General features: G+C 40.0%; 3 protein-coding genes and 3 long non-coding RNA genes across 33 annotated transcripts; 3 read left to right on the forward strand and 3 right to left on the reverse strand.

Moving 5' to 3' along the window:
• The first annotated feature begins 401 nt into the window (after positions 1–401).
• PDLIM5 (PDZ and LIM domain 5) lies at positions 402–147,200 on the forward strand. Of its 11 annotated transcripts, none has more exons than XM_069013092.1 (21): positions 402–478; positions 24,432–24,563; positions 63,257–63,408; positions 90,546–90,588; positions 91,872–92,257; positions 96,908–96,925; positions 97,210–97,382; positions 98,777–98,813; positions 101,089–101,118; positions 102,787–102,921; positions 103,699–103,815; positions 107,170–107,358; positions 108,190–108,276; positions 109,041–109,196; positions 110,031–110,162; positions 118,315–118,478; positions 130,294–130,468; positions 137,478–137,658; positions 138,688–138,808; positions 143,026–143,141; positions 143,772–147,200. In XM_069013092.1, the coding sequence occupies exons 2-21, from the start codon at positions 24,468–24,470 to the stop codon at positions 143,859–143,861; spliced, it is 2,598 nt and encodes an 865-aa protein (XP_068869193.1). In that variant the 5' UTR covers positions 402–478; positions 24,432–24,467; the 3' UTR covers positions 143,862–147,200. The 11 variants fall into 11 exon arrangements, with proteins under 11 accessions (XP_068869193.1, XP_068869191.1, XP_068869198.1 ...); XM_069013090.1 differs by lacking the exon at positions 402–478 and adding an exon at positions 21,488–21,591; XM_069013097.1 differs by lacking the exon at positions 402–478 and adding an exon at positions 21,488–21,591 and having other exon boundaries at positions 92,160–92,257.
• A 25,836-nt stretch (positions 147,201–173,036) lies between these two features.
• Positions 173,037–431,048, forward strand: BMPR1B (bone morphogenetic protein receptor type 1B). 14 transcript variants are annotated; one of them, XM_069013108.1, is made up of 18 exons: positions 173,037–173,197; positions 231,221–231,291; positions 274,230–274,290; positions 318,148–318,300; positions 321,612–321,779; positions 322,275–322,413; positions 323,684–323,908; positions 338,752–338,895; positions 400,627–400,783; positions 408,489–408,591; positions 409,545–409,647; positions 415,661–415,757; positions 416,571–416,709; positions 421,474–421,666; positions 422,123–422,420; positions 424,741–424,916; positions 426,179–426,309; positions 427,051–431,048. In XM_069013108.1, the coding sequence occupies exons 9-18, from the start codon at positions 400,644–400,646 to the stop codon at positions 427,174–427,176; spliced, it is 1,506 nt and encodes a 501-aa protein (XP_068869209.1). In that variant the 5' UTR covers positions 173,037–173,197; positions 231,221–231,291; positions 274,230–274,290; positions 318,148–318,300; positions 321,612–321,779; positions 322,275–322,413; positions 323,684–323,908; positions 338,752–338,895; positions 400,627–400,643; the 3' UTR covers positions 427,177–431,048. The 14 variants fall into 14 exon arrangements, with proteins under 14 accessions (XP_068869209.1, XP_068869203.1, XP_068869208.1 ...); XM_069013102.1 differs by lacking the exon at positions 338,752–338,895; XM_069013107.1 differs by lacking the exon at positions 338,752–338,895 and having other exon boundaries at positions 322,278–322,413.
• Positions 431,049–433,707: 2,659 nt separating this feature from the next.
• Positions 433,708–686,249, reverse strand: UNC5C (unc-5 netrin receptor C). Of its 3 annotated transcripts, XR_011150534.1 has the most exons (18): positions 685,913–686,249; positions 526,640–526,861; positions 508,206–508,349; positions 494,789–494,892; positions 482,916–483,096; positions 480,674–480,841; positions 479,301–479,465; positions 465,810–465,866; positions 464,161–464,352; positions 462,581–462,925; positions 459,571–459,658; positions 449,876–450,044; positions 447,751–447,984; positions 442,574–442,723; positions 442,175–442,339; positions 438,372–438,550; positions 436,610–438,141; positions 433,708–434,772 (listed from the first exon to the last, which is right to left on the reverse strand). XR_011150534.1 is itself a non-coding variant. In XM_069013117.1 (17 exons), the coding sequence occupies exons 1-17, from the start codon at positions 686,034–686,036 to the stop codon at positions 437,976–437,978; spliced, it is 2,853 nt and encodes a 950-aa protein (XP_068869218.1). In that variant the 5' UTR covers positions 686,037–686,249; the 3' UTR covers positions 433,708–437,975. The 3 variants fall into 3 exon arrangements, 2 of the variants coding, with proteins under 2 accessions (XP_068869218.1, XP_068869219.1); XM_069013117.1 differs by having other exon boundaries at positions 433,708–438,141; XM_069013118.1 differs by lacking the exon at positions 685,913–686,249 and adding an exon at positions 529,412–529,436 and having other exon boundaries at positions 433,708–438,141.
• A 186,854-nt stretch (positions 686,250–873,103) lies between these two features.
• LOC138109522 (uncharacterized) lies at positions 873,104–914,236 on the reverse strand. 3 transcript variants are annotated; one of them, XR_011150537.1, is made up of 4 exons: positions 914,064–914,236; positions 911,752–911,791; positions 911,588–911,660; positions 873,104–873,432 (listed from the first exon to the last, which is right to left on the reverse strand). It is a non-coding gene; the product is annotated as an uncharacterized lncRNA (long non-coding RNA). The 3 variants fall into 3 exon arrangements; XR_011150536.1 differs by lacking the exon at positions 873,104–873,432 and adding an exon at positions 896,062–896,168; XR_011150535.1 differs by lacking the exon at positions 873,104–873,432 and adding an exon at positions 909,041–910,242.
• Positions 891,644–896,031, reverse strand: LOC138109523 (uncharacterized). Its single transcript, XR_011150538.1, has 3 exons — positions 895,845–896,031; positions 894,959–895,092; positions 891,644–892,267 (listed from the first exon to the last, which is right to left on the reverse strand). It is a non-coding gene; the product is annotated as an uncharacterized lncRNA (long non-coding RNA).
• A 69,888-nt stretch (positions 914,237–984,124) lies between the features above and the next one.
• On the forward strand, positions 984,125–990,203 carry LOC138108982 (uncharacterized). Its single transcript, XR_011150177.1, has 3 exons — positions 984,125–984,411; positions 987,567–987,614; positions 988,164–990,203. It is a non-coding gene; the product is annotated as an uncharacterized lncRNA (long non-coding RNA).
• Positions 990,204–1,114,209: the final 124,006 nt, after the last annotated feature.

Here is a 1,114,209-nt window from a genome sequence, read left to right on the forward strand (position 1 = left end):
CCTATTCTAAAAATACTCTTAGAAAGTCAATATTATTCTTATATTGCCTTTGAAAGGAAAGCCCACGGGGGCTCAGAGGGCTGTCCCAAACACAAGTGAGTGAGTCAGGTCCTTCCTCACACAGGCTGGAGGGTGAGAAAGGCAAGGGGAAGCTGCTCTATTTTTAGCTGCCTGAGACACGCAGACCTCATGGTGATGGGGAGCTGACAATTACATAAGAAGTCATACCAAGCTTTGCTATTTAGGTCTATCTGGCCTCTTCCTTATCTCAAGTGCCGTACTAGCAGTTCCCGCTCTGAATACCCGTAATCAAAATGTAACGTGTTTTCCTGGAATCCATTCCATGAAGTAATGGGCTATCTTACAGCACCTCTTTTCCACAGGCTGCTCTTTCTGGCTAATGCTTACAGCTAGGTGCTGCTGCTGTGGCTACATTGGTATCACAGCATCTGCTGTAGCCCCACGAGAAGACTGTGAGGTGAGTAAAAGAGGGTCATTTACCTTTGGGGAGGAGGACTTGTGTTTGAACAGACTGTCAAACCTTGTGGTGATTGCCTCCACCCTGCTGCTGCCGCCTCTATCGAGGAAAAGTGTTTTGCACAGAAAATGCACCTAGAAAAGCCTTTCAATCACTAACTTCAGCTCCTGTAGCTGGATGCATCCTGGGTGCTTTCACGCTGCTATGGCCCAAAATGCACCCAGCCATGCATCAGGTGGCTGTCTGCAAAGGCAGGCAGGAAGCGCCTGGAGTTTAGTCGCTTCTTTTCCACATCAAGAGTCTTTCAGGTATTTCTTCAATTCCTCAAGATTAATTTAGGGATTTAGTGTCATGCCTCAATATCAATGTCCCACTGAGCCCCTCTCTACACAGTATTCATCACGGGTGTCTCCACACCTACTTTATGGGGTTTTTTGCCAGTAAAACCAGTTTTTCCCAATTCCACTAGCAGCCAAAGAGGGAGGCAGTGGAAGCAAGGAGGCTGGTTTATAGGTAATGGGCAAGGGAAGCTGTAAAGCCCTTCAGTGGCGATATATCGGGAAAAGCCACATATGTTACTGCAATTTGAAGCAGTGATATTTTTTACAAATATAACCTTTTATTCTCCTGCTGCTCTAAAGCACTGAAAGGAAACAAGCCCATTAAAAAGGAGGCCATGGCCTGCAGCTCCTGGAATGTCCTGTGCCACATGCCACAGGGGTGTTCTTGGATTTCAGGTGTGCAGGGGCTACATCCAGCTCCTGGGCACTAGGGTGAATGGAAACACTTCTCCTCACATTAATAACACAGGGCTAGACTCCAGCTGTCTGAATGCAACCAATTGGTTGGGAGTTTGGGGAGAAACCAGAAACGCTGGCAGCAAAAGTTTCTGTCGTATTGCACATGAACAGTGCTAGAACTGAAAAAAAAAAAAGTGGATGAAAGGTCTCTCTATTTTTATACAGCAGAGTGAAAGTATTAGGTATCTGTGGCAATATTTAGTCTGAAGGAAAGTGAAATTGAATCCAAGTGACATAATGAGAAAGTGTCTGGCAAAGCCTGGTCCAGGGGAAAAGTAGCAGGGATCATTGCCTGCTAAAATTTAATTTTCAAGATGAATATGCAAAGGAACTGAAAGCTATGGTATAGCTAAAAGCTATTGTATAGTAGAAGTACACTGTTTTGTGGGCAAAAGCAGAGGTGTTGGCATTTTAAAGCAGGAAATGTATGGACCAAGAAGTGAGAGAACATTTTAGTGTTGAGGCTGAAAGCTGGAAGATTGCACAGAAGAGAGCAGCGAGCAGGAACACAGTAGGGAAGAAGCAAGTGCAGATTAACAGGAGGCAGGATGAAAACTGCCTAAAACTGGCACAGCAGGGTAACTTGGAAAATAATTCACAGTTGCTTTCAGCCCTTCTTTCAGCCACTCTTCTGCTCAGCTTTGCCACCATGGCAGGTGTCTCAAGTTAACATCGGGCAACACCTGAATGATTTTGCTTCCCCTTATTAATTGGGCCTGTGAGGGGACTCTTGCAAAGAAAGAGCTCTGAATCTGATAATGTTTTTTGTTTCCTATAAGAACTAAATAATGGAATGTTTCAGTCAAGCAAAAAATCCTTCAAGTATACTGCAAAGAACAAGTGAAAAGACCAGGTAAATCTGAGGGGGCAGATAGTGTGACTGCAGACATCATCTCTGCAGCAGTCTAAGGATGTGTCTGCTAATGTGGCCTTTAAATGCTGCATGTTTCTACATAAGCTTGACTGATGCAATGAGGGAGAATCTGTTAGAGGGATTGATTTCTCCCTGGTGCTCTGTCTGGCTGAGCAGCTTGCTGTAGGTCATTTTACTGTGAGCTGCTGGTTGTTACAGCCCCACTGGCCCTGGCAGCGCAGGCAGAAAATGTAACTATTAATAATAGTTACTCACTTTTCCACTAATTGCTTTCACTATCTTTTGTGGGAGAGAATGCAAATCACCATTGGCTGTGTCCAGAGACACAAGGGAGTTTATTAAGAGAAGAGCTATGTGCTAATTGAAGAGCAATGGGGCTTCTAAAACCAGACATTTTTGAAGTGCTGCTTGTCTCTCTATTCCTAGTTTCACGTTCTCTGACCTGCAGGAGAAACCTAAATGCAAAGTGAGCATAAGCAAGGAAAAGTGAAAATAAAATTGCTGGTTCTGCACTGAGCTCTTTCAAGGTGAATCTCATTTAAAAAAAAAAAAAAATATATATATATATATATATACATATATCTATACATATATGAAAACATATTGCCCAAAGAGAAACAATGGGATTCCTTGGGGATTGCCAGAACCCCTTTATTTTCCATTTTTGACTAGTAAATATTGCTTCAAGAGTCCCTCCACAATCCCATCTGTTACCTAAAGCTGAGAGATGGAGGAACTGGAGGTCAAAGTCTGAGTTCAGCTCCCTGTGAGAAAGCAGAGCTGAGATTCCTTAAATATGTTAAAGCTTTGCTTTAAATGGATTAACTGTCTCTCAGTTCTCATGAAGTAGTTCTAAAGGAAGTATTTACATCTTAAAATGCATTCTTGTTTTCCATGCTTCCTCACTGAAGGTAATAGTTAACTGCATCTATGACTTGGCAGTTCTCCCTTTTTTCATTTTTCCTTTTGCTTTGACATAGTCAAATTTTGAAAAGCTGCAGTATAACAAAGCAAACTGATGGAAAAGGATCTCGGGGTGTAGCAGAGTGAACAGGGTGAGCAGAAGGAAAGAGTGCAACAGGAAATCCAGGCTTTTCACTTTGATGGTAAAAAGACCCCAAGTCGAAAAATCTATTCAGAACAGTTTTCTGCATTTAGGTGTTTTGTGCAAAAATGGAATAAAAGAAAAAACAAACAAAAATTTTGAGGCCCATCTGTGTCCAGCTCTGGTCCTGGTGCATGAAATCTTAGCCCCCCTCAGAATGTGATCAAGAGCAAATTGAGAGACAGTCTTAAAATACTGATGGCCTTGCATGATTTGAGCAGCTGAACTGAGCTGCTTGGTTATGTTTTTGCAATATTTTATATACAGCATTGAATACTCAATGGCTATTTGCCTAATGGAAAAGAAAATGGAGAACACATGGGCCAGATTAATAGGGGAAAAAAATTAGACTGTTTTTTTTTTTCTTTTTCTTTCTGCTGGCATGCTTTCACCTACTTTGATGGAATTATTAGTGATTTATGTTGCCATGCAATATATGTAGCTAGTCGAGTAGGGCTAAGGTGAAAGAACAATGGGCATTTCAAGTGTACAGCAGTTTTGGGCAGGGAGGTGAGCTAAGGAAAAACAGTAGAGGGGAACAGTCACTACAATTGTGCCTCAAGTTCACTTTTCTCTACAACGAGCAAGAAATAAGCAGTACAGCATCCCCTTCTCCTTCCTCTGCTATCTGGGAGGGGAGATGCTGGAGCCTCTCCTTTTAGGAGAAAGGTTTCAGGGCATCTGGCTGCCAAAGGGGAGCTGTACTCTGGAGGGAGGCATTTCTTCATTTAAGTGGCAGAAGTAGAAAAGCTACACTGAACCTTTCAGCTTTTGTTTGCTCAGCTATGGAAAGACAGAGCTTGACTCATGTGTTGTTAATTGCCATTGACAGATAAACCTGAAAGAACCCAACCTAGCTGAGTTATTTGTATTCTTTTTTCCAGTTCAAATGAACTGGAAATCAGTGAGATGCAATAAATAGAAAGCCATGAGGTTATCATTCACAGAGCCACTTTTCCTAGTAGAACTGTGCTTTAAATCAGCAGGACTGTCAACCCTCTGACACAGCCAGGCTGTAAATACTCAGTCATCGCTTCATTTGGGGTGCAGGGGAGTGGTGAGAAAGGAACGACCAAAAGCTTTCCCAGAAATATGCTGCCCTGAGGATTCATTTGTTAAATAGAGCCTGTGCCAATGCATTGCTCTGCCAGCCTTGGACCTCTATTCAAATGTCTCTGCTGATTTATTCTCAGTATCTGCATTCCCATGTGTGAATTCTGCACCTTTGTCCATTTGACTTCAGGATCTGCAGACAGAGGCTGAATTTTACAGGATTCTGTGTGCAACAGGGCATGACAAATGCAACTTTGCCCTCTTCCCGTCTCAGTTAGTCTTAGTGTTAATGTTCCTCTCTTATGCTTTAAAAACATGTTGGGGTTTTTTTTTATTATTTTTTGCTTAAAGAAAATAATAAGAAGCTTTTAAAACTTTATCCACTGTCTGTAACTCTGACGGAATTAGTCTGGATACTGGCCTTTTGCAATACATGTGACTGGTTCTGATTGTTTGGGTTGGTATCTGAGGATTAAGAGATTTGGGAAAACTCATTCACTCTTTCATTCTTTCATGATCCTCTCAAATGTTTTGGCTGATTTTCTGCCTGCCCAAAATGGGGAAATGGCAACAAAGATGTCTGACTCTTTACACCATGCTCCTCACAGCCAGCAAAACCTCCCACTTGTCACTTGGCAGGAAGCAGCAGGATTCCTGTATGACGGACTTGCCTCCAATCCATATTTTTCCTAGCTGTGATTTTGGACTTCATACTATATATGTTGATGTCGAGGGCTTTATATCAGCTGAAAAGTCTGACTCCAATTTTTTTTTCCCACTGTGCCATTGTACAGATGCTAAATAGGAATAGCTGTGTCAGGAAACACAGTTGTATATCTGCTACTAAAAGTGGCCACTGTTAAATTCATTAGAGCTGCTTTATCAAACTGGTAAAAAGAGAAGCTTCTGTTCTTAGGCTCATTATACACCCACAGCCAGAAGCCCATTTCTTCTGCTGAAGATCAGTATAAACCACTTCTTGCACCTCCAGTGGTTTTTATTAGCAGAGCCGGCGGGAGGAGAGGCCCCTTGGGTATCCCTCAGAGGAGCCTTCTCTCCTGGGATTTGGGAAAACACTAGGTGTCATCAGTGAGGTTTCTTGTCCCAGGAGTAACACACGCATTTGAGAACCTACAGCCAATGCTTCCCGGGATCTAGCTTCCCAGGATCCTGATGAGTTTTTATAGGAAAGCCAGGACGAGTCTCTGAAATCCCTGTCTCAGACAAGTCTAGGCAAGGCTTCAGGTTGTCCAGTAAAAATCATGTCAGGATTAGGCTTGATTTTTAAGACTATTTTTTAAAGCCCACTTTTATGAAGAATGAAAACATTATTAAAATACCAAGTGAAATAGAATTTTTCCTTTATTTGTTTTTTAGTTATCAGTTAGATCTTACTGAGGGTTTTTTTCTCTTCTCTTCTCTGTTGCGCTTTCTCTTCCTCTCAGCACAAATCTTTCCCCACAGTGTCCCTAAAATAAAATGGGAATCACTTTCTTGTTCAGAGAGACTGTTTTCTGCTGTTGAGATGTGAACAGCAGTGTACCTGGTGTACAACTCAGCCTCCTGGTCCAAGAGAAACTTCCTGTCCCCAAAGAGGGCAGGGAACCCACTAGAAAAATGATTTTAAAATTAAACAAAAAAACCTCCCAAACATAAAAATTACAAGGAGAACAGGGAAAAATGTAAGGGGCTGAAGATCCTCCAACAACTTTCAAGTATGTTAAACTCCTCAGGCAGGGAAAAACCCCTGCTTTTGCCTCTGTTATGACTTCACTGTCCTCTACTGAGTCCTCCAAGCCTTGGAGGAAAAAAGGGTCTTGTTTTGACCAAAAGGAGATAGAATCATTGTCTAGAATGAAAAAAGTGGCTTTCTCTTTTTCTCTCCCTCCTGGTCATTTTCAGTGCCACGGTTACAAGGATGGATGTGGCAGCCAGAAAGAGGCAAACTCCAAAAAGTGAGAATCCTTTTTATCTATTTTCCACTTCTTTTCCTGAACATATGTGAATTATTAATACTAAAGAGAAGAGTTTTTTCCAATATATTTTAGGTGGCTAGAATTTTTATATTATTTTTTGAGATCTACTCTTGGAGGTGCTAGGAATGAGGGAGTTTCATCTGTTTGTGTTTAGGGAATAAACTTGCCAAACAGATGCTCCAAATCTTCTGTTCAGTTCTTGCAGGTGACAGCTGTAATGGCACTAGAGACTTGCAAATCCTGGCACCCACACAGTCTAGCCATAATTTCAGCTCATAAAGCTCTATAACATCACATTTCACAAATGAATGTGGATCCTGGGCTAAAAGAAAACCCTTTTGCCTCCCTTGCCAGCTTTGGCAATACCTCAGATCCCTGCTGTAAAAGAAGTGTGGCTCCAGTGGTAGCGGCTATAAAACTACAGTCTATACTGAACATAAAATCTAATATAGCATCTATGAAATTAAAGCAGACTCTCTTCACAGAGTCTAAAAAGTAGATGTATGGCCAAGTCCAGATCCCCTTTGCTGAGTGGTGTGAATCCTGGATTAGACAGCAAGAATACACTTATCCTTTGGAAAAGAAAACAAAAAACTGAAGAAGCCATTCAGGAAATTGTGGTGCTTAAGGAATTAGCTGTAAGCAGAGAAGATGGCAGCATCTGTGGGAGAGAATTGTGCCATAAATAGCAAAATACGGCTTAAAGAGCTGGAAATTATGAAACAGCTTTCTATTACTATTAAGTGGAGAAACTGTTTTTGAGCCAGCCCTGTCAGGAAAAGAACTGTCACGTAAAACAGCGCTAGCTGTCGTGATCCTGTGTCATGCTCTGCAGTTAGGATCCAGTTTCTGTAGCTACTTCCTAACTAAAATGGTTTCTAAACAGCAGTTTTTCACCAAATCATAGAATCATCAGGGTTGGAAGAGACCTTTAGATCACCAAGCTCAACCATCCACCCAGCACTGCCACTGTAATCCCATAACCACAAAACCATCACCTAACACCAGATGCCTCTCAAACACCTCCAGGGATGGTGACTCCACCACCTCACTGGGCAGCCTATTCCAATGCTTGACCACTCTGAGAGTTTTTTCTATCTCCCAATCTGATGAAGAAACAGATGTTTCTCCACAGTCTGCTTCACCTTCCCAGCCAGAATGGCTGTAGGTGGTAACTCTCAGCCACACGCGCTGCTGAGCGCTGGCTGTGCCTCACAAAGCCACAGGGAAGGTGGGCAATGTGGTCCTCAAAATGACTCCAACTAAACACTGAGTAAACCTAGGAAGAAGGTCAGTGCTTCTGGAGGAGGGGTTGGAAAAAAATCACACTTCCCTCTTTATGTTTTGTCCTCTGTCGTAGAGCTGGTCATTCTTCAGCTCTTTGTCCATATCTCAGCTCTGATCCAGCCCTCAAAATAGCCCTTAACTAACAATGGGCCTTGCACGTCTCTCTTAAAACAAGACATACACAAAAACTATTGTGGACCTATGGGATGCATTAGCTCAGCCTTTTCTCAGCTGCATTCTTCCCCTTTAAATTCAGTTGAAATGAACTTTTAATTTATTTATCTCTATTGTTCTGAACTATCTACGTACATGGATGACAGGGCTGCCTGTCACTTAGCTGCCTCAGTTGGAGAGCAACAGACAGTGGAGTGAATCCAAAAAATTCACCGACAAACCCCCTGTCATCTTCTCCACAGCTTCATTTCTCTGATCCTCATCTGCTTCCCTATCTTCAGTCTGTTTCCCTTTCCCTCCATATGCTGTTTCCATCCTTGTGAAACTCTTTAGCACATAAAAACAAAATTTAAAAGCCCAAAAGCTCTATGACATGGTCTTCTTTCTTAGCATTTTTCTAGTAAGCAATCCTTGCTTCTAAAGTGGGAAGTGTTTGTGTTCAGTCCTTTGCCATTTTTCCTCTGTTCCTGCTGAGATATTCTGGAGTTGTTCCTTTTGGAGTGGCTTTACTCATCTGCAGAGTGAACAAAGCGGTTAGCTCCATTTGAAGGTGCTCAAGATCAAATTTTGAGGAACAGCTATGGCAAAAGGGAGGATTTTGTTCAATCCTTTTTATCACCAGGTGAGCTTTTTTTCACCTCAGTGGCTGGGGGCAAGACCTTGGGAAGAGAACATTGTTCTCTGGAGGAGGGTTCATAACTTAATGTCATCAGAGTAACTCCACCCTGCCCCCTTTACATCTTACAGCAAATACCTTTCCTTGCTTTCACTCTAAGCCTCAGGGAATTTGCGGATGCACATGTACATGGCCAAAACATAGCTTTGAGTGGAAGATGAGGACAAGCAAAGAAATAGACACTCAGAGATGGTGAGATGTTTTTTAAAGCACGAAGGGTCTGCAGCTATCTTTCCATTAAATCCCCTTCGTCACTGCGAGGCTATTATTAGAACAAGAGTACACAAAGTTTTCTGCGTCCATTACATAAAGGCTGCTAATAAATCTTGCTCAGTTTCTTGCTGGCCTGTGCTGTTTCTCAGTAGAGCAGTTCCATTACTGCCATGCTGGTTGTTGACTGGGTCTCTGACAGTCTACAGTGGGAGTAAAATGCTGCCCTTGTGCTGTGGGATCTTTTGGCACTTGCATTGGAGTTCTGTCCAAACAAACGTGCAGGCAGCAAATGGAGACTCGCACCCCCTGCCTACGTGGGAGCTTAGATCAAGAAGCAGAACTCCCCCCAGTTTGTATATAAATAGAATTGTATATAAAATCCCAACACCGTTAGCTTACACAAATTGTGTATGCCAATCATTCTAAAAATTCTTTCCAAGCAAGCAAATCCTCTATAAATCTAAGAGATAATCAAATACGTGTTTTGCAGTCACTTTACACCTTTGGTGACCTCATCAAAACATGCCAGTGCTCTGCCAAAATCCATGACTCCATCTGTAAATTTTAGCCGTTCCAGGAAGTTTGTGCACCTGATGCAATGTTACTTTTATTAAACCTCCTGCTTGTTTTAGTTCTTTCTTTTAATTTATCTAAGGTCAAGAGAGGTTTGTATCCATTGGAATAAAGCTGAGTGTGAAGAATGATCGCTACTGGAATGATACATCCTGTATCTTGTCCTTAGCTAGAGACATTGATACTTTCCAAAGATATAGGGAAGAGCAAAAGGCCATAAACTAGTAATTTATTCCTGATATTTCAAATGTTTCAAGGATTAAAGATTATGTTCAATATCACACTTTTTAAAAATGAAGTGATAATATAAAATTATTCATACATTTTCTTTACACGTGATTTTTTTCTACAGCAAGGCAACTTTTGTTGCACAGCTTTGTTTGCTACTTTCCTATTCTGCTCATATTTCTCAGTCCTTTGTAAAAAGACTAAACACCATCCAGAAGCATCAGTGAGGTTGCCTTGTCCCAGCTGCTCTAGAGTTTGCTCCAAGATTTCAGTCTTGCAAGGCGGCCAACTTCCACCCTTAATTTATTCCGCCCTCTCCCTGGGATAGGAAAACCCCCCTAAGGTTATTTATCATCAAAAAGAAGAAAACAGATTTTTGGCATTAGCACAGCCAATGGGACATCCAATACTTTCTGCTTCAAAATTTACTCTGAGTAACTTTGCAAGAAGCCCTTCCGCAGTCCCATACATCCCTTCTCAATGCTTTTACAGTTATTCATTTCTTTGAAATTCCTAGTTTTGGAGGATTTAACCTTTTTTTTTTTTTTTTTTTTCTTTTTGTAGCCATCCTCTTTTCTTGCTGTTTGTTTTATAGCTTACCTAGGCAGTCCTAGATCTGTTGCTTTCCTGAAATTTAGGGAGATAAAATCTATTTCATTTCTGCAGTCTAGCAAAGGGACTCTTGTACGTGTCCAGGAGAGCTGTGGAGTGAGTCCGACAGCACCATTTTTTTGCCAATATGCTTCATAGTTTTCATTCACATCTGTATCTACCTCCATCATATGAAAAACTTACTTGCAGTCCTGCATATTTCAGGGTTTGCAGTAACTATATATGGCTGTTAAGCTCACCATTTTCCCCACATATTTGCTCTTAAGTCAGACCTTACTAACAGGATCTCAAGTGACTGACTACAATCCCTGCCTGCTAGAGATGTCCCCAGTTTTGGCAGCCACAGTTTGGTGTGCCCACCTTGCTTCGGCCTCACTAGCTGGCTCTTAGGATGAGAGCTGTCCCTGGCAACACAGGGACCTGTCCCAGCCCCTGGATTCGTTGTGCACCTACATAGTGCATTCCTGACTTCCTAGGAAATCACTGGGCAGGTCAGACAGAACACTATGCAGATGAACTGCTCAAATCCTTGCAGAAAGATCAGTGAAACAGGGTGGAGGAAGTTATGCAAAACTCTCTGGCTAGACAGACCCAAAAAAAGAAAAAACCATAAGCCCACACCCTCTGTCTGGTGATCCTGATGACTGAGCAACAGTGGAAACACGTTTATTTGCCAAAAAGAGCTTCCCTACTCCTTAAAAGGAGCTGTGTACACTCATCCCTGTCTTTGTGGTCCTCTTAAGCACTTGCATCTCCAGTGCAAGGAATGAAAAGCTGGTCAAAATTCGTCACTGGAATGAAATGTGAGCTTCCTGCCATCACTCATCCTTTACCTCTTCCTTTCTCTTCGAATAGATAAGGAGGTGGTTCTCTCCAGAAGAGTTTGTTTGCTTTGTGAGGCATTTCAAGCTGAGTGCCCGAGGCTGTAAGGTTAATGCTGCAGGACAGGGTGTATTGTTTCTCAAGTCAAGTTCTGATTTGTGCAAGATGGAAAAAAGTAATTTCTCAAGCTGTTTTCCCCTCTCATAAATAGAGATGGTTAGAATCAATTTTTTGCAAAAGTTTTGGTGAGACATGGAAAATGTGCTCGGTTCTCTCTGTTTGCAATCAGCACTTCTCGTATTTTTTTTCTTCTAAGCAGCTATTTTGAAATAAGTCTGATTAGTGTACTCCTAGCACATATTTTGGATTATGGCATTGTAAAATATTTTATGGTGTGCATGTACTGCATACATGATGTATTATTTTCTTAAATCTATCATCAATTATTTTTTTTTCTTTGGCACTTCCTTTCAGATAAACAGAGATAACTGAATTTGGATGTGAACTTTATGGGTGGAGAGGAAAGGAAAAGAGGAGGTGGAGGGGGAAGGAGCAGCAAATTGTTTTGCAAAGAGTCTCTGGGCTGGAGCCATGCTTTTGTTTGAAAACACAGATATATACCCAGTTACTGCTAATGTTAAAAATAGCATAATGGCAATAATCTATGAGAAGGCCTAAGTTATAGGTCATGTAGCTATTAATGTAAAGCACCTATGGCTCCTAAGTGTCATTTGCCAACATGTTGGGTTCATGTCTCAGTCCCAAAGGTTTGTGGGATGAGGGAAACCAGCCCATAGAGGCTAATCTGGTAATTCTTGTATGTGCCTTTGTCTTCACAGAAAATTGTCATAATCCACTGACTAGTCCAGTGAGAAACGAACTGAGGTTAGGTGAGCATTGCTGCCCCGTTTGCAGAGGCCTGGAGCAGGCTGGGGTGGGGGGAGGAACAGGGTCCATGCTTAGGATGTGGTTGTGCCCCTTGGAGGGAAGCTTTTCAAGACTTTCCCCTGCTAGGAGTGGTGGAAACCCTGCCCACAAAAGAGAGGTGGAGATATTTTTATAGCTGCTTCTACTTGCATTTCCCCGGATTATTCAGATACTGCAAGGATGAATGCAGTAACACTTGCAAGTTACTCAGCTACTATGGTGTTGCAAGCTATATGAGGTAATAGAGAAATATTTCATTCATTTCCAGGGACCAGCTCACTGGCCCTTCTCCAGCAGCACTGTAAACTTGTAAAACTGATGGATCAGTTTCCCAGGGGTCTTTATTACCAAGACTTCTGACTTCTCAGCAACTGGAACAGCCTTGTAAACTATTCAGAACATGCAAGATGCTTAAAATAAGCTTGCAATTAGTGTTCCCCAGGGTCTTGTGCTGGACTTCTTTCCCCAAAGACTCTTTTCTGTCATGTTTAGCACGGGAAAATTGGATGAGGCTCTCTTGGGGCTTATCTCTGTCAACAGGAAAAGGGCACTTCTAAACTAAATTAAGCGCTACTGCTCCCTTCCTCAAAGGCAAAAAAACACTGCAATGACTAACTTAGGTCTCCAACTGGTTTAAAAAATTCCAAACATTGGGATGACTTGGATCTGCTTCCAAAGGGGCTTAGCACAAATATGTGTATAACTGAATTTCAAGCATAGTTCTGCACATGAATTAAACTCTACAAGAACGCCATTACTTTGACTTTTGCCATATAAAATATGAACTGGTGTGTGCCTTGTGTCTCTCCATCCTACTTTGATATCCCCATCCCTCTGTGTCATTAAGGCACCCAGTTTGTGAGTGAAGCCATCTGCTGTTTCCTGACATCTGGAGCACAGACCAGGTACATCATCATTACACATGCGATACTGGATTCATTTTCCATTTGCTTAAAGGTTGTCTTTAGAGATAGTCTGTTTTTGAAAGTTGAAACAATATTTAGACATCTAATGATAATATATATGATATATTATGTAGAATATGATATAAATAAATAAATATATATATGACATAAGGCTATACTGGTAATTTTTTTTTTTCACTATAAGGGGAAAAAAACAATTCAAATTGCCCATGCATACTTCTGGATGATAAAAGCTGTGAGCTGTGCCCTTCCCCTTCAGTTTCAGGCAAATAAAAATAAAACAGGAGCAGAAGAACCACTTTGTTCCCCAGCCCTGCCCCCGGGTGTATAAATAGCAGGCGGCCCTGTGCCCGAGTGGCTGCTGGAGTTCCACTCATTCCAGGGATCTTTGGACACCCTCTTATCAAAACAGAAAGGCTGACTTCACTCCCGCTCTCCCCTGATTGATTTCATGTTGGAAACAGGTAACGCGACAGCTTCCATTGTCCTTGAATTAGCCACCTACTTCCAGAGGTCAAACAAACAGGCTGAAGGTCCCGAAACTCACTTCAGCTAATTGCTGCCAAAATTCCTTCTCCACGAAGTAAGCAGGGGCTGGAGCAGTCCTGGGTGACAAATGTTCTCCAGAGAGATGGACAGAAACCATCCTGAGCAGGCTAACGAGGGGTATCGAGCTACAGGGCTGGGGAAGAGGCGAAATGCGAGACAAAGTCCAGTGCCAATTTTAAACTTAGGAGCCCGAGCCACAGAAAGTTTCTACTTGATTTTAATAGGCTTTGAAGTTTTGGTCAAGCTGAGATGGAGCTGAGCAGTGGCATTAGGACATGGCTGTAAGATTCAGTCCTGGAGGTCTGAAGGCTCAGTGTTACGCTGGGCACCAGCATGGCCCTTTGCTTGCTAAAAGCTTTCTGGCCTCAACATTTCCTACCAGCTTTCTTCTTTTTTATTTTTAGAAACAATTTGAGTTTAGATGCAATAGGTAGTGGCTAAAACTTTTCACTCTTCTCCCTCTCATTTTCACTGTTTTCTCCTTCCACCAGTTTTTTAGCTATTTCTTTACCTAGTCTCTCAATATATTTTTTTGTCATTTAGCACAGACACTGTAGGTACCGCTGTGCAACCTGTGTCACACATTTCAACACGTACACCACGCCTAAAGTGATTGATGTCAGTGTTCTGTCACTCTCATGTATTCTGCAGAGTGAAAGCTTAGAGAGTAAGAGGATTGTATCACTGTCCTTTGGAGGGTGGCTCTCATGCAGAGAGAGGGAAAGTGCAGGCCTGTGCCTAGCTAATAGGTTGCAGGCACTTCATGTTCCTCCAAAGTACTGTCAGCTCCTGTTTAACCCTAGATTGATTAATGTGACTCCATGTCCCACCTGTAGCTGCACAGATGCTGTGGACAGGCAGCTTGTAAAGCCAATTGCATTAGGCCCTGCTTCACTTGCAGTTGTTTATATATAGCCAGACCTCTACAGGAAACATTTTTTCCATATGTGGGTATAGTAAATAAGCTCAGAGAATAACCCAGATATCCATAGTTTTGATTTATCCATGTTAGGTGACCACCTTGCTGATAGGAAGCATGGATGAGAAATACTTCAACAACAGCTTTTTCTTTCTTTTCCTCTTTCCTTAAATTGTCTAAGAGAGTATTTTACCCTCGCTTTAACAGCCTTAAACTCTAAAATATTGTTTTTTCCCTCTTTCTTTTGTTCCCTATCCCATTTTGAAACAGAGTTCTGAGCAACCTGATTTAGTTGAAGATGCTCCCGTTCATTGCAGGGGAGTTGGACTAGATGACCTTTTAAGATCCCTTCCAACCAAACTAGTCTACGATTCTATGACACTGCTAACTTCTCTGCTTCTGCTGCCTTGCGAATATTGGCACGATAATGTTTTGTGTCTAAGGCATTGTGAAAAGTCCCTGTAATTTAATACTGGCTCTCTCTGTTTCCATCTTCACTCAGACCTCTGAGCAGCCTTTGGCTCCTGTGGCTCCGGCCTGAACATCTCTCCAGACAGAGCTTGCCGCACTTCTGCACTTTCCTCCCAGCACGGCTTCTTGTGCTTGCCAAGGGCAGCCTGTGTCAGACTAACCTCACAGCTGTCCTGTCACTGAGATTATAAACAAAGGCAATGTGTCAGATTTCATTCATCTGGGCTTCAGGACAGCATTTGATGTCCTCCTTCAATCCTTACACTGCCAAAACCATCATTTTTATGCAAGGTGAGCAGGAAGACTGCAGCAGAGAAGACTGCAACAAAAAGTACCAGGCAGAAAGGTAGTTAATGGAGTTTGTTTACATATTTGTACATAATTATATAAATGTATGGTTTTAAAATCAAAAGGTCTTGAAATCTTTCCTGCTTAATGTTTTCATCAGTAAACTAGGCACAGAGTGTGCAAGTTTGCTAATGACATTTGTGGATGACAAAAGTTGGGAGGCCCTATCAGGAGGGAGGAAGATCTGAACAATGTTATGGGAAGAACAACAATGTAACGGAGTTGAATTCAGAAGCATAGATAACAAAAGCACACATATGGATAACATTTATGAGTAAACTGAAAATGGAAAAAAACAGAAAAAAAATTAATCAACTGTGCAATTCTCTAGCACCTCTGGAGCACCATCATGATTTTCTTTGGAAAGGGAAATGTCATTCTGGGACATGTCAGTCAAGAGGTTTCCTGTGGAAACACTAAATCCATGACAGAAGATGACATCAATAAGGTGTCCTTAGGACACTACGTATGATTTTGATGTCTCATGCCCATGGAAAATACAAATCTGAACAGGTGTAAGGAAGGGCTACTGAGATCACCAGGAATGCCATGATCTTTCCTTACAAATGGAGGCCAAGGCAATCTCAACTTGTTCAGCCCAGGAAAATGAAGGTTGACAGGGGATATGGTTTCCCTCTAAAAATACCCAGGAGTCAGTGAGGGAGAAGAACTATTTAAACCCATATGTGACTAAACTTAGTCTGGAAATAAGATGCAGGTTGCTGGCCATTAAAACAAACAGGGGCAAGAACAGCCTTCCGATGGGAACAGCTGGGACCAGAAAAGCACAAGGACTTCTAAGATGTAAATTCAATTGGGAAGAAATGCTGTAGCATTTCAGAAGGAAAAGGTTCAGGCTTGATGATACTTCAGTTTGTGTGACTCCTGGATCCATCCAGGGAGGGCACAATAGTTTCTGACAGTGAGGGATGCTTCTACATACCTGTGGTCCCTTCTGTCCCTCTTGCTCGTCTTGATTTATGTACAGCATTTCAGCCAAAAATATCGGCACAATGCAGGTTTCAGTCTTCTGGGGGTGACACCCACATCTATGTGGCAGCCAACCTTGCAAAGTCAACAAGGAACCGGTGTTTTCACAAATAAATCATCGCAAAATAATTCACATCTAAACATGACACTGGAGTGCACAAGTTTGGTTCAAATTCTTAACGTGTATAAATATAAGCTTCTCTGCTGGCTGCTTCTTTTTTTCTCCCCGTTCTCCTCTGTCAGTAAAGTTTAGATGTATTTTATTTACTGTGGGAATGGCTATTAGTTGATACAATATTTTCTGTGGGCAGCAGTTAAAATAAGATCTCCTGGACGTGTTCTCAGACCTTGAGCTGCAGGCATGAACTGCTCTCATGCCTATTTTGTGTTTCTCTGGGGAAAAAAACCCCAAACAACTCTGGAGGTGGTTACAAAGGCCTAGAGAGGTTTCCCTATATGCACAGGTTTTGTATGGCTTTACCCAAGCAGTTATAAAATCCAGGGCAGCTAAATCAACGTAACAGGAAAGATATGTTGATTTTTTTTCCCTTAATTTATTTCCATACACTTGTAAATGTATTGTTAGACCTGTCGATGCACTGAGATGTCACTAGTTTGGATGACGTTCATTTTTGTACCAGTTCAGTTATGTGAACTGGCTGAAGTGCTTTGACCTGAGGATGATAAGAGGTTGTGGTGATGAACCCCCAAATGGCATCTGCTGAGTGCCCAGGCTGAACAGCAGAACAGACCCTGCAAAAAGGCTGTGCTTTTGTGAGTGAGTGGTGCTGGCAGGAATAATGCAGGGGAGCTGCCTGCTCCCCTCCTGTGCTGCCTGTTCAAACCCCTGTGCCGGGCTGCTCCCGACCTGCCAGGCTCTTCATGCTGCAGCTTGCACCCGTGCCCTCCCTCGCCAAGGCAATCTGTTACACACAAGTCTATAGGCAAAGCTGCACCTCCTCTCCCGTGGCATTAATTAATATAAATAACTGCAAGGATCACTCTGAAAGTTTGGCTGTTTACCTGCCAAACCCTCTTTAATTGGTATTCATGAATCTCAAACACATCACTCAGCAAGCCCTTCCTGCACAGCTGATGGACTGTAATTAAACCACACCAAGCCACAGGTTTCTGCATTAACCATTCCCTGCCGTTAAGGAAAAGGAAATTAAGGCAGGCAGCTAGCTTCAAGAGGTAAGAACAGGGATGACTGAAGGCATTACTCCTCTAACTTGCTTGACTCTGTCAAGAATGGTAAATGTGAAGTCTGATTCTTTTTTTCCCCCCTCCTTTTTTCTTCCCATGTATTGCTCCATTTGAAGAAGCAAAAAGGGCTATGTCAGCCTGGGGTAGAGTAATCCAGTAGTTAGTTGTTAGTAGCTGTGAAGGAATTTGGAAGAACTGGTTTCAATTCTTTGACAGTTGAATCCTTGCATGTATAAATGTTTATTGCCTCTGGTCACCATCTGTAAAATGAGGCTAATGCCTCACAGCAGGGCTAAGGATGAAGCTGTTCAGGCTGTGATGTTCTCAGAAGCTTCAGATTGATTTCAGTCCCTAAAATGGGCCAGGTTTAATGAGATAAGTAGATAACCTTAAGCTTCTGAAAAGGTTAGCTGTGTTACCTGAAGAGGTTTAGTTGCTGTTTCGTTGGTGGAAATGTTTAACCTGTGGCATCCACATAGGTGGTCCTTCTTTTACCTAAGAAGGAGGGAACAAAACAGATACTCCTAGCTTAGAGCTAGGAATGACCAGCCTCTGATGTGTCTGCTCAGTCACTACAAAGGAGTCCAGTAATAACATACGCTTATTTCCTCTGTTTATGCAATTCACCAGGATTCTAGAGACACTGTAAATAAGGAGTATGTTATTAATCAACATTACTTTCTCTTTATGAAGAAAAGCGGTAATAAAGAAAAACTAAAGAAGGCTTGATTAGCTAAAATAAAGAAGAAATCAGGGTACAAAAAAGACTAACTATCCATTTATAACATTAAGAACTTCAACGGCTAGAGTGGGAACATCAACACTGTTAACTTTTCAATCTGATGAAAGCCACAGGCTTAAAAGCTTTCTTGATCACCAAGATAGGGAGTGAACTGCTGTCAGAGAGGAAGACAGCTACAGAAGAAATAACACAGGAAAACATGCTCAGTGTGAAAATGGGCTGATGACAAGTGAAGATGGTCAGCACAGCTGGAGGGAGAACAAGGCTCTAAGAGGGGAGAGGAAAAAAAAAAGGTGGGAAGTAAGAGTAAACTTGCCCATGGAGTTTTTGTTGGCTGACAAAGCTGTCCGAGCCAAAGTGAACTGGGTGGGTGCAGCTGCGCAGCTGGCTGGATCCTGAACCCCCTGCCAGCCACTCTGTGCCCAACCACATGGCTCCTCCCATGCAAACAAGTCTTTGGGCTAACTGGACTTACTGTGATAGACACGATGTATGAGAGAGGATGCAATTCAGCCCTGGGTATCTTTCCAAAAGAGGGACAGGAGAAAGAAAAATGGAACAAAACAAACAACCAACAAAACCACAAAATACCAAATAAACAGAAAAATAGAAGTTCTTCTGTGATACCAGTTTTAGGTGGTTTGGGCTCCACTGTGACCAAAGTGTAACAGCTTGCCCTGTCAAAAGCTGACTGCAGTCCCTGCCTCTCAGAAACACATAGAACATATCTAATTTATTGCATTTTTTGGCCACAAAGTTATCTTGGAACTGGAAATAAGCTGTTAGGCTCTAGATGATATTCATATTAACCTCTTTAGAGAGAGGGTTACTTTGTGCTGAACACCAGTTATACGCTGAGTGTAAATATTTGCATTAGCTTTACTTCTGGAAGAAAAGCAAAAGTGAAAGTAGCAGTGCAGTAAAAGCACAGCTTGTAGTTCAATGCCTTAGCACACAGAAAGGTAATGTTACATTAAGTGCTGCTTAATTAAGAATAATTCGACTGAGCATTGTTAATCTGTTCATAATTTATGGGCTACTTTTTCCATTTACAAGTACTTTTTTGTACTTCACCACCGCAGGTGATATTCTCTGTCGGTTTTGCAGTGCCCATTACCTGACACCTAAGGCATTTCATTAGCATTTAAACGAGACTTAAGTGCCTGAGTAATTCTGAGATAGGCTGTATCTACATGGCTAGCTGACTACTGCATTTAATTAATTTCCAGACTCCTTCCTTCCTTGTTCAGAGGGAAAAATGCAAGCTCTGTTTAAAATCCGGTAGTGGTAGGAAGAACAGGCAGGCCACAGTTCTAGCTGCTGCTGAGGTTTCTTGCTCAACTTACTATCTCCAATTTCACTATTCATCTTTAATGAAAAGCTTTTTTTCTCAATGAGGAGATTATTTGAAAAGTGACCAAGAATGGGGCGATCTTGAGCTAATGAGTTGCCTCTATTTCTGTGCTCGGTCTCCGGAGGCAAAGGGAAACAGATTAATTTGTTACAAACTGCTCATGCCACGGCAAAGTGATGATGGACTTAAAGATGAGACTACCAGCTTTGAGCTGGGAGTGGCACTGGCCTTGCTGCAATAGGTGGGTATGGTGCAGATTGCATGCAGGCTTGCCGGGTGTGAAACCTGCTGCAACACCAACCAGCAAATGTCTCTCTGCAAGTTCTTCTTCAGTCATGATGAGTTAAAGTAACACTGTCTTGAGATGCTGCATGTGCAAGCTGCTCCTCCAACAGGAAAAGCTGAAGGCTTTGGGAGAACTGAAGTGGAAAAGGATGTTTTTCACTAACATGGCAAAGGGAAAAATCAAGCAGGACCACAGGCTGTGTGCTCTGGTGAGCTGAGAGCAGATTGCTACCTAAGCAGTCAGCACAAGGGCACACTGACACTGGAGATATCACGTGAGTCACACTGAGGAGTAGAGTCCCGGAGCTCTTTCTACTCTAATAAATAAAACAGCATGAGAGTGACCTACAGCCCTTGTGACACAATGAAAAATCCCTGTGCTGGGTAATTTTTACCTCCATGAATTGAAATCATGTGAGAGTCTGTTTGCGTAACAGGGATTTTTAGTTTTGCCTGATTGGAGAGACTTAATAGGAAAAGAGCAGACTACAGAAAAAAGATTTCTGAAACAGTGGTTTGGCTACAGTAGTGGGGGGTTTAGCTGCTTTTCTTTTTGGGATGCTGTTTGAAGTGCATTTGTCCTAGTCATGGCAAGTGAGAAAACACACAGCTCAGTGGGACACTATTAAAATACCCTTGTTGAGGTTCATTGAGCCAGGGCTCAGAGGACTGGACAGGCCCTGGTTTCATGTGCACCTAGGGCATGGGTCTCCTAACTCAGCATCAGCTCCAGCCTGAGGGCTCCCATTTGGGGTAGCCTATGAGAGCAATGGGCACAGCAGGGCCAAATTCAGGCTCAAGGCTGTGCAGGTGACAAAGCAAAGGACAGTGCTCTGGGGCCAGAGGGGTGAGACAGGGCCGTCCATTATGAGGAATGTGTGTTGTGTTGCATGGTGATAAATAAGAATTTAAAGCTTTCTTCTGCACTCCTCCACAGTAAATCCATGCTTGAAGAGGGGACTAAAATCCTTTGATCTGTACTGATAATGGTACCATTTACTAGATGCACATTTCTTTCACAGCCATTTTTACTTGTAGTGACTTCTTAATGTGAAGTTTGGCAGGAACCTCAAGCCTCACCAAGCTGTGAGGTGCAGCTGCCTGTGACTTTGAAGCATCTCTGGTGCATCTTCGCCCTGTTCCTGCCTCCGCCAAGGCAGTGGCAGTGGCTGGCGCTGGCAGGCCCAGCAATGCTCTCCCAGCCAGCCTGCCCCGCTCCAGGCTCACGGATTCCCAGCTGGACAGTCTCCGTGTTAAATAATTAGTCCTATAGCAATCTGATCAGGCATCCCCTTACAACCTCGTTCATTTCATACACCCACTCCTACAGCGAGGCTGTGCCAGAAATCTTACTTTCTGGCGGCTCCCTTCTAATTTCAGAGCTGAATTTATGCATGGCTACTCTCTACCTGTTTGTTCTTGTGCCAGCTTTCTCTGTAAGCTCCAACAGCTCTTCTGCCTCGGTGCCGTTCCCCACTTTGATGTCCTCAGGGGGCGAGTACATCCCTGTCACTCCTCACGCTACTCCACATTAAATCAACCAAACTCCCTCTTTCCGTAGGGTCTCCGGCCCTGCCTCAGGCTGCCCCCGCAGCTTTCCCCATCCCCGCCCGGCACTGCAGCCCCTTCCCTCAGGGCGGGGGCCGGAGCGGCACACGGGGAGCGGCCCCTTCCCGCTCGCCCTCGCGCTTCACAGGTGCGCCTGGAGCTGCGTGTGCGCAAATCACAGCGGGCTGAAAGTGAGCGTTTCCCTGTTCAAAACAAAACAACACCGCAAACCTGGGCACCGCACGGGCTCGCCGCCTTTCCGGCCCCTGCCCCGCTCCGCAGCCCCGTTCCGTGGCGGCCGGGCAGGGCTCGGCCGGGCAGGGCAGGGCTGGGCCGGGCCGGGCCAGGGGAGGAGCGGCGGGAGACGGAAGTGAAAACAAGAGCGGGGGACGGAGCTGCCGCCTCGCAGACGCGTCGCGGTGTCCTCGCCTCTCCGCGCTGAGCCGCACCGCCGGGTGAGTGCCGGGGCGGCGGAAAGGAAAAAAAAAGGGGGGAGAACTGGGCAAAAAGTCAGCAGGCTGGGCGCGGTTTGTAAAGCTCCTCAGTGCTTATTTTCATTTAACTTCTGTAAGCGGGGCGCGCAGCTTTTCTTGGTTGCGGAGCGCCCGGCCGGGGTGCCGGGGTGCCGGGGTGCGGCCGGGGTGCGGCGGGGGCGCAGCCCGGCCCTGGGGCAGCGCCTCGAGGAGCCGGGGCTGCGGGACACCTGCGGGGCTCCTCGCCCTCAGCCCGCAGGGCTGCTCGGGCGCAGGGCTCCGGTGTGCCCCGCTCCCCGGGCTTTGCGGCACCCGCGGGGCTGCGCGCCGGCTGCCCCCGGAGCTGCTGGGGCTGTGGGAGCGCCTGGAGCCGAGACCTAGCGCTCCTGGGGGGTGCCTGGTCCCCAGCCAGCGGTGGCCGTGGAGGCTCCTCGTCCCGGAGAGGTGGGCAAAGGGGTGCCGAGTGTACGGGCGCTTGTGCTGGCGCTGCCCCCGCCGCTTCCTCCGGCACAGCCGCCCCGGGGGCAGGAAGGCCCCGCTGGCCGCTGCGGGGCCGGGCAGCTCTGTGCCCTGGCCGGCAGTGCTGCGGGCCGGCGTTCCTGCGGGGGATTTGAAATTCCCCCTTCCAGACGCAGGTCCACCAAGCGTTTGATCGTCTAAAGGAAAGTTGCACAATTTCACCCTTGGCTGATTTGTTTGCACAGTCCTCCCCACGTGAAGCGAAGTTGGTGGTTTGCAGTGTTTTCCTTTAGCTGTTTGCATGGCACATTTTAAGAAATTTGTTAAATAAAACTTTGAACGGGTCTTCTTTGTCTGCCGTTCCTTCCTGGTGTATCTGTCAGGCTGGAGATGAAGACGTATCAGAATTAAGGGAGTGAGAAAGGAAAGATGAGTGATGCTGAGTGGGATGCACGATATTTCAGCGTGCAGTCTCTTCCCTCCTATTTCTAGTTGCTACAAATGAAAAAGAATGGTATCCATTCCTAATATAATTTAATCTTTTTCCTGGGTCTGTAATTGTAACTAGCTGTTGCTCAGTTAGAAGAAAAAGCCACACAAGTGCTTTAGTTTCTATTGACAGGTAAAGCCTTCTCTCCTGTGTGGAACAACTGCACTGTGTGCTGGTCACTAGATGTGTCTTCCTTTTCTGCAGTCTCATAATTTACAGTGACCTGTCACTGCAGTGGATTTTATTTAGCGGGAGTGAAAACAATTTGTATTTTTATGCAGAAAGAAATATTTGAGTAATTTAGATCCTCTTTTTAAAAGAATTCTGTGCGCAAGGCAATTAAACAGCTTAGTTCTCGCTTTAGTGGTGAGCAAGCCCCCTAAGAATCCTAGCTCAAACTTGGCGAGAGCTTTTCTTCCTCTTTAGCCACGGGAGAGCTCTGTCTTTTGTGTTTCCCCTTCTGTACACTGGTGCTTGTTGAGGCTTTTAAGGGTGGGTTGAGTCAGCGCCTGGGGTCAGAGCTGCCCCTTTGCTGGATGCCAGCAGGCAGGGGCAGGTTGGGAATGGTCCAGTTCCCCGGGCACCTCTGGTACAAGCTCCAGATTCTGCTTCCTAATATATAAATCTTGTGCTGCCTAATGCCAGTAGCCCTGCTCTGGTTACCTGAGTGGCCGTGGGTATGAATAAAGTTCACTGATTTAGAAACAAGTCGGAGCAGGGGATCTCTGCTGCTCTGGGACGTGAACCCAGAACCGTGCGTTGTGGATGGCTTTCTTGAGGAGTGGCATCCCTGCACCGATGGGGGCTGTGCGACAGCCCTGCTCTCATGCTTCTTGTGGGTGGGCTGCATTTGGAAAAATCTGCCGTCTCTGAGAAACTAACGCGGCCCCCCTGCAGCGTATGAACAGCTAAAACCGGACTTTTCAGAGTTCGGTGGGGTTTGCAGCCGCCTGCTGCTGCTTGGCTGAAGGTCCACCTTAAATGTCCCTATATGAGTATGGAATCTGGCTGTGCCCCGGTGTAGTCTTACACCAGCCCGCCCTGGTGTGCTCCTGCTGGGCTTCAACTATACAAAAATAGACGGCATCCACTACCTAAGATGTCATTGTAACATTACTTATCTGAGGTGGAACCGAAGCCCTTATCTTTGACGCTGAACAGCACTTCAGTATCTCAGTTGCCTTTTAAAGGTAATTTGTTGCCCACATTTGTGGAAGGGGAGATGCTTGGGTTTTGCTTCCTCAGCATTGAGTCGTGGCTGTGGATATTTTGCTTTAGTTCACAGCTTTCATTTTGAGGGTTGGTTTTAATATCTGTCTTGTCTGTGACATTGTTCTGCCACTATGAAGCTATGCTATAAAAATAAAAAAGTCACAGGGATTTTATTTTTTTCTGATTAACTGCAAAGTTGTGATGCTTTGACATTGTTGTGTTTAGAAATAAGCTTAGAGCTGATGACATGGCAGCATATGATAGTAATTTTGTTAGAAATGAATGTGCCAGTAGTGCTAATGTCTTCCATACTTGGGTTTAAGGGATGCTATCAATTCATGCTTGCCTCAATATTGACTTTTTTAAGCTGAGCTTTAATGGTGAGTGTTTTTACCCCCCCTGCCCCACGCAGTGTTTTGTTAGTAAAAAGTAGTTGTCAAACATCTTGGCAGCAGCAGTTTTCCAAGTTATGTTTCTTCCTAAGCTATGGAGGGAAACAACATATGAGAAATAAAAGCACAAGTCATGACAGACCTGGTGTGGGCTTTTTGGCTGTTTTGCGAGGAGGGGAATACAGCCAAAGAAAGAAGGCTTTCAAAATTGCAGACAGTGCCTTTTGTTTTTATCATCTTTAAATTAAAACTCTAATCCTCTTCTGCAGGCATCAGTTGGATTTGGTCCTTGAATACTAAACATCATGAGCAACTACAGCGTGTCTTTGGTTGGGCCGGCTCCCTGGGGTTTCAGGCTTCAAGGGGGCAAGGATTTCAATGTGCCTCTGTCTATCTCTCGAGTAAGTGCATTTGCTTCTTTTCCTGCATCTGGATATCTGTTATGCTGTGTCCAACCCACAACCTTCAGACAAAGCCATTAATTACAGACACTGGGGCTCAACTTGCCCTGTGGCATGGAGGACTCTTGGGGGTCGGGGAGGGAGGGATAGAGCCTGGAAAATAAATCTTTATTGTATGAAGGCTCCAAGAAAATTTGCTTAGGAAGGATTTGTCCATTTGAAATGGTTGTTTTATCTGCATTTGCTTATTCAAATAACAAAAGAAACTACCCTTGAATTCCCTTCCCTGCTGCCATCCAGAACACAGATGCAGAGGTTGGAGGCTGACAGGAAACAAGCAATTTACTTTGCTGGGCTGAGCCTCTGCAGTTCAAATGGGAAACAGTGGGGAAAAATCACTCGTGTTACCCTTGTTTATTCAGCAGCTCTTAGCTGCTCAACGATCTTGTGGTGTCTGTTATTACAAATCCTACCATTTGTAATAAAAATGTCCTTAAATGACAGTAGTTGTAAATAGCAGTTCATCAATATGTGCTTGAATGAGCATGCCAGTTTCTCATGAGTGTTTTACAGAGAATGTGCTCTGAACTGGTGTTCAAAGGATTTGAGGAACTAAGTCAAAACAAATATGATCTTTGTACCCAGCACTGTCTAACTAGTTTCCTACTTGAAAACTGTGTTTTCAGGGAAGGCTTGTCTTTCAGTGTGGGCTGAGTTTCAAAGCCTTTTTCAGATGGCCGAAGCACTTTGCACATAAGATATAGGGACAAACTCTGCAGTATTGAATTTCTAGGATCACTGGAAATCTCTGGGTGAAGGGACTGGCTTTTGATGGCTCTGTACCCTGACACCTTTAAATCTGATTTGCTATGTGGAATCATTTATATACAAATGGCCCCTACTCTGTCAACAGCTCTTTTCTCCCTCCTGCATTTTCGTGGAGTTTAGTGACAAAGATGAATTATTTTTTACACCTGTTGGGTCTGCAGAATTGATACTGCCCTGGGAGATGGAGCAGGTTTCTATTTGGGTTTATGCATCATGGCGATATTTTTAGCTAATCTTAACTAGTGTTTCAAACCCTTCCAGTTCATTTAGTCTTGGCTTATCTTATCCACGGGTGGATTATTCTGGTGAAATTAAAGTACAGTTTGGCTCTGAAAAATTATTTTTATATGGCTAAAATAGACTGGAGAGCTGTTGAAATGCCTGTGTACTGATTAGGACAGTTAATATCTGAAAAGGGGTTGAAAGCAGTTTATTCCTGAATTCCAGGGACTTAAAGGCTGAACTGTAATTCAGTTTCTTGTTCAGTAGCTAGTTACTTGTACACTAGTGATAAATTTGAACTGGGGATGTGGATAGCACTCTACTGATTTGATGGTCCAAGAGCTTTCATGAAAAGGATTTACAAAGGCACAGAATCTTGCTTGCATAGGGTCCTTGTGCTTGTTACTGATGAGCAGTTAAGCACTATAGGCAGTAAGCCATGCGAAACAACCAGCTTCAGGAAAGGGTAATACTTTTTCTGCAGAGGCCTCTGTTATCCTGGAGATCTAGAGTGCAGTCCTGCTGTAAGCAGGCTTCCTATCTAAAAGAGGAAACGTGGTGGAATTAGCCTAGACTAAAACTTTATTGCAGGAATCAAATACGCTGTCTCACGGAGTAGCCTGGAGGAATTGGCCTAAATAGGTACCTATAAAAGCCTCAGTTCTGGGATTCCCTAATAACAAATGTCAGTGCCCACAAGATCAGAACATAATGAAAGACGGGGACTGGTGTGGTTTTGGAATTTTAATTTGCGCATGTGCGGGAAAGCACAATCTCCACTTCACCTATTATACCTCAGCACCGCTCTTCAGCTGCTCTGTTTCTTCCTACTTGTAGTTAAGAGTATGCAAGTGTTGGATGACCTGGTGCCTTTTTTTTTATTTTCCCCTTCCTTTGGGTCAAAAAAATTGCATAGTTCTGGTGTGCCAATCCAGCTTTGGCCCGATAGTTTTTACTGGAAGAATTCAACACTCATGTTCCTGGTATGCCAGAACAGTGTGTACAATTCACCCCCCAAGCCCTTCTTTTCCTGATGTAGCATAAATTCCTTCCTGTATCTGAAGGCTGCTAATTAAATTATTTTAGCAAAACAGCAATAAGACAGCATAATTATGTTCCTTGGCAAGGAGGGCTATTTGGTTTTGTTTTTAATTTGTCCTCTCGATGCTGAAGATGAATGCTGGGCTGCTGAGGGCTAATTTCCTGCTTTAAACTCCTTGAAATTTAGTTTAAATAAAGTGTAGTTTCTGGAGCTCAGAAAATACGCTGGTTTCTAAAGCTGTTTATCTGAAAAGTTAATCTCTTCAGTAATGATTTGAACAAATTAAGATCTCCCAGTTCCTTGGAGAAAGTTTTTAGTAAGTCACTTGAGTTTGTACAGGATGCAGTTTAAATGGGCGTATTCCTTGTTGCCCGTGTAGGGTAAAATGAGCCTGTTTTGTGTCCTTCAGTTGAAATTCTTGTGGTCAGCTAAGGTTAACATTAGTGCAGAGACAGCATTTGATTTTTCGTAAATTATTATATCGCAGCCTAGCTGCAACATAACCAACAGCAGCAGCAGGATTGTGTCAGTCACTTTATATAGCTGAGTGCTGTAAAGCTGCTATGTATAATTACACAGCTGTACACTTTTCATGGGAAGTAATAGATGTGATGCTGGGGTTGCTGTCATGGGATAGCTTTTACATATATCAGTATAAGTATACACTGCATATGTATATAGTTACATATACATACATGACACATAGAAAATGTGTATTTAGTATAAATGTCTGTATGACACAAACGCATGCAGAACCTGTTGTGTGGACTTGTATCTGGCTGGACTTCAACAGGGTGGCTTTTCCCAGTCCTCCTCCCTGCCTGGTGAAGGCACTTGTCTGAGCCCTGCAGAGTGCCATTGCACAGGTCAGGAATTTAACACTGGGAAGCTGATGCAGGGCGGGAGCACTGGTGGGAGTGTGATGGGCGGTATGGTTCCCATGAAGGAAGGGCCCGTGGGAAGGAAGTTGCTCTGAAAGTAGTAAGGGATAAAGGGTGGGTTGAGGTTTATTAACAGCCAAGTGTTAAAGTGGCTCAGGCTGCCACTTGTAAGTGTACTGTAGGGCTTCCAGGTAGTTAATTCTGAGGTGGCATTTGTGTAACAAGAGATTGCAAACTGTGAGTAGTTAGCCTGCGGTGAAGAAGATAGAAATTACTAGAGCCTGGGCATGCAAACTTGGATTTTTCTGTGTTGCTGTTCTTACTGTTTCCTCATGGCAGGTTATGTTAATTAAGGAAGCAACTGTTCTCCTCCTTACTCCTTCAAGACCTATGCTGTAATGCAAAAATAAAAAAAATTAAAAAAAAAAAAAGGGAAAGCTAGAGGAGATGAGAACAAGATTTGTTTGAGCAGGAGTTTATTCTCATTCAGTAGAAGAAACAAATGTAGTTTTAGAAATAAACTACTCCAACGTACTGCTAGGCAGGATTTGTGAAGTGGCTCTTGGGCATGTTGAATACCATATTAACAGAAATTTGGGGTTAGTCATATCTACAACATGATCTATGTTATTTAGGTGCAACACAGTAGCTTTTAAAACTATCCATACTTCTTTAGAGTCTGAATTAACATTATGTTCATTTTACTTTTTTGGGAGTTGGTAAGTTCCCCATGCTTCATTAACATCACCAGAATAAACTCAATAAGCATGACTAACATTAGAACTGTCAAAACTGCTGTCCTCTGCAGATTGAAATAAATGGTGTTTGGTATTGATGATGTATTCATGATGTTGGGATGACCTATGAGAGGTTTTGGATATTTGTTCCAAATGTGTGCTTGCCATGTTAGCAGCTTATCAAAATTTTTGTGATGTAGTCTCTAAAAGATGCTTCTCTCTGTTTTTTGGCAATATTTACTACTAGAAACAAGGAAATACTCAAGCAAAGCTATAGTTTGAAGAGGAATGTAGTCTATAGGCAATGTATACCCTCCCACCTAATGCAAATACGTCGAATGTTTTCCTGTATTTAAAAGTTACTTTTTTGTTGAATCCTGGTAGCAACTTTAGCTATTGTCTGTCAGAAGATGTTTCGCTATTTGTTTTTCTCTTGCTGTAGGAATTAAGTGGAATACAGTCATGTTGAAATGCTTGACCTGACTGACAGCTCTGTTTTTCTACTGCAGCCTCTTTCAGTGTTTCCCACACTGCCAGCTTTTTTCTGCTTCAGTGATCACTTTTCTTCTTCAAAATACCCAAAACAAACAAACACCTTTCCCCCCTCAGAAATAACCCCTCGGTTTTGCCGTTTTTTCAGTTTTCATTATTTCAACTGTTTCAAGGATGTTGTTCTGTGTTGAAGTTTCAAGCTTATAGTTGATGGAAGACTCATGATAATAAATCTGTTGGCAAGAAGTGCACTCAAGGAGTAGGTGGAAGATCAGCCCACCTTGGGATGAAGTAGGGAATGCAAATACAGCATGTCAGCTGCTCAGTATTCATCCCACATGAGCATCCTGATGTTCTTTACGCTGGTGTTGGGAGGTCATTAATATGTGTGAAAATAGTGAGAAGACAATAAAGGAAAATGATGTTTTGAAGGGACCTAGAGCATGCCAGCTTTGAGTGACTCGAGTCTGGCTTAGCCTCTTGCTCTTGTGTTTGTGTGAATTATTTTATTAAGCTATATGTGTCATTTCCAGTAAAATCAAGTTTTGTGTAAGTATGAAATAAGTTATTTTAATGGAGGACTGGGGAAATCATCTTTCAAGCAGGTATGTGAACCGGAGAGAAACATTAGAACTGCTGGCCTGGCCAGTGATAATTGTGTCAGTAACTTTATGCTTCATCCTGGAAGCTACTGAGAGCTCCTAACTAAACCCTAACTGGCAGCTGCTGGCATTGGTGTGCTGGCTTGATTTGTTATTGAGTCGTGATGGTTTGCACAAAATACAGCTGAAGATGGATTCCACTACTGCAGCTGAGGTGGACTGGGAACTGGCCGAATGGCAGAGCTCAGGGTTTTGATCAGTGGCACAGAGTCTAATTAGAGGCCTGCAGCCAGCAGGGTTCCCCAAGGGTCAATCCTGAGTCCAGTCCTGTTGAACTTACTCATCAGTGACCTGGATGAAGGGATAGGGTGTCTCCTCAGCAAGTTTGCTGATGGTAGAAAACTGGGAAGAGTGGCTGACACATCAGTAGGCTGTGCTGCTGTTCATCAGATCTAGTCAGGCTGGAGCGTTGGGCAGAGAGGAACATAATGGAAGTTCAACAAAACACAAATGCAGGGTCCTACACCTGGGGAAGAACAACCCTGTGCACTGGCACAGGCTGGAGACTGATCTGCTGGAGAGCAGCTCTGCTGTGAAGGACCTGGTAGATAACAAACTGTCCATGAGCCAGCAGTGTGTCTTGGTGGCCAAGAAGACCAGTGGTATCCTGGGGTGCATTAGGAAGAGGAAGGTCGTGCCTCTGTACTCAGACCTGGTGAGGCTGCCTCTGGAGTGCTGTGTCCAGTTCTGGGCTCCTCAATACAAGAAAGACCAGAAAATACTGGGGGGGGCGGGGTCCAACAAAGGGCTATGAAGATGAGATGGGAGCATCTCTTTTATGAGGCAGTTGAACCTGGAGAAGACATAACCTATGCCTGGGGCAAGGGACAATGGGCACAAACTGAAACACAGGAAGCTCCATATGAATATGAGAAAAAACTTTTTGATTTCAAGGGTGACTGAGCAGTGAAACAGGCTGATGAGACAGGTTGTGGAGTCTCCTTCTCTGGAAATATTCAAAACCCACCTGGACCCAGTCCTGTGCTAGCTGCCATAGGTTAACCTGCTTTAACAACAGGGTTGAACCAGATGCTCTCCAGACATCCCTTCTAATTCCAAGCTTTCTGTAATTCTGTAACTTTCTGGCACAGGTCAGAGATACTGTCAGATGTCACAGTATGTACCTGCTGATGCTGCTCCTGGAGCAGCAAATGCTGTATTTTACAGGAGATATCAGTGCTTATGAAGTGAATGGGATTTGCCAAGGTACCAAGCAAGAAGTGTTATTCTGTTCTGTTTAATTCTGTTTACAAGATGTGGTTTACTGAAAAATACACTGAGAATGACAAACGAGCTGCCAGTGCCAAAGTCTGTATCCTCTGTGCACAGAGTCCTGAAGGAGCAGAGGTTTTTCTTTGGATGATTACAAAGTTCCCAGCTGCACAAGTGGTTAAATATGAGCAAGTGTTCTGAAACTCCTAAGAGTGCTGGTTAGTGCTTCAGAGTTTGCATAGTTGCCTGCAAGCAACAGTCTTTAGAGAGCTCCTCAGTTTAACTTGAAGATGGAAAGAGAGATCAGTTGGTACGGATGTAATTTCCCGGTTGCCTCTTTTCTCACTGTGGTTTACATCTTTGTGCTGAAAATTGGGAAAAGGGCTGTTTCCTCTGACCATTTGTTTTCCTTCCCTTGTCTGTTCTGCTATGCAGTTTGAAGAATGACAGACCAGCACTGGTGTGTGGGCTTGGGAAGAAGGGAGGGCTTGCGGGAGAAGAGGCGTAAGGAAACTGTCTGCATCTCATTCTGTTTGTGACCTTATTTGTTAGACAGTCTCTTCAGACTGAGTAGGAAGCTAACTTTCAAAAAAAATAGTTCTTCTGCTAATGTCATTCCACTGAAAGTGAAGCTGCCTGTACTGGGAGAAAAAGGAACCAAAGAGCTTGTAGCTAAGGGATGTCTGATATGATGTGTGAGCACATTCTTTTTACATTAAAAAATGCTGGTTCTTCTTTTTTCCTTATAAGTGACAGTTTAGGTACAGTATGAGGAGTATAAGCTAAATATTTCACGATGGAAAAATTAAAGTATTTGTTTGCAGTGTCTACTTCTCAAAGGCAGATGTAGTGAAAAAATAAACTCTGATTAGATGTTCTGAGCAGATGCAAAATTGGCAGTCCTTCCAGAGGCCAAAAGAGAGGAGCATTTATTGAATAGTAACTGCAAAACAATTAGGCATATTTTCTTTGCAAGTATCTCGCCCTGGAGGCCTGACAGCTTCTGTCGACTTCCCCACCATTTGGAGATTGCTATTTTTAGTGTAACTGTTTTTCTCATTATTCATTGGCCGATGGCTATCAAAAGGCATTGTGAGAAGAGACATGGTGTTGAAAGGTTTGTTTGTTTGGCTTTGGTATGGAGCCAGGAGATAACATTGTTAGCTTTTTTTTTTTTTTAATTATTATTTGTTTTGACTTTTTAAGAATAGGTTTCATATGTTACCAATATAAGGGAAAGTATGAGGGAAAACTGTCTCTTATATGCCTAAGACAGTGGAAATATGGGGAAGGTGATATTCCTCCTGCCAGTGGTCATAAAAAATGAAAATTGAGGCTGAGGTTAGTTTGAGCAAATATGAGGAATAGAATCATAGAATCATTTAGGTTGGAAAAGTCCTATAAGATCATTGAGTCCAACCACTAACTCAGCACTGCCAAGTCCGCCACTAAACCATGTCCTGAAGTGCCACATCTACACAACTTTTAAATGTCTCCAGGGATGGTGACTCAACCACTTTCCTGAGCAGCCTGTTCTAATGCTTAATAACCTCTTTGGTGAAGAATTTTCCTTATATCTGATGTAAACCTCCCTAGGCACAACTTGAGGCCATTCCTCTTGTCCTGCTTGTTTGTCGGGAGAAGAAGCTGACCCTCACCTTACTACAGCCTTGTTTCAGGTAGGTGTAGAGAGCAGTAAGGTCCCCCTGAGCCTCCTTTCCTCCAGATTAAACACCCCCAGCTCCCCCTGCTGCTCCCTGGCTCTGTTGCCCTTCGCTGGACACACTCCAGCACCTCAGTGTCTTTCTTGTAATGAGGGGCTCAGAGCTGAACACAAGATTCAAGGTGTGGCTTCACCAGTCATGAACACAGGGGTACAGTTCCTTCCTTGATCTTGCTGGCCACAGTATTGCTGATACAGGCCAGGATGCCATTGGCCTTCTTGGCCACTTGGGCACACACTGGCTCATGTTCAGCTGCTGTCAACCAGTACCCCCAGGTCTTTTTCCACTGGGCCATTTTCCAGCCACTCTACCCCAAGCCTGTTGCACTTCATGGGGTTGTTGTGACACAAGTGAGGACCCGGCACTTTTCCTTGTAGAACCTTATACAGTTGGTCTCAGCCCATTGTTCCATCAAGTTTGTTTGCTTCTACAGGTGGCTGCTACAAAAATAGAGACAGAAGGCATGGAGGCCACTGCTAAGGCCAGTGTTACATAAGTTTGAATGACTCAAGTCTTCAGGGCAGTAACAGCAGTGAAAATGTGACAGAAATACCTCTTCAGGTTCCCTTACTATATGAGGTCCTCAAGCTGAATTTGCAGAGAGAGGTACTATCTTTTCTCAGAAGAGTTGACATGGGTTCCCTCCCCTTTTTCCCATTTATCTGCTTCTTTCATTACTCACCTTTCAACACTGTCAGTTACTGGGGTGGTGTCCCACATGCAGTAGCTTTTCATCTTTTGTCACTTCAAGACAGTGCGGTTTCATGTAGTTGCTTGGGTATGCTATCCCAAGTAGAGAGGTAGCAGGGGGACAAAGTAGCATGCTGTAAGTTGATGATCGTGTCATGATGCACACCCTTAAAGCACATTAATAAGTGCTGCACCAAAAACTGTACACCAAAACTCCTGGGTAAACAGCCACAGAGCACGAAGACTTGTAGGCTAGAAAATCTCAAGTAGAATAGTCCATAATGTTTTACCACTATGGATTAGTATTATAGTTTTTTTTCTCATTTTGAATTACTCTTTTATTGGGAACTTCAGCTTAAACAGTTAAGTTTAGTAGAGGTAAATGCAAGAGATAGTTGAAAGTATTTGAACGAATGAACTCTTGCAACTGCTGTCAGCTGTGCCTGTAGCAAAGCCCTAAAGTAAAATGTAATGCCTTGTGTGAAGTCCCATAAGCTAAAACGTGGATCTTGCCAGGTCTCTAGTAGTCCTGTTGGAAAGGTCAAATGGTTTGCATGTTAACTGGATATGAAAGAAGTTTGACTTATCCTGGTCTATATTAAGGAATGACCTAACACAGTATCTAGTTTTTTCCCTAACAAGTAATAGAACAATGTGAAGTACTTACCGTGGGAAGGCAACAGAAACTTTTATTTTGTGTTAATTATTTCATAGCTCTTTTGAAGAACCCTGCGTAGTGATTTAGATGCTAAGCCTGGATTAATGTAGAGTGCAGTTTCAGGAGGGTAAGGCTCCCTGTTTGTTAAGCTTTTGTGTTTATGAATGTAATTGGATTATGTTTAGTTATTCTTGCACCCAAAATTTATTCAGGCTATGGAGAAAATGATCAAAGTGTCTCTAAGTGTGATGATGTATGGTAGCAATATCATTTGAGATTTTTAAAAAGGAATTCTGTAGAGCCAAGGCAAAGTGCTCTAAATATAAAATATGCAGACATAAATAAAGGTGTATTTTTGTTGAAAAAGATTATATCACTTTGGTGATATAATATAGAGCTATAGAGCTCTATAGAGCTATAGAACATTTTGTTCAGAACCCTTAAAAAAAAAAAAGCAGCTTTGCTGTGCAAATCCTCCCTCTGCCAGGCAGGGCAGCTCAATTGCAAAGTTCACAGTGCATCTGCTATTAAAGATTTTTCTTTTTAGTGTGCATCTTATACATGACAAGCCAGGTGTAGTTTTGAGTCCAAGGCCGCCAGTGTTTTCTACCTTTCCTCTTTGTGGTTCTAGACTTTGCATTACATTGTGAAAGACATGGAATGGCAGATTCATGGCATTGTTTGTCTTCAACTTGCTTGTTTATCTGAGCAATACCTTTTGTGCTGTTATAATTTTCCTTACCAAATGCCTTTAAAAGGAGAGACAAAAAAAAGCAAACAAAAAATCAATGGAGATTTGCAAAGCACAGAGCTTGTGGAAGTAGGGTTGGACTTGCTTTTATTAGACCGATAGGGAAATGGAAGGCTTGTGAAGCCTTAAACATCAAAGACATCTTGATAAATTCATAGAATCACAGGATGGGTCAGGCTGGAAGGGACTACAGTGGGGTCATCTGGTCCGACCTCCCTGCTCAAGCGGGGTCATCCCAGAGTACCTGGCACAGGATTGTGTCCAGATGGTTCTTGGATATCTCCAGTGAGGGAGACTCCACAGCCTCTCTGGGCAACCTGTTCCAGTGCTTGGTCACTCACACAGTAAAGTTCTTCCTCAAATTCACGTGGAACTTCCTGTGTGTCAGTTTCTGACATTGATGAGGTCCCCTTTTGGTCATCTCTATTTGAGGCTGAACAAGCCCAGCTCCCTCAGCCTTTCCTGGCTAGAGAGGTGCTCCAGCCCCTTAATCATCTTTGTCACCCTCCACTGGACCTGTTCCAGGAGCTCCAGGTCTCTCTTGTCCTGAGGAGCCTGGAACTGGACACAGCACTCCAGATGAGGCCTCATCAGGACTGAGTAAAGGGACAGGATCACTCCTCTCAACCTGCTGCCCATGCTCTTCCTAATGCATCTCAGGATCCCACTGACCTTCTTGGCCACCAAAGGTACTGCTGGCTCACGGAGAGCTCGTTGTCCACCATGACCTCCAGGTCCTTCTCCACAGAGCCACTTTCCAGCAGATCAGTCCCCAGCCTGTGCTGGTGCGTGGGATTATTCTTCCCAGGTGCAGGACCCTACACTTGCCTTTGCTGAATTTCAGACAGTTCTCCTGTTGGCTTTCTGCAGCTGCTCATCAAATCAGTGTTTTGAATCTAGGCCAAATTCGAGTGTTCTTTGCCCAGTGTCTAAGGTAGTATGCTAGCACTTGTTCAGAAATGAAAAGGCAACCCGCAAAATATATATTCAGGATATATTTAACCCTTGGAGGATGGTGCTCTCATTCTTTGTGAGGGACTGATTGTTGGATTCATGACTTGATCGAATGTAATGTAAATAGTCATCAGGGGCCACAATCAGGAAGCAGTAATGGTTGGAGAGCCTTGCATGCTACCTGAGCCTGAGTTCCTGCCTTCTTTAAATCTTTTCTTAATGCAGAGAGGTGTGAGGAAGGCCACCCCTCCCCAAATATTGGCCCTCTCAAAAGTGGGAATAAGCTCGTGTAATGCTAAATAGTCCTTTTGGGTGTGAACTGGCCCCCACCCCTGTCAGTGGTAATCACTGGCTGAAGAAGGTTGGCAGAAGAAAACCTGTGCTTGCATTGTCATTGTGGGGCTCAAAGCCAACTCTGTGATGAGACTCCCTCCATCAGTGCTCTAAGCAGGGATAGTAGGTGGGACTGGTGCAGCAGAGGTTCACTCAGCCCAACAGGCTTGGCCATGGGAACTGGGTCTGCTGGCACAGTGGTGGCAGATACCTGGGGACAGTACAGGCTAAAAGTGCTGAAGCCAGACTTGCTAGGACATGTCTGTCAGTGTACTAAGCTGTGAAAATTGCCACTGAATGCTTATTAAATAACAACTTCTGTCAGCTATGAATACATTCTATTCTCTCCACTTTCCAGCTGTCATATTTTGGCAGCTGGCTAGAATCAAAAGTCATTGTAGTAGGGGCTTACATGAATCTCCTTTGAGAGCATAATTTGTAAATTAAATTAGTTTGGTATTGTGCAGATCAGTCGTAATCCCGTAAACGCTAAGAACCCAAGCCTTGGCACTGGAAAAACACTCAAGCAAAAGTGCCATTGTGGGCATATAAGTTGTTTCCATAAGAAGACTCTTGCATAAGGCTTAGCCTGTGTTGATGTACATCACGGCTTGGCACCCTGCAGTTTTGGTTTTTCAGACTGTTGTTACCAGGAAGAAAGAAGCAGAGACTTGCTTGGAGGAGACAATTGACCTTTCCCAGACAACTTTCTACTTTCTCTCAAAGAGGCAGGAGCCAGTGATTGTTAGCCTAGGTGAACTGACTAGCAGAAATGTTTGTATGGCATCCAGAGAGCTTGAATAGAAGCAGGCCTTTGACCAGACAGTCAAATTCCATCAGTAAATCAAGTGCTTAAATAGTGCTACCTCTTGCTCTGGAAATGCTGTAGAGATGCTCCATCCCCTTCTCTCTTTGCAGTATGCAATTATTGTATAAGTTAGAATTTTTAACGTAGAGATTATTACCCTTAGAGCATGTCCTTTTTTTGGGTAGTTGCTTCTGAACTGTTGCTTCTAAACCATGGGTTAAATAATTGAACTTATGAACAAAATACAGGTGAGTAGGTTTTTTTTGAGTGAAAGAATAAATTTTGTGTAAATGTCTAGAAATGCAGTTCACTTTCAATGTGAAAACCTAAAGATGGTTTCCATGAGGTGTGCACTTAAAACTTGGAGGCTTGAATTCTTGCACTGTCTCTCTGGGTTAAAGTATCACCATCCCTCTTATGTCAGAGGGAACATGAATGACACTCTCTGGCCAGTAGAGTAGCTCCTCTGTGGGCGTATTTTCTTCCATTGACACATCTCCACTTCAACTTTAAAGTGTAGAAACTGCTGATTGTTAAAACTTAAAATTACATTGATTTGTTTTGATACCTGACCTGATGAAAACTGCTGCTGTTGCAGTTGACAGCCCAGATCAGTTTATATCTCTGTCCTGGATGGTGTGGGATGAAATAACTGGAAATTGCTCACAGGAAACTCTGATTGGAGCAGTCAAAAGAAGGATTTAGGGCAAACCAGTTGGTCCTGATGCTTTACTTTGTAACCTCCTACAGCTGTGGAAGGCCAAACTGTTGGGGTGTTCTCCCCACTGCTTCCTCCTTGCAAATGTAAGGCACATTTTTGGCATTGGGATGGAAGCAAGTACAGGATTTTGGATGCCGTAGTCATTGACGTCAACTGGTTCCTGACTTCCTCAACAGGATGAGTGCCTTCGTTGCTTCTGGTAACTCTGAATGCCTCCCCATCACTCATTCATTCTGTACTTTTTTTTTCCCTTTAATTGCACATCCTAATTTTCCCATTCCTACTTTCTACATTCCATTTCAGAAGTACATTTCTTTAGCAAGGAACAAAATGAGGTTTTGTAGAGAGTTTCCTGTCCTGTTTTGTCTTGATGATGATTACCTAGTCAGCCTCTATTCTGCAGCAGGGACTCATTCCCTTGAGAGGAACGTTTGTATGACTTGGAAGGGGGCTGGATATGGGAGATAAGGCCTCACAAGAGGGAATTCCTCATGAAGAAAAATATTATCCAGAGTAAGGGGATAAAGATGAGCATAGTGGAATGTGTAACTTCTGTGCTTCTGGAGAAGAGTACACTTGAGAGGGGTGGCATGCAAACAGTTTAGACTTAGATGCAATGATGTTTAAGTAATGTTAGTGTCATTTCTAGGAAACATAGTGCATCACAATGGGCATTATGAATTAGGAAATAACCTCATTTCAGTATTTAAGATAGCAAACCACTCGAATCAGACTTGGTTTTCTAGTGCCACTTTTTTCAGTTTCTGCCAAATAGGTTTGAGTCCTTCAGTTTGTTGCCTGTTTTATCAGAAAGAGGAAGGCAGTTTTTCAAGAACAGAATTTGTACTCCCTTTAAGTTTTGTCCTTCCTTTTCTTAGCCTGAGCACCTGTGTTTTACTGCTGAAATAAGTCTACCAGGAGGTTTTGCCCTTAGTTATCACTTAATGGTTTCTGAACAGCATTTCTCTTATTACTTGTGGTACTAACAGGGTTTAGGATTCAAAAAGCATGCGAAGGGATAGGAATAAAAGGAATAATAACTAGGTACCGAAAAAACTCACAAGCTAAAAAACTTTTAAAAAACTAGTGAATATATACTGTGTTTGTCAGAGAGCTCCAAGTGACAAATGGTAAGAGCTTTAACTGTGTATAGCAGGTGGTATAAGTAGTTATAGGGAGAGCTTGCCACTGTTTTGAATTATGTTAGTACTGCATTGTAAGTCTGTAACCATCCTTTTCCTTCCCATTTTTCCTTACTGGGCCAGTCCTTTCCGGAGTGTAGTATGTCCTGGGTTTGCTGTTCCCAGCACTGGGTTTCTGTTACATGAGACAAGCAGGGCTGTATATAAGCAGCTTTTGCTTTATTGGTGGACTTGCAGGAAATGCTTCAGCATCAAGAAACAAGCTGCTCTTTTTTGAGCACGTGGGTACCACTGGATTCCTGAATAAACACTGTCAGCAGCATGTGCATGCTTTGGGTTTCCAGCCCAAAAGCGCTGCTGGCTTCTAGGGAAAATTCTGTAGCTGGTGTTATGTGTGAGGTGGCAAAATGGGTCTAGAGATGTCTTGTGCTTTTCAGTTTCCTGACAGATTCTTGACCTTCCTGGGGATGACTCAACTATGTATTCCAGTTTCTTTCTACCCTGTGTGTGGGGCTGTCTTTTGGACCCTGCCACAAGATCCCTTCTGCTCTCCCAACATCTTTGCAATCCTAGTGGCTTCCTTCCCGCAGCTGCTTCAGGCCATTCTGATTCAGGATAGCACAGAGGGTTTAGGTTTTGTTTGCCCATGAGGCTGTTATAATGTGATAGAGTGAAACGTCATAAAGAAAGTAGCAGCTTTGTTGGCTTGATCTCTGTTCATCAATAAATGGAGTCTACAAGCAAAGTGTTGGTTAAAAAGCACATAGAAAATACCAATTTGGCCATCCCCCCATCCCTTTTCTTCACACTGGGAGGAAGAATAGAAGTTGAGTTGTTGTTGAAAGGCTTGAATAATATGGAGCCAAAATTTAGCTCATCAGAGGGGCCACACTGCAGCGCAACAGATCTGAGTTTGTTTTGCCAGTCATCCCATAAGGAGCAGGAAGTGCTTTGAGATATGCACCAGTAATCTCATCTGGATGTTAATCAGGACCACACACAGCTATCTTCAACCTCTTGATGTCTTCCTGCCTGTTGAAGAGATATTCCTAAAGCAGCCCTTCCAAAATCGCTGAAATCAAGATTATAGAAGAAATCAGTTATTTTTGCTTCTGCTGTTCTTGAGTGTCACAGTAACTGTGAACTTTTGGGAGGAGAACATTGCGGGAGGTTGCTTTTAAGCTCCCAGTCCTTTGTATTGATGTGCTTGTATCAAAATCTGAATTCAGTGTAAGTCATTGAAATAATCCTTTGGTCTTGCATTGCACATTTAAGAAAGGTATGTTGGAAAACCCAGCAAAACCTCAGAGTGTATCTTGGCAATAAAACTGTGAGATTAAAAAACACTACTTATTTCTAGGGCCTGACTCATGATTTTTGAATGTGTGAGGGTGGCAGCGCTGGCTGGTCAAGTAGCATTATAAATATTTCAGGACTTTTGGGCACAGAGCTCTGCCAAATATTTTGCTCATGTTAGGTGTTTTTTCCTAATTCCCAGAACAAATTTTTGCAGATCTCTTATAATCTGGGTTGTGTGTGTAATTAAACAGACAACATGTCAAATCTCCAAATTTCTGAAAATGCTGCATCAAATTCAAGTATTTAAATCAATTACATAGTGACTAAAGTGTTGTTGACTGTCTACAAGCTGTTTTATTGGGACATGGTGTATGCAGTTTCATGTATATGTGGTAGAGGAAAGTGAATTGCAGAGCAGCTGGCTTGCTAGAGATCCTAAGAACTAAACAGTATGGCATGTGTGGTAGAATTTCACCCTGTTAGGAAAACAAATCGGGCAAATTGGCTGATTATTAATGGTGGCTCCAGCTTCTGGTGTCAGCATATGCAAAGCAAAAGAGGTGGTAGTGGTGGTGTGTGGAATAATTGAATAATTCTTCCTGCCTTCCAGGAAGCCCATGGTGCCCTGAAACTCGTTCAGCCCAGTCATAAATGAATTATCCTCTGACAGATTGTGCTCTGGGGGAAGTATATTTCTATTAGTTTTTATGAGGCATTGCAAGTTGCAGCAGGCCAGGAATGTTAAAAGATGGAGAAGGCTTTCAGTGGACGTGTGTGGGAATTTCTTGCTCAGGACTTCATTTAGCAGTGGAGTGTGGGGTGCTGCAGGCAGAGGGGCAGCATGTCTCCCACCATGCTATGGAGCCACTCCTGGCAGTGTGGGGGGACTGGGCAGTGCAGGCATTGGCCTCGTGAATTTCTCGGGCATGACTTGCTAGGAACGCTGAACAAGGTCTCTCCAAGCTTTAAAATGAGAACTGAACTGGTAATTTCTTTTCTCCAAGTACTGAACATGCAGATGTGAACAAGCTGTTTGGTGCAGTACTGAAATAATGAGGTTGAGAGCAGTGGGTGAAGAGCTGTGGGCAGAGGGTCTCTTTTGCTTGCAGTATCTCCAGATGAAAAAGCTGGAGGATGAATAGATACACTTATTCCTGTAATTTCTGTCAGAAGTGTGTTGAGTCCCAACTTCCGTTGTGGATAGGCCCTTTAATGAAGAAAGTTTTGAGCTTCCTTTATCTTTCAAGGATTCAGAGTCGCAGAATGGGTCAGGTTGGAAGTGAGCACAGTGAGTCATCTGGTCCAACATCTGTGCTCAAGCAGGGCACATGGCACAGGATTGCATCCTGTTCTTGAATATCTGCAGTAAGAGAGACTCCACACCCTCTCTGGGCAATCTCAAGTGCTTGGTCACCCACACAGTAAAGAAGTTCCTCCTCATATTCAGTAGGAACCTCCTGTGCGTCAGTGCCTGCCTGTTGCTTCTTGTCCTATAGGTTGGCACCACTGGAAAGAGCCTGGCTCTATCCTCTTGGCACTCCCCTTTTAAATTCTTATATACATGGATGAGGTCCCCTCTCCTGGAACAGCTTCACTGATTTCTTCTCATCTGGGGAAGACGAGACTTTAGCCAGTGAAAATTCTGTATTACTCCACAAAAATTGTTTGCTTATTGTGTTTGCTGCTCTTCCAACAAATATATGTCATGTGTGGGAAATCCTTGTAAATAGGGGATGGAGCATGGCAGGTAAGATAGTGAGGAAATGTTGGAATAAGTAGATATGCAGATAATAGGAACCTGAATCTTTCTTGAAGATGTGTAGGAAATATACTTCTTGATTTATAAATTTGCTACTTTTAAAAAGCACTACAACATAAAGATGGTGGAAGTAGGTGTGGAAAAGGTCTAGATGATGTTGCATACGTATCTGGGCTGGGCCCAGTCATTGTAAACCATGGGGCCTGTAATGTATGTAAACTCTCATGGCTTCTCTTTTTGCAGAGAAGAAAGAATGTTGCTTACAATATGTGCCTTATGTCTCCATATGCTATTGTTTAAAATAAGTAACTGAGAGCAGAACGTAACAAATGTGTAAGCAAAGTACTGTACACAGTTATTACAGGACATAATTTCAATGCATTTGCTTTGAAGCTGGATTTCAGTGCAAGAAAGGGCTCTATATTGTAAGTTAGACTAGCTCTTGGATTTTTAACTAACACATTGTGGGGAAAAAATTGAATTAATACAATCCCCTTAAGAGAAACTCTAGCCTTAATATCTTTTCCTTTTTTTATTTTGTTTGCTCTTGATGTAGAGGAATATGACAGCTGGCATGATGCCTCCTTTTTGAATTGTGCCATTTAGCATTTCTGGCAGCTGGATACGTGTGGAAAGCTATATAGTGACAAATCTGTTTCTCATACCTTTTGTAGTCTGTTTTTCATCAGATAGAAAAATGTTAATACCCCCTGAACTTTCTTCCTTTGGCTCACCCAGACAGTAATTTACTTGAGCATTTCCTGTATGTTGTCTCTGGGTACGGAGCTCGTGGTTTCCATCTCTGCTGCATTACAGATCTCCACCAGTGTGGTGCCTCCTTCCCAGGCTTCTTGGGGTACTTCCTAGGGCACTCCAGACTTGCATACTGCAGCGAATTTGCAATGTGCAAACTTGTGGAAGGGAATTTATCCTAGTCTGAAGTGAAACTTGAAAAAAAAAATCATGGAATCATAGAATGGGTTGGGTTGAAAGGCAGATTGAAGATCATTTACTTCCAATGCCCCTGCCATGGGCAGTGACACCTTTTGCTAGACCAGGCTGCTCAGAGCTCCATCCAACCTGGCCCTGAACGTTTCCAAGGATGGCGCACCCCTAACTTCTCTGGGCAACCTGTTCCAGTGTCTCACCACTGTCACAGTGAAGAATTTCTTCCTGGTATCAAACCTAACATACCCTCTTTAATTTTAAATGCTTCACTTTGTGTATTTGTTGCAATACTGTTGATATTTCCTATATATCTTAGGAGAGTTTGATAAATTTTCTGGTCAAACAGAAGTCTGCCTACAAAGAGTTACTGCTTAGAAAAGAAAACCTTAGACAATCCTGTTTCTTCCACGTGTTAAAATGTATTTTGATACTAGTAAATGAATATTTTCAAAAGTGATGAATAAAACCATGGTTTTCAAGAGAATTTTCCTTGCTTTCATTAATGCGTTTTGGCTTCAGAAACTTACAGACTAATGAAGAATACAGCGCAGAGCTGATTTGGCTGTTGAGGGAATATTTTAGGTTTCTTTAGGGTATATGAGAAATTTTGTATTGTTTGTGGGCAAATTCCATTCAACTCTGACCATTGTGCTTTAGTATATAAGCAGATGCTAAAATTTGGACACTCGAACATGCAGATATTGGCATTCATATCCTTGGCCTGGAATGGTCACCTACTGCCAGCAATCTTCTTAATGGTCTTACCTTCTACTACTTTTCCTCTCCACTATTTTTTTTCCTTTATAGCAAAGCTGAAATAGGAAGGTGGTATTTCCCTTGCAAATATGCCTTGCTCTTCCATTTCACTGCTGGTCTTGAATGCTGCTGAAACTGTACTTTGTTTCTCTTATTCAGTTCTTCTAAGACTTGGAGCTCTTCTCAGAACTCAATTTTTTTTTTGCATTGGAAAAAAAAGAAAGAAAATCTTAGAGTATTTGAGCCAAGATACAAAAAAAAAAAAAAAAAGGCAAGTATCAAAACACAAATAGTCACACCCTTGAGGGGAGGATGAGATGATATCTCTCAAAAAGCTCTTCCTCATCAGCAGTTACTGAAAAATTTACTTTGGTGCTCCTCAGAAAATATTTTGAGCTATTAATGAAATTTGAAACTTGATTTAGTGTGTTCTTTAGTCAAAAATGTCTTGAAGCCCTTGAAAAGCCAATTTGTAAGTTATTGCAAGGATTAAAGACTCATGTTGACATAAGTAGACTTTCATGTTTATTAGTTTTTATTGTAGACATAAAGAATGTGTATGCATATGTGTCTCTGCCTGCTTTATTTTAGTGCTGCAGAACGATGAGGAGAGAGATGTTGCAACACTAAGTTTTTTGTTCAAAGTACAACCTGATCTGCTGCCAGCAGGCTCTGGAAAGCTGTCGTACCAGGCCCAGCTTTTTATTGATGCATACCAGCTCAGATACAGAGGTGGTAACAAATACCTGCAGGGGTCATGCCTTTAAAAATTCTTCAGTGCAGCCCTATTACCAAAATCTTCATGATCAGTAGGTATTTACACATGACAGCTGAGCGTTGCCGTTCAGTTTGGGGTGGATTCAGTCTCTACAAGCACCCACCAGAACGCTCGATCCAGGATTAGAAACTGGCTCCCACGAAAAGCAGTATCTGCACGGGCACCTTCTGGGGAAGGTGTGGCTCGGGCTGTGTCCTGTAGGGCAGCTTCATACGTGCAGTAGTTTGCTGTGGCCTGACCATTCTCCTACTTGGCAACACTGAAAAAAAAAAAAAAAAGGTGATTGCTAAATTTGCAGCGAAAACCAACCTGATTCATGTGTTTTTCAAGCCCCTTCCCTCACTGGGGTCTCAGACAAGGAGGGATGAATTTCACTGTCAAGATAGATTAGTGGCAAAGGTCTCAAATTCTTTCTTCTTGTTTGTTGCATTCCACATACCTGCGGGAAGCACAGGGCTTGTTGGCCAGCCTGCGAAGGAGCAGAGGTCTGAAATGTTTCAGGGCTTTGTTCTGGTTTTGCCTTGCCCTTTAGCGGGAAGTACGCGCGCAGGTGATGCCGCAGCTGTGGCACGGCCTGTCCCCCGTCCCGCCTCACCTGTGTCCGTGTGCGCCACGCCACGTGTGTGCTGCCGGGGCCGCGTCCCAGCGCTCCGGGCACGGCACAGCCGCTGCCCTGCCTCTTCTGACCTCTTGCACTTTCTTGTATTACTGGCTCAGCCCGGCCCTGGGAAAGCACCCAAGCCCTTCATTTTTTTCCTAAGTGTACTTCAGGTGGATACTTCTGAATGCCATTCTTATTTCTGCATTAAAACGAGGCCTTTGTTCACTCTTAAACAGTGAAGACTGGAGCTGTAAATCTGATCAAGAGACCATAGATCATAGTTAGACTCAGTTGCAAACTCAGCTTGTTTATCTCTGTTCAATGTGAGACCCTTTCCCAAGAACCTATTGCATTTTTTCACTGCCTTTGGGATACTTCTGCACATCTGGATTTGGCAGAAGTATTAACTGGCTCCTGTAGCTCTTAAAACCCTAAAGCTGTGGCGTTGCTCTGCTTCACCAGAGAACTGGAGATGAAGCTGAAGGTTCATTATAAAGCATAGCTGTAACACAATCTATAGCAGAATATTAAAGTGACGTGCTGGCTGGATGTGCTGTGGTTTTAAATAACTTGCATTCATGTCCCCCGAGTACCAGATGAAAGTTTAGACCCTTGCTGGGCAGCCCACGCCACGCTTGGAGTACACTGTTCAACACGTAGGCTCTGGGGCGCCAGTGTCTGTTTTGGAGACTTTTCTCTATCACTTGCTCTTCCATTTCTTTTTTAATCAGACTTGGCAGGGTATTTTTTTGTTTGAGTTTTTGTTTTGGTTTTTTTGGTGGAGGGTTGTTTTGATTTGGGTTTTTTGTTGCCTTTTTATTTTTAAACCAAATTAAACCCACAACTCTGAAGACAAAGCTCTCACTTCCTAAACCACGTCTGTCTGTAGATAAATGGCTGTGAGCCATTTGATTCCTGTTCCTTACCACCCTCATGCCTTTTGTAGCACTAAATTAGGCTAAAGTGATTTTATTTTTACTTCCAGATGGTATATATAGGGGAAACAGCATTTGACCAAGATTAGATTTTTGGGCAGCTGTGCTAAATTGTGTTAATTGGACGTTATTTAAAATTTGAAAATAATATTTAGAAATATTTAATTATGCAGCACTAAACTATTGATCTCATTCCATCAACAAAAAAAGAAGATCATATTCATTGGAAAAAGAAATACAAATGTTTTTTGTTGGCGGACAGGGTTGGTTATCTCTATGACTAGTACCAATTTCTTTGTGTGGTGTGTCCCATAAACAGAGGAGCTTGCCTGGAATTGCCTTTGTGATGATGTGTATTTATGTGGTTTACATTGTCACTCAAAATTCTGTTCCACTTGTGGGGTGTTTCCTCTGGCTGTTTCCAAGTCTGGGCTTTATGATTTGAGAGCTCCTCAGCTCCATCTCCAATAACCTTGAGTAGGAAGGCACAGCCTTGAGCACTGACATAAGTCTGTATTGCTTCAATCCTGCTATTCCCCTGACCCTATGTACTACCCCCAGCCCCTGTGCTACTGCCACTGCTCATCCATTCACATGCTGTGATAAAAGAGCACAGAAATAGACTTCGCTTTCATTTTTGGTGGGTAATATCATCAGCTTTTCAGTTAGGGATATGTGCTCCTCAAAATTTGGTTTTCAGGAGAACTACCTGTAACTACAGGGCATTGTTATTGAAGTGTCATGTTTAGTGATATAAATTGGAAGTTAAAGCACATTCTTGTTTTGATTTGGGGAGGTTTGTTTAATCCCGCCCCAGGGACATAGAAGTTTCCCTGCCTGTGCTGAGAAATTACCTGTCGCTTGTTTCTGACCTGGCTTAGCTTCAGTGATATAAAGGGAGCTGCTACACAGCATATGCATATCTGACTAGTAAAGCTTCACTTCACAAATTATTTACTTCCTCTGATACCTTCATTTTCTGTATCTTCTTGTGTACCCTTTTATATGCAGGGCTCTGTGTTGCCCTCTCTGCTCCGGGCTGTAGCAAACACAATTTGATGTGTTTGAATGTGACAGATGATTTTGTTTCTTCATCGGGTTGTGCTTGATCACTGTTGTTCCAACCTGCCTCTTCTACTGCTGAGTTGCTGTATCAGCCTTGTACTCCTTAGGATGATGAAAACCAGCCTGCTTGTGTCTTCTCTGCAACAGGGGGAGGAATGACAGCTATTTTATGTTCAGTGAGCGCTGTGGTTAGTGTTTAGGAAGTGCATGTGATGGTAACAGACAAGCAGGGTGGTCTGGTGTAACCTCAGGCAGGTTAATCACTCTACACATTGACATTTGAATGCAAACTTTAAGCTGCACCAGGATTTTTATACGTCTGGTTGGTATTTCTTTTATTTTTTGTTTGCATTAGTAGCTTCTACTAGCCTGGAAGAAGAAAGAAAGAGAATGTTCTGCTTTAAGGTTTTTTTAATGCAGAAGAGTGGTATTGGTTTGTTTTTTTTTTCCCCTCCTCAGTTTAATGGGAATGTGGAAGAAACTGTGCCTCTTGCCTGGTACACATCTTGTGCTGCTGTCATTTTTATTTGAGTTTTATATGCTTTCAATTCTCAGAGGTTTGAGTTTCCTCCTTCCAGTTAAATGCAGCGGGTTGAAGGAATGAATTGGTTTGCTTGGGCATCTGGAGGGCTTGGAATTTAATTTCTTCAGCAGTTGACTTAGTCTTGTCATGCTCTTCAATATGAGTCTTAGCTACAAAATAAAGTGCTGCCAGTGCTGCTACTTCCCTTGGCACATTTAGTTTGTTTCGTTAGTGACACAAGCACTTCAAAAGCAATTAAACACTTCATGAAATTCATGTTAGTAAGAAGCTCCCATAAATAGGAGACAGATCCTCTGGGTGCTCTGGGGTGGCATAATATCCCAAGACACTGAGAGTGGCTGGGCTCTTGGCTTCTGGGGATGAACGAGAGCCTGTTCCTTTGGGATGGATGCTCTCCTGGGGGTGCCAACCACATCTGGGAGCTAGTGGGATGAACCCCTGGGACAAAGACCTTTGAGTCACCAGGTGACTGGTCCTGGTGGGAGAGGGGAATTGTGACTGATTCAAGGTGCAGTCGGCGAGTAACTCAGTCAGGCTAACAATTACCCTTTCGGTGCTGCATAAGCGACTCCTTGTGTTAGCAGTGACAGTGAAACAGACAGGCAAGGTGGGACTGACCCTGTTACTGCTGCTGCAGTCAACGAGCATCCCAATAAGAGTGCCCAAGGCCATATCCATCCCCCTGCGTTCATGCATTCATTTGGAAACGCTTGCAAGACCCTGATTTCCCCCCCCCCCCCCCTTTCTCTACCCACGAGTCCTGGTTTGGATGCTACTATTTCCCAGGCTTTAGGAATGTGTGTGGCAACATGCTGCACTCAGTGTGTGTGGCCCGGGAGGAGAGCATGTTGCCTTCTCCTTTATTGGTGGGAACACTGAGCCTTTTGTATTGAACTCCTTAGGAGTGCAGTTGTTAAAGCAGTCCCTGTGCTATGGTTATGGTGTGAGGTAAAAGGGTTTTGGGGAGGTCTTGTATTGGGGGGAGAGTTAAGTGTAGGATGAATTGATTAGTATCAGATTTGTAAGGGGATGTTGTCACCATTGGTGGTATCTGGCCCAAACTTTGCATAACATCAGCTAGAGTTCTCTGCAAAAATCTGCATTTTGGCACCACGGTCTCGTGGAGGGTGCCCAGGCTCATGCACTCTGTATTTCTGTAATGGCTTACTCCCTCAGATCGTTTCCTTGGAACAGACTGCGAGTTGCATGAATTTTTCTTGTGACAAGGGAATGAATAGTGTGTTTAAGCCATGAATGCTCTGTCAGTTCATGCTCTTTAGTAATACACATGTTGTGAGAAGGAACTTCAGCGTCTCCATTTGACCTAATCGCCCTGTCAGGTCACAGGTGTCCTTATGTGGATGGGCGAAGAGGAAAGCCTACAAAGCCACACTAACCTGCTATTCCCCTAACCTCATTTATAAGTGGGAATATTTCTGAGAAGATGTTTTACTTCCAAGGTCTTCAACTTCATTCATGTTTCTGCTTTGGTCATGCTTATTGTTCCCTCTCACTAGTGTGGTTTGCTTTCGTTCTTCATCATGTCAAAAAGCACTGCAAAACCTCACCCGAGAGAGGCTGTATTGTATCAAAGGTGAAGTATTGGCCTTGTTGAACTTCTAAATAGTAACTTTGTTAGTGTGTTATTCAGTTTGGGTCAAGAAAAGGTTGTGCAAGATGCTCATCTCCTCCTTCAGTTCTCATGTTTGGGTAGCTGTTGAGTTGGTGACTTGTAGCAGAGTGTACAGAGATCAGAATACTATGGTGTGCAAAAAGTTATTATAAACTTCTCCGGTTAGTGCTCAAGAGGTTAAAAGACAATCTTATTGGAAAACTGGAGGGAAAAGAAAGAAAGGCATCTCCAACTATGTTGCAAGCCTTTCTTGTACAGGATTTGTTTCTCACTGTAACCCAACTACAAGACTCCTGCTGAAAGTAATACAAGTTTAGCTTGCATCTGATTGTCCCAGGTCAGCTTGAATTGCTTTATGTGAGTGAAACAAAACATTAAAGTGAGAATTTAAGCATATTAAAATAATTTCAGTATCAAATTCCAGTAAGGAATAGGTCTTACATTTTTTGTAGCTATGTCAGTGCTAATTATTTTCTTCAAAATTCTGATCACAGTGTGCCCTTGTTTTTATTTAGGGTATGAAGATCCTTTATTCTCAGCATGCCTAAACATATTTAATTGCTATAATTGTGCTAAGTTGCCACTTAAATCTAGCAGCTTAGAAGACGGGGAAAACACCCCTGTGCTCCCTGGAAAACCAGACTTTTTTGTGGGTTAGCAGTAGGGGCTGTAACTAAACGCTAGTGAGAAGCATGAAATATTCCAGACCATTCAGTGTCTGGAAGAGCCACTCAGGGACATGTGCTGTAAACCTAGGACCTCCCTCTGGTAAATTGTGTCGTTTTAAGATATCTGATGCCTTCTAATAGGTGGCCGGAGAGGAATGTCTGAAGCTGTTAATTTCAAGAAAGACATGATGGATGGATGTATGAGGAGCTCAGATCCTTCAGTAGCATATTCATTGTTCCATTGAACGTTTCCTTTTAGAAAAGGGCTGAATAAAAAATGATGTATTTATGAGGAGAAAGCTTTCCCCTAGAACTGGTTTGTTAAACAGGCAGGAAATACGCAAACAGTGCATTTTCGGATCAGGCTGATGTGAACCCTTGATGTCGCCAGCTCACGTGACGTGAGAATGTTGCTCACCAAAGGTCACTGGCTGCATGTGAAGTCTCACTTTCTGCTTCCATGTGTGTTGTTATTCCTGCCTTCCACCTGTAGAAGCAGGACTGGGGATGCTATTGCTCTTTGGTGATTGATAATGTGTGCCTTGAATCGTGGTCGTGGATGGGAAGCCATTGGACCCTTCTGGTTCTGCTGGCCAGCCTTAGTCTGTGATGGCCTTAGCATAACCCATCTTATCCTGCCTGATGATGTTTGGGGGAAGAGGGAAAAGGCATGCCTGTGATACTTCTGCCTTTTTTTTAATGTTCCCATAAACTAAAGGTGGAGCCTCAGTCCCAGCTGGGGTGAACCTGCAAGTAGGAAGCTGCATGAAGGCGGAGTAACCCAGACAGTTCTCCTGCCCTGCTTTTCAACTTTCTTGGATATTCCCGCTTGCTGCTTTTAGTCGCTAGATGAAGATATTTTCATTGCTTTAGAGAGGCATAATTTTTCTTGGATTTGGACTGATGTGGAGAATCTCTTTTGAGGATAAGCTTTCAGCAGTGAACATCCAATACGATTTATTCTGAATATTTTTTAGTTTTGAAATTGTCTTTCTTTTGCCAAAGGATAAGTTATCACTCCCACTACCAGCTTTCACCGGAGCCTTACTCATGAGTGGCCTACACAAACCTGAGGTATAAAAAATTGAATAACTATCAGGGTAGTGGGGCAAGGAAAAAAAAAAGCAAGTCATCGTGGCTGTCACCAAAATATTGGTCAAAAAGAGCATTATTTATAGGGACCAGAAACTTTGCTCTACATTTGGTATAGTTGATGCCGAATTCAATAAAGGCAAGACGGAAAAAAATAAAGGAGTACCCATTTTTTTTTTTTTTAATAAAACTCTTCCAAAGTCTTATTTCCAGCAATTCTATAAGCAATAAATTTACTTCTGGAAATTACCTGAAATCTGGTGTGAGTCTTTCTACAGTAAAATTTGTTGTTGTTGAATAGTTGTGAAAAAACCTGAGATTACATGCCTGAAGAGTTTCGTGGACTTAGCGTGTCAGCTGTATGATCACGTTTTTCAAATGCCTTCTCCTTGTGTGTTGGTCAGGCTTTTGCTCTTAAGTAGCTTCAAAGGCATTCAAAAGGCTGTATCTGGATCTCAGAGGTTGAAAACAGCGTAAATCATATGGCAGTGACTCTTAAGTGAAGGATCAATATTTTATACAATTGTCAGCAATATTAGTAACATAAATAAAACCCCTAAACAAACAAACCCAAACCAAAAAAAATCACAAAAAAACGGACAAATCAAAAAATAAACCCAAACCATCCAAACAAAAGTAGCAGAGAAAACCCAACCTGCAGGCTTCCCATACCATGTCTTGGATCAAGGTGAAGAAATGAATGGATATTGATTTTGTGTTTTGTTGTTTTACTTGGAATTGTTTCCTACCTTTGCCTGTAACCACCAGTGTATATAGGATTTTTTTTTCAGAATGCTGGAGCAGTCTTGGTTTTAGTGCCAAAACTTAAGACTGTAAATTATTTAAATGTTTGTTTCCTTAGATGTGACAATATTGATGGTAAACTCCGCCTTGTATAGGGAGGGTTTGTTTTTCTGTGTCTTAACTTTGAAATGTCTGGATTTTAGTTTGGTAGCATAGGGCTACAAATGGAGGGCAGGGAAAAAGAGAGAAAATAAAAAGAAAGAAAATACACCAGAGAGCTGTCATGGCTAACAGACTTAAGCTTACAGGATTCCTCTGCAAGTCCAAACTTTGAATGGCCGGACACATTCCACTGCACAGTGTCAAGCTGAGTGGTAGACTGTTGCAGGAGGTAAATTTGAAGGGTTGCGTTTTCTTCATTGTTTTTTCAGAGCTATTTGATAACCAGCTTTATTTGTTGTTTAGCTGTGTGTGTAACTTTCAGATCTCCAGATGTCCAAATAAGAAAAGAACATGTTGCAGCATAACTCAGACTTTAGGTTACTATAATTAGTTACAGTGCAACTCTCAGCAGTGAAACTCAGAAGATGGTTAAAATATAGCAGCAAGAAATTTTGTCAAAGTTCTCACCTGCAACAAGTACACAGGCATGTTCCTCTCTGGAGCTTTAGTAAGGAGGTTTTGCTTGGGTTTATGTTTAGTCTTGCATGTCTGTAATGCATTTGGCAATCCAATGGTAAGGAAAATTTACTTAATGTGAGGGTCTTCATTTTGCAGCCAGGGAATTTGTCCTGAATAGCTCCCTCTTGCTCTGGACAGCTGCTTTTTGTTGTACACTGCCTAAAAAAATGCTGATAATTTTCATGTGGTCTTCTCACACAGGTCTCTAGCAGAGAGGACAGATGCATTTTTATTTATATAGAGGTGTGTGTAAAAATAAATATTAATACACAAACAGGTTCCTAAAGAATATATATGTATACCACTGTCTATAGTAACAAATCCAGTGTTTTACATCCATAAAAAAAATGTATACACAAAACCCTCACACCTGGAACCATATAAACAAATCACATAAAAGTCATGTTTAAAGTCAAGCAAACTAAAACAGTGTGGGGTTTGTGTGTGTGTATAAGTAATTTAAAAATGGAAAATTAAATTTGAAATCGTTCTATGTTTTCATGAGCTTTATTAGCTTATAATAAAGATTTGTGTGTCTTAGCTAAAAACAGCTGTATGAATTTATTAAATAACATGCAACTGCTTTAAAACGTGTTTCTTGTTTTCTGAGGGCTTTTTATTGGACTCTTTTTCTGCAATATTTAATTCCTGGGGTTTTAGCCAATATGTGACTGGCTTAAAACAAATGACTGCTATAATACTCCCTTGATCTATAAAAGGCAAGATACCCACAAGGATTTACTAATGTCTCCTATTTTTGTTTTATTTCTTTGTGCTAGAAGTTGGCATTTGACTAATCCTGAGGTGTTCTCTCTCCATTGCATGAAAGGCACATACATATAGAACTGTCCTTTCATGAAGGTTATGGCACTGTCAGCATATTAGCCATGCTTGGTTTATTTGTTACTTCCCATGCACTTCAGGGCGTGCTTATTTTTCTGAAATGAGTTGTCATCTTTCACATGTTTAAGGTTGCCTTTTTCTTCCACGTTACCAAGGGGACGTGCCGTAAGTGCTGGTGCCTTTATACTTAAAATATGAAGCCCCTATTGATGTAGCGTGGAGGAGTTTCTCCACTCTGATGCATTTCTTCTGCATTTCCTCCTTGGGTGCTGAGCTGCATGCTCAGAAGAGAGCTGGCACAAGTGCAGCTCAATCTCCAGCCTTTTCTGCTAGTTCTCTGGGGAGTGGATGTGGTGGCTCTTGTTGCTGGGCTTGGCTTTCTCCTCGAAATGGACTTGTACAGTTTTTGCAGTGACACTTTAGGATGGCATTCAGGTGAGTTGTGCTCCCTGGACAGATGATCTGTGCCCATAACCAATTCTTGCAGTGTCTGAACTTGCCTCTGTTTTCTCCTTACTTATATGGTGCAGCTTGACATTATCTCAGTTCTTTGTAGCAAGCAGGTTGTTTTCTGTTTGTTTATGCATGCCTGGTTTCTAGAAAAAAAAAGTGAAACAGTGGCTGGTGTATCGTGAGGGATTAAATTTGTAGTAGCATTGTCTTGACACTGGCTGTTACTTTTGTCAGATCAGTTTTTGGTTCACGCTCCCCACTTAATTCTCTACTTTGCTTTCATGTGTAGAATTGCTTCACTAGTCGCATTTCCTTCTCACTGCTGCCATGTACAAGGCTCTTTGTCCTGGGAGAGGTACTGAAAAGAAAAAAGAATAAAAGTATCTTTAAATTACACAGTATAATGTATTATGCTATTTGTATTTCTAAATTGGATGTTCTGTCAAGCATGGGGAGATGGCATCACATTTGATGCAGAAAAGGTATATCCCATTGAGAGGAGCTAAATCATAGACCATGAACACCTTATGAAAACAAGATGACACATATTTAGCTACTAAGATTACTATGGAGATGGATGTTCAGTTAGTTGAACTAATTTTATCATCAGTAAAAGAATAAACATAACTCTGTCTGGGAAGGGAGGACATGCATCATTTTATGCTCTGTGTATGGCCTTTATGGTATGAAAATTAATTTCTTTAGAAGTAGCTGAAGTCCCTTTTGTCACTTCATACTTAAGCTCCGTTAGAGAAAATGAACTCTGCTTTGCTTTGTGTTTGTTCAGGAGGCCCAGCAATAAAACTTACTCACTAAATTTCCAAACTGTTTACTCCAAATGAGAGAAGCTTGAAGCTTCTGTTCTGATACAAATCGAGTGGCTCCTAAGATGTTGCCTGTTCAGCAGCCCCAAGAAATCATGTGCTTTGGTTGTGGAGTTAATTTGTGTCGGATGGCCAAGAAAAACCCCAAAGCCCAGAAAACTAACCACTACTGGAGGAGAGACATGAAGCCCCTGAAAGCTAAACCAACCAAAGCTAAAGCAGCCATACCAATTTTGTGCTGTTTCTAGCTACACTTTCATTCCATTTTCTCTTTTTTGCCTCTCTGAGAAATTTACGCAGTAATTTTTATCCACTGGCATATAGTCTCCCTGAGAGGAACCTGGATCAGTTCTGTAAACTCTCTGAACAGAAGAATAATTGTCAGAGAGAAGACAGCCCGTTAAAATAAAATAAATAGGGCTCTTAAGGCATGCTGGCAGCATGAGAACACAACTGAGCTCCTTGAGAGAATGCTTAGTGAAAGCTAGGCATTCTCTCAAGGATGATAGGGCCTTAAATATCTTCAGACATTCTGGCACATGACTGTAAATTGTTTTCAATCACTCAAGTGTTTCAAAAGTATTTTTCAAAAGTTTTTTTGGAATTACTCATGTGCTTCTTGCAAATATGATTCTAGTCACAATGTTGGAATTATTTTGCCTTAGTCCTTTTGACAACCTGTTTTGGCATTATGACGTTATTTCTTCTCCAAATCAGAATGTTAGTTGTATCTTGTTATTCAAGAAATATTGTCCATCCCATCTTGGTGGCAATCTTTTCATGTCTTTGTTCTCCTGAATGCTTCTAGTGGCTTGGAAAAGCAAGACCAGATGTTTAGTCTTGTTACGTGCCAACAGGGCTACACTTGAACAGAATAGTTTCTTTATTCCTCCTTGATGTGAGTGTGACTTTTCACTCATTTTAATAATCCTTTGAATTCCAGTTGGTGTTTCTACATTTTAACTTGTGTGTTGGTACCTGAATAAAACGTTTAAGCTACATGTTAAATACATGGATTGTATCAGAATTTATTGCTGTATGTGTAATTAGCTACTTCCTTTTCACACCAGCAAGGTCAAAAGCAGGGATTGTACTTTCTAATAACTGCTACTGAACTTGCAGTAATTATGAGATAGTGGCATTCTGTCAAAAATTAAAGCTGAAGGCACCCTTTCTGAAATTGTTTCTGCTTCCTTACATCCTGCAGCAGTTGGATTGTTGTAAGGGAAAGAGATGTAGCAAAGGTTCTTGCTCATGGAAGAGCAGAGCTGCAAGGAAACCATGATCAGTCAAGCCATGACAAGTGAGAGATGGCACCAGTTAATAATCTTTCTGGCACTGGCATGTGGAAACTGTTCCTGCTTATTAACAACCTGTTCTGGGGCAGGAGAGGGAAGCTGAGAGCTGCTGCTGGCATTCAAGTTCACATGTTTGGTGTTAGGTGTTTGTGAAATAAAAGAGCACATATTCACTGTACATGGTGCAGTTACTCTGCTTTGTAAACCTGATTTATGTTTTTGGGTCCTTTTCTGCTCAATTGTGTGTAAGAGTAATTTAAGCTACGTGGTGCCTCTCCTGTTTTAAGTAGTTAATGTCCTCTCATGCTGCTCTGTAGATGCATAACTCCACATTTAGTGCGTGAGGATGGATAGAATGAGTGATTTGTGTATGCAACACATCATTAGAAGTGCCAAAACTAAGTTAGTTTGATTTTATTTGGGGCTTTTTGTTTGTTTATTTGTTTTTGTGGAAGACATCAGACAAATATCAAAGGTTGTAATACAGTAAGAGAAAAATTTTAAGGAGAAAAGAGAGGGTTGAAACCATTTGTCTTTTTCCTAGAATGTGAACCCACAGGCATGCTCAGCCTTGTTTGCTTAGAGGGAAAATTCAAACTGTGTTAGTTTTTCTTCAACATAATTTCTGAATGTGGCTATAGGGATACACAGCTCAATCATGTTAAAATATATGTTGTTGTTGGGGTTACTGCTGTCAGAACTGAAAGTGAAATGTAGGAGATGGTTTTGTGGTTCTTTGCTGGCAAAATGGATGGATGCCTGTGGGCTCTCCCCATTTTCCCATGGGCTGTAATGAGTCGAAGGGCTGGTTTGGGTCAGCTTCAACCAAGTCACTGCTGCATCACAGCAATGGAGCTGTGTATGGAAGGAAAGGGATGAAGCAGAGCTGGAGAAGCTGGGAGGACAGGCCAGGAGGCCAGACCAGCCCTCTCACCAGGACTGGGATGGGACCTGCTGTTGGGGTCCACAGCCAGACCAAGAAGAATGGTTTGTGCTTTGTCTTACACTTTTTTTCCTTACACATTGACTTTAATGGTTATTGTTGTGCTGTGCGTGCCTTAGGTTCCAGCTTTATAAATCAGTCTGAAAACACTTTTGAAGTTATAGGGAGAAAAAGGAGGGAAATGAAAATGCACCAAGTTGGGAGTACAGCCACATGGAGGGGAGATGAGGGCAGGGTTTCCTAGTGGTGATACATAGCAAAGTACTCTGGTAATCAGACAGGTTTTTTGATGTAAGCTAACTTTGATCCTTGCTTTGTTTGGGGAAAAGCTTCAGCTTATTTGTGGGACTGCCTCGTAACCCCTTTTTATAGCTGCTTGTGTCAGCACTTTCCACAGCAAACCCTGCATTAGAGTTCTTATAACTCAGCTGTATAAATTTGATCTGGACCTTAAAACTGGCATGTATGTTCTTGATTTGGAAGTGGGTATCAAGCCTGGCTGGCTAATCTGTTGGCTATGCGAATAATATTGCTGTAGTAAAGGCTGTGAGGAACACGATACAGCTCTCAAGTTTCCATTGAGTGCAGAGGAAGCTTATTTGCCACAAAGAGCAGGTGCTCTCATGCTTTTTTTTTTTCTGTCATGCAGAAGTGATAAGCTGGACCTCAAGTGTCCCAAACCTGTCAGGAGTCTGGAGTGTAAGTTTTTGCTTCCCTCCCATCAGGGAAGCAGGTGAGGAAGGGCTTTGGTGAGCCATCCCATTAGGTATCTCACGCTGGAGCACAGTGTTACCTTATTTGTGATTGTGGTGGTCAGTGTTGGCCCTGAGTGTTCCATTCTGCTGCCTCTGTGGGTTGTGAGGTCCTGGGGGAGCAGGAGTCAGGTCAGATGTGCAATTTGTGTGATGGAGCTGATCCTGCCACAGAGCATAAGTGTGTCCTCTCATATTTTGGAATGAGCTTCTGTTCTCTTTCATTAATTCACCAAAGGGGTGCTTTTTAGCTTACTTTGAGCTCTCCCTATGTTTGTGAGGTTGCTGTTAAAATACTGATTATCAGTGTGAGGTGATACTTTGGTCAGGTGAAACGAGGCTAGGGATAAACAAAGTAGTAACAGGTACTGAGTGTAAATATTAGCATAAAGTGTATTGCAGCAAGGAGATAAAGCCCTGTGGTTTGAAAAGGCAGAATGTTATTTGATAAAAGAGTTTGCCCCTTTGCTTATTTTGTGATTCTGCAAAGTTATTTTGTAATGTTCTTTCTCTAAATAAGTATGTTGTGTTTTGGCTTTTCACTTTTTTAAAATACTTTATTATAGGGAAGAATGTAGACTGAAAGAGTAGCAGGAGCAGTAGTGACACAAAGATCATTGTCTAGTTGTCTTCTGCTTCAGTTATTCATGACTTTAAACTGAATTGCTACAGCCAACTGTGGATCAAAAGCTCAAGGGGTAAAAATCAGGCTGGAGGGATATCAGCTAGCCCAGGGAGTTTTAAATCAGGATCAATGAGGTACACAAAGATCATTGTCTAGTTGTCTTCTGCTTCAGTTATTCATGACTTTAAACTGAATTGCTACAGCCAACTGTGGATCAAAAGCTCAAGGGGTAAAAATCAGGCTGGAGGGATATCAGCTAGCCCAGGGAGTTTTAAATCAGGATCAATGAGGTACATTCTCAGAGAACGTTGCAGATGACATTGGAGGATATTTGTGCAATGGGGGAACATTATTTACTGTCAGACTACAAAACAGTTTATTTGGGAAAGTCATTGTGATGTACCGTCACACAAGCTGATTGCAGCAAGGATTGATTCAAGGCAAACAGTTTGGAAAACATAAAAGGTAAATCTCTAGTCAAATAGACCTTTGTCCTATGAGTAACTGCAATTTAAGTAATTCATTTATTACTGCATAAAAGCAAAATAATGACAGCTCAAGGAAGAGTTGCTTGTCAAGTTTTCCTCTTAGTCATGTGAGGGAAAAATAGGTGGTTATATGTTAAATAGAAATCAATTAGGCTGCAAATTACATTGATTCAGAGACAGATGCACATGTGTGTGCACATATTCAGTTTTCCTGGAAGGACTCTTTCAAAATATCTAATTAAAGCTTAAGAATAGAAGTAAAAAAGCTGTTAGTTATTGCAAAACAAAATAGTGTGCTGGCTAAAATTTAGCTCAATAAAACAGTTGTATTCCAGGGTATTTTGGGCCGTTTGCATTTTGAAACCTAAGTTGTACAACTACACTGAGATGACTTTTTATACCTTGCTTTTGAAGTTCATACTTGATCAAGAACTGCTTTACTTTTGTTCTGTCTCCATTTGGAATGTGTTTTTGGACAATATTTGTGGTTTTGGAATTCTGATGTTGAAAACCACAAGAACAACAAATTAAAAAAAAATTTTTACAACATTTTTTGCCAAACAAAGCTGAAAACTAGTATTAGATGGGTGATTTCAGTTCTGTTTGTTAGAAAGGGTCCCAAGCATCTCTGGGTGGTGCAGGCTGGTTTTAGGCTTTTAGCTGTGTAGCTGATTCCTGTGGAGAAGCAGAGGTTTCCTGCCGGGGGCTGTGGGAGTGAGAGGCCTCAGCAGGTGTCTGGTCATGAAATGTCTCTTCTGCTTGCCTCCCCTTCAGTCTCCAAATGAGCTTTCCAGAGTACAGAGAAGTGGAATTAAGTAGGAGGAAACATTTCTGGTTTGGCAATTTCCTAGCTTTCAAGTCTGTGGTGCAACATCAGGGAAAAAAGTGATTTTTTTTGTAGCTCTAATTCATGATTGATTTAAAAAAACTGCCCCATACTATAAATACAGAATTAAAACAGATCCTTCAAGGATTTGAAAAATATTTGTGGTGCTTAGAGGTTAGTTGGATTATTAGGTAGCCAGTTGTATAATTTTAACGCTATACTCTTTTCCACATACATCCTGTTGCATTGATTCCATATGGTGACACAGGCACATTTAATAAAGATATGTTCTAAGGATAACCTTTTTTCCAGGTAATTCTGTACTTTATGGGTGACTGATGCAGGATAATGTTGCTAAGATAAGGTTAAATTTGTACTGTAAGAACAAAATCACTTGTACAGGACAAAAAAAAGTGGCACAAAAGTAGTAATGAGATAATTATGTAGGTGATAATATATAAGCTTCAAATGGTATTTATATGTCTTCTATATATGTTGAATTTTTTTTTAATCTAGGTGAAAAAAATTAAATAAATGGATCTTGTTTCCCTTGTGACAAGAAATATGGGCCACCTTTCTCTTGGTTTTGTTTTGAATATCTATGCAGTTTTAGTTCAAATATGTACACAGTTTGGCATACGTAATCTCCAGCACATACACAAATTTATTGTTTGTAATGGTAGTGCACAGTTCAACATCTAAGAAGTGTCAAAACTGAGGCTCCCAGGGTCTGCAGTCTGAAAAGGATCCTTAATTATTTCAAATGTTCTAATTCTTCCTGCTGTGTTCAGTGTAGATATTTGTTTATTTTTATATACTTATGATAATATTCCTCTTGCACCTGTGGTAAAACTGCCATTGTAGCTTCAGTCCCACTTCAACACAGGTGCTTCACAAGCCGAGGTTGCTGTCCACTACTTTCAGGGAATACCCACACTTTGGCTGAGACTTCCTAGAAGTATCAACCTCAGCTCTCTTGCTTAGTCATATCTTATTCACAATCAGTAGGTGTTACTTATAAGTCTTGTCCACTGTGTCTAGATAAGGAGATTACTGCTCTGGCATCCCTCTGCATGTGCAGTTCTTCACACTCTTGTCCAGTAATTTGCTTGGATAGGTCTCTGACAGCCTCACCTATAAGGCATATTCAATTCCCTGTCTACACAACAGGACCAGTGGACATGGCCAGGGACTCATCACACTTCTCAGGACCTATTTGCTCTTTTCCTCATCTCCAACGTGCAATTTCCAGCCATATTTTTAAGGAATTTTCATCCTGGGGTTTTGCTGAAATGAAGTTACAGCTGTCTCCCGTGTGTGCTTGCAAAGCGTTTCATCCCCTGTAGGCAACAGTTTTAAGAATGGCCTCTTGAAAGTCAGGTGGTTGGTTGTGGGTTGTTGGGTGTTGGCCACTAGAATCAAACAAAAATGTTTGACTTTTTTAATTAATAAATTTGTTTTCATTTACACTTCTGTGGATGGTAAGGCCTCCCATCCCTCCATGAAAATAATTACCCTGAAGTCTGCTTTTGAAGTCTTAGTCCTGAATTGTGTGTAGGTTGCTTTATTTCTTTTTTCATCACAAATTACAACATGTCAGCATCGTGTGAGTTTGCGTGCATTCTGAGAAAGCTAAATTTTATTCACTTGGGGACTCCAATCACAAAGCACAGCGATCCATTTGACCTTTAGCTTTTAGCACCCTTACGTTCCTTTCCCTTTTCCAGACCTTGCTGGCAAATGTCAGCGTGCTATAACATACCAGTTTAGGGATCTGTTTATGGCAGGTTCCACCCCTCACCCAAAGGTTTGAGGAGCTTTCCTATAAATAGCTATGTTGCTCATAGCTTTCTATATGCTTGTGGGCTTCCCTGATTGGTGTTTTATAGTAATCAGGTCTCTTAGCTCACAATTTGGGTATGAATGTCCAATTTTGGCTTTTTTGTTGCAGCCTTTTGTAAAAGGGTCCACTATACAACTTGCAGTTCTTATGACTTTAGCAAGTCAAATAGTTTTTCTGAAATCAGGGTGTCTCCTTTTTCCTTTGCCTCTTACTTTACTTCCTCACATGGGACTTGCTCTGCTAACTCTTCCTTGTTTCAACTCTGGATAAAATAGCTATGTTGACTCATAGTACAGAGGGACTGGCTGCTATTTTGAATCTGAAGAGATGACAAGTCTTCCTTCATCTCAGATCTCTTCTTTCACCAGATTAACACCAAATGGAAGGATTTTTCTGGTTTTGTTGAAAATTTTATAGAAAATTTTGTCTGTTTTTTAGCTGCTAAAGATTGCTGCTGCAATCAGTAAGTATGGAATTGATGTTGAAAAATGCCAGCAGTGATGCACTGAACGTGAAATTTCTTGTGTTTAGTCTATATGTTGTCAAATGATAACATTTTTGGAGTTTTGCATTTGCATATGTCTTTCAACATTACACAATATTTTTTCTCAGTTAAATATTTGTCTTCAAATGCCATCCAATACACACACAGCTATCATGTATTATAGTCTCTTGGATTTTAGGAAAGCCTTAACCCTGTCTGGTAGGCTGATGGGACCCTTTGCCAGGTTTACCCTACACAACTGCAAAGACTGGGCCCCTGACATTTCATGCATTATTACCTCTTTACCCATAGACAGTTTTCAAGACCTAACCTCCGTTCTCCTTTTGAAGTGAACGATGTGGAGACTGGTGACTGTACTTCGTAAAGCAACAACAAGGAACCAAAACTTCTTGGTCCCTACTGCATGAACTAAAACAGGGGCAGTTAAAAAACAACAGAGATGAAAACCTTCCTTTGGCCTACCTTTGAGAAGTCATAGAATCACACAAGGTTGGAAAAGACCTCTAAGGGTCACCAAGTCCAGCTGTCAAGGTAGCACCACCACTGTGTTCACCACTAAACCGTGTCCTCAGGTGCCTTATTCACACATATTTTGAGCATTTCTAGGAATGGTGATTCCACCATTTCCCTGGGAAAGCCTATTCCAGTGCTTGACAATGCTTTCCATTAAGAATTTTTTCCTAGTATCCAAACTAAACCTCCTCCAGTACAACTTGAGACTGTTTGCTCTCATCCCACCACTTGTTAGCTGGGAGAAGAGACTGACCCCCACCTCACTGCACCAGCCTCTTTTCAGGCAATTGTAGAGAGGGATGAGATCTCCCTTGAGCCTCCTTTTCTCTGTGGCTGAGGGTGAATTCCACTTCTGGAAATGAAGATAAAGTAATTCTGCTGTTTGCAGTACTTACCTAAGACCAGTGATTTCTTCAAGAAACATACTTGTGCTTGCAGGCAGAGGATAGAGTTGTGAGGTTTTGCATGCACAACACCAGCAGCTACAACATCTCTGCTGTAAAATAGGAAATACTTCTGGAAACAAAAAGGGAATTTTTATCACTGAGGACCTTTTTTTCAGCCAGCTATAAAATGATTAGCAGATTGAGGACCAGGGGTATAAATCAGTGTATAGATCTTACCATATGTTGCTTTAATTTCTGTTTCTGTTCTTGGGAATCAAGGTAGTTGAAATTGGGGCCAATAATGTGAACTTTACAGAGGTTTCTGTTGCAAGATGGTTTCATTCAAGTGGACCAAAGGCGGTTGATCTGAACTTGGGCAGTGACCTTGATCAAAGAGTCAGACTGCTCAAGAGGCTTTTCTTATTCTGATCTGAATATACTGCAGGTCATTGGGGCCTGTAAACCTACTGAGAGAAAGGCAAAACAATGTCCTGCAACCGGCCTGTCTGTGATGTTGAACTTTTGACTTTCTAGTAGTTGCAGCTTGGGAAAAGTCAGCTTCGCTATTAACAGCATCTTCCCTGCACATGACCAGTCATTGACAAATATATGAACTTTGAAGAGATCTTTAAGTGGAAAATCTAGAATGGAAAAAGCTGGTTTACAGCCTTTCTCTCTCCTCTTGTGAGAAAAATTTCATGTATGAAGAGAAAGGTGGCTGGAACTTGGAATGCAGGAAACTGAGTGCCTGTCCCTGCTTGTGTCTCTTTGTGAATGTCGATAGCTTCCAGCCAGTAAAGTAGAAGTGGAGTTTGATTTTGAAAAACAGGCTATACTATGCAATACTTTCCTGTCAATGAAGTGAAATAAGAATGAGTAGGTATTGCAGCAATTTTCACAGGACTCACAAAGGAGAAAAGATATCTTTTTTTTTCTTTCTATGAAACTGCACTGTGAATAAGATATTATGACTTATGTTCAATATAAACATAAACCACCCACGTTTCTCATTTACCATTCTTGTGCTGTTTCAGCTTAATGACGGTGGCAAGGCAGCCCAAGCACATGTGGGGATTGGTGATGTGGTTCTCACCATTGATGGGATAAGCACGGATGGGATGACTCATCTAGAAGCACAAAACAAGATCAAGGCATGTACAGGCAATTTGAACATGACTCTACAAAGGTAAGATAGTTTTTTCTTTATTTAAAGAGAGTTGATCATCATCCTAACAGTTGTTTGGAGGATAAAAACATCTAAGTGGTTTGGCAAAGTTCATGGAGTTAAATGGCAGTGATTGAAAGATATGCTGCCATAGTCTGCAATCTGTCTTGATTTATAGCATTTTAGAAAACTTATTAGATATTAATTATGTGACTTGACAAAGACTTTTTCCAGCCTTATGTCACCTATTCTATTTCCTCTTCCTTTTGAGCTTCAGTTTTGCTTAATTAAATTATTTAAAAACATGTCTTAGTCATGCTTTTTTTCTCTCCCCGAGTGACTAGAAATTTTTTTGAGGGGTTAAGTCCTACAGCACCATTTTTGTTGGCTAACAGAATGATGGATTTAAGTAGTTAACCGTTGAGTTAAATGGATGAAAATACTTCGGCTCAGAGTCTGGGAGATGTTTCCCAAAGTGATACCACCATGTCACAAAGTAGCAGCCTCCCTTTGCTACTTGGAACATCTGCTATAGAAGTTACAGCTTGGTCCAGTCTCAGTACTGAAACATACAATTTACTGAATCCCAGCATATCTCTGGTATAGCCTGGGGCTGTGCTGTGGGAGTTGTTGCAGGAAGGGAGCCGGATGCTCACATATGGGTTATTGAACCTGAAGCAGAATGAGCAACAGCATGAGCAATAAATTCCTTCAAGCTCTCAAAAGCCTCCCAGGGCTAAATATTGTTTTTTGCTAGAAGACTGCTTTTTTGATTAAATGATGTGAGTGAACATATTGGAGGAGGATTGGCCTCTGAATCCTTATCATAGGGAGAAACATCTTTTCTTGTTTTCAAAGAAAACAGCAGCAGTTGTACAGCATGATTGCTGTTCGTGCCTGCCTTCAGCCATACAGAGTTCCTTGATGAGCGTTGGTTGAGGTCCATAACATATCTCTTCACCAGTTACTGACTGTTTTTTGTGGCAAATTATCCTCCCCTTAATGAAAGGACTACGTCTTTCTGAGAGTTCATCAGTGTTAGAATAAAGGAGATGACGTGGCTGGAGATCTGACAAACAGCCATCTCCATGGTGGTGGTGCTTGTTCCCAGCCCTAAGTGATGTGTATTTGAATGGTTGTGTGAGCGCTTCCTTCTGTAAGAGGCTGCAGTTCAGCCCTGCTTGTTGTTTCTTGTTTTTCCCGTTGTCCTGTGCTTCAGTCCTTAGCTACCCTGACTAAGGGATTCCCTTTGCTCAATCTGAGGAAAGGAGTATCTTGTGTTGTGGTTCATGCCTTGGGCATCTCCCTGAGTGAAACTTGTAAAGGTGGCATTAAAAGTTTCTTGATGACAGACAGGCATTATACCAGCTCATTAGAAGAACTACGTGTTGTATCTAGTGTGTCATTTGCTTTTCTGACTCCCAAGGAGACCGGCAGGTCGCTTAGAAATGCACTTTCCAGGACCCACTGAGTCACTGCAGCAGGCGGTGGGTTGGCCTACTTTCTCCTGTCACCATAGTTCAATGGGCAGGGTTAATATCAGATATAGGAAAGTAATGGCAGGTGTGTCCCAGTCAGGTAATAACTTGTCTGAGGCTGCTTGTGGTTGGGTACAGGGATGAGTTTTTTGAAAATCAAATTAATCATGAGTTAGCCTCATCCCCTCCTGTTCTCACCCTTCCTACCTAGTGTAGCATCTGACTCACTACTATTGGCTACCTGACAGCTGAAGACTAAGTCAGGATCAGACTAACAGAACTATCAAAAGAACAGCCTTGGTCCTGGCATCTGGGGGTTCGACAGATGGCCTGTTTTGTGGCTCTGCTGCTTTGCAGTCTCATGGTCTCAGCTGTATTGAATTCTGCCTGGATCCCAAGAAACCAAAGGTGTAGACAGTGTTCTCCTGATTTCTCTGCCTATGAGAACTTCCTTGCTCTGCTGTTAAACAGATCTGCTTTGGTTGTTGATTTGTTCTTTATAGCCTGGAAGAAGATGCTTTGGAGTCAGACTGACTCATGCTAGCTGGACATGCTGGCTGCCCATGGGGAGGGAGCTTGAGAGTATAAACAGGGTGGCAAGATAATCCATTTTAGTATCGAGCGTTCTCCATAGCTGTATTCTTCTGTTCTTGTTCTTTCTCCCAAAATGAAACAGAAATAAATAAAATATTTTAAGCTGTTGCTGTTTACATGCAAGATTAAGGAGATACTGTCAACGTGAAGCAAAGCTTCAAAATATGGGTTGGTGCCATAGAATAGGAAAACCTAAGACACATTTTATTTTGCTATTACTGCTTTTTATTTATCTTTAGTTTTTACACTTCTGAGATTTTATCTATTTTCACACAGTCTGCTGACAGTTTGAACTACAATGCAAGGATGTTGAGGTTAGTTTTGAAAGAGTACGTCAGTTCTTAGATACTGCCCTAGTTTGCTGCTGCTTTAAAGGAACACAATGGTTAGATGGTTAGTGGTGTCACTTTGAGGACGTACTCTGGCAACCCAGTTTGCACAGTGGCCAGGGCATGGCAACACCCCAGTTTTTAAAAGCTGCAAAGGAAACTTCTTGAGTCTACATGGCAAAGGCAAGAGAGGAAATTCTTTATTATCAGATTCCTTATTATAAATATTTTAACTTGATCGTTACCCTATTTAGGTTTTCACTTGGCTTCTTCTCTTCTTCATGTGCAAAGTAGAAAAAATAAAATTAAAGAGAAACTAAACAAGGGGCAAGAAGTAGCTTGTCTGTGAGGTTGGAAGGGATATTTAAAGTACTGCCTTCAAAACCTTTACTTACAGGTTTAAAGCAGTATATTTATGTAGGCAGATATGCATATACCCCTTGTGGAAAACCAATTTAGCTGTTTTGTAACTTGTAATTGAATGTTGGCAAAATATTTGAAGGGCAAATAAAAGCTTCTCTTTGTTCTGTGTAAGGCAATATCTCAGCTTGGTTTTTGAAACATGGAATTGTTGTGTGCCCTCGAAAGGAACTGGAGGTGCAGCTGACACAATTGCAAGTCCACTTTGCTTAGAGGTTGCTCAAATACAAATAGACAAAATTGTTTGCCAGCCCTGTGTGCAGTAGTAGGTTCTTAACATTTGCAAGTGTTGGCAAGTATTTCCAGGTGTATGCGTTTAAAATCAGTAAGTTCTGTAAACAAATCTCATTGTTTAGTATGAAAGTTATATATTTTTTCAATTCTGAAATGAAATTTGAATGTAGGCATGTTATTTGCTCATTTTTCATATTATATGACTTAAATATGGAGTGTGGTTTTTTTTCTGTTCTTTTTATTTTAAAACTTGCGATTTTAGCTTCTTGATAGATTTCATCACCCCTCCAATTTTTGTTTCTATTCATCCCTCCCTTTCTGAAATCTTGCTCTTTTGCACCCCAATATTTTATTTTCATCTAAAGCAATTCCAGTTTCCCATGAGAACAGATGGAAACCAGATGGTTACTTTTTGGATATATTTTCAAGTTCAGTAACTTAGCATGGACTTTTATAAATAAATCTCTAAGTTGCTGAACAGCTAAAAGCCACCACCTATTTTTAAAATATTATTTTTGGGGACCGTTTCTCCAGACATTTGCCTTCATGATTTCTTTGGGTGTCAGAAGGATAAAGAATTGTGGATTTCTACAGATGAATGAGATCATGATACCTGTGAAACTTCTGGGAAAAATGTCAGCAATACAGGGATAAAAGTAAAACAGAAAAGATGGAAAGTTTTGGGCTTCATTTTTCTTACAATGATAGAGAATGTATTTACCCCTCTATTTAGTGAAACAGATCTGCACAGGTATAGTATGATTTATAAAGGAATTTCCTTCACTCTGTGACAAAAGGCATTGAGATTTCTTGGCTTGGGAAACGAAAGGAGGATTCTCCAGGTTGTTTACTCCTCTATTGCTATATTGCAGTGCTTTTGGGGTGGAAAAAAATCTTTCTGGGTGCAGTAAGCTTGGCAGTGAGCAGTTACTGCAGCTCTGATTCCAGCTCTTCAGTGGAGGAACGTGGCTGTTACAAAGCAATAGATGAATTTCTGTGCTGGCCATGGGTTTGGGTAGGTTTGTTGGGTTTTTTTCCTAAACCTTTTTAAAGCATGGGGTGGCCCAAGTGTCATAGGTGGGGCTAGGGCCTCTTGGTTACAGGACTCAGAGACAAAATTTAGATGAGCCATAAGGCTGAGTTCTGCAGTTGGTAAACTCAAAAGCCATGACATTTGTTTTAGCTGCCTGTCTGAGTGTGAATCTTTATCATACTGTCCTCCCTTATCCCTCTTCTGTCAGGAAGCATGAAGTCTAGGCTTTTAGCTGAAGTACAGCTGAAATTCTCATGATTTGAGATGGGGTAACAAGAAAAAAATGTTATGGATCATTTGAATTCTATTTTCCTAAGATAGTTTTTAAAGTTAACCAATTTGGAAAGGGTTTTTGGCAGTAAGACTAATTTAGTACGCTTGTTCCTGCTATTTTTTTGTTTAATTTACAAGCTTCACTTTAAATGATGGTTAAAACTCATGTTTGAATTCTATGAGTCATGGGTTCCTGAGGTGGATATTTTGTTTCCCTTAACCATATATGGATGAGCTTTAAGAAAACTATGATAAGAATGCATTCTGAAGCTTATTTTTCTCCCAACTTTAGTTATCATCATTTCCCTTACATAGGTATTTTGACTTTAGTTTGGTTCTTCAGCGATTTGCTTTTTTTAGCAAAATACAAGCTTGATTACCCTATGCCAGCTGAACAGAGGCAATAATTGGTTGAAAGACGCCACAGCTTCCAAGTAATTTTTTCAAAATCTAAAAACTTTTTTTGGCTATTTTTGTTTTGACAAAAAAAATGAAATTCTTTTTGTAATACTATTTCTTACATAACTTGTTTCAGGAATGTCAAAACTAAGTGCTGGATGATTAAGGAAATAATTTCTTTTTAACTGAGAGAGTTGAGACAGAAAATTTGCAGAACTCAGTCGAGGTTGTATGGCTAGGAATATAGAAGCAAACTGTATATTGCCAGTTCAAATGCTATTCAAAACCCTTGGCAATTTATTCCTCAGTGCTAGTTTGTTACTTTCAATCACTAATGCTAATTTTCGGTAATTATGCCTGAAAATAAACGAGGTGAAAAACTGTGCCTCCCAAACAGACCTTCCCTTCTCTTGTTTAGCCATGGCACTAAGCTTTGAGGTGGCAGCTGTTCCAGGTGGCTCACTCAGCAGAGCCCCACATAGCCTGGTGAGACTTTACACAATCCTGGAGAACTTTCTGTTATTGACCATGGCCTTTTTGTGCTATGCATTGCAATGCAGTCAACTGAGTCATCTTAAGTCCTCCTGTTTTATCTCACCCTGAAATTAAGTGGTATTGGGTTAAAACATTGTCCAAAGAATTCACAGCTAATGAATGATGCTGTTGTTTGGTTTTTTTCATACAAAAGTTGTTGTATAACTCGATGTCCTTATTGGAAGCAAGGTAGGAACCTTTTGCTCCTAATTTAGGAGCTGAACAGGTTTAGCTAGCTAAGCTATGCCTTTGGAAAGCCTGCCCACACACTAAATAAATGGAAGGGTACAGCTCTTGCTTCCAGCTGAAATTCAGAGTCTCGTTGCACGTAGCACTTTGCTGCTCGTCAGGTAGCAATTAGATGAACCACAAAACATGCTGCAGCCAAGTGAATCCAGCAGACTGAAGGCTTGCCTAGAAGTTCAAAGCAGAGCTGCTAGGATGAAAATGGAAGGTTGCAGGCTATAAAACAGCGTTCAGTGACTTGTATGGGATGATACCTACCCATCTGCCAGGAAAATGGGTGGGGCTGAGGGCGAGTTAAGCAATAGCAATAGCAGCCTTTCTCACACTGTGTACCTTAGAGTTTTGCTGGGAATCTTTAGAGCTGCAAAAGATTTGTAAAGTCTGTGCATTTCTTGAGGTTGCTGCAGTAGGTAGCATAGGAACATAAATACAGTAGTAAATATACACCGTGGACAATGGCAAGTGGCAGAGGCAGATTATTATTTACTGAGCATCAAAATATTTCCTTCAACTTTAACTTAGAGATATTTTTTCACTTTTAACTTCAGGTACATTCCCCTCTGGCCCCCATATAGTTAATACCACCTCAGGAAGTTGAAAATCAAGCAAAGGGAGGTTGAAGAAGAAACATTTAATGTGTTGGGGGTTTTTGGGTTTCTTTTATTTTATTTTTAGTTATTTTGCATTTCCCTGGTGGCAATCAATCACCTCTGAGTTGCAGCAATTGCAGCCATTTTACCATTATGGTTTTGAAGTTTTGTCTATGTACTATATCATGGTGGGTTAAACCAAGGGCAGTCAGATTAGGGGGATATTTAAAAACATCACCTTCTTTTGTATGAAAACGAGGAGGCCATCATCAAGTAATTGTCTCACAAGTTGGGAACCTATAAATTCAATTTGGGATAAATTTTCAAATTCCTACCTTCATAGTCCCAGTCCTTGATAGAATAAGGGTTGGTCAGGTTGCTTGGGAGAGTAGCTCAGGTGTTATAACCAGCAGAACCTGATAAAGAGCTGGGGAGGAGATAAACTGGAGCATCACTATTTAGAGGGTAGTGAGTGCTTGTGGTGGAGGATTGCATTTGAGAATCCTTCATGAAAATGGAAGGAGGAAGATTGGATCCTTGAAGTTCCCTTCTGTTTGCAATGGATCAAGTGGTAACTAAAGTGCCTTAACTGGTCATCTTGCTTTTTTGCCTTAACAGGTGAGACACATCTGTGCCACTCTTTTATACAAATTGTTGCATAGCACAGACATCTGACAAATACAGCAAACAAAAAGTAATTCTGATTTTGACTCTTAGTTTGTTTCCTAAAAATATGGCTTGTTTTCAGACAGAGAAGTAAAATTGGGTAGGTTTTTTTGTGTTGGTTTGGTGGTTTTTTTGGTGGTTTTTTTTTTGTTTGTTTGGTTGGTTGTTGTTGTTGGTTTTTTTTTGTTGGTTTGTTTGGGGTTTTTTTGTGAGTTTTTTTTTGAATAATTTTGCTGACCCTATAGATGTTTGTTGCAAAGCCTGAAACTATGCATATCTTTCAGATGTGTTTGGATTAGCCAAAAAATGTTTATCATGTGTTGTTATATGGACTGCATTCTTGAATTCCTATATTTAAGATCAGTATGAAAATCCTTGCCTTCCATTATAGTTCTGCTATAGGGATTAAACCCCTCTGATGTATAATGATGCTTTTAGAAAACAAAGATTAAATTGTTAAAGCAAAAAACATGAGTTTTACAAGTGGCTTTACACAAGCAGATCATTAGAAAGGTAATAGCTTTGGCTTGATGTTTAGGTGTACAGTAGTTCAGAAGTCTATTTTCACTCTATTATAAAACTAAAGTAAAACTAATCTGTATTCTAGTTTAGATCTGACACAATTTATTTCTGTCTGTGAAGACAGGAACAGTGAAGGTTTATTCACATATATTTTTCCTGAAATTGCGTAATTCAGTAGGAAGTATCTGGAAATTAGATAATCTTCCTTGATTTTGGCATGTGCTAGATGGACAGTGTGCCTCAGTATACGAGGTGAGGACAGGTTTGCAGTGCTCTGCCTAATGGATGAAAGGTATGATAATGATAAATGACTGCTTGTGATTTAAAATAAGTATCTGAAATGCCAATAGCTTTCTCCTGTCTTACAGAATTAAAAAAAAACCCAAAACCCTGAGTTGAGGAGTATCTTTGTGGGCAGCAGGGAATTCCTTAATGAACTCCACATTGTTCAGTTCATATGCTCTTGCTGTAAGCAAGAAGTAACATTTGCAAACTGAAATTTAATACAGAAAACATCTAGGCTGAGTGAGGTCATGACTAGTGTTACTAGAAATCTGACTTATTTAACAGCATTTTCTGGGTTGCAAACTTGTTTAAGTTAGTTTTGCTTTAAGTTGACATATTCTGCATGTTGCAAAGCCTTTTCATTTCTATTGAAGGGTAGAAGCAGAACGTGAGCTATGTGCTCAAACACCCCCACATTGAAGAGATCTCTAGTAACATAGGTGCTTCTAAGGAGTGGATCGAATATATTTCCCAAACATTAAATACATGTATTTTAGGAACGTAGGAACACAGCTAAGCTAACCTTCATCATGGAAGTCCAAAAAATCTCTTGACAACCACAAGAGTTAATTTTGCTGGCTATCAATATCTCTGTGATGTACAATAAAGCTTCTGCTTAAGAGGTACAAGTGCCATCTTCCTACACGAGGGGCAAGCAGTCTCTGTTGACAGTGCAATATTAAGTCAACCTTTCTGTGGTAATTATATGCCAGGTGCTTTGGGCTACACCATCATTGTCAAGAGCTGTTGTGTCTGTGTAAGTACAATCCAGGTGCTTTTTACTTTTCATGATCTCTTCACACAGGAGATGCTGAAAGGAGTGTTGGTTTCTGGGGGTGGGGAGGAAGGGGCATTGGTTTGGGGTTCAGTCTGGGTTTGTTTCAGAAAAGGGCAGAAATGGAGCTATGGAATAGTTCAGATTTTGAAGACTGATAGGAAAGCAATGTTGTTTGCTCTTAGTGTGATTTCCTGGCTAAGTCCTGCTTCTTAGTTTTTCTGAGGAAAAGGTTCATAGCTGTGTTTCAGGAAGCTCTTTTGGTTACTGCTTTCCTCCCATTTATAAATAATCCCCAGAGGGGAATGTAGGTTTGTTTTTTTTTCTTTAATGAGTTGCAGAAAGCCGTCAGAAAAGTGATATTCTTAGGGTTTTGTTATATTTTGTTTCATTTGAAGTGATTTTAATGAAGTATTATTCTCCAGGAGGCCTTTGATGCAATTCTGGCTTTCATTTCCTTATTTTCTAATGGACTTCCGTGGTATTCATGGGGACAGTCACCAATATCCCATAAGCACTGCAGAATAATGTAAAAAAACATTATTTGTTTCTCTAGTAATATTACCTGCTGTAGGCAGTGGCTAATTACAGCTATTTTAAGATGCTATATCACTTGCAAAATGTTTTCCATTAGTGATCTTACTACATCAGGTGGGTTTTTATTTGTCAGAACTGATACTGTGGTTAAGCATAAGTTTTAAATTTTTAGTTCCATTTCTGTTTTTGCAGCAGACTTGGCTGGGCTTTAATGTTTTATTTCCTAAAACTAGATGTTTCCTCTTAAGCAGATAACCTTTATCTGCCTTTCACATAGTCAGATCTGATCTTTACTTGATAGGCATCGTGGCTCTGAGGGCTTCAATAGAAGATGCTAAGAAAAATAAAGTATCATGATGATAAATCAGGGGTGACTGTTACCAGTCATTTTTGTTCAGTTCCTTATGAACTAAAGTTGATGTTCTCCCCTCAAATAGTCTCTTGTTGTTAAGAGCCCTGTAGGCAAATACTGCTTGTTGCAGTTCTTTTTTCATTTAGTTAATGATGTAGATCCGCTTTCAACTGTTAAATAATATTTAGGTTTTGGAGTGTACATAGGTTTCATTTCCCAAACTGAAGTTTCCTACAACAAAATAAAACCAGAGGAAAGGTGTGCACCTGAGTGTTCTGATCAAAGACTGTAAAATAGACCAGTAAAATAGACCTGAGTTTTTCAACTTCTAATGCTGCTGTTAGTTCAGTATTAGAAGTGAAATCCAGCTTTACCTGGTGACTGAGTAACCCAGGGCTGTGTATAAATTGGTGTGACTTTTTTTTTTTTTTTATATCCCCACTGCCTCACATTTTCCGGTGGGGTGTGTTTTAGCCTGACACTGAATAGGATGTGTGTCAGTGGATGTGTTCTGGACTGAACACTAAGCCTGAAAAATAACAAGAGAATTGAAAACCGTGGGGATTGTTTTGTCTGAGGGGAGTGTATTGTATCAGTGAACCTGTTAGTCTGGTATCCAGGCCCGCTGTGGCTGCTTTCTGATGATTCAGTGTGGGTATGAGAACTAAACCATGCCTTGTAACCTCTGCATGGTGAGAACCTGGGTGCTTACACAAGACATGTGGGCTTGATTATCGTAAACACTTGTAACTAATAATTAAATTGGGGTCTTACAGGTGTTGTTTCATGTATCTATCAACATAACTCTCATCCCAGACAGGTTAACAACAGCAAGGTGTTTGTGCTGTGTGTAAATGAAAAGTATTTTCTCACACTGATTTTTTTTTTTTTTTCCCACCCCAACTGCACTTTCCTCCAACGTTGGTGTGCAGTGTATCCCCACTTTTACCTCATTCACAGTGAGTTGTTCAAGCAGAAAGTAAGACAGTTTTCTTTACTTATTTCTGTGCACCCTCTCTGCCTTTGGCAGGGTCTGCACCAGATTTGAGCCTCTGTCAACTTTGTGGTTTGAGACTCGAGACAGGAAGTCTTCAGGATTCATCGACACTTCAGTTTAATCACTGCTGAATCCTTATTCCCACCAGGAAAAAAAAAAAGTAAAAAAAAAAAAGCCCTTTGTCTTTTCAGTTGCTCATGTGCACATTCTTTCATTCATGGAGATGCAGCAATTTCTGGCCTTGAAAGGTCTTTGGCTCCCTGCTGGGGCAGAGGCCCAGAGGACATGCTTTCTTCCTGACCTCATGGTGCTTCTGGTAGAGTCCTGTGTTGGAGCCTCTGCCCCAACAGAAAGTACCCAGAAGGGAAAATCTCTCTTCCTTCCTGTGATGAGTAAGGGGATTTGAGACACCCTATCTCAACTTCATAAAAGTTTTGAACTGCCCTTTTAACCTCCTGCATTTGTTTGTGCCACAATCCTCCTCTGTCTTGCACATGGCCTGACACCACTGGTCGCTGCTGGAGATGTCAAATCCTTCCTCTCCCCAGCCCCGAGGTAACTAATCAATACAAGGGAAGTGTTCCTGCCCGTTTCAGGGAGCTCTGAGAAGTGTGAATTGGGGTGTTAAGGCAAGAGAAGCAGGAAAGCAATTGACAGTAAGAACATTATGTTTCAAAGAGTGAGGAATCTTTCAAGTAAGGACTGTAACTTTTAGCAGAAGTGGCACATCTGCAGCACAGAGATGTTAGGGTTGGATCATAGCACTGAATGAGCATGTCTCCTGCAAGAATATGAGGTGACAAAGACTTGCCTTTGCTTCTGGTCCATGGTAATTTAACAGCAAAACAAGTAGCAATAAATCTACAGAGATGAAATGAAAAAAAGAAGTTATTGAAATGTAGGCTTAATTGCACTTGATGCTAACAGTGTTTGGTCCCTACTTTGTAAAACATTGGTGCATGTTAAGCTTTAGCTTTTTTCCAGCACTCCTGTGGCTGTTTTAGCTCGTCTGTTAACGTGAAATCTGCAAATCATTTCAATCTCTCTTACATTTAAATTTACAACAGATTTATATGCTTTCGTATTTTGAAATCTTTGATATTCTTCTAAATGCCTTAAACTTCTCAGTTTATGATGTCTGCTGAGTATTTTCTCCCACGGTTTTGGCAAGCCTCAATTTCCTAACGTTTCTAACTTTTGCCAAGATACAATTGGAATATAACTTGGAAAACCCCGACAAAACAAACAACAAAACCCCATGAAAATTTGGTAAGTCATTTTCATGTGGGTGTGGCTGAGGACAAAATCTTCCAAAATAAAATAAATGTGCAGTGTGAGAAGTTATAAGCCATGGTCTGAGAGACACAAATTTTATAGAGAATCTGTATCAACAGCTAAGACTGGTTTGAAACTGATGTGGAATAAAGTCTTCACCAAACAGTTAAATGAGTTTTCTGAGTGGCATTTATTTTGGGGGGCTTGCTTCTTTGGCCTAGTCTGTTGTTTCTGTTTAACCTATGACTGACTGATTGCTGCTCTGTAAGAGAGACCATCTTGGCAAAAGGGAATGGATTATAGAAATAATGTGTTTCATTGTGGAGGGAAAGGATTTTTAATACTCCGTGTCTTTTGGAGGGAAAATGACCAAACCTAGGGTAGTCAGTCTTATTGACTGTATAGTATCCCTTTTAGCTCCTAAGCTTCTATGCAAAAAATGGAATGTAGCATACATTCTTAAAATGTATTACAGAGTTTAGGAAGCCAAAGTTTTAATGAGGACAGTGACTTCAGAGGTAACTAATGCTTCTTGATTGCTAACAGATTATTTTTCCTTTACATACAAAGCCCCTCCACATGAGCAGACTGTAAGTCTCAGTGACACATGGAGTCACTAAAATACACGTACTGGGCTAAATATAATGTGTAACAGGTTTTGCAAGTACAAAAAAGTGTAATATTTTCCATTCAGGGCCTCTCAAGTACTGAAATTTTTAAGTGTGCCTGCTGTCAATACTGATCTTGGAGACACTTGACCGAAAGAGTTGCCAGTTACCTCCTTTCCAAGTCTTGGAAGGCAGGTGATGACTGGACAAGTCAGTAATTTTCCACAAAATCTTCTTAACTCATAAGACACCGTTCCATTAACCTGATAATTGAGTGAGTGCTGGGACTAATATTTATGTGCTGCATCTCTTGGAGCTGCCTACAAAGGAACAATGTTGAATAACTTAATTATGTAGAGAGTATGGTTCTGGGATTTTTGTATCTTTTGCAGTTGGCTGAAGGGAGCTGTCCTGGAGAAGAAAGCTCCTAGTGCAATTTGAGAAAGCTGGAGCAAGGGCAGATTGAAGTTTCGCTTGCGGCAGGGCTGCTAGACTCAGGTGGCACAGTGATGTGAACAGGGGCTTACATGGACCTTGGGACAAAATCAAGTTTTAGCACAACTCAGTTAAACAACATTGTCATTAAAAGACAACAACAACAGCAACAACAACAAAAAAAACCTAACCGCCCCCCCCGCAAAAAAAAAAAAGAAAAGGAAGAAAAATTAATATTAAAATTCACTCACCGTGTTGAGAGTATTTTGGCAGGAAACAGAACCAGGGAGAAGAGAATTAGATGTCTCATGTAAGTGGCACTTCCTAGCCACTTTTGTGAAAAGCTGTTAGGTTGGGTTTTATTTAGGATCCAGATAAATTTCAGAATATCTTATATCAATTAAGAAAAATCTATGAGTCACTTAATTTTTTTATTTTTGTCAGAAAGAAATGATCCTTACTTACATTAGCCACTAAAGTTAGCTATTTTTGTGATACACCATGTAGTTGTTGCTTACAAATCCTAGTCTGTGCAGCACATAGAGGTGAGTGAAGGTAGCCTACCAGTGCTGAAGTTAGTAATATATCAATTCAGTGTCATTGTTGATAATTTTAAAGCTGGTGAGTGGTGTGGTGAGAAGGGTGGGGAAATCAGGAACTGGTTCAATGGTTTATCTTGGTAGGAAGGATGGATTCATAACTTATGTTAGTTTCTTTTTACACTAGAAATGACAAATGTATTTTGGAATAAAATACGGTTATAAAGTTTTGAATTTCTCTTGATGTGGAGGAAAAAAGGTTCTTTGTTTAATGAGAAGGACTTTATCTGCTATAAAAGATAATGGAGCCTGAGGCATTTATCAGCCTTCCTGGAGAAATGTAATAACTTCGCAGGACTGGACCTGAACTGTTTCTGCTATAAACCAGTAATTAGCAGACAGAGCACATTGTTGATCAAATTCTGAATAAAGGACACAGTGAAACTATTCCTTCTGCTTTCCTTTTCTTTCTTTGCAGAAGAGAGATGAAGAAGGTTGTAAATTGTTTGAGGCTTTGTCTGAGGACGTAATCTTATGTCAAATTTTTATTTTAAAATGACACCTTTCATTTTGATCATTATTTTGATCATTACAGTTTTCTCAGCTGAGGTGGGTTTCTTTTTTGCCTCCCACAAATTAGGAATAGAGAATGATTCTCTGTTAATAATAGCTGCACACTGTAGGTGAGGCCAAAAGGGAGTATGAGGGTGAGCTGGAGTAATTGCAAACATTAGATATTTACTCTTGACTACCTTACTCATTGTATAATTCTCCCAAATGATTTTATTCATAAAAAATGTGAAGAATTCATCTGATTCTTCCCATGATGCACCATGTTCCTGCTGTTTGGTTTTGTATTTTTTTAAATGCCATGGAAAACTCTTTTCATGATTAGTCACCGAATTGAATATCCTCTTGACATTTTCAGCATTTTTTCTTTTTTTTTTTTCTGCATGTGTGTTAATCTGTGTGGGGTTTGTTTGTTTGTGATTCTTTTGTTTGTTTGCTTTTAAGTTGTTCTTCCTAAAGAGGATCTGTCAGACATAGCTGCTACATGTGTAAGTAAGTAAAAAAGGAAATAGAGATTCAGACCATGTCATTGTAGGTCTAATGCCTTAGGTCACTGTAGATTGATAATGGGCAGGCAGGGAGGCAAAAGGGAAAACTGGTAGAAATTGGCAGAAACTGGCAAAATCGGCAGGACTCAGATGATCAGATTTCTGGGATGGTAGATATGAAAGTCTTTCAGTGTGGGATTAGAGAGCTCTTGTAGTCACAGTCATTTCAAACTCTGTGTGCTTCTTGGACTGGTAGGAAAGGCTTGTGGAAGCAGGGACCAACCCTGGTGAGAGCTCTCCAAAAATCTGGCTTTGTGCATGTGGCTGCTGGAGAGAAGATGACTATGGGGTAACACCTATGGAGATTAGAGGGTGGCCAGCACTACTTTGTCAGTTTCCAAACCATGGTAACCCAAGCTTTGTGTAAATACACAGAATATTTTTCAGGACTGTGTAAAAATGTTTCTTCATTTTTGCAAAAGACTGCAGAAATCTTAGGTCTTTCACAAGTGAGTGATTTATTTTTTTCCTTGTTCATGGCTGTTTCCTCTTGAAGATAGCAGTTGGGCCAAGAGAAATTACACTGGTCACTGGTCTGCTTAACATAAATGTGTTATTAAGAGAAAATGTCTATACCATTGAGCTTTTCATCTTTGTCCAAAGAGATCACTCAAGAAGTGCACTTTCCATGCCATGATTTTTTTTCCCATGAAAAAATGCCTTCAGGTAGTAGACTGTGGAGTTGGACTTCTCCCCATGGCTTGCCAAGACAGTATCTTTTAGTAAAGCAGCATCCATATTAAAATAATTAACCTCCAACTGTTTGTAACAAATATTTTCTGCATTCAATGACCCAATGCTTTCAAAGTTCTTGTATTTCAGGTAAATAACTGAAGTGTTCTCCCCATAACTGCTCTGAAATAGCAAATTTTTTTGTTAACAGTTTTGAAACAGTGTGTAGGTTCTTCCATGTGACTGGTGGGGATTTGCCATTCATGCTCTCAAGTAAAACTCTTCTACCCATTTCTGGTTTAACGCGTGTAACCTGTACAATACCTTTCTGAAAGTTAAGGGGCTGGTTAGCTAGCATGTAAATTGTGATGCCATTGACCTTGCATATTTATTTTAAGCTGTGTCTGTAGTTATTTAGTGAAAGATTTAAAGAAACAATCTAAAGTTGGCTGCAGTTTATCTTCACTTCTTAAAATAACACAGATACCTCAGTGGCATGGTCTTTGGTGACATTTTAATTCTATTGGCACACATTGAAATAGCCAGCTGGGACATCACAGGCAGACATCAGTTTTGAAGCCTTGCAGATACCATCTAAATGCCAAGCTTTTGAGTAGCAAAATAATGCATTTATATATAGATTAAACACACAGTAATCAGAAGTGCCTTGCAACACGTCAGTAATTGTGAACAGCTGCATTGTTCTGATGCAGCTGTTCACAAAACTTTTAAAACTCCTAACAAAAACAAAACTGTTAAAACTCCTTCATGCCCCAAATTACATGTATTTGGTCCAAATTACTCATGGGTATATCTGTATGCTTTTGCGGGGGGGGGAGGGGGGATACAGAGAATAATTTGGGATGCATTCATTTGCTGAAATCAGTCCTTGATTATATTTTACTAAAAGTGTGCATGATATAAGGAGGCTCATAGACTTTTACAAAAATAATCTAACGCCATTCTTGTACAGCAAGCAAGCAAGCACCACTGTAACTGAGTTGTATGTGTCTGATATGCTGCCCTTTGGGCTCTAGCTGAATCTGCAAAACACGCAGTGCTGCTACAGAAATACCTTATCATAGAATGTCTGGGCTTGGAAAGGATCTTAAAGATCTGGCTCCAACCCTCCTCCCCTGGGCCTGAACATCTTTCACCTAGACCAGGTTACTTAGAGCCCCATCCAGTCTTGAAGACTTCCAGGGATGGGGCATCCACAGCTTCTCTGGGCAACCTGTTCCAGTGCCTCACCACCCTCACAGTAAAGAGTTTTTCCTCAGACCCTGTCTAAAACTAGTCTCTCTCAGTTTAAGGCCATTACCTCTTGTCCTGTCACAACATACCTTTGTAAACAGTTCCTCACCATTTTTCTTGTAGGCTTCTTCAGATATTGAAAGGTTGCAATAAGGTCGCTCTAGAGCCTTCTCCAGGTTCAATAACCCAACTCTCTCAGCCTTTTGTCACAGGAGAGGTGCTCCAGCCCTCTAACCATCTTGGTCCTCCTCTGGACTTGCTTCATCAGGTCCATGTCCTCCTGTGCTGGGACCCCAGAGTTGGCTGCAGCACTGCAGCTGGGGTCTCACCAGAGCAGAGCAGAGGGGCAGAATCCCCTCCCTCCCCTGCTGCCCAAACTGCTTTGGATGCAGCCAGGACACAACTGGCTTTCTGGGCTGCAAGCACACGTTGTCAGGTCATGTCCAGCCTAACGTGGTAGCAAACCAGTTACAAACTGGAGACAAGAATGCTGGGAGTGCTGTAGCCTCTGCTTTCATCCCAGTGTACAGCTATAAAAACAATTTGTAGTAACAGGTAACATTATTCTGTGCGTGTTGCTGAGACTTGTTTTGTGCCAGTGAGTGTTTGAGGACTGGAACATAAAGTTGAAGAAATTCTTTCACTGTGATGGAAACCAGTCTTGTCATCATTGTTGTCATCCTGCTGCCTTGTGTCTTGTTTTTCCCCTGGGGTTTTTATTAGAGGAAGTTTTCAGCAGCCTCTGATTCAACTGCAGAAAGTTATGTCATACGAAGGAGACCAAGAGCAATGCTCTCAAGGTCTCAAACTAGGAAATACAGGGGAAGTCTGTATTGGTGTGGGGAGGTTTGCTTTGAAAGTCTGATGTGCTTTGTGTGCGCTGTAATTTCCTAAGGAATGCAACAACACATCTGGTTTTGACTGTGCTACTAATTTACAAAGACCTTGATTAAAAACTTCCTGAGAATTGCATAACTTTATTGTTTGTAGTGCTTTGGGACACTGATCTTTTAGGGTTTTTTCCTTCTCTGTACTAGTAATGTGAAGATAAGTGTTTTTAAAAAGATCTCAGAAACTCAATAAAACAATGACTCTCTGCAAATGTTAGGCAAAGCTTTCTTGCTGCTGCTTGAGTGTCCAATGCTAGGGTTAAATCAAATGTCCATCAAATTCAATACTTTAGTGAGACTGCCAGAAAGACAGTGAGCTTGAAGAAATTTGACCCAGGTCCAAAAGTCTTCTGATCAAAAAGTTTTTAAAGTCCTGTTGGTTTACTTGCCAGAACCTGAAGTAGCCTTGGGATTTGGCAGTTGCTTGGCAGTCCTGCGTCAGCAGTGGTGCTTCCTGTGCTCCTAGCCAAGTCCAGATAAATGGAAAAGCTTGCATTTTGGAAGTTTAAACATTTATTAAAATATTACTCTCCTTACCTGTAAATTTGAATAGCATGTGAATATATTTGAGCGAGACACTTTTGTCCCCTTTTTCAGAGCATGGTGGGGAGGTGTTGTATTTGGTGTTATCTGGACTGTGGGAAATGCTTAGTGGCATTTATTTAAAATCTTCTGAAAATTGACTTAACACTAGGACAACAGGAACAAGATTAAGAATGGGAAAAGAATGATTTTCACTGTTCTCTCCAGTATGGGTTCTCTGTGGGGTCAAAATCTGATAAAGTATGGATAGCTCACCTGACCTAAGGATGCCCAAGTTCATTTTATCTCAGTCAACTGTGTAATCTGTGTCATTTTTTCCTTCATAAACACTCATCTCATTATTTGGGTGCCATGAATGATGTTACTTGTCTCTATTTACACTTTTGTTTTCCAAATGCAGGCTGTGCCCCACACCTGTTGCTTTCCTTTGAAAAGCACATCTCTTCAACATGCATGGTTTATGATGCTAACTTGCAGGCATTCTTTAATTATAAAAGGATATGTGGTGATCTGTCAACGGACAGTTGTCTCTAAATGGATTAAAAGAAGCTTACATGGTTTAAATATGGGCTATGCCCTTCATATGCTGAAAATAGTTCAAGTTAGCTTGAACTGGCTACACAGTGTATTTAGTACCTATGCAGGTAACTGGTTATTTTCTTGAGCTCAGATAGTTAATTTTGCACCCCTGTGTATGTGGGATGTTAAGAATAGGAAAAAATCCTAAGACAAGGAAGCGAACTGACAAGTGTTGTTAGATAAACTGTTCCCAAGCTTCAGCCCACAGGAAAAAATGAGACACTGGTTAAATAAAACCTGTCCTCTGCCATGCAAGTTCTCAGCTGTTGAGAATCAAAATTTTAGTGTTCTGACTCATCAACTCTTGCCACCTTCCTCTAGTAAACAGTGAAATGAGAATAAATTCATGATTGGCTGTTTGGAAAATAAATGTCTACCTGAAAGATAGCAATGGCGTCATGGAAGTGTAACAGCATAAGAAAGATGGGGTGTTTGGTAATGCTGGGAAAAGCAGGCATGTTTTCAGATACAAAGTATTTTCTAGAGGTCTGAAAAACTGCTACATACAAATTGAGTGCCACCACTGTGAGTTAAACTAGATGTGTATCTGTTACACCACCTTATATAAAACTAAGCAGTAGCTGCGGAGTTGAGTGTCCAAGTAAGAGCTGAATTTCACAGCTGCACTGTTTTAAGGGCTTTTTTTCTACCCAGTTTTCTGAATAATTACTGCCTTTGAAAAATTCCAGGGTATTGTCAGTAGAAAGTCATGTCTGTGGCACAAAACCCTATGAGGTAATAAAAACTCATACTGTGCCTGTCAAATATTACTCACTTACTTTGGCTATAAGGCAAGACGAAAGTAATGTTTGCAGTATTATGACAGATCTCAACAGGCTTTGTGACCATCAGATGTTTTCCATCAGTGATTAGTTGCCCACAAAAGCAACTTAATTGCTTCATATGCTGTAAGTGTGCTGTGACTGTTACCCCCTAAGCATTTTGAGCTGAGAAGGATGAAAAGTACTTTCTTCAAAAACTAGATGGTGGGAAAGGAAAACTTCATAGTTAGCTGGATCAGATGGGATTATTAATTTTTCTTTTCTTGGGTTGTTGCAAACAGCAGAAGAATTACAGGACCTTGCTTCATGCACCTTTACTTAATAATTGGTTCCTTGGCCAATTTATTGACTACAGGAATTAACTGGTAAAGGTCTCTGCTGCTTTCCAATCTTTCTTGCTTAGTTTTTGCAGAAAACAAAATCATTTCCAGCTGCAGCTCATACTGTGACAGTTGATCTTTGACTTCTCTTTCCCTTGGAGGTGTGGTGAGACCTGTTGGCCAGGTGAACTTGAGGTCTTAATGCAAACAGTCGAAAGGAAAGAAAAGTGTAAGGAAACCTCCAAACTGAAGTTGTTACGTATCTAAAACTATAGTTGTGACATAAATAGCTTGTCTCGGCGTGTTAGACCTGTAATACATGCTGCTAAGCCAGTGACCTTAAATATATAACCATATAAACAATACATGGAAGTGATAAAGTGCAAGAAAAGCAAGGGTCTGTGGTGGAAAAGTTAACGGCTTCTGGCAAGTGTGTACTCGTTATATTGATACAGTAATAATTCTGGCATGTGGTTTATAGTTCTTCAGCTCTGCTGCCCACAGCCCGTGCCACCTGTGGTGGTTTTCCCTTTGGGGACAGCCTGTGGGAGCCCCCCGAACACATCTGCTGCAATGAAGACTTGTTCAGGTATGTGGTGGCTGCAGTGTCCCTGTGAGGAAAAGGCCCATGGCAGCCTTTGTGGCAGTTTTCCAGTCAGGTCCTGTGCTCGTGCACCTCGAGGATGAGTATTCATCCCTTGCTGCTGCGGTGACATGGGAGGGAGGAGAGAGGTGTCTGAGAGACTGAGTGAGAAAGGAAATTGGCTGGTTTGCTGGTGGGTCCTGCTGAGAAGTCAGACAAAAGCTTGAAGATATTCCTGATCTTATTTGGAAGTAACTGAACCCATAGCACATCCTATTAAAACCAACACGAGTTTCTCCTTCTAAATAGATTTATCATCATGTTTCTTTATTGGTGACTTCTGCCATGTGCCTGGCTTTTCTGGAGCAGTCCCAGGCTCAGAGATTTTCCTGACAGCCATGGAGTTGTGATAGGCTAACCACATGTCCGCATATTGTGGTTGGGATGATGCACAGCTTGAAACACCATAAATGGAAATTCAGAAGCTGAATTATTAGGTTGCTTATTTTGTTCCTTGTATCATCTGAAGTCAGTAAGAAACAGGAGGTGTTAGGAGGCAGCTGGGATTTTGCCAGACTCCTGGACAGTACTTTTGGAGTCTGGGTGGGTGACACTGCTTCCCATGCTGGTGACCTAGTGAAGGACAGGGCTCTTCTTTGCTGTTAGTGCCTGACCCCTCAGAAACAGTTTTCATCCCGTTTGGTTAACTACACTTCCACTGTGCTTCTCAGACTTTCTGGAAGTAATGAATGGGTGAGCTGCTTTGTAGAGGAGAGGTGCACTTAACTCCTGGAAAAAGTAGGATATAATCTAATGGTTCTCTAAATTGCCAGATTCTTCATTTGAGGAAAAAATGCTTATTCCCACACACATGCTTAAGGGAAAAAAATAAAAATTCCAAATAAGGACATGTTGGGGACTGGGGAGCTGTTTGTGGTGAACTTCCAGTTAAAATAGATATGACTACACTTTCGAGTTTATTTGGGCTGTGTTTTAAACAGAGGAGGTAATTTAAACATTACTCACCATATTGTGGAAAGCACCAGAAAAAATAATTCAGTGCTTAGTTTTGAATCTTTTAAGTTATTACTTAGATTTGATGACAGACTGAAGTCAGTGTGAAGCTGTGAACCCTTTTTTTTTTTGAAGGGTTTTGGAGGACTAGGTCTGAGAGTTATTTGGACCTATGCTTTTCATTAAGATGTCTGTTTCTAAAAGGTAGCTTTCTATGTTAAAATTACTGTCTAACAAGCACTCAGAAAGAAAATCAAATGTATAAATTATGCTTTACTAGGAGACCAAATACAACTGTTTTGTCTTGTCACTTGCCCTTAGCTATTTTGTGGATACTGTTACTTAGCAAGACAGCTTTAGGAAGGCTTAGAGAAAAGAAGAAAAGGGTTTATAGCAAGGCATAACTGATAAAAATTGTCTTGATTGTTTAGACATGCTGAGCTACCATTTGTATCTAGGCTGCTTTATAACTTTTCTAGGACAACTGGCAGCAATCTGCTGTAGAGGATTGTAAGGCATTGGCCATACTTGGTACTGGGGATGCTTTACCTGTTTGGGCTCTAATCAGGGGAGTCATGGCAGGTGTGTACAGATGTGCCTTCCTAGTCCAGGGCTAACCATAACATGGGAACTCCAGGCTTCTAAACCTTCAGCCTTCATGGAAACAAAAAGCGTGTTTTTGAAAGCCTCTGGCAGACAGAAGGTAAGTGAGATAAATTCTGTGGTATTTTTTTCCTTAGCTTTTTGTTTGGTTTTGGTTTTGCTGTAATAGAATAAAATATTATCTGCCTGCACTTAAATTCTCTTTACAAATGTATTGGTAGGGTTGCCACAGACCACAGGAATGAGACTATGAGCACTAGTTGTCTTTGGGAGGTCTTAAAAACAACTGAACCTTTGTGGGTAGGAATACCAAAGCAGAGGGCAGCTTTTTTCTTTCCTGAAGTATCAGCACTGTTTATTTTAACACATAATGATGAAATCACAAACCTTATTTAAATTTAAGAGGGGAGACCTAAATTTGATTTGGCCAACTGTCAAGCAGCCATTAAAGCAAGAACATAATTTTTCTTTGTTTTACCTGACCTAGAGCTTCATTGTACTCTGGTGTGCTGGGGGAGGCACACTATGAGGATGTGAAGGTATTATATAGTGTATATCAAATGCAAAAGGCTGACACACACATTCTATTAGCTTTCCCCCTTTGAACTTACTGAAAGCGTAGCATCTGTTGAGAGTGACTCACAAAGTAGCTCCTGTGCCCAGCCACCCTCTGGATGCAGCACTGACATTTCCGTTGTTTGGTTGTAATTAACACTATTTGTCATAATTTGTTATGTTCAGCTAAATGTAAGCTAACATAATAAACTAGAACAAAGAGAATGACTGATGAAATAAAATGTTGACAGCTATCTCTTAGCAACCACGATGACCAGAGTACAGATTTGAAAACATTGCTGTTTCTTAAGGCAAAAAAAAAAAAAAAAAAAAAAGGCAATCTCTTTTTTTTTGCAATGACGGCAACAGATTCCGATTTTCATTGAGTTGTACTTGATGATTTTGCTACCTCTGCTTTTCCATGTGTTGGGCTGTGGACAGGTTTGCAATCTTGAGGCCACAGATGCTTACCCTGGCAAGGTTGCTGAAGTGCTGATTTACTGACTGGCATTTGCTGGGGCAGTGTGTGCTTCTACAAAACTATGGGAAACACAGTTGTATGTTTTTGTTTTAATGTATGTAAGGAAACCATTTCTGATGGTGTATAAGTTGCAACAAGAAGCAAGCCTAACAATCTTCCTGTTTTTCTATTGTTGCAAGCCAGAGCAAAATTGGTAAGAAATGAATTGTGTCTGCGATGGAGAAGGGGCTTGTGTTTAAGGAAAAAAAAGAAATATATTTGGATTGTTCTTTTTTCTTTGCTTTAAATTATGTCTACATTTGTTTTTATTCAGATAACCCCTAGTGAAAGTCATGGCTTATTATATGTGTTAAATGCTTTCTGCTTGTCATCTTTGTTCCATGAGTTGGCTAATTTACAGAAAGCAAATTTATTTAGCTTTCTCCCCTGTCAATTGACTGTTCTCTAGAAGTAAAATGAAGCTAAACAACAGAACTGCGGACTAAAATGGCAAAAACACTAAAAGGTCAGGATTTTGGAAGGAAGATCTAACCAGTGGCTTTTCAGGGATGTAGCATCTGCTGCCAAAACCTGTCTGCTGATGATTCACCAGCTAGGAGAAAGGAGTTAGTTTTGCAAATTGGAAGGGCAGGATGTGAGACAGGAAGGGAATCCTTCCTCTTTTCCATCCTTTTATTAGAAAGGTTCAGTTCAGAACAACAAATAAAGTTCAGAGGAATTTTTCCAGCATTGACTTCATTTGGTGGACATGGCAGTGTTAGGTTTATGGTTGGGCTCGATCTTAAAGATCTTTTTCAACCTAGATGTTTCTATAACTCACTGAAGGTGTTGTACCTTCTTGTTGTCTTTCACACAAGTGTTTGAGCAATCATTCGGGTTACAGAAATAGGAAAACCGCAAACACAGCAGCTATGTCAATACCAGTACTGTGTGTTCCCCTGGTTTATAGAAGGGCTCATATAAACAGTTACCCTCTTGTGAATTTCCCATTGAGTTTTTCATCTGCTTTGTAAGTTATGGATCCATTACAGTCCCTTGACTAAGGGGCTTTAAATGGATGGGGGATGCTGGGGCTTCAAACAGAGTTCAGAAGAGACAGCTCTGACATGTCCTTTGGGTTCTAGGTTCAATGAAGATTTAGGGGTGTAGTGGCTAAGGGTTTGCTTCCATAATGTTGATTATTGAGATAACAGTGTTGTCATTAGTGTTCAGCCTTTGGAGATGGTATATCAAATTGTACTCACTTCAGAAGCTTGAAGAATTGTAGTTTTAGCTTTAATAATGTGTTTTTCCATTTACCAGTAACTATTGAAAGGTTCTGTCAAATTGCGTGTGTCTTTTTTTTTTTTTTTTTAAAGTGGGTAAAATGCTTGGAAAGTGAATGAATAATAGGAGAATTTAAAGAATGAATAGTTTTTGCTGAGCCTGCTGTTTACAGTGAAGAGTGGACTAATTCATTTTCCTAATAAGGCTGCTCTGGAAGTTGGAATGTTTTGAATTGCATTAAATGTCATGAAAGTATTCATCAGAGGGGATCGGCTTGTGGTATGTTTAGACAGCAAATTTGATCATGTTTGGTCAAAATGAGCTGTTTACACAGGCTAAATATAGGTCCTTTTTTTTTTTCCTCCTTCCAGGAAAGAATAAATGACTTTGATGTAGAAGCTGTGCAAAAATTTTGTGCACTTTTATTTTCAGTAATAGTTTGTCAATAAGCAATGACTGCAGCTTCTGGTTTTGTTGTTTATAATAATTCTTATGAAGTTTGATACAGTAACCACTTGCCAAGGTCTTTTGTGTGACTTGTTTATAATAAGCCTAAATACTGAGTTCTTATGTCTCTGCTTTGTTTGTATGTTATTGAAAGTATTGCATAAACTAATATGCTGAACTGCTAGTTTTAAATCATTCAGAAAATACCATGCTTCAAACCATCCTGCTTTTTCTAGTAAGTAGTAGCAGGGCAAGTGTGTCATCTCATTGTGAAAACCTTTATCATCAGTTATTCATACATTCAATGGGACCAAACCTGCATGAAATCCTAGTATGTTTAATTGCCAGGTGGCAAGTGAAGTGCTAACAGCTAAGAAATCTACACAATTCTGCAGTTTAATTACTTCTTGGCTGTGCAGTTCAGTGGTATCTATGAAAATATTGAGGGAAATAGCCCTGAAGGAAGAATTTTCTTAAATATGTGTGCTGGATGTGTTTTGCTTTTCAGCTTGAAGTGCGCATTTCCTTTTGTACTGTCTTGTCTAACCACAATGCATTTTCCACATTATGATGATGGTGGCTCAGTTTGCTGGATGAGCATTTTCCTTTTAATATGGCATAAATCACAGATTTTAGTCTGATTACGGTCTGAAGTCAACAAGGCCAAGTTAAACTGTTTTAAGTATGTCTGGGGCACACAAATTTGTGTCCTTGTCTCAAGTATGTTTGTGGGGAAAATGTTGTCTGTCTATTTAAAAGGAACATCGTGAACATTTTGGTTATCAAGCTTTTTTTTCCCCACCCTTTTTTTTCCTTTTTGTGTGATATTTTTGAAGATGAATTTTAAAAAGTATGTCTTCTGGTCATCTGGTAATAGTGGCTTGAAATCATTTTTGCTCAGTGCTGTGTTGATAAGTGTAGAAGCAATCTATCCCTTGCAAACTCAACTTTGATTATTTTGTGAAAAAAGTAGGTATGTTCTTTTTATGAGACTTGAGCTTCTAAGTCCAGAATTAGCAAAGCTTTTTTCTCAAGCATGAAATATGGTAGTTGGCTGGAACAATTAATGTCTTCCTAATTCTTCCTGTAGGACCAGCTTAATACATACATAACACATTCCAAGTTACTGTACTAAAAATGAAAAAGTATACCTAAGATAGAGATGGTCTTAAAAAAGAAAGAAAAGTTTCCGTATGTATCGGCATTTTTTTTCTCCTTTCTTGTTGCTTTTGTTGCTGCAAATTGACAGCTCTGCAATTAGGAGTGATTAATGATGCACCCCAGTGCTGTGGAGGGCCAGAGGTCAGGCTTTCATAGGCTGCACACTCTGTGAGAAAGGGGAGAAGGGACCTGTTCCCCAGAGCGGACAAAACCCTCTCCCTGTTGAGAATTGCTGTTGATGTGGACATAATGTGTGTCAGCAGCGATGCATGAGTGGGGAAGGCGAAGGGCAGAACATCATCTTCTCATGCTATACATTTTTTCCTTTATTTTTTCCTTTTTTTTTCTCCTTTTTCCTGCCAGCATGGCATCTGTGTTATATATATATTTCCCTTTTTTGTACACTAGATACTGAACCTGCATCAGGATTCCTGTTGCTGGAATCCAATGAGCCCTGAGGGCCAAATGACTCTGAGGGAAGGAATAAGCATTGTGAAAAAAATAGTTAAAAGAAGGGGCAGAAAAAAAAAGAGGAGAAAATGGAAAATAAAAAAAAAAAAGAGTTGTTAAAGGGAACAAGTGTATGTAATTCAATTGTAGCTCTCCATGTTTTCCTGGTAAAAACTGAAAAGCTGGTTCATACAGTAGAAGTGCTTTTAAAACTGTAGCCTCTGTTAGCTGATTTCCAATTAAGGAACCTTTTTGCCTCCCTAGCAAATTGTCTTTCGGAAATGAGTCCAACTGCAGCTTTTCAAAACCTTGTTCAGAAGATGCGTTGGAAATCAGGGTTTTTTGATTTCAGGCAGGGTGTTATTGCTGGTTCTTGGATCATTAAGGGTGACTGCTTATCTGAGCAGCAACTAAATATGGCCACAAATGTTTTAAAAGTGTCAAAAGGCCAATTTTCTACCAGAACAGCATGAAAACACTCAAGCGTATCAGCAGCAATGTTTGAAAACAAAATGTTACTGTATCAGATTTTTTTGCTGGGTTTTAAATACATTTTTATTTTAGTGTATGCATGTGTATTTTTGCATATAAGTATATGCAAATCTGAAAAAAACCCCAGTTGACTGAAATGCCTTTTACCTGTAACACATTGCCGTTTCAATTTAGATATTACAAAATCTGTCAATTCTTTATCTACTTAATCCTTTTCATTGCCATGCTTCCTTCCTTTCCCACCATTCCATGGTAGTTTCAATGTGTCCATTGTTTGGGAGAAAATTTTTTTGCCATCTACTGTAGAATTCAGATGACATTAACCTTATTTTTGAAAACCAAAGACTGTGTACAAAGTTTCTGTATTATTTAATTTGCCAAGTTCTTCGGGAGGATTTGTGTTGTTTTAAAAGGAAGCGTTCTGTTTTAAGCCTGTATATCAGCTATGCACTATTTAAAATGCCATTTATCTGACCAGAGCTTTGGAGTTATGTGACAGTTTCTTGTGAAAGAATGGAAAACAGAAAGCAGATTGGAGCTGAAGTCTCTGAACTGATGATATAGAATTATGAATTTATAAATCTAATAGTGCTAGATGCTAGAATTCCTAACACTGTACCTGGACAAATTAATTCCGTTTGGTTTTGCCTTTTCCTTGTATTAACAACAGCATTGTAAATTTAACTTGAATACTTCTTGTTTCCTTTAGAGGAAACAAAATTAAATATTTTATCTATCTGTGGGTAGATGTGGTGATTAGAAGCGGGAAATGCTTAAACTTTAAAGAATTTGGTTTTTACAATTATGTTTATGTTTTTCTTTTCCAGAGTGTCTTCTATACAAAAACCGGATCTTATTCATGTGCCAAAGGTATGTTCTTCATCAGAACCCAGAAATGTAGCATGTGGCACTAACTGATACCCATCTGTCAAACCCTGTTGTTGATAAGCACTGTCATTCAAAATTTCAGTATAACATGCTTGTTTCCCATATGTTACATTAAGAGTATTGCAGCATTTGGATCTTTGATTACTTTTTTCCCCCCCCCTAAAAAAAGAACGGAGAGAGCTGGAAATGATTATCAAAAAGAAAAGAAAAAGGTGAATAAATGTTATTCTCCAACTCTTGGAACTTTTTTTTTTTTTTTTTTTAAAGATATTGCTGGTGTTTTCCCTCTGTACCTAAGAGAGAAACAGAAGCAGGTAGAATTTTTTCAGCAGTAATTTAAAAAAAATTTTTGTGGGGATTTGTTTATTTTAATGGATGCTGAAATCTTTCCTGGTATGTGAGAGAAGCTTATACAAGTACTACAATTTCAGAGAACAACTCCCCTCACTTTCCTTAAATCCCTGGAGAATTATTTGTTCTTCTAATATTTTATTCTATGCTGCAGTTTCAAAACCCCCATTTTGATAAAAATGCTGTTTGCAAGCTTGAAAATACTTATAAATAGCCTGAACTTGAAAATCCTCTCCAGTGGACATAAATAATGGGTAGTATATTACTGTCCTGCTGACCATGACCTTTAAAGGCCACATGTTGGGAACCACAATGTTAAAACATTTTGTGCTGTAATTCCCAGCACAAAAAACCCAACCAAACAAAATCAGATTTCTTGAGTGTATTGATCTGATCTGACAAGGGTATGTGGAGACATTGGGGAGCGTCAGTGTGCTCTCATTCTGCTTTTAAAGGTCTTACCAACAGAGCAGTGTGTATAGTATGTGAACACTTGCACATTCCATTTGTGGATGGGGAAAGTGCGTATCTCAAATTGGGTTTGAGACATGTAATGTGGATTTTTCTAAAAAACTATTTTTTTCCACATGAGTTACCCGTTGGGTTTTGCAAAAGAGCGGTCTTTCAGTTTCTTGTGAATTTGGTTTGTGGAGTGTGTGTTTTGGATATGCGGAGAGGAGTTAGCATTGTGGAATTTCATATGGATTGTGCATGTTTGGATCATTCCTCCTCCCCAAATGCACGGCTTGGGTTGTTTTCCATACATTTCATGGCTGCAGTCTTGGTAAAGCTTGCTTCTGTGCTTCACGCTAGGTGGGTCATCTCCCCCGAGAACAGCTAAAATCCCTGCTGAGGAATGTGCATGCGTTTGGCGTGGTTTTGTGTGTTTCTGTTTTGTTTTTCATCCCACATAGGGAGAACCTGCCGAAGTAGTTAAGCCTGTGCCCATTGCCTCTGCTGTTGCACCCAAAGTCACTGCCACAGCCAGCGTGGCTTTCAATAAGACACCGAGGCCGTTTGGAGCTGTAACCTCCTCCAAGGTCACCTCCATCCCATCACCGTCCTCCGCCTTCACGCCGGCGCAGGCGTCGGCCGCATCCGCGTGTGCCGTGCCCGGAGTGCATGTTAACAGCAAGCCTAACGCTGAGCCGTGGCCGCCTGTGCCGGGCGCTCCTAAACCTGCAGTTCCTGTCCCACGGCAGCACGGTGCCGCCCCGAGCGCCGACGGCGCCCCGGACGCAGCCGAGGGGCCGCGACGAGGAGGCAGAGAGAACCAGGGGGAGAGTAAACAGCAAAATGGGTAGGTGGGATTTTTTTTTTGCTGTGAGGGTGTTTCCTCACAGGAAAAAAGCCGGGCTTGTTTGAGGGCTAAGGAAAACACAGCTTAATCCTCAGAAGCCGATCTCTCAGGAATTGTTTTAAAAGTGTTGCTTCAGAGGGCCCAGATAGACTTCTGGTGATGATTTTTCTCATGTGTGACTTGTCAGTTTATACAGTGTCACAGCTAAATTGAGCAAGGACCATGGAATGCTTTACATGATGTGTTCTATCACCACATGTTCTAGACCTTACAACAAGCCTGGTATTAATTTCAATGTCGCACTGTGTATTTTGACACCCACTAAGGTGGCTGAAAGCAGCAGGCACTCAAAAATGCAGAGCAGTCTGTCAAGAAGGATCAGTGGGCTGCTGTGATGGCCAGGAATGAGACACTCTGGAAGATCTACCGTGACCCTGGCAGAACCATTGGAAAAAGGTCCCAGAAGGGAGGCCAAGGGACAGATGTGTCATTAATTCTCTGCACAACACAGGAGAACCTTTAAGATGTGTGCAAGGAAGCTGTTGAGGATGAGCTCATTTTTTGCAATGCTATAGTGTAAATACATCAACTTTAAATTTTACCCTAAACAAGCAACGCAGATTTAAAATGTGAGTAATTTCCTTATTCAAATAATTGTTTATGTTGAAGTAGGCATCAGAGACTGAACATTTAACGTTTATGTAAGAGATATAAAAGCCTTTATCCTGGTGTACCATCTAGACTAGTAAACAATAGATTAGTAAACTAAATTAAGCCCAGCAGCAGTCCTGGGAACTCAGACCTGCGCAAGATTTTGGCTGGGGATGCCTTGGGCTCTCCCAGAAATTCCTGGGCAGGGCTTGGGAGCTGTAGCACCCCAGGTTCCCAGTGCCTGGTGTGCTGCAGGGAGAGGAGGAGGTTGGACATGAGCAGCCCCATGCCAGTTGGCCTCTGTGACCAGCAGTGGTGTCCAGCACTTGAATTAAGTAATAAAAGGGCAGGAGGGGAACTGTAGGTTTCTCTTCAGTTTTAAGAACCTAGCCTGGGCTTAAAACCTAAAAGCTGTAACCACAGCTTATTTCCCATCCCACAAAAGAAAGGCACGGGAAGAATAGGCTTTGTGCCTCTCTCCTCTGATATTCTCTCAATATATAAAGTATATAAAGAACCCTACAAAGAGGTAAATGTCCATGCCAACTAAAATACTAAATAAATTGCAGTGTCAGTTGACTTTCTTAAGGGGTGAAAAAAATACTTCTTTAGGTACCTATTCCCTTCATATTGTAGTATGAATATTTTCCATATGTGGACTCATAATGCAGCCTGTATGCATTTTATATTGCACTGTAGTCACGGTAACTTCCAGCCCTTTCTTAAACAGATGATGGCAGGAATCCAGTCTGCATAAAGCGGGTTGAAATTGAGAGATCCCAAGGACTTGCTCGCTGCTGGTGCAGTTGTTGAATATGCTTTGGCCAACCTTTTCTTATCTTTCCAGGAATACTGTTTTAGCAAATAACTGTGTAAGGAGTATTCAAAAGCAGCAATTAGTACTGAAAAAGAGGAACAATAGCAACAAAATTAAGTCTTCTGAAAGGAAGTGCTGCAGGCATAGAGTAAGCACTTTACAATCGAGATAGGATGACTGGGTGAGCATTGCTATGTGCCCTACCTTGCTTAGAGGATGAATAATACCATCAAAGAGGATGAATAATCACAGCTGAGAGGTGAAGAAATCCCTGTGTCACTGTCAGCCTTGCAGATCTAGTTTGGAAAAGTTTGAAAACATTTCAGAGCTGTAAAAACCCACTTTATTTTGCAGTCTTTCTAACTGCAAAATAAACTACCCATATTGTGTTTGGGCTGCCTAAGTGTCTTGCAGTCCAAAGGCACGGAACAAAAACAAGCAGACAAAACCCACTAAGGTGGTTATCTTGGTCTGCTCCTACACTGCTTAATTTTACATAGAAAAGTTACATTTCTACAGTGCTGCTTAAATATCTCCCTGTTTAAAATTTTATCAGTGACATCCATAAAATATCAGAATCATTGAAGTTTGGAGTAATTGATGCATCCAAAATAAATTCCATTTTTCTTCTGTGTTTTGTATGATTTGTTTTTTCAAAACATGCGAAAAAACCAACTTGTACCTTGTTCATAGATGGCACTGCTTAGCAAATGCAGTTCTTTAGACCTGCACCTTATTATACTCACAGTTTCCTCCCTTCCTCTTGGCTTCCCTCAGAAAACATTCAGGATATAAACTATTTGAGTTCAGGACGGGAAAGGAAGTTTTATTTCCCTTGTTTAGTTCTGCCTTAGAAAGCAAGCAATTTGCCTTCACTAGCCTGCGTGCAATTGCACTTTTACCAAGACCTTCTTGCCAGCTCTTGCATGAAGATGTGCCTGCTGCTTAAAAGAGGTAAGATGTCCATAGGCTTCACTCAGTTTAAGCTCAGCTGGGTTAAAATTTTCTCTTGTAGGTTCTCTTGATGATTATAAGTTTGACTTACGTGATACATGGCTTTACCAGAGCTTGGATTTGGAAACTCCTGTACTATTTTAAGAAGCAAAGAATTAATTAACACATCAAATACTTTTTTTTTTTCCCTTGCAGATAGCAGCAGCGACAAAGTTAGTATCAACAGCACTGGACTTGAATTATGGTTATTTTTCCTATTGGAATAACCAGCATGTATTCTTGTTTTGCAAAATTATAGCTCTTACAGAGTTTTATATTTAAATTTTGCAAAACGGCTTCAGCTTTTCTTAGTGTAATACATTATTTTTATCTGCATTGGACATGATGTGATTTTGCTTTTCACTGAGCTACATTTTGCAGCTTATTTTTATTTTTATTCTACAAATCATTCGTGTGGTGTTTGTGTGTACTGATAAATTCTTGGTGCGACTGTGGTTCATTGGTGTTGGTAATACAACTAGTAAATGGTGAAATACAGTCTAAAAATAAAATTGCATTGAGAACTGTGGAATGAGGGGCTGAATTCTGAATTCATACAGGAAAAGTAAAACTAACGTCCATATACTGGGATTTGTGCTTATTAGGATGATGAATGATTGAGGTTTTATTGGCTTGTATTTTCTCCCCGTGCCTCAAGGCTGAGTAAGGCAGAGCCTGTCCGATTGAATTTTCCTTTGTCTCTGGCACCACCTTGTTGCCTCAGTGAGTCATTACTAGTAGGCTCTTAAGCCTTAAAAAGGAGACCAGTAGGACAAGAGAAGTCAGCGGGAATTTTTCTTGGTACCACTTTCAACAAATGTGAAAGACTACTTATTTCACTGGGGTAGTTGCTAGAATGCAGTAAACTGCATGTAAAAAATTACATTTTCATGTATTTCCACACCTTTAATTACTGCTTTAACTTTCAGATTTCATTTTTGCTATTAACTGTTTAAGATGCTTTACTTCATTTTTCTCTCTTCTTCATCCTGGAATTACTGCTGCCTTTGTTTCTATACCTTTTTCTCTCTTAGTAACTTTGATATGTGATACATGCACTTCACTAATACTGTCTGTCAATAAATTCAATCTTTTGATATAATTTTGTACTGTACCTTTCACATTCTTTCAAGTATTAAGTATTTTTTTAAAGCTTAAGTTTCTACTAATGCATTTCATTGAACGGACCTAATTCTTACTTGTTAACAGTTAACATCATTCCTCACTCATATTTCCACCTTTCTTCCCCAGAAATACTTTCAACCATAAAAGTACAGTGAGGAGGTAGTGCCAAAAATATAAGTTGCTTTCACTTTTAAAGTTTTGTAGGGTTTTGATTTTTAATAATGATTAGAAGTTTTATGTCCTAGGAGCTAGTTTTTCAGAGTTTTCCTTCTGTAAATTATGTAAAAATAAATGTACACTTAGAGGATTAATTTACAGATTAGGATAAATTTACAGATTAATGCTTTGGAATAACAAGTGTAGAATTTAGGAGTAATTTATATAATTTGAATCTTCTGTTCCCTTTCCCCAAATAGACCAGTGCAATTACACATTCTTTACATCACTTACCGGAATCAAAGGTTTTAAATCCTGTATTCATGCAAGTCTAGTAGTGCAAGGATTGATAATAGCCTGTGGGTTACTGTAGGGAAAATTTCCAGGTGGAACCATCACCCAATTTTTTTTGTCTCTCAGAGGGGGTACCTCCTCATTATGCTCCAGAACGTGGCCATCTGTGCTTTCAAATGGCCTGGTTCTAATCCAGGCTTTGCCAAGTGCAAGAGACTTAGTGTGTACTGGGTGGCCCTGGCATGTTCACACAGCTGTGCTATGCCCCTTGGGAGCTAAAGGGGGAATTTGTCAGGGGCACCTGATCTGAGCTAGGTAGACTACTCTACTTCACCAAAACAAATTCCCCTCTCATCCCTGTAAGGAAATCACCATGAATTTAATTAAAATATGGGAGTTCTGAACAATGGTTTTAGTGATAGAATGAGAATACTGCTATTAATTGATTTTAGTGCCCTTTCTTGCAAAACTAATAATAATTCTACTGAATTCAGTAGAATAATTAGCTACATTTCGATTTCAGCTTCCTGACTTTATTTCTTCTTTTCTTTTTCTCCTTTTCCTGTTTATGCTGGGAAAACTTTCTCTTGCTGTCTTACTCTGTCATCTCCAAGGAAAAACCCACCCAAACGGTAAAAGTTTAAACGTGTAGATGTCTTGATAATACTGTCTTTTACTGTTTCAAATCAGTGAAACAAAGAGAAATATTTCACTTGGGTTAGAGTAATTATCAAGGTGTGTTTGGTTCAGAAAGCTGCATCTGTTTTTAGCTGGGCCTCAACTGCTCCTTTCTGCACCCCAGCGCAGAAGCTGCCTTTAAATGCCCTGAAAAGTCGCAGTTGTGCCCGTGCCTTTGTAGCTGCCCTGAGGTGGTCTCTGACCCTTGCACTCACTGCTGTCTGTGTCCCTGGCGCAGCCCCCCGCGGAAGCACATCGTGGATACCTACACGGAGTTCTACCACACCCCCACGCACAGAGACGCCAGCAAGAAGCGGCTGATTGAGGACACCGAGGACTGGCACCCCCGGACAGGCACCACCCAGTCCCGCTCCTTCCGCATCCTCGCCCAGATCACTGGCACTGATCACAGTGAGTACCTCGGTGCAAGTGGAGTCATAGTCAGTGCCCCTGGCCAGACTGGTGGTTTTAAAGCTGGGGGTCAGGGGAGATAGTGAAAGGGAAATATTACTATAAAACTCCAGCCATTACTAAACAGTTTGGGATATATACGTTACTGGATGTTATTCCTGATTGAGCTGAATGAAAACGTTCTAGATAAATCCTAAAATTTCCATCTCTACTCCCAAAGATATTGAAAGATACATATTTGCTTTTTCGCCCCCTGCCCCGTATCACCAAAATGGTGACATTCCTGATCAAATTTAATGCTTCAGAAAAATTAGGTGTTTTCTGGCATGTTGAAATTGAAAGTCTTAGTCACTCATACAAAAGTATGTGACCTGCAATGATGTAACCAATCAGAAACATAAATCCATAGTTCCTCAGTTTATTCCCGGGTTTTGTTTCCATCCTCTGCTTATGCTATGGTGTGGTTACATATATTAGTGGAGTGGAACAGGTGATGTGGTGAAGGTCATTCCCAGTTGTACAATCTTATGCTGGAACTTCAATTTCATGTTGTGCTATCAGCCATGATTCCCTGGCTGAGGTTTGTGATTTTGTGTGAAGGCCACCAGAAGTGCCATCAGAGGCTTTGAGCTCTCATTCTTCAGCTTTTCACAGCTACAGCTGCAATAAAGAAGGCATTGAGGAAATTGGACCTCCTCTCTGGGACAGATTTGATTAAATCAGCTATTTCTAGAAGCCAGTGACAACATCTCCCAAAATAAGGGTTATTGGCCATGTGTGAAATGTTCTGAATTTGGACCTGATTATTTTGTGGTCCTGTGTTCAATTCCTTTCATCAGTTGTTGTAAGGGCAGAGTATGGGACCTGAACATCAAATAATCTGTTATCCAGTAAGGATGAATTTATCATGTTGACAAATGCTGTAAGAAAATTACTGCAACTAGATTTGCTGGTCTTAAAATCAGGACTGGGAATTTACATTATCCCTTGTGCAGACCTCTAGAACCTTGGAGGGAAATAGCCTGGCTGCAAACAGACACTTGGATTATCACCTGATATAAGCCCACTGGATGTTCATCCAAAAGAAATGCCTTATGACTTCCATTCATCTTCACCTTCTCAAATCACCTTTCTTAATGCCAGCATGGAGAGTGGGCCAAGGGGAAGAGCAGAGACAAGCAGAGCTACTTTTCAGCAGTTCTACTAGCAAAGGGGCTCTTGAAGTTTGTAGACATAGCTCATGTCTGTTGGGGCATATTTAGAATCAAAGAATCCTAAGTAGCCTTGTTGTAATTTTCTGCTATACTGAATGCATTGGCACAGGAGAGAATCTCAATGTTGTGGTACAGTGTCTTTAGTGCCCTAGAAAATAATTTTTTTCTGTTTTCCTTCAGTGAAAGAACCAGAAAATGAAGCTGGGAAGAAGACTAAGTGAGTTGATGTTTTACATTTTTATTACTTTAATACTTTGCATGTTTTAATTCTTAACTTGTAGTGTTTGGTGCATTTGTGTGACATCTGGGTGTTTTTAGAATGTTCCTTCCTTTTTTGCCTTTTACTTCAGCATGTAAAAATCAAGATCTTTTGCTCCATAGACAAACCTTTTAAAAGCTGTTGGTGCAGTCCAATAGTAGTGTTTGTGCAGGAGTTTGTGCAGAGGTTTTCTGTAAACTTGGACATATTTGGTTGCCTGTATGAGGTCAGCTTGTGTTTTCCTTTTCCAAGTCTAACCAGGCATTTTTGATTTGTGAGTGTGGATCTGATTGCAAGACATAGCTGGGAAGTATTGCTGTTGTGGGCTGCAAGTGAGGGTCAGCTGTTTCCTTGCTTTGGGATAAGCGTTGTTCAAAATGAGCACCAACCAGTGGCTAAATCTAATGGTTCTTGAAGTCAGTGGGACTTTCTCTACTGACTTTGACTAACACTGGATCCAGCCTTTTGACAGAGAGGAAGACAATGCAATAGGAATAGTGCATGGAGTTTGCATGCTTACTTGTGAAACTGCTTAAGACAAACTTTCTTTCTTTCTTATTTTTCTTCTATCACTTCTTTCCACAGGGAAAAGGTTCCCATCCACGTCCTTAGCCCCAAATATACAAAATTACGTGACTGGCACCATGAAGTCTCAGCACGTGTTCTTAATGTCCAGTGATTTTACCCAAGTTGCAAAAGCAAAATACAAACACTTCCTTCCTTTCTTCTTTTCCATCTGCTTTGCAAAAAAAAAAAAAAAAAAAGAAAAAAGTGAAAAAAGAAAACGTATTTCAGTAGCCTTTCTGCGAGAGAAATTCTAGCCTTTTCTATACTTTTCTAACACTTTCCTACTGATGTGTAAAAAATGGGATGAAAATGTTTTTGTGTTAATCATTAGTTGGCAAAAAATACATAACAACTTGGGTGGCTGAATCTCCCGATGTGGGGGAGGAGATGGCTGTTTCAGTTCTTTCTTCTGCCTGAAGTCATTTGCATTGCTGAGTTTGAGTTACTGTAGGCTGTTAAAAAGCAGAAAATTTTGAACAAAAGAATAAGAAATTGTATTACCTTGATTTTGGGGCTGGGGGAAGAAGATCAAGAGGGGATTGTATGCACTTATTTCACATTATCATACCTACAAGGAAAATTATCTTGGATTTCACTAGATTTTCAGCAGGTCAATTTTAGAGTGGTTGTAAATGTTTTACAAAGTACAGGAAGACAGACTGCTTTTAAGGAAAGAAAAGAAAAATTAAAAAAATTATAGTCCAATGTTGTGAATTGAAGTGAAAGCTCAATATAGAGATTCTGCTGCTTAGACTAGTAATGTATTCATGTTTTAGAAAACTTAAAAAAAGAATAATTGAGCAGAATGTTGTTGTGTAAGAGCTTCAACACATCTTCTAGCAGGGACAAGATAAGACAGTAGTATTTATTTATTACAGAGTGAAGCTTATAGGCTTTCTTGTGTTTATGAAAGCTTCACAGCCCTATGGTTCTCCTGTAATATAATGTATTATAGTAGCTACATCCATTAATTTATGCATTTTGAAGCTTGAAGAGTATTTTAATAAAAGTTGCTTTTATCTTAGCTCTGTCTGTTTTTCTTTTGAGTCTCTCAGACTCCCTGAATAGTCTTCTCATGCATGGGGCTGACATTTCATTGCACCTTCACAGCCCACAGGAAGGGAAACAATTAAATCCCAGCTGCATAGTAGAAACAATTGGAATTGTTTAAAACTATCACAGTATTAGAGTTCCTGATCATGTTAAAAGTGGGATATGTGTTTGTGTTGTCAACATTAACATGAAATTTGCAGGAATCAATAAAATTATTAACCCCTTGGGGAGGCTATGGGAGTAACAATTCTATGAAGTAAAACTCGCTTTCGGCTTTTGCAGCACTTGTTTAACCAGATAATGTTTCAGACCTCAAACAAAGGTGAATTGTGAAGCACATGTAAAAGCCCAGTCTCTCACAACTGCTCAATGAGAACTATTGCAATTGGTTTGGAGTTTAGGCAGCTGACCTACACACTCCTTGATGGAATTAGTCCTGTGAACAGATGCTTCAGCAGAGGACTTGGCGGGGTTGTTTTTTTCTTGCACAACGTGGGAACTTGAAAAGACTAGAGACCTTTGGAACCATTTTAAGCTTGTGTTTCCTTTTCAGATGGTTTATGCTGCTATACAGTACAGCAGTAGCTTATGGTGTTTGTCATTTTATCTTTAGGAACAGACAAACAGAAAATGGAGACTTCAGGTAATAGATAAGTTATCGAACACTAACAGTCACCAGTGTGGATGCCTAACACTGCACAGATTTGACCTGGTAATGATGGACCAAGGGATATCACATCTTACACACCTTTTGGGTTAACTCCTTAGGGACAGTAGGGGAAAACATTCACTTTAATAATTTCACTGAAGAGTGTTTTGATGAGAAGTGCTGATCAGTGTAATCTCCATGCCCCCCATCACATAACTTGGCAGTGAGTATTGTGTTACTAAACCCAAGTTTGTTACTGAGTGCACATACACCACAATATAATAATTTGATAGGGGACTGCATATTAAAGTAGGAATGTGAAGTAGTGTATTTAAATTGTTTTGCTGGGTTTATATAATTTCTTTATGAACAGAAGGAAATGTGGGCATTTCAGAGAACATCAATGCAATGAAAACTGTGATAGATTAGAAAGGTTATCACTTAGACTCTCTGTAAAGGTTTCTTTTTAAGGGCAGAATGCTTTGACCTTCAGGTATTTTTATGTTCTGGAGATGTCCCTAGGTAATGAAAATACTTTCATGTTGTTATTAAATTTACCATTATGTTTATCTGTCTTACCAGCTCTTATCCTTTTCAGGGGTGAGTTGCTGTAGTGAGAAACAGAAGAAAAAACCCTCTCTAAATAATCAAAAGAGTAGAAGCTTCTGTTTTGATTAAAATTAAACATCATCATAGAGTCTATCTTTTGAGGATATGAGAGTAGTTTGAGAAAGACTACCAAATTACTAGTTTTATATAAAGTCACAGTAAAAAAAAAATCACTAGTTCCAAAAGTATTTTATGAATTTGTGAAATGAATTTCATTTACTTCTTTAAAGATGCCATCTCTTTACCCATTATTGCCATTGCACAGAACTTACTGGCATTAAATTTTGGACTTTTTGTTACTGTTTCCAAAAATGGACCACTTTTTCGTTTGTATCTGAAAAAGCATGCCCTAGCTCATGTCTGATTCCCAGCATTCATCTGATCTTTGAAAACATGTTATGAGTGGTTTTTTTTATATAAACAAGTAAGCTTAAATTTTGGAGATCTCCTAGAAATATGAATGTGACAATGAAATAGAAACTTCTCTTTCATCAGTAATCTTCAGTAAAATATCCCAATTTAATAATATTCACCTTTTCAGGCAGCCATTGTCCAAGACAGATGCTCTATGTGGTTTTTATTATTGCTTATTTCTAAGCTCTGTAACCCACTAGGCATTTTTGTTTGGATATAATAGATTTTTTTTCTTCAGCAGCTGGAAGGACAGGAAATAGACAGAGAAAGCTCTCACTGAAATGTGTAGATTGCAGCTTTTAAACCAGTTACTTGAAAATCAGAAAGGCAATGTCTAGCCTTTGTATAAAGTTTGTGTTTTAGATTATTTCTATTTCTGCAGTACCCTATTTGCAAGTTTTGTTTTTTTTTAATGTTCACTTTTAACCATCTCCTTTGGAGCAACCAGGTCCAGATTTGGGTTTGGACTTAAACTGTAGAGTCAATTCATTGTCCTGAGTGAGGATTTTCCAGATTTGTAGTTTAGTTGATCCATAGTGACTGGAAAATATTTGTCCTACTCTTGGTCAGTCTTGAAACAACCTGTCGTAAAACCATGCATTTATTTTTCTTTCCCCCATGTCATAAATCTATGTAAAGCATACCTGCAGATCTACCTGATGGAGCAGGAAGCCAGGATACCTGTATTAATTTGAATAAGAACTCCATAGCTACCCCGACTTTGGAGATGCCACCTGCATCAGAATTTCCATCCACACCTTTACCACCTATGAGGTCTGCTCCCTGGTCATTCTTAAATCTGTTCAATAATTTTCAGCACTTAAGGCTCCCTACTTTAATAAGATACTTAATTCTGCATACTAAAATAAGAAAAGAAAAAAAAAAAGGCAGCAATACCTGCCCCTGTGGCTAATTTAGTCTGCTCAAAACTTATTGTTGTGGTTGCTCTCTACCTTGTAGTTTACTTTTCTTTGGTGTATTACAGTGATATGTCTGGCAGGTGCTTTTCTTCAAGTAGAGCACTCCAAGACAACATTTTCTAGATTTTTTTTCCCTATAACAAGTGAATCAAAGAAAAGATATGAAAAATATTGAGAAATATATGTTCTAATGGTCACAAAACTAACACTTCCAAAAAGTTGTAGCAAAAAGCATATAAAGCTTTGGGGTGAGTCCCACTAACACTTGTGTCACTTTCAGTATTTTCTAGAGTTGTTTTCCATCACATAATATAATCCCAAATCTATGTGTTCCATCTTTATAAATGTCAAATACTACTTGGCTTTCTGAGTTTTAAAGCAGCAGGACACTCTCAGCCTTCACTGAAAGTGTGATACTTCTCAAGTGTGTTTTGCATCATTTATCCTCTTAATTGTACTTTCCTGTAAATTTCATGGTCTTTTTGGAGGCTTTTTGGGATTCGGGTTCTTTTTTTCTTTTCAGTTTATTAACATTTTCATGCAGTGTTTCCTGTTCTTCATCCTACTTTAATGTGGATTAAAAATCTCTTTCTCTGTGTGTCTTCACTTGATTTTATTACTGTGAATGGAGTGAAAACAATGCTAGACCAGAACCTGCAGCTGCTCTTTTGCCGAAAGCAGATTCCTGCCCCGGCAGTGTCCCCTCTCCCAGACTTTCTGAACATATTGCTGCACCAGCTTCTGCAAGGTAAATCATTAACAGGGGTTTTGATCTAGTTAACAATCTACCCTGTTCTAGACTGGATTTGTCTGTCTTGGAGGAGAGAGAGTTTTTTTGTCATCTGCTTAAAATAAACTTCATTAAGCTGCTGTGACTAGGGATTTTCCTGGAAATGGTAGGAGGGGAAGGAGAAAAATTAAATAAAAATGAGGAAATTCATGAACAGTCTCATGGATGCTAGTTAAAATAAGATACACTATTTAGTGTGTGTACGCTGTCAGTGGGTATCCACCCTTATCACTTGGATGGAGTAGCTTTTCAATGGTCTCAACAACTCAAAAGTGAATATGGATTTAGAAATATAAAAGTAATTTTCTAAAATGTGTATTATTTAATTAATAACACACTTGTGCTGTGATGCAATCACAGAAAACTAGGGGATTATCTGGCAAATTTCCTGTCACTGCCATTGCACAGTTTTACTGGCACTTACCTTGGCAGATTGCTGGTGTTTTGCAGGTCATCTATGAGTACTAGACAGCAACAGTAATTTTGGATAGAAGACAGTGTGATGGTAGCTTGGAGGGTTATGATACTCTTATTGAAGGTCAATAACATTTTTTGATGGCTTGTGTTACATTGTGCAGGGGTTTTTGAGTTCCAGGTAGCATGCACAAGCACAAAGTTATAACATGAAACAACACTGTTCCTGTAAAAATGAGAATTAAATAAACAGTTTCTGTTCCTGCCAGGCCCTAGACAGACATTTATGCTTGAGTAAAGCATACAAGAATATACCGTTGCCCACACCTGTGTGGGCTTTCTGCAACTGAAAAACTAATACTAAGATTTGGAATTGACCAGTTTTAAACCTTTAAAGCAGTAGTCTCAACTAGCTGAAGACGAGGAGAAATCTGACATCAAAATAAAAGTCTGTTTTGTTGTCTTTTGAAGATATTTTTGTTGTCTTGGGAGTACCTTCATGAGCTAACATGAGCTTAGGCAGGAAGGGGTGCAGGGAGATAATAGGGGCTGGTAGGTACCTTCATGGTGACATTTGGTTTGAGCCAATACAGTACAGAAGATTTGGTTGTGATGTTTTCAACAGCAAATTCTCTTAAATCAACAAAGATGAAAAACAAACGCAGAAGATGTATGGCAATACTCCTGGTGATTTTCTTTTTTTTTTTAAGCAGCAAACCGGAGATGAAAAAGGCAGGGAAAAAAGTACTGCTTCAATAATGGATTTTCATGTCTACCAGTGAAATTCCAGTATGATTACACCCACTTGCCCCATCCATGGATGTGTTCAAGGCCAGACTGGATGGAGCTCTGAGCAAAGTCTGGTGAAAGCTGTCCCTGCCCACAGAAGGAAGGTTGGAAGTAGATGACCTTTAAGGTCCCTTCCAACCCAGACCATTCTATGATTCTACTGAGCTGTAGATGCCTTGCATTTACCACTGCAGCTACTGTGTTCTGAGTACCAAGGAGTCTTCTCTAAATCCTATCTCTGCATCTGAGTCCAGGCCAAGGAGATTTAAATCTGCTCTCACTCAAGATCTATGGCTCTAAATTTGTTGTTTGGCAAAATTAACCTAGCAAGAGAGTAGCTTTAAAATGAGAAATCAGAAAAGCAGCTATGTTCATGGTGCTTCAGGATGAGAGCCAAAGTATTTTTACAAATAAACAAGTAGATGATAAGAATTTTTTGCTCAAGAAGGGCAAAAATTTGAGCAGCTTCTGCAGAGCTGTAGAGGGAAGGTTTAGCATTGAGTGTGGGAAGGAGAACATAAATTATTTGATAAAGCTATGTAGTCTGGATTCTCCCCTGAAATGAGAGGTCATCAGTGAAGCAACTATAGTTGATGTTTATATTTTGTTACTGAGCTGATGCTGCTGCTGCTGCTTTTATAATGCTCTTTTGAGTGGGAAATCTGGTCTTCAAACCCCCTTTTTAATAAAATGGCACCTAGTGGAAATCTGCATGGAGCAATTCATGAGTGCCATGTCAGGCTTTTAGTAAGGCAAAACAAGGCTGTCCAAGGGTGAGCATACTTGCTCTTGCTACTGAAGCCTTGCATTTGTTGTCAAGGACTGGCACAGGTCCTTCTTTTCCTAATGGGCTCCATCTTTTCTTGATTGAAGCTCTGTAAATTGTACCACCCTCTACTTAACCACCAAGAAGGCGAAAGCTTGCTGTGAAATGTCTGAAGGGTCTGGATTTGATTTCTAGATGAAAGTTAAGTGAGCTACTTATAAGGTAGACTTCATAATGCTTTTTTATTGTAGTTTTAGTTCGTTATTGAAAGCCTGAAATAGTTGTATGTCTATATAACCAACTACTGTAAGTTACAGTGCATTATTACTCTATTTCATAGATGCAATGTCCTCCTGTAAGTTTAACAGTAAAATATTTAAGAGCAATTACAGCCTTTCCAGAAAGTTGCAAAAAGTCATCTTAAAAAGTAATCCAGGCAGCTTTAGACCATGTAAACCACAGAATCTGGTGCTTCCTGAGAAAGTGTGTAACTAATATGAAACAGATGCAGTGCCAGCAGGTCTTCAGATTGTATTTTATATTCATGCTTTCTACAGTCATGTGGACCTACTTTTATATTTTATTTTAGTGGAATAATTTGAGATATAGATACAAAGACTTAGTAATACATAATAATAGGTATTAGTCCTGATTTTTGTTGTGTACTTTCTGATAAGTGGACAGACAAGAATATTCTCTGCAGAAATTGTACTCTGGAAAAAGAGGAGGTCTCAGGCTGACTGTACTAAAACTGTGAGAGTTTTTATGGTTGTTTCGATGTGATGACAAGCAAGAGGAAGTAAAATATGGGGGAGAAATATTGCTCTCTTGTGGTGAATACTACTTGTCCTTCTGCTTTCTTTTATTTCATAGAACTTTTGTTTGAGAACCCTTTGGAAGTCTTAGGCAAGTGTACACCTCATCTTCCCTTCAGTCATTCAGGTTTTAAATGCCAGCAGCCAAGTAGCCTCAGTGTCTGAAGTGTCATCTCCTTACACTAGGTAGTTTCTTACGTGCTGGTTGTGCTCTTGTTCAAGTTTGTTATCTTTTAAATAACTACCCAAATAGTTTGGTTTTGTGGTTGAACAAGCACTCAAGCTTTAGCTGTAAAAACACCTCAAAAATTGTTTTCAGCATGGTCTGATTCCTAGGGCATGAGTAGTGTATTCCTACAGAAGGAAGTAAAAAAAGCCCTTATCTGCTACTCACTTATTCTTACAAAAGATGCAAGAATACCAGCTAGAAAGAGTTTTCTGTTGCTGTTTTGTGTTTTTAATCCAATGAGAAATTCTCTCTCTGTATATTGTCTCATTATAATTACACATGAAATTAACATCAACTAGGAAAATAACCGTGCCTGCTCCAGATGCAGCGAGCTCTTTTCCAGCAGATGAAGTGCCTCCTGTCCCCAAGACATGTGCTGTGGCCACACAGACCACCGAGTTCCCCCTGCCTGCTGACCCAGCTGGGGGGCTGCCTTCTCCAGCCCCACATGTGGGAACAGCCCTTGGTCTGCCTCCTGCCCTTGCCAGGTACATCCCAGCCAGCTGTGTTAGAAAGGCTCAGTCAGAAACTGTAATTTTACACACACAGAATCACAGAAAGGGTTGGTTTGGAAGGGACCTTAGAGATCGTTTAGTTCACACGCTCCTGACATAGGCAGGGACACCTCCCATTGGACCAGATTGCTCAGGGCCTCATCCATCCTGGAGGTGAACATTTCCAGGGTTGGGGCATCCACAGCTTCTCTGGGCAACCTTTTCCAGTACCTCACCACCATCACAGTAAAGAATTTCTTCTTAATATCTCATCTAAAGCTCTCCTCTTTTAGTTTAAAGCCATACCATTTCACATGATTTTTTTTTTGGATGATGATGCTGTCAAGAGGAAGCAGCTTAAAGGTCTCCTGACCCTTAGTGCTTCAGAAATTTATACAGTAATTAGAAATTCAAGTAGCCTTTGGACAAAAGTTGTAAAATAATTAAAAAATTAAAGCAGCCTTTCAATGGAGGAGGAAGAGCAGTCATGGGTGGGAGAGTCAGTTGGATTTTGTTGGCAGAAGTTGATGACATGAGGAGAATATAGTCACCCTTGTTACCTAGCCCAAAATTTTTGGAGAAGAATACAAGCTTTAGCTTATGGAGTGATGGGACATCCAGAATATAAGTCTTTACCAACAGGGAAAGGAAAGAAAGGGCTTCCCTCAGTAATTGACACTACAGGATATTTGTTTGTTTGTTTATGAGTAAGGAGGGCTTTAAAAAAAATCCTTAAATGAACTCCTCCTGAGCTTTAATTAGTATTGCCAGAGATCTAATAAGTGTTTGATTAATGACTTTTTTTCTCTTGCTGCTTTTGGGCAGGCATGAAGCATCTCTGCCTACTCGTGAAACAAATTCTTTCAATAAAATCTCAAGCTTTCAGTCTAAATCGTCTGTAAGTTACACAAGGTAAATCTTTTAAGGTATATCTACAGTAGACTGCTAGGTGTAAGCAAGGTATTCAGGCAGTACTTTTGCATCTAAATCTGGGAAGTGGTATATAGTCATGTAGGTGTGTTAAAGCGTTCGGAGTGTTTTGTCTATCTTTGTAGTTGCTTTAAAAAAATACACAGCAATTCAGTGGATAATCTTGAGTTACAAGTTAGAAATTGCAGAAGTTATTTTGGAGCCAGTCTGGTTTTTCACATTTTTTTTTGTCTGTTCACATTCCTTTCCACCTGTAAAATAAGTAGGGAAATGAAAAGGGGTGAGGATCACACTGAATTTGGTAAGAGTTGCTGAAAGTGGACCTGCTGAAGTTATATCAGCAAATATTCCAGAGTTTTCTATGTTTACTATTTATTATGAAAAAGAGAAGAAGGTAAATGATCTTCAGGGCTAATTATGTCCACACCATGGACACTTAGATGGATCCATGTGGAGAGTTCTGGGCCCTGGTTCAGAGGGACCCAGGCATGCGAGGCAGAGTCTAGGATGAGGAATTTGAAGGCTGACGGATGTTAAATGCTCAGTTGATGAGGGGAAAGTTTCATTTGTGTGTGAAATCAAAATTGCTGTTCTCTATATTAGTATTCAAGTTGCTAACACATTGCCTGATATCTCTGTGAACTGGAAACTTCCATAACTTTCCAGTGGTTAATGTGGTCTGGTATTGTACTGTATCTCTGTCAATCTTTCCTACTTTCTCTGTTTTCTCCTGCATTGGCTCAAAGCTTCTGCACTGGAAAAGTACTGCTGGAAGATCCTTCGGGAAATCTGCCAATCCTTGGGCCCTCTCCTCTTCCAGTTCTTTCTCCTTTTGAGCAGAGATCAAAAATTAAGAGCATGGCTGCTGCTGCCGTGTCTGCTGCTATTGCTGTCCGGGCCAGGTAGACATCAGCTTCTAAAGGAATGTTTTATAGGTTGGTTTAAGGAGGTTCCAGTTCACACAAGAATAATTGGTCCCTGGCAGGGTTGTGAAATCAATCGGCTCTTTCACAATAGTGGGCAAGTCATTAGAATATGTCCAAAGCTCCCATGCCCTATTTATAGCTTAGCTGCTCTGAACCTTGGTGAGTAATTCTTCCATTCTGTTCCTCATGATACCTGTTTTACAGTTCAGTTAGTAAATTAACTGTAAATAACATTTGTGTTACATGAATGACAAAGAATAATCTGTAACTTTGAGGAACTTTTTGATGCTTGAAAACAATAGCTTGCTGAGTTCCGTCTAAATCTTTACAGTATTGTTTTTTTATAAAGGCTTGCTTAGACCAAACCTTTTGACATGTTTTTCAATCATCCATTCATATCAGTAAAATATTTTTGAATATGCAATAATATCCATATTTTTGTATTTCTAAATTACATGGATGTCCTAAGGTGCTAATAAATTATGTACATTAGAAAGCATACACAAAACCAGAAAACTAAAGAAGATGAAAAAATTCTCTCATTACTTTTTATTTTACTTTATTAATGGTAAAAATACATGAAACAAATTCTTCTTGCACCTCAGTGGGTTGTCTTGTGCCTCCCCTTAATTGTGCAGCCTCCACTTTGTGGGCTGCTTATTTAGACATAATTCCTGCATCAGTTGTCCTGGGTTCAGCTTCTCCATATAGACTATTCATAAGGGATTTTGGGTTGTCAGTAGTCCCAGCCATCTGGAGCTTTGTGTGGTCACCTTGTTTGTTTATGGGGTCTTTTTACATGCTTGCTAGACTCTACGAACCTAGTGCCTACCGCTCGCTCCTGGATGCCCTGCTCATCATGCCTGTTGCTAAGCCTCCTCTGCAGGCCAGTGCACCCTCCAGGAAGTCCACAAGTGCTCTGGAGTTGCCAAAGAGCAAGAGGTATTGTCCAGGTGTGGTGTGTGGTTGGCACTTAGGACTCACGGGAAACTGGCTACTCCTTCAAAGCACATTTCTGTTGTCTGCATGCTTGTGCCTGTCCTGGTCTTTGATACGAGGTCACCAGCTCCAAATCCTGCTGGTTTCACCTCTTTGCGGAACTAATCTGGCACCCTGGACCTGCTGATGGTGTTTGTGCAAGTCCACCATAGTAAAGCAGAGGTTTCCTTTCCTCACTGGCTTCAAGTGCCCTCTAATATGCATGGTGGTGCTTGTGTTGTGTCGTGAGCCTCCGAGGGAGGCACTGTCGCTCTACAGAGGCAGCTGGAGAAGAAACGAGAGATTCTGGCTTGAAACTTCTGTGCGGGTGAATTATTTGCCACAGTTCCTTGAGCAACTAAGCGGCACGTTAGGCTATTTTTCAAAGCTCACTTTGAATGTATAAAATCAAATAACTGGCATGCAGTCCAGAAAATGACTACTTTAAAAATTATTTGCTGTCTAGGCCCTTTGTTCCGGCGCTGATTCTGTTCAGTGCACAGGACTGTTTGTTCTCCTTTCCTGACCGCAGCGATGTTAATGCTTGCTTCAGCGGAAAGCTGATTTTATGACTTCAGCTGCACAGGCAGGAGTCTACTTGGTTATTTTACAGGGAAATGTGTATTAAATTGTGCTAAGGAAGGAATAATCTGTGGGTTTTCATGTGCCTATTTGCATTTTCCCAAGAGTTAGACCCATACAGAGGTAAGGCCCAAGTAGAAGTAGAGCTGAGATCCACTTGATGCCGAAACTGGTATTGAGTAACAAGTATAAGTTCTTTCCCTCCTTTTTCATGGCTTCCAAGGTGATCTCAGTGTCTAGAGAAGGCTAAAGTAGCCCTAACCTCAGGGAGGGGAAGTAGTTTATAAGACACAAACAATCTTTAGTTGTATCAAAATTTCTAACTTGTAGCATATCCACTTTAAAAAGAAAAAAGGAACATTAACAGAATTGTGGTGATATAATGCAACCTTGAATGCTCTTTTTATTTTTGCCACTGAATGATTTTACTAGAAAACCTTTTATGTACACATTAAAAGAGAAAACCTCTTGAGGAGTTCCGATACCTGTCTGTGCACTACAGGTGAAGCCCAGGCCATGCCATCAGCAAGATTTATTCTTTAGCTGTGGTTTTTGTTTTGTGATACTTTAGTAGAGCCAGTAACAATGGTGAAAATGAATTCTCTGACTTCCCTTTTTTGCCTTGACTTACTAACGTGCATTGTTTATGGCAAGTGGAGGTAGATTGTTACATGACTGAAAAGTTTCTCCTTCCTGAATCTGAAACTGGCTTTATGTTTGTCCCTTGTTTGCTCACCATGTGGGGGGAAACTCCCCTGGTCTTGAAGATTCATTTTTGGAGTTGGACTCGGTGTTGAGATTCCCAAAGTGGCTCCATTCAGTTGCTGTTGCTTAAGAGTACATGGGGCTGTGTATTGGAAAAGGCAGGAAACAACAGAGAACTGGTTTCATTCTTGCATAGTTAAAGGCCAGTTTTTGAGGGGTTTAATCTGTATTGCTCTTTCAACTGACCACTGGAGAAAGATGTGCCAGGGAGCCAGAAGGTGTACTGGGAGTACAGAGACCATATAAGCCTGCCCAAAACACCACATCAGTACTGGATATATCAAGATCCAGGTTGAATGACTTGAAATAAATATCCGTGGATTCTTAGGGGGTTTTAAAGGTAACCTGTAAACTTGTGAAAAATGAATTTTCTTTTAAGCCATTGCAACAGCTAGGTTATCCTGGTTATTCAGGTTGCTGCCACAAGGCTGTGGCATAAGGTGATAAAGGGAGCATATGATTTTCAGGCTGTTAGGGACATCCCAAACAGGATATGACCTAAGACTTGGGACAGTGATGTAGCAGTACAGTTAGTCTGAGAGTTAGTCTAAGTTACGCTCTGCATAAACTGCATTTTAAATAGGATTCTTCCAGGAATAGCCAGTGTTACCCTGAAGATAGCATATAACAAATGAGGGTAATGATTTCTGGTTTCCACATTATCATCCTTTGTCCTGAACTGCTGGCACTGGTAAGGAAGGAGAGGTTACCAGTAGATGGAGCTGAAGAAATTAAGCTATGTGCTGTCTTGTCCTTTTGAATAAAGGAGCACAGCCTTTACTGTATGGCTTGAGAAACATGTAGGAAAAGGAGATAAAAGAAGATAAACTTAGTGTCAGTAACTACATATTCTTATTGAATGTCAACAAAGATCGAGCAAAACTAATCAATTATGTCAGGAAAAAAAAATAATAGATTTGAGAGAAATACACCCATTGAGTGTGAGAAACTAGGTATTTAAATGTCTTTGCATTACAATCCATCTAGTGACATACTGTGATATTTAAATGAATGTAATGCTGAAAAGTTTTTTTAAATGGCAGCTCACTTCATCCCACAATAAAACGGTTGATAAGAGAGCTGAAATTTATGTCCCATAACTAAAGAGACAAGTATATGACAGAAAGCAGTAGACTAACTTGTTCAAAAGAACATTTGGCTCAACCAAGAAAACCAGGTGAATAAACTGCTTTGGAGTTTTCTGGCTCTTTTATATCTTTTATAACTTTCATGAAAAGGTAATGAATCTATTTTACCAAGGTAGCTTAGGCTTCTTTGCATTATCTCTGGAGACAAACTCAGGAAGGTTATAGCTATAACAAAAGCAGGGTGTTGATTCTGTTCTGCAGTAAGGTTGCTCCAGAAATATTTCCCTTTTATGCCTCTCACTTCACTGTCTCTGCTCCAAAAAGCTGGCTGTCTTAAACTGCTCTGTTCTGGGTAGCTGCCAGAGTACTTGACCTTTTTCTGACTTAGGAACTGGCCTGTAATGGTGATGAACATCCACATGTTTTCTTCCCCACCAGACTCCTCTGTAATGGGCTTTTTTGGGGTGTAGAACAGCTATGCAATCTTTCACTAAGCTAAGTGTTTCATCCTAATGGCAACAGGGGTTCTTGAGTTTATGGGGCTTGTGTGTTTTTTAACAAACGACACATATACAGTACAGGAAATGATGTATTTAATATCTTGCATGTCCAAGAATTGGAGCTCTGCCTTAGAATTAAATCTCAAGGTAGAAACACTGTGAAATTTTGGGAAACACTAGCAAGAATGGGTGTTGGCAGCCCTTTTGTTTTTGACGTGGCTTTTGGTTTATCTACCTGATACTATGCTGCATTCAATTCCTTTAAAAAAATGGTAGTCTGGCCTTGTGAGATGAGCACTGGTGTTAACTCTGAGAGAATACTTACTCTGAAAGGTGCTTTGAGTTATTTCTGTGTATAGAGCACTGCTTACAGAAGGGTTACATACTCCCTCCCAGTAATTTGATACAGAAATACCTCCACCCAGATGACTTTCTCTGCTCTTTCTTTCTATTACTTTATTTTGCATTTCTTCTTTCTTGCAAGATACTGGAGCACTGTTAGGTTAACACGAAGTGTAAACACTGACTGACACCACGGGCTTTGTAGTAGGGGTGGGAACAAGGTCAGCACTCAGTGCTTCTTGTATTCTGTTTCTCTATTGTTACATCAGAAAACCCTTGCAAAAAGCCATCTATATTTCCCTTGTTCATGGAGTTTTGTCATCATTCTCATACCTACCTTTTCTGGTTTTCTATATATATGTATATCTTCAGCTATTGTGTATTTTGATACTGGACAAAATATATCACATGATTTCTATGACCTAATTGAGACCTGAGATCCAGTTCCTGGCTATCTGAAGAAAGCCTTTACAAACTGTCCCTTAGATACTACATGACCTGTCCTGTCACTGGATTTCCTCACACCACAGGGTTCCTTACTCCCACAGTTGTTCTGGACAGCAGAACAAGTTAGTTTAGTTTAACAAGCTAATTGAGCTATCATTTATATCCACAGAACTGTTAGTAAAATACTGATGTATCAGACTGATCTCAGGGCTCAGCTGATAATTTTTACAGATGGATAGCCAGTGTCTTGGGCTTGCATAAGGAGAAAGTCCAGCCAAATCCCTTGAACCTGCTTGGAAAAGTCCAAGAGACTAGGTCCTTGTTATCACTTCAGTGCTCTTAGAAGTTACGTGACAGCAGGCTCAATTCCTTTTCAGTTATTTAGTAGGTTCTTTGGCTGATAACAACATTTCACATTATTAGCTTCCCTAAAGTTTGTGTGAACAAATTATAGGCAGCATTATATATATAGGAGTTGCCATGGAAGGATGGAGGGAGGTTTAGGCATCTATAGCTCCAGACCATGTGTTTTCCTTATCTGTTTTGTTTGTTTATTTTGTTGGGGTTCTTTTGGTTCATTGGTTGGGATTTTTGGTGGGGTTTTTTGTGTGTTTGGGGTTTCTTAGGGGGTATGGAGGGAGGAGCATCAAAACCTCTAAATACATTCAGAAGGTTTTTCCAGTGCAAATCTCTTTAAATGCCTCTGAAATGTGTTCAGCCTGGTCTCTGAAAACTGGTGCTTACATCATGCGTGACCTGGACCCACGTCCTCCATCGCAGAAGGAGGAATTATTACTTGCTTTTTCTAGGGTTTTTTTGCCAGTTTCCACAGTGCTTTTGTTGACCAGGAGACAGGGTAAGTCTGAGGAGCCTTTTGTGAGCTCTGAATAAAGTTTGCACTGGCACTGGAGCCCTGTGTGTCCCCTCAAGCCTCCAAATAGCTCCCCAGAAATTTGTTTGTTTTCCATACACACACTTAGTCTGATAAAATAAGGCTGCACTGTGTGGTAGGAGCTGCTCTCCATGGAATTTCAGGAGTGTCTGTTAAACATAAGCTAGCATATGTGAAAAATAGAGAGGTGTCTTTGGCTTGCTTCTTTGCCAGACATTTTTCTTGTGCTGTTTTTGCAATCTGTTTCCCTTGCAACACACTTCCAGAATTATTTTGATTAATCTTCCCATAGGTTATTAATCAAACTCCTCATGGGTTTTCAAGACACTAGACTGAGTCTTGACAGACTAGTGTTTCACTGTTCCTTCATTCTTGCAGTGTTAAAATCCCTTGCCCAAAGCTTGAAAGCAGAGCATTCACATCTTGCAGGAAGTGTTGGCTTGCAGGGATGTGAGTCTTGGTTGCATTTGTTTTCATTGTGGAAAACTTTGATTCTTGCTGTAAGTATTCATCAGGTGGAGAAAGAGTAGTTTAAGAGTTATGGAACAGAGTTAAAATGTTAATGCTAGAGGCAGAAGGTAGGTGTGTCATTAATAATAGTACAAGTATTCTGACATGGAAATGTTCTTGACCTGAAGCTGACCCATGAGTGTCAGCCGCGAAGTCTGAGAAAGTACTCACACAGAGCTTGGTAAATGCATAAGGTTTATCATTCCTCCCTCAGTTTCCTAGTGATTACACTGAAAAGCAGGTGGGAGCTCTCTTCCATACCACATATATTTTCTTAAATTTCCATCTCTATTTTTGTCTCTTCAAATCATGTATTTTCTAGATGGTGGAACTTGGGTCATCGCTGTACAATATCCTAGTGAGTTGCAAAATATTAGTGGGGCTAATTGTGGGCATTGTACGGCAACTTGTAGAAGATAAGTGTGCTTCTGGAAAGATCCATCATTAAATTTATAAAGTTGAATAAAAATAACTGGAGTTTGAGTGTTTCTCAATGTAGAAAAACATGAAGTAGAATGTTGAGGAATGAACTTTGCAGCATGAATTTGAAGTTCAGCATTTAAAAGGTTGAACATCTCATGAGGGAGATGCTCCTGAGGATGCAGTGAATCTTTGCAAGTGAGACAAAGACGGATCTGTCTTTCTGCAGAGAACACTGAATGTGCACTCCCAGCCAACTGTGTGATTGGAGGCTGTAATTCCAGAAAAATGGTGCATTATTTCGTGCAGCCCGCCATAGGTGGGCAGTATCACACAGCAGAGACAGGTAGCAGCCTGCCTGTTAATTTAACAGGCTTTGGTGGTGGCTTGAGTTCATTCAATTTTTGATTTAAAGAAACAAATGCACAATACAAAGGGTGTCCAAGACCTGTCAGAAGTTTTGCCCTGAGGCCAGCAAGATCCTCTCTGTCAGAGTGATGGCTTCAGGCTTTTCCCTTGGGAAGCTTCTTGCTTCAGGGTCCTGGCACATAAGCTTCCAGAGGTGATCAAAAAAATCAGAGGTAGCTTATACCTGGGTTTATAATTGTCTTTTAGTTTGGGATCATTAGGATTTCACCTAATTTCTGATGAAAGCCTAAGTGTCTCCAACAATCTGTTGCTTCAGGAATTAGCAGGCCGCGTCATTCTCAAGTGGTAGAATTCAACCACAAGAATGGCAGGGGTAGAGTTTCCAATCAGCACTGCAATGAGCCTTGTGGGCCTCCATCAATCTGCTTCCTTGCTGTCTTCTCCCTGGAGGGTACCTTTTCTGCTTGTCTGAAATCCATTTTTGCTTGTCCAGTAGCCTCTGCTGTAAAAGATAGCTGCTGACTCAGCAGGACTTTCTTATTTCTGACAGATGATTTGTATTATTTATGATTTATATCTTCCAGACAAAGGCAGTAAAGAGGTGCTAGACTTGAAAAGTTATTTGACAAGCAGTAATGAGCCTCTTGGACAGAGAAGAAGGAAACTTTCTTTTTTTAGCACCAACAGTGTTAACAAGGAATTCTGGAAGTTGCAGTGGGGCTCTGGCCTGGAATGGATTTGATGGGTTACATGTCAAATACATTCAGCAGTACAGAAGGATGTTTCTGTAACAATGAAGTTGCAGACGTGCACTTTTTTCATTGTGGAAGCCAATCCTAAACTACCTTGTCATCTTCAACCACTGAGCTGCTACTCCACATCAGAGGTTACTTTCCTATCCTTTTTCTTTCAGTCTGCAGTAGCACTTTTATGCCCTGTATCTCCACTGCCTCAAAATCTGCCTGTAACAAGGACTGGGATCATGAGTTTCAGAGGACTCTAACGTTGTACCTTCAATGCCTCCAGTTGAGCTATACAAATGTCTTTAAATATCTTTTCACCATTGGAAGATAATGGAATGCAAGGTCTCACTTTGTGCTTCACTGGGCTTGTGCACACTGCATACAGCAAATCCACCAGTGCCGGTTCAGCACAGCTACTGCTCTTACAAAAACCCTACAATTGCCATAGCTGTTACTCATTAAACTGAGCATTCAGATTTATTCTCTTAACTGTAAATAACTTTTTTTATCCCCTACCCAGAAGAAGATTCTAAATGCATGAATTATTTACCCTGTAAATCTAGAGGTGAAAAAAATATCAAGGTTGTGAACCTGTGTTTTGGCCTCACGGTGTGTTCAAGTTGTTGCATGTCCTATGGGCAAGGCAATACTGTGCATGTGCAACACTTGTAAAGTAAAAATAACTTGTGGATTTTTACTTCACGAACTTGGCACAATCTGTAATTCTGGGAATGACCCTGGTGAAATATGCATGGAGCACATGTGCTATAAATTTGTTTTTCCTCAATACAAGGCTTCTAGTGTGTTACTGATGGGTTTCCAAATTGTGCAAAATATGTTTTTGGAATGGTATTTCACATATGTATTTGGCTGTATTTCACAATGTTGTTAATTTCCTGGCTTTGGTGTCCTTTTGTTGTGCAAATGACCCTCAGTAGTAGTCGCTCCTCTACTTTGAATATTTTAAATAAAAATACTTATTTTCAGCTTCCCAAATGCAAGTAGGAAACAAAAATTTTCTTGCTAGCAGTGTAATTAGTGGCTGCTTGCATTCCATGTGAATTGTGATTAAGTTCAGTTTTCATCATGCATGTTTTTAAAGAGCCTAAAAGAGTTCTGCCAACCCTTAAAATATAAAAGCAGCTGTAAACTGCTCTAAAGAGGCAATATAAAATATTGTGCATGTTGCTTAATGACTAAAGAAACTTACAAGTCTTTTAAAATGAAAATTGTGAAGGGGTTTAGTTGATTATGTTGAATTTGGCAGACCTTACTCAAGTGTCCAGTTCTTAAAAAGCAGCATCAGGGTGTAACTACCCCAGCATTGTTGGTGATGACAGACCAGTGGGTACTGCTTTATTGCACTGGGGTGAGGGAATGTCACTCCACATCTCCATTTCACAAGTTCTCCTGTTCTAGCAAGAGGCATTTGTTTACTCTTCCCTTGTTTCTGAGCAGTGATTCCCTGGAAGCTGCCCAGCCTGCCCCGGTGAGGAGCATCCCTGCCTGCCAGGACAATGTGGATGTGAGACCTGCTCCTGCCAGCACCACACCTGCTGCAGTCCTCAAGCCAGCAGCACCCCTGGGTTCTGCCAAGGGCTGGCAGCCTCCAAACCAAGCAGGTAACTTCCAGAGGGGCTTTTTCTTGTTCACCTAAAGACCTTTAGATGGCTCAGGAAAACAGACTTCACCATGGGTGTAAAAACAACAGGCTTCAAATGGCTGTTTGTGGGTTTTGAGTACAGGCCAGTTTGCTTGGAAAAGAGGTGAAGAAAAACCAATTTATTCATTTTAATAAACCGGTAGCCCTTTGTAAGTAGCCTCATAGATGTAATTGGTTTCACAAACAAGCAAAATCAGATGCCTCACACATCTATTAAAAGCATTTATACCAATCAATTATACATATACAACTCACAATTTCAGCTTGGTTTCAGCTTCCCGTGTGACTGTAGACTCAAGCACATTCCATGCTATTTCAGGTAGGAATATCAAAACATGCTGAAATTATCAATAGACATGTGTTTTCCAAATGACCTTTCAAAAGTACTAGTTAATAAAAAAAAAAAAAAAAAGGATAAAAAAGACTGAGGCATTAGAGTGTTTGTGTATTTGACATCTGTAGGTTTTATTTGAGCAGGGTGCCAGATTGTTGCATAGGTTTGTGTTAGAGATTTGTGTAAAAGTTCTTGCAAGGACAATTCACATAGCTACTACCTTTGAATGTACTTTGGTGATTTCTACCCTTTTGAACCCACACCAGAATGTCTTCTATCTGGAAAGCACGCTGTTTTCTTTATGAGCACCCTATGTTATTACATAATACAGATATGTTTATATGTGTAACTGTGTACTTATGTTTTTATAGTATTACATGCAGTAGTTACTTGGGGTAATCTTTTAAGCTGAATCAGTCTTTGGTGCTGAATTTAACTTGTGTAGTAATTTCAAAGGATCAGGGAAATCTGTATCATAATTAAGCTTTAACCTCAGATTTTTCTTGCTAATATGAGATGATTCTCTTTCTGACAGGATCATATATGCTAAATAGCTCTATTTGTTTATTTGTTTTTGTTCTATGTTAAGGGTTTTCCCTTTTTAGAAGTATCTCCAGTCCCAAAATGGAACTGTAGAGGACCGGGCATAAAAATAAAAAACTTATGGTGTTAATGCCACGTGTTTTATAATGGCTTTGGCACTTCTGGTTAAATGACTGCTGTGGTTGGTAAGAAGCCGATGTATTTTGGTTGAGATGTGCACTTCTGTAGGAAGCCTCAAGATGGCAATGCACTGTCATTGCTGTACTTCCCTGGCAAATAGCGAGTCTACTCTTAAGGGCAAGGTAAAGACTTTTTAAAATTTAGATCAGTTTAATTCTAGCATTGCTTCACTTTTTTGAGTTAGCTGGCATTAGATGGGGAAAAAACACCAAAGTGAACAGTAATAACAGAAGCCCCAGCTCTTTTTAAAGTTACATTTTTGGTAGTGTGTGTGCTTAAGGCAAATTTTTGTGGGAATGTGATAATCCTGCATTTTTCTAAGTGGCTGATTGTGCTTCATGTTTGATGTAACTTTCTGTCTTGCCAAGTGATCAATTATTTCTCTTTGCATAGAACCCACCCATCAGTTTGGAGTTTCTGTAGTACCACACTCATTTTTAGCATGTTGGTAGGGGTTTCACTCCTAAGTCCTACTACTGTACTCTAGTATTATTAGGAGTCAAATGTTTGAAATAGCCTTTTTTTTTTTTAAGATGTTCATGAAGGAGAAAGATTTAAAGAGATTGATTAAGCTACAGTTGATTCTGTAGTACTCTGAAAATCTATGCCCATGCTCTTGCATAATGTGGAAATATCTTTTTTTTTTTTTTTTTTTTTTTTTTTTACATCAGAAATACCAAGTAGGCAGGTGAGAGGGAAAGCCAGATGGAGAATTTTGGTTGTTATGTTCCAGAATAGCTTAAAGAAAGCTTGGAATGTTCATACTGGTAGAGAAGCTGGTGGAAGGAAATGGCCATGAGGATGTCAGCTTTGTTCTGTCTTGATGTAGGGTTCTGGGATGCACTGTTTAAGTTCCAAAGAAGGAAAGCCATTCTGTCTCCAAAAATATTGGGGCAACCAGAAATAAAAGATTTAGGAGAAGGAGGCATTGAAGTCTCAGATTTCCCTAAAATTGGAGAATGCAGGGAAGATAATGCAGCAGTATAAATGGCAACTGGCTGGGAATTAACAGGGTGGGAGAAGGTACAATATCCCAGATCAGTTATCATTTGCATCTTAGGAACACGAGGAGTCACCCACTGCCATGGGAAGCCAGTCTGTGCTTGTCCTCTTGTAGGTGGACAGCAGTCTGACAGGTAAAACTCTTTCGATAATTGAATGTTTTGATAAAATAAGTCAGATGTTGAAGAAAAACAAAGACTACAAGTGTTTCAGAGAATTCTTGGACTTCAGTTCTGCTGTTTGTTTGCAGTCTGTGAGCATAAAGTTTTCCTTAAAGTAAAATTGCCAGTGGTCCCCAGGCCAAACAAAATTTGGCTTCATAGGCGGTAGGCCTGATGAAGTTTTAGACAAAAAGACACCTTTGATTTCATAGCTGAAGTCTACCTTAGGAAATAATTAGAAGGAAGATACAGTCTTATTTAAATGTATATCAGTATGCTATTAATAGCAGAAATGTATTGGGAGCACAGTTTTGTAGCTTTGATACCATTCACCCTTCTAATGAATATTGTATATAACACCAAGTTGTTTCCAAAGCAAAACAGGCGTGTCATAGGATTTTGTTTGTGCCTGGGGAAGCTGTAAGATGCTGATTGATGGTGTGACATGAAGATTACCAGTGATTTTATTAAGCTGTCTGACTACAGAGGTATGTCATTTGGGTAGACAGCATCTTTTCAGTTATTAGCTGGAGTCTCTCTCTCGGATGAGCCACCCAGAGACTATTTATTTTTTTAACAGAAGTATTATGGCTTTTTTTTTGCCTTTGGTTTGGGGTGATTTGTTGATTTTATTTTTTTTCTGAGATTGTGCAGGGATGCCTGAAGGTGTCAGAGGGATTTTGTTGTAAGTGAGGTGTGAGCTATTTCGTGACCTGGCAAGAAGATGGTCTAAAATTGAATGGATGAAATAGAAGCTGGAGATGTGTCAGGGACTGGGTTTCTCCCTAAAAAAGTCAGTCATGATCTGAGTGGTCTCACAATGATAACGTCTTTGGGCCTGAATTATCCTCATTGGCTGTGGGGGCCGTTCTTGGAGTACCCATGCTATGCTAGCTAGCTATGCTAGCTGCCCTGCATGAAGGTGACAGAGGTTTTATTCCTTTTTGGAATAAAATCCTGATATTACAGGATTCCTCAGTCGTTTGGTAGAGGAAATGAGGGGTGGCTGCCTCATGCTTTCTTTTAAGGCATGGGTAAGAAGCTTAATAAGATTCATTTTTTTTTCTATTGTCGAAACAAGTAAGAGCACACTGTTACTGTGTGTTATGTGCACAGACTGGAATTTATAATAGTTTGCACTTCAGTTTTGTTGAGCTTTGAAGCTCTACTCACCCACCAGAGGCAGAAGCTTTTTACAAGATTATGTTAAATTAAAAGAATTAAATAACCCAGAGCATCCTAGCTTCATTGCAGTGAGCTATTTGATAACTAACCATTACTCTACACTTGGGTAGCATTGCTCACCCCCAAGGAACCCCAAAGCATTTTCTAGTCCTGGGCAAGGACACGGTGCACGCACAGGGATGGCTTTCACTCGCCACCGCCAGGCAGCCACCTCGTGGGTGAGAGATGGCAGCTGCTTGTCAGCATGCTGTAACATTCCACGGCAACTTGAAAGGAAGTGAATAGCACCGTGGCAAATTGAAACTGCCGGGACCATTTCAGAAGGTATAATTGCCCAGTAAGCACAGCTACACCAACCGGAGTTAGTCCAGGAGAGGAGCTGTTCTTGTGGAAAGTGTAGCAGGCTCTGTGATGGTCAGAAGCGGTCAGGACTTCCAGTGTTACATTTCTCACATGAAATTGCCTTCTCTCTCCCAGCATCTTCCAAACACTTGCTGGGGGGTGAGCTGCTGGTGCAGTGGGGACCGTAGGAGCTGTGTGCCAGGCACAGCACTGCCAGTACCACACCCTGACTTCCAGTACAGGAGCTGGGCAGGCAGCATCCTGCTTTGCTTGCTGGGGTCCCGTGGGATGGCAGGGGGCCTGTGGGAAGCTGTTACAGCTGGTGGCTGTTACAGCTTTCTGGTGGCCAGAAAGGCTGGTTTGCTTCTTGGAAAGGAGGGTTTCATTGCAGTCAACGCCCTTTGTTCCTCTTAGGCTTTGCAGCTGAGTTAGGATGGGGAAGGTTTGTGGTAGAAGCGTTCAAAGCTTGTGTTTTAAGTGACCCTTTACTCAGATGTGCCAGTTTCCTTATTCCCAGGGTCTCTCTCAGCCTAGTATCACTGGGATATATAATCCCCTTCCAGGGGAGCTGCTAGGGAATGTCAGCATATTCTGCAGTATGCACAACTGTCAGATGCCTAATCCTGAGCGAGCACATGTGTTAAGCACATGCTCCCTTCAGCTGAGGGAACACACTTGGAAACTGACTGCCGGCACATAAAAAGTGCTCCCCAGACAAGTTTGTTTTAAAACTTCTGCTATTTCCTTGAAGTTGTTTTCTTGAAGTGTACTTGGTAGCCTTGCATTTACCTCCTCTGGAGTTATCCTTAGCTTTTTTGCTGCATTTTCTTTTTTATATCCCATTCCTGCAATAATTTTAGAATTTTAAAAGCAGAAGAAAATGCAAGCCTTCTCTGAGGCGTGACTTGACATCCTGCTCTACTGGCAGTTTGAGTCTTTGTTTCCTTCCTTGCTACTTATTCTGCTACTTATTTATGTGGAGAAAATGGGATAAAAATGTAGACTGTATCAAACTGTGGAGTTTGGCCATCAGGGCAAACAGTATGGAGCTGTGGAGAAGGGAGGAAGGCACCGAGATACAATGTGCTATCACAAAATGCTTGTACTGCCAGTAAGTCCTTAAGGAATTAAGTACCATAAAGGGATGGACTGCAGCACTTTTCATCCTTGTCACCTTTGCTTTTCTGTGTTTTGTTTGTAATTGGTCCAGCCCATATACCAATTTTGTTGATCTTACAGGCTGCCCTGGCTGGGTAAGTTAAGTTGATAGCTTTGGGAATATTTCTGCATGGAAAAAGCAACCAAGCTATTGTGTAATTATTACTGTGTTCATAAAGTTCTGCAGTTTTTTGTTTAGGGCTCTCTTGTACTAATATGTTTCCTTTGTAGAACAGGAATTTAAAGGTAGGACTAATTATAGGAGTTAAAGGAGCTACTTGCCCATTGAGGACCATGGTCTGAATATGCAGAAGAAACTGGCTTAACACTGCTAGTCATCATGACAAATTCTTTTATTGTTGGTAAGGCCTCTGTTAAAAATAGGTCCCAAAATATAAACAGTTCCACTATTTTTCACTGAAAAAGATTGTTAGAGATTGCTGCTCCATGATTTAGTCACCATTCATGAAAGCAGAAAGCCTTGTCTGTAAAAGTGTTATGATTGACAGGTCAAAACACGGAAGCTTTCTGATCCTGGTCTATGGGCTATGGTAATTAATTTTTCATCTAATCTAAATTATTATATCATCATGTGTCAGCAAACCACAAGAGTTTGTTCTTACAAGTTAATTAATGTGAAGTCACTTAGCCAAGTAAAACCCATTGTGAAACCAGAGTAATTTATAAATGTTAACCTTAACTTGATGGCAGTATGAAATTGTAACTCCTGTAGAGCTGCTGAAAAAATGAGTGTGTTTCTAAAACTTGAATGTTTATCTTTAAGAAGGGGCAGATCATAGAAATGATACAGAAATGTACCACTTGCTTTTTAGAGACAGAATGGACTGGTGTACCTCACTACAAGATCTGCTGAATAGGAACTCAGCTTTTCTGTTACAAACATGGCATTAAACAATTTTCCTGTGTTTTGGTTTTGCCAAATTCACCAATTTGCAATTTGCACCAAGCTGCTCACTTAAATGAATTGTTCACGCTAGTTGGACAGATGCATGTTTCTTTCTGTATTCATTTAAACAGAGATGCAGAGATTTTTTTGGCTCTGTGGTTATTTCACACACATCAAGTAAGAACATTCACTGACTTCCAAAATCAGGTGGTCATTGTCTTTGATTTGCTAAAAATCAACTTCTTGTCACAGACTGACTTGCCAGATCAGTTCCTCTTCATTAGCTAGCACCAGCTCAGAGCAGTGATGTGTCCTGTTCAGATGCACACGTGTAGGACGTCCAAGAATTATGCCTAATATTTGTTCAGCAAGTGAAAAGCCAGTATTCTTCTGGTAAATTCTTACTTTGAATTCAGTGTTAAACATCAGTGTCATGAAAGTGGCAGATAATTGAAATGAGACTGGACAGACATGCTCTCTGCAGGCATAGTCAAGCTGTCGAGTCCAGAATAGCAGCTAAAAGGAGGCAAAATCTTATCTGAAGAAAGCTACCAAATGGATTTCTGTACTCACACTGCAGAGAAATGGAACACTGTAGTACAGGACTTGGTTTTCTTTTTCTTCTGGAGTCGTGTTTTCGATAAAAGCAGCACCAGTTGTGCCAAATTTGTAACGGTGTGTGATGTTACAAATCAGAAGGAGACAGGCTGAGCGAGCCAAAACCACCATACTCATTTTAATTAAGATGCTTTACAGCTAATTTACCCGGAGCCTTTCCAGTTGAAAGGCTGGTTACTAACGCAGGAACTATTCCCTCTAGTTGCAGGGGCTGTTGAAATGGGGCCAAGGTGGCACCTGTTTTGATTTTCCATGGGTGCATACCAGCTTTCACGCGGCATTTAAAGACATGATAATGGTTTAATCCATCCTGTTCTGCCTTTAATCAGCAAAAGGAGTTTAGCTCTGACTGTGTTTCCAAGACTTCATAAGAAACAAAAGAAGCAACTTCAGAATATGGGGGTTGAGCTTTGCATTTGGGGGGGGGGAGGAAGTTTTTTGAGGTTTTGTTTTGGTTTTTTCTCACCTTATACTTGTCCTGTAGCATTCTGCACTGAACTTGTGTGATTTCGTGCAGGCCTGGGAGTGGATGAGGTGTTACATACAGCCAGTGCAGTGAGCTGACAGCAGAGCTTTTCAGACACGTTGCTTCATCCGGCCATCTGTTTGGTTTTGAGGGAAGGAACAGGAAGATTTCTTATACTACAAATATATTAAGAAAAGTCAGAAAATTGGACGTACGAAGCTTTGTATTTTCCATTTATAATACAGTAGTTTGATTGCAGCATATAAATCACTGAGTTAGAACACTTTAAAATGAAGTTCTGGCACTCCCACCACTTCAAGTAGCATTGTTATTTATAGATATTACATGAAGGCTGATGTTATGTTTAAGTGAGCGTTAAACAGTTCAGGCTGTTGTATTGTTGCTATGCACCAGAGAACCTCTGTCAAAGTGACTTTGGCACCGCTGCGTATCCACCTTTCTCCCTTTGTCTTCCAAGCCTTTCAGCAGTGTTTGCAGTTATCCATGTGCTCAGCGATGGAACAACCTATTGTTAGACTAACAAGGGCAGAGTCACACTGGGATTTTTAAAAAAGAAAAAAAAAAAGGTAGTTCTTTACCCTGCCTGAAAGATTGTTAAATATTAAACTAGCCATACCAAGGAGTTTTAGTGAAAGCAAACACCGTGGGTTTGCTAAACTTAAACCTAATAAAGTAGAAAGTTAATAGTCAGGTACAGAGTGTTTTAGGTTTTAGAAAAAAAACCAGCAGTGACAATACATCAGTGCAGATCAACAGTGCTTTAGAACTTTTAATTAAAAAGAGTGAAGTGAAGACTACAAAACTCCAAAATTTGGCCACAGACAGCTTCTCATGACTTGCAGAGAACCCAAACCTCTCTGGTACTCAGGTCAGAATATCTCCTATTGGAGTGTATAATTCTCATAAATAATTTCTTTTATTAATTAATTGTATTTATTTATTTTAGTTTTAAATCTTCAGACCACCACAAAAGTTGCTGCGCTTTGTCCCATTTCGAGCAACAAAGGTGCAACAGGAAAATGTGGGGTGAGATTGTGTTGTCAGAAAGCTGATTTCCTTTCCCATTTCCAATCAGTCACCATTTGCAATTAAAAATGTGCCTGCATCTTGACAGATCTTGGGTACTGGGGCATCTGTCTCCCCAGCACTCCTTGAGAACAAAGCTGCTGATCATGTCTGTAAAATATAAAAAGGAAAGTATAAAGCACAGACTATAGGAGAGCTCAGACCAGTTGCCAAGTGTTGAGAGGTCTTCACTTAGATTGGGTATAAAGATTTGTACCTCCTTTGGCACTCCTCATGTGCCCTGGTAAGATCTTCTCATTGCAAGAATAAAAACACCTGCATCAATTTTCTGGGCCTGGTGTTTTAAAATCAAGTGGTTGTGTTTCAAGCTGAAAGATTTCCAAGGGAATAGAGAAGAGAAAGGAAGGGAAGAGAATACATGAACTCAGGATATCCCCTTCCTTTCTGCAGTAAAAACATCTTGTCCACCGGAGTGTTAAACTTGCTGTTTAAGTAGAAGGAATAGATGGGAAATATCAGTGTTCTATCTAAACAAGAAAACAGACCTAATATTTGAAATTCTCCAGCTATAAGTGGAGGAATATTGTTGGGAAAAGTACAGAGAATTCATATAGATTTAAGTGGGGAATTAATAGTGGGTTTTTTCAAAATCAAAAGCAAACTAACTAAACAAAAATGTCACCACCAACAAAAGAATTCTGTGGGTTGCAGTGTAAGTAATGAACCTGTGGTGAAAGTACTGAAGTGTTAAAGGTGTGTTTGTGGCCTGTGGAAAGGCAGAAGTGGCCAATAAAAGCTATCCTCCTGCTGGTGTTCAAAAGGGAATGAGGAAGACAAAAGGCTAAGGGAAATCAAGCAGTGAGGAAGGGAGAGTGATCTATGGTGAAAAAAAAAAAATCTAGAGAACTGTAGGAGGTTTACAAAGAAGCCAGTATATCAAATAATGTATTTGATACAGATCTGGGTATAGATCTTACAGTACCTTACTGGTGTATTTTCTTCAGTAAGAGTATGGATCTGGAGGCAATGGAAGCAGACTGACTCCTCTTCTTTAGGAAGAAAGATCTGAGCTGAAAGAAGCTTGAGTCCACTTCAGAACAGGAGTAGAGGGAAATGAGACTAACAAGGTCTTCATGTGATTACTAGCAAAGAGAAAGAGAATCCTTGAGATAATGCTGTAGGCACAAATCGTGAGCATGGGCAGGGAGCTTCCTCAACATTAAATGCCCAGCTTAGTTTTGCTCAGGTCACAGCTCTCACTTGACACCGTATTAATTTGTGTGGTTTCTGTTGTGTTTTGCTTAAAAGCAAGTTTTTGTTATAACAAACTATCTCCTTCTCTCACTTTTTAGTGCTTTAAATAACTCAGAAATGACTGAGCTTTGTAGAGGAGGTTTACATAGACGAATTCTGCTCCTGGCCAGTAGTAACTTTGAAGTTAGGTAGTGTTCGGAAAAGCATCATTCATAAAAACAGCAGTAATGAAAGCTGTAATGAGACCAAGCAAAAGGGAGCAATTGTGATGTTTGTACTTTTTTTTCCCCCCTTAAGCAAGCAGAAAGACTTTTTTTAACTACACAGTGCAAACGAGACAGCTGATGTGTCTGAATGGGCTTGAGTATTCAGTGGATAACCCAAACAGAAATTAGCAGTACACTAAAAGCTGTGCTGCAATTTGATTTATGGCAAAAGCAGTCTTCAAACAGATTTGGGTTTAGTGTGTATTCCTGTCTTCTCATGAAATGGGATCTGAAAATTGAAAAATCATGTGTGCTGACAGAGGAGGAAAGTGCTATTAATCAGCACCACTTTTGTTCATGTCTTCAAAGCTGTTCTGCCACCTTTTTCATTTTTATCTCTTCCTTGGTTTTCAGCTTAGCAGTCATTTATAATCTGAAGTGAACTACAGTAGCAGAGTGACTTGTTCGAGATCAAGTGCTTCTATTCCTAAATTCTTTCCACTCAGGAATGTTGAATGTTTCAAGAACAAAGATGTTATTTTTTCAAGATATTGCAAATTTATTAATTAGATATTAAATATAACCAATAGTCTTGTTTTAAAAAAAGAAAAACAAAAAAACCAACCCGTATGAATTGTTATACTTTTTCTACATCAGATTCGGAAAAGGATCAAAAATATGTCAGTCTTGAAATGACCTGATATGAGAAATTTTGGTAAACCAACCACTTAAAAAAAAAAAAAAAAAGTATATTTCTTCTTCATACACAGAAGGAGTAAGCAAAAGCAGGTATTGAACCCATATCAGCAGGTTAATACCAAGTGTAATAATAGTACAAACAAAAGCATTGGTGTTAAAAAGGATTTCTCTTCCAGATGTGTTGTCTTAGCCTACACGTGAGTAGAGGAGAGAGTTGCTAAAATTCATGGTATTGTTCTGATTAAATTGTGTAGTGCTTGGCTATATTCTGTAAATAGCACAATATTGGCATTTTTGTTGGATTTTCTGTGGATTCTGTGTTGCTTAAATCTATCTTCTCTGTGAATTAGTGTGCCACTTCTCTTTCAGCAGGGAATGCATTGTTTTGCAACTTTTCTGTAGGGCAGAGGCTGATCAGCATTACATTACTGGAGATAATGAGAAACAATTCTTCATCTTTTCCCTGGAAGGTGATATGAAAAATGAGAGAGGATGAGTAGCCCAAAGATTATCAGCTTCACAGACTATATTTTTTGCAAAGCTACATACCTTGACCCTGGTGTTGGAGAGCTGCAGAAGCATCATCCTGCACTGTCTGATGTCTCGGTCATTGCTTGGTTGTTTGTCTCTGAGTTCCCACTTGGGTCTTAATTTCACTCTGATATAAGGTTTAGCAAGGCTGCACTAAAGCCAGGGCACCAAGTAAACACTCCAGGTTTCTTTTGCCTGTGGTTGCAAACAAAAGGCTATGGAAATGTGGGCTTTTTTATAACGTACTTGAAAAAGAAAGATACCTCCTCTTGACAGGAATAACTGCTCCCATAAACCCATGTGGCTGTAGCTTGTACGTTACCAAGGCACTTATATCAATCGAGGGGAAAGAAAAGCAGAGGACTGTTTGTTTCTTTGCTACCCTTACAACAGTATCATTTGTGCCTTTCATTTTTGTAAATGTATTTTTCAAACTCCATGAAAGCTTGTGTCTATTCTACAACTCTAAAATCCTTAGTACACATGGAAGTGTGTAGTGTATGCATATCTGAAAACGTCAGGGTTTTATTTGTGTCATACTTCTATAAGGAGGATGCGAACATGACCTTTGGAGTGCTTCATATTGGCAGAAACCACAGATCTAGACCAGTGTTTAATTTCAATTTAGAAATGTATTTTGCTTATACAGTACTCTAGTTTAAATTCCTACACACGTTGTACTGAATGTATGTTCTTGTTTAACGTGTTAGTAATGATGTATGATCTACTGCACTCACTGTGAAATTTTTTGAGTAGGTATGTCATATTCTCCTGCCTCTGTTCATACACTGATGTTCTTGGCTTCAGCTTTTGTATCTAAAACAAAATAATGCCTTCACAGGTTGTATATTCTTTTACCTAACTTCTTCAACATGTTGAAATTTGTCCACTACCTCTACAAGTTAGCCAAAACCATTCTGTGTTATTTCATAGACATCTCATAAAGCAGGTAGGACTTTCTTGGTAACTTGCTGGGGGAGGAGGGGAAAATGAGTGCTTCTTAATCTGTTCCTTTAAGGAGGCAGGTAGGTATACACTGGACAGTGATGTTAGGCAAATGTTGGTGGTTGCTTGTATTTCAAGTTAATTTACTTGGTACTGAAAGATGGTCCTCTAAATGCTTTTGGTGTTCTTTCTGCAGCTGCTGTCAGTGGATGGACATCGAACAGTATTAAATCGCCTGTAACAGCCGCCCCGAGTGAAAAAGCTACAACAGCATCTCAGCTAAATGAGCAAGACACGCTGGTTCAGCGGGCGGAGCACATTCCAGCGGGGAAGCGCACTCCCATGTGTGCACACTGTAACCAAGTCATTAGGTGTGTATCTGCTTGCTGGGGCGCTCTTTGGGGTGTACAGAGCTGGCTGGATGGCCAGGCCCAGACAGTGGTGATGAATGGAGCTAAATCCAGTTGGTGACTGGTCACCAGTGTTGCTCCCCAGGCTCAGTATTGGAGCATGGCCTGCTTAATATCTTTATCAATGATCCAGACCAGGATCAAGGGCACACTTAGTCACACTTGCTGGTGACCAAGTTGGGCAGGAGTGTTGGTCTGTTGGAGTGTGGGAAGGCCCTGCAGAGGGATCTGGACAGGCTGCATCAATGGGCTGAGGTCAGTTTTGTGACATTGAGTAAAGCAAAGTTCTGTGTCCTGCACTTGGGAAACAACAACCCCAGGCATCACTATGGGCTGGGGCAGAGTGGCTGGCAAGCTGCCCAGCAGAAAAGGACTTGGGGATGCTGGTCAACAGCAGCTGAACGAGAGCCAGCATGTGCCTAGGTGGCCATGAAGGCCGATGGCAACCTGGCCTGTATCAGCAATAGTGTGGCCAGCAGGACCAGGGCAGGGATTGTCCCCCTGTACTCATGACTGGTGAGGCCACACCTCAAATCCTGTATTCACTTCTGGGCCCCTCAAGACAAGAAGGACATTGAGGTGCTGGAGCAAGTCCAGAGAAGGGCAACAGAGCTGGTGAAGGGTCTGGGGCACAGCTCTGGTGAGGAGCAGCGGAGGGAGCTGGAAGTGTTTAGCCTGGAGAAAAGGAGGCTCATGGAGGACCATATTACTCTCTACAACTGCTTGAGAGGAGGCTGTAGTGACATGGAGGTTGGTTCAAAGTAGTCAGCAGGTTTATCTAGAGTCAACAGTACTTTCTTTTATCATTATCTTTTATCATTATGTGATACGACATAGCCTTAAGATGTTAGGTTGGGTATTAGGAATAAAGTTTTTTCTCCAATAGGGTTGTCCAGCAGTGGACAGGCTGCCCAGGGAAGTGTTGGAGTCACCCTCCTGGAGGTATTTAAAAGATGTGTAGATGTGGGACTTCAGGACATGGCTTAGTGGTGGACTTGGCAGTGCTGAGTGAACAGCTGGACTCAATGACCTTAGGTCTTTTCCAATCTAAATGATTCTATGATTCTGTTCATCCTGCAGGCTCTCTCACAGCAGGGCTTTGTTTTGCTTTCGTGGTTTTTGATTCTTTAGGCACAAGTGGTTTAAGGCTTCATTTTAGTAATGCAGAACAGTGTTTTCATGCATAGTTTATCTAATAAAACTGAGAATGAGACTACTTTGGAGGAAAAATATTGTGAACTGCTAACAGTCACAGTCTTACAGTCCCTTTTACAGAGAACCAGAAAGCTGGATGGAATGGAGTAAATGTAAAACCAAAGAAAAGTAAGGAAGTTACTTTTAATTTATACACCCATTCCAATAGAACTGGGAATTATAGCTAGTTGGAAACCAACCAGAGAGTATAGTCTTAGAAAGACTAGTCACAAATGTTGATTTCTAAACTGTAGTTTCTAATTGAGAAGAAGAAAAATAACATCCTTAGAAGAAAAGCAAGTGATGTTTTAACAATTGCTAGGACTGGATTGATAATAATTTCCTGCATTGCTGGATTTCAAGCTCTTTGATGGGCTCTTTGGCCTTTAGACATTAAGGTAGCTATTGTCCTTGACTTGTATGACATGGATAGAAAACATTAAGCAACACAAACACGAGTTTGCCAAATGAGATTAAGTTAAATAAGTTCTGCTGATGCCATAAGATATCCTATCGCTAGCCAGAATTTTGTATGGAGGAAGAATTGAATCTGGGTTGCATTGTTCAGTCAGTGATTTCTGGCAATTAGTCATGATTGTCTCATCCAGGGAATTGTAATTGCTTTTATTGCCAGTGTGCAAATCATCCTCATTTTCATCTACCTTGCATTTTATTTCTTCCTTAAAATAGAAATGTCTTATTTTATTGGAATTGGATTATTGGAAGAAATATATTCTTTAAAAGTGTTTTCTTCTTGCTTGTTCAGTCATTTGTATTGTTGAACTACAAGGGGAAAGTAATGATTTTTTGGTAGTATTTTTTTATTTATTTATCTATGTCCCGTGTTTTCAGTGGACAAACTAAGAGAGCGTCGATTATGTTTCAGCATGATTAAATAAAGAGACTTTTTTGCTTAGAAAACTTTGAAAAATGAGGAACTCCATAAACTGTTTAATTTGCATTCAGTATAACAGAAAATCAGCCTTTCCACCATGGGTTTTTGTAGTCTCTTGAGCCCTGGCCTGGATTCTACCTCAGAACCAGCTAGAGCAAATCACTTGTCCTTAGGGGTTAACTGAGTCCACCTTGTTTGCTTCCATGAGATTTCTGTTCTGGTAGTTCACTGCCAATTCAGTTAGCACTGGGTTAATTTTAGAAGACTCTTTACTAATGGATCTGTGATGCTTTGGAAAAGTTATTCCTACTTCCACTGTATACATCAAGGAAATAAAAATATATGAACCTAATTCTCTTGAGGCAACAGGAAATACTTGCACCAATTCCCAGCACAGGTGCACCTATGCATCTTAATCCAATTTTTTTGCTTCATTGCAAAATCAAAGATTAATATCAAAAAAGGTGTACATATTTTTGGGATGAGATTCGTCTGATTCCTTGAACAGTTTGGCCTATATAATAATTCTGTCTGTCTTTAGTATTCTGTCCTTTTTCTCTGGGCTTTGGATTTGTGTCTAGAAAATAACACACAAGAAACCACTCACTCTCTTTTTTGTAGTGTTATTTTAGTTTTAAACCAAACACAAAGTGCACTATAAGCTGCATCTTTCATACAAGAGACTTCACTGTTTTTTACAGCAGCTGTGGTTTATCAGGGTGTGCTGGTGCTCTGTGCTGTGGGGTCTCAGTCCTGAGCAGTTTCCCTCTTCTCTTGGCCCTTAAATCACTTTCTGCTACTCCCACTTCCTTGTTTTGATCACCATTAAAAAAAGAGATGAGCTGCTGCCCTCTAAGTAGGGCAGTGTGTTGGTCTGTGGAGCAGCATTTACTCCTTAGTGGATATGTGAGGACAAACTGCAGAGCCCCACTTGACTCTACTTAAACCATTGTCATCTATTGTAAGTGACACCTTTTCATGAATAGTAATTGGTAGCCACATCTGACTTCTTTGTAATTTGCTGATGGTGTTTAAATCCTTATATTTCTTCATATGTTAAATGCCTACTCAATAATTAAAAGCAAGTGTTCTGAGGATAAGTTGATGTGCATTATCAATGCCAAATATGCCTCATGTTCACAGCATACAGTGGATTTGGAAGACTGCGATGGCATTTTGAATTCAAGTTTTAGCATAACTACACTTCATGCCCTCAGTGATAGCTTTATCTATGAAAAGGTAGGAGGAGGATCAAGTGACATTGCATTGTACATCTGTTTTGAAGCCAAAATGCATTCTGGAGTTGGTTACTTTACACTCAGGCATAGAGTAACCATGGCTGGTTGAGCCAAAACCTTTCTTAGAGACACTTATAACTTTTTAATATATCTTCAATTATTCACACAGTGATTGTCTGAAGGTTCCAGTTTTTTCCAAAGCTTCATTAAGTGAGCTTTTCTTTCCATGTCTAAAAGAATCAAAGCTGGAGGCAAACTAAATTTCTCTTGATCTGCTTGCTGTGACGGTCTGGCAGACTTCTGGCATTTCCTGATGAAGACTTCTGGTTCCCAGACAGCCGTACCAAGTTCTGCATTGCAGAGTTGGCTCTTCCTTTGAAGTCCAAATGTGTTTTCCCTGGATCACCATTGAGAACATATTCTTTGGCATGTCTGCTCTAAATGATGATTTGGCTTTGTCACCTTTTCATAAAGCTTAATTGTTTTTAAAGGCAAAAGGGAAAAAGTACAAACAGTGCTTCCCTTCAGCACCTCCTATACACAAATTGTATACTGTGGCATTTTCAGTGAGGAGAAGAAGAAACTTCGAAGAATGTAGAACTGCTGTATGGTTAACTGTAAAGTGATTGGCCTTCCTAGCAGATGTGCAAATCCTTTTTGATCTCTCTACCACCAAATTTCAGTTCTGTCTTGCTATCACAGTACAGGCCATGTGAGGAACTAAATTATTGGCCTACTAATATAATATATCACAGCCATACTGAAGAAGTTACATTCAGTTACAAGTGTTAAGTCATTGAAATTGCACTTATATTCCCTGTATGTTGCTTACTTCTCCTTTCACTTTGCCCCAATCTCATTGTTACATGCCAGAACCCAGATGTTTGAGGTGACTACTAAAATTATGTACCTGGTGATCCTTTGGAGCATAAGATTCTACAAATACTCTTGTAAATCAATCAGAATCTCTTTCAAAAAAAGAAGAAATTACTAGTTGATTTTCATCTCTGAGTTCCATTCATGTGGCCCAGGTGGCAATGCCAGAAATTTGTTAAGAAATGCTCAGCATGTCAAAGTAGCCCAGAGTAGAGGCACATTCATAGCCAACTGTTGCCAGTTGGGTCATGCCATATTCCATTTGGACAGTAGGAATGTGGGTTTTTAGCACTACTTTTACAAATATGTTCTAGTTGACAGAGGCATGTGGGATTTTTATTGGTTTTGTTTTTAAATGGCAAAGGAAGGAAGGACAAAACCATCTACAGCCATCTTCCTAGCACAGTATCCCCCCAGCTCCTTCCTGTCACCTTGTGTGAGCATGGGCATCCTGCCCCCTTACTCAAGTTGGGACTTTAAAGTCCTTTTCAAATTAATAGAGGAAATAAATACCTTTCATTACTGGAAGCTATCATTTTGATGGCAAAATTAAGCAGAGTCTGGGAACACCTCCAAGTTCTGAATATCATGTTTTAGTGTATTTTACATGGCAGGTGGGTTTTTTTCCTCTTTTTTTTTTTCCCCATGGGCTTTGGGGCAGCTTTTAAGTTGCAGGTATCATTAAGCTGCAGTATCAGCTTGACATGTTTAAACTGCAGGCTGATTGAAAGTAAAATAGTATTTAGAAAGTGTTCTTCTGGACATGTGTGCACAGGGAGCCAGTCCACTAATGGAACACCTCGTAGACATTGTGCAGGGCACAGCCCCAGCTGTCTGGAGGCTTTGGGAAAGGAACTCCATAGGTGCACTCTCAGACTGTTCCCGGTCCGTCTGTGTTCCTGCGCACTGTCCTGAATGGCTGACCTCAACATGTCGGGGCTGTAAACTCTGGAGAGCTAAACGCAGCAGATGTAAAAATTCCTTCTCCTCCTGTTGCTAGCATGCTTGCTTCCCACTACAGAGCTAACTGAGCCATCGTTTCAGTGCAGATGGCCAGAAACTCAATCCTACCTGGAGCTGGGAGAGCGTCTTTAGTGTCAGCCCCGTGTTAATGAATCTGTTAAATTAGCCTGTGCTGACACGGTGCTCTGAGGGCACTTTGTTGTACATAAGGGCTTGTATTGTTTGATCAGTACATAACTGAAAGGGCATTGATGTAAGAAGGTGCTTGTAGAGCAGTGGGAGGGTATCGGGTTAGGTCAGTGTTTGCACTGCTCAGGCATCCGCTGGGAGTGGGGGCCAGAGAGCTGCGCTCAGCCCCAGCTCCCTCCTTAAAGAGCTACAGGCTTCCCTTCAGGAGCCCTTTTTCACTGCATTCCCTCCAATAAACAGAAGTGAATAGAAGAAACTGGCCCAGATTAAATATGTTTATCATTTTACAAGGTCTTTGGGTTATCCTAAAGCTGTTTGAGTCCCTTGTCTTTGACTTCTCATCCTGCTGAAAATACATAGCGTTGCCAGAGAAAACGTAGAAGAGAAATTAAAGTCTTCACCCTCTATCCTTAATTAAGTTGCCCTCTGTCCTCAGCCCACTTATATTTCCATTTTAGAGTCTACATAATCAAATTTCAAGGCAGATTTTTGGGGGGTTTGTTTGGGTTTTTTCTTGTTTGTTTGGGTTTTTTTCTTTATTGCTGTTGCTTTGTTCATATGAAAATCTTACACAAAAATGTTCTTGTAGCTTACTTGGTTTTGAAAAAAATATTTAGCAGCAGGTTGTCATATTAGTACCTTTCAGGTTTTTTTTCATTGCAGTATTAGATCAGAAAAAAAAAAAATGAAGCACTGCTTGAAAGAATTATATCTTTATTGGTGTTGCAAAAACAGGAAATCTGGTGAGGGAGATGAACTTGAACCACAAAGTTCATTTCAAACCTAAATTCTGGAAGGTTGAGTGTTGGTGGGACCTTGGAGGCACCTCTTTAAAGTAAATGTGTTCACTAAAGAAATTAACATGCTGAATATATTTTAGATAAATATAGGGAGAATGATATATAACTGGGATTCATGAGTTACAAACTGAGAAGTTTTTGTTGACTGAGAAACTGATTAATTTCTTTTCTATTAGCTGCATTGCATTAACCAGACAAATGCTATTAAAAGCATTGTTATTTTGCATTTGCAAATGATAGACGAAGTGTATTTAGGAAAAAATTGACCTATTTTAATACAAAAAAGTTCGTCCTATAACTAGAATGGGTTATCCTGTAAGAAACTTGTTGAATAGGGACAGTGATTGAATTTTTGTCTCAGAAGAAACTGATGTTATCTGCTCCTAGTGGGGTCAAGTCTACTAATATTTGTAGCCTTAATATGAATGCAGACGATAGGAGAGTTGATCATGTCGCTGAGTCAAATATCTCTTTGCAGTAGATGGAATTGGGAACATGGGAAACATCCTTCTTCCCTTCCCTAGCAGATACTTCAGTGCTGCATTTAATGTAGCTCTAAACAAAATTTCTGAAATGCAGTGAAGTGAAAAGAATTAGTGTTTATTGTGAGTGGACGTTTCTAGGAGATCGTTCCGTGGAGATGGATGCAGTCAACATTTGGAGCTTTCCTAGGGCCTGTAGGAAGAAACAGGGATGGAGCAGTGTGTGTGAACAGTGTAGTAATGGCACAGAGCTATTGCAGGTAAGTCTATTAACAGCTTTTGCAGGAGCCAGTCCAGGTGCATTTGCTGACAGTATCTCTTCTTTCTAATCAGAGGACCCTTCTTGGTGGCTTTGGGAAAGTCATGGCATCCAGAGGAGTTTAACTGTGCTCACTGCAAAACCTCCATGGCTTACATTGGATTTGTGGAAGAGAAAGGGATGCTGTATTGTGAGGTCTGCTATGAGAAGTTCTTTGCCCCTGAGTGTTCAAAGTGCCAGAGGAAGATCCTTGGGGTAAGTGACCAGCAAGTGGCCTGTTTCTTGGTGGGAGCAATAATCACAGTGTTCAGTGCTTCTCTGCAATGAAATTCCATTTTACCTGACCCAGTCTGCATTCTTTCAAACATACTCTTGACACACCTTTTCAACTCCCATCACATACAAAATATGGCTTTGGATCTTCTAATGTTGAACCTTTTCAATCTCTTTGAGAAAAGGTGGTGTAGTTTCCTTGGCTCTTCCAAGCTCAGATGCTGTTTTTGTGAAGCTGTTCTGTAGCTGTTGTGATTACCAAATTTTCTTGAGCAAAATACTTTAAATTGGCAGCTTTTTACTGGGAATGGGAATGAAGGGGGAAGTGGGGGAGGGAAGTAAAATGAAATAATCCTCCTTAGGTGAGCTGAGCATTAAGAACACACTGTTTGGCTAGATGTGAAGTACTGAAATACTCCCAGCGTTAATGTAGATGGAAAGACGAGTTATCCTACTCGGCACTGATATGGCTCATTTGAGCCTGCCAGCTGATCGGCTGCTGTTTCACTGCAGACAGCAATGTGTCTGCATTCTTGTGTAACTGGGGTCATGCAGGCCTCTGGCAGCACAATTCTCAAGTCATATTTGGCACTATAGCATCTTCCAAAACAACACAAGCAATCGTGATTTTCTGTGTGATGTCTTCTGATTAACTCTTCACAGACTTCAGGAGAAGGCAGGGATGCTGCTTTTCTTATTTCAGGGGACCATTATGGGTGAGATGTTGATTAAAATTAAGAATGTGAACAAATGTGTTGTTAAAATCTGTCCAACTCTATGTCAAACCTTCCAAAAACCCCAAAGGATTGCTCATGAAAAATAAGGAGATGTACCATAAATAAAGCACCTCATTAAGTTTAACATGGCAGAACTTGTGTGCACAACCCATTTTCAACGTAGCAGTAGGAAACGAAGTATTCTTGAAATGAATCAAGTGTGGAGGCATGGCTACCACAATCTAGTCATCACATCGAAATAATGTGTTCCTCACACTTTTTCTAATCCCCACAGGAAGTAATAAATGCTTTGAAACAAACTTGGCACGTTTCCTGCTTCGTGTGTGTGGCCTGTCATAACCCCATCCGCAATAATGTCTTTCACTTAGAAGATGGTGATCCCTACTGTGAGACGGGTAAGAAGCAGCAAAACCAAAGTTTACTGCAGCTGTGCAGGAGACCAGAGCTCAGCAACGTTGGGGAAAAAAATAATTCCCTTTTCTCAAGCTTCACATTAGAAGTGCCCCAGCAATTTCATGTAACTTTGGTATGTCGATTCAAAGCAACAACAGCTGCTGTAGACACTTTAAATTTGCAGCAGGAGGAGTTGGTGAGGATTTCTTCATCAGCTTCAGCAGCAGCAGGCTTCTTGTCACTGATTTTACCTATTCCTATTAAGTCCTCAGCTGTAGTATCAGTAATACATCAAAGTGTTAGTTTTAGGGTGACTTTCTGCTTGGCTTTAAAATAATCTGAAGTTTACGTAAATCTGCTTATTTACCAAACACAAGCAAATGCCAGTAGAGTAATATGTTTTTCTCTGAAAAGCCTTATTCCCAGCCTGAGGGACTTCTAAGAGTAAACAGTCTGTCCAGGTTGTTTTTTGCAGGATCAAGGATAAAAAAACTGTCAGGGGAAAAATACAGTGATACAATTACAGCACTTGAAATCCTGATGAACAATATTACGTGAATGATGTGGCTTAGAAGTTCAGAGCATTTCTGGTTTGGTTTTTAGCACTCCAGCTCATCATAACATTTTGTATAGAATCATAGAATAGTTTGGGTTGGAAGGGACCTTAAAGATCATCTAGTTCCATCCCCCCTGCCATGGGCAGGGATGCCTTCCACTAGACCATGTTGCTCAAAACCCCATCCAGCTGGCCTTGAACATTTCCAGGAATGGGGAATCCACAGCTGCTCTGGGAAACCTGTTCCAGTGCCTCACCACCCTCACAGTAAAAAAAAGTCTTCCTATTATCCGATATAAATGCACTCTTTCAGTTTAAAGCCATTTCCCCTTGTCCTGTCACTACGTGTCCTGGTAAAAAGTCCCTCTCCAGCTTTCCTGTAGGCCCCCTTCAGATACTGGAAGGTGCTGTAGGGTCTGCTTGGAGCCTTCTCTTCAGGCTGAACAACCACAACAGTCTTAAGACTTTCCTCAAAGGAGAGGAGCTCCAGCCCTCTGAGCATCTTTGTGACCTTCTCTGGACTTGCTCTGGCAGGTCCTCACCCATCCCATCTTGGGAGCCCCATTGCTGGATGCAGGACTTCCAGTAGAGTCTCAGGAGAGCAGAGTAGATGGTTCAGAATCCCTCCCTTGCCTGCTGGCCACTCCTCTTGTGGTGTAGCCCAGGATACAGTTGGCTTTCTGGGCTGTGAGTACACATTGCCAGGTCATCTTGAGCTTTTTGCCAAATTATTATTATTATTATTATTATTATTATTATTATTATTATTAACAGTTTTTATTTAAGTTGGTTTTCTACTTTGCTTAAAACTTTCCATGTGCCCCTCTTAGCTCGGAAAAAAAATAAACAATTTGTAAAACAATTCCCACAAAATGGAAAGAGACAAAATTGTATCAAAATCACCTGTTTCCACAGTGCATGCTGTGTTGGAACTGCCAGTTGGACCCTTGTTATGGTTTTCCTTCTATTCTTAGGAACATTGCAGTTTCACTAGATGTAGAAATGGATTGACCAGAAGAGATTTAGCATGAAATTCTAATGACCTCTTAGAAGCTAAGATTTCCCTCTGAACTGATCCCAGAATTGTTAACAGTGGGTGCCATGGAGAGTGCTAGGTTCTGTAAGCATGAGGGAAGCAGGCCAATTTATCCAAAATCCCTCTTGTCACAGCTGCTTTAATGAGGTGTTGGCAGATACAAAAGGACACAGTAGGTTATTGCTAACTTGGTGACACAAGTAGGGTAGGGTGTTGCTTGTATTGAATTTGTGGAGCAGCAGAGGAAATGCGTATACAAGCAGCATCCTCCAGTGTGACAGCACGGTGAAATTTCATCCTGAAGCAAGGAGAAACCCCTAAGCTTGGAACCATTTGATGATTCAAAAATAGTACTGGAGGAATCAATAACTCCCCTTTGGGTGGAAAGCTCATGACAGGCTTTGTTCTCTTAAGGTTCAATTCTTGTTCCTGCCACCAAACGACCCACGTGTCGTGCAGTGCATTGATTTGTGCTACTTTTACAATTCCTGTGCAAAATGTGCCTTTTTCTATACTGTGAGCAGGAAAAGCTGTGGTAAGATATCAAGTATACTACACTTCTTGCAAAGTTTATTTCTGAGATAGAAAGTTGCTAGCACAAGTTAGTGCAGACACAATCTGTGAGGTGTTATTGGCAGTGATACTTTGTAATGGCTCTGGCTCGCTAACTAGATGTTAATTTGAGTTATATTAATTTTTCAAAGACTTTCAGTCCAGCTGGAGTTATGAGTCTATGACTAATTTTAAAGAAATAAGGAGTAAATGTCATTGCCAACTTTCCTTCTTCCTAGTGCAAAGGAGAGTTCTAATTTTAAATCTGTATTTGAAATTACAACAGCAGCAGCTATTAGTATTAAAGGGGGTTTAATCTGCAGAATGTTCTGGGTTTAGATGTTGAGGCTAAAATTAAATTAAAAGTCCAGATATCTACAACTTTGAACTTTTTTGAAGTGCAGAGTTAGTAGCCTAGTTTTGGAAGTGCTGTGTGCAGGAAGTACTGATATGTGACTATGTAAGAAGTCTGCCTTGGAAGGCTTCTGTGGTATCACAATTCAAGCATGCAAAAGAAAGCTGATGCCCTTCATTCTGCCTTATCTACTGCCCTTTCTTCAGAAGAAAAGCCAATAAACTTATCAACACAACCACAGGCCAACTTACAAAAGGCTTTAACTGCCAGCACCAGGAAAATATCGGTAAGATTCTGTATGACCACAAAAGCAAAGGGCTGAAAGAGTATGGTCATGAGACCGTGTCCTTCAGGGGTTTTGCACAGTTCTGTTGTACTATTTGATGTTTTTATTGTCTTTCTTCTTAAACACTTACAAATTCATTCCAGTAGCATGGATTAATGGAGGTGATTGGTGAAGCAGTTTCTTGCCACTGGCAGCCATCGAGGGCTTTGGCATTCCAGAGCACTTGTGTTCCCCATCCTGTTGAGATGTCTTCTACAAGGATGCATTTTGAGGGAGTTCATCACACAAAACACTGTCTTACTAAACAAAACCAGGACTTTTCTCTTGGGTTTGACACATCTGATGATCCTTTCTGGGCTCTGTTGCAGTAAGCATTAGAGCTTCAGCAGATCTGTATAGTCTAGGTGAGAAACAAAATCCACTTCTATTCCGCTTCCCACCCCTTATAATTCTCCTTTGAAAACAACCCCTGGCATCAATTTCCCTGTCAGAGTGTTATTATGGTAGTAACACTGTTACTGGTAGATGGAGTCCAAAGTTTCATTATGGCTGTCCCTCTGACTGTAGTTCATCCTATGGAGACACAGTGCTGCATGACGTGATTGCCGTGGTAGTGTGCTGGTCCCAAATTCTCTCATGCTATAGCAGTAATGCCACTGTTGCCTCTGCAGGAGTAAAACATTTGCTTCCTAGAATGGGATGTTTTGAGAGTTGAAATAAGTGAAAAAGACCGGACAACTTGGGGTGGGGAATATGAATGGTTCAATGTCATTTGTTTTAGTCCCTTCTCCCCGAGATTGCTGGAGGAGCTTCTTGTTCTTCATAGTAATGAAGAGGAAGGGTTTGTTTGTTTGTTTTGGGGATTTGTTTTGTTGTTTTGTTGGGTTTTTTTAAAAGCCATGTAATAAACTCTAGTGACTAGAAAGGTATTCCAACTTGATCCAAATTTCTAGACTCTAGTTAGCACAGAGCCCTAATGATTACATGGTTTTGAGTAGTGCAAATAGTCTGGGGCAACTATTGTGCCAGAAAGTAGGTAGGAGTTCATTACTCTCTGAGGAGGTCTGTAGTGTGAACAGCTGGAGTGTGCTTTCAAAGCAGAGTGGGAGAGGATGTAAGGAACACGTAGAGTTCACATGGGTGCTCTGCAAGGAGTGCATTTCCCCCTCTCCAGCACACTGTTGATCTCAAGGAAATGAAACACCGGGAAGATGGAAGCATTGCCCACTTGAAAGAATGAGGAAGAGAACTGAATTAGCAAGGAGAAATCAACATCCCAATCTTTCAATTTAGGAGCTTTTTATTTAATATACTGAGTCTTATAAACCTCAGCAAGTCTGAACCTCTTGCCAATGAAAGAAAAGAGCAAAGATCTCAAGGGGTCAGCCTCACCTTTCTGCATATGCTTTAAAACCTGTTTGTATCTCTTTGCAGATTACTATGCCCTTTTTGGTACTATGTGCCATGGCTGTGAATTCCCCATTGAAGCTGGGGACAGGTTTCTTGAAGCTCTGGGCCACACTTGGCATGACACTTGCTTTGTATGCTCTGTAAGTAAAGCTGGTCTACCTTTAAACAAGCCCTGGCAGCAGTGCTTGTGCTAACCTGACCCATATGGGAGTTAACAGCTCTAACCTCTCTCAGTCCCCTGAGTCCAAACAAAAAGTGCTTTCCCAGTTATTTGGAAGGTGTGTTGCTATTGTAAGCCTTTGGCACGGGTGTGAGCAAAGGTGTCCTGGGCTGCAGCCTGGTGTCCCTGCATTTAACCCTCGATGTTTACTTCCTCAGAGCAAGTGTTGAAGGTTGTAAGGGAATGGGCTGTGTTTCCAAAGTAGCAAGAGTGCTTTTGACATAAGGACACTGTAGCCAAGGTATTGCTTGCTAATACTGTATGACCAAAAAAAAACCAAAAAAAGAAGCCCCAGTCTTAATGATTGGGGTTTTTTACTTAAATTCTGAACCTAGCTCTGCTCCCACTTAAACACCTGTTGTCTTAAGAAAGGTTATGCTTACACCAACCACTAGTATTACATAAAAAGAGGATCCCTAAAAAAAAGGTAGTTCTTACTCTTTGAATATATTCGTGCATAGAACAATATCATGATTTGGCATTCTGAATAGTTATGGTGTAATTCATCTGTCTGAATTGGATGCTCTTTTCTTTTTTTATCCCATTTCAGGTATGTAATGACAGTTTGGAGGGCCAGACTTTCTTCTCCAAGAAGGACAAGCCACTGTGCAAGAAACACGCTCACTCTATCAACATCTGATGCTTGGAGCTCATCTTGTGTAACAAATGTACTGAGCAGAAAGGTTAAAATGTCCATACTCAATAATTGGTTAAAATTATTTATATACAATTTTTCTAAAATGGGGGAGAGATGTGGAAACTTGCAGAAGGGATTGTACACTAATTTTTCAGAGCATTTATCATTTACAGTTCTGCTTCGTAAAAAGAAAGGTATTAGGAATTGCACCCAAGCCAAACAATTAGTGTCTTTATCTCTATACTTTGCACATTACTGTATTTCATGATTTTATGACCACATTTATATCTGTTTCATTATGAGAAGTGAAGTATCTATAAAAATAAATACCTGATATTACAAGTCTTGGTCTTGCTGCTATTCAGCAAATAAAAGGAGATTGGATTCCGCAATCCAGATCACTTTATTTCGGTGATGTTTTTCAAGTGTGTCCAGGAGTATTGCAGCTAAATTCCATTAAAAGGAACTCAAAGTAAAGACAAGATTACACAAAATATATAGTTCCAAATCTAATTTTTTAAAATATAATCTAATTTTAGATTTTTTTAATCTATCTTGTGTACATAAAGCCTCCTACACAATTACATGTACCTGTGCCTTTGCAGTTAAATTTCTGATGGGTTTGCAGAGGACAGAGATTTTTACAAAGCATTTATGTTGTTATGCTGGTGAAAAAGAATAATTTAGAAGATGCCACTTAAAAGAAAACATGAATGGGATACTTTTCTGTAACTCACGTGCTACCAGAACACTAGCCAAAACCCCCTGCTGCTAGGGTGAAAACGTCAGATCAAATCTTAAGGGAGCAGGGATTTCAACTCTTCTGTTTGCAGTTCAGGTTTTAGGTACCTTTAAGTGCCTTGGAAAGGGGAAATTGTGCTGAATCTGCAGGTAATGGTGTTTTGTATCCAGAATGTGAGATTCTGGTGTTGAATGAGGGAAGCTGCTGAAGTGCAACTGAGGACACTGGTTTTTTTCTCAGTACATTCTTTACCATGTAGCTCATGAATATGTATATTGGTGGTGTGCCAGGTAGTGTACTGAAAACTTAACTTTCTTGCTCAGCTGTTAGGACTTTAATTAGTTCAGGTTTTATTTTTTCTCTTTTCTTCCAGATGTAGGGAATGTATTGTTAAATAATACTACAGTGGTTTAAGCAGCTCAGTATCTCTCAGATCTTGCAAGGGAGCAGAGAGACAATGCTGTCATTATGCATTTACTGCGAGTCAGATCAGCCAATTCTGTGGCTTGATAAGAATTGCGTGTTCACACAGAGAGGCAGCGCAAGACCAATGCACCAGCTCAGTCCCCCTTAGCCTCAAATTTGGGCTTAACTGGTCTGGAGCAATTGCAGGCAGGCAGGGAGGAGGTGGTGGCCCTCTGCACAAGGTGAATTTCCCTTCAAAGAATTGCACCACAGAGAAGGGGGCTCTTTTGGGACCAGAGCAGATTCCTGAAGGCAACTGAATTTACATGCTCTTTGGTTCAACTGGGGTGTCAGAGCTGAATTGCTAGTCTTTAGTGTTCTTTCTAGGAGACATTAAACATAACAATTTACTGGTTTTGTTGTTGTGGGGTGGGGTTTTTTACTGATTCAAAGAATAGTTTTATCCATAAAACTGTGGATGAAGAAGTCACAAAAATTTATTATGGTTGAGTAAAGCAATTGTAATGAGGAACATCAACAAAAGAGGAGGAAAGAAAACCAAAATTACTGTACTAAGATATGAAAAGATATTTGGCTTTTTATTAATTCAGTGAGACAGGTTCGCATTGTGGGACTGTTTCCCTTTATTTCCTGAAGTTGTTTTTTTTTTTTTTTTTTTCAATATTACCACGTTTCTTTTTTAACTTCCAGTGGTACAGAAGAAATTTGGTAAATTTGATGAATGTTGGTAAATAAGAAGAAATTTGGTGGTACGGTATAAAGCTGTTTAAGATGTTTACACTCTTGTAGATGTACCCTTTTGTGAGTTTGGCTGAAAATCAGAAGGGTGGAAGCAGACTGGACAAGATACAGTAACATATAAGCCAGGTTGCTTTTAAAATTAAGTGGAACGTGGAGAAATGAGACCTACACACTAGGTTTCACTGGAGCTTTATTGCACATGCGTGAGGAAATGCACAAGAAAAGATGTTCAGTAATTTCTGTGATTCAAACCTTGCCATTTTAATGTAGGATAAAAACTCAGTTTGTCATTATCCTTAAAATCCAATCAAATTTTGTTTAGCCTCATAATTTTAATTGGAATTTTATTTTTTGATTCGTATGCTCTAGGGTTTGAAATTTTGCGGTTGTTAGTGAATTAGAGGACAAAAGCCTGAAAGGCTCCAATAGAAGTGCTTCATTTAGGTGCTTTGCCTTTTAATTTCTGCTTTTATCTATTTGTTTAAAATTTTAAAGGAAGCATAGAGTCACTGATAGATAATGAATATTTAATGGCTTTACCAAATTATATAAATCAACTAAAAGGAACATAATTTTTATCATTATTTTAATAAGTGAGATTCTAGTAGAGCACTTTATAATAATGCCATATATCTCACTGAATATTTATTACCTATTTTTGTTGTTGTTTAGAACTATTTCATCCTGGTATTATTTTGTTTTATTTGTAAGCCTGCCTTTACCTCTACAATCTTTTGGGCTCTGAGTGTATGTGTTTAAAAATACTTCTCTCTACATGCACACGTATGCCTGTGCATTGAGAGACGTACTTATATACGTGTATTTGAATGCAGGCTTGACATAGCAAAACCCAGCATTATCCCATCATCATTTGGGGATTTTGTGAGATTCCCAACTGCACACATATAGCATTCATGTTATGAGGGAATGTTACAGAGTCAGGAGAGATATATTAGTAACCTAACTGCTGTAGATTTTTGCATGCATTTTCAGTCAGTCATTGTTTTTCTTTCAAAACTGCCTGTGAGAGAATTTGGCTTAACCCTGTTTGAAGGTAGAATGTCTTTATAAGTGAATAATTGATCCATGATGACAGTTTCACTATATTGTAATGAAATAATTCAGGATTACATGTAAATATAAATGCTTAATATAACAATTCAGTCAACTTAAAAGCAGGAGTTGAGTTGTGGTTCAGTGTGTGTTGGTCTGTTAATTGTGTACTTGTTTCTTCACAGAGCTACTTGCATCATCTAGCCATGTGAGCTGCTTTTCAAACATTGTTTCATGCTAAACTACCAGCTGTTAAATCCTGGTGATTTCTTTGCTTGTGTTTAATAATCTCTGGCATTAAATTTTGGCTGTTCACGTTTGCAAGTGTAATTATAATTGAAAAACATAACAAGCAAATAAACCCTACTCAAAACTTGAAATTCTCTGTCCTCAGTTATTTTGTGGTTGTTGGATATTTTCTTTTCCTGAATCATAGTCAGTAAAGGAAAGCCATGATTGTACACAGGAATAGATAGCATTTGAGCTGCTCATTCTTCAGGTCTTGTGGTTTTTTTAGAATGGAGCTTTGTTTTACAGGGAAGGACCACGGGGTCCTGGTGACACCAAGGTGACCATGAGCCAGTGATAACTCCTCTGTGACAAGGAAGACCACTGGCCTCCTGGGGTCCATTAGGCAGAGCATTGCCAGCAGATGGGAGAACGTGATCCTTCTCTGCTCATCAGATGGGATGAGACCCATCTGGAGAGCTGAGTCCAGTGCTGGTCTCACCACTACCAGAGACATGGCCGTACTGGGGTAAAGAGCTAGGAAGATGGTGAGGGGCATGGAGCATTTGTCATACAAGGAGAGGCTGAGAGAGCTGGGACTGCTCAGCCAGGAGAAGAGGGGACTCAGGGGGAATCTCATCAATGTATATGAATACCTGGATTGGGGAGTCAAGGAAACAGAGCCAGGCTTGGTATGTAGTGATCCCTCAACTGTGAGGATGGTCAGACATTGGCACAGGTTGCCCAGAGAGATTGTGGAGTCTCTATATGGGAAGATGCTCAAAACCCAGTGGGACACAGCCCTTGGACTAGTCAAGGTCCTTTCCAGCCTCGGTGAGTCTCTGATTCTTCATCTTTTCTCAAGATGGATGGAAAGATGTAAATACCATGTTGAACGCTGTAGAATATGTAACAATGTAAAACTTACATTGGCCAATTACTGTTTATTTGCTATCCTTACTCCATTCTGCTGCCCATCCAGAATACTTTGCACTGTTTGTCTGGAAGGGTTTAATATTTTTCCTAAGTTGACACTATACGAGGAAATGCAGCCTTGTCTGGTACTTTACTTAGCCTTGGCCTGCAGCAGTCTCTGTTTTCACTGTGGGACACTTAAATGTCTGCTCTAACATGGCCAATTCCTTCATGATAATACCAGTCTGGTAAGAACCCCCTTAGCTGAGCATCTCTTAACCAGGCAAATGCACTGTTGTTTTCTACCTTTATTTACACAGGCAAAGGAAAACACTGCACACAGCTCTATAAAATTTAGAGGCAACTTTACAGAAAACTTGCCTCCCCTTCAGTGTTTAGGCTATGAGCAAGACAAATGCAAGTCTATTTGCAAACAGTACATTAAGCTCCAGAAGCCAAATTTTTAAAGGCATGAAGTCTGCATTTGACATTTTAATGGCAAAGGTTTGGTTTCTATCAATCACAACATCATGTAACATTAAAATGCACTGACCAAAAAAAAAAAAAAGAGATCTGTCATTCATTCATTAAGATGTTGTAATCCAGTGTAAGATTTATAGGCTTAAAACTCAATGGTGTGTTTTCACAATAAATCCACTTTCACTGCTCAGCACAGAACAAATCTCTCTGTCACTCAAAATATTTGCTGGTCAAAATGCCCTATATGAGATCTTCAAAGGGTTTCTCACAAAATTGCTTATAAATCCTTTTTACCAGCAAAGGCTTAATTTAGGTTCAAGTTTTACTTTCTTGGGATGTTGGTTAATATCTTGTGCTCAGACAAGATCTTGGTTATATCAGAAACACATAGGGCCTAATTTATTATTAGCAGTCTGGTGTTAATTAGGGGGAATTACCAGAAATAGTTTGCTTGATGGAAATTTATTATGGTATCACACTTTACTGATGGCAAAATAGGAGTCACTGAAAGAGTGCAGCTCCTTCTCATAACCAGCTAATTAATAAGGTGCCAAAATTCCTCTGAGAAGGGTTTGGTCCTAACTATGGGAACCTCATAGAGCAAATGGTTCCTATGCAGTATTTAAAATTTAAAAGAGGAAAAGAGAGACGAGAAAAAGCTGCCCAGCAGAAGTCTCAAAAGTGGTATGGCTTTTTCTTGCATTTATGAAAGAAAATATTTAGCTGTGTTTCCAAGCTCATTAAAGAATGGCTTTTCTCAGACAGAAAAACAACAGCTAATTTATAATCTCGTTTGGTATGCTTGAACTTGGTTTTCAGTTTTACTTGTGCATACTGCACACTACAGTTTGTAATTTTATGAATTGGGCTTATAACGAGCTTTTATATTACTCTTTATTGCTTTGCTTAATGGTCTTTTTCATTATCATTTGCCAGGAAAGTTGAGGTTGGCTTAGATAGGAAACTGAAAAATAGAGCCAGTCTCTGATAAGCCCCCATCTATTTCATATATGGCAGTTTGGGGATAGAAAACTACTGTGTTGTTAGAGATCTCGTGAAAGTTGTGTGAGAACAGTTTGTTGTAATAAGATGGAGTGAAAGCAAAAACATCTCTAAGAAATTTAAAATCACCACACTAAAATTTATGCATGGCTGATTTAAAAAAAAAATGCTTGAGATGATAGGGTATGCAAGTTGTAATAAAGCACCTTTGTATTTGCACTGTTAATACCTTGAACTATTGAAAAATATCTAGCATTTTGGGTATACTTTAAAAGGTTTCTCCCATACTGTGAGTCTAAGGATTGTGTCATTGTGCTCTGAGTAACATTCACACTTTCCACAGGATCACAGTTGTTTCCTTTTCAGTTCTCCTGCCTTTGCTTCGCTTTTTCTTACTGCTGGGCAGTGCCATTGTTTGTTTTAAAACATTCCAGTACGAGATAATCCTGTCAGGTGTGTCCCTTATTTCTCTTTGTGATGCATCAATGAAATGTCAAATGTTCTTTTGGCAAATATAAACTTGCACTAAATTTTGGCACGCTTTCCGAAGTGTCAAGTTTTCCCACCCAGAAGCTTCCGCTAGAAAAATAACTCGAGATACTATATCCCACATAAAGTCTTTAATTCCCTCAAAATCCATCAAGCAAAAGGGAAACACATGAAAACAAGTAGAGGGCCAAAATCATGGATAACCTAAGCGGGTACAACCTCACTGATTTCAACTTATTCCCCTCCAAGTTAAAAATGTCTGGTATCAAAGCTACTCTAATTTTATGCTTACATTTGTCTAGTGAGTGAGATCAGAATTACACTAAGGATTTGGTCCTTGGTTTTATCAGGATTTCCTTTTACCTAGGTTCCAATCTTGGACTTACACTTGGCTTTAAACAACCACAGTGAAGTTAATCTGCTAAAGAAAGTGTGACTTCTTTTTCCTCATATGGTACCCACTGACAATCAGTAGAGGACTACTGGAAAATTCAGACAAGTATTATCTGGAGAAGAAAATAGGTTGGACTTTCTCTGGAATAAATCAGTGTGTATAAGTGGAAGTTAAATGATGCTACAATAAGGCTGCAAATTTGTCTTTAAATCTTGCACGTTATTTTTTGATGCTTCTTTTTCATTTTTTCCAAGTGGATGTCTGTGGTGGCAATCAGTTTCTGAGGATGCTCTGATGAAGCCTGTGATATGCTACCCCCCTTTCCCCCCCAAAAAAAAAGTCTTTTACAAGGTTAAAGAGCTTTGGCGTAAGTTTCCTAATACCATATTCATCTTAAAGGCAGTTTCATGGCTGTAGTAGGAAAATCTTGTCTTTTTCTGCTTGATGGTGATTAGAATTCAAGGATTGTGGTGTCCTGTGGCAGCACTGCATTGCTATTTATACAACATTATGTATTACCATGAAAGAGGGAGTTATAATTTGGAATGTGATGGGAGGAATGTCATGATCTTTGTTCTTCTACATGAAGGGTGCAAACATTTAAATGAAAATCAATATATGGGAGTTGTGGATTGCCACCTGCATCCAGACTCCAGCTTCTTCCTTGGATAAGTCCTGCACTGGGGAGATCTTGGCAGAAGCTACAATCCTGGCCAGTCCTTCGCAACAAATGCTTGCTGCCTCTCTGCCATTCATCTCCCATCCCTCCACCCAGCAGCACCCTGGTGACCCTGACCCTTTGTTCTCCCACATCCAGAGACCCAAAAATACATCTTTGGAGGCTTATATATAGGTTAGGTTTTTTAATTAGTTGACATTCAAGGATAATCACTGTTGAGGGCAAGTGTGAGCCTACTCTTATCAATATATGTCTAAGTTAGTGTAATGACTTTTTTTTCAGGGAGCATGTTGAGAGAAGACTCTAACTTCTTCCTGGCATGGGTTTGCAGAATCAACCAGGATGGAAATTGGTATTCAAATCTTTTTTTTTTTTTGAACAGTAACAGTGTTTGCTATTCTGTCCTTCATGTCTTGCCATGATGTACATACAGTAAGCTCCCATCTTACTCCTGGAGGGGAGAAAAGGTGTGCTGCACAGCAATTTTTAGTTGTGCTTTCAGTCACTGTAGAGACAGAAGGGAAAAGTGAGCTGCAGCAGAGGCCAGGACTCAGGGCACAGTGGCAGGAGGAAAGAGGAGGTGACAGTAGGAAACACTGTAGAAACAGGACAAGAGCTTGTGCAAGTCAGGCTGTTTTGTCAGTTGTTTCCTGTCAGAGATTGATGAGCATGTGGTCTGAAAAAGTGGGATGATTTGGGCATGGCAAGGTAAAACAGCAGGCAGGAGTTGAGGATGCTCCTAAGGGGAATCTAAGGGGCACACAGACCTTGCAGCCTCATGGGAAGGGACTTTTCCCTCCTCTCTATTCTATATTTATATTCATCACCAAATTATGCACATTTTTCTTCTGACAGCTTTTTTCTTTGAGGTCAAATAGCTTTTTTTTATCTTCACGATGTACATGAGCACAAGCAAATCCTTTTTTGCCATCAGCTAATCTGGGGCTGCCCAGAGGCTGAAGTGAGATTTGTTTAACTTTACAGTGCCAGCTGCTGCTTCAAATGACACCATTCCATTCTGTGCTGTCTGTAGGTAGCAGCCCTATCTCAAATTCCACCAGGGCTTTGCATCTCTAAACTTCTTCCAGCTCTTGGCATGGCCACCTCTGCTAAAGTCCATTTGGATATTTTGAACAGCAGCTCTGTGGGGCTGTGAAAGCAGAAAACTGCTTCCAGCCCTTGTACAGTACCATAACTTGTGGGGGCTGAAATGGACTGCAAAACCTCACCTACTAATTAAATTTAGGTTTTTTTGTGTATTGCTATGTGTGAAGTTGGAGCTGCTGTTCTCCGAATGCTGTTTAAAATGCTGTTCAGTGAGGCACTGAGTGCCAGAGCTAAACCATGTCCCTGTGCACGGGGCATCCAGCTGCTCTGGAAGCTGACACATTTCTGGAAGCTTTTTGGTGTAGTGTTACAGTGGCGATACTGCAACACGTGTATCAGACAACGAGGCCCGTGGAAAGGAAATATATATGGGCCAATTCTTGGTAGATATTTTCAGAGATGTTTATTTCCCCAGCCGCATGGCTGAGGATGCCAAGGAAACTGCTCAGTCACGGGACCAGAGGGTCCTTCCTGGGCAGGGGAACACAAAACAACCAATGGGGAACGAGGCTGACCAGGGGCAGGGAAACCCCGTGTCTGTCCCCCAGGGCCCCTCTCCCAGGACCCCATGGCAGGGGGGACGAACCCCAACACTACACCCGTTTATTTTTAACAAAAGAGATGTAAAACTTAACATTGAAAACAACTGGATAAACGTAACAAGAACAGTTTCAAAACAAAACAAGCCACTCTCCTGAGTCTTTAAATGTCCAAACAGATTCTCTGGAACATCTTAAGGCTGACAGAAGGGAGACAGGACTCTCTGAGCATGTGTTGTGGGGAAACTGAGGCAGGAGAGGTTTTCTTCTATTTGTACCTGTTGGAACTCTAAACAACAATAGTTAATTTCTTCCCTCCCCCTCTTCATCCCCCACTCAGCATTGGAAAGGGATTTTTGGGGAAACAATTGGCAAAGGCATGGTTTTGTGAGAGAAACCATGGGTGAAAAAACTTATTGGGAATACACTGGGGGTAATAGGACATACGGTAAAAGGGAAAGGTGGGATTAGGAAAGAGAGACTGTAGGGGCTGCTTGTAATGGGGATATTGTCTAACATGACTACGATTTTTAGCATATATACTGCCTTTTACAGGAACTATCAGGCCCAGTGACCTCTGCTGCTCGTAACCCTTTTCTACCTTGCACAATTTTGAACTCTACTACTTCTCCATCTCCTAAACTTGGGATATATTTTTCAGGATTATTCTTTTTGATTGCAGTTCTATGAACGAATATGTCTTCTTGGTTGTCACATCTCGTTATAAAACCACAATTTTGTTTAACATGATACCATTTTACTATTCCTAAAACCTTAGCTATGATGATTTTTTCCTTTTTCCGAGTGGCTGCTGTTTTCTGTCTCGCTGCGTTTTTGCTTTCACTCGCTCCCGTGTTGGAACTGCCAGGGCTGCCGGGGCCATCGGGGCTGCTCGTGCCTGTGCGCTCTTCCCGGGGTCGCATTCGGGGCCGCTCAGCTCCCTGTGCGCCGCCGCCTCCTCTGCTCTCAGCTGTGCTGCTGCTGCCTGGGGCCATGCCCACGTCTCAGCCGGGCCCACAAGCGATGACCCCCCCATGCCCTGCTCCAGCGCGCGTTTTGGCCGGGCACAGCTCCGCTCCGCCGCCACCGCCGCCCCTCTCAGTCGGGCGCTCTCGGGGCTCGCTCCACCACGCGCTGCGCGGGGCCGGGGGGGCACCACCGGGTCGCGCCTCTCCCGCTGCGCCTCACTCTGCCGCCGACACTGCGGCTCGCGTGGCTCCGCCCGTGCGCGGGAATTGCCTCGCTGCTGCTCGCAGAGCGCTCGGTCCACGTGGCTGGGGTCGCACGGTCCCTGAGCCAGGCTTCCCTTCACCAGGACACAGCTGACATTGCTCAACAGTTTCGTTAATTAAATAACATTCACAAAAATATTCTTCCATCAGCATATATTTTGACTCAGAAATTAACTGTGTCCAAACAGTCTTCCAAAAGTCTTTGGTAAGAATCAAGTCCCAAGAAATGTAGAAAAAGTTCTTAAACAACCATGCCAGGAAGTGTTTCAGTTCCTTTTGAGCTTGAATTAAGCTAAAATTTGTAAATCATTGTTCAAGAATCTTTTCAAGTTTAAGATAAATGTCCATATGTGGCTCTGAGAGCCAAAAGTCTTTCCACAGTTCCTCCATAGTTTAGATATAGAACAACAAAACAAAAACAAGAAGAGAAATCCGGAGTTTACTCACAAATCAGTCGCTGTCCTTAGGGATCGGGGGTTGTTCTGCTCGCAGTTCTCTACCATGTGTTACAGTGGGGTTCTGCAACACGCGTATCAGACAACGAGCCCCGTGGAAAGAAATATATATGGACTCATTCTTGGTAGATGTTTCAGAGGTGTTTATTTCTCCAGCCACATGGCCGGGATCTGCCGAGGAACTGCTCAATCACGGGACCCGAGGGTCCTTGCCCACGCAGGGGAACACAAAAAGCCAGTGGGGAATGAGGTTGACCAGGGGCAGGGAAACCCCATGCCTCCCCCTCAGGGCCCCTCTCCCAGGACCCCACGGCAGGGGGCAAGGGACCCCAATATTGTATATGGATAAACAAATCCATTGCTTCTTTGGGTCAGTGGGTTATGTAGATTTGCATAGATTTCATATCCTCCTCTAAGTCAGCTGGATATTATTAACTGCTTGAGGATCTGATCTTGCCTTTGTCATTTTGTCAGTGCTGCCTTGTTTGGAGTTCCTGTCTGTCTGGAAGGATGCCCTGCCCCTTCCCTGGCCACCTGCCCCAGCTGTGGTTTGAAATGGCTCTGCACTGTGGGGTACCACAGCTTGTTGATGGGGATGCTGGAGGAGTCAAACGCCTTGCCTTGTGCTGTCTCGGGCAACTGCTTTGGCCAGGCAGGTGTCCTGGACCACGGATAGAGGAAGCATCCAGGAGCTTCTGCTTTTCCCTCCTCGCCCAAGTTTCCTTCACCTGAGGCCTGTCCAGCCCCAGCTGGCTCTCATGAGGCAGTATGGAGATGGGGCTCTGAAAAGCACATGGGATGAACTTGGAGAACATTTAAATACACAAAGCATTTTTAGTGTTTGGGAATGAAGGATATAGCTTATCTAAAAAAACCACACAAACCAATATTTATCCATCAGTGTGCTCCCTGTTCTTCACCAATGGACTTGGTAATGTGATTGTGTTAGGTGAGCCCAACATGCTGCATGATAAAGACTGTTTTCTCTAATTATACATAGCTATATGTACAATAACAAAAATAGTGTAAATTCACTTTGGTTTTGATCTGTCAGCTTGCTGGGGGCTTGTTCATCTGAGTTCCAACATCCTGAAAAATTAGGATCTGCATCTCAGCCAAAACATGCCATGCAGGCAGTAGGAATGCTATGGAAAACTGGAGCATGCAGTTAACTGGAGATTATATCCAAAGAGGACTGAATTGGCACCATCTACTACCTAACAGGGTTCCTTACTTTTCAGCCTTACATATGTCCTTTTAATGGAATATAATCCATACAGCAGAGACAAATGCTATTGTGTTTACATCAGTGCTCTTGGTCTGGTTCAAAGCTCAAACTGTTAAGAGGTTTGGGGTGTAAAAGTAAATCCAAGGGAATATTTATTAACAGCAAAGGCCAAGCACAGCAGTCAGTGATATGACCTGAGAAGTGTAAAATCTATAGGGCTTGTGTCTGTACAGCTACAGAAATGAAGGCCTGTCATGGTTTAACCCCAGCCAGCAACTAAGTACTACGCAGCTGCGTGGAAAAGAGCAGAGATGGAGAAGGAATTGATGATCCTGGAGAAGAAGTGGTGCTGGCAATTCAAGCAAAACAAGATCAAAGAGGCGACTGCTTTCAGGTGAGGTAAGTTAAATATTTTGCTTTTTTCCTAATCTCCACCACCACCTCCAAGCTTAGACGGAAGCATTTGCTTCATTTTTGTCCTAAGATAAATTAGCCAAAGATATTAAGCAAACTGTTTATTTTGTATTAATTCCAGTAAGTCTGGTTTTAATTTTCTTTCTTTTGTTACGGTTGTCATATGGATAATACTCTGCAGATGTATGCAAAGAATAGAAAACCTTATGTTCTGCCTCATAAAGATGTTAAACATAAAGCACAACCTGCAGCCCTTCTCTCATTCTTGGTCACTGGTTTGAGACAGAGCAACTCTGTTACAGCACTCTGGGATTTGTGGTCTGGGATTCGGACACAGGGAAATGCCCACTGGAATAAGGCAAAGACTGCAGGTAGAACTAACCTTGTTATAAGGACAGTCTGCCTGGAACCCAGCAAAGCCCTGAAGCATGTGCTTCCTCTTAAACATGTTATAAAGAAGTCCCCTTGAAGATAACTGCTTTATTAGGCTTTGACTTCCAGCAGTTTGTCACAGGCATCTTTAAAATAATATTTGTAAGGCAAGTTTATCAATGTTTATATTCCTAACCTTTTTTTTTTTAATTATTATTGTTTTGAAATTGAGCAGGCTTCTTCTCTCGCTTGCAGATCCAGGCAATCTGCACATTTTCTAAGCTACTCACATTTGTCATTTTGTGTAGAAGGTGGGTTTTATCAAAATGATTCATAACATTATTTTTACACTGCATGGCTGAATTTGAGAACGGTAACAAGTTTAAGCGATCTTGAATCAGTACAATTGCTTATGTGATTCTAGTTCCAGCATGAATCTTCCCCTGAAGGTTATGGCTGCCTGAGAGCCAGCAAATGGCTTTTGATTCTGGACCACTGATATATTTAGTATTTTCACATGATATGTTTGCATAGCTAAGAAGAGCTGCAATCATTGGGACTGTGCTATCCTGCTGCTTCCCAGGTCTGTGCTTGTGTGCCACGCACCCTGTGGAGTAACAAAGCTACCTTCAAGTCAGCAGCAGTGACCTCTCAGTTCTTGTTGCATGGAGGTCTAAGATGTCAAACCTAAACCATGTCACTGATCCAGAGCTGGACAGATTCAAGCTAAGGGAGTTTTATGTTGGAATTACAGGAGGAAATAGGTATTTATAGATGACGTGAAGAGAAGAGAGGCTGTCTGAAGCTGGTTAGATGGCTGCAACTGCTGCTAACCATTGCATCTTTTTATAAGAAAGCAGCTGCTGTTTTTCTAGGGGTTATCTTAAAACCCCTTGTGTTTTGTCAGAGTTTCCCCACTTGAGTTGGAGAGGGTTTTCTATGTGTCATGTCCTTGGCTTTGTTCACCAGTGTGCCCTGCTGGCAGGCATGGTTTCCCTTCTGCAGTGCCATGGAGGAGCCAAAGGCAGTGCCATGGGAAGGAGTACAATGTGACCACGTATCCAAGCAGCCACTGACTGTCAGGAATTAGACCACCTTCATGTCAGAGAGCTGGCTTTAAGTTTTAAAACTCCGTGTGAGAATTACACTGTGTGCAAGAAAACCTGACACCTGCAGTTTTACAAGTGAGTCTCAGGTGCCCCCCCAATACACTAGAGCACAGTAAGAAATAAAAGGTTTACAGAGAAACTTAATTCAGTGGCAAATTATTCTAACAAAACAGATCTCCCAGAGCTTGCTGGGAGAACTTGCCAACTTTGGCATAGAATCTTTGCAATAAGCAAAGAAGGACATGGATATCTTCCACAAAACTAGGTTCCGTAGTGGTGGTTCCTAATTCATGTCCACCCAAGGTAGGAGCAGCCCCATTGCATTTATCATATGCTTGCATTTCAGGGTGGTTCAGGCTGCCAGTTCTGTTTCATGGTGCGTCCAGCTTTCCTTCTCCCTGGGGAAAGTGCAAGGAAGACAGATGCAAGTGCTTTGTAAAAGAGAAAGGAGAGAGTAAATGTTTGCATCTTTGCACAGCTCACTTAAAGATACTGTCCAAACCTTCTGAACACCTCTTCAGAATTGAGATAATGTTACAGTGCATTTGCACGGGGAATACCTAGGAATAACTGAAGGGAATTTATTTAATTGTAAAGGCTGGAGACTGTGTAATTGAAAAGGGTTTGGTGTTTCTTTCTGAAGAGACTGCATGTAAAATCGCTGTGTAAAATTATATTATCTTACATTTGCTCAGAATTTGGAGCCTCTCTAATAGGTATTGTCTGTCTAACTTACAAATGTCAGAGCCCTTCCCAGCAAATTTCACCTGTACTATATTTAATGTATGGCACTTAAGCATAGCCTAAATTACCCTTCCTAAATAAGTTTTAGCAGGGATTTACAGCCCTTGTCTTCTTTACAAGAATAGTTCACACAGGCATGTGGTGTGAGTTTACCCAAGTGGACCAAGATAAAGGGAAGCACTACCTCAGATCTTGATATGATTATTTGTCATCTGTGTAGTCCTTCTTTGACTGTTGCCAAGATAGGAAATATAAAGTGGCTTAAAAATGTCAAAGTTTTCAATTAAAAAGTAATCAAAACAGTGACATGTGAAGCTAATGTTACGGGGGAAGTAAAAATAGAAATGAAAGTGCAGGTAAGGACTTTGAGATGATTAGTCAAATGCCAGTGGAGCCAAAACTCAAGCTCTGAGGGTATTTTGAGGAAAGGAGTTGAAGTGATGGCTGCACCGCCTGCTTGCTGGGTGCTAGGACTGTCAGCAGAGTATGGGGCTTTTTCTTCCAAAACACTACCACTGAGAAGCTGGAATAAGAGAGGCGGTTGGGATGTGTGCGGCATCTCCTGGGGCTCCCTGTCTGCCTGTCCTTGGGCAGAAAATGAGCCGAAAAGGAGCACGTCCACTCTGTGCCACAGAGCAGCTGAGGCTGAAGCCAAGGCCTCAGGAGAGGTATTGCTGTAGTGTTCCCAGCCTTGGTCAGCTTTAGGAACCACGGGAGTGTGGCGGGTGGGAGCAGCCTGGCTACGATGGGCGTTCCAGCAATGAACGCTTCAGTCCTGTTCTCTCACCTGTGCCCTCGTCTCTGAGCAAGGGCAGGAGCCACACACCCTTCCCCTTCCCCACACCTTGCACCAGGGTGGCTGTCCCTGCTCCAGGCCAAAGGCAATATGCCCCAAAAAGCAGGAAAGTTAGCTCAGCTGTTGCTTATAGCCTGCAGTCTTTGTTCACGACGGTGTCTATATTGGGAGTTTTCTTGGAATACATGGTTATAAATGGTCACGGGAGTTCTTGGAAATATCATTTTAATTCCCTGTGCTTGTAACAGATGCCAGTGCATTCAGGCTCTGATCACACTTTCCAACCTTTCCCTGTCTTGGAGGCACTCCACGCCCTTCCTCCCCACAGACAAAAGATGCTGGGCTGTGAAATGCAGGGGGCAGTGATCTGGCAGATGAATGAGGTTTGTCATACACATTTCAACACTTGTCACATCTCCCAGGAGATGCTTGTTACCCAATGTGAAGTGACTGCATTTGAATGCAACACCAAAGGACAAATCTGCCCTTCCAGTAATCAGCCTGCAAACATCCTGTGCTAGTCCAAGGGAAAGGGTGACTTCTTTGTTTGTTTGTTTCTATAGAGCAAAATGGATTTGATGGGAGTCCAATTAACTGTGGCACTTTGAGAGTAGAAAAAGGGGAATTGAAAAGGATATCACACTTTTCTTTGACTAGCAGTTTACAGTCACTTTCTTTAGATATCCTCTTTCTTAGCTGTTATTTCCTCTGATTTATTCTGCTGCAAAAGTGGACCATTTAAGTGAGTTTTATGTAAGTCCTCTTGGCTGTTTTACAGTTTTCTGCATGTTTCAATATATTCCACTGTTAAAAATTTTAAAAGTAGGTGGGGAAAGAGGAAATTTCTGGTTAATATATAACAATTTCTAAAGTCAGTGTGCCTGGACTCAATTTTTCAGGGCATTTTTCCAGACATCTAATGATGCCAGAAAATAAAAATAGCCAACTACCAGGACCTTTCTGAAAAACTCCTCTGCAACCCAGCAGAAGTTTCATGGCCCTAATCAGGTCCTTTTCTACTATCACTGGGGAGAAACAAAACACTATCACAAGCACGCATGAAAAAAAAATAAAAGTGCTACATAAAACTGCTGTAGATGACTAAGTTCTTGTAGCAGAAAGAGTTGAAATTAATAGGTAATCTTTTTTTGTGAAATCAGAACAGTCAGGGTTGACTAAATGGTCTAGCTGAGCTTAAGAATACTGGAAATGTCAGTTGAGCAATTGTGTTCATTTACAGCAGGCCACAGGGAAAGCAGCAAGCTGGGCTCACACACCAGGCTGGTGCTGTTATTATTGCTGTTACACACACTGTGGACAAATAGAGCTACATCTGGAACCAGGGTATTCAATCTCAGGGGTCTCAGATAAGTTCAGGTGCAGCTGTTGAGAGAAATACCTTGAATTTGTAAAAAAACCCCAATCTATTCCTCTTCAAACATACGTATTTTGAATCACAAGTAAGAAAAGCCTCACACTGATAATTTTTATAAAGTTCAACTAATGAAAAAGTTAACGTGTGAAAAATTAAAATAGAATGAGATGGGAATGTTTTTCAGTTCTTTTTAATTCTCTTGCTTTTGAGGAAGTCTAGTAAAAGGATGTACATCTTGAAAAGAGGGTGACTTAAGGATTTCCCCATGAAATTAATTGCACTATATTATCTTATTGGGATATTGTGTTGCTCAGAGAGGTTGTGTAGTCTCCATTCCATACAGTTTTTGAGTCCCAACTGAATCCCTGAGTCCCTGAGCAGCTTGGTGTGGCCTTGCTTGTAGCAGGAGGTTAGGCCAGACACTTCACCACGTTCCTTCCAAACTGAATTATCCTGTGATCCTATAAAGAAGACAAAGAATGATAATTTTTATTTCACACTTTTAGACAAAATTTTGTGTGTTTGTGTCCAAGAAATGCTCTCCTTGATGGAAAGCAAGGACTTAACTGGATTAATATATAATTTTACATGCTTTCCAGGAAATGTTGCTGAAAATACCATATCAAACCACCTTCCATTTCATTAATAGCCCTCTATGATTTTAGGTGCGAATGAAAATATTACAAAATGCAGAAATTAAATAAATGACGAAACACAAGAGCGGTTAATGACTGAGTAGCTTGGCAAATGAATTAACAGGATAGTGTGAGCTATATTAACTTAGTAGGTTGAGCTATGTGTATTACTGATAATACTCCATGCAGGATCAGCATTATGAGCCCTTCAGTTATTGCTAAAGCAGACCAGCCAATCTGCAATAATTCCAGGTTCACCTCATTCATCCCACCTATGATTTATGCCAGCTGCCAAAAGGTATCTATGAAATTCTTACTCATGTCTATATTCTTATTCCTAGTTTGGCTGATAAGGAGTTATCTGTGCTGCTAATCCTTATTATACCTTTTGTTTTCCTGTCAATTACTTTGTGTTGTTATTACTTACACTATTCCAACAATATACCTAAAGAAATATGGCTGTATAAGAGACCAAATCTGAAATCGTATGCTTGTGCCATTCATAGTATTTCAAAATCTTCAGGAAAATATTGTTTCAATTGGCCCAAGCTGTTAGAATGAGCATAGGGGAGGTGCTTACTCTTGCCTCCATGTGTGCTTACATCTCGTTTTAACCTGACTCCAGCCCTACATAGCAATGTTCATGGAAAACTCCACAAAGGTCACATGCCACATATGAGCTTAGCAGCTGAAGGATGCATAAATTCAACAGCAAGAGAAAAATTAAATTAGGTAAAGGGAAAAAATGACTATTTAGTGATTTAAAGTCACTTAGACCTCAGCTGTTTTGGGTTTGAACATAAGAAAATGAAACTACATGGGTTTTATGTGAAATCTCTTCCATCTGTTTCAAACAGGAAGCCAAAATTTTTGTCGTGTGGTTAGATATGAATTTTTCAAACATGTTTTTCATAGATCCATTCTGAGTTAATTGTGATGCCTTCCAGAGGTCATGGTAAAAGTCACTGTAAATAGATTAAATTGCCATTCCTGTACAAAGAGAGGAGTGTACACAGTCGCTGGAGTAATCCCAGTCTGACTTCCCAACCTTTTGTGGTTGTTTCAAATAGCAAAGTGAAAATTTTCATCTATGTTTCCTTTGTCTTTGGATTTTTCCAAGCAAGTCATCAATTTCCTCTTCACCCACACAGAGTTACCCAAATCCTCTTATTTCATGATAGTGATTTACTATTTTATAATACTGTTACTAAAAGGATCCAAACTAAGTTAGAGTGACGGCAGGAGATGCTTTATGTATTTTGGATCCTTAAAAAGACAACTGACTTGAGAATAGCATGACAGAAGAGTCCCTTTTCATCTTTCAAGAGGTTAAATGTAATGGATTGCATTTTATATGTGGCAGAGAGTTCGGCTCATTGTGGGTTGTTATTGTCATTTAGTAGAGCGTGTGAAATTTTCATAAAAGATAATCTTTACAAGGAAGATGTGAAGCAGAGAAGACGATCTCAGGAGCTTGAAAGAAAGTATCATTTGGATCCATATTGTTTTCCAATAATTATTTAATGCTCAGAGCCCGTCCTGTCTCTTCTGGCCACATAAAGAGATAGCAGAGAAAATGCAATCACAAGGTTTGAGGTGTTCATTACTGCAACTAGACCTATGTATAGAATAAAACCCCAAAGCATTGCAGTTTAGAAAGAGATACACAGGTTTAGTGATAGAACAGCATCTGGAATTGTTGTTAGCTCTAGATAAAAAGTTTATTTTTGAGAAAGAATTTATAATATGTGTAATTTTAATGGTTGGTTCTAGGATTAGGATCTTGCCTTATGAATTTGCTGCACAAGAGATAGAGAAATACATGTTGATACAGATGTTAATATACGGAAATTTTTTTAGTCATAAATCAGTTCTGAAATGAAATAAAAAATGCTTATTTCTAAGTTTGATCTATCATTTACAGAACTGGAAAAAATTGATGTTCCTGGACATTTCAGTGCTCAGAAGAAATTGGGCTTGGGACTGTGAGAGACTTCTTTGCATCTGGGCAGAAACTTGCTCAAGTGCTAGAGGTACAAATAATGGAGAAAAGGGAAAAGATTTTTTTATAGGTGATTCAGGTTTCTTAAAGTAACATTAGAATGTACTCTGGAGTTTTAAATTTAGAGAAAGTAAAAAGAATTACATTGTTGAACAGATAAGGGCAGAATGACAATTGATTGTATCATATTCCTGGCAAACTATCACATGGGCTCTCATGCCCATATCGAGTGTGCTTGTGGGTATAAATATATGTATGTTTACATAATGTGTACATGTATATGTGTGTGCACTTGGGTTTCTGTAAGATGAAATGGCCCATATGCTTTTTCCTGGGTTATGCCCAGCACATTCATTTAATTATTCTGCGAGAACATACACTACCAAGTTCTTGGACCTTTTTCTTTTATTTCTTTTTCTTTGTAAATGCTTTGATACTTTTTGGCACTGGCTCATATAGTCAGTAGAGTGCTTTTAATGGGCCAAAGGCATTTTTATTACCCTTTAAAAAGTTTTAACAGAGTTTCTGTGTAATTTCTCAGCATGTTCTATTTGTTTATTTCTGTATATTTTTGGTAAAAAGAGGTAACATTGTGGTGTTAGGTTTTATTACCTTGGCAGTGTCATCATTAAAGAAGTATCAGTCTTTCCATTAGGTGCCCAATATATTTAGACGCTTACATTCTGGACATGGAACTTAATTCCCGGTGGGTGTCCTGATACAAATGTCCCAGTAAGATGCCAATCATATATTCTTTAATTAAGTTTTAAAGAAATTGGTTTGGCAAATTTTAAATAGCTCAAAATCTGTTTTTCATTTTTTTTTCTCAAGTGTGAGAAAAAAATACATCATTTTTCTCTGAACAGTTAAGGGATAGATCCCTCACTTCTCAGACACTTCATTTTCTTGGTTGTAACAGGACATAGTCTAAGATGAGACTGAAGGCTCCGGCTCAGGAAGTGACAGTCAGTTGCTGAATAGCTTAGCCTTACTTTTACCATTGTGAGAGAAATGCAAGTGGACTGTTTGATATGAAACAGATGAAAACTAAAGTGCGTAGAATCTGGATTTTCTCATATGCTACACATGGGGAAAATATTTGGTCTTTTGAGTTGAAAATAACAGCAACGTATTAGTCACTAAAATCATATACATTGTGTTTCTGTTTGCAACGCTGATTATTGGATTTGATATTTTTTAACTCTGCCAATTAAATATTCTGATGTGTACTTGATTCAAGGCAGATTTTTGAGAAGGACTGATCAGTAATTAGGATTTGGTTATAAAATCCATACGAGGGAGTTGCACTGAAATGTTGGTTTCTCATATGCGGAAGTCAGACATCACTATCTGGGTTTTCTAGGTATAGTGGCCTTATTAATTCAGTGAACGTGAGGGTAGCAGACCACCTTCTAGACACCTGGTGGGTGGCAACACAAGCACTTTTTACTGCCTGAGTTCCAGTCTGTTGCACAGCTCCATAGAAAGAAATGGTTCATGGTTATAACAACTCAGAGTCAGATTTCGTTTCTGAGCTCTGCTGAGCTTTGCCTTTCAATAGGCAAGGGGGCAGCTACAGCAACAATCTCCTCAGTATTTGGAATCTCTTTCTCACCACTATGTGTATTTTGTAAGGATTTTTTTTTCTCTTTTGGCAAAGGAGACATAGAAAGAGGCCAACAGCACTGTTACCCTGTAGGCTACAAGTCCCCCTCCAAAATGGTGCTGAGAAGCTGGAGCTCTGCAGATGGAGAAAACCAGCAGATCTGTGGTTTGACCCTGACTCTTTCACCCCCTCTCCTACCATTTACAGAACACAGAGGTTCAAACAGATGCTAGATCAGTGCTCGAGTCCAATGCTACATCAGAGTAATAAATATAGCAACTCTATTACAGAGCTCAGTGATTTCAAGTTTAGTGTTATTCCCCAGCTTGGAATAACTCTTTAAAAAGGACCAGTGCTTGGAAAAATGCCAGCATCAAAGATGTATTCACTGATGTCCTGGTCTTACTGAATGTGGTTCCTGTCTTTTGGACCAAAATGGTCAAGGTATAGCCATTACATTTTAGATGTCTTCTGTTGCACCAAAAAAAAACAAACAAAAAAATTCCAGAATTGTGAGTGCGTGTTGTGAACACAGATGTAGAATATATGAAATTTATGAACATGCCTATAGGTATACAGATAAATACATAGACATATATCTGAGAAGTTAGAAGTGAAGGTAAAATGTGTAGGAGGCCACTTTCTTGTTCAGTTTGCAAAGTAAAGCACCACTTGTGCATCTGTCCTGGAAGAAACGGATGGAAAATAAGGAGATTGCAGTCAGTTATCCATATTGTATGATATCCTAAACCAAAGGGAGATGACTAAGTGCGACATCAACTCCTTTTATCATTGCTCAGCATTTAGTGTTTATGTCTTTGGTCACGCCACCCCTCTGGAGTGGCTTTCCCAAAGAACTCGCTTTCCCATAAGGCTGTGGGGCACTGCACAGCCAAGACGCAGAGGAGGTTGGAGGCTCCTCCTGTTTGTCACTGGTTTCCCTGCCTTGGGAATATCTATAATCCTTGCCCATCCTTGGGCTCCGCAGTGTGGAATATAACAGTTCATAAATCACAGAGTATCAACTTCTGCTGAGTGTTTAAGTGGCGGGCCCAAAAGCCATGTGCTGCAGATGAAGAGCCAGCCCGAGCTCGGACAAGGGGAAGAGGCAATCAGGTTCCCGCTGACATTTGGAATCTGCCGCCTCAGAAACAGTCATTTTTAATGCATGACTGAGAGCCTTATTTCAATTAGGGGTCTGTGCCATTGGCGATCAGCTGTGATGTTGTGGAGTTTGCTGTGACAGGGTACTCCCTTTTCCCAGACCAGAGTCTCCACTCAGTCTCTTGACAGTCTGCCAAGCTTTGCAACTGGAATGTGTGACGTTCAGTTTCGAAACAGTTTCTTTCCATCATTCCTGCCTGTTTTGATCTAGTATGTGAAACAGGTTTCTACTTTTGTTATAGGATTCTTTTTCATTCTTGCCATCTTCAAATTCATTATATAATCTAGCAGCATCAGATGACTGCCTAGGAATGAGTAGCAGATGCATCTCCTGAAATACAGAATTCCTGGCTACAACCATGCATTGGTGACTTGATAGCCACCACTACATGATTGGATTTGTGGCAACAAGGGCATCAAGAATTTCATAAAACCAAAACCACATGTAATGAACCCTGAAGAGGGTGTGATGCAGAGCTGGCCTGCCCTACCATAAAAATGATGGGGAAAACATTTGTCCTGGCACAACCACAGTGTCATGGTAATCCTTTCCTGCCTAAGAGCAGCTCAGGACTATCCTCTCCGAGGAGAGTTGTAGCTATTGTCAGTATCAGTCTGGTTTCTCCATTTACACACTGTTGCACTGCAGCCAGGCTCTGCAGCTCCTCTTTAATCCACCAAGGATGACACTGATCCAAGCCAATGGATGAGGTCCTTTCATTTGATGAGGGGTTTTGAGGCTGTAGCCTGGGTTTTCAATCCCACTGTTGGCATAGTGAGAAAGAAGTTACAGGTAGTAATGCCCACGAGGTTGCCAACTGCTGTACACTTCAGAAACTTGGAAAGAACTTCTGAGAAAACTGGCATGACTGGCATTTTCCATCTTTTTTTTAATATCATAATCTACAAAAACCATCTGTCTGCTACTGCTACCAGCAACCAGTGCAGTGGAAAAGGCCATTAAATGTCTTAGGAACCTCCATTCAAACCTCTTTGAAAAAGCTGGCTAAACTACAACTTGACTCTGGAGGTACCTGATGTTTCCAGGAGCTTTCCTACTTGGTGTTCCATTCTCCAGGTGCCTCAGGTGGTACCTTTGAACATTTTACCCTCATCTTCACAGGACTAAGCAACCCAGCTGTTAGCATGGAAGTGAAACACGTCAAGGTCTTTAAACAGTGCTTTTTTCCCCTGAAGTCCTAAGGAGCAGTTGATCTTGGTGTGTCCCCAAAATGAAGTAGAAGAGTTACATGTGCAAGCCATTTCAAAGGCATATTTAAGTCTGAATGGACCTGGCAGGTTTGCTAACAGTGGCAGTACCTACTCCCATAAGTAGTGATTCCCTGAGAAATGGGGAAAAAAATCCAACCCAAGAAACAAAACAATAAAAGGCCCAACGACTGGTTTTGCCCAGTTGTAGGCATTCTCAGAAAATGCCTGATACATACTGAAACAATTGTATCCCTCACAAAATGAAGTCACAGCTGCTTCTGACTCTTAAAACATAGCTGGAAGAAGAGAAAAAGGCTTTCATTTCCATAATAACGTCCTAGTCAGATTATTCACCAAGTGAGAGGATATTTTTTCCAATACTGAAGGGAATAAAAGGTCAGAATGTTCTATCTCTGAAAAGTATCCTGGAGCTCATGCTATAGACCTTTGCTTTGTTACAGCTTAATTAGTCTCTGAATAAAATAAAAATAATAATAATTCTATATTAACTGGCCCAGATAAGATGCATGAAAATTTCTGGATTTTCATCTCATTCTCCCAGATCACTTGTGTAGTCACAATAACCACGGGCATGGGTGAGTCCTTCAATGCATAGGTAGGCCTAGACCTTCTTCCTTTCCTCTCCAATCCATCTTCAATTATGGAATAGAAGAGTCATACCAAGACAGCCACCTTTTAAGTAAAGAATTACAAGGGCGATGACACCGCTCCATCCTCTGAGTTTCTTCCTTCTGTTAGGTCTTAGCTGCTTTCACTCCAGCCCTGACCCCTGACAGCCCAAAGTCTCTTGTTCTGAGGTGAGGTACTGCTGTGAGCATTCTTGATACGGGCTCAATGCCCTGTGGGGCTTTACAGACCAAAGTCCTTCACTGTTACCTAGCTCAGCTCGCAGAGGTCTGTCCCTGGACCATGATATCTGGGACAGATATCCTTATGCCCCATGGATGTAACCATGGTTAGAAGAAAAGGTCTTCCTCCTAAGTCCACCTCTGCATTTTGCAGAGGCAGGCATAAATTAACAATGTTCATTAACAATTCTTCAGGCGGATGTTAGTGTGTCACAGATTGACTACAGACAGACTACAGACCAATCCTCACTAAATTATTTGCAGGTTTCTCTTGTAGATCAACAGTTGGCAAGAGGTTTTCCAAAACTGACTTATATATTGTATCCATTGTCTTGAGGATAATGGATGGACACACATCTGTGCTTAATACTTTTCTGCCTTTCAGAAATTCCCCGCATTCCACAGATGTGAAATGTGATCCTTCAGATGTGAACAGTGCTTTTGAATTTCATTCACAGCTAAAGAGGTTAATGTCTTGATGACCACGAGGAGACCACTCAGAAAACAGAACTTCTTTGGCTTTTAGATTAATTAATGAGGTTTAGCAATAGTGGTCATTGTATAAAATATGTGGTGATCATGATTTTTCTGATGGAAAACCAGTATTAAGTTTATAAACTAAATGTGATACTGGTACGTACTGCATTGCAGGGTCAGATATTTATACAGCAGTTATCAGGGTTTCGTAAGTCCTTGCTGGTGATTCCCACTCTGGTTATTAGGGGAGCTCAGAGTTTTTGTTTCAGGTAACTCCAATTATCAAGACTTCCAAGAGCAAGTTGAACAAACCTGGGTTAGGAGACACGAGGGACAACTTGGGGAATGAATATTGTACATTATACAAACTGCAGCCAGCAATTTTGTCACAAACGGAAAAGCAGGAAGAGATATTTGAATGTTGAATTCTGTGCTAGGAGTGGGTCACTTCTTGCCTTGAGACAGAGGGCATGCTGTAAAGGGTACTTTGAACTTTTTTGAAGGCCATATGCTAATATTTGTAATTAATAATTGAATTTATTTCAATCTCATTTCCAGGTAAGAGCTGCTGAGTCATAAAGTGGAGCAGAAAAACCAATGACACAAGACTTTCATAGCCCAGCTTGTGTTCCCTAGCATACATGAGTGCATATACCATATATGACTGCAAGCAGGTCACCAGTTTTGGCATATACTGAGGCTAATTTTTGGCACAGAGTAAGTCTGCACACTCAAGGTGAAGACATTTTCTTGCTGTTGTCTAAATATTCTTGGAGAGATTTGTTTAAGTCAAAGAGTAATTGGGTACCTTTGATTCAGATCATGAATATGCAGTGTAGTCATTTACAAGACTGGTGTGAACACCATCTCTCTCTTTCTCTCTCATTTCCTTTATTTTATTCCACTGTGGAAGACAAAACAAGAGATTTTACTTCTAAAGGCTAAGTAACAGCACAAGACCTCAGAAGCAGGTACTGAGGTCTCCTGGCACAATCCCCACTGGATTTCCAGATCTGGCAAATTACTACTTCATCTATGTCAGAGTTTTTCAATATTTTTAATATTGTTAGGTTTTTCCAGTCATAGGGAGGCTTTTTCCAGAAATTATGCATGTTTCAGATTAATGCATATGAAATAGTTTTTTCTGTTGTTCTTTCGTGGTCCTCTAGAAGCAACCCTCCACCCTTCTGGGTTGAAAACTGCTTATCTGCATGTATATCTGCACTGGGTTGGGTGTGCTCTTTTTACCAGGAATAAACAGTCTCAGGGAATGAATAAGCTGTCACAAGCAGCTTTGGGAATAAAGAGCAAAGTCACGGAAAGCACAGAGCTAAAAAGGTTCTTTTTGTCAATACTCATGTTCATGGTTCAGAAAAATCTAATTCCGAATGTTAGTTCACACACCTCAACTCCCCCCAGAAAAATCCATTCCAACACTGTGCATTTGTCATTTGTGAGCCAAACGCTGACAACACTGGTATTATCCCATCTCACAGTCCAAGAATAATCAACTTTTATCATATGAAAAATTATTCCACGTATCTAAAATATTGCATATTTTATTTTTGTGTAGTTGTGTTTGTAGTGCCTTGCTATATTACAGAGTTAGCACAGCAATCTGTCCCTTGATGGTTTCATGTTAAACAGGCACAAAGAAAATAAGAGCAATGCATCTGATGCTGAGGTTATGGAAAGACAAACTTCCAAATGGTAGTGAATTAAAAGGAAGACTCCTGCCATATATTTTTATTTGTTAGCATGTTTCTCTGTGAAAGACAAGAGCTCTTTTTGCCTGAGTCCTGTGATCACACATGCAGAGGGTCCCTAACTCAAGGAATTTATATGTGAGCAGAGAAGGCAGACGGGTGGGAAGGAAATGGAGGCACAGTAAGGGAGGTGCTTGGGCCAAGCAGCCACAGCTAGAGCTGGCCACTGCATCCCAGTAACCTCCCTGGAAAAGCAAAGCTGCCGGCCTTCCCTGCAGACATCACCTTTAACTTAAGCCAAATATTTATTTAGGTTGATTTCCTTATCTGGAAGATGTGGGAAAAAGCCAAGGGGCTCCAGGGGGACCAAACATTAAAACTGTTCTGGCTTTTTTTTTCCAGAAAAGGACAAAATAAAATACTAGCAGTGCTAGATTTTTTAAAAATCTATCCTGCTTAATTTTATGGCAAAATATGAACTGCACAGCCTGGCCTTTTACAATATTGCTTATCAAGGATTCTTAGCCATTGGTCTCTAAGAAGAGCCCTGCAAGCCAAATAAAACCCTTTGGAATGCTGGGATTTTTGATGCTCACTACAAGCAGAGAATAAAGTGGGACTATTTCATCACAAACAGTGATGGAGCACAAAGCATTAAGGAAGGAAAATACAGGTAGCTGATTTGGGAAGATGATCCACACCCTGTTCTTGTTCCCAAATCTGTCAAAAAAATCTGCCACGAAAGATTCCTCAGACTGGCCATGTCTTTTGGCACAGCTTTTGGCTCTGCTATTAGTCCAGCTTGTCCAGTGTCAGGCTTGATGTCCCTGGGAGAGGTGTGAGAGTTTGAGGGGCAGCAGGATACGCGTGTGGAGAGACATACCTGTGTGGTGAAGAATATTTCTTCCTCATATCTGCAATCAAAACGAAGTTCTGAAGCCTGAAAGCCACAAGAGTCAAGTCTGTAGAAAAAGGTGTGTTGTGTACCAAACAGAGTTTTCTCAGCACAAGACAGGCTGGAGAGACCCCTGGCCAGTCAGCCCTATACAGCTGCAAAACCTGTCCGAAACATGTCCAGATGCTCCCTATTGAAGTTTCAGGCAATGTCCTACAATAGTCCCCAAAGCGGAGGAACTGAAAGGAAGGCATTTCAGAGGCAGGGTGGTAGCCCAAACTAAGCAAATAACTGTTTTGGTTGACATTCTGCCCAAGGCTCATAATTGAAATAAAAAGCTTTGACCTGTAAGAAACCCCGGGTGTGGTGGAAAGTGCTTCCTGGGCTGGGGGAAATGGGCGAGCTGCCCTGTCAGCTGCCTGGGGCATGGGTGAGCAAATACGTGGTCTCTGGCTGAAAAGTGATTATGATGGGAAATATTTTGCATGGATTCATACTTAATGATTTTCAGGATTACTCAGGTACTTTTATTTTGAGGCTTCAATAGAAACTTGATCTTAAGGGCTGCGAGAATAATCCTGTGAAAATCAAAGTAGTTGATGCTTTGACACACGCATCACTCAGAAGACTTAAATTTTCCAAGCCCCATAAGCACAATCCAACACGGCAGAGTCCATTGATGAGGGGACAAGTCATTTGCTGGAATGTGCAAATCCTAATGAATCAAGATAATACAACTTGAAAGGCTCCAGAAACAAAGCTTCTCAATATGCTGTCAGTGTGCTGTGTATACAGCACAAGGCAGTGCATGTTTGAGAGCAAAAAGAGGTGCACGGCCCTGGCTCAGAAAGGACATTTAAAACATCATTTATTATGTGATCTATGGCTGACAACAATCTGTTCCCCTGTTTTGGCCAGATTCTAAAACTTCACTGAGCTCCAGTTCCTGCGCCCATCTCATGCTGCCATTGTCTCGCTGTGGAGACTGTGGGAAATGCTTTAGGGTAGCTTACATAGGATGCAGAAGAAGCATCATTACAATTTGTAAAAGGGATTGTTTTAATTCAGGAAACAATAGAAACATCTTATAAATGGTGAGCAGCTGGTCCAAAGAACAAATCTAAAACATTACATTATCCCTACTGGGAACTGTGAAATAAGAGTCCATTTTAGTAGTCCTCAGCAGTACTTTTTTTCTGGTAAATGTTGCAGTGTTGGTAAATGGAGAGTGTATTTATGGAATAGCTTTGTTTTTGATGGGATCAGTGTAACTCTGATGAGGCTCATGTCTGCAAAAAGAGAATTTCATTGGGGTATTTGAAGATTATGACTGTAACATTTCATGATTAGGTGCCTTTATGTATGTGCTAATTGGCAATATGACAGTCTTTTGCTTAGTGAACTGATCTCATTGTTTTCTCATGATTTAACAAGGAATTAGAATCCTAAACAGTGGTAAAAGGCATTCAAAAGTATTTGACCTTGACCAAATCATAGCTTTCAGTTCAATTTTATTTTTCATTCCTTGCAGAGGCTTGATAAACCAGAGGAACCGCCCATGAGTTTTGCACCTGCTATAACTTACTGTTTGGTGCTATTTGGAACTTGTGTTGTCTTTCATGAGACACCTAAGCATAATTATGCCAGTTCACCCAGCACAGCCTGTTCCCTTCACTGCTCCAGGATGAAGTGTCTGTTGTTCCTAAACTCTGTGACTTTCGGAACACTTTGAGAGAGCACATTTTCTTGAAAAGAAAAAGAGAGGAGTCAACAGAGTCTTGTATTAACTTGTTCGTGCTCCAGTTATAGGTGGAGAGGCCTCCTGTGGAGTATGTCCCCAGCTTTCCTGAGACAGGGCAAGTTAAGGGAAATAGCTTGTCCCTTGGACCTTGAGAGTCTTAACTTTTGATGTTTGCCTTTATGGCATACACTTTTCCTGTGCAAAATAATAAATTGGAGAACGAGCTCCAGCCTTGAGTAACCTTATGAGCTCCCCACCTGTTACCAGTGTGATTGAGTATGTTAATGAGCCTTAATTGCCCAGAAAAACCCCACATAGGAGTTCCACCCACACATCCTACCCACACCTTGAGCTCCACTGAAGGTCAGGATGGATTACCTCCTCCTCCTCCTCCTCTTTAAGCACAACTTTCTACAGCCCCATCTCCTGCTGCTTGTGCTTGGAACCCCAGACGTGGCTCACACCTTGCGGTGTCGAGAGCCATCGAAGGACCAGCTCTACCCAGTGTTCAGGTACTGTGGGGAGACAGGGTCCTGATGAGCAGTGTATGACTGGTGCTGGGGCTGCCCTCAGCTCCCCCATAACTGGACAGCCCCTCTTTCTGTTCCCTGACACTGCAGCCTTGCAGCTCGGCATCCTTCACTCTGGTGGGGCAAGGGGGAGAGAGAGCATGGCTGAACAGTAAGAATAAGCAATTTGTGCTCCAAAGCAGTTTGGTGCCATCCCTGGATGGCATCCTTTCCTTCTGTTGTGTCAGACACCCTGCTCAGCTTTGTGTCATCTGCCAGCTTGCTGAGGGTGCACTTGATCTCGCTGTCTGGGTTGTTGATAAGATATTAACGAGTGCCACTCCCAAGGCAGAGCCCTGAGGGGACTTGTCACCAGCCTCCACCTGGACATAGAGACATTGACCATCCAGCCAATACCTTATCCACTGAACAGTCCATCCATCAAATACCTGTCTCTCCAGTTTGGAGACAAGGCTGTCACGTGGGACTGTGTCAAAGGCCCTACAAAAATCTAGGCAGATGACACTGCTTGGTCTTCCCTTGTTGACTGTTGCTGTCACTCCATTGTAGGAGGCTGCCAGATTGGTCAGGTATGATTTGCCCTTAGTAAAGCTTTGCTGGCTGTCTCTGGTCACCTCCCTGTCTCATATGTGCCTTAGCATGGCTTCCATGAAGATCTGCTCCATGATCTTCCCAGACACAGAGGCGAGGCTCACCTGTCTGTAGCTCCCCAGGTCTTCCTTTCTTCCCTTTCTAAAAACAGAAGTGTGGTTTCCCTTTCTTCAGTTGGGACCTTGCCTGACTACCATGATTTTTCAAGTATGATGGAGGATGACTTGTCAACAGCATCAGCCACTTCTCTTAACTGGGAAGCTGGTATAAGAATCTAGAAAGGGATTTGTCTGTGCCTGCATTTTTGGTCAAACTGAACTTTGATCCCTATTTCAAAATACCCCAAAAGGGAGTGTTTTGCATTATAGACACAGTCTTTGTGTGTTGCTTTCCTGAGTAAAAATCAAGTTGACCTCTGCACAGTATCCCCCTTGTACAATCTTCCATGCAAGTCTTGCATCATTGCTTACCACCTAATGCACCTGGCAAACTCTGCTGGCTGCTCTTTGTTTTCAGATGAGTGTAGACTGCTAGATGTGTATTGTTGGGTTGGTTCTTCCTTGCACTTTTTTTTAAATTAATATTTTGGTGCCATAAAGCATTTTATTCCTATTTTATCTTATCTTATTCTTATTTTATCTTATTCTTATTTTATCTTATTCTTATTTTATCTTATTCTTATTTTATCTTATTCTTATTTTATCTTATTCTTATTTTATCTTATTCCTATTTTTATTTTATTTTTATTTTATTTTTATTTTATTTTTATTTTATTTTTATTTTATTTTATTCCACCCTACACCGAGACTTTTTAGTTTACATTTTCTTTCATCTGGAATCTCATGGCCTTTGATTCATATTTGCTCTTTGTTTTGATGTACTGAAAAAGCTTAAGACATACTTGGCTCTAATCACTGTACAAATTCAAACCCTGGTAAGGAAGAGAAATATTTGAAACCAACTCAGTCCTGGTTTAAATAAAGATTTAATTTACACATAGATTTCAAATAAAAAATAAAATAATGATCTATATTTTGTTACTAGATCTTAAAATAATAAAATCAGCCATAGTTTACATGCTTGTTGGGTGACATTGGGTGTTAAGGAGGAGAGAAAGCTGAGGTTTGTTTCCAAGGGATTCTTGTGAAGTGACTTTGAAACATGGCTTAAAGGGTAATTGCTTTTCCATCATAAAATTTTTAAAGGAGAGTGATTTTCCGGGTGTTTGATAAACACTTTGTTAAATAATATGTCTAACATGAAAGGTTCAGCGAAAACCTTTTTTTTCAGAAACTAAGCATTGCAAGGAGAGGAGAGAACCCAGCTCCTCCTATGTTGTAGCACATCAATCAGAAAGAATGTTAGGGGCTGTAGCCAGAGCGTTACAGGGGTCCAGCATTTACCCATTATTGACCCATCAGAGGGGAGCCAAGAGGCAATAGTAACCACTTGAAATTTTGTGGCTAAGATATTAATGAATTAATTAATTTTTTCTTTCTTTAACATTGTTCACAAAAATAATCTCAAATTGCAAAAATGCACATAGTGTTCTCCAGTCTGGAAAGTAAAAACCCAAAACCAAATATGCATATTTTTAAATGCTTTCTCTGTAATGTGTCAATACCTTGAAACAGCTCCTCACAGGAGCAGCAGCATTTCATGATAAATGCAGGAGAAATGCTGGTGCTTTAATAATGGGGGAAGCCTTCAAATTGAAGTTGTGGGATGGTGGCTTTTTTCCTTTCCAGGAATGGTTTGAGTTTTCTCTCTTCATGTTTGTTCAAAACATGAAATGAATCCAAACTATGTATGTGCAGTCTCTGGATTTACAACCATGTGTTCCTGCAGTCCCTAAAATTTCAAAGGGTTAATGCTGAGCAAATAGGTAAAAAACTTTTTCCTAGATAGATTTGTGAAAAAAGGTGTGGGTGTTTTGTATAAAAGAAAACTGGATCCTCTGGTTGCAAGGTAGAAGAAAAAAATTCTTTTCCTCCAGTGTGGTGTGTCTTCCTAAAACTTACTTTTATCCCTCAGGAATATCTGTTTTCAGCAGTAAAATGAAAGTCTGTGGGAGGCAGTGAAGGACACAACTAAAGCAACAGGACGTGTTTTCAGTATTTTCATCCTCTGAGCTTTACCTCTGGTGGTCAGTGCTTTCTGTGCTCAGTATAAATATGCCTGCTGAGAAATACTCATGGAGACCTTGCTGCTGCTTCCCTTCCATTTCAATCCCCCAAATGGGGCTTCAGTGGGGCTCAGACACTGCTCAAACCCTCCCATCCATTACTTAAACCTTACTAGGGCCACTCCAGCATGAGACCTTATGGGTTGAAAAGGGCTGAGTAGGAAGGGATTTGTAGGGAGCATTTCCATGTTGTAAAACACTTTCCAGAACTGGCAGGAGCTGATGCTTTACAGTATAATTGCTCTTTCACTTTGGGAACTGGAAGTAAAATACAGAGGTCTCATGTATGTTCTCTTTATGGTGGATGGTGATGAAAGGGACTGTCCCTCATGTGCTGCTGCTTTTTATTATTATTACATAATAGCATTATGAAGAGGTTTAAAGGGGATTTCTGGTACTCTGATGCAGGAAAGGTTGTATTTCACTAGCAGCAGTTCCCCCACTGCATTATGCCCCTGTGAATGCACAATACTGCCTGAATGCTTGAAGGCAGCCTGGGTGTGTTTATCTGTTTCAATAACCAAGCTTTTTATCTGCCTAAACAAAATGGAATAAACATCAGATTTAGCTGATGCCACCATACTGGTAGCAGGGGAAGAGAGAAGAAACATGTTTCTGTGATATGCCTTGTTTTACCCAAAAGTCCCACGGAAGCTACTAAATAATTCACTGTGCCAGAGTATATGGTGCTCAGGGCCTGGAGAAAGCTGCTCAAGGGGAAATAGCTTGGTAAGAATGAAGGAGAGCACGGGATGGAGGCAAATAGAATGACCAGCATGCAAGGAAGTTATTTGTTCCTGGAAAAATAGCTGAGAGTGGCAGCTCCTCCCCTCTCGCTCTGTTCTGCTTCCAGCACAGCATCAGGACATGCAGTGGTGCAACTAACTGTGGTCTCCATGCCTGGGTTTGGAGGTGTCTGTGTCCTGCTGATTGCTGAAAAACATATTAGTTTAGCAAGCATTCACAGTAGTGACTGCCAATATTTACACCTATTTGCAACTTTTATCTGCTCAGATATATTCAAAGCTCCGAGGGACTTTTACTATTGCCACCTCAGCAGCACGAGGAGACCATTTTCAGTTTCATCATGTACTTATCATGAAATAAGAGCTCTCCCTTATAGGTGGCTTTATAGCTAAGTACTACACCGGGAATTAAAAAAAATCCCACTTTATTTTCCACCAGACAAATATCTACTATTTTTTTGGCCAGGGTCTCAGAACACAGCAAGAAAAGAACTGTAATCAGTTTTCCATGTTGTGTCTTCTTGCTTCTTAGAGAGTTTGGGTAATTTCACTGGTGGTTCTCCCATTTCTTATCTATGCCAACAGCTATAACTTCTGGTATTCAGTTACTCTGTGGTCCTGAATTTGAAGACATTTCTTTGCATGGCTTTTGGTAAGAGCAAGCTATTTGAGTTTACTCATTTAGGCCTGTCATTAAAGCACCCTAAACCCAAGCAGTGCCCTGACAATATGGTTGGATGTGTGGTCCCATCTCCAGTAGCCTTTATAAAGGACATAATGACACGAGCATCTGTGCAGCTGAGCTGCAATACAGCCCAGGAGAGTGGTTGGGATAAAAGGTGTTAATGGGAAACTCTGGATCTCTCTCATGAGAAGTCTGGGTAGGACAGGAAACTTTTCCTTGGTTCCTCTTGAAATGTTTGGACTAATTGGATTGCCTGGACCAGGGAAAGAAAGACCTCTAGTTGAGAGCTTCAGTCAGAATGCAAAGGGTCTGTTCTCAAATGATGTTTTTGTTTATTTGTATCTCTTACATCTCTTACAACTTCCAATATATGATTACACTAAGTGGTGATTATTTTTTTGTTTGCTTCTTTAATAGTATTTACCTCTGAGTTGTTTTGTTACCATTTTTTATGACTGAAAATTGGTTTTAAAGTTTTCTCTTTCCTCCTGATAGCATTACAAAAATTTAAGTGCTTTTATTATGATATTTTTCTTTATTTTAGAAGAGAAACTGTAATAACAATATTTGGCCAAATGACTGGCTTCTCAAAGTTTCAATATGCAGCCAGGCTGTGTAGGGGAGAATATGCAATGATGAATATTTTAAATCTGAGTAGTGTGAAGGCATGGCAAAGCCAAGGGTATGAAGGGGATGTGGTGGCTGATTCCTGGACAATAAACTGTTTTAAACATTTTCGTGCTAGCAAATTTTATTTTTTTCTAACGAACTGAAGACAGACTTTGCTGTTTTCTGGACATGGAACCCATTGGCTTTCACCTGATGTGCTGCTCTGTCGTTAACGTATCAAAGGACTCACTCTTTGGAGCCTCATCAGGAGAAAGCCAGAATACTCAACCTCTGGAAATCATCTCTGCAGTGCAAAAGAGCAGCAGTCCAAGGGATTGTGTGACATGGCAGGTCTTGAAAGCACAGCACATCAAGGAAGGAAGGAAGGAAGGAGTTCCATAACTTCAAGGGTACTTGGCTGTTATTTTTAGAGTTATTTGACTGACAGATCACTGTGCAACAGTGATGTGTATGGGGAGAGTTAGTGAAATAGTGCTGGAGATGGTTACAGTCTGATGTAACTCCAGTGTGATGACAATTCCCTGGCTCTTAGTGGCATTTTGTCCCTGACATGTAATGTTCTACTTGTCAGCTCTCTTTTGTTTTCCATGGCTTGTTTCTCCTTGCTTTCCACACCAAACAACAGTGAGCAAATGAAAAGGATCCTTTTATGAGTTAATGAATGCCTTTTGTGGTTTTACATATTCCACTCTGGGTGTAGGAGAAGGGCATTGTGTGGCTGAGCCTGTGGCTGGCAAAATGGGTACCTGCAAATAAAAGGGCACCTAATTCAAAATAAAGTGAGACCCTGTTCCTTCCCACTGTGAGAATAAACCAATCTCTCAGTGTGGGACTTCTTTGCCTTGGGTGGGTCCCTGGTGTAGAAATCCACAGTCTTCTTATTCCCATTTTTCTGATCAAGCCTGACATACTTGGAAAAGGCAAAACATGACAAAAGGAAGTTCTCAACAAAGAAATGTACCTTTTCCTATGCAAACTCTACTGATTTCATCAGGCTTTCACCAGGCAGTTGTATGGCCTGCTGGATAAAAGTAAAACAGCTAAAACAGTTTTGTTCCAAGAACTTTTTATGGCTACTCCAAGATAGAGCCCCGATCCTTGTTTTGATGTCTTAGGGAATACTGAGAACTTTTGCTGTCATTGTGTGAAAGGTCAAATTTTATCCCCTGTGACAACACAGCTGCGTTCAGGGAAAACTGCTGTTGTTATTGCATTAAATTGGTCATTTTATGCTCTCCAGAAGGTCCATCTCTTTTCAAGGGTTTAAATCCAAGAGGAAATCCCACTAAGATCAAATAACATTACAGTATAGGAAGAATAAGTATATATACATACCCTATATAGACATGACAAACAGTAAATATAAAAATAATACCTATTATGCGAGTCCTAAAATAAAGAATTTTAGGAGGAAGAAAAAGCATAAAATATACTTCATAATAATGAAATGAAATTATTATAAAAGAACGATGACAGACTTGCTTTTAATTAAAATAACACCTGTTGGATTAAGTTTCAAAGAAGTGATCAAAGAAAATACTGAGCAAAAAACAAGGCACACAGTAAGTGTTTAGTAGATCAAAACATGTAAAATGTTTCAGAGAAGTATGAGATGTAAAAGGGAAAAAAACATTGGGGATTATGTTGGGATTATACTGAAACTTGACTAAAGGAGCAACACTCCTGAACAAATAACATTACATTAAACTAATTAGAGTTTAGAATATGAAATTGTTAAAGTTTGCTATCTCAGCTGTTTCTTTAAACTGGAAAAGGGATTAATCCATATTGTAAAAATAGTTAGTGGTTCAGAGGGCAGAAGCTATAAAATACTGCTGAAGTTTGGCGAAACAATAACAAAATCCACAAGAAAGTCTGCGGTCCAAGTCCTTGGAAACCTTAGGTATGTGAAGAGTGCTTTGTGCAAGTCCATTTACTGGACTTGGGAGCAGTACTGCTATCAGCAAGGTGTATGTGGGTGCTTTGGGATGTACCCAAAATCCAGGATGTTTTGTCTGCAGTTTAAGACTGAGTAGTTTAACTGAAGTTAAAAGCATCACAGGCAACAGATTTATTTTCAGTTGGAGGGTATTCTTCCCCACTGCCGTTGTCCTAGAGACAGTCTTCTGTTTTTATTCTTTCAAATTTCCTCTGAAGATTTTTTGCACTGTAAACTTTCTTATTTAGTAAAAATGTCTAGTGTTCAGTTCTGAAGGCTTGCAAGCCTCATTTAAATCAATAGGGATTGTGAATGCCAGAAATTCATAAGAGGACTCCAGCACACTGAAAACTTGTGGAGGATGTTATGGCTGACTGCTGGCTCCTCTTGCTGGTGAAAGATGCTGAGGCAGGCAGCCAGCCAGCTGCTCTCCCCAGGAGGGAGTTAGTCCCTGGATCTCAGTTTGGGAACGGCTGTCTTAAACAATTTTGTTCAAATATAGTGCCTTTTATGTTCTTTCCAATTCTCTGTCCCTCTCGCAATTACCATTTCACATGGGAAGCATGTACCCTTTCTTCTTGTTCCTCTCCTTTTATTGAGATGGGCTGTCAGTGTTTTACTCCCAGAGTATTACACACTTAAACACATATATGTATGTGTGTATCCTAAGGCAGAGTGAGGGAACAAGAAGTGAATTTGATCCTAAGCTTCTTGGGTTTGCACAGCAAGTATGAAACAAGATGTGTTTTACATGTTTGGGGGTTTTTTAGAAGCATACTGCGTGGCACATTGTGTAGGTGATCAGCATGTTACACTATCTGATGGGCAAAAGCATTTTTGACATAGTGTAAGTGGTAATTATCTCTTTCCTAAGTAATTTTTTTAGCTGGCTGATGAAGGTTTTTGATACTCTGTTTATCAGTGTTTAAGGGCTGATTTGAAAATCACAGCACTGCACTACAGACACTCTACTCCAGCAAACAGATGGTACAGAACCATCAGCTGTAATCTGTGAGTAAACAAAGACATGTGAAGTTTGGTATAGAGTTTTGACGATGAGATGTAATTGTGTTACAGAAGTGTAAGAACTAATCTTGCCCTGCCTGTACAGGAAAGGGCAAGCTGTATTTAATCTGGCATGATAATACCATTTTTTTGCTGTATTACTGAAACTTCCAGCTTTGGTGCAGTAGGAAAATCGTCATGCCTGATTGACAGTTAGGAAAATGGGAATAAATGGGTTGCATGTGCGTGTTTTTTCCTTTGTCAAATACATAGGGTCACTGAATGACAAACAGACTCCACCAAGCTGTTTACCAAGGAGAAGAAATGCATAAAACAAAAAGCCGCCAGGCTCTGCACAAAACATGGAGAATACTACTGTTTTGGAAAGTGGGAGAGAGCATTTGCTTCTAAAATAGAAAGAATTATGTGCTTATGTTGTCTTTCCTAAACATAGACAAAAGGTGAAGAGATCACACAATATTTGTTTTTCCACCGGATGGTTTATTTGAATGTGTTTGGGGTGGCTGGGGGGGGGCACAGGGGGATTCTCCTCCACTGGCAACATGCAGTATGAGAAGAAATTGCAGAGGAGTGCTCAACACTTAAAGGTCAGGAAGGTGAAAGCATGCCAAAAGCTTTGCTAGGAGGCTCAAACATTTTTGTGGTTTCATGTGTTTACCTTAGCAATGATAGAAGCTTTAGACAATTACCCAGCAGTCTCAACAGTGTCTTGTCAGGCAACGCTACATCTCCTCTCCAGTAATGTCACTGGGAGCCTGATATTTTGAGCATTTTCATTCAAGTGTTGTTTTAATCAGGTCTGATATAATTGGGAGTTAAAGAATGGTGGCTTCATGATCCAGTTAGAAGAGATTAACTGGAGCTTGTGGGGAGAAGAGAGGAATTGTGATGCCTTCATTAGAGCTCAGTCCAGGTCTGCATATTTTCTGTTGCTGCTGATTCATCATAAGTAAGAAGGGCATTCATTTTTGAAGGCTTGCCATATGTTTTCAAGGAAATTGGTAAAAAAACTTTCCCCTTTTGGCTGCACGCTGGCATTGGAGTGCTATAGCACAAATCCTTGAATCCTTGATTCTCCCATACTCAGTAAAGAGTTAATTATTTTGGTGCCTCAAAGGAAACCACACTTTTCAGTTTCTCAGTTTGTCAGTGTGAAGCAAGGGTGTCCATAAGGCCTCTTTCTCATTGCCAACTGTTTCACTTTATGGCACTTTAAATTCAGTTACACCTTCCTTTTGTTCCTTTCCTATTTGTTTTTATGTCTTCTTTTCCTTTTCATCCCTCTTTATTACTTCCTGAGTGTGTGTTTTTCTTTTCTCTTTGAGTTTTCTCTTTTCTAGGTTCTTCTTGTCGGTGCAGCAGTAATAGATATTCAGTTGTTTTCTAGGAGAGCCAGTACTTCTGTTTGTCTTGGTATTCTCTTTTTTTGTCTGTAGGAGGTAAATAGAAGAGGGAAACTAATTGAAAAGTGGAGTATCTCTGCTGAGAGGGAAACCTTGGTTTCACAATAGACAATATACCTGTGTTATAATGAGCTGTGGCTAGGATACAGGCCAAAAAAAGTGTGGAGCATGAAGTGCACAAGGACAACTTGATACACCAATTTCACAAAATAGCAGTGCAGAAATCTTGCTGGAACGAGCTTTCTCCTGGTTTTTTCAGCATTTCCAAATTTGCCTTGGCTAGTAATAAGTCTTCCACCATGTCAGTCTCTACTATTAACTGAGGTATTTGTAAAGTGGAAAAAAAGCCTCATGCCTACAGTAGCAGGAAGAGGATAGGTTTGGGCCTAAGAACAGAAACAAGCAGCTGGAGATAGTTTGCCCTCTCCACTGTGTCTGTGGCCCAAAATATTGGAGCAACATTCTTCAAATTAAGCATTCTGAGTTAAAGGGGGACTGACTAGCTCCTGTACATATGAATGTAGCATTAATACACCAACCCACTTGAAAAGTGAGGGAGTATATTAACTTGAGTGTGAGAAACTGAAATTATATGAGGTTATAGTGATGTGCGTCTGCATGAGCAGTGAGTGTGACCCGGCAGATCTGCCATGTAAAACAGCTGGTGCTCAGGCCAAGGTGTTTGCACTGGCTGCGGCCTCACCTCGTGCATGGGATGCTTGCTGGCCCCACAGTGCATTAGGTGAACTCCCAGGATGCATGTTTTGGCTTACTGCTTGCAGTGTGTGCACTGAGGTTGCTCCACCTCTGTTTTAAAGTGCGCTTCTGATGCACACTAAAATGCTAATGTAGTCATCCCTTGAACATTCCCATTTCAAAATTGCCTTTTTCTCATTATGATGGACTAAACTGTGGTCATAAGCTTCCAGTATGATAAACTGTTGATCTTTTATTTCCTTTAATCAAGCATAGAGAAGAGGGAAGCAGTAATAAGATAATGCAGAGGTTGAAAACCGTGGGCTGTAAGGTAGCACGGGGATGGTACTGGCCTGCCTGTGGGATGTAGTACAAGTTGCAGCAGGAGTACCCACACTGGGGCTGTGGTGCTGCCTACACTTAGTAATAGATTATTGCTGACACTCTAAACACTATGCAATGTATCGGCGTTTCATCTTTCAGTCGCCTGTTCCCACGCTGTCCGTTTTATCTCGATTGTTAATTTAATCCTGGCAGTAAATTGCTTCGCTTCTCTTAAATCTCCCCGTCCCGCCAGCCAAGCGCGGGGGCTCTTGGCCGGGTGTGTGTGGGGACGGGCGGCTGGGTACTGGGCTGGCGATTAATGGACAGGGGTCACCTGCCCGTGCAGCCCCGGCCCTGAGGCTCCGCAGCTCCCCGGGAGTGACCGGGGGAGCGGCGGCCGCGGGGGGGCGGGAGGAGGAGGAGGAGGCGGCCGCGAATCCTCGTCCGGCTGGCCGGGTGTGCGAGCACTAGTGGGAGCTGGAGAGGGCGAGAGGAGGGGAGGAAGCCCCAAACCACCCCGAGCCTGAGCAGAGCGGCGGCGAGCCGGGCGGGGAGGGGGTGTTTGCGGGAGGCAGGCGGGGGGCGAGCGCGGCGGGAGCCCCGGGAGCGGCAGCAGCCCCGGCAGAGGAGGCAGCCCCGCGGAGCCTTCGCAGGCGGTAAGCACGGTGAGGAGCCGGAGCCGCGAGCGGGTGCTGCGGCGTGGAGATGCTGCGGCGCGGCGGGAGGGCACCTGTGGCCCAGGGTGCAGGGGGGGCCCGGGGGTGCCGGGCCTGCGAGCCCCGGGGTCCCGAGTGCTGCCGGCCTCCGCGGGGCAGCGCCTCGGACGGACCCTCCAGCCCCGGTGGGTGCTCGAGGAGCCGCGGCCGCCCGGCCCCCGTCCCGTCCCGGCTCGGAGCGCTCGCCTCGGGCTGTCGGACCTTGCCCCGAGGGGAGCAGCTGCAGTGGGGCATGTGAGTGGCCACAGCCGGGAGCCTGCTGGCACCGGGCTGCCGGACCTGCTCGCTTCGGGCACACGCTGCGCCTGGCTTGATACGATCTCGTTACGTGCGCGTCAGGAGCTGGCGATCTGCAGCGCTCCTGAAATGAACTTTTAAATCAAAACGCCGATTTGTCAAGGTACATCTTGTTTTGTAACTAAGGACGATGGAGGGCCCTGTGAATCTTTGAGAAGCAGGAATCTCTCGCGCAGCGGCATGGTATTGTTAACTCACAGACTTTGTCGCTTGTGATAGATGGACTGACGTGAACTCAGATTTACCGGCCAGACTATAGCAGTCGATGTCCTCGGTGATGTTCAGAAACATAGCGTTAGGCCACTCGATTTAAGAACCTGCTGAATGTAAATTACAGAAAGCATCACTGTTTAGGAGTGTCTTGTAGATAAAACCAGAGGTCTGTCTAAGCGTTCTGGGTCTGATGGTGAAGAAAGCAGTGCCTGCGGGGGAGTAAAAATAAGGTAGGCATGTAAGGATAATTCTCCAGAAGGCTCTCTCAGCATGCAATGATTTGCAGCTTGGATGCTTTCTAAGGGAAAGCTAGGGTCTTTATAGTACTCAACTGATTTTTCCTTTCCATGAACTGCTCTGAGTGCCCCTTGACCCTGTGAAAACTTTTAGCGACGTGCTGTGGCAAGGAATTTCATAGCTTAAACTTTACACTGTGTCAAACCCCATAGCATTTTGTTCTGAACCTTTGTTTGATAGTACGTATGTCTTAACAGAGAGTTTGTGCAGAACTGGTCTCTGCTCTTCTCTGTCCCATTCACGCTTTTATAAACTTCCAGTGTGTTCTCTGTTGTCTCCTTTTCAGGCCAAAATGCTCTCTTCTACTTCGCTTGAAGTTTACTTTAAGAGGAGGGAAATGAGCAGAGACATAGTTATTTTCTGAGATTGGATCATTTTGAATGTCAGGCATGTTAAAGTTAGGATGTTAAAAGCTACAGTCTCTGGGAATAACTCGTGGAGGCAGTGTACATTAGTGTGACAGGATGGCTACCGTGTGATTACCTACAGAGGACAAAATCTCCTCTGTCTGATGGCTAGCCTGGCTTACAGCACCAAGTATTCCTTCTTTCTTTCACTGGCAGAGGCTGCATGTGTAGGGAGTGGGTTTCTTTCAGAGGTTTTTGAAAGCAAGCGGAAACCCAACCAGTATTTTACTATTAGAGTGATAATGATGGATTCATAATGTGTTTGTAAGAAGATTCTCTGGTTCTTGTGTTGCAATTTTGCATTGTTAGGAAACAGTTTTCCAGTTATTTCAAAATAAGGAATCCATCACAGTAAATACAACCTAAGGACCTTGACTCTCTTCCCACAACCTACTGCCCTGCTTGGCTTCAGCTGAGCTGCCCTTGATTGACACTTGTGCAATCAGGGAAAAAAAACCCTCAGGCCTTTGGGATAGTTGTATCTGTACTTATCTGTGTGTGTAATCCTGACTTATAGCAGTCCTTCCTGTGGGTCAGTATACCGAATGCTTTGGCTGCACATTAGCACTTAAATACATGCTTAATTTTAAGGATACAAGGGGGGTCCATTTTAATTGGTCCACTTGTGTAATTAAAGTGATGCATGTGCCGGGGCCTTTGCTGCAGTGAGACTGGAGCATTCATCTCTTGGCAGAATCGAGCCCTCAAGTTTTGAAACTCCCTTTAAGAGAGCTTTGATTGGTGATGATGTAAACTGACAGATTCACAAAGGCCATTCCCAGCGTCTAGTCTTTCTTGCTTGTTTCTGTCATTCTTCCCTATGTATTGTTTCCTGCAAAACAAGAGCTTCAATAAGTGAGATGCAATATCTGTTGCCAGGTGTAAGGAAACAATGAGAGGAAGTCTGATGCTCAGGTGGGAAATGATGTGTTACTACTCCCAAGAAATAAGATTAACTTTTTTTTTAGAAGAAGGTTTATGAGCTGCTCTGTGTCTTAACTGCTAATTGCTTGATGCTGACTACAAAGCACTTGTCCAGACTGTAAATCCTGTGGGGAAGGGGCTGCTTTGCTTTGTCTTACAAATGTGATACTTGATGCAGTGTGCTAGGGAGAGTGGAGGTCCAGCCCCTGCTGCTGCTAACAACAGCCATTATAAGTAGTTTACAGCCTTTAGACAGAAAAGTCTCTAAACAGTCTTTTAATAGGTATTTTCTACCTACCTTAGAATTATTGCAAGGATAGGATAGTATATAAACCAGCATGGTTATCTGGGTTGTCATTACTCTTAACTTAGGAAGTTGGTGAGGATTTATAGATATATTTGACTCATAAGTGCCAAAATGTGCTGATCTTTGTGTTGTAAATACTGCAAATATAGAACAGAAACAAATTAGTTAGATCTGTTGGTGGTACCCTGTAAAATGAACTATATAATCTTAGGCTTACTACCATTCAGATTTTTGTTCCTTTTCAGAAGATATGAGCTATTTTTAAATTGTCTCAAACAAACTGAGAATTCTTGCTTCTGATGGCAAAATTTGGAGGAAACTGATTTGAAAACACTGCAGCTTGGTCTAAAGTTCACGTGTCAAACTGGTTTTATCACTAGTGCACGTTTCACTTGGGCTTGGTTCTGGTGAGCTCTTTCCTCTTGCTGTTTTGTATTTGGCTGAGGTAGCAAAAATGTAACAAGGGTTATAGGATAAGTTTTGAAAAAGTCCTGAAATTGTAACATTGTGATGATATCTGTGAATTGTACTGTGCTATATATCAACAGCCTTGTCCTTTTGAGTGCCTTAAAGGAGAAAAGATTTATCTGTTACAGCATCTCTAAGTGCTGGACTCTTTTGTAATAAAGAAATGATTTTGAGGTAACTAAAATACCTTATAATGTAGTGTTTGATTACATTATACCAGTTTTTTCATGCGTCACATTACGGAGTTTACTTTTCTCTGCTTAAAATGTCAACACCTCATCAAGCTGTAAAAAACCAAACCTTTGTGATCAATTATTCTTTATGATCAGCCCATGCCAGAGTGTGCAGGCACGCCCAGGTGGGAGTGCATACACAGTGTACACAGAGAGGAGCGTGTATCTGTGTCTCTGGTAATACAGGCAATATGTTTTATCTGCTGTCATGCACAGACTGTGTTGCAGGATTGTGATAGGCAGCAAAACCCAAAGGAACCTCTTTCCTTTGGCATTGTGTCTCAAGGCCGGGGTCCCCAGTTTGTCGCTGCTCCGGCCTTTCTCTCCCAGGATCGCTCACGGGGGCTGTGTGCTCGGCCCAGCTGCCTGCTTTTCTGCTGCTTGTCAGAGTGAATATCTCTTAGGCCTCCAAGCCTGTGTCAGATTTGGTTATAATTGGCCAATAGACTCAAAACTTGTTAGAGAGGGTCTGGCAGACGTGTTTATCCACAGATAAGTAAGTCTAAACATTGCCTTGGGAAAGTAGGCTGAAGGAGTTATTTTCTGTTGGAGTCGGGATGTAAAGCAAGTCCTCGTCTGGTGGTACAATGGCCAGCAGGGAGGGTATTTGCATGGAAGTCACGATCCCAGTTTTGAGCCGTATGTAATTGGTATTTGGAGTCATCTGTGGCAGCTTGCAGGACTGCTGATACAGGTCCACAGAGTTTGCAAACTCTGAATGTAATGAAGACACTGGAGCAGAAATGTGAGCATGGGGAGAGCACCAGGGAGCATAGGTTCACCCTTTACATGTTCCAGAAAGCTTTTCCAATAGTGAATGAATTGTAGTATGCAGGGACCTGAATGACACAGGTCTCAGGAAGTTTCTTCCCCTGAAACCGACTTTGTTACACATTAAAATTAATTCAGTGCTGAAGTCAAAATGCATTGCTACAAACCTCTACCCTGCGATGCCATTAAGCCAAAGACTGAAGTTTCAGAGACCAGAATGAATAAAGGCATGTAATTAAAAATGTTCATTCTTTAAAGCTACCACTTTTTTCCTTAACACAAAAGTAACTGTTGCTGTTTTGCTGCAACAGAAGGAAGTATTCTTTGCTGTTCAGAAAAATTTTACATCTAAAGTCTAAAATACAAAATGGATTGTATATAAGACATATTTATAAAGTAGCCACTTAAAAGTTTTTAAAAGTTTAAGTTTTTCCAGACCTATTCCCTGAAGCTACAAACGAATTTGTTCATGCATAACTTCACTAAAGAATACTTACGTGAATAAAATTATGCACTTACAGGTTTATAAAATGAAGTCTGTAATTAGCTCTAGGTTAATTCCCCTGTTTCCTAATTAAAAACACACAGGTCAATTAAGGATCAAATGAGACATTACCTTTGTGATTATCTTCCTTGGCAGAAATAGCTGTTCTGATAAATATTTCAATTTCACTATAATCTGACCTTTTGTCCAATTTGCTTTCCTTTGTTCTTGCCAATTTTGGCCAAGGAAAAAGAGTTGTATTTAAAACAGACCATGAAAAGATGAAATGCTGAATAATTTGGGCACATGAGTCTTTTAGGGGAAAAACTAGTGGGCGAAAGAGTATTTATTTGCCTTGGATTGATAGCATGTACATGAGCCGGATTTGGCTAGTTAGTTAGTTTGTCTCTCCTAAGTACACAAATACAACTTACTACAAATACAACTTAACTAGATAGTTAAATACAGTTTTCTTCATGTGTCTGACAACTTCTCTTCCCCAATAAAGTGGTAATGGAATGGCATGCAAAGGTGTGCATTTGGAGTACAGGTCGGAGGGTATACCCGTACGTACTTGCTAAATCTTTGCTGGTCAGATTTGCTTCCGAGCCTGCTGAGTGTAGGCTCTGTATGTCAGAAGATTTGGACAAGGCAAAAAAATACTTGCTTCTGTGCCAGATGTATTGCAAAGTCAGGACAGTGTAATGGAGATAACGTTAATTAGCTATTTGCATTTGCTACTGAAGTTGGCTGAATAGGGTTTTTTCCCTAACAGGGAATTTCTCTTCAGGCATAACTATCTGGTAGTTTGTTAAAATGAGTAGAGCACGATTTTTATAGCCTGCAGAAATACAATTAAGTGTGTGCAAGCATCATAGACTTCTTTTATTCATAGGCAAGTCTTGTAGGGTCTTGTCCTACCAGAGAATCAGCAGAGAAACCCTTCAAGCCGAGGAGGGTCGTGCTGCTTCAAGGACTGGCCATAGGATGGCTCTGTGTCATCTCTGTATCCCTACTTCTGTCCAGTGGGGTGCAGTCACAGGTATCCTTTTTTAAAGTGTTTTGACACCCTGGGTCAAGAATGAGGTCGAGTCCAAGCTGCTGCTGTTCATGGACAGGATGAAACTGAAGTTACTCAAGAGATTGTTTTGTCTTTCATAGTTAAAAATATTAAAGCAAATTGTCTTTTTCCTTTATTCATAAGCATTCCTGGGTAGGCATTCAGGGCTACTGCGTTCAGCACCTTGCAGCTATTGTGAACATGAAACTTTGCATCTGTGTTGTGCTTAGGATTTAAAATACTGGTATGATTTCTGTCTGAATGATGGTAAAAAGGGCTTTGTCTTAAGATTGCCTCTGATTTCTGCATTCAAACTACAGTATGTTTAGCTTGGTGGTTTTTACAGGACACCCATCACTCTCGCATGAAGTCTTGCAGTAGGAAACATTCATAGAATCAGAGAACCGTGGAATCATTAAGGTTGAAAAAGACCATCAAGATCATCAAATCCAACGGTCAGCGTAGCACCACCACCAGGTTCACCTCTAAACCATGTCCTCAGGTGCCATATCCACATATTTTGAACACTTCCAGGGATGGTGACTCTACCACTTCCCTGGGCAGCCTGTTCCAATGCTTGACAACCCATTCCATGAAAAAAAACCAGATACCCAATCTAAACCATCCTTGGGGCATCTTGAGACCATTTGCTCTCATCATGTCACTTGTTACCTGTGAGAACAGACTGACCCCCACCTGGCTACAGACTTCTTTCAGGCAGTTGTAGAGAGTGATAAGGTCCCCCCTGAGCTTCCTTTTCTCCAAGCTGAACACCCCCCAGCTCCCTCAGCTGCTCCTCACAAGACCTGTGCTCCAGACCCTCCACCAGCTCCGTTGCCCTTCTCTGGACTCACTCCAGCACCTCAATGTCTTTCTTGTAGTGAGGGGCCCAGAACTGAACGCAACACTTGAAGTGCAGCCTCACCAGTGCGAAGTACAGGGAGACAATCTGCCCTGGTCCTGCTGGCCACACTATTGCTGATCCAGGCCAGGTTGCCATTGGTCTTCTGGCCACCTGGGCACACACTGGCTCATGTTTGGCCACTGTTGACCAGCACCCCAGGTCCTTTTCTGTCAGGCAGCTTCCCAGCCACTCTGCCTCAGCCTGTAGCACTTCATGGGATGGTTGTAACCCAAGGGCAACGCTTGGTACTCGGCTTTGCTGAATCTGTTGGCCTCAGCCCATTGTTCCAGCCTGTCCAGATCCCTCTGTAGAGCCTTCTTACCTTCCAGCAGATCAACACTCCCACCCAACTTTGTGCTGTCCCCAAACTTCTTTAGATGGCACTTGATCCCTTTGCCCTGGTCATCACTAGTCACTGGCCTCCAGATGGATTTAAGTGCCTTCACCGCTGTTTTCACAGACTTCTCCTGTTCATGGTGTAGACGTGTGCATTTCTCACTGGGTAGAAAAGTGGTTGGACAACTGAGCCTTTTCCCTTATCCCAAGAGGATCACTTAGTCTTTCCACAGGTATTAATCTCCTTTTTCAAGTTTGTCTTGCTGCAGACATAATCGCTTTATTAGAGTGAAAAAGCAGCACCAGCATTTTCCTCCAGAATCCTGGTATTAATTGGAAGTGGATGGTAAACCTTGGGGGGAGGGGGGGGGGGGTCTGTCTTGAGGTTAACTATTCACATAGGGCATGTGAGTTCTGCTTGCCAGCAGCACGTGAGCAGCAATGGCATCACGGAGATGCACGTTTGTATTTTGTGGAAGGAACAGGTTTGTGCTTTGTGACAGCTGTCAGAGCAGCAGGTAGGTCCACATTTGTGCCTTTGAAGGGGAGGAGGAGTACATTTTAAACCTGAAGCTAATTAACTTTTCTCTGATAACCCTGTATGCCGACAGTTTAGGCTTGTCTGTATTCCGTCTTCCTCAATTGAGTCAGAGCCATGAAAAACACACCTCAAAATATATGTTTACAATGGGGATTATGCAGTGTTGTTGGGCTGTTCAATGTAGTGGGGATGCTGCTGGTTGAGGATGTGCAGAAATCAATAGTTTACTCCAATTAAACGTGGAAAAAAATTTAAGATAACCTTTATAGCTTTTTAACTCAGAAATCCATTGACAGGGAGTAATCAAACTTCTCTGTAACTGAATTATGGAATTTCTTAGGACTGCTTCATTTTGGAGGAAATTTTCTCTCCTGACAAGAATCAACGTGATCTGAATGACACACATGCCTGTGTTTTGAATGTGTGGAATTTTCTTATGACTTGCTGTTTTTAAGTTTTCGTCAGTCCTTTAATTTAAGACAAACACAGCCCCAAAACCAAAGCAACACAATGAATAGTTTCTAATCCTCTGGGTTGTAAACTTTACTCTTATTTTTTAAGGTTTGAATCATGAGCTGTTAGATTTTGCGTGTACAAAATGCCATAGTTTTTACTTAACTTGGTGCTTAATTTGTACATCAATGTTTTTCTAGCTTTCTGCAAAAGAGTAGATTTTTGCACAGTTCACGCATAACTCAATTTTTCTGGTTCACCTTACCAGTTCAGACAACATGACTTGGAATGGTGTGAACAAATGAGAGCCTGTCAAAAGGGTTTGATCTATTTTTATACTGTCCTTTTGCTCTCAAATGCTGCACGTATATTTAAAATTAATAATCCCAATGTAATTTCTTTCCTTAGCAGCATTTCAGCAGTTTTGATGGACCATCCTTGGCATTTCTTTTCCCCTACAGCAAATTTCATGAAACCTAAACCAGTGTGACTCTACTTGTGTAGATGGTTATATTCTCACAGGTTTAGTCATTGATGTTAAATATTTTTAGAAGTTGGTGGGGGCTTTGCATACAGGCAGGAGTTGTCTTACCTGTATTTAAATGCCTTTTGAAATGTTTGGTTGGGATTTTTTATGTTAGTCATACTTAAATACTGGACTTGGCTCGAGGTGAAAAGTAAACTGCAAATAGTCTGAAGGCCAAAAGCAGTCCAGTGAAGGATAGACTAGCAATCTGAAAGCTGAGCTAAGCTTCTAGAAGTGTTTTGCCATAAAATTAATGACCTAAATGGGCAGTTGCTTTGGGAATAGTTGGAGGATTTGAGGAGCTGCTGTGCCTAGCTCCTCCTTTTATCTGTCTTGCTGAAAGATAGGGTCCTCAGCACTCTCAGCAGGTCGTGGGAGTGTGCCTGGTCTGCATCAGTGCAAAGGCACCTGCCTTGTTTTGTCTCTTGCTCCAGCTGGGAGGTGAGATAACCTCTCTCCCTGTCCTCAAGCAAAGAGAGGCAATCCTCCTGTGAAGTGTGGCTCAGCCTAGCTGGCTAGCACAGCAGTGAACAGTTGAAGATGCTATCTGCCTCAGAAATTAATTCCTTTTCTCTGCGACTCTAGAAAAAGCTGTACACGCAAATGGTGCTTAAGAGATGTCAAAGGCTAGAGGTGGAGAGGTTTAGATTTTATTTATTTATTTTGTGTGTGTGTGCAACTAATAGCCTAAAGAATACTTTTTTTTCATTTGAAATAGCAGAAGGCAGTACCCATGAGGTAGAATAGAGAAGATCCAAACACAGTAATACCAACAGAGGTCCTGCAAAGTTACCTCAGTAGGCTGGTAACAGTAGGCTGGTAACATGCAGAGCTCGACAGGTTATGTGCAGATAGTCTAGTACTGAGGTCCCCAATAGACTGAACACTTGTAAACTTCAGTACACTGAAACAAACCATTGAAGTTGTCTGAAGGTACAGCCAAAGGTGAGTGCTGCCAGTCTAACCCTGGGGAGAGAAAGCACAGGCAAGCTTGCAGGGAAAGGTCAGGACTGTTACTGCTTCTGCTGCTCACATTGGCCAGGGACAGAAGGGAGAGGTTACTTCAGGCAGCAGCTGTCTGTATGCTCTGCTAATGGTTAGAGATAATAGTGGGCACTGGAAATGATGACAATAAAATCCCTGAAGGATGTGCACAGGAATACATGTGTTCATTCCTGGTGACATCAACTCTGGTGTGGATTTTTTGCTTTTTAGCAGATGTCCATCTAATTACCTGTTCTCTGTAGGTATAAGAATGGACTAAACTGTGGCTTTTTGTGGGGACTGGAAATTATCACAGAAGAGTTGCTAGCAACTTCAGACTACATCTTGAACTGCATGCAGTCTGTAAGCTGTGTCATCAGATAAGGAGAGGTGGTTAGGAATGAGTAATAAATACATGTCAGGAGTGGAGAAAGACACCTTAGGGAAAATATGGAAGGAATGATGAGATTCAGAAGTAGTTGTTCTGTGCAAAAATCTAAGGTGAAGCATCAGTCCAATACAGTAATTTCTTTGTGATGTTTCTTTAGTAAAACTCTTAGAGAAAATACATTTTCAAATGAGATTTAAGAAAAAAAATATTTACATATCTAGGTTGAATATTTTACTGTGATTTGTTACATTAGCACTCCAAGAGAGAAATTATATTATTTAAATGGAAAAAAATAATAAAAAACAAATATGTCTTGCAAAATACATTTAAAAATTACTCCATTTAAGTATAATGAGACTGTATTGTTAAAGGTGTTGCAAATGGTAACTCTTTAATTGACAAGTGAGAAGTAAAATAATCGGGCTGGCTATTTAAGGAATGAAATAATTAATTGATGGAAGCTGTTATACTATTCCTGTAACAAATGGAAATGTTGTTTTCATTTAAGTGACTTTATTTCCCCGTCTTCCTGTGCCATTTCAGTTCTCTTACAGCTACTAACCTCTTTTGTACATCCCCCCAGTTCCTTCTCTCTTGATGATATTCCTTCCTGAACAAAAACAGCTAATCTCTGTGCTTGTTGTCAAATAAGCCAGTCTCAAAATTTTCAACTGTATTTATTTTTTAGAAGACACTCCTTTGTGTACTTTGAGAACTTTTATTAGCTTAGTGGAGTATTCATGGCATTTAATGATAATAATTTCCCATCCGATGATAAATGCCTGTTTATAGCAGCTCTTTCCCATATTCATTAATCAAGAAAGATTACCAACACATTGATAAATATAACTTTGATTTTGGCTAAATGTACCATATACACATACCAAATACATATACAAATATCAAATCCTGTCATCAGTGAATGCATGACAGATACTCTTTAGAGTGCATAAAAACACTAGGAGTGTATGTCAAACAATAGAATACTCTTCTTCTAGACAATCTTGTTGAAATTGTCTTGCACACTCTTGTTTTTGCAGTGTTGTGGCTTTCCTTCTTCTGTCCTTGCTGGTCCTGACTGAATTAGGTTATCACTGTGGGGAATGCCTCCTAATTCTTGCCATGCAGGGCCCGCTTAAAACCAGTCCTTGCACAGAAGTAGTTAGCAGGAATCTATTTGCTGACTTTCAGCATGGTAGAACTCATGGTGGCATTCACTTGTGCCTGTTGTTTGAGGCCAAAGAAAGGATATGTGAAAGTCGTATGTTCTGCATCTTTCTGAGGACTGTAGAGAAGCCTTGTTTTGTTGTAGCCGTCTTCTGGTGTTGCAAATGGAGATAATCCCCCGTGGCACAGATAAGTCATGTGGGCTTTATCTCAGTCATTTTCCTTTTCTAATCAAGATTTTGAGGCACCTGCACTTCCTTTGGATCTGCTTTTGAAAGTAGTGCTTGGGCTGGCTCCACACTTGCATCTCTGAATGCTTTTTACAGCGTTTGTCCAAATAAATGCAGATTCTGTGACTACTGCATTTTGCTGATCAGCTGGCATTTGCAAAGCTTGTGAACTGCACCCATGTAAACTTCCCTCATTCTTTGAGCCATAGCATTTCAAAAGTAGTGTTACCATAGTCGATATAAACCATTCTGGAGGTGGTTTCCATGGGTGTTATTCTCTGTCTCATCTTTAAAGCTGCATTGTTTTTCATACAAGTCCATCTGATTCTATAATTGTCCAGGAAACAAGGCCTCACAATAGGGAGAATACAAATCATGGTGAGCTCTTTGCTTTGAGAGTTTCTCAAATTCCTATCTGCCTTGAGTATTGTGATTTTTTTTTTTTAATATTATTTTTCCAAGCCCTTACTTTTTCTTCATGTCTAAAAGGATTTAAAATTTCTTTTAAACATCTGGTCATTACATTTCCTTGAGGAAGGTTTGCTCTCAAAATAGCATTTCTTGAAACCATTGTGTACTTTCTGTAGGTGGTTGTCAACATATGCTGGGGCCAGATGACAGACTGACTAAAAAAATTGATATATTTATTATTTATTGAATGTATACTTTTTTTTTCACTCAGACTTTTTTCCAAATGAAGCTTGGTATTGCTTGGTCTTTGTGCAGCCTACATAACTTAGATCTGCATAAGTCAGCTTAACTTAAGGTTATTTTTTTGGGGTGACTTGATTTTTGTGGCCAGAGGCATCAGTGCTCAGGAGCTCCCCAAAGGGGTTCCAGTAAAAATAACTAGCTGACATTTGTTATAATTTCTGTTTTTACTCTCTCTTGGTGCATTTATGATCCTCCCTGGAAACTTGAGGGATCTAGGCTGAACTGAGAATTCATAGTCATAAAGTGAGAGTGGCAAGTTAGTAAATGCATCACTTGGATATAGTAGACTAGCAACTATGATGTGCAGTCCAGCTGATTTTACAGGTAAGTCTAGGGAATCATGCCACATGTGGAATTCAAGCATGGAGTTTTTTCTGTCCTTCCACACCTGTAGTATCTCCAGCATGATGCTTACCATGTCAGTTGGCTATGATCAGGCTATGATATGGAGACTGTTTCCTTAAAAAAATATCTAGAGAGAGCTTTACCAAGAAACTTTTTACCTTACTTACCAGATGTGTCTGTAAACGTGGGAATGTCTCTTGTCTTGTCAGAAATTAATTTTGACTTTGGGAGTTCTTACACAAAACCTGTGGGGTGCTGCCTTCTTACTGTCCCTGAGAGAAGATGGGCTTGGAGGCGATGGGCACTGGGAGAAACAGATAAATTGAGGCTTTTCACACCAAATATTTAACAGAACTCCCTGTTTGATTCATCTTCAGCAAAACTTGTTTATTCAGATTTAGGATCTAGCCCTTAAATCTGACCCTGCAGCAGTCAGAATGTTGCCCTTGTGCTCAGGAGCAGGCAGAAGGGGTACTTGATGAGAGGGAGTTGCAGACGTTACGCTCATGAGTTATAAGGAAAGAATTGCAATAGATGATAGGAAAGGTCTGAAAAGAAAGCAACAGCTGATTTTGTTCAGTTCAAAATGACCCTGCCAAAAGAGGCAAATGATATCACAAGCTGGAAGGTCATTGTTTCTTTATAGACTTTTAAAATATGTTTTTATCCAAAAAATACATTGAGAAACTTGAATGATGATGAATAAACCAGTTTAAACTCATGGGAAACAAGCATCCTAGGCTATTCAGAAATCTTCAAAACTGCTGACAGGAAGGAGATCTAGCTTTATCTTGATGGATATGATGAAATACCTCACTGTTACAGTCAGGTATGTGCAATGGTGCATTTTCCAGTGTCCTATTCTGCTTGACCAAAAAGTCTGGAAATACAGAAATTACAAAAGCTGACTTGCTATTTTACCAACCTCGAGAGTGTGCAGTGTCATTTGCCTTGTTATTTTCTGTTAAGGAGCTTTTCCCAGCTACAGTTCTTATATCATCAGCTATGGGGATGAATCACAATAGAATCAACAGTGTAAGAAAAATTAGGGTTTTTTTTCCTGTAGGATATGTAAATTATTGTAACTGTGGGTAGTTTCCCATTTCAAAACAAAATTGAGAGTCTGAATAATTATAGATGCCCTTCCTGTTTATGATGCAGAAATTCTTGGAGTGCATCCTCTTGCCTTCTAACACTTTCCCACAGGTGAACAGGAGATTTTGGATAAAAAAACTTTTTGGATAGAAAAGTTATTATTTTATTATTCCACAGGTGCACAATTTTGTTTTCAGCAAATTCGCTTTCTCTTCTGCTTTTTTCATCCTGTGTCCTGGGCTATTTGAAGCTCTCCCTCCCCCATCTTTGTCTGCCCTCGTTGAGAATATGTGGAGGAAATGTGGGGGACAAACTTGTGTTTTAAAGAACATCCATTAAATTCAGACCCTTTTTTCATTCCCTGTAGCAGCTACTGGTTTTGCACACACAAATTATTTTTATGAGGTGTTTTGATTACTTAAAGACATTGTTTTGAAACATTAATGTCATTTTTTATTTAATCTGGTATATAGATGTCCCCTCATGGAGCCAATTCTTCAGCCTTTAGGGTTCTTTTTGTTCTTACTCTCCAAATTCTCCAATTTTTTTTGCTTCTGCAGTGTCAGGTTCTAGGTTGGTGCTGCTCAGTGGTTGTCAGACTTTCTGACTGTTCCAGTATTAAACAGTGAAGGCTCTGTACAGGTAGAGATCACGTAGGAAGAGGTTTTTCTCCTGTCCACAGAATTCAGTTTGGCTGTTTTGAAGTCTTCTGACTTTTAGCTGCAAAACCCTAGCAGTTTGTGGATTACAGTTGATTAAATTTTCACTCGTAAGTTATAAAATAATCACAATTTTCACTCATCAGCTACAAAATAATTTTCATTTTCACTGGTTATACTGCAGTTCTGTTATTTAGTTTTGAAAATGACTTTTACTTTAGATCATAATGCTGTTAATTTTTGTGCATGATTTCGAGTACAATATTGACTGAATTCCTCTTTTTTTTCCTGTATGAGATGGTTTAGGATGAGTGTTTAAAAACAGTCTGAAGAGCAAGGAAATAAGTTAGATATGTAAACCAGAGCAATTCCATTAGCAATTTCTATGTCATTTTGATAAACTGCTTTTCCATTGCATTCACCAGACACTTACTTGGAATGCAGTAACCTATTCAGGTTTGGGGGTTTTTATTTTGTTTTGTTGTGGTGTGTTGTATACCACCCCCTCTGTATTTCCATGCTGCAGTTGTGACTGGTCACTTTAAGTTAGTGTCACCACATGCATGAAAGGGCTCATCTGCTGTCTCACGTCCCTGCAATTTTTCCACGGGCAAAGTGCTTTTGCAAGGAGCAGATTCAGGTGGTCCCTTTATGTGTGTGTGTAATGCCTGCTAAATACATGGAGTTCGACAGTGACGACACAAATTTACTCCATTTCAGAGAGCAGAAGTTGCATTTAATTTAGCTGTATCCATGGCACTGATGGGTTCTGGAATGCAAGAAGTATTTTGGCCCCTTCCTGTGGCTTGGGGTGGGTGTAAATGGGAACCTTTACTTAGGGCTGTATGGCAAGTCCATCCCATATAAGCAAAACAATTTTGTTGTTATGTAATTTCAGACGTTGCCTTGCAGGATTACCTTCTACTCAGTAACACCCTTCTTGTACAGTTCTCTTGCCTGACTCTTCTGACCCTTCAAAGAAGATGGTTCATCTAGTGGACTAGCTGTTAAAAGAGAGTTATTGTGGATGTGGAAGTGTATCTCAGACAACTTGAGCACAGTCAGAGCTAATTGTATTCAAATGCTGGCTTTGTTCCCTTTCAGTGGACTCCAGCTGTTCCAGTGGATGCTGTTTTTTATCATTCTGCTGGACTACAGAGCATAAGTGTTGAGACTACAGATGCTTTTATCTTGTATAAGTTTTCAAAGACTTTCCCTGCTGGCAGTTTACATTGCTCAACCTATTCTCTTTTATGCTTTCTATATATAATATACATGGCAGCCACTGGCTAGAGAATCATATGTAGCAGCTGGTTACACTGTATTTCTTTCAAGATCTTGTGCGAAACTTCAAAGTTTACATCAACTTACAGGAAAAATAATGCCTGAATATCAAAGGGAGAAATGAGCAGAGTACTCAATAAATGTTGGTGCTGGTCTGAGTGCTTCCATGCTGCCTTGAACACTGCTCAGTTATTTCTTTAGAACATACACTGATATTTACATTACCTTTCTCTAATTTTACTATTTTTTAGAGTTCATTTATGAACTGCCTTTAATCTACTGAAGGAAACTAAGATGTTTTTATGATGTAATTGGGTTCTCATTAGTCAAACTTGCTTGTTTTTTAATAGGACCATAATTTCATTTGGCAAGCCAAAACTTTATCTTACCACCACTTTACCTTTCTCTCTGCAAAGCCCAGGAAAGTCTTTGTCTGAACATTATGTTTCAAAGCAAAACAAGAAACCCGTAGACAAAATAATTCAACTCCCACTTGCAAAGCTGATAGGGATGGCTGAGCACTCTGTAGTGTTCCTGGGGAGTCCTTGGCTCACTCAGCATTGCAAGCCCCTCAAGAAGACCAGAGCAGCCAGGTGAAAGCAGCCACAGGCTCAGAGTACGGGTGAGTCACAGCTCCACTCCTGGGTGGTTTGAGAGCACTGGTGAAGAATATTTGGATAAAAATAAAAATGACAACTTCTGGTTTAAGGGCTACAGAAGAGAGCAACTTTGGAAATAATTACCATGATTTATGAGCTATTAGTTAATGTGGTTCACCCATGAATTTGGGAATTAGCACTCCCCTGAAGTCTAAAGAAATTAAGTGAGTTGTAATTCACTTGAAGACAGGTTACTAAGTATAATAATTTAGCTAGGAGCTAAGACTCCCACACCTTAACTGCCAGTGAAGTCCTTTTTTTATTATCTTTCCTACTAGGATTTCTAATAACCCATTCTGACAGGGAAAGCCGTGTCTGGGCCTGTCCATTTGATTTTCTTCTTTCTGTGTCATGCATTGGTTATGAAACCCAGTTAACTTTAATTCTCTAGCACTTCTCCCTAGTCAGTGCTGGGAAGTGGACCCTCCTGAAGACAGTTCTGTTTGTCCTATCTTAACATTAATCTGTTTTAAGACAGAGCAACGAATACTTGTAAGCCCAGGGTCCTTTTCTCTGAGGTATCAAAATAATATTAGGGCTTGTAGGTGAACATATATAGGAGATAGATTACACCTTTTTAAAAGGAAATATTTATTTGATCTCTCTAGGAGTGCCACTCCTCTTTATTTCGTTGTTGTTATTAACTATTAATGTTAAGGAACGGTTTGAGATGCAGAGGTTAAAATACACCCTTTTTAAGGTTTATGGACCCCAACATCAAAATAAGCTTTTGAGATTAATTTCTTCTTCTTTTGAGGAATCCTACTTAGCAGCTGACTACTCCAGCACAAGCTACCTAGGGGAGGGAGCTCCCTGTGCTCTGGGCTGCTGTCTGAGCTTTTCCTGGCGGCAGATCAGTGAGAATTCCTGAGTCACTTTCCAGTTCTCTGCCTTTTCATCCCTTATACAATTCCTTTTGTAGAGGTAGCAAGTTTCTTCTAGAGGCTGAATGTCTGCTTTCTGTTCCTCCTTTATGGAGGGTGTTTTCTGATGTTTTTTGTAGAGGCGTGAGGACATTAGTTTTCAATTCCAACCTGGACATCGTCACAACTGGGCTTGACACTTCCCTTAGCAGATATGCTGCTTTTTCCTCCCTGCTATTTGTGCCTTCTTGCCTCTACTGTGGCATGCTGGTAGACAACAATCAAGTGCCCTCTTAGGCTTTCTTTGCTGAGGTGTGTTAGCCAGGGCAGGCAAGGGCAGTGTCATGTATTTTTATTTGTTCTTTGTTTCCTGGAAGATGTAGCTGCAGTGAGGCACTAAGTACCTTTGTAGTGATTTGTAGTGACATTTAGCTGTGGACAAACCCCAGCTGGCAGCTCAGCCCCATGCAGCCACTCACTCACCAGAGCAGGAGAGAGTGGAAGGGCAAAAGTGAGAAAACATGGGTTAAAGGAATTTTACCAGATAAAGGAAAAGCTGCACTGATAAGCAAGGAATTAGTGCACCATGTCCTGTGGGCAGGCAGGTGTTCTGCCATCTCCAGGAATGCAGGGCTTCATCACATGTAACAGGAACAACAAATGCTATCACTCTGAATGTCCCCATTTTCTTCTTCTTCCCCCACCTTTTACTGCTGACCATGATGCTGTATGGTATGGAATATCCCTTGCATCAGTTGGGGTCAGCTATCCCAGCTGTGTCCCTTCCCAGCCTTTTGTTTAGCAGCAGCCTGCTCACTGGTGGGGCAGTGCGAGGAGCAGAAAAGGCCTTGACACCAGTGAGCTCTGCTCAGCAATAATGAAATAATTTCTGTTTTATCAACACTGTTTTCATCACAAATCCAACTCACAGCATCCTATGAGGAACTATTAACTCTGTCGCACCCAAAACCAGTATGTGTTTTCTCATCAGTAGGGTGGGAATATGAATTGGGCAGGTGGTGGGCTAGTGTAGATAAGAGCAAGGACTTGCAAAGTGAAAATGTGATCTGTTTTTCAAAGGCTGGTGCCCTCAGTGCAGAGCCAAATCAGATTATTTCTGGTGTGATGTGCTTTCTCTTTTGCATTTTCTCCCCCCTCAGCAAGGTTAATTGCTCTGTCTGTATGTGTGTCCACATTATTGAAATTCCAGTGTTAGCAGCACGGGACTGGTGTTACGTGGTGTGGCAGTGACCCCTAACCACTAGAGTGGCTGTAGTGACGCTTTCAGCAGAACATGTCCTGGTTTTACAGCGTCAGCTTTTGCCCCCGGTCAGTCTGATTCAATATTCTCCTCTGATTATAATCAGGAGCATGTTGCAGGGTCAAGAACACCTGTCTTGAGATAAGGGGGCTCCTATGCTCAATGCCACTGAGGGCAAATAAATGGTGGTACCTCTAAATACTTTAAAAGCTTCCTCCTGTTAATTTGTTGCTTGCATCTAGACAATCCATTTGTCTCAGGAGTTTCAGAATTCTAGACACCTGACTTGTTGCACCATGCATTTGCTTCCCCCTGCAACTCTCAGCTGCAGAGTCCAGCTTGCAAACTTCTGAGCATACCTAAACAGGCTGTAGGCAAAAGACAGACTAACTGCAATGGAACTACATGATATTGTGGTATCAAATAGTATTTCACAGAATCACAGAATGGGTCAGGTTGGAAGGGTCCACAGTTGGGATCATCTAGTCTGACCTTCCTGCTCAAGCAGGATCATCCTAGAGCATGTGGCACAGGATTGCATCCAGATGGTTCCTGAATATCTCCAGTGAGGGAGACTCCAAAACCTCACTGGACAATCTGCTGCAGTGCTCAGTCACTGATGTCTAAAACCTCCAAATCCCTCTTGGTACTCTTACCAAAACCAGGTGTTAACATGTTATGGACTACTGTGATAACACTGAATATTTTGGGCAATGATAGGTGGGGGCTGGGGGGGTGGGGATTCTTTCCCATGCTTTGCTTTGCCAGCCTTCTCTCCTGTATTGCTGGAGCAGAGGGGATGCCCAGGTAGGCTGATTCCACTTGGAAAGTAAATGGGACTTTAGGCACGAGCTGAGAGCCAGGCATGGCTTGGTGAAGAAAGGTTGATGGGAATAGTACTGTGGGTTTTGTAGTAGCGTGGTACTCTCAACTCGTAATTCTGGTGTTGTGCACATTTAGTTATGAAGACTGAGATGCCTCTCACAGAGAACTGGCAGGTGGAGAGGGACTTCAGTGGGAAGTTGAGATGTAGTTTTTCTTTTCCCACAATTTAAGTGTTTTTTCTACCCTCATATGGCCTTGCATTGTTTTTCACCATCTTTTTTTTTTCCCTTCTAGTACATCATTTTGAAGATTAAATAATAAGATTCTGGTGAAGCATCTTCCATCATATTTTCTTGTAGTGAACTGTAGCAGAAATGATCCTGTGGTGAAGTGAAAGTGCAGATGAATGGCAGTAACTGTGTCTGAACCCAGCCTTGCTTCTCCATACCTGCTGTTACCCGAGTAAATGCATTATTCATAATTTACATGATACTTTCCCAAAGGCAATATACTTGAAAGCAATGTGTGTAATATAATGTGTTATTATTCCAAAGCTCTGAAAATGTCCTTTTATAATTCTCCTTAGCAGTACAGTTTATGTGATGTGGAAACTATTTTCTGACACGTGTGCCTAAGCAGTGAGCCCTTTGTTAGATCCAATTAGAATTTCTCCCTTGATAGAGTGTGAGGCTCTAAAGCGGTGTTATGCTTGGCCGTGGACAAAATTAATCCAGTCAGTTGGGACTCCCTGCATCAACCTTCTGTGATCTCATGGTATGGAATCACTGATATGTGCTTTTTACATTCAGCAAATCCAGGATTCAGTGCGGGAGGCAATAGCCAAGCCACTTTTCTGGCGTAGCAAACAGAGTGTCAGCACATTTCAAAATTATTACATGAATATGAGCTACTGTACAATAACACTTTCCCCCACAAAGTGGTATAACTCCTCTCCCACTGGTGAAGAGGGTTTCTTATTTATCTTTTCTTGATTTTTTTTTTTTAATTGTGTGATGAACATGCTATAGATGTTTTTTTCATGAAGATACTTCAGTAACATTTAGCAAAGCCTGATGTATTTTGTGTTTCTTCTGCGCTGCAAATTGTGAAAAAAGGCCCAAACCCCAAACATTTTGTTGATTGCCAATTATTTTGTTTGTTTTAGCAAGTGTTTGGTTTAGCAAACTGTTAAAAAGGATTGTTTGAGAAACTTAGCTTTAGGTTGTGTGTTAGGCACATCAATATCAGATGGGGTAAAATATGTTCAAGTGTCACGAATTGTTTTCTCCCCATGTAGTTCCTGTACTAAAATCTGTGAATGGAGAGTTAGCTGCTGCTGATGGTTTGCTAAAGCAAGAGTGGTAAGTGTGATTTAAATCTAATCCAACATTACAGCTCTTCCTGAGAGTTTGTATGAAGGCCAGAATTATTTTGATTGGTTTTGATCCACAGAAGTCTCTGTGAGCCTTGAAACAACTCATCAGTTTATTGTGACATCTAAATGCTTTTAAACTCAACCTTTGTTTTGCTGATTAACTGTGCTCTTCTAGTAGCTCCCAGAAGGAACCAAATGCTGTACATCATATATAGGAAGCATGACCCCTGCCTTGAAGATAACTCTAAAAAAGCCCCAGGTGCCACATACTAATTGTGATACAACATTTTGTGAAATGCATATAGACAGGCACGTATTTAAATCATCTGGACAGCTATGACAGAGTTGGATTCTTGACATATTTCTTCATGTATGAACAGTTGCAGTTACTTTTCAGGTTTCCATTTTTTAGAGTTAAGTAAGGATGGTACTATCCAAGAAAAAGGACATAACGCATTTTAGTTATCTAAGTGTAAAGTACAATTCATTGCAATTATTAGCTTTAAGTGAGAATTTGAGGGCTAGAAAATCTTAAGTTAGGTCTGCAGCTATAGAGTGATGCAACTATATTTTATTCTGGAGGTATTTTGCCTTTTTCTGGAGGAATTCAGCTGCAGAACAAGTTTTAGATTGTCCTGAAAAAAAGTCATCAGTAGATGACTATGAGATTTACTGATATTAAAAAATGTTCCTGAGTGTAACTGGTATATGCAGGCTGGAAGTGTGCAACTGATCAAGCAGATGCTAATTTATGTATCATGGGTTGTGCTGTTTTGTACATAAATTTTGATATCTTCTTTCTCAAGATGAATTGAATGTCACAGTGTTGTGGAAAGCATGACCCTTTTAATTTTACAAAGAAGCCTTTATGGTAACTTACTTCTTTGAGATTATAAAAGATAGTTTATTTTACTGTCAACTAAACAATACATTTTTATATACCTTAAACCATGAAAAAAAATCTTTAAATACATGTTTTGAGTGGAAATAATTGAATTGAAATGCTTTTTGTAAGACTTAAATATTAATTTTTATTAATCAAAATTTTAGTATTATGCCATAGCTCGTGGAGATTTACCAAGGCTGAGAGCAACATCATTTTTAGCCCTCTATCTGTTCTTAAAAAGAAGTTTTGATGAGTCTTTGGAGTGAAGGTAAAGTGGCATGGGCCTCACTAAAGCATGCCATAGTAATTCCTATTTTAAACAACCCTACTTGTTACAACTTTGTAGCTTAAAAAATCTGTTCATAAATTACACTGGGTTATTGGGAGAAATATTTTGTCAGCTTTGATTTTTCTGTACTGGGTTTACGTTTCCCATTTAGAGAAAAAAGTGACCTTCTGTCTTGATTATTTTCTGGTCACATTCTGCTGCCTTGCTGCAAATCTGTTTTTTACTTTGTTCTTGAATCCTGTTGTTCTCTCGACTCTCTTGCTTCATTCATTCTCTCATCTAAGCCCCATCAGTTGCACATCCTGTGATGCTTAGGTTGCTTTCAGGTTTGCATGGACATGTGGACAGTTTGTGTACTTTCCTCCCTTGTGCATGGCATCATGTACTGTAGCATAACTACATCTGTAAACACAATTCTGATAAGCTTTTTGGATCATTGTAACAACTTTGCAAAATCATCTGCGTTGGCTGTGTTGCTACACAGGTGTCGGCGCCTTATCCAAGAGATGAGACAGTCATGGTTATCACGATTTATTACTTAAAAATTGACAAGGCATCAGTCTCAGAGGCTGTGATTTAGTAACAATTCACCATAACTGAGAAAGTCACAGGTTTCAGAGTTAGATGGCAATTTATAACTTTTTGGTCCCATAAGCAATTGACACAGAACTTTGTTTTGACTTTATAACCTATCACCTTTGGTATTTTTTACTTCATTGCGCCTGTTTCACAACCAATGCCTTGCTAGCTCAGGTACACACATGTACTTCTATTATAACAGCTACATTCTTAACTTAAACTATAAAATCACATTACTTTAAAACCCTTCACCATATGACCCAATACATTTTCTTACTTATAACTATGGAAACCTTGATTTATAATTCTTCTGCTTAAAGTCTGTATAACTTTGCCATTATATCAATCCAAGCTCTTTCCAGGGCTGTAAATCAAACTCATTAATGCCTGTGGAAGTTTCTGCTCCTCTTTTTCCCCACACATAAATAGGGTGACTCTTTGAACGTGGTAAATAAAATATTTTGGGAGTTGTCTTTCAGGTGTGTGTTTATGTCAGTGTGTTTAGGAGAGGAAAAAGAGGGAGGCCTGCACTTGCTGGGAAGGAAGCTGTAAACCACAGTTCTTTGGGCATCATCTGCATAGTGTTGCACTGAAGGAAGTTGTGTGCAAGCAGAAGAGCATAAGCCCCTCTTTTTGGTAGACTTGCAGCTGGGAGGATGTTGTTTCACATGAACCTTTCACTGCGTTTGCATTCAGAGTGTGCTTGACTCATTGTGTTGGACCTCACTTCTGACAGTGGTAAGGTGGTGGAGGTAGTGGCAACAGATCTCCTGAGAAAAAGGACCTGCATCCAAGAGGAGGAATGTGGAGTCATGAAATGAGTGTTCAAACTGATCTGTTTGGGACTTATGGGAATAGCCAGGGTACAGGAACAGATGGAATTCCCTTCAAGTAGTATATAAATTTACCGGTTGCTTACCACCACCTACTTCCTTTTTCATGGAAAAAGCAAACCTACATGGGAAAGTTAACGAGAAACCATTTGAAGGCCTTATTCTTCCAAAGAGGAAGGGAAGAATGAATACTTTTTTTTTTTGCTTATCTTTCACATAAATTTCCTTCACGTTTCACGTTCAGGAAGGAGCGCATTCCATAATATCTGCTTCACCCCTGGTTGAGAATTAGCCTTCAACTTTCCACTCCTGGACATGTATGTTTCCTTTAGTGTATGGTATTTAGCTGCATGCCATACATAACCCAGCCCAACTCTGTTCAGGCAAGATGTTGCATTTATGTTAGTGTAAAGCACCAACGTACCTGGACAGTAACTTTGCCTGTTGAGCTGTCCAGTAACGCTGCTCCACGGAACCACGGCCACTTGTCAGACACATTGTGCCTAAGGACTTTCCAGTTGAGGTCAGTTAAATGAGTGTAATATGGATCTTCCATACATCCTTGTCAGGACAGAACTTGGCAATGTTTGAAGTTTCATGTTTGCTTTATTCTCTCTTTTCACATTTTGGGTTTTCTTGACTCTTTGGGTTTTTTTCTTTGTAGTTATACCCAAGGGTTTTTCCCCCTCCCCCCTTCCTTTCTTATTTGTTTTGACCCTCATGTTCTGTATTTTCTTTTGCTTTTATCTTATTCATCCACTGTCCATGTGCCCTTCCTAAAGTAGATTATTCCTAATGCTTGTCTCATTTCACTCCTGATGTTTGTTAGATGGATATAAAGCTATTAGAAACTCCAAGTATGGAAGCCCTTTCTCCCACTTTGAGTATTGATCTGTAATTTCAGAAGTTTTTGTTTGTTTTTTAACAGTAGACATTAGAGAGTTTAAAAAAAGAAGTCCAGTAAACCATATCAGAGATAAAATATTTATGGGAACTATATATTTAAAGATGCCTTTAAAAATCTATTGTTTAAATTGTTTTTCCTTTTGGGGCAACTGCAAAAGTACTTAATAAGCTGGTTTTGAACAAGATCTGGAAGGAAGTAAAAGAATTGCAAGTATTTTGTTACTTTCCATTTGCTATGAAGAGCAGTTAGTTGCTTTGCCAAGTCTGCTTTCAGTTCTGTTTAGTCCAAATAGAAGCCCAAGAAATTTTCTATTGAAAGGGAAATTTTCTATGCAAATATAAAAAATTATTTACATCTCGCGTATCTATGTGAAGGACTGTTGTGCATATCCTAGCTTTTTAAAACATCAGTGATATTAAAAGCATCCCTAGCACAGCTTAAGGCTGCACTTATAGCCATGCCAGTATTTTTGAGGACTGCAAATGGGGCGTGTTTAGGAGAAGAAAACAAGGACACATTGGGTTAGTATCGGCTGTGGTTATGAACAGTAAGAAGTATTTGAGTAACTTCCAAAAATGAACAGCAGAGGAAAACCAGGCAGAATTGTCCTGATTAAAACAGGTTGAGACATTAGTCTTGGTGTTAAACTAGTACTGTGTGTTGAGGTTGGAAAGGTTTTTCACTTTCTGCTTAATCAAGGGATGTGCTCCTGCCCTCGTGCTCCAGGCAGGTGTTATGGAGCCTGCTCACAGAGGCTAAATGCACCCTGGCCCCTGACTTACATTCCACAGCTGTCCCAACCCAACCAACTGGGCCAGGTGGTGAGTGCTGGTGGAGAAAGCATCAACCCCATGCTGATAAAAGCCAAAGCTGATTGGAGCGGGATTGCTCAGTACCTGTGGAGGCCAGCCTGTCATCTTTAGAAGAGCCCAAATTTCACTGCAGGGACCCAGTTTGAACAATCCAACTATCCAACTTGGGTTTATATGTTCTGTTATGGATGTTCAATTTTATTTTTTTTTTTTGTGGGGGGTTCAGTTTTGTTTGGTGTGGTTTTTTTTTTTTTTTTTTTAGTTAAAGGGTTTCTTGTGGCCAAATGGTTTAGTGATATCTTCCTTGCTTATATCACAGTCATTCAGCTTACACCACATGCAGACAAATTTTAGTCCTCTTTTGTTAGGGGGAGAAGGCTTTTATTCCTGTTTGTTTAGTTCAGTTTGGTTATTCATTGGGACCTAACAGAGCTCAGTACTGGATTCCAGTCAAAAGACTTTCAGAATTTTATGTCTGAATTCCTTTGGAATTTTTTAATATTTGGGTGTCTGGTATTTAGATTTTGGCCTGTGTACCCTGTTAATTTCAGTGGGGTTCAAATTCCCTGTAAGGAGGAATGTAAGCTCTTTGCAGATTTGCATGTAATCAGGGAGAAATGGTATCGTTAAAATGCCAAATTCAGCAAATGGGAAACTTGTATCAACTGCCAGGTTCCTAGTCTGAGCAACCAGTTGTGGAAGTTCAAGTACAGCAAGCCAATTTTTTCTGGTGTCTTTTGTGTTTTGACACTTGTAGAGAGGCCATTCACCCACCATTTGTCTTGCTGGGCTAATTTTGCTCAACAATTGTGCGGGATTTTTTTTGGTGTGGGATTTTGTTGTTGTTGGTTCATTTTTTGTGGGGGCTTTTTGTCATCTTCTTTGGGAGAGGTTCTCCACTTCTGTAGCATCCTGGAAGCCCTCTTCTGTCACTGGTTTGTAGTCAGTTTTTTGGAGTGTGAATGGCTGGACTTTCACATGCTGTTCCTGAAGTACAGTCATATTTCTGCTTTCCTCTCTCTGTTGGTCACATAACTCCTGATACTTTTTCAGATCATATTTGCCTTTGATGTGTCTGCATGATGTTGGCAGGTCACAGTTAATCTGTTATCAATGAGTATAGTCAACAAGGTATTTTCCCTCCTTGAACTTTTCCAGTTGATAAATAGCTTCATTTCCTGGTGCTTCCATGCACCTAGCCTTCCATTTTATGCGACAGGGCTTCATGCTTACATATCTCAAAGTTATCCATTAAATTCTGTGTGACATTCTAAATGGTCCTTCTGTGTGTTGATTGTATCTCCTGACTTTGCATTAGAAGCGGTTTTTAATAAGGTACTGTTGGTTTGGGGTTTTTATTTTTTTTTCCTTGCTAAGTTAAGTTCACTGGTTAAAGTATTAAATAAAATGACTTTCTGAACAAATGTTTCTGGAGGTACACTAACAATCTCCACATGGTGTGTGCTTTCCCTTTTTAAAGCTCTATAAGCTACTCAGTTTGTTCATGCTGCTAATATGTACTTCAGGTTTCCCCTCTGAGTTCACTAAAGAATTCCTTATGGCATGCTAGTATAGGCTTTGTTGAAGGATAGATAAATGATGTCTATTAGAGATGCTCACATTTTAAACAAGAAAAAAGTTACTCGCACATTCTTCTCTCTCTCTCTCTATTTTTTTTTTAATGCAGATACTTTTATTCCTGTTTATTTCCATTTCTTCAACTTTTTTTTTCCCCTCTGAGTAATTGTGCTAAAGCCATGCATTCTTCTGGGATCAGAATAACTGGACTTTCTTTGCCCAGACTGCATTTTTTCTTTCTCATGTTATGGGTATTATATTTGCTATTTTCCAATCAGATGACACCACCCTTAGCATCAGAGACCTGTTAAAATATTTCCTTTCACACCTCCTGCTTCATGTGCTGGTGTTTCCAGAGCTCTGGAATGTAAATTATCTAGTCCTAACTTCAGTATATTAAATTTATTGAATTTTGTTGTCACATTGTCTGTGTTTATTTGCATGTCCATTAACTAATCTCAGAGGAAAAAAAAATGCATTTTTTTGCTCTATAAGTTTCTAAATTAAAACCAGGTATTTGGTAATTCATGTTCTCCAGAAATCTTGAAAGCAGCCTGGTAAACATTCTTTAAGACTGCTTGTAGAATTCACTGGCCTGTTAATTCTGTCCCAGAAGCCAGTTGACAGTCAAAGTAATGGACATTTCCCAGAAATTCAAAATTGTGGGGTGAAGAGTCATTTGGCCAAATGACGTCCATTTTCCTTCCCGACTTTCAACTAACTTTTGGCTTTTGTTTAATCTGTCGCTTCTTGACATTCCTTTAGTATAGGAGGAAAAAAATGGATGCCTTGAAATCTTGCATGTAGAATTCTTCATTTCATGTGTCTGATGTTCCAGCCCATTAAAAATGTTACTATCCTTCCAGTTTCCTTTCTACCCTTCACATATTGCATCTCTGAGCTTCTATCTGTGTTTTGCTGTCATCTCCTTTATAGTCTTTCCAGCTTCCTGCAGAGTCTCCCAGTCCTTGTCCGGCTTCCTGAGCTGCCTTTTTGTACTATTCCTCAGTATTTTAGAAGCAGTTGCTTTACATAGTCAACCATCTGTGGTTTTAATTTTTTCCCGAAAATCAATCTTTTCCACAGGTAATTTGGTAGATATAATTAAAAAAAACCCGCTTCCACATTGTACCTGCTCATTCTGTTAAACAGTGTTTGTTCTTCATCACTCAGGAGCTGTGTCTGCCTATACTACATTTATTCTCATCTTTTCCTTTAGGACCTGTAAATTGGTGGAGTTTTCTTCTTTTCATGGCTTCGTGTTTTGGAGGCCCTGTTCAGTTTCTAGTAGTGCTTCATGTTACGTAGCGGGATTGAGTGTAGCAGGAAATGTTGAATGTTATTGGCAAAGCAGCTGTCAAGCTATGGATGGGTAGGTATAGAGCTGTTTTGTGTGGAGAGAGCTTTTGGTGTAAAAGGAGGAAATCATGCATTAGACCTATCATTCAGGAGGTCCCTTCCAGTGCTGCTTTCCTATGAAAAGCCACAGTCAGCCATCATCTTGTCCAGAAATGTCCTCTTTGGAGTTTTTCAAGTTACTGGCAGCACTGATTGGAGCACTTTCTAAGTGTCAGCAGCCAGTTTATGGCTGGCCCTTTTTTATGGGTGGACACGATGTGATTTAACGCGTCCTTTTCATTGCAGGACCACCCAACTGCAACACTCCGAGGGAGAGAGCTGTGGTCCTTGAGCATGTTTTTATACCCTCTATTGATATGTATTGGCTGTGAGAGTATCTGGTTACACATTTGAGCACTCCCTAGCTGTTCTCTAATTGCTCCTGTTTTGCTCGTGGTTGTTAATGTGTAATCTTGCCTGCTGCACTGAACTCGTATTATTTAAGCTGCTGGGAGCCTGTGCTCGGCATTAAACGTACAGCTGGTACAGCTGTGGCTACTTCACCCTGCCACTGTGGAAGCTGCAAGCCTCGCCAAGGAGCGGGCTTGCCAGAGCGCTGACCTGTAAAGTGAGTGGCTTTAATATAGAGCCTGTGGAAAACACTCCAGCACAGGGCTGCTCTAGTGCAGCTCCTCGTGGTGTGAGTGCACTGCAGAGACCCTCTAATTCCCTCCTCGGCTGGGCGAGTGCTGTTTCTAATAAGGTTCAGGGAAAAGGTTTAGCAGGTGTAGAATAGAGTTACAGTTCTCTGCATCGACTGCAGGGTTGTCCTTTGTGTTAACAGCCATTTTCTGGTCTTCTGTCGTGCCCCCTTTTCCCCCCACCTCAAAGCAAGCATGCACTGATTTAGAGAGCTCTAGTTGCTGATGGGGGGGAAACTCTCACTCTGTTGTAAGAAAGACTGAGAGCTGGGTCTTTGCCTCCTGTAAATGGAGAGTTGGTCATCTGACCTGGTATTGCTGCAACAAATTGGGCAGAAGTTACTGGGATGGGGCCAAAATCTTCTAGATCCACTCATGCAGTCTGCTTGCAGTGTGGTAAATAACACAGTACTGTGTGTATGCTTCACGTGAATGTATACTGTAAGTATACACAGCATACTGTGTGTATGGAAGTGATAGTGGGTGTGTGTGCTTGACATTTAGTTTAATAAGAAAGTGTAGGGGAAAAATATGTAAGGAGGAAAAACAGCTCAAGATAATTCCGTCCAGTGTAGGATTGTTGCAGGACAGCTCTTAAACTGGAAGAAATCTGGCTTGAGCCCTTGCAGAGCCAGCTGTGGGGGTTTTGTCCACAGGACAAAAGCTCAAGAGTTGCCAAAACTGTGAGTTCTGATTGGATTATAAAAGTCTACTAAGTCTACTTCTTTTTTTTTTTTTTTTTAATTTGCCTAGCAGGGTAGGTGGTTGTTGGGGAACTATCTGAAGAAACTGGAATTGCAGGATGGCGGGGTCTTTTGAAAAGTCATTCTACTCAGGTATATTTCTTCTAATTTTGAGAGCTGGTAATACCAACATTCAAACTGCCTTTTGAAACTATGTAGGATTTGTGGCCCAAACTCTCAGATCTGAAGCCTTCTGTGGACTGCCAGTATTGGTTTGCCATAACAGGTTTTAGATTTACTGCCTTAGGCAAGGTTCTTGCTCAGTGGGACTTCAGTTACCAGGCAATTTTTAAAAGAACTAGCAGGTTTCTTCTAGTAAAGCAAAAGGCTTAAATTCTTGGTATAGGGTTAGAGATGTGATCATAAAAAAAGAAGCATTAGGACAATAAAATCTTTCCACAGAGTATACTTGAGATCATTTTTTTCTAGAGGTGTCTTTAGGTTTGTAAGTATTTGTAAGCTGGAGTAAACTCTGAACCAAAGACCTGTTCTGCCAGGATACTTCTGTGGAGTCCTCTGTTTCACAAGGTCTTCCTGAGTTTTTGAGTTTCTGTGTTTGAGTGATGTATTGTCTTTCAATGCTTAGCTTGTATCTCAAGACCTTTCTTACTTCCCTGCTCTGAATGTGCAGTGCTATCTGACTTCTTGGAGCCTGTGAAGTTGCCATGCTCTACTTTAGAGTATGTATCCACGATGAGTACAAGTCTTGGATGTGACAGTCTTTCCATTTGGTCTTTTTCTCAGGAAAACAATTTCATTGCAGTCATAAAAGTACACTGTTCCATTTTGTGGATACAAAGCACAGAAGCTTGCTTCTTTTATAGTAATTTTTAATTTCGGAAAGCATGCTTGCAACATGAACCTTTTCATAGCAACATCATGGCTTATGTTTTTTCTATATTAAAAAAAAAATTATTTAAAAGTGTATGTGCGGTTTCTGTGGAAAGCTCTATCCAGCGTATTTAAAATACTGATGCCTCAGCAACATGACTCAGTTTCTTCCTCTTCTTAGTTTTAAGGAACGTGGTAACATAACATAAAAATTCTTGTTGTTCATAAAGGAAAGAACAGCATTTTTACTAGATATGGAAAATTCCAAGTGGAACACGTACAGAGATAAAATACCATTTGGAGATTTAAGAAGACGTTTTATGATTCTGACTTTTTTGACGCAGAGCACACAACAGCCTCACAAGTACTGACTTTTCCAGTGCATTATGGTAACTCATACTGAGAGAAATCATGTAAGTAGAGAAGCACAAATTATTTATTTGAATAACCTTCTCTTCAATGCTTTCCTGAGAAACCAGAAGACAGTACAATGTAGTGCTGAAAACTTTTTTAAACTCTAACGTACCTTGTAGTTGCAGGTAGTGTCTGAGTTACTGTTTGTGCTCGAGCGAATAGTTGGCTCTTTTCCTTTCTCCATCTTTTAATAGCCTGGGGACTCTTGTTCCAGGTGACAACTGGCACTGGTTAGGGCAGCAGCAGAGTCCTGCCAACCTGTGTAGATATTCGCTGGTTATGGGTAAGACTGGCTGCATGCAGTTCCCCTTAGAAGAAAGGTTACATCATAGGGAGTGCTAAGGTGAGGCAGGGGCTGAAAGGATATAGCAGATTTGTTTTTCTTTTCCTGCTCCAGTTTTAATTTGGTAGCACACCTGCAGGTCTGGAATTTGTTTTTTTCTTTGCTTCTCCTCCTTTCAATATGTATAAATGGCTCACTGGAGGCAAAACTACCTCTAGTTTTATTTCCAGCTGACTTAACCCCATGCTGCTGCTCCCCAGTGCCCAAATCCCTGCACCAAGAAGCCCACTCCATCCTTTTCTTTCTTTCTGCTAGGTAGTTCATGAGGGGGAATTGGTGAATGCTGGTCTTGGAAATCTCTACAGAAAATAAGAATTTAATACACATTTCATTTCAAAATTACTTATAATGTTTAAAAATAAGGGTAGATATAAAGAGGTTGTAAGAGGAACGTAGTTTATTGTTCCAGAGGGACAAAGGATGAAGAGCATGACATCTGGAAAGTTTGGTAATATGAATAAAACCAACTGGATACAGATGGGTAATGGGGAGCTCATCTCCTACTACAAATCTTCCTGTTTTAAGAAAATGCTAAATCTGTTTTTAGTACCTGGCAGTATTTTAAAGAGAACTTACTATATCTCAGAGGAAGTTGATAATAAGGAAATAAAATTATTCTGTTCTCTGTGGGACCAGGATTTATTCACCCAGGTGAGTAAAGAGTGAAGCCAAATTTTTAAATTCAGCTATTGAACCTCCAGTCTTTAGAGAAAACTGTTATAAAGATGAGAAATACACAGAAAACATACCATTTACATAACACAAAATCAGCTCTATCCTCTTGAGTTGTAAGGCCCAGTTGTACAAATAATTACTCCTACAATAATTTTAAAATAATAATTGCTTTAATAATTATTAGTATTAGTATCCTATTTAGTCATGTAATTATTAGATTAAAATCCTTGTTCTTCAGAATGAGAAATGAAAATTAATACTAATAGCACCAGTGTAAATGTCAAATTAATAATAACTTGTTGAGGATCGTTTTAAATCAGATGATGTGGTCTCTGGAAGGTGAGCTAATAGCAACAGCTAAATTATCCCTTCACCACAGAAGATGCATTCTTATCCAGAAATACTAATTGATGTAGTTAAAAAAAAATTATGCCTTTGATTTATTTGCTTGATATTTAGTGTGCTTAATGCCTTGATATGTTCTGAAATGTATTATGAATACTTTAGCTGAAGTGCACAAGTTAAATTTTACTTTGCGACGTTCACAAATGAAGGCAAGGCAAAATCAAGGTTTTAGAAAATGAGGTACTTACTTATTTACATGCACGTGAGGCAGTGTGTGCATTTGCACAATGGAAGGAAACAAAATGAAAATTAATTTGTAAAGCGTGAGGAATTACCAGAAATGGAATACAATGATTCTGTGTTTGTGGGACTGAAATTTTCAGTATATACATATTGAGAAGTGGCCAAACCCAAACAAATTGTTCTCAAACACTGAACAATTCAGACTGACAGTCATGTTTTGATTGACTGATAACAATAATGATTGCTAAGATCAGTCAGGACAACAGTGGGTCTGTCTTGGGAGCCCGTCCCTCCTGGTAACTGTGGAGGATGGGCCATAGGGAGGACGCTCCATCAGCGCCCATTTCCCATTGACCCTGCCAGCACCCACTGCTGCTGGGCTCTGTGTGTGTTAGAAATGACATCCCAGCCTCTTGCCCTGAGCCTGCCTAGTCTGTTTTTGAACTCTAACACCACAGCCTCATCTGTAAACAAAGATGTTTGTGGTTTTGCCTCTTGTAAATCACCTTCTTCAGCCCTAAGTTTACTGCTTAATATCTATTAATTGCTATTTAATGTCACTGCCATCATTGTTTCTTCAGTTCTGTTTCTTAAAAAAGCAGATTGTCAGTGTGGTGTGCCTGCTGTAGCTCTGCTGCCTGTCCATGTAACAGTATTGGCCTGATTTTTTTGTAGTGGAGTTTCACAAGTGTAGTAAAAGATTGCAGGCTGAGATGGATGGGGTTTGTGTATCTGTACAGTGAGGTAACACTGTAACTGGGAAATGCTCAGTAAATCAAACCATATATATTAAAGTATTCTGCAAAGGACAAAATTATGGGAAATACTGTTACAGGCAAGCAGGTCTCTTCTCAAAAGTGAAATCTAAGAAGACACCAGATGTTTGCTTTTATTGAATCCATAAAATCCCCTTATGAAGTCTGGTTTTATAATTGCCAGTTGTACAGAAGAAATCTGGAAAACGCCCATTTGTTTTAAGAGTCTAAATATCTTCCTAGTGATCAGGGCATTTAAGATAAGCAGAGGTGAGCAGATCTAGCAAGTTTCTGTTTCTCTTCTCAGTGTGATGTATTTTAAAAACACTAATACTTAACTAAGCTCTAGAGCCCAAAGACATTCTTGGCTTTGCATCAGGAGTGGCTACAGTAGCTTAGGGGAAATGTGGTGCTGTGGCTGCAGGAGCTGGGGACAGAGCCCTGGCTTGTGTGGAGGCTGGCTGCAGAAGGCCAGGGCTGTTTTGCACCCCTTCTTAGGTCAAATGGGATTGTGGTGACAAGAGCTGGTGATTTTCTTGCTTTCTTGGAATTGTGTTTTGATGAAGACCATTGATTAGGGTTTGATGTTTTGATCTTCTAGGAAAAAAAAAAATATTCCAAAGCACTAATAATTAGTGAAAGTGTTTAATTTGTTCATTCCATCCTTTCTTTCCTATTAATAATGGGGATTGGAATGAAAGCTGTGTAGCTAATTCCTGGGTGCTTATCTTCTGTGTTCCATCTTGCACAAATGGGTCGAGCACTAGCCTGTGACACCGTGGTGTTCTTGAGGAAGATAATTATGGGACATATTGGCTAGGGGATTATAAATTGGTGCTGTTTAACTCTTGTCCTGCTGGGTAGGACCCTTGTACAGAAAAGCTGAAGTAACTATTGTGACTTACAGAGCATACCATGCCTCAATGTCAGCAGCACTGAGTGTCCTCTAGAAATGAACAGCCATCAGTTTTAACTCTGGCCTTCAGCTGCAGCTGTAGACCCCATGGCCAATAGCTGCTGTAGTGGGCAGTGCCTGAGCTGCAACAAGACCATCTGTGACAAAAATAACAAGGAACTTTATTCCCCAACTGAAAGTATACATCACACTTCTTCACAGAGTATTTAGTGGTGGTGTGACTCTTTTCTAGGTTCCTGTTTTAGCCCCAAGTGTTGAAATGTTGTTGTAGGCTGACAGCTCATTTTGGGCGAGACATTTCTTTGAACTTTCAAGGGGGGTAACCTGTTCCAGCAAAAGTAGGTGCTTGCTGAATCAGGGCCTTGGTTTCTTTCTGCTCAGCAGCGTGGAGAGTTCATAAGTTGGTTTGCATTGGCACCTTTTCATTAGCAATGTTGTAAGGTTGTAAACAACAGGTGCATGCTGTCATACTTTCCTTCAACAAAAAGAAAAATTTACATCTGACAAGGAATACATTCTCACACTGTTTTTGTTTTGATTAGTGTTTCTTTCTAACTGACTGTCATTTTCCCAGTTTTAAGTGTCAGCATACTTCTGATATTCGTATATATCAATTGAACCCTATTTTTCTTATGCAAATTTTGTAGATGCCTTCTGCTTTAAAAAAAAATAGTACTCCATTTATAAAATCTTTGCATGCTGAATAAGGCCCATTGCTAGAGATGTCTGAATCCACTCTGATTCCATATAAAAGCGTTCATTTTTTTGCCATGTGCCTTTCTCTTGAAAAGTATATCTTACCTTTGGTTGCACCAAGTGACTGATGTTTGAGAAGAGACATGTTTGGAATGATCGAATAGTTCACATCATTTGCATTGACTTCAAGTCTTGCCCTGCAAACTTTCAGTATTACTCTTGCATGGACTGAGAGGAAAAAACAAGCAGTGACTGCTTGCAATGGGCTCACCAGTGCTCAGCAGCAGTAATGTGGCTCTGTGTAAAATGTAGCAACTCACTTGTACTGGAATAGAAAGAGGAAGGGAAGTCTTGATTCTACCATGGGCAAATATGATGTTTAAAGCTAAGCTGCTTCTGGTGTTCCTACTGTAAACCAACAGAACCTGACTCTTGCCAGCAAGCAGAATGTTGAAGCCTAGCTCTTTCAGCAATTTTCCATTAAAATTAAAGTATTATTAATGCAGAGAGTTGATTCCCATTTCCAATCTACAGTCACTAAGATCATTGAATCATAGAATAGTTTGGGCTGGAAGGAACGTTAAAGATCACCGAGCTCCAACCCTCCTGCCGTAGACAGGGACACCTTCCACTAGACCAGGTTGCTCCTGGCCCCATCCAGCCTGGCCTTGAACACTTCCAGGGGTGGGGCATCCACAGCTTCCCTGGGCAGCCCGTTCCAGTGATTGATATTGAACAAGGAAGAAGGAAGGGGAATGTACTGAAAAAACCTATGTTTGGGACAGGATCCTATGCTGTGTTGGGATTACATTGTCCATGAATAGTTTTTTTGGCAAAAGAGAAGTAGGACAAGAAGACCTGAATGCCAAGTGTTAACAAAAAGATCAGTACCTTGCACAGAACAGGAGCTGTGTGAGAACACTTAGTCCTTGTGTAAAGATTGCCCCATAGTGCTGGAAGGTCAGGAAGACCTTGGAGTTACTTTGTAAATTTGCTGCTTTGTAAATTGAGGAACAACATTTCCTCACACTGGAACTGGAGAAACTATGTTTTGACATTTCCATTCCGTCTTCATCCTCTAGATGTCATCAATATGAGCTGGATTAAGTGAGGAACAACCAGAAAATCAGATTTAGGGGCAAAGAGGTATCTTACTGAATACACAGATTTATGTTTTGCTTTGTAGAAGATACTTGGGGAATCATTTCACGATGCTCTCTGATCTCACAGTATGTCTGGATGTTGGAAGTTTAAAAGAGTTAGGAAGAGTGTCCAAAACATGAAACATACTGGGCTTTGTTCTGTTGCCTGTACTTTGGTGCTTGCCACCTTTGGCAGATACCTGTGCTTATCCATTAGCTGTCTGTGTTGGTGAGTGAGATGTTAATGCAAGTCTGAAGAAAAATTGCCAAGGAAAGGAAAACACAGTAAGAACTCTAAAAATATGCCAAAACCAGTTAGGGTGGTTTTGGGGTTTTATAGTAAAACTGTGGAATGTTTTTAAAAATAAATAATGGAAAACTATGTAAACCGAAATTCTTTCTCAGTATATAATATGGTCATTTTGCTTTATTTATGTTCCAGCTTGACACTATAGTAGCTATGCATTATCTTTTGAAACTCCCGTTTTCATGTTTTTATACCCTCTTTTTATACGAGGTGCTACACCGATTTTGTACATTTTTGCATCATCTGAAACAGGATGGTCACAGGAGCATTGCTGTTTAGTTTGGGGTTTTTTGGTTTGTCTTTTTTCTTCCCCTTGGTTGCATAGATGGCTTGCTTTTTAATGTTGCGCAAAGCCATCGCAATGAATATATATGAGGTTTAAATGTATGCTTCATGAACAGGCTTAATTCTTGTATTTACTAAATTGAGGACTTACAGCATTTTTAACACTAATGTTCCTTTCATGAGCTTTTCAGATGGATTTTTTTTTTGTTTTATTTTAAAACCTTGGAACTTGCTTGCCAGATTCCATTAATTGCACCTCTTGGAACAGGTAGAGATGATGATGTTTTCCAGAACACAGACTTTGAATTGGTGCTTACAGGCTTCATTATGATCACCTCCCATGCATATATAATGGGAAGAGGGAGATTAACGGGCCCTGTAGATAAGAGTTGCAAGATTCTATTGAAGTATTTTATCTATTTGACTTTAATTCCTGCCTGTTTTGAATGCTCACCTCTTCTCAGCCTTTTCCCACTGCATGCCTGGAAATTGAAATTTAAATGTATGGAGTTGTTTGGTTTGTTCTGGTTGGTTGTTTTGTTTTGTTTTTTATTCTGGTTTGGTTGGTTTGGTTTTTTCCTGCAGTTGTTTGTTTGTTTGTTTGATTTGTTTAGATAAAGAGGTACATCATGGCATGGACAGTTCGTGGGCTCTCTTTCTATCTTTGAAAATCAGTTTCTGTTCCAAAAGCAAAAAAACAAATAGGTATTTTGTGTTTTTTGAAACTATATTTTACTGTTAAACAAACAGGGCTGCCCTGGAAGCCTGTGCCATTGCAGTGATCACCTACACAGTGTGGAGCAATTGACAGCTGTGACTCTGCTTTTGTGATCCTTCCTTTGAAGGAACTTGAAGAGGGGGCTCATGATTCTGTTTTAACCATTTATTATGGCTGAATACTAATGCTTTATGGCCCCAGATGTGCAGCTTGCAGATAGCTTTTCCTTTGGAGATACACTTTGCGTAGAACTGAGTATTAATAATGATAAAAAAAGTTATTGTTATAATTGGACTCAGCAGTTTATTTGGGAAAAATAAATGCTTTGTGTTGTAGGCTTCCCAATTTTACCCACAGGCTAAGTCTTGTATATATAATTATGTTTTAGGAGACATTTAAAGTGCTAGTTGAACCTTTAACCTGTGTTTCCTCTGGAATAATTACAGGATGTGAAAATGGCCAAATGAAACGCTTACTCATAGAGATTAATAGAATTAGTTAAGCTACTGTTACCTTATGCTTGATTTATATTGTATGTGTAGGTTGAAACAGGCTGTAATGGCATGTGGGTGTTTACCTATCTTTTTATACTTGCTAAAGTTTTGCCTTATGTTTATTACTTGCTATGTTATGTGAACTGCTTAAAAAGGCATTTTAGACCACTGGCAGGTAGTTGAATTTCAAAGGCTGGCTCTATTTAAAACAAAACAGTAGTGTTTGAACTTCTATCAATTTTTTTTTCTGAAAATAACAGTAATAGAATTGATTCCACCACCTTCCAAGGAAACAAGTTGAAAAAGAACTCTCTGTGGATTAGTAGTCCAGACATCAAATACAGTTTGCAGACGTTTGAAACCAAGCCTGAGTCAGCTACAATGGAAGCAGGGAAAACTAAGAAAAATCATTTGTCTGTCTGCATTGCCAAAATTGCTGGAAAAGGTAAAAATAAAAAGTCTGCAAACATGAAGGGTGGTATAGCAAAAGTAGAGCATTTAATCTTACTTAAAGATTCAAGATTGGTGGTAATTCTAATATATTTTCAAGTAAAACGTTCAGTTCAAAGTGATTTGCCCTTTCAAATTTGATCTGGTGTGTTTCTTTAGAAAGAGGGTGATGCATTGGCTTTGAGGCAACTTGAATTTTGATCTTTGAGGAAAGTGTTGAACAGTTGCCTGCTTAATTTTAGGAAGCTGAATCTTTAACAAAAAACTTAAATTTAGAGTTAGAGAAAAGCTTGAAATCAGCTTATCTTATTAGATAATACTGTGGGAGTTACCAGGAAGGTTTATACCAGACTTCACTGCTGTTGAAGGACTTTTTGTTGGGCTGCTTTCAGTTAATGCTTTGCAGCACTCCTCTTGCAGCCTCTACCAGTTAAAACATTTGGGGTTTTCCCCCAGGTGAGGAGCAATTTGCAAAGGTGCTACCAAGGAGCAGGAGCTCACCATAGCTCATCGAAAAATCTCAGCAGGTGCCAGATTAATATACTCATTATTGGTTTTTCAGTTGTTCAACAGAATCCTGTTTTAAGGCAGATGATGATACTCATCTTTGAAGATCCTGGGAAGGCTTTGGGGCAGTGAAGTGAAACCTCTAAAAATCTGAGCCACAACTGGAGGAAACGTTTCTCATGGAAATTTTTTAGTCAGCAACTTCGTTTTGAATCAAAGAGCATTTGGGTGAACTCATTATACCACTCATGTAAGGTATCTTTAGCGAGCTATTTCACTGCTTTTAAATCCTGTTTTAATTTGGTTTAGAGTTAATGTTTGTTTCAGTGGTTACAGCAGGCAGTGATAATGAGATTTATTTTTTTTTTTAAGGTCAGTGAAGTAAAAATGCAAAGGAGATTAAAAATCAATTATTAAATCAAGATTTCCTTTGTTCTCATTCTATTTTTCTTTACCTCTCTTTGATGACTTCCCTTTAAAGTATTATACTAATGTAGGAAATTAAAGATTTTCCTTACGTACATTTCTGTATCATCTTCGATTATACAGGATTTTTCCTCTCTTTCCTGAAAAACATGCTCAGTAAGTCCACTTAGCACGTATGAAAGATGAGCATCCTCTCTGCATCCAGACAAGTTATTTCTTTATAATAATGATTCTGTTATTAATTTTACCAAATTTCTTTTAAGGAGAAATCTGTATTTTGCTTCTTGTGTAGAATGAATATAAAGTGAAGGAATTCCAGTATTTCACCAGAGATGCAAGCAGAAATCCTGGAAAAGGGTTGCTAAACATGGAATCTGAATGCAAATGTTCTGTGCTAAGTGTGGGTTATTTTGCTGAAGGGTGTATGTGCATGGGTCGAGAAATAGTGTGATGGCATGAAGAGAGTGTATGGGCACAGCTTTGTGTGTTGAGGCGTGGCCCTTCATCTGGAAAATGATATACTAGGATATCTTTGCTTTTATCTTTGTGTCATTATGTCTTTTGTTACTGAAGTAATTTTTAAGGAACTTTGAGAAACACAGAGTCTGTGGTTGATGGGAAATCAACTTAGCAAATCATTAACATCAACAAATGAAATAGTAAGAGAAAGGAGAGACTGGAGTATCGAACTATTGACTGTTCTGCGTGTTTAACAAAGGACATTAGAATACCATGTTTAAAATAGTTGACTAAAACTTCAGAAGCATTGCATTAGCATAGGTTTTACTGCAAATACACAATTCATATTGAAATGGCGAGAAGGGACATACAAATCCTTGAATGTACAGTTATCAAATGCTGTTCAGAGAGCTTCCAGCATTTATTGGAATGTCAGTGCCTTCTGAAATGTTTTGATATTTCTACTGTATTTTCTAAGATGATAGAATGATTAAATCTTAGCCAGTTGTTGTGCTTTTGGGAATCATGAATTTCTGGAAAATATCCTTCTGCTGTCAAAGAAATGAAGTTCTGTTCTGGGGAATTCATCTGGAAAGAGCATTTCTTCGGGGGCGATGGGGACCATCTGTGGAATTCCAACTACGCGGAAAACCTGGAGCAGAGATGGGCAAAAATACACCAGGATGCAGGCAGCTCTGAGGAGGTCACTGTGGTAACCTTGTTTAGAGGAAAGGTCTGCATACGTGGGCTGACCTTTCTGACCCTTAATAATTCAAGAGTAGTGTTATACATTCTTCATGCCTATGCACTACTTCTGTGGCATAAGGCTTCTAACCATTCCCAATCTTCATATAATTTTCAAATGCATATTTACACATATGCAATAGATACACACAGAAACCCTGCCATTGTTATTTAGTATGCTGCCTATGTAGTTTAAAATCATTCAACTCCAAAGTAAACAAAAGCAAAAGGAAACTTACTCCAAGATTCAAATTACTTTTCTACTGCAGTGAATTAATAACTTGCTTTGTTACACCTCTGTAGTGAGGTGCATTTTTCTGTTTGAACCATTTGGTTCACAAATTACTTTGTACTCCAGTCTTTTACTGCTGTTGTGAGATTTCATCTAGCAAGCAGTGTTTGTTTTCATGTGTGTGTTTGGTTGGTTTTGGCCATCCAGTTTGAAAGTCCATGATATGCCTTGTTCCAAGTTACAATGGAAAGACTGCCCTCTGCCCCTCCCCCCTTCTCTCTTTCCTCTCCTTCCTTCAAGGCAATGAATTCTGTTCATAAAGAGAAGATCTGGCTGTCATTTCTCTTGTAACTTAAGTAGCAGTGTGGTTGTGTCCTTTCAGAAAGGAGGTCTCTGTCATTCCCCACCCCCCCCCACCCCCCAACTCACCACGTTTTATTTACTGTATGTGGCGGTCTCTTTAATGGAAAATGCAGAGATGTGTATGAAGTCTGAAAATAGGAGAGAAAGGTTCATGTTCCTTGTTTAAAAGTAATAGCACATTATGTTGTAAACAAGGAAGGATTTAGAATTTACTCTGGTTTTTGTGCTGATATTTTGGCTTTCTTGTTTTTCACTGCATCAGCCTGTAATGAGCTGTATTTCGCACTTCTTTGGGTGTTTCTCACTATCTATTTACATTGTTAGCCTTCTTTAAAAAGGGAGAATAAACACAAAAGTTTTGAACTCTTTTTGGTAGACTTGTCCCATTATAGTTACTTCTTTCGCATACAATCATATCCATGGATAATGTTAACCTATTTCACTATTTTCATAATCCTATTGTTTCAATGGAAGGTCTCAAATTTATGGAGAACACACCCAGAACTGGATAAATATTTTTCTGTTTTAATAGTCATTCCATGGCTGTGGCCTACTGTATCGACACTGATTTAGAGATTAATCTGAGAAGATGGGCTTGTTAGGACACCACCTCTGTTTCTCCTGGAGGAGAAGGGGGTTGGGTTTACAGTTCCTCTTTGGACCACTGTCGTGGGGATCCTGCTTGTACAGCTGTGGGAGGTGGGAACACGTGGCCCTTGGTGTTTCTGGGAGGACCACCTGCAAGCTGCTTGTCCTTAGCCAGGTACATGAGTTGAGCAATCACTCTTGCATAAGCACCCACAGCAGAAGAGTGCTGCTGCCTAATGAGGATCTGCTGTTCCTCTGTACTTCCTCAGATCTGATTTTGTGTACTTCGGCTTTGTTAGTCCCCTCTGGGGACATTATTGAGTAATGGTATCAAGTATATCAAACACCCTTCAAATATACATATGTGCTTTTGTTACCAGCATCCTATAGTTTTGTGTTCTGTCTTCTCCAGTGTGCTTCAGGTAGGTATCAGTACAAATTTCTGGGAACACATCTCACTCTCCTTTACAGCCTGTAGCCTAGGGCTCCTTTCATCTCTAATGATAGTCCCTATCAGCTCCATGTGGAAAATGTAGCTACACAGGCCCAGCATTTTACCAATAGTGCCAGCCAGTTTGTGTGTAGAGAACAAAATAGGTCTTTGGACCCAGTCTAGGCTTGGGGGTGGAACTGAATTCCCAGTTGCTAAGTGAAGGTGGAAGCCACAGTTATATTCTTAATCTTAGTCCTTTGAAATGTATTTTCTGACTCTCCCTTTAAACTTAGGTGCCTCAAAATAATAGTGGTAGCTACTTTAAAGCACATACATAGATGACTCATAATGTCAACACACATGATTTTTGTAGTGCCTTTTCTCCTCTACTTTGGAGTTAAAAACAACACTAGAATGTCTCAAGTATTAATTTCATGACTGGCTAGAATACAGCATTCTAATATTGACAACTCTGATAAGTCTCAGTAGAGCCATGTAAACTTAAGAGATATTTATACTGTCACATTTTGTTTGTACTCAGACTTTGTTCAAAATCTTTAAAAGTTGACTTAGATTTAAGCAATTACATATGTTTAATTGCTAGGTTTCTTTTCAATGGAGTAACTGGTAATGAGTACAATGTTGCTGCATTTCTGCTGATAGGGAGGCATTAAAATCCTCTGAAGTCGAGTGGATTATTAATTATATTTTGAAGGTGCTTATCAGACTTTTAAATATCAAAGATTTTTGCATTTGAAAAACAAAGAAAAGCAAAAACCCTGAACAAACCAACAACCCTCTCCAAAACCTCAAAAACCCCAAACCCAGACTCTATTATGATATCAAGCAATGTTGGTCCTTGTCTTGGTTGTTTATGATTGTGCTGTAGCTCATTAATCCTGGGATGACTCTGACATAGTCACAGGAATTATGAATTCAACTTTACTCCTTGAGCATCTGATTTGTGGCATTTGTGTGCCATGGAAACAGTGGCAGCGAATACAGAAGCCAAATTTGCCATGTTCCTTATCTTTGCAGTGCCTTTGCAGGAACTTTTCCGACTGAAGAAGCAGAGTTTACTCTTTTTGTACTAAGAAAATATTTGAATGTATTATTTCAGAAGTCAGTGTGAAGTGTCTTTTTTTGGTGGATTTCAGTTGAAAACACATGGATCATGTTTCATGCTCTCTGTTTAGATAGGTGCTTGTCATTCTGACAGTGAGCAAAGAAGGCTCAGTGTGTGAATATGCCTGCATGGTGTGGAGCCATAGAGAGGGAGAGGATGTTATGGGGGGATGTGGGAAAGCATGAGCAAGACAAGGGCTGCATTGCATGGGAGATCACCTGTGGTGTTTTTAGTGCCTGCACCTTGGAGAGTCTCTCAGAAGGCACTAATTTACAGCACAGTAAGTACAGAAAATAGGAAGTAGTAAGAAATGCATTGAAATAGATGAGCATTCAGTGGATAGCAAAACTGTATTCGGTAAGAATGTTCTAAGAAAGGGCCTTGTGTTTTTCCTGACAACCTAAATACTGGCATCCCTAGGAAAGCTAGAAAACCTATGGAGGAGAGTTTATCCGTCACTGTGAATTATGTTTAAGGTGGCAGATTGTCACCATCTTACTGCTATGTGCTGCAGTTTCCTTTAGTGTTTGACTGTGTGTGGGGGATAGAAGACTTCACAGTTGTCACTGATTATATAGTGGTCACTGGTTACACCTTCCTACTAGAATCTTGTCCTTCCAAGGTTCAGTTCTCCATAGATGAAGGCTAATATCAATTCAGTGTTTTCCTGAATCTTCTAGTTTTTGGGGTTTTATGAGAGCTTCTGCTTGCCTTACAAATATGCCCCTAGAAAACTGTAAACTTCAAATTGCTCCAGTCTTAGGGAAAGCAGTATCTTATGTGATTCTGTTATATGAAATCATGTAGTCTGTTAGGAAGGGAGGAATTGATTTATATTCAGATTAAATTTTTTTTGTCTACTTGTAATTAGATTGATGTGCCTACTCACTGTCTTGTCTGTACTGCAGTTCTAATTTTCCCTGATAAAACTGGTAGGTACAGACAACTGCAAATGCATTGAATTGATTTCTTTCTATCATAATGTTGGGTAATTTGAGAACTGAAGCCGCTGTTGAAAACTGTTGTCCAGAAGAATTATCTGTGTTTCTACAATCGGACCATGTATTTCTGTATATTATACCCACACATACTACAAAGAAATACTCATGAACTCTTCTGTACATGGTTTTTGGTTTTTTGGTGTTTTTTTTTTTTTTTTTTTTGGTCTCATGGAGGCTGCATCAGATGAAATCTTGTATTCCTCATGCCGTAACACTTTTCTGTAATCTGTCTCCATTAGAATGGCACCTATTAATGGCCTCCATTCTGATGGCACCTATTAATTTTCTCCATAGATTTTAAATAATAATGATGCTGAGTAATGTATTTAATTAGCCCCAGACTTTCTGTGTAATCATTCCAATCTGTGCTTCTCTCTCAGCTTTTGCCTGTAAGGTTGACAAATGGCAGGAGGGGGAAAGGGCACTTTCCTGTTAGTGGCTGTGGAGCCTTTGGTCCTTGGGTTGTGAGAGCAGTTGCTCCTTCTGAAAGAGCTGTGAAAGAACAATGAAAATACTATTTAGCTTCATTTAAGAAGTCAAAACAAATATAAGTTGTAGCAAAAAGCTTCCTTATCTTATTAAGCAGGACATTTTTATGGTTCCTTTAGTGTTTCCCGTATTTTTATTTTAGTATTATCAGCTTATTTGTGAAATCCTGGATTGTATTGGTCAGAGCTAAGTTCAACTTTGTCTCTATTCGTGCAGGGTTGAAGAGGACAAATAAAGTAGCTTAAAATTATACAAGTGTTTTCTATGCAGTTTAGAGTAAATTCTAATTGAATCCTCTTCACATTTTTATGGGCATTGACATCTTTGCCTCTTGTATTGGTTATACACCAATTCCGAGGTCAGGCACATTTATGTCAAATTGCAGCTGTATTGGTCTGGTAAAGGACAGTGTAAACTGTACAGCTTAATTTTTTAGGTTTTCTGTTGTTGTTGTTTTGATTTTTTTTACTCATTCTTGTCTTTCCTGTGTTTCTGAGAATAAAATGAAAGAAGGTCTTTATATTTTTAACCCAGCCCATAGAGGTAACATATGGTCAAATGCCAGCTGAACCATTTGTTTGTTAAGCAGCTCCTCTAGGTCACAATTAGAAAAAGTTAAGTCAATTAAGGAAAAGAGTGGGAAACATTCTCAAATAGGACAACATGCTTTTTGGAAGCTGGGAGCTTACGTGCAGTATTGTGTATAAAGCAGAGAGACCAATCTTGTCAGTCTATAGTGAAATATATCACTATTTGTGTATTTAGCATAAGCTTAGCATGGAAAAATTCCTCCTTTAAGGAATCCTTTAAAAATAAGAGTGTGAAATCATATACTTGAAGGCTGTAGATGGAAATTGTTTCAAGCAGGAGAGGCTGTGCTGTGATTACTGGGGACATCCACTTGTGGAGTGCACCTACTTGAAACCAGTCCCTGGTGTCTGCAGGATGGAGTTGAGAAAAAGAGTAAAAAGGACTAGGAAAATAGTTTCCAGAGATTTTAGAAAACAGGAAAATCATGTGAAAATATCCCTATGATGTTTTTGCCTGTTGCTGAGCATGGCAAAATTGAGGAGGATATTTTTGTCCCTTTGTGGGAGCTGAAGGGAAGAAGCTGTCATTCTTTACTGCCAACCATCCTGTTTAAACTCCTTCAGAAAAAAAGATCATGGAAATTTAACTGCTTGCATGAATTGTAAGCTCCCAATCAGGTCCTCATCCCTCTCTTAACTGTGTAGGAGGACACAGTCAAACAGATACGAATGACTTCAGATTGGACATGAGAAAAAGGCTGTTCAGTGACAGGGCTGTCAGTCCCTGGCAGAGGCTGGATGCGAGGAGAATGCTGTGGCAACTCCAGAGCTGTGTGAATGCTCAGAACAGGCCAGGAGAGTTTGCTCATGGAGGCTTACTAATTTGGGAAAGTTTTTGATGCTGGTGAAAGCTGTTCTGTTAAATGTGTGCTGTTAAAATAATTTGGTGATGGATTTGTTACACCAAACCTTTTCTACCTGTAACTTTGTATAAACACCAGACAAACCTCTAGGATGTATAAACACAATTTAAGGGAGTATTTCAGAACAGATGACCTTATGTGCACAAATTAATGCATGTGAAAAAGCAGAATCCGTCATATTTGTGCCCTTTTAAAAACATTCATAAATGAAAAAGGAAGCTTTCAAAGTCTCTCCAGTGAATCTTAGGGAGTAAAGGCAGTAATTTTTCTGAGTTTTAATGTGTGTTGTATATTACAGATGCATGAGAGCTTCTAAGATATCAAAGTTAGAGGTATTTTTGGGGTCACAGACTTACCATTAGCAGCTGGTCTCTGTTAATTAGAAGCAAAACCAAAAGATCACAACTCACTTGAGCAGGCTTTTTTGTACATGATTCTTCACAGAATACAAACAAAAGTCATGGAGATTTTCTTTTATTCAGTAAAAAGGGAAGTGTTAATGTATACTGTGAATTAACGATGTCATTACGAGCTAGTTGCATATTTAAAATGTAGCATCTGATTAGTGCCTCTTAATTACCTGGGTATTTTCTTTAATAACAAACATTAATTTTTCTTTTCAAACATCAGGTTATTAAAATTCCAGAATGACAAACCTGCTGTAGGAACAAGGGCAGCTACTTGAATCGGCCCATTATCAGCAAGTCAGTTGTATTTATGCCCTTGTAAAATTTCTAGGTGTTCTTGCACTGTGAAGGAAATGATAAGTATTTGGCCACTGTTTGGGAGAGGAACGAGCTTGAACCATTCTGTAACTCTTGAATTGGTGTTGATATATGTAAAACTACTTCAGATAAGATAAGCAGTGACATTTATGGTTGGACTCGATGATCTTAAAGGTCTTTTACCAACCTAAATGATTCTATGATTGTAAAGATTTTGGGAAGCTGTCTAAATGAATAATTTCTGCTTCACATTCTAGTGTAATAATGGAGTAGTTAATTAAAGAGCAAATACAATAAGGCTCTAGTCCTCCTTTTCTCCTTCCCCCTCTGCTCTTGTGCCTTTCGTTCAACACATGAAATTTCTTTTCCTTGCAACACAAGCTTTAATGCGCTTGTTCTCCAGCAGCCTTTATCATCATCCTTCTACAGCTGTCGTTCTTATCTTCTTTTGCTTCTAGCCTCTGTGATTAATTTTCCAGCCTTGTCTTCAGTCCTCTGTGGCTGACTGAAGCTGTGCTTGCTTAGGACTTCTAATGCTTCTATGGTTATACTGATATATATATATATATTTATATATATGTATATAAATGAATCTCAGTTTCTCTGCTGCTTATGAGACTGTTGCTCTTACCCTAAGACTTCTAACTTCTGTTGCTGTAAAAAATCTCATCCTACTTCCATGGAAGGGCTTGAGTTTGTGCATTTGTTACAATAAAGAGGAGTGATGATCCTCATTTTAGAGGATATGTAAATTATTAGGGGATCCAGAATTATTTTTAGTCATGTGTATCATGTAATCTCATTCTTCTAGGACCTCTGTTAAGATGAAAAGAAAACTGTGGTCAAAGATTGTGTCATGGGTTGCAATATTGCTATTTTATCTTGGAAGTGGACCTTATACACAGAAGTGTAATTTTCCTCATAAACCAGTGTTGTTGAATATTTTGCTATCAGTGGGCTGCAGTTCATAAGAGCATTTGCATGTTACTTCTTGAAATAAGGTAGTAAATATATAACTAATGTGCCATCAGTGGGTGTTTTTCCAGATAGCGTTATATTTTTCCTGAGTATCAAAAAAGAATTGGAAGGTCTGTATTATTTTGTAATGATTTAAACCTTCTTTCAGAATATCACTAATCAGTAAAAAAATGTTCTTTGCCTGCAGGGTGGAGTTCATTTCTTTTGTTCCTGAGAGCTGAATAGGAGAAAGGGACATTTCAACTTCTCTTGATAAAGGTAAGACAGCATCTGTTGATAAGGATAAGACACTGTTCATTATTATGAGCTCATAGAAAGTTTGTCAATGGAGGGTTTGTTTATTTTGGGCTATTTTTCTCCACTTCTGTGCTTTGTAGTAAGTGCAATATGTGATAATGTAACTTGTATTGGGAATGGAATGTGTTAACTCTACCGCAGGTATCAGGAAAGGCTCTGAAGATAAGCAGGTACCTGTAGATCAGCGTGACAAAGTGGATAGCAATTTGTTCTACTGCTGGTACTTGTGATATTTTCCATGTGCCATTGAACTGGCCTGCCTAAGTTCATTCCATCATGCTTCCACAAACTAAGCAAGGGCTCTTTAAAAACAGTAGAGTTTTCTCCATGCTGCTTGTCAAAGAAATGTATAGGCTTTCCTGCTGCTGCCTTCACTGCTCTGTATTGTCACATGAGAGTGCAGAGGTTGATGTGAAGAGAGAAGGACCTTGATATCTATTTTAATTGAGATAACACCTTCAAAATTAAGCAGCAAATACCTATCCTAATTGTGCTTGTCAGAAATAGGAGACAGAGAAGGAGATAAAACTCTGGAAGTCTTCTGAGAGACATGCCATCCTCAGTGACTCTTCCTTCATGTTGTGCTAAAAGGTCTAACTTTTTATAGATTTGTGTGTTGAATTAAAGCTTGCAAGAAACATTTAGACATAGAGCGTGTGGCTTAGTGTTGAACTCTTAAATTCCAGTTTTTGATGCAGAAATCTACATAGCACTGTCTTTCCTGATGTCCATTTGGCAAATTTTGAAAAGTGGGGTTAGGTTTGATGTGACAGCTGCTAATCGTGGGGTTGGTCTGGTTTAACAGTGACCACACGTGCAGCAGATTGACCATCCATGTGCACTTCATGCAGTGCAGGTAGGGAGCATAAGTGTGGTTCAGTTTCTGTTCAGAGGGGCTGGAATTAATACACAGTCATTTCTAATTTGTCCTGTGACAGAGGCTGCAGTCTCCCAATGAAGGTGGTAATGTGTCTTAAGCAAGCCAGTCACTGCCTATTCTGTGTCTGCATCTGCAGATCCATTTTTGACTTGTTCAGCATTGCATTTGACAGGGTGGTATAATGAAGGCTCCAGTTGTATGTTGATGTTTAGACTATCAAGAACAGCACAGCATAAGTCTACTTCTTGAAAGCTGAATAGTTTGGAAAAGACAAAAAGACAACTCTAACAAAGCTGAAGAGAAATCAGAAGATTGATCAAAAATCAGTTTTGTGCATGTGTGCTGATGTAGCCGATTTTGAGGTTTTCTCTGTAAGCATTACACAACTTTCTTGATCAGTAGTTCAAGGCAGCACTATCATGCCACTATGTATGGATGCAGTTTTTATGAATTTACAAGTGCTTACTGTACTATATATAATCTACTACTGTAGGGGATGAGAAAGCTTTAATCACCTTCATATCCTTATGATTGTATGGATATATAGACTTTAGGAGTTACGTTGCCTTCTTGCTTAGCAAAACACAGCTAAAATATTTTTGGTATAAAAATGTTCTTTCAAAGTTTCTGGTTTCAGAATTCCGGCTTTAGCTTTAATCTCTTATCCAATGATAAAAAAAAATGCCTTTGAGTTCTGTAAAATCCTTCTAATGTACCCTGGTGCTCCTGTCCTCCCTCCCTCTTGCAACTTGTGAATCTGTTGCCCGTCATTTCAATCACATTTTGTGATTTTTAAATATACTTAGCATGTATAATCTCAAAGGTTAAACTGTTGTTGGAAGAATTCTCAATCAATCATGAAAGGAGAAAGAAATTGTCGTGCTGAAGTGATACATTTAGTGAAGGACTTGTGGACTCCTAGTGAAGGAATGTGTTATGTTGCTAAAGATGCAGGGTGAAAAATTGCTATGCTAACATACATGAAAATGTATTAATAATAATTTACTGATAAATTAATATGGCCTGAGCTTAATCTCATTCTGGCAAAACCCATGTTGAAGGAAATGAGAATTTACTGTGTTAGGATCTAATTGAGTATAATTTCTTTTTTCCTTTCTTTTTTTTTTACCCACCCTTCTTTCCTGCACTGGAGAACTCATATAAAGTAATAAATAAATTTTAAAAATAAAATAAATATTTAAGAGTACCTACAGTGTTAACTTGCTGGTTGCAGTCAAATACTTTTCTTCCCATCCTTGTGAGTATCGGTTGGCTGTAAAAAGCACAGTTCTCTGGTGAAACAGTGTACTCTTGTATTTTCTGAACCTCGAGCAGAAGTTATTCCTTCTTAGAGGTTGCTTCATGCTTCTTGTACAACCATTAAGCCTTGCTCAGTGATATATATATGTGTGTGTATATATATATATATATATACTTGCTGCTTTTCTTTCTCTATTTAGAAAACATCAGTACATCTGGAGTCTCTGTGATATGTTCTTCCCATGGTTGCACAAACAAAGCAGCAGCACATTGCCTGCTTTTTGTTACTTTGTGGGAGTGGAAGAGCTCAGAGTTCACACTTAAATTTACCAGTATCCAGCAGGATTTAAGGATTGCATTTAGTGACACAAATTCCCAAACATAATCGGCGGCAGATTCAGTTTCTGCCTGTGTGAATTGGTGATCGTGTGTAACTAGGGGAGGAACTTGAGCTATACAGGCAGGCTCAGCTAACAGTGCCACTGAAAGTTAGTTGTAGTTGTTAAGCTCTCATGCTTCCCCATATCATAATAACTACTTCAGCTTAAATACTTCTGCAGTGGCTTCAGGCTTCATGAAGAAAAATGTTAGCTGTTCCCTGCTCCTACCTGCAGTCTGCTCCAAAAGCAATGCCCTTAAGTATTAATTTTGCTTTATTTTTAACATTATATGCATCTGTATTATACACAGAAAATTTAGGTCTGTAAATTGGGTGTGAGTGTAGGATGAATGTTTCGAAAACATGCTTAAAAACATGCCAGTGGGCTGCCAGCTCAGGCTGAGAAAACTCAGGTCTTTGGGAGTGGAAGGCCAGAAACTTCCCTTTTCCTACATCTTCTCTCCCAGTTATGATGAGCAGTGTAATTTTTTTTTCACCACAACATAGTTCAAGTTCAAGCCAACAGTCCTCCCTATGTGTTTATTAATTCTTTCTTCCTTGACCCTTAAATCAAGAACCCCTTGGGGCAGCAGCACTCTTCGTAATTGTCTGGTTTATGATCGAGCACGTGTGTGTTCTGGTAAGTCTTCTCCCTGAACAGAGAGCTGCATCAGAAAGCAAATGCTATCCCCAGAAATAATATTTGCCTCAAAGAAGCTTGACCTGCTTTGTGATGTTTTTGGAAACAAAATGCAGGAATAAGCGTTATATTGTAAACGAAGCGAGGAAAATAGGGTTGCTGTTTTCCTAAAATAAGAACAGAGCTTTAATACTGCTGAAATGTTTGGTTTTCTGGAGAAGGTTAACTTTCCAGGAAGTTGGATGTTGTCTTGACTTGTTTATTTTGGATATTTCCACTAATTGATTGTAATCTAATTATCCACATACAAAGCCAGGCCTCTGAAGCAGCCAGTAACTACAGTTGGAAAGATTTATTGTTACTCTTCCATCGAAGGAGGAGAATTGAGTGGTATTTATGTTTTCAGTAGTGTATAAATCTGGAAGTGGAGTCAGAGCCAGTGAAGTGTGTGATATTTTGTGTCTGGGAACTATCTTTCAGTAACTGTTCTCATGACTCAGTTTATAGGTGCATGTTATAATTTTGAACAAATATCAACAGGGCAAGGCTGATTTGTGTAGAAAATTTTGCAAGCCGACATTTTATTACCTTTCCTGTTTCATATTCTAACAAAATGGTCTGTTCTAGATTACTGGTAAGCCATTTTCAGCTTGGGAAGGTGACTACTCTAAAACATTAATACTTGGGAATGTACCTCTTTCTCCTCACATAGTGACTCATTTTCTTTTGTATCTAAAAGGTGATCAGTACAGAGGAGGGAGGTTGGGGGAGGAGTGGATGTTGCTGAATGGAGTGGAACGAGTTACTCATTCTTCAGAATAGCCAGAAGGTAAACTTGAGTGCACTTGAAAAACCACACTGGTAAAATACCCCATGTGTAGTTTGGGCTGTTAATACAATGTTTGCTATTGACTTTTTTATTGGGTTAGGGAAAGAATCAAGCCCTGAGAATGCACTGGGAAAAATGTGCCGTGGAGGATGTTGAAAAGTGGCAGTGTAGGCTGTAGTGCTTTTCACCCTGCACAGCCACCTAAATGTCTGTGGTATGTCTGCTCTACATATAGAATATACACAAATATGGATATGTTCAATAGACACATATATAAATATTTGCTAAATAAATATACATGTGTTCATATATAGGCATATATGTGTATATGCACACCCATGTATATGCAGACATGTATCTGTGTTAATGCATGTGTGTATAATAAGGACGAGTACAGGTATTCTCAAACTGGGGATGTAGCAAGTGTTATGGAAGGCAGGAAAATGTGCAGGAAGGTTTTTTTTTAGTAGGGGAGGAAAAGGGAGTTGAAGGGGTTGATGGTATGATTTACTACCATCACAGGACTGAAGTTTGGGTCAGACTGGGAGTGGGATTCTGTTGAGATATATATTTATATTGCAGAGTGAAAGAGGTAGAAAAAAACTATTAAAAAGTCTCTAATATAGAGGAAGGAGAATTTACAGTGCTTAAGAAATGTGGAACACATCTGAGACCACAGACTACTCATGGAAAGCTTGCTGGTTAAAGTATTAGCTATATGATGTGATGTGATTAAAAAAAGACTTGTTCAGGTATTTATGAAAAGATGAATATAAGGTAAAACAGGTTGTGGTGGCAAGGCCACGGTAATGTAACCTTTGCAGCCTTGAGGAATGAAAAGCAGGATGTAAACACAGAAACTAAACCCACCTTATCTTGGTACAGAAAGTACAATTTGCGTCTCCCCTGGCCTTGGATAAGCAGGCAAACTGTGGGATGCCTAACAGAAGTTGTTCTAGCCACTGATAGTGAAAACAAATCTATGTCATTAAATGAAATGAATAATTTTCATCACAAATGTACATCTTGTGGATTCATGGAGCTGTAAATCCGCTGTTGAAAATGTGTTGTGTGGCAAGTCCAGAGTAAAAGAGGAGGAAGCTGAATAAGATTTTATTTTGCCAAAATTGCCAGTTGCTGACTGAGACTATTTCAAGTGAATCCTGGCATATTGGTATGAAAATACTGACTGCATCAACCAGTGTTGTCTACTAGAATAGCAGAAAACACTTTGGAAATAAGTTGGTTGTTGTAGTTCCCTGGAAATTATTATCTGCTGTTGTGACTACCTAATGCACAAAAGTGTAATGTGTTGTGCCAGGGTCGTACAATAGAAGCATTGTGATAATGTGATAATTTCTCTTCCTGGAAAAACATAATTTAGATCACTGAAATCAGTGGGACTGAGGGACACAGCTAAAATACATCACGTGTTACTTCCCTGAATAGTGTTAATTGGACCTTAAATACGTTCCTAGGCAATGTGGTTGGAACTGTAGCGCATCTGTCCATCATATTTGGGACCCTGAGATATTCAGCAACCAAAGTTCTGTTATCTGTTGTGGATGAGCAACATATTGCAAATTACTGAAACTGTGCGTGGAGATAGTACTTTTTGAAAATCACAGCTCTGTGCCTGGAATTGAATTACCTGTGTTATATATTGCACAGCCTATTGGCATGCTGAATTAATGTCTCTGGGGACCTACAAAAGGAATACTTATTTGGAGAATTAGAAGTCAAAACTAAAGGACTAAATCTGCTGTAGAGATCAGACTGCTGCACTGAGAAAATCAAAGTCCATGTGTGTGATTTAAACCGTGTTTGACATGCCAGGCTTTGGTTTCACCAGGAGACTCACTATGCTATTTGGCTGTGTTTTTAAAACCCGCAAGTGTAAATTAGAACGAGCTAATTTTATAATTATTCCCAACAGACACACAAGTAATTTAGTCTCAAACATGTTTATTTTATAAAGACACAATCATTCAAAAAAGAAGTGCTGAGAAACCACAAGTGGTTTGAGCAATAGAGGCTTAGAGCTTTGGCAAACACGCACATGTTTAAAATGTGGTAGCATTTGTTTAAAAGCTATTGAGTGTTCCGTCTCTTTCTTTGCAGCTTTATGACTGTCCTTAAAGAGTAGTACCAAAGAACTGGGGGGTGGAAGAGTTGTTTTGTTTATGGTGGTATTAGTCATTAATTTAGTTTAAATTCCAGGAAAAACCTCCCTTGTTCAGCCTTGAGGAATGAAGAACAAAATCATGCTTGTTTCATATACTGCTAGAGGAGGGACTGATCCTGAGACTGAATAAAGAAGGGGATTTAAAAAAAAAAAAAAAAATTAATCCTAAAACTCGATGGATTGCTCATTCTGAAGAGACAGGGATACCCCTTCAGTAGCTTAAAGAAGCAACTGCATGTAGGGTCTAAATATGCCATGGGGAAAGGGCACCATATACAAATATGTTAAAATCCAGATTGTAATGTTAGCCTGTATAAAAGTCCTTTAAAAAGTGGCTAGAAATAGTGAAGTTCTCAGCAGTTAATGAGCAAGCTCCCTTATGTCATGACTCTCACCAGGTCTCTGATATTTTTTTTTGGTGCAACCCAGGAGGAAAAAAATACTTGATGATGAGAGAAGTGCCCCACAGTCTTTGGGCCCTACACAATGCATGATATGAGGTTACAATTTTTTTAAAATAGTGTGAATAATATCAATGCAATTTAGGGATGGCAAACTGCTCTCAGACACACTGGACTTCCTGAGAGCAGTAAGCTTTATTGCACTAAGCTCACAAAGACTAGTTAGTCTTTTGGCTTCTTTTACTAGAAAGATTAAACAAACAACTTTAGAATGACTGCAATGTGCTGTCAAAGGTGAGTTGTAGCCTGCTTTGCTTCTTTAAGGTGTTGCTTAAATAAATCTGTATTTGCCTCTTTCTAAGCAGTAATTTGTGTTCTGATTTTGACACAAGTATCAATTTTACAGGGGGGAAGGGAGACATTTTATACAGTACAGATTTAAAACTTTTACTAAACTTCTGCTAAGATTTTTAAATACAGATTTTTTACATTTCCCATCCTAAATTGTTAGGATCACAAAACTAATCCTTCATCAGGCAATGTATTATGTTTTGGGTTCAGATTGTCTTGCTTCTGCAAGAATTTGTTTAGCTGCATCTGAAGCATAATGCTGCTGGAGTTAATGTATAAGTCTCTGTTTTTGGATTTTCGAAAAGTGTTCAAAATTTAGGCACCGATTTTTCAATAAAGGTAATTGGACTTAGGACTATAACTTCTTCTAAGCTTTTAAAATTTCAAGCCCTGTGCAAAGTAGGATGGTATGGTTGGGAAGTCAGAGTGATGCAAATTACAAAAAAACTGCAGTAAATGGTTCTTTTAGATGCCAGACCTTTCTGGCAATTTCCATAAAATTTCAATTATTAAGTGGATGTGAGTATTTTGTTAATGAATAAGAAGCTAGAATATTTATTTTAGTCTTTCAGTCTGGAGAAGTCACAGAGATTCAAGGAGCTTTTAGGTTTTATGGAATATCTTAAAATGCAGTTGGAATTTTTCATTTAATTCTAGATAACTTTTTTTAACAGCACATGGTTGTTGTTTTTGTTAAATATACCAGACTCAGAGCTTCAGTGAAAAATTAGGTTTTTAACTTGAGTGAAGAAATATTGCCCAGGTGAGAAGAGATGTTAGTGGCTTGAGGAAAGGAATTGTTATGAGTATTTATGTCAGTTTTCTGCATGAACTCTCTTGGCATATCTTCTGCAGTGTTTCAATACTGGTCATCAACTTTCCAGCATAGTCTAAAACTGTAATTCCAAGCCTTTCTCTGAGGCCAGGGGACAAGGCATTGCTCTCACTGCTTTCTGCTCTAATAGGTATGCCTTCATATTTACATTTCCCATCAGAAAATGTGTGTTTTCAATTGTTGAGTGCAGGTTTGAAGATTTGCCTCCAAAGCTGGGAAGCTGTGCAGCAAGGGGTTACATGTGGTGTGTCCTCATCTACATCCAGCCAGAGCCAGCAGAAAAGGCACTGACTGATGGCACTGGGTGGTTGAGCACCACTGGTTGCCTTCTCCCCTGGTATGTTACTGTATGGTTTTTCTGTTAGTTTACATAGTTGTGTGCTAGAAATGTGTTCTTGTAGTTTTAGTCATTAAAAAGTTCTGCCTTTCAGTTTTTGCAGCAATATGCATGACACACTGCTCTTCTGCAAAGTTTTTAATGTAAATGCACTGTTTTGACACTTCCATCTAACAAACATTTTCTTTTCATACCCAGACATCAAAATCCTCAAATGCCTTCATCTTCAAACTGATATTTGATTTTTAATAGTTACTAAAGTTGAGTACTTCTATGTTTGCCTTCTCTGATTTTTAGTGCTGAAATATTTTATTTGCATATTTAATTTTCTGTACATTATTTGCAGCGTGTTTTCCTATTTAATTTTGATTTCTTTTTTTATGCCTCTAAGACATGTTGCAGTTTTTGAGGTTGGATGTTGGGCATCTCTTTTGGGAATATCGGTTTAGAGAATGGGAATGAATGTTCAATATGGTCTTTGTATCCCTTTGTTATGAAAAGCAGATGTAATGGGTGATTCCTGCTTTTTTACTTTAATGGCTTTCAGCTGCATTTAGCTGGTTACGTTTGCTATAAATATCATTCACTAGAAGAAAAAAAGCTAAGCAATTAATATTGCAAAACTGCAACAACAGAAAGTGTCACTTATTTTCTCAAAGTTGAAAGAAACCGATTTCAGCCTCAAGGTTTCTGCAGCAATGTTATTTTTTATTTTAAAGTATACATATCTAAAACACCAACAAACACGTGAAACCTTTGAATACTGTTATTCCACATACATCTCTGGCATTTATATGCATGTGAAGAATTGCACTGAACGCTAGTGCTACAAAAGAAAAGAAAGGACCTTAGCGATGTGGCACTATGTGGAAAGAGCCTCGGGGCAGTAAGCAGGCATTCCTTTTTTTGTTTCGTACAGATGTGAATTGTGGGAATTCCACTTGCCTTTTTTGCATGCCTTTTTTGCATCCTTCTGTGCTTTTAAAACATTTTCACAGATCTAAATATTGTCAGTGAGGCTTTGCATATAAAGAGAACCCCTTTTATGAGGGTCACAGTACTGACTTGAAAAAAAGAAATTTTTTGATGCCTGAAAGCAAAATAAGTAAATAAAAACACCAGGTGGACCTGGTGTTTTTATGTCCTGGTGGACATTTTCTAGCTCTGGGCATATAAATATATTTATATATGCACACGCACTGTGGGAGTTTTTGAAAGAATGCAAAGAAAAAGAGATGGCAGATATGGAGATTTAAGAAATTTTTTGTATAACTCAGTGAATTATGAAATTACATTTTAGTTTTAAATGCTTATATTCTGCAGATAAAGTTTAAAAAATCCTCTGACATCCAGAAAGTTTAATTTAGAGGTGCTTTTTTTTCCTAGTTCCATTTAATTATGTTTATAGGTATCAAATTAATATAAAGTTCAGCAGTGCAAACCAAATTGACAGTAAAGTCCTTCCATCTCAATGTACACTCGAAGAACTTTATACCCAGTTTTCCTCCATTAGCGTACGTGTAGTTAAAAGCTACAATTAAAATGTCATCTGAGATAGGTGAGCAATGAATTTGTTTGAGACTGATCTGAGTCCAACACATTAAAGAAAAGAAAGAAAAACGGATCTTACAATACTTCAAACATGATGCCTGCTCCTTCTTGGCTTCCAAAATTATCCTTGAAGACCTCATTTAAAATGATGGAGATTTACAGCATTTATGTGCATAGTCAATGAAGGGAGATGAAAATGTACCTGCAAGCAGTCATCAAAAACTCAGTCTTTCAGTTAGTTTCAGTTAAGAAAAAACAGTTTATTGTTAAGTGACATGGTAAAGTTGGCAGGATTTTGTCAAGTCTAAATTAGAGCTGAATCAGCTGCAGGTAGGAGATAAAAGGCCCAATCCATACCCCACTGAAGTGAATTGAAAGCTTCCCAACAGATCTAAGACTTCAAAATTTGCCAAAAGATTTTGATTGTGTATGATAAAGTTTTATTTTTTTAAATTTCAATAACTGGAAACATTTCAGTAGTTAGAAACATTATTCATTTACATATGTTGAAATAAGAAAAAATATGTCGTGGAAGGCACTGTGTTGATCCCAGATATTGGTGCCTGAGTCCTGGGAGTTTTGGAGAGTCCTGCTTGTGAGGCCGTGCTTATCAATACTTGTCACTGCATCTGCACCCTGCAGCCCAGCCAAGCCCTGTGGATTTGAACCAGGTCAGATGTGAGAACTTGCTCATGTATTTGTCAGCCTGGCAGAGCATACAATGATGTATTTATAGCTGCCTTGTACCAGCTGCAGGAAGAAGGATGATACCTGATCTGGCATAAAATCTACCAAGATAAATTTACTTTAAAAAAAAATTAAAAAATTTATTTATGTCAGCAGAATGATTTGATACCTGTTCAGCATTTGCTTTTCTTTTTTTGTCATGAGCTTTCACTGCTTTTTTAGGTACTGAGCATCCAGAAGCTGCAGTTACCATCTCATTGAACCACATACTACAATTATTAATACTGCATATTAATCATTTAATAATATTAAATATTTGATCTGTACTGAAGTAAATTGGCTGTTTTCTGAAAGCTAGTAGTTGCCAGGGTATAATTTCTGGAGATTTTTTTTCCCCTCTTACTGAGGGAGAATTTTCTATGACAGGATGTTTTCTCCTCTCCCTTCCCCCAATCTGCCCTCCCACACAAAACTCGTGGTTTTCCTTGCTGTGATGTAAACATTTTTCATAAGGAGGATTCACACTATTGAGATAGAATTATGTAATAGGAATTTATTCAGGCATGGTATTTCTCCATTTTATTAGCATAACTGATAAAAACGGATGGTTTTATCAGCCATGGTGAGCCTGACTTGGGAATATGAGCAAAGTGAATGACAGAAATGCCATAAGACTTGCTACTGGACAGGGAGTCATGGCCTTACTAGAGTAAATGCTTGTGGAACTGCACCATCAGAGCAGATGATGATTCACTAGTATTTCACATGGGGAAAATCTTATCAACAAAGGTTATAAGTTGTTTCCTTCTAGGTATTTGTTAATATTTGCAAAGTTTGATCAACACGTGGGCTTTTGGTAGACATGAAGCTGTTAAAAGTTGGTTAAAGAGGAATGCAGGGTAATAGAAACGTACAGTTCGGTTCCAAGAAATGGGACGATCACCTGGGAAATACGTTGGGAAAGGTAATTTGGGGGTGCGGGGGGGAAGAAAATTGTGAGAGGAGATTGTTTCAATTGCAATGCATGTGCACACATGCGGCTCTTCCATGTATAATCCCATTACAGTCTGGGATAAAGTGAATAGAAAAGGCTATGCAGATTTCTGTAAGTGATCCCTGCAACACGAGATGTGGGATGTGAAGAGCTCTGGTGAATGCCAGTCGGGTTTTTCTGCATTAAAGAAGAAATGACATTTTCACTTCTCGATTTTATAACACACTATCTACTCTGTGTCAATAAATACAGTGAAAATAATCTGTCAGGGGCTAACATTTGCATGCAGCTGCAGAAGTGTCAGGAATTTCAGGATACCATCTTGTTTCGCCTCTCACCTTGCCGCTCTGACTCAGGTAACGCATCGCTTACATGTACAAATTTGGCAGCACCCAACAGCTGATGGTGACAATTTTCATCAAAGAAATACAGTGCAGATTTAAAACAATTTATAGAGCGTATTTGTGTTGTGGGGGCATTTCAGTCATGTAGTAATTGCCCAAGAAGGGTTTTGCACAACTGCTTTCTTACAGTTTTACTGACTGCTGTCCATGAGCAGGAGTCAGGTTACTGGAGCAGTTCTTGCAGGGTCTGTTGACAGTATGGCCACAAGTAGGCAATAGCAGTGCTCAGGCAGGAGAATTTGATGAATAAGATAAACCCCTTATAAACTAACAAGTATATCCCTTGGCTGTATGAAAGAAGATGACGGTGTTAAGGTCACGTTAAAGCCCTGAATTGTTTAGGAAAGCTTATGTCTTCCAGCTGGGAAACATCACACAGACAGTTCAGAATACACCAAAGTTTTGGCTTAACAGAAACACAGAAACTCAACTTAGGTAATTTTATCTGCTGTGTTCCCTTGGGCCAGGGCTTTGGAAAGGAGAGTAAGATGTGTCATTAGTCATCGTTGCCGCTTGTGAGCTATTAATTTATTATGCTCTTTTATGTCTGCATGTATTTTTGTAAATAGTGCTTAGATTAAAGTCAAGTGTATGTATTTGTAAAAACAGATGGATTGGACTTTCTTTTTCCTCTGAGTAGGGCTGGTACCATTTGTACTCGTGTTAAACATCTACACTTATCTGCTGTCTGTGAAAGGTTTGGTAAACTTAGAAGCAAGACTAATGGTTGGTGAGAAGAGCAAGTTGCAGAAACTCTGATTCCAGTTTTTCTCACTTTTATTAACAAAGTAACAGCCCATGTGTGCTGGATAACTTTAGAAACTTGGTAGAACTTCACATACCCACCTCTGTACTTGCAAAGGGATTTTGGGGATGCTTAAGTGTTCCTCCGTCCCAGGGCTATGTGTACACAGTCATGAAAGGCTCGTGAGAGAGCTTTGTAAGAACTCCTGAAGGATCTTTCAAGGTAAAGTGTAAATTTGCCATTGTTGTTTTATTAAATAATCTTTCAGCTATTCCAGCTTTTGATCCTGTTACAGCAGTGCTTTGTGTTGAAGTAAATAGCAACCTTGGAAAGATGGCGTGATGCTGCACAATCAGGTTCTCCAAAATCCGTGAGTGAAACTGTGCCCTCACTGGAGGGAGTGGAGCTGGGATGCACACACAGGCACTGGTGAGCAGAAGGTGAACTCAGCTCTTACAAATGACATTAAGCACAAGCTACATAACTGTTAAAGTCTCAGGCAAGCTTGACTTGTCTTTAGATGAATCAAATACATTCTGTGGCTGATACAGTTTGACAATGGGTATTTTCTGACTTCATTATGCCATAGGCAGTTGCTGTACTATTTTTAGGGTATTGGATTCAGTAAAAAATTAATTAAGAAGAAAAAGAACTGTGAGGATATCTTACTATGGATTTTGGTATTCAGCAGCTCCAGGCAAGCAAGGCAATGACATAAAATTAGGATGCATGTTTAGTTTAGTGTTTTGGCAAGGGAAAAGGTAGGTTAACAAGAAAAAGATAGGATTAGATAAACTCCTGGTATAATTTCTCCTTTAGTTGCTCATTAGGTTTTGCCATTGGGTATAGTTAGCTGTGGCATGACTTTATGCTTTATGTTAAAAGTGGATGTTGTAATTTGTATTCAGGCTTTGGAGCGAACAAACTTCTGGCAGAGGGAGCATTCTCTGGAGGGGATGGATCCTGAAAGGAGGGACCTCAGGAAAAATCAGACCTGCAGAAAACCTGGCCTGTTACTACAGCATGACCTTTTCCATGCTGTGTCTTGGTTCCTGACTGTAACCGTTGAGATGCAGCTTTTTTTGGAGCTTCCTTTATGCCCTTTAAATGTCATTTTGTCCATCTTTTGCCTATCAGAAGTCTACAATGGAGGCTTTGAAGCTCAGCAGTGTCCCACTTATTTCTGTGGCAGTTCCTTAAGCGGAAGGACAAGAGTTGCTGAGAAAGAAATGAAGCTTTGAGAATGTGTCCCTGGAGATGAAAGGAAGGTGGAAACACAGGCAGGGGTGCTTTGGCACTGCTGGAAGTTGCTGTATGGGTTACCTGAGTCAAACTATGTACTGGTGTGACAGTTTGGGTGCCCTTTTATGAAAGATGACATAATTCTGAGTTAACAGAGGTTTTTTTCACCCTTTTGTAGCTAAAAGAAAAGCTCATTTCAGGCCTAGTTGTAACATTGCTACTAAGCATGATGCAGCTTCTTTATCCAGGACTCTGCTTGCTTCTGAGTGGGTTTTTTGGGTAAGTGGATTATCCCAGTGTTGCCAGCAAGCTTGTTCCACGGTGCAATGAAGAGAGGAATGCAGTATGTGTAAGATGGAGATAACTGTTTCCCCACTTATACTCCCTGTGGCATGCCTGCTTCCATGGTGTTTCTCCCAGCTCCCTCTTTGTCATTGTAGCTGTCTGAGTGTTGGAAATGTGAGGGTTTTCCGTTTATATTGTCCATGAACAGATGGCCCAGTTGCCAGTGGTTGCTCTTGCTTCTGTTCTGTTCTTCTCAGGTGCATCTCAGAGAGCATTCCCAGCTGAGAGCCAGCCTTGTGCGCTGCTGTGAGGGTAGTGCTCCAAAGCTGGAGAAACCTGAGAAGGAGACACAGCCTTCCTGCAAGTAACAGATGGTTACTGTTTTAAATACAGGCAAGGGGGAAAAAAAAAAAGATTCCTATCAAGCATGCAGTGCTGGGAGAGAAGGGAGGGTTTTCCTGAGAGGGGAAGGTGTGTGTCTGTGTTGTCTGAAGGGAAAAGAGGTGAAAAGAGAGATGAAAAAGAGAAAAATGGTTTGGAGCTTTTTCATATCCTACTTAATCATAGTCATATGTCAGGCTGTTTGAGAAGAGGAGGGAGGGGATGGCTTGTTGAAAAGTGTAGCGTGCTGGAATTCTGCGAGTGAGTTGTGTGGTGAGTCCTGTGGCTTACTGCTGCCCTGATGAATAGAGCCTTTCCAGAGCTGCCAAGCCCGAAGCAAATGTGGTCAGAGATTTATTATGAAATGTACCAAACCTTGGCATGGGGCTAATTGCATATAACAAGAAGCGTGCTGGAAACTCAGACCTGAAAGGTGACAAATGCAGAAAGTATTCTATATCTGACGCTGCTGAAAGAGGTTTTGTGCAAGGGAATGTCTGTATGTCTGTGCTTTTTGCTAATGAGCTCCCAAACATGGCTGCATGTTTTTGTGTTATTAGTTTGATTAACATAGATGTAGATCTCTTGTTTTGGTTATTTCTTTCACAGCCAACAAAGAAAGAATAATTGCTACATGGCTGTAATAGCTGAAGTTCTCAAAGCAAGTGCCTGGGTGCTGTCCACAAAGTATCTGATGCACACATCAAAAGAATAGGGTAGAAAGGTATGAGCTTGTATACTAACAAAATACTGAAGCTGAGAGTTTGAAACTTGCTCATCAAAGTTTCAAGAGACAGCAAAAAATAAACTGTCAGCCTTGAAGAGAATGCTCTGTTCAGTATTCTCAATGGTCAAGTAACAAATTTGAACAGCAAGATTGGAGCCTCTTCAAGTTTGAAAGTTTCTTAGACCTGCTGAATCTGTGTCCTTGTATGTGCAATGTTTGTTGTCATATTATACAGCATAGACCTGCACCACAGTGGCATTTAATCCAATAAAAAGCTTCTTGCTTCCTTTCAGTGCTTCTTCCTGTTCTTCATGTATATCCATAGCTGCACTTTGAAATCTTTTATTGGTCTTTAACGTCAGACATAGTTAACCTTTTTCTGTGGCCATGCTGAGACAGAGACTACTCCTTCTGTCTTTAAAAGCCATCAAACTGTCCAAATGAGTATAATTAAAAATCAGAGGTTTTTAATTATAGGGCAGGAGGGGAAGGAAGGTGGTAAAAGCTTCCAAGGAAGGGCAGGAGAAGAAAAACTGGGGAAAAAACCCACAAGCAATCAAGGAAACCACAAACAAAAAACCCCATGGGATGGATTCAGAACTTGATTGACTTGGTGTTAACTGATATGGAAGCTAATCAGTAGTGAAACATGTAAGAAATAGAAACAAATGCTACAAGATTTTATGCTAATACTCTTTTGTCAAATTGTAAAATTTCTTGATAATTTTTTTTATGTGTATGTTTTTAAGGAGAACAGCTTTTAGGTTGATGTTTTAGCCAGAAAACAAACATAAATCCATTCTGTCACTTTTCTTCATAGGACATCTGCTTCTCAGCATTTTAAAAATTTCCTCATCTAATTATAGGGTCTGAAAAAACATACTATCTCACTTAATTTTCTCCCTGGATGTGCAAGATTCGCTGTACAGTGAGGTCTTAGGGAGAGAAAGACATGCAAAGTACAAGATCTCTTGTATCTTGATCTTGAAGGCTTCTACAGCTTTCATCTCATTTTCCTGTTATGTTGATGGTCAGGAAAGGAGAGATTTACAAATGTAGCAAAAGAAATCACAAGCAAACAGAAAGTAAGCACCCTGCACACGTTCACCCTTGTTCCAACCAAAGATTTTATATGGAGTATGCAGCCTAAGGAGCTTGGTTCAGTGATTGTGTTAGCCCATAGTAACTTACTGTGCAAATACTAATACAGCCTTGATAGGGTGTGCAGAATAAAATGTTATTAAACTGTCCCAATGTATAGACTTTTTTGAGTATTGGAGGGTTATAAGACCTACCAAATTTTTTATTATTTAAAACATGCAGTAGGTGTCCTGTAGCCTAACTTGAGAGGACTAAATTTTTGTTAGATGGCTTTAGTAGCATCACAGAAATGCCATTTTCACTCAGCTATTCTTGAACCATTTCCTGAATCTATGAAGCCCAAATAAGACTTGTTTTCTTTGGCATAGAACATATGCATGTTATATTTTACCTTCATTTTCCATCATAAATATCCAAGCTTTTTATAGAAAGCTAGAAATAGTTTTGATGCTGGTGTAAGTTTTGTAAAGATGCTACCAGTTAGATTTGAACACATAAAAGGTTGTATTTGAAACACATTGAGTAAAACAAAAGGAAGGGAAAGGATCACAGGGTCAGAGAATCTCTAGATATTTCTAGAGGGCTTCATCTTCCAGAACAGAAGTTGTTGATGGCTACTATCATACTTCCTCTGTGCGAGTTATAGGAGCTTTTGTACCCATTGCAACTGCTGTCCATTAATAGCCTGATCATCCTTCTGTTGAAGCTTAGCAGGGAATTGTGCTGGATTCAAGCAGGGCTGAAGTATGCTGTAAATGAGCGATGGTGATGAAGGAAGAAAAACAAATGCAACCATAAATCATCTTCATTTGCCATAGGCATAATAGTTGCACATCAGACCATAAGTTCTTCTGATCTCTAAAGTGTTCCTTCTTGCTGGCTTTCTAGCAGTTGTTCAGAACAGACATGAGGGGATGCTAAGTCTCTCAGTCCCTCACCTATTTTCTCTAGAAGAACAGTGGAAGTGGGATATCCAGTGAGATATGAATTGATTTTGAAATAAATTTTTAACTAAATGGTAGCCAAGTTCACTCCTCCCTTTCCCTTGCCTTAGTGTAAGACTTGCACTTAAGAAGGACTCAAAAAAGCTGAGGTTTTTACTCTGAGGACATTCTCTAATTTTTGAGGCTTCTGCTGAGGAAATTACTTTCCTCCTCAGTTCTTGAATCTAATAAGCACTAAAAAAAGAAGCATATACAAGTAATGCTGTGATCCAAGCCAAAAATAATACTGAGCAAGCATGTTGTCATAGACAAACTATATCAGAAGAGTAGTTAATAAGTTTATAACTTACACAGAGCATAAAATGTGTGAGATGCTTTTTACATTTCATCCAACAACCTTCCAACAATGTCATGTGACAAATTAATGCCTATCAGGAACATGTAAAGGTGAATGAAAAGAATGTAGCGAAGGTAAAACAGGTATGTGAAGTAGATGGCTCTTGTGTTTGTGCATGAGGCAAAAGCAGGGGATGTTTTATGTCCTAGCACGAGCTCTGTTCCCTCGAAAAGGCTGTGGAACCATTACATCCATTTCTGGGATGATACTGTTGCTGCAAGTTCATGGACAATACCAAGTATGTATGTGACAGTTTGCACCCAAACCAGATATACTGGCCCAAAGCTTTTACCACCGACAGATTAGAAGGAAAGTATAGTGACTTAGGCAGTTTTATGTGCAAGAATTCTGGATTTTTTCAGGTATAGCTATTATTATATTGCTTCATAGCTTAATAATCTTAAACATTAATTTCAGATGAAAAGTTAATAGCTTTTAAATTAAGCAACACAAGATTGTTCCTTGGCTCTATGTTAATAGACTAGAAGTATAAAAATAAACCTACTGTGAAGTTAAAAGCCCTGGAAAGATGATTTCTGTTACAAATACCTCCTAAAACCATGTTTTAATCTAAGAGAAAATTACCAGTGTCATCTGTGTGAATATTTAATATGTTCAGTAATAGACTTATATGTGGGACCGTGGTTAGAGTAGGCCCACAGGCTGGGCTTGGATAGTGGTCAGGAACTGTTTATGTCTGTAGCATCTACATGTAAAATGTGATGCTCATGAGAAATTTTCTAGCTGTGCAGCTGGATCCCAGGCTTCCAGTGAGTTTGACGTGAGCTGCTCAGGGACAAGAGGCAGCCAGCTTTCTAAGTACTGCTGGGGAAAGTTGAATAAAAATAGCCTTGCGGATTTCATCTTATTCAACTATGAGGATGGGAAAAAAAGTTTTAAAAAACAAGTGAACAAACCAAAGACCACAATGCCAAACCCCACATGATTGCTGTTCTAGGACATGAAAAAAGTACATTTGTTTTCTGAAGTTTGGGTTAAAAAATCAGGTGTTTATTTTCATGTGTTTTAATTTCTTTCAAGTGCATTCTCCTAATGATTTCTGTCACTTTAATATTGCATAAAATAGACAAAGCCAAGCTACAAAAGTCAAGGCACATGGAACGTGGTGTTTTCCTTTTCTTCTCCCAGACATGGAGGTGCTGTGCAGTTGTCACCTGAGGGGTCAAGGGCCACATGCAGTGGCCTTAAGACACATGGTGAAATTCCCTTGGGCTTCAGTCAGGCACACAAACAGTGCTTAAAACTGGCTTAAAACTTAAAACTAAAATCAGAATCATGTGCCTTATTATTCAGCATGTTGTCATGCATACTTAGAAATGTAAAGTACATTGTTGTAAGTGGTATTTGAAAGAGCTTCCTTGCTCTGTGGGGCACGTGCTGAGCGATGAGCAGAAGCCACAGCAGTTCTCATCAGCTGGCTGAAGTCTTTTTGTGTTGATTAAATCTGCACTTCTGGCTCTCCTGGCTGAGTATGTAGAGTTGTGACAGGGCATGTGGAAACGGGGATTGCTTTGCATTTTCTTATTGTTGATCATATGTGCTGATGCACTGCCTACAGCAGCCATCCAAGGACCTCCTTGCTGGACTGTTTGGGAGTCTTTACAATAAAAAACAAAACCATGGCCCCTGCCCTGAAGAGGTCCTAGGAATCACACTTCTTTGCTCTCTCTCTGGGGCTGTGAGTGATGTGCAAGTAAGCAACTAACTGCAGACTGCCAGGTTGTACTTCTCTCTGTTTTGTGAGGAAAAGCTGGGTGAAGTTCAGTGACCTATGTTAGAATCAGTCAGATAAATACTGGCTAATTCACTACAAACATAACTTCAGCTAGAAATGGGGCGTTGTTGCCTGGTTTTGCCTAGATGCCAAGTGATGCTGTAGCAAAAACTGCCGTGCCAGTAGAGTTGAATTTAGATGCAATTAACCATTTCTGCCTTCCTTCTCCAGCTAGGATAAATAGTTAGGGCTTGAAGCGTGTGGCAATGGCAGTTTACAGCCAGATGTTTAACCACTGCTGCTGAGGAGAATGGCAGGTTGTTACCATGGGGGCTGGCTGGAGAGGGGCTCACGGGGGTGGGAAGGAGGCCAGGGGTTAGAAATAACCTGCTGGTGGGGATCATTAGAGCCTTTATGTAAACACGGCTGGAATGAAAACAAGGTTGGTTGTTTTTTTTGTCCTTTGGAGACCTGTATGGCATCCAAGCATAACATTGCAGGCTGAGCTGCACGCTGCCTTTCAGAAAGGCACCACAGTGCAGGAGATCAGGTCCACAAATCTGATTCAGTCCTGGCTTTGTGCACGGTGGCCACTCTCTACATCAGTTGCATTTTTGCACTGGGGCTATAAAGGGTGGAAAAAAAAAGAAACAGAAAAAGGATAGTGATCATGGAGGGGGGGGGAATACCTGGTATGATAGCAGTGAACTAGAGTGACAATATTTATTTTTTTAATTGAAAAGATAGGGCCTTAGGTGTACTGGAAAGTAATAAAAAATATACTTAAGATTGTCTGTGCTTTTTGACTTCTAAAGAAAGTCCTCTTAAAATAGAACCATTCTCTCTTCTTTATCTGAAAAGAAATGAAATCAATACTGTTAGCCTGCTTTTGTTTTAGCAAGAGTCATATTTATTCATCTCCATGTTAAGCAGGAATTTTCATGCTTATATGTCTTGTTAGAAAACTGTATAGCAGCATGTCATTTTAACAAATTTAAAGTTAAATGCAGTTCCTGCGTGAAGTATAAATGTTGTCATAGACTTTTTTGTTTGAGGATGTTCATTTCATCTTCATGGGCCAGCACCTCCATAAATGTGTGCCACGTGTAGGAGGCTTGTTGCAGAAGTGCTGTATGGTGCCAGCACACCCTTATTTCCAGGAAACCCTGCCCATAGCAGAAGCTCTTGAACTTCCCTGTACAAGATGTCAATTCCCAGCGCAGTGCAGGGTCAGACTGTACAGTCCTTTTACCACTTGTTGTGGCATGTAGTTTAAGGCCATGGAAATCCTGGCCAGAGATTCTCTCTCACCTATTCCATTTTGAGTTGGGGGAGGTTGCTAGTGGCCCTGGTACACAGCTCAGTAAGATGTTCATGTCCGTGCATCTTGCACTGATCCTGCCATTGTTTCAGAGGGATATGACTGCTTATACAAGTGCTCCACTCACCTGGGAAGCCCTCATTTCATTATCTTCATATTTATGTGGGTTTTTTCTCCTTTTTTCCTTTTTTATTTTTTTTTCTGGGGGGTGAAGGTAGGTAGAAGAAAAAGCAGTGGTTTCAGCAGCCTGAGAGTCTGAGTCCTTTCACAGGTAGTGGGGCAGGGGAGGGATGCCATGCCTTGCTTTGCCTCACAAAAAGAGGAAGTCCAAAGAGGTTTAAACATGGTGGGCTTTGGCCAGTTCCCTCATCAGCATTAAGACCTGAGGGGCACGTGGCATGTTACACCTGCTGCTCAGCCAAGAGACACTGAAGGGCTTTTCCCCACTGGAGAGCTGGGAACTAAAGCAGCCTTAAAAGTAGGGAAGTGTGTTTTTAAAGGGAAGAACATAACTCAGAAGGGTGAAGGGCCTTTGGTTTGAACACTGTATTTTCCTAGGCTGAGGGTAGACAGGGAGTGAGGATCAGAGTGGTGGTCCATGCAAGAGAGGCTAAAAGGGACACCTTAATAAAGAGCCTGAACTGTGGAGCCAGAGGTATCCAAAGGGACCAAAGCCCCTGGCATTTTTGCCTGTGTATACAGGTGAATTATTAGTGTAGCTTCCTGAAGCATCTGCTCTAATACCTGTTCTAATGTTGTAACAAATACAATAACGCTGAGTATGTTCTACAGAAGGTTAAACAGGTTAGTGAAAAAAGAAGAAAATTTTTCTTCTGTTTTTCCCCACCAGTGAATCTAAGTGAATTATAATGATCAATGTCAGTTAGAGACAGACCTTACTCCAGTTAGTGTTTAAATACTAAATGGAGAGTATCACACAGGACTGTGATGTACTAAGCATGTACAGAAATTACTTGGTAAATGAGATGTGATATACAGCCTGTATTTCAAAATACATGGGTTCACAAAATGCCACTGGTGACACTGTTATACGCTTGAACAATTTTATTGAGGATTAAGAAACATTGACCAGTTGAAAAAGGTGAAAAGACCCATTTTTGGTTACTGTCTTTTCTAAGCAGTTATTAAGATATTGTTTTTGCTTATGTTTGAAGGAAACAAAATTTCAGCTGCTGTAACCACATTAGGTCAGTAACCAGTTTCTCAGCACTGCTGCTATTGGCATGTGCCCTTGAAAGCTTATTAAGAGAGAAGAGAGCTTGATGCAATTATTACATTTAATGAACAAAATCTTCCTGGGCTTTTGTGCAAACAGTAGATTGTTGAGAACTATATGAAATCTCTGAGAGATGTGAGAAATAGGTTGTATGGCCTAAAATCAGAGCCACTCTTACAGAATTAGTTTGCTTTTCCTCCAGAGATTAACACTTAGCAATTCTGGGCTAGATTTCAAGAAGAGTGAACTCTAACCTGTGCATTTTCCCTTCGCTTGTTTTTCTTAACCTGAAAACAGCTTTAAGAGTGTTTGCAATAAAATGCCAGGAAAAATAAAACGAAATTAAATAATCCATTTCCAAGCTTTGGGAACTACTCTTTTCAGTTTATAAAGAAAGCTAAAAATACCTCCTACACTCAGCAAGCATTTGAAGGCTTGCTCAAGCTGAGCTTGTTCTCGTCAGATGTGCCCAGGTATTTTCTGCTTCAGGTGCATGCTTCTGTAGTGCTGCTCTTGCCCTCCCCAATGAGTTTGTGCATGTGTAGCACTTGTGGAACCTGCTCCTGGGTTAGCAAATATGCTTTTGTTTGCTGTATAGGGATGGAGAGCTTCAGGCTTCTGCTCCTCTCTCCTTCCATCTCTGCCCAGGAAAAAGACTTGGTCCCAGTGCAAGTGTGATCCATATTTACCACCCAAAGTGTTATTTCTTTTCTTCTCAGATACGGAGTGTAAAACAACACAAAGAATGTTACAGTAATAGCTACATGAGCAGAAAGTAAGGAAAGCCTCAGGAAGTGTACCTCGAGATGGTGTATTGTCAAAATTTAGGCATATTTGGACTGTCATTGAGCTGAAGGCTAGTGGTATGGTAGCTGGCTGTGGTTTTTTAGTGAGATATGAATGTGCATTTTAATAGGAATATTGTTTATTTATGCTTTTAAAACTACACAAATCACTCCTAGTCCTGAGGTCATGATAGGCTGGACCAGAAGTCATCCCCAGGTCCAGAGACATCCAGACTTGGATACTCAGGTGGTCGGGGGCTTTTCATGTATTTCAGCACACTTTTGCTACAGCTTTGATGCAGTTTTTGGTTATTTTTTGGCAAAAGTAGCAACAAAGTGATTTAAAAGCTGTCAGTTGGCCGTACATTTGAAACAGTTGTTCTTGGTTCCCCATCCTTCTGTCTCTTGGCTGTTGTTGAGGCAGTGTGTACAATTTGTATCTGATATCAAGTATTTTGAGATGCTGCGTGTGCTGAGAAAAGGCATGTATCTTAACATACTGCTGTGCCCAAGGGCTAGGAAATACAGTAAACATACACATGCAGGTTTTCAAGTGGCTTATTTTAGTTGTTACTTGGAGAGAGATTCCTGTGGCTCTAAGTATTTACAGCTTCCTGTTCATTTGTGTTGTCTTCTCTTGTCAATGCTAAGCCTGATTTTTTTTTTCCCAAGGTGTGATTTTGTTCTTTAATCAGCTTTAAGTGTTTGGTTATTTTTCTACAATGCACAGTCTTGTAGTGCATAAGAACTTGAAAATGAAATTGGGTAGAAGATAATATAAGCTACCTTGAGGTTAATTTTTCTGCTTTTTATTACCCTCTCTGCGAGGACTCTGGTTCTGGCATCCTGGACATACTGGATAGATAAGCAAGCACAAAAATCACTTTAGATCTTTCCACTTATAGTATGTAGCTTTCTTTGTGTTGACCTAATATAAAATTGATGCTTTATTTTTGTGTAGTTTCAAGATCAGTAAGGTCCCAGAAGTAAAATGCACATAAAGGAAACTGCTACAGAACAAACTGATGTTCATATCCATGCTTTCGGAATGCCTTTATCTCAGTCTTTCGTCTCTTGGGCTCAATACTGGAATTCAGCTCCTAGCTTGGACTTGCCTGCCTCTTAGGTAACTTTCTTTTGACTGAAATGCCAGAACTGCAAAAGTTAGTGTCTGATTCAGCAGGTTTCTGAGTATGTGAATACCATCTTAGCATTATAAAATAACAGTGCAATAATTAAAGTAAGTTATACTGCTCATTTAGATTTTGCACTTGAAAAAGTAAAAATTTTGACCGAAATTTGCATTTTGAAGAATGCTTCCCCCACCCCGCCCCAAGGCATTAACTATCAAGGCATTAACTATTGAAATAGCTGGAGATACAGGTGTTCATCATGAAGCTGAAGATTCATCAGAAACTGGAAGAACAAAAAATATAATCTGCTAATGTTTTCAGGGGACTGTGGAATTGAGAGCTTTCTTCATCTGAATTGATTTTCTTAGATTTAATTTTTAAATCCAGAGAAAATCTAAATAAACCTAAGGAAAGTTAACAATACGTGTCTGAAAAGTGTCCTAATCTCTGGTTTAGTTGGAAAGCACTTTTGTGGCTCATTTGCCTTTAAGTCAGTAATACATACATGCATGTTAGCTGGATTTAGTAGCATTTTTCCTTTGGGCAATAAGAATGGGTCAAAAGAAATGTTTCATAAAACTATGAGCAACTGAAAAAAGATTAATTGGATTGGAAGCTAGAATGTCTTCAATTAGAAGAATCTGTTTTCTTTTTCTCTCTGTCTTAGAATATTTAATTCTTTTTAACCTTCATTCTTAGTATGAATCATACTGCACTCCATAGAGAATCCCATTTGCTTCTTGATAATAACTTGTAGAAGCATGAAAAGTATCTTTAGAAAAGTATCATTAGGAGAACAGGGTTCCATGCCCAGCAGCAGTTTAGATACTGAGGATACCACTCCTGGACACTGGTCCACAGCCACTTTTTGGTGGCAAAGATTAGTTTCTGCCTCATTTCCTCCAGTTGTGGGTGCTCATTCTTACTACTGAGCTACTCCAGTAATGGAGGCAGCTCTGCTGGTGGCATGGAGCCGAGGTGATGGGCAGCAGGTGGGATGGGGCAGGATGCTCCTCAGTTCCATTTTCTCACTTCAAACCTATGAAGTGTCTGAAATGTTGTCAATATGGATTACTCACAGATGTATCTGTAAGTCTATTAGTGCACTTTTAGTTTAAAAGATAGCAATTCTTTTAAGTTGGAAAATGCACCATTTTGCAAGTGAGGTAAGGTTCTGTCTGAGATTTGCCTCCACCCAAGAATGGCAACTCAAGATCTCCCAGGTGTCATGCTCTCATTTTCCAGTGTTTTGAGTTAGTGACTTGCACTGGAGCAGATATGTGATTTCAAACACTTCAGGCACTTTTCTTTCTGCCTTGGTGTCTTATCTGATCATATGGATACAAATTGGGCACGAGACTTCTCATCTGGAAAGGTCTGTGAGGAAGGTGTGTAGGGACAATATTTGCAAGTAGTTAACATGGCTGGTACTGCGCCAGCTTTCCTTAACTGGGTCTTGGGTGGGAGACAGCTTTTTTTAACTTAGGACAATTAGGATATGGTTGTAGCATTTTTACCAACTACCTTGACTCTGTCCCACTCCCAAATTTTGATTAAAAAAAGGAATTTATGTTAGAATTTAGCCTCTTCTCTCTTGACACTATCTAATTGGTTATGTACAGGCAAAAATTTACTTGGAATCTTCTTCATTTTTAAACAATTATTTCATTGGGAAGTGTGGTGCTTGTAGGAGTGCTTCATGTGAGGTGACAGATGCTAAAAATGCAGTGGTTCTGAGACCCCTCTGTTCCAAAGAGGTTTTTTTTGTTTTCAAGGAGGAGCAGTTTTTAACAGATGTTGTAGTAAGAGCAAGACTTCTTCAGCATTGTGGGCTGTCTTTTTTGAGAAGGGTACTCATTTAATGAAGAAATAATTTCATGGATAGCTGCATCAATGAGCAGATGTTATACAACTCTAAAAGATAATCTTATATGCTTAGCACATCACAATTAATGTTGCAGGACTTAGACTATTATTGTCTCCCTAGAGGTAGTATTAATTAAGAAGCTAAACCCAAGAACAAGGTCAGACATTATTTCCACTTGGAGAACTTGTTAGAATAAATTGATTTTGTGCTAGAATTTGTCTTTTATTCATGTATCTTGGTAGGCATATTAAGTCAAAAGTGGCTTGTGAACAGCAAAGCATCTAAATTTCTTTTCTTACGTTTTTTGTGAGCAATGATTGTCTTTGAAGAACATACTAAACACTTGGACTGCAGTAAAATTAAATGTAAAAGGACAGTGAGTTGTATTCTGTGTATTATTAGCAAGGTCAACTAGTGCTGGTATTTCTCTTTTTTTGCTGGTGTTATTACAAGAACTGTTTTGCCACTTTTGTGCTACTTCTTCCCTGTGCTTTCATTTCCCTGGACTTCACTGGTATTCATTCAGTATATTTGCTTAAGGGAAGGTAATTTTAGCAGCATGGCTTTCACCTGCCCTTGTCTTACAGCCCAGATTTGGCCTTTGGAACCTAAATCAAATGGCTTGTGTTCCCTAAAATTGGAAAATTTCTGCTACCTTCTGAAGGATTCAATGGATAAATAAATTCAAAGGCATTAGTAGAGTACAGTTCTGCCAAATGTTGAGCACATTTTGGGAGGAACTCTATGCCTTCAAATCTCTTGACATCTAGAACAATTACATTGGTTAAGTCTTTGCTGAGCAGCATGCTAGAAGAATATATTTATAATATATGTAGAAAGTGTATAGAGATTTCACTACTTGCAGATAAGCAGAAAACCTGGCTTCTTTTTTTTTTTCATAGTGCTTTCCACTTGTAGCTAATTTTAAAAATAAGAAAAACAAATCTTGACTTTTTCTCTCAGAAATTAAGAATGAATGGTATTTTATTCAGGTTTTTCTGGATCATTTAGTCTTTACAGAATAAAGCTGCAAAAAATTTAGTAATAGCAGGAAGACTTGTCCCCAGAAAACAGACTTTGCAGATTTCTTGGTATTCACTTGTGGTAGCTGTAATTTTTTCATTGTTTTCAGATTTCCATAATATTTTGTTTTCCTATAGAAACATCTGTCCCCATATTTCATAAGTATGGCAGCTTTTGCACTGGGAACCATTTATTTTGATGCAAACATCATAACCTAAGCATTTAAAATGATGAATTTTGTTAAAACAATATTTAGGAAACAGTTGCTCAGAGCAGGAAGTCCTCTTTAATATGTAAATTATAAATGGAGGGGTCTCTTTTCTGCTGCAGTTTTTTTCTCAAGCATATTTAATCCACAAGATTAGAAGGCGAAAATGAATTCTTTGTACATTGCTGAAACTTGAGAGCACTATCAAGGAGTGCAATTTTCCAGAGTTTTGTCAGTACCATGAATTCAATAATATTCAATAATACAAAATGCTTTTTGTAAAGCATTTCTACAGTACCCTCTTCATCTTTAGTGTTTTCTTACAAGATATTTTAGATTTGGATGTGTATTGTTTCTTATGATCTATGCCAAGGTGCAAAAACATTACTTGAAGTTTTGGACCAGGGAAATCCTGTAGTGCAGCTAAGCTGAACGTCAGTTCCCTTGTGTGCTCATCTGATGGAGCAACATTGACAGAGTGGACAAGGTGGATTTGTAAGGCTCAGTTTGTGTGAGCTGCAGTGACAGTGAGTGAACAAACCTCAGCTGGACACAGAGCACACTGAGACAACCAATGAATGGGTTTCTAGGTTGGAACCTTTTTTATGAGATGATACAGGACAAGCACAGCTGCCTTTCAGGTATGTAATGCTTGGGCTATCCTAGAGCTAATTGAGATGTTATTTGGTGGAGTGTAACCATAAATCAGAACTTTTGCTTGAGGTCTTCAGTGCCAGTTTCATATGTGTTCTGAATTTATCATCAATGCACACCATGATTTTTTTTTTCCTCTGGTTTTCCTTAGATTGATTCTCTTCCAGCATGACATTGTCCTGCTGCCAGTTCTGGCCAAAGTACTGTTATTATATGACACTTTATGCAGACTGTTAACCAAGTTCATACAGAAAACTTTGAGTATGTCTATAAAGAAACATATTGTCTAGCATCTGTGTGAACCTTTAAGACTGCAACGTAGTCTGTGTCCAAAAAAAAAAACAAAACAAAACACCAAAAAAATGGGTTATTACTGAATTCAGGAAGTGAAAAGAAATATTCCATCTGCTAAAAAGGCTAATGTATGTATAAAGACGGTATTTTCACAAAAGCAGTAATTTTGTTCTTCAGTGAATCAGGTCAGATGCTGATAGTAATTACAAGCTCCTCATATGTAGTGAGCTGTCATATACAGAGGTAAAAGTGGACCATGAAGAAATGGCTATATATTGCTTGCTCAGTAAAGGTTATGACATGAAGGACTGGAGTGATGTAGTTGTGGGCCACTCAAGTTATTCAAAATCAAAACCATTTTTCAAGATACCTACACAGGCAACATTTTCTTCCAGCACTGGGATACCAGTTCATCTGAGTTTATTTGGTTTTCAGAAATAATTTTCTCATTCTTTGTGTTTTTATTCCTTATAGACTCTCTTCATTACTAACTGTACTAGAGTTAGTAGTAGATTATGTCTGCATCACACCAGCTGGAAGGGATTTGGCATTTTACTTTGTGCAGGGCAAAGGTCCCACATTTAAGTGTGGCTTCATTGACACTACAGCTTTTCTGTATTTTTTGGCAGTTTTGCTTGTTTTTTGGCGTGATTTGTTTCAATGGTTAGTGATGAGGATGTTACTCTTGTCCTAGAAGATTAATTTTTTCTGGAATTTCTGAGAGCATTTCCAGCACCCAATGCAGGCGGTGCTGTTGAACAAACAGAAGCACAGCAAGATTTGTTTTATTGAGACACTTGCCTGGCAAGGTGTTTATCCTGTATGTGATCCAAAAGGCATTGTACAAACTATGACAAGCCCTGTGTGGTTTTGATCGAAGGGAAGGCAGTGAAGTGCCCTAGTAATTCTGCTCTGACCTTCCTATTTAATCTGGTTGAACAACTTGTTTCTACAGCTAAACTTTTCGAGCCATGCAGTATTTTATTTCTGATCTTTTCCTATCCAGTACTGGCCTTTCTACCAGTTTACACTGCCACCTGTCTTCCTGTCTGGTTTTGAGCTCTTCCCCTGCTGTGTTTTTTTTCTTACCAATACTGCTCCTTTCCAAGCTGTATTTCCGGCCTGTGAGTATGTAAAGGAATTGAGTAAACTCTCATTTCAGTGCTTGCTCATTTGCAAAGGTAATCCACTTTGCCTGAGACTTGCTTGCTTTTGCTGGGCATATGATTAAATTTGACTTGGATATCTTCCCTGAGATCAATTGCTCATTTTAGCTGTTGTTTTTTCCCTAAGTGTCTTGGGGATTTCTGTTGTGGCTGACTTTTTTTCCCTTTCCCCTGGCTTCATATCACTCGTGCTACCAAAGCAAACTTGACATTCAAGTAGGATAATGTTTTCAGTTTCATGTTGTACTGTACCGGGCACATCTAGTTCATTCTCCTCTGATCAGCAACAGCAAGTCAAGCAGTTGGTAAGTATTTGAGACATTGCTGTAAATGAAAGAGAAGAATGGTGTGCATTTTCCTCATTTATTAGTATAAGTAAAACCTTTTCACTGTTGAGGCAACAATAATGTTAGCTTTCTTTTGTAAAGGTTAAAAATAGAGGTGTTGCCTAAAGTTCTTACCTTTTACCTTCAAGACCATTGGGGTTTTTTCTTCTTTTTTTTTTCTTTTGTGTCATTTGTACAATCAAAGAAAGTAAGACAGAAGAGTTTGTTGAAAAAGTTGTTTGATTCTCCTTCCTGTCACAGGCCATCACACTTCTTGCACTTACCCTGTATTAAGACAATAAATTTTATGTGATTATTGCAAATTTGCACTTTGCCGTTGTATGTATTCTGGGAAGGTTTTTGATACTTTATCTCTTGAAGAATTCAACGTTCCTGGCCTTGGTAATTTAGACCAATGAATAGTCATCCTTTCTGGAACATCTGTCCATAGCTGAGGGGTTTTTTTATACCTTCATCAGCTGAAATAAGATTGGTGTTTTCTTCCAAAGGAGGCACTTGGGAACTGCAATGAAATCTGTTTCTAGAACTTCTCTAAGTTAAATAAATTGGACTTTCAGTTGCTTACTATAAATTTTTGTTGTGTTCTCTCTGACTTTAAGGGTCATTTAAAGGTGGAACACAAATTTCTAAGTTGATTTTGATGTCAGCAGTGCTGTGCAGAGGGTCACTTGATACAGATTTTACTGGTAGAGCCTGGATCTACATTGGTGATGAGTCTGAAATCATCCAGTCTTTTGAATGGTGCTTATTAGGTCTTTTTAGTATCAACTTTTTTGATCAGAATTTTGGATAGTGCAAAGTGAAATGGCACACAAATATTGATGTTCTCAATTTGTAAACCCTTATTTAATCTGATAGATTGGCTATGCTCATCAGAGGCTGAAACCAGCTTTGTTTCCCTAAATCTGTTTCACATAAATCCATGATGTCTGGCATTAATGTAAGAAGTGTTGATTGCTTCTGTATCAGCTGAATCCCCTGAAAATATTTCCTGGATCAGTGTTATGCCACGTGCTGTCAGTGCCAGGCTATTCCCAGTGAGAAGTGACCAAGTGGTACCTCATTTTCCTGTGGTAGCAATGTATTCTTCTTGATTTTCTGGTACAGTGTGCAAGTCTATAAGTGTGTGATGAGAAAGGCCGCTTCTGTCTTTGTGTAACCTATGAGTTAGAAATTTAATGCCTTAATGTTGTTGTTAGATCATGTCTATCTTGTAATGTTGATAACCACTGTGCCCAATCCCCTTGAAAAAGAGTGTAGCATTACTAAGCATGTTCTTTTTCTTATCTTTAGCTTCACTATTTTTAGACTTGCTGTAACTCGTCTAAGCCCCACACAGAAATCAAGAGAATCAAGAGTGTTTGGTGTCCCTGCCCTGGATGTCTAACACTTGTCCCTGTGTTTCCTGCATGGGAATGAAATCAGACCCCTACATCCCAGCCTGTTTGTCCTCCTGGTCATTTGCATCTTGATCAGTTGGCAGAAGGAAGAAGCTGTAACTAACATGAAACACTCTTCCTCCCTTCCACAGCCAACTGAACTTTCCAATTTACACACTCCTTTTCCCCAAACATGCTAACTTTCCACACTGATAGCAGTCCTACAGAAGCTGGTGTATTTAGTCAAATTGATTATCTCATTTTATTCTGTTCACTTCTAAAATCCTCTTTCATGTGACCTTCTGACAGTCCTAGCAGCTGACCCAAGCCCTCTGCCAGTAAACCATGTTGCCACAGGACCTTTTCTCTGTAAGGCTTCAGCTGTGTCTCTCTTTTGCCAGGTGCCAGCAGATCAAATTCCTGATTTGCAAGCACCCGGTAACACATAGTAATTTAGAAGGGGGAGCAGTGGCTATCAAGGAGTATCTTAGGAAACAGAAATTTTTACCAGGTCACGTGGGAACAAAGTTCATGTGGGTACAGGTTGTGCAATTACAGAAAATGGCAATAGTCGATTTCAAGAAAAATAAAGGTTTTGCATATTTGAACACTTCTCAGTGTGTTTTCCTTTTGACAGCATGACAGTTTGTCAGCCCCCTTTTCTTCACTGCTAAAATTCTAGGCATAGAAATTTTGCCTTCTGATGTAGCTTAAGGAAATCTTTGAAGTAAGGTAGATTAGCATATAAACTTTGGAACTCTTTGGTTGTTCTTGGGTCGGGATAATAAATGTTTTTTCAGGTGCCCTGTCTTAGGAAGTAAGTGTTTTCTGCCTTGTCACAATACATTAACTATTGTGCTGTATTTTCGTTAAAACACTTGTTGTATTTTTCAAACCTGGCATAATTTCTAATTTCTGTTCCTCCAAATTATAGATTTTGAATGTTCTTTTGATCATGCCTGCTTCAAGTCAGAATGAAAGTGTTCCTTGCATGTATATGAATGTCTCCCTTCCCTGGGGAATTCCTCCCTGCTTGGCAGAGAACATGGAACTGGATCAGTCATCTGTCACTTAAGAGTGTTAAAGATTCCATGGCCTTTATCTCTTACCAATTCTGATAAAATGCTTGTTCCAGTTGCATGGCAAGCATCCATGTTTGATAGCTGGTATCTAACGAGTCAAGGTTTTGTAGGGCTGACCATATGGCTTGTACCTGGGCAGTGAATCTGAAGCACTCTAAGTATTGTGCATTTACTTTGTCTTGATGAACTGTGCACTTGTTTGGTGTATATGCAATAGATTTGATATGTCGATTTTTTTAGCATTAATTACACATACATAAGCCATCTGTGTAGTGACTGTGCATTAAGTAAGGTGCAAGAGCTGTTCTCCAGGACAAATGGATATTTTATGTTGGAAGGAAAAAAAAAGGGTTTTGAAAAATGAGAACATGCTTAAAGTAGCTGGAATATATGATAACCTTGAATTTTGTAAGTAGAAAGCGTATGAACTGAATGATACTGTATGCCACCAGAAGTTTTAAAAGTACATTTTCTTAGAGAATTTGCTAGGAAGAGATGATATTTTCTACATAGTGAATGTGTGGTTTTATATAGGATTTAGTTTTGGGTTTTAGTAAGATTAAATAGTGCTGGGAAAAATTATTGTGAGAATGGTCCACAATAGGAAGTCTGTAGGATATGTGCACAGGCCAGAGGGACTCATCATTTGCTTTTTTTGGTTCTTCTGCATTTAAGTGCTCATTTGCAATATTGAATTAATGTAGGGATTTGGAGTGAATATAAAAGGAGTAGATAACAGCTTGCTTTGGTTGCAAAGTTGCACTCTCATTTTTTTGGCAGTAGGTAAAAGGGCTGATGAGGAGAATGTATTTCCTGTATTTTCAAATGTAAACCAGATACTTAGTCATGAAGTCATTCACTTCTTTCCGAAGACTTTTTTTTTTTTTTTTTTGCCAGTGTGAAATTGTAGTTTGGGCAGAAAACTGGGAAATGTGTTAATCCTTATGCACAAAACAAGCACCAAGAAAAGGTGATTGTATTACTTTTTCCCTCTCCTTCACCCCATCCCTGGATTCTGAGTGTTTCTGGCTTTAAACAGATGAGATCCCCTAGTGACCACATTAGTGCTTTTAATCCTTCAAATCAGGAGTGAGATGCAATTACTGTACACGAATATCAAAAATACTTCAGTTCAAGCAGTGTTTTTAATGGTCCAGGTTTCATATAATTTTTAGAAATGAAGATGTACAGCTGTGAGTAGTCCATATTCTGATTGTTGGTGCTTGCAATTTTTAAGGTCATCCCTTAGAATGCCTAAAGTGTTGTTGCTATTTAGATGTGAAAGACCAGGGTTTTTCTAGATCCAGCGTGTAAGGACTTCTTTCTGGTGATCTTCTTCTCTTTGACCCACTTAGAGCCACTGCTGTGTTTTCTTACAGTAGTTGCGGTGACTTTGAGGAATTTGGAGGAGCTGGGAAGAACTTCAGTAAACAGGCAAAAAGTATATTCTGGTGACAGTCACATTCTGCCAGTGAAGTTGTGTTGATGTGTTTTATAAGGGAGTTTTGGATGATGTGGTAGGTAAAGTGTCATAAGCAGAGGCCTACATATCCTCTGTTTTCTCCTTGAAGCAGAAGTGCCTTGATGTTCCCTGTGGTCCAGTAGCCTGTTTTCCAGGCTGGTATCCCGATTATCTAGTGTAGCTGGCCAGCACATCCCTGTATGGCAGAGCAGCTGCACCCCACATCACTGGGGTCCAGGAGCACAGGAGAAAAGCGAGAGTCAGAGGTGCTTGATAAACACAGGCAGAGTTGCTGGATTCATCCCCATTCACACCGCTGAAATGCTCTTCAGAATGGGGGTCCTGCCTTCCCTCTCTTTGGGAATGGCAAATACTTGGCACTGCAGGCAATGCTGGCAGAAATCTGCAAAGATTTTGCTTAAAGAGAAGGGTCATTGCATTTGTACATAGTGGAAGAAGAGGCAGAGGAAGACCCTCAGTGTTACGCACCTCCTCAAGACAGCCTCGGACTGCTTTCCACCTAGAGGAAGTTGAAATTGATAGTGCTTTGTCTAAGAATAACTCATCCCAGGGACATTAAATGGTACTGTCCCAGCAGCAGGCGTGTGTCCCTGTCAGATTCATGTTGCACACTTAGCACAGGCAGCTTGCTAGGCAGGCCTGTCTTGCTGTTAGGCTTTTAGCTGGCTAACCATCTCACCTTGCCTCTGATGGTTTAACACAGCAGAGCAGCAGGGGAAAAAAGTGCTCTGTCATCATCATATCAATATTTGCTCTATGAACTGTGACTCGATGATGCAAACTTTCTTACAGAAAACTTCCCAAAACCTTGTAGTGAGGTCTGGGGCTACTGGAGCCTGTGCACTCGGGCCCTGGTGTCTTACAGGAGCTTAAATCTTTATACTGGTGTACACGGCTCCTTGAAACTTTTTCCAACACAAGCCTGCTGTTTTCATTAAAGGATTTTATGGGACTCCCTGCACATCATATCTTGCACAGCTTACCATATTGGCTCTTAAAAGTGGCTTTGAATACAATGCCAAGGCCCCCCAGTAGCAGCTTTACAGGCTGCTGGCAAGCTGGGAAGCCGCAGTTGGCTGTCCCTGTGCTAGCGGAGCTGCCTTGCTGGCTTTTCCAGCTGAAATGATGAAGAATCTGTTCTGTCTAGTTTAATTAGACATGACTTCCTTCCTGAATAAAGCAGGGATCTCTGTGAAGTGCTACAAGCCCTTGTTCCCGAAGTGCCTCCTTCGAAGGAAAAATGGCTTCTAATCTAATGCCAATGTCTAATCCCCCTCTGTACCCACTCAGTGCCTCTGCAACAGACTTCCATGTGGGCCCTAAAAATGAAAACAAAAGCTTAATCATCAAGGTATTTTCTGTTTCTTTCAGCAACCCTGGCAGAAAATTATTTTTTCTTGCTTTCAGTTTTGCAAAGTTGCTAAAAAGCCATGAATCTAAATATTTTTGTGGGGAAATCTGACACTCATTGTCTACACATTGACTTCTATATGAGCGCTGCTGTAGGCATCTCCTAAGCCCATTAGTACTCCTGGATCATTAGATCTGGAATAACATGCTCAGAACATTTTTGCCATTATTTTAAAGACCCAGGTAGATGCTGTAGCCTGTAGCAGGTGATGGCAGCTCAGAGGCAGGGCACTCGAAGGCAGCAGCCTTAATTCCACTGTGCCTGCCTGCAGGGACAATCTGTATCCCAAGTTTTGTCCCAGGCACTTGCAGGATGCTGTTGAATTGTAAAGTGACCTCTTGTAGCCTTAGGACACATCCAGCTCCTTTTAAGGTGGATATAAGGGCAAGGGTGTCCTGCTCAAATATTGCCACTTAGAAGAAACCTTTTAAGAGGCACACACTGACACATAATGCAGCTTGGCCTGTTTTTCTGTGTAAGTTATTTCAGTGCATGGGGAAAACAAGTGTGTAAAACCTCAGCATCTTATTGCGTAGTAATTTTAAAAGTGGTGAAAGGATATACCAACAACTGATGAATCAGGCACTTAATGCACAGCGTAGCTTGGGGTTTTCTAGCAGTGATGGGGACTGAAAAATACGTATTTTTGTTCAGGAGGCTAAGTGTTAAAATAGGGAAATAGGACTGAATGACATACAAATACACATTATTTTTTTCCCCTCAAGAAACACAGAGCTAAAATTCATCTCCTTAGTAAACCTCATTTAAAGATTAGAGCATTGAAGAAATGAAAATTAGATAAGTTTTTAATATAACAACAACATCGTCTTGCTTTTTTTAAAGGAAGAAAGACACCTTAGAGATTCTATGCAAGTAAGAAATGTATGAGAGAAACTTCCTAAATGAGAAGTTTGGTGCTCTGTTTAACTTAGCTCTGAAGATGCAAAGCTTCAAGGAGACAGGAGAAGTCAAGTAGAAACAATTCTAGATCTAAACAAGCTTCATCACTAAAGAATATTTGAAAATTAATAGTAGAGTTTTGAAGACTCTGCCAAGGTAAATTCTTTGCAGTGTAATTAGCAAAGAAGGAAGGAAATGTTCAGTTGTTTGATGCTCACAATCTGCCAGTGTTGTATTTCTATTTTATAAGAATTTTCTACTTCGCATTGCTGTGGTTAATACTTGGAGGGGGGAAAATATAGAACATAAAAGTCAGCATTGAATGGGAAGGAGTGAACTTAAGAATAGGGCTGGAATGCATGTGGATCCTTTCAAATGGAAAAAAGTGGGAAAAGCCAGGCAGGACTCCATGGTTTGATTCAGACCCAATGCTGTGTTTTGAGTAGTTTGCCCATCACAAACTGGTCCATAATGGTCTCTCTGCTTTTGGTTACTGCTCGTTCTCTAGAGCAGAAGAGCATGTCATAGCACGCTTCCAGATGTGACTTCCCAGGCTCAAAACACTTCAGTGAGTCATAAAGCAGGGTGTCAGTAGCCACATTTTTCAAGATTGTTATGTTCAGGCAAGAGCCCGGAGAGGAGGGCGTAAAAGGCTGCTCCATGGTTGGATTGCAAAACCGTTGGCTCCAGGTTCTTGTGAAGTCTGTGTATGAATATGGCTGGAGCCTGAAATCTTGCAGCTCTGTCATGTTGACGTGTTTTCCAACTTTTTTTACACAAAGACTACAGGGAACACCAGCCAACACGTGGCTTGTGTTATTTTTGAATTATTACTGTTAGGGTTTTGCATGTTGACTAATGTATTATTGCTGTGGTGTATCACAGAAATAAAATGCGGCCTTATTTTGACAGGGAAATGTGTGCTACAATTTCCTTGTGATATATTGCACTGCCTTGTTAGTTTGATATTTTCCATTAATGTGAAAGAGCAGAGCAGAGTGGAATAAGGGAGCAGAAGAGATGTTCATCTGCCATGAATTTTCCCTCTCCTTGAAAGGCTCTCATGTCCTCTACCAATTAGTCACCTTCCCTGTACTGCGTGATGTGCTGCCCACTCAGAGTTTAGCTGGCAGTTCACACGCAGTTTGGTCCCCTGCAAAATCCCTGCAAGCAAAGCAGCTCCACCAGTTTTCCCAGGCTGCCCTGTGGGTCTCTTGGTTGCCAGGCTTGAGAAACTGGAGTGTGTTCTTCTGAATTTAGTCAGAATATAAAGATCCAGGCATTTTCAAGTAAGTGTGATCCTGCCTATTTTCAGATTAAGAAGTTTGTTTGAAACAGTTTATGTAGACTGCTTCAGATTGTTTTGGGGTGTTTTTTGTCATGATTTTTGATGTGTAAGCACTCAAATTTTATGTTCACTGCCAGGTTTGCTGAGGTTTAATGATGCAGGTAATTTATGGGCTTTACTAGAGATGGAGATTTATGGAAGCAAAAACTTATGCAATTGGATACATTAGTGTATTTCTATTTAACTTTTAGAGTAATTAACTTTATAAGTTATTTGAACAGTTGGTAAAAGTTTTATGATGATATGGCTGTATTATGATTTTCCAGTCAGTTTCACTTTAACTGCATTGTTTTGTTTGCTTGGCTGTTCACTTACTGGTCTGATTTTATTCAGTAGGAGCAGCAATGATTATAGACATTAATTTCCTATAAAGAGCTTATGTTACTCTGTTAAAAACAAAACCTAGCTCCTCAAAAATAGTCTTGTGAAAATTCCTCTTTGAATAGGAAGTTTGAACAGCTGATCTTGATAGGTCATAGAGAGCAAATGTATTACTTAGGGGACAGATTGCCAACCTTTTACTTCTACGTCAGAGCAGTGTCTAATGCAGAATAATCCTCAAGATGTGACCGAGACTGCTCATGTCGTAGCATTAGACAAGCACACGCCATTGCCACTCTGAGGCTGAGGTTTTAGATGGTATTTGGAGTTGTATTTCAGGGGACAGGTGGAAGCAATGATGACAATTAGAATGCCTTTGATGCCACATTTAGCAAGTGCTCTTTTACCAAAGTGGGCAGATCAAACAACAGGAAGCTGTTCCCTCACTTGTAATATGAAGCTTGGCTTTGCAGCCAGTCTGAAAATCTGCTTCTCTTTTGCAGGGAGCAACTAAACTGTTGCTTTCCCTGCTGCCCTATTTCCCCTGGTTTCCCTACTGGGTTTGTTCCTCTGTGCAAGTTTAATGCAGGAGATACACACGGAACCAAGTCAGTTCTTTGTCACCTGAGGAACATCCTTACTATGCAGCTGGAAGGGCCTGAAAGCCTCCTGCCCCTCTTACAAAGCTTACACAGTGGCTGTGCTCTGGGCAAGCAAAGTGACTTCCCGAGTTAGGGAATTCTGGCTATGAATTGGGGGCTGTTGCATTTTTGTCCCCAGGAGTGATTTGCTCCAAAACCCTGATGGTTCCTACTATAAATGTAACCAGATGGCACCGGGTGGCCCCTAACTGCAGAATTTTGCCAGCACATCTGTCAGAGACAGCAGAAGTGTAACATATGTTCACACTGGTCTTTCAGTGGTGGCTTTCATTGTCTCAGCTGACATTTAACAAAGACCATTCTAATCCTCCATTTAGTTTGGTGGCTAATAAACACATCAACTTCACAAAAACTGTTTGCTTGTAGTCAGCCTTCTCTAAGAACATGTTGCTGGTCCAACTGGTTGACTGTTGTCTCGTTAAGAACTACACTCCTGCAGTTGTCAAATACAGTAAATCTGCTGTAGACCTGAGTCCCTCAGTTATATGTCCTTTAAAACAGGGACCCACATGGGAGGTGTCTGTTGCTTCCTCCGACTTGTCATTTGCTGTCTTTTGCCACATTCTGTGCTGTAAATCTGACTTCCAGAAAGAGAGATGAGAGATTCTGTAAACTGATTCTGTAAACTGAATGGAAAGATTGGTTCCACATGTAATACTTTATTTCTTTTGTGTTTCGTGTGACTAAGAAAAGGGTGGTAGAGGACATAGGAAATGCACCTTGCACCTGAGTTGGGTACATGTGGATGAGCTGATGTTTGTAGTGGCTCGGAGTTGTGAACATAAGCTGGTATGGTGCTATTCAAGTGCATGTCTAGCAGTTCTGTCTTTTTTTTCATGCTTTTTGTGTTGCACGTGTTTAGCGTATCATGTTTTGAGGCTTCATGGTTGAGATGCAGCTTTGGAGTTCTGCAATGTGACTTGTTACGTCTTTGGAACAACAAGGGTCAGGTTTTGCATTTTTATTTTTTTTCTGACATGGAAAAGCATCTGCCAATTAGTCTGAAACTTTCAGGGATCCCCTGCTGTTATTTCTCAGCCGTGAACACCTTGTTAAAGTTTATTCAAAGTCAGCACTCCATGTTGAGTTGCTGGAACACTGAATTGTTCTTTCCACTGGGATTTGCTTGATTTGAGTGAAAAGAGCACAGCTCCCTGCCAGCATACCCAGTATACCAGTGACTCGTGGTTGTAAGTGTGAGGAATAGTGCAGGGGCTACCAGCAAGCAGCATCTTGGCACATCACACTATTCATGCATTTTCTAGTGGCCGCTTTTTAAAATCCTTCTGTCATCCAGGAGTACGTACACAGGCATCTCACAAATAGTAACATGTATAAACCCACTGAAGTGATTTTTAGGCAGTGCATATTCATGTGACTGCTATGAAGCTTTTAATGCAGGGAGGTTGGACTAAATGACCTTTAAAAGGTCTCTTCTTACTCAAACTGTTCTATGATTCTATAGTGTAAGGTGCATATATTTGTAATATTTGAACAGTAGAAAATATATTCTCTGCATTTTAATAGCTTATTAGCTGTTAAAATTTTCTGGTATTTTATATAGTATATATAATATACTATGGGTATATTTGTTCTATTTTCCATAGGCATGTGGGTAAACATACTGCATGTTCCTCTGGAAACAGCAAATATAAAGAAATTCCTCTTTCGTTTATGTAGATAAATCACTGTTTTCACATTAGTGGGTGGAAGGGAAAAGGCTACAAATATTTTTTTGCTCATAAATTTTATTTCAGTTAGCGCAAGCACTACTGCGTGTGATCCCTTAATTTATGTGTGTGGCAAACTCGGAGGTGAGATGACCCAGATCTGATTGCAATCTTGTATCAGGGTAAAGCAGATGGACAGCGGCAGCTCCCCAGGCAGCCACAGTGCTCTTGTCAGTGGAAGTCAGCCCGAGATCAGAATCTGAAGCATTTACATATTCTAGATAAGAGGGTGAAACTTTATATTTCGTGTTGCTAGTTTTGAAGGAACTGTAAAAGAAACCACATCTCAGCTGGGTTTCTATTTGTTCTGTTTTCTACTGTCTCTTTTTCTTGTGCTGTGAAGTACAAGTTAAAACTAAGCTAAGACATTTTTGTACAATAAAAGGCTACCTAGGAACAGGAAAGGGAACTTGTTCTGTACATTACTAGCGGGATGTACAGCTGGATCTCTGCAATAAGTTACTGCAGGGTACCTCAGCAAGAAAAATTTCTGAACCGAGCTGGCAACAGTGGTTGTTATGGTGGAGAGTTCCCCTCTGTGTTTGGGATAGACAATAAGTAAGTTAATATGATGAAATGTTGTCCTTTTTGCCCTTTTCAGGATCCTGGTTTATTGCAGTGGAGCACTGGCATAAACTCGTGCCACGTAGGCATTTTTTCAGATGTTGCTGAATAAAAATAGCTTGAAATTGCTGAGAAGTTGCTGCTGGGATATGAACATGAATTTCATAAATCTTTTTATTTAAGGTTAAATGAAAGCAAAACAAAGAGTAAAGCTGCCAAGGTCTTTGTTAAAACAAACAACAAACAAAATCACACAAAAAAGTGTGTTGTGAATGTTAGCCTGTTAAAAAAAAAAAAAAAAATCCTCTGCTTGGCTCTGGTGGGTATCTTCAACCTGAAGTCCAGAAGTACTAGACTTTCTTTCCAAACAGAAGGTGGCTTCTGAATGTGGATGAGGAATTGGGCAAATCAATTAGCCAGAATAAATAATAAAATGTTGCTTGGAGGCATAAGGCAAGGCTTCAGTCCAACAGTACTTTAGACAAACTTAAAAGGAAGATAAACTAATACAAAAGCACTGCAGCTGATTTAGACACCAGATTATAATTCTTGTATGGCTGCAAGCAAATAACTGAAACTCTAGGCTTCTGTTTCCCATACATGAACACAATGAGATAGTTTTTCTTACTTTCAGGAGAGAAGTGAACATTGTTCCTCAAAAATGTCTCGTGTGTCATTTATTCCTATTGTATGGGGTTTTTTGGGCATTGGGTGGGGGGGTTAAGCTATGTCATTTATAAGCATCTTTGTGGAATTGTTTTCCAGGCCAGAGAAACAAAGGTCTTTGCTTGAGTCTCATATTGGAATTCTTGAATTGCACATTTGAGCAACTTTACCTGTCATTTAGTTTAATGGAAAGTTTGCATGGAAAATTTTAGTTATTTTATAGAGGATACTGAAGAATTTTCTTTTTGTCATATAGGTTATTTCTACATTTAACTTCTGGCACTCCATTGCTGTGGATCTTATTAATGTTGCGTTACGTGAATTTTTCAAATTTCCATATAAATGATATATTTTTTTATTGCAAATGGTTAGGTTTTGGTTTTGTATTGATGGACTGTACGAAGTCTTCCAAATGTGGGAATGTGTGTTTGTAAAACATTACTGAACAAACTGTTGTAATCCCCCTGTCTCCTTCCTACAAACATCTTCCAGTTTTACCAGAGGTAACAAAAACATTGTGCTAAACGAATTGGAGCTAGTTGAGACCACCTCCCATTTCTAGGTTTGTGTTTGATTTTGGTCATGTTGAATTAGAAGCAGAAACTCGCTCAGTGAAGGAATGCAGGGGAAGTGCCTGGGTCCAGATATTATGCTTTCCTCCCATACCAACCTAGGCCTCCGAGACAGAGATCCCCCTTTCCAAAAACGAGACTCGGACAAAGTGCAAGCTCCTCATTTCCTGAAATCTCATTGTTTAGGCCAACAAACAGGCAGGTCAATGTGCACGTTGCAGACCTGAAACTGAATACCACCTCAGTTTCTCTGGATCAATGGGTGTAATTTGAGGCTTGTGGTTGCCTGTCCAGCTTGGAGAACCAGCACAGAGAACAAAGGCTTAACACCGGGGCCTTCAGATACTTGAGCAGTGAAATAGTGTTGCTGCTGTTCTCTTCTGCTGGCTTTTGGTTCAGGGCTGTACTGTTTAGGTAGGCTAGGCATAATCTCCTCATGATGGTTATGCCAGCAAATTCTCCTAGAACACAGGCAGCTCATGCTGACCCTAGGTAGGTTAGTTGAAGAGCAAAAACAAAACAACAAAACCAAACCCCAAACTAGGAAAGAAAAAATTATCTGAGTTCTGCAGATGTTCACTTAGACTGTTTCTTAAACAAAGCTTCTTGGTCTGACTCTGTCAGTCTCTCTGTAAAATCAAGTCCTCAAAGAGCCCTCAGTGAACAATAAATGAAAAACTTGGCCCAAGTCTGGCACTAGATGCAGATGAAAGAGCAGTAGATGTAACTGGCTGTGACACCTAGCAGTATTTTCAGCATCTTGTGTGAAAGGTTAGAGCCCATAGCTTCTGCCCTCAGTGAGAGATGGCGCATACAAGTGTGGGCTGTCTTGACTGGAATGGTTTTGCAGTGTGGCTGCTGCTTTTTGGACAGGGAGCCTTTTTTGATCAGTAGAAACTCGGGCTCATAGTGTTTTGTTTAGCTGCAGTTCCAGGTGTTAATTTATAATTAGGCTTCCCTGAGCATTCACTGGGATGTAATCAGATCCATACTTTTAGGGAGTATGGGGGTTTTTTTGCATGTTTTTACTGAAGAGCCCATTAGAAGTTAATGGGAGTTGAGTGCATCTTGGCCCAGTCATGCACCTCTTCCTAAAGCACCTAATTCAATTGATTGGGGTGTTTAGTGACAAGAAATACAGTATCAGCAGGACCTTAACTATTTAATCTATCTAACCACAGCATGAGTGTTATGAGTAATGCGTGGAGGTAGATAAAACCTCTAACATCTCCATGTCTGAGCAGGAACACTGAGAAGGGAAAAAGGCACTCATTATTAGTATGAATATGCAATATTGTACAATTGCTGCTTGGTATGTGCCACATAAAATATGTGCCACACCATGAAAATAGTTAGAATTTCATCTGTCAGTTTGCTCAAGTGTGACTGAATTCTAAAACTTATGTTAAATATACAATATCATATGTCATTGATTTATTTTTCTGCTCTGTTGCAGATTATACCATCTTACTTAAACTGTGAGACAAGAATACTTTTGAAAATCAGGATTTCTATCGGTAAGAACTGAGTTAAGTAATTTTCTTTTTATAAAGACCATTGTTATTAATAAGCACCATCATAAAGTAAACACAGAATTGTTTGCTCTTCATGAACTACACTTTGAAAAGCTGAAGAAATATCATTTGAGGTGCTCACAGTGATACAAGCTGTAGTAAGCAGGATATTTGAGAAAGACAGATGTCTTTCTCAAGTTTGAATGATGTTAGTATTTTGACTGCTTAGTACCTAGGATGTCTATCAAGAAGGGATTTGTGAAGAATTGTCTTCTGACAGAAAAATGGGAGCCAGTTGAGAAAGTGGCTGGAAGTAATGGGCACACTGACACCAGGTGTTGGCAGCATGACTCTGGTGCAGGCTGCTTGTCATTGTCTGTCTCATATTTTCAGATAAGCACTGGGAGACCTAAACTCTTGTTCAGGAAATGTCCCCAGTTCCCTTGGGGTTATTGCTAAATAATTGCGTGCCCAGCAAGTTAAGTTGTCATTCATTGACTGATGTCTCCCCTGGGGTAAACAAGAAGTAGATCTGCTGAGCAAAAAATCAGCAGCTCTTTGTTTAAACAATCTGTTAAAACTCCTGCCTTGTGCTTAAGGAAAAAGGATTTGAGTCTTTTCAGGAGATTGTTGAAAGATTAAATAATTACTCTGTTTATAATGGGAAAACTTCCACTTTGGTGGGGATGGTGTTGTAAAGCCGTATAATCAGAGCTAATATAAAACCAAAATGTGAGCAGTTATACCTTATCACATTATGGAGGGGGGGAGTTGTGCATTTTTTTGCTTCTAATGCAAACTGATACAATGCAGGTAAGCAGTTCACTTGATCCCAAGTAAAGGAGAGAGTAATATTTGATAGATGCTTACAAAATATATGAGGATGTCCTTTAAGTTACGAATGGTCAATCCACTTTTCCAGACCACTGATGAAAACTTTGTGAGCTGTTTAACCTACAGAGCCCTTGCCATCCTTTCAATTTCTTCCTTTTGTATACATCTATTTCATCTTAGAGCTTATAAACACAATACTGGAAGTTGTTGAAACTGGAGAATTAAACATTTTTCCATACGCAGATAGCACTTCCTGACTGAACCATATTCTCTTACCTTGCCTCAGTGTCATAAAGAGCCTGAAGTTGAGAAATTGGGTTGAAGTTCCTTTGGGTTTACATTCTTGGAACTTTTCCTAAAGCAATTTCACGACTTAATTTCCATTTGGTGTTAGAAAATTTATAAGACTCTGGTGCTTTGTTACTTATACCTAGATTTTGAAAGGAAAAAGAATGAATGCCTGTTAAGTTTAAAATAAAGTTGTAGCTTTTTCTTATAAAAATGGATGTGCTAACATTAAAATGCCAGTAAGTTGCATGGAGGTATTAAAAAAATAAAAAGCTGTGTTGTCTTCCAAACATTATAAACTAAACAAATTAATTAAGCATAATCTTTTCTATGTTAATCTTTATTTATATAGGAACATGGTATATAAGTATTCTTAGGACCGTTAAAATGCTATTAATTTTCTGCATTCTGTCCCAAAGCGTTGTCCTCCCATTCTTGTAGAAAATGAATCTTTTTATTATCTGTTCAAGAATGTTTTAAGCTGAGTTTAGAAATATTTCCTTTAACAAAGAACTTTTTTTTAATGTTGTTTTTTTGAAGCATTGTAGGATTAGTAATCTATTCACCATATTTAACTACATGATAGCAAATGCTGTTCCTGCTTCTACAGTATCCAAGTTAGTTATTTATCTGCCTGAATCTGAAATGAGTACAAAGATAATAATAGAACCAATGTAATTGTGTGGATGTACACATCACTTTTGGTTGTATATCTGCATAGATGTAAATGGCTTTATTGCTTCACACTAAAGACCTTTTGAAGGGTTTTGGATTACTCTGTGCTTAAATGCCTCCCTGGAGGAAGGGGGTACCTTGGACATCTTACATGATGTTCCTAGTCAGTTCAATCATTTTGGGGGAAAAAAATTGCCTTAGTAACTTAAACACAGAAAAACCCCATGAGTGGGTCCATGCTTTCTGCATGTAATTCCTGTACTATTCCTTGTTTTGGGAATTATGTTTGTGTAATACAAAACATTTGAGCTGGCATGTGCTGCACTATAGGCATCTGGCTGTAAAATGCTACAGAAGATTGTCCACTCTTTTAGCAGTAATTTTTTTAACACTTGACCAATTCAAATTGAGCTTTGAAGTTTTAGGGACTACGTAAATTGTGAATGCCCTTCTTCATGTGATGGTTGAAGTAGCTCCAGTGAGTTGTTGTGGTTGTTTCTGCCACCGCTTTACCAATATAAGAAATTGTTGTATTTCAAAGGCTGAATAGAAATATTCAATTTGTATACCTGCACTACCATTTATTACTGGAAAAAATCGGTAATAAATGATAGAAAAAAAGCAATAATAATTCTGGTGCTTCATGCATTGCATACCTGAAAAACCCATTTAAGCTTGGTTTTGCTTTGAGAAGGACTTTAAATTAGTTATTGTTATTCCATGCATATTTCTTCTATGGTAAGAAGAAATAATAATAAGCCATAACATCAAACCTAATAACTTCATCTGAAATAATTTTTTGTTAATGTTTCCCATGGAACCAATGCACCTGAGAAAAGGATATGGCAATATGGAGAAAATTGTTGCTCTATACCCTGGGCTTGAAACCACTCAGATTATTGAGCTGTCTCTTACTTCAGCTTGTAGTGAGTTGTCTTAGGGAGCACAAAGCCACCTGAAACCTATTTCTTTTGGGAAGCAAGGACCAGAGAGAAAGAAGACCAAGGTAACTCTCAAGTGGTTTAGCTTTGTAAGCTGGTGTCACAGACAGGGTCATGAGAAAGGCAGTGATAGTCCAAGGGAAATGCTAGGAGGGTGGGATGGGCAGAGGAGAGCAGAGCACTGTCTTCACTGGCAACTGTCCTTTGATCTCAGCTGTTTCATAAAACTTCTCTTTGCAACTTGGTGAGGAATTGTCCAGTCTGATGAACATGGCAGAATAAAGGGGTGAGTGTCTTACTAATGAGAGGCCCCATGAAACATCTCCATCCCACTAGCTCCTAAAGAAAATGTGCCCCGAGCCTTCCTCCAGCTCAGATCTCTTTTAAGACTTCTGTTCTTCCTCCTTCTGAATCCTTTTGGCAGATTCAATTTACGTCATGCTCTGGGGATTTGATTAATTTCCTATTATTGTCCGAGTCTTGCAAACCCCTGCACTCAAGGATGGCAATGGTGCTGTTAAATCTTGGTATAGATGAGTTCTGCTCCTGCACATTCAACCTGTGGCATCCTTACTGTCTGGGACCATCCACCCAAATTGTGTTTGTTTGATGAATAAGTGGCACCAGAATGTGAAATCTATCCTGTTAGCAGAGTGAATAAATTTAGTCAGTATAGAACTTTTAAGCCGTTTTTACCATATGCCTTAGGATCATAATTTAAATTAAATTTGCTCAAAGTGGAAATCTAGATTCAAGCTGACATCATAACATATGACCTCCACTAGCAATGAAAATTGAAAACATGAGACAAGAACATTAATCACTGAATAGTTTATAAGCTGCTCTGAATCTTCATCTGAAATGTTAATGCTATTTTATTATATCCAATAACAGCTTAAAGTAAAAATTTATGAACACTGTGGGGTGCCTAAGATAAGGTATTCAGACTCATTTTATCGTACCCTAGCTCAAATCCTTTGAGCCTTTAGTGAAGGGCACGGAGCCACTTGCGTGCCAAACCTACTGCTTTTAGTGCATGCATCACCTCCCCCTTTTACTGGGACTGGAAATGTGAGCAGGATAGTGGGGATAAGGTCTGGCAGCTCAACTTATGTGAACCCAAATTTGTTCATACATACCCAGTTGCAGCAGGAGGTGTTTAATGGCCTCAGCATCAAGTGTCTGTGAAGTTTGGGTCATTGTTTTCTGGGGGTTTTAATTCTTCTTAGAAGTTTGAATTTTGGATTGGAGTTCTGATAGTAAGTTTTAATTTTTTTTTTTTTTTTTTTTTAGAGGTAGCTGTAGTAATAATGTTGAATGTAGCTGAATGTGGAGTATACTGAGAGCAGTATAGCTTGTGCAAAACTGACTAGGGTTGTCATCAAACAGATTTTTTCAGATGACTTGACGGAATTGCCACCTTAAACCAATTTGTAGTTTCATTAATTTTTTGAGTCTTGATGTATTTTCATTGATTTTGGTTTTTTGTACCTGGTATTTTATAATTAGCAGGTACAAAATCTATTTGATGGTTTGAAAAGGAAAAAATTTAAGAATGTCTTTTTAACTTGATCTCGGATTTATAATGCTTTGTCTGTAATATATTCCCTTTACATCATCAGAGTAACCCAGAATATTCAAAATTTGGTGTCATATTATAGTTGACTTTGTGGAGTGTGGAAAAACACAAGGTAAATTGGATCACTAGTTTTCAAACTATCCACTGCTGCTCTTTTTCTGGGAGAGCTTCTTTGTTCCTATGTAGCTTGAGCCAGTGATTTAAAAATAGATTTAAATGCTTTTATAGGTGAAAGTGAGCTTAATTGACAGTGAGCTGATTGTAGCTTTTGTATTTTGCTTTATTGGGTGGTTTCAGTAGTAAACTGAATTTATTGAAGTCAATCTATGAAATTACCTTAATTGCCTGATCTCAATATTTTTAAAGAACTCCACTATTTGCCTGTTTTTATTTTAATGTAAGGTATATAGTGCAGCTTGTATATGTGTATTGTTTGAAGGCTTTGAATGGCCTGCCTGTCTGATCCATTTTAATAGATTCCAGCCTTTTTCCATGACATCATTACTGTAACAGACTTCCTAGAAAATATGAACAGCTGCTGTGTATTTTTTCCTGTGTTTGATATTAAAACTGTAGCAGCTATTCTGTTCTTTACAAATGACAGCAATAGGCTTGTCTGATGTAAAACAAAATGAAAAAAAGTCAAAGTAAGGAGCTGTGATACTGTTAACAGGCCAGTAATGTAACAGGTCCCCATGTATGAATCATTTCATAATGCAATAAGGGATTACTTATGCTGCTGTCATACTGGTCAAAGGTTGGTCCCATTTCCTTCCCCCCTCCTCATGAACTAAACTGTGCATCATTAAAGATGATGAAAACAGTATTGTGCTCAGCTTCCTGGACCAGATGGCAATTTGCATGAAGAATTTTATTGTATTTTTTTTTTTCCCTAATATTCTTATGCAGACTGTACATAGAGGTTTTAAAGTTCTTTCCAGTTCAGGTCAAGCAGACTTATTCCTTGTTTCTCCGTGCAGTGTGGCATTCAGGGATAGCTTAGAGGCCACTTAACATGGAGCCTGGAATATTAAATAGAACTAGGAATTCATCCATCTTGTTGGTACACGTAATTTTCTATCTTGCTCCATCTGTAAATACTGTAAATAGCTGAAAGGTGTCAAAGAGGGGTGTGGACCTTTAGATCCATTGTGTGCCATCTGGAATACCTCAGTTGGAGTTTTAGTATCTTTTAGACAACTTGTGCAAACCAACCATGACATCTGCTATGTTTCATGCCTCAGTAGCTGCATTTGACACAACAAAAACAGCAGGTATAAAGAAAACCTATCCTTTCCATGGCTCTGAATAGAAACACACAACACTGTGTGGCTGATTTAGAGGCCAGACAAGTCTTAGAGTGTGACATGGCCAGGAGACAGCTCATCATCCATTAATGCTGTTATCTCAGTCCTGTGTCTGTTGGAGTGCCTTCTTCCTCCATTTGAAAATAAGTCACCTGTGTATTTTCTCCTGTGTGTGGGGAAAAAAAAGCAGCAACTAAGAACCTTTCTTCTTTGTGAATGTAGTGGTTTGATCTAAAATACTCATTACTGTTTATCTTCTGTGAGATAAGAATTAGGAGAAATGCAAAGCAGGCACCAACTTGAATGAATATAAAGAAGTTTATTAACAGACCTAAAAGAAGAAAAGAAAAAAAAAATTATACCACCTTTAGAACTCTCCTCCTCCCCCCACCTTCCTCCCTTCTCCCACTGACAATGTAAAGACAACCCTTAAGATGTTCAGTCTGTTTACCACTTCCATAATAACCTTGTTCAGTCCATTTAGAAAGAGAAGTCTCCTTTTGCTCGTGCTATGAAAACAGTATCACACCGAGACAGCCACCCACTTCCAAATATTGTTCAGTCCATTTAGGAAGAGGAGTCTCTCTGCTTACGATGTGAGTCCCTTCCCCCGACTTGCAGCTTTTCCCACAACTGCTTTCGAGGGTCCACTCTTGAAAGTTTTCTGGGGTACAATTTTAAGGTTGAGCTGTTCAGAAACAAAAAAAAACAGAGGCCCTTCTCCTTCCCTGGGAGCAAAGGGTCATCTTCATCTTTAAGACTATCTCTGGAAGCATCTCTAGGAATTGAGGTTTTTCTCCTTTCCTCTTTGGAGCAAAAGTCCTCATCTGGTTCATCTGGTTCATCTCTCTCTGTCCAAACTTCTCATGAAATTACAGCTGCGTCAGCATCTGCCTATCTCAGCGCAGGTGCTTCTGCTTATGAGTTGAACACTCCACCCCCCATATCTTCATGAAATTACAACGGGATACTCTGATATATCATAGCTTCACAACAGACTTTCAGCTTTAAGCATCTCCTCTCTCTTCCCTCAGGTTTTCAGTTCTTCACAGCAATAAAAGGGTTAATCTCACCTCGGCCTTGCAGCTGGAATGTGGCTTATCGCAGTTGGTCACCTGACCTCTGCCGGACAGAGGTGCCGCTTTGCTGAATCTCGGCCGCAGTGGAGGGGGGGGTTCCGAGCCGCTCCGGCTGCCCACGGCAAGGCAGTGGGGGGGGTTCCATGGCTGGAACAGGCCCATGGCTCCAGGCTGGCCGTGGCCCGGCCCGGCCTGGCCCAAGCAGGGCCTGGTCGGGCCTGCTGGCCCCCGCACGGGGCCTGCAGCCACCTGTCCCAGCGCCGGAAACGAGAGAGAGCTTGGGGGGGAGTTTGTCTATTCTTAAGTGTGGATCACAGAGGCGGTCACAGCTTTAAGTGGCTTAAAGAATTGTCCATATTCAAACTGGCCAGCTGATAGGTTCTATCAGGTCCCAGAGGAAGCTGTAAGCACCCCTTAGCAAGGACATCCCTTCCGGGACTATGCTTGCTAACCTATGACAGTGAAGCAGGGAGGTGGTCTGTGTGCCAGGTGTGTAGCTGTGAGCTGACTGAAAAGTGCTCACAGAAAATCAATACTAACCTTGCAATCAGAAGTTAGATGAGGATGGGCTACATTGCTCCTGTCTGTGGTGTTCATCAAATGGTGCCTGATCTGCAGAGCATGTAGAGAAATAACTTCATGAACAAAATAACTAATACCTTTTGGCAATTATCGGTTACAAACCCTTCTTCATCTGTTAAGGACTTCATGAGAGGCTGCTTGACCTGTTCTCCATTCATGTCCTCAAGCAGTCTTGAAAGCACATAATACATAAATAGTATTCATTCTAATATTACAATATTACAAGAATAATATTAAAAAAATATTAGCCCAGGTGTGATAGAACACATGATAGACCTTCCATAACCATGGAAGGTCTAAACCAACACTGAGTATATAATGTGTGTTGCCTACAGAAAAAATCTAAGGTTATCCCTTGGAATGTTTCATGCACCGTGGTACTGAGCAACTAATGGTTGATATCTGTGGCTTCTGGGCTGTACCACACCCTGGATGGGAAGACAGCTTCAAACCACACAAGCTCTTTTGAAGGTCAGCTCACACCAGGGTGGCATGGTTAACAAAAATGCAGTCTTATTCCAACGTTAGACAGTTTCTGAAGCTCATTTTTTTTGGTCATCTCCTTGTTTGCATTGAAATGAGTGTAAAAGTCTGATATTCAGTGGAGCAAAATGTGTGTCTCATTTTCAGTTACTTTTTGCAGGTAATTATAAAGCAAAGTGAAGAAACAGCATGTTATGTATAAAGTATTTTGAGACTGTAGTTCTTGTCATACCACTTCTGCTTTGAGGTAAAAGTCTTCTCATTACCCTAAAATTCCCCAATATGGGGAAAGCTGTAGGGACTTACTGGTACTGATTTTAGCTTACTGTTTTTCTTTTTTAAAGGATGCAGAAATTACTTTCTTCCTTCCCCTTCTCTCAACCCCTATATCGTTTTCAAAACTACAGTCTTCTGGTATTGCATTTCTGGTCAGTCTGGCTTATTTCAGGTGTACAGTCAGGCTGTGGATTGTTTTATTAGTTCATTTCTGTAAATAAACTTCTTTAGAAAATTGTTTTTCCACTTCCTGCCCCCAAAAGAAGGTTCAAGAGAATAATTGATATTTGCATAAATATATATTAATAGGTTTTAAATATATGTCAGAGATAAATATTTGCCAGATCAGCTTATAAAAATTCTGCTTAAAAAAAAAATCTATTTTGTAGCTGTTTTTTTTTATTTAAAAAATGCAAAACATCAACCATCCTGTAGAGATGAAACACTTTGTGGTGAAAAACAATTTTGCAGTCATTGATACGTATGAACCACAATATATAAAATCTCATGGAATTTTATAATAATTACCACATCCGTTCTGGTTTGTGTGGCAAAGCAAAACTGTGGAGAAATTCCACTGAAATTAATGTAGTTAATCTATAGTTACACCACTGAGTCAAATAGTAATATGGATCATTCATTTGTAATTTGAATGCAAACAAATCTGTAAAATAAATTTCTTCCATTCTTCAGACATGTCATGGAAAATGTTTTACGTTTTGCTTCATAGATGTCTGAAATAAAACTCGGAATATGTCTTAGTAATAGCAAATGTCCAAAAAATGTAATTAAATTAAAAATTGCTTAACTGGCTTTCTTATTGACACCCTTCTTGCAGTGAATATGCTCACCTGTGAGAGAGCATAGAGAGCAGTGAGGGGTATTTAAATATGGCCTGTTATATAATAAATAACAGTGTGTTTTAAATTGAGGGCAAGAACTGATTTTTCTCATTTGCCGTACAAATGCTTTTTCAGTTAGATTTGTGCTAAACTCAGTGGTGGACTATGCAAAGAAAAGTATGTCTTAATAAGCTGAATGTGATCTTTCAGGTATTTTTGCATCTCCCAGCAGAAGTGCCTGCCCATGCAGCAGGTCAGTCAGCTGCTTCACCTGTTCCACCAGAAGTACTCAGAACATCAAAGTGCGGAAGACACAAAGGCCTTCCTTGAGGCCCGCAGTGCTTGAAAGGCTTTACTGGTTTCCGTGTTTTCCTTTCTGCTATGTAAATGTGTATCCTCATGATTAAACCCTTTAGGGTGTAGGTCACATGTGAAAGTGTCATTTCCAGAGATGATTGGTAATAACAGGACTTGGAACGATTTTTGGAGTGGGGATTTTTTTCAGTCTTCATCACCATCAGCTTGACACTGGCCCATGTTGGCAATGAGTATAATCTATAATGAGCTATTGCTTTTAAAAATGGCAGCCTTTTCTCTGTGATATCAGTTGATGCCTGTTAGACCAAATGCAGAAGTCTGTACTGCAAATCATCAGTACTAAAGTAATTGTAATAGTATTGCTGTTTCAGCCATGATATTCAAAGACCGGTGAGGGCAGCAGAGTTTGCACAGAGGGGTAATATCTTTTATTGGATGAACCAATATAGTTGGAAAAAACAGATACTTCAGACAAACAAATCCTCCTTCAGGACAGTGCAGGAAAGGCTTTCCTGTGCCCAGAAGCTTGTCTGTTTTTTCCAACTGTATCAGTTGGTCTAATAAAAGATATTGCCTCTCCCTGTAAACTTTGCTCAATCAAAACATGAGCATTTCTGTCAGCCCTTTAACAGAAAAGCCTGCAGCAGCATGGGCACGGTGCTTTACTGGATTTTGTATGGCCTACTTTTACTCCTGCTTTACCTGCCCTGCACTTCTCAGAAATGGGGTAGAAAGGGATAATATGTTCAATTAAAAAGATGACTTTTTAGTCATTGACTGACAAAGCTTGTCAGAGTAGTTGGTTTATTCCTTTCCTTAGCTTTAGCTTTAGCTTTCATTTTTGGTGGAAAGGAAATTTTGCCCTCTATGGAGTCTGTTTCTTTCTCCTCACTTGAGAGATGTGGGTCCTGTAGCTCCTGTTGGTGCTGATCTTCCTGGTGTGGTCAAGCCTGTGTGTTGGAACGGTTACAAAAGGGAAAATTTTTTCCTGGCCATTGCTCTGCTTTTCTGATGAGTCTGATTTTGTAATATGCTTAGGTCTGTAATGATAATACTCACCCAATAGCTGGTCATAAGTCTCTTGCTTAGATTTCAGAAGGTTTCTAGGGCTCTCCTTGCAGAAAATAGAAGACAAAAATATTCGGTGGCTTGAGAGGAAGTGTGTCTAAAGGAATCTGCTGTAATGTAAAAACAAGAGGAGCAGTGTTTCCAGCTAGAGCACCAAACATCTTGGAGTCCACTGTGGAAAATGTTTATAGTGTTGTATAGTTTTATTAGCACAGATTGAAGGAAAACTGCTTATTGAATGACTTTTGGGGACTAGATCTTGTACCAGTGGACTGTCGAATAGTGGTCAAAGAAAACCTCTCTCTGCTGTGGGGTGGGAACAGGGAATCTGTAAGGAGTACTCAGCTTTCTTGTACAATATACAAGGACAAATGCTGCTTTCAGACTCACTGAGGGGAATTGGGTTGCAATGCCAGGAGGCTGTGCGGGTGCCCTTGGGCATGCAGATTATCAGGCTCAAGGTACTCCCAAGTCCTTCCACAGGGACACAGTGAAATCAGTGGAGCTGTTGCCTTTCCACTCCTCCGTTTCCAAGATGCCTTTGTTTCCAAGATGCCTTGTTTACTTGGGCTGGTTTTTAGCTGACATCCTCTTAGTTGTGTTTTGCTCAGTGTCTCCTCACTGTGGTGGGCAGTAACGTGCAGAGCAGTCTTTTGTCTGCACCAAACCATGTGTGATAACTGTAGTGCCTTTACCCTTCTTGGAAGGATTAATCTCTTCTCAAGCAATAAATATTATTAAAGCACCAAAGTTCAGTAGCAAGACCATCAATTTGTCTAATTGTCTTAGGCATCTTCGATGCCTTTATCGTGCTGTAGCAATGCCAGCTGTTGCTGAAGGCTGTAGCTGCAGGGAGAGCCTTGGGCTGCTCTGGAGTCCCAAGACAGTTTGGCTTTTACGCCCCTGCAGCAAGAGAACAAATAGTTCTCTCTGCACATTGCAGAATGAGGTGTGAGTGAGCTGTCGTGTTGTCTCAAGGAACTGGACCAGAGAGTGAGGCTGAAGCCAGGGCTTGAAAAATGTAGCCTGTGCCTAAGCGCCAGAGCGAAAAATAGTTGGTCTGGCATTCTTCCTATTGTGTTCGGAAGCAGTGACTGATGAGGACTTGGATTTGAACATGAAAAAAAGGGATGCCTGGATGCCTCTGTGTTAAATCTACATGTAGACCAAAAATGAGAGAGGAAAGAAAGGTGTGAGGGAGAAAAAGAGAGAAGTGTGTTTTGTCAGATGCTGCTTTCATGCCATGTGTTGTGTCCCTTACTCTTCTGCCTCCAGAAGAAAGGCATATGCCTTGTTTGGTCTCAGTTGGTGTGATGTGGTCCACTTCCTCCTGTAGATCACTAAGTAACTTCAAAGCCTTTAGCCTCAACAGCTTTTACCTCTGTCCCTCCAACAGACTGATTTTCTGAGTCCTTCTCAAGTTACATGTGCTGAATTTCTCCCTTCCCACCAGCAAGTACTAGGATTTTTCTGGCTGTACTGCCACAGGACTACAGTGAGTGCAATGAGTGTCAGGGTGGGATTATCCTTGACATCAGCATTCTGGTAGGATGTGACAAATTTTCCTGAAAAGAGCCTAAATCCTAATGTTCTGTAGCAAAGAGGAGGAAGACATCCTTCTGCTTTGAATTCAGCAGTTTTCATTGCTGCTCCATCCTTGCAGGCAGCTATTTCTTGATGCTCTTGATGCATGGTTCATATGAACAGCCATGAGCTGCTGCAGCTTGGCACACATCTCTGCAGCTGAAGAGGTATCCAAAAAACTGTTTACTTGCTTGCAAACATGAGAAACCAGCTATGATGTTTACTGCCCATTTGTGTTCGGAAGATCATTTTGCAGCCAAAAGAAATCTGAAAATCTGGAGACACTTTGGCATTTGGCTAGCTGAGTTGGTGGATAGGTTGTTTTCAAGCCTTGATTAAAGCACAGTGTGTTGGTGCACAATGGTGGAGAAGCAAAACAATGTAATTATAGTGTGAAGTATTGATTAGGAGCTGAATACTGATAAATATGGTGACATGCCAAAATATAAGGTGAAAGTCTGATAAAAGCAAATGAATGGCACCTTTTGCCAAGAAAAGTCAAGGGGAGAAACAGAAGACGTGACCTGAATCAGCAGAGCAGAGACACTAACACAGGCAGGTAGGTGTAAGGTCTGTGTATGTGGGACAAATCAGTGTCATCCAAATCTCTCTTTAAAAAGTAGTGTAACACACAGCTACCACCATGAAAGCTTAATGTGCAAGGTCTGCTGTAAATTACACTGCAGTGTAATGTGTACAGGGACTCTGAATGCTGGAACTGGTGCCTCCCTGAACATAATTTGAGGCATGTGTGGTAGCAATTCAAAGATAGAATTTCTAATATATGTAACTCGTAGTGTAGTCTTGTTGACTTTTGCCAAATCTAGGCTAATAATAATAAATAATATTTAATTATTTTGGTGATGTCATAGCTTGGAAGCCAGCCTGTTGAATCTGAATGGCTTTGTGATGATAAAATACAAGCATCAAAAATTGAGGGACCAGTGAGGTTGGCATGGAATCTGCTTGGTTTGCAACTACACATGAGTTTTCATGTAACTACTCTGAAGGTTGTGAAGACTGAAATAAAATCCACTGAATTTGTTCTCTTTGATAAGTGAAAGGTAAATATAGCTCATATTATTTTAACTTTTTCCAAGAAGAGTCTCGCAAAATTTATCTCTTGTCCTTATCCGTATCCCCTTGACAAATGTTTCATTTCTAGATTTTAGCAGTTAGCTTCATTTCTCTGCTGGAGCAATATTCCTTTCTTTTTTCTTCTCCACATAAGTTAGTAGATGGGACTTGCCTCTAGTTGCTGAGTTTTTTCACACATACATTAATCCTATTTTTTAATATTTGCCTCCTGCTAACTCTTCAAAGATTTTTTTTTTTCTTCAGATAGCTTTTAAAATGTTTCCTCTTCTTCTTGAGGATTCTCCATCATGTATCCTCATATCACTTTGTACTATAGACACAGGAGCCTCACTCTTTTCCACAGCTGAGCACACCTTGGGCTTTAAAGTATTTCCCCACTCTTTATGCATGCTTCCTTTCTCTTGGTTGGGAATTAAATGCTTTAAATCTCTCTTCTCCCATGTTAATTCTGGCTAAGTTAATTGGTGTTACTCTTTTCCCTTAGTAAATCCATTCATTCCAAATTCTTCAGCTGCCTCTGAAGAATCTTAGAGCCTCTTCTTCTGGGCAGTTTGCTTCTCTTCCATCATGGGTGACTAAATCTTTCCCTTCTTTTTCTGGTGATAATCCAGGAGCTACCTCTTCTCTGTTCTTCTCTCATCTCTTTCTTTGTTTTAGAGGAGATAGAAGTGCTTTTGTCTAATGTCAGTTCAGTTAGGCACATGTTATCTAATCAGTAACATTTTCTGGCGATTCGAAACCTGCTGGTTCCAGCTGTGTTAAGTATCTGGCATTTTTCCTTTGGGCTCCATATCTTTCTCTCATTGGAAGGGGACATAATAACCCCAAACACCTTTCTATCACAAGATATTGTGACTGAAATTGCTTTTCTCGTCTCAGCCTCTGGTTGCAGAAAAATGTAGTTGTAAGTTTAAGAAATGCTATCTTATTTTAAAAACACATGACTCCTTACATACTGCATTTTTTCAAAATATTTTTTCCAGACAAAATAGTTAAACTGTATGTCATTACCAGTATATTTTCATTCAGAATTTTGCTTATTCGTAGCTAATCTTTGAGCTGTTTTATTTTTAGTTTAATGATGAAAGCATTTTTCCTCAAGAAAAATAGTTCATAGTCAGAAAATAAACTAAAAATTTATCATGGTCACCCAGAAGTTAAAAAGCCTTAAAGCTAAGGCTTGAAGTTAAAAAGAAGGTGCTGGCATTTTCATTCTCTATTCTTGTGTTTTGCAGTAGGAAAAATACCAGCTGAGTGTCAGGCTTGGTTAACTGTCTTAATGCTTTTGAAACACTCATGACTGCAAAGCAAAGTGTTCAATCTTAGAACAAAGAGTAAAAAGGCAAGATATTTCATACTCTTGAAAGATTTTAATTTTATTCCTGCAATTTTTTTCTGTTAAAAGATGCCACCTTTCTTCCTCCCAGCTGAATATTTTTGTGCTGACACCTTCTTGTCCACTTGAACCAAAGCTGCAAACTGCACATCTGGCTGAGCCATGTGTGTTTGCTGCAGGAGAGATGAGACACCCAGGTTTTTGGTCAGAGGTTCTGTGAAGCTGATATATGGCACAACAGATGAGGCAATTAATTGTTTTGAGGTTTTTTGACTCGCTTTTGAGTGCCCAATTTCTTTTGACTCCTACAGCTTGAACATTTCTCAAATGCTATGTGAGATATTAATACAATATTCCTCTGAGACTGGTTTCCCACCAGGATTTTGTGACTGCTATGAACATCTGTAAGTCCATCCATTAGTAATGTTCAATTGCTATTGACCAATTCCAGCCCAGCTCCTGTGATGTTTGGAAGTACAAAGACAGTAAGTTTATGCAAGAAAGCTAGAAACTATGTGAAAAAGAGATATAGAGGGTCCAAGTAGTATGCCCCTTGAATTTTTGATATGCATGTATTTGTATATATAACTATATATAACTATATATATATATATATATATATATAAACTCTATCTCAGAATTCTGAATTCTCTTTACAGTTACTAGTTGTGGCTTTTTAAGCGGCAAGAAAGCTACACAAACATACTTTCCTATGCTGCTGGCTTCACAGATACCTGGACAAAATTTGCTTGCTTGTGTTAACAAGCAAATACATACAGATACACAGCTTTTAATCAGTTACATAATTACAGGGAGAGAGAGATGTTCAACGGCTTCATTTTTTAACCCCATGGGCCATAATTGGCTTTCTTGCCACATGTTGTTTGTCCTTGCTGTGTAGTCATAAAATCACTTTCCAGCTACGTGAAATGGGACTTGGAATAGGTTTCCCTCTTTTTTTGGCATTCTTTTCAGTTACTAACCAGTCAGTAAAGGTTTGGAAGTGATATAGGCATAATGCAGAGAAATTGTAAACAAAAATTTGTTTTTTGAAGGAATTAGCCAATGACTGCTCAAACTTGGAAGTCTCATTTTTAATAATTTAACAGAACACATGGATTTGTGTTCATTACATTTTATCCCTTTGCAAAAACATGTTGGGAAGAGTGATGGAGAATGAGTCCAAGACTGTGAATAATTGTGGAAATACACATACCTGACTGAATAAATTATGATCTGTGGTCAACCAAAAAATTGTGGTACACAGTGAAAATTTTTCCATTCATTTCTTCTGTCTGTTTGTCTAACCCATCATTTAGATCAGATGCATTTTCAATGTCTTTATATAGCTTATTTTGGAAGATTCTTTTGTTGTCAATCCACCTGCCCTTTTCCATAGCTTTTTTCTTTAAAAAAAAAAAAAAACAAAAACACCAAGCTTAAGATTAAAAGAATCTTTGGATTGCTGAACTAAATGATTTTGTTAATGTTTGACTAATGAGAGGAATTTTCACTGGGATGAGGTAATTCTCAAATTAATAAAATCCATATAATCAGTACTGAAGAATGAGTGACATTCATGGAACAGTAACTCAGAGAATAGAAGAGGTTGAGGAAGCAACATAAATGTGAGCCATTAATGAGCCCTGGTGGCAAGGAGAGCCAACAGCTTCCTGGGCTGCACTGTGCTGCCAGCAGGTTGGGGAGGGGATCCTGCACTTCTGTTCAGCACTGCTGAGCCACATCTGGGGCTCTTGGGCCAGTGCTGGGCTCCCTCATACGTGAGAGCTATGGACATAGTGAAGCCAGCCCAATGAACGCACCATGAAGGTGTGTAGGGGACTGGAATAGCTGTCCTAGCAGAGGGATTGAGAGCTGGGACCATTCAGCCTGGAGACAAGGAGGCTCAGGGGGACCTCAGTGATGTGTACAAATATCTGAAAGGAGGATGCAGGGAGGATGTAGTCAGGCTCTTTGCAGTGGTGCACAGTAATGGGAGGAAAGACAGTGGGCTCAAGCTGAAATACAGGGAATTCTGCCTAAACATAAGGGAGAGGGGAGAAGTTTTTACTGTAAGGGTGCTCAAACTCTGGCAAAAGTTGCCCAGAGAGGGTGTGGAGTCTCCATCCCTGGAAATGTTCAAGATCCAACCAAAACCCTCAGAAATCTGCTCTAGGTGACCCTGCTCTGAGTAGGATAGCTGCATTAGATTCACTCCAAGACGCCTTAAAGCCTCAGCTATTGTGTGGTTATATGAAATAATAAATAAGTTTGGAGTTTTGTCTTAAAGATAGCTATCTTATTTCTCAGCAGAGGTGACCAAACAATTTATTGGGCTGATCTGAAAATACTGTAAGTAATTATCCTTTTCCACGATAAAGAAATATGTTACCATTTTCAGACTTGAACCACAACAATGCAAAGCATGGAAACTTAGTTTAAAAAAAAGTAAGAGCAGCCTTTCATTAATTAAGACACTGTGCATTCCTAGATAATGTGAATACTTAAGAGTAATTGAGATGGTGCTAAAATTGTTTTTGTTGTTGCCAATGCAGCTTTTGCAATGTTTCATCAGTTGCTTTCTCATGTTGTGTAATTTTTAAAATTACTTTGCATTTATATAAGTGGAAGTCATCTTTTGGTTAGAAGTCATTCTTCTTGTGGGAGGGTCTGAGAATGTAAAACAAGGAGCAGTAGTGTAATATAAAGTTGATTTGAAGCCTATTTCAAAATGGTGGTGGTACTTAATCTCTAATTTTCATGTGATCTCTGTAAGTGGATCAGTAACTAACTGTAGAGTGGGTCAAACGCTCTCAAGTGAGACTGCACATCTTGGACCTCACTCAGATTTCATGTCAAGGATAGACCCAGTGTGCCCCATGTTGCTCCTGCATTTGGAATCTTGGCTTTCCAGAGGAAAGAAGCTTGCCAGCATGGAAGGATCAAAACTTGCCATGAAGTCTTGATGCTGTTAACATGATTTATCACAAGGTTATAGAAAAAGTTGCTGTTAGATTAGTGTAAACTCTGTGTGGTTCTATGGCTGTCAACAGCAGAGTCAGTGTGGGATTTTTTTTCTGGATAACATAACCAAGGATAACATCTGTCCCAGTAGCAATAAATCTTAAATCAGGGGACTGATACATTAGAATATCTTGCAATGATGTTTACATTACTACATTCATTGTGTGAAGAAAAGGAAGGTGCATGAGTTAAGTGTAGCTGGGGAAAGGAGAATATCCCATCAGGATGATCAAATCATCAAAGCTTCCACACTACTTGAGGCATGCCAGACTGTGGTTACTACCTCTACTAGAAAACTAATTCTATTAGGACTGCAAGAAAGGAATCAATTGCATTTGTCTGAGAAGCACTTAGGTAGTTAGTTTGGCTTTCCCATGCATTTGGAGTAGTTCTTATTCTTTTATGTCATATTTCTCCTCCAATGAACTCGTCTTCTGACTGTCACACATATGCCTGCAATATGTATTATAGAAAGAGTTTGACTCTAATCCAAATATTTAGTCTGATTCAAACAAGCCCAATTCGCTGCATATCATTACCTCTGTTTTCCTTCTGCTGTGAGTAGTGTAGCTGTCCAGCAGCTTGCATCCAGCTGTGAGGGCAGGCATGCAGCTGTACAGCAAAGACCAACACCAGAAATAAAATGAGGCACCTACGAGAGATGTGTTTGTAGATAAGTGGCATAATTTACTCTCACAGTAAATGAAAACAAACCATCAGCACCTTTGAGTTGGTGAGCTGCCCAATGGTGAAGTTCAAAAATAGCTGCGTACGTTAAGTAATGCTGGCTGAAATGGATGCGGCCTCTTGACTTGTTTGCTGTTTGTTATGGCTGTGTGTTTTTTTTAACCAAAGTGATAAAGTGAAGACATGATGGACTGCAGAACCTAAGTAAACTCACTGTTGCTAATGTTCAGTTCATTTGTGCTCACTTGTGCTACAGTGACACTGGCATACAATGCCATGAAGAAACAGGTGCTATTAGACATGTTCTCCCTTCATTATTCCTACAGGTGTTTTACTATGCTTGAGTACAAGCTCTGCACATAATATTTTTCAGAAGCGTTTTAGAAACTTTGGGATATCCTATTGTTTCAGGATTTTTTAATACTGAAATAGAAGGTTACTGATACATTATATAGTTGCTTTTATTATAGGAATGGATCACTTAAGTATTAGCTCTGATATATGTCAGTCTTTCCAATTAACTGTCATTAACTGCTGAGTATGGCGGGTGCTTTTTTAAATTTAACTCTACAGTCATATGTTCTGAATATTTCTCTTTCTGTCTCTTCCTTCCCAGTTAATCTCTTCCTCCTGTACAATATGTTTCTAATCCACTTCTTAATTGTGTGGAATCCTTTTAAGCAATTTAAATTGTGATTGTTTTCCTTCTTGTAGCCATTAAGAGACAGTTATCTAGCACATAGTTTGTTAAGTATGGTCTTAAAAGCAGTGACTAATTAACAATGATTTAGGATGCAGCTGAAAATATTTATACAGACTGACTTAAGGCAGTGTATTTAAATGAGAATATTTTCTTGTTCTAAATGAGATTAGGCTTGTTTTAAGAACAAAAAGGGAGAAGGGGGGATGCTCAGTTGTATGGCTTTTGAGCTGACAACTTGCTGGTGGTTTGCAGCAAAGTGGGCTCTTCACCTCGTTTTTTGTCTTGTGCTTCAGGGCAACATTTATTCCCTGGGAGAGCCAAGGCTGCTGGTTTTGCACAAAGAAGATGGAAATTATTAGACTGTGTTGTTGTAAAGCTACACAAGTGTAGTTACAGTTCACCTCAATGCCTTGTTTCTTGAAAATCTCATTTTTAAGGGGAATGAGTAGCTTGCCCTACACAAAAATTTTATGGAGCAGCAGAAATTTTGATGCAGCATTTGTTGATTGTGCTGCAATGAACAGAAAACTGAAACCACATTCTGCAAATTACCTGCTGTGTGATGTCTTTATATTTTTAATGGTCTTCTCTTCAAAAGTCCTCTTACAGTATTGCTTCGGTTGAAAAGAACAAATAGGCTATTTATTAAGTGTGCAGTCAGTAGCATTTCAGGTAATAATGAATAAGTGCTTACAATAATCTATCAACAGTAAAGGATTTTTTGGAGTCATGTATGATCTTCCTGTCTGCTCCCTGGAGTCCAAAATATTTATTACTTGGAAACAAAGACCCTTAGAGTCAAAGGTAGGCAATGGCATGCTGAAAGAGCAAGAGCACTCCTGTAAACAGGAATGTGGTGGAGAGTTAATAATGGACCTCTAGAAGGGCCCACTGTACATTCAGTGTTCTTTTCCCACCCCATCCCTTCTAAGCTCAGAGGCAGTTCCCTCTGGCCACTCTCCTAAACTGAGTTCATGCATCACCATGTATTGTACATGCATTCATTAATGTGCAAGGAGTGCAGTGCTCTTGCATATGTGTTTTCACCAAATAAATAGCATTTGGTTCTGCTGTTCAAGCGTATTGTTAATTACTCTGGGTAGATTCAATGTTCTGTGAGGTTGGACCCTTAAATGCTGCTTGGGTGAAAACTGTTCTTGAACATGTGAAGCCCTTATGACAGCATGGCCCCCATGTGGTAGAGCAGTTATTGTTGAGAGAGTGACCTTTTTCATGCTGTAATTCCTCAGATGGGACAGACATCATGGACAGGCATATTTAAGAAAATAACAAAAATTAAAAATTAAATTGGTCTGTTTTCCATCAGCTTCATGAGCATGTCGTGGTTTAGGAGTGGCATTCTCCAATTTAGTAATCCCAGTAAAACCACAATGCCGCTCGCTCTCCCTCCTCCAACTGAAAGCACAAAAGGCAAAGATCGTGGGTTGAGGTAAGAACGACTAACTGGAAACAGCAATGAGATATGAAAATGGACAGGAACAGTAACAATATTAATAACAAAGGGTATGATACAAGGAAATGATTTACACTTAAACAATAAGGGACCATTTTTCCCATCATGCTTCCTCCTGTCAGAAGGAACACCCTTCTCCCTGGAAGTGAGAGTCCCTTACTCCTGACCCTGGCAATGAGGAGGTATTAAGTAACATCTAGGCTTTAGCCATGCCCCCCTCCTGGCTACCAGAAAAAATTAACCCTGTCTTGGCCAAAACTAGGACAGAGCAAAAGCTAACAATAGTTACAGTACAGATTCACAAAGCTGCAGCCAACTTGAAAAATTCAAATTTTGTTTTACTTTGAGTTGCCTACAGATAAATTCTTCAAAGCTGAATAAAATTCACTGTGATGAGTGAAGATTATTAGAGTGACTCATAATGCAAGGATGAATGAAATATGGTAGAGATTCATTGTGGTGTTTGGCATTTGTGCAGAGTTTCAAAGAGGCATTCTGAAGGAGGAGAAAGAAAATTGGTTGTTTTGTTTTGGGTTTTTTTACATTTTATTCCTTCTGGCATTGCAATACTAATTTTTTTGAGATATGTTTTATTAAAACAATTTCACAGTCACCACTGACAACCCTGTAAGATTATCTGCCTTGCATACCTAAATAAAAGTGAAATCGCTGCTGCTGTCAAACCTGAGAAGGAGGAGATGGCATGGTAGCTGAAGAGATCAGAGTGTATAATCAAGAACAGACTAATCACATAGGTGTTGAGGGAGAAAAAACTAGAAACCCAGAATCACAGGAGCTTGAAGTTCAGATTTCACAAAACTTGATTTAGATTTTCATTTTCCAGAAACAAAACAATGTGTGCAGCCGTGTGCAATTTACTGTCTGTAGACTATTTTCCCTCAGATTACTTTGCTGGAATCATAAAACTTTGTTCCTTGAAGGAATGTGGAGAATCCTGTGGTCTTCTTTATAAACGAAGAGACCTTTTGTGGTTTTAGTATTTCCTCTTTGCTTTTGCAAGCCAGTTTTCTTCAGTGATAGTAATTCTGTTTGTTCTGTGTTTAATCAATATCTGAGGTGCTTGTTAAGGATGCTATAAACTTTGCAAGTAACTGGTGATATTTTAGTTATGACTAAACTCATATTTTTGAACTTGGGAGGAAAATTTAAGGAAACATTTTTTTAAGGAAGATTACACTTTCATTACAGTTTGTAATTCAGGTGGAATTAAAACTTTTAAACATGTGCTGCACTGAATTTCTAGAAAGGAGTTTGCCTTTATAGAGTTCTATCTGTATTCTAACCAAATTTCTCACATTGCTTTGTATTAGGTATATATATATTCCACAGATGTGTGTCTGTATGCATCTAAACAATTACAAGGGCAATTGTCTGCTTTCTTTTGCTGGTTAAGAGGAAGATGTGCAAAGACCAAGGACCTGCTCCAGAGTGCCCTTCCATGGCAGCAACTCCTTTTTTTTCTGTTTTCTTCTGTACATTCCTAAAGGAAGACATACAAAGGAATACATGTAATCCAAAAGGAATACGTGGAGGAATGTGTCATCTAAATTTAGAGTGTTGAAAATTATCTCTGCTAATTAATGATTTCACACATTTGCTTTCCTACTGAAGGTCTGCAACAACTCATTCTGCCCTTCTGCCTTTTCTCCCTCACTTCCAGCATTTTTCCAGGTGTTCGTTCATATGGACAACTTTTAAACCTGCATGAAACACTAGGAAACAGTGACATCTTTGAAAAATAAAAGTGAAATCATTAACATGATCAGTTTGCCTTCACTGCTCAGTCATTTAGTCCTATAAATCCTGGCATTATGGACTGGATTTGTTCAGTGAAAAAGAAATGCCACTTGATTTATTTTCACTATAAGAACTCACCATCCTGTGCATTATTGTGAAACCAGCTCTTAGTGATAACAGATCTCCTAATTTTACCAGACAGTCAAAGATGATTTGATGCAGAGAAGTATCAAAGTGGCAAGGTACTGGTAACAGTTTTTTAACCCTACAATAAATATCACACTGATGCTTAGACTATGTGGTTCAAGTTGTTTGCTGACCTTTTATATGAAATAATTCAACAAGAAGGCATTCCAAACAAGTCATCCAGAGGTGTGTCCCCTTTGTGTTAGCTGTCTTTGGATATAGCTGTGTCTTCTGTTGCTTATGGCATTTCTGAATAGGGAGGCACAGTGATATAGCTGAAAGATTACGCTTGATTTACTCTCTGATTAAAGAACTAAACTAGTTTTAGATTTAAAAAATGAATACTACATATTTTGACTAACTTTGTTTTTAAAGAGTGGCGTCTCAAATGAGTGTCAGCCGAGTGAGGAAATGAGAAACATTATTATAACTAAACAATCACTAGGGCATTGGCCTGCAGTTCATCAGTTTTAAGAGATGAGGATGGAATTTTTTTTAAGTGTAAATAGTTACCCTGCTATAGTGTGTTTAAAACTATTCCTTATGCTTGACCTCAGGCCATAAAAGCTCAGGTATGCACCAGCATCTTTTCCCACAGTTCACTAAAAAGGCTTTTGACTAGACCTACAGACAGCCTATCTTCTTTACTGAGAATCCTCCTCCTCTGACTTCAGCCTTCCAAGACTTTGCAAGTTGTTATTAGTGACCCAAGTGTTATCTCAACCCTGCTTTCCTTATTCACCAGTGAAGACCAAAATCCAATCCATCACAGCATTTGCATACATGTAAGAATAACTCAATGTCTTTAAATGTCTTTCCCAAAAGCACACTGAAGCCATCTTCATTAGTGTCTGTAGCGCTGACAGACCTTCCTGCTGTGCAGAGCAGGCTGTGATGAAGACTGAAGACTCAAACTCAGAATGACCACAATTCCACATACATTGCATTTGAAAATGTGCTGGCCTAGATGACAGATGTTGCTATTCTTGTGTGGTTAATATAGGTTTGTCTAAGCTTTAGCTACATTATGAAAACCCTCAGAGGCGCTTATTTTCGTGTTTTTCTTGGCTGGATGAAAGGTAACACTACAGAACGTTATAGACTTTGGTCTTACTGCTTCAGTCATCTGCTCAGCTCACTCAAAGTTTCATTTATTAAGAAGAGATGACAAGAAAATTTTCTGAAGGATTTCTGTCTCGCCTTTCCAGTTAAAGGGGAATGTAAGCCGTTTTTTACAGGGTGTGACACACAATAGCTAATTCCAATATATACATCTTCCTTCTTTAAACTAGGAAGTGTAAGTACTGCCTATGCAGATAAAACTTCTGTGATGTTTTTATAGGATGCCTTAAACTTCTAATTTTGGGTGAACTTCAGAAGTTAAGGAGAAAAAAAACCCATCAGAGTCAGAAAGTAGAAATAGACTCAAAATAATTCAAATTACCTATCTTTTACTGATTCATTTACGTACAGTACAGGGTTGTTGGATGCTGGCACTATGTTTCTGTAATGCAACAAGAACCTTCAGGTGAGTATTGACCACTGAAAAATCGGAAGACAATTACGGTCATGGTGTACTATATTATTGTACTTTACACTTCCTTTCCAGAGAGACTAAATTCTGGAACAAAACTTTCTTAAACAACTGAAGCCAAACTATTTAAGCTCTTTGTGACAAATACAGAGGAGGTATCCTGCGGGAAAATGGTCAACAGAGAGGTAGAAAAACAAGTCTACTGTTAGTAGAACTTTTGGACAGCTTTAGGTCTGCAAGCCCCATGGGTTTCTTGAACTTATGGGATGAACTCTTAATCTACATTTGGCTTTTAGCATCGACTTTTTTCCCTATGTGGCAGGACTAGCCAGGGAAGAAGTCTTCACTTAATTGAGGATAAAATTCACTCATTCATTATATGGAATAAAACCACAGTATGCATGAAGACACAGATGGAGATTTTCATCTAGTAATGAAATTTTATATAAGGTGTTTGAGTGTTTGTTGAGGCACAATATGTCAAGGTAGTTTTCAGAAGATTTAAAAGTAATCTTGCAGACCTTTAAAGCTATTTTGTGGTTTCAGAACTTTTGGCTTGATTTACTGAATCATAACTGATGTAATGAAAGAAAACAGAATAAGATGCTTTTAAAAATACACAGAATATTTGAAATATTTTTCAGTATTTAAACTGGTTTATAGTTGCAGAAACCCAGGCTTCTGGGCACAATTTGGATTTTAGCGTCTGCTACAATCTTTCAGTTTTATAGCATTACTGGAAATAATTTTTCCTTGCTGCTGGATGCATTCCTTTCTTTCTTTCCAAATAAGTTGAATCTTTCACACTGCTGGTTTTCTTTTTTCAAGTTACTTATTCAGCAGGTTTTTCCTTTCTTTAAGTCAGACTGGGTGATTATGAAACTTTGATATTATTTATCTTGCTAAAAGGTCATTTTGGAACTGTGTTGGTCCATACTGTTCAATTACTGTTCTGTGTCCCATGGGGATTATCTTATGTAACTACAACAGCTTTGTAAAATTTATGGTAGTGTTGGCATATTTCAAGTAAGCCTGTTACCTCTGATTAACATTAGTGTTAGTTCTAGATTTAGGCTTAGCCAGATTGCATTTTAAGACTTCGCACTTAACTGATGTAGTAACAACTGTCTCATTATCAAATTGCAGTTGCTGGCTATGCAAAATGCAAGCAAAAAAGCAGCAGTAATAATGCAGTAATAAATTCACATTTTTCTTGAGCTATTCTTTTACAAACTGCAGGCTGTGATTGAGCTAAACCTTGCACATGTTTAATTTTGGATGTCATGGTTGGTGCCATTGACTTCAGTGATCAAAGTAGGAAAGGCACTACGAAAGGACCTAAAAATGCACAGTTGGCATTTACTCCAAAGCTCTCCTGTTCCTGAAAATTTTGTAGGATTTCAGAAACTTAGAAAACATAAGCAGACCTAAATTAGTGTCTAATTCTTCAGTATTATGCACACTTCAGCTGTGAGATTTTAATGTAAGTTGCTGTTTCCAACACTGGGAGGCTGCCTGTGAATTTTAAGAGGTTCTGTTGACATTTTGTTAAAAAAATAGGCTACTTTTCTTCAGCGTGTGACTAGCACTGCACTTCCTCCTTTGCCCTTGTCCAGCAGTCATCCTCTGAGTGCTGTCAGACTTTTCCAGCATACTAAGTTCTTATTTTTTGTCAACACACTGTCCTTGTATCATTTGATATCAAGTGATGCTGGTCTTCTGTGCTGTCACCTGTGCTGTAACCCCTCTGCATGTACAATGCCAAATAAACATATGGTTATAAACCCAGCCTTTGCTAATAGCTGTAGTTGTGGTATCCTCCCTTCTCTCTTGTTTACATGTCTTCTTTTGCTTCTTTTTGTGTGGCACAGTAGTGGTGGGGTATGGTAAAGTGATGCTGTATATTTATTTACAGAAGTACAGGAGTGTGCATGTTTCATTAAAATTATGGGCTTCTCCTGAAAAATTCTAAATATCTAAGATGGTTCCCTGTTTTACAGATGTAGATGTACAAGAATAAGTTTTTGACATTATACTACATATAAAGCTGTGATAAATACTTCAATTTCTTGCTCAGTTTTATGAAACCACTCTGGTTTCTGTTTTTTGCAGGGATTTATTTGTGGCAGCTTAAAAGTTTGATGGAATGATATTATTAAACTGTCACATACATGATTGAGGATGAGAGCTATGTGTAGGAACTTTATGACTGAGAAACTTGTAATGAGCAAATTACTTACACTTTGCATCTAGCACTTCACCAAGGTTTAGCAATTACCCATGTCATCCAAATGTATTTTCATTTAAATACAAAAGGTTTCTGTGGCATCAGTGACAAGCTTCTAAACCAAGATTTTATAAACAGTGTCCATTTAAACAAAGCTTCAGTAGTGTTGTATTAGTAATGATCATCTTAGTTTTTCAAGCTGCACAGTAAAGATAAATAAATCGTATGCAAGGAGAGCCTTAACTATGTGCATAAGGTACTAAAAGCACTTCCAAGAGCTGTTGTTGATGAAAGCAGTGGAAGTAAAGCAGTAAGACTTAATATATCTTTCAATATACATGCAGGAGATGAAATTTCTGTTTTGTTCCAAAGTTACTGTTAAAACTTCTTCAACTTGACAGAGCTGCAAATGGATGGATAAGCGCTGGCCGCAACCTCAGTGGTAACCTCAAAGGTGTGCAGGGATGCTGGCCATGGGATTATGCCAGACTGTGCATTGTCTAATCACACAAACTTGATGGTCCTGTAAGCCTTGGAACAGACTGGGATTTATGTATAGATATTGTCCTGACAAGGACAATTTCATGGTCATAAGCTGCCTTAAAAAGACACCTATTTTAAGACAAACTCCTTTAGCTCTTAGTGTTAATGGAGTTATGATATGGGGCAAACCTCCCAGTTACGCCATCCAATGTATTGATGAAAGGCAGGACATTTATCTGCATTTGTGGTGCCTGCCCACAGTGTACACTGAGGGCATGCAGGAAATACATATTTGTTTGTGCTGATCTTGCTATCTTCTTTTCAATTTCCCTTAGTCTTCTGTTTCAAGGTACCTATCTCTTAACAGCCCAGTTTCTCACTGTGTTTACAGAGATGTAATTCAGTTTTATGTTTTTCTGATTTTTAAACTTTGAAACTTTTATTTATTCCAGGGCAGAATTGTGGGTTCCTGCCACCAGGGATGTCTCTTGCTTACTGTCATACTGTGCATAATGATCAAATGTGAATTTGGATACCTAATACCTGACCACTAACAGAAGTTTTGAACACAGTGTTAATATTTATTCTTCATCCCTCTGTGAATACCTATACAATCTTAATGCTCTTGTATGAATTCTGTGAAAGACACACACTTTATTCAATTTGAAGAACTTGTTTCATAGAAAACATTTTTGCAGAATTTTTTGACATCCACGTTTCCTGGGAATAAAATTCTATAATCATAGATGGATGTGCACTGTAAAGGGAGCTGAAACAAAAGTGCTTCCTCCTCCTTCTCCCTCCCCCCTTTTTCCACCTGTTTGCAAAAAGCTGACAAATTTTTTCTTTTTTTTTTTTCCTTTTTTTTTTTTTTTTCATATGAAGGCTCATAATTACCCTTCTGTGCCTGGTCTGGGCCTGCAGGAAAGGCCCACAGCCTCTGTAAAGCTGGCAGCAGGAGGTATTTCCAGGCAGGAGGGGTGGGGAGCCCATCCATGGCTTTGTCTGAGCAGCTGAGAACTTCATCTGAGCCATGCCGCAGTGTACATTAACACCGACCTGTGCCATCAGCAAGGAAAGCACTGAGCAAGTGTTGGGGCCAGTATTTATAGACAGCTATGTAGCAGTCCTGGAGAGAGAGAGACAGAGAGGGAGTGCGAGAAAAATCTTGGCCGAACTGAGGACAATTTTATTTCAGGTTTCTGTTATTTAAGTAACATTAAATAAAACCCCCGTGCAGAGTTTAATCTCCTCGCTGAATCGTAGCAGTCCTGCTTCACATTATGACCAGGTGGAAGCAACAGATTTAAAACAAGACATTTGAGGGTAAGTAATTGATTTAGTGTCACTTTTACCTCCAGTGTCCCAGCCAGCTCACTGCTCTTCAAGGACGCTGCATCAAGAGCTTGGTGTTGTGACTGAGGCATAGTGCTGCCTTTGTGTAAAGATGTTCTGCATGTGGGGAGTTCGTGTACAGTTACAAAGGAATGTTGTGTAGTTTCTTAACTTAGCAACATGCTTGAAAAGGTCAGTCAGCATCAGAAAAGAAATACACACAAGAAGTCTACTTCCCCTACTGAAAGTAGTGTGGGTCATTTAAAATACTATCTCATAGTAGTGTCTAGGTTGTGGCTTAAAGCATCTGTTTCTTGGTGTATAGCTGGTTGTACTTGCATGGCAAGACTGTTGCCCTTATGTGCACTGCTTTTAGCAGCAGAAAATAAGAAAAAGAGTTTGACTCCAACTTCTGTCTTTCGTTGTATTAGCTATCAGAGTCAATGCTCAGTCTTTCTCTGAGGAGCAGGGCAGTAGTTAATGGATGTTCTTACATACTTTGGTTTAAAAAATGAATCATTTTTAAAAAAGGTGGGGAGCTGAGTAGGTTATTAGGAGTGAAAATTTCCCCTTGCTTCATGAATTGGTCAAGGTGACATAGAACACACACCCCTGCAGGATATTCTGATAACAGAGGGGAAATGATTGTTTACAGCAAACTGTTATAAGCAAAGTGAGAGAGAGATTCTTCCTCGCCTACCTTCACACAGGCAGCTCCCTACAGCTTTTGAAAAATGAACCTTTTTCCATTACTCACAGTATCTTTTTCAACAGCCTCCTCAATACATACAGGCCGCTGAGTTCATTAGTCTTCTTTGTTTGCGTATTCTAGGGTGTAATTTTAAAAGCCAGGTTACCTAAAAAGGGGATAATTCTTCTAAAACTCTCTGCTGGCAGCAACATGTGAAATCTGTACAATTCAACATTGATGTTTACTATGGTTAGTTCAGAGAAGATTAATGTGTTGCTTAAAGAACACAGCGTTTCCCTGAATGAAATTTATCAGTTGACAGCCCTGGAATTACTTATTTAAGTTAAGAAAATATAGACTTTGGCACTGGTTTAAGATTTTTGGGGTTGAGTGGGAGGGTGGCTTGCAACTTCAGAGGGTGTTAGACACATACTGAATATGTGTTGAAAACAAAAGTCTGTTGAAATAACTTTAAGCTTGAGGCTCAGGCTAACAAACAAAAGGAAATGCAAGACAGAGCTCACGTTAGACCGTGAGCTGTACTTGTTAACACCAATGTTTTGCACGCATGGGGTGCATAACGTAAGCCTCTATCCACCCATTTAAGATTTAGCAAGTAAATGACAAGGAGAGTGGTGTTTTCCAGATAAGAAAAGCAGTCTATATGAGAACCTGTAGAAAACCATGTCTGTGTTTAAAGATCATGATGATCATTACTTCCTATGTGTATCACTTACTTCACATTTTGGTTAGACACTGTTATCACTAGAAACATTAAAAGACTACATTGAGAAATGCAACAGGGGAGACAGAAATGTACATTAAATGGACAATTAACACTAATAAAACTAATCTGCTGGGAAATTCTCTCATTACAGAGCTATTCCGGTACATGGACATTGAAAAAACTAAAAGAGATAAAGAATCAACTGCCTTATAACCAGTGAATTTCATAGAGGACAGCACTGTCACATCTCGTTGAGGTTTATAAATAAATGATAAATGCAAGATGAAACCTCCTATTTTTTTCCTCTTCCTTACCCAAATTTGTCTGTGCTTCTGTTTGAAGGTTATATGGATTTTTGTCTCATACCTTGGCCAAAATGCAACTAATAAGGAATAAGAAAAAGTAAAGTTACTGAAAAGTGACTTAGCATAGTGTATTTGGACACAGTAGATTATAAGGCATCAATCCACATCCTCAGAGTTTCAGTGTTGTGATTGTGCATCCCTAGATGATCACAGCCTGGACAGGTTTTACTGTTATTGTATTTTACTACTACTGTTACTTTTACTACTACAGGTGTAGGATTGATGCCCCATTGCTGAACCTGTGTGGTGCTTACAGAGCATAAACTGTTCTTCAGTAGCTGAGGTACTCTGTGTGCACATCATTACCCTGGGTAAATGTGTCCTTCCTGTTGGCAACAGGTAGAAAAAGATCTCATTTAAAACCAGGGACCATAAACTACAAGTGTGAACAGTATTGCAGAGTAGCTAATGCAGCATGGTGTCCATCTGACCTTACAATGAGATAGGTTGTTTGCTTTCCCATATAATTTAGTAAAACATTTGCAAATTTAAGGGACATTGAAGGGAAGATGTGGAGAAAGTGCCAGGACTGTAGATATTGCTGGCCTTGCTCCAGGGAAGGGAATAACCTCTGAGCTGAATTCGACCTTTCATGAGGATCTTGATATAACCATGTATGAGCTCCGTAGGTAATTTTTGTTCTTTGTGATGGAGTTTTCTTGACCCTTCCTAAGCCCCACAGAGAGCTGCTTTAATGGCATGTTAACCTACTGATCAGTGAACTCTGTGCTAATGGGTCACGCTGGAGGCAGACATTTTCTCTCTGATTGCTGGGATTATCCATGGAAAGTCCAATTACCTGCTGGGGCTGGGGTGAGAAAAGTCACATGCTGCCTCTTTAGCATTGTGTCTGCAGGAGTTTGAACAGCACTGGGTGTTGCAGAGGTTAATGTTGGGGCTTCTTGACTGTTGTGGACGTGCCTGGGAGGGCTGTCAGTGGTTACCTGCTAGGATGGGAGGAACTCCCAGGGTGAGTGATACTGCAATCATCTTCCAGAGGTTTTAAAAGACGGATGGCTAGGAAGGCTTAATGGGAAAGGACAGTAGGGTTAGCACTTTTTATTATGCCCCTTCCCCCATTAGTAATTGGAGCAGGACCATAGACATAAAAATACAGTAGTGGCCATGGCTATGTTTCTTTGCAACCAGTTTGGGGTTGGGGTTGGTGTTGGATGTGGCTTATCTTTGGTTTTTTGAATGTCAAAAGCCAGCCTGCCCCCTTTTTAAGTCATTCTGGATCTTGAAACTCATTGAACAATTTCAGCTTTAGGATATGCATTTCCAGGGAGGATGGTATAGAGCAGGATGCTTTCTTTCATGATGTGCTGTCCTGCTATTTATCTTGCTCTCATGTTCTGTTTGAGGAGTCCCCATCAGAACGTGGTAATCAGGTTGACACAAAAGCTCTGCTTTCCTAGGGGGAAATGAGATTATGGTATAGTCAAAAAAAAAAAAAAAAAAAAAAAAAGGAAAGAAAAGAAAAAAGTAAGACTTTTTCTCAAAAAAAAAAGTCATGTATATATGCATGTAAAGGTAACTTCATAAAAACAGATGCATACCTTAGTTAAATGTAGTGCTTTGGAGTCCTTACACTGCACAAATGATATAGGTAGTCCTTGGGGGATTTGGTGATTTATCAGAGCAGGGAGAGGGCTGAGCATGATTTCTGACATTATTCCTAATGATTGTGTGCCAGTATGGGAACTTAGCTTGTAACACATCAATTTTGAAGGAAATGTATTTTGGAAAGCTATCTTGGATCTGGGAATGTGTTTATAGTCTGGACCAAACCACAAAGACCATTACATTAACCAGCTAATACCTGATGCAGAGAGCATATATGTGGATTGTGAAGGGTTTAAGTCTATCTCATGAGTTTGTCTGATTCAGGTCAGGGATGTGGGGCTTCATTTCCCACGCTGTACCTGAGCACTTCAAGCCTCTCCACCTGTGGCTATTTCTCTTTGTATGTATGCTGAGATGCTTATGGAACTGGGAACTCAGACCTGGATCTCCCATATTGGAACTGACTCTTCTAATGTCTGGGCTATTGACTCCTTCTGCATTTTGTGATCTGTCTCAAGAAATACTGATTTCTGAGTGAAGTTCTATAATTCAGAGCAGGGTATTGGGTATTCTTTCTTTCCCTCTGTGATTTTTGAAGAAATACTTTTGAAATATCTTGGTTTCAAGAGATTGAAGAGTAAAACCTATGTTTGGGTTTGGGGTTTTTTTGTTTGTTTTGTAATATTCCTTTCCATTCAGACATCATCTGGGGCAAAGTCTTTCCTAGTAATAGACATGGAAGTATTTGTTTCCATCTTCAAGCTGGTTTCCTCTGCACTGTTTTGGCCTTTTTTAAATATCTGTGTTCCCACGCAGAAATGGGAAAATTGGCATAAATTTACTTTTTATGCCAGTGTCAGCCTCAGTTGTGATACTTTTCAGTATCAGAAGAGTGGCACTTTCCATTTCTTCAGTACCATAAAAAGCTCATGATGACTTTGGGAGCTCTTCAGGTTTTGTAATAAACTTGAGGGCAAATAAAAAAAAGCAAAAATGTGCTCATGCTACCAAGGAAGCCGTTTATGTTTTGGGAGTGAGTGCTCTTTCCCTCTTTAAGAGAGCTCCTCTTTGACTCCCATGTCTCACAGAAGTGATTTTGCGTTTCTATTCCTTACCATCTTTAAATTTATGAATGGCCATGTTATTTTCCTAACCTGAAAAACCTTTCTAATCAGAACTTTTGAACCCTGACTGCAGGTGCCCTGTACAGCGATGTTACTGGCACGCTGCCGTGAAAATTTAAAAACTGATCTGGCATTGGAATTTAGTCCTTGGATGGGTAATGAGTATTGGATTTTTCAGTGTGATTTGTGTTTGCAAATCACTACCAAGTGCTGCTTGGTATTGAATTTCACCTATCACTGAGGAAAACTTGGTTAAAGTGGTTTCGTAGACAATGTTATGTATGGATGCCATGAGAGTATTTAACATCCAAGGGAAGTGCTGCTTAGCCTGAGGGCAGGTGCACATTCAATAGCACGTACATTTACAGAACACTGTATTTGTGGGCACCAAGTCCCTTGATCACTGACCTTTATCTTTTTCCCTGCATAGAGGAAGTCCACTCTTATTTGAGCAAGACTTAGTTGCTTAACCGGTGCTCATTTAGGCAAACCAGGAATGCCGAGAATTACGTGTGGTTGCTCGTTAATACTGGTTTAGAAACAGCATTTGCCGTGTGAACAGTCCTTTCAAGTTTGTCTTAGCCTGACATGATATGAAAGTACTTACAGCATAAGAAAACTCAAGTTTTCATGCCATTTAAAATTTTTACTTTTCATTTGTGCTGTGTACTGCTGCAGCTTCCAATTTCTTTGAAGTCTTTAATGTTTGTGTAAAAAAAATATAATGCCATTGCTAACATTTCTCTGTGATTTATATTAAAACTACTGAATACTGGTAGTCCCAGACATCTCAAAATCTGATCTACGTTGACAGTCTTGTACTTGGGGAGTTACAAATGCACAGAACCTCCTTGACTATACAGAAAGAAGGATTTGGGAAAAGAACTGGAGCTTTTAATGTGCTTTTTAGTTAAGATGCTGTCTTTCATGTTGGAAGATAGAGGCAGACTTTAACATGGATGACCTCAACAACATAATGGTGCTTCAGACAGTGGCCATGAAGAGGAAGGACCAGGTGACTACTGTGTTCTAAAGTGCAAATTGAAAGGCTTCTTCTTGCAGCAGAGAACAAAATACTCTGATTTTTCTTTATCCTTCTGGCTTACATTGTTACTTGGCCCACAGGCCACAGTTTGAAATCTCTCACTTAAGGTCAGAATACCCCTTACTTACACTTTGCACTATGTGCCAGGGCACTGAAGTGGGACCATGGTTTCTATAAAAATTGAAATAGGCCCGTGAATCATAGTTATTTACTGTTTTTCATCCCACCCCAGAAAGCATAAGTATAAAGTGTGATTTTTAATTAACAAGCATATTGTCCCAGTGCTTTGACTTGGAAAATTACATATCAGTATCTAGAGAGTTTAGCAGACCATTCATTTCTCCCTCCAAGCAATAAATAATATCCTTCAACTTCCCGGGAATGTTTTTCTGCTTATTTTTGCAGCATAGGTACAAATGAAGTATTAATGATGAAGGTAAAATAAATGAAGAGTGATAATTGAATAAAACTATGCCATTTGCAAAGCAAAAAAAAAACCCCAACCCTTTCCAACACCACATCTCCTTCATTTCATCACTACAACGTCTCATGATGACATCCGCTAAGAGTTTTGCCTTCTAACCTTGAAATGTATCTTTGTGTTTATTGTCAGGGCCTTGTTGGCAAATTGAGCTTGACAATGAGATGGTGAAGGCAGGGGGAAGCAGGGTGACCTGGGACACACAGTTCTGCTAAAACCTTTCAAGGTCCGTAGAGTGCCTTTTCCTTTCCAACGAATCAAATTACCAACTGGGCAGCTCGTTCACTTAGCTAATCATTAATGTGGGACCCGTGAATTATGGGGCTTGTAACCCTTTCTCTTGCTAATTAATTTTTTGTGTGTGCTAAAATACTCTTTCTCCTGGTGCTGTGAGAGCCTTTAGCAGGGGCAAGTGCACTGAACCTGGTCTGGGTTGTCCCAGAGCTGGGTTGCCCCCCTTTCGCCCAGAGCCCCACTGTCGCCTGGGCTTGGAGGAAACCAATTCTGCCGGCACCTGCTCGTGGCCAGCAATCCCGAGAGCCATCCGTGGTGGGTGCAGTTTGGTGGGCAGCCCATTTCAGCCTCATCAGCTGTCCCAGAGTCCTGGCACCTGCAGGGGTGAGTATGCGAGGTGAGATTCTAAGCTGTGCCCTTCACTTGGGATGACTTTCACTTCGAATAGCTCCTTTCTCCTTGTGCTGGAAAGTGCAGGTCTTATATGTCTGATGCATGTGTAGTGTTGTAGTTCGGGTTGCTTTAGTAGACCTGTGGCCTTCAGCTATCTTGTGCCAGTAAGAGTGAGGCCAGCTTAAGTTGATCTCTATTCCTTCTTCACACTGCTTGTCTCCTCTGCACGTTGTGCGCAAGGTCACTGTGTGTTTGAGAGTAGCTTTTACATCACGTTCTCTCAGCATAAAATGAATTTGTAAGGGTTATTCTTGCATGTATGGCTTAAGAATTTTGCTTTATTTTATACCAGCTAGAAAAAATATGTTTCTTATTTCCTTATAATAGCACAGACATTAAATGGCAGGTGCTGGCTCCATTTCTGAGGCCACCAAGAGCAGCTGTGCATCTCTCACAAGGCAAAGAATTTTTCTGCAGCCCTTTTCAACATTTTGAGGGAGAGAAATCTCATACTCACTGGCTGTGACTGGAAAAGGATTCTATGTCAAATTCAGTCATTTCCCCAGTTTTTAACAACTCCAGCTAGGATGGTTTGCAATAGGGGATTTATTTGTAAAGTGCATATATGGTCAGAAAATGTCACTGTACAAATGCTATTATCCTTCTCCAGAGATCCAAAATCTGTCTGTCTTCCAAGATACTTCTGCTTTCTATAGTCCAAAGATAAATGGTGATGACTTTTTATTTTTTTCTGCTCTATAGTAGTATGAGAAAATGAGCTGGATTTCACTCTGGTTTGTTTATTGTCAGTAAAATTGTTAATTGCTTTCTAATGTTAGCCAGAGAGTATGCAGCATGACTTCAGGTGTGGCTTGTAAAGCAGGCTGCTGGAAGAAAAACTTTTTGTTGTTTTGTTTGGTTTAAACTTGTAGATTAAGAAAATGTACTTTATAAGACAAATAGCGATTTTTCCTTGCATCCCTTCTGTCAAACCACTTCTCATCCTGCACTTGCACTACCAGGTCTTATTTCTCTCATGGAGTTTTTTAATATTTCTTGCAGTTATCAGCATCCTTACTTTTTCTACCCTCAGAGCCCTTTAGAATAAAGTAATATCTAACACTTAAATAGTAATTTGCATCCTGAGAAGATTTTTAAAGTCTCCATTAATGCGTCTCTCCTGAGGCAAACAGCAATGTGCATGTTTTTACTATGAAAGCTGAGAGTGTGCTAAGTAACTTATTCTAAGCATGCAAGGGATTGGTGCCATTTAATCTCAGAGTAAGTGACTTGAGCATGTAATTAACTTTCAGCTCGAAGGATATGAATAATTGGGAATTAATTATAAAAAGGAAACGTGAACTGTGGTGTCGTTAATCCAACTGCACTGAGTCAGTATTTTATAAAACATGCTGGGGAGGAGGGACTGACTCTTGGTCCTAAGGCTGGGCTACATATCTAGGAGATGTCTCAATAATATAACATTCAAATAAGCAGGTGTATTTGCCATGAGCCATCTGCCTAGCTCTCTTACTCGAATGAAGCAAAAATCGCTATCTCTTTTCAGTGCAGATTTTCCATGAAATGCAGGGCATGATGTAAATGGCAGAGAGGTTTGCTTTTGGCAGAGTCCACTAAAGTCAGCTGTAAAACTAACAGCAAGACAGCAGATCAAGGGATGAGTGGTCATGATGCAGTTCAGTGTGAAGAAGCCACTGCACTCACCGGTTGATTTCCGTAAGCAGAAATTTATTGGTTCGAAATGATGCAAGACATATCATGTCTTTGGGTTTTTTTTAACAGACTTTTTCTTATTCAAGGTAGTTAGAAAGATGAATGCTTAAAAAAAAAATAAGCTCTGTATTCTTTTAAAATGATGAATGAATTGAGAATGCAATTTAAATCAGGCTTGACAGCAAATCATGATGTGGACATAATTTTGAGAACCTTCTCTAAATAATCCTGATGAGGATGGGTGTGCATAATGCAGTTCATTAATGGCAAAAAAGGGGAGATTTTAGGATTAGGTAAATTTCTGCCATGTTTGGTGTTTATCTACAAAGTACTGTTAACCTGTATGCCCAGCTAGAGAATACTGTATGCACAGTCATACTCACAGAATATTGAGAAACTCAACATCGGAACATGAGAGCTGTGTTTTATGCCTTCTTCTGAGCTGAAGCATAGGGACAGTGAAAGAATACGAATACTGGAAATCTTCCTCAGAGGAAAGGAAAAAATTGTAATGAGACTAATCAAGTTAGTTAATTTAAATCATAATGAATGTCAACATCAGTGAAAGCTCATGCTTATTAAAAATAAATAAATACACTCAGCTATGTGCTGTCTGAAAATATCACCTGGTGTATTTGCTCACAGTTATATTTCTCTTTGTCAGTGGAGGTTCTACTCCATAGGAAAGGAGATATTGTAGAAATCAGGTTGTTTGGGGGATTTCAGTGGCATCGGTCATGGAGGAGGGTATTATTTCCTATTAGTATGACTGGTAAAATTTGAGGCCCTGGTGGCTCGCTTTTAAATACTGAGTTGCACAGGTCCTCAAAAGATTTATGAGAAATACTTACATTTCAGTTGTTGACAATATCATGCTTGCCTTATTTATTGGCCCTGTCATCTCTGTGCTTTTGAAAATATCACTTCTAATTGTTCTGAATAATTGCAGCAACACCTGCTGGCAAGCCCAGAGCTGATATACTGGAAGCTTTCCTGTTGTTGACGTCAGCCAACAAACCATTTGTGCCTTTAGCAGATGTTTTTCATTTCTTTTTCACACGGGATTTACTTAGATCTATTCTCTTCCTCCAGTAAAGACCAGCTACCTCTTTCAGGCTGTTTACCATCAGAAATTATATTGACTGGGTCACTGGCACCAAACTTACATGGATTTTGCTTAGCCACAATGTTGATGTTTTGTGTTTTGTGTATGTGTTTCACTTCTTCTTCCCACCTCTTCTTCTGTTTTGCAGAAGTTTCACATTTCATATTTTTAGCCTTCTAATTAAAAAATAAAGTCCTCTACTTTGTCTGCCTTTAGACTGTAGGTCAATCTGATGGTGTTGGCTGTTTTTTGGTCTTACTCTATTACCATGTTGAAAAAGTGACTTTTGCTTCCACTTGCTTTTAATACCTAGAGTGCTTTGTTCTTTACTTGTTTACAGCCTGTATAATTTTACAAATTTCTGATTGCTTCCTCACTGGAACCCTTTCAGGGTTGTTTTTTAAAATTTAATTTTATACTATATGCTAAATACAACCAAAGGCTTTTGATTCTCATTGAAAAGCAGAACAAAACCAAAAAAGATTAATAAAAAATGAAATATATCCAGATGAATGGCAGTACAATGGAAAATAGTAACCCCACCAACCCCCGACTAAACATTGCTCATAATATGTACTTTAAATCTTTTTTTTCTTGGGGTGATGTGTCATCTAAGTAAGAGCAAATAGTATCAGTATCTTTTGACAAGATAGATCTGAATAAGTTAAAAATCTCACTTTACATGGGACTTTATAAGTTGAACTTTTTGGTTCACTGTTCTTTGCTAGGGTAGCTACACTGGTGTGTTGTTAACAAATTGATATTTCGTCAGTGTACAACAAGGATGTACACATTCAAAGTGTTCCTAAAGGTTTCAAGCTGGACTGTGATATACAGCAGCAATATATTCCCTCTCTCTTTCCCTCCTTCACCAAAAAATTACTCCCTCCTTCTAAAAAAGATACTAACTAGTGGACTTCAGCTATCACAGAATCCCCAAGAGACCAAGCAAGCCATACTGCTTTATAAAGTCAGCAAATAAAATGGTGTGCACTTTCTCAGTCTTTCTGCAGTGGAGGAAGGGTACTAAATCAGTGCACTGTCCTTCAGTCACAGGTTTTGCTGGACACCTTTATGAAATGCAAATCTACAAAGTCCTGGACATGGGCTCTTAATTGCCTGTCACTGTATCTTCTGCTGTCAACGGGGCTCACAAAGTCTCTCTACATTCTTTCGAAGCATTAGCCTTACATACCCAATGCCAGAAATGTTTCTTGGCTCTTTCACCTATGCTAGTTGTTACCATTTTGTGCCATCTTGTGAGTATTCTTTCTCTTAATGAAAAACCTTTTAAAGGTGTTTATTTTTCATCCAGGAGAGCTTTGTTTGTGAGTTATATGTGCTTTATACAGGATCTTTTCTTTGCATGGAAGGTTAGTCTTCTGTCTTGGAATAAATAGAGAGGTGGATAAGTAAATGAAGGTATTTCAGTGGCCAAAATTATATTACTAAATCTTAAATGATTATGCTCTACCTGGATAACAGGCTTCCTCCTATTCTGTTTATTAACCTTAATTGTCCTAACCTGACAGTTTTGTCCTGTGACTTTTAAAGCAGTGTGGCTGTTTGTTTCTTGACTCAAATTGAAAGTAACATCTTTCCACTCCTGTTATGCTCGGGTCTCATCCTAATCAAGAGTCCAGTTTCTCTGCATATGATGCCCTATACTGATATATTCCTTAATATGGTATAGTTTCAGTATCTACACATCAGGTTGTATCAGCTACAATTAAAGCTGTAAATTACACACTTCTCCCTCATCACTTGTTCCTCAGTGGTAAGTTACCAAGATGTTTGCATTGATACAGTTAACAGTTTACAGCCATTCTTTATTTTGGAAGGCTCCAGATATAATCATCTCCAGGCTCCAATTTGTGCCGTACATGGCCATCTCTGTGGGTTTTTGTACCCATTCCAACCACCTGGGTCCCATTACTCCCATTTGGTTCCCATTGCACTGACTTCCTGTCTGTATTATGGAATTTATTTTAATTTTTGAATATTTAACATAAATGGTCTTGTATGGTCTGTACATGAAAAAATAAAAATAAAATCACCACCCCATGTTCTAAAAGTATAATTTAATTTCTGCATATTCTTACTTACTCATTGTAATATCAGTCTATAGGAAGACTGTAAGTATTCTATAGTATCAGAGTATAAGAGTGCCTCTTGACAGAGTTTCTCCACAGAGAAAAGAATGTTTTTAAAATACCAGTTTTTAAAACCCCTGTAACCATTTTTACAGTCATAGAAAAATGCTGAAAGAGATCTCCCAGAGTCATCTGTCTGTATCCCAAGGGAGTATCCTTATGTATTTAAGCTGCTCTAGAGAGACAGTTTCCTGACCTTTTGTCAAGTGGATATTCTGTCCACTTTACTGGTGTCTCTAGACCACATGGTATGCAACAAGAACGTTTTGTTGTGTAGTGATGCCTGATGCTGAGGCTGAATATTGCTATTCTCTTTCTCATTGGGAATTCTTAGGAATTAATGGGATGCTTTTTTCATTTCCTTAAGCTTTTATTTTCATTTTTGAAGCATATGTGTATGTTTATGTATGTATATACATGTATATAAAATCTATTAGAGCATCTTTCATAGCTTAAGTGTTTGCATCATACCACCCTTCAGAGATTAATGGCAGGTAGGGAGGCACAGCTTATTACCTGTAAGCAAGTAAGCTGGAGCAGTGATGGTGCAATGCAAAAACATGTAAAAAGCCTTAGACCTTTCTACATGAATGCATAGAAACAGAGGAGGATTTGGAGAAGAGAGTAAAGCTGTTTCTCTTTCCAATGAATTAGAAATTTCTTACTGCATTTTGGTCCTGCAGGTGAACAGAATCTGCCTCCCGTGACAAAGCAGGCAGCGAATGGCATCAACAGCCAAGCTCCTCGTTTCTCCTTTATTATTCTCCCCAGGCTAATGCCTTCTACCCCAGCCTCACTGGTATTTTCTTTCCCTAAGTCTGATGCCAGAACCTACACATCAGATGCATGAAATACTCTGTGCATAGACCATCCAGTCCAAATTGGGGATTTTGTATTGCAGTTGTAGATGTCTTTTCCAGGTTCTTGATCATTGAGACAGGAAAGTAAGCTCATGAATGGGAAGATACATTACCCCAACAGAAATAGGGCCAAAACCCTACTCCATGCCACCTGCCCTGCCATTCCAAACAGCAATACCAAATGGCTCTGCACCTATCTCAGAAGATTGTGGAGGGGATGCACAGTGACTGAGTAACTCCAGTACTTGCTGGTTAAGAAAGCAGCTGAGAGCTAGAAAGGGGCTCATTTCCACAGTCACACTGTCTAGGGGCAAGTCCTTAAGCTCTTGGCATGTATTTCTTTTCTATTATGTGCCTGTTGGGGTCAAGAAAGCAAAGAAAAAATATAGGTCTTTCTGTCCTCAAACTGAAATGGCTTATATGTAGAAAGCTATGCCATAAATTCTAGAATTCTGTGAATTTTTAACTTGGTTGGAAGGTGAAAAGACAAAGGCACAGCTGAAAATGCTGGCTGGTTAGTCTTGTGTATAAAATCTATTTAAGGGGCAATAGCAAACTTCTGTATAAAAATTAATTAGAACATAGCACAGTCAGTTGAGATCAAAGAGCGTACATTTATTGTGAAATATATGGTTGCTGGAGACAATTCATTTTTAATTTATTAGATTCCATAAATTGTTTTCTGATAGGTTAGGAACAGAGATCTATCAAGCTTATTCACATAATGCTGGCTCTGGCAACTAGCTAAGTGAATTATTGTCTTGAAGTATATGCCTGCCCTTTAATGGTAGTAGACACAGCAATGAAACTACATGGAAGTGTGTTTTCAGGGTTACAAAAGCACTTCTAGCACAGTAGAACATGTTGATACTAGCAGAATAAAACCCCACACTTCTGTAAGGAGTGATGGAAAAAGTGAGCGTTGGTTTCATCTTACTGGTGTGATGTTTACTGTTTTTTCTGAGATGCATTTGAAAAGATGGAATCTGAGGTGGCTACATCCAAGGTGCTTTCAGGTTCTTGAAATGTGGATATGAATTATTGTGGAATTCCTCTGCACTGCTATCTTCTACACTGTCCTTCATTTTTTGCCAGGGACAGAACCAATCTATCCCCTTCAAAGCATGACCACCCTTTCACCCACCTGGTTTAACTTTGCCTTCAGATTGCCCACATGGGTAGAATTTGGCCTTATCCTGCTGCTCCAGCAGCTGCCCCTGGTAAGAGAGACCTGTAAGGCCTTGTTTATCTCTTGCTTTGTGGTGTTTCATAAACTGCTGGAAAAATGTGTAAAAGTCAGGTTTTTTGCTCACCTTTTTCCTTATTTATTTCTACTTTCATCCATAATGCGATACATGCTGTGCTGAAATCAAGGACGTTGTAAAAATTATGGTGTATATAGAATTAAAAGTTCAGTGTCTGTCTGATCAGCTTACAGGCATAGAGACTGCATGAGTATGGGAATGAGGAAAGGAAGGTGAGCAGCCTTCTCATGTTTGCAAACCCTTAACTGCACATTTCTCCGGCTGTTCTTTCAGTGTAACTAGACCTTTTAGTTGGACCTGTGCTCATTTTATCCCAGTGCAGGTCTGGATTCCTAAGAAATAATTATTCTCTGTGGCTGTGGAAAGCAATCTTATTTTTATGTATTGCATAAAAAAGCAACCTTCATGGTTTTTGGTTTTTTTTTCTTTTTCTGCATCCTGCTGTTTTCAAGTACAACTCTTTATGAATTTCAGAGTTGGTTTGATAAAGCAGAACAAGTTATTTTTGATTCAGAAGAATCCTAAAGCATCTGCTCTGTAAAGAGACCTGATGGCAGAAGGATGGAGAGTGCTTATATATTCTCAGAATTGCATTTGAGTATCCAATACAGGACATATGCCAAATTCTTCAGGAAAGCAACAGGATATTTTTGTTTTAATATTGTTTTGATATCTTGGGTCTTTTTTATGTTGTCAAAATATCTGCTGGTAATTTAAATATAATATGCTCGCTCCCCTCTCTTTAATTTACAGAAGGACTAAGATTCTCAAAAAGAAATTGTCTTTTGGGTATGTCCAGGTGTGCACATCTAAATTCTGTGGAAGGTTGAACAGCATCAGACCATTATTTTCTGAAAAAATAAGCTATTGCAAATCAGCAGGCATGAAGCCAAGTTATAATAGAATAATTTATTATAATTTGATGTAGATGGTGGATAGAATGGATAGATTGTAATTGAAGCTAAGTGAATAATTCCAGTAAATAATTTATTCAATGAATTTATCCTGTTTTCCTACTCAGAGATTGTTTTTACTCCCCCCTCTCCTTTCCCTTCTTACATTTTATAGTCCCTGGGGCTTTTTTTGTCTAACTGGAGGGGTGAGGGCTCTCTTTGTTTCATTATGTGCTGGGCTGTGCTGGCCATTGTGGCAGGGCTGCCATTTCACACCTCTGCATCCCCAGGTGTGCCTGGCTGGAGCCTCGTACTCAGGGGAAGTCTGGTAGGGCTGTGGGTGGGACATGCCCATCACAACAACAAGGCTTCCAGAGATGTGGGCATTCCTTCAGGGCAAGAATTAGTTATGTCATGGGCTTTGAGCTTCACACGTGGGTAGGAACTTTCTAGCAAAGACCGACTCAAGACAGATAACAAGGGGCTTTCTAGAGGATGAGGATCATGTTTCACTTGGGCTGTCGACATCTTCAGTTTTTCTGTGTGTGTGCGGTGCGGGGGAGGTTTGGGTTTGGTTTTCCAGGGCTTCCAGAAGAGACTAGAAATGTTTGTGCCATAAAAATTCCTTCCAAGAAAATGTCTCCAGTCCAAGGAATTTGATTATTGAGCAGGAGCTGTGCTCCCAAAGACTTATGAGGTTTTCTTTCTATTACTGTATGTGCTAGCATCCTGCTGGTTGATCAGGCTGGCCAACATGCTGTGTCCTTATCCTGTCTTGTTCTCCCCTGTCTTCTAAGTTTTTTTCTAGCCTTTAAAACCGTGTTTCTGGAGTTTTGAGATTTTAATCAAGCTTTGTCTCTCCTCAGCAACCCATCCCTTCTTTGTCAGGAATTTGGACAAAGATTATTAGATGCATACACATTCATTTTTCTCCTGGTTCCCTCAAGGACCCAAGATAAGTGCTCCACCTTTCATTTAACATGATATGCAGATTTTTGTAACATTTCCTCTCCTTATTGCTTTGAGTAGTGAAAGAGTTTCATGTCACAAGGACTAATGTTTCTGATGGATATCTGAAGTTGTGCTGACTAAAACAAATTGAGCTATGGACATCTCAGACCTATTCTTATTCCAGATGGGTTGCAAACTTAAGTAAGCATCACTTCATCAGGACTATGATGATCACTGATTGCTTAGTGCTCAAATAAACAAAGCACAGACTGAGACAAAATTCGGCAAAGAGCGTGAACTTGTGATGTTTGATTTTGGAGCCCTCAGCCACCAGACTGGGACATAGAATTAATGTAGCAGAACCTATGTACAATGGTGAGCATGTCCTACTGCGGTTAATGGATTTACCAAGTTCATCCTCACAGTTACTAGGTCTGAAGATTTTAGCATTATCATTCTGTTCTGTGTGTTATCTCTTTGCCCATCTTGCTTGTGTTTATCATGTTTTAACACAAAGATCCCCTAGGCCACAGAATCTGCTCTTCCATGACTTGTTTCACTTTCTCCCATAGCTCTGAACACACCACCTGTACCTGTGGGAAAGGGCTTTAATCCTACTCTGCATCCTCAGCGCAGGCTTGGAGTGATATTGCACAGGATCGTTCACCTTCTCTGTGCCGCTGTGGGTCGGACTTTTTGTCGTTGAGCAAAACATCAAGTAGCAGGTTTGATTCCTTAAGGAGGCTTGCATTTTTCTTTTGACAAAAGTGGAATTGTTTGGTTTTCTATATAAGTGACACTGTTCCTCTTAAAAAACTTCAAAACATTTGACTTAAATAGTAATTTGTAAAAGTAAATTATTTTAATGATAGAATGTATGAACAATAGTCTAATCTGTTCAGCAGTTTGGTGTATTTTTTAATAGATTTCTATATTAATATTGGAGCAAAGACAGTAATTTTTGCTGCTTTTACAGCTGTGAAAACATGCCTATTGCAAAAAGAGACTAAGCTGTACCAAAGGGCGCACTGTGCCAGCAATATTTAATACTTCATTGTAGGTCTGCTGTTTTAAACATCTGTCCCTCATTTAGCGTATTTTTAATACAGAATTTTTAGTGTGGGCAAAAATGTAACTTTTTAGTAAAGTTAGTAAAGTGCTTTCTCTGCTACTGAGAAAAAAGCAACTTAGGATTCTATGAGAAAAAATATTTTTAATGATTTATAGGATTTGGATCATTGGCCTTCAACTTCCATAAAACAGTAAATCATTTTTATTGAAATGAACATTTTTCTGAGAACATGAATGTGGTTGATAAAGGAAATTTCTGTGAAGTAAATATGGAAGCTGAAAAGGGAAGATTATCCTGTAGCCCCTGTGTTCTGCTGCACATTATGCGTAAAAAGGAAATAATTGAGTTACTCAGGCTGAGGCAGGTGAGTGCAGCAGACTCCTGCAGCAAAAAGGAAGAAATAGGAAATGAATTGTGTGTGAAAGATAGTGAGGTTATGGCCACCTGATGTGACTGGCAGTGTTCTGTGGGCATCGAAGAATGTTCAGGGTGGAAGGGACCTTGGGAAGTCATCTGATCCTGTCTAAGAGATATCTTCAAATGGAGAATGTTGGAGAGATGTCCTGGGGTCTTGCTATGAGTTAACAGTCCATCAGCTTGAGAAAGGACTTGGCACTGCTGAGGCTGCACCTTGAATCCTGTGTCCAGTTTAAGGCCCCTCACAACAAGAAAGACATTGAGGTGCTGGAGTGAGTCCAGAAAAGGGCAACTGACCTGGTGAAGGGTCTGGAGCACAAATCCTGTGAGGAGCAGCTGAGGGTGTTTAGCTTGGAGAAGAGAGGCTCAGGGGAGACCCCATCGCTCTCCACAACTACCTGAAAGGAGGCTGTACCAGGTGGGGGTCGGGCTCTTCTGCCAGGTGATAAGTGATAGGACGAGCTCCACCAGGAGAGGTGTAGATTGGATGTGAAGAAAAATGTCTTCACTGAAAGGGTGGTCAAGCACTGGAACAGGCTGCCCAGGGAAGTGGGGGAATACACATCCCTGAAAGTGTTCAAAAAATTTGTAGGTATGTTACTTAGGATGTAGTTTAGTGGGAGCCTTGAGAGTGGTGAGCTAATGGCTGGACTCAATGATCTTAGAAGTCTTTTCCAAACTTAATGATTCTGTGACTGGCTACAGAAGAGAGCGTCCATGTGTACAGTGTAATTCTTCCACACTAGTGTAATTTCCACTATCATTTTCTGGAAGAAGACTTTAATGAGTGAATCTTCACAGTTTTTTATGCATGTAAAAATAAGAATATCCTTGTCCTTACAGTACATTAAAAAAGTCCACACAAAAGCAGAAGAAAACAAAGTGGATATCATGTACTAAATTAAATTTCCAAATATGTGGCAAGTGCCCATGCCCATCCCTTTTAAATAGTTATCAAAACTACATCTTAGATTAACTCCTCCTTTTCACAGGTATGAAATTGCCCAACTTATTTATGAAAAGGACTTGAATATTCATCTCAGCGCACAAATCTATGGTTTGTTTGTTTATTTGTTTGTCCTGCAGTAATGATGCTTGGATACCAATCAGTTTGTTCAGGTGACATTTTCCTAGATCAGCCTGCTGGAATTAGTTGGTGGACAGGGATGTTTTATCCTGCAATGTGGGAAAACAAACACTAGATTTGCTGTTTTGATCTGTAAAAGGAATAGTTCAGGAAGGGAACTCTGTACTGAGACTCAAGAGTTTAATGGTGAGATTCAATGACATCTTAGTTACCAGGACAAGTTTATAGGTCTTGTTTGGGAAGAGCACTTGAAATGATATCCACAGATACATTTAATGAAGCTTCCATTTTTTCCTGTCTTATATCTCAGTATAATTAATTGATGAAGATTTACACTCTGTTTCTTATGTGAAGGGACTGTTTGAAAGAAGGAAAATAATTTGCCTCATATTAGTGTTGCCTCAGCTATTCCTTCCTTTACCCACTTTGTACAGGTACTTTGCTACCTCTGAAAATGGACTAAGAAACAGGCTAAGCTGGGAACCTTCAGAAAACAGAAAAATGCTGGTTTTTTACCCAGAAAATGCTTCTTGGTTCTGTATGGTCTTGTTGCACTGACAGGGTTTTTTCAACAAAATATAACAGCACAGAAAAAAAAATCTTTCTGAATTTATATACAGGCACTAAATATTTCAAATTCTTTTTCTTTCTTCCTTTTTTTTTTTTAAAGAAAATATGTCTTCCAATTATACAAGTATATGAGGTCAATGTGAATGATGGGAATTCAACATCTTTTATGTTTTGGATTTTTTTCTTTTAAGCAGATCTATTCCTACAGTCTTCAGTGATTAGGTATGAAGATTGGAATTGTGCACTTTTTTAGTGCTGTCCCTGACTTCAAAACATGCAAGTTAAGAAAACATTCAACAGTACATCTGATGCAGCTCATAATGGCACTAGAAAAGGAAGCCAGGATGTGTCCCTCTTAAGTTTCCATGAAAGAAGGAAGTCCACAGGTGCAATGTATTTTAGAAGACCCATTGTCAGCTAGATCACCAGACACTGGAAATGATTAAAAAAAAGGGTATAGTTTACATAATTTGGGAAGATCTGATATTGACTAAAAATATAGACCAGCTATTTTTTTTCTAATACAACAGGCATACCTTTGTGACTGTAGAGGCAGCAAACATACACAGGTGATAACGCTTAAAAATTTGTCAAATACAGAAAAAACCCTGTTTTCTTTTGAATCTTTGATTTATGTACACTCACTAGGGTCCAATTTCATAAAACAGATGTAGAGAGAAGTATACATGTCTGTCTCTGAAGATGGCCGGTATGGGCAGTTTCTTCTTATAGGAAATCTTCAGGAAAAAATCCTGAGTCCAGGATCATCAGGATGTGGTCAAGAGCAAAATCCCAGTTCACAGAGGCATGGGCATATCTAGGGGATTGCTGCGGTAGGAACTGTCAGACAGTTCCTGTTATTGGCAATCTGGTTCCCTCTGTCCTTGTAGGAACACCAGGATTAGGCCTGCAGCTGTACAGACTTAGTCACTAATTAAGAGAACCTGATTTTGCTGGAGTTATATCCTGGGTTAAAGCTCAGAGTGAAGCCAGTCAAGACATTCAGAGGTACTGACTCAATTCCGGATGCCGTTAGGATCCCCAAAAACTTGTCAATGGTGAGACTTGCATGTCCTTTCTTAAGGATATCTAAAACAAATAAAACCTTTCTGAATTTTCTTTTTGTGTAAAACTGAAAAATAAAAAAAGGTTTTCCCATCCCTTGCCACTGTATGCACGGATAACTGTTTCACATAACTTTTTAAAACATTTTAAGAACAAAATAACCCTAAAATATCTAAGTATTTAATAAGTATTAAAGGCTTCATTTATAACAGGCTCAGCAATGCTTTTCCATTTGACTGTATTGTGAGATAACGTCTGTAAGGCAGCTCCAATGTAATAAAAGTTGCTGATTTCATAGGAGATTGTAAATGACAAGCTCTGTGTCAAATTTAGCTGCTCTTTGGAGATAAAAATGAAAGCAGAGAAAACTAAGAGCCAGTATAATTGAACAACTTTCTGAACTGTTGCATTTTATATATAAAATGTTAGTTTTCAAAGGTGAGGGCCAAAATAAATGTTTAGAGTTCACTCTTGGTTCTGTGGTGCAGCAGAGACTGACGTGCGTTCACAGTTGCATCATGGACACTGGAAAAACCCCGCTCACCATTGGGAGGAATGTGCTTGGCACCGAGTCAAATGCACAGCGTGGAAGCATTCACCTAATTAGTGTTTTAACAGCTGCTTAAGGTTCGTTTCAATGGGAAGAAAATTATTGAGCACAATTTTATATAATTAGTAGAGCATAAAACACGTGGTGTGTCTAATTAAATGTTTAAAACTATTGACATTACGTAGCTACTGTTGAGGTAAATGAAGTGGAAAATCGTTATGATTTTTTCGGTTGGTAAATTACTCCACAATACGCTCAAAGGCCCATTTGATAAGATGAACTCAATCCTAATGCAGAATGATGAGCACCGGGGCCTTTTCACACCCCACAGGTATGTGGAGGTCTCACCAATTTAACTGGAGGAACTGGCTGGTATTTCAGGGCTTTCAAGTCTTGCCAGCATGTGCTCCACTCTTCAGAGCACACTGTGTTAAATGCAAGTATGTCCTGCTGCTTTGGTTCACAGCTCCTTTATCCAAAGGGTGACAAACTGTGCATTGTAGAGCTGAAGTTCCTCGCTTTCTGATCCCAAAACAATAACACCATTGAGTAACGATCCAACAAGCACTTAGAAAAGAAGAGGAGCTTGGCATTGCAAGCAAATTTGCTTATAAAACTTGTTGTATTTTCACAGGTTGCATTGTTGAAGTATTTGGACTTTGTTTTGCAGTTCTCAAGATATATAGGGAAGTGTAATTATGTGTCATGTAACATCAGCTGTATGATTAATTTAAATCCAGTTGCACTACAGGTGCTTCAGTATATGCTTGGAGTACCCTGCTGTCATATGTATTTACAGGAGTATTGAACAATGTTGAAAGTAAAACCCAAACTTCTGAGACTCATTTTTTTTCCCCATTTGAGTCAATACCATTTTTGCCTAGCTGATACTTAATGACATGCTTTGCCAGGTAAAGCACTTTTTTTTTTTCTCTCTCTTTCAAATGCAGTAGAGAAGAAATAGCACAAAAACAGGGAGTGGGGTTTAATTGCAGCTGTGCCACTCAAATCTAGCAAAGACAACAGAAAAACATTGAATTTGCATTGGGCATACACCCTTTTTGTATCTACAAGCTAAGTTTATCATTCTATATAATACTTATGGTAGCTGTCAATATAAACTATAAAATGAGCATATGCATAGTGTGAAGGTAAACGTTCCCTAAAAGAAATTAGGGAAAAAAAAAAAAAAAAAAAAATATATATATATATATATATATATATATATATATATATATATATATATATATATATCACAGAAAAAAAAAACATTTAAAAGAGAGTGGTTTCCTTTATTGCTTCCATGGCTTTGCCTCTCATTGTTCATTTGTTTTTAATGGCCTCCAGGAAACCATGAAGTGAGGTTAAGCTGTGATTACAAGTTTGCGTAAGAATGTGCCAGCACTGCCTGCCCCAGAAGGCAGCAGATCGCTCTTCTGAGGAAGTGAAGTCGAAGGTGTCATTCCTCAGTGCCTTTCCTCCAATGACTGGAAAAAATACTGAAGCCTCACATATGGGCTCCTTACTGATTCCTCTTCATGACACAGCTGCAAGTCCACAGACTGAGTGCAGGTACAATTTTGAACCTTCTGGAAGGAGGAGGAAGTTCTGTTGAAAGTGATGCAGGATTTGTACCAGGGAAGGGCAAATGGCAGTAGTTCTTCCCTCTCTAGGGCCACCACTAGCCTGTTGTGGAAGTGCTGAGGCAGACTCCCCTTATGGACACTGCAGTGCCTGTGGTAATGGCTCACACTGCATGGATCCAAAGCCCAAAGTTTCATTTCTGGGATACTCTGGTAGACTCTGGGTTCCCCAGGGAAACAGATGGCAATTAGCTACTGCTGCTGAGCCTTCCTACTTGCATTCTTTTACTCCTGGAGGCATCCTACCCAAGAGCTTGAAAGAGAAGATTCTTATATGGGAAGGGAGAGAAGGAGTCAAGCACCTATGAGCAATACCTACTTCCTAGAAAATTAAAGCTTTTAACTGTTATCTGTCAGTAACTGGAATTCTATTCAGGGGCTCACTGTTTTAAAACCTCTCTGGTACACATGGGAAAGCAATCTACATTTTCCACAAATGGAAATGTACCTCAAAACACAGTAAGAAGTCTGTCTTTTGTTTTGAGGAACCTTTTCAAACTTAAATGACTTTATCTGCTACTTAAATCCAGTGACAAAATTTTTAAAAGTGCCCTGGGGACTTCATGAAGAGCAGGAGTGGTCATACTTCACAAAACCATGGGAAAGAGGGGTCTGGAAAAGCCTGTTGGGTCTTTGCAGTGTGAGGCTTTTGGAGGTCTGTAGCAGCATGAGGGCTGTTTGTGAGGCTGGGGCTTCATCTCTGAGCTGAAAGAGTTAATTTTCAAGTTCATCATGAGCTGTGTTTACTGATCCTTTCTTACTCCTTTGTGATAATTGGCACCTCAGATTCTCTGCTAATTAATTGGGCTGCAAGGGGCAGGTGGCGCCATTCTATTTTGATAATCCCTGTCAGCAATGTCTGTATAATCTCTTTGTTTAATTAAAATGAATTTGGAATAGGGGTGCATGAACTTGCAACAGTTAGGGTTTTTTTTCCTTCTCTTCCTTTCTCTCTCCCTCCCTCCTTCTTTGTCCCCCTCTCTGCCTCCCTCCCTCCTGGCTTTGCCTTGCTTTGCTTCAGTGGGCGTTCACTGCTGGGGGGCAGTTCTGCACTTGTGGAACCACCACAATCCGTGTGCTATTGTCACTCTCCAGTCTCTTTGGATATGTCTTACCTCATTAACACTCCCCAAGACATAAGCCATTTATTTTGAAATGTCCTTTTTTTCTTTCCCTTTAAAACAAAGAACAAACCTGTAAAGAGATTTCAAGACTTCTTCCTACTTAAAGTGAAAAACAGCTCAGAAGGTGCATTGAGGATTAAAATAATTTTAGTTAAAACCAAAATATTTAACCATTGAAAGACATTACTGTAATGTTTTATCAATTCATTGCTCATTTATCTCCATGGCCCTGACAAAAATTTCAAGCAAGCAAACAAAATCCAGTGCCAAAGCATTGTTTATCTTAAGTCAGTTCAGGCAATATGAGCAAGGGTCAACTTTTTAACACTCACTGAGGACAGATTTCAGAATGAAGAGCTGAAAGTTTAAATTTCTGCTAAGACATAGCTTGAATGTGTGTTTTATTATGATTATTGGAAGCATTTCATGCCAACTGCAAACACAGAAGTGGATTGAAAGCCTTGTCCTTGAGAAGGCTGCATGGCTTTGAAGGTCCCCTCCTTCTCCAAGTGCCTCCCTGATGTTTTGTCTAGTTTCTCTTCACATTCCACAGCAGAGGACAGAAAGTCACAGGAGCCGAACAGAACATGGGATTTGTTTTACAAACACTTTTAAGGGATAAGAAGGTGAAGGATAGATGACGAAGGTTTCTTGTGCCGTGGAGGACATTTCACATCATGTGCTCTTCTTGTCCAGTGGCCTGACAGCTCACTTCTGCTGGCTGCTGTTCAAGGGAAAACTATATACATCCCCCTCTGCTTTTCTTTTTTCTGTGCCTGGAGGCATGCTGGAGCCTAGCAGAAATAAGAATCCCAATTTTGGCCAAAATTTAACAGCTAATAGGTTCCTGAAGGAGTCTGTCAAGATGTTGTAGTAATAAGAATGCACACAATTCCCTAGAATCTAAAAGAAAAAAAAAAAGCTATGTTATATAGTAGTTTAATTATATTATCTTCCTTTCTGTGTTCAAGAAGATGAGATCACTCAGGAACTGATGGCACTCATGGCTCCTTTATGTTTATTTGAAAAGGGTGGCACAAAAGATCACTTCTTCAGTGGCAACTGTCTCAGTATTTCCTCAGATTCCCAACACTCTCCTGTTGCAGATATTTTTTTCCTGCTACTGTTGACGTGTTTACTTGCATTGTCTGCTGAAACCACACATCCAGCTCATTTTCCTGTGGTGTGTTTACTAGTGCCATAGATAGGTGTGAGTATCCCTGTTGTATATCCACAGAACTTGGAAACTGTGCAATGCCAGCAATGTGGGATGTGTTTCATCCTTTCCTACCCATTCCTTGTCTCCCTGAGGTCCTTCCTTTCCTCTTACTGAAAAAGCTGCTGATGGTTCAGTGTGAGTAATAAACATCATACAACTCTTGAGTCATTTGTCTGGGATTCTCACACCCATGAAATCAGCTCACATGGAGGAGATGAGATGCTGAAATTATAGTAAAGAATGTTTTAGAAAGTTCCATGTGAAAGATTTTTTCTTTTTTTAATAGATGTCAGTGAATTAGTATTTTTAATGGGAGATTGAAGGATAAGCTGGCAAACTTGTCAGCATTCCCCTGCAGTGCTCTGAATGGATGCCAAGAGCTGCCAGCATTTGTAACCTCATCATTAGCCTCCCAGTAACTGCTCTTTGTCAGCTATCCCTAGTGACCACACTCAAAGGGTCACATGAAACTGTTTTAATGCACTAAAGCAAGATGAAGTTTCTAATTCCCATCAAATCAGGGAGAAGTTTGAAAACTCAAAGACTGATAGGGGGAAAAAAAAGAAATCAAGAAATTCTTCTGTTCAAATCATCAGAGTTTTTATGAGATTATCTAAATCTATGGATCCTATTAAAACAGAATGAAAACATGGAAACAGTCATAAGCTGTCTCGCTGCTGTTTGCCCCTTTGCCATATGGGTGCTCTGCAATGCCTATGTGGTAAGGGAGGGGAAATTTCACTTGTGTTTCCTGGTATTTGATGAGCATCACACTAGAAAGAACTTCTGCAACACAGCAAAAAGCAATCTCCAAACTTTTCAGGAATTGGAAATGCATCCAAAGATTTGCCTGCATCGCAGACATTCTTTGAATTTTCTGTTATAAAATTGTATCTTTAAGGTACAAGACTCTGCAGATGTTTAAAGCAGGAAAATATCTCAATGTACAGTAGCAGAAAAAAAAAAAAAAAAGCTGAAATCCTGGAAAGCTCAAGAGGTCCAAAGGAGTCTTTCCTCTGACTTGTCATTGAACAGAACAACTAGGGATCAGCTCAGCAGCACCTAGCCCTTACAGATGGTGTCTACTTCAAGTATGACTCCAGTGCATTTCCTTTTCCTGGTAATTAAGATGCTGTTGTGTAAAGGTGAGACTTCAAAGTTGTGTCTGGGCCCACTCTTCTGTCTTACTAGCACTTTTCCTAGAATGGTGATAGCTTCAACGTTTTGCTGAGCTCTGTTTGTGAGTACAAATTAAAACAATGGGGGAGTTGAAACAACTTCTGAGACATGTGAAGAGCTTTCTTACTTGGGGGGTTATTTGGATTTCTGTCTGCCTGGCTTTAGGTGACAGATTCCTAGGCAATTCCATGGTTTTTGTACAAATGTCTCCTGATTATGACTATTAGGGATATGTGGTGTTAATTAATAGACTCACAATTCAAATTATGTTGTAGAGTTTTAGAGAAAGGTATATAATATACACAAAATATAATAACTGATATGGCTCTGGAGGTACCTCTATTCCTCTGTTTTTGAGAGTCTCAGGTTTCAGGGTTTAGTTCAGGTCCTTTTGGTTCCAGACCTAGTTACTGCTAGATTGCCACAGGAAAGTATGAACACATTTGCTCCATATTGCTCTGTAGTCTAGAGGTAGAAACTCTTAAAATGCAGCATTTAATCTGTGGAAATCCAGCTCTGGATGTGAATCATCTCATATAGGAATTTCTGTCCAAGTTTTAGTATGGCAAGACCAGAGTATCTCCCAGAGTGATCCTTCTCCTCTGCTGAGCATCAGCAATAGCAGAATAGCAATTCAACTGCAGAGACTGTTTTGCAGTCTTTGAAAGGATTGCGTGCATGCTAGAAACTGAATAAAACTTACTCATGCCCCAGAGGATTAAATGCCTTCTGAGAACGTGGAATTCCAGATCTGAAACGTGATTCTGTTCTTGCTCAGATGCCTTGAAATGTTAAGTCCATTTCTTTGGTTTATAGGTACTTGCTGCAGAGAGTCCAGCTTTGCTGATGTGAAAGCAAGGAGCTAATGCTGTCAAATAGTCCCATTTAATTGCACTACTTATGTCTCCTACGTAGATTGTGAATAATTATTTTTAAATTGAGGCTCATAACGTACAAAGGGATGCTGTGAATCATCCAAAACTTTTTTAGGAAGCAATTTTTCCTCTCGCAGTCTAGAATGTGGGTATTAAGGAAATTCTGTTTTCTCCTACCTCATAAATTCAGCAGTTCAGAGGAAAAAATGTATCAGCTAGATATTATATAGGAGTTTGGTAGTTGAACAAGTAAGTGGTAGGGTAAAAAAGACTGAGCAGGGAAGAGTCATACAGTTGTATAGGGAATGAAGAAGCTGCACGAAAAATTCTACAAATCACTTTTGAACAATAAAAATTCATAACTTCTCCATTTACTGACAAAGTAATTTGTCACAGATGCTGGCCCTAACTGATGGACATTAAGTAGCCAGTAAATGTGACAAATCTCATTGTACATTATTAATTTAGATTATTTCTTTTCCACTTCTCAGTCAAAAACTGGTTATTTGGATCTGGCAAATACAGTAGCATTGTAAGTACTGTACTGTTGACAAGAAATAATATTCTTAAGTGGTACTGTGATGAATCCATTTGGGTAACTGTTTACAGAGACTTCTACTGTAGAAACTCCACTCTTTCTTGCAAGATTGTCTCTGACCATTTGAATGTTAACATTCCCTTATTCGTGGTGTCCAGTGCCAATTTCTGAGTTATATTTTAAGGCAAGGCCAATATTTCATGTTGATTTTTGCTTGGAGTTGATTCTTGATAGGTCTTAGATGTGAAAGCCCATGCCCTTTTGATTATCTGTGAAGATATTGAGTTGAGTCTCTAATACTGCTAGATATTGACTTTCATTTATTTGTTGCCTTTTTTAAGGTTTTAAGACCCTTTTTAAGGTTTCAGTGTCCTAAAGTCTTTCTGGAGATTTAAACTATTTAAGGTATTGTTAGGTGGTTTCCTTAAATTTAATATTACCTGCTTCAGTAGTGCTTTTGGAGAAAAAATATATAAAAAAATCAGAGTCATCAAGGCCATTTTGGTCCGTTTATCAAGAATTAAGATCGTGACTAACAAATTAATCAAGGTGCTCAATTATGCGACATAGGAGCTTTTGAACAAGAGCTGCACATTTTGCATTTTGGCGTTGTTTGGCTCATGGAGGAGCAAGTACCCTAAACTGCCAAGGTTTTGAATCCAAATTCTCAGTGTATATAATTGTTGTCCTACAACAATTTTATTTTATTTAGTATACTTTTTTTTTTTCTGCTATAGGCAGGCTGTCACCAGGATGTAACCTGAAAATCAAATATCCTTGTTTGCAGTAAAATTTTTAAACATTATGGTGACTATGCTTTAATACTTTGACTCCTATTTTGAAATGCTTCTTTTAAAAAGGTAAACAGTTGCCTCTAAGGAAACATGGAAATAACATCTTGATTTGGTAGCAGTTCTGAGAAACAGCACTTCTTCAGTGTGCCTGGATTTAACAAGTTGAGTATTTATTTATTTATTCATTCATTCATTTAGTTATTTAAAATCAGGATTAGTTACTTCTGGGAGCTTATTGTGTATATTAGTGTTTTTGTAGGATTATCCTCTCTGCAATATTTGGCTGGGATTTGAGGTCACGGGCACTCTGGCCACTGAGAGTGACCACATTTGGCCAATGAATGGCTCGTCTTTTGCACTGGCACACCACTGCAGGGCCTCTTATGTCGCTCTTTCCTAGCCAGCTCCTTCTGTTCCTTTGAGATAGCTCTTTGTTTGCCCCTAGCTTTGAGACAATATTTGCATCCTGCTCACATGCATAAAGCACCATCTCAGTCTATTATTTTAATAAGTGTCACATATCAGCCCTAAAGCATAATACTGTCACTGGTTTCATGGCCTCCTGGAGAAGGACTTGGGATATTCAAATAGCTGCATCTCATTATTTCAGTTCTCAGCCTTATGTTCTAAACTTGTCCAAACACAGAGCTAGGAAGGAAGCAGGTAGCACCACTTCCTCTGCAATAGCCTGTGTCCTAGCAGGGTTAGAGGGCTTTTCAACCCAACACGAATGATAAACACCTCATTCAGATCCTCCTTTACAAAGGTATTTGTGAGCATGGCTGAACAGCTCTGGAGAACAAGAAAGAAAGGATGGGACTAACCTGTTCATGTCACGTTACTTCAGCCACTGCAGAGGCTTGTGGTTACTGCCCCATCTATCTGGGGAAAACCCCTTGGAGAGGTTTTAAAGAGACCACGATCAGCTGTAAGGTGATATGTTAAAAGGACTACCAAAACTACCCATAGAAACTTGAAGCACTAAAGAGGCAATAACTGGAGACAGAAAATGCAGACGGCACAGCCACTGTATTGATTTGTTTTTCCTGGAATTACAAACTCATTCTTCACTTAAAATTAGTGATCATCAGGGGCTGAGTCACTCCGTTCGTTATCTAGACCCTACTTTTCCCTCTCCTAAAAGAATGTGTGCTCATGGGTAGGCCAGATGTGCTGGTGAACTGCGGTCCCTTCCCTGCCACATTCTCTTCCAGCGGGCCCTCAGGGAGGTGTGCATCCATCCTCTTGCTAAAGACAGAATTTTTCCCCATCATGGCAGAGAGGAATCGAGTTGCAAGAATAACATGCCTTTTGGGTGTTTCTGCATGAAGGTGAGGCCTGTTGTGGCCAAAAAAAGCATTAGCATCTCTGGTTCAGGTTGGTCAGTGGCTGAAGCAGCTTTCTGGATCTGCACAGAAGCACCTCCTAACTGATCAGCAGAGAAAAAAAAAGAGCTAACATTGAAAAAAGCTGTCTTTCAGCATGATCAATCTGGCAAACACTTTCCCATGCCAGGATTACACAGGAAATAAAGTTTTTATTACATGCCGTGGTATTTATGTGTGAGCTCCTGGAGTATAGGTCAGACTACAGCAAATGCTTGTGGAGATTTGGTGATCATCCTCAATGAATATGTAAACTGAGCTCAAGATCAGAAGGGTCTGTTAACTTTAGTAGGCTGCTCATCTAATGTAAAGTATCAGAAAGCAAATTAGTAATAAAATTGTTATTGTTGGCATCCTAGGTTATATTTGGGCCTTGCAGCACTGAAAATTATTGCCTGATAGACATCATAGATAATAACACTGAGCTCCCCTACAGTGATGAAGTGCAGGTCCATGGATTGATGAAGTACAATACAGACAGAAGCTTGCTGCTGGAACAGATGTGCTGGTCTTAATACAGTACTGCTTATCTGCTGGTGATTACTGCCTTTCTCCTGAAGAGAGGGGGCAAGAGCACTGAGTACTCCTCATCTGCTTTGGTGTAAGCTCAGATGACTTGTCTTAAGCTGCTGTTGAAGGCTGTTTAAACTAAGCCCAGCTGACTTGTCTGTGAAGTAGATGGGGGTCTCAGGCAGTTCACTCTAGTTTTATAAGGAGTTTTGTAGGGAGTGATAACATTTCAGAAGAGAGAAATGGATGTTACGGCTTTCTGTGTGTCTTTAAAAGTAGTGAAATGCACCTTGAAGAAGTTTTCCACCAGATAAGATCAAGAAGATAGGAAGGGACATAGCTGTTACATTGTTTGTACATGGAAAACCACCATTGACTTAAACCCCATGTATCTTCCTAGTTTATAACTCTTTAAAGTAATTTCAATCAACCCCTTAGAGTTCCTAAAGCTTAGAGCTGCTTGAAAATATACTGTATTTTCAATATGCTTGCTTTTGCTAGTAGCTTTTACCAAGTACACGGATCTGTATTGCAGCTTCCTCTATTATTTGTGCTGCAGCTCCACACAGAAGTAGAGAAGCAGCATCTTGGCAACTAAGAAAATAGTAAAGCTAAACAAAACCAATGATTTAAATGTATTCCCTAGATTTCAAACAGAGAGTGTTTTTTTAACACAGATCTGATTTTTGAGCTGGTAGCAGGGCATGTATTTCAAGAGATGCCAGAAATATCTGCTTATGGGAGCCTGTGTGGTACTGTGGGCAGTGTTTGTGAGAAAAAAATGTAAGCACTTTAAAGATAAAATATTATGTGATGCCTTAAAAAGCCCAGGGTGTTTAACTTGTAATGGTGCATGCTTAAGTTAATGGTGGTAAGAATACACTGCTAATTGGAGTGACAGTTCAGTGGAACTGATCATCTTTACATAAAGTTCATGTTTCCTTCAGTTCTACTGTTTGATTCCACCCAATGATTTAAAACAAAATAAACACATGAACATTTTACAAACAACGCTGGACTATTTCTAAATAGTTCTTGAACACACTGTTTCAGCTGTAAAAGTAGCTCAGAATTGCTTCTGCAGGTTTCTTGCTTGAAGCTTAGGGGCATTATGTTCTTGTATTGTGTAGACTGCGTGCATGAGTTGCTGCAAAGTTCATTATACTGCTAAGGCTGTCAGGGGTATTTATGGATATTCATGTGCAGTGAACCCTTGAACCTGAGCTAGTCATCTGAGCGTTGCTTGTCGTTAGAGTTGTGTTTATGCTTAACATTGGTAGCAGTATTTAATTGCTCCCTAGAAAAAATAATTGCAATTTGAACTCAGTTGTATAGTAGACAAGGGATTGCAAAAATGCCAGGCCCACAGGAAGGACTGTCCTTCTTACACAAGTATTAATTATTAGACTTCTGTTCTCAACTCCTGTTTCCAGAGTTTGGGAATGAACGTGGAACAAGTATATTGTTCAAACTGTGCCATGTTCCACTCCCATTAAAATTAGTAATGGCAAAAATTGCGTTATGGAATTAATCATATTTCAAAAATATTTTCCAGGCATTTTTCATGTCAGCTGCAAATGGGAGAAAGGGTGATGATGCCATTTTGCAATGGAGAAGAGCAGAGCTCTCGCCTTATACTCATCTGAAGAGTTTCTAATTCAAAGTATTGCCATGTTATCCGTGCTAAAGTTTCAGTTCTCATAACCCAGTATCAGATGGGAAAATCCTGCGTAACGCCTGGAATGCCAGCAGGGCTGTTATGGTCCTGAGGCGGGTGGTGCTCTACACGTCCTCAGAGCTGCATTTTAGTGCTCTCCTCCCAGTGTGAAGGGAGTTTATATTTCTGTAACTCTAGTGGGGATTCCTTTGGCTTGACACAATCCTGGGAATGTCTTTCAAACCATGTACATACACAGAACAGATGGCTTTCATGGGAAGCAGGAACTACTGTTCAACATGTAAGAAATTTTTTTTTTCCATTTCTTGGTAGCTTTCTGACTTGAAAAAATCCTTTCACAGATACTGTGTAATGGGAACAGTATCTTGATTCTCTCATCCATTCCTGCCTTATTTTCATTTTCCTGTCAAGCTCAAAAAAACCCATTTTTCACATATTCTAAGGGTAGAGGTGTTTTTTTGAGCCTTAAATTCAATTACTACTGAATTTTAGCATTTGCAATGAAAGCTGAATTACTGAAGCTAAGCCTTAGTGGAGAATTTAACAATACAGTTACTGTATTGTTCCTGTTCCTGTCCTCTCAAACATCAGTGCCATCTGACCAAAACTCAGGAATGTAATTATTGACAGATATGTAGCTGCATATGGAAAATAATCTTTAGAATTTCATGCATTTTGCTTGCAATTTAAATATGAACATTTTGTAGTACCAGATAGCAACATCAGTGAGTGATATGTTGTGACAGAATATAATATGAAGTGACCACTTAAGATAATTAAAGATCATGCTGGATTTAATTTTCATGCTCTTGCACTTAGAAGCTTGTCGCCATAAATGGAGAGTTAATAAATGTTCTGCCCCCTGCAAACACTGCCTCACTAAATGGCTCTCCTTTCTTATAACCATGAGTTTGCTTCATGTGGCCTTATAGAACATGAACCTTTTTTGGGTACAGAATAGCAATAAATAGACCCACTTTTGCTTTTGAGTGGGTACACTCCTCTGCACTCATCAGTCTGGCAGAGTTTCTCATAGATTTTGTTAATATTTCTCTAACTTGATAAAAAAGTAGGAACAAGCAACCATCTAATAGAAAAGAAGAAAAGCTTCAAAATTTGGTGCGTGGGTATCTTTTTTAGTAAAAGTATTTGACCTTGAAAACATTTCCCAGTTACTACCACAACAAAGAACAGAAGCTGTAGGTTAATACTCAGCTGCCTGTACAACAATGAATTACAACCTACCATTAGAGAGAAAAAATAAGTGTGGTCTATTGTAATTCTTTAATTGAAAATGTATCATCATGGAATTGTTACTTGGATACCACTCAAATTCTTATGGAAATGTGTTTCCTTTCATTAGCAGGTCGATTTATTTGATGATATTACGGAATTGCAGGTTAATTTTCATCTACTATCTGTGTGTCATATTGATACTGTCCAGCTACATGTCAGAAATAAACATGTGACTTCTAGTGTCTAGTTTTTATTTTCCATCTGAATATTTGCCAGTGCTGGGATTAACATATTATCTACAGCCAGGGAACTAAATTAGCACATTTTAAGGAGGTCCATCCAGAGAATATATCAAAAATAGATCAGCCAAAATGAATGAAAAACATGGTAAAACTGAATCTAGATATGAGAAACTTACTATGTCAGACCTGAGTGAATGTAACAGGAATTGAGAGCATAAAACTGTAACATTTGTCTGAATCACTTCTCTTAAAGATAGTGGGGAATTGTTGAAGAAAAGCAGCTGCTGTCGTGTAAGATTTGGGAGTCTCCCATCAATTTCCAGCTTTCATCAGACTATGAGAATTACCATAGCTTGGTGATGGTTTAAGGTCATTGAGGGAGTGATGATACCAGAGTTGCCTCAGCACATGAGCTGACCATGTAGATGTTGCTGAATCATCCCAGCCAAACAAAAATTACCAGCATTACACTTCAGCCTCTGTTCTTGGCTGGATGCTTTGGCGGAGGTGGATGGAGTTGCACCGGAGGCAGGAAAAAAGGGTCTGCAGTGTGTTAGCATCTTTGTTCTATGGATGGAGCTGGAACCTGCAGGCCAGGGCAGTGCCCAGATGATGCCCTGCAGCAGAGAAGGCGGTGGCGAGACTTGCACACTTTCAGTGCGTGGGGATTTGCAACCAATTCTATCGTAAATAAGGTGTTGCCATTATGTAAGAAGTCTTAATCAGTGAATTCTCGGACACCAGAGCTTTCCTCAAGGGTCAATACACAGGCTGCACTGTTAATATTTGCTCCCTTCCACACTGAGAGGTAGGGAGAATTTTCAGCTAAAAAACTGTGAACTGTAGTAGCAACTCAGACTGCACACAGCCTGTGCTGTGTGCTCTTAAGGGAGTAGGTTTATGCAAGAAAAATTCTGTATAACCCTTAAAAACTGGGTTTAATGCTTATTCAGAGTACTAGCAGGGCAATCATAAAAAGTGACACATTTATGGCTTAAATAAGATGAACTGTGCTTTGATCCTGCAAAGTTCTAGCATAACTCTCTGATGCTCAGCTTCATTCTTCCTGACAGCATGAGACATCCAGCATTCCCCCCTCAGTCCTTGCTCTTTCTGATGACCCACAGCAAGGGAGCACCAGTCTCGCTGCTGCTTTGGGTGTGGAACGTGCCCACTAGGAGCCTGGTTTGTGATTACCAGCTAATTTTACATAGGCCACCCTAGAAGCTGTTGGAGAAATAAATCACTGCAGAGCTGTCCTGGATTTAAGCCACTGAAAGGCCTATAAAAATATTTGTTGCCCAGATACCTGAGCTGGCCAGCCTTTTCTACAGACCTTAAACTGTCTTACACGTTTCGTGTTGCTCATTTTGGGTGGTTTTAGTCAGGCAGGTTGAAAAAGTATTTTTTGGCAGCTGGAGCAGGAAATGTGCATTTGCCATTTAAGTGCATGTAAATAGGGAAAAATCCTATTAAACTGCTATTGATGAGATGGCATGCAGTGAAATGAAAACTGACCATTTTGATACAAGTAGTTGATGCTACAGAGGTTTCTCTAATGCGGCCTAAAAATTGTTCCCATCTTGATCTCTTAGAGCAGTTTAGGACGTCCCAGATTTTCTTGCTCCCAGTGCCTCATTTACATCTGCTTAGCTCCCAAGGCTTCTCTGGGGAGGTCCCTTTCCTTGGAAATGCCTTCAGAACACCCACAGCACAGCTTGTAAGATCTGATAGAAGGCATATCTATAAAATAGTCAGGCCTCTTTTTGTCTCGCTTTTGTTTCACAGTGTCCATTCTCCCTTGGGAGGTTTGTCTCCTGTTTTTAGGAATGGCAGTGATGTCTGAGCAGCCAACCTGGTCGTGGAGCCTCTCCCTGAGAACACAACTCCTTTGCAATGAGTACTTCCTAGGCTAGCAGAGAGAGGAACGTTCTACATTGAAACAGAATGGTTTACAGGTAGAGGAGCTTGCTTAGCACATGGTTTGTTTTACATGCTAAAGATATTGGGGATTGCACTTCTAATGCGGGAGCTGTGGAGAGAAACAGCAAAGAGCTGCTGCATCTCTGGATTTGTTCCAGCCCCTTGGTTGGGGCTGAGCTTTGGTTCCCTTGCACCCTCCTCTGTGAGGAGGGGTTTGGGTGACTTTTTTTTTGTTTTTGCACAGAGATTGCTTAAGCAGCCAATCCTTGTTCCACTTGCCCCAGTGAAGGAAATCCTGTATGAACTGGAAAGTGTTAGAAAGGATTTAATGAGATTATCATGAACTGTTACTTAAAATCTTAAACCCGCAAGCAGCTGTGCTCTGTAACTGGGGAGAGGTGAAGGAATGGGAAGGACTAAAGAAGCTGTCTACTTATTTAAAGAGGCAGAGCCAAAGGTGGTTTTTTTAATGTCGTAATATGCATTTTAGCTAAAAAAGAAGACACAAACAAGGAAACAATATGCTCCTCCAAAAAGGAGGGATATTGTGGAAGTCTAGTGTCTTTGTGTCTTCAAATTTAGGTTTATTTTTGAAAATATTGTAGAAGTAAGTGATACTGAAATTACTATTTGAAAATTTATTTGCCCAGTGGACTATGCAAGCTCCTACTTGCCTTCAAGCTCATCCATACCAGTCAGAAGTGCCTCAGAGAGATCATGTTGTATCCACATCACATTAGGGACTGCTTTGAGGTTTGACATGTCTTACATTGTAATACATAGAATTTAGTAGCAAGTGAGTGAAATTTGGTTGGTCTTGGGTATTTTTTCTTTGTTTTGTTTTTGTTTTGGGGGAGTTTTTTCCTATCATGTGCTTGCAATGAATCTGTAAATACAGCTAAGACTTATTTTTGCTGCCAAGTCCTGCTTGCTGGGCTCTTGATGACATTGAAGTCACAAAATGCATTTACTTTCCGTGTGTTTGGTTGGCTTCTGTGGTCTTTGTGTACCTGTAATGATAGGAAAGTTATGAATAGTGGCTGTATATTATGGAGTTAACCTCCCTGGAGACCTGGGTACCTAAAACGAGTGTGCCACTGTGGTTCCTCAGGGGGATCTGCTTTGCAGTTAAACCTACAGAGCAATTTGATTGGAAACACAGGAACAAGTTTTGCTCAGAAAAAAAAGTTATTTCAACTGGAAATTGGTAATGAGTAAAGAGGTATGGGGTGAAAAATACCTTCAACAAGCATTAGAGTAGGATTTATTTTGGCAGATGCCTATCTTGAATGTGTAGGATACTTTCCAAATCCATCAGACATGCTTTTGGGGTGGGAGTGGGGTGAATAAATCTATGTCTTTGTCCATTTATTCCTTGGGAGAATAGCTTGGAGGCTGAAATCCAAACTGTGCTGAAAGAAACTTCTGAAATATGAAATTATGTACTGATAAGGTACTGTACCAAGAGACTCTAGCATAACTTAATTGCTGAGAACACTTTATGGTATAGAAGTGTTGTTTGTTGTTTTTATATACTCATTACTATAGTTTTCCTCAGTTATAAAAGCCCTGAAAAAATAGTGTGAAATTATTAAAATAACTTTTTGAGGGTAGTTACAGCTCTCTTCATGCACTCTTCCCCTCTACCAAAACATCCCACCAAGCCATCCCATCTCTGTTAGGCTTCCTCTTCTGTCCTCTTGCAGCCTCATTCTTTGTCATATTGAGAGGGAAAGGAGAAATGGAGATTTGAGAGGCACGGTGCTTCTGCCACCAGGAAGGCAGCAATAAGTTACTTCTCAAAGTGGTTTTGGGTACAGTAGGCTTTGGAGGAAAGAGTGGCTTCAGGGAAAGTAAAAGTAATTATCTAAATTAGCTTAAATCAGAAAGAATTGAGCAAAACCCTTAGAGATTTGCTAAATTTGATACAAGTGTGCAGGTTAAAGTATTTTTGGCAAGTGCACATTGTCAAATACAAAATCCTGGTTTATTTCCAGAATGTTAAAATAAACTGAGTGCAATGTCCTTCTTTTCCTCTTGAATGAGTCAAAGAAATCTTCTTTCCGCAGTGAGAAAAGTGAGTAAAACATTTGACTCCAAACAACAGAGAGAGCTGATTTCTGAAAGTGACTGTCAGTGAGTGTCACATCCCTCCAAGAACACTGCATTTGCATCAGGACACCTCAGCTGATAAAAAGGTGCAGCAGGAATAGGTGGGTGATAAAATATGAGATGAACCATCTCCGAGAGGAACAAGAAACTTAAAATTTGGGGGATGGTTAGAGAGGACTTCAATAAGAGGAGACAGAAAAAGGAAAATAAAATAATACATATAAAAAGAAGAAGCAAATTGAATTCTTCCATTTAACCTTTTACATAATAAAAGACAGGAGACAGCCCAATGAAATTAAAAAGCAATGCCTTTAAAAATTAATAAAAAGCAAATACCTTTTACTGGATACAGAAATATGGACAAACTGAGCTATTGCTCTGATCTGATGTGTCAGTGCAGAGATTGCTAAGTTATGTGGCCTTTTGAGGAAGTCTTTAGCTTCTGTAGCTGGGTACAGTTCTATTTTGCCACAGTCCGGGACATCTGGACAGAAGCCAGCCCTGGCTCAGCAGCTGGGTGGGTGTAGATGCTGTGGTGGTGGTAGCTGTGGTAGATACATTGCTGTGAGGTGGCTCTGTGGCCCCCACTTTGTGGGGACAACTTCCAGTTGGAGAACCATGTGCAGGTTTTCATTGCAAGATCAGGCAGAATATGACAAAACACTATAAATATTGGTTTCTGGTTTATTGGATCAAACACCTGTCTAAGGTTCTTTAACTTTACTTTTATGATCTTGGTTCTTTACCCAAATACAGTCAGCCTAGCAAGGAGCTCTGGTAAAGCTAATGGTACAAAATTTCCTCACACATTTAGATATTGATGCAGCTTGTCAGAGAAATGGATTTTTATTCATATCATTGAATAACCCATACTATAGGTAATGACATTTGAAACCAACAAATGAACATCTATGTGTGTATGTTTGTGTGCATACTTACACTGGTAAAAGAAAAATAATTTCTTTTGATCAAAATATTTCAAGTTTTAAAGGCTGCTTTTTATCCAAGGGGAAAAAAAAGCCATGGACTCAATCATATTAGGCTGAGTAGGCCCTCTTAGGAGGATGATTATTTTTTTGAAACTTGTGATCCAAATGCTGTGTAGCCAAAAACTGCCTAATGAACACATCAGTTAAAACTGAACACAGCTTTCTAGACTGGACACTTGGACCTAAACCTCAGCCCTTACTTAGCATACCATATCCTGATCCCCACACGTGATGAGATGGATGGTTTGCTGTTTGTATTTGAAAGAGAATATGGTGCAACACATGATGCACAGCCACAGAAGGTCCTCACTAAGCAGTGTACTCCGGAAGACAGTGTCTATGTTACTGCTGTGAATGGCTTCAATTAAAACCCAGTAGAACTGGTAGTGGATTTCTTCATGCTCTCATCTTGGATATCATGCCTGAAAACCACATCCTTCTCAATATAGTTTTCCTATGGTTTAGTCCAAAGGTCTTTTCACCTCTCTTGGCAGTGTGCTGCTCCTTTTTCTCAAGGATCAGTCACTTCTGATATATAACTAAGAAATAAATGGCCCTAAATTGGAAGGAAAAAACCTCAACCAACCAGCTCTGGAAAAGCAGCAGAACTTCCCCATGATAAGATGCATCATACTGTGAACTGATTTCCTAAACTGCAGCAACAAACCCTCCATCATTAAAAGTATCTAAAACTGAAAAGAGAAAACACACTGAACTCTCCATGGCATCCTGTCCAAGGCTTTTTTTGATGAGTATTTGCATTTTTTACTTACTTACTTCCAGCCATATGAAAATAATGCTTACTGTTAGCTTACTGTTTCTGCTGGAGTCGCCAGCTGTGGAAGAAAGTAAGTTTACATAGCCTAAATAAGTTTTGGAGTCAAAAAGCATGATCTAGCAAAGCAAATCATACTTTGTTTTGAGAGTAGTTTCATATATGGGGAATACATTTGAGAGTAGTCCACATACATGGGGAATAAAAAGTGTTTGGGAGCTAGGTATGATGGCTTATTTGGGCAGTTTGTCTGTTTCCATGAAAGTCTGCAGTCTGTAGAGTCAGTTTCATCTGTAAGGATGATACTATATGAGAATTTAGACTTTACAAATTAAGAAAAGGCCCACTGGTAAATACATTTCGGAGAAGCACCTGCATTACCTGCTGTGTGCTCTTATTTTCTCACAATTTCAAATGAACATGCAGACAAAAGCAGAAGGTTTATAAAACCACTTGTAGTTCTTGTGAAATTGGGAAAGGTGCAACAGAGGTGTCAGTCATTACAACAGATGAAATGTTTTAGTCATCAGTGATGGTTATAGTATATTCTTTATAAAAGCATGTGTTAATTTGTGATAATGAGTAAAATTATTTGCATGTTGTAAACAAGAGATTCATGAGTTCTTAAGGAAGTGATTTGATTTAAGGTGTGTTTTGGAAAGACTCTTTTTAAGAATGATTTTGAGAACCCACTTTGTTTTTGTAAGTATGGGGCAACTAAGAACCAGAAGAGTTTTGGTTGTTTGGCTTTTATTTAATGGGCCTGGCAAGCCTTTTGTTCACTTCCCCTCCTCCCGACCGTCTGCACACAGTCCACCCCAATTTGTTAAAGACGAATTGTTGCCCGTGGTAACTGCAGAGAATTTGTTGAAAAGAACACTTTTAGAAGACAATGGGCCCCAAATATACTGTGGCACAGCTTTAAACTTTATTAAGTCTGTCTTGGACTACCCTCTCCTCTCCTGAGTTAAGGGAAGAAAAGTTTGGCAGCCTCCACGCTGTGAGCGTGATTGATGCCTAGAACATCTGAGGGACTTTTGTGTCCACATGCTCTCCATGAGTGCATAATGTGTGAATACTCAAATAAGGTCAGCCCTTATCAGATGTAATCTAGGCCTGAAAGCAGATCAACAGTGACAGTCATACCCCATGAGTGAGAACACAAATCATCCTTGCGTGCTTTGGACAAGTTATGGGATTTTCTCCCTTGCTCCCATTTTACCCTTTCCAAATGGGGTGTGTATATGTCAGAGGGGAGGGGAAACTTTGGCAGATCTCTAGAAAAGAAAAAAAAAGACAAAACCCAGAGGAATACGTGCCTGGAATACTAGATGGCCCCTTCAGCTGGGCCACAGGGGCAAGGGGGCTGTGCAAGGCAGGGGCTGGCCCTGCACAGGGTCTGTGGGGCACGGCTCCTCTCAGGCTGCTGGGGGAGCATCCCCACTGGTAGAGCGGGGCAAGAGAGAAGAAATTTGGGCAAAAGAGGTTCAATTCACATCTCTAGTCCCTTTTAAAAGTCTTTTCAGGGATTTCTAAGCACGTCACAGCTTTTGTTGTCTGCCTGTCCTTGGGTTTGAATGCCTCAATTTTTCAAAGTGGAGCGAAAGCATCTTTTTATTCTTTTTGAGTTTGTGCTCCATGGAGGGGGATGCTGTATTTCACCACAAAGTGAAAAAAATATTAGAGAATAATGCCTTAAAGAATTAATTTCTGCCAGCTTTCCTGGAGAAAGCAGATGTAAACAGGTTTTATCTGAAGGAAGAGCCTTCCATTTGTGAATATTACTTACTGTAGTTTAAGTACTGGATTGTTTTTTATCTAGGAAAACAAAGACAGCAGCAGTGAAATGTTGTTAATTTAGACTTTCTTGATTTGGGCTTCTGCTTAGAAAAGGATTTTAATGGGCAAAGAGCTTTTACAGAACACAAAATATATAGGGAAATAGCATAATTAGCAGGAAGAAAGAAAAGATACTGTTACATCATTGACAACATTAACAACTATGGAAACAATGATGTCATCCTCTGAGATGTGAAATATTTTTTTCCCACACTTATGATAACTTGAAAAATTTCTTCTTGTTTTTAGAAATATAATGTCCCTATCAGGACAATAATTCACAATACTTTTGCTTGCTTCTGCACTCTTTATATGGAAGTGTATGACACTGGTGTATTCCCAAGGACTGACTGGAAGATCCATGAACACTGAGAGCCTGCCTACAACCCTTGTAACTACAGTGCATTTTTGCTTGCTTCACTTATTTGTTTTCCTTTGTGCTTTAGTAACAACAGGACTGTCCAGCTGCTCCTTGAAAAAGCACAATAAAAAAGATTCCTTAGTTGCAGCTCACACCTTGAACTCTGAACAGAAACATGAGCAGGACAACCTCTCTCTTCCCTCCGCTGTGCTGTCACCTCTTTGCTCTGCTGAATGGGACAGTGTTTTTTTGCGGTAAGGTGTGAAACTCTGAAATACAAGACAGGAGATGAAACCTCTTCTGTAATCAAATTCATGACAATGGTGTCCTGAGCTACCATGTAACATGTTTCCCCACCACCTCGTTTTTCTTCAAAAAGTGATCAAGGTGTGTGTAAAGTAATTCATTCTTTCTTTTTGGCCACTCTCCCAAAGAAGAATATCCCCTGATGCCCATATACCCTGTATGGATGTGCAAAGAACCACGTAATTTACAGAGATGCATCATTGAGTCTGAGTCTAAAAGAGTCCTCCTGCCACCCCCACCCTAACAAACACCTGTTGGGCACTGATTTTAAACGCTTGCTTCAGTCTGCACAAGAAGCTCCTTTCCTTGATGTATTGATTCTGCTGGCATCCTAAAAGCATCTCAGTTGGATTCCCCATATTTTCAAAGGCAATCTTTCAGACTCAGACATTTGGTGCTCTGAATTCATCTAGTCCTTTAAGGTCACACAGCTGAGGCTGGTGGTGTCCATCCCAAGTGTCCAAAACAGAGATAATCTTCTCTGTCTTGCATTCAAAAAGGTCATAGGAATGCCATCCTGTGTTTGACATAGGAAGAACGGTCTGCTCTGTAGTATACAATGTGTGATATGTGGCAATTTGGGATTTTTAATTTTACTAACAAATATTTTAAGCAGATGACAGCAGATGACAAAGCATTACTCTAAGAGGGTTTTTAAATGAGAATTTGGAAAGGAAATGTCTGTCATGCTTTTAGAAGACCACGTGCAGGTTAAATAGGAGTTTTAAAACTAAGGTAATTTTTCCCATGAAAACTGATCTGCATGGAGCAAATCTGCAATTAGAAGTCATATTAGAAAATAAATAGTTTAGATGCTACTGTGTTACTTTCTTGCTATATATTGCAATGAAAACATGTGAGAGACTGAAAAATAATATTGACATAATGATTATATTCACATAAATGATGCATTCCATTAATGTGCATGAAAATGGATGTCTGTGTTGCAGTCGCACTGTAAGTTGTTGTAGTAATCAAGCAGGTAGTAAGAGTTTTAAACAAAATGATGAGGAAAAAAATTAATTCCATTCATCACTAGAAAAACAAGAGTAATGCTCATCACATTTATGATACCTGGTCAAGGTCTGGTTTATGAATGCTGTGGCCAAATTGCTCTCAGTGACATAAATGTGAATTTTGTTCTGTTACTACTAATTGTTGTTTGGCAGCTGCTAGGCAGCCACTTCAAAGATTTCCATTTTACTAAGCATCATCAGAGATGTGGATCTTCCCCAGAAAGTTTCAGGGGGATCACTTGTTTGAAGCCAAATACCATTTGAAGTGTAGTAGTGGAATTTACCCACTGAGATGCCAGGCTTCTGTAAGCTACAGCAGTCCAATATCAGTGCCAAACTGAACAAACATTGTCACAAGTGACCTGATGAATCACAAACCCTACTTTTCCCATTCTTATAGACAAAAATAATAGTGCTGTCATTAATTAATACTATATACTGATTAGGAGTTTAATTGAAAATACCTGGCTTACCCCTGCTCATTTGATTTTTTGGGTTTTTTTTTGCTTAGTGGTAGTTGGGAGCCTCTTTTTATTATGGTACATCAGTTTGAAAATTTTCCCATTATATTGCTGCATTTTGAGGTGTTTTAAGGATCTCACCTGTGTTTTGCTCAAGAACATGGACCACATACTTCTGCTGCTTGATGGCATAAGACTCGTTTAAAACTTGTTCCTGTTATAAGGGGCCAGTGTGTAGATTGTTCAAAAGCTGTGTGGATGTGGCGCTAGGGGATGTGGTTTAGTGGTGAACATGATGGTGCTAGGTTAACTGTTGGACTTGCTGATCTTAGAGGTCTCTTCAGACTTTATCTGATTCAATGATTCTGTGAGTTTGCATCCACTGATAACCTGCTGACGTAGAGGTCTATAAACCCTAGCCATAGATGAGGTGGCTTTGCTTAAGTGCGCGCAGCGGAGGAGTGACACAACTGCTGTGCATGTGTGCCCATGAGGGGTGAGGTTAAGTCCGTATGTGTGGCTGATTCACTAACAGGCCTATAGGGAAATCCTGCACTTCGCAAATATTAGAGCAGCTCATTCAGCCCTTGAATAATGACACCAGCTCAGAAGGTGTTCGTAGCAGTTGTGCGGTGACAAGCTGCAGGGAGGGTGCCCGTTCTGAAACCGCGCCGGGCAGGAGCGGCGGTGTCGGTCCCTCCTCGTTCCTGGCTGCCATCGGCTGCCGGCGAGGGCTTTCTGCGCGGGGCAGGGTCGCGGTCCGGAGCGCGTCTTCCCGGGCCGAGGAAGCGTTTGATGTGCGAAAGCCCCGTTTGGCGGGATGGCTCCGGCTTCCTTGCGGGGCTGGGGCTGTGCCGGGGCAGGGCGAGCCCGGGCTACCTCTCCCGGCCGCGCCTCCCCCGCGCCGCCTCCGGCCCGGCTGCCCCTTGGTGTCCGGCCGCGGGGGCGCAGCCCGGCGGGTGGGCGCTGCCCCGCCGCCTCCCGCGGGCCCGCCGCCAGCGCTGCCCTGCCCTGCCTGGCGGGGCCGGCCGGGGGCAGGAGCCGCCGGGGGCGGGGGCGCGGCGAGGAGGCGGCCGGGGCCGGCGGGCGGAGCGGGGCCGGAGCCGCGGCTCTCGCTGGGAGCCGGAGCGGCGCTGGCAGCACGCCCGAGGTGAGCGGGGAGGGACGCGCGGACCGAGGGGGGAGCGGGCGGCGGGAAGGTGCCCGCGGACGGGGCGAGGGGGGAAGGATTTTAGCTCCGGGCTGCCGTTCTGGTGCTGCTGGGTGCGGCCGTGCGGGTGATGCTCCGGAGGCGCACGGCGTGCGGGGACAGCCGGCGCGATGGGGCGGCGGGAGCTGCTGCTCTCGCTGCTGTTCGCTTTCTGATAGTGCCACTTGGGGCAACTTGCGCCGCTCAAAAGAAGTTTTAAAGAAGCTGTGTTATATTAAATCTTCCTTTAGAAATCTTGAGCGTTTCAGGCTTATGCTTTTTGTAACTTTTGTCTGGTTACCCCTTTTAAAAGCGAGTGGGTTTTTTATTAGTAGCTATGGACATAGGAAACGTTGTGCTGGTTTCGTAGGAAGACCGAATTTGTTCATGTTTCAGTCTTAGCAGGAAAGCATCATGCTAATTGTAAGTGAAAATGCCATATTTACCCATCAAGAAGCAAAAATTTGACATAGCTAATAAGAAAAGGAGACACTAATTAGCAGTAAACAGAGATTGCAGTAAGGCAGAATTGTGATTGACAGCAGAATCATAGTAGTTTTATTCATTATAGAGATGAAAATAAGGAGTGTGTATTAGAGGATTTTGAAACATACAAAAATTGCATTTGAAAACAAGTTCTGGGCACAGTAAATGAGCTGACGTATTTTCAGGAGGTTTTTTTGGGAATTTATAATTGTACTTTACAGTAGCACTTCATTCATGTATTGATGTTCTTTGGAAGAACTATGAAATTACTGTCATTGAAGACTCGTTTCTGTGTTAAGCTTGGTGTTTCTAGGAAACTGGTAAATAGTTTAATGAAGCACTCCTGAATGTTTTGGCTTGGATGTTTTCATTACAAAGCATTTAGCTAGCAAGCTGATAACCACATCTGAAAAGAGAAAAAAAATATGCATAGCAAGGAAGTTTTTTTCTTTTTCCCCATAAATTAGTCAGTTGTGTTAACCAAACAGGTGAACTTTCTGTGACTTCACCTACAGCTCTTGAGCGCCAACCATGAGTTTCCCTGATGCTTGAGATGGTTTTACTCTGGCTTCCTGAGTAAGATATGCTAAAGCTAAGGAGCAGAAGAAACAGCAGTGCCACTCGTGCAGTTCATTTGTCCTGAAAGCTTTCATGTGGTGGGAAGTGAGTGCAGTGTCCATGGGAGCAGCTGGGCTTGGAGAGACCGTGGTAGATGGCAGAGCAGGATTCTGAGCAGCAGCTGGTCTGCAGGAGTCCTAACCAAGTGTAACAGTGTGTGCAGTTCAGATTCAAGCTTGCAGTCCTTGGTCAGCATTTTCTCCTTGAATCACAAAACTACTGTAGTGATGGTTTTTATCTAATGTTTGACTTCATTTTCAGGCATCACTGCAGAAGCTGTGTATGAGGCGTAGGAGTGAGAATGCCATACAGTTTGGCATGGGATTGACAAATTTTATGGACTTCGGATGATACTGAAAAACTAGTTTGAAACCATTAACTGGTGCTGTTCTTCCTAAGTGATACTTGTGTGACATGGAGACTCTGGACAAACTGCAGTCACACCTGACTGACCAGTCCTGAATATCTTTGCAGGGGCCCTCAGTATTCTGGCAGCACCCTCTGCTGCCGAAGTGGAGAGTGCAGCTGGGGCTGCATCAATTTCCCTGAAACCAGGAGTCAGAAATGTACCTGAGCCTTATTAGGTTCTCTGCTCCCTTTTAAAATTTTGATGAGTAAATGCTTTGACACTTTTCTTTGTGCAAGATCCCTGGAAGTCAAGGGGGGTCTTAGATTATCCTCAGTGTTATCCATACCAAAATAATGTGCTCCTAAAGATCCTGAGAATCTTGGTGCAATGACCTTCAAGGAAATCATATGTATTCTGACTTAGGAACATCTGCAAGGGGATTAGCAGATCTGTGGAAGAAAAGCAGTGGGCTGCTGAGTGATGTTCACAGAAAACCTGGGTTGTCCAGAAGAGACCAGGATTTTTCCCTCTCTGCAGAATTCCAGGCACAAATATGAGCATGCAAAAATTATGTCAGAAGAAAAGATCCTCAGATACAGTGTCTTATCAACAGTGTAATTACTAGTGTCAGTAGGAGATTCCCAGTAATTTGAAACCTAGCTGCTTTTGAGTTCACTGTTTGCATTTGAAGTACATTCCCAACTTCCCTGCCAGTTGGGAGTCAAATCTTTTCTTGGTTTTTGAGCACTTGTCCAAGCTTTTTTATGAAATGCAACTAGTGTCTTGTGCAGCACAGGGTTTTTTCCTCCCAAGGACTGTGTATTTTTTGTTTGCCAGCACCTTTCAGAGGGTGAGAGGCTTGTGCTGGGGAATCTTTGCCAGGGAGTGCCCAGTGGTTTCCCACAGGTGCTTTCAGCAGCTGCAGCCCAAAATCTTTCAGCAAATAAAGAAAGACAAAGTGATGGCAATTGAAGCTGAGTGCTTGAGGATAATTTCAGGAGCTAAATCTGTGGGGAAAAAATCTTGGTAAGCTATGCATTATATAATTGTATTCTTTATGTATTTCTTTCTTTTTAATTACGTCAAGGTAACACTTTGCTTTCTCCTACTCTTTGGGTTGTGGGTCAGTTTCAAGGCCAGAAATTGTTATGAAAAGAGAGTTTAAAATGAAATTAAGAGGTCTTTTAAGTAATTCAGTCCATGCCTCAGGCTGAGAGCAAGATCTTGTAAAGCTTTAATAATTCTAGCTTAAATTTGCTTAGTAGATACATCTATTCTTTATTCCCTCAAAGCTTCTGTTTCCTTGCAGGATGATCACAGTGAGGACATGAATTACTTACCTGTGGAGTTTGCCTTTTGGCTGTACATATACCTGGGGAGATCCTGATGGTTCCACATGGTTACTAATATTAAATATAGTTCGATCTTTAATGTGATGGCTGATTTGCACTAGATGCTAGGAATTTAGTCAATCCCTCTGACACACACATGTATTTTTACCAAGATTTGGCTTCCCTTCAGTGATGAGGAGACCACAGGTTTCCAGGCAATCAGTTCCAGTGTCTCCTTATTTTCACCTCTAGAAAAATTAGTCTTAGGTGTTGTCTTTGTGCTAGCTCAAGCCCAATTCTATTTGTCTGGTCTTGAGTACGTCCAGTTACTTTTGCTGAACTTTGCTGTGCATTTTTCAGTCTCTCTGTATGTTCCTCAAAATGCAGGACTCAGACCTGAGCATTTCTTTATTTATGCAATTGCTTTTGTGCATGCATTGTCATAGCAGCTGAATATTGTGTTATGGTGTCTGAATAGCACCCCAGCTTCTCCCAAACATTTCTTCAACTTCTTAAGAATGTTTTTGAGTGCTAGCCTCATCCTCCAGTTCACATGGGATTTTACTTGTCTTATGTCCACAAGGCCTATATTTTATCCTAGAGGGAATTGAAATGTATTTGACATGGTTTGTTCATGACCAGTGTTGGCTGTTGTTCATGTCTGTTTGTTGGAGTATTTTTGGCTGAATTTAGTTTTCTCTAAACTTGAGATCAAAGTATAAGGAAGAAAGGCAGAGCAGTTCACTCAGACTGAACTGTGGGTCTTGTGTTCAGGCTTTTGGACCGAGCACTATTTTCTGCTTCTATCTTGCATTGCAAAGTTAGGGTAATTTTTCAGGCTGGAATTCAAACTCAAGGAGATTCTTTCTGAAGAAAGTATTCAAGAATTAAGTCAGAAAAGGTAATGTTTTTTGAAAACTGAATCATAAATAATGGAGGCCAAAAGCTAATTCAACTGAATGGTTAGAAAAAATGCTTACTTGAGTTCGATGATGCAACCTAGAGAGTTGTACTGTCAAGGAAAATGGTGGAAAAAGCTGTTCTTACCAAACCTGCCTCTTTGTTTAAAAACTCTTTTATCCCATAATCTGAGCAAAGTTCAGCTTGAAAAAACCCAAATAAACAACAAAAATCTCCCAAAAATGTATGTTTCATAAGAGGCCGAGCTTTGGGGCAAAATTGTAGGTTTGGCCCAATTTCTTTGCATCTGTCACTGCGTAGCTGTGTCAGTCCTATACGTGGAATGAAGTGTAAGCCATAACTTTCTGTAAAAATGGAGCTTTATGAAAACCTTGAGATTTTCCTGCCCATCTTACTCATATGAGGTGGAGGCAGGATGTTGATTTGTCAGATCTTTCCATCTTCTCATATTACCACTGGTGGCATCCCAAGTGGTGCTACAAATGAGCATCTTTTGAGTAGTCAGAAAGTTGACTGTGTTGCAGCCTTGTCCTCAAGTCATGTGTGGAAATCACAGAGAAGTCTTTCAGAATGAAAGAGTGTAGCACTTGTGAAAAATATGGGGGAGAAAGTATGAGAAAATTGAGCAGGAACCAGTTGTATCTTCGAGGAGAAGCTTATGCCTTTTTGCTCTCTGTTGTTGTACCTCAGCTTCACACAGTGGAGTGACATACCAACCTTTATGATTAATGGATCCAAAGCTGCAGAGACTTTGAGGAGAGGTAATTGTCAATTGTTGTTGCAATCTGGTGAATATATAAACCTGATGCAACGACATTTTTGGTCTAATTATTTGTCAGACAGTTCACTGCTTAAGGGATTTAGCAGGCAGTACTGTACTTTGGTATAAGCCAAAAGAATTTCATGTTGACCTGCTGGTCTGGTTGTTGTCTGGAGAATTGCCACCTCCACCTCTGACATTTGTTACTCCTTCATGCATTTTAACACTTAGAGACTTAAAGGTAAAAAAGTGGTGGGAATTAGGAGATAGGACCTGAACAATTTGGCTTGTTGAGTGGAAGGATGATTCAGGAAGCATGAGGATAGGTAACCCTTGGGCTGTGTTACTTCAGAGATAGCTGCGTGGTGTAGTTGTACAGCACTCATTTAAAGTAATAATGTTTCAACTGTAAACTGATCCTAGTAACCATACAGGAAAATCCACTTAAATTTTGAACCCAGCTGTGAAATGCATGACCATGTCTGTGTTCACGGGGTTCAGACTGCAGCTGTTATGTGGCGTCCCCGGATATTAATCTCTCACTATTAATCAGCAATGAAATTAGCTTATGGTGAGCATTACAGATGTTTGAAATGTCATCTCTTCAGCATCATACCTGGAGGGAAGATAGCAGTACATGGGTCTTTCCTTCTTTCATGCCCTCCCTCCTTGTTTTTCTAGGAGATACTGTTCAACTCAGGACATAAGAAACGTACTTTGCACCACTTGTTTTGAACTGGAGTTTATCACCCATCCTCACCTGCCTGGCCTTGACAGAGATACCGAGTTTGAAGGCCTGACTTGTTTTGCAGTGTGGCAAATACTTCACTTGTGTGATTTTTGAATGCCTGTTGTTCCAGATTCATCACTAGAAAGAATACTTGAAGTGGACTGAAACTAGATGTGCCATGTGTTAGCCAAAATAACCATGAAGCATTTACTGAGCAGGTTACTTCAAAGACCTGAGTGATTTTAAACTTAATGGTCCTTTTGAGACTCACAGGACTATTCTTTTCCTTGAGTAATTTGCAGAAGAGGAGACTTTGCTCCTTTAGAAAATGAACAGGGCTAGTGATTGTGTCAGTTTAATTATCCAGACCAAAGACAGTCTTGTCTTTTAACTAACCTCTATTTGCAGCTCATCTGTTTTTTAGCATTTGACACTGGAAACTAACTGTAGAGAACTTATTTTCTAGTGCTACTGATGTTTATGATGTTCTTCTGTGGAGTTATGGTGATAGTGCAATGGCACTGATCATATATCTGCAGATTTTGGGCTGTTGCTTCAGACACAATGTATTCTTGTAACAAATCGAAATGTGCACACTAAGCAAGTGTATTGTTCTTCCTGTGCTGAAATGTGGCTTTGCATTGGCTTGGCAGCATAAAAGGTACTCAAGCTGTAGCATATAAACATTCCATGAAAAGGAAATAGGATATTCGTTGCTCCTCTTTTGAAAGAGAGTTTGGGAAATGTTGCTTGCTGGGCTTCTTCAAATAAACTCCTGGTCTCCTTTGGGACAGCTCTGCTGTCCTGGCTCATCCGGTGGCCCTGTAACGCACTCAGGAGGTGTTTAAGGAGCACAAGGGTGATGGGAAGTGTCAGATTTGTCTCTGTTCCTGCTTTGCTGAAGTTAATGACCTTTTGGTTTCTGTTTTAGAAACATTCAGTGAGCTGCACAGAGAAGTGCAGCCCCTTTATTACTAATCCACAGTATAAATATTAGCCTTTTGTACTCACTTTGCTTTGCTAAGAAGATCACATCTGTGTGTGTTAAGTCATAGTTCTGTATTCGAAAGGATATTTGTATCAAGCAGGGTTTCAAAGTAACAGAGTGCCAAATGATCACAAAGATTAACTTCTAAAAATTTTTTCTGGGTTTCTCAATTCCCCAAAGGAGAGAAAAGGGCATCTTGAAAGGGGGTGCTACCCTTTCCAAGACAGCTGTTTGCAGAGGGATGAAATGTAGAAGTGCTGGGAAAGGAAAACCTGGTCATGTTCTGTAGTAGAGCTTATCACAGTGATAACAGATCTACTGGGATGGGCAAGACCTGGACTGTGGAGAGCCAGAGATGTTATCCATCTTTGGAGGTTTTATTCAAGACATTTACCATGGGAAAAATTGAGGTATTTAGTATTTCCATGGCTTCACTTAATTGTAAATGTTATCTTAATTTATGCTTTCTGTTCTCTTTTACCACAATCTTTTTTTCCCCCACTGCTCTTTTGAGGAACCCAATACAAGTATGAAATTTTGGGGAACAAATAGCCTGATGATGTGTCAGGATGTATGAAATTGCTTAAGTGTCCGGTAGCATTCCCTTGAGTGTGAAAGAGGGCACATTTGTTTGTTCCAGCAGTATTTGGTGTCCAGTACACATTATCATTACCCAGAGTGCTCAGTGGAATTTGAGCTTCTTCCCAGCCTTCGAAATACTGAACTTTTGATGGCTAAGGAGTAAAACATAGTAATTTGTTTGAACATGTTGTTTATAAATGTTTGTTCCGCTGGTGTCACAGGCAGTGTCTGCGGTCCCTGTTTCTGGAGTAAGTGGTGTGAATAAAAGCCAAGCAGCCTGCATGAAATGTAAGCACCTTAGGAGCTCCATGAATACCACCACTATATCCTAACCTAAGCCGATTGGGTGAAAAATGTGGTTTCCTGTCTTTGCTTGAAAAAAATATTTTTCAGGATTACTGACATGCATACTGCAAATTTAATTTTCATAAATATTTCATCTCTTTCTTATGCTCAATTTAATGTATCAAAGCCACACAGTGCAGGAGACATCTGGGATTGTGCTTAAGCAGCTGGGTTTCATTTGCAGGAGGTTTCTAGCAAATTTCTCTTTCTTCCCAAACACAGAATATCTTGGTGACTCTGCAGAGCGCTGGGAAAATCAGCATGAGTGACATAGCTTCAGAAACAGATGGGCTTAGTTTCTTCCTTTACCTGGGTTAGGTACCATCAACAGTTTTTCATTTGAGGCTTTGTTTTGTTACTGGTCAGCCTAAGCAGCAAGAGAACTTTTATTTTTTTTCTAACCATGGCAACTTGTATACAGAATGAACTTTAACAGCAGCCAGCTACATTTTCCTTTAGTAGTAAAAAGGATAGAAATTCTAGTCTGAAATGTCTGAAATTGACTATCTAATTCTATATTGATATATGCTGCAATCAAGCAACATATATATTAAATAAATTATTAATTTAATACCTCTTCTAAAATCTGAATGCATATTAATTAGGCAAATGTGACATTATATTAACCTCTTTTCTATTGTGACTGAGTAACAAGTGAAAACTCAGTATTTTGTTTAAATTGTTAAATGTATTCTGTTTGATTAAGGGCCACCAAGTAGATTTTGTTGAATGAATGATGGCTGCCTGTGGGAAGTCACCAGCTGAAAATACAGCTACAGATGAAGAAATAACATTTCCACCTTCTGAATCTGTCATTACCGACTTCAGTTTTGCAAACAAATTTAGACTTTGGGAGCATTTTTTCAGATCAGTCTTCAAAAAGCTGGAACATCTCATAAGCTTTATTATTTTTTAAATGTAGTTTTCTGTATGTTCTCTTAGCAGTTCAGTTGTTAGTAGCTTCCTGGAGATGTACTTTATTTATTGTTTTTGCTGCCTTATAAACTGGAAAATAAGTAAATGTTTACCAGAGGTCATCAGTGAAAAGAGGGACAGTATAAGATTTTCTGAAGTTATTATGGGGTTTGTAAAATTTTACATCTGGTTCCGTCCAGATCAGTTGTTACTACCATGTCTTCCCTTTAAAAAAGAAGGAGAGATAAAAATTCTAGCTATAGCTGTAAAGAAGAAAATTCGAGAAGGTTTTTGCTGCAAAAAGGGATAGCACAGCTGCAGTAGGCATTTTAGCTGGACAGTGAGGATTAAACTGTCTAGGGAGCGTCTTGTTCATGTGGGAAAATTTGGGCATGGAATTGCTGCCCTGTATGAAATAGAGATGCTGGTATGTGTAATGGTTTCTCCTTGCTAGTGGCTGTGTTACATGTGCAGAAATTCTCTTAATTACAATTCCCATGCAAACCCAGATTCCAAAGTGTAGTGATATTCTGACATTTTTACCGGTCCATTCTCTTTAAAATGGGGTTCTCCAAAATGTTTGTGATTGGATCCAGTATCTTTAGCAGCAGCCAGTGATAGCTGGCACTATCATTGGGGGTGGTTTTTAACAGTACTCTGCAGTGCTTTGGTTTTTGAGGGGTTTTACTTCTTGTCTTAGGCTGGCTGTTCTCTGTGACAGAGAGATGTATCACAGAAGATGCTGTGCTTTCTACAACCTGAGAAGGATTCAGTCTGGAATATCTGCTGTCATTGTACTTCGTTATTTTTTTTTTTAATTAAGCACTCTATTATAACTTTGACATAAATCCCCCAGAAATTCTTTTTTTTTGGGGCCAAAAAAGAGTCCTAGACACTTTCTATGTCTGTGGACATGCAAGACAATCATGTACATGTTTTGTGCAATAATAAAATAGTAACACCAAAGAAAAGCAGACTAAATGTCCTAAACAAATAAAATGGAATGCCACGAAGTTATGGAAGCACATCAACTGCCTGGACAGTTTTTGTGTAGAAACCTAACCTTTTTAACCAAGCTTCTTTCCCTTGGAACATGTTTGTGCAGTCAGCTAGCATCCAGCCACCAAAGAGTGCTAAAATAAACCTAGTGTTACAGCCTTCCTTTTGTAACAACTATCTTACGGTTATTTTAGGTAACAAAGAGAAGTAAAGCCTAGCTGGTGTAAAAATAAGGGAAAATAAATTCTGTCTCTAAAACACATGGATTTTAATAGGTGAAAAAGTTCTTGTCTTTCTGCCACGTCTATAAGCAATGTGATTGCAGTCCTGTGAACTTTAGAGAGCAAGGAGGGAGTTCAGTCTGGGACTTTACAGCCATGGGTGACAGCACCTACTGACAACAAACTCTGCCACCTGTGTGCTTTCATGTCCTGGCACTAAGATGACATTGTTGGTTCTGGGAAGCACCTTCCTGCTCTCAGTGAGCAGTTCTTAGATGGGTGTTACATTGGAGAAGGGCTGCAGCCCTGCCACGGACATGCTGGGAAGTGGAGGACAAATAGCAAAGATGAGAACTGCTGCAAAAATTCTCATGAATGGTGCACTGCTCCCACTTCTCTCCAAGCAAACTGTTTGTACTAGTGGGCAAACACCTTCCACACTTGGATTGAAGAGCTAGAGGAGTGCTGTGGTCCTGTGGTTAGATTTGCACTTACACTAGTTTAGGTTTAACACTTACGTCTACACTAGAAGGATTTTTCAGAGCTAAGTAAAGTTTGTGGTGTTAATCTTTGTCACATTTTTATATAAATATAAAAAATATATAGAAATCTGTGCTTTTGAAATTGTTGGCTAGAATGACAAGTTTTTTCTTTCTGTGTGACAGCATTAATGATTTTTATATTTTCGGTGTGCCTTGGCATGCTATTTTTTCTATTTATACAATAAATAGACAGTATTAGGGGAAATTTCAGTTATGAGCAGTGTGAGAAAGAGCTATTAAACCCATCATTGCAAGCATTTGGTATAACCCTACCACTCCTTCTGCTCCAGTTTCTCTTGTCTGTTTAATATTTTGGTGGTAGTAAGCAACTCTTTACCGAAGGAAATTATACAGCTAAATTTTCTGAAAAAATTTGTGTTTAGTTCACTATTGACTTTTCAAAGATAAAAAGCTTTGTAGAATAATCCCACCTAGATGATCATTTGATTTGTGGATCCAGATCCACAGAAGTTCTGCAGTTGAACCAAGTTTGGCTCATTTCAGTGGGAGTTAGTCACAAAGATGCCCCTGTGAATCTGGTCTGTTCTTTTGTTTTACCTTCTCTCCTGCAGAATGGAAATAATAATGCAGTCTGACTCCACAGAACTGTTTAGGACAGATATTAATTGGGAGTAGCTGTCTCCACTGGCGACAAAGGCCATAGAAATATTTGTAGATACATTATAAACAGTAACAGACTGCTGCTATTTCGTATGATGGACGAAATGGCTTTCAAAATCTGAGTGGTGGAAGCCCACTTAGGCTGTGAGGTACTGCCATGTTACATTCCTGTTGTTTTTCTTGGGGCAGCTTAATCTAAAATGATGGAGAATAAATCTCCCTTGCAGAATGGCAGAGTTTGTCATTCATTTGCCTGACTCTCAGACAGGATCTTCAGTTGTGAAGGCATCCATGTTTTGGCCTCCTTGCAAGAAACATAGAAGGGATGTGGCAGAGGAAGGGTGTGTGTTCCAACCTCAGCACTCCATGACTGAATCTGTTAATCTGATCTCCTGCTTGATCTGAACCAAAGAATTTAACCAAGTCCTTAATGCACTGAAAGTAATACATTTTAAGGAGAGTAATGTGGCATTTAGAAAGAAAATTTATAAACCTTAAATGATGTCAACTGTTAAGTTTCATATACCAAGTAAGTCATGCTACACAAGCCCAAACCAGCTGAAAATACCTTTCCTACTGCTGCATTCAAATTGTCTGCATTTATGTTGTATACGCAACCTTTGTTTGACCTCTGTGCATATGCATTGCTGTGCAGTTTTCAGTTGCATGATAACAGATTAACTTTTCCATTGGACCCCTGCTTTCTTCAGTGTAAAGGATGAGCAGCCCTCACTTAATGAGTCCCTATTTGTTATTTTATTTTGTGTGAGCAGCACCTTATTTACCACATGCTATTAAAATCCTGCTGAGGCCATAATTATTCATTCCCTCACACTTTTTTTTTTCCTGAGACACCCATCATTATAATATCGTTAATGTAACTGTAACTTCAGTTCAGTTTTACAAATCACCAAGCTTAGACAAAGGGATATCTGTCCCCCCATTTACCAGGTGGAGCATCAAGGCAGAGGACGGTTCAGGCTAGAAGAAGACACCCCAGGCTGTGGTTTCATATTTGGGTAAAGCCTGCCTAATTTATCATGTGAGCAGCAGTGTACAGCTCCTTGCTGTTGATTCCTCTTTCTGCTGGTCCCTGGGACTTAGGCAGCTGCATAGTGGAGCAGATCAATGATGTGCCTGCAAAATAACGTCACCAAAACAGAAGGAAATTGGACTTTTGCCTGGACTGTCTCTTTCAATGGAACCATGTTCTGACATGGATAAATCCACTTGTGACATCATCATTTTGCTACATGCTTGGTTTTGAGGCACTCTGGGCTCCATCCTTTGGCATGCACTTACTTGAGGTGAAGCATGGCCTTCCTGGCATCAGTGAGGCCTGTGAGTGCTCAGTGTGCTGGGTGATCGGAACTGAGGTTTTCAGGTTGAGCACATGGAGGAGTGGAGCAAAGAATTGGGCACCACTTGAAAAGAGAGTGGCTTAGATGTTTGTTCTGGCTTCCCCCCCAGATATTGCTGGGGGAAACATGTCACAGCAAAGCATCAAGTGGCATTGCTTGCAGATCATTCCTTCTCTTTTTCCTTTATTCGTAGGTTTTTTTCTGCTCATGGTTATTTACCTCACCTACTTTTTAAGTTTCTGGCAATAATTAAAAAAGGGTTCTACATACAGTAATAAAATAGCCTTTATTAAACTTGCAGAAGTAACACTAATTCAGCCATTTAAGTAGGCAGGTGGGTAGGTGAGTTGATGATTTTTTTAAAAGTGTGCTTTTAACATACTGTGGTTTTATGGGTTATTGTTTAGACTTTGAAAAAAATCAAGTGGAAAACAGAAATCCTCTCATGTAGCACACCCTCTCATTGTACCAAAGCATGATGCAGCACAATGACCATGCATATCCATGTCACAAAACTTTTCCCTTGAGTGAACAAAGTGGCACAAATAATAGGTTGCAAATGTCCATGTGTCTGGCACTTGGAAGGGACGGGATGTTTTTATAGGACCTTGCAGAAAGGTTTTTCCACAGAGGAATGATGAGATTCAACAAATCAAAGTGCAATTCTAAGCTGCAGGGAAACATCCAGCGCCTCTTCTTTTCACTTGACTCAATTTTCCCCAGCACATTCCCCTCCTTACGTGAGTTTTTATAGTTCCCAGATTTCTCAGCTCACTTCTGCTGCTTACCAGTTTTGTGTCCGATGCTTTTTCTCAGCTTTCCAGTCCAGCGTGGTCTGTCAACCCATTTGGTTTCCTCATCAGTTTCCAAACATTGGGATGAACAACGCCATCCCCTGTGCTGTTGCACGGCCTGCCATAGCCTCTCACAGGCAGGAACTGAGGCTGCTGGAAAAGTCCTGCTGAGCTGTCATATTCCTTTGGAGGTGACATTGTCAGGAAATTAACTCTTCAGATCCTTGGGGTCCGAATTAGTACAGCCAGGGAGGGTTACTGATTTATTATTGGGCCAGGCTGGGTCGGAACTTTGAAGGAGCTGCAACAAATACACACCTTGTTCAAACTATTCTGCTCATGGGTAAAGATTTTATTTAAGAAAAGCTTAACAGAGCTGCTTCCTGGAATGTACTGTAATGCTTCAAATTATATTTACTACAAGCCTCCCATATTTAAATATCACAGAATCACGGAATGGTTTGGTTTGGAAGGGACCTTAAAGATCATCTAGTTCCAACTGCTGCCTCTGCCATGGGCAGGGACACCTTTCACTAGACCAGGTGGCTCAAACCTCAGCCTGGCCTTGAACACCTCCAGGAACGGGGCATCCACAGCTGCTGTGGCAACCTGTTTTCGGTGCCTCACCACCCATATTGCTTCCCAGTACATTTGGAAGTCTCTAGGTGTGTCTGCCACTGATAAAAATAAAGGTCTTAGGAGAAAAAAAAAATCAGTTGGTGAACACTGAACAATTTTTTCTTTGGACTCACATTATCAGTATTTTAGGAGTAATGGAAATCTCATGGCAATGTGTGCATCCAGTTTAAATCAATGTTTTTAAAATTTTTTTGGGGAAATATTTCCCGTAATGCTCAGTGTAGCACTGGAATGGCTTATGCTTTGTAGCCTTTGGCATGTGATTCATCGCTGAGGTTACATTGGTAGCACCCTCCACACCATTCATTTCAACAGGAGGGAGGAACTCGGAATCTCACAGGATCAGATTGTTATTTGGATGATTTTTGTATCCCTATAATGCCTAATGCCACCTGGAAGAGATTTTTTACTTTGATATATGTTATCAAAGTGAAAAGGGATGTTTCTGCTGCTGTTAACAGCCAGCTGTAGGGGATGTTAACTCTGCTGTTTGGGGGGGGTGTTTGCTCTTCTCTGCCACTTTCATCTCTTGATTCTAAGAAAGGAATTTTTTACTTCAGCAAAACATAACCTTTCCCTGTTGGCAGCTGGGAGAATAAGGATTAAGTTCTCTAAGCAAAGCTCAGTGCCCTTGTCAGGTCTCTCTTTTCAGAAGGTCTCCAAAGCCATAGTAATCAAAAGGCAGGTTTCAGGCAGAGCATTCCTTTGAGGTACCTGTTGGATGGAGCTGAGCACAGTATCCATGAGGTGAATTGTGCTCTAGCAGTGCATACTCTTTGGAGATTTCCCCTGAAACTTACAGACCATAAGAAGATACAAGACATTTCTGCAACATTGCGAGCACTTGGTATCTGTTTCCTTAACCCCCCTGAGAAGACACATGAAGGAACTTTTTGCTATAGCATTTTTCCTCCCTGTTTTCAAACATTCTTTTCCCTGTTAGGGATCCAGGCTGTAAGGAAAGTGTTCTTCCTGGTAATAAAGAACTGGTATTGCCTGGCAGCTTCAGTCCAGCTGAGTTGACTGGTGGCTCTTGATCTCCTTTCTTGTGCATGACCCTTGTTGGCTTGACTATTTCTTCTTTCACACTACACTGCAAATACTACTTTTCACCTTCCCCTATAAATTAACAGTTCAGTTGCATATATATACATGGCAATTCTCTGCTAAATACAAAGTTCTCCAGCTGTGCATAAAGAACATAAAGCTTTGGAAGGCAAAATTTTACTGCTCTAACAACCAAAACCCCAACTGACAGAAGCTGCTATTCACAAGAGATCTCATACATTGAAAAGGGAAAGATACGATAAATTGTGTTGTTTGTTACAACTTCAGTTTGACTTATTTGAAAAATCAAGGCAGTTTATAAAGTAGCTTTATATTTCAAAATATTGATTAGCCGTTTGGAAAAGAAAAAAAAAATGATTGTGTAGATGAAACTGAACGTCTTCCGAGGGAAATAGCATTAAACAATTAAAGGTCTGGAGACAAATGTGATATGGATTTTCTTATTTGAAAGAGATGTTTTCTTGCCTGCATTAAAAATAATCTCAGAGGAGATTAGGAAACATGGGTAGAGTCACAGTGCGGTTTTTAATGTTGCTTTGTTCTTCTGAGATTAAACTCTTTATGATCGAAGAAACACACTGCAATGTTCAATGTGCAATAAAAATATGTTTTAATTTAGCTTAAGGCTTGCTGCAACTTTGGAGTCTCCAGAGCTAAGAAAAACCAAAATACTGTAGTCTCCTTATTTCCAAAGCTTCAGTTTCTCTTCAAAACAGTTTTACCCTGAGATCCTTAGCAATTCTTCAGCTGTTGTTTTCCTTTTTTTTTTAACTTCTCCTTGGAGATAACAGTCTGGGACAGAGGGTTGGACCCAGATGACCTTTAAGATCTTTAAGGTCCCTTACAATTCAAACCATTTTATGATTCTAGGATTTCAGGCTGTCACTAAGATTGATGTTACAATTGATCTAACCTCTATTCATATTCTGATGTGAATACAATAATGGGAACAGTATTGTTGGAATCTTGGAATTCCTGTGTCAGAATGATCTTGATAAGAGCTCTGTAGAGGATAGGTCTTTTGGCTTGGTAACAGTAATACACTCACCATAATACCATAATACATGTTTTATTAGCATTACTTTGAAACATTTTGGGTTTAGGTTATTTCCTTTATTGTTCATTAGGCTAAGTTAGAATTTCAGTGTTATGAAATTAAAAAGTACATTAAAAGAATCTTGATGTACTAAAAATTAGGAAGTTTAGATTCAGTTTTTGAATGAGTTGAATTTGGATTTTGAGGTAAATTTCTAAAGAGTGACAGACAGTAAGTCTGAAAAGAAGTTTGAATGGTCTAGGCTGTCCCTCCACCTGAAGGCACTGTACTAAACCATATCTGACACCCATTTGTCTAATGATTTTTTAAACCTTTGAGAGGAAATGTTTATTCTCACACCTCTGTAGACAGTCTGTTTCCATTCTTTGTCAGGCTTCTGAAGAAAACTTGATCTTCTGGATGTCTGAGATCTCACTGTTCAAATTTCAGCCTTTGTTTCTCATCTTGTGCAAGTGCACATGGAGCAGGGGTACATTTCATCTGTCTTTGCAGAGGCCTTTTACTTATTTCAGAGCTGTTACAATGTGGGTCTTGTCTCTAGACTGAACAAATCTCATCAATTTAATCTGTCCTCATAATTAATTGTTTTAAAATTGGTGAAGGTACTTTTTGTGATGTTCTGGATTTGTTTTTCACGAGTTTTTGTCCCCTAGGAGCGATGCTACCCAAAGCACAACACTGCTCTTAAAGTGAATTTCATGCCCTGAGCAGGAGGCTTGTTTATCCTTTCTTACACAGAATAGTCTTTTGATATCTCCTGGTACTGTAACTGCTTTCTCATAAATTATTACACTGATGACTCACATTAAGTCAGTGACCTCCTGTCTGATGCTGCAGATTATTGACTAACCAGTTGTTCTCGTGTTGCATTTGTGCACCAAATTATGACAGTTCATTATTTGGAGTTGTCCTGATTTGAATTTGTGGTGTGTCAGAAACGTCTCATATGGATTTGTCATCAGTGCATGTTGTTCCTGTTGTTAGTAATTGCTATTTTTACAGATGGTTTGTGAGCAGGTTGAAATTGCACAATATAGTAGTACTGGCAGCTGTACATGAAAATACATCCTCAGCACTGCCAGGGGAGGGAGCTGGAGCTGGAGGTGGCAGGTGGGAGTGGGGATGGGGAGAAACTGTCCCGCTGCGTCTTCTGCTAGAGGATTAGGAAAAATGTGTATGGGAGGCTGGGACCACTGCTGCTCTTGCTCTGGTTGGTTTCTCTGCCCCCATTCCCATGTGAATAGTTCCAGCAAGCCTGGATTTCTGTGGCTCACATGTAGGCTTTCATGCAAGGGGGCCAGTGACTGACTGCTTGCCCTGTCAGTGGGCTGCTTCAGTCCTGAAGAAGTTCCCTGCAGACCTCTATTGCTGAAAGAGCAGTCCCCTTGTGGGGGAACCATGAGTGAATGGTTTTATAAAAGGCAGGGTGTGCTTGGCTGGGGAAGGAAAACCATTGGTTGTCAAGGAGACTTGGTGGTTCATCCAAACCTCAACTTTAACTAAAACTGCTCAAAACATGGAACAAGTGTTAACTGCTGCAGTGATGCTTCCCCAAGCTCATGGTGAGCATAAAGTGATGCATTATTTGCTGTCTCATTCACAGCTAGTTCAGTTGCTGGAGGTGGGAGCTTGAACTATAAAACCCTGTGATGAGTGTGAAGGACACGTTTGCATCAAGACAGTCCATCCTAAATATTTGATAAGGTTATTTTTCATTTATCTGTGAACTGTGCAGTGCTCAGCTGCGGGCAGAGAACAGCTCCACTTGCAGAGGCTGATGTTGCACCCCCGCAGCAGCGGCAGCTGCTCTTCACTGTGCATTCCTGGAGTCAGGTGCTGCTGCCACATCTGTGTTATGCTCAGGCAAGTACTTCCCCACCGGCATGGAGGCAGCCTGGCTATCTTACAGGATGTGGAGGGAGATCAGTGCTGTGGCTGCTTCCTGTCATCTGCAATTCCCCATGTCAGTATTCTTGCTAACCTTTTCAAATAATACCAAGAATATATGATTGACATCTGAAACAACACATTTGTTCTTAGCAGCAAAGACTAGACCCAGAGTAACTTATTGTAAAGCTCTGTTTCCACCAGACAGCGATCTATATTGAAGCTTATTAAAGTCATGTGTTCAATTTTTTCATAATTGCCCCCATTCAAACTATGGCAGGCAGCCAATAAAGCACTAAGTGGAAGTTTCTGTCAGTCCACCTGTCTTTCTGTAGCTAACGAAGTGTGCCGGTTTTTGTCTTGTAGACGCTATACAATTCACTGTCAGAGGAACTTGTTATATATAGACTTAAAATAAATTAGTTCTAGACAAGGCCAAAGCCATTCAACTAGACCTCTTTGTATAGCAAGTCATGTATTTATTATACAGAGTGACACATTAATACTTTGTTTGGGTGGAGAGCTTATTCTTAAACAATTCTGGTTCTTGGCCATATCCATCTGTTACGTGTCATAATTAAAAAGGACAACATCCTGTGTAGCATGGGTTTCATCAAGGGCACCCACCAATCTGGATTATGGGCTCTGCTACTTTCATTGATGGGTTAGTTGGAAGCTCTTTAGGGGAAGAGCAAGGGTTGCCGTGTTTTCAGGCCCTTGTCATCTGCTACAGCCCAATTTTCTGGTTTCCTTTTGCTACACTTCAGACCATAGGAAAACATCAACAATTGCCTCACATCAGCCTCCTTGGAGAAGTGAGAAATTAATTTTACAGTCTTCTAGGAAATAAAAGGGAGGTTTAAGTTTACCACTCCTGATTGCTATGAACAACAGGTATGCAGCTTATCAAACCTGTAATTAATTCACAGTTGGAAGAGCCTCTAGGATAGAAACTTGACTGCAGGAGAAGCAACATTAACAAAGCAAAGGGAAAAAAAAATCTCCTGTTTTCTATCAGAGCAATTAATCTTGAAAATTTTCTTTGCCTGTGAGGAGATTGGCAAAGACAGCTGTTGCTTCATCCTGGAAAATGGCCCAAAAAAGGTCTGCATAAAAAGATCTTGTAGTGATTTCATTATAAGCAGTAAGTTTAGCAGCAGCTCTCTGGATTTTCCTTTATTCTGCTGTAAAATTCAGGTGTGCTGGCGCATAGTCATAGAAGGAAATGAGCAAGCCAGCAACTTGGCTCGCTGGCCATTAGCAGTGAAATGCTTCTGGATGAGCTAAGACAATTGTTCCGGCTGAGTGATCTCAGAGTAAGGCTGACACCTTCATTTTGGTGATATCCAAACTGTCAGCACATGTTTTCCTTGTCCAGCCAGTTTGTGAGCAGCAAAGTATGGTGTCTGGTCAAGCCTGAAGGGGAATAAAACGTAGCCTGCCTTGGATAAACTTTAGCCTGCCCCTGATTGCTCTTACAGAGAACCTCCTTTATGAACTGCTCTCCTGGAGGACGACTTCGGATTCATTTTCCCTGTTCACCTTCCTCAGAAAGATTATGTTAACACAAGCTTCTCCCTGCAGACTTTTGCCTCTTTTAGACCTTTTGATTAAGAATCTTCAGCAAATCTCAAATTTTTAAAGAATTCATATACAAGGATGCAAATCACCTTCCTTTTATGTATTGCTAGCTCTATTTTTGTTGCTGGGAAACTTGGGAAAGAGAAGAGAGGAGAGGAAGGAAGTTGAGGAGGATGCCAATGGTTATATATTTTTGCAGTGGGTTAATTCTTGCTAAGACGGGGGGGTGTATGGCTCATGTCAGGTGACTGGGCATATGACTTGTCCTCTGCCTGATGGGTTTTCTGGTTCTAGATGTTTTTGCAGGCTGGATTAACTTCTGTGACCTGTTTTTTCAGGGTGAACATAAATGTGATTCAGACAATGCTAGACCTAATCAGGATTAGCTCCTTTGTTATTTTGCCTACAAGGATGACTGAGGTGACAGTTTACTGTTTGATAGATAGGACAAAACACTGCAGGGTAAATTTACACCCAATTAAATCCAGCTGCTTTTCTGAGCAGTGCAGAAACTTGTCTTTTATTCCAGTCTGCAGTGTGCACATTCATGCAGCATGCAGAAGAGAATGGGATATAATCTCCCATCTTTGGCCATGCAAAGACATTGATGCTCCTGTGGAATATCAATATATGCATGTTAATTGCATTGAATGGTTGGAAAAAAACATCCTAACATCTTGATGATCTATTAAATAGTAGAGTCTTCTAAAATTAAACACTAATATTTCTATAGTCTGTCCAGGACCCAGAGAATGGGCTTCGCTACAAAACGGTGTAAAAGGGCCTGTAAAACGGTGTAAAAAAGCTGAACAAGCATTATTTGTCTAGGGTTTTTCACACAGCTGTGTTATTGGGCTCTTTCGTCACAATAATGCTTCCTAAGATCGCTGTGTTGTTTTATACCTTCTGAAGGAAATGCCAGAGCTTTTGAGTTTCATTTTCAGCACCTCCCACAATATCTCTCACTCTTTTCTATACACTGAATGTGTCTGCTCTCAAATATGTCCATCAGCATCTATTCAATGTATGAGAAACAGCACTGGACTTGAAGGCTGCACTTCTGTCAGCACTTAGAAGACTGAGATGAGAACTGGAATATCATTTTAAAAGATATAGTGGAGACATGCACAGCAGTTTAAAGCCCAAGTGGTTAGACTCAGAAGTTTCTCACCCCAAATTGTCATTGGTTCAAACATTTTTAAAATCATGAAATAATAGATGGTATTTGTTGGACAAAATCCCAGCAAAGGGCAGCATTCTGTCTTCATACAAAATTAATCCCAGTGTATTGTGAGAAACAAAAGGCAGTGTTTTGACTGAGAGGATTTCAGCCCTCCATCACTTCCTTCTGTTAATGAATAAAGGCAAACTTCTGGGAGACAGAAAGGTGGTATTGGAGAACGAATTAAATAGGTGGTTTACCTCTGCTCTGTAGAGCATGGAAGTAAATCCTACTGTGAAACACTTGAAATTAACCCCCAACATAAAAATTTGAATCAGTTTTCAGGTTATAACTTAAATTTAAAGTTATGTGAATGAAGATTAGTATCTGAGCTGGTGAATAAAGAGGGGTTTTCTTTGTAGGTGGTTTTTGGCAAAGTTTAACTCTGATTCTAGGAAGATTTTCTTCAGCCTTCTCATATTATTCTGTGGGGAACAACGTTCATACTGTCTTATCCTAGCAGCATATACTACTGCAAAGTACAGATCTCTATGGAGAATGAGGCCCGTTGCATGAGTTGGTCCCACTTTCAGGGGCAAATATTTATGAAAAATAATATATTACACCACTCAAAGCAAACCTGTAGATTCCCTTGGCAGCACTACTCACTGCAGTCGGTAGCAATTACTTAAGATTTGCTCTGTAGATTTTATGTGTTCTCTACCTAAATATTTGTTCTGTTCTAACAGCAAAATATCCTACAGAATGTTGCTCATGACTGACATTTTGAACACTAAGTGTTGAAAGACAGGGTAGAAAAGGCTGAGCATCTGATACATTCTGATCTTAAAAAGGTATTTAATACCCTGAAAATGTTACTGAAAAATGTATTTCTGTTGGTTTAAGTAATGACCCTGCCAGGTGGGCTGAAAGCAGAGGAGACAGAGAAGGAGCGACGAGTGGTTGTTAACAGTAGTGTGCTATGTGAAGCATGCTGAAGTTACTCTTGAAAGTCCAAACTGGGGATGAGGCTTGCTGCCAGAACTGGAGAGCTTTTCTTAAGGCTGCCCTGTGGCCTAGTAGAGACTTATGCATCAGGACTGCCATTTAATTGGTGCTAAATTTGTCTAATATTTGGTGCTGAAGCTTACAGTTGTTTTACTAGCAAGTGCAATTTGTAGCCATATTGTACAGAGAGCCACGCAAGGTTTGAAAGGCATCTTTAAACCTTCTCCTTCAATACTAAACTCAAGCAGCCCTGTGCTAATAGAAGTGGAGCTGTGATGGAAATGAAAATGAGCTGCCCTAAGAAGTTTGCATGGTGTGTGAAACAGTGCACACTGCAACACAGCAGTGGGAGAGGAGACACGATCCTTAGCCAGCCTTGTTCCTTCATCCCACCTGTATTTTGTGTTATTTCCTTCTCTCTTCCTTGCTGTCTCTTAATAAATAAATGGAAAGACACACTATCAGCCTTCACACAACAGAATGTTTTGAAAAGGTTTGAGTGATTGACTGTGAGGTTTGCTACTGAAGGAGAGCTACTAGACAATTCCCTTCCTCTCAAAATGCCACTTTTCTCTGATTCCGTGGGAAATATGTGGTGTGTCCTACATTATACTTTTTGTCTGGCAGGGCTGGCCCCAGCTGTGGCTGAAGCCCTTGTTTCACCTCTGGGATTTAATCATCAGTGTGAAACTGCAGCCTCCTTACATATTAAAAAAAGAAACAGAGTGTGGTTTGCATTAAGCCCTATTAAAACCCGGAATTGCTTCTAAATGAATCATTGATATCCTTGTGAGACCAAATCTCTGAGATAAATTTGTGGAATGGGTATTTCCCAAATTTCTGCTGCCTACTGTGACAGTCTTGAATGCCGAGAGGACGGTGGAATGCTGATTTGTGTTAGCTAGGACCCAGCAGATCGCTTTATTTACACACCTAAATAGGGCTTCTGTGAATTTTTATCCTAAGTGTAGATATTTGACTGTCTCAATATGTCACATGACTTCCTGTAAATTTTCTCAATGCTAACTCTCCAGCATTTCCAGTTTTGGGAGAAAATACACTTTACTTGGCCTTTTCTTGCATTTCTTTTCAGTCGAATATGTGACCTTAGCATCCTATTAAAATGTGTAGATAGAATAGGAAATTTCCAATATTCTTTTTCATCATTATTCTTTTCTTCTAGAAAACTGGAAATTGATATGATGGATAGAACTGACTGAAAAGCTAAGACAATTAAAAAGCATAAGAAAATAAACACTGGCAGAAAAATGTTTGGATTTAGGCCCAAAATACTCACAAATTTGAGTTACACTTGACTAATAGTTTCAACTAAATAAGAGCAGGATTTTTGAAAATGTGAATACGACTTGTTCTCAGTAAAATGTAAATACTTTTCTTTCAAAATAACATTTCCATGTAAACATTGACCTAGCTCTAAGCAACAAACCCCAAAATACAATGATTTCAAGCAGGAGTAAATAATCTAGAAAAGAAACTAAATCCTGTGGTCTGAACAATATGCATTCAAAATGACATTTACAGGTTGGCTGGAACTGGAGGAAGTTTCCATAACTTATTTAAGCTTATTTCCAGTTTTTATTTTTAGTAGTCTCCAAACGTGGAAATTCCTTACACAGTCATTCTGAAGATTTGGCACCTCTTTTTCACTAAAAGAAACCCAAAATAAAACAAACAAAAAGCCCCCCCAAAATACTGATATAGAGAGAGAACATCCAGGGAGAATTATTACAGAGGTGAGAGTGAAAAAGAGAGAGGGAGAGAAAGTACGCAGCCTGCATGTGGAACCAGATCCACCCACATTTTAACTGAGAGATTTTCAAGGTTCCTTCATACTTCCATACAAGCTTCTCCTCAGGAATATCTTTTCCTCTCACTCATATGGTGGCATTATCGGTGACACTGGACTCTTCAGGGGTAATGCACTTGCTGTGCTGCTTTTTGAAGCTGTTTTCAAGTTAAACAAAGCATCTCCCATGCCAGAAATGCAGATCACTCAGTGGCTTTACTCAAACAGAAACTCCCAGGCGTCTCCTTCCATGAGTGCCCTGCAGGAGCGGGAAACACTTGCCTTATAAACAAACATGGCCCAGGGAGGCTGGCCTGCCAGCTTGCAAAAATAACGTACGCCGAGGCAGGGTAAATAGTTTACATCTCCTTCAGCCTCTGGGTTGTGTCACAGAGCTGCTGGTTGAAAGGAGAAAATCTACTGCAGCCTGAAACACGTGTCTTTGGAAAGGGAGGTTGGAGAAGTTGTGCTTTAGATAGCTTTTTGTGGAGAAAGAAAGATTTTCACCGATGTCCTGGCAAAAGAGCATCACTGCGTCTGATTTTGGAGTGAGGCATCAAAACAGTACTCGGGGTTGAAGTGTTTCAGACACCGTGTCCTGCTTTTCTTTGCAAGGCAGGAAAAGATTTGCTTCTAGTTCGTATCTGTAATTAACAGAAAGTGCAAAAAATGAAGACTGTGTGCAAACCATGGGAGTACAGTGTGTCACCTCTCCTTTACTGCCTAAATGTAGGCTGTCTGCCCATAGGCAAAGAAGAGCGAAAGGTGCATTGGAGATGTTTAGGTATTTTGGAAGGATGGGTCCAGAAAATGATTCTTTATCATTGTGTCCATGTCATGTGGGAGGAAACTTTGGTGACTGGGTTTGGACGGCTTAAATGGGAGGAGAGAACACCTGCCCTAATTCCACCAGCTGCCAGTTTTTCTTTCTTTACAATTTAAATCGGATCTGCGAGGATCATTTAGGTTTCAGTTTCCATAATTTGTTTTTATTTAACAATACACCTTATGGAGGTCCCAGCACATGTGATTTGGGACTAGAAGATGAAGAGGTCCCTCAACCAATGGGCTACAAAATTAGGAGTGGGGAAACACCTGCACATCCCTGCTGGCAGAGGAATTTTGATAGGGATGTTTCTTTTGGCAAGAACTGCTCCCTAGCTGGTGTTCCAGTGGAAGTGGAGTCCTTCGCTGATACCCTGATTGCTGCAGGGTGGGTTGAGAAGTTCATAAGCAGGGCTAATAGCTTGAGCACATTGTCCTCGATCTCTTCTCCTTGGATGACCCCCTGGACACCTTTTGTTGAGATGAAGCTGAGTGTCAGCCTGTTGAAGTCTTAAGTCTGGCTTTACTGAGGAAAGGTTGGCCCCCACCTGTCAGACAGCCCTGGGATGTCATCTGGAGGAATTTGGCAATCCTCTGCTGAGGGAAGTAGGCAGGGGTATTGAGCTGACTTTGTCCTGGAAAAGGGTGGAAGTGACAGAAAGGAGACACCAGTGGGATGATCTGTGTCTGCTGTAGGGCAAATAAAACAACAAATATTGACATACAGGAAAACTGAAATTCTTTGAGGATGGGGAGAAGATATTTCTAATGGAAATTTTCTAATGCCTCTGTTCTATAACAGATTCTTCCCCATTCCCTCCACATCTCTAAAATGGGTGATTTTTGGTTATTTTTCAGTGTGGTGTGCTTTTTTCCCCTTGTTCAATATTTTTGTTTGAAAGCCCTCTAAAAGAAGTGTACAAAAAATTAGAATCTGTTTTATTGAACTTTTTTGAACTTCTGTAAGTAATAAAACATACAGATGGAGTAACATGATTAAGCTGGTTTCTTGTAAGCACATCTGAAAAGCATGGGTTTTTTCACCTTTAATTTGGCAGTATTTTGAACTATTCTAATACAATGATCTATATAAAGTACATCTGTTCCTTGCTAGAAGTGTGCTGAGCCTCATTTTGCCATGATTGTTACGGGCAGAAACTGAATTTACGTTTGGCAGAAGCAAATACTCCTGAGAGTGCTAAGGAGGAGAAACTTTGCAGGGAAAGGAAAACGTGGTCTTAAAACACTTGATTAATATTATTGCTGAATCTGAAGCCATTTTATACTAGTGAAGGGAACCAGAAATATGATGCTAGAATACTGTTGTTCCTAATAATCTCTTTCTGAATGGGTGCGAAGTTTTTAAGTCAAGGGTTTTGACTTCTTCCCAAGGTTCCCTAGTATTTCATGGGTTACAACAGAACAATGAATGTGAAATCCAGAAGGGATCCTGTTAATCTATTACAGTGCATGCTGGTCTTTGTTTCGCCTTACTTTTTCATATCACAACACAATTTGTTTTCACTGGGAACCAACATATAGGCAAGAAGAAGGGGAATTACTTCACTACATAAAATTTTTAATTGACTTTCTCTAACTGACAGAGAAAGGAAGAGGAATTCTCTGCAGGTAACAGCTTGCCTTGAAATGCTAAACACATTGCAGGTGACAGCAAAACTAAAAATGCTTGCAGTAAAGCTGGAATTTCATTCTACAGCTTCAGGATTTTTAAAGTGCTGAAAATTTTAGATTGTGCCCTGTACTAAATGTGTACAAACAGTCTGCAGAAATCACTGATTCTTTTCTGAAACACAGCGAGCTTTGAATGGATTTGAGTCTGCTCAATTTGATAACTCAAGTTGACAGTGCTGTTGAGAGTAGAACCGAAGAAGTAGAGTTGTTTCTATCCTGAGTGCATGACCTACTGAAACTGCAGCCAGCAGGATGTAGAATAAATTATAAAGTTCTAATTCTGTTGTTTTGGTATTTAACTCTTCCTCTTTTGGATACTTTCACCTTCTTTAAATATAGCTTCTTAGGTTCGTTGATTTATTACAATTATTTTCGTATAAGAAATTCTGATGCTGAGTAAGAAAAATATGTAGCTGATGGTACAAGAAAACGCTCTTTTTTTTCCTCCTAGAGTATATTCTGGACTTTTCTGAACATAAATTTATTAACCTTATTCTTTCAAGTAGCAAATCAAAGGTTCACTGTTGCTTGTTTTCAGATTAGGTGGCTAACATTTAGTGAAGAAGTCATGTAGAGCCTACCAACACTTCATCTCTAGGCTTGATGTGAGCTTCACATTTTTCTCATGTATGGAGTCGAGGTTTTAAACTCCAGTTCTAAGCCAACCTCCAAGAATATGCTAGCAGAGAATACCCATGACATTTCCTCCCCAGTAATACTCCCTCTGACTTCTCTTGGTACAACCCAGCAGCTGGAATGCGTGCCTTGGGCTCAGCTCCTGAAGAGGCTCCTACAGCTGTGCCTCACTATCAATTTGGCAAACATTAGTCATAGCTGCAGCTCAATTTCCGATCGGCATTCCTGGGTTGGTGCCATGTGTGTTCCATGTCACTTCTGTCGGTGAACAAAGTAGGTGTTTCCAATGTGGGGACCTGCAGTATTCCAAAGAACTGGTTTTTGGGTAAGATTAGTTAACTTTGGTGTATTTTATAGAAGAAAATGGCTAAATCTGACATATTTTCTGATGTCACGCATATTTAAGTGTTTACATTGATTTTCTGCTGAATGTATTGCTAAATTTTTAAATGTGTTTCCTTGAGCATGGTGGTAAGTTAGGGAGAAAAATGTGAATTCTGTGTTGGTATAAATCAACTGCCCTTTTTGGAAGGGTTTTTCTACTGTCTGGACATACAGAACAGTCTGGTTCTTTAACTCACTGGGACTGAACTTCTGTCCACCAGCTTCAGTCCAAGGGGAAGCTACTTTGGAAAGGAAGGTAGTGTAGAAATAGAAATTATTACATGTAGAAAAGTGTGAATGTCTATAATCACCACATTCACCCTTAAAAACTGTCTTTACCCTTTTCCTTCTTCATCTGACTGTAGCTCAGTGATAATGGTTGTTTTATCTGGTATGGTCCCCACCCAGGAAAGACTTCAGAAAATCATTCCTCTACTGAAAAGTTGGGTAGGGAATTGATTTAGCAGTGGTGCATTAAAATAACAGCAATAAGAAATACAAGCTGAGGGGGAGTAATTTCAGATGACTGTATGGGTAAATAATAATCCCTGTGCTTATTTACAGAATATCCTAATACTTTTCCTTATTTGTTAGTTAAGGTTAGTCAAACCAGAAGTCAGGATGTGTAGCATGGAAACAACCTCTTATTTGTCAGATGTGACCACCAACACATTCTTGAAGAATTCTGCCATTTTCTGGAAGAAAGCTGACTTTTTATATTCTTTTACCCTATATTTGGCATCTATTTCCTTACATATTCTGATGGAAAATGTTACACAATTCATGCATTTAGGTATGTTAACAGTATTTATAGTGAGTTACAGTGCATTACACTAATGAAGAAGTTTAATTTTACATCTTTACCTAGCTGTAAAATAAACTATTTTATACAAATGAAAAGTTGAAAGCTTGGGAAAATATTTTTCTTTCTCTCTGAAACTACACAGCATCTCAGCTTGAAACACATATTTGCTGTAGGCCCGTTGTTCTTATGACTTGGAGTATTTTTTGAGATTGACTGGAGCTGAAAGAAATGAAACTTAGCTGGATGACAGTTTTCATCTCTTTAAAATAGATAAAAGAAGAAAAGGGAAAGAAAAATTAATTTTTATATTTTACATTCATATTGGTGAGTATAGCCACCTTCTTTTCAGTGAGGCGTCCACAAGACCTACACTATTGTACTTTGTTGGCATTAGCTGTAACTTCTGTTTGACTTTTGCTGAAGTCAGGGTTTGTAATTCAATTTTAATGGTTAATTGAAAAAATAAATAAATATATTTAAAAAAAAAAAAAAAACCTGAGAAAGATTAAAGGTTTAAAACACTGTGGAGGAAGTAGGTTGAGAAAAAAATGAGAAAAAAGGGTTATTTGAAGTACACAATAATAAAATATGGGAAACATTACTTTATTTTCATTACTTTATGATTATGTGGCTTATTTTATAATTAAATATATGTGACCAAAATGTTACACCATGGCCTTGTGTTCATTGTGCACATGAGAAGAATGGTTACGAGCACCACAACTTTCATACTTACATTGCTTATATCAACATTATCATATTGAATAGTAGCATTATTTTCTGTTTTCAAATGATTTCATTTCCACAGGGATTTGTTCAGTGCAGCTAAGTCTGTGTTCCCTCAATTTAGAGCCCTAACAGGTTAATTATTTATTTATACATGTTGTGTTTAGATAGAATATGTATCTTATATACATAATATATAAGCAGTATACTGGTTTGTTTCTATTTCTTTCGAAATATCCCAGCTAGATGGAATTAAACTGGTGGAAAGACCATGGATGCATGGCTTCCCTTCCCCCAGTGCTTTTGCCTGCATTTTCTTTTCGTGGTGTCCATATTTCTGGCAATCTCTCTTGGGTATTTGTACTTTGAACAGCAGGCAAAAGAATCACTGGAAGGTACAGCACTGTTTGGTCTGCTGTTTTCCTGTGAACTAACAACTCACAGTACAACTGGTTTTATCATTTCAGGATTGTTATTAGAGTGTAGGGTTAGGATAGGCAGATATCCTCTGGCTGCACTTCTGTTCTGTATTGTGTTATCCTCTGCTGTATTTCAAGTCTCAGGCCATTCAGGATACTCTCATTGGAGCTGGGGACAAAGGAATGTCTGCAGATGGTATTCTTCTGTCAGTCTTTTACTAAAAATTACCATCTGCAAACCAGAAATGCTTCTAAAAGAATGTAGTTGTTCACATCAGTGATTTGCAGATGGGCAAGGTGCATCATGGAGCATCTGGGATAAGGTGCCATAGGTATTCATCACTTTGGGAAGAGGACAGACTTCTGGATTCAGCATGCCACAGCCTCACTCTTGTATTATGCTGCTTTGCAGGGTGCTTGAATGCAGCCTAGCTCTTTTCTTGGCTCCACAATGAAGCTAGGTGATGGCATGTTCAAATTTTTTAATTATTGTGGTGGCAAAGGCTGTTCATGTTAACAGAGTCTGTGTGATGTCGCTGAAGGCAAAATGATTTGTCTAGGGAACAGTAAAAGGCCATTTAAGGAGTGTGAAGAATTGCAGGTCCTGGAAAACACCTGCTTTAGGAGTACTGTCCTCTTAATTCACTTGGGCTTGCCTGATTGCTGGGAGGAGTCACTCACAGAAATCTATGAAATCCTGTTGGGAGAGTGATCTCTTTATTTATTGGAACAGACCTTCTCTTTCTCTTAATCCATGTCATAGTCTTTAGGACATTACTACCATATGATGAAACTGAATATTTTTATTGAATCTATTGTGTAGTGCCAGTGGACCTGAGAAGGAGAAATGATACTGGAGAGAACATAAAAGGAGTTTCTTTTCTTTTTAGATGGGCGTAGGAGAGTTCAATATTACCAGAAAAACTGCTTTGAACAATGCTGATAAAGAGGAGGTTTAATGAGGCTGGGGCTGTTTGCGGAAAATTAGTCCGCATTAGGGTATTATTCCTTCAGGGAGCGTTTATAATGCCAGCAGGAATGTGGGGAGGGGGGGTGGATCAGATTCCGGCACAACCTTGCAAGCTTTCAGCTGCCGATGCACGGTGCACCTGCGTGTTCCCCATCTGACCTCAGAGCTGGCTCGAAAATCTCTGGCATCTGGAAGTGTGAGGAAAGATCAGGTTTTTCATTTTTTTGGGGGGGGTTGAAAAATCCATCTTTTTTTTTAATGCTTAGAAGGCCTTGTATTTTATATCTTTTTAAAGGATGCTGGAAACTATTTTGTGGGTATGCTTTTTAGTGGTTTGAGGTTGGGTTTTTTATTTTAGTTTTTTTAAGCAAGTTTCTTAAAGATCTCATAGTGATATGTCCAAATAGATGAATAATATTCAGTTAAAAAAGCTGGTTAGTTGGCAAGACTCAAGAAATTAATTTCATTCTCTTTTGCTTATCTCAGGAAGAATGTTCTCCTTAGCAAGTGCAGATTCGAACATGACAGCTTAGGCATTTATCTCATTTGGGGAGGTCTGGAATAGCATCTCATTTTCAAACTGTAGTGATGTGGAGATAAAATGTAAATACTGCTGTACGAAAATTGCCACTTCATAACCTTGTACTTCATCACTGGTGGCTGCGGTAGGAACTTGAAAATTGTAAGTGCATGCAATTTACATGGCTTGGATTTAACTGTTTTGTAATTACACTTTGATTTGTATTTTTTTATCAGACATGGTGGGGTGGTTAAGCTGTGCTGCTTATGAACTTCCCTGTGAGTAATTTCATGTTTTAAAGTTGTGCTTATTAAATGCACAGATTTTCTCTTTTGGAGTTTAAAAGTTGTTCGATTTGGCATCTGTAGCTTATTTCTTGCAGTCTACTTAATTGAATAGCTTCTCTGTTTATCTTAAAATGCAGATAAATGGCTTTCAGCGCAGTGTTTATAGCTTAATAGTTCCTGAAATGAGAGTCAACATTATCTCCTAGACTCTACTAGTCATAACTAATGATCCCTCTGCTTACACTGTTGAGCAAGCCAGGAGACACTGAACTCTGCAGAGAGCAAGGGCCCTGTGCAGTGGGAGGATAGTTTGTATGTGATGGCGCCTGGTAGACAAGGCTTTCGTGGCTCAGTAGTGTTAATTGGGAACCAAAATTTGTCCTTGGCCACCTCTAACCTCCAGCCTCCTATTACTGGACTGTTCTACGAGAATGGATAAAAACCTGAGAGGGAGTTGACAGCACACAGTGTTCTCGCTTCCCTCGTCATTTAAGGTAAATAATATCAGATTGCTCTTATATTTGCTTCAGTTTTGCCCATCAGAGCACATTGGGCAACACAAAGTCTTCGCAGAAATGGGCTGTATTTTAATGTTCCAAACATCACTGGCAGGCAGCCTAAAAAAGGCATTGTGTTGAGGCCCGGAAGAGAATGGGAAAATAATTAGGCAGCTGGCAATTACTATATTTTGTTCTAGGCCATTTTATATGACATTTAAATTTATTAATGAAAGAAGGATGATTTTTTTTGTATCTTCCTGACCTTTGGCTTAGTTGCGAATGGAGAGTGGTAGGCTTTCCTTTGTAATAGGGTTAAGTGCATGCTCTGGGAAGAGAGAAGGGAAAGAAAGAAAAGTGAAGTAGATTTACCACCCATCAGTAATGCTCTATTATTATTATTACCTTCGGAACAAAAGTTCCTTGTTTATCCATCAAATTTAAATAATATGGGGAGCAACAATGCCTCATGGTGTTAAGAGTTAATATTCTTCTATATTCTGTCAGCTTGTCAATATGACTTTTTCCTGAGTTTTTTTAACTTGCAGGAAGAGTATTTATTGGAAATTGCAGATGTAGGTCTTGTGAGGTGGTATCACCCTTGAAATATTTCAGCCAGCACAGTGTTCTGTTTTCAAGCAGGCAATCTAGCAGGAAGCTTTTGCTGGTTTTAGGTGAAGTTCAGCTAGTGATATACAAAACAGTCTGTGTCCCTAATTCCTATGTCTCCACAGCCATCTAGTCCACTGTTTTGAGAGCTAATTAAATGTAAACATTTAGGTGGGTGACTCGTAAAAAGAACTGTATGTGAAAGCTGCTGCTACTTAAAGACACTTATATCAGTCTTGTTTATGCTCCAGCTTCCATGTTTTTCATTGCTTTTCTGAGTTTTCACGTTCTCTTAGAAGTAGGTTTTGAGCTTTGTGTTGGCAGGGGAACAGCAGGCTGGTACAGAGCACAGTCTGGGTAGCACCACAGTGTACAAAGAAAGCAAATTCAAACCACTACTTACAACTCTGGAGATGTTTTTGTTGGACATTGCCATGAATGAGCTCCAGGAGATACAAGGCAGAATGAGCAGGATGCCCTCAGTGAGTTGAAGAGGAGGAACGTGATTGCTGCCAGGAGCACTAAGCAGTTTCTAGCAGGACCATGGTTCAGCATTGTGTTGGCAGAAATTTAGACATCATCTATCTTTTTCACGTGGTACATGTGGTCTTGATAGAGTTACAGGCAGTTCTGTAAAGTAGGGAAGCATCAGGAACAGACCAAAGAGTATGGAGGAGGAAAAATTTAGCCTTTGCCTCTGCTAGTATCAAATAGATTTTAAAAAGTGTGTGTAAGGCTCCAAAAAAGGAATTAAGTATTAGAAAAGAAAATGCATGCACATTTTTGAAAGAGGAAATTGAAGGTAGCTTTTTTACTTTGTTGTTATGTTGTATAAAGTCTTGTTTCTTGCTTTTTACTCAGTGATATAATCAAATATCTAGATATCCTTGTTTCACTCAGCATCCTGAAGAGTTAGCTCTTCTATAAGAAACCAGTTAAAAGTTCCTATAGTTCCAGATTAGTTATGAGCATTTTCTCATAGGAATAAAGCTCCTATTTCTTTGGAAATAATCCCATTGGTAAACAGCAGCTGCAGTAAACCTTCCACCAAGAAATTCAATATGTAATTCTGAATGTGCAGATATCTCTTTTTTTCATTACCAGTTTCCAAATGTGGAATTAGATTAGGGAATGATGGAGCAGAAACTGAAGTATCATTTTGTAGAGAAGAGCAATTCAGTACAAATGCCATTGAGCACGTTGTGACTGCAGTGTCTGATGTTTACAGCTTAATATCAGAAAGAAACATTAGTAACAGCATCTATTGGTCGTCTCTGACAGTTCCATGCTACCATGGAAATGATAGATGTTATGGGAAGGAGGTGTGGTGTATTATGACAATGTTATCTGGAATAAATCCCAATTACTGGATTACTTTTCCTTGCATTAAAGTTAAAAATTAACTAAATTATTTCAAGTATTTGAAATAATAATCTGTGTGGTTTTGTTTTTAAATAATACTGGTTTATTTTATTTAAATATATGCAGGTCATAATTACAGAGAATTTTTAACAGTGGTTAGTCAACTTGTACCAGGATCATAAATTACTCTCAGTTGTTACGTACTCTACCTTGGAATGAAATTCTTGCTATTGTTCCATGATGGGACCAAATTTTGATGCTGTTTGATGCTGTTTTATCAAGTTTCCTATCCTTTTTTTGCTTTGTTTGCGTTTGTTTTTTCCTGTTTGTTTATTTTTGTTTGTTTCTTGTTTTTGTTTTTTGTTTGTTTTAGTTTTGTGGGGGTGTTTTGTGTTTTCTTTGTGATGTGCTATGATAAAGCTAATTTATCCTGGTAGCAATGTCGCGACCTCTTTCCTGTCTTTTTCTCTAAAAAAAATCCCAAATTGCTGGTTGCATGCCATTTCTTTTCATAGTCTGTTCTCAATTGGCATTTTTTGTACCAGGGGAAGCCTAAAACCCATTGAAACCTCCTTGTGATTGCTCTTACTGGCAAATACCTATTGAATTGGGTAAATGAGGGCCAGGCCACTGTGGTTTATCCTGTATCACAAGTAGTCACACTTTAAAGGGAGGTGAGGAGCAGAAGGCTCCAACTTCAGCGTGCATTTTATATACTGACCTTGGAAGGCACTGCCAACCATCTGGAAAGAGTTAGAAATTCTGTTTTGCTCAGGATCTTTGTTTTGTTTGCAATTCCAGGATTTTCTTTTTCTTTCACCTTTTTACTGTCACATCCTATGTAGCCTGAATACTCCTTTGCGCCTGGCTGAAATAATATTGTTTGCCAGCTTACAATCAAAGCGAGCACGGAGGAAAACAGCTGAGCTGTATTAAGCAGAGGCAGTCTGGACTACATTTCTTTACTGCTGAATAACACGCCACAGGTGCAGGATTAGCCCGGCCTATGGTGCTGTGTTTGCTTAGCAGAGCCACCCTCTGCCTCCTCACATGACTCTCTCATCCTCGGGGAATCTGGCAGCGATGTAGTGAGTGCGCGGAAACTCGGTGTAAGTAGAAGGCTTTAGCTTTTCAGCTCACAAAGCACTTATGCTTTCCCCCCCTCGTCCTTCCCTTTTTCTTCTTTTTACTTTCTTTTTTTAATTTTTTTTTTAAAGCCTGGTTTGAGCAGAGCACTAAAGAGACTGGGGAAAAAAAAGTAAAACAGTGAAGTTCAGTGGGTTCTTCAGAAAGGTCAGAGAGGGACTGAAGGAAAAGCACTGTTGCTGGTGTGCTGGCAAGATGTGGGGCACCAGGGAGCCAGCTGCCCGTGATGCACAGGGTCTTGTGTTTGCAGCTTTGGTTCCTGCAGGGACACACACACACACACTGGAAATTTCCTATTCATTCACTCAGACTGGGGGTCAGAGTTTGTACAGTGTCAGGAGACTGATGCAAACCTTTAGATGCACTTTGGTTGGTTTAGATTTAAGGAGAAAGGTGGTAGATTATAGAGAAAATACTGCAGATAAAAGATTTCCTGTTTTCCTTTTTGGTGAGAATTGAGGAAAAAAGAGATTTTTGGAGGAGCTAGTATCTGGAAATCAGCCTGATATTAAACTTAGAAAGATGTTTCACTTTTTCTCCTTTATATGAATTTTTGGATTTGAAGTTAATTTAAAAATAAATGTTTTGGCAGTACTAGGCTAATTTTGGTGCCAGGTTTACATTGTGGGCATAAATTTCAGAGCTGGGACTGGTTTTAGCCTTTGTGATAGTCGCCCTTTTGTCTAACTTTAGAGGTACTTTGGTGACATATAGTGCATGTGTATGTCAGTAACGCTTATTAAAATGCCGCATCTGTTCTATACATTTCAAATACTAGTTAATTGGAAAAATAGCCAAATAGTAAAAAAAAATGTACTTTTTCTCCTACTCATTGCTGTTCATATCTGGTTGGGCGCTGAAAAAAAAAAAAAAAAAGCATTTTACATTTGACCAGAACTGTAGAGAAATCTGTAGAGAATGAAAGAAAGGTGGTCATGAATCTCTTGAAAACTTCTGGACAAGGAGAAGAGCACATGGGATACAAGTTTGTGAGGGTGTTTGCAGTTCACATTTCTTAGGCTTTGAGGTTGTGTATGAAGTGTAGGTGTGAGGATATATCTGTATGACATTGGAAAAAAGCAAAGCAAGCAAAGCCAGTGGGGCTGAGGACTGGTTCCTCCTCTTCCAGAGGCCTGAGTGGGCAGGCAGGCATGGAAGCCTGTCAGTGGGCACTGGTTGATGGGTTGGGGGCAGTGTCAGTGGCATGGGCGGCACACAGCTCTTTCCTGCCCAGACGTGAACTCTGGGGCATTCAGACAGGGAAATGCTTTTAGGCTACTCAAATGCTTCTGGAAAACCATAGCACTTATGTCTGTGGTCAAAATTCATTGTTGTTGTTCCATGAGTGCAATTAATTTTGGTTTGCAGTACAGATGCTTTCCTCCCCCTCTAAATGGATTTGTTTGTTTTCTGTCAAAGTGAGTAAGTCAATGACACTTTCTGTTGCACTCGGCCGTGTTTGCAGAAGATAAGATTTGTGCCTCAGCCCTCGTTTATGAACACAAAGATCTTCTTCATTGCTTATGGTTTCCACACATGCATTTCAAATCCCTACAGAGTGTGTGTGGTGAGGCCAACAGTAGCAGCGGTCAGTTCAATGCAGTCCCTGCCTTGGCAGCCTAACAGGGCAGGAATTTATACTGTCACTTGTTCAGTTGCATAAAACTCTGCTGGTGGCATTTGCCTCCAGGCAGAAAAAATTCTTGCAGATCCTTTGAGCACTTCATTCAGCAACAGTTAGTTGCTGAGAGTGTCGTAAACACGTGGGATTTTGGGAAGCAGATGGCATTAATCCATGAACATTATCAAAATATACTAGTTATTTTTTCAGACACCAAGTAATCTGTCCTCTTGGAAGATAGACAGGAACTTGAGGAAAAGTTGGAATGGGAACTGACAGGAAGCATCATCATCGCCGTGATTTGGGAAGCATGATAAGCTAATCAATAAACCGAGTTTAAAGGAAGTTATATATGTATGGCCACAGAATTTTGAAAAAAAAACCCATTAAAAATATAGCAAAAAACATTAAAAATATAGCATGCTTATACCATAACAACTATATGACAGGTCTCTTTTTGTGCATATCTACACTATTTAATTTATTCTTATGAGAAGAGAAAAGGGAATGGCACCAATGTAGCAGAAATTAGAAAGGAGTTAGTAATTTATGAAGTAGATTGCTCTTTAGGCTGAGCTGGGGTTATGCCACATTTACTCCTGAACAGACAATCCCAGTCAGTCCGAAGGACACTAGCACCTCTGAATAGCATTGGCATTGGTTTCTGCAAGCATGGCATGTGTACATGCTAATTATATTTTAAAATCCAGGTGCAGTCTTTGATCTTGGGGTGAGAATGGCTAGCTGATATTTTTATCTTCCAGGCACTATTTTTGTCTCAACTGCATGGTGCTCTTGTGTTTCGTCTCTTTTGGAAAGGGAGCAGGAGTGACAGTGATTTATTAAACATATCTAAGAGAGCCATGAGGTCAAAGCTGTCTCTTGCTCTTTCTTTTAAATTCCATTGTCTGAACGCCTCAATCTCAATATCATCTGAAATGATAATAAGTAAAAATCTGCAGTTTGCCCAGTGCAATCTTTGCTGCCTTCCTAAAGACCAGATAGCAAAGCATGGATTAGTAGCAATGGTATCACCCTGCATTGCTTCCCATCTGTGTGTTCTTTCCCCTGTTTCTGCTGTTCAGGAGAGTTTTCAAGATCACTTGTAGTGAGATTTGCATAATCTCCTGGTGGTCACATTTGGTGTTTGCTGCTTGGAACTGCAAATGTGTGTGGTGATTTGCAGCTTAGAAACAGAAATAACTACCTTATGACCTTAACAGCAATCTTCCTGTATTTTTTAAAAATAAATATTTTTTAAATGTAGAGTGTGGCACAGACTCTACTGTTTGTTAATATCCAAATTGCCTGTTTGACATCTTTGTACCTTAACTTTCATCCTCTGTTTTGAGCATAATTTAACTTTAGTGAGTCTATGTTGATGACTCCTGATGACTTTTTTTTCGTCCGTCCGTGTTGACAGAGATGGCCTCCAGAATGAGGTGCTCCATCATTCTCCTTTCACAAAATAGTCTGACATGGAAGGGATCCTCAAGGATCATCAAGTCCAACTTGTGAGGAATGAGACAACTCTTTGTAGAAATTAAAACAATTTATTAAAACAGAAAAATTGAAAAATTGCAAAAAAAAAAAAAACCTAACAAAATATAAAAATTTGGGATCCAGATGGCTCGAGAGATATGCCCCAGGAGCGCAGGGATTCAGGAACTTTAGGCTTAAGACAGCTCTGAACCTCAGGTAGAGAAAAAATAAACTTGCAGTTTAGGCTGGTCAAAAAGAAATCTATTTCTAAAAGCCCCTAGAAAGGGGTAGGCTTCTCCAGCACTGCCTTAGCAAGCTGGAGAGGAAGGGAGAAGAGAGGGCGTGTCTTCTCTTACACTTTTATAGCTTTTGCTCCGCCCACAGCCTGCCCACAGTCCACCCCCCTGGTTCAAGGCGGTTGGTGTTTTCCCCTTGACAGACCATCTCCGTCCACCAATGGCTCCTCCTGGTCAGAGGGGTGATATTAGTTGAGATAAGGGTCATGTGCTTATGGGGGGCTGGGCTGTTTGTTGCAACTGGGGTTTTTTTAAAATCTGCCTTGAAACCAAGATACAAGTAAAACATAAAAATACATCCAACACATCTTAAAACACTTGTAAAGGTATACAGTAAACACCGGAAGACCATTAAAAACTTGATTAGTGTACCTGGACTGATGGATTGATTTTAACATTCAATTTAAAAATATTAAGCTCAAATTAATTAAAGCACTTAATATGCAAAGACCAAGCACAAATAGGGATTTCATGTATGACAAGTCCCCCCTTTTTCTCTTATGTTCACATCTTTGGTCTTTGCATTTAAGTGGAGGTGGATAACTCTTCAGGGATAGATTCAAGCTCTTTAAAACTGTCCCACACTTGCTGGGCAATTTTTCTCTCCTTTCTAGTTTTCTTATTGTTACTATTATTGACATGCATAATCTTTTGAGCGAATGGTGGACGCTGCTGTTGTCCTTGAAGATCCTGGATCAGTGGCATGCCTTGGACGACAGTGGTGATTAGACGGATGAAGCAAGGGATTAAACAAGGGAGAAAAATAAGTCCTGTAAGGGAAAGTCCAACAATAATTAAAGCTTTCTTCCACCATTGTCCTTGGAAAATATTTTCCCACCATTCAGAAGTGATCAAGGGCTGCCATTTCTGCACTGGAACATGGGCTAGTTTCCTGATGTTTTGGGTAATCTTGGTGATGGCTTCGCCGTGATCATCAATATGGATGCAGCAGTCTGAGGTGTTAAACTTGCCGCATACTCCACCTTCTTCAGCTAGTAAATAGTCCAATGCCAGCCTATTTTGGTACACGGCTGCTCGAGTTTGCCCTTGCTGTGTGTTAAGTAGTTCAAGAGCAAGAGAGGTCTCATTAGTGATTACCTCAATTAGTGCTTGCAGTCTGATGATCCGGTTTAGCATGTAGATGGGAGTTCGGTACCCCCAGCTCCCATCCTGTGCCCATGTTGCAGGTCCATAAGTCTCTAGGATCCTCTCAGGTGGCCACTCTTCTTCTCCCCATCTCTGGGTCCCTCCTATTACATGTCTCTTAGTACGGAAAAGTTCATCATAAAGGGAGATTCCAAGGTGGGCTCCAGCGTTTTCAGCAAGTAGGAAGAAGTTTGGTTGAATGGCTCCAAGAGTGCAGCTCCCTTTCCAGCGAGGTGGTAAGTTGGAATAAGCTCGGTTACCACAGATCCAATAAAGGTCTTGTGGTGCTTCCCAGAAGTGGGGTTGTATACTTGCTGCTGTAATCCAGTACTTGGAAATTTGTGGCAGGATAGAATATGGATTTCCTTGATCCCAGCACTGCCAGAGTTTTTTAACAGGATTCAAAATGCAATTTTTGTTTTTAACCTTTTCTGCAGACCAGAATACATCTGGTTCTTGAGGTATCCACCAATGTTTTTGCCCATCAGTTACCAGGTACCTTTTGCATATTGTCTCACCAACTTCTTTTAAAAATTTTCTTCCTTTCCTCCAGATGCATTCTTCTCCAATAACAGTATTGCTTAGCAGCCAGGTTTCATTGTCATGTCTGGTTGTGGGGGAGAGATTACTCAGTCGGAGTAAATCGGGGGGTCCAAGACTGACTCCCCGCCAAGGCCAACTCTCCGATTCTAAAGTTCCTCCGCACACCCAGCAATTTGTTAAATTTAGCTGTTGTCCAATCCTTTCTGCCAGGTCAATAAACAAGTTTTTCCTTGACATCAAAGGATTGTTTTCTTTTTGTTTTTCCTTTTCTTCTATGACCACCTCTTGGATCAGGTCAGTGTCATAGGTCTTTCTTTTTAACAAATCTTCTGTCTTGGTTATGTATCTAAAATTGAAACAGAGCCAATCGTCTTGGGAGGGGCACTCTCCCTTCTGCTTATGTATTTGGGTGCCAATGTTTTTGCCAATCCAGTACTTGTGACCTTTTTCTGAGCAGATACTCAACCTTGTTATGTTGTAACAAGATGGATTAACATAAGTATGTGCTCGGAAAAAGTGTCGAATTTGAAATGAGCCTCTTTCTGCCTGGTACACAGTCTTGTAACATCTGTTACAGCGGCTGTCAGCTGCTTGTGTAAAGGGAGGCCAGAGGACCCAGAGACAGATGACACTCAGTAGCAGGATGTTGCTCACTTTCCCCTTTAGGCATACCCGAGAGGAGCTGTCAGCATTTGGGTTGCCTCTGCTGGTGGGGGTTGTCATCTTTGCTTCTTCCGTCCTTTCTTTAGGCATCTCACCTTCAGATGGTTCTTCAGTGACCTCAGGCTTCTGGAAACTCATGGTTATTTTAGGGTTGGCCTTGTCAAAGATTAGAGTTATCGTGCCCGTAATTTTGGAGTCTGATTGGACTGTTATTGGAAGAAAATGCTGGCTTCAAATGGAGCCTTACTATACAGTTGATGTGACAATAAGGTTGTGTGAAGGCAGAATCTGTAAAAGGGAATAACAAAGAACAGAATTAACAGCAAAATATTTTCAACTTAGTTTAACAACTTGTAGCTAGCACTTATTACTGAGGTATAACTGGGGAAGAACTGGGAGTACAGGATTTTATTAACTTGGAGTGAGGGATGCTGAGTGGAGCTTTCAAACAGGGTGTTTAGTTTGATGGTTTGTCTGGAGGTTTCTTCTCTTCAATTGGTGGTGCCACCGGACCCTTCACCCTCTTGACATGCGTCCAGCCCTTCTCAAATGTCCGGACAGCTGTTTCAGTGGTTAGCTGGACCTGAAATGGACCTTCCCAGGATGGGGTTAATGACTTTTCTTTCCAGGATTTTATTAACACCCAGTCACCTGGATTGATGTGATGTAAATTAAAATCAAGTGGGGGAGTTTGTGGTAGAAAACCTCTTTCCCTTAGCAACTCTAGATTTTTGGCAATTATCTGTACATATTTTTGTACATTGGTGTTTCCACACTCTTTCACATTCAACTCTTGTGGTGTAGCAAGGTAGGGTAATCCATACAACATCTCATATGGTGAACAACCCAAATCAGATCTTGGCTGTGTCCTGATTCTAAGAAGAGCAAGTGGAAGGCATTTTACCCAGGTCCATTTTGTTTCCAGCATTAATTTTGTGAGGGTGTTCTTGATTGTCTGGTTCATCCGTTCCACTCTCCCAGAGCTCTGTGGATGCCACGGGGTGTGTAATCTCCAATTTGTTCCTAATTGCTGAGCTAATTGTTTTACAATTTGGGAGGTAAAATGAGTACCTCGATCTGAATCTATGCGGTGGACTATCCCATAACGGGGGATAATTTGCTCGAGGATCACCTTACTCACTGTCTGGGCTGTTGCATTGACAGTTGGAATAGCTTCCACCCAGTGGGTAAGGTGATCAACGATTACCAATAGGTATTTCCACCTCTGGACAGGAGGCATTTCTGTAAAGTCAATTTGAATGTTTTGGAAAGGCCTGATTGCTAATTCAATTCCTCCGCCCGTGTTCTTTTTCATTACCTTTTTGTTAACTTTTGGACAGATTACACAGTCCCGGGTTATTTGGTTGGCTATTTCATAAACACCAGTGCATCCAAAGGTTCTGAGATAGTGATCCGCCAGAGCCTTTGAACCCCAATGATTGCTTTGGTGAATATTTTGTAGAATTTCTCGGGTTAAATTTTTGTTTAAAATTTGGCGTTTATCTGGTAAATACCAGCGGCCTTGAGAATCCTCATTGGCACCAATTAAAACTAATTTCTGTTTTTCCTGATCAGTAAAAATGGGCGTGGGTAAAATGTTAGTTTGTGGAATAGTGTCAGATGTGGTGGTGTTAGCTGGAAGTTGGTTTACTTCCATCACTTTTACCTCTTCTTCCACTGCTGCTTCTTTTGCTGCCAAGTCTGCTAGGTTGTTCCCCCGAGCTTCTTTTGTGGTTCCCGATTGATGACCTGGAATATGCACCACTGAGATCACCTGAGGCAGTTGCAGTGCTTTTAGAATTTTTAGGATCAATTCCTTATGTAGGATATCTTTCCCTTTGGTGTTTAGGAACCCCCTTTCGGACCAGATTTTTCCAAAGGTGTGGACTACGCCATAAGCGTATCTGGAGTCAGTGTAAATGGTCCCGATGCTCCCTGCTAGTCGGTGGAGTGCTTTTTCTAGGGCATAGAGCTCACAGACCTGAGCTGACCAGGTTGGTGGCAATCTGCCCTTTTCTAGCACACACATTTGGTGTCCATCGACCACTGAATAGCCAGAGCATCGCTTTCCATCCACCACTCGAGATGACCCGTCAATGAAGAGGATTTCCCCTTCATTGAGGGGACAGTCCACCAGGTCCTCTCTGACTTTTGTTTGGATATCAATTATCTCAATGCAATTGTGTTCAATTTCTTTTTCTGATGGGGTCCCATAAAGAAATTGAGCTGGATTTTGGTGTGTACACACAACTAACCTCAGGTGGTCTGAGTGCATGAGAATGGCTTCATATTTGACTATTCTTGGGTCAGTTAACCACTCTGCAGCCCTGTGAGCTAAAATGGTTTTGATTGAGTGTGGTGTATGCACTGTCAAGTCTCCACCAAAAATGAGTTTTTGACTCTCCGAGACCAGAACAGCTGCTGCGGCGATGGACTGGATGCAGACGGGCCATCCTCTGGACACTGGATCTAGTAATTTGGAAAGAAAAGCAACCGGCTTCCTGACTCCTCCCCACTCCTGGGTCAAGACGCCATAGGCAATTCCCTTCTCCACATTAACAAATAGATCGAAGGGTTTTTCTAGTGAAGGAAGGCTTAAAACAGGTGCTTTTGTTAATTTCTCTTTCAGATTTTGTAATTTTTGTGTGTCTGAATTAGTCCAATTAAAAGGTTCTTCTTCTATTAGTTTTTCATATAAAAATTTGGCAGATTGTGAATACTGATCAATCCACAGTCTGCAGTATCCAAATAGGCCTAATAATTGCCGGATTTCTCGTTTTGAAGTTGGAGGTGGTAGATTTAGGATTCCTTCTACTCTTTCAGCACTGAGTTTTTTTGTGCCATGGCCAATTAGATGTCCCAAATACTTCACCTCCTGTAGCACAAATTGTAATTTAGGTTTTGACACCCTCAGCCCGTTCCTCCCTAGAAAATTCAGTAACTGAATTGTAGCAGTTCTTACCATAGACTCCTGTTCCCCAGAGAGGAGCAGGTCGTCTACGTACTGAGTTACCTGAATCCCTTCGGGTGGAGAAAAGGAACTTAGCAAATCTTCTAGCGCTTGGCCAAAGAGTGTGGGTGACTCGGTGTAACCCTGAGGCAGGCGAGTCCAGCGCAGCTGCTGCTTCCGTCCAGTGTCCGGATCCTCCCAGGTAAATGCAAAGATGTCTCTGCAATGAGAATCTAGAGGACATGACCAGAAAGCATCTTTAAGGTCAATAACAGAGAACCAGGCATGTGCTGGGGGTACCCGACTCAGGAGTGTATAGGGGTCCTGCACCAGTGGGTACCTGGTTTGGACTCTCTTATTGACCTCACGCAGATCTTGTACAAGCCGGAATGACTTATCTGGTTTCTGGACAGCCAAAATTGGAGTGTTGTAACTGGATTTGCAGGTCTCAAGAATTCCATCTTGTAATAAGTCCATGATAACAGGCTTCAGGCCCTTTCTTTTGTCCTTGGAGAGGGGATATTGTGGTACACGTACTGGCTGGCTATTTGGGAGCAACTCAATTGTTAGAGGTGTGATGTCCATTTTTCCCCGGTTGCCAGGTTTGGCCCACACCACCGGGTCAATGTGTTGCTCATCTACTAAAGATAAAACAAACAATTTAGTGGTCATTTTTCCACCCTGCGGTACCACCCCAACCCTCAGAGGTATTTGGAAGTCACGTCCTAAAAGATTGATCCCAGCTTGAGGTAGGTATAACACATCCCCTGTATGGGTACGTCCTTGTATGGAAAGGGTTACATTTTTAATTACAGGCACAGCAAAGCTTTCACCATTAGCACCATATATATCTAATGTATCTTGAGAAATAAAACATCCTGGAGGTGTTTTAGTGACACAGGTTCTTTCAGCACCTGTGTCCACTAAAAACTCCACTTGTTGTCTCTGGGGTCCAGCTTCTAATTTTATCAAGGGCTCTTTAAGATGTTTTTGCCCCAGAGAATAAAGCCCCTGACCCCTTCAGTTGTTCAAAATTTGTCCCTCCATTTGAAGGACTCCTTGATCTCTCTGCTTTTTAAAACAGTACCACTGCCCGTGGCCTGGTTTATTACAGTATGTGCAAATTAACCTCTCAGGTCTTTGAACAATTGGGTTAGGTTGTTTATTGCAAACACAAACCTGTGGCTGTTGCTGAGAGCAGATTTGGGTTTGCTGTTGTGGGATGCCCCTTTGGGAAGTTCTTTGTGTAGGAGGATTGTGGATTGGAGCATTAGTACTGTTATTCATTATTCGGCTTTTAGCCTTCATCCTCTCTTCATCCCTCCTAACAAAGACTTTTTGGGCTTCCTCCAGTAATTCATCTAGTTCCCTCTCTGGCCATTTTTCCAATTTTTCCAATTTTTTCCTGATGTCAGGCCAGGAGTGAAGCACAAAATGTACCTTTAGCATAGTTTTGCCTCCCTCACTGTCTAAGTCAATGACAGAATAAAGTTGAATGTTATTCCTTAACCGAGCCATCCAAGCTGTTGGGGACTCATCCTTTTCCTGTTCCCCACAAAATGCTTTTTTCATATTATTAACTCGAGGAACAGCTTCTCTAATCCCTTTTATAATTAAATTTCTGTAGTCTTTCATGTTCCTCCTGCCCTCTTCTGAATTTGGGTTCCATTCAGGGTCTGTCAGTGGTAATTTTTGTTCTCCAATTGGGCCTTGATTAGAATTATTTTCTCTGTCCCAGACTGTCACTCCTGCAGCTCTAATCAATTTTCTTTCCTCAATGGTGAATAAGGAGTGAAGGATGGATTGTATCTCTCCCCAATTATAAATATTAGGGCCGAGGAATTGATCAAATTGGTCAGCTAGACCAATGGGGTCAGCCATCAGGCTTTTCATTTCCTTTTTAAATTCCCGTACCTCAGATGAAGCTAGAGGTACAACTACGTAACCAATTCCTCCTTGAGCATTTCCCATGGGTACCTCCCTAAGAGGTAAAATTTTAGACTCATGGGGAGTGCTAAGGCAGGTGGGACAGTCAGGTGTTTTAAATGATTTCTTTCTAGTGCAAGATGCTGGGCCATCCTGGCTAGAAGAAATCCTTTGTCCGGTTGTCTTTTTGTGAGAGCAGGAAGGAACAGAATTTTCTTTTTCACTTTCATTCTCATTTTCTGAGTCCCTTTCGATTGGGTGGCTTGATGAAGGAAGGACCCTTTCTTGTTCAATTTGGACCCTCCTTTCTGGAGGAGTTACTGGAGGAAGGTAGTCTAGGGGGTCCCACTTTGGTTTATTTAATTTAGGTTTTTGTTTTTCTTTCTGTTTGTGTTCTTCTGCAATGGAAAAAATTTGGTTTGAATTTTTATTAAGTCCAATTGAATTAGATTTAGTTTCCTCTTCCAATTCTATTTTTTTGCTTTGGTCTTCATTTTGTTTTTGCCAATAATTTAACCAAATTTTAGCATAGTCTAATTCATCAGAATGTTTTGGAGCTTTGTAATGTACATAAGAATGCAAAGCCTCACAAAGCCATTTTTCAGAAGACCCATACTTGGGCCATCTGAGCCCATCTTTGTTAATTCTATGTTTTGGCCACTTAAAAACACAGTACCTAATCATTTGACACTGGTCTTTTTCTTTAGTTAAAAGATTTTCTTCCCACTTTAGGAGCATTTGCCCTAACGGACTGTCTGGGAAGATTTTGTATTTCTTCATTAGGTCTTTCTTTTTGCTATTCGCTTGTCCCATTTTGTTACTGGGAAGCAAACAAGCAGCTAGTGCAGAAGAAAAAAATTTTTTTTTTTTTTTTTTTTTTTTTTTTTTTCTAATTAAATAAACCAAAGTATTGTATTATATAAAACATTTAAAATATTGCATAAGGAAATAATGTTACAAAATAACCTAAATTCAATACACTATCACAATAAAAAAAATGATAATAAAGTTATAAGCATAAAATACAATACAACTAATATAGAGAAAAGCAAGCAGGGTTAGTAGATATATAAGGGAATGAATGATGGCGAATCTGTGGGAAAATTAAATATGGTAGGCTGGTGAGAAACAAATATGTTGCAAGAAAATATTAATTTTAATTATAAAAAGAATAATTAGTGAATATTTAAATTGGTTAAAGTATAACTGAAATTTAGATAGTTTTATACATATATACTTAGAATTTAAGAAACAAGAGTTGTCTTTATTAGCAAAGGAGAGATAAATTTAAAATATTTATAATCGAATTAAAGGAAAAAGATTATAATGACTAACACAAACAGTAATTCAAAATATCAAAGTAGTGTCTTATGATTAAAGCAGATAAAGCAAATTACAACTACAATCCAATAACCCAAACACTCCAAACTAACAGGAAGTATAAAGGTGCTAGATAGCACTGACCAGAAGAGTGCAGCTAAAACAAGTTCACACATGCACTTATAACAGCAAAAGGGGTGCAGTTCAAATTAAAAGGACACAAAATGGCGGCCGACCACGTGGCGGCCCGTAATTTCAAAATGGCGGCCGACCACGTGGAAACCCGAAATTTCAAAATGGCGGCCGACCACGCGGCGGCGTGAAATTTCAAAATGGCGGCCGACCACGCGGCGGCGCGAAATTTCAAAATGGCGGCCGACCACGCGGCAGCCCGAAATTTCAAAATGGCGGCCGACCACGCGGCAGCCCGAAATTTCAAAATGGCGGCCGACCACGCGGCGGCGCGAAATTTCAAAATGGCGGCCGACCACGCGGCAGCCCGAAATTTCAAAATGGCGGCCGACCACGCGGCAGCCCGAAATTTCAAAATGGCGGCCGACCACGCGGCGGCGCGAAATTTCAAAATGGCCGCCGACCACGCGGCAGCCCGAAATTTCAAAATGGCCGCCGACCACGCGGCGAAAAGAAAAAGAGAGGGGTTTAAAATGAGGTTTCTCCTCAGTTCTAGACCCGAGGAGACTGAGACACTAATAAAAATGAATTTGGGGCTGCGCACACCCCTAAAACGTGGAAACCTCCCCCCAGAAAGGCTGATCACCACACTCGATCTTCCCCTCTGTGTCTCTAAAGGGGTGATCCCTCGTGGTGCCCTTAAAAATGAACCCTTTCAAGCACACTCACACACACACTGGGGGCGGCCAACCCCCCCACACACTCTCTCACAAAAGGAATTCCACTCGGAGGTTCCCCAAAAACTAATAGCCCTTAAAAAAAGGGTAAGTCCCTAACTAAGTTCCCTTTAAGAAGGGTTCAAGCCTTACCACAAGTCTTTCTCCACCGGAGGTGTCCTTTCTCTGCTGCAGTAATCCTTGTGGGAGCCCAGAAAATCCAAGGAGAAAAAAACCAAAAAAATCGCAAAAATTCAAAAATAGTAAAATTAACCAAAATACCTGGATTTTAGGGCAAAAATAGGATCCCGGAGAGCCCCCAAAAGAGTTGTGAGGAATGAGACAACTCTTTGTAGAAATTAAAACAATTTATTAAAACAGAAAAATTGAAAAATTGCAAAAAAAAAAAAAAACTAACAAAATATAAAAATTTGGGATCCAGATGGCTCGAGAGATATGCCCCAGGAGCGCAGGGATTCAGGAACTTTAGGCTTAAGACAGCTCTGAACCTCAGGTAGAGAAAAAATAAACTTGCAGTTTAGGCTGGTCAAAAAGAAATCTATTTCTAAAAGCCCCTAGAAAGGGGTAGGCTTCTCCAGCACTGCCTTAGCAAGCTGGAGAGGAAGGGAGAAGAGAGGGCGTGTCTTCTCTTACACTTTTATAGCTTTTGCTCCGCCCACAGCCCGCCCACAGTCCACCCCCCTGGTTCAAGGCGGTTGGTGTTTTCCCCTTGACAGACCATCTCCGTCCACCAATGGCTCCTCCTGGTCAGAGGGGTGATATTAGTTGAGATAAGGGTCATGTGCTTATGGGGGGCTGGGCTGTTTGTTGCAACTGGGGTTTTTTTAAAATCTGCCTTGAAACCAAGATACAAGTAAAACATAAAAATACATCCAACACATCTTAAAACACTTGTAAAGGTATACAGTAAACACCGGAAGACCATTAAAAACTTGATTAGTGTACCTGGACTGATGGATTGATTTTAACATTCAATTTAAAAATATTAAGCTCAAATTAATTAAAGCACTTAATATGCAAAGACCAAGCACAAATAGGGATTTCATGTATGACAAACTCTTGAGTGAATGGCCCATATGGGGACCAAACCCACCACCTTGGTGTTATTACTGTACTCTAACCAAGTGATCTCAGGGATTAAGGTCAGGCTGACTGGCCAGTAGGTCCCTGGGTCCTCCTTCCTGCCCTGTTTAAAAACTTGAGTGAGATTAGCTTTTTTCTGGTTCTCATGCACCTCTCCAGATTGCCACAACCTTTCAAAGATAGTAATGAGTAGACTCATTCTGGTGTGTGCCAGCTCTCTCAGCACTCATGGATGCATCCTGTTAGGGCCCGTGGACTTAGGGGTCTCACGTTTGCCTAGGTGTTTTCTAACCCAATTCCATTTAAGGAACATCTTCCTTAAAGCATTCCTTCTGGGTCAGAGATTCCTGAGGGATAGTCTTGACACTGAAGACAGGTGCGAAGAAGGCATTCAGTATCTCTGCCTTCTCTGTGTCCAGAAGAATCAGTCATTCTCCCACTGGACTTTGGATCTCACCTTAGTATTTATGAAGTATTTGCATTTAATTGTTCCAGTTTGATTACCTGCAATACTCACACATGCACCAAGCAGTAGTGCTTTTACACAAATACTTGCAGAATGCTTGTTCATTTTGAATTGTACAACAACACGCTATTCGGAATAGTGGTAGCTCCAACACATTTACCTTTGCTGTGTAAAATATGGCTCTTGAAAAGGGATTAAAAATAAAGAAAGAAAGTTGATATCTTGATGAGAATTATGTGAACTACCTGCTCATTCATCTTTGTAAATACTAAAAGCTCACATTTTAACAGCTTTTATTTTGTCATGGAACATTTACAGATTGAGCCAAAGGATTGTAGAAGGTAGAATTAAGCAAGATATTTGACATAGCAGGGAAAACTATTTATTAACAGGGAATTACAGGGGATAGGGGTAGACTTTACTGAGTCCAATCTGACAGGATAAAACACTTTGCGTGCACTTTCCTTTGGAAATTTTAAAGTTGCCTTTCTTTTCTGCTTTTTTTACATTGTGCTGGTATGTTGTCTCATGCTATGAAAAATGTGCCAACCAATTCCCATTTTCTTCCAAATGAAAAATATGTCAAAGATGAACTGTGGACATCAGAAATGAGAGGAAAATGGAGACAGCAAATTACATGTGCATTTTCCATGGGCCATGACACCAAAGAAGCCTTTGTGATTTAAAGTTGTGAGTGGTATGGAATGGATGTTAGTTTGGCGGGTCTTTTCTCAGTGGCTTTGTCACAGCTTTACATTACATGTTGAACTTTTTAGCTAACAATTCTGAAAAATAAAGACATAGTTTGAAGTGTTGCTGGGTGCATGTAGCTATATTGGCACTCAGTGGCTATTCTGTGAATATGAAAAGGAATAGTTTTTAAGAAAACTGCCTCAATGGGTTGTTTAAAAGTACATTTTATTTTAAATCTTATTTTCATCATGAATAGAAGCAAAACTACCCCAAATTTTGAAATATACAGATGAGAAGGAGCAACTTGTAGATTCTCTGTATTTTGTTGTACAGGAAATCCAGGGCAGGTGGGAAATGGTGCAAATCATACATAGGCCCCACAATGTTACAGTTGTTTTGGTATTTCAGTTTATTACAGTGGATGTATATCAAGGTACAGCTATTTTCAAACACAGATTGATACCAGTCTCAGTTTGGGCTCAGTAGTGCAATGTAGTCACACACTGAATAGCAAAGCATGTCGTTTTCATTTTTTCTGGTGTATTACTGCCAGATTTTGTTTACTGTGGTTTTGGATCAAAAATATGAAGGTCTCAGCATCTGATATTTCCTTGAGTTTTATGGTAGCCTTGAATATCCAGCAGAGGGAAACTGTCATGGTCCAGTTTTCCTTCTCTGTTACATAATTATCACCAATAAAAAAGTGTTTTACTGTTACCTCTTGACTATTTTACACAGTAGATCAGGCTGAGTTAAGAGGTGTAATTTATTTCAAGTCCTTTAACTGTGCTGTGTTTTCACTGCTGACTATTTGCCAAGAAATATCGCATGGACATTCTTTTATCTGATGACTGTAAAGTACAGTGAGTTAGCAGTTTCTTACTTCCCCTTCTCCTAAAACAATCATGTTGATGGTATAACCCTGGCCTGGTGGGAAGTCATCAGGCTGTAGTTTATGATATGGCATAGGAAACTCCAGCAGGGTGTTGCAAGTTAGTTTTGTATTTTAATAAAAGTCTGTTTTGAGGAAAGGCACACTATGTAGGTCAGTGCAGGGCATAGATGGAGTCACCTTGTGGTTTAAAATTTCCATCTATTTTATCACGTTGACTTATTTTCTTCTCAGGCTTGCGTTGTTTTGGTTTGTTTTCAGTTACTGTTCAGACACTTCTGTATGAATATCCTTAATTTCCCGTCTAAAGGAGCGTTGAAACAGCTATTCCATAATGTGTAAAGCTTCCCAGGTGTGTGCCTTCTGTGAAGCAGTAAGCCTTGCTCCCAGTCAGTGACCACATGTTGTTATTGGACTGGGAAAATGTGAATGGATGGCATTGGACCAATCTGAGGCTTCAAATACCCTGTGTAGAAAGAGGAGTAAGCACAAAACTCCGATACTTTTTTTTTTTATTGGTCCTTAGCATCTGTCTGGGGAAGGAGGAAATCTGACTTTTACTCCTGACAAACCCATGCAAGGTCATGAGAGATCTGCTTTTGTCACTGCATAGGCAGCACATAAATCACACAGCCGTGGCACAAAAATCAATCTGTTAAGATAACTGTTGCTAATTCTCCATCCTCCAGGAACAGAACGGCTTAAAATTCAAACAACGGAATACAGAGAAACAGAATAAAGAGCTTTTCACCTTCTGCATTACCAGACTTGTTGAATCAGAGTGGTGCCCGAAAGTCATTACCATCCGATGGCTGTGGGCCAGTGTGAAATGAGTTACTGGGCTTTATCCAGATTCTAGTGGAGAGATTTCTGTCCAAATCACATAACTATGGCTGCAGTTGGCAGTGGCTGAAGTACTTATTGGCAGCCATGGCAGAGAGCTTGAGGACTGAGTGTAAACTGAGAGACTGGCTCTCTAGATCAGATGTTTTTTCTGCACCTACCTGAGTAACTGTAAAGCTTAAATAGGTGATTTTCCCTTTGTGTGCGAGGTCCCATTGTCTGCAGACCTGTCAAACCATCCAAGCAGCAACATTGTTGGAAACCAAGTTAGAATTTATCTTCATAGTTACTTCTTTGTCATGGCGGAGTGGGGATCTGTGATCGCTTCTCACACATTTTAAAAAATGATAGCAGAACTAGCTGAAATACCATGAAAGGGTTTGCCACGTGGCAAAATATTTACTGCAAGTCTTAGTGCTCACAGATGGAAGAATATATCCAAGAAGGATTATTTATCGACAATGGAGGTTAGTAGGGGTTTAAACTAGACATTGACATTACCCTGGATGACCATGAGAATGGCTTTCATTTTACAGCACTTAATTTTCCTTGTTTTCCTTCTCCTGGATTCAGGATCTTTGTAGATTTACCTTTCCATAAAGGAGCTCAAAGCATAGAGGGAGAGACACACTAACACATACGGAAAACACAGAGAAGTAACATGCTGCACACAGTCCCCATTCTCCGGCAGAGATTCATACAGAGACCATCACATCACAGTTTTCAGTGGTCCCAGTCCTAGAGAGGAAAATATTTCCCAAGAGCAGCACTCCAAAGAGACATCAAAGCCCTGGCGGCTGACTGCCAGTCCTTGTGGATGGTGCTTTGTACATGCTGGTGAATTTTAGTGGAAAAAGAGAGTTAAGCTGGGAAAATCAGCTAAACTTGATGAAGGTGTACCAGTCTGATGGTGAACTTCAGGCTCTCAACTGCTTTGGTGAATTCCCTGATGCAGTCAGTAAGTTTCTCAGCAGACTAAAATAACCTCATTTTTGATACCCGTGTTTTTCTGCAGTTCTCCCACGCTGTGCTCAGTGCATCAGGGATGGGAAGCTGACCATAAGCAGACTGCAGCAGAACAGGCTACAGCAAAGATGCAGCCAAACTTAAATAGCCTGCAATCCCTTGCTTTCAAGGCTCTAGGAGAGCTTTCAAAACCCAAAGGGCTTCTAAACCCTGGACAGTGTCAGGGCTGCATGACCAACATGTGCTTGTTACAGAACAACAGCAAATGCAAGATGAACAAGCTGTTCACCATCCCAAACTGTGCTTTTCACACCTGAAATCAGGAGGAACTTGTTGCCAAGCTGGAAAGGTCTTGTGAGTTCCTTCCTACACGTTTCATTTTGGGGAAGGGACTGCTGGAAAATCTTTGTTAGCTGAAGTCAAGCAGGCACAGAAGTCAAGAGACCTTGTTGAAACTCAGCTCAGAGTGGGAGGAGAAGAGTTCTTACATGCTCCATGGTTATCTGTTAGGTGAGACACCTGAATTTCAGAGGCAAAAGTTCTGCCCATCAATTTAGCTAGCAGCCAGGAAATGAAGGCATGAAAGGAGCAAGAGAATAGAGTGAGGAGAGTTTTACATTTTAGAAGACAGAAAAGAGCTTGATTGAAAGTATCTTATTCCTGCATCTTAGTTTTATCTGATTTAAATTTGACACTGAACTGCAATGATTTTGCACTAATTTTAACCCTGGGCATTAGATGAAAGTACAATCCTAGGCTACATTCCTAATTGCAGCTCTTGGAGAGTGTAAATTTGAATGAGAGCCTATCTGTACTGTATTTTCTAAAAAAGTAAGCTACATCTCTAAATAGCCACCTGTGGTGCTTTGATGGTACTTCAGAGTTTTGATTCTAATTCAGCAACTTCCACCTGTCTTACTCTATCTGGGAGTACAGCTGGGTCTCTGGGTGTAAGCTGTTGTTGTTTAGGGCAGGTTTTGCAGAAGCTGTTCATGATCACATCCCTGATGAGTGATGGGTGCAGACTGAATTGGGATATGACTGACATATGCTTGTTGGAAAAAGGAATGATCTATGATTATATATACTATTAGGATGGTATTTAGCTGTCTAAATTTAGCATATTCAGGCACCATCAAATGTGTAATTAAACCTTTCCCCTTTTTTTTGTGCTAGGTGTAAGATGCTGTTGTCTTTACACTCCTTGTTGGGGAAAGATCGCTGCTGAAACTGCAAATAGCTTGTAAAAAGAGCCATGGACATGATGTAGAGAGCAAATTATTACTCTCATGAGTTAGAAGTTCACTTGGTTGCCTCATGAGCTTGAAGTCTGAAAATTCTAGACAGGAACATTAATAGCTGAACATTCCCCATTCAATGGTAACAAAGTAATACAGACAAAAATTGCAAAAATTGCTGATTGAAAGAGAATTTACGTAATCCCTAATCCTGTGACCCAGGGAGCAAACATCTGTTGATATTACTTTGTTATACACAGGCTGTGTAATCATATTAGGAGAAATAAACAAATTTTTTTTTTTTCCCCTTAATGTAAGCATCTACTGTACTTAAGGTACAGCTGCAAGTACACAGCCACACATTCACGCAGTGCATCTTGAATGAACTCATGCATTTAGTTCTTATTTTGCCAAATGTTAGTAGAAACAGTATGGGACTGACAGCCAGTTGTGTCATGAATCCAGTTTATATCTTAATGCTGGGCACAAGGGTTACAAGCCCATAGTTTGTATATGTTTTGTAACTGGTATTCTGGTTTGACTTTGGAAAGAGGTGAGCTAATCAAAAAGCCAGTCAGTTTCAGTGGGATACAGAGGTACTGAGCAAAGGTCAAGCTGTATGAGTTTTGTGTTTGATAGGAGCATTAGGCTGGCATTGTGAATGATTCTCTTTCATGTGTATCACCTTAATATTATTAATACGCCTCTTGTGCAAGGGATGTGCGAGGAGTGGAAGGCCTATGATGCTAAAAAAGCTAGCACTTCTCTAAATGCAGTGTTCTTATGTGCAAAGCCCCACTTCTCCCAGAGCTAACAAGTTACAGCTTCTTCCTGCCTTTGCTGGGGATAGGCTTGCATGGTCTCATGTTACACTGAAGAAAACTAAAGCCTGTCTGCCAGTTGTTCCCAGTGCCTGTCCGTGCCTATCCTGTGCTACCAGAGCTGGCACAGGCCAGGAGGGGTATGCAGCTGGAGGCATGATGTGCCCTGGTGGGTCCCATGAACCCAGGAGCCCAGACTGGGCTTTTTCAGTCCTTTTAAAGGCAAGGACTGATGAACAGCCCAGTGCTTCCTCCAGCCTTACTGCTTCAGAGTCGTTCAGCCTCACTCTCACCTCAGTTGTTGATTGCCATCCAAGCCCTGAAGTGTAGCTACATGTCCCCATCCCCTTTGCCTGTTTGCCCACTCTATCTCTCTGTAGGGAGCTAAAAAGGATAAAATTTTTTTTGTCAGCTCCACAATATATCAGTCCTAATGATGGAGGTTTGGGGAAATTTTAGAGTAAAGGGTGATCAAAATAATTATAATACCAATTGTTTCTAAAGACTTATCAGTAAATCAAGAACTTCAAGCCTGCTCTTCAACTACTCTGTTGGAGAAAGCTGCTTGTAAATGGCTCTTTGGTAAGATTTCTTACAGGGAACCAAAAGGGAAATGGGGAACTGCCAGTTGAAGCTTTTCATGCTAATCTCATTTTTGTCTTTGAGGCTTAAAACATTCACAAGGACTGAAAGCTGATATTTATGAATAGAGCTGGGGGGAGGAGGTTGCTTAAACAACTCCTAGCCTATCACCAGCATTTCCAACTGTACTCCACCAGCTCCATGGAGATTCAGTACTCTGATATTTTTAGAAATAGTCACCTCTATATATTTCAGCATTGTTCATTCTAAACCACATTCTTGTCCTTTACTTTGTTTATAGACTTTTCTTTTACAGAAATTAGCTCTTTCCCTTATTTTCCAAGTAGTGCTTTTGCAATTCAGTGACAGAACGTGCTGCTGAACTTGAAAGAACATCACTTTCTGTTAAGTCTTTGTTAAATTGGATGCCCATGTTCTGTTCTGCCTGGAGTACCATAAATCCCATTGATTTTAATGGGGTTCAGTGGCTGTAGATCTGTGCCAAGTGATGTAGAGATAAAGAAAGCTTAGAGGTGTAACCAAGGATTTGACCTGTGTAATGCAACAGAAGAAAAGCTGTGAGTACTGTGCAATATATAATAATAAAAGCAAAATATATCTCTTGGCAGTGGCAGAACTTGAACATCAGCACCTTTGATCTAATACCACCGAGGTCCAATGAACCTCAAACATGGTGACCATTTCAAACTACAGAAAAGGATTCTGTAGTGAACACTCAACTCAAATAACTTTCTTAAATTTTGGTGGGTAGAAATAATTTAAAGCCTTCATTTCAAGTCTTGCAATGCAGCCTAGAACGGCTTTTTTTTTCTTCCTCTCTTACAGCCAATTTTCTAGACAAAATGCCCTTGCGAAGTTCTGGCAAGCTGAGCATGGAGAGCAGAAAAGATGGTGAGAGTACAGCCCCTGCTCCTCCCCAGAAGAAGCTGTCCTGCCAGTGCCACCACCACTGCCCCGAGGACTCAGTCAACAGTACCTGCAGGTTTGTGGGATATCTGGTGATGAAACATGGGAAAAACATATTTGTGGAAGCTCAGCAATCCCAAGCTGGGTGTCGCAGGTTTTGTTTAAGCAGTAATATGTAAGTGAGTTGGTTTTCACTGTGTCTGAAAATCAGAAGTTATTTTTACCTAGATATCAGCTGCATGGTTGTTTGTTGGGGTTTTTTTGTTTGTTTGGTTGGTTTTGTTTGTTTGTTTTTGTTAGGGTACATACATATTTATCATTTTAGATAATACTTGCTTTAATGCATTGCATATGAAATATTCTGAAGGTCGAACTTTGTTTTTAAACATTCTAAGCATTTAATGAGAGGACACTTAATGGAGATATATTGAAATGTCAGTAAATGCTTATAAATTTATAATCAGTCTCAATAGAACACTATTTATAAGAACCCTGGTGTGTCTTTGTGTATGCAACAGCTGTATCTGTAGGTCCTGAAGGCTTTGGGGTTTTTTTTGTTTCTGTGCTGAAAGGAAAACTATCTTGAGGTGAACTGTTGAGTGTTTTAATCTACTCGCTCTAGCCTTCTGTTTGATTTCATTCTTAGAGTACTACAGATTTCTCATTTGGGTTGGATTCTGCTTCTTCAGGACCTTTTGGCTCCCTGGGGGAGAGGCAGGTCCAGATGTGCACAAGCTCTCTGAAGGCTCAGCATTGGTCTGTGTTGCACCAGCACTGGCTGAAGCAAGCTGAGGTGACTGAGGGTACCGTGGTGGGACCAAGCTGCTGTTGCCCTACCCAAAAGCATCTCCTGCTGGACACATACAACTGCTGTTGAGTGAAGGTTCAATGAACCTTTGTCTTGGCTTGAGATGCAGGTAGAGTTTGTTTTAGCTGCAGCAAAGTTGGGCTGAGCTCTTCATGTTTCATATGAGGAATTTAAACTTCTCTGCTTAGCTGGAGCAGCTGTTATTCTGGAGATACCAACTATCAGCTCATAGTCTGCTGGAGCTGTGAGAGTCAGAGAAGCATCGAAGCAGGGCACAGATTGAGCCCAGCTGGAGATGCAGAGCTGTTTGAGGTGAGATAGTCAAACACTGTGTCAGCTCTTCAAGGCAGCATATTTAAAAGATAAATGGGGAGCCCTAAGGTTGCTGAAGATACCGATTGCTTTGTTGGATTTTTGAGTGTGGTTTTGGAGCCTGACTTAATTCTTCTCAGCCTGCAGTTTCCTGCTAAAATATATCAGAGTTTTGGTGACAGCTGTAAATACCATTTCCCCTTTCTAACCTCTTCCTACAAACCCATGCTCCAGCCAGGAGTTAGACCTAACTGCTCTCACACGGCAGTCAGTTTGAAAGCTATAAAACCCCACTCTGATATCAATTTGCAGATCCCCCACAGCGTAAATCAGCTGTTTCCTCTTCCTGCCCAGCAAGAGCCAGAGCTTCCATATGTGCTGTCTCACACACGCAGCAACAGGGAAGTTGCAGATGACTTTTAAATCCATGAATTAGGAAGCACAAAGGGATCAATGTTAAGGAACCAACTGAACAAGGTTTATACCCCAGCTGGGTCAGCCTGCTGTTGCACGTCGCTTTGTAGGCATCCTTGACATTAAGTATTTTTCATGAAACTAAGAGTAAATGTCCTGTTAGAATGGATTTGTGCATTTTCCCTCACTGCAGTACTTTAAAGAAGCTCTCTTCAGAGTCCTCCTTGTGGTGTCAAATGTCAGACTTTTTTAGGTGTTAATGCCCAAGGATGGGCAGTTAAGTGGCAATAAAGCACAAAATTGTAACCCCTTTTGTCTTCAAATCTTTGAAGACTTCAGGCTTGAATGTTCTTCTTTGGTGACAGAATTATTTTTTCTAATTTAGACATCAAAATAATAGTTAAAGCTGGAATTTACCCCAAATATTAATCCCTTTTCTGTCCAGTCAGAAGTTTCCTGGAACAGTCAGGAGACTTGCTTTAGATCAACTCCTCTTTCCTGCCCTGTGCTCTCACCTGAGCAGTACCCACCTTTCCACTTGGCCAGTGAGCAACAGCATAAATTAAAAATTGATGAGGAGTTTGGAGTAATATAAAACAAATTAAATTCATTTAAATGCATTGCCTTCATGGCTTGTCAGCAGTAATCCTGTTCATGATGGTGATCATTGCTATGGCTCCCACTGCCTTGGCATGAGAGCTGCAGTGATGTGTGACGGACCCCCTTGTTTTCCCTGCATCTGTTTAACTGTTAGGGTAACCATTCCTTTCTTAAATTCCCTTCTACACAGCTGGAATTATGGATTACAAAGAAAAGACAATCCTGAGTCTACTGTTGGGAAAGAGTGGTTATTAGGTGTCTGGTTAGCTGCTTATTACATATCTGGTTAGTTGGCTGGGTAGAGACCAAGTTTCAAAAGATTTGAGCACAACCAACCAGGCTGGGAGGGATTATTCGCTTCCCCTGAGTTTTGGGTTCATCCTACTAGTCAGGCAGTAACTTTCATATTTTATCCTGTGTGAATGACTGTTGGCACAATTTTAAAGCACTTGGGGAATCACTGAGCCTCACTATAAAGGAAGTTTCTTCATTTTGAAGTTCAAGAAGTATTAACTGCAGTGTTTGTCTGAAGAATAAATTGACTGCTTCAGATTAAAAGTTATTGCATTAATTATCTGCTTGCCTCAAATGTAGCCACTAAAAGCCTTTTGCATTTTATATTTCTAAGAAAAATTTAAAAATCAAATCTCTTGTCAATCTGTTGTGCTTTGGGCTGTGCTTGGACCTTCAAAGTTTGGCCTGCCGGCCCAACAGGGATAAGCCAGTGTGTTTTAGGGCACCCAAGGGCCTGTCAAAGCTCTGACACCCAGGAAATTCACTGAGTACATCCACAGCCAGGGCTTGGGCTCTGGAGAGCATCAGCCACTGTCCTTACCAGGGTTCTTACTAAAGCAGTGAAGTATTTTATGAGCCCAGGAGCAAGAACCTCTGAAAGTTCAATGGAAAAGCATTTCCAGCTGTGTTTAAATTAATGCTCTCAAAATAGAATAGCTAGTCCTATTGCAGTCACCATTAAAATTTTCTCATAAAAGCAGTCTGTCATCTCACATGAAGATTTTTATCTGCTACCACAGGTATTCATCTTTAAAATATAGATCCTGCCCATAGTACTAGTGGTCTGAATGTTTATATAAAAATGGGGACATCTGGTGGCCGTTTAAAATCCTCTCCATAACTGTATTTGTAGAAATTTAAAAGCCAATATTCTTTAACCACGTGTATATCAAATCCTCTGACAACCTGCTGTGTTCCTATACAAAATTTCCCTTTCTTTATAGTTCTGCACTTTAAATCCAACAATACTTTAGAGAGCTAAGGATAACACTGCAGCTTAAAAGACAGAATGGTTTTCTATCTCACCAGAAAAGCAGTAGCTCTACTTAGAGTGTGCTTTTAAAAATGGGGCAGTCTGTGAGCACAGTGAGTTCTGGAAGACCCATTACAGGGTGAGCTCATCAAGGGAGGGTTAACGCCAGGGTGTAGCAAACAGGGGCCAAGCCAGGAGCTGAGAGTGATGCCAAGGCCGGCCATATCCTCACTCAGCAGGATCCTGTTTCCCCACGGATATCTGAACACAGCGGGCAGAGACAGCTCCTTCAATAGCCCTTCCCATGGCTGGAGACAGGCACCCCTGTACCACTGCTCAGGGGTTCTGTATAGGGGGAAAGAGGGGTCACAAGTGGGGCCACTCTGGCCAATTGAAAAATGTTAGTGCACTCAAGGCCCCAACAGTTAAAACCTTTGGAGAAAGCTCACAATCCTCTGCTTGTAAAGGGTGTGTTAAACTGCTGCATGTTGAAACTTAATTTTTCTTTCTGACCATCTGTGTGGTTCATAAAAGGCTTTCAGTAAAGAAGGTCAAAGCTGCTTTGAACACAACCAGGGCCTTGTTTTACTGTTCCATTTCAAGTTTTGTGTGTTCAAAGTGAATGCACGGACAGTTGTGTCTAATCATAATTAATTGCATATTTTAAAATGTGGTGTTACGTCTAATTGGCTTTGACTGTAATGGAATTGCAGTAAAGGCAGAAGCTAATTAGGTGCCTTGTCACACTCTATTTTCATGCACAAATAAATGCTGACAGTTTTAAAGATTGGGCTGATAAAGTTTAAGTTCCTATGTGTTGCCTACCAGATTGTATTTCTGCCCAACTGTGTCTTTGGTTATCTACAGCAATAAAATAATTAGGTAGCTTTTTCAGTGTTACCAGAGGTGATAATTCACTTGAGTGATGTTATTTTCATTCTCCTGTTCTCCAGATGATATGGTTGAATTTTCTTTGTACTTTGGTATGTAGAAGAAGGAAGACTTTGACAGTAGCCAAAGCACTGAGTTCAGGCAACTTTTGTTTTAAGCAACTTAGATTTTTAGGGAAAAGCTGAATGTTTTCTGATAAAGGAGCTATGGTGAGATCTTAGATGTTAGCCTTCCAATTTTTTAATGTTTATGTTTATTTTTGAATTTAGTCCTTTATACGGGAAATTTTTTGATCATTTGAAAAAGAGCACAAGGACTTGTCATGTTGCTTTGGATGGAAGTGAGAAGATGATCTTGCTCTTTCTGGTAACAAAATTGGGAATATCTAGAGGAGGAGTGGACAAAAGCAATACTACTTGTATGGACTCATTTGAAATAAATATATGGGGTCTTTTCATCAAGTTATGAAAGTTACCTGTCTCTTTGTGATAGATATTGAATGAGGGAAAGATGCTGCTGTTTAAAGTTGTATATTGTCATCCTTGTCTGTGTCACACACAGAGCTGGATGGGAAACCTTCAGCAGGCAGGTTTTTGTAGCTGAGGAATCACATCTCCTGTGAGAAATGGCTGCTGGCCAGTGAGGACATCTGTGTGAGCATCTGCAGAACTGTTGGCCTTGGTTCCTCTCTTCTGACGTTTAGGAAAGGTCTGGGTTAAGATCCCTGCTTTCTTTGTGGTAATGTGTAATTGTAGCAGTACCTTCTCTATCAGTGTCTGTCAGTGTCCCTCTGTTAACTCCCTTTATTTTCCTGGTATTTGGCTCGGCTGTAAAAATTCACTCTTGGCAAATATGCAACATAGCAAATCTGTGCTTATTAGCGATCACGTCCAAGTGAATTTAATCACTCTCCTGCACCATACTCTTGTAAGATGGTGCTTCAGTGGAGGAGGCTACTGGATGTGTACCCAGATGTATCCAGTAACATCACATTGAATTCTTCTTTACATGCCATTTGCAGGATCAAATTACACAAAATTCAGATTGCAGAATACACAGAATTCAAATTGCAGATTTTAAGAAAATACCAGTTCTGTACTGCAGATTTTTTTCCTAGGAAGCCAAGAATAGGTTTTTCATACTGCTTTACTTGTACCAGTGATGTACAGATGTTTCTCTTTGTGTAGTCACCATAATAAACACAAAATTTGAGACTGTGCACACATCTCTGACTTGTTACTTGCTATCTTAGTAAGAACAGTTCCATTTCTACCATAGGCAGGTATGAGGTGGGGTAATCAATAAAACAGCAGGGGTGTGCCCTGCCCTTTACTTGCAGTTGTGTGGTCCATCTGACATCCTGTGAACTGGGAGAACAGGTCAGGGGCAGGAGGGGGAAGGCAGGTAGGAGGTCCTTCTTTCTTTTCGGAAGAGTCACTCCTCCCTCTCACCCAAACACCTCAGAAATTTTCCAAAAGGTAATGAGTTCTTATTGTATGAAAACTTTTTGTTGTTTGGGTTTTTGTTTTTTCTTAGAGGCATGAGCAAACTCTACCAGTGTTTATTCTGCTTAGCAATGCTATTTTTTCCTCTCACTTTTCCTTCATTATTCTAATGTCTGTAAAGAACATGATTTATTCTTGTTGGAGCATTATAACTTCTTCATTCCAATCTGATTTTTTCTTTTAAAATTTGGAGTAAAATTTCTAGAGGGAGTAAAATTTCTAGAGGGAGTAAAGTGCATGAGGAGCCTGAATTTAATTTTCAGAAGTGAGCTAAGAATCAGAATCGCATATGACAAGTCAGAAAAACAGAATTAAAGCTGCTGACTTTCTGTTTCTTTTTTTCCCTTTTGCAAACAATTTGACTTTTCCTCCCTCTGCTTTTCTTTGATGAACCAAGAGTTTTGGGTTTTTTCCTGAGGACTGTTAGCTGTGGAGTCCATTTTTGTATTTCATTTGATGGCAATTTATTGTTTTGTTGCTCTGTCCCCTGGGTTAAACTTACTCATTACTTCGAATCAAAGGCACCATGCAAACAAATAAAATCTAATCTAATATAATATTCTACTCTAATGGATTCCTTACAGTCTCTCTTGGCAATCCTATTGTTCCTATCTTTTCAGCTTAAGCAATGAAATCAAGGTGGTTGTTGCCCAGAAGGGTCACTGTCTCCTTTGCCTCGCTCGTATGTACAATGTCAAAGGAAGGGTAGAAGTCATTGCTGGCTTCTCCAAGAAAGTCATTTGTAACCTGCAGCTGGTTACTTTTCAGATCCAGAAGTCAGTAACCCATGATAGATTATTTTTTAAAGTAATAAGCTTACCATGGCTAGACCCTGCCCCACTAATATCAAAGTATGCCACAGAAGATGTTTGACGTGATCCTATGCAGCATCTCTCTGTTGTGTAGCTAATACTTACAAATTGTGTTTGTCTCTTAAATGTGTAACTGTGCCTCTCGTTTCCTACATCTTCATTGCCTTTGCTGCTGGTGCTCTTTAGACTCTTGTTTCATTCAGAGCAAATCATCTGAAATTTTGCTGTATTTAAGTTTTCTAATCTTTTTTTCTTTTTATTTCCTTGTTTTAACTGAGTTTGTTTCTTCTCTTCTGAAAAATACTCATTGCACGTAATAGCCAGTGTTATTTTCCTGGGGAAATAACAGAGTATTTTATTTTTCTGTGCCTTAAATATCTTATATTATAGAGTTTTTTCTTTATTTTTGATCTACTTCCTGCAAATCAATCAGTTTTGTTTCCTACATGTTATGTATCTCCTTGAGAGTGCTGAGAAGTTAATGTACAGCAGTCTCAATAAAATGCAACCACCCTTTCCATGCCCTCCACCCCCTCTTTCCATAGCATTCAGGCATTTGACCTTCATCAAGGAAGGACATTTATCACCAGCACCATCTAGCCATCTGTTAGTATATTTGCCCTCCCTGGTGCACGTTCTTGTAAACGGAAGCATTATGGATCACTTCAGGCTCATGACCCGAGTAAACATCTATGAAGGGTGTTGATGATAACTCAAGGACTCATACACAAGAGTGCTGCAGTTCATAATATGGTTAAAACAGGAATCACAAATCACTCTTGATAATATTTTACGCTTAGTATCTCCAAAGTGTTTCTTCAGGTCTCTACCATGGTGCAAATACCGGTGCCTTGTTCCTGGACTCAAGGCAGACCTTGTGTGGCACTGAAGCTTGCATTGTATAGGTCTCCAAAGTCTTTACACACTAGTGACCACAGGCAGAGAGCTGGGGTGCTTGCTAGTCGGGTGTGGGCTGTGAAATGCTGCAAAGGTAAGTGCACAGCTCCAAGGCAGAGCCTCCTTTGTGTGTGCAGGAGCTGGTCTGCAGCAGCCCCTGCGTGTCAATTTGTGAATGGCAGATTTGCCTGGCAGGGAGCAAAGTTTAGGACAATATTCAACAGCCCATTTTTCACTTCAGTGCCTTTTTCTGATTCATTCTTTCCAATCCACAGCACCGATGGCTACTGCTTCACCATAATAGAAGAAGATGAGTCCGGTGGACATTTAGTCACCAAGGGATGTCTTGGATTAGAGGGCTCAGACTTCCAGTGTCGGGTGAGGAAGCATTTTCTGCCAGAGGGTCGCTTGAATTTTTGATAGTTTTCAATTAAAGTGCAGTCAACAGATATTGCTGTGTCCATGTTTTTCACTTCTGTTCATTTGGCAGATAGTTGATCTGTATCAGTTGCTGAGGGGAGTGCATTTCTATCCCCAAAAGATGACACTATAGCTGCTCCTAATAATAACTCATATTTTTGGTTTTGGCACTGCTGTTAATAGTAACATTCCTACTCAGAGGACCTTTGAATTTAGAGAATTGCAGTCTTAACTCCTCAAATCTCCATGCTAGCTAAAGTTAGTTAGGATGTTTTTTGATGGACTGCAGCAATATCTTATGTTTTACATGCAATTGCACTTTAGTTTGGGATTTCTGGTGCCAGATATTCCCTTCAAGTACAGTGATCACCTGATGGAAACCAAGTATCACTGCAGGAATGGAAGGGGTACGGACAATGCAGCATGGTGGTTTTAAGGTAGTTGTCTTTCCTCATGTTAAATGATTTTAGATGAGTATAGGAATGGTCTAATTAAGGCTAATGGAAGGTATTTTATTCCCACAAGACCAGAAGCTGCGGCTAAATTAGTCCACACAGCAATTCTTGTATTATCCTGGCTAACCTGTTTTGGATACCCATATTAACTCATTTTTGGTCTAACTGATGGATGTATGTGACTTTCACAGTTCTGACTTGCACCATTAGAGAAAGTCAGTCCCTTCTGCCAGCATTAAGGCACTAACAGGAGTAAGTTAGGAGTGAATTAATGTCTTAATTATCTAGATGAAATATTGCTGGATATGCTGGTTGGCAGAAATCCTTACCCCACAGATCCTAGAAATCTGTAGCAGACTGCAGTCCAGCTAGCAGGCACATTTTCAAGTGCCAGAATGGCCATGTATATTTACAACACAGGGAATGACTTGCTTTCTATTAAATTGCCTATTGCAGGACACTCCTATTCCACACCAAAGAAGATCTATTGAATGTTGCACAGGCCAAGATTACTGTAACAAACACCTTCACCCTACCTTGCCACCACTGAAGAATCGAGGTAAGGGGAAAAAAATCCAGTCCTAAATTGATCTTTTCCTGCTGTTGGTCCTTAGAGAAAAACAGAGCCCAGACTGAAGCACCCCTAACCAAATGCACATGATTAGAGACGTAAATGGCACTAAACAGTGTCCCTCCATTCCTGTAGGTTGTGTGTGGAGTGGTGCTGATGCTTGCTGTTACTTCTGTTGCACACATGCAGCAAACATGAGATGCATTAGAGTTTGCATTAGAGTCCTAGTGCAGACCTGCTGAGCTACCAGAGATCATCTCAAAGACCTAGGCTGGTCATGCCAGAGGATGACTCTTGCTGTGTATTTTTTTAGCCTGATAATAAAATGGAATCCTCTCTCCAGTCCCTGCAACATGCATTACCGTCCTTCATAACCCCACACATAAATTGGTCAGCTCAAGTTGACTCAAGTCTGTTAAGTTTTTATTCTTTGAAAGACCTGATCATGCAGCACTACAACAATAATGACTCACTAAAGTGTATTTTTTCTGTGAAAAATGTAGCTGAAAATAGAATGTAAGAACTCACACACTTTTTTTAAAAAAAAATTATTCTAGAGCAAATGGACGTGTATTAACTTAGTAGATGCTGAGGCAAGGTTTTAGCATTTTTGTTTGTTTTTTTAAACACCACTTTCTGAAAGCTGGTAAAACTATTTTTGTCTGGATGTTCAGAATACATTTTATAGAAGTGTATTCCTAAGAAAGTGTAAATACATCCATAACAAACTCTTGGCATCGGCAGGAGTTGTGGTAGTCTGCATTGAGTGAGTTCGGAGTTACAGGAGAATTTATAATCATGGCATTCAGTGTTGGAGATCCAGATTGGTGTGCAGATGCACTCTTAATTTCACAAACAGCAGATACTTACATGAATGCATGCTCAGAGAAAGCCTTCACTCATGTGAGCTGTTCCCTTCAGACCTGTGAAATCCTGCACAGATGGGCTGCAGAGTCAGGCCCTTGGAGAGTGCTGTGTAAATACCACACTGTTTACTAGCAAGGCATTAAGGCAGCGAAACCTCATAAAATTCTGACTTCCAGCAGAAGAGTTATGTACTACTTTGTTGGTTTATTTAATTTTAAAAAGTTCTTTGGACTGAGAGAAAAGCTCCATAAAGCCATCAATATTTGTTCACACTTCCTTAGTCTTTCATTAAATATCAGTTTGGAAAACACTGCCATGATTTCTTCATGCTACTGGCTGAGTTTATTCTACATTAGGTCTACTTTAAATACTGAATCAGTGCCTAACACTAAGCATCCATCTTATTAAGAATTTAGTTATTTGGCAATACTATCTGCTGCTTATACAGAAAGCAATAAACCAAACTTCTGGTAGTGGCAGAAGTTGTTTGGATCGATGCTGGGTTTGTTCTCTTTGTATATAGGGTAAATAAAGTATCACTTGGGAACCATGGTGGCAGACCCATTAAACAGCAGAGAGAATATTTTTTAAAAGTAAAAATTCAGAGAGTTGGCACAGGGTTCTAGCTGTTCTGTGTTGCAAAGATGAGTATTTTAGCATGACAGATGAAAAGTGATGCAGTCACTCAACATGCTCTGAAGATTTTTTTTTTAAATAAGCTCTCACATTACCCCCATCCTGACAGTGTTTTGTAGAAATGCATTTCAAGAACTGCTTCAATAAATGTGTCTGAACAGGGCTGAAGTCATCACCTTTACTGAAGCCTTAGGTAAATATGTCAGTCTTGGTGCCAGGCCTGTTTTAATTTGTTGCTGCTGTATCCTAGTGTGAAACCTCAGGAAAAAAAAGCCATAGTGAGCCATAGGCCCTCACTGCAAATAGGTACAAATACTATGTGCAAATACATGCTGCTGCCAGTGCCCAGTACTGTGACTGTGATCATTGTTTCTACTGGAAACATTTAGGTTAGGCTGTGATTGTCTGAGTAGTGTTAGAATTGTATATCAAGTTTAACATAAACTGTAAGTACAAAGAAAGAGAGGTGAACTTAAAAACAAGCTTCTTGGAATAACCTTCTGGCCTTTGGGTTCCATGAAGGATACGTATGCTCCTCAGCATCTAAAAAATGGAAATTTGGCTCCGGATGAACTCACCTCTGAGGTGATACCTCATAGGAAACAAAGTCTAGGGAAAGCATGCAGTTGCAGGTCAGAGGTTGTTGAACTGCAAATTGACCTGTGCACCGAGGTAACAGCTACAAAGGCGAGTGACTTGTGTGTTCTCTAAGTGCTTTTCCAGGCCTGGCATGTGCTGCAAGGCAAGATTTATGCCACACCCTATCCTCCTCTCCCCCCTGAAAGGAAAGGAGGACCACATACATGAAAGTGAGAGCCAGAAAAATTAACACTGGTGAAAGCACATCTTGTTAAATAAGATGGAAGAAACAACAGCTAAGCCTAAGTTTGAGCTCATCTTGGTACAGAACTAGCAGGATAAAATATCCCAGAGAAACCATTAAGTTCTTGTGCCAGCTATACATCTGTCTTATTAAGGAAATGAAAATCATAATTGGGTCTGATATAACACCTCTGCTTTAAACAATAAAAGATATTCCTGGAAATCCCAGCGAAAGCACAGGCTCAGACCAGTCAAAAGGAAAAATACATCTTTACTGATTTAGAGCCTGTATAAGCAGAAGTGGTGGTGCCACCGTGTCTGGCTCCCTGCCTGTATAGCTAGTGATGAATGGGCAAGGGAATGATTGGAGGAATGATGGGGTTTGATGTGTGCACACAGTCTCCACGCCTCAGATTTCACTGCCGTTTTTACTTGGATAACTGTAACATTCTGAACTGGAGGGACCTGGGGTGAGAGGAGAACCTCCTCTCCCTTTGATAATGCTGACTTCTGAACCTGCTGGGTGGCATTTTCAATGTGCTCCTCAGCATGGTCCCGTGGATGACAGTGAGGGAAACGAGCGGTGGAGGAGGGGGGAAATTGCGGGAGAATAACTGAGAGGCAGCTTGGTCTCACCGAGCTCCCCGCTGACACCAGCCTGCACCACTGTTTTCCTACAACATGATGCTGTTAAGGTGCTCTTTGCTGGGCTTTCCTGTTATCAGCCAGCCAAGGTATGTGAAGAAGCTTCCCAAACCCACCATGTGTTTGTTTTGCACTTCCCACACCGTGCTCCCGGTAATCACTCACTGCTGCCTCTGTGGAAGCTGCTGCTTATTCTCATAACCCTGCTGCTTGGCACCTTGCAGTTACCAAGTAACACAACAGTAAAAAGCACAGCACTGGACTTCCTAAAGGACAGAGTACCTCCATCACATAAACTGGCAGTGACCAGGACCTACCACAGTGTTGGCCACAGAGCCCACAACCAAATCACAGCCGAGCTGCCCCATCCCTCCTCCTGGTCAGATAGAGCAGGGAAAGGGAGGTTTGTCCTGCTGCTCTGTGGGGAACAGCATGGGCTGGAGGAGCAGGAGAAGAAATCCAGCCTGACTCAGTGCAGCAGAACAAACAGACATTGCTGGTGTAAGGATGGGGGCTTGCATTTAATCTTGTGTTGTCCACGCACCAGCAGGTTTATGAAGTCCTCAGGTGAGCAAGCAAATGAAATTCTGCCAAAGTGCTTTAAAAATGCAGGAAGTGTTTGAAAGGTGGGACAATAGCTCACCATCAGTATTGCCTCTCATCACACATAGACAAATAAATATAAAGGCATGTGGAACTTACTCTCCCCTCCTGTGAGAGCCAGTTGCATGCCTGTGCTGTGCACAGTGAACCACTGCTAAAGCTGTGCTGCTGTTGGCATGGGGGACATCATCCACCAAAAGAGGGTCAGCTCTGCATCTGGTCAAATTCTTTATCAGCTGCTCCCAGCAAGGAGTTCAGGACACATTCCTCTATGTCTTTCATGCTTTCCTTGCCCTTGCTTGCTTCACGTAATTGCATTTGGGTACCCAAAGAATTTTGCTGTGTTGGAGCATGAAGTTCATCTGAGAGCTACACAGCACTTCCAAAATGCCTTCTGGGCTCTGGGAAAACCAAACTGCATTTATTTACTTTTCTGAAAGGGAGAAGCCCATTAGAAACATTGAGCATAAGGTCTGGATCACTTAAACCCTGAAAATTATGGGAATTTGGTTCAAGATTTTCACATGTCTATCATCCCTCTCCAAATGTACGTACTCATACATGCACAGACAGCGTGAACAAGTTCATGGGCAACACTTTGTGTCTGCAAAAATGCACATATTTCCATGGCTTTAACATCTAGCAGACACAAGTATGAGATCTGAATTGTTCTCTCTGCGTCTAACATCAGCTTTAGTTACTGCCAAGCACAAAAGCCCAGCTTCCATCACGTACTCTGTGAAGTGAGAGAACCCTTGCTGTGGGCAGTTACCTGGGTTTCTCCCAGGTGTAAAATGCTGTTCTGTGGTCTCTGTGCTCTGCTTATTCATCTGATGGGCTGTGACATCTGAAACTGTTCGAACCCACACATTTGAGAGGGAGATGGTGGCTGACACAGGCTGCTTACAAAGCACAAACCAGAGCCCTCAGCCCTGCCCAGCCTTCACCAGAGAGCTCTGCATTCCCCGGCGGGCTCTCGGTTTCAACCCACAGCCCGCTTCGAGTGGCAGGCCAGGGATAAATCTGCTGTGGCAGGCAGAAGGATGGGCTCAAGTGTTTTCCTGATAGACACCATGTCAGTGTCCCCTTCCAAAGGCATCAGCCACGGCCTGCATGTTTACATTGTTAGTGCTCCCGGAGCAGGTAATGGCAGGTTAAAACATGACCAGTGTGATCACAAGGTGTGTTGGTAGTTAATTTCTGTTTGTAGTGGAAAGGGGAAGGAAAGAAATTGTTTGGGAGCAAAAAAACAAAAGGAGAAGCTGGATCTTTAATATAAAAGAGTCTGACAGTAAGCTAAGAGTCCCTTAGGAATCTCCTGGTCTCATTACCCTTGTAAATCTGAAACGTAATAACATCGTCCCAGGACTAGTCAATAAGGATAGATTTCTTGCATTCTACAATGTGTTAGGCATGGAGTGAAGGATGCAAGACAGCAAGGCTGGAAGAGTTTCAGAAAACATGGCCCTCATTTGCATTATCCCATTATTGGAAGGGTGGTTTGTGTATGTACATGCTGAAATACTATAATTTTGAGAGTTTGGGTAGCAGGGGAGGTTAAAAAAGAGTAGGGCTGGATGTCTTTGTTTTTCAGCAGGGAAGCATGCATGAAGGTCAGACTCGCTTGCCTGAGCTGAGAATACAAATTTGGAGATTAATGTTATTCTTTAAAGGAGAATACGAGTCTCCCATACAAAGGTTGACTGAAACATTTTAATAGTTTTTATGTAACAGCATTTTCTACAAGTTACTTGACACTTTTTATTCTCAAAGGGTTTCACAGAAAAGCTGCTGGAAGGATAGTTTTGCCCACCAGCATAGAAAGGACTTGCTGGCACGCAGGGCTGCTGTAGAGCAAATGGAGAAGAAAATTCCTGCTCAGGTGTTTAAATTAGGATCTGAGAGACAAATTGTTCTGTAATGATGGAAATACACTTTGAAGGCCTCTCATGGCCTGTCGTCTTGGAGGTTGAATGGTCTGCTCTGTCTTTGCTTTTAAGATAAATGCAGTTTGGTGGTTTTTCTCTTTTTTGGGGTGTTTTTATATTAACTACTCAATAGGATGCTACTTAATATGAGTGTTTAAAAAAGGCAGAGATTTTTGCATGTCCTGGCTGATCACTCAGCTTAAGACTCAGAGCTACAGGTCTTGATTGATTTTTCATTCAGGGCCAAATAGGGAATTGCAAATCAAGGTGATGTTTTGCCTGAGTGAGGGCTGAAAAAACAAACAGTCTTTTGGATGTCAGTTCTGTCCTGGTCAGTGAGGGTCAAAGAGGAAGCACATAAAATGCCTGGGGAATCCAGGAGTATTGTACAGGAATTCATTAGGAAAAAAGTGGAGATTATCTTGGGCTCAGTGTACTTCTGACACTGACTTTGTGACTGCCTTTCTAAATTTTCCACCTTTCTTGTTTTCTAACCCCAGACTTTGCTGAAGGAAACATTCACCACAAAGCCCTGCTGATCTCAGTGACTGTTTGCAGCATCCTTCTGGTGCTTATCATCATATTCTGTTACTTCAGGTAAATAAGGACTACTTTGGCAGCTTGTTAGTGTTCCTCCCAACATTTATCTTCTTACAGATTTAGAAATTTGAAAAAAATAGAAGTGGACCTTGAAGAAAAGAAATGAGAAACCATAATTTTATAACGAGAAAAAAAAAGTGTATTTTATTCGTGCTATTCACAAGTATACCTTTGTGATGTATTCCATACAGAATCTTTCACTCAACATCCTAAAAAGCCATTCAGGTAGAAGCACAGATTATTCTTTACCGAAAAGGCCAAAGGACAAATTTTATAGGGAAATTTTTATAAGGGAAATATATCTAAGACTTCTAAATTGGTTTATTTGATGAAGAACTGGTCATAAAAAAAAGAAGACAATACAGCAATGTCATTAAATATGTTTAGAATGTTATCATAAACTACATACATTATGTTTTAATAATTTGGCACATTTTTAACATATTCCCAGATTCCATGACCTTACCTCCTCTGGCTCCTAAAGATCCACTGCAGACAGTAAAATAAAGTTATTTACTTGATCAGTGTTTTAGATATATTTAAGGTTTCTGAAAGGAATGCATTTGGTTGCTTTGCAAACTTAACCCAGACTGCATGGCCTTTGAGTGTTATACTTAGAGTTTTGATGTTGAAAACAGTTGCTAAAAATAAAATAGAAAAATTTTGGCCAGCGAGTCCAGTGTATTCCTCAGGGAAGCAGAGAAAGCTGTTAGTCTATAAATGAAGGAAATATGAAGGACAGTGTGCATTATTCATTGCACATGTGTTCATTGTATTCAAAACTCATTTTGCTTTCATGTAAAATGTCAGATACAAACGCCAAGAGACGAGGCCCCACTACAGCATCGGGCTGGAGCAGGATGAGACCTACATTCCCCCCGGAGAGTCCCTGAAGGATTTGATCGAGCAGTCCCAGAGCTCAGGGAGTGGTTCCGGGCTCCCTCTCCTGGTAAGGAAGCAATACTATTTTAATGTACATTTCAAAGGCAAAAGTGAGTAGAGGGAGAAGAGGCACAAATAATTATATTTACACGTCCTCAGTTGTTTCTTTATGGTTTTGGGGTTTTTTTCTCTACCAGAAATGACAAGGATTTAAGCTGGAGAACAGCTGCTTGAGAAGCAGGGGAGTTTTTTTCATGTGAGCTAAGCCAAAAAAGCTTAGGGTTATTTTTCTACCTCAGCTCATTTCTTATTTTAGATAGTGTAGGGTAAGTACAGGCTACGAGAGCTCGTGGAAGGCCATCAGGATTTACTCCAGTGTACAGGACAGCACCTGGCCCACTGATCTTCTTTTCTTCCTTTGTATGTGCAACACACAATAGGGTTTCAAACACTGACACGTAGTCTTTTTCTAAAGGGAACTGTAACTTGTCAAACTTGGAACCTTTTTATTTGTAGGCGTCATTTTACGTTCAGAAGTCAAGGGGGATTTTTTTCCTTGTAGTATGGCAGTCTCAAAGGTTAAAGGCACAGGGATGGAGTTTGTGATTATTTCTGAGCAGACTCCAGGATTACTAAGCCTGCTGAAAAGGCAAAACCTTCTGTGGCAAAATAGTTCTGTTCACCAGGGGGTTTTGTTTCTGGGGATCATGACTGGTAAAAAATAACTGGTAAAAAAGCTAGGTTACTTATTTAAAATAAGTGCCTCTGAGAAAATGGATTAGATTTAATTTTCGTTTGTCAGAGCAGATATGTCCCTCCTGTCTCCCAAACCTATTAGTTTGTAGTGATGCTACTACTTTAGGTTGTCCAGTTTCCAAGTACTATCTGTCTGTTTTTTTCCCACACAACTTTTTAAAACACCCTAAAGAAGAAATTAAACGGGAAGTTTTATATTTCCTTAAAAATTAAGCAAGAGGCTATGTTTGTTCTAGGCATTAAGAAGCTCTGTTATGTCCCATACCAGTGTCCTTCTAGCACCTGTGGAAAGGGAGAGATCCTGTGTGCAGTTCAGGATCATTCCTAACAAGTGGTTCCAATTTATTTAATTGTGAGGGTTTCTTCCTTTTTTGCTTTGGGGTTTTTGGGTTGTTTTTTTTTTTTTTTTTTTTTTTTGCATAGCACCTGCCATATCAAGGTCTTAGTCTGCACGTGGTGCTCCTACCTGTTACAATGACAGAAAAAATGTAATAATGTAGAGCAAATACGAGGAACTTGGTTGTACTTCTCTGAAAGGAAATATTTCCAGCAGCCCATGTGGGTAGCAGGTACCCTGGGGCACCTTATAGCAGTGTATGACTTGGGATCCTTCATCTCAGCATCCCAAAAAGCTGGAGCAATGCTGGTTATAACTGCTTGCTCTTTATGCCTTCCTCTGTCCCAGTGAGCAGTTTGAAGGAGGGATCTGTGGTCTCAGTGGTGTCACCAGGTCTGCTCTTGTAGAGGACGGGAAAGCCAATTCCTGCTACTTAGCTGCTGTAATGGCCAAGGTGACATCCCAGCTTGGGCATTGCTCAGCAGCTCTCAGAGCTGTGCCACTGCTCTGTGAGGCAGAAACCATCCAGTCTTCTGTCAGTCCACTCCTCTCAAGCCTGGAGACTTTGCAGCCACCAGACCCAGTGTTTTTCCTCAAGGAGCTCTTCTCCCCACCCCCCATCTCCCCTTACTCACAAAAAACGTGTACAATTTTTTTTTAAGTATTGATTTTGGGTGGAAGAGAAGAAAATGGATCTTGCACTTGGCAGGAGATGTTTGCTGCATTTCCCAGACAGCTACAACCACTGTGAGTTCACCAGAAATGCACAGAGTGATGCCCATGCCTGAAACAAGTGTATAGAAGGTGCCCGTGCAAGAGCTTATTTGCTTATTTTTAACTTTCTTTCTTATGCAAAGACTGAAGCATCCAGGGTTATAATTTCAGGAAAGTAAGATGCAAATTTAATGCAAAATGTCACCTTATGCTAACCAGTAATGTTTTTCTTCTGTGTAGAACATTTATTCTAATGGGTAGAAATATTACACCCCATACAAGTATTAGCCAAAAATTTGTCAATATGATGACATTCAGCAACCATTCTGTCTCCTGACCTGTCTGTACCTCTGACAGAACAGTTTGCTGCAGGTCAAATGCTGCAAAATGGTCTGTCTGAAGAGTCTGCTGAACTACATGTAGGTCTCTACCTTCTCACACATTTTTTTTTCCTAATTTCCTTTCCAATGAACTTTGCTTTTCAAGGGACTGCATCCCAGCCATAGGTATGAATTTTCTGTTCAAAATATTAAATTTACAAAAGGTTGGTCAGTCTAAATTTTCATCTGCAGTAGCTGAACACATTTAGCTGAATGCCAGGAAAGTAGAAATAGTTTGTAATTGGATTGTTTCCACTCAGGGAGACAAAAGAAAAGGCCATGTAACTTTACCTACAGAGCTCAAGCAGCAAAATACACAGATTTCAAAAGAAATAAAAAACCCCCAGCCCCACTCAGTGTAAATAACTCACAAGAACACATCATTCAGCATGCTTATGAAATCAGTTCAGCCAACAATTTTGATTAACCTATTTGTTTTAGAAATAATAATTGGTTTATGATTCAAGAAGGAGCTGAATTCCTTAAAATAAAATAAATTGTTCATAGGAAATCATTTGACCAGTTCTAGCAAGACAAAACCAGGTTAAGGCCTTACACATAGTATTCTGCCACCTGAAAACCCATAACAGAAATGTGTTTTTCATTTTCTTAATGTAATTTAATAAGGAACTTTTCATCATTAAGTATTGTAATTGCATGTACTTTATGATGCCATTACATATATTTACACAAATTAAGTTATTTGATATAACTACATTATTGTTCAGGATGCATTTTTAAAATGGGCAAAATAGAAAGCAACAATGCTAAAATGACATTACAAAATGTTACAGCAAAATTCCAATGTAATATAACTATTGTTCAATCACTGTATAAGAGTATAAAAGATAATAAATCAATTTTTTAAATTAAGGCTAATCTCTGTTGTTGGCTTTCACTGATGTTAATCAAAAATAATGGCACTAAACCGACTATCTTGGAAGTCTAATAATAATACAGTGCAGGGCTGGAAAATGGAATTCTGTTTAAATGGCAGAAGAAGAAAACTGGGATATTTGAAATAGCTTTGCTTAAATACCACTGTATGTTATGCTTCTTAAAATTGTCTTATATGAAAACCAGTGATTTACTTACAAAATGAATGATGACTACTAGGCCTGACCTAGGAGGTTTTGAGTTTGTCTTTGGATGCACATTCGTGCTGCAGTGGGGTTGTGGCAGTCCTGCTTGGCATTACCAAACTGGTGGTTTCCACTGGACCTCCCAAGCATAACAAAGGAAGCAAATGATGTATCAAGTTTCACTCATTTCTGTCAGCCAAGATTGCAAAAATATTTTGGATCCCACAAAATGAATATGATTTCAGAGGGATTCAGTTAGTGCAGTTAGATTCACTTGCTGCAGTAAACAGCAGGAGATTTGTGTCTGGATGGTGGCAAAACCCAACAAGAGACCATGAATTTGAACCTGTTCAGATTTTGCCAATTGCTTGGGCCAGATGAAAATCTCCTTGCACTGAAGGAAATATTCTTTCAATATCTTACCTAGTCTTACCAAACAAAAACTCATTAGCTGTGGATTGAACTGGCAGTGCTGTACCTCAACAGCGTGACATTTTCATCTCCTGTTATACTGGGGTGAGGCAGAGTCAGCCACGAATACCAGCGAGCTGTGCTGCAGCATCCACTCACATTAGTGAACTTTCAGATATACATGATCTGCAGGCATGCTCCAGTCTGATGAGATTATTAGTCTCCATTTGTCCAAGATTTTTCGTGGCTGTAAAAGCTTGTTAAATGTAGAGGCAGTCCATCTGCTGCGTGGGGTCTGTCATCCTTGTGAAGAGTATCTCTGCAATGCTGCCGTGGGCATTGATCTTGTAATACCCATGATGTTAGCATTAGCTCACAGTACAGACACTGACAAAGCTGGCACGGACACTGGAAAGCTGTTCTTTCAAATATTTTGGGGAGGGAATTGCTTTCTATTAATACGTAATTATTATTATTAAAATTAATGTAGGCACATGTGTTATAACTCTGTAAGTAGTGGTTGAGATTCCTAACGCCAAAGGTATATTTTGAAATAATCAGGCATGGCCATTTCAAGGAAGGTGATAGGAAGTATTGTCCTAAAAAAAAAAGTAATTTTGTGGTTTTGCACCTCTAATAGGCTTTTGACTCTTGTGAGTCTTGAGTCTCAGCAGTGTTGAGTATGTAACAAACATCCCTATTTTAATTCAAATGTGTTACGTACCCCTTTGGAATTTGGACTGCATTGAGGTGACCAGGAGTGTTTTCTGTCAAAACCTTTCCAAAAGTAACCAAAAAAAATTCCACCAAACTCTACATCCCACAGGAAAATAAAAATTTCAAGGTTCATAGTAAAATGTTTCCTTTACAAAGACTGATTCATTTTCTTGAGAGGCCACAGTGCATTTTGAGATTGTGTGGAAAGGCTTCTTCACAGTGGTGGGAATGTCCTCACCAGCAGTGTGTCCTGGAGAAGACGGGAAGCATCCGCAATTGCGGAGGGTTGCTGAAATCCATGTCACAATGGCTGCATATTCTGCATATTCCACTCTCCCCCGGGCTGGCTGAGTGGGAAGGAGACCCAGGAGGAGGGAGGTGAATGCAGAGGTTTCTGCTGAGCGAGGTATAAGATCTGCCTTGGCATTTCACAGGTTCAAAGAACCATCGCAAAGCAGATTCAAATGGTGAAGCAGATTGGAAAAGGTCGCTATGGAGAAGTCTGGATGGGAAAGTGGCGTGGTGAAAAGGTAGCAGTGAAAGTGTTCTTTACTACAGAGGAGGCCAGCTGGTTCAGAGAAACAGAAATCTACCAGACTGTCCTGATGAGACATGAAAATATTCTTGGTGAGTGAAGTGAAAGAGAATTATTTGATAGTGAAAACAGGTTTTTTAAGCATAGCAATTTTATATTTGGCTGTTATCTGATGTCCTTTCCTATGTGCTTTGTTTCCCACTGTGCTCTGCAATTAGCCCCAGTGCTTTTCAAAGGAAAGTTGTTTCAAGGAATACTGAAACATAAATAAAAGTTAAAAAATAGTGGGACTTGGGGGTTGTTACTCCAAACACAACATGTCTATTTCAGCCACTGGTGTTTCTGTATCTGGGCTTTCTGAAAGTACATTAAAGGCCAGAGGTGAGGCACAGTCGCATGGAAGTAAGATGAAAGGAATTAAATACCTTATTGAAATAAAACTACTGAAATGGATGACAGTCCAGAGTTCTGAGCAGTCAAAAAAAACCCCATGAGAAGTATTAATTTGAAAATACCTTCTTTTTTTTTTTTTTTTTTTTTTTTTGAAGGATTCATTGCTGCGGATATTAAAGGTACAGGATCTTGGACCCAACTGTATCTTATCACTGACTACCATGAGAACGGCTCACTTTATGATTATCTAAAATCTACTACCTTGGACACAAAAGCCATGCTGAAACTGGCTTACTCCTCTGTCAGTGGCTTGTGCCACCTGCACACTGAGATCTTCAGTACTCAGGGCAAACCTGCTATTGCCCACCGTGACCTAAAGAGTAAGAATATCCTGGTGAAAAAGAATGGCACCTGCTGTATAGCAGATTTGGGCTTGGCTGTTAAGTTTATCAGGTGAGTTGGAGTGAGGGGGCTGAGAAGTTAATAAATCAGGTGCAAAAAGCTGCCTTTGTTGTTGGCTGAGTGTGCACGTGTGAGCAAGCACCTACAGGGTATGTGCACACCTTCTGGGCTCTGCTCAGCTGTGTGTGAGGTTACCTGTTGGGGAGTGAATGTCATGTAAACACCTCATGCAGGTGTACAAACAGTTGCTTTTTAATTATTTGAGCATATTAGCTGCATTTGCATAAAGGTTTATTTTCATCCCTCCATCCTCCATACCTGCCCCACTACTGCTGGCACACGGTGAAAGGACGTATCACAGACAGGTTGAAGTCGTGTCAGTGAGCTTGTCAGTGAAGCTTGTCTGATCCCATGAAAATTCACTCTCAGCTTAGAGAGAAAAATACTAATAATTTGCACAACTTGCTAACTAGGATTTATTGAAAAGGACCCCATTTGGGCTGCCTTTTGTTCCATTTCCTACAAATCAAATTGCCGAAGAACAGATTTGATTTTTGAAATGGCTTTTAAATTTGATTTTAAAAAATGGTTGTGTGTTTAAACAACTTAGAAAGAGCAGACAAGTAGAACTTACTCACTCCTGGGATTCATAAGGAGACACTGCTCTCTGACAGCTCTGTTCAAAAGGAACTTGAGCTCTCAGCGGTGGTCCTGGTGGTGTGTTCCAAAGTCTCTGATTTTTCTGTATACAGAAATGTGTCCAGAATACATAGACTGAAGGTTTCCGTTTCGGAGGTCAGCTTTGAAACCGTGCACTCCCTGGAGTATTAAAAAAATTAAAGAATTCTGTACAAATCTTGAACTGAAATTATTCAGAGTGAAAGGAAAGGCAGTTTTTAAGTGTGCTCTTCTTACCCTTCACTTACCTACCATGTTTCTTGGTGAGGCATTTCCTTTATGAGCCTGACCTTTCTTTAGGGGACAAGAAAGGAATATTTTTACTTTGAGGAACAGAAGCCTAGAAAAGAACAACTTGAAAATACACTATTAAAAATTTTGGGGAAGAAATTCGCCCTTTGCAGGTGTACTTTGCCTGGCAAATACAGAGCAGCACACTGCTTAGCTGTGAACGAAGGGAGCTAGGAATTATCAAGTGCTGTTACAAAAGAAGGTGAAATATGGATTTTTCCCACTCCTGATGGAATTTACAGTATGTACTTGGCTTGTTTTCGTACGGAATCCTTACTCAGACAGCATTTCTCAGGCAACAACCGGGAAGAGAAAATAGTGGGAAGGGCTGTGCTCTGCTGAAGCTAATGATTCTAGTAAAATTCCTTGTGTTTCCATTTCATTTGAAATACTGCAAGACAGTGCAGGTCACTGGATTTATGTTACATTCTTGGAGGTGTACAGAAGTGCCACCAGCATATGTGTGATTTAATGACTGTGTAGGTAACTGGTTGTACCACAGACTCAGAAAAAACTGACTTTTCTTCATATCAGTAGGTAAAAAAAAAATTGCTGTACATGAAGAAATAATAATATTTCTACAGAAATAGAATTATTCTGTGAGCTTTTGTTGCATCCATCATATTTAAAATACATACATTTTGAAGGTGAGGGAAGGAAAACAGACATTTTACACAAACCATATATGCCATATAAAGCTTATATAAAACATACAAACTTTTAAAAACATTGAAACTGATGTAGCTGAATCTGAGTTAATAAGAAAAACAAGAATCCATCCACATAATTAATGGGAATTTGCTTGCCACATTTTGTGTCTTCTGGTCAATGTGTGAGGTGTGACACTTTTGCTTAGATGTTTTTATGCATTTATCCCTCTGTGTCTACATATCTTGATGTGTAAAGGTTGGGAGAGATCAAACATAATGCATGCAAAAAATAATAGTTAGATTCATCTTCCTTGCAGATCTGATTTGCTACAGCTAAGAGATACTGCCCCAGCTACTTAGCATTAATTGCTAAGACTGAAGCATTAGGTGGTGGAGTATGTTAAGAAAACAGCGTTTAATGAAGATTTGATTGTTATCACTAACATTAGAGCTCCGGCTAATGCTAATGAAATCTCACAAATGTTACAGCATCCCTGTTGAGTCTTATCTTCATTTTGATTCTGCATTTGAATGCTTAACATAGCCTCAGGCAGGTCAGCCTTTTAAGGAGGGTTGCCTTCACACTAAGAGGCTTTTCTTGCAAGAATTGTTCCATTAAGATTATGCATTACTTTTGACCTTGTTTGAGAGTGGATGTGGTGTGAATTTACTACTTCTTCCATCTAAATTACTTTCTTTTCAAGCCACTTTACTGCATGTTTGATGCCCTTTTTTTCTTCATTTTCTTTTAGTGATACAAATGAGGTAGACATCCCTCCAAACACCCGTGTAGGAACAAAACGTTATATGCCTCCTGAGGTGCTGGATGAAAGCTTGAATAGAAATCACTTTCAGTCCTACATCATGGCTGATATGTACAGTTTTGGACTCATCCTTTGGGAGATAGCAAGGAGATGTGTTTCAGGAGGTAAAGAGCTGGGAGATCACTTTTAATTGTGTCAGTGAACCTCGTATCTTCCCTTAGATCTTTTTCTCTGGGTGATTGTTTTTACAGTAATAAATTAATGTGGGTAAACAATACAGGTAACTCTCGTAATATCTGTTCTGTTATTAAAACTTATTTTAAAGCATGAGTCAGTGCTATTTCAACAGCAGAGGTTTAGATTGTATTTTAATGGCATGTTTGAAGGCAGTGGATGCCTGCACTGAGGAAGTAGGGAACTCATTTGGGGGCTTTTTCCAAAGGCATCACATTTCTGCTGAACTGGAGGTGTTCAGCTAATTTAACAGAAAGGAAATAGTGATTTCTTTGTTTAGTTAGAGTTAAATGAAAGGAGGAGGACAAACAATTTGGAGTTTGCTATGCTACTATTTGAAATAATCTGTTTACAAGACAAGTAGCAAAACAGCAGAGGGAAGTAACACTTATTACATCACTGTCATACCAGTGATGTGCTTCCTTTCCCTCTTTCTGCATGTAGAGTTCAGTGTAGTGCAGAAATGATGGGTGTTATTACCTCTGTTTTGCCATGGAGAAAATTAAATGGACAGAAATTACTTGGTAGCCGTTCCGTGCCAGTTTGGTGGCAAGGGTAGAGCATGTCTCTCTTGGGTCTCTGCTACCTTCACCATACTTCATGGGTCTTTAAATCTGCAGTGTTGTGCTGAATGCTCACCTTAGAGGAGCTGAATGTTGCCTATGAGTAGCAGGATCCCCATGTTTAAAAGCTGGTGATGTGTATTGCCATGTTTTGAGGCTAAATCTGTAATATTTTTGTCATTGTTGCTATGTACAAAGAATGGTGCCTTGCCATGTTCTGAAAAGGCACAGAAATGCACTTTGGTATATTCCAGGTCCACTGATAAGAAGGAGACCTAACTCAAGGTTAATTCTCTCTCAGATTAGTCTGATACAGTCCCTACATGAATAGCTCTTTCTGGGAGAACTTACTGGAGATTGCTGGACTGGACAGCAGAGGTAGAAACTGCCTCACTTGGCAAGTAATTACATTTTTGGATTAAGATACCTGGCCAGTCTTTACATGGCAATGGTTATATTGGAACTTGACTGTGGAATTAACTTCTAGGGCAGGGAAGTCCTTTTCAGGAGAAGTACACCCAACTGTTAAACAGTATGTATTGTATGGTCAATCTATTACAAAGTGAGAGGGGGAGAGGGGAGTGGAAGTTGTTTTCTGCAAGTGACAGACAACTAATTGCTTCTTTCAGGAATAGTTGAGGAATACCAGCTTCCATACCACGACCTCGTGCCCAGCGACCCCTCGTACGAGGACATGCGGGAGATCGTGTGCATCAAGAGACTGCGCCCCTCGTTTCCCAACAGATGGAGCAGTGATGAGGTATCTGTTGTCCCTCTTGACATGCTGTCAGTGCTTTTAATTGGAGCTAGTGAGTGAGATTGACCCAAGTCTGCAGCATTTTGAGGGAGGAGGACATTTTTCACTGCTGCTGCCACATTTTGGAATAGCAGCATGTAGATGAATATTCTGCAGGGAGATGAAAGATTTAGGTGGCACGAGATTTGTGAATGTGAAGGAAAAAGGAAACAACCTCCCTGGGCTATTCGAGGTCTTGTGCAACAGCCAGTGTGAGAAGATCTAACCACAACTCACCTTCCTCATCCTCTCCCTAGCCAAATCCCTCTGGGCATTCAGACAGGGGCTGGAAACACTGGAGGAAGGACTATCAGCTCCGGAAAGGGCTTTTGTGTGGTGACACTCAGTGTGTGTTTACTTTGCTACCACATGTGTCCAGGACTGGGGAGGCTCATTGAAATAGCTGCTCTTGATTAATTGGTTGGGATCCTCAGTAATCCCACCTCAGGCATTCTAGCAATAAGAGGTCAATTTGTTAGTAGGTAGTGCCTGTGTATTACCAAAAACGCATTACAAAAATCTGCATTAATCTGAAACACGTTTGGCTGGTCAGGGCAGCGCTGGTGTATTTATGCATAATGCCTGCCAGGGTCTGTACTGCCCTTAGGAAAGACCCTTTCCCTTCAGTTTTTCAGCATTGCCAAGAACTGCAGTCTCCTCTTTCACTGACCCGGGTGGGGCTTTCTCTCCCGCTTCTCTCCGCAGTGCCTACGGCAGATGGGGAAGCTGATGATGGAGTGCTGGGCTCACAACCCTGCCTCCCGGCTCACAGCCCTGCGCGTCAAGAAAACACTCGCCAAAATGTCAGAGTCCCAGGACATTAAACTCTGACTCTGCCAGAGGCAGCTCTGGTGGAGGCCCCTGGAAATGGACTTTCTTGTGCAGGCAGAAGTCCTGAAGATGTATCAAAAGTCTTTGCTAAGTACCTTGAATGGAGTCATGCTTAAGAGCAGCAGTGAGTTTTTGAGGAGACTATCCATTGCAAAAATCACCTGAATTTTGACATGCAAGATCGAAGAGGCTTGTCTGCTCTTGTTTACATGGGAAAATACAGTTTTAGTAACTGGTTTAAGATTATGCATGTTGCTTTCCATGAAAGCCACTTATTATTTTATTATTATTATTGTTATTATTATTATTTTGATTGTTTAAAAAGATACTGCTTTAAATTTTATGAAAATAAAACTTTTGGGTTAGAAGTAAAAAAGATGTATATTGTTACATTAAAAAAATTCGGAGGAAACTGCTGAAAATGAAAGCAAACCAACTTTTTCATTTCCAAAATGACTATTGCACTCCAGCATTAAAAAAAAAAAAAGGTGAGTGGGTCTGTGTAGCTCAGAGGAGCTGTAATGGAGACCACCTCAAAAGCCACCTATTTGTGGAGATAACTTTCCAAACCCTGAATGTGAAAGTGATTCTCACAGTCCAGAGATGGAGCCCAGTTGCATCCCTGCCATCCCTGTTGGTGTGGGTGGCCTGATTCCTGTGGGTGGCCTGTCCCAGGGAAGGTCATGCTTCACTCAAGGTAGTTGGGAACTGTTTGAATATGGTTTGGTGTGATTTGTTTAAAGAAGCTCTTCATGTTTCCAGGAAAACTGATGGGGATAGTACCACAGTGATAAACAAGTGCCCTTTTTCTTGGCTTTTTTTTTTCCCCTTTCTTTTCCCCACTGCAAAATAAAGTATTTTGTGTGTGAGTGGAAATGAAGTACACATTTGAGTCCACTGGGTAATTTCAAACTGCTAGCACCCACAACCAACCACTGAGTAAGAGGAAGTTCCTTGTGAGAAGGAATTACTAACTTGCTCTTTCATCTGTGTAAAAGTGAGGGGTCCATCTACAACCACAGCTGAGGAAAAGAAATTAACATCTGTGTTGCCTTTTTTAAGGGAAAGTGAAAAACCTCAACAATGTCCATTTCTGGGGTGGCAGTCATTTTTCCTTGAGTGTAAGGAGACCTGGTGCCTTGTGCTGTAATAGGAAGTGACAGGGAGAGGGAGCGTGGGACACATTAGATGGGTGGTGAGAGCTGGGAACTGTGGCCAGCAGTGGGTACCTGCCTCCTGCACTTCTGCTGTAGTGAGAGACACAACAAACAATTGGCTCAAGCTTTATCTGCGTTACTGTTTTGGGTGGCCTTCCAGCAGCCTCCACAGCTCGGGCAGCCACCGCACAGCAGTGACAGGCTCAGCTGCCGGGCTGGGGCTGTGTAGCATTTTGGTTCCCAGCAAGAGGAGCTGTCAGGGGGAGAAGAGCAATGGGAAATGTATTTACTGTCTTTCCCTGTTCCTCCTTCCTAAGCTTGCAGCAGTTGTAGCAATGCTAATGCTACAGAAGGGGAAGTGAGAGGTGAAATATACCCTGGGAGGTGTTTTCTTTGGAAAGGTTCTGTTCTTTGTCAGATTACCAAAACTGAGCTGCATGGGACTTACTGGTTTACCCTTTTTTACCCTTCATTTATTTTTTAAAATTTTCCTGGCTGCCTATGTTGTTTTACTAGATGGTGTTCAGCTTAATTTTGAAATAAGTCCTTACAAATGCTGCTTTGATTATGCTAAGCCTATTTCAGAACTTAAATAATTGCCATGCAGGATTTAGCCTCAGCACTTCTGTAATGCTTCTTTTTTTTTTTCCCTTTTTGGAGAAAACTGATTTATTTGTGGTAGGTAGGTGTATAATTGGGGTTTAGCTTAACAGCTCCCTGAAGGTATTTCTAGCTGGAAAATTTACCATTTTATACTTTCAAGCTAACAGAGAAAAATGCACGAATTCAAGAGAACCAGCAAGCCCTCCATGATGATAGGTGTTAAAAAGCTTAATCTGAAGTTTTTTTGTTAATTAGGCTGCTTTTTCTGCAGTGCAGTTTCCCTGCCTGTACCCAAATTTACCAAGCAATACAAAAAGAAAATCTCTGAGATTTAATACACCAAACACTGATCCCAGGAGGGGCAGTGATGGTTTCCCCATCCTTAAAACACATTTGTGAGGCTGAGAGCAGTTTGCTCCTCTCCTTGGCTGCCTTGGCTTTGAGATTTGTGGGCCAAAATGGGGACAACCCAGCCTCTCTTCACCTTTTTGTCTTAGTGAATGGAGCCATGGGTTTCTAGTCTCGTTTCTTTCCATAAAAGCCAGTGCACCCTGTGGAACTGAGGTTTCTCAGCCCCGAAGAAGCAGAGGGGACCTGCAGGTCCCAGGTTGCACAGCAGGGATGCTTCTTTCTTGCCTGTTTAGGTGCATTTCACCTCTGCCTTCCTCAAATAGATTATTTATTTTTTTTTTTTAAATTAGCAAAGCACTCCCCAGGAGTGTTTTGCTGGCTGGCAGACACGAGGCATGCTATGAATGCCCCTGGCACCTGCCATCACCATGTTGCAAGAGAAAGGGCCAGTCACTGGTTTCCTGAGCAAATCTTTCCTTTTTTTTTTGGTCCGGAAGAAAATGGTCTAAGATACTGGTTGATAGAGTACATAAAGTGTGTATGTTAAATGTTCAAGTTTATGTGTTTTTATATATATATAAAATATATATATATATATTCAGTTGCGAGTCTGGGATAGCTCCAGTATGTGGATTAAGAGTAAACTATTATGGATGAAAAAGCACTAAATAAAACATAATATTTATTTATGAAAATGCATAAATGACAAATCACTGCAACGGTGCTGTATAGGAAAATAGATAAATATATATATATATATATTTGACACACACTGAGAAAGCAAACAGTCTGCGGTTGTGTAACTAGTGCCTGCCTATTTTCTCCCAAGACCAGATTTTGCCCTCAAATCTCCTACCCACTGTAATCGATGCCATTGTGAAGGGCTATTCCTAAGGCCAAAAAACAGCCTAAGGCAAGCCTGGAGGTCTTTTGTTCCAGCACTGTGACGTTCGAGTTACTGCCTGCATGGGTGACTTTCTGTGACACTCAGCATGTCGTTATTAAGGTGTCAGCACTGCAGTGACTACAGGCTAGTATGCTTATTTTGCCAGGTGTGGCCTTTTTATGTCACTTCCATATTTTGGTAGTTTCAAAGGGCACACTGATGAGGGCTTGGAAGTCAGTCGTAAAGATAATTGTGGCTTCAGTGCCCACGGATCTAGAAATCCACTTTTCTAATGTAAATCATTCAAGGAAGTGTAGTTTAGTTTCTTTCTGGCGTAGGTGAGATGGCATAGGTAAGTGGGAGAAGAAAAAAAAAAGAGAGATGCCATCTAGCAACTGCTATCCTTTCTCTAGCACAAAGTTATTTCTATTAAAGAAAAGGTTGTCAATGTAGAGACTAAGAAACTAATTTGTGTTCTTTTTTGAGAACCAGTGCCTTATTAAACCTGTAAATACTGTAATTAGAAAACCTGGGGAACAAACTGTGTTATGTTGTATTTGTTCAAATTGTATATGGTTGTTTTAACATTTCCCCCCTCCAATAAAATTGTTTCCATCTCCCCATGACAGAGATTGCTATTTCCTTTTTATGTGCTTGAAAAGCACCATCTTTGCATTTCATTTCTCCAGCTAGATTATTTTGACCATGCCTCATTTTATTTATTTTATTTTTATGAGATTTCTTTTCCTCTGAGCAAACAAGTAAACAGCAATATGTTGCATATGTTTCCACTGGCATAAAAAGCATCACTTCTTTCACAACTCAATGAAGAGAAAAATAGTAATTAAAATAGTGTTATCACTAATAGAGCAGTCAGTCGTGTTTTGTGGCTGATTATGTAAATCTATAGAAACTCGGTATTAGCATAATATTTTTTTGAGACACCCACCCCCCCTTCATTCTGCCACATGTTTATGACTATTTTTGACTACTATTTTTAATAGCACAAGAGCCACAGGAGTCACCTGTGCACAAACTGAAGCTGGAATTCCCACCCCAAGCATCAGGTGAAAACGTTTCAGCCTAAATACCCAGCATCAGCTGAAACAGGCATTGCTGAGTGCTGAGACATGGGTTACCTACCTCTACATCTAGTGAGGTGTTTCTGTGCATTTGTACCTAAAACTGGAGCACTCCTCTCGTTCTGCAGGGCTGTGTTGCAGATTGAGCTCCATGTTTCCTAATGTTTAATTGCCTTGCTGGTTATTTTCAGAGAAGTGTGTAAATAATAGCAATTTTCCCTTGAGCTGCACAGCCCCTGCAGCTCTCCTGCTTTGCCCCAGACCGTCGGTGCTCAGTGGCATTGCAGTTACTCTCTAGCAGCATTTCTACAGCCCCTTGACCTGGCCACATCTAGGTGACAAAGCCCCATGCTTGATGTACATTGCCCCTGGCATGCCCCTGAATGCCACAGTTCTCAGGTGCAGAAAAATTTCTTCTGAGGAGATGTTTTCCCTTTTTGTAAAAAGAAACTAAAGACTCCACTTCCGAGCTTCCAGGAACTAAACAATTGAACACAAAGTAGGGTGTGGTTTTTTTCCAGTTGCTTATAAATATAATTTATTACCTGTTTAAAAATTCTTTCTTACACTTTGTACATGTCAGGCTGACAGAATAAATGCAGGCATTTACAAACAGAGGGAAGGAGAAAAAGGGAGGGGGGTAAGAGGCACACTCAGAACTAGTAAACCACACCTCCACTGTACAGCAATACAAATAATGCAATGGCTAGCACTTCTCCTGTAGTAAGTCAGTCTTTAGAAAAGGAATTGCATAGAAGATACAGCAATAGGGAAATCAAAACCAAAAGAGTTCTCCAGATCTGAATAGCAAAGAAAACAAATCCCACGAACCCCGGTAGAGCTGTGACATGGGAAGAGAAGGGAGAAACGTGATACACCTGGGTCACACAGATGTTTCATTTCCTGCAGGCCCTCCTTTGCTTTGGAAAGGTACTGAAGATACCCTCTTTTTTTTATCTTTCTTTCTTTTTTTTTTTTCTTCTTTCTTTCTCTTTTTTTTTTCCTCTTCAACAATAACAGAACATGTGTTAGCAAAAAGAGTCTACCACACAGATGTGAAAAGAGTAATGCCACAACTTCTCTCTCTCAGCTGTGTCACGCTCCCTGTTTCAAAGTAGGTTATTGGCTCTCGGCTCAGGTGTTTTTGCAAGGTACCTTGAAAAATCTGTGGGGAGAAGAGTGTTTTGCCTCTCCTTCCTGATTTTATTTGCTTTCCAGCCCAATTTTGCTTTTTATTTGTATTCTGCTAGCTCCCAAATTTACTGGCCAGAGCCAGATGGCAGCAGCCAAAGAAGCTCTAGGGCCCATGCAAGCTTTTCTCACCTCAGGGCTCTTGTCCCATCACTGCTGCAGGAGGACCTTCCCCAATTACATCCTGCTTCCTCACAGGCATCCCAGAGCTACTGACATGGCATGCCATGACATGGGATGCTTTGGGAGCGGAGGACAGGCCCAGGGTGCAGCACATGTAGCAATTAATCTCTTTGTAAGCAGTTGAGGAGACTGAACCACTAATAAGTGCATTTAACCAGCACCACAGAAAATGTGAAATACCTATTTGGGATAGAGGTTTGTGGGAACTCTGGACTATTATTATTATTATTATTTGCTTTTTTTACAGACAGAGTTTATCAAAGGACTTTCAGATAAGGGATTTTCAGATTTCAGGGAGCAGGTGTCAAGTTTAAACAACAAGTAAGTAAATCAACAAAATGCTCCTATTCAAGCAAGGAGCCTGACCTACCAAACATGAGGCCTCATTTCTGTGGCCTTAGTTCAAGTCCAGTTCCAGTTACTTGCCATTTGACCTTGCAGTGATGGTACACTGAATTTTGACCTTGACCATGACCTTCTCATTCAAAAGTTGGTATAATAAGAGGATGCCCATACCTAATGTGAGAGCTAAAAGCCTCCAGCAGCAGTGTCCTTTGTTTTTTCCTTTGTCTTTATGTACACACACACTTACTTTGCCTTTCTGTTGAAGTCCCACTTCAAAGGATGTCTGAGATACGTGCTTCAGCATTTAAAAATCTGCAGTGCAGCTTGTTTTATGAACTCAAGGTTTCACACACAAGCTAGGAATCAATTGCAGTGGTGACCCCAAAGTCAGTAACTCACTGGAGTCCTTGTGGGAGAAGGCCCAAAGGTTTGGTTTCCATTCTCAAACCACTCTTTGCACCACTTGACATCAAGCAAACCAGCCTGCAGTGAGTTACTTCATGGCCAGATGGGAGCCAGGGTAATACCTGAAAAGACTTCTGAACACTCAGTAAGATTGTTTACAAAGTGCCCTGGACACAAGATTACAAAAACCCCAAGCCAACCTCAACAATATCATTGTGTTTAGAAATGAACCTCAGAGCTCTGGTAACTACTTGGTAGAGCATACAATGGTCTCAGGGCCCCCCCACCCCTCCCTTCCCCATGCCCCCTGCCCCCAAAAGAAGGAGAAAAGGAGAACCCAAAAGAAACTATTGTAGGTAGCAATACAAGACATTAGGACACTGTCCACAATGACAGGCTTACAGCATGTAGATACATTTATTCTATATGTAAGCAACAGAAATAGCAGGAAACCCAAGGAATGGACATGTTTTGCTCTGTGGGTATGGCAGACTCCAACATGTCTCATGAGTGTCTGCATTTCTGCCAGCGAGACGGAAAAAAGTCTTGGTCTCCCAATAAAGCAAATCTTGACTGGAGAGACTTCACTGCTGCAAAATTTTCAAGATCCACTAAAACAGCACTTAGGTCTTGCACTGTTTAGCAAAACACAGTGGATCAGTTGTGATCATAAATTTAAAAAAAAAAAAACCCCAACCAAACCCCAAACTTACCCTATACACTGACAGTCACCTTTACAAGAACACAACACAAAGAAGAACTGAAGAAAAAAAAAGTAAGGTGAAAAGGACTGCCTCTGATAAATGTTTCTTACTCGGAAATGAAAGGTTTTCCTTGAAGTCAGTAGATATTTTATATATATTTATATAATATATATACTATTTATAGCGCTAGCGATCAACATGTAATGAAGAGATGGTGTGAAGAGCAGCTAAACTGCTCCAGTACAAAGCCAAAGGTGAACAACTAAAAGGAAAAGCATTTTTAAAAATAGTAGTAACTGGAGGGTAGGAAGCCTGCAGCCTTTTTTTTTTTTCTTTTAAAGCAGATGTGCTTACCTGACATAAAATCTTACAACCACTTTTAAAGAGTCAGTTCTGCCAGTCTTAGTCAGAGCCACCCCACAGGAAGCCTTTTCCCGTGCGACGTTGCTGAGGCGGCAGCGACACGGTGGAGTGGGGGCTCAGCCCCACGAGATGGCACTATGTCCATGCAATCCAGGCGGAGGAACTGCTGCTGGGTTTTCTCCCACCAAAAATAACATCCTGAGCTGATCTGGCTGCCCTTGCTTCCTGCCTGCTCTCCTGGGGGCAGCAGGATGGGGATGCTGAGTGGTGAACACCACCAGCCAGAGCCCTCTCCCACAGTGCACGCTCTGCCACTGCCATTCCCCCTGAAAAAAAAGAAAAAACTGAGCAAAATTAATGCAGGGAAGTGTGAGGTGAGGTGGGAGCTGCTGCTAGCAGCAGTGGCAAAGAATGGGTGCAGAGCTGCTGCGATGAGCTGTGGCTCTGAGGAGGAACCTTTCCCCGCTTTTTGCTGCCCTGTCAGGGCTGAGGCAGCCCCAGGGGCCGTGCTGGGACCCCGTAAAGGCCTTTGGAGCAGGTGCTGGAGAAACCATCCAGCCTGTGATAGCAGCAGGGGATTGCAGGTGGTTTCTGAGCAGCCAGGGTGGAAGAAGAGTGGCTTCACCACCCAGTGGCAGTCATGCTGCTGCCCTAGTCATGTTCAGTGATGAAGGGTTATGTTCTTGACCTCCAGCCACCTCTGTGGATGCTCCTCTTAATCAGAGCATGCATTTTTCCTCTCAATAAATCCCCTTCACTGTGATGCTGGGAAAGGAAAATGCCCCAGAACACTGCGAGAAAGTTGTTCACCTGCCTCTTGCAGAAGGCATCAGAACACGGGTCAGAGAGCTGGCCAAAGGAACAACAACTCACAGCAATACTGATAACTGTGAGACACTTTGAGGCCTGATCCTGGTGAGAAGGGTGCACGTGCTGGCCACCTGGAAAAAGCTGAGAGCTGGGGAGCACCAGTGAGCCTGGGGATCAGCCAACACAGACTGAGCCAAAAAGGCCAAAGGGACAAAGGGCAGTTCAACTCCTGCAGCCGCCTTGGAAGGAGAGTCACGCAGGAGGGACACGTGGAAAAGGTGAAGAAGCACAAACTAAACACAACTGATTGCACCTAAAGGTGGCACAGGAGGGATAAAAGCTGAGACCTATCTTTAAGAGCCATTTTAGTGCTCTAAGGTGAGTAAAAGATGTGGAGAACGGAGCCCCAGTCCAAGCCTCCTGATGCTGAAAGCAAAATTTCCATTAGCATTGCAGTAGGCTGCATCTGATGCCAAAGGTGAAAAAGAAGATGCTTGTTTGTTGAAAGGATGCCCATGGAATCTCCCTATTAAGAGAAGGCGGGGCTTATACAAGCAAAATGCACACAGATGTTGAAAGTTACAATGCATGTGCTCTGGTCTCCAGTTTTTACTGAAATGCTGGTTTGCAAGCTGCCCGGTTACCTCTTACAAGGAAGGGAACTTTTTGTGCTCACTACCCGGCAGTCAATCTAAACCTGGTCAGGGACCTGAGAAATTATAAGCAAAAAGGGCCAAGCCCATGGAAATGTCAAAATGAAAAAGAGGTCAGATGAAATTTTCGTTTCATTTTGACCAATGACATTTTCAAAATTACCTTCAAAGGCGCGATCTGGTGAGCCTTGGGGAGAGCAAAATCAAAACCACAGAAGAGAACAAGCTAACTCCAGTCTCGGGAAGCGTATGGGATGGTAATGCACACGTGGGCAGGGGCATGCATGTGTGCACAACAGCAATAACCAGGGCCCAGCTGGGAACCTGGAGTGGATGGGTTGGGGCAGAAAGCATTTCTGTGCCAGACGTAGAGGACAGCTCAGTCTGGCAGTAAAACTACTGCAATCCTATGCGCTGTCATGTAGCAAAGAGTCAGAATTTTCACTGAGCAGAACAAAATACATTTGCAGGGACAACCACTTCTGGTTTGCTCCTTTTGCAAAGTTCCCACTTCACCTGTTTTCTGGTGGCCAAGAGGGCCATGGCTGTAGGGGGACAAGTGTTCCCTCGCCAGCCATCGAGGACTGCAAACATGCAGTGGGTGGTGGGTTTCAGTGAGACCTGCAGCTCTGTGGGGAACTAACAGGAGCTGCTGGCTCTTAGAATGCTACAAAACAAAACAAAAACTATGGAGGCCCACCTTTGATGCACAAATCAGGTGGTGGATGTCTGTGCCTCCACATGCTTGCACCTGTGGTCAGGAACCAGTGGTCTTTGTGTATTCGCACTGGGAGGCCATCTCTGGTTCACAGCCACCTCCGGACAGGACTGCTTCTTGGAGCAACCTGGGGCACCAGGGTGGTGCAAAACATGCCAGGGTCCGACACTTGGTGGGTGAAGATCAGCAGAGTGTCCTCAGTTCATGCTGCCTTGGCTCTGGGCGTGGAGCACAGCAATGCTAACACAAAGTGAGCAGCCTGTGGGGGCTGGCAGAGGACTTTGGAGGAGGAGTACAATGACAAAGGGAAGGACAGACGGCATAGAGAGGGAAACGTCTTAAAAGACCTTCAAGGAGGGGACAACAGGTTCCATAAAACCAGAAGTTATTCATTCTGCTGCTGACAAAATCAGAAATAAAGTAATAATGGTAATAATAATAGTCATTATAATCCTTGCACTAGATACTAATCAGTAAATAACTATCATAGCAACTTCTCTTTTTTATTTTTTTTCTGGGTTTCTCCCTCTTCCCTCCAACCACTCCGAATTGCATATCTGGCCCCTCATATAGCAAAGGGGTGGAAAGGGTGTGAATTAAAAATTAACTCAGATCCTTCATTCCCCACTGTCTTAGAGCTATTCTCCACACAGGCTCAGTGGGACTGTCTTGGGGAAGGAAGGGAATGTTTTGTGTGTTCCTGCTTATCAGCCAGAGTACCTGCTTTCCAGATGCACACCCTGATTTTCTTGGTTTGTTTTTTGTTTTTTTTTTTTTTACAAGTAGGTCTAGGAAACAGAACAATGACAGGAGGATCATTGCGAGACAACCAATGTGCGAATTGTATCCAAAATCTGAATTCACCAGAAACCAATAAGCTGAAATAGCCACAACCAACTGTCCATAGCCTTGTCTAGAATGGCTTTAAACAAAAAATATAAAGAGCCATGGACAGCCTCCTTACCCCTGTCCAGAATTTGATGTAAACAACATCCATAGAAACTCGGATTGTTAAGAAAGTTTATCCATATATCTGGATAGCAATAAAAAGCGTTTCCTAGGAAACTGTAAAAACCTGTACCAAGCAGTGTACAGCCAAGCCGAGAGGAACATTAGGTTGATTTATATTTCCAAGGTACAACTTTGCATGATCTCTTTCTGATCCTGTGACAATGTACAAGGAGAGCACGTGTGAAGGTCAGGGCTGGTTTTTCTTGTTTGCTTGCTTGCTTTCTTCTCTGAAATGTCTCTTGTGTCATTGGTCTGGGTTTTCATTTCAATTCTTGTTTGCAATAACAGGGCATTACCGCTCCCTGTGTCTGTCCTTCCTGGTCATGCCAAGGCTGCATTAGTAATTTCCTTCTGCTGCCAAAGAAACAACCGTTTCGTGTCTTCCCATTTCTTCAAGAACTGCTGCCAGCATGCTCAGGTTGCCATCAGGGAAATTCTGAGCTTCCCAGAGATCCAGGATCACCCCGGTGGGGCTTGATTTTGTAGCAAAATAATTTAAGTACCTGCAATGAGCCAAAACGAAACTCAGTTTTTTTGAGCTGCATGGAAACTATCTGAATTCATATTTCAACCCATCCCTGCTGCTGGTGCTGTCAAGGTGCTCATCCCCTGTGCAGTCAGCCTGACCAGCCTGTACATCTGCTTTCAGTGGGACTTTCACCAGGATGTTCTTGCACATACATTCCTCCCTAGGAGCTTCCCTGCCTGATCACATACAGGCAACCCTGCTCACCTGTCCAGTTTCAGCTTGTGGGCCAGCATCCGCCAGTCGTGGCCCCTGGTCTGGGGAGCATCCAGGCTGCTGCACAGCTTCTGCCTTATCGGGAGCGGGATGCTGAAAGCACTGGGCCCTACGATGGTGGTGATGGTGCCTGCTGTGTCCATGGGAGGATAATCGATGCCAGTAGGCTCCTGAGATTGGAAAGGCAGAAAAAAAGCCTGAACAACACATCAGTTTTGTCACTGGGTAAAGAGACAATTGTAGAACTACATCCTCTGAACCTCAGGGCTTTTACTTGCAGCCCTCTGCTAATCTAGTAAACACTAACATAAACATGCTAGTCCACTGGAAAAGAGAAATATTTATAATCAGCTATGGGTAGACAAAAGATTGTTTTTCCCTCCTCTTGCTTTGGAGGGTGAATTTTACTATATCTGGACAAAAAGGCCAGCTTAATTAATCACTTACTGGAAATAACAAAACATCAGGCATTCAGACAAATTTTGGAGCAAGTTGCTACTACTAGAGCAGAACTGGGCTTTCCTGGAATGGCTGAAAAGACCCCCTTTCCAGAATATTCCAAAGTGTCCCACCAAGCCAGCACCAGGCTCACACCACTGACATCCCTCTGGGAGCACCCAAGCCCCCTGAAGCTTCTGATGCTGTGCAGACCACAGACAGAGAGTCAATACCACCCCAGGCACAAGCTGAGCCCTCATCCTCATGCAGCTTTGACTCTGGAAATAGATGGAGAGCATGGAGAGCTCAGGGCAGGGCTGGGGGTGGTGGGCGGCAGTCATTGCCCCCTCTCCCCAGGACAAAGGGGGCAGTGTGCTCAAAGGCAGTGTGGCAGCAAGCATTTCAAGGGAAAAGTCAGATCCAAAGCCAGCTTGTCCCCTGCAGGTGTGGTTTTGATGCTCTTTGATGTGGTCCTCCCAGCTGGAGGGGTCCCCATGACACTGCTGGTAACACTACTGGGAATAACAGCAGTTGGCTCTTCTGGGCAAGGATTTTGCCTTCTCATTGGCCTGGATGGATTTAGTGCTGGTAGCTGGTAGGACAATGGTAGCTGGTCAATTTGTGTGGTTGGGTTTGTTTAGGAACAGCGAGGTCCTGCGGGGACCATGATGGAAAAAGCAGCAAACGTGACTGGGTCTGCCCTCATGCTTCTCAGTCTATTTCTCAATTTGGTCTTCTTTTCTAGTAAAAATGGGGAGCTGCTTCTCCTCCCCCACTGCCAAATCACAGCCCCAGGCAGCCAGAAACACTCAGGCCAAAGACTTGTCATTAAATGTCGATTTGTTTTCTCCTCTGTGGACTGTCTTGTTGCTTAGTGTCAAACTGGCTGTTGGGAAGGAGCTGTAATACCTGAAACTGTCTTAATGCCAGGCAGCTCCTGGCTTAAGTTGCAATCACAAACCCCCCAAGGAGTTTGCTGGAGATGCTCACAGTCCTGTGCAATCCCTGGTTTATCCCCCAAAAACATATTCAGAGATGGAAAGGGGGGAGCCAATGTCCACAAGCAATGCACAGAATTAAAACTTTTGCCTCTACTCCTTCATCTACACCAATTAATTCTCTTCCACTGTATAAATATGATTTTTTTTGCCTTTTTTTTTCAAAGACACGGCATTTTAGGCAATCAGTGAAATTTCTAACCAAGGAAGGTTTATGCCACACTGTAATGTCCTCAGTTAACATGTCGAATGTAGCATCTGTACTTGGGTGCCAAGGCTCTGTGTCACAGACTGCCTGCCCCAACCCCACTGCCCCACTGCTGCTGGGCAGCAGGCACTGCCCAGGAGCCAGGAAAAGGACATGCCTGACACTGGTGCTGCATGCAGGCTCACCTTCACTGGGAGATCAGAAGCAGCAGTAGTGTGGTGACAGTGCCACTGCAGACAGAGAACCTTTTCTTTATATTCTGGGCCAAAGGACAAAGGTGCTGTCCTGGCCCTCAAGGGGCCTGCAGCCCCAACCTGCAGGTTGCTGCAGAAGGGGCCCAGGTATCTGTGGCATTGCCCTGTGGCTCTTCTGTGTGAGTATCAAGAGTACAAGATAAAAAGAGGGCTTCAAAAATGAAGCATGGGAGACCCTTATCAAAATTTTCCTCCTGCTTTGCAAATGTGTGTTTTGGCACTCACTGCATTTGTATTTTTGAAGTCCCAGTGGTAGATACTGTATAAAGCCAGTATAAGACAGTTTAATCTGCAGAAGTTTTACATCCTTTGCAGGGGACTAAAAAGAAAGCCCATCAAGGGAGGATGCAGGAAACTGTGTTTCTAAATTTTTATTTCAGTGTGACAGAGGCAGAGAAGCAGATCCAGCAATAAAGAAAGATGCCAGCACAGTCCTGCAATGCCTAACCACTAGCTAGATACCACTAGCCTAACCTCAGAAGAAAAGTGAGGAACCATAGCTCTGGTTTCCTGATGCCTGGTCTGATGTTTTTATCATGTTTCTAGAGGCATACATTGGTTTCCAAGTTGCAGTTATTACCCCGACTTATCATCAAATCTCTGAGTTTTAGGATTTTTTTCTTAGCTGACCCTATATCCCAGCTCTTAGCAGCCCAAGGTCCTCCTGTCCCTTGCTGGAGTTTGGGAATATCACAAGGTGTCAAAAACAAGGGGCAATTTTGCAGGAGGCAGCCTTGATCGCCGTGGTATTATTCATTCCCTCTATTCATCCTTGATGGATAGGATCACAGCACAAGACAAGAATATTATCCTGTTCCTTCTGAATCTATTACCAGGCCCTATTACACACAACCAGCTGAAGATGATTATAGTGTATACTTGCATTTCATTAAAGTTACTTTCAGTTCTTTCTCTTCTCTGTGAGGTTAAATTAGTGATTACCTCAATGCAGCACTTATTACAATAATTGTTTATGATGCTTGTTTTACCATCTGTCCTTAATGCTGTGTAGTCCCCAGATGAATCTGTAACTTTACACCCACTAACCAAGCAGATGTTAGGGGTAATGGTGCTCACTGTCAGAGCCCTACAGCACAAGAAACTTTTGTCTCTGCTCTTGCAGCCCTTCCCCAAGCCAGCCAGCAGTAATTGCTGCCCAAGAGTCTGCTCCTCGTAGCTGCCAAGGATACCAGGGATAAAACACACCAGCACATTTTCTGGAGCCAGTGCCACTACACACCTGAATATGTTGCTCCATCTCAGTCTCGAGCTTGACTGCCCCAAGGAACAAAAATTCTCCAGGTGCTACGTAGCGCTGGCAAAGATGTCCCTAAACTTATGATAATATTTCTTCTGGACATCAAAAGAAAAATTGCCAATAGTCAGGATTTGTAGCAGTAGCAAAATATGAGGAGAAGACTTTACTGCAACCAGCCCATCTGATATTCCCTACTGCACAGCAGCTATTATGTGGGATCAGAGGGGAGTGGCTCATGGAACATACAGCACTGACAGGGAGCTCTCCCTCCAGGGAACTGTCAGGCATGATGGGTCTCGTGGACTGCCAAGGAAACAGCACCATGTAAGCTTCATGAGATGTGCTAGGGAGCGGTAGGCAAAGAGCTCCTCCATCTAGACAAAGAAAGGCAGCACTAGTAGAGAGATCAAAGCTGCTCTCCTCTGCCTTGAAGGAGGGATGCTTCCTTCCAGATGAGAGAAACTAAGGAAAAATGCAACTGGCGATACAAAGCAGTGACTTAATCCATTCTTTAGGTCCATGCCAGCAGTCAGGAGGAAACTGGAAAGCACTAAAGAGGTAGCAATGGGAAAGGTCATACTTCCTTGGCCTTCCCATGTTCCTGCAGTTGGACAGAAAAGTACACAAATATCATTTACCTCTGAGACAGAACAGTTGAGCTGGAAGATCTGTCCTTCTCCTTCGACCTGCCGCACACAGAGCTTGCATACCAGCTCCTGGGTATTCAGACTGAACCTTTCCAGTGTGAAGGTGCAGTGCAGGTTCCTTTGACATCCACTCCAGATGTGGTAAAAGGGAATCTCCTGCAGGAGGAAAGCAAAAATGCATAGTCAGGGAGGGATGTGGGGCCAAGGCATGGATGCTGTATGACCAGAGACTGCAGGCTCCATGCTAAATGTGACTGCAAATGGTCCAGGGGAAAAAAATATCCATGGAACTATAGCCCGACTCCTGGTGTTTTTAAACACACCTGTGTGTGACAGTGTTTCTTGAAGCCTCACTGCTAACATGCAATGTGAATGTTTTGTTATGCTCACCTGGTATTTAGCCAGCAGTTTGCTCTTCCAGAGAGAATGGGCAATGTCATGAATGGAGAGACGGAGGTTGTGGGTGCTTCCCTTAAAATTCAAAGCTTTGGGCTCCTCCAAAAGCTGCCCTCCCATCTGCTGCTCAAGCTGGAGGACCTCCTGCAGTATTGCAATAAAAAGAAGAAAGTGGTCAGGTTTCACCAAGACAGCACACCGCTCTTCTGAGTCCTCACGATTGTCTGCTGTAGATGCTGTAACTTGTGTAACACAGATTAAGAGAATACACAGGCACTGCAAAGAATTGTGTGTCCCTGTGAACTGCAACTGCATTAGTGGATCTGATAACAACCCTCTCGCCTCCTTCATCCAGAAGCAGCCCAGCAGTAATGCAGGCACCTCTCCCCCGGGCACCACAGTGTTCACTCATATGTCCTGTAAGCAGAAGCTCAGTTCTGTGCTGTTATATGGAATGCAAAGACTTTGCATGCAGTCACTGTTTGAGCACAGAAATAGATCAGTCTTCCCCATTGCTCATCAAACTGGACATCTAATGGTAGCTTTACTATCTTGTTTTTGGAAACTCTAATTTGTGTAGGTCCTGCTGACATGGGACCTGTGTATACCACTGGTCTTTCAGCTCGTGGCCTCCTGACGAAGCGCCCCATGACAGAGCAGTACAGGAGATAACAGACACCTGCACCGACACTGTCCAGCAGGATGGCTTGGGAACAGTGCAAAACATTGTGATGGAGCATTTTGTGCATACAAATACACAGGTTCAGGGCTACTGAAATATTGATCACGTGATTAAAAGTCAGCAAGCCAAGGGTCTGGTCATTTTCCGAAGCTAAATATAAGCTTGTAATTGACCACAGTGGAATGCTGCCTACAAACAACCTAATTGTAGACCACATGGAAGAAGCAAGTACAAAGGCAACTCCATGAGACCCATTAGAAACCAACACAGCCAATCTCAGTCACATTTAATTAAAAGAGTCAACCAACTAACCAGTCTCCTGTGGCCAAAGACAATCACACACTGTGGGGGTGCTCAAGGAACACAGGGGCACGCAAAACCAGGATACCGCCCCAGGGCAAAAAAGGAGCCCCCATTTCAGCTAGCCTACTCCTGACCATTTTCAGGGAGGTAGTAAACATATAACAAAAGCATCTGGCAGATCCTAAAGCTAAAACTATGTTCTTTTATTGGCCATTAGAGGAAAAGAAACAAAATCAGAAAACCTTTCAGATTAAGGTTATGCCAATGAACCAGTTACAGCTTCTTTCCAGTGCCACCTAATTACTTCATCAAGATGTCTAAAGAGCAATCGATAGTAATTATCTGATTACCATAGATCTTCATTATGTTCCAATTACCTCCCTGGAAGGTCCAGAAGATGACTGGTGGAACTGTGTGAGCTAATTGCAGATGCCAGCTCTCAGGCATGCGGAGCCTGGGTGCTGAGGAACTGCTCCTGCCCATGCTGCACCAGCTCTGGGAGTTGCACTACTGTGGAGGGAAACTGCACCATGATGCTGCACCATCCCACCCACCAGATCTGGGTGTCTAGTTTTAACATCCCACTTCTGGTATCCGCCCTGGGCCACAGTAGCTCTTCCACATGCTCTAACTGGTGGATGCCGAGCAGCCTGTGCTTCTCCCATGCCACTTAGCTAATTAACTCAGAATTAATTTGGAGCCATGGCTTGCACAGCCCTTCAAATGCTCTGGCTGGTTCCTGCCATACAGCATTTTTTTAGAGCAGTGCTTATCCTGCTGGCTGGCATCTCTATGTCCTCCTGAGCCAAAACCTGAGCTGCATATTGCTCGCCCCATGCTGAGGTGGCTGTGGTCACCCTGCCCATTGTCTCTGATCACCCTGTGAAGCAGGAGTTATTTCCTAGGAGAGGGAGCTGTGTAAGGCATCACTCCATCACCCATGACACCAGAACAGCCGCAGCCGGGGCGCCCTCATTAAAGGGGCACAAGCAAACAACGGTGTTCAGTCCAAGCTGTGCCTGTCTTCAGTTAAAGCAAAAATAAGCATTAAATAACAGAGAGAAGATCACAGGCCTATTGTGCCCACTTTTGGGTGGTTTTTTGAAGAGAGTTACTGTGCAGCACAAGACAGCTCGGGGGATGTCACCCTGCTACAGCCTGAAGTGCTTTGCATGCCCCCAGTGTGGGAGGCAGCTGTTTCCATGTGTCTGGCTGCTCAGCCCTCACCACGCTGGCCACACAAAGGTCACATACCTCAATCTCAAAGATATACATCAATAAAGAGAGAAAAGCAGCTGGATTTCTTTATAATTATCTTATTATTACTTTTTTTCTTTTCTTTTCTTTTTAACCTTGGACATCCCCTTCAAAGTGCAAAAATTAGCCTTAAAAAAAGATGCCAATGCTCAAGGTCACAACTCCCCTCACCCTTGCCCAAAAAGCATTTTTGTGAGCACCTCATCCAGGTGGCTCAGGACCCTGCAGGGCAGAGGATGCTGCATGTGTGATCAGCACCGAGCCCATGCTGCTCCATGGCCACCAGGAACCTCACTAAGCTGCTCCCACAGTAACTGAGCCCTTATTGATGGCAAATCATTACACTTCCCTACTGTACTGCGGGTGCCGGCAGCTCAGCTGCGAGTGCTTACTCTGCATGATGAGAGGGAAAAGTCTGCTGGATAAACACCGCACTGTGCTTTATACTGCAACTACTTGTCTTCCTTTGGTGGCTGTTAAAACATATTCAGCATATGGCACACTCATTCCTAGTTGTAAATAATAACAGAATGCATTTGGTTGTCTATTAAAAAAAGCACACAATCCCCTACAAAGGCTCTTCCAAAGCTCAGACAATTCAATATGGGAATATTGCTCTTCCCTACCCTTGCTGTGCTTTGCCCAGAGCAGCCAGCCTCAAGACACTGAGACATTGCAGCTGGTGCTTCACCTGCTGCTTACAACTTTTCTTTCCTCTCCGAAATACTTCTAACCTCAGGATCTGCTGGCCCAGCCCTGTCTTCACACCTTGTCCACACACCCAGTGGTAACTGCCTGGTGAATGCCTTCCCTTTGGCAATAGGGCAGTGCCAAGGATGCCTTCCCAGCACGGCAGGGGCTGCTGCAGTACCAGCTGCTGTGAAAGCATGTGCCAAACACTCCAACATTTTTTCTTTTTTCTAAAGAGTCATAGATTGAGTCTACACAACACTGTCACACAGGGATGTTCAGTACACACTGGTTTCATGTACCAGTTCATATGCGCCTGCTTATACATGCTGCTCCATAGTCAGCCCTTCCATCTACACCTATTTTACTCATCTACAGCTGGTTTACTACGCTTCTTTCTCCTCAATCTTCTCCTTCCCCAGACCTTACACATCCAAAAAAGTGCAACTCATGCATTCATAAGAGTCTGTGGCCAGCAAGTACATGCGCTTGTCCTCCTGCAAACCACCAGCTAGCTGGGTCTTGAACCCCATGGGTACCCCTCCAGTCTTGGGGTAGACATGCCAAAGAGAAAGAAAATTAAAAGGCATGAACTTGACATAAAAAAGCAGTAGGTACTGAGTGGGATGATGGCCTCCTGACTTTGCTCACCGTTCCTCACTAAATTGCAATCTCACTTTGGGGTCTAACTGCAGCAGGATCCCAAGGACTGACCTGTTGCCCTCCCAAATTTCGACTGCAGCTTCTCAGGTGAAGGATAGTCCCCCCGTGTGGCTCTGTGCCTTTCCTGATCCCTTCTGCTGTCGCACTGAATTGGATTAACTTTACCACACAACTCTCCCCACAGTCTATTAGAAACAGACCAACAGCTCCTGAGTAATATTTAATTAGATTCCTCAGCTCTGACTGCATTAGCTGGCTGGAGAAGGCCCCTCCGACTCACTTATTATTACCCCAGGCCTTGTCAAACCCATGGAAAATTGTATTATGCAGCACAGGCATAAAACCACCAGGACCTTTGAAGTCTGATTGCTATGAAAGATCTTTTTCACTTTTTTTTTGTTTTTTTTTTTTTTAAATAGGGAAAACAAAAGGGAAATCGGACCAGGGAAAATAATTGTTTCTAAAAGGCTGGTAACACCAATGCAGTGACAGAGGCCTAGCTCTCAGAGGACAAAATCATGCTGAAGTCACCATGGGCCTGCTTCAACCCTTATACTTCGTTGCCTTTCTTACATATAAGAATGTCACCTCAGCAGAGCCTAGCCAGGCAAAACTTGATATCAGATAGTATCAGGGAGAACAACCAAGCGTGCTGCCCTCAGTGATGGAAGTCACTGTTCCGAAAAACACAAACAACTCCCAGCCAGTGCATGTGCGTTTAAATCCCAATAATTCCCATGCAAACCTGCGTAAACAAAAGCTTGTACAGCAGCGGGATGACTCTGCTTAGTCAGGCTTTGAAATAATTTTGCTGCAAAGAGGCATTTGTGAAGTTGCACTAATTACAACTAAAGGAAAAAACCCACCTTTTAATAAACTCTGTTGTGCAGTTGGAGCTACATATTTCATGAGTGCATCTATTATAGATACCGCCTGTATAAATACAGGTGTTTATAAAGAGAAATAGCAAGTCTTGTTACCTCTCTGCTCATCTGTATGTAGTGAGTGTGTGTTTGTGTGCATGCCAGAATTACGCAGGGAGAGTAAGGTTATCCAGTCAGGGATAGCAGCAGCTTTGGTTTATTCCAGTTGCGAATTCCCAACACAAAAAGCTGCACACGAAGCGGTGTAATAAAGCAGTATGAAAGCAGGCAGTGATTAACAGGCCAGAAGCTTCTTTTATCATTATCAACTATTTACAAAGAAGCAATTATATGTTTCTCCATCTCTAGGGAGCTGGCACTTAGCATTAAAAATACATGAATAACGAATGAAGCCCTGTGTCCCTTATGGCCTTTTAATAATGCAAAAACCTCAGGATTCAGGATATGATACAGGTAAACAAAGGAAAAAAGACTGGTGGGTGGAAAATAATGTGAGATCCTTATGCAAAGGACAATTTATAGTGTGGGGGTTAAACTGTAAAACAGCATCTTGCTGTCAAGCTCTTATTCTAATCAGAAGAATAACCCAGGGAGCATGAATACATGAAGCAGAAGGTCTAGTCATTGCTATGACTGCAGTCCTGTGACAGCTGGGAAGGGAGAGGGAGAGCAAGCAAAAGATCAAGAACCACCTTAAGAGCATCCTGCGTGTCATCGAGGCAGTAGACCCGGATGCTGTACTCCAGCGAAGAGCAGGACAGCGGTCCAAAGATGGCCAGTTTGAGACGTTTGGCTGCTGCCTTGGTGATTGACTGTCCCACCAAGGCATAGGTGCTGAGGGTTTCTGTCAGGATATGGCAGGCCTCTGGGTCCAGCTGGATATAGCATGGGGTGGTGAAGTTTTCCTCTCCGACCACCACCACATCCTAAGAGAGAAAGAGGCCAAGTTACAGCATGTGACCCCTCAGAGCTGCTCTCCTTTTAGGCAGCAATGCCCCTTTTCAAGCTTGGATGATGCAAAAAGTCCTTGCTCTTTGCCCCTTAGATTAATCAAGATCTGTAAGTCCTGCTTTCAGCTTTTCTCCTGTGTAGGCACAGGGAGCAGATTTCTCTGGGGTGCTGGTGGCACTGTTGGGGGTCAAAAACTCCACCTGTCCTCACTCCTGCTTTTAAAGCCCTGAGCAGAGTTAGGGAAATAATGAAAATATCACCAAGATTTTATTGAAAGAGATATTGCAGAACTAATCTGTTGGTGACCATGATTTAGCATCAGTAGTCTCAGGCATGCTGAATAAATAACTGCCCTTCACTTCCTAAGCATGACAATAAAGAGTTATAAAAACTCAAGGAAGGAAAGTAATCTCTGCGACAGCCAAATACCACATCTACATGAAATATCACCTGCTGCTTCCTCAGAATAATCCTCCGTGACGAGAGTGCAGGGTGAAGAAAAAAAATGCATACTGCCTGAATGCAGATGACCTCCCCACCCTGGGCATACAGGAAAACAGCTCCCCTGCTAATTTCTCCATTCAACCCTGCGTGTAATATCCTGCACGCAACACAAGGTGCTCTGAGTGGCTTTGAGAGGGAGCAGAAACGAAATGTCAGCAGCGGGTAACAGCCGCCTCTTGCAAAGCCACTAAGTGCTACAGGACGCTCAGCACAACTTGTCCACGCCATCCCTGCTGCTGGCAGCTCTGCAGCACAATGTACACATCTGGCAGCTGAGAAGAGTGGGCTCAGCTGGCATTAGGCATTAAGCTAGGCTGCCTTAGTCTCAGGAAAGGCAAGCCTGCTGTGTTTGTAGTGGTGGCACAATCTTTTTGGAGGGCAAGGTGCTGCAGTGCAAGCTGCACCTCCTCCATGGCCATGCCAGCACCTGGCTCTGGCAGGAGGTGCTGCCCTGAGTGATGCTGCAGGGGTGTGCAGGAATGTGTGTGCACACGTGTGTGTGAGGCTCAGCTTGGAGGAGGTGCTCCAGAACTGACAGGAGGAAGAGGGTTGCTGTGTGATGGCCAGGGATCCCATGGATGCTGCACTCACACCAGGGTGTGTGCACAGCTGGCAGAGCAACCTCTGTCAAGGGCAGGAGGAGGATGGGGTGAGATGAAGAGGTGCCAGTAACACACGGACACAAATAAAGAACACATGTGTGGTGCCAAGAGTCGGGCTGTAGGGTGCAGATTAGCTGGCGAGACAGAGCAGTGTTTGCTGCACGCTCCCTCCCAGCAGGAGGAAGAGCCGGTGCCACAGGCAGGAGGGCAAACACAAGAGGCTTTTGAAGACAATGCTGGACGTGGCACTTACACTGCTGTCAGCCCAACTGCTTTCAGAAGCCACCCTGACCTTATTAAACTTGCCAGTAGGAGAAAGTGTCCTTGCCAAATTAATTATGAGACCAAACTGGTGGCAGCAGGGACCTAGGAGCACAGGGCTGGAGAGGAGGACTCTATCAGGATGGCCCAGCCTTGCTGAAAGCATCAATTCATGCTCCAGTTACAGTGGGAAGATTGTTTTGCCACACTGCCTTGGGACATTCTCCTGCTATGCTACTGGCAAGGAACCACCTCAGGCTCCCACCATGGAAAACTGCTAGTACTAGGAGGTGCCAAAGTGCCCCAAGGACAGATCTCTGCATGGGCACTGGGCAGCCTAGACATCTAGTGCGGAAGGGCACTCCTGCCTTCATGTAGCAGCTGTGTGCCTTACATGGAAGCCCCAAAATACAGGCATCCAGGTTCAGAAAGGCAAGTAAAGGACCAGCAGAGAGCCCTGCATGCAGTCAGCACACAGGCTGGAGCTCTGGAGCCTCACCTCCCACGGTCCCTGGGCAGCCTGGTGCTTCAGCTGGATCTGCCAGTCCTCTGTGTTTGGCTCTGCGCAGTGGTGCATGGTTAAAATGACGGGCCGGGTCAGCAGGGCTCCTGGTGGGCCACAGCTCACCACTGGTGTCAGCAGGGTTTGGCTGTCTTCTACAGGAGGCCTGATGAGGAGAGAGAAAGATGGACACATTAAGTGAATTGAAAAAGACAAAAAGTTTCATTTGGGTGTGTGAAAATAAAAAATCCTTCTATTAAAATAAAAAAGATTGTGCAAGCAAAATAGGTGGTTTTGGTTTTTCCTTTATTTTTTCTAAATCCATATTTATTTCCATTTTTGGTTTGTTTTTGTGCCAGATAACTCTCGTGTCAAAATGCAGGTTTAGGTGTCAGCAAATTATAGGCCACATTTGCTGAGCATCCTCCACTCTGAAGGATCCTTGCAAATGGTATGCAGAGGCTTCATTTCACCCACTGCCAAAATGCAGTCACTGCTGCATTTGGCAGTTGTTCAGTAACACACAAAAATGAATGGTGGCTCTTGTAGGCATCACTTGTGAGAATTATTTACTGTCAGGACAGAGAAAACTGAAGAAGAGAGGAAGACACTGAACTAATAAGCATGTAAACATGACTGAAAGTGGTACACAGCACATCTGAGATGTGCAGTTTGAGTTCTGAGTCATCACCAAACCCACTGACACTCCATTTTACTTAAAAGGCATTCAGATTCACTAGAGCGGCTATTGCAAATACGCCTGCAGGGAGCAGGTGTCACTGCTGGTGAGGAAGAAAGGGTGAAGGGATGGTAAGGAATAGTGCAAGGGTAAAACACACGTGCAAAGCCCAAGATTTCTAGTGATTACCCCGAGCTGTTCAGCTAAAACCACAGATTTTATCCAGTGTGCTTGCTGCCAGTCACTAGGAATGGGTGGTCTGGAAAATCATATGAATATTTAGGATACACAACATACACTGAAGTTTGAAAATGATAGATTGTGTGGGTGTGTGTGTATGCACATGTGTGCAAGTGAAAACCATCCCAGACCAACCGCTGAGGAGCTTAAAACAAGAGGAAGCATGAGTGACTGTAACTATCCCGACATCTGGTGTATGACAAATACAGCTGAATGTGCCTCATCAACTGCCTCCCTAAATAATAGAGGACAAATTCATGATCCAGAAACCAGCAAGAGGGAGATTAAAAGCGTTCAATGTGATCTGCACTTAAAATCCTGATCTGCCCACAGGACCTCACATGCTCTGCTCTGGCTAAGGGTTCCATCCCATCCCGCATTTACAAATACAGGTATTCTGCATTCGACTACGGGAAATCATTTGAGATAACATTGTCGTTTTTTTCTGCAAGTCTTTGCCTTTACCAAGAGAAAAAAAAAATAGCTGTAATCACAGAATCATAGAATATCCTAAGTTGGAAGGGATCCACAAGGATTATCAAGTCCAACTCCTGGCCCTGCACAGGGATATCCCCAAGAGTGACACCAACAGCCTGAGAGCATTGTCCAAACTCTTCCTGAACTCTACTGGCTGGCACTGTGACCACTGCCCTGGAGAGCCTGTTCCAGTGCCCAGCACCCTTTGGGTGAAGAACCTCTTCCTGATATCCAACCTAAACCTCCCCTGACACAGCTTCAGGCCATTCCCTCAGTCTTATCACTGGTCACCACAGAGAAGAGATCAGTGCCTGCCCCTCCTCTTCCCCTCACGAGGAAATTGTAACTGCAGTGAGGTCTCCCCTCTGTCTCCTGTTCTCCAGGCTGAACAAAGTGACCTCAGCCACTCCTCACACAGCTTCCCCTCAAGATCCTTCACCATCTTTATTGCCCTCCTTTGGATGTTCTCTAATAGTTTTATATATTTCTTATATTGCAGTGGCCAAAAATGCACACAATATTCAAGGCGAGGCCACACCAATGCAGAACAGAGCAGGTAATCTTAGATATAACATTTTCAAGGAGGCCAAATCAGGACAGAAGCTATTTTGATACCAAATTTATCACACCTATTTTGGCTATTGCAAATATATGTCCATAGGACTAATCTAATTTTGTCCACCTTAATTCTCCCTGCCTATCCCATTAATCTCACAGAAAATGAAAGACAAACTTTTGAGAAATCCTTTTGCAAAATGGGATGAAGGCACTTTTGAAAATCATCCCTTGTTGCTACAAATGTTGTGGAGGTTTTTGTAACATTTGAGAAAAAAAAGGGTCTGGCATTGAAAAATTTAAATCTATGCAAATCAGTAAATGCAGATGATATGCATCTGTGGAAATTAACTGATGAGTTTACTAAATGACTTAACAATGGTTTCTGAAAATCCATGGACTGGAAACAAACAGCTGTGATATAGATGTCTTTCAAAAAAGATGTAAAGTATAACAATCTGGACAGCTATCATGTATTGTGCCAGCTATTTTAGCCTAACAAACAGTACACAAAATAAATGAAACACTAGCAGATAGAGTACCTAGTCCAGCTCCTCGTGCATACCACAGGGAATCCCTGGATTCAGATTAAGAAGATGAGGTATCACTTTTTTTCAAGACCAGACTGAATAAATAATTTGACAGTTTTTCACTAGAACATTCCTTCTTTTTCTGACTCATTTACATTGTTTGTTTTTTTTTTTCATAAGAAGCAACAAGAAGCCTAAAAACCACTCAGAGTGTGTCAGTGGTTTTTAGTGGTCATCAGCTTTGGGAATTGGTGGATATTTGAACACTCTCCTACAGTCTAATTCAAGAAATTTCAAGAAACATAGTATCTTATGAGAAAGATCTCTCAAAATTACAGTGTTTGTATGGACAGATATGACCAGCTATAGACTTAATCATCTAGTAAACCTAACTTCGTCTAAAAGTACTGAGCCATGAAAAAGAAAAGAAAGAAAGTACAAGCTATCATAGTTTTTTTGGACAGAATTACAAAACAAGCAGTCAGAAAGAACGTAGGAGTGAATATATCATGATTGTCTTAAAAAAAAAGTAATATGTGCCTTTTAGGTGAAAAATGAGTTAAAATTGACAAGCACTGATGCATGAAGTCAAAAAAACCCAAAAGGTCATTAAAAGAATATGGTACTGATAAATCATACAGTCTGAAGCTGTGTCCAAGTAAAGTTCAGTCACTGCTTCATGCCAAAATTTTTTTGACTGTCAGATTTTAGGACTCTGATGAAGGGCATGATTCTGTGCTGCAACATTTTATAGCTGATTAGCACAAGTATAAAAAAATTATGCAAAACTCCAAGTCAGGATGTGTTGAAGACTGCACAGTGAGCAACTGAAATGGGAGGTGGATACAAGCATACAAAGGACATGTTAAAAATATCAAGGCTTAGTATTTTCTCCCCATGTTCATAAGCATCTTTGTCACCAGACTTAGATGATTTATTGCCAAGTGGATGAGCTATGCATGGTCCTGACTTGGGTATTTATGATACAGGACAGTCTGATTAGTGAAGAGCAGAAAAATGGGCCATAAGGGTGGGGGTGCTTGGCTTTACAGTCCCAAATTCCCAACCAGGCACACATCAGAGACTGGCACCACAAAATTACTGAACACCTGCCGGTCCTAGTGACTCTCCAACATACACCTCATGCAGATAAACCTTTAAAAACTGAGATAAAATAAGTTGCAGAGAAGTTCTCCAGTGATGCGAAGTGAGTCACTGTCACTGCTGAGGTGAAATCCCAGCTCTGTTAAAGGCTATGCTAAACCTCTCTCTGACTGTTGTGGAGCCAGGATTTCTACTCACAACATGGAAAACACAATCATTAAATTTATAGGTAACAATTAATAAGGAATTGCTGCAAGTAACAGTGAGAGCCAGAAAACAATGCCAAAATTCTAGAGAGGGTAAAAATATGAGTAGGAAATAAAACCCTATTACTTGTACAGTAGCTGATGCTGGAGCAAAACAAGTTCCAAAGAGTTATTTAGTAACAAAGAAAGCAATAAAAGTGAACAAGATTTCAGGTGAGCTTGCTGCAACACAGCAGGAGTCAACATGTAACGTGACACAGTGACAAAAAGCAAATCTGATTTCTGGCGTTGTATGGGACAAGGCATGTCAGAGCACATCACGGTGATATTCCCTTTCCTCTCCAGCTCTAACATCACTGCAGATAGCAGGGTGTTTAGGGACCACCAGGAGATCTCAGAAATAAACACCTGAAACCCAGAGGAATGACGCTAAACAACGCAATGGCACAGACAGCAGAGAGGTGCCCAATGACAAGGGACAGGAAAAACGAACAAAAATCTCTTGGCAAATATTTTCTTGCTTCTCACTCTTTGATTTCCATTTTAAAACAAAAGGATTATGCCTTACTGTAGCTAATGAGAACAGAAACAGATGCGGTAGACAAGATAGATTATACAAGGGATATTAATTGTTCTTCCTCAAAGCATAAACCAACACTAATTCATGGAATTAGTAAACAACAAATTCCCCTGAAGACAAGTTATTCTGTAGTCACTCATTACAGGCAATTTTATTCCTTCTCCTGAAACAGGTGATGCAGCACCAGCAAAGCCAGGATCCCAGACTAGAGGAGCACGTGTTGTGACCAACATTGATATTTATGTGTTACAGACTGCGGGAGATCCAGCACAGAGACACAGGGGAGCATATAGAACAAGGAAGTTAGCTCCTCTAAACCAGAAAGACCTATGAGCAGACATCACCAAAACTGTGGGCCATCTTATAGGCTGCTAAAAAGAAAGAAAAGGAACCCCAAACTCAACCCCCTACAAAAACCCCATCAACATGGGCTTCACTTTAGGCTTCCAGCAGTCTCGGGACAACTTATAAGAGGAGACAGGGCATTCAGCTGTATCACTCCAAAAACAGAGAGATGTTTTTGTTTTACAAAGATCCAAGACTAAAATTCAACTCACTGCTTAGCATTTCTATTAAAAGGCACTAACAGCAACTGAAAGGTCTTCAGATATTTTTAGATGTTTTTCCATCCCTCAGAGATTATCAAGAACAGTCAACTTATATTTAAAAGCACACAAACCTTTATTCACCATATCTGGTCCCTTCACAATCAAATATGTGTTTTTAATGGGATTACTCATTGGAAACCGTCTCCCTGTAATATGCCAGACCATATTCATTAAGGTAGCTGTCAGACAGCAGATGTGAGCACAACCAGATAAATCTCTGCTCCTCAGTGGGACTACACTGTGTTCCCTGCCACCACGCTCCAGGCAATCCCAGCAGCTCAGGAAGCACAGGACAGAGCAGGGAGAGAGGAATGGCTATCGCATAGCAACAGATGGCAACCCTTCTACACAGCTTAGCCAGAAGTTAGAGGGAAGATATTTTATTCCTCCTTTCATTGGTGGGGCTTTATTTTTTAGTATGTGTTCTTTTTAAGTTTCAAACTTAATATTCTAGACAAACCCTGGTTCTTCTGACAGTCTATCTTCAGAAGAAAAATACAGTGAAAAGTTTGCCTTCTACTTTTGCTCATGCTGTGGTCTTTTTCATGTTGAATTTTTCAATTATAGTGAGTGGCACTTCATGAAATTGTCTTCTGGAGCTGCAAAGTAATTTTGTTTATGCAACTGAGATAAAGAAGGAAGGTGGAGAAATGAAATGTGCAAGACTTCAATTTCTTTTACTTCACATCACTAAGCTTAAGGTTTACTGGTGAAAAAGTCAACACTGCTCCTTGGAGCACGCTCATTGATCAGATGCTTGACTTTATATTAAAGTCTATGCATACATTATGAAGTCGCTGATACCAATCCTGGAAAGGCTCACCTGACCCTTTTCTCTTTTAAGGTAGCTAATTTGAAATTTGCACATTTATGTGTGTCTTCCATCAAGACCTTCAGGAGTGTTGCTTGCTCTGTTCTTCAGGGTTGTCAAATTTTGTGGGCACAGTGACATCCACTCTCATTTGGAACACCTCCTGTGTGATGGATTATGCAGGAGTGTCCTTCACAGTGCTGTATCTGTTTTGTGCAGTTCCTGCCTCTGATTAGAGTATGCAAGAGTAGCTCCACCTAAAGCTGTGCAAGTTCAGCAGGGGTTCACAGAGAACACGGGAACTGCCACAAAAGATAAAACCAGTGGTCCATCAAGACCCAGACCCCATCTAGCACTGACCACTGCCAGATGTTTCTTAAGGAAACAGCTCCGCTAATATAGCTCACAGCGAGATTTGTTTTTTAACCTGAGGCAGTCAAGCAAATCTTGGACGTTGGAGGCTTATATTCCTATTATTTAATCCTTAGGATTAAATTACAGATTAATTATATAAATTACTCAATCTGTAAGACCCAGGCTCTCATAGATTCTCATGGGGACAGGCTCTTGCCAGGTACCGACCAACATAATGTGCTGATTTTACAGATGAAACCACTACTTAGGAAGGGACTCCTTCTTGCAAATCTCAAAGCTGGTGGCACTTCCCTAGACTAAGGAAGAGAGCATCTGCTCACCACCAAAAAAGACACTGATCTTCAAGACAGACACCTGTCTGATAGCTGTGAAATAGGGTTGTCATTTTTTCAGGTATGCATATATATATATACAATGTGTATATAAACGTATACACATACATATATGTGTGCAAACACACACCCATCTATAAATAGATATCCTTTTCCTCACAGTAGCTGCTTCATAAAGCACTTAGATCTTTTCGTGAGGTCAACACACCAGCCAGGGATCAGAAGCTGGGAGTTGCCTGACATCCATCCTGCCCCAAATGACAGGAAGAATGAGGGTGAGCTTGCAGGACAGAAGCAGGAATAACACTCCCCTGGAGTATCAATTCAGTAAAAGAGAAACCCCACTGTGCCACGAGTACACTGACACACTTAGAGAAAACAACTGCCTCCAAGTGGTGTTTACTGCAAGCTATCAGAACCCCAACTCACTGCAGAAGGATAATGCTTTTAGGGTGACCTTCCTGCTCTCACACTCTTTGATGGATATGAAATGGAATAAATAGCCTGTCTCAGAAAGCTCTCCTAACCAATCTGCAAGGCAACTCAAAGAGTGATATTACTGGGTTGTGATGTCTCCCAAATTTCTGTACTACAGCTTTCAGAGACTAACTGGGGAAATGTATTATGAAAACAAAGGAAGGATAAGAAAAGGGGAATGTGCAGGAGTCTGAGAGATAACATATTTTCTGTTTCAGCTGGACTGTTCAGAAGCAGTGTCATATTTCTACAAACAAAGTGTGAGCTAGATCTTAAGTTGCCAGAGGTATGTGAGCTGTGGTGGTGACCCTCTCTGTTGCTGCTCTGGTTCTATTAGGGGAGCACTATGGAGACCACATTCTCGCCTCATTGGTAGTTGTAGTCTCAAGGAAAACACTGCCTTCATTTCTGATTATAACACGCATTTTATAATTTCCTGTGTGTCCCCTTCCAAATAACATCAACACATAACAGGACTTTTCAACCCATACACATTTGCACAGTGCTCATGAAAATAAATATAGGGTCTCACAGGGTTTGTTGAACACACTGCAGTTACTGCCTGGCCACAAAAGCAAATGTCTGCAGCTAGTCCTTGCTGGGGACTATCACTCTCTGCTAGAGTGCTGCAAGATTGCAGTAGCTGACTTAAAAAATAATTATGCCACACAGCAACTTGTGGTACCCATATGACTCCAATTGTATGAAGCAACATCTGTGTCCCATGCTGTCAGAAAAAGAAGCTTTGACTGAGTTGTAGCTCTGCTACAGAAGTGAAGTGTCTGGTAACCAGTCCTGCAGCAGGACACCATTGCAGCTGGGTGCCACCCACCCCCCTTCTGCTCCTTGGCACCTGGGGAAAGGGGGCAGGTAATGGGAAGATGCTCCACTTCTGCATTCCCTTTATAGAGAGTATTCAGTTCTGAGTGATCTAGACAACACCCAATGAGCTCCATCTTAAATGTGCCAGAGAAGCTGCTTTCCAAGAGCATGAAGAGCCTGGTGTGCTTTCTGAAAAACAGCCACAGATCAAATAAGCAGCTGGACTCTGGGCACTCAGAAAGTGACTGCCACCACAATATGATGAGCCCTGCTGCTCCAAGGCAGACTGCTCTGCTCTCCTCTCCTAGGAAAAGAAATCACTTCCAAAATCTTATTTGTAAGTGAGGATTCACACCATTCTATTTACTTCTGCAGGTGTCCTTTGGCATACCTGCTCAGTTTGGCAGGCAGCACATCTCCAGCCATGCTTTTCCCAACACAGGTTAACCTATCCTTTTATCCTCTGCGTGACTTGCTGAGTTACAGCTATCACAAAGCATGCAGAGATGGCTTTATGATCCTTGAAGAAAATAAATTAGATAAGTATGTGACATTAGTTGTCCACAGCTCCATGAATAAAGTAACAGGGATTCCCTCCATAACTGGCTGCAAAGAAAATAATTGCACATACAGCACCTTCTAGAAATTAAATAATTTTTTTAAAGAATTAGGTATTTTAGAAAGGAAGATTTAGAGGCAAGCTGAATAACAGGGGATGCCATCTGATTTTTTTTTCCCTTCTTAAAGAAAGAGTCTTTGTTCAATACTGTTTGGAAACATTTTTAAAACACAGCCAAAAGTGATAGGAATATAATCAATACTAGCTATGAACAGAGACATTTTTTCTGTAGCTGCAATTAGCCATTTTCAAAGAGCAGCTGATGAATAATGTATGCAAAAGGGTGGGTGGAAGGATTACTTAATTTTTCTTTAAGCAGATTATTTTAGCTTGGGTGAAAGACTACCAAGCTAAAGAATAGTGTTCAATATCACACAGTGTATAAACAGCTGTGGCTTAGCACATAATAAAAGCTATTAAGAGGCTGAGCCAAAAAACATATCTAGCTACGAGGAGGAGAAAGAGGCAAAGCACCGTGTAATGACTGCCTTAGCTTCACATTTGCCATTCTGCCTTTGCACACACGAGTCCATTCTGCAACTAAGATCTCACCTTTCTCTTCATTAGGGTTTTCTAAATGGCTCCAAATGGTATCTTGGCCTTTTTGTAAACAATTTTTTTTCAATTTCAAGGCTGCCAGATCACATGCCAGTAGACGTTAAGAGCTAGAATATGAGCTGGCCACACACTCAGGTAACAGGAGACAACAACAGTGGTCACCCCAGCATTGGCTCTGGGTGCCCTCAGCATGCAGTGTCAGGGGCTAAGCAGCAGGGAGGTAGAGGACACCAAAAGGTTTGGCTCCATCCTCTTCACTGCATGGACTAGCCAAGCCCATGAAGAAATTCACCTTCACTCTAAAAGGAGAAAAGATTTTCCAAGTCAGCTGCTCAGGCACCTGTCCCTCCACTGAGCTGATTTGTCACCTTTCTCCTCTGCTCCCTTATCCTTTGCAGCACAGGTCTTTATCAAGAGGTTACTTCACACTTCTCTGCTGCACAAACTCACGCTGGCACATTGTCCTTGCTCCTGTACAATTCAGCATCCCCCCGGCCTGAGGGCTTGCTGCAGGCTGCAACACTTGTTTAGAAAAGCAAACATCTGAGCTGGTTTTGTGGCAAAGTTTATCCTTGGCTTTGCTTGCATTTACCTCCAAGTCAGCAAAGGGCTTCAATGCAGCAGGCTTTGCATAAGCATTATTACTGCAGGTCCTTAGTTACTACATTTCCCCCCTCTATTAATGCACAAGGAAATAATAAATAAAGGCAGTTTTTTACCTCATGTTCTCCTTCCTGTGAACTGTCAGATACATTTCATAGACTCTTCCTTGTGGAACAGCTCCTGCTGGGATCAGCAAGCTTACTCCTGCCAAACAGAAGAGACACAAAAGGTAAGATGGAGAAAAAGGAGGTGAGTGGGTCTGTGAAGAGGAGTGACAGAAGAGGAGAGGCAGAAGATGAAGCCTGCACTGCCAGATTTTCAGCCAACCTCACCAGCAGACTGTAAATGACCTCAGCAAGATGGGAGAAAAAGCATTTACTGTAACCCTGGTGTCTCCAGTCTCCAGCAGCCTGTTCTTATTCCTCTGCACTGAAATACGGGAGCAGAAAAGAGGATTTTCTTCCATTTCATTTTATTTAAAGAGCAGACAGATGGTTACCCTGTTGCTTACCTAGTAAAATGATGGAAAAACAAACAACTCTGACTATAATTTCCAACAGCTGTAATGGGACATCTCTCCCATGGCAATTCTTACTTAATTAAGATCAGGAGAGAAAAGCAGTGGAGCACTGTCCCAGGAAGCAACAAGAACTAGTTGTTTCCTGAAAGATGGCTTCTGTGTCTGGCATCCTGTCTTTTAATGCACTCAGCTCCTAGACTGCCAGGGAGACAAAACTGGGCTTCCTATTTTTGAATGTGCCTAGTCCTGTAAAGTGGCTCAAAACTGGGGTATCCAACCTCAAAAAAAACGTGGGCAAATATGCTCAGCGTCCTTTTCAATAATGATTTGCTGCACACTTGATTAAAAACCACTGCTCTTACATTACTTCCATTTAATAGATGTCTTGTCTCTATAGAGCAAACACGGCCCACAAACTGACTATTTCACTCTGCTGGACACATCTCAGCCAGCTCTCTTTGAAGATGTGGATTAGCTGGAAATCAGTGGCAAGGATTTGCATACAGTTATTACTACACAGCTGAAAACAAACCTAGAGGAAGATTATTTACATATAGATGTGTCTACACTAAAGGGACTTTATAGACACTTTGCATGGCCCTGGCATACAAGGTTTGGTTACACTGGAGACCTCCTGTGTGCTGGTGTACAGGGCCTCAGTCCCACATCAGTTTTGAAGGAGAGGGGTTAGTTAGGAAAGCATTTTCCACAAATGCCTTCTGCCACTTGTGTCTTTACAGGCCTGTTACAACCTAACCTGTGCATGCTTGCAGCTGTAACAGGGCAGGTGTACTGCAAATGAACGACTTTGATCATATCCTGAGGAGTACATACATACATCTAGAAGCAGCACAGAGGCATACAAGGTAGCAGCAGACAGATTATTTTATTTTACAAAATCATTACTTAAATAATTTTGAAGGGATTACAGCCTCAAATGTTTTTTCTTTACAAATTGATATTAATATACGAGAATTAACTGTGACTAATAGACTTTGCTGATAATGTGTACCACTGTGGCATAAGAAAACTGAGTATCAGTATCTGTCTTCAGCTGCTACTTAGAAAAATGTGAAATCCAAGATTGTATAGCATTTTCAACATTGCTCATCAGTCAGCACCAGATTTATTGAAGTAGTTCAGCTTTCACTTAAATTTAATAGATATTTTCGCTTCCCGTTAGAAGAGCAGGATTATGGCTCCAACCACTTTTGGTTGCTTCATGGGCAGCGTGGAACTCCATCCTGGAAGGACCAAACCACCCAGGTCCTGGGCTACCTAGGCATTTTGCTTTCTCCACAACATCCACAAATAAGAAATGATCCAGCAAAGGTGCACGGGACAAGGGTAGGCACTATCTCCTTGGTGAGGGCACTTGCTGTAAAATGGCCAAGCTGTGAGCTGCAGTCTCACACGTACTGTGGTCCTACCTGAATTCAGAGTGAAATTGGGCAAGTGTGTTCCTGACCACCCTGCAGCCTGCATATGTCCCACATCAAATGCTTTACATATTTGATTCAATTTCACTTTAGATATTAATGCTGCTCTTCAGCATCATGCCAAACCCACAGGAACCATCTAGGTGCTGAACTTCCTTAGAAAGAACATCAAAACTTCATGTAAGAACCAAGCAGCAACATGGCTCTGATAAAAAAATCTGTCTGAAAGACCTGAGCTCTTTCAAGGCTGCCCAAGAGCTCCTTGGATGCTCTGAAATTGCCTGCTGGTGCCAGGGTGGCCAGAAGGGGCCTGGAAGCCTGACTTTGTGCTGTATGAGAAAGATTGAGCAGCATGCTGCAGAACACCAACAGGCCCTCAATGCTCAGTCCCTCTCTTTCCTAGTTGTAAAGGAAGTCAACAATAAATACAGGTAAAAAGCCTCCCAAAAATAGTATTCTGCTGTCCTACTACAACTGCACATAGTCTGCAATGAATTGGAAGTGGAGCAACCAATTTGTTTTTAAATTAATTCGTCCTCTTTTATGTGCAGTGACAAAATAGAGGCTTACTAGAACTGCACAAGAGGAAAAGGCAATGCTAAATTGCACTTCACACAGGGGAGCTCCGAAGCCTTGCATGTCTCAGAAAGTGGCTAAGAGCCCTGCAATATTCTGTTTAGAATCACAGAATCATTTAGGTTGGAAGATCCTCTAAGATCCTTGAGTCTAGTCATTAACCTAATACCATCCTGTTCATCACTGGATCACATCCCTAAGTATGACTTGGGAGAAGAGACCAACCCCCCCCTTGTTGCAGCCTCCTTTCAGGTAGTTTTAGAAAGTGATAAGGTCCCCTCTCAGCCTCCTTTTTTCCAGGCTACATAACCCCAGCTCCTTCAGCTGCTACTCCTAAGACTTGTGCTCTTATAGTGAGGGGCCCAAGTCTTCCTCAAGCCTGCAGTATTTAAAAGGAGGCCAAGACTTTGGGTGGAAAATATTTTGAAGTACTTTGGTAGATGCAAATGAAGGGGGGGAAACCCTATCTGTTTTGATCAAAGAAAAGGCAGAGTCCCAGGTATAGACTTTCTTTCCCCACATAAAAGCAAGCTAACACCACTTAAACCCACAAAACAACTGCACCTTTAAGCCAGCATGGCTAGCACCTACCTGAATTGGGAATTACTAGGTGGCCTCCTAAGGAGTTGAAGGTCCCAAATGCGGTGCATGATGGGTCAGTTTGCCGAGCAAGGCTCTGGTTCTTCATGTTCAGGGTCTCACTCTCCAGCAGAGACTGCGTAATCTGTGGGGACAGCTTGGAGGAGAAGTCAGAGAGGTCATCCTGGGGAGTGACTGCACCGGAGGTGTTATAAACCTTGATCTTCAAGTTGGGGAGTGGGTCCAAGATTGGAGAGTTGGTCATTGGGATTTTATCAGAGACATCGTGCAGGGCATACACAGGACCCCTGTACATGGCTGCAGCAGAAGTGAGGTCTGGTGGCACTGCCAGGAGGTCTGCAGTGGACATGAGAAGGAAGAACCATATTATTTCTCTGTTTTGATGACTTTATTCTGTGCAACAATTTGGGTTTGCATTCTGCATTTTGCCTTTCATTCCAAATGCTCAGATATGCAAAGTCCCTGAACCTTCATCTCCATTTCCATGAATCTCTCCAGCAAACTCCCAGGGCTCATATTGCCTCAGCTGCTATGGAATCCAATTGCCATACAAAATTACAGCATGTTTCTGCTCTGAAGAGTTTTCACTGGGATTGTTTTTCCAGGCTGCACTCAGATTTCAAATATGACATGCTTAGCTTTAGGGCAAGATGTTTTCATCGCTCAGTAGATCTACTTTTAACTAAGAACCCCTCCCTAAATGCTATGTGACAATCACTAACCAATTTATCTAACTGGCCTAAAGACAACATTCTTGAAATAAAAGACACAACAAGCCTATGAAGTCATCATACCCAAGACTCCCTGCAGTGAGGGATTAGTACCTGCATCACACTTTTTTCAGATTTGTTTTAAAAGTTTCTCCAGCAAAGAAAACACTTCTGCTAACCTTACATGTGACAACTCTCTCGTCATCTTAACTCTTACTTTGATTTATTCTTCTGGTGCAGATATTTGGAAAAAAGAGGAACTTTTCAGCCTAAATAAGTGTCTTGATAAAGGCACTACCTTTAGAGTGTTTTTTCCTGGCCATTGAAGTGAGGAAAAATACCAAGCTGTTACGCACCAGTGATAAAAATATTCATTACTAAATGATGTTCTACCACAACTTCTACATTTTCTATTAAAAGCACAGTACTTCTCAAACTACTATTCATACCTGTGGAGACAGGGCATAGGAAAAAAAGCTATTAGTGAAATAAAGGGGAGGGAGATGTGATAGAATTACTGTAGTATTACTCCTGTGACACATCCTGCCTCCGTTGGTTCTGTCTTTGCCTTTGACTTAGACTTGAGCTGGACCTGTATTTCCATAAATGTGTCTGAGTTTCACTCTCACACTCATGTTCTCTCTTCAGAAGTTAAATTCATCTGCTTTATACTCTTGAGCACAGCTGACAAATGCCACCACGGCTTTTGAGCACTTGACAATCAGAAACAAATGAACACGACCTTTCTCCCCTTTATCAAGTGTCAACAGACATCCAGTGATACCATTCATGCAGCCCAAGAAACCCTAACCTGATAGCATCTCCTTGAGTTGGTCAAAATGGAGTGAAATGCCAACTGACCTTGCCTGGCAGCCTTGATGTTGACAGGCTGAAATCCCCCGTTTAGTGCCGAGGAGTCAATAATATCCGACTCAAAGTCACGGTGGTTCTTGCGATAGACAAACAGGGCCACGACCACAGAAATAGCCAGGCACACGATCACGGCGATGACGATCCCCACGTAGAGAGCAACATCATCCGAGTCAGGAGCAGCTGCAGGGAGAGAGGCCAGGAACCTTCAAGAAATGTCCTCCTCACAGGGACTTTCAAGAAAACACGTTCTTATTATTCTCGTTTCCTGCAGATATTTACTGCCTTTTTTATAGGCCAATTTAAAATCCATTTCCAACACCATATAGCAGGTCTATGCCCTTTTGATGGAAAACAATCTTTGATTTCTCTCTAACTTGTGTTCTAACTCTTTCCCTATCCACTTGTTTATTCATCTAATACTCAGGCTGTGAACTGCTATGTGAAACATGTTACAGACTTAGTCTCATGAAACAAATTCACCATAGGAAATTATATAGTATGTCTTGGTGACATAATGTCATAATATTGGTATTTAGAAGTTCATCTGATACCAAACCAAGTTGGTTTTTAAAATTCAGAAGCCTTATTTTTACTTTAAAAGAAGTAAAAGAACCCAAAATTTCCATTTTCTATGGAATACCTGGAATATCAGGACACATCTTTGGTTGGTTTGGTTTTTTTTTTTTTGAACTGTAATCTGTCATTACTCCCTTCCATCCATTTGCCTTTAAAAATATAAACTAGTAAATTAATAAAGCAGAGAATCAGACATTGAATTCTCATCAGTGGCATTAAGACATACATATTTAGATAAAAGCTGAAGCAAGCACAAGAAAAAATGTGGTAATTTACCAAAAGGAACCAAAATTTATTAGAGCTGTCTTGTGAGGAAATGGCTATGATATTTCTACTAGCTGCTTATACCATATCTTCAGCACCAATTCCAAGCTAATCTCTAGCATCATTATCCACCAGACATTTTTTTCCAAAAGGTCTGAATATGTGTTTAAAAATTGATGTATTTCTGTACAAGGAAGAATCCCATTTTTAGAAATAGCCTAATGAAAAAAGGAAGTGGAAAAACAAATCAGACTCTTTTAGTACCTCATTTTTGTTAGTTTGAAACATGTGAAATCACTTTTATTTTATCTCTTTTAGCCATTTAAGCCAAGCTGCCCTGCAGCTGCAGAGGTGAGAGCTGGCAGGTGCAGAAAGGGACTGATCAATCTCCAACAGCTCTGGGCTACCAGACCTTCGATTTACCAACCTTGAAACATCCCACTTTTAACCCAGCAGTTCAGAAAGCAGAACTCTGAGTTCCAGCTCAAAGAAAAGTTACCCTTCCACCACACTTCTTCCGGTTGCTAAGGGAATTTTAATGAGAAGATGGCTCATTCTCTCCAGTTTCTGTCTCTGAGGCATCATCTTCTCCCATTTCCCTCGTGCACATGGGCCCTTATAATTCTGTGTCTGCTGCAAAGCACTGTGCCTGCTGTCAAGCAAGCAGAATGTCACTTACCCTGCTGAATAGGTCCCTTTTTTGCCTAGTCACACTAAGCTGGCCCAACAGTAAAGCCTGACCCAAGGAACAGCACCAAATTAGCATCCAGGAACATAAAATCAAACATTAAACTTACAAGAAAATCCATATTCATTCTGGGTTCTCTGTTCAGTTGAAATAGGATAAATGAAACCTTAAAAAGAAAGAAATTAAACAAAAATGGGAACAAAATCAAATGAGGAGAACAAAAAAAATGAAGCATGAAAAATAGTTTAATTAAAAAAAAAAGGAAGGAAAAGAAATGGATGGCACTTTAAAATTCTGATACAGCACAGAATTATGATTTTGCATCCCCTGTCTCCTCCAGAGCTGTACTAAGAATTAATAAGCAGGCAGATTGAAATTCTAAGCCAAAATCAGTCTCGAGTCACTAACTTTGGAGTGCTTAAAGTCTTTCTTTTATTGAGCATAAACTGTAATGGATCTAATTTATTTCAGACATCTAGGGTCATTAGCATATGGAAAGTCTTTTTATCCTTATCCCTGCCATATGCTTTAATTCCCAGGACATGTTCGGTGAGGCTCTAAACAGTTTTTATATTTAATTATAATAGCTTGCTGTTGATCTAATAGAGCTAAAGGAGACCTGTTGTCACTGGTCAGAGGTTAAATACTGTTTCGTGGAGCAGTCTATGCACAGAGCCCCTTCTCTGTATTTCCTTGGAATTATTTTATCCTGTCTTTAATACGTGTTCAACAGGAATTCCTTAGGGAGCAAAGAATTTGTCATCAAACAGTAAACTGAGTGGTTTCTCTTTGAAATTATTACAAAATCAATAAGGCCCCCAGGGTCAGAACATTATTTATTTGAAATCTTTGCAAGCACCATATATCGACAAAATCATAACACAATTTACAGCTTTATTTCAGGATGGATAAAGAAGAGATATCATTTCCTTTGTCTTTTCCTTCTGCCACCCCTCCAGCACAGCACACTGGAGCTGCTTAGTTCCCATATGAGCCCTGTGAACTCGCTAAGCATCTCCCATGTGGCAAATGAGTGAAATGCTCCAAGTCCCATCCTGCTGGAAAGGTACATGACAGATCCAAACCAAGCAGGGGAGTCACTGTTTGGGATGGGATTAGAGTCAGTGTAAGAAAGAGTACCTCTCCTCCACCACCTCCCCTTAAGTTCTTCTGAAGGGAATTTCACCCCCTCCCCTTTGATCGCACTGCAAGGAGCTCACACAGCTGGGGATTCCCTGCAGGTGAGACAAAACCGGAAAAAGCACTCCTGGTGTGTGCCTAATGCACAGGCAGACCAGAGGAATAATCCCCAGCTCCCAGAACTGCTGAGCTTGGGTGCTCGGCATCTGTTGTGCTCTACACATCCCTTGCTGCTCGGCTATATTTTTTGTTAATAAAGACACCATCTATCCCAATCACTGGCATAGACATACCTCCCTCCAAAATTTCCAGTTGTTAACTGTTGCATAAATTCTGCCTTACCTGAAATACCAGAGCAAAACCAGCTTATTTTTGATGATAATTTTTTTTCCTGGGACATCATGGGACAAACTATACTGCCTGTAATCTCTGTTTAAAGCTTTACTTCACAGCAAGGATTCCAGCCATCCAATTGCTTTTAGAAATATTACGTACTTACATTATCTCCCTTGGTTCTTTGAGGCAAGTTTACCCATGTGTACTCTCAACATGCATACTCAATTTTTTGTTAATAACTGCTTTCTCCTTCTACCAGTGTACTTGAGGTATTGGCCATGAAAAATCTGGTGAGTAAATTCTGAGGGCTTGAGTGAGTGTTCAGCAAGTCTGGGAAAGAATTTACAGTACCCTTGTTACTCCCAATTACTCCCCAGACAAGTGCTGAGGCCCATAATTTGGTAAACCTAAATTTTAGCTATAGCCTTATGCCCAGTATTTCCTTTGGCAAGATGTCTCTGGAGAAACCAAGAGGCAGGCAGAAGGAACTAAAAGGCCCAGGGACAAAGTGGAATTTAGGCTGGATGCATCTCTGAATGACTTTTGCCTTGTACTCAAATGCAGTGGGAAAGCTGAGGATGTCTCCCTGCACTTCATGTGCCCCAGCAGGTTCTTGGGGGAGCTGGAAGGGAGCAGCACACATCCCCGGGCTCTGCATCACCCATGGAGCTTGAGCTCACCTGTGCAGAGCTGAAGAGGCTATTCCTCTCTCCTCCCACTGCATCTGAGGTGGTAGGTTTTGTGTTCAAGGTTGTGCATGATTCCTGCCATGTCTGAAGGGATCCAGCAGCTGCCACTCAACAGGCACAAAAGATGGCACCACCTGGATTACCTGTGATGTTACTGAAAGCATTCTTTCCTCACAGGATAATGGAAACTCAGATTCAAGCTTTTTCGGTAAGGTAAGCAAGCGTGGGCCTCAAACATTCTAAAAGAAATCTACCTCATTGCAACCTCTCCACAGACCCTGTTAGTCACAAATACATACTCATGGCTTACAAGTTTCCACAGATTCTCTTACTGCTAACTACAGAGAGAATCCTTGCAGCTACCTAAGAGTGATGCCAGTTACCTCTACAGAAATGTTTTGTGCACGTAGTCAAAGGCACATCTATTGAAAAAGGAGGAAGAGGCAAGGATACTACAGGCTGCTTCTGCCATTTGGGCAGGACGTTTTGCAACAAAATTAGTTTTAAGCACTCCTTTGTCACTCTTCCAAAAGGGAGTGGGCATTGCAGGAGCAAAGAGAAGGCCTGCAGCCATGCGCTGGTGATGGGCAGGAGGCAGGGTTACTGCCATGATCCCAGCACAAGAGAACAAGGATTTCTATAGGAAGTTGGCTGTCACACTGGTCCCTCTGACTATGCCTTCAAACAAAAAAAAAAGAACATTTTCATCAGATAATGACACAAATCTCCTGGGATTAGTAACTGAAATAATGAAGAATGACTTCTCTCTTCAAAGTAATTGCAGTGAAGAGAGATCTTTTCCATGTATTATTTTTTTCTTCCTCCTTGTATTAACAGCACTGCTTGGCAGATACCTAAGGGACTTCTACCAGGGTGATGAACATTTTTAATGAGTGTGAATTTAGAAAGGTGCTGGAGGGTTTGACTCTAGGAAGGCTGCCGACTCATACTTAGAACAGCTGGTTTCACAGTGAGCTACTTTGATAAAAGTAATTTAAGCTTCTTCCTACAGCTTGTTGGGAAATACATGTTTTCAAGAGCGCTTTTGCTATTTTGTTGTGTAACGTACTGTTGAATGAGTAAAGTAGCAATAATCATACTTTATGCTTGCATAGTGCCTGCTGTTTGAGGTTCTCAAAGGCTTACCAAAATGGGTATTTGTTTCCCTCATTGTACAAGTACCTCACCCTATGTCAAACCTGGAGAATCAGTGGGAGGCTCGGGTTAACGCATGGAAATTGAACCACTGTAATTGCATGGTAAAGGCATTCAGTAAAAAGCCTTTACTTAAGTCAGTGTTTCTCCATGTATTCTAATTTATGTTCCAATTTAGATTTGTAAATATATTTTTTGTCCCTGTAGAAGTGTTTCTATCAAGTGTCAAGGGTGGGTCTTTTTTAACTAAATTAATTACACTGGCACAAATCCTTTGTACAAATGCAGATGTATTGTTAAAATTGCCTATTTTAACAATACAAAATATTGCTTATTTTGTTTCTAGAAAGCATGAGAAGAGCAATTTATTCACCTTTATAATGATGCAACACACTGAGAAAAGTGAAGGGTGAATATGTCAGAGTGTACTTGAAAAATTAACCAATCCAATGCTGACATATAGAAAAGACTACAGCAGGCTTTTTATCAATTTACTTTAACTCAATTCAAGCATCAGTCACACTTGGCACTGATTTGGGAAATTGTGACCATTTAACTGAATAGCTTGTGAAGCTCATTTAATTAGTTTGGTGCAGTTTCTGAAGGCAGATGATCCCCAAACATTGGAAGTCTAGCCTGAGCATTCTGGTCCCACACATCTTGCTCTGACCTTCCGGGAACACGTTTGTGCCAGAGGCCCCGGGAGACACAGTGGCTGCTCTGTGTCACTGAGCAGCCCGCAGCGTATCTGCATGTGTGGGTTCATCTGCCTTCGGGGTCAGCTTTGACAAACAGCCAGGCTGACGCCTTCCACAGCACCAACTCATCTGCTGCAGTTTGCCTTGGGAGGAGTAGATACACCTTCTGCCAAGCTGAGGTAAAATAAAGCATTTGGGAACAGAGAATCTCAGACCTATGAAAGATAACTGTGCAGAGATTATTGCAATGACTCCCTTCAGACTGACATTTAACAGACTGTCACCAAAGAGCCACCAAAACAACTTTTCTGAGCTCTTTTCTTCCACTGGGAAAGAATCTACTCCTCAGCATATTCATGGACATATATACACACACACGGTGCTTAGCCTGGGAACTCAGTGTCGTGACATGGGCTTTCTGAAATCCTGTGTTTGATTTTACCTAGAAAGCCATAGGAATATACTGCCTTTGCCTGTGAACTAGCATATTTTAAAGAGAACTTTTATCCCTGTGGTATAAAACACTAGGTCACGGCTTCATGCAGAGGGAACTTTGTAACTGGCTGCACTTTTTGGTCCTTAATTGGTTTTGTTAGCTTTCTAGTCATGCTGAATTTGTATTAATGGATATCAATTTTAGAGTGAATTGATCAGAAAATGAAAATATTTTACTCTGCTGCTTGCAGAAATTAAAATACTTACGTAAGAGAGAAAGAAAAATACCCAGTTTTCAATTAGTATTTTTCCTACCTACTTTCCCTCTTTCCAGCAACTACCTAGGTAAGACAGGTGAAGTAGCTGAAGATGATCTTTCTGGCAACTTATTTTCTAGGGCTTATACAGTTTGGGTCACATTTATGAAAATATTTACATTTATCCTGCAAAGAAATAGATTTATAGCATTAGCTGCTGAGGTCACAGTTAATCATACATAGTTTGAGACTGTCTCAAGATCAGTGAGAAAGGGAGACATGCACTCCCATTTAATAAAGTGAAGATTGCATAAAGCACACCATAACTGCTAGTTTCTTCAATGAATCATACTTTAATCTGGCACCACTTGCTTCTAATTTATAAACTCTCTTTACTCTCTCTGTAGCAGTTTCAAGAAGAGCTGAGGTCAAGTAATTCCATGGTCCTTCTGAAAGCCTAGCCACATGAAGTGTGCCTCAATAACATCCTGTTGCAAAGAACTCAACATTTTAAGCATAACATATTGTAACAGCACTTTTCCCCCTTTTGGCTCCAAAATCAATGTCCTTAATTCATCTCTGAGAAAAGAAGGCACCACACATTCAACTGCTGCCTTCCTTTCTCAGGAAGCAGATAAACAGAGACTAGTTATTACATGTAGAAGCTTAACATTTGAAGGAAGCAGTTCTTAGATTTAAAGCAGGTGTGTGGCAAATAAGACATGACATGGGTTTACTGAAACAACCCTTTGTTTTGCTGTGATGCATACACATCAGATGAATTGCAGTATCTGATAACTCAAAGCCAGCAAGCTGGTAATTATTTTTTGTACCAGACCCAAACAACATGCACCCAATTGCTTCTGTTCTTAATTCCCAAGGTGAGGTCTTCTTTCAGCATTGAGTCATATTACCCTCCTCTTTGGTCCAGCTCCAGTTAGCTCAGAATTTAATTTTAAATCTTTGGGTTTTGCTGAAATTTTCTATAATGAGTCTCAGAAATTATCCTGGGAAGTTTGAATAAAATTGGTTTAGGAACCCTAGTGACTTTTCATCTTGTTGTTAATTTCTAGTTCAATGGATCTCAATGCTTAAAAAAATCCTCAACTCTCCCCAAGTATATACTGCTGTTTCCAGATTTCAAGTTCTAGAAATTCAGCCTATCTCCCTTTCCCTGTAAAATGCCATTCTCAATTCAATGTCAACCTGATTTCAGGCTTTTTTGCACTCATGGGAAGAGACATTCATCAATTCTACATTCTGAATTCCATTATACAGAGAGGGTTTTGAGACAAAGAAGAAAAAAAGTTATATGTCCCTACAGCGTTTGCAGTGCTGTGACTGTGGCTGTGACCTTGCATTACTAGTCCTGTTTCCTTCTGCCTTACCTCATTCACCATCATTCCTACAGCTATCAGCAGCTTGCTTGAATATCTTCATTATTTTTAAAGGAAATTCTACATGATCAGTACAGTGTGCAAAGGCTCAAAGCTTTCACAAAAGGCTTTCAAGGGCTTTCAAAATATTAATTCAGATGCATTGCAATGCTATTGGCTTCCATCTTAGTCCATCTAGGTTTCTGTTTATGATGGACACGTAGTCACATATTCCCAGCTTATGAGAAGGAATTTAGGAGATTTAATTTGACATTCAGGAGTTTTAAATTGCTTTGTGCGAGCTCCACTGTCCAGAGGCTGCACATATTTCAAGTATTTTCTTTTCTACAAGGGGCAGAGTTAATGGTACAAAAGCAATCTTAGAGTAAACCCCATATTCTGACTGTTTTTAGTGTCAAGGTTTCATGTTCACTTAACATGTTGCTAATACAGATTTACCATAGGAAAAGTATTAACAATAATATTTGAACTCTAATTGCTGTTAATTGTTTCTCTCCCTTGCTGTTTCCCAGGAAAAGTATCACAAAACCGAGAAGATGTGATATGTTATACCTTACTTGTGGTGGTTAAAAATTAAAAAAAATCCCAAAAATAAAACCAACAGCAGAGTCCCTGGTGCAGCAAAAATTTTTCAGACAGAATGTGCCCAGCTTCTTCTTACATTTTCTATTCTAAAGAAAGACCTTCATGTCTGTAGTAATGATGATCTGAAGGTCAAATATGGTATCAGGCATCCCAGAGATAATGCACAGCAATTTATTTTCATTCTGAAGCACTAATTATGGGCATATTCAGGGTGGGCTATTAAACCGAGAGCTTGAGGTTTTGTGACTGATTATTTACTTGGGTATTATCTCAGATCTTTCCTGAGTGGGTGAGTTAAACGGGGACACTCTCTTGTTCTCTCCTTGAACAGGAGTTCATGATATTCTATAATTAAGACTGCAATTATGTTTTCATTTTAAATTAGATCCTGACATTTTGTTAACATTGATAGAAAGGTCTTGCCTGAGTTTAAACATGCATGACATCTATAGGGGAATAAGGGAAGATGGAAGGCAAGGATAACTGGCTGCTAAAATTTGATGTGGATTAGAATATCCAAGTTTGACATTATGCAGTCTTTTGCAGTTAAGGACTGTGACCTTTTGGTTAAATCTTATGTCAATCTTTAGTAGCACCTCAGCTTTGGGTTTGTTATGCATGTTTGACAGCAAAAGTAAACAGATGCCTGGCACTGCAACTCACTAGATCGTGTATTTGCAAATTCCACTCTTGCAATGACTGAACGCTAGATAGACTTCCTGGGGTTCACTCTGTTGTAGTGGGACAAGAGCGCTGAAATGAGGACAAGGGACACCGCTAAAGAGAGGATACATGGCAGACAGCTAGATGAAGGTAGGGACAGTTGGAAGAGGATCTAGGACAGGGGACCAAAACTGTTAAGAATGCTGGACAGAAAGGGTCATGAAAAGCATACGTTACTCACATGGAACAGGTATAAAAATCTTTGGCAGGTTTGGAAGCTCGCACATAACGTAACTTGTATTCTTCAGTTTATAACCTCAAAAATCCCACAGACTCCAGAATCAGCTCAGCTTATCAGTTCAAAGTTTGTTTCCCAAATTCTAGAAACTTCCTTCCCCAACATGAGTTTTCATCTAAGCATGCTGCCAATAATTTTGTTAGTCCAGATTTAGAAATAGCACTGAGTTTTACTTATTATTTCACTTACTCCTTGATGAGCCTTCAGATGCTCATGTAACTTTGCCCTGCTTGATACCCTGACAAGAAAGCAAAAATCATGAAATATATCCACCTTTGTATATGACAAGGAAAATATAAACGTACATTATTGTCACTGTATGGGGTGGTTTTCTTCTACAATTAAATCAATACATCAGTTAGACTTCATAAGATTTGAATTCTTCTTTCATCTATCTGAGTAACTTTTTGAGTTTTTTAATGTGTAGAGGAACAGGCGGGAATAAAAGAAAACCTAAGAGAATAAAGAAGAATGAAAAGTATAGATGGACAAGGTTGTCTTTTTTTCTCCTCTCCACGTGGCTATAATATTTTTTTAATTAGTGCAGATTTTTTAAAACATCCTAGAGATCTTACAGCACTTGCTGTCTTTAAAAATAACGTGGAGTGGCTCTTTCTGAACTTACTGAGGGTAAGACACAGGGATTTCAGTGCCCTGGGTTTTGCCTGTGGCTCTGCACTTCTGTTTTCTCCCAACACTTTTATCTGCTTCAAGCAGTTTGTTTTCTAGGCAAGAGCTCTCAGTTGCATAGGGCCCATTGGAGCGTAGATGCTTCTCAGCTGGGGCTTTTTCATGTCGCTGCAGTAAAATAGAGATAAGTCATAACTCTGAGATGTGTGCATAAACTCCCTTGTCTGCCACACCATTATGTAGTAGCTGGGTAGAAAACAGAATAAAACATCCCTTTACTCATATCAAATAACAGTATTACGGAAAACTTCCTCTAGGAACAGATGAGATGACTTCTTCAAATGAATGTACTCCTCCTGTAGGCCAAAACAGGCCAGGTGGCTGTATCATTATGCTGACAGACTGAATGTATTAGAAGTTCTCTCTTGACCCACATGCTCTTAATAAAAGGTTTTATTTCATTCCTCTGCACACACAGGCTTCTGTTGCAGTTTCCTTTGAGAGAGTTCTGCTTACCTTCTGGAGTCTGGAAAATATTCCCCTGCTCTTTGCACACTGATCTGCTCTGGTGGACCTGTGGTCCTCATCAAGCTGCTCTGCCCTGTAATTCTTCCCTGAATGCCTGCTTTCAAATCAAGCCAAAAAGGGAAACGAATACTTACTCTATCAGAGGTTCTGACATGTTACATTAACCAAGCAGGGCATGTGCAGAATATGTATGTTTTGAGAAGAAAGAGATGCTAGTATAGGGTAACCTTGCTTTCTGCTCAGGACCTGTGTATAAACAGAGATGAGACTGGAAAAAGGCAGCAGTTTGCCATTTCACACCCAAGCAGGATAAACTGCATCTTTTTCACTCGCTCAGGCACTATCATTGCAAGAGGGAACCTTATGAACTTCATACTGCCTTTCAGACAAGGATTTCAGAGCACTCAGCAAATACAGATTTGCTGTCACCATTTCACATCAATTCACTCTTGACTAGAGCCAGCCTTTTCTAAGAAGGAATGGAATTACCAGTCTGGAAATAACATCATCACCATGGTATGGTGTCTTTTCCTCCAGTGGTGCACCTGCTATTTGATTTTCCAAGTACCTAAGCTGCATGCAGGGAGAGGACCAGAGTGACCTCCGAGTTAGTCCAGATCATCATCTGTAGCAACTGATGAAGCTGTTTTGAATCTCTTCTTCCATTTTTGAAAATGACATCTCAGTCATGCTCAAGAAACAAAGGGAAAATCCACACTGGATCTGATGACACTTGGCAGTGCTTCACAGGTGGAAATTTCCTTTTGTTCCTATTCAATGATAGATTTTTATTCCATATTGTGAGACTGTATAAAGTAAACAATTTTACTTCACAGAGCAACAGTATTATTTGTGTAACTATATAACCCACAGTCTTCAAGCAACAACATGTGTTTCTGTATTACCTTGCTTGCTGCTGTAAGACAGCTTTGTGTTTTGAAAAAAAATTAAAGCACAACTTAGCCAGCCTTTTATGAAAAGCCACAGTGGTCAACTAAAGCCAAGAGTGAGTAGAAAAAGGGGCACTGGTTTTCTCCCTCTGACTGTGCTAGTGCCAACCCTGCACGTCCCAGGCATGACTTCAGAAAAGCCCAAAAGACCAGCAGGTGTCAACCTCATGCCTAGGGACTTGCTGTACTCACTCATTCAGGACAGGGACAATACAGATCCGAACACTGTGTCACTTCAGATCCTCAACAGAAAGGATATACGTGACGTGCTGTGAGCATGACAGCTGCATGTCACAACTCAGGTAATAAGCCTTCAAACAAGTCAGGTAATAAGCCTTCAACATAACCACACATTACAGCTACCTGTCCTCACAGGTTGTCCACTGTTCCTATCAGCAGAATTTTACACATCATGCAAAGCAGAAGCATCTGTTTTGTACCACAGAAGCAATCTCACACTCATTCCAGACTGTGTCCAGCAAAACACTTCCCCTTGTACGTTGTTTTAAAAATGTTTGTGACTTTGTGAAGGGAACTACTTGTACTGAAGTTTGGGCCAGCAGGAGAGTGCTTTGCTTTCTTATTCCCTGCACAGAACACCCACCGAAGTCATTAGGTGGTACGAGTGAAGGGCTAATTGCCGTGCTTCAGTTTACAGCAATCCCCTGTGAGATGCAGTGCGTGCCTTTAAAAGTGTTGCTCCTTGCACTGAAGTATTTTCCACAGCACTCTTACATCAAATGGGAAATAATGCAACTATGGAGGCAATAATGCAACTAGCGTGGGTGGTAACCAGCCAATTCTTCTTACACCTACAGCAGATTTTGTTCCAGAAGATCGTATTATTGCTATTATGGGAATTATGAAATTGTTATAATGGGAACTGCTACACAATATTATGTACTTGAAAACTTAAAATAGCAATGACTGCCCTAAATTTTCACTACATCTGCTTTTCCTCTTCAATTCAGCCTGCTGTATCTCTGTGGGCTCTCTAGTTTAATGACTGTTCATCCCTTCATGTTAATGAAAAATACTAACTAGTGGATACAGGAGAGTGTGTGTGTACTAGCACGATTATTAGTCTGAATAAATGCAACAGCAGAGTTGCATGAGGAATGCCACAGTTAGTGGTAAGCACAAACGACAGCTTTGGGTGTAAAATACTGTAATTACAAGGGATGGAGAAAGCTCCACTGTTTTTATCCCCACAGAAATCTACAGTGGTGCAGACTTGTGCTCTTTGCTGGAGCAGGGGCAGTCTGATGAAAGAGCTTATTGATTTATCCAGCTGATGCTACTGAAGTGAATAACAGACTGGAAGAGAAAGGGCTTGTAAATTAGACTCATTCAATCCAGCATTCTCCAGGATATGTTTTATATGCAGCTACACAGAGATATATATTTACAAGTGAGTTTTTGTCAGAGCAACAGGCTAATGACTCCTGGCAAGAGAGTCTGCCTACTAATTCTTTGACCTCAACTACACCCATGGTGTCAACCTTCAAGCTCTCACTAAAGACTGACAGTAAGGAGGCAGCACCAGGGCACGTAGGAACAGGATTTGACTGTGGAGCAGGTGAGAAGCTGGCCAACAGATCTCCCAGAGCGCTATGGCAACAGAGAAAAGGTGGCTGTAGCTTCCTCCACACCACATGTGCCACGCCAGACCCAATGGCATAAAACCACTGGAAAAGACTGCTGTGAATCTACAGATGCCCAGGCCAGGAGAATTGTCAGTTCCAGACCCCCAAAGCCTCAAATACTTTGGAAAGAAGCATGTTGTTTTGGGAATCAAAGGAGTGCTGTGTTTCTTCCTGGCTCAGCGGGCAGATTTTTTATGAATCTAAATCCACACGGGCAAAAATATAAGTGTATTCAGATTGATTTTGCATAAAATGAGAAAGAGAAATAAAGAAAAAGAGAGGGAAGGAGAGAGAGAGAGAGAGCAGCAGGCACACTGCCATGAAGTACAGCAAATCAATCTTCTCAGCAGTGAGGGATCAGGGAGCAGGACTGTAAGTTTTACAGGTATATGAAACCCCACGAGTATAGACACCATTAAAACACTGCCATTAAACTCCAACACTGAAGGATTATCATGGCCCCTGGAGCTAAGCAGGTCCTTATAGTGACTGCATATTTTTCATTACCATTTTTTATATACATATATATGAAGCAGAATAGGATTCACAACAGTTTCACCCTCTCTCCTGCTGAAGATCTCTGCTTTATACTCAGCATCCACTTTCACAAATAAAATGCAATATACCATCAACAGATAAATGAGATCCCTACAGGGCTTTTATTCTGCTGTACTATTATATCTACTTTTCCACAAGATTTCTGCTTAAATGGCTCTCTTTATGCACATACACAGAGATGACATACACCTGTCTAAATATAATCTGATAGTGAAGAGCTCTTCTGTGTGGGGAAATGCATCTTTTCCTCCTAATTTGCCATAATGACTTATTAACACTGCTGGAACTAGGGGTGCATTAGCTTCCCTACAATAAAAGTCACCAAGGTGTTATACTGTAAGACGTGGCTGGATGTTTTCCCTCTATCTTTAGAAATGAAAAAGAGTTCTGAAATCTACTTTTCCAATTTCACCATAAAAATAAGTGTTTTGGGGTATTACAACTTTATAGACCACTGACATTGACTAATAGCTTTTAACATGATAGAAATGCTTGTGTGAGCCACATTGAGGAAGATATTTGTAAATCTGGGAAACCTCAAAGTAAATGGCCATGCTATGCCATAGAGTAGCTCAGAGCTCACTACCAACAGAGTAGCTATCCTATATAGCACTTTTTCAAAGAGCAGACCAATTTATTAGCTGGTAGTGTCATTTTTTGTCATTTTGACTATTTCCGTCAAAAGTAACCTGCCTCATAGAATAAAAATTCTTCACTCCTTTTTTATGACAGAACTCAAAGCATTTTATGATCTGGACAAAGCAGTACTGGATGGGTACAGCCACAACTCTTTGGACAACAGAGATCTGAGGCTTAACACAGAAGTACTGCAGAGAGATGGGCTGAAGGAATAGGAAAGAGGTGTGTGTGAGGATTTTGGCTCAGGTTATTATTCTAATGAAATGTGAAAGGGAGTTTTGATGCACCAGCAGACCAAAGAAGACCTCATTTTTGAGAAGGGACAGAGTGTAGAGCCAACTAATTGTTCATCAGTGTTTGTCAGAATCACACTTAAAACCTGCTTTTCTTTGCTTCTCTCTCTATTAGTCAGAAAGGCAGGACCACGGCATGAATAGGCAGAGGTGGAATAGACTTCAGCGCTAGAGCTGATGTTCATGAGGCTGCAGCATGCTGATGACTGGATATGAAGTTTGCATCAGCACTGCATTGATGCAGTGTACCTCTTTCTATCACAGGTCATCCGAAATTCAAAAAGGAGCATAAAAATTACAAATAGAAACACGCACTCACCATTCCTGACAGTGAGAAGCCAGAAGCTGATCTGCCTGGCCAAGTTTACTCTTTTGAAAGTGCTGGCTTTGCCCTACATGCTCTATTTTTCCATTTTCAGTTCTGTAAGAGCCACTGCCAAGTTTCTCTGGACAGATGCTGAGCCAGGACAGAGAGGAGGGCCATTTGGTGGGGAGAGCCAGCAGGAGAAGGCTCTGTTATGACTCTTTCCAATTCTTCACTGTTTCACATTCCAGGAAAGAGGAGCAGGGTGTCCAGACTGGTTGAGAACTGGATTAACTAATTTCTCCTACAAATGGTTCTGTGACTTTAGGTCATTGATGCTGAACTGCAGCTATCTCAGGGTTTGCCACACACACCCCACATCCTGGAGAGAGCACTTACCCTGCATGCAGAGCCCATCTGTGCAGTTCTTGGACTGCAGCACCAGCCCCTCGCAGTCCTTCCCCCCATTCTTGGGTGCTGGGGCCGTGCACTCTCTCCGGCGCCAGTGGGTGCACTCCGTGCCACAGGTGGACCACTTGCTCCAGGATGTCCACTTGCCATCCACTGAGACAAGGAAAGGACACAACTTGTTAGGGGTACACAAAAGTGAGACCAAGACAGAACAATGCAGGTGTTGGCACAAGCCAGCCTTCAACTCCCAGCCATTCCTAGCAAGGCAAAAGGACCAGCAGCCTACTCTTCTCTAAATTCTGCTTCTGGCCTGTAAATGTACAGTCACCCCCACATCTCCTTTCTCTCTGGCCTGGCCCCATTCCTGGTCTTCTCCTTTATATAAAATTTTAACCAGTTTATCTGTGCTCAAAGTATACAAGCAACAAGTCAGGAATCTGTGATTTAATTTTTTGGCACGGGGGTGACATTTTTTAACATAGCAGTTAGACTTGTCCAGAAATTCTTCTTTAGTAGGAACATATTTAATGTTAAATATTCTCTATTAAAAGAAATATCTAGAAGCACCAATCTATTTCACATGAGCAGAACCAGGAATGTGTTTAGCACCTTTCAAAATCCTGAAAATGATTTTCAAAAGCACTAAACTAAACAGCTAAAGAAAAAATATGAAATTGCTCCAGTGACAGAGCTGGATTACCAAACTTCACAAGCTGAAGATGACCTTACTGCCATTGAATTGTATGGATCAGTAGTAGGAGAGCACTGGACAGTAGGACAGATGTCATAATTTTATCACAGAGAAGTCACCAACTATATTGCATGTCCTGAAACAATTTTGTATTTTTCAGGAGTTTACATTTAAATAATTTCTAGAAGTATGGATACACATCTCTTTCCAATAAAAATGCCTTTGTATTTGACGATTGTATATGTCAGGTAAACATCTGCCTCAAATTTAATATCCACATCCCAGATGCTTTACTTGCTGAGACAGCTGGACTGAACAGACATTGCAAATATATTTGCATCACAGTTGCTTTCTATATTCAAATCCCAATTCTTTTACAGAGCTTTCAACCTTTATCTTCTACATTTTGAAGCTCTGAATGTTCCCTAAATCCCCTGAATTATAAGAGCAGAGACCACAGTGCAAGCAGTGTGCAAAAGAAGGGCTGGAACCTGTGCTGCTTCATGTGTTCACTACTATATCTACTTAAGCAATACAATTGCATATTAATTCCCTGAAATGCTGGATTTATTAATAATGAGAAGGAGGCTTTTGCAACTAATAGTGTTCTCCTGAAAAGACTGATGACAGACCAAGTATTTATGTGTGCTGTGTGCTCTTCATACTGAACCTGGACACAGAGTGGTGCAGGCTATTTTCTGGACGCTCTGGCCCTCGCAGAAGGCGCCGCCGTTGAGCGGGGCAGGGTTGGTGCAGGTCCTCGTGCGCTTCTGGAAGCCTCTCCCGCAGCGGCTGTTGCACACGGACCACTCGGTCCAGGTGGACCAGCCTCCATTCACTGCAAAGCGAGAGAGAAAGAGCATGGTCACACAAATAGCCTGGCTTGGGCAGCCCCAAGGTGCTTCTGGCTCTGTGTCACGTGGCCTCCAACAGTGGCCACGAGAGATGGCACGAGAAGCAACACTGAACGGGCACAAACCCACGTCTCCAACACACCAAGTGTATGCCAGAAGTCATTGCACAAGCTGAAGGAATGCTGATGCTGAATGAAAACCATCATTTGATGACTATTAGGGTTGGCAGGTGACCTGCCTCAGCCTGAAAACCAACCTGACCCAGCCTTCAGTGCCTGGTGGAGTGTGTATGATCAAGATCCCTGTAGCTCAGCCAGCCAGAAGCCTGTGCTCTGAGAGCTGCACCGTTTTCCAAAGGGAAACCTGCACTTCCACTTATTCTCAGATGCACCCATCACCTATGCATGCTTAGAGACCCCCATGCTTTGATTAGATTTTGAGAATTTTCTTTTCCTTTCCTTCAAGAAGGTGACTTCAGGATGTCAGGACAACTTCACTCACCCCTCTGTGGACATATCTGGTGCATATATGAATGTCCCAGCACTTCCCTAACAGATATTTAAGCTGTTCAGAATGAGCGAACACTAAATGCATTTCTTTCTGTTGGACTTTGGGAAGGTATTTATCTCTAGGAACATATTTATGATGACTCTCCTTTTCACCCACTTCAGTTTCTGGGATAGATGGAGGGATGAAGAAGGAGTTGTGCTGCTCTACATAATAATGTCATTGTCAGGGTATGGGTAATAACATACTAACTGCTTGGATTCCCTGAACCCAAATGTTTGTGATATGACACAACCCTTAAGCATCTCTGGCAGCAAACCCCATAAAAATGCCTGCTCCCTACACATGTCTCTTGAATACACTTTTGAAAAAAAATTCTGTGTATGTATGAGGAAGGGTTGTAGTACGCCTACATCTTTATGTTTCTGCATTCATCTCAGTTACAAAACATGGTGCTCTTGCATGGTCCATCCCTCAATATCAAAAGCACTGCTAATCAACTCAATTCAGCCAGTTTTCTATGAAAACTGAAGTAAAAAGCCCTCATTGTAACTTCAGAGAAGCAACTGCTTACAATTAAATCTAACTGCTACCCTGAATATGAAATGAATATTAGGGATAATCATAGGGATTTTTTCCTACTTGTCTATCCTATAATTAAGCTGATTGTAAGAAACACCAGTTCAGTCAGCTGGCACATAATCAGAGCAGGTTTTGTTCTGGTGGATACCCCCACCTGGAAAGCATTTGGGGCAGTAATTCTACAGGGGCAAAGGCTTGGACTGGTGGGGGAGAGCTACAAAGCAACACAGGCTGGAAAGGACCCTAGAAGGGCATCTCATCCTTTCCCAGCCAAAGCATGGCCAGCCTCACTCATATCAGGACTGTGGGTGCTGACACAGAATAATGCTATCCCATGCTTTCCATTCCCCTGATGTTTAGCTGTAAGCTAGGCTGTGTGCCTATGAACTGCAGTCCCAGAACACTTTGCTATTTTGCTCTTGATGAGGGTATGTTTTGGAAGTAGGCACCAAAAATAAGCTTATTTAAAGAGATATAAAAAGATGGTGGATTCTGATGAGCTCTGACACTCTTACCAGTCTCTGGAAGCACAAACTACCTATCAGTTTCACTCTTATTTCTGAAAAGGGTCACTAAGAACATGAACTGTGTCAGTAGTAAGCCATGCCTTGGACACTCCTGCTGGAGGATGTGCCCTGGTGGCTCCCTGCTGTATCCAGCTGGTGTGTGTTACAGCAAGGGGAACAGCCGCCTTCTCTCCACTGAGGCTGTTCCTCTAGGGGGCTGTTCCTCCTTTAACACCATTGCCTGTCACCAAGAAGCCAAACCATCAGACTGCTGAGGGATTTCAGCAGTGCCCCTGACTGCAGTCCCTGTGTGTGGCTGCAAGTCACCAGGCAGTTCTGGCAGCCCAGCCTGGACACTGACTGCAGCCAGAGTTGCACATGTGCACTGTGCATCCCCCTCCTGCCCCACCTCCTGCTTGGAGTGTGTGTCCATCCCCGTGTTACAGTAGAAGGCATCACTTACCATAGACTATCACAGTTGCTGTGGTGCTTTTCCTCTTGGCCACAATGTTTTTTGCAACGCAGGTGTAATTGGCTGTGTCAGAAAGCCGGGCTTGCTTGATGATCAGGTTGTGATCAATGGTGATGTAAAAATTGCGGTCTTCCACGGGATCAATCACCTCTTCATTCTTCAGCCACTCCACCTGGGGGTTTCAAAGGGCCAGAGGGGAGGCAGTGAGTCAGCACCAAGTCACACCAATATGGGCAGACACAGTATCTGTGATTACATTGCTCATTCCAGAAAACACTACAAACCAAGGCACATGACGAAGGACTCACCTGATGAATGTCACCAACTGAAATAAAACACCAGGGCAGAAACACAGGAGAACACCCTTCATGCCTACCCTCTCTTTCAAGTCCCCTTCTGTCCCACTCATCCACACAACCGCTGTCTCCCCTTGCCTTGAAAACATCAATGCATTTTCAAAGGCTGCCAGGTACTGGACAGAGAAATGCGGATCTGTGCTTTCAGAGTCGGAGGCAAGGCAAAAGGAAAGGGTGATACCTTAGAAGTGTATCTACAAACAGAAAATTCTCTTACAACCTCAGAAACTCTAAATCAGCACAGATCTCACCCATTCTTTTCCATATCTTGTCTAATTAGGCAGTTAATCATGCAGTAGCCTTGTACTTACCTGCCCTGAGTCTAAAACAATGAAACCCTATACTGGTGTGGGTCACACTAACAAATCACAAACTCTAATGTTTTTAAGTACACTTGCACTCACATGCACATGCATGTCATTGTCTTGCTTCAATCAGAATGAAACAAAATAGAGTCGGTTGCAAAGGAAATGGGAAATCACAAGCACATCAGTGCTTACTTTTCCTTTTTATTTGTGTAAGTTATATTTTACTTTAATAAAGCATAATTTGCTTGGTTGCATAGAAAAAATATTTTCCTATGTGGTTTTTAATCTAGACAATATTCTATTTATTGACTTCCTAGGAAAACACCCTGTTATATCCCAGCTGACTGCTGTGAGCCACTTCAGTATAATTTGGCTGCAAATCTAGTAGCTCATTTTCACTTGAACTGAGTGCGCTGAAGGACAGGACTGTGGCCCTGGATAGATCAAAGCTGGGCCTTCATGTCACTGGGTCACTTCAGCCTGTGCCCAGGATTTAATTAAAGGAAGAAAAACATAAATACAGTCAACCCACCGGACTTGTGAGGTGCTAGATGCCAAGTCCTTCTCTCACAAACCCCACTTTTCTAAAGACATTTGAGGAACTACCCAAGCATTGGCATACCCCAAAAGCAATAGAGGACCTGCTTACCACCTGAGACAGATGTACACACTGCCCCAAACTGTGGTGAGAAAAACCAGAGATTTCTCCTGGTCTTCAACACAGTTCACCCCCAGAAAAAGCCAATCAATGCTTCAAGAGCAGTGCTGGCAGATGTGAGCTTGGATTACAGGTGCCCACCACCCACTCTCCACCTTTAGCCCTGCCTTACACAGCTCCTGCTCCGCTATTCCAGTTTGGGTGGATGCACTTCAGGACTAAGCTGCTTACAAAGATTTACACCTTAGTGAATGTAGAGCCACTGCTCCAAGGAAGGCTTGATTTAAACCCCTCTCTTTCACAGCAGATCACTGTGGGATGTGGCAGCCTCACAGCTGTTGATACTGCGGAGCCCGAATCCGGTGGTGGAAGAAGGGCTCTGGAAATGGGTATGTGTGTCTGCAAGGAGCTGGGGAGGAAGAAAAAGGCATAAAACTTTGAAGGCTGTATTTCTGTCACCATCACAATCATGTTTCACCAAGGAAGATACAAGCTCTCAGTCAATAATCTGCTTTTCCTTGACAGAATGACTAAACTTGTTTTTCTGTCTTTCTGGAATCCTAATAGGTTTCAGGTATAATCAAGACAGACAGATTCCTGTTTAGTCAATGACAAAATTTAGCTCCTTCCTCACCTGCAGGCCAAGTCTGCATGCATTCTAGACCAAAAAACAAGCAGGAGCTTATTTCCACCAGTGATAGGCTGCCATTTAACTGGTGTCTCACACAAAAAAATGTCTTTCTTTGGTTCTAATGTTATTATTTATTTATGGGATGGAGTACAGACTTATGCTAGGGCTCTAAAAGATGCTACACCCACTGCCAGAGCTGTGTACATCCCACTCTCAAATCTGCCTGTATTCCTCCTGTGCTCTGAACATTAAGGACACCAGAACAGCAGTAAGGACAGGACTACAGTTTACATGATCTAAGGCTCAGTTTAAAGTTTTTCTGGTATGTCCATCCAAGAATACACTCTAGCAGCCTTTGGCACCCTGAAGGCCCCATGCCCAAGCACATGGTTCTTTTCTCTACTACTCTGCAACATTTTCTCTCTCTGCAAAAACACATACATATTCAGTCTGGGTCTCAAATGAGTAGACAAAATTAAAGCTGTAAGCCTTGAATTCCCTGTCATCCCTGCAAAACCACCAAAGATAATATGAAAAGAGAAGTTGCCAATACAAAACAAAAACAAAAACCCCAAAACAAAATAAAGCAGCTCTGTATAATTTAGTATATTGCCTCTGGCTCTACACCAAACCTCTTAGGAAAAAGATCCTTTTCACCTAATGTCTCACAGAATTTGCTAACAGTAAAAGTTTGAAGATCAACAGGATGTCTTTTTTTCTGACAGTACATCAGTACTGTGTGTGCATGTCTAAATGCCATCTCTTTTACACGATATCTCTTTAATACATCTAATTCAGTCTTCTGGCATATTGGTTTTTATGGTGTCTGTTAATGTTGCAAACTCTAATGTCAAATCTGAAGGAAAGAACTGATGGATGATTTGACAAGCAGTGGGAGTCTCCTTTCACACATATTTTAGCCATCAGTAGAACAACATATAAAAGAGAACACCCCTCTAGTGGTTGTGTTTGCTCCCTCAGCCTTACAGAAATGGGAACTAATTAAGCACACAACAACATGTGAGACTGTTGATGGTACTTATTTTCAGTTACTGCTGGCCCCATTTTTTATGGCGCAGGTGACTGCAGTGCTCAGTGTCTCCAAGCATCAGGATATTTTTTTTTGAGGTAACCAGAGTAGGTGGGAGTAGGGTTGTTCTGTCATGTAAGTAGGAAGAGATCAGGTGTCAAATACAGAAGAGAAGCAAGCAGAACAAGACAGTGTGATTTATGAGTGACAAGTATGCAAACTGTTAGCACAGAAGTCAAAAGCAACGATCTCTTTTGACACCATGTCATTCCCCAAGGTGCAGCCCCCTTGCTGAAATAGGCTGTTAATCCAATCAACGCAGACACTTATCCTGAATTTAATTCTGCAGCCTGAAAAATACTGGCAGCTAAAGCACTGGATGCTTCTGTGCCAGAGACCTGTACACCTGCAGGCGAATGGAAGAGACGAGCAGCAGGGTATCCATAGGCACTTCTAAGTGCACAAAGGCCTGACTTCAAGGTGATAACAAATCACACCCCATGCCTCCATTTTTCATCTCTCTGGAGATGTTCTAGAGTAGATGTTTGCTTTTGCGTAAATATTAACGATGCATATTTACTGGCTATGATCAGAACAATTCTTGAACATGTACCTAGCTCTCTGTATTCAATTAAATCAGGCAGATCCCTCCAACTGTTATTGATAAATGTACTGATAGTCATGCACATATGTAGAAAAAGCATGGGATCAGTTTTCCCTTATCATAACAGCAATCATTTAATTGGCAACAATTATGCCATGAAGGGTGGTGTAATTGTGCCCTCTGGGGGATGACAGCTATAGGAAATTACAACAACATACATATGTTTTTCTCTCATATACCAAACCCCCAGAACAAAGCAGAAAAAATCCCTTTTCTTCTTGTCAGTTTTCTACTCAATAAGGTACTTTTCTTACATATTTGCAAACTGACTAGCAAGAGAAGGCCACTCAGTTGAGGTGGGAGAGTGGTGAATGACAACAGAATCTGCAGACTGGAGCACACCTGGAGCCAGCTACCTTTTGGTCAGAGCTCCTTAGTGCTCTGGATGCAACTTGCAGAGCCATGAGGCACATGGCTCCTGCCAGCTGCACTGGATTTGCACATCCAGGGCTGCTAATGGGCTGGCAAGCGAGGCTGCAGGACTGAGCCATCCCTGTGGCCAGCAGGGGAAGGCACGATCCAAGGTGGCTGTAATTTAAAACAACATACCTTGTAGCATCTTTTCTGTCACCCTGCTCCCTGGTGAGAGACAGATGTGCTTTCTCTAATCATTCACTGATTGGTATTGGGAGATACATTAACATAATTGGCACATTTGTTCTAATTAACAGAAGGAACCTGCCACATGCCACCCAACATGAAAAGCAAGACCATCAGCAAGAACAGAAAACTGCAATAACCACCTCAGCTGTACCTGGGAGCTGCAGCCAGAGCTGTGCTGCCACAGGGTGTTTCCAGCAGCACACACAGACACTAAGACTTGCAAAGCTAGGCCAGGCTTCTGTGCAGACTAAATGAACACAGGGAACATAAATCACACAAGCGATTACACACGCAGGAAAACCTATTACAGAAGCTAATTGCTGATACAAATTTAGCCATACCAAGTTACTAGCATTCCTAGGCACTTAAATCTCTTGGCACACTTGCGTATGCGTGACTGTTTTAGAAAGTGGTAGAGCAGAAACACATCTGCTCTCAAAGAAACCTGAGGATGGAACAGGAATATGATCTCCTCTAGATGCTGCCCTCTTGACTGTACAAGTTGTTCCCTACACATCTGACAGTCTTAAGAACAAATTCAGCAGGGTCTCAGTTCTGGATCCCAGTCACTCATTGCCTCCTCTGCACCAACTTGCCCTAGAGTCATCTTCAGAGGGAAGAGCACCTGCTGAAAACAGCAAGTCTTCCACCCTCCAGACATGGGCAAAGCCTGCCAGTGCAATTTTCCACGAGAAACAAGATGCAAACATCTGGGAGCAGCAAGAGACTTGCCTTGACGAAAGGCAATTTGTAATTTTGGAAGGCAAGAACATTGCACCCGTGCCTTCCCCATGCCTGGTTGACACAGCAGGATTGCTTTGCATCTGGTTCCCCATCCAGGCTGGATTGTGGTTGGTGTTTGCTACAGCTGTGCCAACTGGTCCCAGTGGCACTGCTCGCCTTGCAGCAGTCCCTGCTGAGCTGGCACCACCTCCAACAGCCACAGGGAAATCCCAGATCCCCAGCTTCACCTGAATTGTAACACAAACATGCCAAGCCATACTGACAGTAAGGGCTCACACACACACACACACACACACACATTCCAGTAGGAATAAAGCATTTGTGAAACTAACTAGCTAACTACTGATTTGGACACAGTACAAGATGTCTAAGTGAGACTGAGAAAACTCTAGCAGTTTCTGTATGAGCCAGCAGCAGTTTCAGGTACCTTGAGACTTGAGTGCCTCTGTGAAGAATGTTATTTGATTTTGGATCTGGTTTCATCCCAGCAACTGTCTGCTGAAGAGGATGCTGTCCTCTGTGTACTGTTTACTGGAAAGATATTTCATACACATTTAAGATTGAAAATAAAAGGAAAAAGAAGTGATCTCCAAAGAGACTGAAATTACAGCTATCAGAGACTGCAAAACATACTGAGAATGAGACAGCAAATGCAAACCACCACGGCATTTTGTTCAGTTGCTCTTATTGTGCTTCTGCTGCCAATAAGGAGAATTGTTGTTCCTGCTGTGGAAACACTTCCTTAATTACACATATATCCAGCTTTCTGCTTGCAGGGTGTATGTACAGATGCTGGTTGTCTCCAGCCCCAATACAGCTTTGCTTTATGCACAACTGGGAAGTTAAGCCTCAGAACAAGCTTCTGAGGTGGACTGGTAGCAGCAGACAGAGAACTTTATTCCATAGAGTCTCAAATTCAAACACAAATCGTGGCATTACTAAATGAAAACCACAGCATCTGCTATGTGGCCATCAGGAGCTGCTGGGCTGCCTTATCCCACCTGAAAGAGGAGTTTCAGCTGCACATGTTGACTGGCACTTTTGGCACCGTGTGGACGCCCCGGTCCCTGAAGCATCTGGGAGAGGTCTGTTGAGGAGCAGCTTTAAACAAGCTACCAAAGTGACATCTGTGGTTCTTTGGTTGGATGCATAGGTGGATGGATCTTACTCTTCACAGCACAGAGCTATATGATTTTTGGGACCATGAAACTCAGTAAGGGGATGGGATTTGGGGGGTGGTTGAAGTCCCCAGGGACAACCCCTTTCCCACTCTACTTCAAAATTGCATAGTGCCTGTCATCATACACACAGCTCCTCCTACCAGTTTTCAAAAGGCTGTAAATACTATATGATTACACATTTTAGTGATGCAAAAGCACGAGGCATAGAAACACCTGAAAATTGGTGAAATGAAAATTCCCGAGCAAAACCCAGCAAAACCTGATCAAACAACTCTTGAGTGACAGCTGATGTGTGCTCTGCAGGCTGTATTTTGGAAGTACCTCCATGAAAACGTGGGACCATCATAATTCTTCATGCCTAAGGTGAGCACTGCATTTGAAGAAGTTACTGTCAGAGGAACTGAGCAAGGCAGACACTATCATCAGGTGACTGGGGGTGCTGGTAAGAACCAGGAGTTCTGCAAAGGCCTGACAGAGGTAACTCTCACACCTCAGGCACTACGAGTCCTGTTGTTTGTATTGAGCAAGAATCACTGTGTCAAAGTAGGACCTGATGGACTAATCTTATAGAATAGTGGATGAGGAGCTGTCTTCTCTAAGGGGAGAATTGGGAGGTATGCTCATCTACCTCATCAAAAAAATTGCAGCCAAAAGCTCTGTCCCACACTGCATATCTTCCAAAACTAAAAATATAAAATGCTGCTCTGAGTGCAGCCTGAACAGGACAGGTAGGTTGTGCTATCTAAATCAGAGTCCCAGAGCTGTCTTTGCCACAGAAATCAAGCTGTAAAGAAGAGGATAAGATAGCAGGGTTCACGTCAGTGCCCTTGTAGAAAATCTCCCACTGTAATATTTCATGGAGGATCTAGAAGTCTGACTGTTCTCCAGTCCCACAGATCACCTTTGCCCGAACTGAATCATACAGCAACTGGATTCACTTTGGAGCATGGTCTGCCCTCACCTACATTGGCAACAATGGAACTGCACTGGAAAGAAAAAGCACGGGGGCAGATCCCATAGAAAATTCAGGTCTCAAAAAAAGTAGTCCTGCAAGAAGACCTGTGCACTTTGGCATGGCTTTCTGCTCTGTGGAAATGTAAAATTAAGGCCACTAATAATCTAGTAGTCAGTGTACTTCCCAGGGAAGCACAAACCCAAATGCAAACCCGTCCTTCAAGCAAGACAGTGTAACCTATGTCTCATGCTTCACAAGAGTGACTCGACCACCCACCAGTAGGCTGGGGGGTAAAAAGTGTGTAAAAAGGGGCAGAAATGTAGGGGACCAGGAGCTGACAATTGCAGGGTGCTTTATCCTGTACTTTTGGAGAAGACAGGCCTGCATGGCCAGACCTTACCCAATGGCTCTCCACAGCCAAAGATGAGCAGCCCTCATTCATTTTGGGCTGTGCTCCTTCTGCCTCCCCCTCCCCACTCTTCCTCCCACTGACACCCCAAAGGCAGCTCTGCTGTATGTCACAAGACACTGCAAAGGACAGTGTCACTTTTCAGCAATTAGCACTTCCAGCCACAAACTCCTCTACTTGTCTCTCGTAGAGCTCACTTACCTGCTGTGAATATAAAACACTGCCTCAGTGACACACACCTGCATGGAAATGCACATACATGAACTCCCAATTAAGAGATAACTGCTGCAAAACATAAGAGGCTCTCAGGAAACAATGCAAGCAGCAGTCATATTAATAATCAGTTAGAAGGAGCTGCCTATTTGGAGAAATCCCTAGCTTCCACTAGCCTTTGCCTGTGCAAGAGCAGCTGAATAAAGTTTGTGTCACACTCATCTTGACTCGGCAAAACACTCTCTTTTCCTCTTGACTCAGCGATCCTTTTCCCCTTGCTCTAGCTCCTAATCAAGCCATGAATGTGGATAAATATCACATCCAGTTTTAAACCCAACCGGGTCACCAAACCATACACTACACCCTGTTCTGTAATTAAATTACTCTGTGTAACACCTCAATTAAAATTAAAGAAGTAATTACTCCCCTGTTAAAGGCACCACAAATCATACATTTCAATGCAAAAGTTCATCTGGCAGCTTACAGCATATTAACCAATCTCACATCTCATTTGTGTTTTGATCTATAACCTACCCAAATGAGCTAATTTGATGTGACTCAGTGTCTCTAACTATATTTTATCATGTGCAACACGATCCTGGCGTCTTTCAAAGAACAAGTTAAATGAGCTAAGGGGTTAATTGCTAACAACTCAGCCATTACTGTTGGAGCGTCACAGAATGGGATCCTTCCTGCCTTCTCAGATTAGGTTTAAAAAATCACACACACATAGCAGAGTGGAGTTGAAATGGATGTTTCTGTTCATGCTGGGGAGCTGCAACTCTCTGATTCCCAGTGAGCGTGAGGCTGGTGGGTCAGACTGCTGATCCAACCACCTTATCCTACTTCTCCCCATTGGGGAAAAGCAGAAGGCAGAGAAGCACAGAGCTCGGGCAGGGTGCTGTTTGTTTCTATGTCCACTCTTTTTTTTCCTCTTTTTGTCACAGCAGGAATACTTGAGTTTGGCCCTTCCCCCCTCAGCTACGTGTGGAAACCCCAGTGTAACAGCACCTGTGCTGGTCCTTCTGCTACTTGCCTGGGCCATGCATTGGAACAGCCCAAACATTTACCTGGGTGGTTCAGAACCTGTAGGTTTGTTCAGCTTGATATTGGCTATAAACCTGGGAGTGGGGAGGGATTCCATGGTGCAGCTGACACCCACGCTGGTTGGGGCTGATGGGAAGCGGTATATGACAGCAGAGAAGCTGATCTAGTTTTCCCAGAGACCATGGAAACCCTCCTTTCCTTACTTTGTCCCAAGTGAACAAGGAGATGTACTTTGATTTGACCTCCGGCCATGAGGCTGGTGTATTTTAACACACCTGTTTGTATTTGGATTTTAGCTTTTTCTTTTTCTTTTCCTCACATCCGTGATCTGAGCCTGCTTTAATGCTTGTCATGTACTAGTGGATCTGAGGGACTGGTAAGCGTTGCTTTAAAAGCTTTGCCTGCCCCACTCTGTCTTTGTCCTTCTTGCCCTCTGGAGAAGCAGTATGCTGCTGTGTGTTTCAGCTTTTCAGTAGTCCTAAGATCTGCTCTAGGATTGATCCATAAGAGCTTGACACAGTTAATTGCAATTAAATATGCTGGGAATGATAAGACTGAATTCTCCAGATACTGAAAAGAAGACTGAATTTATCCCTGAGCATGCTTGTTCTCACCACTTTGAAATAACAGGAAAAAAAGAAAAACAAACCAAACACCCAACAGAGAATGAAAGGAGAGAATAGAATCAAAGAGAAAAAGCAAGCAAAAGATGTTGGGACTCTGGACTCCAGCACTGCACCACAATACACGGAAGGTGCATTTTGTACGGTTTCACAGTGTAAGCTTTTCTTCAAATGTTTTGGTGTTAAATCCAATGACTACTTCAGAAGTCAGTAAGTGAAAAAAAAAACTAAACAAAACAGTTTCCAGAGTGTGAAGAGTCTGAGGCACATGCTCACCAAAGCATTTGGAAATACTGCTCACATCTGCAGAATATGCATTACCCTACTCAGAGTCAAAGCAGTCTTTCAACAAGATAGAAAACAGCCTCAGTCTGCTGCCTGCTCTCTCCCAAGCCCTTCTTATAGCTACCTGTACCACCATATCAGAAACTTCTCCAAACAAATAAATTAAGCCTTAAACAAAGAACTCATTCATCTTTAAATTAAAATAATCATGTAATCCTTCAACCCACCAAGTTATCTTTCATCTTTCCTTTTTTTTCCTTTTTTTTAATTTATCTTACTAGCTTTAAGCTTTAGCAAGTGACTGTAATAAAGTGTCACATTAAGGTATTCATATTCATTAGTGTTCAGGTCTTTGTTCTTTTAATAATGTTGGAAAGAATCTACAAAGAGGCTGTGTTAGGCGGCTGTCCAATCTGGGTGTTTGATCTCCTTCTGACTTCAAAAGTCCGAAGAGGGAAAAAACCCACATTGAGAATGGTTCTTTTGAATGTCAGATAGGGAGTATAAGATTTCTGAGCCTGCCAAGTGTTAATTGGTGTCTGCCCTGACCACGGTACAAATAAGATTCCGAGCCAGTCAATGCACCATCATGAAGAGCTACTGACAGAGTGGGCAGGATAATGGAAGGCAGGAAAAAGCACAGCTGTTATGGCAGCAGTTCACAGAGGATTTTTTCAGAGATCACTTTCCACAAATCATGTTAAATTATGCTGTTTGGGTCTCAGCCACGCGACTGGGTATAACAGATCTTTCCGAGGGAACAACCGGACTGGCTGCTGAAATTCCAGAGGTGCTTGTAACACTGCATAAAAATGAACTACCCATCAGTGTTAATCTCTGCTTCTAGCACAGGTAATGAAGTTCCCCAGTACAACCCTGCATTGCCCGAACAACATATCCCAGTGCAAAAACTGTCATGATACAACAAGAAGTTGATTTGATGCAAAAGAAGCATCAGAAAGGAAAATAAAAGCATGCTACTAAGTTCCTGATGAAACCCAACTGATTAATATTACAGTTGTCAGCAAGCTGGCTCAGCAGACCTAAACACTCTTTACAGTTTTGGAGATCTTAATGGGGAAAGAAAACAGCCTATGGAACAAGAAAATGGGAAAACTCTTCTATGCTAATTATCTTTCTCATGTTTGTGGACACGTTTCTACAATTCTGATTAAATCTAAACTTGGGTTAGATGGGGAGATAACACTTTAAGCTTCATCTCCTGAGAAATCAGCCATCAGCACTGAGTGACAACCACTTTGCTACTTAGCCATGACAATGTGACTTATCCTAATGCAAATTTTCAACAGTTTCTTCTGTGCGTGGTAGAGGAAACCCAAAGAGAATTCAGATAGGGAGGGGAATTACTGTCATTAGCAATCAATTTTTCTCCTAACAGCCACAGTGGATTTAGGATTTCAGAGGCCCCCCTGTGACTCAGAGACCCCCCTTCCATAAGCTGTGAGTCTGAAGCTGGAGCCACTGCTGCACTTAGGGAAGCTGCTGCTCCCTGCTGTTGTCAGGCACAGATTCTGCTGAAGGGCAAGCTGGCTCCTGCAGGTGGAGGGCAGGCTACCTACTCCGAGTTTAAAAGGCAGTAGAAGATTCAGCTAAGTCCCTGAAGATGGCTTGTTAGGCAGACACATTCTCTATTTTCCCAAATGTTGTGCTGCTTTACCTGGGAGCCCGTATTGAACCATGGTACGTCCTCTCATGCAAAGTTGGCAGAGTGGTGCACACACACATGAGTGAAATATAATCTGGCAAACTAAAAATTAAAATATCTTTACACCATGTTTGAAAGGTGCCCCTCAGAATAACTGAAATGTTTTTTTTTTTTCTTTAAAAGCAAAAGTAAAGATATTAGGCTGGTATTAATATGTTCCCCCAGCTACGTGTCCTTTGGATGCCAGATACAGTTGTGATTTTTCAAAGGGAAGAAAAAACTGAAACCAAATCGCCTGCAGCTCTGCCCAGCAAGGCACCACAACCCAAAGCTGTTAATCAGGTCCCAATCAATCTTGTCCATGAGCAGCAGTCAGTCAGCTCTCCATTACCACCCATTCATCATGCCCTGCTGTAAGTCACTGCACCATTAGCCACCCATCAGGCCTTACTCAGGACGTCCCAGTGCCAGACACTGCTGCTGTCACTCACCTCTGCTACTGGGATGCCTTCAGGGGGACGGCATTGGAGCAAGACCTCCTGCTCCAGGGACACTTCTTTCCCCAAGGGCTCCTGCTCAAAAGTTTTCCGGAGATCTGAGGAGGGAGAAGAAAAAGAAATCTTTAGCATTATTATCAGCTGGTCTTTCAAATTACATTTGCTTGCCAAACTGGATAAATGCAAGAGACAGAGAAAACAGCAGTTCTGCTCCCTGTAAAATAAAACACTTAAAATAGTCTGAGTCATGTTTTCACTTCATTCCAACATTAAGCAAAGATTTCATAGTGGATTTATTACTTATATAGTGGTACAGCATGTGAACCCAGTGAGGAACCAAGGCTTCTTGTGGAAGATCATGTCCAGACACAGAACAAAAAGTGAAACAAGTCCCTTCTTCAGATAATTCACATTTGGTGAACTATACCAGTGAAGAACTAAAGAAAGTTATGGAAAATTAAATAAATTTGTAAAACTACAGCATATAAACTGAGTTGCCTTAAACGCACAGATGAAAGTGCTCATGCTGTGATTTAATGTACTTTAAGCTCATAAGCATTAACTTCACAGCTTTAGCTAATTTGTCTACACCTTATCATTATCCCTGTAGCACTAAGTTGTTATTATTATTAATAATAATATTGATCATAATAAAAAGTCACTTTGAGGAGCTGAACCATGCTTGGATCCCTCTACAGCACCACAGAAATGTGGCAGACTGACAGGGCACTGAATGCACCTCCAAAGATGGGACCAGTTCATTGTACTGGACAGCTGGGAAGTCTGGCTTTTTTGTACACTTCTGTAATGTCTTTGCACTGATGGTAAAATGGACCTGAGAAGTTCTCTCCTTACCACTATCTCTGTGTTTCTGCCATGGACTGGAACCCTCTCCACTGTGCCAGGGAGGACGTGGCTTTGGAGAACTGCGCATTCATCCCCAGCAGCTACTAGGGATATTTCTCCCTGCTGCCGGTTCCTTCTGCAAATGGATGTGAAGCCATGCTCAAAGTCACATCAAAGAGCTGGCCTGACTTCAAAAACTTTACAACCCAGTTATTTTTGTTTTATTTCTTGTTCTGAAGTCAAACCATTTCTGTACATCAGCTCACAGTGAGGTTGCACAAATACTTGTGTCATATTGGAAAGAAGACATAGTCATATGGGAACAATTTAAAAGCCAGATATTTCATATTTTGGAGCCATAACCTGTGACTGGGCTGGAAAACAGACCTTTGAATTGAACCAGTCTACAAATAAAGCACGTAAAGGGTTATTTTTCATCTAGATTACTCCCAAGATCTGTTTTAGAGCTGACCCCACAACAAACTGCATCAGTGCTACCAAAAGGCAAAACCTGGGGCCGGCAAATGCAAAGATGGAAAAGGAGATGGGGTGGCTGCCACCAAAATCAGCCCCTCTGATACCCTGAAACTCTGAAACTTTGAATATCATGAGACCTCTATCTCTTAGCCTAAATTGGGAAAATGTGGTTGTTCAATTACCTGGAATTAAGTATCAGTCTAATGGTACCATGAAAAAGCTCTGTCATAGATGGAGACGCTCTTTTTAACTTGATAAAGTAGTAAACTTCGGACATCCAAGCATTTCCCCAGTGAAACTGAGGCATCTCAGTTGTTCCTCTGCACCACAGGCATGAGAGAAGCAGCCCCACACCTCACTGCTTTCCCACCAGGGGCATTCCTGCTCCCTCTGGCACACAAGGCAGGGATACTGAGAGCCCCTCTGATGGGACAAGATTTGTGGCCACAGTTTAAGGCACCAAAAGATAAGCTTTGGTACATCACACTGCAGCAATGTAAGAAATTGTGGTGTCCAGCTCTCTGCTTGTTTGGGGTTACCTTCTGCCAAATGGAAGTGCATGCCAATGTCATAGCTACCTCACCACAAACCCCACTGTTCGAACCTCAGCTGTTGCTGAAGGGGGCTTTACCCTACAACACTGGATAACTTAGGGCAAAGAGGAGAAGCAAAACTCTGGCCATGAACATTTCTTAGGATGACATGCCAAGTTTCACCAGGCTGTGCCTGTCAGCATCCCTGTGACACTGGAGTTACTCCAGGCCAGTGAGGCTCGTTCATGTGACAACAGCCACAGCAAGTCTCTGATATCTGTACAGAGCTCCAAACACATTGCCAGCTCCAGCACCATCAGCTTCATCACCCTCTCTGACAGGCTACTCAGCTGACATTTGGGTTCTACTGCTCCATTTGAGTAAACCTTAAACCCTCCAGGTGCCCATGGGCGGGAGTCATTCCAAGGACAAAATGCTGAGCTTTGGCTTGCTGAAATTCTGCATGTTAAACATGGAAATGAGCAGCTCTTTCAAGAGCTGGTAGGTTTCTTGGGAAGTTACATCCTTTCTTTGGCCCAGGCTCCTCACCCATCCTGTGGGCTTGACAGGTATCCTGGGAACACGTAATGTCAGGATAACGCAGTGTGCTTTAAATTAGCAAACAGCTGGGGTTATATTGCTAGCAGTACCCATAAGATCACATTATTGCTAGTTCCACTGGTATCTTCAGAAGAAAAGAATTACCTCCACATCAGGCACACCTTAGTGCATTTAGCAAGTACACACGTGTGCACAATGCAGACAATTATTGTGCTCTACTATCATGGCTGAGGGAAAATGAGAAAGTTACTGTAATAGTAAAAGAAGCATATAAGCACAGTATTAAATAGCATATTAATAATAGCCTTCAAGTGTTCAGATATAGAGGGCTGAAGACAGTAGAGGGAGATTGGATAATTGAATATTTTTCTCGACATGTTGATTTACTGTCCTGCCTACCTTCCTGAAACATTTAACAGGGCTCCAATGTTCTATATTGCCTCACATGCACAATAATCACCTCTCACAAAACACTTCCCTTTAAAAACATCTCCAAGTTTTAGTGCATACAAAAGTAAATAGCATTAATCTAGAAAGCTCTAATAACAGTTAAAAAGTCCCCCTTTAACCTCTTTATCATCAACAGCTGGAATTGCTGTGTATGAACAGCCCCTTTTCCCTAGGAACAGTTGCAGTGGTGCTGCCGCAGGTGAGATGAACTTTGTGGGACCCTGGCTCTCCCGGCTGCCCCCACCCACAGGGCCTTGCTGTGGGAGGATGCTCTAAAGGCACCATGGGATTAAAGCATTTCAATGATCCACAAACTAAAACTACACTAAGTAGGGCCTTTGACATAATAGGCAGTAATGTTCTCAAAGGAGCCATTAGATACTATTGAGTAAATTATACTAATTTGGCAAGGGGAAAGGTACATAATTGTGTATTTACAAGACTGGGAGCTCTTCTATCCTGTTGGCTCCCTCCCATGTGTTCACAGCTTTATTCCACGACCTCCCACTGCAGCCATGTCACCTACAAATAGCTCCAGAAGGCAACAGTGCAGGGCACTTGTGGTTAGTTGGCCTAACCAAGCATAAGGTTGGCTGGTTGTGGCACACAGAAGATGGGTTTTTAACTGATGGAGAAGCAGAGGGCCTGAACAAACATCTTCATCACCTGCTGTAACCATCATGAAACACCCCATTTGGACAGCACTAGGTTTTGAAATGACTGCTTTTTCTCTATGGCCCTTGCTATGATTTCTGTGGACAACAATGACATCCTTCTAGTTCTTCAATCCTCAACTTCCTTTGCCATTTAACAATTATAGTCATCATGGAAACCTCACACAGTCAGCTGGGAGTGGGTGAGCTTGCTAATGTACTGAGGGACTTTGGATCTTTCCCAAGCAGAGTATTTTCAATAACACTTTTCAATTTCTCAAAGTGTCATATAAGCTACAATTGCTTGTGAGCAAGGACAGAAGGGATTCATTTTCCCAGAGAATGGTAAGAGACTAATAAAATGCATCCCAGTTAAAAAAGAGAAAAAAGAAGCTTTAACAATCTTCAGAAAATATGCCTGGAAAAGCAAATCAATAAAACATTTGATCCATTCTGGATCAGGACCTCTCTGTCTGTGAAGAGGCAATGTGCATTATTAAAGCCTGGAGTCGGCAGCAGCCCTGTTACTGAGACGCTGAGAGAGCACCTTCTCTACCCTCACCTTCCATAGGGGGGACACCAGAGAAAGGCAGCTGCACTTTCCATTATTAGTTTGGCAATGTAGAATAATCCTATACTGTCTGTGTTAGCAATGCTCTTCCTTCCCTTATGCAGGTAATATTCTCCATAGTGGAGCGAGCCGGGGGGGACAGTGGTGCTGAAGGGCGCACCTTGTCTTTCAGCAGCTCTCTGACAGATCTCACCCAGCTGCAGGTAGGGATGTCACTGCCAGGCTCAGGTAACAGCCTGCACCCCCACCAGGTGCTTTACCCCACCTCTACCTTCCCTTCAAGGCTGCCTTCATAAAAGAAACCAAAGACACCAATTAAAATTCTGGTCTGCCACCTTGAGCCAGGCTATTTTCCTTATTAAAGCACAGTCCTACTAAATTCAGAGGGGGCTCTTGTGGCATATATTGCAGCACGTTTACAGCATACTTATGGTGAGACTTCCCTCCAAGACTCCTGAAATACTCCTGCACAACCCTCTCTGGTAAGGACATATGGCTGCATAAGAGCTGCATTGAAATGAGAGAATTTTCATAAGCATAAAACTGAAATAAAGTAATGGGAAATCAGACTCTCAGTGTACACCAGATTGTTAACTTTACTTCTGAATTGCTATGCTTTTTGGGCAAAGGGGCATTAGATCTAATTTTTGGTGCACTACAAAATTACTTCATTATATGTTTAGTGCATTTTTATCTTACAAAACACTCAGAAGTTGCATTTTTGCCTGCCAAAGGTAATAGATTATACACTAAGTCATGTCATTTCCCCACTTCCTTTTCTACCTGTCAGCTTCTAAGAAAGAGCAAAGAATGACCCTATTATTTTTTTTTTAATCAAATATATTTTATCTCTTTGTTGTTCTGGGTTTTACTCTGATGTGTGGGTGGGTAAAACTGTAAGGATATCTTTTATCATTTCTGAGAAATGTGATAAGAGGCAGACCAGGCGCTTCAACATGGTGCTAATGCAAGGGTGACTAATGAATGAGCATGAAAAACAGACAGTTGTCAGCCAGGCATTAGATGCAAACCAGACGAACAGAACAATGCAGCATTACTGTCAGGGAAAGATGGATTTCTGCCCTTGGTAGACCTTTAAGACTCTCTGCGCCTTCTAGTAACTCCAATGTCAACTTCCCTCCTATAACAAACAACCTAAAGTATGAGCAAGCTTGAAGAGCACAAAAAGAAAAAACCCACATTTTTTTTTCTATACAACTGTCATATTAACTATGGGCATTGAGAGAAATACATGCAGTGTGAGCTTTCAGAGAAACAAGGGTTTAGGAATGTGAAAAGACCTCCACAAAATATATTTCCTTACAGAAGATAGCTTGTTGTTTGTAGGTAAGTATATACAGCCATCCATATAAAACCAAATGTATCATAAGCAAAAAATACAATTTAAACACTAGAGAAAAAGTGAATAGTGAATATAATTTTAGCTGGTTTTAGATATGCAATATGTAGGCAAGATTTCAAGTCTACCTCCTTCCCTTGAGAGTGTTCTCAAGAGTCAAGGTTCATTTCTGTTTTAATTTTACCTAAACTAGTAAGAACACCCAAACAAAAAAATAATTGTGGGAAAAGAGTGGTAAAATGCCACTGATGTTCTACAAAGAGAATCCACATGCTTATGAAAACACATCTCAGTGCATTCCCAAACTTGGATGACTGATTCTTAGTTTGAGAAACATGACTAATACTGTAAAACTGGTCTCTTCCATCAATTCCCACAACATGGATGGAGTTAAGAGACGCCTTTTTTGCTTCCAAAAAAGCCATTAAAGACTGAATGGCAAGTACAAATGTAAGAAACCATGCCCTGTCAGGCACACTTTGGCCTTGCATTTCTGTTCACAGCTGAGTCTATGACCTTGGCGCGGGGATCAATTGCACTGGTGGGTAAGCAATGGAAAGGTTAGGTTCAAAACCCTCTTATTTTCCATTTTGTTCTTGTGTGGTTCCATCTCTGTGTTAATAATTAGATCAAACCAGATTTCCAGTGAGACAGTCACAGGAGTATCATCAGTCAGTAACCCAGGGGATTCCTCTGCAACCTCTATCAATGGCTTTTTTAAGTGTGGTGTCTTGCTCTGCTGTATCAGCTGCATGCTGGGAGTCGATCAAAGCCTCCTGCCCTCCTCCAGAGCACCACTGCTCATGGAATGGGATTGCAGTGGGACAGGGCTGTGCTCTCAGCTGGCCCATGCACAGCAGCTGGAGCTGAGGACTGAGGAAATAAGTTAACACCTCCAAACTCTGTCTTAGTGCTCAATACACAGCTCTGTGCTACTCTTTCCTTCTCTGGAGGGGCTGTTTCACTTCTGGGCAGTCCTAAAGACAAATGTTGCAGCACCATGAGGCTGACAGAGCCACCTTCTCAGTCTGGAGAGGAACATCAAGGATGGTGGAACTTCCACCTCTCCAAAAATGCCTGGCAGCTCATGGCTTGGGCTGAGCTTGTCTGTAGCCCTCTGGTGGCCCAGGCAGTAAGGCTGACACCCCACACAGCCAGGAAGCAGCACGAGCTTTCACGGCCGAGCAGCTGAGGGGAACTGAGGCAGCTTCTTGGAAGTGCACACCTTGTTTTGGGGATGCAGGCTGCTCTATCCACTGACCTGAGCAACAGAATGAGGTGAGGAACACCCTTTGCTTGCCAGGCTACAATCTGCAAGACACTCTGCAGGAGCTCAGGACCTTCTCTCCTCTTTTATTTCCTTTGTATTTTCAGCCTGAACCAATGGGAGGTGCAGACTGGCCAGCCTTCATTCTGTCAATGGCATCTTTAGCCAGCTGGGGATAACACTATACCCCGAAGACTTTCTAGAGACTTACTGCCTACAGATCTGCAAAAAACCCATTCTTTTCCCCTCCTCTCTTTAGCTCTAAGCTAGTTCAGCTGGGTGCTCATAAGACTAAACACTCTTTTGCAACATAGCTTCCTTGAGGGCTGCGCTTATAACGAAGAATGACCCACTTAACACATTTGGTATTGAAACAACTGTAAAAGATACAAGCAAACAAATTTTATCAAGAATCCACTGAGCAGATGGGTTCCTGGGTGCACACTGATCGTACTGTTCTCCTCCTCTTCTAACTTGATAGCTCAATATTTTGTTATAAGTTTAACCTGAAAACCAACTTCTAAACTTAATTATATTAATTATTTTATCTGGTGATTGAAGATGGACTCCTAAGTTCTTGCTTTTCAAATAAATCTAAATGTAATGTTCAAATGACCTAACCTCGACAGGTGCCTTTTTACATGACAGATGTGCTAAAGGTAACTAAAGATGGACATTAGAAACATCAGGTGTACATTACAATTCATATGTAGAATTGAATTTACAAGACACCAAAACACTAAAACCAAAAAATATTTATATAAATGGTATTTTGTTGTTGCACTTCTGGTATAATAACCTAACTCACACAGCTGTCTGCTCACTACTAAAATACAAGCAAAATTTTGTTAACTTCCTGGCTGGATCTATCAGCACTAAGGTCCTAAGCAGACTCTACTGAAAGATGATAATTTCTTAGGCAGGACAGTGTAGGTAGGATATTCCCAAGGCTCCTACAGAGGGATTACATTAAATTCAGTAAAGGTGTTTTCTTTTGTTTTTTAAGCAATGCTAACATCAAGTCCGCCCTAGATAGAGTCTTGGCTCTTCAATGAAATGTGATTTGTATTTATTACTGTTGTAAAAGCATTCTTAAATTTGGGAGTGGTCATGCCTGTTAACTTGGGAAGTGGTACAGAAACATGCTGATCAGGAGCACAAGCAGAGTGGTAGGTAGGATTGAATATGCTAAATGCACAGTTAACCTCTCTGCTGCCCTTTCTGTAATCTGTTGTTCATCAGTAATCTCAAGACCACGTGTCTCAGTCATCCCTTTATTCACTACAAGCAGCAGATATTGATTAGTAGCAACTTAAATGGTACACAAGGAAGGAAGGAATTAAGGTCCTATCTCTGCTAACCCTCATACACACTTACCAAAGTACACAAACCACATTTTTATGATATTTTTTAATACTGGATTTTAATACTGGATTACCTGAATATACCTTCCTATCAAAAATTTTTAAGTGTTGGCCTTCCTAGCTCCCTCTGCTTATCTCAACATCCACCCAACCTTGTATCTATTGCAAAGGGCTCTAATGCTTTTGTGGCTGCAGAACATGTCCTCACAGCTCTGCTTGAATCAGGTATGTGAAGAGAAGAAAGAAAGGCGCTGCAGACATGTGACACAGAGTGTGGGCCCCAGCACTAAAAGGTGAGATAAACAAGTATCAGTATGTGATTGTTTTTCATATCTGCTTCTTTGCATAACTGCATACCCCTTGTAAGCAGCAATAAACCATCAGATGAACCAATCTATTTTTCTGTACTGCATTTATCTTATCAGTATACAGTATCTGACATGCATATATTAACTGCATGCCTTTGAAAATATGTCTGGGGGAATAAAGGCTTTCAGATAACTACATCAGAAACTAGTACAAAATTATAAAAAATATTAAGCAGCACAGATCCTTAATACATCAGGGGCTTTTAAATTTTTTTTCTTTTTGTTTTTCAAATTCTGATTTTAAGATAATGAATAAAGGAAAAGAAAAAACTATTCACATCCATTACACCAAAGAAAGATCGGGTAATAGAAATTACAGAAAAAGCTTCTATTTTCTCATAGATGTTCAACAAATCCAAAATCTGGGAGCAGATTTAGGGCTTGAATTTTTACTATATTTTCTCAAGGAGAGCATGGGTTAACATCATGAAGTCAGTGAAGCTACAGCAACACCAAACTGGTGCAAATGGAAAGTGAGGTTGCTCTATGCACAGGGGCTCAAAGCAATTTGTCTTAGCCACCCCCTTATTATCGGATCTAAAAATTAGGTCAAACCCTGCAGCTATTGTTTAGTCTTTATCAGATGTATTTTCCAGTGGGTTTAATTCTACTTTTGGTTACACAGGCTCAGATCTCATTCATTGTTTTAACAGGAATTTTGCCCTGTTCGGTTTTATCTGCTCAATGACATCAGCTCTGTTACAGAAAATTCACATTAAAACTTTATATTTGGTTGCATTTTTTACAGTCAAAGGTAAAGTTGCCCAATCCTTCTCCCTTCTCCCTCCCTCCACAACAGGAGAATTTTTTAATTAAGCAGGAAAACTGTATCAAAACATATTAGTGACTCCTAAGGCTCCTGATAGGATTTGCCTAGAATAAATCAGAAATGTGTGAATAAATAGGAAATGTGTTTTAGCACTTTCCTAGGCAAATACCTCAGAAAATTTATTGTATCTTTCCAGCTCCACCAACATGCGTACATTAGGTGTCACTACTTTGTTGGCTTCTGATATATCTAAAATGGCAAAGTGAAAATTAATCTCAACAAATCTGCTGGTTTAACAGGATGAAATGCTCAGCTCTGCTCTCATGGGGAGACCAATGCTCCAGGATGATGAATTCCATGAAACAGGAAAAACATGCCTTTGCAGAAACAGCCTGCACAGAAGGGAGTAATTTCCCAGCATAGTCATGATCCAGGAGTGCAACAGTGATTTGCTCTTAAATGCCCTGAGCACTTAGGGAAGCTGGAATGTTGTCTTTAGACTCAGACTCTTTTCCTGTCTATATTGCCAGCATGGGCAACCTTTGAAAACCAGCAGCATCTTTACTCCATGTTTATAGATTACTCCTTTCCTGAATAACTGAAGCTCTTGGTCAAAGCAATGTTGCAATTGATTTTCACAGAGCACTTCCATTGACCAGGTTGTTATGTACTTTCTGACACATGCCTGACCCTGTATTAAACAAACACAAGCTGCTTTTCCAGGATGCACATTTTTCACACTTTCAAATTACTTTTCAGTTAATTCTATTACACGCTCAGTGAACAGTGATGCTGGGTGCTATTTTTCTGTTTGTTTGTTTTAATGGAGTGCAGCTCCAGCCCTTGAGAGGACACAATAATTCCAGAATAAGACATAAGGGCATAAGGGAGAAAAGACTGAAAGGGGATGAGGAGAAAAGGAGGAGAATAATAGGCAGAGGGAGAGGGAAGAAAGAGGGAGAGAGAGAGAGAAGGAGAGGGAGAGGGGGAGAGAGAGAGAAAGAGCAGAGAAGCTTTTCTTAATGTGTTAGATATGGCTAGCTATGCTACATTTGTACCTGCCAAGATAAAATCACCAGGTTTGGGTCTTAAGACAAATAATTCCACTTAAGCAGTTTACACACTTCATTGGCCCCTCACCTTTCCTAAGGGTGTCAGTGCTCACTCTTGTGCCAATTAAAAGGGAAGACCACATTGGTGACAAATAAGCAGCTATAGCTACAGACTGATGTGGAGAGATGGACTCTTCTGTCCCTTTGGACATCCTTGACTGCCTGGATTAATAAATACTGCATAGAACCTATGTTGTACCCCAGCCTCATGTGTAACCATCAGAGTACTTAACCAGCTGTGTTGGAAGTTTATTGTGACACAACTATTATATTGCCAGTGCAGATTCAGTCCTAAGAAGTCAAAGCTGTGAATACAGATGAGTGTTGGTGTAACTGAGTTTAAAACACCGAGTTTAAAAGTCATCTTGCAGATCAAATAAAGTCAGAAAGTAAGGCATATTCTCCACATCATCTGTCTGAGTTCCTAAAAAATAGGCCTGAGTTACCTGAGGAATTTCTAGAAATCTGTGCATGGACAATTTTGCAGAGAATGTGCTTTTGCTGCTGGCTTAAAGTCTGCAGATGGAAGGAGTAATACTTCAACCCTTAATCCTAAGGACTCTAAGTGACTTGCCTGTGCCACAGCTGTCCAAGAACCCCAAATTCAGGGACAAGAGGTTAAAAAAACTTCAGTAAAATACAAAGCCACATTTGATTTACAGGCCTATAAAACTTCCTGGTGTTTATTTAATTAGATTTTTCTGCGGGGGGGAAAAAAAAAAAAAAAAGCCACTGAGACTCTGGAAAAATCACTGAACCGATTGTTCCCCTCTTTCCAAAATACAGTAAGAAAAATAAGCAAGCTCTGTATTATGAGCACCTTCAATAGAAATGTTGACACCTGGGAATGTCAGTTGATATAAAATAACTTGCATCACACATAATGATTGTGTGTTTTATAGAAATTAGGTGCACAGGTATGCCAGCACACTAAAATTACTTAAATATCAAGTAAAATACACTTAAGTATATATAAAATACTTCCAAACTGTGTTAATTTAATGGTCATCTGTTAAGGGCTACCTGGCAGGACATGAAAATCTACTGAATGAGTTAACTGCAGAGTCATAATCTAAAAAACCTGTTCAAACATTGCTGAGCCTCTCTGAAGTGCTGACTGTTTGGAAGAAAAAAAGAATTGAAATCACTCTCTTTTGTTTCAGTACAAAAAAGGAGAATCCTCAAAGTTTTGAAAAGCTTCCTGCCACGGGAAAGCAATATGCACACATGTAATGGCATTTCTGCTTTTGCATTTTGGATATTTTTGTACAATAATTTTAATTCCCCTTAGCCCTGGGGAAATTCTTCTCTGAAGGTAGTCCTGTACTCAAAAGCACAGGTCCCTTTTTCCAGTCAGTTACTTGGACTAAAAGCATTCAAAAATGGGTATTTAAATGGCACCTCTGAGATTTGATTCTGGATGTTTATAAGAAGGTGCCTCCTCTTTGAGGATTTAACCAAGTAGTACTTTCTCAAGAACAGAAAGAGAATCAAGCCCTTAATGGAGAGTTATAATGACAGAGAGTCCTTCCTCTAATGTGTCTGTGAAAAGGTTTATTTGGCTGGAAGAATTCTCTTATCCCATTATAAATTGTTAGGCACAGTACAGGAAATACGTTGCAAATACAGCTTCTAATGACCTTTTCTCACAAAATCGTGTTTTTGCTGAGGTGAAAGCAGTGGAAGAGAGGCAATTCTAGATGATATATTTTATTCCTATTATACAGAACAGTGTTTCATCATGTGAAAGAGAAGTGGGAGTCCCCAGTGTGACTACTCTATTACAAAGAAAAGAACCTCTTTGAAAATTAATGAACATTAAATATTTGTACAGTCAAATGAAGATCTGTTTTCAGGGAACTGGTTGCCCTGTGTTCTTGGGGTCTAAGCTGGGAATGGTTCCAAATAAATACTGAGGTTAGTAGCCATGAATAACAATGATGAAACACTAGGGTTGAGATGACCACTTTCAAACTCATATTACCAATCTGATCACATGATATGCTAAACACTTTTTTCTTTGCTAAGGAACAGCAGCTTTATTGTCTGACTGCAGTGACATATATTTTCAGCTTTACAGAAAAGACCCTGGGTATTCTGGTGGACACCAAGCCAATAATGAGTCAGAAATGTGACAAATGTGAGCAAATATGGCTAATGCTGTCGTGGGCTGTGTTAGAGATAAAGTATTGACAACAGGTGAGGGAGCTCATCCTTTCCCTCCATTCAGCCCTTGTGAGGCCACACCTGGAGTGCCGGGACCAGTTCTGGGCTCCCCAGTTCAAGAGACACATGGCTATATGGAGGCAGTCCATCAAAGGGCCACAAAGATGACAGCAGCATCTCTCCAGCAAGAAAAAGCTGAGGGAGATGGCACTGTTCATCCTGGAGAGGAGAAGGCTCAGCAGGATCCCATCCATGTGTATAAACACCAGATAGGAGAGCACAACAAAGACATAGCCAGGCTCTTTGCAGTGGAGGCCAGTGATGGGAACAGAGGCAATGGGAAGAAGATGAAACACAGAAAGTTCACTCTGAACATCAGGCTACACTTTCTCATTGTGAGGATGACCGAGCAGTGGCATAGGCTGCCCAGACAGCTGGTGGGGTCTCCTTTGCTGGAGATACTAAAAAGCCATTTGGAGATGGTCATGGGTAATTGGCTCTAAGTGGCCCTGCTTGAGCCAAGGGTTAGATCAGATGACCTCCAAAGGTGCCTTCCAGACTCAAACATTCTGTGGGGCTGTGAAAAAAACGGCTATCACCTCTTTTCATAGCTTGCTTTGTTCAGGTTTCTTCTCATTAGCTTCACGCACTTTTATTGAAACATAAAATTGCTGTACTCAATAAATACTGGTTTTGATGCCACATATAGGAGAAGAATGAGGTTCAGCTCTTAAGAAGAGAATAAACTGAAACTCTTGTGACTATTTCTGAAGGCCTCCGTTTCGGTATGCATCAATAACTGCACAAAACAGAGCCTAAGTGGCTGGAAACTAAGTATCTCCTTCAAACAGCAGGGATTGCACTTCTCCTCATGGAAACAGCAGCAGACCCAAGCTGCACACCCAAGCACTCACATGCAATGCGGACGTAGGCTTTCCTGCTCTTGGTGGTGCCTGCGGAGCTCCAGGCAACGCACTGGCACCAGTAATCCTCCGGCCCGAAGAGCTCCTCCACTTGCTGGCGGGAAATCTCGATGCTGACCTCCCGGACAATCAGACCTGTCAGGGTGCAAGGAACACTGGTCAGTGTTGGGCTTACTGATGTGATGCCATGAAGATTTTTTGCCTTTTCTTTCATACACCTGTTATACTTTTTTACAACTTCTGTATTCTCAGTGCTTTTTGCCTACATTCTTGGACTTGTTTGTCAAGCTAAGAGACTAAACATTTTAGAAGCTTCGTAGTTAGGGATCAGTGTGCCCCAGACCCCAAGGTCCTCTCCAGAACACATTCTGTAAACTAAGATAGAACCATCCAGGGGAAGGTTCCTTGGGGAGGGGGGCTCACTTGAGCCTCTCATTGGGGAATCTTTGATAGATATGCTAATTAGTAAAACCTATAATGTTATACCAGATCTTTGGGGATATACTCGGCGGGGTGCATTTTCAATGCATATGACCTGGACATGTGCACCTAAGGATCCTTAAAATAAATCCCAAGGTAAAATCCCTTTTCCCCTTCTAACTATGTATGACTCTTGATTTTAAGACCAGGAAAAGGCATCAGATGGACAGAAAGAGTGTAGTTACAGAAGTCTGCTTGCAGATCTGCTGGGAGTCCTTCCAGCTCTCTACAAATATCCACTCAGCAACACAGACTGTCATAAGGATAGGGAGGGAAGAAACCTTCCGCTTTATCTGCGTAATGAGAGATGTGGGTGAGTGAAAAGCTAATTGCTGAGATTTTGACTGTTACCACATACAGCATGTATTTTAGACAAATCAGGGGAACAGCACCTCAGCTAATATAAATTGTACCACATCTCTAGGACAATTTACATCAAGGGATATTGCAGCGCAGTTTTATTTTGATATATCATAAAACCACATAGTCATTCAATTTATACAACTTCCTTAGCCCTTTTGATAAAGTACTTCATCTCTTTATCCTAGACAGACAGAGCACAGGAAGAAGTTCTTTCACTGTGACACTGAACTGCCCAGGAAAATGGATTTTAGGATGGCAGAAAATGTCCTGATACTTTGTAATGATGAGCACATGTGCTGCAGTATGGTTATTGCAAGCTGCAAGATGGGCACTACTACTGTCATATATGCTGCAGATATTGGGATATTTTTAAAGAGATTTTATAACGCAGTGAAACACAATTCAGTGCCTGACAGTCTCTCTGGCCCTGGCCTCTATAACCCATCTCAGCACAACCCTCCCCCAAACCCACAGTTGCACCCACGAGGACAGTGACCCACTTGCCATCCTTCCAAGCAGACCGATATTTGCCCACATTTCCCACACAGTGCTCTCTCTGGGGAAGCTGTTTTGCTTCTTCTAAGTGCAAGCAAATTTTGCGGTGTCTCAGACACCACTGCGAGAATTGCTGGCAAAATGAGCAGATCCTCTAATGACAACCACTGTGGGTTTCATACTGACACAACCCCTTTCTCTGCTTCAAAATGCACTGCTTGGTCAAAAGACTCTTAATTACAGGGTGGGGGTGGGAGAAAGCACTCACACCTCTTCTCAGCATGTTTGGTCTTTGCTGATGATGCCCAAGTATCGACAAATTTCTAATGCCTGTATTCCTGTAGAGAACACCATTGCCATTTCAAAAACATACTCTTGCAAAGAGCCTTGAATATATAAATTCACATGCAAATCTCTTGTGTAGTGAGATTGATTTTCTTTTTCTTTCCAGAATTGCCAGGAAACCGAACTGAATTATCCTTGGATCAGAGCATGCACAGCATGCACAGTTTGTCCCCATCACCAAACACCAAAGGGCAGGTCCTTCTGCTGAGCACAGACTTGAGCCTGTGGACGCTGGCTGCCCTCAGCCTCCTGCCACACAGCTTACAAGGGGATATTCATAACGTGAATGTTCCCAGTTGTACTGCATGGCGTGTTCCTCAAGCGCTGGAAACCAGGCCAGCCCTTTGATTTGCCTCCAGCCTCACAGAGGCTCCATTCAGGGAGCCAGCGATTAATTACTGTTTGCACACAGTTGTGCTCTGTCACTGCGGCTGCATGCTGCCTGCATCCCAAACTTGGGCAGCAACCTAGCAGCAGAAAGGAGCTAAGGCGTGGAACACCACAGACTTCCCTGGTGGGAATGCCTTCTAATGAGATGCATTTTCCTGCTAGAGACTATCACAGCCCAGCTCCTTTTTTATTTCATTATCCTTGACATCTTTAGCCATTGAATAATCAGCTACTTTGGGGGAAACACTTAATAGCTCTTCTCCTTGAAATGAAATACTCAAAATGTGGCAACAGCACTCCGAAGAATGAAAATCAAAGCACTGCATGGGCATTTGATATGCAGTGAATACTGTGTTATAAACTTACTCTGCTTTGTAGAGCTAATTTGGCTCCAAAAAGGGTTTGAGGGATAGCTTTTGTCCTGGTGAGAAGAGCATGAAGTGGGTGGGGAGGGAGCATGTACACTACATGCATAGAAATGGTTATATTTTCCCAGTGCAACTGCTGTTAGCCTAAAGATTACTTCAGTTCATTCCCACAGTTTTTATTGCACTAGCCCAGGGAGCTTTTGAAGGTTACAATATTATGTTTTTATAATAAGGCTGATTATGACAGAGTTTGATGGAGCAGTGAACTTTGTTACCCAAGGGCCAAAACAAGCAGGCTCATAATGACCATACTGGTTAATAATGATTGTGAAATAGTTTTAACATTCAAGACACAAATGCCATTTTCTGATTGTCTGTGGAAGATACAAAACTATACAGCAAATAGCTGCTCCCTCTGAATGCACCAGCAGAACTTTTTATCTCTGACCTCCTGAGATGCTTTCTAATTCAAAATAACAGGCTACTCCAGGTAATGTCTTTTGGGACAGCTGTGAAGTACAGACAGGTTTCAGGTTATTCAAAGTAATTTGGTCTTTGAGTAATATCAACAGTTGTGCCATGACCAAAAAGACACACACCTCCTTTCCATAGCAAATAAATTCTACCTCTTTCTGCTTACAAGCAAAAATGTCATTGTGTCTTTATCTCTGAGGTAAACTATCTGTCCTAGAGTTGAAAATGTATCAAACCAGTTGGTGGTGCCACAAGATCATCTGGGATATAAGGACCCATGGCCAGAACTCGGAGCTGATTGCACCACTGCTTCCCAGCACTGCCCACTGGCACCTTATTGCACAAACAGCCACACTGATTTAGGAGAAAACCCTCACCAGCTGAAATGCACCCACCCTCAGACCCTGGGGCAAGCACAAAGGGACACGTTTCCCTTGTTGTACCACCCTGCAATCTTATTCCTTCTGCTAGCACACTCCAACATCACCCCTAACAGAAAATCCTTTTCTAGGCCATATTGCAAAAACTACAATTTGCTGAGGTATCTCAGAGAGAAATTGCCTTGTTACCAGCTGACACACTGCTGTACATGAGATTTCACTGAGGAGCTGGCACACTCTCTCTGCTTTCATTCAGGAGTGTATTGCTTATCCATCTCATGTGGGCACCAAGTGCAGGAAAACCCTTGCATGATGACTTCAAAGATCTTCATCTTATCTCTGTTGGACCTGCTTCTACACCAAAAAACATTAGCTAGAGGAATAAAAAAGTAAAAAAAAAAAAAAAGGGAAAAAGGAGAAAAAAGCTGAACAACCCCTGTCTCAGTATTTCCAGACAAGGTGACATGCTGCACCTCTTATTCAGGCAACTGTTTATCAAATTGCTTGATTATAGGTGAGTGCATAATCTTTGAGAGCAAAATTAGAAGTTGCTTTATAAAATGAGTTCCTATATTGTGCCCGAATATACTTAGGACAAGATAGACTAGGAGATTAGCAATAATTTATGCATCATATAATCTACCTGGTACTGGCCAATTCTACTTTGTCACTGTGCTAAGTAACAAAATGTCATCTTCTTACAGAGAGTAAATCCTCTACCTTACCTTCTTCTTTAGAAATATATTGAATTTTTCAGTCTAGTTCTTCATATGGCTAAGCTATACAGCAGGTGAAGACACACAGCATAAATGTGGGGGTTTTTTGAACTCTTGAGTAAGCTGCACATTTCCACAATTACAAAATAATCACTTAGATGGTGGAAGAACCCACAAGAAGTCAGGATCTTCCTATTTCAAGCAATGCAATAACAAACATAGCTGAAGGGAAATAACAGCAATGTGGGCAGCTAGAATGCTTGATTCCTTCTATAAATCCAGAAAGAGCAGACCAAAGGGATATCCCTGACCATATGATGACATGCTCAGCATATAAAGCTGAGAGAAGGATAAGGAAGATGCTCAGAGTGGTGGTATTTGTCTTTCCAAGTCACCTATGATGGAGCCATGCCTTCCTGAGAACCAAGGAGCCTGCCCACCAAGTGTTGAATAAATTCTTTGTTTTGCTTGTGCGGTTTCTGCTTTATCTATTAAACTGCCTTTATCTCAATCCATGAGTTGCCTCACTTTTACCTGTTGGATTCTCAGCCTCATCCCACCAGGGGAGTGATTGAGTGTGGGGCTCAGTTACCAGCTGGACCTAAAGCACAACAACCAGTCTAAGACATTCTTTTGCCCCAGTAGTTTACTGTCCAGTTCAGGGTGAAAGACAGCAACAAAGAAGGCTCGTGACATTTGTCATAACTGGTCTGCAATTATGTCACAGTCCAGTGACTTAAGTAGGTTGTCCATAAGTCACAATTTTTGCCTACTTACTAGCACAGCTTATTCAACCATTCATTTCAATAAAATAAATGTATTTCTGGGACTAATACAACTTAGCCTCTGAAAAGGGGTAAAACTTTACTTATTTCTGCACATTATGAGGGATTAATGGGCAGAGAGAGGCAGAGGCTGGAAAGAACCTTGCTCAGTCTGCCTACTGCTAATGTGTGCAGCTCAATAAGCACGGGGAGAGGCACCGGCTCATGGTGTATATCAAAATCCAAGTTAATACCCCTCATGGAGCAAAAGGAAGTGTGAAGATGGAATCATGCCTTATATGCATGGCCTTTTATTATAACTGTATCCCAGAAACACAATCAACCAAAGACACACTTCACACACACGGTCCCCAAGTGCTTAGCTTAGCTGGCTATACAAACTGTGAGGCAGATTATCTGGTCTTCAGAGGCACAAATGTTATCTTTTTTAATGTATGCAAATGTAATGTAATTGTAGATATTATGGCAGATTATTGATAACCGCAATTATAACTCATGGGTTCCATATTGCATCCACCAAAGTAATTGGCAAATTTCCCAATGATTTTAAAAGAAACAGATTTGCTGATCAGACTCATTTCTTTCTAGGGAAGCAAAAATATCTCAAGGTTCTGTGACCATATAAGACTGCACAAGAAAATAAATGATCACCATAAACATCAGAAAAAGGAAAATTATTATCAATTAATCAAATGTAATTATTCAGCCTGGAGCCAGCCTGGGTCACAGAGTTAATATCTACACCTGACTGGCCACCATTCTGCCAAGAAGCTGTTTTGATGTATTTCAGCTGTCATAACTGTTCAGCATTTGATATTAATACCCAAGATGTGTGAAAATACTCCTCAGGACTTTGATAGAGCAATTTTGGTGCAAGTGCTACATTGGTAAGTGTTTGAACCCTCTGGCAGAACAGTAAACAGGAACTATTTAGTTGCAAGGCTAAACTGCACTTAACAAACTCTAAGAAACTGCATGGATACTTTATTTTCTCTGTAAGTAGAAGTTCAAACAGTTTCAGTGCTTTTGTGCTTTCATTTGCCCAAAAGGTATTTCATTAATTAGTAATCACATACGCCAAAGAACACATTTCTCAAGGAGATGGAACTTTATGACCTACTGATCTGGAAAAAGAAATTACAGTAATACCTGCATATAGATTGCAGGTATCTCACAGCCACTGCAAATAAGTATGGAAATACAGCCCATTTTCACAAAGGTAACTTGCAACCCTTTACACATTCAATCTTGTGAAGTTAGTTCTCAGAGCATCCTCACAAACCTGGTATTCAGTGCTGTTGGTTCCCTCCCTGCTCACACAGGCACAGGTTCCCCTGAATGCTTGAGACCCCAAATCTCCCTTCCCACTGCTTGGTGGGGACACAGAGGGCAGGGACAGTGCTTCTGTTTGATGTAGAGGAGGCTTTGGGGAGCCAGCAGCAAAACATCTCTGGAGTAGGGAGATTCCTCTGCACACCCACGAAACACATACTGCTATAGAATCAAATTATACAGCATGTCACTTAGAAAACCACGGTCTGTCCCCACTCAGGTCCTCAACTTAGACATGGCAAAAAGTGTGGTGGCTTGTGCAGTCTTGAAATAAATCGGTGCCAGTCTGACAGGCCATGCTTTCTGATTCACAGTCCCTTTTCCCAGCTATCAGCAGTAGGAGAGGGGTGGGAAGGGATGCTTTATGAATGCTGCTCAGTCAGGACAGATTTGAAGGATGTGAGTATACACACTTTTATAGTGCAAGATGAGGGTGGAAGGAGAATCCTGATACCAAAAAAGAAAGTCAGACCTTTGCAATCATTTCAGGAGGGGATGGATTATCTCCACGGTGTTTGGCAAAAAGAATGAAAGCATTTTCAGTTCTCATATTCCTCACCTCTCTTAAGATTTCAAACAAAGCATCACCCCAAAAATACCTAAAATGCATAGTTTTTGTTTCATGAAAGTGGCCAAGACCACAAGTCAAAGTGGTATGACTGTAAACATATTTAATAAAAGGGAAATAGATTGGTTTCTTTTTACACAGTCCTTTTGTCCTTTTACCTTTAATAGCAAAATTTAAGTGATCAAAGCCAAGAATTATGATCTTTTTACTTATGGATAGTCTGGAATGACCTATCCAATTTATTTAGTTGCTCATCACAGGTGCTACAAACAACCTGTGTCTGTTCACTTTGCTTGGTGAAATAAATTTTTTACAAAGGTAAAAAAAAAATCAGCGCTATGCAGGAATTTAAATTTATTTACCCTCTTGCAGAGATGGATCCCTCACAGTCAGAGAGTTATTCCACTCAAATATATCAGAGTACTTAAGCTATAGAATTTGATGTTTAAAAATGAATAAATAGGCTATGCACAAGAAGAACAGCTTCAAATATTAAAGTTCTTGCTGAGAAAAATGTATTCTGTGCACCATAATGGGACTGAAATGATTGCAGAATGGCACACTTTGCCTATAGCTTATTTTCTATATGGAGTACCTGTAATCTTAACAAAAGACAGATAGACAGATAGATATCCAGATATAGTTTAAAAGAGTAAACAGCTTTTACACCCAGTAATCCTTCACACTGTGACTGCCTACACCTGGTTTTGTCTCAATATACTGCTTTTCTGTAAATTGAGGCTGGCTGGGGATATGAAATGACAGCATGAAGATCACAAACAATTTTCCACAAATATTAGCTTAAATATTTGAATTAAGAGGCTTCCAGCTATTTTTGGCCTCTTCATTACTTTCTCTTTAGGAAACAGATATAATCTTAACTCAAATTAACACAGGTGAAGACAGCAATGCAATAAAGTCAAGATTGCTTTAAAACCCATGTCAAGTTTGCATAGCTTTGCATCACCTACCTATGTTATCTAATTACCACCTAATGGTATTGAGTTAAGCTAAAATCCCAGCTCCCCTAATATTTTTTAACTGACTGACTTACACAAAAATTACAAAGGACTGTCTTCAGAGAGATTTTACTTTGAACTGGAATTAAAGAACATGGATTCTGTTTGGGTTTTGTTTTCTTTTAGTGAAAACAAGGCATTTTTGTTCTTTTCCCATTAACAACTGAAGGACCAAGTTGCGTAAGAGGCAGGGAAGATTTCAAAACAGAGTTCTTGGATGCTGGTGGAAAACAAACCATGTGCCCTGGTCCCTGCCAGCATGGTGGGGGTGGGCAGTACAGCCCTGTAGGTTTGTTCCCTTGAAGAAGGTAAAATAGCCCCTCTATCTCCTCCCCTGGCCAACCTTGGAGTAAAGCTGATTGCTTTACATCACCCTTGAACTACTGTTGTTTAATACCTTAGAACAGCATTGTTCTCAGCCTATAAACCATTCAGAGATAAAAGAGAAACACCTCCCAATTTGTTTCTTAATGAAGGCTATTTTATGGTTGACAGCAGCTTTTGCAAATATGCACAAATTGCTCCAAAATTCATTGCTCTCTTCCACATACAACAGTATGTGCTACAGTCACCACATTCTTTTTTCCTTTTTCCTGGAAAAAAAGCAATGGGCTCCAGTGTAGCAGGACTCCAAAGAAAACCTCCCTATAAATATATTTACATTTAACAATGGGCATTGTCATTTCTGAACTCACAGAGGCTGAAGTCTAGGAGCAGAAACAAATGTGACTCAAAGCATCTTGACCCAAAAGCTATCCTGACACTAAGAAGCCCCAGGTGGCAATACCCAAACAATTCCTTGCCTGGCTGGTGCTACTTACTGGGAGTGGAAAGAAGACAGGCTGTCCACAGAGAAAAGCATCCGAGTATGAGCTCTTAGCAGCTCCAGCTTTTGGGTCATAGCCCAATCTTCCCTTCTTTTGATTGAGGAACATGCAGCTGAGAAAAGATGTTGGTTTAGTTTTTTTTAAAGGGCCAGGAAAAAACCATGCCAATGGTTTGTGTTTTACTTAAAGCAGCAGTTGAGACTTCACAAAGAAAATCTGTGCACTTCTTATTTCTGGTTCAGAGGATTTACATGCTCTTTTTAATGATCTAGGCCTTCAGCAGTGGGTAATGCTTCCCAGTCCCCAGCTTAGTGCTCATGCAAAATTGAAGCACTTTTGAGGCAGTCTAGAGCCTACAGATGAATCTCAATGTGCAGGCAAAAAGAAATAATGGTTGTTCAGCACTTCAGAAGAAGAAGAAGGGGAAATTATGAAAAAAAAAAAAAAAGAAATCTATTGAACTTCAAACATCTGGGAAGCCAACCGAGAGCATCTGAATTTTGAACAGCATGTTTACATTCCCTTTGCATAGTGGAGGGGGGCAGGGAAATGAACAATAAATGGGTTTGTATATAGATTTATATATAAAAATATACATCAAGTTGTCTATTTTACTGACTTATACGTGTTATAGATCTAAAATACGTATCTGCACATGTACCTATGTACCACATCCACTTTGCATGGTTTTGAGAAGCAGAGACAATATGAAAATGCCTTATTTCTGTGAACTTGATGCAATGACACAGTTCAGTGGCTGGTGCAGCTATTGTGGGAACAAGGACAGTCTGAATGTGACACAAGGGGTCACTCGGGAGCCTCCTCAGCAGTGGTTTTCCTATTTTTTTAGTCTGCAATGTGCAAGAACAGCAGGTTGGGGAAGAAGTTTAAGACCCCCATCATTTTTTGCCACTGTTGTTCTGCATGCTGGGGATGGCATTTCACAGCTGACCTGGGTACCTTGAAAAAAAAGAGAAAACTAAAAAGAAAAGAAGAAAAAGGCTAGCAGCTGCTTTCAAAGCAGTTTTGTCCAGTGCGCTGTCAAGTGAAGTGACTTTCTCCAGACAGAGATGAAGCTCTGGGAATTTACTGTCTGCTCCCCCACCCAGCATGTTTTCAGGGCTGTGCCAGGGCAGCAGTCAAAACACCAGGAGGTTTTTCTTAGTTTGTAGTGAACAAAGGAATCACGGCAGGAAGGCGTGCAAAGGGGCAGCCTGGTGGTCACAGAAGTCCTTTGGTGTGTACATGTTTCTGGGTACAGCACAGTTCATGATACTCGTCACCTGGGGGGGGGTACCAGGGATGCAAGCAAGTTCCTCTGCAGATACATGTGACTTGAAAAAAAGACCTTTTAAAATATGTAAATAAATGCCATCTATAGTATCCCTGTAAGTCTAGCTGCCTCCTTTTACACTTTTTTTTCTAGGTACCCACCACTCTGAATTCCAGTACTAGTTTCCACCTTAGTTGAAAACAAAAGCACTAAATCTAACCCCCAAAACAAACCTGATCCATTTCTAAGCACTGCTGTTCCTCAGGGCTGGCAGTCTTTACTCCTCTTCAGAGGAGAGTGCAGCAACCAACCCAGGTGCAACATCAGCCTCATTACAAAAACATAATTATACAAGTTACTGGGAACCCAGAAACTGCAATCAACCAACCGAGATCCTCTCCGAATAAAAACCTGGGAGCAAAAAATAGAAGAGGCTGCAAGGGCTTAAAGATTTGTATTCAGGGGGTAGGAGAGACAGAAGAGTCTGACAAAAGACTCACTTTCTACTCTTACAATCAAAATATGAAGGGGATGAACAGTTATGAGGAATTGTGAAAGACATTCCAACAAAACCTGAGGAGAAAGAGCTGTAGGTAACCTTGCAGGTGAATGGCAACGCTGCTGCTACTTACCACATCATGCTGCTCATTTATGTACAAATTGGGAATGCAAGGGAATGACAAAATGAATACAGCCAGTGAACCTCTAAAGGCAGCACAAAATTAGATCCTGGACGGGTCACAGCAGCGTGTGATAGGCACCTCTCTTCCCCTTCAGTATTAGCGGTGATTTGGCACCCTACCTGCACAGCAAAAATAGCCTCACTAAATCTGATCTATGCACACGGCTTTGCTCCATACAAATGCTTTTTTTTCCTAAAAAAACCATTAAAAATATAAAAAAAGGAAAGGATTTCTCCAATGTAGTTTTAAAGAATAAGAATTCTTCTTCAGATGATGATTTCTCTGCCTAACGAGCTAATAGAGGAAAACATAGAAGATAGCACTCAGGTAACTGAGATACAAGCTTAGACAGGTATCAAGGCAGTCTGGAAAACACTTAAATGTTTAGCACAGTCACTAAGACCTCAATGTCTCTAAACAGTGTTAGACCACAGCCACATACCCTGGCTGCATCAGACTGTAACTTGTTTGCCCAGAAGAAAAAGTAAGGTATCATTTTGACCTTCCATTTTCCTGAGTGCTTTCAGGTATTTTTGCGAAAAAACTACAGATCTACTGGTCCTACACATTCTCATATTTAATTAACTGAAGAAACTACACTTATAGGATGCAAATGTTCCTGCCAGGGTGCTACTGAGTGCAGCACTTTTGTTTGACAGCCCACAAGACCTTGGATGTGCTCTTCTTTTCCACCCTGCTCTTCTTTTCTGCCGTTACTGTATCCAAGAAACAGCTGTTTTCCATTTAGGCCAGTGGGTGCAGGATGGAGACTAAGCTTTGGGACTCACTTCCAAATCAAGATCACATTTATGAGCCTTTCAGGCATCAGACCACCCTCGCCGCAAGGGCTCCAGATCCCACACAAAGGGCTCAAAAGGAGCTGGGGAACATGGATGGAAAAAGGAAGCATTGCTGTGCAAAGTTGTGGCTAGTCAGAAGCTGTGGTGGGTGGACTGATGTCAAAAGACGTCTTTTGGGGAATTAATGGGATTACGAGTGTGTAACAAAGGGCTTAATGAAGGAAAAACTTGGAGGAGATAAGATGTAGGCTGGAAATATTCAAGGGGGTATCTTCAAAAGCTTCAGATGCACTAAGCATCCATATTCCTCTTCTAATTATTTTAAATAACTTTATTTCCTGTCTCAGATTTGTTTTTCTAGAAGCCCACAGGAAACCTCCAGGACAATCAGGCAAACAGCTGCAGATAGGAAGTTAATGCTGCAATAAGAAATGAATAAATATCCTAAAGCTTTTATCTTTTGGTCCCAAAGCACTTTGCAGAGGTAAATAACAGAGACACTGAGTGATTTGCACAGATATGTGGTGAATACACAGAAAATCTGGAATGGGCAAATGACCCTTCCCATGGGCCCATCGTTACTCAGAGGAGGAGCGTGAGAGGGATTAACTTACAGGAAGAGTAGCTCCCTCTGTTTGCATGCCTGAGTACTGTGAAGGATAGAGCAAGGCTGGGAGAACATACCCCAGTCAGATTAGCACCAGGAGGGTTTGTAAGGTCCACCGCTGCTGCCTGCAAAAGTGGCTGGGCACACACACCCACACGAAAAAGATCTGCTGGAAAGGGCAGCAGTAGCAGAAGAACAGGCAGGTCTCAATGGCTATGAACATAAAAAAGAAGGTGTCTTGGTCTAAGAGCTGGAAGCAGCCTTCCACAAAGGCTTAGAGGGACAAAACCCCCTCATACAACAGTTTGATTAAATAAGAAATTATTGTTATGTTAATGCACATATTTTAAGTGAATACTATACTCAGTCGAGTCTAAACACAAAAACTGTCAAGTCTTTTGCAGGCCTTTAAAGAAAAAAGTAATTTCCCTGGGCTTGGGGCATGGCTTGGTATTGCCTGTCAGATTTGCTTCCAGAAGCAAATATCTAGTCCAGTGGTCTTATTCCGTTTACAGAAGTTTATTTCCCTTTTTCAGGTATGTCCCGACCTTAGCAATTTCTCCACTTACTTGAGTGAAAAACCCCGTTTTAAATGTATGTCTTAGAAAATGGTGGTTCTCTGCTTCTCTGTGTGTTTCCTCTGATGCTTCCAAAATGGCTACTTTTTCTGTCCAAATATACTAATTACTCAAGATAAAAGTGCCAACTTTGTCTGCTTGAAAACATTGCCTATAGCAGCTTTGTTGATGGGTATTCCCTTGATCTGGGTGAGGGGAAACCATGTTCCCAGCAGCTGATTTTGAAGATGCTCTTGCAGCAGTAATGGGCACAGAGTTCCTCTTCCCCAGGAGAGCTGCCTGTCAGGACACAGGGAGTGACAGGGAGAAAGAAGATGGCCCAAGTGACAGCAAAAAATGTCTGCAACTTAAATTTCAAGTAGGAAAAAACCCCTGGGTTTCTTCATATATTTTATGGAAGTAAAGAGCCTGTATTTCCCCAGAGAGTTCCAGTTCTTTGGAGAAACAGAGTTATGTGCTTCATTCTGCACCACCCGCAGCCTTTCAGACCATACGTATATAAGCATGTTTCACTTGCAGCAACCTTCCAAAAAGGGAACAGACTTCAAATTATGGAAGAAAACAGATTGTAGTATCAATTCTAACCCACATCTCAAAACTATTAATAGGAGCATTTGGGAAGAGATACTCAAGCACATTTTTAAATTTCCTTGAAACAAGCTGGATTAGGGCAGAGTATTGAAGGAGCAGAGCTGAAAATTGGCAATACGTTGCTGAGAAATAATTATTTTTTATATGGGTGCTTGATGTCTGTAATGGATTTGATCCAATGATAAATGGAAAATAAAATGACTTCTGACAATGGCAGAATGAAAGCAATCCTTATTTATGATGTGTGGCTACCCTTACTAACATAACCCCAAGGTATTCTACCCCAGAGAATGAAAATATTGCAGGCTAGGTCTAACTGCAGCATTCAGCATCACTTGTTATCTGTGTAGTGAAGTTCATAGGGACACTGGTCACATTTGCTTGGAAAAACAGCTTTTTCCTTATCTTATGGATTCTTCAAAAATAATACAGAAAATTAGGAGGCTACAACATGTCGAGAAGCAAAAGGGATTAAGTAAAAAAGATGGCCAGAGAAAGAAAATAGCTGTAAGGAAAGGAAGATCTAGGGGTAAAAGAAACTAGTAAAACGTTATCCCTCCACATCTCTCCCTGAGCTGTGCTTACTTGGGGATTGGAGGCACTGCAATTTTGTATTTGGGCTGCCAAATTAAGTTCTTCATCGCTGTTATTCAAAGACATGCAATACTAAGAAATAACAGCTTTTCTTTTTTATAAAAAATACTAAGACAAACAAATGCGACTTCTCAAAATGAGAGGCTGTATAATGACTTTTGCTGTACAATCAGAAGCCCCAGCTTAAACAACGTCTGTGACTTTTGTCATTAGGGTAATGCAGCCTTCTAATATGTGGTGTGACAAACACCAAAATAAATGGCTTTCATGAGATGTACATGCAGAGAGGAAGATGAAGCCACAGAGCCTTTTGTGCTGGGAGTGATTTTCCTGCTTCTGTACATGGTGCCAGAAGAGCACAGTGACTGTGAAGGTTTCCCCCCTTGGCTGCCTTGGCTGCAGGATCTTGTAAGAGCTCTTTTGAAGGCAAAAGGGCAGATGTCAATCCTTGATCTTTCTGCTGAGAGGGTGATCTATTAAAGACTTGGCTAGCTGGGTATCTACTCCCTCGACAGGCTGCCAAACCCATTGCTTAAGATAACAAACTCCTATTTGCCAGATCAATGCTGACCCTACGGCAAAAGCTCAGTCTCCTTTCGTTGAATCTGCAAATCATCCAAAAATACTTTATTAATTGGGGAAGGTAATGGTGGGAGGTAAGTGTCAGAATCTCAGTGGCTGTGTAAAGAAACTGAACAAAAAGAAGTCAGGTTTCTCTCTGAAAAGAAGCGTGTATTTGTCCACTCCAAGTGCAGTTTGATAAACCCTCTTAATCTGACAAGGGGGGGGGGGGGGGGGGGGGTCATCAGCAAACTCCCCAAGCCCTCCTCTCCCTATGCATCCCAGCAGAGGAAGACAGACAGTGTAGGCAAACAATAATGCTGGCTGAACTGCCCAATATGTCTATTTAATTAGCACTTTAAGAATCACAAAAGTTTTCTCCTTGCTTGAAGGAGAGAGAAGAACATGTGCCTGGCTTGACAGAGGGCAAGAGGGGGTTTATAGACCATTTCACCTTAATAGTCAAGGAGGAAATGTTGCAACGCATATCCAAACTGGAAAGACAAAAAAACCTCCCAATTTTTTTCTGCTTCTCTCTTGTACATCACTGGGATGTGGGGTTTGATATAGCAGCATGGAATCCCTCTGTCCAAATGAAAGGGGTGCAAGACACTGATTTTCTATACATGCACAATTCTCCCACCACTGCAGAACCAGCATGCATGTCTTGGAAAATATTTCTCCATAAAAGCACACATGCAAAGTAAAGTAACAGAATCACAGAATGGTGTGGGTTCGAAGGGAACTTTAAGGTCATCTAGTCCAAATGCCCTGCAATGAACAGGGGCATCTTCAGCTAGATCAGGTTGCTCAGAGCCCCATCCAGCACAGCCATGAACATTTCCAGGGATGGGGCATCCACCACCTCTCTGAGCAACCTGCTTCAGTGTTTTGCCATTCTCATTGCAAAAAAATCTCTTGCCATAGTCATTTTCAGAGGTACAGTAATTTGGAAAATGTGCACAAATTGCTCAAACAATTATTGATGCTACTGAACTTCCTGCCCTGTAACAATGGAATTTTCTTGCCCACAAAAGCACCAGTTCTGCAGGGTGCCTTTTATTTTTGTTGCTGTTATCTTTCATGACAGTCAGCCATAAAATCAAATGTTCCCTCAACAGAACTCTCATCTTTGTTTTTTAAAACCAGTGTTCTTATTCTTTCCTACATTAATGGGAAAATATTCCAGAGACATAAAGGCATAAAAAAGACAATGACCTGCCTTGTATTTCACATACATAGGAAATGAAAGAGTCAAAGATGTGCACCAGACATTTCCAAAGCCCCCATTTGACTTCTTTATGAAAACGCTTAGCTTTTTCCATAAAGAAGAAAAATTCCAGTGAGTCTGAGGATTTAAAAACAGAGTGTAATGATCTTCTCTGTAAAGCCTCTGGTTTCTCAGACTCGATCAGTGTAAAATATTTTGCAAGGCTCTCTCTTTAGGCTAATTTAATTAAATAAAGTGGTACTAGAACACCCTGCCACTATTACGGTTTTCATCCTCTCCAGCCAGACGGCAACAACTCCTACAGAGTCCCCATGCATGTTCTTTACAGCAAAGCTTTACCCACTGTTTAAAAACACCCCACAGTGCAAAGTATATATAACTATTACTCTTATTTTTTGTCTTCTCTCTTTCACAAAGAAAAAAAAATACAGAGAAAAAAATATAAATATTTATTTTCCTCTCTTAAAAATTAACCTTTTTAATACATACAACATTTCTATCTAGCATCTCTCTTCAGTGAGAGCCTGGCTGCACTCTAATTCCATCTTGTGTGCCATTGCTATTGCTGTGCTGTTTTCCCTGGTCTTATCAATGACAGAAACAAATTTGCCTTATGAGAAGAGTTAATCATCTCTACATAGATTTCATTCCTGGGCACAGGCTCAAAGTCCATGAACACATAATCTTTTGCAAATCAAAACCTATTTCTCTCTTTCATGCATCATTTACAATCCCAAGATGATGTACTGCTAGCATCACACCTGTATTTTAGTTCGCTTTCTTCCTGATTACTTGTCCTTTAGAAAAGAAAGCACAAGTGACCTTTACCTCTTTCCTCTCATATTTTATTGTCTGTTTGCCTTGTTTTCCTTTGCTCTGCTTGTCTGTGTAAAGAATTGAAAGCCTGGTTCCAACCCAGCAGCAGAATATCTCCTCAGCACGATCCTCCTTTCATAAGCAGGCAGAACAGAACTTAAGAACAATAAAATACCAGGAAAGAAGAAAGCACAGAGTTTTCCCCCAGTTGCTGGATTACACGACTGACCCTGCAGAAACACTGTGTGAGTGAGATCCCTTTGAGCCCCAGGTCACCCATGTGAAGTCTAGACCTAATCTGGTTTGTGGGCGATTTCTCCTGCCTCTCTAACCACAAGCCTGCAGGCAGCAGCAGCAGTGTAGGCTTGGACTGCCATCCTTACATCACCCTCTGAACAGCTCAGTCATTACTGCTGTGCCCTAGGTTACAACTGTACTAGCTAGTCAAAAATAGCAAAAGAAACCAAAATAGTATCAAAAGTGATAGAGTCCAAGGGCTCTGCCAGCCTGACTGGTGCAAGCTGCCAAGCTGATATCTCCTTCTTTGGACACCAGAATGAACCCTCACAGCCACTGTCTCCTGCAATTTTTTTCTACAGCTTCATCTGCAGTGAATATATTTTCCTGAGCTTCCATTTCCATTGTGCACAGCTTTGACACCCTCTTCCCCCCCACCCAGTAGATTATATTAATCTTTAATTGGATATGGTTCTCATTTGCATATAACTGTTGTTGTTTGTTATGCAAAGTATTTGTCCTCTAAAATATTTTGATGTATCTCTTTTAGAGATTGGCCTTTTACACTTGTAGAATGCAGTTTGCTTTATGACGTCACCAAGTTTTCCCACAATGAGATTTTTGAGAAAAAAAAAAAGAATATTTCACCTGTAGTGAAAAATTTTCATGTTTCTAAATGCTGATGTTCACAAAAGCTTAAAAAATCAGCCCAGTCATAGCTCTCCTTCTGTTTGCCCTTCATTCCCTTGGGCCCCCATGGAGTAAAAATCCCTGAAGATGTATTAAGCAACATGATTTTCTTTTTTTTTTTTAGTGTTTCTCCAGCAGTCAACTTGTGGAAAAGCCAATTTTAACAAATGAATATGCAGGCCCCAAGTCTAATACAGACTTCTTTTCTACAGCCTTTCTTCCTACACCCACCTTCTCTTTTTCAAGTGAGAGTACCAAGAAAGGCTTATGCTTTTTGATCTCTGTGCAAATAAATGAGCTGAAACAAATAAAACCTGGTTCACAAGAGACTTCCAAGACATCTGGTGGAGTTATTTTTCTAAGTAATTAGACCAAGTGGTGGGGTAATTCCCAAATGGAAAGCACCTTCTTGCTTGGTATCCAGTTATTTCTCAGAGCCATCAAAACAGCCGTAAGTCCTGCTTCTCTCCTTGCATGTGTCTCAGACTCTGTTGATTACCAGTCTTCCCAAACACTGCTTTATTACTCAAGTTTTTAAAACCTCCCCCCTTTTTTTTTTTGTGCCATGAGGATCCTGTTTTACTTCCATGACTGCCGGTGGGATTTCTGGCATTGACTGAGGAGGGATGCTAACCTACTGTAGTTCTCCATCTAACAGGCTCTATGGAGCAGGCAGAGAAGCGCAATGAATAACAGCCAGGTGCTTGCTCTGGATCAATACACTGCTCTAAAGTGTGCCCAGGTGTCCTTTCTCCTTCTTTCTTGATGAAAACTGATTAAAGTTCTCCTTTTTTTCTCATATCTCCCTAAGAAAACATCATTCTAGTAACAACCCAATTGCTCTTTGACACTTTGGGGAGAATGTGGTTCTTGGTCTGTGACAACAACACAGTGCAACCACTGTGAATTTGTGACACTGGAGAAGTGAACTGGGAGTAGACCTGTCCTAAGAAAGGAATTTCATTTTGTTTGTGCATAGTTCTGGTTTTTTGGTTTCAGACGTGGTCAGGGTGCTCTACATTTCTGTTTCACCAACTGCCCTGGATGCAGACATCACCTCTGTGCTGTGACAGGAACATTTTGTAATGCCAGATATAGAATTCACAGATGTAATGGGAGTAAAGAAAAGCAGCTGCCATATGAAACAGCTACTTGATTACAACAGTGGGCTTGACATTAATGGTGTTAATTCCCATCCCTTCATGACATAACACAAACTCACCAGAGGTTTCATCTACTCTCTCGTCCACCACATGGTCCTTCTGATGAACCCATTCACTGTTGCACTTAAAATAGATCTGTGTGGCTGGGCTCGCTTTGCAGTACAGATTCACGGGCTTGTTCTTCACAATGTAAGCCTCTTCGGGTTCGATGAGGAAGTGGGGCAATGGCTCTGGAGGATCAGATGGAAAAGTTTCTGGAAGCTCATGAAAAAAGTCATCATCTGTAAAGGGAAAATAAAAGAACCAAAATTCAGCTGGCAGACACTTGAAAAAACTTTGTGTAAATTAAAAAAGGTGCATACTTTTTGAATAAAATGTTTTCTTAGGAGCATTCCTAAACTGAAGCTTAGATGCACTATTGTTTCCAGACTTCTTCCAAAGAAGAAAATTGTTCTTTACATCCTGAGCTTTCTTTCCTCTCTGTGATGTGACAGGGATGTGCACATTCACAATCTGGGATCAGTCCTTTTTTACCATCATTGGCAATACCAGCAATAAAGCTTTGTGTTAGAGCTTGGGAGAGTTGCCTGCAAAGCCATAAAGAGAAATAATAGAAACTTTCAGAGGCTTCAAGGTCACATTTTCAATAGTGACTTATCGCACTGTGTAATCAGGTGCGTGCAATAGCTGCTGGCAGCTGAGGCTGGTCCAAATAGGAAATAGCACCTTTTGTTTCAGATGAGCAATTTGAAATCTGCTCTAAGGGCAAAAGACTAAATGCAAGTCCAGTCTGCACCTGTTTGTCCGTACTCTGACTCTCCTGCTAAGACTGCTAATGAAGGTGCCAAGCTATGCTTTATTTTCTCTGTCTGTAGAACATTGGTCTGGGCAGTCTTGCTATGGAGAGGACAGAGGACGTGGGAGCTGGCACATGGGGCAGGGCAGCTGGGACATGGTGACATTTTGGGCCAACACGGACACATGCTATTGAGAAAAGGAACCTCAGCACCTCTCTGGTGCTGCTGGTAAAGAATTAAGTCAATGAACGAAATCTGGAGAAAGAGGAAAGCAATCCATCGTGTGGGAGGCAAGACTGAAAACACGGAACGTGCCTACTTTCCTTTCTCCCTCCCTCTTCACAAATACTCTTTTACAGCCCCTCTGCCCCTTTGTGCAGAGGAAGTCTTCCACATCAGACAGCACCAAACTCAGCAGAGAATAACCCTCTCCCCATCTCTCTCCCCACCATCAGAGCACAAGAACACCCAAGAGGCTCTGAGCAGCAAAGCGGTGGGGGGGCAACTCCTGACAGATCCACCAGCGTCAAGCTGGCAGTTCTGAAAGCCTCATTCAATCTCCCCTTTCTACCTCTGACACAGTTATCCTTATACCTAGTGATGGATGCTGATGCTGATCAATAAAACACCACAGAACATCCAACTGAAAATACTGGCGGGCTATCTCCTCCCTGCCAGTCTTCATGAAGATGAAATGTTAGACGGCTCCCTCCCCGAACCTGAGACTTCCCTGTGCAGGCCGTGTCCAGAATTACAAGGGGCATGACTCTCCTTCCAGATACTGCTTTTCAGAAAGACAAGAAGGAGCAGGGACACATGAAGGAGAGAGGGGAAGAAGGTAATATTGTACCCATCCATGCTGTATGAAGGTAAACTGCATGTCTTTATCAGTGATGGGAATACAGAGTAAACCATTTTGTGAATCTCCCAAACTGTTTATGAAGAGAACACATGTTCACTTTTTTTTTTTTCATTTTTATTTCCCACTCCCCCCCCCCCCCAAATATTAATTTAAAAATACTCCAGTCCTTCTTAGTGTCTCATTTTATAAGGAGTATCAGGCCTGACTCACTAAGGCATCACTCCCTCAGAGTTAATAGAAGGGAACTGGCTCAAAGATAGAAAAAAGGGCCAATAAATAAGGCCTGACATTTTTCTAGCAAAAGGAAAATCTCTGACCAACTATAACACTTCAATTTCCCTCTCCAATTAATCATGTCCAGATACTCAAATTAAATTTAATTTTTTATCATTTTTCCATACTTCCTTTTATTTCTGCAGTTTCCTTTTCACTCTGACCACACCAGCCTCCTTCTTCTGCTATCCTATTTCCTCTCATTGTTAGGTATTTCTTCCTTGCTCCATTTTACTTCCCATTTTTTTCCAAAAAGAAGATGAGTTACAGTAAGTTAACAGGAGTCCTCATGTGATTTCATGACAATGGGACATGTCTGAACTGAATCAAGAGGAATTTTGGCATTCCTCATCCCCTTCCATGCACACGTCCCCTCTCCCACATGCTGCTCTGTAGACATCCACAACACAGAAACATTAGAGATGAATCATTTCCCCTGAATTGCCACAGGACGTATCTTTTTCTTCTGGTCATTTAATTGCAAATCAGCAAGCAGACAGATGGAAACTAACAAAGCACACATATGTTTTATAATTAAACAAGTACTGCTTCACTAATTTCTGGTGACTGGAAGAACAAATGTATTTATTTTCAGCACTAAATTTCTGCACATTATCAAAGGCAATAATGACAATGCCTGACCAATTAACTGCACCTTATCAAAGACAACTAGCAAGTCTAAAAGGAGGGATCAGCAAGCTGCAAAAAAGAAACAAGGTTATTTTCAGAATTATTTCTTTAATCAGCCTGGAAAACCTGTGTGGGTTTTGGCTTTTCCTTCTGAAGGTTAACTACTTCTAAAGTTTAGATATTATTTGTATATATTCAAAGTACTGCCCAGCACATTACAATCTGGTCTCCCATTTTGGTTGTGGTGATAGCTGCTTCTCTCCACCAACCTGGCATCCTGCAGTCAGGTACAAGCCTGTTTTCTTACTGTCTTCTTGCTGTGATTCCTCCTTACTCTTCTTGAGCAATAATAAAGCTCAGCTTTATTTTTCCACACTCTTTCTCATTTCTATCAAGAGGCATCTGAACCACTCTTAAATGTTAGGGATATAGATGGAAACCATTCACAAACTGTCGCACAAACAGTGCTCAAAGGCTGCCATGTCCCTGGAAACTGGCATTTAAAACTGTCAGTTTCAGAAAAAAATTTAAAATAGTAGCTACGGGTTTTGTTTTTTTTCTTTTTAAACTTGAGAATGCTCATTCAATCCTTGCCCTCATAATGCTGCTGTTAATAGCAACAATAGTGTTTTTTTATAGAGCAGTTTCTCAAGAGGAACATATAGATTATCACCATGACTGGGTTTGGCAGAAAAAAAAATAGCAATCCCACTGCAAAGCTAGTCCTATCTCCACTAGCACTGAGGGACCCTTGCTTTTGCTTTTCACTGCTGAAGGGTAACAGGTGGCTTAATCAGCCTGTGTGAACCACAGCAGGAAGTCACTGGTGTTCCCAAAGAGATGGGGTCAGGTGCTGCGGGGAGAAAAAGCACCCCTCCCCTGTCATGAAGGCACAGCAGCTGCTGCCAGCTGAAGTTGCAGGATGGTGGTTGACAGGTAGAGAGGGTGTGCAGCCCCAGTTCCCCTGTGCTAGGCTGTGACTTGCTTCTCAGGATGAGAATCTTTTGAGGAGGAAGAACCTTAAATCCCCTCATGATGGCTTGCACATCACACCAGGCACAGCTGTGTCACAGCTTGGACAGTCAGCCAATCCAGCTGCTGATCTGGGACAGGGTTTTAAGCCATCAATCTTAACACACATCTTGGAGCCCAGTCTTGCATTTCAGTTTTTGAATTATAGTGATATGCTGTTGTGCTTTCATTGTAATGCTCGCAGCAACATGCAAGAATAATTATAACATTAGTGTAATTATATAGCGAAATATTCCTAAAAATCCAACACAGAGAATGTCAATATAGGACATTTGACTGTGCTGGGATTTTTTGCAGTTCTTTAGAGAACAAGATCTGGTAACACCAAAGCAGTCTAACAAATCTATGTTTTCATGAGGACACAGTTTCTGACAACTGAATAAACACTTCCATCAGTTTCTCCTGACCAGCTCTACTTAAACACAGGACATTCCTCTCTCCATACAAAAACCAGACTCTGACTTAGATTTTTCAGGGGTGATTTTTGATAACTGTGAGGCCTCTTGAGCCAGTTTCTATAATTTGGATGGGGGTTGCCTCTCACTGTGTGCTCCATTGCTTATGAAGGGATAAATCTTGCCTGAGACTTTGATCTGCATCTTCCTGACAGTTATCGCTGGTTATTTAAAATGTTCATCTCCCAATGGTGCAACAAAGCAGCAAACTCTATAACTCTCTTATTTAACTCTCCTAAGTAGTTGGAAATTTTTTCTTTTGTCTGGAGGAAAAAAGTTAATTAAACCATTTGGGAGTGATCTGGGAGTGCAGATACAAACAAACACTAAAAATTCACATACTTGATTTCCAGTCATTATGACAATGTCATGTGCAGCAAGTTCCCCTTACAACCTTGATCAAACACAAACACAAGACACACATTGTTCTCCCCTGTCGTAACAAATCCCCTTCTGTGCTCAGTAACTTTGAGCTGCAAATTTACTTCTGCAGTATGCCACATTCATCTTTATTTTCACATAATAAAGTGTACAGCCCATCTGTTGTTATTGACTGATTTATATTAGCAAGACAAAAGACCTGATTAATGGTACTGCTAAACTGGTTCCAGTCATGCAATTCATTCATATTAAGAAAATAATTTTTTTAAAAGCCACTTTAATCTATAAACTTCATTTGGAATTTTTATTTTAGTTTCTTGCCCAAATACAGATACACTTTTTAATTTGCCTTCTGTAGTATCTGGCAACTCTTCTTTTTAAAAGGAAGGTCAAATTCCAATCTAAAGGAACGGGGGAAATGCCACTGAAATCAGCATTGATACAGTCTGGCATGGGCTGTCACATATAGAAATTTTAGCTTAATTTTAGTTCAGTTTTCTTTTAAGGTAAAACAAATCTTTGCCTAAGTCAGGAACCTTTTGGTGTTAGGAAAGGTGTTTATTCTTTTCAGGCATTTGCCTCTAAAACTGTACATGTTATATCTCTCCATGCATAACAAGTGAAAAGAGATTTAATGGTATATTTCCCCTTTTATGGATTAGTATCCCTGCTCTAATCTATGGCAGGAAAATATTGTGCTCCATACACCAATCTATTCATCTCTAGATCACTAGTTTTATTACTATATATGAAGCTTTAATTCCCATCAACCCAGCATATAACTCAGTACGTATCTGAACTGCGAGACTTGAACTATTATTGCTTAGATGATAATATATTGGACCATTATCTCTTCATGCGAGACCTGAAGCAAATTCTTCTCAAATGGAATTTACTTCAGAATGATTCAAGAGCAATTTAAAATGAATGGCTGCAAAGTTAATTCCATTTGCATTTGGATGCCCATCACTTGGCAAGATCATTCCCCGAGTGTTGCAAGAAAGGCAGCTGGAGTTCACTGTATGGATGGGATTTCTGTTCAGGTTTTAATGTTATGATTAAAAAGCTTTCTAGAGCAACAAGTACTGTTTACTGTAAAATTAACAGCAGGTGCTAGCTCAGCCAGACAGCTTATCAGGATGGAGGCAAGGGTTTGGATTACAGCACACACTCTTTCAGGAAAGGAAAATTGCTCGGCTGGAAGCCCTTTAGTCGCAGGGTTTTCTATCCTCCTAGGAAGGGCATGCAGTGCCACCAAATGGGAAGCAAGGAAGCAAAAAATACTGTATGCCACAGAGCCTGCCTCCACCTTACAGGACCATAACACCATGGAGCTGTGAATCCAACATTAGGCCAAGCTGAATAAAAATTGGGAGAAAAGAGGACTTTTTCTAAGAATCAGTTATGAATAGTTCCTATACCAAAAGGCCCTCTCAAGCCTTCCTCAGCCCTGGAGACCACACAAGGACAGAGAATGGGCACAGCAAAGTGTAGCCTGTGCCCTGAAAGAGAAAGCACATTTTCCCGCCTTGACCTGGGGAGAAGGAGAGTGGCTTTCTCAGCCCTTACCTTCTGTCAGCCCTGACTGTGGGTGACTGCAAGGTGAGCATGCAATAAGGCATTCACTCCTTATTCTGCAGCACTTCAAAAGGGGAAGGTATCCCCAAACAGCTCAGGAAGACCGTAATTTTGCAACAGCAAAATATTTTGGCCAGCCTCAGAGGCTGGCATCCGCTTGCTTGTAGCAGAATTCACTTGCAGGCCTTTATGTGCCTAAAGATGAGGCTTGGTTTTGTGGCAGCCCACAAACCAGATGCTTGCTGAACTTTGCTGGACCCTCCTGGGAGCAAGGCCAAGGGAATTTCTGACTCAAATTTACTGAGCACCCACAAAATTAAATGCTCTTTTTGTCAGGGAAGGCAGAGTGCAAGCACAGTCTGGGACAAGTGACAGAGAAATCAATAGGGCATGCAATGTTCATCTTTTTTGGGTGACTTCAGTCCAGAAACAGAATAAATAAAGACCACAAAGAGGAATGAACTTTCCCTGCACCTGCAGCAGCTCAGTGACGACTCTCCTAGCACATCTCAGCGTAACACATCCCCAGGAGGTCAAACCCAAGCTTTGCATGCACTTAAAGAATGAAGAACATAGCCACTGAGTGGCTACACATCAGAAGGCTACTGGGCAAAAGTCTCCCCCTCAAACACAGGAACATCAAAGAACAGCCAAATGCATCCTTTCCTGTCCTTCTGTACCCCTAGCAAAAAAGGAACTTTCACAGCAGCATAGGAATCAATACTTGATCCATGGTCAGCCACAGGCACCAACCTGAAGCCCTTTCAAAAACCCAGGAAATGGGCATCTCAGACATCTGAAATACTGGATTATTGGTTCAACTAAAGAGTCCAGGAAGGAGGTTTCTGTTATTTGGAGACAGGCCTACTATACAGACCATCCTAAATGAATAAGCCTAGCAATACCTAATACAGTAAACGTGCTTGCTATGTCCACCATACCCCCACCAGCCTTTCTCAGAAAGCTGTGAAAAGCTGAAGGGGAGAAGGAAGCACCATGCTTTCCCTTTTAACAGGAGTGCACAGTCTGCCATTAGACTGGGGGACTGGGAAAAAGCTCAAAGGCAGGGAGGTTTCACAGACAAAGAATGCAGCCAACTGAGTGGCTGCTGGTGCTCCCCCTTGGGAGCCCTGTGGGTAGTGGAGCCTTCTCCAGTTGTTCCCTTCTCTCTGTGCTCCTATCTTATGTGAATGCTGCATGCTCAGATATAAAGCCAAGGGCAGAGGAAGATGAAAGAATAAATGGTTATCACTCAGCCACAGGCAATGTGGACACTGTGCAACCATGCTGCCTACAGCACTCAATGTGTTCTCCATCGCCCCTGCTTTGACGGCGCCATCTCCTCTCAGCCCAGTGCTCGGAGTACATCTTGCCTGGATTACCCTGGTAAACTGCACTGCTGTTACCCAACAACTAATTCCAGTGGAGTTTAATCTGATTTGCACCAGAGTAAGGAAAAGGAGAATCACACTTAGATGAGGGAAACACTGACTGTACCACCTTTATAAAGAGTTTTGCAAGTTACTGTTGGGGAAAAAGGCATCTTCCCCCAGTTTGTTTAATATAATTCATAATTATAATTAAAGTTTCTGCTTCTCTTGAAAATTTAACATCAACCAAATGAGAGGAAAATTGAAAACAAAACTCCTAGTGCTCTGTAACACAGAGAAATTTTTTATACATCCCACTGCTATTTCAAGACAAAACCTGCAGGTTTATATGTAGACATGACATTTAAGGTTCTGTATCCAGAATGTTACCATTGCCCTGAGACAGACTCTGTCAGACCACCAGCTGCTGCCTAAACATGCAAGAGATGGTACAGGTACTCATCAGCATTGGACTCAGCGTAGGAAAATGCCAGAACATGGTATGATTTCATGCAAGGCAATTGAAAATACTTTCTGTTGGTGCACATGAAGAGCACCAAGCTGTTCTTTGAGCAACGAGGTTTATGAGACTTGTTGTCAATATAAGAAACTTAATGCAATAATCTGGAAGCACTACTTCCTGTGAGTCGGCCTAACCATATAAATAGATAAAAAAGGCTGAGGCAAATCATCAGGGGGTGAGGCTGACTTATGAGCACTGAGAGCGTGAAATGTAAAGTGAAGAGGCAACGGCTCTGTTTCTTTGCTGAGTCACATCCCTCTTTGCAAAATATTCATTACTTCTGATGCAAACTCCTTGGGCTTGTACAGAGCTACTGGATAAGGCTGGCTCAGTTACTGTGCCATGGCTCTCAAAAGGATGGCACTTGAAAATAAAGTGCTTGACAAGCAGCAGATGACATCAGTGACATTTCATGGTGATTATCCTGTGGAAGATTGCTCGCTCCTTCTACTTCCAGGGTTGCCAAGCACAGAGAAGTGGTTGAGTCACCATCCCTGGAGATATTTAAAAGACATGTAGATGTGGCACTTAGCAACATGGTTTAGTGGTGGATTTGGCAGTGGTGGGTTAACAGCTGGACTCTATGATCTTAGAGGTCTTTCTCACCTAAACTGTTCTATTAATGTATGATTTGTTCAAAACTAATAAAAATGTTCATGCTTAAAAAAAAAAAAAAAAGTGGGTTACAGACTATCTCCACAACTTTATCTCCTTACTCCATCATGGAACGAACTCACAGAGAATAACATGCAAGTGTTACTTAGCCAAGCACACACACCGTATTCCGCAAGTGGGAGCTACAGGCATTTAATCTGCTTGGAAAATTAACACAGCTCCTGTTAGATATGGTTGTGCTTGTAGAGTTCAAGCCTATTATTGCTAGTTGTGTCTTCTCTGATACAGATGCAACATATGAACAGCAGAGAAACTTCAGTGTCAGCCCACGAGGTTTGGTGTTGTCCATCTTAAGCATTTTTCATTTGGGATTCTAGCTTGTGATGGGTCTGTGTGTTGGCATGGGATCCCCTCCTAACCACCTGCAAAGCAAAGTCTAACTTGAAACATTTCTGCCTCAGCTGCCATTAGTGGTCGTAATGGTTGACACAAGGTCAGAAATTATGAAACCTCTGAGGAGCATCATTTCCTCTTCAGTGTTAGGCTTCACTTCCCTTTGACACATTAGTCCTGAAGCACCTCCAGGCTCTTGACCCCTCCTTTAACCCTGATAACTAATTAAAGATGGACAAGGCTTAGGCTAAAATACTTTTTGTTAAACCTATTCATTCTCAAGTTCCCTTCAGGCACTCTTTGTCACACAGGACAGAGCCTGCCATATTTACATGAACATGAAAGAAAGTGCCTGTTACAATAATACAAAAAAAATCTCCTTTTACAAGACATGACAACCTTTGTAGTTAGATGGTAGAATGCATTTTACAGGACATAAAATATATTCTCAACACATACTGGAAACAAGTTTCCTGGGTATAGTCCAAAGCATACAGTTCAGGGAAAATCCAAGGATAATTGACTCTGTACACATTTTTAGAATTAGAAGTTCAGACTCAGGTCCTTTATCTGACTGCTATATCAACAGTCCAAACATGGTGTCCCAAACATGATAACCAAATGAAAAACTGATCCCACCTTTTCTCACGCTCTTAAGTCTCTATCATGTACTGGAAACAAAGACAGAGCTCAGGCTAGAGCCATCAGCCGCAGTCAGATGGATTTATGGCCAGTGGTAAATCATATCACACAGCACAAGTTTGTTTAATAGAAAGAAATCTGTGTGCAATGCATTTGGCACAACAAAAGGAGCTCTATACTGCTACCTTGAGTGAGGATCTGTAACTGAACGTGGCACTTTACAAATACTTTCTCTGCCTTTTATGTTGTTTCATATTAATAATTAAGCTTGCTTCTTGCATCAGTATGTTAGGGTCAAAATGTCAACCCTTTGTTTCTAGCAAGAATGGTTATTTTTATCCTTACTTTTCCCATTTTTAAAACTGCAGCAGAGCTTTGCTCCCAGTTTTGTAGCGCTTTCAATGAAAGCATTTTTGTTTCATCGAAAAGAGACGATCCAGCATCTCAAGATTAATAAAACTGAGATCTAGTGGGATCACTCCATCTCAGAAAAACACAGGACACTTGACCACACCTAATAATAGCTCAGTCACACGGCCACCTGGTTAAGGTGTTGAGCTGAGACCCAGGGGACAGATATTCTTGTGTAACCTTGGGGAAATCTGATTTCTCAGGTTCAGGGTCCCCTCTGCAAAACGGATGTAGGAGCTTAATAGGCAGCACTCTTTGTTCACTACCTTCAAACTGAGCAAACAGCTCTGGACTCAGATGCTTCCTTCAAAATTTCTCCGAAATACCTGCCAGCACAATTTGCTAAAGAGCCAACAGTTACACAAAGGATCACAAACAAATCTGTGTTTATAAAATGACCAGGGAAACAAAGTCTGCCTATCCTGAAGCTGATGCAAAGTTTGCCACTGGTCTCCCTTTGCATCGATGGGTTGGGTGCTGGCCTTGGGTGCTCTGAAGGGCTCTCTCTGGGGGCTAGGGGAATCCTGCTGTCCTGAGACTAACATTAGTCCTCATGAATATCTACATACTCGCTACTTCTTTTCATGGATCTTAATGAAATTAGTATTTGCCTGGTGCTGGTTACCTAATTTCATCCCCAGCAAATTTTTCAAGAACCATAAATGATTTCGTATGAGGCTGATTTATCCCAGCAGAAGTCCAAATTGAATTAGAAATCCATTAGCTAGATTCTAAGCATGAGCTTCTGGGGAGAAGGGGAAATGAAGGGGGGGAACTTGGGAATCAGAACACCAGATGTGGAAAAGGGGAAAAATCCTTAAAAGAAGTAGAGAAAGAATAGAAAAGATAAATATCTTCCTATTGAATTAAACACCCAGGTATTTACAGAGCCAGATGGAAAAACACAGATTATTGCCTAGCATCAGAAATATGACTCAGACATTTATTTATTTATTTTGACTAGCAATTGATTTTGTAAATACATGAGACTTTGTAAGCAGATGAAAAACTCTGGTTCACTTGAATATTATAGTTTCCATCATGAAAACACCAACAGATTGTGTGTACTAAATATACTAATAAAGCTAATAACGAGCTGTTCAACCAAATCTTAATACAAAATAATCAAAGGCATTCCTCCCTCTGAGGGAAAATGAAAGCAAAAAAGGTTTATTTACTTTGGAAACATACAGGACAATTTAATCAGCTATTGTCCTCCATTCAGAGTCTGTGGACAGTGTATCTCATTGAGCATGTTTATTTGCACGTGAACATATCCTCTCCTCTTGCCACTCTACCCTTGCTGAGTAGACTCAGCAAAGGAAGGATGAAAGAAGGAGAATGCTGCAAATTCATTGGGATTAACATCCAGCCTATTTTCTAAAGCTGGAAGCTATGATGGACAGGGCCCACGAGGGGAAACTACACTACAGTCCCTCTCATTTGAGTTACAGAAACAGTCTGCATCCACACAGCTCTTTCAGAAATTGGTTACAGACTGGAAATTTTCCCCTGCAGTGACTAATTTCATTCACACTCGTTTCTTAAGTCCTGCTGATTTCTTACTCACAAGCTCTCTAGCAATTACAAACCAATAAAATCTTAACATTCAAAGAGAAGCCTGAGACAGCAGTCTCCTGGCTTTGGTGTGCCTCCAACTCAAACTTTAGCTTAAGTGTCTTTGAACTATCACCCTTTCCAGCATCAGGAGCACCCAGGACAGCTCAAACGGAAGTTGTTGTGACCAGAGAGCAAATGTGCAGTGCCTATGGGAAGCTCTGACATATGCCATCAGATGTCTGAATCCCAGCTGGTAAAAACTTCTGTACCTGCAAAGTGCATGGTCACCCTTCCCAGGCAGCACCCTACCCTTTGCCTCCAAATATTTTCAAGCTCACTCCATGGACACTATCAAGAAAAAGGAGGGGAAAAAAAAAAGGAAAGGAAGTCTTCTGAATACTCAGTGATCAAAGTTATGACTGGAAACGGCAGCTGAAGTCAAGAAATCCCCAGAAAGTGCTGAGAACAGATCCCGCACTGAAGTTTTATGGAAAGACAGTGTAAATGTTTGGAGACCAGCAGCTGAAGTTTAACCCCTGAATCTATGGATCACACACTGACTTGCTTCCCTCCCTTATCTCTGTTTAGTTCCTTGTCTGCTACATCCACTTTTAATGTAAGCGTCCTACAGGAACTGCTACCTTCTGATAACATGATGTCAACAGAAAATGCCACTGGAACTGGGGCTTCAGATCCCATAAAAAAAAAAAGCTACCAAGTTACATTGCTTTCTCAACGGGGCTGTGAATTGGTTTGGACAAAATCAGAAGCACTCTGAAACTCACCCCACAGGTCAGATAATAACAGTACTGTGTTTCAGTAGCTGAAAGTACACAGCAGAAACGGAGGGAAAGGGCAGCTTGGAGTGTCTCTGGCTCGACAGCCTCTAGCAGCAGGGATACACTGAGACACATCCACCTCTGTCTTGCAGATGCCACAGGAGATAACACACTGCACAGCATGCAGGATAACTGCATTTAGCCAAACTGTCTCTTTAATCTGCATTGCCTGGATTGGGACACAGGGGCATTTATACCTGCTGTTGACTCCCTTGTGCCTAAGAAAGTGGTATCATTCAGCAATGGTGCAGATTATTCCAAGAAATTGCATTTTTCTGTATCTCAGTCTAGTCCAAAAACCGTAAATCTCTGAGGTCTCAACTCCCTCAGCACAAGCAAGTGTGCTGTGTGCTAGAGCCTTGGCCCCAGCAAGAAGCAAATAGATTCTTTTGGTTTTGATTTTTAAAATACAGATCTGCACTGAAAAAGACAGAACAGCAGTGTTAATGAATGAATCCAAAACATAAAGAAACACTGGAGAGGAATAATGGAAATGCAATTAAGTTGTAGGCTTTACTGGGCATGTTTTCTGCTGCTGTATCATATTTATTTATTCAGCACTCCTCAGCAAGTCAGCTCAAAGCTAGGGAGCAATGAATCAGTGCTCTAATCTCCCTCTCCATCATCCCCAGCCTTTGTGAGGAAACTGATATCCAGCCCCAGCTGAAACTGTTGAGTTCTAATCACAAACACTATCACTACAGAAACACACACCTAAGCTATCTCTCTGATTTTAGCATAAGACATACATATTTAAATTCCACTTCAGTTTTCTCATTTCTTTCTTCATCCCTTTTCTTAAGTTTTCTGTCATGTCTTTTCTCTCCCCATTTTTATCTCCTTTCTTGCCTCTAGGCTCTCTATTCTTTCTAATTTTTTTAAAACCACATCCCTCCCATTCTTTTTTGTTTTTTTTCCAAGTACAGCAAACCTGACTGGTCTGGAATCTCCTTATGTTGTTACAAATGGATGAAGATTAATGGCCAATAAGTGGAGACAGAATGACTGGGGACAGAGGCCTCACAAAAGCCAACATCAAAACTAAAAAGCTGGATCTACTTTTAAACTCTCTGAATAATTAACAACAGATCTAATTTATCCACATTCAAGCAAAATCCTCTCATCCATGCAATAGTAATAACATTCTACGATAAAGCAAGAGGTGGTCCTGCTTTGTTTTGGTGTCTAACCAAAGACAATAGCTTACAGTGGTTCTCCAGCTAGTTTAAACAGCTTTTTCTGCTCTTCATTTGGCAAAATTGGGTTAGGTAGTAGTTAGGTAGCCTCATTCAGCAGGTTATTAATTTGTGACCAGGAAAACACAGTAATATTAAATCAAACATATCTAAATATATAGTAGAAGGTCACATTCTGTGATTGCACTAGGCTTGGGGCATAAGGGAGATAAAACACATAAAATTAATTTCTAGCCACAGTAAGTGGAGGTTTTCACCAAAAAGGTCATTTGCGATGGTTCCATTTCATTCTCCAAGCCACATTTCCTTTTAAGTGGCAAAATCACAGCACATAAGCAAATTAATATCTAAAATAAAACAGCAGCTGTGCATTTGGGTAGCAATTGTATGGAAGAAACCTCAGAAGCTTGTTAGTAATACTTAAAGTGAGGGGTGTGTTTTGGTTGGATTCCCACTGTACTCGGTGCTGATGCCAAAACACATTATAGCACAGCTGAAAACACATATTGTATGAGCAAGACTATCAGCATTTTGCTCTCTCACACAAAATGCTCACTCACACACAGTTACCCACTCACACACAGCTGAAAACAGGTATCGTCTGAGCAGGACTGTGAGCATTTTGCCTCAGGAATCTGGGCTGTAGCTTTCTGTTAATGAACAAGATCTCTATAAGCTGAGTTGCTTCTTTCCCAAGCCTACTTCTGCTGTAACTACTCCTGGGAAACATGCAGTACACTGTCACCCTACTGACACTAAACAGAACACAGCACTTTCCACCACTGTAAGTTGACCTGAATTTGCCTCCTCCTTTCAAAAAATGCCCAACTGTTACATTAATCTCTGCCAATATGCTGAATTTACAGTGCTCTGCAAAATTTACTCACAGCAGGGCCTGGTTTTTAAGTGACTTGTTCTCTTTCAGGATCCTTCTTCCCATATAAGACAGTTTATGCTCTGTCCAGGTGAGCAGAATCTCAAACAGATTGGAAGTCAACTAGGAAAAGACTCTTTTACACAAAAGCCAGGGAGCAAATGGGCCAAGGTACTGGGGATGCACTCTAATGCTTCAGAGAGAGCAAATTACCAGTCTGTTTCTCCATCATCCCACACATGTCAGCTTCCTTCAACTCCTGAGGATCTCCAGCACAGCACCCCTCAAACCTGTGACTTGCAGGCTTGGAAAGCAGATATCCTGTGCCATCCCAGCACCTCTGTACTTGCTACAACCATCACCACTGCCTGGCCCTGCGGACTGCAGCACCTCCTGGCTTCATATTGCCCCAGTCTACTGCTCCCAGGAGGAAAACTGCCCTTATCCCAAGAACTTGCTTAATGTATGCAAAGGTGATCTTGGGCGCAGAAGGAGAGGGGACTGGGTAGCAGCAAGAGCAGAGAACAAGTTGCTGTACATGACAGTTCATTTCTGGATAGCTGAGGAGATTAATGCCTTCGCCTGCTGCTCGTGCATTACTGTCCCCAGCCATACAGAGATGAAATGCTGTCATGTACAGCAACTTGCTCTTCACTGCTCAAGCAGAGAGAGCTCATGCAGTGACTGCTCTCCTGAACCCCAAACCACAGAGCAGAATGCTTAATTAAGGGAAGCATAAATATGAAGCATGCATTGTATTTAAATAATGTACTGTAAATGCTACATCCCTGAACAACTCAAGGAAAAGAGTGAAAACTGATGATGCCATGAACTATCTTAGCACAGATCACAGGAGTCATCTATGAAACAAGTCTTCTCTTTGTTAAATGAATAATAGCAAAGAATATTGTTCAAATCTTTCTTCATATTTGTCCCACTTACCCTGGTTGTATTACTGCTCTTATCATTTGCCATTTGTAATATCTCCTACAAACCTGAAAATAACTGTTGCCCAGGTACTTTTTTTGAAATTTGTATTTGTAGCATGAAGTAAGTACTAGAGAAATTGCTAGGCAGGTTGCTTCAACACCCCAAAACGCACACAATTGAGGAGTTTCTGCAAGTGTGCAGTAAACCTGCACACCTGGCAGAAAACCTATCCACTTCCTTGTCAGCAGTGGTCTCATGCATCTTGAAGACAAAATCTTCTTTCTTTTCTTTATTTTTTTTTTTTTACAGCATGAAGACCCTGTCAGACTCAGAACTGATTGAACCAGGCGTCAAGCCCACCCTTCTGAAATCTCAGTCTAGTCTTCACTCTTCTAAATTAGCCCTAGTCATCACTTAGACAAACTTTTCTGGGGATAGGGGTTGTCACTTTGAGTTGAGATTTTTCTCATAGGCTAGAGAATTTAGAGTCAATTATTCCTTGAAAGCAGTTCATATAGCTTTACTAGACTGCTTTGAAAGACCAAACCTTATGTGTGAAGCAGCTGAGGCCACAAATAGTGACCAATCTGGACGCTGAGATTCATGCAACAGAAAACAGCTCATTAGAAAGCCAGCATGAGCACAAATCAAGGTCAAAACTCTCAGGTATCATTCAATTTCACAATAAGCCATGTCAGACCAAAAAATAAACCATACTGTTGTCTGTACCTCTTCCAAACAGGTAATTTCCAGTTGGTTGTTTTCACCTACACTCTTCAGGTCAGACTATACCTCGGACTGTAACTCTGAACTTAATGAATGTCTGTCAACTAAGTTCATAAAACTACCTGAACATCTCGATCCCAGTGCATATACACTGACTTTATCAACAAAATACTGCAGGATACACAAAATTTTGATTTGCACATCAGCATCATTACAGTACCCAGTTCAGAAGGGCTTCCATCTGTTCCTGCAGCCAGAACAACTCACATCTGACAGCTTAGAGACTTTGGGGGGTCTAAATACATATGGGCAGTATAGATATATTCACCCATAAAGGGATGCTTTTCTTTAGAAAAAATAACTGAATGTTTTCTTAAAAACTTGCACTAAAGTGGGCATTCTTGAGCTTGTATTTATAAGTCTTGCAGCTGCTTCCACTAATGTCACGTGAAAACTATTGCCTTCATCAAGCTTAGCATTGATCCCATTATTTGGTCCAATTTTCTCAAATTATTTACTTCTAGCCTTATTGTCTCATCAGCTATATTCACTCATTTCTCTGCTACAGGGCTCCCTTATCTTATTTCTGGGACAACTCAGGTTTCAACTGCTCAGATACATATAACAATAAGTGTTACACACTCTGTAAATACCCCTGCTTAGGTACACTAGAAATCTTACTGAGGCAGTGCAAAAGGCAAAGCATTTTAATTCAGGAACATCCACATAGATCTCGGTAGGTTGTGAACCAAGCAAATAAAGTCCTTTTCATCTGTTGTGGGTTTTGCCATTTCTGTGAACAGAATTTGCAGCATCTTCTGTTTCCTCTAGAGGGATGATGCAGGTGCAACCATATCTCAGAACCTTGAAGGCATAGGCTAAGAGATTTTATGCTTTTCAGGCCAGCCCATTTACATTCTCCTTTGCCTAAAAACTCAAAGTACCACAACAGGGTAAATGTAAACTGAAAAAGCCATCAGATAGCCAACAGCTCTTCTGCCAAATCCATCTGCCTGAACTTGATCCTTGTTGGGAATAACACATCATTGTAATTATTCATTGTATAGAATTCCTACTCATATTCAATTTTCTGACCACGATTCTCCACAGAAGTGACCCAATTGAATTTAAAAAAAAAAAAAGAGAGAGAGAGAGAGGGAATATGAAAGCTGGAGAAAATTAGCATGCAATAAGCCATTTCTTCCTGTCAATTTTATCATCTCCTTTTATTAACAGATTTGTTTTTGAAGCAATTATACACGTGCAATCCATTTGTGGCATCTCTTTACTTGCCTCCTGACATAACCATTATTAGGGCTGTCACAGCTGATCAGCTGACAGCTAGAGAAAGGCAGTTCTGCAGTGTCCTGGTACTGCCAGTCAATACCAGCTGAATAATAACAACACAGCCCGCGAGCTGCCTATTATTTTTCTTTCCAGTGGCTGTGTTGAGAACAGCTCCTGCAGAATTTGCAGAAGCAGGGAACACTGAGGATGGTCTTCATGTGCTCTCCAAATCACGTGCCAGCCGCAGATGCTGCTATTTCACACATCCTCACAGGCAGGTGCCCACTGTGAGTGGTGCTGAGCTCTCAGCACGCCCCATTACAGCCTGACCAGTGCATGGTGTGCTTCAGAAATGATTCAGGCAAATTCCCACAAATGTATGGCGCTGCTGGTCCTGTCGCTCCAGAGCAAGCTGAGTATGCCCTGAGGTTTGCAAAACTAAAGGCAGCCCAGCTGCCTGGATGGATTTCCCCCCTGATGAAGAGGGAAAATTGGTAAAGCTGTCTATTAATATGAAGAACCTGTGAGAGCGGGGCCAGGAGTGCCAGCACTATTTTTTCAATCATACATCACTATGGAACATTTGATTAGCATTGCTGTAAAGCATACTGTGTGCTGACTGTACCAATTTTGTCAGGAAATTTGCAGGCATGCTGTATTACAGCTACCAACAGCTGTGTCCCACGCTGCAGTGACAACTCAATTCTCTCTGCAAGATGAGCCAGTCACACAGGAGAGCAAGACTTTGCACCGTACTGGCTTTCCCTGTGCTCTCAACATCCTAGGTGTGGACAACACAAAGTAAGCTCCTGCCAGGTGTGGAAAGGAAGATTTAACATCTCAGATGGGAAATAAGTTCAGCCCAAAACAACATAAACCCAGTGGCAAAGTCCTGAGGAGGAAGCTGTGTGACAAATGTGTATGCAGGGCTTAAAAGGTCAGTCCCAGCTGTCCTACAGACAACTTGAACAAACACAGGCAAGCCGTACAGTCCATATGATCATAGCAATAATCTTTATTCTTCCACCTTTATTTTACCCTTTAATATTTTCAAGTCCTGAAGGGACAAAGATGACTTTTCACTGCATTCATGCTGCATCTAGAACAGCTCCACCTTAAAGCCATGGCTACATATCCACAAGATGTCTTCCCAAAACCACATTTAGGCACAGGTACAAAAACTATTTACACTTCCAGCAGGAAGACACTTGACCTTCCATTGATTATGCCTTTGATCAAAGAACCATTTTTCTCTGAGACAATGCAAATAAACTAGTTAATATATGGGTTTATTTTAAAATGAACCCTTCAAGAAATTTGGCCTGTGGGTGTCAGACCATTTCTTTCTCATTATTGAATAAAATGGGTGCATTATGCTTCCCTTTGAGTTTAATCTGGGTTTACAACACAATTTGAATTGTATTTGCAGGCACTGAGCCACTTTAATCTTCATGGCTTGGATAATAAAACTGATGAAAAAGTGACAGGTTTGCCTTCAGTACATTTTTTGCCAGTCCACCTGGGACCCTGGATATTTAGCTTCCATCGCAATCTGCAGTATGGGATCTCCAAAAGTATTCGCACCAGTGGTACCCAAGATAAATACAAGCTGTGGTGTGCCTAGATACTCTGCAGTCAGAAATAGCCAGAGACTCACAGAAATAGCACACAGAAGATGGGCACAAGGGAAGGGAGGAAACCTTTTAGCATTTTTCCAGTGATTCTTTTTAACTTTGAGCTTTTTTTTTTCAGTGTGAGCACATGCTTGTACCATAGAGAATTTAATGTAGAATTGCCATTTTACCAAATGCCCATAATTGCTCTGAAAGGGACAAAACTAATAATCTACTCACCGTCAGGTAGCGATTTTGAGAGTATTTATCTCCCATGAGTTACAACAGAACTAAGACTACAGCTAGTTCCTGAAAAAGACAAATTCATTTTTTTTGAAAATAATGAAGGAAATGGTCATGTGTAGAGAAAGGGCACCATAGCACAGCTCTGGCACTGGTCTGATACCAAGGGAGGATGTCAGGCATATTAAAAAAAGGGGGGGCAGGTGTTTACAGCTGTGAGGTGGGAGGAACTGGCAGAAGAAGGGGATACCACAGAGAGAGAGAGCATAGGTGCACATTGGAACTTGTGTTTTTCCAGGGGAAGCCTAGAGGCATGGGAATGCAACACAATCACACAGTCACAGAAGACAAGAACCTAGAACTGCCCTTCAAGATCAGCTTAATTTAATCCAGGACCAGGAAGGTTAAATGTTTCACTTGTAATAATAGGGTTGTTAACCGAAGGTGGTGAGTGTTAAGCTTGTTTGGATAGTGAGCACTTCCCTATCTTGACAAGCATGGATGTCTGAACTAAAATCGACATACCCTGCATTTATAAACCTTGATTAGACATAATTGTACTGGTTTTCAATCCAAATGAGAGACATCTACATGTGCCATTGCCATTGTGCAATTTTAAAACAGCCTTTTCCTCCTGCAAGTTGTATTTAATGAAAAATAATACAAGTCCTATTCCAAAATATTGTTACACAATATGGAGCACCCTTACTGACTTCCTCTCCTGTTCTCAAAGGGCTTATCTCCTATTCCTCTAGCAGAAAAATGCCAACAACCCAACTCTTGGCTCCTGAAACCACTGCCTTGTACAAACTGATGAGCTGTTCCAGTGTGTCAGAATAATATTCCTTCAGTCTGCTGGGACTGAGGGATTTGGGCATGTACACTGAGTGTATGTGCACATGACAGTGTTCCATACTTATGTACCCAGACACACAATTAATCTTCCCAGTAGAAGACAACCTTCATGTCCTTTGCCTGTGCAACCTTATGCAGACCTGGCACAACCAGCTGGGATTTCCAGTAAAACTATCATTTCAATAATAACAAATAACAGTGGGCTTGCAAATCCTGTTATTGAAGGGGCTGTTATTGGAGCCCTGTTATTGGAGACTGCTAGCAATAAAGATGTTGATCACGGGGTTGCATGGAAGCATGAGAGCCTGGAAGTCAAAACACCACTTTCTGTCCTACACCTGTGGCACGAGCACCATTTCAGTTCTGCCTGAGCCAGGCTGCCACCGCAACACAGCCTGGGTAAACAAGAAGAGTCATTCCCTGACTGGTTATTCATGAAGTCGTGGCTGACCAAGAGCAAAGCTTTCTCTGATGGGCAGTGTGTATCTCTGCAGCATAGTCTTTGTGTAACAGCAGAGAATGGGACTGAATATGCAATAAAGTTATGCTTTTTGGAAAGGGAACTGCAGAATGAAGCAGGCAGAAGAAAAATTTATCCTAACCATTTCCTTTGCTGGACAAATTGGTAGTCTATCAAGATTAAAATCAAAACTTCAATAAACTATCCATGCCTGAAATTTCTCTATCAAACAATACCTCTGAAAGTATATAATATGAGCACTAAGCTACTTTTCTCATCAAAGAAACAAGTACATGAAAGTGTGAGTCTTTGAAATGAAGAAAAAGTGACTGCTCACTGTGCCTCCACACAAAAATACTTGAGTTTTTCTCCTGCCACTCAAAAAGTATTTTTGCTTGTTATATTAATTTTATTCTAAGAGTTAGATTTTATCAAAATGTTAAGAGATGAAACACTAGTTTTTCAAAGCAACACATTAAACAGGCATTACCCTCACAAACCCTCACAGCCTACAGCATTGGACAACATTAAGGACAGACTTGTTTCTAAGATCTTGCTATTCTCCCCTGTTTTAGTCAGTCTCTCTGTCTCTCTTGCTGTTATTTAGATGCAATGAGGTATTGCTTTGGAATCAGGATTAATAAAGGGCCCGTGGCAGAACTTCATCTGAGCCATATTAAAAATGCTCCTTCATTCCTCAGTCTGCCAATAGTTGAGTTCCTCACCTGTCCCAAATCAATACTACGATATAGATTGTACAAACTTAGCTATCGACCGTGTGAGACTTGTATTTTACTGTGAAAAATTGAGCAGAGCTTTAGAACGACCACATTAAAAAAAGAGAAGTTAAAAATAAACAGATGACAAACCAAGCCTCCCAGGCTATAAACATTCCCTACATATATTAATAAAATCTGTTGAATTCCCATCTCTTACATCTTAGAGCCTACATGTGACTGAGTCATAAGTCAAAAAATAATTTGATATCAAGAATAAACAGGAGTAAGCACAGGCTAGAGGTGTTCACTGTTTCTCAGGTCTAGTTATTTTTACACGTATTTATGAAACGTGCTAGATTTAAGTCAGCCTTTTTCTACTTAGAAAATTGCTAGACACTCTTTGGCTCATATTTTTTTAGATTAAAAATAGAATGTGTTTGAGATAGTCAACTACTTTCCATCAGAGCCTCTGTCATTACTTGTACCTGCACAAACATCCCTCTGCATCCTCTCATGGTTAGATCCCAGTGCCTGCAGCCAATGGAGAGACATATCTGCAGGATTTTGATCTGAGACTTGCAAAACACTGTTAATTTCATATAGGAAAACAGCCTCAGTTAATGCTATAAATTCCATCATTTCCATGTTATGCTATTCCAAGACTAAGGAAAGGGACAAGTATTCAGCAGTTCCAAGGGACATTTCAGTCACTATCAGGAGAGCAAAACTTCTCAATACCAGCTGAAGGTCTTGTCCCACGAGGACACAAGCAGTATGGGTAAAACACATGCAATCTTGCCACAGTAATGAGACAAGAAATCACATCTTTTTAGGATGAGGACGATATTTGTGAAGGAACTGTGACAAGAAATCATTTCAACTTTTGTTCTGTAGCAAAACATCTGCGTAGTTCCACATCTTAAGATAAATGCATAAAATAAACTCTGTAGAAAATGTGTCTGCCTTTGCACACACAGACACAAATATTTGTACTTTTGTTGACAACTTGCTTAGACACTTTTTTAATCCATGTATTTTCTGCCAACCTCTGCTTGCTATCTATTGAGCAGTAGTACGCTACCTGCTACAGCTATTTCCTAAATCCTGGAGCAGTCCAACCAAATAATCAGATAAAACTTTCGCCACTTTGTACCTTTTGTTTAGTGTTAATTTCTTTGTGCTTACTAAGAGAAATTGCTATTGACTGCTTTCATTAGGAAACTATTGACCCTTATCCACTGGCACATCCTGGAGAAGAAATTCACTAAATGTGCCCATATTTCATTCTCTGAACATCAAGGTAGGAGAGTCATGCTGAAGGATACGGTTTATTTAATCCAAAATTAAAATTTTATAGGCTACATTACCTAAAGTAAATTGCTTAATACATTCAGTTGAACAGCTGCTTTCTAAGTGTTTGGCTTCCATGTTTTCAAAGCCTAAATTAAGCTAAACAATAGAACATCACTGCTAGCACTGTACACTTCCAGGAGATGAGCTATGCTATACCTACATTTAAGAGGCAGAATTTAGATTCAGCAAAGCAGTGATTTTCAATGCATTGCTTTAAAGCAGCACAAGATTACCACAGTCTTCTGAATTAAATTTTGCTTCAGTAATTGCATTAACAATATATATTTTACATACTTATGAACTCTGCAGCAAATAAAAGTGTAATGACTTAGCTGCACTCACATTTGCCATTTGCCAGCAATTCTATAGAATACCACCAGAGTACAGGGATCCAGTGTACCCAAAAGATTTTTGAAATTGGAGCCAACATCAGTTCATTTACTTTTGCTTCCCAGACAAATAGATCTTGCCATTGCAAAACCATTTGGCCACAGTGAGGCAATCCAGCCAGATTTCTCTGTGCACAACATTGTCCTACTTGTGCACAGAGCAGCTTGGAACATGTGCTGTGTGGAAAGCACAAAAGGAAAAGCCCTGACCTGGCCCTTTATTTTATGGGACATAAATGGGACCGGGAGACAAGTCCAACCCCTGAAGGGCACCAATGGAAAGTTACAATTCTGGACTTTGTATGGTAGCTCAGGCTTCATTTTGGCAAATGTAGAGTACCACTTCAGGACATAGCAACATTGCCATAAAAACCACCAGGTTCATTTTCATCCCTGCCATCAACAACCTCTGAAAAATCCCTTCAAGTCAAGGGAGTCCTTCAAGCCAATAATGAAGGATGCAACATCAAATTCACTAATAAATGCCATTGGCACATAACATCTGCTAAACCTTCACAACACAACCCAAATGTAACTTCTAGAACTGTGTCAAAGATTTATCTGTCATAATTTTGACAATTTACCTCCTTTCTGCTCAGTCATCTACATTCCTGAACACAAGCCAAGAATGCCCACTCTAAGATGCTGAGCCACTTCCATCAGCTGATCTGGTAAGTCAATTTATTCCTCTTTTAAACAAATATAGAAGTGAAGAATAGGAGAACACTATGTGTGAAGTAGAAAGCCATGTCATAAAACCTGAGAGGCATGGAGAATTTATCACACCTTTCATGAACTTCTTTGGAATCCGTCTCCTACTACCTCCATCCCCTTAAGAATTCTAATATTACCAAACATGCCAAGGGTTGCAAATAATCAAGTCAGGTTTCTATTAATTCAGTTGCAGTTGTGAAGTTCTTTTGTCAAAGTTACAGCAATCTGTAGCACAAACCAGTCCATTTTCACACTGCACTGATATAGGCATAGGTATGGAAAAATGTGTACAGCAAAGTTATTTTATGTGCCAAAAAATTATCTGCAAGAGAAATTTTGATGTGATCACCAGAGGCTCATATCAGAAAACCAGTGAAATTTACTATAAGCCTGATTATATACCTTACCCACAAATTTATCTCATTGAGATTTATTTCAGTATTCCAAACTTCTATACATGTGTCTGTGTGGCTCTATTATCGATATAATTATTGTTTATTAGTACTGTTCTGATAGTGTTCAAATACTACAATTAAAATAAAGCCCAAACATGCTGTACAAACACCTATTAAATCTTTCTGCACTGGCAAGCACAGGGTCTAGAAAAACACAAGGGAAGATGGGAGAATAAGAGAACAAAACAATGAAAAAAACCCAGTGATTGCTGCCTCTTCTTCTTTCCAAACTGTTGTGCCATTTCCTTTGGCATGAAATCTTTGAAAGTTTAAGTACAACACTTCTAACAATAAAATAAACCACTGCCTTTCACTATCACATCATTATTCTTGACTTTTTCTCGTCACTACCATTATTTAACAGCACAAAGCCTTCTGGGATTGTGAAAATGAGCATTAGTGATCCCTGTACCAATTCACCCACATTACAATCTTTATTAATCACACCTCTCTTCCCAACATTCATTACCTAAAGGCCCTTAGCTCTGCCTCTGCACTCCTGGAGTCAATAATGACACAGTGCTGCAGGTTTGGACCTGCCCCCAAATGTCCCCAGCTAGAGCCCGCCGTGCCAACACACTGCTCACACCACAGGTCAAGGGGCCTTGCCAGGGAAAGTGTGAATCCCCAAGCTCCACATAGCTTGGGCATTGCAGAGGTAAGCAATAAGCAGACTAACTTACTAATTGCTTTCCCAAAACTCAAAGGGACAAAACCATGTGAAGCTCAAATTCCCAAACGGCCAGGCAGCAGCCTGAAAAGTGCTGACTGAGCTAGAGGGGCTGTGGGACTGGATCAGGCTTTCCGAAAGGAGAGAGATGAGTACAGGGCACAGCCATTTATTAAGCTAGTTCCACCCATTTATTAATCTGCCTCCTTTTCCTTGCAATCTTTCCTTGAAAAATGGTCATAATACATTTTTACACTCACCAAACTGTGCTGGCAGGAGAGCAGTGAGGATTAAGCAATTAATGGTTATGTGTTTCTTTGAGACCCTTCTAGGAAAGCTACTAGTGGCAATCAGAAGAATGATTACTGGCATGTTACTTGCAATACTGATTTGTAAAAACCCCTATAGATTTAAACAGACCAAGAGGAAGAGGTCCAGCCCTTGTGTAACTTCTGATAAGGGATTTGCAAGCTCCTGGCAACTGATTTAGAAAACCTTCACAGTGTACTCCACATTCACTGCTTTGTAAGATAAGATACCAAGAGAAAGGATTTATTTTCACTTTTCCAGGCATCTTTTGAAAACGCCTCACACTGTAAAGGGAGTAATCTGTACCTACATTTACACATTTCCAAGGCTTGTCAGAAAGTTACATTTGCTTACACCGTTTCTGCACTTTCTGCAAAACACACCGTCACTCTGGACATAATGACACTACAAGGGCAAACAAGATAAAACAGCGGCAGATGTTGTTTCTGTGCCCCTCTGCAAGAATTCCTGCCAGCTTGCTTTTCCTCCTCAAAATCTGCAGAAAAAGTTGGGGCTCTGATGTCACCTTGTCTGAACAGCTCTGGGCTTTTTATGCTGTCTGGTGTTATTATCAGCAATACAATACACACAGCTACATCTTCATCTAATGCTATTCACTGCATGTACTTAGTGTCTGCCTGTATTATGCCATTATAAGTGGTGGTGGAAGAAAAGAGTAAGCAAGAGGAATAACAAACAGGATTTTCTTGGAATAATGTTTCTCAGCCTTAGACTGATAATGGGCTGCAGTCAAATATATTCCTGTCATCACTGGCACACAAAGCTGCCTAGCTTTGTCACATTTGTTTTACTAATTGAACAATCAATTATTAACATAGATTAGTTTCACAGTCATAAACAGCACCACATACAGACACCTGCTTAATATGAGAGAGTCTCTGGTCCTATTTATACTTCCTCAAGCAATAGCCCTTGGTTTCCATTAATGCTCCTCTCTTGTATGATTTCAGCTCCTTGGACTTTGTCACCAAAAACACACACTTTGACTCCAAACCCAGTGTTTCTCAGCGGGTGCATGCTGCAAACCCCAGAGAACCCTTCTGACAGATGAGAATGGCACACCCCTGAGCTTCACCAATGATCACCGTCAATTTGACTTTACACCCATTAATTATGCTGCAGCCACCAGCAAATCTTCCTGAATTTCCCTCCTGCAGTGGCAGTCCCTCTGCCTGTCCTGGGGGAGGACAAGCCCTTGCTCCTTGTGAGCAGAAAGCCCACGGACCCTGAGCTCCAGCTGCTCAAGCAGGGCTAAAGGTCAAGCCTGGGGCAGTATTTGTGCCAAAGTGTAAAACCTCACCTCAAAGCTGAGCCCACAGGCTGCGTACATGTAAGCAGGCATCAGCCCACATGGATAATGATTTTCAAAGCAAGACCCTTCTGTTATCAGGACATACTTTCTGAAAGACAAACCCCATTTTTTAGTAACCTTACTGCAGTTTTGGTCCCACATGGGATGTATGCAAGCAGGCAGGCAGGGAGGCAGGCATCCCTCCCAGTGTGCCCCAGGCACTTTCAGAGGTGCCTCACCAGAGGGACTTTCATTGGTGGAAAATGAAGGAAGGAGAGCTAGGTTGGGAATAAGGTAAATCCAGAGGCAAGTTCTCCTGCAGAACTGCCAAAGGCCATAAATATGAAGAATACAAACCCTATGCTGGGTTTGATGTGTTTGAGGCAGCTTGGCTTGGCGGTCTACACTGAATGCAGCTCTCCTATGTGAACCCCATTTCCAAACTTCTGAGCAGCTCTCATAAAAATAAGGCTCAGATGCACAAAGTGCAGAAGGGCACTGAATATGCTGGAAAAATATTAGGACTTGGGGCCCAATCCAGCAGTTTAATCCATTAAAGTGCAGGACATCAGCCCAATGAAACAGCACTTCATCTCACTTAGACTGGGCTTTAAGAGACCGAAAGTAGTTAATTGCTGCTTTAAGCATTCAAGCACTCATGCCAAGTGAGCTCTCAAAAAACTGAAATACCTCCTCCAAGCAGTCTACTTCCATACCTAGGTGAACATGCCTGGCTTCTCACCAATGCGATCCAAATAAGTAACAGATGGTTAAATGCAGGATCAGCAAAACGTGCAACAAGTTACAAATTTATTTTGCCTCATACTTCTACAAATTTGTACAGGAATTTTTCGCTCAAAGTAACCTCCAATACCTTTTTTTTTTCCCCCTGACACTTGTACATATGATCCACTGAAGCTGAGAATGAGAAAAATAAAATCAACCATTTTTTTCTACATCTGCATAAAAATATTGATTGCCAAAACAAGTAAGATAAGAGTATTATAGAAAAGTACACCACTTTCATTTGAATGATAAGAGCAGTTGTCTATAGTGCGGGGAAAATGAATTTTAACTGATTTAAAATAACTTTCTGTTTCACTTTTCCAAACCCTGACTCGTACAGAGGAATTCAAGTGTTCACCATGCTTAAGCAGCTTTTGGTAACATGATTAGCAATATTCCTGGGTTTTTTTAGCCATATATACTTTGGGCATGATTAAGTGTTCCAGAGTCTTAAATCATTAAGGAGACAAAAAGACAGACAGTGACAAGCAGGAAAAAAAAAAAGATAAGAAATGGATTACTCTCCAAGAAACTGAAAACTCCTCTAGAGGCCTGGGCCTTCAAGTTCATTTAAACATTAACGAACTTTACATTTCAAATCATATCTAGGAGGACAAGTGATAGGATTACACAGCTAAATCTATAAGAATTGATTTTGTCTCAGTCACAGATGCACACTGTGCAGCATTGGAAAATCTGCTAAGAAGATAAGGTTATGACACAAATAGCATGCAGCCTTGGTTTAGATAAAACTTCCTGTGTCTTTAAAAACCACATCCTCTCTCCCAAAAAAAAAACCCCAAGTGCCACATTGTCTGAAAAATTAAATTATTCTAGAAGCAGGTGCACACCCTCCCCAATACTGGCATTTCATTTAGAGGTTGCTGAACAACCTGTGTGAGCCACTGTTGTCAGAAAACACATATTTTGATTGTTTGTAAAAACCACACTTTAAAATCACCATATTGTTTTGTACAAAACAAACATTTGTGTTGCCTATTTCAAGACACTCCTGTTATGTTCCCAGCTCAAGCAATCCTATGAGTCATCAGTGCAGCATTAGTTTTAAAACAGCATGTTTCTATCACATAGATTTTTAGCTACTATGGAAAATAATATGCAGTTTCTTAAATGATGGAGTAATGAACACAAAGCAGCTCAAGAGATACCATAACTCCATTTCATTCTCCATACCTATCCCCAGAAAAAGTCCTGAAGAGTCCTCAATGAGAATGGTAAACATGGGAAGTTGCATCATTCCTACTCAATTCCTTCCTTCCATTCTCCGAGAGCTCCTTCAGCATAACCAAGAATTGCCGTAGACACTGCAATAAGGGAGTAGAGCAAGGAAGATGCTTCCCTAAAGATTTAGAGCTGCAAAATTGGAACTGATTCTGAAAACCTCCAAAGCTGTCTGGCAAATGACTCCAATTTTAAAAAGCCCTGTTTTAATTTGAGCTGCAAAGTCAAAGGCAGTGAGATGTAACTCCTACCACATCCACTTGGAACTGCTGGTCCATAAACTTTTGCCCTGTAACTGTACTAGAAAGGTGCACAATTAGGCATTTTGATGCAGTTTAGGGTTTTTTTCATTCTGTAAGGAACTATGTGCAATATGGTAAACATATCATTATGCTACATAACCTCCCTGTAGCAGAGAAGTGTTACCAGAACAGAATTCTCCCTGTCCTGTTTTATTTGGCTCTCTAGTGCTTGCCACTAACACAAGCAGTACCTATAGGACTCATGTAGTATGAACCTCTGCTATGTTACACAACCATGGTTTGCCCAGCCCTGCTGAGAAAAGGTTGATGCTATTTAATCACCAAACAATCTTCTATCTGCTGGTGATGCCTTTTCCTGGTCTTAAAATCAAGAGTCAAACACGGTTAGAAGGGGAAAAGGGATTTTACCTTGGGATTTATTTTAAGGATCCTTAGGTGCACTACGTCCACATCGAATGCGCCAAAACGCACACCACAATGCCCCCCCCCCCCCCAAAAGATCGGGTACAACATTATAGGTCTTACTAATTAGTATATCTGTCAAAAATTCCCCTATGAGAGGCTCAAGGGAGCCCCCCTTCCTCAAGGAACCTTCCCCTGGATGGTTCTATCTTAGTTTACAGAATGTGTTCTGGAGAGGACATTGGGGTCTGGGGCATTCTGATCCCTAACTACAAGGCTTCTAAAATGTTTAGTCTCCTAGCTGAACAAAATAAGTTCAAGAATGTAAGCTAAAAAATGCTAAGAATAAAGCTATAAAAAGGTATATAAAAGGGGTATAAAAGAAAAGGCAAAAAATCATCATGGCATCACTGGTACAAAGCAAATTTAAGAAAACTACTTTCTTACAGAAAATACTGGGATGCATTAGGAAGAGCTTAGGATCAAATATTTTAGCTGTGAGTCTCCAACAGTACATATTTTGTGTCACCTGTGCAGAGGGTTGCTAAGTGAGAGGACACTTGGACAGCAGATAGAATGTGGCCTGATCTTTTTATGGCAAACTTGCTGCTACAATCACAACCAGTTTGCATAATGCAGTTGTGACATTTCCCCTGACCCTTCCTCCCTCTTCTCTTCCATCCATAATGGTTTGCACCTGGAGGTCTTCCTCTCCCAGCTCTTTACTCCTGTCCCACCTGTGCATCCCTTGGCTTCTGACCTTGAAACAAAGTGGTATTGAGGGGACAGACACTTATCAGTGCAAAGCCATGGAGGAGCAACCTTCACATCCAGATGCTGCGAGCCATCCAGTGCCCAAATTTACTGACTTGCAAACAGGAATTCGAAACCAAGAGATCAAACCCAGCACTGGACTAGGAAAAGCTAGATTTTTATTTAGCCCTTTAGAGCCCACATCTGATCCATGGTGTCAGGTGTGTGACATAAACCAAACACAATCTTTAGGTCCCACTTGTGGAAAACACAGAACCAAACTGAGTGGAACATACCCTTATTTATAAACTCAGAAATGCGTCATCTTTGCTAAGGAAGCAGGTGCCTGTTAACATGCAGGCATATTTTCAGGGGTGTGTGGGAAGATAGGACTTAGGGTTTACATTTTTCAACCTAAGTTTAGAGGGAAGGGTTATTTTCAGTGTCTTTACATACTTTGAACTGAAATTTTAAGCACCAAATTCAAGGATCTTACAGAATGCCATGAGGTCTGACAGACATATGTTGCATGTGATGTGACTGTATATGATCTTTGATAATCTACAGTTATTTTAGTAAAATGTGAGTTCTCTGTAGTATCGGACTAAGCATGATGATGTCAAAGTATCCAATGTCTCAGATACATGAGCTGATTCAAGAAATAACTCAATGAAAATGCCATAGATTTCCAAATTTTACTTGGAAAGATCTCTCGTAATTTTTTCTGAACTTCTGATACACTGATACAAACATCCAAGTGGAAATGGGTGGAAAGTAAGAGGGAATTTTAAGATATGCACTGATATGCACACAGGCAATAACCCACATTTGAGTTAAGAATTAAATGAAAAACACTTTGCACACTTGAACCTGGACACCTTCCTAGAAGTTACAGCTCTGGCTGCAGTGATCCAAGATGGACACGAGTGAACAAAAGCTGCATTAAAGCATAAGAAATCAACACCCAGGAGAAAAGCTAGATGATAAAGAAGAGTATTCCCAAAAGTCGCTGGATCAGCAAACCAGAGTGGTCAGGACATCTGAGCTCACTGTCTCAGAAATGTAATATATAGCAATACATAGCTTCATAATGAGAGATTTAAAAAATAAGTGTGTGCATATGTACAGGCATAACAAGACAAATTCTGATTTCAATTTTCCCAGGTATAAATCTAAACCAGACCTATCAACTTCTGTAGAAAGATACTGAATTTTATCAATGCAAAGCAAAGATTTTTTTTTTTTTTAAACACAACTAATCCAAAAGGTTTGTACTTGGTAAAGAAAATCAGGAATAGGCAGAAAAGTATCTGTCTTTGGGACTTAGAGAAAAATTTCAAATGTCTGCAAAAAGTTGCTGTTGAACAGTGGGGAAAGATGAGTTCATCTCCAACCACTGTAAGCTCCTAAAATGCCACTTTTCAAAATGTGTATTATCTCTATTCTTTAAGAAATACCTTTTAAAAAAAACCTCCGCAGCTAAAACCCACACAATTGCAGTGGTAGAGCATCAAATTTAAGGTACAAGGAAAGGCTACAGGATCCATACAAAGACATGTGAAATAATTCAGGGAATGCTATTGTATGAAAACTGCATTTTCCCCCTCACCTCCCTCTGTTTCAGATATTAATGTTTGAGTTTGTCTTTGCTTGTAGGATTTTCCCAGTAGTTTTAGGAGGTAAGTGTTTCTGTACTGAATAGAGATCATGTGCTTTATAAAAAAGAAATAGCTATATTAAGACCTGGATAATCCCAATCCCCATCCTTTGTAAAATCATAGTTCTACTTTGTATTTTAAATCCCTCGGGAATTTCAGATTAATGCCTTAACAGTACATGCATAACGCTGTTTACTCTGCTTACAGGTCACTCTTTAAGCTACTCAAATATTCCAACATCTGGACAAGCCAAGCACCGATTAACCAGGTCAGGCCTTGTACACACACTCTGTCTCATCACTCTTTCTTTTACTAAACCTTTGCAAGATCCCCTCTGCATGGCTGCACAGACCCTGCAGAGTTTTCCCAATATCTGTCATCCTGCCACCTTGCATTAATGAATATGTTGAGACCATAAATCAGCAAAGTATTTTACCTGTTTCCTTATCTCCTCAGCCTCTCCTCATGCTAAAAAAAAAAAAAAAAAAAAAGCCTACAACTTCCAGTGCATGAAGAAAAGCCAGCCAAGCACAGGTTTCCTTGAATAAACATGCCAAGTGACTGTCCTGCTGGCAGCAGTGTTTGACAGACCCTTTCGGCAGTGGGATAAGTAGCCAGGCTGCTGCTTGATGGGGAAATGATTCTCCTATTTAGCCCTTGCTTCAGCAGCGCTTGGGTGATGCCAAACCAAGGGTGAGCAGCTCCTGCAGGGTGTGCTGCATGTGACAGGTTAGCTGTCAAATGCTCCCTTGTCCAAATGATGCTGGCACCACACACTTTCCACAAAGAAGAAACAATTTAATGTGGTGTCGTGTGGTGTCTTCCAGCCCCAAGTACAGTTAGTTTGCAGATACCAAAAACTGATGAACTTACTAGGGCTGTCTAAATGCTGCCTTGAATTGCTTGTCACATATTCTCCAAAATTCCTATTCACTCTCTTGCCAGCAGGGCATAATAATGGGGTATAAACACTGAGTGTAACGTGCATGAAAGAATAGAGTGCAGCATCCAACCTGGCCTGCAGGCAATTTGATAATTAGACAATAAAAAGAAACCTAATGTAAAAACCCACTACTTTGTCTGGTTCTTCCTCTGGAGATAAAAGGTGCAGATACAACATCATGACTTACAAAAGAAGCACCTTTCAATTGCTAGACGTACTTATCACAAGCAACAACCAAATCAGGGTACAGACCAGTCAAAAATGTGTGCTGGGTCCCAGGCCATGGACCCCATGTGTGGGGGCAATATGAGGGGGGATGAGCTCAGCAGCAGCCAGCTGCATCCTTGGCCAACATTCAGTGGGTAAGAGAATCAGAATGGTTTAGGTTGGAAAAGACCCCTAAAATCATCAAATCCAGCTGTAAACCTGACACTGTCAAAGCCACCAATAAACTATGTCCCCAGGCACCACACCTACACATCTTCCAAGGATGGCAACTCCACTTTTCCCTGGGCAGCATGTTACAATGCTTGACTACCCTTTCAGAGAAGAAATTTTTCCTAATATCCAGTTTAAACCTCCTCTGGTGTAACTCAAGGCTGTGTCCTCTTGCCCTATTGTTTGTTACTTGGGAGAAAAGACTGATCCCACCTGTCTACAACCTCATTTCAGGTACTTGTAGAAGACCCTGAGAGCCAATAGGCAGCTGATACATAGAAGAGATATTTTCTTATATAGAAAAAATGTGCTAAGTTATTATCTATACAGCTAGGTTTATTACATCCATTTGAAATTATTCCATTAACTTCCATTAACTATTCTGTTCATTTATTAGCTTAATGTATTTACATAAAATGCTATGACAATGTCTTTGTTACCAACTTGAATTTTGATTACTTTTAATCACAACGAATATTAGATTAAAACAGAAGAAAAAATCTCTCTTCAATTGCAAACTGTTTTGGCTCTTTTTGCACAGCTACCTTTGCACAGCTTGGGCAGACAGCTACAAAAGTTCTCACCGTGTCATGTAGGTGAAAAAAGCTCCATCAAAGAAGACTTAAAAGTAATAACTCGGAGTGTGCCACTGACATAATGGCTTCATCTCTAGCTGACCTAGCTCAAAACCCTACCCTGCTCATGAAGCCCATGGGCTTCCAGTCACAGCCCCTGTCTGGCAGTGCTCTGTGGCTCAGAATGAGTGGCAGTGGCACAAGGATGATAAAGGGGTTGGCTTTGCTAGCATGCCCTCAAACCACCTTTTTTTCTGCTGTACCGTGTTTATTTGTGTTTTAGTTATTTTAACAGTTGCATTAGTTAAACCTCTTGTAAAACTTCAGACTTCCTAAGATCAGTGGTTGACTTCTACCAAATAAATATGAAATCTGCCAACTATTGTGAGGTAGTTCAACAGCTGAACAACAATCACGAGAGCCCTGCTTCAGTCTACAGTGACAAACAGTGCCAATACTCAATATCCAGTAAGCAAACATGAATACTTTTCGAGGAAGACTGCATACTGCTGGGTGACCTATTTTTAAATAAACATGGCAGCCTTACCCGTGATGTTACCTAAAAGCATGCTCTGAGAAACAAGCAGACTGATAAACAGCAGATTTAAAAGGAGGAAAATAATAAGATAGCAAAAGCCATCAGTGCTGAATCCTTGGGTTTGGGTTTTTTTAAATGTGCAATTGTATTACATAATATTATTGTGCACTGAGTTTGTAGCTATAAAGACCACTTCTTGATTAAAAGCTCAATGCACTCTTTATTATAGTATTTTAGTGGATTAGTTATATAAACCCAGGTTTCAAACAGACTTCTGCTGTATAACACTCTGGCAACCTCAGCAAACCACAGACTATACCAGTGCAGACTAGACACGTGTAAAGTGGTCGTTCTGTTTATCTGCAGCTGCCTTTGTGTCCTCGCCAGAAGCACCGGCCACTCAAGATGGGCTTTAGCAATTCCTGGCTTCCAGCTCCATCCTTTCCAGCAAGTAGGGAAACCATTTCCCAGCCCAAGACTAGTGCACATTTCACCTGCTCAGATGCACTGTTTTCCTCTCCTCCTGGTGGTTAAACCCATCCTTTTGACTGGGGCATGGTGTTGGACAGACAGACAGCACAAAAGACAAAAAAATAAGTCTGGCCTGGGACTGGAGCAAGAAAAAAACTCAGTAATTCCTAAAGAAGGGAGATAAGGAACATTAACAGGCAATGTGAGGAGGTTTGTACTGCTGGTACGCTGGTTTAGGACCCTGGTGACAAAGAAAGGTCTTCCTTCTCCTCTGCTTGTCCATCTGTCAGCTTTTACAAGCACTTAAAATTCATGCCCAATTTTTTTAATGTATTAATTCCCTTTAGTTATTAAATTACATCTTATAATGCAACATATGGGGAGCAAACTGCAGATGGGAAGGTGAGGAGAGCACAGTATTTTACTTGGTACATGCACTTGATGGAGTTCAAAAAGGGAGCGATATTTTGCATCTGGGGAAGGAGGACACGAGAACAAGCTGTATTTTAGACCTGTCACTTTAGGATGCATCAACACAGTTGATAAATTTCAAAATAACAGCAACAGAGAAATTTAATGCTGTGCTGCTCAAGCTTCTGAGCTGGAGGACACTTTATCACACTGAAATATACAAAAATAAAAATACAAAGCAGATATGCCACTACCCCAGCAGATTTTAATTTTGTCAGGGCTGGTAGTTCCAACTCACTTTGTGGGCAGCAGAGCGGCTTTACTTCTTCTTAGTGGTCCATCACCAATCCCACCAAGAGTCACAAAAAACCACCCCAAGAAAGTGATCCATAACTGATGGATCAGCTACTAGAACAAACCTATTAACAAATGCTTGCCCTGCTTGAGCAGTGGCATTGGAAAAGCAGGGTTTTAAGATGAAGGAAACCACAATATGTGCTTGAGTTGGTGTCAGGAGTCAGCAAAAGAAAAGCAATATGTCACCACTCTTATAATGTGAAAATCAGAGTTTAGACATGAAACAATTTTGAATGACATCTTTGACATGAGCTCTGCTCCCCTTCCACACCTTCTGCGCACTCTCCGTACCAGGGAGGTTTAATTACAAAGCTGAGCAAGTCCTGTGCAAAGGCACAGGATGCTCCACAAAAGCGCATTCCACTGGCAGCTGTTGATAACAGAAACTTCATTTCCAGAAGACCAAAGTCTTCCAATTTTGCAGGAAAGTAGTTAATAAACTGAAACAGATGTTGCATAGCCTGATAAGGGAGGAAGGCTGCTGTTTTTCCCTTGAGCAAAGACAAACTGACAGCCGAGTTTTAGGGTGTGTGAGAGCAAAAAATATGTGGTATTTTGACACTGTCAGCTCTCACTGGGCCAGGGGAGTGTAAATCTCACCCTGACAAGTTGAGCCATCTCCTGTGTTGCACTGTGTCGGAACCAGGGCTGTGTGGGCAAGAATCAACATTCCCATCACTCATCTCCTTTGCTTTGGCCATCCCTAGACACCAGTGGGTGTTTATGGCTGGCCTCCTGAGGCCATCTCAGGTTCTCCACCTTGTGACACTGCAGCATGCCACCAAGCCAACAGGCCCTGGCCAACTTTAAACTGCACAGACTTTGCTCGAGTACTCAGCCCTTTTCCCTCAAAGACTCTCTGCTCTGAAGGCCTCTGTATTGAGGCTTACACTACTTTTTCCACCAATGTTATTAAATAAGTGGAGTTTGCGTGAGACTCAGCTTATTTGGTTCAGCTGCTGAGAGGACAAAAAAGTACAGATCTGAAATACCTAATTTGAAGGACACAAAAATGGCAGATGGATATATTGATTGCTTGAATTCAACAAAATAAAAACAAGATACTGTGAATATTACTGGTCTAGAAAAAGCAGCAACTAAGCACCACCTCTTACATGCCACAGGAAGTTGTAACCATGAGCACAGCATCAGCTCAGTATCAGGATAATGCTGCAGAACAGGTGCAGGGGTGGCATTCTCCAAAATCTGCCCAGTTTGAAAGAACAAAAATTGAGCAACTGTGATGGCTTTTATAAAACAGCAATTAAATCCTTAAAACCTCTAGCTGATAGTCCTGAATCGCTTTATCAGTATGGGGGACTAGTTGCAACTGGAAGCTGTATCCTTTTCAACCTTCTCTTTCTGCCTGTATTTATCAAGAATAGACAGCCAAAAACATCCTGGAAGTCAAGGAGAGTTGCTGCACTTCTTCAATAGCCAAACCTACTGTTGGGCCCCTCTTCCCAAGGGTGACATAATCTTTCCTGGCAGAACCGTCTTTAGGGATATCCTTTCACACACAAGGACACAAAATGCATCTGTAGCTCTGGAGAGACTCGATGTACCCTTTCCCAACCTCTGTGTTTTTCCCATCACACATTATTTTTTTCCATTAGTTTCCTTCTCCAAGCCAATAATCTATTACTCTTTTAAGGAAGTAACAACTTGATTTGTCATTACTACAAAGGTGAGAATTTAAGGTCAGAAAATACTGGGAAAACAATAATGAGAAATACTAACAGAAAGGGAAGGCAATTGGAAAAATTACTTGTTGAAGTTATTTAGTTGGCAAAGCATAAACACGTGGGGTGTTTGTTGCATGAACTATCTTTTGTTCACATTCTCTTTGTTTTACCTTAACTCCTGTGGCTTGTGACATTCCTTCCTTTTGTACTCCCATTTCATACTCATTCCTTTCCATTCCTGCCTTTCACACTCCCATGCCACTCACTGGTGTGGGACATATACCAGTGCCTTGGTCTAAGAAAGTGATTGCAGGAAGCTGATGTAAATGATGTGCTGATCTTCTTTTTCTCCTTTCCTTTCCTTTCCTTTCCTTTCCTTTCCTTTCCTTTCCTTTCCTTTCCTTTCCTTTCCTTTCCTTTCCTTTCCTTTCCTTTCCTTTCCTTTCCTTTCCTTTCCTTTCCTTTCCTTTCCTTTCCTTTCCTTTCCTTTCCTTTCCTTTCCTTTCCTTTCCTTTCCTTTCCTTTCCTTTCCTTTCCTTTCCTTTCCTTTCCTTTCCTTTCCTCTCCTTTCCTCTCCTTTCCTTTCCTTTCTCCTTTCCTTTCCTTTCTCCTTTCTCCTTTCCTTTCTCCTTTCCTTTCCTCCTTTTTCTTTTCTTTTCTCTTTTCTTTTCTTTTCTTTTCTTTTCTTTTCTTTTCTTTTCTTTTCTTTTCTTTTCTTTTCTTTTTTCTTTTCTTTTCTTTTCTTTTCTTTTCTTTTCTTTTCTTTTCTTTTCTTTTCTTTTCTTTTCTTTTCTTTTCTTTTCTTTTCTTTTCTTTTCTTTTCTTTTCTTTTCTTTTCTTTTCTTTTCTTTTCTTTTCTCTCCTCTCCTCTCCTCTCCTCTCCTCTCCTCTCCTCTCCTCTCCTCTCCTCTCCTCTCCTCTCCTCTCCTCTCCTCTCCTCTCCTCTCCTCTCCTCTCCTCTCCTCTCCTCTCCTCTCCTCTCCTCTCCTCTCCTCTCCTCTCCTCTCCTCTCCTCTCCTCTCCTCTCCTCTCCTCTCCTCTCCTCTCCTCTCCTCTCCTCTTCCTTTTTTTTAATTCCCTTAACTTAGAATGAAAAGCTTCCTGCTCTACAGTCCATTTGCTCAATTCAGTCTTTGCTCATACTATAGTACCTCTGGTCAGAACACAAATGCATTCTCAGTATCACTGTTTTGATAACAGTGCTACAGGGTCTTGAACAGAGAATCTGTAAAACATTAGCTTGAAACCTGTCCTCAATAAATCATCTTCTCGTTGCTTTACAAATGAAGCACTTGCTGTAGTTTGTAATATGATTAATCAGATTTTTTCAACTACCAAGGCACACACACCTCCCACCTTGCAGAAGGCCAAGCCTTTTCATGGTAACAATGCTCAACAAGTGCTGAGGAAACTAAGGGATCCCTAAAAAATCCGCTATGTTTTCCTGTCTCACCTGTTTATTGACACTGGACAGAAGAAACAATCTCTGTCTCTGCCCCTTATATGAGGACAAAGCCATTTTCTCTCATCCTCATTTGATGAGACAGAAGCAAGACAAGATAGTTTAAGTAACCCAGTGTTTTACATAAAGGCCATCACAGGTTGCAAATTATATGTCACATCACCAGGTGTCCAAACCTATTGCAATGCACATTATAGGCACTGTGATGTCAGCAGTCAGTCACTAATAAGAGAAAAGAAGTACTAGCCTTCAGAAGGCATAAAAATGAGGAGGGCTGAAATGGTTTTGCCACCAAAACCTAGCTGAGTGATTTTTCCTTCCCAAAAACCATGGTGCAGGGTTTCTGCTGAGTCCACATTGCTGTGCTTAAATGCAAACTGCCCATTTGCTTTTCAAAAAGGGATTTTTTTACCACAGCTGCTACTCCAGTTGCAGTGATTTTTAATTTTTTTTTTTTTTGAGCCACAATAAATATGAACTAGTTTCCTTAGAGAACTTAGGAAAAATATTGAAAACAGAAGTCCACTCTGGAGAACCGCAGAAAGAGCATTAGAAGGAGCAACTTTGTTCCCAGTGGAGGTAAATGCTCTTCTCTAAAAAAAAAGAACTCTGTCTTCAGATCCATTATTATTTTATTTCCCATCCTGCCATGTCCTAGACTCTGTCAGTAAATTATGGATGGGTCTGTGATATCAAAGTAAGTTTAAGGTCTTGAAGGAACAAAGGTGCTAGAGAAGAAGACATCAATATTGTTTTAACTGGCACCTGACTTTATGGGAAATTTCATTTTAAAAAAGCGTATCTGTAAGTTATGAAGACATTTACGTGGGATCAGTATCATAAATGCTATTTTTCTAAACAGCCATGGAATGAAAAGGCTCCATTTGTCCTCTTCATGGCCAACATATGCTAAGTGAACACCTATTACACTGAAATGTTACAGTAACTGCTCTCTTAACCTTGAAAAGATCCTAGAACTGGTTTATAAGAACAGCAAAAAGAGGAATAACTTAAAAATTTGAAGGTCAATGTTTTAACAAAACCTGCATTTAGAAACATTTTTCCGTCTCAAATTCATTAGGGGTCACTTGTTTTTCTTCCCAGAAGCTCCAGTGGATGATCTTTGAATATTTTGAGGCTCCTCCATGTATTTTTATTGGCTATTATTTCATCTGACAACCTTTTCTAACCCGTTACCTTAAGACTTTTTAGAAGTAAATAGGTGAAACGCTTATAGCTGGCACATCCACCTTTCTAAATGTGTTCCACGTATTTGTATTTTTTCTATGTCATGTTTATTTCCGTTTCAGGACTCAAAATAGAGGTTTTCTGATGTTTTATTATGGACAGCTGTTCTCCAAATTACAAAGGATTTTATTGACTATAAGAAGTGATTCACAGGCAATCTGCTTTCTTAAGATAACTTAGTAAAGGTCTTTCCTCCAGGCCTTGAGGCTTGCAGGAAGACTTTTGAATTTAAACAAGATTAAAGTTATGATAATAGTGTCCCATTATGAAACCTCTTCCTAGCAAGCTATACTGAGAAGAAGGACTAAAGCTGTATGTCTTTGTTCAAAATAAGGGTTTCTTGGGTTTTTTTGCCTTTCAACTTATATGTCACATAGAAAATCACAGTGATATGATACAATAAATAACAATACAATATGTTATTCCTCTCTAGAAGCATTATTTATTTCTTTGTTGAAAAATAGTTACTGGCATTTGGTCAATTTTTCTTTTAAGTCAGAAATCGATATTTGAAACTGTGATCAATGTGAGTTGTCTAAGAAGCATTCACTTAACAAACTGAAAGCATTTTTATTTAACATTCCGTTGTTTAGAATGAACGTTTTTCATGTTTCTTTCATAGCCAGAAAATTATTATCTTAAAGACAGGGGGAAAAAATCCAAACCTCAAAAAGAACCATTTCAAAAACTATTTCTTTTAACCTCCATGCATTCTGCCCTTTACCCCTGCCCTGCAAAACAAAAGCTGATACTGTCAGCAACAGGGAATGGCACAACACAACAGTCTCTCAGACTGCCACAAGGAAATCTCCTTTGTATCACTTTGTATAGCAAAACCAAACCTGGTGTCTTTTAATTTGACAAAACTGTGGCAGCTTTTGATTGCTAACAAACCCCCAAAGTGCTGTTTACGTGCCACTTCAGAGCCAAAGCAATGCCTCCAAAAGGCAATCAGCCCTGGATCTGCAGGCAGTAAGTCATTAGTCATCCCTGGAACCTCTTTCATTGTACAACAAAAGCTCCAGAGTGGTGGAGAGTGAGTGCAATTCTTGTGAAGGTAAGCTCCCAAATACGCAGACACCTCAGGATCCTGCCATTTGGAACCTCATCTGCAGTGAAACAGACTTGGTGGGAGAATGTCAAGTGTTGTGATGGGAGAGATGCTGCACTTTCCTCAGAGAGAGAACAAGATGGAACAGTGATCTCATCCAGGATGGCAAGTCCTTTGTGTCTGACCTAAGCACAGAGTGTAAATTAATAGCTATTTTTCACAGTTACTTCAGTGCATCCCATCCTACCTACATTCTGTGTCTAAAGGCTCAAACAGCAATGCTTCAGAGAAGTTTTAAGACAGAGCAAGACACTCCTCAAGTCTTCTTGCACATGACTTGCAAGGAAAGACAAAAATACTCGGTTTATGACTCCTGTAAGAGACATCTTTTATTCAATCAATGACTGCATCTTTACACTATTTTTATCTGCTGTGAAAATAAACCTGCTGAGCTGAGAGCGAGGAACCAGGAGTGCACTGTGTGCACGTGGTTAAAAGCAACTGTGTGGTGCTGGGAACCCTGAAGAAACAAAAAATAGAATACGAACCAAAGAATAACCTCGCTCTCCTCCATTCATAACACCTAAAACAACAGGCTGTGAAAATGGTTTCATTAAAAAATAACAAGCACATGCTCACCAGGGGATAGATCAGGGCAAACTGAATAAAAAATTCTTCAATCATTGCTGAAATAGGTCAACCAGAATTAATTCAAAGGGCAAACATTCAAACTGAGCCTGCCACCCCCTCACCTCACCCCACCTCCCTGCAGCATGTCTTTCTGCCTGCCCTTTGACAAGGCCAAGTGGAGACCCAGACTGACTTATTACTTCATTTTGTACAATGCATTCACCCCAGTGGGTCTCTCTTTCTCTCCTCGGTGTAAACTGATAGGCCACAGATTTCCTCCAGATTTCCACCAGTGCAAAACAGAACACAGCAGAGCCTAGTGTTATATAGGAACATAAAACACTGAGCAGCGTTGCTCCCCAGATCAGCAGACCAGCACTAAGGATACCTTCCTTGTGGAACTTTTTGCCAAAGAGACATTCATGCTGGCCAAGAAGCCAGAAAAACGTGCAGAAAGTAAATACCCTGGAGATAGGAGTCAGATAAAGAAGTCTATGCAGTAGCCAGCTGCAAAACACAAAAACCTGGGCTGTCCAGCCAACATCCACATTTTGCCCTGTGCTGTCAGGACAGTGCCCTGTGCTGTGATGTCTTAGTCTCGAGAGCACGTCAGCTGAATCAGGGCATCGCTCTCTTGAGCTGACCTTCTGTTGGCACAAAGTAGCTCTGATGTGTTGTATGGTATTAATTGACTAAATGGCTTTCAGCTATAAGGGTTTTGCATACAGCAAAGCTTGTCTAGCACTACTTGTTCTTTAAAACTTATCTTGCAGCAATGGATTTTTAGGAACCATTATTTGGCTTTAAATCCCCTCTCTCTTCTCCCAGGTGAGCTGTCATTTCATTTACAGTAGGAGAGAACGATTCAGGTCATCATGAAAGAAAAGCTTTTTTTCCCCCTTAGTTTCCTTAGTTAATAAAATACATTAACCTCCCCTTCTCCACCCCATCAGCCTTTTCAAACCTAACCTCATGACTGAGCTTTGAAATGCAGGCTGGAAAGGTTAACTCTGGAGGGGTGCAGTCCCTTAACTCTTTTATTCAACATCCCATCTAATGAAACAGCTGTCACACTTTCCCTCTTTTCCCTCCCACCATCCTAAAAAGCCAATTAACCCTATCCCTAGAAGATAGCATAGATGGCATAACGAAGATTCATCACTTTTCCTTCACTGCCAGTGATGACACAGCCAGATAAGGGGCGACAGCGCTGGGCTGTGCCTGGATTCCCAGCCTAAGGAGGGCACTGCCCCAGGTGGAAAGGAATCGCAGCAGTTTGGGCAACTACCAGGCTCCCCCCAGGTATGAAAGGGAGATGCTGCTCTGCTATCTCTGCAAATATCAGTCAGCCCTTTTAGTCAGGAGGCAAGAGAAATAACACAAAGCTTTGGTGCACTTGGCGCTTCCCCCAGAAAGCACTTAAGGGAACTGGGATGCTTACAATACCTCTTTCAGATCGCCTGTAAGATGAATCCAACCAAGCTTAAAAAAGTTACAGGCTTTCTTCTTCGGGACAGAGATCCCTCCTTATACACCCCACTTAAACCACAAAAGCTGGAATCTACTTTCCCTGGTATCAATAGGGATTTTGTCCTTGGTTTTAGTGAGAGCTTTATCTGCTCCTAAGAGAAAATCAATGCCCTATAAAGCAGCGCAGACATGAGATTGGGTTGCTAGTGGCCCCCCGCCGGGAGACACATTGGGGCCGTAGTTTCTGCCGTACTCTTTCGTGAAGCCAACATCAACAGATAAGGGAGCAATTCCGCGCCGTCTCCAGCACTGTGGCTCCGTGCAATCCTTCCAGTGCACAACTTCCAAGAGACGCATTTGCAAACCTTACTGAGTTACTCAAAACACAAGGCTGAAAGAAGCCTGCCAGTGTTCTCCTTATGAACAGACCCCTCACAACGAGCTTTTCCCTCCTGTTCCTGCCGAGAGCACCGCCTGCCCCGCAGCGGGTGTGCCAAGGCCTGGTGTGCGTCCCACCCGTGCAACACACCGCGCTCCTCTGCCCTGTCCTGCATGGGGAGGCAGGACCACAGTGGCCACACCATTTCCATCTCACACATCCTTGTACATTACAGTTTCAGTCATTCCAGAGCAACACAGAGCCTGCAGAGCCCTCAGAGAAATGCAGCACTTAGGAAAAACAGAGCCAAACTTTGTCGATGTGCTCGGGAAATAACGACTGACATCACGGTGTGCGTCAAATATCCAAGCCTGGTCTTGAGGGAATAGAGCACATATTTAAATGAGTTCATCTGTACAAGGCAGCGAGTGAGGATCCCTTTATTGTGCTATTACAAAAAGATTATTATCAAAAACATTATCCTAAACTCTCATTTATATTTAAGAGCAATTTTACTATTAATTGTCTGTGCTCCCCTTAGTCCATAATTCAGCATGTCCAAGCCTGTTTCAGTTTCATGAAACTGGCATCTTTATTACAGCCTTGGGCTATAATTTTCCAACGAGAATTGTCTAAATGCAGGATTTTTTCCTCTTCCTGTGTAAAATGCTGCTCTCTATTACCTGTGATCAAGCTTCCAGGAGTCAGGAGAGGAATTTGTATTGCAGAATATCTGTATATTCAGACAAAGTCGTCCAGGTCCATCATCAACTTTTCCCAAAAAGGCTTTCAGACAGCCTGCCTAACTGGGAGAGGGTCTTTCCTTCCCCTTCCCATGGACAGAAATGCTCTCCTTCCAAAGGCCTAAAACAACATTTATCTCCCCTCCAACCCTGAAAATAATGAAGGTGACTATTTGACATTATTTCTTTCATTTCTGGCATCTTGACTTCTTTGCTACACTGCTGTCTTCCTAGCATCTCCTATCAGAGAGTCCTTTCCTTTTGTTCATGCAACTTAAGCCCACAAGCTCATTTTGGCATTCCATATAATCCATGTCCTTGTTCAGATCTCTATTGGGAAATGAGACAACACACCACTAGTTGTTAATTTAAAACAAAAGAGTGAAACCATTACCCTTTTGTCCTCTGCTTTCTCTTGCCAGTTACATGTATCTCAAAGACTTCACTGCACCGGTTTAAAAACACACAAAAATGGAGCATCTGGACTTGTCTTAATGAGAAAATGTTTCTTCTACACTTTCTCAGTGGAATTATCTGTATAATTGGTAGCAATGATTTCAGAAGTAAATCCTTGTTCTGCCAACAGCACATTCCATGAGGAAATGAGGGAGCTGGGGAAGGAGGCTTTCCTTCTGACAAAAAGTTGGCTTTTGTCTAATTAGAAGAAAAATCACAGCAGAAGAAAGTCCTATTCTGCTGACCTCTCAATTTCTCCAAACACGGTGTATTAAAACACATCCTCTTTTCAAACTCCAGACTGTGAGATATTTGTATTTAGAGATGAGCTCTGCCATGTCGGCACGAAGCCCTCCTTCCTGCTTCTCTAGGATGGCTTGATATGAAATTCTTGGCAAACACTAGAAGCTCGGACTTTATCCCCACTGCGCTGAATTATCAATCCAACTCTTGCAACAGGCAGACTTCCTATTCAGCTAAATGCTGAGAATTTGGAAGAGATACCCATAAATCTTTTGTGAAAAGTCCAGCCTTTCCTTTTGATTCCCGCTGAGAAAACCAGATCTCAGCCTGCTTTTAAGAAACAGTCTCTAGATGTTTTCTTTGCAAAGCAGGGCTTGAGAATGTCAGTAATGCAGACTCTGTGCTGGAACTGAAAGGAGTACGAGTAGGGCTTTATTGCTACCCTGAGCAGAGAAGATAAAGAAGACTTTTCCCTTATCGCATACTTTGAAGTGAAATGGATCAATTAGTTTGAGGCTTATAGCAAGCACCTCCTTCAGAAACATTTTCCAAACCATTAGTTACAGCTTATGCATAGAAAGGGAGACAAATTGATTTCCTAGCATTGCTTCAAGTCTTCATTGCTGAAGCTCTTTCCACACTTCTAAACTACCATCCACCTCATCTTTGGTGAGCCTTCCCATCTCTTTTCTTTGCTATCTTTTCCCTTTTTTTTGTCAGAATAAAATGAGCAAAAGTAAATCAGTTAAAGAAGGTGAGAAGGTATAATAGACAACATTATCTCCTCCCTAACAAAGTGCAACATTTTGGTAATCCACTCATCATCTTTCTCTGCCACACGGACAGCTTTAGCCATCCCTATCTTAAATGATGCTTGGCTCTGTGAGGTTAATTTTGCTCATTACACAATTTTTCTGGGATGGGAAAGAGCAGCTGCCTGGATGTCTGAATGAAGGTAAGTGATGTGTTCCATAAACACTCCAGGAGGCACAGTCACAGCTACCATTACTGTACAGGCAGTGAAAAGTCAGGCAGTGCTTGACTGCCTGCTGTGAATGCCATGCACCCCAGACACCCACGGGACACCTGATGTTCACCTCCGTTCCAGCCACAGGACTGAATTTGTTCTAGAAGACCTTTGGTGGGCCCTTATGTAGAAGGGACAGGTTAACTCCCATCTCTATCTCCTCTAGGGGTGGCTTTATTTAGTCCAAAATGAGTGCTTATCAAGTTGATATTTTCATGCATTCCATTGCACCTGCCTTTCCTGAAGTACACTGCCCAGGTTTCTAGCTTTCTTAGGAATTTTTAATGTAGTGCAGAGCTTCACAAACAAGTTCCTGTTGTGCTAGCAGTCACCTCCTTCCTCACACTCTCAATGTGTTTAACGACACTCACTCTAGGTCTGAACCCTGTGGCTACATCATCCTAACAACCCCCCCTGTGCTGAGGCATAGATATCAGTCCTCATATTCTTTTTTTCCTATCTGTAATGTAGGTAATCAAATTTCTTCTCCTAATCTCTGAACAGATCTAACTTTACTCTCACCCTCTTGTTAACAAATTTCATTAACAGACAAGAAAGAACAATACCAAGACATTTGAAAAAAAAATAATTAGTTATATCTATGTTCTAACAACACATGGGTTTTTTTATGCATTGTTTTAAATATTTTTGTCAAACCAGTCAAAGATGGTAGGGTATCAAAAGAAATAGTATGTTAATTTATTAAAACAGAGCACATTTATTTTCCTACCATGGAAGATTAAATTCACTGGTCACAATATAATTCTTGCTGCTATTCTTGTCTTTTAAAAAATCTTTTCAATTGGCAACTATTTTCATTTGATAGATGAGGTTGTTTTCAGTGACAATCTATACATATTTTTATAGTAATTCTGCTCTGCATTTTTTTTTTTTGGAATCTCAGATGAATACCATCTGGTCCCAAAGATTTATTGACATTTAATTTCCTGAGTTTTTCCATTTCGCACACATGAATACATATACATGGATATATATAGAGGCAATTTTTTTGGAAGTATCTGTCAAAGGGAGCACTGCACCTTTACTTTCTGGAATTCCCCCATTCCAAAGTTATCCATCATTCTCAGTAGCAAAGACCAAAGAAAAGAAAATATTGAAAAGCATATGCAACATTCTTATCTTCTCTGATTAGTGCCTAATATCTTGAGGGACCTGCAGATTTCTGTGGCTCCATGTTTCTGATGCAGTTCAGCTTGTTATTTCCCTTTGGCTACACAGATCTTCCCAATTCTCATTAAATGGGTGCTGATGAGCATACCATAAGCTTACAAATTGATCTTAGGATGAATTCCGTCTTTAACACAGCTTTCAAGTCTGATGTCAACTACATATGTAGTGAAAATTTGCTTCTTTTGCTTTAGATGATATGCCCAATGCAACAAGAAGTTTAAAATATTTTTAGATATCCTGCAATGTGTGAACACATAGTAGGAAATCTTGCAGTCTTTTTCAATATCATGTCTTTCTACTAACACTACACCACAAGAAAGTCACTTTCATTACAGTATGAATTACTTATGCATATTTTATTACATAGTATGAATTAGTTATGCTGCCATCACCATACAAAGGGCTTAAATCAGTTGCCTAAATGTAGATATCTAATGTAATTTGAGATGCAGTCTCTTACAACTCATGCCTGCACTGGGTTGGTAACAGTTAATAACTTTGGGAGAAAATACTTTGAGTTTGTTCTACATCATATTTTGAATGCCTTTTTTTAAGCAGTAAGATTTACCCATTAAGAGGGAGATGGTTCTAAAGGAAATGTTGTAGATGTATTCAACAGACCAAAGTAGCATCTTAGTTTTTTGTTGGTTTTGTTTCCTCTGTTACCAATGCATTGGATAAATGGTCCTCATTGGAAGAAACCTTTAAGTTCAAAAAAAAGCTGATTTTTTTCTGTCTCTGGGATTTATTCCACAAAATGTGATTCTCACCACCATCACTGCTGTATGTTATAGTAAATCTGAACTAGACAATGAAACTAGACCTTCACTGAGGTACTGGCTCTAGACATACTTGTGAGACCCTTCAAAAAGGCAGGAGGTAAGAAAAATATTTTTTAAAGCAACTTTGAAATTAGTACACTTTCATCTCACACAAATTCACTTGTCATTCTGATATAAATATCACACCCCTATCTTTAGGAAAATGACACTGGAGCATGACCTAATTCCAGTCATATTTTAGCACTAATAGGGATTTTTCATGTGTCTATCAAACCCTCACAACTCACCTTGATGTAGGTAGGTATTTTATCTTACTCAAGGCTAGAATTCTCTAGATCTTTCGGTCTTTGCAATTTGATTCATTTCCCATTCCATGACTCTGGTGATGCCACAAGACACAGACATGTGCACAGGCATTTTGAGGACAGGAGTCTTGATAAAAGTTGTAATTAGTGCCCCAAGCCAAGAAGTGGATTTATGGAAGGAAAGGCTGCAGCAAAAGACCAAAATTAAACCTTCAGAATGACTCTGCTGTGAAAGTCATATTGTAGACAGTTTTTTAATGAGATTGCTGGGTTGAATTAATTTTCAACTCTTATCTGACTTTGATCTCAAATAACAAGAGGTCATCAAGATAAATGCTGCTCATGCTTTAAATGACATAATGATGCTATTAGGAAAACCTGAGGGATTAAAAACTAGCCTATTTATTCCCACAAACAGTCCCATTGAGGTTCATGAGACCAACTGGATGCACAAATTAACCAACATTATATGAGAAAAAAAAATTAAGAGGTCGCTCTCCATCATAGCTGCTGTTTCAATCATTTTGTTTTATTCCCCTGAACCAGTAAGCAGTAAGAAACACTATCTTCTACTTACACTTTCTATTAGGATCAAGATCTTAACTCACAGGGGCTGTACGAACATCTATGTAAGGTTAAAGCACTGCTAAACCAGCTCTCAGAAGTGTAAGTCTTAGTGTTTGCTCAAAAAGTCCCTTTTATCTTCTGCTATCATGGGGCTCCTGTGAACTGGCAGCTCAGGGTTGCTTCATCTCTGCCTGCGCAGGAGCTTCCATGAGGACCTAGTGTTTGCTGCTGGCTTACAGCTCTTGCTGTGCCCCCATGAACTCAGGTTTTATACTAAGGAAGGTTGGGGATGCCGTCAAGGAGCCTCCCAAATCTCAGAACTGACCCATGCTTCTAAAGCTTAGCTGCCTCCAATTAAACCTACCCAGAAACCAGCAAAGCAAATTCAAAGCTCACATAATTTAGAGTGCAATGTGGCTTCTTTTGAAGAGCAGTAACTTTAAATGGTGCACTTCATCAAAAATTATCTCTAAACCCCAGTGTTAATAAGACAGCATTTATTTTTAGGCATGCTAAAACAAAGGTCCCTGTTTTGCTCTGTTCAGTAAAACAGTACACGAGGTCTGAGCACTGCCACCAAAGCCAGCACTCCTCCTGTGAACAGGAGATCTCCACAAGTAAAGCCAGCCAGAATGCAGCAGTGCTAGCCATGGCTATGGTCCCTGAAAGGAATATTTTGGGAATTCAGTGCCTGCCCTGTTAACAGCAGTGGGGACATGGCAGATGGCTGGTAACCACTGCCCTACCAAGCACAGCAGCATCCCTGATCCCACAGTTCAGGATGGTGCTTAACGCCGCTGTGTCGGCTGTGCAGTTCTGCTAGAGCGCTTCATCTGGGCTCCCAGTGGAGATAAACTATGGTATCCAGCTGCAGTAATTCTTCTGGTGTAGACAGAGGCTGATTATCTGCAGTGATCATTACTGCAAGGTACTGAGATTCCCAGGCAAGCATCTGTATAAAGCAGCACATTGTCTGCAGCAAAGGTAGAAAGAGAACTCAACTAATCTTGCTACACGTAAACTCTTTAACCACTTTGATTCATTTGCTTCCACCTAGACTCTACATAAATTCTAACAGCAGAAATTTGCACAAGATTGGTGTGCTAGCATATCCATTTTGTCCACAGCAAATGGAAATACTAAAAACAAATACCAACAAAATCTAAAAATTCCTAGAGAGCAAAAGCATCAAGCAAATTGCCTGCCTCACGGGGAGAGCAAAGCATCTGTTTTCCAACGGTAACAATTACCAATACAGCTGTGCTTAGAAGTCTAGATGCTAAACTGAAATGGGGAGCAAGTTAAATCAGCCTGTCACTAAAACGCAGTGCCATATGAAGGTGACACACATGAAGGGAGTACCACATACTTGCTGTTTCTAGGGTGAAGATTTCTAAGGAAAGAAAGCAAACAGGAAGGACTTTACAAGTGATAAAACACCAGCTTTCTCCAGTGTTTGTAATCTGAGTGAAGACCAGAGACTCTCAAAGCACTGCCATTACCCCACATTTCTCCCAAGCAGGCTATTTAAGGTTAACAGAAATATCTACATATTAGGAAAAAAACAGAGAGAAATGAAGATGCATCATATGTCAAAAAGTGAATTGAGAACATCCATATTAGAAAAGAAACGCATACATTAACAAGGTTTAAGCAGGACACCTGGAGACCCACATTACCCCTGGGATGCATAAACACAGCTGGTTGCATAAAGGCAGGTGAGAATTACAAACCAGCCTCTTTGGGATTTTGCAGCTGGATGTTTGGGATCACAAACAGAACAGGGGAAGAATTTCAAGTCAAGATAAGGCTTTAGTTATTTGTGTCTTAATACCTTCCTGTCCCCATGCTGTTAGTTTCTCAAAGAGAGAACTACCACCTAACACAGAGCCATTAAATGTAATGAGCAGCAGCCAGGATGGATTTGCTCTCTCAGCCTCAGGGATGTCCCACACTGACAGTGCCTGACTGCTGCTTGTGCAGTGCCTGACATGAGGCCGAAAAGCTCTGGCTGGTTTTCACTCTGCAGACCTCAAAACTCCAGCTACACCATGACATCTGTTATCCTTATCGGCTGTGTTGCCAGGGAAGCCAAAGCCTAGAACTAAACCAAATAGCAAGCTGAAAAAGAAAAAACCAATAAGAGGGTATTTAATCAAAATGGTGTGAATTCCAGGTATTGCTGATGTTTAGGTGACTGCACATTGCCAGTTGCTTCAGCAGAGAGAGAAGCTCATGGAAAAGACCCCCTCCCTCATGGAAGAAAATGTAGGGAGGGCAGTGGGTGCAGCACTGCAAAGCTAAGACAGAAGCAAGCCCCAGGCAGGGCAGGGGTATCAAGCACAGCGAGCACAACGTAGCTGGCAGCTCCGAGGTACAACAGAGTATCCAAATGGGCTCTTCTGACCCTCTTCTGCTCACCCCCTCTCGGACTGTCTCTGCCCAGGGGCGAGTTGCCAGCTGCCATCCCCACCTGGCTCCCCTGGGTCCGCTAATGGTCCTCAGCCATGGGAATAATGTGATTTGTCAGGAAAGGGACAAATGCTGCAATAACAATGACCACTGAAACTCCAGCAGTGGCGCAGGGTAATTGTCCCTGCAAGACACCCTCGGCAGAGCTAAGCTGGGGAAAGCCTAGTAGCGAAAGACATTATTTGCCTGTCCTTTATTGAAAATTTCAAGAAAACCAAATGTTGCTGTCCCTAGAGACTTCAGCAAGGAAACTAAGTGACAGAGAAGATAAATGCTTCCTACTGCCAGTGACATACCCCACGCAGAAACACAGAGAATATTTTCATAACTTTGTGCTTTAAATGCCTTTATTAGAGAAACAAGATTTATTCTTCTCACTCTGAAGTAGGGAAGGAGAAACTTAAACTGTACAAGTAGTTGTGTACACACGGATGCAAAAGGAGCACACATCAGGCAAAAGGAAGGGAAGAGGATTAAAGATAATCTGCCTCCAAATAGAAAGGCCCTCCCTGCTGTTCTAAATTTTCTTCACTTTTGTTCTTGTTAGAGCCTCTAAAGTAAAGTAAAGTAAAGTTCAATGCAATATCCTATGATCAAAGTCATAGTCTCAAAGAGGAACCAGCCTAGGGTTTTTTTTTATAGTTCTATCATAAATAAAGTCAGTAGAAGACACAAAAAGTAGGTATGATGCTTCAAGTAGTTGTGTGTATGTGTATTGTAAGCAAAAGCCTAAAATCACTATCTGTATTAAAAGAAACACACAAAGGATCATTTTCAACAGGAGTAAGCTTTTGATGCCAACTTCAGACCAACAAAACCACTTTAACTTCACAGTTACCCTTGGACTGGTAAAGAGAAAGGAGTAAGGGTCAATGACATTCACTCTGCCTATTAGTTTGGGCATTAATGTTAAGTATAATCACTGCCAAGGAAATGACTTAAAATAATGAAAAGGTAAAGCACTATTCAAATCCAGTATTCCATAATAAACACCCCTGAAATGTGCAGACCATGCAAAGATGAATGCAGGGAGAGGAATAATTTTATAGAAGGAAGCATTTTTAAATCCCTACTTTAAGATGTTTTATAGAATCAGTAAAAACACAATAAGGATGAAGCGAACTACTTATCTTTCTAAAAGCTTGCATACGCCTCATGTCTGCCTTTAAATCCTATGGGGTTTCAAGTCTGTCTATACCTTTAGAGGTGTTTTTTATATCCTTGCAGGCACACAGGCAGAAATAGCTGGGTTTCTCTCCCCTCAACAGCTTGATAAATGAGCATTTGTTAAATGAAAAAAACCTACCTGTAATACAGGGCAGGCTCTCTGTCCTATATTCCAAGAGGCTTCCCACCCGTGTTGTAACAAATACACACTTACTGTATGGTTATCAGGCCAGACTGCAAAAGATGCTGCAATCTTCAAAAACAAGCCCTTGAGGCAGACTTGCCTGTACTTCAGTGATCTGCTGGGAGAAAGGGACAAGGGGAAGTGGGGCTATGTGGGCAGCAAACTGGAGAATAAACAGTGCTCCAGATCAGCTCTCAACTCCCTCTTGGTTCTCATCTGAATATGAAGGAGCCATTGAAATACGCAGTCAGTCAAAGTTGTGGCACTTTCTCCTCTTCTATGGCCATTTACTTTTTCCACATTCAAATGCAGATGGTTCTCCCACCTTCTGAATGTCAAATGGTCACACTATGGACTTTCTCCCAAAGGTGACCTGATCTCAGCTTGGTCCCTGGATTCAGTGAACTCAATTCAGTGAATATTACAAGACTAATTTTCATGCTTTTACTTTACAGGAGATAAACAAGTTCTACACTGTGATTTATATTCAGATGAAACAACAACGCTGGGTTCTTTGGGTATTGAAATACAATGTAGGCCCATATACCAACGTCAGCATTTGGAGTTCCCTGAAAATTTGGCTGTATATAGCTGTGGCTCCTCTCTGCATCAGCCCATAGGCAGAAAAAGAACTGTAAGCAAGTTGCTGATTTCTCTGTACCATATGCATGAAATTATACACTAATCCAGATTTACCCAAGCTTCTTGTATAGATAGAGCTGAATTTGGCACAAGATTACCCCAAACTGCACCAAAGCTTTCTGAAAGACTTTGTAAATCAGAGAAAACTATTCTTCAAACGAGGGCTGTCTTCTGAGCAGACAATGAAACCAGAAAATGAGGCGGTTTCACATTTAATTATGAAATCAATCTACCCTCTTCATAGTTTCATCCTCCTTCTTCACAGTTTCTGGAGAACAAATCTCAGTGCACCCACTTGCCTACTTGTCAATTACATTCTGTTGCCAAATTCCAGTCAATGGTATTTTTTCCCTCTCCAGCACCCTTGTAGATCAAAACATTCAGCTCAGGCATACTGAGCAGCCTGTAACATTTACTACAGGATAAACTGAAGACTGATGAAAATGTGAGGACTTACTGGCTCTAGTTCTGCAAAGGAACCAAGGTTTCCTAAAACTGGAGGGCAACTTGACTTTCCCATCCTGTATTACTGCAGAGAAGTTTCAGAAAACTTCTGCAATTGCCCACTGCTCAAATGAACCACCATTTTCCTTTGAGGGTCTTGGGCAAATCCCCTGTTGCTGTTTTCCAGTAGTAGAAACCAAAAGTGAGTCTGGCTTAAGGAATTGTAGAAACGGATGTGGTTCCCTGTAACTATGCATGGAATTAGGGTTTCATTTGATAGAGTTAGCACTCCTTCCATTTGAAAACTGTAAGGACACTGATCTCTTGCACTTCTCGGCTTCAACATACCAAGTGAGAAGAGATTATGCCTTTAAACACAATCACATATTACATTCACACAGTATGTGCTCCTCTATTTAGACACATATCTCTGTTTGATGCAAATATGTGTTCTCTTTAAGGTTTCTTCCAGAACTTCTCAGGTTGATATTACTTACACTTTTTACCTGCTAAGATTTGGAACTGTTCACAGACAGATCAATCCATAGATAAAGAGAAAAGAGATTAAATGTGATTTCTTTCACCAAGGAGTAAAGTCTGTATGAAAAATATAATGTACCTCAGACATTTGGGTGACCAAAAGAATTACACAGATTGTATAGCAGCATGAAGATAAAATTAATTGGGTCTCTTTGCATGGTATCTGTTATGAAAGCAGTTAAAATAGTTTTGTATATTTTGTATGAGTTGAAGAAATGTCACTTTCATGATTCTTTTTACCCTCTGCTTTCAATCAGTGTCCTTTTATTTTCGTTTTCATACACCTGCTAAGTGTATCCTGCTGTATTCACAGTTCAGCATGATGGGTTTCATATTTAGTGGAAAATGAACAATTCGTACCCCGAAGATTCCAATTATTTGGCTCCCTCAGAGATTCATCCCTGGAGTATCAATGAGGAGGAAAAAAAAGTGAAGCCAGGAAAAAAAGAGAAAGTATCAGGGTTTTTTCTCCAATAAAGTGTTGTTCCAGGGGAAGGGTTACTTGAACTCAGCAGCTTGACAACCGAAAAGAAACAAACTAAGAGCAGAAGGTTGTTGAAGGAGATCTGCAATTTCATACATTTGCATCATTTTCAGGACAGATTTATTGCAGTTCTAATTCTGCCAGATATGCTTGAAGAGAAAAAATAATATTGAAAGGAGATTGTGCTTCTCCTCCACACTGGACAAATGACTGTGCTCTTTCAGAAGAATATAAGGAAACCTGCAATGTCACCCTTCTTTGTCCTTGTGATCTTTTGGTGAGGAACATAAATTTAACTCTCTGTCTACAAGGGAAGGATTATTCCAGCAACTGCATCCACTTCCTAATCTTATGGGAATTTTTAAATCTTAAGTGCATTTGTTAAATCACAGTCAGTTGCAAACCTGGCTATAGGGTGTTCCCAGAACCTATGGGACACTTAATTCCCACTCACAGGTCTAGAGACTTCAAAATGTTAATTGTAGGGCCGTTTGAGGCTCTGCATTCCTGGGCTTTCTGCCAGTGGTTCATCAGAAGTGAAGTATCAGATGATCAGATTTACTGCATAAAGAGTTAAGGGCAGAGTGCTCTTATTTGGGAAGTTTGGACTCTGAGTTTGATGAACCGATCGATCTCTCCAAGGTTCAAATAATTCACAATTTCCTTTCCTCTTTCAAATACATTCTCCTCCTGGATTCAGATGTTTTCAGATTCAGGATGGACCTGACTCCAAGGTACAACCCAGTGCCACCTGTATGGCAGGTATGTACAGAGCACTCTCTATTCTCAGTTACACCACACTAGCACTTCCAGATGAGCAGACTGGCAGCTTTGGGTTACAGGGGAAGCAAAAGAGAGGAAACAAAGCAGTTGACATGAGATAATAATGACCATGCAATATCCCAGACAAGGAAAGGTTAGGTCCTGTAGAAGTCCCACTGTATTTTCCAGGCCTTGCACTAAATCCCCACCTCTAACCACTACAGTCTGAAACAGAACCAGAAACCAAATGGTCAAGACACCATGGGACAAGCTATTTTTATAATTACATCTGCATATATGAAACACAGAACAAGGTGAACTCTTCTATGGGAGATACAGGTCTACAAAAATTTGTTCCCCAAAGCCATTTTTTCCTATTCAAATGAATGTCTGGTGAGCTTTGGGATCCTGGTGACAGTCTAATGATCCTGTAAATTACCTAAAATTCCTCTACATCTATAAGAACAACATCATGGGAGTAAAATGAGGAGAGACAGACAGGAAAGAGTGAGCTGTTAAAGTTCTCATCTGGCCACTCGTCTGGTAACAAAATCCCATGTACTCTCTAACCAAGAGAGTTCCCTTTCTAACCCTCCACAGTGCGGACATGCAATCAACTTCAGAAAATAGATGATTTATTGCAATTCACAATTTCTCATGCAGGTAGATAGGAGCATTTTGGGGTAATGGTATACACTAAATACATATTAATTGTTGTCTTTGTCACATTATTCAAGTTACAGGGGAACATCGATGGCTGGCAAACAACAACAGATAAGATTGCAATGACAACTGTTGTACAGAGAAAATTCTGCTTCCTTCTGAAAGGATTATTGACCTGAATTACTTGGATTGGTCTTATTTCAGTGCAATAACCTGGTGGGAGAGAAGCAGGGGGAAACGTAATGAAGAAGAAAGAAATTTTTGAGAGCAAACAGCTAAAGGTCTGAAATGTACATTTGGACAAAGGCATCATGCAAGGGAACAGAGTGTACTTACAGCCCACTGAGGCCTGTCTTTTACTACAATAACAGGGACATCATTTACTAAACAAACACCAGCTGCCTATAGATCTCTGACACCTGACCGTTTAGGCGGTTCAAAAACCTTCATCAAATACAGCCATCTCTTGCCATTAAGGGTAAAAGCAGAGCTTTCAACTCTAGGAATCAAGAGAAAAAAATAATACAGCTTGTTCCTCTCAAAGATATGGGAAATAATTTTTGGACAAGCATTTATTTTCTTCCTGAGCATGCATCATCAATCAGTCAGAGCTGTGTGCAGCAGGGAAGGGAGCACATCTCTTCTTTCACCTGGGAAAGAGGATGGCTGTTTTTAAAATAAGCACACACATGGGCACACTCCCTCAGTTTCCTCAATTGACAATCCAACACTGACTCTCCAGGAAGCTTTCCTTTGGATGAAAAGATGGATGGAAAAACCATAAAACGTTTGAAAACATTTTTGCTTGCTTGGTTGTCCATTCCTATCCATGCATATTCATTTCCTATTCAGCGTGGATCAGTGGCCAGTTCTGTTGCCCAACTGAAAGCAAGTAATCACTCACAGCAGTTCAGTGTGCAGGCTCACAGGATGGCACTGCTGCATTTGGGCTGCAGGAAATTCTTCCTACCAGCCTGATGGGCCATTGGTGATTACCAGCATTTGTCCCAAAGCACTCGCACTCTTAGCAAAATCACCAGAACCACATCTTCAATATTTCAAAGTGAAATAGATAATCAGAGCAAGTCAAAAGAACTAGAAATTACCTCCTTCTCTCCTTCTCTTTCCAGAGCTGCCTTGATGGCAACATCTACTGGGAGAAGAGCTGCCAGAGTTCTGTAATTACCTCCACCCATTATTGAAACATGCCATCCATGATAGAAGTTGATTGCTTTCTAAAGAAACTTCGTGCCGAGTGGATGGAAGAGTTGTGAGCCACACGGCTTGATCTTGGAGCCCACTCTATACCCCCCAGCAGTGCAAATGGAGCGCCAACGTCTCTGCAGTCACTCATCACCACCCTGTAAATCTGCACCTGATTTCCAGAGCTGTTATTTATTTGGGAAGGGGGTCCTTAAGTTTCTGTTTGCAACTGCTTAAGGTTCAACTGTAGAGCAACCTTGAAGAGAACATCACAGTTTAAACGCTATCAGGAGGGCATTTGCCCACTGGTTTACTCTCTTCAGCTTTGCTAAATTTGACTACTTTTGTTTGCCAAAAACTTACTCCCTTTTAGACCACTTAACTCCCACTTAACTCCCAATAAGGTTAGTGACCTTTCTTTGCAATTATGTCACATTTCTGAACTGCACAAATGCAGCAATGTTTTGGGTGCTTACAGACCTTTAATGCTACAACCCAGCCTGCACAAAGAGAGGTAAATCCAGGCAGAACACTAGAACTGGTGCAAGACCTGCATTCTTTCTTCCCTGAATCTTAGGTATCACTGAAAACAGTCAGTCATAGTCCTTCAGTCTGCAGGCAACTTCCACTCAACTTGAATCATGCTTATACCATGTACCCAGTGAGTTTTTAAAGCTCCTTAGTGCAGACCTGACTACTTCTCTAGGCAACTTACCCTGTGCTTAATTATTTATCACATTTGAAAGATTTTCTGGAGATCTACCTGAATCTCCTCTCCTTTAATCTCAGCCCACTCAGCCTTGTCCTGTGAGAACACAGAAAGATGTTTGATCCCTTTTTGTATTAATCTTTTTCATCTGTTCAAACACAAGTATCTTACATCAGCATTGGCTTGAAAATTAATGAAAGTGGTTGAATTTTTAAAATCTGCTAAATAAAAGCAGCTCCTCATGATAAAATGCCATAGTTGTAAGTATAAAATTATATGCTATTTGAGCAAAAATGTTATGTCCAAAGATAACTGCTTAAGGTATGAGACCCATGGGACCCACACCACCCCCATCATCTTATCATCTTTTCATTTCAGACTCACATTGCAAGGGACAGAAATATACAGGACATGCTGAGGTTTAAGAGCAGTCAAGTGCAAGTGCCATAAGCTATACACCAACTTAAGGTAAGCAGAAAAAAGCAGGATGATTCCTCGCTTTAGACAGCCATCTGTAATACAGACACAACTCACATTTTGAGAGAATGGCCAAGTGAACCTTCAAATAGAAGATTAAAAATCCACAAACTGTTGTTTGGAGGTGATGGTGGCAATTTTTTTTGGAGCACAGCTCCAATAGCACAGCTACAATAACTGGCAATATATTTGTTTCATGAACAACTACCATGGGAGATAGTAGCTCCTTTTAATATTACACTCTGAGCTTACAAACAGCATCCCTGTCTCAGACTGTGTGTTCTCCAGTGCAAATAATGTTTCCTGTAGGTTATTCTACACAGCCAGTCATAAGCACAACTATGGTCTTGACAGCAGTTCCTGAAATATTAAAATACCTCCTGTGAACTTTACTTTAACCTGAACTCGAGACTCAGCTTAAACTGCAGACAGATGTAACAATTTCCCTTCGTGCATTTCCCTTTCCCTAGTTCATTTTGTCAGGTTAAAAACTTGATGAGCCTCAGATTCTGAAGCTGTGTGGCAGTGAAAGGCCATGCACCTTCGAAGAAGCAGCTCTGCTGCATAGGCTCATTTATAGCCTGCTTGTTCTCCAGCTATTTTTTCACTCAGCTCTCAGTTGGGATGTTCAAAGTAAAAGCAAAGCCAGGACTCTAAGCCATTTTATAAGTTCCCAGGCCAAAAGCTTGACATATCTCTGTGTCATCTTGTGACTGAGCAGAATTTTCTAATTTCATGTGCCTGGAGGTCTAATAGACTTGACATCACATGGTTGTCTGTCTTCTGCAAAATTCTTTTAAAACTGGACTTTCTTTTACTGACTTCTTTCTGGCTGCAATCCCCATCCACAGTCAAATTCCTCTCTTTGTGCCTGGAAATCTTCCCTCACAAAACTGTGCCAGAGATGTGGTTGAAAATGACAGTCATTTATCTGATGTCACTTCACCTGGGAGTTCTTTCTGTACCTTCACCTGTCAAAACTAAGCCTCTTTACAATGGTCCCTTTGGAAACTTTCTGATGCTGTTCTGAGCCACGAGGCTCTCCTTGCACTCACATCACCTCCAGGGATGGCTGAGATCTGTGGGCACAGGCAGCCCACCAGCCCCTCGGTACCTGCTCTCCCGTAACGGCGCTGGACACAGCCCAGCAGCACTCAGGGATGCTGAGCGCATTCCAGCCTGCTGTTACTTGCTTCTGCAGTGCACATACACACAGAAGAGAAGTCCTTTTATCCACCTTCAAGCATTTCATCTTCTCCCCAGACCCACAGCAGCCTTTACCCCTCAGCTCACTCACCAGCACTTTCTTTTAAAATATAGTTCACAGACTCATCCTCCCTCCCCCATGACCCCTGTCTCTGCCAACTTTTCCATCTGGCACCTTTCTGGCTGTCCAGTCCCATCAAGAAACCCTTGCTCATATACATTCACTGGCCAAAAGATGAAGGAGTGAGTGAATAAATAAATGATTTAAAGAAATTTGGGCAGTCAGAAAACTGTCCCCTGTCCTCTGATGTTTGCCAGCTTGCACTTAACTTTTCCTTCCAGTAAAATGGCCTGGAGTAAACCAGGGCAGTTTTAAGAATAGAGAAGATGCTGAAGGGACAAGGTGTGAGTTTACCAGTAACAGAGAAAGCAAATATTTCCTTTTCATCAGGACTAATTTCTATAACCAAGGATTGCTGAAGAATAATTCTCTAATGGCAGGGATAGAAATGATGTGAATGCTAGAGACTTTGGCAAAGATATTTTGCCTTAATTTTTTTAGAAGTGTAAAAAAATCAGAAAGCCATTCACAGGAGGTTAGTGACGCAGACACATTGAAAGGAAAATAATCATGTCCGGGGAATACTGACATGTCTGATCTCCTTAAATTACTCATTTGGAGATGTTTTAGTTTGCTTGTTTATTTTATAAAGTGCAGGTGGATCAAGAACACATGTAGTCAGAAATGAAACCGAAAAGAAAAAAAATTCTTTTACAAGTTCCTATTGAAAGCCACTCATATGATCCCCATCCAGAAGGCAGGGTAGACTTCTATGTAAGGAGTTAACATGATGGGAGGGCTGACAAAAATTGGAATACAGCCTAAGCAATTAGTAGACCGTCAGTAATTGGAATTAAGTAATCAACTTCAGCCACTACAGAAATGTACTGCGGGGAACACTCTTCCATTGCCAAGGAGAAGAATGGGATAACTGTACAGCTTTTCCATCTCTAGCTGCTATGATTCAATGGCAGAATAATCCACAGGCAATCGAATGCTGCAATTCAACAATGAAATACCAGGATCAATATTTAATTCACAACTCTCTTACCTCTTCTTTAAATCCAGTTTAAGCATATTAATACTGTGAAGACATTAAGAGGCTTTTATTCCTGGGTGAGTGCATCTGAAGCAGAAGGCTGCCTGCATGGTGTCAGGTTGTGGTATATTGACTCATGCTTTTGGTTTTGCATATGTATCGTGATAAGCAGTCATTAAAATCACACTAAGAAAAAGAACAAGTGACCACTTGCTCCTGAGACCCATCCTAAACTTCACTACAGAATCCTATGTCACTTTGGCTGAGCCACTCCTGAACTGCCTGCCTGCTGAACAAATGGTACAGCAACACTTGCCCACCTTGCAGGCACACTGTGAGGCTGAGTGAAGGTGAAACTGCAGCTGCCCCTGGAAAAGTGGCTGAGGAAGAGAGAAGAGGGGCAAGACCCAGCCATGAACTGGTATTCCCCAGCTTGTGAGGCTTTTTGGGCAGCATGCATGGCAGTAGGCCAACCTCAGCCTAAGGGACCACAGCACACTGCACTGCAGATGCAGTTTTGCCCATTGGCAGGTGCTGCAGAACCACATGCTGTTTCTTTCAAAGGTAGGTCCAAAGATTGCCAGTGCCCTTGGGGGAATCTGAGGAAACCTGCATCTTCACCTGTGCCAAGCAGTCATGCTCTGCTACAACCACTCTCGGGAGCATCCCAGCACCGTGTCCCTGCCTGCATCAGTCAGTGCTGTGCAAACAGTGGGGTTATCACACCAAACAGCAGCTTGTCCTACTCACATCTTGGCTGTACATCTGTCTGTAGCACTGCCTACCTACCTGCTAGGGATGTGCAGAGAAAACTATTTCACTTCTGTAGGTGTTGCTTCCCAAGCTCACTTCCTGGTAAGAATGTGCAACACAGCTTTATGGGTATGGGGAGCGGCACTCAGTGGTGTGCACACCCACATCTCAGCTCCTCTCATGGCAGTGCCAGGACAGCCTCTGGGGCAGCCTGCCCAACACAACACAGCCAAGGCCCCTGACTCGTTCCCAGATAACAGCCAGCAAGAAACAAAAATAAGTTCATGACCTTGCTTAAGACAACAGAGCTCAAAGCCAGGCGCCAAGCTGAGGCACCAGGAGCCTGTAATCGAAACATGCCTTGTGAAGAGAGGCACACATGAAATACTAATTTTCTACAATGCCTGCACTAGCAGAGTAATAAAAAGTTCATCCTCATGGCCTGCTCTGGCCTCTTTCAATGTTTGTATCACTGTTCCTGAGGTTTGGGGGAGGGAGAGGAAAAGACAGGAAAAAGCCTCCTTTGGAAATGACAGCCTTAATGGAGCTTATCACTACCAAGAGTAATTCTATCCAAAATGCTGAAGGGGAGGGTTGGAGCACTCTGTTAAGAAAACATTCTCTAAAATAAAATCCCTTCTAACTTCAGTTAGACCCTCACCTTCTTTTTCTCCCCCTTCTTTCTCCCTTTTTTAACATTCTCTCCCACTCACCCTCACTTCTGAAGTGAAAGGCCTTGCAGCAAGGCCAGGATTTTTTCTGAAGAAAGCCATCTCATCCACCAGTGGTGGATTTCACAATGGAGATGTATCTGACCGTGTTAACTGATGCACAGCTCATGACATTTCAATTAGCCCACACGAAGGCCCCATGTTCCTATGATAAAGCCCTAGTATCTCTCTGTCCCCAGGGTCTCAGCAGAGAATGCAATCTGCCTTCACTTTCTGCATGTTAATGCAGCAAGTTCCCTAATTACTTTCATAGCAAGGATGAGTGGCAGTTTTCAGCGTTTGCAGTTCTTCCCCAGTGCTGCAGAAAGAGGAACAACCCCTATCATTAGGAGAAGTGTAGGCAGAAAGAGGATACAGGTGACCAAAGTCCCATGATTAGGGTGGACAGTTTTAAAGAAATTCAGCTCTTTAAGTTACTGCTGGCAAAAGGAGCTGATCCCCTTGGCTGGGAGGCAGCAAAGTAAAGCCCTGTCTGCTCACTGCACATTTCCAAGGACCTAGAAGTACTGCAGGAAACTATAAAGAATTGCAATTTTTTGTTTTTAAGATGCTAAAAGCAGCTGCTGCTGAGCATCACAGATGAGGCAGAGCACATGTACAGCATGACACCCTACAGATTTTGAGTAACTGGGTATTTCTGGTAGCAGTTGGTCAAAATTTATCTTCCTGCTTCAGTAACTTCTCTGGTTGGAATTTGTGTTGGCACAGCCAAGAAAACCAGTAAGAAACACTATATCTATATCTAAATATAGAAGCATTATTGATTTCTTGGAGGGCAGGTTCCTTTTGGGATAAACTCACACAAAACAAGCAGTCTCAGCACATACCTTGAAGTGTTCAGCAAAGGGCACCCTCTGTGCCTGGCTGCTCTCCTGAGATAAGGCATTTGCATAAGTGACAGCCAGGTACTTGTTACTACAAGAGGATTCATAATGGAGTTTCAGGGGATTATAAACTGTAATAACCTCGTAACTGAGAATTTCGGTGTAATCTGTATAAAACAAAGCATCACATAATGTTGGAGGAATGGCCTTGTTTTCATTAAAAGACAGGGAGCACTGGAAGAAATACGGTTTGCTTGACGCCATCCAGTTAAGGCACTCAGGGAAAATCTCTCATGTACTAGCAGGATTCAAGAGCTAAAGGTACTGGCACATCACTCTTGCTGAGTGAGAGGCTCATGAAGCCAACAAGCACATGTGTGGGAGCAGGATGGGACAGGAAAATGTCAAAAAGAAGCTGCAAAAAAGCTTGGCCTCCCTGAAGGATGCTCTGGAGTGCTTTTGCTTCAAAGTGTCATCCCACCTCCTTCCTGGCAAGCATCCCAAGGGAGCAGGACAGCCCTGGGGGATGTAGAGTGCACTCCTCCTTCTGACTTACCACTTAACTACCTTTTCCTTCCACCTGTACCAGACACGGCACTGCCAAGAGAAACAAACCAACTGAACCTTCTAACTTTGGTCACTTAAGACAGTGAAAGATGGAAAAAGAAACAGGAAATTAAAAAACTAACTCTGCTCCAGCTCCTCTGCAGTTTTTATGAGATGGTCCTGACATGCCTGAGTCACAGTTTTAGGCTGCCTAAAGCATTAGAGCACTGCAGGTTAGAAATCACAAATACCAGCTGCAACCCCAGTAGCTGTGGGTCTAAGAGGATCCCAAAATGCTGCAAAATCTGTGAGCTCCCTGGAAAAGCCAGCCATGTTCCAGGCTCTCTTTTACCCCACAAATCCCATTCCCTTCCCATAGGAACTACCCTCACATCCCATGTCTATCTGAGAGCAAATGAATTGCAGGCAAGGGCTGACTGCCTCAGGTAGCTCAGGGATGCTTTTGTCCCAGTGGTAGCAGCATGAAAAGTCCCTCCATTTACAAGACAGTTAGGAAACAGGGGGATTAAAAGCACATAATTGTTATCATTATCATTCAGATATGCCCTACATCTGTGAGGTTTTCAACATTTTCTCCATCAAAGGAAAATCAGGAACTTATTCTTCAGTGTGAAAGTGAAGTTTTAGAGGGCAGCTGCTCTAGTTATTAGTGGGACATGACAACCTGGCATCTTCCCAGCATCTATGTTTTCACCAAGAAATAAACCCAAAATGGCTTCCTTCTAAATAAACCCAAATTCTCTTCAAAGAGAAAAATCATTAAATAAGTCTACTGAATTGCTTGTCTACATAAACATACAGACACAAAGACACGTGTAAAGGCAGAAAATATTTGGAAACTTAATAGTAACTGACTTGCAGAAAAGAAAAAAAAATCAGTAGCTTGAAAAAAGGACCATTCTTGAACTGAGAACACTGAATGAAGTCACCATTCTGTCATGTCACTCGTCCAAAGGCTCTTACTGCTCTTAGGTTTTCAGCTCCACAGAGTGGCAAATGCAGAACCAAAGCCTGATCTCGAAACAAAGCCTCTCACCAGCACACATGGGAATCTGCAGCTTTGCACTGGGGTTCCTGGAGTTTTGTTACTGCCACAGTATTTGTTACCTGCATTTATCTGTTCATATAGGAAATCTTTGGCATTATCAAGCACAAGAGAGCCTAGGCCTGCAGCCTGTATGTTAACCCAAATACTCCACAACAGATTCCTCTAGCCAGTCCACAGGATCACGTCTAAAGATTTACAAATTCAAGGTCTACATCCGTATTCCTAAAGCCACTTTACTAGTTACTTGAAACAACTTCATATTCCTCAGTGGGAAACAAGCTCAGCAAATGCAGGAACACAGAACTTTCTTTCTCTTCACATTAAACTGTAGGGGTTTAAAAAAATACATTTACACAAGACTTCATTTAGCAGGATTTCAAAGACTCTCTGAAGGCAAATAAACAGAGGGGCCCAGAGGAGACAGCAGCCACTGGCCTCTGAGCCCCAGCACAGACCTGTGAGCACCAGGAGAGCAGACAGATTTTCTGCAAGGCTCTTTGTGGAGCCCCCGAAGCTCAAAGACTCCCACCAGAGGTCAAGTGGGAGAGCCCAGCAATTCTTCCCCCTGTGACAAGTCTGCTCCAGTATTCTCTCCCACGATGCCATCTCTTAGGCAGCCAGGAGTCAGGCTGCATGCAGATCTTCAGCTCCAAACCAGCTCTCCTTTTCACCAGCCTCCCTGTCAGTTCCTTGTAACAGCTTCTGAAAACACAACTAAAAGCTCTGATCCCCCTTGCTCTGCTTACTTAAAGCAGCACAAGTGAAGTGGCTGTAGCTGGGGGGATGAGCAAGCTCCTTCCAGGTGATGGAGACTGACAGCAACTGCCTGGCATCCCTGATTCATGGAGTGCTGCACCCTCTCTGCTCCCCCAGCCTTGCTTCCAAGGTGCCCCAGGGACAGCGCTTTCCCCATGGAGTAGCCCAGCCTTATCTTGCCCTGCATTCCTCCACACCGATGCTCGACTTCCCCCGAGCTGTTCTTTGCATTTTATTTGAGTCTGCCAAGAGCTTGATGATTTCCAGTGCAGGCTGCCAACCTCAGGAAGAGATTAAGTCTTTCCATGTCTTAAGCCTAGCCTATAAGCACATCGCCAGTTGTCTTTTGTTATCAGACTCCCAGATATCTTCAAATGAAGGGGAGCAAACAATACACACAGAGAGATGCCTACAAGCGAAAGCAAAAAGAAACATTTTCAGGTAAAAATGTGGTGCACAAAGCTGGGAGAGAATGGAAGAAAGCAGAGTCCATCCTACTGGGATTGTGAGATGTACTTAAGGAATGTAAATAAATGCAGTTATTTCCCCCAAAATTAGATTCAAATGAAGGCAGCTTAAAAATGGCAAAGACCCTTGAGGTTAGTTTTGCAATCTGTACTTGCACTTCCTCTACTATTTTTTATTCTTTTTTTTTTCCCTTGGATTTAATTAGCTGCAGTGCACCCTAAAAAAGAGTCTCAGAAATTCCTAACATACTTTGGACTCTTTCCAGTCATTAAAGGAGCCTGCCTTCATTATGAATTGATCTGAGTATGACTGTGAATATGAACAGCATTGTAACTGCACCCCGAGTCCACAGCTAGTCAGAAAGATGAAAGAAAATTCTCCCTTTTACAAACTGCTGGTTTATCCCAAAGAAACATGCACATTCCTTCTGCTGAAAACTCTCAGTTCACATGTTTTTTTTCCCCACAATATTAAGCACACGTATATACAGTTATGTTGTTTTAGCATGTAATATATTACATTTGGCCTGTTGCCCGCAGCAGAACAGAATGGGCCATTTGTAATTAGAAAAGGCATTCTCTGTTTGACTGTATCTTATCTCTACTCTCTCTTCTGTCTCCTGCTTGGAAAAACAGACATCACAGTGGTTGGTCAAAGCAACATTTTTTCCACTGGAACATGACCAAACCCATACTGAAACTGCAGAAGCCAACTAAATGTCTCAGATTTACAGATTAATAAGGGAACCCTGTCTCCTGACTAAGAAGGGTCAGCAAAAACAAGCATCAGAAAAGGGAAAATGTTTACACAGAAAATATAAGGGGATTGTAAATGACCAAATGCTTGGAACACACTACAATTACCTGCTATTCTTCTCAACTGAACACCACAACTGCGTTGGTTCTACTGAGAAGTAATGCCTCAAAAGACCAAACAGCCTCTGCCTCTGCTCACAATCAATTTGATGTTAGTATAAGCACTTTATAAACTAAGTTATAAAATTAGCATAGAGCCTTTAACAGGCTCTCAGTAAAACTGTCTTCATTTTGTATAATCCAATCTGCCATTCACTGTGATACCTTGAGGACTATCAAATTGATAAAACAGAATTTCTTAGCCTAAATTGTAGCATAAAAGCTTTAATGGGGTTGATGGAGAAGGGCCAACTGTGGAACCAGACACCAAACTCCAGCACGTCCAGTTAATACCTGACCTATCTGCAAATCACTGGGAAAATGCAACTGTGCTGCAGAAGAAAAATTGGTGCCCAAATAAATGGATGAAGCAACTCCTCAGGCTGGATCCGCCTTTGCTGGAGAGAAGGTGCATTTTGATGGAAATAATGGGAGCTGTGGTAAAAAGCAACTGTGTACATAGGCTCCATCAGGAAGAAAACCAGTGCTTATCCATCATCTAGGAGGCCCTGTTAGAGCCCTAAGGACAGTAGAGGTCTTCTCCAGAAGGACTTCCCACAAGGATTCCTCTCTCCAGGGAAATCTAGCAGAAGGCAAAGGGAGGAAATACAGTAAATCCCTTCCTATTTTCTTTATTTCTGGCCTGAGTTTAATTTCGTAACAAAGCAACTGCAGTTCTGTCATTTTGTCCATTGCAGCCAGGCAGGCATAGGTAATTTACTGCTTGGTTTAACTTGGTAAATAAGTGCTAAACCACCAGGACAAGAGGCGCTTAATAAATCCACAGAAGAAATTAAAATAATTCATAATGAGGATGCAAAGGCAGGCAAAAAGAGTTATCGTTCCTTGTGTGAACACCACTGCTCTACAGTGCTGGTCTCACTGGCACCCCACCATGCCGAGTATTCCTCACTGTCTCCACAACACCACAACCCTGCCCCTGCCTTGTGCATCTCCTCCTCTACGGGAACCACTTTTGCCATATGCCAGATACCTCAGTTTCCAGCCTCATGTGGGAGAATGCAGACATGCTGAGAGTGGCCCCCTGCATCCTCACAGCTCTCCCTCAGGGGTGTCCCACTGTGACAACGAAGCTTTGAAAGATTATTCTCTCATCTGCATCCTGCATGGACGAGAAAAGCCTGCAGCATAAAATCCTGGCACTGGGACTTTGTTGGGGTGCCTGTTCCCAGGGCCTGGGAGCTGTCAGCACCAGGCTGTCCCCAGCACCTGCCAACAGACAGGCATTTTACCAGCAGCAAAATTAATTGGGAAGTTTTCATACAAGGAAGGGTATAAAGCTCTGAACTGTGTAGGGGTGCAAAGTTTTCAGCTATCAAACCTGGATTGCCTGGAGCCCGTGGCAGGTAGCAGCCACCTCAATGAAAAGCAGCACTGCTCCCTGTGAGGGAGGCGCGCTCCCTGGCCTGCCCTCAAACCCCAGACAGCTCGCTGAACCTCCTCCAAGGGCAGCAGGGACTTTATCTGCCACTAACAGATAACAGAAAACACCATTTAGCTGACTGTAGCCCATGGAGACACTGGGGGGATTTGGATTCAAGAGATCCCAGTCCTTGGATCCACAGAGACCAACCACTTGAGCAGGGCTGTGTCTCCATGTAAGGTTTCCACTCAAGAGGAGAGTCCTGGCCCCCTTCTAGATAACCCCAAATAATGGCTGACCACTAGTGAAGCCTGACATGCTCCTGCATCACAGGATGCAGTGTGCAGGAAAGCAAAGTGTAACAAATTGTAAATGCCAATAATGGTTTATCACCAGACCTCTCCGCCTGAAAAGAAAGGCCATGACAAAATGTCATTGCTGAAAGCAAGGGAACATTTTGGATGCACTGCGTCACATAAAAAATTTACATTTGCAAGCAAGCCTGATTGAAATAAGAGTTTCTTATATCTGAAGCTCAGGTTCAGGATCTTTCCCAGGAAAAAAGAGAGCATATCAGGGAGAACGAGCATTTTTTCTATCCATAATTTCACAGTTAAGAGGAATGGATTTACATGGATGGATGGCTAGATGGATGGATGGGTGGATAGATAGATACAGACAGACATGTATTATTTATTATCTTATTATGTTATAATATATACAACTACTTTTTAAACATGATGGTCATTGTTACAGCCACAGGCTTGTTTAGATGCCTCTTAAATATGAAACAAACAGCCTTTTTTTTCCCCAAATATGTCTCACAGTACACATCTGAACCAGAAGTGACATGGGAAAATGTCTTTTTGGGCAAACTTAGCTTTCTTTGAAGTGTCTGCAACTCTGAATCCAAATCCCTAGTCTTAATTGGTTAGACACCTGATTTTTCTTTCTTCTAAGGATTATTTAAAAATTCAGTACAAAGACATCAGATCTGCAGTGCTGTCATTATAAACTTAAGCTAGTGAGGCATCAGAACAAGAAAGCCATCTTGGGAGCTAACACAACTGCGGCTGAATGCTTTGTATTTGCCATTTATTTTTGTGATTCACATTAATAAATGAGACAGATGCAAGCATCATATTTCTGAAAAGTATCTCGCTGATAACTGCAACAATCTTATTGTATTTTACTAAGCAAACTGATTAAAACATAAAATTCCTGGGGCTAAAATTTTACATGTGAGCTTTTCTTTTTATTTTTCTGTACTGAAACTCATCTTTGTAGGTAATTCAGCAATCCCATAGCTCAAAAGATGCATTATCTAAAAAAATGGATCTTTATTAAAGATTTATCGATCTGTGCTCTACATAACAATAAAGAAATCCTTTCAACCATCATTAAATGGTAGGTTAGTGAGTCTCCCAGCCCATAATACATTTTCTAACCATTTTCTCTTGGTCAGACAAGTAAGAAAAGAAGTTTCTCAACAGACACAAGCTACGTACAGTTTTACAAATCAGGGAGCCTGATCTTGTAAACACAGCTGATGTGAACAGTCATGTTGACTTGAGCTAGAAGGATAAAGTGGAAACAGAATATTCTCCTGTGCAGAGGCTTGGGAGAACAAACCAAAGGGGAAGAAAGAGGTTGCTCAAGTGCACAGCCAAGGGACCCTAAGCTGGGGAGTCTTGTATGTCTTTCACAGTCCATGAGCATGGTTGATCACATTGCTCCGCTCCTGGACAGGGAGGGGAGCAGGATGATCAGAGGAGCTCCCACAAGCAGGGCCAGGGGTTAAGTTCTGCAAAGTTATGCTGCTAGCAAACTGCAGTGATGCAGAACGGGGTATTCTGCATTTCTGCTGCTAGGACTGTTGGCAGAGCCCAGACATCTCACTTGGCCCGTGTCCAGCTCTCGGCACAGCCACCACCCACACCGTGTTTGTCCAGTATTCCAGTTTTTGAGGGCAGGCATTTGAATACTGCAGCACATGACAGACATCTGGCTCTCCAGAAATACCTCCAAAGAGGAGAGGAATCTATTTTTGACTTTGGATTTGGTGGTACTTGTATAATTTACTGCTTCCAGATCTACAAGATATGGAGTGTTTGGGTGGTTTTACTATTGTATAACATAACCAGCTGATCCAGAGCAAAGGCAGAGCATATCAAGGTACCCATGAGACCATCTGGGCACATAAGAGGAACCGTGGTCCCTCCAGCTCACACATGTACAGCCACTCTAGGGGACATATCCCCAGTGTCAGAGGGGGCTCTACATGCAAAGTGCAAGGGCAGCTCACCCCCCACAATGCTGCACAGCAGCAGAGGACAGCATTACAAAACACAGAGCAGCATTAAAAGCGCATCAGAAACCTTGGAACAAGTCTATTCCAAGTGCCACAGCAGAGAAGTTTCATTTCCAAAGGCATTCCTGAGAACAGGAGGTCACAGCTCCCAGCTACTTCCACCACCAGGTTGTGGATGGCGGCAATTCAGGTGCTCCCAGGTTGCAAGCAGCATTACTGCACATCAGCCATGAGAAAGTGGGTGCTAACACCCTTTGAGCATTTCAACTTAAAACTGAACAACAGAAATGATCAAGGAAGAAGTGTGGAAATTTCTGTGCAGATTTACTAATTTAAATCACCTTATGGATAATCATCCCAAAACAACTCTTCGCAGTTTGCCACCCCACCACCTTCAGAAAAAAAAGAAGAAAAAAAAAAAGTTCCTTCTTCAGATGTTTAGTGGCACAGCTCAATTTTGCTGTCTTAATGATTTTAAAAGGGCCCTGCCTCTGGGCAATGTTTGGTCTTAAGGTCCAAAAGCTGAAAAATAATTACATACCTGCTTTAATTTATGCAGCCTAGGTGAAATCCTAGCTGGCCATAAGGTGCCAAGATCTTATCTTCCAAAGACTTTCTTTAATGTCAATGGACTATTCAGCCAGTAGAGCAGAGCATGTGCAGGATCAGCCCATAACATGGATTACTCCTTTCCCTCCTTGTTGAAAGGAGGCAGAGAGGTATGTGCTTTCCAAAGTAGCTACAGGGAAACCTGTAATCGGAGCAGCCGTAATGTTTACACTAATGAAACATTCCATGTCCTTGTTAAGGGGTCATATTTTATAATTAAGCTCTCACTGACGTTAGGGGACCTTGGATAGTAACACACTTATTATATTAGTGCTTGAAAGCACATTGTAAAGGAACTTATTTCCCCATTAGTGTCAGAAGTAGCAATGTGAATATAGGTACTGAATATATTCACTTGTAGCAGTGGAGTTTTCTTTTTTTTTACTACACATATATGTGTGTGTGTGTGTGTGTGTGTGTGTGTGTGTGTGTGTGTGTGCATACATACACACACAGAACCCTGTCCTTGTCTTTGACCACTGGATTGTGTGATAGACAGCATCCAAAGAACATCCATGAAGATGGTGAAGGGCCTTGAGTGGAAGCCTTATGAGGAGCTGCTGAGGTCACTTGACTTGTTCAGCCTGGAGAAGATGAGACTGAGAGGAGACCTCATCACAATCTGCATCTTTCTCATGAAGGGAAGTGGAGGGGCAGACACTGATCTCTTCTCTGGTGACCTGTAATAAACTCAAGGAAATGGCATGAAGCTGTACCCAGAGAGTGGCTGGGCACTGGAACAGGCTCCCCAGGGAAGTGATCACAGCACCAAGACTGTCAGAGTTCAAAAAGCACTTGGACAACACTCTCAGGCACGTGGTGGGATTCTTGAGGTTGTCCTATTCAGGGCAAGGAGTTGGACTCAATGATCCTTGTGGGTCCTTTCCAACTCAGGATACTCTATTATTCTATGATTCTATTTGGCAACAGCAGCACGAATTCAGATCTGACTGAAGCTTTAAATTGATTTCCTCAGCTCTTTAGGTTTCAGTCAGACCACAGCTTGACTTCAGAATAACCAGCAAAATGCTGCATACATCAGAAGAGCATTGCTTTGGGACTTTATCTTGCATAATTTTACTGTGAAATATTCTCAAAGTTTTCTGTACTTCAACTGAAAGTTAAGATGTACCTGTCTGAATACAAACCTTCCAAATTAATATCATGCAGATGAGATATGAAGAGCATTTTCCCAATACAAGAGTTAATGGTTCCAGTCATAAATCTTGTCTCATGGATTAAACCCAGAGGATCAAATCCAGAGATTTATTACTTCATTTATTACTCCATCTGAGTTAATCACTTTCAGGAAATAGTTCATTCAGTGAAACTAGAATGCCTTTTTATAATCAGGTCATGGATTTCTCAGACATACTTGTTATTTTTTATGACTGTTTTATAACATTTATAGTGCCAAGCGGGGCTGCACATACAGCAAACCTACCAATGCCCCATAAAGGATGTGGCTTCAACTTTGGAGCCTACCCCTAACCTGCATGATTTGTTAGGCTGCATTCCTTCCTGCCTCCAAAATTTTCTTGTCCCAAATCCAGCACAGTTTCCTTCACCTCCTTCCACTAAAAGCAGTGAGTTTCCTCTGCCCTCACCACCTCCAATCTTTCATGAAGTGCAGGTATTGTTGGCCAGTGGTTTAACAATCCTCGTAGGCCTGTGTAAGGCAGTCAGCACGTATTAGAAAGCAGATCTGGAGCCTAGGCTCCTCCCAGTTTTTGGCATGTTATATAATAAAAGGAATAAGCATATTTTGGAAAACAGCTGCTGTTGTCTCTGTCCACAGGTCCAGATTCCAGAGATGTCTGAATGCCAAACCCTGCCAAAACCTACCTTTTTTCATGGATTCCCCAAACTCTACAGGGAAAAACAAACCTGCCAAGGCTTGTAGCTCTTGGAGGGCACTTCTTTTCCCATGGATAAAGACTTGATAATAAGAAGCCTTCCTCCCCAGCAGAGGTGTAATTAGCTTTTCTGTCCCAGTTCATTTATCAGTGGGGTTGAAGAAGGTGGATATAATCACCGGAATGCTGCTTAGACACACTAATGCAGCAGCAGTGGTAAGATCTAATGTAATGCTGTAGGATGCCGAAACAGAAGCAAACTGCACATTCAGAGGAACTCAGATAAATTGTTTAGCAGGCTCAAAATAAATAAAAACAGACTGGCATGTTCCTTATCAGGGAAAAAGAATTTAATGTGATTAATTCTTCAATTTAGCTGTAGTTTATTGGTGCATTAGCGGTAACAGCAAGGCTGTGGGTAAAATCCAGCTCACTCTTACTTCTGACTATTAATAATGTGTGAGGATCTTTTTCACTCCCTTAAACCAAAACAAACCAAATTACACAAAAAAAAAAAAAAAAAAAAAAAAAAGGAAGAAGAAAACAATAAAGGAGCTCTGCTTTATGGAAAATGCATTTAATATATTTGCCCTCTTCTTCCCAGAGAAAGAAAAGTCTCTTCTACATTTTTGTCAGCACTGCAGCTAAACCAGATTTACCTTGCTATTCAGTGCAACTTTTCCCTCTAGCTTTCAAAAAAGGTGTATCTTGGATATGCAAAGTTACAGAAATGCAGCACAGAAACTATGAGAGTGTAACAAGCATAGCAAACACACATTACCTAAATACACAGATTACATTAAAAGACCCTAGAATGGCTTTCAATTTTTAGTACTGGTATCTTGCATTACTTAGAGCCTAGATAAGACAGTCATAACAGAGCTCCCCTTGCTCTGGGTATTGCACAGAGATGTAGCAAGGGAGAATGCAGGAAGTATTATGCCATCCCATACTTGGATCTGCTGCATGAGTTGTGGCCAAGGGTGAGGATAAGTGCTACAACACTCAGCAGTGAAAAGAAGTCATCAGATTAGGCCTGGGAGAATACCCAGGGGATTAGGTTTTCTGTATATTGCCAGCTCAGCAGCAAGACTTTCTGCCTGTATCCTAGTATTGGTGGGTAATGGTTTTCTTGCTCTTCTCCCACTTCTCTTATTTGTGAAGCGTTGTTACATATTCACTTACATGCATTTTCTTCCCCAGCTTTCTGAGATACCCTTTTGAACAGGCACAAAAGAGACAAAAAAGGCCTCCAGAGGCTCCAGACAAAGAGCGAAATATCTTCCTGTCTCTTTCTTATCACCTTATTTATACAAGATTCCTTGTCATGATCTGCAGGTAAATACAGGTAAATAACTTTGATTAAAACAGATGCACATGCAAGACAGAAAGGAATAAACCCCCATAGAGGGCAGAGCAGCAATGCCTCTTTTACTAGCAGAAGTAGAGGGTACAAATTAAGAGCTCTGAGCATAATGTGCTCTTTAGGAAATACAAAAGCTTTGCTTTGTCTTGGATCCAAGAGTGCTGCATCAAATCAAGCTTAACTAAGGCTCTCTCAATCCACATTAAAGCCTCAGGGGACCTCAGGAGCTCAAAACTGGAGTATGTCAAAAGAAAACCACACAGGAATTACAACAGTACCAACCCCGAAACTCCAACAGCGCTCCAGTGTCCTGACAGGCAGAGCAATGGGACCATGTCTGCTGCAGTTAAGCCTTTAACTACTGAAGAAATACTGGTCTGGTTTTCCATTTTTTGCCTCCCTCAAAATACTGAGGGACCAGTGCTGAAAAAAGGGTTGATTATTTTCTGTAGCAAAAATACGTAACATAGGAACTCATTTAACCCCACACAGAATGTTTGATAACAAGCTAGAATATCTGATGAAGAATCAGCAATGGTAGTTGTGATGGCCCACCAGAGCTTTGCTTAAGTATTTTGCATTTGGCTATCACCTAGAAAGTAAAGTAGCTAATCAAAGAGAGAGAATCCATTTTTGCAGGAAAGAAGTACACTTTAAAGGTCTCTAAAATGGCAAAAAAAGTGAGCAACAGCAAATACTGACATCATCAAACTCTTCAGAAAATCAACAGGATCCTACTTTTCTGCTACCTGGTTTTAATTGCCTCATTCTTTTACACTAATTTTCTATGTGCTCAGAGAAATTTGATAGTGTGGAACAAAAAAATCCAGCAAGAGGGAAGGGAACGATAAACTCAGGACACTTGCCAGCTTACCTAACCCCCTAGAGAACTTCCTAAAGGGAAGGAAATAGTTCTATTTCATTTCACAGCTCTAGGGAGAATCACACCTTTCTGGACCACAGCACCTGATGCATAAGAAATGTACTGGTTCTCACAGCAGAGGAAATCTTATTTGTAGCCCCATTTGTCACAATATCTCTTATCCTTGCCTGCTCTGGATCATGACAAGTTTCCAAGATTCTCTTTGGTCCCTCTGACTGCTGTGGTCTCCTGCCAATGCTGAGCAGAGCACTCTCTCCATGAAGGTGTCTGCCTACTTAAAAAACCCCACAATTTCCAGAAAAATTTGGACTGAGAAAATTTGAGAAAAAGAAAAGTGGGGCAAGAGCAGAAGGGATTAACTCCTCTTCCAGGTCCCTGAGTACATCGATGTGTCAGAAGCTGATAGGCACTTCTGACAGGTTGCTCCCTTGCAGGAGCTCCATGGGATTTGATAGCAGTTTGTGGAGGGAAGGTGACAGTTTGGAAAGTGAAGCACCAAGTATTTCAGTCATGAAGACAAAGAGAAAAAATCCAAACAAAAAAAGACAAAGCTGCTGTCTCAATTCCAGTTTGCTGGGATTTTTTTGTACTTTGGCAGAAGAAAGAGCTTGTAGAAAACAGAACACTGCAGTGAAATTTGCAGAAGTCTTTTGTCCGCCTGCTGCTGCTTTATCCCTTGCCTTGTGGAAGGCATTTAAGGAAAAAAAAAAGCATTTACTAAATGAATTGTGCAGGATTCCCATTTATCTTTTCAATATTATTTAATTTTCATTTCTTTCTTAATTTTTCCTTGATCACAACGAACCCATTGGGAACCAGATCTGAGAAGGAGATTACTTTAAATTTTAATCACAGCACAGATTATTTGTACTAAATATTTCTATAGAATGGCTCAGGTCACCTATTAAGTTAACCCACACAGACACCCCTTAATAAGGCACGCTCTTCATTATAGGCCTGGATCATCCCTAGAGATATAGAATGCACCATCAAAGCCCTGTGACAGCCAATACTGTGGAGTAAGACCTTTTTTTTGCAGTAGGGCTGTGACTATACAAAGCCAACATAAAATCAATACAGCTGACTAATGAAGGATCCCTTTGCTTATGTAGCCAGACCCTGAAGTTGCTAAAAGCCATCAGCCTTGTGCCTACATCAGCTGCTTCGGGATCCCTTCTAGAGATGAGCAAAGATGCCAATGGGACAGAAACTAAAGGATTTCTCCTCAAATCAACAGTGGCCACCTAATTTCCCTTTGAACAGAGAGCTGATACAACGTGGAACAGTCTCTAGAGGCCTGGCCCTGTATGACCGGCACAGGAACTGAGGGACACAAGATGCCACAGTCCAGGTTTGACCCCCAGCATGAACCTGGCTGAGATTTTATATTTCCAAAGCAAAAAACCCAAACCAAAACAAAAAAGAATTACAAACCTGACACGCTGATTGGAAAGGGTTTACTAACTGCAGCACTCTGGCTTAAATCTCAAAGTCCCTGAGTTTCTTAGCAATTTGGAGGGATTAATTTTTCCTACTACATATTCCGGACTGTCCTAAGAACTGCCGTTAGCAAGTGGCTTTTGTTAATCTTTTGATTAATCTCTTTTCAACAGGGGGAATTGGTTTTGCCACTCAATTACTATACAGCAGGCTAAACTCTGTTCTCATCATTTGACTTATAAATCTCCCTGTTCTTCCGGGTTTTTTTTCCCCCTTGCTTTTCTAAAAACATGCCATCAATAAATAATAGAGAAAAAAACTAATTCATACTCAAATTCTTAGAATACAAAACCCATGCAGATGACAGCATATAGGTCACCAGCTGTAGTGCAGCATAATACAGAATCTGCAGACATTCTGTTAGACAATTTCAGCAATGAGGAATACATGATAGCATAAACAATTTCACACAATGATCACAAAATGAACCTGCCCTTCCATTGCCCTCCTATTCTTCTACTGTTGTTTCAGATTTCCCCCCTCATTACAAGAAAATATGCCTCCTGGTTTGATTAGGCAGTGTCTGAGGGAACGCTCTGTGTGACAGATAGCAGACAGCAAAGCAAGATGTAAGTGCGACTCCAAGCACATAACGAGCCTTATCCTGTAAAATCCCATGCAACAAGCACCGAGGATGCAACACTCTTGTGTTACTTGCTGTATAAGAGTGAATTTTTCATTCACTCTCAATGCAGTTACCTGCTCTTACCCAAAAGCTTCCTGGCCCAATTCAGATGTGAATTCCAAGATTTTCACTTAAATACTCGAAGCACAGAAAAGACAGAAGAGTTATGCATCATCCATCCCAGAAACATTGCACAGCAGTACAGACACAAGGGAAATTATGAACAATGACACCAGGACAAATCCCTCTGTGGCACAAGGATCCTCTTAAAGAATGACACATAGCCAACTGAACTTCTGTTTTTAAGATCAAGGCTGAAAAATCAACCCTATGAATGGCATGAAATCCTTCGAGCCAGTATCAGTGGTATTACCTGAGAAAAACCCTCCTGTGACCAACCAGAGAGTCAGCCCAATTGATCTGTCTTGAAAATAAAGTTATAAATGCAGCTTGTCTAAATTTGAGCTGATGGCCCTAGGGAAGGCAGATATTTCAAACCAGATGCTTAGACCATTAGACCATCTGCTCTAGAAGGGTATGAAAAACCAACTGCTACAATGGAATTATGTCTCTCTCTCAATTTCTCCTTAAATCAATAGGTCTCTTTACACAAAGTATTTATATTGAGTATTTTACTTTTTCAGCTCCTTCTTCACTTGTAAATCGTGAGGATCTCTTTCCTCAGTGGACTGTGAGGACAACAGGAATGCTAGCTGATTCCCACCAGGCAATGATATCTCTTCCTTCAAATTATAAAAACAGACTAATATTTATTAAGGAGCATTAACTTTTAAAAATATATGACTAGTTTCTGCAAAACCACATCAAAACATTGTCAAAATAATTTGTTATGCAAATGGATTTCACATGTAACACTGCTTTCTTCCCTTCATCAAATGAAAATAGTCTGTATCTTGACCTTGAATTTTGGGGATATATGTTACTTAGAATTATTTGCAAAGTTACTTGGAAGAATTTATTATTTAAATCATACAGGTTTGGTTTTTTCTTTGCTAATTCACTGATTGAGGTAGTTTTATAAAAAATAAACAATAGAAATTAGGGAATAACATGGAGCAGATAGGAAACAACACACCATTAGTGCTAAAATTCATAAGCTGTTGGTACTTGAGAACCTGTAAGTCCCCTGAGGTCATTCCAACGTTAGTAACTTTGAGATTTGGATACTGGGTCTTGGAGTGCACAGAGCCACCCACCACCTTGATCAGTGATTTTGTTTTACTTCTCTCTCTCTCTCTCTCTCTCAAATGTTAGGTAATTAACCTAACATCAAATAGCAAAATTAAAAAGGAAATAAATAAATTAAATTACTTCAAGATCAATCAGAACCTTCTAACTTGTAGTTGTCCAGGTCAGTCCTTCAACACTTTGTGCGGCTGTAATAAAGACCTAACCAAAGTAAGATTTTTCATTTGTTGCTCTGAAAGCAACTGGAAAAAAAGGGGGAAATACCAATCAGACAGTGAAGCATGAATAGCCCTATTTATACTTGGTGTGAGTAATAAGTACGTGGAATTGAAATAAGGTGTCTCAGCGGCCCTATGGTCTGCGAGAGGAGGCAGAGTTTTATTAAATCAAAGATCTGGAATCTCTTTCCTCCTGCTGCAGTGTCCTGGTTGCCATTAAACTGACTGCTTCTGTTCTCCCTGCCTTGGTCACTGCATGTGGGTGACAAGGAAGCCATGGTACAGGCATATGTTCATCAAGAACCACATCAGGCAGCAGAATATCTTGAAATACAAAGAGCTCAGTCTAACCCATTTCCACCTTTCTGAAGCAAGAGAGAGACACGGCCCCACCATAGCAGCCTGCCTGTTCACACAACAGCTTCCAGACAGAACCCAGTATTTCATGGCATGCCAGAACTGAACGTGCCTGTAAGCCAAGCTCCTCACATATGAGCAACCTAGTTCCCAAAAAATCAGGCTGCTGAAATGGTTGAATATTGCTCCTCACTATTTCAAGCGTTCGTACCTTGAGCTAATTGAATCCATGTGCACTAGATCGCATCCAAACTTAACTTTTTACAAATGTTCATGAGCATATTTTATAATTAGATTTTTTTTTTTTTTACCCCAAACTGAAAAATATTTGCCATGGTAGTCACAAAATTGCTCTGTACATTTTAAAACCCTAAAATATTAGGGTTGAAAAACATATGTAAACTTAAAAAAAGTTATACCCTTCCCGATGGCCTATTTGCAGAAGGCTTGGCATGAGACAGAAACTGGGAGCAAACATGGTGCTTAAAAAACAAAATATGAATACGTGCAGTTTTCTTCGCTTTCAGATAAAAATTTTGTTGGGATCAGAAGAAACATTTGCTCCTTGTTCTTAGTGAGGATTTTTTTCTGTGTATTAAGTCAATTAAATCTTAATTGGGTGATTCCCTGGTTCCTTATTTAAAACTGAGCAAGCACAAAGATGGAATACAAATAGTGTGAAAAGGTTGGACTTTATATTTTATGTGCGCCCATATGGCATGCAGGGTTGCTGATTCCAATAACACCAATTCTGAATCAAAAAAACCTCCATAACTCTGGCAACAGTCAAATGGGAACTGCTGAAGGAAAGCTGTTTATTCTCCTGGAAATTTCCCCACTCCTCAAAGTGGCACGTCTATCTCCTGCATCCCAGCTTCAAGCAGCTACTGTTAGTGGTGTTCCCTGCATCCCAGAACGTCTCTGTGGAGGAGAGGAACAGGACTAGTGTGGGGGTGGGTGGCACTTTTCCATTGTGTTAAATTAGTTCAGCACACTATAGACATGATTAGCTACGATGCCTCAGCCTTGTTTACAACCAAGTTCTTTCAAGGCTTTATTTTACCAATTTGTAAAGTGGTGAGTAATACTGAATTTTCCTAAGCATTTCCATTTTCATAATGGCATCATAGTTGAGCAGTCTCCAAATTAGTAACAGTTATGTCACAACTACTCTACTGAGAAAGTGTGTTTACTTTTCATTAAAGAATGAAGAACCAAGTCATGGATAAATCGTGCATCTGCGCCAACAGAAGTCATCTGCAGATCCACAGCTAGCACCTAGGCTCCCTAAATCCAAGGTTAATCTATTACCCACACAACTCACAGCGCATTAAAATAAGGACAGCTACAAAATGGTGGCTTGCATTAATATTTCAACGTTTCTGGTTGTGAGTAGGACAGCAGAACAATGCTCACAGTACAGAGTAAGGCACCCATGATATGAAGTTGACTGTGACTGCACTTAGGGGCTGCTACAATTCAGGCCAACTGGAGGCATTAAAACTGCACCAGTGCCTTAAAATGCAGGGTCCATGAGTCTGCTTGCTGCAAGAGTCACCTGTGAGTGAAGCGATGCAACACTTTGCTGAATATCTCATTCAAACATGCAGAGCACATAAGGAAAGCCAGAATCCTTTTTGTACATGTGGAAATACCTTTCAGCAGTGCACTCTTACTCCCAGTCTTAGCATTTGCACAGAAGAGGCTAAGCAAAAGGAAAGGAGTCCTCCAAAGCACTCAAGAAATTTCTGGGTCAATGAGAATCACAGCAGCACCCAGTCCTAAGTGTTATAACTGATGTAAGAACACGAGAAATTAATAAAACCAAGCTGCAAGAACCAATTTTATCTAATATTGCTTGTAATCAGTACCAAGAAGATGAAGAAAGTCGGCAGACAGAGTTTGGTGAAAGGCCAGGAGGTTAATTTGTCATTTGCATAAGTCATTTAGAAGAAGAAACTATTTAAAATTATGTATCCATGACACATTACACGTGAATAGATGAACAGTAATCTTGAATAATAGTTTGGTGTGTATGTGCAGGGGCAGGGGAAGGAAGCTGCCTTGATAAAAGAGCATAATTTGCAAGCATTAGAGCAGGGGAATGAAGCTGCCCAGGTTACAGACTACAAGATATGAAGGAAAGCAATTTGAAGATGTTGCTTCATGGCAATCATTTTGTTTCACCCCTAACTTGAAGAGAGAAAGGAACAAGTAGCCTTGTATGTACATCCTACAAAGTTTCATTGCAGCAGTGGTCCTGATGGGGCCATATAACCACCCAGGACACAGCTCATTTTTCTCCAGACTATTTTATGCCATTGTCTTTTAAAACACTGCTGCAGAAGCACAGTGTTTCCATCATGAGGAGGTGTAAAAAGAGAGCTGATCTGCCCAATGGCTGAATGTGATGGGAGGGCAGGGGGAGATGGGAGGGGGAGACACACACACTTCATTTTCCCTGAAGAGCAGTGTGAGATTTCCAATCCTCAGCTTTAACACATAAAATATTAAGAACCAATTTTCAGCTGCACCTCTGTCACTTCCATTATCATTCTACACGTCCAGAGGTGATAATGGACTCAGTAAATTGCAGCCTCTTTCCATCCCAGACCACAAGGGCTTTCACCTGGGGACAAGTCTGCACAAGGGGTGGCCCAGATATATGCTAATGGCATCCAGCAGCAAGGCGCTAGGGAAGACAACAGGATGTGTTCAGAAAAACAAGGTGCCCTATAACAAAGGCAGGAAAACAAATGCCCAGGAACAAAGGAAAATCAAAAAGGAGTGAGCTTGTTCCCCAAAATTATGCATGTATTGCTATCCTCACAGATTTTGGCTGCAAATACACTGGGCAGCCAAACTTTTTTTCATTCAGACACATCCTATCTGAGCTTCTCACTGCTGTGGTTCAGCCACAGTGCCAAACAGTACTGAGAGCAATGATTTTTTAATTACGTTGTGACAGCAATATGGACCGTGGCATGGTTGATGACAGAGCTGCAACTGGTATTCAGCACGTCCACTGAGCTCTCAGGCATGTTTCAGAGCCAGGCAAACAAAAGCCACTCACAACAAAATACTGCTGCTGCCAGCTGCCGCCTTTGTATGCTCCCAGCTCTGCTTCAGAGCCTGGGACATCACACTTCTGGTGACACACACTGAATTGCACAGGAAATCACCCACAAAGTTTGTGATTTTTAAATAATGGCAGTGTAAAAGAGCCTCCATGGATCATAAGCATAAAAGGTATCACTCTCTTTCCCATGGATGGAACGAACCCAAATCTCAAATCCAGCAAGCAGATGGAAAGCGTCCAGTTGGTATTAACAAAATTGGGATCACGCCCAAAACACTGCAGGGCTCTCCTGTTTTAACAAGCAGCCTTCAAGGAATAAACTGCAAAAACTGTGATCCAGACCACAGGGATGTTGGTCAATACTGGGGAACTCTGAGTGGTTACCTCGATCAGGCCTGAACAACCCAGTCTGTTTGGGTTGTGGGGACAGCATCCCTCCTGCTCAGGTGCCATGAGCACTGCATTTTATTTCCCTGAACAGTGACATCTGTTAAAGCCTCCATCCTGCCACACAGCTGAAGAAGGCAAAGTGCACTTTGCTACTACATGCTCTACTTCAGTAGTTATTATTTAATTATGTTTTTACCCTGGCAAAGCATTGTTCACGTATAACAGAAAAACAAGGACACCTGGAACACAGCTAGCACGCCAGCATGTTATTTGGCTCCCCACTCCCTCAGATGCAAACCCAAGCTTTACAGTTTAGATGACCAGCACAAGGGGAAACAATATGGACTGCTAAATTCTGAGAGTTCAAGAAGTCGCATTTTACATGGACTTGAATGTCATGGCACCACAGCTCACTAATGTCAGTTAATGGATATGCAGCCCACAGCCCACTAACAGCAGCAAAGAATTATAATTTACTTGCTTCCAAACTAATCCATTTAGGCATTGCATCCTTTTACGCACTTACCAGTATATTAGCACTTAACAATCTTTAAACATTTTTGTCTCTGCTAAGCTATGCATCACCTCTACCTGTGCTTGTATTGCACGTGCTAGCAGGTATATCATGCATAGCATGATATTATTTTAGGAAGTCAAACAGCAACACTTGATCCAAGCTGTAAGCTGGCCACAATTAGCTCTCATAAGAATTACAATTTTGAGAGTTCACGAGGTTAGATTACTCCAGCTGCATTTCAACAAGTACTAATTTTGCATGTGCCAGTCTCCTCACAAAAATTTCATTTCTATGAATTTTTAATGACGCAAAGCAATTTTTTCAAGGTCACTGAGAGACCGAGCAGTTATTCATACATTAAATTTGCGCACAGTTTCTTGGCAGCTTTGCAAGAAAGTGAGCAAGGATGGTGTGTGGTGGCAGTTGGGGGAGGAAAGAATGATGGGGTAAAAGAGTAGAAAGAAAGTTAAAGAAAAATCAGGCAACAAACTTGACGGAGAACTAACTTTGAAAACAAACTCGTGGGGTTTATTCTGGTCCTAAAAGGGGAAAGGAGTGAAACCTGTGCTTTGGGCACATATGTAAACATTTAAATCCCCTTCTTAGCATTTTATTTTGTAAATAAAAAAGAGAGTGGGGAGTCATTAGACATTTCATTTTATTTTGGCTTTTTTAAAAGTCCATTTATGTCACAGCAGATTTTCCAGTGACCTAAATGTGACAGTATTGAAATAGCTGCTTTACCTCATTAACCAGTTCTGTGAAAAAGCTGGCGTGACATTGATGGAAATTAACAATTCAAATGGTTTTGGCAGCCACGAGAGTGCCCGCTTCCAAATATTCACCTCCTAACATCACCAAAATCTTGCGGGAGCTTAGTACCTGACAGCCATGTAGCACCACCACCTTGTAAGCTGTTTGGGACAGACAGCTCATAGTGGGGGTTTTTTAATATTCATCAACTCTTTCATTTTCTAGACTTCAGGCTGCAATCGTTTAACAGAGCTAGCAATTCCCAGAAAGAGTGGGTAGATCCCCTACTGGGCTGCTGCAGCGTGTGCTGGGGTGGCCCACACTACAACAGTACAAAGTAAATGTAGGAACATCGCAGGTGAAGCTTGGTACCGGGGAGAAAATGCAGCCCAGCCTGAGGTCCTGATTCACCTCAACAAAGTCACCTGTGTCCCCAGGCCGACGTGGTCAGGGCTGGGCAGTGGCAGCTGGCGCTGTGCAAGAATGTATGTTGCTTCCCCAGCTGGCTTATGTGTTTTCCAGCGGTGTCTGAGCAGCCCGCGCTGCCTGTTAAATCTGATCAGCCGGACAGCTTTCCCTATCAAGGCAAGGCTGCTGCGGTAAGTGCCGTCCGCATCACCGCTGCCACTCCTCATTCGGGGGAGCAGAGGAGACGCCCCGCCGGCGGCAGCGACGCAGGCAGCGGGAGAGCTCCGGGAAAACCGCCTGGAGGAATCTTTGGCCTGCGCACACATTTCCGATTCACCTGCATTTAATGCCATTAATATTTCAGCAGCTGCAGTGCCAGGGTCAAACTGAAATTTTGCACTCTCTGTTTCACTCGGAAATGTCAGTCTCAGACCTTCTGATGGATTTTTTTTTCTTTTGATCACTGGTGAATGAAAAAAAAAAAACAATAAAAGCGAGTAGTAAAAAAGTTTACAAAAAGGTCAGAATTCACATTTCCACACCCTGTAATTTAAATACAGCTTTGTACAGAACGTGACCTTGCCATCTGTCTAAGGCTTAAGGTAACATGGAATACAAAGGGTCCACCAGCACCACCATGTTCTCTCTTCTCCAGCAAAATCCATGGCAGCACAGGGAGTGAGCACACAAACTGCTCTGTACCCAGTGTGTACACCCACCGCCTAAGAGGAACCTCCACTTCCTCTGCAGTCCTGCTGTAGACCTGAGACCAGCAGGGCCACATCTCCAGTGTGGTATTGATCCTAAGAAACACTGGAGATGAGAGGTTCTGGACATTTCCTGAGGTGCAGGGACAGTGTAATATAGGAACAACATGAAGAGCAGAAGCTAGAACACCTCTCCTCTACCTGTGTGACCCTGAGTCATACAAGAGCATCTGCAGACCATCTATGGGACAGTTTGGAATCATGCAAACACTCCATGGAGAACATTGTAGGAACAGCTGGAATATGGGCTTGATCCTGAAACCTGAATAAAGGCCAACCTTCCTTCAGATAACACATCACATGTCACCATTCAAGTCATTGTACCCTGCACCTTACCCTGCAAGCTGTCCCTGATCAGTGCAGGACCAGAGCCCTTATTCACACAAGAAACTCCAAGGTGAGAAAGCATTTCAGTGTCTGTTTTTGTTCACCTTTGCTGAATGCCAGCACACTGCAGAAAGCTGTCACCAAACATGTGAGTTGTATTGATGTCTTCTCCTGATTTTAAAATCAAGAGTCAAACACAGTCAGAAGAGGAAAAGGGATTTTACTTCGGTATTTATTTTAAGGATCTTTAGGTGCACACATCTAGGTGAAATGCACACCACAATGCACACCCCTAAAAGATCTGGTATAACATTATATCTATCTATCTATCAAAAATTCCCCAATGAGAGGCTTGAATGAGCCCCCTGCTCCCCAAGGAACCTTCCCCTGGATGGTTCTATCTCAGTTTACAGAATGTGTTCTGGAGAGGACCTTGGGGTCCGGGGCACACTGATCCCTAACTATGAAGCTTCTAAAATGTTTAGTCTCCTAGCTGAACAAACAAGTCCAAGAATGTAGGCAAAAAGCACTAAGAATACAGAAGCTCTAAAACGGTATAACAGGGGTATAAAAGAAAAGGAAAAAAATCTTCATGGCATCAGTATCCACACGTGTCCATTCATATGACTGGAATGTATATGCTTAAGTATATAGAAACTGATCATCATATATATATATCTCTATATATCTATATCTATATCTACATACCCACATGGTAGATTCACTTTCCATTTCCTTAAGAGAGAGACGTTTTGAACCCTCAGATTTCCCTAGAGTTTTTTCACATATAAGTCATTCACCTGTGAAACTTGATTCCTTTTTGTTAATATTAGTGTTGTTTATTTAGGTGGAGAAAAAAAACCAACAAAAAACCAAAGAAAAACCAACACCTAATTTTTCTTTTAAAAACTGAAAGTTAAGCAAAAAAAAAAAAACAACCTAAAAGGAGCCTCTCAGGTTCCTGACACCTTTGACACACTGTAAAGACACAATCAATATAGAAAACCAACCCCAGCAACATGATTTTCACAGTGTTGTGGTTTAACCCCAGCTGGCAACAAAGTCTCACACAGACGCTCACTCAGCTCTTTCCTAGTGGGATGGGAGACAGAACTGGAAGGGTAAAAGTGAGAAAACTCCTGAGCTGAGATAAAGACAGATTAAGAGGTAAAGTGAAAGCACACGTGCAAGCAAAGCAGAACAAGGAATTAATTCACCACTTCCCATCTGTTACTAGGTACTGTGAAGAAAATTAACTCCACCCCATCCAAACCAGCACACACAGACATGCCTAAGTAAGGATTCACTAGCCAAAGAGCTTCTCTCATCGACTGTATGCATTGAAGTGCCTCCTTGCCTCCAGCCAGGAAATGCTCTACAGAAAAATGCCATACTGCCTTCACTTATGTGCAAGACTCATGGTTTCACAGGAAAGCTCTGCTCCAAAGGCATGGCCCTTTCTAAACACCCATCCTTGAAGCTTGGCCATTGAGATGCCTCAAGCCACAGAACCCAACTACAGGAGGATGGAGTCAATGGCTGCATCTGGTCTCTGCTTCCCACATTATTCCCAATGGCACAAACTTCTCTGATCATTAGGAACTCTGGGGAACTTCTGGAGGTGTCAGCAAGTCACAAGAAACCTCAGCAAAAGCAGTTCAGACAAATAAGTGCTTAATGAACTTGGGTGCCCAAAAAGGACTTTGGTTTTCAACATAAATTCAGTTGTTTTGATGGTTTTACTGGTTTGGTTTTTTTTTTTAGTGGGCTCATCCTCAGAAAGGTCTGAAGCAAAAAACGCCTGCTGATGCTTTTCATCCATGAGCTGTTTTTTCTCCAGTCACTTACCAGCAACTCAACAGACCTGACTATCCTCTATCCCTTTCTCTCCTTCAGCATATGGGACCAAATCCACCACTGCCTGACCATCACTTAGCAATGAGCTTTTCACTCATGATCTGTAGAAGTTACTGAGCTGTTAAGTGTTTAAATACCTCCCTCCCCTTTTTCCTCCCTCTTGCAGATAAAAAACCTAGACAAAGGAGTGCCAAAATGGACCTCTAATTTCTCTGAAGACTGATGAGTCATAGTGGATAGGTCAGCTATAAATTTAACAGGATTCCCAGGAGCACCCTTATGGTTCCCTCTAGTACTAGGTACACCAGAAGTAGTATTAAAAATTAAAATGTTAGCTGTTAGTTTTAATGAAAGAAAATTAAATGAATAAATATTAATAATTATATTCCCAAAATAGTCCTGTGAGCTAAAAAATTTAAATTTAAGTATTTTATGTAAAGAATAAACACTATCAAATTCTAGTTGATTAGGAGAGGTTTGCTTTTCATTCAAACCATGAGCAAGATAGAACTGAAGACGTGTCTCTCCATCCAGTGTTAGGGCACTGAAACAGACATTCAAGCATTATTTTCCCATTTTGAAAAGTGGAAAATAACCCTTTTTTTGCAGTGTAAAACACACAAACAAAAAAGGCAATATAAGGATCTGATGATCAGTCTCAAAAGTGTTTCTCTCCCTCAAGATCCCTCTTTCTTTGAAACTTGACCTAACCTGGGTCTTCAGCATTAACAAAACTGCAGTGCAAGTCACGTATGTCATAAAACACAAGTGCAAAGCTTTTCTGCCAGCTGACCCTGGGAAATGCCACAGCAAATTTGATCAGAAAAGATTTTAGCCACCAAAGTGAAAATGCTACCTTGTAAACCACCACCACATAATTACTCAGAGGAGGGTAACTTCTGATTCTCTCTCCCCGTTTGTTGCTCTGTCAGGTTGGGGGGAACAGTTGCCTCATGGGGAATTCATTAATTTTTATTTTCCCAGCTGATTCCCCATCAATTACTTAATGAATTTTATGATATATATTACATGGTTGAGAATTACACTTGCTATCAAATGAATGAGGAATACAGTCATGAGGTAAAAAATCCTGGATATAAGAGTTCATATAAACAGTAGAAGTGTGTGAAGATTATCAACACCAGAAAGATTTTCTGACCATCTAACTTGTTTTTCAAGACTTAAAATTAGTTGGGGTTTGTTTTCTTTCTTGATGAAGGCAGGATAGGCAGCTTCCCACTTGTCTGTGGTCATTTCCTACTCAATTTTACTGTCATAACAGCCTGTCTGTACTTCAAATGCTTATGCAGAATTCCAGTAATCATCAGTGATAATTCATGATCTGTCTAATGCAAAGAGATAGGTTAGATTAAATTCACATCTAATGTCCCTTTAAAAATGGAACTGCAATCATTTTGTGTCTTCCTGTCAGTACTTAGTTCTGAAGCAATGATAATCTATCTACAGAAGAACTTTTCCAAACTTACTTTCTGTAAGGCAAATTATGGCTCCACTTTTTTTTCCTCCCCTTATTATACCAGTCTTAATCTTGCAAGCCAGTAAATAGAGATGCCCTGTCCTGTTTTTGCAGAGCTTTTCAGAGCTCAGCGTGAGGGCAGGGCTCTGTCAGCCTGCAGAAATCCATTTGCAAGATCTCGCACTTAAGAAATAACACATTTTCCCTCCCTCATTTGCATAACCACTTGCCACATTTTATTTTGACGCACAGTCCACAGTTTCAAAGCTAAGGGAAATACGGCTCTGTTTAGGACAAAATTCATGACAGTGCCATACCATTTACATTTTTAGCTTCCCATTGTGCTGGGAAGGGCAGACTGAGCAGCTGCAGAGATGAAGTCTGGATCAGCCCCATGTGCTTGGAAGAGTGTTTTGCTGCAGCCACCTGGCAGGTAGCACCTAGGAGAGAGTTTAAGCACCTCTGCCCTAGGAGGGATTTTAAGTCATTGTGCGAAAAACGAGCAAAATGCGAAGATCTCAAAGTACAGCTGCATCAGGACTATAGGTAGCTGCCATCTGCATTCAGCTCATTTGAGTACAAAGAAACCCTTCTCCATTGCACAGATGGGGCCAAAAGATATAAGGGAAACAGGTGCAAGACTGGCTTTTTATTCAAGCATTTTCACCCATGTTTGTTTTTGAGTCACTCAGCTTCATTTTAAAGTATCTGAGCCTTTTTCTTTCAGGAGGCACCTACAAAGAGAGCCCCTGGGGACCTGAGCAGGGCCTTCATGAAGGTAACACCCTTCTGAAACACAATTGACACACGTGCTCATGCACTGGCTTGCCCTTCCCCACACCCCTGCAGACAGCTGCAGGGAAGGATGTGCCACCACAAGAACTCTGCTTGTTCATAACAGGCTTCTCTTGGCATTATTATCTTCTTGTCTGATGCTTTCCTGAGCTGCAACTTCAAGTTCAAAATAAAACGTTAATGAATCTGTCTGGTTTTTCTACTTCATGACATAAAATATTCTAATTTCTCACACATTCTAAAATAAAACCTTAATTATGCCTTCTTTTTGTTGTTCCAAAGGCTAAGGCCTTTGACTGTAACTCATTGTGTTTTGGGGCTTTTTGATTAAAATTGACTTCCTAAAGGATTACATTTGCAAGAAGGCATGGAGCAGTGAATGTCATCAGCCATCAGTGTGGTAATGTGACTGGTTCACCTTCCTTAAATCATAACAGATATACTTTACTTAGACATTGTTACAAGCTCCACTTGAAGAAACTGGTACCAAATGTGGGCAAGTGCTGTAAATAACGGGACTAAATATCTCTTTCTGCAGGCAATGATTCTAAATATGTGATGGCATTAGGACATCAAGAGTGAAATCCTGACAGAGCCAAGGCTAAAGGAAGCTTTGCTTTTTGGGGGCTATGCCCATACCTAAGAGCATTCAAAGAGATGTGTCTGGCCCCCAGTGCAACTCCCACAGATGGGTCTGAGGGAGTTACCGAAAATGGGGGCTCAATTCATTTAAAGTTGTCAAGCAGTAAGCACATGCCTCATACACATCAGCCAGATGCACACACGCAACTCTAGAGTTTTGGCTTCTTAGGGATTATCGGCATTGCAGGGGTTAATAATTGCCCTTGAACCCCTGGGAAGTGGACTTGAAAAGTTCCAGGGTTCAAGTGCGATGCCATAAACAAGGTGCTAAATAATAAAAGAGCAGCCTTGTACAAGGCTCCCCCTGGCAGGGGATGAGCCCGCCAGAAGCTCCGCCTGGGCTGATGGGCCAGACTGCGACGCCACCGGCAGCATAATTTCTACAGGGTGTCAGAAAATGCATTACTACTAAGTGGCACCACTCTGAATGAAATCTGTATGGGTCAGCTGCAGGTTAAGCTAACAAAACAATTAAAAATTTAAAATCTAACAATCACAGAGCCCCCCCAAGCACTCAAGAAGGAGCAATGGGTGGTTCCTCATGTGGACAAAGAAATGAGTCCCCACCTCGGTTTTAGTTTTCCAAGCAATAGCGAGATGTTTGCCCTAAGTGGGTTTCACCAGCTTACTGCCTTGAAAATGATTTCAGGATCTTCTCTTTGTTAGTGAGAAGGACATCAACAGATAATGTTGGAAAACGTGGCCCACATACAAGTGCTCGCTGTGAACCTGACTAAAGTCGACTGGAGGCAAGACCCCAGTAGAAAGACTCTCACTTTCTCTACAACTATTTGCATACAGAAAACAGATGGAGGACTTGGCACAATTCATTGATGATGGTCAGTGTATAGACATGCTGTGTGACCAAATGATGACCTTGCAGGCAGCTTTAGGAAACGGAAAACTTCATGGGATAAATGGGAGACACATTTTTGTGAGAAGGCCATGGGCAGCTGGACATCTCCCAGCCTCCCTAAACGAAGATTTTGCTGTGAGCAGCATGAACAGGGGAAGTGTTGACAAGCCAAGAGGAGATGTTTGTTTCCAAAGAAGACATGCTTGGGGGGAGATGGTGCTTCAAAGTGAGGTGTGGCTCAGCCTAGGGTATGAAGAACTACAAAATTCCAAGACCTCAGTTAGGGGCAATGGAGGCGCAAACAGCCCAAGTGGGTTCATATTCTGGCAAAATGTCCTCTTTCCTCTTGAACACCCTCCCTAAGCAGTACTTCAGCTTTCACGAGAGCACAGCCATACTATTTTCTTCATTACATCACAGAACAAAGTAATAGTGAGGCTGGGGGACATGCTGGTCTCGTGTTCAGTAGGGCAGTCTCTTCCAGATCAACACAAAATAAGGCAACTAATTTCATCTCACAAAGTTACAAAGTTACAAAGTTACAAAGTTACGAAGTTACAAAGTATTTCTGTGCAATCTCAAAAGTGTTTTGTCTGACATGCTTACATATATCACTGCACACAGGCTCATTGGCAATGAATTTTTTCTGCATTTTGACTTTGAACCTTGCACTTTCCCTCTTAAAGCCCAAAGGAATGTTACCTATAAGGATCCTGCTAATGGGTTTTACAAATAATTGTAGTGTTCCTAAGACTTCTGCATATTTTTTAAACATTTCTATTTGTAATGAAAAGCAATTCTGAGTCAAAGATTAAGTTAAACCTATATATATGTATGTAGTCTAATGAAAAGGCTTCAACCAACTCTTAAAAATATATATTTACATAAATGAAGTTTAAATGGGACTAAATTATTTCATGAGCTCACTCAACTTCAGGAGCTACTGAATATTTTTAGATTGATTTTTGTAACAGGGGCTTTATTTAAAAAGCAGGTCAAAATAAATAAACATCAGAGCAGAGAAAAGGAAATCCAAGTAGCAAAATACTGTGCTGGTCCACAAGGATGTTTCCTTAGTGGAAGCAAACCAGGAATGGTGACCCATCAGAAACAGAAAAGCCTGAATCTTTTCAGATTTATATCAGAATTAGTCAATAAAGTAGAAACAGGAGAAGGTCCCTGCCTTATACCCATTTGAGTGAAATGCAATAAACCAAATGTATTTGTTGAAGTTTGTAACTTTTTCCAAATTGAGTAATATACAAAATAATAAATAGTGCTGAAATATGACCCAGTTTTGTCTTTAAAAAAAGAGCAAAATTAGTAGCATTGCCTTCTCTTTATGAAACCTATTACAACACATATTTTCTTCATTGAAATAACAATTCAACTAACAGACTACACCACCAGTTGAGGTTCTACTTAACCATTACTTTAACTTCATAGTTATTTTTCCATCATTTTTCTGTGCTGCCTGTCCTTTTAGCAACATGAAGGGAATTGCTTGTTAGTGAGAAAAATTATAAAATGTCCAGATAGTCAGCTAACAAAAACACATGTACTCACAAAAAATTAAAAAATATCCACTGTACAATGCTTTTCCACGGCTGACAGCAGTATTTTGTTTTTATAAACATGGACAAACTCCAAAATTTGCAATCCCCTCTACACTTGGGTTTTTTAACAAATTAAAATCATTCCAGCATCTATCTATTCATCTATCAACCCATCCATCCATCTATCCATGCCTAGCCCCCCCCCCCCCCCTTTCCTTTTCATAAACAGCTCTGCTAATTAACTCCCACATTGCAGCAATCTTTCCATTACAGGAAAAGGAGAGAGAGATTGAATTTATCTATACATGATGAACAAATGCCCTGGAGAAGCTCTTGTAATCTAATGTGTCAATGTAGATGAACTCCTCGGGATTTCTTTTCTTTGTTTTACCCTCCAATAACAGCAAAAAATAACACACAGAAGAATCCCAGTACTTAGGCTACACAGCTAATCAACGACTGGAAAGACATTCAAGGTTGCATTGCATTTATCCTTTTCTGAACAATAAAATTCAGGGGGGACTTCTGGATTTGAGGTCAAATTACTATAACAATTAGGCTCATCAGAGCATTTTTATTATTAAGGAATGACGACAGAAAACTGATCTCTATCTGATTAAAGAAAATAAAGGACTAATTGAGAAGAACAGTGAGTCCATTCTTTTTCAAGTCCCTGGAAAAGGGCTAGACTTCACAAATGGAAACAGCACTAATCCTTACTACAAGAGAAATGAGTAAGAATGTGCATTTTCCTAGAGAGGTGTGGGAGAAGCCGTGCCCCAGCACACGCACGGCACAGCACCGGCGTGCGCCTCCACACCCCGATGCGGGACACGCGCCTGTCACTGCGGCTTTCAGAAGTCATTTATTACCCTGACACCTCTCATTTAGGATCAGCTCTGCGCTCATTGTCACAATAACTCGTTAATGTCACAGTCTTCACTTACACCTTTCTCTGTTTTCTTTCCCAGTTCTGTTTGGGTGCAGGCTCTCGGCGCGCAGTTATGCGGGTAAAACCTGCTGGAGCGATGGGCATTTTGTCTGCAGATTGAGTGGGAGACCTGAGCTGTCAAAATAGGAAATAAAACCCCCATTCAGTGGGGTTTTGAAAACATTTCCAACTGTGGTGCATCAAAAGCTGATTAGCACGGTGTGTCACACTCCTCTGTCTTTTGTGAAGCACGGTGCAAAAATGCTAAGAATTGTTTTGCCTTTTTACATAGAAAAATATAAATAAAATATAAATATTATTTATACATAAATATTAACTAATACATAAAAATAAAAGGAAAAAAAAACCAAAAAAACAGAAAACAAATTATTTCAAGCCTCAAGCTTTGATGAAAAACCAAAAAGAAAGAAGTCAAATCAAGAGAGATACAGAACAATCACAGTTGTCTTCTCTTCCCTCATCTTTCCACATTTTCAGTGGAAAAGCAAGAACTCATTCTGTTTTACAGGTTTGGATCTCCTTGCACTCCTGAGCAGGTCATAGAAAACATCATTTCAGCTCCAAAATCCACACAAATGAAAAGTCTGGGGCTTTACTTGTATACTTCATTAAAAACTGTTTGCAATTAATATTGTTTATAAAAATATCATGGCATGCCAAAAAAACAAGCAAAAAAAAAAAAAAAGCAGCTATCTGACCCTAAACAAACTAACAATGAAGGTTTCACTTACAGAAAGAAAATAAGACCTATTCATTTTCAGTGGAGAAGGAAGTATGTTGTAGGATGAAAGTAATCTACTTGCATGCAAACAGATACACTTTCCTAATCAATAAGAAAAGAAAAAAAATCAGCTCTGCATTTCCCAGACCAATCCCCCCTTTTTAATGCAATATTTCAAAGCTATTTACATATAATGCAGCTGCCAAAATACTTTATGTGATTTTAATGCTGATGGGTAAAGCAATCAGAAGCTTTTCACAGGAATTACAAAAACTTTGGATTTCTAATGATGTTGAACAAACAGATAACAAACAAACGTTCCCACAGGCAGCTTTGTGCCTGCATTTTACCATAATCACAACAGGACACTCCTCTAGTGAAAAAAGCTACCAAAAGTTAGGGATGTGCACTTTGAGAGATGCTCGGTTCGTTCTATCCTGTGCAGAACCATTTCACAGGGCACCAGATTAATCCAGAGCACCGCCTGTTCTGAGCAGCATGATGCAAATATAAATTCACCTTTCAATCACTTCTGTGGGTTAATGACACTGAGTAATAGCACATTAGCAAAGTGCCACTCCAGACACCAGTCAGGCATGCCAAACAGATAATCTGACAAACGTTTCGGATTCATTTTCCATGAACAGAAACACTGTTCGGGCTTATTAACTAGCAAATCTGCATACAGTGCAGTGCAGAGCACAGAGGCTCCATTAAAAGTAGCAATCTATCTCATTAATGTAATATATAAGGGTATTTGGCTTCTTCTATTGTTGTAAAATTAAAAAAAAAAAAAAAGCCTGTGCTCCCTAATGTTGTAGTATATTTGCACTAATTGCTTCATACACTCCAGTCAAGTTTTTGACAGAGAGGAATTCCCACAATGGTTTAGAGAAAAATTATGTTTTCATTTACTATCATTTTCAAGAGTGCAAATAGTTCAGTTAACCTTCCCAAACTACTCGCTATACTCACTTCATTTCCCCTTTTGCTATTAAATGCTTCCCTTGCAAAAGTGGTGTATCTGTATCTGGCCTTCACATCTGTTACTACATCTCTGCTTTTACAGATGTTATTTGAGCATGTGGAGGAGTAGAGTTACAGGGGCTGATTGCTCACTTAGTCCAAAATCAATAGGAGATGAACAGGATTTGTCTTCTAATCTCCATCATATTGATAACCAAATGGGAAAAAGGGCAACTAAAAACGAACAGTTCCCCAAAATGTTCATTCACAGTTGTAAATAAAATTACTTGAGGGCTTTCAAAGCCATTAAATATCGATCTTACCAGAATGTTAGAAAACAAGAACATTGCTAAAGCAATGCATTAAAAACAAACTTCCCAGCAGGTTTGTCCAAACACAATTCTAACAGTAAGCACATGTACTGAAAACCCAATTAAAAGCCCCATTCCTATGCAGAAAGCAGAAACAATCCTGCGATATCCATATGTCAGCTCAGTTCATAATTTTTTTTAACAGCTGGGATTCGGAAAACTATCTATAGACATTTCCTGTGTTGGCTAAATCTTTGCCTGGTTGGTTAGCTCCAGTTCTTTGGATCTTGATGCAGTACCAGTGTTTTAATCTGATTGGGGGGAGAAGGAGCTGGGGGGGCACAACAACGTTTTTTGTTTTGCCCAAAGTGTATTACATCATATCTAGCCACAGAATTCACTTCCTTGCAGTGTTCTGCCTCTAGGACCAGGAGTCACAGTTTATCACTATTTATAACAAAAGGTAGGTGGAAAATTAGCTTTCTGTCCCTTTGTTGGTCACCCTTTGGCTTTCATCTGAGTTTTTGTTTGAAAACACGGCTGCAGGAGATTACTCCAGTGGGCCACCAGCCTACTCAGCCACATTTCAATTTTCTTTAATGCTGAATTTGGAGTTTCAAAGCTGCAATTTGCCATTGTGAATTTCCCCTTCTGTGCTGTGCCTCCATTTCAGGGCGTCAGAGGACAAGGGGGCATGTTCTCGCTCTTGGCCTCAGATTAAGGTAGCCCAGGTCTATTTTTCCTTTTTCATCTTTTGTTTCATTCTCCATCCACTTTACAGTGCCCTGCAGAGTAGTGAAGAGGATGTGCCATGGTGGTATGACACTGTCAGGCTTTCTCCAACGTGCTTCAGGCAGGATTTCAGGTTTGAATCACTGGATAATCAAGTACTTTGCTTTATTGTTACTTATATCGAACAGCTCACACACTACTTCCTTTTGAAATGCCTCAAGTGCCCATGTTAGTTACAATTCTTAAATAATCTAGTTTTTAATGGCACTGCAGGGTATTTAACAACAAAATACTGCTGCAATTATGGGATGGCAAATAAACATGTTATTGATTAGCTCAGAATTTGTGATGAAAATCACAATCAGGAGACTAAATCACCGCCACATTTGGGAAGACCCTGGGAGATTACGAGCAGGTCTGTTAATTTTTCAGTCTGCCTCTTCTGTGGAATAAGAATTAAAATACTCCCTTTTCCCCAGACTTTTTGCCTGCTCAGACAAAGCAAGTTCCTTTCTGCTGGAACTGCTATGGTGCGTGTACTCTTGTGCAAGTGCCTTAGGCACTACACTGCTATAGAGCAAATCTGCTGCTATGAAATATTAAATTACAGTAAGAACAAAGGATTTGAGTTACTAAGGGCTTAGGATTTAGTTCAACATACAGTAGATTCCTTTAATTTGTAGTTCACAGTATTCCACATATTGGTATATGCAAGACAGTCAAACCCTTGATTTTCCTTGAATCATACACATTGTTTTACATATATTACAGTCCATGGAGACTCAGCAACAGAGAGAGCAATTAAGAAAGCAAACAAACTGTAGTAATGAACCATATAAGGAAAAAAAGCAGAAATGTCACCACCAGCCTTCAAACATATGGCTCTCCAAGGCCCTCCTTGTGCCATGCAACTTCCACTGCTCCATCAGGCACAGATGCCTGCTTATTTTGGAGCAGAATTTGCTTAGAAAACATCTCCTGGTCAGCATGATTTCATACCTCATTAGCATCATCCTGATGCAAGTTATAGAAATAAAAGTCCTGGAAGCCAGCAATTGTGTACACTTGTAGAAGATGCTTGCTTATCAGATGCTTAAGGAAGGCAATGAAAACTGAGAAGAGAATAACCCAGCAAGATGTAGCAGGGTTAAGGATAAAGATAACTGGCAAAAGGAGGGAGATTAGAGCAGGCACCAGGGGCACTCAGAGCTTAAGAGAGTGTTGTCTACATTACTTGGGCATGTGGAAAACAGATCACTGTTTGCCTGGATACCCTGACAATTTCTGATGTTTTACTACAAACTGCATTTGGGAAGTGATATGGGTAAAAAAAAAAAATCAACTCTTAATGTCTTCTAAAGCTTTGTACCTCAGATCATGTCAGGAAGGTTACCACACCACCTCGAAACACTAATGTGGGCACAGGCAAGATGGAAAAATCTGGTGAAATGGATAATAGGGAGCAAAGGGAGGATGGGGATCACAGAGAAATCCTGTAAGTCAACTTTGCTGCCAAGGAAGGGCCCATTGGTCAGACAGAAGTCATTAGTTACGTTATTTGGTAGCATATCCAGGAAAACACTCAGCAATCTCATTTAAGTTGACTCTATTGGTAATTTTCAGACTTCTACATCAGTTATCTGCAGTCAAAGAAATTTTTTTTTCAAGTAACCTTCTGTAGGTTATCTCCTCTCACATGAAATTGAGCAAATTGGGCATTTAAAAGTAGAGGAGAGTTGTAGTGACAAAGTTCCCATTAGGGGTACTGGATCTGTGAAAATTTGGGTCTCTAGCCCACAAGACAACACTGAGTTGCTATCAAAATCCACAGTGTTTAAGATATTCTGTCACTCACACAAGACAGACTACAAACAATTTTCTATGGTGCAAAATGTGAAAATATACAGTGAAAGAACGTGATGAAAATGAATGGGAAAAATATTCTTTCAGGCTTCCTTTATCCAATCAGCTAAGTACCACTTGAAAACTAGCTAAGCTATCTTTATTGCATTGTAATTAAACTTTGTGTCTGTTGATTACGGCAGAACTTAGTTGGGTTTTTCGAGTTGCCTGGCACAGAGATGTTAAAACAGAAGAAAGAACCAGTTCTGTAGCCAGCTTTAACCATCTTTGCTAGCCATTATCAATAATAAAATGTTCCATTTTCAGCTACTCTTTCTTTCTCCCTTACTGAAACAACTTGAGCTTGTGCAGAAAGGTCCCATTATCTCCAAACAGTATCCTACTTATTTGGCAAAAATATGTACAGATTAACTGTGACACAAATGGCATCTTGAATCATGGACAAGGTGGAAACTATTTTGAGAAGGAATGAGATCGTTTATGGTCTTAAACAAGTCTGTAAATGCATACAGACCCAAAAAGGAATACTTTGATCCTGGAGGAGTGAAGGAAAACCAAAAAGAGGAAGATTAACAAGTAAACCTGCCACAAGCACTACTCCCTGCAAAGGATTCCTCCACACTGCCATAGCACATCCCGCTCCTTTGCCTCTCACAACCCCACAATTCTTAGGGCTATTTATCACAAGCAGCAGTACCTCTATTATCTCTGAATTTCACTGTGTAGAAGAACAGAGGCTGATTTTGCAACCAAACCACAAACACTAAACACCACCACAAAAATCCAGCAAGATGACATTGTTATGCAAAGCACTTGTACCAAAACTACCTTCCACACACCCTACTGGACACTGGTGCTGGCTGTGCTCCCTGCTGTGCCCAGCACAAGAACAGCCCATCCCAGCAAGCCTCCCAGGGCAGCTGCACAGCTCGGGCACTTCCCGCAGCCAACTGCTGCCAGCCCACTGCAAACAACACTCCTCTATTGTCTCTCCTTCAGGATTCCTCATCAGAGAGCAAGAGTCCAGCTCTCTCTGTGAGATGCTAGATCATCCCCTATCAAGCAAGTGTGGCTCCATCAAGCATAAGAAGTCATCAGTCTTATAGCAAACACATAACTCACCCCCACCATTTCCTCTCTTGTTTGGCAGCTGACCTCCCACAGAGGCGTCTGAAAGGGGCATTAATGGTTTTTGTCAGCCCATTTTGTTTAGCAGCTATCAAAATCAAATCAATGCCTCCTTCATTGTCTTGGCTTTTTCCTTTGCAGTTTTTTTTCTGTACTTCACCTCATAATCGCTGTGGGCGTTGGGCCCTGATTTATCACCAGGTTCACAAGGCTGTTGCTTCATGGGAGCAATAACCAAAAGTGTAATTCCAGCAAGTTTGCTTTTCAGCGTGTTCTTGCTGAAGGCAACAGCTATATCTGTGCTACTCTTGAACATAACTCAGACCCCAGTGTTCCCAGAAGAAAGAAACAGAAGAAAGACTTCAGAAAAAAAGATCTTTTGCCCTTCCCTAATTTACCTTTCCTTTTTTGTCCCTGTACCTCCCAGCTCCTGCTGCAACTGGAGCCCAGTGGCTGGCTGCAGGGACTCTGCAAGCAGCGGCAATGTTTTCAGCTGCTGAGGAGGGACTCGGTTCTGTGGGTCCTCACACAAGCAGAGGGCAGAGAAAGATGGTGAGGGCAAGCTCTCCTGAGACAATGCAGAGGGCTGGTCCCTCCCTGACCCAGGCTGGGAATGCTCCCCCATCCCAGCTACATTCTCTGGTTTGGCACCTGGGTGACCCAGGAAATGCTAAGAGTAAATGTGGCAGAAGCATATTGGCAAGAAAAAAGAAAAGGAAAAAAGGTCATATAATAAATTGATTCAAGAAAATCATATTTTATGTTCACCAAAGACAAAGCTTATGAAATAACCAATATTGAATTACTCACTGAGCTCTCATCCTACAGCTCTAATACAAGTTCTGTCCTGCTGGAACATACAGAACACAGTCCTTCATTCTCAGAGGTATTAAAAATCTTTACTTCCATATAGGTGGTTATAGATCTTGTTTACACATAAAATTTCATGCTTTTATAAAAGTAAATTCCAAAGCAAATGTAACTCTTCAGAGTCATTATTACCCAGGGGTTTATTGGCAGGCTTGTTAATTCTCTCAGCAAGCATCAGGTCCAGCCACTCTGCCTCAGTCTTGAAACTTCTTCAGAGGCTGGTGAGATTTATTTCAGTGCCTGACACTCAAGCAAAGCACACTTTCCTTTAGTTTCTGTACACATTTTACTATGCAGCAAACTTGCTTATCTGTTCTTTCTTGTACCTTCTCTCTCCTGTTTCCACCTCACACACCTGTCTGACTTGCAACCAGCAAGGGTTTTTTATTAACAAGTGTCTTCAGGGTGATGCTTGCTTTTTTCCACCTCATGACTGCAAGTGCAATTAAGCCCCGATCTTTACATGTGGCCTCTAAGAACCACAGTAATGGAAAGAATAAATCATTATGAATAATGCTGTCACAAGGAAACTCATATTCTCTTCCCTTTCACCCCAAGGCCCCCAGCAGGGTGTGTGGGTGAGGGAAGTACTCTTTGATGCTGGAACCTGTGTGGCAGCACCATTTTGACATTCTTGCAGCAGAATGTGGGAAATAACAAACCTGACGGAGAAACAGCACCACAGCATGCCTGTATGGATGTTACCTCTTACACTGGGTCCTTTGGGTACCTCTACAATTTAGGAATGAAAAATACCAAGTATTTCTTTTGGGTGATGCAACATTTGCACTGGAACACTACAGGAAGACAGAGGCATCGAAACATTTTCAGGCTTAGAAGAATACTGAGTTTCCTTTTTAAAGTTTAAGGAACACTGCAACACTTCCTTTCTTTCTTGGTTTTTTTTCCCTTTTTTCTTTTTGAAAAACCACATACTCTAAAGAAAATCAGTCAAATGGTCTAAAACAAACCAACCTTCCCACTGCATACAGTCCTGCATGGGCAAATTTCTGCAAAAACAAATACAGGAGAAACTTAGCAGTAGGTAAACAAGATCAATCCACCCTCAGGCTGTTTCTCTGCAATGAAATTCTGTTTCAAATTAACCCAGTCATCCCAAAACAGTTTGGAATATCTGACATTTGTAATTCTGCCCCTTCAACTGTGCAACATTTATATTCCACTTATATTCAGTACTATCCTATTACTGAAGTATTTCTGGTGAAAGTTCTTATGGAAAGAAGCTAAAATTCATTAAGTCACTGCCACTAGCCCACATTAGGGAAAGCCAGATATCTTCAGGGAAAATAATTTTCCCAAGAGAGAAGAGATAAAAAGTTATTTTTCCAATCTATATACATGGAGCACATAAATGCATACATATGAAGACAGGAGAGGCAGGGGGAATGTAAATCAGGAAATATTAATTTCAGTGAATGTAGCAACAATAAGAGGAAGACTTTTATCCTAAAGCACTTCATTGTGTAATACACAGTATTCATCTATTAAAGAGGCTCAGGAGGGTTTAACCAGACCAGACGGCCTCAAACATGAGTATTAGTACATTTCTGAACATCATCAGTCGCTTAATGTTGCATCGCCAGCATCATGTTTGTTTTGCATATTAGGGCTTTTCCTCAGAGTGCAGAGTCGCAGCAGATTTTTGAGATCATAGGAGGGCACAAGAGCAAATGAGCCAGGCAGATGAGCCAGCCTTCTGGTGGCTCCTGTACCTCTTACACACATTTGCTTTCCACCCACAGCTTGAAGAACAGCACAGGGCTTAGCAAGGAGCAGCCATTAGTATGGGGATACCAAAGAGCTCAAACCAAAAAGTTTTACTTTCTGGATCACATAATTTATCAAGCAAGTGAAGCTGAATCTTGCTTTCATGGATATCTGTGAGTGTTTCGTCACTGTCTGATAGTTTGATTTACTGAACCTTTCCTGTTCCCTTGGTGCACGCACTGCACAGGAGGAAACAGAAATGATACTTTGGAATGAGTAATTGGGGTTGAAGAGAATAAGACATGTAAAGGGACATTACCAAGACAAACACCACAGGCTAAACCCTTGACAAGAACTCTGCTGGAAAGAGGCAGGCAGAGACCAGCCAAGGGCTCTACCATCTTCCTGTCATCCTAGACTTCTTACCTGTTTTTTTTTTTTAAATTGTTCTAGGATGACCGTAGCTAAAAGAAATTTTAAAGCAATCTGGTTTACACTGCATAAGATATGCTGTTAAGTCAAAATTCCCTAAGACACATATTCAGGACAGCCTTAGAGGGACAGGGCCTGTCTCCAAGCAACAAGAGAGAAAATATTCTTGGTTTTACCCTTTTACCAAGATAAAGATCCAGAAGCCAACTGCCCAGTGCTGCCAGCCCAGCAGCTACAGCAACCCTCCAGTTTGCTTCTTCCTCTCCTGTTGGAGCTCTGAGCACAGTGAGACTGCCCAAACCCTGTACAGTATGTGGGATGGGACATACAGTGATCCCAAACTAATTAGTCAGGGAAACATCTTTATTTGTGCAATCCCTAAATCCTTTACAAAAATTTAGATTTCACATACCTTTGGGAACTGAAGTTTTAATTGTGTCTAAAAGTCCAACTCCTACAAATGTAGTGCTGTGTTGAACAGACCGTGACTTGACTGGAGACTTAAATCACATGGAGGCTTAGATGATGTATTGAAATGTATTCCCCATGCATTTATCTCAGCTTGGATAATGAAACTAAGCTGTTTAGCTTCATTACCCATGAAATACCCTTAAGAAATAATTGTGCCATATTACAGCAAGCAGAGTTGGCTTTCCTTTTCACACTCTTTATTTGCTCCAGCCTGTCTTCTTCTTTGTGCCTATACTGATTTGAGGAGTTCTGCAGTGAAGGGATCATGCCATCCTGGCATCTCTGAGTAGATCCCTGTTGAATATTGCATGTTGAATATTCTAGTATAAACAGCAAATGATAGTAGTTCACCAGCAGCAAGTTTTACTTTTCACTTCCATGTTGCAGCATATGGAAACACTTCTTGCCCTGCCACTTTCTTTAAAAATTAAAACTAAAAAACCTGTGTAAAATATAGGCAAACAAAACTCCAAGAATATTTACCTCTCCTAAAATGAAAATGTTGGGAGCACATCTTTAACCTACATGAAGTGTAGTTCGTTTCAGGAGTAACCTGTGACCACCTGTGAGATAAAGGCACTTACACCACAATAGTTCCAAGCCCACAGGAAGGAAACCCTGACTTCTTTGCACTGTTGGTTACAGGGTCTTTACTTCACTGTTCTCTTATGATCAGCCCAAGCAGAAGTCTCCCAAAGATTGCAAAAGAAGCATTAAACTCCCCACAAGATATCTTAAAATGACCAGAGGTACTGTCAATTGCTCTCTTTTCTTCTTAGCTCAGCACACAACTTCAGTCATAGGAAAGTAATTTAAAACAGATAAAATCCCATAAGAAATTTACTGGTATTTTCTTTAGGTGATTCATATAACAGGTTTTATTTTTTACTGATACAGTGCATCAACCTTGCAGCTGCAACCAAACAAAAATGAGGGATCAACTAGCGGACAGAAAAAAGTAAACCAGAAATGAGCATTTGACATTCTCCACTGCTGTCATGCCTAATTCAGGATGAACAAACTTGAGCATCTTAATCACTGGGGAGCTGAGGGAAGGTAAGGCTTTGGGATCTGCTTAGCACTTTGCGAGATCGGGCCCTTTCCGGTTTTCTCTCAACGTTCATTTCACAGGCGGATAATGGAAGGCTTCCACCTTGGATAGAGGAAGATGTGAATGAGTCACAGGGAACCCAAGGGATGAGGTCTCTCCAAGCATCACCTCTGAGCCGCAGATCAGTGCAGCAGGCAGAGAAGAAGTAATGTTATCATATAAACCCAGTGGCTGTGATTCATCTCAATCCTGAAGCAAGCTTGTCAGCTCCTAAATGCCAAAGTCTCTTGTCATTACCTTTGTTTAAGTCATGTAGAACAGGTTACTTCATTGCACCATTTGTTTAGAGAAGGAATAGATGTGATGTCCATTGTTTAAAACGTAATGGAAGCCAAAATGCAACCAGCAATATTAACATCTACTAGCTGAATGACTTGAAAAAAGTTATTTACTAGATACGAAGAGTTAAGGTGAAAGGACTTTCTGCTGGCCTGAAAACAATACCTACTATCTAATCCTTTTACAATAAATCATGAACAAGACAGACTGGATGTGTATTCTTGTCCATGGATTACATTAAAGATGTAAGTAGCTATTGATGTTATGCAGTAAGAACAAAGCCAAATTAAATTAAAAAAAAAAAAGTCCCAGAGTTTTATATGCTGTCGAGTGATAAATGACTGGCAAGAAGGAAAACTTTTTGGGGGGAAGGGGGGGAGAATTGGTAATTTTACGCTTTCAGCTCTTTTCTGCCATCTGCAAAAAATACTCAACATTTTAAAATGGTAAGATTCTCAAAAACCTTCTGCATGTGTATATGTGAAATTAGCATGAGTTTTTAAGAGAGAAAACAATAATATCCTTTCTCCAGCCTACAGCAGGAAAGCTGATGTCTGCTGACACAAATCATCACACATAAAAATGCGACACCACTATTTCTTTCTATAGATATAACAAATACAAAGGTATCTGATATGCAGTCTAATTTGAGCTGGAATTTAGAGATGAGTGAATTATAATAAAAATTCTACAGTAATCAAGTAATGACATATGCAATTACCTCAAGGCAGTAGGTGATAGCATTAACATAAAGGGACAAATTTGGTGACCCCTGAGATATAGACATAGCTCTCATGTCTGGTGCTACGTAACTGGGTTTCTCAGGGCATCTGAAGCAGATCTGGCCCTTTCATGTGGACATTTGTCTATAATTGGAAACAGTTCACCTACAACTTCAGAGGTGTTGGCACATTTTATTGAAGACATGGGCGATCAATTCTGATTTACTATAAAACAGGCATGTCTCTGTTCTTCCTGCCAGGTAATATTCTCTGTCCACACCTTAAGTGCCATGCTTTACTCAGCAGGGCTGCTACACACAAATGTAACAATTTATGGATCAGGGATTCCCATGGTGCACTGGATGATGCCTTTCTTTCAAACATCTATACATTTGCTACAGTACACCACACTGCCATGTAAGGGATTTAGGGAGTAAGAAATACACTCATCTGGGGACCCCTTTCTTTCAAGTAAACCAGAAATGAGACAGATATGTGTGCAGATACATGTGAATTTTGCTTTTTGAGGAATGGAGGCTTAGGTCACAAGTACTTCATCACCCATGCTTCAGGAACATTTTTAATTACAGTCTTAGGCTGAGATATGATGCAAAGATAGTCTTCAAAGAAGTTCATGGGACAATCCTGATTTTATGAGGAGTATATCACATCCCACAAAGTTAGTCTAAAGCTTTGTTACTATTCTGAACTAGTTTGTGTCTCCCGGACTCCTGAAACTTTGCAATGGACCAACCTGACCTAATGTTGCAACTTATCCAAAATGTGTTAATTTATGGGGAAGGTGTCTTGTCATATAATGACATAAAATCATGACAGGACGTGCCTTCATCACACATCAACACAACATGCCATGAAACTATGGTGAGATGGAGTTATTCCGTGCAGTACAACAAATACGATTCTCTCTAGTGAAAAACCAAAGAGAAAAACTGTGAGTTATGTCAACTGTAGTGACAAAACAGCCTGTAGTACGAATCCCTTGGAGTCAGGCCAAAACAAACAACTAACAGAGACAAGATCACACACTCAGAGATGTAAGAGTGGCAAGCGGGTACTGCTCGGAGCTCTTCTCAGAAGCAAACGTTCTTTGCATGCATTTTTTTGGTGTTAATTTTTTTGCCATTGATACAATGCTGAGGCCAAGTAAAGTAACTCTGAATATTACATACCATATACTTTAACTACTTAGTGCCCTGCTTTATTATTTCTTCTTTTTAAAAGCATGCCAATGCATCTTTAAACTGAACAGCCAACCTTTGCAAACAAGACAGTTAAGAGGAGAAAGGCAGCCCTCTGGAAACTTGGCCAAGCCTCGAACAAAAGCAGCTATTTAAACAGTGAACATTCAAAAGTCTGTTAAATCATCTGATTTGTGTAACCTGAGCCATGCTATGTGAGGTGTTTCCTCCCCACTAGCCAACTCTGGCTGCCATAAGGGTGAAGAGAACAGGGTTCCTTAGAAATGTCAACGTCTGTTTATCAAAGAGCTTTGTAAAATTATTAAAATAACATTTCAGCTACAGTGGCTGCCCTTAGAAACCTGCCAAATGCTTCTGATAACTGAATAGGTACCTCAGTAGTCCCAGCATTCCAAGAATTTCCTACCATAAGCAGCAGGAAACACAAGTAAATGCTCAGGCACTGCAGCATCTAATGCCACGCTGGCAATCTTACATGGCGCACACACTGTAATGTCCCAAACCAGCACATTCAGCCTTAAGAAAGCAAGATGTACTTAACAGTTGGGATATTCCCTCAACAGCAGAATTCCTGAAGCTTGCTGAAGGCCTGAATTCCTTTGAATTCCTGCCTTATGTACCCTAGATCTCCCTCCTTCCCTAGTTCTAGTGGGCTTCCACAACTAGCAGCACCACAGTCTTCCCACTGTGGCTGCTGGGGCAGCATGGGGTAGGGCTGCAGGGTCAGGGTGCATAAACCCTTCCCTTCCCACAGGCACCCTTCCCTCCACCAGAATATCATTATGTCCTCTCAAAGCCTGCTACTGATTTTTGCAGAGCTTGGAGAAATATCTCATGCTGTTTGTTACCCTCTTTCTGTTGACATGGGCTATTTAAAGAAAAAAGTACATAGTTTTTGGAGAGGCAAACAAAAGCGTAAGTACCTACATCTCACATCTCTAGGAGCCCAGAATGTTTTCAGAGGAGGACATTGCAACGATGGATAAGTCATGAGAACATTTTGGTGAAAAGATGCATATAAATGGTTCCATCAGAGATGATAACAATTTTGCCACCACTGGCAGTAAGCTCAGGGCTTCACACTGATCATTCATGATTGACATATTTGGGATGACAACTACCTACTTTCTATCTATTCACTTTTTACCATTTTGCTTACTTGTTCCCCATTAGCATAATGTTACAGGAAAGCAAACATACAGCTTGAGGAACTAACCAGGTAGAGTGGTTTGTATGTGCTCCCCAAATTCTCTCGGAGCTCTTAATATGTTTCTGGAGCTGACCTCCTCTGTGACATCTGTACAGCTCCAAGAGCTTCTTGTTCATAATTAAAAGTGACAGTGCTCCTTTTGGTTAAAATTAACAGAGGTGGAAACTTAACAGAAACTGCCTACTCAAGGAGTCACCACTCTCCATTATCAGACTCTAAATTATTAACTTGCTTTAGTTTTATCATGATTAATTATTAAAATTCAGCTCCTTGTCAACATATTCATCACAGAGCTGATAGACTAGCAGTGTCTCGTGCTATATTGGCTGTGCTCTAAACAGTGACCTTTCAGCAGTATTTCATGTCTCAAAAGGATTGTTGTGGTGGCACATTTTACTCAGGATAATAGAAGGAGCAGAAGAAGAAATAGTAACCACTACACTGGAAATTTAAGGCAAATCCTATCCTCCCTTTTATCTCAAGCATCCAGTTGAGTTAAGGGAGGAAAACAAGAATCAAAGGTAGCTGACTTGCATTCTGCAGCAGGAGGAGGAAGGGGTTTCTAGTTTTGTTTTCGTTTTTTTTTTTTTTTTTTTAATTATAATTTTTTATTTTTGCTTTATTCCCTCAGTACTCTTCCCTTAAGACTCAAGATTTTGAGGGATTGTTCAGACACTGTGTGCTGCTGAATTGCAGCAAGGTTTGACTCTAGTCGAGAGGCTACAGTTGAAACTATTCACCTTCAGTGTGGCATTCCTGGCACTAAAAACAAAATACTTTGTTATTTGAGGAATTATTATTTTCTTTCTTTTAAACAGCAACAACTACAATTCTTTGCAATGTCCTGCATATTTAACACTTATTGGAAAAGTCAGCTGAATACCACAGATTGTAATCAACATCTTTCACAGATGCTAGGGCTTTTTTTTCTTTCTCTTTGAATGTTCAGAGCTTTGCAAGTCATTAGTCCATTAGTACCAAGTTAAAGTATGCCAATCAATGTCATTTAAAGCTGTAGGTCATCTCGGGTTTTCATAAACAATCTTAAGGCTAATGACAGCTACCTACCCTTCTGGTCTCCTTTTCATTTCATCTTGAGCTTTCTTTGAAACATTAGATTTGACATTTGCAAAGAAATAAACCCTCTGCAGGTGCTGCTTTTTAACCATGATAAAATAGAAATTATGTTCCCAAAAATCACCATGAGACTTCAGGAAAAGGCAGGATATTGTGACCCAGGTTTATTCTTACACTTTCTAATATCCTTCGGTTTAGTAGAATGATGTGAAAGAAGCCATGCCAGAAAAAACTGTTACTGTTTGGCTTTAAAGATGCTTTATTCAAAGGTTAGAAAAAGTCTTGAGCTCAAGTTACATGACCTGGCAACAGTAAATTCAGGTCTGAGCTCCGGTCAGACCCCCTGCCCAGCCTTAGGCATACCACTTAATCTCTCAAAATGTCTCCATTTATCCCTCTAAATGAAAACAAACCGGATTGCCTGATATTTTCCCCCCCCCTTTTTTTTTCTCAAGGTAGCACATTGGTGCATTATAGTAAGCTAGCAGGGAGTTAAATATCTCTTGTGTGTCTTCCATCAATTTACTGCTCTCTGCCTATCTACAGGGAAAGGCCCTTTTGGGAAATAAAAGTGCTGAAATCTGAAGCCCAGATTTCCATGAGCAATGAAAGGGTTGTTTGCAAAATCTGCTGTCATCCTTGTACTGTCAGGGAAAGCATTTCACTTCCCAGTCTATCAGAAGTCAGGTAGCTGTGTCAGGATGCCAGCAAAAGGATGGATGGACTCCCTTGTGGAAATGTGGGTGCAGAGCATCATGACACTGGGAACAGTCAGACACCCAGGGCCAGGGTGACGGAAAGCTAAAAAAAGCTGTGCTGCATGGAAAGAAGGAACGAGCAGGGGAAACTTTGCATCCCCCTCATTTCTGCTCAGCTATCAAAACAAATCTTCATCAACCCTACTTTAATTGAAAGATAAAGTGCTGTTATCGGACACATGGTGAGACCCAGGAAATGAATCCTCTGCTCAGGAGTAATTCCCGACCAACGAAGCACTGCAGTGACCCCAGGTAATTGCTTCCCCGAGCTGGAAATGTGTGCTCAGAAGTTGTCCCTAGGGAGATCAGTGGGAGACACAAGGACTCCTTTTAGCACTGGGTCTGAAGGACCATGCAAGGACACCAGGCTTGGGGTAAGGATTTGCCCCAGCACTTGTTGCAAAGAGTCATTGTCGTTCTCAGCTTTGTCATTGTTCTCAGCTTTGGCAATGAAAAGATCCTCAGAGGGGGGAGGAAGAGAAGAGTGAGCACAAATCTGACAGACTGGAGACTCGACTCTCTTATGCCCAAGCACCCAAATCAATGGGTTCGGGCTACTCCGGAGCAATTAATTCTCCCGTGAACAGCTTTATAATTATAAATGTCATCTTTAATAGGTCTGTAGTTTCTAGCCCTATAAGGTTCTCATCCCATCTTTACAACAGAAGAATGTACCTACTATTTTCATTTTTAATTACAGAAAAGTCCTTTAAAAACAATATAAGAAAGAGATCAAAACCTGAAGATTTGTTGTAAAGAGGGAGGTTCACTCCCAGAGCCATTTCTGCAACACGTGTTACCTGAGTCCAGCCTCTCAGTGTTCGTAGCATCCAGTGTGTTGCCCACTTCTTCAAGGCCTAACTATAACTTTCTGCTGGATCACTCCATCTTTACCAGAATAACTGAGTCCTGTAAATGCCATTCTCCTTTCTAACACACACCAACTCCCCTGCTAATTTTAACCACAGAAATATTTCTTAAATATCATGGACTTGCTTTGTCTAACACCCCTATCATCCCACCAAGCCACCCTAAGTAAAATAAGTGTTGTGCGTGGAGTTACCCCAGGTGAGTCAGCAGGGCAAGGAAACATGCAGCTCTGCAGACTGAGCATGCACTAGGTTCAAACTGGGTTTGCAAGCAAGGTGACTGTCAATGTATTTTTTTTCCTTTATTTTTTTTTTCCAATTATTTTATTTTTCCTCTGTCTATTTTCTCATTCTGGCCCTCTCCCCTCCAGTGCAAGGAACAATTTTAAATTATCTTGCACCAAAAAAAGAAATCTCAAAGTTCAGCCTCCAATAGACTGACTAAATCCTCCCTCCCAGTTCATGCCTTTCAGAGCTCCTCCACAAACCCTTTTCTCACTGTTTGTGAAGGGTTAAGGCTGACCCTTTAGCAGGACCACCCTGCAGTGCCAGACCTAAAGAGCACTGACAGGGAAGAGAGAAGGTAGCTGATGGCAAACTGCCGCCATCCAAAGTCCCCACCCGTTGTTCTAATTGCCAAATTGCCTGGCATCCACCATTAACCTAGGTTACAATAGCCTCCACACAGCCTGGGCAACAGTACATGATATTTATCAGCAGAAACCCCAATTCTCAACCTGCTCCATCCTCCTCCCCAGCTGTCGATGTCGCCCTACATTCTACAGACAGCAATTCCCTGATAGTCGGAATCAAGCGCTGACATTACAAACCTTTTCATTACTCATGGTGTATTGCTGGTTGGTAAAATATAGATTAAGCATAGAGTCACGCTGTGCCCTACATCAGGCTAGTGTTGTTACATGTTTATTAAGGAAGTGATTTAAAAGGGAGATCATGCAGTGAATTACCAATCCTGCACAACCTACTGAAAACTGGGTGATGAAACAACATAATCATCATACATCAGCTTCCCATTACCTGATTTAGGGTAATTTGTATTCTCTGCTTCTGTGCAAACAGAATGTCACTTACTGCACTGTCAAACTTTATTTTAAGAGTTAAAAGGTGGGCTCATTATTCATAATGCTAACAATCGGGAGTAACTAAAATGTTCCATATGCCAGAAATCAAAACCTGTTAGCATGGAATTGGTTACAGGAGATTTAAACCAAATTAAAGCTCTGACAACATTAGTTTTAGAATGGGAAAGCATAAGAAAGAAGAGTTGCACAAAGACTAATTCAATGCATCTGCTCCTGCAGGCTGTTTTTTGTGTTTCAAATACATATTGAAAGATAGAAAAGTTAATTATTTCTCTGGGCTAGGACAGCACATGTGTGAGATGAGGAGCAAGTGAGATGGCAAGCGCATGCTGGTGTGTGCACCAGAGAGAGTCAGATGGCCCTGCTGTTGTCCTCTTCCCTCAGTTTTGGTAGGACACCTGCCAACACCCATAGGTAAGAGTCACCCAGGGCTCTTGTGGTTCTCCAATTCCAGACCTCCGGTCAGGAAGTGTTTTGGAGACCAGTAAACCACTCAGCCCTGGTCTCCTCTTCATAAATAATTCCTCACAGCCATTGAGGAAGACTAGAGCTGGCTTTCAGCTTCATTATGGTTACTTGAGAGCACTCTCTGGTCTGGCATCTTCACAGACAGCTTATTCCTCTGTGGGAAATCCTAGTGGGCGATGGGGAGTGGTGAAAGAGAGCCGTCAGCAGTGACTACTTGCCTAGCTGGAAGCCACACTCCTGTGCACTTTTCATGCAATCAATCATGAAGGAAAGGTCAACAGACAGCTTTCAAATAACCGATCCATTTAACTACTGACATTGATCTGGGCCAGAGAAGTGGAGTTGGTGCAGGGGGAGGGGGAAGGGAGAGTTCAGTGGTCAATCAGTGGAAATCTAAGCCTCTTTCAGTCTAATGGGAAGTCTAAACACAGTCCCAAGCTTTCTGCTTTAAATCTCACAGCGATTCGCTTAAGGCACTATGGGACCTTTACATGGTTGTCTTATAAAGTAAAAAAACAAAACAAAAGAATTCTTGCATAAAATTAAATAGGTAAAGCAGAAGAGACCCATATTTCACTGAATAATGCAGTGCTGCTTGAGTAAGCATAATGGGTGGGATAGAGGAATAACAGGGAGAGCCCCTGGCATGGTCCCAGGGCCAACACAACTCTAGCTGTTTTGCTTTGGCTTTGGTTACAAAGATGTTCTTCTTCCCAACCTAAGCACATCCTCCAGTGCAACCCAAGGCATACTGTCACCAACCTTTATGGAAACCAGTTAATACCTTCCAGCCAAAAGAAAAAAAGAAAAACAACGCTACCTCACAATAGCCAGATTAGAGCTTTCCAAACCTGAACCCTCTTGTGAAGAGCCAATGACTTGCAATAAATCTCACAGGAACAAAGTAGGGCAATATATAGCTGACAAGTCACTGTCCAGGCTCAGTTCCAGATAACTCCAGTCCACACTCTGTCAGTAGAGCCCTACAGCCACCAAACAATATTCTGTACAGGGGAGATTTTATTCTCACTGCACAGATGCCACAGTGCACAATGTGAGTGTGTAACCAGGACCAAGAGAAAGCAGATTTGCTGTTCTCAATTAAGGCCATCATGGCAGAAGGATGGATAGCTGTGGCTCCCAAGCTGTGCTCCCTGAACTCCCTCCACAGTACTTCACATGAACCACATCATCCGCATAAAGCATATGTGCATTCCACCAGCACCTACAGCCACTTGAAAGGGCCTTTTGGTGACAATACATGGAAATTTATCTAAACCATGGCTTCAATAGATGAATTCAGTCTCTTACCAGATCAAGAACTTCATCTTGCTGTACTTCAAATCCCCATCAATAAAGTGGAAGGACTATCTCTTGCAGGCATGTAGTAGGATAAATACGTGTATTATGATATGCTCAGTGGTAAGGATAATGAAGCATAAAAGACAGAAAGCCTGACCAAGAGATAACTGAAGTCAGTGGAAGGATTTCCTCTGAATTAATTGGGCTTTGGCTGTAGTCTCCATTTAAAGGGAACAAGGCGCACAAGGATTTCTGGGTTCCTAAACTGGAGGTATAGAACAATTCTCTGAATCCCATAAGAGCTATTTCTCAATCAAGTGTGGTAGAAAAGAATCTCTGTATGAGACACTACTATGGAAAAAATATGACATGAAATTCTGTGTGTGTTTATGTGTGTGTGTCAGGGGAAATGATATTAAATACAAGGGAAAAAATAGAATTAGATATCAAAAACAGGATTAAACCATAAAAATCTGTCCAGTATGGAAAATCCAGTTTGTAAGATAATCTTTTCTATAAAAGGCAGAATATTAAAGTAAATAACTCAGAAAAACCCAGGAGAATCTGAGCTTTCAGTAACCAGCCAGATGGAGAATGCAATATAGGCAAGAGCACTGCATGCAACATTTCATATATCTAAGAAAAAAATAAAAAGCAAGCTATTTCTGGGGAACATTATTGCTCCTCATGGTTTCCTCAATTATTTCTTCGTTCTGCTCCTCCCCACGTGCATCACCACCATTAGCAAAGTCAGCCGTTTGCACTGAAAAGTGCGATTTTGTTGCAGCACTAATCACACATTTCCTGCCTTCTCCACAGCATGGAGAAGCCTCAGCTCTCTGCTCTAACTCCCTGCCACACTGCGATCTGTAAATACGTTTCTTGCACAGAGCAAGGAAGCCAACTCAAAGGTACACATCAGTCTTAATAGGCTTTTCAGCTTTCATTTTGTCCAAACAGAGGAGGCTGGTAGTCTGTCCTTTTGCAGGGGAGTCTACACAGACAGGCTGGAAATGCTGATGGATTCTTTGAGGGAAAAGGCAGCAGTCAGGACCGTCCACAAGGCACACCCCTGGGTCCTGCCCCATGTCCCTAGAGCTCTTGCTGCCTCCACCTAACTATCGCACCACTGATTTACCAACGCAAATCACCTACACTTCTGAGAAATCCAAAACAGTACATACCCTAAAAATCTAATAGTCCCCAGCTTTACTGTCTTGGTCTTTTAGGAAAGAGCACAAGGACCTAGATTTTGGGAAGTACTAAGACGTGCCATAGTATGCTGCCACTCCTCACAAGTACACAAGCAATAAGCAAGGCATTAGAGCTACTAAACTGTTGTGCTATTTCAAAAAATTATTTATTCTATTTTATTTAAATTCTCTTTGCTTTAGTTATCTTTAATGAAAACATAACCTTTTGTGGAAGACAGGTTCTGAGGCTTAATTAAACCTACAGGCTGAAGGAACATAGAATAAAACTGTTAGGATAATGCAAGAGGATTCACAACTCCACAGAACAAACTGTCTAACACCCAATTAAAGGCAGAGATAGGGCAAACTAAGCAGGAAAATGGTACCCCAGGAAAAACCAGGAAATTTTGGCATATTAATTTAAAGGAACTCTGTTTTCTAAACACTCATGAGGACCTAGACTTGGTATCTAAGCTTCTTTGAAGATTGCAGTCCTAGCTACCTCCAGCCAGCTTGCATCCACCTCTCTCTGAAAAGCCCCACTAGAATCAGTGGTTTAGTTGTGGATCTCCTTCCATCTTGTGTTAATTATTTACATGTGTAGAGTCAGTGTGAGCTGATCTTGAGCATCACAGCACAAGCACCTGCAGAAACTCCCACCTGATCTATTATGTGACTGAGACAAGGATCATTCAGTTTCAGCAGGAAAGCTAATCATCAGCTTTTATCTAATGATAATATCCGCTACATTATCCCACAGGGACAGAATTCTGCTTCATCCAACAGTTTGCGGTTGCTTCTTTTAGGCTGACACGTCACAGTCAAGGAAGAACATGGACACAGGGAGATTGGTATAGGAATAAAAAGAGAAACAGTAGGATAAACATGTTCAGAAAAAACAAATAACCAACTAGGCACATATTTTACTGAAATAGACCCACGTTTCTCTTAAAACAGTTAAAAAAAATGTACGATTCTTTAATGAGAAATGTGAAATCAAGCTTTAGTGATCCCCAGCTCTTCAGCTGGATAAGCAACAACTTGCCCTTACTTTGATTAAGGAGAGCTATTACATATTTTTCCTGAAGCTATTATTCTGCTAGGAGCACATTGTAATTTACAAGTTTCTCCAAAAATCTTCCTTTAATGAAATGAATAGGAAATTAATGCTACCAGGCAGAAGGCTTTTAGCTAATAGTTTCTAACACTTCTCTCTGAGATATTGGAAAGCAATTTTCATTTACCAGCTATCTAAAGGTGCAAACAACCTGTAGTTTCACTGACAGCACTTTGATCCTCTTGTCTGCAGTTGTCAGACATTTTTTGGTTGGGGATAGCATACAGCAACTGTGAAGTCTTCTGCCCAGAAACACTGACACACAGTATGAGCCTGGACCTAAAGAGACAAGAATTTCAGAAAATAGCATTCCACTTAAGGCACAAATGGGTCTAAGATACTCCTGTTCCTAATATGATCAAGAGAATTTGGAGTTAAACCTCCCACTGGCTCCTATGCATTGATGGACGTGTTAGATAAGATCATGGCAAAACCAAAATACACATTGGTCACAGAACAGTGGGAAGGATCCACCAAAATTGAAACCCAGGACAGCAGGCATGTTGCACAGAAACAGAAAGATAAGAAAAATGTCTTTACAATGGTCCAAAGCAATGCCATGGGAAAAAGGGCAAGACTAATTTAAAGACTGAGACAAGAACTGATAAAGCCATCCTCAATCAGCCTTAGGAGCAATTAACTAACCTGTACTAGTTTCACCCAGTTTTATTATTCTGAAAAGGTAAAAGTCCTCAGCTTGCCAAAGGACTTGAGAACCCCTCCACTCAGATGTCTGTGGCTAGATGCTGGGCTAGTGAGTGGGGTCCCATGGCCATAGGAAAACACCAGTTTGTACCAGGATCCTAAAACTTCATCTTTGAATGGCAGCTGTAGGGGTGGCATTGAGAGAGTGAGGCAACCATGAAGAATGAGATCAGGCCCTAAAGCAGAGGTGCACAAGTCATTCAGGGATGCAACATGTGCTGCTGTCGAATCGACACTACACACCACAGGGCCACATCACCACATCTGCTGCCTTTTCTTACCACGGGGCTGTGGAATACCAGTTGGCAGGCACACTCTGGACCCAGTGCTTTCCTCACACTTATGTCATGCTAACAGAGTCACTTCAAATGTGAAAATACCATGAGTGGTATCAGTGCTGTCCCTTTCTGTCCAACAAATGGTGGAGCAGAAGGAAGGGCATCATCATCTGGCTGAACCCATATCAATGCCAACAGGCAGCAGTGCTCTGGCACGGCCAGTAACACTGACCCTGGAGTCTTTGAGATGGAGCCAAAAGCCATGTCCCTCCCACTAGGAAGAGTTAGGTTGGAAAGGACACAGGGAGTACTCTCTGTGCTTCACTCCTGTTAATTCTTCTCTCCGGAGCCCTGCTTTGAAGCGCTTTTGAATTACACGCCTGACACTGACTTTGAACAAGCTCTCAAAGTGATGCATGTCCCCTTAACTGACTTTTTATTTGGAAATACATTATTATATGGCCTTCTAGAGAAATGGAGTTGTCAACCACATGAATGACAACCCATGGCAGAAGACCAGCTCACAAAGTCCCTCTTTCTCACTGTCACTTGCAGAAACCTTAGAACTGAAACAAATGCAAATAATTAATCATCGCTTGCACATGACCTCAGTTAACAGCTAGAGCAGATGCAGGAATAAACAGACAATTGATGATCTTTCTTCACTAGGAAACAGGCAAATTCTTTTAAAGGAGATGAGAAACTAAATTCTATCATGTCTGGGTACAGCTCACAACCAGGGCTAGTTTTTCCCGGCAAGACTTAAGGCCTGCTACAACTTTTCAAATGTGGTATTTGCTATCAATCTTTAAAGAAGACGATCTTAAAAGGTAACAGTTTGCTACACTATGTTATCCACTATTCACTTTTAAATTACATTAGTAAACAATCAGAGACCTTAAATATTAGCTTGACTTTTTGGTTAAGAAGCCTGAAATTTCTGAGACCTAGGAGAGGATGGAAAGATTATGTGTGAAATTCAATCACAAAATAAGGAGAGTTCTGATGCAGAGCAGCAGACAATCTTTCCAGGCTGCACACATCATTGTTAGGATACCCACAGACCAGCTACCACACTTAGGGGATTGTTTCACATCAAGGAAAAGAAAAGACGTGGGGGCAAAGACCAGGCCCCGGGCCTTGGATCTCTGTGCTTAGAGCCATAATTAGGGGAACTCAGGTCATGCTTCCTTTCTTTCTCGCTCTCTCTTTGGACCAAAGGATCTGTCCTTCTGCTCTTCATTTCAGCACACTTCACAAAGGAGACCCCAGGGGGCAGGGGATGGTTTCTTAGAAAGCAGCCTTATCTTTGCGATCAGAGCTGTCTCCTGGAAGAGGTCGGGTTTGCAGACAGAGGAAGGACTGGAAGCTGGACTCCCTGGCAGTGCTCAGATCATTGTAGTTCCCATTTAAAGAAACCTCACACTTTTCCCAAAACTGAGGAAAATACAAGCATCCTGACCAGCTTTTGGAAAGGCAGGGTCCATTCCCAGTGAATTCCCCATGCCACAAGGATGCTTAATTTCAGGTGCAGCCTGCCCACCCCTCACCTGGGCAGTCTCACCGAGGCAGCAGAACCGGTCTCTTGCGGCAGGGCTGAGCCTTCCACATGCAGAGAGCTCTGAAAATGACACCCTCATCAATGGTTTCTGCTTCTGCTCTGTATCTCTCCAAAACACCAGAACCACAGCACCAGCAATCTTTTTCTTTGCCAATATGACAGTCATTGACTTCAGAGGGAAAGACAGACCTGCACAAGACCTGCATGCTGTTATAAAATACAGCTGACACTGACACCAGTGTCACCAGAGTCCAACAATGGTCCGGTGGATGAGAATTGAAACTCCTTGAAACAGTAGCTGCAAGAAAAATTAGGAATTCCATTTCCTTGCTCCTTTGTTTTTTAAAAGCACCCAGTCAACTTGGAACTTAAATGCAAAAACAGACTTCTCCATTGCCTTATAGATGTGTACAAACCCATCACACAAGAAAAGGCTGCTATACCCACAGAATCCAGTCTCTCTCTCCTTTGAACTTATTTCACCCTCCCCTTACTTGCATCTATTTCTGTGTTTTCAGAACCCCCTCCCCATTCACAATAAGCAAGTTACCCTCTTTGTCTCTCTGCAACTCACATATTGCTTTAAATAGCTTTGCTCCACAACTTATTCCATATGTTTGCTTCCCTCTGAGTAACAGTTCTGCCTGAATTTCCTTTCAGTCTTAATTTCCTAATAATCAGATTGACTGCATAGCTCACTCTTTCAAGAAACCCCCGAAACTTAAACCAACAAGCAATGCAACACACACACAAAACACCATGAGAATAGATTACTAGTGGTCTACTTTATTGCTATCATTTTCAGCCTCTGTTCTGTTAATGTTCTTGTTAGATCATATTAAATTGTTCTGGAAAAAATAGAAAAAATAGATAAATTATTCCTTTATTTTTGTCTCATTAAAAGAAAAATTAAATGAAGAAAAGCAGAGCAAAAAAAGAGAATAGGTCTCTTGCCATCTATGTCTTTGAGTGGAGGAAAACTGCAATCCATTCTCAAATAAAAAACCTCAAACAAATCATCCATGTCAATATGAACCTTTTGTTGTCCCTGAGGTCTAGTTTAGAGCCTTCAACAATAACACCAGTTTTTTGGACCTATATTATTCCATTTTAATGATGAAGCCGGTAAATACCTGTATGCTAGCCTAACATTTTAAAGGCTGTTTTGCTGCAAAGAACATTAAATTCTGGCTCATTCTTAATGAAGAACACCACAGCCAAAAAGTGCTCTAGTTAGTGTGGTTTAATCTTTTTTTTTGTATCCACCTTTTTCATTATGATACTGCATCTTGCAGAAAGCTGCATTTCTTTTGCATTTACCTCTTTTCCATGAAAGCTGTGGTTAAAACAGAATAACTCTATGAAGAATTTGGCCTGTAAGACCAAAATCTCACCAATTCAGTTTGTACTTGATTACAGTGGTAGACCCACACAATCACAGCTACAGTGAACCCTTTAACCCCATAATTTACAAGAATGTCCACAAGGACATCTCTGAAAACTAACCCTGCTACCTTTCCAAATTAGCATCTCTCAGTGCCACATGCACACCCAGTGCTACATGTGAGCCCAGGATCACAGTCTGCCATCTGTGCAATTCAGAACAGATCCAGGAGAGCCGGTAATTGCTCCCGTGGTTGTCTTACCTATACTCCTACTCCTAGAGGATGGGAAAGCTCATCAGATGCTGAACTCACAGAGCTCTCTTCAGACAAGGGCTCACAGATTTAAGGAAAAGAAAATGCTTCTCTATCTTCTCATTATTTCCCTCCAGTTCCTTGCCAACACGTAAGTCCAGAGTGAGTAGTAACTAGATCAGCATTTTCTGGATCAAAAACCTGCATTTATAAATTTGAAAATTCATAGGAACATTTATACAAAAGAAAAGAAAAAGCACCTAAAATGTGTATTTTCTGTTCTTCTCATCAGTTCTGCCTTCCAATGGCTAGGGTAAAAGGGATTTCCCTTTTATTACTCTTTTACCTTTCTTCAGACAAATTACATTTTTCAGCTGTGATGCTCTCCACCAAACTCTCCAAGAGAATTTCCTACCAAGTCTTCCCCAGTAGACCCCCAACTATCAAAGCTCACAGTTGCTGTATTCCTCCTTATTTTTTTTCTTTCTACCTTTTTTTTTTTTTTAAAGAAGGAGAAAAATAACATTTTCCTGAGAAGACTAAGTGCATTTATTTCCTTTTTCAGGGTGGTAGAACAGTATACCCAGAAGGACAGCTTACCATTAAATAAACCTAGCTCTCTTCACACTCCTGGAAAAGGCTTGCACACAGGTGTGAAAATGGGAAACACACAGGGCCAAGAAGTACTTCACTACCCACAAAAGTATGAGTAAGCAATGATGGGTTCTACCCAGCCAAGCAGAGAACAGTGGCCTTGGCATCAACACCAGCTTCCCCAGCTGTTTGGAACCCAGCTGGCAGAGCTGCAGAGGTGATGCACACAGCTCCAGACAGAAGCAGGGGGCTGGGAATGCCCCCGGGCACAGGGCTGCTGCCAGAGACCTTGTGCCACGGGGTCACAGCCTCACCACTGCTGGGCATCCACTTCTTGGGATAGTTATTGTCAGCAGCTGTATTGCAAAACTGCCTGGGAGGGCTTGCCATGAAGTAGAACTCCCTGGGCTGGATACCACCCTGGATAAACCCACTGCTACCCCTCAGCCCCTTTCCATCTCTCTCTTTACAAAGCATTGGGCACCTCATTGCCTTGAGGTTTTGTAGAAATAAAGGAAAGCAGTGGTGAGGTTTTTTTTGGTTTTGGAGGTTGGGGATTCTTTTTAGCCTTCTCACCTTGTTCGTTCTCAGATTAGCAAATAAACACATTTTGCATGAAATTACAGTAATTAATGAAAATCTTTTTAATGATTTGGCTTTAGTTCAGCCTTGAAAACTTGGTATGAAGTGGCTGGAGGGTAGTTCAGAACCGTTTTTTTCTCTTTTTCACCACAGTGCCTGGATTACTTTCAGAAAATAGGCTCCCTGGCACTAAATGGTTTGCCATAGCCTCTCACTTACTGTAAAAACAGAAGGAAAAGAACTGCTGCACAAATCTGCCATCACACAACTTGTCATTCCTCCACTTCTCTCATTCTCAAGCCTGCGCAAAACTGTTCCCGTTCATGCCTGGCATAATTTCTATTGCTCCTAGCTGAAATGCATCTTTGCAAAGCTCACTGTGTTAGCAGTGTTCCCAAAATGCCAGAGCACATGTTAAGCACTGTCAGCCCCTTTGCCTTTTGAAATATGTCTTTGCACAGGGTGTCTTTCAAAACAATAAATCCTCGATATTTAAAAATCAGCGGCAGGGTAAGAAAAAACAAGCTTCTCCATAGCCAGTGACAAGCACCAGGGTTTATTTCTTCTTTTTTTGAACTTGCAGTAATGAACTTGGGTGTTTTAGAAGTAACATGAGACAAAGGTGTTGCCAAAAGTCAGTGATGAAGTTACTGAAATTTGACTCGTAATCATTTGCTGGCCCCAAGCCACCCCTGGCCAAGCGGTGCGAGTGATCAGCAGAGGCCCGGGGAGCACTGCAGGACCATGTGCAGGCGAGGGGGTGGGCAAACAAGAGGCCAATTCAGTGCAACTGGAAAGCATCCCAGAAAAACAAATGGTGGAAACATTTCAACCACCGAGCTGGGACTTCACCAAGCCTCTCAAAGAGGGAGTTGGTACAGCCAGCTCCCAGCAAGGATGATCAGTGAGCCACAGGGCTGGCACTAGCGTGCCCCCAGTGGCATGGCATAACTCCTCTTCAGGGCATCTTCTTCTGTGGCTATTTCAGGAAGCAGACCACATGCATGGCAGTGAAACATCAGACTATCCAGCTGCAAGCCGCATCTGCTAGTATTTCATATTTCGGGTGTACTCCTGAGAAAGCTCTTGCTCATTTCACTCCATAGGAAGCGAAGCAGCCTCACTGCCTCAAGAATAATTTATTGTCATTAATAATAATACACTGATATAGAACTTTTCATCCCAAAGGATGAAAAAAGCAATTTAGAATCTCCAAGCAATTTTCAGAATGGAATAGTTTGTGCTTTAAGGCACAAGCAGCAGTGACACTGGAGTGTCCCTGGCTGTGCCTGTGCCAGTCATGGGCAGAGAGGAAGTGTGCCATGCCACAGACTCAGCTGACATCCTCCTTGGCAGCACAGGGAGAGGAAACAGTGGCAATGGATGAATTAAACATGGCAGGGGGTGCAAAACCATCTACTCTAATGTATTCAATGGGATGAAGCCACTGGGGCCACTATCCCCCTTTCTCTAGGCAGAGGAAACAACCCTTCCTGCACGATTCAGTGCAAAAAGGAAGAGGTGATGGACCAAGTAATGGAGGTTTCAGAAAGGAAAGGAGAGTGAAAAAAGACCAGAGAGAGACCAGTGGTTCCTTCACTCTTGATTCCTTTGCTTCCCAAAGCTAAGATGCAGTGCTTGCTGGACACCAGTAGTTAAAACATCAGTGTGCCCTTGATGCTTGTCTATCTCTGAGACTGAAAAAGGAAATAGCAACAAGAACTACTCTTTGGTCAAAATTTCCCACTGCAACCTGAGTGCCAAGTCTTTCTTGCATAGCAAACTCCAACTTCAAAAAAATAAATTAGACAAAAATTGAGCAAATATAAAGCTGCACAAATATTAACAAGTTTGTGCAGTGTTAGAGTAACGTATTTCTCTTATATACCTTCTGAATCTTCCTTCTCTTAGTGCTTAATGCATAATCTGGAGAGATAAACAGATAACTTTTGCTTAATGACCACCCAGAGAGAAGGGCAATGCATTCCTCCGGGGAGCAGCAGTTGCATACAGAATTTTGCACTATAGGTCACTAATTCAAAGGTAACCTACTTTCCTAGTGACTCAGATGTATTAGTGTCTGCTGCTGCTAGGTGGCTTACAAGTAAAACAGTTTTTCAACCTCATATGAGTTCTTTGCATGTAGGAGTCTATAGCTTACACAGATGTTACAAAATCTCCAGCTGCAGACAGGAGGGCAAGGGTCAGCGGAGTGAAGAAGGTCTCCTTTCCCAGTTGGCCCAGCTGATCTGTGCGAATATGGGCTGGAAGGTGGAATCTCCCTCCTCCCAGCATGACCCTCACATACCTCTTCTTCCAATCTCCCTCTGAGCCCTCTTTCTTTATTTCTTTAATTTACCCAAACCTCTTCTTTGGCTTTCCACTTTTACAGTGGAAGCATGCTTTCAGATCTCTGATCTTAAAAAGATCCAACAAATCAACCAATTCTGTTAGCACTTCTCATCATGAGCTACAGCTCTCCTTTCTCCATGTCTCACCCCTCAGCTTGCTGGGAACACAGTTCATTTGGAAGCAGAAATTAAAACAGTTGAAACAAGACTAGAGGATGAGGTCAGATGGACAAATCCCCATTGCTACTCAAGGCTGCTGGATTTCATTAGTCAGAAGTGGTGCTAAAAATAGGTCTGAGTACAAAGCATTGTCAGTCCTGAGACTTCTATCACTGCTAGGCTTGGGAATTTGTTTATGACTTTTCCCAGTGCAGAGACAGCCTTAAAAACACACTTCAGTAATCTCTGGGAGGAAAAAAAACCAAAAAAAAGATAGAAAATAAGGGGGAAAAAAGGAGACCATATCAAATATTTATGGAGCTGTGAATCTGTTTACCTGGAGGATAGGTAAGATAAAAGAAGTATGCCATGCATCAGGTTGTATTCTGGAATGGAAGATTCTACTGTTCTTTGCCTGCTATCCAGCTCACATCCATGAATGCCTTTGTAAGACTACACTAAAATTTTCATTAAGCATTTGGGGATTAAAGGAATCGTTTGTGTGTATTAAAATCAATATTAACTTGTATTGTTCACTGGAAAGTCACTCTAATAGCATTATACAAAATGTTTTCAAGCATACTGAATGAGTGATGATGGTATAAACCAGTTTTGGGAAAACTTTTATTGCAGTAAGAGCGGGGTTGTTATTTTATTCTTAAACAGCCTTTACCAGCATCAAAGGGATGTAATTGATACAATGATTTCAAACGTTGATGGCTGCTGACATATGATTTTACAGACATGCAGACAGAAATTAGGATAACCCAGGCTATTACAGCTACAAATAAACTTCGAAGCAATTTAGGAATACAAGAAAGCAGAACACTCAGAGGACCAAGCAGCTGACTCCTATGGCTACTGCTGAACAGGCAATGATAGAGCAGCATAGCAAAAGCACACTTGCTGAGGGCCAAGAGGGTCTGAAAAGCCAACAGTCTCCCATCCCCAAATCATTACAGTAAGACCTTCAAACCCAGCATCCTGCCTGCATGGCACAGCCACAAAACTCCTTTTGTGGGAGTGCTTTCAGATTTTGAGCACCAGCTTCCTTGTTGGCTGAAGCACTTCACCCCTGCCTTGCCAAGCCCTGGGCCTGTAGTTTCCTCCCTGCACATGTCCCTAAAGCTCCTGAACAGTGAGTCCTGCTCTGCTGTGAGTGCTCCATGTGACATTTCACATGAGTCCAAGCTGAGGCCTCCTGCCATAAAAGAGGGACAGTGACATTTCCTCTGCCTTGTGGTGGAAAGGGAAGAACCAACTTCTTTCTTTAAGGGTGCAAAGCCTTGAGCACTTGCCAGTATTGCATCCAAAGTATAGTATCAGCACAGTGCCAATAAGGAAATTCTATTTTCACTGCAGTAGGATGGAAATTACTTCCTAAATTTGTGCGTGCCTCATTATTGTATACCGGTTTATAAATACAAACCTTTGTGTGTGTATGTATATATATATATATATGTACATATAATACACTATCTCCAGGAGCATCTGGAATGAGCAGAAGAAATGAGTGTCTTTCTCTGACGGGGGACTGACACATCACTCCTACAACAGTTCCATCAGGAGCCATGCTAAGAACCCTTTTCCACTTCTGAGTCTCCCATTCTGGGCTAACAAGTCAACAGGAATGCTGAGGGAAATCCACCCAATGCTCCTCAATACTTTTCCAAACACAGTCCTTTATGCCTATGAAAACAGCTTATAAAAACTTTATTATTTTTGATGAAGTTACCCTTTATATGCTACGGAAACATGCTTGGGTTTGTTATTTTTTTTTCAAAGAATATTTCCAGGGCCTAGAGTTTGTAGATTGGTTTGTGGTATATGCTCCCAAACGATGCATTATACATAAAATTAGTGATATATAGTTTCACTTTGCTTTTAAATCTATGCTTCTCAGAGTTCTTCCTCAAAGGAATAAATAAAACTCGCTCTCCAAATTATTAACAAATAATATCTACTGCGGACAGATTTTCAAATTGCTCTAAATTGCACGGTAACGTTGATTTGAATGCAGTTACAGCAATTTACATCACTGCAAGACCTAACTGAAATGAATATTTCAGGCAGTTCAGTAGTACTAGTACAGGCTGTTCCCATTTGTATATTTAATATCCAAAGTTAAGTGTAAATTTGCAAATAATAAATGTGTTCATGACTATATCTATGTGCACACGCTTCTCTCAAAACTTCTAACGAGGCCTGAAGCACAATAACAAACCAGCCTGAATATTCAAGCCAGCATGTAAGAGCAGAGATCTCCCCACACTCACCCATGAACACAGACACTTCCAGGGAAAGCAAAGCCAGAGGGGTGGGGAGAAAGGGCAGATTTGGGGGGACCAAACTACTGTATATTTTGGGAGCACCATGTGCCCCCATGGCAGAAGTTTTCTTGTGGTTCAGCACTGGCTGCAGTGAGGGGAGGAGGGGTTGGCACTGGGACAGCTGCCTTGGGTTAAATCATACATTGCTCTCTGCTGAATATCAGACAGGATGAAAAAGACAAATTTTTACACTGTCTATACAGATACACCCTCAAAATATTTTTCTGATATTAGTTGTATGGGAAGATTTCTCAAAGACCTGCTACTTGTAAAAACAAACCTTCCAACATCTCAGACCACAAAATCCCAATTGCACAGACAGGCAGTAATTCTTGCAATCTTTTCAGTTAAGTAAAATTTCATCTCATTAGCAGAAAATTAAATCAAAGCATGTACTTATGTTTAAGTGGACAGCAAGGGATTGTGTAGAATTCATTCCTGCTCTGCCATCCCTGAATTCAGTACATCAGTCAAGCAGTCACATCCACACTCGTAGGTGCTCTTAGAACCAGAAATTACTGCATTCCTCTTACTATAAAGAAAAGACCTGGAGTTTTGCAGTTGTTGGGACCATGTGAGTACCTTAACTTCTTTTAAAAATTTACAAGACATACCACAGAATGTGAAATACAAAATTAATAACTAAGAGTAGGGGGGTTTTTCATTGTGAAAGATGACTAGAAATTTCAATTAAAACATCCACATGGATGAGTCCAAAGTGTACACGCAAAAATAACACAATCAAAACTTCAGCCATTACTGTTTTTTCCAGGTTTTTAAAAGCTCTGGTGCACCGAATGCAGGGGATTGACAGCAATAGCTGTAATCTTCATTTTTGACTGTCGCGGAGGTAGTTTCGCGGGGATCTAGTGTAAGCATTAAAATGCTTTAGAGGTTTAGCGCGTTTCTCAGCACCAGAGCTGCGTTAGGAGGTTGGCACAGCACTGCGGACGCAGCTTCCAAGGAAACCCCCCGCTCCTCACGCCGCCCGTCCCGGCCCCGGCGGGCCCGCGCTGCCCAGGGCGGCCGCCAGAGGGCGCGGGAGCCATTCCCGCGGGTGCCGCCGCCGCCGCCCGGGGCGCGCCGCTTCCTCCTCTCCCTTCTCTCCCTTCCCCGCCTGGCAAAGCTCCCGGCACCGACCCGCACCCCGAGCTGGACACCAGGGGCACATCGCCGGGCTGGCACCGCGCAGCTGCGCAGCAGCGGGATGCACTCAGCCTGAACAACAAGGGCCTGCTTTCATCAGGGTGTGAGCACCCTAGGTGCGTCAGCAGAGCCGAGTCAGTGTGCCACGAAGCTGACTGGTGAGCTCGGAGAGCAGCCCGAGCGCTCCCATAACTCAATTGGCCTCTGCGCTGACAGAGATGCACAGGATTGATATGCAAAGCAGAGAAGCGGCTGTGTTGGTGTCAGGGACAATTAAGGTCTGTGCTCCCCTGCCCATTAGCAGAGTGATTCGGAGCTGCTGGAGAGGTTTAGTCATTCCTGTGGGGGATAAAGGACATGGATACTCTGTCTGGGGATATTGATTGAGAAGGACACAAACAGTAGCTAGGATACCTTTTCAGTGACACAGAAGTTAATGATTTAGTGATTCATAGAAGAAAAGCTGCCTTGCCACCTTTGGTAATTGTTTGCATTGCAGATAGTGCCACGTGAAGTGACCTTGTCAAATTAGCAAAAGCCCGGAGCACTGTACAGCAGGTAACTCGCTGGCAAACTACAGACGTGAGGTTATCAATACGTGAATCTCTGCACACGCACACACACACTGTGTTTCATCCGGACTGAGCACAATTTCTAGGAGCTCTTTGTAATACAGAGTAGTTCAGAGCTGGATTTCTGTTCAGCTAATCCCATCCTTTTGTGAAAGATCCCAAGAACCCCAACTCTTATTTTCTAACAGACAAGAAAACTAAAACCCACTCCCCTTCTTTTCCCCTACATAGCACAAAACCAAAATTAAGAGACAAAACATTAGAGCAATCCTTCTAGGGATCCACAGGGAAAGAGAAACTGCCTGACTGCTGGGGAACCACAGTGCGGTAGCAGAGCACAGTTGCTCCCCAGTTTTCTTGCAAGACACAAGCACAGCAAAGCAAAGCAAATCTAAATGTGAGGCAAGCTCTCAGAAAGAGTAAGAAAAGGGCTCAGCTGCAGAATTACAAGCCTCAAGAGACTTTTAATGGGCTACAGAGAGTGTCACCTGCAGGCTACTGTTCGGCTCAAATTCACACTGGCTGAAAGTTTTCACCAGATGATGACTTGCTGGTGGTCTGTCTAGAATAAACCCGTGCCTTCCTACTCTCTTAACTTTTCTCTACTACACATTAATTTTGCTATTGTGTCTGATTTATGCTTTCTTCTAACCTACATTGGGATTTTATTTTATTTTTTTTTTTTTACATTTCATGCCTCTCTAGTAAATTCAGAAACCATTGGTGTGAAGAGGACACTTTTTGAAGTAGTGGTTTAACTTTGTTCAAACAGCCAATGGCCAACATATTCAACAGCACAGGTCTCCATGCTGCTACAAGAAAAACTATGTGAAAACTTTTGTTCCTCCTGTTTAGAAACAGCTGGGGTTTGCCACTGGATGTGGAACGTGTTACTCATCACATGGTAAAACTCTGCACAGGCAAAGCAGAGCAGTTTTATGAGAAGTGTAGCTGCACATCTTCCCCCAAACTTGTCTGGGGAGGGAGGAACATAATTTAATATTAACGTGTCCACAGGGATTTGTAGCTTTTTCATTACAGTGTTCAACGTGAACAATGTATTTCATGGCATCCAGGTTTTTACAGACTATTATGATGGAACTACCCTGTTCCTCTTGAAGCTAATAGAAAATTGACCATATAAACCAATTCACTATATCCTGAAATATATACATACATCAGACCCATATATACCCACTGCACCTCCCTCTGAAATGCACTGATGTATGAAGATGACTAAGTAACAAGCTAGAGTGGGAGTCAAGCATTTTTCCCTAAACATATCCAATTATTTGCATTTAATCCATTGGTGTGGCTCCTGTTTCATTTCTGTGGCATTACACCTGTGCAAAATTACAGTACCACCGGGGGTAAATCAGGACCAAGACTTTTAATGTCCCATTCTGATTTCATGAGGCATTAATTAAGGTATCTCAGGAGTACTGGGCACTCAATCTCTTCTTTTTCCTTAAGTAATTAAAGAAAATACTTTAGCTAAAACCACAATTTCTTTGGTGTGGGTTATTCATACCTTCCTCCCTCCCCCTGAAAATGTTCAGCATTAAGCATGTAAATCATATTGAACATTACCAACCTAAAGGGAAGTGACAGATGACTGTGACTGCCATTAAACGTTTATTGCATCCCTGCCATGTAATGCAATTAGATGGCAAGGAACATGTAATGTGTATTGCTCTGGTGGGAGAATGGAGGAATTATTGAATTTTCTCTCTTAATCTATTTATATATTTCAGTGGGGGCATTAGGTGGAGTAAGCTAGGGACAGTGCCCCCATTCAATATGCTAAGTAGTGTTTGTCACTCATTGCATTATGTGGCAGTGACAGCCACGAGAGTCCCACACATTGCAATAACACTGAATCGGAGGGAAAGTGGCTAAAGTCTTCTGCTTACAAAGTACTCTCTAAGTACCCATTCTTAAATGTTTCTCTTTCTCTCAAGTAAAGGGCAAAATCCCTGTCCTACTCCCCCTCCTCCACCCCAGGAAAAGAAAAAAAGGAAAAAGAAATCACTAACTCTGGCTATTTCTTTCTTTCTAGGGACTGGTGCTACAGGACTATTAAGCTGCATGACGTGCTGCTTTAGTAGAACACTACTGTGCTCCTTCAACTGTACTTTATATGCAGGTGGTTCTTCAGCCTCTACTGAGGCTGAAAACTTCAAGGCTCTAAGAACTCAGCTCCACGGCAGCTTCTGGAGGTAGCAAGGTAAAAAGGATCTTCATGTTAAAGCGGGGGCATGAAGCCATTAGAGGGTACAAGTACAAAACCACAAATAAAAGCAGGATTCAACATACTGTCCCAGCTTTGCTATGGATGCACGCTCCTCAGCATTCAAAAATTATGCATTATCTCTGCAAACTCCAGCTCAGACCCTATGTTTTCCTCAAGCATTTCCAACACTGGCTTTGCAGCCGGGCATCTGCAGCAGGCTCTGTTGGAGCAGAGGGGAGGTTACACGGCTATGGCTCCTGCCACACCACAGCCCCAGGATCACATCCCGCTCTTTGGCAGTCCTGATCCTGAAGTCTCAAAGACTCAGCACGGATCTATCAGCAGGGGTTTTTTCCAAAAGTTAATTAATCCGTCGAACATCTGATCTCAAAACGGTCCTCACATTTTGCTAATTCAGGCCTCCTCGGCAGATTTCTAGTGTTTCCTGACTCGAGCATAGCAATGGTCGTTAATGACAGGCTAAGTGGCCAGCTGTGGCTCCTTAATACCTCACGTAATTGCTGCTCTAACATCCTTCTCCTCCAAGCCCCACATGTGTTTGTCTGAAGTAATGGATAGATAGCCCTAGAAACCAACACCCTTTGTTCATCCACAGACAGATCACACGTGGTCAGGAGCAATACAAGGCTTCTCTGAGACACCCTCCTGATGTACTTTACACTGTGGCAGCACCATTAAAAGTGTATCTTTTCAGAGGGTTAACTCAACACTTGCTCTTGGTGCTTGAGCTCTGGGCTTAGCCCAGCCCAGCCCCAGTACCCGTGTGCAATTCCTGAGCCTGTGCTGTCTCACCTTGCTCTAAATGGTCAGGACTGTGTCTGGCATTTCTGAAGCCCTATTCCACTGCTCTTCATGCTGCAATAAGCTCTGTTCTTCTGATAAAGTTTCCCAGAAAGCTGTGTAAGGACGTGGCCATCTGCCTGGGCCCACGGCAGAAGGCGCTGGAAGACTCCTCCTCCTTGTGTGACAGCCTGTGTCCTGTGCAGACCCATCCTAGGGGAAATGAGACTGAAACCCTGTGCAAAGCCATGGCTGCCAACCCAACGTCACAGTACAAACAGTATAATTTATTTTCTTAACTCCCTCAAACAGCTTTGTCTGTAGTCCTACCACTCTCTAACCTCATCACCCCGGTGCCCTCGTGCAAGGCACTGTGCTGCAGTCACAGCCATGCCTAGCACCCAACAGCCTTGAAATCAGCTCCAAAGGGCATGTGGCTTCACATTTGGTGACAGAGAACTTGCAGCCCTGCTAGCGCTGACTTTGGTGGCACCTCACATATCGAAAGCCTCAAGCTGCTGCTCTCACTGATTGCTGATGCTTGAGGTGACACTTCGAGCTGCTGCCACCTCCTTCAGTATCAAAAGCCAAACAGTGGAGAAAAGTCTATGCAAAGAAAGTTCCACCTTTGTTGGGCAGGCTGGCAACACTTATCATTATATTACTCCTCTTGCAGCTGCCATATGTGATATTTCAGGGGGATTCAAGTCACTCCAGGAACAGATCTAGGCCAGGAACTTGGAAAACAACGAAGACTATTCTGAACTCACCTGCTTGGCCCAAGAAACCTGAGAGCCATAACTAAACTGAGCTTCCACTCAAATTTTTCATTTATATGTTAAAAACCTAACAGGACCTAAGACCTTCCATGAAGCCTTCGTGCACCTCTCCAAGATCAAAAGATTGTAAAGGTGGAAAGCTTCTCTCCCTGAGAGTGGGCAATTATCAGGTGAGACTGTAAGTGCCCAGCAAAATCTGAACCATTTTGCTGCTTCCCAAGGGCTTTGTAGCAGTTCAGTTTTCATGCCTTTAGCTTTGTCAGATGAAATATTTGAGTTGCTCTATCTAATGATGGGATGTATATTCACAATGAAAATCCCAGTCTTTCTCACAGTATTATTTTTGACATTGAGCACAGGAATGCTAAAAGTTTCTGACTGACACCTTTTCATTAAAGGGAGAAAAAACTGCACACATCTATCAAATCTCTAGATGCAATAATGTAATATGATTATTGCTAAAAATAATATCAATTCATGGTACAAAAATCAATTCTAGCAATTTCCAGTGCCAGATATATTGCTTTTATGTCCTTTTGTGTACAGTATTTCAACTAAGTGAAAACTGACACTCAAAAGTTCTCCTATGAAAGCTCAGCTTTTCAAGAAACTAATGTAAAAAAAAAAAAGCCTTCTCAAGCTGTTACAGGGGACCAAATAGGGCCCTCCTGGAAAAACATGCAATATAAAGTCAGTAGAGCTGCAGTTGTTGATATGTGGGCAGAAGCCTGTCTGTGCAGAAAGGCTTTCTTTCCTCCTATTTCCCAGCACTACAGTAATCTGCTGGCAGATAACTAAGCTGTAAGATATGCAGGCAAAACATATATTTTCTTGAATGAAGACAAACGAAACTCAGTCTGTCTGCCTCTCAGATTTGGGAGATTAATAGTATTACGAAGGGAAGGTTTTATTTCCACATATAAATCAGACTTGGAAAACCAAAGAGTGGAATAATACTCCTGTGGAGCCAGTAAAACACCACTTTGTGAATTGGCAAGTCATTGCATTCGGATATTTTTTGGTACTGCAGAGCATCTGCAAACCCATCATGCTATCTGATAATCTTTTGGTATCTGATAATACAGTACTAAAGGCACAAGTGAACAAAAGGCAGCCAGGGAATTATTTGTGAATTATATGATATTGGTATTCAGTAATTAAGCCCTAGAATTAGTTGGGAGAGGAGAGCATTAGACTTCAAAATTGCTCTACTGAGTACAATATTTGTCTTCTGTGTCAAACACATTTATTCAACTGAGTCATGCAGATCTGCTTCCAAGCTTTGAGACTTAATGCCTAGTGAAGGCTTGAAAATGACTGATTCCAGCATTTACCATACACTCACAGCTGAATCCCCAACTCCTTTCATTCCCAAACTTCAGCAGGCAGGCAGGATTGTAAGACTTCTATCCTTATTTTTAATGTACAAGTATATCCTGGTTTGTGTAGTCTAACGTAAAAAATACCTATTTCCCTGACTCTTTGTTTGACATTAAGCTTCTGTAGGTAAATGTTTCTTACACAGTCAATTTTGTTTTTACTGAAGCCAGTTTATGAAATCCCACAAACTTCACACAGAGCTGTCAGACAGTAAATGTTTGTCCCAGACTGCTAAAATTGAGTAGTTCACCACCTTACAAGGGAGGTATCCATTAGAGAGCATAGATTTAACTGAAAAGAAGAGAAATTATGAGCAACAAAGAGAGGAATTTCATTGTGAAACTGATGCAAGGGACTATAAAACATCTGGAAGATGTTAGTGACTGCATTGGCTGAAATCACATGCTATCTACTCTCTGAGAGCTGATTCTCCTTGACTTAAAGGGGAAAGAAAACCTCAAGCGAGATAGCGGATGAGTTGTTACTCAGCATGAGCCGGCATTCCTCATGCAGGCCCTGATAAAATACCAGAGGGAGGCTCTGGCTGTGCTCGCTCTCCAAGGGGGAGACAGCCAGCCTAAGCTCCTCTCTGATGGGTCTGGCCATCACCACTGACAGTCACTCCAGAAACACTGCGTGTGCTCAACCCCAAGAGCTGAAGCACTCCACACCCTCCACCACTTATCACCCCTTTAGATACTCTGAGCAGGAAGGAAACAATCTCTCCTTCTGACTTACTCTCTTTCTTCACACATGCACACAAACACACCCCACTTGCAGAAAGAAAAGCTTTGTTTGAAGTCTCAGAGATTTTACTGTTTTCCTTTTTTTTTTTCTCCCTTAGAGAGATTTTAAATGTTCAGGTATTTTTGTCTAAACAAATATTTGCAATTATAAAAGAATACTCTATGCTCAGGTAAAATGCCTAATCAGATGATAGAGGCAGAATGAAGTGGCAGAAAGTGTTACAGCTAGACTGGGAGACTACACTAGCACGTTTCAGTTGCTTTTGTCTCTCCTCTGCTATTCTCCTGGGCTCTCCACAGTACAGATTCAAACAAGCTGAAAATCGGCCTTTTCCATCCTGTTCTGAAAGGCAAACAGTACTCTGCCATTGAAACAGATGCTTTGGTTGTGGGTATTATTAATAATAGGAGTGTGTTGCGAAAAAGTCCTGCACAGGCTGGTTCACTTGTAGCTTCCCGTTGGTGTTCTCTGCAAAGGTAGCGTCAAGGTGAACTCCCATCCCTGACAATGCTAACAGAGGTCTTTCCACAGGCTGCTGTAGCGACAGGGTTTGACCCCCACCATGTCCTTCCTCCACTTCACACTATCCCCCCTGCTTCACGTATGAGCCTCCTTCACAAAACTTCTCAACTTTACTGCCCCAGGCTACTACTGATGTTCCTTTTAACTTGTTTCTCAAGACAAATCTGACTTTTATGTGCAGTGTAAGTCAAAGGTGATAACAAAGCTGTTGAGATTTATGTTTCCTGAAACCCAATAACTCAAAGGTGCATTTCAAAATAACCACAACAATCCTGATTAGTGCTGAAAAACAGCAGCAAGAAGACAAAGTAGTGACAAAACATGAATTATCATGTTCTTCTTTACAAGTTATAAATGGCCTTATTTCTTTCTTAGTTTTATTTACAATCCAATCTGAGTATTATCCATCTATGTTTGCTGTTTTTGCTAGGATTCATGGAGTTATTTTCATGGAAAATTTTTATGTACACTTTCCTCCCAAAGTCTTTGTGTTGGCAATATACCATTTCACCTGGCAAGGCAAACAAAATATTAAGAGCCATTCCTGCTTCCTAGCGCTAGAAAACAGTAAATCATAAGTATGCTGTTGACACCCCTAGATATGCAATACATCTTAAATACAAATCTTCAGACAAATGATCAATCACACCACAACCCAATGGACTTTATGGAATCACAAATAATTTCAGTGCTACCTTATGCAGATGCTGAAAAATAGTGGTGAGGATGACCAAAGGAATCACAGAAACTAAAGCAAAGTGACACACTGACAAATACGCTAATCTGCATTAACACCTCTGTTTGCTCTGGGTGATAAAAACCATTACAACTAATGACAGCACCAACCTTATCAACAGCATCCAGAGAAGCAACGAAATATTTGGATGGCTGCTGGGACAGCCTCTGAAAATAGTCTGCAGAATTCATCCAGAAGCTTTCTAAAATGGGTTTCTGGGGATGGGTTCGGTTCTTTTTAAGAAAGGCTGGTCTCCTCACATGCAGGGCCACTGCCAGAGGTAAACCTGCTGCTGTGACCACCCTTCAAAATGATGTGCAGAAACAAAATATGGCAGTGAAAAGCATGCAAATTAACTGAAGGTTTGAGAAACTCCAAAAAGAAAAAATCACATTTAAACCCAGAATATTGGGAAGAAGTAAGGGGCAGAAGAAGATAGGGAGCAAGGCAGAGAAAAAACTCTTGAAAATTATTTCACATAGTCATAGGAAGAAGAAAAAGTTGGAAGGAAATGCTGAGGTTATGCTGGAGCAAATTTCACATGCTTTAACGTATTTCTGCTTTCATTTATTTTATGCTTGGGAAGTAGTGAGAACAGACAACTACAAGGGACATTGTCTAAATACAAAGCAGAGAGCAAACCCTAGCAGCACATCTTCTAAAAAAGGAAGGAAACATGCCAGTTCTCAATTACATGCTTGCATTGGTCAAGTCCACATACAAAATAATTTATACAACATCCCAAAGTTGCCTGCACATATTTTTGTAGCCAGAGAGCAAGCCAACAGCAGAATTATTTTTGCTGGGAGACTTAAAATTACTTGGAGAGCTTTGCCTCCCAGACCTGGTTTCCACGCCACTCTTTACTTGCCAACGAAGCCTTGAGTATCATCATGCACAAATGAAGACTTTCCTGAACTTTTAAAAAGTAGCAGGTTTTTTTCTTGCATCAGGGCTGATGCCAATAAAACAGGCAAACATTAGATTAATTAAAGTACGTATGCAAACAAAACTACAGAAACGGCTGCAAGAGGTTAAGACAGACAAAAGTGCTGGCATATCCTTACCCTCTCTGTCTGTTCTGGAGTATATTTTGGAGACCCAGGTTGTCTGAAGACTTCATTTAATATTCCAGATTGCAAACCATTACCAAGTATGGCTCATTGCTCACCACAACAGATACCCTGCCTGTTCTGCTGCATCTTTTTCATGCTTTTCCTTGAAACAAAGTTGCATTTGTTAGGGACATTTTTTTAACATTTTTCATAGAATAACAGAATTACTTGGGTTGGAAGGGACCTTAAAGATCATCTGGTTCCAACCCTCCTGCCATGGGCAGGGACACCTTTTAGTAAACAAGGTTGCTCAAAGCCCCATCCATCCTGGTCTTGAACACTTCCAGGCATGGGGCATCCACAGCTTCTCTGGGCAGCCTGTTCCAGTGGCTCACCACCCTCACAGTAAAGAATTTCTTCCCAATATAAAACAGTTTAAAGCTGTTATTCCTTGTCCTGTCCTTTCACATGTCCTTGTGAAAATACCTTCTCCATCATCCTTGTAGGCTTTCTTCAGGTACTGAAAGGCCACAATTAGGTCAGCCCTGAGCTTTATCTTTTCCAGGCTGAACAAACCCAGTTCTCTCAGCCTGTCCTCATAGGAGGGGTGCTCCATTCCTATGGTCAACCCAGTGCCCCTCTTCTGGACTCATTCAAACATGTCCATATCCTTCCTGTGCTTGAGTTTTAAGATGTTGTCAATACATAATTGAGTGACTAATACAACACCTCAAAATATTCCACAGAAAGACAAAGTCTGGATATGGAAAGCTCAGTGTCTCCATGTCACCAGAAGTGGGCAGTTGTATTAGATATATGATTCCAGTTTCCCAGCTCATGCATTTGCCCTACCATGTATAAATTAAGTGAAGCAGCTTTATTTGCAGTATAATGTACTGTACTATATATTAAATGGCTGAAGCAGATTTACTATGCACTGGATTTGAAAACAGCCTTTAAAGAAGTATTTTCAATAATCCCAATATCAAAGCAAGATTTAGAGTGGTAAACTATATAATAAAATACATTTAAGAAAAGAACAAAACCTTCAATGATTTTACCTACCCTGTGCAAATGAATGGCATTTCTGAATTTAATTCAAACGTAGGCAAAGGGCCCATACCAAATCTCATTGACACTGAAGTCCAGCTAGAATGTCTTAACAAAGTCATAAGTGGTGTGTAAGTCACTCTCCATCTATTAAAAATTACAGTATTACACCAAAGAGAATGGAATGTCCTCAGGACAACATAATATAATGCAACTCCATTTTCTGCTGGTTTCATCAGCAGTTTAAATTCTTAGATAATCTGACCTTGAATGCAACAGACAAATAAAAGGCAGTCCCAAACATTTTAACCCTGAGAATGTTTTGTACAGATACTGAGTAAGACTATGTCTCTGTGTAGAAGTCCTAGTCAGGCTACTTGAAGGGCAATCAGAGGGTGGACAGCCCAAGGTGAATGCAACTCTATCATTCTTCTCCTTTCATTTTGTTCCGTACTTGTTACAGCTTTTGGAAGAAATAATCTAATATCTATATATTGGATTATTTTATATATATATATATATATATATATATATATCCATATATAATCCATAGGTTATATAGCTTTCTGATTTGGAAGAAATGGAGAAAAAATAAGAAGGAACTCATCCTGTGCCAGGCAAAGCCAATACCAGAAAAAATAACCACAAAGAAAAGGCACAAAAGTTGTTTTGAATACATTACGGCACTAATTTTTGAATTCAGTGTTCAGTGAATACCAGAGGATGAACTCCAGTCGGAAACACCTGCCCAGTTGTTTGCACACAAGCAGCAGAAATACACCATGTACCAAAACTCCAACCACATCTTGGCCCAAAGCAAGCCCCATTTCTCCAGCCAGCAGTTGCAGAAGTGTCTAGCACAGGTTATCCCTGCAGTGCAAATTGCAACATAATTCACTTTACTGTGACACTGAGAACCAACCCTCCACGTCTGAATAGCAAAGTAGTGAACCACATCAAGAGAGACTTGTTCTGCAGAGCAGGGATTTTTGGTTTGTGTGACCTTCTGTAGAAGGTGCAGGGCTCAGCTGGCCTCCCCTAGAAGCATCATGCAGCTTATTACAGAAAAGGCCTGCTACAATTGTGACAGATACAAGTACCTGAGGCAGTTCCTGCAGGATTTGATCATCAGGGTGTCTTGAGGACTGTGCATAACTCATATTGTTACACGAAGCCTGCAATTTGCCACGTAGAGGAAAGGAAAAAGGGGGAATGATTCATGCATGGGCAGGGATGCTTTTGAGTGAAATGCCCAGAGCATGAAACACAGCCAGAAAGCCAAGGATACTTTAAAAGCCACTGCAACAAGTCACATTTTGTAGCTAATAGTGATCTGAACAAAGCTTGAACTTTTGTTCCACACTTCCTAAAAGCAAGGGTGTTTTTTGTCCAGTTGTCTAAAATATGTTGCATTCTGTTCATTTTCCTTCCCAGACTAGTCAAACAAGTGTGAGTGCTTAGGACATGTCTTATCCAGGCTGTAACCCCAGCTTCTGAACTTGGGAGGAATGTGACTTGCCTTTAAAGCATATTTGGTGCCAGTACTGCTGTACACCAGTGGTGCTTCTGTGCAGGAAATGGTCATGTCTGGGATTCAAAAACCCATGTGGACCCAAAGGTATATTATAAGGTAATAACAAAGATATCCTCAAATTCAAGAGCAGGCAGAAATCTCACTTAGCCTGGAGAAGTCACCAGTTCTACCCTGTCCAGAGAAGCCCTCAGCATCAAAGGAACCATGGAAACAGCCAGGCTTGTAACAAAGCTCATAACTTCTTAACTTCCGTAAAGCAATAAATGCCAAACTGCAGGTAAGAGTTTATGAACGTTAATGGATTTACAGACCGATGGAAGTGCTGCTGAGTGGCAGGAGCCAGTGGAGTTGGGGGATAGGTGCAACCCATCCAAAGAGCAGGGCCAAGGCTTTCAGAAACAGTTCATGGTTTTGCCCAACTCTACCGTGGGATCGAAGCACAATGCCTGTCAGAGTAGCCACACAAACTGCTTTAAGAGGAGCACCCATAGGTCAGTAGTTATTTTTCCCCTTTGATATATGTTATCCTTTTTCCACATCATAAATTGTTCAGCTGGGCAAACCGTGGGAGCCAGACAGAGGGCTAGACAGCAACACATGGCAAAGGCCTCATAACAGCTCTTCTTTTCCTGACAGACACATCAGCAGCACCTGGCACAGATGTTTGGCAGGTGTGCTCACCTGCAGGCACGCAGAGCTTGGTGTGTGCAGCTCAGGAACAAAGGAAGCTGAGTCAGTCACCAGGACAGCAATCCTGGCCGTGCCCAGGGAGCCAAATGACTCCCCATCAGACTGTTGCATGCTCCTACTTTTGACTGGTGCTGTGAGGCACTGACAGCTTTGTTTGCACTCATTCTTTTTGTCAGCTGGATTGCATAGAAGCATTTATAGACACCTCAGCACTGCCTCTCCTGCTCCCCAGCCTGGCCACCAAAGCCATCGCACACCCCAGGAAGAAGAAGTAGACATTTCTGGAGCACATACTATGTTTGCAAAGTATTGATTAATCCCAACTATCTCTCTTCATGTTTGTATTCATCCATTTGTATTTTTGTCTCTCTGTCAATGAAGTTCTCTCTCAAGTCTTTTTTTCACTGTTTTGTGTTACAAAACAGGGAGTGTCTGTTTTCCTGAACATGTATTGCCTGGAAATGAAGATAGTGTATACAATTGTGCTTCCACCTTTTATTATTTCTGGAATGCCGGGATCCAAATACTTCTCAGCATCCTTTATCCCTAAATCTTCTTTAGATCAATAGATAAAAGAATTTTGCAGCTTATATGAAGTGGATAGAAAACAAATACTAGCAGCCATCAACTTGTTTTCAACTTTCAAATATATAGATCTATTCATGTATTGACATGTGTGAATGCAAAGAAGTTTAACCAAAATGTTCCATTAAAAGGAAAATAACCAACCCCCTATGCTTTGTGCTATTTACACATGAAAACAAAAAAGGCAACATGTTTGCCTGTACCCTCTTGGATTCACTTACATCCTGCAATGCATTTTAGACACTTCAGGTAACCCTGCAGTTTTTGTACAATATCTCAGAAGGTTACTCCAGCTCTTTCCTGGGGGTGCTCCCATGGGGAGACTCAATCAATGGATTTTCTAAGTATTCCTTCCAAAGGAGGAAATAAAGAGACTCTAATGTACTGCAGGTCTCCACTGTCATCCAGTGCAGACACAATTTCATAACCACCAGAGCCTGAATGGTCACTACTCAAAACATAAACCAGAAAACAGAACACATACTATGACTTAAAAAAAATACGTAAGGGAGAACTGCCTTGTACCTGTTTCCTGCACTGAGAAAGGCAGCAACATCCAGCCCTCAGTTTCATGACAGCTAATAAAAGTGCAAGAGCTGAGCCAAAGACCAGTTCTGTGTTTTGGGATGCATCTCTTTACGGACTGATTTTGCAGTGTCCTGAAGCAGACAGGAGCTCCAGACTGGGAAGGAAAGCCATTCACCCTCTGGACACAGGCAAAGTCTTGATTAGTGCTATCTAATGCCCCTCCACCAGCCCCAGAGCACCCACCAGCTCCAGCCAATTCTGCTCTCTTCAAATACAACTGGTGCCTGGCAGAGGGATGAAGAGAGGACACTTCTCTTGAGAAATTGCACCAAGACCATGAGGGACTTGCAGCTGTGCAGATTTGAACGATGCAGTATTGCAGCATGGCTGCTTGGTGTGAAATGCAGCACAGCTTTCCCCTGAGCACAGCCCCTGTGGGGCACAGGGACAGTGACACAGATGAGTCCCCTCACCTTCACAGCTAAAACAGTGCTGGAAATCCTCTGGGAAGAATTGTCCATCTGGTGAGGAGAAAAGGAGGCTTTTACGAGGGGAGTGAGTAACAGAAAAACTATGTAGGGGCCCCACTAGAGTCACAGAACCTCACATGTGGGCAAGGAGGCTGGAGTAAACCACGTGCCATGGAGCAAATTGGGCAGGACAGGTCCTCAGAGGCACCGGCAGAGCTGGACCAATGGCTCAGCACAACAGGGCTTCTCCAAGCAGGCGTTTGGAGCCCCACTCCTAATTTCATCTGTATCTGTATCTGACCACCGGTGTGGATGAGTGGCAAAGATGAGCTGGGCCAGCAGCATTTGGGCTGGACACAAATCAGACCATAGTGCAAAAATCCAGCACCCAGTTCCTACATTCTCCATAGCCTTTTCATGGAAACAAACACCACCAGCAGCCATTTTCATACCACAAATTACTTCCATGTTTTCTGTGAGCCCACCAGAGGGGAATTCCTGTGTCTGCTCACTCCCCAGCCCTGCCTCCTGCTCCTCTGGTTTCCATCTAAAATGGAGATAATTATACTTGCCTCTCTTCAATATGTTTTTCCTACTGGAAATAAAAATGCACAACATTCACTCAAAGGCTTCTGAGCTTTCACTGTGCAAAGGCATCCTTTCTCAGGGGCATGAGCTTTGTATTTCATGGCCAAGACGGCCTTCATTAATTTAAGTGGCATAAAAGAAAGTATGTTTAAGAAAGTAGTGGAACAATACACTGAAATTCATCCCAAATTTTATTATGCATTGTTTTTAGGTTAGTGGATAATTTTTTTAATCCAATGTACCATATTTAATGTTCTACCAAGCAAAATCCACAGATATCCCCAGCTCTTTACATTTCTTCCTCTGCTAGAATAATACACTGGCTCAAGTGTGACTACTGTATATTTTAACTTTGCAAAATTGATCCCAGCTTCGTATTTTTCAGACAGATTGGTCCATTTTGGTACATTTCCAGAATAAATCCTGCCTGTTCTTTTAAAGTGAGACAGACTCTTGATGTACCACCGTTGTGACTGTGGAAGGCATTTCTGGCACACGTAGTGAGTGATTGACTTCTCTGCATGTTTTCATAGTGATAAATATGGTACCATTAAGCAGGAAAACAAAGTGTTCCCCCAAAAAATCTCTGCTAAGCACATTTCAGAGTGAATGGGTTAGTATAGATACATCATGCTCTCTTTTCTGTGCTAAGAGGTATTTAATTCTGCAAAATTCACTCACTCCCACATAATTTAAACCGCCAAACTGGAACATTCTACTTTCCCTTTTCTGCACATGTAAAAAGAGCAGGCAATCTTGCCAAGGTTAACTACACAATCTTGTTAGGCTTCTATAGATTTCATTAATGCCTCATAAAAGAGAATCAATAAAACTCCTTGCACGTCAATATAAAAAACGACCTTTCGATTTACTCTTTAAGATACAAAAAAAGAGAAAATTAATCAATGGACATTGTCAAAAATTTTCTGATAAGAGCTCCTGCAACAGGGAGTTTAGATTAAAAGTTCTTCAGAGAAGTTATGTTTCTGGTCTGAACTCCTTCCTAAGGATCTGGTTTTGATCCTATTGGGAAACTTTGTTGGGACTACTCATTTTAGGCTACACACAACCTTGTGAGGCTGCATATTAGAAGTGTGGGATTACTCACACACTGAAGAACAGATCCTTGTATAAGTGTCACCACAATTCAAAGGTTAATAGGACTGCTCACAAGGGAAAGGATTTCTACAGAACTGTCCTTTTAATCCCGTTCTTGCTACAAAATTTCCTTTGACATTTTTCCTTGCACATGAAAGTCCACAATGCTTAAACTGACTTTTTCAGTTCCTTTTATGTAATTTACAGTCTAGCATACCCAGCAACCACACCAAAATGACATTTTCCTAAAGCATCCCAGCAGGAGAGTTGATAACAAATAGTTCTGTCCTTGCACCAGTGTTAGCACTCAAAAACAAGGGTCTGATCCACGGCCTTTTCACTGATACTTTCCATCTATTTTGCTCTAAATTCCTCACTCAGATGACTTGTGGGATCCCATTTTACATTGTCTTTGGGTTTCACAGTTTCGTCTTGCATTCAAATGTAATAATAACCCCCTGATATCTTTTTAATGGCGAGATGGACAATTCAGAAAATTGTTCCAAGTCCCCCCTCCCACTTCTGCAAGTTTTCTCACGTGGATAAGGAACAGTTTCACATTAAAAACAAGCAAAGAAACCAATAAACAATCCAAACCAAACAAAAATATCAAGAGACAACCTGGTGGCAATAGTAAATCTTTTTCTTCTTTCTAAAGTATGTCTGTTGCTTGATGTGCCTCATAGCCACACTATAACAGATAGTTCATATAGATGATGGCACATTTATTTTAAAAAGTACCAACTTTTAAGTTCATGTGACTTTTCTTTTGGTTTTCAACAAGTTTTTCCTCCCTGAATGCCTTAGCTCATCCTGAATAGTCTTCCAGACTGAACTGAGGATGCTGAGGTCATTCCTGAAGCAGGGAAGCCCAGAGCCTCCTATGTCAGGGCCACATTGAGTTCACTTGATTGCAAACATCTAGTGACATGTGTGGGATGACTGTGGGGCCACTCACAGTCATTAGGCCAGACCAGTCCTCTTTGTCTGTGCTGGTGTCCTAACAAAACAGAGCAGCAGGTCCTTTATCACTACCTTCTCCTTCTTGACTCAAGTATCCATGCACAACATACCTGACCTTTACTGCCTGCATGTGTTTGTGTCTGTCTCGTGGTTTTGAAGTGGCTGGTAAATATATACTACTCGGCTTCTGCCTTTCTCCAGCCTCAAATCCCACAGGTTTGTTCCCATCCCAAGTTTTCATGCAAGAGAAAAGAATGTTTAGTCTACACCTTGTATTTATGAACTTTATTTTCATGGGAAGAGGGTGCTTGAACTTCTTTATACAGTGCAGTATTTGTCTTACCACACAGGAAAATAAAAATAAAGCCTGCATTGTATTCAAAACTCTTAATTCTACAAAGAAATGTATGTTTTCCGCTCTTACTAATATTTGAAATCATTAATCCTAGCAGGTTCATTTTTTTGTCTTTTAATTTTCCATTGCCTACTTTGATAGAAGACAATGAGGACAACTAAGTTTTATTTCTGTTTCTGTAAATACCCTCTGAGATGATCAAAAGTGACCAGTCATTGTCATAGCAAGGAAGATGGTCTTGATGGTACACAGAAAAATTAATCTCTGTTTTTGTTCAGAAGTAGGATGATGTTCTGAGAACAAAAAACTGCAGAGTTGGGGCAATGGGAACATACAGCCTTTTCATTTTAATTACTAAGTCTTTGAAGAGGCTTTGCATCAGTGGGATTGCGGGTGATTGCAAAAACTTCCAAAGAAGATTTTTATTTAAATAAAAAGCCTCAAAAAATTTGTAGTCATAAACCAGCATTTCAACCAATAATTGCCCTCCTAGATGCCTATCTTTTCTTTAGGCTCTCCTAAGTGGGACAAGATCTTGTAAAGATACAAACCTTTCCTCCTCATTTTAGTGGCAAATAATCTCTCCCTTTGTTAACATTGGGACTGCTCTCTGATGTACTTTGCAGCATCTGCTCCTTTTTCTGCCCAGTTCTTTTAAATGCGTTCTTAGAGTCATGGAATTTTTTTCTGTCCAAACAGACCAGATAGAAATCTCTCCTCCAGGAAAGAGCCTTACAGAAACCCTGACTGTTAACAGCCCTCAGCTGGAGCAGAACTGAGACACTGAACTCAGGGAAGCTGTGCTAGTTTACACAAAATGAGAGGTCTCAGCAAACATACTTTGGAAGGCCAGCTCGTCTACTTAGTTCACCATTCTGAGTGTAATTGAAAGTTTCAAAACCTAGAGCCTGTAGGCTGAAATTTATTGGGAACAGATGGGGCTAAGCGGCACACACAATTTACCTGTGCACCTAAATACAGTAATATATATTTATAAGCAGAAATGAAGCAGCTGGTCTCCATTTCCTTGCTAATGAAAACACCCTTGGCCTTCCTGAACTCCAGACCTATGCTGCCACAACTACTTGGCCTTCATACACACAAGTCATATCTGTTTGCCTGAGTCATGAAAACCCGGTGTTGCACAAATTCTCGTTAATAATTTTGGCTCTGTCCTGGTTTTGGGTAGGATAGAGTTAATTTTCTAGTAGCAGGTATGGTGCTTTATTTTGGATTTAAGATGAGACTAATGATGGCAGCACACAGATGTTTTAGGTGTTGATAAGCAGTGTTTATACTGAGTCAAGGACTTTTCAGCTTTTCACCCCACCCTGCCAGCAAGGAGGTTGGGGGTGCATAAAAAGTTGGGAGGGGACACAGCCAGGACAGCTGACCCCAAAAGGGATATTCCATACCATATCCTGTTATGATCAGTATACAAGTGAGAGGGAAAACTGGACAGGGGCTGCTGTGCAGGAACTTTGCAGCTGAACAACTGCACTGTGCATCACTTGTTTTGTATATTCTAATTATTTTATTGTTGTTATTAATATTACTAGCATTTTCTCTTCCTTTTCTGTCCTATTAAACCATTTTTATTTTGATCCATGAATTTTACCTTTTTTTTTTCTCCCCAGTTCTCTCCCCCATCCCACGGTGTGGGGGCAGAGAGAGCCAGCGGCTGTCTGGTGTTAGCTACCTGCTGGGTTAAGCCACAATAGGCTCCTACAGGAGCTGTCAATTAAATTATGGCAGCAGCTGAAATCTAAAGGTCACATCATCTAATATGAAACAACACAGCATTTGATAAACAGCACAGAGCACAGGTCAGAAGACCTACAGTCGGGCTATTGCCAGGTAAAGCTCTATACTCTTGTAGGTAAGTGCATCTTCCCAAATAATATTTCATGGGCAGTAAGACACTTCCTTAGCAAGAGACTTGCATGAACCTTTAAGCTGGGTTTGTGGGAAGGAAACATGTAAGCTTACATAAGCTATTTCAGTCCAGAAATTCCTTGTGGTTAGTTAATTATATATACTAATAACTTCCCAATGACAGTGTCTGGATGCAGCCTGCACATGCACACAACAAAGCAATGTAATATTGTTCATGCACTACAATGTTCTCAAGCAATGACTCACACTTCAGTGCAAGTTCTCATACTACAGAAAGCTAAGAATTGGGACTTCAGCCTTCCAAAATTAAAGTACTGCATTCAGGAACCCCTGTGATCTCTCTGGAGAGAGTGACTTGCTAAATACTTTGTAGCAACAGCTTTGCAAATCATAGCCACGGATCCCTAGGTGCCTGTAGGATGCTGACTGGGACACAACACTGATCACAAGTATCACCATGTAGCTTTACATGAATCAAAATACGTTGATGTATCTTAAAATATTGACCATCTAAAAGCAAGGCCAAGGAGCTCCCTTTACACAAACAGGCTTTGTTTATCCCCTCAAGGAGGTAGGGAATAAAAATAAGAACTCCTGCAAAATATCCCAATGTTATTGCCTATCTCATAAAAAGTATTAGTTGCAGTTTTTATTTTGGGGGGTGGGATCTTGAGAGGTCCATAGCTTGGAGGGGGAAGCATTCATGAAGGAGCCTGGCACAGTTTTGGAGAGTGATGATTTTTCCAGAGAGTGCAACAGCCAAAAAATTTGAAAATTTATGTCAACTTTAGCAGGGAAATCCAACTGCAGAACAAGAGTAAAAAAATTCCCAAAGTGAGTGAATATTTTTTTTCAAATTTGCCTTTCTAAATAGTACTTTAGTTACTTTATTTCTTTTATTTTATTTTAGAGGTTAAAGAACATTTCCAGGTAAACAAAAACTGCAAAATGTTGTCTTTTGCAGAACTGCTTTTTAAGGTCTTTGCTTGGTGCAGGAGAAAATGACTAGAGGGATGATCATAAACCTTTTCCTGAACCTTCAAGGCACTTTTCTGAACTGGACAAACCATACACACCGTTCAAATGCCCAAAGATGATTTAGTAGCCTCATGCAACCCCAAGTATTCTGCAGTAGACAGACAGTTGGTCACTTTTTCTTCTTTCTATTTAAATACAGGTTCAAAGCCTTCCCAGAAAGAAGGGGCCCAGCACACAACACAGTATCATAGGTTCCCCAGCAGTCCACTACAAGCCCAGCTCCTGGTCACCTTTGGTTTTCCAGCCCTTTGGCCACTTGAATTAGCTGTGTAACCAGCCACTTCTTAGTGTCTTATGCATGTCTTTCAGGCTTAGTATACAATATACAGACATCCAGACAGATAAAAATAGTAAAACTTTCAGACAAAGAGTATTGGCACTGCAATGACTTTTCCAGTGAAAAATATTCATGTTTGTATTGAGGCAATTGTGCCATGCCAGTGTGAACGGCATCATTTTATTAGCTCCAGCATAACTTAATTACATAATTTTCCCAGCTCATGAACATGTCTATATTTACTTTTTTAATAATAAAATACAATAATGATTTTTTGAAATAATTTTCAGGCAAAGTAGTGTAAGAGATTAGGAAGGAACATATGGTAAAACTCATTTTTGACCCATGTTTTATCCTTAAAACCCAAAAGTGGATTCAGTATTAAAATCAAAGCACTCTAAGTATATTATGAAATATTTACAGCTGTTATTACTGCCTGATTTATGTGTGCCAGAGACCAGATTATTCAGGCTGGTTTCACAAGCAGTATGTCAGTAAACAGGATTTTGTTTGGTAATTATATTAAACATGTCCATATAAGCTTTGAATTAATTATAAACCATATTTTACTGTACTTGATAAAAGCACTAAGCAGCAAGAACTAACGATGGCAAAAAGGTCTCCTCTCATTTTCAATAAAGCTTTCCATGTGAAAATCTGTCAACATGAAAAAGTTACTGCTTGTAATTAAAACCAGGCTTTAGTTCAGTAGTATGTTTACATGTTATGTTCCAGAAGGGGGAAAAATGCAATTAAATTACTCTCCTTAAACCCTGTGGTTCACAAACACACAATCTGCTCTGGGCACACTACTGATGTCAGTTCCTTCAGCAAGGAAGACAAAAAAAATCAAGCTCAGCCTCATGACACATTTGAGAGTTTTGCACTACTAACACAGTGTGGCAGGAGTGTAAGGGAGCCCTGCAGATATATTCACAGGATGTTTGCAGTGGGTTAGTGTGCCCACATCAGGCATTTCAGCTGTGCTCCTGTCAGTACTTGCACAAGGCTTTGCTAATGGACAGATAATGACACAGCAGAGGCAGAGGAAGTTACAGCAGTACTTCACCAGACTTGGGAGAGGGTCAGTGAGCAACTAATCATCCCTCTGTTCCAGCTCTCACGTTAACTTTCTAAGCCATCCCTTGCTTGTCTCCACAATGGCTTTATAGCACAAGGTCTAGCTTCAAAGCAGACTTCAAAGTGACTTCTCTGAATTAGACCCACTGCCAAAGCAGGTGCTAAACTGTGCTTCTGCGGGTGCCAAGACCACAGTACTGGGACCTCAGCCTGCTGCTTCTTCTGCAGATGAGAAGTAAGTTCATCACCTGTTACATGTCTCTATACCAAGCACACACCATTTTTTTACCATCCTTTCCAACCCTCTTTTTGATACACAGAGATAGGTGAATGCTATTTGCTGTGCCACTGGTTAACTAGAATTTCATACCATAGGCATACAAACACTATCTTGACACATTTAAAAGTTTTCACACTGCTGTAATGAGACATATTTCCTAAATAGGCAGGAAACAACCTTCTTCCATGGCAACTCAGTGCTCCACATGAGAAAGCATCCTACGGACTTCAACATAAACTTTTCTCAAACAAGGCCATATTATATTTAATGATAAAAAACCAAGCAGATAAGCAGCTCTGTGCTTATCCTGTATTACAGAAGTCTGTACACTAGATTTGTTAATCTAGCTTTAATTCAGAAACCTGACACTCCCTGCTTTTCTTGTATCCATTTTTGTTTCTCATTAATGCAACCAGATGGTGACTTCAGTGTGATTACAATTCTGCCTACTTTAATGTGAACTCTTCATCTTACTATTATCAGATGACATTTGCTTTTCTTAATGTACATAGTTTTAGGAAAAGTAAAGAAGTGCTATTGCTGTGTTACATGAAAAATTCCAATATACATTTAGCTGACATAGCATCAGCTGGTGTTTAAACTTGGCTTAGCTAATGGACTTTTAATGTCAGTGGGGTTGTGTGCAGTTACTGGCTATTAGCAGGAATGGGCCCTTTCTATAAAAATCACTTTTCCTCAAGTGTGTTGTTTGAACATTCCTTCCCCTGATTTAGTGACTGTCACCAAATACAAAACAAATGCAAGGACGCCGGAATCTACTGTTATCTTTAAAACCAACTTAACCTCAGCCTGGCCTCTGCAAATGAAATGTGTTCTGCGTTGGTACTAGTGAATATGAAACTTCAAAGACAAAAGACCAAATCTTCCTTGCCTTGCTCCAGTGAGTAAATTCCAAGCAATCTAGTGAAAATAATCAGACAGAAAGTAAATTTGATCACAATACTTTATCTATTAATTTCCCTAAACAATAAAAAGGCAATGAAACCAAGTACTGGTAGAATAAGCTGATCAGTAAAACAAAGCAGATTAATAGTCCACACATACTCACTTTGTCACTTAAATTAATTTTCTTTGCAAATGTTTCTCATAAATGCAGATTCAAAACTTTACTCTTGAGACCACAAAATGATAGAAATGTTTATAAAGTAAGTAATTAAATTAGACATTTAATTTTTTTTTTTTAAGATTTGGAAGGTTTTATCTAATAGCCATGCTTACTACAAAGAATTAATATATAACTTTGGGGGGTGGAGGGAAGAAAAAGATTAATATCAAAATATTTCAGGACAAGCAAAGGACAAAAGTTAGCAGCTGAACAGTTTTGCCTTTTGCAGTGCTTGTGAAAGGCTTATGGCACTTCTCATTCTACTGCCTACACCAGGATAACAACTGCTTTTGTTACCAGCTACCAGGCTGCACTTCTGACTCAAAACTTCAAGCCCATGCTTTAAGTAGCAGAGGTCTTTAGTTCAAAAGTGATTGCTAAGGCAGGAAATTGCCACACATTTGTGTGTAACAGATATTTATGTGAATATCTGCCTACAGTTGGTGACATTTGGCTGTCAGTGTTCTTATCTGAAATACTGTAACAAAATCCAAGAGAAGAAACTACCTGAAAGAACCTTGCCAACTTGTTTTCAAGCGAGGCACCACGTTAATCTCTCTACAGGAAAGAGACACATCGCTACATGGAAGGAAAATGGAAAGCCTCAAAGTTATTAAAAATATTTAGCTTAAAAAAAATAAAAAAAACTAATCAAAAAAGAAACAACCCCACGAAAAGACTTGCCACCAAATAAGATGAGATCAAGGTCTGTTCATCCTAGACTCTGACTCTACTGTGCCAAAATATTTTTAACACAGAAGCAGACCAGCTTCTGACACGTGCTGGCTCTGAAATTAATGAAGCTACATTTGTGGTGGTCATAACCTGGCCTTGTTCCATGTAAGTCTATCCTTGGTATAAACACCAGGCATTTAAAAAACAACAAAACTAAAGGAAACTGATAGCGAAGCTGACAGGTCCCAGCACTGAACTTTCTAGCTACAAACCTTCTAGTTACTTAGGAACTAAGAAATTAGGAACTTCCTATTTGCCCTAGTACAGCTATTTTCCATGACGAAGAGAAGGAAAACCTACACTCAGATTCTTGCCAACAGAGATCTGCTGCGTAAGAAGACTGCTGCATTTTGTTTGAGCAAGAGACCAAAAAAGTTACCTTCAAAAACTGGTGAGGTAGCAGAAAAGAAGTCCCTCAAGCTAGGTTTGAAATGTCTTCATGAAAAGAATTTATAATGGAGACAATGATTTGTCGAAAAATAGTGCAGCTTTGGGGCCAAAAGCCTTTGAGCAAGGAATACAAGTATTTCATGAGACAATTCAGCAAGATTTTCTGTGAACAGCACTTGTAGAAGGGCATAGTCTTCCCCACTTAATTACAGATCCGTTCCTTAACCAGACAGAGTTCTAGTTTCCACAATGAACCCTGATTTTCAGATCAAGTGGCCAAATTTAACAGAGGAAACTTTATCTCTTCCTAGTTGAAAGCAACAGAGAATTTTATCCTGTTAACAGAGGTTCAAGCAGCAGAGATTTCTCTGTCGTCTCATCTGAGTGTAGACAACCTGAAATTTCAGTCTGGACACCTCACTCTTTGCCTGTTAGCTCCAGCTATTCACTATTAGTCACGGCCACTCATCTTTTGTATGTGTAGAGCTGCAGAGCAACCAGACAGACACACAAAATTGTGGGAAAAGGGAAAGGTGAGACGGACACATGTGTGCTGACTCACTGAGCAACTGGCAAAACTTAGAGATACACTAATGAAAGAGAAAATTGATTCAGACTAAGGCAGTGTGCACATCTTTGTGAAATTACTCCTGATAAGTGCCTGCACTTCAGTCAGTGTAGGTAAATCCAGAGCCCATGAGAACAGAAATGAGTCTCGCTCGCTATTCTCTCCCACTTCTTACTCCTTGATTTCAGTATGACTGAACTGCAATTAACCTCATTCAGTGAGACTATATTATTACTTTCACTCAATATGTAAACTTTCCAGTATAAACACGTATGTTGGGAGTGGACAAGACAAGCAATGTATTTAAACAATAGATACACCGTATCATAAAAGTGGAGCAATTCATATACCAGTCATTATTTTAGAAAATTATGACTGGAATACAGCTCTCCAAGAAGCTCTGAATTACTAATAATCCTGTGGTGATCCCTTTTCACTGTCTCATGTGAAATGCAATAAAATCAAGCAAAGAAATACCTCGGGAACAACTATCAGTTCAAACAAGTTTCCAAAACGGCTGCAATAAAGTCAGCCTCTTTTGACAGATCATTCATGGCTTACTTGCACACTTCCTTGTATCTAGCTGATGAAATTCAAGATTTCTCAAACAATTGCATCCAGCACTCAGGGGACCAAGAAAAACGCAAGCTTTCCTTTTTCTCAAAGGATACACTGCTAATCCACTGGGATTAACATTTCAACCTCTCACTCAACATAAGACTGAGAAATAAAGCTACTTTACTTCTTTAAAATAACTAAAAAGGGATTGGCAGGAGCTACCTAACAAGAAAATGCTCAGATGCTGCCAGGCCAGTGAAATCTATCTGAGCTCCTTAGCATTATTGTTGAAAATGTTACCGCAACAAGAGCAAAAAGATACTGATTTAATTGCCTAGGCAACCTCCTAGCTTTTATGACTCATAAGGCAACAGGGTCCTCTGGAGCACAAGTCATTCATTCAGATGAATGAAGTACAGTTGAATAACATAGTCCTGAATTGCAGATTAAACACAAATGAAACAAAACAGCCCAGGACAGTGATCCTTATTCCATTTACAGCAGTGCTGCACTCATGCGCTGGATCTGCTTTTCCTCCTTCCAAGTTTGAGATAACACCGTGGGCAAAGCAAATCCTTCCAAACTGCCTGACACCAGAGAGTCAGAGCTTCTAGGAAGCATCCCTGTTCCTGAGCAACAGCATATACTTTGCATTTTCCTTTGTTCTGGTTCAGGCCAGGACAGAGTTAATTTTTGCAGTAGACAGGAGGGGGCATGGCTAGGACCCAGAGGTTATTCTATACCAGCTCACTTCATTTGCCAGAGATGAGGTGAAGGGCTCTCCTCCAAGTCTGGGTGGTGTGGCAGAGGGAGCGGTCAGGCACTGAAGCATTGCTGTGGTCAGGGAGTTTCCGTGTGAATCATTCGCTCTTTCTTGCACCTTCTGCCATCAGTATTGTTGCTGTCACCGTACATTTTCTTATCTAATTGCTGTTTCCAGTAAATTATTCTCAGCTCAACTCATGATCTTTACCTTTTGAGCCTCCAATTCACCATCCCACCTCAGGGGAACGGGAAAAGGGAGGAGGGAGAGAGCGAGCAGCATGTGGTTTGGAAGGTCCCAGTGGGAGAGACTAAACTGGGGAGTACCATTCCTAACCCATGGCATCTTCTATACATATTTCCAGATAACAGCAGATATAAAGAAACCATCAGTGAGACTCAACAAATTCAACATCGAGAAGGTACCTGAGAAATGTAGCATTCCCTCTGTAGCATCCCCTCTTTGGGACAGTAAGACAAGAAGAATGGACTGGAGCACCAGAGTCTTGGCTAGTCAGAAGACTCGAGCTCATGTTTTGGTTTCCCTTACACATATGCTCTGCACACTTAGGCAATTCCCCCTAGACCTCTCCACCAAACAGTGATAAATACAGCAAACCTTCAAATCCAGCAAAACAGAGATTGATTAACTAAGGCAATGTTACAAGTAAGAACTTCCCATAGCCTCCAGCAACGCAAGCACGTAGCAAAGCTTTGCTAAAGACACAGCTGCAGATATTCCCCACAGGAGGTATTGTGTGCCTCTCCCATCCTGCCTGTGTAGGACTCAAAGGAAAGCCAGAATCTGAGGAGGTGCTGAGGCACTGCAGCATCACATACTGACAGGGGAGATGTCCCTGCCTTGACGGGACTGTTGGACTGCCATGAAAGCTAGAACAGCACTGCTTGTATTCAGGGAACAGCAAAGGTACTCACCTAAATTCAGCATTGCCCGACAGTCCCTCGTGGAAATAAGGGCATGTCTGGCACCACTGAGAATCTGGGTCTCCACCTCAATCTGCACCACTGTAAAATCAGTGTGATTTACAAAAAAAAACTAACCAAACCAAAAGAGCAAGCTCTAGAAAGTGTTGTAAATATATACCTTAACCAGAGCTGACCAGGACTGTAAATGAAGTCTAACAGTGAGGTTTTTCACTAGGCTGGTTGAAATACGTGGAAAAATGTAAGTGGAAATGAAAACTGTTGTTGTCAGAAGACTTCACAACTTTTTAACTTCTTAATTTTCACTGAACACCTAACAGATTTTCAAAGAGCATAAATACGAATAGTTTGGGCAGCAGGGTAAATATTCAGGGCTTTACTCAGCTTTTCTCTAAAATAACTGAATCTTTCCTGGTTTTGATTAGGGTTTCTTGCTTTTTTTCCAACCTCCCCATAGCAAAAAACCAAAAAGGAATATTTTTCTCTCTTTTTGTTTCCTAAATTTTCCATGTTGATAAAAAGGGTATTTTTAAGTGAGACTATTTTTCATTAAGCTCTTTCTCCCCAGCCCAAACTTTTAGATAATATGACAGGCTATAAAGGGGCTCCCCAAATCCTGGCGTTTGATCACTTGAGAGGAAATCCCATATTTCCTGCTCAACGTCCACGTGATTTGGGATGGAGTCATAAAAGCAAACAGGAAGTTGTTCTAGTGATGACTACCTAGGGAGAAAGCTATATACAAGCATCTCTGAGGTTACTGAAAGCTGGGAAAACCTCTGGCAACTCCTGCCCGCTGCTCCCACTCACTGCACCTTACTTGCGCCTGTTGTTTGTACAAGCAGAGCCAACCTCGAGGAAAACAACTGGGACACAGCTACAGTTTGGGGCTTTCCTTTAGCTGCTCCAGCTAGTGTGCACACAGTGTTATGCTATATCCTCGCCCTAGAGAGAGAAATCTAAACACAATAACCACAATGGATGTTCTGCAAAATGTTTAACCAAACCTATCACGAACCCAACAACAATACTCAATAAATCACATCCCCACCACAGCAGTGGAGTTCGGGGCTGGAGTACCTACAAATGACCCCATTAAATTAAGCACAGGGGAATAAAGTACGTTCAAAATCAAGGGGAATTTTTTTATTCCTGTTTGTTCTGTGTAAAGTTCTTTATAACCATTTCCCTTTTTAGCATAATTTCAAATGCTTGCTTGCAAATGATGCAAATTAAGTGTTTCTTTGAATACAGTTTGCCTCCCAGAAGACTTAATAACATTTCCTTCAGATTGCCTCTTGGATAATGTTATGACGGAAAGATCCAGGGGCGCCTGCTCCTGAGACTGGACTCTACTGAGCACACACAATAAATCACTTAAAACACCACCATTCCTTCAGCCTTGGAAGCAGCCGGCACTGAGCTGTGCCTCTGCACAACATTATCCTGATGCTGTGCTGATGGAGGTTAAGGCCAACTGGAAAACCACAGCTCGTCTCTGACTCCTTTCCTTTGATTCTTGACTTGTACTTGAGAAGCTGGTTGTACCTCCAAGCTGAATGCACAGCAGAGCTGGCTAATGCAAATGACAGACACTGTAGTTACTGCTTCACTGGCACCGGTGCCAAGATCGCTGCCTGCTAGACTTGAATACCTCCACTGGGTGGCTAACAAGACGTGCACTTCACAAACCAGCACAGCCCTCTCCCCATCCTAAAGGGAGGAAAGACAGTGCCATTTTGTCCTAAAGGGACGTACAGACGGTTATATGAAATATTTTGCATAGGCAGAGCATCCATGGTTACACTTTTATTTCAAAGGTAGCCTCCAGTAACATGTTTTCAATGACAAACCAAGTCTGAGACTCACACTGAGCCCAATCCTCTGACTAAATCACAGCAAATTGTTCACTACTCAGAGCAATGCAAACTTACCCAGGAACTCCCCTTTGCACCAGCAATTCAAACATAATTTTCTTATGAGATGCAAAAGTACTTTTCTTGCCTTTTTGTAGAAAAAGTATCCAGAACCGATTCCTCAAGTCCAATGATGTAAATCCAGAAAGAACCAGAAATCGAGAAATACAGCCATACACTATAAAACAAGTTACTAAAAACAAGATTGTTTTGCTGGTAGCATGACATAAATGTGGCTTTTCTTTTTGAAGTATAACTGTCCTTTGTATCCTACTTATGCACAAAATTCTAGACATATACTGTACAGAAACACACAGTTGTTGTCCTATTCAGCCTGGGCTTCTCTTATTTTCCATAGGAACTGCTTTGCTTTGTATCCTATTGAACTGAGCTGGGTAGACTGTGCCTCAAAACACCTCTCTTCTACTTGCATAAAAATATTTTATTTTTTATTTTTTGAAGATATTTACCTGGAAATGTTTAATAAATATAACACACATTTTCTCCTTTCCTACTGCACAGACCAGCTATGGAACTGATTTTCCTGGCATTGGCACAGAGTTATATTCCTGTTTTCAGATGTACTGTATTTGGAAAATTAAATTAGGAAAATCTTTTTAATTTGGTTAAGGCTGCTTCCTGTTTCTGAATTTGGATGTCACACACAAAGCGAGTCCCAAAATATAGTGAATTACTGGGGTTTAAGACCGTTACCAAAGAAAAATAAAGTTGTGTGGTGAACAATCCATGTAAAATGATTAAGTGCAAACATGCACAACTGTGGAAATGTTTAGATGCACTCTGGCATTCTTACTGTACAAAGAAATAAGTGACACTGACAGTAATGCTGAAGAGCCATCAGGAGGAGCCTGTATGTGATCTATATATTTTTTCCGTAACTATTGCAACCAGCTGCTGGAGCCTGGAGCCAGAGGAAGAAGAGCTCAGATTCTGACTCCCATGTTCCCAGGGAGGAATCTCTCCTCTATGCACAGATTCATCCACTTAATTTTAATCCTGCTTAAATTGCACCTCTGTCAGCAAAGGAAACACAGTGGCTGCTTTGCTTTCAGCAAAGAGTACTGCAGTACTAAAATGCTACTCAGAACCAGTACAGGCTACCACATCCAGCTCAAACTTGTCAGCATCATCGAAATCTACTACAGTGCATCCCTTTAAAACAGATTAATGTTCCAAAGGGCCTTACCCATTCACAACAAAATACTACTTGGCTCTTGCTTTATTAATACAAATACTACACCCACATGATCAAGTACAAGAGGTCCACTGATGCATCAATATAATTAAGTCCTTTCCCCGCCTTTTTTCAACAAGATGTGTTTAGGTATTTAATTAGGAAATGCATCCCCAAAAGGTTAGTACATTCACATGTTATATTTCACTTTTTCCGCACTAAGCATTTTCAAACTGCTGCTGTTGCTAATACAGACTACGCTAGGGCAAGACAAATATCTGCACATATGGCTCTTTTACAGCTTTCTTTTTAAATTATCACTTCGATTAAATCAGGTTTGAGGGGTTAAGCATGGAAAATGCACTCTTTTATTGTAAAGGAAAAAATGAAACACAGCCTCATTAATACATAGTCCATTTAGCTTTTCTACCATCTCTTACAACTTCGTTATTAACCCCAAAAGCTGTCTGAACCATGCTTGTCACTACAGACAGATAGCCTGACCCTCCCTTTCATCCCACCTCCACAACAGAAAGGTGGGAGCCACAGGGTAAGGATAACAGTTTGGGAGGTGGGAAGCGTGGGGGCTGTAGGGAAGCACAGCAGCTGAAGCCCAGTCTCTGCTGACTGAAGAGCCAAAGGAAAAGTTGCTCTTACGGAGATGGCACTGAAATGCCCAGCAGGGGCACAGTTTGTGACATTTGAATTCTCATTCTGATGAAGCTTATCATAGAGGTATAATAAATGCAGTGAATGCCAGATCAGAGTTGATTCTGGCTTGATAATCACTCTGGCCCCATTCACACCACTTTGAGAATTAAGGGCTGTCTCTACCATTGCAGCCATTTCCTGTTCTCTCCTGATAACAGCGGAAAAATACTTAGCTTCAGATAAGAAGATAAGAAATACTAATAAAACAAAAAGTGTATTTAGGTCTGCTGAGAAGCTCACAGGAGGATGCCGAGATGCAGTGATAATCAATCTGCCAGGGAGTGAGGGGGGTTGGTCCACCAACCCCTCATTTAACAAATTCATTTTCTACGAGGCAATGGAAAAGGAAGGTATGAAAGCACAAGTCCCAGGAATGCTCACGGCTTTCTTAGCCTGCTTCAAAAGCTGAAGATAGTTGGGGAATTGAGATGAAACATGTATGTTTTTGAAATGTATAAATAGAATAGAGGGAAAACTTTGCCTGGTGCTATATGATGAGGAAACTTCCTGAAGAGGGCATAGTTAAACTTTTGATTCATTGCCTCACTGAAGCACCACGTACACATACACACATACATGAAGATCCCCACTGCACACACCAATCAGAAAATCCCTCAGCTCTGGGAAAAATGCCAAAACCAGGTCTGCACCCAAATTCTCTGCCTGGTCCTAGCAATAAAAATAAAAGTATACATAGAAAAACAAGTCCAAGACAAATAGCTATATCCCAACCAGATTCCCTGGATTTTTCACTCTGTTGTGGAAGTTTATCACACATCACACATTGGGAAGTGTTGCTGAAGAGCTCTCCACCCCTTTCTGGATAGGTGAGCACACCTGTGTCCTGTGGCAGATCCCACAAGTGTGTTGCCCTTTCCAGCATAGGAACAGGGGCCCTGGATCCTCTGCCCTCGTGGCATTTCTGTCACAAAGCATTGTGTCACAGAGTGTAAGTGTGGAAAGGAGAAACCATCTGAGAGTGCGAGGTATGAGCCCTGTGGCACAGAGATGAGCACTCTGGAAGAGCCAAACATGGGGGGGGGTCCTCTCTTCCCTGCTCAGGCCATCTGTCATGCAAAACTCCCATGTCCTGCCAGCAGAGCAGGCAGGCTCCTTTCCACTCCAGGTCCAGCTACCTGAGAGGAGCTTTCTTCTCCAACACCCCCTGACACGACACATCTATATCTACACAGACTGATGTATACCCACTGACATGTAGGTCTACATGCATATGGTACTATAAAAACCCCTAAATACAAAATACCGAACCTGTCCTATCTTGAACATGAAACTGACCAGTGAAAGAAAACGGAATGGAAGACACAGATTAAATGTGCCACGGTGCATAAGGGATTTTTGTACTCTCGTTCTCTGCTACTCCCTTTTCATGACCAGGTATCTGATCTTCCTGTGATATAAATTAGCAAAGGAACATGACTCTGAGGGGATGGAGTAAGTATCATCAGGAAATGCATTAGCACTATTACATGTACAGACACGGTGTTCAGTGCACCCAGCCCACCAGCTGCAAACCTACAGCTCCGTGCCTGGGAGAACCCACAGAAAGCCTGCCAGGGGCATGGGGAGTCAGACCAGCCAGCACTGCTCTCCTGTCAAAAAGGCCACAGAGGAGTGCACTTTGTAATAGCTGGGTGAGAGCACAGGGTCAGATCTGTGCAGTTTTTACAAGTGCCTCTCCACAGACATGATGTGGGGAAAACCAAGCATTCTTACACTTGTATTATGCTAGCAACTCCAAATCAAAAGTTTGGTGCATGTTATTACTTCTTGGTTACATATACGGGGAAAATAAACAAACAAAGAAGCTTCTAAAATTCCTTTTCTCTTGTTAATCATGTAACTGGGAGTTCCAAGTGCTTTAACGAACCCGCACATCCTTGCTGTATGCAGCTCTGCCCACATGCAGCAGCAAACTCTCTCTTTCTCTCTCCTGTGTTCCACAAAAGCAACACATTTCCACATTAGGTCTAACTCCCGGAAAGAAAGAAGAGAAGCACCGAGAAAGTTTGTCCAGCATCAGCTCGCAGGAGAAAAAGCCTCCTACTGCGGCTGTCAGCCGGGTGGGTGCCACACTGAGCCAGGGCTCTTTGTGATGCTCTCAAACACACCTAAACACGCACTGAGAAGCAAGATATTGTCACTTGGAAAGGGGAATTTATACAGGGGCTACAGGGAAGGCAGATCGAGAGGTACTCCATAATCCCCGACACGGGAAGGGAAACAAAATCTCTAAACATAAACACAGAAAGACGGTAACTCCCTTCGGGTGTATCATGTTTTAGGCAGGAAGGAGGGCGCGGAGGGCTTTGGGGGGTTCAAGACTGACCGTCTATTGCAGAGCTCCAGGGTACGACTGTGCCGCTGCGGAGGGACCCCCACCCCGCACCTGCCTTTCCCACGCACCTTGCCAGCCCTCCGGGGCGCACCGGCGCCGCTCTCCCGCCCCGGAGGGCGCCGGCGGGGCTCCTTCAGCCCGAACTTCCCCTCCGCTCCCCGTGCTCCATTTGAGGACGGAGTGCAGGCAAACGCCTGTCCCGGCCAGGCTCAGCACCTACAGACCCGACCTGGCCGGTGCGACCGAACGCCCTGGACCCCGGCGGGGGTCGTGCATGCGGGGTATTGCACATACAAATACAGGAAAAAAGATTGTCACGGCATAAATTCGCATTTCTAGCCCGCACTCGGCGGATGTCCCAACCCCTCTCCATCCATCCATCCATCCATCCATCCATCCATCCATCCATCCATCCATCCATCCATCCATCCATCCATCCATCCATCCATCCATCCATCCATCGCCTTACCTTGCGCCGCGGAGCCGGGGCGGCTGGCCCCCAGGACGGCCAGGGCAGGGAGCACCACCGTCTGCAGCAGGTATCCCAGTCCCAGCCCGCAGCGGGCCGCTGTCCCCTCCAGCCCCTTCCCCATGGCCGGGGCAGCGGGGGAGTCGCGCACAGCCGCGGAGCCTTCCTGTGCCGCCTCTGCCAGCCCCGTCCCACCTCCGGGCGCGGAGCGGCGTGGAGCCCCCGCCAGGCGCTCAGGCTGCGCGGAGGGTGGCGGGGCGAGGGGCTGCGCTCGGACCGGGCGGGCAGAGGCGCTGCATGGCCCCGCGGAGGGGCGCGGAGCCGGCGGAGCGCTGCTTTCTTTCCGCGGGCGGCTCGGCGCGGCTGCCTCCACCCCGGGGGTGGGCGGGGGCCGGGGCCGGGGCCGGGGCTGGGGAGAGGGGGCTGCGCCGGCCGCCTGCGATAAAATGCGAGCCGGAGCGAGCAGCAGACCCAGAGGGAAGGGGGCGGGGGAGGCTGGGAGCCACCCGCCGCAGAACCGGCCCCCTTTCGCCTCCTCCGCCCGCGCCCCCTGCGCGCACACCCGCGGGCACAGGCGCACGCAGATGTTGGTGCGCACACGTGCGCGCCCGCACACGCACCAGCACACGCTCGCACCCCCGCCCCAGCCCAGCCGGGCAGGGCGGCTGGGACCAGGCGCGGGAGCCGGGGCTGCGCTGGCTGGACCCCGCTAAACCCGTGGCTCTCGCGTCCCCAGACTGTCCCCGTGGGCTGTCACCGCCACCCACATCTCCAGGGCTCTGGGCGACCAGGACCATCTTTAGGGAGCCATCAAATGCAGGATCGGGGAGCCCCATGCCGGACGGGGGATACCAGTCTGCTCCCACAAGCAGCAGGGCAGGGGGAGAGGTCGCACCAGGAGAGCCGCTGGAGAATCCACTATCTCTGGGGAGCATCCCCTTGCTTGCTCTCCAGGGCCTCTCTCTTAAGGCTGGGGTCACTCCCTTCCAGCCCTTACCCTTCCACTCTCCTTGCACCCGCAAAAAGCTGTCCCCGGCCTCTGACTTCACCACGTGCCCCTCAAATCTCACTCAGAAGGATAGATAGCAGTGCCCACACCTCAGGTTCATTGCTCAACCAGGGCTTGGTCAGGTGTTACTGTTGCTTTCTATTACTTTTTTTTTTTTTTTTTTTTTTTTTTTTTTTTTTTTTTGTCCTTTGGTTGGTTTGTCTGTTTGGTTTTTGGGTTTGGGCGGTTTTATGTTTGGTTTGGGGTTTTCTTTTTTAAGTTGCCCTTCCCTTTGCTGAGCCAAGGTGGGCTGTCTGCAACCATGACTAGACCCAGCACTTCACACACACCAGGTGTGCCGATGCCAGGGACTATAGCCTCGGAACTGTCCCTACACCACGGTACTCCAGAGAGCGTCGCCTTCTCCAGCCCAGAAGCTCCCCCAAGCAGGGCTGCGTGCGAGGCAAGGAGCACTGTTTTCCTGGGAGGCGTGGCTGGGATCTCCCCAGTCACTCTGGTTTTGCCTTCTCTTCCCTGCCCCTTCTACGCAGGAAAACAGTTACCAGCCTTGCTAATGCTGCAGGAGGGTTTCCCGGGGGCCAGTGGAGCTGCCTGCCTCCAGGGAGACTCTGTCCCACCTGCCCCCTGACTTTAATGTCCTTCCTAGGGAATTACACAGACTGTTCCCATCTCATGGTCTAGCGGGGCAGCATTTTTCATTTTTTTTCTCCTCAACAGCAGCTGACATAAAGCTACCGTGTGACAGGAAAGCAAAGAGCAAAGTCCTTTTTTTTTTCTTTTATTTTTTTTCTTTGTACAGGCAAAGAGCAAGGAAAGGGGGCAGTTTTTGTTCTGGGCATGCCTGGAAGGTGCCCCAAGTAGGCTGTGTTTCAAATCCAACAGGCTGTTTTTTACCCAAAAACCCTCAGTGATACTCTCCAACTGGAGCACTCCACCTCTCCGTCTCTCTGTTCTACATCTTTTAAGGGGGCAAGTCCCATCTGCTTCAAACAATACAGCACAGGCTAGGAAATACGAAGGCTCCAACAAAATCTGTGATTTCAGTTCCTGAGGCTGTGAGGCTTTTCCTGGGGTGAAAAGGAAACTCTCAACTTGTAACCACATTCAAAGAAAAATGTGAGTCCTGAACAAAACTTTTTTGATTGCAGATGCTCCCCACAGCAATCTCTGACTTCATGCTCCCTAACTCAGATACTCTACAGAACAGTTCCCCATGTTTGCTATCTATTTGCTAGTTTTTCCCTAACTCTGTGAATTGGGAGAACCTCTATTTTTTTGGGTACTTAATGTTTCCCCTTTCTAGGGAAAACTTTTCAGAGGCAGGAACAGAGACCCCTGAAAGATGTCACACATAGAAGACATATTTGTTGCAGTACAAGCTGATGAGCACATCTCTCGCCACAAGGGAAGGGAGAGGGAGGGCTTGCTTCTCCAGTAATCCGAGTTAATTTATTTTTGATGTTTTGGGGCCTCCCAGGAGTAATACCTATAGTTCCAGGCTTGGTTTCTAGTTAGTAGCTCAGTGACCTCATTAAATAGGTCCATCCCAATTTCAAGATGATGTCCCTGCAGCCCTGCCCAGGGATCCCTGGTGGCTGCCAACCTGTCAGCCTCTCTGCCCTGGAGTAGGTGCAAGGAGGAGCAGTGCTGCTTTACAGCTGTGAGAGAAATGATGGCAAAGAGACCACAAGCTCTCAGCTTGGGAAGAAAGTAACCAAGGTGTGGTGCACAATGGAGGAACAAAGGTACCGCAGCCTGAGGTGTTCAGTAATCACTTTTTTACTGGAAGTGGATATACCTTGGCCTGGAGAAGATGGGTCAAGCAAGAGCAGGCAATAACTAGATAGGAGTCTTATCTGGAAAACATGCTTTCAAATCTTTGTATGCTCCATTATGCATAAAAAAAGGCATCCAAGGATGCTCCATGTGTCTGCATCACTGAGCTATTTCAGAAATCCAATATACTCTGACAAATGACACTTGTGCTTCGGCCATCCCTAATGCCAGCACACTGGGTTTCCCTGTTCAGGAGCAAGTCTGTCCCAGGGCTCTTAATTTTTCTCCCTATGAGATAAACAGAATTATTGTCCCAGCTTAAAAACTTCAGATTTGACATGGAGATAAAGGATTGAGGTAATTCAGGGGTTTGGGGTTAGAAAGTGCCAATTGCCTGGGTTTATTCCAAAAGTGGTTGCTTTGTTTCCCTGATAGAACCTGGCTGGGAAGGTATTTTCCATCTGTCTGAAAAGTTTGTAACTTAAAAGTACATGCAATGTGAGTCTAACAGTTTGTCCCCTTAATGTCGTTAAAAATCACTCCATACCCTTCAAAAACTCATCTGAAGCAAATACCAGTCTCCAATTTTCATATTTGGACAGAAATATCGAGTGTCAAAGAGTCTCCATTGGAAAGTGGCTTTAGCAGCCTAACAGGTGTTGCCTTTTTCAGGTAAGTTCAAGAAACCTCAACTCCAAAGTAGATTCCCCCAATAGATGGTTATAAGATCTAGGATAACATTTTAAAAGTTTCTGTGTAACTTGTGAATTTGTCTTTGGTGTATTTTATTGCCCAAGCATCTGGAGTTGCACTAAAAGAATCAAAATCAATTAGGTTGTAAAAGACCTCTCAGATCATCAAATCTAAACCTTGACTGATCACCAACTTCTCAACTAGACCATGGCACTAAGTGCCACGTTCAGTTGTTTCTGGAGCACCTCCAAGGACGATGATTCCACCACCTCCCTGGGCAGTCCATTCCAATGTTTAACAACCCTTTCCATTAAGAAATTCCTACTAATGTTCAATCTGAACTTCAACTGGTGCAGCTTGAGATAATTTCCTCTTGTCTTTTTGCTAGTTGCATGAGAGAAGAGGCCAACCCCCATGAATGAAATAGTATTCTTCAATAAAGGATTGATATTAAAAACAATAAAGGATTGATACTAAAAACAATTTCTGAGGGTAAAATATATTTTGGAATGCTTGGAACCAGGTAAGATCTGCATCAAACTTTTTGAATCATCCCATTATTCATCTGAAAGTAAAGAAAAAAAGCCCAGAACTACACAGGCATTTGCCATGTGTGAGTGAATTAGGTGTTAGCATTCTATGCCTTGCAGAGAGATGAACTAGAGAATTTGGAGGCCTGGGTGTTCTAATGTCATGGTTCCCAAGAGTCACAACCTGCATTGTTATCCCAGAATTTATTTAATTCCAAAACTGCCACTACAAAATGGTAGTTGATTATAGAGAGTTTATAGGAGTAACTAAGGCTCAAAGGGATAAAACAGTTTCTTAATCTATTCCTCTACAGTATATTGTATCAAACCAGATCCACTGGACAAAACTAGTTAGAACTGGTTCCAAGTGGTACAAACCAGTTCAAACTGGATCCAGGTGGTTCAACTGGATCAAACCAGTTGCAACTACTTCAAACCAATGCTAATCAGTTCAAATCAGATTCAACTATTCCAATGGTTTCAAACCTGATTCAGTTGGATCAAATCAGTTCCAAGCTGTTTCAAACCAGTTTCCAATGGTTCAAGAGCCCCAATCCTCATTGCAAAGATTTTCAAAATTAGATTGATGACTTTGGAACTGAGATACTCAGGTCCCCTGAGTTACACAGGGACTTCAGCAATGCTGGTTTGAAGAAGGAGAATCTCTTCTGCATTTATAATTACAAGTAAGATTCGTTAACCTATCCTCTCACTGAGCATTGTGTTCCTTGGCAGGTACTGTCACCTCTGGCCAGCTACCCTGAGGACTGATTTTCCACACAAATGTCAATAAGGGATGAAGATTCAGGCTACCCACCAGGCAATCATGATAGTCAAGATGCTCTCGGCTACTGCGACACCCCTAACGCAGCACAGCGTGTCTGAGAGAGGGCTGTATTTTGCATGTTCCTGCACGAGCTGTTGGCAGTTCTGGGGAGCATGTGGCACACACACCTGCTTTTGGCTGTGCCATTCCCCCAGGCTCTGCCATGCTGCTCTTATTTTATGACAGAACCCAGCACAACGCAATCCAAAAAGCAGGTGTGTGACAAAGCTCTCACTTCACTGACATGCCTGCCCCAAGCTATCAAGTACTGCAGTTTGCTCTCACAGTTTAGATAGGCAATTACCTCCTCCGTGGTTGCTGTGTGTGATACTGTGGATCAGCAAATGAAACTACCCTTCTGATATCTTACATTTCAAGAGCAACACAGCTTCATTTCCAGTAAAAACTTCTGAGTGGTTTATTTCACGCTGGGAATGACTATTTGCGGTGGAATTGTGGTCCGAGGAAAATTTCTTTCGTACCTACTGAAATTTAATAAAACAACTTATTGTGTTTCATCTTCCAAAATCACTACTTTGTCTGCTTATTTATGGAACCAGATTTTCCCAAGTACATCCTTACTTATGCACTACAGTAGAGTGCTAAATTTTCAGTCTTGGCATTATATTAGCAAGTCCATGGATCAGCATGTATGTTAATAGTGCCCACTTAAACAGTTTAAAAAGTGTTTTACCTCGTAACAACAATCACTACAGAACTCTGCTGGATCACCTGGGAGACCATATGATATCCTGCTCCTGATACCTTTTGAGGTGCACAGCTCCCATTTGTTCAGTAAATTTATGGAAATTAATAACTTTGTTGTCCTCATCATTCTTTTGAACAGCTTGGCTTTTCATAATATCTGAAGAGGACCTTCTTGAACTAAAGTAATTGTACTAAAGGTAGGGCCAAATTCTGTCTCTAGACATGTGCTGGATACTGTGCATATCATCCTGTTGTATCCTACTGCACATAATATCCTGTTGCCATTTGTGCAAGAGGATACTGCTGGAGCTGGAGACTTGTATGCCTAGGGAATAAAGGCAAAAAAGTCAAAGGTGTTTAAGTCTCACTTTCAGGGACATCATATTTTTGAATGGTAGTGGGACGTAGGCTCCTTGCCCATTTTTGAAGTTTGTGTCCTCCAGCTACTGCCAAATAATGCAGCCAAAGAGGTTTTTCTTTCGAGTTGTCTGTAAACAGATCACAATTTTCTTATTTACTTATTCTCTTTTCACATTTTTGGTGAATATTTTCTCTGAGCAGTTCCTGAGCTGTAGCTCATTCACGAACAATTAATCATGAGCATTTGAAGCTCAGTATTCAAACTACTACTTTCCTTATTCCAATTGCGTGATACAATATCAAAACACTTCCCACCTACAAATATTCTGTAACCAAGAAAAAAAAAAAAGAAAGAAATAAAATAAAAAAAAAAGCTTAATCATTTCAGTCTCTATCTGCCTGAAAAATCACTGCAAAAATACCAAGGGTGAGACCTACTGTCAATTCGTATTTGTTGGGACCTGAGGCGAGCGCTGCCCTGGCTGTTTCTTAAGGCAGCTCCGACGGCGCCGTGCGGCTGAGCGATTGCGGCGCCTCCCAGCAGAGGGGGATATGAGACACCGACTCCGGCCCCGGCTCTCGGCTCGCATTCCGTCTCCGCAACAGACCGATGAGTCATGAATGTTTTAGGAACGTGTCAGAGTCCCATGGCTTCTCATTATCTAAGCATTTTATCTGAGAGCAAACCTCCGTTAGGCCCGCCTCTGATAGTGCATCATTCTACACCAGGTTTCCGCGGTTTCTCCCTTCAGCTGAGGTGAAGGACATGAGCAACTTGAAATATTTCGGTCTGTTGCACAACAGCGTTATATTCTTCTCTGTCCACTCGGTATTTACTGCTGTAGCATTGTAACTACATATCTACCTCTGAGTTGAGTATTAATGTGACTGAGGGGTGTCAGTCTCTGCCCCAGGATCATCTGATTCCAAGTGACATGAGTTTCTCTTTTCTTTACGTAGTACTAATTTCTGATTGTCCCGTTCAGGGTACAGTGCCTCCAAATTTCTTTACAAGTGTCACAAGAACCCTCCCTCTGATGTCTCAATACTACCTCACTGCCCACCTCTCCCTCTGTGGTTTTTCCCTGCCTTAGGTACCATGAGAAAATAACATAATTGCTTTTAGGATCTTTGTTTCAAATTCTGTCTGTAGGTGTATATTCTCGGTTGCTCTTACAACATGTGTTATTTTATGGATTTTCTTCCCTGATACACTTTGCAGAAAGCAACATTAGAAAGAATTATAATTACAGTATTTATTAAATCACTTCTTAGGGGAGGAAAATGATAGCTTGCAGAAAGAAACTCAGGCAAAATAAGCTTAAGAAGATGCAGTTCTATGAAGAAATCCATTTTCCAAGAAAATTAACTGTTAACATAGTATTTTGGTGCTCTACAATAACATCAACTTACATACACACCTGTGTAGCATTCATTTCTCTTCTAGATTAAAAAATTGCACTATGTTAATTGTTACAGATTTGCTTTATAGTTCAATATATTTGCAGTTTCATGCATGAACTATTTTGTGAAAACTGATCACATTCAGCAAACTATGGGAGTTTGAATACATGGCAATGTCCCCAGCCTTCCCATTAATGTCTAATTTGTGAGGAAAACCAGCTAGAACTAAAACAAAGAGCCTCACTTTGTGTGCTTGTTTGTTTTTTGGTTGTTTTTTTTTTTTTTTTCCTCGTATGTTTTGAATCCTGACAAGCTACTCTGTTGTACAGTGGGTTTGAAATGCAACTTTCCCTACTAGCTGCTCTACTGTACCTTCCCAGAACGCACGAATGCATTTACTCCTGCCAACGTGTAACCCAATAGTATTTTTTTTTAGCCAACAGAAAGAAGCCTTTATAGGGAAACCCTCATATTATTGAGCAGTGTGTGACAGTAGGAGGAAATCTGTTGCAGTTGCCTGTAATGGAAGCCCAGTTGTGTGTTTTCAGTCTTTTTTCACCTGGCCTCTTACTGGCAGTGCAATTAGAGATCAAATGTACAGGGAAAATTTATCCTAGTCCAGTAATCAAAGCAAACATTATATAGATTTTGATTGCTCCAACAAGAATGAAGTCTTTGTTAACTGAAGTAGCTTTATTAATTCAAATGAGGAGATGTATTTATTCTGTTTTGTGAAGTGCTCTAAGCTCTGTGTGCATTTAATGCTTATGAATTCAGAGATGAAGGACTGAAAAAGTTCTATGTCAAGCTGTAGAAGAGAAACTGTATCATTTCCAGAATGTTTATTCTAATGTTCTTTTCCAAAGGCAGTTATAATACTTGTAGTTATCATTATCATCTTATGAAAGACCTTAATGTTTCACAACGGCATGATTTGTTTAAGTCACATAATTAACAACATTCTTGACTGTTTAGCAATAATTAGTTTGTTTTCATAGAAATACTCCATTTCATCTCTCTGTACAGAGGTTGAAAAATGATGGAATAGCAAAAATGTTCCGTCTCACAGCTGAAGATGATAAGTTTATGAAAATAAAATCACCCACAATGACAACATGTGATCCTGTTGTAAGTGTGGCCTTTAGCTCCTTAAAGCACATGCAATTCAATGTCAGAAAGTAACTTAGATTTGCATTACTACAGTAATTTAAATTGACAGCCTTAAGATTTCTTTGTCTGAAGACATTACTAGGAATTCAGCTGTGCATTTCCTCATGGACAACAAAGATAATATCAAGCAAAACATGAAAAAAAAGAGAAGACTCCGCTTGCTTCCAAAGTCTAACCAGGATAATGTGTGTTTCCTGTAACACCGTGAGAAAAATAGTTTAAGTTTTGTCTTAAGTAGATGCAGCTATTCTGTGTCTGCTCTTATGTCAAATGAAGGTCTGCAGAGATTTACAGAAACCAGCTCAGGCCCTTTGGGAATAAGTCTTCTATGTGAAAAACTTAGTGCTCTTTCACCAATTGGACTCTACTACCGCAAAGATAATAAGAGCCTTATTTTGATCAGAGAGCATTGCAGGTTATCTGCAGCTGTCTGGTTTATTACCACTTCAATTCGAGACCTACATTTTTATTCATTGTTTCTCTTATGAGTAACATTTAGAAAAGTAATATCAAATAAAAGGACCTGTAGCCCCACACAATGCTTTCTTTTATTAGATGTCTCAGTTGTTCTGTGTTCGAGGATGATTAAAGTATCTTGAACAGAGTTTCATAGTTCATTTCATTCCACGTGCACTCACAAATTAGTTGATGGTAATCTATTAATAAAAACTTAATATTCTGCATTATTCTCTATAGGATGTTGCAGAGTTTTTTCTCTTTTTTCTTTTTTTTTTTTTCCTGGAACTATACACAGACTCCCTTCAAGCGTATGATAAGATACAGATTACAATACTGGCTTGATAATGGCCAAGACTTTTCCTTTCTCTCTAAGTAAAATAAACGCTAAGATGAGAAGTGATACTTTACCTTCATAACTAACATATTAGCCATTATTTAGTCTTGAGATTATTAAAACCAGTTTTAAAATGTGGAACAAGAATTTACTGCTGAAAAAGAGGATATGGTAGACTGTTTTCTTGGTCCAACAAATCAGTACCAACAATTGTGTTATCTGCAAGATTAACATCCCTAAAAGCTTCTCCTTCTCCAGACCACAGGAGGTATAAAAGGGAAGAACTGGATTTTTACAGGGTTAGACCAAACAGAAGTGCCTGGGGACTCATTGATTTCTCTGGAGTTAAATTGTTCTGAGTAACAATACCAACTCACCTAATGATCCCTTTGAAAAGCAACTTTTAATGATAAAGTGACCAAGATAGAAGGCATAGGCTGGAAGAGAGGACACACAGGAGAGGGACAAGACAGCACATTACCAGACAGTCCCAACATTCACAGGGGTGGCAGTAAGTTCATTAATGACTGGAGCCCTCTGATGCTCTCTGCCTTTTCTACATGTTCTCAAATGTGTCCTGGGAGAGGAAGGCCTAAACTGGAACTAAGAAAGAGTAGCATTATGGAGGCTGCTGGCTGACTTGTTATCCTTTTAATTTTTAACAGATGAAGAAGATTTGGTTAGAAGACAAATGGAGAACCGATCACAATTTACAAGGATGAGCATGTGGGAGGACTGCAGGGGATGGAACACTGTAAAAGTAACAGGACATAATCTATAAGCAGCAAGATCTTGTTTCTTAGAAGGCTCAGATAAATGATGTGATCATAACTAGGACAGGATTCACAGTTACAAGTCAAGAAAGTATTTTGTGATTCTTGTTCCTCCCCACACCTCTAACATTTCAGAGATTGTCAAAGTCCCAAAAAATCCCTCCAGGAGCACAGAACAAAGTAGCTCACGTATCTTTAGGCATTTTTCCTCCTTTTTTTTTTTTTTGTTTGTTTGGTTTGTTTTTGTTTGTTTGCTTTTTTTTAGTTGTTTTTGTTTTCTTTGGGTTTTTTTTTCTTTGTTTGCTTTTTTTTTGTTTTTGGTTTGTTTTTTTTTCCTTCCCCAAAATGAATTTATTTTTCATTTAAATTTACCTTTATTCCACACATGCCTTCGATCTTTCTCTGCAAGGAAAATAATTCTCACAGTGATGCCAGGACAGCACTGTTTTGCACAGCAGTATGTGCTGTAAACTGGGTTACCTCTGAATATGTGGTGGAAAGTAATTCTGTGACATTTTGTAGCTAGCCAGATCTTTGTGCATGGTGGAACTCTAAAAAAAGGAGTTCAGAGCATGCAAAGGAGACACTGTGTAGTCTTACCCCATTTTGGCATATGTCCAGACCTTTTGTTACCCTTTTAAGGACATTCTTCTGCCCTAGGAGTGCCATGTGTCCTTAATGTTTACAAGAGAATTAAGATTACCAGTGATAGTGGTCTTAGGATCAAGAGGCAAGTCTACATTCAATACTGTGTTTATACTCCTAGCTGGTTTTCCCAGAATTAGTACACACATCAACAATTCCATAATGTATGAGTAAGATCTGTTTATTCCTTACCACAGCTTCAGCATTAATCATTTGTTCTTCTCCAAACCACCAGTCAAACTCTGTGCTGTGGAAAAGTACTAAACTATGTGTAGTGCCTTGGATCAGGATCAGGCTCAGACCTAGTCCAGATTTAACAATACAGTTTTGCACATGAGCTCTCTGTTCCCAGATAAAGGAATATGGTCAGTTTTCCATTCAGCTGTGCCTTGCTCTCAGTCAGGAATTTTGGAGAATACATTTTTTAGAGACATCCAAGTGTAATCAAATACAAATTTTTGAGAACAGGAGATAATTTATGTTGCGGCTTTGGCCAAAATTATAGAAAAATATTTACAAGCCATGAAGATCCCTAATATTTGCAGTGCTGTAGAAAGCTGCAAGGCCAAAGGTAATGGAGCTTGCTTGGGTATTGGATTGGTGTCACAATTACTCTCTGCTGATGAGTGGCATATTTAAGAAACCTGTGTCAGCCTGGGGATTATGATAGAAAGAAAAAGACATTTTTAGATCACTGCATCTAGTGGATTCACTGGAAGCACTGATAAATAGACACAGCTGGTGGTAGAACTAGAAGCTGAGCTGTCCTTTATTTCCTGTCTCCTATGAAGTATTAATATCAGGTGAAGTGGATTGGTATTAAGAAAGCAACTGAAAGCAACTGGAAGGGGAAATAACAAAGAATAGAACTAATATTTGTCTAGAGTTGCCTAACATCCACAAAAAGCATGAGAAGCCTCCTCTTAGCTTTGTCTGCTACTGCTTTCCTGAGAACTTCAGCAAATACCACTCGGTGAACTAACTCCTTCACAGCTACTGAAGTGTTACAGTACCTTTTATAGCTACTAAAGATTGTGTGTTCATTAGCAGATTGGCCGTGCAACTACACAGCCGTTGCTGCAAATCACTGTGGGTGGGTGTGTTTCTTCAAACCCAGGGCCACAATACTCAGTATGGTTTTCACCTCTCACTATAACACTTTTCATCTGGACCACCTAACTCCCTGTGGTTTTTAATTCAGCTGGTCTGCAAATAGAAATGCTGTTTTTCCCACGTACAGTATTTATGTCCTTCCACATTTAACCCTGATAGAATCAGTGCTAAAGGTGAACATTAAACCAGAGAATGATTCCTTTAATTACATCTGCTACTGACACAAATGTTCTTTATATCCAGAATCTCCTGCTAGTATTCTTACTACCGTGTACCTCTGGCAGGAAAGCAAGTGTTCACAGGCTTAAGGAATTCCAGATTCATTTTATTGATGGTAATTCTGTTAGTTGTGCATTCTGAGGCTCCTCCTGGAGCACGGGCTGGTTTGGCTAATGGATTCTGCAAACAGAGCACACATTCAAGGGGAATTCTCCAGGGAACTGAAAAATGAGCCATTACCCTAATATAGACATATTAGGAAAAAACAAAAGCAAAAAAGCCATCCAAAACTTAATGCAAAAATATTTGTAAAGTGTGGTTCAGCCTGGATGGTGGGATTTTTAGAAACCTTGCTTAAATGTTTGTAACCCAGTTTACACTGAGTGAGTACCTAACCATTTGTGAGTACCTAAACCATTTGTAGGTGGCAGCTGCCACAGACTGAGAAACACTGACTTAGGGGACTGCTGGTAGCCTAATCCACCCCACTGCAGAAACCAGTGCCAGTTGATGGCAAAGGAAACTACCCAGCTGTGCAAATCCCAGCACACAGCAAAAATTGTGGCAATTCATTTTCTTATAGATTGCAGAGTAAGATCTGATGAGCCCATAGGAAGTATCTCTGGGGCAAGTCCAATTTCTATTAGAGAGGAGCTCACACAGAAATGCTTGCTACAGTTTCAACCAAAATTTTGTGAGCTGCCTCCAGAGAAAGCCAAGGGCAGAAGTACCTGTTGTCTGCTGCAAAGTGCCAGTAAGCATGACACAAAGGATTAACAATGCCAAAATTTGGGAACCTGAAGATTAACATTTTTGGTCTAAAGCCACAAGGTTTTGTGCTTCTGGGTTCTTCAGGTCATGCTTAGTCTGGATGTGTCTTAGCTAGCCATTTAAATTGAACTCATTTATCCCTTGAAAACACAGAAATGTTGGAAGTTGATCTCACTGCCTGAAGGAGGGATAAGTTAGACTGTGTCTCAAGAACATGTTAGGAATTACAATTAAAATCTAATTCTAATTAGCAGCACTGGATGATACTCCAAATAAACAACAAGGAAATTTGTTGTGCAGATTTTTAGCTGCAGAAGTAGACAAGTAGTAGATAATGCGCAAGTTAATCACTGTTGCCGCAGCAAATAGACTAGACTGTAAATACATAAAAAACACACTTAAGATTTCTTCTGCCAAATGAATTATTGTCAGACCAGACATTAGGGCTGATGCTGAGGCCAGGGCACCCTCTTTAGGACTTAGCATCTGGTCTGATTTCTAGTTAATTAGCGCTGAGAAGTTGGAAAGTTTACAGGTCTGTTTTTGTTTACCTGCTCTGAGGAGTTAAATTAGGTGAAACCCCAGGCTGTCAGTTTTCTATCTCTAATAATCATCCAATAAAAATTACAGAGAGGCTGAAAGCCTCTGTCAGCTCAGACTTGTTACTGCAGGTCAGGTCATCTGGAGAGCCAAAAAAAGTGAGGATCCAGGAACTTTAAGCATTAAATGCAAATTGTCTTTTGTTTAACCATTCTTATTGAAAACTTTAGGAGATCTGCAAACCATATCTGAAATAAGGCAATTAGAGGGCTCTTCATTCAGTCTTCTTAGTTTACAACCATAGTCCTAATAAATGCTTTCATTAATTTGATCAGCAACAGCTCCTGATCCTGTATCTATCCAACCAGGCACTTCAGAAATGTGACTAATGCTATTATTATTCATGTATGTACATCCTGCAATGTGCCTAGGGCCGAGATCCTGAAAGTTCAGCATCTAAATATCTTTAGAGATTATGGCCTACATTAAACAGAATTGAATTTGTGATACATTTTGGCATAATGCTTCCAGAAACTACACTAATAACTGTAATAATCCCTAACCTAGCTGTTATAACGGAGGGGAGCCATGTTATAATTCTAAGAAACAGAAACACATGGAAATATTTAGAGTATGTCACCCAACATTACATATTGTGCATTTTAATTGCAAGGAAGCTGGGACTGCAGTGCAAAACAGCAACACTTGTGAATTTGGACTGCCGTTACTGTCACAGTTTGCAGAGTACTACATTTATACACATTTTAATGGTACTCAAAATAGAATGCCAGACCTTCTCAGCTTTACTTGCTCTGTAAAAAGAATCTGAAGTCAAAGTCTAGAACCAAAGGAAATTTTAAAAAAAGAGATGAAGAAGGAATGGAAAAAAGAGGAAAAACCTATGGGATGCCTTTCCTGGAAACAATTCCATGGAAATAGTAACGATAAACCTAGTCTAGAAATAAAGGCATATAATCCACTGCTCCATAAGGAAAGTAGATCTTTTAACTACTGTAAAGCATGTGAAGTACTACCTTTCAACAGTTAAGCATAAAACAAAACTTTTCATCTTCAAAACCAGAAATCTGAACACTGGACTAAATACAAATCCAGTGAGTTTCATTAATCCAATTCTGTACACATTTTTAAATAGCCCTTTAAAACTATACTTGATTACTATTGACATGCAAGTCTTGTAATAGAGACCTGGGCTTTCACATAAATATGTATTTCATGACTTTCTGACAGCAACTTAGTGTATTATGAAGGAACAGGAAAAGGAGGCAATTTATCCCAAAGATGTTTGGATATCTTCTTGCTTGTAATTCCACACAGCAGTAAAACACCTGGCAAGAAAGGGAAAAAATTGTCCTCTTTTTTGCATATGTCGACTTGTAGAGCCCTTATTAATATTCATGGCCTCTCTTCCATCCCACCTTGAACAGCTCTAACTACAACTGAAAGGCTGAGTCTAGAGCTTCAGCAGAGACCTTGATCTTGGCACCAGCTTAAATTCTGCTCCCCCAAAATTGTAAGAGTAAATTTGCATACACTGAACTTACAACATTAAAAAGATATGCTTTCTCTTCCAAAACACCACAATCCCTATTTCTCAGCTTATTACAACTTAATTCAACTCAGCCACGACTGGGCCAAAGCTGTAGAATGAGGTCTGCATACACGAGTGTGATGCATGCTGAATTGTAGACATGGTAGATGTGAACTAGAATTTGAGCTGCCTTTCAACTTGTTGGCAATATCGTTTTTTTAAATCATTCCTGTAAATGCAGCTTTTCAACGCGTGAGGCCTAGAAATGACTCACCATTATTGGATAATTCTTATTAATTCAAACTTTTTTGTCACTGCAGCACCTCTGCAAGTGATGCTGAGTTAGCCCAGTTTAATCAGGGTGCAGGCAAGCTGCATACTTGGGAAGTACGTGGAGAAGTTACCTTTGTTTTCAGAACATCTAAAAGTGAGTTCCAAGATACTGACTGCAGTGTCTTGCCTCACATCCCTGGCTCAAAGATTAACATTTTGCCAGTAATAATCATCTGAGCTCTCATTCCTTAATTTAATTTTAAGGCAGTGACATATATAAAATTAAAATGTAAAATTAAATAGTTCAAAGGAAAGGACTTTATCTCTCACTCATATAGTTAATGAGAGATGTGTATTATGAAAGCTGTCCATAGAAATGTCTAACTTAAAATGTAAATTAAAGTTTTGGTCTCAGACATTGGAGCAACTTCAGAACAGCACCGACTGTAAAAACTTTCAGTGATGCTAAGATCTTTCTAGGTTAACAAAAGGAGAGTAAAATTGTTTGAAATTCTTTGGCACAGGAACTGGACTTTAATTTCTTTAAGCAGAAATGGATTCCTTGATATACTGCCTTGCAACTCAGACCTCTTATGGCAGTGGTGTCATGTAAAGAGCTACAGAGATTTGCACTGTAGTTGTGCTGCTTGTGAAGACAGAGTTTTTAAGGACATATGGACATCTGTGGAAATCTGTGATTAGGTCCTATATCCATGCAGAGCAACAATAAGATTAGTAGGGCTGAACTCAGCTTCAGGATCTGTCCCATACTTCTTCATGGGCCTAGAATGCAGAAAACTGGGGAAAAGCTCTGTAGCAATTGTGAAAATATTGTCTGAGATTTTCCTTTTCCTATAGCATGGACGTAACAGTGTCTCAGATGATATAGAAATTATTGTTGTAATGATTGCCTTACTCAGTTGGGAAATATACTGAATTTGCCTAGGGGAAAGAGGCAGGACAAAACACTACTCTAATGCAATTATTTTATATGGAATGCAACAGGTCATGTAATCACAACGTGCATTAAGCATTGCATAATTACATTTTTTCTTTTGTATCATCAGGGCAGTGCAATAGCTGAAGTACAAGACTGCCATGAGCTGAATAAAAATACAACCTAGTTCCAAAATATTTACAATTTTAGCTGAATGTAGCCTGCCCAGGATACATATCCTGCTACCAGATCTGGATATGACTTTTGCACAGAAATTAACTATCCCATCCCTTTGGTAGAAAGGTTTCACAGTATGAGGGTGCAGCAACAAGCTGCCTGCTAATCTTGCTTCCCTGGAGGCCCTGCTGGCTTGCTCAGCACTTAAAGTAAGTTAGATAAGTGCTTATTTATCACAGCGACAGGCATTATGAATATCCTGCTTGGCTGTGTGCATATGGAGCTGCATTAAGTCCAGGGCAATTTACATGTGCATCTGGAGGCAAAACATTCAGTGCAGTTTCACCTGTTAACCACACATGTGATGACCTTCCCAGCTATCCAGCTAAAATGCCAGATGTCCCAAGATGCTGAGCTGACTCCTCTCTGCCAGCACCTACCTGGGAAGCACCTATGTTGTCAGCAGATCTGCACTGCAGAAGCGGCTGACTGCCTGCTCTCTACACTCTCAAGTGGCATCAACGAAGACCTCAGGCTGGTGGCCTTGGGGACAGCCAGGACTTCCTTGCTGCTCATATTCCCAACAGCATCAGCTGGAACTCAGAGCACTTTGAGTCTCCCAGTTCTGTGCCCAGCCCAGCTGTCAACAGAAGTCTTGTGCCACACAACATTTTGGAACCAGCCTCTAACTTTTGCTTCTAATGTGACCTGAAGCTGAGCCATAGGTAAAAAAATTTCCAGCTCTGAGTAATCACATTGTCTGCATCAACATGATTAAGCAAGCAATACATTCAGAGCTTTGCATATGAGATAAATTAAAGCTTTTTGTTCAATGGCACTGAATGCATTTGAGTTAAAAAGGGTGTATAGAGTGTCCCTTCAGTAACCCTGCCTTGTCATCATGATACACCACCCTGTATTCCTAGGGCTCAGAAAGATTAAGAGAAGCATTTACATCTTGCATTAATGAAGCAACAGATTAAGGGTTGTGCACTCTGTTACTCTTTGCTTATTTGTATTTATTTATTTATTTTACAACCTAAGTGAATCAAAGTTTCAGTGGGCTGAAGAGGATGATCTCAGCTGATGTCTGGAAGTAATTTTATAATTGCTCAATAAGTCAGAAATTACAAAACCTACTTTTTTTCCCCCATGGTACTGAGACTACCAGTTGCTGCATTTCCTGCCATGCTCTGTGCTGTTTGTACTCAAGAGGTTTCTTTTCAAGGGGAAAACTGTTAACATCCATGACTAAAACAAGATATATTGTGCAGTGGAGGATATTTGGTTACAGAAGAAAAAGACTGGAAGAAGGGGAGAGAAAATAAAACCAATAAGTAGTGACTTAAGCCTTCAAACATTCTCCTTTTTTTCTTTTTCAATACCGCTTTGAGGTTTGTTTTGGAACAATTTCTCAGCAGAAATCCCAGGGTTTCTCACAGATGAGAGTTATTATTTCCCCAAATTGTTTTTATTATCTGGTTGCAGAAAGGAACACAGTTACTTTCTCAATCAAAAGGCACCTGTAACCCTACCATCATTAGAGAGGTTCATAGTGACTCTCAGCAATCTTTGTATGAGGAAACTTTGCTGAAATTGACGTTTTAAAAACAAAGCCTGGTGGCAAGAGGGGCAAACCTGATCTCTCCTATTTAATCCCAAACCTTCTGTGAACCCAGCAGATAACACTGAAGTTCAGGATTACCTCCAGGTCTCTCTCCTGAGGGTTGACACGTAAATATTATAAATCCCTCTTCCTCATGGTACCGCAATAGATAAAGGTAAACATAATGAGCCAGATTGCAGAATAAACAATTACTGAGCTCCTTTCAGAGCCATTAAAGTATCTCTCTCCCTTGCCTAACACATGCTGTCTGCTGTCTTCTGCTTGTGTGACAGATGATCTGCAGCCACCATTGACATTTGCACGGTCACCCCCAATTTTTAGTTAGGAGTAGATACAGCACAAAGACAAGCTGCCATGCAAACAGAGAGGAGGCTGGATGCAATGGTCTAAACAGCTAGCTCTGTGCTTGATATAGTGTTTTACTCCCTGCCCTTTGCTAGAGAAAGAGGTTACATATTACATACCCAAATCAGGTCAGTCTTCTGTGGCTGCACACCATCAACCTCATTTCTATGGTCTCAGGTGGGATCTGTAGGTGATATTGCAATAAACTTAGCAGGGAAGTCATATTTTGTATTGTCCTTTGTCTTTTTACAAGGGCATTAGGCACTCTGAGGTTGGCCTCAGTTAGGATTATTACTTTTTGACTGGCAGGCTCCAAATTACGTCTCATCTGATTAACTCCTTTTATAGTTTATTTGCAGGTGTCAGTGAATGCAGTGGGGCTGCCTGCAAGCAGTTCTTCACTGTGACAAACTTAGAGAGATCAAGTGGCTTGCCAAACTTTTTTTTTCCAGGATGCCTGCTGCATACAATCTGTCCTTTTGGCATCTACAAGCCTTACGATCTGCATGCCCTCCCATCATCTGTTATTTGGCTATTGTCTTGTTTAAAAAAAGGTTTTTGGAACTTAAGTGTCAACAGGTGTGACAGTGTATGAAGGCATGCTGTACAGAAACATGACAAATTATAATCTTCTTTTTGCTTAAATTTTTATCCTGCTAACAATTGAAGTTAAAAATAACATGCATACAGAGCCCTGTGACTTTAGAAAAAGTTCTCTAATTAATAGAGCTTCTAATTAATGAAGTCTTACAATCTGTGTTGGTTATAAGTCATCCCAACTCATACACATCTTGTTGTTTAACGCAAGTCTGGTATCAAGCTGATCTGTCAAGCATTTCGTACGTGGCATTTCTGGAGTAGGGGCAAGGTCTGACCAGCGTCTAACCCACATAAGCAGCTTCTGAACAGATGGGACTGGAGACCTGGCAGCTGAAACACCCAGTCTGTTCATCGACTGTGGGCACAGAGCATAGCCTGTCCAGAGAGATTTTGCACCTAGGCTAGAATGCCTATGGCAAAAGTGTTGTACAGGGAGATCTGTGAGCATTTTAGAGCTCTGAATCCCAAATATCAGGGATGGTGAAATGCAAAATGGTAGAGAGTATTAGTGCCTCATTAAAGTACTCCTCAGCACATACTTCTGCAGAGCTGTGTTCCACAAAGAGAATTTTTTGTCTCTTCTGTTGCTTTAGAGGTGATGAGCTAGCAGAGGCTCTGGGAGCACACACCTCACTAAGACATATGGCAATGAAGAATACACACTATCTTTCCCTCTGGTTTCTCCTTAGAGACACAAAGGAAAAGAAAATTAATGGGTTGTGTTCCATCACATACACTTGCTTAGATTGAGGGGAAGAAAACCACATGGACTCCTCTTCCTACATCTCCAAAAAACTAACCAAAGCATGAAGAAACAGGCTGCCCTTAATATAAAGGACGTGATCCAGAATACCTACCTTGTATCCCAAAGTGCTGATTTACACTTATTTTTAAGCATCTATAACTCCCTGCCCTGTGCAGCTTTATTAGGATAAATAAGGCAAACATATCTGGGGCAGAAGATGGAGACAAGCAAGGCAAAAAAATACCTACATTTTTATGATTATTTGCAGGAGATTGATTCTTCTCAGTGCCTTATCATCAGTCTTATAGTCACTAGCTACTTTGCTACACTCAGGGTCAGAGCAATTGTGTTTGTCTATACTTGTTTGTGCAAGCGTGGGTGAGGTAAAACAAAGCATGAAATGTCAGGAATATCAGTGTTGTAATTCCACCCTCGTTGCTTCACATTCAGATTTTCCTGAGTTCCAAGTACTGACTATTTCTTTCTAAATGTGTCATTGCCTCTTGTACTCAACTTAATCCAGGCAGTGCCATTAAGTTAATTCAGAGGCTGAGCACAGAATCCTTCTGCATTATGCCAAAGAAATATCACCAAAATAGGTCTGTGGAAAAAAAACTTTGTGATGAATTTGCAAAGCCTCCTATAAATGCGTAAGGACTTTGCACTCTATAAATATTTAAAACAAATACCTCCCAATACATAAACACACTCATTTCCTGCTGATAAACCCAGACGCATCAGCAGGGGTGGAGGGAAGGCAGTTATCCACATTCAGATGTTGTTTAGCATATCTCTAAATTCAGTGAAACTTTTTTGTGTTAATTCTTCCTTTTCACTTATCCTTTTCATCATCATATAGCATTTCAAAAATGCAGGAGATGTAATCCAGCTCCTAATCTGAGCTAATGGGAGCTGTGTCTAATTAAAAACTCATCAGTGTATAAATATGTTTTGTTCACAGCAAAAGAAAAAAAACCACAAAAACACAACCCTTAAAAATTCCATCAATATTGCTACTTTTATTTCTTGTGCATGATCTGTACAATTAGAGAGCAATTTACCTCAATTAAACAACATCATATATGTGCAAGAAAAGTCTTGTTTACAGTAAACAGTTTGGGAAGATGAAAGGTGTTTTCTAACATGGGAGTCAGCTCATCCACTACTGAAAAGTAACAACTCAGGGGCAATAAAGTAGCACCTGACAGCTCAGTCTAGTATTACACAGCAGCAGAGAATGAATAATAATAATAATAAAATGGTATCAAGTACTATCTATCAAGGAAAAGCTACACAGGCAGAATGTTTCTCCGTAATGAACAGTGCATCTGGGTCATAAAGGTCTTCAAACAATTAGGTCTCATTTTTCTATCTCAGCTGTACAGTGCCCATTCCCATCCTGTTTGCCTGCTCTGATTCTGATGCAAGTTGGATTCAGGGAGCGCACGCATTCAGCAAGTGCCACCATCGTGTCTGAGGCACTTGGGTTCCTCTCAATGCTCTGCTGAGTAACTGAACCCTGGCTCTGCTCTTCTGACCTCGTGCCAGCTCTGAAACAGCACAAGGACAGAAAATATAGAGATCTAGCTCCAGCATTCTGAAGTCTGGCATGGTCCCAGAGCTCCAGGAGATGCTTCACTGCTCATTCCCAAAATCTGCCAGGTGGTGGGTGAAAGCCCAGAGAGCGTGCAGACTGTTGTCTTTCCAATTTTATCGTTTGAATCCACTGCAGAGCTCAAGTAGGTATGTTGTTTGCTTACCACTGTTTGTTTGCATTGCTGCATTTCTACCATTCCTACTTGGAGAACAGCCTTCCTCTCCCCACTTCCAGAACAATGCCTTGCAGGGAAACACTTACTAATACACTTGGGAGAGCTCCTGCTGCCTTTGCATGGGAATGGGCGCTGATTGCATGTGGAGATAGAGTCAGGTTAGATTTCCGCTTTCTAAGTTCAAGTAAACTTCTCTAACTTATTTATGTATGTGGAATTAACTTTACATTTAAAATAGGTCCTGTCCCCACAAAGTCGGAATAGCAGGAAAACGCTCCTTGAGCTTTAAAGGCTTTAACTCTTGCAGATCTGGAGAAGCTTTTTTTTCTGCCACAGCAGCCAAGCACAGTTGGAGGTGGGTCAGGAAAAGTGGAGGATTACAGAGATAGGTGTACAGACCTATGACATTTTCTGTTTGCTCTTACAGGTACAAGAAGGTTTTATTTTCTATTTTTGTCCTTTGCCTTGCTTCCTTTGCTCCAGAGCATGATCTTCCTGTTCCAGCAGTGCAACAGATTACCTTATTTTGGTACCATATTGATCCCTACCTGTAGCTGACAGCATGCAAGGGGTGTCTGGATTTTTTGATGAAAGTTAAAAGATTTTTATTGGTGTTTTTTGCCATGAGACACAGATGAAGCCTGTGCTCAAAACCCTGAGCCTTGTTTAAGCACACAGTGACAGGGTCATGCTAATTCTTTGACTCTTTAGGCCAATTTATTCCATTTAAATTAACACTACATCAACAAGTCCTTGACCTCTCTGCGGTCACTAAGTCTGCCAGCAGTGATGGTGACATTTGCAAATGAAACCTTGCCTGCTGTGAGCTGCTGGGTTGGAAGGCAACTGCTAGATGTTTGAATCTAACGTTAAGCAGAACTGTGGTGATGTTTTGGGAGTGAACTTGTAACAAGATTCCTATTTGTCTCAATTTCAGGGATACTGCATTACCTCAACAGCCAGAATCACACTGTGAAGCTTGTCTTGTTACACTTTACAGAGTATATATATCTCCTTGCATGGTCTATATGGTCTGGCATCTTAATCTATTTATTTTAATCTATTCCCACTTCTATATTTTCAGTTGTTCTTCATTCTTTACCCTTTAACCACATTTGATTATTGCTCCTCTTGTCTGCTCCCACAGATGTAGAAATGAAGAGAATTTATTTGGTTTCCCTTCCCCCAGGAAGAATCTGGGGAGCACATCCTTCCACCTCTTTCAGTCACCAAACTGAGATAAACGGCTCGTTCATAAGCAGGTGATGCACTATGATGTCGTATGCTCAGCTACAAGAAACTGTGAAGTATGCATGGTAAAATAATTTACTCAATATTTTATATGAATTGAAGCAGATTCTGTTCAAACAGAGCAATATCCTGCCAATTGTATGGAGAAGCCGGCAGAGGCAAGCCTAGAAAGGCTTTTTTCCCCAGATCTTTGCATAAGTTTTCTACATCTTTGATTCAAAAGTAACAATCGGTATTAGCAATTATATACACAGGATCCACCTCCACTTTGAGCTCAGTGTGGCCATTTATACCTATCCTAAGCAAATACAGAACAGCCTGAAAGAGGCAGAACTCTGCCCCTGCTTCCTGGAAGTGTACAATGCACACTGTAAAGGAGATAGAGCCTCACTGTGCTCTGCTGGGTACACCGAGGTGCCTGATCCATCAAAGGACTGGAGGAGCATTAGCAGCGGCAAGGGACTGAGAGAGGTGGAAGGAAAAGTGACTGAAGCATTCAGTGGTTACAAAGAAGCACTTCCATGTATTTTTGCTTCAATGGCAGAGTATAGCCTGATGAGAGGGAAAAGGAGTGCAACATGCAGACATCGGTGATACTAGCAGAGGGAAAAGACAGAAATTCTGCTGTGGGTAGACACAAACCAGCAAATTGGAGTGGCTTTTTTTCTACTCTAAAAAGAGGAGAACTTCCACATATACCTGCTAATTAATAGGGCAGCCTTCACTGGCAGTATCAACAGGAAGTGCAAGTCCTAACTAGTTTGGTTTCCTTTGTACAATGTTTTAATCACTGAGCAAGCAGTAGATAAGTGTGCTGTAGAAAAAACTATGATAAATATTAAATTTTCATACCAACACAGAGCTTCTGCCTCCACTCCTTTGCTGACAAATTCTTGCTATGCAAGAAAAAGGATAATTAATGGAAGAGATTCAGGGCAAAAGATACAACATGAAGGCAGAGATTCTGCTGCTGCTGTTCTTGAACTTCTCACAGGAATGCTCCTGCTCTTTTTTGAACATCTTGCCAATTAATATTAATTTCCAGTTGTTTACATCTCTTTCCCCAGGGTAGGGAAGTCATGGTCATTTTTAATGGCCTATATAAAGGCAAGTTCATCTGCTCCAGTGGGGTGATGGTTACCTGGCATTATGCAAATGGTGAAATTAAGGCTCTGTTCTAAATTAGGCAGCAGTGGGGCTGAGCTCTACTCAATCTAAATAATTTTATGATCCTGCAGAACATGCCTGGAAACATTCCTTTAAGCTGGGTTGGTGGAAAGGCTTGGCTGTGATCATCTGGATCTCAGAACCAAGCCAGCAAGAAGAGGTGGAAATTCCTCTGTGTGACCATCTAGATTGTCTCTTGAATTGCAAAAGTTAATAACAATATTTAAGAAATGGTGGATAAAAAGATGAGAGGGAAATATCTATATTTCAAATAGTTGGGTTTTTTCCTTTCTGTTTACTGACAAAGCTGATTGGAGAAGTTCAACTTTTCTATTTAAAAATATGCTGAGAGAAAAGGGAAACCCATTTCCCCTGCATCTTCTTTTGTCTTTGTGTGATTTCATAACAGAATTAATTGTCACTTTGTCTTTTATCTGGGAAGAGGGAAGGTTCTGATTTGGAACAACATTGCAAGGAACACACAGAAGCAGAAGTGGGCGTGGGTCTTTGGGACTCGGACAGGAAGATCAGTCGCTTTTGGATCAGAGGTGCTGGCAAACCATTGAAACAATCTGTTGAGGCAAAGAACAAAAGGACTGCACAGTGGATATCAGGACTATGTACTGCCTGTGACATGCTGCCTACTGTTCAAGGTTACAAGCCTAATGTACACAAAATAAGGTCAATCACAGCAGCGTCTGATGCATTCAATGTATTTTTGGATGTGTGTGACTTCTCAATTTCACACCTGCGCAGCAGGGCTTGATTCCTATGTTACAATTGCTTCTGACTCAGTAGGCATTACAAATAATCAGTGCTCCTTGATTTCTCCACCTCTCTTCCCAAGAAATCTGTTACCTACACTTGGTTTCATGCCAGATCAAAAGCAACTAATTCCATTCTTAACCCTGAAGCTGTTTAATCATTTCTCTCCTCTTCTACCCTTTGCCCTCACTGTGAGAGGGTAATGACCCATATGTGAGTGGGTCTGTAACAAAGCCCCTTCACCACACAATTTAGTAGTTTACAACTACTCCAAAAGCTCTACTGGATTCACAGAGAAAAAATAGCCTTAAAAACAGGTATTAGAATAGCAAGAACAGTCAGTCAAATTTGCTGCCATGCTAATCACTCTTCCTAAATTCCATGCATTTGGGGTCTGAAAAAGGGGGTCTCTGCTCTATTTCTTTAGGCAATACAAAACACACTGAAGATATTTCAGTTCTGCCTGCACCGTGCTTACACATAGACTGCACAGCACTCCTGCACAACTGGGTGAAGATGCCTCCCTGCAGAACTATCCCCTCTTCCCCATGACCAAGTGGGGTGTACTTAATTACCTACCTAACAATAAATTCACACCAGGTACCAAAACACATGCAGGATACAATTACTGTGGCTTACCCTATTCACCTAACTTAAAGCTCTGTTGGTTACTATAGATGTTTGTTTGGACCATAATTGCCAGCCTGCATGTTGTAGCAGTGCTCTGGAAACAAAAGAAGCTCTGTGGGAAGCAACATACTTCAGGGAGGAGAAAACTTTGAAAAAAATTTTTCTCATAGTCAGAGAAAGGTCAGGCAGGGTAAGTAGGGGTGAGATCTAGGATCAAAAATCTGATGATTCCCCTTGGCTTGCTCTTATTGGTGCAGACAAACACACAAACACAACACTGCTTCTCACAGCCTTCCGGGCTGCATGTGCTTTGGTTCTCCCTCCAGCAGTACAGGCAGCTGAAGCTGAAGGGTAGAAGTCCCGTACAGATAAGCAGCATCCACAGTCCCATGATACCACCAGGGTCAGCAGGGCTGTACCTCTAACTGGAATGTGCATGGCTGCTCCTTACAGTACTGTTCAGGAATGTTTGCCTTGGAAACGACAATGCTTCAGCCTGTGTTCCTTAGCAAAGTCCTGGAAGAGCTGGTCACTGAGGAAATGGCCAGATACCAGGAGCCTGCCTTGTAGAAGGGGGAGTCCATCAGCACATTGCTATTGTTGGCATAAGGGGCTGGGACTGATGTAGGTTTAGACAGTGCACTCACGTATAACATATGTTGTCAAAAAATCCTCTTGTCCTTCACTGATCCAAACTGCTTGCTCTCAGTGTTCCCAAAGCCAGAGAGATGGATTAAACAGATCACTGAGTTTGTGTGAAACCATTGTAAATTTGCAATATTAAATGGGTAGCCAGTATTTTACATAAGCAGGCTGGACGAAGTTAGGAAATGTTGTCTTGTGGCTTTCAGAATGGGAACATTTATAGAGGTGCTCCAAACATCTGTGACTGGAAGACTGATACAGAGAGAACAAAGTGAACATTGCTGGGGTTAAGTGACAAATTTCACATTATGAGTGACAAACATGTATTTACCAAGGACTCTATGTGTCAAAATTAGTCACACTTTCTTTCCCATTTAATCTGATTTCTGCATTTTCCTTGCTAGGAAAGATCATAGGCATTTTAAGAACAGAGGACTAGATACCTGGTCAAATACCATAGTCTTATTTCCACTCTGACTCTCATTCACAACTCATTTTTTTTTCCATCACAGCTGTGCTTCAGGTGTTACCTCTGCTTACAAAGCTTCAGTCATTTTCAGGCTATCAGTAAAAGGAGCTCGGTGAATTGAAGAACAGCCCTAATAATCAGCAGGAGCCTTGACCATGTTTGTAGCAGGTGCTAGTTTATACGTATCACACCCTCTATCAAGGTACTTCATAAATTAATAAAACGAAAATACTTGAAATATCATAAGTGGTATATAAAATAATAGAGGAAAACCACACAAATATTTGTCATAAAATTCCTTAAAACGGATTCTAAGCATCTCATTTTATTTATAAGGATTCCAATCTACAGCTGACAAACATTCCAGGGAAAGAGAAATAAATTAATCAATCCTTCCCCTTTACAAAGATCAAAACAAACCACGTGTTTCATCTAGTGTTTAGCCAGAAACAAGGGATAACTTTTTGAAGTGGTTACTAAAAGATATCCACCTACCCCTGTCATAAGTTTTGCAACTGGAAGGAGCCCAGGTGACTCAAACAATGTTTGCCTTGAGAGAGAGACTACCTTTTCCTGAGCTGCTCTTGGTGCATTCGAGCAGATCAATTGTGTTCAGTCAAGGTGATGATGTTCATTCTGCAGCACCTCCTTGACCTGCAGGATATTTCATTTTTCTGCAATGCACTGCAGTGGCTGCATGGGTAAGACATGTCTCTTTGGCTTGCCGTTTGTCTGGCAAGCTTATGTTTCCACAGGCATGTCAACACCTCCTTGGATATTAGCAGGACTACAAATGTTAGTTTATGCTAATAAGTAAGATGTTGAAAAACAAAGGAAAGGTCAGAAACTGTAGTTTTATATTAAGTGTGATTTCCCAAGACAAAATAAACCCGATTCACGGCACATGCTTACAGTTTTCCAAGAGATATATTTATAGCTGTGAATATGTACTTTGGCTAACCCTATTGTAAGCACAGAGAAGGGAGGAGAGGAGGGTTTTTTTTTCACTTTTAAAGTAAAAGAGGGAGGTTAATTGGTTCTGCTAGCTGAAGGGCTATGTTCCAGGCAGCGGGAGCATGCATTGTAATAGAAGAGCTACAGAGACAAATGAGCCAGTCCACAGGATGAAAAAATCCACCTAATACCTTGGGAGAAAAAGAAAAAAAAACACCAAGGCACAAATAAAATAAAATAAAATAAAATAAAATAAAATAAAATAAAATAAAATAAAATAAAATAAAATAAAATAAAGTAAAATGAAATAAAATAAAGGCAAGATATCTCTGCCTACTTCAGGTACAGTGATATTAGCCATCATCTCATGCAAATAATAAATAACTGTTTGCTTAGAAGGATAAAGAGCATATTGTTTGTGTGCTGGAATAGCTAGAAAAGGCAGTCAAGTCAAGACTGAAGTATGGCTTGGTTGTCGCTGTCATATTTACCCTTTCTGGCCCTGAGACTCTGGAGCCCAAAGTAGCTATAGGCATTCCATCATTAAAGGTTTTTGTCATGATCACAAAGAACAAGTCTCACTTCTTTTCTCCCCTTAAATCAGGGAAGAATGATTTGTGTGAGCCAAGGAGCAGTGCAGTAAAAGCAAGCTGGAACAGATCTCGTAGGCCTTGCAGGAAAATCACTAAAGAAAGGGACAGTTGCTCCAAGGCAATGTTTCACAGACATTGGCCATGACAAACATGCACATAAACTTACCACAAAATATTTACAGAAGGAAGGGGAAATCTTGATTAAAAAAAAAAGAACCTCTACCTAATTTTCTTGTTTATCCAACTTCTTTTTTTCTGCTTAATTGCAAGGAGGAAAATTATCTTTAATTTTCTTATTTCTTCATATCCTGTGTAGTTTGCTGTCCCTCTATCCTTTCTTTCTTACCTCCTTTGGCACAAACTACAATTCTTCTTCAACAGAGACCTGCTTTGGAAAATCTCTTGTACTTACCATTACTCTTCACTTAAGGTCGCAGATCCATTTCCAACACTGATTGATGATAGTACCTGGTATCATCCCAAGCTGCACAAAAGCCAACGAGAGCTCCTGCAGTAGCCCATCCCCAGGAAAGGTGTTAGATACCACTTACTGCACTGACAAAACTGCTGTTAAAATACTAATAGTTTCTCTCAGGTCTTCATTTCTATTCACAGCATTATAAAAGCTCAGGAAGTGGTACTATCTCTGTGGTACAGATGGAATTTTATGAAAACTTACAGAAGGAACGATATGAGCCAGCACTGGTGTGCGACAGCAATTTCCTCCAGACCTGGCTGGAACCAGAATGCACAGAGATTCAAAGGTGCTTCATTCAATAGGAGTTGAGACCCTGAATAGCTTTCAGGATCCAGAAGAAGCAAGATTAAGATATGGATGTCTGGAAGATATTTTGGTCTGACTCTACACAGACCTAAGTTACTTGGGGTTTTAAGTCCCACTTTCAAACATGATCTTAATGTGACTGCTTAGGATCACACCTTCTCAGTGATTTTCATAGGAATGTCCACTCGGATGGACAAGAGTTTGCAATTTGGACCAGACATAGTCCTTTCCTTCTAATAGGTAATTTACTTTATTGGATGTCACAGCTCATGAGTTTAATAGTCTTCCCTGTAACTGCTAAAATTGTTAACATTTAGCTTTCTGCCCTACAAAGTATGAAACAGTTTAAAAATGTATATCACTAATGCTAATGGAAGGTTTGGAAACTCTGCTGTGCAATTCCACTGTGCACTGCTGAGGTCAGAGTCTTCTTTTCTTGTGCCTCTTTTTAAATGGACATGGGGAAGCAAGTCCACTTTTCCTTTGGTAGGTCAGCTGTAAAATTTTACTTAATAACTAAAATAAAGTTATGACATTGTTTCCACTGGGATTGAACAGACATGTAACTGAGAGAAACTCAGAGAAGGAGACTAGCGAGGAGTCCTTTTTCTTTCCTTTCTTATTAATAAAACACGAAACCATGAAGCACTGAAATTTCCAAAGTAAAATTTCTGTTATATTTCACAGGGTGTGAATGCATACTCTTTTCATGTGCTTGGCACACATCAGAATACATTTTTATTTTTTTGCATGTTCATATATTAAAAAATAAATCTTAGAAATTGTCCATCTGATCAAGCATTGCTATATGAGCTTCTAGTTTTTGTAAAAAAAGGTGGACACTGTGTAGATTAGACACTTTTTTTCTCATAGAAAATACTGTGCATTAATATACATAGTACTCACACACACATAATATTAATAAAATCATAACCTAGCAGCCACGTGCAAAAAATATCTTCTGTGGAATTAAGCATTAACATTGAAACTATTTTGCTTCCAACATATTTTTATTCTTCTGGAAGGGGTGACTTGTGCAAAATTTTGTGTTACTGTCTCCACTAAAAGGCTATGTTAACATTTGCTGAGTGACCTAGTTTCCAAATTTTCTAGTTTCCCCCTCTCACCACAATAATGATCATTCTGCTGTGCTTGTATTTATGTTAACATAATCATTTCTGTGTCTGCCTCTTGTCACAAAGCACTGGTAGGAAATTTATGGGAAAGCATGAAAGGCGCAGATTTCTGGTTAGTTTGCTTTTAAATTTTCAGATGAAAACTGGAGTAGTTTTATTTCATTATGTATTGTTGTTGATTTGAGGTCTTCTACAGAGGGACATGAATAATGGAGTATCAAACAAAATAGTTCAAAAAGAACTAGGCAGGACAGTGGAAAAACAGCCTTTTGATTCTACCAGTTTAAAAAAAAAACATATGTGGAATAAGAAGAGAAATTAAAAATGTAGATATTTTTGAATGAAGACTAATAGCATTTTCCTTTAAAAAATATTTCTAAAACTTCCAAGTTAAATACTCACACTTTTTCTTTTGTCTTAATTCTTTTTATGAAACAATTCAGTAAAGCTTAATGGAATACACATCCCCTCAATTTACATTTTTCACCAGAAGAATTGCTTCAGCTAAAAACTGACACAGCTCCGAACAAAAGAAATTGAATACGTATTATTTTGCCCTTACTGTGATTTATTTGCTTCCCTGAAAAGAGAAGTTTTTCTGAGTCTTACCATTTGCCCAGGTGAATTCAGGATAGTTAAAATGGAAATATTCTGAGAATAAATAAAAAAATAAAGACTGGGAAAAAAAGCCACAAAGAGCTGTTGTAATCATCTGAGAATAATATTGTATGCATGGTTGAAAAAGTGTGTATTTTTATTAGTTTAGCTACTGGGATGACCAAAAAACAGTAACTTCTCATTCACTTTTATGGGAACATAAAAGTTAATGATAAAACTTCATAGAAACCTAGCTTCATTGATGTGTCTGTTTTTAAGCTAAAAAAATATAAGCCATGAAATGTGATTCCATAACCCCTTTTAAAAAAATGTTTTAAATTTTGTTTTTATTTATATGACTTAGATGAAAAAAGAAAGGAAAAAAGAAAAGAAATGTTATTGTATTTAGATTTTTTTTTTATTAAGGAGATCTTTGAAATCTCCACTGAGACTTTCTGTTATTATTAATAATTAAATAATTTCAGCAGATAATTTTTTAAGAATTCTTACAGTTCTGTCTTTTAACTAGAAGTTTTTGAGCTTTTATTTTCTGTTAGAAATTGCTCATTGGGATTTTAACCTCAACAATATGATTGTTTGAACTTTTAAGAGCTCTATTTAATAAAAACATTTAACTAAAGCCTGTTTAGTACATTTATAGAGTAAAAATATATTAAAATTTCATTAAAGTGTAAGAACCTGATGCTAGATTTGTACATTTCTTAGAACAGAAATAAAAATATTTGCTTGTCTACTATATGCCTGTGCATATTCCTTAGAAGAGAAAATGGATTTTACTCATATTATGGAGTACATTCTCCTTGCACTACAGAAATCCTCAAGTGCACAGTGGGGCTCAGGAAACGAGCAGTACCCATAGTCAACAAATGTCAACTAGAAATATCAGACTTTGCAATTTTTTATTGTTTGCAGACAAGATGGAGAAGCAACTGCCCCATCCTCTATGCTAAAATTGGGCTAATCAAAGACATCAATCAACTTGACTCCGTGGAAGAGGTGAAAACCTGTTATAGTACACTGAGTTGTCGATTTTAGTATTCAGCTGTGCACCACTGGCATCAGGGGCTAGAATATCATATAGTGTATATTAAATGAAGTTCCACTCCATGCAACACTTGCACATCAAAATGAAAGTAAGAGCTCCATTTAGGACAGGATGAGCAGTATAATTTCTGTTCAGTGAATTCCCACAACTTGCACCTTGTGGGAGAAGTGAGGCAGACTGACAGAAGGCTAGGAAATTAGTTCTGATGTGTTTTTGCTTTCACATCAGAAAATATTGAAATAACCACTCCAGACAAATAGTTACCCTTTGCAAAGCTGCCCAACCTTTCTCCTTCATTGCCAGCTCTCAGTCTGAGAATGGAAGAGAGACATCATTTTTGCAGAGGTCAGACTGGAAAGAACAATGCCATGCATGACTAATGAAGTGCTCTGATTCATGAGGAAATTTTGATTTATATTTCAAATCAATAGTGATCTCTACCCAAAACAGGTTTTGAGCAAAGAACAAAGTGAACTGTGCATTTCTGTGGAGGTAGTTTGTGAAGCATAACACGCAATGGCTAATCTTTCCTATGTCTTTTCTTACCACCAAGGTACATGTTACTTCTTGCTAAAAGAACACAGCAATTCATGAGAGTGACCTCTATTTTCCTGTTGGTTCCATATATATCTAAAAAATTGTTTATTTTCCAATTACTGAAATTACTTTACACAGTATTCTCTCTTACATATAATTGACATAGATTGTAGTCCTAAATACAGGATGGTTTCCATAATAGCTTGTAAGGAGAAAAGCAAGGCAATGCTATCACAAACAAAACTTTCTCATCAATATTGTATTACTTAAAATATCCTTGTTTTTTATTTATGAAAGGTTTGGTTACTGTACCTCCTCCACCATTTGAGTTTTGCTTCCTTTGCAGGGTATAAAGCTGGCAGTCTTAGTTATGGTTCATAGAAAAACCAATTTTGTTCTTTTTGCTTTCTTTTTTGCTCACAGTCTTTGCCAAGAATAGGTTCATAGTGCTCAGCACAGCTGAAAGGGATGGGCTTTAGTAGCAGGGAGTCATAAATAGATGCAAACCCAAGTGGCCATCACTTCGTCTGTGTACTTAAAGAACAACACACTGAAAGAGCAGCAGAAACACTTTGGGAGTGGCTCAAAGCATTTTCTTTGCTCTGGCAAAAAAATCACCAGAAAGCAGTCCCTCATTCAAACCAGTGTCTAACTTGCCAAAAGTGGAGCAGGTACCCAAAGTAAATTCCTCCATGAAGTTTTGGGAGTGGATGCATTTTGAAATAAGCTGACATGAATTAGTGATAAGAATGTGTCTTAGCTTCTGTCTTATTTTGGCTAGTCATGCCTATCTGGCAGGCTGCGCCTGAGCTGGGCTCTGAGCTTGTTCACAACAAACCTGTAAACACAGCTGCAGCTGCCAGTCCAGATGTGACTCCAGAGTCTTTGTGCAGTTCACTGTTTACTTCCCTTTGGGGATATCCAGGGGGAAAAAAAACCCAATGGGAACCGAGGCATCTAATGGCAATGAAGTTGCAGAAATGGTAAAGTAGGAAAGATTTTACCCTGCCCAAATGTTTGTTACAGATGAAGTTATTTGTGCCAGGTAGAACAAAGATGGATTTTCAGGTGCTAACACTGGCAGTAGTTGAAAGCACTGGCCATTAGGAAATTCCTAGCACATTTTGCCTCTGACCTCTGTGAGCAGATACTCTAAACTCTCACAATGTTGCCTTCACAGGTACAAGTTTTAAATTGCAATTGCGATTTAAAGCTGGAAGCATGCACACTGCTGATTGTGGGTGAGGTGCCTTTTGCTGGTTGCCTGCACTTCAGAGCTTTCCGTTTGCCCAGTGGGGTGCACTCTCCAGGTACGAGTATCACATTAAATCCTAGTAGAAGATTATATGGATGACAGAAAGTACTAAATTACTGAGGAATGTGCTACATAGAAAGAGGAAAAATGTGAAGAAAAATGGCACCAAAAATATCACACAAAATTTCTCCAACAATAAGAACTGCCTCAAACCCTTTTTTCTTTCCAAAGAGTAAAACGTGCCTTGTCCTTGTCTTCAAAGGTAAACCCCAGAGCATCTCGTAGCAAACCACTGTGTTTCCCTCTCCCCATAACTTTTTGTCTGGAGAGCAAAAAACATGAAAGCTTCCACTGTGGCCTAACACGTCTTTGGAATAGTCATGGGTGCAGAATAAGGACATAAAAAAGTATTAAACAAAATTCTGTGATTAGATACAGAATCAAAGAGAATAAAGCAAGGAGATAAAGTTTAAAAACTGTGTTTAAAAACAAGTGGAAAAGACAAAGAAAGAGCCAAGTCACCTTTTTTTGACAGCAACTCCACGCAACTGTTTTCTTTTTTGAAGGGAAGGGAAATGGGAAGAGGGAAGAGGGAAGAGGGAAGAGGGAAGAGGGAAGAGGGAAGAGGGAAGAGGGAAGAGGGAAGAGGGAAGAGGGAAGGGAAGGGAAGGGAAGGGAAGGGAAGGGAAGGGAAGGGAAGGGAAGGGAAGGGAAGGGAAGGGAAGGGAAGGGAAGGGAAGGGAAGGAAAGGGAAGGGAAGGGAAGGAAAGGGAAGGAAAGGGAAGGAAAGGGAAGGAAAGGAAAGGGAAGGAAAGAGAAGGAAGAATAGGAGTTTGTTTGCGCATTTTTTTCCCAAGTGAAACTGCAAGTGGAAATTTGACATAAAGATAACATAATTATATAAGTGGATTTTAGCTCAGACAGAAGGGTTAATGATCCAACACTTGGAAGTATGCCAGGACACATTAGTGACCATAAGCAGCCATAAATTCAGTTTTATATTAAAGTGAAGGAAACCCTGCAGCACAGCATCTCTCGTCATCCTGGTGAAACATTGGCTATGTGATGAATTGGGAAAAAGAAAACCTTTTTATTCAACAACATCCTTTCTGGTGAGACCTGAGTTGTATCTGGAGATCACCCATTTGAAGCCCAGTAGCAATCCTATTTCAGTTCCAAGATTGTGTCATTATCGTAATTTTCTTGCTGGTTTTATTCAGCACTCTACAGGGATAGTAAAGGGCCTCCTGTTCTGCCTCCATTTGTGTTACATTCAGTATGTGAACCCGTTTGTGAAGGGCACAGAGAAAAGGGACTAAGGCTGGTTACCATATTGCAAGATACACACTGCAGCATTAGCTGCAAACTCTGGAGAGAACTCTACCAGATTTTTGTTGTTTTTAAATTAAGAAATTAAGGTCAACTATTCAAAGAGGAGAGGAGAGGAGAGGAGAGGAGAGGAGAGGAGAGGAGAGGAGAGGAGAGGAGAGGAGAGGAGAGGAGAGGAGAGGAGAGGAGAGGAGAGGAGAGGAGAGGAGAGGAGAGGAGAGGAGAGGAGAGGAGAGGAGAGGAGAGGAGAGGAGAGGAGAGGAGAGGAGAGGAGAGGAGAGGAGAGGAGAGGAGAGGAGAGGAGAGGAGAGGAGAGGAGAGGAGAGGAGAGGAGAGGAGAGGAGAGGAGAGGAGAGGAGAGGAGAGGAGAGGAGAGGAGAGGAGAGGAGAGGAGAGGAGAGGAGAGGAGAGGAGAGGAGAGGAGAGGAGAAGAGAGGAGAGGAGAGGAGAGGAGAAGAGAGGAGAGGAGAGGAGAGGAGAGGCAAATGCTGTCATCTCAGCTGTAGATGATATGACTGTTCAAAAAAAAAAAAAAAGGTAGAGAGCTGACAAATGTCAAGAGAACAAACATTAGGTCTAGAGCAAGTAAGGGAAGAATAAACAATAAGCTGACAGACCAGACAGGATAAATGAATCAGTCAATCACTGAAATTAAAAGAAGAGCAAAACCCAAAGAACTCTGTCAGTTTAACATAGCTTTTAAAGTGTCTCGCTTGACAGAACCTTAGGAGAAAAAGATTATTTCTGTAAGAAATACTGACGACCCTTCCTGCTGTACAAGGAGTCCTACAAGGAGGCCTTGGCAGGTTGGTGCTGGGAGGGAGCTCTGAACAGGCCTGGGAATGACATAAAGAAAGGAGCAGGCTTAGAGGAAAAACTTGCCTAGTACTAGCCTGAAAATCCCAAACCAGACCATTACAATACACATAGAAAGACAGATAGATCAGAAGCTGAAGATAAACAGGAACTGATTTCATTAAATAAGCACTCAGTCTATGATGAGCAGGACATTGCTTGAGCAAACAGTGTACAAGCAAAACCTTTTCAAGAACAACTATATTCAACAGTTATCTCTGTTTATATTCACTGTAAATATATTTTCCTAATGTATGTCACAATAAGAGCTCCCAATTTTTCACTTTCACTGGATTTACGCTTTTGTAAGTGCATTGGCTTCATCAGTGGGCCTCCCAAATTGCCTCAGACTACATGAGAGTAGCTCATACCTGCCCAGTGTAAAGGAATCTATTTCTAATACAACCTCTGCAAACACAATTATGTTTCACTCCTACCTGCAAATTCCTTGAGCTCCTTTGTGTCATTTCTGATTTCTGAACCCTTCCAAATTCACTTTCATTCCTTCCATAATTTCATTGGAACTCATCCTTGCTTGTAGCAGAGCACAACAACATATATTTTCTAAGCGATGGGGAACATAACCACCTCATAGCCATATACAAGCCCTGAGCAATCCACCCTGGCTCCCTGCAAAGCCCTTAGTTGAATTTTGTCCAGAACAGTTTGGTTTAGGTTCTGGGGCTGAATCCCAGTGATTCTGGCTATCAGAAGACCAGAGCTTTGGTTCCCTGAACACATTTTTCTCATCTTGGTAACTACTTGCTTTCTGATCCCATTTTAAGCTCTCACCTAAGTACCCTTTGGGACCATCAATACCAGGATCTGCCTGTGATGCCCTATGTGGTGCAAGCAGGGATCAGGCTGGAACAGAATGGAGCAGCCACAGTTAAGGAGGGTCTGTGGTGCAGGTGAGTTAACTCCCCCTCAACCCTCATTACTTTCCCCAGCTTCCCAGAGCTGTGGCTGCTCCATTCCCTGCGTGGTGGCTAAATGCTACAGCTGCCTGTCAGTATCATAGCACAAGGTTAGTGGTTACATTTCCAGCATGAGCCTTTTTCTCAGCTCACATCAAAACTGATGTGTCCTGAAGAACGGGTGGTGTATTCCTTCAAGCTTTAAACCCACGCTGACTTCACTGGGAAATTTGACTGAACGAGCATTGCCATACAAGTTTCAGTGTCAGCTTCAAGAGTCAGGGAAACTGAAGAAAATGCTCTGATTCATTTTAGTGGCCCTTAGACAGTAAAATTATAATTATTTCTATGATTATATCATGTACGTTTTTATAGCTTACAAGCATGAGCCATTTATGCTGGGAAAGACCAAATACCTCCTGTGTTTCTCTCCATGTATCTAGCCTTACAACAATGATAGTTGCTATGCTCTGCCTCTGACATAAACTGAATATTTAAACAATATCATTTTAGTCTTAATTTTTGGCTGAGTTCCAGTTAATTAATCTTCTTCCATTCCCCATCACTCCTTGGCACTGAGAAAGCCTAGGCACAACAGTATTTGTATTTCAAAGATATAGGAAGCTGTGAAAGAACAGCATGAACAAGGAAGAGCTACACAACAAAGATTTCACTGTTTCCTGAGAAAAGGAAGCTCAGGGATGACCTTGTCACTCTCTACAACTGCCTGAAAGGATGATATAGCCAGGTGGGGGTCAGTCTCTTCTCCCAGCTAACTGGCAACAAGATGAGAGGACACAGCCTCCAGATGTTCAGGTTGGGCATTAGGAGGAACTTCTTAATGGAAGGGGTGATTAGACATTGGAATGGGCTGCCCAGCGAAGGGGTGGAGTCACCATCTTTGGAGGTGTTTATGGAAAGACTGGACGTGGCACTCAGTGCCATGGTCTAATTAACATGATGGTTTTGGTCATGGGTTGGACTCAATGATCTCAGAGGTCTTCTCCAAACTAATTGATTTTGTGATTCTGTAAATCATGGTCACATGCTCATGTACAAATACAGGAGGAAATCTTATCGATATTTGTCATTATGATGCAGAAAATAAACAATTACCAGGAAAAAAATTAATAAAAAATAGTTATGTTAATACAATGAACATTGGCTTAGTTTTAAATTAAGTGTCACTTTGGGGAGAGGGAAGAAAATTGCATTCATGGTAGAAGGCATGAAAACTGTGAGCCTTTATTGGATGAGATAGCAACTATTGGTCTTCTGAATTACCCGTGCCATCACAGCCACACCTCTCTGGGGCTGTATTGGTTGGGCCAGAGTTGTATTGGATGTAGCCACCAGCCCATGGTTGTGCCTTCTAAACAGCCCTACTGAAGTGGGTGCTAGCACAAAATAAGCATAAGCTGCAGGCTTTCCTCTTATTTGTAAATGGCAGAAGCAACAGGAAATACCAAATGCTTACTCTTCTCTTGAAGAAATACCTAACTGGGGAGATACCAGGCACTGTGGAGAGCTATGGTGAAAAAAACTGCAGAGGCACAGCTGCTTTCTCTCTGCCAGAGCAAGGTGGAAGGTCTTTGTATAACTCCTTTTTAAATGGTTATTTACATACACTGTGAATAAATTGGGAATAATTTAGCAACAAACTAACCAGGAGATGCTCAGAAAGACCTTATTAAAAAAGTCCATGCATATGGCACTTCAAAAATGAAAAATCCATAGCTGTCACTTTCTTTTGGAAAATCCTGTTTGAATACAGTCCTAAATATAAGTGCTTGTTGTCTACTTGAAAAAAACCAAACCAAATTACCAGCTGAATGGGAATAGCAGAGGGTTTCACAGCACAGTTCTCACTTGCACTACCCCATCTGGCTAGAACTGGATGGGGTGTCAAATGTAAAGAATCAAGGTGGAAACAGGAAGAGACATTTTCCAGAAGCTGCTAGTGACAGTGGCACTAAATCCGTAGGTATTAACTACACACAAAAGAGCTAATGTCTGGTTTTTATGAGGTCTGAAAACTCTGAAAAGCTGAAACTTCTAAGGGACAGGGGTAGCTCATTAGCATCTGAGCCGTTATTTGTTTCAGGCTGAGCATGCAGAAACAGAGCCCTCCTAAATCTGTGCGCAATCCTGAAAATGCTGACTTTCACTTTTAAACCCTCTGCTAATGTTCTAAAGTAATTTTTTATTTCCCAGCTCACTGCACCTGCAGACTGTACCCTGCTAGATGACTGCAGCATCTCTAGAGGAAATACCTTTTCCATCTACAGAAACAAATGCTATCAAGCTGGCAGACTGAATGGAAAGAGTTCACTTAAAGCCCAGACACACCTGCCTTGGGCATCACGTCCCTGACATTCAGCTTTCACTGTCTGTGGCTTTGCCCCTCCTGGGCTCTTATCAGCCATCCTCTATTCCCTTATTCCATATATCTGCCAGCACATGTGGCAAAATTAAACCACATCTGTTGGATAGTGTTTAAAGTTTCCATGCTGTTTAGCACTCTTTGGCCTACAGTCTCCAAAGACAGATTTAAACTTCTGGTTTGCCTACGGCTTCAAGCAGAGCAATGGGTGTGTCTCTGTGTGTGTGTGTGTGTGTCTGTCGGTCTGTGTCTGTGTGAGCCTTCCCCTGAAGTAATTTTCCTTGTTCCCTGTTTACAACAAGCAGGCACTTCAGCACAAACTGGTTTTGACAGGGGAATAATGGGAATAATGTGTGTACTGTGTGGGAATACTTAGCACAAAAGATGTTCACTTTACTGGAATGTGCAGAGGAAAAGTCTGCCCAGAGTCCTGCCTGACTGGGGAGCTTCCTCTGATTTGCAGCAATTGCAAATGGATCAACAAATTATTTCAGTTCCCCATGACACTGTGCAGAATTTGTACAATTTCAAAGCTAGACGAGAGGAGTTTTACAAAGCCTTGAGGCAAGGTACTCAGAGGTGTTGTGAAATGCCAAAAAGGATTTCTCAGTGGTCAAAATAAAGGTTATGTTTTAATAGAAGAGAAAGATCTCAGATAATCCAGAGAGATCTAAAGGTTTCCTTCCATTGCTCACCACTTGATGCTACCAAAACATATGTTTTGTTACCTCTCTGGAGGCATGAATTAACTAACTCTATTTGGCTGTCAGCGGGCTTCTACTGTTTTTCTTCTCTTCAGCACTCACTGTCGTAGAGATGTCTCAATTCTCACACAGGAAAGAATGTTTTCACTGATAAAATTCCCCTAGGAACTACACCAAGTAGCATTCAATTTAGCCAAAAAATTATGCAGGCATATTATCCAATTATTAGCTATTTGGACAATGATGAATCTACATATAATCAGGTTTGTTTGCTTGTTGGGTTTTTGTTTTTCTTTTCCTTTTTTTGGCTTTCAAGAGGCAAATCTCATTTCCCTTTAGGTTTCTCTGCAGGGTATAAGAAGATCTCTCCTCTGTCTCTACCCCACAGCACACTCATCCCTATCCTGGAAGCTGTCACTCTGCTGGCTGTGTGAGACAACAGCCATGGAACCCATCTTGCTGGGCTGTGAACAGAGAATGCTTTCTATTTGTATAAGTTGTGCTAAGCAAATGTTAGTATTTTTGTGATAAGGGAAGTTCTCTGTAATGAAAGAAATCATGTGGCAGGCATGAACATTGGTGTGCCATTAATCCACTAAATCAGCAAACTGAAGAGACAGTTCAGGGTCCGGTGCCTCACTATTTCTTGCTCTGCCAGAGTGGATTTCTGTCCTATTTGAAAGAAATTATATCTATTCCAAAAGATAATGCAATTGCTTAATTTGCTGTCTCTCTGTGTCCCAGCTTGAAATTCATAAAGAAAAGATTCCCTGAAGTTATTTAATATAAGTGGTTCTGAGAAAGCCGGAAATCAAATACAATAGATGTTTTCTGGTACCGAGATGTTTCTGTGGATGTGGGAAAGGATTAGATGATCTTGTTAGCTCCCTGCCAGATCTTCTCCTATGATCATATGCAATCAAAAAAATAAAAAACCCTAATCACTCATCCAATACTTCTCCTAAATATTCCATGTTTCCCTTTTTTTCCCCCTATGTACTACTTCTGATGGCAGAGAGGGTGACTTGGTTGTTTTTTAAGGTACGAGCTGAAAGACAAGAGATGGTTTTCATTTAACCCAAGCTGTTTTACCATCTCTTTGTGGTTTCACTTTCGTAAATTGTGGGTCATTGTGTTGTCAGTTCTCTTGCTCTTTGGTCTGACTTCACCTTTACTCTTCAGAAATTTACATATGGGATATTTGAGCCTTAGTTCCAGCTGCAGCACTGAATCCCCTATAGCCATTAGCATATCTCTAAGGCTTCCCATCTCTGCTATCATTGTCCCTAAATAGCTGCTCCCATTTCTTTATTCACTTCCTCTGCTGTTCACCGCTGGCCAGCTGTGAAATGCTGTTCCTAGGCCACTAAACAGTGGTTTCTAGGGAGAAACATACTGCATAGACTTGTATTTATCTATGGATCCACAGACTAATCCATCTTCCATACCATAATTCAGATTTAATGCAGTATATCACAATTTGTCCTACCTCCCTAAGCAGAACAACAATGCCCCAAATGGTTCCTGTTCCCTTCCCTTTGTCCTATACTGTCTTTCCACCCTGGGGACCCAATTTTATGCCCAAATATTCCTTCTCCACTTCCAGAAAACAGAATCCCAGGCCGCAGTTTGGGGTCTTGATAAGTAATAATATATGAATTTTGATTATGCTCAAGATTTACATTAATCACCAGTTTAATTACGAAATAATTGCAATAAAATCTATCATGGTATTTTGGAGCCGGTATAATTAAGATGAGAAAGCTCCTCTTTCTCTAGAGCTAAGTAAATTGTTATCAGAAGGCATCTGGATGCTGACATGTGTGAAGCAAGGCAGTGGTCCCAGCTCACCTTGCATTTGGCGCTTGCAGGTGGTTCTTGCCTGCCTGCTGCTGCTCACATTCCCTCCCTTCAGACCACAACTCTGCTTCTGTAAGTTCAGTCCCCCAGTTAAATTAGAAAGTTATCATAGTTCTGTAGACAAATTATAAGATCAAATGAAGGTTGGCAAGTATTTCTGTATCCACTCTTCCTTCCTTTTTCCAGCATTAACTGTGGCACCCTTGCTTTAGATGCTGAGATAGAAAGGCAGGGCACAACTGGACATTTTAGTTTCTGATTTCTTTATTTGTCCTAATTACAACAGGACTTTGCAAAACCCTACCAGTATACTCAGGAAATATGCAAAAATCTTCCAAAATTTCCTCGAAGCTTAAAAAAGGTAGATTCAAATCTTACAAACCCTCATCCCTGTCACCTGTTTTTGATTTTTTTTTTCTTTTTCTTCTTCTGAAAGGTGAAAAAATGTTGATAGAAGAAATAAAAATACTAAAATCCTAAGAAATATAAATTAATTTAAAAGCTATTCTGATGACTGCTTACCTCTCGTCCTATAAAAAATTGTGTGCAGTTCAAATAAACTGAATTTTAATCTAATTTTTTAACTAAAAAAGGCTTGTTTTATATGTCCTCCTCAACAGGGTTGGATCACATTTACTCCATATCTACAACTGGTCATTCTTTCTCCTCTGACTTCCAAGACAAAGGCACTTTCCCAAAATGTAGTGGTTGGTTTGTAGGTCACTCTCTTCGCTTCCCCTTTGACTTTTCTGTACAGCTCTTCTCAGTTTTCTCTGTGCTTCCTCCCCCTTGTGCCCTTTTTCCATCCTTACTTTCTAGAGGGCATTACACTATTGTTCCTGCTGGCTTTTCAGCTATAGAGAGCTGCGTATTTTTAGCAGCTATCTCTCCTCTCATCTACTTGGAGGCAAGGGATCAGGGTGGTGGGAGGGCACCACAGACTGGATCGTCACGCTTCCTAGTGGCAGCTCAGCCTTTATGTTCTTAGCCTTGGGATGGGTGGAAAAAGGAGATCTTCCTGACACCCACCCAGTGAAGCCTTCTGCCAACACTGAAACCAGCTTTCAATCAAGTCAGACTATGTGCTTCATTTAAAAGCAGGGAGATTTTAAAATTATGACACAACTGCTGCTCATTTTGTTCTTTTCAGAGACTTATCAGATGTCCAGATAACAGATTCAAATCTTTTTCTTCTGCAGGTATAAGGAATAGAGGCCTTTTTGTTTCCTTTTGCGACAAAAAAATGGTTTCTGATCTCACATGAATGTAGAACATGAAGCACTAACTAAAATATACAATAAAATTTTAGAAAAGAGTATTGTTAAAATTAAATTTTTAAAAGGGGTATTGTTAACACTCAACCTGACAGGAATATGAAAATTTAGAGGCAGTGAACTGGTACTCATGCTCTACATAGCTGAAATGAGAATAGGATGCTTACAAAGTAAATTAAAAAGGTATGAAAAAAATGTATTTTTTCTACTTCATGGAATTGTAATGTCAATATTAGAACTATAGTTTAATATGTATGGGCTCTTTATCATGAAAAAAATCATCATTTTGTTCAAGTAGGGAAACGACCATCATTCTGTAGGTGGGACAGACTGGCTTTTCCACAGCACCTGGCTCAGATGTCACCTTCTCAAGATGTCAGATTACATGGATGGGCAGCTAAAGGCGCCATAATTGTAGTGCAAATTAATTTCTTGCTTAAAAATGGGGCTTTGCAATATGAAAGAATAATGGAGAGGACATGCAGAAGATAATATTCAAATTAAGTGGAAATGACTGTAATGAATCAGGCTGTCAAAACCAAAGTTTAATACTAACTTAATACTTTCTTAAACCAGAGGATTAGGGTTTGAAACATTTTGTACGTGTATTTTTTTTGTATCCTTATGTAGTAAGTGGACTCAATCTTGTATTTTCTCCTGACAAATATGTGAAAGGTTAATGTATTTCACCCCACACAGACCTTGTTTTATATAATTTGAGGTATTGGTTATGCAAGTATTAGATATGCAATGGATAACTCCATTGGGAGTTCCCATTGGGAACTATGATTTAGTATAGTTTAGTGTCAAGAATCTGACAAACTGACAACTAAAATAGAACTATTTAAATCAAATATAATAATAATAATAATAAAAGCCAAATAGCAAGATTTATAGAGAACAAAAGTTCACTTTTGGTTCTGCACCTAGTTACACTGCCATGAATCAGAAGTAGCTCCCACAAAACAAGAATTGGGGAGCAGATATTTGCTGTTGAGCTGTGCAAGTCCTTAAAAGGGAATTTCAGTGGTTTTGGTACTTACATTTGAATTTTAATGGCATCCTTTGGATTTTCATATTTACCATGTTTCTATACAGTTTTAACTGAGCTCTCTGGCAATAAAACATGTAATTACAAAGTTTTCTAAAACTTGTATTATTTAATTCACTGACCATCTGTTGGATAAATAGCTAATTAATAGTCTTTGTTATTTTTAGAACACTATATCACTGTATGTTCCAAAAAGAGCTGTTTCAGTCTTTTGGGAAAATACTGAATAAATCTGAAACAATGTTTAGGTATTTTTAAATTAAAGTTAATTAAACACTTTTGTAGTGCAGCAAAGATTCTTTTTTTTAAAGTTTTTTCCTGGTTAAATCCTTGCTTCCCTTTTGTTGCTCTTCTACACATGTAAGACAGACCTCAGACCCCAAAATTCTCTGTGACAGTGCGGTGGAAAGCATTTGGTGTTTCAACTCAGAAGCACAGAGTTGATCCCTCTCTGCCTAACTCCTACATGGCAAACACACCCTTTGTATAAGACGGGAAAGACCAAAATAACAGAGTGGAGCCTCACAAGGAATAACATTTTTGCCACTGCCATGTTTACCCATGGAGAGCCCTTCATGAATCGTTTCACATCCTACAAAAAGGGTTGAAATCTGACCTTGACACTGGAAAGCTCCTGGATGGGAAAAGAGTGAAAACACTCCACATTTCCACTGCATCCACAAGGGCAATCGACATTTGCAGGCCAGAGTGCCTGGCCATGCTGCCAAGGTGTCTACCTGCTTAATTCTGGGCTAAATCATCCCAGCTAGCAGAGAATGTTCCCTCACTTAGGCCAGCTTAACTAGCCAGACTTGCCATCCACAAGCTGTGCTGTAGATTTCTGGTCTGTCACTCCTACAGCTGATTTCAACTTTTCACTGAAACATATAAAGAGAATATGGAGGATAATTTAGGCAAAACAGAGTTTATTGGGATGGACATGAACTGAATGAGAGAAGTGCTTTTCTCCTCATTGCCATCTTAGGCAAGCTACACCATTAATCTGTTACTCTAACCTTTTAATAAGGTTAATAATACATGAGATCTTGCAGACTTGTGTTTCCAGTTAACCTGTACAGGCCTTCCATCAAACATCAAAACCATCTAAATGCAAAGATGCTCCCTGCCTGCTAAACAGATATATTTCTGATGAATAGCATCTGCTTGTGTGCACAGGGGCATTTTGTACATTATATTTTAAACAATATTTGCACAGATCTGGAAGGCACTAAGTCATTTTGTCTTACTGGGTTACAGCTGTTCCTCCATGGTTTCTGAGCTGAATACTCATCAAGTCATTCGTATCAACAAATTAATATGTGTGTTTTTTAAGAACCCACTCAGAATGCTAATTTTAGGAAGATATTTGAATGAGAAGCAAATTTTCTCTATATGCAATTTATATATCCACTTGAAAATATGGTTTTGTAATGAAATGCTGAGAGATCCTTAATTATTGCAGCTTTAGTGGCACCATTATAATACTAAAAAGAGACCATCTAAAGGATAATTCCCTTCAGCAGAGATTTACTGACTACACACCTGCTTTAGCAAATGAACACAGAATACAGTGTCAAAGCATCCTTTTGACTTAGTGCTGCTTTCCTACTCTCATGGTCTCAGTATATCTTGCACATGACTGACAAGTATATCTGCAAAGTAATAAATTGTGTGAGAAAAATATGTCTGCTAGTTAGTGTTTCTGCTGATCTATTAATTCATTTCACTTCTTATGTGATATCACCATTGTGTCTAAGCATGTTTTATGACAAGGTTCACTGAAGTGAAAATCAAACCCATGAATTGTTTAATATGAACTAATGAAAACTAGATATAAAAGGCTTTCACAACTGGTTTGAAGCTTTAATTGTCAAGCTGATGTGAATTCAGAGTAAAGCAATGCAGAAAACAGGATCATTTTGAGATAATTGGTTTTAATTAAAGTCATATGAAGAGCTCTGTCCTGCAAGATATTGAGTGAGATAAAGAGTTTCCAAGGTAAAAGTTGAAATTGCTAAAGACTGTGAAATCATTTTTCCTTCTGCCTTGTACTTCAGCTATTCAGTCCTGATGAATGTATCTTGCTATAACTTAATTAATCAGTCTTGTTACTGTGGCTTTTATTTGGCTCGATCAACAAATGCTTCATCACTATACAACCTGAAACCCAAACAAACAGTGCATGAGTGATCTCATGTTTGAGCCTCTCCCATTGCTATACTGCAGTAATGCTTGTAGTGCCAAGTCATGGGCTTGGGATGTTCATCCCTTGACTTGTCATACTCCTGCTGGGGCGGAATATGCCCACAGACAAGTATCAGTATGAATGCTGTGAGGCACTTTGAGTTCCCACACTGACGGCACTTAACAAATAAAAAAACAAGAAAAAGTGTGTAACGCTATTCCCCCGAGCCATGTTCCAGAAATGCTGAAGATCTGAGAAAAGTATTTTGCATTTTTTCTGTGTCTACATCAATGACTTTGCATCTTACATAACAATCCTGGGAAGGAGTGGCTATGATGCACTCTGTAGAGTTCATTCTTCACTAGTTTTTTTCTTATACTGCTGTCATATGCCTCCGTGGGTATTTAATATTCAGATTTGATAAGGCTTCCCACCCACCTTGCTCTCATCTTGAATTGGTGGAACTAGTCAAATTGTGGATGCTGTAAGGGAGGATCAAGCCCTATATTCCTAAAAACACCATGTTGAATGGCACCTGTTTTTAAGACTATTTAAATTCCATAGAGCTTACAAGATTTGAGAGAGATATTTAACCAGAATTCAGTGTTATGTAATAAAAGTCATGCAGACAGGAGTGAAAAAGTATCTTATGACACTGAAGAGATTATCAAAGCTTCATATTTTGGAATTTAAGTTTTTATTATGTGCAGAGATTTAACTAACCTCCAGGATAATGGTCTAGAGCAGAATATGTTCTGTTCCAGTAATCACCTAATTCTGGCAATCTTTCATGTCTCAACATACATTTTAGCTAAAGTAATTTTTAGATTTCTAAGCTAAAAAATAGTTATTTTGAGTTAAAGAAACTTTAGAAGTTGTATGCATCTAAACCCTCCATCTAAACCAATGCCACAACAGAATTCAAGAAGAGAAGGGATCCTGCAGGGTACAAAAAAGGGAAAAGTTGCACATTGATAGACCTGGGCAGCCTGTACACATTTATCCAAACTGAAGAGGCAGAAAGACTGCTCTGCACTGTGCTTCACTTTGCATGAGACCTCTGATGAAACCTAAATGAAGTCTTCTCTTGCTGGATCCTGGTCCTCTTCTATCTCCTTCCAGGACAATTGGTGCTCTGCCTAGCTAAACAGCAGGAGTCAGAGGAGGTTGCTCCAAGCACCACAGAGATTCCTGCAGAAGGACCCATGTTACTACAAACACTCAGCTGCTTCCCACACCATGGTACCTCCATTTCTCTTGCAGTCAGTTCCTTGTGCTCCTAATTTTCCCTGTCCTGAGTTAAGGTTGTAGGGGTCCAGTCTTCACTTTCAGAATGCTGACAGTTCTTTTGATTCAGGAAGGCAACACATTATGTGCCACAGAGCTTAAACAATGTATGGCAAAAATGCACAATGTTGCTAATCTCCCTTAAAACAGAGGAAGAAACCCTAAAATGAGCTTGTAAACTGTGGAAAGTCCAAGGGTTCTATCTGGTGCTGATAGAACATGGTACCAGCTGGTGCTCGTACAGCAGTGTGGGTAGAGTTTGATGTTACAGTATCACACCACTGGCCAAAAGATTGCTTAGGCTATTGCTGACCAGGCTGCATCGTGGTGTTGAGAAAAGGGTGAGAGGAAAATTGATCCATACTCCATTTTTGCAAAATATTTCTGAAGCTGGAGAAGGTTTCCACCAGTGTCTTTTAACTCAGCCATCCAGTTCCAAAGGGCACCTTTGTTCCCCATGCAGGATGTCCTTTGGCAGTACAGAAGTCCTTACTGCTTTTGGTCTGACAGGAAGCTGAACTGCAGTCCCCCAGTAACTGTTTCTGGAATGCTGAATTCCATCCTGCCTGTTGAAATGTATGGTTTAAAATGAGTGAGGAATAATGTTTGATAGGTTCTGTTCAGCATGCATGTTCATCGGTCTCAGGGGAACCTGCAATAGAAGGGTCCATGAGGAAGGTAACAATCCATAAAAATCAAATGTAACAGTGTGCCTAATACTTAGTGGCAGAATCAATATCTGAAGGACTTTCTGTTTTGATGCCTTTGAGTGATGCCACAGAAGCCTTCCTGCTGCAGGGCTGATGAATGCACTCAGCAGAGGTGATCTGACAATTGGGTGAAAAAGAACTCAGAATCTGGCCTCCCTGAACAAGACTGGCTTTAATCGTTACATTCAGGAAGATAAAGTAACTACAGGGAATCTAGTTTTATCTGGAGCACTCCTGTTTCAATTGATTCCTCACATACTGGAAATGTACTTTAGCCCACAACATCAACATTTTCTTTGGAAAGTTTTCACTTAATTAGCTGAATTTGTTTGGAGATGCAAAAAATTTTGACCAAAATTAGTAGCCACTTCTGAAACGGCAAAAATTCTGCAGAACATGGACTTTTCTGCTCTTGCCAGCTTCATTCCCACTTTCCTCTTGTGTGAGTGTGCTTGAGTAAAAAAAATCCACATGACAATTCACCACATTTTTATTTTTTTGCAAGAGAAAGTCAGTTTTGGGTTTTCCTCATATATCCTCATCAAGCTGGACATAATTATGAGGCCAACCAAAGCAAACTCTTTGTGCAACGCGTCCTGAAGCACAAGTGCATATGCTCTGTCTCATTATTTCTCCATTTTTTTACTGGAAATATTAAAGAGAAAAACAAGCTACAGGATACAGATGAGTAGATGAAGGACCCATCACATATTGCCTTCGCTCTCAGCTTAGCATAGTCAGTCTTCTCAGTACAGTGGAGCACCCAGGGGGATCAATCCGTGGTCTTGGCAGGCAGCAGCACTTCTGGTGTCAATACCTGGCGGCTCCTGCCTCAGCTCTTCCTGGGTAACCTTCCTGGGAGAGCACAGGCTGTGAAAGGCTGTCACTTTTCCCCACCAGATGGCAATGCGACAGCAAGAGGCCTTCTTCATCCAGTGGGAGGGGAGCAAACGGAACTTTCCTTGCTACAAGTCATTTCCATGTGGAAATTCACTCTATTGCAAGTTATTTCTGGGCCATTTCCATCTCTTGGAAGATGGATGTGCTTGGAAAAGTGTTTTTGCCTACTTCCCTCACCATCTCCGTTATTTCCTTTTATTCAGCCCTTTGAATTTTTTCCCTACATTACCTATTCATGTTTACAGCTAGAATGCTCTTTTCTCTATTAAAGCAGTCTTTTATCCTCCCCTTTGCATTGCAATCATCCATAACAAAGTATAATAACAATACTTATCATGTATATAAAGCTTAACATCTTCAAAGCACTGCAAAAAGTATCCCCACTTCTGTGAGGTAGGTAAGCAGAGTTAGGGATGTCTTAAGGAGTAGGAAAGTGAAGCAGCTGGGCAAGTAATGCCACTCAGGACAGACCAAATTTTAGCAGCAACCATGACTCAGAAGTTCTTTCCAATCCTAGGTGTTAACCATTAGACAGGACAACTCTGCTGCTGTATTTACAGCTGTTTCTCTTTGTCCCCTTTCAAATGCCCAAATCCAAGTTTTGTCTTTGTTTTGCAAGTGCATTTCTTATTTTAATTCACCTCAGAATATGATAGGACTTTTTCCCCTACTTGTATTTCAAAGCAGAATTTTTTTCCTGCCCAACTAAAGCAAGGTTTTTCTTACTAGTACCTCTTTTTGTAGTTCAAAGCAGGTTTTTTGACTTCTTGTAGTTCAAAGCAGTGGTCTTTCTCTTGTAGTCTAAAACTAGGGTTCTTTTTTAGCTCAACCCTAGATAATTTGCTCATCTCAGTGAATTAGATATGCTATATGTAAGCATTCCAGACATTAACTCTTTCCTTCAATACCAAGACAAATCACAGTCAGCTTCAAAATCTTGCTACTTCCCATCATCTCCTTTGGCTGTCTGTTTCTCTCATGATCCCTGCTATTTTCACTTCCATATCTGAAGCAGATGATGTATTCAGTGTATATGTCGACATGCACAGTGCTCAGACCATGTTCCCAAGTGGAACTTCTGTATTTTATTTGGAGGGACGAATGCTTGCATTGAAACACTGACATGACCAGAAATATTTCACACAGCCCTCTGTATTTCTGAAGAGATATTCATGGCTTTTTCCCGCTTTCCGAAGTGCAGAGGAGTTACTTGTTGTTGTTTCTTTCCCTCTGTCCTGACACTCCAGAACACCAGGCTAATGGCTTTAGCCCAACTGTCCAAGCAATGCAGTGAATTCAGATACCCAGCACACAGGACACTGCCTAATAAATACTGTGCTCTGACAAGCAGGCTTTTTCCTCTCACTCTTCCATGCTGTCAGCCTTTTTCTGCACATAACATATATGTTAAAAAATCTTCTAATCCAGACAAACATTGTTTTTAAAATAACATTTCATGAAACATCTCTCACTGGATATTTTTGGACAACATAAAATTATCAAATGCAGTTTGAAGGCACTAGCTTGTTTCACTGATCAGTTTTTAACCCTTACTTATCCTACAGTTCAAAAGTCTCTCTGTGGCATGTCGCTGGAAAAGATCTGTGCTGACAGAGTTCCATAATACATTATAATGCAGTACTGAGAAGGAAACAGAAATAACTGGGAAATGTATTTTTAAAACTATACAGCTCTTTGGAAAGAGGAATGAAACTAGAAAGACTGCACAATGGGGTCCCTTGAAGAGATTTTCAGCTCTGGGCTACCTCCTTGTGTGCTTGTTTCATCTAACGATTGCAGAAACTTCTTATCTCAGTGAGTCAACCTATCAAATGCTGTAAATGTGGTGTGGCTCCATCTAACATGAATCTATGCTGTCCTCATACAGATCATGGTCTTTGATTAATAATACATGAAGCAGTATCATTTTAAGCATGGAAGATTAAAAATCTAGAATTCTTTAAAGTGATTTATAGCTCTGGCAATTGAAAACTTTTACTGCCTCCCTGCATGTGCTGTAGTCTGAAAGAGCAAGTGCTCATCTGGTCCCAAATGCCACCACACCATTAAAAACAAGAGGCCTAAGGATTCCCCATGGTGTGACTGGGGCTTTAACTTCTCACATAATTGTCCATTGCATGTGTGCTTCTGTGCTGAAATTCTGGTCTCAACAAAGTTAATTTTTTCACCTAGTACTCCCTCTGCTCCTTTCTGAGGAAATGAAAGTGTATTTCCTGTGAATTGCTAGAAGCTGTGTTAGCTTTCCTCTCTCTCTGGAGGAACGCATTATAGTCATGGGAATGCAGCTGATAATGGCTGTAGAAATAACACTTCAGCTCAAAGTTTCTTTAAGCAGTACTTTGTCTGTCACCTGAGTATTCTCAGGACTGAAAACTGTTATTCTACCTGCACTGAAAAATGTGTGTGTTTTTGAAAGCATTTCTCTCTCACCCACAAATATGCACACACAATACCTGCCTCCGCTGAGCTAAAAGCACTTACACTTAGCACACTCCAGTAAAAGTCCTCTCCACAAGTTTCTCCTATTTCTTCTTTAGTAGTAAAAGTTTTGTTATTTTCTAGACAGAGTATCTCAAAAATTTCATATGTGGAAATACAAAGTCCATCTTCTTAGCCTTACCTAACAGAAAGAGGAATGATTAGGTTCCCAGAGAGACAGAAAAACAAAACCAATATTGCTTCATCAAGTACTGTCAATGGCTCAATAGTTTTATCCCCCAGCCTTAGTATGTTAATTCAGTGGAAAGCTAAGAAATGCTGTAAAATAACTTTGCATCGAATTCTCTTTGAGTTAATGTATTCCTAACTCCTAAAAGAGTAGCTGGGTTCATAGCACCTGCCCACAGGAAAGCCACCACTGCACACATAATTGTGCATGGCATCTTAACAGCCTACATCAGCTGCCATGGCCTTCACCCCTCTTGTAAAATGTCAGGATCTTTTACAGGTAGAGGAGACATGGGTAGGTCTAAGATCACTACTAAGGAATCTAGTTTGTTCCTCTGCAACTTACTTCATAGTTGTATTCTACATAAAACAAGCCAACTTTCTTTCACATATCCAGAATCCGTGTTTTATCCAATGCAGGTGTTTCTTGACAAATACAACACAAACCAAGATAAATACAATGTGAAAAAAGACTAGGACCAAACTAGGAGTTGAGTTAGATCTAATGAGTTCACAGGGAGTTTTGTTTGTTGTAATATACTTGCTAATGAGACTGAAATTTTCCACTGACATTTATGGTTCTGTCCAATGAGGTATGTATGTTAAAGGCTGAGGACATCCACAGTGATGGTGCCCAAAATTCACAGACCTAACAGCTCACAGCAGGCCTTGTTTCCTGACAGGTCTCTGCAAGGTGACCTGAGCATCGGTGTTAACTACAGCTCTCGCAGTGATATCCCCTGGTCACTGTGGAAACCTTTTTTTCCACTGCAAGGTATCAGTGCCTCAGCAGCTGGGAGATAGTGGGAGCTGCCTGGGAACTAGCATCAGATGGATTCCAGGCAGGGTAGGGTGGACACTCTGCTTACCCTACTGCCAGGAAACAGTCCTGTTCTCCTCCCTGGCTACTCCGGATAGCTCTCAATGTAACGCTTGCAAAAGTATGTCTGAATGACTCATTTGCAAGGAGTAATTTATCAAATTGATTTAGTCTCATTTCCTGTTTGTGGGACTGTCCACATGCAAGTCACGATTTCCTCAAATTTATTCATTGCCCAAAGTTAATTTTGTTTAAGCATGTGGACTGAATATGAACTGTTTTCTGTATTTGATCTCCCTGGCTCCAGAAAGATTGGCAAATAAATGTAGGAGATCAAATCTATCACGTGGCCTCACTTCTGTTTCCTGACTCTGTGAAAGCAATATTAGATGTGAGCATAAAGCTGCATAAAGGGAGTTCAGTAGGTGTCTTGCATCTTAGTGCAGAAATGAGAACAGAATGGCTTCAGCTCTTACATCCTGTGTAAATGACCACGGCCTGGCATGCACAGGATCAGTGCGAATTCCAGTCAACGGCATAACTGGGAAAGATTGCTGCCTTGTAATCATTTCAGTGACTGACATGCCTAAGAAGATCTTTCATCAGCATAGATCAAGGCTGAGCCATTTAGTCCAACTTGTTCATCTCCTTGCTGAGACTTATAAAATTATTTCTTTTGTCACAGTAACCTATGGAGAATCTTTTAAAAATACCATTATATAACTTTTCTGTGACTGACTCATCTCTCCATTATGTCACTGTTATATTAGTAAATGCACAGAAGATGTTCCTGATTTAAACAAACAAGCAAGAGGGCAATCAGTCCCTACATACTCAGGCAAACAATCTAGAAACTGAATTATAGATAGGCCTAAAGTAAATGTATGAGTGTGTTCAAGCTGATTTGTTGACTCAGTTCTATAAACACCTCTTGGATTTTAATCCACACTTCACTATTTTCTGGCTTTATGCATCATTCTATTTTTTTACAATTCATCTTTTGTGTTAGATTTCTTCATGTATTTTGTCATTCAGAGGCTTATGAATACAGCATATTTCAAGATGTGGTTATGATATGGATCTGTTTTTCTCAGGAAAATAAATAAGCATAAAAAAATGCATAAAGAGTGAAGAATATATAAACCCCAGCATGTAACAGCAGCATCTTCAATAACAAAAGCAACAACACTTGCTATTCATATCTGAACCAACCCCATACTTCCCTTTGTACTTTACTGAGGCATCTGATTTTATCTGGCTGCAATCTGTCCTTTTTGTTCTCCTGCACTTTCTTTGGTGTACATTTCCACTGTGGGATTAGTCTGATGAGACTTCTTGCCTCTTCCATCCTAACTACAATCAAGTTAGACTTGTCAGTGAGATTCTATCAATGGAATTAAATGGCTCATGTAATTGCTTCCTTTACTTCGCAATCTTCCTAACCTTCAAAACATCAAAACCCCCTAGAGTTTTCGTTTTCAGGGGCAAAACCAGATACACAGGCTTTTTAAAATGATGAACAGCATCTTAGTCCATGCTACTCAGCTCCTAAGATTATCAATCCCAAATACAGATGGGGGGGAAAAGAAAGAACACACATAGAAAAGAAGGCAGTTTCAGAGTGGTACTTTAAAAAGAAACAGGTGGCTATTCCCAGCAAAATAAAAAAAAAAAAAGTAAATTGTATTTTTATAAGACACAACTGTGATAGGTATATGAATGTGAAAATCACATTTTTGGATGAAGTGTTTACCTGTTTTTCTTTTAGTTTGTATGGCTGCACTTTCTTCCCCAAATAAATAGTCCCTCAGACCTTCCTTCCTCTTTCTCTCTATCTTTATGTCCATCCTAACAAACCAACAAATGTTTAAACTAGCAAACAAATATTAGTAAATTGTTGCTGCTCCCCAGGACACAAGATATACACCACTGCACTCAAAGTCAGAGCAAATCTGGTCAAATAAAAAACACATAGCAAGCCACTGGATCAGAATTTAGCCTCTTTCATACTGCTTAGCACCAGCACAGCAGAACAAAAAGGTCTCTTATCTGTACAGCATGCCTCTCTGTACTGGATTGGTGACTTACCCCATTGCTTTTGTATGCACTGGATTTTCATGCATATAGATATTTTCTGGCCTAATCATAATTACATCATTTAGTTCTACAAATCAATTTTGGCTATGCATTGTTTTATCTAAAATGTTCTAGATACAGAGGTAGATACATTTTGTAACACTAATTGATTAACCAAACTCCTAGATACAGCATGACAAATTTATATCTGCAAATTGAAGGCTAGTTCCTTAGCTTTTCTTTCTTGCTTGCTTGCTTTTTTTGCTTTCTTTCCCACTTCCCTAAAGAAAGTTTGGTAGCCATTAAACCCCTGAAATAAATGCCTTTGACAAGATCTCAACTAATTCTTCTGGCTCCTGGACCTTTCCTTGGAAGAGTGGAACACAGTGCCTCTGTGCCTCTGTGGTTCATACTTAAACTCTCCTCTTTTTTTTTTTTTTTTTGCTTTTTAATCCATGTCACTTTTATCTAGCACCCATCCTACATGTGTGACAAGCAGCTGAAACTAGGCTGTTGTTGGTTTCCAAATATATATCACTGTGTTACCACTTTCAAATAAGCACCGATCTCCCAGTGAAGAGATGAATTCAGTTGATAACATTTTACGAGACCTGTTCCATTAAATTCATTGCAGGATCCATTTTAGACACATACGAACTTAAGGTTACCTGGTTCTTCCTTCTACCAAGGCAAGCTTGCCTCTTACACTTCACTTCCACTCCTTCTCAGTCATCTCAAGAAACAGGTCTTTTAGCACATTTCAAGGGAAGCTCTTCCTTTATGGGAAGTGATATTTAGTTTGAATTCTCTGAATATTAAATTTAAATTCTTTTCCATCCAGTGTCACACTAACAAACCTGCCTACTCTCTCTTATCAGTGTTCAGGATCAGAATTTTGAGGCTGTTTGGAAATTCATTAGGACACATCTCTCACTGTGCTAGGAAATGCCAGATCCCCACTCGACTGCTTAATGGCAATTGTCTCCTTCCCAGCACATCATAAGGAAAAGTCTAATATAGGAACAGACATGTAAATGTCATTCATATTTGTTTTTCCCGAAGACTGTGAGAAACTCAGGCATGTGCTTCCAGACTGCATGCAGTCATCTCGCAGTCTTTGATATACTGATACACTTTGCAAAGGCATTGAGGCAAAACAGCAACACCCTTCCTGAAAACAATGCCCTATCAGGCTTATTTAAAACCTACAAGAGAAGAGGACATCAGGAACAAAGGAAATACATAAGGTGCAAATGAAGACAGAATTCAGATGAAGATTTATTAACTTTTTTTCTAATTTGAATTTCATTTTGTAATTTCCTGCTCACAGTTCTACTCTGTTTTTCTTGTTTCTTTCCTCAGTAGTGTTTGAAGCTCCTTCCAAGCCAGGGCATCTTCAGCCAATTTCAGTGCTTTTGACTGCACTCATATCCAAATCAATTTGAATTATTTTTATTTTTTTCTATTTAAGAAAGGTTATGCACGGCTAGTCTGCAGTTTCTAGGACAAAAGTCAAGCCAGCTGCCCACAGACTTCTCATATTGCTTGCTGTTTGTACTTGAAATCTCACAGAAAAGGAAAATTATTTTTTGCACAGTGCATCTGGGAACAATTGATAGAGTTTATGAGACCAACAGAAACCTGAGGTGTATTTAAGCAGCTTTTATAACAAACGCCCGACCCAAGGCCTACTGAAGTAAATGGAAGAAAATTCCCACCGATTCCTGTGGTCTCTTTGGATCAGTCCCTTAGTTCCTTAAGCCAAAGGATACAGTAAGGCACTTCTGTAACTAGCAATGCCTGACTTCTTTGCCAGTGACACAGCCTCTGGAGGCAGCACATGTACTCTCTGTTTTCTGACTTAGCCTCAGAGCAGGAGCATGGAAAACTCATTTGATGTAGGCAACTTAAAGTTATTCTAAAGCCTTACTGCAGCTCTACTGGGCCTGTGGCTTTGGCGGCTCTATATGCACCTAAAGTGATCAAGGATGCAAGATAAGCAGAGGCTATGGCTCCTTGTGTGTGTTTGAGATTTGTAGTGTTTTGTACCAATAAGCTGCAGAGAATGAAATGTCAAGGGGTAAAAGAGGATCATTCACTAAGGACAATAATCAAAATGGTGAATTTATGCCCCAAGTTTGCACCACAGAAGCCCTCACTTGGTGTGATTCTTATCGTAAGACTTTTTTTTTATCCTGCCATGTGAATTTCCTGGCCCTGAACCAGATTGGTGCTCAATCTATAACAGCCACCACTGCAGGTGAGCAGCCTTGGGTGCATTGCACAGCATCTAGGACTGCTATCAAGTCTTCTCATAAAATATCCTGTGTCCTACTCTCTTTCACTGTCTCCAGAGTGTATCAGTGTAATTCTGTGGAAAGTTACAGAATTTTTTTCCAGCTAATGTTAATAAGGAAAATATGGCCAACACAATCAGGCCTTATTTTCTGTAACTTTTAAAAAACATACTGTGTATTCCTAAACAATATATGCAGTTTAGAAACAAAATTGATGGGTTTCTAATGAAAGAACTACAATGAGAAAATTAAGAGATACAGACACATGCTTAAAGGTAGATCTTCAGCTGAGACTTGGAAGAAAATTGAGAGTTTATGAGTCAAAGAGCTATACAGAATTAGTTTCAGATGTCAGGAACTGCACAAAAATGTACATCGGGAACTGCAAGTGGTGAGTTGTACAGAGACAGAAAGAAAATTCAGCTGTAAATGAGTATGAAAAATAAGGATGGTGATTACATAAAAAAACACCAAATAAAATATACCAGAGCAAGTTTTGTGTAGCACTCAAGTAATACTAAGTCGAAGTGAGAAATAAAATTGGGAGCTCACAAGAGAGGCAAGACTATTGTTTTGAGAAGGTGCGTAAAGCCCCAGGAATCTGCTGTTTGGGAATGCCATGGAAGAGAGAACTGAACTAACCAAGGTAGATCTGTATCAATAACATGGCAGAGGAATCCAGCAGACATAAAATCAAGTGCAGGCAGGCTTGGGCAGTGCTCCATAATTGCAGTGTCAATAGGGTGCGTGCTGTTTTCCCTAGGAAGAGATTGCTTTGGAGCACCTAACTGTTTATAGATATCTTTGTAGCATCACTCTGTTATCACAGTACCTCACAAGTTTAAAGACCATTATTTGTCCCTAACTATTATATTCCAAAGGTACAGATGTAGGAACAGAGGCAGAGAATCAGATTGTTGCACTGCTTATGTGCTTACTCGTAGCATGATGGAGGAGCAATGCTTGTGCATTGATTAAAATTGCTGCTTCTTTTCAGATTTGCCATTCAAACAGGTGAGCTGTCTCTCTCAGTCCACAGTACTGTGAATGACCAAAATGTCCAATAAAAATAGTATTTAAACATAATTTTTGGTTTAGCATTACCCCTGGGCCTGATCAGGATTGAAAATGCTGGGCTTTTTCTATCAGCAGTAAGGGCACTTAGGAAGTGAGAGCTCCTCTTTCCTTCAAACAGGCAAGAAACCGTGGTGGTATATTTGAAATTATCCCTGGATGTCCCTTTTCAATTAAAGCTGGTCATAGCTGACCTATTCTTTATTAAATGTTAATCCGTAGCTGCTTCTGAGACACCAGCGATTCAGGGTCTGAATCCCAACCAGCTCCACACCATTAGGCAATGATGCAGAAAAAATGCTGTTTACCTCCATGGTAAGTCTGCTTCTCTAATTATCACCCTGTAATGTGAAGGTTCACAATTAAAAGAGAATGGAGTTTTTAAAATGACTGCTTGGTGTTTGTAGCCACTGTTTTTACCAATAATATTAAGTATAAACTGTAGCCAGTGATTTTCTGTGAAATTCTTTTTTTTATTTTTCAGGAAGCAGTCCAGTCAGGGAAGAATTAGCATTGAAATATATGAATATTTTATGTCTAAAGTGTGATAGGCACATATTTATTCACACAAAGTTTCTCACAGCTCAGCATTTATGTTGTTTGCTCTGCATTTGACATCATCTGAATAATATGAAGCTCCCAGGCATATTATCCCTGACAAAACTAATTCTTTTCTACTCAATTGTGCCCCAAAATTTTCAGGCTTATATCCTTCAGTTATTTCAGTTTATCAGGTTAAACAAATTAAATATCATATCAGTCCTTTCTACTTTTAATTCCAAGAACCTCATTTTGTGTTCTTAATGCCTTCCTATTTATGTGACAGCTTCTGCTCCATTCACATCATGTGTTGACTAGGCATGCACAGTGTTTTCTTCCACAGTCCAAGTCCAAACTAATTTTTTATACAAGTATTTCCTATCAAAGTAAACGTAAAAAAAGTGTAATGAGTTATGGTTCAGGGATGCAGACCACGACTTTAATTTTTGCTGAACTTTTAAAGGAACCAGAGATCCTTCACTTCTTTCTTCTAGTGCCTGAGATAACAAGTGCTTTTCCTACACATCTTTCTCCTATTCTTCCATTCTCATTCTCTTCTCAACATTGCCTAAGAGTAAACATCCATCTGAAAAGAATTCTTGTCCTTGTACCATTTGAGTTTTTTTCTACTCTACTCCCCCATATCCCTGCCCTATTTCCTCATGACATTTTTCATGAGGCAATGCTATTGCAAACGTAAAAGTTCTCTCCCAAGTCAAGGACTGTCAGGGTTCCCAGGCACCACTGCTGCTGAAAAGAGGGACCAAGTGATGATCCCATTCAGAGTAGATGCTGCTTCTTGTAAGCAGCAGCTATTCATTTGAGATGGTTTCTTTAGCCTTGAGGTTCTCCATAATGAACTGAGTGCAGAAGTGCTTGTGCCTTGACCAAAGCTTTTCAGATTCTCTGCTGTATCAGATATGAGTTGTCCAAAGACCTTCTGAGGCCTTGATAATGCCAGAATATAATATACAACATGAATTGTTGTTGGAGGGCATAGCTGTACCTTGGTTAACTGGCAGAGCTAGTTAGGAAATAACACAACTTGACTGCAGTTTCCTTATCTAGTACACATATTTATCCAAGCAACTTCACAGAAGATGACGGTCACATTCTGACAATCGTCCTGCTTGTGTTAATGCGAAAAAATGGGGCTCTTAGCTGGGCCTTGTCAGAAGTGCTTTTGTGTGCATTAATATAACGGGAGGCTGGAACAGAGCAGCCAAAGACAAACATCAGTGAGGAAACTCACTGTGATTTCCTCTAGTACTTTACATTTTTGTGGATCTATTAAAAGTCAGAGGAATATTTTAAAATGCCATGAAATCTGACACTTTTGTTTTCACATGTGTTGCTGCCAGAAGTTACTTTCCCTGTTTCAGAACAACTATGACTCTCAGAGCTTTGACAGACAGAACAAAGAAGACAAGTTTTCTTAAAGCAAAGCCACAGTCTCACATTTGTGACTGTCAGCCCAGATATCATGTAAGAGTCCAAAACCATCTGTACTGCCCTCTACTACTTTTTAACCCTCTCTCTGTCATTCAAAATTCCTTATTTCAAGCAGTTATTTGATTTGTCACATTATTTGATTCAAGAACACTGAATTTTATTTTAAAAAGGGGTGTCGATTTTATACGTGTTCTTGCCAAGTGCATTCTTTCTGAGGTATAACTTTACAGTGTACCTACTTCTGCTAAACTGTACACTGTCATAACACTTTTTTAACAGCAACACTGAATAGTTATTTAGTTACTTAAGCACCAGCTGAATGGCTGACATTATCGTTTAGGCAGCAGTTACTACCTTCTAATTGAAAATACAAACAACACAGTAGATGAGTATGTAGGATTTCTACAGTCATTTTATGTGCTAGATTTACATAAAAGCAGTGGCTAAGCATCACCTGCAAAATAGCTACAATGGTCTGTAAACTGGCAATTTAAGATGCAACTACAAGCACATGATAATAGAGTCAGATGGAATATCAATATAACTCTCTACTTATTTGTATAGGCATGCATATACCTTGAAGAAAAAGATTAGGCCTCAGTTGTCAGGTTTTTGGGTTTTCGGTTTTTTCTCTGCTGTTTTTTTTTTTTGCGGGGGGGAAGGGCATTTGAAATTTAAGAATCCAAAATAGCTCCTTGAAAGATCCATATTTGTTAGACTTCTAAAAACATGGATGAAAGATATTTTCCATCATATAAATAATACCCATAACAAAAGAAATGTAAACGTACGACTGTCCTCTTCCCTGCTCATGATGAAGTGAAAAACACTGACATCCAGTCTGGTGTTTGCACTACAGATATGTTCAGTTTAGCTTACACAGATGCATGTTGAGAGTAAAGCTCACCTAAACCTGCCTTGGCATGATGCTGTGTCAGGAAAGGTTTGGGTTGAGTATTAGGAAAAGGTTCTTCACCCAGAGGGTGGCTGAGTGCTGGAATGGGCTTCCCAGGAAAGTGGTCACAGCACCAAGCCTGACAGAGTTCAAGAAAGGTTTGGACAATGCTCTCAGGCACATGGTATGACTCTTGGGGTATCCTGTGCATGGGCGGGAGTTGGACTCAGTGATCCTGATGGGTCACTTCCAGCTCAGCATATTCTATTATTCTAGACAAGCTTTATTCCAAATAGCTCATTAAACTAGTGACACTGTCCTCAAGAGATGTGGGACACACCGTGACACCACTTTTGCACGCTGTCTTCTTACTCACATGACAGGAAGGAAGGAAGGAAGGAAGGAAGGAAGGAAGGAAGGAAGGAAGGCAGGCTGTCATATTTTCTGTGCAGTGTGATTTGTACTTTGAGGGGAGGATGTCAAATGCAACTATTGTTCATAGTTCTCCTAAAGAGGGAATCTAATTTTTAATCTCATGGCTCCAAGTAAGAGATTGGAAATGATACTTTCCATAACCAATTCTTGAATCAAATACCAGCTCTCTATCTTACGTAAACATTGGTTACTGGGATAGTCACGAATCATTTAGGAGGAATGTAAGTTGTCTAGGAGTACATTAGTTAGATAATTCCCTGCTCACTTGTTCCTCCTTCACAAATGCAATGTATTAAAAGGATGTGCCAGTAAGCTTTCATGGAAAAAAAGAAGTATAGAAGAGGTATCTCGGATGTAATTTTCAGATAAATTCTTCTCTTATTTTCTGTCTCAGCTCACATGGGCTATTTTGTAAATCCTAAGAGTGAACTTCTGAGATTAAAATTTTTCTCCTGTCAGTCTTGTACAGTTACCGTGTACATCTTTCTATAGTTCCACAAATTATCATGTTTGTTTGAGGGGTGTTATCATTTTTAGAACTGCACAAGACAATTGATCATGGTGGTGTTATCAGATGTAAAATAAGAGCAGAAACAGTCTGCAGGATGCACCAGAGCTAAACAGTAGTACTACAAAATGGAGGATTTCAATCAAAAGTATTCACTAGCAGGAGAATATACTTCCACGGTACCAGCAACACATATCCTGACTATAAAACAATGTCTTTCTAGTATCTGCTTCCTGGCATACAAAAGATTTCATTTAATTAATGCAAACCATATTCTGATAGATGACCATTAGACATTCCTTTTGCCTTTTTCTTGCAGATCTTTTCAAAACCCAGTAGCATTCACTGTATTAATAAGTATTTGTAAGCGATTTTTTAAACAGGTTTTCGCAGTGGGTTGGTTTTTTTTCTGTTGGTCAAGACAGCCTGGAAGATTTGAAGATATGCTTCTTGCTCAGGGAATGAACAAGCCTTAGGATGGCTCCTGTTATTGTCTTCTTGTTCAATGTGAAGGAAAGCCGTAAGTCATTTTGTCTTTTATAAATTGTTATTTTTATAATGAGATATTATTGTACCTCCTTTATCAACTAGAGGATGCATATATATCATTCTCAGTTCAGTTATGGCAGAATCATGCCTTGTAGTCCTATATCTTACCAGGGATGATCTCAACACAAACAGGACCCCATGAAACTACTGCATATAAATCTTTGCTGTAACCCCATGAGTTACTCTGATATGCTTCTGAACCTGATCTTTACACTTCCCTTGCAACTTCTCTCTTTTTGTTACTTTATACAGATCATTTGCTATTAAAAGCACTTTCCAGTTATAATGTTCCTCCACTTATAACATTTTGGATCCAAACAGCTCCCAGAGCATATTAACAACTGGCTTTATTGTACAAATGAACTACTCATGACTACTTTCTCCTGGAGTATAGCCATATTCAAAGGAAAATGTTTCCGCTGCTTAACACTGCACTGCTATCTTAAGCTAACCTTCAAAACTGGTTGCTTACAGTAGGCACAGCTCTGAGGGAGAGGTGAGGGTAAACATCCCAGAAATAGCCCCACTAGGCAATGAGCTCATCAGTGCATTTTCATGTCACAATTTCTGCAGAGGGAAGTATTTTATAATGGTGTCTTCTGAGGACACATTCATTTTCCTTTTACTCGCCCATGCACTGTCTTGGTAGCAACCAACTCTCCCAAGAAACAATGAGGAACACGGCATGGCTGCACAGCTTCTTTGCAATGCAGAGCCCTGATTCCTATGAGGTTATCATATTAAGGCAGGCTGGATCCATGGATGCAAGTAAGGATGCCCCCACAAATACCATCACCCTATATAAAAACTGTAGAAGCTATTTCAGCAAGGAGATGGACATGATCGCTGCAGAGAGAATTTTTAATTTTCTTTCATCCCACCTTCATTCCCTTAGCACCAGGTTTGAGGCTTCTGAATTTGACCCTGAATTATCAGGAGCAATCAGCTTCAGTACTTCAGTTTGGGACTGAAGAAGGTCTAGACAGAAACTCCCAGTGCAGAACTCCAGTCAGGTAGATCTGGCTTTTGGGAGTACTACATTGATGTGAGTTACTGTCATGGCATTTCTTCCAATTCAGAGCATATATGAACCAAAGACTAAAGCCCTCTGTTTTTATTCTTCACCGAGCTAACCACAAAACCCCAAACCCCACCCACAGAGAGATGCAGTTTCAGAAGCAAGAAATGCAATCTGCATCTCTAAGGATCATAGATTCTATTTTCTCTGGAAGAAAGGTTCAGTTAGGCTTCTGTTGAGAAAAATACTGTAAAAGAAGCTTTATTTTGTGCAGGATTCCTTACTAAACAGGAAGCAAATCACCACATACTGCTTCTAAGGAGCCTGCCTGAAAAGTCAGATAGTTTTTAGTATGCTGAACTTCAGGAGATTTTAATTATATGTTCCCGTTCCTCTGGAAAAGTTTATTTTTTTTTGCAGTAAATAGGAGCAGGTTAGAGAAGACTTCAGGTTTGCTCAAATAGATGATCTTATACCACTATTATTTAACAGTTTTTGTGACCTAAAAAAAGAGAAACTGCTACAGCCATAGGTCCAAATTTAACTGACATGGTCCCTCGAGACTGCAGTACAGATTCAATGCAAATATCTCAAAGCACTGCCTCAGCAAAACTGTTTTCCTTGCAAAAATTACACGTAAGATCCTTCAAGGAGGAATGACTGGTCACACTTCTGTACCAAAGGAAGGATGACAGCTTGCATGCAGACACAGAAGCAGGAAGTAAGTCTGTTCTTTAAGCAATTTCAGTAAGGGGAAACCTCATTCTCCAATGAAGATCATTATTGCAGTGGCTGAAAGCAAGCTGCAGTCTGACATGAAGTGTTGATGAACAAGGAACTAAAAGTTTAAAAGTGGAACATGTTACGCATAATTAAACATGGATCCTTAGTAATCAATAGTGAGTGTATAATTACATTTCTCAAGGTTATTTAGGCAGGGTGTTGTGAGGAGACAGTGAACAGAGTCAAGTAGGTAAAGTAGAGAATCAAAAATGTGCTCTGCAGCGCTACCGAGGTTGTTTGCAGTCAGTCTTGTCATACTTGAACGGCTCACACTGGAATTTTTACCAGTAGTCTCATTAAGGAGACATGAAGCATGGTTAAGGAGGCCTCCAAGAACAGACAAATCCACTTAAGCAGTGCTGCAAAACTACTCCAGGAGGGTTGTCTGTGTCTACTTATTCCAGGCTATCTCTGCATTTCTGCACTTTGAACAGTAGTGAACAGAATCAGATCAAACTCTTTCAGATGGTGAACATTGCTTAGAACAGGTTTGATAAAGCCATCTCTAAAATGGTAACATGAGAAATCTTCTACATTTAAGACTAAAATTCTAATTTCACTGATGTAGGGTTCTGTTGCAAGTCTACAGCTGAGCCACTAGACATGATTACAACAAAAAATAGTATTTAGAAATGCTTTAAAGAAAATGACTTAGCAATGGGATAATTTGATGATGTCAGGTATGTTTATCAGTACCATTCTGCCCATCAGACAGAAACACCAAGCAATGTAATAGAATATTTTTGCTAACTTCGAAGTTAAAAAATCAACACCTGAAAAACTCTCCTTCCACAAATTGCATCTATTTAAAAGAGAATTCATGTGAAGCAGCTTAGAAACTTTAAATTTCATCATCTTTTGCCCAGCCATTTGGATCCTATTAATTTGAAGAGAGTCCTACACCCACATGCCACGTCTGAAGGGCAAGGGGTCAAAGGCTCTGTACAGCACTCTGAGCGTGTACACACTTCCCATCCAGGCCTGGATTGATTTTAGGTGGTTTTTATTTTTTTTGCATGAAACCTAGATCATCTTTGTATTCATACAGATACTCTACTCATACTGATTAAACTTCACAGGAACCCCAAATGCACACAAACAATGTATGTCATATATATGTACATATATATGCACAATATATATGTGCAGTACCTATACTGAACTTATTTAAGAGAATAAGAGAAAAAAACATCAAAAGCAAAGAACTTCAGATGGAGATTTCACTTCTATGTCTCTGCAACAGTACGGCCTGAGCAAACTCACTTTTTCCCTTAAAAACAAAACCATTACTTATGCATTTTGTGCAGCATTTTGGGATTTCCTGATGAGAAAGATTTAATCTCTGTAGACACTGAAGGTTACTGTAGATTTCCATTAGATTTTTATCACAAAGGATTTAAACAACCAGGATGCCAAATAGTAAATATTTTCTCACACAAAAAAATTTTATTTACCTAGCCCATAACAGTGTTTTCAGCACAATTGCTAAAGTAAATGAAAGCCACTTAGAAACCAGATTGCTTCAGTTACAATCCCTTTACCTCTTCTCTTTTGAAAATTTCCTATAAATTATGGCAACTGTTTTGTTTTAGTAGCACATCTCCACTTTAGTAGCACTAGAATTGTATTTGTCCACCATAATTTTTTCCCAACTCTACTGTTCATGAGTTCTGATAAGACTGGATGGGCAATAACTGGCCTATAGGCAGAAAAAGTACAGGCATAACTGTACCAGTAAATGCATTAAATTTAATAAAGCACAGACTTTGCAATAAACTGTTAAGGCTTTCCTTTACATGCATATTCTCTCCCTATTGGACCTGGCTTTACTGGGTGAACTACAAACACTCCAGTCCAAGAATGCTAGTGCTGGGTATTCCTCAGCTGGCTGCTGCTTATATGCTAACACAAAAAAATAAATGTAATCAAAGAGAGCTGTTTGTATCCCACTGTAAACAGCTTCTCGGCCCACATTCTTTTGAGAAGCTGTTTAGGAACAATAAACCAGAAGCTATGCTTCTGAGGTAGAGGAAAATACCTCATAAATATGAACAGGACATCTCTTTATTTAATATCCCTTACAAAACAGATCCAGAGTTTGATTCAAAAGTGATTAATAAAATTTCCTAAATTAGATTCTGTCACTCTTAATCTAAGCATATATAAAGGAGTGTAAATGGACATAAATTTGATACTACAGAGATGAAAATTGTTTTTGTTTAAACAGACTGCCAGGACTCTGACCGCTGGGTTAGCTCTGAGTGCCCAAGTCAAATCTGGGCTCATGAACCGTGAACAAGACTTCTTCCAAGTCCATGAAGGACAGGAAGGACAGGAGCCAATGGATTTCACTCATTAGTTCACCAAGAGATCTCAGTGCAGAATTTTGCTATTCAATTTGTCAGCCAAGCTGGGATCGCTGTTCAAAGCTCACAGCTTCTTTTACAGTGCAGTTTAATTTCTATATAGCTGAACATTCCCCTTCACCTGCCTACCAAGAACAGGTCTGCTTTTTGCTGTAAAATGTGGGCATGTTAATAACAATAAAGGGAAATCCTTTTCTCACAGTTCCTACCTTATCTCTAACGTATCTCTTCCTGTCGTGAATTCTCACAGGAGAAAAACACCAGATCCTAGATGCTGGAAAAGAAAAGAGAAGGAAAAAATTTTATCAAGAATTTTGTTCTAAAAAGCACTTGAAAATTTTAAATGCTGCTGCACAGGCTCTTCTCTTCCTGAACTGAGCCCTAAAAAACCTTTTCTTTATTTTTCAAAGTTTCAAATTAGACAACCAAGTGTGTTGCAATTGCTTCTGAGCTGCTTGTAAGTGCATAGTAATAGAAAGGACAGTCCTCCAATACTGCTTGGCTGATGAAAGAGAGCATCACTCTCATTTGCCCTCATTCAGGGGAAGTCTTAATGGGAAGCAGAGCTCGAAAGAAATTGGCACTTTGAGAAAAATGGCTATGTGGGGAAGAGCACTTTTGTTAATAGTAATTGGAGGACATACTGAAACATCTTTTCCAATTGTCTGAAAGTCTGTGGACAATCCAGAGCCCCATTTACCCCCATCTTCTACCAAGTAATTCCACTGACTGTATTGTAATGATCCCTACTTTACACCAGCGTTAGCAAGAGCAGGGTTACACTCCTGAGTTGAAGTCTCTGGTTAAGGTGCAAATATCTAAAATCCAGAGAGAGTAGATATCTAATTCAATGCCCACATTATGCCTAGAGGTCAAGGTTCTGACAATGAGGACAAAAGTTAAAAAGACAAAAGAAGTGTTAGTTTGACTCAGTGTCTCACCACAAAATACCAGAAGCATAATGATATAATGTTAACTTCAGCCAAGAATACAGAAGGTGACAAGGTTATTTCTTTTTATCAGCTGAGATATCTTCTGCGACAAAACTACTGTTCTGCAGTGCAGCCTACTGCATCCCCATACAAATGCAGAACAAACAGGGCAAAACCAGACCTTTTCTCCCCTATCTTCTTGCACAGCATTATTCAGAGGTAGACTTCAACCAAACTGATGGCTTTTTGGGGCACATTTTACACAGCAATTTCATTAGTTCATTATTAGACAAAATTATTTGCAGACACATAGTTGAACAGTAAAATCTCTTCATTCCTAGAATGTGTCATCCCTCAAGTAGGGAAAGGTGAAATTTTTGGCAGTTCAGCTGTGCCCCTACCTTCTGTGCCATTTGCCCGTATTGATTCTGCAGTTCTCATGTGTTTTAAACTTATGAGCTAATAACTAAATATTGAAGAGTATTCTTTAACTTAGATACAGGTCTAAGGGATGAGTAATGGTTACTTAATACCAGTCTTTAATTAGTTTGCAGAGATTTGTAACCTCAGGAGCCTGAATACCCAAGCCATCATTCTGTTGTTCGTTTCTCCCTGTTACTGAGTTTGGGTGAGGAACAGTCGCATTATTGCCATAAATTACACTTGCTTCTCCAAAGAGAAAATGAGAACTGAGGACCAGAGGTGGCCAGCTGGGAACCAGTGTAAGAGAACTCTGCCCCTGCAATGCTCTATGCTCTCTGTTCTTGCTCTTGCCATTCCCTCAGTCCTACTGATTCAACTGTTCTTGTGTCCACACTATTAATGAGACACACGAAAGAAAACATTAAAAATAATAAAAAAGGATAAGCTGGGATGGAGTAACTGTTCTGCTGGTGTAACTGAAAGAACTGAAGCCCTTCATGGAAGGAAAAAGGGAAGAACAAGTGCAAGAAACCAAGTCAGGCTGGGAGCACTAATGGAATAGCCAAGATGTATTGCTAAAACAGGCCTGGATGGCAACAACTTGGCTCTTCTTATTTCAGGAATATTTTTTACTTCTTATATAACAGTATGAGACCCATCCATAGGTAATCTAGTGTACATAACAATATAAAACATTCTAGCAATCATTCTCTGAAAAAAATAGTTGTGAACCATGAAGACCTAGACTTGAGTAATTGTATCTGTAGCCAGGGTTTCTGACTAAACATGATTTACACTCATCCATTGTATTAGTACAAAGAGTACCACTGGAGAGAGACAAAAGGGTGAATTCACACATTATTTCTGTTTCAAATACCATATTTTAAAAATACTTTGTAGGACACTTACCAAGAAATAAAGAATGTAAGTTTGTACAAGTACAGAGCCTGCCTCAGCAGCTATGAAGGTGTTATCCTTGCTAGAGAAAAACATTTGACTTTCCAGGGCTTCGTTCACCTCAGGGCTTGATAATAAAGCAAGGCTTGGAAATATTTTCGTTACATAATGGTTAGGAAAAGTAGTGTATGCTAAAGCAGCTTTTCTCAAGGTGTTTATTTTAACTCTTCAAACCTCTTCATCAGATGCTGTGATTTCCTTCATTCATTGGTTTAATTAACTGAACTTATAAAGTCCATCAATAACAACAGCAAAGCTTGCAAGTCACTTCATTTTGGACATGTATTCTAAAGATGGGTTATTTTTCCTGTAAAGCTGATCAGCTAAAAGATATGCTTCTTTTAGTGTCCAAAGCCAAGCCCTCTATAGAATTAAATATTCAAGAAAAACATTTCTCCCTATTTTTATTAGTTTAGTTTATTTGGTTGGATATCTTCTCCATAATTAGTCTGTTGAATAATATTAAGTCATCTTATATGCAGTATTTTGTATTCAGAAATGTTAATTCAGCTACTGAAAGAATAATGTGTTTTTAGTGAAAAAAGTTACTTCTCTCTGATCACTGAGTAAAAGACATTGGAAATTACAAATTTCAAGATCTGTTCATAATTTCGTTAGGCAATGTGTCAGGGTTTGTGACATGGAGAAGATGAGAAATACACTTTATGTTCATTCCTGTATTTTTTGTCTGTGTATCACCTTTTGATTTATAACACACTACCTGTTTCTTGTTTCACATGGGAGTAGAAAATCCAACCTTGATAGCATGGCAAGAGAATCAACCTATTTTTTTGTGTGAACTTCTGGGAATATTATGTATGGAATGTACTTAATAATTTTTGCCTATTCTTGTTTTATGTTTTAGGAATTTTGGAGTTTTCTCATGACTCATGTCCTTAAAATGACTGGGGGAAGATAACAGAATGTTTTAACATTAAGATTCTTGTCCTTGGGAGTGTGACACAGTGATAACAAAAGAAATTATTATTAGGAAAACATACATAGTCAAATGCAAAGCATACCACAAATCTCTTGCAAGCTGTTAGTTTCTCATACTTGATGTTTTGTTAAATGTACTTGAAGGCAAATTCCAATTAAGTAATGACTACTAATGTCCGTAGGCTCTTAAAGATCAAAATGATAACAGGAGTGGGTTGAATACTTGACCTTATGCCGATAAGACCAGCTAATAAAAGAATCCAATTTAAATGTATGGGAACTGTGGATTTTATTATGTTTTCCAAGGATTTCTTCACATTCAACCAATTTCAGCTGGAAAGAGCTCAATAATCTGATCACATTAGCAATACAACGTGCTCTTAATAACAAAGAAATGCTATAGCTGAAAATTTACCATATGGATATAAGCAGGCCTGTAGGCTGTAGGTGGCCCTATTCATACTGTTTCATTCCTTGCTTTTGCACCTGATCCATTGCATAGATTTTAAAAAGAATGGATATAATTTCCTAGAGAAACTGAATCACTGCTCTGCCTTTTTTTGTTCCTTACATTCTGGTATTCAGTAACGTGCTCATAGATTTTCACATGCATGATATGATTGCTTTGCCAATCTCACTTTGAATTCCTATAACTGGTCACCCACAACCTCCTTCACAGCTTTGTCTTCATGTCCTTGCACTGCAATCTTGGCTAATGCAGTCCTTAGAAAGTATACTACTCATATTTTCCAGTAAAAATTATTTTGTGAGAGTCAAACTAATTTGTCAGGAGCCTTACTGTTCTTGCAACACTTAGTCTTGAATGTGTTCAAATTTACATCAGTCACTTGTGTGCTCTTGTGCTCTCCTTGGTGTGAAGCACCGTAATGTTTGTATAGTATTCTGATACCTGGCACTGTAAAAATAACAGACAGCTCAAAGGACAGGGGGAATGAAACCAAATGCACAGAGGAGGATGAACACGTAAGAGATCAAATTCTTCCAATTTACTGCACATCAATATTCTCTACAGCACCTGAGTTGATCTTTGTGTATGGTTCTGTGAGTGTGTTTGTTTTTCTTCAAACTCAAATTACATTTATGCTCTGTGCGTGTGGTTTCTCAAGAGCGAACAGTGAATAACATCCTACAGTTCTACCCTAAAACATCAAAGCTCTCTGTACAGTAACCACAGAAAGGATCCACTCCCATTATAACAAGAATAAAGGTCGTTTTCCCTTTCTCTCAGACTCTGAAATCAAAATAACCACAGCTTTCTGCAGCACTGTGTTTAAACCTAAAGTGGGATTATTTAAAAGATGTTTTAGTGTTTTCCTGCTGTACAAAAATAATAGACAAGTTTTTGCTACTACACAAGATATATCACTTTGGGGAGGCATTTGCAACACACTTTCAGCAAGTGACCAGTCCATCCAGAGGCGACACCCAAAATAGTAAAATGGTATTTTTAACAGTGAAAGCTGGTATTTTGACAAACTATATTTCTCTCATTGAAAATACATAGCCTATGGTCAATGTAGGGTAAAAGTTAGGGTGAGTGACTGCGCTGTTAATAGACAGGATGACAGGTTGGCTGCTATTCCCAGTGAGTGATCTATGTTGTTCAGCTCACCCTTCTTCTCCCCCACTAATAGACAGTAGGCTTTATATCACTTCTCTTGTAGGTGGCCCAGAGGAGTTTAGGTTTAGCAATTTCTCCCTCTGGAAAGGGAAATGTGAGCACAGGGTTAGGAACAGCTCTTGACACTTGCTTGATCAGACCACAAATCTCTTTGGCCAGAAAATCTGATGCAGCAAATCTTTGAGGATCATCTTGGAAGCTCTGTCTTCTGTGTCGTATCACCGAAGTCTCTCGCCACTGTGTGTGAAACACAAGGTGAAAGTATTAGGCATCAGTGTTATCTTCATCCAGAGACTCAATAAATAACTTGGGAAATTTTGCAGGAGCAATTGGGTCAGCATGTTCCTGTGCCGTCTTCTACTGTTCTAGCAACACTGTAGTCGTTTTTACAATATCCTACTGAATTTTCAAAAATTATTTAAAAGAGCTTTACATACTTGATGAATGACTTGTAGACCTGAGAGTAGCAGCATGAGCTGTTCTGGTAAAACATATTCCCTTTCTCAAGAAAACTTGCCTTTCTTTCATCATTAGGCATGTGGTTTGCCTTTGTCTATAGCCCATCTTCCCTTCCTACAGAAGCATATCCACCACTGAAGAGTGGGACCTGGCAGGTAAAAGTAATTCTCTGAAACAGCATTGAATATAATAAGTGAGACTGCAGGATAAACGTGTTCCCTCAGAAAAATTGTGCTTTGCTTTTTGGGCAGTAGTTAGCTTCAGCAAAAGTGGAAGGGATAAAAAAGATTGGAAAAGGTGGTAGGGACACAAAACTGCAAGATCAAAGCCTCTGTCTAAGGCCCTTTGATTTTATCATGTTAATTCCCAAGCCTTTGAAATCCTTCTGACAAGTATTCCCTCAAGAAGTTTCTAGAAGCTGTGATGTAGGATTTAGTAGAACTTAAAGGGTAATTCTGTGAATGATAACAATAAATAAAAGAAAAGCACAATGGTTACTGTATTGGTAGATCAATATAACGAAGTATAGCTTAATATGTAATAATTAGGTGATCAAGATAAACACTGTAACGTGATAAGGACAATACATGAGTCAAAAAGGACAATTAACATTAAGCATAAACACCAAAACACCATTTGGTGGAAATCACATTATATTTATAGCTATTGTGGCATTCTAAGTTATATATGACTTCTTTTTCCAGAGATTTACCTGTCTGGATACAAATGACATACCGAGTACTAAAGATTTGTTCATTTAAAACATGTGCAATGCAAACCATTTTCTGTGTTGGTTCTCACTCCCATAATGACCTCCTTTGCATGTACTACCCGCGCTACTCCTCATATTGTCTCTCCTCACTTTCTACTATTACTGACCTTCTCCACAGTTTCTCCATCTTGCCACTCCTTTCTTTTATTGCATCCTTATGTGCACACTTACACACACACCCTATTCACCACTTGCCTGCTTTTATCCACTTGCCCTCATTAACAGACTGCTATTTGTGACATTTTTTCCAAAAATTCTGGATCTTTTTTTTTGTGCCTGTTTCAAGCGGAAAGAATGATCCTGGGGTTAAGACACTAGGCTGGTGTTGTAGGGTTCAGATTGTGTTTGCTGGCCTCCTGCCCAGTTAATGTAACATGGTTTTAGTGTAATTGAGAATAAGGAATGCTATGTATGTAGAACTTTTAACAAATCACTTAAACAAAGTGCTTGGATGTCTGAAAGCTTTCTCTAAGGTATTCATTGCTTGCAATTCCAATGGGAGTTGAGGGCATGCAATACTATGTAGGACACGTTCATCATGTTGAAGGATTTGGCTTAGTTCACCACCCACAAAATGGGCTAATTCTTAGCTCACATAAGGCTTATGATGATGAAAACATTCTATTAATGTTCATTATGTGTTCCTTTGCTACAGCAATGAGTGCCAAGAAATAATTCTCTCAGTAAGATGAATGCCAGCTAAAATAATTCTGTTCTAACAGATTAAATTCAATGCAAGGTCACCAGTCACCTTTCCTACAGCACCCTTCGTCTTTAATATGGTCCGGACACGGAGTAAGTCTTTGGAGGAAAAGTTTAACATTAAAATCCTCTCCCACAGGAGGAATACATACCAAAGACCTTAAGCAGAGACATGTGCTCCTGTGCCCCTGGTCACAGCTCCCAGCTCCTAGCTAGGCACTCTACTCTTTCTTATGTCTTTAGGTGGTTAGATTTCACATAACATGTGTGTGCAAGGCAGCAGCAAGGCTACTTCTTTTGATGTCATGTTGAGTTCAGAACTGCAGATTCCAATTCACGCTAGGTAAATTATCTCTGGATTAAAATACGCTATTTTATTACTAAAGTACTCTCTCTTCTAATCCCACAAATGCAGCCATCTTGGGTTTTCTTCCCCTTTCTCTATTACTTTTTGAATCTCCTTTTCATTTTCTATTTCTTTCCTATCATTTGGCTCCCAGCAATTATTCTATATAATGGCCATTTCATACTTTTCATCTTTTACTTTCACTTACATCTTTAATATGTAGCTTAGCTGATACGGTCTTTCCCCCTCAGGGCAATTTTTCATGAGTTTGTTTTGAATTCACTGTATTTTGTAATTTCCTTACCTGTGCACAGATCATAACTTCTATTTTATAAGCATTTTTGTTTCTCCATTTTGAATGCAAGAAATGGAGTTTGTGCACATTTATGTTTTGCTGCATGTGCCTGAATACCTTGCAGATGTGACATGCTATTTTTACAGATTTATGGTGTACCTCTCAAGCGTATTCAGAAGAGAGAATGGCAAAACTGTAAAATTCCCCCTTTCTTTTAGGAAACGGGTGACATGAAATATACTGAAATACAATGAGATTGTTATTTTCCTTTTCTCAAGTGGCAGAGCAAAGAACTGGAGGAGTTTGGAATAACCTACTCTTGACTCTGTCTCTGAGAACTAAGGGAGTTTTCTTCAGCAGATTGGTGCACGGACTTCTGCTCCAGTCAGGAGGATCTGGAGAGTTCACGTGACAAACAGCCTTGCCATGGGCCATAGGCAGAATGATCTCTGTGAAAGTTACTCCACAGACCTGTCTTTCAGGGCCCACAAATAACCACAATATCACCTGTAGGGAGTCTGGATGCTTGTATCTCACTTATCTGGAAAAGGCAAGGATAAGAGCAACAGATAGATCACCATTCCCTAAGAATAGGGATATCAAGGCCTGGAGGTTTATCTCAAAGCTCTTCTACTTTGCTACTGACCTTTATTTTTGAAGCTGTCACAGCCAGATTCTTCATACACAGATCCTTAGTGCTGCCATTGGACAGCCTGGCTCCCAGTCAAGGCAGGGAGAAGCTACAGGGACACAATCTAAGGCAGACTTCTTATCTAAAATGTTTTTGCCATATTATTTTGTCTCTCCAGAATATACAGCCCATTAATATTTTGTTGCTCAGTGCAACTTGGTGCTTCATATTCCTCTCAGGAATCTCGACTTTCTGAACTATGGAAGTGTCAAAGCCCAGAGCACAACAAACCCAAAGGAGCTCCCGCAGTGGTTCTGACCCAGCAATCACTGCACATCTCAGAGTCAATGTTCATCTCACAGCCAGGTGCAGTTACCTGAGGAGCTGCAGAGCTGTGCTGCTGCATACCCAGCATGACCTGCAGGCTGTGTTGTGCTGCACGCACCCCTTGGCTGCAGGAGAAACTCAGCCAGCTCCTTGTGATAAAGGAGCCCGCAGGCAGCTCCTACTTGGTACCATTGATCACACCATAGGTGTGGCCTTGCCTTTATCTAGAACTGCAGCAATAAGTTCTTGTGTGAACCTCCTTCCTGTTCAGCAGTAGAAATGATGGATAGAGTTGTTTTCTTGTAAGAAAATTCTACAGTGGCTCGAATGACCAAAATAAGAGAACCTCTTTCATAGACAGGATCTGTCTGGTGCATGGATCACAGGTTATTTTGATGCAATATCAACTGGGGTTCCCAGCATATAAAAGAATATCAAAATTACCTATGCTATTCTCTTCTTATAGTCTTAGCTCTAATAACTAGGATTTTAAATGATAACTTTCGGGGACTGAGTGACTTTCTGGGATCATTATGGACGAGTAGCTCCTGGCAGAAGGCAGCTCCTTCTTTTGTACATATTGGAAGGTGAACTCACATCTCATAGAGTTCAGGTCCTTCATTCCCCAGATAATGACTATGATTCAGATTTTTGTATCAGGAAAAACAAGACATGATACCTGCAGTTTGATCCAGCACAAAACCCAGTGATGTGAGTTTTAACTGACATTATATTTATAGGGAATGGAACATAAATAGAGTGCTGTCCTCTGATATTCTGGCTTGGAGGCATTACAGCACAATAGGTGACACCATGTTTGTAACTCAGCTGCTCAAAGGCTGAGGATCAGTGAAGTGCTGTTCTTCTGGAAGTGCATTTCCCAGCAGGCTTTGAGTAGCAGAAGTTTGTACAGTCTCCAGTGTCCTTGACTGTGTGCATATACCGCTCAACACTTTGGCTCAAGTTCTCCTTGCACTATCTTGGCAGAATACAGAGCCTTCAGGAATCCTAGTCTTTTATTTAATCACTTTATCTTTTCAATTTCATCCCTTTTCTATCCTAAGTCTTTATTCTTCATTAAAGCCAGTACACAAAGATCAAGCTGGTAGAATACGTTCTGTAGCTGTCAATCAGTGGGCACAAAAAACCCAAAATGTGAATAGTTAAATCAGCAGGCTTGCCTGCTGAAGTTATCTGCATGGCAGAGATGTCAGAGTATTGTTTCCAAGCCTGACTTCTACATGCAGGGAGTAGCAGAGCATGTCCTAGCCTCTTTTATCTTCCTCAGGAGAGCAGCCAAGTGGCATAATCAATTCTTCCAGGCTTTTGTCTTTCACCTGATGTTTACTTTGCTTACTGCCTAAGGCTCTGCTGTTCTTATGCCCCTTAAAATGTATTTACTTTTGGAATATATGAAAAATAACTGCAAGTTTTGCATAGTGAGAAATGTAAAGAAGCAGGATATTTCTTCTTTTCTCTAATTACTACAACAGCAGACTTCCCTTAGTTGTTGACAAATAGTCAAGCAAACACAAAACTACCACTAAAATGTAGGAATAACCTTCTTTGTACAAGCTAAAGAGGGAATTTTAGTAATCCAGACAGTTTTGATGAGTGTGTGGTATGTATTATTGCAGCTAACGGAGGTCAAACATTAGAGATGTGACTTCTTGCAACTCCTGGTATTAAAAAAAAAAAAAAATCTATGGATGAGAAAACCTGAAAAGCATTTAAATAAATGCAAGGTGTTTTAGCTGGCACACAGTCAATTCATAAGGCAAAATTAAAGCTGGAAGGGAGACCAAGCTCCATTTTACCTTGTTTTGTTTTCTCACTGATTTAAATTCATATGGCTGAGGTACCGTAACAGTATAACAGTGACTGTTATGATAAGAAAGTATTTCCTTTCCTTCACATCAGTTTTATTGTAAAGTCAGTGTCACAAATTCGGGTTAATCGTTGTTGAACATTTCTCTAAAAGCAGTACTTTTGCAAAATATATCTGCCATATAATCTTCCAGAAAATAACAAGTATTGCCAGTGAAGTAAAAGGTGGAATTGGTAACTGACAAGTGATTAACGAGCTGATCAGGTAGGGAAGATAGAATAGAAAGGTAGTGAAGCAGGTTTCTGGCTATTATTATTAAATGCCAGATATTTTGGGTTTTTTATCTTCTTTTTTTTTACTCGGGTCTATACATGCTTTGTGTTTTGTATATGCAACTCACTCCAAAGTGAGCTTCTAATGTAGAACGGAATCAGAGTCAGGTTCACCATGTAACTGCAAATACCTGTGGTTTATGCAGGTTTAGAAGTGCCAGTTACTGAACAGAAATAAATAACCATATTTAAAGTTTATTTCTAAGGTAAGAATCTTAGAAGACTTTTTAGGTTGGTCACTTTTAAGGCATCCTATATTTTGTTTTACTTCCATTGTATTAAAAGGCTTAGTTTAGACATGTGCACAGGGATACTCAAGTGAAAGGGTGTCCTACCTTATAAAGGAATACTTTTCCAATACTTTCCCTAGAAAACTTTAGATGAGAAGAGTGGAAAAGGGAATTTGGCCTCGTTTGTTTGCTGATTGATGTGAAAATTTGTTTTCAGGAGTAATTTTGGATAGACTTATTTCTGAAAAAGGAGAATGGGCGCAGATAAACAGTCAAGATTAGAAATAGAGTATATAATAAAAAAGGCTTGGAATAACTGGAAGTACCACAACAATGCAGTGGTTTCCCTGAAGTCATGCTTATTTTAGAAATCCCCATATTTGGTCTTAACTTTGAATTTCCTCATTTTCATGGGTGTTACAGGTTTTTTTTAATACACTACACAAATGTAGATTTTTCTAAAATGTAATTTCTTGGAATACTAATACTGTATCCTAGTATCACTGTAATGAAAGCTCTTCCATTGTGAGCTATGTCTATTGTCAACTATGAAAAGTTGTTGCAAGATAATGAAATGTGATGGATAGGATCACTCCAAGAATCTATTATTCATGGAGCTTAAAAAAAAAAGTCTTCTTTTAAAATCAATAATCACACTGAATTCTTGAATGTTGCATGTCAAAAGCTGGAAAAAAATATCCATATGGGTTCAACTTCCAAATATGAAATAAAATCCAAAATTATTTTCTAACTTTTAAAATGTAACTGAAGAATAAAAGTATTACTGTTCTAGAATGTAAGTGTCAAGGAAGGACCAGGAAACAGCAAATTCACTCAAGAGAAATCAAAAGGAGGAAAGGGACATAAAAAATATTCCCTTATCCTGTCAATTCCTCAAAGTTTGCAAGAAAAATTTAAGTCTCCAGGCAGTTATGAGCAGCTGAATGTCAGCAATTCCTGTGTCAGGAATGCATGCAGTTGTACTGTCCATATTACCACTTCTTTTTGCTGAAATTTAATACTGTACTTGCAAAATGGTGCTATTGGCTACTGTTGACACAAGCCACTCTTTACCTCTTAGAACATTATATTCAGGTATTCACCCAAAAATAAAGCCATAATCTGTAAGTACTGCGACACCCATTCATCCATAATCATTCTGACAATAAGGGTTAAATACAACCTCTAAAACAGAAAAAAATCCTTTTACATTTTTTCTCATTTTAAGAGGTTATAAAAAGCTGAAAACCCCTAGAAACCTCACACGGAATGGACAGATTCCCCAAACTCATTTCTAAGGGCTTCCACTAACCTCAAAATTGCCCTGGAAAGCCATCATGGCTGGGGTGTTTTAGGTTCAACACACTACATGGAAAGACCTCTAGCAGTCTCCACTCCATTAGAACTGTCCAGCAACGGAGTACAGGTTATCCTGGTTTTGGCTTCACCAAGAAGCTGCCTAGCTATTTCTCAGGGTTTGGTGAAAACTCGGATATCTGGACCAAGCTGAGACTGCTAAGAGACCTCAGCTGACAGGCACTTCCTAACTCCTCCCAAGAAAGGAAATTCTGAAGAAAGAGGAAGCACAAAAACAATAATCAAGATTTTCACAGTCTGGCATTGCTCTTCTTTCTACAGACTAAGCATTATAATAACAAAAGCTAAGATTTTCACCTTAAAATAAGACATTAATACTATTTTTTTTCAATTTTTGCTTTGAAATTCAAACCCACTTGAAAACACAGATAAAGAATACAAATATTCACACCCTCCAGCTTTCCCCCTCTCACTACAGTCCCTGGCATGGGGACTACAGATGTCCAGAGCTGGGAAGGGCTCTATCACCACCAGAAAGGCATCACTGGCCAGTTAGGGGCTGTGCAATCAGTGAATCAGCTCCTGACCAAAACGTCAGCCCAAGGTTGTTTTGGTGTCATAAAGCAAAAGGAGAGTATTTCCACCACAGGAGAGGAAGCTAAGATAGGCATCCAGCAGCACTGAATCAAGAGTATGACCTGGTGGCACTCTCTGCATCCTATCAGCAATTAGCTTGCTCATCATGCTTTTGAAATTCTCTCTGAGCCAAACGTTTTATCTTAGTCATAAAGCACCCAGGTCCTTTCCTATGAACTGTTACTCACTGCAGCAGCTCACTGAACAGGTTTTGGTAGCTCCCTTGTGCACTGGGAAAAGGTACTGTTATACATATTAATGTTTTTTAAAGGGCTTACTAAAGGAATTAAGAGACTGAACAACTGCTGTGTCAACAGCAGAGGTGAGGGAGCTGTTACATTTAAAGGTGCAATATGCAGAAAAGAAATATAACTTCTAAGGAAAGCCTGTGGCTACAAAATCTTATTTTTAATTATAGAGCACAATAGTTTTTCTGATAAAAATAAGACATTCTGAACATACAACAGAGACAGTAGTTTAGTAAGCTTGCACATTGTATCACCAAGCTTGAGCCCAACATGACAAGCCTGGTAAAGCATGCCAGTCTTTTGACTCCATGTTCTGGCTCTTATCCCTTTGTCATCACCTTAAGGTTATCCAAAATTCCATTTTAATTAATAAGATCCTCCTTGTTTTTCTTCTGATATAACTAATTACAATGAAATGGTAGTGGCAACAAACCTAAAAATAAAATAGAAGACAGCAGCTGTGCTGTCCTGGTTTCAAGGGCTCTGAAAAAATGTGTAAATAATAGACAGCAGAGATGGCCCAGTGGGAAAGCACAAAATTATAGGTGTGAAAAAATACCCAAAGGAGGTGAAAAGAAAGTGAAATGGCATTTGAGGTGAAAACTTTCAGCATAATCTTCATGATAAGCACTTCCATTCAAATAAAACGGAAAATCTCATGAATTCTGCCTTCAGAAAAACCCAGAAATAGTCTGGTGATGGAGATTGTTTCACTATTATTTTTAATATAACAAGAATGGTACAAGAAGTAAATCTACTAGGAAGATGAAATAGTTTTGTTTAGATACAAAGAAATATTTAAAACTATCTCAAACATAGTTTACATCTGCTTCTCATACAAAACCAGGATAGATCTCACTGGCACATTTACAAATTTTATTCAGAAAGAAGAATCGCAACGTGTGGGACACAGTTACGTGATGGGACAATTTTCTACTAGTTGTGAAATAAATAAAAATAAAATAAAGTTCACAAAAATATTTTTCCTGCTCTACACAGTCTGTTAATAATTAATTTCCTAACTGCTCCTAATTTAGGGAAATGGATAGTTGCTAATCCAGTGATGTCATGATGCTGACTATCAAATCAACCTATATTTCATAAAAGAGGATATTAAAGCTTATTTAGAAACTCATTAAAGACAACTGCTAGAATTTATCATGTTTTCCTAATAAAATGCTCTGCTGGCCCAGGAAATTTCTTTAGTTCTTGTGATTTCAGCTGTTCTGATCGCTACATGGAGGCACCTCTTCCCTTTCTAAAGCTTTTATGTACTTCCTTTATCAAGTGGACCAAAATGTGGAAAACAGATATGGATACGTTTTCAATGATTTTCATACAATCCCTTCAGATTTACTTTTGCTGTGGTCTAGGATATGTCTATGAATAAGGCCTCCAAAATAAACCAAGAATAAAATAATCCTGGGAAGAAGGCATAACTTGGAAAAATAACATATTTAGTAGATATTAAGAAAGAATCATAGCCACAGTAGGTTTGAAATTCCCTTTTTTAACCACAGATTTATATCTATGATATAGATTTACCCACGCAGCTTCTCATAAAATAGTTTAATCGGAAATCCACCTTTGAAACTAGGTGAGGCTCTTAATAATTAGTAGGTTTGTAGAAAGAGAGAAGTGGTTGTCCCTGTGTTGTACAATAATGAAAATGAGATCAGAGATTTTGTAAATGATATAATAAAAATCAGACAAGATTCAAGTGAACACAATGAAACCCCACTGAAAACCAAGCCTGAAATTGTTTTAGTTCCATTTAGTGAGCATGCTAGGAATCTGGGAAGATATTTTCTTCATAAATTAATTATTATGCTATAAATTTGATAAAAGAACTCCAAATCTCACTTTTTGCTCTATACAGTTTTCTTTTCTAGAATGTTAAATTTCTGGAAAGTATACTCACAGAAAATAAAAAAAAAAGAAAAGAAAAGAAATTGAAAGATAAGAATTTCAAAATCCAAATGCTTAGACTTAGAAAACCAATTTTTTGTAAGTCAATTAAACAGGGAAAAGAAAAAAATGGAATATGTCACCAAGACTCTGGTAAGACCAGAAAATAAGAAGCCATGAACTTAATAGTACTGATATTTATAGCGAAATATCTTCTGATATTTTTGATAAATATTGCTAAATTTTCAAAAGTATTTGGAGAACTTAATAGTATTGGATACACTTCACAAAATCACGTCATGATTATGAAAAAGTAACAACCCCCCCCCCCCCCCCCCTTAAAATTACAAGTAAATAACATAAAATAATTACTTAATTACAGGGAGAAAGTCCTGTGCTTTGACATCTGCCTAGAAAAGTCTCAAATATTTATATTAGCATGTGGTAAATGTCCCAATTCAGTAGCATGCTTATTTAGCAAATTATTTTAAGTGTCAATTATATTCATGCCAGCAATATTGATATTTCCTAATCATTGTCTTAATGCACACAGTTAAAGCCTACTAAGAAAGATGGATATGTGGAATGCTGTGGTAACCACCAGGGACCTTAAAATTCAATTTATGAGACTTTGTCTCAAGTGCAGATATAAATTCATTGGCCCCTGAATGGAGCCACAGAGAGAAGTGTTCAATAGGATTTTCTATAAACAGTTGTTTTTGTGGATTTTCCAGAGGTACTGTTTTACACTTGCCTAAAGGACAATGATAAAACCTGCCAGGATGAAAGTTTAAATTCACACCAAAATCTTTGCTGGGTTTGTTTTTCATCAACCTTGATGCATTAGTTTATTTTCTCCCTGAAATGACTTGTGTTCACAGAACTATTTTTTTCAGCATGAATGCTTATTTATAAACAGCCCTTGTTACAGGGCATTAGTATGGAAGTGCAGAGATAAACCTAGCTATTACTTCATTATATATTAATTAGCTGAACAACTTCATCAGCATAACCACTGTCATCCAGGTCGCGAAACTCCAGACTGAAAAATGAAAACCAATAGAAGATTATACTAAAATATGTACAGTAGCAGTAGTGGGAATATTTATATTTATTCTCCTTGTGGCATAAAATGTTTGTGAAAATCTCCTGAAAACAAAATGATAACGTTATATTTTAGTCTCATGGAATATTAATAATTTTAATTTTAGAAAACAAAGCAAAAATACATTTTCTGGGAAACATTCTGGCAGTGTATTACTGGCATTTCATATGCACTTGAACAATAGATTATCAATGTTCTCATAAATCAGGTTAGCTGGGAAATAATACACAAGAATAAAACTATAAAGATCTTTCATTATTGCACACAATCAAAAGGTGTAAAGTTAAAGCTGCTCTGTCAAGTGGGAGATATGACTGCCATCCATTTCCGTTTAAATGAGGCTTTCCTTGTTTAAAATATTCCTGACATGCACCAAAATGCCTCTAAAATTCCTCTTAGGTAGGACAGTAGGGCATTTAAAACTTGAAATTCTGCACTATAGGGTCAGAGTTGCATTCCAAGGTAGGTAGCCAGAAAAGGCCTAGGCATCCAATGAAATCTAGGATAACTTCCTTTCACTTCCCTGCTTTCCAGAGTGCCTGTCATGTGTCCATAGTGAGCAGTACCTTTTTCATTCCAACTGATACGAAAAAGAAAGGAAGCAATTTTTCATCCTGCAACAGCTCAGGCCCAGAAATTACAAAGAAATATTTCCATAGTATGCATGTTCAGAAATCCCCAGCCACCATAGTGAAGTGGATTTTAAATCAAAGTAAATGTAAATTTTCCACTAAAAAAAAATATTTAAAGTGAGAAAAAAGGAATTTTGCTTGAGTATGGGTTATATAAGCACTTTCAAACCTTTATTGGAACACTGCAAAGTAATTTTTACTTGTTACCTTCGTTTTGATCAGCTTCAATTTGCCTATGTGGGTTTTTTCCCCATTTAAGACATAGGCACTGTTTCTTACTTCAAATAATGTACTGAAATTGGAACAAGAATTACAATAATTAGAAGTTATGACACATATTCTCAGAGTATCAGATAAAATCAGTTCCTGCCTACTGTTAAAATTCACCTGTTAAAAATATTAACTGAATAGAACTCTGGGTCCTGATAACACGTTTACATTTTCACTTTTTGTCTTTCAGTTTGAACTTCGATTACATTAAGTGCCTCATTGATTTTTTTCTTAAATATTGTCTTGATTTATCAGTAATGATGTCCAGTCCAGGAATTTCCTGGCAGTTAACAACCATCTAGAACAGAAAATTCTTCACCTAGGCTTCACTAGTACTTAGATATCTTTAAGAGACTTCCAAAGTATTCTTGTATTTCTGGATTTTTCTGACCCTGGCATGTCTTTCCTTCATGAATGTAGTGTCCTGTGGATAGTTGGCTAACTTGAGAACTTTTGGTGAATATTCCCACTAGTTGGACTTGATAATCTTTGTGGGTCCCTTCCAACACAGGCTATCCTATGATTTTTTTTTTTTTTCCCTGTTGAATTTTAATAAAGGGAAAATAGGGGCATTCACACCTCTGTTATTCATTTACGTCCCTCTGAATAATTTGTGGAGTTCTAAAGCTGAGAGTATCCCTTCAAGTGGGATGGAGCAGAATCCTGGCAGGTTTGATGAACTTCCTTTATGGAAAAGGCATATCATAGCACTGAGTGGCAGAGGAAGGGGCACTTAAACAGCTGCTACTGAGGCAATAAAACTAAGCTATTGGATTCAAGACAACAGTTAGACCCACACTTTACCTTTATTGGAATTGATGATGGACCATTTAGAGAGGCAATCCAATCATATTGCAATGAGAGTGTGTGATGCTGTAATTTTATGGTTTGCATGGCCTCATTTAAATTACTAATATTTTACAGGTATAGTAGGAAATTGGAGTTACATCTTCATTATCATTTCTATGTTCATTAGCAGTAATGAATAGATGTTATGGAATAACATTAAACCAATGTACTTAGCAAAAAGGAAACCAAAGAATACACTGCCAGGTTCCCAAGAGCTGCACGTGCGTTTGCCTTGACACACACCAGTATGTTACTGCTCTCTTACAAACCAGAACCACCTCATTGTTAGGTAACAACGGTGAAGGACACTTTTCCCACCTAATCCAGGATATATTTCATTGAATCATAGAGTTATTACAGTTGGAAAAGAGCCTTAAAATCATCGAATCCAAACATTAACCCAGCACTGCCAAGTTCATCACTAAACCCTGTCTCTAAGCACCACATCCACATGATTTTTGAACACTTCCGGGGATGATGATTCCACCACTTCCCTGGGCAGTCTATTCCGATGCTTAATTACCCTTTCAGTGAGGAAATTATTTCTAATATGCAAAATACACCTCCCCTGGTGCAATTCGAGGCTGTTTCCTCTTGTCCCAACACTTGTTACCTGGGAGGACAGACTGAGCCCCACCTTGCTCCAGCATGTAACTAGACAACAATAAGGTTTCCCCCCGAGCCTCCTTTTCTCCAGCCTAAACACCCCCAGCTCCCACAACTGCTCCTCATAAGACTTGTGCTCCAGACCCTTCACCAGATTCTTTGCTCTTCTTTGGAGACACCAAGCAACTTACATGACTTGCCTGAAGACTCAGCACAAGACAAGTGAATGCACAGGTTTCACAGCTTTCTGCAATATGCCTTTGTGCACCCTTTATCCAAATAAGCAGTGACTGCTGTGCATACACCTGCCATATATTGCCCATACTGTCTCATGGGGACAACTACTTGAAAAGAGCATCTCTCCTGCCATGAGCTGATCCTGCAGGACTCACCTGCTGGAGAGGTCTGCCTGGCACTCTACCTGCGTGGCAAAATGCAATCTTTGTGTCCTACTTTGAGAAGATGTCTCATCCTTGAGTTTTCTTGATAATTACAGTATACTTGGTGTATTGTAACAAGCTCCCACCTCCCAGATATGCTGCTCTGAGATCAGTTAAGAGCTGTAAGCTAGAATTCACAGGTAGGGAAACTAAAGCTAAGAGTAAATTAAAGGGGTCTACCCAAAATCAGATGAGAAGTAATGGACAGGTCTACTACTCTAATGAGACATCATAAGCAGAAAGATATGAAGTGCTTAGGGGTCATATAGAGCCTATGTCCAGACATGAAAGTTGGACTGGGATAAGTTACCTCAGGCGTAGGTGCAGAAAATATAACCTGGGCAGCCTGGCCATTTGGACTCCCTTCTGGGACTTTTAGGTCTTATTTCCCATTGATAGGGCAATGAAAGACTTTTATTTGATTAGAGGAAAAAGAAGCAAGTTGCATAATTACCTCTCTCTCAGCCCAGTTTTTTCCTTTCCTTGTATTAGACCTTACTAATTTTTTAAATCAGTGCTTTCATTCTATAAAAAAGATACCTCCAATCTAAAGGAGATATGAAAGTCTTCCTAGAGAAGCTATTATATAAGTCATTATTGGAACATAGTTAGCTAAATAAGGAAGAAAAAACCAGCAACTCAAAATGGCAATTCATCATCAAGTGTCTGCTGCTTTATGTGCTAACAGCCTTTCTCAGCTTCCTCGAAGCCATCTGCTTGTTTCAGCTATCTCTCCATACCACCAGGCTCTCCCACCACACCCCTCTCCATCTCACACATTTGGCAGCAGATATCTCATCAGTACTTAGACTGGTAAGACTTTGTGTTTACCTCCTAGACACTCCTGCCTTTTTCCACAGACATATTTGTTTTACCAGGTAGAAGTATCAGCAGATGCTGCTTATGCAGGAGAAAAACACTTGAATTTGTTCCTTTCAGGAACAGCCTCCAAAAAGCTCCATTAAAATAAGCAGCTCCATTAAAATATGGAAAGACAATGGAGAAAATCAGCAGATTTTGACAGGCAAGGACAGATTACATGTACTTAGGAATGACAATAATGCAGTGAAATTAGGAAGCAAATCACACATGGATTTTTTTTTCCCTCTTACTGCTATTGAGAGAAATTTTTCTTTTTCTATTTTAAAATATAGTCTTAGCTGAAAAAGATTTTGTTGTTGTCAGAGTAGTATTTTGGAAATGCCTAACTACAAAACTTCTGGGTAGTGGGAGTGAAATGCAAAGAAATTGCAAATGTAAATGTATAGGATCATGAAGATTTGAGTATGCAATCTTATATTTCAGATGTGGGGAAAATAACTATTACAGCAGTAAATCACAACGTTGTAAGGAAATGTAATGAAAATGAAGTCTAAGTACTTGCAACCATCTGCAAACTGCAAACACTCAGCTATGAAAATGTGGGTCATTAATTTAATAAATTATTAAAGAGAAAAAAAATGGAGCAGGAAAGATAAAGAGTTTAGTACTGAGTTGAAAAGAGAATCTTGTGGAGGTGAGCAAGATGAGGGTTGGTGACACAAAAATGGGTGGAGTGTAGTTCCCAAGAGAAAGAAGGACCTTGTCCTAGGAAGAATCAGCACGTGACCAGCAGAGAGGAGCCCCTCTGCAAGAGACACCCCACACAGTGCAGACAGGCCAAGCATTGCCTGTGTTCCCAGAGATTTGTTTTATGGGACCTCTAGGGGCCATTTAGTCTGCCTGCTATTTTTTAAGGAAGAAAACTTTAAAAGGATTTGTTTGATATTGAACTGCTGTTGAAAAGACAGATGGGTAAAAAAAGAAAGGTAAGTACTGGTTCCTTGCCATGATTCATTATTTACTAACAAATACTGTTCTGATGGAAATTTCTTAATCAGAGAGCACCTAGGTACTGTGAGGTCATTTCCATATTTACTTTTTTTAATGACCAACCAAATGGATATGGAGAGAAAAACCTGAAATAGCTTGGAGGTTTGGGTTGACAGAGATGTTTTCCTGAAAAATGTCTTTTGGCTACAGTTATCCAATATTTAATATAGTGTTCATAACACCGTGGATCCAGATATTGCACAAAGCATAATCCAAAAGCCACTACCCTGACATAGCTCAAGCTTGAAGAAAAACAGGACAAAACTAAGTTTAGGACCATTCATCTTTAATATCCTAAATTATTTAAAATACAACAGGCTGTAATCATGGTCATTTAAACACTCCTGAAGAAAAGAGAGCTTGGTTCCAAATACGCTGGCAATGAAGAGTTTAAAGCTTTCCTATCAGCTATGGCAAGTGTAACTAGCCAAATAATATAAGATGTGAGAGATTCACACCTCTTTTCCAAATATAGATGAGGTCACTCCAGTGATACTTGTGGGATCATGCTACTACTTGCAAGTACTGCAGATTTGATCAAAAAGGTTTTGAAATCATCTGGAATCTCTTTTTTTACTGATTTTTCCAATGATTTTTCTAGTGATTGCTTTCTTCAGTGAAGTTCAATTCCAGATCCATTCTTTACTTTCTCCTTTTGTTCAAATTTTCTGATACATAGAACAAACAATAGAACACACATCTTCCTGTTTTGAACAAGCCACTGACTTCAACAGTTTTGTGGTATTAAATTCTTCACTGAAACCTGTGAATAATATAAATGTATGCATGGATAGCAGGATATGTTTAAGAAAATACAAGGCTACCTCTATCAGATAATATATTCACAATCAATACTTCAATTACACCTCCTTAAATCCATCTCCTAACTGATCAGAATAATTTTCAAACTTTTGGGCACACTGAGGAATGTAAAATGAGTGCACCTTCTTCCATACTTCACTCCCTTAGCCCCCTTTTCATACATGATGTCTGGTACTCTGCACGGTCATGCCAATACTGTAGGCAATGTTTTAAAGGCAACTGTAGGAACTACCTTAAATATCATCCACTAATCACAAAATGAAAGATTATATCACAGTGGCAGGAACAGCAATTACAATACTCACTATCTTCTATTAAGCTTTAAAAGTAATTAAAGCTAAAATCTGCCACTGGCCTTATAAAAGTGATCATCTGTGTTTCTTTTAATTCTGCCTAAGTTAAACAAATATTTGATGTTAATTAAAAATGTGGGTTTATACTTGCATTTTATTGGAAATAAATTTGTGATAATGTGTATATGGATGACTTTTTATCCCTGGTATAGAACAGACATTTTATTAAACACTGAAAAGTGATAAGCCTGCTGTTCTGAGAAAGGGAGGGATGCCCTGTTGGCCGTCATGCTTTTGAGAAGCACAAGGGATTGCCTTGTATTCAGATGGCATAGAAGGTAGAACTGCAAAAGAGCAACGAATTAATTAGAGCAATCATTTTGAAGAGCAGTTCCAAACCCCATTTTAATTAGCAAATAAAGCAGAATAGTAACTCCTTAAGAACTATTTTTGCTTCCTGATTTACAGGGTGATGGCAGTTGTACTCTGCTTTGTTACAAATCACAAAATCTAGTGCCTCATTTTGCATGCAAAGTGCATTAAAATACCTTCTTTCCTATTCTATAGGGGCCTTTAAGATATATTACAATGGTAAAATCTGTACAACCCAGCACAATTATTTTCTAATTAGCATCCTTAAATGTTGCATTGTGGTCTGAATCAGTTTTAGTATTGTCAAAGAGATCTAGAAACAGCCATGTCTGTACAATCCAGCCACATGTGACAAAATTAAATTGGCACACTTCACTGTCTAGACCTTGTGCTCCTGGCAGTGATAGCCAGCTCAGTACCTCAGAGAGAAGGCTCAGCTGTCACTCACTGACCCATTAACACTCAGGTTGCATCCTGCAGTGTCATAGTTCTCATTCTCACAAAGATGGTTCTCCCTGGAGATCCCCAGTACCTTCAGGAATGAGGGAAGGACAGCCATGACAGCAGCACTGTCCAACAGGGCAGCACAATATAGTGTGAGAGTGCCTTGTGCCAGTATCCCAAACTAGAGTTGAAATCCTCTATGCTGCCCTGGTGAGCCATTTGTAAATGGGATATCATCACTATTGAGCTGTAGCTGTCTCCTCCAACATCATACACACATACACATGCAAAAGGCCTTTGGTTCTGCAGAAACACAGTTTGCTTGATTCATGCTGTGGACCCTTCAAGTAAGGTATTAAATAAAACAAACACCTGCTGCTGCTTTTCAAACATAAAGGGAAACCATTGGGAGAGTAAGGAAAATCATGCAACCAAAAGCCATTGCTTTTCTTTTCTTTATCCAGAGTCCTGTTACTGCCTGCACACAAAATAATTTGAACATACTGCAGTGCACTGTTTAACATAAAGGTAATATTGCTTCAGGCTTATGTGGGTTTTACACTCTGGGGAAAAAAACCCCCAGGTGAATTCACTGCAGGAGAAGGTAGTGTCAACATCACCCTGACTGTAGAGCTCAGGCACATTTCCCCAGCAGTTTAACATGCTGGGGATTCACTGCATATACACGATTTAGGCCACGCTGTGTGCACTGGGAAATTAAATTATATCTTACCTGTAGTAGTGTGTGGGTGCGTGTATGTAAGCATATGAGTACAGCTCAGAGTATGAGTGTATGTGTGTATGCACACATGCACATAGGCAGAAAAATGAGAAAAAGAAACAAATCAAAACAGACTGAAAGTTAATGAAAAAGATAAATTCAGACATGATTACAGCTGTGAGGTGAAAACAAAAGTTCCAATTTTGCTGGTTATGTGGAGAAGGATCCAGTAACAAGGTTTTATTTCTAAAGCTTCACACTTCTCATTTTCTATCTTCTCAAAAAAATACACCCATGACAGCCCATGCAAAAGTCACAGAAAAGAATTTAAGAAATTAATACAAACATAAACATAAAACCAGGGGTTTTTTTAGAAAATAATTCATTGTTGATATTACTGCAGGGGACTCAAACTCAGTACATTGCAGACCCCATGTTTCAGCCTCTAGGTCATGTTCACTAATGCACATAAAATGATGCAAAATAATTCTGCCCCCCATGTTTTGAAAACAACAACAACAAAAATCCAAGGAAAAGAACAAAGGACAAACACTGGATTCCACTTTTTCTGCTCATACAGTCTTGAAAGAAAGATGAACTCTGCTGCTTAATTTCATGCTTCTATCATGAAATTATTTCTGGTTGACAAGTAGGCATATGATCTCAAAACCAAAAAGATCAAAATCCTGGTTTGTAGAATTAAAAATATTGGAAAAATTTCTTTTCTGTGTGGCCAGTACACAACACGCAAGTGTTATTCTTTTTCAGTACCTAGGTTTGCCCAGCACTTAAATTTGGATCTGTTTCCCAAGCTCAGCTCACCCTTTAGGAACATGACTCAATGAAGTGCATGTTTATGTCTTACCAAGTCCAGAGAAATATTAATTTGAGTATATGGACTTTACAGCATGTCCACATGGTGGCCAATTAGTGCTAAACATCATCCCTGCTCTGAAATGTTACCTGGGGTAAATGTGTTCCCTTGGGCTGAATGTTTGTGTCGCAGTAACTTTAAGCTCAAGCTGTCTTCAGAGTGGCTTAAGCCCTCTCTAACATGGTGCCACAGGGGAGTAATGACTCTCACTTTAAATGGGATTATTTCTGGTGCATGCTCCCCAGCAATTGCTCTGCTGGACAGACCAGACAATGAGCACCACTGCTTTTTAATTATATGATCAGAGTCATCTGTGTTGTTCTACTGCCCTTAATGAAATTGAATAGGAGTAGCTGAGATTAAGACAGATATTATAGAGATTTCGTCATGGAGAAATTCTAATTATAAAATTTCATAATAATCAACAACAGAATTTTAAAAAATTGACACAAATGCATTATACTAATACATGTTTGAACCATCATTTCAGAGGAAAATTAATTAGGATAGAATGCAACTATTCTTTTTATGGGTACTGGCTTTGCAGGGCTACTAACACTGTTAAGCAGGAAGGATCCTATGCAGGCACTGAAGCTGGTTAATGCATTTCTGGTTCCAGAAAGGAAGCAGATCAGTTGAATATAATGGCACCACATTATAGGCTCTCACTTTTCTTATTAGACACACACTTTGAAGGTTGAAAAGGGGATTTATTTATTTCATGCAGCACTATGTGTCTAGAGGTCATTAGTGATTAAAGTACTATTTTAGGATTTTCTGTGACAATTTTTTCTGTGGTATAATTTCACTATAACCAATGAAATTATGGGAGGGAAGAATTTTGCCTTATATACCTTAAAACCAAATGTTTCTGTCAGTGTTTCAAGGAGGTTAAATACTTGCAGAGTGTTAAATTTCAAGGTTCAGGCAGTGAACTGCACTGTCAGCTTATTGCAAGGCTCTAATCACACAGCAAGGGTAAGGCCCACAGCCACATGATCAGAAAGGAGTGGGAGATCCCCTCACTTTAGAGAGGCTTAAAGTTATACCCCCTCCCTGACCCTCACTTTGAGGGGTGAGATGGACTGGTGCATTGCTTTTCTCCACACAGTGGTCACTGGAAGGAGACGATGTGAAGAACATGGAAAGCAACAGAGGGTTCAGCCTGCAAAAGTAACTTTTTGCCTCATGGGGAAATACAGTGGCTCAGCTGCAGCAGAGAGTCTACATCTCTTTGAAGTACAACCAGACTGTGCTACACATTCCAGCTGGCAGCTGCTGCCCATGGCACAGTGCAGAGGGATCACAGGAGAGCCTGGTGTGCTGCAGCTGCAGGGAGCTGGCAGCAGTTGCTGAAAGCACTGCTCTCCTACAGCACAATGGGGTGAGCAGAGAACAGCCCCCCAACATCCTGCACCTTGCTCCTTTTTTCCCTAAACTCCCCAGCAATCTTTTTCAGCTTGGAGTGGGAATACACTCAGGTCTAGCAGGAAAACTCTTGACCTGTGGCTATATCACTTTCCTGAGGCAGCAGCAAAGAGAAATGCCAGAGATCAAGAGTGCCAGTTATCATGCTTGAGGGCAATGAGGTATCAAAAACACAGCTTGAGATTATGCTTAATTCATAGAGGTAATGAATTGTCATCTTACTCCTAATAATAAAAAACAAAGGAGGTTTGAGTCAGGAAAATTCAAAAAAATAAAACACAAAACCACCAGTTGCCCATTTGGTCAGAAGTGTACACTGAAGTGTACGACACAAAACACCCCTATTATGGTGTTGTTTCACATGTTTTTCCCATTCCTCTCCACTTCTCAAATGAAAAAAACCCCATGGGGTAAACAATACTGTGAAACACAGCTTATTCCAGGAGAGGCAATGTGCTTAGGTATACAGTTTTTTCCAAATGTTACTTTAGCTTTTAGTCATATTTCAGTTGTACATCACTAATATCTTATTCATGCGGTCTGTCTCTCTTCTTCTTCATATACATGTATATACACATATTCATACCCACATTAATTCATATGTGTAAATACATACACACACAAACTTGAGTGTGAAAATGCAAATAAAAGTAGACAACATCAGAGTACAACAAAGCTGTCGTTCTGATGCCTTAATCACAAAAACAATGAATGCACAGATCAAATAATTTAGTAAAATAAACAATATGGACTAGGTCCCATGGCCTTTTGGACAGAGCGGAATGGACCATTTTTCCCCAGGCAGGTTTGCTTTTGCTCAGTGTCTTGGTATCTTGAAACCTGCTGGTTACACCACTCAAGAATTGCTATAGTGTAGTCTGGGCAATGTATATTCTCCTGTTATGGTTTAGGTTACCTTCCTTCCAGAAAATCTACTACATGAAACATTACTTTGCAAAAAAAGAGGGAGCAATTATTTTAACAGTGTTTCTGGAAAGTAAAAGCTATTAGATTTCACTTGAATACTTTTAGTTGCACATTAGTGAAATGATACTGTCACTTTAGGAAGTCTATCATTTGCTTCCATTAGAGACTTGCAGGCTGCCAGCTCCAGCAGAGTCCAGAATAATTTCCACTGAAGTTATAATACCAGTACTGGTAGCAAACCAACAGCATCTCCCTTGTTGAATGGAATTCTGCCTCTTTCTTTGAGCACTGTAACATTTGGGAGCATATGTGAAGAAAAGCTTTTATATTTAGCGTGCAATGAAATTGTCTTAGAAAGCATATTTCTGAGGTCCTTGTCAGTACATCTGATAACTGTGTGCAATATTTGTGCTTGTGAGTGACAGTATTTACCACAGTATTGTATTTCCAATTAAATCCAACTAATCTACTGTATCACTGTGCAAAGAATTGAGGGGGAATATCACGGGTGATCTAAAAGGCCTGGCTATTACCTCATCCTGCAGCTGTATGGAGGAAGAGAGATATCCAGCAGGCAGGAATTGTGCAGAAAGATTCATATATTTAATTATTTTACAAACTCTTTTATAGATTTTTTTCTTCATCGTCTAATTGGACAAAGGATCAGCCACCCCTTGGGGGTGATTGGCTAAAATCCTAAAACATCCATTGTCAAAATATTTTCCTACTGTACCATAAACAAAGCTCGGCAAGGTCACAGGTGTTCATAGTTTATAAACTCTGCAAATATTTTCTGTGAGAGAGAAAAGCATCCCACTGACTTAGAAAGTAGCAAGAAAAATTCTTGCTAGAAGCATTTTTGTATCCACACCTGGCAGTAGATTTTCTAGGGAAAGTCTTTTCAGGCATCATTCTAGATGTAGGTAGCTTTACTCTTGTGTGTGTTTGCTCACCTCAAGCATACTTTGCTTCAGGATTCATATATGAGAAAAGTGACACCCTTCAAAGAGGCTTCCAACCAAAGCAAATACTGTGGTGAGATGATGGGAGACAGGCAGTCATGGAGGACTGGGCATGGAATAACAGAGGACCTTCCAGACACTTTTCAGAAATACTGATTTTACCTGTAAGTTAATTGGCAATGATGCAGAAAACTGACCTTACCTGTGCCTGTGCTTCACTAAAGAAAAGAAATAAACAGCCTCTAACTTCTTTCAAGGAATTAGGTTTCCTGATGAATGTCCAAATTACATTGCTTAAAGAAAAATTCAATTATTCATTTTTTAGCATAACCTCAAAAAACCATATTTGTTCCCAACATTTTCTCCACAGACACTTTGAGACAACCAGATACACAAATAGGGAAACTACAGCAATGCACACCCTCAGGACCACAGAGAAGGTGACTATTCTGAAATGTAGTTTTCACCTTAATTGAAACATCAACTAATACCATGGCCCTTACTGAAGGAACCCCAATCTGGAAAAAAAATATTACAAATATTTCCATAGGAAAATTTCTTATCAAGATTTTTACTCAGATATTGCTGTATTGTTACAGTTGGTTGTGGTTGTGCTTATCTTTTTTCCAAACAGCTCCTTGGTTCTAAGCCTTTGAGGTTCATTAATCCTCTCATACCACGCACAATGTTGTTTTATGAGTAAGAAATATGATCCTCTTTTTGCTTTCCCTCACAAGAGTATCTGTACCTCATAAAAAATGTAAAAGATGGTTCACTTACTGTACACTATCATTTTTATATAATATTTTTCTGGTGTCTGTGGGTATTGGCAGTTGTAATGGAATGCAATGGAAAGAAATGAACTTTTCATCTGCATTACATAACTAATGGTAGCTAAAGGAATCATGCTTGTCTTAGTGTCTGTAATTTCTGTGTGGGCTACAGTTTACAACACACACACACTTGCCTTCCAAAGCAATGGCATGCAGCAATAATATCTACTAATAGAGCATTTTTTGTACTACTTTTTACCCTCCTGAAAACAGGCAAAGATGGGGAGCAAAGATTATACAGTATCAAAAGTAATGCATTACTTTGGACATGCAAGATGAGAGAAAGATGAAGACTTCTACGAGACTCAGAGGATATCTTCCCATAGGAGTATTATTAGCCTTTGACAAAACCTGCCATTTAATGAAATCTGTTTACAGAAAAAAAAGTATTATTCAATATTATGTTTTCGAGTCCAAGAGCAATAACTCATACCTGACAGAAGCTATTAAGCAGTATTCAAAATGAAAGTAAAACAGTGAAAGTGAGAAAATCATTATGAGACTCAGCCTAGTCTGAGCAACATTTATTGAATCCATTTATGGACTTCTGCAGATGCCTTGCAGCACACAGGTAAAATTCCATGTCCAAACAAAACCTATGAAATACACAAGTCCCCATTAGCTCTCAAAATAGAATGTATATGATATTTAGAGCTTGCATATACTCTACACAATGTTGAATTTCATTTTCAGAGAGAAAAAAAAAGGTAAGAAGTGTTGTACTGCCTAAAAGTTCCTTATTTAAACTCTTTTCTGCACACAATATGTAGTTTCTATTCATGGCAGTTACTCAGACATTTCTCTAGAAAATTTAATTCAACTACAGAGTAACTCCCTCTGTTGTTAGCAGAGAAAGCCTAATGCCATGTTTGTTTCAAAAGAAAGAATACAAAGCAAACCCTTTTTCTGTGGCATGACAATGGATCCTTCATGGTTTTTTGCAAACTACGTTACAGTAACATAGTTAATAAATTATGTCTCTTGGTGAAAACTACCATCCAGCTATGGCTGAAATAGGTAAGCACATAAGTGAACTTTTCCACGGAATAAGGAGATGTGGACTCTACTCTTGTTTGCTTTTTCATTCTCTTTATTTGTAAGTTCTTATTGACGAGAAAACCCCAAGAGTAGAAATGAGATGTTTTTATTATGTGTGACCAGTTAGACCATGAGTTTGTATTGCCTCCAAAATGACAATCCTGCCCAAAAGTGCTACTTTTGCTTGTGTGTATTGTGCATGTGATTTAATTTTGGTGGTCCTTATGAAATCATATTGGATGGAGTGAGCCCTGCTCTTTGACAGCAGCACCACATAAAAGTTATTCAAATTCTGTAACAGTGTTATATTTATATTGCTTTTTACACTCTTTATAGCTTCTAAAATGTTCGGCATGTTACTAAAGTGGTCATCTTTTTTATCTGGTCTGGAAATTTATTAAAAAACATAGTGGTTAAGGTCTACAAAAACTTGGTTTATATTTTATGATGGTAATAGCTTTTTTTTCTTTTTTCTTCTTCAAGAAATCAGTCTCAAAAAAACCCCTATAATAATCTGTAGTTTGACTCCTCCACATTGCACCATCCAGATTTACATTCACACTAGTGCTACAGTATTATTACTATTCTAGAAGATAAGATACAGAAGAATATTACTGAAATAATGAAACTTAATAAATATTAATTATAAATTATCAAGCAGAAGTAGAAAGAAACTTAAACAAAGAAAGGAAACCTAATACTCATGGCATTCTTATTGTGAATAAATTAGCTTCTCATATTTCTAAATAAGGCAGAATTTATCTTCTACCACCTTCTTCCAAAAGTAGGGAGCAGGTGGCTATGTCATACTGGGGAAGGAAAACAGCAGTGTGAACACTCCATTTATTAGCATTATTCATAAACTTTCCATCATGAGGAGCATTGCACCGCTCACTCTTCAGCATCAGGGTATGAAAAGCGCATTCAGGCTTCAAAAATCAATGACAACTTGCCCTCTACCCACCGCTTTTCTGTGGCAAGCAGCAAAAAAGCTGCTCCTAAAACTCAGCATGCCATTTTTTAATTCACAGTTATGTTTCCACTTGAAGAGACAAGCCAAAACAAACTATTCCTCTCTGAGAAGCACCATGGGAATAAGTACCCTCTCAACTTCAACAATTATTAGGCAAGAGTGTTTCTCCATTCCCCCTTCCACTGAAAATACAGCCTATTTTTAAGGACAAGCTTGTGTTCTGCACCCCTGTTTGCATAATTCACAGACGTCAACCTGCAGGTTGGCTGTGTCCAGCAGAACCCCAGCTTTGCTATTCTGTGTCAGGTTGAGCCCTTTCACAGCTGTAAATGGTCTTGTGCTGCCACAGAAAGTGGCAGATGAGGTTCAACAGCCAGAAGGGTGTAAGTAGTATTTCAACCTTTCTCAGTGGAGCATGTTCCTCTATTTCTGTCCATTTCTTTGCCATTTACAGCAACTGCAGTTAGCCATAAAGAAAAGTCTAACAGCTGTTTTCAAGTTGTTTACACCTCCAAAATTTCAATCCTCCAAGCAAAAAAGGTTGTGTTTATTTACAAAACATATTCCTGGTAACTATCAAGGTTTGTAGAGGAAGTGAATTAATCCTAATTCTCCAAAGTCATATGGCCTTAAAAAGTGGAAAATTATTTTCCAGATACCATGTAACACATTGTTAAAATGTGTTCCTCTGGCTGATTGGCATTGTAAATTATTCAACTGAATTCTGCCAGCATTATACTGTTTATATTTAGTTTCTGTCTTCTAAGCACCAAAGATATGGTCATACTTCCAAGGAAACCAATGACAGAATCCTAAATGAAAGCAGAATGTGTAGTGAATAACATACCATTATCCAAAATAAAAGACCATTTGGCAGAAGGAGAAATGAGAGTGGCACAGCTCACAATACACACTATGATGAGCCTCCACTACTCTATTGTGTCAGAGGACCAAGATGAGAAAGAGATGTTCCCTAGACTCAGCAGCAGCAACAACCCATGTGGCAAGTGTTGTAGATAGCCACAGGGATATCTATGGCATAACCATACAGCCTAAACAGATTTCAAGCTAAAACTTTGGCTGAAATAACCACTCGAGCTTGCTCTTCAAGATGGAAATGATCAATTTACTTTTCAAGAGGAGAATATTTTCTTCCCAGAGCCCTGCTTTGTCTGATCATATTTTCATGCCTAAGGAAACACCTTACAGGGAGTTGACTGCTATCAACTGGAGAATGAATCCTCCCTGTATGAAACTTTTCTTTCATAGGTGATGATATGTAATTGATTTAATTCTTAATTCTAAAAATTGATTAACTATATCTGAAGCATGAAAAGCTTTTACAAAATAAGAGGTTCATTTGATATATGAGTCCATCAAAACTATTAACAATCGTGTACCATTTATTCACAACAGTTGAAACTTTAGTGTCTGCAGAGTAAGTAAATAGGTATCTCATGAGCACAGCTAATTACAGGTGCTTCTGGAAAATTTCTGCTTCCTTTAAAAAACTGTTTCTGTTTTTAAGAAAACCCAAAATCTCCTACTTCTGGTTCACACAGGAGAAAAGCTTTAGAAATTTCTAACATAAGGTCTGTCTGAGTTTCTTCTCTCAGTTTTGCAGTGAATTAAATATAGTGGACTCAATGACAGAATTAATGAAACAAGTTAGGAGCCTATTTTCCTGTGGTGCCTATTTTGAGTGGCTACAGTGGGATCATAGTTAGATTTTACTCAAGGAAATACTTAAAAGAGGCCAGAAATGTTATACTGTTCGGTAGCTATTTTTCCACATCAATCAAAACTTACTTTTTTTTCTTGGTTTTCTTCCATTTATCCCTGAAAGATTCCAAGCCACGTCATTTTATTCATTTTTATATCTGTCTGAGAATCTTCTCTTTGATATTTCTTTATAATCCATTGAATACTAATTTCTAGATTGATATTCTTTCATAAGACTCATCTACTTCATATTCCTGCGTTTTCCCACCATTTCATGAAGGAATTGGTTCAGTTAGTTTTCTCTTTCCTTCATTCTTTCTTTCTTTCTGGACAGGACAAATGGTTTTTCTAGTGCTTACTTTGAGTCCAGCACTATCTTCTCCACCTGAATATTCCCAGGAGATCAGCCTGTGCATAACTGATGTGATAGTTATCAAATGGTGAGACTAATGTAAAAGATCTTTTTAAAAGTTGAGTTAAATCAGGTTTGTTTATATTCTTCAGCTTCACAAAGTTTACATTCTTTATTGCTTTTACAAGAAGCTTTCTGCAAGTGCGTATAAAGTCTATGAAGAAACTTTTCCCTTGCCTCTGGAATCCATTGGGGGCCACAGAAATAAAGAGTAACTCTCAGATGAATAGTACCTCTGGTTTTTTTTATAAAGGATGCTATATCACCAAGGGAAAGAACATTATTTGCTGTTTTCCTGCTTTATTGTTTAATACCTCAAAACTTTAACCTCTTGATTTCGATCCTTCACCAAACACTTTGTTAGATCAGTCTGCTCGTTAAACTGCTCAGAAACATGCAACCATCTTTTGAAGGAAATAAGCAGTAGTGCTCAACTTAAACAATAAAAATGTATGTTGTAAAAGAAAACTCACTCAAAACCAGAAAAAATGCAGCAGCACTGCACTCATAATAGCAAAACTCAGATTCACTTGGAACAAGAAAATCATTTTAGTAAACATCTCTATTATTCTGTTCTATAAATATGACACTCATACTCTGCTAAAGAAGCAACTATGAAGAATCCTTCTGCTGGAAGTGCAATGTGCTACAGACCTCTGACATGTCTGTCCAGTGCAAGTGAACAAGCTTCAAGAAAGAAAGAGTGAACAAATCTAACTACTGATGGGGAGTAGCACAAGAAAGGCATCCATTAAAATTCAAGTTGTTCAGTCATGGGAATGTGGATAGAAGAGTCTGCTACTCTGAAACTCTGCTACCCTGAAAAGACTCAAGTTTGCTGCCTTTCAGAAGGCCAAACTGAAAAAAACCCAGACTCTTTATTCCAGATGAGTGATACAAGGATGAAGGGCAGGGACCTTCTTCTAAGTAATCTCTCATAGTTGTGATACAAGCACCTATAAGGAGAAAATCACAAAGAATTTAACTGTTTCAAATAACTGTTAATGTTAAATCTGGAGAAAGTGGCCTGTTTGCAGGACTTTACTTCTCTTTACTGTGTCTATACAGAATGCCCAGTGTGCCATAACAAGTACCCCTTGCTAAATTTCATGTTGAAATACATACAGAAACATTGGAAGAAAATAGATCCTTGTGCTACTTACATCTACCAATTTGGTGGATCTTCACACTTCGCTGGTTTTGCTGTTCATGTTTTGGACTCATAAAGGTGATGAGCAGTGAATAAAGATTTCACCATTTGTGATTTCACTCCATTTTATTATCCACAAAAGACTGATGTTAAAGTAACATATTAAGTTTGGGGATAATACTAATGCAGTCTTCAAAATTCAAAAACAATTGTCTTAAACTCTTGACATCAAGATGACAACACTGTGAAGCTTTAATTAATTTCATAGGGCTGCAGTTTCAAAACTCTGCTACACATTTTCACATGGTGATTATTATTTGATCAAGATAGCAAAACTTTAGTCTAAATTTTCTGAGCACCTAGTAGTTTCATTGACTTTCATTATGCATCAGTGCTGAAAATGAATATAACTTGCCCTGCAGTTTTGATGCAATTTGACTGTGAGAAACAACAGCTAAGGCATTAGCTCAGTTGATTGGAACATGGTGCTAATAATGCCAAAGTCATGGGTTTGATCCTTGCATGGCCCGCTCACTTAACAGCTGGATTTGATGATCCTTGTAAGTCCCTTTCAATTAAAAATATTCTGTGATTTATTAGTCTAAAATCCTCTTAAGCAGGTTGCTGTGTCTTGCATTTGTCTAGCAATGTTTTGTCATGTGCATTGCTCCACTGATTATTATAAAAAAAATAAAATAAATAACATCTTCCTTAAGAATCTGTTTTATAAGCCTCTCATAAATTTATATAAATATTAATTAAGCATCATTTTGCCTGTGAAAATTAGATGAGTATGAATCTTTTAATTTTACAGAACAAGAAATCAAGATACTGTGAAATTAAATGGCTTGTCCAAAAACACACAAAGAATCAAAATTAAAGGTCAGTTCCTGGGCAAAGCAAGAAATCCTTCTGCCATTAAATTGGTGGAATGAGGCCAGGATCACAGTAAGACCTTCAACTGTTCAGCATTTGCTGGGGTGAGGTTTTAATCTGCATGTTCCTCATACATTTCAAGGATTTCTGAAGCCTTGAATATGTAAGATCATAAATGATATTAAAAAGGAAATTTAAGGTGTTCATTTCAAACAAAACGATGTGTATATATCCTTCAATTGTTTTGACTCCTACATGAAGAGTCCCCTCTCCAGTTACCGTGCACTCCAGGCAGAATGGTATATTCAGAATATGCACGTATTTATTAAGTGAAGCAGCTTTCATAAAATGTCAGTGTTTTAGCCAAAAATTGGTATTTTGAAAAATTTTCTCTACTTAATAAATTTAAGTAACTTGAACACACTGCTCTGTCTATAACACACTAATGTAAGAATTATTTACACCAGCATTAGGGCAGCGCCAAGAAACTATAACAATCTGTATAACAGGTCACTACCTTTAGGAATTTATGTAGTGAATTATTTTGAGGTAGTGCTGGTTATTGTTTTCAGAGCTTCCTTCTTTTTTTATATTGATTATTTGACATGTGCAAGATCATTAAGGATCATTCGCAGTGAATGTAACATCAAAATAACTGTATCAATATAAAGCAATGGGACTAACCATCTTAGAACTGCAGGCTTTAAACCCTGAATAAGTGTTTAAGAGACCAAGACAGGAGGGAGGATCCTACTAGCTGTATATCTCTTTTGTGGCAGGTGTGCTTTATGGTGCATCTTGCTGCCTTTATCCTTGAATTGTTTCGACAGGGGCCACTCCTGGGGTGTGCTGAGGGCCCTCTGTGGAACAGCAGGGCATGTGGCAATGCTGCACTGACAGCCCCCTGACTGAGGTGTAAAATCAGGACACAGACAAGCTGTTCATCAGAAATGAGGACCTTTCCTGTTCCATAGGGAATTTGCAGGCACAGTCAAGCAGCTGGTTCAGCAGCTGGGTTCAGTTAGTTCGTAACTTCCTACATGCTTTTTAGAATGAGTTTATTAATTCTGTATGTAACATCCTCTAAATTCCTTAGCTATAAAAGGGCAGTTAGAGTAGACAGCTTCTTCACCCTTCACCACTTTAAATTTGTTATATTTTAAACTCTCCAGAATTATAAGTATGAATAGTGTCTTGCATAGTGTGGTTTCAGTCTAAGCTGGGATCTTGCTCAGAAACAACAGTACTAGAACATTGTACACAACCACATTACACAGAGTAGTGACACGTCTCTTTAATCTCTGAAACAGAGACAGAAGTCCTATTTGGAAGTAATTTCTAAATGAAATGTGTAAGTCAAATATGTGCACATATTGTACACTGAAATGTTAAGCCTGCAAAGTAAAGCTTTCAACAGATAGGAGGTACTGGGACTAGAACTGCTTGTACATTTTGCACTACAATATTTTCTTTAATAATATATTGACTGATTTTCTAGAGAATCCTTCCAGCATTCAGTTGAAAGTACTTGCTTAACAGGTTATGAATTTCCTTTTCACTAGTCAGTGTACACCTTGTACAGCACACTCACTTTCGTGTTTTGCTGAATACAGAACAAGCATCCACACAGACTTTTCTATGATGCTACTGTTAAATTATCCAAAACCTTGTCTTTGCTCATTTCAGTAACTCCAAGAAGAAAACGCATGTTAACAATTCCATTTGAGAATAGTGAGAGTCTAAGGCACGCCTGAAAGTTAAAACTTCTTACTGTCTTTTAGTGTTACCTCTCCTCTTTGTCCAAACTTCCAGCAGGCAAGGCAAGATTAAGTAGGTTGCCACACAGAAAGTCTGCCACTGATACTGAAGTCAAATCTCCCCATTCAATTTTTCTTTTATTCTCTACTTAAGCATAAAACATTATGCACTTATGAAACATTGCATGATGCATGGTAATAAATAATTGTAATAAATTCTTGTAATGATAATGATAAATCATAAATTATCTTATGTTTTAATTTCCTTGCGTAAATATATTGAAGCACAACATCTCATTTTCACTGCTGACCTGGGGTGAGAGTACAGCAGCATGACATTTACAACGGATTCTTCAACTGTAATTACCAAAGAGTTAATATATCAATTTAATTAAAATCCCATAGTGATGAACAGCATAAAGTATAAAAAAGAAGTTAACCTAGTCCAAAACCAACAAAAGAATCAAGGCAGTCAGTTGAGGCAAAACGAATTAGAGTACTTGTCTCACCAGCTCAGAGGATTTTCTCTTTGGAGACAGTCTCTCAAAAGGATATTCATTATTAGACAGTACACAGGAATATTTGGAGTACCAAAATGAAGAAAGAAAAAAAAATGCAGGTTGGAATTTCTACTTGGTGAAAAAAACGTCTTTTGTTCCCATCAAGTTCATTTCCTGATAAAATGAAAAATAAAGGCAGGTTAAGTCTTGCTGAAATTCCATCTACTGGGTCTGCTGTAGAACTTGTAGTCCAAATTCCTGTAATTTCTAGACCAACCAGTCAACCCTGGATATTTCTAAGGTTCTCAATATCTTGCTAACAGTTACTGCTGCTGCAGTTCTTTCTGTCTGAGACACTACTCTAATTTAGCAGATTAAGTGTGGCCAAAGTCAATTAACATCAGCAGAAGAGACTTGATATATATCAACAGAAAATTATTCTGCCATTAAAATCTAACATCTGAGATTTCCCTTAATTCAGTCAAACTTTTATTTCTTCTTCCAATCTTAAGAGCAATCCATCCTTTACATTTTGCTGAAGTGAAATACTAATTTTTCTTCAATATCGTTTTATATAGCACAGAGAGAGGGTATTTGAGAACTGCAGTGGGGAATATGCATTTAACCATGCAATTTGAGGCTTGGAGCAGGGAGAAAAGCAAAAGCAATTGCAAACACCACAGCAAAACCAAGTGGATATCCTTGTGAAGGATGAATTCAAATCTTAAAATACAAGCTTGACAAATAGACTTTCCTCTCCAAACAGTAGCACATTCAAGGATTAGGTCATGGATCGTGTTGAGAATAATTTTGGCATATGAAATAACAGTAAGATTTGATAAATGCCTAAATGGATTATTTCTTACCTCTTCCCCTTTTGAAAGTTTCTGCAATCTCTTATTACATGACTGGTATGTAGAAGATTTATCTCACCTATAATTAACCTGGTTCACTACATTGTCTCCTTCTATCAGATTAAGGAAATCACTGACTTGAAATGCTTTCAACAATAGTTCTGAAGACTTACGTAACAATAAACCACATGTTAAATGAAACCAACATGAAAAGTTGTAGCAAAATCCAGGACTAGGTTAGGTGCCAAGAAGCAATACTGGGAGCTCTCAGAACTGGATCCAAGACAACTAATATGTTAAGCACAGAGCCAAATACACCCTACAGCACAACTGAGAGGACCAGCAATAGGAAATGCTGCTGGGAGCAATCTGTGTCTTAAGTATGGCCCCTGGGTTTACAGTGCAGATATCTGGGCCTGTGTTCGCTCACATGTACGTGGCTCCAAAGCTGAATGTGGTTTTCTGAGGTCAGGGGGATACATCTTTTTTTAAAAATCAATCGGATGTCAGACTTTTCGAGTTTGCTATTAGAGCTGATTCAAACCAGCAACTCTTACATGAACAAAGAGTGTTTTAACTACAAAGCTATTTTACTTGGAAGACCCTAAAAATCAAAACGGAGCCAACAGTCTTTCAGCTCAGATCTGGCATTCCCCTTTCCAGACAAGTGTTCCAGGCTATGGATTCATCCTCAAGTTTACTCTTTCTCCCTGACCTAGGAAATGCTTTTTTACTGCAACAGACTTTCAACAAGAACAAAGATGTCCCTGTTCAGTGTTACCTATGGCTGGTGTTTAAAGGTCCCTCTTCTACCTTGAAAGGAAAAAAGTAGTTTTATACGTGATCAGACACACAGTGGAACTGAACTTTAAGTCTGCCACTTTATCAATAAATTCCCTAAATACTTGGTAATCAAACAAACAGGGTTCACACCAAGAGAAGGAGCAGTCATCACTGGATTTGGGAACACCGTTCCGGGTGCAGATTACAAATGTTCTGAGATTGCCTCCTGGATTGACCTTCTCGGGCTGTTTGGAAAGAAGTTGTTTCTGGCTCTTGCTCAGGGCTGAGATAATACCAGCTGGACATCTGCCTTAATACCAGCCAGACATCCTGTCAAACCTTTTCCATTTCTAGGAATATACAAACAAAGTTGTAGGAAAGCTCTCCAAGAGCTACCATGTTACTGGAACTTAAGCACCACTGGGTGTAAAGAGCACTTAAACTGAAATTTTCATGACGTAACTTTGGACCATGGCACCTAAACTTCGCTGATGTTCTACTCTAGGCAATTTAAATTTGGGGTTAGCTCCCTCCATTTCTAAAATACCCAGTAGTAGTTCTGAGGCCCATTAAGAATTATTCTCTGGAAAGTGCAATTTTCTGTTTACTTTATTTTTCTTTATGTGAATATCACCCAAGTAAATATATTTTACATAATTTCTGCAATAAAACTTGCAGGGTTTTTTTTCTGAAAATATTGTTTAAATGCTAAGCAAAATAATTCAACTGCTATTATTTTTTTTATTTTTGTAGGCAAATGTTCAGTTGATTCTTAAAGGACATCATCAACTCCAGATTTTTAACACCCCAGGGTTCCAAACGCATATTTACACTTCCTCCTTTTTTGATTCCTTCTGGCCAGCTCACTGAATGGAATACTTTGTTCAGCTGAGCTGTACTTATCGCAGGAAGTGGAGAGTGGGAGGAAAAAGCAGCTTTAAAACACTCTGTACTGGAAGTAATGTGGGCCTAGTCTTTAGATGCTGTTAAAATTTATTTTGGTTCCAGCACTCTCCAAGGATCTGCTTCTTAGTGGAAGTGAACTGAAGCAATGTCCCAATGGCCCCTCCTCTCCTGTCAGCCCCCCCAGAATTTGGTAGAGGACCAAGTAGGATTTTATGCTTGAAAGACTCCTCAGACAGGAATAATTTCCAGGAGTTTGGTAAGGCAGAAAAAGCATATTGCTGTTGTTGCAGGAAACTGTTTATTTAATTTAAAAAACCTGAATTTATACATCTAAAATCTTATTAATTACAAAAATACCAGTCATTTTTTGAAAAGCTCTGTGAATCCATATCCCATCTGCAGAGCTAAGACAATAGCTGATACTCCTATAGAACACTTTTCTTTCAACATTTCCAGCATTGCTTATTCTTGATGGATTTTTATAATTATAAATATATATTCTAGTTTTGTCACCTTAGCTACCCTTCACTTCCCTATGCATTTTAATAATTTGTAATATTCTACCTATACAAAGTGATAATTTTCCAAGGCATTCCTATTTCTGTTATCTCATAGAATAAATCTTTCCCCCAGTTTCAGTTTGTATCTAAAATCTAAGCCCTGATGGACACTTCACCACTGTCAATGTGTTAAATATAGGATATAATAGAATGAGTCCCATCAAACCACAAGATTTTAAACAACTTCCAAGAATTTGAGAATCTCTCATGGGAGATCTAATGAGATGCATGCAGCTCTGAGGCCCCCAACATCAGAAGCACATGGACCTGTTTGAGTGAGCCCAGAGGAAGCCACAACGATGCTCAAAGAGTGGGAGCTCATCTTCTATGAAGACAGTCTGAGAGAGCTGGAGAAGAGAAGGCTTCATAGAGACCTTAAAGCACCTTCCAGTACCTAAAGGGAGCCTACAGGAAAGCTGGAGAGGGACATTTTACAGTCCCTCGTAGTGACAGGACAGGGGGAAATGTCTTTAAACTGAGAGTAGGTTTAGAGTGGATATTAGGAAGAAATCCTTTACTGTGAGAGTGGTGAGGCACAGGAACAGCTTTCTAGAAGCTGTGGATGCCCCATCCCTGGAAGTGTTCAGGACCAGGTTGGATGGGACTCTGAGCAACGTGCTCTAGGGGAAAGTTCTCTGCCATGGCAGGGGGATTGGAAATAGATGACCTTTACAGTCCCTTTAACCCAATCCATTCTGTGATTCTGTGATTCCATGATATAATAAACTTTTTAAAAAATAGCGAAAGAGAAGCAGGCACTAAAAATAGAGAGAAAATTGCTCATCTGTGGCTTAAAGTAGTGGGGCCCAAATTTTCAAACTATTTGAAGTGTTAAGCACCTGTATTTCCCAGTTGAAAGTAAATGCCTGTAACTTGTAGTATGAACTCCAATTCCAAGTTGAGGAGTTCTAGTTACAAGGATTTGCTGGTAAGGAGTGGAGCTCCAGTCCTCAGAATATCCTGAATTTCTGTCCAAGCAATTTCGCACTAAACTTGAATGGACTAAGGTAACAGGTTAAATTGATTTTTTTTTCTGTTTCCTGTACTAAAAATGCTTACTTTCAAGGTGAAGACTCAGAATTTGTACATATCTATTGTATTAAAATACAGTCCCTTTATCGAGAGCTTACTTTGGCAAATGGTATAGTTTGATCAGTACTACTCCCAGGATGGGAAATGGGAAGGAGAGAAGCTGTGATGCTTCCAAACATTTGCAAATCTATTGCCTTTGAGAAACAAAATAGTTGTGGTTATTTGTTATATCAACTTTCAGCAGAACAAAATATGCTTGGCTAGTTTTTATAGCCAGATGGGACTACACAGACCCTGATCTTGAATACTGGCCCAGTATCTTCAAGGAGAGAGGAGATGGCAGATGAAACATCATACTCCAATTTTAAGTGAACAGAAGACATTTAGATATCGATGTTGGTTGGCATAAGGCACAATTTGGATCCAAGGAAATGTAACCACAGACATTTGGCTCTTCAAAAACAGAGCTGCTCTTCCTACCAGTCAAACATGAGAATTCAAATACAAGCATTTTCAATAAGCAAGTCTCTAAGGGGATTTATTTCCAATAACGTAACTTTGCAAGTTCAAACAAAGAAGTAAAACCTACTGTAGGAAAGTAATTAGAAACTACAAGGATAGTTGTTCATAAAAGCTGGTAGAATTTGTCATTTCACCCAAGTTACAATGCCCTTGGATTTTTTTTCTAATAGGATATAACTTAGACTTTATGCCTGGGAAAAAACATAACCTCCATAAAGAAAGCTTGTTTCAGTTCATTCCATAGCCACATATTTTTTTATTCTAAACATCTTCTTGTCACACAGAGTTGTAACTTGAGAGATAACATACCTGAGGTGCTAATCTCTGGTAAAATTGACAGTTTAAACCATGGTAGGTTCAGTCATTAATTATCAGCTTGACTAACTAGTATCAGTAGTAATCAATCTTTGCTTTCATAATTACTGCTGATGGCTGTACATGGTCTGCTTTATTAAAAATTCTTCCAGAAAGACACAGAGAAAATCCATAGCATACCTGCAGTCTCTGGAAAATGATAAAAAAGGATCAGATGTCATTAAAAAGCCTCTTGCTGTGTTAAAGACCAAATTCTACAGAACAGTTCTTGTGGTTTATAAACTATCCAAACTCAAGTATCCACTTATATAAAACAGTTTCCTAGTAGTATTTATTATAGTATTAGCTCCAAATGAAGAAAACTCACAGCCATGTGTAATCTGATGCCCAAACCTAATGAGAAATAAGCTCAGAACAGGCTATTCCGGAGACCTAATTGTTTGCAAAGAATGCATGCAACAGAGAAGAGATGCTCTTATTATTAACAATCCTATTTGAAATAACAAAGAAGTAATTCTGTAAATCATTGCCTGCACTTGAATCTCTCATACTTTGCAAAGTGAATTTGAAGAAGGTTTTGGGTTTTTTTTAAACACCAACACAAAACTATTCTACTCCATGCCTTAGTGAAGGACAAATTTCTAAACCTTCCCTGGCATTGCTTTTTGAGTTCCTGCTTCCATTTTAATAGGTGGGTAGTTAAAAATGTCAAATATCAGAAGAGAAGCTTTTGAAAAATTTTTATGACATGTTAGAATACAACTTTGAGATATGCAATTGCTTTTACATTATTAGATGAAAAAAGCCAGTAGTCATAGGCCACCATTAAACGCATAGCAGTTATTAATAATACCTGTTATTTAATTATAAATCAAGATTTTCTTCTTTTGAGATGTAGCTTATGTGACATTTAAATTACAGAGAGTAATAACATGTAGACATAAAATGAGAAAAGAACCACACAGGACTCTTTTGAGTAGAAAATATTGTCCAAGGTTCCAATCTTGCAAAAAATTATTTAGGCTCTTAAATGCACCCACCAGGAGCAGTATCACTTATGAAGCAGAATGGTTTTGAGCAGGTAGCATTCAAGATGGCCCCCAAAAGAGTGATCTTAAGTCCAAATCTCTGTAGAAGTGCAGATTTTCTGTAGAAGTTTAACACTGTGAAAGAATATAAACTTGCTGCCCTTGGAGGAGAAAAGGGTATGACTGTGTCACATTCCATGCAGCAGCAACTTTTATGTGCTTTCTCATCTGCCCTTTCTGACAAATCATTCAGACATTTTTAATCTCTGGGCCACTTCCTGCCTCGACTTCCTGGTTAAGATAAGCAAGCTGGTGCCAAACATATGCTTTGTTTCTGTGACACCTCTTATGAAAGCCTACAGCTTAAACCAAACCTTCTAATTCAAGGCTGTAACATCTGCTATATGAGTGTAACTATGTTGCTCTTCTGGAAATAGACAACTTTTTGCCCCATCAATCTAAACACTATATGAGCATCCTGTCTTTTATGCTTTCTTTAATCTTCCATATAGGGGATATGATCCTTACTCATAAATATATCACCTTTCTATTAAAATCCTTAGAACTGTTCTGACAGTAGTAGACACCTGTCCATCAGGTAGATCAAGGTGACCAGTTTACATCAGATGAGATGCTAATCAGCCATCAAGCAGGTATAATGTATTATCTTTCGAGCTGAGCTAGTTTTTATACATGTGACCTACAGCTTGAAGCTGTGAGCGTTGACTGCCAACTCACTAAAGTTATCCAGTTCCTCTCCAAATTGTTCTAAACTCAAAAGCATAAAGTAGGAGGTTTGGAGATTTGTTTATTAGCATTTCAGTTAACATTAGAAATTCTGGGATAACTCATCCCATTTTCAAGAAAGTCCTTGAGAAAGAAAAGAAAATGCAAATCTGCATTGTCATTTCAGTCCATGTCAGGTGCGGCCATAAAACAATCACAAATAAAATTAGGAAAACCCATGCTACGCATAGGTTTTCAACAATTTTTAAACATACTTCTTTATATAATAATGTAACATACACTCTAGCTCAGTTAACAACTGAGGTTTCAGAACTTAATTTTGGAAATACAAAGTATTACCAACTTTTGAGTCATACTTTAGTACTGCTAACTTACTTTGGAATTATCAAAACCAGGTAAGCTTGAGGAAGAAAAACCTTATGACAATGTTTTGAGTGCTACACAAATGGTTAGCTGACTTTGAAAATATCTGCCTGCTTTTGCTGCAGTTTCCATGTGTGCAAAGTGACAACAGCACCATCATTTTGAAGGTGAAATTTTTAATTATTATTAGCTACATGACTAACATTAAATTACAAGTGTACTTCTGCCTTGGGATAGATCAAGTGGCTTTTAAACCTCTTCAGTGTCTTTGCCTTTATCAAGCTGTGACTGTCATTAATTAAATCTTGTCCAACCAAATTACTTAGCAACACGGGTTGTGGCACAGGCAAGAAAACATCCCTTTTGTGCTCTTTTAAGATAGATTTTGATTTGCTAAAAGCTTGCCCAAGTAATATGCAAATCCTCGTACACTGAAATGCTACGGCTTGAAATCCGATGCGTGTGGTTCACCCTGCATGAGACAGCACTGGCCACATCTGTTCAGTTCTGTAGTTCACCCAGAAGAAAATCCCTACTCATCAGTGTCCCTCACCCCTTCCCCATCCTTTAGGAATGCTTATGTTTCAGGTAGCAGCTTAGAGCACTGGCAATTATTTTGACTCCTGTAACACAGAAATAGAGCATAGAACTGAGCACTGAAATGGAGTGCTCGTGTGAGCATAAGTCAAGGGAACAAGTGTTAGAACCAAGGACATCCATTCAAAACCACTGCCTTGGGGAAATGATAACAGAAGCAAACTGCAGAGTCTTATTTTTAAGACAACAGGCTGTTTAAAAAAAAAATAGGACTCAAATCCATTGAACAATTGATCCTGTCTCAATTTTGGGATTCCTGCAAAGCCTCCCAACCTGTAGAAACACCTCCTACATGGAATAACTAAACCATCTCCCACAATTTCCTTTGCCTTCCAAAGAGGCAGGAAGATACCCACTTTCCTACAGCCAGGTGATTAGGATTTAACTTTATAATAACGATTCATAGGCAAACAATGATCAAGGTCCTTCAGTCACAAGGTATAGTAGCTTTAAAGTCTTATCTGAAGAAGTTCCTTTAGGTGTGAGCTTTGTTGTGAAAATCTCCATGTGATATGACAGATTGATTAGGGGACAAGGAAAACTGCCTATGACACAGCTTGTCATAGTACTTTGTGAAACATAACAGGAGCAGAAATTTCTCTTGATCCTTCCCCCTGCCCTCCCCCCCCTCCTCCCCACCTCTCTCTGCAAGGTAACTTATGGATATTTTAAATATTATTTTATTTCAGTTTAGCAACAATGGCAGGCTCCTCAGATATTTCCATAGGAAACTCAGATAACTCTTCAGGAATAAAACAATTTAAAATAATCAGGAGAACAGGGGCAATGATGAAAGAGTCTTTCGGACTGTTGCAAAACCAACACCAAAATTCACAAGGTAACTGTATGATTACCTTTACATAGTAACTTTACAGGTTTTGAATAAAAATAGCCCCTTGAACATGAAATGAAAATAAAATCATTTAATTTAATGATTAAATTAAGGCCAGTAGCCTGTGTGGGAAGCTTGATCCAGGGATTAAACACAGGCAATTTTAAATGGTATATGACCTGGTAGGTATGTTGAAAGACCAAAATTTTTTGAATGGTAGCCAGCAACTGACATAAAAACAGTACTAAAAGCTCAACTTTAGGCCCTTGAATTGTTTCTTTAGTACTTTGACCATACACAGTGAGAGTTAGAAGCCATAAGGTTTTGAACTCTCACAAATGTGAATAAAAGAGGCTGTACATAGAATAAAGCTCTAATAGTGAAGGCATCCTGGCCTGTGTTGGACACCTTGTCTTTTCCCTTTTGAACCACAAGATAGAAGAAAAAATAAGAGAAAAAGCTTAATGACAGATTTCAATTGGACAGATGAACATCTTTTTCTCAAAACAGATGATATTTATTTCATTTCTCATGGATTACATATTTGGAAGAAAGTAGGAAATATATAGGCAGAGCTACTAGCATGCAGTGTGTTTAATAAGGAATCATTCAGGTTATTAAGAGGACTAGCAGCCTAATAACTTCTTTTTGACCAGTCAAGTCTGTTTTATGTCCTTCAAAATCCCATGTGGTAGCTCTTACTGACTTGTGGTGACATTTACCAGAAAAGACAGAATTCTTCCCTCACCAGCCCCTTGCTATTGAACTCAGCCAATACATTGCTTAGGACTAACCAAGTTGCTTCCAAAGCCAGAGCCTAAAGTCAATAAAAGCTTTATAGGATTTTCCACTTTCCCCACAGGAGAAAAACAGCTGTGAGTTTGTTGTTTGGAAAGGCATTGATTAGCATATTGCTGGAACAGACTGTTGACCTAACTATCACAGACTCAGCATGAAGAAGTCTTCTAAGTACAAGTGTGTAGCAGAATAAGAACTCATTTCTCTTGCCTCATTAACCAATTCCTTAACTTAGAAGTTCTATATTTAATTTGTTATATTAATCAGGCAACTCAAAAAATGCAAATAATTCAACATCTAATGAAAGCAAACTATCAACTCATCTAGAAGTAGAAGAAATAATTCAATTTGCATTTTAAAAAATTCTATAAAATAAAGATGCAGTATTTTCTTGTGCTTTTTATTTTTCAAGCTATTTATTTAAATAAAATTGAAAATGATCAGGAGATAGTTCAAGTGACAGGATACCCCCAGAGCATAAAAAGTGTATTTTCAGACACTCAGCTATCCAGTTCAAGACAGCAGGACATAAGCAATGTGGGACTGCTCTATTTGTAACACTCCTGTTAATCCAGCGGAGATACAGAATTCAGAATGCTTGATACAGTCTTCCTTTTCCCCTGTTTAAAGAGGCTGCACTTCTCTTGATCTTGGCTGGGGCAGGAAAAAGGAAAAAACAGTTCTGCTGAATGAAAAATCTATGTGGTACTGTACCAGCAGACAATTCATTGCAATAGCATATTGCAGTGGAACAGAGTATTTTTAGGTACTTTAAGAATGGGAACTGTAGGCTTTTTGTGTAGAATTAAGGGCATACAAGATGTGAGAGAGCCACACTGCCTCCTTTCTTCCTGCCTGCACTTGGATTGTTTTCCCAAAAAGTTGTTCTAGTGTTATTCCCACTGCCAATTTTGGATTAATGAGGCATCCACACTTCCTCAGGGAAGATCTGATTTTAAAGCACTGTTGTTCATGTTCTGTCTGTGTGCTGTACAATGGATATTGATAATGGGGTAATACTGAAAACCAGGCACTTTTAGCAAAATAATATCCCAAACAGATCTCAACATATGTTTCTCCATCATTGCTGGAGATAGACAATGTCCCTTGTCCCCAGGAATCACTGTACTTCTCATGCAGTTTCTCTAGCATGTTCTTCTGATAAAGAGTGTGATGTTTTGCTGCTCTAAGAATGAAGAGTAATGTTTCTTCACCATAAGCAAAACCTTACAATGAACCAGTTCAGAGGGGTCCAATGAACAACAAAAGGTTGGATAAAAAGTCTCTGAATATGTGTTGTCATGAATCCACTAGTATGGATGAATGTTAGTTTTATATATATCAGTTGTGTTAGAGTGTGCTGCACTGTGAATGCATTCAGCAGTATAAATCAGAGAGGATTTAGGCACATATGTATGTATATGTGCAAACACACACACACACACCCCCCTTTTCTAAACCAACAGTGTACAGCATGATTCTTCCAAGATCTGAGTTGATAAAGATTCTGTTTATTAACACACATCCCTGCCTCATGGCAGAAAGCTAAATGCCTCATTACCCAATCATGCCTACAAAATAACTCTGTAGCATTCTCATTTTTACAAATGAAGCACTGAGGCAAAACACAAATTGATTGCTCAGAGGTCAAATTACAGTTGACCCAGGATTGACTCCCAGCCCAAATCTTTATGTACCATATGATGCTTCTACAGTTCTGCTCTGAGATCTAGTTCATATCAAGGCAGAGAGAGGAGTTTTTCCTGAAAAAAAGATTCTGTAAGAGCAATGGACCTTTGTAAATCATATACTGTCCTTAAACTTCAGTCTTTAAAAACTGAAAGAAGAATGCAAGACAAGATTGAACATGTGAATGAGAAAGCAGGCATTTTAAGGTGGTGTAAGGGAGAAATCTTACTAAAGGGAGAGTTAAGGTAGTAATGCAAGTCAACACAATTATGCTAATGTACAATGGGCATAAATGAAGCACCAGAGTAATTTCATCTTGCATGCACTTTAGATGCCCACAATGTTTGTGTCTATGAACCAGTAACCCATAATTCATCATAGAGAAAAAGAAACAAACAAAAAAAACACATCTAAAAAATGAATTTGTCTGTTTAATATTTGGGATGAGAAAAATTGAATTCTGTAAGTTCCTTTTCCTTCTCTCCCTTAGGGGGAAGTATCAAATTTCCTCAGATGTAGAAATATATTCCATTACTGCATCTCACCAGCTATTTTTCCGCAACACTGGTCATATTTTAAATGCAACTAAGCATCTCAATAAAGTATGGAGAACTTCTGAAGTGACAAATGAATGAATCCAGGCACTTTTAATGGTTTCTCTTCTCTAACGGTTTGTGCCAATTTATTCAGGATTCTTCACTTCAGACAGTTTTTCATTCATTTCATCATCCTCTCATTGACCTTAAGATCCTTGAATTTGCATATCAACTTCTGTGAAACTTTATCAAAGCCATGCTCAGATATAAGTCGAACAGATCTATAGCATTCCCAGTCTCTAATTTCTTTGTCCCACTTGCTCCTTGATTAATTCCATCACGTGCTTCTGACAAGATCTAATTCTCTGAAACCATGGCTCTTGGCTACTGTGTAAGAGACTTTTATCTAGCATGCTAACAAGTTCATCCTTTATGAATAATTCTAGAAATCTTTCCCAAAACAGCAGTTAAATCTGCTGGCCTGTTGTTCTCTGCTTCACAACCTGAGGTAACTGGCAGTGAACAAAATGTCAAAATTATACAATTCTGGCAGTGTCTGATCAAATGAAGATGTCCTCTTAGTTTTTTGTACCTGCTTAGTGTTACATCTATGAGACAAGGTTTAGGATGCGCCTTGTCATCTGATCTGCTGTGGCATCAGGCAAGATATAGCAGGGAAAGGGACAGCAAATAAATTGACTTCAAAGGCTGTTATGTGAGAGAGGATTTAGGGAGCAGGAATTACTTTCCTGGGATGGTAACACTTTCACAGAGTTGTAGGAAAGTATGGACAAAACCAACATGAAAAGATAAACCAGTCAACCCATATGCCCAAGTCACATTACCACTGTATTTTGCCAGACAGGCAGTTTTTGTCTAACCTGTCTTTAAGGACATACACCAACAGATCAGCATAAGCTCCAGTCCACTACAGTGCTCCATTACCTTCTTTCTGGGAGAGAGCTTTTGGGTGGGACTCTTCACTGAAAGATGTGGCAGACAAAAATATTCTAAACGGTTTAAAAAGTAATTAAGATACATTCAACATTTAAACCAAAATGACAGCTAAAGAGCATGATACTGACACGTCTTTGAACACAGGAATTCCCTAAATTTCAGCTAACTAAATTCTGTGGAATACATCAAAAAGCTTATTGCTCTAAGCCTAGTTTTTGCACTCTTTCCCTAAACACTCCCTGCTTGTAAGTGCTAGGGGCAAAATACTGAACTAAATGGACTGTTCAATGCACTATTGCTAACGTTTTGTTGCTATGATCTTGCTGCTCTGCACTGGACTCTCTCCAATGGGTCTGCATCTTTCCTGAAAAATGACTATCGATTCCAAAGTTCTCTAGCTTACACTGGCAAAAGCTCCATGTTGCAGTCAAGCTGCTGTCATCTTGCACAATGACAGGGCCTGCACTGCCACCTCCCCTGTCACATTTGTATTTCTACTTGTTGCATAGAGGCCTTTAAGACGATAGATTTTCCATGATGGCCTAAGAAATGCTTCTTTAAACAGGTATCCTCTATCTGCACAAATATCCTGTTGTCCACAAAGGTTCTTGGGATGATATCTATTATCTGCAGTTAGCTCATCTTTTTGCAGCATTTTTTACTCCTTTTAGTCATCGTTATCTACTCTTTGTACTAATATTATTTCATCTGTTCCTTTGTAAGAACTCCAGTGAAACAGCTCATTTCTTTCAGAACTGCTTGGCCTCACCTAGGAGAAAGAGTTCTCTACTGTTTTTCAGGGATTGAATTTTTCCCTCTTTCTTCTTTTATCACCAAGGCTACAAGCCTTGGCAACAGGAAAAACAGAACATCTATTTATAGAACCAATGAATGAGAAGTGCAAAGACCTAGAGCTGGACCAATTAGTAACTACTCTGTCTTGTTAGCATTCAGTTTCGAATGGAATAGAAAAAGGCAAATCTGAAGATCATCTGCATGAGATACTGGAAACAATGAGACCAATCTGATACTGCCCAAGGAAAATATATAATGACAAAACAGTATGGGATCTAAAATTGGATCCTGTAGAACCCCAACACTAATGACTGTTTCATTAAAGAGACTTAACTGCAACAAGCGGGCTCCCCCGAAAGAAATACAATTCATGAAATGCTCGATAATCCAGAAGAGATAGTTAATCTCTGCTGTAGAAACTGATGTTCATTTGTAACAGATGATGCAAACAAATACTAAAAGAGTAGATTAACATGGTCTTTTTTAGTAAATATGTGATGAGAGCTCTGCTGGATACTTCTGTTAAACATCTGGGGTGGATGACAATTGAAGTCAGCACAGAAATTTCTTGCACATGTTGATTACCAGAGGATGTTCTTCCACCTAAACTACAGCCTCACACTGAATAAATAGATGCTAAAATAGGCTGTATGAAAACTTATTCTCCATAAGAAATACTGATCAATTCAGGATGTAAATGCAAATATGTAAAATGAAACATGGTTAAACAGATATAATACAGGAAATGGTAGACTATCTGCAGGGAGCAACATTAGTACGACACTGATTACAAACAACCACTTCAGATTAAATGCACAATCTTCTATTACTGTGTCACTGACTAATAGGTTAGTTGAAAGCAGGCCTAGATCTAATTTTTCCATTAGAATTTATTCAAGCTGCTGCATTATTCCTTTTTTGGGGACCAATTAATTTTGAAAATACACTACTATTTATTCAGGATGCCCAGACAATTACAGCTAAAATTTCTACTACTTAAAATTGTATTAATGAAATACCAGTAAATACTGAGTGGCAAATAAACACAGCTTTAATGCCCTTGTTCTTCCACACAGTCTGAATACAGGAAACAGTAAGAACTTATTAGATGGGCAATGAGGCTTTACCAAAACAGGGAGAGTAGCATTTCTGGGATTAGGACTGACAGTCAGATGTTTTTTAGAGACTTCTCCTCCTCTAGTTTTGCCTAGACAGCTTAAAGGGTGAGGGTCTCACCTACTGTACAGGTATTAATTGTGGAGATCTTGCTGCAGATCTGAGCCATCTGATCCACCTGGAGATTCTTTCTCACTCTTCTCAAATGTTAACATTTAAATCTTTACCATCCCCATTATACTTCTCAGCCTTTCACAGTTAGGCAAGTTTTAATTTCACCAGCAATCAGACTGTTCTCCTCAATAGGCTCCTGGGCAATTCCATCTGCCAAAGGAGCAACAATTCATTCTCACCAACCAGGCTCTTCCAGCAGCAATTTTGGCTCTCTGCATGGGAAGTACTGAGTGTACTAGTGAAAAACAGATAATTGTGACTCTTTCTAGATGATTACATTCATTAGCTGAAAATACACACGGAACATTAATGTCATCTTATTAAAATAAATCACAAGGAAAGGATGGTTAAGATCCTAGAATGAAATATCAGCAAACTCACAGTACCACTCTTTGAGTGCCCTCAAAAATTACAGTACCTTTAAAACTAAACTTATCCTTCTCCTTACGGTTTTTGTGGTACTTGGGTCAGGGACTGTGTGTGTTGAATTTACTGCAGCCATCACTTCTCTGTCACGAAAGACTTCCAAAATACAGAGAACATGAGTAGAGTTCGCTGCAGAGTCATGAAGAGATGGCACTAAAGATACTCTTCTCATGCCTTGGAGGTTCACTTAGGTAGTCATTCAATTACTTGGCTAGCAAAGGACTGTCAGAAGGGGAAGGACTCCAATCCAGTGTGTTAAAAAGATGAATTGCAATATAAAATGCTGCTCTTATGTAGTCCTTTGAATGAACAGGGTTAGGACTTTTCAGTGTACTGTTCTTTACCAGCAATGGACAAGAAAGAGGGGTGGAAGTATATGTACACACACATGTGTACACACTCATATGCATGCATTTGTGAAAGCACAAGTTCCAAGAGAAAAAACACCACATTTGTCAGAAACAGGGAAGTGACTGATCACGCTGTTATCAACAAAGACCAAGCACTGAACTGCTGGGTGGACCACACTTTACCAAAGCTGGTTTCTCTCACCCTGAAAACTACTGCTGTGAACATCCTTTCTCACACCTAAATTCCCCAAGGCACAGGGCAACTGGCAGCCAGGATTCATGGAACTCACCTGCTGTGCGGCACCATGTCCTTCCCACCTCTGCTTCCTCCCACAACTTCATTATAAAGCTGACCCCAGCGGCTGTGACCTGGCCACAGCTGTTCTCCCCATGGCTCCCAAATGTGAAAGCAGATCTGAAAAATGTTTAGAGATGAATACATGTCAGAAAAAAAATCCAAACAAACATAGCAAAACAAAAAAAATCCTATCTAAATGATCACCAAAGAGAACCATCCAGTCCTAATTCTTCACACCTTTTTCATTTTCAAGTGTACCTTTTAATTTGTAGATTACAATGAACCCACTTTTGATCAGTCTAAGCTCTGCTTTTTATGGCCTGCAGCTGAAGCCCTGCCCTTGTTCCAGAGCTAACACTGTTCACTGATAAGGACTTCACTAGAGTTTGAAGGTTTCAGAAAATGTTGCATATTGTTAACCTGTGTTTGGGACATTCAAAATACTGAATACGTGGCAGTCATACAGCACCAATGTTTGTCCAGACTTGAAACAGACCATGAAAGTGAGAATGTTGTTTATTTTCCTCATCCTTCCATTAGGGCTACTTAATAGGTAAGAGTGCTGCCACAAAACAGAAGAACATCTTGTTCAGTGTCAGAAGAAAGGTTGTAACTCCAAACCCCACTCTCATGACCTGAACTGTGCCCCTTGCTGAAAACTGAGCACCTTTCCTGCCTACTCAGAGTCTGGTGCTGCTCATTTTCAAATGGGCAGCACTTTTCCCATCTACTCCAGTTCACAGAGCTGGCTCCTGGTTTGCCAGTTGACTCCCCCTTCAAAAGATGACATTGTTTTCATCTTGAACTCTGAAAACAAGGCAGGTTTTTTAGTGTTTTGGGACATATTTATGAGCCTGTATGGTACAAGCAGCATGCAGGGGATCAGTCACACAGGTCTTTTGTGCTTTTACAGGAGAAATAAGCTCACAAAATGAAGGGGCTAGAGTTCTGCAGGGTTAATTGCTTTTCAAGTTTGAGACCAAATCATATCATTCACTAAAAAGAGTTTATTTAAGGTCTATGAATGATCAAAAGAGTGCCATCCTTTGTCTCTTTGTAGCCCCTCCCCTAAATATCTCCATTTTCAGGATTAGTTCTCCAAAAATTCTGAAATAAGCAATGATCTGAATATTTGCTGAGTCTCTGGGTTAACACCCTGACTTGCCATTATGATGTTAGCAAGCGATGTTAGTATTTGAGTACACTGTTCACTGATGTAGTTGCCTTGAAAGAATAAACCCAAGGAAGGGCCCTAGTAGGTCATGGGCTTATAGATTTAAAACTTTGCTACCCATTAAAAGGCAAGGTCACAAATCTGCAGTTTCCCTCAACATTTTTTTCAAACTGTCAATCACAGCTAGTTATATAGCAAATAAAGCTGAACTGACTGCTTTACAGGAAAGTATCTGGCTGGAGGAAACAACATTGTGAGCTAAAATGTAGATCATGGAGCTTTGCAAGAAAATTTCTTCACTTCCTCAATAGCCCAGCTCCAAGTGTTTTGATTTGTGATGTCAGAAAACCATTGCTGATTACTTATTGGGAAATACACACCTTCCTGAGTACACTACCACCAATGAATCTAATTGTCAATTAGACATGCTCTCAAATAATAGTTTTTAAAAATTAGGATCTCTGAAAGTAAATAGAGAAGGCACTTGCAAAAGAAGTTTACAGGTTGTTACTTTTAAGTAATCTGAAAGGTGAAAAAGGGTGCAAGGAAAAGGTGATACTGAACTTTGAGAGCAGCCTCAGAGCAGCAGACATCTCAATCTTCTAATTTCTTTTTTTCTCCTTTGTGAAGTTTCTGAGAAGTTTTAATCCATGCAAAAAAATCTAGTATATTTGGGTTATACAGTGGTTATGTGTCTAGGGAATTTCTCTTAGGGGTAAAACTCCCTGAATTTTATTTTTATTTATGTTTTATATTACAGACGAAAGAGAGGGAAAGTAATAACAAAAAAGATTATTATACTTGGAACTCTAAAGAAAGGTGATTCATCATCTGTTACATCTTAGACCTCTTTATCAACTGCTTCTCTGACAGCACAATAAAATGTTCGTTCCCCAAAACAGGAGAATTTCATTGTGACACAGAGGTGTTTTTGCCGCTTAATTCGTGGTCGTTATATCATGGTGTATCAGAAATTATACAAGTGTAAAGAAAGAGCTGCATCTGGCTGCAGAATCAGTCTTCAGTGGCCATTGCAAAGAGTGATAATTGAGATGGGATAAATGCGTACACAGGTAGGACAGCTCTTTAGAAATACAGCTTTTGTGTAGCTGGCTCATCTTTCCTTTGTTTGATGTGTCATGCAGAGGAACAACCTCACAGTTACTCACTCTTCTCTGCCAGCACTTTTGGTAGACTGATCATGATTTTATAAATAATATATCCATAAAAGCCCTTAATTCATTAAGCTGCTTTTACCAACAATGACTTTTCAACACATGCATTTTTAGAAATTGTGGCCAAACACACAGATTGGTAGTTCTCTCTTCTCACCCAAACACACCTAACAACCTTAGTCCCCAGCTGCAAATGCTCTGCATAAAGCATTTTTTCATGTGTAATAATCCCACAGTATATGACCTTGCAATTTTAAACTTAAATTAGTAGCAGGGAGAAAGACAGCACCTGTGAATCAGAATGGATTTTCCCATCAAGTTTCATTTCCTATCATGCCCAATTCAAGATTAGATATGTGATTTCACTTCAGAAAAGTACAATATTGATTGTTATCTTATGTCTTTCTCCTTTATTCAACATACAATATCATCTCAAGGACCCTGATTCTTTTGCAGCTGTGTAACAGGTGAGGAGTTACATATATGCAGAGTATTTTCACTAGTGAATTCTTCATTGTGCATGATGCAGGGTCATGGCTGTTCTTCATTTGTTTGGCAAATTGATGATAGCTCCTTAAAGCCTCTCAAGCAACACAAAGCAGACAGAAGAATTACGAGCTAGTTTAGTGCATTTTACCTTGATAGAAAGAGCTTGTAGCTCAGAGAAGCAGGTAGGAAATTATATATACACACAGCCTTCAGCTTGAGGCTTTCACTGCAAGCTGCATGACTAAATCAGAGACTTATTAGTACCTTGCTGATGACTTTGCTTGGAAAATGTACTGGGGTAGGAAAAGGTTGTTTGCTACTGGTTAGGGGGATGTGTAGCTGGAATATTTATCAAATTGACTGGTTGACACGTTATTCAAAGAGCAATCTTAAAAAAAACTGGTTGAGGTATAACTGTGCTAACTGATGGAGTTCATCATGTGTTTGTAACACATTTTACATTTGCTAAAATTATAAGCAAGATTTCATACCATATTTAGATTGAATCCAAACCTAAATTTCATGCAGTATCTGAGGCTGAGCATAACCATTCCAGTTTTGATATTTGGTAGCTGAAGTTCTTTTCTCCATTATCTAACAGATCAGAGCAATTTGGTAACCTGGCACACTGCTGCGGTTTTCCCCAGACGTGAACCAAACCCCACACAGGCACTCCCTCACTTCCCACCAGTAGGACTGGGGAGAGAACTGGCACAGCAAAACCTAGAAAACTTGTGGGTTGAAATAAAGACAGTTTAGTAGGAAAAGCAAAAACTGCATGTGCAAACAGAACAAAATAAGGAATTCATTCAGTGCTTCCCACAGGCAGGCAGGTGTTCAGCCATCTCCAGGACAGCAGAGCCTCATCACACGTAACAGCTACTTGGGAAGACAAACACCATCACTGCAAGTGTCCTCCCTTCGTCCTTCCACTTTATACACTCAGCATGATGTCATATGGTCTGGAATATCCCTCTGGTCAGTTTGGGTCACCTGTCTGGGCTGTGTCTCCTCCCAGCCTCCCAGGCACCCCTGACTTCCTCACCAGCATGGCCATATAAAAAGTAGAAAAGGCCTTGGCTCTATGTAAGCCCTGCTCAGCAATAACAAAAAGATCTCTGTATTATCAACCCCATGTTCAGCACAAATCTAAAACACAGCCCTATACCAACCACTGTGCAGAAAATTAACTCTACCCCAGGCAAAAGCAGCACACACATGGAACAGGAAAATTCTGCAGACTCCATATAATGAATCTGATGTATCCTGCATGTGACATTCCACATGGAGCTGACTGTGGATACAATATGGGTGTGCCTCCAACATACCAGCATCACCAAAGTCATGAACCAAAACCATCCAGAAATGAGTTATGTTTAGTTTGCTAAATGCCTCCTGCATTGCCACACATTCACTTTTGGGGGCAAGTTCCCTAGGATACACACCTTCTGCTTTTCATATAGGAATACCAATCTGGAAGATAAAATCCAATCTAGACACCTAACTGGTATGGTTCAGTGAGAACAAGACCAGACCAGATTAGACTAAGGTGGAACACCAGGCTGGAAGGGACCTCAAGGATCACTTGGTCCAACCTTTCTTGGTAAAAGCATGGTCTAGAAAAGATGGGGCAGTACCCTATCCATCTGAATCTTATAAATATCCAGTGTTGGAGAATCCTCCACTTCCCTGGGGAGATTATTCCAATGGCTGATTACTCTCATTGAGAGCAGCTTTTTTCCTGTGTTCACTCAGAATCTCTCAGGGAATAACTTGTACCCATTACCCCTCCTCTTTTCCATATGGCTATTGGTAAAAAGGCAGTTTTCATCTGTAGCCACCCCTGAATACTGGGACATGGTGATAAGGTCTCCCCTAAACCTTCTATTCTCAAGGCTGCCCAAACTCAGCTCTCTCAGTCTTTCCTCATAGGGCAGCTTTCCAATCCTTTGATTATTTTTGTTGTGTCCCTTCTCTGTAACCTCTCCAACCTGTTCCTATGAGCTATGATCCTGAGGCACAAGGCCAAATCATCCTGTTAAAGCTGACACAGAATAAAGAGAGGTTTAGGAAGGCTGTATTTTAATCAGTTGTAGGATAGGGTTTGCAAACATTTTGAAAGTCAGTTTCATAATTTCCATGCATTTATTAAATCATTTATTCAATCTACAGTGCCTTGTTTCAGAAAGTCACTAAATAGGTTCTTGTTAAGATTTCTGGTGCATTATTTCACTGCCAAAGACTGACAATATTCCCATCCTTTCCCTGCCCCACCTTTTTCCCCCTGAGAACTGCTGTATAATTAGGACTTCCAAAAATATTAATTTGCCCTCTGCTTGTCAAAATTCATGTACTGTTTTCAAGCACTGACAGCAGATACTTACTATTACATCATTTGCCATTTGTTGGGGCCAGTTCTTGCCCGTGTAAATAACTACAGTAACACAATAATCTGGAAGAAAAGTCTGGTTTGAAAACTAGATGCCTCAATTGAAGATGTCACAGCACAATCTGTACATTCACTATTTAATAACAGAATGCAAGTGGCAGCATTTGCAGACAGCAGAATATTTAGGTTGTTCAAACCTAAAAAAAACCCTGAGAGAATGTCAAAAGGAGAGATAAAACACAATGACTGCTGTCATTCTATGACAAAAGCATTGTGTATACTGAATAGATAATTAGTGATTGTAAATCTCCTGTAAGAGAGGAAAGAATGATTTTGAATTAATTTGAGACATCACTAAAAATACCTACTACATTTTTGTCAGTAGCTAAGTACAAGGTAAACAGAAAGACTAGGGTAGCAAATAATTGAAAACACACCATTAAATCAATTATAGGCATCCATCAAAAAGAACATTTTCCTTTCCCATAGCTTTTGAGAGAGAAGTGCAGGCATACAAGAAATCCAAACACAGTTAAGAGAAATCTGTAGGGTAATGGACAACTTTCAAGAGAAAATAAATGTACAGAACAGAAATAATCAGTCCAAGAAACAGACTAAGAAGAAGCTACATGACAGAAGTATACAAATAATGAATATCACAGCTAATAAGAACCATGATACATCCACTTAGCCATGATCATTCTGCAATTACAAAACCCACTTAAATACCTCATAGATTTAAAATACTTGGTAGCAAGATTTTACAACCTCCTATGAATATGATGATCTTCAAGACTAACAAGAATGTTCAGATGCTGGGGACAATGAGGACAATTTAGAGTGGGAAAACAAAGAGCATAATTGTTTGAGGTTTGGTATAATCCAAATTCAAATTTGTTTTTAGAAGATGTGATTTCCTGCTGCATGCTGGTTATTCTCAGTGTCTCCCACTGCAAAGTTTAATTTCCCAACTTATCTAGATCTGTGGGTTTGATCTGTTACGGTAATTCCATCACACTAAAAATCAACTAAGTTATTAGCTTGTTGAGAATCCTTTTTTCTCCTCATGACACCATTGCACTTTTCCCACAACAATCTGAAGTGTGTATTCTCTGGCAAATATTTGGACTAATCTGGAAAACAGTAGTGTTTAGATATGGTTGGATGACGGAATTCCTATCTTCCCCTAAAAGCAGGCACCATATTTAAGGCAAAATTCTGACGAGGAAAACTAGTAATTTGTGCAGGAACCTTAGTTTGAAATTCCTTCTAAGGGTCCTTTTTCCATTGTTCCTCAGGCAGGCAATAGAGAGATGAACCTTATTTGGAAGCATAGACTGTGCCAGATGGAGCAGGCTGGTTTAAAAATCAAAGGGACACAAGGGCCTGTTTTCTGTAGGAGATAAACACTGAATGTTCTGCACTGCCAGCACTTATGAGCCCTCCTGTACTTTGGTGCAGCAGGCATCAGTTGGCTTTCAACTGCTCTGATGCCCGCTGTGGCTGAGCTGCATCAAGTCCAGGAGCATCATCATCATGCCAACCTTAACACTGCTTCCCAGTATCATAAGTGAGTGTAAAGTACTGGTCTTAATTTGTTGTATTTAAAATTAATTAGGTCTAGTGCCTGAAATATTCAGAGAAAAGCTATCTGCAGGATGGTATGGACTACACACACCACAAACATCAGTTTGGCTTTAGAAAAACTCTCAAATCGCATTGAAATTGCATAGTGCTTTTTCTTACTAAGAAGAAATGTAATGAGTAATGGTGAAGGAGTACTGGTGAAGGGAGGACAAAGTGAGCAGAAGACTTAAGCCACTGAGTCTGAGAATCCCTTCTATATAATATCCAAGAAATATTTGGGTGTCATTTAGAAGGGATAGTACTATGAAGAGTTGCAGAGAACTGAAAGTATTAACTACACATGAAGGTCTCCCTCTTTCTGATTATAATGTGAGAAATCTCACCAAAATTCTCATTAATGTCACAGGATTTTTTCTAACTTTTTATTGGACTAAAACCATTACCTTTTTTCCCACCTTGTATAATAAGCACCTCATAGCTGGGAGTTAACATGAAACTGTCATACAAATAAAGTGAGTAATAATTAGTGATATGGGGTTCAATAAAATTCCTATTTGAACTGAGTTTTATTTATTACTTGCATTCAGAAAACCTTCTTGTAATATCTTTGCCTAGTTAGGACTTGGTTTTCAGGCAGTAAGATAAAGAGTCCTTTATGAACTTGTAGATAAATGCTTAATATCTGTAGTCAATTATTTTCTCAAATACACAATCATCTGTCTGCAGTGTTATAGTGATAAATAAGGGTTTCCTCTGTAATGATGGATAGTTTTGTTACTATACTGTACTGTACAGGACTTACAAGAATATGGATCAGAAATGGCTTCACAGACTACAGCTACCTGAAAGGAGGCTGTAGCGAGCAGGGGGTTGGCCTCTTCTCCCACACAACCGCTGACAGGATGAGAGGAAATGGCCTTAAGCTGCACCAGGGGAGGTTTAAGTTGGACATTAGGAGGCATTTCTTCACACAAAGGGTTGTTAAACATTGGAATGGGCTGCCCAGGGATGTGGTGGAGTCACCATCCCTGGGGGTGTTCAAGATAAGACTGGATGTGGCACTGAGTGTGGTAACAGTTGGAATTGATCTTAGAGGCCTTTCCAAGCTAATTGATTCTGTGTGATTCTGTCCTGCCCATACTCCCTTTTTGTGCACCTGCTCACTGCCAGAGCAAGGGACACAGAAAGGTTATTGATTTAGAGTAAGTGCTACTCGGCCACAATCAAAACATCAATGTGTTATCAACACTATTCTCATACAGAATCCAATGTACAGCACTGTACCAGCTAAGAAGAAAATTGACTCTACCCCATCTGAAACCAGGACAACCCAGGAACAAGCCACACATACTATAGTTTTTTTGTCATTTAAACTTGAACCATTTTTCTGAACTAGTTCAAAGCATGTGATTTGTAATTTATCCTTTACACATCTTTTCAAGCAATCAGTAGACTTCATTCTCATGCATGAGAATGTGGCAATTTTTTTTGAGAATTTTTGAATCCTGTAAGGAGAAAAATGTATCTAAATGCATTATCCTGAGCCATCTTCAGTTTTTTGTTTGAGGGAGTTATGTGGGCTAGTGTTATGGAAAAACATGCTGTACAAATGGAACTACACCACTTGAAGCAATTAAGGACTTTGAAGGACTGGAAAAGCATCCCATCTTCTTGCCATGACAACAGCAATAATATCTGCTGCTGGGCTCCTGAATATGCTCAAGAGAATCAAATGATAGTGTTGTTACTAATAGCTGCAGCCCTTTATCAATTTGACTAGGTAAAGGAATCTATTGGGGAAGAATATGATAGATTATACAAAGCTGGTTTGTACTCAGAAATGAAGTGCCATGAAATGAGTGGTGTCCCTCAGGAGTCTGTACTGGGACCAGTACTGTTTAACATTTTCATCAATTACATACCCAGTGGGATCCCTGGAAGCACTCAAGGTCAGACTGGATGGGGCTCTGATCAATCTAATCTAGTAGAAGGTGTCTCTGTTCATTGCAGATGGGTGGACCAGAGGGCCTTTAAAGGTCCCTCCCAACTCAAATTATTCTATGATTCTACAACTCTATGAAATACTGTATTTGAAGTTTGGCATAATTTATCAGGATAGAAAGTCAAAATGGGGCTCTTTCCTCAGTGATGCATGAGTGACCTTTTAGAGTCTCTAAAAACAAAGTCTGTTTGAAGAATAAAGTGAGCAATCTGTTACCACACTAGAGCCCAGAGAAGTCAATGGAAGCCTAAACCATTGAAGAGTTCCTTCATTTACTAGACCTTGCATCATAAGACGAAATTTTATATAATAGAAATAATCACTTATATCATACCTGTTTAAATGGCACGAGCAGAGTCCCTGAATGACAGATACCCAATATTTCTGGTGTTGACAGATTTTGACAAAATGACATTCATCAGTCTTGGCATAGTTACTCCTATCGAAATAGGAGCCACACGTGTTAACACGTACATGGCATTTAAGGTTTAATCAAAGTAATTATATTTTTGAGTTTTTGATTGACAGGCTCTTCTTTCTGCTCCCTTAACTCTGCTTTGTCATTATTAGCATACACACTTCTGATCAACATATCAGTAAATTTCTGGGTTGATCTAACCATGATTTACCCACACAAGTGGGCAAAAATATTGTTTGTAATGCAGATCCTTTAACCCTCTGCAGAACAGATCACGTTCAGCCACACAGACCCTCCCTGCAAAGAAAAGACCGTCTCTGCATCTTTTCAACAGGTGCTGCAATACTCGTTAATACAAGCTTTGGAATGGGAAGGCTCTGCTCCAAGCTGGGCTATCGACAGGGATGGGTTTGTCTCAGTATAGTTATAAGCAGAATACAGAATGATCTGTAGGCTTGGGCTGTGATAACAGCTGCTTTCAAATCTTCAATACTCATTTTGGAAGAAGGAGTTTTTATTATAGTTTTTAATATGTTTTTAGTATAATTTCAAACCTAGAAAATCAATACTGATTATTTGGTTATTAAACAAATAATAATAAACAGATTTATGCTCATAAGCATTTCTCACAAGTGGACGAAATTCATCTGAAGGCAAAATGGACTTTCAAGAGTTTTTTGTTCTTGGCATGAGTTGTGAGCTGATAAAAATAAAAAACAAGGATGGTGTTCAAACTTTGAGGATGGCTATCAAAATTGTAAGCAACTGGTAAATCAGAAGCCAGAAGCTTCAAAATACTGGCATTCAAGACTGATTCTTTATAGTACCAGATTTCTTTTCCTGGGTACATGCAAATCACTCATTCACATATGAAATGCATGAAATGTTGAAGATCATCTTTTGGAAACCTACCTTGACTTCCACTTTAAGTAAGCTTACTCTCACTGTCACAAAGGCCTACTAAGTATTAAGTACAGAGTCCTGTACTTCCAAAATAATTCATATTCCATTTCAATTTATTTTTAAAAACCCACACTAAGTAGGGATGAGTCTAAAACATACAGAGAATGTGAAAGGTACTGAAGAAATTAAAGAAATTATATTCTTTGTATATTACATTTTCAGTACAAGTTCTGTCATTGCTCTACCCCTGCTACAATATCTGCTGAGCACTTTGGAGCCATACTTTCTCTGTGGTGCTGATATTCTTGTACTACACAGCACCATTATCTGTGTAGAAAGCCTCAATTATTTTGTTGCACTTGGTCAGATAAGCTCAGCAAAAGCCATCCCCTTGTTTAGAGAGGGGTGTATATCACTGCTGAAGGGACTGTGACCTTGCATGCCAACTGTGTTGATAAAACATGAAGCAGGAATACAGCAAGGACTCAACTTTTGATCATGACTTTCCAAAATAATGTTACACATCATTATACACATCACAGAGGAACAGACAATTATGCAAGATACTTCACAGAATTCATTTCTTCCTTGGGAATTGTATGCATGTGAGACAGTGTGAGGGACAGAAATGACAATCCCACTGCAGCAAGGGGACAACAGTGAGTTGTGATCATTTCAATGCTTCAGAGTCCTTGTAGCAAAAAACCCAAAGCAACAACTATGGGGAGAGACGAAAGCTAGCACAACCAACAGTGTCAATGCTAATGAGGAAAGACTCAATGCAAACTCTCTGTTGGCCACATCAGTAGGACAATGAAGCTCAATCTGTTGAATGTTCCAAAAACAAAATGAGAAATTAAGCATCATCTAACACTTCTGAGAGTATGACAACAGCTTTTATGTTTCCTGTCGAGATCCTTATATTATTGTGGAACACATGTAAATCCACATTGTGTATCACAGAACCATTCTTCACCCATAAAAATGCACCCAGCCAAAGTCTGGCAGGCATGAATGAGAAGGTTTAAAAATTACCAGCATAAAATACACAGTGGATATAATTTCTGCTGGCTACCTTCAGAAACCAGCTGATGGACAAATATTAAAAAATATCTATACAAATGTCCTACAGACGACAAACAATTTATTATTACTAGTGATCTGTAATGCCTGAGATTTTAAATTGAATCAACAGGTGTTTTGCATTAGCACCAAAAGCAAGATCAGAGAAAAGAATGTATGTCCCACTTACTGAGAGAAAGTACAGGGTCTCATGGAATAAACTTGTTATGAGAAGGCCTGACTACAGGTGGAGAACCAATTGAGACTTCTGCAGCTTAACGAAATACCACAGGTGTTTCAATAGGGCAGAAGGGCCACGTCTGTATTATGAGGAAGTGAGTTTTGTAACCTGCACCTTCCAATACTCTCCCAACTAAAGCAGCAGGTATAGGAAGAACTAAAGATATTGCAAGAAGCTGCATAAAATTTAACCCACTGCACATTCTGAATCACAGAATGATGTGTTTTGTCTTGGGAGAAGCACAACTAATCACATCAGTGGTTATATTTTGCAAATGTTTTCTTGATCAGCTTGGCACAAGGAACACTCAACAGTGCAACCACCATCCTTATGAGAATTATGCTGAATAAAAAGCTGATAGGCAGACCTTAGTGAAGGTACAGTTACTTAATCTCCAAAACAGGTCAGTAATTTGTCACATCAACCCTTTTATGAACCATCAACCTCATTATTGTAGTTCACTGCACAAGCTACCCTTGGGAGTCCAATGCTAATAGTGTGCAGAGAGAGGTAAGACACACAGTCCAAACTCCCTCATTACAGATCCACTTTAAAGAAACACTTACATATTAGGGTGAAACAAGCGTTACATTTAGAAGAACAAAAATCAATACAAGGAACCCAAAAGCTAAATGTGTTTTTTCAATACCATCAAAATTAACTCTGAGAAGCAGCCCAGGAAACTACTCATGTGACAAGTATCATTTATCTGGCTGTTAGCAACCCTGTATGAATGGCATCATTATGCACTCACCCTTGCTGGTAAAGACACAGCATGAGAGAAGAACTGCATATTTGAACAGGAACGTTCTTTAAAACAAAAGATAAAAAGGACCTTCAATTTTGCTTGTATGTCTGTATTATTCTCCAGGTGTAAATGACAACACTGCCTAAGGCCTCAAGCCTTTAAGTTGCTGGCTCTTCTGGGAAGCTCTTACTGCTTTTATTGAATTTATGGGAGCTGAGGATATTTAGTTCCTTCTTGGTACCATTGATACAAATTTCCCTCTATGAAGCTTTGAAAATCTCTGGTAGAGTAAAGCAGAGATAAGTTTGCTCATGAAATTTCATTAACAATATTAAATAATCTAAATAGGTATCACACCTCTATTTTTTTGATGTAACCACTGGAGAATAAATAAGAGGGCTATCAGTCTTTTTCTTATGGATGAAACTAAGTGAAACAAAACTTCAAGTAAAATCAATTTGTTTGCAATAACAAAATACGCCTTTCTCTTCAATAATGCAGAAGTAGATCAACCCAAAACTTCTAGTGCTTTATCTCTTTTAATCCCGCTTGCTTTTTTACTGTTAAATTTCATCTTGGCCGTATTGTCCTCTTTGTGGCATTACTGTAGTATTAAGTAGGAAAAGGGTAATGCCTTAAGTGTCTGATATAGTATTTTGAGAATCTAATACAGACACAAATTTTGTATCCATTTTACATCTCCAGTTTAGATCTGAAAACAGCTCACCCATGAAAAGAAAAAAAAAATATTGTTAAGACATCAGAAGGTCTGAAAGATTATTTGTTGCTCATTTCTACAAATTTTATGGGTCATTATTTTTCTTAAAATTTGGGTGTACTCAGATTAAACTTCCCTCATACACATTTTACTTGTTGTCATAAAACACCAGTGATCCAAAATAGCCACTATTTTATTCTTTATAGCATACTGTGACTAGGTGTACTAGGACTACTTTTCTTCAGAAAATAATGTTGAACAAAAGGAGGTGATTGAGCAACAGGCCATAGAATGCCAGATAAAACAAATACATGTCAAATACACTTCAATAACTTAAAGAGAAGATAAGGCAAAGCAGACTTGGCAAGTTCTGAAAATTTAATAAAACTGAAGTTTAAGTTACATTTAGTTTACATCAAGTTACCTTGAAGGCTGAAAAAGAATTGGAGGAGCTACCAAATAGTAGTAGGGTTTTCCTTCCAAAATTTAATTCTGCTTTACAGGCTAGTTCAGCCAAAAATGCTGGACAGCAGCATAATTTTTGGCTAGCTCTCAGCCCACTGGGAGATCATACACACCCATTTTGATTTTGTTTGCTTAGATGAGCTGACCGAAACTGACTTCACATTCTTAAATATATTACTTTTAGTGATGCTTTTCCCTGTTTTCTTTTCCATGTACTGCCCTGGAAGTAGACCAACTAGAATTGAAATACAGTAGGTTTCAAACCACATGGATTAAAAACAGAGATGGAAAAAACTGATTTTCCATGCTTTTTACCAATCTGTACCAGGTAAGTCTCCCGTTCTTTGGAACAATTGTTTCTACTGTGGTATGATGGTTTCAGTTTTAAAATGTCAGCCAACAACCTATTGTACAAAGGGGTGGTTCTGCTACCCTCCATCCTCCTTTCTTTCAGCACTTCTCTGACTGAAGAGAAACAAGTTCTGGGAATCAAGCTGGAAACTCACAGAACAGGGATTCCCCAAATCAACTCATTGTGGGGTCAGCCAAACCCTAGAGCCAGCCCAGAGGACTGAGATGGAACCATGCATGTGAAAGTAGCACAAGAAGCCCCATTTGGTCCCTTCTTGTTGGACTGGCTTACTAGCTGAAGGCACACTCTCAGAAAGCCTATTTCTTTTCAGAACTGTTCCTTTGTAAAACATATAATGATTTGAAAATGTGCCCTCTAACAGTATTTGCAGAAAATGTCAATGCCTCCTCTAAAACACGCTGGTAATCTCAACACATTGATACAAACAGCTGTGATGCTTCCTTCTAGTGCCACAGGTGTTCTTATTTCCCCTGCTCCTTTTTTTTCTCCACATCTACAAATCATGTTTTAGAATGTGGTGGTCTAAAATGTGGTGTCAAAATGCACGTTTTACTGCTTGGATGGGTAGTTCGATTATCAACATACAATCTGACAAACATTCAATACTACTGAGAATCAGACCTCCTAAACATACAGAATAATTATCTGCCTTTGAGCTTTGCTTGTGAGTCTGTTTTCTTCCCAGAAGGAGCTAACAAGAGGTGAGGATGTCTTCTATTACCTGCTTGGATCCTGAATAAATGTGTTCATTTGCTTTTCTTTAGCTGCCCCAAATTAATGAAAACACTGTCTTGCTTCGGTTTACTGACTCTTATCCCTGAGGCAGAAGAATATAAGTGAACAAAAAACGGTGACCAAATCTTAGAAAATGTAATGAATCGATAGGTCTGAAATGCATTGTGAACTGCTTTCATATTTGTGTGATAGTTCATGTAAAAAACCCCACCAGAATGAATTGAAAAATGCATTTACTGTCTCCAGCATTTCAGATCTTACACGAAGAGTATCTCAAGTTGCACAAAGAAAAAACTGAAACAACATACAGAAGGGAAATGTGTGATGTCAGCTATAAAGATATTTTGGATATGATTGAATGAAGAAGGTTTTTTTGAAAGTAGTTATTCTTGAGTAGCATGAAACCTTCTCCCTCTTCTTTGCCCTCTTCTTCAACACTCAAAGCCCTGGAGAAGTAATTTTGAAGTTTTCTCTTGAGAGAAGAGCAAGACAAATCACAGCACCAATAGCCTTGATTTAATTAAAAGGGAGAGAAATTCCTTTTAAAGCACCCTCCTACCTGAGGAACAAAGGAGACGGAAAGCAGGGTAACACCAGTGGGGCCCGCAGTACTCGCGAGGAGCTGTGCAAACCAAAGCGCTCGGTGCGGACGCGAGCACAAAAGGGAACAACGGAGCAGTGCTGCCTGAGGGCAGGGGCCTGCCGGAGCTCGGGCGCTGCCGGTGGCCATGGCGGCGCTCCCCGCGGCGGGCAGGCTCTGCCTCACCGGGGCGGCCCGGCCCCGGAGGCGCCCTGAGCATGGAACCGCCCCAGGTATGGGCCCTCAGCCGCCCCGGGACGGCCTCGGGAAAAGGATTCGTGGATTGCCTGGCTGAGAGCGAGCCGGTGCTCAGTGAGCGGACCAAGGGCCCTGTGGGCCTGGGAGGAGAGACGGGAAGAAATACAATCTTCACCTGCCGCCTTGCTGCCTGTGCTCAAGACAAGTGTTTGAGCACGTTCTCCTGCATTCGAGGGAGTGTTTCCGGGCGGAGCCCAGCCTGCGAGTATTTTGGAGCAGCACAGGGCTGGAGGCAGAGGGGCGGGAAGGGCTGGGACAGGGGCAGAGCGGGGCAGGTGCCGTCAGGCGGGGCGGGACGCGCGCCCGGGCGCTGCCCTGGGTGCGCTGAGGCCGGAGCAGAGCGTGTGGGAGGGAGCGCCTTGCCCTGCGTCCCTTTCCCCCTCCGCAGGCTCCGCCGCGGTGCCACTGAGGTCTGTGGCTCCTTTAGCTACGAAGGCAAAGACAAACCTTCAGGGGAGTTCTCCACAGGCTGTAACTCTGTGTGAACTGGCCCCTGGGGAAAGAGCATCAAGGTGAAAATCTCGTATTCTCGCCCGCGGCAGTGCTCGGTGGCCTTACCTGGGGAGAGCTGAGGGCGGGCAGGTGTCTCTCCATGCGGCCATGCTGTGAAGCGTCAAGGGCTGAGACTTCCAGGCTCTTGAGCTCATCCTCCCATGTAATGCTACTTGCCATGCCTTAGCTAATGATACGGGATGATTAGATTTGAAGCCGAGATTGTAGAGTGGCACTTCCTCCATTTCCAGAATTTGTTTTTCTGAAGGTCAGGTAGTTCCATTACAGTGCATTGTCTTGTATCATAAATTTTAAATCATAGTCCCATATGTTTACTCCATACTTTAGATCTCTATGCCTTTGAACTCTACTGAGCAGAAGTTTAATATTTCTGTATTACTCTTGAATAACTAGGACATAAGGTATGCAAACCAAGAACTTCTGAGCTAAATAACGTCAAAGGTCCACCTACTTCCCACATATTGGGTTGTTGTAAGAGCAAGACTAGTGGAAGGATACTTCATGTACTCTTAGCCTTGTTCGTATTTTCAAGAGACTTGTTAGACTAGAAGTAGCTCTGAGTATTTAGTAACTGTCTGACTTTCTTGTCTGTCGTCCTTGAATTCATCTGGTCTTTGACATACTTGAATTTTTTGTCAGTGACCCTCATAGGTCTGTTTTGTAATATTTGTACTGTGAAGTAGAAGTGCTGCACTATCTACAGCCAGTTGTGTTTCCAGTACAGACATAGTGCACAGCAATATCAAACACCAGATTTTCATACATAAGCCTTAACCAACTTTTACTCATGTTTTGCAATAAGGCGGAGACAAAAGACGATCAGATACTCTTTCCTCTGAAGGTCTTGGTGTGCAAACACTGTGCTTCAATACCTAATGCAAGTTCTAATTTCCCTTCAGATTGCAGAATGGCAGGCTAAATTTTTTAACATTTAAAAATATTTTTACAGTTTTATCAAATTTTTGCTCCCACTAGGTGGCATACATTGTAAATGCACACCAGTAGCTTTTCAGGGAGAACAAGTCATTATAAACTTAAATAATCATAGATTGTATCTTTTTTTTTTTTTTTTTTTTTTTTGCCTGTGCTTTCCTAATCCCTGCTATCTAGTTTAGTTAAAATTCAAGACTCCTGACACTGCTTGTCAATGGATGTAACTCAACAGGCTTTTTTACTATTAGTCAGCACAACTCACAGGCTATGAACATCTTAAATTATTTGTAACAACCAAAGACTTAACAAAATTGATTCCAACTCTCAATCTGAAAAATGGTACATGTCCATTTGGGAAAGTTTCTGTCTGTTTTCTTTTCGCTGTGCCAATCTTGTTCTTTATTCATAGAATTCATCACAGCCCCTAATTGTTTCTGTTGTGGTGTTAGAAGGTGTTTGAAGAAAATTTGAAGAGAGTATGTTATTTTCATTTCCTCGCTTAGGATGCGATGCCTTTATAAATTGCAGTGCCTACTGATTTATTAAATTTGTATTAGATGAAAGAGTCAGTAAAATAAAAATAAACAAAGAGCACAGCAGACACTAGTTTTCAAAACCTTTGTTGTCCTCACTGTTTCTCTTCAATTACCTTCTCTATGTGTAACCTCATTGCTGTATAAACCCTGCCACATCACCTCTCTGCGTTTGGAACACCTTGCAACTGTGTTGTTTTAGTGAACTAAAATGCAAACAGCTTTCTGCATGTGTGTAAAGAGTATAAATTAAAAATGAGCACTTCTTTTTTTTTTTTTTTTTTTTTGATATCATGAAGTTTGCAGTAGAGATGATTACCCAGACACCACGGTTCAGGCACAGTGGTTATAGAAAGGCAAAGAGACCAGAGACATTGGTTACAGTGAGAGGGATGTAAAAACCTCATGCAAGTGCTGAAGTAGGGAAGAAGGTTACTGCCTCCTTGGGGCAAAATACTGGTGGTGAAGGAAATATTTTGCTTTGGTTAAGTATATTATGACAGTGTATTGTTTTTTTAGGTGTGGATCCTGGTCTTGCACATCAAGCATGAATCAAGAGCAGCATTATGGATGATTGTAGGCTCACACTGGCACAACGCCAAGTAAGTGAAAGAAGAGCTACCTCTGCTGACAGTCAGTTTTCCAGAGAGAATCCCTAACTATGCAGGCATGGTGTTCTATGGTCTGTGTTGTGTAGAGGGGAGTAAGGATGCATCCATGTCAGGTGCAGAGAGGGAAGAAACTAAAAGGAGTAACTAGTGTTCAAAGTGCCACAACAGGCTGGGTGCCCAGATGCTCCTATCTGTGCCATTAAGAGGGTGGGATATGAATGTGAAGGAAGAATGGGACCTCAGACCATGCACAAGGTGGTTATGCACTCTCATGACATGTAAAATAGCTTTCCATCAAAATGGACATGGCATTAAAGCCAGAGAGGACATGGGTACTTCTTCCCTGCCTGCTATAGTAGGTTTTAAAAAAGAGCCAGATGAAATGAAAAATGGGTGGCACCATATCCAGCACTGATACCCTTTCTAGTCTTCCTAAAACCATTATGTTTTCATTTAGAAAATCTAATTATATTTGGTGGTTTACACTTCTGCTTCAGGATCTAAGGATTTCATAAAAATTACTTTTCTATTCTAGTGGTTATGCAGAATGCCTGAGTATACTGCCTGAAGGGAGATGTGCCTGAGTGTACTGAATCCTCACTGCTCTTAGGGGCAACTGGATTAATGTTAGTACTTGTGATCTGATACAGTTTAGGTTTTAAACTGCTAACTGTTAATTTGATCAAGTAATCCTTAAGGACCTTTTCTCTGCTGTGGAGAATCTTAATGTCTTTTGCATTTTACTTTACTAATAGAGGATTGCAAATCTCTTGAAAGTGTGAGCCAATATACCAGGAATAGTAGCATCAAATTCAGTTAGACTGCAAGGGGAAGTAATTGTTTATAAATAATGAGGAAAGACTACCAGACTACTTCTTTCACCTTTTTTCCCTCTCCAATTTCAAATGAAATTGAAAGGGAACTTGGTTGCTAACCAAATAGAAAGTACTGTACATGAATACATGTAATTAAAATAGGATTCATAGCCTTCTTCAGAGCATTGCCATAAGTTTGAGAGCTTGGAAATTTAAATTAAAATAAATATGCTATCATTAATTTCAATCATTAATAGGTGGAGGTTAGGGAATTAAAATTCCTTCTACATTCTTTTACAAAAAGAATTTTTTACAAGGGATATTTTTAATAGTGGCTCTTTATTGGATTCTTTGTGAGATGAAAGAATCTTATACTGCGAGAGCACAAAGCATATGACCTTTGAAATTTTAGCAGCTTTCGGTGTGCATTAATAATTTTTTGACATCACTTGTAAAAGTCTTGGATGTATGTTTTCTCCTCTGCTCCTTTTTTCCTCAATGGCTGCTTTTTCTCTTTGAATATACTGTGTAAAATATTCTAAGTGAAAATTTTGGTTCTTTATTTGGAACGTTCAGTAACATTGTTTGGACTTCCAATGAAATCCATGGGTCTAGCAGGCTCGGTGATTTAGCTTGGCTTCTCCCATGGTTTTCTTCTCCCTGTTTTCATCTTCTGAGATACTGCTTTGGGGGGATCTAGATGGAAAGATTAAAACAAGCGAAATTTGTTGTAATTCTTTCTTAACACTATGAAGAAAGAGACCCATGCAAATCCCTCAGCTGGAGCCACTGCCCACACTTGACTTATGAATTCCACAAAGAGAATATTGCATTACAGTTTCAATCCCTAGTTTCCAAGTGCAGACGTTGATATTGCCAGAGTTAGCTCAAAGCTATCAATCATTAGAAAGCTTATTGACTGTTCAAAATAGTTCTATCAATATCTCATTTGCTGTCTGATCTAATGCACGGGCTGTTTAATGCCAGTGCAATGGCTCCATCTTTCAAATGTTAAGACATAATTCCTTTCAAGCCTACATTTTTATGTCTGGCCCATTGAGTTAGATGGATGTGTTTGGCCTACTTTGCTGCTAGGCTGGTATCTGTGAAGAAAAATTGTTCCTACAACATATGTTTCAAGTATATGTAATAAGAGCATTTGAAGAAATTCTTACTTTGATGAAATACTACTCAAAGTTAGGCTTTTGGAACAGATTCATGGAGTCAAGGTTAAACAGTAAGCATTGCCTTTATTGGATTGGATCCAAAACAGTATTTAACTAAATCTGATCTAGCTGAATGATGCCCCATGAAGAAAAGCCAAAATGGTGAGAAAGCGCAGCTCTAGATCCTGCTCTGGCTTTGTACCTTTGAATCTACGTGTTTGTTCCAGAACGGCAGCCTGTGCACAAGCAGCTTTGCCCTTTCTTTTTTTGCAATCACTGAATGCCAGATTGTGATTTGGGTGTCAGGCCTGAGCAAATCCAAATGATGGCCAGCCCTCTCAAGATTTCCTAGACTGGATATCTAGGAGCCAAGGACAGTGCATGTATGCTTATTCTCTGGAGCAGATGAAGCAGATGGACAGACATGTATTTCCATCCTTTGTAATTCAATGGCCAGCACAGCTGAGCTAATGTTTAGGGGCAGGAGGGGTTAATGATTTGCTGCTGGTATAGGCCAGCAGCTAATTACTTTCTGTCTCCAACAACAGGGAAGCAGGATGGAATAGCCTCTGTCTAATTTGCAGTCATTCCTGTGGAATGCTCCAGTGCAGAAACATGCTGCTCCAGGCTCTGTCTTGGTGACATTGCCTAGCTCTCAGTAAAATATGCAAACACTTGTCATGTCTTAGAGGGTTAAGAAGACTTAGCCTCTCTAGGAAGTCTATGGTAACAACCAACTTTTCAATGCAACCTGGCATCTGAATAAGAAGGATTCACAAGGAAGCAGGTTTTCATATCGTTGTACAATCATTCAATATAGTTTTCTAGATACACCCAAACCACGGGGATATGTGCCTTTGCATAACTTTGTAAACCAATTAACTCCTCTTAGGTGCAAGTATGATGTTGAAACCGAAAGATTTCATCTAGGATTCTGGTTTTGCATCATTTTTAATTAGGATGGAAGAACAGACTGGCTTACAAGAGCTGATGTTTAATCTTAGCTGAATCTGGAATGAGCAGTCATGTAGAGAGACTTATGGATATACACTTTACTGATGCACACGTTAAAGATGGCCAACAACAGGCATTCTGAAAATCTTGGTTGCTTCCTCTGTCCCCAGAGAGCAGATCAGGGTCCTTGATGGGAAGTATTTCCTTCTGGAATAAAATCAAAGGTTCATAACATTTTCTTTTCAGGAACTGGAATTAAAATTTCACAATTGCAAAACTCAAAAATTGCCTTTAGGAAATGGCCTCTCAGTTTTAAATTTTTTAAATGTTTCCTGTATCTGTTTTAATTATTTTTTCATGTGTTTTCTCCTTTTAGGACTAAATATGCAAAACTAGGATTTTAAGTTGCTTTTAATAGAGAATGTTTAAAAAAGTTTAAAAATGCTAGCACATTTCTACAATTGCAAAAAAGCATATTTAAGAAAATATAAACTTGAACCTGTTTGTTTTGAATAAGAACAATCCCTTTTTGGGGGGAAGAGGGTGGAGAAAGCAAACCCATTTGACTGCTGGCAGAGTCAGTCTCTCTAATGCATAAATATATGGTGCTAAGGGGAAAAAGAATCAGGGCTAAACCAGCATGTCATGCTTTTTACTGTTTGTTGGTTTGGGGATTGTTTTGTGTCATGTGTTGTTGTGTCCCCCCATGTCACCAGCCCCATGCACCCACTCATTAACCTCGCTTGCAGCTTGGAATACTATGGCCTTCTGGTGCCACTGAGACTTGGGCATGCTAAAACTTAGTTCAGATCTGGAATATGCTGTTCTTCAGGTATCTTTGATAAAATCAAGATTGTAGATCTGAGGATTAAATCAGCAAAGTGAGTGCAAAACTACCCATATGCAGTCATGGGGTGGAAATCTGTGCTTTTGATCAGAAACACACAGGAGTGTCAACCGGTAAATGGATATTATTAAGTACTACAAACAGTGAAGTGCAGAATCTCCTCAGGAGACCAAAATACACAGACCTGAAAAACTAATATCTGATGTTGTTTCATGGAGAGAATACTTAGGACTAACTCCTGAGAGTTATTATGATAATAACTGCATTAGAGATGCAGAAGAATTTAGAAGTAGTTATGGTAAACGTGAATAAATAGAAGTGAGTGTTTGAGGTGGTAAAAAGTTTATTATCACTTATTTATACTAATAACGATGCGAGGTTTTTCTCAGTTTCCTCAGGCTGATAGCACAGAGTAAGAAAGCCTTGGTTAAGCTACTGTTTCCTCTAGATAACAAAGAGTAAAAAATTTTTTACTTGTGTGTATGTATAACTTTTGATAAGCAGGTATGCAGCAGAGTGCTGCCATGATTGGGTTATTTTCTAGAATCTACAAGCAGATTCTAGGTCTGTGACATTATGTGCTGTGTACAGAGCATCAAAAGACTCTGCTAAAAAAAAGAAACTAATATGATTTTTCTACCACAATTTGAGATTCAGTATTAAGCTACTTCTGTTTGTTGACTACATGGTGCTGAGAACATCAATGTGACACTGTATGTATGCATCACTGCACATTTTATTATGGCTATTTTATTCAGGAAAAAATACAGGGTTGCTCATTGTTCTTGGAGACTATCAGTGTATCATTGTAAAATATCTTTTAGTTTGTGCATTGTTCTGTAGCAAAAAACAATACTATTATTAAGAGTGCAAATTTAAGTACCTAGACTGTAAAAAATGCCACCCTTTGGACTTTCAGTATGTAAATAATAGAGATTAATGACATAACCTTTTACATAATTTCCTGCAATTTCAAGTGATATAATTAATTTATTTATAGATATGCAGGTTCATTTTTGTTCATGAATATAGTTTGCTTCTGTGAATGAATTACCAGACAAAGTGTTGTTAAAATGTTAGGATTATGGAGTGTTACAAAGAGCTCTCATAAGCTGAGGCAGTCGTCTGTGGGAGATGCTAGGGTGCAACATTACGATATATATGCTAGATTTGTTTTCTGTGTATTCTGTTTACACCCCTGTATCTATAAATATTATTGATGACAATGTGAATGTTCTTTCAAAGGCACCATATAACTTTTATATTAGAGTAGAGCACTGCCAATTTGAGTGGTAAATCAGTATTAGGACCTCCTAAAATAAATGATCTTTTGTCTTCGTGCAAGTGCAGTCAGCTATAAAACTGTGGAAGAGATTACAAAGTTGTTATCTCCACAGTGCTTATATGGAGGAGAAGCTGGTTTTGTTAGAACTGTGACAGAGATGTATAGGAGAGACCATTCTCTGCTTGTCGTTTGCATGGTGGATGAAAGCTAATGTGTGTCGTTTTCTTTTTCCTCCTCATGGCAAAATCAGATATAGTGCCAAGCACTCCGTGGGCCATGTGAGGAGATGCTATTTTGAGTGTAGGTCAGTTCTGGACAGGAGGAAGTCCCTTGTAAGCAGCGAAAGCAAACACACTACAGGTGCTGTCCAGCTCCATTGCATCTGATATGAACTATTGTTGCCTTTGAGCTGAGAAATATACTAGGCTCTGTTTCACAGCATTCATTTTACAGGCAGCTCTAAAAAGACACAACCCCACTCCTCATCTGATGACCTGATGGCAGTGTATGTGAGCTACTGGTCCTCTCCATACAGCTACATGTCAAAATAAACACAACAGCCAGCTTTGCAAAGAGAGCCAAGACACAATATTCAATCCTCTTCTTAAGGAACATACGGATTCCTCAAGGATCTGCCTTGCAAAGTGAGCTACCTATAAACTTGCCATGTAAACTGGAGTCACGAGAGTCTGAAAGAATGTAGAGGCATTGCTGGTCAGTGCACAAGCATTGCTAAATCAGTAGCTGGTCGATGGGGTTGATGTGAACTTCTACTGGAGATGTGATAGGGTTGTGTCCTACAAACACATACTATGTTAAATAAAGCAAGATGGTTCAGTTGGAATAAAATCGAAGTACCAACCTGTAATGTCAGGTCTTGTGAGAGATTTATTGTTCATACAAAGAGCAGTTACTTCTGCTGTTCTTTTGTGTGTATTTGTGTGTCTATACTTGACTTCCTTAGTTTTGTTTTGTTGTCTGGTTGATTTTTTTTTTTTAACCATACACATAAATATAGTTTCTTTTTATCTAATTTCCTTCAGGATTTTACTGCAAGAACTTAGGGTTTTTATAGATGTTTGGTTCTGCCGCATTTTCAAAAGATTTGATGTAATGCTGTGGTGTAGAGTTGCAGCTTTGGAAAAAACCTGGTCAGTTTTACTGAACTATCAGTGAGTTAAAGGAAGGAGGGGAAGGATAGGATCAGTGTCCTTTTCAGTCCTGCAGCATTTTGGAAAGGTTTAGCCCTAAGAGATGAAGTGAAGATGATAAATTGCACTGTCAGTTTTGACCAATCAAGCAATGAAAGGGCAATAAGACATGCTTTCTAGCATGCTTTGGTTTGATTTTTGAGGGTTTTTAAAGTTCTTTGTGACTAAATTTTGCAAGTGACTGTTAGTTTCATTGAGAGACTCAGCCAGTTATGCTTTCTTTAGAATGTTTTTCATTCTTCAGAAGAAATTTTCCTTGGAATTTGTACAAGGTATTCATTATCTCAAGTAACAACTGTTGTGTGAAAAGGACCATAGTTTTAGCAGTGAATGAGAATTGATACAAGTGCTTTGCATTAACTCTTGATTATACTGTTGTTTATTTTGAACTAACTTTGTATCCTTGAGTAGATTTGCCGAGGGAAATCAATTACTGAAGCCTCCTCTGGGAGGCTCAACAAACTGTTTCTCAACAAACAATTGAAGAAAGCAGTTTCTGTTTCTTTTTTTAAACAAATGACCGTGTGGCATCCTATAGATGGAAGTGGCAGCTGGAAGGATCACCTTTTCTAATTGTGAGCATCCAACAATTATTTTTAAAGCAGAAGAGTTAAAGAATTGTGTTGTCAATCTTACTCTCAATAGTCAAGTCTGTATGGGTTCTCCTTCCTCCTCTTACATTTTATGTCTGGGGACTGAAGCTTGTAAACATGCTTGGAATGAGCATAGCCTTATTTCCTTGGAGTCCTTGGAAATTATTTTATTAACTTTAGGAGACAGGCATAATCCACTAATGAAGATTTTATCCTGACATATCCAGTATAATGAAATGTGTTTTGTGAGACTTAGAAGGATTGGTCTCTGAGCAGAAGCAGTTTTCTGATGGAGCTGTAAATCACTTAAGGGTGACTCCTGGAAGGGATTGCTGCCTGAGAGAGAATTTGAGGGTTTTTGATTTCTCTGTCATGAATCCTGACATAAACTACACCTGCTTGTCCATGTTCTCTTGCATGGAGAGGCAATGCATAATCAAGAAGTATTGACACGCTCAATGTGTAATCAAGAAGTATTGACACACTCAAGCTCTTGCATATTGTGAAGCAGAGCTCCACACGTTTCATGAGGCCAAACATGGTGGGAATTTTAAGATGACATGACAGAGCTAAAATTATTAGATCCATTAACTGTTGTGGGGATTTATTTATTAACCTGTGCAAGCAGGTGCTGTAGAGCTGTTTTCTTATAACTGTACAGTTCAGTAGAAAGTCTGTATCCTTCAGGGAACTTACAAGTGCAGTTTTCCAGAATTGCATGAGCTTTCATTTAGCTCTAAATGACTTATTCATAGAGGTCTTAATTTGAAGAAAAAAAAAAAAAAAAAGGGCTTCAGAATTCTAACAATGCATAAACAGAATATTTTACAGTATTTGTAGTTAATATCTAATGAGACAACACATCCTTCCTGGAATTCCTGCTTCTAACTCCAATTATTGTTAATGAGAATTTTATGCCCTCTTCATTAAAAGGAATATGTTAAGGATACACTCATGCAGCAACTTGTGGCTATATATTCACACTTAACACCTCAAAGGGAGATGAGGATAGTATGTGTGTCTGTAGGTCTGTAATTAGCATTGTCATCAATTATAAATATAGCAGCTTGCTGTAAACATGGAATCTGGATTCAGCTGGGGACTTGGAGCATCCCACATCCCAGGCTGTTTGGACTGGAGAGGTTGGTAGATAAGATTTCTGAGAAGTGTGCTACATTTTAATTACAAATTTTAGCTCTAACAGCAGCTATGTTATTTCAGAGAAATTAAAGAGACATCTGCTACAGAAGCCCATCAGTGTAGCCCATCTGACTGTATCCTGTACCCGTATATGTTATGTATATTTTACAGTCTCGGGTTAATGGAACCTCCTAACTGCTGATATAGGAAAATGTCTTTAATGCTTACAGTGAAATATAGACAAATCCATAGCATGTGTGCTTGTCCAAGTCTGACCAAACAGAAAAGTAATTCTTGCCTGATCAACTGTTAATCTAACGGGAAGGTATTGGGATTTTTGTGTTTCATTTGAATTTTTGAGGTACATTATATGTGACATAAAAGAGGATACAAGAAGTATTAGATTTTTAATTAAGAGAGAAGTAAAATGAGAGCTTATTTTGGACTTTAAATTCTTTGAGTTAGTGGCTTGCACCTTTGAGTGATTGGCTGTATCTAGCTGACACTTATGATTACTGCTTTTCCACCTAACTATGTCTACTTATTTAGCAAGAGCAATCTCTAGGAATGACCTTGAGCAGTCAGTGAAGACGTTTTCTTTGTTCTTATATTTGTAATTTTCTACAGGGAAAAAATTCCTCTCTGATACTTGATGGTGCAATAGTTTGAGCCAAGTGCAAGTGAAATCCAATATGGCATGGGTGGCAGTATGGTCATGTACTCATTCAGTCACTTAGGTTCTTAAAAAAAATAAAGCAATCTTCTTTTGCTTGAAGTGCAAATAACAAAATATGTGCTGCACACTGTTTGTTAGCCTCTGACATACTGTACAATTTCTAATGTGAAACAATCTGTGGAGTCTGGAATATTTTACAGGGAGTCGTTAAGTCTTTTTTGACTTTATAGCATTTGCTCATATCCTTAGTCAAGCAGTTCTCTTTATACTCTTGAAAAATGCCAGTCATTTTCAGCACAGTGAATTATCTGCATGTTAAATTATTTATATTAATTTACAACATGATCTATAAAAATAAAGCAATTCAAATTTTGTATGTATGCCAGATTGTTATAAAAGAAATAGATAGCTATTTTTTTCTCTCTTCCTTCAAATTAGATGTTTTTGGCATATGGTGAAAATATAAATACGCTGTGTTCAGACAGGATCCAAGTGGATATTCTGTGTCTTTATATCAGCATTCAAATTCAGTTACATTTAAACATTGACTTTTCTGCAAGGGTAAGAGACAAAGGACAGTTTCTTTTCACTTGGGGTCTGTCATGACCTCTACAAGTGCAATCCCTACTCTGTTATTGATAGCTAAATGTCAGTTTACTTACACCTGGAAGATCTATTTGGGAGCTAGTCATGTAAGCCAGAAACATTTCTCAGACCTCCATCTAACCCAGTAGGTACGGTAGTTTTTGTAAAGCTCTCTGAATGTCCAGAAAGTCTAACTGTGATTGTTTTAGACCTGCTTAATCTTCATCACATTAAATGAGCAATGCAGCTGGTGAAAGGGCTGGAGTGCAATTCTCCGGAGGAGTGGCTGAGCTGAGGATATTTTGCTTGGAGAAAAGGTGGCTCAGGGGAGACCTAATCGCTGTCTACAACTTCCTGAATGGAAGCTGTTGTGTCACAGGACAAGAGAAAATGGCCTCAAGTTGCACCAGGGGAGGTTTAGATTGGATACTTGTATTTAATAAGGATTGTGAAGGGTGGGAAGATGATGTTGTAGAAGTGGCAGGAGTGTATTGCAAGGAGGGGAGGAGGGCTGACTACCAGGAAGCCTGGTAAAGTACAGCATTCTGGAAAAGTGTGGCTCACTTGAAAGGTGCTACCAAGTCTGTCCCCTTAGTGAAGACTGGTGTCAGATTTCAGTGAGTGGCAAGCTGCAGGCAAGCAGAATTTGGGGACATCCTGCTACTTGATTGACAGGAATGGCCACCGCACACAAGGAGATTATCTGTGTGTTTTACAGTAGGGCTGGCTATTGTCAGGGAGTTTGGCCCAGAGGCTAAGAGGTAGTGTAAAATGCCAAATAGGCCTTAGAGAAAGATGTACAAAATTTTCTGTATGAGCCAAAGCTTTCCTCTAACAGTGCCTTAAACCTTACAGTTAATGATAGTTGTTGGGGTCCCTCCCCCGCGCCCTGTAGCCCTGAGGGAGGCACGGGGTTTCCCTGCCCCTGCTCAGCCTCGTTCCCCATGGGTTGGTTTGTGTTCCCCTGCGCGGGCAAAGCAGCTCGGGTCCTGTGACTGTGGCAGAGTCCCTCAGCAGAGCCCGGCCATGTGGCTGGGGAAATAAACATCTCTGAAACATCTAGCAAGAATCCGTCCGTATATATTTCTTTTCCACGGGACTCCTGGTTTGATATAGGCGTGTTGCAGTATCCCCACTGCAACAATATGGTGGGGAATGCGGGCAGAACGATCCCCGATCCCTAAGCGACTTTGTGTGAGTAAACCCTGGAAACTTTGGATTCTTCTTCTTGGTTTTGTTTCGCTATTCCATATCTGGACTATGGAAGAATCGTGGGAAATGGGGCTCTCTGAGCCACAGAAAAAAATGTATCTAGAAGTAAAAGGGATCCTTGAACAACAAAACAAAAAAGTATTGGAACCGGGAGATCTTGAACACTTTTTTATCTGGCTTTTCAAAGAGTTCCCCTGTATTTCTCGAGACTTACTTTTTGATATCGGACCTCCTGGATATTCTCAGGAGTGTTTCTGGGACGAGATCTATGATAAGCTAAGGGATGGACGAGCGATAGAAGCTGTCCGGGGATCCTTGGTAATCAGCGAAGCCCTTGAGGGGCATTTGTATGGTCCCATTACCCCTAAAGCAGAAGATCATACCTCTCCCGTGGCCGAGACCACGCGGCTGCCATCCCGGGAGTGTATGACTGTAGCTGTGCCAGCGGAGGTGCCTGTGCTGGATGCGCCCGGCCCCCTCGGGAGCATGCGCCTTACTGCGGACCCCATCCCTGTCTCGGGGTCCCCGGCCACCCAGCCGCGAGTGAGGGAGCGACGCCGCAGGCGCCATGGGTGCCGTGGGCCACGAGCAGCCAGGAACCGGAGGTCAGCGTGGAAGCCCGCTCTGAGCATACGGCTCGGAGAGCCCTGTGGAGGGAGAAGCGGCAGTTTCCACAGCGACACGAGAAGCCGCGCAGCGCAGCGCCGAGCCGAAACGAGGCCGCTCTCGAAGCAGCATGGAGTTTGCGGAGCGGAGCCGCTCACGGGGTGTGGGGCCAGTGGCGATGGCAGCGCGGGGCCGCGCAGAGCCCAGACAGGCGCTGGAGCGGGGCCGTGCAGAGCCCAGACACGCACCGGAGCGGGGCCGTGCAGAGAGGGCAGAGCGGCCGCGGCGCGGGGGCCTGACCGAGACGTCGGAGTCGGCGAGGCAGCGGCCACGCGGGACCGGCACCCACAACAGACACGCAAGCACGTGATAGGAGAAGTTCTAGCAACGAAAGTCACAGGAACTGTGAAATGGTACAATGTAAAAAACAACTATGGATTTATAACACGAGATGATACAGGGGAAGATTTATTCATCCATAGAACTGCCATTAAAAGGAATAACCCTAAAAATTACCTGCAAAGTGTAGGAGATGGGGAAGTTGTTCAATTTGATATAGTGCAAGGAAAGAAGGGTTTACAAGCAGCGAATGTTACTGGGCCTGGGGGTATTCCCGTCAAAGGCAGCCGTTATGCACAAAATTATAAACACTATCCATTCCAGCAATTTCCCTACCCACAGCCTAATTTCCCCTTTTACCCTATACCCAATATGAACCCTTTCCTAAGTTTACCCTATCCCCAGTTTATTCCTAATCCGTTTTTCACTCCATGGCTTCCTTATACAGTTCCATTTCCCTACAATTCCTCTCCGATGCCGATGGGGGGATGAAAAGGGGGAGGGAAGGAACCCTCTCCTGCCTCAGTTTCCCCACAGGCATGTCCAGAGAGTTCTGTCTCCCTTCTATCAGCCCTGAGATGTTCCACAGAATCTGTTTGGACATTTAAAGACTCAGGAGGGTGGCTTGTTTTGTTTTGAAACTGTTCTTGTTATGGTTATCCAGTTGTCTTCATTCTCCTTTTATTAAAATAAAACGGGTGAGATGTTGGGGTCTCCTCCCCCCGCCTGTAGCCCTGGGAGCCCTGGGGGCACAGACACACGGGGTTTCCCTGCCCCTGCTCAGCCTCGTTCCCCATGGGTTGGTTTGTGTTCCCCTGCGCGGGCAAAGCAGCTCGGGTCCTGTGACTGTGGTAGAGTCTCTCGGCAGAGCCCGGCCATGCGGCTGGGGAAATAAACATCTCTGAAACATCTAGCAAGAATCCGTCCGTATATATTTCTTTTCCACGGGACTCCTGGTTGGATATAGGCGTGTTGCAGTATCCCCACTGCAACATAATGGTGGAGGTTTGAGGGCAGAACGATCCCCGATCCCTAAGCGACTTTGTGTGAGTAAACCCTGGAAACTCTGGATTCTTCTTCTTGGTTTTGTTTTGCTATTCCATATCTAAACAATGGAGGAACCGTGGGAAGACTCTTGGCTTTCAGAGCCGCATATGGACATTTATCTTAAACTTAAAATGATTCTTGAACAACGATTTGTAAATTTTAGCTTGATTCAAGCTCAGAAAGAACTGAAACACTTCCTGGCATGGTTGTTTAAGAACTTTTTCTATGTTTCTTGGGATCTAATTCTTACCAAGAGCTTTTGGAAGACCGTTTGGACCCAGTTAATATTTGAGTCGAAATATATGCCGATGGAAGAATATTTTCGTGAATATTATTTAATAACCGAGACTGTTGAGCAATGTCAGCTGTGTCCTGGCGAAGGGAAGCCTGGCTCAGGGACCGTGCGACCCAGGCCACGTGCACCAAGCGCTCTGCGAGCCGCAGCGAGACGGTTCCCGTGCGCGGGCGGAGCCACGCGGGCCACAGTGTCGGTGGCGGAGCGAGGCACAGCAGGAGCGGCGCGGCCCGGCAGTGCCCGCCCGGCCCCGCGCAGCGCATGGTGGAGCGAGCCCCGTGAGCGCCCGAACGAGAGGGGCGGCGCGCGGGCGGCGGCGGAGCGGAGCCGTGCCCAGCCGAAACGCGCGCTGGAGCGGGGCACGGGGGGGTCATCGCTTGGGGGCCTGGCCGAGATGCAGCGCCTGGCAGTGGCAACGCAGCTGCGACCAGAGGAGGCGACGCACGGAGAACGGAGCGGCGCGGCCCGGCCCAGCCCGCGCGGCCCCGAACGCGACCCTGGGAAAAGCGCGCCGATAATTCCAACACGGGAGCGACCGAAAGAGAGAGCAAAGACACAGCGAGACAGAAAACAGCAGCCACTCAGAAAAAGGAAAAGACCATGGTAGCTAAGATCTTAGGGACAGTGAAATGGTATAATGTTAAACAAAACTATGGTTTTATAACAAGATGTGATAACCAGCAAGACATATTCGTGCATGGAATTGCTATTAAAAAGAATAACCCTGAAAAATGCATCCCAAGCTTGGGAGATGGAGAGGTGGTGGAATTCAAAATCATACAAGGTAGAAAAGGGTTACAAGCGTCGCAGGTCACTGGGCCTGATGGTGTTCCTGTGAAAGGCAGTATATATGCAAAAAATCGTAGTCATGTTAGACAATATCTCCATTGTAAACCCCCCCTACAGTCTCCCTTTCCTAATCCCACCTTTCCCTTTTACCCTATGTCCTATTACCCCCAGTGTATTCCCAATCTGTTTTTTCATCCATGGTTTCCCTCACAAACCCCTGCCTTTGCCAATTGTTTCCCCAAAAATCCCTTTCCGATGCTGATGGGGGGATGAAAAGGGGGAGGAAAGAAATTAAACCCTCTCCTGCCTCAGTTTCCCCACAGGCATGTCCAGAGAGTTCTGTCTCCCTTCTGTCAGCCCTGAGATGTTCCACAGAATTTGTTTGGACATTTAAAGACTCAGGAGGGTGGCTTGTTTTGTTTTGAAACAGTTCTTGTTATGTTTATCCAGTTGTCTTCATTCTCCTTTTATTAAAATAAAACGGGTGAGATGTTGGGGTCCCTCCCCCGCGCCCTGTAGCCCTGAGGGAGGCACGGGGTTTCCCTGCCCCTGCTCAGCCTCGTTCCGCATTGGTTGGTTTGTGTTCCCCTGCGCGGGCAAAGCAGCTCGGGTGCTGTGACTGCAGCAGAGTCCCTCAGCAGAGCCCGGCCATGCGGCTGGGGAAATAAACATCTCTGAAACATCTAGCAAGAATCCGTCCGTATATATTTCTTTTCCACGGGACTCCTGGTTTGATATAGGCGTGTTGCAGTATCCCCACTGCAACAGATAGTTAAAGGAAATTTTGAGATAAGAAGATCTATTCTCCTTTTCAAATTCTGCGAGCTCACTATCACCATACTTAATTGGATGGTAAAAAAATACTTTTTTATTTTCATTTGAAATGTAGAAATGGAAAAAGGAAGTCTGTCTGTTCTTGCATTCTGTCTGAGTCCTCAGCACCAGCAGCTTCAAGGGTAAGAGAAGGAAGGGCCATAACAGGTGGTTAAGTTGCAGGAACAGTAGTTCTGGAACAGTTTGCCAGTCAAGAAAGATTTTTTTTTTTCCCCACACTGTCCACTGGCAAGAAGTTGCCTTATTCACTGAATCATCAAGGTTTGTATCTCACATGTTGGCTTTTTTATTCTCATCTAAGATAGCTGTGGCTGTTCTCATTATGCATAAAATCGTCTGAATCCTTTTTGCATCTTGCTAGTCTCTTAGTTTTGGTAATAATACCTTCAGGAAGAATACCACTGGTTAGTTATGTGCCATGTAGAAATATTTTTCCCCCTATTTTTTTCAAATTGTTTCTGTTCAGCATCACTGTCCTTTTGTTTTTGTTATAAATTTTATTATAAATTGTGGTAAACAGCCCTAATATGTATTTTATAATAATAATACCTATATGTATTTTTTTCTTTATTGTTATTTTGTATACCTCCACAGGTTGGATCATTCCCCTCTCATTTTTCAGTCACAAGGTCCAAATCTTCAAACTCTTAATCCAGATTATAAATCTTTCATTTCCAAATACAAGTATCTTCCCTTAACACTTCTAGCAGTCATGAACTGGACTAAGTTGTAACTCAGTAGTTGCTCTGATTTTTTTCCCAATAATTTTCATCAGTGAAATTCAGTCATGTGCTCCACTGGCATTCAAAAGAGAGCAAGAGTTTGAGTTCTGATCCGAATACCTTACCACTGTAGGATAACTCATATAGTTGAGCTTCAGGTAAAAATTCAAGCAGACACCTAATTTGTTCCTTGTTTCTATAAAAGACTGACTCCCTGAACCATGGTGAATATTTGGAGAACTCACATAATTACTCCTGGTGTTTCAGAGGACAGTAGAGATAAAGCATTTCCCAGAAGAGCCAGACCATATGGTTCCACTGACCTTCTGTGAACATGCTGTGCAATCCCATAGTTCTTTGAGTATTTGAGAGCATAACTGGTATTTTTATTCGTAGCTTTTTTTGTCAGTGGTTCTTCTTTTCTAGTGATCATCCTTTTTAGGTAATTTGGGCTGCTGTTTACTCCTGCTGAGGGAGTAAGAAGGTGTGGAAGTGATGCTGATCACTTGAATATCACTTGAGAAACTGCCAGGTCCCACTCCTGGGTTGTCACCATTTACAGAAGTGCAGGATCTTTCTGTGGAGTCAGCAATCTTTTGTTTTGCTGTGTGTGTCACTTTATCTCATAGCTGGATGAATTGAATGTGGGACTTTGAGGTCTGCCTCATGGCATATCTGTAATTAATTGTTGAAACATAGATAGAATTTCATGTGGACAAGAGGACACAAGCAGCAATCTGCAGGTTTAATCTCTGTAGCTATTTGTGGCCCAAGTAACCATGGTAGCTGGAAAATGCTCCCCACTTCTGTGTTTATCCCTTCTCTGTACTGTGGCTTTCCTTAACCTCTTTCAGACTGGACGAGCTGGGTGTTTTTTTGTAAGGCCCGAAATAACTAAAGCGCTATCACTTAAGTATTTCTGCCAGCAGGGGCAAAACCCACTCCAGTTGGTAAATGGAGAAATTAGTGGTACTCAGTGTCTGCCCAAGGCCTCATTGTCTGAGTCAGCAAAGCTGTTGTGCAGCTTAGCCTTCAGTTGTTTCAGGGAGACTACTGGAGCTGAAAGTTTGCCTCAGTACTTAACTTGACTGGGTAATAGAAGAGAGCATTCATAGCAGATTCTTCTCACTCCTTTTTCCAAGCACGTTTGTGAAGCTGCCTGCAGTCGTTGGGTGGGAGCGTGAGCCATCACACACTGAGGCCTGAAAACAGATCCGTATTTCTACTAGCTACCTTCATGTGCCCCTTAATAGTTGTTCCTTGCACACATACACTGCACTTAATAATGGCTGTAAACCAGGTGATTTTTGTATTACTGTGATGAACAGGAAGCTGAGGGGTGGTATCAATAGCACTGGAGAAATCCTGTTAAACTTTCGGGAAATATCTTGCTTGTTTGTTGTTCTGAGGTTACTGAGTTTCTTGAGCAAAACTTAAGTATTGTACCTATATACTCTTAAGCATGCTGTGATCTTTTACCTCCTTCATGATATTATGGATTATTCCAAGAATTAGTTTATATGAAAAATTTTCTCATTTGTTTATGTGGAATCTGCTAGAGTAATTCAGAATGAAAATTCTGTATTAACGTAATTTTTTTCCTAGAGTAGTCTATGAGCAAGCTCATGTCCTAGATTTCAAGATCAACATGTAAATAACACATTACACTGTCAGGCCAGGAAGTCCCTTCAGTTTGCCAAATACAAAAATTTTGCTCTAAGCTATTCCTGAATTCTCTGAAAATTGGCAAGTCCAAGCTAAAAGGATGCCATATCTTTTGGCCAAATCAGGTGATTTTAATGAAGGAGAATGAAAGAAAAGATTTTGCTGAGCCAGTTAGAATTACAGATGACCTTGTGCAAAATTAAGACTGTCTGTGGTTTGACAATTATTTCCTTTAGCAACAGTGTATGTCTTGGTCCTTTATCTTCATTTTTGCTGCTATTCTGTTTCTTCCTGCAAGCTTTCAGTTTATCCAATAATCCAGCTCATTGCTGCATCTATTTCCCTTTTTCCTCTGTACTGTAGTTTAATTAGAAACAACTCTCCATGTTAACTTCTGATAGAAAAAAATACAAGGGAGAAGGTTTGTGGGGTGATGGCTGTGTTGTTTACAGAAGTTCTGAAGGTTTCTAAGTAACTGATGATACATCACCCATCAATCCAAATCCATGCCCAGAGAGACACTTTAAAACTTTAGTGCTTAACAGAGCTCGAAATATGCACCTGTCCCTCAGTCTACCCTGCAATTACAGACTGAGGGAAAGATAGACTGAAATAGTTATTTGCATGTCAAAACACTCTCTGCCAATAGCTGTCTCACTGTTGATGTTTGTTGGTGCTCTGTACTAGGTGTTCTCATCAGTTGGATAGCACAAAGCGCAGCACATGTGAAAAAATTTAAAAACCAAAAGCTGTCATCTATGGAGGGAAAAACAGTGTATTTTAAGAAAAAGTAAATTTAAAAATTAGCTTTCTCTGGACTCAGAGGAAATAGATTATACACATGTTCCCTAATGGGCCATGATATTTTTGAATGATGATATTCCAGAACTCATGCTTTAACATTTGTTTTTTGGAAACATGTGGATATTTTTTATTATTTTTGTTGAAACTCAGATTATATCATTAGTGGAGGTTATGAAGGAAGCAGCAATGGGTTTGTATTTATTGCTGCCCAGTAATCCACTGATGGAAGATATAAAACCTAGACAGAAGAGCAAGTTAAATGATTGTCATGACTAAATATATTGTAGTTTATAAATTGAGAATATTAAGCTTTCTGGGTCAGATATAGCTTTAATAATAACATACGATGTTAACTAGATGTATGTGTCTTTCATCTTCAAAGCATGTAAAAAAATTCAGGTAATACACATTTCTGGTGGTGCAACCAAATATTTTTTTACCTTACAAGTGGAAATGAAGGTGCCCACAGAAATGAGTAGGCCAAAGCCTCTAAGTGAGGATGTTTCAGATCCAGGCTAAGAACCGAAAGTCCAGCTTCACACAGTTGTACTTAATACTAGCTCAAGAGTCCAAACTTGTGAAGAAACTGAAATACATCTAAATGTATGAAAAACCTCTTGACTTTGGCACTAATTCATGGTGTTTGCTTTAGCACTGTGCTTGTGCTCAGGTGTTTTCCTAGATTAAAGTGAGAGTGACATCATTTAGTGTACTTCATATTTCGGCATGGAGTGACAGTCTTTGTGAATACACAAGCTCTTTCATTAGAAACTCGGCTTTTCACCACAGGAAGAAGCTTTGAACACCAAAATGCAATGCTTTTTTTTTTTTTTTTTTGGTGGTGGTATGAACTTTGTAGCTAAAGATATAAGAAGCAGAAACTGTGGTTTTGGAGTGATACATTCATACTTATTTCACTGGGTTTTTTAATGGCAATACTCAAGGGTAAAACCTGTATGTACTTAGTAAGTGAATGTGTGAGATAGCTTTGCTTTCATTTTCAGAACACAAGTGATGCTGAATTTCTAGCAGCAGCATTTTTCTACAACTGCTGCTTTTCCCAGAGATGGCTCCCAGATGAACCCCTCTGCGTACCAGAGTACATCTCCTGCCTAGCATGCCATAGGTCCCACTTACATTTTCACATCTCTGCTTATCCCTTTCCCCATGCTCACAGCAGGGCCTCTGTTTCAGTTAGAAAATATTGTTGTCTGCAATTGTTTGCAAGTTAAGTATTCCCTTGATACTCTTTTTGTGATTTCAGTTTTGCTAATGTAGTTGTTACTGCTAAAGATGTGTATTAAAGCATAAATATGGATGAAAAAGTTACACTTGGAGGTATGGGATCTAAAAAAACCCAAACCTGGAGGAAGGCAGGCTATTAAATTCCCCTGAGAATAAATTAAAGATGTTTCCTGAAAATTCTAGCCTTGATTGTCAATGTACCGTGTCTTTTCCATAATTTTTTACAGGTTTAAGAATAACCAATGTCTTACTCATGATACTGACCCACCACACAGATGTCAATCAAACATTTGCATAAGCATAGATCACCCAGGGTTGCTTGGTGTTTTAAAGGGAAGGCATTTTTAGCTTTTGCCTTTGAAAGAGCAGGTCAAGCACTCTACCCAGCATTAATGATTTTTCCCAATTCATCACTCAATTGACTCAGTAACTTGACTATTATTAACCCAGACCATTAAATGCTTTTAACCCTTTTCCACAGAAAGAAGAGACCTCTCAAGAATGAACAACTACAATGAATGTATTAATTTCATGCAGTTGCCATTTGCCCTACAGCATTGGACTGCTTTAGTGATATACTTTAAAAAGAAAATTCAAAAGGCAAAAGAAGGTTTTCTTGTGATTTGCTTTGCTGTACTGAAGAATTTTAAGATAGGAAGCATTCTGTGTTAGAGATGTCAGTAGAAACTGTAATAAGAGAAGCTGGTTCGTTCCATACAGGTGTGAAAGGTGCATGCATTTGAGGCAGATTAAGATGGCATTAAGGGGTAGGGGGCACTAGAATAATGCAACAAAATTAATGGCAGTGGAAAAACATCCTTTCTGGAACCTGTCTGCAAACAAATAGTGTTTGTCTTAATACACAGCACCAACATTTATCCATATATTCTTTCTATGACCAGAAGTGAGGGCTGATTCAGAAGTTAATACAAACAATAATTTAACTCCTTCTTCTCCAACCATGTTAAAATTCAATATACAAGGAGTAAAACTCTAGTGTAGTAAGGACTATGAAGTGATTAATTAGTAACAGACAAGATTAACCAGGAGGGCTGCTTCTTGACTCCTTGGGAATGGCCACTACTGTAGAAAAGGCACTGAATTCTCCACAGGGGAAGGCAGCCTATGAGATATTTGTTCCTCAAACTGTGCATTATGTGGTTTTGCAGGGAATCCATTCATCCTGATGCTTAGAGTTTTGTTACTGCTGTGGAACGCTTTTGGGGAAAGCTTTTTTTCCCAAAGCAGGGAAAGTTTTTTCCAAAGCAGAGCAAGTTTAGTCACTTGCTGTTATCAAAGAGCAACAAAGAAAGCAGAATTCAACGCAAACTTTGTGCTGCAATTTTACCAACCAGCAAGACCTGTGTCTGATGTGGGATGGATCATACTCCATCAGAGTCAGTGGATGCTTGCTAAATTAAACCTGTAAAACCGTTCTTCTTCTAAGATATTACTGCCTATCACTAACCACTCAGTTGTATTTCTTTTAGCCAGGCCTGTTCCCACTGAGGTCATTAGATATTTACTGCAATTATAGATCATAATTTGGATCTTCTTGATCAGAATTTCAGCAGGTAGCACCTCCTCCTACCTATTTTCAGGGAGCAGACATGACAGGGAAGTAGCAGACTTCTCTTTTTTTATTGTTCCCTTTTGTTCAGAGTAATCACACTCTGCATGATAACCAGATCACAGAAATTGATTAAATTCTTTGAGGTAACAACAATATGATTATAACTAACTGCTTAAGTGAACGAAAAGCCACATTACAGATAATCTGTTTCTTTATGAAAACTTAATAATGCCCAAATAAAAAGATTAGATAAAGACGCTGAGGCTTTTTATCATGCAAAATGAAATCAGCATTCTCAGATATGTAGAGGTTTAATAATAATAGAAGAATTCCCATTAAAGGCAATCACTTGTGTGTGGTACTGTCTTTCCAACTTTCACTGTATTTTGCACTCTTGGCATAAAGGAGCTTGATGCTTTTAGTTATTTTTATATAGTTAGCAAAATATTTTTTGCGGGGGGTCTTTTGGTCATAGTTTTTAATGATTTTGCTAGCTTTTCACAAACTTACTTGTAGATTTGGAAATATGAAGACAATCTGATTCATGACTAGAATGGTACTTTTTACCTTGCTGGTCAAAATTTTAAACCCTGTTCAACATCAGTTGATGCTTTATAAATATACTTGAGAGAAATTTTTCCAGATATATTCAAAATCAGAGCACGACTGCCATTGATATATAAACGTGTGTATGTTTCATTATAAACAAAGTGCATCCAAAACCTGTGCAGATGACTGTTGACTAAAGAATTTTTCAGGGCTTTTAAAGCAGGGTCTTACTTCAGTGGAATCAGAGAGGTGTATCGGCATATCTGCTACAACACAATCCTTACCGTGCTGTCAGCGATTTCATCAGATATTCCTTTCTGTGCTTAACTGCTTTTGAAGAAGCTCTTTCCATTTGTTTGCTCATGAACAAATACCTAAGAAAACCTATATGCTTGAGCAACATGCACCAAATAAGGACAGCCAGGCCTGTATGTTGCTGAAATAGAGTTTAAGTTATTTATCAGTCAGAGGCGCAAGGAAAACAAATGGAGTAGAAAAATGCTATGAACAGGTATAGTGGTTTGTGGTTGTTTTGGTTTTGGGTAGTGCTCTACCCTTCCAAGTCCCAGGTGTGGCATCCTTGCTCAGCATTTGTCTCCACACTCAAATGCTGGTCTCATTTTTCCTTCATAGACTTTCCTTTTCATCAGTTAACTTTCACTTTATGCTGCCTGAATTCAGCCAACTGGGCATTGAAAACAGGGGAGAAAAAAATTTCGCTGCTTCCCACATTTTGCTCAAAAGGGTAAGTCTTGCTTCATCTGGACTCTTCAGAGACTTCTGCAGTAAGGATCCAGCAAATGTATGTAGACATGTGCAAAGTATGTTTTTTTACCCAAAGTCTTACCACTTGAGGTAATTTAGCAGAATTTCTCAGGGATGCACAGAAGCACACCCCTGGGAGAATTCAGGCCATTGCCAGTTTTGTAATTCCTATTTTAAAATCACAAAAGTATTAAAATTTTTTAACAAAAGGTCAGTAAAATGTGGAATGCGGGAAAGACACTGGTTTTCCATATAATTTTCCTTTTTCTAGCTGGAGATTTTAAAATAAATGAAACAAAAAATCACTTCAAAAGAGATTTTTGCATGTAAAACTGTAGTTTGCACAATTTGCTAAAAGTATCAGCACTCAAAAATAAATGACAGCTCTTAATAACAGGGAAAACTATAAGTTTGTTTATATACATATGAAGATTACAAGATAACTATCCCTCTCTCTAGAGTTATAATCCTAACTCTGTGCTTAACAGCAAAAAAATGATTATGTGGCTCTCTGAATTGCTTAGCAACTGAGATCTGTATTAATTTCAGCATATCTAAATGTTTTTATTAGGAAAGAATTTTGTACAAGGCATCCTTAGGCTAGTACAATTATAGAAAACCATCAGGCTCTAGGTTACATTTTTTAAAATAATACAGTATGAACTCTTCTATAATTAGAGATAACAATTTTTTCCCTTATTTGCTTTTTTCACCTGAGGATCAAAAAGTCTTTTACAAACATTACAGAAGCTCACAAGTTATCATTTTATCCAAAGATTCATACACTGACTTATTTGGTTTTCAGGAGCTACAAATTAACTAGTTCCCTTGAGGTTCATCTAGAGATTTGAATTCATTGTGTACTGAGCTGTTAGAGGAAGCCTTCAAAGTGCGTTTAACTTTGCTCTTTAACTTCTCACTTCTTTCCCCATTTTCGAAAGTTTTATACCCTAGTTGTGCACATAAGGTGCAAGAGAAGATGTGTTTTGATGGGCCATTGCTCTCAGACTGTGAAAATGAAGAAGGCCTGTGAATTTAGCAGCTCTTCAGCTCCTCAGAGACTCTTAGGATGCTTTTATTCACGGGCAAAGGTTTATAGGTATGTCTGACTGTTGACACCAGCTATAGATAAGACCCAGTTATTTTTATGGGTTTGATGCTGTAGACTAAAGAAAGCTATATGCTGCTTCAGATCAGTACTGAAAAACTTAGGATCTGCTAATGAAACAGCAGATAAAGAGCTACTATCACTGTAATGACATGCAAGATTGCATTAGACAAAAATTGTTATTGTTTTTGGTTTTTTTTGCCCTTACCACTGTGAGAATCATAGTTAAGCTGCCACAAGCAATTGTTTTAAATTCCCAACAGAAAATTATTTTCTTGGTCATAAAAAATAAGAGTTTCATTTTACCTTCCTTGAAGATCTGACTTAAATGTAGCTGATGCAGAGTAAACCTTTTAAAAGCAAAAAAAAAAAAACCAAAAACCTCTGGTTAAAATGAAATTATTTGTGCTATAGATTATTAAAATGAAGCATCACTTAATAACAAAATTGCTCTCTGGACTAGTAACAGATTTCTCAGCTATAAGTAAGTTGATGGTTTTTGTTAGACAAATTCTAAGATTAGGAGAACATGCTACCAACTTTGTGTATAAACTGCTGCGATACAACTAGCATTTTTCAGGCTAGAGAAATAATTTGCATTTTAAGCACAAAATCCAGTGAGAGAATAGCAGCCACCAGGATGTGACTGTATCAGTCATCCACTGGGCATTTGTGACCATCTGCAAGGAAGCCAGGGGTTTTTTCAAGCTAGTGACCTTGTCCTTGCAGCACTCCCTTCTTGCCTCTCATCATGACTCCACCAAAAAGAGCCATTATCATAACAGTAGGCTCTGGGATAGGAATGAAAGTAGACTGAACTTGATAGTTTAAGATTTCATGAGGTACTGGGCCTATTTTAAAGGGGGAGAAATGGTGTCTGAGGCAGCTGCATGTTTTTGGAGTACAGTTCCTGAGGACTGATTACTCCTTATTTAACATTGCCCTGCCACCTTTTTTTTCTTTATGGGTGATTTGTGGGCCTGTGTGAATAATCAAGGTTCCTTTACTCAACAGGTGATGTGGGCAGAGTGATTGAAAAGATATGGCAATGTTGCTTCAGATTAATTTAAAGCTAATTATTTTTAAATGTGGCAAACCAGAACTATTCATTTCAGACTTAATTCATTTAAAAGTTAGTTCAGTTATTGGGGCATTTTAAGGGCAAAAGGCAGCTGCTACTGGAAGCTTCTCAGTGCTGTCTTTGGATAGCTAAGGGTTTATAACATTACCCCACTGAAATGTAATTCATTGCCCCCACAGATCCTTTCCTTGTCACTTGAGGTCGTTTAACTTCCAAGGAACTGATAATTTGTCTTTCTTAAACAACTGCATTTTTATAAACTATGAAAGATAATTAAATTTAGGTTGTTTAATGGGTATCTTTTATTGACCTTCATGTACTTTCTTGTCTCTCTGGGCTACATACCTATTTTAGATAAAGTAGACCATGGTAACAGGAGAATCTTATTCCCAAATTCCCTTGAGCCCAGTAGTGGCGGCACAGAAGGTGTGAAGTGTCAGTTCAGGTTGTTGTTGTGGATCAAGGGATGGTTTGAATCCAAGTGACCAGCATCCTACTGATCTTTGAGGTTCCTAGACTGTTATTCATTATTAAAACTGTTCAGTCTTAACCATTAAACCACTGTATTTTACTGTTAGCAAAATGATCAGGTGTGATAGTGGTTTCATGTAGGAAATGTTCATTCAAAATGATTTTCTGGATTTTATCTGAAATGATGCCATTATATGTAGATTAAGTTTTGTCTGGCAAATATAGTCTTCCTTATTCCTTTCCTCCTACCCTATTACAGCTCAGCGTTTGTGATTTGACTCATCAGCCAGCACAGCATGGCTCTCTTCTGAATCTGATGCAAAAGTGAATGGCTCTGTCTGACTGTAAAGGGGCTCATCATTATTTTTATTCTACTAACAAATGATTCTTACCATGCAGTAATTCTGTGTGCAGTATATATATATTGCTGGTTATCACATGATTCCTATGTAGGAGTCTGGATGGAGGCAGAAACCCCACTAATTCTCTTGTGTTAGAAACTAGGAACCACTGGCACCGCCACAGCTGCTGGGACTTGCACCGAGTGCTGTCCTGGTGCAATGCCAGACTGATCTGATGGGAATATAAGGGTTGGTTTAAGGTCCCTTTGCACATTGCTGCTGCCTTTGTCAGATACATTCTGCACTACTGACATCTTAGATCTACGAATATATAATAGTATATTTGCAAATATTGTGGTTAAAGGACAAGGAAGGAGGGAATATATGTTAATAATACTTTGTTTCTGCTGTATTAGTAGCAGCTTGCTAGAGTGTCCTGCCATCAAACAGTATTTATAGCAATGTATAAAACATATTAGTGACATCCCTTTTAAATTCAAAAGCTTTTTCTAATATTACTGTCTGCATTCAAAGCAGAGCTCAGTGCCTAAAAGCTGGTCAATAAACATTTTAGTACTGCTCTATTCCAGTGATCTGAATTCAATAATGTTACCTTTCCAGAAGCTGCAAAATGGAAAGCGAAAGAATGATTTATGAAGCTTAGCTATGCATGGCCAGATAAGAAAGCTTTAACTGATGCTTGCAGGATTCTCTTTAATGAAGTACAAGTTGCCAAGATAAGTTTAGGTAAATGAAGCCTCTGTCACAATATGTTACAGCAAAAGAAATGACAGAGACAGCAGAGCAGATGGAGGTTATTACAGAACAGTGGTGTCAAGAATTGTAGTCTAGGTAACTGCACAAAGACAGAACAGATGCATTGGATTTGTTATTAATGATTTCATGATAGCAATGAGTATTTATAGAATCTGCTTAAATTAAGCCTAGCAAGCTTCTTTTCTTAAATTGTCATTTAGCCTTCAGTGAGATCATATTATTCAGTCATCAGTCTCTTTTGAGTAGAATTCTTCTCTTTCAGTACTGCCGTCCATTTTTGATGTTGTCATTAACTGCAAGGCCCCGGTACTTTTCAAAATGTTCTTTGGATGTTTTTTAATGCCTGCCTTGTTGACAATATTAAGCAGCATTAGTTCAAATGAGTAAAGTTCCTGTTGTCTTTTTTTAACCTCCTAATTTAACATGTAGCAGTCCTTTTATGAATGAAATTAAATAGGTGAGCTTGTGCTTGTCTCCTGGGGCACAGGACCTAGAATTAGCAGGTGATAGAAACTTATTTTGAGTTGTGCCCTTTTCAGGAAAGAACTGGGACCAAGTCAATGTAGAATCTGTATTTGCATTGTGTTTTGACTACTGCTGTTTTATGCTGAGTAGATAAGTGATTTTTAAGGAAAAAGACTGATCTTTAAGGAGTTAATCCTAAATATGAGTTTTTGACTATACTTGAAGAGTAAATAAGATGGGTGATGTTTTTTCTTGAAAAACATGCTTTCTGCTTCTAATTTTCTTAGAATTTAGGGAATTTCAAACCAAAGCATCAGGAAAATACAATTTTATTCTTTACATTCTGCCAAAAATGGCTTCCAAAACGAGGTCTGTCACACCTGTAGGATGACAGCCTCTGTGGTGGGCAGGCTGACAGACAAGTACATTATGTTTCTCTACGAATATGCATGAGACTAAATCTCACAAGGTTGTGTCACACCAGCCATCTACTCTGCCAGGGTGCTTTGTCCTTGTGTTTGGTATGACTGTTGAAACCTCAGCCCTGCAGGCATGTTCTGTCTCTATGCACTGATGGGTTGATTTCATAGACTATTTGAATGCTGTGTCTTTTTGGTGGAAGGGAGCAGCTGAAGGTAAAGAATGTTGTGGAATTTACCCTTTTAACAATGTGAAATACTTCCAGAAGAATAGAGAATAAAACAATCACTGGAGGCTCTCTCTTTGGTACAATAAAATACAGAAATATTTTTTATTCTTCTGCTTCTTTATAAGTCAAAAGTTTTCCCCTTCCCTTCCCCCTCTTAAAAATTAGTCTTCTTAGTCTTCTTTCTATGATACCTCCAATTCCAAGGCTTAGGTTTTACCCCTTCTGTGATGCTGGAGTCTCTTTTCAGCATCTTTCTTGTGTTTGTCTGCGTGGAAAGAATGAAAGAAAGGGAAGAGTAGAGAAGGAAGGTAAGGGAGTAAAAGTAGGAAGAAGTCAGGGAACCTGCAGACAGCATTTTTTTCCCCTAAGGCTAAGGAAATAACAGGGAGGCTCTGCATTTGTTCTGTTTAATTCTTATGTGCTTCTGTAACATAGTGGAGTTGTTATTCTTTTATTAAGAAATGACATGCATATTGAGGCAGCAGCCTACCCCACTGTGAAACCTGGGTATTACCAAAGCTTGTTTTTCCTATTTCTATGCTTCTATGTCTTTAGATCTAGTCTGATAATTTGTAGTGCTGTTTAATTAAACATCGACTGCTGCCACAAAACTCACTTAAGACAGATAAATTGTGTGTTTTATTTTTCCAGACTTGAAGGTTACAGACCTTGGAATTGAAAGTATTTCCTGTTGGTTTTTTTTTCTTAAATTTTAAGACAAAGATCTTCCAAGATACAAAGAACTTAGACATCTCCATCTTGGTTTTGCTGATGTTATGCTTTTTGTAGCAATTTAGCTTGTATGTAAACAAAGACAGATTCCACTCAGATGCCCCAATCGGCTGAGCATCCCATGTGGTGTTTTAATAATAGTTTTAACAGCAGTGCCTTTTTATCCCTGCAAGTCTTCTTTCCTACTGCTGTGTTTGTAAGAGGGGGAGCCTAAGAGAAAGAGTGAGAGAGAATTAGAGCAGTAATTCTGTGAGGCTTAGAATTAGCTTCTTGTATTTCTTTCATACATTATTTGTCTTTAGGACTGTAACTGCTAGGAGAGTATAATAAAGTTTGGGATTTATTTTTTATGTTAACAAAATCCAAATGTTATCTGGGTTCTGTGGATCCTCATAGGCTCTAAAAGAAGGAGGGAAATTAGCTGCTGCATCACTTGGTCTACACAACTGACTATTTAGAAATGGATTTGTCTCTTAGTCTTTCAATAAATTGGGGCAGGAATCTGTACTTGGAAAACAAAAGGAGGACTGTTATTACTAAAATTCAGTGAGTGGTTGTGGGTATGTTTTGTGCCTGAGGAGAGGGAAGATAGGTAAGAAATACAAGCCCGCACCTTTCTTGCCTCCAACACGTTTTACAGGGATTTCAGGAATTGTTGTCACAATTAATTAGTGAACATGTGAGGAAAGATAATGGGTGACTTGGCTGTCAGTTTCCAGTCTTTGTGTTCACTGGGCTGAAATCTGAGCAGTCTGGCAGAAGGACCTGGAATTATTTTAACATCTAGAGAATTCCATAAATGCAAAAAAACTTCCATTGTTTGGGGTTTTTTTAGAAGTAAAGGGAAAGTATGTTGTCTCCTTCTCTTCAGCTGCTGAATGATTCCTAAGAGAGGTCTTACTTTTTAAAGGATGTACTGAACAACCTGATGTGCCTTTGGGACCAAGACATGGTGTTGCATCTGGTAGACAGAACAGGTTATTAATACCCTCTGAATAAAGGTTCAGTAGTTCTCTGAATTCTGGAAAAAAGAGCTACCAGCTCTTCTCCAGTTTCGTGTGGCAGGGACAAACAATGCTCCCAAGGAATTTGCTTGCTTTGCTTCCAGTGTCTGTCTGTGGGAGGAGAAGTTGTTCTATATTCCTTCCTGCCATCCATCCATCCATCCATCCATCCATCCATCCATCCATCCATCCATCCATCCATCCATCCATCCATCATCCATCCACCCACGTGCTGTCATCCCTTTTGGTGCCAGGGTAAATCATGGCACCATTGCTATCTTTCAAATTAGAGACTTCCACACTGCTCAGACCCTGTACAGAAAGTTACTTATGTGGTGAAGCGGGCAAATCTTAGCAAGTTGTTTCTGCCAGTCTGTAAATTGTTTTCAAACACACCTGAATAATGTCAGCATTATTCAGGTCTACCTCAGCGTTTTGACCTTCAAAATTAAGAGCTAAATCACAAATAATTTTTCACACAGATTGGTTTCAATGGTTCATGCAAGATGCTCAGCTCAATTAAATAGAGAATTAAATCATAATTAGTTCAGAGTTAAGGGAATCAATCTTATATTGTATTGGGCACTGGGAATCTTCTAAGTGAGCGGTGTTCTTTTCCAGATACAAGGGAAAATGAAAGGAAGACAAGCACAGCTTCCCTTTGTTCTTATTTTTAAGAACAGGTAGATAAGATTTACATAAAGCTCCTAGTAAGTAGTGAGAATAATAATGAAATAATTAATGATAGATTTACCCTGGGTGTTCAGGCAGCTGTAAGGCAAATACTTCTACTCAGAAACTTATAATTAAAAGTAGCAATAATATACCAAACACTAAAGGGATAGTCATGCTGGAGACATGTAATAAAAAAAAATAAATTATTCCCTATCATAGTACTGACATAAAAGAAGGATTCAAATTAAGAACTTCCTGCACCAGTACTAATCCCATTTTGTTTGAATTGTTTGTCTCTACCCCATTCCCTTGCCAATTTATAATAACCCATATAAATCCACCAGGTGATGTTCCAGTTGTGTGCTTGGTGTGAAGGTTTTTTGGTTGGTATTTTAATTGGGGAATTTAAAACTCTTCTGTTTCTTTAATGTTTTTTGATTAATTTAATAGCCTTAGTTTCTGTGTTCCTCCTTCTCAATAGAATTTTTCTAGTTAATTTTAAAAAAGAAAAGTCTTTACTTTGCTCTTGCTTGCCTGAGGCTGTAATTTTTTTTACCCATGCTAGGGTAACTCATGCTTACAAATAGAATTTGGGCCAAATTTGGGCAATTAGAGATGTTTCTTTCTGGGTTAGTAGGTTAAGTACACATTTCAGAATTCCCCAAACTTGAAAGGTTGATTGAAATCCAATTTAAAAGTTGACCATGGCTGAACTGATTGGCTACATTCCTGGTTTCACAAGATATTTTCTGCCGTGAAGGCAAGACTTTAGAATAACTGTCTTTTTTACAAGCAAGTAAAAACATAATTAATTTTGTGTAAAATGGTCTTTTTGCAATTCTTTCCTCTTTGCATGTCACAAAGTTACAGTCAATATTCTTCTCCCAGGGCATTGCTCAGCAGTGGGGAGTAGTCATTTGAAATAAGCCGTGTGTTGCCTGATCTGTCCAAAACACTGTGGTGCCTGAAACTCTCCGTGTGGCACTTTGCCTTCAAGGTCTTGTGATTAAATCTTCGTGCAGCACAATGTCTGGGCACAATATTTCTCTCAAGCTAGCCTGAAAATAATGTGGGGAAATGCATAAATTTTGTAGTATATCTCGCATTACTCTAAATTATTTATTTTTTTTATTAAGATGTAGGACTTGGCTCTTCAAGGTACTGTTTTGAGACTGTATACTATAATCTCATTAGACTTTGATCTGCTGGTCTGGGTTTATAGTCCAAGTTCTCACTCAGCTGTGGACAGCAAATTCTTCTTTTCTTTCAGTTTGCACAAGCACGAGTTTTGTGTTTAACTTTCTTTCCGTAGCACTGGTTGTGTGAGTGGAAAAATAGGCTTTTAGAGGTTTGTTAAGAATGACTCTGGACTTCAGATTTAATGCAGTGAATAGCAGTGTTTGTGGACATTGTTTTTTTATAAGAAGCACACACACACACGTACATATATATACATATGTATAAAAGTCTGACAAGTATATTGGATGTCCAAATTTCAGAATCAGAAAAGAGTCTGACTGAACACAAATGCAATTTTGCCCGGGGATAAATTTTTGCTATGCTTAGATAAACTCTGCTATGGCACCTCCTGCAAGCTAACATTTTCCGATAGCCTTAAGGCTCTAGAATTAATTTTTCCTGTAATTTTTAAAGTGGGACATATTAATTAAAATACTGAAAATTACCAGTAAGACTAACTCATGAAAGTTTTACTCTTAGAAGGCATTTGATTAATATCTTTAATGGTGAAGAACACAGAGAATTCCTGATCCTGATGCCAGAGATTTTGGAATATAAGCAGATAGAAAGAAGCAGCAATAATACATACACTACTTTCTTCTTAAAGCTTAGGTATTGTGCCTGTAGTTCTGAAGAATTTAATTTGATTTCTTAAGAGGTTTATGTCTGAACTACTCTGTTTTATTAGGTCCCAGTAGTTTGTGGTATTGATCTTTTAAGTAAATACTAAGTGATGCAAATGGAAGCTTTCTAAAACCTAACTCAACAATTTTTTATTTCTTGAAGATAAGTGTTTATCTTAGATTTTCAGTCCATTGGAAGAGCAGTCTGTCATATATTACACCCCTCATGTGGTGACCAGTGAAAGTCTAAATCTGATGAGCTAATCCTCTGCACAGTGGTGCAGAATCAGTGCGGGGGAGCTCGTTTCAGGTCCCCTGGATGCATTTATTCACAGAATAAAAATTCCCATCAGCTTGGTAAAGAAAGAAATTGTTCAATGAGATTTGGTTATATTGTTACTGAAAAGTATATTGTATTGATGGTGGTGTTGCTGTTGGTCCTAAGTAGAAAAGTTTCAAAGCAGTGGACACAAATACTTTTTTTCCCCCTCCTGCAGTCTTTCGATTTTAGGAAGGATTTAAATTCTTATTTTTAGATGCATGTTATAGCATATTTGGCTTTCACTATGGTTTTAGACAGTTTGGTTCTGGACAGAATTACAAGGGAAGCATAGTTTTGGCTGCATATTGAGACTTGCATGAATCTGGTTCCTCATGTGATAGTGGGCACATTAGTCCTGCCTTCTTAAACGTAGACATTAGCTCACTGACTAAGCAGAACCTTTCACCTTAGGTGTGCTAATTCATGAGTACTGGGTTGCATGACATGGAAAGCCATGACTGGCTCCAAAGGAGACCTTGGCACCTGAGGACTAGCAGGAGATTTGTGGGGAGTACGACTGTAATGTTTTCAGACTTGAGTGAGTAGGTGTGAGTAGTGCTGAGCTCAGCAGGTTTCCCCAGCTCAGCCCTGTGTGAGGCTTTGTTGCATAACATGTGCAAGTTCTTTTGTTGCAAGAAAACTCTAAATATATAAACAATAACCACTGGATATCTTTAATTTTTTCCCACCGCGTTGCAGATGGAATGTATTTATTTCTGTGTCCCATTTGGAACAGCTCCATTAGCAGCTAAGTAATTTGCTTTTTATGTGTTTACTAGTCAGAATACTGCTGTGCTTTTTAAGCTGTCACTAACTGGAACAGTCTAACAATATAATCATAGTGGGCTGATGGAATTTAAAATGAGAAAACTTTTGCTAGAATTAAGTGCTCTTAACCATCTCTCTGGTCTTTGAATGTATTAGGGTGATAAATGCATTGTGTGAAAGTGTTACATTACGGAGGATAAACAATATTCCAAGAAAAATCTCTCACTTCTGATTATTGAAGTGATTTGTGATACCTGTATTGATCTCCATCCCAAAAGCATAGCAGTTATTTCCTGTGGGTTTTCTCTGAAAATCAATAATAACAGTTTTCTGAGGAGTTCAAATCAGATGAGAAATTTTTGTATGTTGTGACTTGCCTTTTGTTTTCTGGTTAATGTAATTTGCAATGGTCTTGAAAAGATTAAAAAATGGGTGGCTTGTGTCACAGATAGTTTTCTGTCTCTATTTACAAGACATAAGCTATTTTAATTTTTTCCTATTCTTTTTATTGTTTAAGGATAGTGGATCTCTTCACACATGGTTAGAAATGAGATTTGAAGATTTTGTTAAACAACATAAGGTGTAGTGAACTTACCACCCACACTTTATGGTTAGATGGGATGCTTTTCCCATGCATTGAGAAGATTTTGGTGTATTCTAAATACACTTTTCTCTGAAATATCTTTTTTTTTAATGGGAAAGCTTCACACAGTCTCGAGGATTATAAAGAACCGAGAGAAGTATTAAAATGTTTTAAAAATACATCAGTACATTTCCTTACCACACAACTTTTGACTACTGACCCTTCTGAAAATCTGGATCTTTAGTTTGATGGAAGCTGCTGATATGCTGCAGAGGGAGAGGAGACAGATGCCCCCTGGATAGGATATAAGCTAACTTTTGTGCAAGTTCTTCAAGAAAGGACTGATGGTGAACAATTCTGGACACTGGTACAGTATGTTTTATTGTAAAATTTCAGGTTCCTTGCAAACACTTGTGATTTGCAGAAGAAAACCCAAATATGTGCCTGTATATGTTTGGACTTATACAGATATTGACTTTCTTTATGAGGAAAATACACAAATTTGCCGCTGAGATCACAAATGTTAAAACTTCCTGAATTAAAGTAGTCTGCTGCTACAACAGTTCTAATCATATACACACCTTTTTCATGGGATACATTTAAAAATTAAAGGCCTCAAATAGGTTGTAATCTAGAACATACATTCATTCTCCACAGTCAGATACAGGTAAATACCAATATAATCTTTCCCTTTTTGTAATCACAGATATCTTGGTATTCCTGACTGTATGCTCTGACATAGTAGAAATAACCAAATCTTAGAGAAGAGAAAACAGGTAAAGGAAGGCATGAAAATAAAGGAAGTTTCTCCATAATGAGAAGGGCTTGATTTTTCCCAGCTAAAGGTAGCGAAATAATAGTGTCAAAGCAGGCAATGAATCCTCAGCTGAAACTGAAGAGACAGAAAAATTCAGAGGAAACTTTGGGAAAGATAAAAGTGTAGCAGATGCACCAGTCGTACTGAAGACTTCTGAAGAGAAGGTGGGATTATTCCAGCCTCCAAAATGGTCCCTCGAGACACTTAGAAAGAAAAAAGATGTTCGTAAAATCAAACAGATATTAGAACAAAAAAATCTCAGTTTTTGTAGAAAGAAAAAAAATAGAGGAAAGATGAAGTGTTTGAATGCTTTCAATATATTGTGAGAGGTGGCAGCTCTTTAAATATTTTTGCTCCATTCAAAGATATTTTCAAGGTAATAAACTTATTGTATGCTCTTAAAAGACTTGAGGTCATTCCTGAAATATACTTCCAAAAGAGAGTTATTTTTCCCTGTTTCATAATTGGAGGGGGGAACAACCCACCCTCCCCTACCTTCCCTCAAATTTCTTGAAGTTTGATATGGCGTATCTTAGAGTGCAGTAACGATTTCTTGTCTATCTTTTTTTGTTCCCTCTGAGATGAGAAAATGTATTCTTGGTATTGAAAATCCAGTTTCCTTAGTTTTAATTTTCTTCTTAGTGTCGTCTTACTCTTAAATTATTCAGAATACTTCTGAATAATTTTGCTGCTTTCTTCCTACTTCTGTTCCCCACAAATTTAATCAGTCACATTGTATGTCTCGGACTTATTTTTTATCCTGGTATTTGATATTCTATCATTAATTTTTTTTAGCACATTCTTTTTACAATAATTAAGACCTGTATAGATGAAAATGTCACTCAGCTTTTCAAACAACTTTGTGTTGTGCTTCTGCCTCTTAGTGTTTTGTTTAACCTTCTCATATTTTTTCAGTTTCATATTTTCAACCTTGAACTCAGCTTAAGTGTTCTTGGAATTGCAAATTAATTCATATTTAAACTCCTGTTCAAGACTAGGTCCCTAGAGCTATGAAGTTTTGTTAAATGTCACAGCTCCAGCTTATGTTTTATTGTACTTAATTAGGACTCCAAATAACGTGTTTTGTTGGTGTTTTTAAGTCTGAATGATAACAAGAAAAAAAAAATCTTTTGCTCTGAAACTTTGGTGCTAATAAGCTGCAGAATATCAGTCATCTGCGCTGCATGTACCGAAGTTTTTAAATTTCTTTAGCAATGAGCATTAATTAGGTATTAACTGAGCCGTAACATTAACATCAGTTTAATGCATGTTGTAATAGATATATTTAGAAAACTGTTCCATATACGGAATTATTCAGATTCTTTTCAGCCAGTGAATGCAGAGATATGTATTTTTTATACTTAGACTGAACATTACCTCTAGAGAACACTGTGATTAATTTAAAGCCGAAATTCAAACTGTAGTTCACTTTCTAGTTCTGAGTGTTCAGCATTCACAAAAACCAAGAATAACGTTCATTGCCTTCAGTTAAAAAAAAAAGCTCTGAAATTCCAGATTTCAATGTTTTTCGTGTGTGGAAGAAAACTGTTTAACTGAAGGACTTTAATATGGAGTCCTAGTGGAAATAGCTTTGATGGTTATTAAAGAGCTGCTTTCCTTCAGTGTCACTTAAAAATATATTTTGGAGCTTGGCTGCTGTCATTATACTAAACACAGCAGTACAAGAAGTCTATTATTGTAGTTAGGTGCTCCCAACATGTGTTTGTCTTGCAATTGATACACATGTGAGCCTGGGTAAAAGTGGGCTCTTTCTGTAGGCTCTTTGTGAAGGCTTGTTCTCATTTTCAGAATTTCACTATACACACAGAGTTAGGATAGCATTGTAAGGAGAAATTGGTCAATGGGTGGCATCAGGACAGAAGAGCTATAGCACAGATTTAAATTGTTGTAGGAAGTGTTCCTCTCTGGAAAAGTATTTCTTTGATTTGATTTGATTTGATTTGATTTGATTTGATTGTGTAAGCTGATCCACACTTACTACTTTGCTAAGTGCTCATCATTTGGCAAGAGAAAAAGAGCACAATATATGTATGCATATAAATATATATATCCAAATACAATACATTTAATATATTCCAAAGAGCAGCTTTGGAATTATCTGTTAGTGCTGTGATGAGGTGTTATGGTTCATAAGTCCTACTATTGATGCTTTGAATCCTCTTTGTGTCGTGTACCTCAGGATTCGGGCTCTGTTCCACATTATTCTAAGAACCAAAGCATTATTCATTGTAGCAACTGAGGCACGTACCCAGACCGGCAGGGAACCTGAGTGGTTTATTCAAAGGAATGAGCTGGTTCTATACACTCTTCCAAGGCACAGTATTTCCTTACACGGCAATTCTCACTACATGACCTATCCCGTGTTGCCACATCAGCAGCACACTTTCTAAATGTCCTTCTATGGGATGATCACTCGCTGTTCACCCGTCTGTCAGCTCCTGGCAGGCTCCTCTCCGTAGGGCTGTGCCGTGTGACACCTCCTACCCCCAGGGCCTGGCGGAGAGAAGCCTCTCTGTGCCACCATGTGCTCCTTTGTGCTGCCATGTGCCTCTGCAGCACATCTCACAGCCCACAGCTCAATTCTATCTTATCTCTTCCCACAATTCATTTATATTTTTAATAAGAAACTTGACAAGTTCTAGATTCAAAGTTAGGTTGCACACAATTTCAGGAATTTTCTTCCGTTTTTTTTTGGGATTGATCCTCAGCATACCCTGTGCATTCAAATAGGAGTGCTGGATGACAAATATCAGCCTTTAAAAGGATAAAAAAGCTAGAGATTGAAAAGAACGTTTATAGTAGTAGTTTCAGACTGTGCTTTCTTTGATATGAATGGTATTGTTGCAACTTCCCACTGCTCCTCTGCCATTTAAGTTACACATAGCAAATAAAGAATAAGCAGGTGGTGATGGGCATTGTGTTTACTTTCAGATGATTTAAATTCAATTCATGATAAAACCAGAAATATGTTTGGTTGTTTTGTTTTTTTTTTCTCATAAGGATTTTCTAAAAGTAGATCATTATAGATCATATGGTATTCAGGTGCTAGTTTCAGGTTGCCATAAATGCATCTTTCATAGTTTTACTTCCTTGTCAGTCCTCTACATTTTAAGAAATCCTGCAGTTGATATTTAAAATAGGGTATTTGCACTCCTATTATATTCTGATGAAAATATCTATTAGTCATCTGATCTAGGACCCCTTGAAATAAGGCAGTTCTGAAAGCATCTTTGTGAATTTTGCAATTGCATTCCATCACCAAATAAGACAGTCTTGGTATTTTTGGTTGGTTGGTTTGTTTGTTTATAACAATCAGAATTAGAAGTTTATCTTTTCTTTAGGAAAAATTAAACATGAGATGGAAGTATGCAAGTGTATCTGTCTGAGTATCTCAACTGGTTTCCTGCCTTTATTAGGAAGACAGTGTAAAGCTAATTTTGGTAAACACTACCCTTAAAATTTCTAAGTGTGTTCCTTGCCACTGAAGTTTTACAGCCAGTCTACCTAAAATTTGTCATTTTGCCTTTTGTGATACTCAGTTACTGACTATGCATGACTTCTGGTATCTTCTCTTTTTTCAATCTCACAGAATTAAGGGAAGAAATAGCCATGTAGCACTGATACATAGTGTAGATTAATATCATCAAGTAGAAATTTTGATTTTCCTTTGCTTAGGGACTTTTTTTTTCCCAGTGAAACCATCAAATCTATTTATTTTAGGGCAATGAACAGACTGTACTGTCCCTAATGCTTTGACTTAGCCTGAAAGGAAACAGACTCTGTGCATTCTTTAAGGCATGGTGTTCCCACAAATTATTGCAATGTGGCATAGGATTATATTACTTCTACAAACCTATATTGTGCTGTCTGTTGGAAAGTATCTCCTGTTGCTTGGTGGTGATAAAACAGGACAAACAAACAAACAAGTCAGGTCAACAGAGGTGGAATTTCTTTAAAGAGTATAATGAGAGTTTTCAAACTTTGGTTCCTAAAATTAGGTGTCTGCTTGAGGCTTACCCACTGAGCTTCAGAGCTCAAATGCCTGACTGCGTTGCATTTCAATAGATATGTCAAGCTGCACTGAAAATATCAACAGCAGTAAAATAAATATGTGAGAGAAGGAATTTTTGTTTGTGGTCAAAATATGCACCTAAATATTGAGCCTCTCGAGAAATCCTTCAGTAATGTCAAACTGGTTTAATCTGTAAAGGTCATTTAAGAGGCCAAAAATATTTAGTAATGTTTACTATGTGGCTGAAATTAAAGAATAATAAATTTGAATTTCTGACTTAATTTTTAATTTTTGAAGAGACATAAAAGCATTTGGAAAATCTTTGAAATATGCTTTTTGGTAGCTGTTTTTCTCCAGTTTAATGTTAAATCTGGCTTCCTGGGATGATGAACAAAAAATAATGCTAGAAATTCACTGGTCCTTTATATTAATTTTGAATTGTGTTAATGGTGAAAATAGTTTATAGTTTTTCACTACATTGATAATGTATATGGTCCAGTGTTGTATGCAAAAATTGCTGATTTTATGCTGCTAAGACCTATGGTCATTCATGAGGTTCTGATGAGTAATTACAAATGCCCATGAAGTACATCAGCTCTGCCTAGTTGCTGCTATAGAAATAATCTTTTGCTAACCACAGCCACTTCATCAGGTGTGAAAGTGCAATAAAGGGTAAGGCAGAAAAAGAATTATTATGGCATTTGTCAGTAATGTGTCTAATCTTGAGAGGTTGTACAGGTGGATATGCAGATGTGTGAAGACAGAGGATTATCTTTTCATCACCTGGATTAATCTCCAGAGTAGGTAGTAACTTCTGACAGGGGTTAAAGTTGCCCCAAATCTGTCCCTCATACTCCATTGCTGACAGCAGAATAAAGCCCCTTTGATAAGCTGCATGGACAACGAGAACTGTGTTAGCCTCTATTCAAACTTAGAAAAAGTAAGTAAATAACAGTGTTTTTCTCCAGCTTTTGTTACTGTGAACTGGAACTATTTCTGTACATGAAATAATGTTCAGGCAGAAAGTGTTCGGCTTAGTTTACAATTCCCATTAAAACTCTCTGAGTCTGGTTTACTGACTCATGTTGTGACTTTTTTGATGAAGACAAAGTAGTTAAATATTTGCCATGATGTTTAAAGTACTTTGCTTTGCATATCTCTTTGTACAAATCATTTTTATAAACTTCCAAACAGGTTATTTCAATGCTACTTTATATAGTACTTATTTATGAAACATACAGAAATTAATTTTGCTCTCTATATGTACACACAGGGAAAACCAATTCTTATTCCAGCAGTAAAATGAATGATCTACTATTAGTTACCATTTTAGTGTAATTGCAGAAAGCGGTGACTCATGTTATACTTGCTCTAGGCTTCTCATCCATCCACTTTCATGGACTGATTTTCAGATCCTAATCAGCAGTCAAATGTAGTATAGATCACAAAATACATTCTGAAGATACCTTACAATAACTAACACTGTGCCTCCTGTTTCTATGGAAAAGTGATTGGAAATGAAGTACTGTACAGAGAGGAAGTACGTGAGAGAGGGCAAACAAATTCACCTCTCTTTCTGTTTAGTTCATATTCTTTAAGTTCCTTGATAAGACTGTAAAACCTGCAGAATAAGCAGAGTTTTCTAATATGTGTTTGTGGAAAGTAGCTTCCTGACAGCTGGTGAGGGAGCCCACTAGGGAAGGTTTTCAGGTGGACCTACTGTTTGTGAACAGGGAAAGATTAGTGGGTAGTGTGACAGGGAGAAGCCGTCTTGGGCGCAGCGATCATGAAACGATTGAGTTTTTGATTCTTGGAGAAGTAAGGAGGGAGGTCAGCAGAACTGCTGCCTTGGACTTCCAGAGGGCGGACTTTGGCCTGTTTAGGAGACAGGTTAAGAGAGTTCCTTGGGAGGCAGTACTGAGGGACAAAGGAGTCCAGGAAGACTGTATGTGCTTTAAGAAGGAAATCCTAAAGGCACAGTAGCAGGGTGTCCACATGAGCCAAAAAATGAGCTGGCTGGAAACACCATGCTGGCTGAAGTGGGAGCTTTGGCTGGAAGGGAAAACAAGGAGAATGTATGGCCTTTGAAAGAAAAGGCAGGCAACACCAGGCGACTGCAAGAATGTCGTGAAGTCATGCAGGGAGAAAGGCTGGCACAAGTCTACAAGGTCCAGGTGGGATCCAGTCCTATTTAATACCTTTATTGATATTCTGGATAAAGGGAGCAAGTGCATCCTTGGTCAGCTTGCAGGCAGAGTATTGATCTCTGGAGGGCAGAAAGGCTCTGCAGAGGGATCTGGACGGGCTGTATGGATGGACTGAGGCCAGTGGTATGGGGTTCAAAACGCTCAAGTGCTACATCCTGCCCTCAGGTCACAACAACCCCAGGCAGTGTTACAGGCTGGAGACAGAGTGGCTGCAAAGCTGCCAGAGGAAAAGGACCTGGGGATGCTGGTCAACATCAGCTGAACATGAGCCAGCATGTGCCCAGGTGGCCAAAAAGGCCAGTGGCATCCTGATCTGGATCAGCAATAGTGTGGCCAGCAGGACCAGGGCAGGGATTGTCCCCCTGTACTCATGACTGGTGAGGCCACACCTTGAATCCTGTGTCCAGTTCTGGGCCCCTCACTACAAGAAAGACACTGAGGTGCTGGAGTGTGTCCAGAGAAGGGCAGCAGAGCTGATGAAGGGTCTGGAGCACAAGGCCTATGGGGAGAACTTAGGGGTAGCTGTGTTGTTTAGCTTGGAAAAAAAGGAGGCTATGGGGAGACCTTAATGGTCCCTACAAGTACCTGAAAGGAGGTTGTAGCCAGGTGACTGTTGAACTGTTCTCCAAAGTAACAAGTGACTGGATGGGAGGAAATGGCCTCAAGTTGCATCAGGAGAAGTTTTGATTGGAAAATAGGAAAAATTTCTTCAGTGAAGATTGGTCAGGAATTGGAACAGGCTGCCCAGGGAAGTTGTGGTATTGACATCCCTGAAAGTGTTAAAAAATGTGTGGATGTGGCACTTGGGGACATGGTGTAGTGGTGAATATGTGGTATTATGTTAGTGGTCAAGGTCAGCATCTTTTCCAACCTAGCTCTGCCTCTATATTTTATAAAATAATAAGTATGATGCAAATCTGCTCTCTGATGAGGCATCTGTTGATAGAAAAAACAGTTATGCTATTTCCTGATCAGCACTTTAAATTTTCAATGCTAGTATCATGCTCATGTTTCTCTCTTTTCTTGTTTCAGTGCTCATTGGTGCTCTCTCTGTCCCGTGTAAATAGTGGGCTTTGGTGGTTTGTTTTTTTTTTTTATTTTAACAATAAGCCAGTGTTGATAGGGTAATAATTTTGAAATTCAGTATGGACTAGTAGAAAGCCAAGTAATTTCATTAGCAGTAGTACATATAGAAATAGTTCTGAATATTTCAGGCAGATAGCACTATACAAGGACATTTAAAAGTATGTAAAATTAAGCATATGTGGAGGTGTAATCAGGTCACACATAATGACCAATCTCCCATGGTATCTTTAAGGTCATATCTCAGATTCACAACTTTGCAAGTACTAGCTCTGCATACTGTTCAATGTATTTATGGACACAGTTAAAACTAAGATAAAAGTGTTATAAGGATGTACAGAATTCAAGACACTTTTGGATTTCCCTCGGTTCTTTCAAAGTCAAAGAAAAAGTTCTGTAAGAAAGAAAACACACACTTGATTGCTAGGAAGTTGCCACTAATTGTGTTTCTGGGAGGATGTTGCTCAGCATTAACAGGGCAAAGCAAACAGGTCTCTATATAATGGTGAATCAATTTTTGACACTAGCTCTTTATGACAAAGACCTATAACTTTTGGTTGCTCACTCTGTGTTCCAGTAGTTCATAGTCATGCTGCACAGGAAGCAGATCCTTGATGTGGCTAAACCTATAGCTGCAGTGAAGAGTTTTGAGTGAGGAACAGATATTTGATGAGCATTTCCAAAATTCCTTCTTGGGAAAAGTCCCACTCCCTGATTAAGTCACAGTGGTGCAATTGAATGCAAATACTATTAAGAGCTAAGTGTAGAAGTAATGAGAATGTTCCATGGAGTAAAATCTACCGAAAGCAGAAAGTGGATTATCCAAGGAAAAATGGTGTCTGGTATGTGGAAAATTGGATTTTGTGCATTTCTAAAATGACATCACTGTGGCCTATTTGGCTAAGTGTTTTAAATGCTTATTGCAAATTTGATGCCTAATGTTTTCTTTTTCTCCAGTGTGGAACACTTTAAAGATACTTTAAATATTCCTCTCCACCCCTTACCAATATTGTGAATATCCAGTCATATTTAAATTTTATCAAGATGAACATGAAAGATCACTGCTCATTTTGGAAAATCTCGTCCCTGGGCTACAGTTATCTTTGGTTTATATATTGGGTATATAGATGTGACTTATATAAAATCAATAATTTTGTATGAAATGGATCCTCATTCTTACTCCACTGAAGCACTGAATGTGGCCTATTATGCTGAGATGAATGAATACTGACATCACCTACATTCCAGTGTAGGTAGAGGGTTTCTGTCACCATCTGTTGTTGCATGAATCATGTTTTCCTTATGATTTTATGGGAGAATAAAAATAACAGGAAGGAGAAAATGAGGATAAAAATAAGGAAAAGAAATGATGGATAATATGGTCTGCTAAGAGGATTCATCTAGTTGAGAAAGCAGTAGTGCTTGTGCTTGCCTTTTGTACTAAAGGCAAGATAATTTTCGCCAGCTTGGTAAAAAGTGAGATTAGGGGTTATCCTGCTACAGAAGAACAGAATAGTTGTGGTTGGAAGGGACCTCTGGAGGTCATCTGGTCCAACCCCCTGCTCAAGCAAGGCCACTTGCCAGGTACAAAGCCAGGTACAAAGGACCATGCCCAGATGGCTTTTTAATACCTCCAAGGAGGGAGACCCCCACCACTGTTCTAGGCAACCTATGCCACTGCTCAGTCACCCTCACAGAGAAAAAGTGTTCCCTGGTGTTCATAGGGAACATCCCTTGTTTCATCTTCTTTCCATTTTCTCTGGTTCCATCATTGGGCAACCTTGAGAAAGCCTGGCTCTGTCTTCTTTGTACCCTCCCATGTGGCGTTTGTACACACAGATGCAATCTCTCTGACCTTCTCTCCAGGCTGAACAGTCCCAGCTCTCAGCCTTTCCTCATAGGAGAGATACTTGAGTTTCCTGGTCATCCTTGTAGGCCTTTACTGAACTCTCTCCAGTATATTCCTGTCTCTTGTGAGCTGGGGAGCCCAGAACTGGAGCCAGCTCTCCAGGTGTGACCTCACCAGTGTTTAGCAGAGGGGAAGGATCACTCCCCCCGCCCTTTACCTGCTGTCAGTATTTTTTCTCTAATGTAGCCCAAGAGAGTATTAGTCTGATTTGCCACAAGGGCACACTGCTGACTCATGGTCACCTTGGTGTTCACCAGGAGTGCTGGTGCCTTTCTGCCCTGCTGCTTCTTGGCTGTGTGGCCTCCAGCTTACGTTCTGTTATATGAGGTTGTTCCCATCCAGGTGCAGGGCTTTGCAGTTCCCCGTGATGAAATTGGTAAGGTTATTGTCAACCCATTTTGCCGGTCAGCTAAGGTTACTCTGGATGGCAGCACAGCCCTCAGGTGTATCAGCTCTACCAGGTTTTGATCTAGCAGCAAACTTGCTGAGGCTGCACCCTGGCCCATAATCCAGATCATTAATAAAGTTGATGAACAGAGTTGGACCCAGTATTGATCCCTGGGGTATGCTGCTACTTTTAGCCTCCCTTTCTGGTGGACTTTGTGCCACTGATCACTACCCTTTGGGTCCAGTGGTTCAACCAGTTTTCAGTCTACCTCACTGTCTGCTCATCCAGTTCACCCTAGTCTGCTTATTTCTGAAGATCTTATGGGAGAGAATGTTGCAAGCCTTCCCAAAGTTAGATAGGCTATCTAGTCCTTTCCCCTCATCTACCAAGCTAGATGTTTTATCAAAGAAGGTTATCAAGCTGTTCAAGCATCACTACCCCTTGGTGAAGCCATGCTGACTACTCCTGATGGCTTTCTTGGCCTTCATGTGCCTGGAAATGGTTTCCACAATTAATTATGTCATCTCTTTTCCAGAGACTGAGGTGAATCTGGTTTTCCCTGGGTCCTCTTTCTTGCCCCTTTTGAAGACAGGAATGACATTTGCTTTCCTGTAGCACTCAAGCACCTCTCCCAACTGCCACGATCTTTCAAAGATTACTGAGAGTGATCTTGCAATGACATCAGCCAGCACCCCTCTGTTGAGATAGAAAAATTTAATTAGTTTGGAATATACTTCTAAGCCTTGGTTATTTCTTGTTCTATAAGGAGAAATGGCTAGGAAATGTACCGATCATAAAAGTTCATTGATGTTTTGAGCCTGTCTGGGTATACTTTGGAAATTTTTAGAGGTTTTGGCCATGAATAAAGAGGATGCCATGATTTTTCAATATGTACAATTCATTTAAAGGGAATTAAAAATAACATTATGAGAGTATGTGTGTATTACTTGTGTACACACATGTGCACACCCTTCCTTATAAACATGAATTTTTAACCATTTTACTTCCATCTGAGGCTTCTAGCAGCTAGCCTGTAATGTCTTCTTCAAAATCCTTTACATACATGTTTATTTAATTAATTTTTTATTAGTTTACATGCATAGAGACTGGCTCTTAGTCATGTTTGGTTGTCTAAATAACATGTGCCAGCCCATGTGACTTGAGAGAATAAGCTTCTCTGAAAGTCACAGAGATCTTGTGCTGCCCCCAGGGCAATTTTGATGATTATTATGCAGTAAGGAATGAATGAGACTTATACACCAAATTTTAGTTCAGCAGCTCACTGAGAATGAATTTCCCTTCACTTCTGTCAAGTAAGACTATTCTTTTTTTCAGTGTAACTATTCTGGTTTTATCCTGTGTGTGAGTGTGGTGGAGTGTTTTGTGGACTGTGGCTTCTTGTTAAATAAAATGTATCTTTATTACAGTGAATCAAAACCTTATCAAAGTTGGCCAAATGGCTTTCTACAGCAGGCAGAGGAAGTGCTACATGCAAGTAACACCCACAAACCAGTAGTCTTTACAAACTGGCATAATCACAGTTTACTTTCTGGAGATAGTGTTTCTGCCTTGCCCAGAACAGATATGTAGGTGGGTGAATGAAGCAATGTTCTAGAAAGCATTGCCCATAGAATAAATCCTCCACACTACCTGAAGGACAAGCTGTTATTTTATATCCAGGTTATTTTTGGCTTTGAATAAATGATGTCAGAAGAAATCAAAAATATTAATTGTTAGAGAAAGACAGGGTTTTAGAAGAAAACTAAAGCAAACAACTGGCATTATTATTGCTCATTAACTGCCATTGGCTCTTAGGCAAATATCGGTAAATGCATCTGGAATGGCTATTGCCAAAATGTAGCAGCAATTTAATCCCATTAGGAGACTTCCAAAAGTCATTAACCCAGGTAGGTTGGAGTCCAGTAGCACTGCTAACAGGAATTGTTGCAAAAGATGGAATGGCCAACATGATAAAATGAAACCACAGAATCTTTGAGAATCCCAAGTTGTTACATTTGCTAGGCAGCAGTGTTGGCACAAAGGAGTGAACAGATCCTGTGCTTGTGCTGACTGAGCTGTACACTAACATAGCCACGATGTCATAAAGGATGACATTTCTGGGGTCAAACTGCTGTGCAGGTACTCCATTTTAATGGCCCTTCATTGTATTTGGGTTTTTTTGCCAGGCTCCTTTTTTCCACAGGCTTCATGATATCATTTCTACCTTAGCACTTTCTTCATCTCCTCTGTTTCAATTTTTACTGTTCTACCTTTAAGACTACGTCTTCCTGGGGACATATCCATTGGTATTTTCATAAAACTCCCTGTTCAGAGTGCTTTGGGACAGGTTTAAATGTTTGCAAGGTAGTAGGCAGATGGTAGTTGCCAGCAGATCAATACCTGACTCCAATACCAGTGTCTCTGGCAGAATTTTGGATTTTAGATGGGGTATACCTGTCTCAAAGTGGGGAAAAAGGATCTTTGAACTAAAAGGACTCACTAAGAGAGCTTTAAGCTAGATTTGAAGGGGTAAAGGAATAAAATCAGGCTCATTAGAGAGAAACTGGGGTTTGCATGAAATGTTTGGGGGATGATGTGCCAGCGAGGTCCTTCAGTCTGCCATGTAGGTGGAGATAGGGAATGGACATGCATGCAGCAGCAGAGACACCAGGGTTACTGATGTGTTAGAAATGACAGAAGCACCTGAGATTGGGATTAAGGCTTTTTCCCTCAGAAAAGGTGGTGGAATCTACAGCCCAGATGAAGTACGTCTGCACCAATGCATGTAGCATGGGCACCAAACAGGATGAGCTGGAAGCCACGGTGCACCAGGAAATCCATGATACAGTTGCCATCATGGAAACGTAATACAAGAAGAAAGATGAGAAAGACATGGAGGTGCTGGAGTGTGTCTAAAGAGGGGCAATGGAGCTGGTGAAGGATGTGGAGCACAAGTCCTGTAAGGAGTGGCTGAGGGAGCTGGGGCTGGGATTGTTTAGCCTGGAGAAGAGGAGGCTCAGGGGAGACCTTATCACTCTCTAAAACCACCTGAAAGGAGGTTGTGGTGAGGTGGAGGTCTGTCTCTTCTTCCAAGTAACAAGCAACAGGACAAGAGGAAATGGCCTCAAGTTGTGTCATGAAAGGTTTAGATTGGATATTAGAAGAAATGTCTTCACTGAGAGAGTTGGCAAGAATTGAAACAGGCTGCTCAGGGAAGTGGTTGAGTCACCATCCTTGGAAGATTTAAAAGATGTGTAGCTATCGAACCTGGGGACATAGTTCAGTGGTGGACTTACAAGTGCTGGATCGAGTTGAACTTGATGATCTTAAAGGTCTTTTCAAACCTAAACAACTCTGTGATTCTGGTCTGTGTAAAATACACTGCAGAACAGTTAAAACATCCACTTTAATCCATGATCTGACATCGGTTGTCTGTGAGGATAGAAAGCAAGGTGTGTGGCATCATACAGTCTTTATCCCCCTCCTTCTCAGCTCCATAGCAGTCTTTGAGCCTTTTATCTCTTTAAAGGGAGAGCTAGAGACGGACAGAAGAATGGGAAACTTGTCTAGAATTTAGAAATTTCCTAACTAGAGAAGATTTTCTAGAAAATAGTTTGCCTTTTTATTTTTCCAGTCTCTTTATCAGATGGGTACGGGTAGGTGGCATCAGCTGAACCTGCTTCATTAATCTTTACACTAGTCTAGATGAAAAGAATTGCTACAGTAACATGCTCAAGTCATTTTGATGTTAAGTCTAATGTCAAATCATGAGACATGATTCCAAATGTTAATGAAATGACCTTTCCACTGACAAATGGCACACCTTTCAACTTTTAATGGTTTTGTGGGAGCTTATGTCCAGCCAGTCATCTTCACATATTTGGAAATAGGGATAAAGTGCATTGCTTTTGTCTGGTTTATCTATCACATCATATGAGCTAGTTAACACTGAGGTAATTACTAAATACATTTGTAACTCACATTTTGTACTCAGATTATGGACTAATTGTAGTGTATATCTTTCTTTCAATGATGGTACTTTTAATACTTATAATAGATACCAGTAACCTTCATATATTAGGTTTGGACAACTTGCCTTGACTTGAAATAAAGAGGTTAAAATGCCAGACACGAATGTAAACTATCCATATCAGGCTCCTTGAAATCAGCAAACTGTACTGTTGACATGAGTAGTCTTTGGATCAAGCCTAAAAGTAGTTGAGCTGTATATTGTGCTTGCTCATAATTTTCTTCATAGTAAGTCATCTCTTCCTTTAAGATTTTTTTTTAGTGGGCAATGCACGTACAGGTCATACTAATTTGTTCTCACATGCAATATTTTTACTTTACAGTACATCTCGAGTTAAAAGAAATTTTTGACTCTAGCTCCATAATGACAAACTTTGAGGCTTATTTTTCTTTTAGTGTATTATACAGTTCATTTATTACTCCATATATGATAACATGAAACATGAATATTTCATAAAAGGAATTTCTTTTAGGAAATCAAGAGAGAATTAAAATGAATGTGGCTGAAGTGCTCTATGTATTAAGCTTCCCCTTGTGTCCAGCCCAGCTTTCTTGCCTGTTAAAGATAACAATTTTCCAACTTTCAGTGATGAAAAGAAGAAAGGTCTGCAATAGACACAGTTCAGATACAGGGAGCATTTTGGCATACTTATTAACACACTTTGTTTTGCGGATAATGAGAACATTGCAAGCTGCTTGGGTCTTTTGTCTAAAAATTCCCACCAGAGGCTCTTGTAAATCACCATGGCTTTCAGTGACTGATTCCTGTGGAGCCTAAGACTGGTTTAACAGTTATTGTCAGCTGTTCCTTTCTCCTGTTTGTGCCTCTTTTGCTATCAGTGGGCACTGTGCCAAAGTTCTGAGAAATCCACTGGCATTAGGTGCCCTCCCCTTCACTCCTGTATTTGTGGTTGCAGTTTTGGTCAGCTTCTCTGTGGTTCCAATTTTGATCAGCTCTTCATTGATCAGAGCTGTCATTTTGAAGCACATCACATGATGACATAGATTAGCTTGCATTGCCCCATCCTGGCTAGAAGTGAAATGGGACTAATGTCTGGCATATGGAAGAGGGATGCACGACTGTAGTGGATGAAGTGCATCAGACCTTGCTGTACTTTGAAATTTTCAACAAGCCAATAGTAAGCAGTAATAGAGATTTTTAAATTAATGTTCTAATTTACAAATTAGAATAGAAAATCTTTCATTTTGATAGCTGCTAGTCATACCGTAAATTTATTTAAGACTCTTCAGTACTCAACATTTGCAGCTTTTTTTCTAAAAGCCAATGCACTGCAAGAGGCAACAGAGATTATGTATGCAGATCAGACAATCACAGTGCCTATCCTTCAAATCAAGAGAAAGGAGTGGAAAATTACTTGGGCAGGCTTAATGGACAAGTGGAAAGTGACCCTGTCTCAGAAGAAGACCTGGGGTATTTTCATATGGTTTCTTTGTCTGTCTGTTGGTTTGTTTTCCTTATTCTGACTCAGAGAGTCTTGTGGGGAATGAAGAAAAAACTGGGGGTGGGGCTGGTGAGTAGGAGAAGCTTTCCATGTATGCCATTCATGTCAGAGAATGTAGATGGATAGCAATGTTTGAACCTTGGAGTGTCTATTTTCTAGACAAATCATAAAAGGGCTGCAGGCCACTAATGATAGAAGTTTCAGTTTTGAAGTGGAAACTGCCCTATGCTTAGTATAAATAGCTGAGAAGCACCCTTCCTAGAAAAACAACTGGGAACTCATATTTAGAAATATAGTAGATGTGTGTCTAGACTCCTGAGAGTGGGTATCAGGAATCTCTGTGATTCCAGGACTCATCCATAACAGTTCTGCCTGGAACATCCAGCAAAAGTATCACTTGAAGACTTTTGTCTGGAACAGATCTCTGATCACTTGAATGTCTCAATATGTGGTAGTTTGATGAAATACAGAAGCAGGTCACTGAGACAGCCTGGTGCTTAGGGATGGCTGTGATCAGAGCGCTTCACAGTCCTGCTAAGTTTCCTTCTGTTTCTGGCACAGTGAATCTCAAGTTCTTTTTCTGTAGAGTGGAGCAGCTTCAATGTAAACAATATAAAAAGGTGGACTAGTGGGATGGGGGGAAAAAAAAAAAATCAGAGGAGCAACATCATTGCTGCTGATGGATTGATCCCAAAGCTTTTAATGTTGTTTTGTTTCCTTAGGTTTTTAAGGAGATGTGCGTGTATAAGCATTTTGGGAGGCACAGGAGGATATGACAGGATGTCTCCTTGCAGCCTGAGTATTTAAGCAGTCTTAAAGATTTTTAAGCATTATAAGGACAGGAACTGGAACACAATCCTCAGTCCCTAGTGTTTGTTATTGGCCAGGCAATTGTCTACTCAGCATATGTAGGCCAGATATATGAAATCCAGGTGTCTTGCAGGGAATGGAGGTTTCACCACGTGGACTAGCCTGAGAGCAGATGATGTGGTAGTCAGCAGCTAACACCTGTCTCCTTTTGAATTCAGCCCTAAACCTATTTGTATTTGTTTGGGGTTTTTTTCCCTGTTTACAGTATCAGAAGTAGGGCTGTGAATTCTGATATCATAAGTCAGAGGACAGGTCTGCCTAATGAAATCCCCCATTATTTCCAGAGAAATTTCAGAAGCAGTTTTTCATGCTCAGTGTAGGTAACCAAGTGTACTCTTCTCTGAGAATGTGCACCATTGAACTCCTTAGTTACAGAAAGATAAAGCAGTGCTTTTGAATGTTCCTTCTGTCCCTTTGATCTCAACATGACGGCTATCTCAGTCTCAAATCTGTGTTTTGCTTCTGTGATCATTTCCTTTCTGCTTACAAAGTATGCTTTGTTTTGTTTTAAATTATAATTGTCTCCACTGACAATTATGTAATTTAGAAATGTCCTTGTGGGTTTTTGGGTTTTTTTTGGTTTTTTGTTGTTTTGGTTTTTTTTTTTTTGGTTAGTTTGGTTTCTTTTTTTTTTCTTTTTTAATTGGAAAGGAATATCTTTGTAGGGATCTCGATTTCCTTTACAGAGGTGTTTTTTGTACTGTACAGATGAGGATTCTGGAAAAGCCGAGATTGTTACTTATACAAAAAAAGCCATGCAGTTGGCAGTAGTGAACTTGAAAATCCAAACAGTACTGCCTCTTGCTTTAACAAACCAGTTCCACAGCACAGAGATGTGTCTTTTACTAGAGTTGTAATAGATACGAAAGGTACAACCTAATGCTCTAATCACTACCCTGTAAAAGCAAGCAGGACATAATCTGTAGGAACATGAAAGCATGTCAGTTTTGAGCACAAATGTAGCATTCAAGCTACAATGTGAGGAAGAGATGCTTGTGTTAAAAGCATCAGCTACAGACTTTGCACAAAACAAATCTAATTGCTGGTTTCCAGTGCTATTAAAGGTTTAGAAAAATTGGCCCCCAGCTCTATCAGTCTAATAACTCTCTCCAAATTTTACCCTGCTTTTAAAAAAAAAAGTTTGCATCTCAGGCTGAAAGGCAGTTCTTCAAACACACAGTGTGATTTACTATGTTAATTGCATAACTAATACTGAAAATAAATGACAGTGCATTTAATATAGAGATGTTTAATACTGAATTTATGACATTAGTGAGCTCAAGATGAGTAGAAAGACATTTATTTTCTTTTAAGAGTCCAAAGGAAAACTTATATTTAAGATACTCTCTTTGACAAAAATCAGTCAAAGACAGTGAACATTTCTATTAGGTTTCACATGCAGATTGTGATTTACACTGTTGAAATTACATCTGAAAGATCTTTCAGTAGGTAAAGAAAAAACTGTGCAAGCAGGCATAGTAAAACAAAGAATTCATTCATCCATCAGCAGGCAGGTGCTCGGCCATCTCCTGGAAATCAGGGCTCCATCACGCTAATGGTTGCTTGGGAAGGCAAATGTCATCACCCCTCTTCCTCCTTCTTCACCCAGCTCTTATACGCTGAACAAGATGCCATATGGTATGGAATATTCCTCTGGTCAATTTGGGTCAGCTGTTCTGTGTCACTTCCCAGCTTCTTGGGCCTGTCCTGTGCCTGGACTTTGATGATTCTTGTGTGCTCCTTCCAGCTCAGACAATTCCATGCCATTCCATGCCATTCCATTCTCCTTGTCCACCCCCAGCACACTTGCAGGTGGGCCGGTACAAGAAGTGGAAAAGGCCTTGGTTTTGTGCAAGCACTGTTCAGTAATACTGAAAACATCCCTGTGTTATCAATCCAAAACATAGCCCCATAGCTCCTGTGAATATGATTAACTCTATCCTAGACAAATCCAGCTCGCCTGAGTGGGAAGAGAGCTGATGAGACCACACTGATTTCACCAACAGTGCTCACAGTTACCAGGTAATGTTTCATGAGCCTTTTAAGCATTGTTCAATATCTACTTCATAGTAAGTTGCCGTAGTGGGATTTGTGTTGCCATACTATTATTTTTTATCATTATAATCCTGTTTATGATGCCAAATCTCATTTTTGAAGGCTGGTAGTGAGTAGGAATGGAGGACAGCCCACTTATTTATATTCCCTTAAAAAGTACAGTAAACAATGAAGTAGGGAGGGAGAAAAAGAAGGAATAGTAGGAGAACAGGAGGGTAGTCGTGTTAGAAATTTGAAATTACTTAATGGACACTAAAACAGTGGAAAAAGGGAAAAATATATGCAAACCATATAAAGATTTTGAAGATGAATTTTCATAAGGTTTCATTTAATATACTTTCAAATTTACACTGAGTGACCAATATTACTGATGTTAGAGGGTTTTCTTCTTAAAATATTTTGTGATAATCTTATGTGTGTTTTATAACAGATTTTTTTAATACATACTCACATGAGGGGCTCAACCCTCTCAATATACATGAGCTTTAGAGCAGATTTTTTCTTTGAAGTGGTTAATTCTGTGACTTGTGGTGGTCAGATGGTGCTCTGCATTAAAGACTTTCCAAAGACACTGTTTGTAATGAGGGATTGTATAAACATAGGAAAAATATTTGGGGAGTGAAAGTGAGAAGGGAGGAGGAAAAAAGGATCCAACTTAGAGAACATGTTCCCAGAAATTTCTCCATGGGTTGGTGCTGATCTGTTTTTTGGCTCTGCATCCCTTCCCACCCCATCTTCTTTTCTAACCCTACCAGCCCACCTAAGAAAAGAGTCTCTTTTCATACAAACTCTCATGTGTACTCAGAGATCATCTTGGCCTTAATACAATTAAGTTCACCTAATGTTCATCTGCTTAGCAAAACAATATATTGTTTTATTGAAGTTTGTTAATAAGGAAGTACAGAAGTTATTTTCTTTTTCCTGTCATGTTATTTCTGAGATGGAAACTTTCGTAATGGTGTATTCTTCCAAAGAGATCACTCTTCTTTTTTCCTTTCTTTTTTTCCTTTTTCTTGTTTTTTTTCTTATGCCTTTTAATGTTTCACAATATTTTCAAATAACCTCACAGCACTTACAGACAAATATGCTTCAGCAAACCCTTGTTAGAATGTGTTGCTTCTAAACACTTTTACCTGTTCTCAGCTTTCTTTTAAATGCATCTGAAAGCCACAGGGAAACACATTCAATTTTAGTGTTTTCATATCTTGATCTCTGTAGATGATATTGATGAGGGAGCTGTTCTCAGCCAGTGGCTGCTGAAAGCATCATAGTAAGTTAAGACAAGAAATGTTTTTTTTTTTTTTCATTTCTTTCACTCCAACACTAAACAGCTTTGAGTATCCTATTAGAATGAAGTATCATTTAATGCTATCAAAGCCAGAGATTTGTGCAACTTTCTAGCAGCAAAGAAGATGCAAGACACCTCCAGGATGTGCTTCCTATGGGCAGTGAGTAGCAAGAGAAATCAATGTACAAATGTCTATGTATTGAAGTTGCTCCCAATGTTTTGCTGAAGATACCTTAAATTTAATTTCTTTCGAATCTGTAATATTTATAGATTTTAAAAAGATCGGAGAGGCAGAGTGAAGTTCACTGAATACAGTATGAAGTTTTGACCCAGTCTGTAAGAAGAAGGTGTTCCTAACTACCCTTTTAGAGGTTAATCAAATACTTTCTGGTCTTTCTTTAATGATTATTACTATTATTATACATATTTACATTACTAGAAGTCCGAGTAGAATTAAAAATGATATCTGCAGAGAAATATAAGGTTTTTGGTGTTGGTACCTGATTGTTTTTAACTGAGAGAACATTTATGTATGAGCGTAGTGAAAGTCATACGCGAGCGGGCAGAGTGAGTCAGTGTTCCAGTGCAGTGTGTTCCCCCTCGTTTCCATATAAACAAGTTATTCAGGATTGGCAACAGGTTTTCATTTTGTTTTCTATTCTATAGCATAAGGCTTATCTGGCCTCCATCCCCCTCTGTGAAGAGCAGACAAAAATCTCCCCAAGCTCTGACTTAGCAGAGGGTCTCCCCAGGCTGTAGTGAGGCCTGCACAGTGCTAGATAAGAAAAGAGTATACTTCAAACAGCTTGGCATTAATCAGCCAGCAAGGCTTCAAGCTCAATGTTAGAGCAAAGGAATGCAGTTCAGAGGCTCGCTTACATTAAATGAAATTAAACCAGACAGACTCACTTAATTCTTACTTTTAAAAAGCTCTTGAAGTGCTGTTTTAAACTAGTTACTTTGTGATGCCACTGAGTGAGGCGGTTAATCTGACTCATCAGAGAGGGAAAGCAGCAGAGCCCTTGGGATTCTTTCAGAGAATTTCTGGACTGGCCTTTGAAACAATTTCCTTATATCTTATTCATACCTTCTCAGCACTACATATTGTATAATCTATTATTTTTAACCAGAAGATTCATCTCCTCCTTTCAGATCACTGTTACGGTAATCCTTGTAAGGAATGTAGATGGCAGCTTCATTGCTCTAGGAGGCAACACACGGTCTTTTCCTTTGCACCCAGGAACCACTCTTGTGTGATTCAAGGTCAGGGTTGGCCTGTGACTTTAAGGGCAACGAATGAGCTGACAATGAAACTTTACATTGTAATGAACTCCATATTGTGCTGAGAAAGGACATTGGAGAGTTTGAGGAAATCACTGAGGAAAGCTGAAGAAAAAGTTATCCTTTCTCTCTTTTCCTCATTTTATATGTCTGTAAAATTGGAAGATAGTCCAATATGATCTGTGGTATATTCATGACAATCTATGATTTTTGAAAACAACATAAGTGGGAAGTAAAAAATAGAGCCTAAGGTCTAAACAGAATGTACCTAGGAAATCCTGTATTTATAGAAACTATTCCAGAACTATTCCAGAATGGTTCTCTAATAAGGATCTCTTTCCTAATTAAGTGATTAGCCAATCACAGCAATCAATTTATGCTAATGATAGGGCTAATAGTGAATTCCCAGTTGGGGTTTAAATCCATGGCTGTAAGCTCAGAAGCATCTGTTCTAATGATTAAACCATTTGCTCTGTATATATCTGATACTAGCTCCATCAGCTAAACTAATGATAACTTAACTGTAGCTCTTTCACCCTAGGCAGAAAGTAAAGCATCTAAGAAAATATCTGGTACTGACAAACCCTTCACAGCTATAGGTTTTTGTCACTGTGCTCTTTGAACTATTGCTGAAGCAAAAGCAGGTCTGCAGTGCTTAGAACTGTTTCCTTTCCTCCATCAGAAACAAAGGTCACCTACAAAATGATGAAGGCTCACACTGAGCGTTGAAGCCTTTCCGGAGCTTGTGTATACTTGCCACTGATGTATGTAGTTGCACTGACAAAATAATAGCCCTAAATACAAATATTCAGGGGATTTGTGGAGGTGGAAGAAATGTCAGTAGGATGCTGGAGGAGTTCTGTGTGAGTGAAGGAGAGCTTTCAATAAGCAATTGCCATCAGATTTTTATGGTTCCAGCCTTACCAAATAAACGCTTTAGAAATAAAAATAAATGAACATTTATAACTCTATGAAATGAAAGTAACACTTTTTATCTGTCTGAAGGCCAAATCTAGATCTTGTCCTCCCATCTGTCTCTTTCCTCTAGTTATTATAATATATTTAGCATTCTTTTAAAAATGAAGCTATTTAAAATAGGATTATATATAGAAGATTATATATAAGACAATTGCCTATATATAATGTCCCATCTGTCTTGGAGATTTACGCAATTCACTTAAACTATGTTTACTGGCATTTTTATACCAAGTGGGATTGGTTGGTTCAGTCTATATCCAATCATCTATTTCTTAGTTTTCACCACAGATGCTTTTTTGGAGAGGGTTAGGTCACTGCCCCACTCTGACATATTGTTTTCAAAATAGAGCTATTGAAATAAGGCATCGTTTTAAGAAGAAAAATGCAGTTTGGAATACGTTATTAATAGAAAGCAATTTGTCCTTAGAATGTGATTTAATTTATGCTAACACCTTTTTCTTTGTTTAAGTAATGAACTGCTACATGAAAGAGGGAAATCAAGCATTAAAAAAAACCCAACAAACCAAAAACAAACCACAAAAAACCAAAACTTTACTTCTGAAAGAAGAAAATATTGTGCTTTCCAAGCATGTCCTCCTGTGATGTCACACAGAGGAGAGGAGGAGAGTTATTATGGTCCTACTCTATTTGATTTGGCTAGATAGCATTAAGAGAGACCTGAGAATCAGAGCTGAGTATATTAAGATGACTGCCTTCTTTGTTTCCACTGCAGAATGGCCCATTATCATCTGGGCTTTAACTAAGCAATGTTAATCTTCTATTATCTTTATTTCAAAAACTGAATTAAAATAAAACAAAAGTTCATCGGGGGGCTGAGGGATGAAAAGGCTGATGGATAATCACAAAGTGGAAGAGGAGGGAAGGAGTTCTAGTAAACAAGGCAAATGCAGCAGAGAAAATATAAGGGAAGTGATGGGAAGAGAACAGAAAAGCAGCAAAATTTGTGAGACAGGAAAGGTGCTTCCATATCACTGCTTTTTAAGTGAAAGTTAGTAAGTGGAACTGACTGCAAAATCTGGTAGGGTCAGAGAATGAGAGACAATCAGGCTTAGATAAAAGCTAGTACATGAAGCACTTTGTCCTGTTCAGTCATTACCCTAGGTTTAGTGTCACAAATTGAGAGACCTAAGGCAATTCTGAGTCAGACCTGTGCAGCACTCCAGCAGGCTGAGAAAAAGGAAACCGGTGGGGACGATACTTAGAAGAGGAGAGAAAGATGTGATAGAGTGTAGCACTCCAGACAACAATATGAGACAGGAAAGGGTGCTAATTTGTTTCCATGTCAAGCATATTATTTGCTTGCATATCCTGCAGAAGAAAGATACAAGGATTTTTTTTCCTTCTCTCCCCTCTCATTTTCCCCCCTCCTTATTTCCCATTCAGTCATCTGTTCTGCAGTGTGCTGTTCTCTTCAGTCAGGAATGACCGACCAGCTATTGCCAATTCCAGTCTTCTGGGAGATGCTCTTGCATTGGACAGCTGTCTTCCCAAAGACAGTGGCGTCACCTTCCTAAAAACCTCTTACTTTGCTGTTCTCAAGGCTGCAGGCTTGAGTTTGTCCCAGAAAGCAATCACCCAGTTGTCACTCAGCGTGCTATCACCATATGCTAACTTGATGGGAAGCTGTCTCCAAAGTAAACGTGATTGTCCACTCTACCAGTCCGTGACTGTGTGGGTGCATATGTGCAGCCATGCAGGTGGTGTCTGTGTGTTGCAGGTGGTGTCTGTGTGTGTGCATGGCAAGCAGAGTTAGCATGAAATGATTCAGGCATCAAACAACAGGGAGAGTTTGTTTGGCACATATGCTGTGTGAAACCTGGCAGCATTTAATATTTTCCATTTTTACTTACAGAGGATCCAAAGCCCCATAGGTCATAAAAAACCACCATAAAAACAACAACAAAAAAAAAACCAAAATAAAATAACCATGCTTGTGTGTGTTATTGTGGGGGGTCAGCCCAATAATTTCAGATATGTTTGTGTAAGTGGAAACACTGATTTATTCACATCTAGTCATTCTCATTTTCAACAGCTGGGATGAGCTACATCTGGAGGCAGAATCATAATAAAGATTCCCCTGATACTGGTAGTCTGTGAGAGTAGAAACTATTTTAGAGCATTTAAATGACAGTCTTTTTCAAAGTTGTTAGCTACTAAATCAGCTTAATAGGCATGCTTCAAAACTCCACTGGGAATCATCCTTCTGTATTTTTTTTTTTTTTTTTTTTTTTTTTTTTGTTAAGGCACAGACACAAAACCTTCTTTAAAAAAATATGTAAACACAAGTGAATACCAACATATTCCGGCAGTCATATTTTGCAATTCCCTTGTGTCACACTGAGGACACTTAATTCATTGGCACTATTCACACCAGTGAGGCAAGGAGAGTAATGGAAGGAAAGTGTAAAACCAACATTTAGGCTTCTGTTTGGAAATTAAGGCCAAATCTCCCAAGGCTCTGTGTGGAAATGGAAAGATTTGCTAGGTTTTTTTTTCTTCTGTTGGATCCAGAATCACTCCTTGTATAATCTTTTCTTACAAAAGACAAGACCAGTAACAAACATTCTTTCTCTGTGATTTGTGGAATAAGACAAGAATATAAAATGAAGTTCCTTTTCACCTTTTATGAGGTGAATGGGTCAGGGCAGATGTCTTGTTTTGTGTTTGCATGTAGACATCTGCCATCACTGCCATGGGAACAGTGCTCCTGAATGAATTCCCAAAACAGGTACATGGTACACCTTCTACCAAGGAAAGGCACCACCTTCAGCACATTTCTGCATGTTTTCTTTCCTTATGAGCTTAAAGTGACAGTATTGGAATTGTTGGAAGGATTCCCTACTTTTTAAGATGTGCACACTCCATCACAAGGAAACAAGATTATCAAGCTCAGTTTTCTTGTACATTGGACAAGTTGTAGCTAAAAGGTAGGGATGGTTTCGTTGGTGATGGTTGGAATGGGATTTTAAATAGTGACACTTCCTAAAATCCCATCCCTGGATGTATTTGAATTAGTGACTATCTCCCAGGAGAGTCTGTATCTCAAGACTGTCTCACATGAGGGGTGGGTTCCCATTCCTTGTGTTACCTTCTGTCTCCAAGTAGCAATAATAAAAATAGTTGTTGCTGTTGAACTACATTGTGCACTATTGGTTCAGTGGTTTCTGAATTTAACACCAGCTGTTAAAAAACAGAGAAATACAGAGCATAAAATTTCTAAAGTTAAAAAAATCCTAAAGATCTTCAAATTCTCAACTGTAAAAGAATTTTCTAGTTTGATCACTGGAAAAAAAAAAAAAAGTGTTGCTATAACTAAAAGGTCTAAGCAAGACTACTAGCAATTCTTCCAAAATACTTTTTACAAGTTGATAGATTTGTTTTGTTTAGGTTTGGATTTTTTTCAATGTTGTCAGAGTACGGCTGGAAAAGAAATTTACCCCTTTTTCATTACATGGTTCCCCCTATGAAAATTTTCTTTTATGCATACAGATTCTAGAGCTGTACAGTTGTGGAAAGTTATTGAAGCCAGATTGCCTGATTTTGGGAAATGTACGTGGATGTCTGGACTAACACAAGGTGCACAAGTTCCCGTGAAGTAGTTATGTGTGGCATGATGCTCACTTGCCACGTTTCTGCAGAGATTGGTGATTATGATGTGCAAATGATGTAGTAAAGGACATAAATCAGAGGTGTGTGTATATGCAGGCAACAGAGTTGCATCCTGTCCTAAATTATGATCTTTGTAAAAAGTGCTGACAATAGTCTGAAGTCAGTCAAGGACCTTAATACTGGTTTTTATGCAGAAGGTGTATAATTGGTATGGTGAAAGCAGTGGCAGAAAAACTGCCAAGTGAGGAAAATATAATGAGGTCTCAGTGATGGCTTCTGCCTCTTCTGAAAAGTTAACTTCTGTAACTGTAGAAACATCCCTGACAGGAAAGGTAGAGGCAACCATAGAAGTGGTCTGAACCCTGGAAGGGAAACCTGTAGTTCAGAGTTCACTGTCTGCATTTGGATACCTGGACTTCTTTCTGGCAGTGAAATAGCATTTGATTCTTCACATAGCAGCAAGATATATACACTTACAGAGCTGGAAAAATGCATAGGAATCCTGAATGACAGGAATTTTGAAGGAAAATTTGAAGTGAAAGCAGTCATTTAATTGAGCAGAAGTTGAGCAGGTAGGAGCTTTTCATTTAATGTGAGTTTCTTTTCTAAACATCTTCTTTGAAAAGGCATATAGCTGTTGCCTGTCAGATAAATTGGACTAGTGTTTTGGTGCCACACATTTTTATGCACCACTGGAGCAGAAATGAAAGCTGTCAATAATAAGCTTGGCCATACCGGTGCACGCCCACTTACATTCTAATCTTTATGAAAACCTATTCCATACTTCACTGCTGGGAGGTGAAACTAGTGACAGAAAACATATGAGCCTCCCAGAGCCTGCACACTTCAACTCACATTTCCTCTTATCAGGGAAGAAATTCGATTTTGTTTTATATTCTAAGAACAGAGAAAAAAAGAGTTCAAATACTAAACACATCCAGTGTTCCTGTCAGTGCCAGACTTCTGCACTGGAGGACTTTTGTGTGACAAGAAATCAAGAGCTATTGTTCTCTGGCAGTCCTGCCTGTTGTTCATTCTGTTTCAATAAAAGAGAAAAGAATGTAAAAAGTGGCAACTTCTGCAAGTGTGCAAACAATGCAACACATTGGCAGTAGGCTTGTGGCTGGTATTCAATATAGTCACCAAAGCTAGGGCCAGCCAACACTGAGCATGTTTGTTTATGTACATTGTATATACTGGAAACATATGGTCCTTGTAGTTTGTTGCTTTCTGAAGGGACTGGATTGTGCTCTTCCAGAATTAGATGAAAGCATATGAAGAAGATCACAGAGGAACACAGATTGTGACAGAAAATCACAGATCTGTGATTGACACAGATGTTCCACAGGGCATGTGAAATGCACCTTCCCTCCATAAATCACCAGAGATTAAATCTATACTTTCCTCTTAAAGAAATACATATTTGAAAATGTAATTACCATGGGTTTTAGTGGTTGTTCTATTATTATTTGCATGAAGCAGACTTGAAGTACCTTATGTGTTTCATTTTCATGTGAATTATGTTGTCTTATGTGTCCTTGGAGGGCAGGTGAAGTTCAGTCAACTTCCCACTGGAAGTCTTTCTTTCAGTAGTATTTCTAGCCCTTAAGTGATACTAGATGTCAGACTTAAAAATTAGAGAATTGTGCATAAAGGTAGATGTAAAGGGAGAGTCATCATCTTCTCTTGGGAGTTACGTGAGATGTGATTATTGACAAAATTTCACATGCTTGTAATGCTTTTAAAATAATATATGGAAATCAGAACCTCAGCCTCTTCCCTTCTGTTTAAAAAGAAAAAAAAAATTAGGAGATGTAGGAGCACAGAATGATTTCTAGTGTGAGTGATACAGTTATTTCAAGAGTTATTTTGAATTTCTGAATTGTGCCAGCTGAAGAGGTTATTTGCAGAGGGGGTTTAGAGGGGCTCAGTGTGTGAGTACATGTCCATGAATATGTGTATGGACACAGCTGGCCTACCACACATTTGTCCAGATACACAGTAACTCTGCAGCTTGGGGTTTAAATGAATGAGCTGAATGAGGCCTTTTCAATGGACATGTTTGATATTTAAGCGTTTCCATTTTTTTTGCTAATAGGATTCAAACCACTTTGGCAAATTATCAGTTATATTCCATGACTCTGAACGTGACAACCAGATTTATCACCTGCAAGTGGCTGTGAGTCCAGCACATGCTCATGTTCCCGCTACGCGTTCACCACGGAGCTTGTTCTAGTTAAGATCCTATTAGCTGAATTACTTTGTAGCAAATTATAAACATCACCGTCATTAGAGGGACCAAACATCTCCCTGTTAATTTCTGCAGAACAGTAGCTCTGAGCATCAAAGCTACCATTGCAATTACAAGGAAATTGGGTTGCTGCACTGTATTGACAAGCAGCACTATGAATAGCACAGGTGTGAATACCTGCTCTCCCGGGGAAAGCCAAACACAGCAGAAAGGGAGTCTCCATGGATCACACATGGGCTAGCTGAAGGGACTGGTGATTTAAGGTACTTCCTAAGTAAATGAAATCAGACAAATGGTGAGGCAGATTTCACAACTCTTTAGGATGCTTCTATTCCATAATTTGCCGCATGTATGGAAACACCTCAGCTCCATCGGAAATGACAGTGGTTGTGAGAATGGCATCCAAGGGCTAAATTTGCCCTGACAGGTAATAAGTGACATAACTACACCTGGGATATAAGTGTTAGGAATACAAAATGCATCTCTCTAATAGTTCCATCTTGCTTTTTCTGCTTCCCTACTGGCAGGGTACATGCTGGAGTGGGAATCTCCTTGACACAGAGCAGATAAATAATGTTGTTCTCATAAATGAGCTATTTAGAGTGCCTTGTTACACTGTGGTTTGGTTTTGTTAGCTTTTTTTAATTTGGGCTATTCTGAACATCATTTTCCAATATCGTAAATTATCTCAGTGACTGTCAGCTAAGTTTGCTAAAGGTGTATGTGGCAATTGTTAGCTAAGTCTGGTTAGTGTCTTTGAAGCAAAATATGAGCAAAAGTTGAGTTTGTGCTACACTAGCAGGAGGGCATGGTTGGGGGTATCAGTGTTCACTATTGTCCACAGGGTCAGAAATCTCTGCCACACCATTTGTAGCTTTTTTTTTTTTCTTTTCTTTTCTTTTTTTTCTTTTTTTTCTTTTTTTTCTTTTTTCTGAAAATGTCTACTTGATACGAACAAGCCGATTAGGAAAATTGTTAGCAACTTCACCCAACCTTCCACCCAAACCCAGTTACAGGAAAAGGAAGCCTGATATATGAGGAAAGGCTGAGAGAACTGGGTTTGTATGGCCTTGAGAAAATAAGGTTTAGGGGAGGTCTTAACACCATTCAAGTATTTAAACGGTGCCCACAAAGAAAATGTTACATCAAGTAACATGTGAAAAGGCAAGGGGTAATGGATATGAGTTACTCCCAGGGACATCCCAAATAGACAAGAGAAAAAATTTTCATTATGAGAACAATTAATCATTAGAATAGTCTTCCCAGGAAAGGGATAGTTTCCTTGATGTTGGACAGTTTTAATATTCAGCTGGACAGGGTTCTGGGCCATCTTGTCTAGAAGATTCTTTTGCTGAAAAAGGTTGGACCAAATGATCCTTGAGTAGCCCTCCAAACTGACATTCTATGATTGTATGATTCTGGTGTTAGTCATGCCCTATCCCTATACCACTCACCACCTTGTTTCTTAATTTGTTGTAATCTCCCATTTTAAATACATTTCTTTTCCAGATCTTGAATTAGGGAGCTGCTTATTGCAGGTCTACAATTAGGGAACTCTGTATTGTCTGAGTAAGACTCCAGGGAAAAAACATGGAAGGGATATTTTTTCTTAATTTTATCAGTCTACACTACTATATTTATATACTTTTTATTAAATTGTAATTTTGAGAACAATAGTTTTTATTTTTCCCCATAGGTCAGGAAGTATGAATTTTCACAAGGGCATTTGAAGTGAAACAAATTATAAAACAACAGTAATAGTAACTATTATCTGATGATTTTCATCATTAGTATAATGCCAGAAAGGTTCAAAAAAACAAACCCTCCAGCCTTGATACAAGCAATGATACAAGATATGTAGCAAATAGCATAACACGTTTCTATTTTGTGTTATATCAGTTACTGTACAGAGTTGGTGTTTCAGCTCACATTTGTACTTCTGCTGATAAGTGAATACCTTAGAATGAGCATTTTGCATGTGACAGCTGCCTTCAAGGACAAACACAAAGGCTTGTCATAGGTCTCGGCACGCTGATGTAATGCTGCAAAAAACATCAGGAAATTGTGAAGAAATAAATAACTGGAGCCCCATCATTATGATAGTTAATGGCTTTAGGGATGGCACTAAAGCAGACAATATGGTCAGAATGAAGTCTCCATCTGTGTTGCTGCTGTCAAGGGAAATAGTTTTACATCATTTCTTATCTCTCTTTTGGTCCCTGTGACAAGTAGTCCATGAGGTGTTCAGACCCTGCACTGAACTAACTAATGAAAGATGATAGGATGGGAATTGATAAGTGAATTTACCTTGACTGTAAACCCTGCAATGTCGGATGGCAACTCCCACTCTTATCCTTTTTTCTAATCTTTCTTTTAGTATGGTGGCCCTGAAAACCTTCACACACAATTCTGAAATGTCATTTTCACAGTGATTCAGAAGTGATCAGAAAGGCAACCAAAATGACATAGAGAACATGGCTAAATTAATGGGCTGTCAAAAAAGTATTCTCACTTGGAAGGATTTCAGGCTTCTCTCAGATCTGATGTTAACCCAGAAAAAATCTTGACAAAACTGAATTCTATTAATTTTCAATAGAAAAGTTGGAGTTTCTTTATTAAAAGTTTTGCAATATGTTTTTGGCTAGTAACTAAACTGTTTGTGTTTATTCCCTATTCTGGGGACAGGCAGACCCTAGCACAGTTCTTATGCCTGATCCCAGAGAGAGGTCAAGAGGGTTACTCATGTGAGTGAAGTAATATACAAGCTTAAATGTGAGCACAGTGGGAGACACAGTTTAATGATCTGGTTCACTCTGAGTAAGAACTTTAAATGCTCATTTGAAATAGTCCAAGCTGTCTGAAAAAAACCCCCACAGCTAATTAAACAAACATCCCTTGACAAACAGCCCTTGCCTCTCAACCTCAACAAGGCTGTGTGGAAAGGTTGCTGATATATCCAAAAATCACTGCATAAAAGGTATTTTGGAGGTAAGCTCTTATAATAATTCTAGGTCACAATTAAAGAAGAGAGAAATAAAATCTCACCAAGCAAGGACACAAAACAACCTTTTAAAATTAAGTTTATATTTTTAAAATTCAGTTTATATTTTAAAAAACTTTCAGGCTGTCTAACGTGGTGCATTTTGTTTCAATCTCACTTTTCTGGTTTGGGAATTTAATTCATGATTATTCCTTTTTACAAGACCACCCTCATGATTGTATAAAGGTGGTAGGGCACAATCCTGCTTTTGAACTGACTTGATGGTGTCGAGAATTATGGCTTAATCTTCCTGTTCTGGAATCGGTGTTTTGATTTCCTACATTCCTAACTTGCATCACTTATTTTTCTTAATTTTCATGGTGTCTAGAATTATGCCCTACATTCTTTGAAATACTCAAGCTCAGAGTCAATGTCATTGAATTATAGCAAACTGCTCACATCCTTCTAAACCATTAAGCCTTGGTTGGTTGGGTAAACTCGGAGTGGGTGCTTAACAGTTTGAAAATTTGGCATGATATCCAAGTCATGAATTGTACCTTACTCTGTATTAACTCCAGTGACCAGAAGGACAACCAAACTTGAATGCACATGGATTGTGGAAGGGGTGAGTTCCTGCCTGGAGTGACTCTGAAGAGAACAGAGAAAACTATCTGAGACTTTACAGATGCACAGCATTTTATTACACAAAGTGACAAGAGTCCTATTAAGTATGATCAAAAAAGTATCACTTTCTGGAGGTTCATAAATATGGACATAAACTTGTTCACTTTGATCTAGGTCACCTAATTGAACCTAATTTTAAAAAAGTGGCTTGTTTGCCTTTAATAAAGAAAGTTGTGTATGAGGAGGGCCAAATGTTGAAGAAATGTCTAGGGTTCTCTTACTTGCCTGATGTTGGTGTGAAGGAGAGGAATTGAGAACAGAACAAAGAGAGCTGTAAACCTGAACACTTAAATAGCCTCATTTGTCATTTATACTGTGAATCAGAGCATATTACCTAAGGTTTTTCAGGTAAAGGACCAGAGCTAGATCTTTGTGATACTTCTTAAATTTTTTTTTCTTTTCAATAGTGAAAGGGAAAATTAAGAGAAGTAAATGTTGTCTAGAAATGATTTGCTGAAAAGAATAAAAGAAACTTTGGGGGGAAAGAAAGCATTACCTTGGAAAATGTTCAGCTAGAATCTTTCAGATTCACTGGGATTTTCCCCGTTTTTGGGGGTGGGGAGAGCAAAGGGTGCATATATTCTGAGTTTCTGGACTGGAGTTTGTGAGAATTTACTAGTTCTCAGTAAATGAAAATCAGCTGCTCCCTTGGCTCCACAAATAGAGTAGGGGAGTGGGAGTTTATAGTCTCCTGAACCTTGTATTTTTGGGAGAATGAGTCAGTCCTCCTACAAATGCCAAAACAATTAGGTATGAGGCGTTTACAGTGAATTTTCTGGATAATAAAGGCCACATATTTGATATAAGCATGGAAGAATTCGTTTGCACACTTTAACATGTGGTTTGACTGACCGCAACAGAAGACAGAAATGATTAAGGAGTGTAGGTAGGGATTAGTCCTAGCTCTGAAAAGAAGGAGGCTGTAAGTAGTTCCTCAGTTGAGTCTGTTCCATGTTCTATTCAAAGAAAGTAATGCTTAATTCAGACCTAACAAATTTAAAGCAATCTCTTTGTGCTGATTCTAGTTTCCTGCTTGCAATATGATTAGATGTGTGCTTCATCTCATGAAAATGTATCCCTTCCACAGTGGCAGTTCTGGAAGGTGGCAAATAATGAATCATGCAAACATGGAAGTTTACAGCCAAACTGGGATAATGACCACAAAGCTGCCAACTTCTGCTAGAAAAAACAGATTCTCTCCTTACGATTCCGAGCTGCTGAAATAAGCACTTGTGCACCTGCTTGTGTTGTTTTCCTGTCTTTGTGCTTTCTCACTCCATAATGATTTTCGATGTAAGCCATGGGAAGTTTTGTTTCTTCAGTTTCATTGTGACTTGGATCCGCACCCCTGAGCTGAGTGATGGAGCTCTGCACGGGTGTGATGCAGGCCTTCTGGGAAGGTGGAATGAGACCCATCTGTGTGTTCCAAGCTGCAGCCATACCACCCACAGGTACTCACACTGTGTGCTGAGCCTGCTGCAGGAAGATGCATAAACCACGTGCAGCTTCTGTCTAAGCTTTCCTTGTCTGAAACTGCAGGCACAGGCTCAGTGCAGAGGGTGGGATGAGAACAGCTCTACAGTCACCTTCATCATACACACTGCTTCCAGTACTGGTAAGAGGGACAAAATTATTCTGAGGCCTCCACAAACTTTGTTAGTATAGAGTGAGTAGTGTTTAAAAGTCACTCGCTTTCCACATATCCAGAAACTTCAGCCAAGACTTCCATGACCTGAATCTCCTGATTACAAATAATTATAAGCTTTGGTTTAGTAGTTCTTTTTGAAGGCTTTGTATGTTCTTTGTTTTGTCTTGTAATACATTTATTTTGTTTGGAATGCTATACCTAGCTGTAATTTTTCATAACTAGTTTTGGAAATTAGATTTTATGCCATGTTCCACCCTTCTCCCTTTCCTCCTGACTTTTAAATCTTACAACAATACTTCTTCATCAGCATTCACTTAAAACCTGCTTCAATGTTTACAGAAGTAGTTTTCTAAGGTGTCTCTGAGAAAGGCATGTCTTATATATCATTAACTTTTGTAGAATCAGGTTTTAAATGATATGTGATATTTATTTTAGTCAAAACAAAAATTGTTCCATTCTTAACCTTTACAGCAGTAGAAAGTCAGTGATTTTCATGCTGTAAAACAGCACCACAAAGTTATCTGAATGTTTTTTAATTTTAAATACACATTTATAAATAGTCAATGTGTAACCTAGATAAAGAGTCCTGTAGTACATATTTCAGTTAATTGAACAAAGTAATCTACTCCAACTGTGAAGAATTTCCACTAAATTGTATTGTTCCAGCTATTTAAAAAATAGCAGGCCAATGACAAGCAAACTCAAAGGGTGCATGCATTAATCATAGAACAATCACAGAGTCAATTAGGTTGGAGAAGACCTCTGAGATCATTGAGTCCAACCTTTGACTGATTACCACCATGCCAACTAGACCATGGTCTAGTGTCACATCCAGTCTTTGTTAAACACCTCCAGGGATGGTGACTCCACCACTTCCCTGGGCAGCCCATTTGAATGTTTAACAACGTTTTCCATGAAGAAATTCCTCCTGATGTCCAACTTATACCTTCCTGGTGCAGCTTGAGGCCATTTCCTCTTGTCTTGTCACCAGTTGCCTGGGAGAAGAGGCCGGCCTGAACCTGACTACAACCTGCTCTCAGGTAGTTGTAGAGAAAGATAATGTCACCCCTCCTTTTCTCCAGGCTGAAAAAACCCAGCTCCCTTTGCTGTTCCTCACAGGACTTGTGCTCCAGACCCTTGCCCAGCTTTGCTGCCCTTCTCCAGCACCTCAGTGTCCTTCTTTAATTGAGAGGATATTAAGCATAGCCTAAATGCATTTTTTAAGTTGCTCTATGTTGGTTGGAATATTTTGTGTGGTTTTGGATAATAAAAACAGCAATATTTTTAGATACACAACACAAGAAGGGAAAATAATTTTCATAGTGATTTTGGAAATGATTACCATAGAAAATAAAGGTGATATTGAAAGCTTCACTGGGAGAAACAGAACAGAAACCAAAGGAGTATATATTAAAGGATGAAACAAATGATTTTCCATAAAGTTGGGTTTTGCTTGAGATGAAAAACACCTCTAGAAGAGACCAGAAAAAGAAGGGATCTGAATGCACTTAACGGATTATATTTTTTCTGACAGAAAAGGGAATGGTTCTGGTTTAGGTCTGTCAGAGTAAATATAGAGATATCATTTTATTTCCTGCTAATTAAAGTTACTTTAGTGCTTTCTTAAAGAGGTATTTTCTTCTGCTGGATATGCGATTAGAAACACAGTGGCCACATATTTGGTTTTTGTAAGAAAATAAACAACTGGTGAGATACTGTTTTCTATATCCTTTTAGGTATCTGTGAAAGAGATTAAATATGACCTCTAATTTCTAAAGCCTTTGGGCACTGAAATATAGCATAATTAATTTTAATTATTTGACTCAATACTGAAATAAAACAGCTTTCATAGAATGGTTAACAGATACTACAATTCACATGGGTTTATATCTTCTGACTGAACTCTGATTGTTTTTTTCAGTGATGTGCTTAAATTTGATCTGGCTCCCCACACCTATTATTTAAGTTTGATACACAAAAATAAAATGCCCTACCATAAAAATGCCTCACGTATATCTTGGCTGTCTCATTCCTGTAATTTATTAATTTAGTAAGCCAACTTCTCTCAAGGTCATGGATTTAAAAACAACCCACTGAATAAAAGCCCCCCACAACAAGAAAAATACCCACAATAAAACCAGAAAGAACCAAGCAATTGCTGGCTGAGGTTTGTTTTTGCTGGGTTACACAGTAAGTCTTGTGTAGACTTTATTTGTTTTAAATTTCGTGCCTAACAATTTCTTAGCCAAACAACCTTGACAGTGTCCCCTTAACGCATTCATACCAGCATGCGGAGACATCAGAGTGAATTTATTTACATCTCTAAGTATTTCAGAGGCCTACAGCTTCTTCACAAAAATCTGTGCTGAACTTCAGAATGAGCTTTGCTGTCCCTTTGGATTGATTGATTGATTGATGGGCCTGTGAGCCCAGTTACTCTTCTGACAAGCTGCGCTCGCAGGAGCTTAGTCTGGGTAAATAAACAGGGCAGTGAAGTGAGAAGTATGTGGCTTTGTAGTACGCTGTGTGCAAGCAGACTATTGTTTCACCTCAAGATTACCTAGAATATATCAGATTGGCACTTGTTGGGGCTGGACATCACTTAACCTTGCACGTTGGAATAGTGAGAGAACAGTTGCTGATTGCTTTAAAATGAGCTTGTGTCAGCCAAGCTATTAAATGATAGTTAATACAAGACTGAGAAATAATTTGAATTCATGAACTGATCGGGCATTATTTAGATGTAAGTTTTTTCATTAGCATTTATATTTGCCAAGCATCTCTTTTTGCTTTTCATGTGTACTACAGACAGGTTCCATTTCTTTTTGTGTCAGCAATCATTGGTATCATGGTTAATTCTAATCTTGGACTCATAATGACTCTTTCCATCTTCAGGTCCGCTATGAGCAGTCTGGAATCTTTGACTAGGTTGATCTGGGAGCTCCTTTTAGGCAGTGCCATAAAAATGTAAAAGTCCTGCTGTGTTTAATTAAAACAGAAGCATCAGTATCTCTTATGTACAACTGATGGCATTTTCTTTTAAATTGGAAGGAAGATACAGCAAAGCTGGTCCAGATCCTCAGCTGATAATTTACATTTATTAAGGGTCTGGCATAGTGAGTCTGACTATGGAATTATGATTGCATTTATTTTTTTAGTTAATGCACACAGTTTGAATTAGGTATTTCAGTCATTGCACTGTGTTTCAGTAATGAACCTCATCATTGATAACTACAAATTACAGCCCCAAATAAAAGTTAGGCACATTCATATCCTTCTTTAGGCTTTATTAATTTTTTCTGACATTCAGAAAGCACAGTTTGCTTTCCTACTGTTATGCATTAGAGTTTTAGGAGAACTCAAATGAGATATATTTGCACTGTGCATAATCATGGTTTGGGGAGCAATATATTCGGGAAATCAATTTAGAAGTAATTCTTCTGAATGGCATCCTGCAAATGAGGGTGTGCCTGCACTGTGCATGTCAAAGATCCAGCTTTGCTTTTTCTTCTTGTCATTGCCAGAATTACTTTTCTGCTCTTATCCTAAAGCATGCAGCATGCAGAATATTCCTTGGCATTTGTCTTTTCTTCTCGGGGCTCCTTCCATTTCAGTGAGATGTCCTCATAGCACCATGAAGCATTTTGGGAGGTAAGATGCTGTAGAGATATAAATTAGTAGGGGAATCTCTAAGCACTTGGCCCATTACCTAGGGTGTGCAGAGGGACTCTTATTCTGGCTAAGGCAAGCAATGGAGGACCCCTGTGGCATAGTAGATATGGTTTAAAGTTTATTATTGTGGATAAAGGAGAATAACTGAAGTTAAAATTTAATTTGCTGAACTTATGCAATTTACTGGGGCCAAAACACTTTTAGAGGGGTGCTGCAAGCGCACCTAGAAAAAGTCCAGGTGTTACTTTAGGTTGTTTCAAGACTCCCACCTGGTCACAAGGTCAAGAAATTACAAGATCAGTCTATATTCTCTGTTCTTTTTGAACCAGACAATCTGTATCAATAAAGAGAGTATTATGCAGGACTTGTGAATTAAACCATTCATATACACTGAAGAGAACTTTATTCTTTGAAGTCATCTGGTTTATTGCCTCTGCCTCAGAATAAGGTCAGTAGTGTGTCAGATGCTGACAGATGCTTGTCCTATATTTTATTTGAAATGTGTGATAATGGAGGCTCTATATCTTTCTCACATCAGCTCTTCTACTGGTTCACTGTCCTTGTCTATAGAAAGCTTTCCTGGAAATACCCTTATATCTTCTTTTCTGAAGTTCAGGTCTATTTTGCACAATATTCTGTCCCTCATAAATATCTAGAGCAATCCATTCCCTTTTCTTTTTTACATTATGCCTTCTCAGCCTAGTAATATTCTTCCTTTCATGCTTTGCTTTTCTGGACTAAAAGCTAGCTCTTTCAGCTCTTCCTTGTGTGTTCACATTCTCCAGGCCTTTCAGTATTTTGTTTGCCCTTCTCTAGGCCCCTCTGTGCATGTGCATCCCTCTTGTAGAGTGTGCCCAAAGCAAGGCACAGTGCTTAAATTTCACACTGCTCCTGCTATACAGTGCAAGAAGACATTTCAAGTGTCTTGTAGCTGCCAGTGATGGTATTTGTCTCATACCATGGTCTGAGAGTGTTGATTTAGGTTCAACTTGTACCCCACTATGCTGCTGCCTCATTGCTTTTCATCCTCGGCTGATAATTTTTGCCCAACAGTATCATTAAATGGTCCTATTTGAACTGAATTCTGGTTTTTCTCAAACCATTTATCTAGTTTCTCAGCAATGCAAATCCTGTCCTCCAGCACGTGCGTTGTTGCTTAATGTGGCAACACTGTGCAAACTCAGTATTCCACTACTGAGTTATTTAAAGAGAAAAAGAGGGGAAAAAAAAGCCTTTGAATTTGGCAGTGATAGGCTGAACAGGTGAGGCTGACTGTTGAACACCAGCAGTGGCTCAGACTGCCAGTCTATTTTAACAACTGAGTAAATCAGCTGCTGCTGAGCTTGGGGAGAAGGGAAGCAGCCAAGTGTGCAAGCCCAGTCTGCTGTTGCAGCTTTGGTCTGATGGTATAGAAAATAAAATGTACAAGAGGAGGCAAGGAGATATTTATGACTTTTCATTAGAATCAAAGTGATTACCAATTTAGTCCTATTAGGGTGATAATAATGAAAATAGATAGTATTTTGCACTCATTTGGACATGAAATTAATTTACCCCCTGAAAAGTATGCAGGGGAAGAGGATTTGTAGAGAGATGCTGAACTGTAAGGATATGCCATAAATTACAACCGAGTAAATTTTACTTACTGAAAAGAAATGATTGGGGTACTCATTTTTTAAGGCAATGGTCTTAGTTATTACTGCAGTTCACTTGTTAATTAAAACACCTTTGGGAAAATTTTATCACAGTTTTAAATGTCTATTTTTTTCTAGTTTCTTAGGTATTTCTCTGCATTTTTATTAGTAAAGGAATCTGCTGGTATTTTCTTTGTTCATTGTAGGGACCATAAATCCTGAAACTTGTCAAACAATAAAAATCTCTTCCAGAAGACCACTGAAGAAGTGGTGGCTAATATACAAATCAAAAAATATTAATATTAGTTTATTATGGAATAAATAATAATTTTGAAAAGCTGTTCCTACTCATTAGAATGAAAAAGGTATTTGGCTTTTCTCATGAAGCATACACAAGGTTTTGGATTGGGTTTTGCCATCTGCCCTCAGCGAGTGGCATCACTTAGTTGTTTTGGCCAACCTGACCCATTTTTCTCCTGCTCTCTCCCAGAACTCCTTCTCCTTTCCATCCTTTCCCCACAGCATGTCCATTCAGCCCAGGCTGTGCTGATCTTTGTCCCTTGTAAGAACAGGGAGCACTGGTTCAGACTGGTGGTCTGTTCAACCCAGAAAGTGATCTCCAGCAGTGTCCATAAGCAGGCACGATAGAAAAGTAAAAGGCAGTCACGTCCACTTTTCTGATTCTTTCCAAATCTCTAGCTGTGTTCAGCTGAGAAATTTCCTGGACTTTTCATTGCTCAATTAGTATTCTGCTCTGGATCTTCTTATTACTTCTGCTGTGTTCCCCTGACCCCTATGAATTGCACCTGCGCTGTCCTGTCACAGAGATCTACTGCCTGATGCATGGAACCACCTCCTCCTGCTTGTTTTGAGTCTGTTCCTCCTGCCTTATTGGACAGCCTGTATTTTATCCAAAATTTTATAGATTTCTATATCCCCAAACCATCATCTCCCTTCCTGACAGGATGTTCATCATTCATGCCTTGTATGGAAGATGTTCATTACATCTGACAATAGCTGTAAAACTTAAGTAAAGCATATCACCTGGATCAGTCTTGTCCACATGGTCATAAATCTGTTCAAAGAACCCTCATGAACTTTTTAAGGTGGGATTTCTGTTTAGGGAATCCATATTAGGTCTTGTGAAGTTTACTGCATTCATCCAAATGTCATCAGATCTGTAACAGAAACCAAACACTCAGAAAAAGTTATGTGGTAGCTGAATCTCTATACTATAAACAGCCTCTACTTATTGGCCTTAGACGCTTGTCAGGATTACAGTACAGTAGCTTGTGATGTTCCTCCTCCACCCTACTCCAAACCCCTATTTTAAGACTGAAGTTTCATTTGACATCTTTCAGTCTTGATATGCCTAAAAAGTTGGCCCCATGGGTTCTCTGAGGAAGATTCTCTGGTAGAGGTACTTTGCTAAGGAGGTACTAGAAGAAAGGGTGGATGTTTCACTGAAGGACAGTCGATGACCTGTAAATTATTTACTTCTTCTTAGAGTCCCATGCAAAGTACTTATGTGACATTTCCCTTGAGTACATGAAGATCACTGAAGTAACCCTGAACAATTGCATTTTCTGTCCTCTCGTTTGGCTTTTCACTGGGGGTACTCAGTAACACAAGGCCATTATGATATTGTTTAGGCCTGGAATTTAAATCCATGCAGATTGTGGGTCTTTCCTGAGATGGTTAGTTTGCTGATGAGGTTTACCTCTATACTGTCATAAAGGTGTTGATCTGTTCTGACAGCAGCACTGTTTACTATTTCTTCACTGAGTATTTTGTCATGGCATTACAGTACTTCAGTGATTGTTTTCCTGTCACCAGGTTTTTTATAAGCTTAGTAAATCAGTGTCTTTATCTAGAGATAGACATTCCCATTTTACTTTTAGCCTTCCAGCATTTGTGTAGATGTGTTTACCTCTGTGTTGATTCTTTGCCTGGTTCTCCTTAAGTGTCACTCCATTTGCATTTGACTTCCTCTTTATTTTCAACTTGCAACCTAGAGATGAAGATTTTTTCCATCTTCTTTCTTCTAAGTGTCTTCCCAAATTATATGCTCTTATACAAACAGCAGTCTTTCCTTATTTCTCATTTTTCACTGAGGCCCTTCCTGGTTTCAAGTGAAAGCAGTTTAGTTTCTTTACCTTTTTGTATCTGTATCTTCCCTTTGGAGTCCTTTTCTCCCCTCATTTTTGTTCCCACTGTGCAGATAGCAGGTAAGAGGCAAAAAGAAGCCTGAATACTGTAGAAATCAGGTCACATAAATAACAGGAAATGCAATATTAACTGCAAAATTTATTTAAATTGAGCATAATGAAGGTGAAAAATGAGCAGAAGTAATACCATGGGTGTCACAATTTCTTCTAATTCCAGAAAATTTATCTCAATCAGATAAAAACCTTAAAAAAAAAAGGTAGGGTAAAAGAAAAAAGCAAACCACAAAGTTTCTGCTTGTGAAACTGTAGATAGCTCAGCATGTCTTAAGGCACGTACACCCTAATTCAACAAGGTTCTTAAGCTTCTGCTTAATTTAGAAGGGTTAGATGATTTCAAGAGTATTCTGCTATACACTTAAGTTTAATGCACATTTAAGTATTTAGGTGAAGCAGGATCCTCCTGGAAAAAGCTGGGTAGAGAAATGAACTTGAAAAATTATGAAACAATATGGGCAAGAAGCTTCTAGAGATATCCCACTTGACTGAACATAAAGCATGAAGGGAACAACCTGTGAAGTATAAGTTACTAGAAAGAAACCATTAAGGCAAAAAAAAGGTATTTTAGGTCATGAATTAGTTGATGGAAAAGATGTAAACTGTTAATTAGATTATATAGTAACCAATTATGCCCAGAAAAGGAGTAGATATACAGAAAGAATTTACAGGGATTGGAAGCTGGTATAGTGGTCAATAACTCACATATCTAATTAAAAAAATTAATAACCAAGGACTTTATAACATATAGGCAATGTGAAATATATATTGAGTGTATTGTTAATGGTACTTCCCACAAGGTGCATAAAATTTTTCCTGTGTGATATATTGCATGCTTCCTCACTGTAGAAACTTGTTTCTTCTTACGTATTTTGTTCTCTGAGGTCCGGCAGATACTGCCATTACTTTGATTATTGTCATATCTCTCCTACTGCAGAATTAAGATCACAAAGGGTTTCAATGAATCTAATGAAATCAATAGTTTTGACTACATGAGGATTGAAGTAGAAATTACCTCAAATAAAAATCAGAGATAAATACTCACAACTAGAGAAGTTGTCCTGCACAGATAAATAAATAAATAAATAGAATCAATGTCATGCCCCTTATATTACAAACAATTCTTACATAACAGGAAACTCACATTAGGGGGTACTAACTCTGCATCTTTACTAAGTTTTTTTTAATCTGCAGGTAGATGAGACCATAACTTCATGGTTCTCTTTCCTCACAAGAGGAGGTTTTCTGGTAAAACTGCTGGAAAAACATACAATAAACCGGTCTGAGCTTTGCATAAGTCACGTAAATGCTTGTACAGGAGAAGAGCAAATAATAGGTGTTCTAAAAGTATTAGAGCCTCACTAGGCAAGGGGAGTCTTGGAGCTACCCTTGGCCTTTAGGGGGCTCTTGTCACTTAATCTCCTTTCCACCAAGAAAGCTTTCCCTTAAAAATACTGAAAATTGTGTAAACTGTTTGTTTCTGCACATCATTGGAGGCTGCAGCTTTGTCTTGAGAGAGAAGACATGACTTCCCACAAAGATCTGTCTCTCCCTGAAGAGCAAATCCTCATAGATAGAAAATAAACACTGGCCTTCAACATAAAGCTGTGCTCTAATGGGGATCACAGGCAAAATCCAGACCAAAAAATCCTCTGTCATCTTTCTGAGTAGAGAATTATTAAAGTACCTTGTGCAGCTTGGTTTTGTGCTTGTTTTGGCTTACACACATACTAGTGGTCTTTGAAATTAACTCCCTGTCTCTCCAACAATAAGATTAGTAGGCTAGGGAGCTGATTTCACTGCAGGGTCAGGTGACATAAAATCACCACAGTGTTTTATATGCCACCAGAACCGTGATGAGGTTAAATTAAAGGCTAATAGTTCAGCGTTTCCCTGGTTTTTTGGTTTTTTGGTTTTTAATCTGACGTTATATATAGATCCAAATCCAATACCCTGTGCAGCACAGTCTCCAGCTCCTTCCCTGATGCAACTTAATTCCTATTTCTGCTCCCTTTGCATCAGTTCTATGCTTGTATCCCTTTCAGCTTTTGGCTGTACAGGGCAGCTCCATTCAGGGATCCTTCAGCTGCAAAGGGGCAAGGAGTGAGGCATGGTACAAGAGCTGTTCAGTGCCATTTGAATCTAGTCACTCATGGATCCATAGCCTTTCTAGGGAACATAATAGCCTTCTGCTGAGATTGGAGCAGCAGGACTCTGGAGTTCAAACTGAAGTTCTGAAGGTGTGTGCTGCAGCAGCATTAAGAATTTCTGCTACCTGACAACCAGGTCTTCATTTCTGTGGTTCAACCTAAGGTCTGGTTCCCTTCTTCCCCCACCTTCTCCTTGTCTCCCTAGACTGTCTCCCTCTTTTTGGTAAACCAAGTCTGTATATGCATCTCTGTCCCACCATTCCCCTTCCCTGTACTCATTTTGGTTACACATGTACCAGCTACTCCCTCTCTTCATACCAGGAGTTTAAAGAAAACCAAAATCAGTAAAAAGGGGGACAGACTTGGGCAGGGATTTGGTGTAAAAGTTTCAGCTTAACTTCTAACCAGGTTAGAAGAACATCTAAGGACAAGAAACAGATATATCTCCTTCAACTGTAGTGAGAAGTCGACCGAGAAGTATGGCTCTGTTACTGTGAGAAATTTAGAAGCAGGTAGAGATGGTTGAGAGAAGTATTTTCAATTTATAGAAGGAAGATTGGAAAAATAGGAATATTGCAAAGAATACTCTGTCAGTGAGAAAATGGACTGATGGGAATAAATAATTGATATTGTATGGGAGAAGAAAGAAGCAGGCTTTCAAATAAATGAGTCTGCATGTACTGAACCTGGTTAGAGCACTCTTTTTCCTCAGAAAGAAATTACTGGAAAGATTGTATGGGAGTACTTGACTCCTGGGTGAGGAAATTCAGAAACTGAAGCACCTTTTAGAGGACCTGGAAGAGAGGCTGAGAAGTTACAAAAAGTTATTCTGGCTCTTCATAAATTCATCAGTTTACACAGCTTCTGGTAGATGTGCACTGGCTGCCCCGTGGATTTAAAGGAAGGTGACCAAGCTTCTAACAACTCTCCAGCAGAAGATGGGGGTAAAAGAGGAATTAAAACAGCACTGGAAAAGTTTGTTACAGTGATAATACTTGACATGGTGCCCTTGCAGTAACAGAGAATAGTACCTGATGATCCAAAAGGTCCCTCCTGGTTTCAGTTTCCTAAGTTCACTTCTAGAGCCTTAATAATACTTTAAGAAAATGGTACATGGCCAAGGGTACTGAGAAAGCTTTTAATACAGTCTAGTCTTAAAAAAATAGTTGGCTGTGATTCAACAGATGGAACTGAGACCATTTCATCCTGTTGCTATGTAATGCTAACCGTGGATGCAGAAAAGGTTTTCATTGTTTTCAGGAAACACAATGCACCTGAAAAATTGAATTCCTACTTGGGTAAGGTTTGAAGTGTAAAATACTTGCGTCCTGTTCTTTCTTGAGAAAGCCTTTTTGAAATTACAGAAAAAGGGAAATGCAACCTCTATAGATTGAGAAGAATGCATCTTAATGGAAATAAAGTGTAACCTGATATTCCAGGTTGAAAAGCAGCCTTTGACATAATGCTCATGAAGCAAAATTATTTATAACCTCAACAGAAATACTTTAAGAAAATATCAAGCTATTAAGTTGTTAATACAAAGGGATTCATTTTACTGAAAAATATGTTTTTTTCCTGTCCTACTTAGTCATTGTTAAAACTAAGAATCAACATATTTTTGTAAACAAACATTCCTCTTCTGATATAACTTAAAACCTATTATTGTGTGCATTAAAGATTTTCCTAGGATTCCATGTACTTTGCTGGATTTTAACTCAAGTCTCTACCCAAACGTTAGTCAGAAATAGCTTCCTAAAAATCACTGATATTATGCTACTGTGAAGCAAACAATGAGCTTGGTTTATAACAGAAGCCAGACCTTGCTGCTCCAACTTTTCTAACTCTTCTACCTCTTCTAAACTACTGTCTAGTGTAGCTGGTGGGCTAATGCTTACATGGGGAAAGTACAACAGATTAGATTGCTGCACCTTTTGAAAATCACACCTAGATTCCCAGTGGCTTCAAAAATATTTCTCAGCCATATGAGTAAGAACAGTTGCCCCTGGCTAGAGTTATCAAGTATCTGGAAACTCTCCTAAAATTTAAGCAGAGCTTCCAAAGAAGTTCTGCATTTTCAAAGTTGGCTTCCCCATGTAATGGTTGGTCTGGCCACTTCTTTTTCATGGTGGCTGGTAACAAGGACACTTGTGTACCTTTTGCTTGGCATAGGCCCGTGTATGAGCAGTGTGTTGTACATAGGTATTACCACAGGCCTGGGCCCTAGGGTATAGCACCATGTCCTGCAGCCATAGGAGGAGGAGGAGAGAAGATCCAGCAGGCAGGAATTGTGCAGCAAGATTGATTTATTTAATTATTTTACAAACTCTTTTATAGACTTTTTTCTTCATAGCCTAAGTGGACAAAGGATCAGCCACCCCTTGGGGGTGATTGGCTAAAATCCTAAAACATCCATTGTCAAAATATTTTTCTACTGTACCATAAACAAGACTTTTCAAGGATGCAGGTGTTTGGTTGTTTACATAACTCTGCTACCTCTTCTGTGAGAGAGCAAAGTCTCTCATGGACTTAGAAAAGAGAAAGAAAATCCTTGCTAGCAGCATTTTTGTATCTACACATAGGTATGGTGCTTTTTGGTCCATTCCTATAGACAGAAACATAAACATTCCAAAAGCAATGGATACATTTCTGTAATTGCTAGACTTAATACAAAATAAAATAATTACTCATTTACGAAAGGAATGTGGAACAGGATACTATGACAAGAACTATTCTATGTATGCTTTTATTTTCCATTCCTGTTATTGTCTAATTCTGACTTTCTGCAGGAATTTTTATCCTCTTCAATTAAATTCCTGCAGAAGCAGAGGGGTTTAAATGTTCCTGAATTACCCTGAAGATGCTTCCTGTAATTATGTAGGGTCTGGTTTGCCAGTGCAGAATGTTTTCACAGTACATTTCTGCCCAGCTGCCTTCCTTCTCTGTATCTGCCACTACAGAGATTGCACGTTCTCTTTGCTCACTATTTGCACCATGCACTTCGGAGTTCTAATCCACAACAGGGAATCATTTCCTCTGTCACTGTATATCACACTGGTAAATGAATAACACCTTTCTCCAAAGAATATTAGAGAAGAAACCTTTTTTAACATTGCCTTTTTATAAGAGTTACAAGATTGAAAAAAAGGAGATAAGAAGTCTTTCCTCACTTTATTTCAGTATAAACAAATTTCAGAATAAATTAATTCATAGGCTTTTATTATCATGAAAAATTATCTGAAAAATTATCTTTAAAAGATTCAGTGAGTGGGTAGTTATTTGGATGCTCCGTTTATTCCTGTGCTGTTGTGAGATTTTTCAGGAAAATAATATTTTTGGTGTTTGAGGAGGACACTGAAAATTTTTCATTTCAGTGATGGTGGCCTTTGTTTCTTTGAGAGTTGTTTGGGAGTTTTGCAAAGGTGGAATTTAACACTTTATGTAATAAGCTTCTCTTGTATAAACTAAATTGTTCCTGAGTCTTTGTAAACATGCAGTTTTATAAAGAGAGTACAAATGTATTGATGGCATGGAAAAGAATTTACTGAAAAAATACATATACATATAATTGAAAGAAGAGGGAAAAAAAAATCTTTTTTGTAGTAATTCTAACAGTAACACGGCCTTGTACCTGAATATTAGATTGTGATGTTTCTACACTAGCAAGAATCTTAGGTCAGGACAAATAATGTCCTAAACCATCCCAACTATCTGAGAAGACATAAAGTGCCACCTCAGATATTACTCCATCTTTAGATCCTCTGCTGAACTGCAGTGACTCTGTGCTGAGAAAATGATATAATTGTAAATCTGGCATAGCTGCATAATAGCAGATTAACACTGAGGGGGATCTTCATGCCACAAACCCAAGTCAGATCTTTCTCCTCCATTCCTCTATGCAGTCTTCATATAATAGATGGAAAATTGTGTAAAACCAATGTTGCTGTCACCCGCTGGCTGCTGACAGCTTATTAATTTAGAGTATTCCCTGCCTTCTGTGGTACACATCTTGGACTGGTGGTCACAACTGAATTCGAAAGAGTAAAGGTACAGGTGAATCAGATAACTTGCAGACAGCCTGCTCTAAACCAATCCAGTCCTATGTGTTTTATACTCTTGCTTTCTGTTGGTGGCTCCTCTATTAGACTTTAATCTATTTCAGATTAATATTCATGTTTTCATCACTGAGAAGCAAGATGCCATAAAGAAACTGCTGTGAGATTCCATTGATCCCATCCTATCCCTTATTGCTTTCTTTAAACGAATAACCTTTTACATTTCAGCAGAGGGCTTGTGAAGAATAGAGGCATTTTCTAAGGCAAAGAGGCATTTTTAAAACATGGAAAATAAGTGAGCTGCCTGCTAGTGCAGGCAATATGACTGCACTGTGCTGCCACACGTTTTGTGAAAAACAAATGGGTAAAAAGCCAACATTGTTTAAAACAGTTTCTGGCAGAACAACTTTTGCATATTCAGAGTTGTGTTTGTTAAGAAAAATTTCATTCAGATTGAACAGAATGAGCATCTTTATCTGATGTGAACAGATAGAAGAAAGATGATTGGAAAAAAATGAAGAATTTCTCCCACAGAAAATGGTTTCTTGATCTGTGAAAACAACAGGCTCCTAGTGAAGTGCAGTCAAGGCTTACAAACACATTGCCATGGTACACCAAGTCTGAAATCCCAGCTGACATTTCAAATGGTGTTTAGAGTTATGACAAATCTGATTTATTTGAGTCTCTCTCCAAAGCTGCCATAAAAGAAGCCCTGATTTGGTGACTTATTAATCACAGCACCTTAGACAGCTTCTTTTTCTAGTTATGGAAATTGCTATCACATCAATATCTTCTTTTCTGTACCATAGGTTAATATTTTTTGTAAAGATGCTGTTGATTTGACTGGACTCTTAGTTTTCCAGTCAAGTTTTCACCAGAATACATGTTTCCTTAGAAAAATACCCTGCCAAACAGCATTTTAGATAACCAAGGGAAATGCCTTGCAAAATGCTGATTTGGGTGATTCAGAAGAAACTTACTTCATCTCTGCAATGAAAATTTGACCCTTGTGGTTTCATAATTCAAGTAAAATGTAATTGAAATATATTATTAATTATTGTTGCCCAAACCACATTTATAAAATTTCTTTTCAAAAGTAAAAGAAAATCATTAATTACAACAATCCTACTTCCAGTAATAAGGCCCTTCTTAGCAAACAGTTGCATTTGAAGCAGTATTTTAATACAAAATTTGATTGCAGTTGTGATCTTAGGGTTTGATCCAAAGTCTGAGTCACTAAGGATTATACTTGAGTAAAGATGTCAATGAGAATGTTTTTCCACAGATGCTTTCATTGATTTCAGTTAAATGAAATACACTTCTCTTTCCTGTTTTTTTCACCATGCAGTTTCTTACACTGAAAAGATTCTTTAAAGTGGGGAAATCTGATGTACTGATTAAATCCTGTGCAAGTCGTCTCTAGTACAAGTAACACTTAGTAAAAGGCACTGTCTGGATAAACTGTGAGAGGGACAATGCCAGTGAAGCCAGGATTTTTGCCTTCTCCACTGATGTTCTGCGTGTTGTCTCTGTAACGCAGTGTGTGCGTTGTTTCACTGCTGTACATTAAGTAGGTCCCTGACAACAGCCACAGAAGGGGAGTAGAGATAGTTTGGTTTTTGGTCAGTCTCTGTGTCTATCTAGCCATCCTAATCTATTCTGATCCCCTTCATCCCTGCTGAGGCAAGAATGCAAAGAATAACATGGATGTGCTTAGAGTACTCCTGCTGTATCTTCCAAATGCTACTAACACTGTTCTCTTTCATCAAATCTGCAAGCAGCAAAACCTCTATAGATTTTCAGTTGAGAGAAAGAAATGTAAATGTTAAAAAAAAAAAATCTGGACACTTCCTCCTTTTGCCGTTGTGTATGTTAATTCTATCAATAACTCTGCATGTTGGTTCAATGAATAAGCTATTACTGTGTGTCTTAGAAATGCAGAAAACAGAGATTAGTGATTGCTGCAAATTGATATGTTTAGCATGTCCTTCACAGCACTTGACCTGGCCTAGATCTGATCCTCATTTACAAGGCATAACAAAAATCTACTTAACAGATGCTCAGAGGATGCATTTTCATAGATTCTGAGTCTCACTGGTGTTAATTTGCTTACGTTGCTGAAAGCAGAGGGGAATATGTCTGAAATGAACCATGTGCAACCAAAAAGAAAAAAAAAAAGAATGAAAGAATGTGTTCATTTTGAGTCAATGAATCAATGAGCTGGTAGGCCTGCTAACTGTAATACTCAATGGAAAATCACCTTTGCACTCACTGAGTAGCTCACCTGTGCAGTACATCAGTTCATGAGATAGAAAAGTAATTTTAAAAGTCAAGGAAGTAAGGGAAGATTTAAAAAGCCACAAAGCCTTATTATTTTTTTTTCCACTGACATTCAAAGTGTGCAGCTTTCCCATTGTTCTGGTCAGCAAGGCTTGTGGGCATGAAGCACTGGGTTTGGTAAGGGAAATGCATGGTTTAAATCTTGGAATAATGTCTGTGCACTTTTGCAATGTAAAAGACATATCATCATCACCCCGCATCTCTGTCATGAACTAACAAAACCTTTAGAATCAATGGTTGATCTCTGCCTTGCTGGGTTTGTTCTATAACTAAGAAAACCATAACTGAATGTACTTTTTAGTTTTGTAGCCCTTCTTGCTGAATATAGCATGGAAAACCTGAAATAAGGGGATCCCTTCAGACATTCTTCAGCACATTTATGACTCCCATAGGCTCATTGTGTGAATTTTCCTTCATATGGGAAATGCTGCTGGTTCTACTATGAGCATTAAGATTTTTGCTGTAATAGTTCAAAGATGGAATAGCTACAGCAGGGCCAGACCATCCACTGGTGTCAATTGTTATTGCTTCAGTGAGGCCCACAGGGCTACACCGCGTTGTGTCTGCTGAAGATCTGATCCATAAAGTGTCTTGGGAGTTACTTTTTCACTGTTCTCTAAATTACCAGAATACTGTTGCAAGAGGAAAAGTGTTTAGTAAGACAACACAACATTTTGCTTTGGATGAAATGTTGAGAAAACAAAAACAAAATAAGACACAAACAAAACCACGTGGCAATATATAATAGGTGTCAGATTCTAAGGATAAAGCATCTTTTAAAAAATATTTAGAGAAGGCATATTGAGGGGGAAAGAAGGATGGATATTAAGAGCAGCAGATGGACAGCATGTACTACGTGGGACTCCAGCAGCTATCAAGTGAAATCAATCTGACTTTTGTTAAGTTCGTGGCTGTTCACCACTGAATAGAGGAGAGAGAGGTGCAAAGATTATGGCCACCATATGTCTTAGTCCAGAACAGAGACACTTCCTTATATCCAGCTTCCAGAATCAGCTGACCCGTGAACTCCTTGACTTGGTAGCTGCTTTCACCAGACTGCAGCATGGAGGCAGTCCAATAGACAGCTGTCCCACAAGCCTGAAAGCCTCAATTTCATGAGTCTGTAAGATGAAGCTGCCTGCAGATTCAGACATTAATGCACAGACTAGGACTTCCAGATTTTTGGAATTTTTTAGCAAGCACCTGGAAGACCTGAGAATCCAGTCAGACACACATCACCTTTGAAACCTGCCACAACAGGGGGAGACAGGAAATCTATTTGAATTTGTTATCAGTGCATCCACCCTTCTGAGGCAAAGCTGGAGCTACAGATTCCTTTGAAGTGAGGTGCTCAGTTTTTTATTAGCAACTGCAGAAATTGCAGAGAGCTTGTGATGTCCTCTCCCATCTTGTTTATTCCCCTACTCACATGGCAATGTCAGGGGTGGTCCATCTTACCATAGTAAGAGTTACATATAGATGTTACATATAATGTCAGGACCAAAACTGAACATACATCTCACCAAAGGATAGCATCAATCCCCCAGGTAAGTAAGAAATGTTGAATGCATGAAGAAAGGTACTGGGGATGAGGAGAATGGGAAAGGATTCTTAAAATAGCAAATTTCTTCTTCAGCATATGTCAAGATCATAATAATTCCTACTCTTTTCTTAGCTTAAACCCAGCTGAAAGCCATTGGTGTTCCAGTGCTACATTGCAACCTACAGCCATCCAGGTTCTCATATCAGTACACCTGACTCTGCAGTAGCAAGAACATGATTTGATCATTTATAGCTATGTAGAACAACTGTGGATCAATGTGATATATTCCCCTTTGCGTGGTAGTTCCATCTTCTCTTTTATCCCATCAATACTTGGCCAATACTATTTTTTTCCTACTGTATATAGTACTTGCATTGAATTTGCTTGATACTGTGGTACACAATGGACTCTTTCAAGAGTTTGTATTTTATTCTGTGATTTCTAAACATTGCCTTTCCAGCATCCCTTTCACCAGTGAGTTAGGGCAAGACCAAATCCTCCAGGGCCAAGGATGAGCACTCAGATATTTTTTTCTCCTGCTTAACATTTTACTGAAGGCCAATATGTCCTGATCTCTGCAGAGATATTGAATTATGGTTTAATGGACTGCTGGAACATGAGAGTATTTTTTTCACACACACACAGAGAAGTGTGAGGAATCACTTCACTCAAGGCAATGAACCTATTCCTGATTTATGTTGCTATGAAGAACAAATTCCCTTTTATCAGAATGACAACTACTGCCATGGAAGGAAGCTTTAGAATCAGCATGAAGGGAACCAAGAAACAGCAGATTTTAAGAGATTCTTCCTTGTATGGTTGATAGTGTATAAACAGTGGTCTAGTGGTACACATGGAAGCTGACTAAACAGAAGGGTGGATTTAAGGCAATGCTGCCATATGTGAAATGCCTGGATTGTTTCAACATTTAGCACCAGGGGGGAAAAAAAGTATTCCTGAAATGTTGATTTAGTACCAGACAAGACAAACTTGGCTCTACTGCTAGTCATTCAACTAGTCTTCATAATCCTGAAACTGTTATCTGAAGGGCTTATAATGTATTGAGATCATTGCTTTGGCACTCTTAAAACAAACTGCAAAGGAAGAAAGAAATAATACCAGAGGAAATTATCCAAGAAAATTGGCTGTCACAGACCAAGGAGGATTTGTTATTCGGAGGCTTAGATCCCAGTCATGCATCTGAGTCCTTTTAGTTGCTCTAGTGACACCAGACAAATGGCCAGTTCAGAGCAGTTCCTGGAAGCACAGCTGCCTCAATGTGATCTTCCTCCAAACACAGTGGGTAGATGGGTGGCAAAGCTTTTAATTTTGCTTTCTTTAGAAAAGCTGTGCTCAAGTCAGCAGTTGCTAGAAATGCAGCCTTGCATACCTGAAATGAAATGTCAGTTCCACACATCACTAAGTATGGTTTAACAGACTGGATGAGAGCTCTGATTGTCAGCTTACACTTGCACCAGTAACAGTTACTGTTTATTTGTCTCTGACAAATTAATCCTCAAAACATTGACTATTCCAAAACAAACTCTACCTTCTTGTGTTCTGACCAAGTGTTGCATCCGTAACATGGAGCAGTTACATCAAGGGCGATTTAGGTTCACAATAAATTTCATGTAAACTCAGAAAGGATGTAAGAATTAAGCATTGTAGTGACCACAGTTCTGTTGATGGGCGAAAAAAGTAATCCAGCCTACCTTTACCTTTCATTTTGATGTTAAGGAACTTCTATAGCTATGTCTGTCTCTAAAAATGAGGAGAGGACTAAACAGTGCCTAGTTTACCTGTAGGATCTATGGTGGTTTTAAATATGTGACTTGCTAACCAAAAGTCAGTTTTTTCTTCTACTTTCATCCTGAGCAAGCTGTAATAGTAAAGGGACTGAACCTAAACTGTCTATGTTGGCAGTGTCCTACTTTGAAGTCCCAGGCAAATGTAGACTCTCGGGAGTAGCTGTACCATTAAACATGCTGGGAACAACAAGTACAGGTCATGTCCTATTTCCACTTCAATATTACATGTTGCAGCACAGCAAAAGAACAAGGGAGACAAAGCATTTCTTTCACTATGTGCAGAACTTCTGCAGTATGTACACACAGCTTGTGTTTTGTTTGACAGCAAGATGTAGGACACCACCTCAACCTTCAAACCAGTGCCAGGTCATTGCAATTTCTCACGTTTCCTTTTTTTCTGCAGCTCCACAGTATAACTCAGGGAAGTCTGATCTCCTACCACTCACTGCAGTAGGCGGTTCAGAAGTTACAAGTCTCAGAAATGTCAAACGTAATGAAAAATAAGGGAAACATACAGAAGAAAGTTGTTCCTGTTTATTCCACACAATGTGCACCATTCTTTTACTCATCAGTGACTGCTGTGTAAAGGTTTTCATTCTATTTTCTCTGGTACTCTTATACCAACAATGACCTACACTCCTTTGAAATAAAATCTTTTGCAGAGAAAGCAGGACTTGCCATATCTCAATACCGAAAGCAGACACAGCTTCCTACTTTTAGAGATTTCTGCTGTAAATTTCGGATTTATTTTGCAGGTAAACTGAATGCCTAAAAACTTAAATATCTGATTTGCATCTTCTACCACTTAGCAGTATTTATTTGTTTGCTCAAGATGATTGCTTACTTTGTGTAAATCCATGAAATATTAAAGAGTTTTTCATAGCAATGTATTCTTATTCTTCTACAGTGAAACCTGTGTCCCTTAAAAATGCATGGTAATAATAACAACAATAACACCATTGACTCATTTATGTTCTCATTTATTCTGTATTTGAAAGATACTTAATCTCATCCAGCTTCATAGAATGAAATATATATCTGTGTTTTAAATATTACCTTTGAGAGTCAAAGGAATTGTTCGTTTCTCCATCAAGGGCCAGCTTGAAGAACCCAGGACCAAACCAATATTTTCTTTTGAAGGCTACCATTCATATAACTGTAATTTTGCCCCATAAGCACTCACAGAATTTTTGTGTAATGTCAAAGATCCATGAGTATGACTTGGGCTATCAATATTAGATTTTTGGATGCTATAGAACAGAAGTAGAATGCAATTCCACTTACCCTCTTGTGTATTCTGCTTTAGATTTGGAAGAGAGGTTGTAGGTTACATCTTTCTAGATGTTTAGGGAGGTGCCTCTTCCTTACCTACTTTTAAAATATATTTCCTTTATTACAAAAAGCCCAGCTTTCAAAGCAGCAGGGAGAGACGGAAAGGTACAGAGGATTTAGGATTTTAAAATGTATCATTATATGTGAGAAAACAACTAGCTTGTGATTTTTCAGTTTCTGTTTCAGATCAAGAAGCCGGTTCTATGTATTGCTGGAAGATGAGATTCATTGTTATCTTTTGCAGATACCATTCATTTCTGGCCTGGCTGTCTTGTGAAATAATGGGATTCGAACTTGTCACTATTCCAATGCTGATTATTGCCCATCTTTGGTCCCATGCCAGGGTGATTTTCTAGGAGAAGCCTTCATTTATGATGAGGCGAGGAAACATTTTGGCAATTTTTATTTTTAAAACTGTAGTCATTGGCAGCACTCTAAAGTTTGGAATATTGTGAGTATTACAGTCATATTAGGATTGATGAATTACTGAGCAGAATGAAAGCGAGATATTTGAAGCTGTGTGGTGACTGCAGCTTATTGAACAAATCTCTGCGTGCATGTTTCTGAATAGCACACCAATGACAACTGACATGGAAGGCATTTAACAGTATCCTTCTATGTACAGGGACTTCATTACGAAAAAGATCATTCCCTAAAGCAGTGGTATGTGTGCAGATCTTTAGCAAATATTTTTGGATCCCTTGAACTGGAAGGGAGAAAAATTGCTCCAGTCAGCCTGCTTCTTCTGGTGGGGTTTTGGAATAGCCTTGTGCTTTCCTGCACAGTCTTTCTGAGGCTTGGCTTTGGAAGTCAGGTATTGTCTGTGCAGATCAGAAGCATAGCTCCGGGTTCTGTGCTCTGCTTGTAGCTTGGAAGTGCACCTTTATGAGAGGACAGAGACCTATTTTTGAAGCATATATAGTTTAGTACTATTTTTTTTCAGCATGGAAAACCATTGATGACTAAATGTCAACAGAGAAAGAAAAATGTGACTTTTGAAGATAAAAGAGATGGAAAAATTGATTCTGTAAATATCTTAATAGAAGTCTCATTCAATGACAGGTGTCACTTAGCTAAAAAGTAAACTACATATAGTAAGTTATTACTTACTTCCTTCTCTTTGTATCCCCTGTTAAAAGAAAATAAAAACAGCGTGCAAATGTCCATAAGGATTGAAGTGGGCAGATGTAGTGCTAAGGAAGTAAGAGGTCTTAGCTTTCCATCCAGTGCTATCCCATTGTCATGTGCATACGGCATGCGCTGTGTGAGATGTCAAAGATCATTATATCATCTGCTGCATAAATTGCACATCCAAGGAGGGTGGAGGAAAAGCAGTCATGTCACTGGAAAATGCTAATCTGATAATAGTTTATGCAGCATTATTAGTGTCCTCCCCAGAGGACCCAAGAACTACTAGCTAGCTTTGTACGGCTATGAGTTATTCTAGGAATTAAACACAGCTGGTTGTGGGATAAGGTTTACAAAGAGCTGAAGTTCCGGACAACAAACAAAAGAAAAGGTAGCATTTCCTTTTGCATCTGAAAGGGGAATTTTGGGAAGTAGAATGTAGTTACTGTAATGGAATGACTGAGCACAAAGAGCTATGTGCTTTCTATGTTAGTGGGTTTTATTTTAACCTAAAGCCAAAAAAGGAGGTGGGGGGAGAAGGTGCAGCCTGGAAAAAGAAGCACTCTGTGTGTCTGTACAACATGCCACCCTTACTGTTCTGAATGACACTATTTCTAAAACACGTCATTTTGTAGAAGGTGAGGTGCAGAAACATTACAATCATAATCATATATAGTACATTTGTTCACTGTACATGAGCTCAAACTGGTCAAACACAAAGGAATTCCCTCGTAAAGCTGTCAGAGGGAAGGAAAACACTAAACAAACCATTCCTTCGTATTATGTTTTACAAAATAGTGATGACTGGAAAACTGTAAGCACAAAAAAGACTGACGAGATCAAAACATAGGAATATCTGATACAGATGATGAGGTTTGGTGGCAAAATAATGCAGGATTAGAACAGGATTCTTTTGCTACAGAGGAGATGACCAGTCAGACTAATGGCATGTTGCTTGCCTGCTTGAAAGTGGAGGGTTGATTTGCTTTTGGTGTTGTGATAGGAATATTTAAAGATTATTGCTGACAGAAAAGGACTTAATCTTCCCCAAAGCAACAGGATTAGCAACTCGAGTGGAAGCAACAGTGAATAACTTACAAGACTTGCAATGTAGACTCAATCCAGAGAGCACAAAGCCATCTGAAAGCAATCGGGCTCAGGAAAGGGACTTCTGAAATAAAGAAACTTATTTATGCTTGTTTGTAAACTTGAAATTGTCCAGAATTATAACAACCGTAGCCTGAATAAACAAGGACACTTACCAAATTCCACCCAAAATCCAGGATGTGAGTCCCCAAAACACTAAAAAAAAAACAAGAAAAGGGAAAATAAAGCAGATCTTCTAAAAATAATATATATGTACACATATATGTATACATACACACACATATATATGAAATATATATTTCCTGTTATTCTGCACAAGCTGCTGTGCTCTAGACATGCTTCTTGTAAGGGCCTCTCCCTAGCACCAGCTAAAAGGGTCTTTGAGCCTCTCTAATTATTAGGAAACCTTAAGAAAATCTGCAGGTGGCCTGAGTCAAGGGCAGCTGACCAAGCTTGCTGTGGCCAGGATGAGGTCTAGTCAAATTCCTGAGAGCAGCAGTAGTTCTCTCTGTTTCCTGAATAAAGATCAAGAGTTGGGGGTATTGAGTCACCAGTGCAACTTCCTGAATAAGCTTTGCTTTTATTGCATTTAGTTCAATCAGACAAAAATGTCTATGGTACCTATGATTAATCTCACCCCCAGTGTAGGGTCAAAATTAAGTGCAGCAAGTTGTAAACTGTCAGCATATGAGACTGGAGGGAGACAGGAAGGCATTTACCTCTCTAAAGGTCTGAAAGGGCTACTTGAAATGTAATGGCTTGCCCTATGAAATGTTTTCACCACCTGGATATTCCTGGAGAACAATGGAAAATCTGTTGAAGGTTATCTTTCAACGCTGTTGTAGAGAGAATTGACAATGTTCCCAGAAGAGGCAGAGGTAATGTTGAACATCTGTCTACTCTGGAAAAGATATTTCCAAGATTGGAGACAGTGGGACTTAAATAAACTTCTTATTTATGAAACTGTGTATTTGATTGTCACAGTAGATGGAGAATATAACCTGCAGGAAGGGTCACAGCAATTAAATGGAACTCAGATCCCTGTTACCTTATTGAAAAATGAGGATACTGAAGTTTTATATCGTGGTTTCATGAAAAAATAGGTCTTTTTATCAGTCTTTGAAGAATGACACTGCAGAGTTTTGAAGAAAGAGATAAGGCACAGTTTTTCAAGAGTCTTTAACAGTGGCTTAAGGTTTTTAAAATCTGTGGTTGCATCAGCCTAAGCAAAGAAATTCATCTGTTACAGAGACTGTCAATGTATGGCATGGGGAAGTTTTATCATATAGCCTGAGAAATTTTGGAAAGGAATCAAATAGATGAATCTTCAGACTAAAAATTTCTGGGAATGAGATTACTTCCATCTGATGGAACAAAGCAAAAAGTATTCCAGTGAGCATTGGATGAGAACTTTTGACTTGTGTAATAGGTAAGAATTTCAGTTGTATCATTGAGTGTTGTTTTTAAACACGTTTATGAAATATGCAAAGTTTAGTATCAGTGTTTCAGTGCAGCTGCATTCAGTTTTTTGCCAGTACAAAAATAATTAAAACAAAAAACCAAAAAGCATACTGTGACATTTCCAGGAGAAAATGTCTCTTATGAAACACTTTCACTTGTTAGTAGTAACACCCTCTCAAGTAGGGATGGATTCAATATGATTCTGGACATAACAGAGGGGACTGTATACAGAGAAGTATACATGGAGTGCACATCTCTCTGTGAGAATTAGACCAAAATCTTTGCTGAACAGCACAGGACTCGTATCTCACACTGATATTTTTTTGCACAAAATCTTTGGCTTAGAGGTATGAATCAACAGGGAGAAGGACTCGGGAATGATAGAACAAGTACACTGGAAAGAAATTGGCACACTTCATGTTTCCCTAGCATGCCAATAGACTTGTGAGCCCCATGAACCCAGTTCAGAAGCTTGTGCATTGCTAGGAAGAAGTTGACAGCTTTGATTTTAATCCTTATAGAACAACAGGGAAAATGTTAGAAGACCTTGTGTTCTGAAATCAGAACTATAGCTATTATCTGGAAGATAATTGGGCCTGAAGACTCTTACAGAATTATCAATTTCCTTCCATTCAGTTATGGTGATACTACCTTGAACTGACTCCATGTAAAGTAAAATCCATTTCTTCTTGGTCAGTTAACTCATAAGATTGCTCCAAACAGTTCATTCAAAGGAATAGTGAGACACCTAAATCCAGAGTGGGCTTGGGTAGAACTGACAGTCTGAGGGAGTAAAGCTGAAGAAGGATGGCAGGCAAGTCAGAAAATAACATATTTTTAAAATGTCAGCTGTGAAACAAGAGAGAGGCATGTTTTTCCTTTACTGCTGCTACAGAGAGGCTCCACCGATTTATGGACCTAATGCAAGTTATTTAGTTGAAAGCTGGTATTAAAATTGAAAATTAAGAGAGAAGTACAATAACATGGAGTTAAAGAAGTTACTTACACGATTGCCTGCATGGTCACCACCTGTTTCTCTCCATGGGAGGACTTTCCCCTGTGCAGTTTATGACAGGATTAAAATAGAACACTTTCTTGCATGACCGTGAGTACAGTTTGTTTTAGTTGCAGTGATCCATCCATTGGTACGACCATGGTTCTGGTTTTTGTGTACCTGTGCTGTTGATTCTGGCTTGTAGAGATTAAAACTCTTTTCATTACATGGAATCAGCCTCTCTTCCATGCATATGCCATGGAAAAATACCTCAGTCTTGCCTACTTGTTTAGATTAAGTTAATCTTCAGATTTGAGGTCAAGAGAATTTGGCAGGGATTTTAGCTAGTGTCATTGTTATTTTTTGACTGCAATACGAGGACCAGTCTTGTCCTAGGATCATTTTGAAGTTTAAGATAACAAGTTTCCTGCTATTTCAAGAATCTTAAGTATTATTTGTGAGGCCTATGGTCTTGATTTGTGTTGTTTCTGTAAGTTTCCTATGGAGTGGTGAGAACAAATTTCTAGAGAGCAGGATAAAAAGCAGTGGTTCTTTCAGGCCTGCCTGAATGAAACACTGACTGCCCAGACCTTTGTCATTGTGGAGTACAAGACTTGATGACTGATTCACTTCAACATCTGTTTCTTAATGCATGACATGAGACTAATTTTGTAAATTTTGGGGAGTGAGGTGCTGCTCAGTGTAAACAAAATAATTTTACTGAGTAGTATTATCCTGCCTCCATATTTTCAGATGCAGTGGGTAGATTGATACCTGGATGTAAAGGTACCACTGTTTTTTGGGATGGTCTGTTAAAATGCCAACTTCCCACAATAGAAAGTTGTGGGGTTTTTGCTATTCTAAAGAAAAACAGAAAAAAACCTCCCCACATATTTATAGCTACATGTTTACTATTCACTCCCTATACTGAAAGGTTTTAAAATCCTCTGTAAGTCATGAAATACCACTTGACTAATCAAAAGTCCTTGGAGAACATTCTTATAGATTTTGCCTCTCTCTAGACTGCCTTAGTTAACTAATGCCTTCCACAGAGGATTTTATTTTCTGCTTATTTGTTCAGACTATTATTGAACAATGAAGGTAATCTAAAATTCATCAGAATATTATTAGTGGATTACAGATTATTTTTCCTGTGCTGACAATATGGTACCTATTTGATTGAACCCTAGCTGAATGGGAACAATGCAGTCAAGTGGCCCTCAGTCACTGTACATTTTAAATAAAGTGTACTTACAGCTCATCCCTTTTTTGTTCTGACTACTTCTCCCTATTGCTGCACTCTTTGCTCTGTGCTTCGCTTGAACGTGGACACTTCCCAGTAAATATAGCTTAGACTTAGCTGGCTATTGAGGAGACATGAGTGGCTTGTGAATGAGGAGTTCAACTGCATTTAAAAAAAAAAAAAATCAATCAATTTCAAGACTTTGATGTGAAGACCATTAGAATCCATAGAAATACTTTCCTGAAATTGAATGGGATTTGAACAAGTATCTGTAATGATTTTCATATCTAGGGTGCTTCCATTCCAGAAACTTAGTCAAGCACTTAAAAAAAAAGTGATGTCCAAGTTACTGTTCCTTCTTGCAACCTCTTGATAAAATTAGTATCCAGTTTTCTAAACACTTGCACTACAAGTAATGTATTATCTAACAGTACTGTGATTGATACCCACTGCCTTTTGTGCATCAAGGTACATCTAGCCACTTTCCTGTTAACAGCATGGGAGAAAGAGATTTGCTGTACATTCTTGAATGTAGTCAAGAGCCGCAAATCATGTCCGTATGCCTTTCTGACTTAAGAATCTGCAAAAAGTCTTCATCATCTTGCAAATTTCAGGACAAAATCAGAGAGTTCTGGACAGCTCATGCTGTGATCTGGCTTGTTTCCCTGCTGAAAAAAAATCAGTTGTTAGAGTTAGTGGCCCAGTTTAAATTGTTTACTCCCTCAGTGTGCATGCCCGCAATGACCACACATATTGATGTGAGCAAAGCCAAGAAGCTAAAAGTAATGCATCTCCAATCAGCATTTACATCCATGGATTTTCTGGTGGATTATTGACTAGTTTGCCATGGAACAATGCCTCCAAGAGTGGCTTCTGCCTGGCTCCGTTTACTCCTGGCTAGACATATCCCCTGAAATTATGTGAAACCCTGGACCATGCTGTGTTCACCCGAAAGAGAATCCACAAGCTCAGAGGGAAGAAGATTATTATGATGTGAGAGCTCCACTCCTCATCTGTGCTTGTTGGACACATTTGGCAAGGATTATCACCAACTGACTTCCCCCATGCTGAGCATCTGGAGGAGTGATGTCACCCCATTTTGTAAAGGAAAAGATGAGTCAGCCTGTTCTTACTGCAATTCTTAATGCTGTTTGTATTTTCTTCCCTGAAGAACAGATAGTACCTGGTAGGTTCTGGTAAAGCCATAAGCAGGCAAGTATATCCTTGGTTGAAAATAAAAACTCTTACAGCATTGGTGGTTTTGTTCCCCTTAGATCTGCAAAAAATTACTGAGGTATGTCACCTGCTGTGGCTATCTAGGTAATTAAATGCTGTCTTCACTTCCATTTCCATAACAATTGTATACATTGCCATTACTTGTTTGAATTCTGTGTTTGACCAACAGTGAGGAACAAACCATTCTATGCTATTATGTATTTGGACTTTCCCTCTTTCATCCTTTACAAAGATGGCCAATCTGTAAACTACAAGTTCTTGGAAAATATAAACCAAAAAAAATGCCAACAAATACTTAGTCCCTAACTGGAATTAGTGCTGGCAAAACCATAAACTTTTCTAAGCAGAAGAATGATTTTTCTCTCCAAAGTTCTCACCAAATACAAGTGTCCAAATCTAGAAGCCTCAAAGCCAAAGTGAAAACTGAAATTCAAGTGCATAGGAATAGTAGTTTTCTTTGCCCCCTCTTGCGCCTCACAGATTCTGAAGTTCTTTTGAAAATGAAGTTTTGTTATTCTTAGAAAACTAAAGAGCAGTTTTGACCATGTGATGCTTATTTCACACTTCAGAGCTGGCATTAGAAATGTTGTGACTGAAATACTGAAAGCTGTGCTAGGGAATAATGACATATGCACATTTATTTATTTTTAAATAGGTAGGGTTGGAAAGAAATAGTGATATATCTTTAATAAACCATGAGAAAAGTGCAGCTAGATAGCTGCACTTTATTTGTTTATTTGTTCCTTAAGAAAAGTGCAGGTAGATAGCTGGATGATGAAATAGCAAGATAATAATCAGGAAATGGTTGCAACAATGCTGCTTTTCTGTACCTCTTCCCTCTGGCCCCGACCTCCAAGCTGTTAATAAAAAAAAAAATATCAAACTACCACATTTTCTTCAGAAAACTATGTGTTTTGGGCGCTAGTGACAAAAACATCCTTACCTAATATTTCTCTTCAACATTAATTTTCCGAATTTGCCAAAATACCTGCTGCACACAAAAAAATTATTGTTCTTTTCTGTTGATGTTGCTTCCCAGAAAATAAAACTCCTTTCTGTTGATGCCTGTATCCAAATACTGTACTTTTAATAGGGGGTGGGGAGTGGTAATAGAGGGCAATAGCAGAATTTTTATATAAACCATAATAAATTGGGCAGCTCATTTTAGAGAGATCTGTTGCTGTGTTAAGAATGTGTTTCTCAAATCTCCTGTGTGCAACACCATCTGTTTCTAAAGAGTAATATACCTGTCTAGCCTCAAGCAATTTCACCAATGACTCAGGCAATCGAATGAAGCATCCAACAGCTAGATAAAGATAGCACTGCTGTCTTCTTTAACCAGAGGAGCAATTTAAGCTTCCAAATCTCAGGAAAGCATGAATTTCTTCATGGAAGGTATACAGTAACGCCACAGTGTTCTGTTGGTACATATGAGGCTTGAAAATGAGAGCAGCTTCTGGACTCTAAAGCCACTGGCAAGTGGTCAGGCAATGTCATTCAATGCAGCAGAAAATATTTGTCTCGGAGGTCAAAAATCTTTGTTTTATATAAACATCACGGGTTAAATTAAGGTATCATAAATAGGGATCAAAGGATATAAAAATGACTCTCTTCCAAGAGGCTGTTACAAAATATTACTTTCAAGGTTAAATTTACCCCAGCAGAGGGTTTACAGAGGTCAACTACTTAAACGCTGACCCTAAAAGCCATGTCTTAGACCTTATGAGGTCTAAAGTTTTGTGGATGAGATTTGCATTAGCAACATTTCACACATGGCATATTTAAATCAATGAAAATATCACTGAATTAAATGCAGTATTCCAAACTGAATGAAAGAACAGAATTCAGCCTTGTTTAACTGATGATAAGGTTGCTTGTGTGTTTGAATTATCTGTACTGTATGTTATGTGAAGTAGCCGGGACAACACATTGTTTGCTGGTCCTATTTTAAAGGGGGGATTGTAATATGTTGACATCAGATAGAACTGATATGATTCTTATTTCTGCTACTTCTTCTACAACTGCTCTATTATCAGTTTTTTTGATGCTGTTCACAAAATCTAACCTTTTTCCATCACAACCTATATGAGTGTTTGTCCTAAGCAATGAACTATCTATGTGTAGTGGTTTGGTCCAAAATATTCGTTACTGTTTATCTTCTGTGAGATAAGAATTTGGAGAAATGCAAAGCAGGCACCAAACTTGAAAGAATATAAAGAAGTTTATTAACAGACCTAAAAGAGGGGAAAAAAAAATTATACCACCTTCAGAACTCTCCTCCTCCCCCCACCTTCCTCCCTTCTCCCACTGACAATGTAAAAAGACAACCCTTAAGATGTTCAGTCTGTTTACCACTTCCAGAATAACCTTGTTCAGTCCATTTAGAAAGAGAAGTCTCTTCTTGCTCGTGCTATGAAAACATTATCACAACGAGACAGCCGCCCACTTCCAAATATTGTTCAGTCCATTTAGGAAGAGGAGTCTCTCTGCTTGTGATGTGAGTCCCTTCCCCCGACTTGCAGCTTTTCCCGCAACTGCTTTCAAGGGTCCACTCTTGAAGTTGTTTGGGGTACAATTTTAAGGTTGAGCTGTTCAGAAACAAAAGTTTTCTTCACCCATCTCTGGGACCATTTCATCTCTAAGAACAGAGGCCCTTCTCCTTCCCTTTGGGAGCAAAGGGTCCTCCTCATCTTCATCGTTAGGACTATCTCTGGGAGCTTCTCTAGGAACTGAGGTTTTCTCCATTCCTGTGTGGGGCAGAAGTCCTCATCTGGTCCATCTCTCCCTGTCCAGACTTCTCATGAAATTACAGCTGCGTCAGCATCTGCCTATCTCAGCGCAGGTGCTTTTGCTTACGAGCTGAACACTCCTCCCCCCCATATCTTCATGAAATTACAATGGGACACTCTGATGTATCATAGCTTCACAACAGACTTTCAGCTTTAAGCATCTCCTCTTTCTCTTCCCTCAGGTTTTCAGCTCTTCACAGCACTAAAAGGGTTAATCTCACGTTGGCTTTGCAGCTTTGCAGCTGGAATGTTGAATGTTTCTTATCGAAGTGGAGAGGGGGGAGAGCCGAGCCGAGCCGCTCCGGCTGCCCACAGCAAGGCAGTGGGGGGGGTGGGGGGGGGGTGTTCCACGGCTGGAACAGGTCCATCGGCTCCAGGCTGGCCGTGGCCCGGCCCGGCCTGGCCCAAGCAGGGCCTGGCTGGGCCCGCTGGCCCCCGCACGGGGCCTGCAGCCACCTGTCCCAGCGCCAGAAACGAGAGAGAGCTTGGGGGGGGAGTTTGTCTGTTCTTAAGTGTGGATCACAGAGGCAGTCACAGCTTTAAGTGGCTTAAAGAATTGTCCATATCCAAACTGGCCAGCTGATAGGTTCTATCAGGTCCCAGAGGAAGCTGTAAGCACCCCTTAGCAAGGATATCCCTTCCGGGACTATGCTTGCTAACCTATGACACTATGTAACAGCTGGACAGCATCTGGATACAAAGTGGTGTTGAGAGAAAGTACCAGTTATCTTCAGGAGGTCCTGAGCAGTGTGGTATGAGCTGTATCCAAACTGCTTACTCACTCTTGTTTTAAACAGACATCATGAAAGGCCCTTGTAGAGATAAAAGCAGAAGTTTAAGGGAGGAAAATAAATTGTCTTTGCTTTGTTTATGGGGAACTTGCTCCATGCATAAAAAGTGCACGAGGAGGCAGGCCAGAAAATGTGATATAAAGCACTATTTCCTGACATAATTGGCATAGTGCATATCCATTTCTTTTCAAACGCAAGGTATTGAGACATTATTGAAGTAAAGGTTGAGACATTACTTAACGAAAAAAAATGCTTTTCCTTCCCCAACTAGATATGAATTATTTCGAACTGCATTATTAGAAGCAATAGGTCCAGTGAGATACTCTTTGTAAACTGGAGGCTGATAATTTAAAGTGGACAATGAAATACACATTTGTTGACTCATTTGCCTTCAGAAGCAATTATCCATCATAAACGGTCAAGAAGTCAAAACTGTGTTTAAGGACCTCTGCTCTGTGTGGAGTGATTGGCATGGTTTATAATGATGTTGAATGACAGAACTGATATTTATTTCATTCTGTACTGACTGAATTGTATTTCCTTCTTATAATCAGGTGCTTGTTTCCTTGCTCCTAATGCAGTCTGATAATGCAATAGTGAACATAAAATCAATAGCCCCCGTCTCAAAACAGTGTAGATCTTCTCTCCTGTACTTTGGTCTCCAGATTGAAGCATCAACAAGTTAACCTATAAGCATGTCATAAAATCTGTGCCCCTTGCACAGTCATCAAATAACTCAGTGACTAAGGACCACTGTTTAAATCTTGTGTGCCTCTTCCACTGATCTCACTTAGGAGAGCCTTGAATACTACTGAGTATTTGAGAAGTATTTTGTTCTCCACCTGTAGAGGGTGCTTCATAAAGGCAAATTAGGAAGAATTTTACGTGCAGTTTGGCCCTCATCGTCTGTAGTTCTCAGCTTCAGAGAAGTGATATGATGCCTGAGATGGGGACAAGTTCTCCCTTTGTCCACAGCGTGTCCCCATGACCATGGCATATGTAGGTGAAGGAAGTGAGGGCCAAACCACACGGATTCTCACCAGCCCCTCCCCCAACATCTAGCTCTCTCCATCAACTGGCATTTCCCATGTGCACTGATAGAGTAATGTAGTTAATTTGAGGTAAGACACCGCCAAAGGACTCGTATTTCTCTTTCTTCTATACGGGTCAGGTTGTGGGAACCAGATTTGGGATATAAGATCTTAGGATATTCCATATAAATTAGCACAAGATTTAAAATTGGCTTTGGTATAAAAATGCCCCCAAAAGTCATGCTCTGCTTGTATATTATTGAGCCTGGAACTGTGAATGTGTGACGAAAATCAACTGAAAAAAATTCTGCACTGAATTTCAGTAGGATTTGAATCTAAGATTTTTTTGGGCCAAAAAGTAAAAATGAAAAATACAAAATCCAATAAGCCTTCAATCAAATGATAGGGTGTTTTTTAACAGCATCATAATAAATACAACATATTCTACAAATGCATTTTAGAAGCATTACAGAGGCCTTGGCAGTGACAATACACATCTCGGCAGAGGGCGAGAGGGGAATTATAACTTCATGGAGTCAGTTTACTAGAGCTCTGCAATGTCAAACCTTTGATTTAGAGCTTATGATATACAGGGCTTAAGTAAGCTTGTTGGGAACAACTATAGTGGAGAATAAGCTGTTTCATAAATCTATGCACTGTACAATCTATGTACTGTATTGCAAATCAAAACAGTATTGAAGCAAAGTGCATTGATTGTCCCTGAGCCACTACCAGCTTTAATAATAGAATTGCTGCAGATGCATGTTTGAAGTGGCTTTGTTTAAAGCCCCTGTTTTATTTACAGCACAGATGAAAACTATTCTGCAGTAATAAGCTTCCCCTGCTCAACAGCGTGTATGTGTTTGTTGATGCTGGTTACCCCCTGATTCCTGATTTTGAAAGAAACTTTGTCTTGATTCATTGGGCAATTTATGCACCATTTACATGCGGTTCCCCAAGTGTTATTTGAAGTAATTGAGTACATATTTTTATGATCTATAAAACAGTCCTTTAAATTTGTACACATGAGAAAACTCTTTATGATGAACCAAAGAGTAACCATCCAAGTACGAATAGCATCTAAAAATCAGGGGCAAAATTTTCCCACAGCACTTCAAGTGCTTAAAACTTCATAGTAATTCTTTCTTTATTGCAGTTATTTACTTTGCATACGATACTTTTCATGTGTAACATTCTAAGTATTTTATCAGCAAAAGTAGCTACTGTTTTCCCTTCCCACCCACTCCTGTTCACCTTGGAGAAAGCAGAAGTAGAGGAAGATTAAGCAATTTTCTGAGGTGATGTGGAACATCTGCCATGAGGATGGGAATAAAATCATGAATGAGCAGTGCTGAACCCACCTCTCCAGTCACAAGACTGGCAAGAAGCCTATGTCCTCTGAAGGGGCAATGTGGAGAGGTGCCACTGGTGAGGAGGCTGTTGGGAGTGTCAAAGAAGCAGTTTCAATGTCTGCACAGGCTCCCCAAAAGGGAAAATATAACCACACAGCTTTGCTAATTATTTTGAGAAGGCATGACCTGATCATATTAAAGGTCTACCTATGACAAGGAAACAGAAGTAATTGTGTCAAAAAAAGAAAAATTTAAACTCGACACTCATTACCTTTTTCAGTTCAAATTCTCATCATTGGAGGTTGCTATCAATGCATTTCATTAAATATTGGAGTGGTTCTCTGCATCACAATTTTCTGTACTTGTTTGACTCTTCTGAAGAATTTCTACCACTACATAACTCTCATGGTTTCTTTGCCAATCATACTGATAAGCTTTCATGTGCTGATTTTTCCCTTTGCTGACTTTATTATTATTTCAAATTGCTAACCTTGTACTTATTTAGTTAAGAAATACAAGTGTAATATTCTTTGGGAAGAAACTAATTATAAATTTACACCTCTTTACCAGTAATATTTCATGCAAATAAAATTATATAGATGCATAAAGAAAAATGTGGGTGTGAATCCATATAGGGAAGGAAAAGCAATATGTGTTCCATTATTGGTTTTTTTTTATTGCATTTTGTTTCCTCAGAAATACAGCTACCTAATGTTATAACATAAAGAAACTCTTTCTAAAACCTGACTTTTTTTCCCCCCCCTCAGAGCCTCACTTTAATAACTTGGCAATATTTTATGATACTTACTCACTTGTGATTCTTGACAAAAAACATCATCCCTCCAATATATTTTATTAATATTGCCTTTTCCAAGAAAACTTGGGAAGCAAATGTTGTATGTATAGTCAAGAACTAGTTTAGGACCTGCTGTCTTTTTTTACAAATGGAAGGAAATGGCAGAGCTTTAAAAAGAAGAAATTAACCTGCTTCTAGAAAGACCCTTGTTTTGAAGAAACCCAGCTGGCACCGTGAAAGAAAGCCATAGCAGGTTTTTAAATTTCCTGTTATCTATCCATCTGCTTTCTGTGCCAAATGTGGATGACATTATGAATAAAAACGTTGAATAAAGACTGAGTGAAGACCTGCTAGTATGCTTCCTACTCAGATATTCAGGACTAGAAACATTATGTAGAAGCTTAGAAGAGGACTGCATTAATTAGTAATCTTGTTACCGTCAGGTGATCAGACATGGATAATCAGGATGATATCACTTGATCAGAATGCTTAAGGCCAAATATTTATGTAAATCATCAATGGACTTATTCTTCACTGATCTATTACACCATTGTTACCTTATAATCTTCATGGAAGAGCAACTCTAAGAAATCTTTGCATCTTAGTAAGCACATATGTTTTGCATTTTTGTTTTTATGGTGAGATTTTAACACATGTTAATTTAAAATAAGTGTTTCAGATGTCCTTATGAAAATAAAGTTATTTTCCACACTGAGAAGACATATAAATTAGAATCCTACTGCATACCCAACATTAAATGAGAGGGCAATAGCTAAACTGAAGTCCAGGCCAAAATTAGCATTTCATGTTTGAAGTGTATGATGATTTACCTCCGTTACATTAATTAGGCAAGCCACAGTTTTTTCATTTTCAGAAGAATATGCAAATTACACAACTAACCTGAACTATCAACATGTACTTTTGTGCACTTATCTGTGTCCTGTGTGCGTGGGACAATAACTGTGGGTTTAAAAGGAACAATGTTTCTCCGTCGCGTGGCATGTTCTGCATCTGTGAATTTTGAAAAAGGCAAACCCCCCAACTATCTGTATTTGCCTAGAATATAAGAAGGAGAAGATTAACACCCAATATCTGCGAGAATGAAAAGCACCCTAATTATTCTGTTATGCTATGGGATGCTGTCAGGGCTTTTGTGCATGAAGAAGCTTCAGATAAAACCCCTTAATATTCCCTAGGGGATTTCTCTCCCATAATGTTACTGTAAATTGTTTGATAATCCTAAGCTTTTTCAATCTGTTCTAAGGTCCCTGTGTAAACCTGGCCAGAAAACTGCTCCCAGACAGGAGTTACCTACCTTTCACCATCAAAATTGGTGGAAGCTCAGTAGTATCTCTTCAGATTCCAGTGCTATTCAATATTTTCCTTAATGGCACAAATGAAGAGATAGAATATGCGAGTATGCTTCTCACAGGTGCTGCTGACACCATCCTAGGAAACCTGTCAAAATTTTCTAAAGAGTTTACTTCCAAAAGTATCTTTACAAATAGAAGACGTGATCTGAAAACACAATAATGCTATTTCAGTAAGTGCATGACATTGCATTTAGATAGAAATAACCCACTGAACAAGAATGGGATGGAAAACATACAGATGTTGTAATAATGTTCTGGTAGTTATACCTGATCATAGAGTAAATATGAATTTTCAATGTTACCCCATTATAAACATGATAAATGACATGCAGCGATCAGTATAAAAGAGTTTAACCCGCAAAACTTGTGAGTTAGTAACTCTGATCAGACCTGGTGTAAATCATGAAGTTCTTCAGTCAATAATTTACAGTCTCATTCTTCATGTCTGCATTTGCATGATGAGGTAAGACTAGAAGGGCTTGCTTTATGATATATTCAAGCATGTCAAGGCTGCTGACATACCTTCTCTCACAGTCACACACATAATTAGATTTTTTTTCTTATTTGCAATGTCATCATGGCATGAAATTGCTTTATTTATTGAACTGCCTCATTTATTTTCATTTCAAAAGAATATTCAACATGCTTGCTAATCAATAGCAGTAGTTAGTTCAGACAAGGGTGAACTAGGAGAATTGTTTAAAACACTGATGTTAAGTTATTGAGATGTGCTGGGTTGTAAGTCTCCGACTTGCAAGGCTACATGCAGATTCATTCCGTGTCCAGAAAAGTCATCTTGTGCAACTCAGTGGCCACAGATCAAGCTGTAGTGCTCAGACTGACTACCTGAAATAACAACAAGGATTAGTATTCAAGTAGTTTCCAATGAACAAAGTTTGTGAGAGAATAAGTTTGATAAACTCCATTTATTTTTAAAAAGTACTGATATGTTCAAGTTCAGTATTGTGATTAAATAGCATCACATTTGGTGAATATTTAGTCTAATGAGAACAAGAACAGAGTGGATTGTTTTGCTTTACCTCACTTTTACAGATTAGTTTCATTTCAAATTCCCAGTTTAAATTGGCTTTGTTTTTTTGGTTTGATTTGATGCTGTAAATTTTGTTATCAGGTGTGTTTATTCCTTGGTGTAGCCATGTTGTTTGACACTTGGCTTAGCTCAGTCAGTTGCAGATGTATTTTAACTTTTCAAGGTTTGATTGCTGATACAGTGCCTCTTCATATGGTGCCTGTGCCTCATCCAGGAGGAGAGTATATTGCATTTTTCATGGGTGAAACAGATGATAATAGCTCTTGAACTTCTGTCTCCATCTGCTAGCACAGGAGTCTGTGGGTCTGTGCCACTGTTGTTTTAAGAGATAGCCATCAGGCCTTGAATCTAACTCATTACCACAAAGCCTTGGTTTGTTCTCCAACATCCAAATGGACTGGAAAACACAGTTTATATAAGTTGAGCTCCACCTTGCCAAAAAGAAAAATGAATTAAAAAGAGCTCCATCTTATACAGTTGTTCTTCTTCAAGTACCAGTATCTTTGACTTAAAAAAAGATTTAAGACCTGAATTAGTTGTACTGGAATATCACAGCAGATGGTTGCTCACAAGCATGTTCTTTGTATGGGACATTCTAGAAAGAGAAAAATAAGCAGGCTTCCTTCTCCCACAAGCTTATTCAGTAAAGGAACTATTGTGGAAATTCTGCAAAATGAACCCTAATAACAGAAAAATGTTGTTTCTCTATAGACAAATAATTGATCTGAAAAGGATCATAAAGCTCAGTTGGATATTCCAGGTTCAGGAAGTAATGATACTTGTGGGGAACAGGAGTTTAGGGCATCTTCCTTTAGTCTAACAGTACATTCAATTGCTTTTCTCGAGTCCAGATACACAACTTACTAAGGGACTGTGCTTGATTATTTTTAGATCTGGAGAGGATGTATTTACTCATCCCTATTCCCAAGTAGAGATAAAAATCTTGGTCCCTTCACCTCTACTGGACTTCATTTGGCCACATAAACTGGGAAGAGATTAGGCAGTGCCCCAACCCATTACGCAGTTCATCAGCAACTCTCACAATGCCATGCCACTCCCTGGTAGGGACAGGTAGTCATTCTCCTGGATTTTGGACCCTTTCCACTGCAGAGCTAGAATCATTGCAACGATTTTGTGATCTGTGTAGGTACAGAAAACCATCCGAGAGTAGTTATGCCTTAGGGTCCTACAAAACAATCATGGCAAACACGTGCTATAAAGTGTTAGCTCATGAGACAAGCAAGCAGGCAGGAAGTTCAGCGGAGTTAATTTTCCCACTAACACTGCCTTTCATGATTTTATTAACATAGCTCAAAAACTTTGCAGATTTTTCACTTTTTTCAGATCAGGAGTCATAAGAGCCCACACCTGAACATGTACTTATTGGATGTACAAAGAAGTGCATGTTGACATGAGGCATTTCTCTGTGTAGAAGACTTCACTTTCTACCTAACTTCCCCGTACTCAATTTCACATGACTGAGCTTCTCTCAGCAATGAGATCCACTGCAGCACCTCTTTCACCAAAATGCAGAAGGCAGTCTTCTGCTGTGTCAGGAGCTGCAGGCGCACTGATTGGCATGGAAGAGCTGCTGATTGACAGCCAGGGAACAGATAATCGATGGTGTGCAAGTTGTGAGAGCTGGATCAAGAGCAGAAGACTTAAACACAGCACTGGCGGTGGAAGCAGTATGTGGCTCTTTACAGTTGCCTGTTAGAGAAGCAGCACAGCTTCACTAAATCCTCAGCAAACTTAATTTTATCCTCCTGCATTTTAATGAAGTCATAGAACAGATTCTTTGCTAAACAAAGAACCAAGACGTCCCTGAGGTAGTAACAGCATGACATTACTGAGACATCCCTGATGCAAATGGTGCAACCTGCTGTCTCCACAATCCCTGAAGCATCCACTGGTAGACATGCTGGCATTCATAAACCTCAGATGTAGGAGTGCCAGGCTTTTATCAGAACAGAAATAATTCTGTTGCCCTGAAGCTGAACCCGTTATCTGTGCTGGTTCAAGACAGCATCTATACTTAAAGGCAGCACCAGGTAAAAATACCATGGATGCTGTCAAAACAGAAGCAATAAGTCACCTTCCATTTTGGATTGGAGGGAGGTTTGTCATCTTGGGCTTTGATCTAAGTATTAGCTGCCACTACTGCTGCAAAGTGCAAGAGATAATAGCTTTTTCTGGAAGAGAATCTTGTTTTTACTGATTCCCATCCTTCTTCACTGAAAGGAGGGTGTTAAGCCAGCCTTGCATTAGCTGGTTCTCACCCATCTCTCTTCCTTACTGCTTGTCATACATTTGGGCTTTCTCTTCAGTGAGGGTGGGGCCATTGCCTCCAAGCACATACTGCTCTTCAGAGACTGAGAAGCAGCTTTCACCTATCATAGATTCATAGAATCTGAATGGTTTGGGCTGAAATGAACCTTAAAAATCATCTCTTCCAACTCCTCTGCCACGAGCAGGGATATCTTCCACTACACCAGGTTGCTCAGAGCTTCATTCAGCCTGGCCTTGAACACTTTCAGGGACAAAGCATCCACAACTTCTCTGTGCAACCAGTCCCAGTGTCTCACCACCCCTGCAGTACAGAATTTCTTCATAGTATTTTATCTACCTCTTTCAATTTAAAGCTATTTACTCCTCATCCTGTTACTACATGCCTTTGTAGTAGCTTTCTTGTAGGCTCTCTTTAGGTACTGGAAGTCTGGTATCCAGACTCCCCAGGCTGAACAACCCCAACTTTTTCATCCTGTCTTCGTAGGAGAGTAGTTGACTTCTTAAGAAATGCATCTGGTGTGACATCCCTTCTGTCAGGAAGAAGCCAAGGATGTGTATCAAAGGGATTCTCATTCACAAATCTTTCTTTATGATATATAGAGAGTTGGAAAAATTTGAATGAAAAGTACATACTCTCTGTGTTTTGCATTGAGATTTCACTTCTGATGCTGGGAAGACTTAGAAGATTGGGCTATTTTGGGTTTTTCTCAGAAGAAAATCCCAACTTTTCTTGTCCAACAAGATACAATTTGAAAATTCTAATTTTCTCTCTGAGTTTAGGAAAATACCTCTTGGTTCTAGAAATGAACCAAAGCCCCACCATTCATTCAGTCAGCTTTACTAACAATGTCCTTAATGATCTCCAGCAGCAGGGCAAATTGGCTCTCAGAAGTGTTTCAAAATGTAAAAAGCATGCTGTACATTCCCTAAAGATGCAGATACTCATCTTACTACTTTCCTGTTGCTAGGCTACTTGCCTGACTAACACTAGTACTGTCCTTGAGTAGGCATCCAGTTCCCTGGCTGCAAGTAGAGCTTGTGAATCTCCAGGACATGGTAGGAATTTTCCACTGTCCTCATTGAAGGATGGCCATGCCTCTACAAAGTAAGCACACACATTAGACAGGTACCTAAAAAAAAATCATTGTGGCAATGTGGAAAAGTTATGAAGCCAAAAGAGACTGTTTAGGTTTCTGGAAAATGAGATTCACAAAGACATGGCTGACTAAAGGGAGGAAAATCAAACTGAATGTAATTGCAGTTAAACTCATGATAAACTTCAGTTTTTGGGGCTAGTTTTCTTCACATTTAGTGAGAGCAAGTGGCCAGCTAAATTGCAGAGGGGAATTTAGAAGTGACAGTAGACAGCACAAGGAGTGTGACCATTTCTTGGAAGTGGTAATACCAATTTATTACAGCAAGAATAACTTCTGTGCTTGACCAAACAACTACCCAGTGAGAGGGAAAAATGCTTTTATCATGGTTAAGGCAATATACGTACTATTTCCTGGTGTTTTTCATGTGCTGGAGCTAATAATTCAGATTAAAAAGAATTGAAGTCAACAACTCAATGTAAACAAATATTAATTATGTCAATGCAGGTGACTCATTTCTGGTTTATGAATGAGATAACAGTGGTGCCCTTTATCTTTGTTTAAGCCCTCTAAAGTTAGTTTGTTGATTTTCTGACCATAACACAAGGTTTGATGTAAGCCCTGTTGTCAAGGGCTCCATGACTCCTAAAAGATACTGACCAGCTTTTAGCAAGCCTTGGAAGCAGTTTTTTCCTTGCTCTTTTCTGAAACAGGGCCTCTGAGCACCTTAAATCAGTGTGATATACATGCATAAAATAATCAGCACTGCAAAAAGAGGAATGTTGCATTTGCTGGCCTTTTGAAATAAGTAAATAACTTTATCTGAGTCCACACTGGGAATTAGTAGCAAAATTGTATGGTTTACAACATATAGCTGCATTTATTGTTTACATGATTAATTAGGACTAGTCAGGATTTTAAATTAAGTTTCTTTCTCAGGCTATCTCAAAAAATATTGCTTGATATGATGCTTGTTTACCGCAGTCATCTTGGCCTTGATTAAAACATTGACATCTCAGCTAAGAATAGAACATATATTGTGCTACATGCCACAAGCAAACGTAATTTAAAAATTGTATACTTTCCTTAAACTAATTTCATCTTTCCTGGATTCCAGTTGTATGAAATAGTTTTATAGTTAAAAGAGAATTTGCATAATGCTTTTAAAAGTCCTAATAGGTATAATAATTTTAATCTACTATGGAGTGTTTGTAATGTATAGTGAGCTGAAGCATTTAATTGTGTAAAAAGGGATATTAAGGCACATCTTCTAATCAAAAGAGTAATAGAAATATTAAGTATGATGGGTTTTGTTATTTTTTCCTAATTGCATCTGGAAATCCAATTTTATTACTTCTTTCGAAGCCCAAATGACCATGAAAACTGAGGTTAAATCTTCGCTATCAGAGATATGCTGAAATAAGCTCTATGCAGGTGTTTTATTTAGTACCCTCTCTGGGATTGCACCAGTTGGCTCTGCTGAGACCTGATCCTTCCCCCAGTCAATCAATTAAGGTTTTCCCATTCATGTTCTTTTAGCTAGGTCCAGGGCTTCTGTTATGATTGGTGGGTTTTATTTATTTACTGGAATATGAAAGACAAAAAATATGAGTACTTATCTTCAGTGTGCTATTTAGGCAGCTGTCAATCTCATCAAGAGGTGCAGCAGATCTGACATAAAGGACCTGCAGCTGTCCCGGAACAAAACACACATTGCACATAATAACAGCCCCACACAGATTTCCCCCTCAAGTGTCCAGGACAGATACCACAGCATACAATCAATGCAAATCTCTGAGCAGAGTGTAATATGGCCATTTTTCACAGATTTGATGCAATTCATGCTGTCAAACACTTTTTTTTTCTTTTTCTTTTTCTGATGATGGTTTCAAGTGGGAAAGTCGTTTCTTTGGTAACTGTATAGAATGTTATGGCAGCTTTGTCAGGAAAGAATAATTTTGTTCAACCTTGCCATCTTTGGAAGATGAGGTAAAATTTTGTGGCTGTGCAATGAAACCAGCTAGACGGTAAGGAAGAACAAAATTTCTACCATGCCGCATGTTTGTGCTGAGTAAGCTTAGGAAGATTCTGCTGTACTGGCTATTTTTTCAGGTGCCTGTCAGAGACTGGAAAAGGTGATCTGCTTCAAGACACCTTGGGGGCTTGGAATGTGTGGTAAGGGGGTGGGTCAGGCTTTGCTCCGGTGAGGTGGTGCCCTGCCCCAACACCCTCCAGCCCCACAGTGTTGGTTGGTCATGGCACACTGGAGGCAGCCTGCCAGTGTCCCCTAACCCACCCCTGAGTGGCCGAGAGACCAAAGTCCCACCTGGGAGGAAGGCCCAGGATGGGACAAAAAGGTTTAAGAAGGGTCACCATGAGGCAAGCACATTGTCCTTGAACCCTACCTTCATCTTGGAGCTTTACATCACTAGAAGCCAGGAGCTGGTAGCTGTGTCTGTCTGTCTATATCTTTCCTGTCTTTTGGTTTTTCTCCCTTTCTTCAAGTATCTTCTCGGAGAACATAACATTGAATGGTTTAAAGGCTTTCTATGTTCAATGGGCTAAGTCTATGCTGGGATAAGTGATGTTATGTAGTATTTACTCTTTTGCCAATGTTCCTTAATTTTCTGTAGTTTGCCAGTCAGCTTTTGTGAGCTTTTACCGCTTGAGAATATTTGGTTGGGATTACCCAGAGCAAAAGAACCTTGGTTTAGCCCAATGTTTGAGTGACTGGGTGTAACAGTACCATAAACTGAGAGGAGGATTTCCATTTTATCAGCAATTCTAACATCTAAATAAGATGTTCTAGATTGGAAGAGAAGATTGATAGTTGGCATTTTTCATTAAACAAAAAGTTCTGATATTTTTTGGCAGTTTTTTTTCTTAATTAAAGGGTCAAGTTATTTTAGTGTGATTATTTTTATTTTTTGACCTTAATATTTTTACCACATTGAGGCATAAAATATATATGTCATATCCAAAAATTAACAGAAGGAATATTAATTGTATTAAATCTGATTTTGATGCAAAAATAATTTGTATTGAAACATTTCTTCTCTTTATAGAAGACTGTGAAGACTAACTTCAAAATTTTTGACATGAAGGGAGCAGCTTTTGATTTTAAACAAACCGTTTCTATTTACTCTTTTGAACAACTTGACATCTTGCTTCTTATTGTCATCATGCTGATTAATTTAATCCATGTTTTAGAAAAAATCAATGCATTTTGTTGAAGTTTCCTAGTAATCCATTGTACAAATTCAGAATCTACATCTCTGTGACTTTTTCCCCGGCTCTGTTCCTAATGAAAGATCAATATGCACATATGGATTTATTTATTAAATATTATATGCTCTTTAATATGAAAGTAATACGATCTATGTTCTGAAGGTAGAATCTGCTATGATCCACCTGGGAAATAATTTATGTAATTAGGGGATGGTAGTCTTGTCTTTTATCACTGCAGTCAAGGCAGGAATTTTTTTCAGAGACAATAATGGTGTGTTTTATAGCATTTGGTATCAGTAAGTCCCTTAAGGGCTGAACATAAATGCAAATAAATTTGGAGCTTCGTTGCATATTTGCAATTTATGATATAGTGCAGTTTCACATACCGGCAGTAGTACCATAAGGAAAGTAATTCTCTACTAGATCCCTGACACTTGCTTTGGGATTGTAGGGGAAAAAAAATTACCCAGGCAAAACAGAGTTCCTGTTTGCTCCAGAAATTTGAAATTTTTACTGTTTATGAACATCAAGTCTGAGTACCATTCCAAGTTTCTTCCTTCTTCCCTTTTCTTGCCATTCTTATTGCACATTTTTGGAAATAGAGATGATGGGTGCCTGAATACACACATACCAGAGAACTTGTTTAAAATGTTTGTTGTAACATTTCTTTATCTCACTTATCTGATAAAAATTAAATCGTCTTAAATACTTAATAGTATACTGTACCTTATATATCAGAATGAATTGCTTTAATAATAACTTTTGTCATCTCTGGTGACTCAAATGCTTGGCTCACAGGTGTAAAATGGATATTTCTCCATGCCTTCACAATATAAGCAGTCTTGCATGAGCTTTGCTGTGGCATTGATGCAAGTGAACACATTCAGTGATGTTTTTCTGTCCATAACACATGTGGACATATGTTCATGACATTCAGTTCCCTGCTTGCATGCAGTTCCCTGCAGCCTTGTCTTTTTAGGCAAAATCAGCTGAACTGGGAAATATTTTCATCATTTTGTGTGCACTGATGTCACCGTTCAGCAAAGAAAGTCATGTTTTGGAACACAGGGAAACTGGGGTACAAGTGAGCATTTCCAACCTCAAAATGAGTGTGATTGTGTGAAGAAACTTAAAAGAGCAGCAACCTCTTCTGGGAATAGGTTTGTAAAATCAGGTCTTCCAGTGTGGGTGCTTGGAATCTGAGTGTTTTATTGAGGTTATGGTGGAAAAGTTTTGGAGACATCTCTGATGGTTTACTGTCTTCACTAATTTTCTACCAGACAAGACTACCAATTTGTTTATTTATTTATTTTGATGAACATTTTTCTACATGTCCATCTGTTTGGCCTTTGGAATGCTTATACCAAGAAGTTATAGCCTGGAAGTGGTTGACCTGAAACAGGCTGTTGTTTCCTTGGTTTTCCAAACCCACTCCTTTCTTTTCCCTTGTCTATTTTTTTTTTAAGACAAAGTACATTCTTGTAGAAACCTCAACGGGAAAAAATTCCTGTTTACTGTTTCATTTAACTGTCAGATATTTTGAAAGTTTTTAATAAACATACTTCTGCTTTGAGAATAGCCATATCTAGATGGAAAGATGTTTTCAGGTTATAAGACCATTTTAGATTGTTTCTTTGGATGGGTAACTGAGAAGTAGCTTATTTTCCTTTCTTCATTCTGCAGCAAGAACAAAAGTGCCTTTATGTTTTCTCAAGACATAACACAGTTTGAAGTGTTTGAAAACTACATGCTGAAAATCCTCCATTTCTGGCTTTCCATTGAATCCAAACAGTGTGCCAGTGCCTGGTGCTCCAGATACATGCAAATATATGTGCACCTGTCTGCAGTGGAGCTCTTCACGTTGATAGAAATGTTGCTGTTTACTTCAGTGATTGCCCATTGAAATAATGATAGTACATTTATATTTAGATAGTAGCATCTATTTCAAATGATCCCAAAGAACCTGATTATCGTTAAGACTCTGTCAGTCATGAGGAATCCCTAGGGATTTCAATGCATCGTGTTTGGATTTTATCACAGAAACAGGGATATGGAGATTTGGGGAATGATCTTTTGAGTCAATTTGCAATCTTCACCACTTTAAAAGGAAAAATCTTTGCTAGTTGTTGAACTTAAAGGTATTTTTGGTAACATGAAGCAACTTCCAATCAAGGTGAGTGACAAGATAGGTGAAGAATGGACTGGACCAGGGGGCTGAAATGGTGGTGGTCAGTGGTGCAAAGTTCACCTGGTAGGCAGTTATCAGTGTCACGCCTCAGGATCTCATTCTGGGGCCAGGAGTATGTCATATCCTTATTAACAACCTAAAAAATAGGATGGAGTATCCCAGAAGGTTTTCAAGTGATATCAGATAGTGGGATGGCTGCCCAATGGAAAGCAGGGCTGCTACTCAAAGCAGCCAAACAATAATGAGAAAGTAGGCTGACAGGAATATGACAGATGCAAGTGCCATGTCCTATAGATGCGATGAGGAACCCCATTTTCAGACCAGGTGAAGGGCCAAACAGCAGTAAAGCAACTTGGCAGAAAAAAGCCCCAGGGCTGTCCTTGTGAAAAGCAAGCTGAAGGGGAATCATCAGCATGCCCTTGCAGCAGAGAAGGTCAAAGGCATTCTGGGTGGTATTAGGAGGGCTGAGGGAGAGGATCCTTCCTCTCTGCTCAACACAGGATCCAGTGTGGGCTCACCAGTACAAGATAAATAGAGATATACCAGAATGAGGCTTGTGTAGAGCCACTGAGATAGTGGCAGACTGCAGCTTGAGGTGCATGGGGAGACTCTGTAAGCTGGGGTCCTTCAGCTTGGAGAAGAGGAAGAGGATTTTTATTTCTGTGTACAGCTGCCTGATGGGCTCATGTGCAGGAGCTGGAGCCTGGCTTTTCTCAGAGGAAATCAGTGGAAGGATTAGAGGCGATGGGCAATATTTCAGGTCATTACTATGAGTTCGCCAAAACAGTCATATACACATTTACTTTAGATCTATAAATATATTCCAAAAGTTCTATTTTGACAGGATTCAGGACTGTATGTATCCAAGGAAACTACTTCTTTCTCTTCAAGTAGAGTTGAAACTGCATTAATACATATACATTAATATATATGCCAAATGAAAGAGTTTTTAAAGTATTTTACATGTATACATCTGAACTGTATCATTTTATTTAAATAGTTTAAGTACAATTATTCGGCATTTAGAAATTACTGTGTTCTTTTTGTATATTAAATGTTCTTACATTTTAATTTAGAGCTTGCTAATCTAAACCATGAGAATCTTTTTAAATGTCAAGTAATCATTTCTAAATATTTTTTTTCTAGAATGTAAGGGATGAATTTTTTAACAAACACAATTCTAAGCTCATCTATCTGCATTTGTTCATATGACAAATGAGGGAAGAAGAAAATATAAAATTATATTTCTAAAGAAAATTCATATTTTTTCCTTTCTTATGCGAATGGAAATCTTTGGTATAAAATCATACACAAGGCTTTTAAAGAGACAGAAAGAGAGGAGACAAATCTGGGATTATGGCTGTTACATAATGACCAGCAATCTTTAAAGCTCTTTTCAGACTGTTGCCTTTTTAATGTTGGAAAAAATATATTTACCAGATCCAAGTAATATTTTTTTAGTTGAACTAAATACTTTTAAAGACCTTAATAGCCATGGCTGTATTAGCAGTAGAGCCACAAGCCAATTACTGCATCTGATGTTTCTTCTAACTCACAAGTACCACTGCAGAGAACAGAGAGCATGTCCAAGAGTAGATCCCTTCTGCACGGCCTCAAAGGTGTCAGTCCATCCTGCCTCAGCATGGAAAAGGACTGGAGAAAGCAAGGTTGGGATACATGGGGCATGTTCATTTCTACGTCCTAGCCATTCATCTTCTATGATGGGCAGGAGACTGCAGGGTGCCTAAGTTAATAAAGTGGTGTTAAAAACCTTACAGTGAATTTCACATAAGAAGATTGCTATGGTATTTTGCTTCAAGTAATTTACAGAGGGAAAATGCCATTTCTTTGTACTTCAAAGAATAATTTCCTTTCGATGCTTTAACTCTTAGCACCTTTTGGCCTTTTGTTTTAAATTGCAGCAGTCTTTTTTCAGGCTTTTTCTCTATCTTAGGCCTTCTTTTGGAAATGGCAATACTTCTAGAGAAAATACATGTTTTATTACTGCTCCAATTTCCAAACTCCAAGGAACAGAGCACATCTATTTTCCTATAGGACAATATATATTGTCCTGTATAGGACAAACAAATTATTTGTTAGAGGCTTATTAAGAGAGCTGAGTGGAAACTGCAAAATGTAACAATAAACAGTTGATAAGTATAAAAATGAGTGGCTTAGCTGCTACTTTACCCCTCTTCTAGCTTTTAGCAAAGAGCAGCTTACCATTACCATTAGTTCTGCAGAAGAAGCAAAAATATGCTTGGTACTCAATGAAAAGATATTCTCTAAACTATGTCTCTGAAATGAGAATATTTTAAATTCACTGATTTAAGTCCTTATACAAGAAGCAGTTTGGATTGGACACCACTAGCGAGGAATTGTTTGGTTCCTTAAAATATCTGTAAGATCTTTGAAAAGGAACTGCTTAAAAAATCGACAACAAGCACTTTCTGCTTTCTTTGCACTTTCTAGACTGTGATATTGATGATATTATGAAGTTCATAAACAATGCTTGGAGAAAATAAAATGTAATAAAACTAATATTAGAGTAGCTTATTTTAAAAAATGCCATCAGAAAAGCATGTAGATGCCCAGAAAAACCAAACCAAACCAAACATAAAATTACAAAATATAAAACCCCTCACAAAATATTAATGATCTTTCCTAACTATCTTTGGACAGAGTTCCTTTTAAGTAGTTTCCTTTTCATAGCAAACCCAGAGATTTGTTGACTAATTTCACATCTCTCTTATGAATACATTCACTCATTCATTCAAAGAACAAAAGCTACTCAGTGATTCTCACACCACTCAGATGCCACCAAAATTTGTCCTAGAGGAGTTTTATGAGGAAGCAGTGAGGAAGCCATGGACACTTAGTGGCACAAAAAGCACCAATTACCTGTTCATGCCTTCAGGATTTGTCTGGCAAAGCCAGTCCCAAGAGCATGGAGGTTCCTAGAATAAGCTGCAATCTTCTGGTGTGGAAGCAGAACCCAGAGAGTTTTCTGATGTCTTTTCATTCCACCAAGAGACTGGGCAATCTTTTCCTACTCTGTTCAACTTGTAGGGGAGAAACATCATGCTAACAGTTGAGGGGCCAAATTGACTCTTCAGGAGTGTGATGTTGTTGTAGCTAAGAAAACCTACTTTTTATTTACAAGGTTGGACCAGGGTGTCCCAACTTAAATGACAAATGAAACCCTGAGATCTCATAAGTGGTGGGGATGGGGTTTGACCAGTGTAGGAGATGCTAAGCCTTCAAGAAACAACTGCATACCAAAGGAAAGGGTTCATCTAAGTGACACTTTTTGCACAAATATCCAACACTAAATATGTTCCTTAACATCTGTTAAAAACAAACCATATCACTCATTTTGCAGCAGTCCTCACCACTGGTCGTCAGTGAATCCCTCCCATGTATTTTTGTCTTTCTCTGTAAGGGCTTCTCAGGCGTTTTGTCATGGCTGAACATTAATCTGGTATTTCTGTACTCCCTTCTCAGAGTGTGTGACACAATCCATATATTTAAGTCTTAAGCCTTGTACAGGCTAATTAAGCAAACTTTTATTGGTCTTTACAATCCACAGTAAAGATCTGTCATATAAAACCGTCATTATGGCTGAGTATTTAATTGAGTCAGAGATCTTCAATCATGACCAAAAGTTTTTCTGCTTGAGAGGAGTAGAGAGCAGCGTGGTCTTTGAGGCTGGATACCTAGGTAACTGCTGCATGGAATAGGGATCAAAATTTGCTGCAGTTTCCTTGCGTGCTATTGTCACATTCCATCAAGAGTCATGAATGCTCATAGGAAAATAGCAAAATGTCTTTTATACTGCACAGGGTATCAGTGTACTAAGAGAGAATTTTGGGAAGGCTAAGTCTGAGAAGAAACACAACATGAAAGCTGGACCACCTGTTGGGGAAAGCTGCCTAGCATTCAGAGGTCTTTCCAGGGCTTTCACAGTTATCATGCAGTCAACATTTACATTGCTATTAGAAGAATCCCTTTGTAGACTCCTTCAGCTTTTCAGTATAGTGAAACTGTGTTGGGTAGGTGAGGGGCTTTTTCATTTTGAGAGTGTGTGAATGTGCACGCCTGATGAAATAAATTTGGTATGCCAGTTCTAGGGTGCCTATTCATTAGTGTCCTCCTGCTGTTCACATTTTATTAATGAAACAAACCATCACCCCCCCTACCAGCAGACACTTAATTCCTTCCCAGAATCCATCTGCTTTCCATGGTCCTTTGAAACCAGCTTTTTATGGAGTCAGCTTTAACAAAGTCTTACTGTCATGGGTCAATTAAATACCAAATATTGTTATTTCACAGCTACAGTTCCTTTAAACTGTCTCTTAGCTGTGATTAATTCTAAGATGATTTCTGGGGAGGGTTGGACAACCAAGTTCCTAGTTTAAAAAAAATTTATTCTTAGAGGAGATAATGGAATAAAGGTGGAATGTGAACTCAAAATGGGAAAATTAAGAGTATGGTAGTGGAACTCTCAGTCAGACTCTGCTTAGACAAGTAATCGCACTGGCTGCTTATTATGGGGTGTGTGATATTCTAAGGATAGTTTTCAACTTTCATGATGAATATTAACAACTTCATCAGAGAAAGCACATATGCATCTGAGATTTTATGATTTGCTACAAACTCAAAAAAGAATGATTATACACATGCAATTACTTTAGGTGCAATAGAGAATAAGAATATTACAATAATATTTTGAGAATATCAATGACTCTTTCAAGTACTGAAATAAATTATGTTTATAGTCGGTTTCTCTTCTAATGGCATTCTATTATGTCAGTTATAAAAATATATATTTTAAAAACTTCCTGTATCTCCAATTGTAAGTAAAGTTTTTGACAAATTTAAACTTTACTTTTTACGTCTTCAGTTGACCGGTTTAATAATCAATTTTTATGTCTTCAATATTATGAGTGTATAAAAATATATTCTAAGACTTTATTAAATATTTAAAAGTGTCAATTATATGATCTCCCTACTTCTAAAGGTCACTTTTGTGCTTCAGGTTGGTGTCACTATTGAGGTAATAATAACACTTTAATGTGTAGAGGGACATCACTGAAGAACTGGTGGCAGAAAGTTAAACAGAATGAATGTGGTGGGACCTAACAACCAGTAGGGTTTGCATTTCATTTGTGCTGAATGCCCAACTTTATCTTCCAGCTCAACATCTGCTGCTGAAGTTTGGGGAATACATGAAAAGATTTGCAGTTCACCTCTAACTTTTTAATATAAATTATTGATTTAACCACTGACATTCCGTTTCTCACTCTCCTGTGTTTTCACTGTCTGGGATTTTTTTATGTTAAGACAACTCAATCCCCAGCAGTTTACATAGTGGGTAATAAATTGTGAACTGTATCTAAACTGAAATGAGGTGACCCATAACTAAAGAGAAAAAATTTCTGTATTCAGTAACCACTGCATGTGTTTAACTAATGCTTGGATGGAGACTGCTTCATCTTCCTGTTAGAAACTGAGAATTTACCATTTGAGATCCCTGAAACTCTTACACAGTGCAGATGTAACTCAGTTATCAATAAAGGGTGAAGATATTTGAGTGGTGGGGTTGAATGTACAATTATGTTATTGCCAGTGGCTTAGGCAAAATTCTCTTATCTGGACTAATCTTTGTGTTTGTATCTGGACTAGACAGTGGTGAAGGTTTTGGAGATTGTTCAGTGGTTTGTTTCCATGGTCACTCCCAATACCTGCCTCACAAACCATAATGGACATCTGCCGGTCTCAGCAAGGAGCTGTAGTTTGGAAATCCTGAGCATGAAAAACCAAACATGATTTTTCTTTCTGGAGGTAATTCTGTCAGAAAAAGTGAACGTTTCTCAATTGGATAAAAGGGGGAGATGGTAATTGCTTCTGGTTTTATTGTAAGGAAGTATACATGGCCTATCAATTTTATGCATTAAGTTTATGCTACGCCTGCACATGTACCTACCTATATGTATTCTATAAATAAGAAACAAAGCACTCCTTTTTTTGTTTTTTGTTTTTTTTTTTAATATCAGGCATCAGTCAGGGTTCTGCTTGCAGTAATAACAGACTTTGAGCTGTTTAGTGAAATGACAGGGATGCCTCTTTCAACTGTTTTTTTATTTTGCTAGCCTATGGCTAGACACTCTTTTTGTTACCCTGTGTAATTCTGTAAAACTATTGCTAGAATGTTAGAAAGGAGAATTTATTAACTCCATGTCGAGATCCATAAACACTATTGCAAAGTCACCATATGCTGTCCTGGTCTAGGCAATTCTTGTGTTTGTCTAAGCCATTAAGTTTAAAAGTGTTTATGAATCGAATATGAGCCATGACCCCTGGTACAAATACTTATACTCTGGTATTACATTCTATAAATGCAGGGGTTTGTAAGTAGCAAATATGTGACCAACATCTTGAGGTAAGATGGAGGATTTATCACTACAGGAAAAAATAATTTAATCTCCATAAACATTTACATACAAATCCTGAATATATAGATAGGGAAATAATGGATAGTCTTAAGCAAAGGAAATAAAGAACTTGGGAACTGAGAGAGACGTTTTGATATGTGCCTAGCGTCTAACATAAACACATTTCACTATACTTTAAGTAGTCCCTGCTTTTCTATGTACTGTGACGTTCTAGCAAAGTAATACTGGTCTGCACATTATAATGAACAAGAATGAGGCTTGATCATATTTTGGATCCAATGACCATACAAGCCAGAAATCTAGACTTCTTTTTTTCTCCTTCTGTTATTTTTTTTTGTTCAACACATCTCTAAGAACATGCTGATGCTTGAAACAGCCTAGTCCAAGTAAAACTTCAATGCCCAGCTGCACTATAATACCATACTTTATTTCAAAACCAAGTTATAAGCTGCTAACTAAAAAAATCTAAAAAAATTAATTTCTACTCTCCCATGCACTATGCTGGATTGAAATAAGAAGAAATTTGAACATTTTTCTTGTTTGAAAAAGTTCAGTTTTCAAACAGTGAGTTATGTCATTTTAATGTCACGTTTCAATTTAGTAAGGAAAATATTCACATTTAAGAATAGGACGCAATATGCTGGAATATAAAATAGCAAACATCATAATCAATACCTGGAGGTGACTGTTGCAACATTAGTCATAACAAAGATATTCTCAAAATTATGTGTTCATTGTACTGCAAGTTGCACATAGCATAATCTTCTCAAAAAATTCATCAAGACCCTCATATTCCTTCAAACATTTTTTATATTAGCAGTCTACATTTTTCGACCAGTTCTATTGATTGAGTTTAGTGGTAAAATACATAAACATTTTAGCATCTAAATATTGGTTCATCCTCCAACCGGGAGTAAATGAATCTAAAAAATTTACAAGTGAAGTAACTGAAAACTGTGGCCTTGCTGTTAGTCTTTGGCTAGTGCTACTTTATTGTCTTTTAAGATATTGCAAATTTTCCCCAGGTTCCCATCTTTCTTTTGAGAAGATGCTTCTGTATGCTGATGAGAATGAATGTGGCACTGTTACAGTGGGGATACTGTAACATGCCTATATCAAACCAGGAGTCCCATGGAAAAGAAATATATACGGACGGATTCTGGGTAGATGTTTCAGAGATGTTTATTTCCCCAGCCGCATGGCCGGGCTCTGCTCAGGGACTGCTACAGTCAGCACCCGAGGGTCCTTTTCTGCCCGCGCAGGGGAACACAAACCAACCCATGGGGAACGAGGCTGAGCAGGGGCAGGAAAACCCCGTGTGTCTGTGCCCCCAGGGCTCCCAGGGCTACAGGGCGGGGGAGGGACCCCGACATGGTACCTATTCCACAGGTATTTTACAGAGAGCTATCAGGCAAATAGCAATTTGTGTGATGACTTGTGTGTTGCAGCTGAATAGACCGAACATTTATTTCTGTTTTGCTGTTAAAGTAGGAAAATAATCTTTGAAAAAAAAAAGAAAACAAACAGATTTTTGTTGTTCAAATCACAGTAAAGCTGTTTACTTTATAACAAAGTTCTCTACAAAAACTGTAACTTCAAGTGTGAACACGACTCCCAGTGCCCCCTGCCACGTACACAAACAAGCCACATAATCATCAACCTGAAATTGCATTTTAACCGTAGCAACCTGAACACTTACACTCTGAATGCTTTGTTAATGAAAATACAAGGAGAATTCTTTGCATCTAGAAGATTAGAGTAATTTAGAAATAGTTGGTACTTCATTTTTAGGCTTCTAAATTCTAGGCCATCATTCACTTTGGCCATTCAGCTTGTTTTATTTTTGTTTTTATTCTATATATTTCTGCATTGATTTTAATTTACCTTTTTAATCTCTCAGTAGAACCTAAGTCTAAACAATTTTTAAGGGTTTCTTTTAAATGTTCTATGCTTTGTGTAATTCGGTTGTTTGTGAGGTTTTTATATCTACAACTAAATGAAGTAAAAATCTAAAATAAAATAGAATACAACTATATAAAATGAAAATCAGCCAAGTTATCTTTTGTTTTAGTACTTATTAGTCTTCCTTGCTAATGAAAAAGACTAATTCTAGATTCTTCTCTTTTGCCTTCCCATATGTACATGTTTAATGTCTTGCTTGAAACTTGGAGCCTTGCACTCAGGACGATATGCCAAGAGCACAGATTCAGTAGTGCAAGGCATTTGGCAGCAGTACCAGTTTTATCATCTCCCACATTCCTTGATCTGTTCTTACCTCTTGCACTTGTTTTTACCATTAAAAACATGAAAAAGTAATCTGCTGTCCTCTCTTCCCCCAAAACCTCAAAGCAGTAAGTAATACAACAGTTCAGCTTAGCTACTGGAAGGGAAATGTTTGACAACATTTGCAGATGATTCAGCTGTGTTCTGGAGAAGACAGTATCACAGAGTCACAGAATCATTTAAGTTGGAAAAGTCTTCTAAGATCATTGTCCACTGCTAAACTGTGTCCCTAAGTGCCACATCTATGTGACTTTTAAATACCTCCAGGGATGGTGACTCAACTGCTTCCCTGGCAGCCTGTTCCAATGCCTGACCACTGTTTCAGCTCATCTTTCCTTATTTGAAAATGAAAATTATAAATGTGTATTAGATATTAGAGAAAGTTTAATCAGCTAGTGAGAGAACCAGAAGTCAGGTCAAAGATTCCACTGTTGTTCTATTTGCAGTGCTTCTGACATTACAAAAGCTTGAAGAGATTATCATGTTCCTGTTTCCTTGGTTTAGGGAAAATTATATTCCTGCTCTGCATTTTTCTCAAGGAAAATATGTTTTCTTTGAGAAAGTTTAAAGTTTTGTAGGTCCAAATTTTTTAGCCCTTCAATGTTATGTCTTCATATTACTTTTGATAATCATGAATATAAAAGCAGTACAAAATAAATTTTTTTTCCTAATCTTGTATATATGAGTGGGAACAACTACACGCATATAGGATAAAAAGAACTCTTGACTGAAAGAAGCATGAATGGAAAATATTTGTTTGTGTTTCCTGTGAATCACAGGATCAAGAAGTCCCAAATTTCCTTCACCATCCTTAGTTTGGACTTTTGGCACTGAACAGAGACATTGCCTTCCTTCAGTTTATCTTTTCAAACAGCAAGAACCTTAAGTGGAGTAGATGATAAGTACAAAATGTTTTTAGGAGTTCTTTTTTTTGAGAAGGGAGCTGAACTGCTATATTTATACTGAATTCTGTAGAGAGAAACTCCTGATATTGAAGGTCACTGGTCCAATACTCTATTGTACTGTTCCATCTGGATGAAAAGTGGACGAGGGGAAGACTGGTTGGTGAGCACCTGGTGGTGGGGAGCTTGTGCTACATTCTGCATGATATGACCAGCTCAAAGTGTGTGCTTTCCTGAACAAGGCATGAACAAAACTATAAAGATGGATTGCCTTGTAGCTTTCTTATGAGAGATGAAATTGATAGCAGCTAAAATGTGAAGAGAGTCTAATCAGAGTGGAATGATGTATCAGGGGAAACTATGACAAGAAAGCAAACACGTGAAGAAAAGAAATGAAAGTTGCATTTTGAAGGCTAAAGCAAAGTGAGAGGATGATACTTAAGTCAGTCTTTCTATTAATTTTGCATCACATTCTGAGAAAGCAACAATATCACAGCTGTTTGGGTTTGGAACTAGGAATCTTGGGGTATCGGTCATGCCATGGATGATGTATGGATTGGATGGAGGCTCTGTGCTTGGGAATGATGGCAATTTGGCCTATTTTATCTGTCTTATATTGCAGCTTCTGCTTCTCATGGTTCTGAAAACAACCTCATTGCTCACAAAAGAAAATGAAACAAGAATGGAATTGCACAGGCCTTGTTCTCTGCAGTCCATGAAGCTATACATTATGCTGGTGTTACACAAACACCTGCACATGACTGGAAAACCCATTAGACTGTGGTGAGTATCAAAAAAAGTGAAAAGCTTTCCTAGCTGAGTGGCAGTGCAGAGGCTTTTACACAGCTCAGGAAGAAGCTCAAAGCTTTCTTGAAAAAATCCAATTTAATGTTAAAGCTTTTGTTGCATTCTTATACATGGCTTATTCATGGAGCACTCTCCAAAGCCAAAATAAGTATCTCAGCACACCTTTTTAGAATCTGAGACTTGTATAGAGATGTATAATATTAGAAAGTAAAAGATTAGTCCAGTCTAATGCTGGCCACAATAAGATACACCTAAACTAAATACACCTTCAAAACATGACCATTTCATATTGTCAGAGGTGTTCTTTCTCTATGTTTCAACATACACTTTTATCACAAAAAAAAAATAAGGATTTAATATAAAGATATTTGAAAAGAATTATACAAGTACCAATGGTTCCCCTGAATTTGTTAAACTTACTCCTTGTTAGAGGGAATTATGATAAATAAGATATATAATGCTTGATAATTTCTGAGAGAGGTAGTGATTTTAACATCAGCTATGTTTTTTATTCTAAGAAACTCTTCCTTAGTTGTAGCAGTAGAGCTTTGAAAGCTTTATGCATTATAAAAACCAAAAAATATTAGCTGCAGTCCAGACTCATAATAGTGCCTGACATAACAAAAAAATGGGTTATAAGGCTGCAAAAACCAGTACCCATCAACTCAACAGGAAAAACACAGATGCAACAGCTCAAAACACTGATTCATTATCTCCCAAATCTGTAGCTAATTTGCACTGCATAAGAATAATTTAAGTATGAGCCTTGGAGACTATCATAATTTAAATGTGTGAGAAGAATTCCCAGTTTCCTGAGGAAACCTTGATCCTGTTAAACAGAAAAATTTTATCCTAAGTCTCAGTTTGTCTTCTTACCTGCACTCCCATACACATATCCAAACTCAACTCTGGCAAAGAGCATGGAGTTTTGCTGGTGTAAACGAGGGGCAAACATTGCCTGATGTACTTAAACAGAAAAACCTTGGCTTTCAGATTCACCCAAGGGTGATGTGTGTTACATTCCTGGCCAGTGTGACATTGCACATATTTTTGCATGCCAAGTTGCATCAGGCTGTCATGGAGAGCAAACAAGTGAAATAACAAGTCCCCCGGCATGCTGTAGTATAAAATCCGTGACCCAGATACTCCTAGCTCTGCACATAGCACAGTTCAGAGCTAGAGGGGTGAAAAGACAGCTTTGTGCTGCTGGAACCTGGTCTGCTTAAGACAGGTCCTCGGGGAAAATACCAGGACCTTGCTTGTACTGGGATACAGGAACTAGCAGTTCCCAGACCATTGGAAATTCCTGGCCAGTTCTTTTTGCAAGGGACTAAGGCCCCTTTCCCAACAGTTTACCTGTGTGAAATGGTGACCTCTGAGAGTAACTGCATTGGCTTTGAGACTGTGGGGACACACACCCTAAGGTACCATTTCTAAACTCTAGGAAGACATGGAGGGAAAAAGAACATGTGGCATTGACTTTCTCCAGTGGAGTGCCAGGATACAAGGAATGTGTTGGAGAAAAGTGATTACATTCTTTCTCATAAGCCAGTAATTTTTTGAGACAAGGACATTTTTCCACCTATTTTCTCATCAATTAGTTGTCCCAAAGTAAAGCCTAAGGGCAGGCAGACTCAGCTGTCTTGATGGTGCCAACAGAAATGTACCTGTGCATTAACTTTTCCTTCAGGGAAAAATCTGAGAAACTCAGAGAGGCTACGCTAGACTCTGGGATGTCCTTGGCAGGAGGGATTGATGTCCTCTGTGTTGTGGGTGTTTGTGTATTTTCATCATTTTTAAGGTCCTGATTCAGGAAGGTAGGGAAACCTTTCCATAACTTTCAGCACAAGAGGATTTTGCAGTAAATAACCTCAACTAGAATACTCCTCTGAAGTACTGGAGAGCATCTGCTATTTCTTTGTATTCCCAGATGGAATAATCTCCAATACCCAAGGTAGTGTTTCTGCTTAAAGTGTCTGGCAGTTCAGCAGTCAGCTGCAGTTTAACCTTCAGATTTAGTGCAGTCCGTGTGACTCTCCTTTAATAAATATTTAATATACATTGCACATTCAGAGAGTTTTGGTAAGCAAGTCTACAGGCTCTGCCAACATAGCCAAGGTGTTGCCACAAGAAGGGGGAGATGTGAGAATATGTCAGTATTAGAAGTGCATTAGAGTTAAACCTTCTGGATTGTGTGGGCGGACAAGGAGCTTCAGGATTCTCCTTGTAAATATAACATACTCTGTTTGTCTAAGCTTTCAAATAGCTGGGAGTACAGGTGATGTCAGTTACAATATAAGGAAAATAAAAGCTGTACTGCACAGGTCATTCTACACGTCTGCATACTGGATTTAAGAAAAAAAAAGAGACTCTCTAAAATAAGTTATTCTGAATTGTCCTTGACAATTGTCAAAGACTAATTATTCTGCTAATGTTGTGTGACTTACTTAAAGGCTATTTTTACCAGGAAATTTTCCTCACGATGAGAATGCTTCATTCTGCTTCAGTAGTTAGTGATATGTCCTTGAAACACAGGCCCTAGGTTTTGAAATTTTCAAGGACTTTCTAAATTGCAGACCAGTTTACTTTGTAACTGAACTGATTCTCTCTCTTTATATCTCATGGCATTCAACAAAAGCAAATTTTCATAAGCAAATGCAGAAAATAACACAGTGCCTTGATTTTAATCTGTATATACTTATAAATACATGAACATATGTGAAATAATAATAATAATATTGTATGCATTTGAAAATATCTAGGTCCTCTGTACAAGGTATCAGAACACAAATGTTCATTAGTAGATCCAAGTGTAATTATACTAGATCACATTGTCCTTCTCTTTTTATTCAATGCAAGTGTTTTGTTAGTAAGGTAGTAGTATGACAGTGTCAACAAGCACTCCTTGAATGGTGCAATCAGGCAAAGCTCTGCAGATTTCATACAAAACATGTTGATTCTCACCACCAGCAGGCGATTTATAATTTACTTTTTAATGTGGACATTTTGTAAGGTACACAGAACTTTCTGGATGACAGTGAATATTCATATATTTAGAATAGAGATTAAAAATTCTAGGAATATTTTGGGAGCAGTTTTTGAACAATGACCATGTTCTTCTGAGGAAGAACTCTCTCTTGCATTTACAATACTGCTTACAGTATTGGGGAAAAGCAGATCCATAGTGCATATAACAAAAACTTACTTGCTGTGCTCTAATGTTGGGTGAGGATTCCTAGACAAGCCTCTTCACCTAATTCTATTGAACTCCCATGAATTCCTGGCCATATTCTGAAAATCTTATTTATGTTTCTTTGTGTACGTGGGGGTGGGCAGGGGGAGGGATTTTGGAAGAGTGCATAGTTTACCTCTATCCAATAATTTTTTGAGAAAGAACTCAAGTGGGAAATAGTAGTTGGTCCAAAAATTCTGAGTCAAAGTACTTTATTTCTTTGGTGCATTCAGACAATTTTTCTTCAGGCATATTCAGTTATGAATAAAAGTTTTAAAACACTTAAAACTGCAGGATAGAAAGAGTATGGTGGGAAAGGTGACACTGGAATTGATGTTACTGTTATTGTGCTAATACAAGATCCCTTGATGAAGAGTTTATCACATCCCTTTTGAAGGTGTATGATAAATCAGCCTCACTCTGTAGAGGTTTGAAAGGGTGTAAGCAAGGATGCTGTACAAAAATTCTTGGGGGATATTTACTAACCTCTTCTCTAAAGTCATCAATCACTTCACCTGGGCCAAACTGACAGTGTCTGGAGGTCACTTGGTTAATAGGACAGAATTAACCCTTTCCACTATGTCATATTTTCCAGTCATTAACACCCATATCAGATTCCCAGCTACCAATTCTTATCTTTAGGAAAACATCCTTAAAGACTTGTACATCGTCATGAAAGTAAAAATTATAAATGGTGGCTTGAAAGTTTGGAATGAAGAATGATGAATTTCTGTAGCTTGCCATACTTTGTTGTAATTGAACCAGTAACCACAATATTACAACCATATTTTTATTGCAAAATATTTACAATGATATGCCAAGTTGGAAAGGGTGATGTTAAATTTAGGCTAAGACTTTAATTTGTTCACATTAGAACTGTTTTGGAAGCCTGAGGATTGCTTTGCAGGAGGCCATGGGTGAATTAAGGCATTTGAGTGGGGAAGCTGCAATATGAGTATTGACATCTAAAACAGTGGATTTATGAGCCTGAAGTTAAGATAAGCAATATTAAACACCTCGCATTCTGCAGTTCAGATAAATAGAGCAATTCTTGTGTTATCTGTTGCAGATAAGCAGGCCTCTGAGAAATGTATTGTTGCAATCATCTGTATTCAATAGCTTCCAGCTAGATCTGTCCATTTGGCACTGAACCATGTAATGCAGTCTGTGGATCTAGAGGGCATGTGAAACTGAGTCACAGTTCTAAAATCTTTCACACTTTGTCTTAGCGTGGGTCAGCATTTCTTTTAACACTGCAGTCTGGTGAAAATGTTCATCTGTTAGTGGGATTACTTAGCTCTGTCAGGGTTAATGTCTTTGTTTTTAAAGGCTTGTTTCCTGAGGTACACTGTAGCTTAATTTCATGGTTTCTCACACCACCTGATCTTTAAAGGTAATGACTTTCAACTGAACTCTTGCTTCACCAAAACTTCTGTAAGGGAATTCTCTCTTTTATTATAAGGGGGGCCCTAAGACTCTCACAAAACTGTAGCTTTGATTTTCTTACCAATCATATTCTGTAAGCCAGTCTCTGCTCTACCCTCTCAAAAAGGTACATTTTGTTCCTGCACATCCTCTTATGTCTGGAAAAAGTCAAAAATCTGTATTTCAAATAGAAGGGGTTATTTACATCAGTCTTCATGTCCTGAGCAGCCTAGAAAGTCATGGCTTAAGGTAAAAAAGCAAACACCTGTACTTGAGATCAAAGATTTGGGGAGTATCTGTGCTTCTTTTACAAATACTACAAGTACTAGATATATAGTTAAAACTAGCTCTAGTAAAAGTGAAAGTCTTATGCTAGAAGCTCAGTTATAACTTGCTGCTGCCCAACTTGCAATCCATTTAGGTGGGTGGAAAGACTGTGTCTGACTTAATTATGAAGTTTTAAAAAGGAAACGCTATTTAAGCAGAACATCCTAGAAGGAAAAAAAAAGCACAAAGAAGAATTAAGGGAAGATGTTAAAAATATTCTTTAAAGTGTTTTAAAAGTTTTATCAGCTAGGTGACATCTTCCTAGGTGAGGAAGATTTAAATTTGTTAGGCTATTAATTTCTGTTGTTTGGTTTTTAATTTCTAATCAACTTCAGTCTTCAAGAATTTCTTACAATAAAAGTCCAGCCATAGACGTCCAAAATAAGTTCTGATTTGCTGTTGTTTTCCCACTGACTAGCTTCAAGTTTTATTGTATATTATCCAAAATATAAATTTGATAGAAGAGTGGAAATAGTTACAAACCTTGCTTTACATAGCACATAAACCACCAGCTTCCTTTCCAGTGGATGGGAACACACCTGAGTATGGATAGCTACCAATATCAATAAACTCTTTGCTGCAATAGGTATGTGGAAGGCATTGGCATTTCTGAATGATAATTTAGTTTTCCTTTCCTTAGTCCACACAAGACCAAAGAGAGTCTTTCTCTCTTACTCTGGTAGAGGATAATGCTGCAGGCTGTGAGTAAGATTGATGAAATTTCCTATGTGTCTTCTCTTCCAAGATCTGCTTCTTATTTATTGTAGTGAACCTGGATATGAAGAAGCTGTGTGGAGTGTGATGAGGGTGCTGATGAAAGATGGTCAAACAGTTGGGATGATCAGTAATGTTTATGTTTGCTTCAAAGATGTGCATTTCTTAATTGGAGCCTAAACATTGCAGCATTTATGTGGAGATTAATTCACCAAAAAAGAGATTCCTGTAAAGCTCTGGAAGTTCAACACTTAAGTGTCACATTATCACCATATCTCCATTTCCTCAAATGCAGAATAAGGAGTATCTGAAGCCAAAACCTGAAAACCTTCAAGAAGGACTATAAATTGCTGTCAATACTGACATCTGCCCAGAGGAAACCATTGTAGTTTCACTTTTTAATGGTATGTTTCAATTCATACTCAGACCTATTTATATAGGAAGCAAAAAGAATAGTTAAAGAAGCACAAACTGTGTATATTTATACATACATATATAGAAGGATAAAGATGATATTATATATTTTAATTACCTAAATTGAGAAAGGGGGGTAGTATCCATTTTACTGATAGAAATTAGTTGAAGTAAATGAAACCACAGTTGTCTGGAAGAGGCCATTTTTCATCTAAATAAACATTTTCTACATATGATGAGAGAAGGAATACAGTTTGATTCCCAGATAGAATAAAAAACTCTTTAGGGATCAAGTTAGTAATCTCTTTACTACAGAGTTAAGGATGTTCTGCCCTGTCAATAGTGGTTCAAAGAAAATCTCAAGAGTGGCATTGCTCCTGCAACTTTGTTCTAAGTTTGCTACACATCCTTTTACCATGTTTCTCTTCTCTTCTGAAGTCTCAGTCTTGTCTTTTACTTGCAATTTTGCAACCTTTAGCAGAAAAAGTTCCCCAGACTTAGTGGATAAACAATACCATCAATCAATTATAGACATTAGCACTGGTTTTAATATTTTTTAGTGATATATAGCCCTGTAAACCAACAGAAATCCTGGGAACTATCCTGATTTCTCTCTCCTCTTCCCTACCACTCCTTGAACTGTAGTTCATGAAATGTGTTGATTTGAACTTTCCTGTGCTAGCTTAGCAAATCTAACTTAGATAGGTTATTCAGAAACAAGGGTGTACACTAAAGTTTCACTCCTGCAACTTTGAATTTTTGTCAAGTCACTCAGCTGGGATATCCAATGTACAAAAGAAAGTGGTAGTTGCAGTAGGAACCTACAGAAAATAATGGATCAATATTCCTCAAGAAAGCAGGACCTGAATCTGCCCTTCTTGAAATAATTCGAAGTTTTGCAATTATTTAAAAAAAAAATGGTTGAGGTTGTGTGTGAATAACTTGGAACAGACTTTAAAATACTGTAATGTTACAGCATTGGTAACTGGTAATCTTTCCCCCTTCCTCACAGCATTCTGATTATTTCTGTATCTGGTTTTGATTTTTTGCTCCATTTTTAATGTAGCTAGAGCATCACATTTCAGTCAATTACAAGAGTATGTATTTTGTTTCCTTCTAATGGTTTTTCATATCTTTCCAATGCACAGTAGCTATATGATATCTCTTAATTGCTTGAGGTCATAAACATACGATACCAAGACAGACAGGCAGAACTTCACATTAAAAATCTGAATTGCACTCATCCACATGAAACAGCCTAGAAAAGGCAGATCTTATTTCTAAGATGCATCAGAAATCTTTAGTAGAAAAAGTCTCTACCTCCTCTTTGTTCTGTTAAGACTTTTATATGTTGATAATGCAGAGATGCTGAAAAACAGGAAGAGATCAAATAATATCATAGTCACAATTCACCATTTCTTTTAAACTTTCACATCCTTCAGATGTAAAAATGGCTTTAACTCCTGTTTTACATATGAGGTCATGTTTAGTGTTCAGTGAAATGAATAAGAGGCTTCATATTAGTTTCAATACACATTGGATCAGATTATCAGACATTTGACACATGACATTCAAAATGGCTCATATGTGATTGCATGCTAGAATAAAATTATGAAAATTATCATACCTTCTGCCAGAAGCACCAGGAAAAACAAAAAACAAACTAGCAGACGTGCTTTTTTATTGCACATATAATTTTAAATGCTACAAATTACAACAACCTTGAAGGTTGTGCTTTTGGAGATAATTAATATGTTCAGAGAAATGCTAAACTTCAAAAGCACCATATTTTCAGGGAAAATAATTAGTATGTGCACGCCACATATACAACAGTATAGTCTTAGACAACAAGAATATCTCAAAACATTAAATAAGTAACTTCTGCAGGAGATTAAACGTTCCAATTATTGGAATTTTGGGTTGCACTCCATGATATTCTGTTTATTTTGCATATGTCTTATGGGGAGCTCAAGGTCTTAAAAGGAGAAGAAAATTTTGAATCATAAATTATGACCACAAGAAATATGTATTTATTCCTTTGGTATTTAAAAACATCAAAGATTTCCTTTTGCAGTGACATATTGTAATGATTTCAAGGTATTAAAAAAAAGACCATGATATTAATGAGGCAGAAGGCTGGTTCAATAGATGAATTGTTGATAAAATGTCATTCTCACACCGCAAGTAATTTTTCTTAAGATATTAGGTGGCATTAATGCCTCAGGTGGTTTCTCATGGAGACATAACTCTAAAATAATCTGAAACACTACAAGTTTCTTATTGCTAGTCTGTGAAACATGAGAAGTGACCAGCTCATTAATTACTGTAATTCACTGGCTGCACTCAAGAATTATGACAGGTTTTTAGACTTAAAAAACATTTTGAGTAAATGCAACTTGATATATTAAAAGCCTTTAAAATGGACAATCCTGTAGGAAAAAGATATTACAGACAGCCAGCTCACTTTGATGGACATAGCACTGTGTATAATGAGCCTTTACAAATATTCTTTATCCAGCAATGTCTGAAGGAGCTCAGTTTAAGTAGCCCAGTGTTGAAGAAAGTTGGCAAATGTATGAAATATGAAGTAGTTGTGATGGTTTGTAGTTTGATCTCTACCAACATTTGCAGAGGCAAGGAATCCCTTTAGAAATAGTGGAGGAAGAAATGGGAATAGGTGATTTACAAGCAGGTTTGGTCTGAGGTAGACATACATGGAAAGATTAATTTGAGGGAGTGGAGAGGCTTGACAGATATTCTTTTGGAGTTACCAATATTTTCCTCATTTGCTCCCTACGGGGAATACTACAGGGAATGGGCTGCTCTTCCACAAGGAATCTCTTCCATGCCCACCAGACCCTGACCAAACACCACCTCGTAACCTCTGAATTGTTCTCCTCTTGCACTGAGCAAGGATTGCAGGGTCTCATACACCAGCACCGTTCCCAGGACCACCCCACATAGGAGATGAAAATGCACATGTCTGTGCAGCAGCTCTCAGCAAAGAAGGATTTTCAGCAGCTAAGAGGTATTTGAGCTGACACTGTTAAAAAAGTAAGCCTATCACTGTGTTTTGTCAGTTCTTGACCTAGTTTCAAGTCTAAAACAAATGCTTGTTTTAGGCTGTTAGGCAGAAAGAGGAAGTTATTCAAGTGTTTTAAAACCTAAAAGAAGAAAAAAATCAAATTCAATTAAAAAAATCATCTGGGATGTGAAGAAAAAAGACTTCTACTTTATTTAAACTTTATTTGCCTTAGAAGAGATGAAAATTCGTGTTCCACTGCAGACAAGTGGAATGTTCTTCCCCATTCTCATTTATCTCAAGTGCTAGAAAGAGTAGGATCACTGAGAGGCAAATAGGTGTATTGGAAGAAAAGGAATATAAAAGCTGAAAAATGACGTAAAGAAACGGACAATTTAGTCAAAAATTAATATGCAAGTGTTGCTTCTGTACAGTTCCATTATTGAAAAATTTTGTCATTCATTTGTGAATTGTCACAAGTTTTTCAGTCTTCATTTGGAATTTATGAATTATCCTAATTTCCTCATTTATGAATTTATTATAATACTGAGTCCTTTCATAACTTTTACAGTACATTTTTAACTTGATCTGTTTGGAATGCTACAAAGCTTGGTCTTAATTATTGATTTGTGGAGTAGTAATGCATTTTTAAGAGCACTTGCAACATCCCTGTAGTGTATTTTGCTCCAAATCATAGACATGTACGTTTGTCCCACCTTTTATTTTAGTGGGCTTTTAATTCCTTTTAACTGCATCGAGTGGTCCTGCATTTTGCCCGGCTAGATTTTCTCTTCCTGTGTATTGTATTGCACCTATAGGTGTGCCCATCAGGAGGGGGTAGCTAGGAGATACATTATCTATGCCTTGGAAGCCTTTGATTTCTGCACATTGTCAGGTTTGAACTTCCGTGTGATGCTGAGCTGCAAGCACAGTGTGAATTTAGTCCTACCTGACACAGACACAGGAAGCACAGTGGTCTCCTGATCTGTGAGGGTGTGGAAGCTGCCATTCAGTCTTTGCCAGAAACAGAGCTTAGCTTTGGTTTCAGTCCCACTGGGGAAGAAGAAGAGATGGCAATTTCTTTAGAAGACACTGTTCTTCCCAGTATGATTTGGAGTTGAATAATTATCCTTTAGAGTGCACTGAATAAATAACTTTTTTCTACAATGATTAAAAAGAATGGAAGGAAAAGTGACCTCAACTGAAAAATTGTAACGCAGAATATCTACATTTCTCTCTGAATTTTATCAGAGGCCTGAAGCTTCAATGTTGCTAAGATTAGTCTGGCACTGAGTGTTAAGTATCTTCAATTTGAAAATTTTAATTAATTGTTATTCCTAAAAGAATTAGCAGATTTTGGATTCCTTCCATATTAAATTAATTACCTCATGAGTCAGTGTGGTAATTTTGGGAAGGATACATTGTAATTTTCATGCATATCAAGGTATAGAGACACCAACTGCAGCTCTGAAACAAGTTAGTTATAGAGCTATCCACAGCCTTCCTCTACTCTGTATGTGTTTAAAGAGAAAGAGATTATAAATTCATAAATCTATGCTTAATGTTATTTTTTACTGGAAGTTTTTGGAAGATAACTTTCTAATATACCTGGTAAACAAATAAGCATTTTCATATTTTCTGTGATTGCCAGATGCTTGCCCCTGACTTCCAAAGATACTCTTTTTTTTTTTCCAAAGCCCTTTTATTCCCCTGTAAATTCATGTGTATCTGGATAAAAGCTGTTTTCTAGCTGTAAATGCATTGTCCATATGGCTAAAAAGCTGTTAAATGTCTGGAAGATTATCCAGAGCATCAGTGCAGTTAAGCTTTATGTTCATTGAAGTGTCATTATTTTTTTCAGGACAGTAAAAATCAAGGAATATTAAATGGAAACAGATAAAAAGGTGTTATTACAACGGCCCCTTAATTAGCCAGTTTGATTTCCCTTTTGATCTTTTCAATTAGCCAATAAACTGTCTTTTAAGTTAAGTTGTTGGGCAAGTACATCATGGAAAATCAGTTATTTGAAAGGACTTTAACAAACTCTCATCCATTTTTACAAATGTAAATGTACTGTAACCCTTAGCCAACTGACTAAGTAGCCATCTGCTGTATAGATGATCACTCTGATTATGTGCAAAGACAGCAGGTCTCTACTGTAGGCTTTATTTTATTTATAAGGCTATATACATTGGCTTCCATTCTAATTAGATTTTGCACAGCTATAGTAATGTAGGAGGTACTTTAATAAATGCTCAACAGTATCTATGACTCTGCCAACTTGGCTTAATATAATGAGATGTCCTTTACAGAAGTGTTCCAGAAGGGATTGTAAAGGGATTGTAAAGGGATTGTTTACCGCTTGGTCTTACAAGGAGTTAACCAGGATTCTGTAACAGCAGAGGTTTGTAGACGAAAATCACAGGCTGAATTTCAACTTATACTGCATTATGAAGCTCACGTAAAACGAACTTGTGCTGATACGTGCCTTTACATATTAATCATCCTTGAACAGAACTACTTTCCTCAGATAACACCATCTCAGATTAATTGCAATAGGACCCTAAAACATATTTTTGAACGTGCAACTAATAGCTGCAGGACTGTTTCAACTCTTTTGCTCTGGAGGTATGTGATTCAAGTCTCCAGAAATCACAACTGCAAGACATAGTTGCAGGGAGTGCAGTTTTGGGCAATATACACTGAAATTGTAATGATTGTTCTGTGTCAAAGCCCATAAGCCTAGACTTCTTGTTTCTGTTTAGCTGGCTTTCATGCTAGTAATTCTGATTCTAAATGAGAACAATCCGTCTATTAACTGGAGTGATTATACAGTTTTGAGACCCTCTATCAAAGAGATTAGTTGTTAAAGAGACAGTATCAAGAGGCTGAGGACCTCCATGCCAGTTTCATTAGATGGAAAATTTTCCAGAATGTTTGTTATTCCACTGCAAGTCCTGCTTGTAATTTTTTCGAAGTGTCATTGAAAATTTCAGTGAGAGCAACGTTGTGCTTCTCAGTGGGAAGAAGAACATGCAGTTGTACATAAAAATGGGTAACTGACCAGACAGAGTGAAACATCCAAAAGAAAAACTGTGTTGCAGTTTTTAGCTTTTTATGTCCTATTTGTTTCAGTAAGTAAAGGTGAAATTTGCTAGTGTGCTAAAGAAACACAGTACCACTTCCACTATGAGATTTTCTTGAACAAATACTTCATAATAACTCACCACAAAGACACTATTGACAATAATAAAACCCATTCATATAATTAAAAGTGCTATTTTCCCTTTACTTACAGAAAAAAAAGTCAAAGAAAAATATGTACAAGCCTAGAAATAAGAAATAGATAATAAACACAATCAAATCTCCAGTCTGAATAATACTAGTCAAGTTGAAGATGTCTAAGTATTAGGTAATAGCTTTAATTTGCATTAAAATAGGTTTGAAAACTGCATTACAGAACAACTACATGATAATGTCATGTAGACAGACAGAGAATACAAAGGTTTAGGACATTTACTACTTATTTATAACTAGCTAAATGGCAGCATCTTTAGCTTACCAAGAGGGAAGCAACACCACACACATGTGATGCAGCATGATAGAGTGTAATCATAGCTGAGACAAAATGTAAACCTCTTAAAGTAACAAATACCTGACTGGTTTAACACTGCTGCCAAAAATAAAGACAGTGTGGGCTGCTGGGTAATCTGGATGTGCAAGCAACGAGAAAAGGAATGAAAAGGATGGCTTAACTATTCAAAGTGGTGCCAGATTATTAAATTTTAAAAAACATTATATTGATTCAAATAATTTCTCCCTTCACTTTTCATTGTCTTGCCTTTCAAAACAATAATTTTGTTTTGATCTTCCCAATCAAATTACTTCTTTGTGTAATTATGCCTTTTGCACTGTCAGAGTTTGACAGCTTCTCTCGAGAGTGATGCATTATAATGGAGAGATATGGAGAGGGAGAGCCTGCTGAACTCCTCCATGTGGTGACAGATTTGGTGCAGCACAATGGCAGCGTGTAGGGTGCAGTGCATGGCCTTAGAACGTCACAGCCTGCTCAAAGACAATCGCTTCATTTTACTGCTCTATTAGTTTAATAGGCAGGTTGAGGCTGGGGAAGGAAATAGCTGGGGAAGTAAGAGCAGTCCTTTATGCTCAAACAGCTTTCCAGGAGAGAAGTATTTCCCTAGAGGTATTTTTCTTTACATTCTTTAGTTTAATTGTTTCTGTAAGACACCGACAGACGGTCTCTGCTTACAGAGAACATCTCTTTCTTCTTTTGCTTTTTTCCCCCTACATCTGTGTCCTCACTTTATAACTCAGATACCTCTTCAGCTATAAATGCTAGCAATTGAAAGTAACATCTAATATTTAACTGCTTTCTGGGAATAGGCAGAAAATTAATAGGGTGAGTGAGTATGTTTCAAAGAACAAAAGAGGGAAATAGCATTTTCCAAATCCCAGAAGCTGAGTGCAATTGCTTGTAGTATTACAGCTGAATGGGAGTGGGGTGGGGTGGCGGGTGGTCTGTGTGTGTTTGTGTGTGTAACTGCATCAGTGCTATTAAGTGCTTATGATTCATTTTTTCTGTTTACTGATGTATCCCTAAACCCAGCATAATTATCTCCACCTCTGACACGAAACTCAAAAACTCCTTGGAAAGATAGATTCAAATGTGGGCAGCATGCTCTCATCTTTCAGAGACAGGAGATATTATAATAAACAGGTTTCATCTGTGAATCTTTAGGGTGACAAAAGCAGAGATTTTGTATGACCATTAGAAAGCCCTGTGTGTATTCCATAAGCAGCAAGAACCATTGTGCTGCAGGCCAGTTTTTTAGAAGTGCTCAGAGCAGAACTTTAATTGAAGTTGGTGGGAGTTGTAAGCATTTAGACCTTCTGAAAACTGGCCCTGGGGTTTTATTCTTGGAAAGTAACAGGAAAACTGAGAGAAAATAAAGTTCCTCATATAGTGCAAACACAGCATTTTTTTTTTTCAGAATAGAATGTGTTAATAATTTCTGCCATGTCTTGTTATTATCAGTGGAAATCTGACACATGAATCAAACATTCAAGCCGTGTGTTGAGTTACTTTATAAAAACTGCTCACAATAGCTATCTTTGCCATGAAGTTATCAATGCACAAATAGAGAGCTGGCTGAAAACCACGGAAGGATTTGGCACTTGATTATCAAACCGGCCTTTGCAAATGACAGCCTGAGACATGAAGGACAGCCTTAAGAGGCTCTGAGGGATGACAGTAAAATTCCCCTTTGAAATTATTTAATGAATTACTGAAATGATGCAAATTCCAAAGGAGTGGAAAGCTGTGGACTCTCTATGATAAAATACTTTCAGGGAGAACTTTTTCTTGCCCTTTTAAAGTATTTAAAGCTATATTTTTGTCCAAAGTCAATTGGTTTGTATTAAAAACTGTTGAAGATTCATAGGGCTACAAAATTAGTACAATATAGAGTCAAAATATTTTTGTATACTGGAAATTATGTTAGAAACAGCTACTGTAAACTTGAAGTTTTAAAGCACTATTCTTACTGACTATTTCCCTTTAATATAGAAAATGTCCCAAGTGTCAGGTAGTAAGTGGATACATCTGAGCAGACCTTAGAATTTCAGCTGTAAAACACGTTTCAGTTTTAAAGCCACACTGGGTAAGCACACCAAGGAACACTCAATCTGCTAACATGACTGGATGGGCATGAATGTATAAACTGGTTGGGATTTTCTGTCTTCATGTTCTTTGATTCTCTGCTTGTGATTAAGAAAAGAAAAAGAAAGAATAGAAGAGAACATTAATATTAGAGGACAATTGAAATTCCTGATGTATGGCAATGTCCAAGGCAAGAAAATAGCCCTCTATCCATTCTGGTGATTTCAAAGCCATTTTGGAGATCACTGATTACTTCTTTTGATTTATGACATATGTGTTGCTGAATTTTGCTGTTTTCTATAGCAGAAAATACCATACATTGGATAAAAATCAATATAAATAATAAAAAAAATCCACAACATTTTCCTCTTTTTAACTTGTGTGTCAGTAATTGATAGGATAAGTCTGATAGGATAAGTCTGTGGCAGATTTTTGTCTTAAGACAAACTTTAAATCGCTTAGAATCCAAACATTGTTTCTGAGGCTTTTTAGCTACCAAAAAATTCACTTCCTCTGAAGTGAATGTGCTGTCCTTGATGTACGTGTAGTCCTTGGCAAACATCCTGGATAGATTCTGGGAAAATGTGATTGCACTTCACAAAGTCAAATATGCATATAAAGGGTATTAATAACTACACATTTGGGAACATTCTGAAGAATATATTGGTTTAAGTGTATTCTCAATTCTGAGATAATGTTAAAAACATAATTTTGAACCCATTCATGGATTATATAAAAAAGAAAAATATACCATGCTAATAGAAAATGTGATACTTCTCAGCTATGGCTTTTATGAGTCACTACAGAGAAAACAGATAATGATCTCTATCTCCAAGGTGCAGAGATTTGTCCACAAGAAAGGGAACTCGTTCACAAGTTCATCCGTAAAACAGAAAAATAGCAGTGTCTAACCACGCAGTGATCTGTGCACTTAAATGAAAGATTTGCACATTTTAATAACAAGAATTTTAATTTTTGCTTCCTTATCTCGGTTTGACAATAAGTATATCTGAACTGTAACATTTCAATTATAATGATGACACCTCATGGTTTCCTTACTTTGACCTAGAATGTCATTCAACAAAAGACTTGATAGGTCATTCTCCCAGCCATGCAGAACAGAGCTGATTCTCAGTAATACATACTTACACTGAGTAAGTAAAATGAATGTAAAAAAGTTGTCACAAAAACAATCTGTGATTGAATCTCTCAGCTCTGCATCTTCTCTTTAGTCTCATGTCCTATTTTTCCTGTTCCAAATCATTTTTCCTGCCAGACACGTCAACCATAAACATCTTAGGGCAGCTTAATAATGGAATGGAAGCCTCACTTTCTGTAAAGATAGATCAGTGAAAAGGAAACTAAAATTTGCAGAAATGGGAGGCTTGACCCTCACCTTGGTCTCATGTAGCTCATTAACATAGAGTTTCATTTAGTGCCATCAATAATCTTTCTACTGTCCTTCCACTGTTGAGGGAATTATGTTCCCAAATCAGCAATTTCTTTTGGACAGCATTACCAAGCTTTTCTCATCTATGTAACATTTTATATAGTCTCTTTAGGAACATCTATTAATGGAAAGTGGCTGGCACAATGATACATCAGAAGTAACAAGACTAATAGCTATTACTTCACATCTTTTTCTTTAAAGCACTTTTACATTCTGGCACATCAGTCAGGTGATTTTCGAGCAAAGGTGCGATGGATTGGTGGAAGTTCTACCTGATGTAGCATATATAATCTACCATTTTCTCCATAAACATAAATTAATATTAAAAAGCTGTAGGTTTTCATTTTCCTTTTCATATAAGTATTTCATTTTGGATAATGTATAGCCTTGCATTACCACTTACACAAATAAATGATAAGTCACAAGTAATATGCCTCAATTATTTAAGCTTTTGTAAAACCCTTGCCAATGTATTTCCAGATGACTCATATTGTATGAAATAGTCTCAGTAGTTGCTCATCTGTTACTGATAAGGGAGGCACAAAATAAATCATAGCAATATGATTTGGATAAAATTTCCTAATGCACCTAAATGGTAGAAGATCTAATTCTAGGGGCTTTGAGCTATGCAGCGATGCAGTCAGACATTGACTAGAATGCAAATGCAGATTCCAGTAGGATTTAGAACTTTATCTTCTTACAAGCATCTGAAATTCCTGTGATCATTTCTCTGCAATTTTTAAACATCTAAATATTTTCATAAGTCTTGGACTGTAGAAGTCAAAGTGTAAAGAAATGTGAAGATCTGCAGCAATGAAGAGTATAGAGTTTGATTGAAGTGGAATTGAAGGACCAAGATTTATGATTAAAATATTTCAGATATATCTAAAACCCCGAAAATGTTAGGGCCAGGATTTCCCCAAGTTCCTGATGTTCCGAACACACAGATGATCTCAATCTTATACTGAGAAGATAAGGTCTTATCTTTTTCTTAAGCAGTCTTATTTCTTTATCTGCATGATGTCAAGGAACCTAAAACATAAATCCTTTCATTCCCTTGGGTTTTAGTTCAGGCTGTATTTCCTTCAGTTGTTTACAGTCTCCTTTCATAGTAAAGCTATCATGGATCCTGATTACAAGGGTATGTTTTGTTTATTTATAAGCTTTCAAAAGCTGCTCATCGTTATTTTTCTCATCTCATTTTGGCATTAATGAGTGCTGCTTTAATATACTCTGGAAAGGGAGTAGAAAAATATTCTCCTAGTTCTGAAAATGAAATAAGGTTCTAAGAGGTGGAAGGATTTGTTCTAATCAACCAGGAACCACATCAGCTGATTATGAGCCAGATGTTTCCATGGCCCTCACCAATGCAATACCTGAGCAACTGACCACCTTCTGTGTACTTGCCCTTCAAAACATCCCCAAAAGATGAGGAATTACTACAACAGTCAATGTAAAAATGAAGAATTGAATTATGGGAAAACTAAGGATGCAGTACTAAAGGTATTTAGACATTTATTATCTTGAAATTTTCCAAAAACAATATAGGAAGAAAATAGCTGGAGCAGGGAATTAAACCTGTCTCCTAATCCTTGAGCTAAAGCTGAAACTGCTGAACAACCTTCCTCTTTCTCCTTGGAAAACTCCTGCTACTCCATATCACACAATCTGGGTCATATCCCAGCTAAGATTGTTTCTCTACTGGCATGCTGCTCAAATACTTGTGCACAGACTGTTAGCTAAGGAAACTGATTTATTGGGATCATCTGCAAAGGTTAATTCTCACATAGGGAATGCCATTAACAGGTTGGCCATTGACTGTCTCGATGGTCATGGGGATTTCTATAACAGACATTTTGTGACACCTTCTTCACCTGTGTCAGCTGAGACTCCCTGAAATGCTGGCCAGTGAATTATTGTAGTTCAGCTAACCATGGTCAACATGGCCGCTCTGTGGTCTGTTGGCTACCTCAAGCCATGTACAAAGCACACCTTATGGAAACATGTTGTGAATACAGAACAAGCATCTACATAAGTGCATCTGAGCCTAACATAGAGCTGCAAACAGAGTTCTCCATCAGGGAGTTTCTGTCAGTCAGCTGACGCTGATGACTGTGTGAGGCCAGGACGGCCTTACTGGTATCCTTTTTCCATCCATAACATATCTCACCTAGGCAGAAATAGGCTGGGGAGCAATTGTTGCTGCCCTACAAGGAGTAAGTGTGTGTGTCTGTGTGTAGGCACAGCTCTTACACCCACCTGCATTATTGTCAAAACTAAGTTATAGCACCTAAATCCAGGTTGCATCAGCACATGTATTTTTAACTTTTTTATCCTTTAAAAATACCCACATTCATATCCCTGTTTTTACAGGGCTTCCTGTCAAATAGCCATTTTTTTACTCAAGTGAAAGGACTGCTCAGAATGTCCTTTCTGGGAAGTTCTATCTCTGCAGAGCCCGGGTTTTCAGTGGCGCCCATGAGAGCAGCAGCACCTGTTCTTTTGGCAGAAGGGATATATGGAGAGAATGAGCAGAAAGAAAGCAATTTTTTCTACTTACTTTCCCCTCATTCTATTGTTTCTAGATGATTCAAATAAACAGAAAAGATTATTGAAAAACTGAGTGACTTGTATGTGCTTTTGCATATGCCTTAATGTATATTGCTGCAGAGAGGAATCAAGTTTTGTGTCAGGGTCTTACAACACAACTTTTTTTGTTGTTCTTGTTATTCTGTTTGGCATATTTTATTAAAAAAAAAACAAAAAAAGTGCTGAACTGAGCTCATTACTTGTCAGACCTCAGAAATTGCTCTGTTTTCCTGAACCAGAAACCGAGTCAGAACTTCAGAATTGGGCCTAATGGTTCTTTAATTATAATGTCATATTATCACTATGTTCTTTAAAATGTCAACATGAGGAGAAAAAAGGCTGTGGGCTATTATTTTCTCATTATTGCGGTGTTCCTTTGAATACTGTAAAAAACATCAAATACATATTAAAAACAAAGGCAGACTAAGTAAATGAGATCATGCTGAGGCCTTTGTTGCTCTGGCTGGATTGTTTTTGATGCCTGAACTAGCTCAGTAACTGGCTTTATCTTTATCTGGGACCACAATGCAGCCTGCAGCATCAACACACCCAGCCAGACAGCCAATAACTGTGGCTGAGGGTCTGACCTTCTCAGATTTCCTCAGAACTAATAAGTAGCTAAGTGAGAAGCCTTTCTTTTCTTTTTGTCTCTGGAAGACACTTCTTTCAGAGAGAAAAAGCAAAAAAAGAAAGCAGAACACTAGAAGTGTTATGCAAAATTCAACTACAGTTTCATTTGAATTTTCTTCTTCAGAAACTGTATTGTGGAAAGCACCTGTGTGTGTGAAGAAGTGCTTCTTGTTCAGCTGCTTTTCCCACCCTCAGGCGTTTGCCTCACTGCTCTCCATCACAGATTGGCCTTTGCAAACAAAATACAAAGATTTTCAAAGGCATCTTAGTAAATTTTCAGTGATCTTTTTTATTGTAGAATATAGCTGTCCAGTGGTGTTATATTCCCTGAGAAGTATCTGAATTGAATCACAAGAATTAATATATAGTATTTTCAAGGCCAACTGTTGTGCAGATTGGTTAATCTGTTTCCTGTGGTTGCTGCACTCCTGGTGAATTGTTGTCACTTATTTACTATGGCTTTCAAGGGTATCATCTGTCAATAATTCAGTCTCTCCAATGGCTTTTAGGTAGGAGAACATCTGTCTTTGATTCATTAGGATCCCCCTTTGAGCCCTGCATCCTTAAACATTTGCAAATACATTCCCAGTAATATTAGGCCTCCAGGGTTATTGCTTTGCTAACTGATAAGGTGCACTTTAGAGTCTTGTAAAGTATGGGTATAGACATAATAGTCTGGCCAGAGCTAAAATTATTCACTGGATGTTATATGATGCCTTGGGTGCTATAGGCCTAGAGATAACAAAAGTAAAACCTGGTATGCTTGATTTCAACATGAGAACTGAGAAAATGCATCCAAAACCTTTAAGAAAGGAGACTTGTCCAACTGCATAAGGAAACACTTCTCAGTGTTTAATTCTCAGGTAACAGCTTGCACGTTTACAATGACTTCATGTTCAAAACTGCCTATCAAATGCTTTATTTAAAATCTAAAATGTCATAACTAAAATGCAAATATCCCTTTCCAACATTATTAACAATAATCACACCAGAGGATGGCAAAAAAAAGCTGTAGTATTGCATTCCAGTGACTGCAGTTGGACCTGCCTGTGAGAATGAAGCATAAGTAATAAGAAATTTGCTTTGAAGCTTTTTATAATCTGTGATTGTTTATGACATAGGTGAGATTTCTTAAGCCTTTCTTTAATTGAACCAAATACTTAATTGAATAAAACAAAAAACTGAAATACATAGAGCAATTTTCTTCCAGCACCATGTATTTTTAAATACTCACAGGCTTTTTTGAAAATGCTTGTATTTTCCAAATTTAAAATTATTGTAATTTATTTCCAAGAATTATTCCTTGACAATGCAGAGTTTTTTCGCTGCTTCTGTTGCTGATGAAGCGTAGAGGTGCACAGGTCCTGCTGGTGTCGAAATGTTGTTCAATATGGAGAAACTCTAGCTTGAATAGAATTGAGTGACTTCAGTTGCAGACTGAGTGAGGAGGAGGGGAAATAGGGGAAGATGTTTTTCATCCGGGCTGGTGACTGGATGTCTGCAGAGATTGGGATGTAGTGCAAGTGATTTGGACTTCACTTTGGAGTAGCAGTTAAGGTACAAAGCTGAAAGAGTAACAAACTTGCCCTCTTCCTCTGTGTTCATCCTTTGAGCCTGCTTCTTGTCTCTTGCTCCAAGGTAAATTTGCAGCAACTACATGGAAACAAAAGTTGTGACCAGAGTGGCAGAACTGAGGCAGGAGTTCAGAATCCATTACTAATGCAGGTGCTCTATGTCCTTCTTCCTTCTCTTTAACCAGGAAGACCAATGCCAGTTTTCATACAAAATTGGTTTTCTCCTTCCTAAAAATTATCATTAAGGGAAAGAGAGGAAGGGGGGAGAAAAAGAGAGGGAAGGGCCTCCTTCTGCATTCTTTTTAACGAATATTATTCCTTCTGACAGTGATAGTGATCAATGATAAATAAAACTTTCACGGCATATGTGGGGGTTTTTTTCCCTTTCTCTCTGACTTTTCTGAGAGCCTATCTCCTAACTTGAGAACCAGCCATGGCAATTCTGCAGGACCATTCTAATACCCCTGGCCACCTGTTGAACCTGTGGCTGGTTCCTCTGGGAGATGTTAATGGTGACAGAAATTTAGAGGGGGCAGTAGGGAACCTTTCCATCAAGTTTCAGAATAATTTTGCAGTTGCTGTGCTACTCTTTTGTTCACTGAGGGGATATTTGCCTGTATTTAGAAGCTTAGGGCACAGGCTGAGCTTAAAGCAAAAGGCACTGTGTATGCACCTTTCCACAGGGTTCCTTTGTGCAAAGAGATATTTGATGAAAATGCTGTTTGGTCACGTGTACAGTGCAGGAGGGTTTGCAGATGCGCGCAGAGTTTATCACAAGTAGCAGTGTCTGTATGAAATAGGTATGACTGCAAGTTAAGGAGCAACTTGTCTATTCTGAATTTGTGGATTAAGAGCAATGGGATGTTCAGCTCCGTTGTTTAGAGCATGGTACTAATAATGTCAAGTTTGTGAATTTGATTCCTCTGTGGGCCATTCACTTACGAGCTGGACTTGATGATCCTTGTGGATCCCTTCCAACTCGGAATATCCTGTGATTCTGTGTAAAAGGCTGGGCTGGGATGAAGCATAGTGATTACAAAAAGCTAGCTATTATATAATATACACATTCTATAGTGTTTCTAGGTATACAAATATTTTATAGTATGATTAAATGGCATATTTTGATGATACAGCTATGATATACCTGGGGATACAAGTACTAACACTGCTAAGAGATGATCTCTTTTAAAACTGCCCAGCCATGTTGTAGGAGTTGCCTGTACAACAGCGGACAAGCTTTTGAATTAGCTATTATTGCAAGTCATTTTATGGACAGAGTAAAGCATCAAAACATGGTAATGTGTTGTTATCATTAAATAAAGAGCAGAAATTATTTTGTTTATCTTTTCCAGAGGAATTATTTTCTGGATGGACAGTCAATGTAAGGTGGAGCTCAGTATTCCAAACTGTGTTGCCATGAAGGCAGGCTGTTATTTTCAGTTGCCAGTTTCATAGCTATCACAGAATGATTAAGATTTTTCCTCCCTGGTTTATGCCTCTGCTTTTGATCAGGCTTTTTCTTCTACATAGGAAGGGTCCTCACTGACTATTTGTAGAGTGAACCTCAGCAATGAGGCACAGGAATTGGCTGTACACTGACAACTTAACTGTGCTGTGGGCTAATTCCAGCTCTAGATATACTTTCAAACACCACAGACCATTTATCTCCTCTATGGCTATGTTATCCAGCATTCCCATTTCTTCTGCAAGGGAGTTGTGTCAACATTACTGCTTTGAGAAAATGATGCCACAGACAAATACAGTGGTGTTTCTGAAATATAGATGTGCTTCAAGGTCTGGTGAAATTCTGTGTTGTTCTTGTTGTCCAGCCCAGCAGATCATGTCATCTCTATTATGAGAAAAAGTCATTCTTTAATGACTTTTAGCACTTCTTAAAGTGTATTTTTTTGAAACATGATGATTAAAGATTTAATTGTTTTTCATGGTTTAATACCAAGATAAGGAGACAGCTTTTTTATTTTCTTATTCTCCCACAGCTCCTCTCACCCATCTGATGTGTCTGCAGTGCAAAATGCCAGTTGTTTTAACCTTGTGTAGCAAGACACTTCCGATAACAGTGCTAAAGACGCAGAAATGTTTCCCTTGGAAGTGTAATCTTCTTTTTGAACAAAAATTAACACTACAGAAGACATGTTTTCTGGCTGGCTGGCAGCAATTAATCGGAAACTCCTGAGTACTAATTCACTGGAATCAGTTTGGAGTGTATTATCTGATTTATTTTTGATTGAGTGATCAGAAAAAATTTCTTTGCACAGATACAGTTACTAATGTTTCCTGTTAATTTTCTTTGGTTTGAAGAGGAGCATTTTTAGCATCGGTGGGGGTTTTTTTGTGTTTTGAGCTGGAGGGTTTTTTCTATATCAATTACACCATTGAGGTTCAGCTGATGCTGCAGCTAAGAGGGAGAAATAGCCTCTTTTCCTATTTAGAGCATTCCAGGCCAGGCAGCTATGCCCTGAGTCTAATTTTATTCCTCTGCCAATCCCTGCTAACATGAATGGGAGGAATCACTTTCTGCCTCCCTTGGCTCTGTCTTTATCAGCACTGGTGCTTTGAGGGCAGTAATAAAGAAACACTATCTTAATGACATCAGGAGTGACCTTAATGGACAGGGAGATTGTTAGGAGGAACTGCTGGTGATTAGTTTTGGACTTAGGGTAGGGATCTCACATGCACAGCAGAGAATAAGCCAGGGAACTGGTAACTCTCCAGTTGAGAGAGAAAGGGAAGGGAGAGTGAAAGGATTCAGTAGAGCCTTAGGGAATACAGCTTTGTTCAATGAATCAAAATGTGCTAATTTTCTTGAAACTTCAGGCTCTTTTGTAGGTACTTCATGTGCAACTTTGAGAACAAAGGCAAATGTTATAGGAGATCCTGACTGATTTTGCTAGTATCAATTGATTTTGTAAGTGTTATTTTGGTTTTTACAGTAGAAAAAGGATTCTTTTTTTCCTTTCACCTGATAATTGTTTTACTTAGGTTCTCAAGTTCCTGTATGGCATCTTTTACCCCATACACATAGAGGAATTTTTAGTTTCCCTGACTAAACCTCTTCTAAATATCTAGATCCTGTGCTGATAGCTGAAGGTGAATTCCTTAGGTTATATGAATATGTGAGAATAATATCCAGTCTAGCAAGAGATCCAGCTCTCCACGAGTTGATATGTATACTTTTTCTTATAATAGAAGAGCTTTAGGTTGTCATCACCTCAATTTTCCCCCAGCTTACAAACAGGCATAGGCCTAATAGGCCTAATTATTTTACATCTGGTATATGATTATTAGAAATCCTGATGTGGTGACAATATTAAAAAAAAATTTTAGAAGTAATGTCTAAGCCATCTACTTTATTTTTTCCTATCTCAGCTGCTTTGGAGATATTGTGCTGTCACAAAGTAAAAAAAAAAAGATCAAGGAGAAGAACAGCATTTCATATCTGTAGTTTCTCTTTTTAAAAAATAAGTAGTTGCAGATAAATAAAAACGTGTTCTTTCGTATAATGTTGGGTGGCTTAGGCATTTTAAAATGTAGATATTTACTTAGTTTTGCAAGTGTAGATCTGTCCCAGTGTGGCAGCAACTGAAGACAAGCTTTGGGCTGGCTTTTATGAAACAAATTAATGCTGTTGCTTTGTTCTTATGGCTAAACTGCTTCTAATCAAGGGCCATGATTACAAGTGCTCTTGTTCATCAGAGCATCTGAGAGGGCCACTGACAAATGCGAGCTGAGTATGAACTATGTCCTCCCTCTTGGAAGAAACCTCTTGGCCACAACGAGGAGACAAATGAGTGGGTCACTGCAAGGGGACAGCTGCATAAACTCTTGCTGTCTGTGGGTGAGGAAATGACATAAATTTCCAAAGATTCAGTCTGGCACCTGGCCTAGCCATTCCCACCGCTTGATATTAAGAACTATGTGTGGGTTTGTAAATCAAATACTTTCTCTTTACCAGAGCTACCACTCCAGTGAAAAGCATTGTACCTTGTTCACTGAAATAGTTGTAGTGGCCTGAGAGAGGGAGTGAGTAAGAGTATGCTTGATGATCAAACTTATTGCTAGGTCTGAAAAATCCTAGACATTTTCCCTGCTGACCTACTTATCCAGGAATTTAGACATATTTATTTAGGGTAACACTGTGCTTTAGAAGGGTACAGTTTGGGAGAGCTACCACATGGTCTTTCATCTTTTCAGTCTGTCATGGTGATACACAGTCTTACTCATTTGAATATAAAGTCCTGTAACAGCTTTTTCCATAACATTTGCACCTTTGCATATCACCTTGAAATGTGGCCAACAGACTCGTGTGTAATCTAGAAAAGAGGTTACATCCTAAATTAATCCTCAGCTAAAGCATGATAGTGGTTACATCATCTTGCACACTGCCATGAGAAGGTTTCAGCTGCACTGTGTGAGAACATGAACACTTAGGCAACAGGTGAGCAAGGAAAAGCTGTCAGAGTGCAGCAAGTGAATTAGCGTCACAGATTCTGACACTAAAAATGGTCTACTATATTTAATCTTGCCTTCTCTGTTCTGAAAGCATGGATTGCACAGAGTCTGACTCCTTTACTTGCCTGTATTTTTCCTTTTGTCAAAGGTGGGTTTTCAGAAGCAGCAAGCATAAGCTGTAACCCCCGGTGCTGTAAGTAGGTCTAGAAAATATTCCATCTCTCTGAAAACAAGATTTACTTTCTAAGTAATAACCTTTCATCAGTAGGAAAAAAAAATGATCTGAAAAGCAAGGTGGGGTTTTTTTTGCTAGATCATCTCCTTCCTGCGCTGACTGTTTTGAAACTAGCTTTTATTTCATATTGAATCTGGTTCAAACAGAAAGGCATTCATTATTATCTGGCAGCATTATAGTTGATGTCTAAACCTGAAGAACCATAATTGGTCTTTGACATCAAGTAATTCACAGTTCAGAATTAAAGACCTTAATTGGGGGGGAAGGGGGTTGTTGTTTTTTTTTTCCCTGTAACCTTGTCATTTATTTTTGAAACTAGAACTGTTACATCTGTGAGAAAATGGACATACATTTTGCACATGGTTAGTATCCTTTGGTTTCATTGGATGAAATTGCAATCACAAGAAATTTTCGATGGGGTCAAGACTTGTAAATCCTTAATAAAAGTCAAATTGGCTTTGTTCTAAGCAAATGTATGAAGGCAACAACGAGGAACAAAAGAAATTATACTATGACCAAATTATTCAGCTCCTTCCTTACCTTGACTGAGATTTATCAAACTTTAATGGTTCCCTAGAGCCCAAAACCTTGTATTTGTGTTAACGGTTTGCACTTTAGAGCCTGAGATGTTGTCCTTCGTGCTAAGCAGCTGTGCACATCAGGCCTTTTCCAGGATTACTACATAGAGTAAAAGAACACAGCATGAACAAGATGCTTTGAGGAGACTGGAACCAAAACTATCTGGTTTTATTTTGTGTGTATGGTTTATAATAAAGTAAACTTAGCATAGGGGCCTGAGCATGTACCAAATTTTTCTCCTGTTCTGGGATCCTTAATAGCCAGTGGGCTCAAGGTCACACTGTTGTTCTTCTCGCTGGAAGAACATTGACCATCCATGTCCACACAGCTGCCTATGGTATTTAAACTTGCACAAATTCATTTATCCTTGAAACCTTTCATGTTCAGAAAGGTTTCAAGCTGAAATTGGTCTGTGAGTTAGAAACACACACATCCAAATGCAGACAGGCATGGACATGCAGACACACAACACCCATGACCATGTCAGCCTGCTGAAGTGGGAAATGGGTATTGGAAGAGGACAGGATGGGCAGAGAAAAGATTATAGCTGAGAAACTCTGGGCTAACTGCAATCCTTATCTTTTTTTAGGTGTTGGACAGGAGAGAGTCTAAATGTGTTTCAGTCTGGCTCATCACTAAGTTACTGTGATTTTACACACTCTCTGTCTCCTGGGCAGGACTGACCACCTACTAGAGTGATATTTCCCTTCTGATCCCCACTGTGATTGTCCCTCACTTGGCAGAGGCTTACATGGCTTTCCTTTTTCCAATGAAGTCGCTCTCTGAACAGCATGTTCCCCAGCATGGGTACTGATTCCTGAATTTTATCTTCAGTGCTCTTATTACTGACATCATTGCTTCAATTTTCTTTTTTTTTTTTTTTTTTGGGAAAGTGCCACACAAGACGGTCTCAGGAACTGCCCTAAAAGTTAGTAGGAAAAACACTTCTCCTGGGTAACATTAAAGAGAACACACACATTCAGTTCTGTGTGGCTTAACATCAAAGACACAGGAAATCATCAAAAGCCTTTTCCACCTTCTTTATCCTTAGGGACTCTTCCTGGGCTGCCTGTGAGCTTTGGCAGAAGTTGCTAGCATTACCCTGAATGGTCTTCCTCATACTTGCCAAATTCTTTTGACTTTAGTAATATAATATCACTGTTGGCTATATGCAAAATTTCTTGCTGTCATCTCAAGGCTAAAGCTAAGTTACTGGAAACAGGGGCTATAGCACTCTTTAAACAGAGTAATTCCTGCTGTTTCTTGGGTTGTTGTTTCTGAACATTTTGAGTTCCTGGGGTTTTTTTTTTGTTTGGTTGGGTTTTTTTTTGCCTTATATCTGCTTAGCCCTGGAAAAAATAAAACAATTTAAATTTTATACACAAAAGCTGTAATTCCATATTTGCTTGCTATCCAATTTAAGATAGTGTTCTGCTGTAGGTACAAAAAGGATTCCAGGGGTCAGATGTGATAACAGCTATGACTGAAACCAATAAAAGAAGAATGAACAATTTATTCACTGATAGGTCACTTTTCTTCAAAATAAAATTATCCAAAACCTTTATCTGTCGGAACAAGGAATTGATTTCATAGATGAGAGATTAATAAATGCTGTGTTTTATAGCGTGAACAGTTTTTTGCTACTCGTTTATTCAAATCTGCTTGTGGATCACTACTCAGAATTCTAAGATTCACTAAGTAAACAGATGGAAGTTGCTTGCAGTTTATCAGTGGTGCTGTGATTTTCATCTGCTTTTAACTGTTTCATTTTACTTAATTGATACCTAAAATAGCACATATCGCTACTTCCATTCCTATGAAAGGACACATGAAGAGATTAAGTTTTATCTTTTGTCCAGAATTCTTCCCAACCTGGTAATAACATGTTGGATGGACAAGTGTTTACAGAAATGTCCATTTAAATTATTTGAAGGCATTTTCATGTCTTTTTCTTTTTTCTTCATTGTCACATTTATTACAGCCTTCCACACTGCATTGTACTTTGTGTCATCACTGCAGTAGACATCCTACTGGTAACCCACTCGGTGCATGGAAGTACCATGCAAGCAAAGCCATTGTGAGCTGAGCTATGGGATCCGAGGAGTGGAAGACATGGAAAAGTGATAGAAGTAACACACATATGCCATTTCTAGTAGTATATTCACATATTTACAATTAGTCCCCACTGCCTCCCTTTATTTAGGGAGTTCACTACTCTTTGCATTCATCTGGGCACCAATCCAGACCTACTCAAATCACTGGTCTAGGTCTACAGACTCCTCTGAAGAGCAAGACTTCAGTCCTGATCAGAGATCAGAAACAAGGCATATGCATGACCAAGCAGTATTTTCAGACTAGTTGAGCTCCAACGCAGTTACCAACTGAACTTGAATTAATTGAGGTGTAGGAACTAGCTCGGCAAGAGTTTTGAAGTCATCCTAAAAGACAGGGAAAAAACCTAAACATCAGGCAGACTCCTGTGAAAGAAAGAGGAGATGAAAGGAAGCAAGGAGAGTGAGCACATTTCTGCTTAAATGAGCAGCGCTAAAATGGGGTGATGACAATGACATGACCTATATAGCTTTGGTAATGAGAACATCCTTCATGTGCTCTGTGTGTTTTGCCTGTGCTGGGCTGAAGTCAAGGATTGCCTCAGTGGGCTTTTAATTCTCTGGCTGTCCTACAGAACAGAGAGGCTGGGTAGTATGCAAAGTGTTAGATTTCTGAAAGGACTGGGCTTCAGGTAAGCACAGAGGATGATGAAAATGGGATTACCAAACAGAGCTGTTAATTTATATAGCTATTGTTTTCCTTTTTACATTCCTGCCCAATTTTCATTGCTGATGTTTGGTCTACAAGAAGTTTCACATATAGGCCAGAAATTCCATTCAAGAAATTGGGGAATGTTGAAACACTTTTCTATCAAAACAACTGGCAGCTCATTTTCTGTTTGAAGGGAGGTCACATCATTATTATGCCTGCTGTTGAGTTGCAATAGGAATGCTCTGTGGAGCATTAGGCACCTGTGCTGAAGCAGGAATGGAGAAGCCCAGTGCACTTTCAATTTCTGGGAGGGTTACTGAAGCCCTGTTCAGACTTGCAGTGGGTCACAAAAAGCTCCTCGTACTCCTCCTTCCCCTTGTTTCTTCACTGTAGAGCAAAGGCATGGTTCATACAAAGTGTCCAGAATTTGGAAGACACAATGACAGACTTACTGCATCATCCTACTGCAGTGTCACCATGGCGATTTTCATTTACAGTCAAACAAATATTAGTCTGATTTTTTTCATGGTTCATTTTTTTTCTGCTTGCTTGCCTGTGTGGAAATTTCGCAGTACCTCAAAACAAGCCCTTGGGCTTGTAAACCTAACGTTCTTCAGAATGTTTCTAGGCAATGAAGGCAACGGGGCAGGGGGAGTAGTTTGTGTCAAGTAAAGTATCTTAGCCTGCAATACTGAGTGGCTTTCTGCAAACTCCCTGCTGCAAGGGGCCCCTGGGACAAGTCTTCCTGCAAGTCAGTGCTCAGGACCTCTCCAAGAAACTGCTTATTAAAGCTGGCTAAATTTGTTTTAGGTGATATCATCTGCACTTTTCTAACAGAGGGTCATATGCCAGTGCAATCCAGGATGTACACAGGGGAAGGGGAGAAACACCTGAACTAATTGACTGCTGAGTTTGCTCTATTAGTCTCTGTCTGTGAGATACCCACGTGTTTCTTACCCTGACTGTCGTACATGAACCTGAATGAACAAAACTGATTCTCAAATTTGGGACACACACACACTCCATTCATAGCGAGTAGTCAGAATTCAAACAGTACAGCTACAGACCTTTTTGCCGACTGGATTTATTTTTGAAGTTTGGGGTTTTTGCACAGTAGTGTTGTCAGCTTGCTTCTTGTGTTTGTTACTGCTGTTGTTGCTGTTTTTATGCAGTCATGCAGCTTCTACCTGATATTTGGGAGAAGTGACCTATTTGAGTCTGAGTTTTAAAATTAAGTCCAACCTTTTGAATAGGAGAGGAGACAGGCAAGAAATGACAGGCCTCAAGGCCTAAGATCCTTCAGGGCTATTTGCAGTATGTACAGCTTGCTCCATAGAACTTACAAAACACAGCTGTTAAAATAAATCATCCCTTGGGTTGTATTTTTGCCCATTATACAGCATCCAGCCTCCCATTTTGTCTCTTCTGTATTTAACTTAAGACTTCTGTGACTTGTTACAATTTTTCTCCATGTGTACAGACATTGCCAAATATGTCTCTAGAGATACTAATTGCATTTTTAATTCATTTTAGTAATGCCACTTATCTTTGGAAACCCTTGTGCAGATACCACACAGCGGCTTTTCTCTGAACAGAAGGCCTATTTGCTTTATTCACTCATTATGTGGAAGAATATGACACAGCACATGATGGTTTTAGATGTTAATAGTCAGAGATGTCTATAAATAAAAAGCCCTTGCAAGTAATGTTGAAGCTTATTGCTTATCCTGCCAAGTAAAGGCCACATTGTGATGAACACTATTTACAGGACAATAAGATCAGGAGGCAGCTCTGTATTAAAGCCTCAGCTAACAGCTTTTCAGGCTTTTATCAGACCCTTGATCTTTCTCTCTGAGTTATGATGTAGGCTACAACAGGTTTCACATGGAAAGGATTTTTGACCTTTCCATGTGTTAAATAGTAACCACAAAATATTTTATTGTAGTTAAATTGAACTATTAATGCATGTCAATTCAAACAATGTAGTTCCCTGTTAACACTTTTATGAGCAGTTGTTTCCCCTGTATCTATATCATATATATAAAAAAAATCGACTCTCCTATGAAAAGCAGCCCTAAGCTCAGCACTTCAGAGACAGATTTTAAGAGTGTTGCTTTAAGAAAGATACTTCTTTAACTGAAGTTGTGTGCCATGCAGATGTTTAACAGGTGTCTGGACACCAGCACAGTGTTTCTGCATGTGTTCCTGACATATCAGTCAGATATGTCAGATTCCTTTAGATCAGTAAGATCTGAAATTACTTTATTGTATTTGTTCTGTACCATTAGTACAGAAAGCTAGTTATAGAAAAGTAACAGAAAGCATCAGTCTTCACTTTTGTCCTGTGTGTGAGCTGTGAGTAAGGGTGCTGCTGCCTAGAAGAGAAAGGTTGATAGTAATTCATTCATTTTACAAATCTAGCTAGAGGTGGAACAAAAGCATTCATTTAACTACCTGTCGAACCACTAGCACAACACTTGCTGAAACGGCTCCAAAAAATGTTCTTTCCAACAAGCACTGTTAGAGAGACATTCCAGCTCAAGTGAGTCTCTGTAGCAGACACACAAATACATTTTGTGTGCCATTTTCTAAAGCACCATTCTGTGAATGTTAACTGGGATGTGGTGCCATTCTTAGCGTCTTGTAGAAGAGCAGTTATTAGAGACATCCAACCACAAAAACATAAAGGCTGTGAGAAAGGAGAATGCATGATTTCAGCACTGATTATAAAATTTAAAGATAGACATTTAAAATTTAAGTGTTTTGCTTGGACACAAGTCTCATAATAAGTAAGGGTGAGTAACAGGGCTTACAGTGGTGGAAATGCTATTATTGGTTCTAGATCACATTTTTCTTTCTTGTTATAGCGTAGCCTTTTTAAGATTATAAGTCCAAACCCATTTCACAGGGTGCCACATATTTAACTGCTGGGCATACAGGTCAAGAAAGGAACAAAATGGAGGCAAAATCTGCAATAACAAATCAGATAAAGAGCCCAGGAAACCTTTGGCTCCCCAGATTCAGTCTTGGATTCTTCTGCATTGATTTTTGGTATCTGTTGGTGAAAGCCAGCATAGTGTGCAGATATGATTTACTGTGCTCCCAGATGAAATTTACTCTCTCTTGGGCCTCTTTTCTTTCCTCTGTGGCAGGCAGAAAAACACGACGAAACTGGGAGGTCTTCAGTACTGAGCTAGCAACTGGAGAGGGCTGAAATTGAATTTGTGGCAAGATCCTACCACTTCCTAATTCTATTTAGAACTATTGATGCAATAGCCTATCTTCAGGTCTTTTGAACTCCCATTTCCTGATGAAATAAATCAGGAAGTAAGATAAATAAAAGTAGCAATAAGAAAGAAACCAACAACCCTGAGTTCACAAGAGGATAGCAAGACTTCCTTGTGATAGAGAGCAGGAGAAAAGCTGTAAGCTGAGCTTGAATTTTTCAACAGAGGTTTGAAACAGTCCTAGGTTAATATATTATGTAGATCAATTTCTCAAGTGGAGTAAACAATCCCTATGTTCTCAGTTGAGCTGTGGCAGTGTGTCACTCTTTTTCAACCTGGTTTATTCTCACAGTGCTCTTTCTCATGCCAGCTATCCATATACAGTTTTGAAGAGTTGTTTTTTCCAACTTACAGTTAATGAACCTTGTGTGGGAACCAGTTCAACACAGGAGTTTGAAACAGCCCTCTGCTACACTACATTGAAAATCAGCTAAGTCTTATACACTTTTGAAAGGGCTTGGTAGGTGCTAAGGGGTTTTGGATACTTTTTATTTTTTTAAATATGAATTAAAATTATACATTTTAGACATCTCAGGTACTAATTAAATGGTACTGTTGCTTGATGAGCTCCATACATTTGTAAAGTGAAAGTTCTTTTCATTACGTGTCAAAACATAACCCATTAATCTTTCCAGTGTAAATGTACTCATTAGTAAGAAAAAAAAAACCATCAGAAATCTGAGAAGCATAGACTCCTTTTCATCTTCAAGTAAGTAGGTGTTGTCTAACATATCTCAAATAGTTCAGTTGACTTGTCAGGGCCACCACTGACTTTTTACAGAGGATATTGACCATTGTGGTTGAAGAGGAAGTAGGTGAAAAGGGTGATATTTTTCTGCTTTTGGCCTTGTCAGCCATTTCATAAAAAATAAAATGTTTAAATGAGGGATCCTTTGGTGGCAACCAGTCAAGCAACAAGTAATAAACCCTCAAGAAAGTCATCATGAGGAACTCAATATCTGTGAGGACTTTGTCCAACCTCAAGGGTAAATCAATGTTAATACAAATCCTGGCACTGAATAGTGGAAACAAGACATCATTTTTTACAGATAGGGTCTCTAAGAGAGACTCATCAAATCATGGCAATCTGCCTGAACTCAATGTTGAGATAATTCAGCATCTCTCTACTAGCTCATCTTTCCAACCCAGGTCTGACTGGGAGGAGAAATTAAATAAGACTTTTGCCCCCCTCTGTCCTAAAAGGACATAACTGTTTTGTGTTTTATATGACTTACTGATTTAGGTTTTCTGAGTACATTTTATTTTCAATAACCTAAAAATTCACAAACACAGATAATTTGCCAGGAAACTTGACAGACCTGGAAAAATATCTGCAATACTCCTTCTTTTAATTATTTTATTTTTTATTTCTTAGGAAATTGTTCATAGCAACTTTGGCACATTTCTGCCAAGAACTTCAAGTATTAAAAGCATGCTGTTTTGGAGAATATCATTCACTGATATATTTTGACATATCAAAGGGTACTGTAAAGTTTGCTTCATGTCAAGAGCATATTTTCTTCTAACAGACTCCTTTTGAAATGCTGCACTAGATATGCATGCAGGAGAGCTTTCCAACAGAAAACAGAAAAAGCCTAAGAAGATTTGACCTAAAAAAGAAACACCTGCCCTGCTGAGATCTTCCTGGCCTTCAGCCAGCAGTGCAGTGCACTTGTGAAGAAATGGGGTGTTTCCCACTTCCCAGCTACCACTTGCATGAGGGGGGCAGGGGTGCCTGATGCCTGAAGAGCTGGGGATGGGCTTCCTCACGCTCTCAGTGTCCACAGGGCTCTGGTGGCCTTCTGAGAGAGAAAACAAGGAGTATGTGTGACACAGTGCTTCGACTGTGCTGCTTGCATCTCTTGGTACAGCATCCAGAAAACTGCTTGGCTGTGCAGGGGAATGGGAAATGGGAAGATGAATGTGTCCTGACAAAGGAGTGTTGTTCTGGCAGAGTGCAGCCTGTAGGCTCCCAGATGCTCAGAAGTCACTTCCCGCACCCCTGCTGAAGGGCTCTGTTTCTCAGCTGCTCTGTAATCACTTATAGCTGCAGAGTGCCATCTTCCCTTAGATCCCAAATTGTAGGAATGCTGACTCTCAAATTGAAGCTCATGCTAGTCAACTTACCAATAAAAGTTTTTTTAAATGTGACTGTAAATCAGGTATGTGATCCTTTCTTCCATTTATTTTGTTTTCTTTTGTTATTGTTTTAAAAAGCATCTGTGTGAGAATGCATGTTTAGCTGCTAATTAGATACTCGGTGGCTGATATTGTTACAAACTGCTAAATACCAGATGGAAATAGCAGTGGTGTAACAGCATTCTGAAAATGGAATATCAATGACCAACAACAATATAGGAAATTTTTAGTGTACAAAGCACATGGAGTTGCTGTTAAAAGCACCTCCGTTTTCAGGCTGTCCCATCTTAAAAAAAAAGGAGGACTAGAGAGAGTTAATATTTTTTTCTTTTCCCTTTGGTTGAGAGTGCACTGGCTCCAGTGGTAGCCACACAGGCGCAACAACAGCCAGAGTGGGTTAATTTAAAAATTCAAATTAACAGAAAATTTATACATTATTCACTTGGCCCTAGTTATTACCCAGTTCTGCACAGGAGGCAGAACCCTAAAAGCAGATTTTGCCAGGTTTGTAAATCTTGGACTTTTCTCGTGTTTATCTGTTTACTCAGTACACAAAAGGATGCTGCTGTGCCACACAGGCACAGCCCAGCCCAGGCAGAGCTGCCCTGCTCTAAAATTAGGGGGAGGGGTTGTAGGCAGAGAACACTAAATCTAAGGCTATCTGGGACATGGATTGCAGAGACCAGGGGTGGGTATGACTCTTGTGAGGGCTGAGGGGGCTCTCATGAACAGGTTTTTTTGTGTCTGATTTTATTCTGCTCACCATTCCATTCTATGGCCTGAATCTGGATGTAGCATCATTTTAAAACTTTTCATGTTTTTTAAAAATATAAATATTGCACTGAATGAAAGCAATAGATTCTCATCTCCATTCTTAAGTGAGCAGAGGTGATGAAATGTTTGTGCACCATGCAAGAAGATACTGAGCACTATAGAGCTTTAAACAATTGCACTACATGTCATACCCTATGCTTTGTTGGTTGCAGTGATGAAAATCATTATTTTTAACAATGTATCAACAATATACCTGCTCATGAACCCTTAAACCTTCTGACACATTGTCTAGTGAGTACCACCACAGAACAGTAGGAAAATACAAAGCCCGAAGTTGGTTGCTGAGCTTCATTATTGTTTTATATTCACAGAATTAAATTTACTTGATTATAATTGAGACAATATTTAGAATTTCTGGTTAGCACAATAGGTAATTTAAGAGCAGACACATGCTTGCTTATGTATTCTACAAAGCTACACCCTAACTTCCGGCTCCAGAATACTCCATACAGGCTTCATTAATCACTTCAGCCATGGGATCTTTCTAGAAATCACTGACCATGGGATCAGTGATTAGCAAGAAACCTTTATTTAATGTGTTGTGGTTAAAAACACAGTGAACCTTGCCAATAGGATGCAAGTCTGTAAACACATTTCTAAGTAACACCCATTTAGTGATACAGAGGTTTCAAGAAATGTTAAGGTTTGGGTTTTTTTCCTGTAGCTCACTGTGGGATATCAACAAAAGAAGACATTAAATGTGTCATAGATTTCTGTAAGCTGAAAACATAAATGTTTCATTTCAGCCATTGCAAATTATTTAATTTTAAGCTCAAGCTTTTTCCTTCTCATTTCAGTCACTCTCAAGAAGGTTCATGTCTAATTAATTATCCTTAGAGGTTTTCATCTTGAAAATGTAAAAACAGGCTGGTTTACCTGTTTACAGCTCTTTCCCCAGACAAACAGAAGTTTAAAGTAATGAAATTTATCAAAAGAACTGAGATCTGAAAACTTCTCAGTTACAAAAAATTGACTTTTTTTCCGTGTAAAAAACTTTAAACAGCTTTTAACCAAGACACATAGTGGTCCTTGCACGCTCCAAATTCTGTTGGTATGAATTCTGTGTTGTCACTAAAATTAGATTCATATTGGAGTGAAAGAATCCTACATCTTTAGAACTGTTTCAGTTTATTATGTTAGGGTATTTGAAGGTACTTTTTCTAGCCATACCTGTTCAATGGAGCACAGCAGCAATACAAAATAAGTTCTGAAAAAGCTACAATTCAGTAGGTAGAACCAGCAGTAAAAAAGAAAGCATTCCTTGGATTTGTTGTGTTGTAATGATGTTTCCCTGTGCCTAAATGATATTGACTGTTGTTCTTATTGAAGAGGAAATAAGTATGTGCTCGGAGCTACTCAGACAACTATTTATCATTCTCTCTGGCAACAGAAAGAATCCCCATGCCAGAATGCAAAATCCAGCAGCAGCTACAGCTGCAGAATATCAGAAGGCTCTATAAAAAACTCACAGGCAAACCAGAACTCAATTTCCAGGCAGGATGCACTTCTTCAGAAGCATTGCTGTAGGACATAACTCAGTTCTCAGAACACCACAGTCTGCAACTTAATTCAAGTATTTAGGGGAAAATAACAATCTTTGAAACATAAATAACACATAAAAAATAACACATTATATTCCTTATTGCTTCCTAGTGAAGCTTTGCTGGAGTACTGTAGTGAATAACAATAGCATTCGTTCTTAAAATCTGATGCTGGCTTAATCATTATTGTAAATTAGGATGAGGAACCCTGCTGTGAGAGGTGATGAAATATCATTTTTTATAAGATAATAGTGAATATTGTTGCTTGGAAAACCCACTGTTAATATCTTTAAAGGTAAATGACTCTTGCTTTGTTACTTTAATTTGTTGTGAATCGTATTGGTTCATAACCACTGACTTAACTCTGAGTGCTGGTACAAAACAATAGGTTAAAACTTTTGTCACCAAATTTGTTGCTCTATTTGGAGTCAGTTGGAAAAATTGGCTATAAGGAACAAAGGAAAGAGGTGCAGACTGGCAAATTGAGTCTCAAGGATATCCAAACCTGTAAAGCTTGCATGGAAGGCTCAGAGCATAGCAACAGGCTCTCAAGAGTGCAGAGAAGATAGAAATTATCCTGAACTATATTCTGGCCATACCTTGATTTATTTTATTTATTTATTTATTTATTTATTTAATTTATTTATTTGTTTATTCCATATGCTGGGCAGCATATGGAATATGGTTCCTCTTATCTTAAGTTAGCATAGTTATATTTACTCCCAAAAAGAGTCGAACACAGCAAAGGTAAATTAATTCAACTCTCAGACAAGGCCTTCTTCCTTGACCATGAAAAGTAGAGTAACTGGGCTAAGATTAGCACCTATGTTACAGAGCACACTTTCTGTCATGGTGGCTCAACCTTTCATTCATTTTTCATAGACTTCTATTATTTGAATTTTCTAATGGGAAACACTGTTTCTACAAGATAGTGCCAAAATTAAAACAATAAAAGAAAGTAACCATTAAACGATTTTATTCTTAACTGGATTTGAAAGCACTGTAAAATACTTGTCATTGCTAGTTTTCATATATTATTAAAAGCTTCCTATTCTTATTGTAATGACTATAGAAAATGTAGAACCTACTCTGAGTTCAATTCAACACTAGAAAAACAAAAGCTTTATCAAGAAAAATGAAAGCACTGCTTGGAAACAAAAGCTAATTAAAAAAATTCTTAAAAATCCCCTAGAGAGAGACAAATGTACAGATAATAGTCACAGTCTGTTTAATATTGGCAAGTGTGTCTAACATGGCAGCTCATTCAAACCAGCCTTCGCCTGTACAATCCAGCATCTAGCACGGTTATAATGATTAAACATCATAACATTTATTAGAAATCTTATGCCTATTAAATTATATATAAAACCATATCATCTTGAAGTATTACTATTATTCACATTTATTGATCAATGTCTCACAAATGTTTTCATTTGTCAGTTTAATCTCATATTAATTTGTGAGAGTATTCAAGAGATACAGCATTCAGGCAGTACCCTTCTGTAAAGAAACACAGGCATTTATTGGTCCTCCTTGAAAAACTAGTTGAAAGCAAATGGCTTAATGTGAGTGGTTAACATTGTAAAGCTGAAAGAAAACTTATTTTTTATTCAAATTTTAGGGCTTCTCCAATAATATCATATAATAATATACAAAATCACCCTGTAGCTCTGTATGAAACGTATTGGCAAGGTAACTTATGGCTTACTACCTCCAGGATTTTATATTCAAATGTGGAATGACATTGTTAATATATTTTTCCTTCTCTAGCCTTCATTGTTGGGTGGGTAGATGTAATAGTGTGCCATATTTTGCATCTCTAACAGAACATATTTTCCTTTGCCAAAATGCTACCTACAAGTTATCTGCAGCCACCATGGCAAAACTCAAGTCTGTGCAGTTTTCGTCATTCTGCTCTTGCAGAAAAATAAGTCCTTTTTAGAAAAGGAGTGCATATATTCTGTAGGTTAGGTACAGCCTCCCCACAGTTAAATAACACATCAAATCACATTGTCTCGTGCTTGGTCCCGCTGGCCAGAGCAGTGCTCTGAAAGCAAACAGACTCTACCTAGTACAGCCCTGAGTGCACTAATAAGCCTTGATGTCCCTGATCAGCCTCACCTGTGCCTCCTCACATCCACCCCCTCCTCCTCCTCCACCCTGAGCTTTCCTTAAGCTCAGCCTGAGGCTGCTGCTCCTTTCCTGGGTTGTGTTGTGTTGTGTTGTGTTGTGTTGTGTTGTGTTGTGTTGTGTTGTGTTGGTGTCCCCGTTGAGCCAGGGCTCATCCTGAGGGATGGATTTCTGTTTGACTGCAGGCTCACATCACCAACTTCTGAGCTGGACTTCTGGTTGGACCTGGCCACCGTCCCCAGGGGATTCCCTCTGGCTGAAGCTGGCCTGGTATTCCCTCTGCTCTGGGCTCCCCCCCTGCTCGTGGAGCATTGCTGCTCTGGCTGCTCTCTGACACACTGAACTGGAATGACCTCCCCTGACATGGAAGGTGGGACAAGCACTGTGCTTGAGCATGCTGGCAGGGAGATGCAAGAGGTAATTTTATGCTCTTTTAATCTTCCCGTTCTCAAAAATATATTCGTAATTAAGCTGGCAATGTTTCCACAAAGCAAAGCTGGGAAACCCATTTACTTACTTGTATGACTTGAAAATACATAATTCTAGCTCTTTTTTGAGTATTAGGAGACATAATTTTCTGCCCCTCACCATGTATCCAATTGCAATCCCAGAATTTGTCTGTTCTGTTCTAGAGACTGTTATTTCACTTTGGATTACACCTACTTATCTACCTTGACAAATGGGTGGGTAGGTAGATGCATTTCTACCTGTCCCCTATTTCTGTCTATCTTTGCATTTTTGCAGCCAACAAAGTTTGTTCTTAAGCAATTGTGCGAAATAAACTTCTTTATTTTTTAATATCCCCCTATGTCAGAAGTCTTGTAAGGAAATTGCATCTGCTGTGGAAATTACAGGGTTTTTCTAAGATTAGTGCAGGTGAACACACATATAATAATATATCTACTTGGGACTGCTCTCTACTGCTAAATACTGAAACCAATAAAATCTATTATTGGCAATTTCTTGTGATAGTCAATTGGTTTTCAAGATTTCCATGAGTTAAAAGTGCTGCAAAAATACAACCTGGTTAGTGACAGAAGTTAAATACAAACACTGAAGTTATTTCAGACCTTTAAAACTTCAGTGCATTAAAACTCATGATATAGCATGCTGTCTAGTATTGCTGGTGAGCAAAAGACTTCTGTCCAGACCATCAAAGTCTCCTCTGAGGGCAATGAATATAATTTTAATTTTTTTTATTTCCTTTTTTTTGAAATGGTTAAAAAGCAATAGAGTAAAATGAAAGGTTTTGACTTCAGAGCCAGATGTATTGCAGCGAAGAAGAGAAATGGCAAAACTGCAATTACTGTGATGAACTTAATTATAATCACAGGCTCTGGAGCCTTACCTATAGAGAACAGTAAGGAAAAGAAAAAATTTACTTTCAAAATAAAAAACTTGTTTTCAAATTCTGTGTTTAATCTGATTCCTGTATTTGAGGAAACAGCTCAGCTATAAAACTTTTGTTCTAGCACAGTAGTGCTGCAGACAGCTGTCTATGCATACTTCACCTCACTTAGCAAAGATGTGTGTGGGCACTGCCTCTAACCCATGTGGCACAGATCCTACTGCCAGTCTTTTTGCTGTACTTCTGCAGTGATGGAGCTTGTGGTGTGCATGGGGATAGCTACTGCTGCTGTGTGCATGCAGTGCTGGAGTGCTCACTGGAGAGTCAAACCAGTTTGGGGTTATGTTTCAATTTAATAAAATGTAATACTATTATAACTTAGTGTTTGGAAATAAATCCTCTGTGCTTTATCCAGTCCCTCTGCACTTTAATGAAAGAAGGGGAAATTCACTCCCAAACTTCACTTTTCCTGGGTTTCACACATTAAATTTACCTCTGAATATTAAGCTTAGGCTTTTATACTGAGAATGGTGGTTCCACTGCCAGCAGCTGAAGCTGGGTGCAGGAAACAGAAAGCTCTCATTCCCAACTGTAGCCTTTCTTTGTAGTTCTGAAGCAGGTGGGGAAAAAGGAGTGAGCAGTAACAGGTCACAAATTCAAACCAGATTTCAGTGATCTGTGCTCTGTATTCTCACAGCAACATGGTGACCTGTACATAATAAAAAGCTGAGATTTATATTCTTAAGTCAAATGAGTTTGTTTCATGTTTTATCAAACATTTCAATAGGCTTCTTTGTGCCTTAAGAGAATACATTCAGCATCAAAAATGTTATACTCTCATTCTGATAAGGAATTCCTTTACAATCTCAAATAGGGGGAGACTGGGAGCAGCCTTTGTCCTTCAAAGTATAAAAGTGAAAGGAAAATCCCCACCAGTACATTTATGAACTGCTTATTCCCAAAGTTAACTTTGGAATCACATCCAATATTTGTCCTTGTTTGGACTGAGTACTTCTATGTCATGTAGAAACGTGGCTGTCGATCATCTGTACCTTTACGTAACGTTGGTATGGGATGTACTTCTGGTGGTTACCAAGAATCTGTGACTGGGCAGACTACTCCAGATAGTACCTGAGGTCCAGCAAAACCATTCCAACTTTCAGTTCAACGTTGAATGGTCAAGTCTGTAATTAACCTTATGCATAACTCTTGGAAAATCACTGCACTGGTCTGTTATTCTCTGTTTATTTGCATTTCTCTTTCCAAAATTGTCTGTATTTGAAGTCTTCTAGAGTAAGACAATAATTATGTGCCATGCATCACAAGTGATTCCAATTGTCCTTTGAAGCCTTAACTAATACTGGAGGCCTAGGCAATATCTGTTTACCCCCAGGGGTTATTAGCTTCATGAATATCAGAAACAAACAGGTGGCTCCCTCCAAACTTCTGCACACATTTGAAAGAAAGAGATAAATATTTCAGAAAGATGATCTTCCTTTCCTGCTTCCAGTCTTGTTTCTGTGATTAATAGTCACTAAAATGTCAGATTTTCTCTGCAGGTAGAATAATGTGATAATGCTCACAAAACAGGGAAAAAATATTATGAAAGGCAGCGGATATATTTAATTCCTGTCAAGAAGCTGGATGTTGTCAATATTTAAAATAACCTGCCATGGCTTGGCAAGCTACCACTGACATTTTTATTCACTATTTCAGCTTCTTGTAAAACCAAACAGCAAAAAAACATTTCAGGCAAAACGACCCTTAAACACAGGAACGGTTTGTGTTCCCCCTCACTAATAATTAGAAGAAGAAGGTGAAAAGTAAGCACTGATAATTACTAGAAGAGGAAAAAACCTAAGCAAAACCATGTTATGCTCTTTTCTCTTTGCTTTTGTCCAACTTACAGGTTTTTTAATAGGTCCAACCACTTTTTGCTAGTCTTAGATTTTATAATCCCAACTGTTGGACAGAAGGCTCCTGAAGGGGAAGGTGGAGGGTCTGGTAGCAATGCTGGCTAAAAACTTGACTCATTTAACCACTAGTGAGCAAAGAGTTACTTTACTCCAGATTAAAGGAAAACCAAACTGGATTATGTTAACAGCCAAGGGATACCTGAAACAAGTGTAGCACTTGTTTTTCTTACTGGTGATATTTTCGGTGACATAGATGGCAAGAAAAAAGGACAGTGGTTTTACTTGAGTATCATCTGTTTGTGTCCTAGGAATGGCTCTGGTGGTGTGGATGACATGGATGCAGTCTAAAAAAGGAGGTAAACATTTACACTTTGCTTTTAAAGGATATGAAATATTCTTTATGGAGGTTTACTGGATTGGTGCTTTTGAAAGCTGAATAGGATTCAATATGCAATGTGATGTATTTCATTTTAAGCTGCTTGTAAGCATAATAGTCCTCATGTTCAATTGTAGTTATGCTTTAACTTCTCAACTAATTGGAGCTTTTACCTCCAGTCATCACTGTTTTTTAACGTTTATGTTAATCTTTCCAAGGTAAAAATATTAAGCATTAATACCAATCTATTGAATTTTTAACGTTTTTGAAGGATAACCAATTATTTTTGAGGGATCACCCATAACATTTTGAAAATAGTTCTCTATATGAAGCTTTTGCTAGCTTGTACACAGATGAGATTTATAAAGCAAGCCACCCATTTGTAGAAAAAAACAGAAATGAAAATCCTTTATTAAAGATGCCTCTGTAGATACTTCACAGGAGAGGAAAAAAAAGCACAAAAGATAAAAGCAGAGAGATTAATTCTGCAGATTGGTACTGAAAATGCAACCTTGTATTTTCTGCACAGATTTACAAACAGCAGTGGAAACCTGGGGTTTAATGCTGCATTTGTCCATGTTCTTAATGGTATTAGCCCTTTATGAATCAGGAAGCAGATGCCAGACTGTGCAAGAGCTTTATCAAGTCTGAGAGTTTCACAGTAAGAATGTTTGATTATATTTCTGAAATAATTTACTCATCAAACAGTGCTATTAAATGTAGGATACCTTTACAACACTGTTTCAGTTGTTGTTTTCACATTCTATTTTGCTGGCAATAAATCATTTCGAAGCAATTCATTTTTTACACATTGAGAGATAGACAGCAGATCCTGAACTCAGCAGATGACACATTAAATTCAGAGACATGTCAGTCACATTTAAAGTATGTGGCCAACTCCTACAGCAGATCATTCCAGTGGAAAATACACTGCAGTTCTCTAGCCATGTCAAGCTGAAATGGAGTTTTATTTTTCTTCACCTAGATATAGAAATTTTATGCATGTTCTGTACTTTGTCACAGAGTAGTAGTAAAAGAATAACCAATATCCATATCATAAGTACAGAGCTCATACCCCAAAGACCAGACTTTTGACCAACACCACCTGGATTATCCAGTGTTTCCCAATTAGAAGGCATATTTTACAAATAAAAATCAAGAATGTTATTTCTTACTACAATAAAGAAACATAATGTTTCAGACATTGGTATCCACGTTTGGCTATCAACTAGGATTTTGAGAATAAACTTCAGAAGCCTTCAGTCTGAGAAAATGCAGGCAAACATGAGCTAGCCTGGAGCTCTGCTCTCCTGCAGACGGTAACATTCGCTGCTGAACAGGACTGACACCTCCAGGGCTGGATTTGTTTGTAGGAATTGGCTTGTTTTAATGAAACATACATAACTAAGACTATTTAATGAAGTAGGAAAATCCCATCAAAGATAAGCTTTCACTGACAAACTGATGTTTGAGCTTCTTGGTGCACAAGAAAGTTTGCTGCATCTTCATTTTAACATGTTTAGGGAACTACCCCTGCGCTGTGGTGTTCAAACCTGACTTACTCGTGTTGTTCAGTATCTTTTTGTTTTATGCAACCAAAGCTGGGCTGTAGAATGCAGTCACACTGGATTTTAGCTTTCAACTGTACAAAGCAGTCAATGCTAAGTGCTACTTTTGCACCTTGGCCTGTAAGGGATGATAAGCAATGTCTGCAGTAATTGTGTATGTTTCTGCTGTCTCTGTTATTTAGTGTTAAAGTTGTGCAACTCTGAAAATTTTCCCTGGATTTTTTGCATCTATTATTTCAGCTAATAGCTTTAAAAAGAAACCTTACAGTATCACATGTTTCAGGGCATCACTATTGGAGGTTTTATGGGTATTAGGCAAAAATTCCAAACATTGCTGTGAAGTAGTGTGTTGTGAAGCTCAAGTGCTGTTTGCTATGCATCAAAGATGTTCAGATTTTAATAGGTAATGTCCTGAGTGTTTCCTTTATTGTAATTATTATTCTAGTGGGAATGTGCTTTTTTCTCTAATGCAGCCTCTCTCTGCTGGAAAATTTGTGATGAGTGCATTTCCTTTCTTTGATGCTAATCGTTAAATTTAACTGTAAACAGGAGTGAAAATGGACACAAATGTGACAGATGTGACTTTCTAAATTGACATTTGTGGAAGAAGCTCTTTGCACATTTTCATAACAGAACACCACCAATATTTCCCTTAAGTAACACGATGGCTCTTGTCAAACACTTCCCCAAAAGGTCAGTCATTTAGGCTATAGCTTTTGTTCTCCCTGGCTGCTGCTGCTGCACATTCCATCATCAGGTGACATTACAGAGAAGGCAGTACTGCAGCCAGGAGACCTACACTTCACCACTAGAAATCCCTTTAAGAGAGTGGGGATGGTACTTAAGGTAGGCTTTTTTGGCATATGAGGAAACCCCCAGGATGCTTTCCTTTGCGCAGAAAATGAATCTGCCTCTCTCTAAAACCTCTGGAGTGTGCAGCATGTATTCTTTAGCAAGGTGTGATAATCAAGGCATTGTCACATGCTGATACTGTGTATTTCCTGGGGTGTGTTTCTAATGCTTTCAGTTAAAGCACATTAAACAATAAACATAAATCAGAAAAAAAAAGCTTGTATCTATAATACTTCTGTAAGATTGATTTTATTGTATTTTATTTAAATGTTATACATGCCAAACCTCTGCATTTATTTCCATCTTTTCCTGTTCCTCCATGAAGTAAATCTGCAGGACCTGGGGACAAATGAGAAGAGAAAGCAAGAAAGCTTTTTGTCATTAAGCTTTTTGCATATTATATTACAAGGGGGGGGGGCTAATGTGTCTGGTTTGAAAAGTAGTTTACTTATGGACCTGAAAGAAAGCTTTCATAATTCCATCAGAGAGATGGCAGAGATTTTGCAGAGTAACAAAATGGTACAATCTTTTGTCAAATGTTCAGAGAGCTAGTAAAGCTAATGCAGTCAAGCAAGAGGATCAAGGACATTCCTTAATCTCTGGAAGTAGAGTGTGGTACTTGCAAAGATTTCTAACTGCAGACTTGAGAACTACACATGGATGCATATATATCCAGTTTTTGTGATTTATGTTGACAGGGCACATGCTACCAATGCTGGGAATTATTTTCCCCTGACATAAAGGTCTCTCAATAATTGAAATTTGACTTGAACGTGAGGGATTGGTTGGGGTAGCTCAGTATTATCAAATTTTCCATAAATTTCTTGAATGGATTGACCTTTAGCATCTTTTAAAAACTCTAATGTTTCTCACTGCATCTCTGTGATGGCCTAAATTTATAACTCTCCCTCTCTAGCAGGAGATAGGGATAAAATGTGTGCTTATGCTTTTCTTCTCTCCCCTTCTACCCTCCTGCCAAGTTCTGGAAGCATTGGTCATAGGTGAGAGTTTTCAGCTCCTTTTAACAAAGGAATTGGTGAGATGAGTTCCATCTAACGCATTGACATTTTATGATGAATAAATCTTAATTTAGTCTCTGAATCGTTATATGATTGAGCTTTCTTTTTGGTGAAGATATTGATCTCTTCCCTTCCTTTTTTTCATTATTGTTGTTGCAAAGTACTGAGGAGGTTTGTTTTTTTTTTTTTAATTTTTACAAATCTGTTGCTTGCATGCAAACAATTTCAGTACAGTGCTTTTCCATTTCTGGAATTTGTGGCACTTTCTCATGATCAAAATATTCAATAGGCGTTCATATATGGATCAGGAATTTCTTCCACTGATTACTGGTTTTCCATGAGTGTGTGTATGGGCATCCCAGATTCGTCCTTGTAAATTGTTTGTGAGCTTTTTTCAGAAATAGACCAGAAATATGACTTAACTTCTGTGGAAGTGATAATTTATGTATTGATTGTCTTCCCCTTAATGTTGATCATTGCTGAGTGTTACTGAAAACCTTTTATTTTAGCTGTATTTCTAAAGCATGAAGAATTTGTGCTTTTGAAGGCATTTCAGCAGGCTCCTGTTGGTTCAGATTCACAGGGATCTCCAGGGTGATTGTTTCTTTGGGGTTTCCTGACTCCTTGAGGTGTGCCTGTGGACACCTGTTCTCCATTAGCTACTTGCACAGCTACTTCTGCCTTCAGTTATTCTTGCAATCTGTGGCTCTTGTGACATCAGGGTGGTAGGAATGGTGTGTCAGCATCGTTTGATACAATATATAAATACAGCTATGTAGGTACAGCTACTTTACAGCTACTCTGAACACTGGTTAGGCAATTGCACAAAAACAGTATGAAGCTAAGCCCAGAAAATAAGCACACCACTTTAAATGCAAATATATGTGTGTGTGTGTATATATATGTATATATTTTAAGAGCAGCCAGTTTTAGAAGGATGGAAAAAGCTATGCAGCCGGTTTTAGAAGGATGGAAAAAGCTAGGAAGCAATGCATCTGGGGGAGAGAATTTAGTGAGATCAGTGAGAATGATAATGGGGAACTGTTTAAGACAACTTCCTGTAGGTGTTTTAAAGCCTTAACAAAAGAGTCATATGTACAGGTACTTTTTTATTGTTTCTGGGATTGTTCAGTGACCTTCTGGTAGATTTAGGTCTCCATAATTTTGGACAGTGAAATAATTTTTTTTTTAATTACATTCTTTTAGCAAACATACAATAATGTAGTTTTGCATAAATGTATGTAAAAAGTGTTTTTCTTATCTCTGAATATGTCTGTTGAAGTGGGGTTTGGTAAATCTTTGGTAAAAATATTTGTGAAAGTTAATGACTATGAGTGTTGTATATTGTATATCTGGACTTTTGGGCGCCTTTGACATGGCCCCCCACAACATCCTTCTCTCTAAATTGGAGAGGTGTAGATTTGATGGATGGATTGTAAGGGGGATGAACAATTGCTTGGACAATCATATCCAGAGGGAGTGGTCAGTGGCTCCGTGTCCAGGTGGACATTGGTGACAAGTGGTGTCCCCCAGGGATCCGTATTGGGTCGGACCTTCGTGGTCGCCAGCAGCTGATGCCTTTTCCTGGTCTTAAAATCAAGAGTCACACACGGTTAGAAGGGGAAAAGGGATTTTACCTTGGGATTTATTTTAAGGATCCTTAGGTGCACACATCCAGGTCATATGCATCGAAATGCACCCCACTGAATATGCCCCAAAAGATCTGGTATAACATTATAGGTTTTGCTAATTAGCATATCTATCAAAGATTCCCCAATGAGAGGCTCAAGTGAGCCCCTCTCCCCAAGGAACCTTCCCCTGGATGGTTCTATCTCAGTTTACAGAATGTGTTCTGGAGAGGACCTTGGGGTCCGGGGCACACTGATCCCTAACTACAAAGCTTCTAAAATGTTTGGTCTCCTAGCTTGACAAACAAGTCCAAGAATGTAGGCAAAAAGCACTAGGAATACAGAAGTTGTAAAAAGATATAACAGGGGTACAAAAGAAAAGGCAAAAAATCTTCATGGCATCAGGACAATTACTGCTGTTGCTGAACATTTAATATATCTTTGTTCTAGCAAGTTCTGCTAAGGGTTGTGAAGTATCTGATAATTGCCTTATTTGTTAAGCACTGATTAAGAGCAAGTATTTTTTTAGTTTCATTTTCCTTTTTTTGGAGCTTGGGGGAACAAATGTTCTCCGAAAAAAGAAAAATCTGGTTTGTTTTAAAGTATTACCAATTGCAACATATAGATTGTTTTGTTCCTTAACAATAGATAAAACTTTGCTAAGTGTATGGCAGGAAATATCCACTGTGGCCATTTGTAACTGTATCAGGGATTTGTCCAGAATGTTTTCCAGCAACCTATTTTGGTGTAGTTCTAATCTGTAAATCTTTTCCACCTGCTGTTGTGTGCTTATTATGAACTACAATACGGTTGTGAAAGAACACAGCTGTATTAACTATAAATGTTAGCTGCATATGGTCTCCTCCTAGAGAAATAGCTTTTTTGGCAAATATAAGTGGGGATTTTTTTATATCAGTGATCAAATGTCCATGAATGGGATTTAAATCTTTTTTGTTTTATCCTTTCTCCAGAACTGACTTGGGGAAGAAGTTGAAAGGAAATAAGAGACTGAGACAGTTTTCTCCCTGATGATTTTTATGCAGGATAATGACCCATTCTTTTAGTAGTTTCAGGTCAGCATATTTCAGTTGTAGTTTGAAATATTCTACACTTTGGTGGCAAATTATCAAAATTAATATCAAAAGTTGTTCAGATTACCTTCCACAAGCCCCCCTAGAGAATTTGGCAAGCATTATTTAAAGTTTAAACACTTGTCAACAAACTACTGTTTAGACAAGCCATTCATTTGCTGAGAACATTTTTTATACCAAAACAATACACAATTCATGTAGTTTTGATTCTTATACATTTCTTTTGTTATTTTGTATTTCTGTAGATACAATCCCACTCATTTCAAATCAGCAAAAATCTATTAAAATTAGTTTTTAACTGTGGTCCTCACCAGTTCCTTTTCTTTGATGACTTTTCCAATAGAGTGTGGTTGTTTTCACTGTTTGGTTACATGTACTTTTTTGCTTTTATAACCCTTTTCTGTGGCTTGTCTGTATTTACCTTGGAATTGCATGTCTGTTTTGCTCTCTCTTATCTGTTCTGTGAGGTATTGCCTCCATTTTTTCTGTACTGCACAATGTATTTTTTTCAGCTCGCATATTCCCTCTTCCTTCTAGGCAGCTTTCATCCTATTAAAAAAAAAAAAAAAAAAAGGAAGAAAGAAGACCTTTATTGCCTTGTTATACTATGGTATAACTTTTTTGTGATATGGTCAAAGTCACTGCATGGCAAGGACTATAACTAAATCTATTCTCCCTAGCCCAATAATTCTGTCCAATATACACTAAAATCCAGTGGCAACAGAACTTCTAGGCTCACGCCATAGCAACACTTCTTGCCAAAATGGAAATAAACTTCACAATATCACTTCTTCATCATAGGGTTTAAAGTAGGAGTTCATCTAGATCTGGTAGACCTGAAAAAATACTGCTTCCTCCGTTATGGAAAATGTTACTGCTTGTTTACTGATAATTTTTGGGGGGAAAAAAAAGGCAAAAAGAAAAGCAAATGCTATCACCAATACATTCTTAGTTTCCATCTTTTTTGTTGAATGGGTATTTTATAAATCTGATGGATGGGGGCAAATGTCAGTATCAGAGAAAGTATACAGTGCCTTATTCCATAAAAGGAGTAGTTTTTTAAAGAAGATGATTGATTAAACAGGTGCAAGCATAGATTTGTTACCTAACTGGAAAATGGAGTCAAAATATCAAGCAAAACTCTGAGAAACACATGTTTAATTAAATTGCAAGTCTTTGGGGGAAGAGAGATTTTGTTTGTGTTTGAAACTCTTAGCTCACCTGGATCGTGACCAAAGATCCTACTTTGCTAATGCAGTATCTCCCATGATAGACTTGGTCATAAGTAAAACATTTTTGTCCATGTATGTGCAAGTGCCTTAAATGTGTGGAACTGGGAAGAACAGAGGGCAGTGATAGCTACTTTCCTGTGTCTTAGAACAACCCAAAATCTCATTCAGACTACCCAGTTTATTGTTTAACTCCATTTAACTTCTGCCCTGAATGTAATTGCAAATGCAGACTGGCTTACAGGTGTGTAACTGAGGATATGAATATGTCCATATTTTACTGGAGCAGTGCTTCATTGCTATGACAGGTGACCACTCAGAATCAAACAGGACTTTCTAGGCCCCTTCTCAGCAAAATGAAGTTTGGTTTTGCAGCAGTGGGCTGGTCACTGGTCCATGTCCACCAATGAGTAGGAGAAGGGCATCTTCTTAATCTTCCCCTCTGACTTAATCTTCTGTCTTCACCAGCATTTTCTTTGAGTGTTAGACCACTCTTACAGCCACTTTCACAGGACTGTGTTCCTTTGCTGAAATCCCAGTAATTTCTTTAATCCAGTATATGTGCTTAACTTCACATCTGCAGCTGTTTTGCATAACAATGTCTGGCCAAAATGCTGCCTTGCTGAAAGGTATCATCTCTCCTTGTGAGGTTATTCCCCTTCTCTCCAAACCATACCTGCAGGAATTTACACCAAAGTCCTTCTTGTGATCACATAGCTGTGGTGTACTGTGTCAATATGGCTTTTGATGTAATGAATGTAGAAAGATCTCTGAATTTGAATTCTTCTGAAGAACTGGTAGTAAGTTAAAGGCAGATAGCTTAACCAATTCCTTACATAATTTAAAGCAACATAACATTTCCCCTTTCACAGGTTTGTTGTGATACTTAGATCTATTTTCTAAAGTTTATTGAATTTTTTGAGATATATTGAAAAATATGAATAATTGATATTTGAAATTATTACTGTTTCTCAGGAAAAGCTGTTTCTACTAAGACTTTCTATAATCTGAAAAGAAATACATTTTATTTTTTATATAACACTTCTAAAACAGATTTTGCTATGCAAAATGCTTTTTAGAAGATTAAGCCAGAATGTCACCTTATCTAGTCTTCTGTGGCCCTCTGACATGTGCTAATTTAAATTTATTCCTATGATCTCATGATTTTACTAGTCTATAAAAGCAAGTTATTATCACTGTACAAATTCAGAATAGTAGCACTTAGTCTTATGTAATGATTTATCATTTATTTTCTTCCACTTTACATGTGCTAATTTGCAAGGTCTCAGTGTGTGCAGAACAGTGTTACTCAAACCCAATTTATAGTTAGGTAAACTGGGGCACAAATTTTGAGGGTTTTTCCAGCAGCTGACAGCAAGTCAGCTTTAATGAGGGATAGATAGGCTCAGACTGTCTGGATTTTAAGTTGACTTACATATATTATCCCATCAGTTGAATGCAGTTCACATGAATTTGAAGTCATGTAGCTAAATAAAACTCTCCTGTGCTGCTCTGTGTATGTGAAAAATTTGTGTCTTCAGGAAATGGAAGGCTTTTTTACTATGATGAAGGAAGTTGGGGCTTAGCTATGTGAGGGACTCCACTGAAAAATTGGGAAGTTTTACTCTCACAGATGTTATAGATGTAATATGTTATACAGTACTCTTCAGTCTTGATGGTAGCGATTTTTCTCTCTTCTTAATTAAGGCAAATTATCTTCCACTAATCTCAGTCGTGCTCCATTTAAAGCATTGCTGATGTATTGGTAAGTTGTCTTGCTTTGGTCTTTATAAAGGTCTCCCTGTCATCTGCACACTACCCAATTTTCTAGGTCCCTGAAATTTTCTTGTGAAAAAAAAAAAATCCAAAATTTGTGTATGCGTAAAATTTCAGAGCGATGTGGGTGCTGATATTCTTATGGAAGTCTTGATAACAGGTTTGGGGTTTTTTTTTAAAGAAAGTCATAGAATTGCAGAATAAAGGGAAAGTTTTAGCTCAAGTCTTCCAGGAAGCATAAGAGTTTTTAGAACAGTTTCTTAGGGACAAAACCGTATTGCACTCTTTTCCTCTCAGAACAATAAATAAGGAGTAACACTTTTTGGCCACTAAATACAAATGCTTCTGAGCTGGTTGTACTATACTTCTCTACCATAAAGTATCTGAGTGTTGGTTCTTGAATGATTTGTAGTTTGAAACTCTTCACAAAACACTGTCCAGGTTTCCCTGGTGCACTGTCCACAAGTCAAAAGGAAAAAGGAAATGCTTTATTAATTTTAGTGGCTTTTTACAATAGGCTATTTTATGGTCACTTCTCTACTACCTGTGATTTGCCTCATCAACCAAAAATCTTGTTCTTGCTGCAGTAGCTATTATGGAAGCGAAACAGATAATGTTTGCACTCCCCTGCATCAATGAATACCACCTCAGGTCTGCCTCACTTGGACCTGGTGCTGCTACCAAGAGCTCTTCAGAAATTCTGTTTTCATCTCCCTGAAACTTTTTTTTTTATAGATGTATTATGAATGTTAATGATTCAAGGCTACTTAAGAAAGTATTTCTGGAAAAAGAGCTTAGGAAATTGGCTCTCTGTCTTTTCTTGGAGATATTCTTCTTATTCATTTGGCTGAGTTATCCCAGGATGCTTTTTCTAATAACTGATTTGAGAAAAATATATTTATAACAGATCTCTCTTGTGACTTGCACCTTTCTACCAGCAAACTCAATGCTTGTAAAAGGCATTACTTATGACACTTCACTCTTGCCCTTGAAGAGTACTGTCTTTGCTGCTTGTGGTTTTGGTTGTTTGGTTTGATTTGTTGTGGTTGAGGGGTTTCTTGGAGGGGTGGTTTCTTTTTGTGTTTTTTTTTTGTTTGTTTCTTTATTTTTTGTTTTGTCACCTTTAGGTTTGTTGGGTTTTTTGGTTTGGTTTGGTTTTTTCCAGAAGTCTTATACTTATTTCCAGTGTCACTTATAGCCTCCCTTTTTTTTAGATCAGTCAGTATCCATGTTTTCTGAACAAACCTTCAGTCAGAGTTACATGGCTGATAACTTCATAACTTCTGACAATATTATTCAGTTCATGTTGTGTTCCTCTTCTTTCTGCTAACAAAATCAAAACATGAGATTATTTAGTAATATCCCTTATCCAGGATCTTTTACTGCCTCTCAACCCCACCATGGTTATGCATTTCTCTAGCACATTACTTTTGATATTGAATGTTCACTGAGTTTTAGAATTGTTTCACAGAATATCACATCTCTCCTCTTCTCACTGTTTGAATTAATGACTGTCCTACAGCTATCCATATTTATCTTCAGTATTCTGACTTCAGACTCCAGTGAAGCATTCCTTTTTTTTTTCTTTTATTTGTCCATGCTGGGGGTTTGTCCTGGCATTTTCTTTTCTTCATAGTGAGAGCAGGTCAAGGGCATGACAGTTCAAATTTCTGACAGAGACTAACTACTGGAATGGACCTCAAATGTGATTGAGTCCTTGAGAAAATTAAAGATTTGGAGTGGACAGTTTTTTATCCTGAAAATATGGGGAAACTGGAGCCAGTAAAGAACTTAATGTAGTTCTACAAGAGTCAAATCTCTTCACTGATTTGTAGGGACTCCTGATGATGAGCAAACTCCATGGAAAACATGAGAGCCATATTGTCCAGCATCAGCTGGAATGCACCAATTTTCACAAATGCATTAACTACTTAGCTAGTAGCTGGGGTTTTTTTCTATAGAAAGGAACTAAATGGTCATTTTCTTATAATGCATTCTCCATTTGTGTCTCTTCACTTTGCCTCTTAATTAGTCTACATGCTCCAGGCATGTTAAGCAGAGTGAATCTTTTGAGTCATCCTGTAAACTCAGAGAGATAAGGTCCTTCTGCTCCTGAATTCATAAGTCATATAGTTCAGTTCCTGTAGTTAATTCACTTACCCATTGGTCTGTCATCAGAGCAGAGAAAGCAGCCCATAAGCCTTCCCTCTGTAGGTGCATTCTCCATCTTTTTGGTGATACAGAACAGAAACAAAGAAAGCTGTTACATTATGGCTGTGCAAGTCTGAAGAAAGTCTATGTCCTCCATGCCCCTAAATTAGTAGACAGTAATAACTGCAAAGGAGGTTGCTGAAGTTCTAATTGGTATTCCTACTACTGTCCATTAAGGTAAATGAAGTACATTATTTTCCTGCTGCTGACACACAAAGGTCACTTGCAAGAGCCACTGCAGTGTCACCACTAATGGAAAGAAATAAAAGGCTGATACTTGGGCATATTTTAATAACTTTCCTCAAATTTTGTAGGCAGCTGAAATTACATTACTTATTCTAAACTTCTGAATCTTGGATAGTGTTTATAGAGGCAGATAAGGATTTTCAAAAACAAAGCTTGAGGCAGGGTGGACGCATTTTCAGATGCTGATTTCTCTCACAAAGTGCCATTTGAACTCTTCAGGCAAGTTTCGGTATTTGGTAGTAGCAAGATCCTGTAAAGAACAAAACATGACTTAATGAGGTCTGTGTTTTATTTCTCTGTCTTTATATGGCACCCCATGGATCTAAACATTTTGATATATTATTAAACATATAAAACTGACAGTAGAATTCAAGCTCAGTGTTTATAAAACATTCCCTTATCTCTGTACAGGTCTAAGTATGTAGTAGGATAAACATTTAAGAGAATGTTTCATCTTCAACAGAACAGACAATTTAATTTCAGTCTTGTATGATATATTTTCCTACCCATGGAGTACCAAAGTGCTTTACAAGACAAGTAAGTAAAAAGGTGAATATATGGACAAACAGCAATTTGTCTCATGTTCAGCAAAGCTAAATCATAGTTTCACTCCAAAAAGTGGATGGAGTTCTTTGTGCTCAGTGAAAATAAAATGGTGGTCTGCAGTTCCTTTTGGTTGACTCTGAGCTATTCCTTCTTACTAGAACACAGAACAGCCTCAATTTTTTGCAGAGCTTGAAACAAAGATGCAAGGAAGAGAAATCAAAAGATTGATAGCTTGATAGCTGGCTATGTTGCAACACAATACTTATACAGTACTAGACTTATTCACAGCATCTATAAAGGTAACAATTTTAAATATACAACAAATTAAACAATAAAATCTTTTACCACATTTTCCAATAGAAAAGAATTTCACTTACGAGGCATATGGTCCACCATTATTTACTCTCAGCTCTTTCTTCAGAGATTGGAAGGTCCTTGTGTAAGTTTGAATCCCTTTAAAGCATAAATGGATATTCACCTTCCATCTATTTGGCTGCAAAGAGAAAGGAAAAAGGAAGCGTGGTACTTGAAACAGTAGGAGTGCTATTAACTGAGATACTGGTATGGTCATGAATCCTCGTGCTCAGAGAAGAGAGTGGTAGCAATGAAATACACTGAAAGGGAACAAACATCAAAGGTATTCATGATGCTGTAGGTACTGCTGCAGTTGCAGAAAAAGTCATAAACTTCTAAAATCTACGATCCAAACTCTAGATTTGCTAGACGTGAGTGTAACTTCAGAAGAACTGCTTGTTACCTTTGCATAAGAATGCACAACAAACTGCACTGGAAGGAAAAACCTGCTTCTTGCAGATTATTTTGTTGGACATAGAGAACTGTAGGCTTAAAAATGCAGCTCTGCAAGTCAATCACTTGCAGATGAGCAGGACAGTTCAGTCTGTGGATTGTCTTATTGCTGTGCTGCGATTGCTGCTATGAAACAGCAAAAATACACAAGACTATCCTCAAAATTAAGACTTTATAAATGAGCTGGCATGAAAATCCTTGATTTAAAAAAATATTATTTTCAGTGTGTCATTCTCAGGGAAAAATATTCTGTTTGGTAAATTAACAGAACAACCAAACTTGACGCATTTACCACACAAACACTTTTTACCAATATTTTTGCAAGGCTCCTTGGTCTGAAAGGACTCAGACCTGTTGAGACCCCAGTTTACAGTGACTTTCAGGTTCAGGTAGCATCCACAACACAGAGCTCAATTATTACTGAACTGTTCTACCTATGTAACACATGGAATGGGGTTTTTCATACCTTGGTTAAGCCAAACCTTAAAGTTATTGATTTTAATGTTGAGGTTTTTTTCTTTTGAAACCACAAAATCACAATATTGTTTTATTTGCTTCTGTTATGAAACCTTAAACTACCTCCTCTGTTGGCCATGCATGTGCAGCACACCATAGGAGAAAAAAAAAAAAAAAGAAAAACCAAAGGGAGTATATTGCTGATTTTTATCTGTATTTCAGATATAGATTACCACTCTCCTTTTGAAATACAGCCCACATGTGAAATAAGAAACACTGCTAGCAGTATATTGCTTTATTTTGGCACTGACCTTAGTGTAAGACCCCCCCTACACTCGATCTGTAGTCATCTACACCATAGTGCTTTCATTGCCTTTCAACATCTGATGGGCAATTGTAGAGCAGCCCTAAAACTGTGATGGGAAAATGATCTAAGCTTCATATAAAATTTCAAGTGGTGCTGCTCTTCTGTGTCTGAGGCTGTCTGATTTTTGGTCCATGTGCATTTTTTGTCTAGAAGTCACTGGGAACATTTTTACAAAGGTTTACTGGATGTGAATAAATAAAAATTGACCTGAGGGTTTAAAGATTAAAACTAATGGAAAATTATTATTAAAGTCATTTTGTGGAGGAGATTTTACCCACTCAGCACTATTTGAAAGATGTTTTCATATAATGAGCTAACTGCATGTACTTTTGAAAACAGATAAAAGGAAAAAGTTGGAGCCTTTACAAGGAAACCTAGTATCTCACCTGGCAACTCAGAATTGTGCTCTGTCATTCTCTTAACTATGTCAGGTAGAATCACTTATTCTGCTTGTCACCTTTTAAAATACTTGGAAAGCTACTGCTGTTCACATAGGGGATAAGGATATGAAAATATAGTTAATTATGAAGCACGATTTGATCTATGCTGGCATGAGGAAAAGTGCCCTGCTTCTAGGACAGGTGGTGGAATTTCTATAGCTTGGCTTCAAATTTCAAAATCTCAGTCTGTGATTTTAGATGCCCAGCTAAAGTACCCAGAGATGGATGCTGAAGTGTCTCATGTCTTTCACAATACTTACTCTATTCTTCAGTAAAATCACCACTCATTTTGACACCTTAAACCCTACTGAGTCAATAAAAAGCTATACACCACTGTCCAGTGCTATAAATATAACAGCTTTCTCTCTTCTAGAAATGTTCCTCTTCTATACAGAATTTCTAAGCTGTTCCAGCCTGATTTATGTTCTTTTATGATTTCTGCAGATACCTACAGTGGCCTAAACTGCAGTCACAATACCTGTTTCTATTTCATGCTACATCATATATGAAAACAAGCTTTTGTTTAAGGTGAAACAGAAATTGATTCATTCATTTTCGTAGCCAAACTGGCATTATTTCTTTGGACACTGTTTGCTGTCAATATTGATAGGTTTCTAACAAATTCTCAGTGTCAACAGGTTGACTTTTCCTAATGGGCATCAACTAGACAGCATCACACAGTACAAGAAGCAAAACAGCAATTCCAAGTTGTAGGAATAAAATATGAGGTAACATGCAGTCAGGCCTGTGATATACTGAATGATGGTGCTGACAGAATGTGCCATTTCTGAACCACTCTTGGGGAAAAAAAAGCTGCTTTTTTTTTCTTTTTTACACTACCTACCATGTTCATGGTAATATGAACTTCTCTGCAGGATAAATTACTATAAACCCAGTTTCACTACATTAATTTTTAAAATGTTTGTTGTTCATATCTGAAATGAAATATAAGTCTTAGGCTACATCTCAGCCTTTGTGTACTGGCATTCAGATATAGCATATAGCTTTTATAGCATTATTGTTGTATCTATTAATCAATGATGTATTTTTAAAGGCATTTAATACATTAATTCTTTATTTTTTATCAAGACCTCTTTCAGTAATTTCCTGGAGTAGTAGTCATGTAAGCACCTCAGCAATAACAGTAACACTGCACAGTAATTAATACTGCATAAGAGGTCAGATTAGCTGGTATTATTTCTTCTTGTTTCTGAGCTTTCTAAATATTTTATGATTTTTGACTTTGCAATATTTTAATTAATCTGTCTCCAGTATTCTATATTGCATCCTGTGTGAAACTGTACTTTTCTTCCAAGAAGTTCAGTGAATATTAAGCAGGTAGGAAATACTGTTTTCATCTATTAAATTAAGGTGCAGAGAAAAGTTTTTGCTTTTCTGTTGTTGTTGTTTGTTTCAAAACCTGAAAATAGGATCAATCAGCATTTTTAAATATATGGATTTAGGATGAAAAGTCCTGACTTATTGAAGGTGACCCTTCCTGACATCTCTAGTTTTATAAATGGAGCCATCTTACACTTGACTCTTATGGAGTCTGTGTTTTCTAATAACAGCAAGTATAGAAGTTGGAAGGGAACTTTCTGTTGTCTTATCAAAGGAACAAAGCTGGTGGTAGACAAAATCTGTGCAAATGCAAGTCCTCCCCTTCAATAATTAAATAGTAGGAATAGCTTGAAAACAGCTCCACAAGAAATGGAATCCCTGTGGAGTTTCTACCTGCTCCTACTTTGAATTTTGTTTAGGAAAGTTGTTTCCAGGATGATGTAAAACTGACTTCTCAGCACAACCAGTACTGTAATTTGAAGTGAAACAATCACTAAAATGTAGGAGAAGACATACATACATATTTAAAGCTGCCTGCCAGTGTGAGGGGGATGTATATGTCAATAGGAATGGAAAATGGATGCTAACTAGCAAACATAGCAATAAAACATATGCTACAAAAGCTATGGGTTGTTTTTTTTTTTTTTTTTTAATACAGAAAGAAATCACATTGCTTCAAAATCAATACTTATTGCTGCTGGATTCAAATGTAGTGAACTGTACATTCTTAATCACGAGACTAAATGCCTCACTGCCAAAAGTATGCACACAATGGGTGCTCTGCAGCTTGACAGGAGTTGCATTTTAAGATTTGCAAATGACTGTGTACTTAAGAGAAAAGTTGCAATTATTCTTCCTGATTACAAAAGCACTGTCTGCCAGGTAGAGAAGAGAATCTTGCTTGTATGTGCTGGCATGTTATTTTCATAAACTATTCATTGTTTGCCATTATATTGACAAGGATTTAGTGGAGGATTCAGCAGAGTCAAAGCAAAGTGCCACTTTAATCTGATTTTTTTGGTCTTGTCAGATAGGTATATTCTTTTTTAGAAATGCATGTTATTGTACACAAGTATGATAGTCCCAAAATACTGCCTTTAACTCATGACATTCTCATTAATTTTTTAGTGTATGTATCTCATGACATCACTGGGGAGCACATTGTGTTGAGTTTTTATCTCCTAACTATTTAAAATGGATTGGTTTGACAGCTACCTTTTTTTCCCCAAAAATGTATGGAACTAAAAAAAAAAATGAGATAACAATATTTTAATAAAGTTCTGTGAATACTCAATTTCAAAAATTTGTATCCTGGTAAGGTTTCCTATAAAATTCTCAAGCAATTCCTGTTATCTGTGAAGTAATTCTTGCCATGTTTTTAAGGAAAGCAAACATGATGTGAAGTCTTCTGTTACTATATTCGGGTGTGCCTCTGTTACTTTAAAGAATGGTGCTGGTTTACAGCAACTGCAGAAGTGCTCTAGTGTCATACAAAATGCTTTGCACTAAGCTGCCACCCCCTTTGCCGGGGACAAAGTAAAGTCATCAAAATATTCCAACAAGTACTGACAACTGGCTGCATAAACTGAGTGTTCCATCTGTGCCCTGCGTGTAAATCACAAACTGTGTCCTGTCAGAAATTTTTTAACCTCGTACACTGAGGTTAAACTACCTGCTGAACTACTGTTTGCTCTTCCTGGATAGCTGGGAGGGGAGAAGGGGGTTGAAGCTCTCTAACTCAGTTTTTTTGTTCTCAGATATATAACAGGATATGTGTACATATATTTACACATACATATATGTGCAAACCAACTGAAATACCTATCATTACTGCAAGAGTTCAATGTTTCTTGTTTAAAACAAACCATAAATAAGAGAATTTTATCATTTTATGGTTTTGGTTAATACTATTTTGCAGAAGATCATCCTGCAGAATTTTAGTCCACCAACCTCCAGTTTCACGGAGTTGGTTTCTTTTTGACTTGGCATTTTTGCCAATGTGAATGCTTCTCAACATGTTCTAAATTACTTGTTTGTTCATGGTTGCAAATTACATTCTGTAAGAGAATGGGAATGTGAAAGGCAAAAGCTAAAATAAAAAATCAGGACTAACAGAAATCTTGACTCTGTTGTTGGCAGCCTGCAAACACTTTTGTTGAATGCAATTATTCTATTGAAAAACTATTTTGCTGTAGTTCACAGGTCACAGGATAATTAATGAGAAAACGTGGTAAAAAAAAAAAGGCATCTGGATGGTTTTTTTTTTTAATTTTTACAATCTGTGTGTGGATTGTACTTATGCTTTCAGGTGCTTTACACCTAAAAGAGCCAGAAGGTCATTGTGCTAAAATGCCACATGGTGAATTTGCAAGAGCAATACAGCAACAGCAAAATGTTGTGGGCAATGTGCTAAGGCAATGCATCATACCCTCAACCAGAAGGGTAAAATGCCAAACTCTCTTCATTAACCTGTTTAGTCTTAGAACTTTGCTCTAGTAAGGACCTCAGGATTGAGGAATGGTGTAGTCCTTGTGGCGGGGGTCTGTGAGAAAGTGATACAATTTCTTTTGATTTGCTCTCTTTCTTGTGTACTTCTACTGTAGCCTTTATTTCTGTTTCTCAAACCTTTCTGCTGGAGTATTTTTTAGAAACTAAATAGTACTTCTCTGTCCTAAGCTAATGGCTTTGGATAGAATAGTCAAAATTATTCTCTGATCTATCATTATGCAATTCAAATCCATAGACCATTAAAGACCTGCAGCTAATGAAACAGTCTTGTTACTCTCTTTCCATGAGACCTAGGGGTCAGCTCACTCAGGGGACTCCATCTGCTGCCCATGGAAAGGCCCAGGTTTCTACATCCTCTAGCATAGTCCTCTAAATAATGGTGTCTATTAGCATTTGGTCTGACCCTCCAGGCTTCCAGGCTCCCTGCTGCTGTTTCCTCGTACATGTCTCCAGACACTATGAAATCGTGTGCCATCACACGCCCTGCTATTGTGTGCCTCTGCACACCAGCACAGCCTGTACTCACATTTCCAGCAGCTCGTGGTATCTTTTGTCCTCCAGCTTTCCTTTTGTTGCCCCTAGCCCCATGGTTTGATCTTTAATGATTTTTTTCCACATTTGTCACCCTAGAAACCTGTCTGTCAAATGTCCACTTCCTTCCTACTGCGTGCTCCTGGCTCCCCTCCCCTCCACTTCTGCCCTGTGTCTGGGGGCAGGGGTGCAAGCCCTGCCTCTGACTTAGGTGTCCAACAAGTACCAGTTCGACTGGGGCTGTGACAGCCTGGGGACACGCGAGAGGAGTGCACAGTTTAGGCCAATTTATGCCAGGGCAGCAGGATGCTGTGCATCCCCTCTGCCCCAGTAACCACCCAGGGCAGGTTTCTGCACTTTGTAGTAAGTGCTAAGTAGGCAGTAGTTTGTGTCTTATAAAATGCAGGTGTGAGAGCGAGTGGTCAGGGCTCTCAGGAAGCAGCTGGGGCGTGGCAGGTCCCTGCTGGGCGGCTCAGGGTGCCTCCCCCGGCGGTGGCTCAAGGACCGCTCCTGCTCTGAGTGGTTGGCATCTGAACTGCACCGCTCCTCTGCTGCAGGAAAAACCATCGCAGGAACGGCAACAGAGCTGGCAACTGAACTGGCCTGATAGGTGACCTTGGCTAAATCTCTTAATCTGCATATGTTGCTTTCCCTCTCTGTGGCATGTGGGTAATGTTGATGCCATGAAGATTTTTTGCCTTTTCTTTTATACCCTGATATACCTTTTTTACAACTTCTGTATTCTTAGTGCTTTTTGTCTACATTCTTGGACTTGTTTGTCAAGCTAAGAGACAACATTTTAGAAGCTTTGTAGCTAGGGATCAGTGTGCCCCAGACCCCAAGGTCCTCTCCAGAACACATTCTGTAAACTAAGATAGAACCATCCAGGGGAAGGTTCCTTGGGGAGAGGGGTTCACTTGAGCCTCTCATTGGGGAATCTTTGATAGATATGCTAATTAGGAAAACCTATAATGTTATACCCGATCTTTTGGGGCATATTCAGTGGGGTGCATTTTGATGCTGTCCTGGGTTGCAGTGTATTCTATTACCATCCTCATGAGCTGTGGAAATCAAGTGGGGCAGTGTTTCCTTGCCTCCTCCCCCCAGACTATCTTGCTGTTAATGGCCCATCATTGTCCTGCTGCATGACTCAGAGATAACTCCCTCCAGACTATCTTCTGTTAACGAGCCTAATCAACACTTGGCCTCATGACTCATTACCCCATTGTGAGATGCTCCACCCAGAGGGAGGAACCAAGCATCCCATCATGGATATAACTGGGGCTCTGAACACCAGAGACACTCTTTCTACTGGATTTCCAGAGGACAGGAGCTACACAGCCACCACTGGACTTTCTGGGGAAGAGCAGACCCCTTGTACTACAGGATGACCACTTCAGAGGATTGCAGCCACCATTCTACCAGACTGCTACCACCACCCTGCCTAACAGGTTGTATCTTAACTCTGTCAGTGTTTTCTTTTATTTTTCTTTAATTTCCAGTTTTCCAAATTTAATTTAATTAATTTAATTATTCTGACTTGGTGCCTCCCACTGGTTTGTTTCCAAACTAGCATAGATGTATATGACCTGGACATGTGCACCTAAGGATCCTTAAAATAAATCCCAAGGTAAAATCCCTTTTCCCCTTCTAACCGTGTATGACTCTTGATTTTAAGACCAAGAAAAGGCATCAATGCTATCAATTTGCTTGGAAAGCTGTCTCAAGTTCTTGTCAGAAGTAGACAATATAAGAGTTAGACTTTCCTAATTCATCATTAATTTGCTTTCCTGTTAGTCTCTACATTTGTCTTTGGAGTTGACTTCTTTGTTACTCTGAAGTTAATTCCTTTACTGGTGTCTTGCACTTGTGTGGCTACAACTTTGGATCTTAGTGCATGTATCTAAACATAAACACATGCCTATGCACTTTACTTCTTAGAATAATCTTTCTTCAAGTATTTGTTGTCTGCCTAAGGGCTTTTATAAACGCTTTAGTTCCTAAAGTTGTTAATTTCCAATATAAAACTGAGTACAGAAATAGTGAGTGTCTGCATGAGTTTTAAAGTATATCTTAATTTTGTTTTCTTCTGAACTTGCCCTGCAAGGTGATGAACAATCTTGTCCTGATGGTTTCAAATGAACAGTTCATGTATTTAAGTGTATGAGGTAATTATGTGCTTTGTTGGATTGGCTTCTGCTGGACAAAACCCATTAAAATTTAGGTCTTTTTCTGTACTGAGATGAAATTCTTTCCATCCCAAAGATGACTGAAGTCACTTGGGGCAGTATTTAAACATTTGCAAAATGATACATTTAACTTGTATCTATCTAACCTTTTCTAACATAGATGATATTGTATCAGGGGGTTTTTTGTTGTTTGTTTGTTTTTTGTTTTGGTTTGGGTTTTTTGTTTGTTTTTATTGGTGGTGGGGTTTTTTGGTTTGGGGTTTGTTTTGGTTTTTTTGGGTTTTTTGTGGGGGATTATTTGTTTGGGCTTTTTTGAAAGACTCTTATCATCTGCAATTACCAGAGAATGGACCTAGGATTTTTTTTTTTTTTCTATGAACTGATATGAAACTAGACACCTACCTTATATGCATTGTTTTAGCCTAACACTAGTTTTTACAGCTCACGGAAAAATAGAGGTTTGTCGCACAACTGCTGACACATCCTTAACTGTAGCATTGCTACTAGGCGCTGCTATAATACAGTACATATTTCTTTGTGAAAGAAATGAAAGCTGCAATAATAAAGCTTAACTTTATGGTATTGAAATTCACTGTGTTTGTACCTCCAGGGAGAAAAACAATTAGAGAAAGACAATCTACCTAAATAGGCTGGGAAACTGAATTGCTCTGTCTATGCTTCATTACCCTCCCTCTTTCTCATCTCACACGTTCCACAAATAGCATGATTATGTTTACCTGACATCTTCATGCTTCCCTGCTGAGCAGGCTGAGGAAGCCTTGCAGCTGAGATCAGCAGTGTGTTCTATTGGGAATGACTGACATTTTTTTTTTTTTTAAAGTATCCAATTCTTGGGCTATTTTAGCAAAGAACTTCAGAGTGTCCCTGGATTCTGGTAGGGAGCAGAATAAATGAAGTGCCAATGAGCATTTTTTTAAAAATGACCCTTGGCTATTACAAGTACTATCTTGGCTGATGTTATGTTAATACATCCTTAGTTGCCTGATAGAAAGGCATGGCCTGAGATGTTAAACATCAACATGGTGACCTTCATAACTGATAGAAAACCTGACAAATTTTTTATGAAGATGCCTTTGAGCACCAGAACAACAGTCAACCCTAAGAGTGGCACTGAAATAAAATGCCTTTTTACAGATAAAAGCCTTAATAGACAGAGAAAAGATCTGGGATGAGGCATGCTGTGAATGTTACCAAAGGGCTTTTCATTGACTCCCTTGAAGAAGTGAATCATAAATCCAGAACAAAAAGACTTGGGGAATATACAGGTTGTCCTTATAAGGAACAGGTATTTTATTTTTCAGACTTCCCAGGTAACAGAGAATTCAGCACTTTCCTGTTCTGAGTTGCCAAGTTATAAATCTAAATAACTAAACTACAGATAATTGAACATAATTCCTCAAATTAGAAACCAATATTACATGTGAGAATTAATGACATTTCATTATGCATTACCATCTACATTAATAAACTATGACTGTATTAGTCTTAGCAGCAGCATACAAGTCTCTTTTTCTTGTAGCCTTTGGGATTGTGTTCTAAATCTGGTTTTAATCTAATGCTGCATGAGCTGCTGAATTTGAATTCATTTGCATTTTAGTTTGAAGCACTCAACAACCTGTGTATCTATATGTAAACTGAGTGTTTATGATATAGGCTTAATAGTAGCCTAAAACCCTGCTACTTCATTTCAGTTCAAAATGTTTGGAAAGATGTTGACTGGAACAAGGTTTTGGTCTTTCTGCTTTTCTATCTTTGTGTCTTACAGTGCACATAACCTGAACTTGCTCTTCAGGTGCCAAAAGATGCTTCTGATCTCAGAGTCCTGAATAATTAGAATTAAAGCTATTTTTCTACATTTTGCAAAATGGCATCAATTTGAAAGTGTGGAATTAATAGGCACCCTGGCTTTTTTGCTCTTTCACTTGTACTTTCTTTTGCTTGCTACAGTTAAATGACTAGGCAGCTGTCCTGAACTTTCCTTAAAACATGGACTATGTTGAATTGAAATCTGCAGATTTGTTGGTTCAGGGTTTTGGGGCATGGTTTTTGGGGGATTTGTTTGTTTTTTTGATGAGCAGCAATGTAATGGATCCCACCTTCACATTAGGGAAAAACCTAAGCCAGGCTAGTTCAGATCAGAATTATTAACCTGAATGAAAGCAGGATTCCCTTTCTGACTGCCTCCAAATTTATGCTCCATCATCTCAAAGCTAAAACCTCCTGCAAAGTTACAGTATGTTGTTGATATTACTGGCCAACAATCCTAGATCTGTTAGCAGTCCTGCATTAATCATTTTGGGTGTCACATTGTTATTGGAAGGATGTGCACAGACAGGCAGATACTTTACAGTTCGTACCTCAAAGGATCCTGGAACTGATTTATTTTAGGATAAACTCTGCAGGACTTAGGCAACAACCATGGTCTTTTTGCACCTCAGGCAACAATCGTGACAGCGTTGTTCCCACCTCCAAAAGCTCATAAGGAAATATGTCTCAACGTACCTGGAAATATCAGCAAGATAGTTAGAATTCATTTCATGTGCAATGACCAAAGTCAGGCTATTGACCTCCTGTGTGTGTTACAGCAAGCAGGTGAAGGGCAGCTATGGCAAGTTAATAAACCAACTTGCTCTCATTCAGTGACAATACCTGATGCATTTTATGTTATACTGATCTAGGCTCAGATCCTTCAGTCACTAATTCAAGTAAAGGATTTAACAGAAAGCAGTATTATTGCAGCTTACATTTTAAAACACTTGTATAACTGTGTAGCTTGTACAAATAGTCTTTAATACATTTCTATAAACAACACAGAACAATTTAAGGGCCCAGGCTATCAGCTGTGATTTGTATGTCTGTGGCTTCTCTATTCTTAGTGCTGCTGTAAACAATAATAGCTGGCTACAGTTTCAAGGGGTTTTCATGCCAGCCAACATTACCTGGAACAGAGTGACTCTTTGGACTTATGCCCTGTCTTCTGTCTACAGATTTTGCCTCCTAGTGCCAAGAAAGCACTGACAGGAGCCAGAATTGCCTTTCACAGATTACTTTAGGACTTGGGAACAAGCCACTTAAACAATTTTGTTAGCCTTTCCCCTGGTTCATTTTCTGTGCCACACAGGTTTGCCAGTGGGAAGAGTAGACTTATATTTTTTGTTCTCTGGTGGAGGTAATTTCAAAAGTTATCACATTTCTATCATGGGGTTTGACAGCATTTAACTTATTGAAGCTTCTTATTATTCTGTAAAAATACAGAGTGGGGAGGTCTTTTTAAATAAATGGAGTTAACTTGTGAGACTTAATGCTGAACTATGCACGGAGTAATCAGCTGAGGATCTAGACCTTAAGGTGGGAGGGTGAGCACTATGCAGAGTACGACCTAGCTCTGAAACAACGGCCTCTAGAACTACAAACCACATGGCCACCGTCAGGGGGTGCTTTGCTGACCTGGTTAGTCCTGGCAGAAGGCAGCACTGACGTAACTTTGCTGCTTTTAGAAACCACCCTGAGACTTCTCTGTAGTGAAGTGCTTTGCCAAGTGGCTCCACCAGGTCATTCAGAAGCAGGTTGAAGATTTCTATGTTGCAGCACATTTTGCAGTGCTGGGTCTACCTGGAGAGTCCTTCCCAAAGGTGGTGTGTACTGTGAGTTAAATTAGGAATTGGTTAGATGCATTGGACATTTCCAGGTTTTTAATGCTATTAAAAAGAAATGAGAGGGTAAAAAAAAATGGGGAGAGGGAAGAAGTAGTAATAAACAAGTCCATTATTAATAACACAATAAGAAACTGTTCTGCACTAAATATATTGGGTCAGCTTTGTGATGGGTGTCAGTTTGCCTAGTTCCACTGATTAAAGGAAAAGTGCAGTGATTTACACCTGTGTTGACTCAGCACACTTGCCCTTGTAAGTAGCCTGTGACAAAATAGACAAATAAATAAAATAAAAGCACAAATCCTGTACTCTATAGATATTGCTTAAATAATTCATTATAGCTGCAAGGATAGAAGTAAATACAAAGAAAACTGCTTGCCTTTTGAAATATTAGCTAGAGCAAAGTCTTTTATTTTTTTCCAGTTTGGGGTAGTTCATATTTTCTTCCTGTTTACTCTTCAAGAACTTATAAAAGTGCAAAACTCTTTAGGTTCTCACTCATTTATGCAGTGAAGCTGACATAATTCCATAGATGTAAACACTGTCCGCATCTCCTAGTACTGAAACAAGTGTGGCCATGCAGCACATTAAAATGCAGTTCATTTATTAAGTCAGAGAATAGCTCTGTGCTCTTAAACCCCTGTCTAGCTTCTCAATGATGGCTCACTGTTGTCAAGTTGCTCAGCTTGTTTTAGTGCTGTGATGGAGCTGCACTTCAGCTGCATCACAAACGTGGCCCTTGCACCTGAATTGTGCCGTGTGGCTGTTAAGGGCAAGGCAGACTTAATGCTAAATGGTTACTGCTTATTGAATAGTGACATAGAGAGAGATAGGAGAAGGGTAAGAAAATTACCAGGCTGTGTTTACGTGCACTCCATTTTCAGAAACAAATGGCTCAGCTAAATGGAAAGCAATCTTCTGCATGGTGCTGCTAGGTAGGAAAAGCCACCCATTGAGAAAACAAAGTGTTAATTTTTGTCCTTGTAAAACCAATAGAAAATATTTTAAAGGTTTAAATATGTCCAGAATGGCAGTGCATAAGAACTGGTATTATTTATCTATAAAAGCATTAAAAAGAGGGTGTGAAAATGTATAGTTCAAGAGCTGCCATATTGGTTTAGAGCAGCAATCTCTGGTCTAAACTGTCTGTACTCTGCCTAGTGTCCAAGGTGAGCAGGAGCCCTGCAGCCAGGGTGCTAAGCTGAGGTTAGCTAAACATAGGGATAGCAAAGCTGTCGAGCCTTAGCACCTCGCTAACATCCTAACACAGCCTGTGGGTTTGGGCTGAGTTGTACCGACTGGGTGGGATGAGGGCAGAGCTGCTCTCCCCTTGTGGCTGCCTGCAGCGCCCTTTGCTGCTGTAGGCTGATGTTATCTGCCAGCAGATAAGCTGTGCCAGCACAATGCTGGGGCAGCTTCCTATGTGAAAGTGGTTTCAATGCAGTGAGATAAAAGTCCTTAAACTCAGAAAACTATTAGGCCCCTGAACAAGGACTGTTGAGTCTGACAGGAAAGTATTCCAAGCGCTGTCTTTTTGTCTCCCTCTGTTTCTCTCTTTACTGTTTTAAAGGTACACCTAAATAATGGATGTGAAATCTCACACATATTTAAATACAAGAAAAAGTATTTACTGATTTGACTTAGGCTGGGATTTCCCTGAGGATATTTATTACCTTTTTCCATATTCCCATTTATAAGATCTGCTCTAAAAGAACAGCACTATGCTGCCCAACAAGGTCACAGTAACTCTAAGTATATTTTTTCAACCCCAAATACATGTTACCTGTAAATAATTACAGAAAATTTGCATCTTGTTCTAGGATATCTGCCCTTTCCTCCCCTGGTAATATTGCTGCGAGCATATTTCTTCAGTTTTGGTTCTCTGTCTTAGTCTCTAATAGAATTGCAAAAAAGCAGCTGGGAAAGTGGCCCCACTTATCTGGCCCAGTAGCCATCGGAAGAATGAAGATTTGGGTGTGGGAAGTCTATAGTCTTCATTGTAAACATGGTTTCATTTTAAAATGGTGTGATATCCACAACATGGAAGACATTTTCTTCCTGCCAGGTGGCAATGATATTTCCATGTGCATAACATTCAGTGGAAGCTTTCCAGTCCTCAGAAAAGGAAGGCAAAGGCATGGCAAGACAGCAAAGATGAGCAGATGGCTCAAGGATAAATGCTGTGAGGAAAGTCTGAGGATGTCTGACCATTAGGAAGCATTCATGGAACAAGAGTTCCTCCAGACTGACAGACTCCACTAGCTGGGCTAGTACCTTTCTGGGGGTGAGGTAGGCATGGCTGGTAAACATAATTAAATAAGCAGAGGTGGCAAAATAAGAAGCATATAACAAAGGGTGAAAGATACTGGAGAGTAGAAGGATAATCAGGGAAAAAGCTGTAGTTCTTGTGTGTCATGATGAGATGGATGAAGTGAATGAAAATTAAGAGTTGTTTCTTTACTGGGTTTCAAAAACAACAGAAATTTTTTTGTAATGGTGCAAGACAAATGGGCAAAAAGGGTGGAAGAAAGAGATTTGCTGGTGGAAAATGTGAAATTGAGTGTCACAGGATAGCAGAAATATGGATTCACAGTACATATACTGTGGGGTACATTATATAAAGGAAAAAGAGAAATAAAGGTAGAGACCCTGGTGTGTGTTAATACAGGAATAGATTGTCAGCAATACCACCCATCTGGGTCAAAATCACTTGCAGCAAGAAGGAGATGAGGGCATTACAGAAGTTTGACTCTAACAATTATAGAGACATAAATGATGTAGGTGACAAAGACAAATCAACTAAATTTAGCATGACTTTGAGAAGAGTTGATATTTCCTGGAGCCTGTCAAGTCTGTTGCAAACAAAGAGGCTGTAGTCTTCATGACAACCTATACAGATATGAAATGAAAACAGAAAGCTTACAAAAAGCATACAGTTTAAAATAAATCTATGGTTTTTTGAAGGCACACGTCTAATGAGATCTGCTAGGTCTAACTTGTGGCAGAAATTGAAACAGGCAGTGAAAGACACCTATGTGGAAAAGAAGGGGTAATGACTAGAGGTAAAAGTTTGATATGACTCCAAAACTAAGCAAACCAGTTGCCTAGGAAATCTATGAGAATGATTAATGAGAATGTTGTAGCACATGGATGTAGGGATGGATTAGAAAATAAGCACTGCTAAATCAAAAGCACAACTGCAAAAGCTGACACCATCCAGTTCATGGGAAACCTACACAATCTTCATTCCAGAACTGGGACAGAAGGACATAAAACCACAAAAAAAGTGCCCTTTCTTCTCAGCCTTCCTCTTTGGATTTTGTTCTGTGTAACACTTTGCTACATGGGCTTTCAATGGAGTTTTCTTTCAACAGCTGATCTCTTTTCCTTTAACTGAAAGGGAGCAAAGCCTGTGGGTTATGTAAAATGCCTTTTTTCTTAACAGTTCATGGATTATACTTCAAGAGAACCAATATGAAAAATAACCAACCTTCTTGAAATTTTCCTTGAAACCGATATCTGATTTCAAAGCATCATCTAAGAGTAGAGTTCGTAGACTTTAAGAGAAAGCTTACAAACTCAATGCCTGTTTCAATATAATTTTGTCTTTAGAGATATAATTTCAGCCTAGACTCAGAGTTATGCAGCTTTTATATATCCTTTCTCATTCTCAGACATATCTTGATCAATCTAAGCAAGCCTGACTTATTTAAATCTCTGCTCTTTCCTTTCTCTGAGCACTGTTATGATACACTGCGATTCACTGTTCTTGAACTACTACAGTCATACCCCTGGCAAAACATTTCCTAACAAAAGTACCCCCTTTCTCAGAGTTAAAATGACCACCCTCAGGGCAGTGGAGTGGCAGAAGTACTGTTTTATGAGAGTCCCTCATTTGGACTGAAATTTATTCTTTGCTAGAAGTCAAGATCAAGCCTCTGGGATTGTGTAACCTATTTGCAATGTGTTGGGTTTGGGCTGACCCTCTGGAATATTTCCCTCTCTATCTTTCAAGCAGTAACTATACATCTTTTTTCTGCATATGCACTGCATGTCTCCCACACATCTGCTAGTACTGGTTACTGCTACTGGAATATAAAATGTCATAATGTCCTGGTTCCAACCAGGACAGGGTTCATTTTTGCAGTAGCCAGAAGGGGCATGGCAAGGACACGGAGGTTATTCTGTACCATCTCTTGTCATTGCCAGGAGGTAGTGAGGGGGAAGGGGTCCCTTCCAGTCACATAAAGTGGAGGAGAGGATGACTAGTTAGCGCTAGTGCCATGATGAGCAATTGTGTGTGAATTGTTTGCCTCTTGTGCCCTTTGTTATTGATACTACAGTGGCTACTGTTTGCTTTCTGATTCCATTGCTGTTTCCAATAAATTTCTCTTATCTCGACCCATGATCTTTACCTTTTATGCAGGGAAAGGGGGTGGGGGACTCAGCAGGTGGCACAAGATCTGGAGTTTTTGGCAGGAACACTAAATTGGGGAATACCATTCCTAAATCACAATAAATAATATTGCAGCACTTTATGCATAGGGGATCTTCTCAGTCGCTGGGGGAGGGGACAACATTTGAAATTTCTGATGGGACAAAGAGTATTTTACACAAAAAACACCTCTGAGACTCTAAAGATATGGGTCTATAAAACAGAGGTATCAGTTCTATCCCTTCCGATAAAGTAATGGAGTAAGCTAGGTTGGTATTCCTTATGGCAATGCATATGTGGTCCTGGATTTTCTTTAGTAAACATTTACTTGCACTCTATCAGCTTCCTCATGTTCAGGTGCATTCTTGTAAATGTTTGTCAAAATGTTTTCCTTTTGTGGTTGAAGAATTTGAAGTTGCACAGCAGTTGTTACAATTTAGGGTGTGATTTATATGGAGAGCTGCATAAAAGTTCATTAGCGGTTTAAGTCACTTAACTGGAGATAACTGGGTGTGTGGTACTTCAAAAAAATACCAAGGTATGTTTGGCTAAAACAGAGTTGTCAGGTTCTTCTGCTGCCTCTACCTCTTCTCAGACGACAGCACATAAGCAGGTGCCCACATGCCTGGGTATGAGAGGGAGAAAGATGGAGATACTTCCTTTGTGTTTTGACTGAAATCCAATGTTTTATCCCCAAGAAATGTAGATCAGAAAAAAAAAGTGAAAGGTTTTTTTCAACAGCTAAAAGGCAAAATACAAAATGCTATTTTCAATTTTTTAATCTGAAAATAGGTCTCCTTCTGGACCCTACAGACTGTGTGCATTTCCACACATTCATCCCCATCTCTCACTGATCTCTTTTCAGGACTGTGTTTTGTAGAAATGATGTGGAAATGCCCGAGAGCTCTGCTGGGTCAAGAGCTGCCACAGCTATGGAGGGAGGGAATCAAGCAGGCAAATTTATGACAGTTTGACATTTCAGATAATAGAGGTCAGTCCTTCAAGTCGCAGTCCCCCTGAGATGAGTGGGTTTCTGCCGGTGAATGTGGGAAGAGCTGGTACCGTTAAATTGTCCCTTTGCTGCAAGTGAAGCATGTGGTGATAGGCTGGAAGAAAAGAATTCCTTTCATTATTGCGAGGCAAATTCTGCCCTCTTTCTGATGTGGATGAATGATCCCATTCATTTCAGTTGTCGTACCTGCTGCTGGAAGAGGAACAGGATTTGAATTCCTAGAATAAGGCGTTATGTTGTGAATGAACTGGAATGAGATGTATTCATGAATCGATATGCAAGGCTTCCCTTTCTTGCACTCTCACAGCTAAGATCTTGATGGACTCTTTACTGTGAATAGTTTATGACATCTGAGACCAAATAAATTTAGTCCACTTATTTAACTGGCTTTGTGCAGTTTTTCAAATGAAGATTCAATACTCTTAGTCTTTAGAAGTACTGATGAGCCCCGTCCCACTAAGTTGTTGCATCTCTCTGCCTCAGGCACTTTTGCTGGCAGTTGCAGGAGCTAATAGTATGCAGTGTGATAACAGTATTGGTGTGAGTTTTGTAGTGTAATATTTGCTAAGTGTTTTGAAACTGGGACTTGGGAGTTGCTCTTGAAGAGCAAATAAATTAGTATTTGTGTAGTCATTTTCATTAAATGTTATGAGGACCTTTTTAAAACGTCATGATACTATAAATTTAATCAACTATAGTGGCCTGTTTTTTCAGAACTGGGGATAAAGCCCCCAAATAAACAAACTAATGACAGTTCTCAAATTAGAAATATGACTTTATTTGTTTGGGTTTATTTAATTAAAATTAGATTTTATTTCATTTCTGTTTGTTCTTGGAACTTCTTCTACTAAAAGTATTCTAATTAAAATGTCAACAACTACTCAACTTACTGCTGTTCAAGTGTGAACTGCCATATTTCTTAAATATCTGTTTTTGTGAAGAAAATAAAAGTCTAATTTCTGTAGAAAAATAGGTGAAAATTAACTCCATATTCCCTTTACTTTCTTGATCTCTGGACTGAAATCTTTGTTCCACAGAGTGTTGAGAAACAACATAAAAGCTTGACTGTGATGTAACTGAGTAGTAACTTGCTATAAAGAAGTGAGAAATGAAAGGGGAAAAAAGCTAGATTTATATTAATTTAAACTGTAGCATCAGCTACAATAGCTTCTCCTCCAAAAATATGGAATGATTGATTGCCGTGGTCTTTGAATTTCTGTAGATGGTAATCATTAAATTTAAACATGTCAGGATTGAATCTAGAGGAAATTATCAACCCCTTTTAGGACTGAAGATAAAACAATTCATAAATCTTGTAAGTTTTTCTTTCTAAAAATGAAACTTCCATGTGCAAACCTTTGTTTAATGTGCCATTTCCTTTATGATTCCTTATGAGAAGCAGTCTCCTGCTTAGCTAGATTCTATGCCTTGGAGCCAAGAATGTGCCTGCAGTAGCTAAAATACGTGCCTGCAAGCTAAATGTGTGAGACTCTTGCCTAATTTCTTCTGGAAAATAAAACGTGTGTATGTGAGGTAAATACACAATAGTTACATTGTATGCATGTTTATATACTGTATGTAGCTGTGCAACAACTCCTTCATGAAGGATAAATGAAAGTGTTTGACCATGGTTGTAAACATGTTGACTCTGGGAAAAGGATACTGAGTTTTCTTTCTAGCTGGACTATGAATCCTCAAGGTCAAATAGCCAAACCACAATTCTGCAGTTATCTAAGTCTTTAGACATCCTGTGTTACTCAGGGCAAAATTGACTCTTACCATAGATGTGGACTTCTCCCCAACACGGGAGGAAAAGTACGGAGTTGCTCTCTGAACCCCCAATTCACACATGTATTTTTATTTTGTAGAAGGTTAATTTGCTATGTTACAACCTACTTGTACACACAGCTTTAACTTGTGTGATCTCTCTAAAAATTGTTTTATATCTCCTCTCGGGCTTGAAAAAAAAAGGAGACAAGGATTATGATGTTCAGGTGATGAAGTGGAAGAGTTAGGGAAAGAAAAGCATTCATTTCAAGAAGCTCCCTTCTTTCCCTACCACCCTCTAGCACTAGCATCCCAGGTGTGAGTCCTTGCACAGCAGCTGTCATCCAGCCCTCACAGCCTGACCAGCTCCTGAAGGACGCGGTTCCTGGGAACAATGGACACCATGAGCAATATCCATGTCAGTGTTTCCTTCAGTTATTTTGTTGGATCATCATTGTTTCAAGGGCAAATAAAAATTTTCAGGAGTTCTTAGCGTTTTCTAGAAAGAGGAGGTAAGGGTAGAAGGAGTAAAGCCAGGAATTAGGAAAACCAGAGTTCTTGTATTTTGTAAACATCTCCAGATGACATATCACAATACTGCCTTAATGGCTACACGTCAGGAATTCCCTATGGGGGACTTAAGTAAAATTATAAACTCTTCAAAACTCAGAAAGCATTGAAAAATTACAAAACTAGGATGAGAAAGAGCAAAGCTTAAAAGAATTTAATGTTTCTTATGGAGGGCTGTGAGATTCCAAAGCAAAATTATGAAAATCCCCTTAGATTAGCTGCTATCTATGGGTTACTAATGTCTGTCAGTCTAACATTCCTGGTCTTTTATCTACTTCCCTGTAGTGAGGTTTGTTTTTCTTATTGTACCCTCACAGCAAGTATTTGCTTAAAATGTTCTTTACTATAAATATTGTTCCTGTAGCTTTATTGCTTTTAAAGGCAAGTTTCTGTGATGGAAAATCAGAATCCCAGTGATGGGCTCTCTTTTGCAGTTCCTGAGAATTTTTTCCTTGTTCCTTTTCTATGCCTGATCTTTGTAATTAACATCTGTACTTGTTAAAAGCTTATTAGCAGAATACTGTCATATATTACAGCCACCGTTTTGTTTCCTTGCGTCAATAGTCCTTCAATTACCTTTTATTTTTTTTAAATGGGACATGCAGGATATTCTATATGTGATTACTCTGAAAAAAAGATTTCAGAGAAGAGAGAAAAAATGTTATATATTTGCTTTCATTTGTTGCAGTGGAACTACAAACAAAAAAGTGAAAAACTGTAATTTTGTATAAGAATATTGTAAAATCTCACAAAAACATAGATATATCGTCTGTTTGTTTGTGCAGAAGGGAATTAAATTAGTCTGACATACATTTCTTTTGCTCAAAAAAATCCAGCAATGTTGAGGTCAAAAGTTTAAAATTCAGGCCTGATCCACAGCCCAGCTGAGCTTTCTTGTTGTCTGTAGCACTGGCTGGATGAGGCTCAGTCAGGATTTTTAAAATTGTAATTGATTTCTATCTTTTTCAGCCAAAAAGATGGAACTTAATTGTTTTTGTAAATAAATATTACCTTGTTGATTTGAAACTGTAAACTCTCTCTGCAGTAAATTGATATTCTAGAAATCTGGATAATTAATCTGGGGAAGTGGAGATGAGAGCTATGCTGTAGTTCAAAACTCCGTGATCTGATGCCATGTTATGAAGCATCAAAGGCTGGTGACTAACATCTTCTGTCCTGTGATAATACTGATTATGCTAGTAAATTCCTTTATTCTTTAAATATTTTTATTTCTTTTCTTTAACCCAAGCCCAAATTTTTAGTTAGTCATATCAGCTTCATATTCGTTGCAGTCAGGTTTTTCCAGGAAATGTTACATCTCCTTGCTGTCCTGGCTTTCTGTTGCTGTACTGCCACCACTTTATGCCTGCTATTTAGTATTTGGGTTTAGTACACATAAACCCATATCTATTTTAGCAAATACTGCAGCCTGTATGAGCAGACTTGTATAGCAGAAAGGCCCACAGTGTACATATTTCAAGGGATTTACTTTGCACTGTTTCAAGCCCCAGTCCCACAGTGCCCTTTAGAGAGCATATCAGGTGAAGCCCTGGGGCAGTTATTCCAGTTCAGTTTGAAGCAACATAAATCCAGTTTCTGCTGAGGCCACCTGTGATACAAACTCAGGCAGGGACAATTCATTAACAGGAGGTGTGGGGTGTAAAGCTTTTTGGTAGAACAGCAAATGTAAAGGTATTTCAGCACCATCTCCTCAGTGTACTTAGCTTCCCATAAGGCCAGATTTAATATCAATGTATAAATATTTAGATATATCTATGGTACCAATTAGCAAAGGCCTTCTACTTCAAATAAGCAGAATTATTTACTTTAACTGACAATCTGCTTGTTAATTTCAAAATATTATGCCATGCATAATATTTAGTGCAGTTTCCTGCTTTGGAAGCCATCATAAAAGGAAGATGCCTTATTCAGAGTTGTATTTTGGTATGGATTGCACTGTTCACTTCAACAAAGTAGTAATTCATCAAACTGACTGGAAACAACAGGTTTCACAGCACCTTAAGGTGTGGAGAATGACAGGTTGTGTCTTAGGTATGTTGTTCTGACTTTAGTGTGTATGAGAAATCCTGAGATTTCCATGTGAATTTCATTAAAAAATCTTCAGTGAAATCTGCCCATTAGAGTATGCAAAAAGATACAATTAAGATAAAAAATATATTAGCAGCTGCTTAATTTAGCCACCTGAAATTTTGAGAATAACCCATTTCCCATCCTCTGGCCTGGGTACTAAATGAGGCATGCTCAGTAATTACTGAATTATCCCTTTCAGCTGGGGAAAAGCAACATGGGTGCTAGTCTTTTGTTATTTTACATTCACCCCCATTAGTGTTACTTGCTGTACCTAATAGGCTGATAAATGGGGTATTGCAACTGTCAGTGGCTAAATGGCACTTAATATTCCATTTTGAAGTTCAGGAAATCAGAAGTAGGAGGAGAGGCTTTTGATGGCCATTTGCTCAGTGACACAGACTTATAATCAAGTAAATTGATGTTGAAGGTTCAATTACGTGGATCTTACCACAAAATGGAGCTGTAAAATTGTACAGTTGGTGCAACAGACTTTGACAATATAACCCCTTGTCTTATTAAGATTGCTCCCAAAAATAGTACTAAAAATTAGAAGTAGACCTCAGTCTCTCATTCCTATACCATTATTTCAGTATAACTAATGAAAAGAGGGTTTGGAGCCAAGTGCTGCACTTTATTGCAGAATAGAGTAGGCCACTGAAGAAGGTTTAAGGTGACAATTCTTGCTTTAAGGTCCTAAAAGCTGTGAGCAGGCTCATTTGCTCAGGAGAGGGCAGGGATAACGTCTTAAAATATTCACACCAAGGGGTTCTGTGGACTGCTCGTGGACAACTAACCTGCAGTTTTTAAAGCCAATGCACATTCAATAAATTCTTTGTAACTTAGCAATTGTTATCCCTCAGTATAGTTTTCTCTTTGTAGCAGTCTAGATAACACACAGGACACAAGAAACAGCAAGTCCAGCAAATTTTGCTGTTTGTCCAGAAAAAAAATCCACTCTGAAGAAAAGGAATTCAGATCCAGGCAAGGAGAGATTGCACAGCTGGATCTGGATGAAGAGTCTGGGTTTTAAACAATCCCATTTTTCGGAGTTGTTTGCATTTGGACAGCTGTTTCTGACCTTTTCTGATTCTCCCACATAGGAACATACTGTCCGTTGATTCATGAGGAAAAGGTGCTGTAGCAAGCAGCTTAACAGTAGGCAGAGTGACCAGTGCAATGTACAGGCTGAGATTTTAAAGTCCAAGAGAAGCAGCTTGGCCTCTGCTGAGTCACTGAAGTCCTCCTCTTGGGCTGTGACCTCTTTTCAGCCTGAACATCATCGCAGGTTTAGGTGGTTCCAACTCTCCATGCCCTCCTTGCCACTGGACCTCTCTCGGTCTGAATTTCTCAAGTGTTTTAAGAGCCGCCTTCTCCGCAGCCTCTACCATCTGGAATAGCTTCACTGTGGCTCTCTGCCTCATTGACTCTCTTCTTCATTTCAAATCTCAGTTGACCATTTATCTTTTCTACCTTGCCAACTTCTTTTAATTTCCCTGTCCATCTGCTTCATCTATTTAACTCGGTGAAAGCTTTTAGATTACATTTTTTATAGCAGATGCATGGGGAAATGGTACTGTATTATATGTGAACAACTTCCCCAGCTTGAGCAAGAATGCTGTTAGCATCCACTGAAAAATCCTACATCTCCCCAGTGTGCGCAGTGTTACACTTCACAAAGTTAGAGGGGCATGTTGAGCTTGTGCTGACAGCCAAAAAAAATATACCTGCTTTCCTAGGGCTGCAGCAAGTAGAGCAGATGGTATTTTCCCCCACTTCACATCACTCTCTGTCCTTTCCCTCCTCATGCCCCATTGTTCATTTTTCACACTTCTCTGTTGGTTTGGTTTGGATTCAACACCCGCTGAAGTCAATGGAGAATCTCCCACTGACTTTATTTGGCTTTGCCTCATGCCCCCTGCCATCTCCCCTCCCTTCTGCTATGCCTGGACTCTAATTCCAGCTCTGACCTCTCAACAGTTAGGATCCTGTCTGTGCATCATCTCTCCTCTCACTTCCTGTACTTTGCCAAGAACCTTAAGAGAGCAGGGATGGGGAAAGCTGTGAGGAATGGATACTGCTCGGGTCAGTAGCTCAAAAGAAAACCTTTGAAAAATTTTTGGTTTGGATTACTCTGAGACAGCATTTTCTCTAGTTTTTCCCTCATTCAGCCAGAAAATAAAACAGGAACATAATCTTGCATTAAATATGGGAATGAAAGTTCAATGTTTTGTTTCACTTGGGTTTTAGTTTTTAATTAAAATAAAAAATCATGTCAAAACAGAAGTTAAACCTCCCTCTTTTGGAAATAGCATAGTGAAATATTTTGCCTTTCAGGAAATAACGTAGCCAGTTTTCTCTAAATATTTTTTTTCCCAAATCGTTGGCTATGTTAATAACCCCAAAACATATTTTTCTTTTGTGGTGAATTAATTACTCAATTATTTGATGCTATTCTCTCTCATGGTTTTTCTCTGTATTCCAAAACATTAGTTACCCCTTTTCTACCTGAGACCCTTCCCAATCATCCAGTTCTTCTGTAGATGTGAAAATAAAAAAAAAAAAGTCAGGGTTGCTGTTGCTCTACCAGTGCATTTTGTTTTATTTTTGGTCAGGGTGTTTATTCCCTTGATATTTCAATCTAGTACAAGGCTGGAATAATTGTTACTGTGTTCTCCAAATAATGCTGTCTGCACCCCATTGAGCTTGAGACCACCATCTTGTGACCTCCTGAGAAGTGTCTCACTTCAGTAATGAATTTCACTAAATTTTCTGTGATGTTCTCCCATAACAAGAAAGCCAAATTCTGTGCTCTTTTTCTGAGTGTTCCATTTCCAAGGACACAATAATTATCCCAATGAAGTCAAATGAAAATTTCCATCAACTTCATGTAGTCACAATGGCTCCTTGTACATCAAATAACCTCTGTTACTTTGCACTCAAGTCACTCCAGGAACAAAAAAAATTTTACAGTAATATTATGGTTGTCATAAGCAGTACCTCAAAAACAACTCTGTATATTTCTAGACCTGGGAAATGGTGTGGATTTTAATTGACATCCATAGGAATTGTGAGAATTCTCAGCAACTTACAGGATTTAGCCCTAATAGTATTTACAGTAATTAAGCACACTAATTAAATAATAAAACAACTAATGACAAATTGATTCAATGCCAAATAAATGAGTAAAATAAATGCTTAATTAAAGATTCTAATAAAATCCCCTTCAGCCTTTACAGTCCACTCCCTAGGGCCAAAGATGACTTTTTACCTCAGAAATCTTTATAGCCCTTTACAACACCAGTCTCTAGGGTTACTGCCTTTTTTAGCCTCTGGATTAAATGCTTGTTAGCTAAGCACTGTATAAACCCATTTAAAAACTATCAAAATAATTAAGTTGGATCCAGAACACTCTGTGTCTTCCAGATATGGTACACCATGATATTTCCATCTGCATGGATGTTTCTTTTCACTAGGCTATGCAAGGTTGTGTCTAATTGAGCACCTGGGCAGCAGGACAAATGCCCTGACCATCAGAGTCCTTAAGCCAATGGCACAAAGCACTGCTTAAATTGAGACTGAGTACCTTGTAGAGCTGAAGTCAAAATGAGAAAGAGCACAGCCATAATGCAGCCCAGTTTAAGTAGACTGAGACAGCTGTTTTCTAATTCATTATTGATCCCATTAAGCTCTCTTATTTATCACCAAAGTAAAGCCTAGCAATAAAAATATATTTTAAAAAATAAATAAGTTGGAGAATAGAGCTGCCGTAAAAAAATGGCTATTAAACAGCACTCAGAGAAGAGAGAGAGTTCTTTAAGTTATCATTCAATATTTCTTTCATGTGTCAGGAATCTCTATTTCACCCTGGCAGATAGCCTCATTAGATATTTCTCTCCTTATCTGAACTTACAGCTTTTTACATTTTGTGTCAATAATGATAAAACAAATGCTTATGAGAGTAGAAAATGAAGAGTAATTCCTCAGCCTTTCATAGAAGGTTTGTGAGCAGACAGATCACCTGGTAGCCAAGGTATAGCGCACAGCAGCCCTTTCCACTGTTGTCTGTAATGTTGTTTTGTGATGGGATTGTTGTCTTTGGGGTTGCCAGCAGTTAGTCAGTCTCAAAGTTTTCCTTTTTCCTTCTGATGTGCTACACCATTTCACATTATCTCATCTAACATGCCTGTGTGATTTCAGATAACACTGCATGTGTTTAACTTCAGAAGAAGCTCTGGGCCCAGCTCGGGTATCTCTTATCAGCTTTGGTACTATCCAGCTCTGGATCTGGGGCAGATGGAAGCAAATGGGATGTCAGTGAAAAGGAAAGCATTCCTTATTCTTGTATAAGCTGCCTCTATCTCTGTGCTATTTGCTCATAAAAGAAAGCAGGTTGTGCAGCCTATGAGGAAATTATTACACTGATCTGAGTCATATAATTTGGATTCTGCTGGAAATGTTAACAACATGTATCCTATATGCCACCTTTATTTGTGGGGGTGGGTGAGGAGTGGAAATTGAGAATGAGCTAATTCACATGCAGATGCTGCTTGCAGTGTGCTAAATTACCTGTTGCATACCTGACTACTTGCAAATATTGCAAATAACTTGCATTTATCCCTCTGGAAACCCAAGAGAAAATGCTTACATAGCTGGCAAGTTAAGAAGTATGAACACAAATGAACATAAAAGAGGCTTAAATAAAAAAGCAAGAAAAGAAACACAAAATCCTGAAGTGTGAAAATAATAGAATTAGAATTAGCAGCCTTAACTGAAACAGACTTGCTCTAACCACTGATCTTTCTAAACTGCACCGCTCTACATCTCCCAATTATGTCTGCATGCTGCTTTCCATCAAGAATAAAGAAAAAAATCCAACCCTCCAGGCAACAGTATTTGAAATGATTTATCACATCATGTAATAGTGTACTACAGTGTCAAACTGGTGTTATGCTAAGTCACATTCTGACCCATCAAAGATACTTCTATTTCCTTGTCCTTATTTGCTCCTGGCCTTTAAAATATCCACTCTTTCTTTGTTTATATCTTCAGTAACTTTAATTGGCTATTCTTTCGTGTCATACTGGCATTTGTATTTCCCACTGTTATCCTTCGGCACTTATTACATGGTTTGGATCTGATATTTTTAGTCACTATATTATGTCTGTATTTTTCAGACTTTAAGAAGGGCCCAAAATCTTCCCAAGTAATTTTTAAACTCTTAGCAACTCTTCAGAGAAAATATGCTACTTATGCCTATAGCCATTTATTGTCTACATCCTTAGACCATTGTGACTACAGCAGTAGGACTGTAGAGCATTTTAAAACCCTGTTATTTTTGTTAAAGACAGGATGAAAGACCAGGAACAAAAATAGAGCTCTGAGTCATTGTTTGTATCTGCTATAAAAAATATTTAACTTCATTTCTCTCAAAGTTTTTAAAGTAAAAGAACAACAGCAGCAGATCTCTGCCAGAAATTTGTTTTGCCAGAAAAGAAACATGGGGATCATTGAAAAGCTCAAAAGTAAGGGATTCTTCTGGAGTGCTGTGTCCCTGTCTGTTGGAGTTTTGTCCTTGGTTGTTTGAGATATGGCTCTGCAGAATGAAATGGAGAGTTCAAAGCCTAACAGAGACAAAGCTGATGAAAACAGAGCATCTGCAAGCCCTCCTTAAGAGACTTCCTAATATTTGTCTGTGTGTGTCTCTCTCCGTCCTTTGTTACTGCTGTTGATGACAATAATGATGTCTGTTGAGGTACAAGCAGCTTCACATCCCTGGAGTGAAAGGGGCTCCTTTTCTTTACACAGCCTCAGGAGAAGTGGAAATAAAATTCCAAATCCTAAGTGTTTGAGCTATTATCTGAATTGTTCTCAATATCATGCAGTATTTCCACGGCTAACTTGAAGAGCTGTTCTGTTATCACTCCAGGAAGTAGCCTAGAAGGGAAATGCTACTGTGTAATACGCAAGATGCTGCTGTACTGAGATGAAGGAAGGAAAAAAATCACCGTACAGTTCAACAGTGCTTTAAAGAAGCAAAGTGATTTCAATCTGAGCAAAATGTCATGGTTGTTCCCAGAAGTGTCACAACACAGAAACATGGGAGTACAAGATAAAGCTCTGCTGAAAATTGTTATGTCTCTTGATAGCTTTAGTCAGCTGTGGCAGGGAAAACAAAGGCATTTCTTGCTGTGTTGCAGAAATGTATAGTGGGCAATAATAAAGGAATAAATCTAGGAAGTCACACTGACATAACAATGCAATGCAAATTTAATTTGTTTCAGTAAACGCATAACATATTCTTTGTATCCTGTAATAATATCAGGTATTCCTTTAATGGCACTAAGTCAAGATTCTTCTGTTGAAGAATAAGTTGAAATAGTTTCAAAGGTGGAAAATTCATCATCACTGCATAAGAATACGAAGATTAAATTAAGCCTTGTCAATAAAGGAAGCAAAAATAATGTGTTTAGTTTCAAAAAGCTTGGTTTGAATTAATGACATAGAATAGCTAAATATTTTAGTGGGAAAAGGAGAAATAAGAAGTTGAGAAGGACATATTCAACAAATGCGGATGTGCAGCCATTTTCACAATGGAAGTAGTTTTGATTTCTGAAATTCAGAACATCAGTGAGATCTCACCTATGTGCAGTTCAGTAGAACAATTAAGACTTGGAAAGCATTACTTTAAACAGAGGAGATACAGATTAGTGCTAACTATCTAAATTTGATACATCTACAAAGAAAATGGTTAAAATGTCCTGAACAAGGACAGGAGAAGTTTGCCAGGAGATTTTAGCTAGTCTGATTTCTCAAAGATGTAACATGGAGTTGTTCTGTTTAATGCTGGTGTGTTAGTTGGTACATTTGTTAGAACTAATGTAAGGGCTTTGAGAGGTATGGTAGTGGGAGAAGCTTGCTGCTGGCACAGTCCTAAAGACATCATCAGTACAGAGGAGAAACTGGGTATTTTTCAAGAATAACCAGGTGACCTGGGTGATAATCATAAAAGTGAACCTTAAATAGTAAGGTAAAAGCAGAATATCCCATATCATGGGAGCTCCTTAGTCAGAAATTAAGGATGAGAAGGATGTGAAGGATGTACATCCAGTAGCTGCTCACGGAGTGATTAGGAGCTGCTCCTACCACGATAGCATTAAAAAGGCGAAAGCAGTTCTAAAATACTTTTGCCAAGCCATTTCCATGAGAGGTAGCAATGCCAGGGAATATCTCACTGGTTCATCTGGCACACTGTGTGTGTCATTCTGAGCACCTGCATATTGAAAAAAAAAAAAAAAATTAATCTTAATTAAAGAAGGAGACCAGAATAGTGAATAAAAAGAATGTCATATGTTTGCGTGAATTAACTGAGAAACAAGTATTAAAGCACAATTAAAGTTAGAAAAGAAAGAGGTTACAAGAAAAATATATATCAATTATTGTCATTGAATAAAAATATTAAGTTTAAAAATCATAAAATTTGGGTCCCAGATTATCCTCCTATCAAAAGATAAAGAACAATTAATATTGTTGAGGTGAAGCTCTTAATAGTTTCTAAATGGGTTGGAATCAGCTGCCGGTGCTTGGCCAAGATGGAAATTGTGGGTGTATCTATTGTAATATATTAATTGGAACCAGAAGTGCTCTTTTTTGAAGTGGCCTCTGCAGCACCCCTGTGGCCGTGCTTTGTCTCAGTGGAGCAGTGTCACTCTGCAATATTTCCTTTCAGCTGAAGCTGAACTGGAAGGTGCAGTCCGGAACTGCAGTTGGTGCTGCGTCTGCTGATGGCTTCTCAGCTGACAGAACCAGGTTAGAGCTGCTAGGAAGTAAAATCCTGGGAAGTGCATATGCTATGGATGTCAGGATCTTAACACAGCTGCATCACTGTTCTCTCTCTGCTACTGTTCCTGTAACTTGACCGAAAAGGAAAAATGCTGAATTTATGATTCAGTTTCTGTCAGATTTCTTACTCATAGTTCAGAAAGCCAAAAAAATAATACCAAAGAAATTGATTTGGCATTTATATATATGATGTTAGTGGTTTACTGGTGTTTGAAAAGTAGGAGAAGGACTGAAGTCTTAAATGCTTTCTAGGAAGAATCATCTATATATGTATATTTATACACACGCACCGCACATACAGATATATGCACATTTACATGCTCAGGATCTTGCAAAACAGAGTCCTATATTACATTGTAAATGTCATAAAAGAACAGAGCATTCATGCAGTCTTACTTATAGCTTTTTCTTCTGCTTGCAGTGTTTACTGCATGCCAGTGTACTCTATTAATTACAAGGACTTAGCCCTCATTCTCTACATTAAGAGAAAACAACCAATATAGTCTTGGATCACAACTAGCTTATTGACTTCTAGAATAAAATAATATGCCTAATGTTGTAAGATAATTAGAGCAAAAATAGGTGGCCTGTGGCTAGCTATGGACACATGATACACAGAGATAAAGAAAATCACCTCACACATATGTATAGCATGAAAGGTTGATGTTTACAGAGTGCCTGGTCACATGACCTGCACGTAAACAAGTCTTCATTTTCCAAGGTACACTCAGCAATTGTAAAAGTAGTGATTCATTTAGCTAGATAAGAGAAAAAAAAAGCCTGCTGTCAACACCTTTAAGAAAACCAGCTGAGTTATTTTCTAGAGAGAGTGCACACATTTGCTGTAAGGTTGCTAATGTTCAGTAAGTATTTTACTGCTGATGCATGGGAATGCTGGGAAACTGCAAAATGTGAGAAGTCTGTGAGGGGCAGGTATATACATCCAGTAAAACTTCACTCTTCCAAAATTTAACTGCCACGTAATGCCTTTTCAACCAATTCTAAATGAGGAGCACTGTGCAGGCATTCCCACTCCTAGGTCGGTGCTGTTAGTGGTGGGCTGGTACAACAGGCTTACTGCACGTGTACCCAGAGCAGGGGGAGACCAGCTGTAGGGTTCTACTTTGGATCGATCCATTGCAGAGCTTCTGCTCCTCCAACTCTCACGCTTGTCTTGCTTTCTGCAAGTTCCTCAGGCTGTCTGGCTCCCTGAACCAGGAATCCACCCATCATCTTTGCTACCATTGAACAAACAGCTTCTGCAAACTGAGCCCTTGCCAGGATCATGTAGCTGAATACACAAGTGCTCTTGGTGGCCCAAAATGTTTCTGATGAGGTTTTATTCAATATAGGTGGACAAGTAAATCGAAGTACTTGGGCAGCTAGACAATTTATTCCCTGCAATGTCTATAATTCCTTCTAAGAGGAGCCTTGTGTTTCTGTCAACAATTGATTTTAAGCATTATTTCTGTCTTGAAGAGAAATTATCAGATTTCACGCTTCTTCTGGGAAGAAGTCAGTAACACAAGCAACCACAGATGACTTTTATTTTTAGTAAAAGTTTCCTGGCTCATTCAGATACTCTTGAGTTTTATTAGGGTTGTTGTTGTTTTGTCTTTTTTCAAAGAATAAAGAGCCTGTAGCATTTAATTCCCTTGCTTTCAACTCTGAAGTGTTAAAAGTGCTCTGGGTTTAATGGAATATGGATGGAATATGGACAGTGCCGTGTTGTGCTATTTCTCTTTCTATTTGGGCTATTTCACACTTCTGTGATGGGCAAATGATTTGCTGAGGATTGCTGCATATTGCAGTGGTAATCTGCATTCAGTCTCCCAAATATTTCCAGTATTAATTGTAATGAAAGGTATTCAGCTGTCAGAGCTCCCAGAGCTCTCATCAAACTCTGACAGACTTGGGGACTGTGGCTTGCACTGCAGCACCAAGGCACACTCTGCGTTAATAACCGAGGTTGCTGTAGAAGGTCATTAACAGACTTCATAAAGTCACTGGAGTTTTGTCCTTTCTTTTCTCACCTTTAGGCAAGATGGCATTTGGCTTTTCTCTGTTATTTGCAGGTGAGAGAGCCCTGTGACAAGGATATTTTGTTGTACCAGGGACCGTTTAGAGAGGGTAGTCTGATACCACCACATGACAGGGTCAACACTGACTTTGTTTTAGAGCTTCAATTCAGAGCCAGGTTACACTCACTAGACCAGGGAAAGAGGATAAATGAGTATTTTTGAATCCCAAAGAGCACTCTAGCAAGTCACTGACTGAATATAGAGTTCATTCACGCATCTTCTGTAACTCAGTCACAGCAGGGCTTGGAAATTTGAGTATTTACTAAATGCTTCTAGTATTTAAGGAATCATTTTCTTCTTTGTCAAATTAGCATTCTACACTCATACACGACATTTTGGTGGCTTAACAGCATTTTGGAGGCTTGTAAGCACTTTGAATTGTTGATTTGATAAGAACTATGTGTTTACTCCTCAGAATTACTCCTCAGTGTGGTAAACACTTATTACAACAAAATGAGAAACGATCCTGCTTGTGACTGAAGACAATTTTCATGACTGAAGCACACAGTCCAAATTTATCCCTTAGATAGCTTTGCCTTAGCAAAAGAATGACAGATGTGTCCTGCCAGGATTCCTCTTGGTGGATCTTAACTCTGGGATCCAATGTTTATCTCACCTGTATTCACAATTGCTGAAGTATGTAGATGGATGTAAAGAAGGGCTGAAGATCATGGGTTGTGCTCCGTTTTCATCCTGAATACCAGATGAAGCCTCTTTTACACAGCTTGGCATTGAACAAAGAAGTAAATATCTGTCATAAAATCAGTCGTGGGGGGAATATTGCTCTTCCTTACCTCCCAGCAGCAGGGACATCTCCTCCTATACTCAGAGCACGTTTTCTCCCTGTCCATTTCAAAACCAGTGTGAACCAGTAAACCACCTCTGAGACTAGTCTTCACTGGCTTTAGAAGTTCCACATTACTTCATTTCATTTTTCTTTGGCAGACTCCACTAAATCAGTTCAAATGCACAAAATTCAGATATTTTAAAACTACACCTAAAAAGTGATATGTACCAACTTGTTATGGTTGTACAGACTATTTCTTAGAATAATTAAAACCAAACATGTTTCAAATGCTCCCAAAGCACATTTTGTAACTGCTAAGATTTACTGAAATAGCAAGAAATAAATCTTTTCATATCTGTATTTCTAGCACACTCTTCAAAAAATCTCCATACAACATAAAATAAAAATCTATCAATATAATGTCCATGTGAGACAGGTTAGAATTGTTATATATCTTTGTTCCTTGATGGCCTTCCCTTGAGCCTATTCACTGCACAAACACGCAAGAGAGCATCCCTAACAGGGTAAGCTTCCAGTGTAAATGGGAAAAATGCTGATTTCAGGCTTGTGTGTGCACCAAGCTGGTTATGGAGAGGCACATTAACCTCAGCTTGTGCATACAGAAAGGATGTATGTAATCTCCCCAGGTGTAAAGAGAACTTTAACAGAGCAGCCAAGGGAAGTAAGGAAGGCAAAGCCTGGAAACAGGGAAAGAGCTTGAGCTAATTCATTTACTTGCCTCCTTATTTATGGGGGTATATGTTTACATAAAATGGCCTAGTGCTGGGAGGAGCCAAAACTGAGCTTGAATCACTGCTGAAGTAGCAGAACTCCAGAAGCATTTCCAAGCTTCAAACTTTCAATGAGTCTCTAACTGCTTACCATAGGTGTACAGGATTTTTTCATCCCATGATGATCAACGAAGCAACTGTGTCAATAAAAATACTTTGGTCCATCTCTGTTAAGATTCTCAACATAATAATAGGTTTCTGGTTTACGGCTTGATATTCTTTCATCTGTTATATAAACAAGTAGTCAAAGACATAGCAAACTGTGACATCCTCCCTTACAAAGATAAATAAGGATCAATCTTTTCTGACATTTTGCCTAATAAAAAAGCTACAAACAAGGCAGAGAAAGAAAGCAAACAAAAATGTTTTCAAAAGAGAGAATAAGAAAAGGGAACAACTGTCTGGAAAGATACATGTTCCTCATGAAAAGAAACCCAACAAACAAAAAAAAAATTGGCTGAAACTGACAGCTCTATTTGAAAGATATTGAAAATATTTATTTTCTTGTGACTTTCAACATACAACGTCCTAATTTTCATCCCCTCTGTTTAGTTGCTTGCTTTTGAAACCAAAAATTGTCTCAGTACCAGCATTGTGCATTAAAGCAGGTGAATTTGCAGATGACTCGTTTTTATATGAAAAGGAACTGAAAAAATTGAACATTTCTTTCTCAAGGGATTTAAAATCAGCTTTTTATTTCCTAGGGTTTGGCATATATCTTGATAAATGTATGTTGAAATAGGATTAAAAATAACTTGTGAATATTAATTGATGAATTAAGTTCCCATTCTGAAAAACTTTTAAAATTTGGGAGAAAATGGTTGTGTGATTTAAAACTACTGTAGGTACTTTTGTGAATGCCTAACAAGAACTCATTTTATAAATCAGTTTAACCTTGTGAGAATTAAGATAATGTTGGTAATAATCTTTTATAAAAGGATTGTTCAGTAGATGTTGAAATTAATCTGTCTGCATAGTATTTCTCATTCTCCTGTTTTTCTCTGTTAATATTCCTTTTCCTTTTGGTTGTGAATTCCTCATTTTCTACACAGTCTTAGGTCGTGTCCCAGTGATGAACTCATTTTCAAAACGTTAAGTAGTACCACACTGCATTATTAAACTTATCATCCTTTTGAGGTGATCACCTAATGCATTTAATCAGTAAAGGTACTGCATTGCATAATGGGATTTATGCAAACTAATATTTTACAAGGCAAACACTGGAGCCACGTGCATACCTTTTTCTCACATAAGTAAATATATGTACATGTTTGAGGGTTTCCAAAACCTGACATCGTGTCATATATCTTATCTTGGACTTAATTCCTGCAGGTCTTGGACCAGGTAGAGCATAGGGACCCACAGGCAGGTTCAGTGGCTATTCCTTCTGGAACACAATGAAAGCATTGCTTAACTTGACTGAGCCTTGGGAGAAGGGTAGTGATATCCAACCCACGACAAAGCAGGAACTAAAATAACTTCCATCATATCTAGTTGACAAAGTTCCCATTGGATTGATTTAGTACAGGTGACATTTAATTGTACAATGGATCTTCTGAAGCAGTACAGTTTTCTGATTTTCTGCTGTTGTTTTTTTTAAATTAAAATTTTAATAAATAAATTAGAAAGGGATGAATTCTGAAGAGCTTTTCCCATCTCTTTTCATCAGTGTTTGTTATACTGAGATACTGCTTTTTTCTAGAAAAATAATTTCAGTATCATCAAATTCCAGACTGGAAAGATATTTATGTCAATTTCCACTTTTAAAGTGAGAAAAGTATCTTTTGAGAAGTCCATGAAAATACAACCCCATCATATCATGAAAGATACTGGCTTGATCTGTTATAAAAGGCCTACCTAATTCTCAAAATGGCATAGAATGCCATTGAATTTGGAGATAAAAGGTAAAATAATGATAAAAGAAGGAACTATTGACTCTAGATAAACATGCTGCCTCTTTTGAACCAGAATTTAATGCAAATTTGTCATGATCTCCAAGTTACACAGCAAGTAAATTTGCCAAGTATGCTTTCTTTTCTTCAGTGTTTCAAGTAACAGGTTTATACTTCAGTTAGATTTTTCAATAGAACATAGAATAAGGATTCTGTCATGGGATAGGATGAAATAAAACCTCAATTATTGAAATATATGAAATCAGAAGATGGTAAAAGGTCCTCTTCCTAAACTTTATTCTGAGCCATTCAATTATATATTGTGCCCTGTAGATGCACATTAGTCCTTCAGCAGTATGGAAAGACTGTGGAAATAAAGATTCTAAGGTAATGTGGTGCTTAAGCAAATAACAGACTTTGGGTATGAGAAAAATGCCACTGAACATATGAATTTATATTCATGAATATATGGAAGGCAGCTGCAAGTTGTTGCTTTCTTTTTGAACCGTAAATAAAACAAAACCCATATGCTTGCAACTTCCTTTTATTCTTGGTGTCTCAGCCTGGACCAGGAACCTCTGGAAAAGGAAAGGAAATGTGTTTCTATGCTTCCCTAGTCCATAAGTCCAGAAGTTTTAGAACTTAGTTTAGTTTGATACATGATGAGAGGAACCAGTTTTATATTGTCTTAATCCATTTTCTTCAGAAGCACTAATGACTTAAGAGAAAATGTGTTAATTGTACTCTAAAAGGAATTGGAGCAAAATCCCAAGACAAAAATACATAGCAGGTTGAGCACAAGAGGAAAGAGTATAGAACTAGATTTCATACACAGTCTACACTCAAAACTTTCATTACTGAGACAATGATATCAGGATTATTTAAAAGAGAACCTTTTAAAGGGAAAAAGATGCCTGAGCTTTTAATAGGAACTGGACAACTAACTCCACTTTCTGACTTTGAGAAATTCTTGCAATTATGGAATGCTATGAAGCATTTTTCAAATATATTCTTTAGATGTCTGTCTCTCTGCTCTATTATTTTTTATTGATATCTGTGTAGTAGTTTTAGGGTACTGTACAATATTTTTAAAATGTCTGGTCAATAGAAAATGGCTTCTATTGCTACTAGAAGGATCTGAATTGAGAAGTTTCCAAACACCATTACTGTTCTAAGCAAATCAATAGAGTTATTTACTGTACAGTTTATATGATCTCTTTGGCAGTGTTTTTAGCCACAGTATTGGGTTAAAATTTTTAAAAGCCCTCTGATTTCACTAATGTATTTGTAAATTCACAAATAAACTAATTACAGGTTACAGCAGTGCAGATATTTTCAAAATGTGGTCTCATGAGGTCTTACTGGTGTGTAGTGAAAATCTGTTGATGATTAACCCTTTCTTCTTCACATTACGTCCTAATGTGCCAGTCAAAATAAGTGGTGATTTCTCTGGTTTGCTCTCACAGCTGTGATTGTAACTAAATTGAAGCAGTCAAATAGGGAGCATCTCACAAAGGTTGTGCCCTGGCTAAATAGACCTGCCACGAAAAATGGCACACAAGTATGACTGCAGTCAGCTTTCCCAGCTAGGAAGACATCTGGAGGTCTGCTTGGTTGTCTGATCTCTCTCTCAAGCCTAAAGCTCTGTTTTCTCTATTCAGCAGTCGTATTTTGGAACTATGCAGGAAAAGGAAAGACTCTCGTATTTGGGCACCCATTGAGCTTTCCCTAGTTGAGTTGAGAGCTTCAAGGATCAAACTGCTGTTTATGCACAAGGTGTGCAGGAGATAGGGGAAGAACAAAAGTCCCTTTGTACAAGCATTTGTCACAATTTCATGTCTGTCAAGTCCTCTGAATGTTGAAGCTGCCCCCCCATCCAGTATTGCTGCTCAGATGTTTTTGATTATGTCTAGTCTCTCTTGAGAATTTGCAATTATCCAAAGGCATCATTTCCTTCTTCCTGTGAACTACACTTTGTATGGTTGGAGGTAACGTGTTTTTATCACAGAAGAAAGTTGCACTTTGATGTTTCAGCCAGTTAGCAGGGTTGTGTACTCATTTCCCTCTTAATGGGGACACAAATGAATACTCATTTATAGTTATACCCTTGGGCTCAGGCAAATTCAGCAGAGAGTTTTCCTTTATGTTTGAATTGCAGATAGTTTTTTAATTCAATGGATGTCAGCGTCTCAAATATTGGGGGAAATTAGAATGAAAAATGTAAAGAAAATTATTGTCTTACAACTTGATACTTTGATTAAGTTTGATACTTTTATTTGTAATTGATACTTTTGCTTAACAGACAAAATCCTGGGAGAGTGGGTTAAATAAGGTTCTGACTTGAATTCCAGACAGAAATTGGCACATGCTTATACCCTGGTAAAAAAAGGCATCACCCAATGTGTCTTACCTGAAGACTGAATCCTATTTATAATGTCTGGTAACTTTGTATGTGGAAGACACAGAAATATTCCATAAAGATGAATTAATATTTAGTACCTGTAAGTGGCATTTTCCTTTTCATCTCTGTACATGTCTTTCTAAGCACAGCAGTAGTGGTCTTGCTGCTTAATGTAGGTAAAGTAGTTATCTACATTTGCCTAGTTTGCAGAGGAACTGCCCTGTAGCTGGTTCATCCCAGACATGCCTTCTTCAAGTCTGGGATATATAAGCATACTTGATCTTGTCTTCCCATACTCAAACACAGGTTCAAGATGTTTTTTGTTGCTGAAGTCCTTTTTGTAGTGTTTGAAAGTGAGAATGCTGGGTTAGGAATGTTGTTTTTCAGGGACCAGTGATACTTATCCATGTTACATAGTTAGACAATAAAAGTACCTTTAACCTGGAGCTCTCCAGCAAGTTTGTGGCAATACCATTTTAAACTCTACTGGTAGCATTTGTGCATATTTTTGCATATATTCTCTGTATAATTGTAGCTTTTCTAAACTACCTCTTTAATTACATTACAGATGAAATATCCTGGATGAAATCCTTATTCCAATAAAAGCATTTATGTTCTTGATAACAAAACAACCCAGCCAATTTCTGTGAGACCTGAAAGCCTGAAGCTATAAATTAGTCTTAAATAACACTGTGATGGAGAAGGAAAAATATGAAAGAATTTGATCTTCAGATTGGAGACTAACTTTAATGTTCTTTGGGGACAGCATCCAAAATTCTCATGGTATGTTTTTCACTAACTGTTTGGCACAGTATTTCTAGTATAAAATGCTGTTATGGATGGCTTTTGTAGACTTGTGTCTTTAGAAAATTTCATCTGTAGGAGAACTGTGCTGTTTTCCCTAGTCAAAAGTAGGATGAAAAACTAACTTACAGTTTTGGGTTTGCCTTATTTATATTTTTTTTATTTTAGAAAATAACTTTTAACATTTTGTGCAAAATCCTTAAGCTTCCATGAAATCCATCAAGCAACACTGTCTACCTCAGACCTTTCCTTTAAAGAAAGATGGTATTGTAATTGGTATTGATAGATGCTATTTTCATTCTTTTGCATTAAGCAAACATAAATCCATACCATCAAAAAGAAGGCAATTAATAAGTTGCTTAGATCAGGCTAAAACAGGCAATGGGAGAAGAAAATGTAATTTTCCAGCTTGCATTTTCATTATTCATTTGGCATTTGTTGTTAATAAAACATTGCAATACAGAACAAGGTAATACAACTCATAGAGTGCCTTATTATCAAGTATCCTCAAGGCACTTTAAAATAACATCAAAAGGGAGACCAAAAGACAATAGCTCATCTGTATGAGAGGCTTAAAGCTTTTGTTCAAAATGTAATGAGTTGGGGTCCCATCAACTTCAAAAGAATTTTGTTTAGGGCTATGTCTTTCCCTTTCTTTTTTTGGTTTGTGTTTGTTTTGTTTACTGTTCTTCACAGGAGGAATATTTTCAGAAGCAGCTGGGGGAAATAGCTCTTGTAGTGGTGATCTGCTGGGCAGTGTTTGCAGACTTGTGGGAAAAGGGCTGTAGTGGGAGTTCCATGACCGTGCACTTCTGTCTGTACACGGAAAGGAGGCCTGGGTTGTCACTTATGACACATTGTTTGTAGATACTACATTCCAGAGCTGCAGTAGAAGGTGTATAATTTCATGAGAGGACACAGTTTTAGGGAGTGACCAAATCTAGCAATTCTGATAGATGGAAGGCAGCCACAGGTTAGCACTTCAACTCCACGCAGTGATGAGGTTGGGCATGTAATCCCAACAGGTACACGTGCAGACAGGTGTAAAATACACATATACACAGCAGGCCCCAGAGATGAACTAAGCATGCAGTATTCACACAGAAATGGACTGTCCCAACAGTCTCCTCCTGATGCCCATCCTGCTGATCAGGATTAAGAGCTGTCCCTCTAGTTGCTGGCACACCATACGCAGGGTCCTCAGTCTGGCTGCTGGCGTTTAGACCTGATGTATATGCATGTACATAGATTAGGGATTTCCCTCATCCAAGAAAAGAGTTCAAGACAGAACTGGCTGTGTGGATCAGGTGCAGGGCATAGCCAAACAAACATGCTGACATGCTTATGAGCAATATGCTAATAAGTAACTGCCCCACTTTATCGCCTTATCCTCATTTCCTGCACTTGTGCAATCCCCAAATGGTCTTGCCTGCATCCCATAATGTGCCCCATACCCCTCAGATCCTGAGGTGCTCCAGAGACAGCCTCTCCCATAGACCCGTGGTGCTGGGCTTCCCAGTTGGATTGCTGGGACTGCTGGCTGTTCTGGGACAGCCCTGGGGGGTGCAGGGGCAGGGGCTCCTTCCTCTGGCTGTCCTGCAGAGGTTTCTCCCCCTGCTAGGTAACTCACTGTACAGGCTGATGTTCCCCTGTGAGGGGCCTGGGTGGTGCCAGAGCAGGGTGATTTACAGGTTCCACACCTCCCATTGTACCTCTACTCCTTTCTACTGCTGCAGATGGGCTATTTCTCACGCAGCCTAAAGCTAAGGGGCTTGTACTTTAGAGATTTACTGTCACTGAACAGGAACACAAATAAGGAGGCAGGGGAGCAGGCCCAAGGTACCACCCAAATTCATACATCTGTATTAGCTGTACATAGTACAAAACTGCAGGCAAAGCTGTTCTGCATGTTAGAGCTCCAGGATTAATGATGATGAGTCAGTCTATGCTGCAACTGCTGTCATCACTGCAGCTCAGTTAAAATATACATAAGCCCTGTTTAAATTAGCTGTGATCTTGCAGCAGTTGCTCACGATGATGGACAAACTCATAGCTACTTAACTAATGCTGCTGGTGACCTTGAATACTGGTGCCACACTGACATAGCAAGGCTGCTGAAATTTTCATTGAGGATCGTGCTGTTCTGTGACATCTCCATGTCAACTGGGGACAACTTCACTGGCTAATGCATTCATTTAGCCACAAATGACATGAAGTGATTTGTGGGTTACCAAGGGCTTAGACCTCATTTTTCATCACTCAGGGAAGCTAATACAGAGGCTTTGGCAAACTAATATCACAGAAAGGAAACATCACTGGAATAATTTTAAACATATTTTCGTGGAGCAGAAGGCGAGGATAGATTTTCAATAGACTTAGGTCCAGATTGGCAGTGTAAGAAATTCTTTACAGTTAGCCAAAGCACATAAACCACATTTTACTAGGCACAGACACATTTAGTCAAAATACTGTTAACATGGGGATTGTAGTCTTTGAATAAACAAGATCAAAAGACTAAACACTTTCTATTTAATGAATGCCTCAGAAGATTTTGCACCCCTATGTCAATCTTAATTACTCTTACTCCATTTTAGCCAGAATTTTAAGCTGGACACTGCATAAGATGTCTAACAGAAATCTAATGATAAATATGGAGGCTGACACTGTCATATGGTTTGAAGAGGGGTAAAATGCCCAACTGCTCTCTATGCTCTTTCTTAGCCAAAGTTTCAAGTGCCAATGAGATCAACTGAGGGTACACAGCATAAGTGAACGTAAAATGTACCAATGAATTAGTCAGAATGCACAGACCAGAGAATTTTGTTAATGCCTTTAGCTAAGAACCTGTCAGAATTTTTTTATTGCAACCTTCCATGCCAGGGCCCTATTATATAAAAGAAACTCTCTTGGGTAATTTTTAAAATTTGATATAATCTTTTTGACAATATGATTTTCATGAGTACAAAAAGAAGAGAGAAAATTTGAGGTCACTTTGGTGCATGTGCAAACTTAGTTTACTTCATTATGTTTTCCATGACCAGCAGACAACAGTGTGGATGAGACATGTCTGAAACTTAATGAAAAAGCTGCTTTGATTTGCTCTGGGACATAAGGGATAGAGCACATTTTGTCAGGTGAAGCCAAGGGATGAAAGTCAATATGACTCAGTTTTAGAGGAGTCATGGCTTTTCTGTCCTTCAGTTTATCCACCTATAGAATGGAAATAAGGGGGAATGGTAAAAATACTAGTTTGTGAAGATTTAAAGAGTGTTTAGATAACTGTGTATAAAGTTTGTTGGATTGAAAATGACAAGGATTTCCATTAATGCAGATGTACTGCCAGTGTGGTGCTTGCAAGGACTTTATTGGCAGCTACCAGCATTTTGTTCCCATAGGAGGGCTGGAGGAAAGGGGTCTTTTTCAAAGTCAACCATAAACCAGCTCAGAGCAGGCTACTTAGTCCTGACCTTATCTAACCATTTACTGGTACCATCTTATCATTAACAAATTTCAAAACCATTTCTAAAAATAGGAGTGGAGGCCATTAAGGAATCTCTCAGAAGCCTTGATACTTATGATGGGTATCTCATCAGATGTGTGTAATGCATCCTTCATTACAAAACTTGTGATGTCATTTTGTATTAAGGTCCTATATCACCAACCTAGGACATTCAGCTTCCAAGGTTTTCTTTGGATTAGTATATTCAGACAGACCTCTTGTAAGCTGATAATGAAATTGAATTGGTAGAAGATAGTAACATTTTTTTGGTGCAGTTTTGTAAAATATTACTTGGGAAATAACTGCACTCATCTAGATTATGCAAGGCTGAAACAGAGCACTCACATGAATCAAAAAAAAAATACTTTGATAAGATAGCATGAATCTGCTGTCACCTTGTTCATGAAATGGATGGGCAGTAGAGAAAGTGGAGAATGAGTCATATTTATGAGGCATGTTGCAGGGCAATTTCGTCAAAGTATGCAGGACTTGAGACATGTAGTCAGAGACAACCTTAAAAATAAGAGAAAAGGTTCAATTCTGAGCATTGCAGGTAATGTTCCCAAACTCTAATTATGTCTTTGTTCTCCACTATCAGAATTTTTCATGATGTTCAAGTAAATGAGTCTCTTTGTAACTCTTATTTTGCAGCTTTCCTTGCTAATTAAGGAACTTTCCAATAAAGCCTACTTTTATTTTGGCCAAGCTGAATGCAGATTTTCTGCAGGTTTTCTGGAGCCTGCAGGCTAGAAGGCGCTGTTCCTAGATGAGAAAGAAGTTGAAGTCTTGCACTGGCATTATCAGATTCAGGTACAAAGTCATAATCTCAGTTGAGCAAAGGGTAGTGGTTACTTTCCAAAACAAACAGAAAAATACTTCAAAGGGACCAACTTGGGAACCGATTGCTGTCTAATGACATTGAGGATTTTAGATAAACTTCAGTGAAATTTATGTTACTTACAATTGTGTTTTCTTGTGAGGATGAGAGTGACTAATGCATGGTGCTTAATGAAGAGATTGTTCAATATTTACATCTGCATCTGACATTTCCCAGACAGTGCTAGAAAGATGAGATGTAACAGAAGAAGAGCACAGAGCCCGTGGCCAACAGTGGGATGCTGGCTCCTAAAATCACAAGCGTCATGGGACTTCTCCCAGAGCAAAGCTGCCAGCAACCAGGACTCTGGCTGCCCTTGGAGCCCCAGATGCCACCTCTGACCTGACCCCGAGACACTGGGTGGCTGAGTATTGTTTCCCATGGAAATGGGCCACTTTCTGTGGCGTTCACAATTTTAGGAGCTGGCACCCCACTTTCGGCCACAGACACCTGGACATGAACAGTGGCTGTTTTCTGCAGAAAGCAATACTTAGCCCCCCAGTGTCAGGTCAGAGGTGGTGTCTGGGGCTCCAAGGGCAGCCAGAATCCTAATTGGTGGCAGCTTTGGTCTGGGGAAAGTCCTGTGACATTTGTGATTTTAGGAGCCAGCACCCCACTTTCGGCTGTAGGTGCCTGGAGTGAAGTTGATAAAATTTTTAAGTTCTATATTTCTTTTTAAAACTTTGTGCTTAAACAGGAGAGTTTTGTATTGAGGAAAAAACAGGTAGAGCTTCTCAAAATGGTTCTGCTTTCTTTCTGTGTTCCTCTGTTAGCTACACTTAACTCTGTAGCTAGATTGATGTAGGCTTGACGAATATTTTAGAATCCTTAAATAATTAATGCACACTCTAACCTTGCTCAGGTTCCTATTTATTAGTCCCAGATTTTCAAACTTTATCAGAGTTATCAGTCCCCTGAAGGGCAAGAAATTATCCCTGTCAGCTTCTTTCATGAATCCAGCCAGACCCTTCTCTTCACACACCTTTCTTCTGTGTTCAGGTGGGGTTCTCCTTTGAAGTGTTTATTTTTGCACCGTATTTTCTATTCTTTCAGGCCCTAAGGTTTGTGTATCGGATCAGTCAAAACTGAAACCTTTAAATTATCGTTTCACTGTAGGTGTGTTTTATATCTCACTGTGCCACAAGAAAAATTTAAAACCCTTGCTCAGCTTTAACTTTGCAGTATTATAGAGACCTTCTACAAATATGAAGTTACTCAAATCCCCAAAGCGCACTGTGAACTAAATTAGTGATTTGAAGTTCTCCCATTTAATGTTAAGTATCTTTAGAATTTTGAAGGTACCAGCTGAATGCACTCCATAATAGCTTTTTGAGCCCTGTTCTTAATTTCTGCATATTATGAAGTTTCCTGCACATTTTTATCAATTGCTCCTTTTCTTTAGCTCAGCAATATAATGGAGTAATTGAAATAATTCTCTAGCATGTAACTACTTTGCATTAAAAGATACTAATGATAACACTTCAGACATATTAAGGAACCTTTTCTTTCCCTTCAAAGTCACAGGGCTGTACATATTAGATTCAAAGCCTATTCCAAGTGGGCAATTGTTCCACATTGAGTCCTTAAGTTGCAGAACTTTATATGAATAACTTTACATGCAATTTCTCAATATAACTCCATTTAAATGATTGTGTAATTCAGTGTAACTACATAAAGATGACAATATAGCTGCTTCCCAATTACATAATAGTTACAGAGTAGTCAGTGCCACAGTTTAAAATGTAATGGATTCTTAATTATTCTACCTCGGAAGAAAGGACACTGATTATAATTTCATTAGGGAGATAGAAAGGACCCTGCAAAGGGAAAGATCAGCCACATATATACATGCTTATTTTCTGTTTGCAAAGTACTGTTGATTTATGTGTTTTTTCCAGGCCAGTTTTGTAGAATAATACTGCATTTTGCAGTTGCAGCAGTATCCATATCAGAAAAGGAATTTATTTATCTGTTTTTTCCAGGCCAGTTTTGTAGAATAGTACTGCATTTTGCAGTTGCAGCAGTATCCATATCAGAAAAGGAGTTTCAGGGCTATTGCCTCTTTTTTTATTATTTTTTTAAGTTTTTATTTTCTTTGATACGAACTGTTTTGCTATCCCAGAAGCAAACTGAAGATGAAGCAGTATTGTTGGGCAAGTTATTTCAGGACAAGTAACAATGTACAGTAACAACAAATAAGCAGCCAGAGTTAAATTTTATCAATTACAAACCTACTCAGCAAGCAAATTGGGCTACCCATACCACAGTTAATCAACTAATTGTGCAACCTTCTTGTCTCCCTCTCCCATGGGACCTGAGGTCAGAGCACACAGAGCAGAGTGCCAGAGGACACAGCTACAGCAGAGGTGTTGAGATGGTTTGGCTACTGTATGAGTCAGAGCTCTTGCATTATTTGGCTTTTGATAGAAGTGGAGATTGAAGCACTGCACATCTGCCCTGCCTGATAGTAGCTTCCCACAGAAGGGCAGTTTTCCCATGATCTTCACCACCAACTGTGGGAGTTTTTCATTCCATTGACATGATGAATGGAGCCTTTTGCCCATGGGATACAATTATTCTCCATGGTGGAAGCTAGGTCATTTCTGAGGATACATTTTACAATGCTTAGAATAGCATAGAAATATTTTCTCTGTTATTAGTCTACCCTCATAGTGAAAATGTGGCCATGCTACGCCTTTTGATGTGCCATAGTAACTGTTATCAATAGGATTATTCAGCTATGGACCCTGTTCAGATTACAGGACGTTTATTCAAATGGAAAATTTCATTCTACTGTGCAGTCAGGTTTCTGTCTTTCTCTTACTTCCACAACAGAAAATAATTCTAAAGGCCACCAGCACAAGGTTAACAAAAGAGGGTTGTCAGGTGAAACACTCTTCCACAGAAATGAAATACATTTAAACAATAAGTGAACATCCTCAAGGAGAAGTGGCCTTCACGGATGGTTGCCTAGTGATGAGATCATCCAGTGCAAGGCTGACTGATTGGCAGCTCAGATCTGGAAGGCTGTAAAATGTCAAGATTTTTTTTTCCCAATTCAGAACACGTAGCTGCATAGGGAATATTTTCATTAGCTTAAAGTGAAAGAAAACTTTTGAGTGGTATGGGAATCCATTCTATCTTCTTACCTCATGTAAGAACTCTCTGAAGTTGGCTGGGGGAGTAGTGGAGGGGCCACTATGCCTAGAACACTTTGTCCTCATTTTTCTAGCTTTTTCATTTACATAAGTTTGGAGATTCACTGCAAAATTTGTTCCAGGCCATAGTTAACCCCTCATTGAAGCTTATGTATAAATTGTGCTTCTGCTGCTTAAACATATGTTTACAATCATCTCCTCACTCACAAAAACATATTCATGAGAAAGAGAGCAAGGTTAAGTAGGAGGGAGAAGTCTGAAGTGATTTTTACTGTGGTGGGGAAAGGCAAGTTTTGGAGTTGGAGGTCTTGTTGTAGGTGAAAGTGGCTCTGTAATTAAGGCCTCCTTGTATTCTCATACACATTGTGACCCAAATAAAAATAATTTATAAAAGCATAAACCCCCAAATAACCAGGTGAGTTGTGTTCAGAGAAATGTATGTGCTTTTCAGAGGATGGGAATTTGGCTATTGTCTCAGCTCAGAAAATAACCTGGAAGGTCTTCTGCATCCACTGACCCTGATGGTCGCTGCTCTGTTTAAAATACTGGGAGTGAAAATGCTTCTATTTTCATTTGAAGGAGCTTCAAAGTCAAACACAAAGAAGTTAAATGACCTGGAAAATATTAGATGATAAATTATTTTGGGTTGAACAAAATGTGTTAGATTGACCACAGGTAAAATTTCTTATTCTTTTCTTTTGAAAAATAAAACTGCTTTACCATCATATCTAAGCATACTTTTCATAGTAGGGTCTACATCTATATTTTGATGACCTAGAATTACATTTACTGTGAGGTATTTAGCTTTGTAGAATCACTGAATGGTTTGTCTTGGAAAGGACTTTTATAGATCTTCTAGTTCCACCCCGCTGCTATGAGCTGGTGTTCTGCTCCCTGATCATTGTCATAATCCTCCTCTGAACCACTCTAATAAGTCCATGTCCTTCTTATGCTCCTGAGCCCCAGAGCTCAGTACATCACCCCAGGTGATGTAACGAGAACCTTTGGTAAAATACCTTAAGAATAAATGTGCATCAACCTAGTTTTATAATTATAGGTTTTATGTGTTCCTGTGGCAGACCAGTCTGTAAAAACTGGTAGTGACCCTGAATTCCAGTTAGAGAAATGAAGGCTGTTTGACCAGTTTCACTGATGCCTTTTAACTCATGTATATTGCCTTCCTTTTCTTCAATACCTTAGCACCTTAAAAGGTACTACTGCTGGTAGTACACCAAAAAAGCTTTCACCAATTCAAAACATATCTGTACTTTTTTGCATGTAAAAAAATCACAGAATTAATCAAAACCAATTTATGCAATGTCCATCAGGTTGTTTTGGTTGCATAAAACCTTCATGAATTGTACTGGCAGATTAAAAAAATAACCAACCAAAACAAAGCAACAACAAGAAAAACCAAAGATGGAAGGAAAACTCCTCCATTCACCTAATTGAGACATAGAAATCTGGTGCCTTGTCACATGAGATATGACTTTATTTGCCTATGTGAAAGATGGTGGAGTTGTCAACTCTGATTATCCAATGAAATTTCTGCTTACTTCCTCACAGAACCAGACTACAGTGCTAAACTTGCTTTCACCTGCCATGACTTAGCTTGCCGTCTTTCCTGTCCCAGTTCAGATGACTGTTGTTGCCCTCTCATCATGTCAGCTCATCTCCTGAATCTTTGGTCATGTTTTTGATTCCTGATGATGCTTTCTTCAAGATACCTTGAATCACTTTCAGACCTGATCTGACCTGTCTGTAGACACATGGTGATGGTATTAAGTAGAGAGCCTGATGTGTGGTTGCTGATAACACATATTTATTGCTGTTAGTTCACCGGCATGTCTGAGACTGGCAGACGTTTTCCATGGAGCAGGCAAATCACTCTGTCTCACCACAGCAAGCTGCTGGTCACTCATCAGAGTGGCAAATCCTGCCAATATCCATCCCCTGCTAGCAGCTCTCAAAAGAGGGGTGGCCCTCTAGAGGGAAATAAGCCGAGGGCATCATGTGACTCAAACATCCAAGGATACCACAAGGCTGTAGTGATTCCTGTTTATCATTCCTGTTGCATTAGAATCAGATCTAAAGAAAAAGGCTCTGGCTATCCTGAGCTATAAAGTGCTGCGACTTTGAAGGCCAGTATGTTTCCAAGTTGTTGTCTAAACACAGAAACAGGGGCAATAGTTTTTTGTAGTTTCAAATTTCTTATTTAATTTTTCTGGCAGTGTAGCTAAGCCAGCTGTTGGACAGCAGTGTGCTGAGTTAGGCTTTTTGCCACATACTGCCTGATATCCCTGACTGGCACAGCGTACCACATAAGGCAGAAAATGGGCTTAGAGCAACTCAGAGGTGGGACTATCCCTGGACAGGTATCAAACCCACCATTACTGCAGTTAGAACTAATTGTGGCTGTTTTTGTTCACAAACTCAGCAGGGGATGGGAACTGGAGTGGGTCTCCTGCCTGTGTTACTGGTGTCACCCCAAGGGCAGTGCTCCCATGTTATACCTGTGATGTGAGGGCAGGTGGAGAAAGGGTTCTGCTTCTTGTTCTGTCATGTTAACATGTAAGCTGCCTGCTGTCAGACAAACTGAAGGAATGAATGTCCTTTCATCCCAGAGACCTTGAAAAGGTATAAACAGTATAAAGTCTTCTCTTGTATCAGAAGAGTCATTTCTTTTTCAAACACACATTCAAGAGTAGTCCTTTCATTTGGGAGTGGTGTGTTCATTTTTGGGTAGTTGCCCAGACTATTTAAATAATTTCATCCTTTATTTGCATTTTTATGCAATTTATTGCTTATCAAAACATTTTTCACTCAGATAAAAACAGAGGATAAAAATCTGAACCTAAAATGAAGGAAGTCCTACTTGGTGACTGTAATTGTATTTTCTGGTTTAAGCGTTTATGAATCACACATAATAATTTAACCAGGACATTATCAGTACAGTGCAGATATCTGCCACAACCTTTCAGATTCAATAATTTTTTACAGCTGCTTTGCACTCACAGTCACATATTTCAGTGCTTGTCTATTCCATACACTATACCAAATGAGCACATAGGCAAACAAATCAATATTTGGATATTAAAATGCAGAACGGGATTTTACTTGAAAATTGTTCATATATTTCAGGCCTGTGTGTTTTTCTAAAAATCAACCCTGCTCAAGTACCTTGTGTAGCGGGGAACTTGTGTACCTAAAGGAGTAATGAGCTTTTTGTGCTCACGGTTTGCTGCTGTAGAGCCCCAGTTCCCACCTGCTGGCAGCTAAAAGCCACCTGTGAAGCCCTTGCATGTGACGTACACATGGTGCTACATTACATGTGTGTCAGCTGCAGCATAAGACGCAGGGCAGCCAGCAAGTGGTTTTAAACATTTTTACCTTCAGCAGGTGAGACTGGAAGGTTTTTGTGAGCTCTCAGGACACACAGGGAAGGGTCTCGCTGCAAGGCAGGTCTCCCGTGCACGGAGTGAGGAAGGCACTGGGATCGGTCCGTGGTCTGAGAGCCCAAGCAGTTCATAGCTCATCATTCAGCTGCCAGCTGGGGAGAGGGTGACCACAAAATGAGCACTGTGCAATGGAAACAGTCTTAATTTTTAGGATTATATTTGTTTCCTAAGTCATTGCTGTGTTTAACTCCAGCTGGCAACTAAGTGCCACTTGCCATCTGCTTACTAACTTTTCCCTCACTGCTACGGAGGAGAATTGGAAAGGAATGGAGACAGTAAGGACAGTTCAGAACAAAATCTTTGAGTCGTACTGCTTTTTGCTCTCTTCTTTTGGGGATGCTTTTTTTTTCCCCTCTTTCAAATGTATTTTATCAGGAGAAATTCAAACATGGCAGCAAGTCTGCAAGAGCAAGTAGGGTAGCAGGAGCTGTAACTTCTGATGGTATTTGTATAAGTTTAACTAATTCAGCTGTAGTATACTGTACATATCAGTAAGATAAGCAGGGACTTTACCTCACCATCACAAGCTGCCAATTCTGCCTGTCATGTAATCCACAGTTTTTATGTGCTTTATCTCAATTAAGTTCCATCTCTAGAGCACATTGCTCTGCTGCATATAACTGCTCTGCTAATGAAGCAGCAGCTATATTGCATTTCCTTCTGATTCCAGCAAACACAGAATAAGCACAAGTCAAACATTCCCTTGACAAATTGTATGAGCATGGCTCTCATTTCCATCCAGGAAAGAATCTGTTTAGCTAAGAGGAAAGAATCTGTTTAGCTAAGAGGAGAGAGTATCTAAGTTACTATACATCTCAGCTCTGAGACTGTTGGTCTTGGCTGGTTTGCTGCTGGAATTATTCCAAATTCCAAAGGAACAGAGGAGCTCTTCTAGAGCCCATAAGATACCAGGAGATATAGGGAAGGCACCTGCCAGCACAGCTCATCCCAGGCCCTATGAAGAGCCAGAGAGTGGTTCCTGCAGGTAGTGCAGCCATTGTCTGGGGCCAAGAGGGGGAGGAGAATAGTGATCTGCTGGTAGTACACACTCTGGCATTGGACATGGAGCTCAGGTTTGGTTGGAAGAAAGGTGACAGCATTAGAAATAAAGTTTCTAACAGACTTTTCCTTTGGCTGTTCTCTCCTTCCAGCTCCTGATGCAAGTCTGTATTGTTCTTCTTCACTCTTCCAATGGTGCTGAATGCTGATGAGCTAATACTTGGCTCAACACCAGTAAGTAATTTCCTGCTAATTAATTTGTTTTCTCTATACCTGACCTGAATTTCTCTCAGGTAACTTGCAGGTTGGGTAACCCATCAGAATCAAACAATTTTAGAGGGTACCCAGGAGTACAATGAGTAATGGTTATTTTGAGTCTGTCTTCCCTCAGACTCTTTCTCGCTCTCTCTCAGCATTAGGGTTTCATTGCTATTATAGCACTTTGCATATAATTACCAACAGCTTTAGGTTATAATTATATTGTCATTTAGTACATTTGCAATAGGGAAAGAATGAACAAAGCAGTGAATTAAATATGCAATGACTGTTGATGTTTTGTGCCTTTTGCTTTCTTAACAACTTCATTAATATTTTGCAATGTTTATGAGGAGCTACCTGGAAAAACAGCCATTGCATGCATTTAAATGTGTCACAACTCTAGGAACTAAAAGGAAAAAATAAACAGGATGAGCAGGTACCCTTTAGAATTTAGATTTTTTAATATGGACTTAAAAAAATACTGCAATCATTTGCATATTTATTGCACATGATATTTTCAAAAGACAGCAGCAGTGGGCTAATGCTGCAATAAGTGGTAGAACTCCTGTTGACCAGAGTAAGAGCAGATGTAAATAGGTACCATTCACTCAAGAAAATATCTTGAGGTGGTCACTGTTTGTAAAACAGTTCAAAAGTTAAAGCCCATCAAGTCTCTGCCTTTGTCCTTGCGATAAAAGTCAAACACACTCTCTGTTCAGTATTTTCTCTGCAGGTGACCAACATGAAATACAGTTAACAAGTACATTTTGCCACCACACATGTGAAATAAACTTATGGCTGTCTCTAGGAAATCTATAATGGCTCCAGTTTACAAACAAATATAAGTCAAAACATCATATTTGCTTGATAATATTGCATAATTGTGCATGTCTGTAGACCTAGAAGTGTACTCAGTTTTGTGTGGATTTGTTTTGTTAATTAATTGTGCCACAGTACCAGGCTTATCTGTCTCTCTATCTCTGGTCTCTAGCTAAAGAATACTGGCAGCAAGATATTATTGAATATATGAGATCGGATTTTAAGACATAAAATATATCAGAGCCATTGAAATCATCTGCTGTAAACTCTCAGTGCCATATAAGCTTGGTTAAAACACACTTTTCCTGATTAAATTAATTGAGCTTGTAGTTGTCAATAAAGATGATAACTATTTAGTAAAATAACTGGTGCTTGTGACATTTCAAGTCAGTATGAGAGATTAGAATTTGACAGTATGGATGAAGATGTTTCTAAAGATTGATCTTTCTAGTGATTCAGTTTCTAGATGGCATGTCTGTATTGTGCAAACAGGGATTTTGCAAGTGAAATCTGCATATTGATTTGTGAACAAAAGATTATTCATAGAGAAGTAGAATTTGTTTTGTTTAGAGGATTTGCTTAGTTTAGAATTTGTTAAGTTTAGAAACAAGTAAATCAAATAAGATTAATTTGTGATGGAGAGTATATACAGTTTTTTACTATTTACTCATATTTGGGATTAAATACTTTACAATGTAACCCTTCACATCTTTGCCTAGTGCAGAAGGAGGTGTGAAGGTAACAGCAGTCAAACAAATGGAAACACTGCTTGATGTTTTTTTAAATAATATAATGAATTTCTTCTCAAATGTTTCACATGAATACAAGAATACTAAAAGGAAAATGTATTATATTTTTTGTCTTTTCTTGGCCAGCTAGAGGACCTAGGAGTTGAGATAAGTATGGCTAAGTAGGAATCATAATATTTTGTTCTATGTAGAAGCCATAATACTCTCTTAGCAAAAAGAATACTTCCATCCAAAAAAATTGAATAAGGGCACCTTTGAATTGGAAAGCCAAGCTGTCCACCATGAGAAAATGCCACAATTAAGTTTGCAAGCATATACTTCAAAGTCACTCCACCAAGTCATTTACTGTCTAGGATTTCTCAGTGCAAAAATGAACAGGGATACTTTTTTAAAAAGGACAAAGTATTTGCTCCCATTTCTGATAACTGCTGAAACAGTAAAAGCCAAGGAAGTGTCCTGCAAATGATAGGTCAGGTCAGTGACTTAAAATGTGTCAAAATTCTGTGCGCAAATGAAATACTGTAGTAAGAGAATCTCACTCATTTTGTCATGCTTAACTGTCTTAAAGGATCTTGCCCAGGGACTTCAGCCTAAATGACAACTTAAATTTCTAAAATTATATAGCCATCAGGAAGATTACTTGTCCCTGAGGTGGCAAACATCCTGCATAAGCACTGGCAAATGCCAGCCTGCTAAGTGCTGGACCCAATGCCATAACCCTAGCAAGATCTCCAATACTGAGATTGCTTTGTAAACCTTTTCTGGGAAACTTGAGGAAGCAAGGTTTTCTGAGGGAGTGAAATACCTGTGAAGATAATGATAATGAGCCACGAAGTAATGTATTGCTTAGAATAATAATAGTGTGATGGTCTCCAATTCAAAAATTTCTACACAAATTTGAAAGCTGGCTCTAGATGTGAATCTGAATACAAAATAAGCACCCAGAGCAAGGCTGAAAAATGGACCCATCAGCTGCTTCTCTTGACAACAAAGCTATAAAATTTCTCACACTCTTTTTCCTCTTTCTTGATCAATGAATACATAGTATTTTATGTGTTAAAAATTTTCTAAGTTTCAAGATCACTGTTATTGATTAGTTAATCAAAGCTTTGTTGGCTAGGATTTTTTTTTTAACAGAAAGGGGAATAAACCTGAAGTTTTTGAGCTGTGCTCTTCTCATGAACAGAGATGAGAAGTCATTATCCTATGACCACTGTGTACCAACTAAGAGGCAAATGACATGAGTTTTCATTTTTCAAATTTAATGTATAAGGCACAAAATTCATTGAGAGTAGCATTATTCTGCCAGCATAGTCTCTTAGTAAACAAGCTTTCAGAAAAACTGTGATAAAGTATCTGATAGATAAATGAATGCCATGAAAGCTAATGCTCTGCTTAATGGATGCACAACTTCACCAGCATCCATTAATTTTATATGAATAACCTGTAAGTGTAGGTGGTCCCTGAGACAATTATACTTCAGCTAAGCCTGACATGATGAGCATGCAATGAAACAGCCTCCTTGAAGATGCTGTAATGGTGAACAACAGGACAGATAATCATGAAGGATTATCTTACTGGCTCATAAACCCAGATCGGTTCTGACAAGGCTCAGCTCTGGGGATGACCTCCTCCTTCTCTTGTGATGTTGACTCGAAGATGCCAGGCTAATGATCTTACTCCATTGAGGTTTTTCCAGTGCCATCATTTGATGGTGTCTTGTTTGAATGTTTATGTTCATCTTCTTTTAACTTACGAGATGACTTTTCAGGCCTTGGTACATCTGACAAAAGTAGTCCTGCAAACTCTTTTTCCAGTGAGAATTTTGAATCCAAAGACTTACTATTGTTTCCAGCATATTGTTCTAGTCAACAAATGGTCATTCCACTCTCTTCAGAGGCAAAAGTTATGTGTTTAATAATAAAATAATTAATATACAATAGCAAATCAAAATGGAACCCCCCTCCTAAATGCTACTGACATTCCAGAAAGATGGTTAATATTTTTGTTAATTCATCTAACTTATTGCTTTTTATATTGATAGGGTTCAAAATGAGACTGCTGAGAATTGTTTTTCTTGTGCTTTCTTCTTGCTGGATTTTTAACAGGAGTTTTGTCTAATGACCAGATCATTGTAAAAAGTTTCAGAAGGGATTTTCAGAGTATTTTATGCATAAAATCTATATATCTTATCATTCCATGTCCTCTTACCCATGTGTATTGCATCTATTTAAAGAAAGAGTGTTATTGAACATAATATTCAAGGTAGAGGAACCCTGCCATGTCACTTGTTATTAATGAATTTACAGATCATTCCTATCTTATTAATGTGGCTAGATTGTCTGCATTTTCTCACTTATTCTGAGCTGCCCTTCATTTTCTCACCTGTGGATTTCATTTGTCCTTGCGCTGCCCAGCTGCCTGTCTTTGACAGGCCTTTCAGCAGTACCTCCCTGACATCTCTGTTTTGCCTAATCAAAACAACTTGAATATGTATATATCCTAGTTTATAATATATACTAATTTGCTGAGCAACAAGCTAATAGTGGCAAGGTTTTCTGTAGTCCTTTTTCTTCTAAACTGGCTTGAGGTTTGGAGCTGTATATGTAGATAAATAATGTCTAACCAGTGTTAGGCAGATACTGTATTACTGCCTACTATAAGTCAGTGGATATTTGTGACTGATCCAGTGGGTAAAAGCTTTGCTAATGTAGCTAAGTGCCTGCTCTCTAGAAACAAATCAATATGACATTACAGACCTATTTTTTTACAGACCTCAGTTTTACCTGCCTCACCTCTTTACCTTGCCTGCTTCTATTATCTCTATATTAATACAAGGTCTTGGGAGCGAAACTGAGTTATAAATGAATCCTAATGTCCAATGTTTAAATAATCATATGAATCACAGAACTATGTGAACGTTTGATTAAGAATTAAACCCTGAATGACTGTGCAGGTTTGGCTAGGGTACGTTGAATTTTCTCCGTAGTAGCTAACATGGGCTATGTTTTGGATTTGTGCTGGAAACAGTGCTGGATACAGTGATGTTTTTGTTATTACTGAGTAAAGCCTGTTTTGCTCCTCACCCCACCCCACTAGTGAGCAGGCTAGGGGTGTACAAGAAGCTGGGAGGGGACACAGCAAAGACAGCTGGCCCCAGCTGACCAAAGGGAAATCCCAGACCAGATGGCATCATGTTTGACATGTAAAAGGTGGGGGAAGAAGAATGAAGGGAGCAAAGTTCAGAGTGAGTTATTTGTCTTCCCAAGTCACCCTTAGGGGTGATGGAGCCCTGCTTTCTTCTGGGTGGCTGAACACCTGCCTGCCCATGGAAAGTGTTGAATGAATTCCCTGTTTTGCTTTTCTTGCACATGCAGCTTGTGCTTTACCTGTAAAACTGTCTGTCTCAAGCCATAAGTTTCCTCACTTTTACTCTTCTGACCCTCTCCCCCATTCCAGTGTGAGGGGATTGAGGGCGAACCTGTGTGGGGCTTAGTTGCAGGCAGAGGTTAAACTATGACAGTGACCTTACTGGCATCTGTGTACCTTCATTTTACTTATTTACATACTATTAAAAATAACCCCAAAAAGAATATTAGAAAAGAGAGATTTTTCTGTTGTCATTATACAATGTAACAGGACAGGTCATGAATTTTTAAATCTTTATTAATTATGCAAACATTCTCTTCTTCTTCAGTGTGAGATTTGGTTGAAACTGGACAGTGAATCAGTGAAGTGGGGACTTGACCTTGTATTTTACTGCTACCAAGGCTCTACAGTGTAAAGAAGCACATACAAGTTGATGTCCGAAAACTTTTTTTTGTTTACACAAGTGAAAAATATGCTCAAGAAAACTTGCTTACTCATTTCATTAACTGTATTATTTCAGTTTTCCCTTTGTATGTACCTCAGTTTTCTGGAAAGGGGAACAGCCTACACACCGCCAAGTGGAGACTCTTTGCGAAAAGTCATGGACAAGTGTGGCTTAAAAACCTTGCTTACTAGGATGTGAAATATCCTGTTCTGGGATTTTGTCAAATTGACAGCTAAAAGAGGGTCACATTGCTTCCCCTGCCCATTCATCGCTTAGTTTTGCCTACAGAAAGATGAAATGAGGTAAGGAAGAGTCTAGAAAGCTTAGCATAGCATTACAGCACAACTCCTTTTCTTTTGCATTTGCATGCAAATTGATCTAGAAATCCATCAGCTGACTCTGTTAATGAGGTCAAGAAAAACATGCAGAGTTAATCAAACTCGGATACAGTTTTTATTGGTTAACTGTCTCCAGGGATGGAAACTCAGGACCACAATTTTTCTTCTGTGCTTTGCAGAAACACCTTGCCATAAGTGCTATTGGAATTTAATTTCATTGAAGAGCTGCCTCTCTTTTCCCTTTTGCGCAAAAGTTACCCATGCATGTCAGTCTTGTCATTTTAATTGAACTTATAGGCATGAGTGGCATGTGGTGGAATTTAATCTGTCAGTATAACAATAATAAATTATTGCAGTAAGCTTGATAAAGAAACCTGGGACTTTGCAGAGAATAGTAAGGAATTGGGGGTTGGAAGGAAGTCTCATACAGCTTTGCCTGACAGCCAACTTCTCTATATTATCCATTTCTTGTCATTTTTCTGTATGTTGTTGCCTAATTATTTCAGACACTATGCCCGTCATATTCTGCATTACAGCTATTAGTCAAATGGTTCAATCTTTTCCAGTCTGCCTTTCAGACAGGATAATATTTCTAGTTACTTTTACAGCCACTCTTATTCCTCAACCATTTTGCTTGTACTTTGAAATGAATTGTAGAAATAAGATTTATCTTGTTGAATTCATGAAGCATATTAGGCAGGAAATTAATTTTGGCTTTGAATCGGAAAGATTAAATGACATTGGTAGTTGTGACCATGTGGCCTGAATAAAAAACATCATGGGAAGTTCTTGGAATCACAAGTATTCTAAAAAATTTCCTGCTGTAGTGCATGCATTTGTGAGAAGTGTATCCATAGAGGCCTCCTAGCTTTGAGTAGCAGCCAGAGGAAAATAGTAGTGTGCTCATTTATGCCCCTGTGTAACTGAAATTGGTACCAAGAGTTTAGGAGAGGTGTGATGGAACTACACAATGAAAGGCCATGCAATTGAGCAAATAATGCCTGATGTTTCGAAGAAAGAGTTGGAGTACCTGGAAATGGCACTGTTTAACAACTGCTGGCTACTTATGCAGTTTTATATTTTAAGGGCTGAGAACCCCGTCTTGGCCCCAGATTGTGATAACAGGACATGGTAACTATTTTTTTCAAAAGTGTATATACCTCTTCTGAAAATGGAGTGTCAAAAATAATCTAAAAATGCCTAGTAGTAAATTAAAAAATAAATAGGCACGTGGATTTCACTAGCAACTGTCAGAACATTTAAAAGCCTAAAAAGAGATTTCCATACATATGTAGAAACATCCAAAGCTCTTAGATATCCCTTTGCTCCATGTCAGGTGTGAGGTGAAACAGCACCAAAAAGCAAAGACACCTGAGAAGTCTGGCTTTATCTGCTAAGTGTGTGCAGAGCAAATCTATTCCACAGCAAGTTGCCCTGAGCAAATCCCAGCATCCCCCCTCACTGCACTTTTCAGCCAGGCCAATGAATGCAATGGTGATCCTGGATTCTGCCTCAACAATTTATGTGTTTTCTGTTCTACAAACAGAGGTATGAAATGGGCTCAGCCTCAGCAGAGACCAGACTAACACCTTGTCCCTCCCCAAGGTGAACATTCTTACTGCTTGGATACCAAGTCATGCTTCTTGATTACTGTCGTGAATTTTGTCACATCTGGAGTATTATTAGATATTTCAGGGAGTAAATGAGTACACAAGGGGCTTCTCAAACCCCTAGAGGTATCCCCAAGAATGTACACGGACACCAGCTTGAATAAGCAAGCTGCTGAGATTAGCCTAAGTTAATAGGCAAGCGAAGGTCTTGGAGACTAGTAGAGTATGAAGAATGAGAGGTAGTGGGATTATGTAGATCAAAGCAACAATCAAGATAGACATTGGACAGGGAGGACTGCATCTCTGCTGAGGAGGTCAATAGTGCAGTAGGCAAGACACAAACCCAAAAGTGCTCAGGAAATAATTTTCTCTGCATGCATGAGTAAGGAAGAAACAACCTTAGCAGTATTACTCTGAAAGAATGTGCAAACTTCGTATTTTCAGATTTAGGAAAAGGTCCAAACCCAAAATGACATCCTATACAAGTGTGACAGTAATATGCATTGCACTGTTTTTCATTCTGATGGAAGGGGTGAATGTAAATCTTGAAAGGTAGAACAGTATTTCTGTTTTAGCCATACTGAGCCTAAGCTAACAGCTGCACCACTGCCAGAGATGTCAACCAGACTGACTGCAATTTTAGTTTAGATGGAGAGAGAAAATTTTGAAATAGCAAAATAGATCCATGAATTGTCAGAAAAGAGAAGGTACTTAAAGATATGCTTCATGAGAAGTAATTGTGGTCTTTAAGATCTGTGCCTCTCACATTCATTGACCAGATTTTGAAAAAGCTGTATTTTAAACCTAGATTAGGTAACGAAATATTGTTTAAGGTCGCAGTAGTTATTAGGAAAAGAATAGGAAAGGCTGTTTTCCTCTCACAGAGTTGTAAAGCAAAAATAGTTCCTCTTTTTATCACTAACCTTGGTGTCAATTTTTTTAAGTACAAAACAATCAGTCTCTCAGAATCCTAACAGGTATATATTTGAGTGCTACACATGCAAAGGTAAGGGTTTTGTTTCATATTTCATAATTAGAAACTAGAGCCTTTGATAATGCAATAAGTGGTCCAAAGGGGAGTTGCAAGTAATCATGTCTAACTAATTATCTGCTGTAAAATCAAAAAACACAAGAGGAACAGACACCTGCATAATGCAAGTCTTTGGAACAGATGTGCCCTTATTAATAGACATGAGTTGCCTATTAAAACTCTGTGGCGACAAAGAATGTTTTCCACTTTATGAAGGATACCCTGCCTAACCTTCGGCTTCTGTGTAATTATAGACACAAAAACCTGTAGAAGTAGCGCGGCTTTCCTGTCTTCCCCATTATGCCACAACATGATCTCTTAGCCCCCCAAGGTTTTAAAGGTACTGTACTGCCTACCCTGTTGTCTTTGGTTGATTTTAAGGACTATATATTGTCTAAAGGCATGAAAAGAAATAGCATTCAACAGGACTCTTTTGCCAGTAAAGAAATTCAGCATTCTAAGTCCATTGCAAACATCTGACAGATGTGTTGTGTGGATGATTATGGATGTAAGAAACAATGTAGTGTGTGAGGGTTTTCTTAAAGACACCAAATAACAGTTGCAGAACTGTATGATAATAAAAAAAAAAAAAAAAAGTGAGCTACTTAAAAATATACTACAGGGAGAAGAAGTCATACATTTATTCATTAGGGTAATATTTTAGATATTAGTAACTGTTTCCTGGTCCTAATAGATTTCACTGGAGATGAACTTGAATTTCATTCTCTGTAGGTGCAGGTACACATATAACATGATACATGTGGTTTGTCCTACAGATTTCAATGGTGTTATTTACATTCTTAAGACTTAGTGTATGATTATGCATTTACAAAATAGAGGGTTTAATTATTAGAGATATTGCCCATTAAATCCCCAGATACATGCACCTAAAATTAACCGGAACTAAAAATTAAATTATTCCTTGATGTTAGTGGTCATGACCTAATCTGATTTGAAATATTATTCAGAGAAATAATTAAAAATCTGAAAGATTTAAATAATTTTTTTGAAGAGTGTTCAAAATAGGAGACATTAAAAACTAGAATCTGATATCAGTGGTCACTTTTTTTGTTGTTGTGTTTTTTTGTTTGGTTGGTATTTTACATATGGGTTTTTGTGGGTTTTTTTGTGGTACCCATGAACAAAACTAAGATGGTTATGAAAAAGCATAAAAACATTGCCATTCAGGCTGCCTAATTCTTCACTCCTAGATTTTTTTCCTTTTAATATTTTCTAGAAATATATACTTTGAGGGGGAGAATACCTTAGATAGTCTTCCAATTTTTGTATTTGAGACTCCAAAACATTGGTATCAGAGAGCAGTTATCTGAAATGAAAGTTATCCTTTTTCACAAGCATGCAGGTGAGAGAAAAATCCTTAAAGCAAATGTAGTAGTGGGGTATTTGCATCTGTAGTCCCTCTTTTGGATTCAGCTCTACTGAGCTGAAGAATTAAATGAAGGTGAAGAATTTCAATATTCTTTTTTTTTACAACCCACTTCAGAAAACTGATTAACTCCTGCAAACTGCACACAGTGTTCAGTGTACCTGGACTGCAAGTGTGAGTGAAGATTTTGGGTACTTCTCAGCAGAGGACCAACTATGCTATTCCCCAAGCCTCTGCTATCTTACAGCTTCATATGTTTTACCTATCCTTTCCCTGTTCTTAAACACCATGTGAAGGTTCTGACTTCCAGTAATGCAAACCCCTTGCAAAGTGTTCTATTTAAAAAAATACTTTACTTTTTCCTCTCTAAAATTTAGAGCAAGCTGATTTCAGTTACAAGATACAATGATCAGTTTAGAATACATAAATGTAAAATGTTGGCCACAGATGTATCCATTCAGGGTAACAGAAGCCTTCCTTTTGGAATGATGTGTTATGACTTTCTAAATTATATTTGACAGCATCAGGGCACTACAGTGAAGCCAAAAGACAGCTGAGGTTTAGATATTTTCCATGTCTAAAATATCTTTTTTTGACGAGTAAAGATTAGCTTAAAAGGTCAAACTGAATGTTATATCATGTACTGTAGTAAGTGTAGAAGGACATTAAAAATATATTCATAGAGAAAAAGAGCATGTGTATATTCATTCAGTGAGAACAAATATATTCAAATATATACAGGAAATCTACTCCATCCATCTAAGTCTCAGACCTAAAGTACTCAGCATTAAAAAGTCAGCAGTTGTTAATGTTTATCACACAGTAGGAATGAAATTACCTCAGCTTTTCTTTCCATTTAGGATAAAAGATACTCTGTAATAACAGTAATTTTTTTTAATGGATTCATGGACTTAGCAGCTCTCACAAGTTGCTGTAGCTACTTTTACTTTGGGATTTTAAAGGCTGGTAGTGCTGAGTGTTGTCTATATGAAGCTAATGTGATAGAGATTGCTTAGGGATCAGAGATTCCTCCCCTTCTTACTGCTCATCCTGGTAGCTGCTGCTGACCTACTTCACACTTGACATTTTTAGGCCTGGATTCACTGTTCCACATAAGGCACCTAATGATTTTTGAGATTTCCCTAGTGTATCAGTAACAGTCAGGTGGAGCTGACAGATAAAGGAATAGGACCTGCAAGAGCCCCATGTTTTCTGAAGTGGCAGGCAGAGCCCAGGTGAAGTACCTTACAGCAACACCAGTGGCACTATGTCAAAGCAGCGCTTTGGTGTCTGCTTGTGTGTCAACCGAGCCCTTAGTGACGGGTTTTTGTGTGTGTAGTGAGGGGTAGCTACGTCTCTACCTGCTTTCTTTGCCTCCCTTCTCCCTGCTTTTGTAGACAGAAATACCCTGCTTATGTTCAGGTCAGCATAATCCATATCACAAGAGTGTCTCCAGCTGGATATGTTTGTGTGTGGCTTACCAGCAGCAGCCTTAACTCAGGAACATGCATTTATGCATTTTCTTTTCTGTGGCCTTTCCACTCTGTTCATTGCTGCTGCCCCCGGGGAAACATTTGCTTACAAAGATTTGTCATCTGTCATCCAGAATTCATCATAATTTTGCTGCACATTAGATTTGACACAACTATGATGAATACTCAGGGTGTTGCTTTGCCATTCTGTGAGTGCCACTTAAATTCGTACAGTCTGTGTTATCCTGGTGACTCATTTCACTTTGATACCATTTTTTAATCGAGAAGGCTGAACAGCATGTCCTGACTTCGGTTTCTTGCCAGCTGTAGTGAGCTTTGCTTTCCCTCATCACAGAAGATCCTTGCCAATAAGCAAATACGTGCAGCTAGAGAACTCAGCTGATCAAAGCAGCCCTGTCCTTTCCCACAGAGGTGGGAATAGGCCATGGAACACTGGAGAAGAGCATTTCACTAATTCATGTTAGCCTTTCCTCTTCAGCCTGCTGGAAGAATTTCTTTCATCCAAATAATTTCAGCAGTATTTTGTTTAAATCAATACATCAGGCAGACAGAACTTTCTTTCCTAAGTCTGCTCCTGGCCCACCATGAGTGACTTCAGAGAGTTAATTCACTTCCTCATGATTCTGTTTCCTTGTTTGTAAATGGGAACAACCTCCACTGTAGGGCCTATCAAGACCTTCAGATGAAACAAGAGCCTTTCTGGAAACTCTAAGATACTGTGATGAGGTCTGTCTTACCGTGTATTGTCCATATAGTTACATGTCCTAAAAAGATTTGTATGCCACTAGAACCAGTTATTTATCTTCATAGCATGTGTCGAAATGATTTCTGAATTAGAGATGCCATGCTCTGAGGTGCCAGCAATCTCCAAATAGATGTACTATGTAGTCACAATTGCCCATATGAGGCACGAAACAGAAGGTGGGATCTATGTTATGCCAGCTACAGAATGATCCCATGAATGGCTGGGTGCTTCCACAAGCATGAGGGAATATACACTGACACTGCTGACTGACAAGTCACCCACACTCGTAGCTAAAACCGGGGGTGCTCTTCTCTTTATAAAATGTGCATATCAGGTAGCCAGTCAGTCAGCTCCAGGAGAGTGGGAACTCCTCAGCCCAAAGTAAACCTCCTAGAGGAGAATACCCTACTTTCTGCAAAGATGATTAAGAAGTTTTTATTTGGGATATTTTCTTTTTCTCTCCTCCTCATCCATTACACAGACAAGAAAGAGAAGCAGGGCGAAGTGTGGGTTCAAGGTTAATTTATGTCCTACCCATGCAGAGCAGTCTTGTGTGCATTTACTGTAGTCACCCACACAGAAAAAGCCTTCATTCCTTCTGGGACACTGAGCACTTCATCACAGCCCCGTTTGCCCAGCAATCACAGCCTGCTTATACAAAAACATGAAAACAGTTTCAAACTTGTGAGCTCACACTATCGTTTTTGTTATTATTCATTTAGAATAACATAATGAAAAGCCTAAGGAATGTGGAGAGCAGGACTGCAAGTCTGTGTTCACATCATGAAGATTCATGACAGTTTTGCTTGATCCCAGGGACTCAAAATACTCAGGGGCTTGCTATTTTCTATAACAAAATAGCATCAGAAGCGGTCTAGCTACAGACATACAGAAACACTCTAGGCTGAGGCTTCTATTCCTTAGTAAATGTAGGCTGAAATGATATGCAAAAGACAAAGGGCATGTAACAAAAGCTTTGTAAGACAGAAGAGCACATATCACAATTGAAAAACCAAGTAACATACATGAGGTATTTAAGATGACCTTTGAGAGCCAGGAATGAGCCTGTGTTTAAAACAGACACAAAATTTGGTAGAAAAAGGAAGTTGGAACAGTCTGATATGGCAGAGGAAATTGAATGTATACATCAAATACACATTTGGTATTCTCTGACTCATGACATGTATGGAAGTGTAAAATAAATTAACCAGCCTAATGGACAAGCATGCATCCAGTGGAACAAGTTTACATTATTATGAATGCCTGTAACATTTTCCCCTTCCGCAGGTAATAAGAGCTAAGCGTTGCATATTTCTGAAATCAAGATTAGAACTACGCTTGACATTTGTTGAACACATTTATTAATTTGTTTTTAATTGTTATAATCCAAACAGATATTTCATTCTTACAGTATGTTTTCCTAAATAGAGGCTGCAAAACAAAATTGTTCTTGCCTGCGCCTGGTGTAAGGAATGAGTTATTGATTGCAAATCTTCCTCTGCTTGTAAAGATGATTTGTATTATCTACATGTAAAAATGCAAGATTAAGCATTGCCATCGTTGATTACACTGAAGACATTGGTCAAAATCAAAGCAACAGAGTGAAAAGGCTGCTTTCTGCTTGAGGGCACCATTGTTTGTACTGAATATATAGCTCTGGTGTCTTACCCTTGGGGTCAAAGCAATTAAGGCAATTCTCCTTGGCACTAATGCTTTTCTGTGCTTTATATTTTTCAGTAAAATGTGTTAAAAGCTCTGCCATGTCATGATCTGTGTACACAGAAAGCATTTCTTTTCCTGAAGGTTTAGAATTAATTTATTGCATGCGTTTTTTATTATATTGGTAATATTAACATTCTGACATGTATTTTTGGGCTTTCAGAGTCATAATCAGGTACATCATATGGTCTCTCATCTTAAAAGAAAGGTAGAACAGAATCAAACCTGCTGCTAAATTCTGTGTTATATAGCAATAATATGCTGGTTACACTCGCAATAGTCATTCCAACCAAATGGAAGGATAAAGTCTACTGACATGCCATCATAATGAATTAATGTGAATTCTGCTTAATTAGATATCTAGATCCAGATTTCCAAATGAAAGCCATCCTATATTTTGTATGGCTTGGGTTCTGTAACAGCACTGTATAAATCACTGTCCATTGCATAACAGGTATGTGATTAAATATCATTCAAACAGGAATTTTTCAAATAATGAGCCTGATCCTTTACTCTCATCTGACAAAAATGCAGCTGACTTGGTGGGTAGTTGTTTTGCAGGCATTTTGTAGTAATTTATAATTTTCAGTGATAGAGGATAGACATTTCACTTACAGAAGAAAATCACTCAGGGAAATTATGAATGCTGCAGCAGAACCTGTAAATCTGGGGAAATAAATAGATGTGGTTTGCCTTGTCAATATTCTGCCCCCATTAAAATTGTTTGGGAGTATAATAGAAGCAATAAAAATTAGGTCTTTGTAAATCAAATGTAGTACCATTTAACTCATTGTGAGCTGGAGATGTGACAGAAATTGTGCCTTAGCATTTCACTTGAGTCCCAATTTCCCTGATGTGTAACAGAACAAGAGGTACTGTTCTATTTTGGTTTTGAAGCCAGCCTTTCTAAGCAGTGAGCATAAGCATAGGCAAATATTTGGTACGTGGAAAGTGATACCTGCGTTATGAAGGAATAATCAACTTACTGTCTCACATAAAGGGCCAGGTTGTCAATGCCATGCATTCTCCAGCCAGGCTGAGCCCTGAAGGTGTGATGTGGGCGAAAGGAGGATGACTTCTCTCCAACACCCAGCACAACAGGGTGAAGGTGGCAGGTCAAGGCTGTGACCTCTCCTACATCCTGGGGGCCGCAATAACTCCTGTTGCTTAAGAGACCCTGACTCAGTGTCAGAAATGGCTGCTACTTTAGCAGTGAGGTAAATCCTGTACGGCTTGAGACCCCAAACCCATGAAGGAAGAATGGCTGGTGGAGCCATAGGCATCCATTGAAAAAACATGACCTCCCACCTCTTTCCACACTCAAGACAGAAGTCTTGCTGCAGGGCCTTAAATCCAGTCCCCCATGCCATGCACAAGTGTAATGAGACCTGCTGTGCTTTACTGTGCACTTGTGTGTAACTGTGCCTGTGAATGCACAAACGTGAGAAATCATCTAAAAGGAGTGTTGGTAAAGACAGAGTTTAAGGATACCATCACTAGCTACAGAGATTACTAGCTTGAATTTTAATTCTATTAACCACCTAGAAAGCTAAATGGACAGGACTCCTCACCACTGAAACAATTCTACAGATAACCACTTAGTTAAGACATGCATTCCTGATCTCTGAGGTAGAAGAGAATCCAGCTCCACCTTCAAGCTTGTGGCCAGCAGAAAGAAGTACAGAGTGCATTTTATTTATTTTTAGAATTGAAGAGTATGGGTTGAGGAAGGCATAGACTTGATCTGCAAAAGGCTTATTGAGTAATAAAGGGCATTTTTAGAGAATAAATTTTAAAACCATAACCCAAACTAATTTTTAGGTAGGTCTTCTGATGCAGAAGTGCCCATCTTAGCTGTTGTAACATTGCATGTTGGATGCAAAACAGAAAAAAGCAGGTGGTGGACGTGAGGGCCACAGGGGAAGTCGCTGTCGTTCCATCTTTGATGGAGGAGGCTCTGAAAACCCTATTTATTCCCCTACCAAAATCCTGAAAAAGGCAGATAACACTGTTAGTCTCTCTTACTATGCAAGAATCCCATAATAAACTAGGCTAATCAAGATGTAGTAATCAGTACTTTTATTATAATAGAAAGATTCAATCTCCTTCTGTAATAAGCAGTTCATTCAGACAGTCTTTCCAGCAATACTAAATCTCCATTCTCTCTCATATGCTGGTGCTTTCTTGGATCTTTTCGTCAGAGAAAAGTGCTTTGGTTCATTGTGGAAATTGTGTTGTGGGATATCACATGCACAGGCTCCATCTAAGAAAACCTCTTTAAACTAGTGAGTGGTGAATCACATTTCTAACTAGGTACTGAGTTTTACAGACAAACTTGGTTCCATAAGAGATTTGTCAGCAAAATTGGTGGTGCTGCAGTTTGCTGTTTTTAAATATTTCAGACTTTCAAAACCAAGAACCTTTCTGCTCTGCCTAGGGCAGCATTAGAATAAGCTTGCCTCCTCAGCAAAAATATTTTCTTTTCCTGGTCACAAAAGTTGTGGCATTTACTGGATGATGTTTAAACATACATACGTGGCTGGTGCAGAGCAGCACCAGTGCTCTGCTCACAGTGAAACAGTGGCAACTTACATCTGACACTCGACTTCTTTGGTGAAAGAGGGCAGCTCTTTCAGGCAAGAATTATACACAGGCATGAATTGTTGTGGAGAAGATATGTTGTTCTGCATTTCAGCATTTGATTTTTGAGAAATAAAAATTAAATTACAGTTAAAATAATTAAAGTGCTTAGCATATCCACAGTTGCAGTAAGTTACAGTACTTGGTAAAAAAAGATATACCTCCTAAAATTTGCTCTAACTTTGAATATATATTTACTTCCTACAGCTTAAATACAAGTTCCAGCAGGGAACTCTTTCCCATGCCAAAGACCATTAACAATCAATATTTTACTATTGCTTGCAAAAAAATAGCTAAATTTGTTACTTTTCATGTCATTCTTCTGCAGTTTTCCTCTTCTTTCTCACCCTGTATCCCCCAGACCCTTTTCTGTCAGCCAAGGGGTAATTACATGCATGTTTATTGTTATCCACAAGTCAATCTACACATGTAGCTATAAATTCAGAATGCCTGGGTCACTCATTTCATAAGCCATGTATTCAAGGAACTGTTTTATTGCTGTGGCTTTTAGTTAGGCAACAGTATCCAATTTGGTTTTCCTTCATCCTGATTATTCTTGTGGAACATCTTCAGAGCTGCCTGGCGAGGGGAGAGGATAAATGGCATATAAACAGGCCAATATCAGGTGATGTCCTACATCAAGATACTTTCCTGGATGATTTGTACTGCCAGAGAAGAGTAAAAATCTCATTAAAAGAGGAAAGGAGCTAGGTAGGTTTCTCTTGACATTATATTTCTAGGTGAAGAGCTCTGTGATTCCTAAGGTTGTCCAACTACACGGCCTTGTGTCACTTCATGGTCTAGTGAGTGTCTAACTCTGCACTGTTGCCACTGTATATAGCTTCCTGTGTAGTTTTCACTTACCTTAGGGGAAGTACATTGCATACCAACTAAATCATAGGCTTATATATAGTTTCAGAAGGCAAGTGGGATGTGTTCAGGTTATGGAAAGAGTGAATATCCCAAAGTTTTACATTTGAAGCAGTATAAGCAGGTGTCCTGTATCTGTTGCACTGGAATGTGTCTGTTGCACTGGAATTTTGCTTTACAGCTGATGTTTGGAATTCTCTAGAAAAAGTAAGACTTTGCAGAATATTTTCTCTGCTTGTGTTTATGTTTTGGTATGACATCTCTTTTTGCAACTCACTGGATTTGTAGCAAAACTGAAATCTATGTATATGTAACTTCCATGAAATATGAACGTAGTAATGTGAGCTATGAGCTTTAAGATGCTGCTAGACTGAAACTATCTTACCTCCAAAATATGACACTTTTGGATTGTTTCTAAACCTGGCAACATGCCACCTATTGCTTGAAGTTTCTGGATTTATATTCCCAGTGTTTCTGAATATCTTAACAGTACAGTTCTAGTGAGAATGTACTAAAATACAATTTGTCTGTAAATTTCCCCTGTCATATCCAAACACTATAAGATAGTCAAGGGAATTGCTTTTTTTTTTTTTAACTACAAAAAGACACACTTTGCCTAGATTATCAGTGTAAAGCCCTGTGTGCAAAACACAAAGTAAAGCAAGCATGCCCCAGAGTAATTGAAATAACTTTGTCTATTGGCAGCGCAAGAATCATAATGTAAGTATCAATACAGAAGGCACAGGGCCGGGGTCCATCATCAGTGGCTCCACTCACACCAGGGGTGCAAGTAGGCAGAGCCAAATAATTGTCCTCATAAGTGAGGGTCTGACAAAACCTTCATAGCAATGGGTAAGCACTCGTCACTGAGCACTTTGGGTGAAGTTGTAAATAAGAGTTTTCAGTGCTAAATGGCTGCTCAGCAGATGGGAAGACAAGTCCTTCCCCTTACCTGGTACCTTGATCCTGTGAAGAGCAGTTTCTTCCTCGTTCTTTGCTGTTACAACCCGCCCCTGAATTCAAGGGTAAGGTTCTTGTTAATAATAGATCCCCTGGGGCAGATTAGAGTGAACCAACACTAAATGACCACTGTTTAAATATATATATATATATATATATATATATATATATATATATATCTGTGTGTTTGTGTGGGTCTAGTGTTTATTTTAGAACAATTTGGTTGCAATAGAAAGGAGATATGTATCCACTTTGGTTATTATCTATAGTAATATAGCAATAAAAAGCATAAAAATAACACTTAAGAAAATTTATAAGGAAAAGAAAGAAAGAGAAAGAAAGGATAAGAGCAGAAAGATACCACTACCCATGGATCCAGAAACAAGATTTGGTTGTTGCAATTTTGATGTTATATGTACAAAGTGTTGATCCCTGGGGGTGGGGGAAGGCCACAAGACCTAGAGTTCAACAGGTTCAACAGGTTCAGGTTTACATGGGAACACCCAGGTACCACCCCTGGCGTTTTACCCTGTCTGAAGAAGCACTGTCAATCTGTTGCAGCATTGTGGATCATGCTCAGTCCTCTGATGGAAGGCCCCAGAAATTAGTCTGTGGGCACTTTGGAGATCTTTGTTGGGTTATGACATCTTGTAAGACACGACAGCTGCCTCTCACACAGTGTAGTTGAGCCACTTTTGACCCATCAGAAGAGATGAACACCGTCAGGACAAATATCTCCCGTGGTGGTGGGGAGGGGGGACTTTTACAACTGAGCCAGCTGTGTAAGGGAGGACATTGGCCTGATAAAAAGCACTATCCCACCTCAGTAGGGTCTGCTTCTTACTGGCCTTCTTGCTCATCTGTAAAAACCCAGCTTGTAGCCCTTGATGGTGGGTGCTCACCCTCTCTGCACTGGAGTGGTTCCCTTGCACATTGCCAGCAAAGCATCCACTGCTTTTACAAATGGTCAATCATTTGAGTTATTAACATTAACATTTCAGGCTCTCACATCTGCAGAGATGTTCCTAACCCTAACCCTCTGAAGGGAGGGTAAGTTATGCACCAGATTTTTACTAGTACTCAGTTTCAATAATATAACTCTACTAGCTGCAGTAAATCTTGATTTTTAAATGTGACTGAATATTTTAATGAAACTGAACTTGAATGCTTTCTGAACAACACATTTGGGATAGAAAAGTGCAGATATATTCCTGTTAAGAACTTGTTATTCACTGTATTAACATGTGATGAGTCAGATTTATGGGCTTAGGCATCCTCTGTCTGTATTTTTGTATGCACATGCATGTATTTAAACCTTAAAGAATACTGATAATTGAGAACAATAGTTCTTAAGGAGAAAACACATTCAGGAACTGCTGTTGGCTCTTCTAGGAGTCCATTCGGGAACATATTATTCCATTTACAATTCCAGGGGAAAACCACAAGTAAAAGCTATCCAGGACATCTGATAAAGCTGGGGAACCAGTGACTGCTAGGGACATGTAGCCTGAGCTTCAGAGTCTTGTATAAGCCCTGCTGAAGTGGTATGATCTAACAATGACCTGAAAACGAGAAGGAACTGCTTAATATTTAGGTATGACAGTGCTCTGGAGTGAGCCAGATGAGTGCCTGCATTCAAACCTCCTGACATTCAGTTCTGGCAGAGGTTCTTCCTTAGTGTATCTCTGGTAACATGTAGAAAACCAAGCCTGCAAGTCATGATGCAGAGAGAACAGGTTGCCCTGGTCACTGGCTTCCCCTGCACATTGCATTTCTCTGGAGGAGACTGATCCTTGTTAAAAGGTTTGTCATTCACCTCTGGCCAGCTCTGCTCTGTTGACTAGACTTGTGCAAGGAAATGTTCCAGCTTGCAGTCAGGAAAAACAATCATGCAGCTCTGCCCTCTTTCAGTCACCTTTCATTTCTCTGCTGTCTGGGCTTTGACACCAGGCCAGACTGGTCACATTTACCCTCTGGCACTAAAGGTCTCAGAAGCAGAGGAGCATGTTTTGGTCAGTGACATTTCTGTCCACTTCAGAGATCACCTCTGTCCTTTGGGATACTGTTCCAGGTGGATACACCTCCACTGCCTGGCAAGGGAGGAAGGGAGCTGACCTCTAGGCTTGTCAGTGACAGATGCTGCATTTCCAAAACAAAGGCCACTCTGTGTCTCAGAGTGGATGATTTTGGGAATAATTACATTATTCAGGTATTTTCCCACTTTTCACCTGAGACTTGAAGGGTTTGGGATTTGTCTGAGGAGACATAACAGATGTCATGGTGTTAACCAAGTCTTTTAAGAAGTACATGGAGAGATAGATTTAAATTCAGACATTGCAACCATGTTGGTTCACTCTGTACTTATGCTTTTTCTATTATCTGTAGTCATATTTTAAGGAAGACTTATTTGAAATCCAAATGAGTCAAACAAGAGAATAGACACGACAGATCTCACAACAGAAATAATAAAGGCTAATCTATGGCCAAGGACACCCTATGTGAAAAACCAAGTGGCCGCCAGCCATTCCTTCTGGCCAGCACAGGTAGAAGAAACTGAGGACTTGCTGGGTGGTACCACACTGTCCATCCCTCCAGACATCAGAGAAGGCAGCGAGCTGAGAGGTGGCGTGATGTGGTGTCACCCAGCTGGGCTCAGTGGAACTGGACTGCTTTGTGCAACTGTGGTTGCAATGCCTGGCTCCACATGTGTGCTTGCTGCTGAGAGCACTCCTCTGCAGATCATAAATAATAGCTATGTGGCTGTTGACAAATTTCTCCATATTTTCTTCACCATCCATCCAAACTACTTAACCTTGACGTGAATCTAATGGGGAATATACCTTGTAACTCCTTCATTTTAAAGAATCCACTTTGGTGGCTAATTGAGGCTGGGTTGTAAATTTCTTAACCTTATTATAAAGTACATCAGCTCCAGTTCTTAAGAAAACAACAGACAAAAACTTGCCCACAGTAGGAAGGTCGGTATTTTAAAATCAACTATAGATATTTTCTTAAAGTGATCTAAAAAGAAACCTATATTTTTGTGAGGACCAAGACTTATAAAAGCCGTTCTTTTTGACACAAAAACTTACTTTGTCAACTGATTTATAATTCTGGCTCACATTTCCAGCCAGCTGCACTATATTAGTTGATTAACATAGCTTTTAAAAGCTGGCTCTGGAACAATTTGAATATACCTTATAATGGTCAAAATATGAAGGAGAATCTACAGTGCTTAAATAGCAGAGAATGCAATTGTGAGTGGGGGAAGAATAGCTAAAAATCTTTATCTAGGAACAAAATAATAGAGTATTTGCATATGTGTGTGTTTGCAACATTAATGAGGAGTAAAACCTGGGATACAGAAGAGGGAAAAGTAGGAAGTTTGGAAACTAAATTTCCCATATAAATTAAATTGTGGGGGAGGAAGTCTTTTTTTCCCATTCTAAACTAGAAGTCATACTGTATGCATAGAGGAAAAAAAAGGAGCAGTTGGAGCCAGGATGTTAATAAGGTTTGGTCTTTAAAAAAAAGAATGAGCGAGCAAGAGAGGGAGAAATATAATAATGTTTTGAATTTGAATAACATGTTAGCTAACAGCAATGGAAAGAAACATCAATTCAGAGGGAAGGAAGTGGCCAAAATTGCATTATGGAATATGAATCACAGAGTAGCTAGAAAGCTAAATATGTAAGGGAGCAGCAGCAACAACAAAAAGACTGGACACCTTACAAGGATTCTGCTGTTGAACAAATTATTCCTACAATTTTTCCACCACAAAGTATAACTCAGATCATCCAGAAGAGAATAAATGACTATATAGAAACTATGACATTAAAGAAACAAATTATTTTTAAAAACTACTTTGACTTTGTCATCAGCCTTGGCTTCATGCACTGTTAACTTGTACTGTGCTGCCCTTTCTTAGATATCTGTCGTGTCAAGAAAGGTGTCAGACGAGCATGAGACTATCTTTAATAAATACATTATATTTACCTCCTTTTTAGCTTTTCCCTCATAAGTTGTTCTCCAGCGTTACAAAATTTTGAGAAGCTAACTTTGGCCAACAGATACCTGGTGATTTTTTTCTTTTTCTAAATAATGGCTCTTCCTTTGTTATCTAAGCAAGGTTATCTAAGCAATGCCTGTTTTGGCTGAGCTTCTCAATTCAGTCACCTGAATTGCCTGTAGTAAACCATGTCTCTGTCATTTTAGAAAACTAAGGTGAGATGTTTAAGTTTGGGGGTTTTTCATTCATAGGCTGCACTATCCTTAATGTCTACCCTACATCTCATTACATAAGAACTCACTTTTCCTCTCTGATTTTTAGCATGTGCCTGAAGGACATTTTAGGAGTACTTTTAATCTACTTGACTGCTCTAGTTCAGCTTGTCTTTTTCTAATTCTCACTAAATTCTTCAGCATTTTTTCCCTAAAGACACACAACTTGTTTTTGTCAATCAGTTCTTTTTTTTTTTTTTCCCATTCTCATCTTTAGATTCTCTGTTGGCTTCCAGGGTCTTATTTCATGTAATTATTCATGCAGTTATGTGTGGAGCTTTTCCCTGCAAGTTCTTTTCTTCCTTTTAGCAACAGAGTCTAGGCAGTTTCATACCTTCCACGCTGTTTGTTTTCATGGTAAAATCACACATTAGCTCTCCCAAACCAACAGCCATGGAAGAATTAAGGTTTAATATTATCACATTATTTCCTTTTTCCTAAGTCCATTGTCAAAAGTAATTGAAAGTTTTTGCTGAAACTTTCAAAATGTAAATCAGACTGCAGTCAACAAATAGAGGATTTTACTAATTTTTTAAGTCCTGGGACTTACCATTTTATTCCAGGCTTTTTATTCATGAGGTTCATAACCTGAATACAAATTATTGTTCATATAGCAACCTGAATACAAATTATTGTTCATATAGCTAGCTAATAAACATTTAAACCCAAAAATATCTCTCAAAGACCATCTGCCAGTGGTTACACCAGAGACTCAGGCAATCTTCTTTGAAAGTCACGTTAAGCCAAGTGGTTGCTAAAGGCATCTCACCTGTTACATGTCCCTGTGCACAGGGCAGAGGTTCAGAGCTATCCACCTAGTTCTGTCTATCTAGAAGAGTAAATTAAGCAGGGCCAGGTAATCTTCTCAAGTGCTGGGCCTGGATTATCTGGACTATTATGTTGTTAGAGCCATCTTCATCATGAGTGTGGACTACATTCAATAGGCATGTAATGTTAGTAATAAAACAGTAATGTGTTATGACAATAATGTAGTTATAATAACAATAACAACAACAATAAGGATGATGATGATGATTGATGATGATGTTAGTAATTGTTGTACACACAGAGCATCTTCCTCAGGTCTCCCCCAGCTGCCTTATAATCTTAAGAGAATTCTGTCAAACAATATTAAAATTCACAGTTTCTAAAATGATAGATGTACTGTGCTGTATTCCACCAGAGATGCCTTTCTGTTATTGCACCAGGTGCAGGATTGCACCTGCATTTGCTTCAAAGGTGACAAACTAGTCAGTTCATTTCAAAAGAGCGCTGGGAAGAAAACTAACATAGATGTAGCATGGCCAGGCAGGGGAATGAGGAGCAAACTGGGGAACCAGATTATTTGGCTTGGCCAAGCAGCTCTAGACACATACTCCTCTTGCCCACATGGTGATGTTGAACTTTGCTAGCCTAAGAACCTAAATGAACAGGGAAGAAAACCTGTCTTAGGAAAAGAAGCATTTAATTGACCAGAAACCAGGGCAAACTGCTCTTCGGTTTGTGCTTTCTCTTTGATTTGCTTAGGAAGGTCCAGATTTTTAAGTACATGCAGCAGCTATGAGTGTGAAAAAGCTGGAGGAACAAGGCAGAGCTCAGATCTGCCGTGCCGTGCTTGTGCCCTGATGTTTAGAGGGTGACTGGGAGCAATGTTTATCATCTCCCTCATGGGAGGCTCAATAATGTGATGGATGACCTTTTAGTGCTAGAAGTACCCTGGAATGCTCTGACGCTCCAGCAGCACGAACAGTGCCTGTGCAAACAATCCAGGTGCTTGCACAAGTGTGTAGCCTTGGATGCATGAACAATCTTGTTGACTTGAAGGACACTTCTCATGCATTTACAATAAGGCACATTCCTGTGCCTGTGGGTGAAGGGAGCCAGAGGCCTCCTTCTGCAGTCACACCATGTTACTCCTGTCTTTGATGCCTCCCGTGATTTCCAGAGGAAGAGTTTGCAAACACTGAGCCAAGATCAAATATGTTTACTTAAGCTGAGTATCATTACCTCGCTCTGTTGGCATTTCCTTTCACTTTGGTGGGGCCTTTTGCAAAGCCCTTCGACTTGATGAATAAAAACATCAGCCTGGGTAGTGGTGTCTGTGTGACAGCACAAATCTCAGGCTGAGCCTTCCATTCTGGTGGTGCTAAAACAGACCTAGAATCAATCTCCCTGTCAGCAAGTGCAGTGCATATTAACACTCATATTACAAGCCATGGAATATTACTTTTCAGCTTCACACCATTATGAGTAATTAAGGGATAATATTAACCACTTGCTGGCTCATGGGACAATAATCTTGTTCCCAAAGGGACATGCCACAAAACCAAGAGGAACCAGATTATTGACAGGAAAACCAGTGATGACATAGTTCTTAGAGATATATAAAGAAATACACATTTTGGATGTTTCTGAGAGCTGTTCTGTCGGTTTTAAGGTAAGAAAACCATCTATTAGGAAGAAAAAATGTCCATCTTTCTGCTGATTTGCTTTTATCTTGCTGTGCTTTCAGGCTGAATTAATAAATTGTTTACCTGTGAAGTCTAGAATCCTATTTATTAAGGACTTTATTTTGTAAAAGAATGTGTAATTGCCTCTGAGATGGTGTTTCAGCTTCAGAAACTGGAGCTACTGGAACAAAATCAACAACAAAACTACTTTTCTTCATGCTGATACAGGCATGGCTTTTACAACCCACAGACTTCATCCTTAGTTTTCAAATTGCTTGTAGTTACTTCATCGTAGATAATAACATAATGTGGAAAGTAATGGTTTATGGGTAGTTAAGAGGGAATATACCAGAGTGCTTTGATGTTGTTGCTACTCACCACTAAGTGCTGGGTATCCAGAAGAGACACAAAAAACTCAGAGACTGGTAGTAATCCAAAACTTAGAGCATTATTTAACACAGCAATTTAAAAGTAAACAAAAGAGGCCTTAAACAGAAGCTATGCAAAAATAAAAGGCTATCTTCCCAAAGCCTATCCTACTGAAATGAGAAAAGTTAAGATAATATACAGTGATGGAAATCAGACCCATTTAATAAAAAAGACCAAGGAACATATTCCCTTCCAGATGGGCAAGCGAAAGTGAAAATGAAGGTCACAAACTCAACTGTGCATACTAATTAGGTCAAACTCACTAACTGCAATATTCTTTCCTAGTAGAACAACCTATAATCTTAGGCTGACAATTGCAGGCATACATGAAAAAACAAAAACCCTGCAACAAAATCCCATTAAGAGCTTTGGCCTAAACAGGCATAGAGAAGTATTAAAAGTAATCCCTGTTTTTGTAGTCAAATGAGTTTGCCTGAGGTCCTTTTCCACATTTTTCAGCTGTGTGCTTAACAGATTTAGACATTTCTTTTTCTTATATTTGCATGTTGGAATACTCTCTTGGGCATATGAACACTGGTTTGTATCTGTTACGCCTGAGAAATAAGGTGAATGAAACAAAATGACACCCATAGCAAATGCTTGAGTAGGTGTCCAGAACTTGTGAGATACATGTTTTGATTACCAAGAACATTTTGAGACATTATTTGTAAAGCAGAGAAGAGTGTGCAAATGCAGGTGAGTTCCTTGTGAGAGAGAGACAGGGTGGTCAAAGTGGCTCTGTATGCCCCAAGCTCACATACATTGCTGTTAGGAGGAGAAAACAGGGGGTTTGGATTGGGATGGAAGAGACATGAGGGATGAAGCCAACAGAGTTTCTTCCCTTTTGGCCTTCTGAGGTATTCAAACTGAAAGAAGTTTGGGTTCTTACCAGATAAAATGAAATACCTGAAGTGGAAAAACCTTGGTTCACATGGTCAGAACTAACTATGGGAAAAACAGTGTAAAAACCCTGGTACAGCTCTCAAGTAATTTTGTTACAATAAATCACTAAATTTTAAACTTCTACAACCATCAGTCAACATTGTTCAAAGCCAAGTTACCCTGACAGAATAGTAGTCTGCCTATAGAATGAATGGGGACACCATTGGCTTCTGTGAGATGTAACAATTTAGACTCGACTTCATCAACATCATCCCAGCAGCTGCAGAAACTCTGCAGAATTTGGGCTAAGCAGAAAACTGCTTGGTGGCTCCATCCTGCTTCCCACAGACAACAAATGCTTCCTATCTTTTTATATCACACTAACCCATCTGTAAAATTCTGGCTGTGTGCAGGGAACAGGGTTGGGCCCCAAATGTGCTACTGTGGGCACTATTTTCTAGCAGGATGTGTGAAGGCAGCTGGGATTTGACTGCCTGTGCACTTTAATTTTAAGGTCTAACTATTGACAGTCTTCTTACTGCTCATTTTCTAGTTGTTGTCTTCTGAATATTTGCAACATTAGGACAGCTGGCCATAGAAAATGCAGCTTCATCAAATCTACCCCCTTATTCATTTTGTGCTATAGTAAATATTCAGGCAGAGTCAATTATAGAAGAAGGGAAGAATTAAAACCTAATGAAAGTTAATCAAAGAGAAGAACTTCCTTCAGGCTGGCCATGCGTGTCTGTAGTTTGTCTGTCATTTATAATGCTGCAGCCTCTGGTTCATAGTCAAGCTGTAATTCTGCCAGTTAATGTATCCAATTAACCCCACTAATGAGCTAATCAGCAGTGTAAAATCTGTGTAAAATCACTGAGGGTGTATGATGAATGGGAAATGCACTGAACTCTCACGGTATAAAAAGTGCTTTATTGCACTTGTTAAAGTGGCACAGTCTTCTCCCTCTCTAAAGGGTAATTTATCACTGGGTCTGTAACAGTGCCATGCCCTGATAAGGGAGAGGTGGCAATAAACCCATCATAAAATGATTACTGAGGAATGCAGAGCAATTAAAGTGTCTCTGCATATCAGAGTCATAGGCTAGAGAGCAAAACTGGTATTTTTTGGTGTGGGGTGCTAACAAAAGGTAAGCAGTTGCTTAAAGGTGATCCACAATTTGGGAAGCAAATACCTATTTAATACAAATATTTCAGTTTAGGCGTAAAGAATCTACTGAACCACTTGGGTTATGATATATGAAAATAATTCAAGATTCTGACATCATTTTCAGTATGAAAAATGTTTGCTGCAATGATAATCCTACTAATTTCAATGAGATCATGTGACTAGGAAAGTAATCCTCAACCCAAATAAGCATAACAGAATCTGGCTGAGAGAAAAGAATCAGATGAAATTATATTTGTTTTCCTACAGTAATGACTGATGCAAAACATTCATAACAGTAATTAATTTCAACTATTTTTTGGGTTTTTTTTAATATCCTTTCAGCATCTCTTTTTGTGGGATACAGTTTAAAGAAAAGTAACACATAATAAGAGAAGATTGGAAGGAAAGAAAATCAAAATACTGGCATGCAAAACCCCCTCCTGTTAAGTAAAGGACAATTAAAAAAGATAAAAAGGAGTTTTCTTAACCTTTGAAGAAAAAAACAAACAAGAAAAGAAAATTTTGCTAAGTACAGGGGTGCACCAAATTATCTCATGAGTTTGAGTAATTATTTTAATGGAAACAACAAAAAGCCAGCTATCAGAAACTCTTACAGATAATTAATTTTATGTTTACCTGGTGCAATTTAATTATGTATAAGAGTAGGGTGAAAGGGTTTACATTCCTTGCTAGAAATACAAATTGTTCCATGACTAAATTTGATTATTGAAGGTATTTTCCATGCAACAAGAAAACTTTCTTTTTTTTTTTTTTTTTTTTTAATATGCAAGTAGCAGCAATGATTTTAGTAGAAAGAAAATGAAAGTTAAGGGTTGTCTGAGATATTGAGGGATACATACAGCTTTAGCTCTACAGTTTATACTGTAGAAAACAAAAATAGATTGCAATAGGCACCGCTAAAACGTAGCCTTTGCAGTTGGTTTGGGTTTATTTTTTTGAATGCAAAGGCAAACTGAGTAATTTTCCAAATAATTATTGGAAATATATGTTAGACAATGTTTATAAAAGGCAGTGTTTGTAAAAACATTCTGCAAAGAGACAAACAGCAGAACATTTTTTCTTGTGGTCTGTGTGCTGGATTTTCCTAACAGAGTTAGTGTTTCAGCTCTTTTTGATCTTCCCTGCCACTCTTGCACTGATAAAAAATAGGGGGTCTGAAATATTTTGTGCAGTGTAAGAATCCTCTGTTGGCATAAATATATTACAGGATGTGAGTCCATGTCCCAGGCTGAGCTCTGTCAGGTCCTTAGGTCCCCCTCCCACCTTTTCTCTGCCCTTTTCCACCTTGCAGTCTTACCTGGCAGGGGGAAAGGCACTCAGTGTGCAGAAAGGGGATGTGTGAATTCACCCAGGCAGCCCTGGGCTCTCTCCAGCACCACCTTGGAGCAGCTGAGCAGCACACTGGGATGGCTGTGGGAGGGGAGCTCAGGAGATTGATCGACACAAGGATTTGAGAAAATTGTAGGGGGAAACTCCGATTACCTTTAGTTACTAAAAAACCAGAACAATAAAAGGAGACAAACTAAAGATAAGAGGCACATTTTGGGGATGGGAGCTCACAGACAGGCGTGGAGGAAAGGAAATCTCTATGGGGTGCACAAGCTGCAGGAGATGTGGAGGTGTCTGGAGAACAGGAGGAGGAAGTTAGCTTTGTTGCGGTATTGACACAGAACAGATGTGGTCATCAGAAATGTTTAGAGGGTGAAAGAAAGAATTTAAATGGAGAGGAATCCTACCAAGAAAACATCTTAGGATCATTTACTAAATTTACGGAACAATGGACATCTATACCTTCCCTCTACCTTCTCTGTGCCCCCAAACTAGCTACCAGAGTTTTTAATTTTCTTTCTTTCTTATAAGTTGGGTTAGTAATGCTATTGCTATGTCATGAATCAGAAGGAAAATCAAGACTGTGGTTATATTGTGTGGATCATCCGTATGTGTGCTCAGACACCCTACTGACACACAGAATTGAGATAAATCTGCAAGTTATTTCTGAAACTTGCTTATAAGCTATTATTATTAATAATAATAATAATAATAACAATAATAATAACAATAATAACAGTATTGTGCTGTTTGGTTTTAAGCAGTACATCACTATGGTGATGAGAAACAGCCAGTATTTCTTTGTTGTTTTCTGGTTTGCTGACTTGAAAGATTGTTACATGCTTTGAATTACTCAGTTTCCCTCTGGAAGATTTCAATGCTGTCACAAGGGATGGAAATAGAAAGTGGGACATGCCTTCTGCTGACACTGGGACGAGTGGCACACACTTTGGGTCACCAGACAGCAGAACTGTCACTGAACCTGGGGTTGGTCTTGCTCCACACTTCCCCTGTGTCAGACAAATACTCCTGAGCCTTTGTTGTGAATTAAGCTGCAGAGCTGTTCTGGGTTAAAACGATTTTTCACCATTTTCTGAGTTAGTTTTAATCCAAGCCAGTTGTTCCCTTTGGCTCTTTGCATAGAACAAGAAACAGGGAGGCAGAGGCAGAGGAGTAGGCAGCCTGGGGAAGGTGGGAGTGGGAGGCTGCCTTTGAGCATCAATGCCAGCTCATGCTGCCTTAGCATGCTAATGCCAAACAGCCTGCATGCATGCCTGAAGCAAGCTACAGCCCTAACATCACTACTGTAAAAACATAATGCTAAACGTTGCTGTTTGCCACTGGTCCCATAAGGATGGGTTCACAGATACTACAGTGTGGTATGTTCAATATCTAGATTAAAAAATATCACTGCATTGCACCTACTAGCTTACCTAGGAAAGTATTTGCTTTTTGAAAAGATGCCCTGAAGCAGGGGGTTTCATATCAGACCAAAAAAATAATCCAGAATGGTTTTTTTTCAATGAACTTCATAGATGAAAGATGCAGGAAAATTGTGTACCAAAATTATGTATCTAGAGTCTGGTAAAACTGATTAATGAACCTGCCTGAATTTATGTGTAGTGTAAATAAATCACTTTTTTTGCAAAGTTGTCTCAGGCATCAGACAAAAATAAACTTAAAAATATTCTCTTCAAGTTCTTTTTTGCCTAAAGTTACAGTTAAAACCATATTCATATGCCTGAGGATAGAAAATGTCATATTGATGGGTGAGTTATAAGCCTCCCTTTTCCTGGGCGTTGGGAGCCCAATTCTGCTCTCTGTTCAACTCTGCTGAATTGAATGGCATTGAATTGACATAAATGAGAGCAGAAAGGCAGCTTGGGCGTGCCTTTCCCAATCAATAAAAATAATTTCATACAAAGATGAATTTTTCAAGTGTATCATTATCAATTAAGGTGCTGCTGCTACTTGAAGTACACATGCCCATATGCAAAGTCTGTATTCATTCTTCTTTCCATGAAATTTGAGTTTTGGCCAGAACATTAATACGAACTGCGTTCTACTAAGTGGAAATAGAACTCCCATTCACATTTTACGAAATGGGAGAAATTCTATATTTCCTCTGAGTTCTGAGTATATTTTTCTCTATGTGTTAAACTCCTTTATCACCACAGACCTTAGATAATATTTTCCTGTGAATATTGTCAGTAACAACACAGCAAAATACCTGCAGGATCAAACAATAGTTGCTGTTAGAGCTCCTCTACATTTTATGCTCCAGTAGAGATATACTCTGATAGGTACAAAAGTTTTCTATTATACTTCTCCTGTATCTTTATGTCCATGTGATTTGTACCTGAACAGTAAAATATGGTCAGTGCAATCCAAGTGGTCAGAATCCTGGCACCCCTGTCCCATGGCAGGGAAAAGCTACACAACTGATAAACTGTTGAGCAGCACTACCAGTCCCTAAGCCATACATCTCAGCTTTGTTTTCCACACTAGAGAAAAAAAAACAAATCAACCTGCCGTTCCAGCATTTCTAAATTTCAAGGATCAAGCCTGGATCCAACCGAATTTTTTTAACATTGATTTTTTGAGTCAAGCATTTGGTGGAATTAAACCAATATGAAACAGGTTTTGGGTAGGAAAGATGTTTTGAAACCCTTCTTACATCTGGGTTGTTTTTGAATGCCTTTTAAGGCACATTCCAAAACTGAGTGTACTTCACTGGAAATTCTGACTGGGAATGAAAATTTGGCATTCAGCTACTGTCCAGCTCCTCCTTTCATGCCATTTATAATTTGAAGATAATATAATTTAGAGGTATGGTTTTCCAAAGCAATCCTTAGAGCCTTTAACTAGGAAGCGTATTAAAATAAAAACAAATCAAAATTGGACTACAGCACAACTTTATTCCTCTTCAACCATATCCCTAGGTTTAGCTCTAAGCACAGATTGCCTGAGGCTCCTCAGTGATGGAGCCTGCTGCAGGTCTATGTTATGTTCCATGCAGTCCATTCCAGACCCTAAGTTATGTTCCAGATGCACCTGCATGGTTCAAGTAAAAACTTACTTTATACATTTTGATATTAAAGTTTATTTTTCAGTGTAGGGATCTAATTAGAATATATTCAGTCTGTAAACAAGTCACTATATAGTTGAAGGAAATTTATTTTTCCTTTCAACAGCATAAGGATTTTAGTTAGTCGCTGATATGCAGATCAGCCAACCTTGTAGAAAAGGTAAGCAGTGTGAAATTATATATGAGTTATTAATAATTCCTAATAGGAGGAAAAGACCTGACAGAAAGGGTGAATTAAATGACTGTAATAATCACAGAGATGCATTACTTGGGATTCATTTCAGCACATTTGTGATACTCTGTAATGGAAAAGTCAACTTGTAACTCAGCAAGAAAGCATGTTCTTCCTCATTAACAATATTTCCTCTTGAATTTAAATTCTTCTGTTTCATATTCATACACTGATGCCAGTACTACACTTGTAGGATAGCTTTTTATTATAAAAAGGCTTGTCTAAATACATCCATTGAACTACAGCTCCCAAAGTGCAGAAGAGATTGTTTATGTCTATTCTCAGACCTTTCTTCATCCCCTTCTCCACTGAATTCTAAGAAGTCAGTAAAGAATTATTTGTTAAATACTGTATAATGGCAAAAAGGTCGCTGCAAGTAAAGAAAAAAAGAAACTTATAACATGCTACAGTGCAGAAAAATAGGGTGGGAAACTATTCAGTGATCTTATTATGCTAACCTTATCTGTCTGTTAGAAATTTTAATCCTGCTTTGATGCAGTTGTCTTTCTTACAACGGGTTTTCAGATTATGGTATCTCTTTCTATGTGCACGTATTTTCAGCGCAGAGCTGCCTATATGCTGTTAGACAAAGCAAGATTATCTGGATAAGACTGATAATACATCAAAATATTTTAAAGAAAATGCTTTTCTTGTATGCCCCTAGGCTTTTTTCAAGATCCTGCATGTATTTCTGGAAGGGCTGGGTGAATCAGACAAGCATGTGCACACCACCACATACCCGCTGCACACACCCAAGGCCAAAATAAAGGAAAGCCTTTTGTGTAGCATGGAGGATTCATAAATGTCAACAAGAGAGGTGAATAATAGTTATTAATTTGAGTAAAGGGACAAGAGCTGAGTGGGAAATTAAATTAATAGCTATGGAAGATGCCTTGATAAAAGAGAGCTGAGGAGAAACAACTGAAACAGGCGGAACATGTACATGATAATGAAGAGCCAGTGATAGAAACTACATGAAAGAGGAAGTATGCAAAGTATCTGTGCTGTTATGTAACAAATTTCATCATAATCCAGCATAGGTCTAAGTATAGGTGTGAAGTGCCATACTAGTTTACAGAGAAACTAGGACAAAGATGAGTAAACAGGGCTCTAGCACACAGTGAACGACTTCTGTTCCATAACTTATACAGAAGATGAGTAGGATGTTCATTGCAAATGTATATACAGTGTTAAACAGGTCCTTAAAGTACAAAATTACTAAGTGAAAATTACCGTTCCTCGTTAAATTATAACACCTGTTTACAATGAACTGAAAAATACCAGCATGTGTGTGGGAGTTTGGAGGCGGAGGGGAAGGGAGTTAGCTATTTACCAATTTATTTGGTGGGTAAGTTTCCTTATATTTGTTCTTTTTTATACTTAAAAAATTTGCACTGTAATTTATCTGTCTAAATCTAATCTCTGAAAATTAATTTTAGATGATTTCCATTTCTTTAGATTCCTAGCTGGTTAGTATTCCTTCTATTAAATTGGTAGCACGCTTTCCTCTTTTGGTTTCACTTATCCATTGAGAATTTTTTTAGAAGTTTTTATGAAAACACAAATATCACAAGAATATCTTTGCATCCAATGACCACTTTTGCTAAGTTTTTAGATCTTCCGAAACTGAGAATAAAGTTACCAGTCATATGTGTTTGAGAACAGGTAGATGTATAGATTGGTTAGTCTGATGTGCCATGACCAACAGATGCTGGTGAGAAACAAATAATTTGCATTCTTATCCATATCAGTGGAATATGCTGAGTCTTTAAGGGCTTTTGCTGACTTTCCAAAACAAAATAGCCCAATTGTTGTTGCATTTTTTCGTTTGGAAAAATTGAATTTTAATAATTGCTTACATGGTCTGCTTGGTAAAGTCAAACAGCAGTGATGTGTTCCTGTTTTGGAAATTCTTTCTATTTTTCTCAGTACTCCCTTAATATTAAGGGGTTTGTTCTAGGCCAAACACCATTGGGATTATTGTGCACAATTCATTTTTGTTAGGTAGGCAAACAGAAAACATCCCAGCACAAATCCTTAGAGCTGGTGTTCTACTTAAAAGCTATTTTCCTCAGTGCACACGGGAAGGCAGAAAATGCACACGATCTCTTCCTCATCATTTGAGATCAAGCACGTATTTCAAAAATTACATATTTGTAAAGGAAACAGGTCTCATGTTACTCCTTGAGTGGCAACAGACCATGCACTCTGCAGATGTTCCTTGGTTCAGTAATCTCAGTTATTTCAGGGGATTACTAACATTACAGGTTGTACCATTAAACTACAGATTTGCTTTACAGCAAAGTCAAGGCTGTTGAAATGAACAGAAAAGAGAATACCTTATGAATTGTGCCTTATCTTGCTAGGTATCACATGGGGATTTTTATTCAAGGCTCTCCAACATCATGTGCTATAAGATAACATTCTCAAGTGCTTTTAAATTTGAATTTCTTCAAATGGAGATTGAAATTTTCTATATTGGTCATATTTCTCTTAGAATATCTTGGGGAAAGTATCCAGTCAGCCAAACACCTCCATTTTGGAGGCTTCAGTGATGTGGTTTAATATGTATCTTAATAAAGAGTTGTGTCAGTACAACTTAGGGCATGGAGGACTATGGTACAGGACAGGTTGTCCAAGGTTATAAGCTTTTGAAAGCTTGCACATCAGAATCTGTTCTAGCTTCAGGGTGTAGGTCTTTTTACTAAAAAAGTAACAAAAAAGATGGTAGAAAAAAGAATCACCTATTGGATTCAAGGAAAAGGAGTTAGGAAGAGAAACTAGAATAGAGCAGGACCGGGTTTTTGTGGAGTGTGGGTGTTTTTGTAAGACACACAAAATTTAATCAAGACCGGAATTAGCTGAATGGGGAAAACACACATGAGAATATAGGTATGAGAAGATGAACAGGAATCATACAGGGCCTGAAGGAGATGCTGGAACTGGGGAAACAGAAACATGAAATAGCACACATAAAGAAAAGAAGACTGGACAACTAAATAAAAAGAAAACCAAAATCTAGTGGTAAGCAGGCATGGCAATGTCTGCGTGACTGATTTGTGTCTGGCTGTAAAGAAAGAGTATACTAAGGGCAAGGAAGCAGCAAACTGAAAGAGAAGAGATGAGAAAACAAAGCTGGATGCAAGGATCTGAGAGACTGTGAAAGGCTGTAGACTGTAAACTTTCAAGGGATAAACTATGTAAACCTAAGGGAGACAGATCAAAGTCTGAGAAATGAGCAGAAGTGCCTGTGCTCACTGGACCCCGTGTACTGAGCAGCAGTAGAAGAACCAATTTCTGTTTCTCTTCATTTGTATTTCACCATGGTGAAATACTTATGGTTCTCATTTCCTAACAGTGCTGATCCACATATAAGATCACAACTGTGTTATGCAGTTGTCAGCTGTGCCATTAGCCCAATGGTAAGCACTCAAGTCTCCATCCACAGAGCTATTCAAAGGCTGTCTGGATGTGGTCCTGGGCAGCTGTCTCTGCCTGAGTCTGCTTGAGCAGAGGGATTGGATCAGATGATCTCCAGAGGTCCCTTCCAACCTTAAACAGTCTGTAATCCTGTGAAGTCACAGCTCAGCGTCACACAGTGGGAAGGAGGAGCAGATCCTTGGGGAATGACTTGTTTTTTCTGAGTCCCGTGAAATGCCACACACCTCTCTCTCTGTCCAGCCCACACACAGGAGTTTCACAAAATTAAACAAGGGTTAAAAGTTTTTTCTGGGGCATTTTTTCTGTTCCCACAGGTTAATGGTTGGACTCAATGATTTTAGAGATCTTTTCCAACCTTAATGATTCTACAATACTTTAAATTGCATAATTATGTACTATTTGTTGACTGTTCCCTAAGAACCTGGAAAGCATAACTGGTTTAACAGAGCCTGATGGCCATAATGCAAGAAAATTATTTGTAAACACAAATATACCTGCCACTAAAGGAAATAACACGAATACCTTGGGTTTCACTAATCTTCAAACAAACTTGGAAGGAATGCCAAAAATCATACAATATTTATATTATCTATTTAGAAGCATACTAGTTTCCCTGACTTAACATCTTTCCTGAGAACTGTTATTTCTGCAGTTTAGAGAGAGCCGCTAACATTTCTCTCTGCAGTCCACAGTAAAGACCATACAAACCAGGTGCTAATAGCACTGCATTTTTGGTAATGTGATACATATGAAAATGAACCTTCACAATTTTATCATGTACCTGTTGAGAATTTATGGAGACAAGTGACCTTAATCTCTAGGAGAACAATAAATACTTACATATTTAAGTGAATGCTAACACAAAAAGGGTAGTATTGACATATAGACAGGATTTGGTTTTGCCTGCCTACTTTTGCCCAGAAGCCACCAGCCCTTTGGGTGTAGCTTGTTCTGGTTTTGGCACAGCTTCTGCTTTCCTCTATGTTCCTTTTCCCACAGCCCTGAAGCTGTGTCACAGATGCCCACAGGAAGAGAAATACGCTGGCAGCCACCACGAATTTTCAGAGACCTTTCAGTAACTGTTTGTAAGAACAATTCAGTGAGGCAAGGCCTCTTCTTAAAAGCAATTGAATTCTTAAAAACTAGGGCTTTAAGTAGGAAGAAGCTAAATGCTATCATGGGAAAATGCCAAAGTAATATGGGTTAGTTCTAGGGAGATGTAGGGGCTCATTCTCTGTCGTCTGTGGTGATGTTCACACACAGAACAACACCCTTAAGCGGTGGCATACAGGAGTAAACGATGACATGTTTCAGCAGAGCTGTAGGGTAATACAGCTGCCCGTAGATCTTAACTCCATGAAATGAAGGGTGAGAAAAGTCAGGACTCCTATCCATACAGACCAACCACAAGCAAAGCAAAATTTTAGTTCTTTGCTTTTGCATTAGAACTAGTTTCCCCTCTGCCATGCTCTACTTTCCTACTCCCCTTCCAGCCTGAAGGAACAACTCTTCTCACAAATACTGACTCTGCATGCCTTGAGTCTGGTTGCATAAGTGTCCCATGGGCTTGCAAAAAATGTGGTGCTGCTGTGTTCTCGAGTCCTGAGTATATGAATGACACTCACTGTGAACTGCCAAGTCCAGTTTCTAGGTGCTGAACCCCATGGCCTATATGACATTGATGGCTCGAAAAGTACATTGCACTCTTACATTTTTAAATGTCTAATGGTGTTTAGAAGCTCCTGAATAATTTCAGGTATGTGTATTTATACTTCTAAATGCATATATAAGGTATGTACGTGCGTGTGTAATTCTCAAAAGGCCTGAACTATGCACTTGGAATGTTTTTTAAAAATTGCTTTCTGAGAAAATACACAGTAACTGATGGTGCTATTGACATAATTCATAAAGGGAATAGTTGATTACCTGTTCTGTAACTGAGCCAATGAATATTCATAGTTCCCTTGGTATGGAGCTAGCATATTTCAGCTAATTAATTCTTCTGCTTAGTTGGTGCATATGCACACTTTTTATACGATACCAAAGTATGTTTAATTGGGGTTTGGCAGATAATACCAAAGAGAGTTTGCAAACAAACAAAGTAGACTCCACTGCCATTTCCATAAATGGAATGGTATCACTTTATGGACACTTGTTATAAAAATGTCACCTCATTTCAGAAGGGCCTAAAACTCACACTATTAGGGCAGGTTTCAGTTAGAAAATGGCAGGAGAAACACTTCTTTTTAGGTAATACACTTATTTGAGACGTGCATACAAATTTCTACTCAGAGTGTTTATAACTGTAGTTGAAAATTACATGATCCCCTTTCCTGAATGTATTTGAGAATACTATACCACCTTTGAATTAAAGGTTTAGGATGTCATTTTTCCTTGGAGAATCCTGTACACAAGCCAAGGTAAACTATCAGAAGTTGAGCTGCTACCTCAGTTTCTTTCTTAACTTCCTACTGTCTTTTGCTGGGAACACACATCATGGCTGGCAAGGAGCACAGCCTGTCACAGGCTGCTCATCACCACCTTGTTGAAAACAAGTTGCCTAATAAGATGACCTGAGGCTGGTTTTGGGGGGTGTATCCAGGTATCCTTTCAATGGCCTCAGCAACGGGACAGTCAGATCCATGCCTGGCTCTTGATTTAACACAGGGTCCAGACACAGCTGAGGTGTGCCCCAAGCCAGGAATTCAGAGCTTTTGTGCTTTGAGATCCTAGAGGTACCCCAACATCCAATCACAATAAAGTGATACAAGTGATGTGCTCTGCTACTCTGCTTCCGTGGAGCCCTTGCCTGGTCTCCCAGTTATCTTTGTCCCTGCCACAGCTGAAGAATTAAAACTTCAGTGCAGTGCCACAATGTTCTTGTGTTAACGGGAACATCAATCCAGCCACTGATCTTGAGTTACTCTCTTCTACCTATGAGAATGACATCTTGTTATGTTTTAGTCTTAAATTATATTTCCCTCTTTTGCTGGTCTTTCCTCCACCCTATAACCTTTTCCACCCTTATGGCCCTTTCCCATGATCTTCCTTGGTCTCTGCTATTGAACAGAAGACTTATATGAGTCTACCATCCCCAACAGCATCTTTATGTCTAATTGACTCATGACTCTTTTTGGATCCCATCTTTTTCTCTGACCCATGACTGCCAACACCTTCTGTAATCAAAATATCTAATTCTGGAGCACAGATGATTTAAGAGTTGATTATGAAACAGAGATTTGTAATCAAAATTATTACTTCAGACCCACTCCTTGTTACACAGGGCTGGAGTCCATCTGGAGGAATAATATTGTCACAGTTTTAAGGGAATAAACTGTCTTTGCTCCATAGCTGGTGGGAAAATGTTTCCATGTATACGAGCTCTAAGGCATCCACAGCAATATTTATATCAGATTAGATGTGTTGCTGGAAAAAAAAAAAAAATCAAATCAAGCCACCCAGAAAAATTCCCCACACTGTACTAGCTTAATATAGCAGCACTGGAGTTAGACATCATGTTAGGGGGTGAGTGGTTCTCACTTAACTCAGGTAAAACAGCTTCCTGCTGAACTCAAGCTTACTTAAGCAGTTATCAGAATCTCATCCAGACTTGTCCCCTAAGGAAGGTGTGGCTTTACTTCTAACCTAAAGTGTGAAGTTCTGATACATATTGAATTTCACTTATGATCTCAGCCATTAAAATTTTGTTCGGCTCAATGAAAATCAATTCTACTCTTCATTTTTTGAAAATCCATCATTTCTGTGTATACTCTCTAATCTGCTCAGAAACACCATAGCACTTTCCTGTGTATAAAGCTGTAAGATAATATAATCTCTTATAATCATGACCAATACGGCTTTTATGTTCTTGACACAATATATCAAAGAAGGAATAAAAGATAGAACATGATCCCTTTGAAAAGAAAGGTCTAAACTACATTTTGAATATTTCTTTCATAAAACTAGGAACAGGCTGATTCATATTCTGCTTCAGTAACTTCTCATGAAGAAAATACATTTAAAAACTGATTAGTCTTTTTTCCTTCTCATATTTGTTTTTCCCTTCTGAGAAGCTTTAAAAAATGAAATCCATAATGAAATTATTTTCTCTGTAAAGCTAAGAATTTTAAGCTAATTTTATCTTACCTACATGATGATTTCACCATAAGTATCTACCTATTATGTTGTAATGGCCAGTCAGATTTAGTATATAAATCTTAATTCATGATTGCCTTTAGTAGACTTTTAAATAGCAATTATGTCAAAAGAATTTGTAAAATAGCTGTTTTTACAAATGTTAAATATATATCAGGGTTTTGTTGGTTTTTTTTTTATTTATTGTTAACCATGCTGCAGGGAGTAAAAGTAATTTTGCATTCTAAAAAAGGCACAGCATTGGGTTTAACTATGAAATGTTTTATTGCCTTCTGGTAGCAATAGGGGACTGCAACACCTGGGAGAACCTTGTAATGGGTTTTTAACATTTGTTAGCATTTCCCCCCTATTTTACCCCAGTGCTTGTGAAAAAAAGAAAATTAGGAGGAAAAAATGCCTCTGTTTCTGGGGGTAAATCAAGTCACACAGTGCCTAAAAGTGTTTAAAGTAAGGATACAAGATTCAAACTGGTCACAGGAAGGTCATTGATTTGAAGTGGTTTGCAGGGTTTTACCAGTGTCTACCACACCAGGGACTACAGAAACCAAAGTGGCTTCTCCAAAGACTGTCCTTTCCCTGAGAAAAGGAAACACCAAATGTTTAGTTGCCAGTATTTCTGTATTGCCTGGGACACCAGCTTCTACAAATATGTTTATACTTATCCCTAGCAAGGGCCTGCAGCAAGGGTAGCCCCATTCAGGGGAGATGACAGGGGCATGCAGCCAAGGGAGTGTAATTCCTCTCCCTAAAAGAGCCTTCGAGCCTCACAAGATGGGTTTCTTCTTTTATAGTGCCATCATTTTAATTAGCGTAAGCACTGAAATTATCTGATAGCAGTATTGTAATGACCTCAGCTAATGCACTGGTTTTAGCACTGTGGTTTAAATGAGACAATGAATCTAGATGTGGCATGAAAATATTCCAATAGGCATTTTAAGTATTTCTGTATAGATGAAACTACAGCTATAGTAATTAAAATGTTCTTGCGAGCCACTAACATTCCAGTCCTCCTACCCCTTACAAGACTATTTGGATTAGTGTTAGGTTTTACCACAGGGATTCTCGAGCACATATTTCTATCCAGACCAGAGCATGATCCACTTTTGTCTAGTTTAATCAGTCTCACAGGAGACCCCCGACCTGCTTGCCCAGAAAAGTGAGAAAATAGAAATTCACTTGATAGTCTTGTGACCTGGAGTCAGAAATCAAATAGCAGGATCTCTCAGGAGCACTAAAATTCACTTTCAAGAAGCCATGTATTTAGAGGCACCAGCCTAAGTTCCTATTAGAAGGTGAGACCTGAGACGAGTAACTCGTAAATAAAACAAATAAGGCTACTAGTATGCTGCCACTCCAAATTAATTGACTTCAGCTGTTGAAGGTATTTAATGGAGTTGCTTAGATTTGGATTTGGAAGAGGGCAGAATTGTGCAGGCTGCTTATTGAGTACTGTGCTTTCTGTTTGTGTTACAGATGATCAGTGAATAGCATGACCACTTGCAGGCAGGTTGCAATATTCTCCTTTGATTTTCACCTCTCCCATTTAGTGGAAAAGACATATGACTTTTTAGCTTAATCATAAAATACTGCTTTTCAGGTAAGTGATATATGTCCAAAGATAATGCTTTACTGACAGTGTGTCTACTCATTGAATCAGCTATGTATCTAAAGAGACATCTGCTAACCAAAAGAAGAATTAGAAATATTTTGTCTTTTTCCCTGTGGGACAGCAAACATCAATCAGTAGACCTGATCCAGAATAAACTGCAGTGATTTTTTTCCTGCAGAATTTAAAAGTAAAATTCCCATCCTCTTGATTTTATGGCAGTAAAGACATATCACTGTTGAAACTAGGTAAGGTATTTATGGAGTAAGGCAATAATCTGAATAGGAGCATCAGACTCTTACCATTGAAGACTAAATAATTAAAAGTGAGATCATAATGAAATTTCGTTCTGCCTACAGGTGGCTATTTTTTTCTGTAACCTTTTTGTTACATGTTAAGAATCAGATGTAAATAAAACAGGCAAAGGCATTAAGTTGCATTACAACTGCTTTTAACTTAAATGGTGTTCCCTGAATCTGAAATAACCACTGTTACTTACAACTTGACCTCTTTGATCTGGCAATAACTTAGCCCCTTAAGCTAGAAGGTAACATGGCCAATTATCCTTCAGCACTGTTTTTACATGAGACTTGTCCTCCCTAATGCAGATTCAGTGAAACTGATAATGTTTGCTTTATTTTTTCTTTTGCAGAAGTAGACTTGCAAGGGATTCCATTTATGCTTTTTAAATCAAAGATGAAACATTATTCCTGATCCATTGACTAAACTTCCAGGACTTATCTTCAACTATTCTTCTCTTACCCGAGTTTTGCTCTTTGCTTTCCCATATGTGCAAAAATATACAGAAAAAAAAGCTACACAATGAATTCAAATATTGCCTAAAGCAATCTGGGGCATGTTGAAAATGTGTGAGTGTGGTGCATTTATATTATAGTAAGTACAGATAAGTGCTTGTGATTTGAGTTCTACAGCAGATTTTTCCTTGCAGCCTGATGTGGTTATGTGCATTATGACAAGAAACCTTTCAAAAAATCAATCTTTCAATCACATTTCCTACCTCTTCCTACTTATCTGGGGCTTTCCTTTTTCTCCCACTTCTCATGGGACCATGGGACATTATTTCCCTAAGTTATTGCCTGTAAAAAAAACCCAGAGATCTCCTTCCATCCTCTTTGCTGCAGCTCAGCTTCAGGGAATTTTCTCTCTCAAGGCTGTGTGAGCTGCCAGGTAGCTATTTTTTAGTTTTATCTTTGTTAAAAAGCTGACAAATAGGGCCACCCAGCACCTTCTTTCCCCATAGCCCTGTTAAATGTCTGTGTCCCTTGATGCAGAGCATCCTATGAGGTAGTGCCAGAAGGTGCCCAGTTTGCATCTGCCTTCTGCTAGGATAAAATGTAGAAGTGGATGAAGACCCTCAAAACTACCAGTGGTAGCTGGGGGACCTCAGCAACCTTACCCTTACCAAGTATGATCAGATAGTTGCCGAGGTGTCGCTGGACGTGGTGCTTGCCTGTAGGCAACTTGGTTCTGCAGATGGGGACAGGAATGCTTCACTCTGCCAGTCCTTTGTGAAACACAGATGGAGCCCAGGGAACAGGAAGGAAACCCTCCTGTTGTTCCGATCGTCTCCAAGGAGGCAAGATTTGTGTGGGAAGCATGCAGGACTCATTAGAGACAGCAAGGTAATTTACCACTGAGAGCAGGAGAAAACTGGTGGCAGAAGAGAGCATTTTTGTGAGGAAAGGGACAAACACTCACTGTGGGAGGAATGTAAGTGGGAGTCCAGGCATGTTTGCTTTTTGCAGATTCTTGTTTTTGTTTGTGGAAGATATTAGGCTTCAAATAGAGATTAAATGAGGGGAAGACCCAAAAGGGTCTACAGATCAAGGGGTGAACAAAACACTTTCAGAAAGCTGCTTCTTTTAGAAAGAGGAAGTAACAGTCAGTCTTCAAATACAGAGACTTTCTGCTTCTAAGGACAAGAATTTTGAATGCTATTGAACACTGGCCAGATCCCAAGACTTCAAAATTAAATATGGGGGTTTGACACTTTCAAAAGTTGGTTTGTTTACAAAAGGAACCTGTGTTTTGTCTCCTACTCTTGAAAAGGAGAGAAAGGCTTCAATGAACTATTGTGACCAGCCACGCTTCAGAAAAAAACACACTATTCACGTCAGTGTTGACTGCTTCTCCATGTCTGTCTTTGGAGTGATTTCAACTGTGATTAAGATTTCCAATTATATTACAGCTGGAAGGATAAAACAGATCAATGAAAGCAGAATAAAACTGCAGAGCAACCTGAGGACAATAAAATAGCCAAGCCACAGGGAATGAGAAAGAAATTCACTAATAAAAATCTAAGCTGTTATGAAGTGCCTTTCAGTCCGGCTTCTCTGAGCAAAATGCACATTTCTACTGCTTTTAATCTGGAAGGAACTGAGGCACAAGGCACTGAAATGACAAAGCGAAAGGGCAAATGCAGAGAAACGTCTTGTAAACATGGAACATAAAGAGATGTCATTTGCCATGGAAAACTGTCAGAAGCCTGTTGGAAGGCAGTTTTCAGTGGTCAAATTGTATTTCTTATTGGCTTTCATTTTTGACAGGAAAAAAATCTATGCTTTTCTGTATTTCTCTAGGAAGTAAAATTCTAGAGGGAAGAACAATAAATTTGGGCTAAATTGGAAACATTTAGCATTTATTTTGAGTTCTGCTTCAGAATGTAGTATAGAAATAGGATAAATAAAAATTTCATTTAAAAAATTAAATTCTTTATCCAGAGAATACTTCAATACAACATTTTGACATTATAATTCCTCCACTTTTTATTTCTTTTCTTCAAAATACTCACCAATATTCACACAGTTTAGCAAAGTATTTTTAGTTTCATCAGAACTGCATCTTCTAATGGAAAATGGTTCCCTTAAAATTTTTTTCTGACTGTCTCAATTTCAGTCATGCACCTATACTATCCTTCTGCTAATGCAGAGTTGTCCCCTGAAGTATATTTTACCAATGCTTTGTCCAGTCTTGCTATAAATGTCTCAGACAATGAGACTCCCACTGAAAGATTAGTCTACAGTCTAATAGATCTGTCAGAAAGATTTTCCTGAAACTCAGAGTATATTTTCCTTGTCTTAATTTGGGATGTCGCGGAGCAGCTCATGAAATGCAAGCATAGTAAATCACTTGAACCAGATGGTATTCATCGGGGGGTTCTGAAAGAAATAAAGTGCAAAAGAGGGAAGATACTGGCAATAAATCATTAAAAATAGCAGCTGTTCCTTTTATGAGGGAAAATCCAGCCTGTACTTAGAATAAAAATTATTATTCTTTTTTAACTGAATAAAAGATCAATTTCAAGAATGGCAGCCTGATGAGGTTAATCTCAGCTTCAAGGAAATCTAGTAACAATCAAACTACAGTCCAAGTATTAGATGATTATAATTTTAGACCAAACCATGGCACCTCCCACAGGGGTAAAAAATGACTCTCTGGTGTGAGAGAAATCTTTGAAAGAAAAACAGCCATAATTGTGTAGGAAATTTCATTCTAGAAAAAAAATTAATAACTAAATGGCTTTAACATTCTTGGATTTTTAAAAAAGTTTCTGTAAAGGAGTCTCTAGAAGAGGGGTTCATTGGAGGGGGGAGTTTGCTATTACCGAGCTGGATAATATAAATGAAGGCTCCCAATGCTAACATCTCGGGAGGCAGCAGGGAAGGAGTTTATCACACCAGGTGTCCAAACCTGCAGTAGTAATGTCTGTCATGATAAGGTATTTATTTCACTTTAAAATGCAATGTGCTTGCATTACAATAGGCAGGGTGAAGGAAATGCACCGAAGAAATGGAGCACAAGCAAGTTAAGATTGGTGATGGTCCCTAGGACTGATGGCAACCCTTTTTTTCTCCACAGCCTCCAAAAGAATCCTTTATCTCAGTCAGTAACCACAGGAAATTCAGTGCTCTACTTAGGATAAATTTTCCATCAGTGGAATTTAAATAACAAATAAACCTCTCCCTGTGAAATTTATGTCAATTATCTCATAGGTAACTCAAAATGTGGCACAAGAAGGGCATATTTCTGTTTTCTTAAGAAGCATGTATTTGTATTAAAAAGCAGAAGCAAGACAAATTGGTATTTCCATACAGAGATGAGGAATTACATTTATTATTATTCATATCTTATCTCAATTATGTTAGAAATTTAGCAGGTATTCCTGGGGCTTGAACCACCTGTTGAGAAAATCTCCCTGATTAGTGTTGCATGAGCAAGTTATAGGAACAGAATTGTGAACAGAGATAGCAAAAGTGGTCAAAGAAAGAGAAGCACAGAGAGCAAAAAGCTGCTGGGAATCATGTAAAAAGGCAAGAAGGACTGACTGTTTTAAAAGAATTATTCTTTCATCTGAATGCCTTAGGCAAGGAAAGGTAAATTATTTCTTTCTGCTGCGTCACTGTGGTGTCTACTTGGTTTGTTTGGATTTTCTCTCTGTAGCTCTCATTCATGGCAGCCCCATAATTCTGTCCTGCTAGATCCATGCCAGCAGGACCAGCCATCAAAGGTATCTGCAAAACTTCCTTCCTAACATTCACTTTGTCATTTGTAGGCATCACACATTCAGCCCTGACTCTGGCTGCTTACATTTCCCATCTGCATTTCCACTACATGAAGTCTAAGTCCCCATAGAAAGTGCACTGGAACCCCTGTGTGGAAAGATTGATCTACAGTCTTCAGATGTATCTAGGAGGATACATCTAAAGGCCTGCTTTACTCCTACTGAAAGGGCTTGGGGGAAAGGGATTCTTGCAAATATTGACTCCACCAAAGCTTTTCCTCAAGCAAACCTGGAAGGCTGCCCCAGAGCCAGTACCAGCACTGTTCCTATAGCACAAATTTTACTTGTGGTTATTTTGACTTCAAAACTGTCGGCAGAAAGAGTGGAGAACTCCATCTAAGCATGTGAGGATTGCTACTGAAGCCTTTGGAAAAAAATTTCATATCTGCTTAACTAGAAATGTATCTAAAGGTTTTTCTCGCTACAAGCTCTGTATTGTACAACAGTGCTTTTTACTGTTCAAAACAATCATTAAAAGAGATTCTTACAACTTCACAAGTACTTTGGCACAGCAGTGCAGTATTTTACACCTGCCTGCCCTTCCACAAAGTGACAGAGCTGCAGTCTTAAAGCGAAATGTAGTCGAGATCCTGTCCCTGCATTACCTTGGTTAAGGATTCCTCCACAAAGTAGCAATTTTAGGCAGCTCGCTGAGACACTCTTCCCTTCCCACTACTAGCTGATGCCCAAATGCAAATCTCTGTAAGTAAGAAATCCAAATTCCGGGCCATTTTCCACACAAATCTGAGTGTATTCTGCCTGGATTTAGTATTACGAGCACTGAAATCCATATGCAAGGAAACTGGACATGACAAAGAAGAGAATGTGTTCCATTTTTGTAATATCTCACTAAGATGGCTACATTTTAAGAACAAAACAAAACAAGAAAAGGAAAAAGTTCCCAAGCAATGACAGTTTCTTTTGCCGAGTGTAACAATTCATGTGAATCACCTCAGACAGATGTGCTCTGTGGTCTTCCTGCATCCCTAGTGCCATGATAATCCCAAGTGAGAGATGCACTGGAGTGCTCCTTATGCCACTCACACGCAGGTTTCTCTCTGGTCTGCGAGGGGATGCAGCCCCTACAAGGCTGGGAGGCAGTTATGGTTCACTCCTATTGCCAAGGCTGCAAGGTGCACTACAAAACAAGGATATAACCATTGCCATCCAGTTTGATCCTTACTTTTTTTCTCATAGCCTTCCAGCATTATGATTATGTGGCCTTCAGCAGAATCTGTTTGATATGCAATGGGCTCCCAGAATATCATCAAATTCCAAACTAGCCTCTTTGAAAGAAAGCTATTTTTGGAAGACTATGAAACCACTCACTCAAAACCTTTGAGATTTCTCAAAATATATTTGTTTTGCTTTGAATTCCTCTCCTTTTGAGGTTTGTATTTTTACAGGATAATCCCTATACTGTGAGTACTGCAGAAACCTCTGCTTTGCACTTTTGTAGGAGCTTAGGTTGTAAGAACTGCTATAGATATTCAGAATCTACCATAAAATGGCCTTTGTTTCCTCTAATGATTTTTTGGCATTAATTATGCTCTGCTTCTCAGAGACATCTGGAATTTCTACCAAGCTATCACAGAAAGTGGTAGACACACCAAACAATTGATAATCTGTGTTTTGGGGCATAAAATGGGTTCTTCCTGGTGTCTAGAGCCGTGGTAGGCCATTGAAAATGATAGACCATCATGCTGACAATTTTCATTTAGAGCTAAGTTGCTCATATTAGATTGTGTCACTGCCTTAGTAATTAGTGTAATTTTATTCTACTATTTTGTGAACATATTGCTACCATGATACAAAACCTGGTTAGTTCATGTCTGTTTGAAGATTGCTCCCAGAGCTGTCCCATCATTTCCTTCCAGGAAAGGAAGCGTTGCCTTGCTCTGGGTGGCTTGGAGTACTGTGGTAATGAGGTCCCACCAGGGTGTGGTTCTTCTTCACTTAAAACAGGTTCTCAGACCCAGAATTCTGCAGAGTTAAACGCACAATACACAGATGTGGTGAAGACATCACCACTTTCAAAGACACAGAAAAAAATCTTTCATTGGAAAAAAAAAATACAGACTTCCAATATAGGGATTATATCTTGTGAAAGGAAAACATTGTGCTTTTTTTGCCCCTTTTTGTAGATAAAACATTAGTGGATAAAATAGGGGATCATATTCCTCTTTTGAAAAACTTACGACTTAGAGATTTGAAGAAAAATCAATGTGACATTTGAATACACTTTGAAGTTCTTTCACAGCTTGAAACTTCTCAACTTTTGTCTCTCCCTTTTTTTATCAACCATATTCATTACATTTCCATATAAAGCAGCCTCCTTGTTAAATACCACCTCTCTTCCTCTTGCTCTTTTCCTCTTGCTCACTCTCTCTTTTCCCATATTCCCCCCTCCTGCCACTTGCCCTCTAGGAGTACTGAACACTTTCTCTCAAAGGTAGCATCACACCATTCAATTAAAGCTCCAGCCTTTGTAAGGACAGATAATAACTTTGATCGCTGCATTTGTATAATTAAGGGACAGGCCTCTGGTTTAAAGGGGCTCCTCTCTCGCCTTTGAAACAGCGAGAGCGTGATGAGTTTGCTGCGGCAGCAGCGCGGTAGGAAAGTCCCCGTCTCCTTTGGTGTCACATCTATCTGCGTCCCCCAGCCTGCTCGTCCCTGTCCCAGGGCCGACGATTAGGCAGCCCCCCGCTGGCTGCAGATGGAGTGAAGCGGAGCGATAAGGGAAGCTGCCTTTCTGCCCCGCCTCAGATCGGCACAGGGAGAGCTCCTCTTCACAGGCAGCCCAAGTGTAAGCCGTTTAAACAAGCGTGCAGGAAATACTGGGGTAATTACCAAGCACAGGGAGGGGGTCTCCGGCTGTCAGCGGCATTGAGAATGGATTCGAAAACTCGCTCAGCAGATTAATCGATCCTTTTTCTGCAGCCCATCTTTTGAATAATTCTCGCAGCAGCAGCACATAGCCAAAAGTTGGGAGAGTGCAGTGTGCCGAGGAGCGGCATCCTCATCCATAGACGTGCATATTTACTGGCATCTGCATCAGGCTTTCTTCTCCGCCAGAGCATTAAGAATTTTAGCGATAATTCATGCTTGGTAAATTTGTTTTCTATAATAAGATCAAGCACACAAAGGGAGAACGAAAAGCAGTGCCGCTTCCTTATCAGCAGTGATGCCAGCTAAGTGCTCTGATCGCAGGAAGCTGCTCCGAGGTGCTCTCGCCTGCTACTTAATTCAGTTTACTTAGAGAAGAGTTCGCCGCAGTTTTAATTTTCAGTTTCGCACCAGCGAAGCGGCCGCCAGTTCAGTGGAGCAGTGGTGACCAGCGGGCCCCCACGGAGAGCGGCCAGGCTCCTCTCCATCCCGGCAGGCCACTCAAGTGGAACATCGGCCAAGTGGCAGCTTTGTTGCTGGGGAGATGAATACCAGCCTCTCGGTTCCGTCTGCCCCTGCCCTCACTCTTCCCAGCTGGTGGAGGAGGGAAACTGGCAGCGAAAATCTTGATGCTGTACCCACTTCTCACATTTGCCTGGCAGAGGATGCGCCAACAGGAGGGAAATGGTGCGCGGCGGCATTCGTGGAGGTGCACGTGTGTCTCCTCTGTAGCTGCATTAGTACATCAGCAGGTATTCTGTGCCTGAAGCAGAGAGGGATGGGGCAGCAAGGAGAGCTTGCAAGAGTTGCTCTCCTGGGTGGCTAATATTACCTGCTCATTTAAGGAAAATAAAATAACGTTCTGTGATTTAGATGCTGTGCAGCAGAGAGGATTTCAAAACTCTTCATTAGCACTGGCTTAGCAAGCTGAGATAGAGCAAGTGTCAAAAATGTCCTGACCTAATTTTGAATCCCTATATTTGCACAGAATGATCTAGTACCTTGGCAGTTTCTGTCAGGGCACTGTTCAATTCTGATTGCATTTAGTTGGCACACAGATTGCTATCATACTAAAATACAGTGAACAGAGCAATTAAAATCCATTTCTATGATGGTTGTCAGCTTCTTCATAAAGGACTTTTCTAGTATTGTAGAAGCTCTCTTAAAGCCCAAAACTGACAGGTTGCTGTGTGTTTTCCCTGTCTCCATTTTTTCCTGCCTTCACGAATGTTACTGGTACATCTGTGAGTGTCATATCCCTCACTCACAAAATACCAAGGGCCAGACTTTCGCAATTAAATTGCAAACATTTGTGCAAGGGAAATCGTGTGCTGAAATTATGTGGGTTTGAGAGACCAAAGATTCCCATGACTCGCAGCCGGGCAGATGTCTGATCTGCCACCAACGCGTGCACTTCTCTTTTGCAGGCACAGGCACAGACATCCACATGGAAAGTCTGCAAGTGCTGGCTTACTCAGGGTCACACTACAAGGCCCTGTGATCTACATAATGCCCTCAGCAGCCCTGATTTCTTGTTTGGTGTTAAGAAGTTTTCAAATGGAAAATTCCATATCGTGTAAGCAGATGGATCTAAGAAAATTGCTGGGACTTCTGTGACTACGTACTTGTACACCTCCATCCTTCTGTCCTATAAAATGGTGAGAAGCATATCTGGCTAATTTCACAGGGTCTCCCTCAAGTATTCTTACATGTTTTGATCCACAGGTCTTACATTCTTTCAGCCTTGTCATGCCATGTCATGACAGAGTAGAATGAACCACAAATCTCATTTGACACTACAAATTTCACATGTGTTTGCACTACAGTGCAAAACAGAAAGGTCCAGCTTCATCCCATTCAATTGCACTCCATTTTACATCCAGGTTTACCCTTATACCTCAGGGACTGGGGTGCCTACAGAGCTAGAAATGACAGGTTATCTCCTTCCCTGCCCATTTTTGGTCATAATTTGGTTGTTGATGAGTAGTAAAACTAGGTATCTCCTCAGGCAGAAGGCTGAGGACCTGTCAGCCACTCCAGCTAGCTCTGGGGGTAGTGACAGTTGCAGGACTTCACTTCCCAAGGCTGCCACAGACCAGGAAAGCACAGAGAAGTACTCTTAAATACACTAACCACTAGCCTTATGGAGACATTTACAACAGGCCAGTGGGGAAAATTCCTTTAGCTGTGTATTGTTAAAAATCCACTTGTATCTGTGCAAATGACTGTTCACAAGCAAACACATTCCTAGACCCCAGAAAAGGGGCTGTAGTGTTGCTGTGCTGAGGGTCTGGATGCACCTGTACTGATGATGTCGCACGTGTGGGAGCCAATTTTGTTTTGAAAAGAACAGTGTATCTGCAGCTTGCACTCTGTCATAACATGTGAAAATAATATCCTACTGCAAGTGTATGCAGCATAAAGGAAACCTTTGGTACAGTGCACATTCTTGAAATTAATCTCTAGCTCCTGAAACTCCTCCTTCTGAAGAGAAGAAACAAGGCTTGAAAGCACTCCAAAGAACCATGTTGACACCACAGCTGCTGTTGTTAATACCCTACTGTGCAGGGTAGCATCCTGAAAGAGACTGAAAGCCTCTGTCCATCTACTCATGCCAGATCCAAGGCAGGTGGCTGTTAGAGCTGTCTTTTTCTGGTTGCCAGGCTTTCTTTTGGGGATCCATCTTAGAATCAAAGGTACTCTCCAGTGGGGCTTGCACCAAGTATTTATTTATATGTAGCTAATTAAGTGATAATCCTAAAGTATCAGGATACATGTGAAATAATAATTCATGCTCACAAAGCATAAACTGAGCAAATTATTTGTTTGTTTCTTTTGTTTATGCCCATATGCTGTAAAACTGATGATTGAAAGTTTCTCAGTTCACCTTGGGATGCACTATGCTGTAAAAACTGGAGTTAAAGACAGAATAAGTTTGGTTGACGTGGGAAAAGCCCAGAGTTTTGGCTTCAGGGAAGCTGTAGAGCAAAAAATCTGTGGGTTGGACCCAGCTGTGACATCAGAAATATTTTTGAATTTCCTATCAATGATAAATGCTGGAATGACCTCCCTGGTCAGAGGAGAGGTTCAGAGATGAGTGGTACACTTTGAATGGCACAGCATCTCTGCAGATGTATGATGGTCTCCTGGTGCAGCTGCTTCAGAGCCCATTTTAGGAAGTGAACCAGGGGGATGTGCCCCACCATGGACTTTTCCCCAAACTGTTCTATGATGAGAAAGGAATACTGAACTGGGCCCCTGCATGCAAACATGTTTTGTTACGATGGTGTCTGCATGGAGGGGGTCGGTCTCTGTGTTCAAGCCATTAATATTTTCAGACCAGGTTAAATAAAATGAGGTTCTTAGTACTCCTTGAGTAAGCAAAACAAGTATAAAATGTTCTAGGATACACCTAACTTAGATTCTCGAAGTTTTTTGTATAATCAGCAAGGCTGTAAAAGTGCTGCCTTTAAATTTTTAGCAACCTTTTGATGCCTCTGTAGTCTCAGGTCCATTCCCAGGGTTAAATAAAGCCTAGCTCAAGATTCTCAACACTGTCTGTAATGGGATCACCAGCTGGAAGGGGTGCAGAAGGGCACTTTGAAAGGTGATAATTTGCAACTGCTTTGCATGGAAATAACTTTCCATTTCTTTTTCCTTTTCCCTTCTATGCTGTCTTCACTGCCTTGGAAGAAGTATCACTGAGGAAAGATCTGTCAGAGGTTTATTAAATCATGTGGGGTCCTGTACTAGATAAACCTTCGGGGATTCTGCGCTAGATAAACTTTGTCTTGGATCCAACATAGTTCTTCTTGTGTTGAGCCTTTTTGTTTTAATCACTTTCTTGTGTTTTGCTTTAGAATACCCTATGACTGCAGCTGGGAAGTTTTGGTTGTATGAGAGTGCTTTTGCAGGAAGACTACCTCCTGCAGTGATACAAATGTGGTGGGCTTTAGTTTTAAATTATGAATTATTGCAATTCCTTTGATCTATATTGACCATTTTAATGTACAAAAATAAGAGGAAATTTTTATTTCTGTTGGATCGCATGTGATGAATTCAAATGAGAGGAGTCCAAGTTCTTAAAACAGAAGAGCTAAGGCCATAAGGCCATTTAATTGCATGTTTTCCATATTTCTTTTCCCTTTTATTTCTAAATAATTTATCAGTTGAATTTACTCTGTGTGAGAGCAAGAGTCACCCTTTCTCGAGCTGGTGGGAACAACCACCTCCAATTGTTATTGCTTTAGATCGAGTGCCATAGAAAATAACCAATCCTGTGTGCATGGCAACTATTTTAGAGACATCTCAATAAAAAGTGTATCGAAGGATAGACAAGATGGATGGGCCAAGTGAGCAGAATCAAGCCTTTCAGTCTTTTGACATGGGACGTTCAGCTCACTGACAGTTTAAGTAGGAGCTATGTTGTGCAAATGAGTTTGCAGGATTGAGACCTTAGCCAACAAGCTGTGCAGAAAGTAGGAAAAAAAAATCAGTCTTCATTTTGATATAGTCAGATTAAAGAAAAATATGAAGCTGAGTTTTTTCAAAAGGTAAAGGGAAAAGAGGAAAAGGATAGGGAAGAATATAGCTGAAGGGAAAAAAAGCAGAAGAAATAAATTTAGCAATCAGAAAAAAAAACCACAATTGAGCAAGGAGATGCATTTTATTTGTTAGTTTAAAAAGACTGATGCATATCTTTCTAACCTGAAGTTGGTAATCTTTTCCATTATCGTAGTCACTGTCTCTTGAATCATGCAATGTAAACCTGTTAGTTGACATTCAATAGCTTGTTTAAAAGGACACTCTCGGTTTTGTGGTCTCTTTGCAATGGCTCATACAAAACCACTGAGTTTTTGACAGATCCCTGGAACAGAAGGTCTGCTTCTTCAGTGTAAAGGATAGGCCTTTTGCCCTGATTTGTGTTTGAATGCTGCTGCCCATCGGTTCCTCTCTGCCCTCACCCCTGTCTCTCCTTGAATCATCTCCAGTTTCAATTTCAAATCTCTGTGACAGCTATTTCAGGTAAGCACTGCCTTCCAGTGTACTGCTGGCTCACTGCAGACAAAAACACAGGAGACAAAAATAAGGAAAAGGGCAAGACTGTTTGAAAGGAATTTGACCATTACTTTTACTTGCAGTTGCCTTAAGGGTTATTTGTAACAGTAGTGCATATAACATTTTTAGGACATGTTAAGTCATCAGCAATGTCTTTAGATTTTATCACACAACTTGATGTGGAAACCCTGTTCATGTGTTTTCCATGCTTGTAAACTGTAGACCATCTTTCTGCAAAGTAGAGGGATATGGGTAGACAACCATCACATAAAAATCTGACAGAATACCTCTAGTGAAGTCCCAAGTCTTTGCTGGGTGCCATTTTACTTTCAGAAAAGTCTCACTGAGTTTTTCTATTGCCAGGAATGGCCAGTAGGTTTTGACAACAACTTTCCTGCAGGAAGATTTCGCAAGGGTGGAATTGGAGACCTGACAGAACATCCCTTCTCCTCAGCATTTAAATTTAATCAAGTCCTTTTGTGTCTACTGAAGACCACTTAATTGAAATCCAGATTTTCAAAAGCTGGTTTGTTTGGGGTTTTTTGCCTGTCTCACAAGCACTGAGTTCCTATTTCTACTTGGTTTAAATAGGTGAAATAATGAGTGAATGCTGTTTAGGGATAGGGGAAAGCAATGGGGGCAATCGCAGGAAGCTCTCCAACTTATTCTCAAATCTTCTGGCATTGTATTTGATCTCTCTGAGGCTGGAAGTCCGCATCATTTTGCCATATCTCACACAAAATAATCCAAAATAAGTCAAAACAAGTCAACTTCCCTTTATCTGAAGCACTAAAACCTAAAGATCCCTCTGCTGTATAAAACCTACCTCCCAGCAAAGGCTGTGATGATGGGGCTCTGCAGTCCCCACACCTCTGCTTTTTATTTAGCAGAACCAGACATCCTAAAATGTCTGCTGTAGGCCAAATAGTAGTGGGATCAAGCTTGAAAGGTATGCAGTTATGGCCTAGAAAATTATCTGGGTGAACACTAGTGATCTATCTCCTCATGTGAAAGTAAGATAATGATAATTAGACTGAGCAGTGCATCCTTTCCACTCCACCAGCACCACCGAGTACTTAAATCAGTTGGGATCCTGATGTGCTGCTAAAGAGCTTAGTCTGCCCAGTTTATGCTTTTTATTCATAACTTGCACCTTTATGCAGAGGTGATAATTTCCTGATAAATGGCAAATCCAACCACATTATACCTGTCAGACAGTTGCAAATACCTAGAGACACTATTACACAAAAATGATTGTTTATTCTCCATTTTGGGAAAAAAACAGTGTGTGTCAGATTAATGAGGTTATGAGCAAGTGAGCAGAATAAACCAGTAAAATGTAATTAAGCCATTTAGCACTCCATAAAAACAGGAACACATAAAAAAGTAATGCGAACCACAGGGTGCAGTTACTTACCAGCCCCAGTATGTCAGCAGGACTTAAAGGGGCTCTCTCCTTTTTTTTTTCCACTTTCAAGGCAGAAAAATGTTCAAATCACTTTGAGCTTTTAAAGTTGTCCATCCATGTGCCATCCACATTGTATGTTATGCTCTCCCTCCCTACCTGTTTCCCCCTTTAATGTCTTCAGCGGAAGGATTTTTTTAAGGAAATCACTTGATGTTTTTTCACTCTTTCCAGCTGCAGACCTTCCCATCTTCTTCAGGATTTGTTACCATGTTCTCCCTTATGTAGCAGGAGGTGTAAACTCATTAGGATGCAAACACACCAACCAAAGTTGCTGGTCTGTGACATACTTTGTTTTTTTGCTTCTGTGTAAGTCACTTCATTAGAGATGCCTGGACAACTGAGCCCTAGGAAGCACAGAACTGCATCTAGGGAGACAGTGAGAGGGAGTTAATTTGTGTTAGTTTTAGGACTGAAATAGACTCTCAGAGATAACCCACAGCAGATGCAGTTCAGTGAAGATATTTCCATTGCGAAGAACAGACGTTTCAAATAGTTGTTGTCTATCAAAGGTGGTAAAAGTAGATTTTCATTATGCATAAAGCCATTCTAAGTGCCACTATGCAAGAGGAAAGGGATCAAAGGGAGAGAGCTTAACATGCTTGCAGGGTGTGTTAGATTCCCTCTAGTGGCTGATCTTCCAGAATTTAATAAATTACTACTGCCAGGAGCTAATACAAATATAGTCCCTCATTTAGCTGAAGTGGTAGATGTTCAGATCATGCTGATGATACCTGTGGGGGACTACAGTAAGGCATGGGAAGAGAAGAGGCAGGAGGGAGGAACCAGTGTGTTAGCCAAGAACTGCATCCAGAAAGGGAACTTCTGGAAGAGACAGAGGATATGATGTGCCAGCAGTGGCTTGACGTGACAGATCAATGGCTCATGTCCTGCAGAAGCCTGGATGTAGTGATGGCCTGAGGATTTACATGCTTCATGATGACAGAGAGCTAAAGGGGTGAACTTCAGTAAACCCAGAGAAATTCTTTGGCAGGTTCTCATAGGGAGGAATACAAACACAGGGAGGAGAGTTGGAAGTTTCTAGGGGACAAAACACAAAAAGCCAACCAGAAAAGATACATCCCAATGTGAATAAAATAGAGTGGTTGTAGTAAAACACCAAAATGCAACACCAGGAGCTACTGAATGACATGAAAATCAAAGAGAAAACTTAAGCAGAAACAAGTTGCTGGAGGCTGTAAAATAATGCATGGCCATGCATAGACGTGATCAGAAAGACTAATGAAGAAATGGAATTACAACTAGTGATGGACTTAAGAAACAACATAATATTTCTATAAATATAGTTCCTTTGTGGGAAACAGAGGAAAATACAATCTCTCGCCTAATGGAGGCAGGAGTGGAAACATTCTGCTTGTTTCTTTTTTTAATGTTAAAAAATACCAAGCTTGTAATAGCACCTCTGATACGATTAACAGCAGTTAATGAGAGGACAAGAACTCTGGCCAGATAGTCACAGATCAAGTCAAATAACACTTAGATACAGTTAGTGTGCTTCACTCCTTAGGCTGGCTGAAATATACCCTTGGTGTATTTAAGAGATCAGGATGAGCTGTTGCTGGGTAGTGATTAACACTGTAGGGAAGGGTGAATTCCAGAGGAGTGCAAGAGGATGGACATAATTCTTACCTTTTTTTAAAAAGAGAAGGGGAATTAGAAACTAACAAGCTGATTTTCTGTTCCTTAAGGGAGTGTAAAGATTTTTCCAGCACTGAGAGGTTGCAGTGATAAGATACAGCAAACATGGGTTTATCAAGACTAAATTGTATTGAAACAAGACCTTGATGAGCAGCATTGCACCTCCAGTGGGTACTGTGAGGAGGCAAAGGATGTGACATCAAGGCTTTGGGCCCATTCTCCTGTGTCATTCTTGTGAGCAGCCTAAGAAACTATGGCCCAGGTAAAACTACAATCAGAGTGATGCAAAACTGAAATCAATAACACGGTGTTCCAAAAAGAGCAGTGCAAAGTGCTGTCTTTATTTAGGACTGAGAACCCTGTGCACAGATGGGAGCTGGGGACTAACAGGCTGCTCAGGTACATGGCAGAGGTGTGTGACTTGCAGCTTGTATCCTGCATTCTGGGGAATATGCTCCAAATGTGTGTCACCAAGGCAATAGTGGCAGCCTCATAGGAAGCTTGTGCCTTCTGTGGATCTGGCTCTTTTTAAAGTCTTGTTGCTCAGGTTTCAAGAAATGTGTAGGTCACTGGGAGGTACGAGTATGTTGTGAAGAGAAAGAAGATAGTAAGGAGCATGGTTCTCCTCTAAAGTTTCAAATCCTTAGTTAAGGGGCAGAAGGTTTCCAAATTCTAGATTATGCTGATGTTTTGAATGTGTGGTTTCCCTTGCCTTCAACTTTTTACTTCTTTTTAGACTGTGAAAATTGAAAAGACCATTTTTCATAAAATAGCCTGACCTCATACTAACACAGACCTTTCCTGAGGTAATTCTATCTTTGTTAACTAAAGAAACTCTTTTAGAGTAAGTTATTGATTGCATTTCCAAATTTAGGGGTCTAGCACAGATATTTCTTAAATTCTTTCAGTGATCAGTAAAAATTTCAACTTAAAGTCTACTCTGTTTCTGACTTTTACTTCTGGATATTGTTATATTATTTTATTATCAAAGTTTTCTTTCCCATTACATAAAGACACAGATCAAGCTATCCCTTAACATCTTTGATGAAGGAACTACATGGCTGTCCTGGAGTTTGCAGCCTTGCTTTCCAACCCTGTAATGATTCTCACTGATTTGCTCTGAACCCTCTCCAATTTATCAATATCCCTGATGAATCATGGACACTGTATTTCAGCATAAACTCCCAAACATGAAGGTCTAGTGCCAAATCCAGATTTAATATAATTCCCTTCTGCCTGCCTGCAGACTGGATGCCTGCAGAAATTTTCCTCTTTATTCTACCAGGGACTGTATTGACTCTTTTGGATGTGGCATCACACTGGCACTCATGTACTGTTGTTTATCCACTATCGTTCCTAAATGCTTTCTAGAGATCCCTAAGTAAACTTCCCCTACCTTGTAAGTGTGTCTTACAGTTTTTATTCCTGGGTATATTCCTTTACATGGAGCTGTGTTACAGCACTAAGGGTTTGCTCTTTTGTCTAACCTAGCAGGTGATTTTCTTTTTTATCAGCCATTTTTGAGGTTTAGATTGTGATTTTGTCTGGTCCTCCAGAGTGTTGATAAAGCTGCTGAACATATAAGGGCCAAAACCTGATCACTGTAGAGCTCTGATAAAAACTCAGTCTATCATTGATGATTCTCTAATTTGAATCCATTAAATATGTGCTGTGCTTGTTTACAATTGCTCGAAATTCTTGATCAAAGTCCCAGACCAGCCATCAGGTCATCTTGACTAGATGCTGTATATTGTTTTTGACTTTCTCAGAGGGTGGATGTGTTGTTTTTGACTTTCTCAGAGGGTGGATGCCAGTGTTCAAATGATTCTGCTATGTGACTGAGTGAACAAGTGCTAAACACTTGGGAGTCAAAAGCAAAAACTCTCACCATACATGAGAAATGCTGTGTGTTGGGGGAGGGATCAATAATTACATTTTAGTGTTGCAGTACTGTGGTACGTAGTTCATCTTTGACTAGTTTCTGTGAAGATCAATGCGAGATTTAAGTGAATTAGTGTGGGTAAGTGTTTGCAATTCAATAGCTGTAAAATTATGATAGATACCTTAATATTACTGTATTGGCTTTCTAGAACATCCCACTGAGGTTTTGGTTGTTTTGTTTTCTCTTTTTTTTTTTTTTAATCACTTTACTTACATTCGCAACCCAGGTCTGAGTCAGGGTTTGAATTTTCCTGACATAATTCTTGTGCCCTATTATCTTCTAGTATTTCAGGAATTATCCTCAATAGCAAATTTATTTGAAGAATGTCATCAATATCCCACTAATATTTGTGTAGTTTTCTGAAGAAATATTGTATTGTCTTCCTTGATCTATTTTTAGAACTTGAAAATTAAAATCTTTAGTTACACTGGATTAATTTGCATGCCCTGATTTTTTTTATTATATGTATAAAATATCACTATGCACTGATCTAAGTGAACTCAGAAAAGGAAAGAATTGCTGATATTCTCACTTTGCAGACTGACCCATTTTTTACTGATGTTTGTGGAGTTAAGGGCCATGAAGTTAACATATATTTTCTACTTTGAGTGTCAAAATGCAGACAATTAGGTTTATATTTGACTTTGGCATTAAGTCCTGAGTTTCAGAAAAGTGCTGAGCCTTTTCAGTTTCCTCTGAGTGCTGGCAAGTGCCTACAGAAGTGCATGCTGTCATCTGATAAGGACAATAAGGAGAGCATCAGCAGCATTCCTTTTTTTATTCCATCATATATAACATGCTTGTCAAGCAAAATACAGCACGGTGAGGTAATGACTGCACTGCATGAGCAAGTTTCCGAGCAGGAGGCAATACCCCTGGAGCAGTTATGCTGTTCCAGGACCTGGGCCAGCAGCTCTCCATGGCTCTGCTTGTGCCGTGCTGTGAGTAGCCAACATGGGGGTCTGAAACCATCCCTGCTCTGCGCCGTGCACTCACGGCCTAGCGACAGCATTTGCAGCTTTTTCATGGGCTGCCTGAGCATTGTGTTGTCTCTCAGCTAAAGCAAGGCCCCTCGAGGCCCTGGGCAGGAGGAGGGTACCTTTATCAGGTGCCATCTGAGCAGGGGGACAGGGTTTGGTACCCCCTGCCTGGTGGAGGTCTGCGTGTTCCTTCGGCCAGGCGCAGGCACATAATGGCACAGCTCAAGTTCCGGATGGAGGCGAGGAAAGAGCATGCTGAGAAAAATAATTGAAAACGAAGCTGCATTTAAAAGTAATCAAATTACTCCTTGGGATTAAATTTTTAGAGCCAAATTTTAGCCCTCGTTCTATGGCGGTGTGTTGGCAGGACTGTGTAGCTTGGCCCAGCTCCATGCCTGGGGAGAGTTTACTACTTTTCTGAGTAAATAGAACATATGAAGCCAGATTCTCATTGTTTTTAAGCCTAAGTAAATGCACCCCTTTTTCAACTGAGTCCTCTCTGATTTATACATATGTCCATGAAAGAAAACAGAAAGAGAATAGCTCCACAGCTGCTAAACCCTTGCTGACTGCTCCCAGAGTGCTTAGGGAAAGCACTGGTAATGAAAGATAAGAAGGCATGATTACTTGGGGTCTGAGTACTTCTTCATAGATCTGGACCTCTCTTTCAGCTACAAAGTGACCATTAGGATGAGGAGTTTAATTCCACTGTGGCATCTAAGAAATGTAAAATTCCATTGTTCAAGGACTCTGCCCTTAAGAGCACCAGGGGGTTTATCCTAAACTGTTTGCCTTACTGCCTCTTGACACTTTATCAATGAGAGTAGTTACTAGTACACAAGAGTAGGAGGACGCTTTATAGCTCCTGTAAAGGAGAAGAAAAAATATGTTCAGAGGGCAGGTGTTATATCTCTGGTCTTCCAGACCACTGCAATTCCCAAGAGTCTAGTCATGGAGCTGCCAGGTTTTGGTGTTCAGTAAAACTAAATCTGTCGCTGAGTTGCACTGCCTGAGAGAAGATTTCAAAAGGAGCAAAACACTACAGGTACCAACCATGAAGATGATTTTTTTGTGGCTTATGTCTCCAACAGGCACCTCAGTGATCCTGGATTATTTTCTTTTCCTGGGGTGTGCACACATCTGCAACGTGCATGGGTACGTAGCAAGGAAATTTGATTTGAGTGAGGAAATGTTATTCCCAGCTAACATCCCTGACACCTGCATGAGGAAGCACCTTGCTTGTACTCAGTGCACCATATGCACCCAGCCTACAGTTTTTGGGCAAGAGCTAAAAGCATGATATAGACTACTGCAGTGAGGTCTCTCAGCATGTGAGCTTGGGTGTCTCCCACCGGCTAAGGCAGCTGCTCTTAAGGAAAACGTGCTAATTTATGTATGTGTGTATATATATACACACAGATATATTTGTGTGAACATTTAAGCTGAGCTCAATTTAATAGTTAAGCAAAGAGGGGTTAAACTCTCTATGGGAACAGCATATATGTAAATATATATATGTATGTATGTGTATATTTATATATATGTGTCTGCATGTGTGTGTATATATATATATATGTATATATACACTGCAACTGGCTGTGACAAATACAGCAGCCTAAGCTCTGTGGCACAAAGGTGTTGCATTATAACATGTATCTGTCTTGCCTGGCTCTCATGCTGAGCCCCTCCACATGCTATTTGAAGATTTTTGTCATACATCCTACACTGTGCTCTGACAGTATCTAGGCACTACAGAGTGAGTTAAGAATGGACTGACACTTCGAAGACTGTCCCTTGCTGTTAGCTTAGCACTGTTTCATGTGAAAAATATCTTCAGAATGGCTGTTTCTTTCTCAGATAACAGACCTGCCTACCCTTACAAGTGACAGCTCCATCCCTTCCACTTCAGAAAACAGAGGGCATCATTAAAATTTTGACATCCATATAGGAATACCACAAAAAGAAAACAATAAATGTAAATACCAAGGTCTGGTATATGTCAAGATTTTAATGGAACCAACACTGTCAAAGATTGCAGAACCAACCAATTGCTCAAGAAAAAATGTCCTCACTTCTTTACCATTCTGGTTCTTGAAAAATGGTAGACAGGTCTTAGAAGAATTAGATTTGTAGTGCCCCAGGGTGAGAGTCACCACATCTGTGGTCTTATTAGAGGACTTCTCTTCCTCCCCAGATGCATCCAGCAAAAGTAGTAGAAAATAATACATGTAATGAAATTGGATGTGCTGACTTCTTTGGAAACTCGGTTCAATATTCTCTGAAATTAGAGGAATATTTTAACCAGGACCTTGGGCTTATTTTTGGTTTTGCAACGTGTTCGTAAGTGACACGGCTAAACTTTTTTAAAAGTTGTTTTCAGAACACAAAAGAACCTTGAAGTAATAACCTTGAGATTGCACTAAATCCATGAGTGAATTATGACTAAATGTAAGCATTTAGGGCTATAAGAATATCAAAGTTGCCCAATCAGATCAGACCCATTCAGGCTTGGAAAATAGCCACATGCATGACAAGAAATTATAAGAAATCATGTACTAGAAGAGTGCAACAATAGAGTAATTTTCTTCCTGCCCTTCTGTCAGAAAGAGCTCTTTACTTGAAGTATTTCTTTCTAGGTTTTGTTGCTCTTCTAATATAACCATGAAAAATCTTATTGTCCACAAATGAATAAAGTACCTGATGCCCAATTCTGGCCTTTTCCCAAAAAACGGATACAAAGCAGATACACTGCTCAGCCTCTCTCTCATTAGTGTGATGGCAAAATTCCCATTATGTCTCCTGCCATTGGAAGAATTTTTTCTGTTGAGATTTAATTCACAAACTACATCACAAAGTCAACCAAAACACTTATATAGTTCCTAAAATTATATCAGACAAGAATTGGGAAAACCCACAAAAGTACAGAAAACTTAAAAAAAAACCATTTTTTAAATTTTCAAAATTGTCTCACTACATCGTCATCAATTTATTTTCTACACTGTTAAAAATCATCCAAAAAATGCTTCATTCTTAGTTAACCAAAGTATGCTCACTAGAACATAAATCTTTAACAATTTTTTTTCTTTTGCCTTGCAGTCATATTTTTGGTCAATCCAAATTTTCCTTTAGACCAGCTTCTTGTTTTGGCCAATAAAGGGGAAATATCAGTTGTTCAAGCACGCCTTTCATCTGTAGCTGTAAAGACTGAGATTAAGACTGCAGTATCCTAAATGCCAAAAATTGTTTCTATCACTGATTACTAATTAAGTAGTCCCTTATCAAAGGACATCCATTGATAGCAGAAAGGAAATCTCATCATTTAAAGGGCCAGTAGTCATGAAATATAAATGAGAAGATAACAGTAATGCTATGTTCTCTTAGCATGCATCATATCCCACAGTGATTTTTTACTTATAAAACATTGAACTGATTGCATACTGTTTTGCTGTGTATCACTCACAAGGACTACTCCTGGGTAATGAAGTGTAATTAAGAGGAATCGCATCTATCTCTTCATTCAAAGCCAATGATTTCCTTTCCCATTAGT

Source organism: Aphelocoma coerulescens, chromosome 4 (genome assembly GCF_041296385.1).
Source record: "Aphelocoma coerulescens isolate FSJ_1873_10779 chromosome 4, UR_Acoe_1.0, whole genome shotgun sequence".
Classification (NCBI taxonomy): Eukaryota; Metazoa; Chordata; class Aves; order Passeriformes; family Corvidae; genus Aphelocoma; species Aphelocoma coerulescens.

Coding starts and splice junctions, on each gene's coding strand:
- PDLIM5 (XM_069013092.1), top strand. CDS start 24,468: ATGAGCAACTACAGCGTGTCTTTGGTTGGGCCGGCTCCCTGGGGTTTC. Junction 103,816..107,169: donor GCTGCACCAGCTTCTGCAAG/GTAAATCATTAA, acceptor AACATCAACTAG/GAAAATAACCGTGCCTGCTC. Junction 137,659..138,687: donor GCCAGAGGAAGATCCTTGGG/GTAAGTGACCAG, acceptor TAATCCCCACAG/GAAGTAATAAATGCTTTGAA.
- BMPR1B (XM_069013102.1), top strand. CDS start 323,875: ATGACACAGCTGCAAGTCCACAGACTGAGTGCAG. Junction 416,710..421,473: donor GTTCCGGGCTCCCTCTCCTG/GTAAGGAAGCAA, acceptor GGCATTTCACAG/GTTCAAAGAACCATCGCAAA. Junction 426,310..427,050: donor ACAGATGGAGCAGTGATGAG/GTATCTGTTGTC, acceptor TTCTCTCCGCAG/TGCCTACGGCAGATGGGGAA.
- UNC5C (XM_069013117.1), bottom strand. CDS start 686,036: ATGGGGAAGGGGCTGGAGGGGACAGCGGCCCGCTGCGGGCTGGGACTG. Junction 508,350..526,639: donor GAGAGTAGATGAAACCTCTG/GTGAGTTTGTGT, acceptor GCACCCTGACAG/GTCTGATTGTCCGGGAGGTC. Junction 480,842..482,915: donor AGCAACTGTGATAGTCTATG/GTAAGTGATGCC, acceptor CTCGCTTTGCAG/TGAATGGAGGCTGGTCCACC.